Source organism: Acomys minous, assembly GCF_964271855.1.
Source record: "Acomys minous genome assembly, chromosome: 6".
Classification (NCBI taxonomy): Eukaryota; Metazoa; Chordata; class Mammalia; order Rodentia; family Muridae; genus Acomys; species Acomys minous.
The window spans coordinates 51597261-52750693 of record NC_140487.1 but is presented as its reverse complement, the minus strand read 5'-3'; the positions used below and the strand labels follow the sequence as shown (position 1 = coordinate 52750693).

The 1153433-nt window shown below is 41.5% G+C and overlaps 9 protein-coding genes, 2 long non-coding RNA genes and 1 pseudogene across 28 annotated transcripts; 6 read left to right on the top strand and 6 right to left on the bottom strand.

The window, feature by feature from the left end:
- Nucleotides 1-85918: 85918 nt before the first annotated feature.
- On the bottom strand, nt 85919-89107 carry LOC311600271. Its single transcript, XR_014780189.1, has 3 exons — nt 88832-89107; nt 87043-87110; nt 85919-86121 (listed from the first exon to the last, which is right to left on the bottom strand). It is a non-coding gene; the product is annotated as an uncharacterized lncRNA (long non-coding RNA).
- A 26737-nt stretch (nt 89108-115844) lies between these two features.
- Nucleotides 115845-258811, top strand: ITPRID1 (ITPR interacting domain containing 1). The gene is made up of 14 exons (XM_084785201.1): nt 115845-116284; nt 154354-154537; nt 156307-156355; nt 156733-156776; nt 167677-167728; nt 169899-169985; nt 171893-172095; nt 188558-189132; nt 192210-192267; nt 242225-242307; nt 242733-243902; nt 251905-252032; nt 252666-252777; nt 254245-258811. Exons 1-14 carry the CDS (start codon nt 116195-116197, stop codon nt 254401-254403), a joined length of 2994 nt encoding a protein of 997 aa, XP_084641327.1. The 5' UTR covers nt 115845-116194; the 3' UTR covers nt 254404-258811.
- A 26602-nt stretch (nt 258812-285413) lies between these two features.
- On the top strand, nt 285414-300619 carry PPP1R17 (protein phosphatase 1 regulatory subunit 17). Its single transcript, XM_084786999.1, has 5 exons — nt 285414-285523; nt 290404-290503; nt 293318-293470; nt 294901-295053; nt 299410-300619. Exons 2-5 carry the CDS (start codon nt 290410-290412, stop codon nt 299487-299489), a joined length of 480 nt encoding a protein of 159 aa, XP_084643125.1. The 5' UTR covers nt 285414-285523; nt 290404-290409; the 3' UTR covers nt 299490-300619.
- Nucleotides 300620-336466: 35847 nt separating this feature from the next.
- Nucleotides 336467-860483, bottom strand: PDE1C (phosphodiesterase 1C; the record flags this gene model as incomplete). Of its 7 annotated transcripts, none has more annotated exons than XM_084784999.1 (20): nt 336467-339013; nt 356699-356767; nt 387923-388000; nt 391548-391772; nt 405264-405439; nt 407395-407515; nt 410637-410718; nt 416003-416123; nt 416649-416750; nt 420161-420289; nt 422061-422161; nt 429191-429331; nt 431484-431600; nt 435548-435614; nt 436496-436678; nt 438010-438123; nt 664336-664507; nt 690867-690917; nt 792552-792629; nt 860204-860483. In XM_084784999.1, the coding sequence occupies 20 exons, from the start codon at nt 860481-860483 to the stop codon at nt 338844-338846; spliced, it is 2577 nt and encodes an 858-aa protein (XP_084641125.1). In that variant the 3' UTR covers nt 336467-338843. The 7 variants fall into 7 exon arrangements, 6 of the variants coding, with proteins under 6 accessions (XP_084641125.1, XP_084641120.1, XP_084641123.1 ...); XM_084784995.1 differs by lacking the exons at nt 792552-792629; nt 860204-860483 and adding exons at nt 348947-349007; nt 779516-780011 and having other exon boundaries at nt 338876-339013; XR_014779828.1 differs by lacking the exons at nt 792552-792629; nt 860204-860483 and adding exons at nt 348884-349007; nt 779516-780011 and having other exon boundaries at nt 338960-339013.
- On the top strand, nt 429126-434245 carry LOC311599252. 2 transcript variants are annotated; one of them, XR_014779830.1, is made up of 4 exons: nt 429147-429259; nt 430491-430582; nt 431182-431386; nt 434116-434245. It is a non-coding gene; the product is annotated as an uncharacterized lncRNA (long non-coding RNA). The 2 variants fall into 2 exon arrangements; XR_014779829.1 differs by lacking the exon at nt 430491-430582 and having other exon boundaries at nt 429126-429259.
- A 49512-nt stretch (nt 860484-909995) lies between the features above and the next one.
- Nucleotides 909996-913038, bottom strand: LSM5 (LSM5 homolog, U6 small nuclear RNA and mRNA degradation associated). Its single transcript, XM_084786998.1, has 5 exons — nt 912887-913038; nt 911863-911958; nt 911554-911581; nt 910690-910762; nt 909996-910295 (listed from the first exon to the last, which is right to left on the bottom strand). The coding sequence occupies exons 1-5, from the start codon at nt 912930-912932 to the stop codon at nt 910263-910265; spliced, it is 276 nt and encodes a 91-aa protein (XP_084643124.1). The 5' UTR covers nt 912933-913038; the 3' UTR covers nt 909996-910262.
- Nucleotides 913039-920673: 7635 nt separating this feature from the next.
- AVL9 (AVL9 cell migration associated) lies at nt 920674-972158 on the top strand. Of its 3 annotated transcripts, none has more exons than XM_084786995.1 (16): nt 920674-921041; nt 930557-930677; nt 931999-932084; nt 933552-933623; nt 936625-936714; nt 937986-938052; nt 939064-939104; nt 939972-940010; nt 944554-944623; nt 945285-945823; nt 955494-955628; nt 957186-957405; nt 959667-959784; nt 963038-963091; nt 963717-963805; nt 967445-972158. In XM_084786995.1, the coding sequence occupies exons 1-16, from the start codon at nt 920949-920951 to the stop codon at nt 967558-967560; spliced, it is 1950 nt and encodes a 649-aa protein (XP_084643121.1). In that variant the 5' UTR covers nt 920674-920948; the 3' UTR covers nt 967561-972158. The 3 variants fall into 3 exon arrangements, with proteins under 3 accessions (XP_084643121.1, XP_084643123.1, XP_084643122.1); XM_084786996.1 differs by lacking the exon at nt 920674-921041 and adding an exon at nt 921062-921240; XM_084786997.1 differs by lacking the exon at nt 963717-963805.
- Nucleotides 972159-989012: 16854 nt separating this feature from the next.
- Nucleotides 989013-1013303, bottom strand: KBTBD2 (kelch repeat and BTB domain containing 2). 4 transcript variants are annotated; one of them, XM_084786814.1, is made up of 5 exons: nt 1013073-1013303; nt 1004075-1004222; nt 1001458-1001938; nt 993078-993243; nt 989013-991685 (listed from the first exon to the last, which is right to left on the bottom strand). In XM_084786814.1, the coding sequence occupies exons 3-5, from the start codon at nt 1001625-1001627 to the stop codon at nt 990150-990152; spliced, it is 1872 nt and encodes a 623-aa protein (XP_084642940.1). In that variant the 5' UTR covers nt 1001628-1001938; nt 1004075-1004222; nt 1013073-1013303; the 3' UTR covers nt 989013-990149. The 4 variants fall into 4 exon arrangements, with proteins under 4 accessions (XP_084642940.1, XP_084642939.1, XP_084642938.1 ...); XM_084786813.1 differs by lacking the exon at nt 1013073-1013303 and adding an exon at nt 1012783-1012969; XM_084786812.1 differs by lacking the exon at nt 1004075-1004222.
- Nucleotides 1013304-1037602: 24299 nt separating this feature from the next.
- Nucleotides 1037603-1038295, bottom strand: LOC311599280 (eukaryotic translation initiation factor 1-like; annotated as a pseudogene). Its single transcript has 2 exons — nt 1038118-1038295; nt 1037603-1037885 (listed from the first exon to the last, which is right to left on the bottom strand). The product of its transcript is annotated as a eukaryotic translation initiation factor 1-like (transcript).
- A 1665-nt stretch (nt 1038296-1039960) lies between these two features.
- Nucleotides 1039961-1088541, top strand: FKBP9 (FKBP prolyl isomerase 9). The gene is made up of 10 exons (XM_084786994.1): nt 1039961-1040352; nt 1059333-1059478; nt 1060304-1060493; nt 1061179-1061324; nt 1064316-1064505; nt 1068980-1069125; nt 1076198-1076384; nt 1081753-1081898; nt 1083977-1084140; nt 1087131-1088541. Exons 1-10 carry the CDS (start codon nt 1040132-1040134, stop codon nt 1087305-1087307), a joined length of 1713 nt encoding a protein of 570 aa, XP_084643120.1. The 5' UTR covers nt 1039961-1040131; the 3' UTR covers nt 1087308-1088541.
- Nucleotides 1088542-1092920: 4379 nt separating this feature from the next.
- On the bottom strand, nt 1092921-1133772 carry NT5C3A (5'-nucleotidase, cytosolic IIIA). Of its 5 annotated transcripts, none has more exons than XM_084785482.1 (10): nt 1133213-1133352; nt 1111715-1111769; nt 1103953-1104051; nt 1102362-1102431; nt 1100264-1100310; nt 1099022-1099107; nt 1097559-1097648; nt 1095115-1095277; nt 1094205-1094405; nt 1092921-1093589 (listed from the first exon to the last, which is right to left on the bottom strand). In XM_084785482.1, the coding sequence occupies exons 2-10, from the start codon at nt 1111748-1111750 to the stop codon at nt 1093488-1093490; spliced, it is 894 nt and encodes a 297-aa protein (XP_084641608.1). In that variant the 5' UTR covers nt 1111751-1111769; nt 1133213-1133352; the 3' UTR covers nt 1092921-1093487. The 5 variants fall into 5 exon arrangements, with proteins under 5 accessions (XP_084641608.1, XP_084641609.1, XP_084641607.1 ...); XM_084785483.1 differs by lacking the exon at nt 1133213-1133352 and adding an exon at nt 1124497-1124515; XM_084785481.1 differs by lacking the exon at nt 1133213-1133352 and adding an exon at nt 1115812-1115900.
- An 18392-nt stretch (nt 1133773-1152164) lies between these two features.
- On the top strand, nt 1152165-1153085 carry LOC311599644 (vomeronasal type-1 receptor 90-like; the record flags this gene model as incomplete). The annotated part of the gene is made up of 1 exon (XM_084785667.1): nt 1152165-1153085. The coding sequence occupies one exon, from the start codon at nt 1152165-1152167 to the stop codon at nt 1153083-1153085; it is 921 nt and encodes a 306-aa protein (XP_084641793.1).
- Between the last annotated feature and the right edge of the window lie 348 nt (nt 1153086-1153433).

Here is a 1153433-nt window from a genome sequence, read left to right as displayed (position 1 = left end):
AGTCCTATGATCTAAGAATGAATGTTTAGAAGGCAGTTTGGTGTGCACATCACATCCATTTACTTGAACAACAGCACTGGCCTCTCCACTGAATCTATGACCTCCTCAAGTCAACAGGTTTTCCCCCTAAGTTCCCAATACCAGATGTGAGTTTTCCCCTTTAGAGCAAGCCTGAAGTCCAATAGAAAGCTAGTTCTATCCATAACCACTCATATCTTGCCTGGTACTTCTTACACGTAGCATGCAGAATCCACAGCTGAGTAGCACCTCGGGTCTTGTTTTTTTTTCTACCCATCTTAGTAGCTCCTCCCAGCACCACAAGAACCAATGAACCTCTATCATCAGTGAATAGAAAAACATCCATGGCAATATTTAAGGGCTATTGTGAACCTGAAATCTGATAATCCACATAAAAATAATAGAACAATTTCTGTCCAAAATTAGCTGGCCACTGTTCTAGCTACTGCACATGCTACCTTATCAATAGCAATTATATGAGATAAAAAGTGGTTGCAGATATTTGGCAGGTAAGGAACCTGGGGCACGAGTGGTTCAATGACTTTTTAGCATTCCCCCAGGTCTGAGTGGTACAGCAGAGTTCTATCTCTCACATTTATATTCTTACTACCACCTACATTTACTTTATATGTGTTAATATTTTTATTAAAGAATAATTAATTATGAAGGTTCGTGGAGACAATGTAAAGTTTTGATATATGTATAAAACATGCAGTGATTAAGGCAAGCAAAGTAATTTATCATCATCAGTGCCCATCATTCTTTTATGAGACATTTGAAACTTCCAACAATTTTAAAATAAAAATATTAACATAGTTATTATTAACAGTGGTAAATAATTCAGTGGAATTCTAAATAGACAGGTTTTACGAACCAATTCCACCTGTCTACTTTAGATTTTTGTGTTCTTTGAAGTGTTACCTTGTATTTGCCTTACTTTCTTAATATATATTTTTATTGATTGGGAATTTCCCAATTGCATCCCATCACACTCACTTTCCTGTCCTCCTAGGTCTACCCCAACCACCCTTACGACCTCTTTACTCCTCTGCAAAAAAAAACCACCACCACCAACAACAACAACAACACCAAAAAAAGCAAAACAAAACAAAAAAAACAAAACAAAAAAAGAATTTACTTTAGGAGGTAAAGTAATGGTGGCATAAATTAAAACAAAAATAGTGTAGGGTTGTAATCATCGAGTATCCATTACATTAGCAGTGCCAAAAAAAAAAAACATAGTTAATGAAACTAAATTGTAAAGTAAGGTTTTAACTACTGATACATACATGTACATATACATGTGCCTACACACATACATATGGCTTATATTTGTATTTTTAAAGTTAAAGCATACTTTTTTATTTTATTAAATCATATTTTACTTATTCATTTGAAGTTCATAACCACACCTCCTATTTCTTCTCTCACATCTTCCTCCAACTTCACTTCTTGTTAAAGATAATGCGTATCCCAATGAGTCCAACTAGTACTGCTGGTGCGCACATGGATGTGGGGCCACCCACTGAGGGATGCACAATCGGTCAGTGGCCACACACCAGAGAGAAGGGACTCTCCAGCCCTCAGCAACTGTGAATTGATCCTCAACTAGAAATGGGGGAAATCATAAGCCCCAACCCCATCCATGCTGCCTTGGTGTTGTGCAGGTCTAGTGAAGGTAACCACAGCCACTGAGAGATAATGAGCGAACATCCACACCACGTTCAAAAGACAGCATTTCAGTGCATTCTGCCAACCTTCAGCCTCCTATGTTCCTTCCACTCCAATTCTGTGATGATCCCTGAGCTTTAGTGGGTGTTGATATACGTGTCCCATTTAGGGATAGACACTCATAGTCATTTATTCCATTCAATATGAGAGGGCAATGGGCCTCTGCATTGACAACTGTTCAATGCCAAAAGAAGCTTCCCTTGACCAAGGTTGAAAGCAGCTCAGATCTATGATTATAACATAAAAGCTTAGAAGTCAGTTTGGTAACATGACTAATTAGCAAAATAATGATAGCAGATTCCATCATAACATAGTTGATCATTTTGGGGTTATTTTTCTTAAGACATCAAGATTTGAGTTCTCACTTACCTTTTTTATATATACATATTAGCAATAGTGTTATTAATTTTACTCTTAGGACTATCTGCATAGTGTCTTATAGAATTTTATGTTTCATTTTAATTCAATTCTAGGACATTTTTTTTGTCTAGCTTTATTCCAGTATGGCTCAGATCTAATAGAGGATGTTATTTCAATTGCCCAACTTTGGATGAGAGTTGCTTTGTGTCTTTGTCTATGATCAACTTCAGAGAGAGCTCACAGGCTCCTGGAGTTAATTTGTCTGTTAACTTTAGTAGTTCCCTAGCGTTGGCATCAAATGCTCTATAGATGTCTATTAGGTCCATTTGATTTATGATGTATTTAACTCCAATGTTTCTCAATTTATTTTTTGTCTGAATTACCTATGTACTGTTGTGACTGTCTATTGACCGTCACCCACTGTCACTGCATTACAATTAATTTGTAGCCTTACTTCAGTGATATTTATTGTATGAAGCTGCGTGCACCTGTGTTTTGCATGATTATGATTAGATTGGTAAAACCCTCTAGATGGATCCTTTAAGGATTAGTAAAGTGACCCCTAAAAGTATTTCTTTTGACAAGGTTTTTAAAAGATGATGCTGAAAAGTTTTATCCAAACTTATATAAAATGTGGACTCTCAAAAATGTGAACACTTTAACTTCTTAACATTTTTTCAAACATAAGTAAACTCATGTGAGGATGATGGTTAATTGTCAACCGAACATGGAGGCACTTGGGAAGGGGTTCTCAATGAAAGGTGTTCTAGGTTGGGTTGGCCTATAGGCATGTCCATGGGAGACTGTTGTGATTACATTAATTACTGTAGGAACACTCATTTTAACTATGGGCCAACAAATTCTCAGCACAGGAACCCCAGTCTATGTGCACAGCACTTCTTGTTCTTGCCCTCTGATTGGCAGCTGCTGCCAGGCTTCTCAAAGGTCCTGCTACCCGACTTTCCAGCAGTGATGCAGTGTGCCTTGAATCATGAGCGAAAATGCACAATTTCTACTGTAAGTCACTTTGATCAAAATATTTTATCACAGCAACAGGAAAAGGGAACTAAACAGAGAATTCTCAACAGAGGAATATCAAATGGCTGAGAAACACTTAAAGAAATGCTCAACCTCCTTAATCATCAGGGAAATGCAAATCAAAACAACTCTGAGATTCCATCTTATACCCATCAGAATTGCTAAGATCAAAAATTCAAGTGACACCACATGCTGGCGAGGATGTGGGGAGAGAGGAACACTCCTTCATTGCTGGTGGGAATGCAAACTAGTACAACCACTTTGGAAATCTATCTGGTGCTATCTCAGAAAACTGGGAATAGGACTTCCTCAAGACCCAGCTAGCTATTCCACTCCTTGGAATATACCCAGAAGATGCTCCAGCACACAACAAGAAAATTTGCTCAACCATGTTCATAGCAGCCTTATTCATAATAGCCAGAACATGGAAACAGCCTAAGTGTCCATCAGTAGAAGAATGGATAAAGAAACTGTGGTACATATATACTATGGAATATTATTCAGCTGTTAAAAACAAGGAATTCCCGAAATTTGTGGATAAATGGATTGAGCTAGAAATGATCATAATGAGTGAGTTAACCCAGAAGCAGAAAGACTCAAATGGTATATACTCACTTATATCTGCATATTAGCCCAAGGGGCATGTCCCACGAAAGCCTTCACTTACCAGGAAACTGAGACAGAGGGGAGGACATTCTAGTGGGACTCTAGATGAGAGAAGCATGGGAGAATGGCAAAGTAGAAGGATTCAGAGGGTCCTAGAAGCCTACAAGTAGAACATTATGATAGGCCGATTTGGGCCCAGGGGTCCCGCTCAAACTAAGGCACCAGCCAAGGACAATACAGGTGGTAAACCTTAAACCCCTACCCAGATCTAGACAATGGACAGAACACTCTCCACAGTAGAGTGGAGAGTGGGATATGACTTTCTCACATACTCTGATGCCTCACCTTTGACCATGTCCCCTGGAGGGGGAGACCTGGTGGCACTCAGAGGAAGGACAGCAGGTTACCAAGAAGAGACTTGATACCCTATGATCATATAGAGGGGGAGGTAATCCCCCTCAGGAACAGTCATAGGGGAGGGGAATAAGGGGAAAATGGGAGGGAGGGAAGAATGGGAGGATACAAGGGATGGGATAACCATTGAGATGTAACAAGAATAAATTAATAAAGTAAAAAAAAAAAGGAAAAAAAACCCCAAATATAATGAACACAGAAGGAAATAATTGGCCGGAAACTTCCATTTGTGACTTGCAACATAATCTGAAGGCACCTATGTTAACTTCTAAACTTAAATTTATTTAGTTCTCAATGTATTTGTGTAGAGTTTTGATTTGAACTCTGTTTTTTTTTTAATCAGAAATTAGAACATCTATGACTACTTCTTTAGTTCCGTTTGCCTGTCTTTGGTGATGATGTATATTTCTTGGAGGCAGTAAGAAAAATGTTTTTTCATGGACTTATACTGGTGATCTGATTATTCCTCTTGCCTCCATGTCCTGCAGCTGGATCAAACCTGACAGGACTCATTTTTCTCAACACGCTGGACACTGACATCCTGCATCCTTCATGTTCCTGCCTCAAGTGCTTCAGTTGCTGTTCTCCATCAGAACAGGACAGTTCCTAAGAGAGCTTCAAATAAAGCTTTCGTTCACAATTGGTCCAGCATTTCAGACAGGACTTCTATTAAGATTGGAATTTCTCAACATTTAGAAACTGGACCACAAATGCTACTCCTAGCTGGTTTAACCATTTTCCTAATGTTGTCTGGGGCCCCATACAAAGGTATTATTCATCCCAAAATCAGCTGGAAAAAACCTTAAGAGAATGAAGTTCCATTTCCCTTAGGGGGGTTGGGTAGCTTGCTTTCTTGGGCTAGATATATTTGTTTTCTTTGGGAATTGGTTATAAGTTACTATTGGTCTTACCCAGAGAGAAAACGAAATTGGGTTCAGGGATGTTTCTCTTTTCCTTTATCTTTCTTTCTTAGGTTTGGAGATAGAGACTGAAAAGAAAGAAGGGAGAATATAGAAAGATATAGGGATGATAGGGCAAAAAGTAGATAACTGAGTCAATACCTCAACTTTAGGCCTTAACTGTGCTCATAAGGTTATGTTTAATTCATTGGTACAGAAATTTATGTATTGATGCAAAATAAGTTTAATTTTGATACATTGATATAGAATTCAAATTTAAGATTATTCTTCACACACATTATATATATTTTTCTACTTTAATATGAGGAATTATACCCATACCACTCAAGTAGAATACAAGCTTTACTTCCAATACATTGAAAGTGCTATTACCAGCTGCTCAGTTAGATAAGTTAATTGTCAGTTGATTAAATCATGGTCATGTCAATTACTGATCTATTTATATCACAAGAATATACATCCTAGGAGTAACAGATAGGTATGATTTTATAGACAGATAGGTAAAATAGTTGGATAAGGTCTTGCAAATATCAGAGTCCTACAGAATATGGCATTTAAAGATGTTTTTTATTGTTTTAAGGATTCCTTAACGATAAGACAGGGTAACTCCTGGCAATACTCAGCCTAAGTCAAAGAAGATGCTACACACCAAAGAACCTCCTTATGGAGATAATTTCAAATGTGGCAAACCAGCCACTGGGAAAATGTCCTCATTTTGATTACAGACAGAATTCTGCCTAAAAATAGGCAAGCTTGGATGCAGGTAGAATCAATGGCCAAACTCTGCTAAGATAGGGTAAATAAAGACTTTCATGGGACATGCCCCTTGGGCTAGTATGCAGATATAAGTGAGTATATACCATTTGACTCTGCTTCTGGGTTAACTCACTCATTATGATCATTTCTAGTCCAATCCATTTGTCCACAATTTTTGGGGACAACATCCTATTGGGACTCTAGATGAGAGAAGCATGGGAGAATGGCAAAGTTGAAGGATCCAGAGAATCCTAGAAACCTACAAGAGGAAAATTATGGTAGGCAGATTTGGGCCCAGGGGTCCCGCTCAAACTATGGAACCAGCCAAGGACAATACAGGTCATAAACTTCAAACCTCTACCCAGATCTAGCCAATGGACAGGACATTCTCCACAGTTGAGTGGAGAGTGGGGTCTGACTTTTACACGTACTCTGGTGCCTCATATTTGATCACGTTCCCTGAATGGGGAGACCTGGTGGCACTCAGAGGAAGGATAGCAGGCTACCAAGAAGAGACTTGATACCCTATGAGCATATACAGGGGGAGGAAGTCCCCCTTAGTCACAGTCATAGGGGAGGGGAGTAAGGGGAAAATGGGAGGAGGGAGGAATGGGAGGATACAAGGGAGGGGATAACCATTGAGATGTAATATGAATAAATTAATAAAATAAAATAAAATAAAATAAAAAGATAGGGTAAGAAAGTACTCAATAGTTCCTGCCTCACAAATATGTCTGTCAGATATACTGGACCAGAAAGCCGAAGATGATGCTCCAACAGTATAGAGAGTCACGGGTGACTGTTCAGGCAGCAAACTGCCCCTGTCATTCTTTTTTCAATTTAGAAGCTGCTAACCCGCAATTCCTGTTTACTCAGGTAATTAATTTTATTCCTCCTCAAGTCTCAGTTTTACAATTAAGTTTAGTTGTTTAAGGGTTAAGATGTTTTTAGGTCTAGATAGATGTTTTAAGTTGATAGAGATGAGATAAGATGAATATTGATTTACGTTCAGAATTTTAGACTCACCAAGACAGGAAAATGTTTTCTTCAAGGTTGCCAAATATGAATAGCCAAAACACTATGAATGTAACATTAATATAATTTCTGACTGTTTGTGGTTCTTCTTGCTCTATGTAGTTTATTTTATATATGTATAATAATGTAAATATATATGAAAACAATTAAAAATATCAATAGGAAAAAAGAAAAAATTCACCATCTTGAACTGTGGTCTTCTTTTGTTCTAGGCAATGACAAACTGTCTCTTGACTCTTTTGTGATGAATAATGGAAGCTGGGTTATACAGGACAACATCAATGACTAGTTCAGTTGTGATCTGTGGTACTCCAAAGGACTTCCTAACTAACCCCATACTGGTGTGGGGGTCTGCCGCCTATATGGTCCACTACAGCTTTCTGAATCCCAGCGAAGCCTTTATAATCTGAGACTGGGGTTCCGCAAGGCTATAAGATGCACTGGAAGCTGCGGTGCCTGCTGCCAGAATTGGCCAACAGGTTCCACTTCACATTAATAATGCCCTAAGGCATATCCTGTAACCAATGCTTCAAACATTGGCTTGCCTCTCCACCTGCCTCCTCACCAACCCCAACTAGTGCTTCTTTACATCTTGACAGCTCTTTACAGGAAAAACACTTGAACAACATCCAGGATGCAGAAGATACTTTTCAAGAGTTTGTTGAATCGAAAAAATATGGAGTTTTATGCTAGAAATTAACTGACTTATTTCTTGTGGGCAAAATGTCTGGATTGTAATGATTCTTATTTCAATTAATGAGGATGTATTTGAGCCTGGTGATAATTATTCAAAATACACAGTCTAAATTAGTTTCTTTCGCATCAACCTGTACAATATGCTTAAAGGTGTTGGTGTTTTCTTGCATCTAAATTTTAGAATAATTCTTCACATTATGACAATATCTACATTTAAAACACCCCTCTTACCCGAAAGCATTACTATTTATTCTTTATTTTTCCTCACCAAAACCATAATTCATTATAAGAACTTAATTTTTAAATGTTTTATTAACTATTCATTTTACACCACAGTCACAGCTCCCTCCCTTCACTCTTCCTGGGCCCACCCTCCCTCCTTGTCTCCCCTATCCCCTACTCCTCAGAGAAAGGGAACCCCCCCCCCCAGCATATCAAGTCTCATCAGGACTGCACCAGCATTCTCTTCCTTTGTAGCATCGCTAGGCAGCCCCGCCAGGGGGAAGTGATCAAAAAGCAAGCAACAGAGTCCGTGTCAGAGTCAGCCCCCATTCCCCTTAATAGGGGACCCATATGAGGACCAAGCTGCCCATCTTTACATCTCTGTAAGGGGCCTAGCTAGGTTCAGCCCATGCATGGTCCTTAGTTGTAGGTTCAGTCTTCGCAGCCCACCCTCAGCAGCCTTCTCTGGTTAGTTGGCTCTGGTGGTATTCTCGTGGAGCTCCTTTCTCTTCTGAGTCCTTCTATCCTTCCCTTCACTCTTCCACAAGACTCTCTGTGCTCCACCCAATGTTTGGCTGTGGGTCTCTGCGCCTGTTTCCATCAGCTTCTGGGTAGAGCCGCTCAGAGGAGAGCTATGCTGGACTCCTGTCTGCACACATAGCAGAGTATTGTTAGTCAGGGGTTGGCTGTCTCCCATGGGGTGAATCTCAGATTGAGCCAGGCATTGGTTGGACATTTCCTCAATCTATGCTTTATTTTTGGCCCCATGTATCTTGTAGGCAGGGTAAGTTTTGGGTCAAAGTTTTTGTGGGTGGGTTGGTATTGCCCTCCCTCCACTAGGATTGTGCCCTGTTAGAGGGTGGCCCCTTCAGTCTCCACGAGTACCCCACTACTAGGAGTCTCAGCTAGAGTCAGCCTCATATCCTCCAGGTGCCTACCCTGTGGTAGGTCTCCAGCTTGCCACAGAGAAGCCTTCACTCATGGTTTCTCTTCTCTCTGCAAGCTCTCTCTTCTTCTGCCCCCACTTTCCCCAGATCTGATCTCCACCTTCATTTCTCTCTGTGCTCCCTCTCTTACCCTGTTCCCTTTCTTTATCCACTTCTGTGTTTATTCTATTTCCTTTTCTGGGTGAAATTTAAGGACCACCTTGAGTCCTCCTTGCTCCTTATCTTCTTTGGATCTGTGCATTGTAGTATGTTTATCCTGTATCATATGACTAAAATCCACTTATAAGTGACTATACCATGTGTGTCTTTCTGGGTCTGGGTTACCTCACTCAGGATGATCGTTTCTAGTTTCATCCATTTGCCTGCAAATTTCACAATTTCCTTGTTTTTAATAGCTGAGTAATATTCCATTGTGCATATTTTATTTCATGATTTTTGTTTTGTCTTTAGCAAGAATTTCTTTAAAAGAATAATTACATTCCACTGAAAACATATCCATGTTTGAAACACAGGCAAAATATGTTATGAATTGGAATACTTGAGACATTTCTACTTTGTGATTGTCACCACCAAATTTCGACAAAACAATTTGTCAGAGATTTAACTCCTATTGTGACACAGACATTCCTGTATTTGAAAGCATTTTTATCTTCTCTTGGGACCATACAATGGCAGGCCGAAAGCCTGGTAATGCTGGTTTTATTTTATATCCATCACTTTCCCTTTGACTCACCTGCTTACCCCTGTGAGTGGGTAATAACACAGAGGTAGGTCACTGTCTTCAACTTTGATCCAAGAACAACACAATCTTCCAGGGTAGAATAATCCCAAAATCCAGATGACTGCCTATGATAGTGAGATTTCGCTTGGAGCAATCCCAGCCTCTGTAACTGTAACTCCAAGGGTTTTATGCATTTGGCCTGAGCCTCACCACCATTGCTACGTGGTAGGGGAAAGGGTGCACTCCTAACCCACCTAGCCTGCGGTGCAATAAGCCATGGTGTGGGATGTGGGGAGTGTGGATCTAGCCCAATGCCATCACGTCCCCACCATCACCCTTCCTGCTCCCCTGTATGCACCTGCTAGTCATCTCAGTGTACCTGGGCCAGCTGTCTTTACATGCCCCAAGGACAGTGAAAGGAGGACGAGAAGGAAGGAAGAAATAGATTAGCTGTTCAGAAGGGAGCACTCATTAAGTACGAAATAGAAGGAAAGCATTCTGGACTCCTCCCAGGAGCCCCTTGAATAAGCAGAAAGTTGTAAGAGATTAAAAACATAACTCCTAACTCCTAGCTGGTGGCTTCACAGCTGTTATTGGTGGATGTTGGAGTCTGGTGGGCACTCATAGGAATTTCTGAGTTCTTTTGTCCTGACACAGAAAAAAAAAAAAACCAAAAAACCAAAACCAAAACCAAAACCAAACAAACAACAAAAATCGGTTAAACAGAGGTCCATGGATGGTAGCAGATTCAGAGAATGTTTATTAAGAAAACAGAGGGCACTTCCAAGGGAGATTGAGCCAGATCTGGGAGGAAGCTTGGAAGTTCAGTGAGGATAGGGTTCCAATCTTCTCTGCCACGTGCCCACTTTCCTGTGCTTAATGTGACCTTATGTGCATAACCGCTAAAGGTCACTCATCTGGCAATGAGTGTGCCTCGGCACTTAGGAGTGCTATGTGAAATAGAACATGCAGTAACTCTGAGTTGCTGAGGAGCAAGGGCATTCCATTCCCATCCTTCTATTCTGAGAACTAGGAATACTTGTCCGTTTCCTTATTAATTATAGGCATTTAGGGATAATGGTTCAAATTTATGCTATGTAATTTGGAAGTCAGAAGGATGCGCCATGTAACAGTCTTTAAGGGCAAATGTCCCTTTATCAGACAACCAACTTAGCTGACAGACACGCAGAGAAATTGTGAAGGAATTGGTTAGCCCAGTTACTGAGTGAAACCTCAGATTTAAGTCAGTTCAACGCTGTGTATAAGCCTTTATTTAGAAAGAGCGGACATTAAGATTGTTAACTGACTTTTATTTTTCTCAGTGACGATGCAATTATAAGCTAATACTTTGACACACTTTGTCGTGAACAGCTTCTGAGCTCCATTATTAGAAATTGCACTGATTTTAGCCAGTACATGACACTCTTAGATGCTCTCCTCCCTTCTTCCCCATTCTTCCCACTCTCCTGTTTTCTTCAAGATGTAATTAAGGGAGAAAGCTGGTTGCGAGAGTGTCAACAAAGGCACAGACTCCAGCACTCCTGGATGGTTTTTATTCTACCCACAACAGCGAACTGTTCATGCTCTATTGGCTACTAAACAGGGCTGCCTAAGCCCACAATTCCTTGATGGTACACTCCAGTGGTGACTCTTATTCTGTTTTTTAAAGACAGGGTTTTTCTGCATAGCCTTGGCAGTCCTGGACTTGCTTTGTAGACCAGGCTGGCCTCGAACTCGAAGCTATCAACCTGCCTCTGCCTCCCCCAGCACTGGGATCACAGTTATGCACCACCACACCTGGCCAGTGATGATTCTTTGGATCAGCTAGAAAGGTGGCTAAATAGCCGCAGTAAAAGATAAACACATTTATTTATTTTGTGTAGGGGTGGGAGGGTGTGCACATGTCACCGTGAGTGTGTGGAGGTCAGAGGACAACTTGTGGAAGTTAATCTTGCCCCCTACAACCTGGACTCAGTCCTCAGGCTTGGTGGCCAATGTTTTTTACCCACTGGGCCATGCCTTGGCTCCTCATCTTACTCATTTTTCCCCATCTCTCTCTCCCTCTCCCTTTCCTTCTCCTTCCCTCTCTTTCTCCCTCTCTCCCTTTCTCCTTGTCCCTCTCCCTGGCCCTCTCTCCTTGTCCCCTGCTCTCTTTTAAAACAGGAATGTAGTTTCCCACTGTTTTTCCAAAGGGATTATTTTTTCTTTCATATTTATTTGTTATTGCCATGGACTGTATACATTGCAAGAAGGTGATTCAATATTAAATCTCTGACTGAACAATATTTTGATTATGGTACAATTCTTCTCATTGTCTACATGCTATCTGGGCCTTTAATACACATTTGGGCAAGAACCCTTTCCTTTTAGTTTTGTAAAAACTTTAAAGTCATGCTTTAGTATTGAATTTTTTATATTTTATTAATGAGCCAGCTTGACATTCATGAAGGCTCCAGATCCCAGCTGCCACATCCACCTGGCAGGACAGAGGAAGGAGGTCAAATAGCGACAACCTGCCACTGCCCTGGTGAGGTCCTTCCTCCTCACTTCTGCTCCTATCTGTCTCATTTGGCAGAATCTAGTCCCATGGCCACACATAGCCTCAAGGGAAGTATCAACGCTTTGCAATAAAGAAGAGTGAGTGACTGTGGACACATGTACTTACCACCAAAATGTAGAGGCAATTTTTCTAACATTTGCATATTTATAATTTTCACTTATTGTCCTTTTTGATGTACAGACCATCCTAACGTTTCTTTACAATGCTATAAAAGCAATACATAGGCAGATAATGTCAAGCTTTACATTTGATATTTTTTTCCAAATTAGCAATATACAACAGTATCCTCTTCTTATACTGATCTGAAGTACACAGATCACTTGCCAGCCACACTGTCATGGAAGAAACCACAGACACTTTGCAGTGCTACTAACAGAGGTGATCAAAGGGTTAGACGGATTAAATGTATGTTTGACATATGATGTTTTCAAATTTCAAGGATAGAAAGAATAGAATCTCACTGTACTTTGAGGTATAAGTTCTAAATTTATCAGGATAGAATCCCATGGTAGGTTGATACTAATTCAATTTCTTCTTTTTTTTGGTGTATGGTATTATGTACATGTATGATCCATGCATGTTTGTATGTATATGTGATGCATGCCATATCTGTGTGTATGTTAAGGGTGTGTGTGATGCACGCAAGTGTGTATATTTACATGTATGTGCATACATGTATGTGTGTGTGTGTTAAATGCATGTGAATATCTGGAAGTATGCCCTTGGGCATGTTCATGAGAAGGCCAGAGAAGGACCTTGCTGATCTGTATGAATGTTAAAGATTTTGAACTCTGGTGTTTTGTACCCTGCATATCAGGCTTTTTTTGTTTGTTTTTGTTCTTTAACAAGTTGCGAGTTGTGCACCCATCACCACACTCCATTTTATTTCTTAGTTTTTCTGCTTGCAGTGGGTTGAACCCTGGCCTCATGTTGACTAGGCAAGTGCACTAGAACTGAGCTCTGCCCTTGGGCCTATCAAGACTATGTATAAGATGCTGGTAACCCTGGAAGGAGCTTGCCAAACATGCGTGTGTGTTAGCGGTTCTGCCTTATACGTTTCTCTTTGGGGGTCTGATAGTATCATTGTCTTCCAGTCAGATGTTCCTAATGATACTGTCCTCCCTCTTGCTTCACTGGCTGCCCTGTTAAAACAGCTTTTACCACCTTCATTGGTGAGAAATTGAATTCAACAGTCTGTGTCGGGAAGCACATAATGTTGCTTGAGCAAAGAGTCCATCACCTGACTAGATAACTCCAAGTGCAGTGGCTAGCACTTCTAAGATTCGTGATTAATCACGGTGTCAGACAGCTGTCTATCAGCGTGGCCGCCTCAGAAAGTTAATGTAGAAGGAGGCAATTTTGCTTTTAGTTCGGTGATTCAGGGGATACAGTCTGTGGTAGCTTGGCTGTGTTGCTTTAGGGCCTGAGAGGAGGTAAAGCATCATGGCTGAAGGATCTGACAGAAGAAATGTGGAAGTGTCATGGTTAGCTGAGAGGAGGGAGGACATGAGAGTGAGGGAGTGGGAGGAAGGAAGGGAGGGAGGGAGGGAGAGAGAGAGAGGGAGAAGAGTAGTGTTTTTTTCCAGGACACACCTGTAAACACCTAAGTTAATTGCATAGACCGTACTCCCTAAGAGCCCCACAACCTGTTGACAGTGTTGGAGGCAGGACCGTGGAACAGTGCTTCTTACTGACTTGCTCTCATGGTTCATTCAGCTTGGTTATTTTTATACAACTCAAGAACACCTGCCCAGAGGTGGAACCACCCAAAATGGGTTTGTCCCTCCCTCATCTATTAAACAAACACTTCATATACAGCAACACAGGCAAATCTAATGGAGGCATTTTCTCAACTGAGGTTACTTCTTCCTAGAGGATGAAAGATTAACCAGCATACTGGTTAACTTAGACTTTGATGGAGTAGTTGGTTTTGTCTTTTGTCGGTGTCCTGTCTAGACAAGATACACTTTTGTTCATCTCTCCTTAGAAACATCACAGGATATCTGGTGTTGTTTAAAACATCACGTGTGTCCACATTTTGGACTATAATCTTGTTCATGGCGCTTTCTGGCTATCCCCAGATACCAAATGTCTCAGGTACTTCTCTATTACTGTGATTAAACACCACGACCAAAAGCAATTTGGGGACCAAAGAGTTTATTTCATCTTATAACTTGTAGTCCTACATTGATAGAACTCAGAGCAGGAACTCAAGGCAAGAACCTGGAGGCGGGAAGGGACGCAGAGGCCATGGAAGGATGCTTTACTGGTTTGCTTCTTATGGCTTGCTCATTCTGCTTTCTTCGTTTCTTTGTTTTTAAAATTTATTTATTTATCCACTTTACATCCTGATTGTATCTCCCCACCTCTGCTCCTCCTCCCTGTCCCACCCTTCCCCCCTCTTCCCACTCCCATTTCCCTATTTATAGTACCCAGAATCACGAATCCAGAGATAGCACTACTCCCAGTGAATAGGCCCTCCTACATCAACCGTCAATCAAGGGGCTACCTTGCCAGGCTGCAGGGGAAGAGGATGTACTCAGTCCTGATGAGACTTGACATGCCAAGGTAGGTTGGTGGTTGGGGTGGGGGATGGGCTAGGCTTCCCTTTTCTGTGGAGTAGGGGAGGAGGAATAGGAGAAAGAGGAGGCTGGGATTCGGAGGAGGGGTAGGAGGGGGCTGTTGATAGGGAAGTAAAGCAAATGGATGAATAAATAAAATTTAAAAAAAGAAAGAAAGAAAATACACCACAGGCTTGCCCCCACACAGGACAATCTTGAGGAAGACTTTTTTCTTTTCTTTCTTTCTTTTTTTCTTTTTCTTTTGTTTTGTTTTGTTTGTTTGTTTTTGAGACAGAGTTTCCTCTGTCCTGTCCTTTACTCACTTTGTAGACCAGGCTGGCCTTGAGATCACAAAGATTAGTCTGCCTCTGTCTCTGCCTCTCCAAGTGCCATGATTACAGTCATGCACCTCAGGCCCAGCTGGGAGATACTTTCTTTCTTTCTTTTTTTTTCTCTAAACTTAATTTATTATAGCTTATTCAGATTACATCCCAAACGTTACCACCTCACTTGTATCTTCCCTTTCCCACCCTCCCTCTATCTTCTTCCCTATTCCCCTCCCCTAGACCTCTGAAAGAAGGGGACTTCCTCCCCCACCATGTGGCCATAGCATATCAGGTCTCATCCAGATAGTCTGATCCCCTTCCTCTGTGTGCCTCCCCACAAAGAGGACATGATCAAATCCGGGGCACCAGAGTTCATATCTGAGGCAGCCCCTCTCTCCCCACCACTGTGGAAAACGAGCTGCCTATTGGCTACATCTGATCAGGGAGTTGAGGTCCTCTGCTTTCCACATCCTTGGTTGGTGCAGCAGTTTTTGCAGACCCCCCTGGGTTCAGATCCACCAGCCTTGATAGTCTCTTGTGGGGCTTTTGAACTCTCTGGGTCCTTCCATCCTCCCATTTTTCCACAACACTCTCAGGGCTCCACCCAGAGTCCAGTAGGGAGTCCAGCATCTGTTCTGATTCCTTGCTGGGTGGAGTCTCTCAGAGAGCATCTGAGTTGGGCTGATGTCCACTTATACTTGAGTATATACCATGTGTGTCTTTCTGGGTCTGAGTTATAGCACTCAGGATGATTGTTTCTAGTTCCATTCATTTGCCTGTAAATGTCAAGATTTCCTAGTTTTTTTTTTTTTTTCACTGAAGACTGGCTGTTTATTCTTTTTTTTTTTTTTATTAATTTATTCTTGTTACATCTCTATGGTTATCCCTTCCCTTGTATCCTCCCGTTCTTCCCTCCCTCCCATTTTCCCCTTACTCCCCTCCCCTATGACTGTTCCTGAGGGGGATTACCTCCCCCTCTATATGTTCATAGGGTATCAAGTCTCCTCTTGGTAACCTGCTGTCCTTCCTCTGAGTGCCATCAGGTCTCCCCCTCCAGGGGACATGGTCAAAGGTGAGGCACCAGAGTATGTGAGAAAGTAATATCCCACTCTCCACTCTACTGTGGAGAGTGTTCCGTCCATTGTCTAGATCTGGGTAGGGGTTTAAGGTTTACCGCCTGTATTGTCCTTGACTGGTGCCTTAGTTTGAGCGGGACCCCTGTGCCCAAATCTGCCTATCATAATGTTCTACTTGTAGGCTTCTAGGACCCTCTGGGTCCTTCTACTTTGCCTTTCTCCCATGATTCTCTCATCTAGAATCCCACTAGAATGTCCTCTCCTCTGTCTCAGTTTCCTGGTAAGTGAAGGCTTTCGTGGGACATGCCCCTTGGGCTAATATGCAGATATAAGTGAGTATATACCATTTGAGTCTTTCTGCTTCTGGGTTAACTCACTCATTATGATCATTTCTAGCTCAATCCATTTATCCACAACCTTCAGCAAATTGGCTGGATACAAAATTAACTCAAAAAAGTCTGTAGCCTTCCTATACACAAATGACAAGCTTGCAGACGAAGAAATTAGGAAAACTACACCCTTCACATTAGCTACAAGCAATATAAAGTACTTAGGAGTTACTCTAACTAAGCAAGTGAAGGACCTGTTTGAAAAAAATTTCAAAACCCTAAAGAAAGAGATTGAAGATGACATGAGAAGATGGAAGGATCTACCTTGCTCATGGATAGGGAGAATTAACATAATAAAAATGGCCATCCTACCAAAAGCAATCTACAGATTCAATGCAATCCCTATCAAAATACCTACACAATTTTTTAAAGACATTGAAAGTTCAATTCTGAACTTCATATGGAAAAACAAAAAACCCAGAATAGCTAAAACAATCTTGTACAATAAAAGGTGCTCTGGAGGAGTCTCCATACCTGATCTCAAACTGTACTATAAAGCAATAGTAATTAAAACAGCATGGTACTGGCACAGCAACAGGCTGGTTGATCAGTGGAATCGAATCGAAGACCCAGATATGAATCCACACACATATGGTCATTTGATTTTTGACAAAGAAGCTAAATCCATTCGATGGAAAAGGGATAGCATCTTCAACAAATGGTGCTGGTCTAACTGGATGTCTATGTGTAAAAAAATGCAACTGGACCCATATTTGTCACCTTGTACAAAACTCAAATCCAAGTGGATTAAAGACCTCAACATAAAACCAGAGACACTAAGTCACTTAGAAGAAAAAATGGGAAAGAGCTTGGAACATATTGGCACAGGAGACAACTTCCTGAACAGAACACCAACAGCCCAGACATTAATGTCAACAATTAATAAATGGGACCTCATGAGGCTGAGAAGCTTCTGTAAGGCAGGAGACACTGTAAAGAGAACAAAGCGACAGTCTACAGACTGGGAAAAGATCTTCACCAACCCTAAGTCTGACAAAGGTCTAATATCCAAAATATATAAGGAACTCAAGAAATTAAATACCACCAAACCAAATAACCCAATCGAGAAATGGGGCATGGAACTAAACAGAGAATTCTCAACAGAGGAATATCAAATGGCTGAGAAACACTTAAAGAAATGCTCAACCTCCTTAGTCATCAGGGAAATGCAAATCAAAACAACTCTGAGATTCCATCTTACACCCATCAGAATGGCTAAGATCAAAAATTCAAGCGACACCACATGCTGGCGAGGATGTGGGGAGAGAGGAACACTCCTTCATTGCTGGTGGGAATGCAAACTAGTACAACCACTTTGGAAATCTATCTGGTGCTATCTCAGAAAAATGGGAATAGGGCTTCCTCAAGACCCAGCTATTCCACTCCTTGGAATATATCCAGAAGATGCTCCAGCACACAACAAGAAAATTTGCTCAACCATGTTCATAGCAGCCTTATTCATAATAGCCAGAACATGGAAACAGCCGAAGTGTCCCTCAATAGAAGAATGGATAAAGAAACTGTGGTACATATACACTATGGAATACTATTCAGCGATTTCCTAGTTTTTAATAGCTGAGTAGTATTCCATTGTGTAAATGGACCACAGTTTCTTTATCCATTCTTTGGTTGAGGGGCATCTAGGTTGTTTCCAGATTCTGGCTATTACTAAGAAGGCTCCTATGAACATAGTGGAGCAAATGTCCTTGTGGTATGGTGGAACACCTTTCAGGTTTTAGGCCAGAAGTGGTATAGCTGGGTCTTGAGGCAGAATTAGTCTCAATTTTTTCTTAGAATGGTCCACATTGATGTCCAAAGTGGTTGTACAACATTGCACTCCCACCATAAATGGAAGAGTGTTCTCCTTTCTCCATATCCTCTCCAGCATGTGCTGTCACTCGAGTTAATGATCTTAGCCATCCTGATGGGTGTAGATGGAATCTCAAATTCATTTTGATTGGCATTTCCCTTATGACTAAGTACACAGTAATAAAGAAGACATGGTACTGGCATAGAAATAGACTGGTTGACCAATGGAATCAAATAGAAGACTCAGAAATAAAGCCACATACCTATGGACACTTGATTTTTTGACAAAGAAGCCAAAGCCATACAATGGGAAAAAGATAGCATCTTAAACAAATGATGCTGGTCTAACTAGATGTCTACATGTAGAAAAATGCAAATAGATCCATGTTTATTAGCCTGCACAAAACTAAAGTCCAAATGGATTAAAGACCTCAACATAAAACCAGACACATTGAAATCTGTTAGAAGAAAAAGTGGGGGAAGAGCCTAGAACTCATTTGCACAGGAGACAACTTCCTGAGCAGAACACCAACAACCCAGGCTCTAAAATCAACAATTACTGAATGGGACTTTATGAAACTGAAAAGCTTCGTTAAGGCAAAGGACAATGTCAGTAGGACAAAGCGACAGCCTACAGACTGGGGAAAGATTTTCACCAGCCCTACACCCGACAAAGTATTAACATCCAAATATATAAAGAACTCAAGAAAGTAGACACCACCAAACCAAATAATTCTCAACAGAGGAATACAAATGGCTGAGAAACACTTAGAGTGAGACACTTTCTTGACTGAGGTCTTCCACAAAGACTCTAGCTTGTGTCAAGCTGACAGGCAACTAGCCAGCAGAACAAGATACAAGAACATTTCAGCTAAGTTTCGCTGATAAGTAAGACCTTTCATCTACTCTGGGTGTGGAGCAGAAGCTGGCTTCCCAGTTGTGTAGATGTCTCAGTCAGAAGGAAGGTAAACTCCAAAGCACAGGGGCTGTTTCTGCATGCACCGAGTAACTTCACGTAATAATCATTTTTTTTTCCCTGTACAGAGGCTTTTCCCTGAGCAGAGGTTAGGCTCACTGGGAGGTAAATCCATTCTCTCAAATCATCAAGGTTCCAGTTAGTGCTTTGTAGCCATAATTAATTAAACTATACCCAGGTTCCCCAATAATGAAATTCTCTGTATCCCTAGTGAAATTTGAGGTTCACAGTCCATAGACATAGACTTGAACACACCCACACTGTCTCATTCCTGAGGCTTGTCTGTGCTTTTTATCCTGGTCTGTTAAAGAAATCTCGTGAGTAGGGGCATAAGAAGGCTGAGGCTTCATGTCTGATTTTGCATTTTATTGATGCTTCTGTGCTAATCAAATGGTCATATATAATAATAATGTGTGGGAGAGGGTGATAGAGTGTAAAAGCAAGGGCGTATTATTTATTTTAATTAAAATGCAAACACAAGGCATGATTATTGACTGATTACATTACAAAATAGCTACTTGCTCCGCCATAGTTAAGTGTGATTTGATGCGTCCATTAGAAGCTATTCTCTGGGGCTTGTAGCTTGGCCAAAATAGTCCCTTCAGGCTGAAACTTGGCAGACATCTCAGCCTAATTACAGTCATTTTCTTTTTTGGATTAAGAAAATGGAATTATTACAGTGCTTTGAGCCCGCCCACCCCCCATATTTTTCAAAGGTTTGCATTTATATTCACATTACTTGTGGGCTCTTGTTCCTTACAAATAAAACTGAAACTTAGCAAGAACAAAGGCTGCTTCGGCACTTATAAGGTAGCTCATTCGATCTGAAGATCTAGTCATGGAATTCCAAGCAGAAATGCGTTCTTTTTCATGCGGTTGCAGTGAGGAATCAAGCACGAAGGAGGGCATTTCCACTGTGCCAGTGCGGTGTGGTTTTCTGCCTCTGGTTACTCAGTGAGATGTACCCGCTGTTCCTAAATTCTAGGCCACAGGCTTCACCGCGTCCCTCGCTAGCCTTTCAGATGTCTCCTTCACACTGCACTGCAGTGGGTCTGTCCTTACTTCCTCTCATTCATGTTTACCCAGCAGTAAGTTGGGCAGACTCTAAGTGAGCCAGAGGTGATTGGAGGATCACCCGTAACAGGTGGGAATCCTTGACCAGTGTTGCCTGTAGGTGTTTCCTGTTTCCACCTTTGAGCATCTCGGGGAGTTCAGAGGCCTTGCCAGTCTCCAAAGAGGCACAGAAATATCCCGTTTGCTTCTCCAACATGCCCACACGATGTACTTTTGTGGGGTTGTTTGAAACATAGACGATTATGAATCATTTCTTAGGAGCAGTAGGTGATATTTGAGTCATTTTTTTAAATTTTCACATTCTTTGAAGCATGCTACCTCTTCTTTCCAGTGAATGCATGATTGTGAGAAAAGTTTCGCACAAAAAGATTTCTTAGATGGAGTCTGTGACTAAAACCACAACCTACACTTCACAGAACGTTGCAGAAAAAGAAAGCTTTCTGCAGTTTGCAGCCTGGGCTTCCCAAGGCTCTTGCTTAGAAATCTTTTGTGATCTAGGTGGCGAATCTGCAGGTGGTCGTGATGTGGGGAGCAGCCTAGCAGTATAACTAGAATATACCGAGTTTTTCTTTTTCTATCTTTTCCCCACCAAAAAGCAACAGGAGCTGTTAGTTTAAAAAGATCTGCTTAATTTTCTACCCTGCAGCCCAGCCCATTAAAGAGACCATGAAATCAGAATGTTAAAAATGTGCTAGAAAGAAAATTTTGCTGACTCGAATCTTTCCAGGAGGCTGGTATGGAAGGGTTGCGAGTACCGAACAGGCCGTAGCCTGAGTGTGCCCCGAGCTGTCAGAGAGTCCGTGATTCTAGAAGGTTTCCTTTTGTACAAATGTGCTAAACAAATAAAATGTAGCAGGGGCACATAATAGTAAAGCTTATAGCAGTTAATTTTAAAACAGTAAGTGTTTTGAACTGCAAAATGGAACATAATTACTTGAACATAATTCCTTCACCTTGGAATGAAAGACCAGCAACACGGTAATGAACAATGGAGCTATAATTTAGAACATATAAACTACATTTTTTCAGGTATGCCAGTGTAGGGAAGACATGGAGTTGGTGAAATGAAAGTATGCATTATTTATACCCTCTTTCTTAAGTATAGAATATAAATTTGCCTTGAATTGATTTTTGTGGGGAAATAACTGCACGAGAAATATAGATGTCTCTTATAATAATACCTTCTTTCTAAATACTATTGCTTTTGTTATTGTTCCATCGGGATAAATAAAATAATATTCAAGGTTGGGACCTGCCAAGTTGGAGTTACATGAGGAGCTAAGTTTTCAGGCATCATGTGGTGTAGGCAATTGAAAAGGCTTTCCCAAAGGGTAGCCAAACTGAGCATTCTGGACTGAATTGTCACCTCACAAATTCATATGAGGGAGTCCTAATCCTCAGTAGGACACTATTTAGAAATCAGGTCTTTAAGAAGTAATTAAGACTTAATGAGGTAAAAAGGGCGGGGCTTTAATTTGATAGACTTGGTCTTATAGGGAGAGAGAGAGAGAAGGGAGGAGAGAAATTAAGGGAGGGAAAGGGCCAAAGAAGGACACACAACAGGAAGGTGGCTCTCTGCAAGGCAGGAACGGTGTCCTAACTAGAAAATGAATCAGCCTGTACAATGGCCTTGAGCTTTCCAGTACAGAGAACTAACACGTCATCAGTCTATGGCTATGGCCTTTTGTTACATCCTGCATCAAGTTTGGATACTCAGACATGGATACTGACACAGTAATTCCAAGGAATACTCAAGCAGCTCTGGAGCAAGTGGGTGAGCAGGGGATGGGATTTTTTGAGGTACATTCAACACGTGTCCTGAAGGTCAATAAAAGAGGTAGGGACATGCACGTTAGTGAAGAGTCCGATGAGGGCTGACAACAGAGAAAGTCCCACTACTTAGAGATCGTCACATGGCAGTCACAAACAGAAAGGTATGTGGTAGAAAGTCAGATGTTTTGAGAAAGTGCCATGTGGAAACAAACAGTGTTGCTGGAAACTGGGGAAATGGCAGAAATTGGTTACGCCGTGGCGAAGACCTTGGCTGAATTTGGCCATGTATTGTATGCTTGTGTTGGCGCATGTACATGTGTGTGCATGTGCATGTGCATGTTGCAACTAAAGGACAACTTAGGTGTCATTTCTCAGGCAACATTTACCCTTGTTTGTTTGGTTTTTTTTATTTATTTATTTATAACAGAATATCTCACTGGCCTGCAACTTGCTGAATAGGCCCGGCTGGAGCCTAGGCCCCAGGAATCTACCCATTTCTATCTCCTCGGCACTGATGCTCTGCTGCTTCAACTGTGCCACCATTCCCGTCTGTTCTCATGTGGGCTCTGGAAGTCAAAGTCAGCCTGCCATGGCTGCGAGGTAAATATTTTACTTATTGAAACATCTCCCCAGCCCTCTGAAATGTAGTGTTTTGTGTAGTGTCACATCCACTCCCTGCCAATTTTAATTGAGGGTAGACTTGAAAAGAAATGACACCAGGGAAAGGTTTGGCCCAGGGGACACTGTGTTATGGGAGAAAGATAGGAAGCTGTGGTCTTAGAAAGGAAAAGACCGTCCTGGCCACCTCAGATCCTAAGTCCCTGGACATCTGCCTCCTATACTTATCCACCCCAGCATCATTCATATTCCGTGTTTTTTCACTCTACTTTAGCCCAGGAGCATTTGCAGCTGTTTCTGTGGCTTTTCCTCCTTACACAGTGCCTAGGGCATCGCCATTAGGTTATTAGAAACAGGCTTGAGGTCAGGTAGCTCAGAACACTCACCGACTTAAGCCGAGTCGAGAAATGAAAGCTGCACAGGGCTGGGGTTAAAAGTGGGCCAGTGACTTGGAAAGGATGCCTTAGTTTTGCTGCTTATTCACCATGTGATTTTGAGTGAGTCGTTCACCTTTGCAGCCTCATCTTCATGTGCTAGGAACCCGAGCATTGCTCTCATAGAGTTGTTGCAAGGATTAAGGGAGCTGGTAACTGTAAAGCATTTGTAATAAAACTCGGCAGATGGATGCAGTCTGCATTCTCTCCCTTATTATAAGTAGTCCCTGAAGCACCAAGCTTCTCCTAACCTTGTGTCTCTGCCCTGTCCTCAACTCATCAGAACCACACAGTAGCAATTCTAATAGATTGCTAATCATGCCATTGTTTATCCATTTCTGTATAGATACTAACAGCTGACAGTTGGGGATTCTGTTTGTTCTGATTGGGCTAGATGGTTCTTGTGGCCTATGCAGAGCTAAGTCGCCAGTGTGTGTGTGTGGGGGGGGGTCAAGAAGCCTGAGTCTAAATGCTGTTTTCACGTTTTGTAGCTGTGATGTGCTGGCCAAGGCCTCATTGTATAATAGTCACACTACAAAGATGGGGTGTGATGAAGCATTTATCACACTGCCTGTCACATGGGAAGGACTTGAGTGTTGCCATTACTAGTTTCCTGTTGTGCCTGGTGAGTTGTAAGTGCACAGGTGGGTTACGGCTGAAGCTTGGTTTGTAGATTTTTCTGGCTTCTCGGCTGAGGCAGAAGGCATAGAGTTTGGATTTAGAGGTAGAAGGCAATTTATTTGACCCAGTGACTGTTACAACTGAGAGAACTAAAATCGAGCCATATCTGATCTCTGTATTTATCTGATCTTTATTAAATCATGACATTTTGAAGAGATGCTGCTGTAAAGCCTTTATAACCCTTATCAAATGAGCATATGTCTTGTTGATATGAATGGTTAAATAATCTACCACGCACGGGGCTGGGGTGCGGGGAGGAGGGCTCAGGAAGAGATCTGAATGCATGCGCTTCTTTGATTAACATAAACATGCAATATTTCAGCTTAGCAGATGAGAAGGCGTCTTCACTATATCACCAGCCATTCCTCTACTCTTCTGGCTAAGCACAAGTGGTTAAGAATAAAGAAGGCCGAGCCTCAGAGTTGAGTAGATGCCATGCGCCCTGTGCATACAACTTCTCTGCAGCTGCTTCTTCAGCATATACATAGAAGGAAAGAGATGCCTACTTCCTAATGTGGCTGATGCTAGCTAATGAAAGAAGACATTGAAACAGCAGGCTGTGCTACACATCACACTGTCAGTGTCTGCGTATGGGCAAACTTACTTGCCTTGTGACTGCATTTTGAGGCTGAGGATACTCATTGGTTCTGAGTGTAAGAAGTTGCTTCCGTTGGGATCATCTTCTCTCTTTGGAGAGTACGGGTGGGAGGCACGTGCAACAGGATTGAAAGATGCACTTCTTTTTCTCATTAGCACCTGAGGCATACAGAGATGAATAATCCTTCAGTTCTAAGAGGAGTGAGTACTGGGCCTAGTGAGTGCTAAGGAGTTTTTGGTCACTGGTGCTGACTAACCCTCTGAGTCTCCTTGTTGCTCTCTTCCCACTCTTGACTTTACCCAACCATGTTTCCTCCACACTACCCTTCTCAGGGCTGTCTCATCTCATCTTCCACTTACCCACAATGCTTCAGTATTCATACTGTGCCCTCACCTTCCTAGCTAGCACTGTGAAAACCTTGCTTCTGGGGTCTAGCTGGCTCTTAAGCACTTCTGGGGGTCCCACAGCGGGGCGCTTTGAAGTGTGTTCCTACCATGTGTCTCTCTGCTCTGTTGCCAATAGGCTCCAATTGAACCAGACACTGGGTTACACGAGATAAGAGCTCAACCTCCGAGTATAAGTCAGTATACGTAAATTCTCATGCAGACTTGGTGACCATGACTACATCTGACCTCCTTTTTGCCATGGCAGCTCCAGAGATCTTTCTCTTCTGCCCCTGAGGGTCAACTAGGTGTACAGTGTGAATTCTGACTTTTAATTAAGAAATGCTGATAAATACGTCCACAAATTTGGTGATATCTGAAGTATTTGATGTGTGGACTCTTTTCTACCTTGGCTAATTTTGGAGCTGCTTGTATCCCCCGGGATTGTGCCTCTTTCCCAATAAATGGGCTGGAGAGTGGAAATGTGGGCATTTTGATCTGACATTATTTTGGAGCATGGCTTTCCTGTTTGCTGCTGTTTCCCTTTCATGGACCATTAGCAGCTTCCAAAGGCAATATCCTTTCACTGTCACACTGTGCCATGGGGGGCCGTTTCAACAACTTTAGACTAGGGCATTAAGTGCGATTCTGGATGAGAGTCAGCACATAACCAAATAAAAATAATAAAGGGGAAGCATGTAGGAGCCATTTGGAACGCTGTCCCGAGCTGAATTCATTTGCAGCCTCGTGGAAAGCCGCTCATCACCAGCGATCAGCCTGGGCCCGGCCGTGCCTTATTTAATTGTAAAGTATTTCATCGTCTCAGAAACAGCCCTGCTCATTTGCTTTTCCTTTTTTGGAGAGTGTCTTGGTGGAATGCTGAGATTCTAATGAGTAGGAGAAGAAGAAAATGCAGGTTTTCATTTTAGCAAGCCAAAAAAGAAAAATAAATAAAAATTTAAAAGGTGCATTCTTAGAGTTTTCTGTTCTCCTTAAAATGGGAATTTAAGACACCATTTTAGAAATTCTCCTTGGCACAGAAGAGAAGGCACAAGGGCAGGTGATTAAAGTTCAGGTGCTCCCTGGTCTCAACACTGTCACCCTGTTCCTGTCTCCAGGTGGAGTAAAGGTTCAGGGATGACATGGGACCTGAATTCCAGAAGAGTCTTAGGCCTAAGCATCAGGAACAGCTAGCCCACATCAGCATGTCTCTGACATACCTGTCATCTGAGTCTCCTATAGGAGATAGCTGCTAAAAAAAAATACTGATTGCTAGAGACCCCTCATTTAGAAATTCTGTCTTTGTTGCTTTAAGCCTGAAAGAAGAGTGAGAATCCATGTTCAAAGACACGATTGTGGACCAGCCTCTTGATGAAGTAAGGGCCATTATACATTCATTTTCTTAAGAAATGCCTATTATTGATAATCAGCTTTGTACAGGATGCTCTCTTCTAGAATTGAGGATAGCAAAAGTAGGATGGGTCCTAACTCTGGGAGTCCACAGTATGAAAGTTCATTTTCTCCTCCAGAAACCTGCAATTCCCTAAGCCACTGCTCAATAAATATTTGCTAAATGAATAGGTAGGTTTTTAACTTATCTAACCCCAAAACAGCTATTTCAGATAAGTGGTCCAAATATTCCAAATCTCTGTGAGGATGCCCAGGGAGTCTGTACTTATATCAAGCTCTTTGTAGGATCCATAAAGTTGGTTAGGTTTGCAAAGCAGGAAGTTCGGATCATGTCCCTTAAGAAACATCCGAGCCCCCCTGGGCATGATCTTCAAACAATGTTCAGCTCATATTGTACATTCCAAAGACAAGAAATTTGCCATCTCATATGGCTAGCTTACACTGCCATTCATGCTGAAGCCAGCTTACTTTAACTGTTGAAACCATAAGGACAAAGTGAATTCCATTTTTATCCTTTTGTCCCCACTGTTCTTTCCTGACACCCAAGGAGAAAGGAGCATTTCTCCATACATTCTGCTACCTGGAACTGTTACAGTGAAAGTTCTACATCAGATTATTTTCTACATAATAATGGATCAAACCAGAGGTAAGAGGAATAAACAACCATGGATAGAGCTTGGGGCTTATAGTCCTGCTCTGGCTGGAAAGACCCTGTGCTCTGAGGACAGGTGGGACACAGTGCTCAGCTGGATGTAGTGTAGACACCTGCAGTCTCAGTGCTCGGAAAGCAGGAAGAGCACACGTGGGAGGGCATCCAAGGCCACACACCAGGGTCAGAGCCAGTAAGAGAACTGGCTCAAATAAACAAAGAAATAACACAGGATAGAGGAAATGAGGCTCTAACATACCAACCCATGGCCTTATGTAGATGGTGGGAGGTCTCCAAACTTCCATTTTCCCATATGTGAAGTTGGAATAATGCAGCATCATAGTATAAAGAGTATAAAATGAAATAGCTAACAACTGTGAAACCCCAAACACATGGAGCAATAGAGTAATTTATTAAAACTGTAGTTCACCTGTATGGTGTGCTTGCTAACACACAACACTGCACTAGTCAGTTTCCCTCTAAGCGCCTAAGTTACAGGATAATGCTTTTTGTTTCTATCACTGTAGCATCCCTAGCCCTGGATAGCTCTGGATAGCTCTGGATAGCTGGCTTCTCAATAAATGTTTGTTGAGTAGGTGAGTAAAACCATTAGTTTATCTAATCTGTAGAACAAGTCTTCAATGGAAATGCTTCCAATAATTCCATTGGATACATGAAAAAATCAAGACTTACATCACTCCCTTAACCAGGAGATGATGGAGCAGACACACTGCCAGAGCAATGGAATGGGCAGATTGCCAGGTACTGACAATATGACTAACTCAATCTTTTGATTTGCATCCTTCCACCATGACATCTGTTGCCACAGAGTGTGCTTGAGTGCAGTTGAAGCACGGGATCCCAACGCTGTCACTCCTTTATCCTGGGGACACATGTGCACAGCCCGATCAGAAGCTGGGGCTACCGACACAGAGCAACGCTCTTTTATCCAGCTGCTGGTGGCCTCGCTGCCTGCTTTGTGAGAGCCACGCTTTGCCCAGAGCCTTTGGTTGCCTCTTCCTCCCACTGAACAGTCACCAGGAAAAGCAAGAACTCTAAAACTGCTCAACTGAAAATGAAATATGCAGTGGCTCCAGGCTATACTTTCCCTTTGCTGGGAAGCACTGCCATGATAATTGTTTCTACAAAAAGAAACTACAGCTCTGGCAGAAAAAAAAAAATCAAGCCCTCTGTTTGCTCGAACCCATCATAAACCATTGCTGGTAATTATAGGAGCTCATTGTGCGACAGTTTAGTTTAACTTAATTGGCAATTTTTTTTAAAGCCGCACCACAATAAAAATAGTAAAGAGCAAGTCGGGTTCTAGAGAGGGAACAGTTAGCTTTGGTAACGTGTCAAAGGCCGCATGCCCTGCTCTAGGTGTGCCGCTGGAGCCCCCCACCCTCAGCCCTCAGCTCTTTCACTTAAACTTTTACCTTTGCATTTCACGCTATTACCTGAGGGTTTGGTCTGACCGCGCCCTTTTCTCCTATTGCAACGAGGCAGGATTTTAAACCGTCATGGAAAGAAATGGACCCCATAAACTAATTTAGAGGTGGAGGATTCGTGTGCCTGGGAGAGGTTTGTGCAAAATGAACTAGCTGTGTCCTATTTCAAGGTAAGTAGACTCCTCCCTTTGGGGATTCATTTTACTTGATTAAAAAAAAAATCTATGAAACCTTTACCTCTAAAACTGGGGCTGCTGCTGTCCCCTTCCCCGTCTCCTTCCCCTAGCCTCCATCGTCAGGATCACCATCTTGTCCAACCTCGTGGCCACCAGCATCTTCAGCAGCAGCTACAGCAGCCGCCACCGCAGCAGCAGGCCATCTTAATAATAATAGTGATAATGGCTAGCATTTATGATCATTCCCATATGCTGAATACTAAGCCAGTGATTGCAAATAATTCTCACAACTTAAAAAGTCATTCGCTCTAGGAAGTGGTGAGTGGTAGGCTCTTCCCTTCTCCATCTGTCTAGCGCCAGGACACGTGCTTTTATGCGATATACTTTTCAGGAACCGTAAAGTTTAGTCTACAACTGAGCCTTCAGCTCTGGGACAAAGCTTATCTCATTTCGTGTCAAAACCAGAAATTAGGGGAAAAGCCTGAGAGATCAAAATCTGCTGAGGCTTGTCGTTGGTGTTGTAACCTACACAACTGTTATGTACCATGAAAGGGTACATAACTGAGCACCCATGCCCAGTCCAGGTGGCAGTCTTCCACGTACAGTAGCCCTTTCCCATGATCCTCCTCTGGAGGGGCATGTGGCATCTTTCGGGCCCAATTTGCCAGGTTCCCACTAAGGCTTGGAGCTTTTCCCTGGACTGCAGCCCTCTGTCCAGGGTCAGGGAAACTCCTTTCTGCTACTATTCATCTCCTTTCCCAGGGCATAAATTCCCACCCCTGGTACCCAGGAGTGCAAAGCTGAGATGCATTATTGGCTTTATTTGCAGTGAAAATCTCGGTGATTGTGGTGACCGTGGTGACTGAGTGGTAGTGTTTTTAGCACTGTACTAAACACTTAAAAAAAAAATAGATACTAACTGTCCTCACAACAGCCCCAGGAGGCAAGGCTATTGCTTTTTTTTTCTATTTCCCAAGGAAGGAAATGAGGTATACAAACGTCAAATGGCTTACCCAAGGCAGTGTGTTTAGAAAATGGCATAAACTTAATGTTACATTGGGTTGTGTGATATTGCAAACTGAATAATTTAGTCTTCCTCCTGTTTCCTGGCAGACAATGCGCAATGTCCTTGAACTCTTTAACATGGCAAGTATCTTCACATGGGCAGATAAGTACCTGGTGGCTGGTGACCTTTAGGTAGCTCAAGGAAGATAAAGGATGGCTATTACAAGACTAACAGGCTTAGAAGATGTGAACTTTCAAGCTCTGGGGGCAGGGTACAGCTTCCTCCTCCCAGGTTAATTTCATCATCAGCGGCTAAAGATAGAATTGATTACACATATGTCATGAAGCCACCACAAAACTCCAAGTACAAGGATTAGAGACTGTCCAGATAGCTGAATTCACAGAGGCACTCATAGCGGCTCCTGGAGATAACACTCCAACCCAGGACAGAACCTCTGTGATCCTTTATCTACACATTCGTGTGTGTAGTTTGTCATTTGTTTCCTTTGTGTCGTTATTTATGATTAATTTGGAAATGTAAACCTTTGCCTGAATTCTGGGAACTGCGCTGCAAAGTGCATGCTGCCAGGTTCTTCGTGAGTTTGTGTTTGTCTGTCCTGTTGTGTCTGGAGGACACTGTTTTCTTTGGTCTAGCTCCTACAATCTTTATGACTCCTCTTCTGCATATGTCCATGAACCCTGAGGGAGTAGGGTTGATGGAGACATCCAATTTAAGACTGCGTGCTCCACAGTCTCTCACTGGACAGACTGCCCACTTACGGCTCTCTGTATTACCTCCCATCTACTGCAAGAAGATGCTTCTGTGATGATAGCTGAGGGAGGCACTGGTCAACGAGTACAGCAGAATCTCTGATAATGGCTGAGGGAGGTTCTGCACTGTGGACATAGGAGTCTATCGTTAAGAGTCATTTGATAACACTGCTTGGGTGACCAAGAACCTGAGACTAGATTAACCATGTGCTCATGGCGAGATCTAATACTCTTATTCAAATGCTTTCCAATGTTTGGATTGCAGTTGTGATCTAATCCCATTTTCACGTGCTGATATTTTTCTGTCTTGCAACTCTCATTAGGGTGCAGCAATATCAGCAGCCTTTTCATACATGTTACTGATGTGAACTGAACAACTGCCTACTAGTTCCTGTTGGAAGGGGACTTAAAGCCTGCATCTGCTGTGAGTGCCTACTGTTCAGTGGTGTTTGCAGACAACCAGTGGGTCACTAAAGGGAAGACGAGGCGAAGTCCCTCTGCTTTCACCTTGCATCTGGCTACACCATAGGCTTAAGTTGTGGGTCAGATTTCTGCTCAACTCTGAACTTATACATGATCATTTTTTAAAGTATAGTCCTCTAACAGTGGCAGTCCCTTCACCTCAAGGTAATCGACAGCAGCAGACAACTATTCTGAAGATTTCCAGGGATATCACCATCAAGTGTCACATTTCACAGCATCTCGTGGCAAACAAATGGACTGGGACTGAGGCTTCTCCAGCCATTGCCCTAAGCCTTAAGAAACTAACTTCATTTTGCTCTCTGACTTGTCTTTTTATTATTTGAGGTTCTTCATTCCCACAGCCAGCCACCCTGGACCCTGGGAACAGCAATCTGTTACATTAGCATCTTGTCACAAGAGTTGTCTGTCCCCAAGGCAGTAGCTTTCATTTGTTTTCAATCTGGGTTAAAGTCTCCCTGATCCCCACATCCCAAGTTTACAGTCTTCCAGACTGCGCCTGACCAAGGCAGGTTATTCTTCCACCTCTGCAGACCTCACCCTCAGCTGTATTGTCTTCTCTGTATCACCACAAAGCCCTCATCAGCCTTCCAAAGATCTCTTATTGTTCCAGGTGTGGCCGCATGGCCTTTCCTGCCTTCCCCACAGCACCACTCACCCATTGGACCTAGTCTAGGATAATGGGTAGACACACAAACTGGGATCTCAGTTCTCTGCCCCAGGACATATCTTGGGGGTATTTTGGTCTTGGAGATATGTGCTAGGAAGAAGATCTATACATATGTGTGGACCGCTGAACAGCTATAGGTGCTCTGTATGGGGCCCTGGCACCTGCCCTTCCTCTGCAGTATGTGTGTGCTCAGAGGAAATGAACTATGTTGTAATGGTTCTGGCCAGGTGGTAACATAGATGCAATATCAGAGCCCGAGTTCCAGATATTCCTCGCCTCTAAAAAAAGACAGTACAGATGGACATGTGGGACACTGTGTGGCTACAGCCCAGGCACATGTCTCTGGAGCCTGGTGTGGAGGCATCATATCCACCTTCCTTGTCCTTGGACATGGTTTGGTAGACCTGATGGAGCTGTTGAGCTCGGGAGAGTATGGACCCCAGGCCTAGTGTGGCACTGTGCACTGTGACCCCAGCACTCTCACTTGGGCAGGAAGATGACATATCTGAGGCCAGTCCATTTCAAAGCTAAACAGAAAGAGAAGAATATGAAGCCTATGGAGAAGTTCCTTTTTAAATACTAAGAAAAATTTCAGGTATTCAAAAGTACAGGGGAGGAGGTGCCCCTCAGTCACAGTCATAGGGGAGGGGAGTAGGGGGAAAATGGGAGGGAGGGAGGAATGGGAGGATACAAGAGATGGAATAATAATTTAGATGTAATATGAATAAATTAATAAAATACATTTTTTTAAAAGTACAAGCAAAAACATTGTTATGTATACGTCATCCAGATTTAACAGTTGCTGAACTTTCATAGTCTTTACTTAAGATTACAAACAAAAGAAGCATGCCTCCAGCCAAAGCCCACGGTAGCCTGCTTCTCTCCTTTCTCTCTTCTCCATCTTCCTAGGATGTCTGAGAGCCTGTTGGCTTTCTTACCCAGGTTCCTATATTACATACCTCCATATCTGCCTGTGAGATACAGTTTCGCTGTGTAAAGCGAATATAAAGGCTATTGTATTGTGTCCGTCAATTTCATCCAGCATGAACATGTGAGAATTCTCTAGTTGATAGAGTAGAATGTGATCCAGTCCATTTTCTCTCATTTCTCTCTCACATATGTGTGCATATGCATGTATGTATATAAATTTATATATAGTACTTTATATATGTAACTTTAATATGATACTTGTATGTTTTAAAATATCAATTTGTCTATCAAGTGGAGGTTGACTTGTCTCTATTTGTGATGTTTAATTATAAAGTAAGGTCCTAATTTACTTGCTTTAATGTGTGAGGTGAATTTTTGCACATCATAGTGACATTATGGAAATGAATGTTTATGCCTTTACTGCTCTGTACTGCCCAACACTCAATTTCAAGTCCTAATATCTTCAATTGACCACTATATCATTCCATTTTTTAAAAAAGATTTAATTTTATTTTTGTTTTCTGTACTTGTATGTTTTGCTTGGATGTATGTATATGCACCATTTTGGTGCGTTGCCCACAGAGTTCAAAACAAGACTTTGGATCCCCTGGAGTTTCAGTTACAGATGGTTGTGAGCTACCCTGTGGGTGCAGGGGATCGAACCCAGGTCCTCTGCAAGAGCAGTAAGTGCTCTTAAGCACCAAACCATCTTTCCATTGTTCCTATGTATCTATCTCTTAACCAGTGCAGTAGTTTAACCTTTATTGGATTGGGTGAGAGCCAAACCCTTCGCTTTTAGCATTATGAAGCTGTGAATTAGATATGGAGACAAGGCCTTGAGTGACTTTCAATCAAAATTTTCTCCATGAATTTGCTCTTTTCCCAACCTTCTTAGCCCTCGGAAGAGTATTTTGGTGTTGAAGTCTTGTACTTTTTATGCACATCGCAACTAGGGGGTCAGTGACTGTAGGTGGCCTGTCCATGTGGCTCCTGCAGACTCCTTTGACTTCAGGCTTGGTGCTCATTGAAGATACTTTTGGTCTGGTCACTCAGTGTCCCTCATGAATCCTGTGAGAACAGATCCTCCCTGAAGGCAAGATGAATTGTTGCTATGTTCCTTCTTACAGTGCAGGAAATGTTGCTATAAATCAGTGCCTAGTTGTTTGCCTGAGAGGTTCTGTGTGCTTTGGTGATGGCTCTGTGTGCTGCCTCTGTTCCTTCACCCAATATCCAATTGTAGCACACATCATTTGTCTTAATATTTAAATATAGGTTCTGATCTTAAAGCAAATAGGTTATATTACCAATGTTGTCATCTATTAGGAAAGCACAGGATGCCTATTATTCCTGTGTAATCATGGTTTTCACACATCAGTGTGTGTCATCATGTAGGCACTCCTTCAAGAGCAGCTTCTCAGTCATCAGGTTGGTCGGGGCTGACAGAGGCAGAGCCTCCAGCCTCCAGCCTCCAGCCAGCTCACCGGTAAAGCCTGCACCTGAGATTGGAAGTATTTGTACTCCAGTCTCAACTACCCTGGAAGTCTGATGTTAGCGTAAAAGCCAAGAGGAAAAAGAAATGCACAGATCTTATGTGTATTGTGGTATACTAGAAAGAACAAAGGTATCCATTGGCCTGGTCCAGTCTTAGCCCTTGCCTATGCCGAACTAACTCTTCTAGCTAAGGGGGACTCCAGAAAGTGAAAATGTCTCCCCCCGGCCCCACCCTCCCCGACTGCAGGTCTCAACCTGGGCTGTACATTTAAATGACATGAGCAGCTTTTGAAATGCAGAATAACAAAAGCATTCCACAATTCAATCACAAATCCATGACCAGAGACCTAAGAGTTTCTAAGGCTTCCCAGGGGATCCCACACTGCAGACAAGGCTGAGAAATGCTGCTTTAGAGTGGAGAGACAGACATAGCCCCTTTGATCCATTTTAAGGTGAATCCTACCCCGTGGTTGGTGGTATCTTGGCCCCTTCTTCTAGGAGCAAAGTCTGGCAGAGCTCTCAGGATCATTGTTTTTAAAAGGAGTTCTGCTCCAGGCCTTTGAAGACTGGGCTCTGTTTTCAGATATAAATACAAATGAAAGTTAATATTCTAAATAAAATAGATGTGTGTGTTGTAGAAAAAGATTACTTATAAATTGAATCTGTTACTGCCCTAGTCAGCACCTCTGTTTCTTTCTCATTTTTCATGCCCAAGTACACTGCCCTGGAAGACAAATTTCAATTATTTTCTTTTGATATTTCTTTTCTATGAAGTGGAAGATTGAGATCTTGAGATCCAAATGACTCAGGAATTGAATCTCAGATCTTCTAAATATGAACTGTGTTAAAAGGCAAAGCTTTTCTTCATTTAAAAACACAGCCAAGGCAACATTTACTTCACATACTTAAATGGATTAAAAATTGTTAGTAACATGACCACATGTAAGAGAATTTTTATATTTCATAGAAACATTTCTGTTTCCATTTCTTACTCCTTCCTTCCCTCCCATTCTTTCTTCTCCATTTAGAAGGAATTTGCAGTCTATACATCATATAATAGATGCCCCTCCTTCCACTAAAAGAGATTTGAGAGCTGGGAAAGCACAGAATAAAGCCAACATGCAAACAGATCCATAATGGGAATGTGTGCCTGAGTGAGATCATTCTTTTAGAGAGATAACTGCCACATCCCACCATTAAGATGTGGAGTGTTCGCCATAATCTTAATTCAAATGAATAAGTTTGAGGTGAAGAATTGCTACTAAAATTCCTAATGAAACATTACAATTACTTTCATACTCTCCCTCTAAACAGAAGTCAGTAGATGACAATGAAATTAAAGACAAATATGTTTACCATATTTTATTTTTCAATTTCACAACTTTTTTTTCCAAATTTTGAAAGTATCACTTCAGATTGCAAACTAAGGTTTAGATCTGTTGTAATTAAAAAGAAATCCATTGTTATCGCACAACAGAATAAACTCACATTTCTAAGCTAGTAGAATTCAAACTACAAGTCAATTGGGAGGGGAGTTTTGCATTGAAGAACCTTCTCTATTTTCAGAAAGCCTTGTCTCTGAGGCAGAGAACACGTCATCACAAATAGTATCCTTTGAGTTCATGACACCTACTCAGTATTTGCAGATGGCTTGACCATCTGGTATTTGAGCCAACAGTACCTTGGCTGGGCTGTCTGGCTTTCCTTGGAACAGTGAACAACACAGGCCTGCAAATCAACGTCTTGTGTACAGAGATACAAACTCCAATGTGTACCCCATTTTCTGTAACACACATAGGATGGGGTTCTACTTTCACAGAGAAAAAGGCCCAAGTGTGGTGCTTTTTCCTCAAAACTACCATCTGTGGTTTGCCATTCTTTCCTTTGTGTACAGGAAAAAACATTAACCTACCGAATCAGCTGAGCGTAATGATGACTAAGTCATACGCATGGTGGGAACATGATTGTTGAGCACGGTGATAGGAGGGAGGGAGGAGATCGGCTGACCACTGAGCATTTTCCACTGTGGGCAAGTGACAGGGCTTTTGAGTTTTCAGCAGAAATTAACAGCCTGGTCACAATGAACTATTCTATTTTTCAAAGTTGTTATTGAAAGCGGTAACAAATGGAGCAAATAAACATGACGTCTGACCGGCTTCTCCTGGAGCCCACAACTCATCAAGGAACACCATGGAGAGAAAACAAGACCAAATGACAGAAGAGAAGCAGGTTTAGTGTGGTGTCTGAATGCATCTAGCTGTTTTATAGAGTGGACTGCTGACTAGACATCATGGTGTTTATGTGTGTCCCACATCTGTACAGTAGGCCTGTAGGAAACTCTATTTGGTATATTGGGACACTGTACCAAATATATAACACTTTTTGGTAGAGTATAGGAAGTTAATGCCATGCACTTTGGGTAACAAAGAAGGGAAATGAGACAACGGCTGGCTGAGGTTACCACACTTCAGTCCACAATGACTATAGGTTTCCCAGGGACAATGCGAGAAGAGGAAAGGAGAGATGATCCAGATAAAAAGTAAAAAGGCTGACTGAAAGAGTGGCCAGTGTAAGCTGTGCCATTAGGGCTGAACTCACTAACTTACGAGGGTTTTGGATGTTATAGTCAGAGGTCAGTTGTCACCATTGATTTTTGGGGCACACATCATGGTAGATGTGCATTAGACAAGGCTGCCTGCCTCATGGCCACCGGAAGCAAAAGGAAGGAAGAGGGAATGGAAAGGTTAGAACATCCCCTTCAAAGTTGAGGCACCAGAGTATGTGAGAAAGTAATATCCCACTCTCCACTCTACTGTGGAGAGTGTTCTGTCCATTGTCTAGATCTGGGTAGGGGTTTAAGGTTTACCGCCTGTATTGTCCTTGGCTGGTGCCTTAGTTTGAGCGGGACCCCTGGGTCCCCTGGAGGGGGAGACCTGGTGGCACTCAGAGGAAGGACAGCAGATTACCAAGAAGAGACTTGATACCCTATGAACATATACAGGGGGAGGTAATCCCCCTCAGGAACAGTCATAGGGGAGGGGAACAAGGGGAAAATGGGAAGGAGGGAAAAATGGGAGGATACAAGGGATGGGATAACCATTGAGATGTAACAAGAATAAATTAATAAAGTAAAAAAAAAAAAAAAAAAAAAAAAAAGAGAACATCCCCTTCAAAGGAATTACCCAATTGACATGGAAAACTTCCCACTAGCTCCTATTCCTTAGATCTCACTAATTCTCAGTGGTGCCACAGACTTAATGCAAGGACCTTTAGGGAACACTTATTTACCAGAGGACATGTCAAAAACAAAGATATTTTGTGAAAGCGTCTTTTGTTTATTTGTTTTAATTTCAATGACTGTTAGATTGTTTCTATTCAGAATAAACCAGATCAATGTATCTTGAGTCTTTGCCTTGGGAACTCTCCCTAGAAATTAAATTGCTGCCCCCTTTGCCCATCCATCACACTTGGACACTCCAGCTTTAAGAGAGATATACAGAAAATACCTCCAGCTCACATGCTGCCACTACCTTCCATGTCCTGGTCCTGTAACCTGAAAAACAAAAAGAAAAAAGAAAAAAAAGAAAAAATTTCACCCGCATATTTAGTGAATTCTGAGTGTGTCCTCCATGCGTGTTTTCCTTTTCCTTTTTTTTAAGAAGGGAATTTCCCCACTTGAGAGAAACAAGAATTTGTATTCATACTGCTTTGTGAATTCTAAAATGTGTTTTGGGGGGATACAATTCAAACACTAAATCCATTTCATGCATATTAATTGGTTTTTGCATGAAAACAATTCCTGTTCATGAGAGCCCTGGCAAGTTTGGAGTCTGGGGAAGCATTATAAACAGTAATGAGGGAGAAAGGGAAGAAAATGCTGCACCATGCTGTCAGGCGAGAGGGCAGGGGCACAGGCTCCTGCAAAGCTTCTTTTGTCATCAGTAGCAAGAATCAGCTGGTCTCTTGCTTGCTGCTGGCCACTCTTTCCTGTCATGATCATTCCTAAGTGCGTGGTTCTTCAGGTTTGACTTTCAGTTTCCTCCTTTCTCTCATGGCTCTCTCTCTCTGGGATAGGTTCAATAAGTTCAGTGCATTTACTGTAAAAAGCTGCCTCTGTGCTGTTATCTCTCGAATTAATTTTTGCCTATGAAGATTAATGTTCGTTCTCTCTCTCTCTCTCTCCCTCTTTCTCTCTCTCGCTCTCTCACACACACACACACACACACATACACACACACACACACACACACTCACACAGACACACACACTACCTTCAAATGGTTTAAACAAAAAGACAATTGTGTCAAGGCAACTTGACATAAACTAGAGTCACTTTGGAAGAAGAAACATCATTGGATATAAACTAGAGTCACTTTGGAAGAAGAAACATCATTGGATAAAATGCTCCCACCAATTGGCCCATGGGTAACCCTGCGCTCCATTTTCTTGATTAATAATTGATCTTGGGTCCAATGTATTCATGGCTTCAGTTCCTGCCTTGAGTTCCTGGCCTGGCTTCCTTTGATGATGGACTTGAAGCCTCTTTGCACTAAGTTGCTTTTGATCATGGTGTTTTTAATCATAGCAACAGAAACCCAACTAAGACATACTATTAACTCACATATAACACAAAGTAGGTAAGGAAAGGGGGAACACCCAGTGGCAGGACTTCAATTGTTTGATCTCCTGTCTTTCTCAGCCTAGAATTTACGACAGCTTCATTTTTCATCTGGTAGTGAGACAGCCCCACGCCCGCCCCCAGCTTCAAATTTTAGATCTTCGTTTCTTGGTGTCCAGAGGGAGGTAAGAGAATGAGTCCTACCCCTCACTCTTTAGAAACATTATTGGTGTGTGTGTGTGTGTGTGTGTGTGTGTGTGTGTGCGTGTGCGCGTGTGTGCGTGTGTGTCCTGCATGTATGTAGTCTCCTGTGGAAGATGCAAGATGGTGTTAGATCTCTTGGAGCAGAGTTATAGGCAGATTGTAAGCTGCCTGATGTGGGTGCTAGGAACTGAACTCAGGACATCTGGGAAAGTATCAAGCACTTTTAACCTCTGAGCCATTTCTCCGATTCCCTATTCCCTATAATCTATTCTTATAAAAAGGAAAGCAACATGTTTTTCTCTCCAAAACCCACAAAATGCTTTCTGTGGCCTTTTTTTTTTCGTTTAAAATGAGCGAGTCTATCTTTCCAGGACCCTTGCAGGTAGAGGCTCGTTTCTCCTTCCTATCGCTAAAGAACACAGAGTAGTTACAACCAGTTTAAAACAATTGTCCTAAACTCCATAATGTTTCACATGCTGAGGCTATACATTTTTGTTACAACATTGTATACATATAACATACAACGTTACAACATTATTGCTGTAAAATAGAATCTATAAAGAATAAAATATAACTTCAAAATTGACATAACACCTCAATTTTAATATAAAGGAGAAACAAAAGAAGTGTGTGATAAAATGGCATGTTTTAGTCTGTGCGTGTGAAGAACAGTCCCATCAGAGCCTCAAAGTGCAAATAACACTCCATGGACCACCACCAACACCATGACCAGTTAATAGCAGTAGCAGCATCAGCAGCTGGGGCCATGTTAGTAAACAGAATCTCACGCTACAGCCTGGGCTCACTGAATAAGAATCTGCACGTCAACAACATCCCCATCTGACTCGTGTGTGTGCATGAGACCCCATATTAGGCTCTATGAGGTAATCAGAGATTTTTCCTGTCAATATGGCTGTTGCAGGTGTGACTATTGCAGGTGTCTTACACTAGCTACTCACACACAGCAGTGCTATGAGTCTGGGGAGTGACGAACGACTCTTAAAACATGAACCATACAAAACACAAGGTCCCCTCAATTTGCTTCCTAGAGAAATAAAAAGTAAAATGAATAATACAAAGCATACCTTATATCTACATATGTTATCTTATTTTATGTATAACACTAACCTTAGTTTGGGACAGTGAATGTAGACTTTTGGTAAACAAAGCCCAGTCAATGCTCAGGCCTGGTTTGGAAAAGGCTACTAGACATCTCTAAGAAATTTCTACAGTGGCCAAACTCAATTCTCACTCAGATGTCATCTGCTACAGCAGTTACTTGGTGAGGAATGCGTACAGCTGGTTACAGTGATGGTTTCCACAAGTTTGAGGACCTAGTCATTTTGTACCCTGCCCAGTTCCTATCCCCTCACTTAACCCTTCTCAAATTAAGAAGACATGGGAATCCCTCAGGATGATTAGCACCACAGATCGCTGCTCACCTCCAGGGTCCCTAATTCCATCAGTTCAGTGTGAGCCTAAGAACTTGCATTTGTCACAAGTGCCCAGCAACCTTGCTTAAGTGATCTATAGTTCAACAGTCATATACGAAGAATCACGAGCTCAATAACCATTTGTGAATTAACAGAGTATAAATAATCAGCCAATTAAGCACTTTCTGAGGTAGAATATCACTTGCCCTAGAGAAGGCTGCTGCCATTCCTGCTCTCAGGAAGAAACATCCAAGCCAGGGAGAATGAACAACTAACAGTATGTTAAAGTGCCCTGGGGGAAAGCAGCTAATTTATTTAAAGTGAGTGAAGTCAGATATGTGGAAGCAATGGAATAAATTCTATGAGGTGAATTGTCAGCTGGCATGGTCACTACATCATGGTGACCCTATACATGCCAAGATGGACATGACATCATTAAGTGGTATCGTCTTACATGAACACTGCTGTCCTTGTCCTTCATGTGGCTGGCCATTCCTGAAATGTTAGGTAGCATGTATCTGTTGAAAAAGTGAAGAAAATGACTTATAAATCTCTAGGTGCAGACCCTGGGATGGATGATGACACACCAAGGGGCTAGCAAGAGCAATCAGCTCTTTGCCACTCCCAGGCATGAAGGGGAAGAGAATGTAAGAGCTGTTTCCCTGGTAGTTGGGGCTCAGGAGAGAGGACTCCTTTCCCCAAGGCTGCTACAGAATAACTTTGAGAACGGACTAGTAGAAGACAGATTCTCTTGGTCTATATTTGATATTACTGCATATCTCTGTCTTGACTTCTTTCTAAGACAGACAGACATGAAAGTATAGGGCACCCAGTTAAACTCAAACTTTGGATAAACTAGGCAAAACACTTTGAGTATCATTGCAATGTCCAGGCAGACTCTGCTAATGGCAAATGCATTGTTCATCTGCAGTTTCATACTATGTGTCCTGTACTTTTGCTGCTGCTGCTGCTGCTGCTGTTAGATCTGGCAACGGTGTCTGTGTGGGAAATACAACTAGATGTCAGAAAGTGGATATAGTAAAAGTTACCATTCACAAAAACTCACAGGGACAGGAGCAAGGAGGAAACAGGGCATTTTCTATAAGGGAGAGTTTCCAAAACTGCTAATATTGGTATGAAGAGAAAACGTGATAATTTAAGAGAAGTTGAAAGCCTTCTTAGAACCCTGAGAGGTGCTCGAACTTACTCAAATTCTTACTGCAGCCCCACTCGCCCTACCCCCAACTCTTGCTGGAAAACAAAACAAAACAAGAAAACCTCTACTGTTTTATTCTTTGTTTCACATGCAGGGATGGCCAAAAGGTGCTCTGGGGTCTTATTCAAGGCCTCAGTAGCAATGAGTTAAGTGGGAGCCCACTGATTCTTAGAATAGAGGCTTATCCTAATACGATTTCCCCATGAAGAGGAAGCCTCTAACTCTCATGGACCTCCAAACCTCCAAATTACTTTCATAAACACCTGAGATGTCAAATCCACCTGCTTGATAATAAACAGTGGGGAAATAAACAAATGAACAACAAAGAAACCCAAGAAATAAGGAGGCTTGGCACATGTGATGAGGCTCTGTTTCCCAAAGAGAGGGACAAGGAGGCTGATGCAGGAAGCCGTGAGGAAAAGCCTCAGCTGCATCCTGGATCTGTCCTAGAATTGCTGGAAATATGGGATATCTTCTAAGGAAAGTTGCAGGTATCGGGTGGAGCTTTCCCAAGAGAGAAACTCTTCAGGGAACAGGACTAGAGGAACCCAGGGTACCCAAGCCCATTGGGTTTAGATGCTTTGACCACCCGCGGAGCTGAGTCTGGGCCACAGGCTGTGTTTGGAATGAGATTGTTTACTCTACCACTGTGTTTTCCATTATGTAACTTAGCTGATTTTACAAGAGCTTAAAGATAAGGTAAGCCTTGAGTCTGGGAAGGGCTTTGGACTTAAAAACATTTGGGCAGTGCTGGGACTATTGATTGGGAGCTCCTAAAGTTAGAGGAAATATACTTTGTCTTGTAGGATGGGGGTTAGGGAAGATTTGTCGTAGTTGGGTCTGAAATATCCCGCTCAGGCTCATATAGTTGGACAGTTAGTTAATTACAGTACTGGGAGAGCTTGTAAGGCCTCACTGGTGTAGAAGATTCACTGGGAAGGCGATACTAGGAGAGGTATGTAGTCAGTCACTGGTGTGGGTCTGTGGGGATTTAGCTCTGTCTGCCTTCTGGCCTGTTGTCGTTCTATTTCCTAATTCCTGAAGATACTGGGACTACTACCTCATGTGCCTGACACTCTGGATGGAGCTGCACTGGTCTTCTCCATACCTGCCACACTGTGATGGTCCGCATCCTGCTGAATTGTGAGCCCAGATACATGTCTTTCATAACATCATGTCTGCTCCGTACATGGTCAGAGTGACAACAAGGGACAAAGAGTGACAAGGGCCAATGAGAGGAGAAAGGTGAGCAAAGCAGATTACAAAGAACTCAGGATGAATGAAAATCAAACAGAAGCCGTGGAGTTTTAAGTACTGAGAAGACAGTGAGGGTGCAGAGACTCTGTACATTTAGGAAGGAAGCTGACAGTATCCCACAATGCCTTAATAATAATCACACTTTTTATTAAGCAGTTTGACTTCTAGAAATCTAGTCTATAAAACTCTAAAGCTTGTGCAATCAAGATTCATGATAAGCGATTTCATTGAAGTATAATTTTATAACAGACAAAGATTATGTACAAAACAAATGCCCCCAAATAAGGAATTATTTAAATAATGAAGAAGCTATACAATTGAATATTATGTAATCATTAAATTATGTTTATGAAGAGACTATAATGAGCAGAAAAATGTTTCTAAGACAATGTAGTGTTAGGTTTAGAATGACCTGCAAAACTTTATATGCAGTATGATTTCAAATATTTAATCATATATACTCATTGAAAATGCCAGAAAGAAATAAGCAGAAATACTTGGCATTGTTCCCTTTGGGTTATATAGTTGTGATTAATATTTTTTTCTTTCTTCGCTTTCCTCTAAATGGTATTTCCTCTCTATGAAAAGAACATTAAAATGTTTCTTAAACTGAATTGAAATCTCTCCCTTATCCAAGCCCTTGGGTCTCATTGTGCCTTTGTGGAAATGAAGGGGTGAACAAGTAGTGCTTCTTCTCACAGGGGAGTGGAGAAGAACAGAGCTGCTAGCCAGGTCTCTTCTTTCTGTGATGTGTATCCTACTGCCCCAGTCTCTAGAGAAGTAGACCACCTGTGATCCCTTCATTTGTCCTAATGAGTCCCCTGTGTCATGTGACACCCGCTTCAGTTTCCTCATGTGTCAACTGAGTAAAGTATTGAAAAGATGACAGTGACCTCAAGTTCTGTACACATTAAAAAGATTGCCTTCCTGTACGAGTGTGAGCAAAGAGAAAGGGGGGGAGGGAGAAAGAGAGAGAGAGAGACAGACAGACAGACAGACAGACAGACAGAGACAGGGAGACAGAGAGAGAAACAGAGACAGACAGAGAGACAGAAAGAGACAGAGACAGATACAGAGAGACAGAGACAGAGAGAGACAGAGAGACACAGAGAGAGAGAAAGTGAAATGGGAATTTGTGGTATTTACTTGAAAAATTAAAAAAAGATTGGATTAGAAAATAAAAGTGGCTTTGGTGTGCAAAAAAAAAGTATGCAGATGAACTGACTAATTTTTATTACTAACTTGGCACAAGCTAGAGTCATTTGGAAGGGAGACCTCAGCTGAGAAGATGCACAACCAGATTGTCCTATGGCAAGCCTGTGGCACACTTTCTTGATTGATTATTGATGTGCCTATGCCTGTGCCAGAGGGGGTAGTGCCACCTGTAGGTGGGCAGCCCTGGTTGATATAAGAAATTAGGCTGAGCAAGCCGTGATGAGCAAGCTGGCAAGCAACATTCTTCTATGGCCTCTGTATCAGTTACTGCCTCCATGTTCTTGCCTTGATGTCTATTGTGACTTCCTTGATGACAGACCACAAGCTGTAGGATGAAATAAAGCCTCTCCTCAGCAACGTGATGTCGGTCATGGTATCTTACCACAATAATAAGAAACCCTAACTAAGACATCAGGATGAGCAATATTCATATGGAGCCTCCCTCCTTCATCTTCATCCCTTCATCCACTCATGTAATGAAAGCCTAGAGCAGAGATGGCCACTACCTTTGTCCAGTAAATTAGTGACATCACCATGTCACTTATTCTCCAGGCAACCTACTGTCCTCTTTCAACTCCTTATTCTCTGCCTGTTCTTTCGGGCCACCCAGCAGCTTCCTGCTGCACACTGAAGGCCCGAGCTCAGCCGGCTGGTGCTCACGGTGTTACTCTAACAATTACTGTTATGTGATTTCAGCCATGTTAGTAATATTTCTGAGCCTTAACTTCTTCATTTTATAAAGTGAGTCTAACTGTAATTACTTAGGGCTTGAGTGAAATAAGTGATTTATCATACAGAAGGCTTGTAACAGTCTATTACACAGAGGAAAAATCAAAAAGCTTGCCTTTCTGGCATACCTTTACTCTTCTTCCTACCTTCTCTTCCCACTTACTCATTTTTCAAAGAATCTCTTGGCTGCTACTTTCTCCAGGAAGCCAGTACTTCATCTTGTATAGACCTCCAAAAGCTACCCAACCACTCATACATTCAGGACATAAGCTACCTGTGCTTCCCTGGGGTACATGAACATGCATGTATAGAAACATAGTAGTGCATGTACAGAAATTTATTCCTTCCTTTGAAATGTGTGAATTGTGTGTGTATGTCTGTCTGTCTGTCTGTGTTAATTGTCTGTGTGTTAATGTGTATACATGCACATGTCTGTGATTATGGAAATCGAATGGAGGGCCTTGTATATACTACTCAATTGATCTATCAGCATGTTATATCCAAGCCCTTATAATTTATTTTGATTGACTACAACTAATGTCCTTGAGAGCATGAACAACATGTAACAAGGTGATCTGTATCATTGTATAATCTGCTCAGGCATCTTAAATATAAAGACAACAATACTTGATGACGTGAATAGGCTAGTCCATTGCCTTTGTATAGCTGGAGCACACGAAAGGCATGGGTTGTGACTCTGATCATTTTGTTTAGTGATTCAAACAACTGAGAATGTACTGGCTGCTGCCAGACTCTGTCCTGAGGCTCTCTGCTCATGGCTCTGTTACTTCTGAGTCAGAGGGGACAATGGTTTCTGGGTGAGCCCACGTTGCTACTGAGTCATGTAGCCTCTTTGGGTATTTCCTCCTGGAGACCAGAGAATCCCTCTTCCCTTGTTCTTCCTCCTCTTCCCCTTGTTTTCTCCTTCCCTTACCCTTATCAGCAGCTGAGCCTCACATCATTGATGCCCAGTGGCACTTGGGAAGGGAAGGGTGGCCAGAAAGTAGAGACTAATGCACTCCTCTTCCAGCACCGGGCAGCAAGTTTTCAAATCTAATCCAGTGGCTGGGTAGCGCACTGTTTTCCGTGGGAAGCTAGGCCTGCTCACAGTCACCCTTGAGTTACACACACTTTTCCTCTTGGCAGTCATCTCCCCATCGCATGCTTTCTGCTTCTCCAGAGAAAGGATTTTTCTTCTTCTAAAAGTTGAGGCCAACCTTGTCTTTGTACAATGCTGGTCCACCCACCCATCCATTCACTCTTACAGATTTGGGGCCTAAGCACCACTACATTTTTTTTTTCACTTTCTTAGAAGGGCTAGCTAATTAATTGGCATGTAAATGAGGCATCAGAGCTATGGGTTTATCAAGGGCTTTGCGTAGCTCTCAAAGACCTTCTCATCTCATTTTCAAGGTAATTTGCATACTCTCACTCACGGTTACCCTTGTGCTTCTGTTTGAAGAAAACTCTTACGCCCGTGGGTGTTCTGCACGCTGAAGTCCCCTGACCTACATGCCTTGCGCTTTACTTCCCATGAGTGGTGACATTGCCTTGGGCCACAGTAGCATATTTCCATCACAGATGAGGTTCCTGAAAGACTCAGAGAGTATCTTGGGTACTTGTTTGGATCTATCTAGAGCCAGGGTTGTGCAGCCTGTCATATTTAGTGATTCCATGAACAATTTAAAGCAAAAAAAAAAAAAATGGCCTCTTGTTTGTGGAGACAGCATTGCTCCACAGTCACGTTCTCTTGCTTTTGTTATGCTCATTCTATTTGGATGGACTGGACGGAGGGTGTCTGTCCTTCGTTCTCCATCCTCCCTATTCAGATTGCATCAAGCAAGGGCCCCCTCAGGAGAGATGAACCTATTTGACTCTTGATATACGCTTTGACCACATTTTATTTACTGTGGAACAAAGGTGCACCTTGTTCCTCAACTGAGTGAAAGCAATGATCATGTCGTTTTGAGTGCATAGATGACCAGAGTGGTGTCCATTCGTTCCTTCTTTCAGAACGCAAGAGCTAGATGTGTGACATTACATATTCAGACACTGTACAGGACTCAAAGAAAGACTGAGTGTTCGCCGCTAATGACTTGACATTTGCAAATCACACAGACATGGAGTTGGAAATATGAAGGACAGTCCTGGATTCTTTTATGGACTTGACCTAGGCAAGTGTCAAGAGAAGAAACTGGCTTCTGGATATCACTCCCTGCTCTTCTAACTTCAGGGGCTATCGCACATAAGATAAACCTTACTTTCTGTGCCACTAGGAAAACCAAAATTGCTCAGTGAACTATCATAAAATCTTCACCCAATGTGGATTTTATTTCCTGTAGATTCTAAGCTTAAAGAAAACATTAGCATTCACTAATCACGTACCCTTTTAGGCCTGCACCAAAGGGGAAAAAATGCAAACAGGATCAGAATCTTCTCTCTTGCTTGAGTTTGGACCAGTGTTTTCATTGTCTGTGTGCTTCTGCCAGCATCCTCGTCTGACTACGAAGAATGCTGCTGGCATTGCTGAGAAACAGTGTTCTGTTCCCCACTCTGGTGTTTTCTTTCCAAGCGGCTGACATTCAGTCTGCAAGTTCTCACACAGGCACTTTCTTGATTTTTATCAGATGTCACCTGGATATATCCAGGCCACTGCCAGGACTCATATTCCTGTCCTGAATGGTGTTTGAGTGCTTTGTAGACTAAAGCTTCTAAAAATTAAAATTCAAGTTACTCAGTATGTCACCAGCTAGAGCAAGCTTTCTAATGCACAGAAAATCACAGCCATTTTAAGCAGCAGGCCACCTGGCCTACAATGTTTGGAAGACACCCAGTATTCAGCGATGTTAAAAATGCATATGTGGGGGGGGGGGGCGAGTCATATTGTAAACAATGACATGACAGAGAGCCTAACAAGCTACCCTGACCAACGAAAACTAATTGGAACAGCAATTATAAATGTGACACGGCAAACCTGGCCTTTTCCCAGCCACTGTCCCTAGAGAGCAGGAAGGGGAAGGTGGGGCTTCAAGCTTCAATAATAGGAGGCTCTCCATGCCTCAGTGCCAGGAGCATAGCAGTCTAGATGAAGGTAACTCAGGATAAGGGTGATGCCCATCGCAGCTCAGCACAATAACACCAAGGGATTAGTTCTTGGTAGGAATCAAAGCTGTAGTGAGATAAGAGATGTGGTGCTTTTGTGCATAACAGAAGAAAGATGTCAGTGGGGTGGGGGCGGGTGGGGCGGGTGGTTGATTCCAATGGCGGACCAATGTGTTTTATTTCAGGGACACTAAGCCTTTACTACTGGAAGCATAGTCCAGAGACCAGTGGCATCAGCTTTGCCTGGGTGCATGAGAGACAGATTCTGTGGCCTCATCAAGATCTGCAGGCACAGAATCACATCGCAGCCACTTCCCCATTAAAGTCTGAGAAGCGCTGAGGGCAGGGTGGGTTCCCCCTCCCCAATCTCGCCCTCCCCAATCTCGTCTCAATTCGTAAGTACACACACCTAGCATCAGAGAAACCAGAGCTCACAATCCTGAATAAGGTAGGATAAGGTAGGCAGGTAATCAACATTGTGGGCTAATAATTATATGGTATAGTTGGAGAGTTTAAATGGTGGCTGAGCCTTAGTTGCTTTTGTAGGAAGGAATGGTGAATTCAGATTTAACAACTCTGTCTTTCTTGTTTCTCTTCATGTGTGTTTGTGTATGTATTCCTGTTCTGGTATACATGTATGCATATGTAGCATGCATGTGGAGGTGAGAGAGGAACTTCGGGTTTCTGTGTCCTTGTCCTTTTCACTTTTTGTTTCAGACAGGGTCTCTATGGCGTACAGCTTTACCATGTAGGCTGAAAGAGCTGTACTACCACATCTGGTCATTTACAAAGGACAGGGGCTCCAGATTCGGGCCCTGATGCTTGCCAGGCAAGCACTTTACCATTAGAACCACCTCCCCAGCTTTAGCAATTTTTATGGAGTGGGATTTAAAGGGGAAAGGCCTTGTGGTTCAAAGGACAGCATTTGCCAGTGAGAGACTCCAAGCAATGTTCTCTGAAAACCGGGCAGGAGGATATTTGTGAATGTGAATCTCCTCCAGAGTCCTGGCCACTCCTTTTGTGCAGAGTTCACTAAGGGCAAGCCAGCATCATTTCCCAGGTCTCTCCACTTAAGCTGCTCTGCCGAGCTGAAGCAAATCCTTTCAACCCCCACACAAACCCAACTGAGGTGCTTGCACACTCACTAAGAGATTATGTAATGTTCTAATTGAGAAAATGAATAATATAGCCTTCATTTCCATATCTAATTGTCTTAGTTGGGGTTTCTATTGCTCCTGCAACAAAACATCATGACCAAAAAGCAAGCTGGAGAGGAAAGGGCTTACTTGGCTTACACTTCCATGTTGATGTTCATGGAAGGAAGTCAGGACAAGGCACTCAAACAAGGCAGGAAGCTGGAGGTAGGAGCTGATGCAGAGGCCATGGAAGGGTGTTGCTCACTGGCTTGCTCAGCCTGCTTTGTTTACTGAGTGGCCTGGACTAACTACCAGTCCAGGAGTGGCACCACCCACAATGGGCTGGTCCCTCCCCTATCAATCACTAATTTTAAAAAGTGCCTTACAGCCAGACCTATGAAGGCATGTTTTCAATTACAGTTCCCTCCTTTCACATAACTCTAGTTTGTGTGTCAAGTTAACATAAGACTAGCCACTAGACTCTACTATACTTTGCCCTATCAAATTTTAATTCTTAAAAAATTTCAATGTGAAATACTAATTTGATTTCATATTATACAACGAAACAAGAACCACAGTCAGAAGTACACTAATATAATCAAGTGTTCCTTGGAAGAAGGTGGGGGAATTTTAGGACCAAGTTGAGAGAGGGTGTCTTTTATTCCTGGCCTTCAGTGAGTTCAGGGCTATGTCTTTAAAGTAGATGCTTCATGCAGATCATAACAGAGGACTGTTAAAAATGCAATTGTGTAATCTTTTGTATGCATACAGCAGCCATAGCACAGACATAATTTTATCATGGGAAAACAAGCTAAAGGAGCAATATTTATCTATCACATTTTCTCTTAACATGGAGTTAAAGTGAAGAAGTATTGAAAGGATCCAAGGGCTTACTAGCTTGCTTTCTATACTAAAAGACAGAAGAGCAGTAACGGGAAAAGTGGAAATGAGGACAGGAAGAACAACTTGTTAGAGGTAGAGACAAAGAGAGAGCAGAGGGTGCCTGAGAGTCAAGTGCCACAGTTAAGCTTTTATAAAATGTGTGTGTTTCCAGTGTGCAGGTTTACTATCTTGATAGCCATGCACCTTTCAGGGAAAAGTTATATTTCCTTATTTCCTCTGTATGTGTGTGTGTGTGTGTGTGTGTGTGTGTGTGTGTGTGTGTGTGTGTTGTATATAATAAGATAACTATAATGTCAGTGCCAAAGGTCAATTTACACAGGTAAAGAGCTATAATATTCTTAAGTGATAAGCTGACTCTGCTAATTGTGCGTGTGTGTGTGTGTGTGTGTTGGGATTTCCTGGAACCCAAGGCCTGGAATGTCCCATCTAACTCTCTAAATCAGTAACTGATCTTAAAGGGTGAAACTTCATGGGATGAAGTAGTGAATAACATCCACTAGGGGACAGTAGAAACTTGCACGTGTGTTTTTGGTAACAGCCTTTGTGACACTGGAGTCAATGACCCCCTACTGCCTACCCTAAGGATACTATGTGAATTCTTTTTTTAAAATATATTTTATTAATTTATTCATATTACATCTCAATTGTTATCCCATCCCATGTATCCCCCCATTCCTCCCTCCCTCCCATTTTCCCCTTACTCCCCTCCCCTATGACTGTGACTGAGGGGGACCTCCTCCCTCTGTATATGCTCATAGGGTATCAAGTCTCTTCTTGGTAGCCTGCTATCTATCCTTCCTCTGAGTGCCACCAGGCCTCCCCATCCAGGGGATGTGGTCATGCTTCTGCATATCCTAGAGCCCAGCTAGATTGAGGAGTAGCGAGGCTAAGTCTGGTGGGGGCTGAAATTGTAGGTTAACATTCAAAGGACAATTTCTTTTGACTCATTATAGGAAGAGGTCAAACTGGTCATACATGCAAATTCAAATTGTTGGGTCAGAAAGTGATTTGTGTTGGTAGAGAAATAAAAGAGAGTTGGTAAATCAGGACAGAGGATAGAAAACATAAACCAACCTGATGAGTTTATCCTTGCTTTGTCTAGTAATAATAAGTGGAAATTACATTCTCCTTATTGTAGATATCACAGTGTTGATCATTAATTAAAGTGCTGGTTGGATCTCTGCCTCTGTAGATGAAGGAAGACCCTGAGAATTAGCCCCTCCATCTCCAAACATTCTACTACCCTGAGAGTTTGTTTCTTCTTTCTGCTCTGTTTTTGTTTGCTTGCTTCTTTGTTTGTTTGTTTGTTTGTGGAGACAGGCTACCTATGTAGCCCAGGCTGGTCTGGAACTCACTATATAAACTAGGATGGCCTCAAACTTAGAGCAATTCTTCATCCCTTAACAAGTGTTGTGGTTATAGGCATATGATAACGTGTGACTTCTGTGCCCTTCCATCCCTGGTTTCATCACTGTGTAGTGAATGGCTAAGGCCAAATCCCTCCATCTCCTTCTCCCTGTCCCTCTCCTTCTAACTACCTATTTTAAATCTGCTGTACATAAAATCCTGGCATCAACCTCAGAGGCCAACCACTATCTTAATGCTTGTGCCTTTGGTCCCTTTAAAGTTATCCTCCATTTTCATACCCCTTGCCAACCGTCATCATGTCTCATCTAAATTTAAGAGTCTCTCAAGTCTCTCTCTCTCTCTCTCTCTCTCTCTCTCTCTCTCTCTCTCTCTCTCTCTTCCTATCTCAACTTTCATGGCTTAGACTCTGATCATATTTCTCATCCAATAACCTTTGTCTGGCTCATAAAACTCCCTCCAGTTCTGGCACCATGTCTGCTGTCTCGTGATGGTTTATTTTAGCTGTGACACATCTGTCTGCTACAATGACTCTTCCTGTCATCTCACATAAGCCTTGTTAACCAAGCTGTTCTCTCAAGGACTTGGGACACTTCTCCCTGTAGCTGCCAGAAAGAAATGAAGGCAGAAACCAACCACATTAACCAGATTTAACCTCCCAGTGCTCTGCTCAGAGCCTGCTCATGGCTTTCCATGTGCTCCCTGTACCACCCATCCAGTTCAGCTCAGTTCTTGGCATGGCCTCCATATTTTGACTCATTTAAACATTCTAACCTAATTGAGAAATGAAGCCACTGTGCCTGTCTCAGGAACCCTACAAGATACTGTTTCTATACACACCACACCACACACACACACACACACACACACACACACACACACAGGGGTGGGGGGAGACAAAGAGAGGTTTATTTCTGCTCTATTCACAATATATAAAAAGTAGAAATAGATTAGATGCCCATCATCAGATAAATGGAAAATGAAAGTGTGACATACACAATGCAGTTTTATTCCATTTGTAAAGAAAAATGAAGTTATGGTATCTGAAGGAAAATTTATAGATCTGGAAAGTATGTTAAGCAAGATGACCCAAAATCAGAAAAACAAAATCATATGTTCCTTCTCGAGTATGAATAGATCCTAGTTTATAGTGTCATCATAAATGGGTATAAATGTGGCTAACACTTAAAAAGTAGGATAAGAGATCAAAAAGAAGGAATAGGATCAAAGAAGTTGGAAAGGATGCGAAGCAGAAAGGAGGCTATGGAGAAGTTACAAGGGAAGGCAATGGTGCAGGGAAATGGATGAGATGTAAGGATGAGAAGTTACTAAAACTAACTTTGTTTGAAAAATGCCATAATAAGCTAGGTGGTGGTGGCACATGCCTTCAGTCTAGCACTCAGGAGGCAGAGTCAGGTGCATCTCTCAGTTCAAGGCCAGCTTGATCTACAGAGTGAGTTCCAGGGCAGCCAAGGCTACACAGAAAAAGCCTGTCATGAAGAGAGAGAGAGAGAGAGAGAGAGAGAGAGAGAGAGAGAGAGAGAGAGAGAGAGAGAGACAGACAGACAGACAGACAGAGACAGAGACAGAGACAGAGACAGAGAGACAGAGAGAGACAGAGAGAGACAGAGAGAGAGACAGAGAGACAGAAAAGAAATAATTAATACCTGTGTGCTGCTGTATAGCACTGTCCTCCAAGCCAAACAGTTGCCATCTTAGTGAGTTCAGCTGTGCCCATTTTCAAATGCTCACCAGGTGGGGTGATAGACAGTCACTGGACTTTTACCTAAATTCCAGCCCTTCCTCCTAGATAGCTATATGCCATTCTGCCTCAAGTGCCTGTGACCTCTGTGGCTCTGAATGGCTAAGGATTTGGTTTGTTTTGTTTTGTTTTTAATGACAAAAATGCTACCTCATGGTTGCAAGATAAAAGGTAATACCTTTTCACTGTTGGTAAGAGGCATTCACTATGGAAATCAGTGTGGTGATTCCTCAAAAAAAGTAGGATTAGTTCCACTATATGATCCACTTATACCACTTCTGATTATATACCCAGAGACTCTGACTCCTATACAGAGACACTTGATCAACCATGCTAATTGCTGTACTATTTACATGCCTAGGAAATTGAAACAGCCTAGATGTCCATCATCTGATAAATAGATAATAAAAATATGACATATTCAAAGAGCATAACATAATTCAGCTTCAAAGAAAAACATTAAATGAAAATTTCAGATAAATAGGTGGAACTGGAAATAGTCATTCTGAGTGAGATAACAAGTGCCCAGAAAGACATACAGTACACGTTCTCTCTCATATGTGGATGTTAGATTAGAATCTCTGGATCTGTGTGTTTAAACTGGAGCACCCATACATGTCAAGGGTCTCTGGGGGGAGGACTTTCAAGGAAAGGAAGATAGTATTCAGATGACATAATGGCAGTGGAGGATAATGGAGTAAGAAGGGTTAAATGGGGTGGGGGATGGGAAGGCAGTGTAGAGGAAGGCATAAGGAGAAGGATAACTATCACTAAAGGTCTTTTAAAATAGTATATGGAAACCCCCTACTATAGAATCTTCATAAATACATATATATGTATAAAAAGAGTTTAAATGGAGTTATCTTGTGACGTGAGGACAATGTCTCTCCTAGCTAAGCTATCAAATAAAAATCCCAGTGCCAGATGCAGGTTACCTCAGTTCAACTTGTTGTTCAGTGGTGTACCATAGATGCCCCTATCCTCCAAGCATTGGGTTGTTACCCTTTCTCTTGCTTACCCACCAGAACTTGACAGTAAGACCCTATTGCTGGGGATACCCCAAACTTGAGGCATAGAACATGGAGAGATCAAGCTGGTACCAAACCAGTGGCTCCATCCCTTTTGGTGAGCTTTCATGGTGGTGGGAGGAGCTATGCATACTACTGGAAGAGTTAAACAATCAGCAGCCTTATCCAGCTGTGAACCCTGTGAACTACCATAGTGGCTGTCCTGGCAAGACACACCTACCGAAGCATTTGTGCCACTAATGTTATGCAAATAACCAACTTTTAAAAAAATGATGTAAGGACTTCTCTACAAAATGGAACTCATGCCTGGAACTACCAATAGGGCTGAGGTCCCATGGATGAGTAGGCCCTAGGGGAGAACTGAGTACTATCTTCTGCTAAAGAGGGGTAGTACTAAACTGTCACATAAGTATTTATATTTATAATCTTATATTAGTGCATCCCTCAACCTCACTACAGAGGCTTAATTTTGAAATAGAATTAAACACAGAGACCTGAAGCTGGTAAGCATGCACAGAATTAGAAATTGTGGAGTGATCATTCCTAAATGGGACATCTATTTCCAAACCACTTCTCCCAAGGCTCAGGGTTTATTGTGGAAGAGGGTGCAAAAAGATTGTTAAGAGCCAGAGGTGGTGGATGATTATATTGAAACAGTGTTTTCCACACACGACAAAGAAGTTACATATTTCTGGCAAGTTATGACTTCATGTATAAGATCTTTGCAAGATTAAGCCAGAAGAAAAATCTCAGCATAGATAGATGCAGACAGGATTCATGAAGCCCCACTCCCGCCTGAGGAGCTCCTGTTAAGTGATGACTGCTTGGAGAGGGCGAGTCAGTTTCCTTCAAGGATGTGGCCTCAGAGAGGGTACCACAGTCCAGTAGATAGCCAGTGTGATCAGTGTAGATCCAGTATGCGCACCTGTGAATATGCCAGCAGCATTTAAGTGGACTCAGTAGTTTAAAAAAAGAAGAACATTTGAAACAAAGAAAATAATGGTGAGTATTAGAATTGAAAGGTGAGAGGAAATGGGATACGAATTTGTATCAAGACACATACTTATGCATATTTGAAATTTTCACACAATAATAAAAATTGAAAACAGCTTTCTTGAGATATGATAGAGCTGACCCACTGTATTATATTAAAAATTCAACTCTAGGGCCCTATATGGTCACAGAGTTTCCCAGCAATCAGCAAAATCAATTTTAGAGTATTTCTTTTCATGAAACACAACCCCCATTACCATTGCCCACTTCTGTCCTCCCTCATCTACAATTTCTTTAGTGCACCCCAGCCTCCAGACAATTCCTTGTCTGCTTTCGTCCTCCATACACTTGCCTATTTTAAATCACTTTGTTTATGATCTTAATTCTTCTTATAATTCCATAACTTTTTAGCACTGTTCTGAACAGTATTTTCCAGGACTGTAGATCTCTGGTGGTTAGCTCTAGATGTCCACTTGACCCAGTCTAGAATCACATGGAAAAGGGGGGTCTGAGAATGTCTGAGAAGGATTTTCTTGATTACTACGTTTGGACTCATCCCCTGAATAGAGGCTCCTGTATGAAACAAAGGGGAGAAAGCTAGGCGACACTAGTGTGTGCAGACTAATCCGCTGCTCTCTGCTCTTGACTATGGATGCAACGTGACTTGTGATCTCAGGTTCCTGCTACCTTGACTTGCATGCAGTGATGCACTATAATCTGGAAGTGTGACTCAAATAAACTCTTTCTTCCTTAAGTTTCTTTCTTTCTTTCTTTCTTTCTTTCGTTCTTTCTTTCTTTCTTTTTCAACTAGTTCATCATAGCAACAGGAAACACAAGTAAAGCAAAAGGGGGGCTGTTGCTGTGAGAAAGGTGAACATGTGACTTTTAGGCCCCGTAAACAGTTTTGAGAGAGGAACGTGGAAGAGGAGTTTGGAATTTTGGGTTGGAGGGCATGTTCCGTGTTGTGAGTGGCGCTTAATGGGCCTTTCTAGGAGAAACATGGAGGGCAGGAATGCCTGAAGAACTCACACAGTGCAGTCTGGCTCATGAGGCTTCAGAGGGGAATGACACCTGTCCCAGGAGTTCAGCTAGGGCCATTTGTGCATGTTTTGGCTAAGAGTCTGATTTCCATTCTGTCTGTAGAGTGGGAACGAGAGTGGAGTTGAGTCTGAAGATAATGGACTAATCTGTTTGTTGGAAGGAAGGCTTGTGGACAAGCTTACAGTTTTGGACCAAGAAAGTGCAGACAATAAAACAGCTGTAAGTGTTAAAGAGATTAGCATTACTAAAGAGCAATCTGATACTTTGCACTGGCACAGTAGAAAAGTGTGTGCTGAAGGTCAGCACACTGGGGCTACAGTGGTTTCAGGGAGACATGACTCCTCAAAGCTTTGGGTATTTGAGCTCTGGGTTCTCAGTTGGCAGTGCTGTCTGGGAAGGTTTAGGAGACTTGCTTGATGAAGGAAGTACATCATGGGGGGTTGAGGGGGGAGTTTGGGGATTATATAACCTTACCTTACTTCTCTCTGTCTCTGTCTCTCTGTTTCTCTCAGTCTCTCAGTCTCTCTGTCTCTCTGTCTCTGACTCTGTCTCTCTCTCTGTCTCTCTCTCTGTCTCTGTCTCTGTCTCTCTCTCTCTCTCTCTCTCTCTCTCTCTCTCTCTCTCTCTCTCTCTCTCTCTCTCTCTTTCTGTTTGATGCTTGTTCAGGCTGTAAGGTCTCAGTTTCCTGCTTCAGCTGCTGTGCCTGCCTGCTTTCAGGATGGACTCTTACCTCTCTGACCCCTAAGCCAAATGAACCCTTCCTTCTATTAGTTGCCTTGGTCATAGTGTTTTAGCATGGCAACAGAAAAGTGACTAATGCAGACGTTAGTAACAGGAGTTGGGTGTTGCTGTGAAGGACGTTACCCTGTTGTTTTTAGAGGAATATAAAAGAATTTGGAACTATAGACGTGGTTGAATACTGTAAACAGAGTTTAAAGGGCCATTCCAGTAGAAGTCTAGAAGAGAGGAATGTGGACTGTGAAGGACAAACTGAAGAGGGTTTAGGTGGGAACAATATTAGTGAGTGGTCTAGCAGCCATTCCTATGATAGTGTGGCACAGAATCTGGCTGCATTTTGTCTTTGTCCTAAGAACTTACCTGAGTCTAAATTAAAAATGGGCTAAATTTTTTGGCAGATAATATTTCAAGACAGCATAATATTGAATCTGTGGCATGGCTTTCAATAATGCCCCTGATTCAGGTCTACAGTGAAATAGAGCAAGTAGACAGCTGAGGCCAGGCACTGTGTGGCATGGTTAGAGACATTGCAAATATGCCTGAGTAGGCTACTTCATGATGTGTCAGAATTGAAGCTAAATCTATAGTGGAGACCTTAGGATATTAAGGAGGCCAGGACCATGAGATATCTGCCAAGGGTGTATATCCCATGTAGTTCAGCACCTCAATATATCTTGTTTATCTTGTTATTTTTGGAACATGTTTTTCCCTATTTACCTGAAAGAGGAAGTGTGAAAAGGATACAAGATAGAAGACAGAGTTGACTAAAGGTATAAATAATACTTTGTAATCTGTAGATAGATGAAGTCACCTTACAGGTGATAAGTCTATTTTTAAGGTAATTTATTATAATTTATTCAGATTGCATCCCAATTGATATCCTGTCACTTGTATGTTCCCATTCCCACTTTCCCACCCTCTGCAACCCTATTCCCCTCCCCTAGACCTCTGACAGAAGGAGCCCTCCTCCCCCACCATATGGTCACAGCCTATCAGGTCTCATCCACACAGCCTGCCTCCCCTTCTTCTGTGTGCCACTGGGCCTCCACACAATGGGGGAGTGATCAAATCCAGGACATCAGAGTTCATGTCAGAGGCAGTCTCCACTCTCCCTACAACCATGGAGAATGAGCTGTCCATTGGTGATATCCGAACAGGGAGTCTAGGTTTACTGCATGCATTGTCCTTGGTTGGTACAACAGTTTGTGCAAGCCCCCCTGGGTCCAGATCTCCTGTGGGGCTCCTGAACCCTATGGGTCCCTCCATCCCCCCATTCTTCCATACTACTTTCACAGCTCCATGTGGAGTCCAGCAGGGAGTCCCAACATCTGTCCTGAACTCTGCTGGGTGGAGTCTCTCAGAGGACATGTAAGTTGGGCTAACATCCCAAAGATATGCATATTATATCTTTCTTGGTCAGTGTTACCGCACTCAGGATGATCATTTCTAGTTCTATCCATTTGCCTGTAAATTTCAAGATTTCCTTGTTTTTAAAAGCTGAGTAGTATTCCATTGTGTAAGTGCACCACAGCTTCTCTATCCATTCTTCAACTGAGGGACATCTAGGTTGTTTCCAGATTTTGGCTATTATGAATAGGCTGCTATGAACATAGCAAATGTCCTTGTTGTGTGGTAGAGCACCTTTTGGTGATATGGCCAGGAGTGGTGTAGCCAGAGCAGCTCACCATCTTGGCTATTAAGAGCTTTGCACCTGCAATGCATGGATCAGAAACTTAGGTCCAAAGACACAAATAGAAACCAAAATTATGAAGGAAATGTGAGTAAAGTCCATCAAAGCACTGGCCCAAACCATAGTTATGAGGGCACACCAGGAGAAACTTGATAATCCAGGGCCAGGGACAAAGCACTTCTTTGTTCTTGGGGAGTATGTGATTAAAAATGGCCACAAGTTCATGCTATCTCTTTCAGTGAAGACATGGAGACTGAAGTCCCCACCTCCTGCTCAGGTAGGCTTTCCAGTGGAGGGAAGGGGATATATAACAGGCTACCCACAAAAACCTTCAATCCAAAATTTACCCTGCCTACAAGATGTGCAGGGATAAAGATGGAGTAGAGATTGAGGGAATGGCCAGCCAATGACAGCTTCAATCTGAGGTGAACCCCATAGGAGCAAGCCAAGCCCTGACACTATTAATACTACTCTGCTATGTTTGCTGACAGGAGCCTAGCATAAATGTTCTCTGAGGGGCTCCACCCAGCAGCAGATCAAAACAGATGCTGTAAGCCACAGCCAAACATTATGTGGAATTCAAGGAGTCTTGTGGAAGAATGGGGAGTAAGGATAGAAGGACTGGGAGGGCATAAGAACTCCACAAGAGGACCAACATAGTCAACTGCCCTAGGCCCAGGAGGGCTTACAGAGACTGAGGCACCAACCAAAGAGCATGCACGTACTGCACCTAGGCCCCTGACACTGACATACATGTAACTGATGGGCAGTGTGCCATTCATGTGAGCCCCCTAGCAAGTAGAACAGGGCTGGTCTCTGACATGGACTCTGTCGCCTGGTTTTGGATCACTTTTCCCTACCTAGGCTGTCTCGTCTGGCCTCAGTGAAATAGGATAGATGCACTTAGTCTTGATTTTGCTTGATGTGCCGGGTGCGTTGGTACAGGTGTGGGAAGGGCTCCCTTTTGAGAAGACAATGGAAGGGGGCAAGGGAAAAGAGGATTGGAGGGTGGGACTTGGAGGAAAGGAGGGACAGGGCTACAGTAGGAATGTAAAGTGAATAAATAAGTAAATTTAATAAAAACAATATATGCCACATAATAAGCTCTACTATGGCAGTACATGCAAGGTATCATAGGAGCAAACAGAAGAAGAAACTAGCTGTGGCTGGAAGAGCTGGAGATTTGATTATTAGACTCACAGAGGTGACATTTAAGACCAAATGGTGCTTTTTTAAAAAATTTTAACCAGGTAGAAAAGACTGTGTGTTGTTCAGATTATAGACAAAAGCAAGGTTAACATTGGAGATTCATAAAACATCATGTTTAAAACTGCCAGCTAATCATGCATCCTGTGTGGCTTGAGTGGCATGGTACGAGGTCAGAAATGTTGTTGTTATTGTTTACTAATAGCTTACAAATAGTGTCGTACACCATGATAAAAGCTTTCTCTAGACAAATCTTTTAATGACACACTGGAAAAGCATATCATTGGCACAAAGAGTTAAGGAATCTGGTCCTCTTTAAATTGGAGATGTCCCCTCACTTCAGGCAACTCGACCTCATCATTCATGGAGCTGTTTTACACATCTCTCTCTCCCTCTCACCTGCATGGCTAGTGTCCTAACTGATTTGTTCTCCTTCATCTCTTCAGCTTCCCAGTGATGAACTGCCCGGTTTCCCTCTTCTAATCTGCCTACACTCATGTATCAACTGATACTCCCCAAGGTTGTTGATTTCAACAAGTCACACTTTTGAATATCCAACTTTATTTCAATCTGGAGTTCATCTTTTTAAAACTGTGGACCCATACCCCAATTTTCTGGTTGACCTATTTAGCTAGATGCGCACAGGATACCTGAAACATATGTCAAACACACGACTCCTGAATTCCCTCAGCATCCGTTTTCTTTATAATGTGTGTGACTCTAATAAACGATGAGGCCACCTTTCTCATCACTTAGGATGTAAGCCTTGGTGTCTATCAGTGGCTTCTGTCAATATCTTACACTCCACACTCAACAGACAAAAAGCCAACCTCATCATATCCATCTTCAAAATACGTTGAGTATGAAGCCATCCCTTACGTGCTATGTTCCCCCTGTGCTGCAGCTGAAGCTGGTAAGTGTCCTTCCTGTCCTATACAGCATCTCCCACACACAGGTACTCCACGCAGCCGAGTAACCATTATAGATTAAAGCCAATTCTGTTCCTCTTGCCTTCAGAACTACCGAAGGCATTTTAACTTAATGCTCTTTGGGCTATTCTTAGATAGAGAAGGCTGAGTAATTAACCTCGGGGATTCTGTTGTCTAATACCAAGGAACCCCATGCAAAAAAGCAGAGATAAGTGGTTTTCAGTAGCCATCCATGTGTCACATCACGTGAAAAACTCTATGGAAAATGATGGAAACGTGTGGAGAACACAAAAGGTCCCACTGGAGATATATGCTCACTGATGAGATGAATTAACATCTACCTTTAAGCAACTGTTCCAGGGGGGAAAGGATTAATATCCTTATAGGAAGACATGTCCAAGAATATACATTAAAGCATTGACAATAACAGCACAAATTCTAAGAAGGAGCCAATGATAAAGAGGAACAAAGCCACACTATAATTGAATCATGTAATATCACTGAATGTTTCATATATTCACTAAAATTCCCAAAATATAATAAAAACACAGTTTCAGAATGATTCTTTTACAAAGTTTAAATGATACAAAATAAAGCCATCTCACTTGTGAACAACAGATGCCAAATCCAAAATGCTGGCCACTTTACAGGCAGATGAGGATTAGAACTAAGGATGAGTATCTGAGAGGTTCAACTGTACTGATGTGTCTTGTTTCTTTTAAAAGTATTAAGACGTCACTAAGGCAAAACTATTTAACTTAACAATAATTGTAACTGAGTGTTGGGTCACAAAGTACTTTCTGTATGTTTGAAATACCTTAGAAATGGGGGGAAAGTGGCTTGAGTTTTTACTTAAATAGCTAATAATTTAGTGAGAAAGAGCCATACCCATCACTAACTTTCACATGGAAGTTTATTGGCAACTAGAACACATAGAATCCCTCAAGTCTGCTTCAAAATGCAGACATTTATTATAAAGTCACACAAAGGATATTTGCTGAAATCAGAGGCCAGAAACCAGGTACAGCCAGAACTCCTGGGGCTGGACATGGGAACTGGAAGGTGGCCCGTAGTCTAGGCTCACCTTCCTAGAAGCTTCAAGGTTGCCCTCACGTTCCCTCTTTCACTCCTAATTTCTATGGGCAGTTGCTTTATTCTTTGCTTTTGATCTTGCCTTAGCCTTATCTCTGCTGAGTCATCTGTAGGGCTTAACAGGAAACTGTCCTTCTGATGGTAACTTGCTTTGTGATTTTACTCATATTTTAAAAGAAAGTACAATCTTTCTTAGATAGGCAATGGAGACTGGCTCTAAGACACTTCATAAGATACCCAGAAACCACATGCTGACGTAATATTTGCATATAATCTACACGTAGTCTTCTGTGTTTTAAATAATCTCTAAGATTATTTTTAATATATTTTTTTCAATACAAACTGTGTAAGTAACAAACCATGGCTGGTTATGAAATAATAACAAGGCAAAAAGCCTGTATATTCAATACAAACAGAATCTCTTACAAACAATTTTAATAAGGAAGTTATCCAAATCTATGGAATTCAGGGGCATGGAGAGCCTAATGTGTTTAATTGAGAAACAGCATCATTATGAAACAGGCCATGTTGGCCTATTGTCATGTAGACCTGACATACAAGGCATTTCCTTAGCTCAATCCTTTATTCAACCATGTGGGCATTCTCGGTGCAGGTTGGACAAAGCATTGGTTGGACATTCCTTCGGTTTCTGCTCTATCTTTATCCCTACCAATCTTGTAGGCAGAATAAACTTTGGATCTAAGTTTTTGTAGTTGGGTTAGTGTTCCCCTCCCTCCACTAGGAGTCCTGTCTAGTTAGCAGATGCCCTCTTCAGTCTCCATGACCCGTGCTAACTAGGAGTCTCAGGTAGAGTCACCCCTGTATCCTCCTGGAAGATGCTCATACCCAAGGTTTCTCTTCTCTTGGCTGGCAGTCTGTCCTACTCCCCTCTCCTCTTTCCAAGTATGATCTTCACCCTCATTTCTCTCAGTCCTCCCTCTCCTACCAGTGCAGCTTAAACTAGCAGCTTCTGTTAAGTGGTATAAACAGAGCCTTGGAAATGCAAGGGTGCTGTGATTTTGCCATCCTTGACTCAAGGCCTCTAAGATTGCTTCAAGCAACTGGGCTTCTGGATGCAGTGGCAAAGAAAAGGAATGATGCAGGACCAGTGTGATTGTCTTCAAGAAGGATGATGACGGATCATTCAATCACCTGCGTTCTTTCATCTTACCCAAGAGGAAAGATCAACTGTTCAAATGTTCACAAAAAAAACTTTGTGATTACCAAAAGGCCAATCGAACACTGGGACTTGCTTCATGCCGTTGACTCCTTACAAAGCATCCCCCTCCATGGGTGTGGGGTGTGTATGGGTGTGGGGTGTGTATGGGTGTGGGGTGTGTATGGGTGTGGGGTGTGTATGGGTGTGGGGTGTGTATGGGTGTGGGGTGTGTATGGGTGTGGGGTGTGTATGGGTGTGGGGTGTGTATGGGTGTGGGGTGTGTATGGGTGTGGGGTGTGTATGGGTGTGGGGTGTGTATGGGTGTGGGGTGTGTATGGGTGTGGGGTGTGTATGGGTGTGGGGTGTGTATGGGTGTGGGGTGTGTATGGGTGTGGGGTGTGTGTTTCAGGACCATTGTATAGATTTTTCCTGGACAAGGGCCATCATTTCCCAGTACTGTCACCCTGGACCAGGACCCCAGGCCCTTGAAATGCCTTGTTTTCATTACTCTCTAAATTTAGGCTCACACTCCTGTAAAAGTGAGGTCTCTCTCCTTCCTTCTCCCCATTTTTCCTTTCTTTCCCTCTCCCACCTCTAGTTTCCTGTTTTCTCTCTCCTCTCTTTTTCTCTGTTCTGTAGATGATCTAACCCAAGGCTGGTTCATTTGGGCAAGTGCTCCATCCCTGACTATACCCCAAGGCTTGCACTGTGTTTCTAACACAGTGGTGGAAGGGCAAATTTCTACTTGTTGGTCTTGGAGCGAGAATACTCTCCATGAAACAAGGGTGTCCTTCAGGGAGCAAAGATGCCCTCCATCACTGCACTGGGACAAGAGGTTCTGTGACCTTACTGGAAGCTGCTCCTGCAGCTTCAGGGTCTTCTGAGTTTTTCTGAGTTCACTCTCTCGGTCCAATGGCATGGGAAGGAAGATTTAAGATATTCAACATACACGTTATTGCATCTTTCACTTTGTCTAATCTGTTAAACTTTCTGTCATGATTCATCTTCTGTAATTAGCTTTTCTAAGGATAAAAATCTTTTCAATGGAATGCTTCCCAGAATTTATCAATTAAAAATACCTTCCCATTTTCCCCTTCTAAATACCAGTGCCTATGTATCAAAAGAAAAAGAAGAAAAAAATTCAAGCAGGATAAAAAGATACAGGCTTCTGATGGCTTGTCTCTGTCTCTTCTTTTTGTAGAGTCACCCTGTTTAACAGTTTCTTCAACATCTTTCTAGAGGACAAAGGCTCTGTTGTTGGGGGTTGTACATACCACAGCCATTTGCATCTTTTAGCTCTGCTGTCAAGGATGGGGGAGGGTGTGCCCACAGGGACCCATCTGCGTTGGAGTGGGACAAAGGTGCTCTTTGCTTATATACCCTGCTTCCTTCTATTCTCTCCTTTATCTTTTGGTCCCGGAAGTCCTTCTAGAACACAAAGGTCCACTGTGCACAGCTTTTGACTAGTGCCCTGTCTTGTCCTGGAAGGCCTGCCTGCTGCTCTGATCTTCCAGGAAGAACCCAACCCTGGCTTTGTCCCAGCCTTTTGTGCATCTCAGTGAGTGTGGGGCATTTTCCCGGGGGGGGGCGGGGGGGGCAATTGTTCAGGTGCTCACCTCGTGCTGCCCTTGCTCACTGACAGCATAAAGCTGTATTACCAGCCTAGCTGAGTGCTTATCACATAGGAGGAGTTCAGTAAGAAGAATAAGAGAATAAAGCACCAACAAGGGCTTCCCAATCTCACTGAGCCTTGACAAATCGTGGGAGGCCACCCTGGCTGGGACCTTCAAAAGAAGTACGGACTCTCCTACTGTTGCTCTCCAAAGGGACTGGCTTATCAGAGGCTTAGGGTGTGGTCTGCAGTCATGTACATGGAAATATTTCGACGTGGTATCTTAATGATGCCTTAGGTAGGAGGCAGAGCTGTCACATGGGAAAGGGGTGGGGAAAGCGAGGGTTCTTCCTTTCCCAGTTTTGAAAGTTATATGATATTTTGGAGAGAGAGATGCAAATATCAGATCCTTCTCAGACACAGACACAGGCAGAGACACATACGCACTGGGAGACGCTGGGCCTTTGCTAAATATAACCCTTTGTAGCGACAGTGTCTCAGTAATTTTAAAGTGAAGAGATAAGGAGGGGAGCCAAGTCTTTCATAATGAATGCAAGCCTATAGCTTTTAAACAGGGCTAACATATGGGCCACTGATGTGAATGTGAATGCAAATTAGATATTTCTGATTGCTTGAAATAAAGTCAGCAGAATCAGCCTCACACAGCAAATGGCGAGGCTTTAACTACGTCGGTGCCAGGTTGGAGACAAGAGCTCTCAACACATCTCAGAATAAAAAGGGCTTCAGGCTGGCATTTTGGATGGAGGCCTTTCTACACGGGGCAAGCTCTTTGCATTATTGCCAATATAGTTCTTTGTTTGTGAGAGTCTTTCATTTGCATTGCTCGGTAATAGATTGCAGATCTGTTTTGACCTCTAACCTTTCTGATTAACTGTAGGTTGTGGACAGTCTTGATGTGGTTAGGAGTCTTGAAGAAGTTGTTTTTTCATCAGATCTGCTTTACTTCTTGGTAACATCTTACATTCACTATGGCAGGCCCTGTTCTGTGTGTGTATGGGGGGATGAGGGAAATTGACAGGGGCATAGGGCCAAAACAGATATTTTTGTTCAGTGACACCACTACTTGTAGATACATAAAAACAAACCGAAAATCTCACTAACCAATCACATGATGCTATGAAAGATGTAGTCTGTGACAACCATAGGAACTTCCAAATGGGGTCGTCTTCTTCTTCTTCTTCTTCTTCTTCTTCTTCTTCCTCTTCTTCTTCTTCTTCTTCTTCTTCTTCTTCTTCTTCTTCTTCTTCTCCTCCTCCTCCTCCTCCTCCTCCTCCTCCTCCTCCTTCTTCTTCCTCTTCTCTCTCTCTCTCTCTCTCTCTCTCTCTCTCTCTCTCTCTCTCTCTCTGTCTCTCTCTCTCTCTCTCTGTGCGTGCATGTGCATGTGCAAGTTCTTGTGATCCACGTCCACAGAAGGCTCCATGGAGGAATAGCCCCCAAGCTAACTTTTTAAGAACAAACAAGATAAGCAAGCAGAGGAGGGCCAGGGTTCATCATGCCTCTGGCAGAGGTTGGCTAAACCAGGGAAAGGACAATAAGAGCTATTTCTCTCTATGGGAGTGGGAGAATGAGCGGGCATTTTGTAATCTGAGACTACTCTGATGGCTACACAGCTGGATTGGTACCTGACAGCCATGGTTCCCAGAGCTGTTGGCCCTGTTACTGTGGCCAGTTTCTGTGGCTCCTGCCTGATCCTCCTCTATCCTCTAGCATGGGTGTTTCTCAGCCTTGCTTCTGTGTGAGCCAGAGCAAGGCTCTCAACACGGGCATGGGAGTTGCCTACAGGAGACATCTGGCAATGTCTAGAGACAGTTTTGATTGTCACAACTAGTGAGACAGGAGGTGCTGCTGACATGTAGCATGTCAACGTCAAGGATACAGTTAACATCTGCAATAGACAAAATCTTGCTGTGGTAAATAATAGCCAATTTAAAATGCCAATAGTAGCAAGGCTGAGACACTTAAACGACACTTTGCAGCCCCCCCCCCACAAAGCCACAAAGAAATGGGAAATAGTCTATTGGTGAGGGGTTGGGGAGTCATAAGACACCTCAACTTGGGCCATGCTTCCCCTCCACTGTCCTTGGAGTCATGGCCTCACTGAGCAGAGCAAGAAGATAGCGATGAGTTATAGTTTGAATGCAAAACAGAAACACAGATGTGCTCTGGCAGAGAGGAAATCAATTGAACATCAGTTAGAAACCTATTTACCTTCTTCTGTCCTTTTGCCATTATCATCTATGTCATGGGGACCATGAGACAGACAGCTCAACCCCTATAGCCTTCATCAGTGTTTTCTCAATGCTTTTCCAGGCTCGGAGTGGAATTGTGTCAGATGTTGGCAACACTGGGGAATTTACAATTTATCAGAGCCGAGAAGTCGATCATAGGTTTGGAACTTCAAGCTTTAATTAGTTGATGCTTTTAACTTAGTTCATTGGTAGATAACGGTGTGCATCGAAGGACGGTCCAAACAGCACGCATCCAGACTACTGAGCCATCTTCCCTGTCCACTTGTAGCCTCTAACTGTGATGAAAAATCACATCAGAGAGGAGGAGGAACAGAAGGGCAGTACCACAGCCTTTGATTTTTCCCCATCCATAAGCGTGTCTTCTGCTGTGTATTACTTCCTTTGCCTCATCAATCTGACTTCAGTGAAACATCATTCACACCTCCATTTGTTCTTGCTGCCCCAGACATGCCTGTATTCTCTCATCAGCCTCCCAACCATGGCTAAGAGATAGGATAAAGGAAACCAGCCCATATTAACTAGCTCCAGGATGCCTACCTCTTTCTACCTGCCCCATTCAAACCTGCTCTGTGCTTAGGACAGGGCCTTCTCTGATTCTGAAACAACACTGCTCTGTACTGCCTGTGTTCCCTGCTATGGGAAGTTGCTCAGCAAGACTTCAGCTGCATGGCTGTTCAAGGTTTCTGGCAAGCTGCTCTCATCCCCTAAACAAATTGTTATTCCTACTAATACCAGATCCTACTTACTAAACATAAGACATAGCTCACTGATGTCCTTAACTGCATTTTTGTTCAAGGATACTCAGAGTTTATTCCTATCAGGTATAATAGAGTGCCCAGCCATAAGGTGACTGCCGCAAAGTTAAGACTTTTATATTCACCATTTCCCAGAAATAGAAGATGCACATCATATAATTTGGGGCCATACAGGGGAAGCACCAGGGTTGGATAGAAGTTGGCAGAAGCGATGAAGAGCAGAGGAAATTGGAGCCAGTGTGTTTTCAACATGGCTTTAGTTAGGGAGAAGAGGAGCTCTAAGAAAGGAGGTTTAGGTCCTTGGATGTGAGAACTGTCTGAATCTGTCTATTCTCTGGCTCAGTGGTGACAAAGGATGGGGTGGGGGTACTGCATGGTTTGGTGGTTTGTTGTGTTTGATGTGCTTGGTTTTATACAGAATAAAAAAGAAAAGCATGCTCTGATGTGTCATTTCCTTTCTCTAGGAATCAGTTTACTCAGTTGCCCAACTTGAGGATACAAAAAATTAAAGACATGCTTCACACTACCTCTTACCAAGGCTGTACATGTTGAAGTGGCTCTCAGTACTTCTGAGGGTTGCTTTGTGCTATGCAGTCCTTTATTCAAACAAACATTACTGATTTGCCCAACATATGAAATTATCTCCGCCGGAGGTTGCTCCAGTGAACATAAAGACCGTTGTCCAGAACCTGAAAGACACAGCCTCTCTCCCTTTTCCTCAGTGGCTTTGCCTTTAAATTTAGTTTATTTATTTACTTTATCTGTATATGTATGTGCCTTTGTGTGTATGTGTATACCACATGTATGTAACAGCCCATGATGATTAGAAAAGGCATCAGATTCCCTGGAACTGGAGTCACAGAGAGTTACAGATAATTACAGATAGTGAGCTGCCATCTGAGTGCTAGGCACTGAACCTGAGGCATCTGTAAGAGCAGTAAATGCTTTTAGTGGCTGAGCCATCTCTCCAGCCCCTCCCACCCTATTTTTGGAGACAGAGTTCTACTAATGTAGTTCTGGCTAGCCTGGAATGCAATGTGTATACCAGGCTGGCCTTGAATTCATAGAACTCTGCTTGCCTCTGTCTCCCAAATTCTGTTACTAAAGGTATATGTCATTTTATCTGGACTCCTGGGTGTTTTATAAAAAGGGAAGTGAGATCTAGAAATCTGTGGATGCTGTCTTGGGAATGCACACAGGAAGCTTCTCCTAACGCTAGCTATGCCTGGGTAATGTGGGACTCAGCTACCCACATTCTATAATCTGCTCTTTGGATGTTTTTTCCAGATGTCCCATCACTTGGGACACCATCCACTCAGAGGACAGGCCAGAAGGAAGACAGCTTATCTGGACATTGGGATTGCCTTGGGTGTTGTATCTGAACCGTGAGGATGTCTTGGGCAAGATAGAAAACAGAAGGATGATGCCATGGGGAGAGATAGCTAGGGTAGGAAAAGAGCCTTTGCTCCTGAGAGCTAATCTGCTTTTTCTGTCAGGAGAGGGGGCAAACTTCAGAATCTATAGATGAGGACCTCATAGCCCACTGAGACAGCATGGGTTTCCCAAAAGACATCTTGGTCAAGACAATAAGTAAAGTGCACCCACTGAGGGCTAGACAGTATACTCCTGAAGACACTCCATCAGGATGCCAATGGCTGTGATTAAACTGTGCTTATGTAGGGCTGAAATGATGGACGGCCTTACATTCCTAGACCTCCCACCTCTGACACATAGACAATGCCCCTCATCAATCTCCAACTTGGTGTACTGATAAGAATTCTCTAACTCTTCACCTTTGTTATAAATTGCACGTTGGCCAATGTTAGAAGTGGGGAGTGATTTCTTGGAAAGCTCCAGAAAACTTAGGAGCTACTAAGACTCCACCCTTAGTAATGTGAGAAAGTAATATCCCACTCTCCACTCTACTGTGGAGAATGTTCTGTCCATTGGCTAGCTCTGGGTAGGGGCTTAAGGTTTACCGCTTGTATTGTCCTTGGCTGGTGCCTTAGTTTGAGCGGGACCCCTGTGCCCAAATCTGCCTATCATAATGTTCTACTGGTAGGCTTCTAGGACCCTCTGGGTCCTTCTACTTTGCCTTTCTCCCATGATTCTCTCATCTAGAGTCCCACTAGAATGTCCTCTCCTCTGTCGCAGTTTGACCATGTCCCCTGGATGGGGAGACCTGGTGGCAATCAGAGGAAGGACAGCAGGTTACCAAGAAGAGACTTGATACCCTATGATCATATAGAGGGGGAGGTAATCCCCCTCAGGAACAGTCATAGGGGAGGGGAATAAGGGGAAATTGGGAGGGAGGGAAGAATGGGAGGATACAAGGGATGGGATAACCATTAAGATGTAACAAGAATAAATTAATAAAGGAGGAAAAAAATAAAAAAATAAAAAAAGACTCCACCCTTAAATCTAATTACCACTTTCCCTTATGGTAGTCTACAACTGTCCTGTAAGGTGTGACTCTCTCTCTCTCTCTCTCTCTCTCTCACCTTCTTTCTTCCCATTTTTAGCAACCCCCCTCTTTCTTCAGGATTGCCTGGCTCCGAGACCCATTTCTTTGTTAAAATCCAGGCACCCTGGTTCTGCCTAGGCGAAGGGCTCTGGACAGAGCTCCTTGAGCAGGTACTGGTGGGGGCTGGTAGCTGTGGCCTACTGCCAGAAACAGTTTGTGGCACAGAATAAAGCTGTGCTCCCTTCTTCTGGATTCTCCATACTTCTAAATTCCTGCACAATTTCCTTCTCTAGGTGCCAGGAAGGAACTCTGCACAGAAAAGCCAGGCAGCTCTTAGGAGGAGTAAGTCAGTCCATGTCTCAGGGCCAAGACTGGAGCAGCCATGATGACCTTCTGAAGATGCTTCCCAAAGCCTGCCCCATCTCAGTAAGCACAAGTCAGTCCAGGAAAGAACAGCGTGGTCTTCTCCTCTTCACGCTTAATACTGTTATTAAGATTAGCACTGTCATTTATTGTGCTTTTCCATGCTAACCTGTCCTTGTTTGGAGTCAGTTATCATTAACAAGGTTGAGTTTGGGAGAAACTGCAGCTCTTTTCCTGTTGATCTCAGTGTTCTAAGGCCCTAGTGATGTGACGTCACTGATGTTGATTTCTTTCTCTTTTTTTCTTTGCTGTGTCCCGTATTTTAGTTAAGCTGACACTTGGGCAGAGTCAGAGATCACCACTGGGAGGCTTGCTCCAAGACCTCGGCTGAAGCTCTTCTCATCCTACTCCTGTGTTAGAGGAAGGGAGGGCTACTTGCCGCTAATTGTTTGCCTGTACCTGTCTCATCCTCATTTTTTTTCTTGTGGGCACAGGATCCTTTGGCATAGGAGAACATCTTCCTGTTTGGAATTCAAATTTAAAAATGGTTACCCTTGCTTTGCCCCCAGACAACAAGGCCTTGGAAGCAGTGACACCAGCCATGCGGACTGCTGCATTATTAGTTGTGGCATCGCTCTTATTTGTCCTCGGTTTTGAGTTTAGAATTTGGTAGGAGGATGCTGAAAGTAGCTGCCTGTAGTCTGATTTCTGTGAATAGTGAATAACGTCCTTAGAATATAGTAGCACAGAACACGGTGCCTGAGTTGCTGATATCCCAGGAGATGCTTGGCATGGCAGAGACAGGTGGTGTATTAGAGCACTAGGCAAATATGTAGAAGGCTGTGCTTATAATCCAGATGTTTCTACTTCCTGGCTACACGATTTTAAACTCCCCCCTTTTCTCATTCATGCCAACAAGAATGCTGAATGTTCAAATAAGGTTATTCATATAAAAATGTTTGATATTTACATACTAGGCTTCTTATACTGCCTGCTATACAGATATCTAAAACCAAGGAGATGTGAAACTCTGCGCTTGGTTTCACAGCTTCTTGGCTTCTTACAGTCATATAGAAAATTAGAAATTTATTTAATTCTTTCAGATGGACAGATGAAGTGGAAAGCAAACTCATGTGGTAAAGACAGGACACTCCCAGAACAGGTAAAAAGTGATGAAAAATAACAGAGGGAAGCAGTTGGCAATGGGCTGTGGTGTATCCACAGGCTTCCCGTATGATTCAGGGATGGCTGCCTTGCGCATGTCCAAATCCTAATGTTTAAGTATATAAAAGTAGCAGAAAAAGGGCATTTGGAGAATGTAATAAGGCACCACTTCAGATTAATTTTGCAATTATTTGTAAAATAGCTCGCACGGGGGCCTGGTTGATCTTACTCAGTTTTACAACAGTTGCACCAGCCAAGGACAATACATGCAGTAAACTTTGATCCCCTACCCAGAACTAGCCAATGGACAGGACATTCTTCACAGTTGAGTGGAGGGTGGGGACTGACTTTCACACAAACTCTGGTGACCCATATTTGACCACATCCCATGGATGGAGAGGCCTGGTGGCCCTCAGAGGAAGGACAGCAGGCTACCAAGAAGAGACTTGACACCCTATGAGCATATACAGGGGGAAGAGGTCCCCCTCATTCACAGTCATAAGGGAGGGGAGTAAGGGGAAAATGGGAGGGAGGGAGGGAGGAATGGGAAGATACAAGGGATGGGATAAAAATTGAGATGTAATATGAATAAATTAATAAAATATATTTTAAAATAGTGTAAAGAGGAGATGTGGCACACTCTGCAGCTCTGGCATTTATTCTATTTAAAAAAAGGAACCTCCAAATAACAGAGAGATAAATTGTCTCAATTGTTATATCATCTACACAGAAAACTTGATTTTCAGGGTGGAGATTGAAATATCCAAGGTCATATTCTAAATCTGCACTGTACAGTCTGGTAGAACAACATGACAGGGACCAACCACAGTGGATATGGAGAACTGGGAATGTGATGAAAGTAACTAAAAAAGTGAACTCTAAATTTTATTTTATCTAAGTTAATTTAAATTTAAAAATGGATATTTGATTCATTTGCTGGAAAACTGTGAGTGCATCTAGTGCGGTTTTGCTATGTTAACCTACTTTTAAAAATGTAAATCTAAATACAGATCAATTATTTCTGAAGAAAATTTAGCATTTGAATTTAGGTTGTCATAAGTACAAGATGAAAGTCAGATTTTTAGGACTTGGAAATAATTTTAATGGGAGTATTACAACAATAATTTTATATTGATCACTTGGTGAAATAATATTTTTGGATGCATCAAGCTAAACAAAACTGAAAAAGAAAAGCTATTAAGATTACTTTATTCACTTTTGGTTCTATATTCTAAGGTGACATGGAAATTTTTATTACATCATGTGTTTCAAATTAGCTCTTGGACAGCATTGTTCCACTGAGTAAAACAATGAGCTTGTAAACATAGTTTTGTTTTTGTTTTTGTTTTTGGTTTTTTTGGGTTTTTTTGTTTTTTTGTTTTTTTACTTTGGGTCTCTTGATTTGACCTACATTGCTTCTTTAGAATAGTGTTCTGTCTTTTCCATGGTGGCCGTAAAAGCTCACATATGGGCATTCATCACAAGGAACATCGATAAGGGGCAAGAGTAAGAGAGCATGACTTGGTAGGTGGAGGCCCTTCATTGGCTGACTTGGCCATTTTCCTTGGCAGGTCCAGGAGTCAGATCTCAACTTTGCTCTCACTATGGCCTGCTGACCGTGTATTTCATTCCATTCTCTGTATTGTTGCTTACCAAGTTATCACTCCTTTTCCACTCTAGTGTGATCATGACATTTTCTGTGGCCAAAGAATACTGGGCAATGGTGTCTACGTTGCACGAGTAGAGGTAATAGAGTTGTGTGGGGTTTGACTGACTTTTTTTTCTCTCTGCCAAGAGCCTGGATAGAGACTGTGAAGCTTTTACACCAGTCTGGGATGTGGAGTGATGATGGAGAAGGCATGCTGGAAGACCACAGGAATGACGACTGCTGTCTGAGTGGCTGTCCCCTTAGCTGCAGGGTCCTGTATTATTGTACCACAGATGCCAGCATTCATGAACGTTGAAGAAGCCAAGAGGCAGGAAGAGAAAAGAGGGAATCAGGTTGTATGTCAGATAGGTGATTCCTATTTTTCCTTTTGTAAAGGCTTTTGAGGACTTAACAAGAACACAGTGCATGTAAGTGATTTCCACAAGGTGCAGAGAAAGAGTAAGGAGTTCTCTCCAAGATAAGAGTTGTTGGGCCAAGTTTTCCTTTCAGGAATAAAGAGAATGCTCTGCCTTCGTGTACTTAGAGTGAAAACTGTTCTAAGTTCAACAAAAGAAAGCTTGATTGAAGCTGAGGGGAGAGGCATGAGGCTTTAGTGCTCTTGATTATAGAGATTGTAGATGGCCCTGCTTAATAGTCTTCCATAAGTTATTTGATGGTTTTATTAGTCCCAGTTATAGCAACAGATATGTTTACAGGTCAGTTATATTTGAATATTATTTCAAACACTTCATTGTTAGGGACTAAAGAGACAGCCCAGTAACAAAGAACAACTGTTATCTCTGCGAGATCAGGGTTTGATTCCCCACACTCACATGACAGCTAGCAACTGTGCAACTGCAGTTACAGTGGATCTGACACCATCTTCTGGCCTCCTTGGACAGTGTATGTTTGTGGCACAGACACATATGCAGGCAAAACTACCCATGCACACAAAACAAAAATATATAAATCTTAAGAAACCACTGGTATTATATTCTACAAACTCTTCTGTTGTTTGTTGAAATCACTCTCAACAATACCTTGCTTTTCCTAAAATTAAAAGAAGCCTACATCTCTCTTCCTTTATTTGTACAAGGTTATTCCATCTAAACAAGCTAAAATTTATTTACTAAATCTCCTTGCACAGTGTATTTAGACCTTTCTTGTAAAAATATTACACCAAACACATTTCTCTCTCCCCTAACCCTACACTGTGATGCTTGGGTGTTTATGCATTTATGTTAATGTACCTATGTGAGAAATTAAAGGAACGCAGTTCAACTAAAAATAACTTTAATACTGTACCTCAAAAGGCAAAGGGAATATCAACTTGTGTCTGTCTTAGGGTTCATAATTTTGGTCTTAAGTTTTACAACTCTGGCTGATAAACACTGATATGTCAGTTGGTATAATTTACTTTGTGTCACAAACGAATTTATGCTTCACAGCATACTGTGACTGGGAATCAGAGAGCAAACAATTGATATGGTTAATTCTTTGAAGGCTTTAGTTCAAAGGTTGGAGTCCAAGTTCTCTGGAGAACAATTTCAGACTCCTAAAGTAGACATTTATCCTTGACTTTTTTCTGAATGTCCAACACTTAAGTCAGGTATAAGTATGTGGGAATCATTTTTCCATGGCTGTTGAATGAATACAAACTGGTACAAAAGTATAAGAAAAGAAATCTAAGGAATAAATGTTATACTTTCAAAAGAATTGGAAGCACAAGGCTATAGTCTAAAGATTTAAAAGATAAGCTTGTCAAAGTTACAGGTTAGATCTTTTTAATGGGTGGTGGGGCACAATGACATGGATTCCTTCTTTGGAAAGGTCAAATGCTTAGTTGAATGTGTGTTATTGCTATTTAAGAAAGCTTAGTAATTTTCCTACCAAGGATCCTGGGTTTTGTTTTGTACTGGACCCTGCCAATGACTCCGCAGATCCTGCATAGAGACGACAAAAGGAAAGCTGAAGCTTCAACTCTAAGGGGAAACTAGTTCACAGTGAACTTTTCAGGGATCCTGCACTCCACGCTAACCCCAGGAGGACAGGGTAGAAGACAGAGACAAGAAGAAGTCTTATTTTGTGCATCCGAGGCAGTGAGGAGAAAACCTTCTCCAGTAGGCCCTTACCTGTAGTGATCTGAGTGGAGTGTGGAGAAGAGTCCACATGTAAGCTCCCATGATGCAGTGGACTCTCTATTAATTGTATTGAATAGGAGGAGACATTATATTGCCCACAAATTTAGAAGACAGAGCCTCCAAAACTATCTGTTTTAGGTCTTCTATCAAAGGTAGATGACGGATAAAACAAAATTCTAAACCTTAAATTAACTTAATATGGTCAGACTCCTCTTTTTTCTTTACCCTTTCCTTCCTTCCTTCCTTCTTCCTGTCCTTCCCTCTTCCCTCCCTCTTTTTATTTTTTTCTTCCTTCCTTCTTTATTGTTTCCATTTTTTGGTTTTATTTTTTTAATTTTGTTTGAGGCATGATTTCATACTGTAGCCAGGCTGGCCTGGAATGCACCATGAAACATAGTCTGGCTTTCAACTTGTGATGATATTCCTGCCTCAGCTTCCCCAGCGCTGTGCTTATAGAGGTGAGCCGCAGCTCCTGGCCATACCTCATCTTTTCTGCTACATTTAAAACATGCCTTAGTGTGTAGTTGTGCTGTTGCCCAGCTCCGTATCTTTGAATGCACTCTACAGTCACTCTCTGCAGCTAGAGCAGTTGTGATTCTCTGTATTGACCCTTGCTTACTATACAGAGAAGCTGCTCTCATGAAGGCTGAGAGCAACACTAACCTCTGGATGTAAAGAGAAGGATTTTACAACGTTTACAAACAAATGAGGCAGTTTGAGACCACGCCTATCTAGGAAACAATAGTAGTAACCATCTCCTAGAGTCTCTACGGCCTCCCCAGCCATGGGTTCTCAATGAGATTTACAGATTGAGACAAGCATTATCTGCTGTGGAGTAAGCCTCTAATTTGATAAAGAGTGATTGGTTACTCTCACAATAAAGATACCAGTATTGTAGTTGTGGGCATATCTTGCCAAACATGGCTATTATGGTGGTAGCCAAGAATTCTCTGTTCCAGCAGCTTGCACCTTTAGGTACTATAAAAGCTAGGCAACAGGGAGAAACTTATACTCAGATTCAACTTGATTTATTTACATCTTGCAACCCAAGTGTGTGGTGGATCTTCAACAGCAGGGCCCTATAGTCTTATTCTGATGGGCAATCAAGAACATTGATAATAACTTGTTATGTTTTAGGTGTCTATGACCAAACAACTCACAGGAAAGCATGTTACATCAGCGACTAGGATTTTGTTTATTAATCTTTGGCCTCTGAGAGGAGCATTATCCAAACAACCAGTAAAGGGGCTTTTAATCAGAGAGTTATAAAATCAGATTGCATGACAATGGGTTAAGAGCTCTCTGCAGTTGAATCTTCAGTTGACCTAACTATAATCACTGTATTTCTGCAAATGTTACTCACCATGTGTCTGCTACTTTAATCAACTAGATAACAGATTGACATCTAGCATTGTTATAAGAGGATACAATTTAATAGGCCAAAAAAAAAAAATATCATGAAGGAAATGAGAGTGAAAACAAGAAATTAAAAAAAAAAAACAAAACTCAAAGAACTGCAGTTCTACCAACAGTAGGCTAAAGCCGTGTTATAAGTTTGACTATACAGTGTCCCCTACTGATTCTGTGTTGAAGGATTGGCCCACAGCTAGTGTACTTCAGGGGGTAAGGCCAGCTAGGTGAACTAGCTCACTGGGGTTAAGAGGGCTCTCTTGTCCTTAGCTCCTCATCATTTTCCCTCTCCACCCCCTCTCACCACTTTGCTTCCTAGCCACACATTGCTCTTTTCCATACTGTTCAAATATTGGTACAGAAATGGGGGCAGTGTCTTGTCTAACCTGGACTCCTTTCTTGGCCAGCAACCTATCTTTCTTGTTTCAGGTTTTGCTCCACCCCGAAACAACGCCATTCTGCTTGGCACGCCAGCTGCCAAACGAAGCCAGTTTCTGCCACTTGACTGTTTTCTAACCTTGGGGAACTTGTTCTCCTAGAGGTTTTGTCTGAGTTTGTGTGGAGGCTCTATGTGAGTCTCCTAAGCCTTGTGCCCCCGAAAGCTGATGAAAATAAACTCTAAACAAAAAGCTCCCCTGTGCGGCTCAAGCCTCCTGCCCTTGCTTTGGAACTAGTGGACCCTACCTCAGACTTGGACCACTGGCAATTTTTCTGGCTCACTTTGTTTTATGTCTCTGGCTGAGTCATTTCTATTGCTTTCTAGCCTTATCTGGTGCCTGGTGTTGGCCCCTCCCTAACCACACTGCTGTCCAGAACTTCAGCTTTGGTCAGGGTCAGTCTTAGCTTCCCTTCCTGTCGTTGAAATGGAGCAGATTCTAATATTTTATATAGGCATTTCTGAGAAATACAATGATTATAGTTAGGTCAACTGAAGATTCAGCTGCAGAGAGCTCTTAACCCATTGTCATGCAATCTGATTTTATAACTCTCTGATTAAAAGCCCCTTTACTGGTTGTTTGGATAATGCTCCTCTCAGAGGCCAAAGATTAATAAACAAAATCCCTGAGAAAAGCACAAACTCCTGATGTCTCCTACTGTCTAGACCCCCGGGACCTGAAAATAGTGGGAAAAAGGACAGTCCCCATCAATGTCTAAAATACAGACAACTGCATTTACAGTAGCCACTTCCCCGAGGTTAACACCAACCCTCCATATCTACTATAGAAGTAAGGCCTGGGTAAGGTCAGTATTTCAAATCTTTTAATCCCACAAGGCGAAAGCAGAAGAAACAAGCAGGCTTGCAGACTCTCTGTTGAATAAGGCAGACTCGGGACCCTTCTGGGAAGATTTCCACAGCTAGGATTCTTTACCTTCTTTAGGAGACTGGGAACGTAGGCTTTTCCAGCCTAGGACTGTGGCGTGGCCCATAATAATAAGCAGGGAAAACTCTCAGACAACTTCACAGACTTCCTTCCAGGAGACCCCTCTGATCTCTTATTCCCTGGTGATGGGAATGCAATGGGAAAACTCTACAGAGCAGTGAGAGTCAAAGCCCTCAGTGCTATCGATGACCCTTCATCCTCTTCTAGGAGTTTGTATTACAGGGCTCTCCCAGACAAGTGCACAAAGAGCCGCTGTGTAACTGTAAGAGAGCTTACGGAAGAGCTGACTACAGAAGGCAAGGGCACTTGAGGCACAAAGGGAGATGGGGAGGGAAGAATGGAAGGAAAAAATGTTTTTAACTTTTAATTTTCAGTTGTTCACGCTACATTCCGATTGTAGCCCTCTCCCTCATCACTGTCACCTCCCTATCCTACCCTCTCTCTCTCTCACACCCATTCCCTCCCTCCCCTAGTCCTCAGAAAGGGGAGCCCTTCTCCCCTCACATCTGACCTCAGCCTGTCATGTCTCGTCTGTACTGTCTGTATCCTCTCCCTCTGTGGCCTGGCAAGGCCACCCTGCCTAGGGGATGTGATCCGGCTGTGGGGGCCCAAGTCCATGGCAGATGTAGTGCCTACTCCTCATATTATGGGACCCACAAAGAGACTGTGCTGTCTATCTACTGCATCTGAGCAGGGAGAAAAATTTTAATGTCTCACAATATGGAATTGGTTAAATAAACCATGGTCCATCTGTAAATGAAATACTATAATACTATGCAACTTTAAAGAATGATTTTTAATGTGGTTCCTGCCCTGGAAAATATTCTTGTTATATTGTTAAGGTAGAAAAAGCAGGTTACCAAACAGTATCCATTTAAGGAAACACAGTAAATGTTAACAGTGGTTAGCCGTGGGTGGTGTGATTTTAGTTGACTTTTAAAAATTATTTTTGTTTATATGCTTTTTTTGAAATCATCCACCAAAACATGCATTACTTCTGTAGTTAACAAACGACAGTCTGAAAACTAATAATGCAGCCGCTGAACACCTAGCCATTCTCATATTGTTTTGTGTGAGGTGCAAAAGCACCCCAGTTAGAGTGAGCAGAGACTTAGACTGAGACCTTGTACTCGCCAGACATTGCCTCATATAAATCCCTGGCGTTGGCAACCTTGGCTTTCAGCCGAATCCCCACCTGGGGCCACTGTGAGAAATGAGGTTACAAGAGCGTGGTGGCCATGGGGGAGGGAAGCCCTTAGTTGAGCTGACGCATCTACACAGCGCCACCCAGAGGACAGTCAAGGAACTCAACGCCTTTAATTTTCAAACGTGCCCGACAGACCCCTTTCTGATAGCCAGAAGTGTACACAGTTGTCAGGGTCACCATCTACTTTGACCAAACCTAGCCCCGTGAAAATCATCTGTGAGAGTCTTAAGATGTGGTTTGGGAGTGCTACTTCCCAGTGGGACTTAGGATCTCTGAGGGTGGTGTTAGGGGGGCCTACCTTAAAAAGCTGCTCACTCCACTCCTTAGCATCCTAAAAGCTGTTCCAGCAGTCAGGGCACAGCCCCCACTCCACCCCCGACACACACTCGCTCATCTCTCTGTCAGTGCCACCATTACTGCACTCATTCACCCCCCCCCCCTTCTCTGGAGTAGGCAGTAGGGTGGGTGGGAATTTAGGCAAACTTTTTCCCATCAACAACTTTATGAGTTCCTTTTTCATTCATTCTCACTTTGAGCCACCGTTGACAAATGATTCAGCCATAGGCACACCTCCCTAGGAATTCATTTCTAGAGGGCACATTGGCAGGTGAACCCAAAGTGATCGTACAGTGAGAAAAACCACCGTGTGGCCTTGTCCCAGGCCAGTGGAGCCCCAAGTATTGAGAACCAATAGGAAAGTCCTTGTGCTCAATGCGCCAACTTCAAGGAGAGGGCTCTCTGCAGGGCCAGTGGGAAAGGCAGGGGGGCCCATTTCACAGCTGAGAATACAGAGGAATTGAAGCCACCCGTTTGCCTGCAGTAATACTGGGAGTTAAGGGTAGAGTTAAGTCTCACCAGTAAAACATCAGTAATGGTTCTGGCGCGCAGCCGGGCGGCTCTGTTCAGCTCTGAAGCAACTGAGAAAAGGTATCTAACCACTTTGTTATTGTGAAGCCTCTGAGGATTTGATGGGGAAGTACAAGTGTGAATACACGCCCCCTCTGAAAGTGCAAGGGGTGTATCAAGCCCTCCAGTGCCTCCGGAGTTTACAGAATGCAAACGCCTAGCTCACCATAAGAAGCAGAGGGGAGCCAGCAAGGCTGTGAATACAGGGAGCTGAACTCGAAGAAAGAATTTTCATCATTACTGCAAGAAACGGCTTGGAGAAGGGCAAGAGCAAAACAACAGAGTGAGGAGGCTGTGCGCAGTCGCTGCCAGGAGGGAGTCCAAAGTGATGGCAGCTGACGTGAGAGCTGTATTTTAGGATCTTTCACCCACTTGCACATTTGTCACTTGGAGATGCTAACAAAGGCCCGCAGTGGAGATCTGCTCTCTCTTTTTGTTGAGCCTCCCTATTAAGGCATGACAATTAAAAAAAGAAGAAGAAGAAGAAGTCAGAGGCGTGGAAAACAAAACAACAAGAAGCTGTCCGTATGATGGAAGTCAGCGCATGCCAATGAGCTCACTCAATACCATTTATACAGGATTCCAGAACATTCTCCTCTTCCTCTTGGCATAGAGCTCACTCTGCAGATCTCCCATTATCTGGGACAGCAGCAACCACCAGTGTCTGCCCTGCTTGGCCTCTACTGTCAGGGACCTGTTCTGTTCAAATAATGATGATAAACTCACTCAGCAGGTTCCAGAGGTTGTGAATAATGGACCCAGTGGCCCCTCCTCAGAAAACAGTGAACCAAAGCTGCACTCTCAATGACTCCTTTACAAGAAACAAGGGGTGTCACAATATGACTGATGCTGACAATTTGGACCAATGACTAAAAGTCACAATGCTGTTATCCAGCAATGCCAGCCTTGATGTCCATCTTACAGCCATGTTAAACAGTACAAAGACACAGACTTAGGAGGTTTTCTTGGCATGTCTTGTCCATTCAAAGCTTTCCACAGCCAAAGCCTTAATCGGAAGATTTTTCTGGTATCACAGGAGGCTAGAAGAGACAATAGAAAGGCCACTCATCAACTTCTGTTCTGCAAATCTCAAGGCAGAGATGCTGTCTGCCTGGCCAATGAAGGTGAGCCTCTGCAGCAGAGTTTGTATCAGGTGTTTGGGCATGCAGGCTCGGAGTGTCATGGTTCTTATCTGTATGGTGGGGATATAAATCTACAACACCCAATTTGCTGTAGAGATTAAATAGATATTTTATCCAAATTGCCAAGCATAGCATTGAGTAGATAGTAGGTGTTCAATATTTTCCCCTACTTTTTCTTGTAAGTAAACAGCCCTATGTCACTCTCCAGGAAAATGGCAGAGGCAGGTGATCCTGTAGCCAGTCCAGGAATCCTATAGATTTCTTCCTACTCACCCTGCATCTTCTCAAAGCCATGGCGGAAAGACCTTCCTGTCCCCAGATGGAGGCCTGGTGACTCACCTTTCATGATAAACATTCCTGTGCAATTAATTTGAAGCATCGCTGAGGTGAGGTAGTGGTGGATGTGAGTGATTTTTTTTTTATCGTGTTACAATAATTTATCATCTCCTCTCCAGCAGCTCTCCTCTGGCTGGCAGCTCTAAAAACCCCACAGTCGACAAGAGAGCAGTGAACAGAAATATTTCCAAGAGCAGATGGGACATACCTTCAAAACGCAGGATTGTCCCACTGAAACTGGGACATCTGGCAACCCTAAAAAAGCCCAAACTAGATGAAATAAAAATTATGAGATGGAGGAACAGAAAAATATGTCTTTGCATTGATTAGCAGCGAATGCAATTAATCTCCTTCAACTCCCTTCTCAGTCCTGCGGTGTAAAACAAGGAGAACTTGCAGTCTTACTGGATCCCCCTGTGACAATTCTTACGTGATAATTTCAAAGTAGCGTGAGTTTCGGAACTTCGCAGTAATGCCTCCCTTCCTACTGCTGCCACTGTCCAGAGAGCAGTGAAACTCACACCTCCACTCCCTCAGCATGAGGCTTTTCTTATTAGCCCAGGCAACAGGGATGGGGAGGAGGTTCAAGTGGTTAGAATTGTTACAGTTTTATTAGGAAACTGGAAAGAGAATTCTCTCTTGCTTTGTTAGATGGTTTCTCGTCCTGTTTTCTCCCTCTTTCTGTCCTCTGCTAAGGACTGAAAGTCAGGCCCTCGAAAGCCATGTGGCAGGCCTGACAACAAGGCCAATTAATGATCTTGTTTTGCTAAACCTCCAAGAAAGACTTCTTGGAGAAACTCACTCTGTCATTCTTCAGCCATGGCTGACTGCCTGGCTCCTCCTGAATGTGTTGCATCATGCCAGAATTGTCTGTCCACTCTGTCTACAACATCCGCTCTACCCTGCAAGCACTCAGACACCACCCAATGCTTCCTCTTAGGGTACATCACAACGCTTGGGCTGTCAGCTTTAGCCATTTACTTTTCTTAAGCTAACCCACCATGTCTCCCCATTAGTTTCCATGGCCCAAGTTTTCACAGTGCCCCTGTGTGATGTGGTAAAGCTCCTTGCTGGGGAAAGATCAAACCTTCTGATATGGAGTTGGAGATTCAGTCTTGCCACCTACTAGCTCTGTGATATGTGCTCATTTGGTGATACATACTCAGCTTTAACATACGGGGAGCAGGAAAGTTATTGTTTTACAGAATCCTTGTGAAAATGATTTGAAAATAAACACAGCTCAGAAAATAAGGTGTTCACACCACAGTGAGTGCTGTGATAGGAAACATGATCATTCATTGTTATTATTATTAATATTATTGCCATGGCTCAACCTCCTGGCCATAGAGCTACAGAGACCTGTCAATTCAATAGGAAATAGTCAGCAATGAAGGTAAATGTGGATTTGCTTTCAGAACCAGACTGCCTAGCAAAGGAAGTCAGGAAGAGCACTTCCATGAGGGCAGCTGGACTTGAGAGTGGACTGTGCCTAGGGCTGATCAGCGGTTACATTTCAGGAAGGATGCCCAGGCTTAGGTCCAAATAGCAAGTTGTTAGACTATTGGAAAGGGCATTAGAGACCAAATGTAAGTCCTTTCCAGGCACAGACATGAAAGGGTATGGTTGCTGTGCCTGGTTGCTTAGCTCTTTTCCTGCAAACATGTCTACTACAGGGAGATCATGGTGGTGTGTGTTTGAATGAATGCTGAGGAGTGATGGGAGTGGATTCTTTCTTTGGTCCACTGGATGTTCATTTGGTTCAGTTTTAAAGTATAAATCCAGATGGTTATGCTCACCATGGTGCTCAAGCATTCTTGGTATCTGATTAAAATTCTCACCTACCACCTTCAATCAATCACTTATGCCCCTGGCCTATTGTTCACAGATGTCCCATCAACCCCGTTTATCCAGGGTCACCCCTCCACGTGGTAGTTTTCCTTCCACTGATCTCCTACTCTGTTCCTTGACTATCATTCTCCATTGTCCTAGCTGCGTTCAGACAGCAAGCTTCTTCTCCACGCCATGGCAGCGCATCCCTACAGACCATGCAATGCCCCACCCCGAAGCTTTCATAACGACTTCAGCGTGTGCCCACAATCTTTTCTCTTTAATGTCAGTCAGAAAATTGTGAATATGAATTGGAGGGGCTAGGGCTGAATCTCAGGCAGAGGGGCCAGAGGGAGGGAGCTGTGGGGCCAGAAATGTGAGACTCAAGACTTGGCAGGCCTTCGTGACAGATTGGTTGAAGGAAGAACGGGTGAGGGAAAGATTGGAAGTGATTGATTCTTGATTTTTAGCCTGTTCAGCCAGACAGATGGTGATTATATAAGTGAAGTTTGAAAATGGAGATAAAGGGAATTTTCTGGGTCTGTGGAATACGTGTAGAAATACCTGAGAAGTGGCTGAGAAGAATGTGTGGTGGCAGAGTTCAGGGGAGAAGACCTAGGCTGGGCCAAAGAATGGGGGATTGTCCAACCTCTGTAGAGAGCAGTAGAAATGATTACAGTGGAGAGCACCAGACAGAGACCAGAGTTTAAAATATGAAGCGTGAACAACCGAATCCACAGATCCGTCTCTTCTGTTGGCCGTGTAAAATCTTCACCAACAGGAGTTGTGGCTTCCTTGTTTGACTCCTTGTTCTGAGTAGAGTTGCCATCCCGACTTGAAGAAATCTATGAATATGGTGCCCAGAGGATATAGTGCAGTGCTAGAGCATTTGCCTAGCAGCCTAGGCGAGTTTGATCCTTGTATTGTCAGATAATTAAATAGTAAAGGTTTGAATACTAGTATTGCCACATAAACAACTAAATAAATAAAATGGTTCTTAACAGGAAGTGATGCACAACTCTCCCTGGGACGCTAGTATAGTCAATTTTGTTGGAACATTGTAAATTAACAGACCTTTGGCTTAGGGTTCCCAAAATATTCCTGACAAGAATCCAGCCCTTTGGCAATGATATGTACAGGCACAAGATTCTTGCTTTTGGGTCCAGCATATTATAGATGGAAATGAAAGACATCTGTCACCTGCAAGGGTTCAAGCCTGGACAATTAGGACAAGGTTGGGAGGATGGGATGACATAGTAGGCTGTAGTTAATTGCTTATTGCCCTTCCTGGCTACAGGCAAGCTTACTTTATGAGAAGAGTGTCTTTGCATTTTATACACAAAGCACGGATACACAGATTCTGACTGTGAGATTACCTATCAACTGGAAGGTACCTGGAGGAGTGGTACCAAGAAGAAGCTTTGATGCACATCCATGGTCACCAAAAATTTAGTGTACTGTAGAGAAGAGGGCCTATGTTGAGTTTAAGAGAAAACGGGTTCTGGGGGGGGGGGGGAGAGAGGGGGGGGAGGGAGAGGGAGAGGGAGAGAGGAGAGGAGAGAGAGAGCACATCCGGGCTCTTGTAGTCTGCATATTTGTGAGGCAAACAGGAACAGAACTTTCCTGAGAAATATGGAGCATCCAGAGACCTGTGGCCGCTCATTTTGGTCTCATCCCAAGATCTCACTTCCCACAATAAACAGCCAGAAGGGAAGGGGGTGAATCTCTGGCCATTGTGGTGTGTATCTTCCTACTTGAACCTCTAATAGCTAGAGCTGTGCTCAGTGAACAGTAAGGGCTGGAAACGTACTTGTTGACTAAAAACTCCTCTAAAAGTTCATGCATAGTCCCTGGCACACAGCGGGATGGGATCGATGCTCAGCTCTCCCCTGCCTTCCAGAAGGCACATCCTACAGCTCAGGTTCAAAGTGTGTACTTATTCCTTCTTCCAACTTATGCACGCTGATGGGTTCTACTTCTTGCAGAGGATCTTAAGAATCCCGACTTTAGGTGCTTTTCCCACTTACTGATCACATTCTTTGCCTTCCGTTCCAGCCTTCACCACTCTGCATTCTCTTTGACAATAACACTTAGCAGTCTTTGATTTTGATAGGACAACTGCCACTCTCTCAGCTAAGAGATGCTCAAAGATCTAAGGATGTTAGGTCAAATCGGGGTCCCAACGTGGTGATTTTGCAGCTGTGTTCTGTGGAAGGTCTTCCAGCCAGTCTTCAGGAAAGGATAATGACATGAACACCACATTGTGATTCCAGAAAACTATACCCACTAGTTATCTGGGGGAAGAGGGCATGGGTACAGCATCTTTTAGAAAGAACAGGCCTGTTTGAGAGAGCTGGCTTTAGCACTGCAGCTGATCACGGGATGCAGGTACATTAAATTCCTGTGGTTCTCTGAACCTCGAGTTCACTTCTGCAAAATGTAGAATGACAACCTCTTGCATATTCTGTTTTTAAAGACTTATTGAAGGACCCAAATGAATAATACTGGTGGAATGCTCAGAAAACTGCAAAGTTTTCTACAATATCAAGGCTTCTTTTTTTCCTACTACAAAAGTGGTCAGTAGTAAACCGAGTGGCACAATGGTGCTTGAGGATGGAATGATAAAACTCATCATCTATTCATTTAGACTCTAAGTTAGTATTTTCTAAGAGAGATTAGGTACACTTAAACTGTGCACCATAAACTTTCAATCAGACGCACCAAATGTCTTCCAGTCCACTTTGGCAGGAGTAACTCATTGCCTTAGTCATTACCTCTGTAAACAACACATTGAGGGCTTCAGTCACCACCAAAGATAGAAAGGATATTTGTCCAGGCTCCTTTGGTCCATGAGTCTCACCAATTGACAGTTATCTGAATGAGTAAAAGGACGAGGTGCTTGGATCCGAGGCATCTGAAATGACTCCTGCCAAGTGGCAGGAACAATTTTAGTGCTGCTGAGAACCCGACTGCTGTTGCCGCCTACTCTGCCTTCCTCCTTCCTCCTGTCCTTGAGCTCACAGATGCCGCCTGCCTTCTGCTCTCTCCTATACCAGCTTCTTGCATTTCCATGTTTCCTTGTACCCGTTTTCCTCACAGCAGATTCTCATTTCTGAGTTTTCCTCTGTCTCTCTCCACCCCCATACACATGGTCATAGCCTGGCTTCCCAGCGGGCCTGTGGCTTCCTTCCCTCACCCCAATGAACATGGCTAGACATGGTTTGGCTGTCTCAGGGACAACTCATTCTCCTGAGGAATCCCATCCAATGCCCTAGAATCTTGGCTTTACTTTTTCTACTTTACCAGGATCATTCATCCTGCCACAGTTCCTCTGCCTGGTCCAATCTATGCCCAGCCCAATCATGCTCAGAGTGAGCTTTCTAAACATTAAACTTGACCTTATGACATCTAGAATATTTTAATAGTTTCAGACAGAATCCAAAATTGTCCGCTTAACTTTGTAGGTAGCCTGTCATTTGGTTTTTTAGCGTGTCAGTCTGGTCCGTCACTCTTGACACTTTGATAGCGTGTTTAGTGAGTGAATGAAGAAATATATGAATGGTTGTCCATGGGATACAATATGCTACAGCAGAAATGGGCGTGGATTGGGCCTAAGGCTGTGTTGATGCTTCATATATTTATTTAATGAGTTTGAGAAATTCACATTTCAGCCTACCTTTCTCCATATGTAATAGTAAATCTTATAGCCATGCCTGGGACTGAGTCTGGGGAGTCCTAAGTAAATGATTGACCATGGACTCCCCACACCCCCTTAGGAATCAAGAAAATAATACCTTAAAAGTCAAGATATATAAACTACAAAGTTATAAGGAAAGAAAGACACTACCTGTCCTGTTTTTATCAGGTCACCATTCTGCCTTCCTCCACTCTTGTTTTCTTCTTCATTTTCTTGTCCTAGTAATACATTTAAAAATTGTATGTTATTTGAGTTTTGGTAAATAATGAATCCTAAGTAATTTTATGAAAATGTTCCTTTGTTACATATTGCCTAGAAGGCACTGCTCTCAAGTTTAAAGCATCCCAGAGCTCTGTGGTTTTCTAGGACCCATCACTTACTCCTGAGTTGCTGGGTACTATGGGAGATGTGGGCTAGACAATACTAATACCAAGCCTGGGGCCATTGTAGTCTATGAACGCAGTGTCCCCTGCTTTTGGGATTTCAGGAGTTCTGTATGGGTCCTTTAGCAGATGCTTTTGAATCACCTTTGTAACTCACCCCCTACTCTTTCAGGTTTCCATCTTTTCTTTATGTTCCTCACTTGCTGCTGCACTCATATGGACAATGTATCCATCAATGTAGCCATTATTTCCCCCACTACTCACTGAGTCCCTTCCCTGAGGAGGTCACAGTCACAGACATTAGAATAATAATGAGTGAGTCTGACATGGTACCTGAGATCAGGAAGACCAGAAGAAGCAATAAAGTAAGTGGACAAATATGTCAATCATAAATTGGTAAGCTAGCATAAAACCTTGAGGCTTGCAAACACAGGATGTTCAGAGAAGCCTCTCTAGGGACAGAGCCTTGAAGGATGCTAACACGTGCAGACAGCAAGGGAGAAAGAACCTTAGGCAGAATAAATGAGTGGCATTAAAGCCTGAGGAGGGAGACGGTTGGCTATGGTGTGCTACACAAAAGCGACCCACAGGGCAGAGCTGGTGAGGTGGTTGGCCACACTACACAGTATAGAAAGGTTATTATGCCTTACTTTAAGTGCAATGCGAAGTCCTTTTCCAGCTTGAAAACATACAACCTATCCTTGACTGGAATGCTGTTGAAGACATGGTTGTGAGCACACAGGCAGTACTACCGGTGTGACTTTTAACAGCACCATACTCTGTTGTCATGTGCTTTCTCTGTTGTCCTTTTCTACAGATTCTCTTTACATTGGTTTTTTACTTTAGTATACCCCAACCTCTAGATCCTGGGGAATCCAGGCTGGGCAGTCATTATAATCAAGTATAATCAAGTATAATCAATTCATCAGTCCAGGAAATATGTAGCCCCCAGGATGAACTCATGAGATTACATCCCTGCAGAATATTCTAACTGGAGTCAGTAGGAGAGGATATGTTCCCTTGATGACTGGACTCTTGTTTAACTGCCTGTGGACACATTCTCTACCTGGAGGAGAAAATATGTACTCTCTGAGAGAATGAAGTAAAGAAGACAGGTAGATGAAAGATGGTGGCAGGATTAGAGCCATGGTCCCTAACTATTCCACTGTGTGGCAGGATTTGAGCCACAGTCCCTAACCATTCCACTATGTGGCAGGATTTGAGCCACAGTCCCTAACCATTCCACTGTGTGGCACGATATGAGCCACAGTCCCTAACCATTCCACTGTGTGGCAGGATTAGAGCCACGGTCCCTAACCATTCCACTCTATTCATTCCCTCATTCTGTGTCTTGCACCACAGTGTTCTAATAAACACACTTTTGGTTTTGGTTAAATTGCACTACAAATGTAGCTTTCTAGGTTCCTCAGCATCTCCAGAGATATCCTGGGTTAATTTTCCCAGAACCCCAGACTTCCACTGGGTTCTACTTTGCTTCTGTGATAAAACATTGACCAAAAGAAACTTAAGGGAGCAGAGGTTTTCTTTCTACTTACACGATGCCCGGTTCATCATTAAGGGAAGATGAGGCAGGAACTGAAGCACAGGACGTGGAGGAGTGCGGGAGCACGAGCTTGCTTGTAGACTCACATTGAACTATCTTACAAAAGCCCCGGCCCACCTGCCTAAGGAATGGCGCTACCTACGGTGGACAAGACATCCCTGTAACAACTGCCAATCACGAAAATGCTCCACCAGCACTCCAGCAAGTCCATCTGATGGAGGCAGGTCCTCTGCTGAGCTTCCTTCCTCCCAGGTGTACCAAGCTGACAACTGAGATCCACCAGCAGGAAGTCCTTCTAGGAACCACAGCATATTAAGTACAGGGAGGGACATTCCACTTTCTCCAAGCAGGTTTGTCAGAAGCTTCCTACTACCAGGCAACTGAATCTGAGCATCTTACTTCTTTGAGCAATGGCAGAACTAAGAGGTCATAGACGAGATTCCATGACGCCTCTGAGATAAGACAGATGTAACAAGGCTTCATGCGAGCCTGCAGGATACCCTCAATTACACATTAGGGCGTGTGCTTAGGCACACGGGGTCAATTATCAGTAGCTGCTTTCAAGTTGATCTACAATTTATAAAGAGAAGACCTTTCTCTGGGCTCTGGTCAGTTTGGAGCTCTTTAGACCATCTGGAGTATGATTTGCTTTCTTCTTACAGTTTCTCCGTGCTATTTTTCTTTAAGCTCAACAGTAGCAGAGGAGGGAGAAAAGTCCCTAGAAACCAAGCCAAAACTCGGTGTGAATCCTAACAGCAGGCTCCAAAATGCCAAATGGGAGAGAAAGAAATGGAAACATTGACTTTTTCCAGAGTCGCGTAACAATTCATCTTTTAGCAGATTTCCATGTGGTCTGATGCGCCCGAGCTCTCAGAGGCAGCCTGGCCAGCAGGAGCAGTTTGTCTCGCTGGCTGCGTGTTATCCTGTCCCCATCTATCCATCCATTTCCATCACTCCAAATCTGGTGACCTTTAGGATTTGCTGTAAAATCCAGATGTTCAATCTGGCTTGTAACCCCCTGAGGACTGGCTATTGGAGCATCGTAGAGGTGCATGCAGGTATTTTAAACTGAAAATGATTAGTTAATGAGGAGGTGGCTGGTGAGAGCACCAGAAGGGATGATCTACTGCTGGATAGTGAGCTTTCCTGCTGCTCGCTCCACTTCTAGGAATAAGTTCTCTTGTTAACCCTCCATCCACCCAGCATACACTGCTCCTGAAAGCAGCTTTGTAACTGCCAGGGTGTCCTCCAGCCTGGGGAAACAATTTATGCGAAGGCAAAATTCTTCAAAATGTAATTACTATATAGCGGGGCTATACAAAATGTCAAAACTTTTTCTGCATTTATCAAGTGATATCAGTCTTATAAATATCTTGTTTCTCCGTTTCCATTTAAATAAGAGCAACCCAGGCTCGGTGGTTTACACCGGTAACTGCTGCATTTCAGAAGGATTGCCACACAACTAAGGCTAGCCCTAATTAAATAGTGTGTTCTAAGCAAGCCTGGGCTACACAGTGAAGCCTCATGTCAAGAAAATGAGTAAATAAATGAACAAACACATAAATTCTGATAATGGACACGTATCAAGAAAAATGTTTTGAGTGAAACACAAACATGTGCATGTGCTCAGAAACAAGGGTCCAGTGGTGAGGTTTGGTCGCTATTCTTCATTGTAAGATTTGGCAACTGGCCGGCCCTTGTTTGATCTTGAAAGGCATTTCTGTAAATCTGAGGGTTTGCACATCTCTGATTGAGCTGAAGGTTCTAGTTAGAGATTTGCAGCTGACAGAATCTGTGGGCGACTGTTGGAGGTGGTCATAGCCAATACCCTTGCCCCCCCCCCCTGCTGGATGTCAGGAGGAAGGAAGCCTGGACCAGGAACCAGAGGTCTGCTTTACAGGAAGCTCTAATATCATCCACTTGCTCACTCCTCGGTAAGTCCTTTTACTTCTCAGCCCATGGCACCTTGCTTATTAAGTAAGAGTTAAATCTCTCCAAACCCTCTACCCTCACAAGGTTTCAATGAGATCATATGTGTGAAAAATGCTTCTTCTCTTATGAAACAGTCTCCTAAGAAGAAAATTATCATTCTCTTAGCTTTGTCCACAAAAATCATAATCTTCTCTTTGCCTGGAATACCTTATCCTTGAATACCAAGAGGATATATGTCAAGGTTCTAGCAAAAAAGAAAAAAAGCTGAGCATGATGGTGCACACCTTTAATCCCAGCACTCAGGAGGCAGAGGAAGGCACATCTCTGTGATTCAGAGGCCAGCCTGGTCTACAGGGTGAGTTCCAGGACAGCCAGGGCTGTTACACAGAGAAACCCTGTGTTAGCCGCCCTCTCCCCTAAAAAGTAGAGTCTAATGAAGCTGTGTGGGCAGATGCATGGGTAGGACCAGAGAACACGCAAGAAAGGCGAGAGACCTAGAGAGCAGAAATAGCCAGAAGCTCTTGCTACCTCTATGGACACAGGCCAAGGTGAGGGATGGGGCAGCTCTATTTCCTGAAGCCCAGGGAGAGCTGGGGTCATGGAGGGCCACCCTATCTCTGCCTCATGGGAGCATACATCATAGTGTGAGTGACCATAATGAACACTCCTCTTTCCGGGAGTTCAGAGCTGGTAAGTATGACAGCAGGTAAAAGAGAACGGACAAAGATTTCTTCCTTGCAGTAGGTAGGACTAGAATGACTCCTCCTTGCAGTTGGTGGGACTAGGCTGACTCCAAAAGTTGGGCAGCATGTGGATTTGGATGAGCTTACAGATGCTCATATAAAAAACCATTTTAGCAGTAGGTACATTCCCAGCCATGGTTAGTTCAAGGTCACAGTTCAAGAAGAAACCATGGCAGATATATCTGGGTACAGTCGGTACAAGGTCAAAGCACATGCTCTAAAGGTTAAAATGAAAGATAGAAAAACTTCTGAGCATATTTATCCCAGCTTCCCCAAAACCCTTAGCTAAATCAACACCAATGGATATTCTTTAAATTTTATTTTACTTTTTGATATTTTGAGACAGGGTTCCTCTGTGTAGCCCTGGCTGTGCTGGAACTCACTCTGTAGATCAGACTGGCCTTGAACTAACAAAGGTCCACCTGCTTCTGCCTTCCAAGTGCTGAGATTAAAGGCATAGGCCACCAATGCCAGAGCCCAAAGGACACTTTTAAGGTGGAGTAACAAAGGACGTTTTCTCCTCAGGAGCCTACTTTGCTTAGCTGTTAGTAGTGGAGGGTCACGACCTGTGCAAAGGTTCAGGTCACAAGTAGGGGAGGAGGAGAGGTCAGATTGTCACTGCCAGAACCATTGACTCCACTGGTGAAATCCTTCAGGAACTGGTTGGGATGTGAATCTGAACTATATTCTTTGTAGATTGAAAGGAGAACATGGGTCGATCATGGGTGGACACAGATGGGGAAACCAGGCCACCTGGCTGGTTCCCTTATGACATGCCACTCATGTTCTTGGATGGCTCTTCTTAACAACCCTTTGTAGGCTATGACTCAATCACCTTTTATTTTCTTCCTAAATTTTATTGTCATTTGAAACATATTGCGGCTATGTATTTCAGCCGTCCTCCTACCTCAGCTTTCCAAGTGCTGAGTTTAAAATGTGTACCATTTAGCCCAGCCAAAATCATATTGCCATTTACTTTATTGGTTACTTGTTTGCTTTCCCTACCGGAAGGCATATCATATGAGGACAGACACCTCACTGGTTACTTCCATAATCCATAGCCTGAAACATAAAGAAGTTTGTTGACTATTTGCTGACTATCAGATGATGTCAGAGTGAGTTAAAAAAAAATAACAAGACTAAGCATGCTGTCCAGCGAATACTTGAGCTCTAATTATTTGGCAGAAAAAGCCTTCACTGCTGACCCTTGGCTAAATCACCACTAACATTTTCCATTTCAGAGAACTCCAACAGCCCACTCTTGCTGTGTCCTCAGGCCTGTGAATCACCTTCACAAATGCTATCTCCTCAGGGGTCATTCCCTCACTGTTCTTTATGCTCTGCATCTGGCTAGGTCATCCAGAAGAGGGCATCCTGGAGCTGTAGTTTCAAGTGGTTGTGAGCTGCTTGCCATCGTGGGCACTTGGAACAGAAACCTAGACCTCTGCAAGAGCCACAAGTGCTTATCCACACTGAGCCATCTCTCCAGCACCTCTACCATGTCTAACACTCCTCCTTGGATTGGCAAAAGGAGAACCCTCATGGTTGCATGTACATTATTGCTCTTCCACTCTTGGAGTCATGGCGCAGACAGCAGTACTGGCTTATCCTCAACGCAGAGTGCCTGTGTTGAAAGTGCCCATGCAGTGCTCTGCACTGACATGTTCCGTGTGAGCAGTTTTATTTCTAGTGCCTTAGATAAGGAACCGAGGCCAGTGAGATTAGCTGGGTGCCTAGTATGCAAAACCAAGCCTGGTTTCAGTGCCTGTCCCTCAGGATCTGTCTCCTGTGTCAATGTCACTGAAAAGAGTGTGAAACATTTAGACAAGACTTTCTCATGAGGATTATATCTGATTGTGGGCCTGGAGAGTCTTGCCTGACAATTGGCATTGACTCTGCAGCATCTGTTGGTGGGTATGTTTGTTAAGTCCCAAAGACTTAGATTTTAGGCTTCACTTTAAAGCTTAACCCTGAAAGACACTCACTTAAAGCCACTCGCTCTAAAAATCATTTTTTCTCCTCTGAAATGGAATTAACACATATCTTCCAGAGCCAGTCTCTGAGTCAAATGTCACAGTGCCTATCAATATTTGCAACACACTAGGCATTCAACAAATGCTGGTTATGATCCCCATTTCCCGCTTACATCCACATTCATGTAGCCATCCATTTTCCATCCTCTTTACAAAAGGGCAGAGAATACAACTCCAAGACAATCAGAGTGTTTAGTTAATGAGCAGCATGCAACTCTGCCTTGATCTCAGGCAGCTATGGGAAGGGACCTACACCCTATGTGGTTCTTCACAGCAACCTTGAGTTTTCCCTGTCTTGTTAAGGGTCCATTATGCCCGTAGCCTTTCACAAGTGTCACTGCGGCTTTGCGGGAGAAAGAAGTGGTGTATGGAGATAACAGGACAAGAGACCCCAGTTTCAACTTGAACTTCTTGTAAGAATTCAGGATGAGCATCTCCAAGCCTTTCATTGTGAGGTGTTGTGTGATACGCTTTACACAGATCTCCATAGCTCATTCTTCATTGCAGGCCTGCGAAGAAGAACGGATTCCATCCCTCAAGGAGAACAGCTAATTTGTCACAATGGTACAAAAGAGTAAAGCTAGAACATGAGTTTGAGCCCTTGAGTGTGACTTATGATGATGACAGTAAAACTGCCAAATTCCCCAGAATTTAACTCAGCCAACCCAAGTAGCTCCTTTCATGATCAACAAAATGAGGGGAGAGAGCCTTCTGTCTGCCTCTTCCTATAGAACAGGAAAATTATCTCAGATGTTGAGCAAACCTATCCATTTCTCTTATGATTTTTCAGTTCTCTCTCCAAGGTAGGAATGGAGAACCTGTGGCCTGCTCAGGTGTGGGCCACGTGACCTGGCATGAAACAAAAGAAGGAAGGATGGCTTTTCTTTTGCTGTTCCTGCTCCACTGTAATAACAGCTTCCTCACTCCCAAGGGAATCAGGGCTCACCGCTGACGGGAGCATAAACAGCCTGGCTGCATCCTGTAGCTAATGGGAAGTCCTTGCTACTCAGGAGGGCAAGTGGACTCTGCCGTTAATCAAGCAGCTGAGTGGACATTGCAGTTAATCAAATCACATATTGTGGCATCAGCTCTATTTGAAACAAAAGAAGGGCAGAGGGCTCTAGCGAGACCATACTAACAGAGGGGCAGATAATTTGTTTCAGCAATGAATTATTGTTTAGAAAAGGATGGTGGGGAAGATGCTGGGTTTGATATTAATCCAGATCAAAGCTATTGGGGTGTAATGGAAGTTTGACTTATAAGGCAAAAATGGCAATGTTAAGAGAACTTGACTCACTGCCACCACCAGAACCTCCCAAACTGGGATCTGTTGTCATGAAAAATGAAATATCTATCATGTGGTCTGAATTCAGTCATTGATGATGAAGACTGGTCTTCACATGATTGCAATGTCATCTAATTGCAACTTACTTAAACTTCTCAGTGAGTGTAATAGCTCAGCAAACACTTTAATGGTTGCTGAGTGTATAATAGTATGCACAACTACACGCTTAAAATCAGATGTTTCCAATGCCGAGGATGTTGTTTTAGATGATGCCATTATTCCCTCTTCATAAATGAGTAAAACATTGTTAACTCACTTTCTGGAGAAGACTGCTGAGGCTCTGGGATGTTGCATGAAGTGTCAGTGTCACACAACAGTTTTCTGAATCCTTGTACAGATAAACAGGACAGGAGGTTTTCCCCAATATTGAATTCTTCTGTATTTTTATTATTAGGCTTGTAGCAGAGTAAAAGTGACATCATCTCTGTGGCTGGCACCCCAGTAGCAAAAGACAGATTAGCAGCAGGAAAGCATAGTGGATTTATCTACCCAAGGCTCTTTGAGACACAGCAGCCTTCAAAAATTAAGAACCAGAGACCAGAGAAAAATATTTTATGTTTTCTGGTGAAGGAGTGGATAACTACGAAGAACTGTCACTGTGCCCAAAAGATACAACCCAGTGTTGTATTGTATATGTAATGACAACGACAAAGGGAACTTTGAAGTGTTCCTTTGCTCAGATTCTTTCCTGAACCTCTGTGTGATTTTTGTTTCCAATGGCTATAAGGCAGAATGCCTGACTTCATTCTTAACTTCAAGAGTTAAACTATGAGCTCAAGATCCAACTTAAGATAGTAGTAAATATTTATTACTTGGATGGAGGGCACTCTAGGATGCACGCCTTCAATGCAAAAGTCCACACCAACCAGCAAGTCCAATTAGGAATCCAAGTTGTTCCCTTATGTTGGTCCTTGCACACAGTAGTTCTCAGCAAGTATTCTCCTTGAGGCCTTGTTGACTTGTATTGTTAACATGAGAAGCTGACTCCAGTGACCCAAAGTGCTGTTTCTGTTCCCTAGACCATCTTCACTTTATCTTTGACACTTAACAGATATGCTCTGCAAATGAAATATTTGGCCATATTATCTACTTTCCAGAAGTCTGAAGGAATGTGGAAGATTTTTTTCCTAAATACTAGCCTTTTGTGGGGGATCTGGGCATTGGACAAGGTCAATAAAACTTACCATGTACAAAAATATTTGACCAGAAATGAGGATTAGCTTAGAAGTTGGACACATAAAAGTAGAAAGCAAAATTAAATTATTGAACAAGGTTAGAGTGGGAAGAATAAAAATGAGATTTCATGGACACTGCGCTGTGATTGGCTAGAGGGAATAACTTCTAATATTCTATATCATAGGAAGATAAGCACAATTAGCAACCATTAATAGATTATTTCAATATAGCTAGTAAAGAGGAGTTTGAATGCTCCCAACACAAAAATGGCAAGCAATTGAAGACTGATCTGCCTATTATCACACAATTTATACATATGTTGAATGTCACACCGTACCCCATAAAAACATACAATTATCAAACCAATTAAAAATGAGAACATATCTGAAAACCATAATGAGACTTCAGAAGAAAAAAGGAAGACATTCTGCTAGATACTTGAGTGGAATTTTTCTCACTCACTTCTTACAACAACACAACAAAGCACATACTACTGTTGACAAGCTCAGAGAAAATGAATGCAAAGCTAGGCATAGTTTAAAGCGTAGTCACACACACTGTCTATCTGCTCTAGTCACAATAACCAGGAAATGGAGACAACCTACACCTCCTTCAAATGATGAACCAGTAGTAAAAATGTGGTCCCCATACACAATGGAATGCTAGTCACTGTAAAGAAAAGTAAGATCATGAAATTTCAGGTAAATGGATGGAAGTAGAAAATATACCAGACCCAGAAAGACAGATGCTCCATGTTCTGTCGTGTCTGTGGATAATAGCTTGCAATCCTTAGATGTGAGTATATAACCTGGAATAACTGCAGAAGCCAGGGAAGGAGGCATGGAGCATGGCAGGACGTGGGGTTGTTGGAACAATAGAGAGAAGAATAATAAGACACATTTGCTGTGAAGGGTAAAATGGGGAAACAGGCAGGGTAGACTTACTTGGGGAGGTGGGGAGGAAAGGCAACACAGAGGAAGAAAGGAAGGGTGAAAAATAAATAACAATAGGATGCTTGAAAAAGCCATAGAAAATTATTTATGTTAAAATTACATTGTATCTATTAAAGTTTGGGCATTTGGGCGGCGATGACCTCCCCAAATCATAGGCTAATCTAACAAAAACTCTAGTGTTGGGCATGGGAAACTGCCTTTCAAGTTACTGGTCAGGGGAGTTCAACAGGTCACCCAAACAATATAGGCTCTTGCCCTTACCCTTCGTACCTTCCAGAAAAAATAAAGGAAGAGCCAAAGATGCCACACACTCTTGACTCAGGACTTGAAGAAACAATCTGCATCTGTCTGGGAAGCCTCCTTTCTGAGGACTGGCTCTCATGATATAGGAAAATGCAATGTAAAAGCTGCTAAGGGAGAAAGCAGCCTACAGTTCTATCCAGCAGTGATGTCTATAAACCATTACAATGCCTTGCTTGGCAAGATATCTCTAAAGGTGCAATAACTGCACTTCTATTCTTGGCCTAACCAGAAGCCACTTACTGCACTTAAAATCTGCTCAAGAGGAGAGGTTTCATGCCTCACACTGTTAATTTAGCCAACAACCTATGGGCCCTAGAGGAGAATCTGCTGCCACCACTTCCCCAAAGCAGTGTAATCATTAGCTGCATTCCACGTACTCACCCTCATGCCTAAAGATGAATGTAGTTCCCACCTCTCATCATAGACATTTCTTTTTCTAGCAGACAGAGACCATTACAGAAGCCATAACTGGTCACATGTCAGAGATCAGCTGATCATTGAGGTGCCCACCCCCAATCAGTACACTTAGAACAGAACCCCCACACATAAGGCTCAGGGAACGCTGTGGAAGAATGGACTGATAGACTGTGGGAGCTGGAGTATCAGGACATATAGTACAAGATACATAAATGATAGATAGATGATAGATAGATAGATAGATAGATAGATAGTATCCAAAGTTAGGGGGAATAATTTTCTTCAGAAAGCAAAGAAAGTGTAAAATAAGAGAAAAACAAGGAAAATAAAGATAATAAAAAGCTAAGGGCCAATTGCACAGCTCTCATTAATACTTCTTGCTTCTATGTGAAGCCTTAGGGAAGATGGAAAAGCTACTAAAGTCAGAACTTTTCTGAAAGAACACACTTTGGATAGTCCATGCAAACTCAAAAAGACATTTGGATTAAAACGAGCAAGTTTGATAAAGATAAAAATCAGTTAAGCACCAAATAAGAAAAATAGGTTTTCTACAAATAAGCACCAATTTAGCTTCTTTATTACCCCAAATGCCAGCAGACAAAAAAGTTTAATGTTTTTCCTCTCTCAATAAAGTTTCAGAGCTTAGTGTTTGAAGATCAGTTAATCAGGAAAGCAATAGAAACACATTTTCTGATAAACAGAAGATAACATACGACAAGACAATATGTACCATTCATGATGAAATTACATGAGTGTGCTTTCCATTTGACAAAAGAAGAAACAAGGTCACACAAAGAAGAAAGGGACTGTAATATTAAAATATATCGTTGGCCATCTCAACAATCCTTTGAATGTGTGTGTGTGTGTGTGTGTGTGTGTGTGTGTGTGTGTGTGTACACACATGTGCACTCATGTGCACACACATTTGTTTCATGTACATTTGTTATATGGGAACTGGAGGTCTATACCAAAAATGTAATTTCTTATTTAGCCACATTTATGATTATTGCAGTTATTGGAGTGTCATAAAGAATACCTGCTTGGTCTTAATCTACATTCCCTAACAGAGCTTCTAAAGTCCTTGAAGTTTTGCAAGGGCTGCATTGAAAAGACACTTTGTTGTTCCTAATGAGCCCCTTCCAGCCACACCTGAGTTCCTTCTGATGCCCTGACTCTAAAGGACGTGGCTGCCTGGCTCTCTATGGAAAGCAGCCTCATGATGAGAGGGCCAGTGCTTGCTTCAGTCTGTCCCTGCTCAGCTCTGCTGAGGGAAGAAGGATGGGACTGACTCAGCTACCAGTGGTCATCACTCCAGTTTCTCCTGCAAAAGTAACAAGGCTTACACCAAGTCCCTAAGTGACAGGGTTTGGAGGGTTTTTGGATGGGTGAGGAGGTGCTGGAAAGGGGGAGGAGCTCCGTCTTCCTCCTGATATATCTTGTCTGAGACATGTCCCCCATGTGTCTGCTTTTTGACTTGGATCCTCTATAATAAAGCACATGTAGCAAGTACACTTATGCCCGAGCTCTGAGCTGTGAGAGCAACTCTCAAGCCTGAAGAAAGATCAGGGGACCGTCTGCTTCCTAGCCCATCGGCCAGCAGTTCAGGCTGCCTACTTTTCATGTGCACAGCAGCTTTAATCTCATAAGCAGGTAGGCGTTGAAGATAATTTCACATTGGTGATTTAAGGGGAGGTCATCTGTGAAATTTAAGGCTACATTTTTTAAGTGTCTTTTGTCACTGGGTGATGCCTCACCCTTCAGATCCAAAGACTTTTGTAGGCAAGCTAAAATACTGTGGAAGCCTCAGTGAAATCTGACTTCAGACATTCAGAAAGTTCCCTGTAGAGAGTTGAGTGAACCAGAAAAGCCACAGGTACGCTTGCACTCACTCAATTGCCAGCTGTCCCATATACATCCCACTCTTCCCAACGTACAGGAAACTCTGTGGATAGGTCACATGTGGGCACTATGTCTCCACAGCTCTCTTGTTTGGCCTGTTCTTACCAAAATCATACCAAGTACTTACAGGTTTTCTCTTAAGTTGAAGAATCAGTATCCTAAATAATGCAGAGCAGTGGTTCTCAACCTTCCTAATCCGTAGACCCTCATGAGTTCCTCATGCTGTGGTGACCCCCCCAGCCATAAAATTATTTTTGTTGCTACTCCATAACTGTAATTTTGCTGCTGGTATGAATAATAATGTAAATATCTGATCTGTAAGCCCCTAAGGAGTCGTCGCGACCCACACTTTGAGAACTGCTCTTGTACAGCCTCTAGAAATGAAAGTTTTTTGACTCTGCTTTATACCCAGGTCCCTCATGGCAGGATTGCCTGTGGTGAGGTCAGACACCTGGATGGCATCTCCTTTGCTAGGCTCAATCCCAGAATCACAATGGCTTTGAGATTACACGTACTTGCTACCATGACCGTCTGACAGGCATTGTTTTTCTCTTGATTTTTAATAGAAGACATCGGGTCATTGTGGTCTTGTTTGCAGGGAGTGAGAGGAAGGGAAGCTTTGGGTTTGATTATGTGTGGGGCAGAGAGCTAGTCTATGACCCCAGAGACATTTGTTAGCTTTAAGACCAGTAAGACCTGGATTTTCTCCCTGCCTTACTATGCCTTACTATGGAGCAGTTGCCTTTGACAAGAGTGTTACAAAGGCTGGGAGAATTGATGTGTTTGTGGCTGTCACTATGGAAAGAATCCAAGGGGTGAAGTCAGAGAGATACTACGGATTATGCTTCCTAGGATGGAGAGTCAGAAAGGCTTTGTTCTGTCGGCACTGCATCTGTTACTTTCGGCTGTACTTAAATAAGGCAAGCGCAGCTGATAGGCTTTAAGATGGAGGAAGGAATTCTGTAATGTCTCAAAATCTTTTATGGAAAAAAGGAAATGTTTCCCATCACTTCCTCTCTTTCAACAGCTTCTGGAGGGTGTTTTCAGAGTGTTCTGTTGTTCCCAAGTTGTCAATACAGCTTATTTTAGCCCCACTGACCTGCTGCAAAGGTGGAGGGTTCGTAGGAACAAGGAAAAGGAGATGGGAAGTTTGCTCACCATACTGCAGCTCTATCCACATGTCCCCAGGGACATCCTGCAAGAATGAAAGACCTGGGTGAATATCCTCTTATATGTGGCCAAGGCTCATGCTTATTTTGTTGTCTTTCTCAAGTGAAAACTGCTTGTTGTCACTGGCTCAAGCTGGCCCCTACCTGTATGTGGTGGAGCATTACAGACAAGTTTCACCTGTGCCTTCTTTTACCATAATGGTTGGCCGGTGGCCTAAGCTACTGGGCTACTTGGCTCTGTAAGAAGGAAATTAGATTGTAACTGAGGTGATTAACTCATTTCTGTCCTCAAGGTAAGCAGAATTTGCTGGGCTTTGGGACACAAAGGGTAGAGATTATAATGGTTGCAGCACTTTTTTGAGCTCCGAAGAAGAAATTAATTAATGAACTTGGGTCCACTAGTATTATTAGTATTTGAAAAATAACAGCCCTATCACATTGGATATCAAGTAGCAATGGCTACAATTAGGATTAAAAGATTTCCTTAGATGCCCTGGACTATTACACAATATACTTTTCTTTCCAGAGGAAAATGCCTCTAACACAGATGCTCAAGAACCCATATAATACATTCATACTGATTGACAAAAAGTGAGCAGCCACTCCTTTTGCATGATAAACCACTCTATGTGGTAGCATGATATTACTTCCTCACTGGCTGGTAAGGAAACCAAGGCTTGGAACATAGGACAGTTGGCCAATTCCACAAAGCAACTCAATGGCTTCTCCAATCCCTGAATCAATAACAATAAAAAAAAAGTGAAGGTTTCCTGGCGGCTCACTAGCTGCCAGCTCCAGACCTCCAGCACAGTGCTCTTATACCCATGCCACAGAATGTGATCTGGCCTCAACCTCCATGTTACCTTGAGATCCTGAGGCCTTACTCTATAACTCCATGAGACTGACACTCGTAGTCTTCAGTTCTGTCCACAAAATCAGAACAGAGCTGTTGACAGAACCTTTAAAAAAGCTTAAAATCCATTTTTTTTCTCAGCCTTCACAATTACCCTCTCTGTCTCAGGTGGTTTAGAAAAATATCCCTCATTGGGGCATACTGAAACATGACATCGTGTCTTCTCTGGAGAGCAAGCCCACATGGAATGAGTGTATTTTGTGAATCTTTGCTCAGCACGGAGATGCAATTGTAAAAGAGATGTAATTCGTGTAAAATACAAACTGTTAATAAAACTAAAGGTTATCAGTGAATATAATGACATATATTAATGACATCCACTTACTTTTGACATATTAGTCTCCAAGTGCTTTTATGTAGTAATTAATTTTTATTTCATTTTATCCTTTTTTTTTTTTTTTTTTTTTTTTTTTTTTTTTTTTTTTTTTGCTTTGTTGAGACTGGATCTCATGGTATAGCCCTGGAACTCACTAAATAGCCTAGGTGGCCTTATACTCATAGTGACCCTACCTCATCCTCCCAAGTTCTGGGGTTACAAGTGTGAGCTATTATGCCTAATTTATAGTGATAATAAACAGTCATAAAATATACAAGATAGAAAACTAATATGTCCTTTGGGTCTTGCTGTAGTTGAGATCTGAGGTGTCCCTCCAGGCCAATGCATTTGCAGCTCAGGCCTCAGGGAGATGTGTTATGAGGGGATATTAAAATCGTAGATAGGTGACGAGGGTGCAGTCATCAGGCCACCTGAGTCATGCCCTTACAGAGAACCGTGGAACCATAGTCTTTCCCCTCTTCTTTCAGTTCTTTGCCTTGAGGTTGGAAGGTGTGTTCCTTCACACGTTTTCCTCCACTAACACATGGCACCCACCCTGAGTTAAAGGTGCTGATGCACCTGCTCATGGCCTGGAACCCTGAAAGCTATGTGTCAGAACAGTGAAATCTCACTAACATGTCCTCTCTTTCAAGACCCCAGCCTAGAAATACTGCTGATGGTGAAAAAAAGACAAAACCAGACACTACCAACAGATATAAAACACACAAACACATGGCACTCCTGGATAATCAAAAGACCAGAGACAAAATTGAGGGGTGAGGCTTGGTAAGGAAGGGAGTTTACATGTACTTCTTGTTCGCCACATTCCTCTGGGAAGGCTACCATTTATCCTCTCCACTCTGGAAGTTAAGATTAGCAGCACAAGACATTTACCAAAGGAACTATTAACTGTGCTAGAGAACCTCACGAATTAGAGAAAATGAGGGTATATACTACAATTACTGATGAAAAAACTGAAAAGTAGTTATTAAATGTATTCTATAAGTTAAATCCAGCATTCATTAAAAGCCAGCATGGGTGATAAATTTCAGTTAGGCTTTCAGCAAAGTCATCCTAAACACTGAGCTTACAGTAACATTTAAGGCAAATGTGGTGGTTTGAATGAGAATGTTCCTCATAGCCCTGGTATTTGAATAATTGGACCCCAGTTGGTGATGCTATTTGGGTAAGTTCAGGAGGCACAGCGTTGCTGGAGGAAATACATCAGTAGGGGTGGACCTTGAGGTTTTAAAGCCCTGTGCCATTCCCAGCTCATCCCTCTCTGACTCTTGCTTGTACTTCAAGATGTGAGCTCTCAGCTATTTCTCCTGCCATGCTCGCTCTCTGCTGCCATGATCTGATGTCATGATAAATTCTCACCCCTCTGCCACTGTAACCCAAATAAACCCTTCCTTCTACAAATTGCCATGGTTACAGTGTTTTATCACAGAGACAGAAAAGTAACTAATGCAGTAATTCTGAGAACAAAGAAAAGGGTTTGCCATTTGGCTAAAAAGATTTGCTCTTGGACTTCAATAACTCTAAACAGTGAGGAGGTGGTTTGAAGCAGAGAGCAAATCAAACACACCCAGCAGCATAAAGGGTCTGGCATGTTAGAGAAATGTCCTATACAGAAATAAAGGGAGTAAGTAAATGGAGTGCTAGTCCATGTGGTGGGTGCCATTCAGAAAACTGGCTTTTGGTATACACAAAAGGTAAGTGTGAGTCTGGCATGCAGGAACTAGATGGAAAGGTAAAGCCATGATGCATAAAGTAGAATATAAGGTTTTTAAAAGTCACTGGGGTAAGGAAGCATTTTTTATATAAAACCCCAAAGCACAAGCCATCCAGTAAAACTGATTCTGACAAAATCTGAATTAAAGACCTCTGTTCAGTGATAGCTTCTGTAGAATATAGTAGCATATGTGTGGTATATTAGAACATATTTATACCTGCAAAAAATCAACAGAGGTTTGATTTGGAAAATACAAGGGACTGTAGGAATCCACCAGAATCACAGATAAATGGGTGCCCTCTAGTCCACCACCAGAGAGAAAGCAAATGGGTATCTGGCTGTAGGCTTGTTAGCAATGATGTGACTTCCAGTCTTTGAGACTTGCTGAAACTTCCAAACACAGTGACTCTTTGAGTTAGAAAAAGAAAAAGGTTCCAGGGTGCTATGCACATTTGTAACACCACCTTGATCTGAGGTATAACATGTCATAAAGCAAATTATTCTTACTAGCTCTTGGCTCTCTGGCCTATGAAATTCATCATGTTAGTGTGATTCTGAAATCTGGCTATAGGTGTATTTTTCAGGCACTCTTATACAAGTTTTTAAAGGATCAGTTGTGAAAAAAATAGTGCTTATAATGAAATTGTAGGTGAGTGTGTATCACAGGAGCCCAGTTAAATATTCTTCAGTTTTGTAAAGAACAAACAGAGACAGCTGAATGGCTTTGATCTTAAAGGATATAGTAGCCATATAGGCAAAGAAGTGAGACAAAGTTCTCACAAAGAGGAATCAGTACCTTGAGGTTGTGATACATGGGAGGAATAGCCTTTTAGGGTACTTGGAAATGGCACATGATATGTCAGATCAACATTAGCTATGGGACTCAAGAAGGCATAAGTCAAGGATAATGCAAATTTTTGGCTTGGATTTTAAGACAATGGTCACATTATGAATTGAGATCTGGCATGCAAGGGGGCACCGCCGCCAGCTAATAATTAAGTTTGTAAATAAAGTCATTGCCTTTTGTGCTTAAAATATTTAATTTTAGCCAATAAGAAAACCATGGAAACAAGTATTTACTATTGATTAGTGTGCTGTGTCCATTATAGTCCTGTAAACTTACTCAGAAGCAGCAAAGGGTGAAGACATACATACAGAAAAGCTGACATCAGGTGGGCCATGTGCACTCTGATGGAGTGACACCAATTGCAGCAACAACCCCCAGAGGAGGAGGAATCAGCTCTTCCTCTGTAGGCGAGCAGTCTCAGGCTGTAAACATCTGGGAAGAGGAGGCTGCGGATGCTCGTTCTTGCACACATTGGTCAGTTATTCATAAAGCCCCAAACCTGTGTATGCTATTGTCATTCACAGTATGACCATAGGAACTTTGGACCTTGAGCCTCACCCCAAAGGGAAGGTTTTGTCAAGGTTCCATAGGTCTGAGGCACTGATCTTAGTATAGCCATGCCCATGTCAAATGATACACTGTCATTCAGGGCTTCCTCTGATACTAGCACATTCACCTGAGGTTTTGTCCACTCCTTATAGATATAGTACATAATATTAGGGAATATATGCAAGGCACAGTAATGAACAAGGTAGAGGTAATAGCACTGCCTTATGGACATACAGTAGACGTTAAGATTTTAAACTGGATTTAGTTACCAGAGTTTGGATCTAGTACTTTCTCTGAGTGCTAATGTTGCTTCATCATTCCATGCCTTTGGTCCTTGCCTGTAAAACAGGATCGTCTATGCAATGTGATTGCTATGTGCTTTAATCTAAATGCTGTGGGAGATGTAAAGTAGGTGAGCACAGGATGAAGGGGAGATCTATAAAAGGTATTGGAAGCCCAACACTGCTGGTGTTGAGAGCTTAGTGACCTTGCAGTCCTATTAAGAGGCTGTGGAGCCTTTCAGAGATGGAGCCTAGCAGAAAGTCTTTAGGTCACTGGGAACACTGTCTTTGAAAGAGATTAAGACAGCTCTTCTGGAGCACCCTGAGTTGGTTCTTGAAAAAATGTTATGAAACAACAAGCACTCCTTGCCTTCCTATCCAGAGTTGCCTCTCCCATGCTCCCAATCTGTGACTCATACAACAGAAGGCTATCTACTCAGGAGAGACCTCATTAGATACAGCACCACACTTAGGACTTCTGGTCCTTAAAACTGTGGGCTAAATAACTATTCTTTTTGCAAAGTGTCCACAGTGGACATTTTCTTAGAGCAGCAGAAAACGTTCAAATACACAGACTAATCTGGAACCTGTCAAACAGAAGAATCAGTGAAGTAAACTCATGCAAACTCATGAGGCCAGACAGAACAGACAATCTGGGGAAATCTGATTATTGCAGTATATCTGGAAGGTACAGTGTGCATGTATGGTGCCAGTGACAGTTGGGGCTGGATATGGTGATGTGTGACCTCTGGAGCCTTGGTTTTTATTAAACTCATCTCTGCTAGTTTTCTTGCCCTCCTTTCCATCCCTCTCCATGCTTTCTTTCCATTGTTTGCTCTTTTTTTTCAATTTACATCTTGGTCACAACCCCATCCCTCCTTTCCTCCTTTCCTCCCAATCTCACCCTTCCTCCCACCTCTCCCCCGCCCTATTCCTCAGAATATCCCTTCCCATCTATCCCAGCTCATCAAGTCACATCAGCACTGTGTGTATCCTCTTCCCTTGTGGCCTGGAAAGGCAGGCCCACCAGAGGAGAGTTATCAAAAAGCTGCAAAGAAAGTCCATGCCAGAGGCAGCCCCTGCTCCCCTTACTAGAGGACCCACATGAAGCTTCAGGTGTCCATTTGCTACATCTAAATAGGGCCGTAGGTCCAGTCCATTCATGGTCCTTAGTTATTACTTCCATCTCAGGAATCAACCCTGGCTTGTTGGTTCTGATGATCTTCTTGTGGATCTCCTGTCACCTCCAGGTTCTTTTCTCCTTCTCCCCACTTTTCCATAAGACTCCCTATGCATGGGCCAAAATTTTGGCTGTGAGTCTCCATATCTGTTTTGAACTGCTGCTGGGTGGAGTCTCTCAGAGGACAACTCTGCTAGGTTCCTGTCTGCAAGCAAAGCAGAGTATCATTAATAGTTTCAGGGGTTGGCTCTCTCCCATGGGGTGGGTCTTGGGTTGGGCCAGACATTGGTTGGACATTACCTCAATCTTTGCTCTGTCTGCTCCATCCTTATCACTGCATATCTTGTAAACAGGGTAAATTTTGGGTCAAAGTTTTTGTTAGTGGGTTGGTGTTCCTCTCCCTCTACTAGGGGCCTCATCTAGTTAGAGGGCATCCTCTTCAGACACTATGGTCTCTGCTGCCAAGAATCTCTGCCAGAGTCCACCTCATATTCTCCCAGGAACTCACACTGACTTGCCTCCAACTTGTCACAGAGATGCTCTGCCCACACTTTCTCTTTTTTCTGCAGGCCTTCTGTTGCCCTACTTTTTCTCTCCCTATGTCTGATCTCTACCCTCAAAGTCCTCTGCACTCCCTCTCCTACCTTGTTCCCTATCTTCTACCAGTACCTCTGTCTTTTCTATTTCCCCTTCTAAATGATATTTGAGCATCTTCTCTTCAGAACATCCTAGTTATTTATCTTCTTTGAGTCTTTACATTATAGAATGTTTATCATGTATTATATGGCTAAAGTCGGCTTGTAAGTGACTACATACCATGTGTGTCTTTCTGGGTCTGGGTTACCTCACTCAGGATGATATTTTCTAGATCCATCCATTTGCCTACAGGTTTCATGATTTCTTTGTTTTTAATAGCTGAGTAGTATTCCATTGTGTAAACATACCAGTTTCTTTATCCATTATTCAGATGAGGAACATCTAGTTTGTTTCCAGATTCTAGGTATTATGAATAAAGTTGCTATTAACATAGTTGTACAAATGTCTTTGTTGTATGGTGGAACATCTTTTGGGTATATGCCCAGAAGTGGTATAGTTGGGTCTTGAGGTAGCACTATTCCAAATTTTCTAAGAAAGTTCTAGATTGATTTCCAAAGTGGTTTGTACCAGTTTGCACTCCCTCCATCAATGGAGGGGTATTCTGTTTTCTCCACATCCTTGCCAGCATGTGCTGTCACTTGAGTTTTTGATCTTAGCCATTCTAACAGGTGTAAGATGGAATCTCAGAGTCATTTTTATTTGCATTTCCCTGATGACTAAGTACTTTGAGCACCTCTTTAAGTGCTTCTCAGCCATTCAGGTTTATTCTGTTGAGAATTCTCATTCAGATCTGTACCTCATCTTTTAATTGGCCTATACTGTTTGTTGGTGTTTAAGGTTTTGAGTTCTTTATATATTTTTGATATTATCCCTTTGTTGGCTGTAGAATTGATGAAGATCTTTTCCCAACCTGTAGGCTGCCATTTTCTTTTATTAACAATGTCCTTTGCCTTACAGAATCTTTTCAGTTTCAAGAGGTCCCATTTATTACTTGTTGATCTTACAGCTGGAGCTGTTGGTGTTCTGTTCAGGAAGTTGTTTCCTGTGCCAGTGAATTCAAGGCTCTTCCCCTGGTATTATGTTGAGGTTTTTGATCCACTTGACTTGAGTTTTATGCCAGGTGATAAGTATGGATCTATTTTTAGGCATCCAATTAGACCAGCACCATTTGTTGAAGATGCTTTCTTTTTTCATTGTATGGTTTTGGCTCCTTTGTCAAACATCAACTGTTCCTAGGTGTGGGGGTTTGTTTTTGAATCTTTGATTTGATTCCATTGATCAACCAGTCTGTTACTATGCAAGTACTATGTTTATTACTATTTCTGTAGTATAGCATCAAATCAGGGATGAAAATACCTCCAGAAGATATTTTATTATACAGGATTGTTTTAGTTATTATGTGTATTTTGTTTTTCCATATAAAGCTTAGAATTTGTCTTTCAAGAACTGTAAAGAATTGTGTTGATATTTTGATGGGGAGTTCACTGAATCTGAAAATTGTTTTTTGTAAGAAGGCCATTTTTTACTATGTTGATACTACCAATTCATGAGCATGAGACATCTTTCCATCTTCTGATATCTTCCTCAATTTCTTTCTTCAGAGACTTTATTTATTGTCATATAGGTCTTTGACTTGCTTGGTTAATTTACATGAACATACTTTATATTATTTTTGGCTATTGTGCAGGGTGTAGTTTCACTTATTTATTTCTCAGAATATTTGTTGTTTGTGTATAGAAGGGCTACTGATTTTTAACAATTAATATTGTGTCCAGCCACTCTGCTGAAGGTGCTTATCTAGGAGTTCTCTTTCAGAATTTGTGGGGTCTTCATTTCATCCCTGACCTAGTGTACATTGAGTAGAGAGTTGTTCTGTTTCCATGAGTTTGTAGGCTTCCTGTTGTTGTTGGTTTCTAGCTTTAATCATGGTGGTCTGAAAAGAGACAAAGGGTTATGTTATTTCGATCTTCTTGTCTCTGTTGAGGCTTGCATTGTGACCAAGTATATGGTTGATTTTGGAGAAAGATATCTATGAGGTGATGAGAATAAGGTATGCTGTTTTGTGTTTGGGTAAAATGTTCTGTAGATATCTATTAGGTCCATTTGCTTCATGATATCTGTTAGTTTCCTTATTTCTCTGTTTAGTTTCTGTTTTGATGAAACTGTCTCCATTGGTGAAAGTGGGTGTTAAAGTCTTCCACTATTATTATGTGGGGTTCAAGGTGTGATTTGAGCTCTAGTAAAGCTTCTTTTACAAATGTGGGTGTCCTTGCATTTGTGGCATAGATATTCAGAATTGAAACATCATTTTGGTAGATGTTTTCCTTGATAAGTATAAAATGTCCCTCCACATCTCTTTTGATTAATTTTAGTTGAAAGTCTATTTTACTCAATACTAGAATGGCTGCTTGTCTCTTGGGTCTGTTTGCTTGGAAAACCTTTTTCTAGCTCTTACTCAGAGGTAATCTCTAGCTTTATTGTTGAGGTGTGTTTATTATATGCAGTAGAATGTTGTGTTTTATTGGGGAGTTGAGACCATTGATGCTGAGCAATATTAAAGACCAGTATTTGTTAATTCTTGTTATTTAGATGTTGGTAATAAGTGTGTGTGTGTGTGTGTGTGTGTGTGTGTGTGTGTGTGTGTGTGTGTGTGTTATGTGTGATTCCTTTGTTTTGGATTTGTGGATGAATATGGGGTTATTTATTTCCTGTGTTTCCTGGCTGTAGTTGGCTTCATAGGGTTGGATTTTTCCTTTTAGTATCTTTTGTAAGGCTAGATTTGTGTATGTACTGTTTAAACTTGGTTTTGTCATGGAATATCTTGTTTTCTCCACCTAAGGTGATTGAAGATTTTGCTAAGTATAGTAGTCTGGGATGACATCTACAGTCTCTTAAGGTCTGCATGACATCTTCACAGGCCCTTCTGGCTTTCATAGTCTCTGTTGAGTAGTCAGGTGTGATTCTGATGGGTCTGCCTTTATATGTTCCATGGACTTTTTCCCTTGCAGCTTTTAAAATTCTTTCTTTGTTCTGTAGATTTAGTGTTTTGATTGGCAGGAGAATTTTCTTTTCTTGCCTTTTTTTGTTTGTTTGTTTGTTTGTTTGGTATTCTGTAAGCTTCTTGAATGGTTAAGAAGTCTCTTACTTTAACATGGGATAGTTTTCTTCTATCATTTTCTTGAAAATATTTTCTAGGCTTTAGAGCTGGCAATCTTTTCCTTCTTCTACTCCTATTATTCTTAGGTTTGGTCTTTTCATAGTGTCCCAGATTTCTTGGACCTTTTGTGTCAGGACTTTTTAGATTTAACATTTTCTTTGACTGATGTATCAATTTCTTCAATCATATCTTCAACACCTGAAATTCTCTCTTCCATCTCCTGTATTTTGTTGGTGATGCTTATGTCTGTAGTTCCTGTTCTCTTCCCTAGGTTTTCCATCTCCAGGATTGCCTCAGATTCTGTCTTCCTTATTGCTTCTATTCCCATTTTTAGGTCTTGTACAGTTTTATTCATTTCCTTCTCCCATTTCATTGTATTTTCCTGCATTTATTTAAGTGATTTGTTCAATTCTTTTGTCTGTTTGAATTTATTTTCCTGTATTTATTTGAGAGATTCATTTTCCTCATTCAAGGATTCTATCATTTTCATAATTTTGGATTTATCTTGTTTTCTTGTGCTTCAGGTCTGAGAGTATCTTTGGGGCTTGCTGTGGTATGATAGCTGGTTTCAAATGGTGTCATACTGCCCTGGGGTTTGTTACTTGTGTTCCTATACTGATCTTTAGCCATCTGGTTGTCTCTGGTGTTAGCAGGCATGGTAGTCCCTCTACTGGCCTTATCCCAGGTGAGTCTGGCAGACTAGGAGTTAAGAGCACATAGTGTTCTAAGCTGAATATTGCTCAGCCAAGCACAGGCCTCCTCCAGATGAAGGACAATGGGGTGTTGGATCCTGAGTACAGTTCCCTTCATCTGTCTCTGTTGGCTCTCTGCTGTCTGTGTCCCAAGCGGATCTCTGCTGCCTCTGTTGGGTCTCTGCTGTCTCTGTCCCAGGTGGGCCAGGGAGATGGAATCAGTAGCAGAGAGCACTGTATGCTAAATATTGCTCAGGCTAGACACAGAGCTCCTCAGGATGGAGAATAATGGAGGTTGGGTTCCTCAAACAGCTCACCTCTGTAGGCTCTGCTGTCTCTCTGCTGTCTGTGTCCCAGGTGGGTTAGGTAGATGGAGTCAGCAGTGGAGAGTGCTCTAAGCTGAATGTTGCTCAGGCCAGACACAGGCCTCCTTGGGATGGAGGACAGTGGGGGTTGTGTTCCACGTACAGCTCCTTTGTGTTTGCTCTGCTAACTTGCTGCTCTCTGCCCTTGTTTGATTTTTGTCTTGAATGGTTATTTATGAATTGAAAGGGCTGATTAAGATTTTGAACTATACACTTCTGCCCACATCCGCTATGATTTCTAAAACGAAAAGCAAAAATCACCTTTTTGTTCAAACGTTTTCTGGTTCCTACAACATCATATTTCATATTTACCACCAAGATGGACCCCGCATTGCTCAGGACTCATCTTGATTTTAGATGGGACACCCTGCATTGTGATATTAGATAAGTGCTTGGTTTTCTCTTGATCAGTTTCAGATTTTTATGCTCTGTGTCTAGTCTGTGCCATATCTGAGGAGGTTTTTTTCTGACTCTCATGCTACTTGATCTTGAGCAGTTAACATTTTCTCATTATTGGCTCTGATTCAACAAGAAATAACCAGGAACAGTTAGAGTCTAGCTACACTTGTACAAGCACAAAATGGAATGGCTACTTCTGTATCTTGCCTATGTTCTTTGGACTAGTTGGATCTGTGCCTTTATTATTAAGCAGTTCCACCTCTTCCATAGGTAGCTGGAAAGCTCAGATACTAAGAATGATATCATTAAGTCATTCTTTTGAGATGTGATACTTGGCTGGGCTAGAGCTCGCTATGTAGACTAGGCTGGCCTTGAACTCACAGAAATCTTCCTGCCTCTGCCTCCCAAGTGTTGGGACTAAATGTATACACTACCCACCCTGGCAGAAGTCTATAATCTTTATATGAATGATTCAAAAAAGAAATATTGCCAGACTAAGGACAGATTGATCATCTAAAAGTGAAATTAAACTGCAGGTGGCCAGCAGAAAAAAAAATGTGGGTCTAAACAGAGAAAGGAGACAAGACTACAAAAACAAGTATTGTTTTGTTTTCTTTTATTTTTCCATATCAAGAAAAGTCAAGTTCAAGGTGGAGGGGAACAAGCTAGTTTTAAAGATCATGACTTTACCACTGGCAGAGGCTGAGAAGACAAGGCACATTGGGCATATGAAAAGGGGTCGTCTCAAAGTTTAGAAAATTGGCCACAGACAGTTCCTGTGAGGAATCACTTTGGAGGATCTGTAACCTTGTAAGGGACACCCAGGCTTGGGCATGAAGCAGAAGCTGGAGGTGCTGCCTTGTGGCTTTTGGCAAAGCATGCTAGCTTTTTGAGTCTTATTAGGTCCTCACATGTTGAACACAGGTGAGGAAACAAAACAAAGCACCTTTCCTACCTTAGGTATCCAAGAAAGTCCTTACAAACAAAATAAAACAAAGAGGGAACTGCTGCCTGAGGCTGCAAAGCCAACACAAAGGCACACATTGCAGTCATTGCTGTGATTTCACAGGGGGAAGAAATGTAAACAGAAGCATGTACTTGATTTTCAAGCATTTGCCCATCTGTGGGAACAGGGAAATAGCAAGGGCAGAGGTCTGACCTAGGGATAAAATTACCAATTCATTCCACCTTCCTTTCAGGGTTCTTATGACAATTAACTTGCCAAGTTTCAACCACAAGACCATATGTTTGCTAGGTCACATGGAGGAATGGGGTTTATTCTGATTATTTGTTTGTGTTAACATTGAAGCCACGTGGTAGTTATCACACCGGACAAATTCAATCTGTCAGAAGACCTCCCGATACACAAATGTGTGGAAGTACTCCAAATGCATATGAATTTAAAAAGTTTCATTTATTGTATTGTGTGTGTATGAGTGTTTTACCTGCATGTGCATAAGTGCTACATGCATGCTTAGTGCCCAAAAGGCCAGAAGAGCATTCTAGATGTACCAGAATTGGTATTATGGATTAGATGGTTGTATACTACTATGTGGGTGCTGGGAATTGGACCTAGTCCTCCGGAAGAGTGGTAAGTGCTCTTAACCACCAAGTCATATCTCTAGCCCTCCATGGAAAACTTCTTGTAGGAGATTCCTAAGTTTGAGTCCTTCCCAACAGACCCTGTGTGTCTCTCAGAGGCCTTGGCCTTTCACTGGATGGTGTTCCTGCTGCTGACAGACCAAAGAACTGGAAAGTCTTGAAAACTGGCAAAAGAATACTCCCTTATGTCAAGGATAGTTTTTAGTATTTAATGGACAGTAATTCTTCTAACTTTTTGGCAGCTGCTAATCAGTGATGTCACTCCAGCGAGGTTATTTGACCAACCAGACCTCCTGTCCATTTGAGCAGAAAGAATAACCAAAACACACTGAACTATTCCATTAGAAACTTTATTTTCATAACTACATGTAACATTACTAACTTCAGGCACTCTTGGGGCTGGAGACACAGCTCAGTGGTTAAGAGAGCTTGCCACCCTTCCCAGGGACCGAAGAACCCACGTTGGGTGGCCCCAATCCCCTGTAACTTTAGCTTCAGAAAATGCAACATCCTCTTCTGGTCTCCATGAGTACCTGTACACAAAAGGCATAAAAACACACACAGATACATACCTACCGACACATTAAAATTTTAATCTAAAATAAGATGTAGAGCCATTATCCTACCTGAATACCTAAGTGGGATTTCTGGGTCATAGACAACACGTTCCCTGCTTCTCTGGCCTCCCTTCTCCACTCCACTCTCCTATACTTCAGTCTCACCACAAAGACTCTTTGGCATTTCCCCAAAGGCACAGTCCTATTGTAGCGTCATGGATGGTGCTCTCTTCCTCACAGTCTCCAAGGAGTCCAAGCCAAGTTTAACTCTCCCAAGCCCGCTCATCAGGAAAGCACAGATGCATGTCATCCAGAAAGACCCCTCTCTCGAATAAATTTGTCCTCTCTGATTCTGGGCCTCCGCATTCCTTAGTGAGATCTCACAGGTGATCTGCACTCCCAGTGGCCCAAACTCCAGGCTCCTTGCAGAAGAAGATTGACTTCCTCATCTTCACAGTCCCTTTTTCCCAAGCCTTGTGTCCAGCATGAAGTGGAGCTCAGGGGATCTTCAGGGTACATGGATGCCAAGAACTAACTTCCGTTAGATTGACTTCTGAGGAAGCTGTGTTGTTTGGGTCCCCTCTTTTTAGTGTCTCCTTTGGCTCAGGAAAGCAAGTTTTTTTTTTCTTAGAACAAATGGGCGTGGAGTATGAAAATATCATGCAGGATTAGTCAAATGCTATACTGCTTCCTGGACTATGACTTTCAGACAGTTTAGAAGTGGAGCTTGTGTCAGGTGGATGACGCTGGGAGAAAGAAGGGGTCTCTGGTGAGCGTCTTTGGGGTGGTGACTCTGGTGAGCAGTTGTTGGGGGGCTGGTGAATAGCTGTGGGGGTTGGTGAGCAGCTGTGGAGGCTGGCGAGCAGATCTGGGGGTCCTGGTGAGCAGTGTCTTTGGAGAATGAATATTGTTTGTCCCCAGAACTCTCTTCTGTCTGGAAAGGTAAGACTGTTTGCCTATGTTGTGTGTGAGCCACACTTTGTGTGTGAATGCCCTTCATGCCTGAAAGGAAAGACAGAGTTCTCTTGTTGCCCTCCATCTACTGTGGAGACTCTTGAGACTGTAACCCGAATAACAGGCTCACAAGGAATGTAGGTGAAATTTATAAAAACAGTCGCTAAAAACAAACAGGACATCAATGCTGTGGGTGCTGAAGGTGTTGAAGAGTTCACTGGGAGAAATACTAATTAGAGTTGTAGTGGCTACAAATCCACAGGTGAATGGTGCAGACTTAAATGCTAGCTGTTTCCAGGGAAAGAGCAGAAGAAATGTCAGAGGAGAGAAAGACAGGAGAGACAGGCAGGTAGGCAAGCAAAAAGACAGACAGACAGACACGCACACACACACACACCACATGAAAGTTAAATTTCTAACTTCCAACTGGTGATGTTTGTGTGTGAACATACCATTCTATAACAATTTTAAAAATATTTTGATACTTTATCTTTAACAGGTATAGATTGCTGATTAACAAAACACCTGTTAAAAATTAATAAAATTGAATGTCCCAACAAGCAGTAGTATAACATAGTGTGTGTGTGTGTGTGTGTGTGTGTGTGTGTGTGTGTGTGTGTGTGTGTGCTGAGAGTAATTGCATTTTGGTAGATATTTTAAAAATCAGTAACAGTTCTCTCGCACTTCTGGTTTGGATTAGAGGCTCAGACCATTTTAGTTGCCATTATAGAGAACAGCCAAGTCAGAGGGAAATGATTTGCTAATTATATACTCTTGATGGAATTTGTTCAGCTAAATAATGACAGTAAAGCAGCCATCTCCCAACTCCTCTCACTCAGGCATGAAAAACAGGGTAGGCAATTTAAAGAAAAGTTTTTGTTTTGTTTTGGTTTGGTTTTTTGAGAGAATCATTGTCGGGCTGCCTTTTATTCCATTTTATTGATGCTCAATAAAAACAATGTAATAAATGCAGTGAAGGAAACTCTCTCCTTTACAGGAGGTAATGCAGTCGGCTACTATAAGGTAACTAAAATTAAGCATTGTGTGCCTCATCATTCAGGAAGTGGTAAAGTGAAAACACGAGCAGGACCGTGTGTGACTGCAGCTTTTGATGACAATCTTTTTTTTTTTTCTCAGTTCTCAAAGCTGAGAAAGCAGGGATATAACCTATTCCCTCAGCTTTATCTGCCCTTTTCTATTTTACAAGCTCTCTCCAAGCCATCCCCATCTACCTGTTACATATGGAACAATGTGAGGAGGAAAGGTGCTTGAGAAAAGGAGAACAAGGAACTAAGGAGCAGGCACCAAGTACCACCAGAAGCGAAGGGAAGGTGTGAGTTGACCCATTCCCTGGTATGAGTGGATGACGTCATTGTGCTAATTGAGGGGCTATGCACTTTTAGAAAACTATCAACAGACATTTGCTGATAGATTCTTAATTAACATTGACCGTTTATAAATTAAAGTTTACTACTAAAAGAGGGAGTACCATGAGGAACAGTAGGCAACATAAGGCAACCTGGACATTTTCCAGAGAATCAGGGACCCAGAGCTGGGTAAGATGTAGGGGCTGGGAGCTTAGAGATAACACCTTCCTTCTAAGATACACACTTGTCAGTTATTAATTTTCAAATCAAGAATGCTAAGTATCATTGTATTTTGTGCATTTGATGTCTCGATTATCCCTCTTGTCCTTCTTACACCGCCTCGAATCATTTTCTCTCATACCAAATAGTCACCTTCTAATTTCACGTCACACGTTATATATAAGCATATAGTAGAATCTAAATTTTGCGTATGAAAGAAAATGTGATATTTTTCTTTACTCCCATTATTAGCTATTTTGTTCCTCCCTTCCTTCATTGCACACAAATACACACGTGAGCACACATTTAAATCTATATTCTGCACGGGTCCGCGTCACTCTGGGTGGTATGTGGTACCTGTTCTCTACTTTCTTCTTCTTATCTTACACACAATCCCTCCTCACGTCATTCCTTATGCAAAATTGGTCTGAGTCCGACTTATTTATTTAACATCACGGTCTCTAGTTCTGTTCATTTTTTTCCTGAAAACAGTATAATTCTATTTCTAGTTTCTCCAGGACTTTTGCCATAAAGGGAGGTTGAACTTCTTTAAAGGGTTTTGTTTTTAATTAGCTAGCAGAGTAGTAGATTTCTGTAAGAGTCTTTTGCGCATGCTTAGTTTTAGTTAGCCAATTCCATACTCTCCTCTCCTCAGCCTCCCCACCCCATCTTTACTTAAATGTTTAATTCCAAGTATCTCCCCTCCTCTGCTTTTTATATTATTGGATATATATTCTAATATTACCTCACCCTTAATGCACCACCAACACGTCTCATGTGTCTCTTCCAGCTTCCTGACCTGTACACACCTATTAATCAAACATATATATCTAAAAATTCAAAGCTAGGATCCTCATATGAGAGACAGTGTTTAGCACTTGTCTGACCGTGCCTGGGTTACCTCACTTAATATAATATTTTCTAGTTTCATCTCTTCATGAGACTTTAGGAATTACAGTTTTCTGTGTATCTGAATAAAATTCTATTGTATATACGTACTGAATTTCCATTACCTACATGACGGGCATCTATATGGATTCCATTTTCTAGCTATTGCTAATAGAGGGGTAATGAACATAGATCTCTCAGTGTCTCTGCCTCTTAGTAATGGTAGAGCTGTAGCATATGAAATTTCTATTTTTAGATTTTTTTTATAACCACTTATACATAATTCCATAGGGACAGCACCAATTTACACTCCCAACCACAATGGATAAGCAGTCCTTTTCTCTAGATCCTCCTTGGCATTTGTTGTTATTTATTCCCAATGGGATGAGAAAGATCTCAAAGTGACCTTGATTTACATTTCCCTGGTGGCTAATGATGTCCCAGTTGTGTTGGAGGCAAATATGTTTGGCATCATTCTGTCCTCTTGATGGATTGTTCCTTTAATCAATATGAATGCTTTACTTCTTCTCACCAGTTTTAGTTTGATGTCTCCTTTGTCAGATATTAAAACAGTGACACCAATATGTTTCCTAAGGCCCATTTGCTTGGAACAGCTTTTTCCATCCTTTCACCGAATGATAGTATCAGTCTTTTTTGTGAGATGCATTTCTTGTAAGCTTCAAGTAGATGGTTTCTGTTGTTTGATCCAATCTACTAGTTAGTATGTATCTTTTGATTAAGAAGTTGACACCCATTAATATTTATTATTATTATTGAAAGGTCTGTGTTGATTCTTGTCCATGGTTTTTTTGTTTAGTTAGTTTATGTTTTGTTTTGTCTTGTTTTGTTTTTTAGTGTTTACACCCCCTCCTATTTTCCCACATGCTTAGCTGTTATTCTAGTGTGGCTTACTCTTTCTTGTGTTCTACAGATGAACTTATTCTTATCTTCATTCTAGAGAATTCTTTTAAGCATTTTCTGTCAAGCTGACTTAGTGGTTATAAATTCCTTTAGCTTATTTTTGTCACAATTTTTAAAAAATTTTTCCTTCAGTTAGATAGTTTTTCTGAGTGTAGTGGTAAGATTTGGAAGTTGTTATCTTTTAGCACTTGAAATTAAACTTCCTGGATCATTCTGGCTTTTAAATTTTTGTTGAAGCTAGGAATGGTAGCACATGCCTTTAATCCTAGCACTCAGGAGGCAGAGGCAGGAGGATCTCTGTGAGCTCAAGGCTAGCCTGGCGTACAAACCAAGCCCAGGGCATTCAGGCCTGTGTTACACAGAGAAACCCTGTCTCATCAAACAAACAAACAAACAAACAAACATAAAACCCATACACTTCCTGTTGAAGAATCTGCTGTTACTTTGCTGGGAATGCTTTTATATGTGGCTTGGTGTGTCTTGTTGCTTTCAATACACTTCCACAGAGTTTAATAGTAACCCTGACTAAGAGACCACCACATGCTCATCTCTTATCATTTAGCAAAATAGACGCTTCTAGACACATTTTACACAACTCACTATTTTGTCATTTACATGTGTAAATGGACATGCAAGCCTCTAATCATGGTTGTCTGAGAACTTAAGGCTTTTATGGTCAGGAAAACTTTGTTATTTCCTTCAATTACATAAAGTTCAGAGAGACGGACTTAGATTCAAACCTTGGCTCCGTCTTCTACAACCTCTGCCTGTTGGAAAAAGTTGTTTCTCTTTCAAGCCATACCATCTCTAACTCAGCTATACCTTCTGCCTCTTTTTTTGTTTGTTTGGTTTTTGTTGTTGTTGTTGTTGTTGTTATTGTTTTTTGTTTTTCGAGACAGGGTTTCTCTGTGTAGCCTTGGCTATCCTGGACTAACTCTGTAGACCAGGCTGGCCTCAAACTCGCAATGATCCGCCCACCTCTGCCTCCTGAGTGCTGGGATTAAAGGTGTGCACCACCATTGCCCAGCACCTTCTGCCTCTTTATAGGATACCTCACCACCCCTGAGATGACTTCGAGATCTGAGCCATTATCTGAATTTCATAGACTTAGAAAACCACATAAGAAAACAAATAATACCATATCAGTTGAATACACTTTGTAAATGGTCAATCAGATAGCCTTTTCAAAGAATTCTGAATGTATAACAATTCTCTTCTCTGAGAACACTTTAAATTTGAAACCACCCAGAGTCTCTCCCCCACCTCTCCACCCCCCCCCCCGCCCCGTGTGTGTGTGTGTGTGTGTGTGTGTGTGTGTGTGTGTGTGTGTGTGTGTGTGTGTGCCTGAATGCCCAGTATAATGTTCAGGTAATGGACTATTATGATCATTAAAATATGATACTCATACTATGGAATTTCATGTAAATTCTCAAAAAATACTTGCACATAGAATTTTAAAAGCACATTATGGAGATTATGCACCATGATCAACTTGGTTTCACTCCAAGGATTCAAGGATGGCCAACATATATAAATCAATAAACATAACATAGCTCATAAATAGATGCACAGCATAAATCTCCATATTATCTCAACAGTTATAGATAAGCCTCTTTTGATGAACATTTATTCCAGGCATCTGAGATCCTGGACTGAGGAACTGTTTTCTGAATGACACACTCAGCTCTGCTACATTCAAGGCCCACATGCTTCTCATGTATAATAAACCAAGCCAAAAAAAAAAAAAAAAAAAGTAATACCAGTGGAATTAACTGCAATGCAATAACACGAGAAAAACCAAATCCCAAGGCAACTTTAACTCCTCCAATAAATACTAATCTTACAGTACTGGCATCTAGTAATTTTAACATAGGTGCAATCTCAGTGTGGTGGTTTGAGTGGAAATGGGTCCCACAGGTTCATATATGTGAATGTTTGTTTGCCAGTTGGTGAACAGTGTAGGAACAATTAGGAGGTGTGGCCCTGTTGGAGTAGGTGGGGCCTTGTTTCTAGAGCTGTGTTACTGGGAATGAGTTTTGAGCTTTCAAAGTTCACAACAGGCCCAATCCTGTTCTCTCTCTCTCTGCATCCTGCTTGTGGATTGGAATGTAAGCTCCTGGCTACTGCTCTAGCCTCATGCCTTCCTGCCTGCTGCTGTGCTTCTTGCCAATGCTAATAATGTATTAACTCTCTGAAGCTGTAAGCAAGCCTCCAATTAAATGCTTCCTTTTATAAGTTGCTGTGGTCATGGAGTCTCTTTACCACAATAAAACCGTAACTAAATACCCAGACAGAGAACTCAAACAAATGATTTTTATATATGTTCAAATAAATCAAAGAAATAATTTAAGCTCATTATTTTTAATACAAGCAGATTGGTGAAACAAGTAAGACTATGTAAGATATAAAAGGAATTCAATAAAGAGATGTGAATACTGAAAAAACTGAAATACTATACATGAAAAATATAGAATCAATAAAAATCTTGATGGAAAGTTCTTACAAAAGACTAGACCAAGGGAAGAAAGGATTGAGCTTGAAGACAAGGTAGAGGAATTAGAACAATCAAGGGCAGAAATAAAACAATAATAAGGTACCAATGTGGATTCCAGCATAGACACAACATTCTAGAAAGACCAAGTCTGTGGATAACAGGCATTGAAGGAGAGACACCTAGTCCTAAAGGCATAGACACATGTCTAAAATATTCATAGCAGAAAATACCCCCGAGTCAGGAAAAGATACACCAACCCAGATACAGAAGCATTTAGGACCTTAAGCAGACAGACCAGAAAGGAACCTCTCTTGTCTTATTATACTTAAAGCAGTAAGCGGGGAAGTGATAAAAGAGCAGGCAACAGAGTCCATGGCAGAGACAGACCCTGTTCCTGTTACTAGGGGACCCACATGGAGACTGAATTGCCTATCAGCTAATCTGAGCTGAGGGCCTAGGTCTTCTCCATGCATAATCCTTGGTTTGTGCATCGATATCTGCAGGCCACACTGGGCCCAAAATTGTTGGCGCTGTTGGTCTTCTTGTGGAGCTCCTGTCCTCTCCAGGTCCTTCTATCCACCCACTCTTCCAGAAGACTCCTTGTACTCTGCACAGTTTGGCTATGAATCTCAGCATCTGCTCCAATGCCCTTCTGGGTGGAGTCTTTCAGACGACCTCTATGGTAGGGTCCCATCCTCTTCCCTCTCTTCAACAGCTTCCAGTGTCTATTCTTCTGAATGGGAATTAAGCATCATCTCTAGGGGCCTCCTTGTTACTTAGCTTTTTTAGGGCTGTGGATTAGAGAATTGTTATTTGTCTTCCATTTATAAGTGAGTATATACCATACATGTCATTCTGGGTCTGAGTTACCTCACCCAGGATGATCTTTACCAGCTCCATTTGCCTGCAAATCTCCTGCTGTCATTATTTTTAACAAATGGATAGTATTCCATTTGTAGATGTACCACAGTTTCTTTATTCATTCTTCAGTTGAGGGAAATCTAGGTTGTTTCCAGTTTCTTGCTATTACAAATAACATTACTATGATCATAGTTGAGCAAATGTCCTTATTGTATGGTAGAGCTTTTCAGGTAGATGTCTAGGAGTGGTATAGTTGGGTCTGGGAAAGTGAAATCTTGATTTCCAAACTGGTTGTAGATGTTTTCACTCTCACTAGCAATGGAGGAGTGTTCCCCTTTCTCTATCCCCTCACTAGCATGTGCTGTCACTTGAGTTTTTTTTTTTATCTTAGTCATTCTGATAGGTGTAAGAGGGAATCTCAGAGTCTTTTTTATTTGCATTTCCCTGATGACTAAGGACATTGAACATTTCTTTAACTGCTTATTGATCATTTTATATTCTTCTGTTGAGAATTCTCTGTTTAGCTCTGTACCCTGTTTTTAAATTGGATTATTTGGTTTGGTGGTCTTTAATTTCTTGAGCTCTTTATATAGTTTTAATATTAGCCCTCTGTTAGATGTAGGGTTGGTGAAGATCTTTTCCTAGTCTGTAGGCTGTCATTTTGTTCTATTAACAGTGTCCTTTGCTTTACAGAAGAAGCTTTTCAATTTCAAGAGGTCCCATTTATTAATTGTTGATCTTAGAGCCTGAGCTGCAGGAAGTTGTCTCCTGTGCCAATGAGTTCAAGGCTCTTCTCCACTTTCTCTTCTAATAGATTAAGTGTTTCTAGTTTTATGTTGAGGTCCTTGATGCACTTGAACTTAAGTTTTTGCAGGGTGATAAGTATGGATCTACTTGCATTTTTCTACATGTACACATCCACTAAGACAAGCACCACTTCTTGAAGATGGTATCTTTTTTCCATTGTATAGTTTTGGCTCCTTTGTCAAAATTCAAGTGTCCATAGGTGTGTGGGTTTACTTCTGGGTCTTCAATTCCATTGATGCATCAGTTTGTTTCTGTGCCAGGACCATGAAGTTTTTATTACTATTGCTGTAGCTTGAGATCAGGGATGGAGATACCTTTGGAAGATCTTTTGTTGTACAGGATTGTTTTAGCTATTCTGAGTTTTTGTTTTTCATATAAGGTTTTGAATCATTCTTTCAAGGTCTGTAACATAACGTGTCGGTATTTTGATGGGAATTGCATCAACCTGTAGATTACTTTTGGGAAGATGGTAATTTTTACTATGTTAATGCTACTGATCCATGAGAATGGGACATCTTTCCATCTGATATCTTCTTCAATTTCTTTATTCAGAGACTTGAAATTTTTTTCATACAAGTCTTTCACTTGTTAGGTTAGAGTTATACCAAGATACTTTATGGGTTTGTTTTTTGTTGTTGTTGTTGTTGTTGCTGTTTAGTGTGTGTGTGTGTGTGTGTGTGTGTGTGTGTGTGTGTGTGTGTGTATTATGAAGGGTGTCCTTTCCCTAATTCTTTCTCAGCACACTTATCATTTGTATAAAGGAGACCTATTGATTTTTTTTAGTTAAATTTGTATCCAGCCACTTTGCTGAAAATGTTCTCATCCTTTTTTAATGTATTGATTTCATCCCTGAGTTTGATTATTTCCAGGTGTTTCCTCCTTTTTGATATGTCTGCTTCTTTCTTTTCTAGGGCTGCCTGATGTGCCATTAAGTTGCCTATATGAGATGTTTCCAATTTGTTTTGAAGGTAGTGCTATGAACTTTCCTCTCAGCACTGCTTTCATTATGTACCATAAGTGGAGTATATCGTGCCTTCATTTTCATTGAATTTTATGAGGTCCCTAATTTCTTTATTTCTTCCTTGACCCAGTTGTTATTGAGTACAGAGTTCTTCAGTTTCCACAAATGCGTAGGTGGCTTGTTATGTCTGTTGTTGAGGTATAGCTTTAGTCTATGATGATCTGATAAGATATGAGGATTATTTCAATTTTCTTGTATCTGTTGATGCTGGCTTTGTGACCAGCTATATGGTCAGTTTTGGAGAAGGTTCCATGAGGTTCTGAGAGGAAGGTATATTCTTTTGTGTTTGGGTGAGAAGTGCTGTAGATTTCTGTTAGGTCCATTTGGTTCATGACATCCATTAGTGTCATTCTTCTTCTTTTTAGCTTCTTTTGCTGACCTGTCCTTTGGTGAGAGTGGGGTTTTAAAGTCTCCCACTATTATTGCTGAGGATTGGTGTGTGGTTTAACCTGATTAATGTTTCTTTACAAATGTGGATGTTCTTGTATTTGGGGCATAGATGTTCAGAATTGAGATGTTATCTTGGTGGAATTTTCTTTGGTAAGTATGCAGTGTCCTTCTAATTTTGGTTGAAAATATTAAGTATTAGATTGGTTACTGTAGCTTGTTTCTTGTTTGTGGCTGAGGTGTGTTTCTTGTATTCAGCAGAATGATGGGTCACATTTATGCATCCATGCTGTGAGTCTGTCTTTTTATTGGAGAGTTGAGTCCATTGATGTTGAGAGATAATGACCAGTGACTGTGAGTTCCTTTTTCTTTTGATGTTGGTTGTTGTAGTGTGCTTGTGTGCTTGCCTTCTTTTAGTTTTTCTATAGTGAAGTTATTTATAACCTGTGTTTTTTGGGGTGTACTTATCCTTCTCAGGTAGGAGCTTTCCTTCTGGTATCTTCTGTAGGGCTAGGTTTGTACATAAATATTGTTTACATTTGGTTATGTGGTGGAATATCTTATTTCTCCATCTATGGTGATTGAAAGTTTTGCTGAGTACAGTAGTCTGGATTGGCATCTGTGGTCATTTAGGACTTGCAAGCTTCCTGTCCAGGCCCTTTTGACTTTTATGGTCTCTGGTGAGATGCCAGGTGTGACTCATACATTTGGCATTATATGTGACATGGCCTTTTTTCCCTTTCGGCTTGTTATATTTGTCTTTGTTCTGTACATTTAGTGTTTTGATTATGACGTGGTGGGAGGATTTTCTTTTCTGACTAATCTATTTGGTGGTCTGTATGCACTTGTGTGCTTTTAGGCATCTCTTCCTTTAGATTGGGGAAATTTACTGCTATGATTTTTGTTGAAAATATTCTCTGGCTTTTGGAGCTGGGATGCATCTTTTTCTTCTATTCCTATTATTCTCAAGTTTCATCTTTTCATGATGTCCTTTATTTCTTGGATGTTTTGTGTCAGGAAATTTTTTAGACTTAATTTTTTTTTGATGGATGCATTGATTTCTTCCATTGTATTTTGTACACCTGAGTTTCATTCTTTCCTTCTCTTATATTCTGTTGGTGATTCTTATCTCTGTAGTTCCTGTTTTCTTCCCTAAGTTCTCTATCTCCAGGATTTTCTCAGTCTGTCCTTTCTTTATTGTTTCTGTTTCTATATTCAGATCTTGAGCTTTTTTTTTTTTTTTTTTTTTTTTTTTTTTTTTTTTTTTACTGATTTCTTTAACCTTTTTGTTTGTAATTTCCTGCATTTGTTTAAATGAATTGTTCAATTCCTTCACGGCTGGTTTGTACTTTCCTGTATTTCTTTGAGTAATTTATTAATTTCATCTCCAAAGGCCTCAATCTGTTTGCCTGTATCTTCCTGTATTTCTTTAAAGTCCTAGATTAGTTGGTTTTCTATTGCTATGAAAAGACAATATGACTGTGGCAACTTTTATAAAGGAAAACATTTAACTGGAGGCTGGTTTACAGTTTCAAAGGTGTAGTCCAATACTATCATGGCAGAAAGCATGGTGGTGTTCAGGCAGGTGCTGAAACAGTAGCTGATAGTTACATCTCAGAAAGAGAGTGAGAGAGAGAGAGAGAGAGAGAGAGAGAGAGAGAGAGAGAGAGAGGAGAGAGAGGAGAGGAGAGAGAGAGAGAGGAGAGAGAGAGAGAGGGGAGAGAGAGAGAGAGAGAGAGAGAGAGAGAGAGAGAGAGAGAGAGAAGAGAGAGAGAGAGAGAGAGAGAGAGAGAGAGAGAGAGAGAGAGAGAGAGAGTATCTAGACTTGGGTTGAAATTTTGAAACATCAAAGCCCACTCCAAGTGATTTATTTCATCCCACCTCTCAGTCCTTCTAATTCTTTCTACTTCTATCAAAGGCTTCCACTCCCTAGTGACTAAACATTCAAATATATGAGCCAGTTGGGGCCCTTCTTATTTAAACTACCACAGTGCCATACTGAGGCCTTGATTTAGCTCATTATATTAAATTGTTTTGACTTCTATAACTGTGAAATTCATGTTGTCCTAAGCAATTAAAGTTATTCTAATTTCTTATCAAAGCAACAGCAAGTGAATACAAACTAAAATAAACTTTTAAGTGAATTCGAAGTTGCAAGCATAGAACATCCACAACAGAGGAATGTACTAGTTAAGTGAAGAATAGAAGAATCCAGTTGAGAATATGTCCTTGTTGTGTGGTGGAGCATCTTTTTGGTATATTCCAAGGAGTGGAATATCTGGGTCTTGAGGTAGCCCTATTCCCAGTTTTCTGAAAAGGCACCAGATTGATGTCCAAAGTAGCTGTACAAGTTTGTACTCCCACCAGCAATGAAGAAGTGTTCCCCTTTCTCTACATCTTTGCCAGCATGTGCTGTCACTTGAGTTTTTGATCTTAGCCATTCTGATGGGTGTAAGAAGGACTCTCAGAGGCATTTCGATTTGCATTTTTCTGGTGACTAAGGGCATTGAGCATTTCTTTAAGTGTTTCTCAGCCATTTAATATTCCTCTGTTAAGAATTCTCTGTTCCATTCTGAGCCCCATTTCATAATTGGGTTATTTGGTATGGTGGTGTTTAATTTCATGAGCTCTTTATATTATTTTGGATATTAGTCCTTTGTCAGATGTAGGGTTGGTGAATATCTTTTCCCAGTCTGTAGGCTGTTGCTTTGTTTTGTTGAGCAGCTTTATTCATAATAACCAGACTCTGGAAACAATCTATATGTCCCTCAGTCGAACAATGAATAAAGAAACTATGGTATATTTACACTATGGAATACCACTCAGATATTAAAAACAAGGAAATCTTGAATTTTGCAGGCAAATGGATGGAATTAGAAATGATCATCCTGAGTGAGTTAATCCAGATGCAGAAAGATACACATGGTATATACTCACTTATAATTGGACACTAGCCTAACAGGGATGGCCCCTGAAAGTCTTCACTTAGCAGGAGCTTGGGATAGGTGCTGGGACTTCCTATTGGGACTCCAGGTGAGAGGGGTATGGGAGGATGGGGAAATAGAAGGATCCAGAATGTCATAGAAACCTACAAGAAGACCATCAATGCTGGTGCACCTGGACCCAGGGGAGTTTGTTCAAGCTACTGTACCAACCAAGGACAATGCATGCAGTAAACCTAGATCTAGCCAATGGACAACATATTCTCCATAGTTGTACAGAGAGCAGGGACTGACTCTGACATGAACTCTGGTGCCCCCTATTTGACCACTTCCCCTTAGTGGGGAGGCCTGGTGGCACTCAGAGAAAGGGTAAGGAGCTACCTGGATGAGACCTGATAGGCTGTGATCATATGGTGGGGAAGGAGGTCCCCTTCTGTCACAGGTCTAGGGGAGGGGAATAGGGTGAAAGAGGGAGGGAGGAGGGAATAGAAAGATACAACTGAGGGGATAACAATTGAGATGTAATCTGAATAAATTTCTTAAATTAAAAAAAAGAAGAAGAAGAAGAATCAAGTCATTAGATTGGGCTTGAGGTGCATGGGTCAAAATTGAGCTCTCCTGTTATTCTACCTTACTCTCAGGGTCCACAGAAAAAAGTAAGGTGCTACAGTTACATACATTCAGTAATTGTATATTACATAAGGCACTTTCTACACAGTATAGAAAATGACAGAACAATTTCACCAAGGTAAAAGGAGTAAATACGCTTGCATTTAATTTATATTTGAGCTGTTCTTATTTGTTTAAGCCTTTGTAAACCTGCAAGGACAAAATTAACTGTACATAATCAATTATTTAGAACTACGGAAAAGGCTTTCTAAACCAATTCCCACACAGCACATATTTTCCAAATCTGAAACTTTCATTACTGTCCAGGAAGTTGTCCAAGAAGTTGGACAAGGCACAGAATCTCCCCGAGGTTCCCATTTGTGAAAATTTCCCAATTCATCAATGCAAGCAGAGACTCTTTAATCTTACATCTATAAGGAATGTTGGAAATGTCAGGAGTTCAGATTTCTCATTTTATATATAACTAGCTCATGAAGCTAATTTTATCTATAACTATAATGTATGAACCAGCTTCAAATGTGAAATGACAGGTGGGCATACGTTTTCCTTGGAAGATGTATACTTGTGGACAAGCTTCTGGTGCATTTTATTTTGATCTGATGACTGGTGTGGGAAGGCTGGGTTCACTCTGGGTGGTACCATCCTTAGGCTGGTGGCTCTGGGTGCTATTAAAAAAAAAACTAACTGAACAAGAAGGTAAACAGGATTAATCCATGGCCTCTTATCCAGAGAGATGCTACATAAACAAATGCCCAGCTGGTTCCCTTAAAAAGCTAGCTATTACAATCAAGGTACACAAAGAGGTTGAATGGCCGTAAGGGAATTTCAGTACTTTCAGAGAGGTTCACATTTAGGGTTTATCTGGAAAATCCACTCATAAGCTATTCGTCATTTGGATTTCAGAAGTCTTATTTATTTACTTAGTTGTTCATGAATCATTTTTGGATAGTGTTCTAGTTTGCTTTTATGTTGCTCTGATAAAGACCATGACCAAAGGCAACTTGAGGAACAACAGATTTAATTAATCTTACATATCCAGGTCACAATCCATAATTTAGCGAAGTCATGCAAAGAACTCAAAGCAGGAACCTGTGTCTGGAACTGAGGTAGAAGTCTTGAGGGAGTGCAGCTTTCTGGATTGCTTCCTATAGCTTGCTTGATTGGCTTTGTTTTAAAAACTTAGTTTTTCCTTTTATGTATGTGAGTGTTTTGGCTACATGTATGTAAATGTATCACATGCATTCCTGGTGCCTGTGGAGTCTAGGTAAGTGTACTACGTCTACTGTAAGGAGTTACAGACAATTGCACACTGTCAGGTGGATACTGGGAGCTAGTCCTGAGTTCTCTGCAAGAGCAACCAGTGCTCTTAGCTGCTGAATCATCTCTGTAACTAATCAGCTTCTTTTCTTATATAGCCCAAGCCCATCAGTCTAGGGATAATGCTGAATCCAGTGAGTTGACCTGATACCCCTGGATCAATTAACAATCAAGAAGATGCCTCCACAGACATCCCCATTTCTCAATCAGATGGAGTCAATTCTTCAATTGAAGTTCCCTCTTCCCATGTCTGTTAAGATGACAATTAAGGATAGCTATCACAGATAGAGAATATATTTTAGGCTAACCTCAAATTTGGAATTCTTCTGCCTTAGCCTTCCACATGCTGTCTTGTTTGGCCTTTTCTTACTAATGATATGGGGTTTGTTGGCATGGTGTTATTTGTAAGGCTCTCAGTTCTTCTTGAACCAAAGAGAAGCCTTTTGGGTTAAAATGGCAAAGAACTTGGATTTAGCAGTGCTGAGTACATTCTAGCTCAGGGAACTCATGGAAGAAATAAGATAAGAGACAGTACAGGAAGTATGCTAGTAAGGAATTAGCTATTCGGTGACCCCAGTATTACTGCATGCCCAAGACAATGTGTTGGAAGTTGTATATACTTGTTCTGTTCATGTGAAATATCCCTGGGTTTTTGGTAGTGACTCTTCCAATTAAACATGATGGTTTGATAATAAGGAGAGCAGAATCATTGCCTACTTCCTAGAGAGCTGTGTGAACTCAACTTAATCCCATCTATCATACGTTTATTGAGCAATTGTTTCCTATGAGCAAAGTAAATGAATATATTGTCCAGGCACCTAAAATGTTCTAGAAAACACTCCCTAAAACACTCATTTACACTCAGAGACATTTTATACCTTATTTACTGTGACAAACAATATATACACATTAACATACTTTAAATTGTGGCTAGTGGTTCTGTTTCATGATTGTAGATTAGAATGCTGTTTGTTTTGTTCTCTTACTATAAGGCAAGATTTAACAAAATCATTGTTAAAAAGCAATTTAAATTTTCTTACTGCCTTTCATCTATTTTGCAGAGCAGTTAATTGAAGTCATAAGAATGTATATTTTTCCCTTTGGGAATCGATATAGCAAGGTAGAAAAGGGAATAATTTTTGTTGCTGGTTGTAATGCATCCTATAAATTTTTTATATGTCTTGAACTGACTTGCTTTGAAAACATTTTATTCACCTGGCTCCTGTTAGCTTCCTTTACATACTCTTATGACTATTTGTTTATGACTTTATCTCCATCTTCAAGAAGAGTCTTAATGCATTAAAAAAAATCTATTATTTTCATACCCATAGCTCCTTGAAGAATCCTAGCCTAAAGACAGCACTTGAGAAATTGTGTAGGGATGAAATAAAAGTGAATAATATTCAGGTTCAGATTTGAAAGCCAGGTTCCTCACCAAGCTCCAGGATTATGTATCTGTACTCATTGTATAATTACTATTGCCATTGCCACTCGATGTTTAACATCACATAAAACAAATGTATCAAGTTTATAAGCAATCCCTCATGTGTTATTGCTTTGATCTTTAAAATTATTCTGTATTGGGAACATAAGTGCCCATGCATAGACTTGCTTTAGCTCTCCGAGCTAGACGGAGCCCGATTTGGAACTAATCTCCATGGCTCTAAGGCCTGAGCTGACTGCCACTGAATCTCTGCCTGTGCTTTCTGTTCAGCACTGCTCAACCCAGTGTGTTTGATGTTCAGGACAAAAGGTCTATGTAAACCGTTCTGACTTCCTTTGTCCTCTAAACACCAATAATATCACTCTTCCCATTGTGACAATCAAAATGTTCTCCAGCCACTGGCAAAAGTCCTCTTAGGTGAAACCCAGTTTTGGTTGAGGCTCAATGGTCTAACAGCAGGAACAATGTAGCAAGTCCTCTGGGACAGTCAAATGAAGAATGAGGAATCTATGCCCCTATTCTGCTGGAGGCAACATTTGATTTACAATAATAAAAAAAATAGAATTAAGAGAGCTTAATGTGATGAGAATAAATACAAAATATTTATTGAGCAGGCATGAAGTGTCAAATCAAAATCCAAGGAGAACAATAGACAGCCTTGTTAAGTGTCTTCCTAAAATGAAGCACCATCTTAAAGTCCATCTAGTGGAACACATAGCTGATTTGGACCAGTCAGTCTCATGATAGGCACTTAGCAGCTAGATTTACCATATTATCTTCTAAAGATTAGTTAGAAGGGAATTGCCTTTCTTTTATTTGCATGGCTTGCTAACTAATAAATCACTTCCAATCATTGTTAACTGTACTGTCCTCGGAGATTGTATTGTCAAGTACGTTTCTGGCTCATTCGTACTATTCAACACATTTTGAGTTTTAGTCTTCTCGCCTATATATGGAGGGAACAAATGCATTCTTTTAACCTATTGATTTATGTGAAGCTCCAGCACCTACTTAGACTATCTCAGCAAATGTAGAACAGAACTATAGGGATAAATCTTCCTGTTTCAATTTAACCCAAAATGGAATGTTCCCCATATCTATTAAATAATATACTTTTGTGCATTACAGCTATTGACATACTCTAATTTTTCTTAGCTCTGAACATGAATTTTGGTGTCCAGTAGACTATGTCTATATGCTGGGTAGTTTTTTGGTCAACATGACACACAACAGAGTCAACCGGGAAAAGGGGAACTCAATAGTGGAATTATCTCAATCAGATTGGCCTGTGGGCATGTCAGAGGGGCATTTTCTTGATTAATGATTGATGTAGAAGGGCCCAGCTTACTGTGGGCTGCGCCAGAACATGCAGGTAAGTCATTGGTGCTACAGGAAAGCAATCTGAGCAAGCTAAGGGGAGAGAGATGGTAGCTGGCATTCCTCTGTGGCTACTGCTTTCCCTCCGGCTTCTTTCCTTGAGTTCCTGCCTTGATGTTCCTCAGTGATAGACTATGGAATAGAAGTGTAAGCCAAATCGACCCTTTCCTTCCTGATCTGCCCTTTTGGTTACAGTGTTTATCATATCAACAGGAAGTAAACCAGAACAGCTCATGGTCATATGGGCTTGGTCACAACTCATAGGATGCTAGGGATAAACTGCTTAACATATGTGGTCATCAGTTTTCCCATCTATAAAATGATGCAACAACTTTCACCTAGATTTTTTTTTTTGTAGAATCAAATAAAATAATGACAAGCTTCCAGTGTGGGTCTTGGCACAATGATTAATAAATGAGGGTCATAACTATCATCTCATTGCTGTATTTTCCATTGAAATGGTAATAGGAGCTATTTTGAAGCTATTTTTACATTATTACTTTGTGAGAAAAGAATCACTTTAATGTGTCCTTATATACAGAATTTGCATCCAATGAAGATGATAGCGAAATGAACTTCCCTCTCAGTCCAGGATATGCCTTGAGCACCAATAACTGCTCAGCCCCCATCACCATCCTAATTACCTCAGTAGAAAGTTCTTCCCAGGTGACAGTGGGACCAGTAGTGCAGCTCTACAGCATATTCATGATATTATGTAACTGTGTCCTGTGAGGGAAGGGTGTGGACATAAAATGACAGTGTCAAGCACAGTCAAAACCTAACCAGGAGAAAAGGCACACAGGTAGACACAAGGGCTTTGAAATGCTGCAGTGCTAGCTAGGATACATTTACAGACCTTACCAATTCAGCCTGTTAATCTCATCCCAGGCTATGAAGAAGTAGCACTTTCTGTGCACACTAGAGTTTGGGGTCTAAGGACTTTTGAACCAACATTCTCAGTGATCTGCTCTTCAAGACAGCTCTTTTGCTATTCCAGAACTGAATACTTCTCCTTGACAGTCTGAATGCATTAGCTAGAGAGCTCAGCAACAGAACTGGGCCCATTCTATAATTATCGGCAACTGGATGCTAACAGTTTGGGTTTCGCTGTAGATGAGAAGTCTCAGATGTCCATGGCTTACAGCCCCACTTTGATGTTCTAACCTTCCCTCCTTTGTTTGTCCTAGACTACAATATTCTTTCCAAACGTCTTTGTAAAGTGAACTCGTTTATTTCCATGGCTCTATTTATGAGCTGTTTTGTGGCTGAGCATACAGGTCAACTCAAGTTCCATAACTCAACTTCAGACACCCATATCTAGACGGTCTCTCTTTCGTTACTCCTTGATACTTTGAGGGGAAACCCAAGCTTTACATTTTCATGACAAAACTTTCCAGATCCTTCTATAGCCTTACTCCCTCTTCATTCTCTAGGAGGTGAATACAAACATTTACTCAGGCTGGAAACCTGAGAACAGTTTCTGAGAACAGAACATTCTGGAATGTAATGTAATGTTGCTTCTCCTTCCATAATGGGTCAAAATAAGATCTGCTGACTTTTCTTTCCACCTAAAGCTAAAACAACTCACTTCTTTGTTTTTATCTGTCGCTGGTCTGCCATTGGTATATTTTACCTGCTCCTCAGCTTCCCGTCTTCAGTCTTGTTAATTCCAACCACTCCATTCTCCATATGGAAGAAATAAAACACTTTTAGAATAAAAATATGATCATGTCAGTTCCAACTGCCCTCCAAATGAAGCCCAAGCTCTTACTGGCATGTGTTCTAACTACTGTTTTCTTCTGCAGTGATGTTATTAGACGCGGCACTTCCCATATTACTGAGTCTTTCAAGTGTTCAGCTGGACCATTCTCCCACTTGCATCTAGACTTGTGCACACACTCTGCCTCTCTCTACTCACCCTCTTCCTTCTACTCTCCGTGGAGAGGAGAGGGGCTCATGCTTAGCTTTCATGCTTATTCTAAATCTATCCAAGACAACTATATGGTGCTGGTGAACTCAGTGACTTAGGTTCCATTGATACTGATTCTCCTTTTACCCTGGTTCCCGGGACAGTTTGTGAATGGTGGGACCATGGTGCCAGAGAAGGCCTCTGTCAGGGTCCACATGCCTTCCTTAGACCAAATGAAGCATTCCCAAATATTGTTTTGTAACACCGTCAAACTTTTGAGCTTTTTGGGGTGTTGTTTCCTCAACCTCCCTATCTTAGTATAGAACTATTAAGTGACTCCCAAGGGATCAAAATAATGAGAATAATTTACTTAGTGGAAATGTAGAAATGTAATGTAATGTAATGTAATATAGTGTAGTGTAATGTAATTATAGGAACGACTGCCAGGCTTGCCTTTTCCCACTTTGTCCTGAGCTTCTAGGAACTAGAAATCCTCTGATTTTAGCTCTTACCCTTCCTGCCACCTCCTTTGTGGCAGACTCCTGTTCTTACTCAGGATCAAATGTGGATAATGGAATTTCTATCCTGTTTCATGCAAATTTCCAATTGGACAGAGTCCTCCCACTCTAAGCAACTACATTATCATTTTAGATCTACTTTTTAAACTCTTCCTTTAGACAACGAACCCTTCAACTTATTTCAGGATATCCCACACACTGAAGTCTTACAGACACCAGGAGCCCTAAATTCCCTTGGAAGTTTCCAGTCGATGGTCCTGTGAACTGAGCCTCTCAGGCTTGAATACCAAGTCCCACTGTCCTTATTTCCAGTGATGGTTTGCAATGCAAATCACTGGATTGGTAACAGGCAGTACCATAACCATGGTAACCAAACGAAGACAAGTTGCTTGCCTTTCTCAGCAAAGTGCAGTCCAGCATTGCATTCAGGCCTGGTGCCACCGCCAGCAGGTCAAAGGGCATTGAAGAAACAAGGCGTTCCATAGACGTAAAAAGACAACAGAGCCATTGAATCATTCCCCACACTCTTCCTCAAAGCCCACAATTTGTGACAAATAACTCCTGTCATTTATGTTTCATGCTACTTTTATTTTTCTTATAGAGATGAAGGGAGAGAAATTGAATCATTATGGGTTTTCACTTTGAACTTGACAATGGCTTTTGGCAAGCAGATCACTCTTGGCTTCCATAGTGATTAGTTTTAAATAGGAGCCGATAGAAACCTGGGTCACTTTGGTCACCAGAATTTTTTCCATCTTAGCAATGGTGAGACAGAAAACAGAAAGTACCAAGAGCTCCACATCCTCAGAGCAACGCCATCAAGCTCCAAGCCCACTTCTCTGCTGAGACTCTTTACTCTGCTACTGTAAGTCTTACAGTCTGTTTTGTCCTAGCCTGTGGGAGGGGTTAGAGCTTTGCTCTCATTTCCTCTCCATTGGAATGAGAGGGCAGCTCCAGCTGGTTCCCAGTTCTCTTACCTGCAGCTGTGTGACTGGGTGAATCCCAGGAAGAAAGCCTTCTCAGTAGGTAAAGTGACCCCCACTATTAGGGATTCAGGCCTGGATGCTTTCCTGTGCCACTGCCTGGGTGGCCACTACTGACATGGAAAGGTCCGATGCTCTAGGCTCAAACTTGTTAAGTTGTATCCCTTAGGGATCCAATACAGTTTCCAGCAATGTGTTCAAAAGAGTGATGAACAAATGGTGCTGTCTTCTTGTGATAGCTCTTCCTTGCATATTGGGATCTTTTTGTCTTTTTTTTTTACCGATTATTTTCATTTTCAACCTATCACTGAATTCACTAAAGACGATAAGCGAGTTTAATATACTAGAACCATGTGAAATGTGTGTGTGTGTGTGTGTGTGTGTGTGTGTGTGTGTGTGTGTGTGTGCGCGCGCGCCAGTCCTTGCATGTGTGTGCATGTGTGCTTGAGTACTATGGAAGTGAAAAAATCTTCACAGATCAAAGAATGCTCTCTCAGGGCAGCTTTGCCAGATAAAATGAAAGGCAGCTGGTTACATTTAACTCTTAGATTCACAACCTTTATTTGATTCTTTGCTTAATTTTTTTGAAGCATGCCCCAAATAATTCACTGGCCACACTAATCCTATAAATTGTGTGGCTGGTGGTGATGAAATCTACCTGAAAATCAAAAGTGACTGGCTACTCTATATGTTTAAATGCTGAGACTTGATTAAAGAATAAGAACTGAAGAAGGCTCTGAGAGAATAAATAGACATAAACTTCTGATTACAACTTTTTTACTGTAATATCCCACTCAAAATTCATCCATTTATCATTGCCTTAGTTTCAGTTTCAAGAAAGCAGTTCACATTGCAATTCAAACATTGTGGTGGGAAGTGCACATCAATCCAATCCCAACAGCTCAGGGTGGTGTGCTTCTTGCCTCACTATGTTGACGTGAACATTTTCATTGTAGAGGTTCCCAGACTAGAAGTTGGAAATGGCTGTGATCCTCCTGAGAAACATATGCACCTGCTAGAGTACCGGCGGAGAGCCATGCCCTGTACTAATCGCTTGGCTGTCCAGGGTGACTAGTCACCCTCAGAACAATCTCCTGTAAAAGACCCCAAAGGAGTGGGGCACAGATAAGGTTTGCACATACAAAACACTAAGAAACATTGGCTAAAATACCAGAATATGGTTTAGGCACATTGAGGGAAATCCTATTGTGTTTATTAGCTGGAAGGTTCTCCCCTGTGTGTTATGAAAGTAGCTCAAACAAGTTGATACATTTAGAAAGAAGAAAATAATACACAAAAAATTAGCATCTTGCTTGACAAAGCAGAGTACTTCCTAACTGTCTCCCAAGGATGCTCCAAATTCTCTGGGTCTTGACATAGGGAGACATTCAAGAAGTATGTCTGGAAGTTACAGTCCACGCAACTGCTGAATTGGGTGAGAGGGAGAAAGAGAGCTAGGGATGGTGAAAATATGAAGAGATGGAGTTGGGGGTAAGAGAAGGAAAGGAGAGGGGAAAGAGAGTAGGGAGAGAGGAAGTGAGAATACAAGAGAGGAGGGAGAGAAGGGGAGGGAGAGGGAGGGAGAGAGAAGGAGAAAGATTTTAGGACTATGCTTTGTGGGTATCATCCATTAGGCTTTCCCATGCAGGTAATGAAATCTTTTCTTTAAAGAAAACATGAGTAAAAAGAGAAATGTGAATACATTTATTATAATTATTGTAGTCTCTGATAGTCCAATTTACCCTGCCTCTTGCACTGGTTGCTTCTTCTCTTAAGGATTCGCTGTTATTACAGGTTTTGGCTGCTACTGGCTTTAGATGGTTGGGAAAGAGGATCTGAATTTTCTTTCACCCAATCCTGGACCCGAGGCCCTTACGTGCTTTGTCATATTTCATCCCCAGTCTGGAGCATCACGTATTCATTAGCAGAGCTATTGTTCTACCTCTGTGTGGCTATGCATGTCTTCTGTGTCTTTCTCAAAGCGTGCCTTGGAAAGCTTGGGATGTTTTCTCTTATCTGATTAACCCTATCAAGAGTCTTCCAACAGATTCTGCACACCTGAGCACAGGGATACTGACTGGCTGTCCTGGACTCTCCCCAGTCATAGACTCTGTCTTAGTCTATTGCTATGATGAAACACCATAACCAAAGCCAAGTTAGGGAAGAAAATGATTATTTGGCTTAAGCTTCTCCATCACATTGTTCATGACTGAAGAAAGGTAGGACAAGAGCTCAAAGACAGCAGGAGCTGATGCAGAGGCCATGGAAGAGTATTGCTTACTGGCTTGTTCCTCATGGCTTGCTTAGCCTCTCTTTCTCACAGACCTCAGGACCACCAGCCCAGGAGTGTCCCCATCCATAAGGGCTGGGCCTTACCACATCAATCACTAGTTAAGCAAATGCCTGACAGGCTTACTTACAGGCAGATCTTATGGAAGCATTTTCTTAATTAAGGTTTTCTCCGTTCAGATGACTTGAGTTTGTGTCAAGGTGACTTAAAACCATAGAGCACAACCTCCTTCTAAGGCAATGTGGGGAAGTATCTTTCCCTGGAGCTTTTATTCTAACCAGAGACTACTGCAGATCCAAACCCCTGGGAATCTGAGGCAGCTGACCTTTTAACTTACATAAAAAATACCCACAGAGCAGAGACTGGCAGCACTTCTTGATTTTTGTGTCCCCAATTATCCCATTTGCCTCTTCTCTGGTTGATTATTTTCATATTTTATGCAACTTCTTTGTTGATACTTTTCTTGTCACATATAGCATCTTGTTCTATTCAGAAACATTTATATTTTGATATGGCCAAATTTAACAATCTTTTGCTCTAAATGGTTTTTCATTTTTATTTTGGTTAAGCAGGGCTTTTCTATTCTAAGTTATTAAAAATATGTTCTTGTGTTTTTCATTGCTATGTTCATCTTTCTGTTCACTGCCTCTTACTTTATTATCTCACCTGGAATTTATTTTGGTCAACTGTGTGAGGTAGGGATTTTAATAATTATTTTCTTCCAAGTGACTATCTCCTTGTTCTAAGATAAGCTACCGCATAGTTCGTTTTTAAACATTAACCTCATATTTCTTCCTCATGGTTTTAGATTAATTCTGGACTGACAAATAATTGCTTACTTATAATATGCCAAGGGGAAGTATTAATGTACATTCTCTTTATCAGGAAAGCTACACATGGAGAAGGGAATCAAAGGGCTAGGCTGACTGGCTCTCTTGACCACTAACTCTCAAAATCATAGCCTCCTCTCCCTTCCGTTTTCTATGTCCTCCCAGAATCCGCTGAGGTCTCCTTCTCTGCCCTATGTGGATTGGACTTTTTCTCTTAAACTTGAATAAAATTGTCCCCAAGTTTCCTTTTAGTTTTTACTTCTTATGTGCATGTATGTATGCATATAATGTGCATAGTCATGGGTGTGTGGATGCACATGTGTGTGCTGGTAGATGTACACATTTTGTATATACCAGAGGACACCCTCAGCTGCTGGTCTTTAGGTTCTTCCCACCTTCTTTGTGACATAGAATCACTCACTGTCCCAGAATTCATGAAGAAGGTAATGCTGGTAGGTTAGTCAATCACAGAGATCTGCCTGTTTCTACCTCTCCAGAGCTGGGGGTGAGTACAAGCGTTTAGACCATGTCACCTAGCTTTTTTTTTTTTTTAAATATAATTTCCTGGGATTAAACTCCTTATCTTGTCCTTTCAAGGCATGCAACTGAGTTATTTTTCAAAACCCTCAGTGTGTTTTAAATTTCTCTTATCTACAAGACTAAGATCCTCAAAAGGGAACCTTGTGTTCCAGTGCAATGCTTTGATTACAAGTAGATGTTGAGCTACATTTCTCCCAAAACTGTTAAGTATGTTTATTAAATACATTATTTACATTTACCTGTTTTTCTATTTAATCTGTCAGTTTAGAGAAGGTTGTATTAAAAGTTTTCAGTATGATTGGCAGTCTCAATTTCTGCTTTAATCACCTCTTCTGTTTTGCTTTTTGTTTTCAGAAGTTATATATGAGGTACAAACATGTGTAATCTGTCCATCTAGAATATGAATACAGTCATGTGCTACATGATAACATGGTAGCCTAATGGAGAGAATGTATGCCAGTGACCTGCAACGCAACATAGTGCTGATGTCATGGCTGTTAGAGTTTGCATATGCACTCCCTATGTTGTTCACACCTAGACAAAAGCCACCTAATGAAGCTTTCTAAGGATGCTGTCTTGTTGCTATGCAACGCATAATTGTGTCTTACAAGGTGATGTTCATATCTATCAAGTTAATACCTTTTACCTGGAGTTCAACTTTGTTTTAAATTAATATTGATATAGCTGTTTTTAAAACGTATTTCTCTGGGGGCATATCTTTCTTCATTTTAGTCTTCCTCCATTGTTTTTTTTTTCATAAATCTTTCCCATCTAAGTGCCACAGCTGTATTTTAAGTATGTTTCATCAAAGTTTGTCTGTCATTTCTTATGTAAATGTAACACATTTATACTATTTTCACAGACATGTAAGGTCTACATGACCTTAGTTTGTATTTTCTGTCTCTTGAGCTATGCCTTTCCTGACTCTACTGTACACTGATGGTTGTTTTTCATTTTTGATATTTCATCATTTTAGTTATTTTTCAAGTGGATGAAATAAGCAACTATAACTTTATTTTGTTTCCAATAGTTAACCTTAAAATTTTTAAGTAGCTAAGTTCTAAACATACTCTAACTATTCTTATCCATATAAAAACAGAAATTATTATCAAATTCCAAGATTCATAATAAGACATTTAATATCACCAGTGGTTCTCACAATAAGAAACCGATATGGTAATATGAAGAACTTCTGCCATACATTTGAAAAGTTACGTAAAAACAAAGGAAAGCCTTAGAAAACCTGACTTCTCTAAACTAGTGCTCTGATAGAAAATCTGAACTGTATTACATAACGAATGGAATTTAGACAAACATGGAGGCCCATTCTGGTAAACCCAGCATTTGGGAGGCAGAGGCAGAAAAATTGAGAATTTGAAGTTAGACTGGGCCAGCAGGGAGATATTGTTTCAGAAACAACTAAGTAAAAATAAAGAACTTGTAATTACAAACCTTCCATGCATAAAGGTGGCCTCATTGTAAATGTAAACATTTGAGGAATTAGTCCACACTTCTAATCCCATCTAGAAAGAAAAAAAAAAAGAGACATTTCCCAAACAATGTATGCAGCTAATGTGTCTTGTTATTGGAACTTAGCAGTAATTTTATAATAAGGAAAAAGTCTGCCCAATCACCTTTGTTAACAAGGAAATTAAAAACTCAATCAAAATATGAGCAAAAACAGTTCAGTGAATACATAAACTGACACTATATTATGGCCTAATTGATTTTGTTTTAGGTTTGCAAAATCCATATGACGTTCAGAAAATCAGTGAACGCAACTTACTATACTCGCCACACAAAATAGTGATATGGTGGAAAAAACAATTTGACACAAATCAACATTATCTTATGACATTTTTCAAACTTAGCAAACTAAGAACAAAATACTTAAACTGGGATTGAACAAAGCTTCTGAAGTCTACCAGCAGGAGAATCTTATTAAAGATAAGATGTAAATATAAGATGTAAAGATAAAGATGTAAAGACCTTCCCCTTGTACTGGGGGATGACATGAAGAAAACCATGTTTTGCTTCTAAACCAGCTCTTCCTCCATTGTTTCCCAATATGCCCTGATTGTTCTACAACCTGATTGCCGCAGAATCACGTCTTGAGCCACCCGCTGTGGACTCTTATTTCAGATACAGACCTTGTCTAGCAGCTGTACCTTCTCTGTAACTTCACATTCCCACTTATTCATTGGCAAAAGCGATGTCAGTCCTTTTTGGCTTCTCTTTCTGAGACATTTACCAACCCCTAGTTAATTTCCTATCTATACTCATTTCTCTGTTGTTTTGCCATTAGGAAAGGAAAGTTGATTTGAGTTTCCTGTTACAAATTAATTATTAAAACAAGGGTGGTGAGGAATGTTGGGAATAGGGAGGTGTGTTACTGAGTGGTAGGTGCTATGGTGGCCACTTATGAAAATGCTAGACAACGCACAACATTTCAACCAGAGGAACAGGTGTAACTAGCACTTACTGTTTCAGCCCCTTCCCTTTGATTTGAATGAGTTTCTGTAGCTGAGCTGGTGAAGTCTAGCCATAAACAGAGTACTTAAGATTGTTTCTATGAAACAAGTGATGGTAATTTTAGGGTAGAATTTTTAAGTTGAAAAGCACTTTAAGTTTATCCAGGTCTGCTTGTCTTCCTGCAAGGATCTCCTCAGCAGGGCATGGGCAACCTCTTTCTGCATGTGTGTGTTACCAGCCACCTCTTTTCGCAGTTGTGCGTGCCACCAGCAACTCTTTCAGAATGTGTGTGTTTTCTCTAGGACCTGTTTTGCTTTCCCAAATGTAGTTGTTAAAGGAAAAATGGTAATGCCTTTACATTCTCAGATGATCAGGTACCAGGAAGATCTCTCTCTCTGTCTCTCAGTTTCTTGAAATTCAATGGTTATGATCAAGGTGAAAAAGGAATGCTGTTGGTAAAGTTAGGCTAGAGGGTGAGGAGTCTTCTTGGAGGTTGTGGTTGATATGGGTACAAGACATAGGTCCATGTTTAGACCTTAATCTTTTCTAACTACTAGCTATTTCATTTTACTTCTTTCTTTCCTCCTCCCTTTCTTCCTCCCTCCCTCCCTCCCTCCCTCCCTCCCTTTCTTTCTTCCTTTCTACCCTCCTTTCTTTTTTGTCTTCTTTTCAGTGGTTTTTCTGTAGGGAAATGATACAATTCTACTTATGTAACAACATATTATTTTAAACTTGAAATGTATTCAATTCATAATCTTAAAGTGAATTACTTGACCAGTTACTATATGTAGATTATTTTATTATATATGATATACATAATATATAATATACATTAATTTTTAAAACATATTCATTTCCTAGCACATTGTGTATTTTTAATTAATTAACTTATTTATTCACTTTATATCCGGATTGTAGGCCCGCCCTCCTTCCTCTAGCTCCCATCCTCCTTCCCTCTTCCCCACTCCTTCCTTTTCTACTCCTCAGATAAGAGGAGCCTACCTCCTACCAACTCACCCCAGCACATCAAGTCAAATCACATCAAGACTTAGCACATCTTCTACCCCTGTAGCCCTGTGAGGAAGCCCTGCCAGGGAAAAATGATTTAAAAAAAAAAGCAGGTAACAGAGTCCCTGTCAGAGACAGCTCTTTCTCCTCTTTCTAGGGGCACCACATGTCAGCAAAGCTACCCATTGTCTACTTATGTGTAAGAAGCTTAGGATGAGTCGATGCATGATCCTTGGTTGGTGTTTTGTAAGGCCTCCTGGGCCCAGGTTAGTAGGTTCTGTTGGTCTTCTTGTGGAGCTCCTGTTTCCTCTGAGTCTTTCCATTCTTGCCCCCACTCTTCCAGAAGACTCCCTGCACTCTGCCCAGTGTTGGGTGTGTGTGTCTGAGCATTTGTTTCGATTTGCTGTTAGGCGGAGCCTCTCAGAGGACAGCTTTGCTAGTCTCCTGTCTGCAAGTATAGCAGAGTATCATTAATAGTGTCAGGGATTGTCTCTCTCCCATGGGGTGGGTCTCAGGTTGTGCCAGGCATTGGATGGACATTCACTCCCTTTCTGCTCTATCTTTACCTCTACACCTCTTGTAGGCAGGGTAAATTTTGGGTTGATGTTTTGTGGGTGGTTTGGTGTTCTTCTCCCTCAACCAAGAGTCCTGCATGGGACATGGTCAAATGTTTCTGGTTTTGTATTGAAGTCTTTGATCCACTCAGACTTGAGTTTTATACATGTTGATAAATATGGATCTATTTTCATTCTTCTATGTGTAGACATTCAGTTAGACCAGCACCATTTGTTGAAAGTACTTTGTTTTTTTCCATTGTATTCTTTTAGCTCCTTTGTATGGTTTTGGTTTTTTTGTCAAAAAACAAGTATCCATAGGTGTGTGAGTTTATTTCTGGGTCTTTGATTTGATTCCATTGAGCAACCAGTCTATTTCTATGCAAGGACCATGCAGTTTTTATTACTATTGCTCTGTAGTGCAACTTGAAATCAGGGTTGGTTATACCCCCAGAAGATCTTTTATTAGACAGGATTTTTCACTATCCTGGGTTTTTTATTTTTCCATATGAAGTTAAGAATTGTTATTTCAAGTTCTGTAAAGAACTGTGTTGGAATTTTGATGGGAATTGCATTGAATCTGTACATTGGTTTTGGTAAGATGGCCATTTTTACTATGTTAATTCTACCAATCCATGTGCATGGGGCATCTTTCCATCTTCTGGTATGTTCTTCAGTTTCTTTCTTCAGAGACTTGAAGTTTTTGTCTTACAGGTCTTTTGCTTGCTTGGTTAGAGTTACACCAGGATAATTTATATTATTTGTAGCTATTGTGAAAGATGTTGTTTCCCTAATTTCTTTCTCCGCCTGTTTATCATTTGTGTAAAAAAAGGCTACTTTTTTTTAAATTTAATTTTATATTCAGCCACTTTGCTAAAGTTGTTTATCAGCTGTAGGAGTTCTCTAGTAGAATTTTTGGGGTCACTTAAGCATACTATCATATCATTTGTGAATTCTTCCTCTCCAATGTGCATCCGCTTGATCTCCTTTAGTTGTCTAATTGCTCAAGTGAGGACTTCAAGTACTATGTTGAATAGATATGTAAAGAGTGGACAGTCTTGTCCTGTCCCTGATTTTAGTGGAATTGATTTAAGTTTCTCTACCTTTAATTTGATGTTGACTATCACCCTGCTGTATGCTGTATATTGCCTTTATTATGTTTAGGTGTGGGCCTTCCATCTCTGATGTCTCCAAGACTTTTATTGTGAAACGGTGTTTGATTTTGTTAAAGGCTTCTCATACATCTAATAAGATGATTGATTTTTTTCTTTCAGTTTGTTTACATGGTGGATTACATTGATAGATTTGTATATTTTTGCATCAATGTTTATGAGGGAAATTGGGCTGAAAATTTTCTTTCTTGATGGAGTATTTGTGTGGTTTAGGTGTCAAGGTGACTGTAGCTTTATATAATGAGTTTGGCAACATTCCTTCAGTTTCTATTGGTATTAGCTCTTCTTTGAAGGTCTGGTAGAAGTCTGCACTGAAACCATCTGGCCCTGGGCTTTTAATGATTGCTCCTATTTCCTTGAGGGATATAAGACTATTTAGTTTGTTAATCTGATCTTGATTTAACTTTGGTAAATGGAATCTATCAAAAAATTATCCATTACCTACAGATTTTCCAATTTTGTGAAATACAGGCATTTGAAGTAAGACCTAATGATTCCTTGGATTTCCACTGTGTATGTTGTTATGTCCCATTTTTAATTTTAATTTTATTAATTTGGATGTTGTCTCTCTACCTTTTAGTTAGTTTGGATAAGGATAAGGGTTTGTCTATCATATTAGTTTTTTCAAAGAACCAGCTCTTCGTTTCATTGATTCTTTTTATTGTTCTTTTTGTTTCTAATTTGTTGATTTCAGTCCCGTGTTTATTTCCTGTTATCTACTTCTCTTTGACATGTTTGATTCTCTTTGTTCTAGAGTTTTCAGGTATACTGCTAAATTGCTGGTATGGGACCTCTCCAGTTTCTTTATGAAGGCGGTTCATGCCATGAACTTTTCTCTTAGCACTGTTTTCATTATGTCCCATAAATGTAAATATATTGTGCTTTCATTTTCTTTTTTAAAAACTTTTTTATTATATTTCTCTTTTACATATATATTTATATTATTACACATAAATAAAATAAGCTATATATAGCAAGAAGAACCATGAAATAATCAGGAATTATATTAATGTTACATTCATAATGTTTTGGCTATTTGTATTTGGCAGTCTTGAAGAAATCACCTTTCCTACCTTCATGAGTCTAAAATTTTGAATGTAAATCAGTATTTATCATTTCTCATCTCTATCAACTTAAAGCATCTATCTAGGCCTAAAAACATCTTAACCCCAAAACATCTAAGCCTAATTGTAAGACTAAACTATCTGGTCTTCAACCCCATCAGAGACTTGACAAGTAATAAAACTTAACTACCTGAGTAAACCAGAAGTGCAGGTTAACAGCTTCCAAAATGGAAAAAAAAAGGCATCTTCATTTTTATTGAATTCTAGGAAGTCTTTAATTTTTTCTTTATTTCATCCTTGATCCAGTGGTCATTGACTAGGGAGTTACTCAGTTTCTATGAGTTTGTAGGCTCTCTGTTGTTTCTGTTGTTGTTGAGTTCCAGCTTTAATCCATGGTAGTCTGATAAAATACAAGAGGTTATTTCAATCTCCTTGTATCTGTTGTGGCTTGCCTTGTAAATGAGTATATGCTCAGTTTTGGAGAAGAGTTCATGAAGTGCCAAGAAGAAGGTATACTTTTTTTGTTTGGGTGAAATATTCTATAGATATCTATTGGGTCCATTTGATTCATAATGTCAGTTAGCTTCATAATTTCTCTGTTTAGTTTCTGTTTTGTTTATCTATTGAGTAGAGTCAGGTATTGAAGTCTCTCACCATTATGGTGTGGGATTCATTGTGTGACTTAAGCTTTAGTACTGTTTCTTTTATGAATGTGCGGGTGCTTACATTTGGGGTATAGTTGTTCAGAACTGACATGTCATATTGGTGGATCTTGCCTTTGTGATTCATGTTGACTTCTTTTTTTTTTTTCTGCTTGGTCAAAGCTATGTCCAGATTCATTGTTTTGCACATGGGCTCTTATTATTTCGTGCCTTTTGTTGAAAAGGCTATCTTTTCCCATTGTAATGCACCATCCTCCTTCAAGATCACCCACTGTAGTAGCTGCTTCAGAACTCTGTTTTGTCTTAACCACCTATTTGACTTCCAACACAGCTCTGGACTAGGATGGTTGAAGAGTCATATGTACCTCATTCCTGATCTTAGTGAGGCAACTAGAAATTTCACACCAAATATGCTGCTACTTGTTTGTTTTTTTGGTGGAGATTGTATGTTAGCTTGGAAACGCCTATCTGACCATCATATTTTAAAGAAAACAGGAAGGATACATGGGAGGAGCATGTGATAGAGCCAAACCAAAGGCTCAAGCACAAGATCATCAGATAAGATAGCATCTTTTTTTGTTTCTTTAACACTTAAGAGCATCTGTTTGTCACAAAGCCACGTTTTAACAGTGCATATATTCTGTGGTTGATAAGTATTTCAATGCATGTGCCTGGAAAGTTTTTCTCTTGTCTCTCCATCTCCAAGGGCCAGAATCAAAATGTCTCCTTTTTAAGAATCCCAACGTACTAAAAAAAAAAAAAAAAGAAAAAATTCTCATATAACATTTGAAAAATGGTTTTGTGCTTCTGTTAGGATGTGCACCCCCCCCCTACATCTCTCATAGAGTTAATTGGTATAATTTCTCATAATCAGCTCTAAGCATCTTAAAATTTTTCTTGTACACAGTAGACACCCAGGTATTTAATTGAATTAAATTGGTAAATGTCATTATTGAACTCATTTACTTATAATGGCTTACTTTTACCATGTACTTTATAAATAACTTCTGGTATATGATATTATCTCTGATATGGTAGACATTATAAAGATGAATAAGTCATAATATCCACTTATAAATAATACAGAATTCAAGGTCAGACACAATCATCATTTCATTTTTTAAGCAGTTATTGCTAATAACATATAATCATTTGTATCCTGGACTATGTTCTATGGACCCAAAAAATTGAATGGCTTTTGTCTTCAGTTAATGCATTTTTTTGCCATAGGAGAGGGAGTTGTGGTCTGAATTATTCCACTTGTGTGTGGTGAGTGCTGTAACAGGGCTTTGTACAGGTTGTGAAAACATCAGAGGAGAGAATGCTCAAAACAAGTTCTATTTTAGGACAATGAGACAATTCGGAAGAAAGAGAAGGGTGCTACATGCAGCAGTACCTGTAGCCAAAATGATTAGAGGGATGAACATATTAGTGAATCTTAGTTCTCTATTTTCAGAGTCTGATGCTCTTGAAGAAACTTAGGTTGTATACATGGTGGGATAGGAGATGAGCTATGTGAGCATCAGTGGTGTTCCCTCATCTTTGTTTCCTGCTTGGAAGGAGGAAACAAACCTAATGTGGAAAAGACAACAGGGCAACCAAGGGAAAAGTAAAGGAAATCATTGAGGAATTTTTTTTTTAATCTTGAAAGCTGGGAAGTGACTAGAAAAATGGCTGTATCAGTAGGGGTGATGTCATCAGTCTTGAAGCTATTGCAGGTCTCCAGGAAGCAGTGTATGTGGTCTTTCAGCTAATAATCTGGTGCTTATTTTCACCAGCAAAAGATGTTAACTCCAAGTTCAGAAAGCCTGACGTTAGGTTCCAGCTGGGGCACAAATGGCTTGTCTTGAAATTCAGCTTGCTCCTAAATGGCAAGAGTGAGCAACCTTCACATGTTTTGTGGTGGGAGGAAGCCACCCACAGAACAACTCATCACAGACTGCCTGTTCCTCCCAGAAGAGCGCTGATGGAACACGCTCTTCCCCAAGATCTGACTCTACTTTCTTGAATCATTTGGAAATCTTTACAAGTGTTTGTGGGACTTCAATACTTGGATAAGAATTAAGAGCAGAAGGGCATTCCTGACTTGACTTTGTTACTTGGGCTTTTGAGTTTTCCAAATTTATGAGTAGGAGAAACAATGGCTTACTATTCCTGCTCATGTAGTTTTTTGTTGAATATAATTTTAAAATATTTTAAGTGTGAGCACCATTAGCCACATATTAAATAGCCTGTTTGGAGGATGAAAATAGAATAATGAAATTACAAAATTATCTCATCTCATTCAAATTCCTTCCTATTATGTGAAAAGAAGTTACATTCCAAGAAAACTTGAAACTACATGTCTAGTGTTATACAGCCAATTGACAGTATTTGTTGATTAATTAACATGCTTTGTGTTTCCCTGGTAATGGTTTAAGTCTTTCATTTCATCTTTCATAGCTGTTGAGATGCTATTAAGAGAATTGAAAAGAAAGTATTCATATAGTTTTAGACCACATTTTAGTTAGCACTTATTATTATTATAGGAATATTGAATTTATGTGTTTGCATGTGCATTTAATTACATCATTTTTCTATCTACTATTTTCATATCTATCTACTATGCATCATTCCTTGATGCTGTGAAACATTCCTGACAAATGTGTAGTAGCAGCATCTTCTCTAGCCTTCCCCAATTCAGTCAGCTTTGCATTGACATAGCTCAGTTGTTTCTGGTATTTATTTACTTTGCCACTCATTCAGTAAACATACATTGAGTACTTACCTGTGTCAATATGGTAAGATAAACAAGATATCTTTCTTGAAGAAACTCTCAGATGGTTAAGGTAGTTAAGAAGCAGGCTGGTTAAACTGACAAATAAACACAGAGTTACAAAGCCAATATCTTAAAATATAAATTTACAGTAAGTTATGGGGTACAGTGAAACAAATTCATATAGGAAGTGGTTGTAGACAGAAGAGAGAAGTGGATCCCAAAGAATGAGCTATATAGAACACTCAAAATTTATATCTAGGATGATAGAAACCAACTTAAGAAAGAGTGCTTTACACTAAGTAGGATGAGATTGTGGAAGTGTAATTATTTAAAACTGAATTTAAGGTTTGCTTCTACATTTTCCAGAGATTCTAAAGTGATAAGCACAGAGAAGGAAGCACTAATGATTTACTCAGTTCCATATGGAAGGTGTAGATGGTGTGTAAACAGGAGCTTCTTACTAGACCTAGGAGAGACTGCAAGTTTGGTTTATAGTCAGCTTGACAGCAGTAGGATTAGATGTTTTGAACTATATGGTAATTTTCTATTTTAGGATTAACTTTGAGATATGGAAGGAATATAGGGATCAAGGAAGGTTTGTAGATTCTTGACTGAGCAGGTGTGCTAATGGGATGCAGTTTGTTGAGATGCAGTGAGGGGGAGATACATTTGGGGGTAAGATGAAACCAAGGAAGCAATGAAGCCTCCAGTGTTGCACATACTAAGTTTGTCTACAAATATTCATGTGGAAAAGTCAAGTAAATGGGAACACCATGGTCTAAAGTTCAGAGGTTGAACCAGTTTTGGAAATTTGACTTTGGGAGTCATCATCACTTGTCTATAAAACCAAGGTGGCAGATTTGAGAGGGTAGACAGAGGATTATTTTAAGATATGTCATATTATAGTGTGTTTTAATTTGAATAGACTGACCCAGTGAAGGACAAATGACCGCAAAGGGATAAAGATGGTGTTCTAAGAATTCTGCATAGACTAGCAGAAATAACAGATGCTTGAGTTGAAATTTGGGAGGCCATTTTTTAATAAATAAAGTATGACCATAGGAACTGAATGGAATGAAAGATTACTGAAAGTAAAAACATAACGGACCGAGGGACCTAGTATTTGAGGGTAATCTACATTAATGATATTATATAGTCCAGAAAGATGATAGGAAAGACATTCTATTATTATCAGTGAGTGTTAATGCAATGCATATTTATGACTTCATAGTATAATGACATATGTAGAGAGAGAAAGAGGGCAAAGCAGCAAGAAGAGCACAAAATAAATGCATAGCATCACCAAATATATAGTTCACATTGCATAATAGGAAGGACAGATGGTCCTGGTTTATGAGGCTGGCAAAGGAAAACAAACCTCGGTTTCAATTAGATACTGGGGATAAGGGGATATTTGGTGATGAGGCAGGGATACAGGGGCCAGTGGGTGGTAGTGTGTATGTGCTGGGAATTAGGAGAGTCTAGGAATGGTAGAAGATTAGACCAGATCATCAACATCATTCACATGAATGAGACTCCAGGGCACAGTGAGATGGTGCTCATTCTCCTCTTTTCCTAAAGTGTCAGTTTCTCAAGGTTGGTTGGAGCCTCAGCTTTGGTTGTGAAGTGAAATAACATGAGACTAGACATTTCTTTTATAGACTACTTCTGTGAGCAGTGCCAGAGCTGGAAATAGGCAGATCCTACCAGAGCCCTGGGGATGCTCAAGGGTAGCTGGGGCGGGGAGTCAGTGTATGAAGATGGTGGAGGAGAGGAAGGCCAGTCTGGGGGATGTCTCAGATCTTACAAATGGCCCCAGAACAGCTCTGATAACAAGGATGAGAGGAGACTCAAGGAGGCGGTTTAAGAGATCTCTATGGACCTAGACTATGTCAGTTTTATTCACCCTTTTCGAAGTTACCTTCTTGGCCACAGGACTCATTGAAAAGGCATGACCCAGGCTAGCTCTGGTAGCTTGTACCCATTAGATCAGGCATACATTTGAAGAAATGTCAAGACGCTGCTGAAAGCCTCTCACATGCCCCAGGGACTCTACATTTCCACAGTTGTAGAAGCACTGTATTCTCACTCTTCCAAAGATTTCTGCTCTCTGTATTGAGTTATTTAAAGAAAACATAGATGATTGACAAAGAGTTTCAAAACTGTTTCTACTAGAAAACCTCTTGTATTCATTGGTATAATTGGCTAGTCTTAACTGTCAACTTTATATAACCTAGAGCACCTGGGAAAAGTGCCTCACTCTTTATAAGATTGGTCTGTGAGCATGTTCTGAGGGTGAATCTCTTTATTTTTAATGATATATAAGGGACCATCTCATCCTGGGTTGTGATGTCCTAGGCAGGGTTTGGGTTGGAGTTATATAGGAGAGAAGAAATCTGGTTGTAAGCAAGAAGCGTCTAAGCATTTGTTTCTCCCTGATCTCGACTATGGATTGTATACATGCTTCCCCCGCCTCCCCCCAATGATGAACTAGAGTCTAAAATTCTAAGATAAATAAAAGCTTTCTTCCCCTAAGTTGATATGTTATCACAGCAATGGAAATTATCTTTGTTAGGGTTTCAATATAACCAAACATAACCAAAACATAACCAAAAACAGCTTGGGGAGGAAAGAGATTACTTACTTCCACATCATGGTTCATCATGACAGAAAATCAAAGCAGGGACCTGGAGACAAGGGTTGATGCAAAGCCCACAAAGGAGTGCTACTTACTGGATTGTTCACCCTGGCTTGTTTAGACTGCCTTCTTATAGAAGCCTGGACCACCAGCCCAGGGATGATACCCATAAAAGGATGGTCCCTTCCTCGTTAATCACTAATTTTAAAAAAGCCCCACAGGTTTTTTTTTCATAGGCCAATTAGAAGGGAACATTTTCTCAGCTGTGTTTTCCATTTTCTAAATGATTCTAACCTGTGTCTCGTTGACATAAAATGAGCCAGCACATCATCAAAACTAGAACAATTGGGGTGATTTAATCCCTTCACTTGGTGGTTCGTGACAGGATAGCAATGAGAGAGAAAAAAGAAAAGAGAAGAAAAGGAGCAACTAGGAAATGTAAGCAGTGGTTGTTTTGAATAGCTTTCCCATGAACTTTTCCATAGAAAGTCGTTACTTTACAACTATTCCAAGAGTGCTCGAAGGCAGTATAAGAAAAGTTTGAGCATTCCTTCGAAGTTCAGAAGGCAGCAGAACTGAGATCAAAGTTAGGGCTATCTGCCCTGTCAGATCTGCTCTTTTAACCACATCAGGACAAGAATGGGATTGGGTGAGACAGGTAGCTCAGTGGGTAAAGGCAACGTGTTCCCAAGGCCGATGACCTGAGTTCAACCCTCAGAACTCAGATGGTGGTTGTTCCACAGAACAGATTTCTACACTTTATAGCTTTTCCGTGGGTTGTGCAAACACAAGAAACTAAGGAAATAAATGCAACAGAAATTAAACAAACAAAACAGGGAACAAGAATGCTGGCCAACCTACCTTGAGTTTCCTTTCCCAGGATCACTTGGCCATGTTCTGTTCTGGAGCCCGATGTGTGGTACAGCCCTCTTGGCAAAGCCTGTGATGACTGTCACTGCATTGGAGTTTCACGTTTCCTAACCCTGCTATAGAACTAAGTGAAAGAGAACAGCTGGGTTAGTGTTCAAACTAAAGAAAACTCGAATAGAATCATGGTGTGGAACCAATGTTTTCTCCTCTTGATTGTCTTCAATATTCTGAAAATTCGGTAACATTTTGGTTTGAGTATTCCCTTTCAACACATTAGGTTTCTGCTTGTACAAGGTGAAGATTTGGTACATATAGGTTTGCACCTTTAAAAATTAAATGTGATATGCACACAGGGATCAATGGCACATGGCCATCAAAATAGAAGGATGTTGGAGAGAAAGGACTGACTGAGTGTTTCAGGTTCTGGGGACAACATAATCCAGGCTTAGGCTTCCTTCTAGGGTCGGTCAAGTGAAACTGGACAGTACTGGATTTCAAAGAGTCCTGAAAAGAAAGGGGTTCCCTGGAGGAGGCAGCAGGGTTCATGCAACACAACTCCTACCCTGGCTACTATGGGACAATTCAAGGCTATCATCCAATTAGTTTATGTCCTTTTTGAAAGGGGAGCTTTAAGTGAATAGAACTCAAAGATGGCCATTCAAGCTGCAGGGATTTGTCTCCAGAGGCAGGCTTCTTTATTAACTGGAAGGCTCTAACTAAGGCAGAGTGAACAAGGGACTCCCTTTACCAACAAACCCCTAACCCCTGCCCCAGGTAAATTTTCTACTTTTTTCACAGACTTTCCCCCTAATTTGTAGGAAGTACAATCACTCTGCCAGAGAACCAATCTTGAACAGTTGAAGGAAGCTAGGGGCAGAGGTAGACTTTACTGTGAAAGACTTTAAGCTTGTGACATAAAACTAAAATGAGATGTCTATGTAAATGAAGCAATTCGTCCAGCGATTTATAAAAAGCATATGACACCTCTGCTCAGAGTACAGTCAGCTGCTTGGTCGCTCTTGCACCTCTGTGTAAAATCTCTAGCATATGGGAACACTCCTCCAGCTGAGACTAGGAAAAGGATTACATAATTTGAGGGGACCTGTTGTTCTGTGACACATCTTTCTGTTGTTTTTTGTTTGTTTGTTTGTTTTTTGAGACAAGGTTTCTCTATGTATCCTAGGCTGTCCTGGACTCACTTTTGTAGACCAGGCTGGCCTCGAACTCACAGCAATCCGCCTGCCTCGCCTCCCGAGTGCTGAGATTAAAGGCGTGCGCCACCACGCCCGGCTTCATCTTTCTGTTGTTAAAGCTTTCTGATTCTCCAATGGGTGTCTCAGCTTCGGATATCCTTGAACAGAGTTTTGGAATTTTGTTTCTTATGCAATTTTGCCTCTTCAAAGCTGATGCTTGGATTCTCCCCCATACTCACAGGATGCAAGGTGCTGCACAAGACAACTTTTTCTTTTAGTGCTGGAAGAGTCAAACAAAACCTATGCAAAATTAAATAACTACACTTTTAATGCAGATCATAGGAGTTACTTTTTCTAGTGTTATGAATTCTAGTATAGGAGACAACTGCATTGAGTTTGAAATATAATCTGAGCTGTATTATTTGGGCCTTGAATTATTGCCATTTTTTGTAAAAATTGTTACAGGGGATACCTGGAAATTAATATTTTTGAATAAAATGTCTACCTTTTTGTCCTTTTTAACTATTTGAAATTTCGTGGCTTTTGCATTTAGAATGTAAAATTGATAGTTATCATGACTATCAACCATTTTTAGAGAACATTTACAGCCGTGCTAGCAAACTCGTGCTATTTCACACAAACGGCACAATTTAAATACATAAAGGATATAAGGGCAGAGTTATTGACAGTTACATCTGGAGTGCTTTCATGAATGTAAAAGAGAATAACCAGATATTTTCAGTCAGTCTGAATAGTTTGTCTTTTTCAGATGCACATTGCAAATGGCAGCTTCATTGTCATGAGATTAGTGATCATGCACCAATACCAGAATGCTAGGAAGGCTGCAGAAGCCTGGCTCCCTTTCCTAGGCAGAAAGGGCGGTTTTGAACCTGAACTTTGCTGTCTTAGTTTTCACATTTATTTAACATGTATTATGTGCTCAGAGTTCAAAGACTAGCACGGCATAAGTAAGAATGGTGTTCAAGTTCTCTGTTCTGTATCCACATCTCAGAATGCATCATTGAATCAATCAGTGTGGACGTGGCCTTGTGTCTGGCAATGCCTAGTTAACCCCTGGTCTGTCTGTCCACAGTAATGAAACTCTTTGGCAAAATCAGCAGGAATTATGCTTGGGTAGGTGAGCCAATGACTCAGGGAGACAGTCTCTGGATGGCTCAATTGCTCCTAAGAGTCCAACCCCTAGCTGGGCCAATCCTCAGCTCTGAGCTCATTGTCCCTGATTTGTCTGCCCATGTGGTTTCAGTCAGCTTGCAGAATCCCCCTCATGATGATGGAAAAATTTCAAGAACCCGACACCCCCAGAGTAGGCCTGGAAAAGAGCAAGAGAGATGTCCTAAGGCATACCAAGAAGGCATGGACACCACTGGATGGGCATCTTCTTCCTGGCTCTGAGGAGGAAAACCCAATGGTCCCTCTGCACATGCAAGGTAAGGGGCCTTGTAGGCATCTAGAAAATGCCCTTCTGTGGGTGGTGAGGGATATGAGGCTTTTGGTTGGGGCAAAGTGACTTCTAAGGGTTTGAATTTGATATTAAAGAAACAAGTGGTGCTGGGAAGTGGTGCTGCATACTTTTAACCCCAGCACTTGGCACTTGGGAGGCAGAGGCAGGAGGATCTCTGAGCTCCAGGCCAGCCAAGTCTACAGAGTGAGTTCCAGGCAAGCCAAGACTACACAGAGAAATCCTGTCTCAAAGAAACAAAAGAAAGAAGGAAAGAGAGAAAGGGGGAGAGAGAGGGAAGGAGAGAGACGGAAAGAAAGAAACAAAGAAGGAATGAATCACAGAAACAAAGAAAGAAGCAAACAAACGAGTGTATCTGGCATGATTCCAGGCAATTCTGTGAAACAGACATATCTGACCCCTGACCTCGTGAGGACCTCCTTTCCATTCCAACACCCCTATCCTAAATCCCAAGACTCTGAAGATGAATTCAAGCTGGAGCCAAAAAGCTTCTCCTCCCTCCTCCTCTCCATCCTCCTTCCTTTGCTCCTGTGGTCCTCTCGGTCCTGCTCTTCTTCTTTTTCTTTCTTCTCTTTCCCCCTCCTCTTCCTCTTCCTCCTCCTCCTTCCTCCTCATCTTTCTCTGTATGTGTGTGAGAGAGCCAGAGAGATGGAGAGGCAGGCTCACTGAACCTGGAGCAGTGTAATTCAGGTAAACTGGCTGTCAGTGAGCTCAAGGGATCTGGGTCCTCTTAATGCAAACATGCCCTGCTCTTTGGTGGGTTCTGGAGATCCAAATGCAGTTCCTTATACTAATACAAGCTCTTAACCCATAAGCCATCTCCCCAGCTCCCAATGAGCCTTGTTTCAGAACACCATTTTATTTAGAGTTTCTTGGGCGTCTTGCATGAGGCACTGATGATTGTTTGAATAACATAAAAAAGTAATAAAGAAGAAAAACATCCCTGCTCTGTCCACCCATGGTACCACAAATGAAGACTACCCAGCATCTGGAGGTATGCTGCCTGTCTTGGTTTACCTGATAGCTTATGTGACAATTACTCAAGTATTTTATGGATAAAGTCAGACTGAGCCCAGGGTATGAGTTAGCAGCTAACAGGAACAAGAGTAAATGTCTGTCAGGAACCACTCCCTTTGTCTCCTTTACTTTTCCATTACGCATTTGTTGAAGCCATGTTAAAGATCCACCTTAAAAGTCTGGTGCCTTTTTAAACACAGGCTGCCTTTGGAAATCCTGGGACTCTGTGGCAATTTGTCCCTGGAATGAATGCAAATCTGGTTTCTAACCTGGCAGAGAACTCCTTGCAAATAAACATTGCTGGCTAGCTGCCTTAGGTAAATGTTGGGATTTAATAAGGAGAGGTTCCATGGTGATATAGAACCAACAAGAGAGAAACAAAAGTCGCATGCACTTTTTTAGCCATTGTACTCACACTAGGCAGTTCTACAATCATCCTGGCATCTCTCGCCCTCCATTGATTCATTTTGCTGGTCCTTAACATTGTGTTCCTTTTTTCTTACATTATAGTCTTTTGGCAGGTTTACATCCATTCTTGGAAGCCGCTGATTATGGAAAACAGGAGGTTGTACCTCCAGGGGGAAAATAAATATGCTTACATGAGCATGTGACTAAGTATGTAGAAAACAGAGCTGCTGAGCATGGCTGATGATAGAGAGGGTCATCGTAGCTGGTTCTGCTTTGACTAACAAATCTGGTTCTTTTTTTTTTTCTTTATAGAAAATTCTAAACAGGAAAGTATCCAGCAGTGGCTGGACTCCGGATTCTTGTAAGTGGTGTTTTACTTTGTTTTATTTTATTTTTGCATGTCTGTGCACCTTATACATTTCTCTTGCAAAGCTCCATGAAAATAATGTGGGTTAACCATCCCTGGGATGGGCTCCCGGCCATGGATCACCAGGATGGGAGAAGTAAGTGTTTTCATATTAACTGGGTACTTAAAGGATTACTCATTACTGCAAAAGCTATAGGTCAACTTAAAAGTGAAAAAAAAAATAGAATGTTATTTGAATCCGACTGTGCATTCACTTTTAAAAGTTCTCTCAGTAAAATAGGTTTAATTACAAAAGCAACTTGGTAATAATTTATTTACATTCACTATTTCCATTCGCTGTTGGGCTCATAGTACTTTTGCTTCTTTTCTAGTGTCTCTGTAAATGAAAACTTCCAGCAAGCCATCAACCATTCCGGTAAGGCAAGAAAGCCCAGAGCAGCTGTGCTTTGTCGAGCTGAATACATGCTCATGTAAAAAACACCCGTAAGAATAGACTTCTCACAAGAAGACTTAGAGGAGGCTCTCAGAATTAAGTCTATCACCTCACTTGATTCTGTAAGACTAGGCCTAAGAAAGTACAGCCATGTCCCCAGCAGCAGGTGATAGGCTGAACCCGGGGGTTTTGCTGCCATCAAACACTCAGTCTGTAGCAGGAAACTCTCTGGGTCTGTGCAGACATTTGCAAGGATGTAAATGTGTAAACAAAATTGTTTAATTATTCATAATATACTATAGTCTTTCTAAACCTATTTTCTCCCTTGTCTTTTGGTATCAAAATTATATTTCTATCTTTTATCTAATGATATATTTATTCTAGAGATGAACAAATGACTAAATCCTAAAGCAAACAGCAAAATAATTCTGAGACAGAAAAATGTATCATACCGCCTCACTGGGATTTGATACTAACATTATTAAAGTAATGAGTGCAGGCCTCATGGATTCCATCCTTATTAAACGAAAATAGCAGATTTTGTGGGATCTGAGATTGCTCCACTATAAAATATGCTCTTTATATAAATACCCTTCAGGTGGATCAGATGAAATCTGGTGCTTAAAAATGAAAATTGGCATCAACTCCAAGACATGTTGATCAGAGGTGTTAAAATAAGTAAAGTTTCTAGAATTGATTAAATACCTAGAGGATATATCTAAATATGACTCACCCTAGGAGTATAATGTTTAGGGAGAAAAGAATTACTCGTATAGTAATAGACTTGCTGCTCTCCATTAGTACACATTCTCCACCACCATGTTCAATTAAGAGGGACTACTGCTTGCCAGCATCAATTGGGACATTTTGCTTTAAAACCTTTACATTAAAAATATCATTGAGGGCTGGAGAAATGGCTCAGTGGTTAAGAGTGCCACCTGCTCTTCCAGAGGTCCTGAGTTCAATTCCCAGCAACCAGAGGATGGCTCACAACCACCTGTAATGTAATCTGATACCCTCTTCTGCAGATAAAGCACTCATATGCAGTAAATAAAGTAAACAAATCTTTTAAAAAAATAATCATTGAAATTTCCTCCTTCACTCAGTTGCTCTACATTTTAAATTTATTTCTTGTTCTCTGACAGTGTCATCACATATCGAATGAAATGTAGTCATCACCCTCATGCCCCCTTGTCATTTCCGCTCATCTCCTCTGTCATTTCATCCTTCTTCTCAGAAGGTCCCCTCCTATTTTCATGTCACATTCGTGTTCTTCTGAATTTAGTTAGGGTTGCTCCAATGAGTATGGGTGAAAAGTGAATACTGAATCATACACTCAATCAGTAGGCACATGACGGAGGACATGATACCCTTTCCTGACCACCATTAGCTGTCAGTAATCACTCGGGGAGGTGGGGCTTATGAGCCCTCCTCTCTCCCATGGTAAAATGACCACAGGCCCACTCCTGTGTAAGTTTCTATACCTGCAGTGGCTTCGTTGAATGCAAGGCCATATTGCTCCACAACAAGTCTTTTTACAACACACCTTGTCATGCACTGGCCCTTCCATTCTTTCCATTCTTCCTAGGTAGGCCTTGAGCCTCAGAGAGAGCTGTGTATGACTCAGTGTGGGATAAGCATTAATCATCCTTTACTCTGCACACTGATTAGTTATATGGTTCTGTATTTAATATTGTGGGTTATAACTAGATGTTTTTTCTGTTGACAGATAAGGAAAACATTATCCTATGGATAGAAACATGGGGTTTTAGAAAGCAGTTTGACCACATTTCATTTTATTTTTAGCAAAAGGCCCCCATGGTGTCAAAATTTCTGAACATTTGTTTCCAATAAGTTGAATATGACGACCTCTCTATTCAAGGAAGAGACAAAAGCATAGGTATATTTCCTAGCATAGATTTGTCTTTGTTTCTTACCCATGTCATACTGAGAGGCCAGCACTGCTCCTTCCTTTGGTCACACTGTATTTTAACACTTCACTTCCTGGAAAATACAATTTGTGGCCTGGACTCATCAGAGCAAAGTTGGTGAACCACAAAGGCACAGGCAGGATGGAAGCAGGGTCTCTGTTTGCCTCTGAGGTCACAGGGGCACAGCTTCTACTTGGCAGCTCCTTGGTCTTCAGGAAGGCATTTAAAAATAGAAGAGCTTCTACAAACTAACTTGGAATGCAAAACTTTCAACATCTTCCTGCCATCAATCCTCAGTGTGTAAGTGTGAGATAGTGTATCTTTAGGTGTGTTCTGTTAGAACATTTGATCTTAAGAACTGATGTTTATGCATTGTATATCATTTATATTAGCCATATAAAACAGGATGACCACACTATAATACACAGACCTAAAGAAGCTAAATATCAAGGAGGACCCTAGGGAGGATGCTTAATTCACATTAAGAAGGGCAAATAGAATAGATACCGTACATAAGTGGTTAAAGAGAAGGAACAGGACAGGAGCCTAGCACAGAGATCCTCTGAAAGACTTCACCAAGTGAGGGGTTGAAGCAGATGCTAAGACTCATAGTCAAACTTTGGGGTGGAACTCAGGGAGTCTTATGGAAGAATTGGGGGGTAGAAAGACCTGGAGGGGACAGGAGCTCCACAAGGAGACCAATGGAGCCAATAAATCTGGGCCAGGGGTAGGGAGATGCTACAGAGACTGATGCACCAACCAAGGACCATACACGGTGAGGACCTAGATCCCTTGCTCAGATGTAATCAGATAGGTATCATAGTCTCCTTGTGAGTCCCATAATATGGGGAGTAAGGGCTACCTCTGACATGGACTCTGGTACCCACTTGTTGATCACTTCCTCCTGACAGAGCAGCGGTGTCATGCAACCGAGAAAGTGGATACAAGCAGTCCAGATGAGAACTGATAGGCTAGGGGTAGGAGGGCTGCCCCTTTCTGAGCTCTAGGAGATAAGGGAGCGGGGATAAAGGAGGGAGGGTGGGACCTGAAGGAGACAAAGGATGGGGCTACAATCTGGATGTAAAATAAATAAATTAAAAATAAAAAATTCAAAACTAAAATTATTTTAAAAACATGAAATTAAATATTCCGATAAGTAGTTTTTATTAAAAGCCAAGCGTGGTTGCACATGCCTGTCATCCCAGGTCTCAGGGAGGCAGAGGCAAGGTGGATCTCTGTGAATTTGAGGCCAGTCTACAAAGTGAGTCCAGGAGAGCCAAGGCTACACAGAGAAACCTTGTTTTAAAAACAAAACAAAAAGTTGTATGAAAAAAAAGGGTGGGAGCTGGAGAGGTGGCTCGGTGGTTAATTACACTGACTGCTCTTCGAGAGGATCTGGGTTCAATTTCTAGCACCCACATGGCAGCTCAGAACTGTTTATAACTCCTGTTCCAGGGGTTTGGACCCCCTCACACAGACATACATGCAGTCAAGACACAAATGTACATAAAATAAAAATAAATAAATCATTTTGAAAAAGAAAAGAAAAAAAAGAACTGATCTTTAACTCGTCGACTTGAGTCTCATAAAAATCATTCAGTGAGTTTTGGCTTGAAAAATACAACAGAATTTCTACCAATTTCTGAAATGGCCCTAACATGCTTCTGCCATTTTGTACTATGTATTTATGCAAAAATGTTCTCAGCATCAATGATTATTAAATCAGAATATCATTTAGGTCCAAAAAACACTGAATGCTCTGTAATTCCACACTGTAGCACATATTCAGAAGAAGTTTAGTTCTATACATAAAACTAAATGAACCGCTCAAATCTCATTAGTATGCAAATTTTATTTCAGTTTTAATTTTTAAAGATAAGATTTCTTTGTGTAGCACTCACTGCATTCACTATCTCTATAGTCCAGGCTAGCTTAAATCTCACATAGATCTTCCTGCCTCCTGAGTCCTGAGATTAAAGGCATGTGCCACCACTACCTGACATATTTCTCTTTTTAATGAAAAAATTATATTACATATAGCTATTTTATATGTGTGCTTATTTTACATACCCAGGTGCTTTGGTCATTGTTCTATTGCTGAGAAGAGACATTATGACCAAGGCAACTCTTAGAAAAGATAACACTGATTGGAGCTTGCATAGAGTTTTAGAGGTTAGTCCATTATCATCATGGCGGGATCATGGTGGCAGGCAGGTATTGTGCTGGAGAAGCAGCTGAGCGTTCTAAAACATCCTAATCTTGAGAGAGAGGGGAGAGGAGGAGACTGGGATGGGCAAGGACTTTTGGAACCACAAAGCTTGTCCCCAGTGATATACTTCCTCCAACTAGGCCACTCCTCCTTATCCTTCTAATCCTTTAAAATAGTGCCACTTCCTATTGACTAAGCACACAAATATACGCGCCTGTGGGGGCCACTCTTATTCAAACCACCATACTATGTGAAAGGGGTTGTGACTGGAAGCTGAAAACACCCTGCTCTGGAGAGGTACAGACATGTGCAGACTCTTGCTTTCAAGAATCCCACTCTTTCTAGATCATGGCAATCTGGGCATAGCTTAGGCTAACCCCACAATGTGACTCTATAGTTTTAGCTCTTTTTCCTTCTTATTCTATTTTCATCTAATGCCTCCTAAGTTAAAGTCCTGTTCAGATGGCCTCTTGTCATTCTCTTTGGCCTTCCAAAATTCTATATTCTCTTAGAGGCTCTTCCTGGCTTCTGTAGGAAGATGCAGTCTGTCTTATAATCAACAGTTAGATTTCTCCTTGGTCCCACCACTGGCCTATTGGCTGATACTGCCTCAGACTGTTTGAGATCTGGTACTCCTTCTCTACAAAGTGGAATCCTAACCACAGTATGGGTCATCTCTAAAGCCAGTGGCCCAAAATGAACCAAAAGGGGTCTGAATAGAATGCAAGGAAGATGTTGTCAGGATAAAAAGTTTTCTCAGAAGACTAGACCTAGTCAACGAAGAACTGAGAAAACACTGAGGCAAAGCAAGAACATTTAATGTGATGGAAGTAATAAGAGTTTGGACAAAGACAAGGAAATGAAAGAAATCTAAACGTATACAGGGCAGCATATGGAAAGAGGTCATTCCAAAGAAATGGGCAGTGAGGGACACGGACATTGTTTTAAAATAAGATATACACAAATGATAAATCTCTGAAGCTCCAGAAAGGAGGAATCAAGCACAGTCTCAGGATGGATGTGGTGTCCAAGTGTCATCTAAGGTCTGATTTCAAGTGCATGGGCAACTGTAACTGAGGTCTGGCATCAGTAAGGTTCTACTGTTATGCCTTTGCCTAGATAAGAGTCATGAACACTTTTTGATGAGCATCTCTACTGGAGTGGCCCATGACTTTTTACTACAACTAGCAAACAGATGTCCTGGTGGTTTCTTGGCTATGGAAGAAGCTGTTGCATCTTGAGCAGAAGCCATTACAGACTCAGGCTTTAGATGGCAAGGGATTTCATAAGTGTCAGCTCTGGAGTGGGGAGGAAGGCAGTGCCACTCAGAAAGTGAATGGACATAGGGCAAGGACAAAAAAAAAAAAAAAAAAAAAAAAAAAAAGCTCGATTCCAAGCAGCTTTATGATTCTGAATGCTGGTATTAGCCAGTATGTAAGAGTCTGTTTTGGATAAGAATATGGGCTAATCATTTTCCATATGGAGGAACACACTGCTGCAGATTAGCTCTAAAAGTGTCCTGGTCAGGCAGGAGTTAAATTTTCAGAAAGCTGCAGAATGCTATTATTTTAGAGCACTGCACAAACTGTAATTTGATTAGTCTATTGGACGATATTCCAAAGAACCAAATGTCTTCCATGAATCAGTCAGAAATGCTTAGGAAAACCAAAATAAAAAATGTGTTCTAAGCCAACAAAGGTGCTAATTAGTGCCTTCTGCATATCTGACTGCATCTTCTCCAGTAATACATCGTGCAGGGTTAAGTGCGGTATCTGCTGCTTCAGATGGCACAAGTCCACCTAACAGTAGGGAGGATGGCTAGAGATTATATCTAGAAGGAAGCAGAGTGGGAATTTTAACCACGGAAGGGAATGGAATCAACAAAGCAGGGACTTTTGTTCTCACTTTATTTCCCCCTCCCTACCCTGGAACCAGTCCTTAGAGAATTTGTGGGTAGCAGGAATTTGCTGACCCTTGCTTTACCTTCTCAAAATGCTATCAGCCAGTATTAGAAATCAAAGGCCTGATCCTGGAAAGGGAAAATGGTAGAGAAAGCATCAATGCTAAACAAGATGGAGCGTGCTACTGAAGGTATCCAGCTAGCAGGGCATGGCATTGCCTCATAGATGCAGGTATGTCAGTGAGTTCCACCTTCTGCACGGCCAGACTTATTAAGCCTGATGCCTACAGACATTTCCAGCGATCAGGGGTGATTGGGGAAGGTTTTCCCTCCTGTTGTCCTATTCCCCTGGCTTTAGATTCTTGCTCTGATGGGAGGTAACAAATGCTTCGAGAAGCTGGGCAGATAATCACTAATGAAGCAGGCAGCTTAGAGACTAGAAAATTGGAATGTAGGCTGCAGTCAACAGATTGCTACCCCAAAGACACCTGGGCTGCTTCAGCAGTCTCTTCCAAGTTTTATGGAAAGTCTTGGAGTTCCGATCCGTGTGTGTACTGGCACACTGTGGGCCACCAGCTTGTCCCTCTTGTTCAGGCTCATCTTGGAAACGGGCCAGAGAAGCCTTGACCTTCACAAGCCCAGCCTCGGCCTCCGAAAAGTTTATCTTACAAGTCAGAAAATGGGGATTAAAAACAAGAAACAAACCAAAACAAAAGCAAAAACAAACAAACAAATGATAGTTTCACACTGCCCTCCGCAAGACTCTCGACAAGTGTGTCCATGTGTTAGAAGGCCAGCTCTGGTTTCTGCAGATTCAAGACAGCAATACACAGAAGCACTATGAAAATAGCATTTGATCTCCTAGGATGAGGGGGGTGTGAAATATGGGACTAGAAATCAGTGAGTGAGCTTAATATTTGTAATAATTATTTAAGCTATTTTTTTTAATCAGGCTTATTTTTAAAAGGCTTATTGGGTGTCTTGGGCTGGATTTTCTTCAGACTCTCAGTTTGGCAGCAGAGAGTGCTGTGTGTCTGAATGCACGGTCTGGGCAAGACTGTGGTGTCTTTTCCAAAACTATTGAGAAAAGCATCAGGAGTCTAGGAAAGCACTCAATAACTGCACATGTGTATCAATGATTATGCAATTGAGCTAAGGTAGGGGCACCCTTCTAACTGTCAATGATGTTAAGCCTCGAAGGATGTGGCTGCAAGATGGAAGTCGAGTAAGCTCTTCCTTCAGCTGGTACCAGTGGTAGACGGTTTCCATGTGTCCCAAGAGACCACGTAACCCTCCACTGTGAGCAAGCTTGGCCCACATCACATTCCATAGAACACATGCTACTTTTAGGAATTCGTTTCCGCCCCCCCAATGCTGCCCTTTGTTTCCTGGCAACCAGCTTGCTCCTTGCTACAGTGTCAAGGAGAGGGCTACTTTCTATTGTGTGTGGTTACTAGGTCTGTGTGGTCATTGAAATCTCATGAAGATGTCTAGGGCAAGAGGATCCAGAGTCCAGTGACTAGAGGTTTCTGGGTGACTGGATTTTCTGCAGGGCTATGGTTTTTTTTTTTAATGTAGCAAAGCTAAGCCATTTCTTCTCATCAGCATCAGAATATGGATTATTTCCTCTCTGACAGTTTGAGCAGTTCACTGTGCCATAGTGCCAGACCCCTGCCTGGATATATACATTCATTCACATTTTTGAGGAAACCCACAACAGACTACAAGACTAAGGGAGCAGAGGAACAGTCACAGGGCAAAGTATGCAGCTAAATGTTCCAGAACCACAGAGTTCTTTCACTGGGAGAGTGGTACAGAGAGGGAGGGCGGGAGGGAGGGAAAGAGAAGATGCAAGCGAGGGATAACAATCGGGATGTAATCTGAATAAATTATAATAAATTAAAATTTTTAAAAAGCAAAGTAAAACAAAACAAAAACAAAACCAGAATTCTCCTGATGAGCTAGCCCACCGTGCACTCACTTGGTGGATCACAAAATAAAAATAGAGACCGTCCTGATGGAAAGAGAGGAGGAAAGCAGGAGGGGAGTTTGCTTAAAATGTTAGACAGAATGTTTTTATTTCCATTTGGCAACCTGCTGCTTAATTCATCACGGCATTGTCTTCTTGCAATTGCCTAAAAATTGTACTGTGCTTACTTTTATGATGAGATTAATAAGGTGGCAAATCAGATTTCTCTCATGTGACGTCACTCAATTGTCTGTGATTTTGTGCTCTTGAGATGCTCCAAGACAGAACTGGTTTTGGTGAGCAAGTGTGCGGCTACAGAATAACAATGTGTATCCAGGTGAGGGGTCAGTACTGAGTAGGCTATTGTTTATGACCTCTGGTTCATCGTGTTGTCTTAACGCAAAAACAGCTAAATGCAAGATCACATCCCCTAGGATGCTCTGTAGAGTACTGATGAATTTTAGTGCAGTTATTGATTTCCCAACAGTATATACATTCCCCCCAAACTACTGTTAATTAAAAAACAAAAAACAAAACTAATTACTAGCTTTACAACAAATGTCCTTCACCTCATGTGGAAATCTGTCAGATGGAGACGTAGAAAGCCTATCTAGGCTCAGTGAAACCTGATGTGATTGCTTAGTGAGGATCGCTTTAAGAACAGGGTTGGGATAATTATAAAGGGGCCTGCACCTAGCTTCAGGTTGTGCCACATCCTTTCAAATGGATTATATGTCTCAATGGATTATTCCAGTGAGCCTCCCACCTTCTTTGCTGTATAGTCTATGCTTTTTCACTCTCACGACTCTTTAAAGTATAGTTCTACATGACTGATTTACTTAAGTCCTCTGTTTAAGCTACTCATCGTGGCGTATACATTTAATTCTAGGACTTGGGAGGGAGAGATGGGTAGGTTTCTATGAGTTTGAGCCTACCCCTGTCTACATAATAAGGCCCAGGATAGCCAGTGCTACATAATGAGACCCTGTCATAAACAAACACAGCAAGAAACAAAGCCATCAGTTTACTCACATATCAATTATTTACTTCCAGTATTTATCTTTCTAGATTACTTAGAAGGATAGCTAAGCCTTTAAAATCTTCTCTAAAAGATGTATATTTCTTGGCCTGGTATGATGCTATGGATCTATCTTCCAAGCACTTGAGAGCCTGAGGTAGGAGAAATTTTACATCAAGTCCAGCTAGGAGTAAATAGAGAGACCCTGTCTTACAAAAACAGCAGCGGTGACAGTACCAGGTGAGATTTCTATGCGAACACCCCACAACTGAAATCCACAGTCAAGTTCCTAGAAACCTTGAAGTCATTCAGTGAGTGACTACCTAAACAATAATCCTGGCTCCAGACTAAAGCCTTTCATCGCATCCAACTGCCTTCCCTGTTCTTCCCTCAGTCAGGTTTTCTCATTCAAACCTTGTCTTTTTTTTTTCTCGTAGAGGAAAGCCTTATCTTTTACACAGTACAGGTGGTAACAGCTAAATTTATTATGCATGTCACATGGTATAAGAGACGTGAGCAGTCTGGTGGTCATTCTGATACATTGGCCATGATCTTCCATGCAGATATTGTTGACATGTCATGTTGTGACACAATCTGAATACTGCAGTGACATCTGAGAGTCCCCTGGATGTCCAAGAGCTGTTTATCCCCCCAGCACCATTCTTCCTGCATCTTCTAGGCAACTGGACCCTCAGCACCATCTTTATCACGTACAATGTTTTGCTCAAAATACTGGATTTTCATATCCTGATACATAAATGTAAATTCCTCTTTTGGCTTTCAATACACTGTGGGACATTCTGCTGGCAGTGTGGTGTTTGGAAAAGAGAGAAAACAACAGCAGCAAAACAAAATAAGCTATGGCATTTTACCTGCCACGAGAAGTTTATGTAACCATGCTGTCTCCCTTTTTTTCCTCCCTTAAGTGTAAAACAAAAGGCCCTATTTTAAGGACTGGTTGTGAGAACTTGGAAGGTTGCATAGGGGCTAGATATATAACTTAGCAATTAGGAACACTTGCTGTGCTTTTGCCAATGATCCTGGTTTAGATTCCAGCACCCACAGGGTGGCTTAAAACCATGATCCTGGAACTCTACTTCCAGGACATCTGATGCTCTCTATTAGAATCCTCAAATGCATTGAACATACCTATATGGAGGCAAACAGACACATGGAATAAAATAAGTAAATCTAAAAAATTTGATTAAGATTGTTTAAATGGCAAGTTTAGCACAGTACTTCACCCAAAGTTAGTACAAAATAAGTGATGTTACTGCCATAACCAAAATTCCTTAACTTTGCTATGTGGTCATAGAATCATGACAGTTCCTATGAATTCTGTTGAAAAACAAGGATACGACCTAAACTGGAAGGCTGTGGGAAGGACTGCATGATACAAAGGAATGGTAGAGCTTGACACGTGCATGCATGGTAGCCTGCCCTTGGCCTTGCCCTTCTATCCTAGATCGTCAAAGAACACCCTTGGTGATCGCTTGGGAATAGGCCCAAAATGGTGTGTCACGCTTGCTGCAGATTACATTTTGTCTCTAACAGTGTCACCCCTTTATTCAGAAAATTCTAACTACCCTTCAAAATCCAAAAGTCCTCTCCTCCTGGAAACCTTTGCTAAGTTTCCTGTTGGCTGCCGACCCCATTTCCCAGCTCCCCACACTATGTGTTGCCTACCTCTCCTACCACTCAGCGTCTGTTGCACTATATCTTGTACAGTGCAGAGCTACCGTGGCAGGTAATACTCCTGGATAGGAATCACAAAGGTTCACCTGGAGGTGAGAAGCCCTCTCCAGACAGGAATGACAATCACGTACAGCCCTATCTTTTCTTTTTGTAATTGCAGCTTCTTTGCATGAACAAGGAATGGTTCAAATGACTGTGAAAGACTACATGAGGTAGGTAGCAGAATCAGTCACTTCCCTCTGAAGTTTGACAGCTACATCATTGATAAATGAAGTCAAAACAGTGTTAGTGATTGCTTCGTAATAAGTCTATAGATCTTGGGATCTCATGAAATGTCATCTTAGCCACTATGGTTAGGGCATTTTTTTTCTAGCGTTGTCAGAATTAGAGGTTTCCTTAAGTATCACAAAGCAAAGAGGATTAAATCAACAAATTCTGACCTGATATGAAACTTAATTATAATATTTATATAAATGCATCCTACTGCAATACTGCAATGTATTGGTTGACTCATGGTTTTGTCTGGAAAGTGATGTTGCTCATTATACTATTACTGAGTGTTTAGATATTTCTGGGAAGGCAGAGTGTCTCTAATTAAGAAGAGAGTAGATTTCAGAGTGTTCTCCTCAGCACAGCTGCGTGAGCTGGACCCTTAGGCTAAAAGCCCAGCTCGGCCATAATGAATTGAACATCTCAGGTGAAATTAAGAACTGTGTTTGGCAAATCCTTCAGAGGACTCTAAGGCACAGACTAGTTTAAAGATGCTGGGACTGACTGAGTTCTTTGAGGCCAGGAACTACTTCTTGTTCTTGGATCATCCTTGTAATTTCAGAACATTCCAAAAAATTAAAAATGTAATGCCAAGGTGCACACAGTCCACAATTCTTCCTCCCTTAGGCGATGGTAGCTTTGATCTTAAACAATCACATGATTATAAGACACCCAAAAAATCTCCTAGGGAGTTCAAAGACGATGTTGGGAAATGGATTCATCGATACACTCCTGACTCCATAGCTGGACCAAAACAACAATGTTCATGGATTTTTCTAGATCGAAGGCTGGAGCAGCTTCTGTGTTGTTCTACTGAATATTGTAAAATGGATGTAGCCTTCAAATTTAAAAAGAAAACTAAAACAACACAAAAAAAAGAGATGAGGTGTGATAGCTTGCCTCTCTGATGGTGTGCTAAAACACTGATCAAAAGTAACTTAAAGGAGGGAAGGGTTTATCTGGCTTACAAGTTACAGTCCTTCCCTTAGGGAAAGCAGGGCAGGAACTCAAGGCAGCAGCATGGAGCAGGCACTGAAACAGAGACCACATAGGGATACACTTGTTCAGCTACCTTTCTTGTACAGTCCAGGTTCACCTGCCTGGATGCAGTAAACTGTGATTTCCTCCCTCCATGAGTAATCACAAAAATGCCCTATACGTATTCCCACAGGCCATTCAAATGGAGGCAAATCCCCAGTAGAGGTCTTTAGTTTGTGTGGCAAGTTAAAAAAAAAACCCTAACCACTACACAAGGCAATAAATAAAAGGATGTATACTTTCCTCTTCCCTCAAGATCTATGGTCATTTAAAAGTAGAACTCCTATTATTCAGAAACATGTTATTTCTCATCTTTAATGAAAAGAAACATTAAACAGAGATGCAGGGTCCAGATGTTCTTACTCAGTATGGACAGGACTAAAACAAATTTAACAACTCAAGTTAAGTAACTTCATCTCCTTGGGAATATTGACATCTGCGGAGTGTTGTTTGATAAATTTTAATTGTATGCCAACTGTCTAATATGATCCATGATATACCTGAGCTATACAGAACAGAATTATATTATAATACAGTTCAATTTGCTTTTGAAGTGCTTTAAAATGCATTGCAATACATGCACACTAGACATGGGATTCTCGTTGTCTGAGGTAGTGAGGGACTTCATTACACTTGCATATGGTTAGCCACAGGAGCTCTGGGGACACAAGTTAGAGACTGTTAGCCATGAACTATGAAATCCTTCTTCATTGTGAGAGAGTATGTGGAGTACTTCCAATGGTTATTTGCTGTACATATTTCATCACATAGTACCAACTTCTTCCCCCAAGTTGGAGCCTAACAAAGCTGTGTTCCCGAAAGGTCCCCCAATGATTTGCCATCTGTCAGGAGTGAGACATGCTGTCACCTTTATAATAAGCACTCGCAGGCACCTAACACTTAAATTCTCACACTTTCTACAACAATGCTTGGAAAGGAAGAGTGCCTCTGTGCTGTACACACTGCCTCCTCCTAAGGCGTGGCCACCCTGGGGTTATGAGAAACAGGAGGAAACACAAAGGGAAATCATTATCAATTTGACTCATCTTCATCTTCTATCTTCTTGCATTCTAGATCTCTGCACCAGTTCTCAGAGACTCCTACTCTTTCCCGAGGGACTAGTTTCAACTCTTGCTATTCCACCACAGGTGTACCCCAAAGGTATGTGACTTCCTGGCACTTTCATCCAGATAGATGATTCAACTCAAAAACTGGTTTTGTGAAATTATACATAGGTACTTGAAAAATACTTGTTGAATTAATGGATGAGAGAGAGAACAAAGGATTTCCAAACCCAATTTTCAAGAGCATATTAAAAGAGGCAGTGAAATTGGGAAGAAGGTTAACTATCACTAGGAAATATTCAACAAATGGCCAAACCATGCAGTTGCTGGAATTTCATTCATTGACAAAACAAGTAAGATGTGTACAGACTGCAGCTCTACCTATCTGAACTATCACAAGGTCATACTTGAAGGCAAAACTACAGACTGCAAAAAAGAAACAGGTACCACATTGTTATTGACAAGAGTAGGAGGTAAAATTTACAAAGTTTGTCTATACTTACTGAGAAAAAAATCTGGAAAGAGACCCATGGGCTTGGTAGAATGAAGTAAGGGCTTAGTACAAAGACCGACAAGTAATAATTTGCTTTTAAAAAGATGAGTTCATTTTGTTTACTTCTTGTTCAATAAATATATTGTTAGTTAATACATTTTTATAATTATCTGATAATATGTTTAATGACGAGCCAATTAATATTCACATTAGTGGCCATGACACTGAACCCTTTGGAAGTCATGGACAGTGGTTGTTAACTTGTGTTATTAAGTACCTAGCCCCAGGAGCTTAGAATACTACAGATGTTCAATACAGATTAGTAAAAATGGATTGAATAAAGATTTATACAGTGGGGTCAACAGATAATGAATTACATTTTCATGTGGAATTTAGGATTCTTTCCAAACTAATTTCACATTGGAACCCTCTTTATATCAATTTGTCCATGGCATACAATCAACTGATTGTCACTGCAGCTTTCCAAATCACTTTAATGATTAAGGTATCTCAGCCAAGCCATTTAGATCCCTCACTGAGGGTTCCTAGTCTTCCTTTTCCTCTTTGATTGGGTCAGAAGGCAAATCACCAAATCTGTAAGTGACATTAGAAATCATGAACATGATACTGGTGGCATCAAGGAATGGGGTTTTCCCATGAGATTAATGAAACCGTAGCTCTGGAAAGAAAATTATCTAAAGAGTCTCCAATAAGCTCATGAGAGCAGCATGGAAAGTAAAGGCAAACAGGAACCTTATTGAAGACACAAGAAAACCTGCTGAAACCTTATGAGAAATTTCAGTTCCCACAGAGTCCATGACATTTGAAAATTCAAACACCAGAATTTTCTCAGTGAAACGTGAGTTAGTATAGATAACATTTCTAGATAATTGATTCTTAATTTCTGTGCCAACACAGAGTAGAAGGATTTGACAAAGGGATTTCTTGTTTCTCAGCCAACTCAAGATAAAATATAAACAAACAACAAAACCCAGAACATATTCCAATCCCACCTATGGTCTTGAAAGCATTATTTGGAAATATCGATCCTATAAATGTGCATTCAGCAATATCCTTGGCAGATTTGTGTGGCTAAGGATGCCCTAGACTGATGCTTTAAAAATATTTTCCTTTGAGTCTCCATTCCCAGCCTGCTGTTGTTTCCTATTTCCTCAATTGCCATCAGTTATTGTTTCAAAGTAATTGTCAGCACACTGTCTATGATGTCTGTCCTCAAGTCCTTCTGCCCTGTCCGATTTCCTACCCAGTGGGAAAGGAAAGCCAGATGGTTAAACTTGTGGTTTTATTTGTAAAGCACAGGCAGGCATCCCTGAGTAGGGTGACTGACTATCTTTTAAGTGAGCTGTGTAAGAGTTCTAGCAAACTCACCATCTGGTTGTCTGTGCAAGTTCTTCCACTCAAATTCTGGAAGACTGGGTAAGTAGAGGGAAAAAAATGAATGATGGTTAAATGGACTGTTATAGATAAAGGTATTCTTAATTTTATCACAGCATTCCTGAATGGCTGAAATTTTGGGAAGAAGATCCAGTGGAGATTCTCTTGGATCTGGGGTTTGGTGCTGATGAGCCAGACATCTGCACGCAAATTCCAGCCAGGTTCCTTGGTTGCAGCTCAGCAGCCAAAGGAATTAACATCCATGTTTTTCTTGAAGCACAGAAGCAGCGGATGGACTTTGAGAATCCTGACTTGTATGGTAAGAATGAGCCTGTGGCATTGCAACTCAGGACGTGGCACCATCTCCTGGGGAGGGCCTCAGTACCGGGCAGGAAAGACTACTGCTTGTATGTGGTACCATTCAAACCCCCAAGTGGCTTGAAACAGAAATATTGACTTCTTGATCCCTCTTTATATCTGCCATGGTGTGCTATGTATATTTAGAAGCAAGGCTGATTTGCCCCACAATGTCACTGAAGGATTTGTCCTGTCCCTGCTACAGTCTGGAGTATAACCAGTTATAATGACAGAGAGAAAAACAGGAATGGGAAAGCATACTCTCATCATAGGTCTTCTTACTTGTCATGTGCCAAGGCAAGTTGCATGACTTCCTAACTCCAAGACAATGGAATTTGCAATCCCATGTAATGCCAAAGATGGAACACTCTCTTGGGCACCCCAAATGTCTACTTGAGCCACATCCTTGAAGACAGACTACTCATCATGAAACATTAAGTGAAACCTTCTTCTCCACTAGAGGCTACTCAGAATGCTACTGTCTCTGCCTGGGGATGCAGGTGGATTAACTGTGCTCAGTCCTTATAGGTGGTGTGAACTTGCCATGTTCCCCAGCTTGTGGTCAGTGGGAGGAATGCCTTTCATTAAGGTATCTCAGCGGATCCTCTTGGAGAAAAGATGCACAGGAGCAAATAGATTGGGAGAAAGAAAACGGTGGTTAAACAGTTTATTTACCACAGGATTGATTGACAGTTCTTGGGCTCCTAGAGGGAAGATAGCAAACACTTTCTAATTCATTTAAATGTGGAAGCCCTCTTAGATCAGCAGGGGACACTTCCAATGATTGCATAACACAGAGTCTGAGGAAATCTAGATAGTACAAAATGATAAACTTCTGATTCTGAAATAAGTTCTTTTAAGTTCACCAAAAGTTAAGTCAATGAAGACAAAATATTTTCTCACATAACTAACTGAAAGAGACTTATTGGATTTCTCAGTTTACTCTCTCTCTCTCTCTCTCTCTCTCTCTCTCTCTCTCTCTCTCTCTCTCTGTGTGTGTGTGTGTGTGTGTGTGTGTGTGTGTGTGTGTGTGTGTGTGTGTATGATGTGTGTGTATGTATGAAATGGTTCTCAAAATCTCACCAGTGAGGTTTTTTTTCAAAGGTATGTCCTTCTGAGGTTATTGTGGTGGACTCTTTTTACTTTTAGGAGTTACTATGCTTTCTCCTCCTAGAAATGGAAGTTCCATGATCAAATTTTCTGTTTCTAGAAAATATCAAAACTTAACGGTATTTATCTCTATGGTGTTTGAGCTGCTTATGAGATATGCGGTTTTGTTTTTAGATTTATTTATTTATTTATTTATTTATTTTTTACTTTAGTAATTTATTCTTGTTATATCTCAATGGTTATCCCATCCCTTGTATCCTCTCATTCTTCCCTCCCTCCCATTTTGCCTTTATTTCCCTCCCCTATGACTGTTCCTGAGGGGGATTACCTCCCCCTGTATATGTTCATAGGGTATCAAGTCTCTTCTTGGTAACCTGCTGTCCTTCCTCTGAGTGCCACCAGGTCTCCCCCTCCAGGGGACATGGTCAAAGTTGAGGCACCAGAGTATGTGAGAAAGTAATATCCCACTCTCCACTCTACTGTGGAGAGTGTTCTGTCCATTGTCTAGATCTGGGTAGGGGTTTAAGGTTTACCGCCTGTATTGTCCTTGGCTGGTGCCTTAGTTTGAGCGGGACCCCTGTGCCCAAATCTGCCTATCATAATGTTCTACTTGTAGGCTTCTAGGACCCTCTGGATCCTTTGCCATTCTCCCATGCTTCTCTCATCTAGAGTCCCACTAGAATGTCCTCTCCTCTGTCTCAGTTTCCTGGTAAGTGAAGGCTTTCGTGGGACATGCCCCTTGGGCTAATATGCAGATATAAGTGAGTATATACCATTTGAGTCTTTCTGCTTCTGGGTTAACTCACTCATTATGATCATTTCTAGCTCAATCCATTTATCCACAAATTTCGGGAATTCCTTGTTTTTAATAGCTGAATAGTATTCCATAGTGTATATGTACCACAGTTTCTTTATCCATTCTTCTACTGATGGACACTTAGACTGTTTCCATGTTCTGGCTATTATGAATAAGGCTGCTATGAGCATGGTTGAGCAAATTTTCTTGTTGTGTGCTGGAGTATCTTCTGGGTATATTCCAAGGAGTGGAATAGCTGGGTCTTGAGGAAGCCCTATTCCCATTTTTCTGAGATAGCACCAGATAGATTTCCAAAGTGGTTGTACTAGTTTGCATTCCCACCAGCAATGAAGGAGTGTTCCTCTCTCCCCACATCCTCGCCAGCATGTGGTGTCGCTTGAATTTTTGATCTTAGCCATTCTGATGGGTGTAAGATGGAATCTCAGAGTTGTTTTGATTTGCATTTCCCTGATGACTAAGGAGGTTGAGCATTTCTTTAAGTGTTTCTCAGCCATTTGATATTCCTCTGTTGAGAATTCTCTGTTTAGTTCCAAGCCCCACTTCTCAATTGAGTTATTTGGTTTGGTGGTGTTTAATTTCTTGAGCTCTCTATATATTTTGGATATTAGACCTTTGTCAGATGTAGGGTTGGTGAAGATCTTTTCCCAGTTTGTAGGCTGTCGCTTTGTTCTCTTGACAGTGTCTCCTGCCTTACAGAAGCTTCTCAGCCTCATGAGGTCCCATTTATTAATTGTTGACATTAATGTCTGGGCTGTTGGTGTTCTGTTCAGGAAGTTGTCTCCTGTGCCAATATGTTCCAGGCTCTTCCCCACTTTTTCTTCTAAGTGACTTAGTGTCTCTGGTCTTATGTTGAGGTCTTTAATCCACTTGGATTTGAGTTTTGTACAAGGTGACAAATATGGGTCCAGTTGCATTTTTTTACACATAGACATCCAGTTAGACCAGCACCATTTGTTGAAGATGCTATCCCTTTTCCATCGAATGGATTTGGCTTCTTTGTCAAAAATCAAATGACCATATGTGTGTGGATTCATATCTGGGTCTTCGATTCGATTCCACTGATCAACCAGCCTGTTGCTGTGCCAGTACCATGCTGTTTTAATTACTATTGCTTTATAGTACAGTTTGAGATCAGGTATGGAGACTCCTCTGGAGCACCTTTTATTGTACAAGATTGTTTTAGCTATTCTGGGATTTTGTTTTTCCATATGAAGTTCAGAATTGAACTTTCAATGTCTTTAAAAAATTGTGTAGGTATTTTGATAGGGATTGCATTGAATCTGTAGATTGCTTTTGGTAGGATGGCTATTTTTATTATGTTAATTCTCCTGATCCATGAGCAAGGAAGATCATTCCATCTTCTCATGTCATCTTCAATCTCTTTCTTTAGAGTTTTGATGGTTTCAGTGCAGAATTCTACCAGACCTTCAAGGGCGAGCTAATACCGATACTCTTCAAGCTACTCCAAAAGATAGAAAGGGATGGAACATTACCAAATTCATTTTATGAGGCCATAGTTTCATTGATACCTAAACCTAACAAAGACTCAACAAAGAAAGAGAATTTCAGACCAATTTCTCTGATGAACATCGATGCAAAAATACTAAATAAAATACTTGCAAAACGAATACAAGAGCACATCAAAGATATCATTCATCATGACCAAGTAGGCTTCATTCCAGGCATGCAGGGATGGTTTAATATACGGAAATCTATCAATGTAATCCACCACATAAACAAACTGAAAATAAAAAACCACATGATCATCTCTTTAGACGCAGAGAAAGCATTTGATAAAATCCAACACCCATTCATGTTTAAAGTTTTAGAGAGATCGGGAATACAGGGCACTTTCCTCAACATAATAAAGGCTATATATAGGAAACCAATAGCCAAAATCAAAGTAAATGGTGAGATACTCAAGGAAATTCCTTTAAAATCAGGAACAAGGCAAGGCTGCCCACTCTCTCCATATCTCTTCAATATAGTCCTCGAAGTTCTAGCCACAGCAATAAGACAACAAAAGGAGATCAAGGGTATTCAAATGGGAAAGGAGGAAGTCAAATTATCCCTATTTGCAGATGATATGATAGTCTACATAAGTGACCCTCAAAATTCCACCAGAGAACTCCTACAGCTGATAAACACCTTCAGCAAATTGGCTGGATACAAAATTAACTCCAAAAAGTCTGTAGCCTTCCTATACACAAATGACAAGCTTGCAGAGGAAGAAATTAGGAAAACTACACCCTTCACATTAGCCACAAGCAATATAAAGTACTTAGGAGTTACTCTAACTAAGCAAGTGAAGGACTTGTTTGAAAAAAATTTCAAAACTCTAAAGAGATATGCGTTTTATAAATGAAATCGATACATTGGTTCTAGAGAAGCCAGGAGTGGGTCTTTGTTCCTGAAGTGGCTGCCTCACTTTTATTTCTTCTGCCTAACACAAACAAGAACAGGTTTACTTCAGTAAGGCTAAGAAGGTCAAATGTAAAATAAGCAAGAACTAAGTCAGTTGGCTGCACAAGGAAGAAATGAAAATAAGGCCTCATTCAAAGGTAATACTGAAGGTTCAAACTTGGGGATAAATGTCAGTTGTTCAGTCTGCCCACAGGCCAACCTAAGATGCTCAACTATGCTCAAGACAGTTGTTCCTGAGTTGACTGAACCAATTCAATTGGTAGGTTTTGTCTAATTCTAAGTACAAAATTTGCTATGAGGTGGATCGAAGGTAATCATAAAAATAATTGTGTCCCCTCACTCATGAAAGAGATGAGTGCTCATAGATGTTAAAACATAGGGTAAGAATGTAATAAGATTTATCTGGAAACATCCAAAACTCAAGGGTTCCTCTAAAGGTCTTGAAATGATTTCACTGTCCTCTGTGAAACACCCACCAGTTCTTTTGAAGCAGAAGAATGATTAGCTGATAGTTTCTTCTTTCAGATGAAAGAAGCAGGTGAGCACAGATGTGCTCAGGGAAGGTGGGATAGATTGCTGTGGGGGTCCAGACAGGACCAGACAGTATCTGTGATGGTTTATTTTCATTTTTGTTGTTAATTTTTACTAGATTATTAAAGCACATCTTCAGGGTGCTATTGGAGAATAGAGAGGATTAATGAAGGGAGAAAGGTCTGCTGGGAATATGTGAAGTCCCATTCCACAGCAGGAGCCAAACATGGGATAGAGTGCAACACAAGCACCCCTGTCCTGTGCTCTTCTGCTTGACCATATGCCCCTTGGCCATGGTGGGCTAAAAGCATGATCAACAAAGGTAATTCCCATACGTTTTTCCTCTGAGGTATTTAATCTTAGTTTTAAAAGATGCCTGAACAATGCCTAAAATTGGGACTAGAGGGGTCGAGTCTCTGATGTGGCTCCATTTGACAATATTGCTCAGAAGACTTTGGAGATGGTTTGTGAGATAAAGTGGGGGGAGATAAATGAACAGGAAAAACCCCAAAAGGTTGATATTAGCAGCATTTAATGGGTGCTTCTAGAGGGAGCTCAAAAGACCAAAGTTCTGATAGAAGGCACACGGTGAAGATGAAGCTTGTGGGGGCTAAGAGGTGCTCCCCTCTGAGATCTAGGGACAGACTGGAGGCCATTCTTGTGAAAACATGACAAAACTTTGTATGTTCCAGAGATCTGAAGAGAGAATGAACTTAACAATTATGGACTAGGTAGAATAGTAGAGGAAGGTTTAGAGCAGGCAAGTATCATGCTGAAGTATAGTTATTGCTAATTGTTTCTAGCAAAATTTATAATGAAAACTAAGCAAAATGTTAGTGGGAAAATTTGGAAGTTAGTTTGCCCAGAAAACCATGGAAATCTGGAGTGGAGATCAGGACTGCTGAGACAACTGAGGCCATTAGAAGAAACCAAGTACTTTGCATCAAATAATAGGAAAAAAACATATTGAAGACATCTCAAAAATTTGGCCCACAGCTGAGGAGATACTCAGTGGATAAAACATGTATTAGGAAAGTTTGTGAATTGAAGATTGGATCCCCAAACCCATGGGAAAAAATCTGGGTGAGAGCTGGGGAGATCCTTTAGTTGTGAAAGTGCTTGTCATGTAAGCAAGAGGGACAGAGATTAGATCATAGATCCCATGTAAATGTCAAGAAGGCACAGGAAAATGGAATGTCCTAGAGCAAGCTTGGTAGCTTTGAGGCCAGTCTGGTATATATACAGTGAGTTCCAGGACAGTCAAAATATATAGTGAGATACTGTCTTGAAAAACAAAGCGAACAAAAAAACCAGCATCAAACAAGCCAAAACAGTTCCAAGTTCAGCAGAAAAATCCTACATCAGTATAATAGGGAGAATGTGACTGAAAAAGAAATCCTGCATCAACAATGAGCTGCCACATATGTATAAACCCATGAGCACCTGCATACACATATACACCCCCACACATGAGAAAATGCAAACAAACATACACACACCACATACATACACATGCAAAAATATAAAAGAGTTGGTTGAGACCTCATTAATCACAGGCTCAATGGGAATGTTTGGATTCATTTTAAAGACTTGGTGGAGAGTTTGGGGGTACCCTGTTCACACAAGGCTCCTTAGGAAAGTCATCTGAGCACTCACAAGTTGTTTCAGTCATGGCTCAAAAGAGTCTGGCTGCTCTTTGGGCTAGTGATAGATGTTGTCTTTATCAATTTGATGCTTTTTTGTTTGTTTGCTTCATTTTTGGGGACAGTATCTCACCATGTAGGTCTGACTGCCCTGGAACTCATTATGTATACCAGACTAGCCTCAAATGCAGAGATCTACCTGTCTCTGTCTCTTAAGTGCTGTAATTAAAGCCATGCATAACCACATCCAGCTCGTGATGCTGGTTTGCAAGCATGCAGGATGTAAAAGAAATAAAAGGATTATGGATACTTTCACTCATATTTCAAAGTAAAGTCTGGGATGTCAGGCAATTTGCAGTGCAATGTTCCTTGCAGGTGGCTACTGAGAGGACAATGTATGGAGCTGTGAGAAGGATGCCAATGATACAACAGAGAACCCTGGAAGTTAGAGATCCCCACAACATGGAGCTTCTGCCATAGAAAGCCACAGCCTGTGAGTAGAGCGAGAGAGAGGCTACATTGGCTGAAAATAACAAGGCCAAAGCAGCCAGGTTTATCAGCCCACTAGAGTTCACATAACGCCAGTCTGTGCCCTAGATGGTAACATGGAGACACAGGATTTAATGCTTCTCTTGTTGGGTTTCAGTCTTGATTCGAGGCCATCCATTTCTTCTATGATTCCATCTCTCCTTAGAAGGGGAGCTCTTTACTCTAGCCCATTTTAAGACCTGGAGGCTTGGTCCTACTTCCCGCCTAGGTCCTACTTCCCAGAGCCCAATGAGACATGAAAGTCCAGTCTGATGCAAACAGCAAGGGATGCTTTATTGATCCATCATGACGGGTTCTACCAAGTTCTATTGAGCTGGAGACCCTGAATAAGCAAAGCTTGGGTCTTTTATACCCGTACAGAAGCAGAATTGGCGGTTAAGTAGAGTTGTTGGACTTTGATTGGTTCTTAAGAATGCACTTTAAAATTATGGTTACTAGTTATTTTATCCCTGAGGGGGCAAGAGCTCAGCTTGGGACACCATGTGCTGTCAAGTGTTCAGGACAGGTTTGAGGGTGTTGTTTTTCACAACAGCCCTGAGGCCGTCTCGGAAGGTACCAAGTGGCCAGTGTTGGAAAAAAAAAAACTTTTCTACCTTTTCATTCACCCATTTCTTACGTTAGTCTTTTAATCTTAAAAGACTGAGACTGTCACAATTCATGTTCTTGGAGGGCCACTCCATCACTGAGCTTTAAGTCTTGTTGTCTAAGCATCATGATCTGGACCATATTTATATGTTCCCCCAATAAAGGATAGCAAGCAGTTAAGAACTCAGGGGCCAGGTACTTTGTCCTCATGACTATTAGCTGGATGGCACCCAATCTTTGTTTGGGATAAGGTAGGACACTAAGCATGACTAGGTAGGGCACAAAGCATGAATAGGTAGGACACAAAGCATGACTGGTATGACTGGTTTAAAAAGAACTAAGAGTCTAATTTTTGTAACCATTTGTCCCTCATGCCAGAAAGTTGCCCTTGACTTAGCATTTCAGCCTATAAAGTAGGAAAACAGGCCAAGTCATTCTCTTCTGTAACTTCTCCCTGCTAACATTAGGGGTGCTGTTATCAGGGCCTAAAAAGGTTGAAAAGCTAGTCAAAGGCTAATGGGGCACTCATCGAAAGCATCTGTTTAGCTGATCCAGTTGAAGAAATAGGGAGTAGCCATCTCTGTGGGACTAAGTTGACATCAGCAGCTCTGGATGGAGTCTGTTAGGCAGGTAAAAATCTGCTGAGACAAATTCATGCTAGGGACAGAAGTTAACATCATGTCTATATGACATCTAGAGTAGGCTTATGCCTTTGAAACCCAGTAAAAGTATGAACATTCTTTTCTCAGTACAGACGACTTGATATACAGATTGGGCAGACTCATTTTTAGCATGATGAGAAGTGTCCCAAAGTCTATATTCAGAATACAACCAAAGGGAAATTGAATCTTGAGCTCGGGACTAATTAATAAGCAACCAGTACGTCACCAGCTTATTGATCTCATTTTATATCTATAACTTGTACTTATATACCTTAAAACTTTTCTTAACATCCTTTAACTTTTATAACTTGCCCTTACCAACATTTAAACACTTTCTTAGACCCTGAAATAACAAACACTTTCTCAGACTCTCAAACACTTGTATTTCCACTTGAAATGCGTTCTTATTAACTTTCTTATCTTGCATGTTGCAACCTTTATACACTTTCTCAAACCCTGAAATGTTTTACTTGTCCAACTTAAACATTCAGATCCTCAGACCTGATATAAACCATACCTTTTTTAAATCTAGTTACTCATTAAGACACAGGCATTTGAGTTACACTAAAAACTGTTTTTCATTTAACATGAAGCCTGTGAGCAAGGCAAGCCTGTTTGTCTTTTTAAATAAGAGAAGAGACCTAGTACTTAGTAGTTTTGACTAGCTAATGAATTGACTACTGCACTAACAGTGGATCTAATTGTCCTCTAGCTGTCAATCCATCATTAGCTTAGCCATCAATGTAATCAGAGACCTGAGAAGGATAAGCTGTAACCTAGACAATATTATGTACCAGTCAAAATGACAGAGGTGACAAGCTATATCCTGGTACCTAAACAATTGTCCCAGTCATCTCCTGTAGTAACATGGCACCATAGGCAGAGACAGTCTGGCCATCAGGCACAGAGGCACAGAAGATGAGAGGCTGTTTTTGTTGAAGGAGAACACAGAAGAGATTGACCTCACCTCGTATCCAGCAATGTGAGACAATGTGTTCACATACGCACTGGGCCTACCAGCAGTTGAAGTGTTGAGGCAGTTTTGCCCAGTGGTTAGAAACCACAATCCAGAGTTGGAGTCATCTGCCATGCCTAATATTCTCAGAGACCTTGAGGATTACTGCTAGGAAGTTGGATTCTCTGTCATAATTAGTTTAAGTGTATTTAATGCCATATTCAGCAGATCTCTGATAAGCTTGAGGGCCAGCATATCTGTGCTCAATCCTCGTCTGTCTTTAGCTATCTCCTCTAAACTGTTGTAAACTGTTGTAAACTGTATGTTTACAAACATATAACAGAATGTTATCTATAATCTGCAGGTAAATGCTAGAGGACCACATCTGTCTAATTTTAGTATGTCTGAGTTCCTTGTTTTTAGCTATATATTGGCTTATTATTCTAGAAAATACCTGTGATTAACTGAACTAATACCTAACAAAACTATAAGCTTTAGTTATCCTAAACAGTTCGTGATAGTAGCTTTGTAAAAGGAATGGAACTACACATAGCATTTTAAGACTTACATAGGCACAATACTTTTACAGTGTTGATACATGGTATGTTGTAATCAAAATATAACCTTAATTTTTATCAATATACAAAGATTTGAGCAACCAAAAACCATCTACCCCACCTAGGGAATGAAGCATCATTTTCTTGGAATTGTTTCATTAACTATCAGGCAACTGAGTCACTGTTATAGCTGACCATAAATTTCATCAGTTATTAGTACAATGTTAAATATATTTCTGAACTAATATCAAAGCAAACTTTTAATCATAGATACAGTTCATTGATGGACTGGCAATCTTGCTGATTCTATCACATTTTATCATTAAGACTGAATAGCAAAAGCTAGCTTAAAGGATAGAGGTTGCTCTTGGTGCTGAACAAGGCAACTGAATGTGGTTGGCAGCCTTCAATAGCGAGGCTTGAGTCTTGTGAGTACCCTTAAACAAGATGGTGGGGAAGCTATGGCCCCACCCATTCCACATGAAAACATTCCTAGGAAGAGTTGCTGCTAAAAGAGCACCAGAGCAGCCTGCTCAGAAGGACTGGGAGGCCTTTCTCTAAAGCTCCAATTGTTCTGACTCAAGTCTTTCCTGGTACTTGGGCCCCAGCCCTTGTCTCAGCATTACATGGTTAGGACCCCAGGAGACTTTCTGAAAGACATACTGCACACATGGAAAGTTTTCTTCCCAGTTCATTAGCTCCCCTTGTAATAAAGGTTACAGGTGAAAAGCTACACTTAAAGCAGAAAAAAGCCTATTACACAAATGTACAAATCTGTACAAAGCTCATACAATGGTTCCTACCTTGTCTTCTGTTAGCCAGGTCTAGCCTAGAGCTCTGAATAACCAGAACTCTTTATCGGGGAGGGGGTGTCCGGGGAGCCTGCAAACCAACAGTTAAGCATGTGTATGTCTTCCTACCACAAACCTGGTCCTTGCAAAGTAGTTTTCCTGTTCAATGGGAACTGCCTCAACTGGTCACTCCCTAAAACACTGTCTGAGCACACAAAAGGTGTTGCCACAGGGAGAACAGTAGTTCTTGAACTAAATGAGAACTAGGCAAGTGGAGGGTTCAGTGTGAACAAGGAAAATAGGTAAAGTCCAACAATACTGTAAAACCCATAACCCTGTGCCTGTGACAATGGCCACATACAGAGGGAACTCAAAATGACCTCACTCAACCAGAAAGGACAGAGCAGAGAGGCCTAAGTATTGGACCTCAAAACCATGGACCCAAGACAACACTTGAGTTTCCACCTTGGTTTCAATGAACAAGGTCAACCAACCTGGCATCCATGGCAACTGCTTTGCTACCTGGAACTCACCGTGGGAGGGGAATGGATGCAAACATGGCTCCCACCCCTCCATCGCCCTGGATTCTACCCATTTTGTCACTGAATCAACATGGTGGCCAGCCACGTGGTGCTAGAGCCTGTGGTGGGCAATTAAAAACATAGCCATATTCAGAAAATAAAGCCAAATACATTCCTAAGGCAGGGATTTTTACCCTTTTCAGTGAAGGTAGAACATAATAACCATAAATTTAGAAGACAAAAACCCAAATTTTAACAGCAGAAATAATTCAGTTGAATAGCTCTAAAATTAATATTTCTTAACTTAAAAGTATCTTTTAGAATTGCCTATTTCCAAAGTCTGCAGTACAGCAGTCTGTTAACCTGAACTGACCTTCATAACAAGCAGAGAGCTCATTAGGACCAAGAGGCTCTAAAATTATTGCCATGTACCATGTGGCTATCTCAAGAGGCTGGACTCAAATGGAAGGCCAGAGATTCACATAGTTGTTATTTAAAAACATCTGTGTTACAAACACATATACACGCATACATGTTCTAAACAAGCATTTGAACTTAAATTTTAAGCATCACATCCAATAAGCAAATTACAAATCTTTAGATAAGAGTTCATAGTAAAATCTAAAGCTGTATAGCCTGCATATGCAGCTTTAATACCTTATTAAAGAAACATTGTTTTAAATCTTATCTTTTATAAGTTTAGTTTTAAATCAGCATAATAATTACACAAAAACCTTAATTTAAAAGTACCGTTTGAAATCTGTTGGCTTACACCATTTGCTGCTTAGAATGGCTCCAACTCTAACTTAAAAGTTTAAGTTAACCTTTTGTTACCGATGTTAAAGAATTTTTTGTTAACCATCTTCAATAACCAGTAATTTATAAGCAAGGTGAGCAGAACATAATAAATTTATACATTTAAAGTCAAACATACAGTGGCCACATACATGAATACATTTTAAGATAGCCAGAAAAACCACATTTGGAGGGCCAGGCTTGCGACCAGACTGCAAGCCAGAAACAGCCTTCACTACAGCCAAACGGCAGCCACTCCAAGTACCCTGCAGTTCCAGTGTCTTCTTGGTGCTTGTTCAGCACAAGTGGTAGGACATTTTAAAAGGCAAGGAGGAAGTAGGCAGACCTTAGCAATCCTGTTTCCACTAGGTGGGGAGCAGGGTGTGCCTCTGCTAGCTGAGGGCTCAGGTGTTTTGAGCCAACAAGCATCTAATACCCTCAGGGGTCCTCAGAGGGGGCTTTTCATGCCCTCTTGGGACAAGCCTCTTTACCACTGCCATATTTGAGACCTGGCCCATTTCTAGAACTGAGATGGTTACAGGCAAACAGAAACACAAACCAAATGTTACAAGCAAACAGAAAGACAAAACAAATGTACCAGTACGGTGAGAGAAAAGGACCAAAATTCAGAACTGCCACTGTTCTGAGAGTCACTACCCTTGGTTCTGCCAGAAACCAAACTCTAAGCAGCCTTATCCGGTAACGGGGCTCTGCTTGAATCAGAAAACCATACCTGGTCTGGAATTCCTATAAAAGATTCTTAGTCACAAGAGTCACATAAAGACAAAAAAGGAAACAAAGCAGAAACTGACAAAATCAGACTACGGGGGTAACCTGCTTTGTCTCCCAAGCTTGAGGTTGTCTGTCTCGTCCTTCTGTCAATCTTATTAACACTACATATATACAATAGTCGTTGGACACACAAATATGTTCAGCTAGCTGATTTATTACCATTAAGGGAGTAGATTCCTTCTGTCCCATGTTTCTGACACAAACAAACAAGTAGACAAACACAAAAACGCATAGACCAACACAAAAACAAAGGCGCCTAAAACCGAAACCAAATCCTCTTTACAGCGGTCAAATCGGGAGACTGTATTGCTCCAGTGGGGATATGGGTCACTACCTGAACCCTCGAGAAAGGGACGTCTTCCGATCTCTCCAACAGGGGGTACACCATCTTCTGCTTGGACCCATCCAACCAAATTGAAATCAAGAGACAGACGATTGACATAAGACACAACGAGACATACAAGTGGTGGCTGGCCACCTTACCTTTCCCCAGATAGAGCCTCGGTTCTCAGGTGGGCTCTTATGTCAGTAGGACCTCCAAAACGTAAGACCTGGAGGCTAGGTCCTACTATCCGCCTAGGTCCTCTTTCCCAGAGCCCAATGAGACATGAGAGTCCAGTCCGATGCAAACAGCAAGGGATACTTTATTGATTTGTCATGACGGAGCTCCAAGCTCTATTGAGCTGGAGACCCCGAATAAGCAAAGCTTGGGTCTTTTATACCCTTACAGAAGCAAAACTGGTGGTTAAGTAGAGTTATTGAACCCTGATTGGTTTTAAGAATGGCCTTTAAAATGATTGTTTGCTAGTTATTTTATCCCCGAGGGGGCAAGAGCTCAGCTTGGGGCATCATGTGTTGTCAGGTGTTCGGGACAGGCTGAGCTTGGGCCATCATGTGCTGTAAGGTGTTCAGGACAGGTATGAGGGTGTGGCTTTTCTTGGAAAGTATAGAAGAGCCCTGAGGCCATCTCGGAAGGTACCCAGTGGTCAGGGTTGAAAAACAACTTTTCTTTCACCATCATATTTCAGAAGAAGAAGATCTAGATCTTATTTTACAGTCTCACTCTTTAGAGGAGACTTTGAACTCAAACTTTTGAGCTGTTGACACTGCTAAGAGTATAGGAACTATTGGAGATGGACCGATGCATTTTTACCTGAGTCATCCATGAGTCTTTTGAAGGCCAGGCATGGAATGCTGTAATTTAATGGGAAGTGTTTGGGTAACAATGTAACAGAGGATGAGACTTGGGATGCTTAACTTTGACTCTTAACTTGGCTATATTGAAAAACAAGAAATCAGTAAAGCAAACCTCTGAGTGTGTACGTATGCTTCCAGAGAGGAAGTGGTGGTGAGACTATGGCAAATTGAATAGCACATCCCACGGCTTAATCTAATACAGAGAGTTTAAGTAGAATATTGAGAACAAAAGGGATTCTAGATTTTTGTGTTTATATTCATAGAGGAATGTCACTCTCAGTCTTAAGCAGAGAAACCTTGCATTCCAGAAAATGGTAGTGAATGTAGGAAAGACTCTTGGATGCACACGAAGCTGAGAATAAATGCTCAGCCCTGAAAAAAAACTCTTACAGCATTCCCTTTAAGGCTCATGGAACATTACCCAAGAGGGTTTGGAAAGATTGCAAAGGCTGGGAAATAGAGGGAGGATGCAAAATGCTATTGTTTGGGCAATAATACAAGGTCATTGAAACCTTGAATACACAGCTGCTAAAGATGCCTTCCCTGACTGGGTCTGCGTAAGAGTGGGCCCCTCAGCAGCCCAGTATAAATAAAGGAGGGACTCAAAGGACCTCACTCATCATTTGAAGTATTTGCTACTGATATATTCAGGAAGAGAGGAAGTCATTGCCTTCAGGTGACTACCCACTGGTGACTCCTCCAGGTTCTATTCTAATGCTTGCACAGATAGCCCTGATTAGCCTAAGCAAACCAAGGATTATAAATCTGCAAAACGGACTCATAGATATGAGCCAAGGGATAGTTGATAGGAACCGGAAATCGATAACAGAGGGTAAGGGGGAGAGTAACCAAAATACAGGGGAGAAAGTAACCAGAATACATTAAATATGTGTATAGAACAGTCAAAGAACTAAATTAATTAACAAAATATAGAAAAAGAAAGCCTACTAGCTCACATATACATTTTCTGTCTCCTACTTTTATTGGCTATGATGAGGTAGGGTGTCATACCCTGCCACACCCACCTCACTATGATCAACTGAGACCTCTGAAAACATCACCTTTCATTTTTCCTGCAAGTTTTTCTTCCAAGTACTTGGTCATAGCAGTAAGAAGATATGACCAATGGAGTGTCTTTTCGCAACTATGTGGGTTCTTATCATTGTTGGGTCATATTATCTTTATGCCATCATTAGGGGTTTTATGAAGCTATACTCCACAAATAAAATTTCTTGTTTTTCCCTCGCCTTGGCTTATTATAATATACCAAAAGAAAAATCTCACCATGTTTTACAAACTAACATTGTGTGCCTAAAATTTTCTCTTACTTCATGATCTTCCTCTCTAATTCTAATTAAACCAGTACTTTCATATATTGCCAGATTATTTAAATATTGCAGCGATATTATGAAGAAAGACTATCAAATTGAAAATATGCTTGATTTAGAAAGCAAATGGAATTTCTCATTCATTACTGTTTGTTTCCTGAAAGAATGAAAACAATATAATCGCTTATAATAATGTAAATATCCAATCTATGTGTAATATTGCCTATTTACATGCTTCCTTTGATGTTCAACACAGCTATGAGAAATATACAGACAGCCACAACTACAAAGGTTAAAAAGTAAGATTTACTGTATTTTGCATAAAGCTAAACACTGCGTGTGTATTAACTCATGCACGTAGACTTAGCCTTCCAGTGATGGCTGAACTGGGGTTTGGAACCAGGCCCCCTGATTCCACATGCTATTCCACACTTGGGTGATGAAGATGATGGATGTGATGATGAGACAGCTACTGCGTAAAGCTGTGGGAAGCAGACATAGACAATTTTATATTAAAAGCCTAGGTTATTGCTTTAGGATGTGTTTTGTCTTTTGCAATAGTGTGGATGGACACTGGGTCTTTGTTGTTAGGACATCATTCTGCCCCTAAGCTACATCCTCATCCCCAGAACTTATCTTTTGACATGTGTTTTTCTATACATAAACATAGAAAGTTACACATCTCTTGGGTCTTAAATGAATTAGCATATGATAACTGTACATATAAAAACCCACTGTTACGTGTATCCTTGTGATACAGTTATTTCTTGTTAGATAGGGGGTCTCATCTTCAGAGAGAGTAGCATGGCTGGGAAAAACTTGATTTTAACATATTAAAGTCTTTCTCATCTTGGAAAAGAATATTATCCATTCTTCAAGTGTGTTTTCCTTCTTATATTTTAATTTACATACTGTATGTGCCTATGCATGCCTGTATACCATGACACACATGGAGAGTCCAGAGGACAACTTGTGAGAATCGGTTTTCTCCTTTTACCATGTGGACTCCAAGTATCAAACTAAAATCAACTGAATCGGCTGCAAATAACTGCTGAGCTATCCTTTCGTCCTTCTTTGTTTAGTTCTTATTATATTATTTACTGCATCCAAAATAGCTTTATGGGGGGAAACACTACCATAAAACTTCCATGTTCCTCTGTTCTTCAGGCCGGTTCCAACAGTTGGAAATCCTGGATCACGTGACCAGCGCCTTCTCATCTTTGCTGAATGGTGTTCATACCCTACAGAGCCAGGATGAAGATAAAGCTGGAAGACCAGACATGCAAAGCCCCTCATCATGTGGAGCTAAAGACCACCGGAGAAGAATGAGTCGCCTTTTAAGGAGAGCTTCAAGACAGTGCCACAGGAGGGATGGTAACCCAGAGCCATCAGAATCATTCAATAAAGCACATAGGATTTCAACTCTGCCAACCAAGCCATGGGAGCAGAGAGTGGAGCGACAGGTGGCTTTCATTAGTTGTGATGGAAGCCAAATGCCTCCTTCAACAGAATATGATTCTGCCCAAGCTTGCAATGACTTGCCACCTTGTCTTCCTCCACAAATTCTTCCGGAAAAGCAGTGGCCTTGTTCATGCACAGTGGCCAAGCAGTCTCCTCATATCTGTGTGTACGAGGGGTCGGTTAGGAGGAGAAATTGGAAGGAGAAATGGATTCACCTGGACAAACTCAAGAACTTGTCTCACATTGTGAGTAAAGGACCAGACTCCTTTGAAATGGAAGAGGTGAGTGTTATATCTACTACTCGCCTTCCTACTGAAAACGGCCCGTGCCACCATATCTTTTTGACTTTTTGCCTCTTCTGATCCACTTGATCTCTCAACCTTTAGCATTTTACCTTATGTCTCTATCTTAGAGTTTTATTGCTGTGAAGAGATACTATGACCAAGGCATCTCTTATAAAGGAAAATGTTTAGTTGGAGATGGCTTACAGTTTCAGAGGTTTAGTCCATGACCATCCATTATCATCAGGGCAGGAAGTAGTGTATAGTCATACATGGTGCTGGAGAAGCCAAGAGTTCTACATCTTGGTCTGCAGACAGCAGTAGAAGACTGTCCCACTGGGTATGGCTTAAGCATATATGACCTCAAAGCTCCACCTTCACAGTACCACACATCCTTTAACAAGGCCACGCCTCTTCCAATAAGTCCACACCTCCTATTCATGCCACATCCTATGACTAAGCATTCAAACACATGAATCTATTGGAGCTTTACCTATTCAAACCACCGCAGGTTCCAAATTTGGTTTAGTCTGAGACACTAAAACTCACTGTAAATGCTTCAGACAGAACTAAATTAGTATGACACCAACCTTCCCCTATTGTCTTAGTTACTTTTCGATTGCTGTGTCAAGATACCATGACCACAGAAATTACAGAAGAACACATTTCACATTATTTAGAGGCTTACAGTTTCAGAGGGTAAATCCATAGTCATCATGGAGTGTGGCAGCAGGCAAGCAGGAATGAGAGCTTACATCCTGACCCACAGGCACTGTGCAGAAAGAGCTAATTGGGAATGGCATAGACTCTTGAATAAAGCCTGCCTGCGGTCACACACCTCCTTTAACAAAGCCACAAGACTCCTAATCCTCCCCCAAAGAGCTCCTACAACTAGGAAGCCAAACATACAAACAAACGTTCCTATGGGGTCATTCTCAATCAAACACCACACCTACCCACCTTTTTATCCTCTCTCACAACTGAATGTGAGTAATTCATGCCTTTGATTTCACTCAACGTTTTATTAAGTATCTCAATGTGATTTGTATCTTTTTTCTGCCCACCATTTACCTTCCTTAAGGGGTTAGTTCAATTACTCCCGCTCAGTGACAGTTGCCCACACAGTTCCCCTCTGTGGTCTCAGAGTCCCAGCTTGGAGATCCTGTCAAAGGGATGTGTGGATCAGTTGCCTCTGCTGTGCTGAGGTCTTGACAGAATAAAGACCAAAGACATTGTTTGGAAATGCTTGCCAAGATGTATCCTTAACAAGGCTCTAAGAGTTCAATGTGGCCTTTATGTATGGGGAGCTAGTTTCCTTTCTTTGTTTGCTTTAGAGTTGGTTGATATTCATGTACCTTAGCCCTATCTCACCTGCATGCTCTAATTCTTCATTCTTACTTTCACTCATACCAATTTACACTGTTATTCTGACATCTCCTTTTGTATTTAGTTGATAAAAATATATACATATATATATATATGTATTTCCGCTTATGTCTGTATTCATAATAGAAAGCAGGGTCATGAGCTTCTTTATACCTGTTATTTCACCTAGTGCCATAGAATGAGAAAATGCAGCTTAGGGAGGCTGCATATTAAACAGTAGCCAGTGTCAAGTTAATGTCTATTTTGAGTGGAAAAATCTAAAAACTTAATTATAATAAATAAATGTATGCATAAAATGGCATATTTTGGGGGAATTTATGCCAATATGCATAAATATCTGGCCAATAGAGTTTTAACCATGATTGGTCAAGTTTTCCCTTATAGTCAACCTATCACACTTCTCTCCAGACCTATTGAATGATGCTTTTGGCAGTATTTGGCTTGAATATCAAAATTATAATTCCAACAAAAATTATACATAGATTTCTAATGCAAAGGGAAACATAACCTGTGTTTAATGTTACTAAGTCTAATTGAGTCAGTTTCTTTCTTTCTAAGTGACCAGGAATATTAAATGCATTTAATACTTGTGAAATTCACACACCTATGCTACATGATTGATGCTTCTTTATGTGTGTGATATAATCTGTATTCATCCTTCCTTTATGAATGGACCACATATTGCAGACAACATATGTGAGGCCAACAGTATCATTGTCATTTGGCATCTTTATTGGATATAAACCTCTTTTTTTTTTTAAACTCTTACTGAGTTTTAAAACTAACAACTTTTGGATCAGTTAGAAAGCCCAAGATATACCTGGCATTTATTTTAAATTATTGTGCTCTTTCGTTCATTATTTTTTCTAATTGAAAAAAAAATGTGATTTGCATTGTACTAAATGGATTTTTCTTTGTGATAATAATATGAGAAGAGAGCTTTGTCATTACATTTAAAAATGTGATGAAGCACATTGGTTTGAGCTACCAAAAACCAACAAAAGGAATGCTGGGTTGCACATCTAATCAGCTATCAATATAGATTATAAGATACTGCTCCTTCCAAATTCTTGAGTGAAAACTTTTGACTTCATAACTATATCCAGAAAAAGTGTACAAAACATAATTCCTACAAAGAAACTCTCCAAAATGTCAATAGTAACTATTTTTCACCTTAAAAAGCATTTTCGGGGTGACACACTTCTACAGCAAGCTGTGCAACTATTTAAAGGTGCTATTTACTGACTTGTTTTAGCAATAGCTTTGTCATCATTTATAGACTGCTATCTACCACTTTCCAAAATATTTCAAAGATAAACTCCACTCTCTTAGTTTAGAAATAAATTTTTAGGTTTTGTATCTAAGAACTATGTAGCAGCTGTATTACCTGAATTACTGTGCATAGGATTATCAAGCCAAAACTACCTACCTTCCTCACACATATTTAATATTCCTCAGTGGCAAAAGGAGTTCAAATGCCTTTGCCCAAAAGTTGTCCTTCGTCTGCTGAACTCTTTTAATTCTTTGTGTCTCACTTGTGGACATCCCACGGCACCTCCTCCCAAGAGCCTCTTATCTATTGGAGTGCAGTAATTCGTGTGGTTATCAGTGGGTACTCATTGCTTATTGATTAAAGCTAATGTGCCATGAGAATATTTCTAGTGGCATTGTTTTGTATTTTGATGCCTTAGGTCCAGAGCTTTGAAGAAGACAGTGGCAACCCTCTTAACCTGACATCAGGAATTGCAGGTAAGAATTAAATAATGGATAAGACTTCATCAATGATTTTGTTCAGAACGAGAATGAAATAGCTGATACCCAGCTTAGTTAAAATACATGAAGATTCGTTGTCTCCATGAATTCCTATATATTTCTGTATCGTCTGCATTGCAATGTAAATATACATGTAAATTTTAAAATGCTTTCCAGGAATATGTTCACTCTTTCTGTGGATGTTGTGTGTGGTTTGTATTTGTGTGTAGCAGTATCTGTATGAGCTATGGGAGGGAGAATGAATTTAACAACTGAGACTGAGCAGGTTCTTTCCCCTTCCTACTGCCTGGTGCTCACTGTTGCACAAATCGTGCCATTTTACCAGCCTCAGTTTTTCCATAAATAATGAAGAAGTAAAGTGCGAATAATTTTTAACTTTCCTACTACTACTTGCATTCTAAATTTTGTGTGACCTTGTGTCAGACTCGTGGTGGACAGAAATTGCCAGGGTGCAGCTTTCCTGGTCCGCCTCTCGGGATGATGCTTGACATTCTAGAATACAGAGTAAACCCTGCTTTGTTCCTGCTTCTCATCCCCGAAGTCACAGCTCTCACAGCTGCCATGGTCCTTCAGTGAAGCTGGAAGCAGGCAGAGATTAGTCAAGCAAAATAGAGCAGATGAAGCTAGTGTGTTTCCTGGAAGAAAATATGCAAATTTTAAATTTAATTTAGTGTGGTGTCAAACACATCTTTTCCATTACAAAGTGTATGTATGGGTCTCATTTTGCTAAATGCTGTTTAGAAATTATGCATTAGTAATTATAGGGTCCTGCTGATTACATAAATTGTTATCCTGCTCTTCAAGTAATTACCACATAACCTGCATTGAGGTTTATAAGACAAAAATAAGCATCTGTTTTCCATCTAATTGAATGCTTCTCAATGAAGCTGGAGGTCCCCTTGTCAATAGAAACTGCCTTCCTTGACATTCAATTAGGAGGTCTACTGATATCACATAAGCCATCCCAATTATTCCAAAAAGATTATGTGGGAAGTCAGGCAAATTAGGAGACTAAACTGAGAAAAGTGGTAGTTTGCCTAATAAGAAAAATCTGGACAGATTGGATTTCCATCCCCTCCCATTTATTTTTTTTCCTTTAAAAAGAAATAGTGCTGTTGCCAAAGTATGGTAGCACATGTCTGTAATCCCAACACAGGAGGCTGAGGCAGGAGAATGGCAAGTCTGAGTGAGGCCAGCCTGTGTCAAAACAACTGACTAGCAATAGGACTGAGTTCAAAGAGTCAAGGTAATTGAGTTGATAAAGGAAGAAAATTATCTCGTGTCACTCTGAAGCACATACATGCATTCCAGTTTTTTAAATGTGAAATTCTAAAGGTGATCTCATCTAAAAGATGAGCACATGTGAGTTTATGAGTTTCTTCTGTACCAGTAGACTATGGCTGGATAGTTATAGGCACTAGATGTTGATTCTTGATCCCTTGGCTGCTTCCTGGATCTTGGGATATCCTCTTTCTGAGCACATCTTCTAAGAACCCAGTCTCATGCTGCATGGAGATGTCTTACGTGGGCATCTTGGGTAGGGATTTTCAGATGAACTCCCCTGTGAGGGAGCCATCCTTGATGCCTTGCCTAGTCCACGTTTAAGCTGAATCCAGCCTGGAATCCAGTGGCAACCATACAGCCAAGTAAGTCAGCCTATAGAACCATGGGAAGCAATTATTTAAGTCATGTGTTACACACAAAAAACTGAGAGCACGTAATAATCTCATAAATGCCATTATAGCTCAGTTGCCTCTACTCCTGCATAAATTTCTGAATGTTAGCAAAATGTATAAGTATTTCATAGTTATTCATTGAATTTGAACAAAATGACTTCTTATAGGAGATGGAGACCAAAACTGTAAGTATAGTATCCTTGCTCAACTTCTCAAAAGTTAACACTGGAATGACAAAGTGATGAAAGGAAGGAAATACACATGCATGCTATTTAAAATGGGGAAGGTACAATTGCTATATTTCAGAAGGCATGGAGAGTGTGTAGGGTCTGAATGAGAGAAAGAACATGACAGAAGTTATGGGAATGATTCCAAAAGAAGAACCCATCAAAGGATTAAAGAAAATGGACCTCTTTTAAAAAAAAAAAAAGGCACAATACACCAACGGTGTTGTTTCCTAATGAATTGAAAGTAACTGCTAGACTGATAAGGACATGCATTTCGTGACAATTTAGAAAAATAACACGGAAAGATTGCCACATGACTTAGCGCTTCAACATCTGTTTATGTAGCAAAAAATGTCTGCCACTAGAAGATTGACTACAAAGGCATATTCAGGAATCAGTGGAGGGGCTCACTACCAGTGAGACGGATGAGGAAACCCGGTGCCTCGGGAGGACAATCCTTCAGAGCTGAGGATCCACTCAGATCTAGCATGCAAAGTCTGATGCTGTTTCTGATGACAGACAGCTTTCCCACAAATAACAGCAAATGCCAAGCACAGTGTTTCCAAAAGTTCTACCTAAAGAAATGGAAAATAGAGTAACAGCAGGCATATAGTTGAGAGTTTCCATGCTTGAGAGAAAAGAATGGCACCTGGAAAGATTATTCAAAAGAAAAAGCTTTCTCCTGCCTGAGGTGGCCTCATCTGGCTCCCTTCCAAAACTCTAGCAGAAAGTTGTGTTGCAAGCCAACAAAGAAAAAAAAATCAGAAGACAAAATCTGGAATAGACAGAGGATTCAAAAAAGAAAGAAGGCATGAATCCCAGAAGGAGATGGCTAGGAAATCCCTAAATTCTAGGTATGAAATCTGCCCGCAGTGCTGTTCAGAACTTCATCTAAACATGCAGCAGAAAGACCAAGAAATAGCAAAGGCTGGAAGAAGTGAAAAATTCTGTTTAGGATAACAGGCAGCTGTCCCATAAAGGTTCCTTGCATCATGAGACAGTAACTATTCTCAATGTCTAGGTACAGTAAGCTTTATTAAATATATGAAGAAACAGGAAAATATTATCAGTGCTCACCACCAAAACAAACAAACAACAACAAAACCAAGTAATTTAAAAAAAGATTTATTTATTATGTATACAGTATGCATCAGGTCACATTACAGATGGTTGTAAACCACCATGTGGTAGCTGGGAATTGAACTCAGGACCTCTGGAAGAGCAGTCAGTGCTCTTAACCGCTGAGCCATCTCTCCAGCCCCTCACCCCAAGTAATTGAGAAAAACTATAAGAAACTTGAGATCTTGGGACCACCAATATCATCATGCTAAGTATTGTAAAAGAAAATATGCTCACAATAAGTAAAATTATTGCAAATCTCAAAGGCAAAATAGAAATTATGATACAGAAAAAGTTAAATAAGTGATACACATTTTATAATTCTCACTTCAGTGCATGAGCTTAACAGCATACTGAGCAGGTTGAGCAAGCCTATAGTTCCAACATCCAAGAATGGTCCGGGAATAGCACAAATTAGAACAGTCTGCTCTATATAACCAAACTTTATCCTCTTAAAGTTTTTAAACACCAAATTGGAAATGATAAAAAAAAAAAAAAAGAAAAGATTTGGTGAACTTTAACATATATGTGTTATACATTACAGACCTACCTATCAATAGGAAATATTCAATATTATAAAAAGGATAAACAATTTAAAAACCATGTGAAAATGTATCTGAGATATAGGAACCTATAGAACAACGTTGAAGACCAAATATATGTATGATTGCAGAAGGAGCAGGAATCGGTCAAGGAGAACTGTGCAGGAAAATGTTTTGAAATTTTAATTTTCTCTAACTTAGTCATAAATATGCACATGCAAATATAAATACAAAAAGCTTAGCAAATGCCAAGAGGATAATTGCACAGAATACTACATCCCAGGGTGTCATGGTCAAAGTCAAAAAGAGCAATTGGAAGAAAGCATGTTTAGACAGACAGGTAAACCGAGCAGAAGGGCAAAGATTTGAAAGCCAAGGAACTTCTCATCAGGAGTGACAATACTTGTGAGCCAGAATCTGCTTGCAGCAAAGTTCCTTAGAAGATGATAAAGACATCGTCCGACCACACTAACTAAAATATCTCACCACATGCATACTTTCTGTCAGCAGTGCTCAAAGAAGTGCTTCAAAGATGGATAGCATACCTCTGCTGGTGTAATACATATAATTTATAGCACAGAGGATATGAAAGCCAATAAATGGATTCATAATGATAAATGAAGTGGCACAATAGCAAATTTAAATAGACTGAAAAATTAAGGACATAAATATAGAAGTAAATAAAAATATTAAGGGAAAATGGGATCTACTTTAAAAAAAAAAACTCACACAACGAAAGCACTTAATGACAAAGTAACTACCTTAGAGACATTACTGAAAAGTAGATGATGTACGTAAAAATTATCTAAATTCTCAGAAAAGACAATGAAATTGTATAATAAACAAAACATCTAGAATATACTAAGTGGACTTAACAGACAGAGTTAGACTTTTCCTATTTCTGTTTGGCCAAAGTTGTGAAAATGTATATCAGATACAAAGTCATTACATAGCAGGTAAATAGATGAACGGATACATGGTGGATAGATAGATAGATAGATAGATAGATAGATAGATAGATAGATAGATAGATAGACAAAATAAGTGATATATAAATAGATAAGATACATTATAGACAAGAAAAGGGGACAGATGCGACATACAGCTTTTCTAAAGAAATCACAGACAAGAACCAGATACCCAACTCTGGAGCTTTTGGCTCACTATGGTTATAAATGAGGAACATGTTACAGAAAGTATGAGAGAGATCGAGGGCAGTGGGTGTGGAGATGCCATTGCTGATCACTGGGAGCTTGCTGTTCCGGAGTGTATATCCTTAAGTGCTGCCTGTCTGCCTTTGAAATGACTCTCTACAGTTAGGAGATAGCTTCCATGTAGGAGCACCAAAAGAGTGTAGTGTGTGATTCTTTATAGAAAAACAATTATTGAGCAAGAAAAGGGTTGACCATATCTCCCCAGAGTTCGTCTCTGCAGTTGAGGTATGCCTTATAGTTGGTTGGCCTTAGTTTGACAGAGGCCTTTTCATTCCATGCTGTGTGGCTTAAAATTGATGGCCTCTAATATTTGGTAACAATTGGCATAGATAAAATGTAATGTCATCCACTAAGCTAGTATTCCTGCAGGGTGTGGTGTTTCCACGGACAGCTAAATACAAACTGACTAACAGACAAGCAGAGAGACAAACCCGGCATCATAACAAGCTGAAATAATTGCTGAAATTGAACAATTTGATATGGAAAGTTGAAAGAAAAAGTGAAAGAAAGATATTAATACAAAACAAAATGAAGTAAGCAAGCACACAAACAAGAACCAGATGGAATGCCCAGGTTGGTTAACTGAGAAGTAGTTTCCACAAAATGGTGAGCAAATTTGATAAAAATCAACAGGAAGTGATGCAAACTCTCAATGGAGAAGTTGGACATTAAAGATAAATGACAGGCATGCAAGGGTAACGGTGCTTGCAGCCAAGCCTGATAACCTGAGTTTGATACCCAGCCACAGGTGATGGAAAGAGAGAATCATTTCCTTCTAAGTTGTCCTCCATACATAAGCACCATGGGATACCACATACAAAGAGGCAAAGAAATGCTAAGAAAATGATTAAATGAAATTGGTAGTATACAAAGCAGAGGCAAATATTTTAAGTAAAACTCAAGCCCTAAGTTCTTAACAGGAAAAAATATAAAATTTTTACAAGCACGTAATAAGAAGATGTAAGTGTGTAAAGGTGAAGAAGAAACAAACATTGACATAGAAAGGAAATAATATAATGTGAAAATCTATTTAAATTATAAAAGACCACTAGTGTAATTAAAACCAGAGATAACGGCCATGGAGTTTATTCTTCGAAAGTATATGCATGTTACATATTACATCACTTTGATATCTATAAAGTATGTGCCTTGCATAAGTGTATATGCAATTTTATTTTATATGTTATAAATGGGAAATTGTTGGTATGGTGTTAACAATATTTCTATTTCATGGGATATGTAGTAAAAATTAACAACATAATATGTAGACTAGAAAAGTAGTATTGTAGTTACTTGTACAGTAGAATCTTACACAGCAATGATATTAAATATGCTACCTTTGAATATAGGTAAGTGTCACAAATAAAATGTGTGCATGTGCATATACAATATAAATTAACCTGAGCCATATTTGTTTGTACTAAATATGTACAAAGTAAAACCACAAGCATATGCAAGTGAAACATGAACAACCACTTAGGACCCTGCCTAACCTTTGCAGAAAGGCAAAGGTGGTGGAAGTGAGACCACAGGGTTAATCCAGGGTTCCCATACCTGCCATTTTCCTTTTTAAAGGCATGGCAGCTCAGTGGTGAAGATGTCCCTAGTGTGCACAATGCCTAGGATTTGATCCCCAGCAATTTAAAAAGAAACACAAAGTAGCAATTACAAGTGTTAAATTTTGATAGAGTTTTTGTGTCTTTATATGAGTCAACTATTGTGTTCTTTCAATGTATTAAAATCTGAAATTTTTTCAAATATTTCACAAAAATATTAACAAAATCAAAGATTTCAGAAGACTTCCTACAGAAAGCTATCTTAATCCTTTGCATAAAAATGCACAAATAGATTAAAATACATCTATAGCTGAGTGTGGTGCTACTGCCTTGAATCTTAGCACTCAGGACAAAGGTACAGGTGAATCCCTGTGAGCCTGAGGTCAGCATGGGTGCACGGAGTTCCAGGCCAGCCAGAGTTACATACACAGATTATATAGATATATGGGATCTATAATCTATTTAACACATAAAAACAATGTGAGATAAACTACAGTTAACAGTCAGCTATTGATTGACTTTAGATATAAATTTTTTTCTTTCTTTTGTAGTGTGTAATGGACAGGTTTAATTTTCAATAAATATTTAAACATTTTCCTTCCCAAACAAATAGATGATTGATGGGTACATAAATGGGTAAGTAAATGGATAAATCTACAAATATGCATAGTTAAACAGATAAAAAGTAGATAGATGGATAGATAGATAGATAGATAGATAGATAGATAGATAGACAGACAGACAGACAGGCAGATTGATAAACACAGTGCTGTTAATGGTGACCTTTGATGGCAGAATGACATCTGGCTTTTCTTTTACTTGTCTGTATCTTCCAATTAGTCTAAAAAAAAACCCCAACCATTTACTCAACAAAAATCATCTATAAATGCTGTTTAAAATTAAGTATATTTGTGAATAATAACTTATTTCTTTTTAGTAGTGCTTTTGCTTCAGGGTTTGAATTTTTCTTTCTTTCTTTCTTTCTTTCTTTCTTTCTTTCTTTCTTTCTTTCTATTTTGTTTTTGTGAGACAGGGTTTCCAGCCTTGACTGTCTTGGCACTCACTTTGTAGACCAGGCTGGCATCAAACTCACAAAGTTCTGCCTCCCCTCTGCCTCTGCCTCCCAAGTGCTGGGATTAAAGGCAGGCGTGCCTCACCACCTGTCTGGCTTGAACACATTTCTTTTATATCTTGTCTCTGGGCTGGCCTTCTCCTCAGTTCCCACTCAGCACTAGATTTTGTTTGCTCTCCCTGTATCTGTTCCTGCCTCTCTCCCTTCTGTCTTCGCATGCTATTTCAAAGGTGCTGAGGCACTAATTGGAATCCACCATTCTCATTTCTTACACATTCAGATCCCTGGGCTCTTCTCCTCCTCCTTTCCCTCTGAGCAAATGGCACTGCTATCGGTGTCACCTGGAGGGACTAATTTGCTTCTATTTCTCTTTCCTTGGCTAAACTGCTCCCTTTGAGGGCGGGGGGCGGGGAGCATGCCTGAATCTTGCAGACTGCCTCCCACACTGGTCATGTCATCTTAGGTAGAAGAGTGAATCCGAGTGCTGCTATGTTTGTTCACCTGTAGTGCTGGTTGGTATCCAAGGCCTCATGCCTGGCTCTACCACAGAGCTACATCCCTAGCCTAGATGTTCCCATTGTGACTCACTAGTGTGCTTCAACTTTGGGGCAGTGTGTTATATGCACGAGACAATGGATGGTCTCAAAGTATTAGTATTTTTGTTACTTCTTAGATTTCAATGTGATCACCCTCAGTACCTGTGGAGATTTGTCCCAGGATTCACTGGCAGATGTCACAGTTCATGGAAGCTCACGTTCGTTATATTCAAGTGAGAGGAAGGCCAATCTGACCTGCTCTCAAAGAATTTGTGAATATCCACAGAAACCATATAATTGTTGAATTTTACAGAAAAAAAATACTACATGAAAAAGAAGGTGCTAGTGACTAGAAAAGAGCTAGGTATGAATTTGAGAGTCTTAGTAAATATCCTTCTTGTGTTTTCTCCTTGTGTATTGTTTTTTGCACAATCACATCTTCTGTACCACATTGCAGGTATTAAGCTGCATTCTCCGCAGTGCCTTCACTCATCACTTCCTTATGGCAGGGGGAGGAAAGTAAAGTGGAGTTGGTACCAATACCATAGCCATGCACTGCAAAGGCCCTGGCTGTGTTAAATTCTGTTGCCTTGTGGACTTACCTGTGAAGAATGCTCCCGATGGTGCATTCGGCACCCACTTGAAATCCTGGTGCAGGAAAGCTATTAAATACAAAATAAACTCAAAAAATAAACTAAGATCCCAAGCCTCAGAACCCAGATGTTTCTTCCATAGCATCCTGTACATGAGACACTTTGCCTGTGGCAGCTTTAGACCCAGAGCAACAACAATGGCCTCCCTGGTCATGTGCATTTGTGAGGTATAGACAGACTCTGTTGTCCTTGAGGAGAGGAATGGGGTGCTCCTGTCTTTTGCTGTTTGGTTGATTTGAGAGATGCTGTGCTTGTAGGGAAACAATGTTCCTGCGACAGCACATCTTCCCAAAATGAAGGGAATTGATCTCCAGGAAGTGCCTATTCAGCAGACACATTAGGACCAGTAGACTAATGGAGAGCAGGTCTCTGGGGCCCAGTCCCTCTGCTCAGTTGTCTGGACTCAATTCAAGTCCAATTGCTTAATTTTCTGCACACCCCGTGGAGGCCAATTCCCATGTCATCCTGTGTCATCTTTGTATTTCTCCAAAATGTGGTTTCTGTCTATTTGAATGTTACGAGCCTTATGATGAGGCTCCTCCTGCATTTTGGTAGTGGTGGTTTTCTTTTCTTTCTATTTTTTTTCCCTTCTCTTTTTCTTTCTTCCAGTGCCCCACCCCCTCCACTCCTTGGCAGTAGGCATAGACTTAATTTTAAAGACATACTGGAGCCCAAATAGCCCTGAACAACTTTTACAGAGAGCTGAGTATTTTCTAGCCTTGTTTTAAAAAATATTACAATTTTATTAGGCAATTTTATCATTGTTATAAATAAGTAATTGTACTGGGGAGAAGGGATAATCCTTATTTAATTAAATTCATCTATACTCCCAGGTTGGCAGCAAGAAGACATATGTGAGACTAATACCCACAGCCTGCCTCTTTGCATGTGCAATTAAAAATTCACTCTACAGTAGCCCTGGCAGTTTAGTGTTGCTTTTGGCATTTACAAATTCTTTTATTTTGTGACTTTTTTTTTTTTTACCATACACATATGCTGGAGCAGATGTTGCTTATTTGTTGTTTATTCAAATCTGTAGGCTCTGGCAGCTAACTCCATTGTTCTGTAATGAAGCTTTATTCTCTGTCCTGTATTAGGACCCAGCGCCTGCTCCAGAGACTGTGAGAGGCTGCCTTCCTTCCCAGTAGGATGCCACAGTTATTGCCCTTGGAGTTGGCTGTTTATAGAAGGAAGCTTGCAGGGGGCGGGGTGGGGAGAGAGCAGCAAAACAAAGGGCTGGGTGGTCATGGTCGGAGTGAGCTTACAGGAGCAGACAGGAAGGACATCTAGTTGTTCTTTGCTCTGTTTCTGCCCTGTGATCTCTGCCTGGCATCCATGCTCATCTGCAGTGGGGATTTGGGGGTCTGAGACTTGGAAGCATTTCTCTCTCTCTCTCTCTCTCTCTCTCTCTCTCTCTCTCTCTCTCTCTCTCTCTCTCTCTCTCTCTCTCTCTCCCTCTCCCTCCCTCCTCTCCTCCCTCCTCCCTCTTCCCTCTTGCTCTAATTTATTTTGTTCATAAGCAGGACTTGTACTGCCTCTTCCCACCCCACCTCCATCCACATCCTCTCATTTCCAATGCGTCCAGATTGGCTAACAACCATGCTGAACTATACAAGCACTGCCCAGCCCAAAGCTGTTTCTGTTGTCAATCACACCTTCAACACATCTTTCTTTATCCAGCTACTGGTTCCGGCTGCCCATGTCTTGGGGGCAGCCACACTTCATAAAGTAGAGAATGTCAGGTCCTTGTTGACCATAATAAAGACCTGCTGATCCCTAGAGCTTGGATGCCAATTTGGAGACATTCGCCTTCTGGAAAACCCCTGTCTTGGCCAGGAGGCAATCAATCAGAGATGTAACCACCTCCATCTGGCACGTTATGACATGGAACCTCACTATTAACACATTTGTGATTCATCTTGTCCCAATGAGTGGTGCCAGGGATCAAAATCCTCCCTCCCCATGGCAGCTGGGAGCACTCTGGCTTCCCAGCATGTGGAGTTAACACATCGGCTCCTGTGACATTGCAAGTAACAATTCTTTTAATTATCACACCTTCTTCCCCCTCCCCACCCACTCCACAGACATTTTGGCATGACGGGGATTTTTTTTGCAGCCGGCAGTCAGGATTCTTAATTGACTGAATGTGTTCAGATAGCATGAGTGGTACCCATCATGGAGTGAAAGGGGCAATTGCCTGGTGCTGAGCTCTGTAGATGCATTACCCCACTCTTGTTCTGGAGGCTTTTCCTGCCCTCATGATGATGAATGTGTCTAAGCCATCTATATAATGAATGTGAACCTCCTTAGGGCTGAGTTCAAGATCCTTTCTATTCTGATCTCGGCATACCCTGCACCTCTTTCCACCTGGCTTCCCGGGTTTTTGAACTTATTAAGTACCACGGTCCCCATGCCCCACTGTTGTGTCTCTGAGGCTGCACTGTTCCCTTTTCATGAGATCCCTTTCTGATCTGCTTTTCCAAAGGTCTCTCTTAGCTATTGTCTCTTCTACCATCCCTGACACAAACTCTGTTCCCCAGGGATATTTTTCCTTTAGGGATCCCCAAAACATGCATATATTCCTCCATGGAAACCTTAACTCATTTTGCCTCTGAAATGAGCTGTGCTCAAAGCATGTGCTTCCAACTGTATCACTACATCTTTAAGAACACTTAGCATATGTCATATTAGCTCTCTCTCAGCTAAGGGTTGGTGTTCCATCTACAAGGGGTTAACATGGAGGTTATAGGAAATGGAGGCGAAAGAAACACTATTAAGGCCCGAAGAGACGCCTCAGTGGTTGAGAGCACATATTTCTTTTCCAAGTTCAATTCCCATGTCAGGTGGCTCACAACTACTAAAACTATGGCTCCTGGGGGCCCTGGCATCTCAGAACTCTATAGGTATCTGTATTTATGTGTACCTACCCATCCCTAGATACACATGTATATAATCACAAATGATAAAATAAATCATTCTTTAAAACACCATTGAGCATTCTGTGTACCAGGCAGTATGCAAAGCGCGCTCTCTCTCTCTCTCTCTCTCTCTCTCTCTCTCTCTCTCTCTCTCTCTCTCTCTGTGTGTGTGTGTGTGTGTGTGTGTGTGTGTGTGTGTGTTTGTGTATGCCCATGCCCACTCATGCATGTACTTGTGGGACACAGGTGGCCCACAAGTATCTTCCTTTATTGCTCCTCTTCCTGCTTTTGAAGCAAGATCTTTCATTGAACTTGGAACTCAGATCATCACTTCAGCTAGGCCCACTCTTTAGGATAAGGCCTCTTCCGTTAGCAATTGGGGTACAGATGCATACCTCAGCTTTTGTGTAGACACTGGGGTCTCCAAGGCATGTTCTCATGCATTAGCAGCAAGCACTGTGCCTGGCGAGCCAACTCACCAGCACCAAAGTGTGGTCAGTAGAACTTCTAGACTATACTGCCTTCTACTTATCTATTCCTTTGAGAGAACTAGGAACAGAACATAGGACTCAATGCGTGCTCGGCATGAGCCCCGCCACTGAGCTACGGCCCCAACTACATTTTTAACTCACCCTCAAAATTATCATGAGAGTAAACAGAGTTCATTCTGTTTTACAGGAGGGCACCAAAGCTCAGGAGGTTAGAGAGCTGGATCAGTGTCACGCAGCTAATGAGCAGAGGAGCTATAATTCATTGATTTGTCTCATCATAAAGTGACATTCTTGTCAGAACTTTCCTATTTCTCTAGGCAAAAGCAAACAAATAAAAGGGAAAGAAATAACAACAACAACAACAATAACAACAAAAACCAAACAGAAACAAAGCAAAACCTAGTGTTCCTCTACTAGATTATTCAAATATTACCCTAAAATAAAAATGTAGATGAAACTGGACTTATAGCTAAGTAGAGAAAATACTACAGAAGCAATATGAAAACCAAAGCACATTACTGAAGTTGATATGCTCTACTCCAATAGAGAAAACAACCAAAATATATTATCTAACTGGGGGCTAAATTGAGTTAATATCAAGTAATCTTGCACGACTTGCATATTATATCACGCACAACACTAACTGTGATAGTAATAAAGACTCTACACCACATCGGGAGCTGGTGCTCTGTTAGGCATGAAAGGGAAGGCAAGCACACTTGGCCACACCCCTCACAGCTAAGCTTGATGCTGGACAAGAGATACGGACCTGAGTTCTTCACAAAGTAGCCCATGTGGAGTCAGAAGCTGAAAGTTTTCATTCCAGCTGGGGATTGTCCTGGAAGAGATTTAGAGAACAAATCTCTTACACACTTTTTGAGTTTCCAGAAATCATTTTGGAAGGAAAGAGGGTTGTGACCAAGGTCTGCCTGATTCGTAGAAGCCTCTAAAGAGAAAGTAAATAAGACAGGTTTGGCACCAACAATGACTAAGTAAGCAATATGTCAGCAAACCTATGCTGATTATTTAGCATGTGGTTGGCTGGAAGTCCCAGATAGCATAAAGTTAATGTGAAGATCAAGGGCTTTAAGGAGAACAAAGGGCATCACAGGTTTCCACCGTCCTTTCAGGTGGGATGACAGCCCCAGGTTTTGCCCGTATAGCAAACATCACCCTTTCTCATGACTTGAGGCTCTGATAGCAGATGCCTAATCAGACACCCCAATATCATAAGAAGTAATGACAGGAAAAACTTTAGATAGTGGGATTCCGCCTTCTATAAGTGAGTTTATTCTGGCTGCTGTCCTTCAATAGAGTTGACATTTCTTCTCTGGAAAAGCTGAAGCCCGGGATAAGGCTTGGTCTTTTCGTAGGGGAGGGGGAGTTGGAAAGGCTCTCAGCCAATGCAGCTGAGTGCTTGATTGGTTTCTCCTGTTGCCAACTCAGCCATCTTTTGGTGCCCACACAGACCTCAGTGACAATGGCTGACCTCGTCTATTTCCTTCAACATGTACAATTTGCCCTCTTGCATGACTATCTCACAGGTGTAACCTTGGTCACAGATGGATGCACTAATTAGTTGGATTTAAATTTTTTATGAAATATAGGTTTTCTACTTTCATTAACATTAAACATGTGTGGAATTAGTCTTCAAAGCATTTTACATTTTTCATTATAATTATTGTTATATTTGATTGTACAAATTCCCGCACCTGGGAATATTACTACTTACAACCTAATATTTGGTCTTTATTAACTATAAAATAGAAAAAGATATGTATTTATAGATATACAAAGATCTTGCCATATATTATCCAGGAAATCCCACATTGTGTGCAATTGGGCACTGACTAGAAGCTCAGTAATTGTGTGTTCAATGAATAAATAGGCCCAACAAAGATTTCTCAGAGGCTGTATTCTTTCTGTAGAAAAACTCAAACAAAGTTAAAACTTAATGTTTTATAAATGCAGTGAAGATGAAAGAAAGGGAGAAAGTCAATTTTTTAACTTTTAATATATTCTCAATATATTTTTCAGAAGGTAAATGTTTACATGGCAGATAAGCTAACAAACTTGTAGTTTTGGTTTAATCTCAGCTTATTCATCTTTGGTCATTTATTTCTGTTTTGTTTCATCACTGAATGGCAAACACAAAGCCTGCAATGATGCTTTCATCCTTATATCCCCTTTGCACTGCTTTTAGGTTAGATTCTTTCTCTCCTACAGTTTGTGTTTTCATCTTTCTTTGGATATTGTCTTCATTTATTTAAAGAGACTATAGTCCAACAAATTCGTTAGAGTTGAAAGATGCAGAATTCCATAACAATGTTTTGTCCTATATTTTCTACTGCCCACAAGTTACTTTCATTTCCTCCTTCAAGACTGTCATTTTAGAATTTCTTAGCTTCACCCAGTTGGAGATTGCTTGGAAGTAAATTCAGCTGGGAGCTTATATTCCTTAGAACTTTTCTTGTGTGTTTGTATATGTATCCATGCTTATGTGTACATACATGTGTGTGGAGTATACATGTTTATTTTGTTTGCAAATGAGCATCTATATGTGTAAGTGTATATGTATGCATTTGTTTTTTATATATGTGTGTTTATATGTTTCTTTTTCATATATGAGTGCGTGTGTGTGTGTGTGTGTGTGTGTGTGTGTGTGTGTGTGTTTGTGTGCATCTGTGCACAGATGGATATGCATGCAAACACAGAGGCTAGAGGTTAATACTGAGTATCTTCCTCAATCATGCTCTACCTTATTAAGACAGGGTCTTTCACTGAACCTGAAATTTACTGATTTGGTTAGATTTACTGGATAGCAAGCCATGGAGAGCCTATCTCTACTTCCCAGTGTTGGGATTCCATCTGGCTTTTTCCATGGCTTCTGAGAATCCACTCCGTGTGAGAACTCTCATAGTTGCATGACAAGTGCTTCACTGACTGAACCATCTTTCTAGTTCCCAACATTTCCATTTCAATTGATGCATATCTCATGTTGATGGAGACCTGTCTCTAGTAGTTTCCTAAGAACTACACAGAAATGAGAGATTTTTGAGACTTCGGTAACTGCTTCTTGCACTTAGTTGGCATGCTGGCTCAGCATGGATTATGGGTTGCCAGAGATTCATCCAGCACTCTGAAGATGTTGTACCAAGGTCCTCTCACTCCAGTTCTCAGTCGTTGAGAATTCTAATGTCAGTTTTCTTATATCTACTGCTCTTAAATTTCACAATGGGCCTTTTTTCATCCACTGGACATGTAGGGTCGATTTCAATCACAAATGCATGGCCTTTATTTCTAGAGTATTCATTAGTAGTCTAGTATTAATTTCCACTTTCTTCTGGAAATAAGCCTACTAAATATGGGCACTGGGGAAGTGGTTCTCCAATGTTCTCTTATTTGCATGAAAAGATATGCCCCCTCTACCATGTACGCCTACCAAGATGTAGTGTCAGTGGAAAGTAAGCACCAACTGAAACCATTAACCAAAATAAACCTTTTCTGCTTATCAGTGGATTCTTGTGGGTAGGTTTTCCGTTTCTTTGCCACAGCGACTGCTGACCAACATGAACTCATTTCCGTTTGCAGGCATTTAATTTCTATGAAGTTTGTGTTCTCAGGATGCTTTTCTCCCATAGTATCTTAGTTTCCTCTCTTTTCATTCAAATTACCTGTTAAAGTTTAAGTATATCCATGAGCATGACTTGGTGTATGCTTTTGAACTTTCTTCTTGTGGCATGGTTTCTGTCTTTTCCTAGTCATTTCTTTTTCTATCTGCTTCTATTGTGGTCTTTATGTTCTATGTTGCAAGTTGCCTTATGCAAATATATATTCATATATATATATTCTGAATATGTGACGGGTTTGTTGCACTTCAGTTTAAACCCAGGTTGGCCTAGAATATAACATTGAATGAACCCCTGTGTAATATATTAAATCATTTATCTTGAATTATTTATATTCCTCAGAGAATGTTCTAATCTCCTATCTAGAGTTACATTCAGTCATCTAGTGATCTGGGAAGCTAGTCAAGACAGCTTAGAGATGTTGGCTTTTGGAACTCAGTGTGTGCATGTTTGCATTACAATGGGTGCTACACCAGGTTAAGGTCCTGTACTTTTCTCAAATCCAATGAATAAACTTGCAGGGAGAAAAATCTATGATCTAACTGCTCCCTAAACGGCTCTTAGTGAGTTGACTTTTGTTCATGCCTTCCTTTACTGCAGTTATGGAAGTCATTGCTAACAAGGCTTCCTATGCCAATTGGTGGTTCTGATGAGCCCATGGGGCTAGTTCTTGATTTTGTTGCTTTGTGATTCAGTTTCCTGTAGTAAGTAAGCTAACATTTTTTATATATTTCCTAGCTCTTAAAAGAAGGTGGTATCTTATTCCCTTATGTGCTTATTTTTATTCTTAATTCATTTGTTTTATAGCAAATGCATTGAGATATAATTTAGATGCCATAAACTGGCCCTTCATGTGTCTAACTGTCACTATTAATTTTAGATTATTTTCATCACCCGATAATTGAATCTCAGAGCCATCATTAGTCATCTTTTTCATTTCTGATATCCACTTATCCCAGACTATGACTATCAATATTGTTTCTCCACAGTGCTTATGAATATTTTGTAAAGGTAATAGAAAATGAGATCTTTTTTGAGTGACTCCATTCCTTTATCCTAGTGTTGATCCTGTGCTTTATCCTGTACCAAAAACAGATCCCTTGCTGTCTCCAAATAGTAGCCTATCTTGTGGGTAGTTACAATTTTCTTAATTATCACCAGATAATAGATGTTAAGTTGACATACTAGTAAGTTTTGTTGCCATGGAATCAGTCACAACTTACTGGAAGAAGGATCAAGGATTGACTTTGCCCAGAGTTTCAGTGGTTCCAGTCCATTATGCTGTGGGTAGGCTACAGCAAAGGAGTTCAGGTCACGCATACAGGAAGTATGTATGAGTCAGGGCAGGACACCTGAGCCATGCCTCCTTCCACAGTCCATCAACTCCCAATAGTACAGTCAAATGTTAACTCATCAGTAATCAAACCGTTAGGTGCCCTCAAGGTCTAATTATGTCTGAAGTGTCCTTGTAGACAAGCTTAGAATGAGCTTTACTAATCATCAAGGAGTTTCTTTATCCAATCAATTTGATAATTAAGATTAACCATCACTGACAGCTTCTGAATGGGGGCTATTATGAATGCTGCTGTTAATATTCATGTTTAAGGTTTTGTATAGACATAGACTTGTGTTTTTCTTCAGTGTATACCTAGGAGTGGAGTTTTCAGGGCATGTGATGGTTTGCTGTTTAGCATCATGAGCACTCGTCAAAGTAGTTCAAAAAGCATATAAAATACTTCCTAATCCCACCAACAAAGAAGAAAAGTTCCAGTTTTCTTAATTATTGTTAGTGTTTATAAATGCCTGTCATTTTATTCTCTGTTATTGTGTGGTGTGTATGTGTGATGTAGGTGATATATGAGCATATGTATGTTGTAGTGTGGTGTTAGTCCCTTATTGAATATTTCACATATGCTTTTTTAATATTGTCATCCTTTTGGTGGATTGTCAGCTTGTATTGTTGATCATCCTATCAGAATTTCAGTTTTCAATTGTAAAGTCCTATATGTCTGTGTTTGTCTTTTCAATTATTTTCTTGGCTTCAAAGGTAAGACATCATTATAAAGTAGAATGTACTGTTATTTTCCAGCTCTACAATCCTGTAGTAGTTTTGCAGTACAAGAAATTAGACATTAGAAAACTATCCATATCCATTCAAGTTAATTCTTATGGTTGGTATAAGTTAGAAGGTTCAACTTTATTCTTCTAATTGTGGTTGTTTGGCTGCCAGAAGCAGCATTTCTCAATATTTCTACACTTTCTAATTAAATTACCTTTTTTCTCTGTTAAGTAAACTGTAAGTGTATGGTTATATGGCTGTCAAGCCACTCCAATTTGTCCGTTTGGTCCCTGTGTCTGTGTGCCAGTGCTAGGCTGTCTTCTTCACTGTAGCTTTGCAGTGGGTTTTAGACAAAGAAATGTAGGGTTTCCACCCTCATTCTTGTTCAGTGTTGCCTCAGCTAGTCTTGATCTTCAATTTCAAAGAGAATTTTAAAGTCAGTTTTGTTTCACTTCTGCACAAAAGAGTAGCTGGTATTTTGATAGAAATTGGGTTAACTTTATTTTAAAATTAAGCTAGAGACTATTACTAATAACAATTAAGCTAGAGACTATTACTAATAACACTTTTATGTCATAATATGGATATATTTTTACTTATATGGCCATCTTTAACTCTAACAATGTGTTGACGCCTCCTGTTTCGAAGCCTTGTAGCTCTTTGGTTAAATTTATTCTGAAGTATTTTGCTCTTTTTGTTGTTATAAAAATGGAATTATTTTCTTAACATTGCCTTGAAACTGCTCATGCAATATACAAAAATGAAATTGAATTTTTATAATATTTTATATCCTGTAATTTTACCAAACACAATGTATTTAAATGTTTTTTTAACAGGATGACCAGAATTACATGTACATATAAAGAAATATATATGTACATATATTATATTTAGTGAAATTACCAAAATCAATCTGGCCTGGCATTTGTAGTCATCTCTTAGGGTTTTCAGGACCTCTGTCCAGGCCTTTCTGGCTTTTATGGTCTCTGCTGAGAAGTCGGGTGCAATTCTGATAGGTTTGCCATTATATGTTACTTCTCCTGTTCCCCTTGCCGCTTTTAATATTTTTTCTTTCTTCTGTATATTTTGTGTTTTGATTATTATGTTGTGGGAAGATTTTCTTTTCTGGTCTATTCATTTTGGTGTTCTGTAGGCCTCTTGTATGTTTATATGCATCTCCTTTAAGTTGGGGAAATTTTCTTCTATGACTTTATTGAAAATATTTTCTGAGCCTTGGTGTTGGGCATCTTCTCTTTCCTCAATGCCTATTATCCTTAGGGTTCATCTTTTCATAGTGTCCTTAATTTCTTGGATGTTTTGTGTCAGGAATTTTTCAGATTTAGCTTGTTCTTTGATGGTTGCTTCAAGTTCTATGATTGTTTCTTCTAGTGCCAAAATTCATTCCTCCATCTCTTGGATTCTGTTAGAGAAGCTCCCCTCTGCATTTCTTGCTTTCTTTTCTATGTTCTCTTGCTCCCATTTTTCTTCTCTGTACCTTTATCACTGTTTCTATTTTCATCTTCAGATCTTGAACTCTTTTATTGATTTCCTTCATCTGGTTGTTTGTATTTTCTTGAATTTCTTCCAGTGCCTCTCTATAGGCCTTTTTCATGTCTTCAGTCTGTTTGGCTGCATCTTCCTGCATTTCTTTATGGATTTTATTCATTTACTCCACTATCATATTCATTACTAAGGATTTGAGGTCACTTTCTTGTATTTCAATTGTGTTTGAGTTCTCAGGATTGCTTTCTTTGGGATAGCTGGGATCTGGAGATGCCATGTTGTTTTGGGGTTTGTTGTTTATGTTTTTATGCCCGTCTTTAGTCATCTTGCTGTCTCTGATGTTAGGAGGTAGCTTATGGTGTCCTTCACTGGTTGTTGAGAGCAGACAGTTGGTCAGTGATTATAGGTTGAGGGCCCTTGACTTGGGCATCAGGAAACTCTTCAGTGGAAGAGGCAGGTGACCTGGTTTCAGCTCCAGGAGACTTTGCTGCACACCCTGGGCTCTCCACTGGTCAGCAGAGGTAGGTGCTGGTAATTCTCTACCCCCAGAATCAGTTTAAGTTAGTGTATGTAGAGCCAGATATCCTGTCTTTGGCTGGGCTTTGAATATCCTGCCCTCAGGCCTTGGGGCTTTGGTTCCTAGGTTCAGATCGCCCTAGAGTGCCTGAACCCCTGCTAAGTTCTAGTAGTTGTTTGGGTTTGTGTCTGATTCATCCATGCAGTAGAGCCTAGGTTCTGCCTGCCACGGAGAGAGCAGCTACTGCCTTCTTATTGTTGTTAATTGGCTAGATTTCTGCCCTATTCCCTCAGTCCTGCCCAGCCTCTCCCGAGAGCATAGGAGGCCCTGCTAGGCTGTGGAGCCTGGCTAGGCTGGGTCAGTTATGACCAATTGTGCAGGGACAGTATGCTGGGGCCAGTAGCTAGGTTCCTGCCAGGTCCCATTCAGACAGTGTCACTGTGGCTAGATAATGTGTCCACAGCCGCCTGAGCCCCCATGTGGCAACTGGGCTTTCTGTGGACAGGTGCAGGGTAGGTGTGGGGGGTCTGAGTACAGATCCACCCATTTCCCTAAAATTTCCCCAGGCTCTGGTGCTTCACAACCTGCAGTTCAGTCAGATATACCAAGTTCATGCTGTAGAGCAAGACTACAATTTAGAGTTTGCACGCGGGTTCCAGTCCAGACTTTGGGGACACGGCTCCCATCCTCCATGAGTCACTGGATGACTGGAGGGCAGACCCACCTGTGGTCTGCACTCTGTGGACCCCTCTCACCTAGTGATCTCCAGTTCTTGCGGTCTGTGGATCCCAGTAGCATCCCTAATCTCCTCCCTGTAGATCAGATACAGTGCATGTTCAGTGTCACCATCTTGGAATCCTGCTCTTTTTATTTTTAATTCCCACTGAGTCGATTTAATGGTACCTATGTGTGCATGGGCATGGGGATATCTATGGACCGTAGGTAGCCTTTTAAAAACCTTTCAAGGTTCACCATCACTGATTCTTCCTCTTTTAGCATCCATAAGTTTCCAGTAGCTCAAAGACAGAAGTAGAACTTAATGAGTCCCTCTTCCATCCAGGATTAGATTCTGTCTGGCTTGATCTTACTTAAATACTGTCTAAGCATGAAGTGTCAGCCACTGTGAGTTCATGTGTGAAACTGCATGGCCATGCCTAACACAATTTCACTACAAAAATCTACTTCTTTTAGGTCTTACAGTCTTTCTGGTTCCTCTTCTTTGGTGATCCCTGAGCTTGGGGATAAGAGCTTATTATACAGATGTCCCATTTAGAGTTGAGTCCCCCAACAACTCTTATTCTTTGCACACTGACCAGTTATGTGTCTCTGTATTAATCACCATGAGTATAAAGATAAGGATTTAGGGGGCATTTTATTACTGTGTCCACATATCAAAGTAATAGTAGCAAGTTTTCTCCAGGACTGATAATCTAACTAGACAAGGGTTCTTTGGCAAAGTGAATGGAACCGAGCAAAAGTTACATCTTGTACAGGTTTTACTTTCAAAAAGAAAGTTTGTGGTTATTTACATAACATTCATGCCGCTATTGCACCATTAGACATATCTTGCCAGAAAGTCATTATTGTAGTTCAGAAGTTTCACAAATATGTAAATTTTTCAGTGACTTTTCTACCATGGAAATGCATAGAACCTTTTCTCACTATAAAAGATTGCCAATAGAAATGAGGCTTCTACTCTGCATGAGCTTGAACTCTCTATTTTTATGACCCACGTATGTGGTTCTTCATCAATAGCATCTTAACACCAAATTCTATAAGATGATTAAGAACAAGGACAGTGCCCTGTAATGTTTGGGGGTTAATGGGATAACACTGACCAACAACTTTAAAAGAAGTATGCATAACTGCTGGGGGCTTCTTATTTGATAGCTTATGGTGTCAAGTGGGAGAGCATTTGTCTTCTTATTAGAGGATAACTCCATTTTAATCTCTGTTTTATTTGTGTGTGCATATAATTGAGGAAGTTTCTACAGTAATATGCTTCCAGTTGGCATTTTCAAAGGTCTTTAGTTATACTTTCCAATTAGTCCATTTCTTATTTTAGAGTGTACTTTAATGAATTCTACACATTAGTGAATTTCTATACTTTCCTTTTGCCATGGATTCCAGTTTCCTTCTTATAACCATCATGATGGTCTACTTTAGGCCTGTAGGAATGAATTCTTTCTCTCCACTGACTTAAAAAATAAGAAGGCAGAAAAAGCTAGGTCTCAGTATTTCGTCAAATTTTATGAAAGCAGAAACACACACACACACACACACTCACACACACCAAAACACACAAAGAAACAGACTAATGGCAGGGGTGGGGGGGGGTAAAAAATGGAATCTGAGTTTGCCTGACATAACCGCAACTTTTATGTTTGGAGTTTAAGTGAATTCTCTTTCTCTCTCAAAATTGGCGGACTTGGAATATTAAAGAGTTGGACAACCCAGATAAAATGTTTGGAAGTCACAGCCACGGAATAGTCTCTAACAGCAGGGCAATTAGAGGAAGCTTAATCTTTATCCTGGAGAAAGAGAAGAAACAGGAAGTGGGCAGCCTTAACAATTTAAGCAAGATACATATTAATTTACCTTTTACGTCTTTTCCTTGTTCACCTGCCTACTAAGGATCTAATTCTCTTATTTCTGAAATAGTTAGAAAACATACTTTGTATTATTTAAAAATTTAAGCCTTTACTCTTAATGTTTGTCTTATTCACCTTAGTGCCTCAGCTTAATATAATAATGGCAAGACTAAGATAAAAAATTTCAAAGATTGTAAAAGCCTTGCTCCCGTACTGGACTCCCATAATTTCTCTTACAAAATTTCTTTTCTGATGATGAATTCTGTTAGTTTTGTTTGTGTACAAATTTCTTTAAAAATAATTTATTTATTTTTATTTTACATGCATGTATGCATATGTAAAAGTGTTGGGTCCCCTGAACTGGAGTTACAGACACTTGGGAACTACATGTGAGTTCTAGGAATCGAACCCAGTCCTCTGTGTAGAACAGTCAGTGCTTTTAACTGCTGAGCCATCTCTTCAGCCCTGGAAATGTCTTAAATCATATTTTATTTTGAAAAAGGGCTTCATAGAATAAAGAATTTTTCATCTTTTGATTGGCATTGTTTGCTTTTTTATGCTACTTTGAAAATATGCTAACACCTTCTGATCCTATAGGTTCTGATAAGAGCACAGTTCCTGAACTTACCGAGTGTCTCTTGTACATGCTCAATTGTTTAGACCTTACTAGTTTCAAGATTCTTATAATGTTTTTGAGTGGTTTCATTATCACATCTCTAACCATGCCCCCCCTTTTCAGTTTACCCCACCTAGAATTTATTACATTTTGGAAGTTTCTATTCTTTCTCATCAAAATAGAAGATTTTATTGATTCATTTCTTAATGGATTCCTCTTACTTTCTTTCTTGAGGTCTACTTTGTGTGTTGGGACACTTGATGTTATCCCACCAATTTCTAGGACTCTGTTCATTTTTCTATCTGTGTTGACAGCTGAATAATTGCAGTCAATTTATCTACAAAGTTTCTGATTCTTTCACTTCTTAGCTCACATCTAATGCACAGGGTCCTCTACTGAATTTTTCATTTTAGTTTTCATGCTCTAAACCATTAAGATTTTATTTGTCTATTATTATTTATTTTATACTAATGTTCACACTCTATTAGATCTTTATATGCTACTCCATTAATTCATATATATGAAACATATATAGAATATATCAAATATATAATATATGCCACACATATGTATATGCACACATATATAAACTATTGATTTATTTTTAATTGGCTGATTTTCTTAGTCTATTCTGTTTTATTTTGCTGCATAGTAACCACGCTTTTCCTTTTGTGCCTTCTAATTGAGACACACTGGGAATTTTAAATAATATGAAGACTCTAGCACTTAAGCAATCCCTCTGAGAATATGGTGGCTGTTTCCTATTTGTATGCTGTAACTTTTCAGCAATAATCCCTCAATTCCATGCTCTCTGCCATGTGTAGCCACTAAAGTTCCACTTCATTGTCTAGTGATCAACTAGTGATCAATAATAGATCATTTACTACCCTTTGGTATAGCACCATCTGCCTAGAGCACTTATTAACCACCCAACTACTGAAGATGTATCTCTTGCCTCAACTTTCTGTTTTTCAGTATCTCAGCTATGTGAAGGTGAGTTACTGAGATCTTTTAAAACTTTCCTAGGCATCTGCACAGCTATGAATAAATGTATGTTCACTCTACTCTATGTTCATTTTATTATAAAGTAATTTATCTAATTGTGTTCAGTCATGGTGTGTGTTTATTATAATTACCTGAATGTTATTGGATTATGGATTTGAAGTTTTCTACTTGTAGAATATCTGGTGGCAAGATACACCAGAAGGAAAGATATTCTTGTTTAAGGCCACCTTTCCTTTAAATCCCCATATGATCAGCAGTCTGTTGTGTTTCACTCTAAAGCCAGATCCTGTGATTATGTTTATATTTATGCTGTATACTCAACAGTACTCTGCCTTTCTGGTTTGAAAGGCATCTCTGCAGTGCAGACCTCAATTGGAACTTGCTTTTCTTGGCTCACAGTATAATGCAACGAGTGGCATTTGTACTACTTTGGAAACTCATATAAGACTTAGTTTTCTAGTACATATATCTCATCTTTTACCTTCTAATCATATGTGCCACAAATAGCAAAGTCAGAATCACATACATTTTCTGATGCTGAACTTTGGCTTGGAGGACTTAAGGGACTTTCCATAGAATAAGCAGCTGATAAATACAGTATGAACATTTGGAGATTTCCTCACTGTGTTACCTACTGTGGTCCTTGACCTCAGGGAACATGAAATACAAGACTGTCATTAAATCTAAGCCATCTAATGTTTAAAATATCTGTATAAGATCTGATATTATCTTATATACCAGAGAGAGAGAGAGAGAGAGAGAGAGAGAGAGAGAGAGAGAGAGAAATAAAGACGGAATCCATGAGTGCTTCCTGAGTACTTCCCAATAAAATTATGCTTCAAAGGCTGGAATGAGTTAATGTTGCTTGGTGTAGGTTCATGGGAGTGAAAGTGAGGTGATATTCACTTTAGCTCCATAGCTTATTTTTCCTTTAATTTTGAGATTATAATATAATTATATAATTTCTCCTGTCCTTTTCCCTCTTGCAAACACTCTCATGTGTTTCTTCTTGTTCTCTTTCAAAGACATGGACTCTGCTTTTCATTAACTGTTGTTGCACGTAGACACACACACACACACACACACACACACACACACACATATATATATATATATATATAGATAGATAGATATAGATATACGTGACCTAAATATAACAGATTCAGTCTGTATTATTCACATGTATGTATGTTTTCAGATCTGACCATTTGGTATAGGACAACTACTGCAGGGGAAGACTACTTTCACCACTCTGATCATTCTTTAGTTGTGTAGGGTTGAGGCCTCTTAGGTTTTCCAACATCCATATTAGCATGGCTGCTGTTTTTCTTGCCCAGGTCATGCTGATGAGACTTTAGGGGCATAGCTTCTGACACTACTAGAAGACCAAACTTCATAGCAAGCTCCCTGATCCTCTCATTCTTTCAACTTTTTCACTCCCTCTTCTGCAATGTTCTCTGAGCCTTAAGTGTGGGAATCGTTCTGTGGATGTATCCAGTGAGACCTGGATCAACAACTCTGTTTGTGGCCAAGAGAAATTTGCTTGATGACAGGTATAAACTACACTTGTCTGTATGATGAGAAGTCTTTAAAGTATAATTAGAAATACTGGTTTAATAGACTGGAAGTTGTATGTTCTCCTCCCTGATCCATGACTTTCCTAGTTCTATGGCTCATTTTTAAAAGGTACCTTAATTCCAGGTTTCACACATGTTCATCCTAGTAGTTTAACAAATATTTATTGAACACTAATGGGATTCCAGAACTAAGAAGATGACAAGTTATGCCTCCACAAAAAGACAAACACTTCATAGGTATATGAACTTCATGAATACACTCATTTTGTTCAATAATGTATACCTGGGACAGTTCCTGATACACAATAAATCTATGAAGTTAATTAAGATAATTACATATGTTTTAAAGGTTATAAAATAAAATGACAACAGAAACTCAGGGCTCTAGCATAGGAAGTGATGATGGCAGAGGTGGTTCAGAAAGATCCTGTGAGGCAAGAGTGCTGAGAGGCCCTGTCATCTAAATTTACCTACTTTAGAAACAAAGATTGAGAAGACTCATGTTTTCGGGGCTCTGTTATGTATTCACATCCCTAAGTCCTCTGAATTGATTTCCTTATTTGCTGGGATAGCATCAAAGAAGAAAACTTCACACCATCACCAGGCTCACTCCCAATGCTTTCTGCCACCATCAGCCAACAGACAAAAGGAACAGTGCTTTCTAATAATTCTGTGCTGTCAACTTGAGAGGGGAAATTAGTTCAGATAAATTAAAGCAGTATGCAGTGGTCAGAAAAATTCTGGAAATTACCACAATCAGAATTTTTTTCTGAGAGAAATAATGTGAGATAAGTTCCCTAGACACACAGATAATGTGTCATCATTTCTTCTTTGGACATACATACAGGCCTGGCCTACTTCTCAGTACCAAAAATTTGATATACATACTGTGATGGTTAACACAGTCAACTTGACAGCATCTCTGGTCAACTAGGAGATCACCCTCTCTGTATGACTGAAAGAGATTTCGTTAATTAAGGACTGAAGACCCTCTTGCAACTGTGAGTGAGCTGCCTCTTTGGTGAAATTCAGTCCCAGACTGAAGAAAAAATACAAAGTGAAATGACCATCAGCAGTCATCACTTTCTATCTCCTGACTGTAAGCACAAGGTGACCAACTACTTTATACTTCTGCAGCCATGACTTATGTCACAACAGATTGACTCTCAAACCATCGTCGTCAACTGTTAGTTTCTCCAGTTTCCCTTGTTAAGTATTGTGTCACCAAAACTGTCAAAGAAGCCGATATGCATGTTTTGGTGGAAAAGGCATGGTATCAGAACCTGGATGTGTGTATGATTTAGGTATCCCAGAAGCACACAAACCTCCGCACTCCCATTTTCATGATAAGCATGGTAAAATCCATCCAGCCTTACACTGTCAAGATTGCAGTGTACACAGACTATCATGGACAGCAGTTGTGAGCAGCACAACAGCTGTTGTTATCAGTCCAACAGCATCACCCTCTCGTCTGTGGGAGACATGAAGACATCTCACAGAGGCCTCCTTTCCTTTATATACTATAGTAGTTACCCTTCTGCTGCTGCGATTAAACACCATGCCCAGAAGGAACAGTTGTAACGGGGGGCATCTATAATGGCAGGGAAGGCATGGCAGCAGGTTGCTATAGCAGGAAAGTAAGAGTCTTTTTTTTCTCCAGCAATATATAGAAAGTAAATAGTGTCGCTTGAAAGTTCAGACAGGCTGTGTACTCTCAAAGCCACCCACATAGGATGTACTTCCTCCAGTAAGACTCCACCTCCTAAATGTTTCATAACCTCCACAAATGATAGCACCAAGCAACGGCCAGGTTTTCAAATGCATGGGTTTATGGGGGACAGTTCTCATTCAAACCACCATGTGTGTACACTCATGATAAATCTTATTATGTAAACTAGACAATATTTGAAAATAAAATTAATATACTACAACAATATAGCATAATAACATTTACAAGAATATGCCCCCAATTCTTTATGTCTAATTCTTAGCCTTCAAATTATCTTTTAGTACTTCATTGTATTTTCAGATGTAAAGTTGAGTATGAGAATTAAAAGTACAAAAACAAAACTATGGATAAACAGGAACCACTGTAGTGATTATTTGTCTTGAAATTCATGTGTAAATTTCCCCATGCAATTTTACTGGACAAGGTATGATGCCACCTTCAGTGATTATTACTGTACACTCCTTAACAATGTCTTAAGCAAAGTGAAATCACAAGTCATTTAAAAATGGAAATCCTTAATTCCTAAAGGCAAAGTATGTGCAATTATAGGGACTTTCATAGAACAAAATCTGTTGTTAGTACCAATTGCTAACCAGATATGGGCAGTAGAAGCAGTATGTTGGGCTTTACAGAAAAGTCTTAGTTTTCTGGTAAGTCCCTGGTTACTGCACAGTCTGTGATAATATTGTGAGAATCCTACTTTACTTAAAAACACAAATTATTGTCATTTTTTTTTTTAGTTTAGAACAGTTACCATTTTGTTATTAATATAATGCTAACATTATCTTAATTCAGTCATGGTTCTAATTATGGCTTTCCTTGTTTTCTTAATGTGAACTATTATTAATTTAGGTTATCCCTAAGGGGCCAGCAATTAGTATTTACATGTTAGAATCCACTATTTTTAATAATTGTATTTGTAAGCATGTAGATTCTATCATTAAGTTATAAAGTACCTGTACCATAGATTGTGTTCCCAAAATAAGTCTCAGATAGAAATAGATCTCAGAATGAGTTATTAAGTTCCACCAGGAAGAAGAATGAGGGAGTAAGAAATACAATACAAAGAGAAGGAAATAACTCACTCAGCAGAATCCTATGTCGGCCACAAAGGGCCAAATGTTTCATTATCTTGCTGACTCCCCAGTACCTTAGACAGCCAGAGGAAGATTGCCATGATGACCCAGTGAGTAGCTTTTAATGACTGGTTTTGTGATCTCCTTTGTCCTCCAAGCAGAAATCAGCCTGTGAATTAGGCACGTGTCAATGAGGAATACAGTCAATTCACTAAGACAAAAGTGGTTCTAGAATTTATGTACTGGCAACCTAAAAATCGTTGATGGTCTCTCAAACACCTACCAGGCCCCAGACCTCTCTCCTGGCTGCCTTTTGTACACAAGTACTACATATGTAAGAAGACTGATTGTAATGATGGCTGTAGAACAGTGTGGGTGTCTTGGTCCTATTCCAATCTAGCTCTTATAGTGTGTCTTCCTCAAATCTTCTTGTTACATCCCAAGTTACTATTGTCCTCTTCTTAACAAACTGCTCCTTGGTAACGTGGTGAGGCCATTAACAGCTGTGGGGCCTCCTACAGAGAGACCTACATGTAGTAGGTGACTTCCCCCAAGAAATCTGTTCATCGATTAACTTAGTTCTTAAAGACTTGGCATCTTTTAGGAAGAACAGCCTGTGCTTACTCCACCTAGGGAAGGACATCCTCTGATCACTCCACCTAGAGAAGGGAGATTCTATGACCTCAGTAGGTCTAGAGGACTGCTCTAGTTGTAGTGATGGACTTAACAGGGAAGGTGATTGCTATGAATGAGTTTTTCCATGTCTACATTTCATGACTGATCCATGACAAACCTGGGTCCTACATGTTAGACATCAATGACACTAATCCTTTCCACACTATGCACATAGATCCCTTAAATGGGACCCTGAAAGAACCAGCAGTATTATTTGCATTGGGGTTGGGGAGCAATCTGGACATCTGGGTACGGCCAACTTTTAACACCCAAGTTCCACACCTCTTTGGATGAGACTCGTTGCTGAGTCATGTCTAATACAAATGCTTTCAATGGCCCCTTCTATTTAGAGAAGCCGGGCTTGCTGAAAAAGTCGTTTAGCCAAAGACTTAAAGTAGATTCCTTCAAATCCACTCTGCAGTGTGGTTGCAACACAGGTGCTAAGCAATAATCAGAACCCAGGCTTAGTTTGTGTAAATGATCTGTGACTCTGGCTGGCTGGCAAATCCAGCACACCACAGCATTTTTTCTTTCTGATCCGTATTTACCTCTGTGCTGGGATGTGTGTGAGTGTGTCAAATACTCAGAAGTGAGCATCAAGTAGGTCCATGGGTAAAGCATATTTCTTTTTTTTTTTAAGTTAAAAATTAAAGTGAGCTTTTCTTAAAATATCTTTAAACATCTTTTTTTTTCCATAACATTATTTTATAAAAGGAATGTTCTCTTGTACTGGATTCATAGGGCAGCAGCCTAAGATCCCAACACATCAGGGCCTGTCACTCACTCCAGAAATCAAGGAAAAAATAATGGAGAAAGACAGAAGGAACTTAATTTTCAGTATGATGAGATGGAAAGGTGGCAGGATTTAGTCTCTCAACCTTTCTTGAGGGGAACAGATACAAGCTTTGGCTTTAAATCAAAGAAAAATCAGGAAGACGGCAAGAGGTAGGAATGGCCAAACTGAGCTTGGCTTGATCACTACCTTGGTTCTTTTCACAGTCGTCGGGGTGTCAAGACATTGCCTTTGTTCCCTGATGCTTGGAAAAATCTCCATTCAGTGTAAGCCACTAAGAAATTGAGCTGCTATGAGGAGTGCTATACTCCAGAGCACAATCGTCTTCACAACACATTTACCTTTCAGGCCTGTGGTTCCCAAGCATACTCGTATACTGTGGTTGCCCTTCCATCAAGGCGTGATCTGCTTAGAAGAATCTACTTGACCTGGGAAATGGAGGGCAGGACTTGTAGGTAGCACTCTGGAGATGAAGAGCAGCACCGTACAAACTGTCAGTTGCCATCTACAGATTATAGTGTCTCTGTAAATCTTGATAATGTCTTACTTGTTTGATATTTTCAGTCTTGGAAAAGGTGGCTTACCCGTGGGAGATGAATACCTATTACATGATTTTACAAGCCTTGGGAATCCTTGGAGATCTAACCAAAAGCTTAAGGTAGAGGAGACACACAAGGAAGGCAGAAGTGTCATGTTCTACCAGTGTTTAAGTGTTTAATAAGCTCAGTATCGGGGTTTACCAAGTTCCACATGTCATTCATCTGCAGGCTTTAATGAGTCAATACAGCCTCTAAGACCTTTCCAGAATCTCACCTGAAATTAAAGACTACATTTAAGAACCAGCTATAGTATATGCTAATAAGAAATTTTATCATAATGATGAAAATCTGCAGTAAACTTTGTTAAGACTTGCTCTTAAAATTAGGTTGAAGCCTATGGTTTTTTTTTTTTCAATGTTATAAGGAAACCAACTTGATTCTAAAAATCAAAGAACAGACAGAAGTTCAAGTGGGTTGTAAACTTGGCAAAAACATGTTCTGCCAAGAAGTAAAAAGGAATTCAGTCTCAAAATCTGCTGCAGTGCTCACTTCTTCTAGTTGTAAGTGCAAAGTCCAGAAAAGAGCATCAGAGCATCCGCCAGCATAATCCGATGTGCTTTAATGAAGCTAAAGATACCTTCACGCTTATCTGAAGCCTGCCTTTTGGCATCAGTAGCTGCCATGAGCTTGAAGTTCAGATTACAGAGTACATTGTTCTAGTTGGGCTGCCCCTACTAGCAGAGTAATGCAATACATTTTCTTCAGGCTTTCCCCGTCCCAGGCTGATGACTGTCCCTCCTAAATCGTGTTTCTCTTGATACTTTGGGTGTCACAGTAGGGAAGGGAAGGCAAAAGCTTACCCTGCTATTTTTCTATAGTAATTCTTCATGTTTGCTCTTTTGAACACTCTCACTCTTGGGAATGCAGACAATTTTCTCCATTTCTGTGCAACCCAGCTGTAAGGAGCTGGGGGTTCAAGTTAAGAGTCTCACACTAGTTTTACTTGGTGTCTTACTCAGAATTTCTACTGCTGTGATAAAACTCTATTAAGCAACTTAGGGAGGAAAGGGTTTATTTCATGTTACAGTTGTCAGGTTGCTCCCTTATCACCTAGAGAAATCAGTGCAGGAGTTTAAGGCAGGAACCTGGAGGCAGGAACTGATGTACAGAGTGTAGAGTAGTGGTGCTTACTGGCTTGCTTCCCATGGCTTCCTTAGTCTTCTTTCTTATAATACCCAGGTCTTCCTACCCAGGGATTGCACCACCTACAATGGGCTGGACTGTTCCACATCAATCATCAATCAAGAAAATGCCCCACAGGCTAATGAGACATTTTCTCAACTAAGGTTCCTTTTTCCATTTGGCAGTATTTTGTGTCATGTTGACAAAACGCCAACCATGATACTAAGTAATAAGCATCCTTGAAGTTCATTTTGGAGGACTAGTCTGGAAACATGTAGAAAGCAGAAACACAGCCTTCCACCACATTGGATATTCCGATACAGGACATTGTGGAAGCATAATAAACACAGTTGGTGCATGCTTATGGGATGAACCAATGAAGCAAGTCGTCTGAAGCAAGGCTGTCCATCCATATTTATACTAAGTGATCTTAATTTCAATACTTAGGAGCTGTATGGTTCCTTATGAATTATGTCTCTAAAATATATACGCTGGACACAGTATTCTGCAGGTCTTCTTCATCACTATAAAAATCACAATTACATAATACATTTATATTATTTCACATATATAAAATAAAGTACATACAGCAAGAAGAACCATGAAACAATCAGGAATTATATTAAAGTTACATTCATAGTGTTTTGTCTATTTGTATTTGGTAACTTTGAAGAAAACACCTTTGCTATCTTGGAGAGTCTGAAACATTGCTGTCTATCTTATCCCATACCTGTAGCTCCCATGCTGGGTGAGCTTGACAACGGTTACTGTCATCTTTCATCTTGCTTCACTGTCCACTCAGGTCCTTCAGAGTATCCAGTCAACAAGTGGTGCATGCTTGTCCTATAAATAACCAATGATTTACAAACACATTTTATCTGAGCTAAAAGTGACTAGAAATGTCAGTAGTGTGAGAAAATGTAACATGAAATATATCCTTTTGAGAAGTATCAAAATAGAAATAGGTGAGTATGGTGGTGTGAATAAAAATGGCCCCATGACCTCATAGAGACATCCAACACTGGGAGGTGTGGCCTTGCTGGCATAGGTGTGGCATCTTAGGAGAAAGTGTGTCACTAGAAGTTGGATTGAAATCTCAGATGCTCATGCTAAGCTGGCTTGTCTCATTCTTTTCCTACTGCTTATGTATCTGGATGTAGACTGCTCAGATACTCTCCAGGACCATGTCTGTCTGTATGCCACCACCATGCTCCCCGCCATGTTGATGATAATAAACTAAACCTAGAACTGTAAGCCAGACCCAATTAAACATTTTTCTTTATAAGAGTTGGTCATAGTGTCTCTTCACAGCTATAAGAGCCTAACTAAGACACTGAGTAAGATAGGGATGAAAGGATCGCATATATATATGAAAGATAATGCCCCTGTCCTCTGTCCATCTTTTCTCTAAGCCTGTGTGAGGAGGTCCCTAAAAATCTCAAACCTTCTTTTTATTGAACATGAAATTAGTTTGAATTAATGTATAAATATAGACTATTTCATAAGTTCTAGATTTTCTAGTTGCTGTTCTAGACATAGCAGTCAGTCAAGAAAATAATTCAAAGAGCATCAAATAAAGAAATTTTGAGAGGCAGTCATTAGCTAAAGTGAGATTCAGGGAACTACCAAGAAAGTTCCCGAAGGCTTCTGAGATCACGAGGGCATTACCACCCTTATATCTGCAAGACCAGAGGGAGCCTATGAAGGGCCTTTGATGAGAGACCCACTGGAGCTCTTTTCATGAATACACAGCTGTTTTCCAAAGGCATCCTGGAAGAGGAGAAGGCAGTAAACTTACAGTCTAGGCTCTTCCTCCTATCCTTCAGTCTCCTATCCTATAAGCATCTCCCATTTACTGAACACCAGGTAAAGCCTAGAACACAAGCCAAAGCAGAAAACTACAGGAAATGATGGTGACATGGATGCAAAAGAGTGAGTATAGAAACTGAAACACAGCTGGTCTCTCTAAGAAGCCCTGCCTCCCACTCAGCCATGAGTTCATAGCTGTCCTTTAGAATACAGAGAGAAGAGATCATAAATTTGATATATATTTATTTATTCATTTATGTAGTTCTGGGAATCAAACCAAGGGCCCTTGCATGCCAAAGAGGCAACAGAACCACAGCCTTAAGTTGAAGAAAACTTTAGTTCCTTTGACTTACAACTATTTTTCTCCCCTTTCTATCTTGCATTTCTGCTTTTGATGAACTGGAGTGCCATATAAAGGGAGTAATTTTTACTATTTAAATAATTCACTAACTTATCAGTCAACTAGATAACTTGAACAACAATATCTCCCAGTCTGCTTCATAATGAAAAACATGGACTTTACCAGTAGAACTATAGTAGGAACGTCAACATAGAAATTAAAATTCCAGCTAATGATATTATGTAAGATAAGAGAAAAATTAAATTTTCACAGTATCAAGCTATTTGGAATTTTAATTCACTATTCATTTAGTCCTAGAAACTCCTATTCCTCTGTTTTGAAATATGAAATAAACCCAGCTCTAAATTAAAAGTTATCATTACATCACATTCCTCCAGGACAATGAATCAGACTTTCTTCTGAAAATGCATCTGCTCTCTTTGTTTTTAATCTCAGGAATGGCAAGTAAAAATACTGTCTATGTAGACAAAGAGGGTACTATTTGAAGAATAAATTTGTACTGTTCTATTTTCAGAATATTTATCTAGACTAAAATTTCAACTTGCTTTATTTCAATGTCTTGTGTGGCCAACTGTTTCTGGATTATTCCATGCCATTAAACTCCAGCCCTGCTGCCATCTTGACTTCCCTCTGGGCAAAGGCATATCTTATAGGGGAAGGGAGAGCATGAATGCACATTATTTCATCACTCCCAGGCATGAATTACTTTGAACAGTCCTTTTAAACAATTTTTGAAGAAAAATGATATTCCTTAAAGAAAATAACATGAAAAGGTTCTAGAGAAAGCAATATATAGTAAGTGTTTAAGAATAGAATGGTTCAGGGCTGGAGAGATGGTTCCGTGGTTAAGAACACTGACTGCTCTTCCAAAGGACCCAGGTTCAAGTCCCAGCACCCATGTGGCAGCTCACTACTGTCTATAACTCCAATATCTGACACCTCACACAGACATACATGCAGGCAAAATACCAATGAACACAAAATAAAAATAAATATATTTTAAAAAACAGAATGGTTAAACTCATGGCCTCAATGGATTAGGTTTTGCTTGCTCAGTCACCTAAGAGCAAACCCTTACCCCAGGGGACAGAATTTATGCAAAGATGTCTTAGTTGTGTGTTAAAGTGGACATTTTATGACCCCAAAAGACTTCCAGGTTGGCATATGGTGCAATTGTTCACATGAACAAAAGCTTGGGTGGCAGGGCACCCATGGTTTCTAAAAAGAAATGTGCAAGGTCCACTAAAAGAGGACAGCCTGGGTGGGAGGATGGCAAGGCAGCGTTCAAAGACTTTCAGCTCTGCTAACATTATACTGGTGGCCATGGATGTTCTTCAAAGAGAAAACACCAAAATTATCAAAGACTATGTCCAAAATCACAGAGCACACCATAGAAAGCTGAGCAAAAATTGTCAGTGAAAACTGACTAACTGCAGAGTCAATACTTTCAATTTTTTGGTGTTCAAAAATCAGTAATTTTATCTGAAATATATTTGAATTTTATAGTACCAGTAATTAAAATTAAGAACATGCTATGTCTTTCAAATTAGTAGAATAAAAAAAAGCAATCAATTAAAATATACTACACTTGGCAAACGAGCAAACATTGAAAAGAGAATAATATATCCAAATATGGAGTGTCAGACAGTATAGCAAGCACTCATGTCTCCTTTAATCTTCCTTTAAGTCTCCAGGAAAGCTGTTCGTGCTACAGCTCAAAAGCCATTGTAGTAGGCCAGCAAGATGGCTCAATGAAGAAAGGCACTTGAAGCCAAACTTGCTTTACTCAGTTTCTTTCCTAGGACCCACATGGTCCGAAGGGAACTGATGCCCCCTACTTTCTGCTCATACACTGTGGCCCATCCACTTGAACACACAATAAATAAATGTAAGCTAAATCAGCCCGACATCAACATGGAAGTACAGTCAGCATTCTTAATACACAAATAGCATGACATAAAGTAAGATCTGAGCTCTGCGTCTCGTCAGTGACTGAGAGTAAACAGCAAGGCTGAGCTGACACAGACGCCCACACTAAGCTCCAACTCAACACAAAGGCTGTCCTTAGCTGTGAAAAATGCTTATTTTCAGATAAAATTGGATGCATTGAGGGTGGGATTGCCATAGATATTATGCTGATTCTTTAGAACAAAGGGTTAGGTTCTTATCCGATGCAGCATGCTCTTTCTACGCCTACCAAAGTATTGAGAGCATATAGCATAAAACAAAAAAGCAACAGGACAAACTGCACCTCAAAACAACAGTGGCAGAAGGAATAAATAAACCTGATGAAGAAATGATTTAAAGTTCATTTAAAATGATGTATACTTAAAATAAAGAAGCAAAGAAAAATAAAAAGGAAGGTGAATGGGCAAGAATATGACAATTCAAATAAAATGAGACAATTAGATACTGTACTTAAAAATATGTACAGAAATTTATTAAACGAGGTCAAACTTAAGATGAGAGTCAGATACTTTAGTTCCATTCTTAGTAAGCATGGGCTTTAAAAAAATGAACATTTAACATGTAATGTTGGAAGATGTTTTAACAGCTTTTAGTAGTAAATTTTTTATAACTCTTTATACAATATAGTTTGATCTTATTCTTTCTTTTCCCCTCACTCTTCCTAGTTTCGTATTCTCTCTCTGTGTGTCTCTGTGTCTCAGTCTGTCTGCCTGTCTGTCTGTCTGCCTCTCTCTCTCTCTCTCTCTCTCTCTCTCTCTCTCTCTCTCTCTCTCTCTCTCTCTCTCCTGAAGTGCAGTTAATATATTCCATGTTACTCCATTTAAGAAAACTGGCTTTCGCTCTCCCAGCAGCCACTATGCAAATAGTTTCTTGATTAGAAGTAGGACTTTGTGTCCACTTCTCTTTCTCAGTGCTGGAATTTTGTCTGGTTTGAATTTGCACGGGTCTTGTGCATGCTTTTACAGTCTTTATGAGTTTATATGTGTATCCACCACACTGTGTCTAGAAAATGCTGTTTTCTTGGAATCATCGAGGCTCACCAATCATGGCTCTTACAATCTTTCTGCTTCCTCTTTCACATCAATCCCTGAGCCTTGGGTGTTGCAGTTTGATACAAATGTGCAATTTAAAGATAGACATTTCAAAGTCTCTCACTCTCTGCACATTGTTCACTTGTGGGTGTTAATCACTATCTAGTGCAAGAAAAGCTTCTCTGATGATAGATGCATTGCACTGATGTATGAGTTTAACAATATGTCATTAGGGTTTACTTTATTGCTATGTTTATTGAGCAGAATAATAGTTAGTTTTTCCCCTAGTGCTCATAGCCTATCATCTATTATCAGGTTCTTGACCTCCTTAACAATATCTGATATAGGATCCATCTAACGGAGTGTGTTTAAATCTAATAAAAAACCAAAGATGATACAAGTAGTAAACATCAAATGCCTACTCTGATCTACCCAATAGACAGGACATTCTCCACAGTTAGGCAGAAAGCTAACTGACTCTGACATGAACTCTGGTGTGCCATATTTCCACCTCACCTTGGTGGGGAGGCCTGAGGGCACTCAAAGAAAGAATAAGCAGGCTACCAAGATGGGACTTGATAGCCTATGACCATATAGTGGGGGAGGAGGTCTCCCTCAGTCATAGACCTAGGGGAATAGGGTAAAAGCGGGAGGGAGGGAGGACTGGGAGGATACAAGTGATGGGATAACAATTGAGTTGTAATCTGAACATATTAATAAAATAAAATAAAATAAACATTGTTGGTTAGTTTCATAGCATCTGTGCTGTTATTGCACCAGTGGGTATTTCTTGAAGGCAAGCCACTATTGTAGTTTACTGGGTTTGTAGTTGGGCTAAATAGTAAAAATTTTTAAATGTCATTAAATCAAGAAAAATCTCAAAGTATTAAACTATTAAAATATTAAAGGTTGTCTTTCCAAGCTTCTGAAGAACATAAAAAGAGAGAGTGTGTGTTATTCAGAGAAAAATGGAAGTGCTTACACATGCACACACACATTTTAGGAATTGTCCATAAAAATTCACAATATATTATTTGAAAAGAAGGAGGCTACACACATGTGCACAGGTGCTCAGTGAAAACACTGGGCTAGAGTACATAGAAATATTTTGTCTTCTCACAGATTTTGTAAGGTTTTCTTTTCCATTTTCTGAGGTGCCTTCACCATTGTTTTATTATTTTTATAATAGTGAAATAATTAGCAGTATCAAGCCAAGTAAGTTCATTTTAGCCAAGTGTTTTTTTCCAGCGACTAAGAAATGTTGCTATTCTGGCCTAAGAATGAAGGAGAAATGGCTAAGCCTGAAACAATAATAAAGAAGAGAAAAGGGAAAGTCTAAGGCATCAAGAACTTGCAAAGCATCCTCTGAGTGTCCCTGAATGCTCTCAGGTGTGCTGTAGGAACCTTCTTTAGGAGAAATTGCACTACCCAGAGCTACTGGCATGGATGGAAGCACTAACTCATCTCAGATAGGTTTTCCTAAACCCATTAACATGCCTTCTTTTCTTCAGTTCTTAGGATCAGACCCAAGGCAGACATGAGCTCAGGAGGACAGGCATCTTTGATGATGATATACAGTATCTGGGGCGGTATAAGACCCGAGGGGACCCAGTGCATGTTTCTTAGGGGTGGGGAGGGGGTTGCACAGGAACATCTGTGGCTCTGCGTCTGCATCTCGTTCTTTTCCCTGTATTAGCAAGGACTTAACTCACTGCAGGAATGTTTGGGAAATCCAGAAGTGGCACGGATTTCATAATGGAGGTCAGAAAGAACCCTGATCTCACAGGAGGCAAAACAAATCTCTCAAGCATGCAACCTGCGTCATTCCTTTAGGTTTCAAAACAAGAACAGATATCAGAATCTCCCAACGCTGGAAACACATTTCTGACTGACCTGCATTAACTGTAGCCTGTGTGTGTGAAACTGAACTCTACAGAGAGCCACTGTTCTCTGACCCATGCTGGCCAGCAGCATCTCAGTTCCTGAAACTAGATTCGGGTACTTGGTCTTAGAGTAATTGTGCAGGAGCTTATTCAAAAGTATGAAGATCAAATGACCTGGAAACCCTGTCCTATGACGGTGGGTGTAAGAGGTCCTACAGTTAAGGAGAAGTGCTTATAAAGCCAGAGAGACCTGTCTTCAGAAAAAAAAGGGTTAGCTATGGTCTGTGTGACCAGGTTATCGGAAGTTCTAGAGATCTGGCTCTCTATAACAGAAGCATCTTCTAAAAGTTGTATATTTCTGCCACATGTGTCAGCAGAATGTGCAACATAACTCGATCATAGCTATAAGGAAGGCTTTAGAAGGCATTGCAGCATTGAATGGTAGGTAATTCCATTTTGATTTCTTATGTTGGGACGTGAAGACAGCTCTGACATTTGAAATTACATTTTTTAAAAGTGCCTTTGTGATAACCACCGCAGTCCAAGTCATCTTTTCTTCTTCCAGCTGGGCAAAGCAGCCCCTGCTCATCTCAGCTTCCTACCCCCTCCTGGGGCCATGTGTCTTTCCTTCATCTGTGAGGCCACACCAGGTCTAAGATCAGTAACTCAGCTTCACCGCTGAGCTGTCGTGGAATTTTTCCACCCTGGCACAATGAATGAGTGCAATAGATACTTGGCGATTAAATAGGCAACGCAGAATCTATTGGTGTGGATGATTTAATCCCAAAGTCTAAGGCTGGACCTTGTTTCTTACTCAGTGTGATTTCTGCAAATCCCCTTTCCTGGCATACCTTACACCCCATTTCTTTTCATCTCCTCGCAATTTACATTTCAACTCCTTACTCCCTTTTTGTTCCCTGAGACTCCTTGAACTCAGACTTTTTTTTTTTTTTTTTTTTTTTTTAATGCAACTCAGGTGCTTTTACCGTTGGCCCAGTCCAGAAAGGCAGCTCCTTCAAGTTGCAGGGTCTTACCGAGACCAGGCACCTCCGAGATTGATGTAATGCTGCCATCTGGTGGTCAATTTGAAAAAGTGCCTAAGGCAGAGAGTAGTGTTGACAACAGCACAGCAGTCCCAACTGCAGGCAGGGCTCACCCAACTGAAAGGGTAAAATATACTCCCAGAAGGCAACTGTGCACTGCAGAAGTTAATTTCTAGTGACTATTAATACTGGGCATCATAGTCATGAATGGTGTAAACAGTGATACCAATAGAGGCTGATTATAATAAACAATGACTCTTGGGAAGAACTTGCCTCTACTTAGACAAAGTATTTACACGTTCGTAGATTCACACATATAATATCAGGCATTAACCTCACCACAAGCCCAAGGTAACAGAATAACAGATCCTACGGAGGAGAGACAGGACCTGAAGCTGGTAGATGTGGCTATAAACCTTCTAGATGAGTCAGTTGGGTGTTCTAATGGGATGTCAGTGAAATTTACTGAGAGGTCAGCCTCTCTGAGTCACGGAATAAAGAGAGTTGGTGAACCAGCAGTTGGTGAGGGTAAAAAGAAATCAAGCAGAGAGTTTTTGGTGATAAAAGATTTCGTTTATCTAATTGGTTTAGAACAGGGACCTAAGAGAGCAAAAGTTTCGGTGTTAAGATCCCCTAAACAAACAAACAAGCAAAACCCTCCCCAACAACAACAACAACAACAACAACAACAACAACAACAACAAAACCCCAACAACTTCAGGAAGCAAGGTGGAAAAACATGGCCTCCATTTAGGAGGGTGAGCCAGAGCTATGGCTCCTCAGGAGAAAATGGCCAGGGGAGGCCCACTGGCAGTAAGCATCTTCTCCAGTTCTCCTAGGCATGGTCCGGCGGGCTTCAGGGACTGGGTGGGTGACCAGATGTGCGAGTACCACTTCCGCTATTCTTCAAATGCCATGTTCTTGTTCCGGAAGTCAAGCCCTCCTGCTTGTTAACTTGAGGGTGTGGCAGTGACAAATGATGCTCATTTGTATTTGTCTGTTTGCTTAATTATCCATCATAGCCAGCCCACGCTGGGTGATTTCTCATCCTTTGCTTCTGTTTAACTCCTACAGCCCTAAGGAAATTTAGAAGGAGAAGATCCAGCACCTAGCTGTCGATAGTCACTGAACCCACTTTATAAGGGGTAAAGATCTTAGGTTCCCAAAGAAATTAGCCCATCTGTTAATTGATCCACATTTCCCTTAAACCTCTCAGAATGGTTCAGGAAACACGCATTTGACTTCTAAAGCAAACGAAAGTTGAAAATCCTCTCTTCTTGAGAGAGTCATGCCCAACGGTGGTGCTCAGTCTCGCCACAGAAGTGAAATCTCAGTTTGGTCTTTTGTTAAGTTTAATTAAGGTCTAAAGATATTATTTAAGTGAGACAATTGTGTGTGGTTTACACAAGTGAAGTTAATGAAAGGTAACTGTTGATACCACAAATACACACCCTTTAGTACAAATGACTCCTATGGTGTAGAGACCTATAGTGCTTATGGCTGTTTACAGTGAGTCCCCATACCCACAAGAGCTGCATCTATCTGCAAACCCTGGACTGAAACTATAAGAAATATATTGTATATATGGAATATGTAGTCTTTTCCCTTCGCTGTTCCTTAAGTTATACAGTACAATAACTTTTATACACCATTTAAATTGTGTTAAGTATTCTAAATAATCCAAGATGATTCAAGAGGCAAAAAAAAGTGTGTATATGTCACATGCAAATATTGTGTCATTTTGTGTAAGGGATTTGAGTATCTGGAGATTTTGATATTCTGAGGGATGGAGTTCCTTGGAACCCGTCACCCATGGATCTCAGGGAAGAAAGAATTCCCATTCGGACAAGGACAAGGTTGTTAGAGACTAACTAGCATATGGGCAGATGCTGGCTTAGTAGAAGAATACACCACTTCCTCTGCGCACGGCAAGGATAATAGCTAATAGCATTAGCCATCACATATCACACGTGTGGCTGCTGCTCCAGAACATGAGTCATGTAGAGATTTTCTGAAAAGATGAGTAACCATGGGGTGCTGGGAGTCATTCATGGATGGTGGCTCAGATGCTTCACTGAAGCAAGTGGTTCCTCATCCTGTCTTGCCAACCCTCCCTCAGGCCTTGAGGCCTCTTACTGGGGACTTTCTGCTCTTAATGCTATAGTCAGGATGATGATGGAGATGTGAAAGTCAATCCTATGTCTACATGTAGAAAAATGCAATTAGATCCTTATTTGTCACCATGCACAAAACTCAAGTCCAAGTGGATTAAAGACCTCAACTTAAAACCAGGCATTAATTCAGTTAGAGGAAAAAGTGGGGAAGAGCCTGGGACACATAGGCACAGGAAACAACTTCCTGAACAGTACACCAACAGCCCAGGCCTTAATGTCAACAATTAATAAATGGGACCTCATGAGGCTGAGAAGCTTCTGTAAGGCAGGAGACACTGTCAAGAGAACAAAGCGACAGCCTACAGACGCTTCATCTGTAGCGTCACCAACCCTTCATCTGACAAAGGTTTAATATCCAAAATATATAAAGAACTCAAGAAATTAAAGACCACAAAACCAAACAACCCAATTGCGAAATGGGGCTTGGAACTTAACAGAGAATTCTCAACAGAGGAATATCAAATGGCCGAGAAACACTTAAAGAAATGCTCATCCTCGTTAGTCATCAGAGAAATGCAAATCAAAATGACACTGAGATTCCACCTTACACCCATCAGAATGGCTAAGATCAAAAACTCAAGTGACACCACATGCTGGCGAGGATGTGGAGAGAGAGGAACACTCCTTCATTGCTGGTGGGAATGTAAACTAGTACAACCACTTTGGAAAGCTATCTGGCGTTTTCTCAGAAAAATGGGAATAAGGCTTCCTCAAGACCCAGCTATCCCACTCCTTGGAATATACCCAGAAAATGCCCTACCACACAACAGGGACATATGCTCAACCATGTTCATAGCTGCTTTATACATAATAGCCAGAACATGGAAACAGCCTAAATGTCCCTCAGTAGAAGAATGGACTAAGAAACTGTGGTACATTTACACTATGGAGTACTACTCAGCTATTAAAAACAAAGAATTCCCGAAATTTGTGGACAAATGGATTGACCTAGAAATTATCATAATGAGTGAGTTCACCCAGAAGCAAAAAGAGACAAATGGTATATACTCACTTATATCAAAACACTAGTCCAAGGGATACGTCCCATGAAAAACTTTACTTACCAAGAAAGTGGGTCAGAGGAGAGGACATCCTATTGAGACTTTAGGCAAGAGTAGCATGGAAGAATGGGGAAATAGTAGGACCCACAGGGTCCTGGAAACCTACAAGAAGAACTTTATGACAGGCAGATCTGGGTCCTGGGATCTTTCTCAAACTAAGGCACCAGCCAAGGAGAAATAGAAAGTAAACTTCGAACCCCTACCAAGACCTAGCCGGTGAACATAATATTCTCCACCGTTGAGTGGAGAGTGAGATCTGACTCTCACATGAACTCTGGTGCCCCTTTTCTGACCACGTCCCCTGGATGGGGAAGCCTGGCAGCACTCAGAGGAAGGATAGCAAGTTACCAAGAAGAGACTCGATATTCTTAGAGCATATGTAGGGGGAGGAGGTCTCCCTCAATCACAGACATAGGCGAGAGGAGAAGGGGGAAGTGGGAGGGAGGGAAGAATGGGAGGAAACAGGGGAAGGGCTAACAATCAAGATGTAATATGAACAAATTAATAAAAAATATTTTTTAAAAATGTTTTAAAAAAAAGAAAGTCAATCCTACTTACTGAGGGCCTACTGTCAGCGGCTCCTGGGGTAAAGCAGGCTGTCAGTTGCCTTAAAGCACATAGGGTATCTTGGAATAGGAAGTTCATGTAGGAAGTATGTGAGGATGGCCTGCTCACTCAGCTATTGAAGAGATGGGCCCTATGGAACATAGTCAGGGCATTGTACGAAAAATATCAGAAAATCCACATGAAGTTTTTAATATAACCATCATCACATATTTACATCAATTACAAAATAGGTGATTTTCTCCCTAACTTCAAAGGGACTGAAAGTTTTAGAAATGTTTTTTTTATCTGTTCTTTGAAATTTCATAGATTTATACAATGTATTTTGATCCTATTCATTCACCATTACCTCCCTTCAAAGCTCCATAGTATCCATCCAATCTCCTTTTTTAAAATATTTTATTAATTTATTCATATTACATCTCAATTGTTAGCCCATCCCTTGTATCCTCCCATTCCTCCTTCCCTCTCGCTTTCCCCTTACTCCATTCCCCTAAGACTGTGACTGAGGGGGACCTCATATATGCTCATGGGGTATCAAGTCTCTTCTTGGTAATCTGCTATCCTTCCTCTGAGTGCCACCAGGCCTCCCCATCCAGGGGATGTGGTCAAATATGGGGCACCAGAGTTTGTGTGAAAGTCAGTCCCCACTCTCCACTCAACTGTAGAGAATGTCCTGTTCATTGGCTGGATCTGGGTAGGGGTTCGAAGTTTACTGCACATATTGTCCTTGGCTGGTGCCATAGTTTGAGCAGGACCCCTGGGCCCAGATTTGCCCATTATAATGTTCTTCTTGTAGGTTTCTAGGACACTCTGGATCTTTCTATTTCCCCATTCTCCTATGCTTCTCTCACCTACAGTCCCAATAGGATGTCCTCTCTGACTCCCTTTCCTGGTAAGTGAAGACTTTCATGGGACATGCCCCTTGGGCTAGTGTCCAGATATAAATGAGTATATACCATTTGACTCTTTCTGCTTCTGAGTGAACTCACTCATTATGATCATTTTTAGTTCAACCCATTTGTCCACAAAACCCAAGTCCAAGTGGATTAAAGACCTCAACATAAGACCAGAGACATTAAATTGGCTAGAGGAAAAAGAGGGCAAGAGCCTGGAACACATTGGCACAGGAGACAACTTCCTGAACAGAACACCAACAGCCCAGGCCTTAAGGTCAACAATTAACAAATGGAACTTCATGAGGCTGAGAAGCTTCCATAAGGCAGGAGACACTGTCAACAGAACAAAGCGACAGCTTACAGACTGGGAAAAGATCTTTACCAACCCTTCATCTGACAAAGGTCTAATATCCAAAATATATAAAGAACTCAAGAAATTAGACACCACCAAACCATCTCCTTCTTTGCCCTCCTTTTGTTGTTGTTGCTAGAAATTCCTGGAATCCAACTAGTGCTGCCTATATGCAGATGAATGTGGGCTATCCAGGAGGACACAGGCATCCTACCTATACGCTGTACCACAAAGGAGAGCGATTCTCCTTCCCAGCAGCCAGCAGCTGTTGGGTAGCTCTTCTCCCAGCCATGTGGGGATTTTTTTTTCTGGCTGGATCTTGTGCAGGTAACCACTGCTGTGCTAATGTGTGTGATAACAATATCATGCCCAGAAATTAACACTTCACATCTCCTCCAAATCTTACCAGCTCTTATGTTCTTTTTGTTCCTTCTTCTGTGATGTTCCCTGACCCTTTGCTACTGTGGGGGTAGGGATGGGGGCGGATAGAAGAAGAAGTTAATATAGATGATTCATCCACAGCTCAACACTTGGATGGTGACACCTGGACCAGTTAGGTGTCTCTGCATCAGCTGTTACTGACGCAAGACAAATCTGCGGGAATAAATGTTAAATCTTAAGAAAACAATTTGACTACATGACCATTTAGCCAAACAACACTGTTAAGTTTCCCCTCTAGGGCACTATGACTCTACTAGTCATGGGCTTTGACCATGTTTATAGTACCAGACATGAAATCCTTCCTGTGGAGCAGGCCTCGGATTTGTCAGAACGAGATGGTTTACCAGTCATCACACCACTATTGCTCTGATGGGCACCTGCAGCCAGACAAGTCAGTATTAAAGCATGTTGGGTCCACGTCTGGGTAAACCACTAATGTTTTTTCTCTTTCATTGTATCTTCATTTCTTGTTCTTTGCACCTTCTGCCGTTATGTCAGCTATCCGTCAGGGAGAGTTTTCTGGTTGGCACAAATTGATTTCTATATGTCCTGCTCTCAAAGAGAGTGGTGTCTTTATCAATAGTGATTTAGCATATAGCTGTAGTGGCCAACCAATAGCAATAGTCCTCATTGTTTTGGGTAACTCTGGAGCCTCTTGCCAGAGGTATCCTGTGCCTAGCACTGACATTTTCATTTAAGAACTAATGTCTTCTTGGAGCAGCATTTTGACACAGAAAGGCACTTCTGTTCCAACTATTTTTCTTTTTCTTTATATTACACGTCTGAATTAGCTTGCAAACTAGTGGATGCTCATTAAGCATCTTTACATGGCCCTGGTTAGCTCACTCCTTACCCTCTTCTGTCCTCAATCTCCCCTTCAGTAAAACCTTTAACACCTAGAGTCACCTCCACTCTCCTTTCATGTTGCCTGAGTTCAGCTGACAAATTTTAATACTGGTTGAATTTGAGTATAACAAGATCAGCCAAGTCTCAAATGTGTTGTACAAATTAGGTATTATAAAATAAATTTCCAAGAATACACAATAAATATTCCCATTGAGAGTTAACAAATAAATGTTCTGTTACTGGCATTAAATGGTCTATGAAAATTGAATGTTATAGTTAAAGGCATTTGTTTGATCAGGTCCTTCGATATAACCTGCTGCATGTTATAATAGTACTTATTTGCATAGACTCATAGGTTTTTGTAATGAGCCCCATGCTATATTATTACCATTTTTGTTTACAGCCAGTCCCCTCCACTCCCCAGCCATTACAGGGGATTAAAGCCAGGGCTTTAACAATGCTGGACAACCTCTCAACCACTAGGGTTGCCCCCAGTCTTCAATTATCTTTTGAAAGGAGTTAAATCTTTTTAAATGGTTGATGCTTCCTTGCAGGCTCTTCAGTATCTGTCCCCAGAAGGACGCATTCACCTATCTTTTCCCTGGATTACTTCCAAAACTAATTCTCATTCTGTTCTTCTTTTTGTTATGTATGTAATATGCCTTCCTCCTGAGGTTGATTTTAAGGCTTTTCCTCTTCATTGTTGATGTTAAATAAGTTGTTTCTGATGTGCCTTGGCACAGCTTTCCTCATGTTCTGCGTGCTAGGGGGTTTTCTTCTGTCAAATATATCAAGTTTTCTACGTGCTCTTTGGCATTTTCTAGTTATTAATACATCCAGCCTTGCAGAGAGGTCCCACGGTGCACTGGTGTGATTTTTGCCACTTAAAAATCTTGTTTTCCATCTGGGATTTTTTTTATTTGGAATCATTTCTATACTCATGGCTTCTTTTCACTAGTTGTTTTGATTACATGGTCTTTAGGTTGCATTTAATCATATCCATTATAAACTATCATAAACAGTATAGTTTTCGTCTTTAGTTTGATTCAGATCTTTAAACACACACCACATGCACGCACACACATACACACCTTCAATGTCTGCATTTAACACATTTGATCATATTCTTAGGTTTGGCCATATGGCACATAGTCATCAGTGTTTTAATATCCTTGTCTGATCATTCTAACATCAGCATCAATTCTTTATTTCCATTTGTTGTTTTTCCCCTCCCTGTTTAAGTCACATTTACCTACTTCTTTTATAGTTAATTTTACTTCTTCATTGACAAATATATATATATATATATATATATATATATATATATATATATATATATATAGCATTTTGATTACTCCTCCCAGCCAGCTCTTATCTCCCTCCCATCCTCAGTCCTATACATAATTTTCCCACATTCCTGTCTAGTTGTTCGAGTTGCTGTTGTTGTGTACATGACCCATTGAGCTTCATAAGAGCTGTCTGTGTGGCCACAGGTTCGGAACTGTCCAATGAAGGGGTGGGCACACATCTAACATGCAATTGATGCTAAATAGTGTAGATTTGGTTTTGCATGTGGCAAGTATTGCTGAATTCCTAAAAAAGCTATTCTTGAGTTCACTTCTGGGACAGAGTTGAGTTACTCAGAAACACTGATGATGATTTTGGTTTTAGGAGACCCTGCATATCGGGGGCTTCCTTTCAGCACAAAGTACACCCAAACACTTGTTTTCACAGAAACATCCTTTATTAAGCAAAGAAGAAAAGTTAAAGCGGCTGCTTTCTGACTCAGGCAGAAAAACAACAGCAAATGACTTTGCAGGTATAACCTTTAAGAAGAGAGAAGAAGAGAGGTCTGTCATAAATGGGCTAGGATACGGTGGTATATTTTTGATTGTGTGTGTTAGTTGGATGAATGAAAGGGGGGGTTTGGTTGCTGGGCTTCCGTACATTGAGAGCTGGATCTTGACAGTCAGCCTCAGGAGGAGGAAGTGGCCAAATAAGGAAATAGATGTTGGTGACTGACTTTCAAATGTAATCTAATGTGTTTTAGCAAGGCAAAGGAAATGGGGACAAGGGCAAGGCTGCCAGAGCCATGGTTGCCACATTCAAACTGGCCAGAGTCCCTTCCTTTGAGTCTTATTTTTAAGGCAGTCTGAGGAGCCAGAACAATGTTTAGTCTCAGGCTACTTGTTCCTCCCCTCTTGAGTCAAGACCTGAACTGTTCTATGTGAATTATGGAGTATTCCAATATGGCAAGTGGAAACATACCCTATTCTTGCTCATGGGTGGATGTTGAGCTCTTTTTTCTTTCAGTTCCTTCAGATCTTAGCTCAAGAGGTAGCCAAGAACTCTTTCTCCATGGGGCTTTCTTTTTTCTCACGTTGTCCTACGACTCTAGATAGCTCAGCCTTGCTGGAGCCTTAGCTCAGTTTCCTTTATTAAAAATATCTTGCCAGACTTGCCACAGTTTCAGTTTCTGTACTGAGGCCTGTAAACGAGAGGCAGAAATCTGGGTAATCATGGGGATCACATCACTGAGCTTGCCTCTCAGTGATTGCTCTCATGAACTGCTACCTGATGCCTTAAAACAAAAACAAAAACCATTTTCATGTGCTTTGTCCAGTATTTGATTGTTTCAGGAGGTAGAGAAATTCCCATCTGTATTACTCCAGCTTGAACAGGTTGATCTGGGGTGACAATTTCATATTTTATCCTTAACAACACAACAAGAAGTGATGTTTTTATCTGAAAAACTGTTACATCATCATTTCCCCAAAGTCCTGAGCCTCATCCAGGTTCAGCTGTTAAATGTTTTTGCCTCTTGATTTCTAATTTTTACGTGTCTTGAGTCCAAAATAAAGAATATGAGGTTTGAACTTCCTAGTTGTAGGAGGGCCGTCTATCTTTCTTCTTGCTTTGATCTCAGGACAAATGAGCTGGGTGTGGGCTGGCTGGACCACCTTAGAGAACATTTCTACTTTCTCAGACATATGACAGTTAAGACTGGCTGAAGACAGCAGTATTAGGAGAAGGCATCCTCAAGCCTGGATCTGGAAAAATAAGCAGCAGCTCAGAGATTTGAGTATTTCTTTAGCAGTTAGCTGTCTAAGCAATAGAAAATTACATATTCCTCATGTAGGTGCCAGATATCTAAGCATCATATCTATCCACAGTCATCCTTTTTGACCAGCTTCTAGACTCACACTTTGTCTTTTATTGCCAGAGAAGACAAAGCCTTCTGATGTAAGTAAGTCTTACTAGAGAAAAATGAGAGTCTAGTAATCTGGACTGGAGTGAAACTTACTTAACAAAGTGTTTGCCTAGCATGCATGAAGCCCTGGATTTAACCCACAACACTGCATAAAACTGAGTGTGGTATTATAAACGTGTAGTCCAAGCTTTCGGGGGGTAGAGGCAGGATGATGTTTAAGATCACCTTTGTCTTTGGCTACATAGCGAATCTGAAGCCAGCCTGGAATATGTAAAATCCTGCCTCTAGATAAAATGCCATAGTTTAATCTTTAGTACAGTGACTGGCTATCTGGCACCTGTTCTTTCAACCCCCACACAGCATGACACAACACAACATATACATATGATATCTGCAAATGCTAGCCTGTGCACACCGCATTATTTTTCTGTACTGTTCAGTGTTTCACAGTAACAAAAGCCATAGTCTAGGCATAAGCATGGCTTTGCAGTCTTAGAATTAGAGTCCCAGAAAAGCTAGGAGAGAGTTCATACCTAAAAATTTAGGCAAGGGAAAAAGAATATATATGTGCAAACATATCACATAAGAAGGTATTGTTGTTTCGTTAGTGTGATATTTAGGTACATATGTTTTTTGACACTTGAGAAAAGATGTCTTGGGAAGTACCCCCATTGGGCCATTCATGGTCAGACCATGGGATGTTTCTAATGCTCTAGGCATAGAGAGAGTTTATTCTTGGTCTTTTGGGGAGAATGATTTCACTCCTCTCACCTCCGGGTCTCTTTCTTCTCGCAGGCTCCCGAGTGGACAGAACAAACAGCTGTCAGTCGGACAGCAGTGGCTTTTTGGAAGAGCTGCCTGAGCCCCAGGCCCTCCAGGTAGAAAGGGCTGAAATGGACCCTGCCTGCTTACCTCATACTCTTCGGTCCTACCAACCACCTCCAACTGTATACTCTATCCTGGGGAACTTGGAAGGGCCAATCTAAAATACCCACTACAAAGGAAGTTTTGAAGCCCACACCATACACACACACACACACACACACACACACACACACACACACACACTCTCAGTGGGCAAAGAATAGAGTCACAGTAGATCAAGAATCAGGAGGCTCACCTTTCCTCTCTTTTCTCTTTTGTTTCCATTTTTCTAAATAATGGGCTGAACAACATAGGGAAGAGGTGCTAGGTGAAGTAATAACCTGCTATAATTCCAAGTTTATAGCCTGTGCTCAGGACTTCTGTGTCACTGGTTTGCTCTAACTTCCTGATTCATTTCCAATGTTGGTTTCTCCTGCAGGTGACAGGCAGCCAGAGTCCCCCTGAATGTAGAGGTATCAAACCAAGGGACCAGAGTCATAGCCCAACATCATGGCAAGACTCTCAGCAAGAGTTACATGGCTCTAAATCTAAGAGCTTGGTGACCTCATCTTTGTTAAACCAAGATAGGAGTGTCTCAGGAGGAAAGATCTCAGCATCTGTGGTGGAGGAAGAGCTCCAACCCAATGCCATGGAAGGACCACCAGAGATAGTCAACCCAGACACCAGCCTCACCAAGGCCATCGTGGTGGAAGAACACCCAGGGAGTGTTGTTGGAGCTGTTACTTCTACGTACAAAAACACAATGGGGGCTATGGTGACTTATGTCACAGAAAAGGAAAACAGCTCTCTGAGGCACAAGGGGACTGGGAAAATGCTGATACAAAGGCACTGCTTTGCGTCACCAAGGTTATCCAGAGTTGATCAGACTCCAGACAATTTCTATCATGTGGACTCTGGGATCACAGGAACAGAGGGCAGCAGCAATGTCTGCCCAGACACTCACCAAAGCTCACTGGTACAAGAGAGGCCAGCACAGCATTCTCACCAGCACACACGAGCCATGCCCTATAAAGGTGACCTTGTTCAAAACTCTGAGAAGTCAATTCTCCACCTTGATCAGCCACCTGGAGATGTTCCCACTGACTCAAATGCTGCCAGCTCTTGGTCTGTGACAACCCAGATGTCCTCCAATCTGGTGTCAGCTGCTCAGAGTGTTGCAGACATGGGGACCTGTAATAAAGGAACAGCTTTTGAATGCACTCCATGTGACCCTCTTAATACCACAGACGTGAGACTGCAGACACAAGCAAGGCAGGTCAATGATGTTGCTGTTCAGACTTGTGCATGTGAATGCAAGCCGAGTCCCTCAGATAATGCTTTAATTCATGCACCCTGGCCCCTCACCAAATCCATCTCTTTGGATGCAGGTTTTCCTAGCACCTCCCCAACAGGCATCTGCCACATCATACCTGCCCACTGTTGTGTCTGCTGTAATCACTGTCCCAATTGCCAGGGGAGGAGGCAAAGCCCTGGCCCAGAATGCTCTACTTGCAGGCATTTCTTGTGTTCATATGCAGAGGATCCAGAAGCCAGGTTCATGAAGACATTGAAAGTACTTCAAGACACTACTGTGAGGGACCTGTGTTCTGTGAGTATTTCCTCTACAAAACTGGGAAGGTAAATGCACCAACCACACCACTAACACCACAGAAAGGGTCTTCATCGTCCCTTATGACAAGAAAAGCTCAGAGCATACCTCTTGTTTTCAATTGTGAGTCAGGCTTGTTGAGTGTTTTATAGTTTATGAAATAAATTCATATGCTACAGTATTAGTGGACCTGTCTCAGCTGCGCATAAGTGTAGCTGAGAAGTTCTGCATTTTAAATTCAGTAGGCTGTACAATCTTGACTGGGTCATTTAGTGTCTCTAAGACTATTATGTATAACAATGGGATAGGGACTGTCCCTGTAGCTAGGTGGATAAGTACTTGCTTAAGGCCTTGGGTTTCATACACCCATACATACATATATGCATATTTAGGGGATTGATTAAGTCCATATCATAAAATTGTTTGGGGATGAAACAGTCTGAAAAGCACTCAACATAGAGACTCATCACAATATTTAACACCAAGAAAGATGAAGTTAATAGTAATTGATGAGGTGTGGCTCTAATCATCAATTTGTATTACTCTTTTATTATTGCTGTATTACTTTAACCTCTGATATCATGTAAAGAGACTTCTGGTCAACCTTCGGCAACTGGTTTACAAGTGAGTACTGGGGCTATGGAAAGCTGAACGACGCCAACCTACTTTAACCTTTGATTAATCAACTTGTCTATAATGAATCCTTCTAATGTTAACTTTAATGTTTTAGGATGGGAATAGTCTAGGGCTTTTAGGCTAACTATCAAGGAAACTTTTGAGACTATCACATCTGCAATTCTACATACAAGGAGTAAAGAACATTGATGATACAGTATTACAGCTGTTCATAGACAGTACAGAGGAACCAACTTACTGAAGACTCTGATCCAGTGCTCGATGGATTCCCTCCTATCCTTTAATTAAACACACAGAAATGTACTGGATGTCTAATATCAGCATTTAATTTACATTGTACCATCTAATCTCCAGTTTCTTATGTGCCATGACTCTCACTGTGTTTCTCTCCTTTGTAAACAAATAAACTGAACTGAAAGAGAGTTCAGGCAATATTTCTGAAATTCCCAGCAACCAAGTAGTGAGTCTCAACTCAAATTCTTGGACAAAGATGTGCCAAATTTTAAAGTATCTAAATCTGTATAAGAGTGATTATGTATATAAATTTCAGGATTTTCTTGCTTTTAATTGTGTAAATGTACCATGTTTCTTTATCCCTTCTTTGACTGAGGGACATCTAGGTTGTTTCCAGATTCTGGCTATTACAATAAGGCTGCTATGAACATAGTTGAGCAAATCTCATTGTTGTGTGGTGGAGCAACTTTCAGGTATTTTGCAAGGAGTGGAATAGCTGGCTCTTGTGGTAGCCCTGTTCCCAATTTTCTGAGAAAGTACCAGACTGATTCCAAAGCAATTGTACAACAACAATGAAGGAGTGTTGCCCTTTCTCCACATCCTTGCCAGCCTGTGCTGTCACTTGAGTTTTTAAAAACTTTTTTATTGTTTCTTTTTTAACATATACACTTATATTATTATACATGAATAAAATAAACTACATGCAGCAGGAAGAACCAGGAGACAATCAGAAATTCTATAAATGTTATATTCATAGTGATTTGGCTATTTGTATTTGGCAAACTTGAAGTAAACATCTTTTCTGTCTTGTTAGGTCTAACTTTCTGAATGAAGATCAATATCTATCATATCTAATCTCTTTTAAGTTAAAACATCTATCTTGATCTAAAAACATCTTAACCCCTAACCTACTAAGCTTAATTGAAAGACTAAACTATCTGGTCTTCAACCTCATCAGAGATTTGAAAAGGAATAAAACTTAAATACCCGAGTGAACCAGAATGCAGGTTAGCAGCTTCCAAAATGAAAAAAATGACAGAGACAGTTTACTGCCTGAACAGTCACCCAACTCTCTATCATGTTGGAGCATCACCATCAGCCTTCTAGTTCAATGTATCTGTCAGACATAGATGTGAGGCAGGAACTATTGAGGACTTGGTTACTCTGTCTTGGCAGAGTTCAGCCATCTACTCTGCCTGCATCTAAATTTGCCTATTTTTAGGCAGAATTCTGTTGTGGCAAAAATGAGGATATTTTGCCCAGTGCCTGGTTTGCCACATTTGACACCAACTCCATAAGGAGTGTCTTTGATGCTCATCATTTTCTTTAAGGCACGCTGTGTATTGGAGTTAACTTGTCTTGTTGTCAAAGAATCTTTAGAATAATAAAAACATCTTTAAATGCCATATTCTGCAGGTCTCTGAGGCTTTTGAAGACCTTATTTAACTATTTTTCCTTATATATCTATAGAATCATATCTATCTATTAGACCTAGAATATATATTCTTGTGATAAAATTAGACTGTTTTTTTACATAATCATGATTTATCAATATACAAAATGTAATACCATTGAATTTAAGAATAACCTTATTTGTGAGTAACAATTAAGGCCTTGAAATGAGGAGTAGATTCAATAATCTACCCTTTGTTCTATCTCCCTTTTATATTTGTATACCCCCCTTTCTTTCTTTTCAACTTCTATCTCCTTATCTTAAAAAAAAAAGATAAAAGAAAAGAGAGACGTCCCTGAGTCAAACCTAGTTTCCTCTCTGTAAAACACCAACAATACTTTATAACCAATTCCCAATGAAAATAAGCATATGTAGACCAAGAGAATAAACAGAACACTATTCAACCCCCCTTGGTGGAAATGGGACGTTATTCTCTAAAGGTTTCTTCAGGCTGATTTAGGATGAATAATACCTTTGAAGGGGCCAAAATGGGGGAAATTGTTTAATAAGCCAGGGATATCATTTGTGTCCCATTTTCCAAATGTTGCCACATTCCAGTCTTAATAGTAGTCCTGTGTGGGTCAGTGTGACTTGAGTTTTTTATCTTAGCCATTCTGATGGGTGTAAGATAGGACCTCAAACTCATTTTGATTTGCATTTCTGTCATGACTAAGGATGTTGAGCATTTCTTTAAGGGTTTCTCAGCCATTCAATAGCCCTCTGTTGAGAATTCTCTGTTTAGCTCTGAATCCCATTTCTTAACTGGGTTATTTGGTTTGGTGGTGTTTAATTTCTTGAGTTATTTATATATTTTGGATATTAGCCCTTTGTCAGATGTAGGGTTGGATGGAAGTAGAAATGATCATCCTGAGTGAGTTAAGTCAGACCCAGAAAGAGACACGTGGTATATACTCATACTTGGATACTAGCTCAACATGGGTGTCTTCTGAGAGTCTTCACTCAGCAGGGGATTGGGACAGATGATGGGACTTGTTATTGGAACCCCAGGAGAGAGTGGTATAGGAGAATGGAGAGATAAAGGGATCCAGAGGGTCCAGGAACCCTACAAGAAGACCGTCAAGGCTGGCAGATCTGGACCCACAGAGGCCAGCACAAACTGCTGTGCCAACCAAGGACAATGCACGCCGTAAACCTAGACCCCATATTCAGATGTAGCCAATGGACAGTGCATTCTCCACAGTTGTGTGGAGAGTGGAGACTGATTATGAAATGAACTCTGGTGCCCCCTATTTGATCACTTCCCCATGGTGGGGAGGCCTGGTGGCACTCAGAGGAAGGGGAAACAGGCTGTCCAGATGAGACCTGATAGGCTGAGATCATATGGTGGGGGAGGAGGTCTCCTTCTGTCCCAGGTCTAGAAGAGGGAAATAGGGTGAAAGAGGGAGACAGGGAGGGGGAACAGGAAGATAAAAATGAGTGTATGATAAATCGGGATGTAATCTGAATAATAAAATTTAACTTGAAAAAAAGAGTGATTATGTGAAAGATCAGTAAATTATCATATGAACTTTTCACATATAGAATTCTACATAAGCCTAACATAAACTGAGAAACTAGTTTTCAGATTGCAAGACACCAGACATTTAGAATATTTAAGAATGAGCCAGAATAAGGGTTGTAGTTCTTCTTGTTATAGGTAGTTTATTGTATATGTGTGTAGTAATATAAATGAGTAATTAATAAATTAAAAAAAGAAAGAAAAAGCATCCGCCCTCCACTATTGTCTTTTACCTCATGATGTTTGACACAATGGAGAAATGCACAGTTAGTTTGTGTTCTTCCTACTTACCTAGAAGAGCTGGTTTGTGGATGCAATTATAGATTGTTATGTGTACATCAGGTAGCAATAATCTGTTAATGGAAAACTGATTTGTTCATATAATTAACCTTTTACATATGAATTCTTAGGAGTAGTTTAATTAAAATATGGTAAGTCAAAACCAAACATATTTCCAGAATAAGATGCATTAGAAATAAGATTTTTATGCATTAAATACTCTTCTATAATATTTATAGACTTAGTTTAAAAAAAAAGAAATTGTGCAAACTTTGAAAACGTCTATTAGAAAGTGAAAACTCATGCTGTAGTTTTGTTTTGTTTCTATATTGCCACTCTGACTGTTGAAACTTGATTAATGGATTGTGCCAGTAGAGCAGACCTTGGATTTTATATGTTTGATGCAAACTTTACATAGGAGAGAGAGAGAGAGAGAGAGAGAGAGAGAGAGAGAGAGAGAGAGAGAGAGAGAGAGATCAACACTTCTGCCCACCTCCACCCCACCCCTCACCCTTTAGTTCCCTTGCCTGGGTTTCCTTTAGTCTGAAATGTTTTTGCTAGTTCTTCAGTTAAATTGTGTACTTCTGCATGACCAGGAGGTGGCAGCACTACAGAATTTTTCACAGCACTACAGGTTTTTTTTTTTTTAATATTTATTTATTCACTTTAAATCCAGATCGTAGACACCCCCACCTCTCCTCCCTGTCCCATCCTCCCTCCCTCTTCCTTCTATCACCCCTTCCATACTCCTCACTAAACAGGAGCCACCTCCCCCCAACAAAGGCACATCAAGTCATATCAGGACTGAGCACATCTTCTCCTTTGGCCTGGCAAGGTAGCCCAGGCAGAGGGATGTGATCAAAAAGCATGCAACAGAGTCCATGTCCCCTTACAAGGAGACCCACATGCAGGCTGAGCTGCCCATTGACTATATCTGTGTAGGAGGGCTAGGTCCAGTCCATGCATGGTCAGTCTCCTCAAGCCCTCCTGGGTCCTGGTTAGTTTGCTCTGTTGGTCTAATTGTAGAGCTCCTGTCCTCTCTGGGTCCTTTTAACCTTCCTCCAACTTTTCCACAAGTCTCCCTGTGCAATCACCAAATCTAAGCTCCACACTCCTTATCATCCAATCTCAAAGGGTTTTCCCCAAACATCAAGCTAAGACTTGACGCCAGGGCCAGCTTGAGCACTGTGCTGCCATGGCCTGGCCTTGCTGCCTCTTGGACTTCGAAAGTAGATACCTGAATTGGCTTGAAACACTGAATCAGTTTCCTCCTGAGGAACAGGTACCTGCTCATGCTATCTGATCACATTTTTCACTACAGATGTAGCCATTAAAGAATTTGTGTCTACATACTTATCTACAAAAGATGCTTACATGGACTCCGAGATCCTTTGCATTTTTATGAGTAATATTTGGTAATATTTTAAGCACTCTTGCCAACATCAGCATGTGTCAAAGACTTCCCCAAGCTGGTTCAGGTTCACTCATTTTAAAGCTAAATACACACTTCAGTATAAAATAACTCAAAACAAAATTATGTAGTTTTCATAACAAAGTATCAGTCTTAGAATAAATTCCTACTATTTGTGTTAAGAGGAAAGGAAAGTATGAATGTAACATTAATATAATTCCTGATTGATTCGTGGTTCTTCTTGCTATATATAGTTTATTTTATATATGTGTAATAATATAAATATACATGTAAAAAGAAATAAAAATATTTTTAAGAGAGGAAAGGAGAGAAGGAGGGTGAGCAGGATCCAGCAGCTTCTAGTGATCTGAAAGGACCTGATAGAGGTAGCTAGACATCCACCAACATTAATACCACTTAAAGTCAAGTGGTTCATGGCCTTGGGCCCCTGGGTCATATATGGACACAAAGAATCATCCAATACAGGCTGCAAAACAAGGGGAGAGCAGATACAACATCAGCAAATCAGCACAGTGCCCCACAGATTTACTGGGCTCGGTGGTTCAATGATACACAGAGGACATCAGTTAAAGTGGTGAAAACAGATTTGATTTGGTAACTACTGATGGTAAAGGAAAGAACTGGACTTCATTTTGATCTGTGCAGGAGTGATGTGGACACATCAAAGAGACAGTGAGAGAGAGGGGAGAGCCAGAGCTCAGTGGAGCTAGCAAAGAAGAAAATAGCAAAAGGCCAGATGTGTTTGTGAGCTGACTGTGTTTAAACACTTCTAGGGAAAACAATAATCACAAAGCTGCCATGATCTTGGCCATGTGGTTTTGAGGATAAAGTTTTTTTTAAACCTTGGGCTTTCCTGGAACAGAGGCAGAGAGGGTGGTGGATTCTGTGGCCTGGAAGTCAAATGAGCTTCACTTAAATTACTTCTCCAAAGCCCATGCAATCCCATCCTTCCACAGAGACTTCTAGCAGAGTTCAATTCACTGGAGCAGCTCTCAAGTCCTTAAGAAAGACACTTCTGGATTGTACAACACACTGTTAACAACTGTGAACCCTTAAGAAGGAAGACTAGAGTCTGTGCCACTGTGCCTGCATCCCTGGTGGCGCTTACTCGGTGCAGTGCTCAGCATCAGAAAGAAGCTTCCTTTTGCAACAGATGGAGTCTTATTAGGAAGAACCACAGCTGGTTAAAACACAGAGAATAAGTGATCCTTATGGTACCCCTCCCCGAAGAGGACACCTACAACACAACCCCTACATCTAAGGCTCAGGGATAAGAACCAGAGACTAGAGTGTCAGTTGTGTGGCAATGTGGACATGACAGGGATGGTCCATCCATTAGTTCTCATCAACTTGGACAACTGCACAAGACCTACAAAGACTACAGTAGTTTTCATGTTAGCATGTACAGAAAAAAGTAAACAAGGCCGTACCCCTAGATGAAGAACAGCAAGCAATGAGTGCTTGATGAGTGTGAGAACCTGTTGTTTTTCCAAGTACAAGACCATGACATCAAGTAGTTATTCCTAAACACATGCAAATAAAGACAACAGACATGTGCACATGTGCATGTGTGCGTGAGTGCTCATGCATGCGTGTGTGTGTGTGTGTGTGTGTGTGTGTGTGTGTGTGTGTGTGCGACTTCTGACAGCATTGAGCTTTCTTAGGCACACACTTTAATTAAATAATAGGGGGTAGTCATGTTAGAGGCATGGCCAAATGGTATGCCAGAGTAGTTAGCTCATTACAGATCAGAGTTATTAGCTATAGAGAACTTAATAGCTTGTGGAGGTTGCAAGAATATTAGATCAAGAACAGAGAGAGAGACATGAAGGGTTTAAGACTGAGGGGGTGTACAGGCAGGTAGAGCTAAAGTCTTGATTCTTGCTCCTAGAGATCATGGACACCTAACATTTCTCTCAGTTGTGGTTGTTAGACAGGTAGAATGGATCCTCCAGATTTCCCTCTTCAAAGGATGTGACTAATCAAGGGTACACTAGTAAAAAGCATTCTAAGCAGATTTTCTTGAACAAATACATATGAGTAGATGTGTTCAATATTCTTGACACTGGGAGTGATGAGGTAGTGGGTACCAACATTGAACAAGATTAAAGGAGTCTCCATTTTTCCAAGTGTAATTTTGTTCTGTTTCTCTTTCTGTTCTCCTCTGTCCATTTTCTTGAATCTATGTACTGTCTAGCACTAGCTTGGATACCCATAGACATGATTAATTCTCACCCAAGCACCATTCAGCAACTGTTCTCTTTTGTCTTAGGAAAACACAATCTCTAATTTCTTCCAAAGCTATGGGAGGGGCCTCCCTGGCCCCTCAAAAGATATTAGCAGTTCAGCTTCTTCGCAAACAGTGAATTCCAACTGGGAAGGAAGGCAGACCCCTCCAGCCATACTAACAGAAGTGTCACCATTCTCAAGTCTTTCTTGTTTTTGTCAGTGCACGGTCTATGAGATGGAAACCATGAAGATGGTGTGCCAGAGTTTCCAGGAGCACTTAGAGGAAATGGAGCAGCACTACACAGGACAGCAGGCACTCTTTTCCAGGGACATGTCAGAAGAGGAAAGGTAATTATCTAAAGAAAGCATAAAAGTACCAGACCCCACACCTGGAGCAAGGGAAGGTGATCAGGCCAGGCAGGCCAGATGAGCATGGTGGAGCAGGGATAATAAGAAATCAGGCAGCTCTTCTTTGCTTTCATGGTCTTAGTTTTGCTTTCTCAGTGTGAAACCAGGAGAGCCATCCCTGAATGGGTACCCTCATTACTGAAGATTGAGGCTATTTGAGAAGGTCAGAAGAGGGGCAATCCAATGGGAATGCCAGAAAGGACAGCAGGTTTTATTTAATTGATGGGGATGGGACTCATGCAGAAGCAAACACGGGGGGGGGGCATTATTGGAGTTTAGAAATGTGCATTGTTGTCACAGGGGGTGAGATAGCTTAAGAGTGGATAAAGGCACTTGTGCCCAGCCCAATAACCTGAGTTTTGTCTAGAGAAGTACTTGCAAGTTTCCTTCTGCTACACACACACACACACACACACACACACACACACACACACACACACACACACACACACACACCACTACACCTAAAATTAAGAAAAGAAATGCCAAGGTAGGCCCCACTTTGTGCATGGGATATGGAAGGCTGCACTCAGTGGTAATTTTGAAGTTTGCTTTTCTGTTGTCTTCCTGCAGGGAAGAGGCTGAGCACCTGAGGACTTTACGGGAGGCCTTGAGGCAGCAGGTGGAGGAGCTGGCATTTCAGTTAGGAGATCGAGCCAGGCAAATCAAAGAGGGGATCTTACTGGTAAGAGTGTGGTAGAGAATTGATGCAAAGTCTGAATTACCCAGCCTACTACTCATAGGAGAATTGCTTTAAGTAAGAAGGCAGTGGTGTGGATGTGACCATTTCAGACTCTAGCGTTACATGTCTTGTTGTCACACCTGGAGATTGGCCTTGGTCTACTCATGCCCCCACACAGCTGTAACAGGGTGATTGGCTCAGGTTTGCAGTTACTCCACACTTTCTCCTGCTATTTGAATGGAAGAGAAGTACTAATTATTCATTTTCTGTGTCAGAACAAAAATCCCAAGTAGTGGAGCTTGCCTTTTCAGCCACTATAAGCTAGGTATCTACTATACTCTGCTACTAGTTCAACACACCCACTACAGAGCCTTTGTACCTCATAAATGCCTTCCTAGCAACCCCATAGGGGTTAACAGAGGGACATGTGAAAAAGAAAAAAGTAAGAAATGCTCACAGGTGAGAGTCACGTTTAGGTTTGCTTTTAGTAGATGCACATAGGAATGGTGTGGTTCCAAAATTACAGCTCTACAAAGTTGTGAATAACCGACTCTGCTTTTCAGCATTGCTCAAAGCCAGCAGCTCACAACAAAGTCAAAGGTGACAGACCAGGCCTGAGGAATGACTCAGGAGTTTGAGCTTCTCTTACAGAACTTAGATGCACAGCATCTATGACTGAGAGCTCACAATCCCCTGTAACTCCAGCTCTAGGGGGTCCAACGCCCTTTACTGGATGCCCTGGACCACTACAAACAGATATGTACATAATTTAAAAATAATTTTTAAAAGTTTTTAAAACATCATGAATTTTTTTCTCTGAAAAAAAACTTCTAAGATAGATTCATGGGGGGATATTGTTTAGGATTAAGAATGAATGGTAAGTATAAGCTTATGGCCCCTAAGTAAATCTATTGTCTTTGGTAAAATAGCTTGGCAAACATACATTGTTTTGGTGAGTGATTTGGGCTTTCTCAGTAGTATCTGGTTTTCTGCCTTTATGGAAATAGCAGCTCAGATCCCTGGACCTACACATTTCTCTTCATGTGTCCTAGTTACTCTCTATTGCTATGATAAAACACCATGACTGAACGCAAATTGGAGACCAGAGGGTTTATTTGGCTTACAAATTACAGTTGACCATCAGGGGAAACCAAAGCAGTATCTTAAGTCAGGAACCTAGAAGCTATGGAGGAATTCTGCTTACCTCCTTGACCTCCAATGCTTGCTAAGCCTGACCACCTACAACTCAGGACCACCTACTCAGGGTGACACCATCCACAGTGGACTGGGGCCTCCCACATTCATTATTAAGCAAGATATACAGGCAATCTAATGGAGGCATTTTCTCATCTGAGGACCCTCTTCCCAGATGGCTCTAGCTTGTGTCTAGCTGACCAGTGTAGCATGACATCATGGCTCCCTATCTTATCATCCTAATCCTTACACACTCCATTTTGTGTTTTCCTTCAGCAGCTAGACCTTCTCTCAGAAGAGCTACCTGAACACTGTGCAAATCTGCAACAATGCAACTGGACAGGAGGAAAACATGGCCAGAGATCATGTGTTCAAACCCACACAGTGGCTCCTGAGCCTCTTCTTCCTAGTAGCAGTGAGCAGCAGACTCCCTGATCCAGGGAGACTCAGCTGGTTTCTCTTGGTCTCTCTGACCTTGGGACCAAAAGTGGAATGTCCCTACAGACACCAGCTATGACAGAATCATGTCCAGGTCCTTCATCAAGTTATATTGAGAGAAGTCTCTGTTAAACCAGAGTGGTTTGATGACCTTTGTACAAAATGGAAGGTCCCAGAACAGTGGTAACAAGGGAATCCAAATACTATGTACCTATCTACTCTATGATTAAACTCTGAGTATTTTAATATTTATTGATTACATAATAAGAAATCACCTCATATGTACCTGACTGTGGTATATTATAGTCACTGAGTAGCTTATGACCTCTACCTTGATAGAGCATGTGTCCTAGTGGACCATGACAAATATAAACACACATGTATTTACAATTAAAATAAAAAAAAGACAATGTGACCTCATTTTATGAAAGACAATCATCTGAGCCTGATCACGCATCTGGAAGGCATATTTGGAGATATGATATTACTTAGGCTGTGGCAGCTGTGAACAAGACCAAATGTCTATTCATCAAGGGTTGGATAAAGTAAGAAAAAACAAAACAACAAGTAAATGCCATTTCCATACAGGCAGTTAGTGGAGGAGGCTCTGTGAGACATAAAGGGGAAGGTGCACCCAGGGGCCTCACCAAGGTGGAGGTGCATTAGGAAAGACCTGAAGGTAAGAAGAGGAAAGCCCTAGAGAACTCAGGTACAAGAGTCTTCAGAGTAGCAGAGTGGAGGGTGCACAAGGCCGGGCTGTTGAAACAAGCCATTTTGCCAACTGTAGTAAGTTAAAGGGGTAGAGGGTGTCTTAATAAGATCTCTGACTCCCATCAGGCCATGGTCAGACATCTAAGAGCATAGATTCTTTCAAGTGCAACAGAAAGCCTCCATAAGTGTTAACATGGTTTTCATGGGGTCCAATCTACCTTTAATAATAACAGAAAGATGCCATCATGGAGCCCATAGAGAGGCAAAGCTGCTGGTTACAAGTCTATTCCTTGCTGATGAACCTCATGTCAAAGGCAAATGTTGTCCAGTTGATTCCATCCAGCTATGGGAACAGCATGGCCCCTTCTGCAGGGGAAATGCATGGAGGTGGATACAAAGGCCAAAGGATGTCTCTCTAGAATGAGGAATAGAAAATTAAAATAGAAACAGCATCCTGAAACCTGCTTGAGGGACGTTCCTTATTTGTATGACAGGATGGGTTGGCAGAGGATACTTCCTAGCTAGGACTCTAAGACAGTATTCCTTTGGAAACTATCTACTACCAAGACCTGTCACTTAGGCTGTTTCATTCTTTATCTTCCTGATTTGGTGGCTATGACTTCCGTGAGGCTCTGCTTCTCAGAGATAACCCACTGTCTCCCTACTGTACCTCCCAGAATGTGGGCATCTCCATTCGCACACTTTCTTTAGCATCCATATGCATAATACGGACTCAGCATCACCCCCTTCCAAAGCCCTAGCCTTCTGACCTCTAGCCACACACACTCAGAAGCACCCATCTGCCTTGTCTCATTGCACCATTCATTGACACCTCAGAGTCAGTCACTGAATCTCTGCTGTGTTCTGTCATGGTGTGGCTTCCAGGGTTCCCTATACCTCATGACAGCACAATGCATGAGCCTCTGACATGCCTTTAGCTTTCCTCTCTGAGCTGCCTTGGCAGCTGACAAGTTGTCCTTTCCAAGCACTAATAAGATCATGTTTCCCTGACTCACAGAGAGAACCTAAGAAGTACTATATCAGAGAACTAAGAAAGTCATCTCAAGACTACAATCCCAGAGCAGGCTGCTCCCCAAATGCTTCTACTCCTGGAAACCCCAGCCCTCCGCTTTCTACTTTCCTGGACCACATCCCTCCTCCTGTTCTCACATTATTCCACAGCTTCCAGGCCCAAACTGACTCCTAATTGCATTTGCATATCCCAAATGTCTTCCCCTTCTATACCTTTAACATTTTTCTTGGCTCAGACTTGACTGCATTTGCCTACAGCATTTGGGCATAGAATTCCTGCCTGTTTCTTCACTGGACTGACTACTAACGCTTGCAGCCACCTGCTTTATGGTCTCATGTTCTACTTTGTTCTTATGTCAATCTGAAATGCTGGTCCTCTGAACGACAGAGTAAATGTAGTAAATTGGTTGCAGTGTTCAATACAGTATCCCTCACAGAGTAAATGCTCCATATATGTCTACTATTATTGATGCAAAAAGCATCATTACCTACCACTATTATCTACCATCATTACCTACCATTATTACTTTCATTCTGTTGAGGGTTCTGTGAGCAAAGCAGCTTACCCAGGGATTGTGTTAAACAAATATCTCAGGAATAGATGAGCAGAACAGTGTAATACTCTCAAGACACAAGGAAGAGGATGTCCTCACCACAGAAGCAGCTCCACTTTAGGCCATAGAAAGAGCTTAGCTTTGACTTAAAGGAGATTTGTGCATGTATGTTTCAACCGTCAGGCAGATAATTTCAGCTGTGAAGGAGAAGACGGAGACCCACTGTGTGAATGAAGAATGCCAAATGGAATTCCGCAAGACCAGACCCCAGCTCTCCAATGAGGACCTTAAAAGGAAGCACAACATAGAAAGGCTCTCATGTCCCACCCTGGCCATTTGCTGTCTTCAGTGATTGATTTTCTGTTTGCCAACTATCACCTGGATGGAATTCCCAGTTCTCAGGCCTTGGGATTCAGATTGATCGTAATCATTGGCTTTTTTTGGTTCATGTGATAAAGGTCTGTCTTATCTCCAGTTGGTCCTGTTTTTCTGGAAACCTCAGATAGTGAGAAAGAGATCAAAGATCAAGAGATTGCTTATAAAAAGGTATGCTGAGTCTGTGTTTGGTTGATAAGAATTAATTGAACTCTGGCAATAAATTCAAGGTATGGTCCAATTTTACAACCAATTATTTGTATTTAATAAACTAACCTCTCTGGGTCCCAAGGTCATCACCTATAATGATGACACTTATTCAGCCCTTTAACTGAAGCCTGGGATGTTGTCAAGGTTCAGTAAGTAAATGCAGTGTTTGCCATTACCATACGATGAAAGTAAGAGGAGTGGGTGTCATCAGTTGGCCATCTTACCCTTAGCTGCGTGCTGCACTACGTACTTGATATGTGCTCCCACACTCAGAAAGACTAAAGTATCTGAGATTTAGAAGCTAGTAAGATAGTAAGGCGACACTCACTGATTTTCTAGAACAGTTTTTAAGACGCTGTTAAGTCTTGGGGCTTATGCGGTGCTCACTAGTGGGCCCAATGCTACCCGAGTAACCCTGTTTCTGTATGCTTTCTGCATTGGGTTTGGCAGAAGTCTTGCTTCAGGTAAAAACTCACTGTTTAAAAATGCTTGAAAAACTTTACATCTTGACCACATTTGACTTCTCTAATCAGATGGGTTCGGCTGCTTTCCTGTAAAGTGTTTTGCACTACCTTGGTATCGTTTTGTACCTATGCATCCTTTGTGCCTAGTGTTTTAGCAATTTAAGCTCACAACTGCTGTCAGTCTGTCGAGATAATGAGAAGAACCACTTTGAGTTTCCTGAGTGATGCCAGGTTCCATTTCCCTGTTTTCTCTTAGAGTTTGATCTTATCTAAGTTGACTCTTGAGAAAATTTTAGACTATTTATTTAAAACTAGAATTAAAAATAGAGAAAACAATTGCTGTAATTAATACCTTCAGGAAGTGGGTAACAGAAATAATACTTTGTATGAAGCTGAAGTAATCTTGTTTAAATCAAAAAGAGGGAAAGAGTAAACTCAGACTTCGAATGAGGCACTTGCCAGGGAATGAGTTGGCCTCTTCCACATCATACTCTTCCACATCACGCTTGTTTCATGAGTAGATTGTAATCCTTCCAGATTTCAGTATTGAAAGCCAAAAGCTTCCCTAAGCGAGGCTAATTTCAAAAATAACACTTGGAATTCAAGTCACATCTTTTCTTTGGTTTTGTTATGCGTGGGTGAAGACACAAGTTGCATAATGGAAACAAAGAAAGCAACCTTGAAGTTTGTTCTGATCCATAGCACAAGCATAGACCACATCAGTTCCTGTACAGAAACTCATGAAAATATTCTTCAGAAACATGTCCTCTATGATTTTGTGTATTCAGCAGATATTCTCAATTCTTTTTCAGTAGAGCTGAACCTTAGCTTTTCTTCAGGAGAAAATAATTTTGCTATCACTAAAAGCTGGGGAGAAATTCTAATTACAGAATTTGTTCTGGAATTACTGTATCTTTGTTGAAGTAATTGGCTTCTATGAAATAAAATAGGGCACTTATAAAGAGGTCAAAGACTCAAAGTTCTTTCTTCTTGGGAGGGAATATTTCCAGGCTGTTTTCCCCTGGGTTGGCGGATTGTATATCTAATTTCAAATTTGAATTTGAGCAACATGTAACAGCTGTAATTACAAGGATGACAGATTATTCAAAATGATGTCAAATTTCCTTTCTTAAAATTTATTTATTGTAATTTATTCATATTACATCCTGATTGTTATCCTCTCATTCTTATCTTCCCGTTCCCACCCTCCATCCCTCTTCTACCCTATTCCCCTCCCATAGACCTCTGTGGGGGGCACCTCTCCCACCTTCTGACCACAGCCTATGAGGTCTCATCCAGATAGCATGTATCCCTTTCTTTGTGTGCACAAGGCCTCCCTGCTAAAGGAGTGATTAAATCACAGGGACCAGAGTTCCTGTCAGAGGCAGTCCCTGCTCCCCATCACTATTGAGAATGAGCTGTCCACTGGCTGTATCTGAACAGGGGGTCTAGGTTCTCTGCATTCATTGTCCTTGGTTAGTGTGTCAGGTGGTGCAGGTCCCCTGGGTCCAAATCCACAAGTATTGATGGTCTTCCTGTGGGGTTTCTGACCCTCTGGGTCCTTCTATCCCCCTATTCTTCCATACCACTCTCAGTGCACTCAGCCCAGAGTGCAGCTGGTAGTCCCAGAATCTGTTCTGATCCCCTGCTGGGTCGAGCCTCTCAGAGGACAATTACGTTGAGGAAATATTGACTTATAGATGAGTTTGTACCATCCATGTCTTTCGGAGTCTGGGTTACCTCACTCAGGATGATTGTTTCTTGCAACTTTCAAGATTTCCTTGTTTTTAATAGCTGAATAGTATTCCATTGTGTAAATATACCAGAGTTTCTTTATCCATCTTGTTTGGATAACAAGATGGGTTTGGGTTGTTTCCAATTTCTGTCTATTACAAATAAGGCTATTATGAACATGTCTAAGTAAATGTTCTTGTTGTATGGTAGAACATCTTTTGGGTATATGTCCAGGAGTTGTATAGCTGGGTCTTTACAACCATTGAGCACTATACTCAATTTTCTGAGAAATATCCAGATTGGCTTCCAAAGTGGTTGTATAAATTTGAACTCCCACCAGCAAAGGAGAAGAGTTCCCCTTTCTCCATACCTCCATCAGTACATGCTCACTTGAGTTTTTTATCTTAGCCATTCTGATAGATGTAAGAAGGAATCTCAGAGTCAATTTGATTTGCATTTCCCTGATAACTAAGGATGTTGAACTTTCTACTGAGAATTGCCTGTTTAGCTCAGTCCCATTTTTAATTCAATAATAATTGGGTTTGGTAGTGTTTAGTGTCTTGAGGTCTCTATGTATTTTGGATATTAACCCATTGTCAGATTTACTCAGGATCTGTTGTTAGGTCTCCCTTTTCATTTTTTATTTTGTTGATTTGGACAGTGTCTCTCTGCCTTTTAGTTAGTTTGACTACCTTGTTGATTTTCTTGAAGAACCAGCTCTTGGTTCATTGATTCTTTGAATTATTCTCTTTGTTTCTACTTTATTGATTTTAATCTTGAGTTTGATTATTTCCAGCCATCTACTCCTCTTGGGTATGTCTGATTTTTTTCTAGGGCCTTCAGGTATGGTATTAAGTTACTTATACGAGATGTTTCCAATTTCTTTGTGCATGACTTCAGGGACCCAGGGAATTTTCTGTGGATTAGTCAGGTGGCCTGAAGCTGGACCCACCTATGTTCCACACAAAGTGGACCTCCTTCACCCTGTAAATACCAGCACTGGCGTTTTGTAGTTCTCAGTTTGGTCCTTTAGTCACTGTGCAGTCACTGCTGCTATGCTGATCAACATAGTGTGTGGCAGGCACCAACATCCTGGATTCCCCAAATTTCCTTTTTTGAAAATTGGACAATGTGAACAGAATCTAAAACTTGGAATCTATCTTTCCTTAACCCAAAATCAGCCTGTCTAGTGTTCTAATTTTTAAACTAAAGATCTTTACTAATTCTTTGAAAAGTTTATACAATGTATTTGAATCGTATTTATCCCACTTCAGCTCCTCCAAGATCCACTACCACTTTTTTAGCCATCGCCCCAACATTGTGTCTTAATTTTGTTTTGCTTTCAAATAAACTCATCCTGTCCAATATTTGCTACCCATGTACTCCTTGGTATGAAACCATTTAGTTTCTATGCTAGAGGCCATGCATACCCTTAATGAAAACTGACTCTCCCTCTCCAAGAGCCATCAGCTATCCACAGCTCTTCCATTAGTGGTATAGACTTAGGATTCCTTATTCCTTGTGGTTGGAGGTTGAGGGACTTTATCCTGTGCAGGCAATCATACTTGCTTTGAGTTCATGAATGCAGTTGTTCTGTCATATCCAGAAAACAAGTCTGTCCTGTTTCACCCTAGTCATTCCTGGTATATGGCTCTTGTAATCTTTTCATACTATCTTTTATGATGGCCCTTGAGTCTTGAGTGGGGTTTAATATAGATCTACCCTTTTGGCTGAGCAATCCACTGATGGTGTTCTCTGCACATTGCCTGGTTGTGAGTACTTGTCTCAACCATCACCTACTATAGAAGGAAACTTCTCTGATGATGTGTGAAAGTTGTAGTAATCTGTGTTTAAAGAAATTCAAATTTAGATACCAGTTTGATATTGTGTCTACTTAGGAGAACAATAGTAGCACATTAAACCCTAGGGTCTGTGAACTCCAAACCATGGAGTTATTGGACAGCTTTACTGTACCAGATATATGTTTCCTATTGTACAGCAGGTCTTAAATCTAATCCGTAAGCAGTTAGTTACTCCCATAATCCATGGGCATATCTCACAACACTGGTCATTAGTATAGGACACAGAGTTCACTTCTGGCTAAGACTATTGGTGCCTTCTTCCTTTAGCACCCTGAATATCATCTTCCAAAGCTATTAAAGCTAGCCACCAGGAGGAAGCCTCCTGGTAAGTACCAATTTGATTTCTTCATGCCCTGTGACAAATGCATATGGTATCTTCAGCAGTGGGGTATTTTTTAATCTAGTCAATATTTTTTAAATAATTAATTTATTTACTTTACATCCCGACTGCAGTTTCCTCTCCCTTCTCTCCTTCCAGACCTTCCACCATCACCTTCCCCCACCCTTATCCACTCCTCTTTTTCTCTTCAGAACAAGGGAGGCCTCCCATTGATATCACTCAGCCTTGGTATAAGAAATCTTACCATCAAACTTTGGTGGGCAATCAAAAGCAATGCAAGTTATATGTATTGTTCATGGAGGGTCTTCAAAGAAATAATGGAAACAATTTCATTCACAATAGCCACACACAAAATAAATACCTTTAAATAAACCTGTCCAAATAAGTGAAAGACTTATACAATGAATAATTGAAAATATTTGACCATGTCTCCTTGATGGGGAGGATGGTGGCACTCAGAGAAGGATAACAGGCTATCAAGAAGAGACTTGATACCCTATGAACATAGGGAGGGGGAGAAGGTTCCCCTCAGTCACAGATATAGGGGAGGGAAATAGGGTGAAAGCAGGAGGGAGGGAGGAATGGGGTGGGATAACAATTGAGATGTAATACGAATAAATTAATAAAAAAGTTAAAAAAGAAAATACTGAAGAAATAAATTGAGAAACTATCAGAAGATGGTGAGACCTCCCACACTCAGATTAGTAAGATTAATATTGTAAAAATGACTACCATATAAAAGACAATATATAGAGTCAGTGTAACTCCAATCAAAATCTCAATGCAACTCTTCACAGAGGTTGAAAACAAACCTTAAAATTCATGTGGCAGCACAAATCATCTGGATAGCCAAGACAGTCATAAACAATAAAAATACACTTCTAGATGTACCATGGTTCCTGATTTCAAGGTATACTACGAAGCCATGGTAGTAAAAGTGGGATGCTACTGATACACATACACAAAAAGATACATTGATCAATAGAATTGAATCAAGATCTCAGATATAAGCTTATGTTCCTACAGCCACCTTATTTTTTTAAACAAAAATGCGAAAAGCATACAATGAAGAAAAAAACAACTTCTTTAACAAATGGTGTTGGGATACCTGGTCATATAAGATGAAAATCAGTCTTTCTCTCTCACCATGAACACAAACAGTTCCAAGGAGCTAAGATTTCAGAGTGAGACTTGAGACTCTGAAGTTTCTGGAAGGAGTGGGAAGTACACTTAAGGCTGTAAGTGAAGACTTTCTGGATAGCAATCTGGTTACCCAGGAAATGATGCCAACTTTAAATGGAACTTCATAAAATTAAAACGCTTCTTATTGCAAAGAAAACTGCTAATCAACTGAGAGGCAGTCTACAGAAAGGGAACATTTGTTCCAGCTAATCATCTGATGGCAGCTTGGTTCTAGAATATACAAAGAACTTAAAAACTAACAGCCAGAAAATGTTAAACCCAATTAAAAAGAAGGCTGTGGATCTGAACAGAAGAAGAAAGATGAGTGGCTCGGGAATATCTAAAAGGTGTTCACCATCATGGAGATGCAAATTAAAGCCACTTTGAGATGTAATGTCTCTCCTTTCAAAATGGTCTGCTTTTAAAATGCTGGCAAGACATACGTTTTGTATGGAATGTTCCATATCTGAATCTGTGGCAAGTTAGTAAGGACTGCACCACATCAAACCATGACACCAAAGGGCTTTCTCTTCTTGGTCCTTTGAGAATGTAAGGTCATCCAGCACTGCTGACACTCAGCGATGCTCTTGCATTACAGTCCTTGCCCTTTTCAGTCACCAGGAAAACAAGTGAAACAGCAATGCTAGAGGCTTCCCTTACTCTGTCACTTGTCTTTGCATTCCCAGCATTTCTAATAATGGCTTAGTGGCTAACAAGAGTGTAACAGAATCACAGGATAGCTACATAAACTCTTTTATTAAAACTTCAAATACTGGATTTGGGAAGATGGCAGATAAAAGGCGGGTAGACTCTGTTAGAATCTCCGAGGAATGAACTGGAGAAAGGACTATCACTGCTCAAATTTCCAGAAAAGTAAAATCAGAAAATTTTCAAAGTAGAATGAGGGAATGGCCCAGAGTCTCTCCCAGAGAGATTGGCTTATCTAGGAAGTACATTGCTCCCAGAGAGAAGGAAGAGCAATGGAGGGAGGAGGCAACAGGGAAGGGGAGGGAAATAGAAGGCAACAGCTGTACACAGCAGCAGCTGAAGAGGGAAAGACACTGAGAATCCATCCCTGCTCAGCTTTCTGCTTAAACAGCAGCAAGATGCCATTCAAAAAGCTACTGAATGCTGGAAATGGACCCTGGGAGCCCCTGACCTTCATGCACCACACTCTTGGGGATGGAGAGCAAGTATGATGGGATTATACACTGGAGCTCAGCTAGCAGAGTACCTTTATTTTTATTTATTCATATTTTCAGGCCAAATGGGGGTTTAAGAACTTTATTAGCTTTTGAGAACATCGTATATGTATTTTGACCATATTTACTCTCTTAATTCCTTTTATATCCATTTATCTTCCCTATACAACTAACCTTTTGTACCTTTCTTTCTTTCTTTCTTTCTTTCTTTCTTTCTTTCTTTCTTTCTTTTAACCCATTGAGCTTAACATGTGCACATGTGCTACCTGTATGCTCTTGGGTATGTAGCCTTCTAGTTTTTGACCTATGAGTGGCCATCACCTTTTTAAAAAATCAACTTAACTTCCCCAGCAATTTTTAATTGTCAATAATCACTCACCAAGTTGGGGGGACATTATATCTACCTCTCCTCTCCTTTTGGGGAGTTTGTCTTTGTTAAGATGTCACAATTGTTCTGACTTCCTAGTATGAGCGTCCATTGTGTCTGGGAAAAAAGTATATCCTTATAGCCATCCACACTTCTGGCTTTTATAAACTTCTTACCCTCTTTTCCACTTTTATCTCCAAGCTTTAGGAGAGAAGGAATAATATAGATGTCCCATTTAGGGCTTAACATTCCATAGGGTCAACATGCTTAGAGATCATGGAAATGTGAATTGAAACTAATTCAAGATTTCATCTTACCTCAGTCAGAGTTTACAGGATTAAAATGAAATGATAGCAAGTTTTTGGTGTGGATGTGTGGACAGAGGAACACTTACTGCTGTTGGGAGTGAAAACTGGTGCAGCCACTCTGGAAATCAATGTGAATAGTCCTCAAAAAGATGAAAATATATTTACCATAGATCTAGCTGTATCACTCTTGAAGAATATACCCCAGGGATTCTAAATTCTACTACAGGGATATATTTTTCTCATCTGTGCTCATTGTTGCTTTATTCACAATAGCTAGGAAATGGAAATAGCATAGACGTCTATTAAGTGATGAATGCATAATGAAACTCTGGTATATCTACACAAAGGGACATTTTTCACCTGTTAAGAAAATAAAAGTTATAAAACTCATAGGGAAATGAGTGGATCTAGAAACAATCATTCTGTTTAAGATAACCAAGACCCAGAAAGACAATATATATTTTCTTTTATATGTGCAGGTTAGCTTTAAACTTTTAGATATGCATATTTCATTTGGAACACCAAATAGAGATCAGTAAATTAGGAAGGGGCTATGGGAATAGCACAGAGTGGTATGAAGGGGTAAAGGGAATCATGGGTTTTTCTCTCAGATAACTCTAGGCTGTGTCACGAGGACAGTTAAAGCTAAGTCTGATACTTCTTCAGCAACTACACGACAGACCTATGGTAATTGTGAATAGATACCCAGAGACAGAATGTATATCAAGTAAGAATACAAGTATACAAGATAGTGTTAATCTATTGTGGTGTTAATGAAGAAGATTAGCCAATGGCTTTTCTATTTTAAAGATATAAGTCTCATGAGAATCACTGAATCACAAAATTCACCCATATAGTATGAACTCTGGTGCTGCATATTTGAACACTTTCCTATAGTGGGGAGACCTGGTGGCACTCAGAAAAAGAATATGCTGGCTATCAAGATGAGACTTGATAGGATGTGACCGTATGGTGGGAGAGGAGGTCCCCTTCCATCACAGACCTAGAGGAGGGAATAGGGTGAAAGAGGGAGGGAGGAAGGAACGGGAGGAGACAAATAAGGGGATAACAATTTAAATGTAATCTGAATAAATTAATTTTTTAAAAGACCAAAAAATAAAAAATAAAAAAAGAAGAAAAGGAGGAGGAATAAGAAGAAGAAAAAGAAGAAGGAGGAGGAGGAGGAGGAGGAGGAGGAGGAGGAGGAGAAGAAGAAGAAGAAGAAGAAGAAGAAGAAGAAGAAGAAGAAGAAGAAGAAGAAGAAGAAGAAAAGGAGAAGAAGAAACAGACCAAAATCCATCATCAGTCCAGAAAAATGTTGAAAAAGAAGATGAGATGTGCTGAGGGACTCAGTGATTGATTGCACTGTAGACCTAGAGCTTCCAGGTGGGAGCCACTATATCAGCACTATCATTATTTATCCATAGAGTACTGCAACTTGGTTATTTTTAGTGGCTTAATTGGCATCCTTCATGCTAGAGCTGGCCTCATTTTTGGCAAATGTGTTTTTCTTTTGGTTAGCTTCTAGTCCTAGGATAGATACTGTATTGTCCATTAATAGAGCCTGCACTCTCGTATTTTGGAGTAGAAGGTGAATATATTTATGTATAAGCTCAATTACTGCAACACATGAGTACATGGTTAGGTAGATGATCCAAAACTCTCCAAAGATGGGCATGGTGTCAGCCCAGTATTCATATAGTTCTTCATCTCTAAATATGGGGCCTGCTTTGTAGATACCTCCATATCTAAGTGGAAAGCTTCCCTAGCAGCTGATGTTGCACAAGCTGTACTGCCCTGTATGATCTTTGTGGTAAACACAGAGGTCAAAATGAGAATGTAGCAGGGGTCATGGAAAGTGGAAAGAACATCCTCTAACTAGACAGGACTCCCAGTGGAGGGAGAGGAAGATAAACCCACCCACAAAAATTTACCATGCATACAAGATGTGCAGGGATAAAGATAGAGCAGAGATTAAGGGAATGATCAACAAATACCTGGCCCAACCTGAGACCCACACTTTGGGACAGAGACAGCTCCTGACACTACTAATGGTACTCTGCTATGCTCACAGAGAGGAGCCTAGCATAACTGCCCTCTGAGAGGCCACACCCAGCATTGGATCCAAACAGATGTGGAGACTCATGGCTAAACATATGGCAAAGCATAGAGAGTCCTGTGGAAAACTGGAGGGATGGATAGAAGGACCGAGAGGTGATAGGCACTCTACAAGAAGACCAACAGTGCCAACTAACCAGGGCCTAGAGGCACTTGCAGAGACTGAAGTAATAATGAAGGACCATGCATAGACTAGACCTAGGCCTCCTACACAGATGTAGCAGATGGGCAGCTCAGGCTTCATGTGGGTCCCTCAGAAAGGGGAGCATTGGGACAGCTATTTCTGACATGGACTCAGTTGCCTGGTTTTGATCCCTGGCAGGGTTGCCTCTCCAGGCCACAGGGGGAAAGGATGTGATCAGTCCTGATGTGATATGATATGCTAAGGTGGGTTGGTAGGGTGCTCCCCTTTTCTGAGGAATAGGGGAGGGGGTAGGAGGGAGGGAAAGTTGATCTGGGAGGAGATATTCCCTGATAAAACCAAGTTTAAACAGTACCTATCCACAAAGCCAGCCCTGTAGAAGATACTAGAAGGAAAACTCCAACCCAAGGAGGTTAACTACACCCAGGAAAACACAGGAAATAAATAAGCCCACATCCACAAAACCAAAAGAAAGGGAGCACAAACACACACATTCCACCACCACCAACATCAAAATAACAGGAACTAACACCACTGGTGAATAATATGTCTCAGCATAGATAAGTTTAACTCCCCAATAAAAAGACACAGGCTAACAGAATAAATATGAAAACAGGACCAATCCCTGACCCAACCTAAGACACATCCCATGGGAGAGAAACAACCCCTGACATTAGTAATGATACTCTGCTATGCTTGCGAATAGGAGCCTAGCAGAGTTGTGCTCTGAAGGCTCCACTCAGCAGCACCTTGAAACAGATGCTGGGACTCCCAGCAAACAGTGGGAAATGCATTGGGAGTCTTGTGGAAAAATGGAGGAAAGGAGAAAAGGACCCGGAGGTGACAGGACCTTCACAAGAAGATCAACAGAGCCCAGAGGGTCCTGCTGAGACTACTTCAACCAAGGACCATGCATGAACTGGACCTATGCCCTCTAAAAAGTTGTGGCCAATGGGAAGCTCAGGCTTCATGTGGGTACTCTAGTAAGGGGAACAGGGGCTCTCACTGACATGGGTTGCTAGGCATTATGCTGGTTGTTATATATTCACATAATAACAATTATTGAAAAACAGACCATGAATTTTAAAGAAAGCAAGGAGGGGTATATTAGACAATTTGTAGGCAAGAAAATGAATGGAGAGATGATGTACTTATATTAATCTCAATAAACCTAGACAGTCTATTCAGATCTAGCCAATGGACAGCGCATTCTCCATAGGTGTGTGGAGAGCAGAGACTGACTCTGACATAAACTCTGGTGCCCCCTATTGACCACTTGCCCTTGGTTGGAAAGCCTAGTGGCACTTAGAGGAAGGGTAAACAGGCTATCTGGATGAGACCTGATAGGCTGTGATCATATGATGGAGGAGGAGGTTCTTTTCCATCACAGGCCTAAGGGAGGGGAATAGGGTGAAAGAGGGAGGTGGAGGGGAATGGGAAGATACAGTGAGGGGATAACAATTGAGATATAATCTGAATAAATTAAAAAATAAAAGTAGTAATATTTAAAAAGATAAAAGAAAATTTTATTTCATTTTTAATTAAAACACAATCAGTGTCATCCCCTCTTTTCTCTAACCTCTCCTATGTCCGTCCCTCAAATTCATGTACTCTTTTTCTTTAGCTATCATTTGTGAATAAATACATAAATCTAATCTGATGGGATATTTTAATGATGCATATATGTATACATGTTTCAGGCTGACCACTTGGTATTGGATAACCAAGCAATTAGGGAGGTCATCCCTGAGGGAGAGTGATTCTTTATTTCTCAGTAGTCATTAATTGGCTGTAGTTATCTTTTAGGTGTGGGGCCCATGAGATTTGTTTAGCCCATTTGACATATCGACTAGTGTAATTTTCTGGTCTTGTTTAGGAATCCCTCTTTGTTTTCCTTAAAATTCATGGCCTATTTTTCAATAACTGTTGTTATATGCATATATGTATGTATGGATATACACATATATTCCTTAGTACATATATAGCTTGCTCCATCTGTATGATGTTACCAGTATGTAAGTTTCAATGGCTGACCCATTGGTTTTGGATGACTAATAGTTGTGCTTTTCCCTGGGGAAGACTATTTCTCCCAACCTTCGCATTCCATAGTTGCCTGTAGTTTTGTGTAGAGTTGAAACCTCCTGTGTTTTCTATTGTCTACTTTTGTATACCTTTGGTGCTCTCCCTGTTCAGTTCATGTTTAGACAGTCATGTTGGTGACACTTTATGAATACCTCTTCTGTCATTACCAGGAGACACAATCTTACAGGAAGCTCCTTGATCTTCTGGTTCTTGCAGCAGCCCTCCCACCTGCCTTCTGCCTTTTGCCATAATCCTGGAGCCTTAGGTACAGGGGTTGTTCTGTAGCTGTATCCACTAAGACTAAGCTCCACAGCTTTGTATTTTGATTGGTTGTTGTTTTCTTTAATAATGTTTGTCTGTTGCAAAGAGAACTTTCCTTAATTGGAGTGAGGAATACACTTACTTGTAGGTATAATGAAAAACCCTTAGACTGTAGGTAGGGATTGTGTTTGGTTTAATAAAATGGTGGTTGGAGGTTTTCCTCCAAGATCCATCATGTCATTAGCCCTGGGTAGCTGGATAGATTTCCAGTCTTTTGAGATTGTTTGGTTTAATAGAATTGGCCCACTTAGTCTTTGACTCTGGTTGTGATCCATCTTCAGAATGTGTTTCTCTACTAAACTACACATTCTCAGCCTTCCTGTAGTCACCCCTGCCCTGTCTATGCACCATTGAGAAGTCAGTCTGAGACCTAGGTGAAAGACTACAATATGATGTCCTTTCAGAACAGTGTGTTCACATATCAAGGGTGAACCCAAAACTCTATATTTAGGGACTCCCTCTCTGTAGGTAATTGCTTCCTATGAATTATTCCCACTTGTTCTCTGGATCCTATGGACCTATTTTTCCATATCATGCTAGAAAGCCATGGTTGTAGCATCTCTCCTTTGGTGTGGCCCTCCTGCAACACCTCAAGGTCCAATAGACTGGTGCTGTCTGCCTCCATGGCTGTCACCTCTGACCTCACTTCTCCCTCTGCTGCCATCATCAGTATATGGGAATGACACTTCAACTGCTGGGACATGCCTGGTAAGGGCTGGTAGACATAAAGTCTGTTCCCAGAGTTTCCATTTTTAGGTTTTTAATCTCCAATTGAGGTGGGATTTTTTTCTTACAGATTTTTCTGTTTACACCATTAGGCAGTGTTCTCTGAAGGAAAAGTGACAATAAAAAATTGTTATTGTATGTGAGTGTGCAAGCATATACATGTGCCTATAGGCAGTGTGTGAAATGGGATTTTCTTTAATGGCTGGTTGGTCAAACAGTGGCTATCTACACAGTGGAGAGGATAAGGATCTGGTAGCTTGACAGTTTACAAAGCTAAATTGTCCCAAATGATGCTGACATCCTGGAAGTTCCCTGAATAGTCATAGTCCTCAGTCCACTTTGGAACAGAGTGAGGTAGAGTCTGGTGTCAGTGAAGGGAGGCAGCAGCAGCAGCTGCTGCAGCAGCAGTGACAGAGACACACTCATCAGTAAGAAGCAGAGGCAGCCAGACAGCACACTGTTCTTTCCCCAGACCTCATCACATCTGGACTCCTAATGGAGGACTTTTCTCAGTTGGTCTTCCTACATGATACTAGCTTAGGTCAAGTTGACAACAACAACAACAACAAAAAAAAGACAAACAAGCACAACGAGTACACTCCTTCTAAAGTTAATTAAAACCACTTTATAATTGTTCTTAATACTCTCTTATTATAGCTAAAATTTATCCTAATGCTTGTTTGCCAGGAGATAAATCAATGTTTCTCACCCTTTCAAATGCTACGACTCTTTGTTGTGGTGGTCTCCAATCAGAAATTTTTTTGTTGCTACTTCATAACTGTAATTTTGCTACTATTATGAATCATAATGTAAATGGTTTTGGAGACAGAGCTCTGCCAAAGGGGCCATGACCCACAGGTTGAGAACCACCAGGCTCAATATTGCACTAGACTCTATTTGGGTATGATTCACACATAAGAAATAAGCACTTGAAGTAACTGTCCTCACCCCATTATAATGATGAGAAACAGAAGCTTATGTGTTTGAGGAATTGGTAATGTCACACACAGGGAAAACCAGGCAAACTCTGAATCACTCTGGAATGCAGCTAGCCATGACCTGCTCTGTCATGAAGCCCGAATTGGGACAAAGAGCAGACAATGTAGGTGAGGGTTAGCTGATGGTCTTCTTTGAACTCCATGCTTTCCTACCTTTCAGCCTTGATTAGGTCAGGTTGAACAATGTACTTATGCATAAGGCTCATTGAGATTTAATATTCCTTTGTGTTGGTTAGTGGGCAGGTGTTTGTTTAAAGGAAGTGGAAACAGGTGTGCAAGCCTTGATTCAATTACATGAGGAAGGGAGACACACTGATCCATGGCCATTTTCAAGGAGAGATGCTGATTGTGCTAATTAATCATGTGTCTGTCAGAACTAAATAGAACATAATAGAAAATGATGTTCCAGTTGCCATAAGTATGGGACATGGAGTCTTGTGCCTGGCTCTCCCGGAAAGCAGATGCAACTGTTTATCATGACATCAATTAAGATACAGTGCCTGAATCCTCCTGGATTACCATGTCTGAGACGGCTTGAAGGAAAGGTGTTTGCTAAGTTCTTGCCAACAGTGTGGGACCTCATCCAACAGGAATTGCCTCTCTCAGGAAAATTTCCTTTCAAAGAGATTAATTGAGTCTTTTTAGATCAAGAGAATATCCCCAAGATAGGTTAGAAGGGACATTTTGTATTCTATATGTTGAATCACTCAATCTACTTCATCTGTCCAGACAATCATGTTCATAATGGGCTATCCTAGAATATTTAATTTATCCCTTCATTTATCTGCTAGCTACTCAATAGCCATAATGGCCTTTTAAAACCATAAGTCAAGTACATTGATCTACTTAAGTGTCTTCAAATGACTGGTCAATAGATTTATACTTTCATAGAAATGAATAGCAAATTATAATATATTGGGACGCATATTGACAGCTTATATAGGCTATTCAGAATGACTTAATACACTTCATTGTTAGTAAACTACAAGACATCTACTTCTAGTTATCATTGCATATTCATAAGAAACATTTGATAGAATTCATAATTTCATGGTCCCTACATAAACAAAAATTAAAGGGAACTTCACAAAAATGGTGAACGGCATCGATAAAAGGCAACAGTTATAATAACCAATGATGAAAAGATTACTGGCTGCTTTCAAATATTAGGAGTAAGGCATGGATGACCACTCTCACCACTCCTAAGCAGAATTTTATTGGATGGTTTAAATAGAGCAAAGATGCAGGAAAGGTGAATGAAAAGCATATATGCTTTCAAAAGCTAAAAACTTATTTGGAGATGAGACTATTGTCTAACTAGAAAATTTCAAAGGTCTATGACACAATGAGTGTAGCAAGACAACAAAACAATGGCTCAGTGACAAAAGTTATAATTTTGTTTATTGCAGTGAGTAATTAGAAAAATAAAGTCCTAAGTAAATTACAGAAAATAAATGAAATGTATATATGTTTGAGAAAATATACAAATGTTTTCTTACTAAAATCTGTAAAATATGTGTTTTTTAAGTGAATAAGGAATATTCAAATGAGAGTATGTTAGCTGGGGAACAGGGCTTCAGATTGCTTTAAAGAAAGTCTTAAATAAATGCATTCAGCAAATGTGTTTAAGGACATCAGGTAAGTGGATTACAACAAAGTAGAGTGATCTCTGCTAGAGGCTTCACCTGCTCTCTGGCACTTTTGGTGGGTTTTTGTTGATTAATTTTGTTATTGCACAATTTCACACATATAAACAATGTATTCTTATTACTCTCTCCCCACACCCTTTCTTCCCTTCCTCACATCCATGGCAATATCTACCCCATTGCCACATGTTCTGATCAAAATTCATGACTCTTGTTTTGGCTTTGTTACTTGTTTAATTTAACCAGGGCCATCTATTTGAACACTAGATTTTAACTATCCATTGAATGAAAACTACCAAAGTATTGATGAATAAGAGTATTAAACTGAAATAGATAGATAGATAACATGTTTATGAGTTGGAAGAGTTCACATATGTTGGTAAGATATCAGCATACCTTAATTTGACCTACAGATTCAACTAAAATATCTCCCAGCAGAGTTTTGAAAGAAATAGATCATCATATTCTAAAGCTTACAAGGGAAAATAAATGAACTAGAAAAGCCAAGATAATCTGGAGAAAGAAGGATAAAGTTGGAGACTCAGTCTTAATTCAAGGCCTATTAGAAAGGTAAGGTTAAGAGCTAGAGCAGTAGTTTAAAAAAAAGAAAAGAAAAAGAAATGAGCAAACAGAGTATCAGGATAGGAAGGATTCAAAGGAGAGACTCAGGCATTCAATCTGTCTTCATCCTTCACAGATTCTACATTTGAAACCTGACTTTACTGGGTCCTGTTCCTCAGAATCTGTCCCTGTCTATCCATTAGCCAAAACATGGATGACCAAGTATCCAGAGCCATGGCTTGGAACAGGAGAGAATAGATTAGTTTGACATTGATTCCAGACATGCAACATGGAGTGAAGTAATGATTACAAGACAAAGTACACAGAGAGCAGCACGAAGACACTGATACTGCAAAAATCAAGTGGCAGGCTATAGGACACTAGGTATGAGTGCCAGAGTTGGAATAAGACTATACTCATTGGAAAAGGTAGAAAAGAAAGAGCAATGTTCTAGGAGGGACAAAAGAAAAGACGGTGAAGACATCTGCTGACTATGTGCATTAGGGACAGTGCTTCAGGAGCAGGAGTCTCATGTGGAAGCTGGTTCCAGGAATAAGCTCAGGTACCAACTGCTACCAGAGTGTGTGGTCATACTGGATGCTGATAATGACTAAAGTCTAATTGATGTGTGTCTTCTGGAGTTGCCCTTTCCTGTAGTCATAAGACTAGAATCAGATCCAGAATCTGGAGTTGAAGATGGACATTGAGAAGGATTCAATTCCAAGAGTGTATCAGAGGCAGAGTCTCTGTCTCATAAAACTGCATTTCAAGGAACTTCTCTTAAACATTCGCACATTGAGTCACTAAGGAGAATGCCTGGTTTGCTCAACAAATGGCTACTAAGTGCACATTTTAGGCTAGTCAAAACTGTAGTGTCTAACACACGCAACAAAATAGAGAAGGTCTAACTCTTACATAGTTTATTTTCTATTAGATATTCAGGACATGAATAGGTAATATGTATGTAAATATGTAGAAGCAATAAAATTTCAAATAAAAGTAAGTGAAGTTGTATAATAAAATTAACAAATTAGACAACACAATAGCCAATGGGGGCTCATACTGCACTATGTCACCAGCCATTGAGCAGCTCTGTCAGTGATGTACAGACCAGAATAGTGAAATTTTAAGCCAGTCGCATGTCAACAAGTGTTGAGAATGCAGAGAAATCACAAATCTTTATAATTTTTGTAGTAATTAAGAAAATGAACACAGCCAACTTAAAAAAGATTAAAATTTCAAAGTGCTACACACAGAATTACCACCTGACCTAACAATTCTCCTGCCTACCCACAAAATGTCATGGCTGCATGTAGACTTATAAACAGATGTTGACAGAAGCATTACTCATGAAAGTCAGAAACAACATAGATCTCCTTTAGCTGATGAGTAGATAAAGTGTAAGGGAAGATAAAGCTCAGTACAATGGAGAGATCTTCAGATGTTAGAAAAGTGAGTGGCTGATACTAACGCCAACAGGACAAACCTCAAGAAACATATGCCAACAAATTAAAGAAGTCAGTCACAAAAGACCACATATTTGATGACCTCATTCAAAGAATGCCTTCAGAAGTCCCATCTATGGAGTCAGAAAATGCCTGAACAGATAGCTAGGGATGGGAGTCAAGGCTGAGGAGTGGGAGAGGTTGCTATAGATTCAAGCCTTCTTTGTAGGAATGAGGAAGATACTATGAATATGGAGACATAATTTTATAAATACACTAAAAGCTGCTAAATTGTGTGTGTGTGTGTGTGTGTGTGTGTGTGTGTGTGTGTGTGTATTTTTTAAGGACAGGAATGTGGCATCTGAGTGTAGAATGTTTCCAGATAGGGTGGGAGGAAGAGATGCACGTGTTGATCTGTTGGAGAAATGCGAAAGTCACGCAAACTGAAGCTGATTAAGGAAAGAGCAGGGAGTAGGGGCTAAAGCAATCTAGGTTTGTGAACTAGTTCTCTTCTGTCATAGTCACAAGACAAACAACTTAAGGGGAGAAAAAGGGTTTAGTTTGGATCATGGTTCAGTTTGCCTTATGGTTGCATAGGGTTTTGTCCATGGATGATTGGCCCAATTGCCTTTTGGTCTCTGTCGGGCCAACATAACATGGCAGAAGTCTAAGGAAAAGTGTTCACCCGGCAGCTGCTGGAGAGTTGGAAGACAAAGCAAGGGTCAACAGTCCTGACAGCCCGTTAAGGACTTGTTTTTTTCTGGACTTAAAATGGCCTGCATTTTACTCTGCACTCCACTTTGAAATAAAAAGCGGACTCTAAACTAAGTTGGAGCAAGACAACCTTTATACAACCTAATTACACAAAAGCAGTTTGAGAGTTTTGTAATTTATGAGCTGTAATCTTTTGTAGCCAATGAAGGTAAAGAGGAAATTTGGTCAGAAAGTTTTTCTGGGAGAATTTGTGAGCTGTTCTGCTCACTACGGAGTAACGTTCTCTTTTATTTATAAAGAAAACATGAATGGGAAATAAAAGGCCCCTCACAATGGCCAAACTTCCTCCTGCTATGTACTTCTCCTTTAAAAGTTTTACTTACTGCTCAAAATGCCACAGACTAATGACCAAGCCTGTACCACATAGCTTTTAGAGACATCCAAACCCATAGTGGTCTACTAAGTCCTATGAAGTTTAGGTTTTATTTTGAAGTCAATAAGAGCCACTAGGGACTTTGGAATAGGATGGTAACATGGTGTGATGCATTTTCAGAGGTTAGTCTGGCTACCTTGTGGGTATTTGACTAGAAGCATAGGACAAGGAACAACGAGCAATCAGTAGGAACTTCTGGAATAGTTGCCACAACAGCAAATTTTATGTCACTTTCTAATTTTCCTTTCCTTCCCTTTCCTCCCCTCCCCTTTCCTTCCCTTCCCTCTTCTTTCACCCTTTTATTTCCCATTCATGTTTTATTTATGAATAAAAGAGAAGGTTACTGTGTACTGAACAAAACAGCTCAGAAGCGCTCCCAGAAAACCCATCTGCCCAAATTATCTGTTAACCTCCATGGGCTACAAGAGAATAGTTTATCAATAACAAAACCTGCAAACTACTCTTATGTAATTAGGTTATATAAAGGTTGTATGGCCCCAGCTTACTACTTGAATCCACTTTTAATTTCAAAAGCCACAGCCAGAGTAAAATGCAGGCCACTTTGAGTGACTATGGCAACACTATCCAATTCAGTCCCTAACTGACAACAAAGAGTGACTTTCCCACATCGTGATCTGCCCTCATCAGAGCTGTACTCAGAGAAAACAATAGAGCATCTATCTGTAGGAAAACAGCTTTTTTTCAAACTCCTCATTTTGCCCAAGGGGCCATTTCCTTTGTGCAAAATGATGTGGGTGGCAAAGAATAGGCAGGCTTTATTAGATGGTTACTCACATAATGGGATTTGAGGTCTGCTATTTGGCACTATTTCTAGTGGGCACTTTCCCCAGGGCTGAATTGCTGCCTACAGCCATTCTTGATTATCAGATACAATTAAAAATAAAGAAGAACAAATCTCCCTCATTTTCCTTGGCCCCCAGTCTATAGTCCATCACCTTACCTAACAGAAGTTTGTAAAATAAGAACACACCTGTGTGCAACCCTAGCATGTCCCACTATGATTCAGGAGTCTTCTAGGCCTCCTTCCACTTGTGACAGGTTTCTGGGTAGCTCTTCAGCTGACACAGATGTTAGAAGGCAATCAACCTTGAGAATAGAAGTGACTTGATACCTTGTCATTTTTTTTTCAGCCAGTCTCAAACATTCAAGAGACTACATGCCTAATTCCCTATAAAGCTCAGCCGTGTCAGCCCTCAGCTGTTCCTGCCCAGTTCACTTTTCTTCCATATTCTCTTCTTTATGTTCCTACATCTATCTTTGTAAACCCTGTTGTTTCCTAATCCCACTAACAGCTAACTCTTATCTTAGGATTTTAAACAGTCAAGTATGTTTTTAAATAACATACAGGCAACCACTGAACTTTATCTACACTATGCTCAGCTGTCAGGATAGTCTCTGCTTGTTCTCACGTGGCTGGAGTAAATAAGATTTACTCACGTGATAGGAAGCAGAAACAATGCTTCGGGAAGGCAGCTGTCATCACATGCATTTCAGACTTAAAGGCAGGATTTGTTTTGCAGAATTTTATAATAAAATTAAAAGGAAGAGAAGGACTACTGATGTGGCCTGATTTGAAATTGCCAGCAGGAAAATAAAGTCAGGCTGAAAAAAGCTGGGCATCCTATGCAAGCAGTTTATAAAACTATTTGGCGTTTGGGGAGAGGTTGAGTTGAAACTGAGGCAAAAAGAAAGGTAGAGAATCTATCAGTCACCAGGTCCTGATTTTTTGGAGGGTGATATGTGTAATCTCTCAAGAGAAGGGTAGCTAGAACACTAACATGATCTTTTTATTTGTACATTCAATCTTTTTAGGAGGCAGATTACTTCCCTAGCTCTTCAGTTTGTAAGAAGTCATTCTAAACTAAAGACATTCTGTCTTTGTCATATATATATTGCAAATAATCTGAATTTGTTTGATGTGCTAATGTAAATTTTATATAAATATTCCATTTTCATGGTGTCTGCTCTATTGTTTTTTTATATTTAAAAATATGAAATTTGTATTCTTATATTTCACCTGTGTTTTTTTCTAGTACTTCTAATGGACAACTTTATTTCTTGCTTTTACTATTATATTCTATATGTAATTTACACTGGTTAAAGCTAAGCAGCAGTAAGTAGTTTTCTGTTTCTTCTGCATTTCCCTTGACTGCCCCGCCCTCAAGGCAATCTCCAATGGACCACTCCATTTACTTGATAGAAGGTGCAGTAAACCCGTATACTTTTGCCTTGTCTGTAGTGCTTATTTCACTTAGCGAATATGCTTGGGGAAGAGGTAGGGTTCTTTTTGGCCGTGGATCCTCAGAGTTCTCATCTGGATGTCCAGTTCTTACCCCATCATCGGAGGTTCTCTTTCCCTTTACAACAGATTGCTCCTTCTCTCTCTGCTACTGATGAAGGCAGCCATAAGCCCCTTCTCTCCTAACAGACATTAGTTTATTAAATACAGATCACTAGACTTCTTTGGCTCATCTCTACAGCAGTTCAAAAAACTACTTTCTGAAAGCTTGCATTTTCTACATTATAAAAAATAGCAGAAGCCTCCTTTCTTTCTTTATTTGATTGAACTGAGTGAACAATCACAAAGTTATAATCATTTGCAAGTAGATCTTGCAAATGGTTTTCAAAGCTCGAATGAGTATCTAAGCTTATAATTGTTTAAGGTGATTTAGAAGATTCTCATTAGAACAAAATTGAACCTGATTGTTAGATTTTTATTATTAATGAGAGTACTAGAATAAATGAGTAGATTAAGGAAAAGAAAGTTGTAGTGCATGTAAACATGTTTTTTTGTTTAATCCCAAGTTTGGCATGTGAAACAGACTTGTGTGAGGGTGTGCAGTATTGCTCTGGTGGAAGCAGACTTGTGAGAGGACATGTGGTGTTTGTCTACTAGAGGAACTGCCTGTTGTGGGAGCATAGTCTTTGCTAACTGATAAACATCCTAGTACAGACTCTGAGAGAGAGAGAGAGAGAGAGAGAGAGAGAGAGAGAGAGAGAGAGAGAGAGAGAGAGAGAGAGAGAGAGTATCACATATATGTATGTATATATGTATATGTATGTATGTATATGTATATCTTCTCATGGTTTTGGTAATGCTTACCATCATTTGGCTGTTCATCAATCTGCTTCAAGACACTCCTAGAGAGAGATGGTCCAGAGAATGCTTTGAGGTTCTAGATTCCAGCTGCTGTGGTTGACATCACTTTTGCTGAATTACTGGTTTGCTGTTTAATGGGTCTGCTGGAATCCTGACAATGAAAAGTAGAATCACTCCAAGGAACTGAGTCTAAGAAAGTTTACTTCTCCTATTCCTATTAACCTCTATTTTCTCCTATCTAGGGTAGGTGGGTTGAAGGGAGGTATAAGCGTTAAAGAACCCCAAATAAAGTAGGTTTGAAAATGTTCAAAGGCTACAGAAAATATTTTTGGTTGCCTATGATGGATCAAATGTTGTATCTGAAACTTTGATAGTATCATCTCATTTAACACTCAGCACAACTCTGTATGCAAGTACAACTATACTCCCTTTCTAGGTGGAAAAAGAGTTCAGATTTTAAATTACCTATGATCAACATGGTGTGAAGTGAAGAGGTGGGACTTACTTACAGTTTTCTGTGACCCCAAGCCTTCTGCTGTCTCTCCAGGTGTATCATATGTATGAGACAGAAATGTGCACGTAGACTGGAGTGGAAACTGTTCAGAAAGCAGTGGCCGACCGGGTGGATAAGATGGGACCAGCCCAGGGGTGCCTGGCTATTTATGTAACCGCTCAAAACTTCACTTGCAAACAATTGGTGCCATTGCAGTTTCCTGCATGGCAGGGAGAACCTAGGGAAAGTCTGTCTGAACACACGGGCAGAGATGAGTTATGCTTCATTTTCTCTGTACCATTAACCCAAGCCCCAAAGAACCCACAATTGGATGAGAAGGCATGTGGTTCCTTTCTAATAAAGCTTGGACAACCTCCCCAACCCCTCCAGACCAAAGCTCATGGGCTGCACATTGTGGCACTCCAGAGCTGTCACTGCCTGGCCAGCAAGCAGACTAATGCTCTGAACACAGACCTTTGGCAACATCTGGGGCACTGACCTCTTCACCAGCAAATGCAAGAGAGGTTCCCTGGGCTTTCTGAGTATAAGGAAATGAGGCACACACTCTTCTTAAAAACAAGTGCAGAAATTATAGCTGCCATTGCAAATACATGCTGGCCTTAAATTTTGCTTTCACACATCCCCAAATTGGGTGTTATTTTTCATACAGTTGAAACCAAAGAGGCAAAAATCTGAAAAATTTAAAAAAAAATTGTTTTCCACGTTGTAAAAACTCTTACTAAACACTTTTCCTTATGTTCATGGAGAGCTCATGAACTTAATTATTAATATTTTGTAGCACAATTAAAAAACAATAGCCCCACATTTCTAAGTACTTCTCTGTGAACACAAAAGGCTTTCAAGTGCATTGTACATACCTTAAAATCCTATGTGCCCTCTGGGAGAATATATGTACTCACTCCCTCTGCATCCAGAGGCCCACAGAAGCCGTGTGTTATGTTTGCCACTCTCACCATCTGCTAGCTGACATCAATCCCCTCTCTGGTTTCCTCCAACAAGACAGCCTTATAAGAATGCCTGCAGAACATTTGGAGAGTTTGGGCAATTCAGTGGGGTTTGGAGCTGTTTCCCTTGCTGCCTTATCTCTGTAGTGAAGCTTTCTCAAAATTTGGACAACTTACATTTTGGGGATCAAAATAGCTCATTGAGAAAGAAGTGAGCAAAAAATTTATTCTCCACAGGCCAACTCTTCCCAGTCTTGTAGAGGTTAGCAGTGATCAGGACACTCACTCCCAGTGGGGAGTGGTATCAGTCAGTACACTGTCAGTGCGTGTCACATCTTTGGTACAAATATTGGTTGCACATGTGGGAAGCTGTGACAGAATTGGTACTCAAGCAAACCTTTGGATTAGTGACTGAGGGGGAGCTGCCACTCTCCTGAGTGGTGATCACTCTTTTATACAGAAGCCGGATGTGCAGCTCTGAGAAAACGCTTTGTGAGTGAACCAATGATGGGTTGGAATCTTTTCAACAATGTGAGGGGTGGAAGAGCAAAAGCACGAGGAGACCACAAGTGTGTGACACGCAGAAAGTGTCACTCTCATCACAGGATGAGACAAAGGACAATATGGACTCTGGAGAAGAGGTACCTGGCTTCTCGTCACCCTCTTGCTCTTAGTAGCTATGCATCTTAGCCAGGACCCATGTCTCAGAAAATCAGGATTTACACTTGCAACATGATGAGAGAACATGCACTGGGGTTGTGATGAGTACTAACCAAAATATAGAGAGGCGATGCGGTGAGAACCACATTAAACGTTGACAGGTCAGGGCACATTTGGTGAAATGACGTAATTACACCAACAGAACGGATTAGTAATTGCACAGACTGCCATGAGGGCAGGGGAAGATAGAGGAGATGCACCCCAAAAGAATAGCAAGAGGGACACTGGCATTTGGGGGTTACCAGTACCTGCACTGTGCAGAGCCCATACATAAGCCTACCTGGCTGGTAAAAGTACAACATACACACTTGCAAAAGACAAGCAGGGAAATCGAGACAAGCACGTAGGTGGACTCACATCAACATCCTCGTTGGGATGCTGGGCTCTTCTGCACCAGCATTACAGAACATCACCAGTAAAGGGAATTTAGTGTACACAAAAGTCTGACTTTCACAGGAACTCTGGTGCCCCATATTTGACCACATCCCCTGGACCCATATCCCTGGATGGGGAGGCCTGGTGGCACTCAGAGGAAGGATAGCAGGCTACCAAGAAGAGACTTGATACCCTATGAGCATATACAGGGGGAGGAAGTCCCCCTCAGTCACAGTCATAGGGGAAGGGAGTAAGGGGAAAATGAGAGGGAGGGAAGAATAGGAGGATACAAGGGATGGGATAACCATTGAGATGTAATGTGAATAAATTCATTTTAAAAAGGCTCCATCTCCATTAGTTCTACACAACAGCCCCTACTGAAATGAAAGAAATTTAAAGATTAAGCATGTTGTATGTTTTTACTGCAAGGAGTTTGTTAGATAACAGAATTTCTTGTTCTTATCTCAAATGCTTCCCCCGCCATTATCAGAAGAACAAATGTGTTCAAAGCTATGCCCAAGGCAAAGGCACAGACAGCTGTTTACCAGAAGGTATCCATCTGAGGTAGATAATCCCTCCCTTGGAGGCTGATGTAGACAAGCAAAGAGTTGCCAAGATTTCTGGGATCTCTCTCCCTCTCTCTCTCTCTCTCCATCTCTCTCGCACACACACATGCACAGTCCACCCATCCGCATAGAAACTTTTGTAGATTTATTTTGAACAGCAAACATTTTAAGACCTTCATGGGATATTACATGAAATAAATAGTTTAGAATCATGTATTTCTGACATCAATCTTGTTCAATATTTGTGACAAAAATGAAAATGCATTCATCTAAAGATAGTTAGCTCTGGGCATCCGTCAAGAAGGAAGGCAGATGACCCAGCCATCCATCAGAGGCATTTGCATAGTACAGAGCAGTTTGCAGACACAGTAGCCTCCTGCACTTACACTGGAGTGGTCAGGTCATGGGTTGGTGATTTCACCATTGCACGGGGTGTGGTTGTTATTTAAAGCTCTCCAAGGCATTCATCTGCATTACCATCTGCCATCTCAGTTGCAGTTTTCATCTGTCTTGAGAGCGGGGGAGGGACATGATCAATTGGAGGGTGTGTTGAATGTGTGTGGGCGGGGGGGGGGGGGGGGGGGGGGGAGGGGTAGAGGAGAGTCCACAGCAGCAACAACCTGAACTTGGGAGCACCTGTGCCTACGCAAAGTGATGCACATATGTATATGCTTTGAAGACAATCCCTTTGAATTGTGGGAAATTAAAAGACTAAGAGGTTTATAAAGTTCCACAGGCTGGAATCCTTGACAATAAAGCAGTCTCAGAAGTATCTCAGTTACCTATGCCTTTAATTTAGTGATAAATTTGACTGTAAAATTTAAGATTCATTCCTTTGTGGAAGAATCTACTAAGACGTTTTAAAATAGGCACAAATTACAAGTAAATATTTGAAAACTAAATTTCTAATTAAGGACTAGTATCTAGAATATGTAAAGAATTTTGAAGATTCAACAATAAAAAATATCCAATTAGAAAACAAGTGAAAATGCAGAGACCCTTCACAAGGAAAACATATACATGACAAATGAACACAGGAAAAATGTTTAATATCACGATCGTTTTAGGTGATGCAAATTTAAATCACAATGAGCTATCACTACATAATGAGAAGGGTGTTTAGGAAAATTGTGCCAGTACAAAACAGCTACAGAAGAAAAGAGACCAGAGCGTTCACCCTCCACTAGTGGGGAAGAGAAACTGTACAGCTGCTGTATGGTATCATAACATTAAACATTTGATTGCCAGAAATTGTACTTCTGGGCACTTATCCAAGAGAAACAAGAGATTTTGTTCACACAAAAGCCTCTACACAAATGTTCAGAGCAGCTTTATTTGTAATAGCCAAACATTGGGGGCAGCCCAGGTGTGCTTCATGTGTGAATGGTTACACACATCGGTACCACAGAATATCACTCCGTAACAAGAAGGAAGGAATTACTGGCTTGGTCAGGGATGCATCTCCAGAAAATATTCTGAAAGAGAAATGCCAGTCTAAAACCTTTTCCTGCACGACTCCATGCTTATTACACTGTTGAAATGACGAAGTAACAGAAATACAGAGCAGGTTGGTGGTAAAGGGATGGGTAAGTGAGGGGTATGTAGACATGCCTGGTGAGGGAGCCACATGATGTCAGAAATGGTCTGAGTATGATGACATCAGTACCATGTGGTATCTCTGATATTGTACTAGTCTGTCAAGGTATTTCCATTGACAGAAGAGCATCTGTGGATTATAGGGGCTCCTTCTGAATCATATCTTAAAGTTGTGTGCTAGTTTACAGTTATCTCAAAAAGACATTTGAAATGAAATCTTAAGCATCTTGGAAGAAAGTGTATCCCTTCCACTCATGTTTGGAATGCAGATACTTCTAACAGAGTGGCCAGCAAGGATATTGGTGAGGTGACAGGCAGCTGAAATAAGGAACTGTTTCCGGTCACTCCCCGTCTGCATGCAGATCTTCCTTCCCAAGCCAGCCTTTGGCGGCTCCATCATTTTTTGTTTGGTTGATTGGTTCATTATATTTGGGTTTGTTTGTTTGTTTTGTTGTTGTTGTTGTTGTTGCTGAGTGTTTTGTTTTATTTTGGTTTGGTTTTAGAGACAGGGTTTCACTTTGTAGTGCTGGCTATGCTGGACTCACTCTATAGACCAGGCTGGCCTCGAACTCATAGAGATCTGCCTGTCTCTGCCTCCCAAGTGCTGGCATTAAAGGTCTCCATCTTTTTACAGGAAGTTGTTGTTGTTGATGGTGGTGGTGGTTTGGTTTGGTTTGGTTTGGTTGATACTAGCAAAGGGCATCAGCTGGCCCAGACTCCACAGGCCAGTGTGACTTACTGGCTTACTTGGGACGAAGCCTTTGGTGGTATACATATGCTTTTTTTTGTCTTTAGAACATCCTGTTTGGCTTCTTTGAAAGAATACAGTTTTCTTGTCCTCCAAGCAACGTGGGCGGAGCTGCTTTTCTTTGTTTTGTGCTGCTCAAAATGCTCTTTGATAAGGAGTGGGATGGAGTGGCCAGGAGCAGGGACTCAGCATCAGTGGCTGATTCGAACCCTCCCTTTGCTGGTAGGTAAGGGTAAAATAACTTTAATGTTGGTCTTCCAAGATGATGGGGGGTCCTGAGTTCTAGGAGACTCCATGTCCTCCTGGACGAAACTGTAAACCTTTGAGACACATGTGGTGATGATCTGCCTCTCGGCTTCACTCTCCTGTTAAGATGGGGATTGTTGCAGCTGCTCCCTCTATGGTTGTTAGGGCTAAAGGGATTTAGAGGAGTGCCTGGCTCTGGAGAGGGTTAACCATCTGTAAATGTTAGTGAGTGGCACCACCATTATTTGTTTCCTCATCATGACACTATGCTCTGAGTTAACTAACACCAACCTGAGTGTTGAAATTTGCTGTGGCACCTCAGTGACAAGCTGCTTAAGCTTTGTGCCTCAGTTTCCATCTATCTGATGCTGGGTGGGAGACCCCCACCCCTGGAAGAGAAGAGTTTTTAAATCTGCCACTGGATTTTTAGTAGGGTTTGAAGGGGGAGTTGGTTTGTATAGATTTCCCTGACAGTTATGCTAAGAACTCAACATAGACTCCATGTGCTGTTGTGTGTAATAGTACAATTATTGCTGCAGAGAGCAGGAGTGACCAAGTTAGTTCTCATTCCCTCTCCATCCCCCTTGCCCTGGTGCCTGAGAAACAGAACATCCCCATGGCAACCACAGCAGCTGGTCCCTAGATAAGAGGAGCTGGAGCAGGGCAGCGGCAGCCAGTGCAGCTGAGGAGTAGAGCCCCAGCCCGGCGAGAAGAACTGCCTCTAGCCTCTGCCTTCTCAGATCAGCACCAACACTGATTGGTAAGTGCTTGGGATTTTTACCCCAGGAACTTTGGCGATGGTGGGGGGGGGGGGCAGGAGGGAGGAACAAGCTTCCAGTAACTTACTGCTTCCTCATGTTTGGTGTGACAAAGTAAAGTGTGATTATTGCACTGAATGCTCTTTGTGGGAGCAAGGCTATACTAAGACTCCTTGCAACAGACAAAGTCACAATTGTCCCAGCAATTTCCTGGGAGGGGTGTGGGGTTCCTGAGTGCTGTGACAGTATGTGTCCTCCCAAACACAACCGTGAAGGTTGCAGCTGCATTTGGTGGGTCTTCGTACTGGAGTGAGGCCCTGGCCATCTGCAAAGTGTGCCTGTCTCTGTCTCAGGTCATCCTCACGTCTTCAGGACACAGGCAGCCCTTGAGGAAGACCGCATGCAGGGTTAGGTCTTCCAAGTGAAGAAATGCTGTTTGCGTATGTGGTACTCTGGGTCTTGGGTTCATGCGTCAGTTGGAAAGAGGTTGGCTAAGGATATAATCTGAGCAAAGCCAGAGGGAAGGCTCACCAGACTTATACTGGGCTGTGGATATATTTTTTTTCCAAAGCTCTTATTACATCAAGTAAAGCTAGACCTAATGGTTTGGGAATGTCCTTTAGGATATTATATGGCTAACACAATGCCCACACACTCCTGAGACTCGCTTCTCTTGGTCCTGAGGCCTGGGAATGGGTGTTCTCCTTTTGGTTTGTGTCTTTGGGTATGCTACTCTTATTAGCAGCTTTAGAAAAGGCCTGGACTAGGATGAAATTGGTATGCCATTTCAGATTAATTTAAATATAGGTATTATACTTACATGGACTAAGTGAGCAAAAAAGGCATCCATCCACAGAAAGGTCAGTGTGTGTCTGGCTTCTGGTAGGTGCTGGTCCTCTTAACATCCTTAAGGAAGAGCCTCTGGCACACCTAGTTACAGACACTTCTCTCTCAATTCTTGGCTTTTTGGCTACAATCAAGCGAAGCTAACCTTCCCTTCACTGCCCAGATACAGAGTGGGGAAAGTAGCCCAGACTGCTTCTGCCTGGGCCTGTCTCACAATGTGTCACCTTTGGGGCAATTTCCTGTCCATGGGTTAAATAAAATGTATATCCTTAAACTCTTCAGAGAACAAAGTGCCTGGGCCGGCCAGCTTGTGATCTCAAATTGAGCTGCAGAGGCAGCACAGCTGTCCCCTTGAAGGCAGCCTGGGTGTGTGGAGACCAGCCTCAGCAAAACGTGTGTGAGTTTTCATAGCTGTGCTCCTGGCACTTCTGCAATGTAAAGAGATACTTTCCTGAGTGCCCAGCTTCTGGCACTTCTGATTCTAGTCTCAAAAGACAAGGTGACAGCTGTCATCAGTGCTAGCTGTGTAGTAAGGTAAAAGCTCATGGATCTCCACTCCTAGTGGTATTTGCATTAGGAAGTAATCCAGTGAAAAGAAAGACTGGGCTCCTTATGAAAAGAGTTAGTAAGGAAGTTGTAAGATTTTAACATATGGGGTCCTGGTAATTTCCCCAAGATCCTAAAGTTAAGACTATTGGTCTATTACATGCTTTCCGTGGGTCACCCACAATCTCTCAAAGAGCCACCAAGAAAATACTTCAGATAATGAGCCTTTTATTCTCGGAGACATCTGAACACCGAAAAGCAGAAAAGACAAAGGACAGTGATGCTGTTGCGTAGCTCACCATACACTCCGAGTAGCAAAACCTGCCCTGAAAGCCTATGCGTCTCCGTAGTCTGTCCCTGTACCATCCATAGCGAATGCTCGCATTTGGTTGTAAGAAATAATGCATGAGTTTGCTGGGGCTCCCCAGGGCCCCTCTCGGAGTCTTCCATAATGAAGATGTCTGCTCTCCACAGCACATTTGGCTTCAGGTGAGGGTTGGTGGACCGATTTGGAGACTCAGCACCAAAGGGAAGTAAGAACTCAGAGCCCTGCTGAGGAAGTATGAGGCGAGAACATGACAAAGAGTTCACATGCTGCTCGCTAAAGATAAAAACTCTGGTGTGAAGCCTCCACGAACAAGTGCCTCAGAAGGCCTTAATGTTGGAGTTGGAATCTGGGTACCCAGGGGACCAATTATTTAGGTTTGGAAAAAAATAACTGGTTCCCCAGAAACGCCCCAAATTACAGAAAGCAGCTAAGGGAGCTGTCGAAACCTTCCCTGGGCATCATGACAATTGCAGGGTCCTCTATGATAACTGCTTGGGACACAGACACAGCTAAAGGGGATTCGTGGGTAGAGTGGGAGCAGGAACGAGACAGACCCTCAACTTACCATGTTAGGAGCTGCCTTTCCTCTGAGGATGGGAGGGAAGAGCAAGGCAAGGCTGCGGTCATCTCACATTAACCCTCAACAGACAGGGAGGAGTGAGACAGCCTGAATGCAAGCCCTCTGTCATCATTCTTGTTCTTGTCTTCTTTGAGGATTTCAGGACAGGACAGCCATAGTGACATCATCCAAGATGAAAGTGCCTCATAATCCCCTGGTCAAAACATGCCTCTGTCAAGCATCTTTGATAGCGTTATAAGATCCCAGATCTGAAAATTGTCTCCCAGCCCCTCCCACTAAACAGTATTCTAGCCCAAAACAGTTCAATCACAGTGGTTTAAAATAGACTTGCTTCGTCTACAGACAAAGCAACATGAGTTATCTTGGAGAGGAGCCCTCATTGGATTCTGCATAAGGCATTGACTGCCCCGACCTGTCCAGGGGATTCTGCCATTCCGAGCTGATCCCTGTTTGCTTCAGCAGCTGTGGTCCTGTTGTGATCCACAGCTGATGAAACTGCTTATCGCAGATGAAGGCAGGTTCTCCCCAGCTCAGCATCTACATGAAAGTGAAGTTTCTACTGTTTCTGGGGATTTCTTAGTGATGCAGCAGGTCCCATCAATGGTCATAGACAGTCTAGCTGCGGAATAGAAAGTACCTTCAATGTGTTCAACATGAAGCAACCCAACTTCATCTTCACAGAAACTGTATGGGGAAGGTGTTATCACTTCAAGTCTGTTTGACTTAAAAACGTAGGTTCAAAGTAAATAACCAACTACTGGACTCACAGGAGATGGGAAGCAATACAAAGAGCAATTTGCTTTAGGTTGCAGAGGAGAAGGGTAGCATCGCATAGCAATCTGGCAAGTGGACCATAAGGGCCAAACCTCTGCAATGACCTGGCTGTGAGCACGTGACTTGTGGTAGGTCAGTTTAAACTCCTTAAACTTCAGTTTATTTTGAGGGTGGATACTTATAGGAAGTCACCATGGGGTGATTTTCAGCATGCCTGTGACATTGCAGAGAGAGGGAAGTTTTGTTAAATACGACCATATTGAGTCTGTCACATTTCCTGGATTCCTTAGCACAGAGCCCCACTCTTCCTGGGTGACATTCTTCTTTTCAAAAATACTAGCACAAGGGGAAAGCCTCTGGAAGGTTCTAACACACTTCCTTATGGTTCCATGGAGTTGGCACTCTCTACCCAGACAGTAAGAACACTGGTCTGAATTGATTTCTGCTGAAGTCACTCACACAGTCATGTCTGTTAAGAGTGACACTAAAAGCCAGGCTCGAGTGATGAGCTAATGGCCCATCTGCTCTGCAATGACCTCAGCTCATGGGGGGGAGATTCCTTCTGCCTTCCCAGGGAATAGCGACTTAGTCTTCAAAGGCTTCGAAGGTTCATTCTGAGCTACCAGGCTATCACGGTGGATGGTCTGTGGTTCCTCTGCCTGTTGTAGGACCCAGACTCTCAGGAAAAGAGGACCAGCTTGATCATGGAAACCTTAGCCATTTCTCCCTACCCCTACCTATCCTTGCTATTAGGGACAACCAGCAGTAAATTACCAGAAGGGAACAGGCTCTCATGAAGACTTTCTTCAAACCTCAGCTAAAGCATTTCTCGCGCAGGCTTGACACGTGTCCACCATGCAGAATTCTACTTCTAGGCAAGGCTATAACTAATCAGTGTGAAAACTCATGGATTTGTGATCCTGGAGATACATGACTCTGAGGACAGGAAGAAACTTGATTTTAGTAAGAGAATAGAAATATTCAGAGATCAAGCTGTCCCTCTCTGGGTACCTGCTGCCCTCACAGAATGCAGGAGGAGGCAGCTGCATTCCTTTACAAGTGACAGTTATGAGGACCCAGGAGCCTTAGGTAATTCTGATTTCAGAGGATTTGCTTTGTTTTGGGGAGACTAAAGTACCTAGAGTTCACCAGGACAAGATTTTGATCTAAACTTAACTAAGATGTGTGATGACGACGAAACAAGTTAAGTGAGCGTGTGTGCTCCCGTCCCTCATCTGTTATGTAGATATAATCATGCTCTACAGAATTCAGCACAGAAAATGCACATAATGTTTCCTTTAACTCTTAGCCAGCTCATTTCTAATTCAAACTTGATTAGATTCTAAAACTCTTAAGTAGTCAAATAATGAATATTTGATATACAGCACTTTATAATAGGGAAAGAGACAACTGTGTGTGTGTGTGTGTGTGTGTGTGTGTGTGTGTGTGTGTGTGTTGTTTGCTTTTGGCTTAAATGTCAAATTTAGCAGTTAACTGTAAGAAGACATGAAAAATAGGATATTGTTGGAACCTACAATAATAATCACTTGGTATTCAATATATTTATTAACTAAATGATTGAATGAATGAAGGGATGATATGCTAATATACTCAGATACTGTTTTTAACTTGTACAGTGCTAGAAAAGACTCTCTCTGTCTATGTCTGTCTGTCTGTCTGTCTGTCTGTCTGTCTGTATGTCTCTCTCTCTCTCTCTCTCTCTCTCTCTCTCTCTCTCTCTCTCTCTCACCCTCTCTCTCTATCTCTCCCTTTCCCCACCCTCACCCCCTGCCCACCCCACCTCCCAGCTGAGGATGTCCACTGAGATGATGACCACTGAGCCAGTACAGGCTCTGGAGCTTTCAGAAGACATACTGGGCAAGCTGGATCCCCACTGCAGTCATGCAGGTAAACGCTTCCTTGGGAATGTCTGTCCTGTAAGCCAGAGGCGGCTTCTCTGCCTGTACTGCTTTAGGCAAGTCAGAAGGCCCGCTGAAACCCGATAGCCCATGCCTTCTGGTGATAGTCTACACCAGATGGACAGGCAAATGCCACGGGGTCTGTGGGGTCTGCCATGTAAATATTAGCTGAAGTACTGGAGAGAAGTCCATTTGAATTAGAAAGGCAGAGAGGCAGAGAGGCATTGTCCTGGGTTTTGGATCTGATAGAATCCCAGGCACAGCATTTCTGAGGCAATAAATGGAATGTGGCAATATAGCTTGTTTTCAGTATTTTCCAGCACACTTAAACCCCATGTGCAGCGCCAATAAAATATTTCAAATATCTCTCTTTGCCTATCAAGACAGAATTTTAAATAGCCCCTTTCTGCTTTATTGTCAATCTGTTTCCTTTCCAGAACTGACTTTTTGCATAACCTTTGTAATGAAAACATCAGAAACATTTCTGCCTCTACCCATTTCTAAAAATGAGACACTCAGACTTTTGATGGATGGGCCTTTTGCATATTCATAGCCTTTGTTAATGCCTCGTCTGGTTATGACTCGTCTCATCTCCCCTCTCCTCAATTGCCTTCAAGATATTTTATGTTCAAGATTCCTCAAAAAAATTTTTTGGAAAAATCACAATTAAAATGAAAGTCAAAATTGAAACAAATGTCTTGCTCTCCACACTAGGTGCCACTTTAGATTGAGATGGTAGCCACCTCTAATAGATTCATATACAAGCCATGCCTTCAGGGACCCCACAGCTGTGCAGCATCCATCCTAAGCAACATCATTCAATCAATACCTATAGTGCACCAAGCGTAGGGAAGGGGGATACAGTATTATGTGGTACCAACTTTGAGGAATTAGTGTCAGCCAGGTTGAATGCATAGCTGAAAGGTAGCTCTAAGACCTTGCTTGGTCTTACCAGTAACTTGCCTACATCTGCAAATATGAGATGAGTAGAATAATGGCAGGGCTGGTGTGGGGATTAAATGAAATTTGTTCAGGAAAGGAATGAGTATTGAACTACTGGCAAAACATAGGGATTGAGAAGCTGAGATAGCCCACATGTGCAGTATAATCAGTAAAATCTCCACACACACCTCCTTTTCTTATGTAGGTGAACTTCACACAGCCCGGTGTCCTCAATACAAAGGCAATAAGCCTCGATGAGAATGGGGCTATCGGGTGGCATTATCAATGTCTTTCATTTAAAGGAAAAGCTTACTTTTCAGGGTCACCAAAGAGAATCATAACATATGATTACTGTAGTGTTTTTTTTAATAAGGCGATGGCTTATGATACATGCATAATGATATGTGGTTACTAATTATTTCTGGTGGGACTTCCTTACACATGTGGACTGTGCAGGAGATTTCCAACAGACAACAAGTAAAAACACTACTAATAATTCAGAAAAGGAGAAAGGAGAGTCAGGACTGGGTTAACAAAGACTACCAGTGCTGGAGCTTCCTGCAGAGCTCCCGGAAGCTTGGGCCCTGCGATGGCATAGTGGGAGGGATACTAAGCAGGTGACATGTATCAGATATACAAAACACATGAGCACCGATTTAAAGTCATTTCCACATAAACAATAGTGATAATATCAACACGTCGAGAAATTAAGTACCAATTTCTCAGAATCAATAAATGAGAGACTAAGGACATGAACTCAGATTAGTTCACCTTCCAATTAATGCATATTTGTTGAGGAGAGACTCAATTAAGAACAAAATTCCAAAAAAAGCAGTGTATGATCTTTATCTCCTTAATGACTTTGAAGGAGCTGGAGACTATAGGAGGATAATTGTCTCAGACAGCAGATCAGGGCTAAAAAAAATGACAGAGAAATGGCAAATGAGAGCCGAGTAGACAAAGATGCCTGGGATTAACAGGCAGCAAAAACTTTCAGGAGTCAAGTGATTGGTTCTGACGCATCACCTGTTAAAACTCTTGATGCTGTAACATAGAAGCTGGGCTGGAAAGGATCAAAAAGCATGCGGGGCGGGGGTTGGGGGGGTGGGCACTGTAAAAAGGAAAGTGATCAGACAGAAAACAACATCAGAAAGAGGAGACTTGCAAAAACACAGGGCAGAGGAGAGGTAGATGCTGAAGCCTCAATGGTGCCTTTCGAGAGGACCAAGCAGCTCAGAGAGGTAAGGCAAGTAAGAGATTCACTGTACACCCCAGTGAAAAGTTCCAGGGTCTGGGAACATGTTGCCTGCGGTGGCTTGTGGGCCTTCAAGGAAAGTGCTTCTTGAGCAAGAGGCTAGACAGTGAACAGTGAACAGTGTTCTTGCAGAAATTTAGTTCAAGCCTGGTCACATTTTTCCACTTGCCTTGCCAACTTTCCTGATTTCTCTACATTTAAAGTTTTAGCAGGGGGCTGGAGAGATGGCTCTGTGGCTAAGTACACTGGTCCCAGCCAATGCATACCTGTTCACAACTATCTGTAACTTCAGTCCCAGGGGATCCTGATGCCCTCTTCTGGCCTCTGGTGGTGGTGCATGCACAGGCATACACAGGCAAAACACTGGCATACATAAAACAAAAACAAATGTTGAACATTTTTAAAGCTTTTTTTTTAAGTTCTGATTTTCTATTTTATATACAAACACACGAAAGTGTATCCAAGTCTTCCACTGATGATACTGAAAATAAACATTTTTCTTTTTCAGGCCAAATGACCTCTGTCTCTAACATCAAGTGTGGTTAAAAAGCGACCAGTTTTCATTCAAGACTCACTCATGTTACTCCTTTTCTTCTTTGAAACTAGATGAGCTTCCAGACCAGTTCATTAACGACTGTGAGCTCAAAAAGAAGCCAAGGAAGGGGAAGAACGCACAGCCCACTCCGAATGTTGAGTCAGACCAGAAGAAACCCAGAAGGAAAGATACACCCGCACTGCACATCCCACCCTTCATACCAGGTAAGGGCGAGACACGCCGCTCTGCACGGCTGCAAGGACAAGTGACAGGTGGCACCAATCTCCAAAATTTTTTCTTTAAACCTTTAGGTTAAATCCTAAACTACAATTGGCATAGTCTAGGAGCATATGCGGGATACCATGTAGAAGTTTTCTCTCAGCAGCAGTGGAGGTTGGTCACAAGGAGGTGTCCTGAGCTTTGGAAATTCCGGGACTTGGGATCGTGAGATCTGACATCATCAACATGGAGAGAATTAAGTGCCCACAAGCTTCCTAAGTTACCATGAGCATCTACATCCAGCAGGCATGGGTGGCATCAGGACGGCGGTTAGATAGGGAATGCCACACGAGATGGGTCTCCCTCAGTCCCAGGTGTCACCTGACTTAGGAGGAAGCTGGGATAGCAATGGAGCCCCAGACTCAGAGGAAAAGCAACCACTATCACCTCTCCTGCACCTTTGACAAGAAGAAGTCTTGTGATAAACTTTATTGCCTCCCTCCCCGTCTCTTTTACTTCTGGCCACTTCTTTCCTATCCTTTCTACTCACAACACATTTGTGAGAGGCCCTAAACAAACAGCGCTCACCTGGGTGAAATCGACAGCAGGTGGCAACATTGTAATGGAAGGTCTTACATCAAAACAATGGGAGATGAGTCCAAGGATTAGTTGTAGAGCCAGCCGTTCATAAAGGAGACTATTAAGGAAATATGAAATGATGGAGAACATCGCCACCATCCAGCCCTTCCCCCCCCCCCCCCCCCCCCGCCACCACGACAGAGGAGGCAGACAGGTGGAAGCAATCGAAGGTGAACAAATAATTAAGGAATCAGAATGAATGTGTCCGACTTGGAGCTTGTAGGACAGAAATATGACTCCTCCTCTATGCTTTGGCTATGAAAAGTCAGATGCCTTATGAGCATATACATGGGGAGGAAGTCCCCCTCAGTCACAGTCATAGGGGAGGGGAGTAAGGGGAGAATGGGAGGGAGGGAGGAATGGGAGGATACAAGGGATGGGATAACAATTGAGATGTAATATGAATAAATTAATAAAATATATTTTAAAAAGGAAACTGTAAATAAAAAAGATAGGGGATTAAAATATTTAGTGGACTATAGAATAAAAAAGAAAAGTCAGAGGTATTTTTCTGCCTCTTTTTCCTGAGCTAGGTGATAGTGGCAGCAATATCAAGTTCCTCAGGTATAATGAAACTGGGCATCAAAGACAGCTAAAACAAAACTATTCTCATCTACGTACAGGGGACCTTTTCTTTTTCTTTTTTATTTAAAGCAATCTTCCAAAAGCTACATGGTTTGACTTCTCCTGATTCCAGCTCAGCAGACACCTGTGCCCAAGCCTTCAGCATCAGGGTCAGGGTGTACACACTTGACTTCCTGGCCCTGTTCTTCTTTATGCTCCTCTAACCATGCAGGTGTGATTTCGGAACACTTGATTAAAAGATATGACGTTCAAGAGAGAGTTCCAAAGGGCAAAACAGGCCCAGCTCTTCATAACGCCGACATGGAACAGAAAAGGCCAAGGAGAAAAGACACACCTGCCCTGCACGTGCCTCCCTTTGTCGCAGGTAAAAGAAAAAAAAAAAGCTGGCATAGAACATTCACAGGTTGGGCGGGAGCAGATTGGAGCCTTACCATCTGGCGGTGTTGGGGGCACGGCCTGAGACCTGCTCCAGCAGGCTGCCCTGTTCTCGCATGCCCAGGAGAGTAGTACACTTACTGCTGCCTTCCGGGTTTTTCTTCATTGGCAGTTTCCCCCGGGGGGGGGGGGGCTGACTTGGGGGGTGGAGGAGGCTCAGAAATAACTCCTGCTTCAGCAGACCTGGTCAAATTCACTGAGCCAGTGAAACAGAAATGTCAGTGGGACCTTGAGAAGAGGTGAATTTCCTGCTTCCCCGCTTCACACGGATCGTGCTCGCTATGTCTGATCAATGACTTTGTAAATTGTCCGGACTGATTTTCAAGCCATGAGACAGAGGTGGAGGAAGAGAGAGAAGCTGGCCGCACAGATATAGATAGGTATCCTTAATACATGTCAGATGACACACACACAAAAGGGATGCAATGGGGTATTGTCCTTGTCTCCGGGAAAGCTCACACACACCGTTTAGGAGTGAGTGGGGAATGAAGCAAGTGGCCTCACAGTTAGACTATGACCCTACAGACTTAGTGAAATTTCTTGAGCCAGTGAAGTTCTGCTGTAAGTACCTCCCGTGGCTGACATCGCTGCAGGGTCCCAGCTGCCCCTTACTGTGTTAGCCGAGGTGCTGTATTTCTGGAGTCTTTTAGTGTGTAAAGAATTGGCAGTAACCACAACGCTAGTTAAGCTGAAAAGGACAGAGCCTTTGGCAGGCATTCAGAAAGACTCCTGCTGGTTCTAATAAGGGTGTTGGGAGGAACTCACAGACAAACACACCACAGAGACATCTCTCATTAACCCTTGGCAAGGGGTAACTGGACAAGGATTCACCCTCCCTTCTAAATCTCTCGCTAACCATCTCACTCCCTTAGGTTAATGAGCTTACTTGACAAGTCCAACTGCCTGAATGGACCCTCCACGGGGAGTCCTCTAAGGCTTCCCTGCCAGGCTCAGGCTTTGTTCAAACTTGGCCCACAGTTGCCAGCGATCCATCTTGAAAACTGCATGGCAGGGAGTGTTGATTGTGATTGGTCAGAAACAGGTACCACTAACTGCTTAAGAGAGAAAGAAGTACTTAGTCTACCTTGGTGGCAAAAAAAAAAAAAAAAAAAAACCCACAAAATAAGAACAATGCTGCAGGAAATACTGAACATCAGCAGGACATTTGGGAGTCAGAAGCCAAGACAACACACTAATAGGAAGATAATGGGACCTCCTCTGAAAATGGCACATGTCTGTTCTGCTGGCAGAAAAGAAACACTTAGCTTGGCTTAGGAGGACAGGTGGCACCCTTGTCAGGGCTCCTCAAGGTTTGAGAAACATCTACTTAATAAAGATAGCTAAGTTTGGATGATGCCTAGGTGGGATCTTGCTTGCAATCAGCATTCTGAGCACCACTTAAAGACCCAGGACTACAAACCTTGGCCCAACGTGAAGATTTCTTGGCCCAACACACTAACACGTTACAGCCAACCAGGGCCCCTAAACTCTAAGCTGTGTTCTATACAGAAAAAGAGGAACTGGCATTTGCTAGCTCTTTACGGTGCCCGAGTCTTTTGCTAGATAAGTGGAAGTGTGGCATTGCCGGGAAAGTGGATGTTGCTCAAGGACTCCAATGGCGCAAAGCAGGATTTTAGCGGGAGTTCTACAGAGTTTTCTTTCGAGATTAATAAAGAATGAGGGCCAGGGCTTAGTAGATGCTCAGTGAATGAAGTGTAGGGCTTGAGTTTAGAGCTCCAGACCTGAGCTTTTTTTTTTTTTTTTAATCTGGGTGTGGACATGGAGCCTGTACCCTTGGGGCTCAGGAAGTTGAGGTGAGGGATGTCAAAGGCAGGCCCAGTTGGGTAGCCAGTCTGAATTGTTGAGCTTCAGGTTGAGCGAGCCACCTTGCCTTGGTATAAAAAGCAGAGAGCGATTACGGATACTTGATATTAAGCTCTTGCCTCTGCGCACACAGGCACATAAGTATCTGTAAGCACGTAGACTCACATGCAGGTGTACATACACCGAAAAAAATTAAAAGGATAAAGGAATCGAAGGCCCAAGTCTCTCTTGCAGCAGTGGGCCCTTGAGGAAATGCAAGTTATTGTTTTCCAACCAGGTAAGCTAAGACTCGCGTGGGTTGTGTCAGCTCCTCAGTGGGGCTTGATGACCAAGGGAGGAACTCTGGCAGAAGACTCTTCCTCCCTTCAGGGACACAGTTCTGACCCCTCAGGGGAGCAGAGACCAAGAGGAAGGCACGTCACATCACTGTCTCTTAAACTGGGTTGTCCTCAAATTCTCAGAGTGGTAAGGACAAGAGAAGTGGGAGGGGTAGCAGAAGGGTCTCTGAACAGGGTACCCAGAAAATCAAGATCATGCTGAGCTTCTGGACAAGGCATCTTTCTGACACTGTGACCAAACACTGGAGAAAACCTACTTGGCGGAGAGAAAAGTTTTTGTTTCACTCAGATTTTCAGAGCTCTAGTCCATAGCTGTTTGGCTTTGTTGCCTTTGAGCCAATGGCAGAGAGAACATGGCACAGTGAGGTGCATGGTGGGACAAAGCCCTTTGCAATGGAATGGCTTGGAAAGAAAACAGAAAACAGAAATATAGGATGGAGGTGGGATGCTAAGGTCCTCCAAAGATATGCCCCCCAGTGAGCAATGATCTCACTTCGTGCTTACAGGCCTGCATCCTAACAACCCTACCACCTCTGACATCAGCAGCAACTGGGAGTCTTGTTAAGTGCCTAAACACAATCTATCCCGTATCTTTTCCTTATACAATATCGCAATCAATGTTTCACAGTGCTGATATAAAATGCCAGCTCATTTTACACATGAAATTATGCTCTGTGCCCCTGTGGACAGGTTGCTCCACTTCAAGAAGGGCCTGTCTTTATCATTTAACATGTCCCTGTTATTCTTATTGTCCCAGGGTCTCCTCCCCACCCTCTGGCACCGATTTTCAAGGACTATATTTTAAGGGTGCCCAGAATAATTAGAAAGTTGATGAACATAGGAATTTAAAGATTTTTGTCAATCCTAAATTACCCCAAATCTCACTTACTGTAACGAAATATCAAAGAAAGAAAGATGGAAAGTTCGGCCCATCAGCATAGCCAATTCTACATGCTTCCGGAATACTAGCTTTAATTCTAAATAGAAAATGGAACTCTGTGCAGCTGTTACAAGAGAAAATATCTCCAACTGTGTTTTATAAGTGATTTATGCAAAAGCTTTAGCTTTAGCCAGACTTGAAATTGTTTTTCTCCTCCAATAAATACTAGCTAATTGGTTAAAAATATAAATAAGCTAGAGATTGAATCATATGAATAGTCATTGAGATCCGCACATAGTTTTCATTAATTTGTTGCTGTGGAATGGAGGCCAGTGCTGTAGAAAGGCCCTGTGTGGAGCACAGCTTCCAGTCCCCAAGCTCAGATCTTTAGGAAGTGCTGCATGGACCAGAAATTCTGTAATGAGAGCAATGGTGGAGGCAGTGCAAGACTGTGGTGGGGAAACTTGGTGGTGGTGGTGGCAGCGGCAGCTGGGGAAGAAAAGAAAATGACCAGATTACTGTTGACCCTGGTTCGTTTGTCACTTACTAAAGTGGTCCTGCTTTCATGAATGGGCAGAACCACCAAAGCCTCCTTTGCTGGCCTTTTCTGAACAGATTGTCTCTGAAAAATGATACTCAAATGCATAAACAAATAAACAAACAAAACAAAATCTGCTGCATTTAACAGGCCAGTAAAAGAACAACTTCATAATTTGCCTAAATGAGAATTCCTCTAACATCTCCACACTTTGTAAAAATGGTGATATTTTACTTCTGTTTTTAAAATAAAGAATTGCTTTAAAGTGTGGCCATGCACACTTTACTCTAGCATCTTCCCTTTGCTCTGAAGTGTATAGACCCTGTTATTCAAGGGCTGACACTGGGGAGCAGACATTTGGAGTTCAACATTCTCTCTGGTGCTTTATTTAAGGGTTGACATCTTATTTTTTGAGTGGCTGAACTGAAGCCCCCAACAGTTGTCCTCGTAGGTCCCTGTGCCTTCTATTCCACCATATTGTAAGACAGGGGTGAAGGTGTCCTGTGGCTTAGGCCTCTGGCTCCCCTGGTTTCCTCGTGACTACCTCTGCAAAGGCCAAATAAGGCCACTTGGTTCTCCCCCCCCCCCCCCACATGGAAGCATTTCTGGTTCACTGTGCTTTTGAGAGCAGTACTGGGGCTCCGGGGATGCCTGATACTTCAACTGGATGTTTGTAACTGCAGGTCTACATTTTGTTTTTTTCAGGTTTGACTCTGCTCGGAGATGAGAGCCCCAGAGTGATTATGGAAGAAGAAGAAATGGATGGTGACAAGATAGCTATTTAAAGATGGCTCCCCTGAGATTGTGTGTAAATAGGTTAGATTGGTCCCCTATGGTGACCTAGAGGGGAAAAAATAGATTTGTCTCTGTTCTCATTGTGTCCTAGTCTGACTCTAAGAGCTAGACTCCTCCTTCCCAGGAGACCTACTAGTCAGATTGCCGGTCACCTCCTTGTCTTTCCTCTTGAGTTGCTTTTCAGCCCCACTTCTCAATCTTTCATTTTTTTGTGCAGTGAAAAGAAAAGTGAATTATGTCAAAAAAAAAAAAAAAAAAGATAGGTGAGAGCTCAGTGCTCAGTGTCTGCAAGCAAAGAACACAGATAACAAGGGGAAGCTTTCCTTTTGTCTTAGAGGCTGGGATGAGTCTGATTCAGCCACCAGCGACATTGGGTGGCCAGCAGGGTCACTTCTGCCAGTTAGACTGGTGAGAACATTGGGTCTGTAACTCATAGAGTGCTCTAACAAAATGGTTTTTCATTTCTTCCTTCTTACCTTGAGAGTCCAGCTCTGGCCACCCTCTGAAGACCCTCATCAAAGATGCTACAAAGGTTCAAGAAGAGGCAGCTACCCCACTGTGCAATAGCAGATGGTATCAGAAACAGAGAGGGCTGGTCTATGTACAAGGTCTTATATTTTATTGTTGAAAATGAGAGTTCTTAACTGTATTGGTTGTCTTGACATTTGTGACTTGTGAGATAAGTGAGTCATCCTTAATGGTATGTAAATAGACACCAACGATTGTAAGAAATTTATTTTTAAAAATTTAAGGCCAGTTGAAGGCTGTTCTAATATTTTCAGCATCTTACTTATTTAGACTCCAATCCACTTTCTTGTATAGGAGGTGGTGTTGTCTAGTGTGCATGGATGTGCTTTTTGCTCCTATGCAGCTGGCAATCTCTGAGTACCTCTTGGGGGTTTTGTATATGGACTTCACCCACCAGGCAGCAGACAGGACAAAGGTAGGGAGTCTTAAGAAGGGGAAAAGCAGAGAATCTAGTGTTCAGACCAAGACAGGGAGTGTGGGACAGTTCTGTACATACTTGAGATCCAGCTGTTAGCCTTTCCATCTTTTTGTTCCCTTTATGAACATGTAAAAGATGCAATTCACTTCAGAAATAAAGAAACTTCTGCACACATCTCCGTGCCCTGAAAATTTCTCCTAACACCCCACTTACTTAGAATTATTAAAACAAACAAGCAAACAAAAAAAAACAAAGGTGAAAACAAGAAGTCATAAACCTTGTACAATTTGGCTTTTGTTTTCTCATATTTTTGTTTGGCATGGAAAGATGTTTTTTAAATCCTCAAATTAACTATTAATGCTTAAGAACCAAATTCAGAAAATTGGTATGCAATTCAAGATTTCATTTTCTCCTGGGATAATGTCTGGAGAGCTGGCAGTCTGGGCATGCTGGCCTCTAACTAAGCCATGCCAACCTTATGACTACTGAGTTCTATACTAGAAAGGATGCACACTCTCCATTTGGAAATGCATCCCAGCCTTGCTATGGACCCATTGGCTTCATGCCCCAATGTTTTCTGAGAGTTTTGCACCCTGGTAGTAAACACATACAACATGTCCCCAAGGGTTTCTTGTCTTCTTGATCCAAGCAATCCCAGTTTGGGGGAAGGAACATAAGAGTGTGATCAGATTGGCCATTGAAACATAAATAATGAAAAAGACCACTATCAAATTTTATAAGCAGTCCAGAGCAATCAAAGGTAAGTGAACAGCAGCATTTGTGCACCAACAACAGAATGATTTGCAGAAAGTTCCTCACAGAGAAAACACAGATGCACCCTTGTCTTATTAGGTTTTCTGTATAAACAGCATACACCAGAAGCCATGCCTACATGGTATGCTTAATAACTCCTAGAGACTTGGAAAGGCACCCATCATTTCTGGTGGGAATAAACTGGCTGTTCTACAAGCATGGGGCTTGTATTCAAGTCCAAACTGTGTGAGACTGAGTACATCCCTGAAAGGATAATGGTCCTTATTTTAACCTTCTTTGTAGCTTGAGGATCAGCCTGGAGACAGGGGGTTCTGTAAGCTAAAGTCTTTACTGTAGGGAGGATTTGAGCAGGGACAGTGCCTTTCTGTGGGCAAATCCTAGATGCCTTTGTGTTGGGCAGCGAGCAGTTGTGAAGAACTGATTTGGAGTATAGGAAAGATCTCAAGTGGGGAGAGGTGGTCACATGCGCAGCCTCCATTGAAAGATCTGCTTTCTCTTCGTTGGAAAGTGAGCCTTTTGTCAGAGATCCAGCCTCTGTAGGAACAGGCAAATCCAGATAAAGTGCAGCCAACTGCAGTGGTGTTGGTTGAAGCCAAAGCTCGGACGTGCCTTTGTCCCATGCATGCCTTTCCCATGCAGCTAGTAGATTCGACATATAGTGACTAAACCTGTGGGTGTGCTTGTGAATAGTTCTCTGTATACTGTGCATTCCCTCCAATCAAATGATGGTGCTGATAGCAAATGTGTCTCAAGCACTATTCAGAAAGCATGCTCAAATTGAAGGAGCAGTTGGCCAGGCATTAAATCTGAGGCATCGTCACTGAACCAGAACTCATTGAGATAAGGAGACACCCACCACACATGGGAGTCAGCTCTCATTCAAATGCACTGCCCAGGACCAGACAGCTTATAATAGTTGATGGCTGAGGTTACATAGCTGGTTTCTAAAGCCTAATTATTACTTGGAGGGTCACAAGAGGAGCTGCAGGGTGGAACAGGATGTTAAAGAAAGAGAGTAGGTTTTCTTTTAACTACAATTGGGTCAGTTTTTCTTCCCCAGCCTGTGGTATTCAAATTACCCTCACACCACAGCCTGAATGCTGGTTTCTCTGGTATTTCCTCCATCACATTAATTATGTGATTAAGAATGTCAAATCTAAATTCAGAATCACACAAAATATCAGGTCAAAAACAAACTCTAAACAAGTTCTGAGTGATACTGTAATACCATGGTCTTTATTTTCATTCCCATGAGTTCTCATTCCTGCCTAAATCCTCAGGAGCCTGGCCTTCTATGTCTGCATTCCTTGTCACATTCTGCTTTTCTGATATTCCATCAAAAATTTCCATCAAGGAGCTTTAATGGTACCTAGGGCTCCTTCGACCATCCAACATTGGCCTTTGAACATTCGTACTGCATGCTGTGAAATGTGTCCTAGGGAAACAACTTCCAGGGCAGCCTGTGAGAGCAGGGCATTCTGGAAGTGCTAGGAACTCAAAGGAAATAGGCCTACATACCCTTGAGCCCTCAGTAGGTGGAGTTTGGCCAATGCATCATGAAATACCTTGGAGCCATGTTTCCCATTGTCCTAATCCAAAGCAGTTGCTTTTTCTTTAATGGTGCTTGCCTTTTCAGAAACAATTCCTTAGCTGCATCTGTGCACAGGATTTTCTGATCAGGCTACGCTTTTTTCCCCCCAAGTTTATCTGCTCGGCTGTTTTGATCCAAAATATCAGTAAAAATGTTGCTAAAAATAGCCAGTAACAACCACACCACAGCATGAATGCAGGCTTCTGTGATATTTCTTCCATCATGTTAATTAACATATCAAATCTAAATTCAGAATCACACAAAATATCAGGGCAAGAACCAACTATAAACAAGTTCTGAGAGATATTATAATGCTAAGGTCATTATTTTAATTCTCAATAGAGTTCTTATTCCTACCTGAGCCTCAGGGGCCTGGCCTTCTCTATCTACTCTTCTGAGAGTCCACCAAAATTGTCCATCAAGGTGTTCTTTTTACAGTATTTTGGAATTTTTCTACTTCTGCCTCCAACTGTCTCAAATTCTTCCTATAAACCAGTGTACAAAGGGCTTACAAGCCCCATAGTCAGGTTTAATCACAACAATGCTGTTCTCTGATACTAATGTTATTTGGGTTGCTTCTGCCTAGCTATGACCCAACTACCTGAGAGCACAACTTAAAAGAAGAGCAACTTGTGTTTCAAGGGACTGAGCCCTAAAGTTTATTGGTGTCTTAAGCCAAGTTTCTAGTGAGAATTAGAGACGAAATGCAAAACAGAAAGACTTGACCCCATACTGTTAAGCATCAAGGCAGCAAGAGTGAATGGTTGAGGAGATTCTTCACTTCATAGTGGATAGGAAGCAGGCAGCTTGAGAGAGACAGGCCTTTAAGGATAGTCTTTCATACCTAATCCAGTGATCTATTTTATGCAACTAAGCCTCACCTCTTACATGTTCCTAAGCATCCTGAAACAGCACCACCAGCTGGAGACCAAACACTTAAGTACATGGGGTCCTGGAGGAAATTTCACGTTTAAGCCATAGCAATTTTCCATTAAAGTAATACGTGAGAACTGCGTATCATTCACATTATGTTATTGCATTAGCACATAGACTCAACATCATCAAGTGTCAGTGTGTGTGTGTATGTGTGTGTGTGTGTGTGTGTGTGTGTGTCTTTGTTCAATTTACTTTGTTTTTAATTACAAACTGGGTTGCTAACCTAGGTTTCAGACACTGACTCGTATGGTTCTAATCCTAGACTGAACATGCTCACCCAGTGGTGGTGGTCCCAAAGCAGTCCTTGAACTGCACAGTTGTAGACATGGTGTGGTGGACCCAAGATCTTAGAAGGCTAATTCACAGGCTGCCTCGCAACCACATAGGTGTGTATCTAGAGCCGCTGCCAGTGTGCGGAAGAATGGCACAGGAAGGAAGCTGGAAGGAAGACTTAGTCAATGAAGATAGAAGAATAAGCTCACCAGTAAACGGACAGGGAGGTTAAGGGTCACAGTGTCCAAGGGCAGCAGACCACAGTTTCTGGGCCCTCCTTTGCTACACACAAGGACTCGAGGGCAGAAAACAAGGTGCAGAGAGAATTCTGGGCCTCTTGGGATAAAACATCAGGGAAACTCCCACCATGTTCATCTTGGAGTCTGATGTAATGATTCAGGCACGGCTTAAGGAAAAGAAGGTTCTAGGCTGCTGGTAGACTATTTGTGGGGCTAAAAGCACTAGCAGCATACCGGAGGCTGGGACAGATGGGCCATCATCCACATGACCTTGCTGCAGGAGGCACGTAAAATGAGGAGGAATGCCTGCCCTTTGTACCAATTGCCTTTCAGCCTATGCTGGGATCAAAAGGAAGGGAACCCAGAGCATAGACCCAGAAAGGCACCTGAAGGAAGCAGTGCTGTGTGTGACGACACTCTGCAGCTACTAGCTGTTTCTAGACACCCGGGATAAGCAAAAAAATCTCACATCAAATAAAATTAAAGTCATGCAACTCTGCCCAGCTCCATTGCTCTAAAATTCTACCCAGAAAGCAAGCAAGTGCCACAGCATAGCCAACCCCATTCCACAGCACTAACTTCTGCCCCAGAGCGAAGGTCTTTGCTCCATTGTCGAGTGTTGTTGGGGGGGGGGGAGGGGCGGGATTCTTTTGTTCAAAAGAAATCACATTTAGAAGTCTAACATGTGGAGTATATAAAAACCAAGGTACCAAGTTGGAGAAAATGGGAACAGTCCCAAGCCTGCCCTCTATTTGGTTCCCTCCATACATACTTCATTTGGTGGCCTTTGAGGAAATCCTTAGCACTCTTCGGAGGGGACCGCAAAGCACCACGCTGGGTAATTAGGCAGCTCTGTTCTCTCCTTCACTGCCTCCAACCTGAGCATCCTCAGCTCACACTCAGCCCCAAGCCTCCCAAGTGGAGTGGGATGCAGGTTTTCATTGTGTGGGTAATGTATGGGTTTTAATATGCAAGTTTGCGATCTTTGTCTTTGATCTACCCTGTGCATTTCTGAATAGGAACAGCATCCCTGGTGACTCCTCACTCTGAGTAGCAGCCAAATCTGCAGCCAGTCTCCTGTAGAGCAGCGCAAAAAGCCAGCAATAAAAAAACTAACTAGCAAATCAACAGGGTGTAGTTGTTGAACGAATGCACATTCATAATTTGTAACTGTGTAGCCATAAATCCCCTCCTAGAGCTTTGCTCCAACGACCCGAAACAGAGAGGATGCTTTTACTTTTTCTGCATTTAGATATTTGGTGAGGAAGCAATATGCATTGGCCAAAATAAAAATATTTATACCTTTTATTACCTTGAGGAGTTGCCTCAGATGACAGGAGTTGCAAAGAACTAATGCTGGATTTCACCAAACCCTAAAATGAAGTTGCTATCATCCCTAGATTATTTTAAAGGAAAAGGAATGTGTTTGATTTACCTCAGAGATTTAAGGGCATGAGCCCTTTCAGTAAATCCTCAAGGCATGACTATCTGTGTAAAGCAGAGGATGCATGTAACACCCCTCCCAGGAGTTTCTCAACATCAATGTAAAGAACACAGAGGTTAGCAAAGAGAATAATCTGGGTCTTTTTCATCTCAAGTTCAACTCTGATACATAGGGACAGAGGAAGAGGTCAGCAGAGATTGTGTGTACTTCCCAAAGATGGTTTACTCTTAACATTGTTTCTGATATTGGAATACTTAACATAGCAGATACATATTTGAAACAACAGTGATCCCTAAGATTCTCTGTAAGGAAAAAAAAATATTCTAATCAGTGTTGTCCAATACCATACACTAGTAAAACTGAAAACTCAGAGTTTAGTTATAGTCAGTGTTAACTTAAGTCACTTCATGTGAGAAGTGCTTACCATACTCTACAATGCAGACTTAGGACCTAACTTGAAATTCTGTGGCTGGACACAGAATCAAGTATTGAAGCAGTAGGTCTGAGTGAGAATTTAAAGACAAGGGACTTCAAGTTGGAAGGCATTTTAACATCCACATGTCATAGGCATGTTCTGAAATGTCATTAGAAGACACAAGAGATGAAAGGATAATGGAGTTAGGTGGGAGTAATGGCAGTGGCTAGCAAAGCTCTAATGGAGATGCCCCTGGTCTGGGGTGAGCTAGGTCCTCAACCACTTGTAGAGTTAAATCATGAAAGTTAAGTAAAAAGAAGATGCAAAAGTATGCTTCCTCGTTACTTGCTTGGTAGCAGGTGCTTTCAGCAGTGGGATGTTTCACCATCACAGGGTCACCCCAGAGAGGAGAGAGGAAGGAGAGTCCTAGCAAAGAGAAAGGTCTCGGCTTACACTTTGCAAATCTTACACTCTGCAAATCAAACTCAGGTAATGTTGCATCAAAGCCCCTCAAAGTGCTGTGTCTTTCTCTCATAAGAGCTTTCTGGGGTGGGCTGCTTCTGTACCTGGGTCTCTTCTCTCTTTTCTTTTCCTTTCTCATTCCTGTCAACTATAACTAACTACAATGCCAGAACCCTTAATATCCTGTTTCCTTGCAGCACTCCTGCCCACTTCCTACCTAGCTACTGTGGGCTTCTCGCTTCCTGCTCAAAAATGTCAGCTTTGAAACTATGGTCTAATCCATCTGACTGCACAGATGATGATTCTGTACTCAGAGTACTAGATTCTACTGCTAAGTCTTGTTAGCCACATCTAATCAGCAAATATTTATTGAGCACCAAAATGGATAGAAGCCAGACAAAGTGTTACAGAGTACACCAGGTAGACCAACACCTTGCCCGCAGAGTTTCTAGTCTTCTAACTGGGCAGATATCGGGAAGAAAATAATTCAGTGTGTTGAAATGCAATTATGCTGGCTACATAAAGGTTATGAGGACTCATAAAAGAAGGATCAAGCAAAACAAAACAAAAACAAAAAAGAAGGATCAGACCTATCTGGGGAAGAGGGGTAATATGGAAAGCCTTGCTCGAAGAAATAATATTCTTAATGAAGAGCTCAAGAGTTACTGAGGTAAAGGAAGAGAAATAAAGGGAGGGAAGTTCCAGGTGGTAGAGAGAGCAGGTATTGAGGCCCTGTGAAAGAGGGGACTTCAGAGAGAAGGGCAAAATGAGCTAACATGACAGAGCACACAAAACAGTTGGGGTGAGGCAGTCCAAGGAATGTAAGAATAAACTGGAAGTTCTTACAAACCAGAAAAGTCTGTACTCTCATTGTTTTTAAGCTCTTATCTCCTCTCCCTCTTGGTCTCTGGTTACAAAGTTATTGGTGATTTTCACCGCTACGCATCTGTTAGTGTGTAGTATGTTTTCCTTATAATCACGCTGCCTTGTGCTTTTGGAGAATGCCTCAGTCTGACCTTTAGCCACTAATTCTCCCTCTGCCTTTTTATACCTACTCACCTGTCTGTCTGGAGAGAGCTATATGGCAGCTCTGCTGTATTTTTCTCAAGGTGTTAGAATAGCTTCTAGTTCAGCTTCTTGCTGCCTATATCCTTGGGATATTTATTGTCCTTATTGTAAAGGCAGGCTCTGCTCATCCCTTAGCTTTTTTAAGCTTTCAAGGCTGATACTTTCTGTTAGTTGGTTGGCTCTTGCTTCTTGGTTATTGGTCAGTTGGTTTGCCTTCTTCTGTTACCTTCCTTGCCTCACATAGTCCCTAGTATAGTCCTAGACAGAATATATTAAGATGCAAAGTACAAATTCCCATCAATGCCCAATTTAGAGCTATTTCTGCTGGTGGAAGCCCTCTTCAACTCAATCATCACAAACCCAAATCTTTAAGTCTTTTCTACCTTCTTCTTACTGAGACCTCACACAGTTCCCTGCGGTGTGCTGTCATTCTCTCTGCAGTAAGAAATAAACCTCTAATGTTGTCAACTGACAGGAAGTTTCTGGCAACTGCTGCTGCAAGGCATGGGCCTAATACAAACACTTGTGCTCTCACACACACTTCCTAATTCTACTTTGTGATGTAACAACTACCGTATATTTCATTCAATGAATAGTTCACCGGGACCTAAGACTTAGTTCTTCCTCAGATTCTACAGCTTGTAAGTAATATAATGATATGCGATCTTCTTACTCAATTAGATATCTCTAGTTATTTTCTTGGATAAAACTGATTCAAGTGGAACAACCAATACAAATCATGTGGTTTTGTTTAAAGATTTATTTATTTATGTATGAGTGTTTTCCCTGCATGTGTGTATTGCACATGTGTGTACAATGCTCTTAGAGGTCCGAAGAGGGTGTCAGATCCTCTGGGCCTGGAGGTATATACAGGTGGTTGTGAGCCATCAGGTTGCTGCTGAGAACAGAATACCAGTCTTCTGCATGAGCAACAAGTACTGCTAACAAGTGAGCATCTCTCCAGCCCCTGTGAATGTTTTCAAGGCCCTTCATACATATTTGTCTTTCTCTTCCTTTTACCAAAGAAGAATGAGAAACAAAGATGGAAAATGGCATCTCCAAGACTATAACTGTCTAATTGCCCCTTGACTCTGGGTGCAGCTCTGCTCCGTGGTTTTGAGACTACAGAGAAAGGTACAGGCATATAAGCAAGTAAATAAAATGTTCCATATTGTATTGATTTTTTTCTCTAAATTTTTTTCCTTTATTAATTTATTCTTGTTACACCTCAATGGTTATCCCATCCCTTGTATCCTCCCATTCCTCCCTCCCTCCCATTTTCCCCTTATTCCCCTCCCCTATGACTGTTCCTGAGGGGGATTACCTGCCCCTGTATATGCTCATAGGGTATCAAGTCTCTTCTTGGTAACCTGCTGTCCTGATTTCTGCTGATGCCCCATCACACAGTGGTAAGGTCGATGAGCAATCCTTAGCATGCTAGCTTCTCTGGAACCACATGGCACTATAACCTCTCAGGCAGTGGTGTCTAAGAATTATTTCTAAGGGTTTTAGATTCCCAGGTGGCTTGTGAAGTAATTCCAGAGTCTGTGGTCTGGGGTGTGTTGGGGGGGGGTGTTATCTCTTCTCTGGGAAGAAAAACAAGCTAGCATTTTATCTCTGTGAAGATAACCAGGAGTCCTCTAGGAAGGTTGCTACTCTGCTTCTCCCATTGACTAACAAGAGTCGTACCTGGTCCACCTCATCCACAATGCAACGACAGTGCCGTTTTCTATCCAGCTGTTTTTCACTGTTTTTTTTTTTAAGTTTAGCTATTCCAAATAATTTCAAAGAACATATAAGAGGCTTGAAAACATAACTTTAAATAACAAATAGACATTTGTAGTCCTTATAACCAGTGCTCCCATCTGACATTCTTATATGAAGTCACCTGTGTTTATTCTTTTATCACTTGAGTATGTATGAATTATTTCCCAATCACGAGTTATTCAGAAGTGAAATAAGACATAGTTCCAGCCTGCCTTGAACTCGTTTTGGTGGGGGCCATCATGAATATACTGGTGACAAGCCATATCTACTGCTAAAAAATAAATGTTAGTTCTAAAACCTACAAGAGAGATTGGAGTTAAGTGCTACCAGGAAGGTCTCCATGAGTGAGGTGGGGAGTGAGCTTGGCTTCAACAATTCAACTGAGTGAGGTGTAGGAAAAAGAGACAGTCCTTTCAGAAGGACAGCTCAGTAAAAGCATGGGGCTAAGGCGTGCCTTTGCATGCTTTGGAGACCCACCCTTCGAGGCTGGATCTTATAATGTGAACTTTGTGGTCAGTTCACACTGGTACTACCTCAGGCTTCCGGCTGCTGACTTCGATTTGACCTTCCGCATGCATCTGGACTTCTTAGAAGTCTTGTTTCCTTTCTAGGGAAAAAAATGTAAATGTTCAAGATAAACTTGACTAGGCTATTGTAAAGACTGCCTGTAAAAGTGGGGGCAAGTTTCCAACATGGATAGCATGAAGGAGGCCTGAAACAGGCCACCAGAGCAGTACGGTCACGTTCTTTATCCTGTTGGTCGAAGTAGCCTTCTGCTTGGGTTCTCCTGGGAAATGGCTGTCCAGAGAGCTATGGATGTGGATGTGGTATGGTGATGGCTCAGACTGGGTAGATTTCTATGGTTCTCATCAAAAACTTTGCCCTGGAAATAAACCCAAATTCCATAAAAAAAATAATTCCCAATGCATCATAAGCGTATATAGAGGAGTCACTTAAGGGTTCAGGAAGAAAAAAAGGACAATGATATTTTCCTTTTTTACCATATCAAACACTGGATTCTAACATATTAAATTCAACAATAGATGCAAAACCACCCTTAGGTTTGCTCCAAGAGCACCAGAAAAGGAAAAGATGAGACCTAAAAGATTTTCATCTGGAATGGTGACTGGTTCCACCCTGAAAGCTCAACACACTTGGGAAAACAGGATGAGGTGTGCAAAGACTGCTTGGGATAAAGGGTGATAGGAGACCTTCTTCCTTTAATCTGAGACCCATGGCTACAAGGGAGAAGGTTTTGCCCATTCAGGCATGCCAACCATGCTAACCTTTCTTCAGGAACTGTTATTAAAAACACATGATAACACAATTTGAGAACACAAATATGTATCTAGAAAGGCTATGTATCTTGGGACTTTAAAGTGAGACTAGTAAGGTATAAAGAATGACACTCCTCTACCATAAAAATGTGGGAGCTGGAGAGCCGGCTCAGTGGGTAAGAGTGCAAGCTGCAATTGCAGAGACCAGGGTTCAGTTCCCAGTACCCACACTAAGCAGCCCACAACCATCTGCAACTACAGCTCCAAAAGAGCAGACACCCACTGTACCCAAATGCACAAAATCCCACACAGGCATATAATTAGAAATAATGAAATCTTAAATTAAAAAAAAAAAAAAAGGCTCAGACTTTCACTAACTTTTCCCACTGTGTGGCAAATTACTAAGATTATCTTTGCTCTATTGTCTTCATCCATAGAAATGGTTTTGTACTGGGTGAACTGAGGACACTGGGTAAACGTGACAGGTCGAAAAGCTGAGGCCTTCTGCACTATGAAATAGTAATGAGTCCATGTGATGTGTGTTTCAGAAACTCAAGGCAAATGGGTTGGGTAGGCTGTGATCTAAGCCTGGGGGAGACAGGTGAGGGCATAAAGAAAAAATAAACTGTGAGGAGTCTGCAGGAGCTGGGTCTATAGGAATAGAGAGTTGAAGGTCCACCAGCCACAGGATCCCTAGACACCCACTGTAAGACACCAAGACAAAGACAGTGAGCTTTCAGCCAGCAGAAAATGCATGAAAATAAACCTTTCTCTCCGCCTCTGGTCTGGCTCTGTGTGTTTGTATGTCAGGGTGTGTGTGAGTGTGTCTGCTAATGGTTCTGTTTCCCTGGAGGACACTAACTACACATTGACAAGACTTAAGAGTTTTTCATCCCCACAACTTCTGTTTGTTCTGTTTCATGTTTGACAGTTAACATGGCTAAAATCAATAAAAAACCCTTGGGGATTCACGGGCAGATGTTCTTGGATCCTATCCTTGGAAAAAAGGGGTTTGACAAAGCCCCGGGGCTCCTCAGCTAACTGAGGGATAGCTGCCGAGTTAGAGAAATAGAAAAGAGATCCATCCATCACTAGGATGGGGTTGCAAGTGCTGTACTATCTTGGGGGAAAATCCCAGGATCTAACCTTAGAACCTTCACTTGGAAAGGTAACGTAGTCTGTAAGGTTATCTCAAGACAAGGAAAGTAGGAGCCCTCCCACCATTATCCACTTTCTTTTGTTCTTGGCCTGGATTGGCATGAGTGGTTCTGTCCCAAAGGACACATACATATTTATGAGATAAACTGACTTATGGTGTCTAATTTGTTAGCTCTCAAAGGCATGGAGATTGCATGTCTCCTTGTTCTCTCCTAATGGCTCCTTTCCAATTACCTGTACCACATCTGAGCCCCATGACCAAAGCAGTGGATTTGGACTGAGAGGCATTCATTGATTATGGGTTTACAGAACATGCTGTGCAGTTCTTCAATTCTATGTGGAAGGGACAATGAGACGACTTTAAAGGAGGTAATGGAGATAATTCCAAGGTCATGTTCACACTCAGTATCTTTTTGATTCTTTTCATTGAGAAAGAACATTTATTACAAGATTCATGTTGGACAGTTGAGGCAGAGGCATGGGGAATCAAGTGACTTGCTCAAGTTTGCAGAGGAAAGACGCACTTACTCGATAATTGGAACCTAGAGTTTTGCTGTGAGTCCCCGTGAATTACCATTTATAGTCCTACCTTTCTGAAATTTAGAGTAGTCCACTGTGGACCCTAATTTCTTTCTTTTTTTTTTTTAAGCCATTAAAACCTTGGCTATTAAAATGCATCTTTAATGCATAGAAATGTTTTTTGATATTATAGAAGCAATAGAAATACTCCACCACTGGGAATTAGTGTGCAGCTAATTTCAAAGGCATTTTTTGTATAGCTCTTTTCTGAGTGACTCCTGAGGAAGTCATGGTGGGCTCTGACTGCAAATGAGGAGATATGGTACCTGCCTCTAATAGCTTTCTCTCATGAAAGGTTGATGCAAGTTTTCAGAAGGTTAGTCACTGAAATTATATCAGAATGGTCCTGAAAGCTAGTTTAAGGTGGTCCCTCTTGGGTCAGAAAAAAGGTCTCAGAATTCTGATCATCTTCTGAAGTCGACTAGGTATACAGTGAGAGTCTCGTGGCTCCTGTCAAAGCGCTCTCTGTAGGTCCTCATTGTGGTCCTTTCAATATAAGTCATAGTACGATGATGATTCTGTTCCCAAGCTGGCCATTGTCACCCACCAGCAGCAAGAGCAGAGCTCCACAGTGCCATCTATGCAGCTCAAGGGTCCCCTCAGAGCCTCAGAGCCTTCGACTCAGTCACAGCAGGGTTTCGGGACAAGTCAGAGTGAAGCAAAGTTAGTGAGCTCACTTACCAGGAAAAGAGACATGATAATCAGGCACAGAGCAGCTTGCATCCTGAACAACTCAGCAGGTATAAGAGTGGTTGTGGGTTTGTGGAAAGTTCCTCATTTAAACATTTAAAGGAGATGGTCTATAACTATGGAAAAATGTGTTGATTTACATGTTTCTTTGTTGGGATGAGGCGTTCCTTTAAATAAAATAATAAAGTGATTTTGGGGAACTAGTAGTCAGAAAAAATGTAACTGAAGCAAAAATAGGTTAAAATGTAAGGATTAAATTGATTGCATTGTACTGATGCCACATAGCAGGTAAGAAACATGCTCTTATCCAGAGCATTGTTCACTGGCCATCATAATAGCTTGTTTGTGGGTTTCAGGAAAGAAGTATAATTTCTGTACATTTTTTTTTACTTTATTAATTTATTCTTGTTACATCTCAATGGTTATCCCATCCCTTGTATCCTCCCATTCTTCCCTCCCTCTCATTTCCCCCTTATTCCCCTTCCCTATGACCGTTCCTGAGGGGGATTACCTCCCCCTGTAAATGTTCATAGGGTATCAAGTCTCTTCTTGGTAACCTGCTGTCCTTCCTCTGAGTGCCACCAGTTCTCCCCCTCCAGGGGACATGGTCAAAGTTGAGGCACCAGAGTATGTGAGAAAGTAATATCCCACTCTCCACTCTACTGTGGAGAGTGTTCTGTCCATTGTCTAGATCTGGGTAGGGGTTTAAGGTTTACCGCCTGTATTGTCCTTGGCTGGTGCCTTAGTTTGAGAGCACATCAAAGATATCATTCATCATGACCAAGTAGGCTTCATTCCAGGCATGCAGGGATGGTTTAATATACGGAAATCCATCAATGTAATCCACCACATTAACAAACTGAAAATAAAAAACCACATGATCATCTCTTTAGACGCAGAGAAAGCATTTGATAAAATCCAACACCCATTCATGTTTAAAGTTTTAGAGAGATCGGGAATACAAGGCACTTTCTGTACATTTTTTGTTTAGAGAAGTTTCTCAACAGCTATGTCAAATGTCTTGACTCAGCAAGAGACTTAAATTGGGCCCTGGTGGGTGAAGGGCCTCTTTCTTTCCCACATTCTATTGAACTTTTCCCAATCTTTCTACCTTGCCCAGTAGCAAGGAGCCATGGAGTACTCCACATATGTTGTAATTCTAAGGGAAGGAAATACTGCAGCAGTTTTCTAGGAGATACACTAGATGTGAACTCCCTGTTGTAGACATTTCTCATTTCTAACAAGCACAAAATTTCTTCTGATGACGCAAATCTTAAGAAGTAGGGCCTTGTGAGCCCTATATCCCATTAGAAAGTAATTGCAGTAAGCTAAGGAGAAAACAAAGCTTTATTTGTTCTCTCCATATGTGTATATATGTTACATACTCAAAGTTTTTTTTTCCAGATGACTGCAAAGTATTTAAGCCAGGACATAAAAATAGGTGGTTTAGAACCAACTACTTAAAAAATAGAATGTGAATTGCTTTGGCTTGGAAAGATGAGACAATGAAAAGATATAGGGGCCTCTGAAGATGGAAGCCTTGTTTCTCAAAGGAAGGACCTCCAAACAGCACCCTTGCTATAAAACAGGAGATCACTGGAGATGCAGAATTCCCTGCCTCAGCCAAGTCAGCATTGTCCTAAGAGCCCTGGAGTGACTTGTAATTTCTATACAACTTTGCTAATTAGCCTACTATTGATGTGATGAAACACTATGACCAAAAGCATGATGAGGAGGAAAGGGTTTATTGGACTTACATATCCACATGTCCATCATAGAAAGAAGTCAGGACAGGAACTAAAACAGGTCAGGAACCTGGAGGCAGAGACTGATGCAGAGGCCATGGAAGGGTGTTGCTTACTGGGTTGCTCCCCTTGGCAGTCTACTTTCTTATAGAACACAAGACAACCAGTCCAGGGGTGGCACCACCCACAATGGGCTTGGGCCCTCCCACATCAATCACTAATTAAGAAAATGCCCAGGCTTTTCTATTGCCCAATCTTATGGAGGCATTTTCTCAATTGGGGTTCCAGTCTTTCAAATGACTCTACCGTCAGTCAATGAGACATGAAACTAGCCAGCACAACACCTAACACTGGAAAGCACCTTGCCTTGTGTATGTAGGACATATGTAGGACAATATATGCCAGTCTCTCAAGCCTTATATTTGCCACAGGGTATATGCTGGAGTCAGAGCTCAGAGTCCACCTGTGACTTCCTAGCTGGGGTTCAGTATGGTCATGAACTCTCAACCATACTTTCTTTTACTTGCCAGAATGAACAGTGGCATTTGCCATCTAGTCAGAGTGTTGGTGAATGGAAAGTGAAGCAGTGCTTACAAAGAAGAATGCCTGTCTCTGAGTATAAATGGTCAATTTCCCTCTTCCTTCCTGTTTCTACACTTTGGGTCAGGTAATTTCTTTTATTTTCTTCTGCATCCTTGATTGATCAGGATGGCTAGAGAAACGACATTGTACAGACAGTCATTAGAGATGAACATTAACAACAAAGCCAAGCAAACTCTGTTTCTTCCAGGTCTTACACAGAGCCACTTTTCAGCCACTGATTGTGTGTGGTGGATGACTTGAGGGTTAGCACTTCTATTGATGCACCCCTCAAGTTGTTTTTCCTTTACTTTGTTATGATGCAAGTTCATCATGCCTGTGTGTGCCCCATCCACCATTTTAGCCATCTGTACATGGACTCTGATTTTGAGCTGAGTATGTTTTGTAGTGTATCTGTCATCATTCTTTTTCATTAGAACCTTAAACTGAGCATGCTCAGGGAGCCTAGCCTTAAAGTGATTTATATAAACATGTGTATCTACCTGGGTAGAGTTCCCATTCTTGTTTTGGAAATGACTCCTCCTTCTTGCTTCTTTTACCCAATACAGTAAAAAGCTTCCTGTGTGTTCAGTGTCTGTTGTGAGAAAACTGTTTTGATTCCACTATTACCTTAAACTGTCTCTAGGCTTGCCTTTAGAGTTCCTTTGTCATTATGATGGCAAACACAGAAGGTCCACTTATTAAAAAGTGGTTGTGGTCTAGTCTGTTTTGTGTTCTATAAGCCTCTCTATGTTTAAAGGCATCTCTGTATTTAGGTTAGGGAAAGTTTCTTCTATGACTTTCTTGAAAATATTTTGTGGTCCTTGGAGTCTGGAATATTCTTTTTCTTCTATTTCTATTTTTCTTAGGTTTTGTCTTTTCATGGTATCCTTGATTTCTGGATGTTTTGTGTTAGGACTTTTAAAAATTTGACATTTTTTTGACAGGTATAGTGATTTCCTCAATTGTATCTTCTGTGCCTGAGATTCTCTCCTCCATCTCTTGTATTCTGTTAGTGATGCTTACCTCTGCATTTCCTGTTCTATGCTCTTGAGTTTTCCATATCCAGGATCTTCTTGGTTTGTGTTTTCTTTGTTGATTTTGTTTCCAATTTCAGATCTTGATCTTCTTTTTTCATTTTCTCCACCTATTGGTTGTATTTCTCTCTATGTCTTTCATGGCCTCTATTTGTTTGATTACATTTTCCTGTATTTCTTTGAGGAATTTGTTTCATTGTTAAATATGGAGGGTCCCTGGAACTGCAGCTAGTGTTCTAGTAGGCAGAGAATGTTAGGCAGAGCTGCAAGCCCCAGACAACATGAGCAACTCCTGGACTAGGGAGATGGCCATGGAGGTGGGAGTGGCTAGAACTGTGCATCCCCAGTTCCCAGGAAGTCCCCTCCAATCTAGGAAACATCAACATAAGTGTTCTGGAGCCAGCCATTGGGTTTCTCACGGGATCAGCAGTAACTGGCCTTCTGCAACTCAGATACTTGCAGACAGGAGCCTATCAGAGTTGTCCTCTGAGAGGCTCCACCCAGCAGTGGTTTGAAACCGATGCTGAGACTCACATTAGGCAAAGCCTAGGGAGTCTAGTGGAAAAGGGGGGAGGGCAGGATCAAAGAACCAAGAAATGACAAGAGCACCACAAGAAGCCCAACAAAGCTAACTAACCAGGGCCCAGAGGGGTGTGTGGAGTCTGAAGCACCAACTAAGGACCGTGCATGGACTGGTCCTAGATCTTCTACATAGGTGTAGCTAATGGGCAGCTAGCTCCCTCATGTGGGGCCTCTAGTAAGGGAGCAAGGGCTACCTCTGACACGGACTCTGTTGCCTGCTTTTTGGTCACTTCCTCCTGACAGAACTGCCTTGCCAGATCAAGCCACAGTGGAAGAGGATGAACTCAATCCTCATGTGACTTGATGAGCTAGGGTTAGGTGGATATGGGAGGAGGGGGAAGGATATGGGGAGTGGGAAGGGGAGGGGAGGCTAGGACTGGCAGGACAGGGGGGAGGGGACTATGACCAAAATGTAAAGTGAATATTTAAATAAATTAATTTTAAAAAGAACTGGCTATGGGGTTAATTTTTCAGTTCTTTTTTAAGATTAGTGAGACAGTACCCTGCCTGACAGATAAGGATTCACTATTCTTTAACTGTAGATTCTACAAGCTAGAACACATTCTTCCCATCCTATTGAATCTTTACATACATTCCTAGGATGGTGCCTAGAGACTGGAAGGGCTGCCTTCTGTGGAATACCCCAAGCCAGCATCCATTCTATTATGAACTTTGTCGATGCATAGCTTTTCTTCTTACACAGCAATGCCACCTGCTGGATATATTATCACATTACACTTATAACCTCCTGCCTTTGATCAGTGTTTGATAAGCTGATTTGTAATTTGTAATTTGTAATTTCAGAGTACTGCAACCCCCAGGCAATGCTAAAGTTTATTTTGCTTTTTATAATTCCCAGATAAAATTTCATGGAGTGTGTGTGTGTGTGTGTGTGTGTGTGTGTGTGTGTGTGTGAGAGAGAGAGAGAGAGAGAGAGAGAGAGAGAGAGAGAGAGAGAGAGAGAGATCCAAGGTGACATGACATTACAAATTATAAGAGTTGCTTTAGGGAAGAGGCTCTGTGAATAAAAATGGAGTGTGGTCAAATGGGAGAGTGTTATGAATTGACCCAGAGGTCAGGGCCAGACCAATTGGAGCTCTGGGCATTTTAAAAATTGGCCACTTAATTCAGTCAATGTTCTAATTACAAGCTAGATGATCATTAGGACATCTCTCTGGACTTTAACCATAGCTGCAGGGAAAATGAATGAAACCAGCACCATTAACCCAGTTTGGTGTCTTTTTGTTCTTATCCAACAGAATCATTACATTCAAAAGCTCGAATCAGAAATTCAGCTTTTCAATAGTTTGTACTGACCTCTCAAAGTAATAGAATCTCCAGAGTCTACATGGGAATCCTCAACTCTCTGCAGAGGCACTGTGGAAAAATGAGTCTAAACCCAAATTGGAACTATTTCTCTCAAATGACCATTTCAGAGTATTATGATTTTGACTATCACTTAATAGGACACAGTGAATGGAAGATTTCAGCTTTGCTGAAGGATGTCACCTGAGGAAATGTGGTCATATGAAGCCTGAAAATCTCAGAAAACATGCAGTAGAAATGTGTCTCCTCCCTGACTGGGCTGGACCCTTCCTCCTCATGTCTCTATAGTACTTCCAGATCTCTGTCACTTGGCCCCCATATGTGATTCAATGCTTGACCCTTGGGGAGTGGCACTTTTAGGAGGTGTGTCTTTATTGGAGTAGGGGTGGCCTCTGTTGGAAGAAGTATGTCACCCTGGGGGTGGGCTTTGATGTTTTCTATGCTCAAGCTCCTCTCAGTGTGGAATTATAGCCCCCTTCTTCTGCCTGCAGATCACAATGTAAGACTCTTGGCTCCTCCAACACCATGTCTGCCTGCACACTGCCATGCTTCCTGCCATGATGATAATAAACTAGACCTCTGATACTATAAGCCAGCCACAAGGAATTGTTTTCCTTTATAAGAGTCACCATGGCCATGGTGTCTCTTCACAGCAATGAAACCCTAACTAAGAGAAAATGGTATCTTGTCACACCTCCTTCCAGCCATTCAGCCAAGAAAGCCAACAAGAAATCAGGAAGAAGAGTATGTGATGGAGGAGTGAGGCAAGCTGGATATGCAGGGTCTCCCCAAAAGCAGGCACTGGTTGAAAACAATGAGGCCGGTGGGGGGGGTGTTCTCGGAGAACTCATTTCTACAGCACAATATACCTTGAAAAGAGACCACAGGGAGTGATGATGCATACCTGTAATTCCAGAACGAAGTAGTCAAGAGAAGATCAGACATTTGAGGGCAGCCTGGTAAATTTAGTAAAACACTAACAAAAATAAAAATAAAAAGATTCCACAGTGTGGAAAGGCAGCGATACCTTCAATTGCTTAGGGAGGTGTCAAGTTGGCAAGGAAGAGCAAGGGCTTCAACTCAGGAAGATATGTTTCAAATAGAAGTGTCCCCGGGCACCAGTTTGCCTCCCTGATTTGTGTAGACCAGTGAAAAACATCTTACTTCTGGAAGTGTTGGGAACTTAGTGGATAGAGGTCCCAAGTCCTATCCTGTGGAGACCTCACTGGAAGCTCTGGAACTGTACCTGTATTCTTGAAAGAAAACTAAGTTTCCATCCTACTCTTCCCCATGTCACACAACTGTACACAGGCTCTACTCCTGTGAATGCCTTCAGTCAGTGGGAGAAAGGACCTGCCATAAGCAACTCAGAGGAGCCAAGACTTGTTTTGGCTCCTGGTTTCAATCCATGGTTACTCAACCCCACTGCACTTGTTATTAACTTTATGTACATTTTATAATGTAATCATTTCTGCTATTTATTATTGGATGTCATTGCTCCATAAAAACAATCACAGGAAGGATTCACTCATCCAAAGTAACATAGTCCAGCCAAGTCATGAGCTTGAGAATTGCAGACCTAGTCTAGTGTACTAGGGAGCTCAGGACAGTAGTAGGAGTCTCTCTAGAGGCACCTGAGAGCATATTCACAGACTAGTATCCCCAAACCATCCTATTATAGCATCTGACTTATTTTACTGAGCACTGTTAGCTTACGGCCTTGACTGGCAGGGACTGCATTTCTCTACCCAGAACTTTAAGATTCTAACAAGCTCATCCCACTTTGGATAGCCTCAGGGCTGTCAAATGTACTGGGTTCCTGGCCCATTCCAAAGCCAATCCTGGCTCACCAACTGACTCTGATCAAGCACAGCACATAGCATAGGCAAAGGCAGTAAGAAGAGCTGCAACAGTTGAAACTCGTGAGCATGAGTTGGGTGGACGGGTGTAGGAGATGGTTCTCAACCTTCCTAATGTTGTGGCATCTCTAATACAGATCATCATGTTGTGGTGACCTCCAAACACAAAATTATTTTTGTTGCTACTTCAGAACTGTAATTTTGCTACTGTTATGAATCATAATGTAAATATCTGTGTTTTCCAATGGTCTTAGGTGACCCCTGTGAAAAGGTCATTCTATCCCCCAAAGGAATTGTGACCCCCAGGCTGAGAACCCTTGCTCTAAGGCATCATAGAAGCAAGCAAATTTAGTAGCATAATAGCAACAGTGTGCTACTCTCTTCCACAAACCCTAAAATACAAAGATGATGTAACAGTCCTGACAGAAATGAAGGTGTTCTAAAGAAACACTGTGTCTCTCAATCTAGCAGACTGTTGAAACAATTAACCCTAAAGAAATGGGAATTACTCCCTGAAATCTCATTTTGAGTGAAGGACAGGGTTTCAGCCTTATGAGACAACCCACAGGAGGAGACTAAAACCCAGGCAAGAATGGGGTTAACAGTGGCCTCCTTCCTCACCTTGATCTATGGCTTCCCCATCAGTCTGTGTGGCTGTGTGCTTTCAGTTGTCACATCTGTCTTGACCACATGTCCATTTCTCTGTACAGTCTCATCCCTGAGGGTATTGATTGAGATTAGTGGGTAATAAGACACTCCCTTCATCAAAAGGGGTTTTTTTTTAAACAGAAAAAAAACTCTGCCCACTTGTACTTTGAACCTGCATGCAATTTGCAGTTGGGGAGTGAAAGACCAGATTCACTAGCACAGCCAGCATTTTTGCCAACAAAGCTATCAACCTGGATCTTTGCAGAACTTCTTGGAAGATGCTTATTCTACTTGGATTAAATACCTCAAAGATGCTGCTACAGCAGGGTCTGTACCCTACTATTTCCAGATGTGGTTCCAGGAAAGACAACACAAGTAAGAATCAGAGCCCAGGTCAGAAAAGAAGACTGGAAGGGTTGGAAGGTCAAAGCAGTGTTTCTAACCCTCCTAGGTGCTCAGGTTCACCCTGGACAGATGATGGTTTGATGGAATTAGGATATGCCATGGATAAGAGAAGCTCCTCCCTCAATTCAGAGGCCTTTCATCTCTTGTCTCAATCCTTGGGAATTTCAGTGAATCCCCTAGAACTGAAAAAAGTTTGATTCTAAATGGGAGGTGGAGTGGCTAATATTTTACAGTGATGTCATCATCTGGCATCAATATAGATTAGATGATGCAGATTCAGACAAAGTATGGGAAGATATGTACTTGGTCCTACTTGTTGTATGTAGTATCTATGAGGAGAAACAGAAGGCCTGGGGGAAAAAAGACAGAAGTCATGCATATTAACCACTTGTCTGAAATCCTCTGATCACATGCGCCCAGAGCACAGACCCTGTCAGACCAACAGCCCACGGTTTGAGGTTACAGTACCCTAGAAAGGACACATAAATAGAGGCTGGTGGTAGAGAGGCTTGTGGCAGTGTAAACATGAAATTCACAGGTAAATGAATGGAACTAGACAAAATCATCCTGACTGAAATAATCAAGAACCCTCCACCAAAAAGTATGGTATGTATTTGCTAATATGTGGATGTTAGCTGTTAAGTCTTCAAAAAGCAGAACACAATCTGTGTAACTAGAGGTTAGGTATAGACTAAGGGACTAGTGGGGAAGGATGGATTTCCTTAAGAAGGGGTAGTAATGGTTGTACAAAGGAGGGGAACAAGAACGGGAGAACCAATCATGGAGCAGGAAGAGAACAAGGTGTGAGGGGTGGTATAGGAAGGGACAGTTAAAACTAAGGGTCATTTTTGAGGGATTGTATGGAAATCTAATACAGTAGAAGCTTCCTGAAATATATACATACATAAAGGAGATCTAAATGGACTCTTCAAATAACAGTGAGATAGAGCCTCAACTGGACATCTCTCATCACCCAACAAACCCTCCATTTCCAGGAATAAATTATAGCTAATTGAGTTGTTGAACAAAGGGACCCCATTGGAATTTCCAAATAACCCCAGGCTATTGCTCTCCACACAGTGATGGCAAGGACCTATTGCTGAAGATAACACCTACAGAACTCATCAAACATGGAGAAGCTGAGCTGGTGCCTACCTAGAGCCTTCATCCTTACTAAGTAGTATTCATGCTAGTGGAAGGTACTCTGCAAGCTACCAAAGGAGAAAGGTAAATACCAACACAGCTACAAACTCTTCTATCTACAATGGTGACCTACCTGCAAGATGTGCTAGTGCAATAGTGGCACAAATCTTGTAGGAACAACCAAGCAAGAGGCTGGAAGATAGCAAGAAAACAAAGGCCTCTAAGCACAAGACTAAGGCATCATACACAAGTCTTGAACACATCTAGGCTAGATGGGGTCCCAGTTATGAGAGGAGAAGTGAACACAATTCCTAACCCAGAAGCTATTGCCAATGATAACTTCTTTTAAATAAAAAAACAATCCTTCTCCAACAGAGTCTCACTTAGTATGTAAAGCACTCTTGAGGGCAAGCCCCGTGTCCAGTAGCAGATAGCCATCACAAAACTAACTCAAAGGCATTTTTGAAGATTCACTGTCTCATTATCTTTTGTCAGAGTTTTGTTTTGTTTTGTTTTTGTCATTACAGGTATTTTGCATATATAGTATGGCTTCCAGTGTTTTTTATGGTTTGTGTGCAAACATGTGTAATGATGCATACGTGTTTCTTATGCTTTTTCTTTGGCTTTTTTCTTCTGTTTGTCATCTCCTGTGCCATTTGTCCAGTTTTGTTTTTATTTTGTTTTATTACTCAATTTTAGATGCTTATTTGTTTTCTATCAAGAGAGAAAGAATGAGTGTAGATTTGAATGAGATGGGAGGTTGGGAGGGCCTGGGAGGAGTTGGTGAAGGGAAATAATAATCAGAATATATTTTATGAAAAAGAATATTTTCACCAAAAGAATATTTTTAAAAATTAAAACCCAAAACCCTGCTATCAGGGCAGCATGATGGCTTACCAGGTAAATGTTCAGGTCTTCCTACCGTTTCTTCATCAGGGAAAGGTATCATTTTAACTGTGCCTAACAAACATCACTTTTTGACCTTTCCTCATCTTTTTGTCATCAACATGAGCCTTAGAAATCATCAATTTAGATGCTGTGTCTTTGAGGTTTAAATATTATACTTTGATCCCATTAAGCACCCTAGCTTGGAAGTACAAACTTTGAGGGAACTCCAGGTACCCCAAAGTAATTTTAAATTAGCATTTGGGGATCTCAACAACAAAAATAAAATTACATGGTTCAAAGGTCCCAAAATCAGTCATTATAGGTACAAGAATAAACCTAATTTATAGTGTTAGCCATGAGAATAATGTCTTTTCTTAGGCAGATAATAACCTATACCTTAGAGAACCCCCAAGCTTGTGAAAGAGAGTTCAAAAGAGAGGGTTCTAACTGTGGAATACAAGGACATAGGAAAAGAACTTCTTCCCATGGAGTCTTAAGAAATGAAGCTTTGCCCCTCTGCAGAGAGGGAAACCAAAATTTGGGGAAAAAAACTAACATTTTACATGCCACATCAAGACTTACCTGAGGTTCTGCAGTCACTTACATGGAGTGGGGGGACTTGACTATGGAACTTTGGGCAGCTTCCGTATTTAATTACAAGCAGTCATCATCAGGGTTGACACTCCATCCTCCCTTCACAGGTAAGTCTTGATGTGGCATGTAAAATGTTAGTTTCCCCCCAATATTGGAGCATTATTCTCTGTTAATCAATAGCCCAGGACCACATTTTAAACAACCTTGTATCCAAGTGCGGGAGGGAACACTCCCAAACCAAAGGAATTATTGTTGTCATACCTACCCTTGGTTAATTGCCCTAAAAATAGCCACAAAAGCAAAGCATACTATTGGGAGTCCTCACTTCCAAGTTTGGGAGTATTCCTAGGCACTTGGTTTATTTCTCCAGCTAAACCTTGTTAGCATGTAATTATCTGGGATACATATAAACTACAGCAGTTAAAGCAATGCTGTTAAATGAGACTTGTCAAGGATGTAAATATTGTCTGATGTTTGCTGACATCCTCTCCAAGTGGATTAAAGGTTTATCCCAACAAGATTACTAGAACTCACAAACTTCTCTAAAAAGAAAACTCTCTCTTTTGAGCCTTCATATCCTTAGCAACGTAAGACATGCTGCTTACACCAGTGAATAACAAAAGGGCTCACGAATTCTCTTCAAACAACTGAGCTGTGTCATACTTTCTTGCATGCAAAGATTTACACACTATCAGTAGTTGTAATCTTGCTTTTGTTTTTTAAATATAGTTTATTAGTTTATTCATATTACAGCTCAGTTGTTATCCCATCCCTTGTATCCTCCCATTCCTCCCTCCCTCCCATTTTCTCCTTACTTCCTTCCCCTATGGCTGTGACTGAGGGGGACTTCTTTCCCTGTAATCTTGCTTTTGATCTTGATTTTCTTCAGTGTTTTTCTTCTGTCACTGCTATTCTCAATAGTTCTCAATAATAGCAACCTCACATTAGTTGCCTTTTAATCTACTCTACCATTGAGTTTCTTCCTGAAATGATGTGTTTTGCCACAAACTCAATATAAAACCATAAGTATGCTTTGTTAAATAGTATTAAGAGACTAAACCAAGAATATCATCCCTGGGAGCCAATTACACAAAGATGGTTCTGGGGAAATATGTGAGTGCAGCTTTCTTGTTCTTGACCTTTGTGGGCCATTCATTGGTGGATTCCCATTATTTTTCTTTGGATCTTTATAAAAAGATAAATTTCTAACTGAATTTATATACAGAAAACTTAGCAGTACACATTTAACCCAGTTTAGTGCATGTTTCTTGACTTTCACACCGTTTAGGTTGGCAATGTGAGCCACAGACTTAGAACCCACAACGTTGTCTTCCCAGTGGTAGTGGAACTCATCATGTTACTAAAATTGGCTCTGTTATCTTCCATCAGCTTAGCATGATGAGAGCATCCGTGTCTTCTGAGTTAACCTGTAGAAAGGCAACAGTGGGGAGCATCTTCCTGTGGACCAGCTACTGCAGCCTGGCCTTTCCCTTGATGAGAGCCCGTCTTACAAAACAGGCAGGCAGACAGACCACCAGCTCAGTGAGCTTTACATTATGGGCAATCACCACCAGCTAAGCCTTCTTGTTCTCTACGAAGGTGGCGACTGTGTTGACCCCTGCTTGAATGCCAGGTAGTCTCTTAGTTGGAATGCCACCTTTGCCAGCAGCTTTCTTCTCAGTATGGGCCAGCAGCCTTGCTTCTCTTGCTTTATCTCTGGCCTGTACTTGTGGGCAAGGTCAAGCAGCTGTATAGCTGTTTGCTGGCCCAAGGCCTAAAGGAACTGGTTAATGGCTGGAGGAACTTTGATCCACTTGTAGTCTGTAGTCTGAAGCAACAGGACAATTTGAGTTTTCCCTTGGTCATGGTGTCTCTTCTGAGTGCAGTAGTCAGAACAGTAAATAAGACAACTCATTTCTTCATAATTAGTGACAATATGCTAAATTCTACAATTTAAGGTTTTTAAAATTTCAGACTTTGTGGCACTGTGACTTTTCATCTTCTTTTGTGCTTATACTTTGTCTTTCCTGGGTATAATTTCTTGGAAATTTGAAACATTTATATCAACTCTTGGTAAACAAACCTCACTGTATTCTTCTTAATTTTATAACTCTAGATTTCATGGAATGTCTTAAATCATCAATCCTTTGTTACATTTTAACTTTACATTCTTAAAACTCTAAGTTTTAACCTTCTTGACACAAAATTAAATTCATACATTTAGTCATTCTTCAGAATAATTGTTGTCATTCCTTTGCTTCCATAATAAATATTTTTTGCATTCTTGTCTCCTCCTTTCCTTACATGACATGCTTGCAGTTTGAACGGATTTGCCTTCTATCTGTATTATTATTTTTTACTGTTATTTGCATTTATTTTATGCCGAATTTATTCCCATGCCATACATTTTTGTTTCCTTGGTTTCTTCTTGGATATCTTTTTATTCTGTATAACCTCCTCTGCTGGGTTTGGAATAGTTTGTTTTTTTCCAGTAAAAATCATCTCAACTTAGCCAGGTTAACCCATCCATGAGTTCTGCAAATTCATAGGAGCATCTTAGGAGCTTTGCTCACTTAGATATGTTCAATAACCAAAAGAGTCTATGTCTAAGCCCTTAAGTGCAACATTACTCTGCTCAGAGGCCCTGGGCTTAGTTGATCCTAACCAGTTTCTAACATGAACCAAGAAGACTATGCCTTCCCAAGGTCATTTTCCCACTTTCTTTTCAATTACATTGATTTGTTTGTTTATTATTTGTATGCATACTCAGAAAGACAGAGGACAACGTGGGTGTCATTTCTTTCTTTTTGCCATGGGATTGAACTCAGCTTGTCAAGCTTGGGGGGGGGGAGTACCTTAATTACTTTTAATATTAACTCCACACTCTCCAATACAGCGTTATAAAAGATATCTACTTTTGCCTTTGCCTATCACCTCATGCCAGCCTCTTCACCCCAGCACATTGTAAACTTTTTTGGGGTTATGAAACATATTCTCTTTGCTTGTGCTTTTTATTCTCCTTAGAATGTGCTCCAGTTTCTTCCAGAGCCCTGAGACTGCAGATCTGCACTAAGATGAGGCGGGTCACTGGGAATGTAAAAAGGATCAGTAACTCCTCTTTTCATGATACTAGGCCCATCAACTGGAGTCAGCTCTTGTATCAAATCACATCAGTATCAAACAGCTAACTGGAAGGCAACACACACACACAGGCACACACACACACACTTTAGCAAAAGTGCAAACCTGATATGCAAGCATCTTCTTGAGATTCCAGTATCATCTACTTACTTAGGAGATGGCTTCCAAGCTCAAAATAGAAAGCAGATTGACAGCAACTTCATAAAACAGGAGTTTATTTCTCTGTCACACAACAGTGAGACCCAAGAGATCAGCAGTAAAGACCCAGGTATTGGATGCAGGGATCCAGGCTCTTTCTGTCTCAATGTTCCATTTCATGCAACAAGCCGGACTCCTAATTCCAGGTTTGTCATCCTGTGTGGCCCTTCAGACTTTGGTTAGGGGCAGCTTCACTTCTTGCTAAATAGAGCTGTCACTCCATTTCAGTTGGACGAAAACCAAGTAGGAAGTAGAATGTCTTACCACTTTTCTAGAAAAGGAAAGCATGGGCAAAGGCCTTTAGAAATGATGACTGTGTGGGTGTGGTGCTCCAGGTTCTGGCATCCCACCAACCAGGAGGCCACACAAGAAGGACCAAGAGTTTGAAGCCAGCCTGGACTACAGAGTAAAAACTCTGTCTCAATCCAGAGACAAAATGAAACAACTCCCACCCCAGAAATAGTGTTGGAACTCTGTAGGCTCATTTACCTTAACAATTATACTTTATTATGAACTTATTAAACGAGCCTACCTCCCTTACAACCCGATTAGCCTAATAAGAGGGAAAGGAGATTAAGGAAAACAAGAATGAAACCTTCTGGGTATCAATTCCTAGGAACAATTCTCCTGGCGTAGTCAGCAGGATTTCAGCAGACCATCAGTTCCACTAAAGTTGCTGCTGGAACCTGGAGCAACTGGAACCTGAAGCCTCGGCTGGACTCCAACGCCTTGAAGCTTTCCCTGGAGTGGTTCTCTCTGGGAGCGTCTCGAAGTGCAGGGATGAACAACCAAACCCCAAGTCCCAATAAAAAGCCCCAGCCTCCTTTTTGGGGTGTGTACACACACACACACACACACACACACACACACACACACACATCCTCTCAGTCTGTTCAAGAATGTTTTTCACCAAGCTCCCCAACTCTCGCATCTAAGTGGTAAACATCCTGCTCTCTTTCCCATCCCACACTTGGGATCAAAACAAAAACAGGTTTATCTCCCCTACAGAACTCACATGTCATTCAACCAGGAGTGATAAAAGGAAATTCGTATCAGTGTGTCTGGCTGTTGCCATTTGTTTCCACATACAAAGTGGATAGTTTACCTACATCAAACTTTGTCTATTATATTTCCTATAATGTCTATAGCTTATATTTCCTAAAAATCAAAATTCTTTGTGAGTGAATAGTTCTACACACACACACACACACACACACACACTTTAGTGACACAAACCCCCACACAGCATTTGTACTATTTGCTAAGCTCATCTGGCACCCATTCCTCTGAAAGACACCAGGTGGCAGTAATACCCAAGAAGTGGCTAGTTAGTTTAATCCTGTGTAATTGAATCCTGTCCGTGTAAATAAGCCAGGTTAATTGTGCAAGTGGGTGCCTTTGGCAAGTCCTTGAACCTCACTTCCAAAAATGAGAACAGTATGCATGAATCCCACTAGTGACATCCATTTTGTTTGGCTTTTTGACAGCCCAGAGGCTACTGATGTTAAACAGCTGCCTATGGACCATAGTATCACCTGGATTTCAGGAAACAAGATCACACTCTGACACTCTGGATAACTGCAAAAACTCCACACGTGGCCATTCCTGAGGTAGACACCTATATAAATATTCCACTCATAAGGACTAGGACACCCTGTTTTCTTGGGGGAATTTTTAATGTTAAAAGAAGGCAGAGGAATATGGAACAAAAAAGCATTTAAAAAACATTTTTAGCATAATGAAAGTAACTTAGCCAGAAGAGCAGACTATTAAGGAAAAGACAGTATCATGCCCTTTCTTGGACACTGGTTGTTTTTAGCAGAATGAAAACTCTAGTGCACTGGACCAAATGGCCAAGTGGGAAGACTTCTGTGGCAATCTGAATGAGAATATTCCCCATAGGTTCCGGTGCTCGCATACTTGATCTCCAGTTGGTAGTACTGTTTTGGTAGGTTCAGGAGCTAGAAGCTGCTGGAGCATGCCATACAAGGCGGGTTTTAAGATTTCCCAGCCCAGTTTCTTTATCCATTCTTCTACTGAGGGACACTTAGGCTGTTTCTATGTTCTGGCTATTATGAACATGGTTGAGCAAATTCTCTTGTTGTGTGCTGGAGCATCTTCTGGGTATATTCCAAGGAGTGGAATAGCTGGGTCTTGAGGAAGCCCTATTCCCATTTTCCTGAGATAGCACCAGATAGATTTCCAAAGTGGCTGTACTAGCTTGCATTCCCACCAGCAATTAAGGAGTGTTCCTCTCTCTCTACATCCTCGCCAGCATGTGGTGTCGCTTGAATTTTTTATCTTAGCCATTCTGATGGGTGTAAGATGGAATCTCAGAGTTGTTTTGATTTGCATTTCTCTGATGACTAAGGAGGTCGAGCATTTCTTTAGGTGTTTCTCAGCCATTTGATATTCCTCTGTTGAGAATTCTCTGTTTAGTTCCAAGGCCCATTTCTCAACTGGGTTATTTGGTTTGGTGGTGTTTAATTTCTTGAGTTCTTTATATATTTTGGATATTAGACCTTTGTCAGACGTAGGGTTGGTGAAGATCTTTTCCCAGTCTGTAGGATGTCGCTTTGTTCTCTTGACAGTGTCTCCTGCCTTACAGAAGCTTCTCAGCCTCATGAGGTCCATACACACTATGGAATACTACTCAGCTATTAAAAACAAGGAATTCTTGAAATTTGTGGACAAATGGATTGAGCTAGAAATGATCATAATGAGTGAGTTAACCCAGAAGCAGAAAGACTCAAATGGTATATACTCACTTATATCTGCATATTAGCCCAAGGGGCATGTCCCACGAAAGCCTTCACTTACCAGGAAACTGGGACAGAGGGGAGGACATCCTACTGGGACTCTAGATGAGAGAAGCATGGGAGAATAGCAAAGTAGAAGGATCCAGAGGGTCCTAGAAACCTACAAGTAGAACATTCTGATAGGCAGGTTTGGGCCCAGGGGTCCCACTCAAACTAAGGCACCAGCCAAGGACAATACAGGCGGTAAACTTTAAACCCCTACCCAGATCTAGCCAATGGACAGAACATTCTCCACAGTAGAGTGGAGAGTGGGGTATGACTTTCACATGAACTCTGTTGCCTCATATTTGACCATGTCCCCTGGAGGGGGAGACCTGGTGGCACTCAGAGGAAGGACAGCAGGTTACCAAGAAGAGACTTGATACCCTATGAGCATATACAGGGGGATGAAATCCCCCTCAGGAACAGTCATAGGGGAGGGGAATAAGGGGAAAATGGGAGGGAGGGAAGAATGGGAGAATACAAGGGATGGGATAGCCATTGAGATGTAACAAGAATAAATTAATAAAAATAAAAAACAAAACAAACAAACAAAAAAAGATTTCCCAGTCCAAACGATCATCCTGAGTGAGTTAACCCAGACCCCAGAAAGACACACATGGTATAATTCACCTATAAGTGGATATTAGCCCAGCATGGATGCCCTCTGAGAATCTCCTCTCAGTGGGGGAATGGGACAGATGCTGAGACTACCAGCTGGACTCTGGGTGGAGTGCTGATAATAGTATGGACGAATAGGGGAATGGAAGGACCCAAAGGGTTCAGTAGCCCAACAGGAAGAAGCAGTGGGGACTGTATAAACTGTTGCAACAATCAACGATAGTGTATGCAGTGAACTCTGATCAGATATAGCCAATGGATAACTCATTCTCCATGGTCATGTGGGGAGCAGCGACTACCTCTGACATGAACCCTGGTGCTCCTGACTTGATCACTTCCCCTTGGTAGAGAGGCTTGGTGGACACACAGAGGAAGGGGAAGCAGACTATCCTGATGAGACCTGACAGGCTGTGGTCATATGATGGGAGAGGTGGTCCCCTACTGTCAGAGGTCTTTAGCAGGGGAATAGGGCAGAAGAGGGAGGGAGTGAGGGTGGGAATAGGAACATACAATCAAGGGGATAACATTCCAGATGTAATCTAAATAAATTATAATAAAATAAAATTTTAAAAAATGATTTTCACAGCCCTGTGGCATTCCCAATCTGCTTTCTCTGGTTGGGGTTTGCAGTTCAGGATGTGATTCCTCAGATTCTATCTCAGCCACTGTTTCTCCTTCTTGCTTTCACACTGTCCCATCATGATGAAAGAAATTATACAAGAGGAAAGAATTAAGATCTGTGTAATCCACTGACACCATGCTACACTGTACCTCAGTGGTTCTTAACCTGTGTGTCATGACCTCTTTAGAGGTCACATATCAGATATCCTACATATCATATACTTCAATTATGATTCATAACAGTGGCAAAATTACAGTTATGAAGCATCAATGAAATAATTTTATGGCTGAAGTTCATCGCAACATGAAATTCTGTATCAAAGGGTCATAGCATTAAGAAAGTTGAGAACCACTGTGTACTCCTGGTGCTCAGGAGGCTAAGGTAGAAAGATCTTAAGTCCAGGCAAACCTGACATAAATAGAGATACATTATCTGAAAAACAAATCAGCTAGCTGGCTAAAAAGAAAAGCAAAGATCTGTCACTTAAAGAGAAGCAATGGGTTCACGAAGACTTAAACACAAATAAGAGAAAAACACCATTTTCACGTGAGGAAATAAGAACCCCACAGTCAAGGTCAATTTTCCTTTGCACTTTGGAGAACAACTCAGCTTAGAGCAAGCACAAAAGAGAAGACATTTCAGACAAACATTCATGTATACAGAAACAAGATGGCTCTGGTTCAACCAAGAAATTTCCCTGTGTGAAGGTTGAGCAGAAAAAAATATACAGAAAGTAATAGGCGTTGCCACAAAGAACTCTGCCCTCCAGGGCAGGAACAGTAATATATTCTCCACAGACATATTCGTTCACAGAGATGCATGCTTTCTGAACCTTTTGTATCTGAATTCAAATGTTTCCACTCTTACTTGCTTTATGCTGGGTATAGTAAGGGAGTAGGAGGTCAGTGAGAGTCTATCTGAGGCATCAGCATTACCCAAGCCTCCCTCAGAACCTGTGAACTTGTGGGCAGGTGCTGTATATCAACTGAGGAGGAGCCCATTATTGGATGTGGCGCCAGATGGCAAACTTGTTTCTTCAAATGAAGCTTTCACCATCAGTCATTGGAAAATGAATTTTCTGCTTCTTAGAAGGACTTGATATGGGAAGGAGTGTCAGCTCTTGCAACAGAATGTTTTCAATTCTAAGGAAGGAACCTAGAGATTGTAAAAGAATTCTAGAGAGCTGAGTCATGACCAATGACAAACGTGAAAGCTAAAAAACATATGATACATGATTTTGTGTATAGATAGCAAGGACAATGGCAGTATCCAGACATACAGACACAAGGAAGAAGACAGAGTGGGACTTGCAGATGCATCTAGGAATGAGGCTCCTAGGGCCTCTAAAGTGCTAAGATGAAGAAGTCAAACTAGTCATTGGGAATGCAGATAGAGAACTGCAAAAGCCAGGGAAAGGGCTGGTTTGAGAATCAAGGATAATTAAACTTCTAAGAAAGGATACAATTTGTGAAAAGAAATTTGAAAGAAGTAGGCAGAGTCATGGTAACAACATAAGGAAGGAAGAAGAGAGATGTGTGTATTCTACACAGAAAAATAGGAGCGAGGGCTCTCTGAGTTCACATCATGCGGACAACCTTATGACAAGCTCCAAGACAATGAGGAAAATGTCTATGACGACATTGGATGCTATGGAAGGGTATTTACTCAAAAATTGGGTTGTTTTCTAACTGATTCTATGTGAAAGTTAAATGAAAGGATATTTTGGAAGCAGGTAGGGGATAATGACTCAACAGCAAAGATTGGCTTAAGGAAGAAACATGGAATGTGTGAGATGCCGGAGAAGATGCTATAGAGCCATCTATCCAGGATGGGAAGACAGAATCCACAAAGAGTGTTTCCCCCACATTGACTGTGTTGAGAACACTGAGAAAAGAGTCATTCATGTGGGTTAACTAATGAGAGGAGAATAAAATGCACTTAGTGAATAATGGAGTATAGAAACATAGGCACAATTTATGAATGGTAATATATTAGCACAATCACAAGGCTTTCCCCTCTGGATCCACAAAGCACTGGTTTCTTGGTGCCACAGACACCAGGATCTGTGAGTCCCATAGAAAATGGCACAGCATTTGCATGTAGCTTATACAATCCTTCTATATAATATAAATTATCTGTAGATTACTTAAAATATCTAATGGAAAAATACATTATACTGTATTGTGAGGAGATTAAAATGAAAAACAAGAAATATTTTAAACGGGCACATTTTTTTTCCTGAATGTTTTCACACTATAGCTGCTTGAATCCATGAAAGGAGAACCCACATATACAGAAGGCTAAGTGTCCAGCATAGCTTTAATAAAGAGGACAATCTGAATAAAAGAGTGAGCAAAACTAGCAATCTATTGTATCAGGGAAAAAAAACACGGCCTGAGTTCTGTGCTATAACAACTTGAGTATGGCTGAACTGTAGCAGATTCGAGATACAGGCAGAGGGACAAGATGAAGACTCAGGGGAACAACATGATGCTATGGACCCGTCAGTGGGAAGATCCTCATTTGACCTAGTCTTTCACTTTTCTCTGCAAAATATTTGTATATACATATAGATGTCTTTGTTTCAATAAGGAGAGTCAAACTGGGAACCATATGCATCCCAGGCACATTCTTTACCCACTGAGCCAGGCACCCCGCCCCACTTCAGCCTGCTACAAAAATTTTGGAGTCTCAATTTACTAGTTAATCAGCAATGAGTGGTAAATCTTCCTAGACAGACTTACTGATGGGAATTAAATATATTAGTATATGCTAAAGACCCTGGATCCTGGTGGTAGATAATTAAAAACAGTAAGTAAATTTAAAATCTACTGTGCTAGAGCTCTGCTCTAGAATTCTAATCTCTATCACTTTGATCACATTTGTTTTTTGTGTCTTACTGGTTCGTATCTTTTAACCAGTGTGCCATGAAAGATGCACCTAAAAAGGCAGCAAGTGATTTTTAGATGAGAGAGTTCTGTGCGTCAAGATCAGCTAAGCATCTTATCCAGGTATATAACAAGCAAGCCATAAAGAAGTCACAGAAAATTCCAGCTGAGAATGCGTATGAGTATGCAGGTCAAAGTAGGATGCCATAGTTACCATCCCTTGTTATTCCTCAAAAGCAGCTTTTCATATGTTTTGATTATAATGAAGGTATAATTAGTACTTATCAGTCTTTTATGTCAGTCTTGAAAAGAGTGCTTCTTCCGACCATCTGACTTTATCTCTGGCATAAAAGGGCTGTCTCTTGCTTCAACTGGTTTTGCAGTGGTCCCTGGGGTGTATACCCAACACCATACAAGGAAGCATATAATTATTCTTTTGTGAATTCCCAAACTCTAGTTCTAGGATATACTTCCTTCTAACTTTCAGCAGACTTCCTATAAACCAAGGTATGGGCTCAGAAGATAATAGATCAAGTGAAGGTGGCATCCAATGGGAAACAAGCTGCAGGCTTGGAGAAAAATAAATGACCTGCCATTTGCCTTAGAGGAACAGGGCTGTAGATGGAAACCCTAGACTCAAGTTTAGAAGTCATCAACTACTCAACCATATCTTATCCCATGAAGAGATTGAAAACCACAAAGATAGGAATGCTAAAGTACTCAGAGGCACATACATGACAGGGTTTAGGCAGTTATGGGAGGAAGAAGTGAAGATCACTGTTCTCCTCGTACCTGTGCATGGTGGTCACGGACCTGTCCTTATATATATTGCTATAATAACCAGGTGGAAAAGAAACAATTTAGAACTCCTATAGTTTATGATGGTCAGGGGCTGGAAATAAAAAAGGGAGAGAGGTAATAATTCTGCCGTTTTGTTACAGGGACTAGTCTTACCTAAGAATTGGAACATAGTAAAGAGAAAACTGCCCTTATGAAGATTCTGTGACTTCTTTGTTCTCTCAGAAATGAGACATGAAATTATATCAATTGTTTTCTAGAGTATGTTTGTATGCTTTCAAAGTACTTAGAACCTGTGTCATGTGATGGATGAAAAATGGGTCACTCTACACATTTCATGAGAATTTCAGGCTCAGTGTTGTAGGAGACAAGTGACAGTAGACATCCAAGAAGGTAGAGGAAAATCTGTCCGTAAAGGACTCGCAGTCAGTAAGACATCTTACACAAAGGGAGACTGTCTTTTTTGTTGTCTGAATCATGCTGAGCCTCCAGGACAAGTTCTGTGCAGTAGACATGTGGGGAGCCTTGGAGAAGCAAAGCAATCTGGGAGAAGCAAAGCAATCTGGGAGAAGCAAAGCAATCTGGGAGAAACAAAGCAAATGCTGGGGTTGAATGGAGGGAAGGGCAGAGACTGCAGAAGATGTGATGCAGGAAGGTAGTCAGGGATGTCACAGGAAGTAGGATGTGATGGTAACATACAACTGTAAGAGTTGGAGGCTCAAGAACTCTAAATTGTGGGAGACACATAACAAAGGAGAGTTAGGTGAGGATATTGTGTTTCTACTATATGGAGGAATGCATTAAAGCTTTTAATACAGGGTGATGTGCAAATAACCACATGGGCATCCACTCCCTGTGATGGAAGGTGATGATGATCGCCTACGTCATGTCAGAGAACCACTGCTCTCTAAATAAAGTTCCAACTTCTTTTTTCAGGTTGGCTCTCCTCTCTCCACAAGCAACAATAATACCAAACAATTGCAGGTTATTCTCTCTGGCCAACCCCACACTCTGCTGGTTGAGATATTATTGTTATCATCACTTTATGGTAAATGAAACAGAAGTTGAGAGCGATTGTGTAACTCAGTTACAGAGGAAACCAAAGGCAGATCCAAGATTCAATAATGAGTTTTTCTAACTCTAAAGCCCCAGTTCTTAAACCACTAGCTAGGCACCTTGCCCTGGAATGACAAGGATGTTGGTAACAGGGGTGTTCACCTGCTGAGTATTCCCCAGTGGCAGGATACTGATGCTAGCAAATTAGCTTATTGGGTCTGCACAAAAAGATTATAAACATGCAACCATCTGCACACACAGGTCATAAACTGAAAAGGGTGAGTCGCACTGTTCACCTTAGCAAAAGATGCAATTCTGAATATTGCCAAACTGGGGGTGGGGTGAGGTGGGGGGGGGGACTTTTTTTTTTATTAAATCCCAGAATTCCAAGAAGGAAAGAATGACTCATATGCAAGAAAGTCCATTCAAAGCACATTCTTTATTTACTGTAAGAATATAATCTTCACTTCTGCGTGCAAAACAAGGCAGGCATTTATAAACAATGCGGACTCTCCACATGCGTACAGTTTCTGAGCTAAACGGTTAGCAAAGGGTGAAAGAATCACATCTTAAGAGAAAAGAACACAGAGGGAACAAACACCCTTAACCTCCCAAAACAACTCTGAAAGAACAGCCTGAGAGCTAAGGCTGAAAGGTTTGAGGAATGTCCCTAAACCTTGTCAGTGGCTCTGTGCCTACAGCATTAAAGCCCCTGCACAGCAACAAGCAGGCATTAACTGTGAGTTAATGAAGGTACATTCCAGCCTGCAGATAGTTTTTCTTGCTCAAATACTGGGCAGGGGGACTAAGAATTTTAATTGTCTTCCATAGTAAAAAGTCACAGTGATTTCTCGCTTGTATAACAATTACCTGAATAAACTACATTATATATGAGCTTCCCAACAGCACTGTGCCCCCTGGACTCTGGGGCTTGTTTCTTGGGTAATTATGGTTTATGGAAATGAACTGAACCCTCTGCAATCACGTCAGGAATCTGTGGCTACCGCAAAAGGCTCTTTGCTTTTGTAAATATGAAGTGTTCTGGACACATGCTTCTCTGTACCTATTATTACTCACTAGGTGTGGCACTAGCATCCCAAAACCCAGTGTCCATCACAAAAGAAGAGTAGGTTAAACAAACCAACAAACCACTGTTTTAATTAAAGCTTTAAAGCGTCTCACCACAAATGTGAGGATCTGAACCAAGTCTCAGACTTCCCTCGCTCCAAACCTGAATCTTCGGAGGGTCACTCCGAAGGGTTCAAAAGCTATATCTAGGCACGGGGCCTCCCTTGAATTTTTATGATTTTAGTCTCAAAGTAAAAAGTCTTGGGAAAGTTACAGAAAAATTAACAGTGGCACGCTAGCAAGAGGTGGCTTAGAAAGACTTCTGTCTCACCAATAGCAAGGAGAGCAAGTGGAGACTCCCAAAAGCTTTTGGGTGGGCAGGCTGTGGACCAGAGGAGCAAAAATTTAATTTAAAGGTATCTCTAGGATTGGGGAGACAAAGTTGAAAATGAGGAGTTAAGATTAAATTCATCATTTTATAGCCTTCTTCCTCCATTCCATCATATTCCCTCATGGTAGAACTGGAGCCTGGAATCTTGAAGCCACAGACACTTCACCGATCATTGGCTACTCTGATAGAAGGAGAGGCTTAAAATTGATTGAGCCAAATGTAGATTTTAGAAAACTCGCAAATCCTCCAAAGTGCATTGAAGCTGCTAGGAATGAGAGGTGGATCAGAAATCAGTCTCTCTCTCTCTCTCTCTCTCTCTCTCTCTCTCTCTCTCTCTCTCTCTCTCTGATCTATTTTGTTAAGCCTAGTTCTGTAACAATCCATCAGCCATATTTCCTCTAAGATTGCTATACTCAGAGGCACAATGTTTGTTTTGTATGTGTTTGCTCTGAAAGACACACATTTGCTGCTTGAATTTTGAGTAAGTATTAAATCAGTGTGTTTAAAATTAGGCAACACTAACAGATATGTTAATGTGGAACAGGGAAATTTCACAGGGTTGCAACCCTAGACAAAGAACTATAAGCAATTAAGAAATGCTGAGAATGGGAGAGAAAATAGGTTTTGCCCCAGGGAAAAGCACACCAATTGATTACACAATTCCAAATAGTCTGCCATGAAAACATATACATACAAGTAATATAGGGATGAGCAGATTGTATTTTTATAGTTAGGAATATATAATATATTACATATAAAATCAACAACAAAAATCAAAGAGGCCATGATTTTGAGAGAGAACAAGGGTGTTTGTGTACACGGGGGGTTTCGAAGGAGGCAAAATAAATGGGAACATGATGTAACTATATTTTAATTTTACAAAATAACATCATTGTAATTGAAATGGTTATTTTTAGAAGCACCTTCCTTTCTTACTCCTGATAGTTACTGAAGCAGTGTTCTTACAGGGGGAAGACATCTCTTGTGTATGAAAAGTGGGAAAAATTTTATTTCTCAGGACAAGATATATCATTTTAAATTTGAGTGTAACTTAAGACTGTTAAAAGCTTATATAGTAAAATCAAATAAATCTACCATTTACTAGCTTCTTTCTGGAGTCTGGATTGACCTCAAATCCAGTGACTGGCGCATCTATAAGAGAATAACCAAGGGGGGATCTCAAGCTGCCTTCACTTTGCCTTTCAGGGTAGACCAAAATAGTGGCAGGTGCATGACTTCCAAGTCACTTCCTGGTGTATCTAGTAACTCCTGAGAAGCAGGCAGGAAGGAGGGCAGGAAAGCAGACCTTCCTTTGCTCCCTCTGTTCTTATACCTACCCTATTTTTTGTTCCAGTGATGAGAGATGTTCTGGATCTTTTTCATTTTGATCCGCTGATCCAGCATCTTGTACCTTGCAGGATGATCATCAGTTTTCTTTGGAACTGAAGGTGCATAGGAGCTAGATGCATAAGCAGGGCGTTTAAAGTGACGCAAAGGAGGCTTGATGACTGAAGACCATGGAAAGAAAGACAGACAACCATTAGCTTCAAAGATCCTCGACTTGACAGAAACATTGTAGCTGCCTTCCATGTTGACTTGTATATCTCCTCCAAGGCAGTAAACAAACAGGCTTGGGATTTCTAAGCCGAATGAATAAACCCAATATTAACTTAGTCATTTACTTAAAATTCAACAAAGACAAGAAACTGCTAGAGATGGGCAGTGGTGGCCCAGTATGTAAAGTTCTCTTGGGAATGAATGGGTACAAAAATGCTGGGATCACAAGCGGAAGCAAAGAGACCATGGTGAGTAGTGATACATCTATGGCTCACGATATTTAGCATTGTATGCAAGCTTTGGAGCCTGGAAAAGTGGCATTTACTCCCAAAGTATGAATTAAATTCATATCACTGAAAACATATGTGCAAACTACTTATAAAGGTCTAATATCTAAAATGTACAAAGAACTCTTAAAATTTAACAGGAGGAAACAATCCAATTCAAAGATGGATAAAGGGGCTCTTTTCTACAGAAAATGCGTATATCAGATAAGCACAGAACAAAATGTGAACACTGAAGAACTGCAAATAAAACAAGTGTTCTACCACATTCTCTATACAGCTGAAGTCCAAACTCTCCAAATGCTACTTCCTGCTGATGGGAGTGAAACATGCTACAGCTCCTTTGAAAGACAGATGAGCCATTTCAGGAAGCTGGACACAGTCTTTACCACAAATGCAATAATTATACTCTTATGTGTACTCAACTACTTGAAAACCCTAGAGGCACAGATCCCTCAATTGTAAAAGGCCCAGGTGACTTCTAGTGGGATAACAGGTAAATAAATGATAATATGCACATAGAATGGTATTTTAAGGATAAAAATAAACGAGTAATCAAACTATATGCAGATGTGAACTCACCTTAAATATACATTGGTAAGTGAAAGAAGTCAGTCTGCAAAGGCAGCCACGCCTTATAAGTTTAGTTATAGGATAAGCTTGAAGGGAAAGGCCCACAAAACTATAGAGACAATGAAATGATCATTGGCGGTGACTGAATTAAAGTGAAGGAAGACGAAGGAAGGTGAGCAGCAGGAATTCCAGGGCAGCGAAACCATTTTACGCAATACAAGTAGATTCTGACACTATTTGTCAATGCGCACTTAATGGGAGGGATCCCTAATTTTATGCAATTTTAAAACAGCTATAGAAGTTATGGGGAATCCCAGAATGTAGTGCAAAAACACTGCTAACAGCCCTGTTAATATAAGTAGCAGTGAGCCTACAGGTGATAGGAAGTTGGGGGGCCACCTAAGTAACTGCACACACAAGCAGGCTCTAAAAGACCAGAAAGGCCCAAGGAGCTACATCCAAGCTCTGTATTCTGGTTGATAAAGTCGCAGATTAAGAATTCAAGCACTACTCTACATGTCTCTGAAATTGAAAACTTATATAAAAGCTAAGCAGACGATGAAAACTATCTGCAAAGATGTTCGCAGCTAAGCAAAAGGAGGAGGCTGTGATGACGCACCGGTAATTGATTAGATTTGGTGACATGGCTATAAATTCACTGCCTTGATAGCAATATTGATAGCTACATATAAAGATGTTTATAGATAGGAGCACTTACACATGGCTTAGTACACACGCATACATTTCTTTATCAGTTCTGGAAAAACTGCAGGCTTTGAAGCTGCAGCAGCAGAGAACCTACCTTACATGTAGAGTGTTATTTCAAATACCAGTCTCTAATAAGGGAAACAGGCACTTCCAATAGCAATAGCTTACTCTAGACCTTAGCACAGTGTCCACAAGGCAGACTTAGAGACCATTATAAAAACAGAAAATTCAAAAGTACAGGGGAGAGAGAGAGAGAGAGATTGAGAACAACAAGAAGAAAATGACAAATGACTCTAAATGAAAGTCATTCTGAGAAACGAGTCAAAATAAGGAGTCAAATAGCACCCAACAAATAAAATACAGATATGTAATAATGTGCTGCACAGAAATTTGTGAAAAATCAGATAAATCTACTAGGTAATCGCCAAATTATTTACACAGATCCACTGCCCTCGAGGAGGAGGAGGAGGTGTTAGTGGGGGCTAACATGGTGGCGTCTGCATTGTCTAAGAAGAGATAAAAGAACAGTCACAGTGAAGAAATATGACCAATATGGCTCATCTGGAAACCAACATGACACACATCCTGTTAACAGAGCACATCCTTGATCTTATGCCATAGAAGTTTATATTTTATGATGAAAATAGGACTTATGTAATCCCATTGTTATAGTGAGAAAACAGCAGATAACCACAACTGGTAGACAGCTACAAGATATCTGACTAATAAAGCAAAGAAGCTTGAGAGACTTCAGAGTCAAGACGAGCCTAAGGAGGTATGATGACATCATATAATCTGTTACCCTAGAACAGAAAAAAAAAAGGGGGGCAGACAGTGACAAGCAGAGAGACATGAATGGACTTGGATGAAGATGAAGTACATCACTTAACCTGCAGTTCTGTGAGGAGAAAAAAGGAAAGGATTGATTACCTCTTTCCTCCCCTCTGTTCTAGCCTCCCATGACTCCTTCTTGGTTCTCCTGAAATTTTTTAGTTAATGAACACAGGCAGATATATTATGTTGTCAGTAAGAACAAAATAAACATGATAATTAGGTGAAAAGTGGGGAGGAGCAGTGCTGGTGCCAGCTCTCACTGCTGGCCACTCCACTCTTTCCTAAAGAGCAAAGGGAAATGGTACCTAAGTAAGAGAGCTGAAAGGGCTTAAAGCTGAGGGACACTCTGTTAAACATCTAAGGCAGTTCTTTGAAACACCTCCTCAGCATATATTTTCCAACAGTGGGTACATGCCTGCCTTTTGTGAGGAAGCAGAAGGGTGATGTGCAGGGATGAGCAGGTTGCTCCGCGACCAAAGCTCTGTAAGTATTAGGATCAAGTACAGATTTCTGGTACCCACAGGGAAGCCTGGCATGGTAACACTCATGTCTATAACCCCAGCGCTGTCAGGCCAGAGGCAAGGCAATTCCAGGATCTCCATGGCTATTCAGTCTAGAAGAAATGGCATACTCTGGGTTCACTGAGAGACCCTGCTTCAAAAAGTAATGTGAAGAAGTCGAGGAAGACATCTCAACATCAGTCTCTGGCCTCCACAAGTGTCTGTGTGGCAGGTACTCCGCTCACCTCCACATACATCCTGTATACTCACACACAGTGAGACACAAATGTATCATGAAATACAATATATCAAATTATCATGTTTTCAGGCCAGCAAGATTGCTAAGGTACCAAGCCTGATGACCTGAATTTAATCCCAGGAACCCACATAGTAGGAGAAAGAAACTTCTATAAGTTATCCTCTGACCTCCATACCTGTGCCATGGCATGTACACACCACACCACACACACACACACACACACACACACACACACACACACACACACACGCACACATGCACACACACACACACAAAACACTAAATAAAGAGAAATACATTTAAATAAATGTTTGCATTTTATTTAATAAACACTACTGTGACACATTAGAAAGATGGAAGTGTTTATTAGTAAAAATAGTGTGTGATAATATAATGAAAAATACTCTGAATATGAGCTAATGTTTTAAGATCTATTTATTTTTTATGTATATGAGTGCTCTATCTGCATGTACATGTGCATTCTAGAAGAGGACATCAGATCCCAGTATAAATGGGTGTGAGCTCCCATGTGGTTGCTGGGAATTGAACTCAGGACCTCTGGAAGAGCAGACAGTGCTCTTAACCACTGAACCACCTCTCCAACCCCTTAAACTAATTAAAAATATATTATATGTTTGTCATGTGTATGCCTTCTTGCCTGCATGTATGTCTGTGTAACACATATGTGCCTGGTGCTCTTGGAGGCCAAAAAAAGGTCATCAGATTTTCTAATGTACACATTCAGGCAGTTGTGAGTTGCCATGTGGGTCCTCCGGCTTGAACCTGGGTCCTCTGGAAAAGCATCCACTGCTCATAATCTCTGAGCTAATTCTCCAGCCCATAATTTAATCTTATTACTCCAGAGCTCAGGACAGTGATTATGTCTATGTAGCATGCACATTTGTTTTAATTGACTAATGTCATGTTCTAATGTTTCTATGTAATTAGCTTTTAGTGATGTAATTTTATGAAAGAAACATAACTAAGCATTTCTTCTGTGGAATCAGCTATCATCTCTACAAGAATGCACCTGAGAGAAAATTCAATAACCTAATGTCCCCTGGGATTCTCCCACTTGATGCCCAGAAAGTCTTGTTCAGCATACTTTTTGAAGGCTGAGATTTGTATTGCCCATGGTATGCTGCTATTGTACCTGAAAAGAACAGAAGTCCTTGTCCTGGTGGGCAGTCATTCTGGGTCTGCCCGGAAACACATGAGCCACGTACAAGAAGAATCCTGTGTAAGCCCCACTGCTCCTGGGCTTCTTAATACCTAGGCCAAAACTGCCTTGGCATTATCTTCACACAGTGAAGGCTGTCAGTCATTGGCTCTCTCCTAATTTGAACGGTCATTTTTAAGCTCTCAGAGCACTTAATCCCATGGTTTGGGGTAAACCACTACCATTCCCATTCCCAACATCCAGAACAGGCATAAAAGCACTCCCATGATCCTGGAGGACGGAGAAGGGAGGGCTGAGAGACTCGGAGCGAAAGCTCAGGCTTGGACTCGGTGATTTATGTCTTCTGAGTCACAGCCTCTCTTCACATTTGTCCTATTTTCACAACTCAGCAGGCACTCAGCCCAAGCATTATTGAATTTCCCACTTCTCAGCATGGAGGAACAGTTACCATTCGCTGGAATTCTCGTTGTCAGAACTAAAACTCTGCTTGCAACTAGACTGGCTGCAAATAGCTTGAACCTACTGATAGAGATCAGCTCCCCACCGGGCTATGAAACATACATGCACGGCTACTGTCCCCTCCACTCAATATAGGGAGCGGGGAGTGGGCTCAGTGCTGGTGGTATACACTTCTTGATTTTCTCCTAGGCAGGGATGAAGATTTGATGACAAGACAAGAGAGCAGGGCGGGCACAGGGGCACCATCATGAATCTGGTGTGGACCTATCATCTGGGGTGCTAGGTGTCTCCTGAGGGAGTTTTTTTTTTTTTTATTCATCATTGACATGTTCCTGGAGTCTGGGGTCTGACCCTCCTCCTTTCATTAACTGCCCATTCCCTACAGCTGAACCCAATAGTACAGCCTCCTTCTCTGGATAGAGAAGAAACAAATAGGGGACAGAACCCCATTCCCCATGTGCATCATCAGTGTGGCTAACCATGTGCATCATCAGTGTGCTTAACGCTTCTTCCACCAGTAAACAGAGTCAGAGGTCAGAGGGTTCTTTCTTCTTTTAAGGCAAATGACTTGCAGGAAAACACTGATCAGTTGATGATTTTGATCAAGGTTTACCCTCCTGCACACAGTGTCAACGTGGGGATCACTTTTGAACACATAAGACAAGGTCAAGACAAAAACTACATATCATTACCCGCCATCCCTTATTTTATAATTATACATAATCTTTTAATAAAACAGTGTTCTTTCAGGAGCTTCAACTCTCATTTAGCCCTCATTATTTTCATAAACACAATTCCTTCCTCACAAATAATACCTATGGCTTTCTTCTCTTCTGCTACCATCATATTTTATTTTTGCTCCCTCTGTCACTCCCTCCCTCCCTTCCTCTCTCTCTTGTCCTCTCATAAACTAGTGCACATATTATTTTCTCCAGAAAACTGATTTAGATTTGTTCACACATCAAGCTGATACAACTGTTGGATTCAGATATGATTAGAACTGGCACATAATGCCTACTAACAGTACTAGGTGCCATGCTGAGAATTTAATGTGAATTAGCTTAATCCGTGACTCAATTCACACCTGCCAATAAGAAAGCACCAGTACCACTGCTTCACCTGGTGGAGAGACTGAGGCCTAATGGATTTTCTTCACTGCTATGACGAAAGAAGTCTGGAGCCTTGATTCTCATCCAAACCGCTTTCAGATCCTCCTTCATACATGGAAGATTGTCTTAGCCCCAAATTCAGTTTTAATAATGACCATAAACGGCGTAAAGGTCAAGTTCAGACTACTTGATTTAAGTATCACTGTTTGAACCTACATAATACCTGTGGCATACGCTGAGTTCTGCACGACCCCATGCATGGCTATAATAATGCCTCCTGAAAACAAAAGTCATCCGTGTATAGAGATCAAAGAGTAGCTTTGCAAAGATCCTTGGAAGGCCCCTAAAGTAATACTGTTTTCTTCTGGTGGCCTCACTTGCACAGGCTAGAATGGGGGCAGATGTTCCAAAGTTTAGGCCAGTAGAAACAAGTAACCAATCCAGGCAAGCTTGAGACCTTAACTAAAACTGTCCTTATTGGTTTTCAGCCCTGTCTGCCAATGAAGGCTACATGAAGAGCTTCTAAAACTCCTGGTGTTCAAGTTTAGGTCAAGAGCAGAAGTGTGGGGCAAAACTGAGCCTCCACTGTCTTTGCACCACCGCCGTCCTGGAGTTTGAGCCCTACTATCTTAATCTCTCCAGGGTTCTTCCTGATTTTCATCGCCACGATTCCATTTGCAGCTCTACCATCTGTATGAGATGGCCAGATTCAGCTTTGGCTCTGTCGTCATGTGACATGACTGCTGGGTTTCACTTTCTCATCTCAGCCATGGAGATAAATTGGCACTCACTTCAGAAGTCAGTAATGAGAATGAGGAGAACCACACGTCCTAAAGCAGCCAGCACTGGTGCACAAGGAGTGCTCCTTCCCTGTCGGTTTCTCTGCCTTCCCGGAGATGAAGAGCTGGAATTGCCAGGAATATTCAGTAGCAGTATCCTTTTCCAAGTTGGGAATTCACATACATCCCAAGACGTGAAAGCATTTGCTGATAGGAGTCCTGGTCTTTTGTAGACAGGATTTTGCAGCATTAACCCAACCAGAAAATTACTCTTAATCCACATACTTTACATGAAGTGTTGTCCAATGTGACACTATTTTTTAAACTCTTCAAGGCATATTTCATATGAAACACTAAAAGGACTAACTCCATTATTTATATTTTAAAAGATTCTGACTTTCCAAAGAACTACCTCAAAAAAAAAAAAATGAGAAGCCACATGGTCTATTGGTTTGTTTTTTCTTCTCAGAGAAACCAAAAAGCTCTGTGAGGTTAAGATGGAAAGCTTAACTGTGAGAAGATACGAGGGATTCTCATGGTGAGCCAAGGGCAATAACGAGAGATGGGATGAATTCATTTTGAAAGAAAAAGGGCCATCTACATACAGTCATGAATCATACAGTGAAGCTTTATTTAATAATGGACCACATGTAGACGGAATACATCATGAAGCCCAGGTGTATAGTAGCCAGCTGTACCACTGAAGTTTATGTAAGTACACTATACGATGTTCACACAATGAGATCACTTTATGACATATTCCTGGGAATGAATCCTTATTGTGATGTGATGTATGTCAATACGTAGGGTAAGAGAGGTCATTGGGGTGCCAAAGACTGGCTCTGCTTCATGTATGCAGACCTGTTCTTGTCCCTGTTCACCAGCACTTACATGATACAGGTTTTGTGCTAAGACTGATGGCAGGAAAATCCCCACAGAATTCTCCTCTTGGAAGCAGTGGGTGGCATTATGGGAAAAGCACAGGTTTGGAGGCACACAGAGCTGGAATAATTACTACTCTCTCTGAGACATTAAGGGTTTCCTCCACTCAGGGTTTTGCTTCCTTCTATCCCTTCTATGATGTAGGGAAAAGAGTAACTTCTTTGCATGGCTGTTGTAAAAACTTTAAGGGAGTATATATGGGAGAACACATAGGTGGTTCTTTGCAGTGAGTGTGCAGAAGGAACTTGGTGACAATTATTACATGATAAATGAGCATGAAAAGCCAAGATGCTTCATCACAAAGTCTTCTCTCTTGATTTTCTCATAATAATATTGAGAATCATCAAATTCCCTATACATGATTTGCAACTGAGTGATCTCACCACACAGTGAGGAGATTCTGTAATGTATGTTTTGTGTGTGTGTGTGTGTGTGTGTGTGTGTGTGTGTGTGTGTGTGTGTGTTTGCCAGAGAACACACCAAGTGGCTTCTCAAGGAAATCACTTTGCGCAAACTAAATGCTCTTCTAAGCAAAGCAAAATTCCTAGCCCACGTTTAGAACTCAGTGAGTAAAAGGATGGAAGTTTGCTCTGTGATTCTGAGCTGGACCTACTGAGGAACACAGAATGTGCTACAGACCCTGATGGGACGAATGGCTCAGACAACCAATGAAGAGATGGAGCTTTGTCCCTGATTTCTAATCTAGAAGTAATGAATAGAATGTGGGAAGATCATGAAAATGGGAGAACCCATTCTGATTCCTGGACTCTGCGTTCCTTATACTGAGGCATAGGAATGCTTGCATCACTCTCTGTGGATGTTTTCATTGTTTGTTTGTTTGTTGTAGGGATTTGTTTATTCCATACCCACATCAGTCTTACACATCAATATCTAGGGCCAGAGATAATGTGTGCACACATTTGTATTTCCTGGTGTAACATAGTATTGATAACAGCTGGTGCTGAGAAATGTTTAAATGAGTGAACAAATTACTGTTCATCACACTCAATACTTTTCATAAATGTTGTCTTTAAAAAAAATAAATGACTCCCTTCAAATCTACACTAGCTGGCGATGGTGTCAGTGTTGACAGAACCAGCATTTCTCCCTTCTGCAATGTCATCATACCTAGAGTTACTGCCTATGTTAGCTTAAGATGGATGCCAGTGAATCCATCCCTTACCAGCTTCAAGGTTAGGGCTGCAGCAAACCTTTGTTTTACACAAATTCTGCAACCACAGCTTCTGTCTGTAGGTCTCATAACATGGAAAGGCACTGAGGCAAAGTTCCTTCCATCATTGCCAAACTGGTGAAGGGGAAGAAGCAACTACACAGGCTGGAAAGTCAACTCTTTCAGTATCCAAGCAATGGAGACCTTCAAACACCCTGTGCTATGTTTTTTTTTTTAAGGTAAAAAAAAAAACCTTCCCCAAAAAGCCGATCATTTTTTATTTCATTTTTTTGTACTCATTTTGTTTGTCCTGGCACACACAAAGTCCACTTTCCACACTGTGATAAATGGAGTTGTTTGCAGTCTTTCACTCAAGTTTTCTCATCAGTATGTAGATTTTGCCTACTTGATTGTTTATACTGGAAATGTAAGGCTAATCAGTTAACTGTAGGCCCCCTTATCTATTCTAAACCATTTCAGAGGCTGGTGAATGGAAATACTTCAGAGTTATACATCTCTGAGTGCCACTGAAAGGCATAAAATGTAAGCCGTGGTTCAGATTAAGTGAGTAACAACTGCCAACTCATGGGGAACTCAAGGTGACAGTCATCTGCATAGCCAACAGCCTTGGTGATTCATTTGATCGAAGCCTTCACTCCAGAGCTATGGGCCTAACGCTACAAGAGGGAACATGATCTAAACCTCCAGGCAGAAGACAAGTGTGTGCAATGGTGGCTCCAAGAGCAGAATAGTTACCCTCAGCCATCGCTGGCCACAAATCCCCCAGTAATGGAAACGGGCTTGCTACTTGCCCATAATGGCTTTGGGCAAGCTATTCAGTCATTCATGCTAGAGTTTCCTGATCTGTGAAAGAAGATGCTACTACCAGTATCCTCAGAGAATTATCAGGATTTAATATATGTTATTAAATTAGTCCTGTCCCTGATGTCTGTAAGTTTGAAATACATATAAAAGAACCTGTTTTTAAAAACCTGCATTAGGGAGATCAACTCAATAACTTACAATACATGTAGATTTTGTTTGGGGTGGGGAAAGAAATATAAGCTTTCCATAATCTCTTCAGACCTTGGAGATTGTCAGGTCTCTTCCAAGGACGCTTCTGCATGGATGTTTTATCCGTAGTCTCCTGCAACAGGACACAAAACAATGTTATTTGGAGCTGGATAGCCTTCAGTGAAGAAACTCTTTCTACAGCAGGCAGCAGGGTTAAGAAGCAGAGCCACATCTACTGCAAGACTACTATGCATGCTGCAGTGTGTGCAAGGAGCTGTCAACTATATCTGCATCAGCAACGGCTAGGTCCCGTACCTGTTTTCTAAGATCGCTGCAGGAAGCGCCCTGGGCAAGCTGCTCAGAGCTCACTGCATTGGATGAGTAACAATTAAGGCTGGTAGTGGTGGTAAAACTCTGAGCCATTCTTCAGGCAAGAGATAACAGTTCCCCAGTCCTCCATCATGGATGTCCCTCACCCCCAAACTCCATGAAGTTCAAAACTCCCATTGTGCAACAAGTAAAATAGGCTCTAGGAGAAAAAAATATCTGCATGTGCCAGTCTGGTTTAGATGTGAAAAGGTTCCAGATGATGACCCCAAGCAGTTCTCTTGTGTTGAAGCTGACGGGTGAACTTCAGAACTGTTCAGTATTTGAATGAAAAGATCATTTCAGGCTTCTGACAAGTCACTTCCAGAACTCCTAAAAGACTCTCAGCTCCTCATAACCCAACCACGTCCATAGGATAAAGAGAGAAAATGCCAACGTTCTCAAAGTTCATGCTAAGCTAGCAGCATGAGTGAAAGCAAACATAGTTGCTTTGCAAACAGCTATAGCTTTATGTAAAATTATTTTTAAGTGTATGAAAATGTATAAATACTAACAAAACAAGTACTTATACTCTCCATATAGCTTAATGAAATCAATGTTTTAAATATGTTTAAAGAGATTAAATAGAACCAGGCATGGAGGAACATGCCTTTAATCCCAGCGCTCAGGTAGTCAGAGGCAGGCAGATCTCTGTGAGTTCAAGGCCAGCCTGGTCTACAAAAGGAGTCTAGGATAGCCAAGGCTACGCAGAGAAACCCTGTCTCAAAAAAACCAAAGAGAGGCAGACAGACAGACAGACAGACAGACAGACAGACAGACAGGCAGGCAGGCAGACACACACACACACACACACACACAGAGAGAGAGAGGGGGGGGGAGGGAGGAAGAGGGAGATTAAATAGGAGCTAGGGCCATGCTCAGTGGGTAAGTCGCTGGCTGCACAAGCCTGAGGACCTGAGTTCAGTCACTAGCATCAGTGTAAAGCGCCAGATGTGGTGATACATTCCTGTAACCTTAGTGTTAGGGAGGACTCCAGAGGGATGTCTAGGCCATCCTAGCTTAGTGAGTAAGGTCCAGGCTCCGTGAGAAACCCTATCTCAACAAATAAGATGGAAAGAGATAGGGGGAGACATCCAACATCAACCTTTGGCCTCCACCCTCCCCACACGCCTGTCATCCGTGCAAGAGATTAAATTCAGGTAGGACTTAGTATTTCATCTCCATTACTTCCTTTTATCTCTCCAAAGCCATCACCTAGAATTTGCTTATTCCTGTGCATGTGTGTATAATATCACATTTATAGTAATAAAATAGTTAATATTTCTGCATGCTTTAAAATAAGACAAATTCTCCTGGGTGTTATATAACTTTTAGTGAGTTGCTTTTCTTGATCAATGCCATGTGACACATTGCCTATAAAAAGTCTTGTAACAATAAGAATAGAAAATGACTACAACAGGAAGATGATCATATACCATGTGGCATACATGTGCAGTAGAGTTCTATACAGAAGGTCTCCAAATAACCAGCTTTGCATTTGGATGGGACGTCCTTTGCCATATATGCATATAATGTGACTGTAGCACTAACATGTGCTCATATACAACTGTTAATGCAGAATGGAGCCAGATTTGTTTTCTCATCCAATTAGATTGTCTCTGCATTTGAAAAGCCAGCTTGAACAGAAGGTGATTAATCGATGATGGGATGGCTACCTGTCTACACGTGCAGGTTGTTCTGACACTCTGAGATGTGCTGCTGCTGTCGTTCTCCATTCTTGGCTGTTTCTTTTCTGTCTACTGCTTCTTACTTGCTTAGATTTTCATTTGTGTGCCTGTTCTAGTTTAGGCTGTTGTGCCACAGTGACTTTGCAGGGTGCTTATCACGACCAGAAATTTATTTCTCATGATTATATGCCTTCTCATGATTATATGAATTGTAAGGTATGAGTTCCAGCACCATTGGGTCCAGGCAAAGGCCCTCTGCCTTAAGTTTGGACTACGAGTTTGTATTGCACTTTCATTTGACGGTTTCAAAGTTCCTATCCCAACCATGTGGGTCCCACCCTTGTGACCTAACACTTTGAACTATCATATTGTAGATTAGGCTCCAACACATAAGAGTGGGGCAGAAGGCAAAAGTTCAGTTCATAAAAATATTGTAGGTTATATTTCAATTACTTTACTTATGATCTTTTATGTTAGAAAGTCACAAACTTACTTAATTCTTCCCAAAGAAAATGAAGTACTTAGCACTCCCAATTTCATGCTGCAACGGCTTCTTGCAGTTTCTTTTTCCTGTCTTACCACAGGATTTCTATGGTTACTCACACTTATCAACATGTGTAGAGACTTGTGGAGTTCTGGTCATTCTTTGCTCCCCTTCCTTCCTTTCTTCTTTCTGATATGTGCCCCTGAACACTCAGCGATGATGGAAGAGCAGCACATTCTGTACTTGTTCACACTGAATGAAGAGTAAAGATTCTTTTCCTCTCCTTCACTCGTTATTAATAATGGAGTTATTCTTGCTATCTCATTGCTTGTTTCCCTTGCATGTGGAAAACATATCTCCCTCGCCTCCTGACAGCTACTGTAGCCAGTGACAATTTGCTGCCAGATAGTTGTCAGGTGGGACTTGTAGCTTCCATGAACATAACCGCCTGCTGGTAGCATTTAAGGTTTTCTCATCCTTGTCATCGTTTTGGAAACTCTCCTACAAAGCCTTTAAGTACGCATTTGTCTGCTGTTGCTGTTGTTTTAGGTCTGTTTGAATTCAGGTCTGTTGAATGTTGCTTTCCCATCCGCCTGTCTGTCCTGACGCATGCACAGGCCTTCTTTTATCTTCCACGCATTTATTTTTTATCAAATGGTAAAGTATTTACCATAGAATGTACCCTTTGGATATGCACCTCTTGTGCTTTTTCAGACAGTCACAGAGTTAGTTATGTAATCATTACCATCATCTATTTTTGGTTATTGTTTTGTTTTTGTTGTTGTTGTTGTTGTTTTTGGTGTTTTGTTTTTGTTGTTTGTTTGGTTTTTTTTTTTTTTGAGATAGGGTTTCTATTTGTAGCCTTGGCTGTCCTGTACTCACTTTGTAGATCACACTGGTCTCCACTTCACAGAGATCTGCCTACCTCTGTCTCCAAGAATGTTGGCATTTTACAGATGTGCACCACCATGCTCAGCCCATCATCTAATACTTGAGAGTTTAATCACCTCAAAAAACAAAATATCCTATTGGGACTTTAGTGAGAGAAGCATGGGAGAACAAAAACAAAAACAAAAAACAAACATGCCCTTTAAAATTTACCCTGTGTTCCTTCCTCCTCAGTACCATCACTACTCAACTCAAGTCTCTCTAAATATTTCATACAAACAGAATCACTGTCACATAGCTTTCTGTATCTGCCTTCTTTTACTGAGGGAAATGTTCTCATGGATCTTCAGAATGCATCAGTACTTCATTCATTTGGAATGGATGTGGCATTTTGATGATGTATTCTTTAGTTTTTGGAAATGTGTTTTCCACATTTAGACTATTATGGGAAATGTTACTATGAACACGTGGTAACAAATGTTTCTCTTGCTTATGAATCTAGGATTCTTGAGCCATTGGATGACATATAAGGTTTAACTTTGGCTTTGTTTTGTTTGTGGGTTTGAGACAAGGTTTTCCTATGTAGCCTAAGCTGGCCTGGAACTTGCTATGGAATCTGGGTTGTTGTCCAACACCTGATTCCCCTTTCTCTACCCCATAGATGCCAACCAGCATGCACCAGGATACCTGGATATACCCAAATGGCTTTGTTGGTGTCTGTTCCTGCTGCTGCTGGCCTTGCTTAAGGATTCCAGGTTCTCCTTATCTTCATTTAAATGCTATCATTCATCTTTTTTTTTTTTTGCCATCTAGTACATTTGAAGTCAGATACTGAGTTTGATTTGTATTTTTCTGACTAATGGTAGTGATTAATCATCTACTTATACATTCATTGGCTATTTGTAGATCTGTGAAAAACTGCCTATTTTTTTTTTCCTTGATCCATTTTGAGCTTGGTTCTTTGGCTTTTACTGTTGAAGTTCATTCTGGATTCTAGAAGTTAACCCCTTATCAAATGCATTATTTGCCAGTACTTTCTCGCATTGCATGATGTGTCTTTTCACACAGTTGGGAATGTTGGTTGGTGATGTGGTTGGTTATTTTGATGGGACCCAATTTACCTGTCACTTCTTATGTTATCGCTGGGATTCCTGTGTTCTGAACTTCCTTCCTCTTCTTCTGCCCCCTATGGCAGCTCTGCATCCTGTCCACGGTTTGTAGTTATTTCCATTTGAGCCCTTAAACTTTTCTGTCAGGGCAAAACTTATGATGATGCTTTGCTTCAGGCCTCAGTTATATTTGGGGGATTGCAGATCCACTTCCAGTGTTGGCCTTGTCTGGTAGGAAGGCACTTGACTGTCTATTGTTCCATCTCAGTAGCTCAGGATGGAGCTCCAAAAGAGACCAACAGCAGGGATTTTACCATTCTTGTCCCTGTCCTGTATTTTGACTAAGTCCCTTTCTGGATTCCTGCATCTCAGAAGTTTGTTTAGTCCCCTTTTGGACCTTCTTGATGGCCCCTGCCTGGTCTGTGGAGCACAGCTGTCCCACAACATCAGACCTGTGGTATCAGGCACCTCATGTGAGTCCCTTTTGTTTCTGGTTCCCAGAGCTGTTTGTCCATCTCTGCGGGTGTTTGGAGTAGGGGAAAATGTGTCAAGGAATGAACATCTCAGGTTATCCTGGCCAGAATTCACAAAAGGAGTTTCACCATGTAATGACTGAAATGACTGAGCCAAATGGCCCGCAGCGGATTGATGTAATCATGCTAAACCCAGCCATGAAGATGGTATTAATGCCCAGCTCTTAAGATCTTTACCTAGGCCCATTCAACTGGCTGCATGATCAATGCTTTGTAAAGCTGCTGTTTGTTGATGATAGCTAGGAATTTTCTACAATACAGCTGTGGTACCATCCACAGCTCCTTTAAAGTGGAACTTGAGAAGACACTCACCAGACCTGAGTAGGGAGCCATAAAACCACCTAAATAAGAAGGAGGAAACATGCACAGTTCTTGATGTAGGAAGGGGTTGGAGAGAGCTGAGGATTATAATTAGCATGTGGAGGGCAGGTGCCAGGCAGAGTGCCAGCAATCATGCCATGCATTTCCGGAAGCACCTACTCTACTCCGTAAGCTTTGGAGATTGTCATAACTTAGACATTAAGACTTTGGGACAGTTTAGACTCAGATGAAAGACAAAGCTGACATCATGGTGATTCACAGGCCATGTAATCCTAACAAGCTACCTTGGTGTTCAGCACAGTATGTGAGACCGCACTAGGTCTACATATTCTTCAAGATGGCCTGAATGGCCTCTGAGATCCCCCTGTCTCAAGAATGTGATAACTTTTCAAGGAGGAGACATAGTTGCTTTCCACTGGCATTGCTGGTGGGAAGCTAGCTTCCTTCTGATGCTCCGAATTCTGATGCGCACAGTAACCACAGCAAGGACGTGATAAGATAGTTTCTAGGCACTGACGATGGCTCCTCTCTAAGTAATCACAAACTCATCCTGAGGGTACTCACTCACTTGCAGGAACTTTGTGGATACTGATGGGCATCTGCCTATCCCCCTGGCTGTCTGGGCTCATAAAGGAGTAAGACGGGCTTCCCTATAGAGACAGCTAACTATCAACAGGTAAAAAGCACTTTAAGGATAGTCACTGCTCTGTGATATTAATTCTACACAGATGGTTTGGACAGAGCTGCAATGAGAAAGGAGCCAAGAGAAATTAGTTTCATATAGTCACAGAAGCAAGAAAGCTCAAGGCTCCTCAGCACACAGTGGCTGAATCCACAGGTCAGGACTGTATAAGGAGCTATGGGACATAAAGTGAATAGCAGGTCAAAGGAGATTATGTTTCATCTATCTAAAACACCACTAATTGTGAAATGAGCTATTATTCCACCCACAACCAAGAACACGTGTTAATTAAATTATCACACAGTATGAATTACAAAGCAGACTGATTTCAGAGGGATTAAAATATAAGCCAATATATTTCTGATAATGGATGAAATATAACAATTCCCCAAAGCAGAAATCTAGAAGATAATTTCACATTAGTGAACAGATACTTATAAGAATATATAGGCAAAGAAAAATATGTATGAGATGCCATTTTTCCCATCAAAGTAGTAAACTATGAAACGTAATATTCAGCATTGGCAAAATGTTCGTGAAATGTGCACATTAATAAATTAATTATAATAAAAAATAAAAATATTATTAAAAGGAATCTTGACAAGAACCTAAGTATCTGCACCTCCTTAAACTAGGATTTCTAACCCACAAATGTCACTCCATCCTTTACTCCAAATATTTATGGACAAAAATGTAACATGATTATAATAATAAAATGCAAACTACATAAATGTCATGTAATTACACATGTAAGCAAAGTGACATAATCATATACCTGTTAGCCAAGATATTGGGTAATTTAATAACATGTAAAAAATCCTCTAATATAACAGTAAATATTGAAAAGGGAGAAACAAAATTCTATGTAAGATACAAGTTAGATTCAAGAAAAGATGTGAAATAATACCTTGAAGGAGAGAGCATCTTAGTTAATGTGTAACATGAACAAAACCACCATTTTTCTTTCCTATAGTCTTTCCTATTATTACAAAAAAAGTTTACACTGACCATGTTTACCTTTTATAACTTCACTTCCTCAAAACAAATTGAAACCGGGAGTGTGGGGCTGTTCATGGCTCAGGGAGAGTGACAGGTTCTATTCGTCCCTTGCACCTACAGGTGATTATCTTAGGTGAATGTCTTCCTGGGAGATGCTAAAAAGGATCGGGACCATATACATCTCTATATCTACAACAGTAGACCTTAACTATGCTCTCCATTAGCTATGACACTATATCAGAGGGTACTAAGGTTAGAGATGTCATTTCTAATGCTTAGAGAGATGAGGTAAATGAGAAAAACAAAGTTCCAAGATCAAGGGACACAGATGAGGTTGCAAAGTTAACCTAACAATGCCGGGGTTTGAACTGAGTATCTATCTATCTATCTATCTATCTATCTATCTATCTATCTATCTAATCTATCATCTATCTCTCTATATCTCTATCCATCTCTGTCTTTTTCTGCCCATTCATTTTCCTGGCACTATCTATCTCTCAGAAGCAGATACTTCACAGCTTTCCAAAGGAAAAGCACAATTTCATTCTGCCCATTGATGAGTAAAAGCAATTATCCTTGCCTGGGAAACAGCACGGCCATGTCTGGAACAAACTCACAAGTGAAGGCAACAGACACAAACCTCACTGATAAGGTGGACTTGGGCAGAGGGTATTCTACAGCTGCGGCTCCCAACTCTTGAAATACTAGTTCTATCTGTGGCCATTGAGATAATAGGACCATGTCATTTACCTACCTGGCAGGGTAAGGCGACTCGTCGAACTAGTGCTTGGAGCTGGTGAGTCATGAGAACGCTTCTTTGTACCTATGAATAGGAAAAAGAAGATAAAGAAAGTAAAAATGTAGGTTGGCTTGTAGTGGCAAATGTTCATCTGAACAGAAATCTGGGTCTGAAAAGAACATGTATAAGATGGCTGGTCAAGGCTACAGCTGTGTAGTCTATGCTGCAGAGAAGGCAGAAGTCCAGCTCGTGCCTCTGAGGGATTATACTCACACAGAACCTCTGGATAGTAGCTTGGCATGTTGGGAACCAATGCTCTTGAGCAGGCCACGTCAGTATTAGCAGGGAATATTTCTAATTGTACAGTTTCCAGAAATACCAATTTTTCTAGAGTGAAGTCTATGACATTTTGAAGCCTCAGAACGTTATAATATGTATGTGGTGTGGGAATCACCAGTTGGGAAATGGAAAGTTTGGTATTTAGAACTGAGGACTCAGGAGTTTTTCATTTGTTTCAGCTACCACCTTTCCTTGTGATTGGACCTTCAACCATGAATGGGATCTGTCTGAGTCTCATATCTTCACCTGGAAAACGAGTGAAGTAACAATTGTATCCAAGTGTTTTGGCAAGCCAAGGTATGTTAGAACACTCAGAAACTGAAGAACAGCACTGATATTGTTAATGGGGATGTGGAGCTTCCAGAAGATGGTGAATGGCTCTCACTAGAAAGGTCATCATCTTTATTAATATAAACAGTTGAATACATTGTGAATAAGTGAAGAGGCAGCCTTCAGGATAAGGAGAAGACAAAGGAGGAGGAGAAGGAGGAGGAGGAGGAAACTAAAGAGGCAAAACAAAGGGAGACAGAAGTATTCAGTAAAGGAACACGTTTTTTCATATGCATAATTTTACACATGTACATACACATATCCATACACACATAAATAAAATATAGCAAGTGATATAGACATATATGTTGACATATATTATATAGTTTGGAATATTATGTGCTTAGATGTTTTGTTAATTTATTTTGTAATCCATATTGAGGAGAAAGAGGCATGGAAGCCATAATCCAGCAGGAACCCGTATGATGACCCCTTCACTGAGCTGGCAAAAATGCAAAGAGAATTCTTATTGGTTGAACGATACAGTGTTTCATTATGTAACTCATGCTGGCCTTAACCTCTGTGTTAATTGCTATCTACTGTGAGGAGATGTTTCTCTGATGAGGACTGAGTAATACACTGATCTATGGATACAGCAATATATCTTTAATAGTCATTTTATTGCTATGCTCACTAATAGAATAACAATAGTTCGTTTTTCCCTAGGGTTCATGACCCATCTAGTTTCAAGCTTTGGGCTTTATTAACAATGTCAAATATTTGTTCCACCTGATAGAGTGGGCCTTAAATTCAATTTTTAAAAAACTGGCTGGTTATTCCCATAACACTCCTGCCACTATTGCATCAGTGGCCATCTCTTGCAGGCATCACAGGACAAGACAATGCACAGCATCCTTCATCTTTCATTCTTGCTGAGGCCACTTCAGGCTTAACTGATATGAAAGAGAATTTGATCTCCTTGATGGAAAATTTTATGGAAAATTACTCTTATCTATTCTAATAACCTACAATGAAGATGTCCCAGCTAATTTAGCTTCTATTAAAATGCTTGCTTCTACAAACCTCTACCTCAAGAGGACCACTTACGTCAGCTTCTGTTAATCTTCTTGCTTGCACAAAGATGCTCCCTACAGCTGCCGAATAAGATACAAAGACATGATTTGGCGTTTAAAAGCTACTTGCTCTAAAGACGTGGGGGGCGGGGGAAACAGGTTCTGAATACCTAAATATAGTCCCAACTGCTTAGAATAAAAACTTCCAGTTGTGGTCATCGCTGCTGGGATCCTTGTAACACTGGCAAGTCACTGTCGTAGCTTGCAGGGTGAGATGTGTGGGTGAGATTAATAATTACTTTTCTCTTCCAGCAGCATGTACAGCACCTGGCATCACTATGATTGGCAGTCAGTGGTGGTGAAAGTTCTAGTTGATTATCAGCTCAATTTATCCATGTTCTGTGATGTAAGTATGTGGTGTCTTCAGCAATAGGGTCTTACAATAGGTTGTGACAGGGAACCAATACTTTGGACAATTCAGAAGTCTGTGGAATCCCTTTAGCCACCAACTCAAAATGATGTTAACCCATTCGTGGTATACTGGTGGTTTCATTTGGTAGCATATGATGGGTCTTCTCTCCCTCATTCTATGGTGTGGTTGGACTGCCCCAAGGTGTGCTTCATTTCTCCCAGTCCAAAGCATCTCACTTCTCTCCAGACTTTGCCTCACACTGCCTACTCTGCCAGCAGCTGGAGAAACCAAAACCCACAAACTTGTTCAACCCACTGTCCAGGTACCTTCCCTCTGGATGGCTTTGCCTTCTATCATAGCCCTTAGAAACTATCTCTTTCCCACAAAAGTCATCAGCAGATTTTGCCAAGTAGCAAGTATCTCTAGGCATGGCTAACCATGCTATGTAATCTTTGCCCCAGGGCAGGAAACCCTGGGACCATGGCTCAGCAGACACCCGCACATCCACAGTGACAATAACTGGACTTGCACAGCAGGGAGAGGAAAGTGATGTCAAGGATCCAACAGAAATGACACATTAGTTTTTGAAATGTGTAAGATGTTGGAACTTTGGACTTGAAAAACAGTTGAATGATCTAAGCAGGGCTTGATGGGCCATCCACGTAGGAGCTCAGAGGGCAGTCATGTCGAGTACAAGGTGGACAATGGAGGCCCAGCTCAAGACATTTCAGATAGGAGCATCTAAAAGTCTGCTGGAGATTTCAAGATAGCCTAGAATTCACTGTGCCGCCCGGTTATTAGTGATCTCTCTTACGCAGATGTACAATAGGGAAAAAAAAAAAAGACCAAGCAGGCCAAAAGAAAATACAAAATGCACAGTTTGAAGAGAAAAAGATCAGGAAATTTAATGTTGGAGATAAGTTTTGTGCTCAAAGAGATGGAAAGTTTAAAGAAAGTCTAATGCAAAAAATGTATTAAAGGAAGAGGTGCCCTCAGGCCAAGACCGCACTCTGCTAAGCTTCCAACTTATAACAAGAGCCTAAGAATGAAAGGAAAGCTTATGCAACAAGAAATTAACTAAGCAAAGATTATGCAAACACATGGAGGGGGCTAAGTTCACCCTAAGCAAGCAGAACTTGGAAGATTCCAGCCATGTGAGTGTGAGTGTAGAGTCATTGAAACCAGAGTAAGAGGTTGTAGCCTCTTCCTCTGCAGTTAAGGAAAGCCACTGACAGAGGCCAGGCTTGTGGCAGGGAGTCCCTTGCATGGAACACTGGAAAGGCTGTGGCCCGAAGCTGTGAAAGTGAAGCCTTGATTGTGTTGGAGAGCACAAGATGTTGGAGATGCCAGAGCTGTGAGATGTCTGCTGATGGCTTCAAGGAAGAGAACTGTGTTGCAGTCAGCAGAGTTGGGAGAAGTGGAAAAAGCTAAGCCCTTTGATTTGTGATTTTGGACTCTCAAACAGTCTCGAGACTGTGAAAGACTGAGGAATTTTGCAGTTGGACCAACTGCATTTTGCTTTATGATATGGCTACAAGCCTATGGGAGCCAGGGAATACATTGTTGCACTTTGAATGAGAATGACCCTGTTGGTTCATATATTTGAATGTTTGATGCCCTGTTGCAGCTCCATCAGGGACTCCATATTTACTCTGTCAGTGTTCTTCAATTGGTGAGATTGGGGATCACATTGCTATTTGTAGGCATTATCTGTGGGATGTGTTTAGCCTGACACTTTGAGTGTGAAAACTCAGGGAAGACACGATTTTGAGCTGTCAAGAGGAACCATCTTTCTTCTGAACCACCAATGTGCTTTGGCCTCACAGATGTTATGGGCTGTTAAATAATTTCTGCTCATATGTCTTTCTAGGAAACTCAGATCCAGTTTACAAGTTATTACTGGGAACTGGGGAGGCTCCTTGCCCTGCATTTCCACATAAAGACAAAGTCCTGGGCTATTAGTTTTACTTTCTGCCTCCACTTTTATTGTACTTTTTCTTTTTTCCCTCCTTCTACCCCTCTCTTTCTTTCTATATGTGTGGGAACATTTGTGTGTGCATGTATGTGTGCATGCACACATATAAGTGTGTAGACCAGAGAAGTACCTTGGGTGTTATTCCACAGTTACTGGGTCCACCTAGGTTTTAGAACAGAGTATCTCCTACCCAGATCTAGACAATGGACAGAACACTCTCCACAGTAGAGTGGCGAGTGGGATATTACTTTCTCACATACTCTGGTGCCTCACCTTTGACCATGTCCCCTGGAGGGGGAGACCTGGTGGCACTCAGAGGAAGGACAGCAGGTTACCAAGAAGAGACTTGATACCCTATGAACATATACAGGGGGAGGTAATCCCCCTCAGGAACAGTCATAGGGGAGGGGAATAAGGGGAAAATGGGAGGGAGGGAAGAATGGGAGGATACAAGGGATGGGATAACCATTGAGATGTAACAAGAATAAATTAATAAAGGAGAAAAAAAGGACATGTGAATGGGAAAGCTTTGCTTAAAAAAAAAAAGAGCAGAATATCTCAAGTGGTCTGGAATTCATTGAGTAGGTATGGTGGTTGGAATGACAGCAGCCTCCATAGTCTCATAGGTTTGAATGCTCAGTCCCCTGGTTAGGGAAACTGGGAAGGAATTCAAGCTGTGGCTTTGTTGGAGTAGGTGAGGCATTGTTACAGGAAGTGTGCCACTGGGGGGTGGAATTTGAGGTTTCAAAAGTCTAGGATAGACCTGATCTTGATATCTATCTATTTCTCTATAGACCTGATCTTGATATCTATTTATCTATCTATCTCTGTCTCTGCTCCTCCCTCACTCTCTCTCTCCCTCTCTGTGTCTCTGTCTCTCTCTCTGTCTCTGTCTCTCTCTCTCTGTCTCTTTCTCTGTGTCTCTGTCTCTGTCTCTGTCTCTCTCTGTCTGTCTCTGTCTCTGTCTCTCTCTCTCTCTCTCTCTCTCTCTCTCTCTCTCTCTCTCTCTCTCTCTCCCTCTCTCTCTCTCTCTCTCCCCCCCTCTGCCTGTTGTCTGTGTACCAGGACATAAAGCTCTCTGCCATTGTTCTGGTGCCATGCCTGTCTGCTTCCTGCCATGATGATCATGAACTCTACTCATTCTCTGCAACCCAAGTTAAATGCTGTCTTTTATAAAACGTTCCCTTGGTCATGGTGTCTCTTCACACCTGTAGAAGACTAAGACAGCAGACTGGGCTGGCTAGTCAGCAAGCCCCAGAGACCCGTCTATCTTCACTTTCAGGTGCTGGGACTACAAGCACGCAGCATCCCATCCAGCTTTTCTTTAACATGGGTTCTGGAAATCGAATTCGTGCCATCATGTTCTCAAGGTGAATGCTTTACCATCTGTGTCATCTCCACAGCCTTTATTCTGCTTTTTAAATTTAAAGTGTGTATTCAACTTATGAAACTTTAGAATTCAATTAGTTTCTAAGTAGGTAAGGTATACAAAAGAATAAGGAAGTACATTGACACAAACTTTATTTCATTTTCTTCAACTATTAAGCTTCAAAATTATCAATTTCAGGACATAATTTTGAGGGTCAAAGTAATTGTACTCATATAAGAATGCTTTGTAAACTTTGTGGTGTATAGGATGTTTGTTACTGTTTGCTTTTTATTCTACAGGAAGTTTGTGTGTGTGTGTGTGTGTGTGTGTGTGTGTGTGTGTGTGTGTGTGTGTGCTAATAATGCAATACACCTACAGAGATGGAAATATGTCATCTTTGGGAAAGGAGAACTTTGAGGCCAAGAATTTTTTAAACTGCCCTTGATCTACAGTGAATATTTAGGGAGTAAACAACCTAATCAATCAACTCAGGGCAGAAATGTCACAAGGGCAGCTTATGTGACTGGTGTCTTTGGACAAACAAATAGCCCTCAGATATTTCAAATTAATGTCCTTGGTTCATTCAGCTGAAAGGCAATGAATCCAATTATTCAGGACACTGAAAATGGGACAGAGATGGAAGTGACAGCCAACGATGCCAACCACAAGGTGAACACACACCTAAGACAGGACAGCCTTAGGTTAGTGAGAAACCCCAGTGATTTGTGACTTTACTCAAACAATTCATTTCCCTCCTACAAAAGTGGGTAGCACAAGCACAAGCCTGCTGAGCAAAGCATGATTTAAGTTCCCTGTGAGTCCAAATAGCATCATTATGAACAGTCTGACAATAGCAATATTGTTAAAAATACAACCAGATCACGCAGGGCAGCATGGGTATAGAAAGGTCATAGTGTGGAAGGATGTTCACATAGTAGACAGTTTAACTCAATTTATTTTAGCATGTTATAAAAGCCTGCCCCTATGACAGTCATGACTTTCTGGTCCACGCAGCTAAGTATGTCTGCCTACATGTTTGTGTTCCATTTGGCCTATGATAGTAGGCTGATGTCTCAGAACAAATGATCACATGTGTCATTTTAATATCATAAAAGGAAGGGCATCAGATCTCCATCTTGTTGGGGAGTCATCTGCTCTTTGTTTGCTCTAGAAAGACTTGTCCGCTCTTCACAAAGTATCAAAAATAAGATCTCTTCGCACATCAGCATTTTATGCTGCTGAAATGTAGCTCTTATAACAATTGAATGTGCTCTGAAGTTGAACACTCCCATAGTATTTGCAACTTTTGACCCTGTAAATGAACATCTAGCAACTTGTCCAGTGGCTATATTCTAAAATGTGACAAAAGTTAATATACAAACAGACTCAGTTATTAAAAATACAAATGCTAAGATAAAAACACATAACTTCATTGACCAATAGCAAAGAGGCGGTACAGTACATGGTACTGGAGCCACAAGATGAAATATTATGCTAGCACTGAAATTATAATAAGAAAGAGGTTTAAAAAAAACAGAAAAATGACTACATTCCAATACTATGTGAATGGGTCATGATGATAAGTATACTGTATGTTCTTAATGGTGTGAACATGTGCAGTCAAAGGCTTTAAGGAAACACAGTGAAATGCTGACAGTCATCAACTGTGGAGTGCAGTAGTACAAGTGACTTTAAGTTTTTACTGTTGGTCTGATACCAGCAGTTTTATTATAAAGCAACTAGATCCCACAGGGAAGAAATGTATTGCTAAAGGCTGTAATTCACAAGGTGAGTAGGAATCCAGCAGAGTTACTGTGCAAGGAGCCACACTGAGTAGTGACTGTGTGGTAGAGCCCATCACCAGAATAGGGGGTGCCTCTTAGTGGCTGCTGTGAAGTTAGCAGCTGGGTACAGATCTTATGGTAGTAAATGGTTTCTGCCCTCCCAGACACGGATACCGTATAGACTAATGCTAGTCCATTCTGAAGGGCAGGAAAACATTTCCAAGAATGACAAAAGAAAAAAGTTTAGAAATTGAGAGTCGGTGTGCAGAAATACAATGTCACCGTACTCGGTGAAAATTGACTTGGAAGCCTAACTCCGGGATGGCAGCTCTAGCTTCTGATAACCCACTTAACACAGCCTTCAGCCCGCCCCACCACCTCCACAGACTACACAGTCACGTCAGTCATGCTGTGTGAGTATGTAAATGTGAAGAAGAAGTAGTAGTTGTGGCTTGAGCAGCACCCAGGATTCAGGTGTATGCAAACGATGGAGGGTAGGGTGGGTTCTGGTACCCCGAAACGTGGCATAGAATGCACACCACAGCAATCAACAGTTACAAGGGGGGGAAAAAGCAGCCTTTTCACTTTTTCAAATTTCAATTAAGAGGTTAACTGATGTTTTTTATTTGACGATTAGTGGAACATACAATTATTTATTACCAGATGCTAGGGGAATTGTACATGAAGGATTATCAGGCTCTTTTGTGCAATAAAGGTATACAATAGGCAGATTTGTACGTTTTTAAACAGAAGTTTGGCACTCTCTGTTTTACATGAATCCCATGCTTCCATTTTGCGTCTGGAGGTGAGATGTTACAGTAGATGAACAACTTCTAGCATGAAGCATCAGCACCATAGGTGACAGAATACTCTTCCTTAGAACAGGTGGCCAGCCCCTCGCTCCGTGGTGTATAAATGCAAGCTGAAGCCTGCCTTCCCTCTGCCTGACATTCACTGACATCAGGCAAGTGTGTGATAATGCGCCACAGAGTAAAGACAAGTAATTCATCCTCTATCTTCCCTTTTGGAAAGGCATCTGCACTACAGAACCATAAGTTTCTTAATTCCCCCAAGTAGATATGTAGTGTACTCTGGGGAAAAGTCTAGAAGACTGGCTGCCTTCCTTCTTTAAAGTTCTACTAAGTGTTCTTGATCCCATTTCAGACACTTGCCACAAGCCTAGTTGTCTGATTCAGACTGGCAGCAAAATCTAAGGCTTAGGAAGGGTGTCCATCTTCTCTTCCCATACTTCCAGGGCCAGGGCAGCTCCCTGTGAGGAAGAAGGGAGTCTACAGACTCACAGTGAGAACATGACACCCAGAGGAGGAAAACCTTGTGACAGAGAAAAAAAAAAAAAGATGTCCTCCAGTCAAGGAAGACAAAACATTATATTGGCCCACAAGTAATTTACCTTGCTTTGAATAATCTTCTCCCAGATTTCCTTTTCCTTGCTTCTCGTCACCAAGCTATCTCTTCCTCCCTACATACTCCCACTTTGCTTTAGACATTTAACACTTTTCCATTTGGATTACACTGGAAAATATGCCCCGCCCCCCTCCTCCATTACTTTGTGTTTCTGTGTGCTCAAACGGTATTGCAAGCAGAACGGCTTCTCTGAGCAGAAAACACTGAAGAGGCTTGGGAAATGCCAGAAAATGTGAGACAGGAAAGGAAGCACAAAGGGAAGGCGTGAAGCAGGGGGCGTTGCTGCTCAGGGAACACTAGAGCTGACCAAATCCTAGCCAGTGTCTACAAATGAAATTAGCAAAAATATTTTAAAATCTTACGGCATATAAAAACCTGTATAAAACAGCATCAAAGCAAGGGGGGAAAAAGGGAAAGGAATTCTCTACAGTCTGTTTCTAGACTCCATCACTGGATGATACGTATGGCTGTAAGTTTTCACTGTAAAGATGTGTGTGTGTGTGTGTGTGTGTGTGTGTGTGTGTGTGTGTGTGTGTGATTATTTTTGTATCATCACACATACCACACATGTACCTATTAGAAGACAATGTAGCAGTATATAAGGCCCCTCCCTAGTATAGAGCACATCTAAGCAGAGGTATGCCTCCCGAGAACGTGTTTAAAAGCCATTCCAGCCACAGAGCTCCAGTGAGCTCATCTGTGAGTGCTTTTGCCAGTGGAGACATCAGTTCCCATGGAGAATGAAAACATGTGGGAGCCTCAGAGGCAATGGCTGAGGCTAGCCACTCCTGAAAAGATGCCCCACTGAGATACTGACTGTGAGCTGTTACAGTCAACAATCACCCAGAAAGTAGAGAAATTCCTGGGAGAAACTGGGCAAGTGTGCCCCAGGTGAGCTGAAATGTCCCACCATTCCCACTGCTTGGGTTGGCCACTTGGTTTGGAAACACGTGTATCAGGGAAGCCTACCTACCCCTGCCAGTGGCAACTCATTTCTGCTTGGACAAAAGTCAGAATATGTGCTAATTCACCTCTAATATGGGTGCCAATATCTTAAGTTGATCTGGGAAACAGGTGTGACATAGGAAGATTAATAGGACTTAGTCTTTAAAGCTGACCATGCACCTCTCAGTCTCCCACTGCCTCAGGAAACAAGTCTTAAAGGAAGCTGTTCTTGCTCATCCCAGACCTCCTGGGGGAGCGCCTCCCCCATACAAATGTCCAATGAGACCCTCCCATGTTTTTTAAACTCACTAGACTCACAATTGTTAAATAATCCAGTACAATCTGTCCATTGGCCTGGCTATATCCTGACTCCAGTGCCATCTCTGTGCCCACCAGTGTCTCTTCTTAAACATAGGGTAATGAGGCTCCTGGTTTGACAGGAACAGTCTTGCTGTTCATTACTGGTTTCCCATTATGCTCTCTTTCTTGGGGATAATGAGGCCTTTAATCACGGATTGCTGTTGATGGATTACAAGTATAATTTGCCATTTGCTCAAGAATAAGAACCAATATAACATCATTATTGAAACATTATGTTCTGTAACACTCAGCTTTGCTGCTGCTCGGCACTGTGCCCACCACACTGGGAGAGCAGACCATGCAATGGTGCTACATGCATAGTATTTTCTATTTGTTCCAAGAAAGTACAAGTTTCAACTGGGATTCTAAGCAGAGTCATGAATGTCTTATGCAGGTCTGTTCCATCTTCCCTCTTGGCTCATCATTCTCTGAATCATTTCATTGATTTCTTTTTTCTTCTGTTCTTTCTCAAATTTAAAGGCCAAAGAAAATGCTTTAATATACTTTCATGCACTTCTTTTTTATCTCTAACTATTTCCCCAATTAGCCTGATATTTCTCCTCTCTTGTAATAAACTATAGGTGTAATTAGAGTATGTCTGCCTTTACCTAGGATTCCAGCCTCATGAATGCTGCAGTGTGGAGAGAAAAGATGCTGAATATGTTATAAAGAAAATTTGAACTTTGTTTGCATTGAAAGTGGACAGAGTGTTGCCACCTGACAGTCTACCCATCCTTTTTGAGTGTTGGCTGGGTGACAGGCACTATGACAGACTAGAGTTGATTTCTGCAGTGTGTGGAGGCATCTCAGGATTAGAAGGAAGTGTCTGAATATGAACAAAAGCACTGCTATAATCTCCTTTGTTTGGAAAATTAGGCTACACACAGACTTCCAATCCTTGAATCTTCTCTTTCTCATTATGAGAAAGGAGTTTCTGCTTTTTATTATTTGTTTTCCCTACACTCAAAGAGAGAATATTACAAAATGTTCCTCATTATCAAAATCTCTACTCAGACATTAAGAAAACCAAAAGAAAATATATATTACCTATCTATCCATGTACCTACACATTCACAAATCTATCCAAGGAAAAAGTGATCTACCAGAGAAGAGAGAGTTCAAGCCCCCTGTTTTCTCTCACATTGTATGATAACAGTACCGTTTCCTTCTCGTGTTTACACTTTCTAAAGGCATGGCTGGAAGTGGAAAATATAATGTTTGAGATTCTGCAAATGAGATGAATCTGTAACACTAGATTGCCTTTGGCTTTGGTGTTTAGCATGACTTTAATGGTTAAGGGTATTAGTATGTAGAATCCTTTCAGATGTCTTCAATGGCTTTTAAGAGCTCCAAGAATAAAACTGCCAGTGGGGGGAAACGCATTAATGGTTCAGAAATGCATCTTTTAATTGCTTCTATAGCTATTAGGACTCACAGACAAGGAAAGGCAGCTACAAATAAATAAAATACAGAACTCTGTAAGGTTCAGTCCCTCTGGCCCAAGGTCAGATCATAATGGTATGATTCGGATATAGGCTTGTTTGGTGATATGAAGATGCAACTCAAGGATTGCCTCCAGTTATCATATTATGCCCAGGAACATGAAAAGCTTATTATTTATTATAATATTAATGAGCATGAGGCCACTGCTGTGTCCACAGTTTCTCATTGTAACCCTAGTGTATAAGGCTATGCTGTGTACATGAGCCAGAGGAGGATGAGTGACAGGGGCAGTGGGGACAGTGCTGCTTGGATGTTGATGCTTAGCTTGGAAGAAGCTGTTTCAAGAAAAGTAAAGTGCAAAGAAAACATGCTACAGCTTTGGAAATATTGTTTCTTCCTATGAACACTGACCTGGAAATGTTATTCTAGTGAGTTATCAGGTCTAGGAACAGTTCTGAGCATGGTGATATGTTTTGTATGTTTTTAAACCAATGGCTCTGCATTTTTATTCAATGTGCCTTAACACTTGAGAAATCGAAAACTGGGGCTAACTGAGCAGAGCTTTTGTTCCTCCTGTGTGTTCTTGGCAAAGTGGGATGTGTGAAGCTCTCCTCCTATTCCTTTTCAACTAATTAATGGCTAACAGCAAATTTAAATAATTTCCATCTTCATTGACCCTAGAAAAATGGCTATATTCCTATTTCTTTATCAAATATTGTTTAGTGTTACTTGTTAGATTATAAAATGAAGCCGTAGGCACGCTGTATCAATTGCCCAGATGCTTCACATACAAAAATACAGAATAGATGTGAGGTAAAAGGCTCACGTTTCAAAGACGTAAACTGGCACACACTTGATTGCATGTAACTACCACCACACAGAGTCATTCTACCTTTAAGAGCACAGTTTGCAAGCCACTGATCCCTCCTGGTGGCGTGCAGCTCATGAGCACATTTTGTTTGACTGGTCCAATGTAAGCAACTGAGTTAGATGCCGCTGTGTAAAACTTAGGAGACAACTTACACAAACCCTGGGTACTTGGGACCCTTATTCATATACGGCACAACTGTATCTCATGATATTCGGCTGCTGCCTTCTTACAATAGCACCGACCTCACCAGTTTCTCCCCATCCATATCCGTCCCCAACACCCGTCCTCACCAGTCCCTGACTGACTATGCTTCTTGAACACTAACACCCAGCCTCACTAATTCTTGGCCATGCTCACCCTTCCCTTCCGTAGCAGCCACCCTCCCCAGTACCCCAGCATCCCCACTCTTTCTGACTGTCTCACTGACATCAAGTTGCTCGTTTTACGATGATTAAGTATTACACGGCTTTGTTTGAATCATACATTTGGCCCTCTATACTCCCAAAGTCATTCAAATATGAAATCTCATAATTTAGTTAGGAAAGCAAGCAGAGCAATAAAAAGCATCAGTGTTGTGATGAGGCCAAATGTACAACCCACAGAGAACAGTTGTGTAAACACCAGGTATTGTGCTCCAGGAAACAACCTTCTTCACCTCTTCCTGCTGAAGCCTGTTTCTGTGAGCCAACAGGTCATAAGGACCGCACACAGTCTTCTTTAACCTCTAAAGAAATACCAATAACTTAGTTTAGCAATGCTGATACTCTACAATATGTCTTTATGTTTTCAATGGAGAAATGAAATCTGTGGAATTAATCTAAGCCCATTACCTAGTCCATTTTCTTCCTGGCATTAAATCCTATATGACATGCTTTGCATTTAGAAGTGGTCTAAAACTACATGATAAAAATATATCTAAATAAAACTACAGGGAGGGAAAAAGATCACACTTTCCTGGCATTCCACTGGACCCCACTTTCTGTTTGGCATCAGAATTTTTATCCCCTTTCCCTACCATATCTCTTATCCTTATTTTCTACTTGTGCTATTAATCAACTACATTGTGGTGTTAAAAATCTCACTAAAATGAAAAGCATTACCCAAATCATATCTCAGATTCTGGGTCCCCTATCACTTCCCTTTCTAAAAAGTTTTTAAACTAGTAAAAATCAACTTACAGATATCCAAAAGAAGAAGAGCAGGCAGAGGTCAACACTTCAGTGACCTTTTAGTGATAGGTCCTACCCAATGAAAACACTGAGAAACCCACCTAGCAGTATGGCCATCAGCTAACACATTCAAGTTTATATTCATGAGTTTACAGATAATAAATTAAGCATCAAATACAGATTCCTATAGAATAATCTCCTTTTTAAAAAAAAACAAACAAACAATTTCATATTATACAAATGGAAAAAAATTACAAGAACAAATTTTAAGTCTTAGTAAACTGGAGAAAATGCATGTTCTCAACTGAAAAAGGGACCAGAGATTGGCATTTCACTTTAGTTGTGATGAAGGCCAGCCTTGGCTATATTCACCATCAGGAGCCAGTGTGAAAGGCAACATTCTAAGTTAACAGCACTAACAAAACAAAACGGCTGGTCACTGTGTGGGGGACTTTTCCTTGCCTCATTCAGCACATCCAGAATGACAGTTTTTCACCAGGTCCAGAAAGCCAAATTATTAGTAATGGAGTGTAAAATGGCTTTTCATGTTTGATTTCTCCTGGGCTGGGGTCGTCGCAAAAACAAAATGTGAAAACCAACAAAACGAAGCAAACCAAATGCTTTTTGTGTTTTCAGGAGAGAAAAAAAAAAGTAAGTCCCCCAGAATTCTAAGACCACAAGCCAACTCCCAAAAGCCCCTGGAAGGAGACAGTATGAGAGAAGGCGCCAAGTGTGGGACTTGGTTTTGAAAGCTGTGCGCCTTCCCCAGATATGAGTCTTTGTGGAAGGAGGAGAATGGAGAAGCTCAGCTAAAATGGCGGGAGACACACTGGCAGCCTCAGTCTACGTGAGGTCTTTTCTACTCTTCTGGATCTGAAAGAAAGAAAAAGAAAAAGAAAACTGTCAATGCTGCCTTCCCTCCCCCTCCACCCTTAGGCCTCAGGAGAAGAAAATCTGGGAGCAAAAAGTCAAGGAGATCCAGGGATCATTTCAGACTAGTCATGGCAGAAAACCAGTTGGGAGATAGGTGAGCACCTCTCTCCAAAACAAGATTCATTCTATTCACAGGGAAAAATCTCAGAGGAAAACCTTAATCCCCCTATACATACTTACAAAAATAAGGGCTGCTTAAACTGGATCCCTAGGCATTCTGCTCAAGCACTGTGGTTAATAAGCTACCTTATTTTGTAATGGGGAGGACAGTGGCTTATAGTCTGGCTAATGTATTTCAATGGTCAGTGGGATCAGAAGAAAATCAGATTTCTCTTGTTTTCATGCAAAGAAAACCTTGGGTCCCTCATCACTTCTCAGAATCTTCTCCCCATTTACAAAAGCTTCCCAAAGATGTTCAAAACAAGAAATCCACCAGCCCAGATCATCATCCAAGTGGATCCAGACTAAGAGCCCATGGAAAAAAACAAAGATGGAAACACAATTAAATTAGTGAAAATACACAATATTGGGATTGTTTTCATCTGGGGTACTCTATCCCATGGAAGCGCAAGGGTCCTGGGAGGAATTTAAAGCCACAGCACCCCTCCCCTTCACTACTGGAAGGCACTGGGGTACCAGCAACTCATCTTTCCTTGTGTAAAAAGTTCCCTTCTGTCCAGAGCCCCAAAGGAATGACTTGGTAAGGTTCTGGGCTCCAGAAACGGTAAGTGCCTCTTCTATAGAAATCTTAGAAGTAATCTCAGGACAAGGAAAGCTTCCCCTTCAAATGTAAAGATCCTTTCCTAAATAAGACTTAGCTGAAATTAGGCAGAAAACTAGTTGGGTGATGGGACAGCCTCTCTGATCTTTATAATTATGTTACAGCCAATTCCAAGTTTTCCAGGGCCCATTGATCCAGACCTCCTGCTGTTCCTCTTTATTCAGGCCTTGATGTTTGCTACATTTACCCTCCATTAGTGACTGCACCCATTTGGCAGTCAGTAAGGGATGGAGACGTGACAAAGCTAACACTGAGGGTTAGAATTTTTCCACAGCTTAGGCACTTTGGTCCACAAGGGGAAATGAAACCTGGATCTCTCTTCTCTCAGGCCCTGCCATTAATAGTTTAAGGTCACACATAATGAGACTTCTTATAGATGGTCTGAATAGCACTCATCACACTCACAGATGCTCCTGGGTCCTCTCCTACAAAATCGAATTTTATTTTGATGGATGACATAAGGTTGAACTTGATTTTTTAAAAATAAGACACATTGGTTGGAAGGAAGCTGAGGACAGTTTGCTTAAAAGCACCGTCACTAAACCTAGCAGGCCCTGCTTGGCCAACAAGACTGTGACTGCTTCCTGCTGTTCCAAGTAGCCTGGGTTACCAGTGGCCTGCTGTCCAGACTTGTTCCAGAGATGGAAAGAGGTCCATTTAGGGTCTTAGAGGAAGTCAAAAGCCTCTAGAAGATCTTCCCACCTTTCAACTCATTGCTTAAGTATGAGACAAAGGAATGAGTGTCTCCTCAGGCTCTGGACCTCCAACTTCCAATACTCTTGGGCCAAGGTTGTCGGAGGAAGGCACACATAAATAAAATTAGTATATTTAAGCTATGTATAAGTCTGTTATCATTATATGAGATCAACAACAGAAGACAAAGAGGTTACAGACCCCTGGTTATCATCCTGGCCTCAAGCACATGTTTGCTTATAGTAGCTTCTGTTTAAAGTGCTGTACCCTAAGCTGACCACTTTTATTGCTACTCAGAGGATGGCGTTCTTTCACCAACTTGACTCTCAGAGAGGAGAAAAATCATCTATGTCTACCCACTCTTTTGTCCTTTGCTGCATGATGTAAAACTCATGATGTGATATAGTGACATTTTGTATTCCATATAAAGAAGTCTCAAATGGATGGCTGTTTGTGCAGTTTATCTTGTAGAGAGGACATCAGCCACACAGGCACCTTGGCCCTGATTTGTCAATCACAGGGAGCCCTTCCTCACTCTCCTTCTTGTGTGTGCTTACACATTTCATATTTATATATTTGTTTCCAAATTAAACTGTAATTGAGAAAACATCAGCAAGATCATAGAGTTTGTGAAAATGAAGACCCTGAAGACACATTTTTATAAGAGAAGTTGCTGTACTGAATAGTAGTTACACTAATTGCTTTAAATTTCATTGATGCTAAACCCATGATCAACCCTTTGAAGGCCACAAAAAAACCCAAAAACATTAAATTCACTTGCTTTAAAAGGAATAATTCATGAACTAAAATGGAAACTAGACCCATCTTGGGATGATTAAAGAAAATATTTCTTTTCTTTTTTTTAACTTTTTTTATTAATTTATTCATATTACATCTCGATTGTTAGCCCTTCCCCTATTTCCTCCCATTCTTCCCTCCCTCCCACTTCCCCCCTTCTCCCCTCCCCTATGTCTGTGATTGAGGGAGACCTCCTCCTCCATATATTTCTTACATCTCACAGGGGAAAGCTTGGTTAGCTTTGAATCATGAAGCACAAACATGTGGCTCAAGAATTCATGTAAGTGTATATTTGCTGTATGGTGGTGGATAATGATATAGCAGTAAATTCTTCCAGAAGTGAGGGGTAGGTTTAAAACAGGGTGGCTTCCTCTGCATCCTGTAGGCAAGAGATGCTAAGTAAGGTTCTTACAGCCATTTGGGTTGAACATCATACTTTTAAAGAAATGCTAAAGATTCAAGTGGATGTGATATAGCCATAAAAACGTGTTTGTCACCTTATCCCTTGCCCCTTGCCTTTTCCTACCTCCCTGCCCTCTCTCCTTCCCTTCCCTCACCCCCAGCTCTTGACCTTCCCTTCCCCTCCCTTTCCCATATTGCTTCCAATAAACTTGCATTTATATATTGTAGCTTCATTGCCATTAGCTCATCCTGATTATTTAATTAATCATCTGGTACCCATGACTTGGGAGAAGTTGAGCCCCACACAACATGGCAGGCTGAACTTGTAGGGCCACTTCCTTTAACTCATCATTCTCCACCTGCTGTGATCCCATCATCCTTAAAGCCAGGAGAAGTTGAGTACCCAGTCTGGAGACTCAGGACCGTGTGGGGACAGCTTCTCTCTCTCCTTCCTCTCCACCTGCTGCAACATTGCACTTGGCTCTCAGAATTGCTGGGCACAGATTGATGCTGTGATGTTGCCTTAGGACATGTGCTCAGAATGAAGCCACTGACACTACAGGAGCTACTGAAAAGGCCATCTGAATAATTGCCAATTCATCTCTTTTTGTATGCTTAAAAAGATTCTTGTAAGCTTCAGGAGATCCACTCAAATCCACAGGTCATACTCCAGAGAAGTTATTTCCTATTTCAAGGGTGTGGTCCCTCCTCCATTTCCCAATTTTGGGATTCCTCTCACTCAACTACCAAGACTGTGGGCCTAAAAGTTTCAAATGTAAGCTACTTTCTCTACATAAACTCCTTAACTTTATCTTCGGCCTCTGACATATATGTGTTCCAGCATCATGCCAGGTGCTGCATCCGGAACACAGGTGCTCCTGCCTAAACCTCACAGACTGCATCAGCTGGACTTGCAGTCTCTTAGCCACAGATGTCTCACAGATCCTAAACAGCAAATACAACAGCCTGTTCTTCCTCGACTTGGACAACATTCCACCCTTCTGCCCTCCCCTCATCCCCAATCAATGCCCCTATGTCAGCTGAAAGCTGTCAAAGACCAGATTTCTTCCATTATCCATTTATTATCAACAAAAGGCTGGGATGTTAGGTCCTGCTGTAAGGGCATAGCTTGTACTCCCTGACCTCTACCTAAGGGCTAGACTTCCCCTCTCCTGGAGACTCACTATATAAACCAGACATTTTGGCTCCACTGCCCTGTCCCTTGCCCCTTGGCCTTTTCCTACCTCCCTACCCTCTCTTCTTCTCTCCTCCACCCCTAGTAAAAGCTCTCCCTTCCCCTCCCTTCCTGCACTGCTGCAAAAAAAAAAAACCCTGCATTTATATATTTTTAAATGTGTTTATTATTCACATTGTTTATTCTCAGGTCATCAGCAGGGCCTCAAACATGCATCTATTATAAGAATCTGGCCCTGGCCTTAAACAAAACACTGTTAACATAATTCATTGCAAACATATTTCTTTGGCATTTTTCTGGGTTTCTTGTTTGTTTGTTTGTTTCTTTTGTTTTTTAATATCCTGGTTCTATTACTTCTAAGACTCAAAGAAGTAAACTGGGATAGATGAGGACAAAGCAGTGCCAAAGTCCATATTTTCAAATGGAAAAATACCATGGCTGCCTCCATATTGGATCAAACAAAAATTTCAAAGCCATGTAGCAAGTGACTGAAAGATCTTCAAAATGTTAAACAAACAAAAAAATGAAGAGGATAAACAGTAAAACAAAACCTAATGTTAGTTGTCGAATAGAACTATTCTGGGATAGGAGTAAGCATTTGTTTTATATTTTAGTAATAATAAAATAATAAGAAAACCAATATTTTAGAAATATTTATTGGACTCTATCCAGATGTAGATTTCACCATTCTAGTCTAGGGCTATTTCAACTGTTTTTTTTTTAATTTTTAAATTTTTTTATTAATTTATTCTTATTACATCTCAATGATTATCCCATCCCTTGTATCCTCCCATTCCTCCCTCCCTCCCATCTTCCCCTTACTCCCCTCCCCTATGATTGTGACTGAGGGGGACCTCCTCCCCCTTTATATGCTCATAGGGTGTCAAGTCTCTTCTTGGTAGCCTGCTAGCCTTCCTCTGAGTGCTACCAGGTCTCCCCATCCAGAGGACATGGGTTATTTTCAATGTTTACATTTTCTCTTGTACCCCCAATAAAAGCTAAGGTTGTAGAAGAATAATTCTAAGTTAATTCAACTGTACACACTATCAATGTCACAGCACTGTCCAAACTTTTAAAAAATGTGTTGATCATATATCTTAGCAGAACTTGTCAGACAAATGGATAGATGGGTCAGTAAATGGTAGAAAAAGATAAAAATAGATAACTGTACATAATGTGACAAAATATAATTTTTCTATGGAAAAAACAAATAAATATGTATTTTGTTATTAGTATTTTCTTTTTATGTGTTCTGGACACCAAATTTAGTTTTTAAAAAAGGAAAAGAAAATTACTTTTTCCATAAAAAAATTCATTTTCCCACTACTGTCCAGTGGCACCTGAAGACCTAGAAGCTTAGATCCAGATCCACTGTATAGGAACCCTCTTAGTTCATGGACCATCTTTGCCTGGAAAGTCACCTCTTTTATTTCCCATCGTTTAATCCACTTGCTATCTCTATATCCACAGGCCTAGCTCCAGATCCATGGCCTTTGAACCTGCTTTGTTTGCAAGCCACCTTTGACTGTTGAGACACTCTTTTCCTCTCTCATCCTTCCCTGTGCCTTATGCCATCTCTAACCCATATGCCAAACCCCAGTCCTGAGGTTTAGGAGCTATCTTTTACTGGTCCAATCAAACAGAATATCCACCAGCTTTAGCTGGCTTAGCTGAAATCACATAGCGTCTGCACTGGCCCAATAAAAGACAGAACAGAGTCTCACACCAGACACAACCAAAGAAAGAAATACAAATACCCAGGCCAAATCATAAAAACAACATTAATAGCCATGGTGGCATGCCTCTCATCAAACACAGTAGTCATATAGATATATGCTCTAATGAGAACTACCTAGATGAGGCCCAGAACAGATTTTAAAAAGACAAACATAAGTATTATAGTAGAATTAAAAGAATTTAAAGATGTGCATAAATATTTTATTGACCTACAAGAACATAACAATAAACACCCAAGTGATATCCAAAAAATATAAATACACATCTAAATGAAATTATAAAGATACTTAAAGACTTGAAAACAAAATTAAATAAAGAGATAGAAAGATTGAAGGAACACAAGGTAAAATGAAGACAAAATTGAAAAGCTCAATATCCAAACAAGAAATCTCAGGGGAAAAGACTTACAAGTAGAATGAGTTAGGCAGGACTCAAAAATAGAGCAGAAGATTTTGAGCAAACAACAGGTGAATAGTAGATAACATTTGAAAAGAAAGAACAGGAAAGGAACATGCAGAAAATGTGGAACACTAAGACCAAATCTTCATATTACAGTCATAAATGAGGGAGAAGAATCAAAGACAAAGCAAACAGGTGAATAGTAGATAACATTTGAAAAGAAGGAACAGGAAAGGAACATGCAGAAAATGTGGAACACTAAGACCAAATCTTCATATTACAGTCATAAATGAGGGAGAAGAATCAAAGACAATGTCATAGATCAGATCTTGAACAAGATCATAGAAGAAAACTTTTACAAGACTAAAGAAATATATATCAGTATAGACACAGGAAGCATACAGAACCCCCAACCAGCAACACCAGAAAAGAAACTCTCCAAGGTTTAATTTAATATCATAGATACAGTACTAAATATCCAGAAGAAAGAAAATGTGTTGGATGCTGCACAAGAAAAAAGCAGAAGTCGCATCTATAGGAAAACCTATCGCAATCATAGCTGGTTTCGCAGTGGGAACTTTGAAAGCCAGAAGAGCCTGCAGCAAAGCACTACATGTTCTAAAAGACTTTGGCTGCCAATGTAGACTACAATATCCAGAAAAACCATCATCACAGTTGAAGAAGAAATAAAAAATTTCCACAGCCTAAGGGAAATAATATCCAACCACAAGAAAACACTAAATAGAATACTGGAAGTAAGACTTTGAACTAAAGAGAGGCATGAGTGTATCCAATAGACTCTACAACAAAACCAAACTAAAGACACTATAATTAATGAAATACAAAGCATGACCAAGAACTCAAGTAAAAACAAAACAAAACAGAACAAAACAAAAGCTCACATCAACACATACTTTCAATAAAGTTTTAATATTAACAGCCTGAATTCTCTAATCAAGAGTAACTGAATGAATTAATAAATAAAATCCATCTTTCCGTTGTCTGTAAGAATCCATTGTAGCAATAAGAATAGGCATGCCCTTAAAGTGAAAGGATAAAATAAAGTATTTCAAACAAATGAGATTAGAAAACAAGCAAGCATTGCCATCCTGAGATCTGATGGAATAGAGTTCAAATTAAAACTAATCAGACAAGACAAAGAAGGGCATTTCGTTCTTGTGAAAAGATTAATTAAAGAAAATTACAAACAAACATATTCATCAAACTGTGGCACATTCAATTTCATAAAAAGCATACTAACGGAAACAAAGATACAACACAAATACAATATTAGATGACTTTAAAACCCCCACTTTCTCCAATAGATCAGTCCTCTGGACAAAAATAAATAGAGAAACCTCACAATTATATAATATTTTACACAAATGGACTTAAAAGACATCTACAGAATATTCTATCCCCAAACTAAAGAGTATACATCCTATCCAGCAGCAAATGGAAGCTTTTCTAAAACTGATCACATTTGGGGACACAAAACAATACTTAACAAACACAGAAAAATTGGAAGAATTTCATGTATTCTAGACAATCACTGTGCAATAAAACTTAAAATCAACAGCAGTCAAACTCTAACAAGTATATAAGCTCACTAGGATTAAACAACTTGTTACTGAGTGATGAATATGTCAAAGAAAAATTAAAATATTCTTGGAATTAAATGAAAATGAAAACACAAAATCTTAGGGATACATTAAAAACACTCCTAAGAGCGAATCTCATAACTCTAAATGCCTACATTAAAAAATCAGAAAGAGCACAAACAAACTATTTACCATAAGAATTTGAAAACAAGAACAAGCCAAGTCTAAATAGTAGATGGCAAGAAATAATAAAAACAAAGCAGAAATCAATGAAATAGAAACAAAGAACACAATGCAAAGAATCATTGAATGTATGAAATGGTTCTTTGAGAAGGTAAGACCAACAAACTTTTGGCTCAGCTAAACAAAAGAAAGAGAGTATCCAAGTCAACAGAAGCAAAACTGAACGGGAAAACACTACAACAGCCACCAAAGAAGGAATACCATAAGGGCATACTTTTAAAACCTGCACTCTGATAACATCAGAAAATTTAAAAGAAATTCATTAATTTCTTGATTTTTTTTCAAGCTACTAAAGTTTATCTGAGAAGATAACAACAATCTGAACAGTCCCATCACCAAGGATGACATTGGTAATAAAGGCCTTCCAGCTAAAAGACTCACATGCAGATGAATTCACAGCAGAGTTATACCAGAGTTTCAGAGAACTACAGTGGATATTTCTTAAATTATTCAAAACTGGAAGCAGAAGGAGCACTCATCCTATGAAGCCAGTATTGTTTTAATACCCAAACAGTAAAGACACAACAAACAAACAGAGTAAGAAATGCAAACAAACAACCACTACAGACTAATATGCCTGATTAGCGGAGCTGCAAAATCCTCAATAAAATATTTGCAAACTGAATACAGGCACATATCAAGAAGATCATCCACTGTTGGCAAGGAAACTTTATCCCAGAAATGCAAGGATGGTTCAACACATGTAAGCCAATAAATATAATAATGGATATGTAAACATATAACCATATGTAATTTATATAAAATATGACGATAACTACATAAATGGACTTATAGATAAAAATCACATGATCACCTCAATAGATGCAGAAAAGCCATTGATGAAGTCCAACATGCTCTCATGATAAAAGCTCTATAGAAAGTAGGCCTGGACAGAACATAAATCAACATAATAAAGGCTATATATGACAAATACACTGACAAAATCATCCTAAGTAGAGAAAAACTTGAAGCAATCCCATTAAAAGCAGGAATAAGATAAGGCTATTCACTATTCTCACTTCTTTTTTTAAATTTTATTTTATTAATTTATTCATATTACATCTAAATGGTTATCCCCTCCCTTGTATCCTCCCATTCCTCCTTCCCTCCCATTTCCCCTTACTCCCCTCCCCTATGACTGTGACTGAGGGGGACCTCCTCCCCCTGTATATGCTCATAGAATATCAAGTCTCTTCTTGGTAGCCAGCTATCCTTCCTCTGAGTGCCACCAGGACTCCCCATTCAGGGGATGTGGTCAAATATGAGGCACCAGAGTACGTGTGAAAGTCAGACCCCACTCTCCACTCAACTGTGGAGAATGGTTAGATCTGGGTAGGAGTTTGAAGTTTACGGCCTGTATTGTCCTTGGCTGGTGCCATAGTTTGAGTGGGACCCCTGGGCCCAAATCTGCCTATCATAATGTTCTTTTTGTAGGTTTCTAGGATCCTCTGGATCCTTCAACTTTGCCATTCTCCCATGCTTTTCTCATCTAGAGTCCCAATAGGATGTCTTCCCCTCTGTCCCAGTTTCCTGGTTAGTGAAGACTTTCATAGGACATGCGCCTTGGACTAGTATGCAGATATAAGTGAGTATATACCATTTAACTCTTTCTGCTTCTGAGTTAACTCACTCATTATTATCATTTCTAGTTCAATCCATTTGTCCACAAATTTTGGGAATTCCTTGTTTTTAATAGCTGAGTTCTTTTCAATATAGTACTGGAAACACTAGCCAGAGCAATATGACAACAGAAGGAAATTAAAGGATACAGATAGGAAAAGAAATTAATTTTTACTTATTTGCAGATGACATGATATCATATACAACATATCCAAGAAATTCTACCAGGAAACTTCTAGAAACAATCAACAACTTCAGCTAGCATCAAAGATACTACAGTCGTCTGATACTGATAAAAAGCATCTTCAATAAATGGTGACAGGATAGTTACATGCCCACGTACAGAAGAATAAATTAGGCACAAAAATTAGCTCCATGTGGATCAAAGACCTCAATCTGAAACCTGAAATGCTAAAACCAGTAGAAGAAAACATAGGCTGACTAGAACTCCTTTTGCTTAGAAATTGAGGCCAACAATTAACAAAGAGGACCCCTTAAAACTAAAAGACTTCTATACTAAAGAAACAATAATTCAAATGAAGAAGAACCCCACAGAATGGAAGGCATTTTTATCATCTACATATCCAACAAAGGATTAATACCCAGAATATATTAAGAACTCAAAAAACAAAGAGTCCAGGAAATAAATGATCCAATTAAGAAAAGGATTGGGCATCTACCCAGAATGTTCTCAATAGAAGGAAGAAAAATGTGTATGAAATACCTCAAAAAGCGTTCATTATATTTAAAAATTAGGGAAATGCAGATTAAAACAACTCTGAGATTTCATCTCACCCCAGTCAGAATGGCTGAGATCACCAAACCACTGACACCAAATGTGAGTGAGGCCCTGGGGAAAAGGGCATGCTCATTCACATTTGTCAGAAAGTAAATTAGTGAAGACACTCTGGAGATCAATATGGAGAATGATAAAAAAAAATAAAATAAACCTAAAAAAATAAACCTATGGTATGATCCAGCTACACGAGTCTTTGGCAGATGCCCAAATGAGTCAACATCTTACTCGGCAGATACGTGCTCAGCAATGTTCATAGGCATCTTACTTACAATAGCCAGGAAATTGAAACAACCTAATTGTCTTTCAACAAATGAATGTATAATCAAAATGCAGCATCTATACACACATAAAATACTATTCAGCTGTAAAAAATAATGAAGTCATGAAATTTGAAGGTAAATGGATGACCTAGAGATTTTTATATTTAGTGAGGTAATTCAGATCCAGAAAGACAAATATTGCATGTTCTTTCTTACCTGTGGTTCATAGTTCCAAATCTTCAGATATGAGTATATAATATGGAGTTATCATAGAAGCAAGGAAAGTATAAAGGGCCATGGGGGTGCTTGAGAGGGGAATAGCAGGACATGGGTGGTATTAAAAGGGAGACGGAGGAGGTCCTAACTAGGAGTAAGGGCTGTACAAAAGAAGGAGGAACAAATAGCATCAAGTTTGTTTGACAAAGCCTCAAGGAATTATTTTGTACTACACACACACACACACACACACACACACACACACACACACACACACACACACACACAGTAATACCACTTGGGCTAACAATGCTCCTGTAGGAACCATCGACTAAGCAAAACCTCAATACCAGCCACAGGAACTTCTTCTCATGTGGCTAGTTCAGGGTAATCCAGTTGACTTCCAAAACAGTATAGATTATTGTTGTTGCCCCTGCATGCCTATCAGGGTTGAATATACATCCCTATTTCTAAAGAGACCACTCACTTAGGACAGGGGACTTTGATTATTCAAGCTGGATCTAACCTGAAGGTACACTTCCTACAGTCTAGCTTCCATAATGCCAGAAAGTACCAGGAAACTGCCAAGGAAGAGAAGCAATCAATCAGTCCTACCCAACTTGTGGCACATATGAACAACCATAACCATCATGGCAAGGTAGTCATAAAGGCGCAATAGTGGCACTCACATGAGTATGGTAGCCAACAATTGTTAAAGTGGGCTTGAGACGTACTTAACATGAGGAAAAGCATGCCTGTTCATAGAAACCTAGCCATCTATGCAGGGCTAGTTAGATCATGGATTTTAGAAGAGAGCGTATGATTGCCACTTGCTACAACAGCATAATTCCTTGACTACATCCTAAGTCCTATTTTTATGCACACAGATAAGTGTAGCTATTTCCTCTCATCAAAGAAAATGCCTAGTCCCAATAGATATGTCTACAGCACAGCTGCTATATCAATAGCTCAGGAAAAATCACGATAAAGAAAAGATTGGAAAGGTCAGAATTCCAGGATGTCTTCAGTGTGATTGCCTCTGTTAGGAATAGGTAGATAAATCAGCCCGAATAATGATAATATCCATAGATACATCAACACAGAAAGGGGAGAATCTCATGGGGCCTCACCCTAGACAAAGACGTCCAGACAAGTAAAGACTACTCAGAAGTAGAAAATTGGTCTTTCCCATGCATGAGTTCTAGGGGTGGTTATTCAAGACAAAGTTTTCAGCCCTGAAACCATGTAATAAGAACAACAACAAAAAAAAATGTATCCAGCAGGCTGTATTTACATATTTGTACACACACACACACACACACACACACACACACACACACACACACACCATAAATGTAAAAATAATAATAAAAGAAAAGGAGGCTATCAATTTAAGAGTGGAGTGGGGGGCATGGGAGGAGTCAAAGGGAGGTGACATGAGCTGGGCTGCTAGGAGGAAAGTAAAAGGGACAGTATAATTACATTTAAATTAAAACTGTAAGAAGGAAACATTTTAAAATGTTTTCTCTCAATGTAGGCTCCTTAACAAGTATAATACTCTAGATATATCAAGAGCATAATGAACTGTCAAGAAGACAAAAACGAGACAATGAGAGTTTATATGACAATGATTATAAGGTAAAGTTGTTTGAAAAGATTAATTTTGTATTTAGCAAAGAATATGCTATAGACTTCTATTTCATATTTTAACTATTTGATAAGAAACTGAGTTCTAATCAGCTGGGACAAAAGCATGAATAGGTACTGGATATTTTCCTTCCTACAACACAAGTTAAAATTTTAACTCTACTAATGTTCCATCATACAATATACATATACGTTATATACACATATGCATGTTATATAGTATATGTACACTATGGTTACAAACTTCCAAAGCACAAATTCTACAGGGGAAAATGTGTTTCACATGCCACCTTCTGTTGCATAATCCACCATTTATTAAATCTAAAATTATATTCACACTGCATTGATTTGTGGTGGTTGTTAGCTCTAAAACTGCCCATGGGTCTGATTCACCATGATTCATCAATGCTAAGGCCATGGGTAAGTGCAGGCCCCATGTTCCTCTGACCCTAAGAGGGATCCCATCACTAAAATAAGCCAAGAGGTTTTTCAGTCTCCACCTGACCACTTCTCACCCACATACATATTGACTCATGAATTTCCCAAAAGCCAACCTCAAGCCAACGAAAGCAGATTTGTGAATCACTGAGCTCACAGCAACTCTTACTGCTTGGTCAATATACATAATGGATACAAAAATTAATTAGAAAGTAGCAGTGAGGTATACAAACAAAAATGCTTAGGCAGCGTGGCCCAGCAGCATCTCATTAGTGAAGCACTGTCCTGATGCACACCAAGCACCTGAGATAACGCTGCAGTTCTCCCCTCCCCTCACTGACGGGGACATTGGAGTGTGTTTAGACATTAGCTAACGTACTTGAGAAATCAAGAGTATAAAATGCCTTCAAAAACAAGTATCTCATGCTTCTTTATGCTGAAGCACAGCTTTCCCTTACTATCTGTTTAACTAGGTCAAATGAGCTTTCATGGACAAATGGCTGAGTAGGATATTAATCAGAACATGTGTTGTCATGATGACTTATCTCAACTGGGACCCCGAGCACTCCAGATGTTTGGTCTCTCAACCCACAAGGATGCTGGTTTCTCATGCTAATGGAAATTCATTTATTAAAGAAATAAGTCTACTTTTTTCTCAATACATAGAAAGATCTAGCAAGATACTTCTTAGAGTATGAAATAGTGTCACCATCTGAAGAGGATGTATGCTTCCTTCTTGTTCAAAAAAAAAAAAAGATTGGCTTAGCTACTTGTGGAAAATAACCTCAGAGGGTTTATCTTTGTGGAATGTGCAATAGTACAGGGTTCTGAAAATAAGCTGAGCACTGGACTTAGTAATGGCTAATTTGCTAATTTTAAGGTGCAGCAGCACCACCTTGGGTGTGGGAGAAAAGGTCAGGCAGCAGCAAGAGATCCCAAACTCTTGTCACTTTGGCATATTTTACATGTCATATGAGCTGAAGACACATTTAAGGGGTACAAAGTTTGTGACAATATGGTCAAGAAAACCTCGTGAGAACCAAAACGTCCGAGAAAATCTGCTTTAAAGATAGTGAAGCTTCATCGGGATTAAGAACCAGGAAATAAATCATGAATGACTAAAAGAATAAGATAGGAACACATCTGTCTGAAAAGGAGACCAGCAGGATGCTACAGAGGAGACTCATAGTCAGGACTCTAGATACACAGATGGCACAGACTCACTCTTCCTATCAGGTGCATCCCAATGGCATAGACAGATACCAGGACATTCCCCTTTATAGCCACCAGTGGTCCTCAGGAGCGAGGATGGAAGGAAGGTCACTAAAAAGTTGAATCAACTCCCCATGGTTATCAAATACAATAAGATCCACTAAAAAAGAAATATTTCTAAGGTTATTCCCATATTTAAGTCAAACTAAGTTAAATAAACAGTAAGTCTATATATTTCCTTTCAGTTGATTTCCTAAATTTAGGGCTTTAGTGACAAAAAGGAAAACATAAGTGAAAATTACCAAATTCTTTGCCATCACATCCTACCAAAAATTGGCTTTAGTCCTGGTAAGGATTTCAAATGAAAATAGCATCAAGTCTCCAGAACTTAATGTTCTCAGTCTTGCTAACTCCGAATGGGGAGGAAGGACATGAAACACAGTTACTCAGCCTGTTTTCCTATAAGCGTACAAGCCATTGGGCCTACTCAGTCCCCCCTGAGGCACTTGCAGGTTGGTGTTACAGTTTGATGTCAGGGACAGAAGGCAGGATTTGTCATCATTTACTGCAGCCAGTTCACTGGGACATCAGATCAAATTAATCACTGTGCCAATCAATATAATTCTTTCAAGTGCTTGGGAATAGTTCAGCTTAGGAGCACAGTTCAAATAAGGCTTTAGGGAGATGGTCACGTTTAACCCTCAATGCACTTATAATGGCATCATGCCAGTTATTTAAGCAAAGCTAAATGGTGATTGACTAGAACACACAGGGTTTGATCCTCAGTGGTGGTGGTGGTGGTGATGATGATGATGATGATGATGATGATGATGATGATAACGACGATGATACCTATTGAAGTTCAAGTTTCCATATTGAAAATTAGGATCTTGATTTGATTCTAGTCCTTTGTGCTACAGGGACTCAGGTGGAAAGCGTGGTCACTTAATTGCATGTCTGGGCAGGTGTCTGAGTGTTGAGTCTACAGAAGACACTATTCTTCTACAGAATAATTTCTGGGGTAGTCTGCTTGATTTGGTCTAAAGACAACTTGCAAAGAGCCTCTGGGATTTGAGCAGTCTTTCTTGTAGAGAGGAAAGCTGTGAACTCACCACTTTGAATTGTATTTTCTTTGTGCATAAATCACTTCTTAGTCACAATTATTCAAGGGAGGCTCACTCACTAAGCAAGTGGTTTCTGGTTGCATGAGCAAGTTGGTGAGGAATTACAGGTGTGAGCTACCTATTATTATATAATACGACATCTGGAACTGCTTTTCTGATTGTTTTTAAAGGGAACAGCTTAAAACACAGTTTCACATATGAAAGTACAGACAAATGTCATCGTGGCTACAGCAAGAGCGGTTGATAGACTCCCTCAACCTTTATTCTTATTATTTTATGTGTAGGGTTTTTTTTTGCCTGCATATATATGTCTATGCCATGTGCATGCAGTGCCTGGAGATGCCAGAAGAAGGTGTCTTATCCACAGAACTGGAATTGTGAACCATCATGTGTGTGCTGGAAATCAAACCCTCTGCAAGAGCAAAGTGGTCTTAACTGCTTAGCCATCACTCGAGCCTCGGTTTGTTTTTTGAGACCACATCTTATGTAGTCCAGGGATACCCTTGGACTTCTTTTTCAAGTATTTCTATCTACTGTTTGAGAATTTTATACAAGTACACAAAGTACAAAGTGTTTTGATCAACACCATCCCTAACTCCTTTTAATAAGTATTTAAGTTATTTCACTCATTTTTTTTCCTTATTCCTCAATTTGATTAGGCATTCTATGGAAACTGTTCATCAGCTTGTATCAAATAAGATGTCATCGGGGAGATAAAAACTTAAAGAAAATATGACACCCTTCACAAAAGCCACTTCACAGAAGCTCTCTTTATCTGAATATCATGTCCATATATGACAGGATGCCCAGGATGGAGACTGTATTACAAGTGCAACAATTAAGTTTATATCACAGGTGAACGTAGATGTCCACACCTAGTAGATCCAAATGGGAAAGGTAATATAATTGTAACTCTGAAATTTGAATGAGTGGAAAGTTGTTTATGTAAAGTTAAAGCTGTATCAATGAAATACCTCACATAACAGGGCCATTCGTGATACTACAGGCTCATTATATTGTAGGCCTATTTCTAAAGCTGAAGGCTCATTCATGACAGCAGAGGGGCCATTCGTTCATGAAGTAGCTCTACAGTACAAACTGATTCATGGTGTATGTACATTGCACTGCAGACCTATTCATGACACTGCAGGCTTATTCTATTTGATCTTGCACTGTCACTGTCTTCAGTACTTGTTCTTGATAGTGAAAACTGGAGTCTAAGAAACTGTATTTTGATTCCTACACCAACACTGAACACATTTTCATGTTTATCTCTCACCAAAAGTAATAAGTTATTCTAGATTAAAAAAAAATGTGAAAACTGAAAACATTAAACATATCCTGTTTAGGTTGCACAGTCAATAATAGCTCTAAGTTCATATATTAGCAATGTGTATCCCTCTACTGAATGACAGTCATCGGGTCTAGAATCAAGTTTATATGAACTTTGCAATAAAGACTGTCAGGCAGGAAAAGGAGGCATACAGAAAATATTCGTGATGAGAAAGTATGCTAGAGAGCAAAAGACACCATGGGGAATTTGTGACTTTCTATGGGGAGATGATAGTGCTCTTTAAATGCATGAGTTCTCACTGGGGTAGAATATGAGGCACAATGAACAGAACCGCTTCCCCCCTGGCACAATGCTAACAAGTTCGCAGTAGTGGAACGCTCTACAGAAATCGTGATGAGAATGACGCTCTTACCATCTGTTTTCTTTGACTCATTTCCGGTGTTGGAGTGATCCTTCTTGTCGGCCTTATTTTTACCCTCTTTCAAGTCACCTGAAAGCAATAAGCACGGCACACTGAATGCGTACAGCTGGGGAAGGAGAAAAATGTAAAACCTGCCAGGATGAGACACAGTGCAGCACAGAGGCGTGAGGGACCATGCACCCTCGTTTTGGTATCTTTTGTCACCATATGATAGGTTCTGAAAATTGGATTACACCCAGAAATTAAAATGAAAATATCCATTCAGTTTTATTGTTAATCTGTGAAGTGAGGGAAAACCTGGAATACAGGTAAGTCTACTAATTCATAGCTATGTTTTAGTTTTCTATCTGCAGGATGGGGATAATTGCATCTATTTCGCATACAGGCCAGTGGACAGATGCACTTGAGCCATGTAAGTGCTAAATGGAACATGTGGCATACTGCTCAAAGGCATTGCTCACCATCCTGAGAAAGAACTATCCTAATAAATGAGATTATCAAAACAAACCATTTCCAAAGTTAAAAATACTATTCTCACATGTGTGAGCAAACATATGTAAAGAATGTATACAACTCAATGATGAGGAAATGAGAGAAAAGATGATTTTAGGAATATCTAAGGAAGTGGGCATTTATGAGCATTTTAGAAATGCATTAAAACATGGCTGTTATGTAATAGCCAGAGTGTTTATAACTGAAGAATAATGCACATGACCTTCTGGTAATCTATAAAAGTCAAAAATCTCTTATTAAGGAAATAGCTTTACTGCTATATGAATCAAGAACCAAATTGAAAATTTAAACACAACTGTATTCCTAAAACAATGGGTTAACAAGTTTGAGGCCAATTTGGTCAGCCACCTGTTAGAGCCAGTGACATTTTGCTGGCGCCATGGCACATGACATACTCATATCTTCATATCATCTGTGGCAGTTTTCTTTTGTAACAACACAGTTGAATGTGGGCGGCAGAGAGAGATAGCTTACAAATGTTGCCTATGTGGCTGCCTACAAAACAATAAGCAAGCTCGTGTTGGGGGAATCATCTGTGCTGATCTGCTTTGTAATAGGAAAAGCACTGAAAAGGATGGATTCCCTACACCAGCCTTATTTTGAGGTCTCTGAATTTCTCTTACTAGTTTTACTAATGGACCCTTTCTTTTCAGGCTGCATGCAGCCAAGAATACCTTACAACTCAAATAATGTGTAGTTACAGAAGCAAGAGGATCCTACTAATAAATGCAGTGGGAAGAGGCAGCAGGCTATCCACGAGTAAAGAACTTTATCTTTTGCCTGTGTGTGCTGCAGTGTACTAAGTGCACATCACAGCGTACATCTCTGCACTGAAATCTTGTAACAACTGCGGTGTGAAGGAACCCCAGTGGAGAGTGGAGGAATGCACCACAGTCTCCTCCTTCAAGTCAGCGACTTACCAACTCACATTAAGGCATCCCTTGGCACCACTGTAGCCATAAGGGCAAAGGCTATCCAGTCCACCCAGGCAACACAGAGTGGACTGCCACCAACACATGTTCTAGACATGACTCTGGTTTGACCCCAGACACATTTTTAGTTCCAGGGAAGCAATAACAGGCCTCATGCATTGCTCCAATTTCAAAGGCCCAGCTCTCCTCACACTACCTGAGGGCTTCTGGTGACACACTTTAGATTGCAGGCTCTCTTTTGCCATTTTCACTTCAAAGGCCTTTTGCTTATAGATCCAGAAAGACATGGTAATACTAGGATAATCTGAGGCTATTTTGGGTTATGATATATTCTATAGAATATATACCTTTAATGTGTCTAAACTAATTAAGCTAAAATAATTAAATTAGAAATCAGCAAACTTGTAAGGTTTGCTCTTACTCTTAATTCTGAAATAGGATGAACGGATTGGCTGGAAGGATGAAGAAGGGATGTTTAGGGCCTGTTCAGGATTGGTTTAGCTGGAAAACATGATTATCCTCTGAATCACCATTGGAGCAAAAAGAGTTCCTTTGGGTTCCTATGGAAGAATCCAACTTTTAAGAGTGTTAGTGATACACAGGGCATCTCGAGTTCTGTGGTTAAATTAGTCCCTGGAAGTTTTCCACGGTCTATCTCCCTCTTATGAACTTTAAACTTTCACATTCCACATGGGCTGTGGCATCCAAAGATTGACCATCTGACCCCTTCCAGAAAGCGTGTACCATCCCTGTCTTCTGGACAGCAGGCAGGTTGGCATCCTCTATCTCCACCTCCTCCTAGTGGCATTGGGCATGGCAGATAATAAGCAAGGGAATGTGGATGCTCAAAAGCCAACAATCTCTACTTGATGATTACTTAAGTCTTTTAATTTTTGAGTTTCAATTTTTTATCCGTAACATGTTTATAATGTCAGAATCTGTATGTGTACCTGTGTATACATGTACATGCATGTAGGTACATGGGTGCACATGTGTGCACATATCTATGGAAGCCAGAGCTCAGTCTTGGATGTTTCTCAGGCCCCATCAACCGTATGTTTTGATGCAGAGCCTCTGTCTTGGCAACCATTATTATTACTTCAATCTCACAGCAGGTTTCATATGTATTTTACATGGAGATGGAAGGAAGTTATGTAGTTTAAGGTCTCCAGAAGAGAGAAGGACAGAGTTGTGACTGGAATCCAGATCTTCTTGCAAAGGTGTCTTGTTATCCTATCCAGTCACTGCTTGGCATTTGCAATCTGCAGGAACTGCGCTCCCTGTCCATCTGTAAACAGCAGAGCTGATTCCATGGCTTGACACTCTCGGCTGAAGCCTCTCTCCCACATGAACTACAAACTACACCTTTGCAAAAACCAGAGACCACCTCCTTCTGAAGGCATCTCAGCCATGTTCCTCATTTCACTACCACATCAGCAAACAAGAATCTTGTCCTCCATGTAGGACACTTGGGCATTTTATCTGCTCTGTTCCCTTCCCTCATCTCTGCATCCTGTGAACATTATATTTGAGAGTGACTATATCAGCATGACATGACAGACTTCCTTTCCACTCCTAAAGCTTCCAGACCTACCTGAGAGTTTGACACAAAGTCATTAATAAATGTTCACTTCATTAAGTATAAGAACTACCAATTGTCTGGAAATGATGGTAGCTCAGTTCACTGGGATGATTTTCATTTTAGAACTGAAAAACTTGTATCCCAGGAAGTCTTCATCTATAGCCAAATCAGGTTGACTGGTCACCTAGTGGGTGCTTAGTCCCATGTCAATATACAGTTATACACCTTGCGAACAGCTCTCCAGCACACTGGGGCCTGGCCTGGTTAAAGGGGATGGAATATTTACTTGAGGGGTTGACTTTCCTATACTCATTTTGGCACTTGGCAATCCAGGCTGTGATGGACTTGTCAATAGGAATTTACATGACTTGTGAGGATCTCCAGGGCATCAGGGAAGGGCCAGCAAGATGTGTACTGTTTCAGAGAGAAAGGTGAGACTAATCTGGTGGCCATGGGATGGGACCAAGACACTATATCTGAAGGAATGGGGAGCCATGCAAGCTGCCAGCAAAGGGAAAGTGACACCAGTTCCTGTTTGTCACATCATTATCACCCCAAAGAGAGCTTTTCCCAGGGTGCCCCTACTCACCATTCTGCTGCTTTTCTCCTGCCTTGTCAGCTTTATGGTTCTTCCCACGAGGATTGTCACCTTTGGTTCGTGTCGCATTGACTTGACTCTTTGCTTCTCCGGATGTCTTTTTCTCAGCTTTGGTGGTTGTCCCTTCTTCAGCTTGGCCTTTGGCTTCCATTTCCTTCTGCTTTTCCTCAGCAGCCAGGCGAGCTTTCTCTTCAGCCTCCTTCTTGGCTTTCTCTTCTGCATCCACAGCAATGAGCGAAGGCGGAGGACAGAGAAAGAGAGATCTACTGTTAAGAAAACTGCCTCTTGGGAAAAATAATCAACAACAATGATGTTCATGGGAACAAGACCACTGAAACGACACAAGGGTGAGGGCGTCGGATATTTTCTTGGTTAATTGGAGTCAGACTTACCTGTGTATTAGGATATCAATAATATAGGTCACTTCTAAAAGTATTGGGTTAGATGAGGGGGCTGGAGTACATAATAATGCCAAGATAAGGTACTGCATGCAAACAGCTGTTCTCACTGCTGATAAGTTTTAGTGTGTCCTCATGCCAGATACTATGCTCAGCAGTTTTCAAATGTTGTTTCTATTCACCCTCAAGACTACTTTGCACCCTATTTTATGGTCATGTCATAATCGTGGTGGAGAGACAATAAATAAGGCATGGACAATTGACTAAGGAACAAAATGTCAGGGAAAATAGACATCATTAGAAGAATACAAACTCAAGCCAGAATTTATAAAGTTAAAACTAGGAAGAGGTAAGCTAAGCCTCCCAAAACTAAAGACAAGCCCCAAACTTGATGCTGGGGATGTGACAACAAGCATGACAAAAGCATGTAGATTATAATTAAGTAAATAAATGGCTGAGATAATTTTGAGTGTTGAAAGTACTTTGCAGGGATTGAATACAAAGTGACAGGACACGATGGAACACAGTCAGCACAGGGCAGGAGGTGGCTTTAGACAGAGGAGTAGGGAAGGCTTTCGTGAGAAGACAGCATTTGGCCATATCCTGAGTGATGAGAAGCAGACCAGGAAATCCTCCGTAGAAACTTCAGCATTTATCAAAGACACTAGACAGTGTGAATGCTTTGAGAAGAACTGCTTATTGTGTTCCTGGATGTTGAACTGGCCCCCAACAGTGCTTTGAGGATGGAGACAACTGTCATCTTCACCACTACTTGGCAAAGCATATTGCACACATCATGTGCTCCCAAAGGGTTTGATGAAGCCATGAAATATCATTCATGCATACAATTTACATGAACTACCAAGTAACCCAGCACCTTAGACTGATAGGAGACCAATGTACACAGACTCTCTGGTCCTTCGCTTCCTTAATTTACGATATAGTTTAAAAGATGACCTTTTGTGTACCCATGCTGTACTAGTGCCTTGCCCAGACATCATCAGGGAAGCCTCCTCCAGTAGCAGAAGGGAACAATAGATATCCATAGCCAGACATTATGCAGAGAGTGAGACATCTTGGAACACAAAGCCCTACATTAGATATCTCCATCAGGGCTCAGGGGATCCAGCTGGAGAGGAGGCATAAAGAGTTTTAAGAGCCAGAGGGCATGGAGGACACCAAGGAAACAAGGTTCTCTAAACCAACATGAGCAAAACTCATCTGAACTCACAGAGACTGAGGCAGCAGCACTTTCCCTGCACTGGTTGGCTCCAGGTCCCTTGTGTCTATGGCTTCCTGTTTATTATTTTATGGGATTCCTGAGTGTGAGAATGAATAGGTCTCTGATGCTTGTACCTTCGCTTGGGCTCCTCTTCTGTTTCTTTGTATTGTCCAGCCACAATGTGATTGCTTTTATTTTATCTTATTATAATCTATTTTGCTGTATTTTACCAAAAAATGACTGTTTTATTGTACAGAGAGAAAAAGAAGCAAGGAGAGGCAGAGTCATTCATATTTAGAATGCACTATCAAAGGAGATTAGCTATGGCCACCTTCACAGAATCATTACTGAACGCATGGCAAACTTACAACACTCAAAATATCTCCAAACTGAAAATCATCTAAATAAAATCTGAAGCTGTTAAATTGTAGTTTACTATGGAAGATCATAAAATATTACCTTAGAAAGAAAAACTCATTTGACAACTGAGTCAGACCAATTTTCCACACGGGATGTAGAAAAGCAACTGAGAAGAAGTGAGGAAACATTTGGAAAGGAAATCTGTTTTTGCTCAAGTGAAGCTGACACGGGAAAGTTATTTTAAATTAGCAAAGGGCAGCCCTTAATACATTGTGAACAAATCAGGTATGATCCTGTCCCACAGTATGACTCCCTTCTTTGCAACAACCTTCTAGTAAATTCTAGCCATGATCCCACAATTCTCTTTGGGTTGTCCCATCACATTCTGCCTCTGCCTTGTGCAAGTATCATCATCCATAGTACACAAAGAGATAGTGCTGAAAAGAGACAACAGCAAACACATACAAGACTAAAATTACATCTACACAAGGTTGGTTTCTTGCTCTCTGCAAGGAGACTTCTTTCTATTCTTAGGGGGAATTTATTGGTGTAAATACTTTCATCTACAGTGAGAGGAAGTCAGTGAGACACTAAGAAGATACACAGACACGCATGTTCCAGTGATGGCATGCACAAGGAGAAGTCATTTATCAAGTCTTAGGTCTATACTCCCTGGCATCATTTCAGGGCTTCCTGACTAGAAGGCTGCAAACTTTATGGTTTATTTTCTTTTGCTCCTCTTTCAACCTATTTGTGTTGATGTAACCCAATAAGAAAATTAATGGAAATCAACTGAAGAGTTAGGGTGCAGCAGAGCCCTTGGAATCTTTAAGATCTGGGGCTTCCCATATAACAGCTGGGGCTGCTCATACAGGATGTATGCACAGACTTTAAAAATGCACTTGCGTCTGTTCAATTTGCCCATATAAGGGACAATCCTATGAATCCTATAAATGCCACTGGCTACTTATCTCTTGATCTACTCTGAACTGCTGAATTACACAGGAGAAAAAGAGATGGGGGGGAGAGGATAGGAATGTGAACATTAGATAAGAGATAAGAATCTAATTGGCCAATATAAGCATACATATAACCTCTCAATTACACTCCATACAGAAGCAGGCAGGGTACTAAGGGTATGGCTAAGAGTTCAGAATGTGGTCTTATAGCAGCTTTCTTCATACACTAGCTGATAGAAAATTTTAATCAGTGTTAAAAATCCAAAACTGTTCAGAAGTTGTCTCCTTTGCCAATGAGTTCAAGGCTGATCTCCACTTTCTGTTCTAACAGATTTAGTGTTTCTGGGTTCATACTGAGGCCTTTGATCCACTTGGATTCAAGTTTTGTGAAAAGTGATCAATATGGATCTATTTGCATTTTTCTACATGTAGACATCCAGTTAGACCAGCAGTATTTTTTGAAGGTGCTTTCTTTTTTCCATTGTTTTGTTTTCATGTCTTTGTCAGAAATCAAGTGTCTGTAGATGTGTGGGTTTATTTCTGGGTCTTCAGTTTGACTCCATTGATCAATTAGTCTATTTCTATGCCAGTACCATTCAGTTTTTATTACTATTGCTCTGTAGTGCAGCTTGAAATTAGGAATGGAGATACCTCCAGAAGTTCTTTTATTGTATAGGATTGTTTTAGCTATTCTGGATTTTTTTGTTTTTTCATGTGAAGTTGAGGATTGTTCAACTATGTTCACAGCAGCGTTATTTTTAGTAGCCAAAAACTGGAAACCACCCAGATGTCCTCAACTGAAGAATAGATAAAGAAACTGGTACATTTACACAATGGGGTACTGCTCAGCTATTAAAAACAAAGACATCTTGAAATGTGCAGGCAAATGGATGGAACTAGAAAAAAAATCATCCTGATTGAGGTAACTCAAACCCAAAATGACATGCATGGTATGTACTCACTTATAAGGGGATTTTAGCCCTATGGAATAGAATAACCATGCTTCCATTCAGAGACCCAAAAATAAAGATAAGTAACAAGGAGGACCCAAGGGAGGATTCTGAAATCTCATTCAGAAGGAGAAATACCATAGACAGTGGAAGTGGTTGAGGAGAGGGAACAGAGTAGGGAATGAGGAGGGAAATGAGGGTAGAGATCAGACCTGGTAAGAGTGTGGGTGTGAGGGCAGAGGGCTTGCAGAGAGAAGAGAAACTGGGTAGGAGCATCTTCATCACAAGCTGGAGACCTATGACAGCATAGGATCCTGAGAGGATATGGGAGTGTCTCTATCTGAGAATCCTAGTAGCAGGCGTCATGAGGACTGAAGAAGCCACCCTCTAGCTCGACAGGACTCTTAGTCAGGACTCTTAGTGGAGGGAGGAGAACGCCAGCCCACCCACAAAAACTTCAACCCAAAATTTACCTGGCCTATGAGATGTGCAGTGATTAAAAATAGAGAGGTTAACTAATGGGATGCCCAACCAATCCCTGGCCCAACCTGAGACGCACACTGTGGGAAAAAGCCAACACCTGACACTATGATAGATACTCTGCTAAGCTTGCAGACAGGAGCCTAACATAGCTGTCCCCTGAGAGGATCCACCCAGCATTAGATCGAAAGAGATGCTAAGACTCACAGCCAAACACTGGGTGGAATGCAGAAAGACTTGTGGAAGGGTGGGGATTGGGGGAAGGATAGAATGGAGGAAACAGGAGTTCCAAAAGAAGACCAATAGAGCCAGCTAACCTGGACCTAAGGGAGAGGAAATTGAAGCACCAACCAATGGCCATGCATGGACTGGATGGACCTAGGCCCCCTACATGTATGTAGCAGATGGGCAGCTCAGGCTTCATGTGGGTCCCCTAGTAAGGGGAGCAGGGGTTCTCTCTGACATGGACTCCGTTGCCTGGTTTTTGATCACTTCCTCCCAACAAGGCTTCCAGGCCATAGAAAAAGAAGATGTGCTCAGTCCGGATGAGACTTGGTGTGCTCAGGTGGGTTGGTGGCCAGGGGTTGGGGGTGGGGGTGGGGGTGGCTTCCTTTTTCTGAGGAGTAGAGAGGGAGCCTAGAGACAAGAGGGAGGGAGGGAGGGTGAGACTAGGAGGAGAGGAGAGAAACAACTATGATTGGGATGTAAAGTGAATTTAAAAAATCAAAACTGAAGAAAATATGTCAGTGATATGTAACGAAAGTGCAAAGCTTATTGTTAAAATAGAACTAAATGTTAAGGATATAATTTGAGGCAATTATTTAAAAATAATGTGCTGGGCTTGACAGTTGGATCAGTGGTTAAAAGTACCTGCTGCTCTCACAGAGGAGAACGTGTTAATCTGCAACCCACCCCTAACTCCAGTTCAAGGAGACCTGGCTTTCTCTTCTGATTGTTGAGGGCATCAGGCATGCACATGATACACACATATTCATAGCCAAAACACTTGTGTACAAAGAGAAATCTAATTTTTTTAATATGCAAAGTTAAGTCAAGATGGTTCTTCTATGGGAAGAACCTTGTATTCTTCCCTGGGAATACTAGGAACTTCCTAGTATTCAACAAAAGCCAAGTACTGATAAGCAAGCAAAAAATGATTTTTTTCAACAAGTGCAGATATTTTCACTATATAGCGTATGTGATATGTTATCATGTTTACCAGGATTCGCTGTCCAATAAAGAAACTTAAAGTAAGTTTGTGGGAAAGTAGACGTAGGTGGTATAACTAGAGACTCACTAAAGTCAATGGCATATGACAAACGGGCTGGGTAGACACTGCAGGATATTTTGGCAACAATATTATCCTTAATATGTAAAATTTATTATGAGTCAGAAATAAGAATGTGGATATCCTAATGAGAAATGATAGTAGAGAGAAATAGGTAGTTTTATTGTTCTTGTATATGAGGGGGAGGGAGAAATGGTTTTTTAAAAAAGACCAAAGTAGAATTTGGTATGAAAAGATTTTAAAGTTCTTATCTCTATGGACAGAAGCATCTCATGCAGTTATTTGAACTTTTATGTTTGTAACAATATTACATGCAGCCATGACCTGGAACTCTAACCCTCAGTAATGAACATATAGTTCAATGATTGTATTCTAGACAACATTACATCAGAATATTCAGTATCAGGACAAAAAGTCCAAGGTAGAAAAAAAAAACAGAAAAATATAGAATGTAGGTGGCATTACACTATAAAACTGATCTGTGGAGGAAAGTTTACTATGTCTGTACACACCTGAGGAAAACTAGGTTGGTTCAGAGCATCAGCAAGTTACTGACATCTGAATATGGCAGAATGATTTTATGTTCTTCTACATGTGTGTTTTAAATAGTTCAGCTTTTGTGCTCTAAACATTTTATTCCAATTACCAGGAAATGAATGTGTAAACTGTATTAAATGCTGGGTAGAAATTAATTAATTTAGGCAATACTTATAAATTTTTATACCCATAAATTTTAGGGTAGAAATGGTTTTTGATGCTGGGATTCAGACCTGGGACAAGCTGGTTAAATAGGACAAGGTGCTCATTTAACCAAAATGAACCTGGCCCCTAGGTTCTCCCAGCATCCTTCAATTCCTACCTGTAACAGGGTGTGGCTACCATAGCCCTTGCCCTCTGCCCTGAACTTTCCAGCCCAGGGCCTAGGATTCCCCTCCCCTAAAAGCTCTTCCCTATATAATCTAAGCCCCCTCCTTTCTCTCTCCTTCTCTCTGCATGTGTACTTTCTTTCTATATCTCTCCCCCTGCTTTTCCTTCTCCCTCTGCATAGCAACTTCCCTAGCCCCATTCCTTGGGACCAGTGAGCCCAACCAGGAGCTGCCCCCAGTAAACTTACATTTATATATACTAATTTGGCTTGAATTGGCTCATTTCACTGGCAGAGATAACTTATTGTATGACCCAGAAAACAGTTCAAAATACTGATTAACTCTTTCCTAACAAGTGTAAAATCTGGTCTAAACAACTTTGCAATTCAGGTTGGATAACATAACCTAAACTGTATCCCATTTCCTTAAAATATGTGTTCAAATGCCCATGGAAGGCAACTTGCCTCAAAGTTAGTCTGATGGGGATTCTTCTGGTGCACTGTGTATACAAATGTTGATTTCTGTACTTTGAGATCTGGCTGCAGTCTGGACATGGGCATTGTCATGATTATTAAGCAATGTTGTGTAAACATTGCTCCCCATTTATTTCTTTTTGGTTAATAAAAAGCTGAAAAGTGGGCACAATAGTACACTCCTGTAATCCCAGCACGCAGGGAGTGAAAAGTAGCTAGATTTCTGTGAGTTTGAGGCCAGCTGGGTCTGTGAAATGAGTCCAGAATAGTCAAGGGTCCACAGCGAAACCATGGAAGAAGAAGAAGAAGAAGAAGAAGAAGAAGAAGAAGAAGAAGAAGAAGAAGAAGAAGAAGAAGAAGAAGAAGAAAAGAAGAAGAAGAAAAAAAGAAGAGGAGGAGGGGGAGGCAGCAGCAGCAGCTGAGCAACCTATAGTTGGGTAAGAGAGGACAAGGAGACTGGACTTCCCTTCCCAGTAGAGGGGTCTCAAGTAGAGACCACAAGATAGTAGAAGTTGCCATGAGATGATGCCATGAGAAGTAGCCAGGAGGAGGACCAGGAGGAGTTCTATAGTGAAAGTTTTGCTTTCTTTAAAAACACAGTTATGTAATGTAAATATGCTTTTGTTTTAATCCAAAGTGTGAGATATGGGGCTGCCTTTAGTTTGTAGATAGCTGATAGCATCCTTGAATAGCTCAGAGAGGCCTTTTCCAGTAGGAAGACTCTGAGAGGGAAAATACCAGAACCTATAGAGAAAAAAAGGAATGCTTCAAAAAGGAACAGTCCAAGAAGGAACATTTCAGATGGTTGGAGGAGGAAAAAGGCTGCTGGTTTGTCCTGTTTGCTGGACTGCTGGATATCCTGGCTATAAAGATTGGAATTGCCCCAGGGCACTAAAACTAAAGAGGTCTACCTCCCCTTCCCTTCTAACTTTTCTGTCCTATCTAGTGATGGGGGGTTGGGAGGGAGGCAGAGGTATAATATAATCCAAATAAAGTAGATAAAACGTACATCTAGAGTTCATAATAAGACCAGAAAGTTATAGCAGAAGGCTAAGGCATGACTAGATGTCAGGGAAAGGAGCATGTGGCTGAGAAGTAGCCAGACTAGCATATTTGGGTTAGAATAGATAAATACCTGCCCAGTTATAATGTTTAAAGCTTGTTGAATAAATCTAATAGGTTTCTATATCAATTATATAGGATCTAAAGCAGGTATTAGAAAAGACCCCTACTAATACCATAATTCTACCAGAGACCTTTGGGATTCAACAACAAAAAACAATGAAAAAACACTTTGAGACCATTTATTCAAATTGACTGTAAGTGCAAATCAGATTTTCCCTTCATATCAGTCAGTCCACAAACAGCATAATTTGACACTGAAATTGTGAGCTGAGTTGAGTGGACACTGTCACAGACAGTGTTATAACCCTGTTATACAGGTCCAAACTTCCTCTCTAATCTATTTAAATAAAGCTCCCCAGATGCTTAAAAAGCATTTGACAAAACCCAACACCCATGTATGCCAAAAGTCTTGGAGAGATTGGGGATACAAAGCACACATCTAAACACAATAAAAGCAATATACAGTTACCCTATAGGCAACATCAAACTAAATGGAGAGAAACGTAAATCAATTCCACTGAAATCAGGGATAAGACAAGGCTACCCTCCCTCTTCATATCTCTTCAATATTGTACTTGAAGTCCTAGCTAGAGCAATTAGACAAGTAAAGGAGCTCAAGGGAATAAAACTTGGAAAGAAGGAAGTCAAACTATCACTATTCACAGATGATATGATGGTATATATAAGTGACCAAAAAATTCTACCAAGGAACTCCTACAACTGATAAACACCTTCAGCAATGTGGCTGGATACAAAATCAGCTAAAAAAAAAAAAAAGTAGCTCTCCTATATACAAGTTACAAACAGACTGAGAAAGAAATTAGGGAAACTACATCCTTTACAATAGCCACAAAAACATAAAGTATGTTGGTGTAAGTCTAACCAAGCAAGTGAAAGACCTGCATGAAAATTCTTCAAGTCTCTAAAGAAAGAAACTAAAGAAGATGTCAGAAGATGGAAAGATCTCCCATGCTCCTGGATGAGGAAAACCAACATAGTAAAAATGGCCATCTTGCCAAAAGCAATTGACAGATTCAATGCAATCCCTATCAAAATACCTACACAATTCTTTATCGACCATATGAATTTTAACTTCATATGGAAAAACAAAAAACCCAGAATAGCTAAAACAATTCTGTGCAATAAAAGATCTTCGGGAGGAATCTCCATCTATTATCTCAAGCTGAGCTATAGAGCAACAGTAATAAAAATGGCATGGTACTGGCACAGAAATAGGCTGGTTGATCAATTGAATCAAACTGAAGACCCGGAAATAAACCCACACACCTCTGGACACTTGATTTTTTACAAAGAAGCCAAATCCATACAAGGGAAAAAAAAAGATAACATCTTTAGCAAATGGTTCTGGACTAACTGGACGTCTACATGTAGAAAAATGCAAATAGATCCATATTTATCACCTTGCACAAAACTTAAGTCCAAGTGGATTAAAGACCTCAACATAAAACCAGACACACTAAATCTGTTAGAAGAAAAAGTGGGAAAGAGCCTTGAACTTGTTGGCACAGAAGACAGCTTCCTAGACAGAACCACAATAGCCCAGGCTCTAAGATCAACAATTAATGTTGATCTTATGAAACTGAACCTCATGAAACTGAAAAGCTTCTGTAACACAAAGGACACTGTTAACAGAACAAAATGACAGCCTACAGACTGGGAAAGGATCTTCACCAACCCTACATATGACAAAGGGCTAATATCCAAAATTGAAAAAAACTCAAAACATTAAACATCACCAAACCAAATAATCCAATCAAAAATGGGGTACGGAGCTAAACAGAGAATTCTCAACAGATGAATATCAAATGTCTGAGAAACACTTAAAGCAATGTTCAACATCACCTGGGAAATGCAAGTCAAAAAGACACTGAGATTTCATCTTACACCTATCAGAATGGCTAAAATCAAAAACTCAAGTGATAGCACATGCTGGCGAGGATGTGGAGAAAGGAGAACTCTCCTCTATTGCTAGTAGAAATGTAAACTTGTACAAGCACTTTGGAAATTAGTCTGGTGCTTTCTCAGAAAATTTTGAAACAGTGCTACCTCAGGACCCAGTGATACCACTCCTGGGCATATACCCAAAAGATGCTCCACCATACAAGGACATATGCTCAACTATGTTCATGGAAGCTTTATTCATAATAGCCAGAATCTGGAAACAACCTAGATGTCCCTCAACTAAAGAATGGATAAAGAAACTGTGGTACATTTACACATTGGAATACTATTCAGCTATCAAAAACAAGGATATCTTGAAATTTACAGGCAAATGGATGGAACTAGAAAAGACCATCCTGAGTGAGGTAACCAGATCAAGAAAGACATGCATGGTAGATGCTCTACAAGTGGATATTAGACCAACACTGAAGTCCTCTGAGAAACTCCACCTAGCAGGGGTTCAGGACAGATACTAGGACTTGCAGCCAGACCTTGAGAAGAGAGCTGAAAGTTGTATGGAGGAGTGTGAGTGAGCTCATGGGGTGGAGGGGGGAGGGTATGGAGGGGTCAGGAGCGCCACAGGGAGACCACCAAGGCTAGTGGATCTGGACCCAGGTGGTCTGCATAAACTGATGCACCAACCAAGGACAATTAATGCAAAGTATCTAGACCCCCTGTTCAGATGTAGCTGATGCTCCATGTGTCTGGGGAGGTGAGACAGAGGGGACTGCCTCTGACATAAATTCTCGTGCCTGCAATTTGATACCTACTCCTTGCTGGGGCAGCCTTGGGGACACATGGAGGAACGGGATGCAGGCTACCATGATGGGACCTGATATACTGTGATCAAATGGTGGAGGAGAAGCCCCCCATTGGAGGTCTGGGGGGATGAGGCGGAAGAGGGAGGGAGGGTGGGAACTGGAGGATAAGAGTGAGGAGATAACAATAAGGATGTAATATGAATAAATTATAATTAAAAATTTTTTTTAAATAGCAGCTCCCTCTTACTAAGCACAAACTGGGCCAGCTTTGCTCCTAGTGCTTCCTGTATGTTCTTCAGTTCTTGGCGCTAACTCTGAAATGTACATGTACATGACTATGTCCAGAATGTCAAAGAACCTTCCAGAATGAAACTGTGCAAGTTGGGATTCAGTTCTACATTTCCTGCTAACTAAATGTGGCCCCCACAGCTAAACTATGTGCCACTAAAAGTCTATAACTTAGGGAGACTGGGGCTTGTTCCTTTTGCTTTCTTGCACACATTGTCTTCTTTCTTTTATATGTGTGTATGCATCTGTGTGTGTTTGTGTATATGTGTAATTTCAAGTACTATCTACCCCCACCCCAAGACAGTGTCTGTCACTGACATAGTTATTTCTTTATGTGGCCTAGGCTGGAAGCAGTCTGTGCTTCCCCATCACTGGAATTACAAATATATACCATGATGAAGGCTTCCTTATAAGTGTGTTCCCATATAGGCTACCTTCTCTACCACTCCTCTTCCTATTTCTAACATCCTCAGGGTACCAGTACCCTTCAAATTCTACCTACTGGATGTCTTCCCATGCAGGGTGAGGAACAAGTTCTTCCATGTTGCTTAAAATAGTTTCGTATCTCTACCTGCAAAGCCTGTGCATATTAAAGTGACGAGGCATTTATCTGTCCTTTTGAAAGGACCGGTTATTCTTTGGAAAAGAAGCCATCTAATGTTTCCCCAGGTGATTAGTTCAGAAGGTAATTTCAGTAACCAAGATAATTGCAAACAAATGATTTTGAATGACCTCTTTAAATTGTGTGTTGTCAGAAATTGGATGTTCAAGTGTAATGATCGTGAGAGAGTATTCTTCCACTGGTGCAGTAGCCTGCCAACACGGAGAATTTAAATGCTTGAAGCGTTTAAATAGACCCTGAGTGCTTACAATTAAAATAGAGAACAGGTGTTGGGTCCTTCCATAGCTCAGGGTACAACATCTGTCCCCAAATGATAATGTTCCAATTATACCCTCAAGAGCACCATAAATCTAACCCTCTTGCCTTATCTACAGTGTTTTTTGCAGGGTTTTGATGGCAAGTCAGTGTCTGGTCTTTGGAATAACCCAGCTGCTGGAGGCTTCTCTCCACCCAGTCTGGGGACTGCAGAACCCTCAGCTCTAATGCTAGGACTTAAACTTGTCCCCCAGCTTTCACACATTGAAATCTCAATCCCTGAATTTAAATGTTGTTTAGAAGATAGATCTTTGGCATGTAATGAGGACTAGGCCAGGTCTTGAGGGTGGGGCCACAATGATGTTTGTGGGGTTATGGGACTAGAGATTTGAGTGTGACACTGGCTCTGGCTCTTCACTTGATGCCTTTTGCCAAAGAGCAAGAAGACTACATACCAGCACCATTCTCTTGACTCTTTGTAAATTAATGAGTATCAAATATTTAGTTATAGCAACAGAAAATATCCCAAAACATCGACCATCACATTTTCTCTCCACATGTGCTGACAGAGGCAAAGTAATAGCCCAGGTGTCCTTTGAGGACAAAGTCTCAAGAACTTTGGCTGCTCTGAGGGCTTGGGGATCAGGGACATTGATAATAAGTACAGGGTCTTGATTGAATTCTTGCTCATCCACTGTATCAAACTCTAACATAAGAGCCCCTCCCTATAGGTGAGGAAGATGGGGATATTGATGACATCCTTTGGCACTGGGTGTGGAATGTAGAAAATGGGTGGTACACAGCAGATGCCAGCAGATACTGACTGCTATTGAAGGTTCACTTTCGCAAAGCCCACTGCCATCAGCTCCATTGCTAAAGAGCCACTTCATGTCTTTGACCCTCCCTGAGATCTAGCATCACGGCTTCACATTGTTCATACGAGGCCCCTGCCCCTTGGGTGCATGTACCTCTTCACCTAAACAGTGTGATTGTTTCATATGTGCCAATTGTGCTCAGTAATGAAAGCAAAAATGTGAATATATGAACTAGCTTCAAAGCAAAGATATTTTCTATTTTCTGTGCAAAATAGCACAGTAGTCACAGCTTTTTTTTGGGGGGGGGTCTGAATTTTGATGAGATTTGCTTCAGGAAATTTTAGTTTACTTACAAGTTATTATCACCTCTCCAAAAACAAACCACCATCAACACAACAACAACAAACACATCAGTTCCATGGTTGGAGCAATAAGTGGAGGAAAACCATGAATATGTCAGGAAGCTCCTGGGCGGAGACTGAAGTTTCTCATGTCCTAACGCAATAGGCAGTACCTGTTGTCAGGCCTCTGCCAAGGTAAATGAGGGCAGAAAGGCATTATGGTTGTGGCACTTGAGGTGAAATGTAAAACAAGGTATTCCAGCAGAGACCAGGAAGTATTAACTCTAGCCCCTGTAGAACTCCACAGTGGGAAAAGAGGTTTAGCTGTGTTTCACAGAGGACCAGGGAGGATAGCCACATTGAGCCATGTACCCAGTGTTCGAGAGAATGAGAATTGTCACATAGGAGTACCCAGAATTCAGCACCCCAGTCCCTGGAGGAATGTGCTATACTAAAAGGCCCACAAATCATGGAAGGCAGCCACTTGTTTCACAAGTGAACACTGAATAATTTTAGAAGATTCTTCCCGAAGAGCACATTACCTTTGGGCACCTTGGCTCGCCACCGCTCCCGATTGATGTGCACCACCTCGGTCCAAGTGGCTTTAAAGCTCTTATAGTCGACAGGGATGACAGAGTTGTTGATGGGAGCACTTCCTTCTGAGCCAGAACTCTTGACACCTGATCGCTTTGCATCCGATGAGTTGATGCTGTTCAGACTAAAAGAACCCACACCAAAGAAGAGAGTTAGCATCAGGGTCTGCAGCATGCGAGCAGCGAGAAAGGCCACAGAAGGCTGGGTAGTATTTCCTGTCATTATGGAACTCCTCAGCCCTGGGGTTTGTGGAGATACCGCTTCATATGTTAAGACAGGTACGAAATTTTAAGGTATGGAGGAAAAAAAATTCCAACACTGCATGTTCATTTGTAATACCGTTACTTCCTTCCTTTTGTGCTAACTGGGCCTTCTCTTATCTGTTTAACTAGGATCCCCAGCATTTATTTGTTCTGTTCTTTGAAAAAAACAAATGTAAACTAGGAGTTTTATTTGCTTCAGGACGCATCTGCCTGCTATCACACTTATCACTTCTCCAAGCTTCACTGATCTTTTTTCTCCTGCTCTACCCTCCTCCTGGACTCAAGATCCCTGTGATGTTATGACATTACATCTATCTGTCTATCTATCTATCTATCTATCTATCTATCTATCTATCTATCTATCTATGTCTATCACTTGAGGGCACACATGTGGAAGTCAGAGGACAATATCCAGGAAGTGTTTTCTTTTTTGATCAGGTGGGTCCTGGGGATCAAATTTGGATCATCAGGCCTGATGACAAGTACCTTTACCTATTAAGCCATTTTACTGGACATTAGAATTCCTCTAATCTCAGTTCCTTAAGGTCCGTAAAAGTAACAATTCCCATATGCTTCTTAGGGTTGGTGGATGACCAAACCATACCAAAGGTCTAATTTTAAATGAGTTATACTTTGTGCTTTAAACGTGGGAAATGTTGCATATATCAGAAGGAAGCATTCTTCTGATGAAGTATTGTATGTTCCTCAGTAGCTATACCAGTTCCTGTCATGATTCAGGTCTACTGAATGATAATGGAGAATCCCAAGTTGATTTTAGGCAGTCCGCAATGAGCTAAGAAGGTATGTGGAATTACCAGGGGCTTCAGTCCTCATTTTTAGCACCTTCAATATAGGTTCATTTATTTTAAGCATCCTTAATTAGCTTAATTGTTCATGTAGAATCACCTGGGAAAAGAATCGCAATGAGAAATTACCTAGGTCAAGCTCATCAATTTGCTTATCTGTGGGCATGTATGTGAGAGATTACCTTGACTACATTAATTGATGTGGAAAGATGGAGCCCATTTGGGGACCTCCATGGTCTTAGGTCCTGGACTGTATAAAAGAGGAAAAGGGGAAGTGGGTATAAATACACGTGCATTGAGTCTTTTTGCTCTTAAGTGTGGACGTGACTAGCAGCTTTAAGTTCCTGCCTTGTGTTTCCCACAACGCAAGACCATAATTAGGAATTATAAATGGAATAAACTCTCCCTTATAGTTGCTATTGTCAGTGTTTTATTACAGCCACAGTGAATGAAACTAGGGCACTGAGCTGACTTGTCAGAGGCTACACAGGGTAATAAGCAGTGGAGTTCGGATTTTAAGCCAACATACTGGCTGTATAGCATGACCTCTTCCTGTTCTACTTTAATGTCCTCATGTTTATGCTGTGACCCATGGTACTTGAAAGCACTTTAGTTTGAGGCAATTTGTTACATCTATCTATCTATCTATCTATCTATCTATCTATCTATCTATCTATATCTATATATTTTAAAGATCTGCACTCTACTTTCTTCCTGAACTTAGACAGTTAGCCCCAATTCCTGTAAGATCTCTCATCAAAAGCATGAATGTCGGAAGAATCAGGAACAAGGGCTGTCTGTGCATAGCATGGGAAGTTCAGTGGTCAGTGCTGCTGGAAGCACAGAGAGTGGGGGCATCCCACTCTGGCCTTGGACCACCTATTATGGGCCAGTCATGAGAGCACATAGCATTATTCCAAATCCTATCTCCTGTAAGAAGCATCGTGATACCATGCATGCCCCAATAAGAGATTTCCATTCTCAACCAGCTCCCAAACTTTCCCACTGACCTTGAGCGCCTCTGTCCTGTGCCACCAGGCTGGGAACTTTCATCAATTAATGGGCTCACAATCTTTTCGGTCATATCCGTGAGCACAGTGAAGGTGGGCTCCACAATGAAGTCAATAAAACCTACAGAGAAGCAGCAGTCACTCAGATAACAATATACTAGCAGGGACCAGGCCAGGTTTTCCACTAGAAACTAATTAGTCTTTCCTTAAAACAAACAAACAAAAAGGAAAACCCAACTGACCAAAGAAAATACCACATCCACATAAGCGCTCCAATCAACCAAGAGCTACTTGGTCTTATTCATATTGAATGTCATGAGTCAGTTTCAATTCCCCTGTATAATTTCCTTAGGACGTTTCAATAGGTGATTCAATCAAATGCTTAAAAGTACAATTTAACACCTGCTATGTAATAAGCACTGTGATGTGTTTTGTAAAGGGCTAACAATGAATAACACAATTCAACAGCCCTCGAGGAATTTATAGGTAAGACTTAATGGGCACAAAAATGACCCCTAGAGTTTCTGCTGGGCCAAAGGAGAAGCCCAGATGAAGGCTGCTAGGAAAGAAATTGAAGAAAACAGAGAGGAGACATTTGCTCCTAGAGAGGCCAGTGAACAGTTTTGTGGAAACTGTGATGTTTGAGCTGAGCTCTGGAGGATGTGCAGAGAGAAAGAAATGGCTATTACCCTAGTTAGAGGGAGTCCCAGAGGTGGCAAAGTGTGCAAGAGGTGTCTGAACAAGGACTGGGTGTAGAGAATGCTTTGGGCTTGGGGAAAAAAAGGTTTGGAGAGGACAGTTATCCATAGCTCAGGGAAGGAAGCTTCTGAGGTTTAGAGTCAGGAGTACTGGCCTGGCCTGAAGTCCAAGCAGCTTTCCGGTGATATATTTAAATTTTGTCTGCTACAGTCCATGCAGCAAGAGGCATGAAAAGGCAGTGAGGAGAAAAGACTGAGGAGGGAGAATCTTGCTCAAACAGAAGGTAAGAAACTGAGTCCCAACGCTGCTTTAAACTGGGCACCAAGTGCACACATGCTGCTGCACAGGAGGCAGCAGCCTCCTCCAGGGGGCCCTGGCAACCAAGCAGAAGAAATGGGAAAAGACAGAGGACAGACTACAAGCTGCTGATTAAAGATACAGGAGGCAGAACCAGGTGGGAAGTATTAGAAGAAAGTGGCTAGAAACTGGCTTAGAGACATTAAGGAAATGATAATTTTTAAGAGAGCCATACTGAGGAGATAGCAAAAGCAAACCAGATGAGTAATTGTGATACCTTGACTGAAAATAATACACATACTGGCATTAACAGGGACTGCAGTAACTCATCCATAGACACATGTAAGGGAATTAAATACTAACCAAGGGAGACACTGCCCACTCCTCTGGGTGGGTATCTGGAAAGGTGAGGATGACTCTTTAGTTTTCACAGCTACAAGGGGATAGTGATACTGGTGCTTATACTCAACAAAGAAGGATGCTAAACAGCCTCTAGTATAACCCACAAAATAAGAACAGTCCAGCCAATACAGAAACACTGGAAACAAAATCTGTTTTGCTGTTCACTGCAATTTAAGGGTGAGCTCAAGCCGCAGTATTTGATGATACATAGAATTCTTTGGGTATGCCCCATTTCTTACAGAAAGGATAAGCATGTGCTATTCTTGGCACAATGTAAAATCACCGCCTGATTCTCTCTATAATGTCCCTCTCTCCATATCCTATTTCCTACCCACTGTTACAGCCATACTGGAGCTATTGAGAATTCACTGATCATATTAAGTAGCTTTAATCTCTCTGCTTTCTCTAGTTCCCATCTGTAGTGTCATTCTATCCTCCATGAAGCCACTGCCAACATGTACCATGATCTGTCACAGCCTGGCCGGACACTGCTGAAGACTTCCTCATATATAACTCAAATACGATCCCTTCTTAAGTCTATGTGGACTACCTGGGTCTAATTGCTCAAACTGTCTTTGTATTCCATCATAAAATGTTAAGAATCCAACCTAATACCCATAATTCTCTGACACATTTTGTTTTTCCAGCATCTTGCCCACTGTTTAATACTGGTTAACACATGAAATACCATGTATGATTCCAGGTTTTTGTTGTTGTTGCTATTGTTTTACTTTATAGCATCTACTATAATTCCTAGTAGTGCCCAGTGCCCAACAGGAACCCAAGACATACCATGATGAAACAAATAAAACAATGAATGATCACATATAGTTCAAGCAGAGGCCAGGCATGGTGGGACACATTTCCAGTCTTATCACCTGGGAGCCAAAGGCAGGAATGTAAGGAAGCTAAGATCCTTAGCTACACAATCAGTTCACAGCTGTCCTGGGCTCAAAGTTAATGTGAGCTAAATGGCCAATTTGTGCCTAGCCTAGATTGCATAAGACCTTATCTGTGCTCTCAAAATGTACAAGTAGAAAAGGCAGTAATTCCTTACCAAATTGACTTTCTTTTTTTTTAGTGATGATAGACTCTTTTAAAGTAGAGTTCACTCGTGATGTTTACTTTATATGTGACACTTTCCTCTCCCATAGCTGAGGGTTTTAGTAATGAATGCATTATGGTGATATTCCCTCTCTCTCTCTCTCTCTCACTCTCTCTCTCTCTCTCTCTCTCTCTCTCTCTCTCTCTCTATCTATCTCTATCTCCTTCCTTCCCTCCCTCCTTTCCTCTCTCCCCTCCCTCCTCCCCTCCTTTCCTGTTGTTGTTGTTCTTGTTTTTTTTGTTGTTGTTGTTCTTGTTCTTGTTCTTCTTCTTCATTTCCCTCTCTCTCTCTCTCTCTCTCTCTCTCTCTCACTCTCTCTCTCCTTCCCTCCTTTTGGGCATGGAATAAAAGGAGTGAGGAAACCAAAACAATTTAAAGGCCACCCACTAGGAAGGAGGATAATACTGAATGTGGGCAGAAGAAGCATCAAGAGAGGGAGATGGTGAGATGACTTCCAGTATTGAAGCGTGATGGGGGCTGAAGCAAAAAAGGACTGCCTAGCAGCGGTATGCACAGACGTTTTGTTGGGAGGTTGAAGTCCCCTTTCATTTTGGCAGGAATGCTGTGGACCCCAGAGTGTCTCTGTGTAATCTCCCCCAGAACCAGCCACAGTCCAGAGAAAAACCACAGAACTCCACTCTGCCAGAGGCAGAGCCCCTGCTGGGACCCCCAAGCCCAGTGGCCCTGCACACCACAGAGAACATCTGATAACTCTTCAAAGCAGCTGGCAAGTACGTACCCACTTGTGACTGAGCAACCATGGTTGATTTTCTGTCACACAGAGGAGAAAATGGCAGCCCCAGCTCTGCTTCTCTGTCACCCTAGAAAAACAGAAGGTCACGATAAGGAAAAGAACAGTGGGCTGAGCTGCTTAGAGTTTATTTAGCAACCTCAGCTACCACTTAGGCCACTTATCCTTATTTTAATTATTACAATTACATTGTGTAATCAGTCCTGGTGGGCCTAAATAAAAGTCACCAAGAAGTGGTAGCTTCCGGAAAGCAATCACTCCCTCTGAATGCAAAGTCCCATGCTGTCCCAAAGAAAGCTTCACTGGGCAGCAATAGGTTCCCCATGGAAAACCGGGCAGCAGTCCATGTGACCTGTGGCTGGGAGCCAACGTCACACTCAGAATGGCTGTGTTCCCCCACAGTTTTCCTATGGCTACCTGTGCCCTTCTCCTAGCCACAGAATCCCCAGTGGTGAGCAGTGTCTGAAAGGAAAATTCAAACTCACCAATGTGGCTTTGTCCCCTAACATCACCTAAAGGCACACACAATGGGAATTAAGTGCTTCAGTGTTTCAAATCCTAATGCTTGGTCTGTGGTGAAAAGTGGACTAAAAAGAAGCAGTTATTAGACAACAATACAGCATCATTGTTTGGCCAAAACATGCTTCATGGCACCAAAACGTGCCACTCTAATACAAGCACTATGGGATGTCTAAAAATTGATGGAGATGGCTTATAAAAACGTGAAGCAGAAGTTCAATCTTTCTGTCATGTCTGGAGGAAGGAGAAGACCATATCTCATGCCCATCAGTGGATTGTGCTCTTCCTTTTTTTGTAGGAAGAAACTCACTCAGGATAGTGAGCATTGGTCTGTGCTTGAATGTTGCCTTGTTTCTCTGTGTGTGAGGGGGGGGGCGGTGTATGGTCACAGGAAAGTCATTGTCCTTTGCAGTTTCACAAGTTTCCATCTGTTAAATGTGGGATGCTAGCTCCAATTTAAAGGGTTCATCATGAGGCAAAATGACAAAAGTATATGTAAGCAAATAAAAAGAACTACGGGAATAATTACTGTTGCCATACAGGTAGCCATATTAGAAGTCAAGCTTTGAGAAACATGGAGTGAATTTGCTCCAGCTGGCGCACTCTAATTGTAATAAACATTACCAATAAATTAGTTGCATTCAAAAAAAAATAAAACTTAAATAGCTTGAAGCCAAGACTATCTCGACACCTGAATGCTTATTTCTAAGTAATGTCACCAAGGAGTCAGATAAGGATTCCGGCAAGAGCTTGAGGTAGATTGTTAAGAGGAGGCTTTATATGGATCTGGAGTATCCCATACTTTTAGAGCACAACACCTGCAAAAAGCCAAGAATCACATGACACGAAGTCAGCATTTATGGAGCAAAAGTCTCTATTCCATAGAAAGAAAAAAAATGACAGAAACTCCTGTCAGCCTATGACAGCACACATATTTTTAAATTTATATATATATATATATATATATATATATATATATATATATATATATATGCATGTATGTATATATGCTAAGTTATTTAAATGACACAATGAAAAGGGAAGATCAATATGAGTGAACATAAAATGTATTGAGGCCTTGGTCCCTAGGTGGTACAATGGATGAGCTCATAGCTGAATGGGCTTGGAGGAAGTGGTCACTAGGGGGTTCATCTTTAAAGGGCATATCTCTTGTTTTCAGAACTTTCTTCACTGGATCTCTTGGCTTCCTGGTTGCCAATATGGGAGCAGTATTTTTGTCTTTTGTTTTTTGTTTTTTTGTTTTTTGTTTTTTTGTTTTTTGTTTTTTTGTTGTTTGTTTTTTTGTTTTTTTTTGCCCTGACAGTCTAGCATGGTGTTTCTGCTTTGAGAGAGGCCTAAACACACTCGAGCCAGCTAATAATGTCCTGAAGCGCCCACATAAACCTGTCTTTTAAGTTCACATCCTCAAGTGTTTTGTCACAGTAGCAGGACATTAACTATCAAATAAATACAGGACATTCTTTTGACTCTATGCTGAACGATGCAGAAAAATTTCCACAGACATTCACAGAGATGCTACATAAACTTAATTTAAGCTCCAAATGATAACAAATTATTTGTTATAAAAACCAATTTGAAAGATTAGCTTCTAAAGACTGATTTGGAGCACACTGTGTCAGAAGCAGCAAGTGTCCCAGGAATAAACAAACCCTTGTCAGTTTCTGTTTTCTAAGCAAGTGAAAACAAAAGCAAATGAAGTGAGTATCAAACTCAGAGAGGTAGAAAAATAAAAGTAAATGAAATGAGTAAAGATGAAAACAATTACTAAGGTATCACTAAAGAAAAAAAAGAAATGCTAAAATAACAACACAATTTTGTAGGGGAGAAGGGGAGAAATTCAACAATATATACGAAATAAAACAAATGAGGAAATACCCACAGACACAGAATAAATGAAAATAATTGGGGGAGATATTACCAAAAATGTAGAAATACACATCAGGACAAAGGAAACACACCTCGAAGCTTTTGATAACAAGATGGATTTACCAAGCAAACATACTTCTTCAATGTCGGTGTTTCATCTAAAAGCACCCTCTGGCTGTGCCAGTGATTTTGTAAAGCATGGTTATGAAGCAGAAGATGGAACTTCCTCTTTCAGAAGTACAAAAATGCCTGGACCAAAGCTGCAAGGCACAAAAAAAACTGGACCAAAGCTACAAGGGCTGTGCTGTTAGTTTGAAATAAAGCCCAAGTTTATGAATGTGAAATTTTAAAGGCTCTCTGATGCCATTGGGGGTTCCCTGGTGAGGGGTCCAATTTTAAAACTATCATGAAGATCCAGGGAGCGTTCCTCCTTCATCGGTTACCTGGTATGCTTTGCTATCTGGGTTAAGCCAATATAAATACTTTACTGAATTTGTATTTACTAAAACCAGGTCCAGTCCAGTGAGTTAACACTCCACTTGCAATAGGCAAAAATAAAAATAAATAAATAAATAAATAAATAATAAAAAAAGAAAAGAAAAGAAAAGAAAAAAAGGAGCCACTTCAATGTACCAAACTTGTGTGAGGGAGGCATAACCTGCCTGGCCACTGGCCACAGGCTGACAATTCCTAGCATGGCAGATATCTTTACAAAACTACATCAAAGGGAGCACAGGAGAGAGAAGGGATGCGTACTTAGAGAACAGTCTCGCCTGTTGTTAGGGACACCTGTACCCCCTGCATACTCAGGTATTTCACTTTATTCCTTCTCAAGTCTCTGATAGGGTTGAAGACCAGATAGTTTAGTTTTACAGTTAAGCTTAGTTGTTTAGGAGTAAAGATGTTTTTAGGTCTAGAGAGATGTTTTAAGTTGATAATGATGAGATAGGATAGATATTCATTTATATTTAGAATTTTAGAGGCACCAAGATAAAGAAGATGTTTTCTTCAATAGTGCCAAATACAAGTAGCCAAAACACTAAGCATGTAATATTTATATAATTCCTGATTGTGTCATGGTCCTTCATGGTTCTACTCTAAACTATAAGTTGTTTAAAGTACATCGTTGATGAATTTTCAGTTGGTTGTCCTTGTACACACAGCAGGGTCACAGCTGTGTCACTGAAGCTTTCCTTCCCATGACCACTCCTCACTGCACTGCACTCATCATGAAAGCTGGGAATTACTCTGGAGACCACCCAGTGAGTGTGCAAAGGAGCCTTCCCAAGTGAGGCAGGCCTTATGAGCTTCGTGTAAAGGTGGATGTGCATATGTGGACTGACGCTCATGGATACAGCGAAGAGAACATGGGCTATTTGATGATGAAAGGTTCTTAAGATTATTCATCCAAACTTACTGCAAATCTTTTCTGTTCCTTCAAAATAAATCAGACAACACAAAAGAGAAGGGAATTTGAAGGGGGATTTAATTAGTCCCAGGCTGCAAGGCAGTTGGAATGAAACCTCCAGTGGACAGTTTGGGGCTTTTGTAACTGTCCCACTTACTACCAGACAGTGTGTATAATCTCAGAAAGAAAAATGATACACACATAAATTCATGTGCAATTATTTCTGCATTCAGACAAGAATCATAAAAGTAAGATTGTCTGGATAATTTTATGTCCAAAGCAACCAGAGTGAGAGTGTGTTCCACAACTAACATGTGGAGACTTAATCCTCAAAGTCATATGCTGATAGTACTTAGAAGTACAGGTTAGATAAGGTCATGAGTGGGTCATTCATGATTACATTAGTGAAAGCCCCATGAAAATGTCAGCAACTTTAAAGCAGAGACTAGAGCTAGCACACTTGTCCTGTGGTGCCCTGCCCTGCCAAGACGCAACAAGGAGCCCTTGCCAGATGCCGACACCAAGCTAACAAAGTCCTAGGTTCTAAAGCCATAATCTAAATAAATCTCTAGGCTATATAAATTGGCTTGTCTTAGGTGTGGTATTATAGCATCAGAAAATGAAGTGAGGCTCAGAGAAAAAAAAAACCCTATTCCTAGTCGGTTAATGGTGAGATGTGACAGTAAGTGTTGTTTTGTACAGGTTAAAGTTGTCAAAGCCCAGATTATGCACTTACCTTTTTGAATGAAAAGAATTAGCTGAGTACGTTTACTAACATGAAGTAAAAATTACTTAGGTATGTAATCTACATTTCACAGACTGACCCTCAGAGGCCTATGTCTCAAAGCAGGTGTCTATGCAGCTGCTCTTCCCAAGGGGAGGCCAGCATCTGTGTCAGACTGAAGAACTAAGCCTAACCCTGAAGGTCTCTGTCTCAGTGATGTGCACTTGTTTTCTTTCCTTTATTATGTTACATGCTCATATTTGTATTTGTCTTAAAGCAATGCATACTCATTAAAGACCATCTATTCTTATAGATAACATGGTTCTGCAATGAAGGGTAAATGCACTTGAAAGATAATTCCTAGTGATTTCTTGACTCCAATTTGCCACATCTTAGTTTTGGAACATTGTATCATGGCTCATCTATCAAAAGAAACAACCCACCCAATAATAAAAGACATGAGTCAAAGATTATCAACTTAGTACCACAGGGCAATACCAAAATAACCTTTTTGGTAACCGATCAGGCAGAAAAAAAGGGACAATCCTTTTCAAATGACACTTAGACACGATACTGTCCCAAGGAAACCCTTTTTTTCTAAGCATAAATGTCTAAGAATGCATTTCACAATGTCTTGAGAATAAGAATTTAGGTAAAGTTCAAGCATTACATATGTAGGAATAAAACAACTCTGAGAAGCCTCTCTCTCCAAAGAAAATAACTACGTCTTCAATGGTCTTTACCAGAGAGGTGCTGAAATGTCTGATTCTTAGAGTCTCCAGTGCCAGCCCTGATGAGCATCAGAAGGCAAGGTACCTGTCTGAAGAACTCCTCCAGGAGAGACATGGTCCAGCGGTGGTGCAGGTCCCATGCTTTTGCAGGATGGCTGATGTCTGCTGTGTGCAGCATCAGGGATAAGGCTTTAGGCTTCTCAATTCTGCAAACCCAACAACATGCAAGCACATGGTGACCACATACCTTAGACACTGGAAGTTAAAACATCATTAAAGTTATCTCTGCTTGCCCACATCAAACCCAATTGGCACTGGATTGAAAAAAAGTAATGATTTTCCTGTAAGTACTGCCACCACGTTGGTGAAGGAGCATTTCAGCATTTGCTGAATAAGGCACTTTTCATCTAATCAAATTATTGAATGGCTGCATTTCTGCACAACAGAAGACTAGACAATACATTCTTTCCATAGTTACTTCTACTAAGGTAATTAGTAGGTTATCTTTGATCATTTAATTGGGTCAGACTGGCACCATGCCTTGCATTTACTCCAACTCCGATAAGTCCCTAACTGATTGTGAGACGCTCTATGATGTTCAAGCTCTTTGCTTCAGACATCACTATTTTCTGAGATAACCTAACCATTATCCTGAAGGAACTGCATTTTCAATGCATAAAATGTGCAAATTTCAGTTCAACTGTGAGAACATGACGTCACAGGCTACTCACGCTTCTGGCTGCTGCAGAGCTGTCTTCATGGCTTTGATCTGCTGGAAGTGACAGGACATATCTGTGGCCATTACCATCTCAATTACCAATGTTCGAAACTCCCTTTTGCAGATACCGTGGAGAAAGGCATGAAAGCAAAGAAAAAGAAAATCCAAGTTGTTGTTATTGTTGGGTTGTTTTTTTTTTTTCCACATTTTTCAAAATGAGTTAATTGTTTCATGTATTTCAAAAGAATGTCAGTCTTTTCAGGGCAATTTTTATGACATTGGCATATAAATGAAGGCTATAAATGAAGGCTAATGTCTAAAGAACAATTTATTAGGAATATGATGCCAGGGGATAGAGAGCTTGCTACATGATTAAGAGCATCAATACTCTTGGAGGAGCCCTGATTTCGATTCTAAGCACTCACATCTGGTAGATCGCTTCCTTGAGCACTTGCAGTCATGTGTCCATACTCACACATAGACACACATACATGCACAGAATTTACAATAAAATAAATCTTTGCAAAAGAATAGGACAGATTTGTCATTTGGAAAATTAACCTAGAGGGAAAGTTAATAGTAATGCTGAAATCTGAATTAAAGAGTTTGCTTCTCATATAAACATCCACTGATCCACCGACCAGCTGATACATATCTGGTTTATTCTACACTAGTTTTGGCTGACTACAATAAATCTTCTCAGCGTATCTGTGTGCAGTCTCTATACGGATATGGCCTCATTGCTTTAGAGCAGATATCTAAAAGCAGAATGGCCACTGTGTTAGGATCCCGGGCACTTATCTGTATTAAAAACCTGCCTAGCCCTTTGCAGTATGACCATTTAATTTCACAGTTTTGATGAGTGTTGAAGTTCTAGGGGTTTTTCCCTTGCCTTTTGTCAGCCTTTTATTCTAGCCATCTAGTGAGTAGCATCTAGTGAGTGTCTCATTGTGATTTTTAACTTGCATATTTGACCAAATACTATTGATAAATATCATTCATATACTTTTTTCATTTGTATATTATAAAAACTGTGTTTCAATTATTTTTACTTTTTAAAAGAGGTGCTTAGTTTAAAAATTCTCATTACTGAATTGTCAAAGTACACCATGCTTCTGGATACAACCACCAGTAGAATATGCATGGCATCTCCACTTCTCTGTTTTTATTTTTGTTTTGTTTTGTTTTGTTTTGGCTAACTCAATTCCAAAAAGTTTTAATTTTCATTAAGGTAGATGTATTACTTTTTACACAAATGCTCCTCCCCTTTTGTGTTCTAAGAGCTTCATGTGCCCTGAAGATATTGCTGCGGTGTCCTGTCATATTCTTGCCACTGTCATGTCACCACAGAGCCAGGAACAAACCCAGGGCGCCCGTCACTGAGCTGCATTCTGAACCAAGTAGCTGTTTCACATTTTATGTTTTATTCTTCAGTCTGAGGGTTTCCCAGTTGAGCTATTTCAGCCTGCCTAGATTTTATGCCCTGTTTTATGACAAACTTTGAGTTGATTTTTGAGTATGGTGTGAGGTAAGAGTCAAAGCCGTTGTTTTCCATAGCCAGCCACTTGTTTTAACGCCAGCTGTTGAACATAGCTTCCTTTTACTATTGCTTTGACTTAACACCTTTGTCAAAAATGAAGTGCTGAAGGGTCTGGAGAGACACCTCAGTGGGAACAGTGTTCACCAGGCAAGCATGAAGAACTGAGCGCTGGGTGTAACAGATCATGTTTGTAACCTAGCACTGAGGGAAGAGGATGCCCCAGGGCTTGCTGTCCAACCAGTACTGCAGTCACCGACCTCCAAGTTCAAGGAAGATCCTGACTCAAAAAATAAGATGGAGAACTAGAGAGGAGGACCACTGACCTCTGACCTTCATACTAAAGAATTTTTTAATTCATATACCAAGTAATAGCTGTCACTATGGCCCTGTGTACATGAATATCTCTGCTTGTGAATTGTTTTTTACCCCTCACCTCCTCTTGCTCTCCTTTCTCCTTGTTGTAAGGAGACCTCATTCTACCTTTATGTCATCCGTGCATTTATTTAATCTAGATTTTTACAGGCAAGAGAAAAGTTTAACATCTACTTTTCTGAGTTTGGTTTACTTGATTTAACATGATGGTCTCCACTTCACCTATTTTTCTATAAAGGCCATAGTTTCATTCTTCTTTGTGGCTGAATAAAACTCCTCTGTAGGGGTTGGCAAGACAGCCTAGTGAGGAAAAGCACTTGTCACCAAGTCACCTGAGCTTGATCCCACATGGTGGAAGGAGAGAACAGGGCACATTGCGGAATGCATGTACTCATCACCCTCCCACAAATTAACAGTGCCATCCAAAGTCCATTGTATGTGGACCACATTTTCTTTATCTATTCATCCCAGATAAGTGTTTAGGAAGATTCATAACTTGACTCTTGTGAACATGGTCACAAATAAAGACTAGTGTGCATGTGTCTCTCTTATAGTCTCCTGTGTGTCTTTAAGGGTGGATCCAGGAGTGGTACAGCTGAATCACTTTTTTAAAGTTTTCTCTTTTTAATTTTCTTAGAAATTTTCATACTGATTTCAATAAATCCAGTCCTTTATCTCTTGCCCTGTGCAAGAATTTTTAATGTAACTTCCTAATGGATAGCTACTAGCCTATTATTTTTACACCAACTTTGTATTTAGTAGCTTCGTATATTTCATTAACAGTTTTAGTAGCTGTCATAACAGTCTCAAGACTCTATGTAGAATCAGATCTCATTTGTTAAAGAAGTCCTTGATATTGTTTAATATAAGATTAGTCATCCTAATCTTGTTCCCACTTTCAGAGGGAAGTGTTCAGCATCTCCTCATGTGGCTTCAGACAGCTGCCATGTATCTAGCTGGAAATGTGCTATGCTCCCATTTGTTTCTCATTTGAAGAGAGTTTGTATTTGACAACTAATGCCTTTTGTCAAGTGTTTTTGGATATAGCTGTTGAAATGACCACACTCTTTGTGTTTTATTCTTATTTTGCTTCTCTTCACTTGTTTATGTGTGTTATAATGGATGTCTCACTATACGGCTCTGTCTGACCTGACAGATCAGTCTGAATTTCAACTCAGCGTCCTCCTGCCTCAGTGTCCAGTGTACTGGGATTACAGGAATGTGCTAACAACATTTTGCTTTCTTTGCTTGCTCATTTGTTCTTAAAATGGAGAATTATTATAATCTATTTTTTGAATGCCAAAATAACCTTGCAGTCTCAGGATAAATTCTTCATAGTTATCAAGGGTCTCTGATATGATATGATATATATATATATATATATATATATATATATATATATCATAAAATTTACATTTGTTTGTTTGTGAGACAGGGAAGAGAGATCACATCTACTCTTTAAAAATATGTTAAAAGCCAACTTAGCAAGCTTTGGGGCACTTTAAATGAGAGAGCAGTATAATGTTTAGTCAGGGTGTCTTTCGTCAGTAGCAGCACATTCTATCTGTCCACACTTCCCCTCTGTGGATAACAAATCTGTCACTTCATATTACCTCCAGTCATCCTTTGAGAGGTTGACCAGAATATTCATTTCCTCATCTTCCTGCAGAAGGCGATAGGCTGCACTCAAGTGGTGATTCTCCAGGACAGACCTGTCATTGTACAGAATAGCTGGATCCGACCTGAACAGAGAGAGACACAAAAACTCCTTCAGGTTGGGATATACTTTGGCTTACTTTGACAAGTTATGGTGTGTTGTCACTCTTTCCTGTGTTTAGAAATAATCTTGTCCCCATGCATTTGTGCCACCAGCAGCTCAAACTATCGTCACACATTATAAGTAGATACAAGTAAGAAACTTTACTATCACTATGTGGCTGGGACAAGTGTAACATCCAGCCAGAGCATGCTGAAACCTGCTTTATTGCCAGACCTCAATTACCTGCACCAGTGGCAAAAATGACTTTTAAAAATGTCAGTGTGTTTAAGCTTCCTTAGGATTTCTAGAATAGCCTTAATTTAAAAGTTTTTATTTAATTCAATGAATACCCTGGTAATTATTTTAGTTGTAACTCTCTAAGTACACATCACCTTGTGGCTACTATCTGCAAGCTGCCTCTGCACCTTGATCCGAAATAGCGTTTCCATAGACATGTCACATATGGATAGTTGAAACCAAAGAGCGTAAGTTTTATATATCCTCAAAGACTATTCTGTAGTTGAGTGTTACTAATACAGGATTGGACATCATTTTAATATCTGCAGTTTAATGAAAGCTTGGATTGTCAAACCTCATTCGTTTCTCAGCTATGGTACCATACTTGTAGACAAGAAGTATCTTCTTAGAGTCCCAGAACAACCAAGTCACAGGTCTTTAACGGAAAAGACAGGCCTGACAGTGGGACCGAGACTCCTGATAGAACTACCTACTGTTGATCCACCTGTGGGGTGAGTCTAATATAACTTAAAAGTCCTAGGCTTAACATTTTGTCTATCAAGGAACAAAAGCATCTGGCCACACAGTTTTCTAAACTGTGGTCACGTGCTCAGGTGAACTGGGCAAAGCTTTGCTGAGGGTCAATGTTTGAATTTCATTCCAAAGTTAGATTTTGATAGATGTGTATTATGGCATTAAGCTCCTGCTTTCCGCCCATGATTTGTAGCCTTTCCAGTAGGTTGACTGGATTTGTTCTTGGTCTCCAAGCAAGCTGCAGACAGTTACCCTGCCCAGACCTCTTCCTTAGGCGGGTGTGAGTCACTGCAATCTCTGCCCTCCAAGCAAAGCTTCCACCCAGTCTTCTGGTGATCTGCCTATATTTAAAGACCTTGAAATAGATGGCAAAAAATATGTTTCCAGCATCCCAGAGCACTCTACCTAGGGAGAAGGAGTGAGGACTAAAGAGGATAGCTTAAGTCCTTTGCTTTTACTCCTGTTCTGAACATAGCACAGAAAAGACTTTGCCTCTGTTTGCCATGGGGAAAGAAAAAGATGAGAGCATAGGAAAGAGTATCTCACCAGGAGCTGAGACTAGAGGAGCAGAAAGCACCAATATTGTTTGCATAACAGCAGCCCTCCAAAGATTATCTGTGCTTAATGGTAGTGATGTCAGTTGCATGACATCTGGGGCTCTATGCAACCTGTACCACACCCATTAGAATGAGGTAGACTAAGCACAGAACATACATAAGTAATGAGTAAACGTTACAATAGTCAAGAAAGGAGGATCCACTTTAGATCTGAATAAAATATGAGAAATAGCAGCAGGTGGCTATTAAAGGGCTGTGTGTTCAATGAAGACACCCAGGCTTGCATCTTGCTTATATATAAATCTTTTCAAAATTCAAAATAGAGCAATCGTATAAAAGGAAAACGACAAGTGCACACCTCACTGACATCTAAAATTATATCCCCGCCCCCTGCAGCATGTTCTACAAACATTCCAGCCCCCTCACCGCGTCTGAATGTGGAAATTGTTGGTAGTTCCAGTATGTTCATAGTCATGGATGGCAGCTGAGAAGATTATTGCAAAGATCTCCAGCTCTGTCAGCCAGTTCTGAAAGGGAGATTCACACAAATCAGCTCATCTGTCTTCGTCAGCCAGTTTTAGCACGCTGACAACACACCCACACTGCTGCCTTCTACCCTGCAGCTGTTTGCTAACAAGTTTCCTAACATGTAGAAGTTGTGGGGGCTTTTCCTCATTGAGGAGACTGTGAACCTGTGACTTCAATGTAACATATGAAGTTGACAGAACTATTTCTCGGATCTGAGTTTCCAGAAAGGCAGTGACAGTCAACATGTGCAACTTTTAAAGCCCTCACCAAATATCCCTCCGACTCTAAAATAAAATTCTTTTTTCTCTTTCCTTTCCTCTTCCTACTCCCCCATCCACTGAGAAAAAAGTCAACACAATATCCTCTTTTTTCTGCATACAGACACCATTGATATTTTAACACAATAGCAAGCACTAAGAGTAAACACGCTAAGGTCTGCCTATAAGAGGAATGTCTACTACCACGTGAGGAGACACATGTACAGGAAGAAGATGGTTTCTTCCTTATGTAAACCAATGTTTGGAGGGTGTGGTTTGCATTCATACCCCTGGTTCAATAGTTTGTATAGTTCACCCAAAGGCAGCGGAGTTAGAAACACCTAGAGGCTTCTACAAATGTAAACCAATTGTCTGACTCTACTCAATCCCTGTGCATCGGAATCGACAGGTTATGGCCTTATCAGTTTATACGCTATCACATCTTCCAGGTAATGCTGATGCACACAGGGGATTCAAGACCCTCTGTCATAGGAAGTTTCCTTAACTGGATCCCACTGAGTGGATTTCATGGCTTGCAGATGCTTCCCACCTCTGTGCGCCCCCTGCTTACATCCCAGCACTCACTGAATAACCTCAGGTCTCTGCTCAGTTTTGTCACTGGTTACTAGACTCAGCATGGTCACTCAAGTCCTCTTTAGATTCGTTTCAGTGATTGTAACTTCTTATTCAGGGATGACATAAACCAATTGATTATGAACAATGACATAAGAAGTTGGTGTTTCTTTAGAACTAAGTTGAATGCATTGTACAGTCACTGACACCATGGCTGTCAAAACACATCTGACAACTGTGAATCCACAGGGAGCTGTACAAGTGTATAGTTTCTACTCAGTTTGTTTCCTGTGGTGGTTTGATTTTTTACTCTTTTCACCAGTTGGTGGCACTGTAGGGGAGATTTGGGAGGAGAGGCCTTGTTAGAGGAAACATGTCCCTGAAAATGACAAATCAAACTTCAAGGAATCGAAAGAAAAAAAAAAAAAAAGAAAGAAAAACATAAAAAGACTAAGAGAAAAATTATTGAAATCAGACATCCCTCCACCAGTACCCCCCAAACGCTATGTAGGTGGGCTGGGGAGTAGCCCATTGGGTGAAAGTGGCCACAGCCAAGCCTGAGGACCAGAGATCAATATCCGAGACCCACAAAAGAGAATTTTCCTCCGACTTTCACATGTGCACACACATTGGGCAAATGCCCTGCCCATATAAGTAAGTAAGTAAATGCAATAAAAAAAATTATAGATGAGAAAAGTTTGCAGGTATCTGAAGCTGCCTTTGTCACCTCCTCACTGTAGGAAATATCCAGGTGCAGCAGGAATTATCCTAGGTGATTTAAATACTATGTTTACTCTTTGAGATTTTCACAATATATACAACATATTTTGATTACATGTCTCTACCACTACTTCCCTGCAACCCCCTAACTCTTTCTACCTTGTCTCTATCCTGCTACTATATCCTTATCTTTAAAAACATTATCTTTGCTATATGTACACAGGTGTTTTGCCTGCATGAGTGTCTTGCACTGCACGTACATACTGCCCACAGAAGCCAGAAGAGGCCATTAGAACTGCTGAAACTGGTTTCTGAGATTACAAGCCATCATACGGGTGCTGGAAATCCATCCTGGGTCCTCTGGAAGAGCAGCCCATGCTCTTAGCCACTGGGTCATCTTTCAGGCCTCATGTCCTCTTTTTAAATGTAGAAACTCATGTATCTTTCCCATCTCCATGAAGGAACTAGCTGTGCAGTCGATGTCTGCTCTTTACATACTGACAAAATGAGGAGAGTGGAAACTCAAGATCTACCCAAAGTCCTACAGTTGGTCATGTCACAAGCCACATAATATGCCTCCAGATTATCACTTACAATCTTTAGGTTAAATTTCCTTCATTCATATTTTGTATTCATTTATTTTTATACTAACTTATCTGTTTATATGTATAAAATTATACCACATCTCTTCTTGATTTAATTTTCCTTTCTTGTTTCTTGATAAAGAGTCTCACACCATAGGCCGGGCTAGATTAAAACTCACTATGTGGTCCAGTCTGGCACTGAACTCACAGAACGCACAGAACTCTTAGCCTCCTGAGTGCTTGCTCCTGCATACCTTACTATATTGATATCATTTCTCTCCCAACACTCTTTTGTCACTTATCTGCTTTTGAGACATTCCCTGCATACAACTCTTTTTCTAGTCTCATACAAAGTCAGTGTCATGTTTTAAGATAAGACGGGGGATGGAAATTAGCATGGCATCTAAGCAAATCCAAGTCACAGTACACCAGTAGTCCAGGCAGCAGAAAGCCTGAAAAGGAATAGTTACTACATTACAAATATCAGATGCACTTCCTTCCCACCCAGACATACTAACGGCTATTCTTAATTATCACTTATCTTTTAATAAATCCAAGCAGCAAGGCATCAAAACAGGCACACAGCAAAATACAAACTATGCTTTCAAACTCATTTTAAAAATCAATGATCAGCATGCATATTGGCTTGGTGATAAGAAGAAAAAAATGATATCCAAGGAAGAAAAAAAAAGGATATAAGACAATTTAAGAGAATAGAGGCAACAAAAAAAGAGCCTTGGTGATGGGGAGAGCATGAAGTGGAGGAGGGCATTTTCAGAAGCTCCTGTTAATCTTGAGTAATGAAGTGAGTCCCTGGTCTCAGTGGAATCAGGGCAGACTGGGTCCTCAGAAACATTAGGTATCAAAAGCCAGAGTGAGTTCAAAGCTCTTCCCCTTTTTCTTCTAACAGATTTAGTGTCTCTGGTTTTAGGTTGAGGTTTTTAATCCACTTGGACTTGAGTTTTGCGCATGGTGATAAATATGGACCTTCTTGCATTTTTCTACATGTAGATATCCAGTTAGACCAGCATCATTTGTTAAAGATGCTATCCTTTTCCCATTGTATAGATTTGGCTTCTTTGTCAAAAATCAAGTGTCCATATGTGTGTGGATTTATTTCTGGGTCTTCAGTTTGATTCCATTGATCAACCCACCTATTGCTGTGCCAATACCATGCTGTTTTAATTACTGATGCTCTATAGCACAGCTTGAGATCCAGGATGGAAATTCCTGCAGAGGATCTTTTATTGTACAGGACTCTCTCAGCTATTCTGGTTTTTTGGTTTTTCCATATGAAGTTGTGAATTGATCTTTCAAGATCTTTAAAATAATATGTAGGTATTTTGATAGGGATTGCATTGAATCTATAAATTGCTTTCAGTAAGATGGCTATTTTAACTATGCTAATTCTCCCAATCCAGGAACATGGGATATATTTCCAGCTTAAATCTGTTAGAAGAAAAAGTGGGGAAGAACCTTGAACTCATTAGCACAGGAGACAACTTCCTGAACAGAACACCAATAGCCCAGGCTGTAAGGTCAACAATTAATAAATGGGACCTCATGAGGCTATGAAGCTTCTATAAGGCAGGAGACATTGTCAACAGAACAAAGTGACAGCCTGCAGAATGGGAAAAGATAGTCACCAATCCTATAACTGAAAAGGAGCTAATATCCTAAATATGTAAAGAACTCAAGAAATTAAACACCATCAAACCAAATAACCCAATTAAGAAATGGTGTTCAGAGCTAAACAGATAATTCTCTACAGAGGAATATCAAATAGCTGAGAAACCTTGAAGAATGCTTAACATCATTAGTCATCAGAGAAATGCAAATCAAAATGACTCTGAGATTCCATCTTACACCCATCAGAATGGCTAAGATAAAAAATTCAAATGACAGCACATGCTGGCAAGGATGTGGAGAAAGAGGAACACTCCTTCATTGCTGATGGGAGTGCAAACTTGTCAACCACAACCACTTTGGAATTCAATCTGGTGCTTTCTCAGAAAATTGGGAATAGGGCTAACTCAAGACCCAGCTATTCCACTCCTAGGAATATACCCGAAAGATGCTTCACTACACAACAAGGACATTTGCTCAACTATGTTCATAGCAGCCTTATTCGTAATAGCCAGAATCTGGAAACAACCTAGATGTCCCTCAGAATGGATAAAGAAGCTGTGGTACATTTGTACTATGGAATACTACTCAGCTACTAAAAACAAGAATATCTTGAAATTTGAAGGCAAATGGATAGAACTAGAAATGATCATCCTGAGTGAGTTACCCCAGACCCACAAAAATACACATGGTATATATTCATAATTGGGTACTAGCCCAACATGGATGTTCTCTGAGAGTCTTCACCTAGCAGGGGATTGGGACAGATGCTGGGATTTCCTATTGGGACTCCAAGGAAGGGAGGTATGGAAATATGGGGAAATAGAAGGACCCAGAGGGTCCTGGAACCCTACAAGAAGACCATCAATGTTGGTGAATCTGGACTCAGGGAGGCCTGCACAAACTTGTTGTACTAACCAAGGACAACACATGCAGTAAACCTAGAGTCCCTATTCAGATCTAACTAATGGACAGTGCATTCTTCACAGCTGTGTGGCAAGCAGGGACTGATTCTGACATGAATTCTGGTGCCCCCTATTTGACCACTTTCTCTTGGTAGAAAGGCCTGGTGGTACTCAGAGGAAGGGGAAGCAGGCCATCTGGATGAGACCTGATAGGCTGTGATCATATGGTGGGAGAGGAGGTCTCCTCTGTCACAGGCCTTGGGGAGGGAAATAGGATGAAAGAGGGAGGGAGGGGGGAATGGGAAGATACAAGTGAGGGGATAACCATTGGGATGTAATCTGAATAAATTATCTAAAGTAAAAAGAAAAAAGAAAATAAACGAAAGCTGAAATGAGTGAGGAATGTAAACCTACTCATCAAGCAGTGGTGTTTACATCCCAGAGACCAGCGGAGCCATTCCAGCACTCTAGGAAGAATATTTTTCTCAATAGAGAGGGGGATGAAAAGTTCTTCTAAGCACTGGTTTCAATATTTCCAAACTTTCCTAGTATTTCAATCTTCTAAAATAGCATGTTGCATTCCTTGAGAACCACAGAAAATTACTCAGTGTCCGTCTATAGAATAGTCCAAGAATCACATACTGGTGAAGTCAGAAGTCGCACTTGAGTTCAGACAAGTGGGACTGGACCTATAAGCAGTGATCAATTTTTTTTCTGTATGTGTAAAGAGCATATGTGAGTTTTTGGGATTAAATGCAGATTGCCTAGTTTCTGAATATACCCAGGCCAAGAAGATATGTGCCAAACATAAAGCATTCATAATCAAATTAACCCATGAGATACTAAGAAGGAACAAACTGTTCCTGAGGCAGAGGGCACTTCAAGAGGAAAAAGATGCCCCAGAGCAAACTGCAGAAACAAAAACATATAACATGGGGATCCATCCAGCATACTACAAATTCAAATAGAAGTGAAAACAACAATTTAATAGGTGTTCTGAAGGTAATCTCAATGTAGAAAGGCATGGGAAGCCATTTTATTTGTTAATTTGTTATGGGCTTTTCTTTTTTTCACCAACATTTATGTATATTGAAATTAGTGGTTTATATGGAGGTAAAGAATGCAAAGGGGGCTGGTGGGATGACGCAGTGGACAAAGATGCTACCCGATGAGCCTTAAAAGTTTAACCTCTGGCTTTGGGAAGGCAAAAGGAGTGAACTGACTCCTACAAATTGTTTTCTCACATGTGTAGTGTAGCACATGAGAAGCCGTCCATACCCACTTACGACAAATAACAAACAAACATAATAAAAATTTAAGAGGTCAAAGGCACAGACAATCAACTTGAACAAGTCAGCTAATAAAATGAATTACAGGAAAAAAAAAACTTCTAAAACTATCTAAAGAACTGAAAGGCAGAACCAAAATAATGGTATTTCAAATGATGAGAAGTAAAGATTGACCCTTAACTTTTTTTTCTCCTTTATTAATTTATTCTTGTTACATCTCAATGGTTATCCCATCCCTTGTATCCTCCCATTCTTCCCTCCCTCCCATTTTCCCCTTATTCCCCTCCCCTATGACTGTTCCTGAGGGGGATTACCTCCCCCTGTATATGTTCATAGGGTATCAAGTCTCTTCTTGGTAACCTGCTGTCCTTCCTCTGAGTGCCACCAGGTCTCCCCCTCCAGGGGACATGGTCAAAGGTGAGGCACCAGAGTATGTGAGAAAGTCATATCCCACTCTCCACTCTACTGTGGAGAGTGTTCTGTCCATTGGCTAGATCTGGGTAGGGGTTTAAGGTTTACCGCCTGTATTGTCCTTGGCTGGTGCCATAGGAATATCAAGAACCCTTAACTTTTAAAAGCTGCGTAAGATGTGAATAACTAAAATGCTTCTGAAAAAGATCTAGTAGTCTAAGGCAAATATCAGTTGGACTGATGGTTGACAAATCTACTAAATATAATTTCAGAATAAGTAAATATCATTGTTAATTAAAAGTTGCCATGGGTCAAGATGTATATATATATGTGTGTGTGTGTATATATATATATGTATATGTAGAAATATATACCTAACTCTAATAATTCTTCTTTAATTTGTCATTATCTATTTCACTGGGCTCAGGAGGAGGAAGTACATCTCACAGAACACAGAGGATCACCATAGTGATCAGAGGATCCTTCAGAGAACTCCAAGGCTCTCCATAGTAATCAGAAGGACACATCAGAACACCTCAGTGCTCTCCATAGTCATCAGGGGATGTTTGAACATAGGGAGGTCAGAAGGCAATGCAGTCACCCCAGGCCTCATAGCAGCTGGAACACCCTCTAATACAAATGAGAGTCCCTATCTGTACTTACTGCTACTCCTGTCTTATAGAGGAGGTAATGTACAGTCTGGGTGACGTCGGCGGCATGCATCAGGTTATGGTAAGGATTTTTGTGCTTGCTGTATCCCACTTCCAGGGCCTCCACAAATGAGACAAGTGCAGAAATGGGGATCTGAAAGAGAACAGTAAGAACAGAATTACCTTAGGAGAAACTCTAAGGTCCCTGCCTTGCTCATTTTGGGAGCTGTTGTAGATGGCATGAGGAAGCTACAATTTTCCTAGTTAATAACATTTCCTGGTGAAACTGTCAGGGACCTTGAAGGCCTAACACCAGGTCAGTCTTACAAATTGTCAGTCTTACAAATTGTTCTTTGCTCTTCGGTTCTGTAACCAAAAAACTATATGGATTCATCTCAAAGACTTTTTATTTTTTTATGTAAATCAGTGGTGTTTGTTTGTTTGTTTGTTTGTTTGTTTTGATGTGCAGGTAGGCAACCCTGTTATGGATGACTACTAAAGTTATTCCATTTATTTTTCATGTATCTACTTTTATTCTTTTTCTTCAATCCCAAGAGGAAAGACTTGCTATTCAGGACCCCAAAAAATGCTGAGGAACTTAAAAATAGCACTTGTTTATGGCTTATGGAATCTTCAAACATTTGGAACACTTCACCAGCAGAAGAAAGCATTCTGAACTGCAAGTCACCAATAATCTATATCATTGGGTGATAATTTAAAAAAAAACATAGCCTTTTCTTTTCCCATACACACAGACTACCACACTGTGTTCTCTCATATTTCTAATGCAGACAGCAATCCCTTGCAAAGAGCATTGTTTGAGGAGTCACACCACTTGCAACTTACATCTGTTTCACAGTCATTTCACGATTTAACTTTTTTGTGTCCTTAATGCTTTCTCACAAGTGAATTAAGTATGCTGCATATTACATGTTCATTTTTCTTATGACATAAAGATGTGCATATTTTCTTAGAACTGCCAGTCCATTGGGACAGTATTTTCCACTGGCTTGCTTAGTTTTACTGTTCAAATATGTGTAATACACACATCTTGCACACAGAGTGAAGAACTGAAAATTATACACACAAATAAGAGAACCCTCCAAATACTTATCATGGTAGTTGAGAGATTATAGCTATAAATTGGGGTAAAATGCCTAGTCCAAGGCTGGGAGTGAAGGAAAAAGTGTGTGTTTCTACAGACCAACAATATTCAAAAGAAAAACTAAGGAAATTCAATTATAATAACCATAATGAGCCTCTTACTTTCTAGTCATTAGTATATTTTTTGAAACTTTAACTATGTCCTTCAGCTGTAGAGTTCAGAAGGCAAGACAAAGTAGTATCACTGCAAGTTCAAGGCCAGCTGGGGGTACTTTGCAAGATTTTTTCTTATGAAACCAAAGTAAGTAAATAAGTAAGTAAATGTCTTTAAGAGGGCATAGGTCAGATTATTATCACTTTTCAAAATGAAGATCAAGGGATCTTGGGACCTTGGGCTGCTCTGGAAATCTATGAGCCAGTGAGCAGCTTAGTAAGGGTGAGCATACAGCCTTTCTTCCAAGACAAGTAGGCACCAAAGAATGAGAAGGGCACTGCCATAAGTCATTTATGGTCATGTAAAAAAAAAAAACAGGCACTTCAATACAGCCCTTAAGAAGGTGGTAGACTTACTCTGTTCAGAGATCAACATTTGTCCACTAAACAACTCGCATTTTTCAGAGACACATCTACCTGATGCATGAACTATGAGAGCAACTGGATGGAGGTTCCCTTGAGGACATAGCCTGACCTGAAGAGGCTGTGCAGTATGGTGGCTTAGGGGCTGACCCTGGAGATGATTCAGTCACTTTATTTAAAGCAAAGAATTAATTTGAAGCATGGGCAGCTGGGGAACACCAATAATCTGTCATGGATGATAAGTGGGAGTTTTGTGTGAATGAGGCATGGGGTAGGAGCAAGTTTATGGAAGCTTCTGAGCTTACGCTGTCTCTATTGCTACAGCTCAGCTAAGAGCAGTCAGTGGTGCACAGAATGGTGATGAAATGAGATTATTGGGCACCTAGGCGAGACTCGGCTACTGATGGCTAAGAAGACAAGTCTTCATACCCATTCCCCAGTCTGTGCCTCCCAGCAAGATCCACCAGCCAGATTGTGAAGAAAAGAGACCTTCAGAGGCAAGAAACTACAGCCCCATCAAATGCCTACAGTATCCTATCTACTTAAAAGGATACCCTGGTCTTGATACAGAAGTCACAGAAGGATGGACAAATGTGTACATTTTCTCTTTTTAGTGAGGCACTGACCTTAAAACGGCTGATCAGGTCATAGCGTGTGAGTAATTCATAGAAAATAAATTTCAACGCATGATCCCCACTGGCTTCATTGAGGGAAAAGACATCGAAGGACCACTTGTCCACATCCTGCAGGACAGAGCAGGGAGAAAACACTATTAGTTCACGTCACCTATGGAACCACTAATCTATCCATGTTGGAGTTTTCCTGTAGTCTACACCTGCTATTAGATAGCTCAAGATTCTAGAGCACTCTCAATTGCTTTCTAGTATGGTCGTACAGGAACATTTACTGTTAAGAATGCCAAATACCTTTATTATCTAGCAGAAATATTGACAGACATTATGACTAGTAAAAATATAATTTATGAAACAATTCTTAGGTGATATTACTTGTTACCATTGAGAAAATGGATAGTTACCTAATTCCTCAAAGGTCTATTAGAAGCACAAGCTTGGGATACAAGTGGGATGAGGACACATATGATTTCCACACTCTTGCCTATTCTCAGGCTTCTTCCTCTAAATCCACCAGCTACCACTCTGAGTTCAAACCAGCTGGGGCACATCTCTCATCTAAACACTCTCCAATCCCCTAACATACTATGTAATGATGTCATCTGAGCCTAGAGCTGACAAGGTTGAATCATTTAAAAGTGTTCAGAATCATGCATGATAATGCACACAAAAAAATGGAATGTCACTTAAATTATAATTGGTAAGCTGAAACCAAAGAGAAAAACATTCATTTCATGAACAGAAAGTTGCTCTCCAGAGCCACAGTTCTGGTGATATAGTTCTCCAATTGATGTAACACTTTACACTTTGGTGAAAGAAGTAAATGTAAAAACTGGACTGGACACACACTTTACACGCCATCATGAGGTTCCTATTTGTTCATAAATACTGGCTCCACAGTACATGTTTGTGTGATTATGACACAGCAACACCAGCTGCTTGTAGACATGATAAACAAATGTGTGCTTAACTTATATAGTTAAATCAGCAGGCATTTGGTTTCTTCATCACACCATGGGTATTCCTTCTGTAGGATGTATACTGGTTTTCTCTTGATAATAAGGACTCATGAGAGATCACGTAGACTGAAGGGCTAGGGTTGGATAGTACTTCAGACATCAGAAACTATCTGCATGAAAAGCTCAGAGCATCCTAAAATGGCCTTGCCATCCCATCCCTGTGTTCCTGTCACACTAACCATTCTAGCCATCATGTGCAGCTCAAGACCAATGAGGATTCTCTCATAAAAGACAAACTACATAAAAGCAATCATATAAAGGTTAAAAAATGCAAAAGGATTTCAATTGGATTGTTTGTATTTAAATTGACTGGTAAATTCACTTCCTTTTCTGATAATTACCTTTCCATTAAAATAATTAAAGCTGTGATATGAAGAGTGTGGTGTCACCAATACAGCTTGGGAGACACCAAGGGTACAATGTCACATGGTGTCAGGACTTTTTCATAATCTCGCTGGCAACCTCTCATGTGACCTCACTGTCTACAGGTGACACTTGCGAACTCAATGGATCCACTCTGTGACTCTTAGAGTACATCCCCTAGGATGTGTGGACCCAAGACATAGATATCATGAAATTTATAATTGTATTCCAGTGACTCACAGCCATTGTCTGATCCAGTTCTGAGGAGAAGGACACTAACAGCTCCAGGAAATGGGTAGAGGAGTGGGTGTTCTCTCTGGGCCTCATTTCAAGGATATCTTAACCGTTATTCTCGAATTTTATTCTTCTTCCAAGCCACTTAGGGACTTGCTGAAAATACTAATTGAGACTGGTGTAGGCCTCTGAAGGATTCTGAGCCTGGAAATTGAATTTTAATGAGCACCCAAGTTAAGTGCTTTAACATGCTTTCTCTTTTACTAAATTTTGCCCATGGACAATTCCAGTCAAGAGAGATGGAGAATGCCCCAGTTAGCACAGCCTAAATGAAGCTGGGAACTGACCACTTCTTCCTGTTTTAAACATATCCAAGGTACTTCTTCCTAGGCCACAGGACAACTGTTCTTCTAAAGAACATATCATTTCTGTACCTGTAGTACCCTACTCCAAAGGCTAGAAATAAAATGAAATTAGAAGGCAATATGCTTCAAATGGAGAAAGTACCAAGAGTGACACGTAACCTAATTCAAATTTAGAACAAGTAGTTGTTAATTTTTCTCTTACTTCAATGCCATTTTATGCCATGTTCTTCCATTAACTGCAAGAGTTAACATGACATAACACAACAGTTATTGTACTGAACCGAATTCTCTCAGTCTTTGAGGTTTTCTTCTGAACTAGAAGAAATCGGTAGTGACTTTCACATAAACCCCAGCAGCTCAGTGAATAAGACTCCATCTCTGTGCTCTCCAACTTACTTCCATCTTCTAGCAATAAAAGGCAAGAATTGGGAAGATAGTACATTGTAGAAAGGATGTGCACCTTCTTTACCAACAGAAACGGGATCAAAGGCAAAAGCTTTGGCCTTAATGCACACATCAGCAGACACATGAAGGACAGCCACTTGGAGCTAGCTGATCCCTGCTCTGACTAGTCCAAGCGTCTTTCTTTCAGAAAGATCACGTGTACTTCTGAGAATTTCTTTTCCTTAAGTGTCAAAAAAACAGTTTGTCTACATAGCGGGTTGTTCCACTTTTTATTCTTTAGTTAGTCATAGAAAAGAGACTCCAATTTGGAAGATAAACTCTCATCAAAGGCCCACTATGAGTGAACCCCCTGTGTTTGTGTTTATGGCAGAGACAGAAATAAAGGTTTAAATAAGCTTCTAATGGTCCTAAGATTGTCACTGAATGCTTCGGTTCAATTATGAAAATCAATGCAATTTCATTGTGGGTGTTAGGAAACAAGTCGCATGAAGTGGTTCTGCTGATGAGTTGGGAATCATCACTGTAAACCACGCCAATGGATTGGCCATTAGCATGGGAGAGTGGGCGGTCTTTACAGTATCCTTCCTGCTCTTAAGTGTAGATGAAAGAAATAAAGACAGTAAAAGGAGAAATGTGTATCCTATAAACACGGAGAACGACTCTGAACAAGGGGGGAAACCATGAATATATAATCAGAATGACCCCCATGGGACTTGCTTCTTCTATTAAGCTTATAAGAAGCACTCACCACACCTACTTCCATGAATGAGCAGTTTGTCTTCTGAAAACATCATCAGATTATACTTGATGGACATTCAAAGAAAGACAACACTAGAAATTAGAATTCCTCGGTGCCATTGCACAAAGAGATGGGTGCTAAGTGCAGACAGCATATAACATCAACCATCCCAAGACAGTAGGCCCTTGCCAACCCCACCCTGGAACCGAAGTGCACTGGAAACATCAGAACCCTAAGTCTGACACGTCTCTGTTGGGCCTAGAGAAGTCAACATTTTCAGTTTGCTTGGTTGGGGGGTTACCGTGCAGAGTTCAGCCTGCCTAATCCAAAACCATATTTGGGTGACTTCACATTGAAGGCTTGGCTCAGTGCAGGTCTTGGGGAAACAGTGGGGTATCTGAAGGCAACAAGGCTTCTGGAGCAGATGGATTATGTCATAAAATGTCACTGAAAATGCACCCACCATGTGCTGAGAACACTGTGCTCAAGCCTCATGTCTAATCCCTGATTAACTCTGATTTTATTTTTCTTAAAATTTTCTGGGTCTTGTTTTTTTTTAATCTTACCAAATGGACTTGGAGCAGGCAATTGAGTATTGACATAACTACAGCCACCACGATCCATCCCTAAATTAAATATCATTTCTGTAATGTACCTTATCTCCTCTGGCTACTGCTACATGAGTCTCATCATTCCAGATCACTGTGTAAAATCAACCTCCACAGAGAGTTTAATTTAAAAGGAAAAAAAATTGGGAGTTAAACACTGAGAACACAGTACTACTATTAGAACAGATAAGAAAACAGTAATGACAGGTTAAGGTAAGAATCACAGAAAAGCACAGAAACGAAACACCATTGCTTTCTAAGGACAGATGTGACTGCACTCTGTATTCATATGCACTTACCCTGGAAGCCTTCTCACCATTCTTACCTTTAATGCATCAATAACAGCTGGTGGATAGCTCAACCCAACCATGTTTGATGTCCGTCTATACATTCTGGCAAGATTGGAAGAGAAACAAAATGGGACAGCTTAGAACAGACAGTTAGCACTTCAGAGATCTGCACACACGATGACAAGTGATAAACATTCAGGGCATGTGGTGCACCAAGAAAATTTAAATTCCAAAGTTAAGTTACTTAAGTATCCTTGGTGATGAATTCAAAAGAAATTAAGGCAACCTCAAACACATGAGCCACTGGAAACAGAACTAAATTAAGAGGATGTGTCCCATATTGGACACTGCATTATTAAAAGGATGATGTGTTCTGGCAGCGCTGGCTGTAGAAAGGCCAGGGGTAGGTAGTGTACAGTACTGTACTTGATGATGACCAAAGGATCTGTGTGGACAACCCATCAGAAATGTTACTTTTCCAGAACTTCTAAAGCAAGTAAGTAGTGAGTATCCCAAATAAACCTCAAAATCACCACTATGAGATATCTAACGTGTAACTGTGTAATAAGGTATAGTAGAAGACATAATTCAGCTCCCTGTAGGGAACAATTCAGCATCAAAAAGCTAGTAAACTATGTCACCCATAACTCAGAGCCCTTAACTAAACTGTCTTCCCTGGCTCAGCCACCTTACAGCATTGTTATCTGTCCCAATGCTGTCCATGTGTTCAAACAGTATAGATCAGATGACTTCTGACTCTAGAAAAAAGGCTGAACTTAATCTATATCCTCTTAAGATGAGAATTTTGAGCAAAGGGAAAAACTTGTCCTAATGATGTTATAGAGATTTAAATACATGTTTCTACTCATAAATTTGAGTGTTTATAATAACTTATCAAAATTGCATTAAAGGAAGATTTACAGTCCTAAGACCTAGTATTCTTGTTGTTTTGGTCCTTGCATAACAATGAGTTTCACCTTTACCTCTCCACAAATATCCCAGCTTGCACTGCATGGACGATGCTCTTGAACCTGGGTTTCTCATCGCTCCTCCTAAGCATCATGCCCATCTGCCTTGTGAAGGTGGAGGCCAGCCAGTCTCGGACCTCAGAAGGCACAGCATCTGACTGAATGTCACTAAGCTCATCCTCTGTGTCCAGAAGTCGCCTGGAAATAAAACACACAATCAGGGCATGGAGACTGAACCTCAATAAAGACTTCTCTATTTCTCTACCCACCTGAAACACAGGTACAAAAAAACATGATATAAAACTACACACACACACACAGAGGAAGAGAGAGAGAGAGAGAGAGAGAGAGAGAGAGAGAGAGAGAGAGAGAGAGAGATCACATTGATATGTCTCCTTTGACTAAATTTGATCTCTCCTGATCTCCAAAGACACAAGTGTAAGAAGGTAAGAATGAATCAGTGACAGTCTAGGGGAAAATGCCAAAAGGTGACAAATATTGCACAAATCACAACAACCAAGTATTTTGAAGCAATTACTTTAAATTATACCAAATGATTCCCTTTTAATTCAATAGGATACAAGAGAAACAGGAATTTCTAAATTCAAGGAAACTTCCCAAAACAATGCAGCTCTTCATTCGAGCCCAGTGACTTAAGCCATCTCTAAATGTGCTTGTCATATTTGCCTAACTTATTCACATGCCAGAGACTGAAGAGGAACAACAGTAGTCATAATAAGACCAAGAAAAGCATGCATGTCATCTGTTTAAGTCCTACTCAAAATAAGCAGTTAGAGTGGACATCAGTACAAAGGTGCTTTTATCGTTGCTGTTTGTTTAGGTATATTCATGTGGGTAAAAGGGAAAAGACTGTGGTATCAAATTCCTGAAATTTGTAATGAATTGCATCATTAAAAAAAATAAGCCCAACAACTCATAGACTCTAATGAAATCCTTTCAGATTTGAGTTTGGTGAAGCAAGACTTCACAAATCCTGAGGAGCCTGTCTGACTAGAGACTTTCACAGTTGACATCTCAGTGGTTTCCAAAAGGAAAGTGCTTCTATTTGTTTCATAAATGTTAGTGCCTACAATCGCTCTAGTACTTGTATGATTCAAATGGGACTATTTGCTGAAGCAGGAATGCTGGGGACTCTATCACTTCAGGAACCTCCAATTGTTGACAGATGCATTCAAACACAAATTTTTGACTGATGTGATAAGTCTGTAGTCATCATAGTGGGCCTTTAAAACTGGGGGAAAAGACATGCCAGGCTCTTAATAATTATCTTTTCTGCTCTTAAATCATTTTGTCATCTATGCAGCAAGTTCTTTTTGTCATTTCATAGTTGAGGGCGCATCATTCCAGGTCTTTCCAATTTGTTTGTAGAAACTAATGTTTCAGAGTCAATGTGAACCATAACCCAGACCTGCTACAAAGGGGGAGGTGGGGTTACAGGCAGGACACAGGGATGGGACTGTTTGACAGGAAAATTTATCATTATATTCTTAGTCTCTTTTCTAACTTACCTTGTTTCATCAATATAGACAGATTCAAGCACTGTGGCTGCATATTCCAGATTCTTCTTAAGATCTACCACTGAGGCCTCCCCTCGCTCTAATTGCTTGACCAAGGACCGTAACCTACAGGGCACAAGATGACATCATCAGAATAAGGAAATCAAAGACTACTTCTAAAACTATGATGACACATGCTTTATAGTTTTGAACATTGTTCTTTTTTTACTACAGTATATTTGAGAGGAAAAAAGTTACAGTGCTAAAGTAGCAATTTAAGAAATAATAAAACAAGAAGAAAAATGTTCTCCAGCAGCTCCCTGACCACACCAAAAATTTTATAGTACTCATTGTTATAAAGGTTCTATATTACTAACAATTTTCTTTTTCTAAGACATGACTCTTTTAGTCCCTAATTGGATATAGGAAAGACTAACCAGCACCAAACACCACCAGACTCGCCCAAGACTCTCTCCATTGAAAGCACTTTGTTCAGCAGTGACCACAGAGAACCATAGCCCCATAGCCTACAGGCATCTCAAGACTTGTGGGAAGGCATAGAGTTCCACTATAGCCATAGAAGACCATGAAAAACTTGGATGCAAATAAATTAATTTAGTAGACAGGAAGAACACATCCAAGAAGAAGAGTATTAATGTAGCTGTCAAAAATGAGGGATGGTGGTAAACTGGATTCCAGATCATACAAAAGAAATAAAGAAGCATGTCCCCATTACATAGAAATCACCAGAACAGAGGAGGACCATGTACGTTAAAGCAATGATAGGCCTGCAGGTGATCAGAGCACAACTGGGGATGCACCTCTTCAGAGGGCAAGCACCTCTTCAGGTTGTCCAACAGACAATGGTACTAGAAAAGACAGTACAGACCTAGAATTCAACCATGGATTTGAGTTTTGCTTTGCCAAGTATTTTCTATTGCATATCAGATAAGCTAGGTAACTTCTCTGAGGATTGTACAACAGAGCACCATGTGACAAAGCCTGGAAGAAATGTCTTGACAGAACACTAAGATCTCTGTCACATCTCTGTTGTATGTATGTGGGTTTATGCAATCTGCCTCACTTGATTTCTAAGTATCCCCTTGGTAGGAAGGCCCAGCAGGCACACAGATGAGGGGGAAGTAGGCTATCCCGATGACACCTGATAGGCTGGGGTCATATGGTAGGGGAGATAGTCATCTTCTGTCAAAGGTCTAGAGAAGGGGAAGACACCAGTAAGGAAATAGCATTTGAGATATAATCTGAATAAATTACAATAAATTAAAATTTAAAAATTAATAAAATGAAGTAAATTGAGAAAATATTCAAACTTTAAAAATATTGTGCAGCCAGGCATTGGTAATGCATGCCTTTAATCCCAGCACTCAGGAGGTAGAGGCAGATGGATCACTGTGAGTTTGAGGCCAGCCGTGTCTACAAAGTGAGTCCTGGACAGCCAAGGCTACACAGAGAAAGCCTGTGTTCAAAAACAAAAATAAAAATATTTTGCCTTTCCTTGGAGAGTAAATATTCTACTGGGAATTTAGCATCATTGCTTTGTCAGGACTCATCTTAATCCTTAAAACCCAAGAGCAAAGGATAAAAATAGGAAAAAAAATGAGGGGAACAATGACTAATAAAATAAAACCAGAAGGTACCACCATCTAGTAACAGTTTCCAGGGGGATAAATAAAAGCAGCTTTAATCAAAATAAAAATGATTGTAGGCTAAAGAAAACCCAGATAAGCAAATGAGAGCAGATCAAATAAAACCAGACCAAATAATGAAATGGAAAAAACCCAACATACACCACTATAACTTTTATTCCAAATAAAAAGAAAAAGCAAAACTTAGGAAGGTTTAAGGAAAGATAACATATTTTTAAAAGTAGCAAAAGTGTAGAGGTGTAGCGATGGCTCAGTGGTTAGGAGCACTCTCTGCCGTTCCCGAGGACCGGGATTCAGTTCTCGGCACCCACACAGAGGCTCACAACTGTCTGTAACTCTGCTTGTAGGGGTTCAGACACCCTCACCCAGACATACATGCAGGTGAAACACCAATGCACATGAAATTTTTTTCAAAAATTTAAAAGAGAATCACATGATAAAAAGTAGCAGAATGCAAGCTGGCCTTATGCTTCTACCCTGTGCCACACCAGAAAGCCATTTAACAGTGGCATAAATGTTTTTGAGGACAGTGTGGCTTAATTAAAGACAACCATAGGCTTGTGCAGAAGGATTGCGTGCAGATGTGTGGACAAGTGGAAAGGCGGTAATCCATATACCTTCCAAAAATGAGAAACCAGCAGCTTTAAGGCACACTCTGCAAAGTGCTCTGCAAACACAGTGTGCACGTGGTCTTCGGTTAAACGGCTCGTGGATGTTTACCAAGCAGATGGCTTATAAGAAGTGACCATGTCCCATGAAAGCCTTCACTTACCAGGAAACTGGGACAGAAGGGAGGACATCCTATTGGGACTCTAGATGTGAGAAGCATGGGAGAATAGCAAAGTAGAAGGATCCAGAAGGTCCTATAAACCTACAAGTAGAACATTATGAAAGGCAGATTTGGGCCCAGGGGTCTCATTCAAACTAAGGCACCAGCCGAGGACAATACAGGCCATAAACTTCAAACCCCTACCCAAATCTATCCAATGGACAGGACATTCTCCACAGTTGAGCAGAGAGTGGGGTCTGACTTTCACACGAACCCTGGTGACCCATATTTGACCATGTCCCCTGGAGGGGGAGACCTGGTGGCACTCAGAAGAAGGATAGCAGGTTACCAAGAAAAGACTTAATACCCTATGAGCATATACAGGGGGAGGTAATCCCCCTCAGGAACAGTCATAGGGAAGGGGGAGTAAGGGGAAAATGGGAGGGAGGGAAGAATGGGAGGATACAAGGGATGGGATAACCATTGAGGTGTAACAAAAATAAATTAATAAAAAAAATCCTGAATAATGAAAAAAAAGAAAGAAAGAAAGAAAAAAAGAAATGACCAACGAGATAGATGCTCCAAACACAGGGACAATGCAACAGGAAAGCCAGCAGTGGGAGGCAAGCATCCATTTCCATTAAAGAGACCTCTGCAACCCTTGTGAGATAAAGAACCAGAGGGCAACTGCAATGACTGTGTCAGAGAAATTGTGGGTTGTTCCACTATTTTTAATTACTCTTGCTTCCAACAGAGCACAGTGTCAGAAGAATCAAGCAGTAAAGAGCCTCTGGTTGCCCCGGCAGGGGAAGCAGGCCTCAGCTGACGTCACACTTCATCTGATTCAGAATCTCCCCCCAGGAGGCATCTGCATGGGAAGCCCCAAGCTTTGTGCCACAGTCAGAAGACAGTCAGCAATGCAGAGGACCAATCATGTCATTAAACCCAGAGAAGAATTCATGCACAATGTACCTCTAGAACTTGAAATGGTACTAATATTCTTCTCTCTCCTAATTTCCTAGCTTCTGAGCTAGGCTGAAGACGCATCCTGGCACAGAACATGAGGGAGTTGGCAGGACCCACTGGTTTGAAAACACCCATCCAGCTGCCATTCCCCTCTCTGGATTTAAAGATGAGAAGCAACACAAGACTATCCAAGGGAAGAGTCAACAGTGAAGCACTGTCGATAGCAAGCGGAGCGCAGAGAAGGAGCTCACTGCCAGAGCCAAGAAAACTTGCCAAGGGAACATCTGCTACGCACTCAGTAAAGTTCAGGAAAGCGTAGGTTTATGGAGTAGACCTGATTTTAAAAAAAAAGACAAAAAACAAAACAGTAACCATATTGAGAAAAAAGGAAATTCAAAAGAAACAAAACATGACAACAGAAAAAGAAAAAAACAATAAGAGGTTTTGTTTTGCTTGTTAAAGAAATGGTTAGCAACTTTCTGAATGGCCAGCTCCCATTTGATCCAATGCCCAGGGTAGAGAGACTCGAGCGGCTCAGGCAACCTGACTCTCAGTGTTAAGCAGTGGCACCATGTGGTGGGGCTGCTGACGCATTGGCCCCTCAGCCGACCTCCCAGTAGCTCCATATCCTCACTTGAAATGTGCCACCAACTGAGGAAGCCATTAACACTTTCTTAAGCAGAATAGCTTCAAAGTAGCTTCTCAGCTGCTAAACAACTAGTACCACTAGTGTCAAAAATTTAAAAAGCTGCTGAGAATCATAGCATTGCCCTAGATCTGAATCTACTTAATCATTGTCCGTCTCAAAAGTAGTTGAATGTCCTTATACCCCAATTTAAAGTATTTGTGGTAGACTTAGGGGCAATTAATTGGGGCAGAAAGGTTTGGGTAGCTTCCTATGTTTTCCTTCTAAAGTGTATCTGAACATTTTTTTTTCGTGCAAATTTATTCCAGAAAGAAGCAAAAGGCCAGGTCTCACTTTAAGTAACAGCCTACATTTTAAGAAAGATGGATATCCAGTATATCTCCTGGTGAGTGGATAATAAAAATGTGCTACATTTATACAATGAAATCTTGCTCTGCTGTTAAGAAAATGAAAATCATAAGTGAATGGATGAGCTAGGAAAAAAAAACATCCTGAGTGAGGTAACCTAGGCCCTAAATGGTAAATATTTTCTGTTTTCTCTGAGATGGATTTTAAGCTTTTAATATGAATGCTACAGTGCAAATAACCACAGAGGTTCGGTACATAGTAAAGGACCAATGGAGAGTACGGTATGTCCCAATGAAGGGGGAAAATAGAATGTAGTGTTATTGAAAGATAAAGGGGAAACTAGACTAGGAGGGTTAAATGGGAGAATGGAAGTGAAAAAGTAAAGGAGGAAATACAGGGAGGATAACTTTCATAACTAAAGGCCTTACGAAAAACCACATGGAAGCATACTTCTGTAGAGGTTTATATATATATATATATATATATATATATATATATATATAGAGAGAGAGAGAGAGAGAGAGAGAGAGAAGCAGTATTGTGTACAACACAGGGGGAGAAAGGCAATCATCAATATCACAAATCTACAAATCCTTAGACCTACAAGAGCAACCTGCCTGCAAGATAGATTGGTGCAATAATGGCACAAATGTTACAGGAGTAACCAAGCACTTTGTTACTGGATTTAAGGTCCACTCCATGAGATGGAGCCCATATTGTACACCGCTAAAGCTGTCAAGAACCTCAGCCCTTGCTTCCCTCTTGCAGTAGATCGGGGCTAACACAAATACTCATGACTTGACAATGTATAAAAAGGTGAAAGACTTTGGAGCACTCAGTCCTAAATGAGATGCCTTTATTACTACCCAACCAGGCTTAGGGACCTATGCAGAAGAGAAGGCAGAAAGATTATTAGAGCCAGAGTTGATGGACAGCTCCAAGGAAACAGAGTCTGCTAGATACAAGACTGATGCACATATGAACTCGTAAAGACTGTGGCAGCACACATAAGGTTTGCATAGGCTCAAGCCAGATGAGGTCCCAGGACTAAAACAATGAAGTGGACACAGGGTCCTAAACCTAACGGAAAAGTTATTTGTAACTGATACATGATACAAAGGGAAAACAAGTTTCCTAAATTGAATCTCACTGGGTATATTAACTGTAATTCAAGGGCAGGCCCCATGCCTAAGAATAGTTGGTTAACACGAAATGAACTATCAACTCTCTCTCTCTCTCTCTCTCTCTCTCTCTCTCTCTCTCTCTCTCTCTCTCTCTGTGTGTGTGTGTGTGTGTGTGTGTGTGTGTGTGTGTGTGTGTCTGTCTGTCTGTCTGTCTGTCTGTCTGTCTGTCTTGTCTCTCTTTTTCTCTGTCTCTCTCTCTCTCTCTCTGTCTCTCCCTTCTGTGCTTGTGAAAGAGCGTTTTTGCTTCTTTTTTACTTTTTTCTTCTAATATTTTGTTTTGTTAATTTTATCTTTTGTTTTTGCTTTAAAGATAGAGAAAAAAAACATAAAATTGGGTGAAAATAGAAGGAAGAAAGAATCTGGAAGTAGTCAGGAGATTGAAAAATACAACTATTCAAATACATTGTATAAAAATAATTTAATTTAAAAAGGAGAAATCCCAAGTGAAGCAGGGAGGAAAAAAGAAAGAAGGAAAAGAAAAAAAAAGCTATTGTCTTGTGCCAAATCAATATGCTAATCCTTTTTGCCTTTACTTTATGCTGCCTCCTTTTTTGCAGAGTTGTTTGTTAAAAATTGATCCATTAAAAAAAGAATAAGTAGGAACAAAAAAAGCACAAGTAAGACAACATATTATTTCATACAAAATATTTGAGATGTAAAACTATATGCACACAATTCAGATTATATTGAAAGATTGACAGAAACAAAATCTTGGAGACTGGAAATAACGGAAGGTTGGAGCAGGTATTGATTGCAAGTGGGTTAGAGGCATATTTTGAAGTGATGGAAAAGTAATATTCTTTTCATTACTTATTTTTTCTTCTTATATAACTCCCAAGGGACAAAAATACAATGTTTCTTCAGGTGTTAAAATATAAGAAAGAAAAGGATATCCAACTTTTTTACTAGTACTCAAGAGAACTTCTAGGCTAGGTATTTAATGGGATTTTATTTCAAGAGCACCCAAAATAAATTCATGAAGTAAGAAGAGAAGGGAGGGAAGGAGAAGCAGGGGAAGGGAAAATTAAAGGAGAGAGGGAAGGAGGGAAGGAGGACAAAGGAAATATACAACAATAAAAATAGTCTGTCAGCATTCATAGTTTCCAGCACTCCATCCATTTCTGTCATTGTGGCTGCCAGTGAGAGTTCCAGGATAAATGTGCAACACCATTTTAGGAAGAGTTTGTGTTTTCAAGCCTTGGCACAATGCCTCTGTGAGGCTGTGCATCAAGTCGCTGAGGATGAGCCACCGCATTTTCATACCGGTTGTCTATTTCTTTACACAAACCCTCTGCTGGCTGTGAGCTGCTTTCTTGCAAAGAATTTGATGACGTGCAGCAGCAGCTCAGCTCTCTACACAGTCAAGTACAGAGCAAAGTGCAGGACCAGAGTCCCCTGACGTGAGCCAGTTTGTGTGATGTCTAAAGTTAAAAGGAGGGTTCAGATGTATAGGGGTGTGCATGTCTTGGAATCTGGCTTTAGGTTTGGGCCTTATATGAAAACTGGTCTCCATACAGAACCGTCCCAGCTGCTCTTACAATACTCAGTACGGGCACTGTTAGTATAAACCCTAGGAGAACACATGGTCAGTGCTTCTTTTATTTCCTAACTTTATAATGCTGTAGATGTTAAGAAACAATTTAAATTTCATACAATAATCAAAGTCTCCATTGGGACTGTCAACAAAATATTCACTCACCTATCTAAGACAGAACCAACTGAACCTAGTTATTGCCCGTGAGGGACTTAAGACTGAGAACTTCAGGTTGACAACAATTTTAAAGTTTCACTGGAGCAGGGGTAGGTGGGTAGGGAAGGGATCGCCTTTTCTGAGGAACAGGGGGTGAGGAATGGGAGAGGGAGGATGAAAATGGGAGGAGAGGAGGGAGGGCCTACGACTGGGATGGAAAGTGAATAAATAAATCAGTAAATAAATAAACAATAACTAAAAGTTGCATCAGAAAGAGTTGAACATTATTTCCTATTTTTACTCATAAACCTCGCTAAAACTCTCTGGAATTAATAAATTCAAAACACACAAGCTGAGGAGTGTTGCTGTTGTTGTTTTGTTGTTTTTAGAACAGAAACACCTTTTTATATGAAAGGACAATTAATATGCTTCAGACACGTAAGAACTGATGAAGGCAAGTAAAAATCTTGTACCCCAAAATTTAAAAAAAAAAGATATAGAAGGGGAAAACTGAAGAAAAGCCTGAATGTTTTCTTTTAGAATTCAAAAGATAGTTGAAAAGAGAGAAAGTTCATACACACAGAGAGAGGGGTGGGGGAGGGGGGATAGAGATCATCGCCAAAAAAAAGTACAAACAAAAATAAAATAAAAACTCTCATATCTGTCTTCCGACCAACGTTAATCCCCCTCAAGGATGGATAAATAGATTTAAAAAATGGTCCATAATCACTACTGTCTCAGACTGGTTTAGTTTTGCTGAGTGTGAAAGGGAACTTGATCTCTTACAGCACTTCCCCTACATGCACTGATAAACCCCAAGCCCTACCTTCTCACTTATGCAAAACCAGTCCGTTCCAGTCCATCACCTCCATGTATCTGCATCTCACACCCGGCTCTCTCCACTGGATCTTGTTCCCTGTCACTTACCTAAATGTTATGAAAAGATAAAACGGCTCCTCTTAAAAGGGTACCGCACAGTAACTTCAGGACTTATATCTTAAAGCCATCTTGATGATAATAACTAGACTTTTTTTTTCCTAGTGATTTGCTTGTTTCTACAATTATTAGGAACTGATTGGGATGGGCATACTTGAAACACTGATTCAACAATAAGCATTATTCAGAATGCTTTTTGGTGTAGACACAGTGATAGGCTCCATCAATATAGGCAGGAAATGGATCTCCATGCAAGCATGAACATCAGGGAGGTTACTGGCTCCTACAAAGGAGTCCTGTAAACATATTAGCAGAGATATGATGAACCAAGAAAGCAAGAGAGTAGAGGAATCTCCATCCAGCAGCAGCTTCCCCAGAGAAAGCCACAATCAAAGTGGCCCTGCAGGTCCTAGGTCCCAAGATGCCAACCAGGGGCACAAGATGGGATGCAAAGATGACAGACTCTAGCCTGGGAGAGCAGCTTGAAAAGGCCATTTGTTTATGGAATTTCATGGGAAGCTGGAACTCAGGGTCATACCAAGAAATGAAAACTTCAGAAGTCAGGAATCAGACAACAGTGGGCTCAACATGACCAGCTAACTACCATTCAGCTTTCTCCAGCAGCATTGGGGAACCTGTGGATATTTATTCAAGGAGAAGCAGGATAGCAGGAGAAGTCTGATGATTCATGATGATCAGGTTAACTAGCATTGGACTGGAAGGGCACAATGTCTAGTGTGCAGCTGGTTCTGCGTGTATGGATAGAAAACATTCAGAAAAATGCACGCGCCTGTACTAAATAGTCACAGACCATTTCCTTGTTGTTTCTTAAAGAAATAACCATGCAGATGTTCTATTGCCTTTGCATTTTAATAGACATTATACTTAATACATAGACTATTTCTTATGTAAAAGATGCTCAGAGGTTATAGGCAAATTTTACACCATTTATCAAAAGAATTTGAATATCCACAGATTTGGGTATTTGCAGTGAGGAGGGGATTATTTGGAACCAATACCCATGGGTTTCAAGGGATAGATTTAGAACGTGTTTTCACTATAATCAGCATTGGGGCGGGAGGTACCCTGAAGACTATAGTACAAATATTTTCTCAAAGGTGATGACACTTGAGTCACTGTGATAGGGTATCACAGGGCTCTGTGATAAGACAATTTACTTCTTAGGGTTTTTAGGAGGGAGTTTATTTGGGAGAGGGGAGTTGAACAATCAGTGATCACCAGGTTCCAACACATCAAATTCAGCATCAATAAAAGCAATGACTAGCAAGAGTAGCTCTGTGTCCTTTATGCTTTCATCCACCAGCAAAACAAAAACACACTGTTCAACAAGTTGCTGGACTCCTGAAGTCTATCAGCTAAGAAAAGTATTCATCGCTACTCTTGTATATTTCTATACAATTTATCAATTAGAAAAAAATAATCACCAATTTACAGGAGCTTTCCAATGTCTTTACAAAACTGAAACCTCCTTCAGTGAAACATGCCTTTTTTCAAAGCCTGTGTAAAATACAACCTCAGAACTGACCATTACTATGCCACAGATAAAAAAAAAAATTTGTGATACATTTTCCAAGACCCAAATGAAGTTTTAAATAATAGCAAAATAAAATGACTAGACATATAATAACGTTTTGAAATTCAGGAATATATCTCTAATAAATGCATGATAAAACCTTACATCAGAAAAAACTTTAATAGGTAAAAATGAAAATATGGCGTATCAAAACTTGTGATATGCGGGTAACCCAGCATTTAGAAGGAGATGCGTAACCTGAATGAGAATATTAGAAGAGGATAGCCTCTGAAAGTGAATGAAATCATGAAATGGAGCAGATTAGCATAAAAAACTAAAAGCAAAAGAGACTAACACATGAACAGATAAAGCCAAAAGCTGTCTTCACCTGAACAAGACAAAATAGGGGGGACACAAACAACCAATATCAAGAATGGAAAGAGAATATAACTGCACATCATGTAGACATTCAAAAGGTTATCCTGAATATTTTTTCTGCAAACATATTGAAAAACCAATGCACATCCACTAAGGGAACTTAAGAAAGGCTTCAGAACTCGCAAAGTAAGCAAGACCCTGAGAAGAGCTAATATCACAGCAGAAGAAATAGTTGTAAGCACAGCATACAGTGAACCTAGGAAATTCTGGGCGCAAAGATGGGTAGAATAGCTTCCTTGAACATGATAAATTGGGTAAGTGATGTGTGATAGGAAGAGTTCAGTAATCATCAGATCAATGATAATGGTGGACAGATGTTTGTATGGGAACGTATGTATATGTGTGAACACATACAACATAGGTCAGAAGACAAACTCAGGTGCCCTTATACATTTTATTATTTTGAGGCACAGAATTTCACTAGCCTGGAACATGACAGCTGCATTAAGCTGGGTGGCTAAAGGGACCCTGATACCTATCTGTCTCTGCCTGTCTGTTGATGGATTACAAATGCATACACTATACTTGCTAGTATTACTTGGGTTCTGCGATCAACCTCATGCCCTTGACTTGCAAGGCCAGAGCTTTACCAACCAAGTCATTTCTTCAACTGAAAGCGTCGTATGAACAGTTATGAAGCTATCATTTCAAAAGAAAAGCAATGCATAAGATAAATCCCAAAGGAGTTTCTGCTTTTGTACTTATTTTAGGTTTTTTTTTTCTTTTATACTAACATTATAATTAGTTTATTGATTAAAGAAACCCTCCAAATAAGAGCTAACAGCATAGCTTTAAATTTTCTTTATTAACTTACAAAGAAGTGGGTTTCATTATAACATTTTCTCAGACCTTCTGTTGGTTTTCCCTCCTCTCCTCCCTGGTATCTCCCCACCTCCAGAAGTCCCCTTTCGATTTTCATGTCATGTGTGACCTTTTGCCATTCCCCCTCCACTTCTTCAGTACCTCTTGTTCCTTCCATGGTCCCCTCTAGTTTCATTGATATACCTATGGTCAAAAATATTTATATACATACATACATACATACACACACACACACACATACATGCATGCATACAAGCATTAGGATTTGGGATTAATATATAAGAAAGAACATGTAAGTTTTGTCTTTCTAAGACTGGGTCAACCCTCCTTATATAATACTTTCTATTTCCATCCATTTTTCTCTTTTCTTAACAGCTGGATAAAAATCCATTTTTAAATGTACCACAATTTCTTTATCCATTCATCTGTTGATGGATGTCTAGGATTGTGCCATGTCTTAGCAATTATGAAAGGAGAGGCAAGGAACATGATGCTCAAGTGTGTCTGCTGTCAGACACCAAGCCCTGAGGCATCGCAGCAGAGAGGCATCTGCCCTGTCCACAGCCAGCCTGAGCCAAAGGCAAAGCCAAGCAGGTTGACAACTGAAAACACACAGTTACTGTTTAGATGTGAAGTATCTCTTTAAAAGGCCCATGGGCCACTCTAGTGAAAAATCATTTCAAAAAGATGAAATTATCTGTGCTTCTTGTACTTGTTTGTTTTTGTTTTAATCTGGGTCTGAGGCTTGCTTTGTTTTGTTTTGTTTGTTTGTTTGTCACCTGCTTGTTTTGTAAAGAGAAAGAGAGAAGGCATGAAGCTGAAAGGGTGGGGAGATGGTGAGGATCTGGGAGGAGGTGAGGGATGGAAAGCCCTCATAAAGATAAACTAAGAAAAAAATTAAAATAAAATAAAATAGGAAAAGTATTTTAATACAGTAACCAAAAATTTTCAATAAATTGTGATGTATGTCAACTAATCCACAGAGTCAAGAGACACCATATTTTATATATAATTAAAAAAAATAAATGTTTTAAAAATGAATAGACACTAATGACAGTAAATTAATGCAACCAATAGAGAAATTTAATGAAATCAATAAAGATTCAATTCTTCATGTTGTGGAAACCCAGGGACTTATATATTGTACTTGAATATTACAAGGTCAGATCCCTGGATCAATTGTTGCATTTGTACTAAATGTATAGCATGCAAACCTTCAAGCACAGTATAACAGGCCTGTGTGTGTGTGTGTGTGCGCGCGTGTGTGTATAAAGGTCAAAGGTATGTGCTTAAAATGGGGAAATTATCTCATAGTGAGATTTTCCCACAGATAGCAGCCTGAATCAAACAGGAAAATACTTGGTCAGACTTGTTCATTATTACAATCTGGAGTTTTTACAGCTGCCCACCGGATGCCCAATAATTACATTTATACCGTTAATCAAAGGGAACACAAAATGTTTATTTAATAAAATGATCAGTCATCTTTAGTTATGTCTGTCATGACGATAAATATTATAGAGACAAGATACAAAATGTTCATTTTCATCTTAAACTTATATGACCTTCAGTCTTGTCTTTCTCTGGAAGAAATGTTAAGAGAATCGAGACAGGAACCAGCAAACAAAGCTGGCAGACTGTGTTCAGATTCTGTAACCTACCCATCTCTCTCCCCTCAACACTGATTCCTCTTCTGTTCAATATCCAGTACTGATTTAGCAAACCAACTCTTTCCCATTCTAATCTTCACCCATACATCTTCATTCCCCCTTCTTTTAATATTACATTTTCTTTTTTTTTTCCTTTTTTTATTAATTTATTCTTGTTACATCTCAATGGTTATCCCATCCCTTGTATCCTCCCATTCTTCCCTCCCTCCCATTTTCCCCTTATTCCCCTCCCCTATGACTGTTCCTGAGGGGGATTGCCTCCCCCTGTTTTGATAGGTTTTCAAAGCTAGATCTCCCACAGGATGCCTGGCCGTGTAGTCTCTGTATTCAGTATCATGTGAGCTGGAAGTTTTTAAGCTATCTCATTGCCCTTCTTTACCTTTCTTCATTTTACCTTTAGCCAAAAGTGAAACACCTTCCTGCCCTGTCCATAATTTCCCCTTAATATTAACGAATCATTGTTCATAATGTTATTATATATATTTTTCCTCCCCTGCTCTTCCCTAGTGACTCAACATCAACCACTAGAATTTTTTTAAACCACTCTGCTTGCTCTCCCCCATTTCCATTTATCTATTGGTGCAAATAATAGCATCAGTGTTTCTGCACTTCCTAAGATGATTGATGTGTAAGGTGTTATCTTTTTATTCGATTGTTATTTTAATTTCATAATGGGCATTACCACAAACACTGACAATATTTGCAGTATTCTATTCTTGGTGAAGTAATGGTGAGTAAGCCTAGGGACCCTCAAAACCAGTCTAGCAGAGAAAAAAATCACACACATCAACATTACTCTAACATCATTCCCCTTGAAAACTGAAAACCAGAGATTTAATGAATAGATGTGATTTTTAAAAACCTAGCCAATAAATAAATAAATAAAATTTTAAAAAACCTAGCCAATTACCTAACCCCAGATCTCCAAGTCCTGATGCTAAATCTATTTTTTTTAAGAGATTAAAAAAAGCTCTGAAACACAGAGCAGATAACCCAAGCCCTGCCATCTTGAAAAGGACTGTAGGGCACCTGTGCAGCTTTGGGCTTGGAACTCTATCAGCCTGCTCCTCTCCTGCCTGACCTAACTGAGATAGAGACAGAGAAACCAGCAGAGCTGAGCTGGGTTCAGGCTCCAACACTCACTGTCCACCATCCTGAGGAGGCCTCTAGGGAGCCCTAGCAGACAACCTGTGGCTTGGAGCACCCATGGCTTGCTGCCAACCTGACTAGCCAATGTGGAACACAGACCGTGACCCCACTGGAGGAGCCTCTAGGCCTGCTAACACCAGAGACAACCAGATGCCTAGAGACTAGTGCAAGAAGACAAGCAACAAAACTCAGAACCATGTAACACCACCAGAAAACAGTGATCCTACCACAGCAAGCCCTGGAGATATGAACACTCATGAAACACAAGAAGAAAACTTTAAATCTGACGTGAGGAAAATGATAGAGGACTTAAAGGAGGCTAATTATACCCAGGAAAACACAGGAAATAACCTCACATCCACAAATCCAAAAAAAAGGAAACACACACACACACACACACACACACACACACACACTACCATCACAACATCAAAATAAAAGGAACTAACAACCACGGGTCATTAATATCTCTCAACATCAATGGCTTCAACTCCCCAGTAAAAAGACACAGGCTGACAGAGTGTATGCAAACAGACCCATCATGCTGCTGTATACAAGAAACACACCTCAGCAATAAATGTAAACAATACCTCAGAGTAAATGGCTGGAAAACTATATTCCAAGCAAACAGACCTAAGAAGCAAGCTGGAGTAGCCATTCTAGTATCTAATAAAATAGACTTTCAACCAAAACTGATCAAAAGACGTGGGGGAGGCCACTTCATACTCATCAAGGGTAAATACACCAAGATGGTGTCTCAATTCTGAACATCTATGCCCCAAATGCAGGAGCACCCACATTTTAAAAGAAACATTATTAAAGCTTATATAACACATCAACCCCTATCCATTAATAGTGGAGATTTCAATACCCCACTTGCCCAAATAGACCTATCATCAGGACAGAAACTAAATGGAGAAACAATGAAACTGATAGACATAATGAAGAAAATGGTCTAACTGATAGCTACAGAACAGTTCATCCAAACACAAAAGAATACACCCTCTTCTCAGCACCTCTTGGAACCTTCTCCAAAATTGACCATATACTTGATCACAAAGCAAACCTCAACAAAATCAAGAAAATAGAAATAATCCTTTGCATCTTATTAGACCACCATGGATTAAAGCTGGAACTAAACAACAACAGAAACAACAGAATGCCTAAAAAGGCATGGAATGAACAACTCCCTACTCAATGACCTCTGGATAAGGGATGAAGTAAAAAGAGAAATTAAAAACTTCCTAGAATTCAATGAAACTGAAAGCTCAACATACCAAATTTATGGAACACAGTGCTAAAGGGAAAGTTCATAGCACTAAGTGCATTTATAAAGAAATTGGGGAGATCCCATACTAGCACACCTGAAAGCTCTAGAAAAAAAAAGACACAGACACATTCATGAGGAGTAGATGGCTGAAAATCATCAAACTCGGGGCTGAAATTAATAAATTAAAACCAAGAAGAACAATTCAAAGAATCAACAAAACCAAGAGTTAGTTCTTTGAGAAAATCAACAAGATAGACATATCCTTAGCCAAACTAATTAAAAGGGAGAGAGAGAGAGAGAGAGAGAGAGAGAGAGAGAGAACTTAAATCAACAGAATCAAAAATGAGAAGGAAGACAGAATGATAGACACCAAAGAAATCCAAAGAATGATTGGGTCTTACTCCAAAAGCCTATATGCCACAAAATTTGAAAGCCTAAATGAAATGGACAATTTTCTTGATAGTTACAGACTACCAAAATTGAATCAAATCAGGTAAAGAAATTGAATAGTCCTATATCTTCTAAGGAAATAGAAGCGGTCATCAAAAGTCAAGAAGAGACTTGATACCCTATAAGCATAAACAGGGGGAGGAAATTCCCCTCAGGAACAGTCATAGGGGAGGGAAATAAGGGGAAAATGGGAGGGAGGGAAGAATGGGAGGATACAAGGGATGGGATAACCATTGAGATGTAACAAGAATAAATTAATTAAAAAAAATTTTTAAGTCTCCCAATCGAAAAAAACTCAGGGCCAAATGGATTCACCACAGAATTCTACCAGACTTTCAGGGAAGAGCTAATACCAATTCTCTTCAAACTATTCTGCAAAATAGAAGCAGAAGGAACATTGCAAAACTCATTTTATGAGACCAGTCACCTTGGTACTTAAACCACAGAAAGACTCAACAAAAAAAGAGAATTTCAGAACAATTTCTCATCTAAACATTGATGCAAATATATTCAATAAAATAATGGCAAACCGAACCCAAGAACACATCAAAAATATCATTCACCATGACCAACTAGGCTTCATCCTAAGCAAGCAGGAGTGGTTTAATATATGGAAATACATCAATGTCATTCATCATATAAACAAACTGAAAGAAAAAACCCATATGATCATCTCTTTAGATGCTGAAAAAACATTTGACAAAATCCAACACCCATTCATGTTAAAAGTCCTGAAGAGAGAAGGGATACAAGGCACATGCCTAAACATGGTAAAGACAATATACCTATATCCAACATCAAACTAAATTGTGAGAAAATTAAATAAATTCCACTGAAATCAGAGTCACGACAAGGCTGTACACTCTCTCCACATCTCTTCAATATAGTGCTTGAAGTCATATCAGAGCAATAAGACAACTAAAGGAGATGAAAGGGATACAAATTGGAAATGAAGAGGTCAAACTATCACTATTACAGGATGCTATGATAGCACACATAAGTGAATATGTAGGATACAAAATTCTATTAAGGAACTCCTATAGCTGATAAACACGTTCAACAAAGTGGCTGAATACTAAATCAACTCAAAAATCAGTAGTCCTCCTGCATACAAATTAAAAACAGGCTGAGAAAGAAGTTAGGGAAACTACACTCTTCACCACAGTAATATATATAAAATAATCTTGGTGTAACTCTAACAAAGCAATGAAAGACGTGTATGCAAAAACTTTCAGATCTCTGAAGAAATAAATTGAAGAAGACTTCAGAAGATGGAAAGATCTCCCATGCTCATGCATTGGGAGAATCAACACAGTAAAAAAGGCCATATTACCAACAGCAATCTACATGCCCAATTCCCATCAAAATACCTACACAATTATTTATGACCTTGAAAGATTAATTCTCAACTTCATATAGAAAAAAAAACCAGAATAGTTAAAACACTCCTGTACAATAAAAGATCTTCTGGAAGAATCTCCATCGCAGATCTCAAGCTGTACTATAGAGCAACCGTAATAAAAATGGCATGGTACTGGCACAGAAATAGGATGGTTGATCAGTGGAATCAAACTGAAGACCCAGAAATAAACCCAGACACCTATGGACACTTGAGTTTTGACAAAGAAGCCAAATCCATACAATAGAAAAAAGATAGCATCTTTAACAAATGGTGCTGGTATAACTGTATGGCTTCATGTAGAAAAAGGCAAATAGATCCATATTTATCACTCTGCCAAAAAATTAAAGTCCAAATGGATTAAAGACCTCAACATAAAACCAGACACATAATGATGCCCCAGTTCCCTTAAGTGGTTGAGTAAGTCTTTGGTTGCTTTCTTGGGTTATAGATGTTTATTTTCATTGGGGGTTGGTTATAAGTTAACTATTGGTCTTATTCAGAAAGAAAACAAAGTAGGACTCAGGGACTTCTCTCTTTTTCTTTATCTTTCTTTCTTAGGTTTTGAGATAGGGGTTGAAAAGAAAGAACAGGGAATATAGTAATATAGAGGGATGACAGGTCAAAATATAGATAATATTGAGTCTACTCAACTTAAGGCCTTAATTGTTACTCACAAATAAGGTTATTTTTAATTCCTTGCTATAGGATTTTGTATACTGATGCAAATAAGTTTAATTTTGATATACTGGTATAGAATTCAAATTTAAGATTTTTCTTCACACACACTAATGTGTGTGTATAATTTCTATTCTAATATGAAGTATTATTATCCATACAACTCAAGTAGAGTACAAGATTTACCTCAAATACTTTGAAAGTGCTATTATAGGCTATTTAGGATTAGTAAGTTATACAAGTTAATTGTTAGTTGATCAAATCATAGTCAGATCAATTACTAGGCCATTTTTTTCAGGAGAATATATATACATCCTAGGTGTAACAGATAGATATAATTCTATAGATAGATAAAGTAAAACAGGTAGATAAGGTCTTCAAAAACCTCAGAGTCCTACAGAATATGGCACATAAAGATGTTTTTATTGTTTTAAGGATTCTTTGACAATAAGACAGGTTAACTTTTGGCAACATTCAGCCTACCTCAAAGAAAATGATGAACATCAAAGAACCTCCTTATGGAGATGGCTTCAAATGTGGCAGACCAACCACTGGGGAAAATGTCCTGGTTTTGGCTATAGACAGAATTTTAACTACAAATAGATAAGCTTCGATACAGGTAGAGTCATAGGCCAAACTCAGCCAAGACAGGGTAAGCAAGTCCTCAATAGTTTTTGCCTCCCAAATATGTCTGTCAGACATGTTGGGCCAGAAGGCTGAAGATGATGCTTCAATATTATAGAGAGTTTTGAGTGACTGTTTAGGCACCAGACTGTCTCTGCCATTTTCCCCCCTTTGGAAGCTATTAACTTGCACTTGCTATTTACTCAGGAAATTAATTTTATTGCTTCTCAAGTCTCTGAAGGGGTTGAAAACCAGACAGTTTAGTTTTACAATTAACCTTAGTTGTTTAGGCATTAAGATGTTTTTAGGTCTAGATGGATGTTTTAAGTTGATAAAGATGAGATATGATAGATATTGATTTACATTCAGAATTTTAGATGCACCAAGATAGGAAATATGTTTTCTACAAAGTAGCCAACACAAATAGCCAAAACATAATGAATGTAAATTATATAATTCTTGATTGTGTCATGGTTCTTCTTGCTGTAGGTAGTTTACTCTGTGTGTGTGTGTGTATGTATATACATATATATGTAATAATATAAGTGTATATGTAAAAAATAAAAGTAATACAAATAATAATAAGAAAATATGTACACAGATAGTAAAAAAAGCAACAAGATTCTTCCCAAAATTGTTATTCTTATAATAATGGCTTGTAATAAACTAAATTAAATGAAATCCCAGACAAAGCAATAAAAAGAATCTTTATAAGTATGTTTAAAGAAATAAAACAGGACAAAAAATATTTCTAAATAAATTCCAAAAGAACATAAGTAGTTGAAATAAGAAAGTCAAAACAATAAATTACAATGCAAGAAAGGTGAATGCATGGAAGAGATATAAGTAGTGGGGAAAAGTTGAAACCAAATTAGTGTAAATGAAAATTTCAATAAGGCAAGCAGGGAAAACCTCACTAACAGAATAAGTTATGAGTAGGGCAGAAAACAATGTGTAAGGGCAAAGATGAACTAATAAATATAAACAGAATATTAACTATTCATAAAACACCATGAAAAAGATGAAGCATGGACCCTACAGCTGACAAAGGTCTAATATCCAAAATATATAAAGAACTCAAGAAATTAAATACCACCAAACCAAATAACCCAATTGAGAAATGGGGCTCAGAACTAAAGAGAGAATTCTCAACAGAGGAATATCGAATGGCTGAGAAAACTTAAAGAAATGCTCAACCTCCTTAGTCATCAGGGAAATGCAAATCAAAAACTCTGAGATTCCATCTTACACCCATCAGAATGGCTAAGATCAAAAACTCAAGCGACACCACATGCTGGCAAGGATATGGAGAGAGAGGAACACTCCTTCATTGCTGATGGGAATGCAAACTAGTACAGCCACTTTGGAAATCTACCTTGCGCTATCTCTCAGAAAACTGGAAATAAGGCTTCCTCAAGACCCAGCAATTCCACTCTTTGGGATATACCCAGAGGAAGATCCAGCACACAACAAGAAAATTTGCTCAACCATGTTCATAGCAGCCTTATTCATAATAGCCAGATCATGGAAACAGCCTAAGTGTCCCTCAGTAGAAGAATGGATAGAGAAACTGTGGTACATTTACACTATGGAATACTACTCAGCTATTAAAAACAAGGAATTCCTGAAATTTGTGGACAAATGGATTGAACTAGAAATTATCATAATGAGTGAGTTAACCCAGAAGCAGAAAGAGTCAAATGGTATATACTCACTTATACCTGGACATTAGCCCAAGGGGCATGTCCCATGAAAGTCTTCTCTTACCAGGAAACTGGGACAGAGGGGAAGACTTCCTATTGGGACTCTAGGTGAGAGAAGCAAGGGAGAATGGGGAACTAGAAGGATCCAGAGGGTCCTAGAAATCTACAAGAAGAACATTATGATGGGCAGATCTGGGCCCAGGGGTCCCACTCAAACTATGGCACCAGCCAAGGACAATACATGCAGTAAACTTCGAACCCCTACCCAGATCTAGCCAATGGACAGGACATTCTCCACAATTGAGTGGAGAGTGGGGTCTGACTTTCACATGAACTCTGGTGCCCCATATTTGACCACATCCTCTGTATGGGGAGGCATGGTGGCACTCAGAGGAAGGGTAGCAGGCTACCAAGAAGAGACTTGATACCCTATGAGATTATACAGGGGGAGGTAATCCCCCTCAGTCACAGTCATAGGGGAAGGGAATAAGGGGAAAATGGAAGGGAGGGTGAAATGGGAGGATACAAGGGATGGGATAACAATTGAGATAAATTAATAAAATAAATTATTAAAAAAAGATGAATCATGGGAAGAAAAGAAGAATTCTATGTAACAGCATAGAAAACAGTTTCAATAAAATCATAGCAAAACGTTGTTAAATCTCGAGAGAAACTCAGGTAGGCATAGGATGCTTGTAGAACACTAAGCAGGAAGAGAAAATAACTTCTTGATGACACACTATAGTCAAAACACTAAACATACAGAACAAAGACAGTTTATTGAAAATGCAAGAAGAATCACTCCATTACTTATAAAGACAGGCCCATCAGAAGAACAGCAGGGTTCTCAAAAGAAACCTAGAGCCAGGAGGTCTTGATGAAGTATTGCAAACACTAAAGGACAAATATCATTTCAGTGTATGCAGGAAAACTTTTGTCATAATCAAGGGAGAAGACACGCTTTCTACAACAAAAACAGAGACAAGGGATTCATGACTACTAAGCCAGTTGTATAGAGAAAAATGAAGAATCCTTTATATTCAAGAGAAGGACACACTCCTGCAGGGAGGTACAGGGAAAAATAAACCATGCTAGAAGAATTGTTGAACACAAAAAGAACCAGAAAAGACTGAACACTACAAATCAACAAACTGACAAAAATTAATACATATCTTTCAATAATAGCTGAATAATCATGATCTAGATTCCACAATTAAAAGTGAAAAATGAATTTTTAAAACACAATATCTGAAATTGGTGCCTCAAGGAAAGGTGCTTTACCATCAAAGATGGCAAACACAAAGTGAAAAGGTTATTCCAAGCAAATTGAACCAGGAAGCAAGAAAGTGTTGCTGTTCTAACATCCAAGAAAAACAGGCTTCAAAAAAATGTTTTTTAAAAAGGATAAAGGTCATTTCATACTGAGTAAGGAAATAATGCATCAAAAAGATATTACAGTTTTAAGCACATATGTATCAAATATATGGGCACATTCAATTTCATAAAACAAATATTATCTAACAAAATACAGATGAACTCAATACAATGACAGTGACTTCAATAACCCTCTATCACCAACACACATGATATACTGATAAAAAAATAAGCAATAATCTAAGTTAAATGACATCACAAACCAAACAGGGCTACTAGTCATCTATGGAACATTCCATAACTACACACAAGAATAAATATTCTTCTCAAAATTCCATGGAACAAAATAATTTCTGACATACAATGGAAATAAAACTAGAAATCCATAGTAAGAGATATTACAGAAAATATACAAACTCATAGAGATTAACAGTATACTGTTGAATGATAAAATGGGACATGGAAATTTTTCTTAAATTTTTGACACATTGGAAAAAAGTGTATTCAAGAAGTGGTGCTGTCAAAATTGAGTACGCACATGTAGAAGAATGAGTAGATCCCCATCTCTGACTTTGAACAACAACATGAATTGCAAACCAATCAAAGATCTTAATTTGAAACTGAAACACTGAAGTCACTAATGAAAATATAGGCTATTGCCGTTGCCTGCAGTTGCCTCCCAGAATTTGGAGGTAAGATCCTTTTGCCAAAGACACTGCTCACTTTGGTTTCTGGACTTGGAGAAATGAAGGCAGCATTGTTCTGCAAGCCTCTGTCCTAAGGGCTAGCTCTGATAGTATCAGAAGGCACAACCAATGCACAGACAAATATTTGAAATAAATACAGTGTACATACACAATACAGTGTTTGGAAGTTATGCCATTTGCATGAAAATACATGCAACGAGGTAATTATATTAATGAATGAAGACAAATTTATGGGTTTTTTCCCTCATTTTAGGCCTATATTTGATACAGACAAATTAAAATCACATATGTTTATATGACATGATAGAAGTAAAACTGTCTAGGGGAACAGAGGAGACTGATAGAGGAGAAGGGTGAGAAGAGAGGTAAGAGGTGAGGGGAGTGTATGTTCAATAAACAATATATACTTTTATTAAAAAATTCTTATCTAACAGTACCACGTACAATGAATATACACAATGAAATATTTTAAAGTAAAATTAAAAGTATATGCTCTTCTGGTTTTAAAATAATTAGACAAATTGTGTAAGCATTCTTCCAGTGCTTTTAAGCCCTCAGTGGCTGTGTATGTGTGTAAAGGTGTGAAGACACCCACTGTGCCGGGTATGCTGTTGGGGTATAAATAACTATGATGCAAGGCAGAACAAAAGTGAAAGGACTAACTGTGCGTAAAGAATAGATCTTAGAAGAAGCTTAGTGTGTGTGTGTGTGTGTGTGTGTGTGTGTGTGTGTGTGTGTGTGTGTGTGTGTGTACACGCAAATGAATGTATGCATACACACAATTAGAAGAAATTGTAGAGAATAGCAGATTCTGAGCTTTCAGGTAGAAGATAAATTTTCTTGTTTAAAAATCAAACAATATAATTTTTAAAAAAAGATGTCATCTAAGATAGTAAAAAGGAAATGTAGCCTTCATGGGCAGCAGTCCTGTGGAGGCTCCATCCCATGCAGGCCTCTACAGATAGAGCTGACCTGTCTATCCGTCTACCACTGAGAAAAGTCAACAAGCATCATCAGGACTAGCAAAACTTGATAGGAAGGTGTTTGTGTCCATTTTATGATTTGAACCTATTACAGGCCCTGTAGCACTGAAAGATAAAGCAAGGCAACTCACTGTAAACCCCTCCCCCAGTCTCTATTTAGTAGAAAAGTCTTATCCAGAGCTGAACCATACATGCCACAATACTAACCAGGCAAGATGTGGCAACTGGTGCAATAGTAGCAAGACTGTTTCTGGGAGTAACCTACTGTTCTCTTGGTTGGACTTGAGGCCTGCTGCACAGGAGGGATGTCATGCCTCGCACTGTAAACATGATTCAAATTGTGTCTAGGGAAATCACAAGCCTGATGGGGAAACCTTTTGGTGTCGATGATATCCATGTTTTTACTCCTGAATTTGTGCTGATCCCAACCTTGGGCATAGAAGCTTCTTACTCTATTGGATAATGGTTAATAAAGAGATATGCAACTGTTCCATTCTCTGGAGCCAACCTATTTGCTACCCAAGATAGTATTTAAGGCTCTCTAGACATCTAATTACAAGTCACCATTACTGATACATTAGATTCTAACCTGTGGCCTCTGGGCCTAAACTTTACCTAGATTCCTTCTCACAGAATGAGTGTTGTACTTCCATGTCTAACCTCAGCAAGAAAAGTCCATGCTGGGTTATCCAGGAGCCAGGCTTGGCTTTGTTTTCAGTGTGCCAGCACTTGAGGTTTGGCTCCCAGCATGCAGTCAAGCCACTAGACCTCATAGTGTATCTGCTATGACTTTCTAAAGCCCTGGCTTTGGACCACCAATTACCTCGCAGTGGAAATCTGCCCAATATTTGGTTTAGGCCGAGACTGGTATCTACATGCTTTTTACTCTACTGAATCCATTTAGGGGTGAGGTCCCTCGGGTCCAAAGGATACTGGGACGATACATACATATAGATAAGACTCAGACAATGGCTAGTAGATAACACATGTTTTCTAAATGTTATATTTATTTTCCTCAACAGATACTGATAACATTTTCCTTGAACCTTAGATTCATGGCTGATGCTCCTTAACAACATACAGGCCAGCAAGAAAAAAGCCTGCAGATTTATAGGAGTATAAGCACAGGAGACTTTAGAAATGAAGATCACAAGAAACAGAGAGACCTGTATGCATTCTGCTAGGGTGTAATGAGGTTGGACAGAAGAGGAGAAAGGTGACTAGAACAAACAAAAATAGGAGCTAATGGTCACAAACTGGAAGGACTTGGGAAGGCCAGCATGCTCTAATTCTCAGCAAGAAAAGTCCATGCTGGGTTATCCATATCCCAGATATGGGAACTTGTTTCCCCTTCTGACAAATGGAAACAGCTTCTTGAACGAGGCTCCTATGATCTGGCTCTGGGGAGGAGGGAAAGAAAAGTCTATAGAGCATCTTCCCTGCCATTTCTCAGATGGAAAGGTGTCGGTATTTCATAGAAGATATCCTTAGCTGGGTTAAGACCACCAGTATTGTAACCGTCCTCCAGTAAGCAAGCTATAGGATCTCTGAGGATGAAGAATACATCTCAAACCAAGACGAGCAAGCAAAAAGTAAACTGTAGGGAACTTCTGAAAGGCAGCTGGAAATATTACAGGGACTGTTACACATGGGTAGAAAGTAAGGTCTCAAAAATCAAATTGACTGCTTTTAAAGTCAGTAAAAGTAAGGAATTCAAAAACACTTATCAACCCACAGTGTAGGTATTATGGCCTTTTTTTTTCTTCTATTTTTGCTTTTCTGAGTTGAAAAACCAATGTATTTACTCTGAATTAAGCTTGTATTAAGTAGATTAATCTCTGAGTAGGCACAAGGAGGTTAGGGGAGCCTTGGCACTGTTTGTCTGTTCCTATATTTTCAGTCATCCCTGTGCCTGACTCTGTTTGGGATACAACAAAACCACAGTAAATCAGACAAATCCCACTGCCACGTGCAGCTTACATGCAAGAGACTTACACATGATCAAAAGAGTGCCTTGGACTGAATTGCAATACTCCTGGAGCACATCACTTATGGAAGCAATTTGGGGTCCATCCCCACCAATTCCCACCCCTTTCTGGGCTGCTCCTCACCAGCATTTGATTGTAGAGTTAGTTTGCAGATTTGAGGTAGAAAGGGCTATGCACTGTGAATTGATGCCAGTTCCTGTGCTAATGTAAGATTCTCTACATCCTCTTGGGTAGGGAGGAGAGGGGCGTGGTGGGGGGGTGGAGAATCACACAGGAATTGAAGCCGTTGAAAGTGAGACAGTCCAACATGACAGGAAAGGCATCACTCCAGCCACAGGTAGTAAGATGCAAGTGATTTCAGTTCTGACCTGACAAAGCTTTCGTATCAAATATAGCAAGCTATGAAGACAGCCCACTGTGATAGGGAGCATTCTCTATTTGACGATATGTTTGATGATGTGCTCCAAATTCCCAGATGGTGAGTTTTGAGGGGGGAAAAAACTTAGATTTTAGTAGCTGTTGATTGCATTTCAAGGGTTGGGAGCTCCTTTAGAATTCAGTGACTTTTCACCAATGCAGCCATCAGATGAGTTTTGCTCTTTAAAGCAAATTAACATGAGCCTAAGTATGAATGAGTCAGACCTGTGACCCCCCCCCCAGCACTGACACTTGCTGCGGACACCAAGCCTTGAAGAACCAGTTTTAAGACTTTCTGAAAATGCTGTGACTATGCCTTCTGGAGAAATGGTTTATTAATGACTTACCATATTTTTCAAACTATAAGATACACCTGACCATAAGACACACCCAGTTTTTAGAGCAGTAAAACAAGAAAAACAGTAAAAACAGCAATCAGACCATAAGGTGCACCCTAATTTTCCCCCACTTTGGGGGGGAAAAGTGTGTCTTATGGTCTAAAAAATATGGTAATAACATTTAATTAAAACTGGGTTGGACTAATTTTACATAATGAATAAAAAAATCAAGACATGGAAAAAATCAAAGAGATTGGACAATATTGCCTTTCCTCCCCATAATTACTCTATTGAACTTATATTAAAGACCCAACAAGCTGTCAATCTTGATCCACACTGCCTTTCTCCTGCTTTGTTCCTAGTAACTACTCTTCAGTAGAACACTCCCCTACAGTCATCAGGTCTTATCAAGTAAGCTCTTAATGTGTAATGTAATAGGTGTAAAAATACCTACACCCCTGGAGGGGAAGACTTGGTGGCACTCAGAGGAAGGACAGCAGGTTACCAAGAAGAGACTTGATACCCTATGAGCATATACAGGGGGAGGAAATCCCCCACAGGAACAGTCATAGGGGAGAGGAATAAGGGGGAAATGGGAGGGAGGGAAGAATGGGAGGATACAAGGGAAGGGATAACCATTGAGATGTAACAAGAATAAATTAATAAAAAATTTAAAACCTGCACTCTGGAAATAGTGAAACAGTAAATACCTCAGATTCAAATCATGGTCTGACTTAAAACCTACAGAAATAATGTCGTGCATAGCCCCATTGATCTAATACTGTCAATGACATTTAGCATATCCAATAGTAAGTCACAGAGGATCTATAAGAAGGCAAGGTAATTAGACCTCCTTAATTAAAATGTAAATTTGTCTATTGACTTATTGCATCAAACAGATCTATGATTGGCTACGGATTTTTCAGCAAGCTCATTTTCTATTTCAATGACAGATATTAAATATTTTACAGAAACCCCTACCTCACTTGCAGTTTCCTGTGCTGAGCTCAAATGAAAGATGTCAGGGCAACCTGTGCACTGGTTCCTTTCAATCCAATTTCAAAGGTTTGGAAATGGAGTACCTCATATTAAACAAAATTTGCAACTAACTGCCAACCAAGGTGATACATACTGTGTGTGGGTGTGCGTGTGAGTGTGTGTGTGTGTTTATTTGTATGTATCAGAGGCTAGTTCTGTAGGCCCATGAACACCCATATGATTTCTCATTCATCTTGTTGTGGATTATATGAAAAGTCAGGCATGAGAAAGAAAAGGGAAGGAGGAACAGAGAGAGAGAGGAGAGATAGGGAGAGAGGAGGGAAAGGGAGACAACAGAGAGAGACAGATAAAGACTGTGTTTAAAAAAACAGCTCTTCTTCTTGCGGTAGGTATCCAGCAACCTAACTCTACCTGAACCAGTCTATTCATTTTTCATACCTGCAACTCCCAAGGCTCTTTTCTCTGCCCTGGGGAGTCAGTCAGGTTGATCAACACCAGCTCATGTCATTTAGGCTTCTAATCAATGTTGACATTTCTTTCCTCCTGTCATGTTCTCCCCCCCATTGTCCTTGTACATTGTCTTCTACAATACACTATTGCCAAATAGAAAGGTTTTGGAAAGGAGCATAATACAAGCTTACTCCTATTCCACTCAAACCTGTTTGAGCTGGGACAGTTAACATCCAGCTGAGGTACAGATGACATACATTAGAATGGCATCACTCTTCTCATTTCCCATCTCTCTCTTTTTAGGGCCAGGTTATAAGCAAATAATAATGATGACAGTTAGCAAAGATACAAATAAACTAAGCTAGTATAAGACTGGAGTTCAAAACTGAGTTTACATCTACTGTTCAGGCATGGGGTTTGACATGAATGTAGGAGACATTCTCGGAGGCAAGATCTCATAGCAGTTTCCTCATCTCTAGACCACAGCTTCCATGATATAATCCCAAAAGTACAAATCATGATTGTGGTACTCAAATTCTTTTCCAGGAGCATGGCAAAGAGAGATGTTACCTCAATGGCCAGTGGTCTAGTCTGATCTGTGGAGCCATTGTTGGCAATCGAGCTGAGATCTGAGTCTTCCCACCCTTCCAACTCAGAGTTATCCCAGTCTATCAATTTATTCTCTGCTTAAAATAACCACAGTGGGGTTGCTGCCTGGAGCAAATGTGGAGTAAGGAGTATGAAAGTGATTGAATAAAGATCATCAAAAAATATCAATAGTCTCACAAATCCATGGAACTTTCCCTAAACCAGACACATGCTGTTATATAAAACAAATCTCAAAAAACATAGTGAAACTGAAATAACTCCTTGTGTTTTCTCTGACCACGATGGCATAAAGCTAGACATCAACTGCAAAAGAACCCATAGAAAATACACACAATCATAAAAATTGAAAGCACATTATTGAACGATGAATGAGTTATTGCAGAAACCGAAAGAAAAATAAAAAATTCTATAATTGAATGGAATGAAAATACAACCAAACCAAAATCTATGACTACAATGACGGCAATCCTAAGAGAAAGTGCTTACATAAAACAAACAAAAACCAGAGAAAACTCAAATCTTCAATTTAATAATATACCTTATAAAGCCTTGAATAACAAGACAACCCAAAATCCCCAAGCAATAGTCATAAAATAATTAAGATTTTAAACAGCAATTGAATAAAACAAACAGCCCCCAAAAGAAAGCAATACAAAGAGCTAATGAAATGAAGAGCTAGTTCTTTGAAAAAAATAACTCTGACAAACACAAGGTTAAATTAAAGAAAAAATTAAAAAGTAACAATTAAATTGAAGATGAAAGAGGAGACAGTTACAAACAGAAATCAGAAAACCATAAGGACATACATGAAAAACCTATATTCCACTAAATTGAAAAAAATTTTAAAAAATGTATAAATTTTGAGATGAATGTGATCTACTAAAATTAAACCAAGATGGAAAAATAATTTAAGCAAATCCATTACCAACAAAAATTTGAAGCAGTAATATAATCTCTCAGATAAAATAACCCAGGACCTGATGGAATTCTCAACAGAAGAAACTCAAATGACCAAGAATGCTTAAAGAAATGCTCAGTGTCTTTAGCCAATAGGGAAATGCAAATCAAAAATAACTCTGAGATTACACCTTACACCCCTCAGAATGGCTAAGATCAAAAACTCAAGGGGGATTCTCCTCCATTTATAGTGGAAGTGCAAACTTGTACAACCACTTTGGAAATGAATCTGGCACCAACCAAGGACCACACATGGACTGGACCTACGCCCCCTACAAAAATGTAGCCCATGGGTAGCTCAGGCTTCAGGTGGGTTCTTTATTGAGGGGAGTGGGGGCTCTCTCTGGCATGGACTGTCTTGTCAACTTTTTTATTAATTTCTCCTGGTGGAACTACCTTGCCAGGCCACAGGGAAAGAGGATGTGCTCAGTCCTAATGATCTGGTGTGGGTGGGTAGGGGGGCTCCCCTTTTTTGAGGAATATTCAAGAGGATGGAACTAGAAATGATCATCCTGAGTGAGGTAACACAGACCCAGAAAGACATGCACAGTATAGACTCACTTATAAGCGGATATTAGCCACGTAATTCAGGATAATCACACTACAATGTAATAGACTTAAATAAGTTAAATAACAAGGAGGACCCTAGGGAGAACGCTTAATTCTCATTCAATGAGGGCAAATAGAATAGACACCAGAAGCAGTTGAAGAGAACAAACAGGAAGGGAGCCTACTATAGAGGTGCTCTGAAAGACTCCACCCAGCAGAGGATCAAAACAGATGCTGAGACTCACAGCAAACTTCAGGGGGGGAGCACAGGGAGTCTTATGGAAGAGTTAGGGAAATTGAAGGACCTGAAGGGAACAGGAGCTCCACAAGGAGACTAATAGAGCCAACAAATCTGGGTGGCAGATGAGGATGCTGAAGAGCTTGATGCACCAGTCAAGGACCATGCATGGTGAGGACCTAGACCCTCTACTCAGATGTAGTAGATAGGCAGCTCAGTCTCCTTGTGGGTCCCATAATATGGGGAGTAGGGACTATTTCTGACATGGACTCTGGAGCCCACTCCTGGATCACATCCCCCTGGCAGGTAGGCCTTGCCAGGCCACAGAGGAAGAGGATACAGACAGCCCAGATGAGACTTGATAGGCTGAGGTCAAATGTCAGGGATGGAGGGCTCCAAGTTTCTGAGGACTATAGGGAGCAAGGGTAATGAGGAAGGGGGGATCGGGAGATAACCAGGGAAGGGGCTACAGGGAATGTAAAGTGAACGAATTCACAAATAAAATCAAAATAAATCATGAAAAACATTCTTATTTTGATCTCCTTGGCTCCTTCTAAATTCCGTCAGATTATTTCTGGCATCTTGAGGAAATGCTCCAGAGGCGCCAACAGAATTGAACCATGAAAATATAAAATATCTCAGATTTTGCTTACAAGTTAATAGTTTGCCCCCACCATTTGCATAGTGACACAGTTTTTGAGGAGTTTTAATTCTGAATTTACACTGCAGAAACGTCAGCTTTGAAGGTACAACTTCCTAGGTTTTCTGAAAGAGTGTGTGTGTGTGTGTGTGTGTGTGTGTGTGTGTGTGTGTGTGTGTGTGTGTGTGCATGTTTGTGCACACGTGCCTCTATATGTATATGTATGTGTATGCATGTGCATGCATACATGGGTGCCTGAGTGCATATGCATATTTCCTTTACGTAGCACATTTCAAGATTAAAATGTGTTCTGAAAACTTCAGTCTACACCAAGAATTTATAAAACTTCCTTGGCATCTTTCTCTTACAATTAACCAAATTGTATATGGGTTTTGGAAATGAAAGAGGACATAGCATAGCAATCTGGGTGGACAAAAATGCATGAATTACATCCTATTTCTGGAACATTTTTACAATTTTATACCTGACAGCTTTGCTTAGAGAAATAGTTGAAGAGGCAAATGAAATTACTCAGAGGTTTGTAGTGAACAAAAAAGGATGTCAACCTTCAAGATAATAGAACAGGATGGTTTATAAAACTAAAGTGAAGAAAACGATGTTAACCATCAGAATAAGAGTGTAAAGTTGAGAATATGTTTTTCTTTTTTTTTTTACATAAGTTTTTATTTAATTAATTTATTCAGATTACAACTCAGTTGTTATTCCATCACTTGTATTCCCCTGTTCCTCCCTTGCTCCCTCTTTCATCCTATTCCCCTCCCCTAGGCCTATGACCAAGAGGGACCTCCTGTCCCACTATATGGTCATAGGCTATCAAGTCTCATCTCGGTAGCCTGCTTAAAGAATATGCTTTTCTAAGAAAACAATCCTTGTTATAAAAGTCTTTGAGAGAACAACTCAACCTAGAAGACTATTAGGAAAGGGATCTACCCAGAAACTGGAAGTCTCTATGTTTCTGTCATCTTAGAAACATTGTCATCAGCTTAGAAGCTGGCATTCTGGAATCAAAGGGTTAGCACGGAGGGATGCTGTATGCTGGGGAAGAGAGAGGCAGGGGACTCAGAGCAGATTACTACTGAGGCTATGGGGAACCTCAAAAAAAAAAAACACAGATTTTAAGTCAGGAAGCACCTCTGGTCACCTCCTGATTCCCCCTCCATCATTCCCTCCCTCTCTCATAGTCCTCAGAAACAGGGAGCCCTCAGGCTACCAAGTCTCATCTGGACTGTCTGTATCCTCTTCCTCTGGGTCCACATACTCAGAATCACTACCCACTTGATTTTGAATTGAGTTTCTCCTAACCTTGGGCCCATAGCACGCTTTAGGCACAGCACTCTACAGCTCTGGTAAGAGTCACTTGGAAGACAACTAAAGAATGTGGCAGCGTCCACTAGACTCCACAAACTGTAATCTAGAGAGTGGTGTAGAAGGTGGGGATAAATGGTACCCAAGGCTCCTGCATCCTGAAAGTCCTCCTGGGGATCCTAAGGTCTCAACCTGCATGGATACTCAGTGTTTCAGACTGGTAGGATCCAAACCCCAATTAATCACAGTATGATGTAATGTCAGTGCAATTCTATGTTTATGAATAATACAACTATTTCATGTCAATATATTTATCTGTTCTATAGTATACTTGCAAATTAGGTGATGAAACATTTGAAATCTATAGGAAATTAGGAAATGGGATTTGGTCTCAGCAAAGTACAGCCATGTTCATCCGTTAGACCAATACATCTTCTAGTAGTGGACGAAACAGTGCCAACTTTGCGGACCCTTTCCCATTATGCATTGCCCAACTCACTACTAAGTGATTCAGCTTTGTTAACAATAGAGACCTGAGTGAGTTTTAAACTACAGATGTGAAGGTTTCCACCATCTTGGCTAGCACAATCTGTTTACATACCAGAGTACCTGAATCAGAGAAAGACAGATAAAAAGGAAGGGAATAAGAACAGAAGATATGAGAAGGATGGGACACCGGTGGGGGAAGCATAAAAGTTGCTGAGCTTATCCGGAGCAAAGATGAGTGGGCGAGTCTGGTGAGGGATGAGCCAATCCCAACCTCCGGGGAAATCAGCAGTGACTCCAGCTAGGTCAGCCTTAGGATCCTGCTTGTTGCCCACAGGCAGGACACCTGGCACTAATCTAACCCTTGCCTTGAATCGCTTCAGGACATTTTGGTCGGTAGCTCCCTGAGAGCCACAGGCAACCTGCTTACATGAAGGGCATTTCCTGTTGGTGACATTCCTCCACAAATCAGCAGCTGCTCCTCACCCTTGGGAGCCCTGGAGTTCCACAGAAGAGCTCCGAGGGAAGACATTGTTTTACTCTGATGCCCCCTGTTCGGGAGCATGACAGGGGACTGTGCTCTCTCTGCTGAGTGTCTCTCAAGCGCTGCACTACACACAGTTGCCTTAGAGAGACCATAGGGCCCCATTCTCAAAATAATTTTAGGACACCAGAGTATGAATTTCAAACACCACATCACCAATAGTGATTGAGAAAAGCCTGAAGCTCCAGGAAGTTCTTCATACACCAACAAGGCACCCTTGGAAGTAACATTTATTTGAATTTCACTTCTAGTTTAGGTGGTATATACCTTACTCCAGCGCAAACTGTGTGAGATAAGGCAGAAATGAATGTGATAGGAGTTGGTGCATCAAGGACCCAAGCAACCTTTGGGACATTTGAAGGAGGACAGTGAGGGGTTCAGTTAGGCCCAAACAAGCTGCAGTGGCTAGTTTTCAGACATGCTTCTTTATTCACACAAAATTAGAGTCAAGAAGAGAAGCAGCAGTTTAATACAAATACAAATGGGAAATTTACAAATATAAGGCTCAATATTCCAGATTTACAGAAATGATGTGGTAGAAAGTTTACCCCATCAGCTAGAAACATCTAGGAGCAACATCTCCTGGTGTGTGTGTGTGTGTGTGTGTGTGTGTGTGTGTGTGTGTGTGTGCGCGCGCGCACACACATATATTCATATCTATGTGTGCACATGTTCGCACATGTATGTGCATTATGTGTGAGCCTTGCATAGATGTTGTATTTCATTATTTCTGAGACCAAGGTTAATTTTCTTTAAAACAGAGCATATTTCAAATCATGAGGGTCTCTAGAAACTCATTTAATTATACTTATTATTAGTTTCATTGTGGAGGAATGCTGATTGAATGTATCAACCAGCAATAAAATGCTGTTTAGCCAATCAGCTGGGCAGAAGGACAGGAAGTGGAAGGCGGGACTTCCTGGAAGGGAGGAGAAACTTGGATGGTTGGAGGAGGGAGGAGGGTTTTTGAAAGGTTGGAGGAGGACAGTGGGGACTTGCCAAGGACCAACCCAAGGGTCATAGTGGCAAATGCTTGGAATATATGTATGTTATAAGGTTTAGAGTAGTTTGTTTAGTTTACAAGTAGATTAGAATCAGTTTAGACTCTGCCCAGGGAAGTGCTGGCAGCTTTAAAGTACATTTCAGTCTCCCTGTGTCAGTTATTTGCTTTGTAGGCCAAATGGATACAATTTACTCTAACCCTTTATTTTCTCTTGAATATGTCTGTTATTTTCAGTCAGATGCCCTTGCCCTTTAGAGAGGGAAATATATAGTATGTTAAGTCAATAAGTATTTATTACTTCATGTATGATGTACTAGTTAAGGGACTGGTTCATCCATACTATAAAATTCCATTCAGTCAAAAAAGAGAAAGAGGAAAATTTCTACTGGATGCTTGGAAAACACTCCAAAAATATGCAAAGATTCCCATCATGTGTATAATGCCTTGCATTTGTATTATTAAAATTGTTTATATTTGTATACATACCATAATTCCATGGAAAAATTAGTATAATACACAAGAAACAACTGATGAATGAACTGTGGGGTGGAAGGGAGTTCAGGCTTCATCACCATGCCTGCAGTCTTTCACCTTGTTCATTTCTTATTTTAATTAGAAAGAAAGTATTTAAGGCACCAACACCATTTTTCTAGAGCAGATAAATAATTTTCACCGGAAAATAAAAAGAATGACTTCAAAGAACCATGTGGCGATGTCATAATTTCGACCCAGTAATCAACCACTTTTAACCTGAGGCACATACATTTTCAAAGAAAATCAGTATTAATAAAATAACTAGACATCAGCAAACATGCAAGCAGTCTGTCAGCATATCTCTCAACCCCCATGACTGTACATTCACAACTAGACGCCTCTCTCTCTTCCCACACACCCCAGCTCACTGCTGGACAAGGCCTCCTTTCTTCTCAAAGTGGGACAAAGTAGCACACGCATATCCTGCTATTACACACTGTCATCTGTAAACTGAATACCAATCTTTATATTCAAAGTAGACAAACAGAAAACCCTGCACAGATGCCTATGCACATGGGTGTAATCATTTGTGTGTGTGTTTCAATTGTTTGTGCTCACAGGATTTTTTTCCTTGAGTAAGCTACTGACTAGTCTGTGATGGATTATAATGTTCATGTTCAAACCCACATATATGGCACAGTTGTGAAAACTAAGCAAATTGAAGCACAACCACACATGTTTTTAGAATGAGTCTTCTCTAAATGCTTCCCTTACAGTGGATACAAAACCAACCACCTTATGACCACATGAGAAAATAAACATTTAGCTAGTTTACTAGGCCCTTCTGTCTGTTTTAAATGGAATATGGAAACATATCAATATAGTATTTTCAACTACCATATTTAAAACAGAAACATAAGTGAGCACATTAGATTTTCTGGTAGAAAAAAATTAGAGGTGTTTTATGCATCAAAGAAGTTATACCAGAAGCACAAAGTAGTTTCACTGCAAAGCATCTTACATGGAGAAAATTTCCTCTGTGGGGACACATTTGAAGGTACAACATGTCATATAGAGAAGAATGCTACTGTTGGACACATGCTACAGCACAGTGTGCCACTACAAGAAAATTGACATTGTGGGGACACATGTGAAGCAGAGCTAGCCATGAGGAGAAAGATTGACACTGTTAGACACATTTTAGGACTTATGTTAACTATGGCATCATGTCTGCTATTCCTAACAGTAAAGATGTTGGTGAACTAAAGTGGTGAGTCTTAGAAGTCCACAGCATAAACTCTGGATTCCAGAAGACATGTTGACAAAACACTGAATCACTATTGGAGTCAGCCTTCTTCTCACAGAAGAGATGCACACCAAAAACAAATGAATAACTAATATTTATCTACTTATTATATTATTTTATAATAATAAAATATTATTATATAAAATTATATTATATAAAATATATTATATGCATGGGTCTTTTGCTTGTAGGTCATCTGCGCACTGCATGCATCCCTGGTTCCCTCAGATGTCAGGACAGGGCATTGTAGCCCCTGGAAGTGGAGTTCTGAAGAGTTGTGAGCCACCATATGGATTCTGGGATTCAAACCCAGGTCCTACGCAAGAACAAGAAGTGGTCTTAACTACAGCGCTATTTCTCCAGCCCTGAAGAGTTGTTCCTAAGTTGGAGAAACCTGCATTTAATGGTGCCTTTATATTGTAATGACTGGACAATGTAAGGACACAGTGTCTCTTAGCAGAGACAAGCATCCTGGCGATTACCCTTCCCGGAACAGCTCTTTGTTTTTTCTATACCATTATTTGTTTACAGTATTGTGGGAAAGGCATAAAATGGAATAAGAGCATCATAAAGTAAACTCATCGTTGGAATGCCTGTCCTCTTCCATAACACCACACATCTGTTACAGGCTTCTTTTGCAGGGTGGTCCCAGTTCCTATGCTTAGCACTGAAATTTGATATTTAGATGGAAATTTCCTTCTAATGGGATAGTATTTGATGCTGAAGTATAAAAGACTGCTCATTTCTTGGAAACTTAATTAGAACTTTGCATTACTGTGATTTTTAAAGTTCCACTACATTGAGTTGAAGCCAGTGTCATTTATACAGAAAAACATGTGACCTTGTCTAAATTTAGAGTTTATGTGACTGAAGTTATCTGACTTGTATTACTGTGCTATGTATGAGCACATGTAACCTCTTCCTTAGCCACTATACTTTTCTTCCTCTTCCTCCCCTCCTCACCCTCCTCCTCTTCCTCCTTCTATTTCTTCTTCTGTATCCCTAATAGTTTTTTCTGCATTTTAAAACCAGAATATGTATAAAAGTATGAATAAGTCAGCTAAACCCACTTACCCCATCACAGAATAATCTACCCTTATAACCGAAGCAACAAGACCTCATTTCCTTGTTCAATTGGAGATTATGGGTGGAGCTGCCATCCACACATAGGTCCACAGATTCTAGAAAATCTAGATATTAAATACTGAAAACCAGACATCCTGTGTTGATGGGAAGCAAAGAGTAGTTTTACATATTGACCCAAAAGTTCCTAGTTTAATCGAAAGCAGTGCTTTTAATCACTATTTGGCTGCCAGCCAAAGGCTAAGGGCCATTCCTTAACAAGTTAAGTTAGTCATTTTAGCTCTGCCCCCTGCCCCAGGCTGAACTTTGCTCCATTATGATATTTCTTTCACTGATTCATTTTCCTCCAGCTCTTGCTTTTTACACTCAAGTTCATACCCCTGAAAGGAAAACCTATAAATCAGCTTTTGGGGCAAAAGAAAATGGGAAACCCGAGGTCAGAGACTTCTTCTGAAGATCCAGACACTTCCGTTTATTTCTTTATTCTCCAGCACCCACTCAGTGGCAGGCCGTGGAGACAGATATGATGAGAGTTAAGACTCAGCCCTTGCTGTAGAGATGGTTAAATGTAGTTAGGATTTAAATACAGTTAAATAATACAGTTAAACAAATAGGATGAATTGGTTAAGAGGCATAGGTTAAGATAGACACAAATAAGATGCTAGGGAGGACAGAGAAGAGAACTGTGAGATCCTCGGTGCTGAAGCCTCATTGCTCCCTGTTTCCTCCTTGAGGAGAGGCCACTGTCATGCAATAGACAGTTCCGTCAGGCATGGCAACTTTCCCAATTCTCGTTACACAGAGTGTGGCTCAAGGAAAACTAGGGTGGACTTCTATTTAACAATGAAGCATGTCCCTGCCTGTGTGGCATTGAATCATTACACATTACCTGTTTCACAGTGGTCATATTCGATAAGTAAACATTCGAACACATGCCTCTTTTCAAGCGGAAAAAATATATGGAACTTATTAACACATCCTTGCATAGAAGTAAAATGACTGTTTATCTGGATTAGAGATAAATTGTAAGGGCAGAAGAGCTAATGTTAGGATACAAGCAGCACAGGCACACAGCAGGAACACTGTAAATATGTGTTCCATGAGTGAAAATGAATGAAAACCAGTTACTCATCTTGGAATAAAAAGGCAACAATACATTAAAAGCTGACTAAAAGATGTCCAAGATCATATATAGCCCTTAAATTTCTCTAAGAAATCATCTAGCCTCACTACTATTTACCAACCCTGGTGATACTAATCATTAAGGAGCTCAATTTTTAAATAAGTTATTATTTTAGATTTCATACATGCACACAATATATTTTGATCATGTCCATGCCCCATTCCTGCTAACCTTTCCCTGATCCACTCTCCCTCACTCCTCTCCTAATTTCGTATATATTTTTCTAAATAATTCATGGAGTCCAATTTGTATTGATCACACATATGTGAGTATGGGGCCATCCATTCAAGAATGAGTGAACAACCTGGGGCCACTCCCCTAAGGAAAATTAAATTTTATTTAGCATGTTATAATTAAAGAAGTTGCAGACATGAAGTGGATACCTTCGAGATTTTCCTCTACAAAACTTTGTTTGTAAAAGTCATTAAAATTAAGGCCCTCTATTTCTAACTAAAGCAAGATGGAAAGTTTATCTTTTTGCCTCAAAGTTCTTTTCCCCCATGTTTGAATGGGGTTATATACTCATTTAAAACAAACCTCCCAAGACCAAAAATCAGCCTCTTTTAGTGCCTAACCACCCAGACTAAGATCTCCCGATTGAGCACTCTGGCTGTTGTTCAAAGACCATGTCAAGCTATACAGACAGAAACCAATACATACAAGAGGACTTACGAGCAACTTAAAATTTTTTACAAGAATGTGATTTTGAAAGATGGATATATTTTGACTGAACAGGGCCTATCTAATATCCCCTCACAAAAAAAAATCAGTGGGCATCTAAGATCTGTTAAAATTGACTCATAAGTGGCTAGAATTTTTGGCTTCCAACAATATTTGTAAACTCATATAATTCCAAATTATTTCTTTGTGGCCTTTTTGTTGTAAAAAGGAAAATAGTTTTAGAATAGTTTCATCTAAATGTGTTCATTTCTGTAAGTCTCTGTCTCTACCTCTCACTATAATGTCAGCTACCTGGGCCTGGAAGCATACAGATCATTTGCTGTGTTTCTTCTTCTAATGTAATGCTCATAAAATAGTAGAGTCACTGCCTGACGTGAAAGCAAACACACCCTGTGGTGTTGAAGTGATTGGTCCTTCAGCCACTCCCAGATATCCAAATCCTAGTATGCTCAATGCTTTTATAAAATGTAATACAGTGGGGGTGGAGAGATGCCTCAATTGCTTGCTACACAAGAACCCAGAGTTCAGGTCCCCAACACATAAATGCTGGGACATGACAGTGCATGTTTAAAACCCCAGCAAAAGAGGTTAGAGATGAAAAGGTCCCTGGAGCTCACTGGCCAACCAGCCAATCTGACAGAATCAGTGACCTCCAAGTTCAGTGAGAGACTCTGTCTCAAAAAATAAGATTGGGAGTTTTTGTGAGAATTTTTGGTTTCTTTAAAAGTATAGAACTGTTATATGAATATATTTTTGTTTTAATCCCAGGTATGGGATGTCTGGCTGCTTTAGATTGACCATACCAGCTAACTGTGATTGATCTTATGCTCTAGCAGTGGTGCAGTTTTGCCAACTGGGGATAGTTTATGTTTGGAATTCTGGGGACTCTTCAGAAAGTACTTAAATGCCAGAGCCCCGAGAGGAGCCACAGGTACTCTGAAGAGGTGGCTGCTGCTCCGCTTGCTACTGCTCCTGATGCTGTTTGTTCTGCTTTTGCTGCATTGCTGTTTGCTGTTTTCTGGATTGCTGGCTGATGGGTGGAGATGTCCTGGGGGTGAAGATTGGACTTGCCCCAAGGAACTCGATACCCTTAATCAGCAGGAAGTAGTCTAAAGACATCTACACCCCCTTCCCCTCTATCCTTCTTTCTCTCCCTCAACTTGTTGGGGAGTTGGAAGGGATGAGGTGGTATGGGGAGTTAGGAAAATTAAGTCAATAAAGTTGCCAAAAACGCTGGCTACACTAATCAGTTTGCAGGATTGACAGAATCAGTGACCTCCAAGTTCAGTAAGAGACTCTGTTTTAAAAAAATAAGATTGAAAGTAGTTGAGAAAGACATCCAGTGCCAACCTTTGGCCTACAAAGACAGAGGCATACACACACGCGCGCGCGCTCACACACACACACACACACACACACACACACACACACACACACACACACACAAAGTATATGCCCCATATACACAATAGTGTAGTGTTTTAGGTAACCTAAATATACCCTCCACAGCCTGAAATGGCCACCTCCTATAGCCAGATAGGATTTCCAATGGCAGGTTATGGACACCAACCCACATACAAAACCTTCAACCCAAAATTTGTTCTGTCTACAAGAGGTGCAGGCACAAAAACAGAGCAAAGATTGAGAAAACAGACAGTCAAAGACTGACTCTACTTGAGACCCATCCCATGGGACCAAGCCAATCCCTGATACTATTAATGTTACGCTGCTATGCTTGTAGACAGAAGCTTTACCTAGCTGAGATGTTTTACCTAGCAGCTGATGGAAACAGATGCAGAGACCCACAGCCAAATATTAGAGATTGCAGAATCCTATGGAAGAGTTGGGGGGAGCGGTTGAGAGAGCCAAAGGAGTCAGCTAATCTCGGCCCATGGGGGCTCACAGAGCCTGAACCATGAACCAGAGAGCATGTATGGACTGGTCCTGGGCCCCTTGCACATATTTAGCAGATGCTCAGCTTGGTCTTCATGTGGATGCCCCAACAACTGGAGCAAGAGCCCTATCTGACTTTGATGCCTCCCTTTGTATCCATTTTCCCTAACTGGGCTGCTTTGCCTGCCCTCAAAGGGAGAGGATGTGCTTAGTTCTGCAGTGACTTAATGTGCCAGGGTGGGTTGGTACACGTGGGGGACTTCTGCATTCTCTGTGGAGTGGGGAGGGCAGAATGGGGGAGTGGTATGCGAGGGGAGGAGATGAGGGGAGGAGAAGATATATATCCGTCCTCCATATACTTTAAATCATCTCTAGATTATTATACTACCCGAAAGACTACAAATGCTATGAAATCAGGAAACAAATGGCATGAAAAATATCTGAATATGTTCAGCACAGTGGAATTTTTAAAAAGTTTTTAATCCACATCTGGTCAAATCTACAGCAGCTGCTATAGCAGGTATAGGGACGGAAGAATTTATATAACTGAGAGGGCACATGAGAGGGACAAGTTAGCCTTTGCACTGAATGATTCTCCAGTTCTCCCCTACAAGGCAGAGTTGGTGAACCGTTACCCTCTTGGAGGGTGGGAGAAAATATGTGTCAGAGGAATGAAGAGATGGCTCAGTGGTTAAGAGCACTGGCTCCTCTTTCAGAGGACCCAGGTTCAATTCCCAGAACCCTCATGACAGCTCACAACTGTCTATAACTTCAATTCCAGGGGATCAGATACCCTCACACAGACATATATACAGGCAAACCACCAAGGTACATGAAATAAAAATAAAAATATGAATTTTTTTAAAAAGGGAAAATTGGTGTCAAGACAGATGCCCTGAGAGGTGTGTGAAAGATCTAATGTCTAGAGAGCCTATTTTACTCAGCTTTTCATTGTTGTGACTCAAGTAACTGAAAAAAAAATACTTTATCTCACAGATTTGGGCAGAATTCAGCCCATTACAAAAGAGAATGTGACAAAGCAAGCAGTTTACATCACAGCCATCAGGAAGCAGAGAAAGGGCTATAGGAAAAGCCAGCACAAGACATAGCACCAAAGACACCTACTTCTCCAAATTTTCCACTTCTCCCTTTTCACATTTCCCATTGATGTCATCATAGTATGAATAATCAAGGGGTTAATGAACTTACTAATCCACGTTTCTCTTAATATAATTGTCACTGAGAATGGTCTCACAAATACATCCACAGACATGCTTTATTGATATTCCAGGCATTTCTTAATCCAATCACACTGGTATTAAAAACAACTCTATCAGCCTGAAGGCAGGAGGATGAATGGGTCTGGAGACATTCCAGGGCGAGAGGTCTGGAGCCCCCCCTGAACTCCTGAGTCATTATGTAGAGGGACTGTAAGGCTGTTCTCACTTAGACTACAACAAGGTCATAACCAGTTGTCTGCACAGAAATCAGACACTACAATTACCTTACACCCTGGCCTGGTCTTCATGTACTGAGCACTCGCTCTGGCCAGGCTCTGCTGATGGACAGATGTATGACACCTACTGTGTGTGTAGGCAAGTCCTGAGCTTCACCTAGGACACTCTGGCTAGGTCTTCATCCTTTAGCCGCATAGACCCATCAGGTCATTTCCTTTCTCTTTCTCAAGGTTCCTTTGCCTTGTTCACTCCATCTCCCAGTAAAAACAGACCATGAATACCTCTTCCAACTCACACCTCTACACCCAGTAGTTGTAAATCTCAGCTAGAAAACACATTCTAGCTAAATCTCATTCGTGAACATATCAGATAGTAAGTGACACACAGGGTATTTCAAACCAGGAATGGTATTTCAAACTCTAAGCATCCTCCTACCTACACTGTCAATGATCCACAGCACTAGGCTTCTGTCCTTTGGACGCTTTAGGGTAAAGACTCTAAGATGTCCTGTGATGATGCTCTTGAACACAAGGAGCATAACACTGAAGAACAATGATGGAAGATAAGCGGTGGTCGAGCCAACAATAAAAGCTACTGGGTCTCAGAGAACAGAGAGGACCTCATTGCCATCACTGTCTCAACCCAGGGTCAAGGCCACTCTTCCTCCAAAGGGCCAATCTATATGCAAAAGACAGAGAAAAATTGAATGTTCTAAAACCCACAGAAGCTAAATGAGAAGATGAAAGATGTCTTTCTTGTTGAAGCTACAGACGTCTCCGTGTTGGGTCTAGGAGGCCCCCTCCTCTGCTCGAATATTCTCCTACATTCACAATCCATCGTAGTCTCTTCTCTAAACACAGAATCAGTGCCTCTATAGGAATAGGTCATCTTTGATGGATCCAGGGAGGAGGTACAGTATAATGTGTGTGTGTTCACTAATGTAGAAATGGCAAGCTCTTCGTCACACTTTCATGTTCCCCTCCTCTTAGTGGCTCTCAGTCTCAGCCTTTTGGAAATTTGGGGAAAAGAATGTTAGGATAAAGTGTTGAGGATCTGGTTCTTAATTTTTTCCTTCTACTGTTCTTTGACCCTGTGACAGAGGCATATCCATGACCTCCTCAAGAGGTCATTTGTGATCTCATAAAGTGACTATATGAATCACTCAGAGTTTCAAATTACTCAAAGACACTATGTGGAAGTGTTTTAAATTTTCATTATAACTAATTTTACCTAAGTCATACTAAGAGCATGGGTGATTTTTTCATAAAAATGATACAAACACATACAAATGGTGAGTATATATTTAAGCAACACTGAAGAAGAACAGCTATCTACTTTTGGGAACCCAGTAAGTGGAGTAAAGAGTTTTCTTTTTGTATTAACCTCTAAAGAAGGTGGTTAAACATGGCTCAGTAGTTACGAGCACTTGTTGCTCTTGCAGAGTGCCCAGGAAGGTTTTGTAGCACCCACATGGTGACTTACAGCCATCCACAACTCCACTTGCGGGGAATCTGATGCCCTCTTCTGATGTCCTCAGGCATCAGGCTCACAAGTGATACACATACATACACATAGATAAAACATTCATACCTATAAAAAGAAATAAATTTTTAAAAAATGTAAAGTATGGAGCAAACGTGCCAATCTCCTTTCTGGAACAAGGCAAACTGCCCCAAGTCCATAGAAACCCCCTTTCTGAGAAAGAATTCTACAGACATCAGGAATTCTGCTTGAAAAAGAAAAAATTTAAGAAAAATGAAAAAAAATACTTGCTTGAATCATTTGTCACCCCTAAATTCTCCAGTCAAAATGTCCACTTGGACATACTAGCTTGTGTCCTTAAAATAGTTTTTTTTTCCATTTCCAGTCTTCTCATGCTACTTTGAAGTTGCTCCTGAAGAGGTGTACATTTCTTTTTTTAAACATTATTACTGCACTGCATTTGTTTTTTGCTTGTGTATGTATGTGTGTGCACATTCATACGCATGTGCCTGAGCTACAGAGCATGTGGCGGTCACAGGACAGTCTGTTTGTGGGCTCAGTTCTTTCATCCTGCTGTGTGGGTCCTGGGGATCAAATTCAGGTCACCACACTGGTACCTGTATTCCCTGAGCACTCTCTTCAGCAGTTCTAAATTCACTATCCTCAATAACTTATAAGCCTGGGATGATATTGTGCAAGCCATTTCAATTGCCGCAGGAAACAGATCCATAGGGTCTTAAAATAGATGTGTATTGCTCTCTTCTCATAGGCAGTGAATGATGCTGTACAAAGTAAGGGCTAGTCGAAACATCAGATGAATGTGAGGCAGAAACTGGAGTTCATTCTTCCTGGGGCAGCTCATTTTGAGATACAGCAGCGACAAAGAAGTAAAGTTTCACCTGGAATAAAAATCTGTTTTGATAGACAACTGCTGTCCTCGGGGCATGCCTCAACAAGACAGCAAATGGTCCTCATTTAAATCTCATTGAGAAGAGGCTGCCTTCCCCTGTGATGGAAACTTTCTCTGCTGCAACAACTTATTCCAGTTTTCAAGATGCTAGTTTTACAAAAAGTAGCTCATGGGCAATTATAGCAGCAAGGTTTCAATAGCACTTAAAATAGAAATGGCCATGGGGTGAAGAGCAAATGTCTATGGCTTGGAAATTATTCAGACCCAGCCGCAGAGTAAAAGCTGCATGAAAATTCCCTAAGCTTGGAGTATTCCATAGTCATAACACCACTATCTACAGCACACACACACACACACACACACACACACACACACACACACACACACACACGTCCTCTCACCATCTAGAAACCATTAAGCCCCAGCTTAAGAACTACAAATGTTGCAGCCATCTGCCATGACACATCTCCAAACCTTAACAAGACCTGTGAGGTCTTGCTGTGAGGTTCAGAACACAGATTTGACTTTGCCATTCAGTCACTGCTCAGCACCCTTCTAGCCATTGGAAGTCCAGGAGTCCCTCCAGGAGACTGTTGCCATGCAAAGTCTAGACCGGATAGAAGTTGTATTGACGTTTCATTCCCTTGGAATCTTTATGCAACAGATAAGCAAACTTATTTTGTGTTTCCTAGGCAATAAACCCAAAGAGACCAGTCTTCATGTTCTCCCAAACTGACGCGGCCATTTACAGCTCAAGCTAGAAGCAAGCTCACCTGGCACGTCACAATCAACAGGAACTAGGAAGGTAATTTTTAAGTGATGACATATACTTTCATGGCACTTTATTCTTTCCTTGGGAGCATCTGTACACTCAGGGGCCTCCTTCCCATAGGAATGTGAGTAAGGATTTCCATTCAAGGAGTAGGAAGCTATGCAGCTCTCTAGCTCAGGGTCAGAATGCAGATACGGTGATCAAAACCAATTCAAGGACTTTGTTGAAAGAAAGAAATGAAGTTCAGAAAACCACAGTGAAATGTCTCAATTTCTTTTTTAAATTTATTTATAATATACATTTATATTATTACACACACATTTAAATATATATTAATATATATACTAACATATATTAAACTACACACAGCAAGAAGAACTATGAAACAATCAGGAATTATGTAAGTGTTACATTCATAGTGTTTTGGCTATTTGTATTTGGCAACCTTGAAGAAAACATCATTCCTGTCTTGCTGAGTCTAAAATTCTGAATGTAAATTAATATCTATCATATATCATCTCTATTAACTTAAAACATCTCTCTAGGCCTAAAAACATCTTAACTCCTAAATAATCAAGCATAATTGTAAAAATTAAACTAGCTGGTCTTCAACCCCATCAGAGATTTGAGAAGGAATAAAATTAATTACCTGAGTAACAATCCTGTATAATAAAAGATCTTCTGGAGGAACAGATAGCATTTCTTAAAGCTATGGTTGATGAGATTAAGAGAAAAAAAAAACCTAAGCAAGAACACATTGCATAGGACAAAGTCCACATTTGTGATTTTTACACAAAAGATTTGTGTAGATTGTGAAATTCACAAGGGATCACGCTGGAAAGACTAGTGGGGGAATAGTGTTTTGGTGGCGGCTAAGTGCAACCTGGAGGAAGTAGATTTGAGACGTTGTCCTGGTTATTTAAAACAGTGGTTGGCCATGTCTGTCTTGTGCCCAAGTATGGGAATGCACAATTACACATATGGGCATGTTAACCTTCACACCAGAGAATTCTTCAGCATGACAATAATGAGAAAGAAACTGAGGGGAAACTCCCCTATCACACTGTGGTCATATGCCATCCCAGCTGCTGCTGCCCGTACCACTCTTAGCAGAATTCCCACCCAATGGGCTCAGACCAATGGACACTTCTCAGCTAAAATCAACTTGTTGGGAAGACAGATTAGCAGTTAGGAGTGCAACGTGTCCTTCCATGGTACCCATGGTTCCCAACACCCTTTGGATAGCTCACAACTTCACATAACACCAGTCCCAGAGGATCCAATGCTGTTGGCACTGTGGCTACCCAAACACACATCGGTACCTCCCCGCACACATATGTAGATAACAAAAGGCAGATCTTTAAGAAAATTATACTGCGGCCCAACCCTCCCATCATCTTGCATTACAGCTTAATCCCTTTCAGATTCCTTGGGGGCTTTCCTCAACAGACTCTGTTTCCCCTAGTTTTCGTTCCCCATTACTGTCATGCTGACAAATCCTCTGGCATGAAGGTTAACATGCCCGTGTGTGTGTACTTCTGTGTTCCCATACTTGAAAACAGGACAGACATGACCAACCACTCTGGACTCTTCTTCAAACAGCCAGGAAATGTCTCAAATTTACCTCCTGCTGTTCTACTTAGACACTACCAACAGACTACTGCTCCAAGGCTGGTGGTAGACGGGTGCTCCATAAGTGAAGTCCTGTGCTGGGTTAGCCTCTGCAGCCCCTCGTGCTTCTCTGACACAAAACACAGCTCGGCATGAACCTATTGGACATTCTGTGTCCATCAACATGAGTCTGTAGGACATTCTTGTATCCAGTAGTCACCAGATTAAATATAGGCCTGCAGTCAATTTTCGCTCTTACAACATGAAAGAATTTTTTAAAACACTGTCTATTTCTCCAAACTTTAAAATATTAGTGCCTCTACTTTCATGTTGCATGTGGTTAAACAGTTTCAAGATTGTAAATTTCTACCATTTTAAATATTATTAAAAGCTGTATTTTAATATAGAAAATGAAATGTAGATATCATAATACTCTAGTATCAATCAATAATTACCAGCCAACAAAATTTAATAATCACCGTCATGCACTTAACAATATACAACCCTGCAACATTATTAAATAAGCTTGTTTTAAAATAGTTTTAGATTTATGGAAAAACTTACAAAAAACAATTACTTCCTTTTTTATTCTTTTGGTTTTCTTTCTTCTTCTACTAGGGGCGTTTATACTTTTACTCATCTTCACTTTTATGTAAACTGTGTTTGGTAACACTTTAAGCTTCCTTATATATTTAGTCAATTTAATTGTTTTCCATTACCAAATACCTCACAACCAAGTAGAGCATTTCCATCAGCCTTTGCCAGCCCTGCACTACTGTGGCCATTCTTTTCATTTATACTTCTATTAGAATAATTCAATACACTGGATGAGTTTATTAATACATTAAAGTTATCTTTTTCATCAACTGAGAATGAGGAAAATATTTTATTTTGTGTTCATGTATTTCTTATTTGAAATGCTTCCTTAGTCACTTGTCTCCAACCTATGTCCTTTTCATTGAAAGGAGGGCCTGTTGGCTCTGTCTGTCTAAAGAAGCCTCAATTTTTCTACGTTCAAATATTTTTATTTATTTTCTTTTTCAGTAATGCTGAGAGTCAAACCCAGTCGACAGAACACTAGACAGTCTACCCTTGGGCAACTTCCCAGCCCCACCTTTACTTTGAAGGATTATTTACTGAATACATATTTCAAGGTTGATAGATTGCCAGTCCAACACTTTGTTTTGTTTTCGTTTTTGTTTGTTTGTTTGTTTGTTTGTTTTTGCTTTTTTGGAACAGAGTCTCTCTGTGTTAGCTTTGGTTGTCCTGGACTCGCTTAGACCAGGCTGGTCTTGAACTCACAGCGATCCGCCTGCCTCTGCCTCCTTGAGCAGAAAATGCTCTTTCGCTACTTCATTTACCTTAATTTGATTATTTTGTTTGTTTGCTTGCTTGTTTTTGTTTTTTTCAAGACTCAGCTAGCCTCAAACTTACAGAGATTTGCCTGTCTCTGCCTCCCGAGTGCTGGGATTAAAGGTGTGCTCCACCACCCCCTGGTCAAGGACTCAGGCTATTGTTTTACAAGTTTAAAATAATTAAACCTCCCATTTAAAGATTTGAACCTGCCTGTGTAGTTGGTGCAGTGTCAAACACACTCCCAGAGCAAACTACAGGACCTCAGGATCTATCGTTCCCCTGAGGTGTCCGTACCTGAACAGAACCAATAAGCCACATTGTTGTGGCTGCTAACTTTGTGTTTTCAGGGTTTTCCTTTGCTCATCAGTCACTCATAGGCCTTTTCCATAGCAAAAGTCTTTAATCTTACTTGACTTTTCCCAAATTAGGTCTCCTCTTTCTCTTCGAGCCGTCTCAGCCTCAGGCCTCTGTGTGAGGGATCTGGACTACCCAGCACGGGATGCTCCTCCCATTTGCTCTGTGTCATGGGAAGGAGGTCTCATTGTCAACTCCCATTCTTCCTTTCCCTGATCTACCACAAAGAAATACCAATTTACAGCCTCACTTGCTCCACCTGTTATGGAATCAAAAACAGCTTGGGACATTAAAATAAAATAATGGCCACAAGCTCATGAATGCTAGCAGCATGCTGGCCCTTTGGCTGTGTGTTTTCATCATTTCATGCAAACCCATGGATTTACTGATGGGAAGCTTGAGATCAGGGAAGCTAATCATGCTCCCACAATTGTACACTTAGTGCATAGCAGAGTTAAATGCCAGTCTCTACTTCCAGCTGTCCAGTTTTACCTACTTCATCAGTCAGGAAGCTTCTGATGAAGGCTGGTGCTCAGCTCCATCCTTCCCTTGTACTCAGCCCCAGACCTCCGCCCATGGAATGGTGCAGCCCATATTCATGGTGGATCCTTCCATCCCTGTTCAACCTCCCTAAAAGTGCCCTTGCAGACTTACTCATGTCTCCTAGATGACTCTATGGTCTGTCAAGAATAGCCATCACAGAGGACTATACACTGACTTTCCTATGAGAGAAGGAACTGGATCTCCACCATGGTAGCTAACCTCACTCTAACTAATCCAGTTTCATTGGTTTGATGTTTTTGTTTTTGATTTTTGGTTTGTTTTTCGGCTTTTAATGTAGATATCTCTTAGTGACTCTCCTTATTAATAACAAGTTGATTCCCTGAGCTAGTCCTGTGCTTTATATACTGTGAATAACAAGAATCAGGCCTCTGGCTTGCTCTACTAATTATCCACCTGCTGTTTTCTCCAATATGTCACAATTGGGCTTAGAATCTAAGTCTTGACTTTTTATGGAAGAGATTACAGCAGACTTGAGGGATACTGTATAAACAAATCTGAAAGCTAGTTCATCATCTTGGCCAACGTACTGACCATCATCAAACCTCAGTTTCTCTGTGTGTAAAAGAACAGTGACACATGTAACTCCACCTTGAGATTTCATTTTGGGTCTCAGATGGGGTCTCATCACAGTTTGAATTTCTACCCAGCAGACCCGGTGATGATTTGGTGGAAAGGGACCTAAACTAAAGGACCTTCTCATCAACTGAACCTTGTCCCACAAGCATATGAAACTTTATGTGGAAGCAGCTGTAGTTGATCAAGCATGAGGCAGCTTGCCTTGGCAATCCTTCCTACCTATTTGGATTTTTTATGTTATGTATAATTTTGTAGGTCATCTGGTTTGTCACATATGATTGATTCATCAAGCTGATGTCTGTTTCATTAGATGCTTCTCGTAAACAGGGATATGGAATGGGAGGCATTCCCTCACTGCTAAGCAGCTCACCTGCTAATTGAAACAAAACATGAAAATCCCACCATGAGTCAGTCTAATACATAAGAAAGTTTGGCCTCAAGGAGGTAAATCCCAGAGGGAAGTTTCAAAGGCACACATTTTTCCTTGTGTCTGAACTTCAGTGGGACAATATGAAGGATACCAATTAGCCATCTTAAAATAAGAATCCCCAACTCCCAAGATATAACTGCACCACTGCAGCCCAATGTCCAACTGACTGAAAGTCATCTAAAGGGCATTACTGGGACCAGATGGGATCTTGCTCAAATGTCTCATTTGAGAGAAAGAAATTGAGGGCTAGGGAGACTTTCATGACTCACTCCAATCACTTTAGTATCATAGTAATTTACCATGTGGGGGTCACAAGTGTCCCTCTAGCCAGTTTGAGGTTACTTCTCTGGTGTCAGAAGTTCAGTGTCTGCTCTTCACCACCATCTGCACAGTCTTCCATGAAGGCTGAATGACTTACTTAAGAGCACTGAGGCATGCAGCCCTGAGTTTACTTAAACACTGGGCCCTAAGGAATTCACAGCAGTGATAATGTCAAAGGGCTGCTGCAGGGAGCTCTGGGCATTCTTTTCCTGCATTTAATATGTTTCCATCAAGTGTCCGAGTTTCTTTCTTTGGAATATCTGTTCAGACAGGATATAGGCATAGGGCAAGAATCTTCTTGCTGATCTATTTCTTTTTTTTCTACCACAAGTAAGTTTATTCTGGTTTAGAAAAAATACTGGAACTTATGTACACAAGTATCATAGGCAAACAAGCCAAGAAGCCCATTTATGGGCTTCATATCTTTAGAGACAAAAATTTGGGATGAAAAAAAAAAAAACCGGACCTCACGTTAGTTAGTTAGGATAGCTTGTACCTGTGCTTTAATCCACAGTTCTAGATGAGGGTGATGAGTTCAATTTCAGAAATCAGTTTCAAAAAAAAGAAATATTTACATATTTATATATATATTTATACAGTTTTATGTTGTTATACATTTAGAATCTGGTTCAAAGCGTGTTCAGTTGAAGAGTCACTAATAAGCTAACTTCTGGGAGTGGGTATGGACGATCCTTTCATGAACAATGTGCTAGGTGATTCTCTCACCAGATAGAGACAAGTTATGGGAAGTGATGCCAGGAAGATAGACTGGGCTTTCTGTAACTAGTGAGTACCACACTCGCCTTCATCATAATGCCAACTTGTGCATGACCTTCGTTTGTTCTTTGATGACTCTTCTATGTAACCTTCTTGTTACATACTCTGGCAGTAACCAAAGGGAATAAAGTTAAATTTTTAAAAACAGATTAAAAATGCAAACTAAAACTTAACTCATACTTTCTAAAGATATTAGAATCAATGATCAAATCAAAACGGGTACACTTTATCCTATCTATCAGTGTAAAAGTGTTTCAATTGTACTGAATAATTTGAGGAGGGATAATGTTCTTTGAAGGTCTGGTAGAACTCTGGCATGAATCTATCTCTTGCTTTTTGGTTTTTGTTTTAGTTGAAGGATTTTTAATTACTCATCCATCTTTTGGATATTATTTCTGCTTATTTACTGTATCTTCATTTAATTCTGGTAGTTTATATTGACATAGAAATACATCCATTTTTAATATTTTCTGTTTATGGAATATGAATATTCAAAGTATATCTTTATTATTTTCTGAACTTCCTCTGAGTATGTGGTAATATCTCCCATTTCATCTACAGTTTATTAATTTGGACCCTCTCATTTTCAGTTAATTTGGATAAAAGGTTGTCAATATAGTTAATCTTTTCAAAGAAGCAACTCTTTTTTGTTTTTAATGAAACAGTAACCATTTTATTTGTTTAGATCTTAAACCTTTTTTTTCTGAAATGGATGATATTTTCCCATTGAAAATGTTTAGAATTGTGTTAACTTTTAGTACTGCCTTCACCACATCTCTAGGAAATGTGTCCTTTATTGGCCGTAGCTGGGGTAGCCCAATCACGTTGACCTTTGTCTGGGCTCTATCTCCCTCCCGCTCTATGAAGCTGGACCACAGTCTTAGTAGAGTCACACCCTTAACATAAATTTTAAACATCCTCTCTACTTTCAGTCAAAGGCAACAGAAAGTTATCTTCTTTCTCCATAGATATCTACTGCATCGACTTCGTTCACTCTGGAACCATATACGCAATTTTGCTGGAAATGTCTTCGGAGCAGAGGCTCAACTACTTGAGATGGCCAGTTCAGCAAGACATCACATTTATTTTTAATTTTACATATAGAGTGTCTTATCTCTGTCTTAATCACCTCTTCCACTTAAATAGGTGTCACTGTCTCAGTCCCCAAAAGTGTCTTCTTTCCCATGATTTAGAAGCAACTCTTTGTTTCACTGATTGCTTATATTCATTTTGTTGTTGTTTCTATTTCATTCATTTCAGCCCTGTTTTTTATTATATCTTCCAATCTACTTGTTTAGGATATTAATTTTTCTAAAACTTTTGGGTATATGATTAAGTTCTTGATTTGTGATCCATCAAAAGTTTTTATATAAGCACATACTGCTATAAACTTCCTCTTAGGGACACCTTCATTGTGTCCTGTAGATTTTGGCATGTTGTATTTTTGTTTTCACTCACTTTTTTTTGCTTTTCTTTTTTAAAAATATATTTTATTAATTTATTCATATTATATCTCAATTGTTATCCCATCTCTTGTATCCTCCCATTCCTCCCTCCTTCCCATTTTCCCCTTACTCCCCTCCCCTATGACTGTGACTGAAGGGGACCTCCTCCCCTGGTATACGGTCATAGGGTATCAAGTCTCTTCTTGGTAGCCTGCTATCCTTTCTCTGAGTGACACGAGGCCTTCCCATCCAGGAGACGTGGTCAAATATGGGACACCAGAGTTCATGTGAAAGTCAGACCCCACTCTCCACTCAACTGTGGAGAATGCCCTGTCCATTGGCTAGATCTGGGCAGGGGTTCGAAGTTTACTGCACGTATTGTCCTTGGCTGGTGCCAGACTTTGGGCAGGACCCTTGGGCCCAGATCTGCTCATCATAATGTTCTTCTTGTATTCATTCATTTTTAAATTTTTTTCATTTTTCTTTTGAGGCCAAACTATCATTAAATAGTGTACTATCTAATTCCTTGTTTAGTTTCTTTTGATGATGATACCTAGCTTTATTTCTTTTTTAGAGTTGTAGGCCAGGAAGATAACATAGACCCCCATACATTAAAACCTCTTACCAATGCTCTTCTCTGACCTCTAGCACTTGACAGTAAAATCCTATTGCTGAAGACACCACATACTTGAGTCATGGAACATAACTAAATAAAGCTGATATTGACCTGGAAGCTTCATCCCTGTTTGTTAGCTTTCATAGTCCTGGAAAGTGCTACGCCTACTAACAGAAGAGAAACTAATAATCAGTTTTACCCAGTTGTGGACCCTGTAAACTCCAATAATGACCAACCTACCAGTGTTTGCCCATGGATACAGTAAGGACTTCGGCATTGTGGGAGTAACCAATCACTTTCTGATAGCGTTTAAGGCAGCTTTCTCCACAAGATGAAATCTCTACTTGGAACAATGATTGGAGACAAGAACATGTGGCTAAATAGTTGACAGGCCACAGGGCAGAGCCTACTAACCTTCTAGCATTATTCTGCTAAAGGGACATAGTATTAAATGAATTCCTAATGATTTATCATTATATTCATAGATTAGTCTATCTCCCAACCCTCATCAGAGAAACTTCTATGCAGTAGATGACAGTTAGCACAGACCATCACCAGTAAAGGTACAGAGAACAAGAGACTGCAGAGTGCTTAGCTCTAAAGGGAACATCTATTACATCCCTTCTCCCAAAGTTCAGGGACCATCACAGAAGAGGAAATAGATTGTAAGAGCAATGGATGGCAAGTGAACAGTGCCTTCTGGACACAGCAGGGCAGCTGTGCACTCATAGTGACTATGAGACTATAGCAGGGAACATGACAGCAAACAAGAAGGCATGGCACTGGAACAGTAGCTGAGTTTACATTTTGAGGCACTAACACAAGAGAGAGGGAGGGAGGGAGGGAGGGAGAGAGAGAGAGAGAGAGAGAGAGAGAGAGAGAGAGAGAGAGAAGAGCTAACTGGTAATCCCATAGACTTTTGAAACCTCAAAGCCCCCCTCCCCCAGTGATGTATCTCCTCCAACAAGGCCATACCTTCTAATCCTTCCTAAACAGTCTACCAACTGGGTACCAAGTAGTCAAATATATGAGCCTGTGGGGGGGCATTCTTATTCAAAATCGCACAATTTCACCCATAACTGAGGAGCTACTGGCAATTGCTAGCTGCTGAGAGCAAGTGAGTCAGTTTTCTCTAAGCATGTGACCCCCTTGTAGGTTGATCACACCCCCGTAGATGGCCATACACCCAAGAGTATATAGGCAGCACAAATCGGACTTGATGGACTTTTTTTTTTAGGTCTATTGGAAGAAAATGGTGGTAGAACTGGCAGGAGCTGGGAGAAGGGATGAATACATTATATAAAACTCTCAAAGAATTAAATGAAAATAGGAATATTTCAAAAATATTTATAAGCATAAAATTGAATGTCAACTTGACAAAAGTCTGTGCAGATGAAAAGTGGGAACCATTTTTATTTTGTGCTGTTCTCAGCTACGATCTTATAAACTGACATGTCCAAGTGTGTAGGATTTATTCTTCTCCTTAAGAACAAGCACTGTTCTTAAGAAGCCTACCTAATTCTTTACAAAGACACTCGAAATTAATGTGTGAACGGAGCTGGCCAAACTGAATGATCAGGTGCTAGTGTGTGCATTGATCCTGCCTGCCTACCTGCCTGCCTGCCTGCTTCCTGCCTGCTTGCTGCCTGCCTGCCTGCCTGCCTGCCTGCCTGCTGCCTGCCTGCTCCCTGCCTGCCTGCCTGCTGCCTGCCTGCTCCCTGCCTGCCTGCCTGCCTGCCTGCCTGCTTCCTGCCTGCCTGCCTTGCCTGCCTGCTGCCTGCCTGCTCCCTGCCGCCTGCCTGCCTGCCTGCCTGCCTGCCTGCCTGCCTGCCTTGCCTGCCTGCTGCCTGCCTGCTTTCTGCCTGCTGCCTGCCTGCCTGCTGCCTGCTTCCTGCCTGCCTGCCTGCCTGCCTGCCTACCTTGCCTGCCTGCTGCCTGCCTGCTTTCTGCCTGCTGCCTGCCTGCCTGCCTGCCTGCTGCCTGCTGCCTGCTGCCTGCTGCCTGCTGCCTGCTGCCTGCTGCCTGCTGCCTGCCTGCCTGCCTGCCTGCTCCCTGCCTGCTGCCTGCCTGCTCCCTGGGTGCCTGCCTGCCGGCTGCCTGCCTGCCTGCCTGGGCATTAGGCAGCTTATAGCTACCAAGCAAAACTGTAAGCCTTTGCTGTGATCCCACTTCTTTCCATTTTGTCATTCGAGTTTGAATTTCTTGCCAGAGCCAACTTTGCAAGGGTCAGTTTCTTCCTTCACTTTTGCTGTTGTTGTTGTTATTGTTGTTGTTGTTGTTGTTGTTTGAGACAGAGTTGCATGTAGTTCAGCCTGGTCTCTAACTTGCTCTGTATCTCAGGTTGACCTTGACCTTCTGATCCTCCTGCTTCTTTGCCCCACATACCTCTATCCCTGGCCCAAAATGTTTTAAAAGCAACTGCAGATGACATAATATACAATGTACTCAGGTTAAAGGCTTGGTTGTTTGCCTCTCAAACTGTTTGGAGGGAGTAGAATCACAAGGAGGTGGAAGTCATAGAAGGAAGCTACGTCACAGGTGGGATGCCCTAGGAAATACATTGGGACTCCTCCCCATTCTCCTTGGCAAGCACTTCCATTATGATATGACTTGTATTTACACAGGCACAAAGCAACATGGCCAGCCAGCCATCAGCTAAAATATCTGAAACTCTGCGTCAAAATAAACCTTCCTTCCTTTTAAGTTGATTTTCTCAAGTATTTTGACATAGTGATGGAAATCTGACTAATATAGCTGTATTCTCCTTCAGAGCTAGGGACAACAGAAAGTGACTCAGCCTAGGAACGGTGCTGTCACTGGCAGGCTGAAATTGTTCCCTGTAAGTGATGACAAGCAAATTCTTCCTTTTCCTTTTAATGCTGCCAGGTGTTGAAAGGAAATACATGGGCACAGTTTGCACACTGCATTGAACACACTGGGTAGCTTAGCAAAGGTAATGTTTTCTACAATCTGCTTGTAGAAGTGGCCTTGGTTGCTATGTGAGAGGATGGGGGGGGGGGTAAGTGGGGAACATAGAAAATAACGTCTTCAGCAAGCCATGCAGAAGCAACCAGGATGTGACACACTTAACAAGTTGCCATTTGAAGACTAAGTGATCATGCTGGGTTTGGCCAGCATTTCTCCTGACTGTCAGATTGACACAGCGATGTTGGGAGGGAGGGGCTGGCTGGAGAGGAGGGATTGATATCTTTTCTAAGAGCATACCACCAGTGACCTCACTTCCTCCTGCTAACTCCACCTCTTTATAATTACACTACCTTTAAACAGTTTGAAAAGCAGGCAACCAAGCCTTTAACACATATCTAAACATAAGTATTTTATCACGTATATGCCTACGTGACTATATAGAAAAATGCATATTACTTTCACAACCCCATCCAAGAACGTTACCAAGAACACATTCCCAGAAGCATTTTCTTTATCTAGGCCATCACTGATGAGCAGCTGATATAAATGGAAGTTGTTTACAAACCAAGCCTTGCCCTCAGCTCGCTAACATGATCTTCAAACCAGAGTTCAAAGTTCAAACTCAGAGACCAATTTACAGTTAGCAGTCTCTGCGAAATCTAGAGTAAACATCAAAAAACTGATGGTCCACTGCCTGTCTGCTTACAATGCCCACAACTTCATATGCAGATGCCAGACTCCAGTTCCTCAACATCCAAGACACTTTTCAACATCTGTCCTATAAAATAACATAAAACAAGGGCACTTTTTCCCCCCACTGATTTCTGAGGACTCCTCCTGGAATCAAGCCAGAAGAGCCTAGATAATATGCCAAAGTGCTACTACTTCTAAAATTGACACCTCTGCAGCATCTGAGTGTAAACACCTTTTAAAGCAAGTTCACCTTGCCTGCTAAGTGACAACCCCAGAGAGGCTGTTCTGAGAAATAAGTCGGTGAGTGAAGTTTGTAGCAGTTGAAAACCAAAGATTTCTAGTTCAATACATGTCAGACTGTTGACAGAATACAGAACCTAAAGACTACTGGAGACAGAGAGGATGGGCACAGGGGCCATATTTTCTACCCACAGTGACTCACTTCCGTATTTATTGCAACCTCAGGGACGAGAGCAGAGGAGGTACAGAATTGGAACTGAAACAGCATCGTGTGAATAAACTGCTGAGAAACACTAAGGAAGCCTTCTTCAGAAGGAAGAAGAAAACAAAGTTATTTCAGTAAACCCCATCAGGGTAGCCAGCCCTGATATGGTGGCCAACAGCACAGGGGGTTAGATGCCCTTGGGCTCTCCTTGTTTTAGTCTGAACCACGTGATCTCACTTCCCCACATCCGTGGGTCACAATCCTAGACTACACTGTGGTTTCTGCAGTAGGATCTGACACGTAAATGTCAAGGCTGGCTAGAGGAGAGATCCACACGAATAATAAGAAACAGGGCACTGTCAGGGCACCAACATAAAACAGGCCCCTGAAAAGACAGCTTTGTCTTCCCTGGGAGCAGAGCCCAGCCTGTCAATTCTCTTACCTGTTTAAACACTGCCTGGATCATGGTACCTCTTGTGTTCTCCCTTTTTCTAAAAGCAATGTTTTATAATTTTTGAATAGACAAACAATATTCTAGAGAAAAATACTCATGAGAAAAATAACTTTTATTAATCCTTCACGTACAAGGATAATCAGAAAAGCATAGTAACTGTCAAGAGTTGTTGATCAATTGTCAAATGCCAAACACCCCCATTCAGCATTCTATAGATACTGTCTTATTTGACCCTCAGAATAACACTTGCTTTTTGAAAGTTATTAAGTGTATTTTACAGTTGTTTGACAACAAGTGTCAGGTGCATTAGCAGGCTATACTGCCTAGAAAATGTTTTCTTAATTAATGATTGATAGTAGAGGGACCAGCCCATTCTGAGTGGTGGCATCCCTGGGCAGGGAGTCTTGGGCAGTGTAGGAGAAATCAGGAAAGGGTGAGCAGAGCAAGCTCCTAAGCATCATTCCTCCATGGTCTCTTCATCTTTTCTTGCCTCTAGATTCCTTCCTTATGTTCTTACCCTGATTTTTCTTATTTTATGTAAGCCATAATATAAAATGAACTTTTTTCTCCCCAAGTTCCTTTTGACCATAGAATTTACCATAGTAATAGAAAATTATTTGAAAAGATGCTGCCTATTTATTGACCAATCAAATAACCCTGATCTTAAATTTGAAGTCTTCTAATTCAGAGTCAAAATATTTCCAAAATGATTTGGACTTTCTTTATGTTTCTCACAAAAGAATTATAGTGTTCCACATTTTGAAAAAGTAGACCCTGTAAGAGGCCCATAAAGTGAGGGTGAGATAAACTACTATTTCCCATTTTCTGCTTTAAATAACAAGAGACTAAAAGGAATGGGATTTTCATGCTTACTGCGCAAGATCAAGCAGGTCCTAAGAGCTATAAGACATGCTGTTAGGAGGCCCGGTTCTTCGTGGGCTCGCATGAGCCCTGAGTACCTGGTCATCAATCAAATTTGATAAAAGAAAAAAAAAGAAAGGAGAAAAAAATTTCCACATTCATGGAAGGAATAATCAAAGATAAATAATCTCTTAATATGGAAACATCATTCTTCGTGAGCCAATCTTTTGCTTACTCATATAACCAGGCAGTTAAGTTCCAATAGATCCTATCAGAAGGAGTTAGGAAAAGGTCCCTCTAGAGCAGTGTTTCTCAACCCGTGGCTTGCATATTCCTAAAGGGCATCAGAAAACACAAGCATTTACAGTATGATTCATAACAGTAGCAAAATTCATAAGGACTTCATTAAAGGGTCACAGCATCAGAAAGGTTGAGAAACACTGCTCTAGAGAGTTGCCTAATCTCCCCTCTTTCATGACCTGGGATTCCTTTCAAATCTGGGTAATAGGATTAGAATTCTAGATGCAGCATGCCAACCTTAAGCCCAAGAAAGATCATGGGACTCAAAAGTACTTCTGAAAGCCAGTTGAGGGTCTAAGACTTTTGTTCAGAGAACAATCTATCTCAGATAAGTAATTTCATGGCCACTTCTCAGGCCACTGCAATACATGTAGGCCTAGCATCTCTACTGTCTACAGGACTGTCTCCCCTTATAGACACCTGAGCTACCTGTTCTGCCCTGCTAGTTTGGGGCCTATGCTTCCTAAACTTCTTATGAAGTCTGTCTCCAACAGAACAGAATGTGAAGATGCAGCTGGCCCTTCACACAGAACCCTCAAGCAACTTCCTGACTAACTTCTATCAGCGTCCCATGGTTTTGCCTCCCCCTCCACCCCTCTCCATCACATGACTAGGAGCCCCTTTTGAAGATCCCCCTTCTCATCCCTAAGTATCCAGAGAGGTCACCGCCCCTCGATGGGATGAGTACTGAGTTTCCCTTTCCACCTTTCTGATACAATTTCTCTTTCCCAGTTGTTACGACACCAAAAAATGAGGTGGGGGTCCACTCTGATACATTAAAAAAAAAAAACAAATGTAAGAACAACAACAAAAACCCTTAACTAACCAGAAGTCATTTCTGTACTTGTCCTCCAATGTGGAAGACCCTATCAGCATGCCACATATAAGCTGAGACAGGAGACCCCAGAGGGGTAAGCTCCTTAGGGACAAAATAAAAAAGGAGGACAGTCAACAAGAGGGTACCTAATACCAAATAAAAACCCAGATGCCTTGGAGTCAGTGGTCTCAGCTTTGAGGCTTTTCTGCTGGAGGGGGTCTGTGCCTCTTATAAATAACATTTTACTCTACCCTGACTCCTTTCCTATATTTTCATTTAATTAATAAATAGTAAAGGAACCCAGGAGCTAGTAATGATAGAAACTCTGGCCATATCTTATAAGTAGCACCAAGTACAACTCAACTTTTCTTTCTGAGAAATGTCTGTCTGAATTACTCTGGGGAGAGCGAAAGAATACCACAGCACTCTTTAGAGAACTCCCCTAAAGTGCAATAGCTCAGTTTTTCTCAATTTTCCCGAATCTACTTTTTACCAACTCCCAACCTTTGCAAACAACCATAAAGAGAACACCAGCAGAGCCGTTCCACAGACCGTCATGCTCCACCACGTTCAGTTAGGTCTGACAGAAACCACTTGAGTCAGTCTCACTTTTCCCTAGAAATTCCAAGTATACTTACTAATCAATCCATGGGGCATGAATAAGCATGCAATTACTAAGCTAAAGAGTAATTATATGAACATTTATTTGTATCCAACAAGCTTGAGCAACTGAAAACATCATCCAAAATGGGTGTGCTGTATGATTTTAAACTCCCAAATTCTTGTTTACTCAGAGATTCCGTTTCTCCCTTTCCACAGATTTCTCTTTTTATAGCTTTTGTTTTGGTGCACAGGCTTGCCCTTTAAAGCTTAGATGCCTTTGATGGAACATTCAGAGTAATGTACCACAATAGCTCTCCATGACTGTGTAGGCAATTTCTATGATTGAAGGCAGTTCCATAAGTGACCCCGTTTTCTAGTCAGTCATTAGAAACTCCCCATTTTGGAATAGAGCCATAAAACAGTCGTCTCTACAACTTCTCATCATCAAGAAGCCTCAGGCTGACAACAGGCACAAAGCTTGCATTCGGAGAGCCTGGCAGCTGCCATTTTCAATAATCATGTTCTGCCCCTCTTAATTCCCAGCTGTAACATAAGCTGGATATCCAACTCCAACCCACTTCCTGCCCTGAGCCCTGCACTGTACGCCCACATAGTTGTCGAGTTTTACTCCAGATGCAAGAATACTCCTCTGTGCAGTATGTGCTGCCCATTAAAGAGAAGTTTCCATAAGAACCTATGTCATCACATAGGTCCCTAAAGAAGCAGTCACAGGCCCATGGCGTTGTCATCCAGTCTTCTTCCAATGCACACTCTGTGTATCTCAGAGCTGTGACATCTCCTCCTGTACTTAACATTGCCTCCCCAGATGTCAGCTCCTGTCTAGTTACCTGGTTCTTATCTAAAACAGGAGGCTCAAAATAAATATTTCACAGATGAACAATTCAACAACTCCAATGGATAAATGAATCACCATGGGTGTTCACTTCCCACGTGGGAAAAAGCTCTCTCACTACTCAATACCAAATGTTATAGGCATCATTCGTACACCAGGTAGGTCTGCAAGTAGCCTAAGAAGCCAAGTTGGAGGTCCACTTATCACTCTTGCTACTGGCACCAAGGTAATAAGATTCGTTTCTGGCTTGTTCTTCCTCAGTTTTACATCAGTTTCCTGTTGGTTCTTCATGTTTGCCATTTGCCAGATCCATTGCAGACATCTTCCACTGAAAGAACAATACCTGGAAACCCCAGTAAGTGTTCATTATCATCACTATGAACAACATAGCATACTGTGCCCCTGTCTGCATGCTACCGTAGAGATTTCAGATGTCCTTGTTAACAATTCCATATGATTTTCACAAAAAAATCCTTGAATTTTGATAGAATCATTAAGTTAAATAATGGTACCAAACTAAAATGTAAGGAGAAAAACAAAAATCCAGCAAAGGCAAGCCAATGAAATTATGGACTTATTTATATTTTTTAAAAAAACACGTACAAGACATAACTTCCTATTTCCTTCTTCTCTACCTATAAAAACCCAGGCCCACAAAAGACCCATGTCAGGACACACTCCTGAGCAGAGTCTGGACCACATACCTCTGACTCTCTAGGCTGGTAGAGGATATAGAGGCAAAAAAATATGATGAGGAAGACTAAAGTGAGGTTGGATGGAATCACTTCATGGTGAAGGAAATCAAAAGGTGATGAAATCCCACAACCAGTTCTGTTTACAGAGCATCCATTCAGTAGTGATAGTGATGTCCAACAAGTCAGGATCTGTCGAAAGGTAATACGTATATCTCTATTATGGGATGTATTCTGCCTTCCTTACTGAATGCCTCTGTCAAAGCTCCATACTTTGTAGTTCAGAATGTGACTGCCTTTTAAAGATATTATCTACTCAAAACAAGCTGTTAGAATAAGGAATAGTTTAGCTCAATATGACCAGGGTCATTTCAGACACAAGAAGCTTGAGTTTATAGAGGGATGACCATGAAAGCAAGAGCACAGACACCCATAAGCCAAGGAGAGAGACTCCAGAAGAGACCAAGCCTGATAGCCCCTTGGACTTCTGTAATTGTTAGGGGATGAATAGCTGCTATGTAAGCCTCTAGTCGATGCTATTCTGTTCATGACAGTTGTAGGCAACTATCACACTTTAAATGCTCTACTTCAAAATGATGCGAAAATTCCGAGTGAAATCACTGGGCAGGGATCAGTATGAAGAACCTCTATACTGAGTATCATTATCTCTAAGTCCTAGTTTTGAAGCCCTGCTAACTCTCTTGCATGCATATGACTAAACAAAAGTCCTTCCTAATCACTGGGTCCTTAAGGCCTCCTCTTTGATACAGAAGTGTACTGTGAATAGTACTTGTTACTAAAAGGACCTGAGCAATGGCCCCGTAATAATTACAGCATCACATGTCCATGCTGTACTCTTCATCTGTGTCAATGCTAATGTCTCCTTAATGTCACTTTTAAAAGTTTATATATTCTCAGAGCAAGTCTGGATACCAGTGAGGATATGGTGAGATTCACATGTGATGAGGCTATGGCAGAAGCTTGCTGGAAGAATATTAAGAAGAACTCAATGGATGGTGGGACTGATAATTGCTGTGGTTCTGGGAATCATAACATTAACTGTTATTGCTATCACAGCTGGAGTTGTTCTTCACAAAGAAGTCGAAACTGTTGAATTTGTTAAAGACCGGTATATGCATTTTCATGAACTTTAGAGTGAACAAAATAAGGTAAATAGGGAAATAGTCAATGACATAGCTGAATTGAGAAAAGCAGTAATACTCATTGGAGATAAATTAGAATTATTGAGAGAACAAATAGAATTGAAATGTGGTTGGAATATTCTTATTGTATTATGCCTTTAAGATTCGACGACAGCAAATATGATTGGGAAAGATTAAAATGCATTTGATGGATCATCCTAATTCTTCTCTAATGATTTATGGTCTGCAGCGAGAAATTACAGAAACATTTTCAAAGAAGCTGCTTGACGTAAGAGAGATGCATGTTATAAAGCATCTTGCAGAGGTTGTAGCTTCATTTAGTCCTATGAATCATTTTGTTAAGTTTCTTGCTCTTGTGACTTTTATAATTTTCTTTATTGTGATAACTCTGGCTTTGAAATGTTTGCTGACTTATTTGCATAAACTACTAGACAATTAGATAGACAAAAGGCCATATTTACCTTACAACTCCATAATCTCCAGCATAATAATTATCTCTAACAAATTTGCTCTAAAAGAGAGCAAGATACGTACATATGTAGTGTTATGTACGTTAAAGCCTTTGTGTCTGTTTTCAAATGAAATGTTTCAACAAAGCCTTTGCATTGTTTGAGTTAATCAGTAGAGTCTGAGAAATTGTTATGAGGCTCTTTGAACCTTGAAGATATGTTGTCTTCCTGGAAAGTCTGCACTTGGTGCTAGGTAAGAGCTTGTAGCTGCACAAATCTTGGTCCTAAAATACTCCTGGCAAACTTGGTGTTCTTACTTTTGATTATGGCGAGCCATGGTAGAGAAGAACTGAGCTGTGAGACTTGTCTGTCATCTTGGGCAGCAAGGGCAAGATAATTTTTGTAGTTTAAACTTCCTCAGTCCCAATAAACCTTATGTAATTATCACATAAAGCAACTGGAGTGAACGAGCCTAGGGACAGTCTTTTCCAAGAAGGCTGAACCCCTCTGTTCCTTCAGAAAATGACACCTTAGCTTCTTGGTGAGCTTCTCTCCCTACTCCAGCACCTATAAACAATATCAATCAATAAGCATCACCACACTACTTCAGCATCCACTTCAGCATGCAACTGTGCCATTGAATTTCTCCAAAAATGTAAATTTTAGAGTTTAAAGCTACATAGACTTTCTTTTGTGTTCCTTTCTGTTAAGAACAATTGGAAACTATAGAAGAAGCAGTCACAAGAGGACTCTCAAAGTAAGATGAAGGCAGACTAGCCTGACATTTGAAGATCAGCACCAAGGACCATATCCTCCTTGCCACTTACACAAATAGGGAAGATGACTCTTCCCTGGATGCATTTTCCTCAGCAAGAAAGACCAAGACAGAGCTCAACCATCAGAAGTTGCATTCTCGGCTTCTAGAGGCCTGGTATCTTCCAAACTTTCAATTTGCTTTGCAAAGAGGAAGAACTTTCTGTCTGTGAGGGGGGGCATAGGCACAAGTGAGCATATTGGCTAGTATTTATTCAGCTTGACACACTTTGAGTCATCCGGGAAGAAGAACCTTCAGTTAGAAAACATTATCAGCACAACACTTTTGGAAATTTGCATCGCCCTTCAAAGTTCCACATTCTTTGGTTCTCCATTCCCCACTGTACTGTTTAGAATGCATGGTGAACTTATGCTCCCCTCTGCCAGTAGACTAGGCCAGGACACTAGTCCCCCAAAAGAATGATTCTAGTAGCTTCCTCACTCTCCCCTCAGTCGTGAGAGACAACTTTAAAACAAAACAAAGCAAAACAAAAACACCTGTATAAGATCATAAAATCAGGGGAGATTCCAAGATGGCGCCGACCAGTAGGCACCATAGCTGATCTTCTCTGAGGAGACCAGGGACTTGAATGGAACCACAGACTGCTGGATTTTGAGAACTGTAGGTGAGTGGGACCCCAAACTCCGCAGACCACCAGGGGGTCCAACCCCGGGACAAGCGACAGCCCCGAGGGCTAAACGCACTCCCCAAACTCTGAAAAGGAATCCACAATCAAGCTGTAGCCAGCACAAAAAACCCAAATTCGCCATTTGGGGAGGAGATTTTCCGGAGCCCCAAGCCTGAGGAGTCTCAGCGAATAGGGTGAAACTACCATTGATCCTGTACATCCACACCGCGCCGAACTGCGGACGGCACCTGCCTAACCCGGGTGGAAACACAGGTGGCGAGTCTCACCAAAACCAACTAGATCTGGGGACCGCGTCCGCGTCCTGCGCTCAAGCTGAAGCCAGACACAAAGGTTTGACCCTGCAAACTGGGGCAGTTAGCAACCGGCGTGGTCTGCTCCCACAGCCCAGTGGGTCCGCCCACGTTATAGGGAGCCGAGGGTCACGCTTGCAGGGACTAACTACTGCCCTAAAGGGAACTGGCAGTACTCCGGCAGGAGATTCACGCCAGCGGTCTGAACTGCCTTTGGCGCCAGCTGCGTGGCCCGACTGCCGGCAATCCCCAAACAACTGAACTAACTGGGCCCATCTTTGTGGGCCCGCGACAGATCCACCCAGGTTATCGGGAGCTGTGGGTCTTACTGGCAGGGAATAACTGCTGCCCTAAGGCGACGCACGCTGCCTTTCTCTAGCAGAAAGGGAAAATACAGGAGATTTGTCGCCAGCCGAGGGGAGGAGCTGCTGGCTCTGACTGGGCTCTACCTGATCAATAGACCTAGCAGGGGTCATTCTTGCGCGCCCTCGTTAGGACCGCCCACTTTATCCGGAGCTGTGGGCCTTGCTGGCAGGGAATAACTGCTGCCTTAAAGCGTCTGGGAGCGGTCTAACCTGCTTTTGTCCCCAGCCACGGGGACGAGCTGCTGGCTCTGACTGGGCTCTACCTGATCAATAGACCTAGCAGGGGTCATTCTTGCGCGCCCTCGTTAGGACCGCCCACTTTATCCGGAGCTGTGGGCCTTGCTGGCAGGGAATAACTGCTGCCTTAAAGCGTCTGGGAGCGGTCTAACCTGCTTTTGTCCCCAGCCACGGGGACGAGCTGCTGGCTCTGACTGGGCTCTACCTGATCAATAGACCTAGCAGGGGTCATTCTTGCGCGCCCTCGTTAGGACCGCCCACTTTATCCGGAGCTGTGGGCCTTGCTGGCAGGGAATAACTGCTGCCTTAAAGCGTCTGGGAGCGGTCTAACCTGCTTTTGTCCCCAGCCACGGGGACGAACTGCTGGCTCTGACTGGGCTCTCCCTAGCTGTATCCCACAATATAGGGAGCTGAGGCTCATACGTGCAGGGTATAACCGCTAATTTATAGCAAGCTGGGAGTGGCCTGGCATACAGGGGCGTGGAAACTGCTACCTCCTCAGATACTGCCAGTGGCCTGAAACCGTATGGGTACAGGCACAGATCCTGTAATCTCCAACAGGCAGATCCTAGCTGTGTCAGCTCCTGCAGACCCAGCAAGAACTCCCAAATTCATGGGAAAGGCTGAACGCTCCTAAGACAGCTACAACCCAGAAGATCTGATCCACCTGGGGTCTTGGCTACAAAGCAACAGGAAAGACAGACAGCTGGGATCAACCTACACAACCAGAGAGCTTGTGTGCTGACCTTACTCTAGATCCCAATACTGCTGACTTGAGATACAGCAGTAAGGGGAAAAGGCCCAAACAGAAACCTACTTCGCGGGACTCAGCCTCGAGCCTAAGGTGTTGAGAAAAATCTACAGGAGTAGAATCTGAATCACCAGCCTGGTCCAGGGAAGTACTCCCTGTTCCCCACAGATAAGGGCACCCTACCTATAAGCAGACATCAACTATCCACTCCCAAACAGGGAAGGTCACTACAAACCACCTCCCAACATTAGATTCACCAAAATGACAAGGGGACAACGAAAGAATGCTAACAAAAACCAAAACAGGATGGCATCTCCAGATCCCAGCAATCCTAATGAAAACAACCTGGAGAACCCAACAACAATGGATATAAATGAAAACCACCTCAAATCCTTAGTAAGTAAGATGATATTGGAAGAATCAAATAAATTTTGTAAACAAATGCAGGAGGAAGCAAACAAGAGGGCTGATGACTTAAAAGAGTCATATAAAGAGGCATTTGAAGAATTTCAGAAAAACACAAATAACCAGATGAAGGAAATTATTAAAACAGTTCAAGACCTGAAGATAAAAATGGAAGAAATCAAAAAAGAACGCACGGAAGAAAAACGCGATCGAGAAGCATCAGAAAAGAAAGCAAACATCTCAGAGGTGGCCTTATCTAACAGATTGCAAGAAATGGAAGAACGAATATCAGGACTTGAAGATACAATCGCACAATTGGAAACAATCATCCAGGATAATGCTAAATCTGAAAAGTTCCTGACACAAAGCGTTCATGAAATAAAAGACAACATGAAAAGACGAAACTTGAGAATAATAGGGATAGAGGAAAGAGAAGGTAACCGACTCCACAGCCCAGAAAATATCTTTAACCGAATAATAGAAGAAAATTTCCCCAATTTGAAGAAGGAGATGCATACGAACATACAAGAGGCCTACAGAACACCAAATAGAATAGACCCAAAAAGAAAATCTTCCCGCCACATAATAATAACAACACAAAATATACAGAACAAGGAAAAAATATTAAAAGATCATAAAATCAATTATATGAAGATGATAGAGGTTCTTAAAGAGGAAATTAATAAACCCCTTAAGGAAAGCCAACAAATAACAAACAGTTGAAGGAAATTAATCAAACTGTTCAAGACCTGAAAATGAGACCAGAATCAATAAAGAAACCATAAACTATGGGAATTCTGGAAGTGAAAAAATTAGGAATTTGAAAAAGAACTACAGATGCAAGCTTCACCAAAAGAATTCAAGAGATGAAAGAGAGAATCTCAGGCTCTGAAAATACAATAGAAAAATATAGATACACATCAGTTAAAGAAAATGTTAAATCTAAAAAAAATTCTGAAAAAATACATCCAGGAAATGTAGAACACTATGAAAAGACCAAACCTGAGAATAACAAGAATAGAGAAAAAAGAATTCCCAACTCAAGGCTCAGAAAATATTTTCAACAAAATCATAAAAGAAAAATTTCCTAACCTAAAGAAGGAAATGCCTATAAAGGTACAAGATTAATACAGAACACCAAGTATACTGTATCAGAATACAAAGTGCCCTCCATGCATGATAATCAAAGCACTAAATATACAGAAGAAAGAAAGAATATTTAAAGCTACAAGGAAAAGAAGGTGAAGTAACATATAAAGACAGACCTATTAGAATTGCACCTGACTTCTCAGTGGATACTCCAAAAGCCAGAAGGACCTGGACAGATGTTCTTCTGACTCCAGACTACTATACCCTGTAAAAATTTCAATCACCATAGATGAAGAAACTAAGATATTCTATGACAAAGTCAAATTTAAACAATATCTATCTACAAACCAGCCCTATAGAAGATGCTGCAAGGAAAACTCCAATCTAAGGATCAAGCCACACCCGAGGAAACAGGAAACAAATAATTTGACACTAGAAAAGCCAAAAGAAGGGAAGCACACACCGCCATCATCACCACCAACAACAACAACAAAAAACCAGGAATCAATATGCATTGTTCATTGATATCTCTCAATTTTAATGGTCATAGACTAAAATAATGGATGGAAAAACAAGATCTGTCATTCTGTTACATCCATAGACACTATATTAGGGTAAAAAGTTTGAAAAAAGATATCTCAAGCAAATGGATCTAAGAAGCAAGCTGGTATAGCCATTTTAATACCTAACAAATTAGGCTTCAAACCAAAACTAATTAAAAGGCATGGAGAAATACACTACATACTCATCAAAAGAAGCATCCACCAAGATGACATTTCAGTTCTTAACATCTATGCCCCAAACACAAGGGAACCAACTTTTATTAAAAAATAAAAATAAAAACAAAAACATAAAACATGACTACTGCATAAATCACATATTGATCCTCACACACTGATAGTGGAATACGTCAATACCCCACTCTCACCGATGGACAGGTCATCCAAACAAAAACTAAGCAAGTAAATGCTAGATATAATAGATAAATGGATGTAAAAGATAGTTACAGAACATTTCACCCAAACACAAAAGAATATATCCTCTCTCAACACCTCATGGAACTTTCTCCAAAAGTGACCACATATTCAAACTCAATCAAAAAGCATATTAAAAACATCATCCATCATGATCAAGTAAGCTTCATCCCAGAGACGCAGTCATGGTTCAATATATGAAAATCGGTAAATGTGACCCACCATATAAATAAACTGAAAGAAGGAAAAAAAAACCCACATGATTATCTCATTAGATGCAGAAAAGGCCTTTGACAATATCCAACACTCTTTCATGATAAAAGTCCTGGAGATATTAGGGATACAAAGGACATACCCAAACATAATAAAGGCAAGTCTGTAGCCAAAATCAAATTAAATGGAGAGAAACTCAAAGCAATTCCACTAAACTGGAAAACAAGACAAGGCTGTCCACTCTTTCCATATATATTCAGGACAGTACTTGGAGTTTTAGCTAGAGCAATAAGAAAACTGAAGGAGATTAAGGAGATACAGATTGGAAAGGAAGAAATCAAAGTATCATTATTTGCAAATGATGTGATAGTTTACGTAAGTGACCCTAAAAATCCCACCAAGAATTCCTATGGCTGATAAACACTTCCAGCAAAGTGCCTGGATATAGATTAACAGACCCCCCCCCACACACACACACATACAAAATCAATACCCTTCCTATACACAAATGCAAACAGACTGAGAAGAAAAAATCAAGAAAACATCTTTCACAATAGGCTTAAATGATACAAAATATCTTGCAGGTAACTCTAACCACGCAAGTAAGAGACTTGTATGATAAAAATGTGCAGCCTTTGAAAAAAGGAAATTGAAAAAATATCAGAAGATGAAAAAAATCCCTATTCTCATAAATAGGTAGGATTAACATAGTATATGGGCATCTTACCAAAAGCACCCTACAACTTCAATTCAATTCCCATCAAATTTCCAACATAATTCTTTACAGACATTAAAAGAACAATTTTCACCTTTATATAGAAACACAAAAGACCAGGATAGCTTAAGCACTTCTGAACAATAAAATAACTGCTGGAGGTCCACTGCTCAACTATATCCGTTGCAGTGTCAATAATAATAGCCAGAAACTAGAAACAACCTAGATTTCCTTAACTAAACAATAGATATTTTTAATGTAGTACATTAACTGAGTACCTTTTTAAAAATGACATGACAAAATTTACAGGCAAATGCATGCAACGAGAAGAAATCAATCCTGAGTGAGGTAACCCAGACCCAGAAAGACAAATATGGTATGTATTCACTTATAAGTGGACATTAGCAGATAAGTATATGGTAATCAAGCCACAGTCCACAGGTCCAGAGAGGTTAGGTAAAGAAGAGGGCTCTAGAGGAAACACATGGATCTCCCTGGAAAGGGAAAATAGAATAGACTGTGAGTGGACTTGGGGCAGGTAGATGGGAGTGGGAGGGATCAGGCTAGGGAAAGATGAGATGGAGGAAGAATGTGGGGAGAGATGGTTGGAATGGGGAGTCACTAGGGGCACAGTATGGGAAGGATAGTGCAGTGGAAACTTTCTGGACTCCTAGTAATAGAAGATACAGAGTCTGAACTGGCCAACTTTTATATCCAGGCAAGACTCCCAGTGGTAGAACTGGGTTATATTCAATTAAGTTGTTGGCCAAAGCGGGAGATCCCAAAACAAGCCAGTATGATGCCAGGGCAGAGAGTTGCTCTCTTCAAACTGACAGCCATGGACCCATTGCTGAAGACAGCATCCACACAGTTCATTGCAGGCTAGTGCCTGCAGGAAGCCTTCACCCCTGCAATATCATCTCTTTGGTGCTAGAAGGTACTCTGTAGGCTACCCAAAGAAAACTGTAGATACCAACCCAGCCATAAAACCTTTGACCTACAGTCCGTCCTGCCTGCAAGATGTGCTAGGGCAATGGTGGTGCAGAACTTGTAGGAGTAACCAAGCAATGTCTGATCTAACTTATGGCCTACATCACAGGAGGAGACCCCTGCCCTACACTGCTTGGATTTCCAAGAACTATACTGGATTTCCCAGTGACCTATGGTAGAGCCAAACAATACTGGTCTAAAAATATCAGTGATTCATAATGATATTCTGCTATACTCATAGACTGGTGCCTGGTGCAGTCATCATTAGACAGGCTTCTTCTGGCAGCAGGTGGAAATGGATACAGAGATCCATAGCCATAGTTATGCAGAGAGAGAATGTAAATTGGAGGTCTCTGTTGTCTCTTCCCTTGGAGCTTGGGAAATCCCATGGGAAAGGGGGTAGAAAGACTGTAGGAGTGAGAGGGGATGGAAGACACCAGGAGAACATGGCCTTCTAAACAAGTAAGCAGGGCATATATGGGCTCACAGAGAATGAAGAGGCAAACACAGAGCCTCCAGGGGTCTGCACCAGGTCCTGAGACTACGGTGTGGCTGTTAGCTTGGTGTCTTTGTGGGACTCCTAATTGTGGGAGTAACTATGTCTCTGACTCTTTTGCCTGTCTGTCGTGTACTCTTTCCCTTCTATTAGGTTACCTTGCCCAGCTTTGGTGTAAAGGCTTTTGCCTTGTCTTATTGTGTTTGATTTTTGTCATATTTGGTTGTTGTCTCTTGGTTCCTTTTAGAAGGGAGACAGAGGGGGAGTAGATTCAAGGGAGAGAGGTAGTAGGAAGGAGCTGTGAGAAGTAAAGGGTGGGGAAATTTGGTTGGGACATATGGTATAAGAATCTATTTTTAATAATAATAAAAAATATTTTTTTTAAATCAGCAAAAACCCACTAACAGGGGGTGGACCCCTAAGGATTTACATACCAGTACTCGGGCCCCAATTCCCAATACTGGTATTACACTGAGGATTAATTTTTCAGCATTCTTTGGGGGGGCATTAAAAACACAAATGTTACAACCAGCTACCCACAGTAGACTCCCAATATAGTTTACATTTCTAAAATGGAACAGAGGCATTAGGATTAAGTAATTCGATATATAGCTGTTCTATACTTATGTGCTAGGTGCTGGTCTAGTGCTTTTCATATATTCATTCTTTCACTCCTCTGCCATATAAGACAGAAAGCATCACTATGCTGCTCTTGAAGCAGCAGCTAACCAGGGCAGTAAAGTATGTGGCCATGGTCACTCCACCAATAAACAGCAGAGCCAGGGGTCTTACCTAGATAGACTTAGACTGACACTAAAGTTCAGAAGTATAAGTATTACACTGACAGTCTCCATATTTATAATCTTGATATAATGTGTTATTTTCATAAAAGTATGCCAAAATATTCACAGGCCTTGCTCTGAGACTTGAAAACAGAGACAAGAACATAGTTATCCTAAGCATGAGCCACAGACAAGCAGAAGAAGCAGAAAACCCTCAGTGCTGCCTGGTTATCGGTCATGGATGCCAGTACCCACCTCAAGACAGGTGACCAACACTCATCTGAGCCTGACTATGAAGGGAGGGGTATGAGTATCACATAGTGAGATGGAGGCTAAGTCGGTGTTCCAGCAAGGACCTTGTCTTAGTTACAGTTTCTATTGCTGGGCAAAAACACCATGACCAGAAAGGCAAGTTGAGGAGAAAACGGTTCACTTGGCTTACACTTTCATATTACTGTTTATTATCAAAGGAGATTAGGACAGGAACTCAACAGGGCAGGAATCTGGAGGCAGGAGCTGATGTAGAGGCTGTGGAGAGATGCTGTTTGTAAGCTTGGTCCTCATGGCTTGCTCAGCCTGCTTTCTTATAGATACCAGGATTACCAGCTCAGGCATTGCACCACCCACAATATACTGGGGTCCTCCTCCATCAATCAATCAATTATGAAAATGCCTTGCAGCTGGATCTTATGGAAACATTTTCTCAATTGAGGTTCCCTCCTTTCAGATGACTCTAACTTGTGTCAAGTTGATATAAAACTAGCCAGCATGGAGCTCCCTAACAGACATGACCTTCTTCACTCTTGCTCGGAAAGAAGGCACCATCACTCTCACCTCTCCTCTGTTCTGTTGACCAAGAGCCCTACAGCCAGTAAGTGATTAGCTGCTTCTAGCCATTTCTGTCATGTTCTCCTAGGTCCCCAGGGCTGGACAGGTCTAATTCACTATTAGGTTCTAGGTGAGTCATAGGGAAAAGGTGATTCTCATGTACCCAGGATGAGTAATATAGAAAGTAATTAATTTTAATAAATCATTTAATTTGAGGAAACATAGACCTGAAAGACTTAGCTTGTGCAGATAATTTAAATTCTGATTCAATTTCTACCTATTAATATAGTTATGGTGACTAATATTCATGCATGTACTTTGATTCGGCCTGCTACCTCCAGGTGTTTGAATTTCCAAGGGCCCCAACAAATCCTGAGTAGCAAGATTACTAAATTGTTCCTCCATTTCATGAAGCCTTGGTGTTAGAACTCTAGAACATGATCTGCAAATAGGTTTTGATTCCTGATTAAAGCCAGTTGGGCTTGCACTCAGTTGCTTCCTGATTAACTTTACCCATTTATTAGTGTCTGTCTTCATTCTTTGGTTTAGAGCTTTTTGCATGGCGCAGTCAACCATGAATCAGAACATCCTCTAATTTCTTGTGTCCATCATACTCCTGGAATAACCGTCTTATAAAAGCCCTTGAGATTACATCAGGCACTTACAAGTAATCCAGGATTGCCACCCCACCTCTCAAACTCCAAGATTTTAAGATGAAAGGCCCTTTGGGTTACATGGCAAGGAGGGGGAAGAGGGTCGGGGCCAGAGTTAACATTCATAGGTTGCAGGAAGTGGGATACAAATAACTTCGGAAAGCCATATTGATTTGGGGGACTTTAAATATTTCTTCAGTGCTGGAGATTGAACCCAGGGTCTCACACATGCTAAGCCCAAGCTTTACCACTGAGTCATCGTCCTAAGCCAAGAGCATTAGCTGTCAGTCTTTTCTGTTTTGTGGAAGTTTGGAAGCACTGGAGGCTGGAGGGAGCGCCTAGCTGGTGAGCTGCACAGCGCGTAAGCACAAGGACCTGAGTTTGATCCACACAGCTTGTGTTAAAAAGGAAAAAAAACAAGTCCGATGTGGGGCCCTGAGAGTGAAACCCCAGCTCTGGGAAAAGGAGACAGGTGGACCTAGGCTCAATGACCAGGCAGTCTGGCCCTTTTTCCAAAACCACGGTTGCTGGCTGGCTCCTAAGAAGTAACACCTGAAGTTGACCTCCCACTTCCACACTCATGTGAACACACAGCTTGCTCAATTGGCTTTCTTATACAGCCCAGGCCAGCCTGCATCGGGATAGCCCACCTACAATGGGCAGGTCCCTTTTTTACACCAGTTAACAATCAAGACAGGACCATGGGGCAGTCTGATGGAGGCAATGCCTCAATGGAGGTTCCCTCTTTCCAAGTGACTGTCATCTGTGTCACCTTCACAGAAACAATACACACACAACCCCACTGAACATAAGTTTTGTAACTGCATAAGGCTTTATCCTTACATAATAACAATAAAAGTTGTTCAGTTACAGAAAGCATGGGAAATGATTTAAAATCTCAAATGGAGACAGGCATGAGCAACACCCCTGTGATACTAAGACCGAGGGAGCGGAGGCTAGAGAATTTATTTCAAGGCCATCCTGAGCCACGTACCAAGTCCTGGGCCATCCTGGGTTACAGAGAAAGCACAAGACTCAAAAAGGAAATAAAGAAAACTTACATTTACACTACTCATATGAACATATAGATTTCATAATCACAGAATTTCAGTTGGTACATAAGGCAATAAATAAAACTGGATAACATATATCACTTGTTTTTAGTTTATTTTATATTTTTGAATTATAAAAGCTTTTACTAATAAAAGTTAAAATCAAATTACTTTGTTTTTCACCAAAATATTTCAATAGCCCATGAGTTTAAAACAAGTCTCCTTGGATTCAAACCATGATATTTTTAGTCATTAAAAGGGACAGCCTGGTTTACAAAGAGTCCAGGACAGCCAGGGCTCTGGGTAGCAGAAGAACCCTGTCTTGAAAACCCAAAAAATAAATAAATAAATAAATAAATAAATAAATAAATAAATAACAACTTTGAAACCACAATTTGCAGCTCACCCTGTTGTCTAAAACAAAGCCATTTTACCATTGCTCCAGCTTTGAAAGCATCTTGTTAAAATACTTTTTCTAGACAGCCCTGGCTGCTTGCTAGTTTAGCTAAGTAACATTATGTGTAGCTATACTGTCATCATGTATCACCCAGGAGATATTAGGGAGTGTTCATCTGCACTTGTGTATATAGTCTTTTAATACTATCAAAAACATTTATAAAGTTTTATTGACTAAAAGTTAACAGGATTTTTTTTTAATTCTATATCACACAGAAAGGATTCAACAGAACATTTTCAGAGCACATTTCACATGCAAGCGTTTGTCCTGGGCCTCTACCTTGAACAGCTACTCAAATGCACTATCACTTTGTTAGTGCCTTAAAACCCACCTATTATGCTACCTAGGATAGCAGCTGCACAGTGTGACTGTCACTGGCCCACCAGATGTTCCATTAAAGTGCTGAGTGGAGCTCTGGCTTCCATTATCAAATATCCTCAAAATTACCCGGAGGCTGAAAATCTTCTCCAGGGGGCCCTAAAATACCTGGGAATGATTCTCAGTGAGACCCCTGACAGGGTGCCCTAGATAAGAGATGCTGAAATATGAAGCACCTCAAATCCTAGTGTACATAACAATAACATTTTAACACCTCCCCATCATGCATTAGGCAGATGTTTAACCCAAGACCCACCTTGTACTAGAACAGTATTTGGCACTAGAGACTGAGCACTGGAAAGACAAGGCCATACAATCAATCTGATGTGTTTCCAGAAAGTAAGTAGAAGTAGGAGAGGTAACTACCGGAAGCAAACTCTGTTACTAAGGAAGCAAAAGAGTGACCTCCCACAGAAATTTGTTCAAGTTGGAGAAAAACAGGTTGGGCATCCCTTATTTTAAATGCTTGGGCCCAAAACAATTTCCAATTTCAGATTTTTTAAAATTTTATATTCACACAGACATAAGGAGATATCTTTGTGATTCATCTCAATTCTAAACATAAAAGTCATCTATATCTGAAGCATATTTCTTGAAGGCAATTTTGTACTACATTTTTAGTGTTCTTTTTATTGTGACTTGTCACATGAGGTTAGGTGTGGAAATTTCCAATAGTGGTATCAAATGGGCACAAAACTAAGATTTTTAATTTTACATTTATGAATTTTTAAATTATGTCTATAAACATATACATCGCTTTCTAGGAGGAAATACATGAAACAGGACACAGTGGGAGACTGAGACAATGGAGCAAAAGATATCTAAGTACAGGCCTCACCGAGGAACCCTTATGCAACTCCTGGGTGACTTGCAATGTTTCAAGAGTGCCTCAGGGTCCACATTCAGCCTGGGGATGCACAAAGGACCACCAAACGACCTTTCAGGCAGGAGGCTGGGCTTGTGAGGACACCCCAGAGAAGAGAGGACAAACAGTGACATGGAAGCAAGAGGTGCTGAGCCACACCCCATGACTAGCCCTCTCCTGCCCTCTTCCACACCATCCTTTCCTCATCTTCCTCCTTCCCTATGGCCGTGTTTGCTACTTGGTGGGTACCTTACTCTCTCTTCAACCCTTCTCTACCCAGATTAATACCCTGAGACTCGGTAGGAGTAGAAAGGGGGTGACGTTTATCGTTAGACTACTTCCTGCTGATTAGGGGCGTCAAGCTCCTTGGGGAAAGTTTGATCTTCTCTGTCAGGAATACAATTCCTTCTTGTTTAGTTACAAATGACTACTTGACAAGCAGCAACCAACAGCATACAACCACTGACTAGTGAACAACAGAACCTCGCCTCTCAAGGATCTAGCAATTATATATCCTCTGGAAAGTTCCCAGCATTCCAAATGTCACACACTCGCAGAAACTACCTGCAGCTGGTAAAACCATGCCCATGCTAGAGAACGAGGCAAATCACAGTCACCTGCAGTGAAGCCACATCTTAGCCCCACACCTGGGACTGAAATGAAAACATATTTCCACAATATTTCTGTGTGTTTCTTTTAAAGAAATCAAAATTCTCACTACATTTCCTCATTTGCTGTCTCATTCCCTGCTTTTGTTGCTGGCCCTTTCCTCCCCTTATTTCTTCCTTGTAAACAACCAGAAGCATCTCTGGTTTTCCCTCCCCCTTTCCTATTTCCTTATGAATCATCACATTGGAATCAGGACTGATTCAAGAGCTGGATCCAACAGCCTGTTCTCAAAGAGTGTTTGCGCTTAATACTAGTATGAGAGGGCTGGAGAGAAGTCTCAGCAGTTAAGTAAATACTACCTTTACAGTGAAGTTAAGGCCACTTCTCAGAACCATGAGGCAGCTCACAATATGAGGTACCCAAATGCCTTCTTACGGCCTATATAGGCATTGCTCCCATGAACACATAACCCACATGCAACTTATTTGCAGCATTTAAAATAAATACATCTTTGTATTACTAGTATACTGTGCCTTGAAGTTCTTAAATATTTATGAACAACCCAAAATTTCCCTCCCTGCAGCACTGAATTGCGAATATGACAAACAACCCTCCTTAGAAGATTTGTCACTTGATACCCTATGAGCATATATAGGGGGAGGAGGTGCTCCTCAGTCACAGTCATAGGGGAGGGGAGTAAGGGGAAAATGGGAGGGAGGGAGGAATGGGAAGATATAAGGGATAGGATAACCATTGAGATGTAATATGAAAAAATTAATAAAAAAAGATTTGTCACTAATTATTTGGGAAGGTCACCTCTGGGTAATCTCTTCAATAATTGATTATGTACAGATCCTATGTTACCTCCATTCACATAAACTCTGATGACTAAATTAAAGTGAACACACATGGTTTGGACATGTGGAAATATAACTTATTTTTCCTCCTTAACAAATCCAACAAATTATTATATGGAAGTCCCAGTTCAGAAATCCAGGAAGTCTGCAAAGTCTTCCTGTTAGAGAACAAAAGCTCTCTCAACTTCTCTTTCCTAGCTCATACCTCAGATACTCTCAAGGAAGGATGGACTTTCCTTCAAACACCACAGAGGGAAGTTCACGGTGTCAGTCATAGCTAAGGCTTTGACCGGTGTCTACGAAACTGCAGTCAATAGATGCCACCGACTCATGAGTTGATGGGACTCTCCCTTCTGAGGATAGACTTATTGGCCCAGGGGCATGAGTGACGCTGTCAGTCAGCACCATAACACCAGCTTGATAACCAAGGCTCCACTGGTCCTTCCTTCTTCCAGGGTGGGTTTTTTTCAACGTCTTGTGTTCAGAGTTCTGTGACAAATGGTTCCTAGTCACATTTTTCACAGCGAGGCCTTTTATGCAATCTGATAAATTTGTAATTGTTCGTGCTCAGAAAAATTAGTTTTCCAGAGCTTTAATTATTTCCAACTAAAACTTAGAAAATATTGAACTTGAATAAAAAAAGGTTATTTCAGCCCTGCTCTGCCCTCCCTTAGAACTTTGCCCCTCCTTTACATAACAAGAGGGATAACACTGCCCAGCTCCCCTCACATTGTGTACACAGTGTCTGACGAAAGCTTCCCCTCCCTATGCTGTGACTACCTAGAAGCCTAAAGTGAGGCTGTATTAGTTTTTTGGTGCTATAGAAAATTCCCGCAAACATGGTGCTTTAACACAACCTAAGTGTATCCTGCCATGGTTCTTGGAGAAATAAATTACATCATGTTCTCTGTAGACAAAATTGGGGGTGTAGATGGACCATTATTTTACCAACTACAATGATCTTACTTGGGAATAAAATTTCCTTTTATATAGCTACTTAAAGCCCAAGGTGTGATCATAGTGGACTATAGTATACCCTAATCCAAGAATTAATGGATAGTAACTCCTCCAGTCCCCCCAAAAAAGGATCCACACGACAGAGAGGGAAGAAAGTAAAGTGATGCAGCTACCAGCCAGGGAAACCAAGGCTCATTCAGGGGTACCAGGGACTAGACTAGGGAAGGAAGGATTGTTGACTAGAACTGGCAGAGGCAGCATGGCATTTTGATTTCAAACTTCTGTCCTCCACAAGTGTGAAAGCGCACAGTGTGGAGCCAGGGTGTAGAGGATTTTTTTAGATAGCATTGTATAAGCTCCCATCTTTCAAAGTAGACTTAAAAAGTAAAATAGAAAAACATATTCTAGCCTGCCTTTAATGACAACACTCATGAAATCAAAGCAATGAGTCATAGCTGTGTCAGCTGTTGACTGACTGCCTAAAACAGCTCTGTGCAGCAGAGCACACTCGTGTGGACTAGGATGATGTCACCAGTATTGCCTTTACTTATTTATTCAAGCATATGCTTGTTCATTTAGCAGAATGCAGATTGTTGGGTTTTAAAGTGGAGACTTAAATTGCTTATTAGGAAATCCCCTGCTAAATAAACAGCCAAGGTTCTTAGTAAGCCAAGGATTTCGGAGGAACTTGGGGAAAGTAAACAGAGATACACATGGGACGTGCAGTGTAAAGCATTTACTTCCAATGGGGATTAGGAACGGGGGGGGGGGGGCAGAATGGAGGTCCACCCTGCTGAATTCATCTTGCCTCAGCCTCCCTCCAGCCTCAGGCAGCAAGTGTCGGTGTCAAATCTTCCCAAAGGCCCCCTCTCCAGGAGAACTGTAAGCCACCACGGAGATCTGGAACGTCTAAAATGGACTAAAAGAAAGAACCCAGACATAAAATGAAAAAAAAATGCATGAGCTTGGGAACCAGGAAGAGGTCTCCAGCTGCCACTCCTCTTCAGTTCCATCTCAACCAAGCACCTGGTTGAAATGAGGAGGCAGAGTCTTAAATACTAAAGCATCCATTCCAGTAAAACCAACTTATTTCAACATTGTATTTTTATTTTCCTGGAGAATGGTGCAGTGGCCCCAGAGGTAGGAAAGTAGCTTAAAGGCAGTTATTTCTGGCATTATCAGTAATAAAATCCCCGTGACTGGAGCCAACTCCGGAGCTACCTTTCCCAGGACTCTCATGCCATGAGGTATGTGTGAACTTGCAGAAGAAGAAGGCTAGGCATCTGTTATGGAGACTCTGACATCTTAGCTCCTTCATTCACTCTCCCTTGGTCCCCAGTTGACTCCAAGACTGCCCCTCATTTAACTCTCTGGCTTCCTGTCAAGTTTCTGTTGTAGATCAACAGAAGTCCAGACTGGGAAGAGGTGGACATTGGACTGGGCAGGAATTGCCCAGCCCCAGCCCTGTAATGAGATGACAGTGGCAGGTGGAAGGGTCCTCTCCTGAGGCAAAGACCCATCTCAAGCTGTGGTCACTCTACTTCCTGTCAGGCTGGGGTGGGGGTCTGACAGATCCCAGCTATGTCCAAATCCCGGTCCCTCAGATCCATGATTCAGATCATCCTGCCAAGGGTGATAACAAAGCATCTTCTCCATTTGGCCATGAGGGAGGCCCCCTCAACCCACCAGCTTTGATACTGTACCTTCATGTGTGTCAAAAACTGACATTAATGCACTAACCTGACACTTGTATCTGAATATCTGTCTTCTTGCCCCCTCCCCCCTTTTTTTTTAGATACTTCACCTTTGGTCAAGCAATTTTGGATCCACTTTAGAGAATTTTTTTTTTACTCTAAGAATTTCATACATTGAATTTTAATTATATTCACTTTCTAAATTCTTCATGATACTATCATTGTTCTCTCAGGAAGAATTCAATCTCTTCCTTGTTCTCTTTCCATTTTAATGAGGCCCCAGGATGTGGCTCCTCAAAGCAGCCACTGGACTCTTGCTTTCTATGGTGCAAATGACCTTAGAAACCAGCCTGCATGTATCACAGCCTTGTTCTGGTAGGCCCTGCATGGAAGGATCACAGACTCAGCCAGCGCATCCGATTGTCTGTCTTGTTATATTTCCTTCCCCTCCAGGGAAGACCCAGGAATGATTTAATTGCTCCCTGGCTTGATTATTCAGTAAGTGCTGGACACTGGCTGCTTGGAGGGAAGGGCCACCTCTGAAGCAGCCCCTCTGAGACAAAAGGTGTTTGACATTTTTTTTTGCCCCAACATGTTTTTATTGGTTATTTGGGAATTTCACATAATGCACCCTGATCACACTCACTTCCCAGTCCCCAATTCTCCCAGGTTGACCCTCCCCCGCCATTATCCCTCCCCGCCCCATGAAAAAAAAAGAAGAAAAAAGAAAAACATAGTCCAATTTGTGTTGCCCATATACTCATGGAAGTGTGCTCAAACTCCCAGTGGCCAGCCCTTTAAAGAAAGTTGAGTCCTTCCCCACCCCCACCTCTCCCCACCCTACTCCCTCCAGAAGCCATCAGCTGTAAAGAGCTACACTTCAGCATTCATATCTCAGTTTTTAAGAGTTCTCTTCAATGGCTTCCTGTCTAGACTGTTTCTTTTGTGGGGGTTGGGGTGGGGGTGGGGTTCCTGTCATACATCTTGAACTGATGTGGGAGGTTGAGGGACAGCAAGCTATCAAAGGCCAGGATGGCCTCAGGGCAGACACTGGGGTAGATCAAAGGGGCAGGAAAGGCTGATGGGTTAATTGGAAAGTGGCCAGTCAAGACTTTCCAGAATGAACAAGTACATGGAACCTTTATTCTGAGTTGGACTTATGCAGATGAAGAAATGCCCTTGATGGTGAACTAACTTTGAGAAACACGGAAATAATACCAGTCGTAGTGGCCAGCATCAGAGAGATGTTTCCCATGACTGAACGAATACAGATTTGACTTGCATTCTGCTCCTCATCAGGAGAGATTACGTGCATTGGTGAGTATGACTCTAGAACATTATTCAATTGCAAAATTCAATGATCCTCTGCTGGAGAATCACACTGTGCAGTAAGATGTGGAGAAAGGGATTTAAATTAAAAACTGTGTTTAAAAACCTAACACATCACTGCATCTTACTATGACATCTACTTAAACCAGGACTACACAACTCTCTTCACACTCAGGAACCTCTCGCATAGTTGTTAGGTAGCCATCGCCTCGAAATCCCCTCTAAACAACTACACAGGCTCTCTACTCCTCAGCACTCCCACTCTCTCTAAGTAATGCTTACAGGTCTGGATGGAAGAATTTTAATAAATTACTTTAAGTATATAAATGCCCTACTTCAAAGTTGCAACATTTATAACATGTGCATTTGGCTATATTTATTGCTCACTGCTTATTTGTAATCCATTTGATTTGAATGTGACAGGTATTTGCTTATAGACCTGGTAATATTGCTGAGAGTCTCAGACTGTTCTCAAAAGCTCACTGCATCACAGCAGCTTGTCACCACATAGCACCTCTCCAAGAGGAAAGTATGAGCAACTCAAACTCAGCCACTAGTTCCGTTGTCACCATGGCCTTATTTGCCAAAGGGAAAAGCATAGCGGCACTGTAAAATCAAACAAAAGAGCTTGTGTGGTGCCCTGCACCATACTTGATACAGAGCAGATACTCAGAAGACCATGTCTCCTTTCCATGACTCCTTATGGTGGTTGAATGAGAATAGCCCCTATAGGCTCATTGTGTTTGAACGCTGGGTCACCATATTGACGGAACTGTTTGGGAAGAATTAGGAGGTGTGGTCTTATTGGAGGCAGTGTGCCACTGGGGTGGCCTTTGAGGATTCGACAGTCCACAGCATTCCCAGTTAACCTTCTCTGTCTCTGTGTTGTGCTTATGAACAAAATGTCAACTCTCAATTACTGCTCCAGCGCCATGCCTGCCTGCATGTTGCCATGCCCTCTGCCATGATGGATATGGACTCTGCCTCTCAGAAACTGTGATCCCCAACATTAAAAGCTTTCCTTTGTAAGATCCCTTGGTCATGGTGTTTTGTCACAGCAATAGAAAGTAACGAAGGCAACCATCTTGGACTGTGAGTGTGTTGGGAGCAACAATATCGTATGGAAAATGAAGTTAAATAGTGTGAACTCATGAGTGTGTACAGAGTTATAGATTAGTGATTTCACATAAGTCCAAAGTTGATAAGTACATGACATGATACACAGAATGAACTCAGCAAAAGACTGTTGTACTTTATTTTGCAAGTGCCATCCTATTGAGTCGGCTTCACTCGCCTCTGTTACAGCCTAAAAATTCTAGGTCATAATTTGGCCCCAGTCTTCCACAGTATGAGTCAAAAAGGTTCTCCAACATGCACGGGCTTCTCACTGTTATGATTGGTGATGTATTATATGGTTCTTAGTTCACTGCAGACCTGTGGAGGATAGTGTGTACTGGCAGAAGAAGCAATCAGCAAACACCTGTTTCTCTGAGCTCATCAATATTGTTGGTTTTGAAAGGCCCTGAGGATGAGGATGAGGATGAAAAAAACACCATGCTCTCTAGTGGTGTCTTACATAAGCCTTGAGGCCCAAAGAAGAAGAGCAGCTGACAGAGGTCATAGGACTGTTTTTCTCAAGGCTGTTCCAAGCACCAGTACATGCAGCAGAGGAAAAAGGAAAGCGTCTCATGTGCGAATAGGACACTGGTGCCTTCAGCTTAAAGACTCCAAGGAAGCATAGCAGGAGTACAGGTTAAGCAAGAGAAGCAACATTTCTTAAGAGGACAAGGTACTAGTCATGGTACCAGGATGTTTCCTACATCATGGTAGAATCAGCTAGGAAAACCATGTCTGCTTCCATCAGACACATATACGTGGCACCCTTGAGAAAATTGCCAAGCAATTTTGGAAAGAACTTATTTGGACAGGAAGGCAGAAGCTACTTCATGAGCTTGACATATCTTTCAGTGTTTCTCTATTTCTTTCCTCACAAAAAGAAAGAAAAATCCTGTACTAAAGTATATTTTATAAACAAAGAAGAGGGGCTGGAGAGATGGTTTGGCCATTAAAGGCTAGGCTCACAACCAAAAATATAAACAAAGAAGAGTCTAGAAAAGACGTAGAAAGCACAAAGGCGATGGAAGAGGAATGCAAGCATTCGAAACAGATAAAAAGAAGAGCAGAGGAAACTGGGGAGCTAAAACTGAAGGCTGGGTAAGAAAGGGCTCCTGGCCACACATACAATTAAGAAATAGGTCAAAAAGTAACTTGTTCTTTATGCCTGTAATGATGGTGACCCTGCCTCCCATTCTTGTTTAAACATCTGGATTCTCCACCTTCATAGCTTTTGCCACCTATAGGTGGATATGGAATATAGGGTTGTCTTATAGTCTGTTGCACATTTAAATAGATTTTTATAAAAATAAAATTGAAATAAGGAATAAAGGAAGAATGAATATAGGAGGAAGGGTATGGGATGGGAAGAGAGGGATGGAGAACTGACCATGAGTACATTTACCCTTTTGGACCCTGTATACTTTCATAAGTCACACTACCCTGTTATCAGTATGCTTTTCAATTTCTTCATGTAGAAGATCTACTAAATCATTAATACCCATTGATTTATAATGTGGCTGAATCAATATTGAACTTTGGACACAAACCTATCCTGTTGTTTCCTCAGTGTCACCAAAACAATAGCCAGTGCTCCACACCCAAGCACCCAACACAAAGGCAGGAACGGTTATAAGACCACTGCCACAGTGTTCCATCTCTCAATTCTGTTTATGTCCTGAGTAAGTCTACAAATTCCCCTATGTGCCACTTATCTTTTCTAGCTACATAACAGATACTATCTAACTATCTGCCATAAGAGATTAATGAAATTTTTTTTAAGTTTCAGAAAATTACAGAACCAAAAATACAGAACTATACTTTAAAACAAAACAAGTAGAAAGTGCCCATCCTGAAGTTTCAGGACAATTTAGTCCAAACACATGTTCTTGTATTTTCTTGTGGTTTCTGGTTGGTTAATTCTACCTGTACATGGCTCAGTCTACCATAACATAGCTACCCTGAGCAAGCTGCATTATCCTGAATGGGACATATGTTCAACAGGAAGGCCCCACTCTGAGCCAGGCTTGAGAGCCATCTGCCTCTGCTTACACACCCACACACACCCACACACACACTTGCAATCCCTACACACAAACACATGTACAACCCAGGGCATTCATTGAGTGCGAAATACAAGCTGAAAGATTGAAGATGGCAACATGAGATTTCATAGTGAAAACTGCCATGGGTCCTCGGAAGGGCTTTCTGCCCCACATGTGAGGAATTGGTTCTCTTGCCCTTCCCATGCCTCATTCCAGTGCCAGATCCATGGTGAAACAGTGACTCGGAGAACTGAGATATTTTGTACTACTGTATGTCAGCAGAATATGGCTGTGGATCTGTGTCACAGCCATGGATGTACAAAACCAGCAAACATCTTTTTAAAAGATTGTCCTAAAACAAATTTAAGAGACAGATTTAAGGATCTATGTATCGATAATTCAATACATATTTCTCACACTAATGTCTTGAAGGAACTTCAACGTGAGCGTCAAAATGAGTCTATTTCACATCAAGGACTGAAAACAGAAAAGTCCTTCTGGGGAGTAGTTAGACACAGAACAAGCCCCAAATTTGAATTTTCTACTTCTCTCCCTGTTCCTTCCACCTGCCTGTAGTCTGTAGTCTGTGGCCTGTGGCCTGTCTGTATTGCCTGTGTATTATCTGTGTATTGCACCTGCCCTTAACAAAAGGCTTTTCTCTGTGTTTACTGAAAAGCATAGGAAACACAGTATGAGTAAGGAGCCAGCATTCCTTTACAAAGAGCTTTAGAGTAGTTTGCAAGAAAAGCAATTACTTTACTGAACAGAACAGCAATCAAAGTATCATAAGCAGATATTACCAACCTGCATAAACATGTTGCTTCAAACATGTAGATGCTGTTGAAGCTTGCTTACCACCTGTAGGCTGTTTTCAGCAAACAACTGCCACAATGTGCACACATACACGTGTACATTATTCTGGGTCAGAGACATGGAAGAGCACATAACTTAAGTTTAAAGCAATACATTTAGCTTAGGTTGTAGAAACCAATTCCATTGGGAAATCTAAGGCATAGTAGGGTTAGTTACATTGTTCTCTTAAAGGCAAGCTAAACTTAAACAGGTGGATACACAATTGGATACCAGGTTAAGTATACAGCTGTACGTGATCTCAGATGTATTATTACCTTGACTTCAAGTACAGCTAGAGCTCAGTCTCTTTGAAGGCAAGATATATTTTCAGGAAAATCTATCACCACAGTGAGGTTGTAGAAGCAAGGAGGAAAATGTCTTCTGGGTGGAAGAACTTTCAATGACAATCATGTGATAGCCAAGCCATAGGTCAGGAGATCCTAGGTCTCCTCCCACTGTATATGCACATAAAAGGATGAGACAAAAACATTCTATTCAAATTGATCTAAAAGCTCTCTATTGTATATTAGGCTTGTCTCCAAGGAAAGAAATCCACATAACTGTTTGAAAAATATTATGATTTCATTATTGGTGTTTTACTTTAAAAAAATTAATCAGGATGCAACATGGGAACTGCAGCCATTTTCTGGAGCCCCTTGCCCACCTAGTTATTGTATGGTTTTTTTTTTACTTTATACACATTTTCATAACACGATTTTTTAAATTAAAATTTCTCTTGCAATTCAGTCACATAAACAAGAAACCCTGATTATTCTCACATCACATCCTCTCTTCTCTCCTCCCAGTCCCTGTTAATTGCCTCCTTTCTCTACAAATCTCATTCCCATATTCATGGCTTTTTGTTTCATGACCCACTCACTGTATTTAACCACCCAACTGATTTCTGGATGAGGAAATGGAAGGAAGATCAGAAGGCTAACATGCTTGCCACAGTCAGTAGTACCAGTGTGTATACAACGGATGACAATGGCTCCTACTCTCCGAAAGTCTGTCAGTAGCTTAATTGCTCAGTAGTGAGGGGAAGGGACCCATGATACTCTCCCCAGTCCATGACTAACTGTTGACAGGGCCAGTCTTGTGCATGCCCAGTGCACACAAGAACAACTGCTGAGAGTAATGACTGTCATGGCTGTGTCATGTCTAGAGGGAGTTTTATAGTCCCTCTATCTACCCTTTGACTTTAATGGTCTTTCTGCCTCCTCTTCTACAAAGTTCCCTGAGCCTGAGACAGGGAGCTATAAATATCTTCTTGTTTAGGACTGAGCCCTCAATTAGTGATTACTCTCAGCATCTTGGGTAACCATGAAACTCTGTATTTACTACCTTTTACTACAAAGAGAGGTTTCTACAATTGGGGTTGATAGTAGCTTTTGTATGCAGATACAATATAGATACTTAGAAGGCAGTTTGACACTATATTAACTGAGTTGGGTTTTTTTAATGTAGTAAGTTCCTCCCTAGGGCCTATGACTTTATCAGGCAGGAGTTACTGACTGGGTTTGAAGTCTCAGCCATGGACTACCTCTCCTTGTGGAGCAGAAACAGGATTCAGTTAGAGAGTATTTGGTTAGCCCTATGGCAGTCATGCCACTATTGGACAGGTAGGCAAATCTTGGCTGGCAGATTAGTACTGTGGTTGGTAAGGTTCATGGATGAGTAGGGGCACTGATGCTTTCACTCTCCCACCATCCTGCATAGCACCTTCTGCCACTTTGAAAGTTACTCAACAAAAGAAGTTTCCAAAATCAGCTCCAGCTTGGCTCCTGCCTTGCAACTAAATTGTGTGATGGCTTCAGCATTAGGGTTTAATTATCTGTTCTGGTGGACCACCAAGAAGAACATCAAGAGCTGGTGCCCCTTTTCTGACCATGTCGCTGGATGGGGAGGCCTGGCGGCACTCAGAGGAAGGATAGCAAGTTACCAAGAAGAGACTCAATATTCTAAGAGCATATATAGGGGGAGGAGGTCTCCCTCAATCACAGACATAGGGGAGGGGAGAAGGGGGGAAGTGGGAGGGAGGGAAGAATGGGAGGAAAAAGGGGAAGGGCTAACAACCTAGATGAAATATGAATAAATTAATTTTAAAAAGTAATAAAAAAGAAAGAAAATTTTAAAAAGAGCTTGTATACTTTGAGGGTCTTTGGGGCAACAGTATCTAGTATTTGGCCCCAGGATTTTAGTTTAGTAAGTATTGCTTTGGGAGTAGCATTATATAGCCATGAAGGGATTACAATGATTCTTTAAGAAAGTACACTAATTTTTTTATATAAATGATGAGTTTTGAATTGATATTCTTCTTTGCAGGAAGGAAGATGAGGGAGAGCTAGACAAATGAGAAAAGCATAGACATAGATTCAGAGTCAGAACTCTAAGAGACAACAAAAGTACAACTGAGAACATAACAGACATGAAAATATTGCCAATAACTAAAAAGTCTTGGTGGATAGAAAAGAGTTGGTACAGTCATTTTTATTTTCCTTTGGAATGTAGGACTCATAAATCTACAATAGAAAGACTAACCTTTTACTTGACACATTTAACTTTACACAATCTGGAAGAAATTGATTATTAAGTAAAAGTAATTCCCAGTTCATAGTGATCTACTTGTCAACTATATTTATATATAACACAGATATTATAATCTATATTTCTACTGTGTATTAAGGGTGTTCATGCCCATCTATGACTCCAATATGGCTGCTCAAAGTAGACAGCACACACAGTGCCTTGCACATAGAACATTATGGCAATAACCAAACGAACTAGAAATAAATATCCTTGCCTATGTATAGGGAGGTAACAAATGAACCATTACCTCTTGTAGAGGAATTTTAGTTCAGAATATGGCTGCTCTGGCATGTAGACTACAAAATTGAGGATCAGTGTGGTCATGCAATTGGTCAAAAGCAAAAAAAAGGGGGGGGGGAGATCAAACAAAATCCAACTCCCCACTGCTCACAGGCTAGGTGTTCTCAGTATCATAGGTTCATAAAACACAGTTGGTCTGACTCACTGCCAAACAGTAGTTCTGAGAATTCAGGGGAAACTGTGATAGAGATGACTAAGAAGTAAAATTTCTGTCAAATTTCAGCAGACTACTGTGGATTGGGGAGGGTTTCTTGACCTACCCCTTACTGCTGAGCTACTAAGCTACTGACAGATTTTGGGAGAGTGGGGGCCATTGTCTCCCATTATATAAACACTGGAACTACTCACTGTGGCAAGCATGTTAGCCTTCGGATCTTCCCTCCATTGCCTCATCTATAAACCAGATGGCTGGTTAAATTCAGTGGGTCACAAAACAAAAGGGCATGAATATGGGAATAGGATTTGTCGAGAAGGAAGGGTATTCACAGGGGATGGCAGGGGTAAAAATAGGCTGAGGTATGAGAATAATCAAGTAGAACACCACTCATTGTATGCATCTTTCCATCATGAGACTAGTGAAGTTGTCCTACAGACACACTCTTGTATCCATACATTCCAAACAGGAAGAGGCCTTTAGGAAAGAACCAGTCCTCAACATGCACAGTGAACTCAGCTAGCCAGCATGGAAACAGGAGGCTCGGAGCTGCTGGACAGCCGAGGGCTGAAAATGAGTCCTGTAGCTGACTATAGGCTCCACCACATGATTTTGGCCCAATTATTGTTCTTCTAGGGCCTTAGTTTCCTTACTTGTGAAAACAGGATAGCCCAGATGTTTACCCAAGAGGTCTACTTCAAATGAACACAAAGTAATTATTATAGCATCAGCATAGACAGGAGTTGGCTCAGTGACTATTATTTGTATGTCTGATGTTTGCATTATTCTTAGAGATAAGTTACAGAACATAAAAACACGTGTGCGCATGTGCACGTACACACACATACACACACACACACACACACACACACACACACACACACACACACACTCCATAGGGATGATTTGCTGCCTCTTAAAGATAGTTTGCACACACTCCTACTGTACCATGTATCATTGATATTAAACTTAGCTGTGTGCAAATCTGTCTATCTCCCTTCTAAGTGAGAGATTCCTGAAACCAAAACAGAGGTTGTTTTTATACAATTTTGTATCCTCAGTTCCTAAGTCTTTGGAAAGTGCTTGTGTGTGGTTGTTAAAAATATCAGAGTGGAATGACAAATTTTAAACCATTTAGACCCACAGAGTAGTAACTGTAGGCAACATTCTGAAAATTGAAATTCAGTTTCATTTCATTTGGTTGATATCTTTTTAGATAGTTCTCCATAAAAGCAATATCTATAAATAAAGCTAATGTATGCTTGGAGGTCTGCTAATGCGCTAAACCATCAGCCCTCTAGCTTTTCTTGATATTCATTCCACTTCATTTCTGAAAAGTTTAAGCCTGCACAGCCATCCAGATGAATTCAATCTGTCAAGGTACCCAGCCTGCCACAGATTTATTCAGACCCAGTCAACAGGTCTCCCTGGAATAGGGGATGAAGATCCCATTAGCAAGTGCAGTCACCAGACTGGGTTATCCTTCTGAAATATTACTATAGGACAAGAATACAGAGGGAAGCTGGCAATGGAAACTCAATTGCAGGCACTGGGGCAAATTCCATAAATGGTGCAGTAGCTTTGATGTGTCTGTTTGGAAGTGAGTGAGGTTCTGAGTTCTGAGAGTGAATAACAGACCCCATTCCATTTCTGTACAGTGTAATCACACTTGTTCTCTGATGCAATTGTGTGGTTTGAGATAAAACACTCTACAGTACAAAGATTATTGTCTTTAAATGTAAGTCTCATTCATCACAGCAGCCAGACTTGTGTCTTGCCTAAAGCTAGTAATGTGTCTTTTGGATAAAGTACAAACTTTGGGAGTTAATAACTCCATTGCATTGCATGGCCCATTCATTAAAGCATAGCCAATGGCTAGATTCATCTATTCTAGTGCCTGAATCCAACTTCATTTACAAAGTACAGTTTGTGCCTGCAGAGGCAGGAGCAAAACGGTTCTAGAAGTCATTAGTCCAACCATTCATTCATTCATTCATTCATTCATTCATGTGTAAAAGCTGTATATTAAATGCCTACTCTCTACTATGCATGTGTTCTATTGCCACTAAAGAAAACAGGACAGAAAAAAAAAGAAAATGCTGCTCTTACTGGATTTATTATTGGTGAAGGGTTAGTGAAAGGAACAGGATAAGAAAAGCAAGCCAGTTTCAGATGGTGTACTATTTCAAAGAATCAGAAAGATCTTTCTGAAGCCAATGAGATGAGAAAGGGGCATCTACGCAAAGACGGCCCTCTACATTGAATTTTTAAACATTAAAACAAACATTATTTCTAAAACTGTGAGGTGTGTGTGTGTGTGTGTGTGTGTGTGTGTGTGTGTGTGTGTGTGTGTGCATATGAGTTCATATGCCATCAGAGGTCAGGGACAACACATCCCTCTGGGGCTATAAAATTACAGGTAGTAATGAACATTAAGTGTTGGGAACCAAACTTGGTTCCTCAGCAAAAGCAGCACATGCTTTTAAGACTCCAGCCAATTACAGAGAATTGAGTATAGCTGTGATTATGTGGAACACTGTGCATACCAAATCAATCAGTTTGCCAGAAAGTCAGGATGGATTATAGGAACTTGAACTCAGCTCCATGCATCTGAACACTTAGATCCTCTGAAAGAGCAGGTCAAATGACTGTAGTTCAGACATTTGGAGGCAAAACTTCAGCTGTTCAGCTACCAATGAATGCCAGCTTCCTCTTGAAATATCTAAAACTAAAGGATGGTGAACTGATTTATCATGTAAAGTGCTTGCTATGCAGGCCTGGGTTCCTGAGTTTGATCCATAGAAACTATGTAAAGAAGCAAGGAGAGAAACAACTTTACAGTGATGTTCTCTCATCTCCACATACCCACTACAACATGCACAAGACCCCTACCTATCACACACACACACACACACACACACACACACACACACACACACACACACTCCCAAATAAGAAAATCAATTATACATGAAAATAAATTAGCACTAAAAGATTTTTTAATAGTTTAGGGGCTACAAATATGAGTTAAAGGTTAAGAGCACTGGCTGCTCCCCTAAAAGGAGCTGGGTTTGACTCTTAGCACTCCTATGACATCTCTATAAAAAATCATGGAGATTGAAGGCTATATTCTGTCTTCTGCAAATTCATGTGGTGTAATAATATATATGCAGACCAAATACCCATACACAAAAATTAATATTTTCTTTAAAGAGTAGTGTTTAGAATGATCAAAGTCTCACTAAAGGTAAATAGTTTGGTTCTAAAATTTACATGTGGAAGTAAGAACTCCAAAGGCAGCTGAGGGTCTTTACCATAGCCACGCCCCTTTTAGGGAATGGAACTCTCATCTCATTCTCAGATCTCTTGCCTGGGGAAGCCCACACTTCCATCTTCAAGAGGACTGCCTCACACTGACCTGGTCAGCGTGAAGACCAGGCACTGTCCCCTTCCATGCATGCTAGAATGAGAAGGACTTTTTGTATTACTGCTGAATATAAAACTGTGTCATGTGGAGCCTCACTACAGCAAGTCAATCTGCCAATAGGAGGCACTAGGCCAAGCAGGTACAGAAGAAGGTAAAGTAAGATACTGGCCCTATGTACACTCATCTGAGCATAGGTCAAATTGCTTCTTGATTCTTAAGAATTTATTAATTAATTGATTAATAAGTGAGCTTCTTATTTCTTATCCTAATGCAAAGTGGGTATTCTATAGTAAACACAACAGAAAGGATCTAAATATGTCCAATAAGTCAATTCTTTAATAGTAAAGAGAAGGTAATTCTCAATACATGAAGAGAGCAATTCTAGGTTCCTCATTAAGAGAGAGAGGTAAGGTCTCTTGATTCTCCTTTAATATTAAAGAGAGGGTAATTCTCAATATACAAAGTGAGCAATTCTGAGTTTCTCATTAAGAGAAAGGTAAGGTCTCTTGATTCCATTAGTCAACACTTATTTGAAACACACCATGTTTCCAGCTCCACTAGAACATTAAAATGTATAAAACTCCACGTCTTTGGCCCAAAGTCAATATTCTCCAACCCATTATTGTGACCAATAATTGCTGGTCCTTACTACTTTACAGGATTTAGGGCACTTCTGAAACATTTAAGCGTAGGACCACAGAATGAGAGACATTCATCCAAGTCCACGGCTCATGAGTTGTCATCATTGTCCTGCTTTGTCCTATTTTTTTTTAATCAAGTGTCACAAATTCCTTCTTTTATTGTATTATTTAACCTATACTAATGAGCAGACATGTCAGGAGTCCGAGCCACCAAGCATATTTCAGTTAGTGGGCTTCAATGTGGAATTTCACTCTATCTCCTCCCCTCTCGCGTGTGTGAAATAAGGGGTTTCCCCAGTCACCAAAGTGGCTATGTGTCTGACAGGTACAGACATGGCACCACTAAGTGTAAAATCAGAGCTCAGGAGATTACAGATTTGGCATTTTTAATATGGTCATTCTAGAAAGTCTTCGACCAGTTCCATGCCTGAATTTGATTAGCTCTTTCCTCATAATACAAATTGGTAACTACAAGCATACTGAAATATTCTAACCAGATATAAATTAGATTCTTTTCATCACACTAGAGACTGCTTTAAGCTACGCATCTTTTATATGGTTTTGTGTGCATACTGCTATATGCTAGAAGAACAAAGGTGTCATTCTTCAAGAGTCATCTATTTGGTTTGTGTTTGTTCCCTTGGGTGTCTAACTGGTTGGCCTGGAGCTCATTGGTTAGAATAGGCTACAGAGCCAACAAGAAGAATCTTCCTGCCTCTACATCTCCAGCCCTCTGGTTACAGCACACAATATCATACATGGTTTTGGGGGGGGGGGGATTTTTTTTATTTGTTTAATGTGAGTACTAGGGACCAAACGTGGGTGCTCATTTTTGTGCTGTGTCTTAGTATGAAACACCATGACCAAGAGCAACTTGGGGAGGAAAAGATTTTCTGGCTTACGCTTCCACATTGTAAACCATCATTGAAGGTATGCATGACAGGAACCTAAACAGGACAGGAACCTGGAGACAGGAGGTGATGTAGACATCACGGAAAGGTGCTGCTTACTGGTTTGTTCCCTATGACTTGCTTGCCCTGCTTTCTTATATAATTCAGGGCCACTAGACCATAGATGACACCACTCAAAATGGGCTGGTCCCTCCCACATTGATGACTACTTAAGAAAATGCTGCACAGTCTTGCCTACAGCCCAATCTTATGGAGGCATTTTCTCAGTCGAGGGTCCCTCCTTTCAGATAATTCTAGCTTGTGCCACGTAGACATAAAACTAGCCAGGACATGCAGCAAGCACTTGACCAACTTAGCCAACTCCTCAGCACCTGTTTTTTATTTTAAGATACTTCTTTCAAATGTTAATAGTCCTTTCTTCATTGTGGGAAGCAGCTTCGCTTTATGGGAGCAACACTCTGTAGAAAAATTAATGTGATCTTCACTGGCCAACCACTTGGAAAGAATAGACTCAATTTATCCTAAAACACAATATCCTCTCTCCCTACACAATACAGAGTGAAAGGAGAGATCTGTTTCTATAGTATTGGTGTGTACATAGGATATAAGCCATGGCTTGGATCCCAGATTCTTCACACAGTACCAGTAGGCCTGGGCCAAAATCTCTGTGTCTAGGCAAGGTCCCTCTGCCAGACCTGTCACTTACAGTTGTAAGTAGTAGTACAAAATAGATTGTGGCATCTTCTTTAAGATGATAAAAGTGTAATGTTGGACTAATGTCCTCCTATTCACAGGTACAACAGGAAATAAAATTCTATAAAAAGTACGCTAAGCCTAGAAAGGGAACATAATTGATGCTGAGAGGGTCAATTTATGGCCAACAAAGATGACAAAGGAAGAGAAATGTGCGTACAGAAGCCCCAAGCAGAGCAGGCCAGCACCAGTCACATTTACTTTGCCACCTCCAGCTATAATGTTTTAGTAAAACAAAATTCCCAAGACCTTATTGTCAGGCAATCAGTGTTCCTGGGAGAGTGGCCTTTCTCCCCTTCCTGCTTTCTTTCTATGATGATCCTTGGTCCATTTCTTTTGTGTCTTATCTTAGGTTTTGTGGTGGCTTACATGAGAATGGTCCCACTCTAGGGTATCTCAGATTTCAATACACCCCAAAATTGATTCTGTCATGTGATTCTTACACTGTTATGTAGCTCTGCAATGAAAAAGAGGAGGTGGGACAAGAAGACATGCAAAATGTACAGTTTAAAGAAGAGCAACAGTAAATTTATATGGGGCAAGATGTGTTGAAAGATAAGAGAAGATTGAAAAAAGGCCTGGTCTGAAATGGATCAAAAGGAGAAGTGCCCTCAGTGCAAGACCCAACCCAGCCACGCTTCCAACTTGTAAAGAAGAAAGGCCTGAGGAATTTTCTGTTCTTAAAAAACAATAACAAAAGAAAGCGTAGAAAGCAAGTGTAGACGGCAAAAGTCCATCTCAAGCAGGCAGCCATGCTTGGCAGTATTGACTTTATCCTTTAGTGAAAGGTACACAAGTAAAGGGGTAGTAGAATCTTCCTCATGCTTAAGGAGCATCACTGCTGTCATACATGTAGCAGCGGAGTCTCTGCATGGAGGCCTTGAAGGATCATTGTGTGAAATCATGAAAGTGATGTAGGAATTATTTTGGAGACCCTGAAATGTTGGAGATGCTACAGGTATCAGACATTTTCCAAGGAGAGTTGAAAACAGGGAGTAGAAACAGCCCAAGAGAAAGAAGTATGTTACAAGCAACAAAGTTGGGAGGGTGAAGCCATCTATGCCTTTGATATCAGACTTGGAACTACAGGATTTTTACTTTGCCATGATGGCTTTCAGTCTTGCTTTGGTCCAGCATTTTCTCCCTATTCCTCTATTCCTCCCTTTTGGAACACGAATGAATATTCTGTGCCAATGAATATTGGAAGTATGAAATCTGCTTTTTTTCATTTTACAGGAAGTTACAATTAAGTGATTGCCTTGATTCTCAGAAGAGCCTTTGGAATTTTAAACTGTGCAGACGCTATGGAAGACTGTGTAGACTTTTGAAGTTGGATTAAATGAATTTCTCATTATGATATGGACATAAGCTTGTGGGGGCCAGGGAGTGGGTGTAGTGGTGTGAATAATGCCTCCTGTAGGCTCATACGTGGTGCCCAGTTGATGGAACTGTTTAAGAAGAAGTGTGAAGTATGACCTTGTTGCATCAGGTGTGTTACCGGGGTAGAGCTTTGAGGGTTCAAAATACTAATGTGATTCTCGGTGCTTTCTTTCTGTCTCATGGTTGTGAATCAAGATGTGAGCTCTCACTATTTCTTATCTCTGTTATTATAGACGCTAATCTCCTAAAACTATAAGCCAAACCAAGTCTTTCTTTTATAAGTTGCATTGGTTATAATGCTTTAATTGCAGCAATACAAATGTAAGGATGACAGGTTTGATCCTATCTTAACACATGTAGAAGGACTAAACTAGTGAAGAAAGAATTCTGAGTGTCACAAACAACAGTTTGTCATTAAATTCATCTAATTAACTTTACTGAGATCTAGAGGGCCAGGGGATGACAGGTCTTAGGAAGGGATGGGGCAAAGATAGTATCTAAAATAGTATACGATTCAGAGCAGACACTCAGAAATATTTATTTGCTGACAGAGCAGATTTAATTGTTTTTAAAAGATTTTTCTCTTTGAAAAGAATGCCACAAGAAGCAACATAATAAATAAAGATAAAACAAAATAAAATAATAAAGATAAAAATACATAATAGAGAAATATATAATAAAAAGTTTCAGAGAAACTTTCAAAATAAATGCTGAAAATTTGTTAATGGATCATTAACTGAGGAATATCTGCAATCAAAGTATCAAAATACCATAGACCATCAATTTTAGCCTGGCTTTAAGAACAACTGGAGGTCTGACCCTGAGAATTCACATGTACATGATAGTTACCCAACAGAACACCATAGTTATGTAGCTGTGTCAACTAGATGTTAATTCACTGCAAAGTATTAATGGCATTACATAAGTTATTTCACATAAAATATATACATATGCATGTATGTATGTATACACAGACATTAAATGAAAAGTCCAAAAGTGTTTTGATAGCTTTAAGAATCCCTTCAAGCTAGGCAATGATGAATATATTCTTAATCAAGATATTGCTTAATACAGGGTTATGGGGAATAATATGACTTCCTCCATTTCTGATCTGAATGGAAAATACTGGCAGAGTTTACCACATTAGAAATAACATACAACATACCAAAATCTAGTAATGGTGGTGCACACCTATAATCTGAGTACTTGAGAGGCAGAGGCAGGTGGATCTCTGTGAGTTGGAGGCTAAGCTGGCCTACAAAATGACAGCCAATGCTACACAGAGAAACCCTGTCTCAAAAACTATAACAAACAAAAAACTCAAAATAAAACAAAATAAAAAATATCAAATACATAAAAGGATGGTTTTCAGAACACTGAGCATTAGGCCACTAAAAGGAAATGATGAGCTATGTGTCTGAACACATGAGACAAACAAGGGAAGCACTGTGGCTGCCACAACTTACTGCCTGAAGAAAGATCCCAGGGTTTGGTTCATTCACAAAGGGGTTACAAAGACAGAGACCAGTGATTTCTAGTGAGGATATGGCTGCACATTTCAAGGGACTAAGGTAGTTAACATTCCCAGGAAAGAATCCTTATGAAAAAAGAACATTGGCAGCTTCCCAAATGAGAAGATGACAGAGACAGTTTGCTACCTTCCTTCTCAAGTCTCTGATGGAGTTGAAGACCAGATAGTTTAGTTTTACAGTTAAACTTAGTTTTGTAGGGGATAAGATATTTTTAGGTCTAGATATATATTTTAAGTTGGTAATGAGAAGATATGACAGATATTGATTTACATTCAGAATTTTAGATGCACCAAGATAGGAAAGATGTTTTCCTCAAGGCTACCAAATACAAATAGCCAAAACACTACGAATGTAACATTTGTATAATTCCTGATTGTTTGATGGTTCTTCTTGTTGTAGATAGTTTATTGTATATATATGTAATAATATAAATGTATATGTAAAAATATTTAATAGTAAAAAAATAAATAGGAAAAAAGAAAAGAAAATGGCATAAAGAGAAAACAAAAATGAACACCAGTAAAACCTTCTACTATAAAATATACCTAAGTAACAATCAAGAAAGGTGTCTGTAGAAGACTTGTTTGCTTGTGTTCTATAGCAATGAAGCTGAACAGAAGCAGAGAGCCTATGCTCAAGCTAAAATGCATTTCTCTGCTCCTGATATAAATATGTGCTAGCATCAGACTTATCACTCTAAGATTAACTACTTTGTTCTCCAATTCCATAATAAGACAAGGATTCTATTCTTATGTATGAAGAATGATGCACATTATTCTGAAGGTTGCATGCAGTGCATGAAGGCAACACAAAGAAACAAAAAAGCATACATATTGAACAGGAGGAACTAAGTCTGTGCTTTATTTACAGTCAATGTGTTCTTTTATAGAGAAACACTGATGGCACAAAAAGCTACTAGAACTAATCAATTCAGTTAGCATGCATAAAGGATATGAAATCATCACATTAAAATAAATTCCATTTCTGTATACTACCATCATCTCCCTACAGATCTTCTCTCTTTCCTTTGCGACTCACCAGACCCCAGATAATTCACCATCTAGGACCCTCCAGCCTGCTCAGGTGCTGTGGGGATACAGACAGACTACCTGATCTCTCCTCACCCCCTCCATTTAAATCACCCCAAAGCTTCAAAGATGCTTCCTAGGTGCCACTACCTCCCAGCAGTCCTCTCCTTTGTGGTCTCTACAAGACTCAAGCTACCCTTTCTCTTTCAAATTCACCAGATCTTTGCTAGGCTAGGACCTTCAAATTGTCATGTCTGACAGTGAGACCCAGAACCAGTGCATACTACCAGAGAAAATTTTTCTAAGCTCCTCAACTAACTAACTTAACTCACTAGACTGTAGCTGACAAGGTTGAAAGAAGATGCTAATCCCACTACATAGGAACAGCTCTGAAACTGGCTGAGATATGAAGGTTTATGCATAGAAGGCTTCATGTTGGCCACAGATTCTCTGTAAGTTATAATTAGAAGTCATTCTTAGTATGGCATGAAGGAAGATTTGCAGATGTTTTACTTCTGCTCATACAATGAGCAGAGAAGCAACATTAATTGCTCTGTACACCCTGCACACCTCATACCATCACAATGTTAGAACTGTATAATCCTTGTGAGAAATTATATTTTCAGAACAAAAGAACTGGACACCAAGGCTGCATCATATCTGACAGGATTCACTCCTCTCAGCAAGCTGGAATCTGACATCCTGCACCCTCCATCTTCCAACCCGAGGCGCCTCAGTTGCTGTTACCCATCAGTACAGGACAATGTTGCAGAAAGCTTCTGATCTCAACTGGTTCAGCATTTCAGACTGTCCCACACAGGACTCCTATTAAGGCTGGAATTTCACAACTTTTGGAAAAAATGGACCACAAGTGCTATCCATGACTTACTTAAACATTTTCCCCAATGTTTTTGGGGAACCTTCAAAGGAATTATTCACCCTAAATCAGCCTGAAGAAACCTTAAGAGAACGACATCCCATTTCCTCTAAGAGGGGTTGGATAAGTTTCTGTTTACTCTCTTGGTCTACAGATGTTTATTTTCTTTTTCTTTTTCTTTTTTTTTTCTTTTTTTTTTTTTTTTTTTTTTTTGTCTTTGGGAATCTGTTTATTTTCATTGTGAGATGGTTATAAGTATTGTTGGTCTTTTACAGAGAGGAAACTAGGGGTTTATCTCTCTTCCTTTATCTTTCTTTTGTAGGTAAAAAGATAGGAGCTGAAAAGAAGGAAAGGAGGATATAGAAATATAGAGGAAGTATAGAACAAAAGGTAGATTACTGAATCTACTCCTCATCTCAAGGCCCTAATTGTTACTAAGAAGTAAGTTTATTTTTTAATTCAATGGAATTGAATTTTGTATATTGACACAAATCATGCTCATGTCAAAAACTACTCTAATTTTATCACAAGAATATATACTCTAGGTCTAATAGAAAAATATGATTCTATAGATATATGAGGTAAAATAGTTAAATAAGGTCTTCAAAAACCTCAGAGACCTAGAGAATATGGCATTTAAAGATTATTTTTTATTATTCTAAGCATTCTTTGACAAGAAGACAGTTAATTCCTGGCAACACCCAGCCTGTCTCAAAGAAGAAGATGAGCATCAAAGAACCTCCTTACAGAGTTGGCTTCAAATGTGGCAAACCAGGCCCTGAGCAAAATGTCCTCATTTCTGGCAAAGACAGAATTTTGCCTAAAAATGGGCAAGTACAGATGCAAGCAGAGTGAACAGCCAAACTCTGCCAAGACAGGGTAAGCAAATCCTCAATAATTTCTGCCTTGCAAATATGTCTGTCAGATATATTGGACCAAAAGGCTGAAGATAATGCTTCAACATTATAGAGAGTGTTGGGTGATTGTTCATGGAGTAAATTGTCTCAGTCACTTTTTTCTTTTTTATTATTTTTTATTAAATTAATTTATTCAGATTACAACTCAGTTGTTATCCCAATACTTGTATCCTCCCGTTCCTCCTTCCCCCCAACTTTTACCCTATTCCTCTCCCCTAGATCTATGACCAAGGGGGATCTCCTCCCCCACTATATGGTCATAGGCAATCAAGTCTCATCTTGGTAGCCTGCTTATTCTTTCCTTGAGTGCCACCAGGCCTCCCCACCAAGGGGAGGTGGTCAAATATGGGGCACCAGAGTTCATGTCAGAGTCAGTCCCCACTCTTCACACAACTGTGGATAATGCCCTGTCCATTGGCTAGATCAGAGTAGGAGTTTGATGTTTACTACTTGTATTGTCTTTGGTTAGTGCAATAGTTTGAACAGACGCCCCTGGGACCTTATCCACCCCTCACAATGTTCCTCTTTTAGGTTTCTATGTCCCTTGGGATCTTTCTATTTCCCCATCTCCTATATTTGTCTTACCCAGAGTCCTAGTAGGATGTCCTCATATCTATCCCAATCTCCTGGTAAGTGAAGACTTTCATGGGACATGCCCCTTGGACTAGTGTCCAGATATAAGTGAGTATATACCATGTGAGTCTTTCTGCTTCTGGGTTAACTCACTCAATATGATCATTTCTAGTTCCATCCATTTGTTCACAAATTTCTGGAATTCCTTGTTTTTAACATCTGAATAGTATTCCACAGTGTAAATGTACTACAGTTTCTTTATCCATTCTTCAACTGAGGGACATTTAGGCTGTTTCCAGGTCTGGCTATTATATATAAGGCAGCTATGAACATGGTTGAGCATATGTCCTTGTTGGTGGTGGAGCATCTTCTGGGTATATTCCAAGGAGTGGAATAGCTGGGTCTTGAGGAAGCCCTATTCCCAGTTTTCTGAGAAAGCACTAGATAGATTTCAAAAGTGGTTGTACAAGTTTGCATTCCCACCAGCAATGAAGGAGTGTTCCTCTTTCTCCACACCCTCACCAGCATGTGGTGTTACTTGAATTTTTCACTTTAGCCATTCTGATGGGTATAAGATGGACTCTCAGAGTTGTTTTGATTTGAATTTCTCTGATGACTAAAGACATTGAGCATTTCTTTAAGTGTTTCTCAGCCACTCAATATTCCTTTGTTGAGAATTCTCTGTTTAGTTCAAAGCTCCATTTCTCAACCTAAAATGAATCCACACACATGTGGTCACTTGATTTTTGACAAAAAAGCCAAATCTATTCAATGGAAAAAAGATAGCATCTTCAACTAATGGTGCTAGTCTGACTGCATGACTACATGTAGAAAAATGCAATTAGACTCATATTTGTCACCATGCACAAAACTCAAGTCCAAGTGGATTAAAGACCTCAACATAAAACCAGAGACAGTAAATCAGTTAGAAGAAAAAGTGGGGAAGATCCTCGAACACATTGGCACAGGAAACAACTTCCTGAACAGAATATCAACAGCCCAGGCCTTAAGGTCAACAATTAATAAATGGGACCTCGTGAGGCTGAGAAGCTTCTGTAAGGTAGGAGACACTGTCGACAGAACAAAGTGACAATCTACAGACCGGGTAAAGATTTTCACCAACCCTTCATCTGACAAAGGTCTAATATCCAAAATATATAAAGAACTCAGGAAATTAAACACCACCAAACCAAGTAACCCAATTGAGAAATGGGGCTCAGTCATTTTTTTCATTTGGAAGCTGCTAACCTGCACTACGGGTTCACTCAAGTAGTTCAGCTTTATCCCTTCTGATGGGTTTGAAGACCAGATAGTTTAGTCTTTCAGTTATTCTTAGTAGGTTAGGGGTTAAGATGTTTTTAGATCAAGATAGATGTTTTAGGTTAATAGAGATAAGATATGATAGATATTAATCTCCATTTAGAAATTTAGACCCAATGAGATAGGAAAGATGTTTACGTCAAGTTTGCCAAATAAAAATGGCCAAATCACTATGAATGTAACATCTATATAATTCCTGATTGTTTCATGGTTCTTCCTGCTGTATGTAGCTTATTTCATTCATATGTAATAATATAAATGTATGTGTTAAAAAAAGAAAGATAGTTTTTTAAAAAAGGAAGAAAGGAAAAAAGAAAAAATATTAGATAGGTCCTGTAGCTCCAAATACCAGAGAAACAAAACAAGTTGACATTCCAAACCTTCTATGAATTAGGCCCTTTCCAAACATGGTAAAGAGTCCTGTTGCAAAAAAAAAAATCTAAAATGTTCTGAACAAAAAGGAAAGTAAAACTCAATAAGCAAATTAATTCTGGATGCACAAATACTAATGCAGAAAAAAGACCAATGTTAAAAACAAAAAAAAAAATAATAGAACTTTTCTAAAACCCACAAATCTTATTGTAGTGCCCCTGTTGAAAATGACTTAGAAGAACTTCAAGATTAAAATATACAAAAGAATAATTATCGCTATGGCCAAAAAACTCAAAGAAGACAAAGTCAGAGACAAGAATAAAGTAAGACAGTCAATCCAATATATAAAAATGGATTGTGAATTTTTAAAGAAAACCCAAATGGAAACAAGGCTAAGAATAAAAAACTCAAAAAGTCAACTAAAATCCTAAGTGGAAAGCCTCATTAACAGAATGCATCCTGTCAAAAACCAGAGATTTAGGGATAGAAGACAAAGTAGAGGATTTTTCTCATTCAGTAAAAGTCAATCCAAAGGATTTTACCTAAAGTACATAGAATATAGGAGTGTTTTAGAACAGCACTGTGTTGGCTTGCTTTATGTCAACTAGACTCATATAAAAGAAGGGAACCTCAATTGAAACTATGACTCCATAAGATGGCATTTTCTCAATTAATGATTGATGGCAGAGGGTCCAGCCCATAGTAGGTGGTGCTTTCTCTGGGCAAGTGATCTACAGGAGTATAAGCCAACCCCCCTTTTCTCTCCCACTTGGTTTTAGTCAATTTAGTCATGATATTTTATCAAAGCTGAAGTAACCCCAAGACAAAGACTTCACCTCTAAATTGTGGGCATAGAAGAAGAATATCCTAGCCAAGTAATGAAGAACATCTTCAGTAAAATCACAGAAGCAAATTCCCCAAACATAGAAAAAGAGATGTCTATGCAGGAACAAGAGGCCTACAGGATACCAAACAGAAATGAAAATCTTCACAAAATACTGTAGTTAAAATATTAAAAACAAAAAAAAATGAATAGGTGCAACTACAAAACAGAAAATCCAAGTGACTTACAAAAGCAGATCTAGTAGAATAACACCAGATTAATCTACAGAAACTTTAAAGCCTTGAAGAACCTGGCTAACTGTGTATTCCAGCTCCTAAGAACATCAAACAAATCATATGCCCAGAAAAAGTATTTATTAAAATTAAAAGAGAAAGAGACTTGATAACCTATGAGCCTATACAGGGGGAGGAGGTCCCCCTCAATCACAGACATAAGGGAGGGGAGTAGGGGGAAAGAGGGAAGGAGGGAGGAATGGGAGGATACAAAGGATGGGATAACAATTGAGATATAATATGAATAAATTAATAAAATATATTTTAAAAATTAAAAAATAATAATAAAATTAAAGGAGAAATAAAAGTAAATTAAAGGATTTATGACTACTAAGCAGTCTCTGCAGACAACATAAAAGTGAATACTTGAATTGGGTCACTGAAGTACAGTAATATTGGCAAACCTTTAGCCAAATTAATAAAAATATAGAGGATCCAGCTGTTTTTTTATTAGAAATTTTTTAAAAAGGAGACATTACAACAGACACTGAAGAAACTCAGAGAATCATAAGGTCAAACTTTTAAATCTATTTTCTACCAAACTTGAAAACAAATACATAAAATAAATAGATATATTCTCACCAAAACTGAACCAAAATGAAATAAATAATTTAAATAGGCCATAACATCCAATCAGATAAAAGCAGTAATAATCTCCCAATTAAGAAGGACCAAGGCCAGAAGGATTCAACACATATGCTACGAGACTCCCAAAATAACTAGCACCAACATTCCTCATGATTCTATAAAGTAGAAAATGAAGAAACATTCCTAATTTTGCTTTATGGAACATGTATTACCAAATAAGGATATAATGGGATAAAAAAAGAAAATTATAAAGACAAATGCAAAAATTCTATATAAAATTTTTGCAAATTAAATTTAAAAACACATTTGAAAAATTTATCCAGCATTATCAAATCAGCTTTGTCTAAGAAATCCAGGGATAATTCAACATATATGAATCAATAAACATAATTACCACATAAATAAACGTAGACACAGCGAACATAGGCTTATTTTGTTATATACAGAAAAGACCTTTGACAAAATCCAAAATTCATTTATGATAAAAAAGCCCTGCTGATTTTAGGGATATGGGTATACTGGCTAATTTTATGTCAACTCAGCACAAGCCTAAAGTCAGCTGAGAGAAGAGAATCTCAATTTTAAAATGCCTGTTTAAGATTGGGTTATAGGCAAGTCTTCAGTGCATTTCTGTAGTTAGTGATTAAAGTGGATGGGCCCAGCCTATGAGTTGTGCTGTCTCTGGGCTAGTGGTCCTGGGTTCTATAAGAAAGCAGGCTGAGCAAGCCATAGGGAACAAGTCAGTGAGCAACATTTGTTCATGACCTCTGCATCAGCTCCTGCCTCTATGTCCCTGTCCTGCTTAAGTTCCAATTTACAAAACCCACACCCAGCATAATTGTAGATGAAAAGAACCTGAAAGAATTTCCACTAAAATCACAAACAAGATAAAAAGATCCACTTTCCCCTGCTTATTCAATTGAAGTCTTAACCAAAGCAATCACACAAGTAAAGGAAATTAAAGAGACTATAAATAAAAAAGGAAGAAGTTGGAGTAAATGATATATTCCATAAATAAAGGACCCTAAATACTCCACCAGAAAACTCCTATAGCTGATAAACCCATTCAGCAAAGTAGCAGAACACAAAATTAACACAACATGTAGCCTTACTATAAACAATATCAAACATATGAAGAACAACATCAGGAAAGCAATACCATTCCAAATACCCTATAAACAAACAAACAAACAAACTGTCCTGGACCAAAATAGCCAAGGAAGAAAAAATTCTTAAAGACACTGATAAAAAAAAAGAAGTTGAAAAGGACACCAGAAGATAGAAAGACCTCCCATGCCCAGGGTTTGGTAGGATAAATATTGTAAAAATAGGAATTCTCCTGAAATCAATCTAAGTAAGTTCATGCTACAACACCCACCTTGCTTTTAACAGAGATTAACAATACACATTGTCAGAAAGATAGAATCTTCACCAGCAAATAGTGTTTGTCAAGCTGGACAGCTGCATGTAGAAGAAGAAAACTAGATTATCTCTCATATTGTACAAAGCAAACTCCACTGAGTTTTTTGGATGTATTGGGCAGAGAGGAGCCATAGACTCCAGTGCATTATGGATTATTGACAATGTCCCTGTTTTCCCTCAGAACTTGACAGTAAGACTCTATTGTTTGCAGATATAAGTGAGTATATACCATTTGACTCTTTCTGCTTCTGGGTTAACTCACTCATTATGATCATTTCTAGCTTAATCCATTTGTCCACAAATTTTGGGAATTCCTTGTTTTTAATAGCTGAGTAGTATTGGGGCATGTTCTATGAAAGTATTCACTTACCAGGAAACTGGGACAGAGGGGAGGACATCCTATTGGGACTCTAGATGAGAGAAGCATGGGAGAATAGCAAAGTAGAAGAATCAATCCAGAGGGTCCTAGAAACCTACTAGAAGAACATTATGATAGGCAGATTCGGGCCCAGGGGTCCCACTCAAACTATGGCACCAATATAGGCCATAAACTTCAAACCCCTACGCAGATCTAGCCAAAGGACAGGACATTCTGCACAGTTGAGTGGAGAGTGGGGTATGACTTTCACATGTACTCTGGTGCCTCATATTTGCCCACGTTCCCTGAATGGGGAGGCCTGGTGGCACTCAGAGGAAGGATAGCAGGCGACCAAGAAGAGACTTGATACCCTATGAGCATATACAGGGGGAGGTAATCCCCCTCAGGCACAGTCCTAGGGGAGGGGAATAAGGGGAAAATGGGAGGGAGGGAAGAATGGGAGGATACCAGGGATGGGATAACCATTGAGATGTAACAAGAATAAATTAATTTTTAAAAAGGCCCCCCCAAAAAAAAGACTCTATTGTTTAAGACACTACATACCCTTTCACATATTCAAACACAGAAAAATCAAAGTGGTCCTCACCTGCTGGATAGTTAATGCTGGACAGTATTCACATAAAAGAAAAGTAATTATCAGTCTTCCGCAACTGTGAACCCTGAGAGCTACAGTCATGACTGTCCTAGCAAGACATTCTCACTGGTACAAGAGTGGTATGAACATCATGAGTGCAATTAAATACATTCTGATTGGATTTAAGTCCCATTACACAAGATGAAACCCATCCCTCGTACCATTGTCATGATGAGAATGTATGGCTAGACAGGTCATGGGGCATAAGGGAGAACCTACTACTATTTATGCTGCTAAATGGACATGGTATTACACTAACACCTAAAGACTTTATCATTATAACCAAAGACTAATATATCTCTCAACACTCATCAGAGACACATCTATTTGCACCAAATGGTAATTAACACAGAGGACCACAACTGGTCAAGGTGCAAAGAATAAGAGACTGTGTAATGTTCAACCCTAAACGGGACATCTGTGTCCTACCTTCTCATCCCAAGACTCAAGGATCTGTGTAGAGGAGAAACAGAAAGAACATAAGAGTAATGGGTGGTAGATGACTACGAGAAAATTGTCTTCTGTACACAAAAAGGGCAGCCTCACGTATGAACTCACAGCAGTTGACATAGCAAGTTCATAAGCAGTGTAGAAGAAAGATCAAATGCTAGCATGGATAGGGAGGTGGCCATGAAATCCCACCCCTAACAGAGAGCTATTGGTGATTGATAGCTTCTGAAAGAACGGATATCAGTTCTCTTTAAAGATGTGGCCCCTGGTAGATCGACTAAGCTCCAGTGAAAGGCCACACATCCAAGAGTATACGGGTGGCACAAACCATACTCGCTAAGCTTAAAAAAAAAAAAAAAAAAAAGAGGGGAAAGAATACAAAGTTGAATGGGCTAGCAGGAGCATATTTGGAAAGATCTGAGGGGAGGTGTGAAAATAATCAAAACCTATTGTACACAATTCTCGAAGATCTAATATTTTAAATTAAATTTTAAAAAGAAAATAAGACACATTTAAAATCTAGGAAGTTTTTTAGAAGAATTTAAAATGACAATTACTTTAATAATTACACCAGATTGGGAAAGCAAGGAAAGAAATTGGTGAGTTTGACTAAAAGTTCTAGAAAATCTTCCAATGTAAAAAGAAATCCCATTTTATAGCATCAAAATATAAAATGTTAAGTAGGAAATATAACAAAAGTTTGTCCAGATTTATTTATTATAAAATCCTGCTAAGAGAAATCAGAGTAGATATACAGTATTTATGGGTCAAAATGTGATCTTATAGTAATGATGTTTTCTAAAATTTATCTATGGGTTCAATACAATCCTACTGCATAAAATCAGAAACAAACCAACTCTAGTACTCATATGGAAATGTAACTGACCAGAAGGATAAAGGCAAGTGTGAAACTCCACAACTACATTTCAAGACAACTTAGGAGGCTACTCAAATATGGTAGTTTAATGTTTGTGTTAAGAATACGAATGTCACTGGACCAGAACAGAGTTGTAAACAAATAAACATGCCCAGAATAGTATTTTTAACATGGGATAGATTACTGGAAAGAATAGTCTTTTCAACAAATGGGGTCAGATGGCTCCCTGGTAGTCTGTAATTAAGGTTCAGTGTTCTCTCTCAACTAAGGGGTTGAGACTACTGATCTCTGCATGTAAAAACTGTGTTTCTGATAGTATATCCCATTAACATGAATGTCAACTTAATGGACTGTAGGCCTGACCTATGTCCCAAACTATCTATTCCTGCTTGTTGCCTATCACAATGTACTGAGTCCTTAAGATACAAGGGAAATTAATTCTCCCAGTTCTTGATGTAAGAAACGAGAAACCAAGGTGTTCATAGGTTGCTTCTTTGTGAAGGAGGTGGCAGCCAGGTCTATTACAGGCCTCTCTGCTGGGTGGGGACATAGCCAATTCGTCTCCTCCCACCCCAAATCTTTGCATCATTCTCTGCATATGCCATCGTCCACCTTTCCCCCTTTTAGAATGACACCACGTTGTATTGGTTTAGGGACACCCTGATGACCTGATTACCTTCATTAAGTCTATGAAGACACTGTCTCTAAATAATGTTACAATCTGAGGTATGAGTTGGACAGCAATGCCTTGTTTATGTGATAAAACTCAAAACAGGCACAAAAAGTACAATCCTTTTTTTTCCCCAAAGTTTATGGATGGGACCACCACAACTACCAACTTCAGCTCTTCAAGAGATACTGGCAAGAAAACAAAAGGACGCTGGAGAGGCAGTGGCTTAGTGGCAGAGTGTGGGCCTACAGCATGGAGGGGCCTGAGTTTGACCTGAGCACTGTAAAAATAAAAAGAGAAAATTTTAAAAACAATCTACAGACAGACTGTATTAAACTGTTTTTAAATCACATGTCTGATGGAAGATGCATATCACAAACATTCATATTGCAAATACTCATTCATATCTCATTCAATACTCAAGGACATTTTCTCAACAGCAAAGGTACACATGAAGGACGCCATTATTAGATGTCACAGAAACACAAATCAAAGTCACACACAGTCAGATATCCCAGGTTACTGATTAGAATGGCTAAGATGGAAAACTCTGGCCATGTCAACCACTGACAGCGACCTGGGACAGCTATAGCTTGCAAGGACACGGAACAGCATTTAGGAGAGAGAAGCTCCACAGTGGGTTGTGTGTTTAACTTGGGTTGTTTGTTCATTTGTTTATTTGACCTTGCTGGGTATTGAACCAAGACCTTCAGGCATGCTCAGGAAGTGCTCTGTCACTGAGCCTAGGAGTTTCTTAAAGTGTTAAACAAACCTGCAGTTACTATAGGATCCGTCCGTTCTACTTTTAGGAGTTTACTTTGCAGACATGAACATTTATATTCAAACAAAGATTTACATGTGATTTTTTAAGTAATTTTATTTATTACAGTACCAAAGGAAAAACAACCCAAATGTCCACCAACAGTAAATTAAGATATATATAGTCCACGGGATAGAAAGGTATTCTATACTATAAGAAGTGAGCCATTGATTCATGTAACGCCATGGATGACTTCTGGAACAGTTACCCTAGCTGAGTAAAGTCTGCAAGAAGACAGCACATGCTGTGTGAATCTATTTGTGTGAAATTCTGTGAAGTGCAAATAGTCTAGGAAGTACATAGGTGTTTGCCTGGAATAGGTGTATAAGAAAGGTGTCTCAGTAAAATGGCCAGTGGGGGTTAGGGAGACGCTCAGCGGGTAAGAGCACCACCTGCACACACATAAGTACCCAGCACTCACAGAAAAGACAGATTGTGCCTGTGACCACAGCACAGGACAGAGACAGGAAGATCAGGGGGCCTTACTGGCCATAAGCCTAGTCTTAGTGAGGCACTCTGTCCCAAGGGTCTACAGCACAGAGTGAAAGAACAGGATACTCAATGACCCACCCTGGGAAGTGAGCATTTACATGAATGTACATGGATGTACACAAATACGCATGGGGTGGGAGGAAAGTGCAGGAGGCAAGCTTTGGAGGCGATGGATACATTAACGATCTTCATGTATGTATATGTCAGAACTGATCATATTGGACATCATGTTCAATGTGTTTATATACACTCAACACAGCTGATTTAGTTTTCTGGTGGGGTGCCTTTGATTTTGCTGTTTAAGATAAAATCACATTATGTAGTCTGAGCTAATATGGAACTCACTGTGTAGAGCAGACTGGACTCAAACTTGTACTTATCCTCCCAGCCTCTACCTCCTGAGTGCTGGGAGTACATGTGTGAACTTCCACAGTAACTGCCTGAAACTATGCACTTCATGCCCAGATGGACCAGTGTCAAATCCTGGCTCTGCCTTTTCCTAGTTTTGGGGTGTTAAGCAGGATATTCCTGAGTCTCAGTTTTCCAACTGTAAATAGTAGCTCAGATCATTCATGTCATGTGGTATTAATGATAATTCAGTCTGAAACGTAGACCCAGCAAATTATTGTGGTTACTAATAAGACAACTAATTGAGCATCCGAACCCACTTCCTGGACAAATAATTTAAGCCAAATATACAACTCATAGTTTTAGGGTCTAGAAAGCTGAGTCTGCCCAGTATCGTAGCACACACTTGTATTTCAAGCACCCAGAAAGGGGGAGAGGGAGATAGAGGGTCAAGAGTTCAAAGTCAGCTTCATCGATGTGACAAATGACAAGAGACCCTGTCTCCATAAAAACACAGCTAAAAAACAACAGCTTGTCCCCCCAGTAAAAGAGAGATAAATAAAAGAAAAAAGAAAGCTGAGTGCTATTCACTCTTTCAGTGATTCAGCCACCTCCCACCCCACCCCACCCCCAGCTACAGACTCAATGTGTTTTCACAGTTATGCAATCTCGGGAAATCCTGCTCCTTACATGCTACAAAAAATTTTTTTCCCAAAAAAAAATGACAGTTTCAGATAGTCTGGTTTGAATAAAAAGGGTGCCTATTGAATTATATATTTGAATAATTAGGGAATGTCACTCTTGCAGTAGGTGTGGCCTTGTAGGAGGAAGTGTGTCACTGAGGGTGGCTTTGGGGTTTCAGAAGCCCAAGCCAGGCCCAGCAGCTTCTCACTCTCTGCCTGCTGCCTGGGGGTCTGCATGTAGGACTCTTGGCTCCTCCATGCTGCTGTGTTTCCTGCCATGACAACGATGGGTTACAGAGCCTACGAGCCAGCCCCGATTAAATCGTTTGTTTTATAAACGTTTCTGTGGTCATGGAGTCTCTTCACAGTAATAGAACCCTGTTTAAGACACCAGCTTTGAAAAATATACAGATATACATGAATTCTTTCAGTGTAAAGGTCTAAATTTTTAAAATTTCTTTGAGTGTGTATACCACTCTCTATAACATGCAGGAGCCAGAGCGCAATCGCAGGAGTTGGTGGGTCTCAGGGATCAGCCTCAGATCATCAGGCTTGGCTGCAGGTGTCTTTGCCCACCCAATAAAGTTGTATTTTATGTGAAATTTAGTTTAGACTCTGACCAAAGGATGCAAGGAAGTGCTGACTTCTCTTCCTTCAGTAGATGATGTAGGTGGGCCATACTCAGTGCACGGAAGAACCAGCCTAGCAGCACCCTCATCATATGTGGGAGGATGGAAACCACACCCAGAAAGCATGCTAAAGCGCTGCAATAATCGGCAAAACAGTAAGGCCTATGGTTCTTATATTCCCATATTAAAAAGTAAAATTAAGGAAAACGACATACAGAAAATGGTAAACATGAAGTTAAAAAGTAACTTGAAAATACTGAAATGTCATAGTTGATAAAAACAAAAGTTTTCCTTTACAATCTGATGCAAAATATTGCCCATGCAGAGTGACTTCTGAAGTAGCACTGTTTTCAAGTTCACAAGTATGGTTTAATTGTCAGCAATCACTTGTAGACTTGTCATTTACAGTTATGCCTTTATAAATACTTTAAAGGCCTTTGTTTTAACCATGGCATCATCAGGTGTCCATTAATTGGGATTGGGGAGTGACAGACTCAACATTGTACACACAAGCTGATCTAGAACTCATTATGAAGGCTGGTCTCAAACTAACAGCAATCCTCCTGCCTCAGTACTCCAGGATGCTAGAATTCCAGGCATTAGGATTCAAATATGTTTCCCTTTCACACAGTGCCCAGATTCAATGACAGAGAAACAAAGTCTGCATATCTGTTTAGAAACCTTAATTGTATATACATGTTGCATATACTGTAATATATCCACTCATATATTTATACTTTCTGAGTCTAATTATACCTGAAATAAGCAACAATATACATATAGTAATATTCTGAATTCTTACTCATTGTATTTTATATGTAGACAAAAATAGAGAAAAGTTTAATGTAAAAATTCTGAATTCAGGGGGCTGGAGAGATGGCTCAGTGGTTAAGAGCGCCGCCTGCTCTTCCAGAGGTCCTGAGTTCAGTTCCCAGCAACCATATGGTTGCTCACAACCATCTATAATGTAATCTGATACCCTCTTCTGCAGATAAAGACCTCATATACAATAAATAAAATAAATAAATCTTTTTGTAAAATTCTGAATTCATCTAATAAATAGTAATTCTTTTTTTAAATTCAGTACTATATTATAGAACAATAATTTCATAACTCATTCTATGAGAGTGAAAAATATAAATTTGATGCCCAGAATGTAAATTATTACAAACATTCCCCCCTAAATCACACATGAAATTTTATTGGTTTTAGTTGACTTCTTGTTCTCAGTTTGAACTACTGTTATTTTAGTAGTTCGATTTACATACAGTATTAATGTTTTGAGAGGCATGGAATGGAAGCTAAATAGTTATTTATTTATTGTTCTCCTACTTTTATATTTTTTATACTTTTATTTTATTACACATGTATAAACAAACTACATACAGCAGAGAGAACCATGTGACAATCATGAGAATAATGAGTTCTATACATGTTACATTCACAGTGACTTGGCCATCTGCATCCGTCTCGTTTGAAGTGTTTTTTTCTGTCTTGTTGGGTCTAAATTTCTGAATGAGATTCAATATCTATCCTATCTCAACTCTAATAGCTTAACTTCTTTATCTTGATCTAAAACAATTTTGTCCCCTAACCAACTAAACTTGGTTGTAAAACTATACTATCTTGTCTTCAGTGCCCCCTCAGAGACTTGAGAAGGAATAAAACTTAAATTCCTGAGTGAACCAGCAGTGTGGGTTAGCAGCTTCCAAAATGTACAAATTGACTTAAGACGGTTTACTGCCTGACCTGTCACCCAAACACTTTATTACGTTGGAGCCTCATCTTCAGCTTTCTGGCCTAATATCTCTGCCAGACTTGTTCTCAGGGCAGGAACTATTATAATTCTTATGAAATGCAAAACCTTCCAAAATGCCTAAAAGTTTTATGCCCTTTCCTCAAAATTGGACACTTAACCAAATCCCATTGAACCAAAACACAGAAGAGTAGAGATGCTGTAAAACCAAGAAAGTAAAAAGCACAGATACTTGTTTTACAAGATAAAAATGCTTAGGGTAAATTTTTGGTTATGTTTCTGAAGGGCACACAAGAGCCTCAAGTCCTGGAAACTGCACAGCAATAAACTGTACTCAACACAAGGCTCGGAAGAGTTCTGTGTGTCAGACTAATTTCACACAAATCTAAATTTTACTCTGGGGAAGAAAGCCGAAGCTTCCGGATGACACACAGATCCTACAGCAGTTGTTTGTTGTTTTCACTGCAATTGCCAGGAACACAGAATCCACGCTTGCTTTGCCCCACAGAGCCCTTCAGATCTCAGTCTGGCAAAACTCTTGATAGGGTTGCAGTGTGCCTCCTTGTTTCCAAACACTCTGCTGCAGAAATAGCGTGAAGGAGGGAGACTGCAGGAGAGCAGGAGAGTCCTGTGAGTCACACCTTGGTCTCCTGTCCCAGCCTGCAGTTTCTCTGGGGCTAGCCTTGCAGTTTTACATGCCCCAAGGAATCTTGTTGCTAAGGATGTTTGGCTCCCAAGGTCTCCTACCCTCTCGTGACAGTCACACATTCACAGTTCTAAATGCTTTCTTCCATTATGTTATAAAGAACATTTCCCATAGATTTTTCTGGGTAGAAGAAATATACTTTCTCAAACTGAATATTGCACTAAGACCCAGGTCACTAAGCTTCCAACAGCTTTGACAGCTTTTAAGGAAAACTCACATCTGCCTAACTCTTCTCTAAACAAACTACACTTAATGGAGGTTCCCAGCTTCATGGACTATCTCCACATGAACTTTTTCTGAGCAGAGATGAATTAAGAGCGTATTTATCAGCTGTGTCATTTTATCATGTCCCTCTGCTATGTGCCAAGACATCACTTTAGTTATGGCCCAGGCAAGTGAGCCGCGAACAAGAGCTTATTCTTCATTTCTGCTCTCTCCTTAGAGTATATTTTTATACTTGGAGACACATTCTTTTATTTATTTATTTATTCAGATTACATCTCAATTGTTATCCCCTTGCTTGTCTCTTCCCATTCCTCCCTCCCTCCTTCTTCCACCCTATTCCCCTCCCCCATGTCTATGGCCAAAGGGGACCTCCTCCCCCTCCATATGGTCACAGCCTATCAAGTCTCATTTTGGCAGCCTACCTATTCTTTCTCTGAGTGTCACCATGCCTCCCCACCAAGGGGAAGGGGTCAAATATGGGGCACCACAGTTCATGTCAGAGTCAGTCCCTACTCTCCACACAACTGTGGATAATGTCCTGTTCATTGGCTAGATCTGAGTAGGGCTTCAATATTTACTGCATGTATTGTCCTTGGCTGGTGCAGTAGTTTGAGCAGGACCCCCTGGATCCAGATCCATCATAGTGATATTCTTTTTGTAGGATTCTAGAACCTCTAGATCCTTCTATTTCCCCATTGCCCCATATTTTTCTAATCTAGAGTCCCAACAGGAAGTCCCTGCATCTATCCCAATCTCCTAGTAAGTGAAAACGTTTCATGGAACATCCCTTTTGGGCTAGTATTCAATTATAAGTGAGTATATACCATGTGAGTCTTTGAGTCTGGGTTAACTCACTCAGTATGATCATTTCTAGATCCATCCATTTGCCTACAAATTTCAGGATTTTCTTGTTTTAAATAGCTGAGTAGTATTCGATAGTGTAAATGTACTACAGTTTCTTTATGCATTCTTCAATGGAGGGACATTTAGGTTCTTTCCAAGTTCTGGCTATTATGAATAAGGCTGCTATGAACATGGTTGAGCGTATGTCCTTGTTGTGTGGTGGATCATCTTCTGGGTATATTCTAAGAAGTGGAATACCTGGATCTTGAGGAAGCCCTATTCCCAGTTTTCTGAGAAAGCACTAGATAGATTTCAAAAGTGGTTGTACAACTTTGCATTCCCACCAGAGTGTGCTGTCACTTGAGTTTTTTTATCTTGGCCAATTTGATGGGTATAAGATGGAATCTCAGAGTTGTTTTGATTTGCATTTCTCTGATGACTAAGGAAGTTGAGCATTTATTTAAGTGTTTTTCAGCCATTTGATATTCCTCTGTTGAGAATTCTGTTTAATTCTGAGCCACATTTCTTAATTGGGTTATTTGGTTTAGTGGTGTTTAATTTCTTGAGGTCCTTATATATTTTGAATATTAGACCTTTGTCAGATGTAGGATTGGTGAAGATCTTTTCCCAGTCTGTAGGCTGTTGCTTTGTTCTGTTGACAGTGTCTCCTGCCTTACAGAAGCTTCTCAGCCTTATGAGATCTCATTTATTAATTGTTGACCTTAAGGCCTGGGCAGTTGGAGTTCTGTTCAGGAAGTTGTCTCCTGTGCTAATGAGTCCCAGGCTCTTCCCTACTTTTTCTTCTAACAGATTTAGTGTTGGAGACACATTCTTGGCTATAGCACTGTATGCACCAATCATTAATTACTTGGATGTATAATTGAATCTGAGCCCATCTCACTGTTCTCAGTTTATATCAAGCAGACAGCAGTGTCTGTCAACACAACTTGGAAGACCATTTTTGTAGGCTTGAAGAGTCCTAGATCAGAAGCAAAAATGGAACCTTTACAGTCAGTAGCCATTAAGGTAGACAGTGTTTATATGGCCCTGTCTTGAGAATGAAGGATGGCTCATCTCCCTTTAAAACGTCTGAAGATGAATATTCAATATAATTTCTGGAAATGTCCTTCATTTCCCAATCTAATGGTCTGGAAGATCTTCTAATTCCTGACACATAACTTAAATATTAGATCAAATATCTCATAGGGCTAATATGTGCTTACGTCTACTTATCTGAACCTCTTGTTGCAGCGTTTGGTGCAGGGCAGGAACTAAGAAGGGCACGGGTAAAGGTGGGGAGAAAGAAGAAAAAGTTGATGATAGATTGCAAAGGAGGAAGGAAGAAAGGGAAGGTGCAAGAACGAATATTGCTAAGAAACAATCATGAATCTGGGTTCAAGAAGTCAGCCCTGGAATAGCAAAGACAAAACTGTAACTCACCATCAAATATATCAAATGGATACAGGCCCCATGTCTTCGGCAACAAAAATACAGCTATGTAATTTCCATCTAGGAGATGACAGGAGCCTATCAGTGAGGAGATGCTAATTGAGGTGATCTCTGAAGCTAGGTAGATTTCAGGCAGACAATCCTGAGAGAGAAGTGTGAGTTCATGGACAGGTAGTGGATGTGGGAACAAAGTGGAATAAGAGAAAAATAAGATGTGGGATAAGGCTTCTATAAGACCCAGACTCCAGTAGGATTATTAGTAACTATCTAGAATTTTACTTCAAAAAGTAAACGAATGAGAACAAAAGCGCAAAAAAAAATGGATTAGCAGAGGCCTGGCCCCTTAAAGGTGAAAAGATGGTCCTAAATAGTGCACCCCCATCCCGTATTAGTGTGAATCACACCTCTATCTTTACATACAGTCTCATGGACAAAATCTTCTCCTTTCAAAAATAGATGGATTTGAAAAGTAAAATTAATGTAAAATTTTAGTTTGTTTTAACATTTGCGTATCACTTTGTTTTCATCTCAGAGGATTTGGGATAGCAATATATCCCATATATATTGAAATTTTAAAGGGAGATGAGCTATCCTTCGTTCTCAAGACAGGACCATATAAACACTCTCTACCTTAATGGTTACAGACTGTAAAGGTTCCATTTTTGCTTCTGATCTAGGACTCTTCAAGTTCAAAAATGGTCTTCCAAGTTGTGTTGACAGACACTGCTGTCTGCATGATATAAATTGTTTTGTTTTCCTATTACCAAAAAATAATTGATATGAGACAAGCAAAGGGATAACAATTTAGATGTAGTCTGAATAAATTAATAATAAAGTAATTGATGTGATTTTTGTTTTCTTTGCCTTTCTTTCTATTTCTGATATGTTTAGCATTTAAAAGCAAGTAAAACCAGCACTACTCCAACACTTTTTTTTCATATTTGTTCCATGGACTATTACTGAATAATAAACAAGAAAGTAGTAATATGCACCTCTTAATGAATTTAGCATCAGAGACTGGCCAGCCCATTGGCTAAGCAAAAAGGTGAGAAAAGAAGACCCATTGTCACACAATGGAATCTGGCAAAGATATCAACTCTGGAACAGACAGACATATAGTCAATATAACAGGCAGGGGAAGAGGTGAAAGCCTTGACATACAGCTAGCAGCTGAAGCCTCGTGTGACCTGTCTTGTAAAAAATTATTCTAGGTGTAAAATACCTCAGCTACCTGCATCACATTCTGTTTCCTCTCTATTGCTGTCTGACTTCTTCTACAATGGGTGGCTTCTTCTCATGCATAAGCACAAATGAGTGTCAAGAGCTATACCAGAAGAACGGAATCTTTTTTTTTTCACACAGTAGTTTGTGCACAAATATTCTTAGCAGTCTTGTCTGTGATTAACTTCAAACTGAAAACAATCCAAATGTCCTTTAATAAGTGAGTGATTAAACAAGATAATATGGCAGTACCATGGACTATTGCTCAGGGACATACAGTAAGCAAAGTGTCAGCAAGCACATAAACTTGGAGCTATCAAAAACTTGTACAAAATGGTTGAAAAAATCTTATATGACATAGAGTATGACTTTATCTATGTAACATACATGAATTTTTAAAGCAGAAATGGAGAAAACAGTGGTTTCCAGAGATTAAGGATGAGCGGAGGATGGATGTGGCTATAAAGGAATAAAGTGAGTGAGTTGTCAGGTGATGCTGTCCTAAAGGTCCTGGACTGTGAATTGCCTATTCAATGCTACACACATATGACAAAATTCTCCAGAGTGACACACACTCCAGTGAGTATGTGAATAACCAGGGCAATATGTATCAGATCTTTTAATTTTACCAATGCCAATCTACTGGCTTTGAGACTGTATGTAGTCATGTCGGCTGAAAACTCTCGGGAAGCTAGACAATGCACAGAACTTCCCTGTGCATCATTATTTAAAGGCAGCATACCACAAAATACATCACCAACTAGTTTCATGATCTATGAAGTTTCTCTGTCCTGAGATACAGAGCCATCATTTACAATAAAACTGATTGCAGAATAAGGACCAAATTAAACATTTTCTGAAGAAAAGAGGCAAAAGGAGACGGGGGGGGGGGGGAGGGAGAAGTGTATCATTATATGGTAAATAAAGTCAGTGAACACCTGGTTTGGGTAACAAGTCATAAAATTGTCTTAAGCTTTCAATATATCTTTATATAGTGGGGTCTTGAAAAATCAACTGTGTAAGGCAATTTTGCAAATTAGGGAAACACATATATGTCATGATGTACAATTTCTAATGCGTATGTGTACAAAAGCAGGGAAGGGAAGTAGTCGGGAACAGTGAAGGGAGATGGAGAGAGAGAGAGATTTTTTTGTAAGAGGAGCCTGAAACTCAAGAACATTAAAACAAAACTAACAGAAAACAAAAGACAAAAATGTTTCCCTCATCTATTTTGTCTTTCATTTCCTTAGCCTTCAGCCACTACCAGACAGTACAGATTAAACACAAGCCAGCCACTCTTGTCTGCTACTTCTGCTGTGAGCCTACGCATAATCATAGAGCTCTCAGAATCATGGAGCCCGCGTGCACATCAGGCACGGGGCTGCAATGCAATGCTGTGGTATTCTAACGGCATTCATATTTTGAGTATTTAACACTAAAAAAACCTCTCAGTGTCCTGGAAACTTCTGCATATAATGCCCTTAGTGCATATAATGTCCCATCCAGCCATGTTTTGTGTATGGTTGTTTGGCCTCTATGTGCATCTCTGTAGCATGTGCACACAGTGCCCACAGAGGTTAGCAGGAGACAGTGAGACAGTGGATGTCCTGGAACTGGAGTTATAAGTGGTTGTAAGCCCCCATGTGGGTGCTGGGACTCAAGCCCAAGCCCTCTGTAAAAGCAACAAGTGTTCTTAATTGTTGATCCATCTCTCAAGCCCTACATCTTATTTAAAAATGTCCTGAAGTACGTAAATAATTAAATTATAATTATCCAGAAAATGTAATATGATGCAGCATCTAAGAAAAGAGTAAAAAAAAGTCAATTTGAATATCACAACTCTAAGACTTCAACTGTACAACATTCTAGAAGAAGCAAAACTATGGAGCCAGGAAAATCTCAGTAGTTTACCAGTGGCTTCGAGGAAGAAAAGTCAGAGACTTGGGGCAATGATTCTTGTCTTGGGCACATACAGAAGTAAATTTCTGAGCTTCCCAAGATGTAGAAAGGGCTTTGTGCCTGCCCATAAGGCAGGTTGAGACACCTGATGTGAAAGATGCCTTCTACACAACTGGAAAAAAAAAAGGTGAGGTCTTATCCTGGGATACGTAGAGGCTAAGGGAAAAAAATCTCAAGACTGGTTCCCAGTTTATTACACTGTTCAGTTCTTTATGCTGCTCGGGCTCTTCACCTTCCCTCCCCTTATCAACCTCAAGGTAGTTATGCAAAACCATTCTTCCAACTCTTCATTTTCTCATGAAAGCTCCTGCGGTATAGAAAATAAGTATCAAGTAAATTGCTACAGTTTTCTCTTGTTAATCTGTCTTTTGACACAGGACCCCTGCTCCAGCCATGATATATAAATAATAAAGTATCTTTCCTTCATCATACTATACACAAATCAGATCTTGGTAATATCATGAAATAAAGACAAAATGAAGAAATAAATCACGTGGTAACATTGATAAAAAGCTATAGCTATTATCTGAAGCCTCCCTTCTTCCTATGGCCAATGTTATAACAAGCCTAGTTGATAATTCAGAATAATCCCTATTTTAAATGTATAAAAATAAATGGAAGATGTGATAGATGCTGTTGTCACTGGCTGAGGTGGGTACCCTTGTCCTGTTCCTTCCATGGAATTATTTATTACCCACCCACTGCTGTTGGAGTTGGCCATAAGATGTATTTTGTGCAGACAATCTTGAGTCATGATATACACTTAAACCAAACAAAATCTTTTTTTCTTTGGTTTTTTTGAGACAGGGTTTCTCTGTGTAGCCTTGGCTGTCCTGGACCCAGTTTGTCGACCAGGCTAGCCTCAAACTCACAGGGATCCACCTGCCTCTGCCTCCCAGAGTAGTGGCATTACAGGTGTGCCTCATTTACAAAATCTTAAAAGGTAACTAAGAGAAATTTCACATAAGTTCTCTTCCACAAGGGACACATCCCACATAGCTTGTAGGTCATTTTACAGCAGTGTATCCTGCAGATATTGATGGCAATGCACAGTAATTCTTATCCACAGACATGCAAGCCAATCACCCTGAGGGAGATTCAGTCAACAGCATTCCCCTGTGCACATTCTTAATGTACAAATTTTGCTATACTTTGGGCTACTACAACTGGCTAAGTATCAGTCCCCTCAGAAATAATGAACTAGCTTTTAAATACAGTCATTTACTTTATATTGGCATGGAAGAATAGTTTTCCTTTCTTTTGAAATGTATCTTTTTATTTCAACTAAAACACCATTACACTAGATCTCTCTTTCCTTTTTTCCCTCCAGCCTCTCCCATGACAGCCTCTCCCATGACAGCCTCTGAAATAGATGGTCTGTTTCACTCAGAGAGGTGGGAGAGAGAAATTAATAAATATATAGATAATCATTCTGCATTTGTTTAGTATTATTTATATGGATATAATTTAAAGGCTGACCACTTTGTAGTGATAGCCAGTTAGGGGTTTATCCCTGGGAGAGACTAGTTTTTCCTCTCTATATTATATGAGTGGAATCTCATTACATTTCTGATATTTATATCATCTATGTTACTGTGCAGGCTTTGTCTAGGGAGTCATATTCTTTAGATACCATGGGTCATCCCTGTCATTTGCAAATATTCTGAACATATGTTAGATAGTTTTACTGGTGATTTTAGCCATTTCACAATCTCATCTTTCTCTATAAAGGTTTATGGAGATTAACACCATGTTTAAAGCTGCACATTGAGTAATGACACCGCTTCCATCTGAGCTTTTTGTCTAACAGACACCTTTCCTACGGTCTAAAGAGTAAATATTCTGAAAAGACGAGAGACTGATCAATGTGGAATTCAAATATTGTGAAGTCACAAAAATGTCAGGACCAGTCCCTTTTTCTCCATGTAGGGAACTGAGGCAAAAAGGCATACATATTATGGCCATGTTGCACAGTCTATTTATGAACCAAACTAGAAATGTAGTGCTATTACTCTCAGCCTGGAATCCTGGCTTCCAGGAGAAAGTTGACATGAACTAGAGCCTTGGTGAAAATACAGAATCAACATACTATCAGGGCCCATGAAATAGACAAGGACACACTTCAATCTCCAGGGGAATACATATGCATGAGCCTCTGTCACAAGGTCCAAGGCATTTGTACTGTAAAAAAGAGGAGAACAGGAAGTTTAGGAACAAAAATGCCTATTACGATGTTATGAGAAACACTGGGCAGTGGTTAGTCCTGCAGGTCAGTACTGCTGGGTGGAGGAATTTCAAGTAGAGAAATAGGTTCTCTGTGTCCTACACTTCTGCAGACTGGGTCCTTCGCCTTCTAACCTTGGGAAATCCCTTTCACTATTTGAGCGAATTGTTTCACCTAAGGATGAACCAGATGGCAACCAAGACTGCTTCCACACCAAACAGCTACCGGAAAGTCAAAACTTTAAGACATCCTGTGATAGTGCTGGTATGAGCTATGTGCCCACCTATGACAGAAACCCAGAACACTGCAACAAGTTAGAGAAGCCCATCAGCAGCTACAAAGAACAGAGCACATACAGGGTGTTTTCAGGTAGACCTCACAGACTAAAGGAAAGACAAAGGCATTTTCCATCAGCTGCAGGACATGCTCCCAAACAATAGGAACAAAGGATAAGTTTGGGTTTTTTTGTTTTTGTTTTTGTTTTGTTTTGTTTTGTTTATGTTTCTGGTTAGAAGATGTACTCTGTCAAGAATCCCTCTCACTCTGAGTGTTTTCATAACTCTCTGTCCTTGGCCCTTCCTGACTGCTCACAATTTCAAGGCAAGAATCAAGTTCCCACAGTCACAGGGAAGGGGAATGGGGTGAAAGCGGGAGGGAGGGAGGAATGGGAGGATGCACGGGATGGGATAACAATTGAGATGTAATATGAATGATTTTATTTTTCAATTAAAAAGAAAAAAGAAAAAAGACAAAAAGAATCAAGTTCCCAGTGAAGCTGTTCTCTACTGGGGTGAGTGTGTGGAAAAGGCCATCGACAGGCAACAGTGACATATATATTCCCAACACAGACACCTAAGATATAAGATGAAATATGGATGGTGACCCGAACCATAAAATCAGTCCATTGTCACTTCATAACTGCAATTTGGATATGCAGGGTATCTGATATGTAACCCACAAAGTAGTTGCAACCCACAGTTCAGAAATGCTATCCTAGAAGGAATCATGATTTCTGAATCCTCCATGAGGATAAACTCTAGCATTCATAGTCACGTACCAGGTATCCCTAAACAAACAGACAAGGACCTCTTCACACCTGCACACAAACTCACTGGGTTGGGGGTTAGTCTCTACTCAAACACCAGCCAAGGATCAGAGGCATCTGCACCACTTTTTTGAAGTGCAGAAACCCACACCCCAAGCCTAGTGGGTCAGGACACCCATTTCAAACCTGAGAAGTGCTGTTTATAAAAGTCCCAGGAGCAACACAGCAGAGAGCTGGAGATGGCAGAAAGACGCCATGAACTACAAAGCACAAACTCTGTTATGAACACAGTGATTGAGACAGCAACTCCTCAAAACACATCTTCCAGTAAAGTCAGCTAGCACCAAAAATTCCTCAGCGTGAACAGAGTACTGACTTCCCAGGCAGGGAGAAATGGGAAGGAATAGCAAACCCATGTGTTGATCAAAGGATTAAACATCGGCTCCCGAGCTGTCCTAGGATGCGAGATTCTCTGTGCTGAATTTACTGCCTTTGTGTCTCCCCCACAATGAATAAGCCTACAGAAAAGGGAGAAGTGACCCATGAAATATAGTCAATTATAGCTTAATCTTCCTCACCCTGGAGCCCATTCAATAGCTTTAATGAACTTAAAGTCTGGAAGGCAGGGTGAAGAATGCATAAGAAATATAACTCTGGCCGCTCTTGCACCATGCAAGCCCTGTTCCCTTTGTTATTATGGAAGACGTGTTCTCCATCCAGTAGGTAATTTGGAAAGGGAAAATACAAACCCTTGTTTTCAATTATTATTGTTACCTGGTATAAAGCTCCAAAGAAGGCATGTTATTAAGAGCTAATTAGAATGCATGGCTTACAGCACCACAGTGAGCCTTCTTGACTCGGTTTCCACCCTGCAGCATTGAAACAGCTGTCCTAGTTTGCTTCCTGATGCTATCATAACACGGACCAAAAACAACTTTGGGAAAGAAGGGTTTATCCATCTTACATTTTCACATCACAGCCCACCACCAAGGAAAGTCAGGGGAGGAACCTGTAGGAGGAACTGAAGGAAAGACAATAAAGAACAGCTGGTTACTGGCTTGCTCAGCTACCTTTCCCATACAGTCCACACCAGCCTCCTCAGGAGGGTGACACCACTCACAGTGGACCATGCCTCCCTATATCAATTAGCAAGTAAGAAAATTCCCCACAGAGCGATCTGACTAACCCACATAATAGGCAAAAACAGACATCCTTAACCATCACCTGGAAACCACACCAGGTTCCCTTCCCTGTGGGAAACTCCTTTTGACAGGGCACATAGACTACTCAAGTCATTCAAATGACTTTCTTCTAATTCAAACTAGAAGAAAATAAAAAAAACCCCAGAAGGTTGTGCGTTAGCATTAAAAGGTAAACTATGGCATTTGGCTTTGTTAGTGCATTTATATGCACCAACATATATCTCAGCTGGACTTAATCCACAAAAGGATGCACTGTATGTTCCAATACTCAATACCATGTATCACTGTCAATCACTATTGTTAAATCATGGGCTGTTCTTACTAGAAGATAAGAAACTCAGGTTACTAGGTTAGAGCCAACATTTCTATGTCTAAAAAAATACCATAAAATAGGAAATAGTAGACTTGGTTACTGCTGGTAGGATAAGTATTGTTTCACCAAAGTTTTATTGTCGTGTGTGTGTGTGTGTGTGTGTGTGTGTGTGTGTGTGTGTGCATGCTTGTAAATAAACATGAATAAAATTTTTCCCATAGGTTACTTGCTGCCCCATAGCATCTGGAGGTCATTAGCCTACTGTGTCTTGTGAATTGTCAACAGGAGCTCACGTGTTTGAAAGTTTTACCCCCAGCTGTTTAGGAAAGTTGTGGGAATTTTAGAGGTGGAGCCTCACTTAAGAAAACTGGATCACTAGAGGTAGGTCTTAAGCCTTTACAAACTAATTTTCCTCTCCTCTCCTCTCCTCTCTTTCTGCCTTTCTCTCTCTCTCTCTCTCTCTCTCTCTCTCTCTCTCTCTCTCTCTCTCTCTCTCTCTCTTCCCTCCTCTCTACCTCTGTCTGTCTCTCTGCCACTCTCTGTGTCTCTGTCTGTCTCTGACTCTGTCTCTCTCTGTCTCTGACTCTGTCTCTCTCTATATCTATCTATCTATCTATCTATCTATCTATCTATCTATCACTCTCTCCCTCCCTCCCTCTGTCTCTTTCCTGCCTATGCAATGTTACTTTCTGCTTCACACTCCTCTGGTCATGTCCATACCTTCCCCAACATGACAAACCATATCACCTTGAAACTGTCAGGCAAAATAAACTTTCTTACTTAAGTTTGGCCAGATATTTTTCCCCAGCCATAAGTAAAGTTTACTTAAAACACACTCCATCACTAGAAAGCGAATGCTAGATATCACAAGAGAGAGCTAGAAAATACAGATTGTCTATGGGTTTCTAGAAGAAATGAGAGGTAGAGAAAGAACTCAAGTCTCCTTGTGACCCAGCAGAAGAGGCTGGGGTGTCTGGATGCCCTTCTTCCTCTCCTTGGCCTCATACCCAGTTATGACTCAACCAGAAGCCATAATGAGGAAGAACATCTGTTTTCTATCAGCATGCACATCTGCCTCAATATAAATGCAAATCTGATATAAGGTATCTGCTTAGCATCAAAAAACTGGTTGAGCACTTGGACAACCTTCTCCTTGACACTGTTTTCACTGAGATTCTAATTCTCACAAAAAGCATTTCCCTCCCCCTCCCTCTCACTGCCATGCATGGCAGGCCCCTGACATGTGTGGTCTGCGACTCACAGCTGAACATTAGGCAGAGCACAGAGAGCCTTGTGGAAGAGTGGGAGGAAAGATAAGGACTAAAGGTGACAGGAGCTCCACAAGAATACCAACAAAGCCAACTAACCTGGGCCCAGGGGGGCTCATGGAGACTGAAACACCAACCAAGGACCACACATGGAGTGGATCTAGGCCCCCTACACAGATGTACCCAATGGGCAGCTTAGTCATCATGTGGATCTGCTAGTAAGGTGAGCAGGGGCTCTGACAAGGACTTTCTTGCATGCTTTCTGATCACTTCCTCCTGGTAGGGATCCCTTTCCAGGCTACCCACTATGGTAGAGGATGAGCTCAGTCCTGATGTGACTTGATGTTCTGGGATGGGTAGGTTCTGGGAGGGGCTTCCTTTTTCTGAGGGGGAGGGGAAGGGTATATGGGGAAAAGGGAAGGAGAATGTGACTAGACGGAGAGAATGGAGGAGCTATGATTGAGATGTAAAGTGAATATATATATATATATGTATATATTTAAAGATTACAACACAAAGGAAAGGCACAGGGCTTAAGCAGTTGTCCAAATTATTCATAAACATGGGTATAATTCACACAGATGAACTTCAGTGTAAACATCAAGTCACAGCCATCTTCTCTTCTCATCTTCTCTTAATATCTTCAAGGTTAAAGGGAGTCAGGATGTCATAAGAATTAATAGCTGACATCATAAAGTAATCCAGCCTCAAGTGAAGCAGTTCCCATTGTTGCCTGACAAAAAAAATACTACCCAATCTTTTCTAAGACTCAGGATTTCTTAGCTGTAACATGAGAATAATATTAATAATATACATATTAGAGGTGGTAGAAAAAATCAAATGAGATAAGCAAATAAGTCAAAGCCACAATGGTTACAAGCTGCTATGATTGTCACTGCTATGGTCACTAATATTTCAAAGCAAACTTTAGTTTCTCATCAGGCTAGTTTATTTAATTATTTTGCTTGTTTTCCAAAACAATCAATATTAGTGGTATAGATTTTTTAAAACCAAAATTTGTTCCAAATGTTCGTTATATATATCTTGCAAATTAACAGATCTCTAAAATAAAATTTCCAGGGAACTCTCCATTTTCTCTAAGGAGTAACTATTATAATTCATCTCCCTTTAAATGAGCTGCCAAAAGCCCCAACCAATATTTGGTAACAACAACAACAACAAAGAAATTTTTTAATCCACATATGTAAGAATTTTCATCTTTCAAGACCTAGAAGTAAGGAATCTGGGTGTTCGGATGTGTCACAGCTCTTGCCTGTGACAGAAGTGGTTGCTGCTGTGCTGGAAAAAGAAAACAACACCCCATGCCTCAGCTGCATGAAGCTGGTCAGCTGTGAAAGCTTGTACAAGGTGGTGATGGCCTCTGTGGTACTGGGCCTGAAAGGCAACCTGGCCCCCCAAGAAGCAGGGACCAGACCAGAGGGAATTCAACCAGCTCACAAGTGGGGCCAGCCTTCTCACTGCTCCCTACGACAACATTTCCCCAAAAACATTTGATCTGGAGATGAATTTTTGAATGTAAACCTTTCCTTCTTATGGTTTTCAGGATGACTTTTCTTCCTATTAATGGCATAATAGGAGCTGTCTGAGCACATATGTGATGCAGGACAAAGAAAAATGGGCAGACAGCAGTGGGAACTAGGCTGGTTTACTTTATGATGCCAGCTGTTAAGTCTTATGACATCTCGACTCCCTTTAACCTTGTAGCTGTTAAGAGAATGTGACAAAAGTGTGGCTGTAACATGAGGGAGGTCTACCAAAGACCCCTAAGTCATCCTCATTTACTGGCTTCCATTACCTCAAAGGCTATGATTTCCTTCTGTGAAGTTCCTCCTTCTAGTCTTCTCTACATAGGAGCAGATGGGATGATTGGAAAGACAACAAACAAACAAACAAGGTCCAACCTGACCAGAATAATGACTGTAGGACGCGAGGTAGAGCCAGGGAAGTATAGAGGAATAGAGTACCTGAGGGCCCCTAAAGCTTAGACTCTTGTACCATAAAAAGGGCAAGGTTTAAAACCAGCATTCTACATTTCATCTTACGAAGTGAGAAAAAAAAACTAAATTAAGCCAAAAGTAAGTAGAAATTACAAGTATAAAAGCAGAAAGCAATGAAAGAATAAAAAGTTAGCAATGACAAAAAGTCAGTTTTTATAAAACAATACAAAAAGCAGTGAGAGAAGAGCAGGGCAAAATTAAGAATAACAAGAGCATAAATTATCAATGCCAGGGGTGAAAAGGATGCTGTTACTGTTCTGCTAGACATTAAGAAGATGGCAGGCAATAACAGCCTAAGTGTCCCTCAGTAGAAGAATGGATAAAGAAACTGTGGTACATATACACTATGGAATACTATTCAGCTATTAAAAACAAGGAATTCCCAAAATTTGTGGATAAATGGATTGAGCTAGAAATGATCATAATGAGTGAGTTAACTCAGAAGCAGAAAGACTCAAATGGTATATACTCACTTATATCTGCATATTAGCCCAACGGGCATGTCCCACGAAAGCCTTCACTTACCAGGAAACAGAGACAGAGGAGAGGACATTCTAGTGGGACTCTAGATGTGAGATTCATGAGAGAAAGGCAAAGTAGAAGGACCCAGAGGGTCCTAGGAGCCTACAAGTAGAACATTATGATAGGCAGATTTGGGCACAGGGGTCCCACTCAAACTAGGCACCAGACAAGGACAATACAGGCGGTAAACCTTAAACCCCTACCCAGATCTAGACAATGGACAGAACACTCTCCACAGTAAAGTGGAGAGTGGGATATTACGTTCTCACACACTCTGGTGCCACACCTCTGACCATGTCCCCTGGATGGGGAGACCTGATGGCACTCAGAGGAAGGACAGCAGGTTACCAAGAAGAGACTTGATACCCTATGATCATATAGAGGGGGAGGTAATCCCCCTCAGGAACTGTCATAGGGGAGGGGAATAAGGGGAAAATGGGAGGGAGGGAAGAATGGGAGGATACAAGGGACGGGATAACCATTGAGATGTAACAAGAATAAATTAATAATAATAAAAAAAAAAAAAAAAAAAAAAAAAAAAAAAAGAAGATGGCAGGCACATTTTCCCAGGGAGCTTCATAGCTTAGATGCACCACCAAGAGGCAACACCTGGGAATTTTCTGGAATTCCAATCCTTCAGTCCCATTTCATACTCAACTAGTCAGGAATCTGAGCCAGGTTGAGGGAGGAGAGGGTTCAAGACCCTTTCATAGGCCTTTCTGATAACTGAGAAACCACTTGAAAACAGTTTGACCTCTATTTTCCCACAAGGAAATCTGAGCTTAAATGGTTTCCATAAGGAATTGTCCCAGACTCATGAGAGAAATAATAGCAACCTTACAAAAAGTGCTTAAGAAGATAGAAGCGGGGTGGAGGGTGGGGGTGGGCAATGGGGGTTGAGAGATGCCATCTTATCCAGATGGCCAATCAGCATTCCTTCATGGAAGAAACAGGCAATGCATTTTTTTAAAACTATACCTATTTGGAAAAGATTCCTGGTCTCCTAGGGATGGGCCATTTTGACAGATAAGTGGGCCACACAGCTCAAGTGGCCAGAGTCTGCCCTCCCATAGACAAAGGTCTTCATCAGTTGTCCTCTTTAGTTTGCTTACAGCCCTTAGGAGAGTGATAATCTACTTCTCTACAAGATACCTGAGACAGTGAACCCATGAGTAACAAACAGGGACAGCAAGTCATTATCAGGCAACTCTTCTCTAGCTTAATGTAATAAACCTTATTGAAGCTGGATCAAGGACTGGGCCTCAGTTAATAAAATCAGTGTTAAAAACCAACTACTCAGACGTGACTTCCCTCACCCACCTGGTGCCATCTTCATGTTCCAGGGACTAGCTCTGAACACAGCTCATGTATTGGGTTGGCCTGGTGAGCTCCTCTGTCGCTCATTCTCCTCACATTATCTTCACACTCTCAGGCCTAGCCCAAGTCAGCAGCTCCTGCACTGGCTGTCATGACAAGCCTGAGCTAAGGCAGGCTAGAATCTCACATATGTCATATGCCCAAAGAACAAAGTCCAAATGCCCAAGTCACATTGCAAAAAACACAAAAAATATCAAAGGCCAATGCAGTGTGTCCCTTCTTAAACCCACTAGTCCTATAGAAATGTTCGTAGGAAAGAATGACTCAAATAAACCCAGGACACAGAATTAAAAGGGCAATCATAAATGCTATCTAAAAATTCAAGAGGTCAAACGAGACATTGCAAACAACAACAACAACAAAATCTCAATAAAATTAAAGATCATAACAGATGCCTGTATGATGTCCAAAAATAAAACAAACATATGGCTGAAGTAAGTGACTCAGAATTTGAAAACAATTCAGTAAAGATAAAGAAACATTGAATACAAATCAAGCCAAAATAAAAACTCAACAACACAAACTCAGTGGAAAGACTTATATGTTAAATAGCTCAAGCAGAAGGCAGTATATGAGGACTTGAAGATAAAGACAACACAAGCAAAGAATGTAACATTTTTTGAACACAGGATAAAAAATATACAGAAACTGTGGAACCAAATGCTTGATTTATATGTATAGATTAGGATGAAGAGCCTAAAGTCAGACCATAGACCAGCTCTTCAACAAGACACAAAATAAAATTTGCCCTAATTTGGAGGGTTCAATATGGGAAAGACATACTTCTACCGAAAGCATTCTAAGTAAATTGGACCAGGAAGGAAGCACATATCTCTGTCCTAATATCCAATAATAGATTAAAGAGACTAAAACTAATCAGAATAGATTTTTAAAATGACATCTCATTTATATCATGGCAACAATTAACTAAGAAGGCATTACATGTAGGTTTCTAGGACCCTCTGGATCCTTCTACTTTGCTATTCTCCCATGCTTCTCTCATGTAGAGTCCCAATAGGATGTCTTCCCCTCATTTGACCATGTCCCCTGGAGGGGGAGACCTGGTGGCACTCAGAGGAAGGACAGCAGGTTACTAAGAAGAGACTTGATACCCTATGAGCATATACAGGGGGAGATAATCCCCCTCAGGAACAGTCATAGGGGAGGGGAATAAGGGGAAAATGGGAGGGAGGGAAGAATGGGAGGATACAAGGGATGGGATAACCATTGAGATGTAAAAAGAATAAATTAATTAAAAAAGTATAAAAAAGGCATTACATTCCTAAACATATATGCACCAAATTCTAGCACAAACAAACTCATAAAAAGCATACTACTGGATGGTAAGATGTAACTCGAACTCAATAATAGTGGGTTCAGTACTTCACTTTTCCCAATAGACAGATAATCTGAACAAAAGATAAACAGAGAAACATGAAGATGAAATACCCCACACATTGAATGGTCTTAAGCATATCTACAAAATATTTCATCCAAGCTCCAAAGAATATACATGCTACTCAGCAACCCATATTTTTGCTTCTTTAAAGGGGACCATACCCTAGGACACAAAACAATTTTAGCAAATTCAGAAAAATTTAAATAAGTATATATATTCTATCTGACCACAGTGCAATAAAGCTTAAAATCAACAGAAAATAAATCTCTAGTAATTGTTAAAGCTCATGGATACTAAACAACACATTACTGAATGATGAAAGGATCAAATAGGAAATACGAAATTCAATTCCTAGAATTAAATGAAAATGATAATGCAACAAAGCCCCTGGGACACATTGAAAGCAGTCCTGAGAGGGCAATGTAGAACTCTTACAGCATGCATTTAAAAGTGAGAAAGAGCACAAATAAATGATAAGAACTTAGAAAGGCAAGAACAGACCAAACGCAAATCAATAAATAATAAATAATAAAAATTAGAGCAGGAAGTAATTAGAGTCAATAAAACAGCATGAAGAGTCATGAATCAAATTGCTAATTCTTTGAGAAGATAAACAGGATGAGCAGACCTTTGGGCCACTTAACAAAAATAAAGAAGGAGATGACCCAAATTAACAGAATCTGAGATGAACAAGGAAACAAACACCAAAGAAATTCAGAAAATTACAAGGGAATACTTTAAAAAAGACAATTCTACTCCATTAAATTAGAAAATCTGAAATAAATTAATAAACCACCAAATAAACAATCATCATGGTCAAACTAAGAATAGAACAACAATTTAAGCAAACCCATAATAAATGAGAAAGGCAGAACTGTAATAAAATCCTCTTGACTGAAAAGCACCCATTCCAGAGAGATTCACAGGAGAATTTTATTAAAACTGCAGGGAAGATCTATAAGCAATACTCCTTCATTTATTCAAAAAATGAAGAACAGAAGGAGCACTTTTACGCTACTTCTATTGAGTCAATATTACTCTACTACCAAAATAATGTGAACACACAACAGAAAAAGAATGATGCAAGCCAATATCTTTGATGAACGTAGATGCAATAATCCTCAATAAAATACACACAAGCTGAATACACACATGTCAAAAAGGTCATTCACAGCAATAGAGTTACTAAATCCTGGAGATGCAGAGATGGCTCAGCATACATAAGTCAAAGCATCTAATAAATTATATAAATGGATTTAAAGATAAAATCATATGACTAGATGCAGAAAAGACTTTTGACAAAATTCAACAAGCCTTTGTGATAAAAGTCCCCAAGGAAGTAGAGGGAACATACTTCCCCATAATACCTAACCATGTAGGTGAAAGATCTTAATGATGGAAACTTTAAATCTCTAAAGAGATGGAGGAAGACCCAAGAAAATAGAAAGATTTCCCATGCATAAGGGTTGGTGGAATCAATATTATGAAAATGACTGTTCTACCAAAAGCAACTTACAGATTCAATGCAGCACCAGTCAGGTCAGAATCCCCACAACATTCGTCACAGAAATAGAAAAGCTGTAGTAATAAAGATAGCATAATACTGGCACAAAGACAGACATATAGATGAATGGATCAAAATAAAACACTAAGACATAAATGCACATAAGTATAGCCATTTGATATTCGATAACGCTGCTAAAAAACACAGAGAAAAGATATCCTCTTCAACAAATGGTTCTGGGGAAACTGGATGACCACATGTAGAAGAAAGAAATTAGATTTGTTTCTCTCACCTTACACAAGATTTACTTCAAATGGGCCCATAGTAAAGTATCAAACACTGAAACTGGCTGATGAAAACACAGGTAGTATCTACTCTACATGATAGAGGAATTCAGGCCAACAATTAAAACTCAAGAAACACCACAGAAGAGAAGGCAAAGAGATTCTAAGAGCCAGTGGACCAAATTGTCTGCTGATAGTGACTTCTTCATATGACAGAGAATCTGTACCCATTAAATCTCAATAGCATACTTGTCTAAATAAGATCTATTGATAAGGTAACACAAATGGCAGAAATCTCACAAGGGTCCACTAAGATGAAGACATAGAGGTAATTAGTGACTACTGAGAGATAAGGAGAGAGAACCAGCCTTCCCCAGGGATAGACCCCCAATAGGTTTCCATTGCCAAGTGGACAGACTTAATAACATACATACACACACAGCATTAAGTGGACTCAGCAGGATGTACTTGCACACATACTTCATTAATCTTCATAACATGTGCATATGGAGATCCATATTAGCACTTAGGTGGTATAAGAAAGATCCTTCCATTACAGTCTTCTCCATGATCCCTTCTCCTACACCCAGGCAAAGAACTGTCTGCTTTCCATTTTTGCCAGAACCTTCCACCTTCCCTACTAATAGCACATGTCCTTGCTCTAACATGAGCCTGGGCCTTGCATTTACCCCAGTCCTCCAATGCCTCCTCCATTAAATTAGTAGATCCTGTTTCTATGAAGGTAAGCACCATTCAATTAAATACAATGCCCATATGAAATTTTCAAGAAATAAGATTAAATTATAAAAATATATTATAAAGGTACTACATTGGCTTTTAACCCTATAAATCTTAAACTATTTAAAATGATTAATTTTAAAATGTATAACTAAAGTACCAACTACCTAAATTATTTCTTCTAAATAAAATTCTTAGACCATGGTTTCATATGTGGCTGATATTCTTACATATATTTGCTTACATATTTTTATCTGTAGGGCAGAGGGCACATGTTTGCCATGGCAGAAGACAATTTGAAGGAGTCAAAACTCTCCTTCCACTCTGTGGGTCCTGGAGATAGAACTGAGGCGGTGGGAAATGCCTTTACCCAGGGAACCACCTCATGGCCCACCAGCTGATTTTCTTGTTTCTCCTTGAGTCTCAGATGTTCTCTTGGGAAAGCTTTTGCTAGCCCCCCACTCCCACCCCAAGTTAAGCAAAGTTACTGCTTTGATATCTATTGAAGAACCTACAGTGAAATTAAATAACCCACCTGTGTGTGAGTATGAGTGTATCTGTCTCCCTCTCTTTCCCTCTCCCTCTTTTCCTCCCTCCCTCTCTCCCTCCATCCATCTCTCTACCCTCTTCCTCCTTCCTTCTCTTTCCCTCCTCCTCTTTGCTCTCAGGCCAGCATCATCTCTTCATTGCAGCATCATTTCATGCTTCATACATCACACAACAGTGATTTTAGCCATGTGTAAGATGGGGTCCCCCAGAATCAGATCACCTGGTGAGGCTACATTCATCTTAGATTAAGGGCACTCTGTGATGTTTGTACAATGACAAATCAATTAACGATTTCAGAACCTATATCCGCTGTCAAGTCGTGCATGACAATATTCAAATAGACTTTATTAAATGCATGCATTTTGAAAAAAAGAAAAAAAAACTACCCCTTGCTCTTTACAAGGTTGATTGTCCAATGTCTCTGGGTATGTGTCCACACAGGGTTACAGTTAGCCCTGTGTAGTAAAATAAGAATCCAGGAGTAGTCAGACAAGTCAAACTTTACGTCAATAAATAAAATATGCTGTGTTCTTGGTCAAATTCATTTTTAAACATAAATACAGTACTTCAAATGTTCTCTTTATCTAACTTCCCAGAAGCACTGTTAATGTGAAGCCTGCTCACTGACTTTCATCCTACAGGTCGTAGATGTATATCTAGGCTAGACCTGTTCAGTTAAAAACAAATCCAAACATCACCAATCCTATAAGAGGAGGAGTACAGAGACCAGAAGAGTGTCAATGAAGAAATGTCAACTGGGATTTCCAATCCAAAGAATAAGATTTGGGGTCATCTATCTGCAGGGCTGTACTGTGTTTCCCAGTCCCTGGGGTATTGGTGGGAAGCATGAGAGAGTAGTTTTTACCACCCTGGCACAGTAATTGCTTGCCACTGTTCCAATGAGTCCTAACAGGTGAGACTCTGAGGGACTACACAAGCAAAGAAGTCCCCAACGAACCAAGTTTTGAAGAACATTTGCAAAATCTTATAGACTTATGATGGAGGGTGGCATGCTATGGCTGCTGTTATTGGGAGGCAGTGCAGTGAATTGCCAGGTAATATTTTTGAAGCCCTTACTATATCTATATGCCTAGAATTGGCCACCCACCGCACACACAGTCTGTTTATTTTGCAGCCCATGCACTGGCTACTATGAACAGCCACTCCACTGAGAATATTATGAACTTAACTACTTGAAGAATTTGGTTAAAGAAGAATGAGGCTTGGATTTCAGTTTAGATCTCTGACCTCCTAATCCTCACTATGAATGCTACTATGGAAATTCTTTGTTTTTTGCTGCTCCAATGCTGCACAGAAGCCAATGTTGCAAGCAAACCACTGACACCCAGGATGGGAAATCAACCTTCCCATCAACTAAAGCCACAAGTATCCTTTAAACAGAACTCTCCACACAAGACACCAATGTGAGGAAAATTTCTTTTTATCCAAAATAATGATGCTAAATGTGGAGCAATTTAAGCTTCACAATGGTTTCATCAGACCTCGTCTTGAAGTCCCAAAAATCACACTCCAAGAGCACATTTCTTGATGTGGTAAAATCAGCAGAGGAGGCAGATGCAAAACAAACAGGTGGAAGCGTGGAGTTAGCATACCCTGTTGGACACAAAACCACTTTAATGGAGAGCTGTGTTCGTGGGCCTCCATGCCACCATTCCTCCGTTAGCAGCACTGCTATTATATAACCATAAGCATCCTTATTTCCAAAGAGGAGCAGTTGTCTCCTAAAAAAAAATGAGGCTTCTGTTTACCCATCAGTTGGGCACTGTCCACTTCCCCAAAAAGGTTAGTTTTCTCCTTCCTTCTCCCTCCCCCTTTTCTTAATGATGGGCCATGAGTAAACATCACTAACTATTGAAGAAAGGCTGTCACTAACCACATGGTACGCTAGTAGTCATGACACCTTAGGTACCACAGATCTGGGACTACTATGGATCCATCCTAAAAGGTGGAGGGGAGGATCTCATAGTGCATACTGCAGTCGTCGTCATGGAGTTCTCTTAAGCTCTTCAGTTGCCATGCTAATCTACAGAGTCCTTGGATCAACCTGAGGATAATGCATCCTGCATAGGAAGGGGATGACTATAATAGTCAACCCACAAGACTTCTATTTGCATTTAGAGAGGCAACAAGACAACAGAGAGGATCATGGGGAGGCCCCTAGTTGCAGAACAAAATGATCACAGATCTCAGAGCCAAGAACAACTTGCAGGATTCCCTTGTTAGCCCTGATTTCCAAAGGACCCATCCTGCTACTGGACAGGCACTAAGTTCAATGGATAATTTTTTAGTCTGTGTATACTAGGGAGGAATCCATTCATTTTGGCTTGCTTTGCAGCTACTAATTTCTGCGGAAAGTATTCTGGTAATTTCCTTTCTGCACCCCATCCTGTATAGGATGCTTTGTTTTATTGCCTCCTTGGTGAATATGCAATAATACCAACTGTTTCTGTTAAGATCCATAATTTTATGCTTTGGGGGAACAATCAGAAAGCATATGGAACTCAGGATTTCTGACTTTTTTTCAGGATAGAGTATGCTGAATGTACATAAAGCAAACAACAGTATCCTTCAAATTACTTGAAAAATCCCCTTTCATGCATTATAAAAGCACTTAAAATGTTTTTTTCTTGTGAAATTTAAGTTACTTACCAAACCTTGAAAACTTTATATTCAACTACATGCAGTATGAAATACACTCTATCAATGTGATATACTGGGAAAATTATAAGCTAACACAGAACAATTAATAATCGCTAAAATACTATGCATTTATTAAGTCATGAAGGAACACTTATTTTTTACCTTTATCCATTTAAACTCGTAATTTTGTGAGGTAAATACTATACTCTATACTCTCTCTGCCTCTGTCTCTCTCTGTCTCTGTCTCTCTGTTTCTCTCTGTTTTTGTCTCTCTGTCTCTGTCTGTTTCTCTCTCTCTCTCTCTCTCTCTCTCTCTCTCTCTCTCTCTCTCTCTCTCTCTCTCTCTCTCCCTCCCTCCCACCCTCCCCCCTCTCTCTGTCTCTCCTCCCCTCCCACTTCCTCTTTCTCTCCTTCTCTCTCACACATATCCCTTCTCTCCCCTCCCTACCTTGTTTCTTTTTCCAGTGTTGTGGCTATTGCTGTTTTGAGACAACGTCTTGATATATTGCCCAGGCTGGCCTCAATTCCCAGGCTTCAACAATTCTCCTATGCCTCCCAAGTAATCAGGACAGTAACATATACCCCTGTGACTTATTATCATTCAATTTTCAAGTTATTAAAGTGAAGCTTCATTTCTCATAAGCCTATATGTTGAAATGTGTGTGTGTGTCGTATGCATACTATGTGTGCTTGTATATGTGGAAGCCAGAGGTTGACATTGGTTGCCTTCTTCCATTGTTCTCCACCCTACATATTGAGATAGGGTCTACCACTTAAACCTGGGGCTCCATGATTCAGCTAGCCTAGCCAGCCAGTTTGCTTTGGGGATACTTTGTATTTACCTCCACAGTTACTGAGGTTACTGGTGAGCCACCACACTAGCATTTGTGTGAGTACTGGGTAGCTGGACTCTGCTCCTTATATTGGCATGGTAAGTGCTTTACCCAGTGAGCCATCACAGTCCCAAAGTGAACCTTAACCAAGATTTTCAACCTCAGCACTACGAATATTTTAGAAAATTCTCTATTCCTTTTTCAGCCAGAATATCAATACACTAGAGGCCAGAAGCAACAGCTGGAGTGCCTGTTTGCTCTCTGACCTGCACATGTGTGTCATGGTGCAGGTGCCCACATACACACAACAATAATAAGTGAAGCTTAAAGAAAAGATAAGTCACAACTAGAAATGTCTTTACACCTTGCCAAATGCTGTTTGGGATGACTTTCTCCCCAGTCAAAAATTACTGGCTTATAGAAAGCAAGTAATTCATAAAGGCCTTGTGCTTGAAGACACATAGGTCTAGAAGCTGGGCATCCTGACTTTAGAATGCATGCATGAACCAATGAAATGCAATAAAATCAATCAACATTTAAGAAATAACACCAGGGCCAATAAGATTGCTTAACAGGTCAAGGGACTAGTTGCCAAGCCTGATGATCTGAGTTCAACCTCCAGGATCAGCATAGTGGAAGGAGAGATTCAACTGCTCCAAGCTGTCCTTGGACTTTCACGTGAATACCATTGCACACAAATGTGCATGCTTATGTATATGTTCTCTCTCTCTCTTCTCTTTCCTCTCTCTCTCTCTCTCTCTCTCTCTCTCTCTCTCTCTCTCTCTCTCAAATACACACTCTCAACCACCACCACAAAAACCAGCAACAAATAAATAAATAAAAATCTAATAATTTTTAAATATAATACCTGCAATGCCCAACATATTTCAGTGGAGTACATTCTTCGCTTAAAAATTTAAATCTTGCAATTGTTCTAAGAACAACAAACGTCCAACTCTTGTACACAGGACTCAATCATCAAGAACTAGGAGAGCAGACTACATTTTAAGTGGAAATATTTAAGAAGACTCTAATTGAAAGGCTGTGCTTTTTAATTGAGTCTTGAAGAAAAATATGGTCTAAGAAGCTAAATTTTTTAATTTTAAAACCCTAGAATAAAGGAAGACAAATACTTCACATTTCTCTTACATATTTTTTAAAAATATGAAAATAAATGGGGTTATAGGGGATCGAAAGGGGACTGGGAATATGGACAAGAAATGACAGTAGGTGTATAGGTGTGAAAATATCACAATGAAAAACATTGTTTTGTACAATTAATATAAATGAATAAAAGTTATAGAAAGGGTATGAATAAAGAAAATAAAGAAAACAAGCAGATAGGATAGAAAGCTGTTCATCTGAACTGGGATTTGGGTGACTTGAAGGGCAAGTCGGGAAAACTGAAGCAAAGGTAAACGTAGGGAGTTCAAGTCCTAGGAAAGAAGAGGGTTCCTGAGGAGCCCATAGGATGCTATGAACACTTTATTTGTTTGTTTGAGATTATAATTTAATTATATTTCTCCCTTCCCTTTCCTCCCTCCAAACTCTCCCACATACCCTTCCAAATCTTCTTCAAATTCATGGCCTCTTTTTTTTTTTTTTTTTTTTTTTTTTTACTAATTGCTATTGTGTGCATACATATACATGCTTGTTGTTTTAAAACACAGTCAGAGAGACTGTATAGGAAACAGTCAGACACAGGTATGCAGAGCTGAGACAATGAAGGCACCAAAAGAAAAGGGTGATTAGGGAGACTTTGAGTAAAGGATAAGGAGCCTGGACTGTGGAAATAAAGACCAGACCACGGGATGTAAAGGCACACAGCCTGTTACAAAGCCAGGTGAAAAGGAAGGACACTGTGTTAATGCTGAAGAAACATGCAAGCACATAGCAAAAGACTCTGAAGTTTTGATCATAGATAAGCACAAGAAAGCTCGCAATTACCATTCATAAGAACACTGTATTATGCCCAGTGGTTCCTCTTATGTAAGAAAATGGCAGCTTAGTGCCAAGGTCCTTCCTGTTATGAGTAGCTAGACACATCACCAAGACTTGATCCAGCTACTACAGCCCAGGATCCTCTCTGGCCCTGCCTAGTTCCCATCTGTTAACAAGCTTCTCTGAGTCCATACACAGACTGATACTTTAGAGGGGCTACTGAGTCAGTGGTGGTGGCCTGCTACTCAGAACTGTGAGCAAAGCTGTCCCCATCTTCCTCCTCTCTCTCACTGTGTTTCACCCGAAATTACAAATCTTGAACGTGTTTTTTCCTGCACTAAGTACCTCAGAGGGTTCTCTTCTCTCTGCTGGTGAAGTATCATGTGCATCCCTGGTCTGTACTGGAACCAGAAACACACACACACACACACACACACACACACACACACACACACTCACACACACACCTCTCTCTATGGTCTATGTTGGCCAGTCTCTATTTGCTGTAAAATCACCTCAATTCTGTTGCCAATCTTGGAATGTAAACTAGACTACAGAAAGTAAGATTAATTATGCATATGTATAGAAAAATGTGCCTTGATAAATCCTATGGTCATCTCTGCTACCTTTCCCAAAAGTATTTATTTTGTCTCACTGACATCCTTATTTGCAAAGACATAATACAAAAGCCCACCAATCTTTTTTAAGATATAAAAAGAACTTCAGTGTTTACTGGAGGGTCATAATTACACCTGTGGACAGATAAGAGAGGCGGAGTTGAGGTATACTCATGAACACTCAGATACAACTGCTTAGCAGGGATCCTTCCTGAAGATTGCAAGTCACCCCAAGCCCATTCTTCAAACATGACACTCTATGACTAGGAGAAAACATGGCAGATTAGTTGGTAACTCATTGAAGAAGTAGATTCATGGAGTCAGAAATGGGCAGACCTGACTAAGGGTATCATTTCCTGGATGTAATCACTTACTGAACTAATTACTGAGCTTCATTGAAGACCATGAGGAGAAAAATGCATGACACTTGGATTGGATGACTCCTTTGTCAGTCCTGCAGCAGCAGACTGTGGCCCCTCTTCAGGGAGAGACAACACTACTCACTACAATACCTATACAGTTGTCCGCATCATCCAAAGCATTCTTGTATCCAGAATATTTTTGAGCCATTTGCCTTTTTGAGAAAAGATCTAAAGAATCTGGTAATCATACATTTAAAAAATAACTGAAAACAGAAAGAAACAAAAAAAGATTCTGAACTATGCAAACTAGAGTTCACTATGCCTACACTTTGAAGCCCCATCTGTATCATTTGTGATTCGTGAGAGAAGTATATGACATCACAAATCCTGACATCATAAGGCCCAACTATTCTGATGCCCTTCAGTCCTTAGATCTGCCATATTCTATAGTAATTATTTTGCTTACCTGTCTCACCTACAAAGCATGACCTGTTCACAAAGTCATTTTTAATTCTCATTTTATTTCCAGTTTTTAGTAAGTCAGCAGAAATATTTTTTAACTTTTGTATTTAATATAAGAATTTTTAATATTTAGATTTAGATTTTATAAATAACAGTATATGTGACTATCAATCTAATATGATTGTCAAAAATATAAAGTTACTAGCTAATTAACTGTTCTGACTTATAAATCAGATATAGTCAGAAGCAGCACTTCTATCTAAACTAAGTAGAGATACAATTAATAACAAACAATCAAAACTATCGTGCTAAATGTTACAGGCTTTCTAGTAAGGCTGAAAACAATAAATCTAATACCTCTCAGCCAATGTCTGAGCAGTCACAGTGTAGACATAAAGATTTTTCATGCAGATACTGATGCCACTTGGCCTTTAACTCATGCTTTTCCTTTTAACATTCTGAATAATCACAGGTTAGATAATATCCCATAATATTTTTAAAAAAGGAGAAGGTGTGAGCCATGTATGTGCATGCACACATGATTTTGGAAGCACTTTTTACATGGAACTCCTTACCAGCAGATGATACCCATCAAAAAAAAATCAGATTAAAACGACCATTTAAAATGTTCTTGTTGAAAATCTCTAAAAATTTTTAATTTCATTAATAATTTTATCTAAATGTAACTGTTTAAATATGTATCACTAAATCAAACATGGATTCAGCTTGTTATACCATCTTGGATATAAATCTCATTTATAAAGAGCAGCCTTGGAGTACAAGATTATGCTAGGTCTCTGTGGTTATCTTCTATATGATCTGGCATGTTGCCTCGAAGACCCACATGTCTCGGCCTGATGACTTGAGCAAGATTTTGTATTGAGAACAACTTTGGTGAGAATTTTACCTGGAAGCAGGTGTACTCAATGGTCCTCTCCAGCTAAGCTTCCTGGATAAGACTCATTCCAACAGCAAGAGGAAGGGGGAGTGGGGAGGGGGTCCCCTTAATGGATGTAAGTTAAAATCTAGTCTGGTGAGGCTTTCTGCATAGAAAGATGCTTTCTGCTGACTTATCATGCCTTGCTAACCCGTATGGAACACTTCTAACACCGTACCTTCTATTAGGATTCTAGCCTTGGAAGAGATGAGTATCTTTCCATTGATGCTAAAAATGACACTGGAGACATCCCTTGAACTAAGATCTGCTTTGCACTTTATGAATTACTTCAAGAACGATAATTCCCACTGTTGAGCTAGAGAGGGGTGATGATTATTTGAAAGCAGATGGATGCTTTCCTCTTTAAAATAGCTGCGGCCAGTAAATGACTGTGTAAGTGAAATGAAACAGCAAGAAAATTCTAACAAAAATGATTATTTATTTATGTTGGGTATCTTTTCATGGATGTCCAAATCAAACCTCCACAAAGGAATACTTGAAAATTATGCATACCATTTGGTTTTCTGACACTAAACCACCAATTTTATTTGGCTAAAAAATGCAGTGAAGATGAGGGACCAGGACTGGCAAGACAGCTCAGTGGATAAGAGTGCCAGACAACCCAAGGTCAATACCCAATATATACATAATGGAAGAAGATAAACTCTTAGTCTAATGACCTCCACATGAGCATCATGCCATGTCCATCCCCATACATATACACACAAATAAATGAATGAATAAAGTTTAGGGTAAATAACTACACTTAGAATACAACAAGCCCTGTCGCAATGATAAGATTGTCCGTAACATGAAAAAGAACTCACAGTTACTTCCATCCTCCCTCAAGGAACCTTATTGGTAAACACACAGTCAAGCAGAAAAGTGTATAACTAGTGGAACAATACACTTAAGTATCTACCATTCGTCTAATGAAGGTGACCCAGAGCTTCTGGAAAAGTCTCAAGTAAAGCCATTTTGAAAAAAGGCTGAACGTCAGCTGCACAGTTCATGGAGGCTCCAAATTATTAAGCATGTAGGTGTACTGGTAGACTAACAACAGGACACAGCAGAAGCGGCTCTGTGCTAGTATCTCAACCCGAGCCACAACCGAGAGTCAATCAGCTTCCATTGCTGCCACTTAGGCCACTCAGCTCCGGAAGCCACATAAGGAGTGTAGCTTCTCTGAGACAGTCATGCAACAGGGAAGCTACATGGAAACATTTGGGGGATAAAGTCTTACATGGGGAGATGGGAGGGACGCTGGACAGGCAGGCACAGAGGGAAGAAGCACTATGGTCCCTGCCGTGAATGAAGGAGGGCTCTTCAAAGCAGACTCTCCACGACCAGCAACACTGCTGCTGACACCAGTTAGGTCACATCCAAAGCATCCAGCCAAGTCCTACCCGACTTTCCTAACCCATAAAATCATGAGCGAAATGAAATGGCTGTTTTAAGTCATGGTGCTAAGAACAGTTTGTTATTTATAATACATTAGGAGAACATAAATCTATTTAATATGAAAATTATTAAAAGTAGAAGGGTTCAAATTGATCTTTTAGTAATTTGCACCTCAGCATCAATAAAGCTGGTAAAGGCAATCTTTACTTCTATAACACAATAGGAAACATAACAGCATTCACATCAGATATGCAAAAGTATACTTTCATAAATAGCTACCATAGTGATTTGAACATTGATAGGTTTGAACAGCTCTTTCATAAGACTGCCACCCACCTGTCTGCCTCCCTTTAAAATGCAATATAAGTGATGCTGAAATGTCTCATACCCTTGACTAAAATATAATCACATTTTACACTAAAGACTATGGTACCCTCCAATATGAATGATTAACTTTATCCTGCTCAATGGTTCTCATGCAATTACTGCATGAACCCAACCAGCCTAATCAAGACAGAAGTGTGTAGTTGGTTGTGTAAGCTGATGACATTTATAACAGGGTAGCATCCTCCAGGAGGCCTTCAAATTGTAGCTAGCTTTCCTCTCAGTATCTCATGTAGTCCAATTGCATATAAATGTCTTTTGACCACAGACTTTACTTGGAAACCAAAGAACACAGGAATTTCTACTAAATGATAACTGATTAGAAAAGTTGATAATAAGTGGCTACCTAAAACTGTTTTGTTGAAAACTATTGGAAATTTTTATTGTACTCATGATTCTTATTTAGATGTAATCTATTTAAATCCATAATACTGAGCTCAAATATCATGAAAAGCCAACCCTAGATTTCTTTTTTACCAAATGCATACGGACTTTATTTATTTATAATAAACTACATACAATATGAACAGTTATGAAACAATCAGGAAAAGCATATGTAAAAATTAAATTTAAAACATTTAGATCACTTGTTTTTTGGCAACCTTGAAGAAAATGCTATCTATCCTATCTAATTTTTTTCCTTTTTTCTTCTTCTTTTAAATTAAAAAAAAAACTTAATGTGTTCATTTTACATCCAGATTGTAGTCTCCTCCCTTTTCTCCTTCACGTCTGACCCACCCTTCCTCATACACCCACCCCCCCCAATACTCAGAAACGGGGAAACTCCTCCTCTAACATCTCACCCCAGCCCATCAAGTCTCATCTGGACTGCCTGCATCCTCTTCCTCCGTGGCTGGGCAAGGCCGCCCCACTACAGGGAGGTGACCAACAAATGGGCGCCAGAGTCCATGTCAGATGTAGTCCCTACTCCCCATATGATGAGACCCTCAAGGAGACTATGCTGCCTCTTGACTACATCTGAGCATGGGGTCTAGGTCCTCACCATTCATGGTCCTTGGTTGGTGCATCAGGTGCATACCTAAGTCGTTCTGTATCATATCATGCATTTTTCAATTTAAAAAAAAATCTTTCTAGACTTTAAAACATTCTCTTAAATCCTGAACAACTTAAGCCTGACTGTGATACTACCACTACCTGGTCTTCAACCCCATCAAAGACTTGAGAAGGAATAAAATTATTAAGAAGTACTGACTCTGAGGGACCACGGTTTAGTGCAAAAAGATGGAATAGCATAAGCCAAGACACAGAGCAAAGTGTCAGCATGTGCTCCCAGCACAGTCACTGTCACTATACACAGTATCTATCCACCTTCCTCATTGGTTTCTTAGGTAACTTTGAAGTTAAGCCATTTTGTGCAGCACCAGTCTAGAAAGGCTTCCTGACACACAAGGCCTGTTGTCTTAGATAAACCTTAGATAAACACAAGGGTCACCAAAGCTCTTCCTAAGAAACCACTGACCCACTCACAGGTAGCTGCAGTCACTTGTAGATCTACAACTGGACAGCCACTGACAAAGTTTAGAGAGTTAGGAAGAATGTTGGATATGTCTCCAGGGAACATAGAAGTCCAGTAGGCTTATGAAAACAAAACACAAAATCTACGCTAGATGAACCAGTCAGGCATGGTACCTCATATCTGTAATTCCAGCACCCACAAAGCTGAAGCAGGAGGACTGGCATTAGTTTAAAGGTAACGCCCAATGCAAAGTGAATTCCAGCTCAGCTTACGATACAGAATCAGATCTTGTCTCAACAAAACAAAATGAACCAATGAAGAAAGAAAGCATTATTGATGTAAAGGATATGCTAGTTTTCTTGACTATAGTAATTGTTTTGCCATGCACTCATATATCAAAACATCACATTGTATACTATAAGTACACATAGGAAATGCGAATCAATGAATCAATTCAACCACGACGCACATAACATTTCTTAAGTTCACTTTATTATCCCATTATTTAAAGGTTCCACCCACTTTCCCTGAGTTCATGACATGGGTACATGCACAAATATCCCTGCCCCTCCGGACTAGGAAGCACCATCTGCAGAAGAGCATTTCAGCGGAAGATGCCATCATATACACCTGGGAGAGCTGGGCTACATTCACAGACTGATGAATCAGTAATGCAAAGGATGCAGGTTGGAGCAGTATAGCTACATACAGGGCCAGTGTGCACCACATAGCATCAGGGTTCCTCACCAAAGGACCTGCAGGGCACAGCGCCGAGCCAGGCCAGGCCCTTGTGCACACAGTGGGTACTTGGGGAATATGATACATTCTTCTTCAAATTACTTTTCCTACAGCCAAATAAAAAGGCTGCCACTGCTCTGAGGGACTCTGCTCCTGTGGAGCTTTTCCTCAGCGACTTGGGCAAACAAGAAGCCAAAGTGGATTTAAAATGTCTATGCTCCTCACCAGGGAAGCATCACCTCCTACAGGACAGCATCAGTCCTGTCCCTCCTTGGTCAAAGTTGTGGCGAAAATCACCAGACAACACAGCAGTGAACCCACAGGATGTACTCTCAGGAGCTGTTTACACATTGAGCTACACCACAAGGTACAATTAATTTCAATTGAAAGCTGCAGCAACGATTAAGAGATAAAGCAAGCAACTGCAACTCACTGAAGAGAGGACTCGGAGACTGTTTATTACAGTTCCAGTGCACCCCAAGCCAGACCTGGGAAGAGCTGAGTCACAACTCAGCCAAGCACAGTCCAAAGGTTCCCCTCTCCCAGAAAGGGGAGCTTACCTCTGGGATGTTTTCTTATATTTCCTCCTGTAGGAAAAGAAGCATAAACACATGTCAGAAAGAGCCCTTGACAGGCAATAGAGGAGGGGATTACTTTAGCACGGACAGGTATGTGTGTCAGCAATCCTAGGGTCTCCTTCTATGTGGTTTCAGAGTCCATTGCCAGTCTGTTCATGTTTTGGACAGGCAGAAGCACATATAGCCGTCATAGTGAAAAGCAGAGTTCCAGGAGCTCAATGCTTCTGCTCCCATGTGCCTCCCTTCTTCCTTTTGAAGGCAGTGTGAGATCCTGATCCAGGTCTGGCTCAAAGATAATAATATCCAGGCTCAAGCCTTAGCCTTTACACTTACAAGATCCATGGGGTTGGAACACAGTAAGTAGAAATTTATCAAAGGTCTTTTGTCTGGTTACTTAATGGCCAGTGATTATTAGTTATTTGTATTTTACAATTGTTATTATCATCCTCATCATGAAGCAGGTAAGAGTCCTTCAGGGGTGTGTGTGTGTGTGGGTGTGTGTGTGTGTGTGTGTGTCTGTGCGCGCGCACGCGTGCACACATGATTGTTGGGAATCACACACAGGACCCTCAAGTATATTAGCATAGTTCTACTACTGAACTTCACCCCAAGACTGAGAAGACCTATTATACGGCCCGTTTTAAAATGTGAATATGGTACACAGCTAAGCCATGAGAGCAGAAAGAGATTTTCAAAGAAGGATGAAATGGAAAATGAGACAGGAAGTCTAGAATCAAATGATGGAGGAAGTGTCTATGCTTGCTAAAGGTTTGGTTAAGGTCTTTCCTGGGAAACAGAAGAGGCCCAGGTACAATGTATCTCTGCTACTTCCTGTTAGCTAGCCTTAAACAAATCTCATGTGCCTTGGGACTCCTGATCCATCAAATAGAGAAGTGATATCTGCTTTGACCATTTCACCTAGGTCAATAGTGACACTCGAGAGGAAAATGGCCTTGAAAATATGCTGACCCAATATCCCAGTGTTATTCATGATTGTGTCAATTTTGTGTCAGCTCCTAAGAACCTTAACAGAGTTTGGGCAGATTTTTCAGCCTAGAGGGCTTAAAGAACAGCAAACCCATGAAAAGAAGATCTGTCTCCTCATGACAGTTTCCTGTGCTATCTTGCCTATTTAGATCCTTCCTGAAATCAAAGCAAATCTCACACAAATAATGTCTTGGTGTTTACAAGTCAGCATTTAAAGCACAAGAAGACACTCAGGTCCATGGAGAAACTAAGGTACGGCGGAAAAGCCACCTGAAGGGAAATAATAAGATGGGCACTCTTGGTCTCCGCTTAGAATCCCAACTAATCCATCAGAAACTAACATCAGCAGAGGGTGTCTTGTGAGATCTGAAGAAGGCAGCCTGGGCTTTCACAGTACCATGTGTTTTCCAAGAACTGTACAAAGGCAAGGCAGGGAGAGGTGAGAGGACCATGGAGAAAGGGCAGAAGAGCTTTGTTTTCAGCACCTACTCATAGTAGCCACTTGTGTCTTGTTAATCCCCCATAACTTTTTAGAGCATTTTGTCGAGAAGGAAAATAATGAGTGCATCTAAAGTGATAATTTATAACAGCAATTGTAAGACATAGTTTGAAGGGCTTAAATCTAATTGAATAACCTCACTGGCTAGGAGGTCTTGGATTCAGCTCTGCTGACAATAACATTTTAGTGTCCACGTAAATGAAAAGGACAACAATCTTGCCTAGAGATCAGGTATTTAATCCCCCAGGAAGTGCTTGTCTTGTACTGGGTACTCTAAATATTTAGTTTCCTCTGCCACTGTTTTTGAGTTTGTGAGATTAGAAGCCTTGTCACAAGGACCTCTGCGTCTATCCCAAAAGTTTACCCATCAACTGACACAGGGCCAGCAGATTACAAATATCCATTGGCCAAGCAGTGATTCTTTGCAGCTGTCATCTTCATGTGTCCAAATGTGGCTTCTGCATTTGTTAGACCTAAAGAGAGGGAGACACAGTTCTACACACAGACACACACACACAGACACACACACACACACACACATACACACACACACACACACACACGCACGCACGCACGCACACACGCACGCAAGCATGCACGCAAGCACAGGGAAACACCTTTCAAGTCCATGGAAAACACTCAAAGGCCAATATGCAGGTCATCTTGACAGCACAGCTGGTACCCAGACACTGACTCCTGTGCATCCTTCAGGTCTCAGGTGAGGAATCACCTCCTCATAAGTGATACCTCACAGCCTCCCAACCTGGATAAGCCTCCAACTGCATACATGGTGGTCCATGCTCCTAATACAGTTCCTTAAGACTCCATGGGTCCTGATGTAATACAATGATGGCAAAAATCTGTTTACTGACTGTCAGAATCCTTCCCTTGCCTGACATGGCAACTGTCTACAACGTTTTAGTAAAATGAGTGCATCTAGCAAGAAATAAAAATGCTTTCATTTCACTGCTTCCATTTAGTGAGGATTTACTAGGACAGGTAAGGACAACTACTGTAGCCATGATATCTTACATGTAAGGGGAAAATAAGGAGGGGGGTGTGGGGAGCTAGCTAACAGTTGGTTGAGCCCCATTTCCAGTTCCATTCCTGGAACTGCAAGTCACTCATTCAGACATTCTACAAACCCTAGAGAGCTTGAGCCCACTCCATACTTCATTGATGTGAGGCTCAAAAAATTAAACAACTAGTTAAGTAATTAAGTTACTAATTAACTGGGCTAAATAACTAGTTCTAAAGCTATAGAGATTTAAGGAGGCCGATACATAGCATAAAAATCTGATGCTTTCAAAGAGTGTTGAGAAGTATGCAAAAAGGTTAAAAGAGTCCAGCAGGAAGCTTGAGTGCCAGCAGCAACCAAGCCCAAGAGCAGTAAAACACACTGGGCACTTCCATTCTACTGCAGGAAACGAGCTGGGAAAGAAACCCAGGTTCTCCCCGGCCTTTTGTTTTTGAAGAACTTCAGCAGAATTCAACCCTGACTCACCGCTTGTAAGAGTGCAATTGCTGTGGTTTGTTGAGTTGTGGAAACTTGTAGCAATACAGCTGAATCCCACACTTCTCATAGCTATAGCTAGACTAAGGTGATGTTGAGGGAGAGATGCCCTTTGCTCTGACATCTGGATCACCTGACAGCAGTGTGGGAGATGCAGAGCCCAAGAGGCAGCCGGCCATCTTCATGAGGCCAAGCTGGGAAAGAACTCAACTTCATTAAAGTCTAAGAGTGTTGTTATGCAAACTCTGACCTCGGAATAGGCTTCACTGTCCACACCTCCCAACACCACACACACACACACACACACACACACACACACACACACACACACACAGAGGTATGCACATTTGGCAGAGAGGCAAACATGCATGAGTGCCTGCACACAGGTTAGCTTCATTTGTTAGCATGCAGTTTCGTGTTCTTTAAGAGGCACTAAAGGTAATGTTTACAGCCACTCCTCTATGCTCAAATCCTGTTGTGAACTCAATATGTTCAACAGTTTATATCATTTCCCAACTACCAGTTTCTTTCTCTTCTGAAAAGTCTGGGTAATATTAATACTATTTAATTTGCTGTATGGCAGAAAGTTCAACACAATAAGCCCCGTTAAGCAGTAGGCACAGAGCTGTGCACCCAGTAAATGCTCAAGAAAGGGTTAGCTGCTATAGTAATAGCAGTAATGTTGCAAAAATTACAACAGAATTATGATGCAATGTGTTTTCAATTTTTGTTCTGGGGGAGGGTTCTTCAGTGATTAAAGATTTCAAGGAAAAAAATCTGAAAATTGCTTTTCTGGAATGGAAAAGCTGAATTCTTAGTTCTCATCTTGGAATACTAGCCAGGCCCACAAAGAGAGCAGATATTAATCTCAGTTCCTCTCAGAACAAAAAGCCTGCCTGGTTTTCCACCATGCTGAAAGGACCTACAGCCGCGCACCACCAGTTCCGGCAATGTGCTGGCTAGCCCAGCAGAGCTGCACACTGCCCTTTGATCCCAGAGTCAGGCCACTGCTCAGAGGTAGGAAAAAGAAAGAAAAACTAGACCTTTCCAATAGGCGAAGATAGTTTTACCAAACATTCCAATTATCAATAGTTCCATGGACACTGAGCTTAGCATTTTACCTACACAGCAACCGTGAGTGTTCACAGGAAGCTTTCACTCAGCGCACAATTATCATGCACTACAAAAATGATTAATAAACATGCTTTTACCTCTTACACAAACTGAAAGAACACTGATTTTCACCAAAATTCAGTGTTTGCTTAAGTTACATCTCAATGAAACTGTGGCTTATATTTTCAAATGGTGGTGGTGGTGGTGGTGGTGGTGGTGGTGGTGTGTGTGTGTATGTGTGTGTGTGTGTGTGTGTGTGTGTGTGTGTAAATAAATGCCAGTATATAAAACAGAAAAAGTTAGCCTCAAATCTTCATCTTGAAGGCTTCAGTCAATTCATATCCAGCTGCATGGGGGTGGATCGTAAGACCAGAACACCATCAAAGAGCAAAGAGCACTGATCTCAATAGTTCAGTAGATCCCCAGAGCTCTTCCTGGTTATGCCACATCGCAGGGCCTGCTGGATCCTGAGCCTCATTTTCCCTCTCCTGGCCACAATCAAGGAAGTAGATGATGAAACTGAGCAGGCCTACAGAGTTCCTTTGGTCAGAGTAAGAATTGACCTTTCTGGGGCCCAGTAGAGACAAACATCCAAACAGCAAGAAACAACAGCTCTGACAAGTAGAAAAGAAGTTCTAAAACAATTTTGATACAATTCGGGGATACTTTTCTAATATCCTGGATATTTGAGAATGACTAGACACCGTTGTTAAATTACAGAGTGCCTGGTGGCACCTTTCCCTCTTCTGAAGAGTGGATCTAAGCAGAAGCCATATGGCTACCTCAATAAGGAGGTTTGTAAACAAGCTTAATATTCCAACAAGCTGAGTGTGAAAAACTGAAATGGTCAGGCTTCACTCTAGGTTGACCACAAGGCATCACCCATTTGAGCACAGTAGTGCTGGGGGCAGAGAAATTGAGTACATAGCCACACACATGCTAAGAAGTCAAGTTCTGCCTTTGGTACCCTGGGTTTTCTGGGAGAGTGACTCGATTCACTCATCTTGGAGTCCACAGCACTGCAGACAGACAGATGTAACCTTAACTCTCAGCCCTTGGCTCCCTCAAGAAGGTGGAGAGTTAGACTTGGAGAAAAACAAAGCGCTTTTATAACTAACTCCACGATCTCCCATGCTGGATCCCGTGTGTGCCACTGTGGGAAAGTGAACTGAGACAGAGGGCCACAAATGGCTGTGAAATGAGCCAAGGCCAGAATGGCCATCTGATCCTTGGGTTTCATTTTGCACTGGCAGGCCTGGTACGGACTGGAGAGAAATGGATACGCCCAGAGCCTTCTGCTGCTTTCTTAAACCATTTGTACAAACACTCTCTGGGTTTCTGATAATGGGGAGCTTGTGTGCAGTTCTCTTTCAATAATTCATTTCCAGAAATGCGCTCATTAGGTTTTTTACAACTACATATACCCATTGTCATCTGGCGTTTCCACGTGTTGAATAACAAAATTCTGGTGAGGACGCGAGTGAATCATGTTTTCTCACACTTTCAGAATCTCTTTCTTGACTTGATACCCTATGAACATATACAGGGGGAGGAAATCCCCCTCAGGAACAGTCATAGGGGAGGGAATAAGGGGAAAATGGGAGGGAGGGAAGAATGGAAATATACAAGGGATGGGATAACCATTGAGATGTAACAAGAATAAATTAATAAAAAATTTTAAAAAAAGAAAAAAGAAAAAAAAGAATCTCTTTCTTTACCAGTGCAAATGTCTCTTTTTAATTCTTATGACCTTTACTTATTTGTTCACACCTGTATGTGAAATATACTTATGCAGCTGTACACGTGTGGGAGTCAGAGGCAAACTGGGAAGAATCCATTCTCTCCTCCTACTATGAGAGTCTCAGGGACCAAACTCTGGTCATCGTGCTTAGCAGTCAGCACTTCCTCTTACTGAGCCACTTCTCCAGTCCCTACTAAAATATATCTCAGCTGAGGAGCTACAAACTGAGATCCCATGTGCCCAAAGACCTACGGCAGAACAGATGAGAAATAGTGAAATGATGTAGATTCACTTTAGCTTGGTGTAGGCCGATTGTTAGTTGGTCTTTGTTGTTTACTAGGACAGATTTCTAGTGAGTTTTCTATAGGAGGAAAAAAATGTTCTTATAGCTCATGCCCTCTAAAAGCTCACTTTAAAAAAAAGACTGTCTATTCAAGACAGGTATCCCTCTCGTATATAAAATTCTAACATGATTAGCCAAATGAGACCAAATTCAAATGAAGGAAGCCATGGCCTTTGTGGCTTGAGGTTGAGGATGGTTAAAGAGATGAACAGGAAGGAGGCTTATGTTAAATGGGACTGTACAGAAGACAATCCATCAGTCACCTTCTGATCCTGGGAGCAGATCTCCTGGCTAGTACTAGCCAGACAGTAGATAACGGATAACATTTGAGAAGAGGCTAATATATTCCAAGTTAAACGGCCACCCAGGAAGCCCATGTGTAACTACCAATTCAAACCGCGACTCCGCTGTGGCCCTGTTGCCTCTCCTACCGCACAGACAAGCTGATCTCTTTATTGTTCACCCCCAACAGACCCTCATCTGTCTGCAGACAGCTGGACAGAAGCAGAAATCCAACACAATCCATTATTCACGCCTGCTTCTCTCCTGATCCTGGGGGTCAAAACCTCTAGCTCTTGAGCTACGAGGAGTCCTCAAATGAGACCTCCCCTCTAGGAAGCCGAGATCGTCCCTTGTTTAGGAACAAGGCTTTTCAAACAGAGTGAGCTAAAAACTACAGCTAAAATCCCGTTTCTTAAGTCTGGGCAGAGAGCTAAGGAGTGAGACAAGGATGAGAATGGCAGGATTTTTGACTGAGGATATAGAAAGTAAATGTCACCCTTGCAGAATTCTGGTAATGTGGCTTTTTCTTAAATGAATCATATCTCTATCATACATTTACAACCACTTGCTGCATCGTGCATGCAGCAGAGTCATGAGGAAGGAAATCGAGGAACTTCAGTGACCTCTTCCCTGAAAACCTGGCTCCTACTTAAATAACTGTCCATGGGAAAGGCTGGAAAGTGTTTCATATCCTTCATGGCCCTGCCAAAGTGGAGATCGATCCAAGGGATTAAGACAGATTCTCAGTCTTCACAGACATGCCCCTAATGAGGGAGGGGTGGATCTGGTTTTATTAAATCATCAGGAGCTTGTGCCTCCAACATCTACTCTGTTTTTTCTCTCTTGTAGATTTTTGCCACAATAAAGGCTGTATATTCTGACTTTAGTCACAGACTAATTTCCCTGACACTTTCTTGCCCACCCACTGGGACACCTGTCTCCTTCCCCTTCACACTGTCTTTTTTAAAACCTGCTCTTGGATCATATCCAGTTCTGAGTAAATTCCAGTCAGTCCCATAGTTTCTTGGAAGCAGAGGGCCTTCCAACTTCCTCTAATATATTTGCATCTCTCTGGACACAATTCTGTAAGTCTCAGGTTTAAAAATGGCAGAATGAAGTGACTCTCCCAAACACAGGGAACTAGCACATGGATTCCTTCGACCCATCCAAACTTTCCTACACAGGGAAATTAGGAAAGCCCTGGACCAGTCATCTTGGGTCCTGACTCCACTGACACCATGCCAAGTGGTAGTTTAAAAGTTTTGCCACTTAAAACGGCTCATTTCATACAGTGGTTTTACAGACAGGTTGATGGGCCTAAATAATGTTACTGACAATCAATATTTGATAAACGATTTTTGTACACAAGACCCTGGTAATGAAGGAGTATTTAGCCCTCACAGTTAGCAGCCAGGGTCTATCACAGGAATCACTCAGGACTGTAGACATTACTGACCAAAAGCTCCTTCATTGGGCTTCAGCTGCAGGCATTACAGAAGCCGTCAGAGTCATCCTGATGACATAGGCAGAGAGATGGAGTGAGTTGGATGACGTCATCCAGACCTTTAGAGACAGATGCAGGGCTATTGCTCATAGATCAATTCTCACGTAAACAGTTCTGAATTACTGAACCATAACTCGAGATGAATCCATATTTGGTGTGGAAAAGCTGGTCAGACTCAAATGTGAAATCAGTGAGGCAGAAATCATCCTTTATGAAAATGTTAAGTACATAGATAATTGAGAAGAATGGAGGAGTTGGATTGATTCATACAAGCTACCTCCATTAGCAGAATCTACTCAGAAAATACATATTAACCTGCGTTTAAAACCATAAATCATCAAAGAATGAATTTTAAAATGTACTATCAACTTTTGTTGTTTCTTCCTATAAATAAAAACAAACAAACAAAAATCAGTAACAAAAAGAGAGTCAGGAAAGTAAAGATAAAAGGTGTTGGGGGGATTAGTCTAGATGTAACCCTCTCTTAAGACACAGCTGGAAGTAGTAGCTTTTAAAAATTAATCTCCCACAGCGGTACTGACTTGGCTCATCTCCAGAATGTAGGACTCGTGCTGGTTATTTAGGAGTTTGGGTAGATTGAAATCTAGATAAATTAGATTACTAAGACTCCAGTGGGCTTATAAACCACCAGGCTCTTCACAGTATGCTGGGCCCTGGGTTTCAGGCCTCAGTAGCCTGGGTCTTGCCCTGTACTTCCCAGAAGGACCCTGATAAGGTTTTTTTCAGTTCATGGGTCAAAGCCCCCCCCCTCTTCTCTTAAAATATTAGAAAGGACCCTGCCTTCCTCCATGATTCTGTCTCCATTGCAAAGCTATGTCTGGATGAGCATTATACCAAGTAGTCAGTACAAGAGTTTCAAATAAGACTATGTGGTGTGATTCCTACCTGGGTGTCCACATTATTTTGGACAAGGAAATGCCAATGAATCATTATGTACAACCCCTAGCTTCCCGTCTCCTATGTTAGAAGAGCTAAACCATTGATTTTTCAGCTTATTCTGTCTTCTTGTAACGTCTTCAGGAATATTCACTGAGCATCATGCAGACACACAACGTTGTTCCTTCTCACCTTGTTGGATTGTTCATTGTATAACCAGTCTAGTTCTTTGTTTTAATCTGCAGAAGCACTCATCAACTCCACATGCTCCTACTATAGCTCCCCCCAGGGATGTCTTTGAATTGCCTCATATTCAGCATATCTAAAGGTGACCTCGTCACCTGTGTTTCCCATTGTGCATGGGTGAATTCACCCACAACCAAGCCTGCAAACTTGAGCAAGTTCTCAGAGAGTCTTCTCTAGTGAAAAACACATAAAGATCAAGATTTAAAACCCTGCCTTCATTTTTACCATGCCCCCAAAGTCCTCAGCTCTATCTGTGCAGACAAGAGCTTCCTACGCTAATACTGGAAGATGACGATGATACTGGATCTGGCCTTTCTGGTGTGTGGCCTCCTGCAATCTTTTATGCCTCTGTGCTGTAGCACTTTGTCTCATATTTCCTTTTCTCAGAAGTGTCAGTTTCTGAGAAATCGGGCTTGAATTCCTTCAGACACTCTTCTCTGCCACTTTTACCCAACGGCTGTCTACTTCTTTGTATCTCAGGTTCAATTTCAGTTCTTCATAGACATCTTCTCTGACCTTGGGGCTGGGTTAGATCCTCTTAACCATTTTCATAGCGTCCTTTCTTTCTTTCTTTGTGACACTCATCAGTGTAAATAGCTATTTCTGGAAGTCTTACTAACATTTCTCTCTACCTTTAGACTGAACACCAGCTCGCGGGGGAAGCCTCTGTCGCATTTCCTAGCAGTTCTCTGTTACTAGGCACACAGTGATGAGGAAATGTTTTCTAAGTGACTGAGTGACTGCTGCATTCTCCACAGATAGATGAATGAACCTCATTATCTATGACTTTTCCTTTCATGTCTTGCCTGAATTACTCTCAGGCTTTTTCATAATTTCACTATATGGGAAAACTTCACATTGTGCTCATTATGGTTCATTAGTGTTGTTTAATCACAGCTGCCAAGAAAACTTTAAATAAAGGACACTCTCCAAAAACAGCTTGAAGAGTATCAATTCCTTACATAGATTAACTCTTATTTCTCCAAAAAATAGTGTTCCCTTTGTTTCAGAATTCACCTTTTATTACTAATGTCAAATGGCGGCAACCACCTACAAAGTTGTCACAGACTATGTCAAATGCTTCACGTTGATTAATGATCTATCTCAGTGAGTTCTCAAAAAGCCATAATGGAGGTCTGAGATGCCTTCTCCTTCCATATAGAGAAACAACAACAAAAAGACCATTTTCTACACACACACACACACACACACACGCACACACACACAATTACAAAATATGAAGACAGAAAACTAGAACTGGAATACGGAAATCTCTCTGCTTAAGGCTGCTTCCTAACTGACAGAGTCATGTGCAAGTATTGGTCAAAATAATATGCTCACAGCTGCCAAATATTGGGCTATAATTAGCTAATAAGTCAGCACAAACAACACATGATAAGAAGCAATGATGTACTATTAAATAGCATTAGTATTCAAGTGAAGAAAATGCATTCTTAAATGTAAGGCTAGCCTCACACTTAATCCTCCCTATTTTCTCCTCTGATATACAGGAAGGCTTCACTTCCATGTCCTTACTCTACTGCAAGAGAAAGCCTGCTCTGAACCTGACTTTGGTATCATTACCATTCACTTAACATATAGCTATTGTCTTTTCCTTTAGGGGTGTTGTTTTTAACATTTTGCATATATAAGAACTTTCTGCAACTTAGACAAGGTATCTGAAACCTATAATCCCAGCACTCTGAAGGCTGAAACAGAAGGATCAGGAGTTCAAAGCTAGTCCCAACTATATATCAAGTTGCAGACCAGCCTATGCTATATGAGACCTTTAATTTTTTTAATCCGTTCTGGTCACCCTAACCAGACTCTTAAGCTTTCTGATATCTTCACATCACCTTCCCAGACTGGCGCAGAGGATACACACAATAAAAATGTGCTGATCTGCCTCACATTTTTAGTTAAGTAGGATACGTGGAGGACCCATTCATACAATGAATGCATGGTCTGGGAACAATAAACAACACATTTTCAAATAATCCTAGCATAGATTCTTTGATGATAGTTGGGTCAGGGCTCTCTTCCCTGGGTCACTTACTTCAGTGGCTGTGACTCAGAGCCAAGACTGTGAGGACTCACAGTTCTCTTCATATATATTCCAGGTTGTGGCTCCAAAGGCTGCTGGGACATTTAAGAGGCCACCATCCAAAGGAAGCATTCTTAGCTAAGTGTATCCCAAAGCATTGGCACCAAATTCCCTAACACACCCAAGCCAGAAAAGGCTCGGGAGGTAATTCCTCCTTCTCTGTCTCTGCTCTAAATCAAAGTTCCGCCAGTCCCAGTTTCCAACATGTACCTCAGTGTAGGCATTGATACCAACTACCCTCCTGGCCTCCAATCTCACCTCTAAGCTCTGTCTTATACTTCACTCAGAGCTATCAACCTGAAATTCAGACGCTTCAAACGCATCAACACTTCATTATAACTGAGGAGACAAATTCATTTCAAAACAAACAAAAAAGGATTTCTGTATATGGTATAAGTAATACAACGTATTCAAATATTCACTTCTTTAAACCATAATTATGTTTAATAAAAGTAATGTTTTAAGTTCCACATTGCTCCCTACTCTATGCCTCCTTCCGCAGCATCATCTCTCACTTCTCCTCAGTGTGTCCAATAAGCATGGCATTCTTGAATTCTCTCAATCGCTCACTATGCCATGAGCCACAAGAGGACACATCCCACCTTTTAAAGAAAACAATAAGGCTTTTAAGGATCAATATGTAGAAGTAGTTAGCTTGTCTTTTCTACAGTGACCTGGGAGCTTTCTGTCCAATAGCTCCATGTTAGTGGCATCAAGGAGATGCAGCAGTGACCAGTTCTTTGACAATTGTCACTCAGCGATAAGCAAAGAGAATCTCACTAGATTTCACACTGCATCGCTAACTAATGTATGTAGCTTTGCCAGAGGCCCGTGGAAACAATTCAAAAGTCAGGGCAATCTTATCCCAGGCTGAAGTGATGGTTTCTTGTTTGCCCCACATTTGCAAAAGGCTTCCTCAAATCATTGTCAGAAGCCTGACATCAATGAGAGGAGTTTTCCTTATGTTTTTAAAGGCCTCCCTGATCTCAAAGATCTTCCCGGGCCTCCACAGCAGAGGTTACTCTCCATGTATCCCACTGTAGTTACATTCACTGCTCTGGGTATTGGTGCCAGTCTCTCCATGACTTGTTAAGGTCAGATAAGAATTTTATCTACTTATGCATACCAGAGCATGGCAAATAGGCTGGCCCATAACAGACACTTAGTAAATGTTAGCTCAGCAGTTTCCCAGTACTAAACACTAATTATACTGTTTAAAAAATCAGATGAGTACAAAGAAAATATGCCTAATACCTAGCTATCTTTGCCCAAGGCTTGTTCCCCTACTACCAGGTATCTGTGAGGTTTCAGTGAAGAATGTTTTAGAAAAAGGGAACCTCATGGGATAGAAAATGAGATGTAATAGGAATTATTTTTAATTTTCAATAAAAATGTGTTATTATTTTAAAAAAAAGAAAAATAAAATAAAATAATATGACAACCTAAAAAAAAAAAAGAAAAGAAAAGAAAAAGGGAACCTCAAAACCACCTCAGCAAAACAGAACTTAACTGTTCCATCCAGCTCAGACAGCGAACAGCATCAGAAAAATAGCTACAGCAACAGACCCAGGGTTTCCTCATCCTACCTTTCCATTCCTGCTTCTCCCCGAAGGTTAGTTCACTGTTTTATCACATAAGAAACTTCTCCTCTCTAAGATAGCAGGAAATGAATCATGGTAGTCCACTAGGAAAGTCCTGAAGGGGACAGTATCAACCTTTCAGGGCCAATACAGAAAATCTGCAAGGAACTCCATGTCCCTGTTTGAGATCCATGCTTATTGAGACCCAATGACCTTGAGACATGAGAGCCTAAGATTTACAACTCATGCTACAGGATCTGGACTCTGTGATGGGGTTCAGGAGGCAGAGTGGGAAGCAGTGCTTGTTACCATAGGAAAGGAGTAGACAAATGTTCTGGAGAGACAAAAGCAATAGTTGTCCTAGTCTACTATGGTAGAAGCCATTTACTTGACTTTATATCCATAAGTTACTTTAAGCAATGCAAGAAATACCATAAAGGATACTGCATACCAACAAAATGTTTTATACTGCCTAGTGGTTGAGCAAGATGAATGAAGGAGAGGTTAAAACATTGTAATTTTAAGAGCAAATGCCAAAGAATAAGTGAGATGTGTCCTCTTACACTCAGTAAAAGCAAAGTGAAGCACAGAGACACCTTCATGTTAATGGCATGTAGCCATTTGGCAACAGAAAAATTCTTGATCCAGACCCAAGGCAATGGTCATGACTCACTTGCTCAAACTCAAGCTGCCACGAGGTCTCTCATATCATCAGGGCATAAAGATACCCTGCACTTCCTGATGGCAGAGCTGTTGCCAACAAGGTGTCTTGGAGTGTTGCAGTAAAATTCCGTATGCACTCCTACATGAGCCAACAACCTTGGGTGCAAATGGAGTTTATGGAAAAGTGAAATGGGGCTCCTCTCAAATGAATAGACTGACACCAACCAGCAGCCAGATTGACCTACGGAAACTCAGGTGTGCAGTGTTTGTTCCTTCTGGCTTTGAGAGCTGGGAGCCTTTGTGTAAGAGGTGATAAGGCCACAGAAGGACGCTAAGGAACTTAAATCAGTGTGGACCTCTGTATTTCCATGCATTGCTTCTCTCGAGGGACAGAGTCAGTCATAGTAGTAAATGTTTCCACTGTTATAATCACAGCGAGAGTAAATGATATTTAAAGCAGTTTCTAATGTCCTAGGAACCGTTTGTGTATTGGCAGTATTATAATGTAGACTAAGAGTTTTGTCTAATTCTTTCCTTGGGAAACATACAAAATTATTCTAGCTTTGATGAAAGTTTGCATAATTTACCGTCAACCAGGACAAGCCAAGCAGCAAAATGGACCAAAGGAAATACCTCCTCTGTGTAACTTATATTCTAGATTGAGAGATGGACAATAAACATATCAAATGAATAAACACTATTCAAATGGAAATAAGGCATAGAGAGAAGTATCAGAGGGGCTGGTGGAGTTGACATGGAGAGTGGATTGTCCTCTGGCTTTCCTGCGTTGTGGCTTCTTTGAAGATAGCAGACTCAGCAACTTTTTTGCTGTTGATAAAAACCACTTCCTCAGTAATAAAGAAGAGGGTGGTATAAGGGGACAGAAAGAGAGAACCTCAGAAAACACAAGCATGGGATTCACCCTTAAACCACAGCTTTGCACATCTTATAGATTTTTGACCTAAGTTTAGACAATGATGCTCATTAAGCCTGTTTCCAACTAGCTTAAAAGACAGTAAGTTGAAGAGTGGGTCAAGTGCATATTTGCCTTCATTTTGCGTATTAAAAAGTTCATGTTGCAGTCTTTCTGATTTTAGTCATCTATTGATTGAACACTTCTATGTATATTGGAGGCACAGCAAGTACTGGAGGCACAGCAAGGACAAAACATACTCAATGTCTGTCCTGGTGGGTCTTATACCCTAATGAAGGAGATTTTTTAAAAAAAATCTCACCCAAAAATCAAAAAGGGGAGAAAGTATCATGGAAATAAGAGAGCACTACATAATCCAGAACTCACATTGCTCTCAGTGCAGTGGAGCTAAATCTCTGACCACCTGTGGTCACTTATAAAGCCCTGTCTGTGAGAGTGTCATGGTAATAAATTGGTGTGAAAATCCAACTCTGGCTACTGGCTCTTTCTAAAGTGTTGTGGAAAAAAAAACAGCTTCCTTTCTCTTGTTAACAGTCTGCTGTGTGGGCAAATACACACACCCAAGTCTCTCAGGGATTTCCATGGTGTAGATTGTAAGGTATTATCCCAAATCATAGAAATGAGTTTACGCTTAGATTGCCAGCATCTTAGAAACTCTTCCCGAACTGCTTCTTTGTTTAAATAAATAAATAGATACACAAATAAGTAAATGTGCTAGGATGAATGGTAGTGCATGAATGGTAAAAAAAAAAAAGTTACATCATAGTAATAAATACCTTTTAAAATATAAAGTGAAACTAACGAGTTCAGAATTTTTTTGTTGAGCAAAAGGGTCTCCTTGGAAAAGGTGGGAAATAAAAATTAGACAAGGCACACTGGGTGAAGCACCAATTCACACCTTCACAGGCACACTGGGTGAAGCACCAATTCACACCTTCCCAGGCACACTGGGTGAAGCACCAATTCACACCTTCACAGGCACATTGGGTGAAGCACCAATTCACATCTTCACCGGCACACTGGGTGAAGCACCAATTCACACCTTCCCAGGCACACTGGGTGAAGCACCAATTCACACCCTCCCAGGCACACTGGGTGAAGCACCAATTCACAGTTTCACAGGCACACTGGGTGAAGCACCAATTCACACCTTCACAGGCACACTGGGTGAAGCACCAATTCACACCTTCCCAGGCACACTGGGTGAAGCACCAATTCACACCTTCCCCGGCACCCCACAGTTTGGCCAGATGCAAAAGGCTAGAAAATCAACTTGGGCTCTATCACATATCACACTGCCACACTTTGAGGAGTGAAAGCTCTCAGATAGGAAACTGAGAAAGCTACAAGACAGCGTAGTGTAAAACCAAGTGCTTCCCACACAAGTTCCCACCTAAGCTACGCTGACCTAGACAAAAGCTGCCTCTAGCCTCAGGAGCTTTGTGGACTGGCTTTAGTTCATAACGTGTTTAGAGAAAGAGTTCTGAGCATGTGGCCACAGGAAGGCAAGAACACCAGCCTAACTCTGTTTTCACTGTGCACACCTCAGCCTTAGGTTTTGTGGACACGACAAACATTCTGTGTGTGGCACAGTGTGACCGAGCTCATCACTCAGGACACTGAACATGAGCGTCCTATAAATTATGTCTCTGAAAGGAGCTTCCAAATAAGCTGTCACAAGAGCCTGCCAGCCAGGACCCAGCTTCCCAAGTAAGCTTACAGTCTCCACTCATATCAGCTATACAGGTCAAAAAGCAAATTCCTTGGCATGGTGTCCTACAAAATCAATGGCAATGGGCTTGCTTCCATTCTAGGTGAAACACTTTTAATAAAACATACCCTTGAATAGGGACCCTTTAAAGAAATGAACATAACTTTATTGTCTTCCCCCTGGTAATTCCAAATATCCTGCCAAGATGTGCGGTCTCTCCTAAGATGAACTTCTTGATTTATCTGGGTTTGCTTCTTGACTGTGTGCACACTTTCAAAAGCAATGATGGCAGTCACATGGCAAGGAGCTTTTTCTCTCTCACTGTCCTCATAAGTTCAGGAAACCTGCAGGAGGGTTTTTTAAATTATAGCAGATCACCTATGTCAGCTATCCAATACAATAAGCGCCTATCTGCTGTGAACAGCTTCAACGGGAGCTGGGTGTCAGCTGAGGAGCGATCACTGCCTGCGGCTTCAGGCTGAAGTAGCCAGCCTCACTCATCGTTTATGAATGTTTAAAAAAGGAAAATCTTCTCTGAAGTCACCTCTGTCCTAAGCAACTAAACCAAAAAGAACGCAGCGAAGTGCCTGAAGTTCAGAACGCTCTCTGTATTAACTCAAGGAGACTCTTGACCACTGGATTACGAATAAACACTCCTTTGTGCTGTTCCCATGTGCATCTGATGTGCACTTTCTCAGAAACAGCCCGCTCTTCTCATAAACATATTCTGCCTGGAGGAGTCCTAAGAAAATATCAGAACCTGGACTGAGCTAGAGAGAGGGCAAGCAGTATTGTCAAGAAGAGTGTATGTTGAGTCTGAAGTCTGGATGATTCCCCAGCATGTTTGCAAGCAGTTTACAAAGAAGATTTCTAATTAAAAGTCTCTCGCAAAACTTTCCTCCTTGGGCAAGCAAACCAGAAACATCTACTTGCTACTTGTACTATTCTTGAGGGTATGTCCAGCCCCTTTCCAAAACAACAGGACTTGGAAACTACAAAGGATCTGGACAGGAAAAGCCTCCCTTTCTGCCTTTCTGTGTAGAAGGCGGGAGCCCTGACTGTAATTTACAGAGATAGTTGTGGGACTGCTACAGCTAGGTTCAAAGGGCAGGCGAGGGCTAAGAAGTGGCAAATGTGGATGTGCAGGAAAATAGGGATGAGAGAGGGAAAGGGGGCAAAGGGAATCGGTAGGTTTACTTACAGCCCGCGGAGACGAAGCCAGATTTTCTCGATCTGCTCAGGTTGCAGGTGTTTCAGAGAGTTGCTCTCGAATTCTTCAATTTCCTTGGTTGGAGACTCCATAGCTGCAGGTTCTCACTGGAGGTGAGGTGGAGAGAGCGTGTGTGGTCCCTTCCCAGCCTCTTCTCCTCTCTTGGGTCCAGCCCAGCGAGTCTTTCAGTCACTTTGTCACTTCCCCTGCAGCGTTCCCCCTAGATGGCTCAGAGCCGGCTACGATCACAGGCAACTCCGGCCCCAGGTGCGCACTGGAGGCAGCGGCAGAAAACAGCCATGATACCCGATACTGGCGGGGACAGAAATAAGGATTGTGAGTCTGTCCGGGAGAAAGCACCTCGGGTCTGCTCAGGTTCTTTTTCCCTTTAAACAAAGCCACGGAAGCTACCGGCGGCCCCTGGAGGATTTGGAGGCAAAGAGCGAACTGGGAGGTACCGAGGAGAGAGAAAGTGAGGAGCTGGGTGGAGTGGGATGAGCCTGAGCTGCGGGATGGGCCGCGGGGTGCTCAGACCCCTGCCTCGCTCCGCCCTGTGCCCCGCCTGCCCCGCCTTGGTGCCCCTCACTTACCAGCAGCCTGCTGAGAAGCAAGAACTGACTAGTAAGAAAAGTCTTCTGTCAGCTTGGGGCTAGTGACAAGGCTGGCAGCCGTGTTGCGGAGGGAGGGGACAACACTGTCAGCAGGGCAGGAGCTCCACACCTACCCCCCCTACACACACACACACACAGGCAGCCCTTGGCCACCCAGCCCTATGCCCTGCAATGATGGCTTCCTGGCCTCACTGCATAAAGAACAACGGGGCTCCGCGCCCCAATGAAGCAAAGTCTAGAGCTTCCCCCACACAAAGCCCTGGTGTTTTCTTACTAATGGGATTGATTCATATTCACATTCTCATTCCCTTCCTCTTCGCTCCCCTCCCCCCTCCCTCCCCCTCTGTCCCCTCCCCCCCCCCTCAAAAACACAAATATTACAACAAAAGAGTTTCTTCAAATAATGCCACACGCCTCCTAGGCGTCTCTGTTGGGCGCTGGCTAGGCAGCTGTTGACTTTGGCAGCCAGTCAGCTCCACACAGCTGCCCCATGCTGCTAGATGGTCCCCTTGGTCATGAACAATGTCAATAACATAATTGCCCAGCAGAATGGGACCAGGAAAGCACCTAGAGTAAGGGATCAACTTAAAGGTGAGGACAATTTTTTCATTGCTCAAGTAAATCTCCGTTCATGTGACTTTGGCAAAGGAATGAAAATGATGGTAACTACCTCCTCCTACCAGTTCATCCATTTGGCAATCAGCAATCACTTTCCAGTGATTGGCCATGCACTCCAGCAAAGATAGATCACAAAAATGTCCCCCTCACCTGTCAATCATTCCATTAGTCCATCCTTAAAGGTGCTCAGGAAGTGTATCTTCACTGAGTTAACGCATTATTACTAGGCAGAGAAGACATTAAGCTGCTGCTATGTATTAGTGCGGAGGCCACTTTTTCCTGAATAATAGGACTTATTCAAATTCACCCAGCTGATAACAGTGACTTGGGAAGTGATATGCCAAAAGGAGAACCATTTTGGCCACTTGCTTGGGGGCTAGAAGACAGAAGAGTGATTCTCAAATACGGCGTTTCCATTAGCAGGTTGTGTTTCTTGAGTGGCCTGCTGTCCACCTTCAGATATGTTGTGATCATATCAATGGCAAGCACTGGGCCAAGTACAGGAAACCTCCCCTGGTCCAAACACTGTGCTAACGGCCTCTGCTCACACATGTCTGTGGGCCCTGTATTATCATCCCGTTAGGAGAAAACGGAAGCAGCAGGGCATGCATTGCCTGCTAGAAAGAAATCCAAATTTGAAACAACCAGAGTCGGGGCCGAGGGTCATCATTCCAGCCACACATCCGTGCCCCCAACACAAGATCGTATGTTCTGCACGCTCCAAGTGAGAAACTTTGGCAAAAATGTTTCCTATATCCCTTCCACCTGTGCAATTCTTTGAAGTCATGTAGAGAGACTTGAAAAAGGAAGGCAGATATTACAGGATTTGATTAGGTCAAAGAAAGCCAAATTTAGAAGGAAAACAAACATGCTTTCATTACAACCTAGCAGATGAGAGAAAAGATAAGAAAAGCTTACTAAAATTCTTCCAAGACAAGATTTCATGTTATACTAGATATTTTTTAAACTACATTTATATTAGACAGTTGATAAAATACATACCTTTGCCTTATTTTAGGCTAATGGTGATTTTTTTTTAACACTGGAAGTGTCCTGAAAGACAATTTCATCTTCAAAGTTTTTTTTTTAACCAATAGAGTATTTCAAATAACATCTGTCTTATAGGAGACTCCAATATACTCTGTAACTTCAAATCGTGAAGATGGAGCCACTTTTGTTGCCTGGGGTGAGGAGTTCTTAGTTCTCATGGATTCCATCCACTCTGTCTCTTTTCCAGCTCCTCACCTGGCAAACCACATGCAGATGTGAAAACTGAAGCCAAAACACCATAGAGAGGCTCAGGAGTTCATTCCTACTTTATCCTGTTCAAGTCTTCTCTAACCCACAGTAGGAATTATGTTTTGCTTGACAAGTTCATGTTTTTCTGTTGCTTTCTTCTTTTCTCTTTGGCTGGCGCAGAAGGCTGGATAGCTGCAGCACCAATGTCAATCTCAATTTCTAGTGGAGCTCTATTTGGGAGGAAGCAAATAGATGCAGACTGACCCAGAAACAAAGGTTTGGGAGCCATAATTCTGCTCACAAGTTTACATTGGAGGTTAATTTCTGCTGTGGATTCCTAACTCAGCTTTTTAGTTGGACTGCAGAAAAGTCTCACATAGGCAAATATTACTAAATCCACTCACACAGGCATCCATGTACAAATATATGTGAATGTACATCATACACACGCATAGCTACATACATGCAGCGAGCCGACGGTGTAAAACATCCCCGCAGTTTCCATACAGAAACCCAGCCTAAGTACTAGCAGATATTTGTGCTAACAGCATGCAGTACCATAAAATATTAGAAAGCTACCAAACATGTTTTGTCCCAAACAGAGTTCAAAGAGAAGTTCTATGAATATTTGACGGGTGGAAAACCAAGCTTTTGTAGGCATTTGGAATGCCCCCTTCAGCCAATCTCTTTCCTCTCTGTGATTTAATAAGCTTGGACATGGCACCTATCAGTTATTGAGAACTATTATCTGCTAAGCATATCACGGGCTGGCTCACATGCTCGCTAAAACATACTTCTATAGAAAAGTAAAACTACACTGAGACTCCATCTCCTCCCTGACAGAATGGCAGTCATCAGGAAAATAAATAAAACCAAAGGGTAGCAAGGAAGACGAGAACAAAGAACCCTAATACGCATTCACTTGGGGAATCAGTATAGAGGTCCCTCAAAAACAGTTACTGAAGGACTCAGATGCATCAAGTCAGCACGTCACATAGATATTTGTACATCTTTTTACTGTGGTGCTATCCGTAAGAGCTAAGTATAGGACCCACCTAGGCGTCCATAAGTGGAGGAACAGATGAATAAAATCTGAGAGATATATGCAGTAGAGAACATGGGGCTTCTGTGGCAGCACAGGTGAGAGGGTTCTCTAGCACTGTGGCGTGAATGGAGAGCTACCTGGTGCAGGTGACATTTGAACTTAGATCTTGAATGCGGATGAATAAACGCTGTTTTCATGCAAGGTGGTTGAAGGCAGATGACTCCATAAAGTGAACACATGAAGAAATGAGGTGTGAACAGCTCCACATGTGACTACTGAAACAGCATGAAATATTAGAAGGGTCTTCCAGCCCACTGCAGCCTAGAAGCTTAAGGTTTTTTCTTGAAGACCTGAGCAACCAAGGGCGGTTCCCAGAAAAGTGTCATGTCACATGTAGAGAGTGCCTGCTAGCCAGGAAGTGTATCAGGCATCCTAAACTGAGCTCAGTTCTCTGGGAACCCCACAGGGTGTGCAGCAGCCTCAGAGCGAGCAGCAGCCACAGCCTCTGTTAAGAGGATTCTGGCTATGAGATAGAAACAAGATCCTCAGCGAATGGTCATCCCGGAATACACACCCACAAGTAGTATTATGTGGGCTAAGCAGCCTATAGTTAGGAATATATATATTCATATACAATAGCAATTAATGAAGAAAGAGGACATGAACTCTAAAAAATCCAAAGAGGGACTGTGGGAAAGTGTGGAGGGAAGAAAAGGAAGGAAGAGATTATGTAATTAAATTACAATCTCAAAAATAAATGAAAATATAATAAACAATAAAATGTAGAAGAAGAAGAAGAAGAAGAAGAAGAAGAAGAAGAAGAAGAAGAAGAAGAAGAAGAAGAAGAAGAAGAAGAAGAAACAATATTGTACCTGCCTGCCTAGACCTCCTGAACCCAGCTTGTGTCCTTGACCCATTTTCACAGTTTGCCAGTAACTTCACCAAAAGTGTCAGGGAGATTCTGAAAATAGGATGTTGGAAGAGATAGCAGGCATAACAACAGTTCTCCTTTCTACCTGCACCAGATGTGAGCCACATTCCAGAGGTTTCCTCCTGGCTGGGCCTATGCAATCTCTGCCACACAGACGTCCCTGGGACAGAGGAACTGTTATCCCTACAAAAATGAGAGGCAGTTCCCCAAACTAGCCCTCCTCCAAAATGCAGCTCTGAAAACACACCTGGAGAGTGGCCCAGAGACAGGGTAAAGGAGACAGGGTTAGCACTGAGGTGATGGATCAATAGGTAAAGGGCTTCCTACATAAGCATGGAGTGACACGTCCAAATGCCCAACATCCATGTTTAAAAGAAAGAAAACACAGGGGCAGCAATATATGTCGGTAACTCCAACCTGGTGTCGGGGGAAAGACCCACCTCAAGATTAAGGTGGAGAAGCAACTGCATAACAAACCAATGTCAACCTCCTGCTTACACATACATGCATGCATGTACACACACACACACACAAAATCATGCTAAGCCCACATTCAAATAACACCATGCTACTTTGCGAGTAACATTAGTAACTTACAAGGACAAAATCTGTCCTATTTTTTTCTCTCTCATCCTTAACAAAAGAAGTGACAGGGTGAGGCACAGTATGTGACCCACACATTTTCCGTGCTGTGACAAGATCGTCCCTCTCTGATGGGAGATCAAGTCTCCCATCAGGCTGCACAGGCACATCACTACATCACTGTGCTGTTAAGACAAAATCCTCTTCTCTGGCTTTAGTCAGGCTGAGCGAGTGGGGCCTGAGTTCCTGTCCAGTGTTCACTTTCCCTGACTGGAAAGCCCCAGGTTAGTCAGCTTAGCCTTCCTGAGTCAGGATAGTAACTTATAAGAGTAAAGTATATACTAATTTGTACCTCCTGTCCTTAACAAAAGAAGTGACGGATGGTCTGGTTTTTTTAAATTAAAGGTCAAAACAGCTGCAGGAAGTGCCACATCTGAAGTCACTGTGCTGGACAGGACTCTAAGAAGCATATCTGTGCCTACTCATGCTATAAATTCCATTCCTCTGAACACAGCATTTAGCCAGGGGTAGCACATGACCTACATAGACCCAATTGTCTCCTTATGGGGGCAGGTTTGATGTGGTTACTTGAAGAAAAAGTAAGGTTCAGGTCTCTTTTCTTCGCTTAAGGCTATCTTAGCTTTACCATTACCGGTTCCACCACATAGAATGACCATTTTTTTTAAATGTCATCAACATTAGAGAAACAGAAAAGAAAACAAGATATGAAAAGTATTTTGAGACTCTTAGTCCTGTTGTACCTAAATCCAGAAATACCAGCGGACGTTGAAGTTGCATAAACCATATTATAGCTCCTTCCTTCTTTGTTTAACATTTATTAGTTGCAGTCAGATTTGTGTCGCCGTGTCACTACTCCTGTGAAGGGCAGTCATAGGGAGTAAAAATAATGTCTTACCAATGTCTTGAACAACAAGGCTCTTGTAAATCAATACCCCCTTCCCTTTGATCCATATGACCGAATGCCAGGGAAGGAGACTGGAACACTATGCAGAATGTACACAATGCAGAAAAATCTGAGGACCCTTTGTTATTGAGATGGTAAGATAAAGCTGGCATCTGGTCTCTTGATAATGCACCGTCAAGCTACTGCCATGGAACATTGGCTCCTCAACACTGAATGAGTCATTTATGACTCTCATCATCCTTGTTTTAAAGTGTAATGGCTGAGACATCACCCCCCTACCACTGCCCTGGCTGAGGCCAGGGCTTCTCTCCCGCCAGCCTATGATCCGCCAGCTATTGGCAGGCAGTGGGATGGTGCCCTGTGGCCACTCTGCCTCTTGAAATACACTGCTAAGCCAGCAGAATTAGCTTGGCTGCACTAATGAAATTGAAATTTTTGTTCACGCAAAAGTGCTGATGCTACTACAGTCAGCCGAATTCTGGTCCAAACATACATAAATCAGCCAGTTGCACTTTGTACAGCTGTAAAGCAAGTTTGAATATGGAAAGTCTTGGAGCCGCTGGCGAGATCTTGCCATCCTTTTCCCTGAGTCCCTGGTTCTACTAGGAAGGAATCCGCATCCCTCAAGTGATGCACCTGCACAAGAGAGTGGGTCGTGAAGTTGGGGTGGAAAGCCATGTTCCAATCCTATGTTCTAGTGTCAAGAATGGCTTCACATCCACTTGGGTTAATTGGCATGCTCTTAGGTAAGAAAAAATAAGGAATACCCACTGAACATATAGGACATTAGCAACAGCTTCCAGAAGTCTCTTGGGAAATAAATAAACTAGAAGGGAGAGGTTTCAGTGAAGTGGGATGCGCATGACTTACAGGAACAAAGAACCTTCTATGGTGTTCACAAGTGAGTCAGGGCTGTGGGCAGCCTGGACTGCCATGTTAAATATGGGAGTTTCTTTGCTCTTGCCAATGAGCAAGAGTTAGAATTAATTGAGCAGGTATGTAGTCTAGAAAAATTAGATTAAAAAATAAAAAAGGTTTTTCACCATTTTTGGAAGTCTACTAGAGGTAAAGATTTATATGTCCTTATCTATATACCTGGGGTAAATGCCCTATAAAAAAGAAGAAAAAATGAGATCTTTTAAATTCATGCATTAGCTCAACAAATATTTTTGTAATATGAGCAATGCAATAGCCAAAGGCACACCAAAAAACAACAAATATATCATTGTAAAGGTAATAACTGATAAAATAAAGAATGTCAGGGATTGTGCAACTCTGAGAGTTTGAGGCAAGTTGGGCCTACATAGTGGGTTTCATACCAGCCAGGACTGCACAATGAGACACTGTCTCAAAAGAAAAGAAACAACATAATACAAAGAATAATGGCAATGTGAGTTGTATATGACTAAAGAGGTATTTAAGATGTGATTTTGCTGTATAATGAGTAAAAAAAAAAGTGTCTTAAAGTACAATATCCAATATGATTTAGTGGCTACAAAATTCAATTTACTTTCACTGTCATATCTGGTGCCTTGGTGGGGAGAGCTAGAAGCCCTCTCTTGCCCTCTCCTCTCCTCCACTCCCCTCTATATGTCTCTCTATTCATCCTCTTTCCTCCCCTCCCCCTTCCTTTCTTCCTTTTTCCTGGCATAGTGCCCCTGTGTGATGTAAGGACGTGGCTAGCTTAGACTTCCTCACCATGCAGCTTGATTGCAAGGAGGAGGCAGATGCTGCCAGGCCTCTTCAAGCCTAGGCTCAAAAATGGCCTAGCATCCTTTCTGCTGCAGTTGGTTAGTTGAAGCAATCAGGAAGCCTGCTCTGAATTGCTGGAGGAGAAATACACTCCACTTCTTGATGGATGAATATGAAAGAAGAGTTACTGATTTTGCAGACCTCTTTGATCTACATGGGTGTCTAGCATGGCCTCCGTGAATGGATAACATCTAAAAGAAAGAAAAAAAAAACTTGGAGGAGGAATTGGCAGAATAACAAGTAGGAGTAAAACATCTGGAAAGAAAGAAAGAAAGAAAGAAAAGAAACAACATGCCCAAGGATCCTGAGACATGAAGGAATTTGATGAACTCAGGACCTGTGTACAAGGATGTTGCAAATAGCCAGCAAGTGGAGCCAGAGAAGAGGCTTGAGAGCCGGCTTAAGGATCTATTGACCACAGGTCTCCTAAGAGTAGGGGTCATGAATACCCTGTCCATCACTGCTCCTCCCGGGACTTCTGAGAAAACGACTGGGAAATTCATTTCACTTGAGGCCATAGGTTTCATTTACCATTGAGGCTGGCCCACGAGAGACGTAAGATCAATAATACTGACTCTTCCATTGGCCCTAGAGTTGCTGTGGGACGGCGCAGGGAAAGATAATGAGTGGCTGCTGCCCAGAGTCATATTTTGGAGAATAAAGAGTTAATTTTCAGCTACTGGCCAGAAGATGATCAGTCCTTAAGCCCTCCAAGTAAACTGAATGTTACTCATCATGTGACTCAGCACACCGAAATGGGAAATAGCACTGCTCCTGGCAGTTCTTTTTTGAAAATTGTCCTTAGGCACCTGTCAGTGGTCTAAACTAAGCTTCAAGGTTCTCAAAACTGAAAGGATTTTAAGACTCAGGATAAAGGAATTTGATGTCATTAATCTCTTCCACATGCATGCTTTTAGCAGACCCTTGTTTAATAATAATAATAATAATAATAATAATAATAATAATAATAATAATAATAATAAAACAACCCACAAGACACCTTAAATGTCTACAATCCTCATCACATATAGACTGTTGATGTTTTTATTTGTGGCTATTTCTTCTGAGAAATGAAGTTGATGCACTAAACAGGGACTAAGACTTGATCTGTGGAGAAAAATGGAAAGTTCTAGGGACGATTAAAAGTAATTTGCATGCAAAATGAATCTCAGCTAAAGGCTCTGAAGCTGTTCATACCACCAATGCCAGCTTGAGACCAGGGGCCTCTTGCATACAACTATATAGCGTTCTGCCATCTCAGCTGGATGTTACGGAGAAATAGCGTCTCTACAATGAGATTTAGGAGGCAGTTAGTGATTCCAACCAAAGCACTAAAGGGAGTGAGTGCTGAGCACTTAAAAGAAGCTCATATTGAGTCAATGAAGACCATGCCAGAAAGCATCCTGCTCTCATTGGACAAAGCAAAGAGAGCCTCTAAATCACAGGAAAGCTTTCAGTTAGCAAGTGCTCTCCCCTACCCAGGCACAAAGAACCTTTGTGAAAAAGAGTCCTCATATATCACCTATTCAAATAACATAGCAGAAGAGTCCCCTGCAAACTACGTGGAAGTCAGCCCCATCTGCCGTAAGGGTTCTTTCCAAATAGTTAAATATTTCCCATGCATTCCTACTCCATATGTAACTCAACCCATCAGAAACCAGCCATCCTGCCAGATGGATTCTACATGATACCCTAAGGCTGCTGCTATTGCTTTGGACTTTTGGATGTATTTTCTACTCATTGGTTGCAGGTTCATCTGCCTCAGTCAACAAGTAGCGAGTCAGAGAGGAACTTATAAGATATAAAATTATTCTAAAGCCCATGCACCAGTTACAGTGGAGAGCAAACTCAATAGAGAGTCAGTGACAAAGTGTTGGTCATGACTTACGAGCTAATCTTGATAACCTTGGCTTTCAGAAACAACCTTCCCAATAAACTAGAAAAGCACTATGTCGAAATACAGGAGACAACATCACTGAGCCTCTTTGTACATTTGATTAGCATGTCACTGTGAGCCTTCCTTCCATGTAACTAGCTAGGTTTTGATGCTGTAACTGTAAATTCATCTTCATAAGCTGCTTAGAACATAAAGAAAAAAATAGAAGGAAAGAAAACTTCCTCTGTAAAAAGCTGTGAAATATTTTACAGCATAAAGATTTCAGGAAATGACTGGGTTTCTCTCTTAAACCAATTAGACAGATGCTTATATCTGAGAGCTTATCTAAGCTTGCTCCTCAAAGTACCTCTAAATGTCTGATTCTGGGCCTTTGGGCAGTGCCTTACACCACATCATTTTACACTTCCAGAAACACAGACCTGCTGGCTGAGGCCCCTTGCTTGGCATTTTTTGCAAACACTTGGGGCCAGGTTTTCTAATCAGCAGGGTACATATGCCATGGCAGCTGGAACCCCTGAGCAGCAAGGAGACCTCATTTGTCCCAGCTGCCTGTAATCATGGCACCAAATCAATATCCTGTCAGAGGGCGCTTGCTTGGCAGCACCTGCAATCGCTAGCAGTCCGGGTGACTCTGTGACGTAGCCAGGTGTTTGCACAGTGGAGGAAAATCCCTCTTGGTACCACCAGCTCTGACCTCACTCCAGGAGAGTGCACTCACCCATCTCTAATCACCCGTGAAATGCTGCAGAAAAGAAGCAAGAGGTGCCAGGACAGGCTGGGAGGAAGCAGCCCAGGGGGATGACCAAATCTGACTCATCTTGTCACATTTCAAGAAAAGCTGGATCACAGGTTGGCTTGCTGCCAGGGGACACAGAAGACAGAGAATACCTTTCCTGTTCCCAGTAGACAAAGACTGAGCAATGCAGCTAAAGGAAAATCGCCAATATCAATAATTCATTGGAACCCATGGCTGTCATATTTTTCTGCTATCTTAGGAACTAGGCAGTTGTCAAAATATAGCTCCAAAAGGCCATATGTGGACAGAGCCTCTACTGTTAATGAAAGGGCAGGTTAGCCCTGGACAGCCTCCAGAAGGCACCTCTCCATCTCTGTCCTGTCCTCAAGCATAAATGCTATGACAAACATAAGTGTCAACAGTGAGAACCAAGGTAATAGTCACCGCAGCCAGTTTTTATATCAGATGCACTGTATGCACTGCTCTTTCTGCAAGCAGATTGTCTACAAAGTTCTCACACTGAACTTTCCGAAGCAAGTTCAAGGTCACAGACACAGTGGTGGAACTGGCTATCAGCCAAAGGCTGCCATTGACATACAGAACACTGGCACCTCTTAGAAGCAGGCATTTGGGGTGTAAGTTCACTAGCTGGTCTGAACACCCAAGTTCTCAATCCATAAAGCTCTGGCTTTGTAATTACTGACCACTGCAGGCTGCTTTTAAACAGCTTCGTGAACAAGAGTGAAGGGACTCAGTACAACCACTAGCCCAAGGCTCCAGCTGTGGGCAGCGACAATGCTGAAATTAAAAGGCAGCTGCAGTTCCTGCTGTGGGGACCATTTCAGTCATTTGGCTGAGGCTCTTGAAATAGGTCCTGGGACTCAGAACTCCACAGAGCAGCTGTGATGGAGCAAGGGACCCAGGGGATGTAGGCTGCGCAACATCCATAGGGAAGTAACACTCTCCTCCCAAACAGTTTCCAGTAATGCAAAAAATACATATGCGTTACAACCCTGAGAGAAACCCTCAAAGCAAAGCTAGGGAACCTGGGTTTTTAAAAAGCTCTGTACATCACTTAGCAAAGACATTCTCTATCACCACAATTCATTTCCTTACTATTGCCTCAAAGCATCATTCTTCCTCTGCCGAAAGGCCAGGGACCACACATTATACAGAGAGTTCTGTTGGCGTCTATAAGGCAGAACAAAATAGTTTCTTAATGTTGTCTTTTCAACTCTTCCCAATCAATCCATCTATGTTTTATCTCTGGGTGCTCACAGGAGATTCAGGAAATCCAAGGAAAACATGTTCCTAGAATGACGCATGGAAATAAATACAGACGAGGAGAGCGGGATTAAAAGCTACAGAGCCGAAAATAGCGTGCAGCCTTAATCTTAACAGCGTTAACCACAACAACAGCAAATTATCTCCCACTGGGACAGCCCTGTTCACAGGCTGCCCAAGTCAGGGCACAGAACACACTGAGTTCCCAAGGGCTTTAGCCTCCATGATCCAGGCTCCTTGCAGATTAATGAAGTATTCCTTACACCTGTGTCTATACTTCTTGTCCTCTTATTTTAGCCATCTCAGAGGTGGTTTGATTCACACGGTGACAAGATTTTATTCCAGAGATCCATATAGTAATGACCTTAACAAGTCCAGGCTTTCTTCTCACCACCCCAGAGGCTGAGAAGGCCCAGGGCCAACACCAAACAAAAGCTGTTGCACACCTTCTTCTATGTTCTGCTTTCATTTCCTTTAGGTACATACCTAGGATGGTAGATCACATGGTAGTTCTAATTTTAGATTTCTGAGGAATGCCCATACTGCTTTCTATAGTTGCTGTAATAAAACAATAGTGTATAAGAGTCCCACATCCTTACTTGTATTAGATGTATTTTTTTTAAATAGTAGCTGTTCTGGCTGAGATAGAATGTAGTTTTGTTTGGCTTTTTCCTGATGGTTAAAAATATTGAGCATTTTTCCACATACTACCGGGCATTTGTATTATTTCTTTGGAGGAGTGTCTGTTCAGATCATTTATCCATTTTGGGGGGGGGGGTTTGGTTACTTGTGAAGGTTTTTTTTTTTTATTTATAAAGTCTAGGTGTTAATCCTGTCTGAGACAAACAGCTGGCACAGATTCTCTCCTACTCTATGGTCTGTGTCTTCAGGCCAGCGTTCCCTTCACTCTAGAGAAGCGTTTTAATTTGGTATGATCCTTTTATCAGTTCTTGCTTTTGTTCCCTGGGCTACTGAGTGTTCACTTGGGAAATCTGTTCTATTATCTTGACATGTTTCTCTTTTTAGTAGTTTCTGAGTCGTATGCCTAGCATTACGGTGTTTGAGTCATTCTGCATTACGTATAATACAGGGTAAGAGATAGGGATCTAGTTTCAGCCTTCACCTGGATAACCAGTTCAGGGCACCACGTTCTGAAGACATTCAATCCTCTTTACAACTGTGTGGCAACAACTACTATGATCTTCGCCTCCAGTCCCAGTGCCCTTCCTAGCACTTTCTTAGTGAATACTCACTAGGAAACATACTGTTATTTACAGATGGGAAGCTGTGGGTAGCCAACAGGAGAACTGGGATTTAAACTCAGTGTGCCTTGATTAATAGTTGATCAGATGCTCTGAGAACAACAATACAGACAAAATAAATTTTATGCTATGTTGGTACCCAGAGCTGTGGACAAAGGGCAAAGTGAATCAGGGAGCAAAAGTGTGCGAAGGGGCTTCCAGTAAAATGGGCTCATGGGATTGGCCTCAACAAAAAAGGGGAGATGTGAACAAAGACTTGGTGGAAATGAGAGAGCAAACAGAAGAGCACGCTATGGGTAAGGAAGGACTGGGTTGTGCAGCAGTTAAGGGAGCTGTGCCAAATAAAGCTGGGACTGGATGAACAAGTGATGCCTACAGGAAATAGAACTGAGAAATAAGATGGAGAAGGACCAGGATCTTGTGTCAGTCATTGCAAAGCCTTCAGCTGACACTCAGAATGGAAGTCTTTGCAAGATCCAAAGCAGAGCAGGGTAAGGAATGCTACTTGGATTTGATTAAGAACATTTTGAGAGCTACCAGCAATCAATGACTTCTGAGAGAAAAAGAGTCAATTTGCCTCCAAGGAAACACCGCAATAGGTTATCCAATTCCAAATTATCAACCCTAAACACACTTGAGAACTACTGAATGGACTCAGTAGGTTATGTATATACATATATTTGTAGTAGTAGCAGCAGTAATAATAATAATAATAATAATAATAATAATAATAATAATAATAATAATAATAATAATAGAAGAAATTTGAAGGGAGCATGGGGGCAGGTTGAAAGAGTGAGAGGGAGGAGTGAAAATGCAGTACTCATGTGTGAAGGTTTGATCTTTTTAAACCTACTTTATTTGGGGCTTCCTTAATACATCTACCTCCCTTCCACTGACCCTAGGTAGGAGAGAAAGAAGGTTAATAGGGACATGAGAGGTAGACCATCTTAGACTCAGTTCCTTAGGGCAATTCCACTCTTTGCATGTAGGATTCCAACAAACCCCTTAAACGGCAAACCAGCAATCAAGCAAAAGTGACAGCAACTGCAGCTTTTCTCTGGAGCTTTTCTCTCTAGGAGTGTCTTGAAGAAAAGAGATGCAAAGCAAAGAAGCCAAGGGATGCGAAGCAATGCAAAATCTATCTCTCTTTGGCTTTGGGGCTAGTTATACCTTCCTATAGTCCATACAGGATGTTTTTCAACTGGAAAAAGCATGTTGAAGTTGCACAAGGCAGTTCCCATTCAAGCTAACAAACATCACATGCCCTCACATGAGGCAGTTCCACATCCCACACTTGGGATCAAAACAAAAACATGTTTACGTCCACTAGACACATGTGAAACACTAAAAAACAAAATGGTAAATCATAATTTAAAAAGACAAGTTTGTTTGCATTGCTTATTGAGGATGGAGCATGGCAGAGGCACAGGGCAGAAGTGAAGAGATGGGACAGAGACATCAGGCAGCCTCTCAAAGGCAGTGGAGGCTCATCTGAGGTGGTAGACATGGAGATGAGCAGCAGTGTAGCCATATATGTATGAGAAGAGAGGAGAAAAGAGCCCGAAGAACAACCCCAGAGTCTATATTGGCTCACCCCTGTCTTCTGAGGAGGCGAGCCTGAAAGCTGCTCTTTGACTTGCAAGGTCAATGGAAGAGAAACAGCATGATATATAGTTTCCAGGCTTCCTCTTTTACTGAGACATCCTTTGATGCTTACTCTGGGCAGCTGTGAAAAGTGAGGGAGCTCCTTTAAAAGCCCATATTCTTCACTTGACTTCACTTATGTAAAGCAAGCTTTGGGAAGCCCTGCCTTTGTGATGCTACCCAACCTTGCTGCCTTCTACACTGCACTCCCGCTTGTCTGCCTGGCAGGTTACCTGGAATCGCCCTCCTTGCTGCCATACAGTGTGGCTCCTGCGCAACTTTCTAAAGCCAGGAACAGCAAAGAGATGTTTCATTCCAGATGACAAGTGCCAGAAGCCAGGGCTGTCCCTTCTCCAGTCACTAACAAGGCCAACATTTCTGGATAACCTAGGCTGCCACACACAAATGCAACCCATCAGTTCTGAGCCTAGTCAAGTACAACTATAGGGTCCCTGCCAGAACTCCCTGCTTGGCCAGGGAGACATCCTGTGGGGTGAAAGCAGAATCTGTGAGGCTTTGCAGATGGTAGGTCTCTTGCTTTTAGAAATACTAAAATGAAAATCCAAAGATGATAGAAAACATATTTCTACAAAGAAAGGTTTTGTAACACATGTACTATGTATAAGGCACTAAACTGAAGACTTTTGAAAGGATAATCTTGCATAATCTATACACCTTCCTGGGAACCCAGCATTGTTTTACTCTGTAATGATTAGAAAGCTAAGCACTTTCTCCAAAAAGACTAGTCAGAGCAGAGATCTGACTTCAAATTCCAGCTTTCTGCCAGCTGCCTCTAAGATGCCAACTGTCCCTGCCTCCTGCTCTGAGTGGTTCCTGGAACCTTAGTTTTTAAACTCATGGAAGTCTTAGGAAACAAGGACAAGATGGTCACCTCGCTGCCTCTTAACACTTGAAGTATACATGTAGAAAAAAAATGCAATCGCTTCAAAGGTTCCCAGAAGATGATGTAGAGTAAGTACCCAGGGTGCTCGCCTTTCAGAAGAGCATGCTGCTTCCCATTCCACTCATGCCCATGTTCTGAGATTCCAAGAGCTGAGTCCCTGGCGAAAATCTGCCGCAAGTAATCAACCCCCTTCTTCCCACACCACGATCCTCCAACTGCTCGCTGCTAGCAGCTTGCCAGCTGTGAGCCAACAGACTCTCTTGCTCTGATCATAATTTACGCTTCTGTGGAATTTACTCCAGCCCAGGAGTCTGGCCTGGGATCTCACAGAAGGGGTTTGGTAACGAAGGATCAGATTCAGCTGTTAAAGGTTGTGTTTTACTTCTTCAGGATCTGGGCTACACCGTGGCCTAGGACTGCTCCCTCACTCATTCCACAGATACAGATGTCTACTTTGTGCCACAGCTGGGCTCTTCACATGAATTCTGCTACATAGCAAAGGTCTCTTCATCCAGGAGTGCTATTGGAGACCTGGGGCATGGCACCGTAAGGGAAACGCAGAAGCTATCATCATGTGACTTGATCACAGAAACACAGAAACTGAGAGTAGAAAATAACAAGGCTGACCATGGACTTCCAGTAGCCAGCTCAACTATTCTGGGAACAAGAGGCCCTTGGATCAGCTTGTAGGCTCTAGAACACCAGTGATATGGTAGGCCCATGCCGTATCAAGGCCCCTCTGTTCTCCTCGTCATATGCTGGGCAGACAGGACGACACAACCTGCTTGATTCTCTCAATCCTGGGTCACACATCCACGGTTGTGTAGAAGGAGTTACTATCACTCTGGAGCCTCCCTGTCTCCCTTTTATGTTCAGCCGAGCGTTCCAATGAAGTCCTGTGCTAGTAAATGGTTAACAACTGACTCTGGGTCGAGGCCTGGGCAGACTTGACTTTCAGTATTAGTTGGTTGCTGTAGTGTAAATAGTGTAATCATAGCCGGCTCCAAACCACCAACCTAATATAACTTCTTTCGCTAATTGAGTTCATGTGTATTACTTCCGAGCAACTTAAAACTGCTGTAAAAGAGGGAAGGCCACTATTATGGCATGGATGAAGAAACAGCCTAGTTGTGGTCAAGTGACCGCCAACTGAATAGCTCAACTGAATAACCCCAAGCCTTATGGATTATTCATCAATTTGTTTCTGCACCTGGCCCTAGAATAGACACCTCTATAGGTTCTGTCCACAGTGCAAATTCAGTAAGGAGACTACGTCTTTTTTCAAAGAATCCCTATTCCCTGTAGTGTCAAAGCCCAGTGACAGCACAGCACCAAGGCCATCGTTGTCTGAGTCCACTTTATCTCCAGCCTGTTCTCATTTCTACCGCTCCTACATACCCTAAGGCCCTGTACAACTCTTTGCTGCCTTGTTTTGGGGCTTCCTTACTGGAACACAGCCCTGACCTACAGTTACCCCTCTTTGGAATGCTTCACCTTGCTGCCAAGAAACCTTTTCCAGCTAAAAACTGCATCTCTACTAACTTTTTGGCGTTACAGTCGATCCCGTTTATCCCATTTTCATTTTGTACATGATTACCTGCTCATCATGTGTTATTAAATTATCCAATGGAGAATTCCAGAAATAATTCCTAAGTTTTAAATTGTATCCCATTTGGAATAGTATGACCAAGGCTCACACTATCCAACTCCAGCCTTCTGAGTCACAAATCTTCTCTTTTTCAACACACACCTGCAACCTGCACGCTAATATGCATAGTACAATAAGATAATTTTTTTAAATTTCATATATTTTTTTACTACTTGTTCTATTTTATTTTTAACTGTTCGTGTTAAATTATTGAGTTGAGGGTGTAGCTCAGTGACAGAACACTTGTCTTGAATGTACAAGCTCTGGAAAAATATTTAAACAAATTGTTATTTTTAACCTCTTGCTGTATCTAGTTTCCAAGTTAAACTTTATCACAGGTATGTACATACTGGGAGAGAAATACAATAGAGACGGAGTTTGGTGTTATCTGAGGCTTTAAATATCCCCTGACAGCCTTGGAGTCCCTACAGATAATGGGAGCCGCTGTTTCTTTAGAAGACAATCAGTATTTATAGACTGTGAATACACTGCTTGGAGACAGGAAGTAGGTTAAACTTGTCCTTCAGAAACCAACACTAAGTGGGATCACAAACCTAAGTGTGAATGTCACAAAGCATTGGCAACAACCTCTGAAAGGTTTCTGAATACACCACAGCCTAAAACAATTCAGAATCTCAATTTCAAATAGTGAGAGAACAACATCAATGCAGGGAATTATTTTTTTCTCCTGCATCTTAAGCCACACCACATATTTTAGGTATCAAAGGATAGTTAGAAAGATATGTGCACAGAAACAGAGGGCACTGATCCTGATCCACCAGCGCTCAGCTCCTCCCTTTTCTTCTTTGTTAAAGTGGAGAGACTGAGCTGAAGTGGGGTTTGTTTCATTGGGGTTGTTGTTTATGCATCTGTAAAGACTTCATAGGGTGAATCCAGGCTTATACCTATCCGGCAGGCCTGCAAAAAGACATCAATAATTCCCAAGGATTGTCTTATTTCCTCTCTACTTAGCTCTAAGCTTTCTGATTCAAGTCAGTGCCTTATTGTGGGAATTAAAAATACCTTCATCCTGTTATAAACACGTTAAACTCAGAACAAAATAGTCACAGTGAAGCATGCAAGTGAGGATGGTGGGTCCTACAATGTTCTTTGAAATGCATCAAAAAACAACATGGATAATAGAGGACTGGATTTATGTGGCTCTTCTTATCAATCAACTTAACTATATCATTGAAACTTTTCATTTCAAATGTTAGATAGGCACTGAAGATGACAAGCGAGATGCTGCCCATTCCCTGATGTTGGGGTGATCTTTTTATCCACTGCGGAAAAGTTGTCTTTGTATTATTCAAATGTTGATTACTGTACTCAGAGATGTGAGAGCAGGTCAGACTTTGGTATTGTCGTTTTTATGAAGCATCACCTGCTTCAGTATTTTATAAACATTGTTCTCCATCACCCTCTGATTTTTGTTGATTAAAGAGCTGAACAGCCTATAGCAAAGACAGGAGAGAGTAGACAGGCCTTCCAGCGGAGAACTCTGGGAAAGAATCAGGCACTGGAGAGTTACCAGTCAGACACAGAGATGCTGGTACTGAGGAAAGGTAGCAAACCATGTAGATTAGGATAAAGGGTTCATTTAAGTTATAAGACCTAGTTGGGAACAAGCCTAAGCTAAGGCCAAGCTTTCATAATTAATAAAAGGTCTCCATGTCATTACTTGAGTGAATGATGGGTCAAGACAGTCCAGCGACAATTGGCCCAAATGGTTTTACCCCATGTCACTCCTTGCAATGTTAGTGAACTTGATGTCCCAGAGGCAGGGACTTTGTGCCAAGTATATTTTTTCACAGTAAAACAAATGAATGAAATAATTTTAAAATGTTGAGGGAAACAGTCCATTACTGAAAAATTTCCTCTAGCAACGGGGCCATTCTTGATGGTACAGAAACTGGACAAGAGTTATATAAATAGGTTCTAGAAATACAAAAGAAAATCAAGTAAAATGTATTAAATAAGATAAGCCAAAATAAAAAAGAGAGAAAGAAAGAGAAAGGAAAGAGTAAGGAAGAAAAAAGGAAGGAAGGAAGGAAGGAAGAGAAAGGAAAGGCAAGTTTGACTCTCTAGAAGTTAAAGGGAAAAATTATACACAGAATAATTTGGGTTGGACAGAAGAAAGTACTTGAGAGAAGAAATATTATCTTCAGATAATGAACTCTGGACTGAAGGAGGAAATTTGACATCCATTCTAAACATTTCTTCTACCTAGCTATGCTCTTTCACACGGCAGTGTGTTCACTGGGTCTCACTCCACTCTATACATGTCATTTTAAATAATAGTGTTATATCGAGTGTTAGTTCAAGTCGTTTTAATTCAAATATTTTGTAATTTTTTGTGTAAGTTCTTGTATAGTACAGTCAAATAAATACTAAATTAACTGATTTTCCCTCGAGCCTGCTAGAGCTTGTCTGTCGCCTTGTGCAGCAAACAGCCCTGTAAGGCCACTTACGTTCTAGAGGTGCATGCATTCCTCTTTCCTTAAGGATGAAACTGCCGACTGTGTTTTCCACGTTGTTTCAGTGGGCTGGAGCCACTAGCCTCCCCTCCCGGACACCTTCCAGACATGGGTGTATACTGCCTTGGTCCACTCTGACACTTCCTAGGAGAAGGGAGGTCTTTTCTGACCTTGACCTTTCTTCCCTTGCTCTGCCGCACAACCACCAACACCAACAGGAAAGCTGTCATTTTACGTTTTGCATCCCCTTTATGACATCTCACTATCAATGATATCAATTATGCTTACATTGAGAGAGTTTGTTTGGTTTGATTTGGTCTTTGTGGTGTGCTGTCTGCTCAGCAAGCAACTCTCAACAGAAAACATTCCCTTCAGCCCTGTCCCTCCTCCTGTGCCTATTATTACAGAAGCTACTCGGCCATCTCTATAGGTTTAAAGGAAAGAAGCAGTCAGGGAAGGACGGAGGGAAGTGAGTCAACTTGTTCTTCATTCCGTCAAACCTCGGGGTGTTCTCTATGTCATTCTTAAAGAAAAAAAAGTCTCATTTGAAGAAATAAGTGGTAGAAGTTCTGCTGTGTTTGGCATGAAAATAAATCCACTGTCCTGGCTGCTGCCATTCATCACCCAGTGCCATAATTTAAGCCGCTGCATAGTGGCTTATTAATCTCCCTTGCCTTTGAGTACACACCCACACCATAGGCTTTGAGCTGCTAATCTCTGCCGCATTAAGGAAAAAGTAAAGACAGTATTTTACTGAATGTTTTAGAAAGTCACATGAGTACTCCAGCCTTGGCTAAGGTAATATATAACTCCCTGTGGGGTCATTGCAACCCTTCCTCCTTTACTCAGCACAGGCCTATCGGCAACCCATAATGCCTTCCCCTTTGCCTGCACAGACCCATCATCTGTAATCACCTCCTTACCAGTGTAAGAAAGAAAAGTCCCAAATACCAGACAGAAAGCACAAGCACACACACATACTTGATCTTCTGCACCTCCTATTTGCTGTCCCAACCTCCATTCCTTACCCAAAGCCAGATGTGACAACCTTGCATTCTTCCCAGCACTTTAACAAATGTGCTGGAGGAAAAGAAAGAATTGAGCAAACTTGCTCCTAAGATAGGACTGCTCTGAATCACCATTGCTTTGTTCTCACTAGCGAAAGCCCACATGGCACAGAAGACAGAACCACCTGAATGTTTTAGTCACAGCTGACGCCATGCCTCACCCTCAGACCAGTCTAGTAAGACCAGGTGCTAAAGCAAGACATCCAGATGAATTATTTTTGCCCTCTAAACACTTACATTAAGTTGTTTCTTCCTTCTTGATGAAACATTCTTTCAGGAGTTATCACAAACCTACTTCTCAATACAGACGTAATATTAGCCAGCAAGGTTTCTTTTCCCACAATGGACTCATACACATGATGAAAATTTAATTTGGCCATTATTAGAAACTGAAGATAGAGCTCTTGGCCACAGGAAATGGAAAGTTGATTAAGTACTCAGATTTCTGGATTTTAAAGTAGCTATCTATGAGACAGGGTATGGTTGAAGATCTAAAAGTAGGTAGGAAAGGATAATCCTTCTTCGTCACATATTCAGTACGTCACACTGAGTGAGTATGCTCACCTGCTGGATACATTCAACATAAATGGGAGCTTTGAGGTTTCCTAGAAACAGAAGTGTCATGTCCATCACATCTGGGACCTGACTGGGGGCAGCTAAGGGATAAAGATAGGATAGACAGACCAGACAGACGTACCTACAGACAGACTCATGGATAAAAAGAAAGCCAGGGTCATGTGGTCTATGCTCTCAACTAGTGAAAATACAGAACTTCAGATGCTCAAGCATGTTTATATAGATTTAAACTGTTTGGCACACAGCTAAACAAGGAGTCATGGTTATTACATACAGATAAGCAAGGAGGCAGAGTTTATGGCATAGAGCTGAAACAAGGACATTGGTTTAGCCAATCTCTGTAGGGGCAGTCTCTATGGTGGAGCAGTATTCAGGCTATAAATAGCCAAGAGGAGAAAGCTGTGGTGGAGTTTCTGCACATGCTGTCAACACTCACACTCTATTCCGAGAGGAAGGCTATGCCATCTTTCCAAACCCAAGGCTACAGGGTCATTAACATGATCTTGACTATGTCAACAACACATCCATTCGGGACCTCACTTACTGGAAGCTTCCTCCACTTCCTGTACATAGTTCCTCCTAACCCAGAGTGGTCCAGTGAAGACCTACTCATCTCGAGGGTAGACACCCTTGGCTACAGTTTCTCATTCTGCCACTTTTCAGCCATCTCCTTGGCAGTGAGATTATTAACACTGTCCTCAAAGAGTTGTTACAAGAATAAGGTTACCAAACTCATGGAAAGCTCTCGGCTCTTGGCTCATTAAATGTCAGTTCCTTTCTCAGTTTAGTGCCCATCTAGGAAGAGGCAACTGTCCACGAGATATAAGACCCATTCCTGAGGGGTCTGGAGTGATGACTGCTTCTACACTGCGGTATGCTTCAGAGGGAAGGCAGAGGGGCCAAGGTGAGTTTTGAGTTGATTGCTACTTGGCCTTTGTTTTTCTGGTGCTGTCTCCTGGAAACTGCAGGCAGTGGCACTGCTGGGGCAGGCCACAGAGAATCTGGTTCATTACTAGCAAATGCACTCCATGTGAACACAGACCTCTCTGCTCTCCCCAGGCCTCTGCAGGTTGCTTCCAATAATCAAAGAAGTCAGGGTGGAAGGTTCTCCCTGAAAACTGAGAAGCTACAACAGGGCAGATAAAACCACATCCTGTTCAATAAAGGGAGGAGGGACCTACCTAGCCAGGTGCCAAGAGAGAAAGAATTGCTTTGGGCTGAAAGCAGAGGTCCCCAGGATGCTGGTTAAAAATAATCAAGTCAATTCAGGGTCATTTCACTTAATCTTTCTCAACTAAAAGCCCTCAAGAATAAAAATGGATGAAAGACTGTGGGGACATCAAAAAAGTGAGTGATTCCACCAGGTTCTTGGAAGCAGACAGGGGAAAGAAGCCGCAAGTAAACTTAGAACTCCTGCTGGCAAAGAGAATGGAGCAGTCTAAATGCTTATACCTCACCAGAGAAGGAGGAGGTTGATCCACACTGCGGGGCCCCAGGTAGACCCAAGACTGAAGGAGCCAAGGCCAGTGGAGACCAAGGTGAGCATGAGCTGAGGGCTGGGGTCTCAGCCTGCTTGCGGCTCCCATGGTGCTCTCAGACACAAAGAACATCTCCCTGTGTTCTGCCAGAAAGGAGACCTGAAGACTCCTCCCTGAGAAACTGAGGGATACCAGTGAAGATGCCAAAACACTGTGATTCTCCAGAAAGAAAGCAGCTAAAAGTGTTGCTTAGCTATCTTACACAAGAAAGCCATAAACCTGACAGGCCCCATCCACCAGAAGAAACACTTGAAATTAGTTTGTGGTGCCCTTAAACATGAACAGACAGTGTGTGTCATGTACTAAGAACAGTATTCAATGTGTCAGAAACAGAACGTGGGGAGGAAAAAAAATATCAATATAATGGAAGAAAGAGGGGAGGGGAAAGCCGTTACAGAAAATCAATAACATCTACACAGATAAGTGAAAATATTTCAGACAAGAAGCAGAAGAAAGACATTTTAAATAACAGAAAAAGTGAACTGTAAAAGTTAAAGATATAGCAAACAAAATGGAAGGGATTCACATAATGAATATATTAAAATCTAATATAAAGGAAAACAAAACCAAGCATGGGAAATAGTACAAATTAACCCAGGCATTAACATCTGACTGAAAAGGATTCCCAAGCTAATGTGGAAGGAAGAAATTGTCAGAGGAACCCGATAGTGTCACATGTCCTAGAACTAGGCTTGAATCTCAAACAAAGGAGTCTTCAGGATGCCCAGCTTAATTAAGACTAGGACACCCTTCAGGAACATCATACATGTCCAGAACACCGGAGTAAGAGAAAATATACTAAACTTTTTTTCCAAAGAAAAACTTAAAGGTTCAATTTTGAAAGAACAGCAATCAGAAAGCACCATTTCTCGATTGCACCCAAACCTTAGAGACAATAAAACAGAGACCAGTTGTCTTGGAAAGAAAATAATCTTTCTCAATGTAAAACTCCGCACCTAGTGAAAATTTTAAATTTAAAAACACAGGTGTGGGTAGAATTAAGACATTTCCATCCATAAAAGAATTCAAGAAGTATATTTGGGGCCCATAAGATAGTTCAGTAGATGAATAAAGGAGCTTGCTGGGCAACCTGGCTGAATCCCAGAACCTGTGCAAAACTGGAAGGAGCAAATCAACTCATCTGACTTCCTCGCATACACCACATCATGTATGCCATAGCATGTGCACCCCTCCCATACACACACACAATAAACACACACACACACACACACACACACACACACACACACACACACACACACACTAATGATACATACTTTAAAGGTTTTTTAAAACGTATTCTTTTTCTTAGGTAGCTATAGAGGATACAGTAACACCTGGAGTTTAACTCAAAGTAACCCTTGAGTTGATTTTTCTACCTCCTAGGTAACATATTTAGGTAGTAGAAACACTGAATGCTGCTGAGGGGACCAGCAAGATGAAGCAGTTGTGCTTTAGTCCACTGATTTTCACCGTAACAAGTGCCAAAGCTCTCAGCACCCACTCAGACATCCCCGCCACTGCCTTGGCCCGAACATGGCCAGATACAGAGAGAAAAGGCAACTCTAGCCAAACACACACATTATTCTTGCTCCCAAAATTCTAAGGAAGGTGGGCATAATTAATCTCATTTTTCTTAAGGTGTAAGACTGCAATGACAATGCGGTAGGTAAAGGTGCACTAGCCGCCTTCAGAAGCTGGGGAGCAGACAGGAGCAGTAGCTGACCCTGAATTCCCAAAACAGTGCAGGAGACCACTGAAAGATTTTTCTCTGAGAATTCAAAACTTGCCCAGGAGAAACAACAGAATATATTACTATCAGTAATTCTGCCCCAAACAAACCTGACATGAATAGCACCAAAAAGTGTTATGATTGTATGGGGATTTTTAGTATATTTTGGAATATGAGTATTTATACACTATATATTAAGGACAAGACAGAAGTCAAAACATCAATTTCATTTGTGTTTCACATGCAGCTTATACGCATGGCCTCTAGATAGCTTTATACAATATTTTTAGTGTGCCTGCATTTTGTCCATGACCTGTCACATGAAGCCATATGTAGGACTTCCTCTATCCAAATAAAATCTGTGTTCAAAAGTTTCATATTTTGGAGCATATCCTAGTTCAGATTTTTGGGTTAGGGGTACAGAATCTGGACACCAAAGCTCCCAGTCAGCCAGCATGCCCCATCGTTCCCTCTCCTCTAGTGTTCAGAACAGACAATTGAAATGTTGGTGTTCTCTTAAATGTGAGAGGCAGTCAAGGGACAGCTGGGGAAGAGAGGGAGGATGAGAGAAAGGAAAGACAGGAAAGAGAATTTCTAGGAAACAAAAACATAAAACACTCTATCCTTGCATACCTTGCTACTTGGTTAATAAGACTCCTATATAAGAGCAGGGAATCAAATCTAAAAGAACCACAGGTCTCAAACCCATTTAATAAATGACCCCAGAAAACCCAAGAACAATCTGAGAAACAAAAACAAAGGCATTAGAGGAAAATTTAACCACAAAACCACAGCTGCAATGATCACATCCAGTCATCCATAAGAACTAAAATACATCACTGTTCTTTTACCTGGTACATCATTCATTGCTCTCAAGAAAACAATTAAAAGCCATATGAAAAGGTGAAGATTGCAGCTAGCAGGAACACGTAACATAGAGCCAGACTCAGATAAGTCAGAGGTCTTGTAAATAACAGATGCGGGATTAAAATACCCAATACCAGTGTTTTGAGCTTAGTGTTTTTAGTATATAAGTCTAATATAATATATTGTGTTCTTAATATAAAATATGTAATATTAAATGATAATGGAAACTCAGAGAGAAAGAATCAAAAGGAAATGCTAAAAGTCAAAAGTACCCCAAGGGAGGAAAATTCTTGTTGGTAGACAGGAAAAGCCAAGAAAAGAATTGTTGAGCCTGAATATTCACCTATTAGTAGAGATTCTCTAAAATGTAAAATAAAGACCAAACAGGAATGAAGAGGATGGGACAGAATTGTGGGAAAATTAACAGAGGATATGAGGTGCACGTTATGCTGCTGTCAGAAGAAGTCGAAGAGGAGGAGGGGGAAGAGGGGGAGAAAGCAATGTTATATTTGCATTAATAATAGCAAATTATTATTATATATGAGAATTACCCAAAATTCACAATAGACATCAAACCTCAGAGGTGGAAAGCTCAGAACATGAAGCAAGATGACTATAAAATCCCATACCTGGGCATGTCATAGGCAGGGTGCTCAAGATCCAAGGCAAAGAGGAAAACTTGGAATGGGAGTAAATGCTGCATTGGTTCTCTTTGCCTCATAGAAGCAAGAGGAGGGTGGAGGGAAATATTTAAAGTGCTCAGTGAAAAGGAAAGTGGGAAAGCAGTAACCTAGAACTCAGCAGCCAGAAATATTAACTGTCTAAACACAAAAGGCAATGAGAATTCTTCAAGTATAATGCAAGTCATCATAGATCTGCTTTTCAGGAAAATTTTTTTAAAAGTCTCTAGAAACAAATAATGTAGTTCAGAAACTCAAATGTTCAGACCTGCCTAAGAAGATGGAGGAATGCTAGAAATGTATAAATACAGCTGGAGCAGCAACTCTATTCTTATTCTTAATTGATCTAACAGGTGAAATCATTTCTAATGACAACAGTGATCCTATACATGGTGACTACAGCTTGTCAGTAAGGGAAGTGGATGGCAGCAATGTAGGACAGGTACAAAAGGGCAGATCTAGGGCAAGGTGTCTGCGGGACCCATGAAGAAGTATAGTATCATTTTATAGGGGAGCTTAGACTAGTTGGAAATGTTCACTGCAAACTCAAGGCCAACACCAAAAGATATATTTTGTAGTGTTGGAAGCTACGCCCAGGCCAGACAAGAAGTACAGTGGTTATACTAAGACAAGGGAGAAAATGAAATCACAGAAAGTGTCCAACTAACACCTGAGAAGAGAAACGTGAATGCGGAGGGCAGTTCAGGGGGCTGAGGCTCGGTTCATTGAGTGCTTGCACGGCATGAACAAAGGCTAGGCTTCCAAGCGCAGAGCACATACACGCCCTGTGCAGCACATCTGTAATCCCAGCACTCAGGAGGGAAACACAAGAAGTTCGCCGCCATCCTCAGCCACATAGCAAGTTTGAGGCTGGCTGGGCCTATAAGAGACCTTATCTCAAAGAAATGAAAAAATAGCTTGGGGAGGAAAGGAGAAGGGGAGGCAGGAAAAGAGGGAAGGAAGAGAAATAAATGACACCAGCCAGAAATCGAAAACAGTGTCAATGGGGCCAGAGAATGGGGAAAGTCTACAATCTATAGTAGATTGTCTACTGTCTATAATTTTTTTAAATGTTTTAAAGCACCTATTTCACACCTACAAGTTCTAAATTGGGGATTCTCAGTTCCTGTTGACATTTAGAACTAGATAACTGAATGGTAAGAGCTGTCCTGTTCATTGGAAGATTTTTAGCATCACCCCTGGCCTCTACTCAATAGGTGTCAGAGGTAATTCCCCATGGGAGATGATTCTGAAAGTCTCCTGACAGAGTCAAATATCTCTGAAAGGCAAAGCTGTGTTCTAAAGGCATGCAGACGGCACTGTGAAGTATTCATCCAGGCCACCAGGGTGCTAAAAATCAAAGAGGGCTTGTCTTTTCTTCTCTTTGGAAGGAGAGTCTCCGAGATGTCTCTTTAGACATTTTATGCTATAGAAATATTTCTTGAGAAATATTTTTGGTATTGACTCATCAATTGTGCAAATGATTTTCATTGTGATGCTATACACATGCATATACTCAGATATTCATATATGGACTTTAATTTGCCTTCCTTAACGCATCCAGAGCCGCTATGGCTGGGATGTAGGTGTATACTCTTCTCCACTCTCTTGAGAAGTCACTGACATGTTCAACAAAGCAAAGCACATTCCTTTCTCTTTAACTCTTTCTGGTTGACAACTGATCCTATGAAAGGGAGTAACAGAGAATGAGTGAGCACCCTCTGCAGGACTTTACATTTAGACATTAGAACTTGCATAGAACAGAGACAGAGGCACACAGAATCATGAGAACATTGTGTTCAAAGGACAGACACAGGTGTCAGTCACACACAAAGTAAGAACATCTTAAAGGGGCCACGTAGGCATGTATGTGAACTGAGATGGTACATCCATGCCCAGGTCAAACTGAATCACTGGGGATTCTGAATCAAAGCTAAAGTCAAACAGCTCCCAGGTGCCAGCACGTAGCAAACTCTATTCCCACCATTCAGAAAAGGGTTGTAGATGAAGAAACAGAAGTTTAGAAAAATTACCCATGATCACAATTCAAAGGTGATAGACCCAAATGTAGCTGTCTTTAGTCTTTAATTTTTTTCGGCTAAGTCATATAAACATGTATTGTCGGCTAAGTCATATAAACATGTATTGTATGTGAACACTGTGTGTACTAGATGCACACACACGGCTACACATAGATGAGAGCGTATATGACTATCTCAGATATATATAAAAGAAAGAGTGTGCCTAAAACTGTACCTAGCATATCTAAAAATACATGTTATTAGTATTATTTCCACCAGGAAGCCCTGCTGCCTCCCATAACAAAATGATGATGACTAAGGAACAATGGATGGTTCTCTTCGCTGGATAAAGGGAGGCGATAGCTCCACCTCTGTCCACAGCTGTCCTCCCATGGCCCTTTACTCCTTGCTTCTTTATCTCCTCACCCTCTACCTCCACCTAATTTAAAGTGGAGGACAAACCACTGTGGTTGGGATCAATAAATCATCGCCCTTTAAGACATCACCAAACCAAGTACCTTTTAGAGACACGTACTTAAACCCCTGAGACTGTGGAGGTTTCTGAACAGCTCAGCTCTCAGAAGCAAGCGGTGATGTAACAAGAGCTCATTAGAAGATGACTTTAAAGAAATCTTGAGCTCCCCAGAGTAACTACAGAAACTACAAAGTAGTACCAAGCACAACTACATATTGGTTACAAATAAAGTATCTTGTAGACTCAATATAGAAAAGAGCAGTTGTAGCATCCAAGAGAAGGCAGCAGGCTGACAGAAGTTAATTTCCATGGGGAGCTTGTTCATACCCACCCCGGCAGAGGGAAGGGGTTGTAAGGAGACTGAATGACAGGACCCCTGGGGGGTGAGGAGCTCTGCCCATCCTTCAAGATACTGCTCTCCCTAACACTGGCAAGAAAATTCAAAGACATCTTTGAATTAGTTTCAAAGAGAAATTTTTCTCAAAAGCCCATAAGGACATAAGAAAATGAAGTCAATCAGAATATGTTAAGAAGCATACATCATCACTGTCCCACCTTCTCCAGATTTTCCAGCTTGGAGTAGAGGGGAAAGCATGAGGTGAGAACGATCATATGTACCTGAGACATTGAAGCCTGTAAGTCTGAATTAATATTTCAAAACCTTCTAAAGAACAGCACCGCCTTCTAAGTGCCTGTGTGCGTGTTTTTAATTGATTTTATTGCATTGTGGAACCCCTGTGTTGCCGTAGGAAATTATGCCGAAAACGGGGACAAAGGAAGAGGCAGGCAAGAGTAGCTTGATCACAACCAATTAAGCTGATTCGGAATGCATGAATGGCATTTGCGTTCTTCTGGATCCACAGAGATGGGGGAAGCTGGCAACATCGCAAGTCAGATGCAGAAACTGAAGCTGCAGCTGAAACTTGGGGGAAAGTTCATAGCTAAAGAAACAACAACACCAAAAAAAAAAAAAAATGACAGGAAAGACACCTTAAGAACAAAGGTGATGTGCGCACCCACATTATTAGCCATCACAAGGACAGGGTATGTCACACTGGCTTAAAAGGTCAGAGAAAGGATAGGCAAAACAAAAGTGAGCATAAACTCCAACAGCGTCCCTAACTGCCCACACAATAGGACAAGATGGGTGGGAAAACAAACGAAAGTGATTTTCCATTAATGTGGTCCAGGCTTTAACAGTGGTATCTTCCGTAAGTGAGAGCTACTTGCACTATTACTTTAGCTCAGAGGAGGTTGCGATGTTCTCCTTTGATTGTGAAACCATAACTCCGCTTCCAACTGGGAGGGTACTTAGAAATCTAGCCCTTCCAACTCACTGGGAATCCGGTGGGCATCTCTGCACTATAGGGTCCCCTGAGCATCTGCAAGCTTTCCTGGAGATGGTAGGAGCGGCACCACCAGCCAGCAGTTTTCAGCTCCGAAATGATGTGTTGCTCCTTATTCTTCCTTGGTGTTTTCCTTCTCCTGTTATTCATCCTTCTTAGTTTTTTTTTTTTCTTCTGAAGTTTCCTATGTGGTCCAATAAGTGGTCCAATCTCATTTTTACAGACATTTTGCCTACGGTCCTAAAATATTTTCCTGAATTATCTACGCTTTCTCTATAAAGAGCTAATATTTATTACAAATAATGCTGTTATACATACTTGGTCAATTTCTGGGCTTTTCACTTGGCTTTGTTTATCCCTTACCTGTCTATGCATGAGTATGTACATTGTTTCAATTATTACAATTTTTATAATACATTTTCCCCAAAACAAAAATTCTCCCTCATTTGCCCATCTAGTTTTACCTTGATAAGAGATCCCTGAAAAAAAAAAGACATTTTTTAATTAACTTATTTAGTAACTCCCATTTCTATCATTGTACTTGTTCTCAATCCTGCTATATTTACCTTAGTGGTGATTTTACAAATTATTACAATTTTTATAATACATTTTCCCCAAAACAAAAATTCTCCCTCATTTGCCCATCTAGTTTTACCTTGATAAGAGATCCCTGAAAAAAAAAAGACATTTTTTAATTAACTTATTTAGTAACTCCCATTTCTATCATTGTACTTGTTCTCAATCCTGCTATATTTACCTTAGTGGTGATTTTACAATTTTTATGTGCATATTCATAAATTCAACTGGTCAGTGGTTATCTTTGAAGAAACAAGATTTGCAAAGCTGAGCTGAGCTGACTTTGCCTTCTAATTTCTAAGCATGAGGCTGAATATTCCGAATGAGAAAAAAATGGTTGGTCAACAACATTCTAATTGAACTATGAACAGATACAAACATAAGTGTAAACTTAATAAATTGTCTCCAGGATGCTGACCTTTGAGTCTCTTGCTTATCCCAGCTCTCTGAAGAAAGAAATGGCAAAAATCTCCACGAGAAGGACCTAAACAAAACAACTGCAAGAACCATGCTTCCCATATGGATGTAGTGGCCCGGGTCTATGGGAAGGCTGTGGCAGGAGGATGGCAATTTTAAGGCTTGCCTGGACCATGCAGAGACTTTAAAATCAACCTGGGATATATCCAAAAGGAAAGAAAGGAAGAGAAGGAGGGAGGAAAAGAGGAAAGAAGGGGAAAAGGAAGGACAAACTATGCCTATGCCTGCCTCCTCGAGGACTTTGCCCAATAGAAAGATACAGCTTAACAGAAGCCAAACCTGCAAGACTATGCATGCCTAAGGCGCCTAGGTGGTAGGAATGAACTGGTATGGTTAAGAAAAATCCCTGGAGAACAGAATTCTATAGAGAGTTTGGGTGACTGCTGAGGTAGCAAACTGTCTCTGTAATCTTCTCACTTGGGAAGCTGCTAACCTGCACCTACTGTATTCTCAGGTATAGTTTAGTTTTACAATTAAACTTGGTTGTTTAGAGGTTAAGATGTTTTTAGGTCTAGATAGATGTTTTAAGTTGGTAATAATGAGATATGATAGATATTGATTTACATGCAGAATTTTAGACTCACCGAGATAGGAAAGATGTTTTCTTCGAGGCTGTCAAATACAAATAACCAAAACACTAAGAATGTAACAATTATATAATTGCTGATTGTTTCATGGTTCTTCTTATTGTAGGTAGTTTATTGTATATATGTGTAATATTATAAATGTGTATGTAAAAAAATTAAATTAATAAAAAAGGAAAAAATAAAAAGAGATGAATAACAAATTAGGAGATTCAGCCAATCAAGGAAAAACCTAGACCAAGAAAAAAAAGCAGGAATTGAGGTGTGAACTCATACTTAAACATAGCCAAGGGTGTGTGGAATGCCAATTGATGTTTTGATTAGCATCACTTTAGGCAACACTCTGCACCCATGTATGCAATGAGAAGCTCAGATGCTATTCAGTTTGTAGAACATTTTTATGGCTTTTCATCCCCTAGCACAGAGCTAAGCCTACGTCATTGCCAAAGGCTGCTCCTGACCTCCTAACTGTGCTCAGCAAATCCCATAAGCATCCTCCTGCTCTTCTCAGGGCAATGAACAGGAGCAGCCAAAACAGATGCATAGTAACCACAAGGCAGGTGGGGATTGTCAGAGTTATGCCTAGTAAACACCTTAATGGCCTCCTCTGATGGCAGGGGGGGCTGTTGATTCTCATATGCATATGTAAAGTAGCAAAGAGGAAGTGCCAGAATGTTTCTGCTGCATGTACTTGCATCTCTCCATTCCGCCACCTGGAGTGAGCTGTTGCAAACGCAGAAGCCAAACCTGCAAGGGAAGTTGAGGAGACAGGTAGCTAGCTACACAGTGAGAAGCCAGGGCAGGGGGAGTTAATATGAAACTTTTTAAAGGCCATATTCTACATTGGGTGACTTTTGTCCCATGTAGCTGCTATAGGAGTGGCTCCTCCACACTTGTTTAGTGGAGGGCTGGTGTTCCTTATAACCAGATAGCCATGACTTCCTCCAGCTTCAGTTAGATCTCTGGATAGGTTCAGGCATCAGCAAGCCATAGAATATTTCTTGGAAGTAAACTAGGCATTTCAACAAAATGTTAACCCTGTCGTCTCACTGGGCCCCCCTGTACTACATAGAGATGATCAGTTTTATTTCAAGGTCTGTTCAACTCTTAAAGGAAAAATCTTTTCTTCTTGGCTCCTCTAGGTGGGCTTTCTGCAAAAGTCAGAAATAAAATCTCCTACTTGGCATATATCTCCAAATTCCCATCCATGAGGAAGGTCCTATACATTTCCATCTCCCTTGACATCACCAACGTTTCTTTCTCTCCAACCCTTCAGAGAGGTTTTGTTTTAAAGATCAAGAGAAAGATGTGGATCTTACACAGCTTGGGAACCTAGGTTTTCATGGTCTTTGGCTAAACTCTGCCATTACTAATGACAAAATCAAGACTACCTCGGATGTGACTAGAATTGCATATTCCCACGGTGACTTCTTGCCCATGTTTCCTTTGAGGCCTTGAAGTCTATGACCCAAAGTCTATTACTTTCCAGACAATAAAGATGAGCTCAACAGAAGTTGAGAGACTTGCTAAAAATTGTTATCAGAGTCATAACTGGGACCTAGGCTTTTTAACACCAGAGAACCACTCTCTTGCATTCTTGGGTCTTCAAGTCTTTCAACTTTATTGTAATAACTATCAAATGTATTAGTAGACACATGTACATATTCACGTGATGTCCCCTTTCATTCCTAATTCTGAAAATTTGTCTCATTTATTATCTCGATCAATCTAGCTAGAGGTATATTTCTAGACACAGCTGATATTAAGAGTGTCCAGAATCTACTATTCACCTTCCCTTAATGACTAAACAAATTATTGGATGATCCAGACTTTGGTGCATGGAGAAACGGCTGGGTGATCTCTTCTCTCCTTCCCTTCTCAAGAGAAATGAGCATGGCTCTGCATCACTGGAGCTGGTCCTCAGGCCTGCAGCCATGTGCAGTAGTAGGATTATGCTTTAGGAGAGGTTATCCAGAAGAAAACCAGAATGGATAGTGGGGCAACAGGAGGTTTCTGCCACAGTTTCATGTCCAGATGCTTGGAAGTCACATGAGCGCTTTCAGAAATAGAAGGCAGGGAGGAGAAAGTAGAGGTTACATGGCATCATCATGGCTGAGCATTCTGTCAGTAGGGAGGGATTCTGTAAGTCTCCCCAAAGACGGTGTGGACATGACAGTGTAGACAAGCAAAGCCTGGTAGACATGAAGAACCAGGTCTTAATCAGAGCATTTGTGAGCAGATAGATGGATAGTGGCAGCTATGGCCACAAAGCCAGCTTATTCTTCTACTGTCCAGAAAGTACTTGGTGTTTAGGTCAATGACCCCTTTGAAATAATACAGCAATATGGCCTACTTATCTACCCAGAACTCTTTTTAGAAGGTCTCTTCCAGGATGCGTGGGTTCTAAATGCCAAGTCAGACCATGTGCATGAGAATCCTGGGGAGAATAAGGTACCAGCCACAATGGAGACTGGAAGTGACATTTTATTTTGTGCTTTCTCCTCTCACCACTAATTTCTGCCTTTCCCAGCAACTATAGATATCTGGACATCTGTTTATATTGAAATTCCAACTCTACAAAAACAAAAACTCAAGGGGAGTCTCAAAAAACTGGAAGCAAAACTGGGAGGCTGAAAACACTCCAGTTACAAAGTCCAAACTGCCAGTTGGAAACATACAGCGACACTAAAAATCCCCACATTAAGCCAATGTCCTAAGTACAGTTCCAAGTTTGCCTTACCTTAGGCTCCTACTTCAACAGACAGAGCAGGCTCAGAAAAGAAACAGATTCATGGGAAATGTCACAGTTTCCTTAACAGCCAAAACTGAACACAAACAAATCTAGTAAATTTTCCTAATACTGAAAACATCCATTCGTTAGGCAAATCAAAATATAAAAACATCCAACAATTAAGAAGCAAGTATTAGCTTAGTGCCCTGCTGATAATATTCCCCAAGACCTTGGACCTACCACTTGTGGGTGATACTATTAGATGCAAAATCAGAACCATACTTGTCCAAAAATGATTGAGAAAACTGTTCTTGTGAGAAATACGTAAGAATGGAATGGGTATTGTAAATTTTCCATTTGCCCATGCTTTGATTGATGGGAACTATGCCTCCTGAGTACAAGAAAGTTCTGAAAGGACTTGTGAACCCAGAACCTCCACCAAGTCTAGTTTGTGCTGCCCATACACTCATAGGTGTAAGGCCACCCACTGGACACAGCAGTCAACCTCACAGGAAATACACCCTTGAAGAAAAGACTCTCCTTCCCCCAAATGCCATCAACCGCCAGCAGCTCCTCAGCTAGGGACTGGGAATTATAACCTCTTCTCCCTCCATCCTACAGTATCAATTATCTTGATCTTATGCAGGAAACCACAGCTGTTATGACTTCATCACAGTAGCGGCCCTGTCATGTCCAGAAGATACTTTATCTCTGGTCCTCCCTGATGTTTGGTTGTTATAGTCTTCTACACCCCCACCTCTTCTGCAAAGGGCCCTGAGCCTTGGCAGGATAGAGAAGGTAATATTAAAATGCCCCATTTGTGTATGAGCATCCACAAACACTTATTCTCTGAACTTGGAGAATTAATAATCATCCATTGTATAGAAAGATAACTCCATCGAGATCTGAGCTGCACTAATCTACCAGTAGAAAATTTAGAAATTTAGAAGATGCAAATTTAGAAAGATATTTGATATTGTGTCCACCTACTTAAACAATAGTAGTAGATAAATCCCTCAAGCCTGTGAGCTCTCCAACAACAGGTTCTTGGTCAGCTTTACCAAGCATGCATTTCCTCCTGTGAACCAGGTCTTAAATTTAATCAGAAAGAATATGGTTGCCCCCATAACATTTATGACACTATTATTGTAGATCACAGGGTTCACAACTGGGTAAGTCTTCTTCCTTCAGCATCCTGCATAACCCCTTTTAGTCTTGTGAAGCTGGCCAGCAGGAAACGTCCAGCCAATTTGATTACTCCACATTCTATGACCATTGTGTCAGAATCAGCAACAGAGTCTTGCCATTGAGCCCCGGTAGACAACCAAGAGCAATTACAATAGTCTGTATTTAAGGGTGGAGGGTCTCTAGGACACCCCAGACTGAGGTGCTAGGATTCTAAGCCAAAGGATCTGACTAGGAGCTGGTGTAGCAATTTTGACTTCATGAATTTCTCTCTTGTTTCTCAACTTCAGAATAATTTCAACAGCCTTTTACTTTCCTAGCTTCCTATGGTCTCCATCAAAATGCCCTCTGGTCCCATAGCGCCCTTCAAAAATCCAGCCAGCAAGAAATAGATTCTTTCTTTGTGCTTCTTTCTTTTCTCCATCTACTTCTGGTATAGGAGATAATGTAAAACTTAAATGGCATTATCATGCATATTATCTTGAAGAAAAAAGGAGAGAGGCTGTAACCCACAAAATGATAGCTTCTCAGCCTTTAATGGCCCCACAGGGGAAGTGGGGACATTAAGCATAAGGGCATCTCCTCAGCTGTCTTCCTTCAGCTCCCATTGAAATGATAATTATAATAAGTATACTATTGTTGCTAGCTTTGGTTGGACATTTAGCAACTGTTTTATAGTTTGAACTCTCTTCAACTTGAGAAGGTCAGAATAAATCCATGTAAATTGAAACTACCACAGTCCCACAGGGTGCTAGGATTTTCCTTCTTGAAGGTTCCTCTGTATGGATCAGTGCAGTGCATGTGCGCCTTTCCCTTAGTACCTGTGGAGGCCCAATTGTCCTTCAAATGTTGCAACTCAATATTCTTTCAAAGTGCCCCTGAAACTTTTACATTCACTCTGATGGTGAGAACACATGTCACATTCCATCTCCCAACGCATTTATCTTCTAAGTGGCACCGAATGCTAGGCAGATAGTTTTGCTAAATGAACAACAGTTTTGTTATCCAAATATGCAAGAGTATTTTTAAAATATTTATTAGAGTTTTTTAATATGTATGTATGCATGTATTATTTGAGTAGAGATCAGAAGGTGATCCTAAGGAAACTAAAGTTACAGGGAGTTGTGAGCTGCCTGATGTGCGTGCTGGGAACCAAACCCTGGTAGCAATTGTTCTCTCTCTCTCTCTCTCTCTCTCTCTCTCTCTCTCTCTCTCTCTCTCTCTCTCTCTCGTGTGTTTGTGTGTGTGTCTGTGTGTCTGTGTGTGTGTCTTTGTGTAGGTCAAAGGAGTTGGTTCTCTCCTTCTATCTACTACAGAGATTGGATTAAACTCAATGCACAATGCTTCCCTCTGAGTCATCTTGCCAGGGCCTAGGAGATATACTTTTGAATACCTGGCTCAAGACCCAGTAGGTGGTGAGCTTTTGGTAGTGATTTCTTTCTCATTGGCATACATGGAAGGATGAAAGGAAAGATGGATAGCAGGGTTAGAAAATTAAAGCCTCAAGCACTTATAAGAAATAAATGTTTGAATAACAAAGGCGAGCCATGAGATCTCATTAACAAATCTGTCAGGAGACCAAGTTCTTTCCTTAAAGCCAGTGAAGGCCAATTCATCCTAATTCATTCACTCTTTGCCTTAGACTAACTTATTTACATGGATTTCAAGCTGATCTGATAGTTTCACTCGTAAGCTGTGCTACTCAGCCAGTCTTGTCTCTCTTTTTTTTTAATTAATTTATTTATTCCCTTTAGAGACCCCTCCCTCCTCTCCTCCCAGTCTCACCATCCCTTCCCTCCTCCCCTATTCCTCAGAAGAGAGGATCCTCGCCGAGTCACCTACCCCAGCTCATCAAGTCTCCTTGTGTTTGAGTCCATCGTCTTCCTCTGTCTCTTGACTCTCACTGCCATACCTCAGTTTCTTCTCACCCTGCCTCTAGAACATAGACATTGTGTTCCAACTGGTTTCACAGCAATGACTTCACTCATCCGACAATTTTTCAGTGAGCAAAGAAGAATATGTATTACAGCATTTGTTGAAATGGTCTGTAAGTACTTTCTAAAGTGTTCAACTTAGCCATCAGGGAAATGAACATCAAAACTACTTTGAGATTCCATCTCACTCCATTCGGAATGGCTATCATCAAGAAAAGAAAACAAACACTGGAGAGGAGCTCTAATTCCCTGTCAGTGGGAGCACAGCCATTATGGAAATATGGCATATGAAATATACAGCTGGGGAACTGAGTTTGAATTGTTCTTTATTTCAGAGAGTTTCAACGTTAAGTGACGAAACCAGAGTTGTTTCACAAGAAGCCATTCAGGTTTCCTTTAGAGAGAAGTGGCTATATCCTGATGGAAATTCAACAAGGAGCCATCTATCATTCCTTACTCGTGCGTCAGTGAGACCTTCAAATTCTAAGGATCTACAGTGTTAAAGAATGACCCAAACAAGGAAGAAGTAGCTAGATTTTAATCCATCAGGCCAAGGGCCAGGCTCATTAATTTCCTTAGAAACCTTGTGCACTGAATATGCAAAAAAAGACTTAGCTTGCTTAGATGTTCCTACTTCCGCAGAGTCCAGATTATTGTACAGATAAATGACCATTGCTTCAGAAGTGTATCCTCCTTGGCCTAAACCACCAATGGCAGCCCATGGTCTGGTATGGCAATAATGAGCTCAACTATTAAGGACAGAAACATGATGACTAGCCAGATGTGGAAGGAGAAATGAGGTGCGACTGCTTTGAAAATGGTTTTCTCACACATAAGACACCAAAAGAAATAGACCACTTTCCTCTAAAGCTTGTCATCTATAAGAGTGATGTCCTACTGTGACTGAGGAGAGCTACTTTGAATATTGACTTATCCTGTTGAAGATGGTAGAGCAAAAAGCTGGAAAGAACCTGGGATTTTCCCATCAGTATTGAGCCTCTGAACCAACCAATTCTGGAGGCATCTTACTATTCTTATGTTTATGTTAGGTGGTATAAATATTCTTTTTATTCTTTTGACCACTGGGGTCAGGTTTTCTGTTACGTGCACTAAAAGCATTCCAATGTGACCACTGTCTGTTAGGTGTCAAGCACGCATTTAACAGGAATTATCTCATTTACTCTTTGCAGCAACCACTGAGAATAAATCTTGTGAGCTCAAGACATAATGAAGTTGAAGAGGTCACTTGACAGATCCTAGAGTTTCCTCTCCACCACAGCACAAAGAAAGGTACCAAAGGAGCATTGAATTCCCATCCCTGCAATCATGCGTAGCATACACTAGGTACTTGCACATTATTACTGCCATGCTCAGCACACACTAGGTGCTTACCATATGTTGGCTGAATAAGAAAATAAATGAAAATCAAAGCAGAGGAAAAGGCTAGTATGATTCTTCATTTTGATCTCAAGCGACAAATTATGGAATGTGGAAGGACTGATGAGAAGCTACTGCTATGGAAATGGTTTCTTCATGGAATTTTCTGCAAATGTAGGTATAGCAAGAAAAACTGGAATCAGAGGAAGTAAAATACATCATAGAAGTTACCTGTAAAATGTTGTCTACTAAATATGTGTAAGCAGTAAGGAAATTATTTTCATTTAAAGGAGGAGAAAGGCTATTTGGACACTAAGTGGTTATTAAGGACTAAACTTCTATGTGCCTAATGGCAAATCCCAGAACTTCTATGGCATCTTCCAGCCTCTGACTCTATCTGGCTCAGTGAGCATATGACCGGTAGATGAGTTGGAAGGTAGCCTGTTTCCTGCACTCAGCAGCTTGTTTCACATCATCTGGAGAATAAAGTGATCTTCCTAGATGATCTCACCCAACATGGCTATAAATGGAAAACAATTAAAGCCATGACTCATTGCAACTTTTATTTTGAAAGAATTCCCTTCACACTTCATCTGATAGACAAGAAAGCAGACTTTAGCAGGAAGCCTGAAACTCCTTCCCCATCATTCCAGACCTCCTCCTGGCTTGCCTGATATACTAAGTTAGCTGGGAAACGTGGGCTTGGACCACTACACACAAAAAACAGACCTTCCAGGTCTCTTCCTATCTAAACAATGCAGAACACGCACATCTTCACCTGCTCAGGAGCCTCACCACTTCCACCTCACAGTACAGACTCATGACTAATGGCCAGAGGAGCCAACCCAGCTCCTCTGGGTTGTTCTACTATTTTCAGCAACTTTAACCTGTGCTACCTTTTGACAGTGGTCAAATTGCTTGCCGTATCTTGATCCTCATGATCAATTCCCTCTCTACTCATATAACAAAAATTCACAGGGCATTCATTTTGATGCCAAGGAGATAGCTTAAAGTTCAGAATTTATGTGCCATTTTAACCTCAAGACCATTTAAGAACTTCAGAAATGGGAGGCATCTAAGTGGGACCATCAAAGTAGGAAAAAGAAATAATAAGGTATCCCAATTACTATTGAGTACTAGAGATAGCCCCTCATTCCAGGAGGTCAATCTTATATATAAAGTGTTAGATGAAGGGAATCCGAAGACACTGTACATAATGGCTTCAACATTTCTGTAAATCCAAAATTAAATATTTAACATGCTCATTATCATACACAGGCGAGAAGAAGCAAGTAGGGCGGGGCTCCTAAATAGACCTTTCTGCCAGTCTGTGACCACTCACATCTCCATCCCTGATTCTCTATACTTATGCCTTCTCTGGTTGGGATTCAGGTGCAAATGAAAGCTAAGTTAAGAGAAGACAAAAAGGACAGAAAAATAGATGAAAGGAAAACTTAGAAGAAGAGACAAGGGAATTGCAGGGCCAGGGGGATGAAGAAGAAGAGGATAAGAAAGCATAGAGGTAGACTTACGATCAAAGGCACTCAGGAAGTTTGTCCCTTCCTAAGAGTAACTAAGCCACATTAAAATGGAAAATGACAGTTAGCTCAGTGCTCCTTGAACAGGTTCTTAGGGTAGCGATTTCAAGCTACCTAAGTATTTTTATCAGAACTTCAGAAATGACTCATCAAAATTCTTCAATAAGCAAGTGAAAGTTGAAGCCAGGTACTCATCAATGAGATTTCCTCACCCAGGGCCCACCAGAAAACTGAATTTTCCACCTATCCCTGCTCCTAAACTGGCACCTTATGACTCAATCTGACCACTGACATGTGAACATGTAGAAAGAATACACACCTTTTCTTGGTCTTGTCTCTAAATCACTTCATGCCTTCTATCATCTCTCTTCTCCTGCTCTCAAGGGGCAGCTAAGGCCTCCAAGGAGGCAAAAGCCAATTTCAAAAGACACTCAGATTCTTGAGTCCCTGCTAACAAGTAATCACAGAGAAAAGGAGCTCAAGCCACATGGATGGTAATCAAGTAAGAAATAAAGTTAAGTGTTAATTCAGTGGATTTTGACAGCTGTTTTATATCAATTATCTTATCATAATATGGAATAGGGATAAAGATACAGATGGTGGATAGATTTATGATGATGGTGATGATAATGATGGTGATGGTGATGATGAAGGAGGAAGATATATATACATATATATATATATAAGATAGATAGATAGATAGATAGATAGATAGATAGATAGATAGATACTTGGTCATATGCTCAACACATTCTAGAGCTACAGTGAGAGCTGCAAGGTCAGTTTAACTGACAATCTGACAGCTGTAGGCATAAATTTATTGTGTAAATTAAATCCTGACTTCTGAATCCCTGCCCCCATATCTGGTTGCAATCTTTGTTCTGAGACTCTCCTGTCTCAATGTTATATAAACATTACTCCCCAATTGTCTTCTGATATGCCAATAAAGCAGCTTACAGCCAATTGCTGAACAGGAGAGAGAATAGGGCTGGACTTCGTGCCAGCCAGGGAAAAAGGAGTTAAAGAAGGAAAGTAGGGGCTGGGTGTGGTGGCACATGTCTTTAATTCCGGCACTCCGGAGGCAGAGGCAGGTGGATCGCTATGAGCTCAAGGCCAACCTGGTCTACAAAGTGAGTCTAGGACAGCCAAGGCTACATAGAGACACCCTGTCTCAAAAAATAGAGAGAGAGAGAGAGAGAGAGAGAGAGAGAGAGAGAGAGAGAGAGAGAGAGAGAGAGAGGAAGTAGAGGATTGAGCCACAGGAGAGGACCAAGAGACATCAGGAATGAGCTGGAACAGGGAAAGATACAAAGTACAAGTATCTTGGTATGTATGCCAGGAAGAAACCAGGTTAGTTTAGAGGGCTAAGCATAGAAAATAACTGCTCAGTTATTGTTTTGTGAATCGTATTATTAAACAAATATAAAAGAGTCTCAATTATTTGTGTGATAACTGGGTTAGGAGAGAAGTTGAGAAATAAACACAATGTTATGAAAATAACTTTAACAGCCTCAGAGAGAGGTTAACATTAGAATTTGGTCTCAAATGATGACAGATTTTATACCTTCAAAGAACAGAAGTGAATGTTGCCAGTATAAACATCTCCCTAAGAGAATTATCTAGATGTGGTCAGCAGCAGGATTAGAACCTGAAACACTCCTATAAGAACGAATACAAGTACTGAAAATAGAGGGTGTCCAGGCTAGAGTGGAGAGGATCCTTCAGGAAGATGGTGTTAAAGACTTATTTTATTTCTATGTGTGTGTGTGTGTGTGTGTGTGTGTGTGTGTTTCTGTGTGTCTGTCCAGATGCCCTCAGAGTCCAGAAGAAGATCTCACAACTCCTGGAGCTAGACTTACAAGTGGTTATAAGCTGCCCAACATGGGTGGTAGTGGGAACCAAGCACAGGTTCTGGAAGATTAACAAGTTCTCTTAGCTACTACGGCATCTCTCAAGATATGAGACTCCATCTCTGGCTCTCAACCCAGAAACTTTTTATTTTTTGTCCCAAATCCAGGTAAGATATCTAGTACCTTTCTATCTTACCTGGGCAGAATACCTCTTCTCTTTCTGTTCCTATAGCTCAAAGTCATAAACCTCACCATTCTGTGTCTTACAGTGTAGAAGACTATTCCAAACAGATTCCTCCTCTACTTCTGTTTTTATTTCAGACAGGGTCTCACATGTAGCTCTCTTAAAGACATACCGTGGAAGGTATAGCTTCAAACTGCCTTTTATGCTCATAGACAAAGGCTACTTTCAGCCCCAATTTGGAATCCTCTCTTTGTGAATACTGGCAAATGCTGTGGTGCATGGCTGTCCCAGATGCTCAGAATATGTAATGATTGAGGATTCAGCCCTAATTGTCTTATTTATACTGCTCACTCTAAAGATGGGGAAACACTATAGAAGTGGGGATAGAAAGGGATATAAGACCAGGGAGATAAGATAAAGTGCTGAGCAACCCCATGCTCTAGATGTGACAGACACAGCAGTCACAAATTCACAGCAACTATGGCTACGTACACAGGTACTTACACAGGCTACTACACACAACTGGCCCTGTCTAGTCAGTCATGAATGGGAGAAGGGCTCATAGTACCTTATTTATTTCTGAACTGTTGGCTACTGGTGGACTCTGAAAGACAGGGAGCCATTGTCCGCAGTTGTATCCTGACAGACTCTAGGAGATGGTAAGGTGCTGTCTTCAGTTGTGTACCCACAGGACACAAACAAAAGAGGGGGAGTGGATAAATGAAAGGAGAAACAAAAGGAATGCGGTGTGGCAGTAATAAGAATGGATTATATACATGCATAGCTTGGGTACCTATGCTTTGCAGCAAGGGTGGCAAATCAGAGCTGAACTTGAGAATCATTTTAACCCAACAGGAACGATGAGTGTCGGAACCCCAGAAGATCGATGTCTGTCTAGCAGACATCCAGACCTAGGGAATGGCAGGCAGGGCAGCAGCCTGCGACATGCCACAGGGCTGCGTGCTGTCTACTCTGAGAGGTGCAGTGTCACTGACGATGGCTGGTGTGACTCAGGAGCAATCATAGCTTGAGGATTCTTTATACCATTCTCATGTGCTATGCGAAATTCTTTCTGTCTAAGGACTACCATATATGTAGTAGCTTTAAAGCATAAATAGTTCCCAGAAAAATATTAAATAGGTTTAATGTGTTATTCAGTGAGTTGGTCCCATGTTCCTTTATCCACTATCCAAGCTTATGAGACATTTAAAGAGCAAAACAAAACCATTTTTTTTTTCAGTTCTTTCTTAGTCTCTTTCCTTCCTTTATCACTTCCCTATTCCTGCCAAACTGAGACAATGAATATTTATTGTCTGTCACAGAAACCATGCGGCATGTTAGATATATACACTTAAATAAGAAAGTAGCTGGCCATGATGGTACACACTTTTAGTCCTAGAGACAGGCCCGTCTCTGTGAGTCAAGGACACCCCAGTCTCTATAAGGAGTTCCCTGTAGAGAATATTATTATGTTCACAAATATATGGAACACAAATATTGCACGGTCTCATAAAATCAAGTTGCAGCTTCAAACGAATGCAGGAAATCAAATGATGGCTTCAAGACTTTATCTCCCAGCACTCCCCACTTCTGCGTTAGCTTCATACTTGGTAGGCTTTTCCCAGCATGTATCAGGGCTCCAAAAAGACCAGGTGTACATCCTACACGCTTGGCAACCTTACTGAAAACACAGCACTTCTTGCTTAGTAACTCCCTTAAAACCACAGGATGCTTCTGATTGGCCCAGCTGGAAGTGTCTGCCCATCTGCAACCAGCCACCATGGCTGGCAGAATTCCATACTTTTATTGGCCCATCAAAGGATGGAGGACTCAACCCAATGGGTGGGGCTATGGCCAACATCACTGTTTGGGCTGGAAGTAAGTGAACGACACTTCTCCAAGCAAAAGCCAGGCTGTTGTTAGCATATAAAGGAAGGACAAATTCTAGGTAGGAAATAAATGTCATGGGAAATGCATGGGGTGGGATTAGGAGAGCAGATGAAGGATAGACTATAATGATGGAGAAAAAAAGATCTAGGTACTAGATCCTTAATTCCTTTAAATAGTGCTCCAAAAAGCATGGACTTCATTCTTCTGGCTCCCTGTTTTCAAGCGTTTTCCCTACACTGTAAATGATGAATGACAGTGTGAACGGGCATAGCCAGTGTTATTCACCACTGTCTATCCTTACCTCCCACACTAGATTGCAATGAGCACAGTGAACATCGCTCTAATTGGGTTTTAAGGAGTAAAACAAAAAGAGAATAAATTATTCACAGACTTCTGCTCTCTAATTATTAGGCGCAACAAATTATTTCAATTCCACACTGCCTCTCAATGCCTCTGTTGGCAACAGATGTTACAGGCGATGGGGAGCCACTGACATGTTTTAAATAGGAGAATCTGTTTTTGTTTTGTTTTGTATTTTAATAAAGATAACTCATGATAATGACATGTAGTTGGACTGGACAAGGGCATTCTGAAGGCAGAAAGGTCAGTGAAAAGGCTATGGCAGGAGAAAAGTTGAGGATGCCAAGGACCTACGTGAAACAGCTCACTGGAGAGAATAGATGTAGAGGAAGTAATTACAGAGGCACCGCATGGGCGGTAACTGCTTACTGAGTAAAGAACAACACTGATGCTTAGGTTTAGCCAACATCTTCCAAAACATCCATTCTCAGCTCCCAACTGCTCCGTTTACCTTGCCTGCCTGTACACACCCAAAAGAAAACTCAGAGATGAGTATTCTACCTAAGTAGTTTCTATACCTAGGTCAAAGAACTGCTTCTTTGCATCTGTTTATTAATTATACATTAATTATACATTAAAATATATTTCAAAATAATTTATGAAAATAATTATTGATCATTTTGGTTCTGGTTCTGTGGGTGTTATCAGTATACATATCATTACAACTATAACAATTATTATACTATTTCTAATAACTTCACAATAGTACCATCCATTAATAGCACTTTCTTCTATCTCCTTTCATTTTATTTTCACAATAATTCTGAAGTATTACTGCCCTATTCAAAATTGACATCAAGACTGAATTGCCCAAATTTATACAATATAAACATAGCAGAAGCTGGATAAACTGTAGGCTTCTGACCACCTGAAGCATGAAAGACATCCAGGTCTTCAGTGTAAGAACTGGTTTGTCATCTAGCTCACACACAGTAAGTGACACTTGGAGCAACTAAGCTGTGTGCTTGGTCACATATGACAGGGTCCGCATTCGTGGTCTGTTTCCTAGTAGGCAGTGGGCTGTAGCAGAAATGACAGAAGCATGATGGAGATTTCACTCTATTTTTCTTCAAGCTCTCTGTTCATTCATTTAATTAATTAATTGTGAGACAGAGTCTCATTGTGTAACTCTATCTGGCCTCCAAGATGGACCTCACAGAGGCCTGCCTGCCTCTCCCTCCCAAGTGCTGGGACTAAATGTGTGCACCCCCGTACCCAGCTTCTGCAGCTTCTTAACTGGGTAGCCTTGTGCAGGTCATGTCATCCTTCTAGGCCTTGTTCTTCTGGAATGCAAAAGAGGAATGACACTGATTCTTTTTTTTTTTTTTTTAGGTTTTCGAGACAGGGTTTCTCTGAGTAACATTCTTGGCTGTCCTAGACTCACTTTCTGTAGACCAGGCTGGCCTCGAACTCACAGCGATCCACCTGCCTCTGCCTCCCGAGTGCTAGGATTAAAGGCATGCGCCACCATGCCCGGCTCAGGCTGGTAGGATTTGCTGAAGGAGGAAGAGGCAGGGAGGATATGGAGTTCGAGGCCAGCCTGGGAGACACTAATTCCTAATAGGAACAAAATCAAAAAGTAGTCATGCCCCTACATCAAGTAGAATGTCAGTTACACAGAAGGCACACACAAGACCAGTATAGGCACTGCCTGTTTAATGAACCAGCCACTTATAAAAATAAAAATAAAAAAATAGTTTATGCCAGCAGCAAGTGATAAGCCCTAACATTCAAAACGCAAGGACTACAACTCAGACACTTCTGGGAGGGGCTTCCCTCTGACATTTTGGCAGCAAAGAGGTAGGGTTTGTTTGGGATAATATGGTTGTTTATCAATCCTATACAATAAAAGACCCTCCGGAGGAATCTCCATACCTGATCTCAAGCTGTACTACAGAGCAACAGTAATTAAAACAGCATGGTACTGGCAAAGCAATAGGCTGGTGGATCAATGGAATCAAATTAAAGACCCAGAGATGAATCCACACACATTTGCTCACTTGATTTTTGACAAAGAAGCCAAATCTATTCAATGGAAAAATGACAGCATCTTCAACAAATGGTGCTGGTCTAACTGGATGTCTACATGTAGAAAAATGCAATTAGACCCCTATTTGTCACCATGCACAAAACTCAAGTCCAAGTGGATTAAAGACCTCAACTTAAACCCAGAGACATTAATTTAGTTAGAGGAAAAAGTGGGGAAGAGTCTGGGACACATAGGCACAGAAGACAACTTCCTGAACAGTACACCAACAGCCCAGGCCTTAATGTCAACAATTAATAAATGGGACCTCATGAGGCAGAGAAGCTTCTGTAAGGCAGGAGACACTGTCAACAGAACAAAGCGACAGCCTACAGACTGGGAAAAGATCTTCACCAACCCTTCATCTGACAAAGGTCTAATATCCAAAATATATAAAGAACTCAAGAAATTAAAGACCACAAAACCAAAAAATCCAGTTGCGAAATGGGGCTTGGAACTTAACAGAGGAATATCAAATGGCTGAGAAACACTTAAAGAAATGCTCGTCCTCATTAGTCATCGAGAAATGCAAATCAAAATGACACTGAGATTCCACCTTACACCCATCAGAATGGCTAAGATCAAAAACTCAAATGACACCACATGTTGGCAAGGATGTGGAGAGAGAGGAACACTCCTTCATTGCTGGTGGGAATGCAAACTAGTACAACTACTTTGGAAAGCTATCTGGCACTTTCTTAGAAAAATGGGAATAGGACTTCCTCAAGACCCAGCTATCCCACTCCTTGGAATATACCCAAAAAATTCCCTACTACATCACAGGGACATATGCTCAACCATGTTCATAGCTGCTTTATAAATAATAGCCAGAACATGGAAACAGCCTAAGTGTCCCTCAGTAGAAGAATGGACTAAGAAACTGTGGTACATTTACACTATGGAATACTATTCAGCTATTAAAAACAAGGAATTCCCAAAATTTGTGGACAAATGTATTGAGCTAGAAATTATCATAAGGAGTGAGTTCACCCAGAAGCAAAAAGAGACAAATGGTATATACTCACTTATATCAAGACACTAGTCCAAGGGATATGTCCCATGAAAAACTTTACTTACCAGAAAAGTGGGTCAGAGGAGAGGACATTCTATTGAGACTTTAGGTGAGAGTAGCATGGAAGAATGGGGAAATAGTAGGATCCACAGGGTCCTGGAAACCTACAAGAAGAACTTTATGACAGGCAGATCTGGGTCCTGGGGTCCTCCTCAAACTAAGGCACCAGCCAAGGAGAATATAGGCAGTAAACTTCGAACCACTACCAAGACCTAGCCGATGAACATGATATTCTCCACCGGTGAGTGGAGAGTGTGATCTGACTCTCACACAAACTCTGGTGCCCCTTTTCTGACCACGTCCCCTGGATGGGAAGGCCTGGCGGCACTCAGAGGAAGGATAGCAAGTTACCAAGAAGAGACTCGATACTCTAAGAGCATATATAGGGGGAGGAGGTCTCCCTCAATCACAGACATAGGGGAGGGGAGAAGGGGGGAAGTGGGAGGGAGGGAGGAGTAGGAGGAAACAAGGGAAGGGCTAACAATCGAGATATAATATGAATAAATTAATAAAAAAAGAAAAATATGGTTGTTTATGAGTCACTGTTCTTTTCTGTAACAGTGTTTTCTAGAAGGCAGGTGCCTCTCGACCCAAAGTTTCTATTATCTACCCTTAGGATGCTGTGTTAAATTAACTATATGCACAGAGACTTTTGTCATAACATAATGGATACGCATGAAAAACTCAGAACAAACTAAATGTCCAACAACTCTGATGGAAGAAAATAAAGTCACATACACACACAATGTGGCAATATGGAAAAATACTTAAGATAAAATCTTCAGTAAAAATAATTGGATCCAATGTCTTCATAGCATAATTACAGGAATAGGCATAGGCTTCAGGAATGGGGCCAGAATGACAGCAGAGCTCTTTCTCCGTTTACCAAGTGTTCTACAGAGGTGAGAGTATTGCTTTAAAACAAAATACCATTTTGAAAAAGATAAACAAAAGGACTTGTAAACCAATGCCTCCAGTCAGCTGACCCACAGCATGACAAGAAATGGCAGCCATTAAATTGTAAGTAAAAATAGTAAGTGCCTCACAGGCTTTTGAAAGCATCCGCATAGCACATTCCCAAAAGAAAACGTGATTTGCCCACATTCTGTTGAATTGGCTTTTGGAGAAAAATGACATAAGGGACATTTGGTAACACTTCAGATATCTAAAACAGTATGGACATATGGCATCTCAAGAGGTGGGAAAGTTGTTACGTGACCTTTTGAAAACCCCAGACACCTGCCCCAGATATACTGTGCCCTGTGAGGAGCGGGCAGCAAGGACTGTACCTGGTGATCATGATTAGGAAAAGCTTTTGTGGTCTTTTAAAGAATGGCGCCTAGTAATAGCAGTGGGCAACACGGTAATGTGGATGCAGGAGAAAGGAAAGCCAGAGATGGCCAAAAGAAAAGCTGGTACAGGCCTCAGTCGGGCCACACAGCAGCTGGACCCAAAAAATCTCGTAATACACACAGGCTGAGTTCCAACAGGCGTGCTAGTTGAATTGCTCATGAGTTTGTTGCACCACCTGGGTTAAGAACCCCTGGAACAGAAGGAAGATAATGAGTGTGAACAGACAGACACCACAAGGTATAGTCAAAGGCAAGGTTTCTAAGAAAAGAAAGACAAAATTACATTCACTGGTGACTGCTGGTGATGTGAAGGGTATGGTTCCCAGGGTTAGCAATGTATATTGCCTGCTGACACTGAGAGTCTCTCTCTCTCTCTCTCTCTCTCTCTCTCTCTCTCTCTCTCTCTCTCTCTCTCTCTCACACACACACACACACACACACACACACACACATGCACACGCACACGCACGCGCGCACGCACACACACCCTTGAAAAGTCAAACTTAATCAATTAGTGTACTACCCACACTCACCAAAGCCACACGTGGTACCCACACTTATTAAAGACACTTGCCTCCCTCTGCTAAGTCTTTACAGACTTTATAAATAGCCACCTGGACTCCAGGAAGGATAAATATACAAAACAATGAGAAAAGAAAAGGCCAGTCTATGCTGATACTAAAATGAGGAGGAGGAAATAAAAACCTCTTTTACACAGCCAAACATCCTCTGATAAATAGTGAACAGACATTGACATTGATTCCAATAGGACACATCAGCTAATACTACAACCCTTGTATAATTTTATTGAGAAAAAATGTTGGGAGTCTCAAAACACTTCCTCAAAGATAATTTAGTTGTGAATGAGAGAAGATAGTGAACAAATGGTGAAGATGCTGGCTCAAGCTATTGAAGTCAGTGTCATGAGTAACAAGGACAAACAATAATAAAACATGGCATCACATATGCAGTATTCCTGAAGAACAAGATGACCATGACCAGACAAACCTGACTGGAGGAATATTCCAGATGAGGAACATTCTGGACAAAAAACATATAGCTAGGGTGCCTAAAATGTCAGTGTCTCAGGGCCGGAGTGATGGCTGCTCTTTCCAAAGGACCTGAATTCAGTTACCAGCACCCGCATCAGGTGGTTCACAAACATCTGTAATCATCCACACATTCTCATATACAGACACACACATAAGTAAAATAAGATAAATAAATAAATAAATTATTATAATATCAGTGTCATGAGACACAAAGAAAAGATAGACAACTGTTTAAAGGATTGAAGGGTTCTAAAGTGGCACAGCTAATGTAATGGATGCACCCAGAAGGAAGCCTAGATCAAAGGAAAGCAAGATTGATTTAGAAGATATTACTGGGGCATTTGGTGAGCTAAACATTGCTTGTATATGAAGAACTAAGACTGTATCAATATTGAGGTTCCTGGTGATGTAATTTTCCTCTAACATGCTAGACCTGTTTCTGAAGAGAAGTTGAAACTGAAAGACCATCCTGTCTACACACTGAGGTCAAGTGGTTCAGGAAGAGACAGATGAACAGATGATGATGGGTCTGAAACTAATGCCAAATTATAAAAGGCAGCTCCAACTGGAACAGAGACAGCGGTTGATTCCATTACTCTTGCAGTGCTTGTAGAATTTCAAATATTGCCAAAATATATTTTGGAAAAGCAAACACATTTCTTCTATACAGAGCATTTCTTATATACAGGTTGACCCAGCATTAAATTTTATCACTAGGTTTTTCACCGTCCTTGGAGACGCAGCAACCCAGGGAACACAACCCAGACTGGGGCACACATAATGCAAGCTCCTGTCAATGCTCTTGGCCACTCACCGTTGCTAGAGAGTGAGATCATATTGCGGAAGACACCACACACCTTGGCTGTAAGCTATAGAGAAAACAGCCTGACACTGAGCTGGAAACTCCGTCCAAGCTGGCCAGCAGTCAAAGGACCAGAGAGAGCTGAATGAGCTGCTTAAGCAGAAAAGACGGTAGCAGTATTCTGCATTCAAACAGTGCACTCTGTAAACGGGAATTCCAACCTTCCACGCAATACATGACCATCTGCACAATAGTGGCTTGACTGTGGTAGGAGTAACCAATTGCTCCCTGATTGGATCTGAGAGGTATTCCATGGGTGGGAGGAGGGGGAGAGTAGAGAAAGGGATGACCCATGCTTGGTGATGTGAGCCAGACCAACAGCTCAAGAATGGAGAGGTTGTTGACCCAAGCAGAGAACTTATTACTGATGTTAACCTAAATCAACAAGGCCACAAATTGCCTTATAATATCTGTGTTTATGCTCATAGACAAAAGCTGCTCCCAGTGCTAGTCAGAGAAGGAAGTATGTACTCATTAGTGTGTATTCATTGCCAAGCTCACGAGGCTCCAACAAATAGTCCAAACCCATAGTCACATAGCAGAAGGCTCAGGTGAAGCTCAGTGAATCATAAAACAAAAGGAATAGTAATAACCATGAGAGGGGAGGGGAGCAAAGGAGGTGGCAGGGGGTGGGGCTGAGAATAGTCAATCTGTGTTGTACACATGTGCAAATTTTTCTAAAAAACAAATTCTATATTTTAACCCATAATTAAACAATTATAATTCCCAACCCACACATACTGTTCTTATTCAAAGCCTGAGCCATATTTCATTAAATGAGACCAATGAGCTAATCTACACTTATGGTCTTGCAAGGTTCCCTAGGCCAACGTGGCTGTCCGAGACATACCTTAGTCACTGTGCCTTTGGGAAGTACACAACTCACTCTTTGGAGATGTTTATGTACTGTCTGCCTCCAAGTATTTGATCCTTACTACTGGAGCCTAGGTTGTCAGTGCGTCTAAATGGACATAGGTGTCTGCAGCGCTGCAGCAAGCAGAAGTGCTCTCCCAATTCAGTGTTCCAGAGCCTGATGACTATTCTGGCCTGCAAATCCACTTCCTGTCACACTTACCAGCAATTAACATGCAGGGAACCATAGCAGGCCAAGTGACAGGCAGGTCTAGTCAGTCTTAACTAGCACTGCGTTTAGGAGAAATTCTAACTACGAGCTCTGCTCCAATTGATGAAGAGATACCACTGTATTCTACCTAGATCCACCTCTACATCTCCTGTAGGTGCCATAGTAGGCACAAGTGACCAGACTTGGGCCATTCTGCAGCTCCACTGCTCCTTGGGAAGCCTTTATTTTGAGGCTACATGTATAGGATAAATTTAACTCCTAAGTCTGTAGCCTAGGAAAGAAATCAGTCTCCCTTCCGCGTCTCTAGTGATCTCAAAGAACAACAAAATTTTCTGCCCAAGGAACAAAACTGGAAGTCCTTTGCTATGTCAGCCCCTCAAAGCTTGGTTCTAAGACCCTGACCAGGGTAGTAAGGGGATGAAGAAGGCACTATTGACACTGAAGAAACAACAGACACGTGGACACAGAAAAGCCAGAATTGGGGTGGCTAGGACTACTCTGGTGGAGCCACACAAGCTAACACCACAAGCTAGAGCCTGGTCCTATTATTAGGAACTACATAGCACTGGGCAGGGGGTAGCTGGTCTTGGTAGGAGCAGGCTCATGCTACACACATCTGGGAGGAGGGAGCTACAGTTGCTAGTGTTTGTAAATACCGGTCACTCAAACCATGTGGCTGAGGAAATGGGAGCCCTTGGTGTGGCTTTGCCTGTGTCAGCAATGTACATTTATTCAAGACTTCACTCCGGCTTCCTCTGCTTCTACACGCCTTCCCTGGTTGCACAAGGCCCTGCTACCCTCAGTTACTTTACTTTCCCTTTGGCTGTCTCTAGATTTTACAGGCCTTCCTTTTCCCCACCTTAGACACAAGTCAAACAGCTCCTCCAGCCTACATCTCTTTCCTGTCTCCTGATTCTGTTCCATACTAATTTGTCTTGCTCTGCTCTCTATGACAGTTCAGAGCAGACTCATTCATGGATTCGCTAAGGGCAATCCAGCCTGTTCTCCATGAGGCTGGGAGAGTGGAGCACGTAACAACAATGGTCCAGTTCACTGTGTGTGGCTCCTATACCAGATGCCACTGTAGAGAAGGCCCTGAGCATATGAATGGGGAAAGGCACAATTGTTGCAGAAAGACCCTAAGAGAGAACCTGCTTCTTTCTTCTAGCTAGTTAAATAGCTTGCCATATGCTGTGGGAACCAGCATTTCTACTACATAAGGCATTTGGGCACATTATTATAAGGTTAATAACATAGCTAGATCTCCTGATGCAGAAGACAGAATTCCATGGCCAGTCAAGTGATGCCAACATTTTCAGTATCACAGGACAGAGATTTAAAGGGGTTTATTTTTTTAATTAAGAAACTTGGGCTGGGCGTGCTGGCGTGTGTCTTTAATCCCAACACTCAGGAGGCAGAGAGACAGGAGGATTACTGTGAGTTTGAGGCCAGCCTGGTCTACAAAAGTGAGTCCAGGACAGCCAAGGCTAACACAGAGAGACTCTATCTTGAAAAACTAACACCCCCCCCCCCAAAAAAAGAAAGAAACTTTAATTTTGCCTGGTATGGTGGTGCATATCTTTAACCCCAGCACTCAGGAGGCACAGGAAGGTGGATCTCTGTGAGTTCAAAGCCAGCCTAGTTTCTCTGTTAGACAGAAAAACCCTGTCTCAAAACAGAAAGAAAGAGAGAGAAGGAGGGAAGGAGAGGGCAGAGAAGAAGGAAAGAAGGAAGAAAGGAAGGAAGGAAGGAAAAACTTAATTTCATCACAAAAAAGAAAAAAATGAAAATAATGCAGAAAGCTCCTAGCACTAGCATATGGTATTTTTGAGATGTTTCCAGGGGCAGGGTCCCAAATCATCAGGCCAATCTGTTTGTTTTCCCACCAGTGTGACTTATCCCCAGGCCTGGTGCTGGAAAGGGAAAGGCAATCACATGGGGGAAGTGTAAAGCCAGAATCACGGCTTCTGTCTGAGGACCTGCAGGGAGATGGGAAACCTGACCAAAGAATATGATGGTTGAGGTCTTCTTATCTTCTCTGGAGAGATACCTGCCCCAAGCTGGAGGCCCTACACCCCCCCCCCCAAAAAGCAGCACCTGGTAAGTGAGCCACAGAGGCAGGATTTAGCTTTCCCAGGTTGTCTCTTAGGCTTGCTGTAGTTTCACCAGGTCCCAGCATTGCCTGATGTCATCAGCCAATGATATCACCTAGGCTCCTGAATAGGCAGTCAGCAGGGAGGCTGGCATAGGAATAACTGTAGCCAGGGCAGAAGACTGGACCACTTGGTCTAGAAGCACAGGGTAATCACAAACAGACCTTCTAGTCGAGTCCAAATCACTTGAGCATTTTACTTGAGGGATCTAATGTTAAGCAGACGTGATGGTGCACACCTATAGTCCCAGCACTTAGAAACCTAAGGCCAGAGGTCAGAAACTTGAGGCCAAAATAGTGAGTCCCAAGACAGACTTAGCAACATCTATTCTCAAAGTAAAGGGAGGGGAGGAGAACGGAGATAGGGGAGCTAAATCATCTGGGGTGAAAAACACTACACAAATGTGAAGGTCACAGAGGCTTCAGATGTCAATGTAAAGAGTCTAGGAGAAGGCCAAGCCAATTAAAAAGAAACCTTGAAAGCAACATTTTCTGCACATTTTAGGGTGCTAACAAAGCTGTAACCTTGCTACACAGGTCTCTCTCACACTTTGATATCAATCTATAAAGTATAACTTCTGCAAAGTAACTCCTATCCTCTATGTCTAACAAGCAATAATAAATGATCTATCTCTAATAAATGACACAAAGAAAGGAATCTAGGATGAGCCTTGGCAAATTGAGTGTTAAGAAGCCGCCTCTGTGTTGGAGGCTTCCGCAATCAGTAGGAAATTTCCAACAACGTTTGTGCCACTGTCCTCTCTCTGGACCAGGAAGTCCCCTGATGTGAAGGAGGCAATGTATTTATATTCCCAGAGCCTAAAATTATACAGTCCTTCTTATAGTAGGGCAGGAAGGTAACCCCCCCAAAAAAGAGAGGGCTACCCCATGAGTTAGCTCGGTTTCTGCAGCTCAAAGAGAATTTGCCCTGATTTGAAAAAGAGCACACACCCCAAGGCAAGTGACTCTCAGAGACAGGTCCCCTGGCTGGGGTCAGGAGTCATCCAGAATCCAGGGTTGTATACGCTATTCAATATCTTTCCCTTGGGTAATGGCAGAAGCCATTCTTTTGGTATAATTTTAAATTCTTTTTGTTTTGCTTTAATCCAACACTTCAAAAGTTTCCTGTGGGGAATAGAAGTATAAGAAACTGAAGAAAGTTTCAGTCTGATAATAATACTAAAGCCAATGAGAAGCAACAGCGTCTCATATAAATTATAAAAGTAAATACACAGCCTGGCCTAGCATTCCTATGACCATAGCTTTGGGACTGGGCCCAAGACACTGAGCTATAAGAGGCAGAGTGGCCCAGCAGAGGATCACAACATGGCTGGTTCCTTTGTAAAGTCAGGATTAAACACACAAGAAATATATCAGGAGAGGAAAATGTGAAAGGAGTCTGGAAGAAATTGGGAAGTGGACTTGACTCCTGGCAAAGGAGGGAAGGAAGGATAAATGGATACGACAAACTGCTGGGCTGTATTAAAGGGGCCTCCTTAAGCCTACATGGGGGGGCGGGGCTTAAGCTAAAGCCTCATCAGAAAGTCTGTATTGCTGCCATGCACTATACCCTTGCAAAAACAGCCTTAGCTATCATGGAACCAATTGCTCACCACAGAACAAGAGTCACAGGCTAAGCATGCTCCTGTTCTGAGAGATGTGACAGCTAAATTCCATGGCCATAATAGACAAGATCCTTCTTCCCAAAACTCCAAGTGCAAGGACCACGAAGAATGCAAGGAGAGCAGTGATTGCTATACCCACACTTTTCCAACTTTCAACTGGAAAAGCAGCCTCTAAAGATCTCCTTAGAAAAAGAGACCTAAATAACGCCTTTCCAGGAAACTAGCATCCCTATTAAAACTTCTCTGGCCTTTAGAAGACTCTCCCATGGGGAGCCTAGATTAAAAATTGTGCATGCACAAATGTATGTATACATATGTACATATTTATATGTGTGTGTGCATGTGCAGTTCACAAAAGTAAAAAGGTGGATCTTTAAGGAAGTGAGACATAGAGAGGGTGATGGAATACATGAATTGAAAGAAGAAGGAGGAACTAATTGGTGGAAGAAAGGGAATTAGCTAGAGGAAGGGAGGACATTGGTAGGGGAATAAAATATAATGATATATGCATATATGTACAGATATATGTATATATGCAAAGAAGACATAATGAAGCCCATTACCTTGCATACTGGCCTAAAAATTTATAGATGCATAAAAATGTTTTAAAATCCTCAAATTAATTCCTTCATATTCTCTCTTAGAAAACTTGAAGAAGACTCTTCTGCTTACAGAGGACCATAAACGTAGAAATTCTTTGACAGCCACACTAAATCAGAAAGTAAATGTCCCTGAGAGTCCCTATAGGTAGCTAACACATGTTGATAAGAGAAATCTGTGCAGCCAGACTTCCCGTGAACTAACTGGGCACACTAACTCATGACTCACCCAGGGGTGGGGTTGGAAGCCCCAGGGGCTCAGCCACATGCCATGCCCCCCATCAACCACATTGCACATTTCCTGAAAGTAATCAAGTCAGAAAATGAGTTCTTGGCAGGAGTCCCTAGTGGAAAAATGACTGCCAAATGCCAAAACAAGGGGTTCAATGATTTAATTCAGGATGGAAAATACAACCCATCCAATGGCATCTGACAAGGCTGTAAGCTCCTCCCAAACTGAAGTGTTGGCTCTATGGGGCTCTGCTCTTGGGGATATATTCTTAATAAACTATGTGTAGAATCTAGGAAATAAATGCCAGAACCCAAATACATCTATTCTGAGTGGGAGGAGAAGCTCGACAAGCCCATGGTGACTCTGGGGAGTGAGTGTGACGCCTCCAAAAGCAAAGCCATCTAAACCTGGCAACCAACACTAGAAGTCATACAGCTCAAGGTAAGTATCTGAAATGACTGGCACACGGGATGGCTTCAGGACTTCCGCTACTGCCCACAAAGTTGGGTCAGTGTCCAGCCTTATTCATACAGCATCCAAAGGGCTCTATCCCTAGGACCCAGGATTAGAAGAAAGAGCTTGGTTATAGAGGGTCAATGTAACCTTAAAAACTGTGTGGAACTCTGGGAAAAGAAGGACTTGGTGGCTCTTAGCCTCTTTTACCCATTTAATCCTGACAGTCATCTCCAGAGCTTGTGTTTCCATTCAGAAAATGAGGAAACAGGATAAAAGGACTGCATGTAGGTTACAAACCACACTTCACAAATCTGTGTTTGTGATGTTCCAGGCCTTACCGCTGAAAAGACTGTCCTCAGACCACGCCATCTTCTGGAGATTATTGGGAACACAGCCTCACAAGCTAAGTCAAGGTCTTCATTCAACAAAACTCCTGAAAGCACTCTTCAGACCCAAAGTTTGAGGGGCAGTGCCTGAAAACAGCTTTTATCCAAAAGAAGGTGGTTTGAAAGCATAAATCTAAACTAAACAATCACTTGATGCCACAGAGCAGGGTAGGGCCTATGTTACAGGAAATTGGGGATATCAAAGTATATTTTCAAAGATCACACTCAGACTAGTAGCACTAATCCCTTTGTCTTAATTCCTAGCAGTTCCAGGGACATGAATGTCATGGTGACATGGTGGTGGCCAGAAATGGTAGAGGCTTCTTGCCTGGGGCCAGGGGGTATTATTTCAATTCTTTAGCTCTGACACCTGCTGATAACTTTGGACATGTGGTTCAGTCTCTCAACTTGTTGACATGTGCAGCCTGGATAACAAGACTCACTTTGCTAATTCTTGAGGGCCTAGCAGCAGGCAAGTGACAGATCAGGCTCTCATGGGGAAAGTTTCCTTTTCTTTTGGGTCCTCAAATGGCAGGTACTTAAAAGTTTATTCATACCCAATCTGCCTAGACCTAGCCCATTAGCGCCGGGTTCTGTCTGCTCTCCATTCTTTAAGAACAACTAGGGCAGAGCATCAGACTCAGAGAGAGGCCATGAGAAACAAGAACAAGAGGATCTCTGGCAGGGTCTCCAGGGAGTATTTCCTTTCTTGGTCTTACTTTCTTCTTTTCAAGAGCCATGGGTTTCGAAAGCAGAGTTCTTCTCTTAAATGCTCACGGAGCTTTCAGTCCCACAGTCATGTAAAGCTGAAACCACAGCTTCACCTTTTGTCCATTAACATGTATGTTGTACACTAAGAGGCATACAAGGAGTCTAGGAACTATTGAGCGGAAATAAGAACTGTGCTTTCTGAATGCAATCTGCCAGTGGATTGTCGGAACTAAAATTGGATATAGCTACACCAAACACTGAACCTGTCTAACTGGGTACCTGGAAGTGTCCATTCTGAGATGATGATGACTCTAACCCTCAATACAAGTAAGAGTTAAAGCTTGGCACTTCCCAGAGACAGCTGGGACCTGAGTTTGGACAAGAAAGAACATTGGTTCCCTTCAAGCCCTGGCACTTTTTTCACAAGATGACACTGAAATGTCTGCTGCAGAACAATGAGCATCTGTCCTTCATCCAGCAGAGAAGGAGAAGACAAAGGTACCAGGAGATGTGCTTCGACCTCAGATGGCATTTACATACCTCAGAAAGCAGTGTACAGCCTAGGAGGGAGGGTTATCCAATCATTTTCCAAAATCCTACTTTCTCAGTCTGAATGTCAATGTTTCACTTTCAGTGACACATTCTGTCATTACCACTAACTGACATAAATCATGATAACCTTCAGTGGCAGACCTAGGTTCTTTGCAGGACAAGCTTGAGGTAGTAGATCCAGGAATTTGTCTTGAGGCTGGGACTGCATGTATGAGCATGCTTTCAATGATCAGGTTATTTAAAGTGAACTCCAAGGACTTATAATCAAAAGTACCTGACCTGAAGTAGCCAGCTTCCCTCTGGCTACTGCCATTAGTGACAACAACTACCAAGTAAGCATTCCTACCAGTTTATTTTTTAATTCTGTTCAAATCATAGGATCTATCTTTCTGAGAGAGTTTCTTCTTCTCTGCAGTGTCATTGTAACTTTTCTATAGCTATGATAAAAGACCATGTCCAAGGCAACTTATAAAAGACAGCATTTAATTTGGCTTATGGTTTCAGAGGGTTAGAGTCCATGATGGTGGAGTGACGGTAGAGCTGAGAACCCAGATCTCAATTCCCAACCATGAGACAGAGCGAGATCCCAGGAATAGTATTAAGTTTTTTAAAACTTCAAAACCACCCCCAGTGACACACATCCTCCAACAAAGCCATACCTCCTAATATTTTCCAAACAGTTCCACCAACTGAGGACTGAAATGTTCGATTAAATGAGTCCATTGGTACCATATTCCTTCCAATCACCCTGCACTGTCTCCTTGAGCTGCTCATTACAGGCATGTTTTCAGACAGAGAACTGGGTTGAATGGCTGGTTCTAAGTCACGGTGTCTCCTTCTGTTAGAGGAGTGGACCATAATGGCTGGTCAATCCTGATGCACATTTACATCGCAGCAGACTACATATTGTTTATCTCTAACAGGACTAGTTAGCAGATTCTTTATCTTTGGGGTATTTTGGAGGCAGTACTTCTTTACAAATCCTACTTGGTATGACTTAATGTCTTCCAAGTAAATCTACTAGGAAATCCTCTACGACATCCACTCTATATTTTAAGTTTGTTCTACATCAGGGTCACACCTGACAGTAGGAGGATATTTGTTGTTGTAACAGCAAGCGTGGAGAAGATGAAAACATACAAACTCTTTAAACATTTCTGAAAATTTTCTACTATTCATTATGAACTCTTTCTAACTTTAGGAATGGAGAATAGAATTTTACTTTATGGTACTCTGTTCTTTTGGTCTAAGAAGACTTATTTGAATGAACACATTACACAACTGTCAAGCCAGTTCTCACTCTTCGTCCTGGAGGTAGCCTGTGTATATTTGCTTCTACCAACTTGGAAAGAGCGAGAAAAGCTCAGGGGATGGTGGAATTAAGCAACTTCCCTTTGATTATCCACTTTATTGAAGATGGCTAAGAAAATGTCTGTATTGCTAAATGAGGATGGGTTGCCAGGGACAACGAACACCGTGAGGAGGTTTGGTGGTGTCACCTAGTAAGCCCATGAGGTTACTAGGAGCCCATAACCCCTCCTCTTTCTGGTGGGTGATGGAAGACAGCAGGCTTAGAGCTGATACTCAAACTGTCAGCAAGCATGGGGCATCTGTGAGGAGCCAAAGAACCCCAGCACTTCCTGAGGACTTGGCACCTTAGGCGTATTGCCATTGCAGTTCGGATCTTGTTCAGTAGTAAGAAGCTGGTAACATTATTTCATGGCTCTGGATTCCAAAAGGAGAGGAAGAATGGAGCAATCAAAGTTATCACTCACCCTGAAGCACTCAAAAGTATCAACACTGCAGAATTCCTGAAAGGGTGGGTGTTGACAGTTCCTGGGCATCCCTTCATCCTTCTCAGCAAGCAAGACCCTCCAGGGCCTCAGGTGAGAACTCCCAACTGTATGTGATTTCCCTGAAGCTTAAAACTATGTGAGCATAAGGCAGGTTTTCCCGTAGGTCATAGACATTGCAAGTCAACAACTCTCAGGTTTCCACAGGACAAATACTCCTATTTTTAATTATATAAAATTCATCTACAGTTTCTTCTTTCATTTGAAATTCAAAATGTGTGTTTTTTTAAAGTGGCATTATTGGAAAGGATAAGCTGATAGTGCTTAATTATTAATTGATAATAAACCAAGTATTTTGAGTATGCTTGGCAATTTATATGCCAATACACACACACACACACACCTGATCTTGATACGCACAAGTAAAACTATAGAATGTCATATGTTCCATTTAACATTACAATGCTAATGTTAAATGGAAGAATGGTGCAGAATAACACACAGAGGACCAAAAAATAACTGGCTAATGCCAATAGATGCTAGCTTCCACTCATACAGAGGTGGGGCATTTGTGTACTCTATTGCCTTGCTACTGGGCCAAGTTTCACAAAGTATCACAAAGCAGTCCCAACCTTAATAATTTATCATTAATCTCTTTCAGGAATGAAGACATTGGCATGCACTACAACTAGTGCATCAAGTGAAGAGCCACCAACCCATCTATACTTTCTATTTAAAAGCTTAAGGCACTACAAGAAGAATGAGTAATGGTGATGAAGATGGATGCAGAGACAGTCCTTCTGTGAGAGTAACCCTTCACCCAGTAATAAATGAAGGCAAGGAGCATGTTTTGAGATGGAGGAAGTGGTTATGGATACATTGCATATGAGCAGACCGTCTCCAGGGCAAGGTTGCATAACCAAGAAAGCCAATCAACATCCATGCTTTACTGCCATCATTTGCAGAGAAATGCAGGTTCACAGAGAGAGCTTCTCTTTCATCCAAAACCTCAGGATGCAAACCCTTTATGGGAATAAGAAAATCATGTGCCTGCAGTTCTGGTCTCCCCAATGTAGCCATTATGTTGCATTAAGACATCCAAACAAAACCCCCATTCACACCTCTGTCCAGACTCATCTATAATTCAATCTACATAAGAACCTGCACACAATGAAATGGCTTTAACTAAGCCTTTACACACATTACCTCTATGCAAAAGGCAGCTCATTTTAAAAAACATTTTATGAAGTCTAAGGGTCTCCTGTAGTTAAGTTTACATGTTCCACTAGTTATTTGGAGAACAGGAAAATTTATAGTGACAAGAAAAGTAGAACCAGTAAAATTACTGTAACAGAAAGAAAGCAGGGAAGGACAGGAAGTTGAAAGAATTATGAAATCTCAGTTTCTGACACAAATAGCACTGGATGTTTCAAGGACCATTCATAAAAATGAAATCCCTTTTTCATAACACATTCATACCCAGATTAACTTTTGTTACAATGAATGAGAAGAGAAGAGGTAGAGTTGTAATGAAAATGGTGCATGCAGTTAAAAGAAAATGAAAGAGGCCTTTCCAGGGAGATGCCAGTCTAAGGGCAAGATGCAGAGCATCCAGCCACCTGGGGAACAACACAAGATCATACTTCATTTACCTCAGCCATAGTGCTTATATCTCTCACAAGTAGAGACCTCCCCTGAGCAAGAAACAGCAAAGACACAGGGCTGAATGAATCCCACCACATGCTTTATCTCTGTGCATTTATCCAGATGCATCATTGTCCTTTGAAGCAAAACTGTCATTAGCCCAACTGAGGCTGCCAACATCACTGAGACCTGAGCCTCTGCACTGCGATGACAATACCAATTAACTACCAGCAGAAATGAACCACAAATATTCACTACATTTGGGGAATCTACCTGGAAGTCCAGCTAGCATTAATCACGACAATACTTCATCAATGTTAATTCACACAGTACAAAAAAATGTCATTTGTTGCTCCCTGAGTGGGCATCCAAGTGGACTGAGACAGCTCTCAAAATCATTAAGGAGGAAAAACTGGATTCTCATCCACCAAACCTGAAGGATGTCTTCACCAAAGCTTCTGGGCTATCCAGCTGTGGCAATTCATCTGCCAGAATTTCTTCTGGGGGTCGGGTGTCCTGGACAATTGTTGGCCGTGGCTTCTCCTTGACATTCCCGGTGAGCCCATCAATGAGGGAGTTCCACAGACAGTTCTGTGACTTAGAGCCTAAGGATGAAAGAGAAATGGGTGTTCTTCACCTCCACTCAGGATAGGCAAAGGAAGAGCAGACGATTTAGACATTGCTCATCACCACCTACATCACAGGGCTCCATAAGATACTCAGCAGGTTATTGGTGGATAAGTCAGATGTCTTTTTATTTACATGCAGAAGACAGGCTAGGACTAGACATACAGATCATTGTGGACATCCTGTTTCAGTGCAGAGGGATCAGCTTGACGTGTTGGGTAGGACTAAGTGCATCCATGAAGATGTGTGTTTAGTAATAGTACTGCCATGGTAGAGACAGAGGGCTTTTCAGACACAGGTCTTCCCTGAGTTCAGCTTGCCTGAGACCAGGTTTTGACACATCATTCTAAAGAGATACCCACCTCTAGGGACTATAAGTCACTATCAAAATATACTATTCTTCCTCAATATCAAGATTTAAGAAAGGCTATTTTGCATATTTATTGATTGAAAGTCTAGTCTGCAAACACCAGACATATGAATTCAGAGTAAAAGGTAAACATCAGGTGAAGATGATGTTATAAATGTAGAGCTGAATTAGCCAAAAGATGAAAGTCAATATCAGCATACCAATGTGTAACATTGTGATAAAAATATTTCTTACATTCAAAGAGACTGGACCTTAAAACAGAATTAATAACATACCTTGAGGTCACTTAAGATTAATTTACTCGGTACTCAGTCTGTTGTTTAACCTGCTTTTGAGAGACAAATATAACAACCAACAGTATTTGCCTTGGATTTCCCATGTAATCAAGTTTTAGAACCTAAACTAAAGCATTGCTGTGATCTTAAGCTAGGTACTCTTTTTTTTTTTTTTTAATTTATTCTTGTTACATCTCAGTGGTTATCCCATCCCTTGTGTCCTCCCATTCTTCCCTCCTTCCCATTTTCCCCTTATTCCTCTCCCCTATGACTGTTCCTGAGGGGGATTTCCTCTCCCTGTATATGCTCATAGGGTATCAAGTCTCTTCTTGGTAACCTGCTATCCTTCCTCTGAGTGCCACCAGGTCTCCCCCTCCAGGGGACATGGTCAAATATGAGACACCAGAGTTCGTGTGAAAGTCATACCCCACTCTCCACTCAGCTGTGGAGAGTGTTCTGACCATTGGCTAGATCTGGGTGGGGGTTTAAAGTTTACCACCTGTATTGTCCTTGGCTGGTGACTTAGTTTGAGCGGGACCCCTGGGCCCAAATCTGCCTTTCATAATGTTCTACTTGTAGGTTTCTAGGACCCTCTGGATCCTTCTATTTTGCTATTCTCCCATGCTTCTCTCATCTAGAGTCCCACTAGGATGTCCTGCCCTCTGTCCCAGTTTCCTGGTAAGTGAAGGCTTTCGTGGGACAAGCTGGGTCCCTGTCTCAGAGAGTGATTCATGTGTGTATGTGTGTCATGATAATCATTTGCTGAAAACAGAAAATTAAATAAAATAAACCTTATAAAATTAATATGAAATAATGCTTGATAAACAATGATGATTATAATCCTGTCTGGTATCTGGGTCTGTTGGGTTAAGTTAGAATCAGTGACTTAATCTCTTGTAAAATTCTGTAAACTATTCCTTATGCCGTCCCTAATATGATACTTTCTGTGATGTTCACTTAACGAGAGAGCAAAGCCCTTTGTTACAGACACACACATAGGCATGCTCGTGTGCACAAAGACACAGAGCCAGGGACAGATAGATCCACATGACACCATTCAGGAAGGCATAGATTCAGATTTACACAACAGACAGGGAACAACAGAGGACACATACAGAGGGAAGAAGGAAAGTCAAATCTGGGTTCATTCTCTCTTGGTTACATTACACCAAGTGGAAGTGCTCAATGATTCCTTTTCAATAATGCAACACTGACACATTACTCGTGACCCTTGGTTTATTATTAATGTTTTCAAACCAATACGCTAACAGAACACAGGCCTGCTACAATGTGATAAAATGCTCTCCTACCTCTTCTAGCAGTTCCATAACAACATGGAATCCTGTCTATTAAGCATGGGTACAGCTTCTGGAAACCCTGGGCTTTGGCATCTGCCCTGTGTGTCCATGCCCAGCACAGCCAGATTCTTCACTTTTCCTTGATCTGCTGTGCTTTAACATTGCTCGTACCAGGGGTACCTGACTTCCTCTTTATTGGCCTTTCATGTTTGTGATCTCTAGTCACTGCTCTGATAACTCCAGCCCTCTGATCACTCAGGGCACAGGTCACTTGGAATTAAGTGTAGGCAACCTTCTGCTCCAGAGACCACAAAATCGGTCTGTCCAATCCTGTGACTCCTTCCCTGATCCCATCTGCTCTTCCCATAGAAACCCAAATCATGACTCCTACTTACAGCACTCCCTTCTTCTGCATCTGCCCCATGATCCTCTGCTTTCCCATATAGCCATGCTAGGATGTATGGGCATAACAACAATTGTCTATACAATGTCAGTTCTCTCCTAATCTGTTGACTTCATAAGTCTGAAAACCTAAATAAATAAAAACGGTTGAAACACAGAGTCTAATCATGAGGTAAATATCAGCCACCTGAGTTGAGGATCCTTTTACAAAATACATGACTAATATTCTTTAAAACTATCATACTTGTGTAGCATAGAAAGCCGGAGGAACTACCGTTGCCAGGAGGAGCCTAACAGACATCACTAAAATGCAACATGTATTGCTATGTCCCTAATGGGATCTTGGCACTTAACATATACTACCATGCAAAAGAAAAATAACCTGAACACTAATTGGACTACAGTTTATAATAACATGTCAATATGATTTATTTTTTTCTTGGTTTTTTGAGATAGGGTTTCTCTGTGTGGCCTTAGCTGTCTTAGAACTCACTCTATAGACCAGGCTGGCCTTGAACTCAGAGATCCACCTGCCTCTGCCTCCCAAGTCCTGGGATTAAGTTATTTTTAAGAAATATATATCATAGTAATGTAAGAGGCTAATAACAGAAGAAAGTAGGTGTAGGTTCTATGCAGTCTTCTTATATTATTTTATAATCTTCATGAAAATCATGAAAATTTAAGGCTATTTTAAATTAAAATTATTATAAAACTAAGAGTAAATAATTAAAATAACAGATCAATAAATAACTTCATGAGCAAAATCTTTGAGGAAATGTAGACTTTCTCCAATTATTTTATCTGAGAGCAGGTACTTACACAATGACCATTGCCTACACTGGTTATGTTCTTCCCAGAAGGAAGACTTTTATATTTGCACCAAGACACTGTGAGATGTCCAAGCCTTGCTTCTGTGGAATTGCATTCATCTGAGGAAGCTTGGCTTTTAGCACTCCACCCAGGCCCAGGGGATGCCAGTCGAACTCAACAAAGCCTCTTGATGGAATATGAGTAATGTACAGGGAGGAGTCTGAGACTCACCAGCTATGCTTGTGCTGGGACAGAAAGGTAGAGAGTAGGCCTGTATGTACGAAGAGATAGTCAACTTCTTGAAGACTGTAACCAGCGCCTGCAGCCTATCACAGAACAAGTACTGGCTTGCTAGGCCACAAGGATGGCTCTGTCGTGAAGGGGAGAAGAGTACCACCTATCTGAGGGAAAGTACCTTGTAAGGCTTCTTGAACCTTTGTCAAGGACATCAGTGACAGCAAGCAGTTCTATTAATGACCATTGCCATCCATGATGGTGACTTGGAGTGTCCATCCAAACCTCTTTTACATCAGTCAAGAACACATTAGGAACAGGAAACAGACTCACAAGCCCCTGAAATGCAGGACAGATTTGAAGCCCTGACCATATAGCTTAATATGATCTGGTTTTATTAATGAAGACTGGTTCTATGTTAATTATATGTTAATGAAGTTCTGGTTCCAGGAGAATAAGAACAGCAGCTGCTACATAAAGGTCTTCCAATCAACTTCCTGGGCATTTTCTCCATTCCTTTATTTTCTTATTTGATAAACATACATTGGATTTCATCAGTGTGCCAGGTCCCATTCCAGACCCTAGCATGGAGAGATGAATGGGGAGTTAGGGATGTGAAAGGAAGTACTGGAAATCTTCAGTGGATCCTATTTATAGCTCTGACCAGTCTTCTTTTCAATTTACTGGTGTGTCTTTGTAGCCCCCAACCACTAACAATAAATAGCACAACACCATAGCTAGGGAGCAAACAAGGTTGGCAGGAACCCAAGGAATGCTCACCTACTCAGCCTCAGGGCCCTGGAAAGGCAACAAGGAAATGTGACAAAGGAGATGCATCTAAGGCCAGAGCAGTGCAGCAGCCAACAGAACAGGTGGAGCAACTCAAAGGCACAACGGAGCTATCCACTGAGGCTGGAGCAGAGGCAGCAGTGCTGTCTAGAATAAAATCCAAACACTTCTTGGGTCATTTGTAAAGTTGCTTGAATAAAATGATAATAGCCAAAATAATTAATTAATTAATTAATTAATTAAGAGTAAAGGGTGTTTATGCACAGTTGTGGTATCTTATCTGTTTTTCAGGGAGACTAGTACACTGCAGAGCAGGGCTAGAGGTGAAGGAGAGATAAACCTGTGTTTTAGGATCCCAAGTGCGGGATTGGAACGGTCTCATGAGAGAACAGGTGACGTTAATTCACTAGAAGAGCAACCACCTCACCTCGTGCAGGAGCTCAATTGTTGCCAGCTGAAAAGATCCTGTGAACAGACTCTGGGAGCAGATATATAAATGAGCCCAGAACTGGAGGCTGGGCTTTTTGGAGACTTGGGATAGATTTGGCTGTTCATCGCTGCACTTCGAGATGCTCCTAGAGAAAACCGCTCGAGGGAAGGCTTCGGGGCTCCAGCTCCTGCTGAGGCTCTGGGTTCTGGTTACCCCAGGTTCCAGCAGAAGAAATCCTGTGGCTCACACCCAGAGAATCATTCCTTGGAACTGATAACCTTAAGGTTTTGTTATTGTGTCCATTAATCTTCATTTCCTATTGTTTTGGTTAGTCGGGTTATAAGGGATGTATGCTCGGTCACTAAGTTGTTAATAAAATATATTGGTTAAAAAAAATTGAGCCTACATAGAGGAAGGTCCCCATGAACACACACAAAGTGAACATGCTATTTGCAACTGAAATAGCAAATCTTAATATACATAGGTGACTAATTCTTAAGTGTAAACAAAGTAATGAAATACAAATTCATTTGCAAACATCAGCGGATTCACAATAGCTCACTATCATTGTGGTGCATCTGTATGGGTCCCAAGAGAAAAAAACAGTTTTGGAGATGCCTACAGAACCTGTACCACCAGACAAAGGCACAATGACAAGTTTAAAGGCAGATACAGAAAGAGCAATAACTAGAAATCACTTAACTCTCGTCAGCAACTCCCAGCTCACCTGCCTTCCTCTTTAAAGAAAGAAGGAAAACATTATATGCAATTCTCCAGCTTTTCTTGGTGCAGTAGGTAGCTTTGTGTTGTAATTCTGCCCCAATTAAATATGATTGGAAAGGTGATTACATATGATTTAAATATAAATTAAATATGATTGGAAACAAAACTTGCAAATAATAGGAAAACACTTTCTTCCCTTTAAACTTCATCTTTTCCTCTTTTCCCTCTCTTCCTTTCTTCTTCCTGCTGAAAGCTGAAAATAGTATTTGAGCTGCAGCAGCCATCTTGGGAGCATGAGATGATAGGCATTAGGACAGAAGCCGACGTCTTGCCAGGGTAGTTTGGGAAAACAAAGGAATAAAGTAGAAGCAATAGGAAGTGATAGTTGATTAGGCACATATGACGAAGAGGAAAGGAAGTTCAAGACAGAAAAAGGTTTCTTTCTGGACAGCCGGGCAGATAGCAGCCCCATCAAACAAGTCTGTGGTAGAGCAGCTTTGGGACCATAGTGAAGGAGTGCTCTGAGAAGTTGTCTTCCAAGACACTTAGAGAGCTTGCGCATGTGCACTGGAGTAAAAGTGGAATATCTTCTCAGTAAACGCTTCCTAGGTGGCTGTCATTAAAATGTTCACAGTATCAGGTAGTAAAAAATAAGTGAAAAACAATAAAAGACCTTTCTACTGAACTCAAACAAAAATTAGCAAAATAACAAAGAAACCCTTCAAGGGATCATCAAAGCCCATACTGAGGTATCCTAGCCATTATCCCACTTGACACAAGCTACAGTTAAGTAGGACGTGGGTTCCATCCATGAAGATTTACCTGTAAGATCTCAGCTACACTGCCAATCTCCAGGGAACTCCAGGAAGCTGATAGGAAATGGAAACTGAAAGACTGTTTTAAATTTCTCTCTTAATTTCTTTCAGAAGTCAAAAGACTAACAACAGCCTGTTTCCACTGAATAGCAGGCCACACAAAATGGGTAGGCTTAGGAATCTGCTGACACCTAGAAGACGGCCACTGACTCAGTAAATATTGACAGAAGAGGGACTTGTACTTGTACCTGTGCAGAGGGGTCTGTGCCCATGTCCCCTAGTACTTTGCCAAAGTGCTGAAGCATGTCAGAGTTCTGTGATGAGTGTTTCAGAACATGCAGAAAATCTCATGATTTTCCTCGCCTTCAAGAGAACGTGAAAATGCAGAAAATACAAGGCAGCTACTACTGGCTCCGACTTCAGCCAGTCTAGGGGGGAAGTGAGCTGGGTGGTTTCCTCCACTCTTCATTTCTATCCCTCACAAACACTGTCAAAGAAAACCGTTAGTCTTTAAAATTAGTAATGTTTCGTGGGTATACTGTGGAGCTCACCCAACACACGTTATTACCACTTTCATTTTCTTGAACCTATTATACACCCCTGAAACTGAAGAAAACAGATGGGTAACATGATTTTTTTTGCCTACAAAAAAAGAACCTTGTCAAATGAAATACAACTAATTACTTCCTTGCAGGTACTGACAAGTCTTGACAGTTTAATGTCTATTAAGCAAATTCATGTCTGCTTTCCTGCTGGCCTTAATTATCTGCCTGCCTTAGGATTCTTCTCTGTCCTGGGTACCCACCTCATCACTGGGACAGAACATCTGACATGAAGAAGTTAAGGCACAAAAGATCTGTTTTGGCTCGTGGTTTTGTAGGGCTCATCCATCACAACAGAGAAAACATGGGAAAAGAACTTAAATCATTGAAGACATGAGAAGGAGAAAACGAGATATAGGAAGAGACTACATATAACTCCTAGTTGTATACCCCTGGTTACAAATTCCTCCACATATTCAATAATGTCCCCATATCAGAAGATCCACTTCCTCAAATCCCTATGGCTTAACTGTTTCTGAAGTCATCCCACGGGCACACCCTGAAAGAAGTACATCTCGCTCACGCCCCAGGCATCTATCAGTTCTAACAAGTTGACAATCAAGACGAAGCATCACATCTTCCAAATAGTTCTAATATTTTCCTGGTTTCCTTAACAATTAAATAAACTCACCGACATATGTTTTACTTTACATTTGTGTGCTTTTGAAGAAATTATCCTTTAGCAACTCCAAAGGTGCTATGCTATGCATGGCTAAAATTTGCTGCCCTCTCTTGAGGAATTCTGCTATCTTTAGGCTAACACCACCTACCAGCCACGTTACCTGCAGTACGTTCATACACTAGCTGTCTATGCTGCTGAACAATAGTCCAAAATATAACTCTACATGCTGATAATAAATGAATTTCAAGATAAATTTAAGTTGGGGCAATATGCATAAAAATTATATTTTATTCTCTCTCCAGTAAGAAACAAAAAGAATTATTTTACAAACCCCCTCCCCCAAAAAAGGACCAAAAACTATGAAAATGACTATAGTGGATGGACTAGGACTAGGGAGATTAGGCTAGATATGAGGTAATGAATTCGCAGCTGTAAATATCTTATGCTGTTGAACTGTGTAAATGTTTTAATATTTGAGGGCTGGAGAGATGGCTCAGTGGGTAAGAGCACTGCCTGCTCTTCCAAAGGTCCCAAATTCAATCCCCAGGGACCACATGGTGGTTCACAGCCATCTATAATGTAATGTGATGTGATGCCCTCCTCTGGCCTGAAGGTGTAAATGCAGCCAGAACACTGTGTACATTAAAAAAAATTTTTTTAATGTTTTAATACTTGAAATAAACAAAAATTTAAAATTGCATACAAATAGAAACATGAATAGCTATATGTGAAATTAATGATAGCTATAATTGAACATAAGCATGAACTACTATCTTCTGACAATTATGGAACTATGCATCCTTAGAGAAATTTTATAGTCTTGGTGGCCTAGAAACTGAACCCAGGATCTTATACATGCTAGGCAAGAAGCCTACTACTAAGTTACTCCACAGCCCCCTGAAATCCATTCTAAGGATATATGCACGTGGCGCGTGTGTGTGTGCGCGCACACACACACACACACACACACACACACACACACACACTGGAAAGAACTCTTAGATTTGGTGGTAGTCATGAGACAGTAATCCTAAATTACATCACATGTAGGTTACAGAACATTTGCAATTGCAATGACGATGCTGGAAATCAGAGCTTTTATTTCACAAGGAAAGCCACACAGGAAAATATGGTGAAGAAAGAGACGAGGCATATGGCTCCTTCAGTATGAACACACGATCATATTCAGTAGAAATTGAGAACATGCTTGGTGACTAATTTTAATTAGTAAAAGATGAACTATTATTCATAAAGGAAAAACTCAAAAATAAAATTTGAGCAAAATTAGTTTAATTTTTTGTTTAAGTAAAACATGTATCATAGGCAACATAGCAAAGAAGAATCAGGAAAGACAGTCGAGTACATCACAGGAAATACAGTAAGAAAGGGACCAGGGATGGCAAAGTACATCTCAGGAAACACAGTAAGATGAGCTCCTGGGATGGCCAGATGCACTTGGACTGACTGTAAGCCAGAATCCTACGTTATACAAAGAAATAAGGGTCCTCTTTTGAGTCCACTCACATATGCCAGTGGGATGATTTCCATGGGACCAGAAGAGCTCTAGGGTAGAAATAGGACTTTGGGGCAGCATCCAAATCTTGAATTGCTTCCGATATGTAACTTGGGTCCAGGTTCCTTTTGGAAATGGGTGGGGCAGGAGCAGTTTGGATCCCAAGAGGCAGCAGAAGGCAGTGAGAGTATATCGTGGAACGAGGAAGACGCAGACGCCACAGGGAGTTGCCATCGTTATGGCAGTATTTTAACATCTGCCCTATATTCATGTATTGCTCATGTCTCTTCCAGACAATTCAGCAATGTCCCTGAGTTGCCCTATCTTAGTCTCCTGCCGCAGTTGTCACCTAACCCTGAGGAGAGATCCTCCTAGCTGAGGTGTACTTTTCAAGTATAAGCCAAGAAATCCAGATGTTCCACTCCCATCTTAGTCTCACACAATTGGGGTAATTTTTATCTAGCCCTACTCAAAGGGCAGATACTGAGCAACTAGGAGCACCTCTGTGTTTCAGAGCCCGTTTCAGGCAGGCCAGTCTAAGCCTGTTTATCCTGTCTCTCCTCCCTTCCCAGAAAAGCCACAAGGAGGCTTTGTCCACAGATGTGCACCTTCCTCTGCCACATGACCAATCCCAGTACTCCCTATGTGCCCTAAAGTATGAGGTACCCTCCTCTCTTCTCGAGTATCTGTACACATAACTATTTTATTTTTTTATTATTTATATTGTTCTTTATTAATATATATAATCATTTTACTGCCTGATGGAAGACCCCTCCCTTCTCTCCTCGCAGTCCCACCTTCCACACCCCTCTCTCTATTTCCCCTGCTCTCCTCTTCCTCAGAGAGGGGTACCAACCCACCCTGGCACGTCAAATCTCAGCAGCACTAAGCCCTTCCTCTCCCACTAACCCTAGACAAGGCAGCCCAGCTAGGGGAAAGGCAGGCAACAGAATCAGAGGTAGTCCCTACTCCCATTGCTAGGGGACCCAGCTGCACATCTGCTACATATGTGTAGGGGGCCTAGGTGCAGCCCACACAAGCTCTTTGGTTGGTACTTCAGTCTCTGTAGCCCCCATGAGTCAGGTTAGTTTCCTCTGTACGTCTTCTAGTGGTGTCACTGACCACTCTGGATCCCTCAGTCCTTCCTCCCACTCTCTGCTGACCTCTTGAGTAAAGCAATAATACAATTGTATGTACCAAAAATAGCACAAGTAGGGCTAGATTCTAGAAAGATCTTCAAAGGAGCTGTTGTTAATTTTCTGAGTTAGCTCTCTGAGAAATGGGAGAAGCAGCCACTATATCCAGGCTGCCGTGGCCTGTGGGCAGGGGAGACACTTAGGTAACTCCTTAGCTTCTGTGGGTCTGTCCATGCATTGGGCATGGGATAAATCCTCCATGGGTCAAAAATCCCCAGAGGAGAACTGAAAGAAAAGTAGCAGCAGACGTTCAAAACAGGGCCTGGCAGAAGCAAAAGCCAGGTCCAGTACACAGCAGTGCATAGTTTTGCATCCTAGAATATAGTCAGCATCCTCCGTTATCCTGGTCTTCCCTAGAAGGGGCACAGTGGTTCTCTGCACTGCTTCATTCCAACTCAACATGGTGGGAACACTTTGGACAACTCTGAGACAGTGAAAGCGAACTGTTCCTCTGCTCCTCTGGCATGGGTGCAGGCAGCATAGTCTCCAGGGGCACTGGCTGGAAACTCTTCTCCGAAAAAAAAAAATGAAAACTAAAACTTCCCCCACTCCAAATTATTTTAAGCTGATTTTTAAAGCATCAAATGCTTCTGACTAAATAGAGACAAAACTGTGGAAACTAAATCACGTGGGCCTTTTCCAACAACATCAAAAGCCCCATGAGGGAAATCACAGGTATACTAAGCCCTTCAGGATACCAAAAATAGTGTGGCTCAGGTGCAGGAGGCAAGCAGCTCCACACTGCCCACTGCACTGCATCTGCTCCTCCTGCCCCCAAACCCAGATGCATGCTCCTCCGGCTTCTTCCCAGTTCAGTACCCACCCATCCCTGCTCTCTCCTCGGCCATAACTCTTTCCCGTACTTCACAGTGACAACTTTTCGTGTGTTACATAGCCCTTCCAGACTACCTGTAAATCCACTTGATTCATAAACCCCATTAGCAGTTATCAGTAGCCTTAAGCACAGCCAGAGAAGCAGTAGTCAGATTCCAAGGGGACACTATCCAGCTGTGAAGTGCCATGACGCCTGGTGGGGACTGCCTGAGTGACCACAGAGCCAATGCGTCCTCAAAACTCTGGTGAACATTATTAGCACGTTAAGCCTCCAAGAGATTGAATAAGCTGGATCTCAGAGTGAGGAAAAAATCCTGATCATTTTAACTCAGAATTCTCACTTTCTTCACCCGGGTTCTCTGAGGTCTATCCCAGTGTTCACACTTTCACAGACGAGCAAACACAGACCAGGAAGAATGGTCTAGGCTTCAGGATGCCTTTTACAAAGAGAACAAGATTCACAGAGGAGATTCCCTGTCTCGGGCCTTGAGGAAGCAGTTTGTGGCTATAGGGAAGGGAGCACAACTACAGGGAGGAGGAATCATGCAAGGTAAGTCTGGGGACTAGGAAAAGACAGGGCACAAGCAAAGCACACAGTAGGGAGCAAATTTAATGCTCCAGAAAGAAGATGGAAAATACCTTGGTGATTCCTAAAGTGCATGACTTTGTACCCATCCTCCCTCTAGGATGAAGTTCTTCTCTGGGGCTTTATGGACTAAAGCTGAAGGGATAGTATAGAAAGCAGGAAAAAAGGAGGCATCTGAAAGTGCCAAGCCCTGGACTCTACCAAACTCCCACAGCTCTGCCCAGAAGTCTGCAACACCTGTGATAGCTCCCCAGCAAATCCCCTCTTGAGCTTTGTTTTTAAAAACCAATTTAAATAAGTTTACAAAGAAAGGAGCTTCATTATGGCATCTGCACACTTCGTTCTCATTTGTCCTCCTTCCCACTGGCCTCCCTGTGCCCTGCCTCCCTCTTGCTCCCTAACCCCCTTCCCTCTACTGCCCTATCACTCATAGTCCAGTATTCCATCGCCCTCCCTGGGCATCCCACCTCTCCCTTAAGATCTCTTCATCCCCTCCTATGGTCTTCTTTCTAGTTTTATACCCCCCGACACACACATATGCACAGACACACTAAAAACCGAGGCTCTACATAGGAAAGAAACATGTGGCATTTGTCTTTGGGTCTGAATTATTTCTGTTTATTATAATGACTTTTACTTTCCTCCATTTTTTGAAAATGTGAAGATTTCATGTTTCTTTAATTTGCATAAAGTCCCAGTGTGTATATGCATCTCACGTTACCATTTAGCTATTGATAGACATCTAAGGCGGTTCTGTTTTTCGGCTCCTGTGAATCCTGCAACAATCAGCACAGATGTACAAATACTGCTATAGAAGACACAGGTGCTAAAAAAAGAGGGAATTGGGAAAATAGGTGCAGGGGCTTTAACTGGGGAGGGGAGAGGAAGGATTGAGAATGATATAAGCACAGCACTTATTTTTTTTTTACTTTTTTTCTCCTTTATTAATTTATTCTTGTTACATCTCAATGGTTATCCCATCCCTTGTATCCTCCCATTCTTCCCTCCCTCCCATTTTCCCCTTATTCCCCTCCCCTATGACTGTTCCTGAGGGAGATTACCTCCCCCTGTATATGTTCATAGGGTATAAAGTCTCTTCTTGGTAACCTGCTGTCCTTCCTCTGAGTGCCATCAGGTCTCCCCCTCCAGGGGACATGGTCAAAGGTGAGGCACCAGAGTATGTGAGAAAGTCATATCCCACTCTCCACTCTACTGTGGAGAGTGTTCTGTCCATTGTCTAGATCTGGGTAGGGGTTTAAGGTTTACCTCCTGTATTGTCCTTGGCTGGTGCCTTAGTTTGAGCGGGACCCCTGAGCCCAAATCTGCCTATCATAATGTTCTACTTGTAGGCTTCTAGGACCCTCTGGATCCTTCTACTTTGCCATTCTCCCATGCTTCTCTCATCTAGAGTCCCAATAGGATGTCCTGCCCTCTGTCCCAGTTTCCTGGTAAGTGAAGGCTTTCGTGGGACATGCCCCTTGGACTAATATGCAGATATAAGTGAGTATATACCATTTGAGTCTTTCTGCTTCTGGGTTAACTCACTCATTATGATCATTTCTAGCTTAATCCATTTATCCACAAATTTCGGGAATTCCTTGTTTTTAATAGCTGAATAGTATTCCATAGTGTATATTTACCACAGTTTCTTTATCCATTCTTCTATTGATGGACACTTAGGCTGTTTCTATGTTCTGGCTATTATGGTGAGGGGCCATCTTACCTTGGCAAAATATCTCACTAAGAAAACAAATAGCAAATTCTCTTGAGAATATGGACTAAAGAAAACTGTTATGCACTGCTGAGCCACTGTACATTCCAACTAGGAACTTCCTCACCAGCATTTGTTATTTGGAAGATAAACTAGTCCAGCCTCCATGAGACTAGATGCAGTGTGTAGGAGAGGCCCAACAAGCAGCATTCCATCATCACAACACTGTCCGTGGACAACAGTTCTCTGGAGAACTGGTGAGTCTCGTTGCCTTTTTAATGAGCTCACTCCGGAATTGATAAACTCTGCTACTTTTCTCATTTATTTGTTTTTGTTTGCTGAGTTGGTGTTTGAATTTCTTCCTTTCAGGAGGTTACCCTTTCTATTTTTGCATTAATTTTTAATTAAAGAACACGGATGTATGCCACCACATAGGCATGTTAATTTCACACTGAGTCTACTGTCTAAGAAGACATTAATGGAAATTTCCTTTTCCTATCTATTCAAAAGCTGCATTTTTTTATATTATGTATATATATATATATATTAGACTGGAGGGACGTATGTGTGGAATCAGAAGACAACTTGTGGAAATTCATTCCTTTCTTCCAGTAGGTGGGTCCTGGAGCTTGAACTCAAATACTCAGGCTTGGTGGCAAGCTCCTTTACCCACTAAATCATTTTCTCAGCCCTTAGAAATTGTTTCAGTTTGAAAAAAAATATGTGAAATGTTTCTTTTCTTTTCTTTTTGTGTGGAAGTTGCTGCCATCATTTAGCCTTTTCTTATTTTCTTTATAGGTTTTATTTTCTAGGCAACAATGTGTCTATATAAATGATCACTAGTATGTAGTATGTAGCCAAACTATGTCAGCATTATTATTATTAAAGAATACTTAAAAGGGTTTGGGGAGATGGCTCACCAGTTAAGAGCACTGGTTGTTCTTTCGGAGGACCTAGGTTCAGTTCCCAGAGCCCACATGGCAGCTCACAACTATAACTCTAGCTGCATGGGATCTGACATGCACTTCTGACTTCCTCAGGCACAAGATACTCATATGGTGCACAGACATACATGCAGGTGAAAGACCCATACATGAAAATAAAATAAATATAAATAAACAAACTACTTAAGAGCTCATGTTGTATTTAATCTTTATCTAATTTCAGCTAGTCTCTGTCATCCAATCCATGTCATTTTAAACTATTTCCTTTAATTACATAAAGCTAAGGAACACATCTATGCATATGTACACACTATTGAACTGTCATATTGTAACTGTGGGCTCCATGATAATAGAATTACTCACTTTGCTTGTAAATTCTGTTTTTTAGAAAGATGACATTACCAGACGATCTCCTTCTTCTTCATAGTTCCTGAGACAGTTCATCCCATTTTTTATATGATTTGTTTCTTTTAATTTTTTATTTTATTTTTATCTCTATCACAGTTTTACTTCTATATGTATCTCCATAACACATGCTTATAATTCCCATGGATGCAAGAAGAGGGTGCTGCATACCTTGGAGCAGGAGTTACAGACAGCTGTGAGCAGCTGGGAATTAAATCCAGTCCATCCAAAGAGGCAGCCAGTGCTCTTAAATGCGGAACTATCTATTTGGGCCCTTGTTTCTCAAAACCATATATAATAGAGATGTGTTTTACTCAGAACTGTAGAATTACAATAGTTTTCTTTAAATTTAAAATTATATATTCTATTTTTGTGTGTCCTGTATTCTTTTTTTTTATTTAATTTTATTAATTTATTCTTATTACATCTCAATGGTTATCCCATACCTTGTATCTTCCCATTCCTCCCTCCCTCCCATTTTCCCCTTACTCCCCTCCCCTATGACTGTGACTGAGGGGGACTTCCTCCCTCTTTATATGCTCATAGGGTATCAAGTCTCTTCTTGGTAGCCTGCTGTCCTTCCTCTGAGTGCCACCAGGTCTCCCCCTACAGGGGACATGGTCAAATATGAGGCACCAGAGTACATGAGAAAGTCAGTCCCCACTCTCCACTCAACTGTGGAGAATGTCCTGTCCATTGGCTAGATCACCCCTACCCAGATATTCTATTTTTTAATCTCCACATCAGCACCAGTAACTTACTAATACCCACGGATACCTCTTGACATGAAATCCTGGAATTACCTCCTGTCTCTCCCTTCTGTGTTCACTGTTATTGTATGAACTTCTAGATTTTCATTGCTGAGTTATCTGAACACTGAGATGTTTTGCTGCTAAGAACTACATTTTGCATTATACTAGTTTATCTGGTTTTGGTGCTCAGTGACTCTTTAGCATCATAATTTATGCTCTAGAGCAATACTGTACAATAGAACAGATGAAAACTACATGTGCAATTTGAAATTTCCTAGAAGCTACATCTATTAAAGGCAAATGAAACTAATTTTAATGGTATACATTCTTAAAGACAATAATCTATAATATTATCATGCTAACATATACTCATACATTTTTAAATATTAATATTTTATATTATTTTAAATCTACAAAATATTTCTCAAACTAGCTAAATTTCATACTCTAAATAGCCATAATTTACAGAAAATTACAGCCTTTAGAACTTATTTTGATATATGTTTTGATTTGCTAAGCATATCCTTGAGTAATTCCTTCCAAGAATGACGTAGCTAATGAAATATACATAAATAATAATTTAACCACAGATTTATTAAACTTTAATTAAGTTCTTATATTTATGTACTGTTTACTGAAGAGAGAAGATAGGCGCTGGCTCTTGTGGGGTTTTCCTTTGTAGTCAATTTCTTTACCTATGATTCATTTATCTGCATTAGTTCTTTTTTCTATGGTCTCCATCTTTCTTTTCATGACATTTTCGATCCATCGTTTTTTCCTCACACTGAGACTCTGTCTTTCAACTCATCTTCTTAGAGTCATTCCGTATTCAATGTGGACTTTAATCCCTACACTGGGCATTTGTTTTTCTCTGCATTGTTTTGTTTGTATCACATTTTAAAAACATCTGCTTATCCTCTTTAAAGACTTTTGCTCCTAGCCAGGTCTTCCTGCTTCTAACAAACAGAACAAATAATATCTACATATTTCCTTTGGGACTTCTATAAAAACCATTTATTCATGTCTGTCTTTTCGCTCATGGTCTTTAGGATGCCATTTAACTCCCATATTTTTTTTTTATATTTTTTGTTTCATTTTGAATTTATCACAATCTTCCTACACCCTTTCATACTACAGAAGTTATTTTCCACAAGACAAAACTGTTCTGGGTTCTAATCACTTCTTAAGCTGCTGGAGAAAATCAACAGAAAGAGCCATGAGTAAGAGTGAAGCAGTGAGCAGAAAGAGCACAGATGAAGAAGTTCAAAGCACAGCTTCGTGGCCGTTCCTACCATGCAGAGCTCCCACACTGTCTTCAAAGTCTATTCAAAAACTAGTGTGATCCAGCAGATCATTATCCAATGAGATCATCAATTCTAGGAGGAAAATTCCTGATTGTTCTTTATCCATATAAAAAGAATGAGTTCACCAGAGTAGTGACACAGACAAGACTAAAAGGGCCATTGTTTCCAATAGCATTCCAAAAGTCTACTTCTCAGACATCTGTTAATAGAGTATTATTTGCGTGTATTGATTAGATGAATAGTTGAGAGTTACTTGTCAGCATTTTTAAAAGTTTTCTACAATTTATATTTTCACATGTGTTTTCATTAATTCAGACACTGACACCCCACCCCCAACATTTACTGGGAAAAAATTTAATGCACAACTACCTTGAAACATGTTAATGTCTGCAACGCATGCAAATATCTAAGTCTCACCATCTGCTGGATGACTCATTTGTAAATCTTCCTACTATTCCTTTGGGGAGTTTCAGGGCTAATTTTTAAGCTCATTTTTAAAACTTAGTGGGAATGAATTCAGAGATATGGTACATACAAAAGTGCTATGAGTATTTGGAAGAATATGACACGCTAACCCTAGACCTTAAATGGCATGTGCTTTGATATCAAAAGTAAAAGTGTTAGAAACTCATTGCTCAGGAACACAGTAAAACAGAGAACAACTTTTTTCCCCTTTGGCCCAAATTATACATTGCTGATAACAGATAATAGAGTAGGCCATATGCTTGAAAATAAGCTAGTTAAGGAAAAAATTGTGATTTAATCATCTTTATACATCTGTGCCCAAGGTTACATCTTTATCTGTTTCCAAACTTCCTGTATCTCAGACTGCAGGGGCCACATGAAAACCTTGTCTGAACCATCTCATCAGCCTTGTCCTGCTCCCCAGCAGCTTCCATTATACTGGCTGGGCCTCCAGATTCTGACGCAATCAGCTCACCCCTTGTTCTTCCTTCCTGCCTGCTCTATCCGATTTGGAAAGCGAATTTCACAAGATTTGTTGACTTGGAAGACAGATTGTCCTTCCTTCAAGGACACCAAGAACTATGCCTGCAAATATAAAAATTCCAACAGAGCCCTCAGGTCCATGAGATAGCCGGGAAGCTGTTCACAACTGAGCCAAGACTGGGTGGTGTACCTCTGACAATTGGGTTTCAACTCAAGCTTGACCAAGACTTAATGTGTGTCATGTCAGAAACCAGGATTAGCACCTCTGTCTTCCTTTTGCCACATGAAGGAGCCAGTCAAAATCTTTGGCACACAGTAGGTACTCCATAGAAATTTCATTTAAAAAAAAAAGACACGACACAAGAATCTATAATGGACAAGTCATAGAAATCCCCTAAGTCAAAATGTTCATTCTTCTAAAAGAGCCAAGTGTAAGCTTTGAAAAACTATTGAGGGCAGGAGTGAGTGGACCTCTTCCTTTGTTTGAAATCAGTGCAGGTCTCCTATCGCTTCTTCTGAACATTTTTTAAATAATATTTTTATTTTTTTACATATACATTTATATTATTACACATATAACATAAACTACATAAAGCAAGAAGAACCATGAAACAATCTGGAATTATATTAATGTTACATTCATAGCATTTTGCCTATTTGTATTTGGCAACCTTGTAGAAAACATTTTCCTATCTTGGTGAGTCTAAAAATCTGAATGTAGATCAACATCTATCATTTCTCATCATTATCAATTTAAACCATCTACCTAGACCTAAAAACATCTTAACCCCGAAACAACTAAGCTTAATTGTAAAACTAAACTATCTGGTCTTCAACCCCACCAGAGACTTGAGAAGGAATAAGACTAATTTTCAAAGTTCTTAAGATTGACTTTGGGCTTTTTAAAAAAAATAATAAATGCATACATTCAGGTTCAACAAGCTTCCCTCTTAACTTTGTTTGACCAAAGTGCTACTTTTGAGTACCACAAACTTTAATAAACTGCATTTCTATCCCAACTCAATACAGCATAATTTTACTCCTCTTGAGACTTCATTTTTGTAATAGAAATATGGTACAACAGGTTGGCCTCTTAGATGTCTCCCACCAGTTCCATTAGAGACCACATTCTGAATAATTTCTCTCCTTTTAAATTTCTTTCGATTGTTTTGTGACCTAGGGTGAAACTATCCTGGGAGGTATTCTCTGTATACTTTGGGAGGAAATATGTGTTTTGCAGTTACTGAGTGAACTATTAATATAACAATTAAATCTTGTTGACTGTTGGCGGTACTGAGTTCTATTACCATCCTTCTGTAGTATGTTCTATGTACAGTTGAAGGAGGCGTGTTAAAGTCTCCAAATATAATTCCGTAGCTAGCTAGCTGTTTTTCATTTTACCTGTGCCAGGTTCTACTTCACATATTTTACCTCTTACTCACTGGTTCATAGACAAATGAGGTTGGTGTCTTCTTGGTAGAATGGCCACTACCATGACCCAATGGTCCTCTCTGACTCTTGATTGCATGTTTTCTAATCTCTCCTTGATTTGATGAAACATTAGAATTTCCTGTAATTAATGCTAATATGGGTCTCTTTTTTTTCAATTCTTTGACTTTCAACTTGCTTAAATGGCTATACTTGTTTCTTATAGGCAATACATAGTTGGTCATGTTTTGCAATCTATTATGAAAATCTGTCCATTAATTGCTAAACTTAGATCAGTCTCCATGTAAGGTAGTTATTTATTACCAGGGATTTACATTTGTTTCATTTGGTTTTTTTCATCCTTCTAGTCCTTCTGTGACTTTGAATATTTTTACAATTCCATTTTATAAAAAGGGTATCTTTGTGTATAGTTTTCTAAGTAGGTGCACTGGATATTGCTTTATACATTGGATATATAATGTAATAATAAATACTTATAAATGAATTCTAGAGTGACTGTTTTGCCAATTCAAGTATAGAACCTTTATATCCACTTACATGCCTTTATTTTCTCAATTTAAAATATAATTGTATTATATAATAATATCCATAATGATTATTATATTTGCTTTACATATACTTAGAGACACATCAGGCAATTTTTTGATTTTTCTTCAAATGCCGCAAGAAATTTAGAAAGCTCTGAGATGAACTTTTATTTCCTTTTACTTGGCATTTGCTTCTCTTCCCCTCCTGATGTTTCATGGCTCTTTATTTAACTTTTCTTTTGTTCAGGAACTACCTTTAACCTTCCTTCATCCTGTTTTTTTTTTCTTCATCTTATAATATGTGGGTTGTTCCTTCTTTCCTGGGGAACATCCTGCTGGTTGCAGATTTCTGCATTAGCAGCTTTTTCCACACTTGAAAATATTGTGTTTCTGGTAAGGAATTTGCCATAATTCAAGCTGCTTCCTTCTACCAGTTAGTTGTCTGTTTTCTCTGGCCACTTTCAAGATTCCTCTTGAATTTTAAAGATTGATTAAATGTGTCCTGGCATGGATTTCATTGGCCTTACTCTCTAACACACAAGTAGAAAAAGACGGGATAGTGCTTCATCACTGCAAAGTTCAAGGTACCCACTGGGATGCCCCTGTTCCATTGATAGCCAAAAAAGGAAAGGAGAAGTAAGATTCCTTATTCCATGTGTGTTCTCTACTGACACATTGAAAAGAAATGACACCACGGCTGCTGGGCAATGTTGTGATAGCTCTTCACCAGGACTATCTAGTGGCACCTAACATGAAGGCAGAGGAATGCTTGGCTCCTGTCCAATAAAACTGGAATGCAAAGGAAAGCATAGCTCTCCACTTGATTTATTCTGAGGCCACCCTTGCAAGCATGTTACTACCCACTACAGCTTTGTGAGGCTGAGCACCTAAACTTTCCACTCAGCAGTTTTTGGCATGAGTTGGGACGAGAACAGTGTGTGTGTGTGTGTGTGTGTGTGTGTGTGTGTGTGTGTGTGTGTGTGTGTGTGTCATTTTCTATCTCACTAGGCTTTCTCTTTCCCACTCCTCACAGCATGGTAATGGTGCCCTAAGCACATTCCAGCCTACAGCAGGTAGAAGCCGCATTGGCTTTGGTGACATAGCTTTCCAATGTGCATCATATTGTTTCTACTGTATTTACAGGCCACCATATTTAAATGGTGAAGATGCAGGCTCACAGCTCAGTGTGGGGTTTGTTGTCACACACTATAACAAGAACATTTAGGATAAGAAAGATGCAAACACTTCCAGAAAACAAAACCTGCCATGTTTTAAAAGCCAATCTAGGAGGTTTCAGAACAGTAACCCAAAGTTTTTCAAAACATGGGCATTAAAAACCATGCTGCCAGCGGCTATGGGAAAGATGTGGACTCAGTGATCTACACTGATATTAAATCCTTCCTTTGTTCCTAGAACTCATGAAGCTCTTTCTGTTTAGTATAAAGTACTTTTAAATATTTTATTCAGTATTTCTTCATGCATGTGAAAAATGAAGGACTTTTCAATTTCTATCTTTTGCTGGAGCATAAAATGTCCTAATGTTTTTTTTACACACCAAGAGGGTAGAAGAAGACAAACTGGGAGTGAAATAGTCACATCATGTCTTTCTTGCCCTCTCTGAAGTCACAAGGCACACTCAAAAGTTCTAACCTGATTTTTTTTTGAGATAGGATTTATTTGTGTAGTCCTGGCTGTCCTGGACCTAGCTCTGCAGAGCAGGTTGGCCTCGAACTGAGAAACCTGTCTTCCTCCGTCTCCAAAGTGCTGAGATTAAAGGCATGTGTCACCATGGCCTAGCCTGACTTACCTTTTTTTTTTTTTTTTTTTAGTTACACAAGTTTCACATGTGTATCTAGTAGCAAATCCTGCTACTCTATACCCTGGTGTGGGGGCAGAAACTGGGCTGCATTTAGGCAGAATGGAAGTTGGAAAAAGCAAAAGTTGAGATGAAAAAGGCAAGGGGTCTGCAGACACCAAAGCGATACAGAAGCGGAGAAAGGTGCTCTGCATGGGGGCTGGGGGAGTTTACTAACAAGAAGTGGAAATAAATGGCAAAACACGGAACAGAATAAGAAGAAATCAAGAGCTGGTGGGCCCAGGAGTTGCCTAGGCAAATCGGCACTTTAAAGTGTGCCAGATAGTAGAGCAGCCAAATGGACTTTTAAAAATAGCTCTATGATTCTACGGTTCTAAATTGCCTATGTACAGACATTTGCTCTGTCTCAATCATCCTTTAATCTTTAATAATCTTGTACGAGATACTGCTTTGACTAATATTGTTCCACTGCTCTAGAAGAAGAGAAGCTAGGGCTTTTGGTGAGATAACAGGGGGCAGCCAGCAGCTCTGATAGCAGCCATGTTGTTGAGGAAAGGGCCAGGACCAGCTAGGAGTACCACCAGCTCCAAGCATTGGCAAATGAAGACCTTTAAACCTTCATGTAGTCTCCATGAGCCTTGAAGCACTCCGGTACCACTACAGTAGTGGGGATAGGAGCATCCTGCTCTTGGTGAAGACAACTGACTTGTTCTGTATTTCATCTAGGCAGATTTCTAGATGGGATCTAGTGGGTTCCTGTACTCTGTGGTGAGCTGTAATATGTAAACTACGTAAATAGCCTACTCTGCTTGGCATCCTGGGTGTGCCTCCAACTCTACCAGTACGTAGTCCTTGCAGTGACAGCACTGGCTGCTGAGCTCTGCTGTGGTAAAATTTGCTAAAACACAGATTATCAGAACCCACCCCAGGAGTCTCTGAGTCAGCAAGTGTAGAATGAAGTCCCAGAATCTGCATTTCTAGAAAGTTCCAGAGATTCCATATCGGAACCATGGAGCTGCCATGCCCCACCCCTGTAGACATTCTAGAGCCACCATTGGGTGGTGGGAAGCAGAAGTTCAGATCCTGAAGAGTGTGAGGGGGGCCTTAGAGCCCAACACAGAAGCAGAAGTTTTTAGAAATATCTTAGAGTGTATATAAGAAATCAAAATATATCAAATCCAGCTCTCCCCCTGCCCCAATCCGCCATACCTGTTTTTGAGCTTTATTAGGGAATAATCAATATAAGAGAATGCATTGATCTAAACTGTAAATTTTGACATTTGGGGCATAAGCATGTTCTTATGGTTTCATGTCCATCTGGGCTTTCGTTTGTTTTTTTATTTTTTGACTTTGTTGATTTCTTGGGATTTGTGGCTTGAAAATGTAGCATAAGCTATTCTTTAGTATGCTCTAAGTGCACACTGCTACTATGTTGTGAACACGGTATCCCAAGTTCATAATTGGAACTTTATACCCACTGAAAACAACTTCCCACTGTCTCCTCACCCTATTTCCTAGCAGCCACCTTCTCTCTGTTTCTACGAGTCTGTTACTTCAGCCTGCATAAAGCCTTGCATGCAGGTGATGCCATTTCCTTGGGTCAGTCTCTTCCAGAAGCCACAGCCCTCAGGATTCTGACTGCCTGGCCACTAGCTGCAGGTCTCAGTCCGTCCTTCTCGTTATCTTGTTCTCATTATCCTGGCTCAAGAATCTATCGCTTCCAAACTCAAGCTCCCGGTTTTGTGACAGCCCTTCATAATAGTGACAATCTAGAAAACGTCTCTGTACCCAAGCATTCTCTGTCACAATTGGAGCATCAGCATATAGAAGGCGCCATCGGGGTCTCTGTCTCAACCCTACCCCCGTGCTCACTCCCAGTGAACACTGCAGCCAGGGAAGGAGATGTTCATTCAGGGCAAAGACCCTAAGTGCTGCCTCTAATTTCATCAGCCATCTCTCCTAATTACGCTAGCTCATCAACAGAAGATCTATCTCTATCGGCCTTTATGTTTTTCTCTCCCAAATAAGATGCACTAAATCTAAAGGGATTACTAATTAACTTTAATTTCTCCCACTGCTTCTGAAATCACTATTTTCTTTCATTTTTATTTCATGTGTAAAAGTGTTTCGCCTACATGTATGCCTGTGTGAAGCCAGAAGATGGCATAGGGTCCCCTGGAACTGGAGTTACAAACAGGTCTGAGTCACTGTGTGGGTTCTAGGAATGAACACAGGTCCTCTGAAAGGGCAACCAGAGCTTTCTTAACCAAGCAGTCTCTTGGGTCTAAAAAAAAAAAATCACTATTTTCTTCAGATGATTGTTCATTTCAGGGGGACACCATTCTTCCATCCTCTAGGGAAGCAACAAAAACTTCAGAATAACGTTGTCTGGCTGAATAAACTTTGGGACCACTGTGTTCTCTGCATGTCTCTTGAGTTTTCCTGAATCTCCTTCACAGTACTAGTCCAAGGCAGCCTGCAGACTCTTGGGGCTCCTGGAGTGCTGGAGCATATTGCAGTCTGGGCTTGGTCTGCCACTCTGTGGCTGTGCCTGAACATTACACGTGGCCATTATTCCCTGACACTGGAAGCATTTATTTTTTAGGATTAGAAACCACTTTTCCCTATACATAACACTTCTGTTCCCCCATACTCAAGAGGGAAGGGCCAGGATAATGGCGCTAGGGCTCCATCCTCAGCATGGCTACCCTCATGGCAGGGGCAATTTTCAAACTATGACCTCAGCCCTACTCTTTATAATAAACCACAGTCACTAGGTAGACACTCTGATTGAGGCCAGGTTGATCAAAAGTCAAAGCTAGGGCTGAAAATGAAGGGGCAGATATGATCTTAGGTCTCCCAGGACCCATTCCTTGCCCTGGTCCTTCTCTGCCCTTCTAGCTGTGTCCAGGCCTCATAGCAAAGGCTCCCATTGGCCATTCCATTGGCTAAAATACCCTACCTGAGCTTTCTATCTAGCTCTGTCTGGTTAGAGAAACGTTGGAGAGAAGTGCAGCCCTTTATCTTCCTATCCCCAGAATTCCATCCAGGCTCCTCCCCAGCCTCCCACACTGATTGCTTCATCCTACTGCTCTTCCAGTGTGGCACATGAAGAGTGGCAAGTCAATAGTGTCTCAATAAGAATATTCTTCCCTTCCTAAATGCCACCTAATTTTCCCTCTCTCTAGTACTTGTTACAAAAAGAGGCAGCACCTAATGTGCCCTCTGACTTTCTCCCAGGATACTGTACTCTGTCAAGACACTTTCCTTCTCTTCTCCGAGTTGGCCTCAACTCACAAGATTGCTGCAAACCATTTTTCCTGTACAGATTTTCCCCCCTGGTGTCCTAATTTATCTCCAGCTAATAAGCTGTCATGTGACATGTCATCCTTTCAAGCCAGTCACATAACTTAGAAGTTGCAGAAGTTACCTATGAGAGAAATCACCCTTTCCATCCATAAAGGGACATACTGCTCCAGGTCTCCTGGCCACATGCTTCAAGGAATCCCTATTCTCTCCACACCAGTGACAAGTGTCAGGAACTCCCATGAATCAATCCTGCATATGGCATAGTCAGGTTACCAATTCAGATTATCCATCTTCCTGACCGTTGTTCAAGGGATGAAAAATAAAAATAAAGGCATATCCATCATCCTCACTGAAATGCTTATTTTGGAAATAATGGTTCCAGGTAGGAGGACGGTGAAAAATAGGGCCTGTGAGGAGTGAGTGTTCACTGCAGCGTCTGCAATGCGAGCACTTAGTGCTCTGTCATTAGCAGACATCATTATGGTTCTATAAAAAACATCTCTGGGAAACCAACCCTAAAATTTGAAACTTTCCAAAAGAAAAAGTGAGAAGGCAGAGTTTAGAGAAATCCCTATAAATAGAAAAATCGTATTTTTAACTTGGTGTGTTATGATCACGCTGGTCATGTCACATTCAGATCTTGTCAACCCCCACGTAGGGTAAAGCAATGATGGAATGTGATGCCAACATTTTGGTAAAATTTATCACTTTCCTTTTTTCAGATTGGAAATCCCGAACCCAGAAAAGCATAAATAAAATTAAGAAAAAGCAAGTAAGGAGATAATAGTGTTGGGGAAAAGGGAGCCCCACCTAATTTTATTTAAGAGGCAACCATTTCTCAGCCTGAAGCAATGCAGGTTTGCAGAGCATCTCTAGGCACCCATGTTCTGGCTCCAGCATCCCCACTGCCTTCACTGGTACCCAGTCACACACCTGCTATGAGATTTACGGATAACATGGCACTGAAGCCTTTGAGAAGCTTTGGATGGCTACCTTTTTTTTTTTTTTTCTTTTACAAAGATCAAGATCTGGACAAATTTGGTGGGAAATAACAACCTGACTACAGCCTTGGGAATATTCCTGAGCCCAAGGAAAGCCATCAAACCATCTGAGCTGCAAAGCATCACAAAGACAGTGGTGTAAGTGCACAAACCCACAGCAGGTTGCGAAGATGCTTTATACGTGAACAGGCCTAGTAACTACAAGCTTCCTCTCTTCAGCACCACTAAACCCCTCTCTCCCTGCTGTGTGCTCTAAGGATACTCCTTTCACAATGCCTCTCAAAGTGTACTGTGAACAAGAATCAGCCGGGGATGCTTTTTTTAAATATAGGGCCTTGGTTCAGGAGGTTTGGAGCGGGAGCCTAGAGGCTCTCCACTTCTCAAAAGCAAAAGTGACACTTATTCTACGCATTGTCCTATTCTAGAAGCAAGGCTTCAAAGAACAAATCCACAGAGCACAGACTGCAGGCCACGGCTCCCAGGGTGAAAAAGCCCATGGCCCAAGAAGCTTACACGTGATGGGGCTGAAGGACAGTATTAACCAGCAGGAGACATTCCGCACCACTGTTTGAAGAATGCCTAACAGGATCATAGTGCTGAAACACATGAGCAAAGGCTTTTAATGAGCATGTTCTAAGGGAGCCCAGGGGGAGTGGAACAAGATTTACTCACGGGAGAAGCGGGCAAGTGGTCTGGCGTTCTTATCTCCTGCTTCATTTGCAACTGCAGGGGAAAAACAGAGAACACAGTTAAGAACAAGACCTATCAGTGGGGACACATATGCATCCCTCCCCCTCCGAAAAAAAAAAAAATCACAGGCCTATTGCCAGCGCTGTTCATTGGTTACCCTCCACAACCTGAAGGCCAAGCCCTGAAGACACCACTTTCCTATGTCATTCAACATGGAGAAATCTAGTTGGTGCCCAAGTAGAAGCTATCCCTGTACTGCCTAGCAGTCCTGATGCTTGAAGGCACTCTGCACACTACTGGGAGAGAAAAGTAATCTTTCATATTACCTAGATACAACCCCTGTAACCTACAACAGCAACCTGCCTGAAAAATACCTTGATACGATACGGGTAGAAACGTTAGAGGAATAACAAAGATGTCTTAAGGCCTACTCCATGAAATATCCATATATGACACACAAAGCCAAGAGATGGAGACTAGAGAGGTCATGGGCCCTAGAGGAAAAACTACTATAGTATTCTAGTAAATGAACACAATAAAATTACTCTTAATGGCATATGTTATAAACATAGATCAGTGAGCCACTCAACCTTCATCAGAGAAGCTTGCAGTAGTGGTCATGAACAAAGAGACCCAGGACAGGACAATGAGCAGAGGGTGAGAGCCCTGGAGCACTCAGCCCTAAATGGGATGTCTTCATTGAACCTCTCCCTCAAAGGATCTATGTGGAAGCTGTCGGAAGGAGCCTGATGTTTGAGGTTGCAATCCTCCCAGTCCGGATAGCCATTCTGAGCTCAGTATTAGATAGAGGACCCCCTTTCCCCAGCAGGGCCTCCTACTCTCACCTGACCTCATCTGGAGAGTGTCTTTAGATATAGATGCCCCTAACCACATTTGACATGTGGCCTTTGATGCTGCTCCCTGCTAGCTCTCCTCTTCCTGAGCCTATAGGATAATTTGGTACAGTTTCCATTCATATGATAGGAGCATGCTGCCTAATGCAAATCAAGCATCTTTGAAGTGCCTAGTCTCAACTAATTATGTACACCTATCCTGGAAGACCCCTATGTACTGACCAAGGACTTTAAAGCCTTTGTTCTACCTGAATAAAATTGAACTAGCTCCCTGAACTGGTTCCCAGAGTGGTCATTCTCCATCGTGCTCGTGACTTTCACCTTCTGCTCTTCCTGCCTTTGTGAGCTGGTAACCAACAGCCCCCCAGGAAAGAGGAGACCCACAAAAGCAGAGACAGAAAGATTGTAAGAGCCAGAGGTGGCAGATGACACCAAGGAAACAGCATCTTTTAGACATTACAGTGCTACTGCACATATGAACACACAGAGACTGTGACAGCGCAGTTGGGCTGCATGATTCCAGACAAAAACCCAGCCCAGAGAAAGGAAAGTAGAAACAAAGGCCCACCCCTAACCAAGAAGCTATTTGCAGGTGGTACTGTCAGGACAGGAAGCATTCCATAATGAAGAACACTGGCCGTATAAATCCTACTCCAGACACGGTAGGCCTCGTGCTCAATAGGTAAGTGAAACAAAAGAGACTCCCGCTTTTGTGTTTGGTTGGTTGATTTGGTTTGACTTAATTTTTTTTTTGTCCTTTAGGTTTCAGGTGTGTGTGTGTGTGTGTGTGTGTGTGAGAGAGAGAGAGAGAGAGAGAGAGAGAGAGAGAGAGAGAGAGAGAGAGAGAGAGAGAGAGACAGAAGAGACAGAGACAGAACAGAGACAGAGAATATGAAAGCGAGTGTAGATGGTTGGGAAGACATGGTGGAGGGGAAAATATGATCAAAATATATTGTATGCAAATTTCTTTTTTAAGATATAATTTTTAAAAAGAACAAGGCACAACACAGGCTGCATAGCAAATATGCCCATGTTACCACTGACCTTCTGAACACTGACAATCAGCTGTATTGAGTCTTACATAGGAAAAAGCAGCCTTCCTTTTCTGGGTTTCCCAGGTTTTACCAACACTTAATGTGAGGCTGATGCCTCAGTCCCCTTCATTAACATAGCTGAAGAAAGCTGCCAAGAGCTAGTACAATCTCAACCTAGCAGGTTAGGGAGGCTAACCAGGTTACACCTAACAGACTCCCACGACACTGGCCGTTCTTGTGCCCATGTTTCTTCCAGCTGTTCTCCAGCACATTGACCCATACCAAGCTGCTAAAACCGAGCGTGTTCTCAGATGTGAGGGGGCAGAGCCAAGGTGGGCCCCTCAGAAGATGATGGCAAAGCTGGGCATTGTTAAGCCAACATTAAATTCAGATGTTAACCAATAGGAGAGTCCACAAAGGGAGGCTTGGAGAAGCTGTCCAGAAAATGTCTCTAGAAAACCCGGGACAGAGAGCTCCAAAGGGTATACCTCCTCCACCTCCTCTTCAAAATGTATAATCCAGTACATGGAAGTACACAGTCCCTAAGTCTACGACTTCTATCCCTATCACTTCAGACCAAATTAAGGTCATATTATCCTGTAGAAACCCAAGTTTTGCTTGCCTTTTTGCCTTTAAAAATGTGTGTGTGCACATGTTACAGTGTGTGCGTGAGTGTGTACACACATAGAGTTTGTGTGTGTGAATGTGGTTGCACACATGCCACAGTACACGTGGGGGGTCAGAGGACAACCTCAGGTAGCATTCCTCGCCTTCCACCTTGTTTGAGACAGGGTCTCTGTAGTTTTCCCACTATGCATTCCAACATAGCCGGCCCTGAGCTCCTGGGACTCTCCTTGGTCTGTTTTCCAGCTCCTCATAGATACACTGGGATTATGGAGGCACCTGCTATGCATCTAGCGTTTATGTCGGTTCTGGGGATTCCATCTCAGGTCCTCATGCTTGGTTGCACTACAGGTACTTTTACACACTGAGCCACCTTCCAACCATTGCTGAACCTAAATATCCTTTTTATTCCCATTAAGATTGATATGTGTTGTTTTGTCTATCCATAAATGACAGACATAAATAATTGTGATCTGTTTGAATGGCACACCGTCCAGCCAATGAGGAAACACCCAACAGCAGGCAGCCTGGAAGATTACTCTTGTAATCATTGCTGCATATGAAGTTGACATAGCAGGACATCAGAATATCAGCTTGCTTAGCTTACAGCGTTATTTTGCAAATTGTGAAAGGAGTCACACATAGGACTCATAACGAAGGTAAACAATTCAAAGTTCACGGGATTCGCACACTCAGTCCTCTCTCTGTTCCTGTCTTTGGGGTTATCCCATGGCGTCTCCACTTTTGCGACATTATACAAAATGTCCAGCAGGGGGCGGTGCTATTGCACACATATCACAGCATTTCAAAAATAGAAACTGAATCACTACATTCTTACAAAGGACATTGTAAAGGGAAAATATTCTCACCTCAGAAAAGGTCCCAGGGGCCCTCTTAGCATGCTATGGTTCTTTGTCACCTAAAGCTTCCGGTAAAACCAGTACTGAACATAAATAGTTTGTACTCCCTTTCCCTCCTCCAGGCGGAGCCGGCCTGCGGCAGGGCAGAGCAACAGCTCATCCGCTGGAGGCCTCCTGCTGCACCTCAGCCCCTTTACTTGATCCCAATTGGAGGTGGACAGTAAGAGCATTGGTTTTTGTGAGCGCTTGGGAAATGTAGCCAATTCTCTAGAGCTTTCTAGGAGAAAATCTATGTTGTATCAAAAAGAAGAAAGGCTGGAGGGAGAAGGAAGGAGGGGTTGGCTAGTGTCCTGTGCTTCTGCAGCTCTCAAGGTCAAATTGTTTCCTCTTTAGACACTGGAAAAATAGAATGAGGTTTTTCCACCCCCAGCCCGACCCGCCAAATCTTTACTGCAGAAACTGATGGGCCACATTTAAAGCAGGATTACAAAGACCGCTGCAACAGCCTTGAACAGAAGCAGCCACCTAACTGCTCAGCCTTGGGAGGGCATTTTCCCAGGGTTGCTATTTTCGACCAAGTCTTGGGCCTCCCCTCCCAGCTACCCTAGCCAAGGATGGGGATTGTTGACCCAGATCCAAGTTATACCAGGAGAGGCGGGCATCAAAATCTAGGCCATCCAGGTACCAGGAGAGTAGCTTCTACCCAGAAATAGTGCGACAGCCCAGAATGACTGTCCTCCGTGCTATGCAGACACCATGCTCCCCTGCTGAACAATTTCCAGTGATGGCCTACGACACACGATCCAACTCGCCCAGCCTGGAATCAGAACCGGGGCGCTTAATCTTCCACTGCAGGGTTAGTCAGCTTGCTGTCACTATAAAAACTGCCTGAGGTGATTCGTTTACAAAGAGTAAAGGTCTGTTTTGTCCGTTCTTGAGATGCCAGACCACCAGCCAGTGGGCCAGTTGCTTTTAGGCCTATAGTAGCACATGGTATTGGTCAGAGGTCTTGGTGAAGCTCAGCTAAGTCATCTCATTACCAAGAAGCAAGGGAGGATGTGAAAGGGGCCCAGAAACTACAGGCCCTTGAAGATCATGCCTCAAAAGACAAAGGCTGGCCGGTAGGGTCCACCTGGAAGGTCTCCCCCTCCCCAGTAGTGCCACAAAAGCTTAGCCATGGTGGCCTTTGCGGTACATTTCCAAACTACAGTGATCGCAGTTCCTGCAGCATCTTTCCGTATCACACCTTTCACACGCTCTCTCTGAGACACCCTGCCTAGGTCTTCCCCACATCGACTCTGACTCCTGTTTGTCCTTCAGACTGAGGTGCTGCTTTGCACTTCATTTACATCCCATAAATGTCTGCCTGTGTTTCTTCTCGTTCCCCTTCCAGAGCCAGCTCTCCAACTTCAGCACACCTGAGAACTGCCTGGAAGGTTTGCTGAAATGCAGATTGCAAATGCAGAGTTTAAGTACAGGGGGTATGATGTGTATCCAAGAAACCATATTCTTGAGAAATTCCCAGGTGACCTTGTGGCTGCTGGTCAAGGATCGACTTTTCAGAATAGCTGCCACAAGTTGCAACCTGCCCCCCACTAAATGCAAGTAGGTTAGCTTTTAACTTTCATATTTCCATTCTTTTGGCCAATGGCTGACCCTCCGAATAATATTTTCAGCTGATGTTTCCATAACTAAAGTAGACGAGATAATACAAAATGCCACAGATGGCATCTAGATCAGTCATCTCAGCCTGGGTTCCAGACAGTCTATAGGAAAGTCTGATTCCTTTGGGCCCACCTGCTTGTTGTAAATAAGTAGTTGCCAGCACTGATAAAAATTTATGAGATTTCGAATATAAATACATGCTACTAGCTTCTTGGAGGATACAAGATTCCAAACCCTCCAACAGAATGCACCCACAGCCCCAACAACGGGCAGCTCTGCTTCCTGTCTGAGACGCAGCTCTTCTCTTGCTGTTACTGCACTTTACTTGCTGCCCTCATGGTGCAGAGATTAGTGTCAACAGGGCCTCGTCAAGGGCGTAAAGAGTGGAACAGTGCCACAGAGAGAAGTAGTATAAAGAGTGATCATACCAGCTTAACTAAGCCCTTCTATTTCAAGACCACACACATATCACACACATATACAAACATACACACACATACCACATATACATACACCGTACAGCATATACACACACACATATTCACACACATACCGTATATACACACACCACATACACACATACCACACACACAATAAATGCATACATAATACATTAACATACATCACATACACACAAACACACATACACAATAAATACACCACACCACACCATACACATATATTCAGTACAGGCACATAATACATACGCACACAACACACACAAACCACACACCACATATACACAAACCACACACATATACACACAATACACACACATACACACACAAACCACAAACATATCACACACATATCACATATACATACACACTACACACATGCACATATAAACCAAACACATACACACACATCAAACATATACACACACCACATACATATGCACACACCACACATACACACAAACTACATACACAAACCACAGGCATACACACACCATACACAAACCACATATAAATCACACACATATAGACAACTAATCCACATATACACACACATACACACCACTTACACATGCATACCACATACACATACATACACACATATATACATACCACACACACAATACACTGACACACAAATCATACACATTAAACATATCACACATATATATACACATATACATACACTACACACACACAAACCACAACATACCACAAAAATACATACACATCTGCACACACATGACATAAATATACATAGCACATGAATACACACACATATATACACACCTCACACATATATAAACACTACACACACGCGCACGTGCATACACACCAAGACTTAATAGTATTCCGTTTATCAAGTTAACTAGAGCTTGAATTTGGCAAAGTATATACAGGTGAATGCAGATGTGTGGAACAGTATCCATGCTAAACTGTTAACACAAAACACACAGATTCTAATTATGTATATATGTGATGGTTTCTGTCAATGTTGAGCTGCCTGACTAGTATACATGTGTATATAAGCACAGAGAGACAAATACAAAATACATATTGCCAGGTATAGGAATTCTTTATAGCACATTTGAGAAAATTTGTTACCTTTTTATGTAATAAATTATGCAATAATTCAGATTTGTTACTTTTTTCAGTATTTCTGCATTAGGGCAATAATTTAGGTAAGCATGTGTCATGCTTATTATCAGTAAAAATATCTTATCAAAGGGATACAGAAGAGTTGGCTGTTGTTTTTGCATATTATGATTGTGGACAGACATATATGTACATATACATATAAACATATGTATAATATATATACATATATTGTATTTTAGATCTAACTCTATGACCACCCTCTGATCACGTATTATACTTGCTTCCTGTAACCTAAGAGCACTCCCCGTAAGACTCAAGATCACCCAGTTGCCCCCACACACTCAACATTAGTGAACTGCTCCCTGGGAGACTATTAGAATCACTTGGGGAACTTGGTAAATTCCTTCTGTCCAGACAACATCTTAGGCCAATAAAACAGTGCTTTGCAGGGAGAGGACGCATCACTTCTACATCCTTATTAAGGTAAAATTTACAAAGCACGTGTCAGAGTCTTGAGAACTCTAGTGCCGCACTCTGCTCTTGTAAAATGGTACTACTGTTCTGATATTACATCATCGAGCAGACATGCCTCTACTTAAGTAAAATTCAGCCGCTGAGGCTGCAGACCTGACTGTGAGAGTCAGCTGGCATCTCCTCATAGGAGAATCACCTCACAATGTAGGACTATTGAAGAGAGGATTTGTCTCGCAATGCTGCACAGTCACTGAGCACATCATGGGTCCTGGGCCTTGCCTGGGAGCTACCCACAGAACTTGGATCTTAGAGAGAAGCAACACCCTTGACAGGCAGGCCAATTGGGTAGGTCTCTCCCTCTATGTTTGTACAGTTATAGTCAGAAGGACACCAGCTTGATAGCTACACCGATCTTGGTCGCATCCCAGATCCACTGAGAGTCCCATGAAATGGGGCTAGGACTCCAGGTTTTAAACAATTACACTAGACAGCAATTGGACATACTAACATCTCAGAGGCAGCATTCTAAAGTTATGTTCACCTTCATCTTTGGTGTGTTTGCAGTGTGTTTCCCCTAAAACAAATAAATCAATAAAATTGTCTATAAACATATTTTAAAGTAAGGATCTCCCATGGAGACCAAGGTTAGTGAGATGATGGGAAAATTAACTCAGAGCAAAAAGCATCCTGACTCCAAACACCGAAAGGGATTTTGATGTCTCAGCCAAGCCACAAACAATCCAGGCCATTCAGCAGGGCAGCGGGAGTAGAAGGAAAGCTCGGGAAGACCTAACCATTGTGGCTGTAAACCAGGCAGGTGCATGCTGCTTTGTAACCAAAACTGGAACCCAAAACATTGAAAGCCTTGTTTTGAAAGCCCTGACACCTGAGTAAGTGTAAACGCAGCTGGCATGCTGGCAGCAAGGGCAGCCTAAGGTAGAGCCTGGCTTCCTGTATGGGGAATCTACCTAGGCCTGCTGTTTGCCCCAAGATCTGAATCAGGGGGGATCCTCTCCAGGTGAGCTCCCTTGGGAAGACTCTTGGTGAAATATCAGGCATCCTCTCTTGCCAAGAGAGGATAGAATGAAAGTTCAGGCACCTTCCCTATGTACCAGCTAAGAGGAAGCTCAGAACTGCCTACAGAAGCTTGACTTCGCCTCCCTTAAACTTGCAAAGACCCAAACAGCATCAGGAAACAGGATGGCACGCTGGGAGAGATTCCTTCAGAATCACTGCTCACTGCCTGGCTTAGATGGTGCTCTCCCAGGAGATACTTCCAAGACAGCTCTTTCCTTGCCCCCCCCCCCACCTTCCTAGCTTTATTCCCTCCCGAAGCACTGGTTACCTTCAGAACGTGTTGTGTATTGTGTCTTATTGTCTTTCTCCTTCCATTTTAACCCAGGACCCACATAAGCATAGGTTCTCTGCTTAATAAGAAAAAAAAAACAATAAAAAAATCAAACAAAAAATACGCTATTCTACTCAGTGCCTAAGGCCTGTGAACAATATTTATTTAATGGTCAGACTCCCACAGTGCACCATGCAGAGTGTGTCTGAAGCCAAGAGTACTTGGAAAAGCATAAGAACACAGAAAGATACAAAGACATAAATATCCTTGAATATCCATAAGTGCCCAAAGGATCCACACATCACTTCAAAAATATTTATCAAGCACTGAATGACTGGCAAACTCCAGATAAATGTGTACACCCCTGTCCAGGGTCCCTGCCCCCACATTAAATAGGACTACCATTCCTTAGAGGGGTGGGTAGTTTTTCCAAGACCATACAGCTGTGCAATACAACCTCCATCTGAAATAGTCTGGAGTCATATTTCATGTCATATCTTTCCACATAACCTCTCTGCCTTCATGAAGGAAAGATAGGTCCCTGTTCTGGTAGCACAGACCTGTAATCCCAGTAGTTTGGGAAGCTGAGTTAGGAGGATCACAAGTTCAAGGTCAGCCAGGGCTACAAAAGAAGCTCAAGGTCAGACTGGATAACTTGATGACACTCTGTCCTTGTTCTCAAAATAATTTGTTTAATCGAGGGGACAAGATCTTGAAAGTTTAACTCAGTGGTGGAGTGCTTGCCTAACATGCACAAAGTCTTAGGTTCACTGTCTGGGACTAACAACATAAAGGAAAGCGAGATAAACAAGAGCCCTAGGGAAGGCTGCGCATAGAAGAGAAACAGGCTGCAGACTGACCCTCTCCTCTATTGTCTGTTAGCACCAGCGAAAGGCGCATTCCAATCTGGCTATTCAAGTTGTTAGCTCCTTACACTCCACCCAGACAAAAAAAAGAAAGAAAGAAAAAATCTAAAGAAGACAAGGAGTACCCTGACATTTGTTAATTTCATATCCTATGCCAAAGCACTGGCAGCAGCTTTACTCCCCATAATTTCTACTTAATTTTCACAGTATTTTTTGAGTATTCCTGTTTTCAGTTGAGGAAGAGCTAGATGGTTTGGCCTGACAGGACTAGTGAATGGGCAGGATGCGACTGGAGTCTGGCTCTACAAATCCCTGTCCTCTCCTCTGTCTGCAGTGGGCTTCATTACAAACCACATGAACAGCGGGGTTGGCTCGCCTAAGAATCACATGCTTGGATTCCCTGTAAGATCTCAAACAACTTGGCCTGCAGCTTCTCCTGAGCTGCCTTTAAGCCCCTCCCCACCGCTGACCCCATATCCCATAAAATAGCCATCCCCACCTCAGGAAGCCTGTCTCCTCTGTGATGACACCGTCACGGAGGCTTTGTTCTGTCCTTCAGCCAGTCTCTGACCCTCTGCCCTTCTGACAGCCCTTCTCATACTGGAGGAAAATTGTCGTAGACTCAAGGCCCTGAGCTGTTTCATTTCCAACATGCAAACTCGGCCATCTCTCATGAGACAAAAATATCCCACTTCTTTCCCAATGAGAGTCAAGTCCCCTAAGTCACTGGTAACAGAATGTTTTGTTTTTAATAAGCCTGTGAATGTATTGCTAAATGCCACTGATTTCTCCGCCACGATCTTTATATTAGGCTACACCAAGTTCCACAGTAACCAGTCAGTCTTTTTCTGTGGGTTTCTTAGGAACAGTGCACTCTATGGGAGCATCTTCTACATCATATGTCAATAAGCCACAAAACAGGCAGGCTTGGCCGAACAAAGGACAACCTGTGGAATTTTTAAAGCTGCAGGTCATGTTCAGTCTACCTGGGTTTGGGTGTGAGAGTCTTCACTTCTAATGAGCTCCCCCTGTGCCATGCCCTAGGACTCACACTGAGTCCTAAGGAGCTGAAGGACATAACCAACTTTGAGAAGGAAAAACCAAGTGCACATCCAAAGAGCTCACTGGAAAGCCCTGGATAAGTTTGGAAATACATGCTGTAGAATTCAATATTCAATCCTGTTGGTTTGCTTCAGCAATTTTTGAAGGTAACGGAGCAATTTTATTAGAGTTTAAAAAGAAAAGTCCTAGAGTGGCAAGGAAAAAAATCTCAGCATCTGTGCAGAGGAGGAAGATGGGGAAAAGAAAGAGAAAAGTAGGCCATTTGAGCTAAGGCAGCATGGAGGGCAGCCGCAAGATGGACAAGTAGACACATGGTGGGGAGGGAGCTTTAGAGAGAGCAAAGCCCAAAATCCTAAGGGAAGAATGTCTTAAAAAGTCATAGAAGGAAGAAAGGGCATGCTTTTCTGATTAATTGAGGGAAGCGATACTTATCTGTGTGGCTGCTGCTCTGTAAACAGCTGTCCATCCCAGCAATCTCATGAGAAAAGAACCCTAATCAGCACAATCAAACCCACTTAAGCATAGATACTGCTGTGTGTGAGCAGGGGAAAAAATCCCCTGAAGTAGAGGATGAGCTGGACAGTGGGATTCTGCCACTCCACACGTATGAAAGAAAAGAGCTAGGCTGCAAGATCACTGCCTGCCGAAGTAGGTGACCAGCAAGATGCAAAGTTTCATGTGCATCTGAGATTAGATGCTTCAAATCGGAGATTAGAACTCAATTTCATAAGCCAGCACTATGCGTATGTGGCTCCATTTTTATCCCAGCTCCTTGCTGAATCTTAATTTGTGAGAGTTAGTACATGTGAGTACACACACACACACACACACACACACACACATACACACACACACACACACACACACACACACACACACACACACACACACCTCCCAGACATCAGCCCAGGCATGCACTGCCAGCACTGTTATGTCCAGAGTCATAAATCACCATAGCATTACCAAGTGGCCGTGGGGTGAACAGGTCAAACTGCATTAAACAAATTAAGCTGGGCATAGATCATCACGCCCTTGGGCAGGAACTCAGATGCCCACTAGACAGAGTCTTCTTTGGCAGAGCCATCTTTTCAGACTCTCTCCAGTCTAGTGCATGACTGACATACATGAGTCACCAGGAAAAGGGCTGCTGTACAGGAAAAGGAAACCAGGCCCAGACATAAAGACTCTGAGCCCTGGACAGAAATGTTCCACTCTGCTGGGGCAGGCCTTCCTTCTCTGTCCACAAGTCACAGCTATCCTGGGGGACAGTTTAAGACTGACTCTCAGCTTGGTACTTTATCTTCAGGGCAGATGAAAGATGAGGGAGCATCCAGGGGTCACAAACTAAAAGCAGGTATTTGGTTTGGTAGGTGGATCATTTAGAAATAAAGGATATGAATTTGCTTGGAAATTCTTCCCCAGGGTGTCATGAATCCCTATTCACCCCTGCCCCATTCCAGCTCCCTGCTAAAGATCCCAGGGACAGGCATTAGGGTTCTGAAAAGAAGCAGGCCACTTCTCCAACAAACCTGCTATCCCCCAGGTTTTCAATCTTTATAAATAGCCCCATCTTCTCCTCCCATTCCTGCTTAGAAGAGCTGACTGGATCCAAGAGGATGTTAGTCTCTCTTCCTTTCTTTCCTCAGACCTATGCTCTACCATAAATCCTACTGGATTCATATGTTAAGTAAACTCTAACTCCCAGTCGTTTTCCTGTCTTGTCTCCTGTCCCATCTGCAAGAGTTCCAGCTAAGAGGTTACATGGGACACCTGTCTCCCTGGTGCAGGTCTCTAACTCTTCTCTCTAGGTGGGCACTGCCTCTGGACCCGCTTCTGCTCAGTAACACTCCTCCTCCATCCATTCATTCATTACTTTTCTTGGCCCTAGACATACTACTTGTCAACCTTCCATCTCCCACATTTGCCAAATGCAGCCCCCATTATTTCCTACACCACTGGTGTAAAGTATTTCAGGAGCACTGGCCTCTCATACCAGCCCTTCCCTGTGCCAGGCATCAGGCTAAGCATATGCTAAGTCCAACACGCTTACCAACAACCCTGAGAGTATGGCTGTTAACACTGCAACATTTCACATGAGATAATTGAGGAACAGAGTGACTAAATGACCTGCTCATAGACACAGAACTGACAAGTAGCTGAGCTGGATTGCAATGGAGACAGTCTAATACGGAGTCTGGCTCTATGTCTCCGCCATGCTGTTTCATCCAGTTCGTGTCTTGAACAGAAGCCTCCTTCTCACTTTCTGGGACTCAACTCAAACAGCCTCCATCCGGAGGGACTTCTCTGACCACCCTCTCTCTCAGCCACCACCAGTGTCTAGAACTAGGATCTTTGCTTATCTACATACGTATATTTCTATTCCAACCATGCAGCCTAAGCACGTATGCTCCTCGGAGGCAGCTTCCTGCAGGCTTACTCTCTACATCGCAAGCATTCACAGTACTGCTTGGCACAAAGCTCTGTCCACCCAACAACCTTTACGCCACCTGCTGCCAAAACTGTGCTACTGCCTGAGAGCTGCATCTGAGTTTGCAGTCATCCATCACGTCCTATCCTGTAGGCTCCCCATAGCCTATTTTATGGGTAAGCCAAGTTCCTGCTTAAGGAGGCCTCACCCCGCCTCCCAGCCTTCTCCCTGAGTCTTTGACTCCCTTGCCACATGCCTGTGGTCCTGAGCTGTTCTTCCCTGAAACATGCAGAGCAGGAACCTTGCCTTGCTCATTCCCTTCCTTTCACCTTCCTGCCATCTTCCACTTCCCCAGCTAACAAGTGTGGTTGCGCCAGAAGAAAGAACCCCTTGTTTATTGTACTCCTATCTTCTGAAGCCGTTTTCCATCACAGGAGTGGAAAGACTGTAAGCTTCAGAGTCGGATAGCCCAACTAGAGTCCTGATTCCTCTGCTGAATTGCTAGGCCTCTGTGGGTCTTCTTCTTTGCATATAAAATTAAATCATAATCCTTTCCTATCAAGGAGGTACAGCACATGTGAAAAAAAACATGGGAATTCTTGGCATTACTACAACATTCATTTTGATGAGACATTTGGGGAAAGATGGGTGTTAGATGTGTTTCATGAAAGAAAGAACCCTTTCATAGCACTCTCATATGGCATGTATGACGCGAAAACCTCAGTGATGGGTGTTAGATGTGTTTCATGAAAGTAAGAACCCTGTCATAGCACTCTCATATGGCATGTATGATGTGAAAACCTCAGTGATCACGCACTGCAGTGGGTACCAAGCCTCGATTCCAGTTCCAGAAGCAACCAGGACCCAGGAAGTCAAATCCTGTTCCTTTTCATGCTATTATTCACAAAAGGGAAAATGGTAGGTTGGCTGGATAATTTTCATGTCAATTTGACACAGACTAGTGTCACTTTGGAAGAAGGAAGCCCAGTTGAGAAAATGTGCACCAGACTGGTTTGTGAACATGCCAATAGTATAGTTTTTAATTGATAATTAATATAGGAAGTTTCATCCCACAGATGGTAGTATCATTCCTGTGCTGGTGGTCTTGGATGGTATAAGAACACAGGCTGAAAAAAAACACGAGAAACAAACCAGTAAGTCGCACTCTTCTGTGCCCTCTGCATCTTCTCCTGCCTCCTCCATGCCAGGCTCCTGCCATGTTTGAGTTTCTACCCTAACTTTGCTCAGTGACAGACTGTAATAAACATTTGTAAGGTGAAAGAAATGCTTTCCTCCCCAGGTTGTGTTTTATCACAGCAATAAAAAACCCTAACTAAGCCGGAGAGCTTTGTGATCCACACATAGGCTGGTCTGTGTAATAAGACAAAGATGATGTGCATAGCCAGCACCTTTAACTTTATGTTAGAAGGATCAACTTAGAACAAAGAAAGGCTAAGGAAACATGGAAGGCAGCGTGGACACAGGGACTACCAGAGCCTTCCAGCGACTCTCAAGGTCCTAATGCTGTGACGCATGTCACAGTGAGCCCCCTACCATAAAATTATTGTATTGCTTCTTCATAACTACAATTTTGCTACTGTTATCAACTGTAATGCACATATCTATGTTTTGTGATGCTTTTAGGAAACCCCTGTGAAAGCATCATTTGACCCCGCAAAGGGATGGCAGCACAGAGGTTGAGAACTGCTGCTCTAATCAAAACACTGAGATCAACTTTGTTCTTGATGGCATATTCCTTTCATTTTCATATGTGTATGTGTGGTGTGGGCATATGAGTGATCATGGAGACCCACTGTTGATGACAGGAATCCTCCTCTACCACTCTTCCACTGTAGGCATCAAGTCAGGGTCTCTCAATCAAACCAGAGGTGGCTGATGTGGCTACTCTGGCTCACCAGCTTCGCCTGGGTGTCTTTCACGTCCTCCTTCCCAGCCTGAAACTACAGGTAGGCTGTGACAGCCTGGCATTCACACAGCTTCTGGACATCCAAAATGCAGTCCTAACACTTTCAGGGCATGTGCCTTAGCCAATGAGGAATCCATCTCCCTGGCCCCAACTTCATTCTTTTTCAAATTCTATCATTAGTATGCCTTTGTGAAAGGAAAAAAAGCTGAGGGAATGTTCAGTACAAAAGGCCTGAGGAGAATGCCATGGAGGGAGGGAGGATAACACACATGAAGGATGAATGACAGCCAGTAGAAGCCAAGGTGACAAATACTATCATCTTCACTGTTAACAACCATGGCCTAGCCCAGGCCAAGGACCCCCAATCTCTCACACAGAGTTATGGCTGAGGCTATTCCAGACCATGGCTTTTGGCCAAGGGTTGGGGGCGGGGTTTCTTCCAGTACTGCTTTGCAAACCCATCCACAGTGGGCCGAGGGCACTAGGAACAGGCTCAGGAAGACATTGAAACTCGTCTGTCCCACTGCCCACTGCATTAGGCCTCCTCTATGTGTGCCCCCTCTCTCTTCCCGAGCATTCCTGAGGAAAGCAGGCCTCCACCAGTGGCAGATCGCACAGTCATTCAACCCACTCTGAGGCCTCTCTCCAGAGGAGTCCACAGTCTAAGGACAGTATATGAGTGAAGGATAAGATGGCCATTCTAATTTCAGCTCTGTTGCTTCAATAAAATATCCTGACCAGGAGCAACTTAGGGAAGAAAGGTTTATTGGTTTACAGTGCCTGGTTGTAATTCAATATGGCAGGGAAGCCAAGTGAGGAACTTAAGCATCAAATCTACAGTGGGGAGCAGAAAAAAAACAAACGCACCCATGACACCTAATGGCTTCCTGCTTCCAGCTTTCTCCTGTCCTACATAGTTCAACACCCTCTGCCTACAGAATGGTGTAGCCCATGATAGGCTGGGTCTTCCCCATTAATTAACAAACAGCACAATCCCTCACAGATATGCCCACAGGCCAGGCTGATCTAGGCAATTCCTCAACTGAGACTCTCTTCTTACTTCCACTGATTCTAGGTTACGGCAAGTTGACATTTTAAACGAACCAACACAATGGTCAAAATTGTGCTCATCAGATTGGAGAAGTGTTAGGGTGGCCAGATGAACGAACATTCTCTGGAAGCTACACCCAAACGATGCCTTGTCCCTCCTTACATGTTCTCATTGTTCCCACTTCATCTTCCATCCCTTTAATGGTGCCCATGAAAACTGTAAATGAATAACAACATATGGGGTAGGCTGTTTAATGTATAGCTGCCTAATGGACTATAGACTCTGCAAAAACAGGAATGTGTCTGTCTTCATGATGCCCACATTTCTAGCTCCTAGCACAAAACTAGCATATAAGAAAACCATACAAAGACACTATAAATAACTGTGTATTTGTTACTGAACAGATACTTTAGGCAAGACTATATGCTGCTAAAAAAACATGAGACATTCACCTCCAAGATCGCCCCCAATAAGCATGACCCAGTGGTACTCACAGTTTGGAAAATCCCTTTCCCAAAACCTGTGGTGCTCCATGACTAACCAAACAATGGGAAACAACTGATGCACAACTCCCAAAGCTCATTATGAACCATTACTGGTCCCACCTCTTCCCCTTCCCCCCACCCCCACCCCACTCTTTCTGATCACTTGCTCTCAAACTCCAGGAAGCAATGCCAAAAAGCACCATAGCAGCTGCTAGGACAGCCCTGTGAACTCTCTGGTGAGTAAGGAACTGAGACCTCCTACCAAAAGGTGGCCATCTATGAGAGTGAGCCACTTAGGAACCAGATCCTCCTGCCCTGTCCAGCCTCTTATACCCAATTGAATGCAGTTATTGTTATATCCTCAAAGCAGCTTCAGATGGACACTAAGACAAAACCTTATAGATAAGCAGCTCTCAGATCTCTTCCCCAGCGTGACTAGACAAAACTTTGTTCTATAGTCTGGAGAGATGGCTCAGTGGTGAAGAGAACCGGCTGCTCTTCCAGAAGATTCAAGTTCACCCAGTACTGGTGTCTAGAAAGCCTATGGACCCACACCAGGGACCAAAGTAACCTCTACATCCTCCTCAAAGCCAAGCCTGAGAATGACCAAGTACTTTGGTTCTGACTCTGGGTGGAACAGGGTTAAGCATGGACACCCCAGGGACCCATATGGAAGGTTACTCAGGTCAACTGTTTCAAAGAAGACTTTCACTCTGCTGTGCCAATCTTCCTTTCTGGTCCCCACACTCCTGGGCCTTGCTACTGCCTAGCAACCATGATGCCTCTGAGCCACAAATGATTGTCTACGTCCCTAAGGTTCTCCCTTGAACACTGAAGGACAAGTGGAGGCCACATTCCATGGCAGCTTGGAATAAACCCCCAGGTTAGCAGAAGACGATAAGGAAAGCTGTAGGATGGGCTGCCAAGCTACAAGCCCACCACAGAAGCACTCAGCCATGATCTGGGCCTTGCCCTGAGCCTACATCCCAAATAGAGAACTTGTAGGAAAAAAAATTGGAATAGAAGTGCCCGTTTTTAGGGTTACAACTTTCTGATCCCTATGCCTTCCTCAAATCTTCACTCTCATCCACACCCTGCACCACCCAGTGAGACAGGCATTGTTATCCATTTTGCAGATGAGCACATGGAACTAAAATATAAAGAGGTCGAGCAATTTCCTGAGGGTTGCAGGCTGCTATCATGTACAGCTAAGCAGGCTGTTCCCAGCAAAGGCGACAACATAGCCAAAGGTTATGTACTAGTCATTAAAACTTCCCAGCAGAAAGGGGCTTCAGGAGAGCTTCTACTTTTACATAGGCCATAGAGAACCTTCTTAAGCCGCTTGATTTGACCCCATCAAGTCCGACTCTAAAGTCCTTACCCTTTCAAGCAGACCTTAGCTCCTAGACAAACTCCAAGCCTTTCCACATCAAATTCTTCACAGTTCAGTCGAGAAAGACAGAAGCACAGAACTAAGGGCTATTCCCACCGGGATGAGTGTTGGCACTCACCCCTTCCAACCTCCCCTTTACACTGGAAGACTACAAGGCCCAGAAACCAGGAGTATTTCAGAAAACAGCAGGCATGGAGCAGTAGAGGCTTACTTCCTGTGTGACTACAGGCTAGTTTGACTCTAACAGGAGATTGTCCAAAACACAGTAAAAGACATACAGAGCTATTGAAGCTTATCTGAGCTCATTCTCCAGGACAGCCCCTTTAGAGTTGTGGGTGGAAGTAGTGAAAGAAGGGTCCCTAGGAACAACATCCCTCAACTGACAACTTCTTGAAGCCCGAGCTTTTATGAAGGTGAGGGAAGCTTGCAGGAAAAGAGAGCTAGAAATACCCAGAAGAATTTCTAGTAGTGAGATGCATTACTTAGTCAGCTTCTCAGATCCTAGGAGGAAACCCGTTGCTACATGGGAGCTTCAAAGCCTCCCCTGGGTGCTCAAGACAATCAATGTCCACCTTTGAGAAGATTCAGACTGCACAGGCCTCCCTGGGAAAGCCAACTAACATGGCAACCGCCTGCCAGCGGTACCTCAGCTCTGTCTAGGCTCCAGGTAGGTTACAGGAGCCAAGGGAGGGAATACAGGGAGGAAATCTAAACACTTCATTCACTGTTCCATGGAAGACGCCAATTAAAATGTGTTGACTTTCTGAGGCTGTCCATCAGCTGGGCTCCTGACCTGATGTTCCTTTGACTACCACTTCTGGGCCTTGTAAGGTTCAACTTCCTTTCTAGATAGTGAGACTTAAGCATGCCCGTGTGAGACCCTTAAGACTTTAAAGTCACAGAGACCCCTTTGTCTCAGGAAGTCAGTGACTTCCTCCAAATCCCTCAGGTGGTCTTTCCTAGTCTGACAGCATGTGTGAGTGGATTTGAGACATCACCAGCCATGCAAGAATTCCATCCAACTACTTCTTGCCCAAGGGCATGACTGGGACCATGCACACATTTTGTGGGGAATCAGGCAAGAAACAGACTCAGAAGACCAAGCTCTCACAGCTCCACAGCACACAGCTCAGCTGGGAATTAATGACGGAAACATCTTTCTGGGAACTCTTGGAAAAGCCATCTAAGGCTCAGAGATCACTGTGGGGCTGTCTTCCGGCCAGTGCTCCTTTACACTAGGAGTCAACATCATCTCATGAAATGAGAAGATCAGCTTACACTGCACAGGCACGAAGTAACCCTTAAAGCCAGCACGTGGAGGAATGAAGGGAGATTACTTAAAAGAGAAGCTCACAAAACTGAATCTTTTCATGATTTCATAATAACTTTTACCCTCATTTTGCAAATTAATAAGATGGGTATGCAACATTTTGGTCCTAACAAAGAAGCCATTATCACTCAAAATAGTCTCCAGAACAGAAAAGACATTGCAGATGTTCTACTGGATCAAGAACCACACAATAGATAGCACCATTTTCAACCATGTGTAGAAGCAGTAAATAAAAGGTCCCCATGGATAATGTCCCTCGGCTGACAGTTTTCTGAAGCCCAAGCTTTTCAGGGGGAACTAGCAGGAAAGGTGATCAAAACATCTGCAAGAGTTCACCAATGCAAGGTGACCAAGAACTTAAAATGGAATGTGTAAACACACACACACACACACACACACACACACACACACACACAAGAATCTTTGCATATAGTAACAGTGTGATTCTAGTGATCTATAGGTAATATCACATCAAGTCAAAAATTGTTAAAAATGAACAAATCTTTTGCGGGGGTGGGGGGGAGAATGTAACATCAATACAATTCTAGTAAGGCCAGCTAGGGTCAGTTGGTAAAGGCATTTGCTATAAAAACCAGGTGAGCTGAGTTTGATCCCAAAACTTAGGTAGCAGTTGAAGAAAAGGATCAACTTCACAAAGTGGTCCTCCAAGTTACATACTTATGCCATGACACATGCCACTACCACCACCCACACAGAAACACACACACATACCAATAAATTTTTTAATTAAAAAAAAAGCACTAAAAAAAAAAAAGATAAATAGAGCCAGCAGAGCCAGCAGAGGCAAGCTCTACATGGACTCTGACCCCCATAGTCCACTACCCTGAGGAGGCCTGTGGGGGGACTGAGTAAACTTCAGCATAGATCCCACTCTGCCCATTACTGATCTCCCAGTCTACCTGGGTACAGCCCCCAGAGGCACTAAAGCCACCAGAGACATCAGAGGGGCATACCCAGCAGAGGCCTTCCAGACCGCAGGAACATTTAGTTTCACCCGAGGCACAGCTACGAGAGCCAAGAGCAACCAGTCCACAGAAAACCCAGGCGGCTGTGAACACGTTACCCATCCATAGCGGCGTGGTCTGAACACGACCAGACAGGAACCTAGCCACCGGCCACAGCGGTCCGTGCCTGCACAATTGGACAGATAAAACCCAGCCTAGGCAGGCTACAGGACCCGGCAGGGTCTCCCACACTCTTGGGAGAGGCTAGGCCACCCTGAAGTGTCAGGACAGTAAGCTAAACAGTGGCCCCAACGCAACAGGACTGAACCGCCAAGGTTGTGCTATCTAAATGGCTCCGGGCAGAAACCAAACTAGTGGTCTGTGCTTGCACAATTGGGCAGATAAAACCCGGCCTAGCTAGCCTACATGGCCTGGCAGGGTCTCCCATGCTCTTGGGACAGGCTGGACAACCCTGAGGGGTCACTACCGAAATCTAAACAGCAACCCCAACGTAACAGGACTGAACCACCATAGTTGCCCTATCTAAATGGGTCCAGGCAGGAGCCTAACTACCGGCCACAGCAGTCCATGCCTGCACAATTGGGCAGATAAAACAGGGCCTAGACAGGCTCCACAGCCCAGCAGGGTCTCCCACTCTCTTGGGAGAGGCTGGACAACCCTGAGGCATCAGGACAGAAAACTAAACAGCAGCCACTACTCAGTGGGACTGAACCGCCTCAGTAGCGCGATTTCAAGGGGACCAGACAGAAACCTACCTCTGCTGACCCAGTGGGTAACCTAAAGAGTATAACAAAGTCTCCTGGAGTGGAAACCAGGTCACCTGCCTGTTCCAAGGGAGAATTCCCTGTTCCCCACAAGAAAGGGCACTTAACCAATAATCACTCACCAACTATCAACTCTCAAAGACCACTTGCTTGGTTAGAATTCATGTCTGGTTAGAGTTATTCCTAGATATTTTATATTGTTTGTGGCTATCGAGAAGGGTGTAGTTTCCCTAATTTCTTCCTCTGCATGATTGTCATTTGTATATAGGAAGGCTACTGATTTTTTGAGTTAATTTTGTATTCAGCCATTTTGCTGAAGGTGTTTATCAGGTGTAGGAGTTCTCTGGTGGAACTTTTGGGGTCACTTATGTACACTATCATATCATCTTCAAATAGGGATAATGTGACTTCCTCCTTTCCCATTTGGGTTCCCCTTGGTGGAGAGGCCTGGTAACACTCAGAGAAAGAATAGGAAGGCTACTAAGATGAGACTTGATAGACTGTGACCTTATGATGGGGGAGGAGGTCCCATTCTGTCACAGAACTAGGGCATGGGAATAGGGTGAAAGAGGAAGGGAGGGAGGAATGGGAAGAGACAAGCAAGGGGATAAAAATTGAGATGTAATCTGAATAAATTAATTTTTAAAATTTTTAAAAGAACTATTAACAAAGCTTAAACAACACATCGATCCCCACACATTAATAGTGGGAGACTTCAATACCTCACTTTCACCAAAGGATAAGTCATTGAAACAGTAACTAAACTGAGAAATAATGACACTGGCCAATGTCATGAATCAAATGGATCAAACAGATATCTACAGAACGTTTCACCAAACACAAAGAATTATACCTTCTTCTTAGTACCCCATGTAACCTTCTCCAAAATTGTTTACATATTAGGTGACAAAGCAAGCCTCAACAGATTCAAGAAGATTGATATAATATTTTGTATCCTATCAGATCACCATGGTATAAAGCTGGACTTCAGCAACAACAAAAATAACAAAAAGCCTACACACACACAGAAACTAAACAACTCTCTACTTAATGACAACTGAGTCAGGGAAGAAATAAAGAACGAAATTAAGGACTTCCTGAAATTCAATGAAAATGAAAGAACAACATACTGAAATTTGTGGGACACATTGAAAGTGGTGCTAAGAGGAAAATTCATAGCACTAAGTGCCTTTATAAAGAAATTGGAAACACCCCACATAAGCAACTTAATGACACATCTGGAAGCCCTAGGAAAAAAAGAAGCAGAAACACCCAAGAGGACTAGATGTCTGGAAAAAATCAAACTCAGGGCTAAAAAAATCAATAAATTAGAAACAAAGAGAACAATACAAAGAACCAACAAAACCAGGATCTGGTTCTTTGAGAAAATCAATAAGATAGATAAACCATTAGCCAAATTAACTAAAAAGCAGAGAGACACTATCCAAATTAACAAAAATCAGAAATGAAAAGGGAGACATAACAACAGACACTGAAGAAATACAAAGAATCATAAGATACTACTTCAAAGGCATATCTGCTACAAATTTGAAAATCTAAGAAAAATGGATAATTTTCTTGATTGATTCCACTTGCCAAAATTGAATCAAGATCAGATAAACAAATTAAATAGTCCTATTTCTCCTACAAAAATACAAGCAATCATTAATAGTTTCCCAAGGGAAAAAAAAAGCCCAAGGCCAGATGGTTTCAGTGCAGAATTCTACCAGACCTTCAAAGAGGAGGTAATACTGGTACTCTTCAAGCTACTCCAAAAGATAGAACATTACCAAAATTCATTCTATGAGACCACAGTCATGTTGATGCCTAAACCTCACAAAACACAACAAAGAAAGAGAATTTCAGACCAATTTCTCTGATGAACATTGACACAAAACTACTCAATAAAATACTCACAAATCAAATACAACAACATATCAAAGATATCATTCACCATGACCAGGTAGGCTTCATTCCAGGCATACAGGGATGGTTTAATATACAGAAATCTACCCATATAATCCAACATATAAACAAAGTAAAAAAAAAAGAAACCACATGATCATCTCCTTAGATGCAGAAAAAGCATTTGACAAGATCTAACATCCATTCATGTTTAAAGTTTTGGAGAGATCAGGGAGGGATACAAGGCACATACCTAAACATAGTAAAGGCTATATAGAGCAAACCAATAGCCAACATCAAATTAAATGGAGAAATACTCAAGGAAATTCCTTTAAAATCAGAGACCAGGCAAGGCTGCCCACTTTCTCTATATCTCTTCAATATAGTTCTTGAAATTCTAGCCAGAGCAATAAGACAACAAAAGGAGATCAAAGGGATCCAAATGGCAAAGGAGGAAGTCACATTATCCCCATTTGAAGATGATATGATAGTGTACATAAGTGACCCCAAAAGTTCCACCAGAGAACTCCTACACCTGATAAACACCTTCAGCAAAATGGCTGAATACAAAATTAACTCAAAAAATCAGTAGCCTTCCTATATATACAAATGACAATCATGCAGAGGAAGAAATTAGGGAAACTACACCCTTCTTGATAGCCACAAACAATATAAAATATCTAGGAGTAACTCTAACCAAGCAAGTAGAGGAATTGCTTGAAAAAAAAAACTTCAAATCTCTAAATAAGGAGATTGAAGATGACATCAGAAGATGGAATGATCTCCCATGTTCATGGATCAGGAGAATTAACATAGTAAAAATGGCCATCTTACCAAAAGCAATTTACAGATTCAATGCAATCCCCATCAAAATGCCTACATAATTTTTAAAAGACATTGAAAGATCAATTCTCAACTTCATTTGGAAAAACAAAAAACTCAGAATATCTAAAACAATCCTGTACAATAAAAGATCCTCTGGAGGAATTGTCATACCTGATCTCAAGCTGTACTACAGAGCAACAGTGATTAAAACAGCATGGTACTGGTACAGCAATAAGCTGGTTGATCAATGGACATTATCAACAGAACAAAATGGCAGCCTACAGATTGGGAAAAGATTATCACTGGCCCTACATCTCACAAAGGGCTAATGTCCAAAATGTATAAAGCATTCAAGAAATTAAACACCAACAAATCAAATAATCCAGTTTAAGAATAGGGTACAGAGCTAAACAGAGAATTCTCAACATAGGAATATCCAGTGGCTGAGAAGTACTTAAAGAAAAGCTCAATGTTCTTAGTCATCAGGGAAATGCAAATAGAAACAACTCTGAGATTCCATCTTACCTCGGTCAGAATGCTAAGATTAAAAACTCAAGTGACAGCACATGTTGGCAAGGATGTGGAGAAAGGGGAACACTCCTCCATTGCTGATGGGAATGCAATCTTGTACAACCACTTTTGAAATCAATCTAGTGCTTTCTCTACCTCAGGACACAGCTATACCACTCATGGGCATTTCCTGAAAGATGTTCTACCATATAACCAGGACATCTGTTCAACTATGTTCATAGCAGCTTTATTCATAACAGCTGGAAACTGGAAAAAACCTAGACGTCCCTCAACCAAAGAACAGATAAAGAAAGTGTGGTACATATACACAATGAGATGTTACTCAGCTATTAAAAGGGAAATCATTAAAGTTGCAGGCAAATGGATGGAACTAGAAACAATCATCCTAAGTAAGGTAACCCATACCCAGAAAGACACAACTGGTATGTACTCAGTTATAAGCAGATATTAGCCATATAGTACAGGATAACCATACTACAATTCACAGAACCAAAGAAGCGAAGTGACAAGGAGGGCCCAAGTGAGGATGTTTGAATCTGACTGAGAAGGGTAAACAGAATAGAGAGAGGAAGTGTTTGAAGAAAGGGAAGAGAATAGGAAAGGGAGTGAGTGCTAAGGGAAATGAGGGTGGGGACCAGATGTGAAGAGAGGGGTGGGTAAGAGGACAAAAGGCTTGCAGAGAGAAGAGAAACCATGGGTGGGTGCATCTCTGAGACAAGCTGGAGACTCTGACAGGATAGGCTCCTAGGAGGATATGAAGGTGACTCTAGCCGAGACCCCTAGTAGAGATGAACATGGAGACTGAAGGGGCTGCACTCTAACTAGACAGGACGCCTAGTGTAGGGAAGGGAGCACCAACCCTCCCTCAAAAACATTAACCCAAAACTTAGACTGCCTACAAGATGTGCAGGGATAATGATACAACAGAGATTAAGGGACGGTCCAAAGAATCCCTGGTCACACCATGAAGGAAAGCCAATCCCTGACGTTGTTAACAACGCTCTGCTATCCTTGCAGATGGGAGCCTAACATATCTATCCTCTGAGAGGCTCCCCTCAACAAGGGATCAAAACAGATGCTGAGGCTCACAACCAAACCCTGGGCAGAGCACAGGGAACCTTGAGTAAGAGTTGGGGGGAAAGGATAGAAAAGGACACAGAAGTGACAGATGATCCACAAGAAGACCAACAGAGCCAACCTGGGCCCATGGGAACTTGCAGACACTGAAGGACCAACCAATGGCCATGCACAAACTGGACCTAGGTCCCCTACACATATATACCCAATGGGCAATTTGATCTTCATATGCATGCCCTAGTAAGGAGAGCTGTGGCTATCTATGTCATGGATTCTGTTGCCTGCTTTTTGATCACTTCCCCCTGGCAGTGCTAACTCGCCAGGTCACCATGGAGGAGGATGCACTCAATCCTGATACGACTTGATGTGCTGGGAGGGATAGGTGGTGGTGGGGATCCCTTTTTATGAGGGGGAGGAGAGAGGGTATGGGGCAAGGGGAGGCAAGGTGGGACTAGGAGGAGAGAGGCCTACAATTGGGATGTAAAGTCAATAAATAAATACATAAATAAATAAAATTTTAAAATAAGCAAAACTACAAAAAAAGATAATAGAAACAATATCTAATGGACCTTGTAGCAAAACAATGATACAGACAAGCACACAAAAAACAGAGGAAAGCGCGTGATGCTATGGTATTATAGCTAACTTCTGTCAAGCATTTAAGGAACAAATCAATCAATACATACAAACCAGACTATAACAGAACCATTCCACAAAACTGGAAAGGACAACACAAGAATGACAAATGACACATTAATCTTAACTATAAGAAAGTAATATTGAGTAAAATATTATAAAAGTAAATAAAAGTTGTTTTTCAAATGGCAACATATTCTGGCATGAGAGAAAGAAGAGCCTTTATTCACTGTGGGTGGGAGGGCAACCTGATGCAGCTACTATGGAGATCATCATGGAAGAGCCTCAGAATAACAGAAGCAGGATGCTGTACCATCCAGGGATACTTCTCCTGGTCTCCAGCCAAAAGATTCTAAGCCAGATCAGAGATGTCTGCATATTCAGTTCACTGCAGTTCTGTCTACAATAGCCAAACTATAGAATATGCACAGATGGTTGTCAATACACACATGATAAAGAGATAGAAAACACATCAAATAGACTTGTATGCAGCTGCAAAGTAAAATGAGATTATGACTTTTGCAGGAAAATAGAGGGAACTGGAGATTGGTATGTTATATTAAATAAACCAGACACAAGGGGACAAATACTATGTTTCTATCATATACAGTGTCTAGAATGTGTGTGTGTGTGTGTGTGTGTGTGTGTGTGTGTGTGTGTGTGTGTGTGTGTGTATGGGCTGTGACCTGAAAGAAGAAAGTAGAAAGGGTACAATGAAAGGGAAGAGAAAGGGAGGGGAAAGTTATGGGGAAAGTAATGGAATATATGCAGGAATATTTGGGAAAAGGACAGGGACTTGCAATGTGAGGTAAAGAATCAAGAGGTCCTCCAATTATCAATATAAGCTTAATAAGCTAGGAAAGTGAGAAACAAATTAAAGCCAAATGTGGAGAAAAAAGGGAGCGATAGAGAGCAAAAAAAGCCAATAGAATCACAGACAGAAATATAAGGGAAAATAAATTAAACTAAAACTGGATTATGAAAAAGAGCAACAAAGCTAATAAATGTACACTAAAAGCTTGTGGTGATGGGACAAATAAGATAAGAGACATAACTGCCAATACCAGGAATAAAATAAGGGGCTATCAACACAGAACCTGCACACATTCAAGATAATAAGCTACTACTGTGAATAGTGTTACACAAATCAATCTCAACATCCTGATAAAATGGACTGACTCACAAAATTTAAATCACCACAACTAACCCACAGTGGAATAAATAACCTAAATTGTCCCATTGCTATTAAGAAAGTTGAATTTTTGGATAAAATCTTATAAGATGAATACTGCAAGACCGAAAAGGCCTCACTGGAGAATTCTAGAAATCAGGCATAATGAATAACAAATATCAATTGCATGCATGCATACCTCTGTAAAACACAGAAGGAAAGAACAAATTTCCCAGTGATGCTCACAGGTCACCAAATCAGAGCGAGGAAGAGAAACTATGCACCAATATTCCTCATAAACACAGACACAAAGACATTTATTACATTTGGGTGAAAAGTTATATTCTTTTCCAATGTTTTGTTTTGTTTTGTTTTGTTTTCAATACATTCAGACCACAGTTTCCCCTCACTCCACTCCTTCAGACTCTGTCCCCTTCACCACCCCTCTCGCTCAGATCCACAGCTCCTCTATTTCCCTTCAGAAAAGACCAGGTCTCCCAGGGATATCAACTGAACATGGCATAAAAAGTTACAACAAACCCTCATAACAAGATGGGACTAGGCAAAATATCACACTATTTAAATAAAGAAATAAATACATAAAGAAATAAATACAGCAACTGTGTCAACATGTGAACACAACAGAATACTCTCTCTCTCTCTTTCTCTCTCTCTCTCTCTCTCTCTCTCTCTCTCTCTCTCTCTCTCTCTCTCTCTCTCTCTCTCTCTCACACACACACACACACACACTTAAAGATAATGTAAAGGCATGGGGCTGAACACCAGAAAGATGACTCAGTGATTAAGGACACTCCAGACACCATTCAATTCCCAGCTTGAGAAGATCCAATGCTCTGGTCTCCAACAGCATCCATGCACTGTAGCATACAGGCACATGCAAAGACATGCACATGTACATAAAGGTGAAAAGAAAATGCTAACAAAAATAAATTTTGTTAATTCTCAGTAAACTGGAAATGAAAAGATACATCCTCTAACTAACCCAAGGCATCAACAAATGTCCACAACTAAAAGAAACCTTAACAAGTCTGACACTGAACCTTTACCCCTAAAACTGGAAAGAAAATAAAAAATTCCCCTTCCTACACACATCATGGTAAAGGTCTCATCCTGGGCAGTAGAAATATCTCAATGGTTAAAGGTGCTTGCCCTCTCATTAGAGGACCCAAACTGAAAGCCAACAGCAAAGTTAGAAAGCTCACAACCACCTAACATCCATTCCAGGGGATCTGAAACCCTTTTCTGGGTTCTGTAGAACTGGTACACACATATGCATATATATAAAGATGAATCTTTAAAAGCAGAATTGATGCTTTTTTATTAATTTATTCATATTACATCTCAGTTGTTAGGCCATCCCTTGTATCCTCCCATTCCTCCCACCCTCCCGCTTCCCCCCCCCCACTACTCCCCTCCCCTATGTCTGTGACTGAGGGGGACCTCCTCCCCTTGTATATGCTCATAGGGTATCGAGTCTCTTCTTGGTGACCTATTATCCTTCCTCTGAGTGCCACCAGGCATCCCCATCCAAGGGACATGGTCAAATATGGGGCACCAGAGTTTGTGTGAAAGTCAGATCTCCTTCTCCACTTAATGATGGAGAATATCCTGTCCATCGGCTAGTCTGGGTAGGGGTTTGAAGTTTACTGCCTATATTTTCCTTGGCTGGTGCCATAGTTTGAGGAGGACCCCAGGGCCCAGACCCGCCTGTAGTTTTCCAGCACCCTCTGGATCCTTCTATTTCCTCGGAATTGATACTTTTTTTTAAAGTGTTAGTCAATATAATAAGGCAGAAAAAAAGTAGAGAGGAGGGGGAAAAGAGAGGTGGGAGGGAAAAAGAGGAAAGGAAGACAGTGGCTGTCCTAGAAAGAATACACTAAAACTGTCCCTATGCGTAGACAACACAATTGTTGAGGCAGAAAATCTCAAAGATTTATTTTAATCTTCCTGGAAACAATAAGCAAGGTTAGCAAAAGTACAGAACCTAAAAACACAAAAATCAATCATTTTCTAAATACTAACAACGAACCACTAGAACACAAATTACCAAATCAATGGTGCTCATAACAGTCCTTTTCTAAATTAAATACTGTTACACACCCACCAAAGCATGTGAAGTTTGAGTGCTGAAAAGAAAACACTGACATAAGAACACACAATCAACAAAAGAGGTGCCAGACTCAATAAAGACACCTAGCCTCTGCACACTGACCTACGGATGTAATACAAATCAAGCCAACTCCCAAGACCAATGTCAGTAAACAGACGCAAGCCAATTTAAAAATCTATAGAGAAATGAACAAACCAGAACATCCAAAGCTACATGGAAGAAGGCGGCAGTAGAAGGAATTGTATGGCTGTGTTTTAGACTTAAGACACCATAATCAACAGTGTGATATCATCAAAAAAACAAAAACAAAAACATAAACAAAAACAGAGGGGCTGGAGAGATGGCTCAGAGGCTAAGTGCACTGGCTGTTCTTCTGGAGGTCCTGAGTTCAATTCCCAGCAACCACATGGCAGCTCACAACCATCTATAATGTGATCTGATGCCCTCATCTCACCTGTAGATGTACATGAAGGCAGAGCATTGTATACATAATAATAAATAAATAAAATCTTTAAAAAAGAAAAACCAGAGATCTGATCACAGGGACTAGAAAAAGAACCACACAAATATGGCCCAAATGATTCTTAACAAGTTAAAACTCATTTCAACAGAGTATGCCTGTAATCTCAGATACTCTGGAGGCTGGAAAGTACAGAGAAGAGCAAGAGTTCAAGGCCTACCTGAGCTACAATGTTGGATGTTCTCCTCACCACCCATACACACACACACACACATACACACACACACACACACACACTACCATACTACCACAAAAACAATAACTAAAAGAGAAAACAGAAAACGGCATTCAATGAGGAAAATGATATTCCCTATAAAGTAAGAGAACTGTAGAACAGCCATATACAGGAAAAAATACTGTAGATTTATACATCAGATAGTTTTAAAACAAGTAAATTTAAAATATATCATAGATCTAAACATCTATAGATTTATAAAATCTACTTAAATGTTAAAGACTGCTTAAATATGTTCAGGTATTAAAAGGCTCAATTCTTCGGTATCTGTAGTCATATTACCATTGGACTTTCTCTAAGTCCTGGATACCTCTCTGTGGGAGACGCTGGTTCAGGAAAAGAAAGGCTGGAGGGGAAAGCTTTGCTAATGGCACATCTTACAAAGTAGTAGTATTTGGAACACAGTCATCTTTACTTCTCAAAACTCAGAAACAAGAAAACAACACAATTTAAAGAGCGGCAAAAGACTTACACACTTTGCTAGGAGATAGTACAATAGTGAACATGACATCAAAACTATATGCATTGTTAGCCACTAAGGAACTGCACATAAACAGTACCGTGAGATAAATCTACTGTGTGTCTCCCCGGGGACATAAAGAGGTTTAAAAATGGGAAACACCAAACACTGGTGCAAATGGGAACACCCGCACTTCGCAGTCTGCTACTAAAAACAGAAAACAGGACAGCCACTCTGGAAAAGTTTAGCCATTTCTTATGCAGTTAAACACTCCTGCATCACAGAAATCTTTCCGAAGGAAATGGAATGTTTGTTCACACACGAGTGTGCAAAATGTTCACAGCACCTCTATTTACAATCACCAAAACCTGGGGGCAATCTAAATTACCTTCAGTGGGTGAATGGAAGACAAAACAAAAGAAGAAAAGCCCCTGTATCTGTACAATGGAATATGACTCAAAGATACAAAACAGGAAGCTGATGCATACAATGGGACTGAATTCACAGGTATTACACTGAAGGGGTTTTTTGTTTGTTTTTGTTTTGCTTTTTCTAAGCTGGTTTCAAAAGGCTTCAAAAACTATATGAGAGCATTCACACAGCATTCCTTTAAAAAATTAAAAACAAGGTTAACACTGTCAGAAAACAAATCAATGCCGTCCAAGGTTAGGTAGAGAGAGGCTGATTGTCCGTGGACACTGCAAAGGCGTCTCGGAGGGACACACTCTGTACCCAAGCCTGGCATGGAACATACATGCATCTCAACACGAACAGAGACACGCAGAACTATGAGGCACACACTCTATGCTAACTTAGGAAATAAAACTGAAAGGAAGCATGAAGATGTCTTAAGAGACTCGGGACAGATGGCACTTTCCTCAGCCTGATAAGGAAAATCTACTGGACACCTGGAGCAAACATGAAAAAAAAAACTCCCTTCAAGTCAAAGCAGAACAAAACAAGAAGCTTGCCAGCATCACTTATAGTGAAACAGCAGCCCTGACTGGGGGAGATGAAGGCTCTTCCCCTAAGAAACCCAGAATAATCCAGAATGAAGTCATTGGAGTTAATACAGAGTTCAAGAAAGGAAATACCCACACCTGCTTGCAATATTCAATTAGAATGTGTACGTTTCCCAACCAATAAGAAAGCTTCGGGGTTCCAAGGAATAAACCTAGTTAAGGCATCATCAAGGCAAGCATGAAAAACAAACTGTAGGATCTTCTTTAGAGATACGGAAGAGGACTTACTCTGGACCATGTTCCTACCCTGGAAGACAAGAGCCTACAGATGGCAGTCCTCAATAAACAACGATAGATTGCAACCAAATAAGAATCCTTAAAGGCTCAAAACAGTGTCTGGAACATCATAAGTGACATACAAATGTTGTTGAATAAACAAATCAAAATCCCAATGAAAGTTTTCATAGCACTTGATGAGCCTGTTCTGAAAGAATCCAAGAGGTAGAACAATGGTCCCAAAATAGACAGAGCCGTCTTGAAGAACAGAGGTGGGATGAAGCACACTGATTCCATCTGATACTAGTATTTAATTATGAGACCATTAAGATGATGTTTTTGTTGGCCCAGGAATAGACACGCGGGCTAATGGAGAGGAATAAGGCATCCTGGAATGTGTGATACACAACAGAAAAGACATGAAAAATCACCGGGTGCTGAAACTGTTCATTTATCTGCATTTAGGGGAAATAAGACTAATTCACAGCTTGCGATTTAAGGAGGAATAAAGACAAACTGTGAGAAAGTAAGTCCTGGAAATTAAAATTGCTGTTTCCTCGGGATAGGACAGGACTTCTTAAGCAAGAAACAAGAAAGGCTACCAACAAAAACACTGGAAGGCAACAAAGCAGTTAAAAATCTTTTGAAACATAACAAAGCACCACGTGAAGCACAGAGCAGGCAACGGCTCAGATAGCCAATACCCAAAGAACAAAAAGGGCTCAGTGTCAATAAACCCACTGTGCATCCTAATGCAAACCTCAGATAACACAGCCCGCGAAATTAGTAATAAGATGTTTGGCGTCACTAATAATCAGAGAAACGGCAAAGGAGAACTGCAGGAAAACACCAGCAAATTAAGTATAGTGGAATTGTCATGATGACAGTAAAAAGAATTGGGCTGGGCAGGGACCACTGAGCACCTTGCCTGTATTCACAGCTGTGAGGGTACTTAGCATTCGTACAGGCTTGTGCCACTCACCCAGCCCCAGGAAATGGGAGGATTGTATTTCCCTACCCCTTGAAGCTAGGCCAGTACATGTGGTTTGCCTCTGCCAAAGAAAACCATGCAGAAGTGTCCTTTGTAGGTACCGAGCTTGAGAAACTGGAATCACTCTGTCAGCATCTGACAGTGATGCTTAGAGTCTGCCAGGCCTCCTCAAACACCACTGTGTAGAAGAGGATCCTAGGTCAGCATGTCATGTGAGTGAGAGAGGTTAAATTCTCTTATTTGTTTGTTTGGGCAGCTGCCTAATTTGAAAGTCTTTTTAAATTTATTTTATTTTTATAATTTTTCTTCTAGCTGTATAAACTGGCCCCTCCAGATAGGCTACATTTTTATCCCAATAACTGGATGGTGGGCATGTGAATGATCATTTTATCACTGGCAGTTCTTCGTGAGTCTGGAAGGTGTTAACATCGGTTTTAAAAACTGGAATATGAAAAATTAGTGGCTAGGCAGGTTAGGTATAGAGTGTATACGACTTCACTCTTTTAATATCAACGGCTTCCTGTGTTTCAGGCAGCAAATTCACAGACAAGTCGCAGGCTGAGAATGTAGTTCAGGGGTCAAGTGCTTACCTAATAGTGTCAATCTCTAGGACTGCAAGACAAAAGTAAAAGCAAGAGCTTGTGTGACAGAAAACAAACACGTTGAATGCATCCCATTACATGAGTAGGTGACCGCAGAAGCCTGCAGAAGAGACTGAGCAGAGATCTGACATATTACAAAAGGATCTTTCTGGATGGCTGTGGTAGTTTGAATAAGCATGGCACCCATGGGCTCATATGTTTGGATGCTTGGTCCCCAGTCGATATAGCTGTTTTGGGGAGGATTAGGAGGTGTGGCCTTGTTGGAGGAGGTATGTCACTGAGGATAGGCTTGGAGGTCTCAAAACCCCACACAAGATCCGGTCTCTCTTTCTCTCCTCCTGCTGCCTGCGTATCAGATGTCGGCTCTCAGCTACTGTTTCAGGTTATGCCTGCTTTACTGTCGCCATGCTGGCCATGGAGTTGCCTTCTGAAACACTAAGCAAACCCCCAATTAAACGCTATCTTTTATAAGTTGCCTTGGTCATGGTGTCCCTTCATAGCAATAGAACAGTAACTAAGACAGAAGTTGGTACCAGGGACTGGGGTATTGTTGTGACAAGCCTGACCACGTTGCTTATTGGAGGAATGTGGACTTTGAAACTTTGGATTATGAAAGCAGTTGAATGCTATAAACAGGGCTTAACAGGCCATTTTAGCAGGAACTTGGAAGACAGCCATGCTGTGAGAAACGTGGACTATGGAGGCCCAGATCAAGGGGTTTCAGAGGGGAAGAATATTAGCAACTGGCCTAGAGGCCATTCTTGTAATATTTTTGCAAATAAGGTAGCTGCCTTCTGCCATTGTCCTAAAGTCTGCCAGAAGGTAAATTAAAGAGTTTTTTAACTAGTCTCACTGGCAGAGGTGATTTCAAGACAACTGCATATTAACTCTGTAATGTGATTATTAGTAACTGCTTATGCAGGTCTACAGTGAAACTGAGAAAACAGGGCAAAAAGAAATACAAAATGTACAATTTGAGGAGAAAAAGCACCAGGTAATGTGATAGTGAAGCTAAGTCCTGTGCTCAATGAGATGAGAAGTTTAAAGAAAGGCCTGATGCTGCCAGGCAAGGTGGCACACACCTTTGATCCCAGTCCTCGGGAGGCAGAAGCAGGTGAATCTCTGAGTTTGAGGCCAGCCTGGTCCACAGAGTAAGTTCCCATGACAACCAGGGTTACACAGGGAAACCATGTCTCAAACAAACAAACAAACACAAACAACAAACAAAAGACTCTTAAATATAAAAAATATAAAGCAAAATAATAAAATAAAAAATAGAAAGAAAGAGAAAGCAATAAATACATGGCTCCCTGACTTTCATGGGCAGTGGTTGTACGCCTTTAATCCCAGAACTTGAGAGGCAAAGGCTGGCAGATCTCTGAGTTCAAGGCCAGCATGGTCTACAGAGTGAGTTCGAGGACAGCCAAGGCTACACAGGGAAACTCTGTCTCAAAAAACAAAAGAAAGAAAGAAAAGAAAGAAAGAAAGAAAGAAAGAAAGAAAGAAAGAAAACAAGAAATAAAAGAAAGGAAGGAAGGAAGGAAAGAAGGAAGGAAGGAAGGAAAGAAAGAAAGAAGGAAGTCCTGATGCAAAATGCAATAAAGGGGATGGTACCCTCAGAGCCAGACCTCACCCATGCAGTCCTGTAACTTGTGAAAAGGCCTAAGGAATTGGCTCTTCCTAAAGAGCAACAACATAGGAAATCATGTGCGATGTAATTTAAGGAGGGAACCAGATGTCAGACCAGCAGGCTGAACTTGGCACTTTGGCCATGTGGTTCTGGCTTTAGGGTCAAGATGGACACAAGTGTAAAGGATCTTCCTCTGTAGACATGGAAAACTGCTGAGCCCAGGAGTGAGGCAGGGGAGTTCCTGCATGGAGGCCAGGAGAGACCAAGGCATACTGCTGTGAAAGCGAAGCCTGGATTGCACTGGAGACCCCAAAATGTTGGAGATGCCAGAGCCATGGGATGTCTGCTAATGAAAGCTCCACACATGGAGTGGAACTTTACAGAGAACTGTGTTGCAGTCAACAACGATGGAACAAGTAGGAGATCTGAAGAGCCAACTAGGTCCTTTGAGATTGGACATAAACATACAGGATGTGGAGCTTCCCCTGCTGGATTTTGGTCTTTCTTTGGTCCAGTGTTTCTTCACTGTGCCCCCCAATTCCTCCCTTTGGAGATGGTGAAACATATTCTGCAGTGTACTGGCTGGTCTTATGTTAACTTGACATAAGCAAAAGTTATCTGAAAGGAGAAACCTCAATTGAGAAAATGCCTCTATAAGGTCTGGCTGTAAGGCATTTTCTTAATAAGTGATTGATAGAGAAGAGCCCAGTCCATAGTGGGTGGTACCATCTCTGGGCCTAGATTCTATAAGAAAGCAGGCAGAACAAGCCATGGGGAGAAAGTCAGTGAGCAGCACCCCTCTATAAGCTTTGCATCAGCTCTTGCCTCTAGGTTCCTGCCCTGCTTGGACTTGCCTCTAGGTTCCAGTCCTGACTTCTTCATGTGATTGACTACAGTGTGGAAGAGTAAGCTAAACAAATGCTTTCCTCTCCAACTTGCTTTTGGTCATGGTGTTTCATCATAGCAATAGTAACCCTAAGGCATATACCACTATATGTTAAAAGTACATACTTTGTTTTTTGATTTCACACAGATTTCTTTGAGTCTCAGAAGAAACTTGGGATTTAAAACAATGTTGAGGGAGATAGCCAAGTTTAATTGGAGCAAAAAGATGGTTATTTAGAGAAAGAACTGAGGACCAGAGATGTTTGGCTAATGAGGCAAGAAGGAGGTTTGTAGCAGAAGAGAAAGGTTGAGCCAGACAGAGTCAAAGATACAAATGCTATATACACATGAGTGTCCAAAAGATGGAGATAGATAGGTTTTGCCCTTTAAGGTTTGGTTGTTTGAATGAGAATGATCCCCCATAGGCTCATATGTTTGAAAACTTGGCTCCCAGTTGATGGAACTACTTGGGAAGGATTAGGAGGTGTGGCATTGTTGGAGGAGATATGTCACTAGAAGTAAGCTTTGAAATTTCAAAATGCCATGTTAGTTCAGTTCTCTCTCTCTCTCTCTCTCTCTCTCTCTCTCTCTCTCTCTCTCTCTCTCTCTCTCTCTCTTCCCCCTCTCTTCCTCCCCCCCTCCCTCTTCTTCCAAACTCCCAACTCTTGGTAGGAGAGAAAGAAGGTTAGAAGGAGGAAAACAGGGAACATATACCTCTTTACTTCTTCAGGCTGGGTAGACTCGTCAAGTTCTTTTGGGGGGTAATGCCAATCTCAGCTATCAACAGCAAACACAGCAGCAAGTCCTCAGTCAGTGTCCTCCAAACCACCACCTTCTCTCTCTCTCTCTCTAGGCTCTTTTTTTATACCCCTCAGACTCCTCAGAATTTGGCTAACTCCAGCTGGCAAAGACTATACCCCTGCATGAGACAGTTGTCAGCTGTTGACAAACTAAAGCCCAAGCTAAAATCGCACACTTGGGATTAATATATATATATATATATATATATATATATATATATATATATATATATAAGTTAAATGCTTTCTTTCATAAGTTGTCTTAGTCATGATATTCTGTCATGGGACTAGGAAACTTAGGCACTGGGATATCTGAAACAATGTTACTTCTATTAGACTACAGGCAGAGATGTTCTCATGGGCATATTAAGACAGGGAACCCCAACATTTAGGAGGCAGGAGGGTGTGGCTTGCTTGAACCACACAGGCATTTCACCACCTTTCACTGGGAACACATAAGTGGGGTTTTTGTTTTTTGTTTTTTTGAGAAAATGCTTCTAAAACAAAGAGCTTTTCACAAATGAGTACCTGTGAGGTAGTTGCACACACAAATGACGACCATCTTCCTACTTTGGCACATATAGTTTGTAAGGCAGAGAGAAAGGAAAGTATTCAAATTCGTCCTTTGATTCATTCAAGATCAGAAGGGGAAATCAATGACAATGGCTAAAAATCACCTGTAGTTTCCAGTGAATCACAAATTCCTCAACCCAGGGGCTGCACCTGGCTGGACTAAGAATAGTTCACACTGCATGTCAGTCATGGGAGTGTAAGGTTCTCCCTCCATCACAGAGAACATCTTCTATAACATGGATAGGCAGGACCCTAGAAGAATCTGTTTGACACAGGGAAATCAGATGACACGTTTAAATCTGCTTCTCCCTAGGAAAAATCCTTTCCCCAGTTTCACTACCTATAAATGGGAAAATATGAAAATATCTAAATTTAAGTCACTCAAGCACCCATTGAGCTCTTAGTATGCAACTGGTGCCAGCTTTATCATCTTTAATTGTAGCTTGAGTTCAGACCTTTAGTGGGCCATCTGGTGAACGTTTGATTCCCAGTAAAGAATGAGACCCAGAGGGCTATCTTTAAGTCAGTGGAGATATGTATGCCTTAAGAAGACTGTGGGGCCCTGATACATTCTTTGATTTCACTTTTTAATTCATTTTAATTTTATGCATTTTAAACTAAAGTAGAATTATATAACTTTCCCCTTCTCTTTTCTCCTTCCAGTCCTTCCCAACTCCCCTTCTTCCAACTCCTCACAGGCCCCAATTAACTCTCAAACTGATAGCCTCTTTTTCTTGAATTATTATTGTTACATATTTATATCTGTACATGAACCTACAAACATGCATAAATACAAACTGCTGAGTTCATTTTTGTCATTTGCATATAAGGTTTCAAGGTTGACCGTTCGGCACTGGACAACCAATCAGGAAGCTCATCCCTGGAAGAAGCTGATTCTCTTTTCCCAGCAATCATTACTTGCTGGTAGTTTACTGTCTAGGAATGGTATCTCATGACAATTTTCCCTTTCCCAATGGTATGTCCATTGATAGGAGAGATTGTTTTATGGCAGACTTCCTGGTATGCTTTTTTTTTAATTATTTATTATGTACAATGTCCTATTGCATATATACCTACACACCAGATGAGGGCATTAGATCACATTACAGATGGTTGTGAGCCACCATGTGGTTGCTGGGAATTGAACTCAGGACCTCTGGAAGAGCAGACAGCACTCTTAACCTCTGAGCCATCTCTCCAGCCCCCTGGTATGCTTTCTTTTACAGTTGTTCAGACCCTTTTGTGTCATGTTCCCTGAGCCATATATGCAGGAGTTACACAGATGCAGTAGATTTATCTCCAGGGCCCTTGTGACCAGTTCTCACTTTTGGAGTGAACCATGAAAACAGCGGATTTGCTTCCCCACACATCCCAAAGCCGAATCCCAAAAGCAACTTGTTTACTTGATTGTGGAGTAGACCCTCTAAAACTAGGACCCCCCTCCCCTCCAAAAGAAAACCCTTTCTCCTTATACTTATCTCAGTTACTGGCTGCAGTAATAGAAAGCTGACTAACACAACTTGTCTTCTACAAAAAGTAAGTGAAATCTGGGTCATACAGACCAGAGAGAAAGAGGAGACTATTAGCATTCCTGCTCGGGAAGGACTCTTACGCACGACAAGTTTCTGAACTGGCTGTAGGAAGAATGAAGCTCGTCTCAGTCTCAAAAGCTTTTTAAGAAGAAGCTTTATGTGTAAGTGGGTTTCCAAGGAGACCATTTTTACAGAAGCTACTATGAGACACAAAGAAAGTCAAACCTGCCCCTGCTGTCAGCAAGCTCCTTCTCAATTCTGACAGGTGATGAAAATGTAGGAGGGAACGGCCCAGAAACTCAGGTACGAAGGCAGTACCCTCACACACAGTATGTGCAATGAATGACTATATGAACAAGCAAGTAAGTGTTGTACTCAAAGAGATGGGGAGCCATGGGAAACGGCCCCATGAGGCTCCAGCCGGGAGCATACAGGCCACTGGGAATGCACTGTTGAGCCTGAGACAACAGAAGGTACAAGATGATAAGAAACAGCAAAATCTTGACTAGGCCCCAAAACTTTCTGCAGAACAAAGAATCCTGCAGCAGGAATCACACATGAAAACATTGGTTCCAGAACCAGCCATTTTGTCCTGGCTGGTCCTGCACTGGAGCAACGTTTTGTCCCAATGGTAGGTGTGAAAATAGAAAGCATTTTGCTGACCATGTCTGTGAGTACGTATTCTTTCCTCCTAATCTATGAATTCTTCTACCTGGACACCACTGCTCAACGAGTGTCCTGTGGGACAGCAACACAAGGTAGCCCATGGGAAAAGGTGCCATATCTGACTAAAACTCATGGTACTCAGGTATAAACAAATCTGATAGTGCAGGATTTGAGAGCACATGAGACAAGAAATGCCTTCTCACTCAACCAAGTAGCACTGTGCTGGAAGGGACACTCTGGCAATCGCTGTCATGGACATGAATATAATCCTTAATAATAGGCTTCATTATGTGTCTGGAGCGGGCATGTATGCCTGGCCACTCACACAGGAGATCCTGAATTAATGCCCTAGGCTCAGAGAACATAAGGAGATTGGCATCCTTTAAATCCAAGGAGAATGCAGATTTTAAAAGATGGTCACAGCATGAAAGAACTGCAGACAAAATTCTGGAAACCCAAGAAGAGAGAAATGGACAGCAAAGGCAATAGGGAGAGTTTCTGTACTAAAACTAGGGGCATCTCCTCAATGATGTGACAATGAGGGAAAGAGACACCTTCCTAAACACCAGACTGGCTAAAGATGTTGGTTGTCTGTGGCTATGGCAGAAGGACACGAGACATCCGTGACCAGTTTCTGGATATTGACCCAGAAGGCCCATCTCAGCACAGAAATAACTATCATTGCTGCTTTTACTTTAACCTAACCTCAAACTCTTTCCGTTTAAACTTCTTTTTACAACTGTGAGCTCATGTATCTACCCAACAGCCCATAAATTGTCATTGCTTCGATTTTGAAGATTTTAAAAAAAAAACCCAAGGCACAAAAATAAGTCAATCATCATGTCTTAAGTATAGTGGAGTCACACCTTCTGTGGGGGTGAAGAGGAGCTTCTAAAGATAGCTTTAAAGGCATGTGTTTCAGGGTTGTCTTTGAAAAATCCTTTAACTCAAGTGTAAGAAAAGGGTACCTTGGCATCGCTTATACAATCCTAAAGTGTATGAAAGATAATGCTTATAGAAGAGCATTTAATAAAGGATTTAAATGCTTGATATAAATCTTCAGACATCTAAATTATGCACAAGATAGGAAATGGGGGATTTTTTTTTTAAGTAAAAAGGGGCAGTGAGAGCTCATGCCTTTCATCCCAGCACTCAGGAAGGCAGAGGCAGGTAGATCTCTGTGAGTTCAAGGCCAGCCTGGTCTACAGAGTGAGTTCTAGGACAGCCAAAGCTACACATGGAGAAACCTTGTCTCAACAAAACAAAACAACAAAGAAAATGGGGAAAATACGGTAAAGGCCTGTGAGTCAAACAGACGTATAGTATTGTCCCAGCGCAGCCCAATAAGTTCAGCCCCGCACTCTAATGAAGACTTAGCCACCCAGGACCAGTAGGCCAACTGTCTGAGCTGAAGCCAGAGGTCAGTCCTAATTAAATTGATGGCCTTTGGGGAACAATGAGACATGTGCCAGAATGACATGAGGAGATGTTGTTAAAAGTGAAATCTCCTGAGCTGATAGTGAATCAGAATCACCCTCCCTTCCCAGGTGAGTCCGATACAACTGAGAGTCCTCAGACCACACTTTGAGAAAGCCTAGGGTCTACTCTAATGTCTGCTCTAGTACACATTCTCCTAGCCATCCTGCTGTCAGCCCAGTGCTGTGAGGCTATAAATACACCCAGTGTTGGTCACTGATAATGCCATAGCCACATCCTCTTACCGACAGCTAAGAAGCATGCCCACGGGTCCTCTATAAGCATGCCCAGATGCTTTGGGTTGATTTTAATGATTAGGGACAGAGCAAAGCCCCTGAAATTGTGGGATACTCTCCTGTTTTCTATTTAATCCCCCAAAGCCTTTTACCTAAACGCACCCAAAGGCTGGGTAAAAGTGCAGCTCTCGCTGTAGCATGCCATGAAGGCATCCAGTCACAGGTTCACGTTTCTGAATAGACTCATTCTCCTTCCCCCCACCCCCACCCATTGACTGAAAAGCACATGACCCAGTGCCAGATGGCGATGTGAGTACAAATCAAGCTGGATTAAGTCAAGAGCTTTAGTGAAGCATGATGCAGATAAAGAAGATGAAGATAACAGATTACAGGGGGAAAGAGAGAGAGAGAGAGAGGGGGGGGGAGTTCTTTAAACCATGGCAGTGAAGTCTCAGCCTGTTTGTTCTTCAGCCTCTGAACCCCTCATCTCACACCTGGGTAGGCTTCCAACCTTCCCCACATATAGCTGACTGTATCTAGGCCTAAATTGGGCAGCCTAGGACTAAGCCCCTTATTTCTTTTCTCACCCCACTTTCTACTTTGTACCATTGAAGTTGGTGTTATGGTTCAGATCTTAAACATCTCTCAAAGGTCCATATGGTAAATGTTTGAACTTCAGGAAAGTGCTACGGAGAGATGGCAGAGCACAGAGGATGGTATTCAAAGAGATGTGTTGTATGATTATTAATATTAAATATTGACTCATATAATTATTGAGGTAGAACTTATTCCTTATCCTGCTATTATATAAATAAAGGACACAGTGTCACAGACATGAGTATAAGTTGCAGAGGCTTTGCTTGACAAAGTTCCAAAGATCTCTGGCTGATCACCACTGCCCCACAATGTTATGTATGGTTCAGGTGTAATGTTTAGAAAAATGCTATTTCTCCTAAAACTGTTTTTTCTCTTTATTTTTCAGCCCTAAGGAAAAATCATACAGGGAAAGCTTTTTCCCACAGAGAATGTTGAAAGAGGGCATCTGGCCAAAGGCTTGAGACAATGATAGAGTTTTTGGCTCTGACTGTGAGTACCCAGGCAGAAACTTCGTAAAAAAAAAAAAAAAAAAAAGTTAGGAGCTGGACATAGCAGTACCTGGATAAATACCGTTATCTGTAGAAATGTTTTTTTGTTGTTGTTGTTTTGTTTTTTTAGAATATGCTTTGAGAGCAATAGAAAGTGGGCTTGGAACATCATGATTTACAGATACTTTACAATAGAGGATCCCTTGGCTGTTAGCCTACACCTGGTTAGCACACCTATTGGTTTGGGACTGAGAGTAAGCCAAATTTTTTCTTTATTAGAGAACATTTAGTTCAGGCTACGTTGCTATGACAATCTTGTAAACACATTGGCTTTAGCCCAGGGAAATTTATGATTAAACTTTGCCATGTATTGTTTTAAAAAAACAATCAGGTTATGCTGACCATTGCTTGAAAATTGGTTGCTTTTTGTTGTATGTTTCGTTGTAGGTTACAGAAATGTTTGTATTTCTCTGTTACTCTGTTGATTTTTTTATTTCCCTAGTGATTATAAAAGATGAAAAAATCATGATGTAATCTGTAATGAAAAAAAATTGAACTTCATTTCAATAAAATACTGGGGTTAGGCCCAAGGAGAACAGGCATACAAGTAACAGACATGAGAGAGTAAGCTAGAGTGATATGGGAACAGCAAGCAAGAAGAGAGATAGAAGATGGGTGACAGCGAGCAACGAGACAGACAGTAAGTGAGACACAGACAGACAGAAAGCCAGAAGAAAAGTTCTCCTGGACTTTAAGATCTTCAGCTTGCACCGCATATGCCTGAGTCTTTGAGTGTTTCTTTTTCCTCCATTCCTCAGCCTCTCCTCAACAACTGGTTCCTCTAGCTAGTTGTTCAACCAACGGTTGGTTTCCCTTAACCAGCCGTCCGCCTGCTGCTCAATTCTCCCTACTGCAGATCCCCCTCTCTTCTCGCCTCTTCCTTTTCTAGGAGCTGGTCTTGTGGAGCGGCAACACAGAAATCCGTTAGATTTTTGATAAGCTTTAATCCACTGGGCTGGGCAGATATTAACCCTCTAAGCTATCGTGTCTACTTTCCAGCTCAAACCCCCATAAACACTTGCACATGTTTTCCATTTGTGCTGCTCCTCTCCACCATGCCAGCCCGCAGAGAAAGCTCCTCCTGACCACATGTTTCTAGTTCACACTAAGTCATGGGGACATGCTTCCTTCTTCCTCTTTCCTCCTCGCCTCCCAAACTCGTGAATCCTTGGCTCCACCTACCTCTCTTCTGCTCATTCCAGGCTGCAGGCAACATTATTTAGCCAATCAGGGATAATTTGGGAGGCAAAGTTTTCACACATGGTTTTGGATACATGAGAATTTACTAGTAAACTGTACAGATCTTGGGGGTCAAGCAATTAACATATGAATACATAGTAGATCAGCCCCAACAGAGATGACCTTGAAGAAGACAGCGAGACCCTAGCATTTCACTCTCTCTTTGTTTCCCAAGAATGCAATGAGCCACTTCCCTCCCTCATGCACTCCTACAATTAAATAGCACCACAGGCCTAAAGCTAAGGGGCCACCAGGTTTGAACCGAAGACTCTAAGGCTGAGTCAAAACACACCTTGCCTCTCTATACGTTGCTGTCTCTGCTGTTCAGTTACACCTCTCAGGAATCTCCCAATTATCTCAAAAGTTTGTCGTCATGCTACCTCACGTATTTGTTACTTTATCTCAGGTGTTTCTTACTCGCCTCAAGAATTTGTTGTGACGTTTTGCCAGAAAACTTTGCTGTATTATAGGCATTTGTTTCTAGAAACAAGAAGCCCCCTGAAAAGGCTGGACTGACCTTTTTTCAATATGGAATGAACAGGCTATACTTTCAGATCAAAATAAGAGACACCATCAGTCTACTCCGTTTCCTTAGCCAGACACCTGGGCACCCACCATCCTTCACTCCTTTGTCTCACCTCCCTTACCTAACGCATCATGAAGCCCTGCCAATTTGACATCTAGGCCACCCGTGACCCTTTAGACTCCATCCACTATGAGGGAAATTCTAGTGTCCATCCTGGCTACTGTGTATCTCTTCCAAATGCCTGGAGCACTCTCCTAACTGAACCTTGCCCCAAGATTCCATGTCTGCTCAGCTACCGTCTCTACCCCTGCACCTTTGCACCCACACAATGCCTAGCTCAGTGGAGAGTTAAAAGCACACTGACTGCCAGCCTATGAAAACTCCTTTTTTTCCCCCCACTCTCTGTTTTCACCCCGACTGCCTGTTACCTCGGTGGCTATTCCTTATTAGTAAAACAAAGCCCAAATTCCTTATGACTGCTTACAAAGATTGTTCTTGGCATTGAGCCAGGCATGTCACCAGCTATATCCTTCATCACGACCTTCATCCCAACTCAGCCGATGTGCAGCCCTTGTAGTAGAGATTGTGTTGGCTGATTACACCATGATGTAAAGGCAGAATAACTGATGGGGTGCCACCAGAGAGAATACCATCGTTCCTGTCCCTTTGGAGTCAGGACGCATAACGGTTATGAATGTTTCAGGCAAAGTCTACAGTGTTTGGTTGATTGGTTAGTTGGTTGTATGGTTCATTTGGGCGTGGGGTTTTATTTGTGTTTTTTAGACAGTGTTTCCTGCAGCCCACACTGGGTTGAAAGTCCCTATGAAGCTGAGTTTGGGCCGACACTGGGTTTTCAGGGAGTGATGATCTAAATGTATATTGCGCAGGTCACTTATATCCCCGCTTTCGTGACTTGCCTTCTCTTAGTCAACTCTTGTCCTGCTGTTTCTTGTATGTTTGTTTGTTTGATTGTTTGTTTTATGTGTATGGGTGTTTTGCCTACATGTATATCTGTGTACCACATCTGTATCTGCTATACACAGAAACCCAAAGAAGACATCAGATCCCCTAGAATTGGAGGTATTATCCTGTTGTGAGCTGCCATCTGGGTGCTAGGAATCAAACCTAAGTTCTCTGGAAGAGCAGCAGTGCTCTTAACTGCTGGCATATCTCTCTAGCACCAGAAGAATATGCTTTTCAAATACAAGATATCTCAATTTCTGAATTTCATTCCAGCAAGAAAAATAAGTTCTAGAGATCTGCCATTTGGTATTGTACATACAGCAGCTCAACAGGTTTTTTTTTTTTTTCAGTGTTAATGATTGAACCCAGGGACCAACTATTGTCTGGTTTTAAAATTATACGCAGAGTAAGAATATAAATAAAGCATTCATAAAGTATAATAAAAGAACCTATGAGGAGATTTAAATTAAACATCATATTAAGTGCAGGTTATAGTTTTCACCATTAATTTTAACAAACAGAAGCTTCTCAGATGGGGGCTGAGAGATGCGCTGATCTGTGGATATAACAGGATGTCATTAGGATTTGGTTTAGTACTGGGTTCATTTAACAGCATACAATAGCAGGCTTTCCCCTAAGGCCTATAACCTTCCTATCCATACGTTCTTGGGACAATGATAGTGCCACGTTGATAACAGCTTGATTTCACCATGTTCTATGACTCAAATATATAGTGTCTTCGACAACAGGGTGGTAGAGCAGTGGCAACAGCCTGCAGTGTTTGGGGCAGTATGATACAACACTGGATAAGAACTAGACCATGATTAATATAGAGACCCACAACTGCCAAGTTACTAAAAATAGGAGAATACGTATATGAATCTAAACAGATACGCGGATAAATAAACTTTATGTATGTTAGCTGAGTATCAGTCTGCTAGTTACGCTTCTGAATAGCTGGCTCCATTCTGTGTCTCCTCCTGCTCTTCGCATCACGCTTTCCATAGCACAGCAGAGTGCAAGCTGTCAATGGTCATTCAGCATTTCAGGAACAAATTTTGCATGGAAAATGGCTCTGGGGAGGTGGGAGAAGTTGGGACTATCACAGGTATATTGGTGAGAGATGATGTATCTTGGAGAGAGTGAAATTAATATATGTAACAGCCTATGGGCTGGGTACCAGCACTCATTACTCAGGGAGATAGTAAGACGAGCTCCAGAAGAAATTTGTATTTCCAGAAGACTAGAAAAATCTAAGCATTTTGAGACCTTACTTAAACATAGCGCTAAAGGTCTCCCTCTTGGTCTCTGTACTAAGATGCTTTTTTTTCTGCTTTTATAAACAGCCTTTCTATGCTATTTGCAGCCAGAGTGGCCTTCATTGAAACCCTTGAGGAAGACCCATCAGTTTTGTAGGCCTTCCAGAGAACCAACTGTCCTACTCGGTGCAGATGCCTTCCAGAGAACCAGCTGTCCTACTCAGTGGATATGCCTTGCAGCAAATGAAACCTGAGTCAGAAAGTAAGTCTGCTTAATGGTTGCTCTCTGTGCCATTTCCTTGTTTGTCTTAAACTGATGCCTTTCTAAGGAGCCCTGAAGACAGACAATCAAGTTTATGTGGCTGAGGAGAAGACAACAGTTCTGGAAAGGATGAAGACAACCTAGCCGAGGAGAAGGAACAGTAGCTTATGCTTCTCCAGATGAAAAAAAAAAAAATCCTGTAGCCTGTCTCACTTACTTGTGTGCCTGCCACATTGACTCTGAGCCCTATATCCTCTTCTACAGGATGGGGCCAATAATATCTGCTCTTGGTCACATGAGTACTGAAGTATTTTTAAAAAATAGTTTCAGTTTAGATCACACAAACGTTTTCTGAGACACAGGCAATGTGTCAAGCATCAGGTGAGCACAGAAGTCCCAGGCACGGGAGGCAAAGGCAGCCTCCTATGGTAGTGCATGGACTCACAGAGGACAGCACAGCAGGGTCCACTCTGGGTGATGGGGACAGAGGTCAGAGAAGGTTTCTTGGTATGAGCATCAGAGGGAAACATGTGCCAAGCAGAGCAGCCTAAGAACTCCATGCTAGGGAGAAGGAGCAATGCAATGTGTAGATACAACAGACTGCAGAGGAGGGAAGAGAGCAAACAGAGCCAGGGACAGGGACAAGGGACAGCACACTCTTCCATACCTCCTGAAAGAACAGGGAGGGGCGGGGGGAAACATCCTCCATTCACTCCAACTTTAAAATGTAGCCAGGAAGCTCAACAGCATCCTTCATTGGAAACAGAAACAAACAAACCAGTATTGTTTTCTAGACAGCGCAGAAAAATATTTTCTCTGTTTATTAGAAAATATCCCATTTGGAGTCTATGTAGAGCAAGTGTGGAGGTGTATGGGTGTGTGGCGCATGAATGTGTGAGAGCACAGACTCACACTCACACTCAGTATGAAGGTAAGAGAAGCAAAGGCCTCTGCAGAAGAGCTGTCCTTTCCAACAAAGCCCCAGGCTTGCCACAAGCTCTCTCACTGCAGAGAGCTAGTACATCCCCAGAAATTCAAACGGACACTATTGTGTCTGAGAGAGTTAGGAAATGACCTCAGAAACATTGCTTTTGTTATTGTTGTTCTTAAGAATCTGCCAAAAGCAGCCACCTAAAGCATCTATCCCTCCCCACTGCCAAATATTTCCCAAAGGGCTCGGAAACCCATTGATAAAAAAAATCCCAGAGGTTAGCTCAAACACCAGAGTATAGTGGCTGATGTCACCTTGCAAGCTGTTAAGAGCATTAATGAGTACACAGGGTCAGGGCCACTGGGATGGGAGACACAAAGATAAACCACCTGAGCCAGAGACGTCCTGGCCCACTTCCCTCCTTGGCTTCAGTAAAGCAGCAGTGCATCAAGAGACACAAAGACCACAGGCTGAATATGGTTGTGCTGGACTCAGGGTCTTTCCTGAGTCTTCCTGGGGAGTCTATTTTCCACCTCTTCATTTGATGTGACTGGTCCTGAGAATTTGCATTTTCTCTAAGCTTCAGGTGAGGCTGAAGCAGCTAGCCCATGGAGTAGCCTTGGGCTACCACTTGCTACTGCTAAGCCCTCTGCTGGGTTCGTGGAAGACCCTTGGCCTGGCTTCCTTGTCTTCTAAAAGCAAATTTCACTTTTATTTTTAATATGTTCCTAACTGAAATACAGTCATATCACTTTCTTCTCTCCCTGTAGCCACTACCATACCCCCCCCATACACACACACACACACACACACACACACTCTGAAGTAAGGTAACCCAGACCCAGAAAGACATGCATGGTATATATCCTCAGCCCAAATACATGTCCCCTGAGAGACTCCACCTAGCAGGGACCTGGACAGATACTGGGACTCAAAGCTGGATTCTGGGCAGAGCACTTAGAGTTGTAGGGAAAAGTGGGGGGATGGAAGGTCTGGGAGGGAGCAGGAGCTGCACAGGGGAGACCATCAAGGCCTGCGGATTTGGACAAAGGCGGGGGCTGCAAAACCTGATGCACCAGCCAAGGACAATGGATGCAGAGACCCAAGACGCCCTGTTCAGATGTAGGCAATGGACAGCTGATTCTCTACAAGGGTAGGGGGTGGGGAGCACTGCTGCTGACCCTCTGGTATGCCCTCTGGTGCCCACGATTTGGTCACTGCCCCTTGGTAAGATGGCCTTCTGGGCACACAGTGGAAAGGGATGTAGGCTACCCTGATAAAGCCTAATAGGCTGTGGCCAGATAGTGGGGTAGAAGCCCCTCCCCATCAGAGGTCTAGGGGAGAAGAATAGGGCAGAAGAGGGAGGGTTGGTACATGGAAGATAAGGGCAAGAGAATAACAATCAGGATGTAATGTGAATAAATTATAAGTAAAATATATATTTTTAAAAAGAGGCATTTGATCAACAGAATCTACAACTGTTACTGGGGAACAGTAACACAGTAGAAGCCAGGGGCCCTGCAGAAGGGATTACACTACCCACACCCATCCCCCGCCCCACACCATTAGTTTATTTAAAAATGAATCAGAATTCTAACCTCTGCACTTGTTGAAGCTACTTGTTCTGAGGAACAAAAGAGAAGCTGTGCCTGAGGGGATCTGCGCCCCTGTCCTGCTGGTCTCCAGCACCACTGTCATTTAGTCACAAAATTTTCATAAGATGGAGACACAATTTTGTCCTGTGCACCAGGAACTGAGCTGAAAAGACTCCACTTTTCAGGGACTCCGGTCCCTGAGAACAGCCTGGGAGTCAGACACTAGCTGGTGACTGACATTGACTATTCCAAGCACCACACTAGCAACTGCAACAAACACAGGAGAGAAAAAGACATCAGTGCTGTTTGCAAGGAAGCACTGGGCTTAGAAACTCTCACTGACAACTGTTTGTTTGAGAAAAGCCTTGAAGAGGAAGAGGAGGAAGGACCATAAACAGAATGAAAGCAGGGAAGCAGTAGAAGAGGCAGTGAGCCCCTCCTGTCCTGTGCAGAATTAGGCATGCGTGCTCAGGACTGGGTAAGGCTGGTTCAGAAATGGGAGGGGCTGGGTGACAAATTCCTCATGGGTGAAAAAGGGAGGCACGGCCTGTTTACACATAACCACTTCTGTTGTGGGTTGGGCGCTCTGGTGACTGTGTGGGTGGGTCAGAGAGCCAAGGTTAGAGAAACCCTGCAGGGCACAGGAGGTGGGAAAAGCCTGAGCCAGAGTGATGCCACTGGAAAAGGGATGAGACGGAAATCAAAAGGCATTTCATAAGAATCCCCTCCACTGGTTTCATAGTGTTTTACCACCTCACAAGGCAGGGTTTGCAGGGCCTGCACACATGCACTAACACAAGCAGATGTTCCCCCAGAAGATTCTGCTGATGTGGGTGTAAGAAGCAGGCAGGTCGTTTGATGAGGTTCTCTAAAAGCCGACAATCGTCCATTTCCTTTGCAGTGAGATAATGGGCATGCCTGCAGCATCTCAAGTCTGGCTGTCCTATCAGGTGCTGGCGGTGGAAGCCCAGAAGAGCCACCTGTGCCTTCTGTCCAGCGGCAAAACCTTGAGCATCCACGCCCACTGCTCCTCCGCCAATGCACGATCTTGGGGATTGATATCAACAATTCACCAACAGGCCTGATTCCCTGCTACCAGCAGCTGCTTCTCTCTGCCAGGCCCACCCAGGGCCTCTCTTGCTCACCTAGGCACTCCTAGCTACAGCCGACTCTGTGGTTCATCTTACCCCTCACTCTGATGAGCCCCCAAGTCCTGTAGGACAATGGGAAGACTATCAGGTGCAGAGAAAAGTGATCTTGGGCAAATCATTTCCCCTCTTCACCTCAGTTCTCTCCTCTTCTATAAAATGGAACATTCATCTGCATGCCTATAGTGTGCCATCATGAGGATCAGCTACAGCAAAGTATATAAACCTGTTCTGTAACAGGGCTGGAGAGACACTCGGCAGATTAAAGCACATGCTGTTCTTAGAGAGGCCCTGAGTTTAGGTGGCAGAACCCATGCCAGGCTACTTAAAACCACCTGTAACTCCAGGTCCAGGAGATCCAGTGCCTCTGTGGGTAGCTTCTCTGCTCTCTGTGGGTACCTGCACTCACATGTGCACACACCCACACAGTTCTCACAGGCAGAGACAAAATTAAAAGTTAAAAATGTTCTGTTAACTGTAAATCAACATATAATGCCACTTGTGTCTTCAACTTCTTGCTGTCCTGTGTTTTTAGGGCAGCCAGCCCTGAGCTCCCTTTGGAAAAGTCATTTAGAAATTGACTGCTAAGACACAGGGATGAAATGCATGGGTCCATCTCTGCACTCATGTTCTGACCCCACAAACGTGTACAGTGTAGTGTGTGCATCAGCACTGCCAGGATGCCGTGCTTGAGAGGCACACACAGTCCGCGGCCTCATGAGCTCACAGACAAGCGCCCACTATGTGCCAACCAGCTACTATATGCCAACATAAGAAATAAGCAAAGATGAAGGGAGATGAAAAAGTAAATAAAAGGTTTTGGATAAGTTACAGAATAACAGAAAATGAACAGCGAATACAAATAAGAAAAGATAGCCTTTTGGATATTGCCCCAAAACTACTGTGTCTGGCTGAGTCTGGTCAAAATCAATGCCAGGACTAGACACATGTACAGAGGAGTGTGAGGACTCAGGGAAGACTGACTTTTCCCCAACACTAACTCCATAAGTTCAAGTCCCAGCTCCCCACTTCCTGTGTGACAATGGAAAAAAACATGTGGCTTCTTTGTCTGTAACATGGGTAGACACTTTAAAGTGTTGTGAAAATGAAAATGAATATCCGTAAAAGGCTTAATGGGGTACCTGTGATCCTGCCATGGGTAGTTACCATTATTGTAATTCTTACTGCTCTTAGCGTCAAACAGTTAAAGAGTGGTGACTGTTGTGGTTAGGCAGCAGGAAGGCGGAGCTATCCGAGTTCATATCCTGCTAGGAGGCTGAAACCTAGCACAGGTTCTGGGTGACGCTGGAGGCCCAACTGAAGGGGCTGTTCCGAGCCCAGCAGACTCCAGCCAGGCTCTGCCTGCTGCTCTCTGACTCTATGGACCCACAATTAGATCTCTGGAAGCAGACACAAATATCCTCATTATAACTTGACAATGACTCCAGAAGAGAGGCAGAGAGCATCCTTCCAGGAAGCTCTCGTTGCAGCCAAGGACATGGGTCCAGCAGGCTACACACTGTCCATCCCATCCACTTGCTTGGGAAAGCTGGATAACCTCCAGTAAGTCAAAAAAAAAAATGCAAGCTCAGAACAATTGAGCCCTGTGTGGAGTTTCAGGGGTAGCACATGAATGAATGAATGAATGAATGAATGAATGAATGAATGAAGCAATGAAGCAATAGCTCAAAGATGAGGTCAAAATGTCCCTGTGCCTCAATGTGCCAGCCAAGCAAGTCTCTAGAAAGAACAATGGCTTCCATTTCAGATAACTGGATTCGAATTTGGTTTCTGCCTCCCATCAGTTGGGGGAACGTGGACAAGTCTCCTAATCTCTTAGAGCCCATGTGTCTATTTAATGAAGACAAACCCCACTTCTCAAGATTAAGCCATATCCTAACACAAGGCCAAGGCTATCCTAGGCACTCAGAGCTGAGATGAAACAGACCAGCCTGGACCTGATAATGTTGTCTCCCATTAAGCTGCACCATCAGAACCATAGAGTCTTATAATGATTCACACACCAGAGTATTTTCCATGTGTTTCTTTCCTTGCCCATGAGAGCGGGGCCCCTGCACGCAGCATAGACTGGGGCCAGCTGGTGTGCAGAGGGACAAGGGAAAGGGTACACCCCTGGTGAATTCTCAGTTAACAAGTTGAATGCATGCCCAGCAAAGCCTGTGCCAGCTAGGAAAGTTCAAGACTGTCAGATCCCTAAGGAATCATATGGTTTGTTTGTTTGTTTCCTAAGCCAGGGCAGTGCATGAACCTGCTTTGATTTGAGAACCAGCTTATATGTGGGAGCTCAGGAAATCCAACAGCCACCAGTTTCCTGAAACTATTTGGGACAAGTTTACAGCCTTTTGTGATTTTTTTTTCCCTCAAGCAAGTATGCTTCACTCAAGGGTAGCATGCCATCAAGGAATCTTTTACAAGTCAAAGCTCTTCCAGTCCTGCTAGACCCCAATCGTTTACCCTCTCAAGACTTAGTCTTAAAATTTGACTCAAGTCTCCACGGAGCGAGGAGCACTGAGGAAAGTGTCTTTTATCTGCCCTGCACCAGGCAGGAGAGGCGCCCTTAGTCGATGCCCCACTACACCCAGTCTCCCTTCATGGTCTGGACTTCAGTGAGTAATGCACATGGTAGAAAGTGGAAGGTGGCCTTGAATTCCTGATCCTCCTACCTGCACCTCCCAAGTATTAGAATTACGTTATACACCACATTACCTTACATTATAATGGGACTCAAACCCCAAGCTACCAACTGAACCATAGCCCCAGCCTCAAAAACCAAGTTTTGACACTCTTTTCCAGTACTCTGGCCAGGAAGAAAGAGGGGGTCAATTGGAGCTGGATGGGGACCACACTGCCACCCAAACTCAGGATCCTCTCTGCCCTCCCTATCCTTCTGTCTCTCCCTTGTCAATACTTTGTTAAATGTTACCCATGTGCTGGCAGCACTGAGACGCAGGGCTTGTGGCACCAGTCTTAGGAAAGACACTAACTTCATGTCATTGTCCTACCTGGTTCAATATTGGCTCCATCTTCTGCCAGCTGGGATCCCCAAGCAAATGCCCAAACCTTTGAGGCCTCTAAGCTCCAGGATAAAGAGGTTTACCAGACTCGTGGCTGGTCTCAAAGGAGATCTCATGATGTGTTCATTGCCTCAGTTTAAAAAGCTAAAGGGAAGGCTTCTTAGGGAAGCCTTTATTTGTCCTCACCTCCCAGCCCCGTGGAAATCACTTGAACAAACAGCATCACAGCATTACACAATGATGTCATACAACCACCAAAATAGACCCAGTTGAGCCCTAGGAAGAGAGCACCGTCCTGGCCAGCTTCTTCTGCATCCAAGCCCCCAGGTCCCAGTTGTGTATGCTCACATCTCTGGTGTGTCATTAGATCAGCATACAACAAATCTGTGGTGGGTTTTCCTCTGCCCAGCCATGGATAGGTGCCCAGGCATTCTCCTTTCCACCTGGCTACCGGGCTATTCTCCCAAGAAGTGCTGCCAGGCTTTGAGGACTGTATCAAAACCAATTAGCAGAATCATGATGTGCCTGTGTCTGAGACTGACCAAGTGTCTCACCAAAGACGACTTGGGTATTTAGGATCCAAGTTCCAATTCTGTGAAAATAAGAGGCCAAACTTGCAGAGGGTGACCGGGAAGAAAAGAACAGCAGCGTAGCCGAAACCAGCTGGAAGCAGAGAAACAACACCATGAATGAGGAAACCTGACTCCGCTGCTCATTGCCCTGTGGTCTTAGGAGACCTCTGAGGATCTCAGTTTCCCCATATAATCATCTATTTTCTGCACTGTGGCAAAGAGGCAGACAATGCACATGCCATATGAAGTATACAGAGCTCAGAATCATGACTTTCTTTTTCTCCTTCCACAGGATGCACTTAGGTCTTTGTTTCCTATGACAATGGCCAGGTCATGAAGAACAGCCTTAGGTGGGCTCTCTCTGGACAGATTTCATCTTTCTCACACCTCAGAGACTTCAAGATGCTCAAAGTTACTCACTGTTGGCCTTTTTGGTGAGGGGTAAGAGGTAAGGGATAGCATTAACTCAGATTTTCCACTCACTTTTCCCACATGTCTGTCAGAGTTCCAGTTGGAGTGATGGCAGTCAAAACAACTAGACTGACATCCCCCTGACAAGAAACTTTGAGAGAGTATTGATTCCCTGGACAGAGTCAACTCAGTGTTAGATTTCTGTAGGTTTCCCTTTACCGTGCCAACGGGTTTAAAGTATTGTCTTTTGGTGGAACAATTTAGAAATACTGCTGTCTTAATGTTATCTTGAGCCTTCCACTGAAGAAAACAAGATAGCCACAAATGTTTTGTGCCAACCCTGAGATGCATGACTCACTTGCGGCTGTTTGGGCATTTCCAGATATGACAACTACTGTTTAGCGAGGAAGTAGCTAACAGGGACACCCCCTCTGGGTGCAAATGAGATTTTACATCCTAAATTGAACTATAAATGGAACATGAAAAGTGTTGTCCGATTAATTCTTGACATTAATTTGTATTTTGTTTTATTTGGCTCCTACTTCCCCCCCCCACCCCCCATTTTACTCAGTTCTAAACAAGAAACCAGATGAAAAGAGTCTGCGTCCCTCTGATCATTTGAAATATCTTATACTCTGAAAACTTATGCTGATGAAGGTTGGGTTGGGGAAGGAGAGGTGGGCATGAGGTACCTTGAATAGCTCATGAGCATGCCAAGTTAGATAGCTATGTGTTCACGGGTGGCTTCAAGAAGTCCCTGGTATCAGACTGTGTGGCACACAGAGTCCCTGAGTACTTAATATGGGAAAGAAACGGGGACTTTAACTAGAGCCCCAGGGAGCAAGCACCTCCACGTTCTGTGTGCCATACACTTTGCCTCTTTCACCCACCTTGTACTGCTATGGTTGCCAGCATGGGAAAAAGGCACCTCTTTGAATTTGCTGCCAACCAGCAGGACAGGAATTTAGAATAAGTCTTAAATTGATTTTTAGAAACTTGAGAATTTTGACGTGACAAGACTGCTGCATTCATGGAATCACACCAGCCTTGGCTACCTCACAAGGCCTGTTAAAGATAATACACCTGAGGCTGGAGACTCTCCTCGAAACTTCGTTAGCACACACCTGTTCATCACCACCTTAAAACTCTGGTAACAAGAGGTCCCCAGAGTTTATATGGTATTTAACTTTTTGCAAAGATTTTCAAATCTATTTTTAAAGCCATAAAAATAATATGGAGAAATTCGTATTTATATTACCCAGACTCATTTAACACTTTGTTTCATTCTTCTCCTGCATCCCTTTCTCTTCCACCTCTCTACCTCCATCCCCCCCATCCATCCTCTTTCCACCTCTCTTCCTACCCTCCTGTGTGTGTGTTTGTGTGTGTGCACACATGTGTATACATATATATTTTTTTAGATATATATTTCTGTATAAATTTTACTGAACCATTTTAAAGGTAAATTATACACCTTACAGCTTTTTGCATATAACAAATTTTCAAACTATATTTATTACTCTTTAAATTTGTTATACTTAGTTATTCACATAAGCCTAGATGTCTATGGGTCTACTTCCTAAGAAATGAGTCAATCACAGTACAGCTAGTTATCCACACTCAAAGGGTGCCTATATCTAACCTACCATCCACATTCCCACTCGGCCAGTCTGAGCTGTGGCATTGCATTTAAGGGTCAGGCAGGTATAGAACTGGAACATTTCCAAAACCTTCCCTTGTCTCTTTATGATGTTTTTTTTTCTCTTCTATATTCAGTCCCCAACACATTTCACATACATGTAAATGCACATATATGTAAATATGGACATTCCTCTTTGTGTGGGTGTCTGGTATGTCCTTGTGGCTAGGCTGAGGCTTTGTGTCCTTGGCCAGTGCTCTACATGGACAGTATTGTTTCCTTCTCAAAGTCTCCCATCTACACACACACACACACAATGCCCATATGTCTACTGTATATTATTACCATTTTATCTCGTGATCACGAGGCTGCTGAACCATTCTTCAATATCCCTGTCACTTCGTTTCTTCCTTTGCAAGGTGCCTGACACGGTAGGACCACACAAATATTCCACTCTTGATCAAAATCCCACACAGGCTAGTCTTTGTAGCCACAGGTGATTCTTGCCTGATCCCATGCTTACCATGATGGTTGCCCTCCTACAGTACGTCTATATCCCAAAATTGAGAATTGTTAGATAAAAAGCCCTTAGTTTCTGTACAGCAGCCATGCAAGGAGACATTATCAGTGCTTATCAAAATGTAGAAAATGCCATACTTTATCATGTTTTACTATATGCATACCCTTTTACATATAGTGCCCCAATTAGCATCCATATGGTAAGAGTTTTCATTGACTTCAACAGATTAATACTCTGAGGCTCAGAGTGATTCCCTAAATGGAGATCCAGTCACACTCACTATACTGAGCCTCACTACACTGAGATTTGAACCTAGTTCCACCTGACTCAAAACCAATATGCATTCAATTTGTTAAGTGAACTGATCACCCTGAATGCCCACTGAGCTCAGATACTTCATGCAAGTATCTGCTCACAGAACTTTGGTGCAGTACAGCCTGTGCGCAGTACTCAAAGAATGGCAGGGGAAGGCCTGGCAACTACCCAAATGGGTCCAGTGGTTAGAGTGCCCATGGTGACATTTGTCCTTACCATCTTGAAGTTGGTGAGTCTCCGTGTTCTGACACCCACATTCCAGGGCCATCAAGCAGCCAAGTTGTGGCAACCACAAATGTTCTGCTTCGGCTCCTTCCCCACCCCCATCCCCACCCCGCCTTGCTTTTCCAAAGTACCCAACAGATGCTCGTGTTCCCACAGTTTCACACTACAATGTTTCCATTATTCTTTAAACCAATTTACAGTTCCCTTGGAATCAGGAGTGGTTGTGCAGAGAAGCAAGGGCAGTGGTCCTGTGTAGAGTGGATCCCACTCAGATATGTAAAATTAACACTAGCTGTAGGCTTAAGACTGTTAGCAAAATAAAAAAGAGTAAACCATTCATGGAACAAGGCTTGCCGGCAAAAAGAAACCAAGGAAATTCATCTAATGCTATAGCTGCTGAGGTCTGAGTGAAGCTGGCTCCGACCTTCAGCTCCGGGTGTAGACATCTGCCTTCAACTTGGCTCGTCAATGCATCCAACGGGCCCCCAACCAGGGTGCGTGACTCGGCATCAAGCACATAATCAATCCAGTCCAGGCCAACAAGACTTGGTCCAGGACTTTATGCAGGAATAAGTGAGCTCTTTTTATTTCTCTTAAGGACAGTGTAGCAGAAGCCAACACAAAGACGGGGTTTACCTAAGAGTGAAACCAAGACAAGTGAAATAGATCCAAGAGACAGGGGCTGTAGGGAGGACTCAGCAACCTGAGGATATATCTGGATCACTGAGTCCAGCTGTCGCTACATCAAGGCTACCCTTTGGGTTTTCTGTTTTGTGACTCTCAACATTAGATTTTATGCTGCATCAGCTGAATTGCTTCTTTGTCACATGCAACTTAACAAATCCTAAGCATAAAAGAAGGGGGGGGGGGGAAATACCTGAAATGAATTCAGACTGGTAGCTGTCAGAAATGAAGAGCAAATGGCATAAAAGGTATTCACAGGAGAAAGACATCACTTCCAATAGAGCAATTAGAGAAGGCAGTGTCACAAATTCCTAGTAAGTTTATAGGAACCTCTAGGAGACCTCTCTTCCCACGTGGGGTGGGATGGTGTTGGAAGAGAAGGCACACAAAGCAATAAAATGGAGCGTAGGCACATAGCATTTCAATTCAAATTGCTGGCAGTGTTTTGCCGATAGAGTTGCAGCACTTACCTCCAATAGTTAAAGACATAACCATAAGACTCTCATTACAGCCCCCCAAATCATACCTCAATAAAAATCTAACTCCCAAGTCTTTTTCCATTAACCAATATTACCCAAAGTGTCTTTTCACGTTTGCTTCAGAAAAAAATAAGCTCAATCCAGCACTGAGGAATATGAATAGTCAAGTTAGTGGGAGACAAACAAACAGAGAGGAAAGAGCTGGACCTTGCTAATAAACAGGTAGAGAACAGCTATGGAGACAGAGGGAGAGAGGTATGGGTTTGAAAGTACGAAGGAGATAACAGTCCAAGGGGAGAATCAAGTGTCTGCCTGGGGTGAAGAAAGACTGAGCAGGAGATACCATTAACAGAAACAGAAGAGAGACTTCAGGGCTGGAGAGATGGTGTAGTGAGTAAAGTATTTGCCACATAATCACAAAGACCTGAATTAGGATCCCTAGAACCCATATAAACCTGTACGCGATACATGTCCAGTGCTCTTACAGGGAGATGGGCAAGAGTATCCCCAGAAGCTTGCGCACCAGCTAGGTTGGAGTACACAGCATCCAGCAGCAATTAAGAGACTCCATCACCAATACCTGAGGTTGTCCTCTGTCCTCCACGTGTACGCTACGGCACAGGGATACTCACAGATTGCACACACACCCTACACACAGACTGTACACACTCAGGCAGCATGCACGCACATAATACTCGTGTACAAATACTCAGGGAGATAAGAAAAGAGGACTAGAGGAAAACAAATTAAACACTTTGCAAAGAATGTCTGAGAGCCGGCCACAAGCCAGGCGCAGTCCTCTGCCTCTGCCTGCTCTGTAAGCAACAGAGCAAAAGCCCTGGCAAAGGGATGGGTATTGAGAATAAGCAACAAAGCACAAGCTTAGCAAGTGAAAAGAATCCATCTTGGCTGTGAAGAGATTAAAATCCGTGCTATGAGAGGTGGGCATGGGCTCTGACGAATGGCAAGACACCAAGCCCGTGGCACTTCTCACACATTCTTTTAATCACTCCTTTTTTGTTTGTTTGTTTGTTTGTTTGTTTGTTTGTTTTTTGTTTTTTCAAGACAGGTCTCTCTGTGTAGCACTGACTGTTCTGGACTCTCTGTGTAGACCAGGCTGGCCTCGAACTCACAGCGATCCGCCTGCCTCTGCCTCCCAAGTGCTGGGATTAAAGGCGCGTGCCACCACCACCAGGTTCTTTTCATCACTCTTAGGCACTGAAATTTTTCTTCCTCTTCTAGGCAACTGCAAACTGAAGCCCAGGGAGTCTTGCCGGTGGCATGAAGATAGTGGCATATGACCTTCAGGAAAGGAGATGTCAGACTGGAAGTGCTTCTAAACTGGCCAATGAGATGACAGGCCCCTCAGCGGCTTGTCTCCTAACCATGTAAGGCTCACCAGGCCCACACTTAAATCTGTGAAGGTCCCTTCCTTGTGCTAGTCCTGAGTCAGGAATTTAAGCTCAGTTTAGTCTTCCTAACCCACTGTCAAAAAGAAAAAAGAAGGAGGAGGAGGAGGAGGAGGAGGAGGAGGAGGAGAAACTGGGAATATGTCTTGCTTACCTAGGCCTGCAATTGCAAGGACAGGGCTGGAGTGGGTTTGAAAACAACCCTGCTTTTAAATGCTGGCTCTGCCATTCACTGAGCACCTTGGGCATAGCCTCAGTGACTTTCCTAGAAATGGAGACATAGTATGCCTTTCGCTGTGGTGACAGAAAAAAACAAAAGCACACACGAAGTATGTAGGAGACACGAGAAATGTTGCAGTGCAGAAAAAAATTGGAGCTCTTGTCGGACACAATTTACACCTATAATCCCAGCACTTCAGGTATTAAGACAGACAGACACTAAATTTGAGGACTGCCTGGCCTAGTTACCAAATTCCAGCAGAGCATTGGCTATACGGTAAAACTGTCTCGAAACAAAAACAAAATGAAAAAGTTGAGCCTTTCTATTTATTTCTTCTTTGCTTTGTTCCAGAGAAAGGATTCGAGGCAGCACAGTAAATATTTTGACTGGATCATCAAAACGCAGAAATCGGGTATTGAGCTCCCACAGAGAAGATCAAAAAAGAAATGAGGAGAAACTGCTCATAGTGAAATTCATGAGGTTGTTTTTAAAATAAATTCTTCGAGTTGGAATTTCAGCCTTTCCTTGGAAGGAGAAGTTTGAAATGCTGTTAGAATAGTGGATGTTTCTCCTTAATGAATAGCACTGAACTAGTCATTGTTATCCCTCTCTTCTCCCCTGCCTCTCACAATCTCATGCATGGAACAGTCCTAAGTGCTGGCTGGAGGTGGCGTAAGAGACACTCAGGAACAGCTAGAACACCTAAGGGTAACTGCTGGCTAGGGTTTTGTCAGCATGATACAATGCCCGGTCACTGGGGAAGAGGGAACTTCAATAGAGAAGATGCCTGCCACCAGATCGGCCTGCGTGCAAGCCTGTGGGGCATTTTCTTGATTAATAATTGATGTGGAAGGGCTCAGCCCATAGTGGGTGTGCCACCCCTGGGCAAGTGGTCCTAAGAGGTATAAGAAAGCCCACTAATGGAAGATCTGGATCCAGGGAGACCTTCACAAACTGATGCACCAACCAAGGACAAAGCATCTGAACCTCTTGTTTAGAAGTAGCCAATGGACAGCTCATTCTCCACTATTGGGTGGGAGAGAAGGAACTGCCCATTATTTGATCACTTCCCCTTGATGGGGAAGCCCTGAAGGCACACAGAGGAAGGGGATGGAGGCTATCCTGATCCTCCAGTCTTGATGGTCTTCTTGTAGGGTTCCAGGACCTTCTGTGTCCTTCTATCTCCCCATTCTCCCATAGCTCTCTCACCTGGAGTGCCAATAACAAGTCACAGCATCTGTCCCTATCCCCCACTGAATGAAGACTCTCAGAGGACATTTATGTTGGCCTAGTATCCAATTATAAGTGATGTCTCTCAGTTGAAGAATGGATAAAGAAACTGTGGTACATTTACACTATGGAATACTACTCAGCTAATAAAAACAAGGAAATCTTGAAATTTGCAGGCAAATGGATGGAACTAGAAATGATAATCCTGAGTGAGGTAACCTGGACACAGAAAGATACACATGGTATATACACAACAGAATTTTTTTAAAACTTTTGTTTTAGGACTGTTTTTACTCCAGAGATGTCGAGACAGATCAACACAAATCAATTAATGAACCACATGACAGAAATAGATTCAGGGACAGAATTACATGATCATCTTAATAGATGAAGAAATCCCTCTGAGAAAATTCAATATCTCTTTATGGTATTGACAATCCTAGGAACGGAAGAAATATATATTAACACAATAAAAGCTAACTAACATTATACCAAGTTGGAGGGATTTATTTTGAATCAATAATGTCTCCTCTTCTTTGTATAGTGTTTAAAGTCTTAGCCTTGGCTATAAGGGAGGAGGAAGAAATGAAGGGCATGCAAGTAAGAAAGAAGGAAATCAAATTATTCATATTTGCATATGGTGTGGTTCTATATAATATGGTGTTGTCCTATATAATATAGTGTGATACTGCACACTCTAACAAAGTAGTAGAATAGGGACTATGGGGGAAAAGGGGAGCAAAAGAGGATTACATAAGGAAATGAAGACATCATCCAATGCACACATAGATATGCTATGAAAGGACAGCAGGCACTTTTTAGGAAAGGGAGAATCCTGTTTAACAGTGCAGATAAGAAATGGGGACAGAGAATGGCAAATATGGGCAAATTACAATGGTATATGCATATGAAACTGTGATAATAAAACCTATTACTTTGTATGTTGACTAAACTCAATCAACCAATCAATACAGGTATGCCAGCTGGGGCAGAAAAACCAAGTCAGTTGATAAAGTACATACCATGCAAACATGAAGTCTTGAGGCTGAATCCACAGTACCCATGTAGAAGCCTGTCCTCTAACCCTAGCATTCTGGGAAGGAGACAGGTAGATCCCAGGCTTTCACAGCCAATCAACTGGTGAGCTCCAGGCTCAATGAGAGATGGAGAGATCTTGGCTCAAAACACAAGATGCAAGTGAGAAAGGAAGACACCTGGCATCAGCCTCTGGTCTCTATATACATGCACACACATATTCTACATACATGTATGTGTACATGCATATATATGCACATACAGACACACATACAAATGTATCAACCAATAAAAAATACATCCCTTTGTACTAATTGGCCTAGAAGTATACATGTGATTCAGCTTTAGACAATGAAATTTATAAGAGTAACCACTGAGGTAACCATTTTGCCAACATTAAGTGGGGGAACTACAGTACAAAAGCTGAGAACTGAAGGCTACTGTCAAATAACATTAAACATGGCTCTGTGAAAAAGATACACTGGGCATGTGAGTTCATGCCCCACCCACAATGGGCTGTCCCTCCCACAACAATCACTAATTAAGAAAAGGCCCTACAGGCTGGCCTACAGTCCAATCTTACGGATGAATAGTCTTAATTGAGAATTCGTCCTCTCAGATGACCTTAGCTCATGTCAAATTGACATAACCCTATCCAGCACACATGCATTGCTTTGTTGGTATGATGACAGCCACTTCAGGGCTCAACCATTGGTACAGCTGAGCATGGAAACTGTCAAAGTGGATATGCGGGAACCATCTTCAGTTCCAGGCGTACACTAGGAACATGGTTCCCATGGATACTTAGGGGCTTCTAGAATTGCATCTACAGTAAGCAAGAAGCCAACCAATTCATTAACATGATCAATTGCATTGATACTATATCTGTGGTGTCAGCCTAGTTCAGAGATATCAAAAGTAAAATGTCTCAAGTCTAAAGTCACCAATGCCCAGTGTCCCCACCTCATGCCTGTTTCTGCCTTATTTCCACAGTGTGAGTGCCACTCTCATTACAGAAGACGGTTGAGTCACTGAATAGAACTGGATGCACAGCTCAGAACAGCAGGAAGGCGTGCTGTAAGTGAAGTCTCAGGGGGCTTCAAGGACTAGCCGCCTCAGCAACACCTACAATGCTACACACGTTTTCATCTGTGGAACATTTTATCCAAGTGAAATCTTACACAGAACCCTAAAATGAATCTATTAGCATAGTTTATTTTTAAAGTGAAATCTTTCATATTTATTATAAAGTAAAGTGAGTTAGAAACTCCTCTACTGAGCATAAAATTTTCAGTGATGGTAAGGATAATAGTGTATCTTACAAGAAAAATGTGGCCACTGTACCCTGGTCCTGTGCCGGTTACACATGATTGAGAAAGTGCTAATTAGTGAATCTAAGAAGAGGGGATTTATAAGTAGAAAATCAGCATTGCTGCTCCCTCTGTGATCTCAGAATACTTTTCAAAAATTGAAGTAATAGCAGGGCACAGTGGCTCACATCTATCAGCTTAGGACAAAGGAAGCCAAAGCAAGAGAATCACAAAACTGAGGCCAGCCTGAGCTACAGAGCAAAATCATACCTCAAGAAGCAAAAACAACAAACTGAAATAATAGTAGGATTATTCCAACATCAACTACAGCTTATCTTGAAATATAAATTGGTGTTTACAATTGTCAATGTTTACAAAAAAGGTATAGACACAAGCAAATATACACATATCATAGTGTTTTAAAATTTATAATGTATTTTATATCTTATGTTTACATCTCAATGGCTTTTAATTTTTTTAGTTACTTTTATTTAAGGGGGCACATGCCATGGTGCATGTGTGAAAGTCAAAGAACAATTTGCAGAAGTCACTTCCTTTCTTCCACCATGGGTCCTAGGGATGGAACACACAGGTCATCAGTCTAGGCAGCAAATGTCTTTACCCCCTGAGCCATCTCACGGCCCCACATTTTCATAATTCTTCATGTCATCTTGATAAGGCCCTAATGTTCTATGGAACCATTTACAAATCAATACTCAAGTCACATTCCTTCCTTTTATGGATAAAGAATTCAGCTCCCATGTGGGAGACTGTTGTTTGTGTCATGCATTTGGAAGTGCACATACAGAAATAAAAAACAGAACCTTAGACTGGAGAGATGCTCAGTGGTTAAGAGCACTGACTGTTCTTCCAGAAGTCGTGAGTTCAATTCCCAGCAACCACATGGTGGCTCACAACATCTATAGTGAGATCTGATGCACACTGTATACATAATAAATAAATCTTTAAAAAAAAAAAAACAGAACCTTGTTCCCAAGTTCAAAGGTGCTTCCACTAAGCACACTACAGTAGCAAGTGAAATGTTCCCTTCCACATAAGCCAAGTTCCATCCTGTAGGAAGCTCCTTAAATGGGAAAGGAAACAACTCAAAATAGCTTCAGAAAGTTCCTAAAACTGACCAGATTCAGTTTTAGGTGCCTCCCTGTCAGAGGAAGAGCTAAAAGTTGGGAGTCCCTCTTGGACAAGTCAAGCCACAAAAAGGACTCAGACAAAAGAAGCTACAAAAAAAATGACTCAGAGGCCAAGCTGCAAAGAAGACTCTGAGACTCTGCCTGAAAGAAGCAGAAACCAGCGGTGCTACTTGGAAGAGATTTAAACCAAAGTCTTGGATTTGGAAAAGACACTCTCCAATCCTTTGTGCTGCCTGCAGACTGCCCAGTGTGCTCCAGCTTCCCAGCATGAGTGAGCTGTCGTCACTCATGCTGAGGTGGTCTCTGGTGATGCCACTGTCTTTGAGTCATTTTGACTCCTGTAAGTAACCCAAGGAACATTCATTGGTTCGCCAAGTTGGACTTTGGTAGTATCCGTACTTTGGTCTGTCATGTGTTCCCGGTCTAGAGTGATTAGCTGACTGTAACATCTCCCCAGGATTTTTTTTTTTTTTGTCACACAGCACTGTCATAGCCAGAGCCTTTCTCTCCATAGCTTATACTTTGTACTTGCTCAATAAATCTTACCAAACAAAGTTTGAAGCCAATTGTGTTGGGGGGAAAAGAACCATTTTTTCCTCTGCTTTTACCACATAAACACAAAAGATTTATGTAACTTTATAAAGTATGAGACTTAAAAAAAAAAAAAGTATGAGACTTCCCTACCAGCCAGCAAGTCAGCAATTCACAGAAGTGGACACCAACTGGTCAACCTCTAATGCAGGTTAGTTCTGACACTATCTTCCTATGCCATGGGTTAAGGACTCAGTCTCCAACACCGAAAATTACAAGTCTCACATTATTTTTATCTGTTGTGATGACTGGCTATAGATTGGGGTTCTAAAACCCTTTCCTCAAATTCAACAGGCTTTCAGAATCAGGGAGGTAAACGAAAGATCAGCCTGGACAACTTACTAAGACTCTATCCCAAAATAAAATCTAAAAGGATTATGGATACACTCATTGGCAGGGTAACTCCCTATCAGGTACAATACCAGTGCTTGCCTAACCCTGGGCTCAGTTTTTCCCAGAACCACAGGCATAGGGCATGAGAAAAGAGTTCCAGAGAGGCATAAAAGTAATTAGCAGTAATAAATAAAATTAGTGTGCTGGGCATAGTGGCTTACGTCTGTAATCTCAGTGCTCAGAAGGCTGCAGCAGGAGGATGGCTACAAGTCAATACATAGTGAGTTCCAGGCCAGAGGGCTCTAGAGCAAGACCCTGTTTCAAACCAAAACAAATAATATTCATAAGTAAGTGTATTTTAATTAATAAAGGTAGTTATTGTTAATGTAGTTTAAGTGGACAATTTAACAGAAAGTTAGATTTAAAATTAGGTTTAATGGCAACAAATATGAAGGTTCTTCTGGAGTGTTGGGAACATCTAAAATTGGGGAGTGTTAACACTACTCCACCCTGTAAATTTATTCAAAGGCACTGGAGTAGGTTCTTCACATGGCTTAGTTTTGTGATAAATTATCCCTCAGATAAAGTGCTCATAAATAACAAAAACAGATATAAAAAAAAACCAAAGTCAAACATGCTAGCATGGCTGTAGAATGGTAGAATAGCCATATTGCTTTAAACAGCTTAATACTAAAGATAACAAGGAGGAGTGAGCAGAATGGTTTTCACACCTGATTCTGACAATGACAACTAAAAGCTAATTAAGGAACATTTTAGTGAAAAGTGACAATCAGAGAATAAACATCTTGCAAGCACTAAAAAAGATAAGAGGTAACCAAATACCGTCCAACTATCAAAAGCTCCACCCTAATTTACTAAAGATGATAAATACTTTCTGAGATATTGTTTAGCATTTGTATTTCATCTTTTGTGAACACTCTTTATAGGCCATTTTTTTTAACTTGGTCATTTGTTTTCTTAACTGTTTTGAGATCTTTGTATCTTCTCGATATCAATCCTGTCAGATGTGCAGTTGAAAAAGATTCTCTGCCATTCTGTGGGCTCCTTCTTCATTTTTTGTTCCCTTAGCTGTATGGATGATGTTCAGTGTCATGAGGTCCCACTTGCCCATTGTTGCTTTCAATTTCTGGGCAAATGTACTCCTATTCAGAAGTCCTTTCATATATACCTGTATCTTATTAGGTAAGAATTTTTTTTAATTTCTATGAATTATGTTTTGGGGTTTGGGGGGACTGTACTAAATCTATAAATTACTTTTGGTAAAATAATCATTTCCACAATATTTATTCTTTCAAAACCATGAGCATGGGAGGTTTTTTTTTCTAATGTCTCCCTCAATCTTTTTCTTCAGAGATTTCAAGTTTCCATTGTAGAGGTATTTTACCTACTTGGTTAAGTTTATTTCTAGATATTTTATTTTCTTTGATATTATTGTAAATGGGACTGTGTCTGTGATCTCTTTATAAAATGTTTGCTCTTGGTGTATGTGGTGGTTTGAATAAGAATGCCCCCCATAGGTTCATGTATTTGAACACTTAAATCATCAGAGAGTAACACTACTTGAGAAGGATTTGGAGGTGTGCCTTGTTGGAATAGGCTGTCTTGACGGTGTCAATATAGTTTATTGTTAATTATTGTTAGTGTAGTTCAGATGGACAATTAGCAGAAAGATTTAAAATTAGATTTAATGGCAACAAACATGAAGATTCTTCTGGAGTGTTGGGATTATCTAAAATTGGGGAATATTAAGACTGTACAACTCTGCAAATTTATAAAAGGCCCTGGAGTGTGTTCCTCACATACTGGGACAGGCTTTTTTCAAAAGCCCAAGCCAGGCCTAGTGGTTCTCTCTTTCTGATGTCTGCAGATCTGGAGATAAAGTTTGCAGCTACTTCTCCAATTCTCTATCTGCCTGCATGTTGCCAGGCTTCCCACCATGATAATAATAGACTAAACCTCTGAAATGGTAAGCCAGCTCTCAGTTAAATATTTTCTTTCATAATAGTTGCAGTGGTCATGATGTCTCTTCCTAGCCACAGATCACTGACTAAGACAATGTACGGAAAGCTATTGACTTTTGTAAAATGGTTCTATATCCTGCAACTTTGCTGAACCTGTTGATTGCTTCTAGACGTTTTCCATTAAAATTGGGGGGTTTTCTTGTATATACTGTCAATTCATCTGCAAATGATGTCTTGTTTTTCCTGTTTGTATCCCCTTTAGTTTTCATATCTTGCCTGATTTCTCTGGCTATTGTTTCCAGCACTATAATAAAGGGGAGTTAGTTTGGTAGACAGCCCTGTCTCATTCCTGATTTTAATGACATTGCTTCAGGTTTTTCTCCATTAAGGTTATGTGGACTGTGTGTTTGTTGTATGTAGCCTTTATTATACGTTGAGGAATGTTTGCTCCACATCTACCCTCTCTAGAAGGCATACTGAATTTGTCAAAGGTTTTCCCCGCATCTTTAGAAATGGTCATGTGATTTTTGTCTTTACATGCATTTGTATGATTTATTATATCTAATGATTTAATACGATGAATCAGTCCTGCTTCTCCAGGTAAGGCCAACTCAATTATGGTGGATGAAACAGCATTATACCCACAGATAAAGTATAGCTCTATCCCACTTCAAAGATGCTTCTCTTTGCAACAAATGCAGCTCATTACAGAAAAACACAACTGGCAATGATGCAGAAGGCAAATGATCTTAGGGAGCCCAGCCTCAGTAGATACATCTGAAATACAACTCCCTCCCTAAGGCTCAGGAAACATCATGAGAGAGGGAGAGAAAACTGTAAAAGTCATTGGCCCAGGAAGTCGGCTGTGGGGATTTTCTCTGCAGGAAAACTTCATCCATGATAGTTCAACAACACAGCTGTCTAAATAAGCCCTGAACAATGACATTCAATGGACACACTAATGAGAAACATGGAAATCTCATGGAGTTCCACCCCTAGACAAAGAACTACAGGCAACTAATGATAGTTTAGGAAGAATTAGTCTCTCTCAAAGATGAGCCCCCTAATTAGTTATCAAACACAATGTGGTCAGCCCAGAAATGATATACACAAACAATGCTAAACAGACTTAGTAGGTTGTATCAATATATTTGTAAGTATAAATATATACATATGTAACAATAATAAAGAAAAGGGACAATAGATTCGAGAGAAAATAGGAAGGATGCAAGGAGTTAGAGTCAGAAAACATGGGGAAAACTGGGGGAAGGAAACGGAAAGAGTAAAGTGATCTCGTTATACTTTAATTAACATTTTAAATTACTTTTTAAAAATTAAGTGTTTCTAAAACAAACAGGACTAGAACAATAAAAGAAACATACGTTCTTAGTCTGATAAAGAAACTAAATATTTCCATCCAAGAAATTCATTTAAAATGGCTGTTGATGTCTTGTGACAAAAAGAAAAAAAAGAAAGAAAGTGACTATCACATTTTAATGGGAAACAAATGTTGCTTACACAGCAGGTTGCACAGATAATGCCTCCCACACAGAGAGTGTGTGTGTTCATATGTACACACCTAATGGAACTGGGTGTCCAAAAGAAAAGGAATGCTTGCCAAAACTGTGGAGATTTTAATGTTTCGGTAATGAGTCTATTTAGTTTTGTTTAATAATGGGTGTATTTTAGAAATAAATAGTAAATACAATTTAGTGGTAGCTACCCAGTGAATCACTTTATAGTGAAAAAGTAAAGTTAATAATAAATACATAATTTCTATGAATTCTAACATAGTAATTTACAGTGTCCCCAACTATACATAAAGCTAATACTGAAATACAAAGAGAATTTTTTAGAAAAAAATACAACAGAAATCTCTAATAAACAAGTCGTTTCCACTAGCTCAAACAGCCAGCACAGCAGAGAGAGACGTGGATAGTAGTACTATATGACTACTACTCTGTGTAATTGGTCTAAATTAGAATATGTTTAAATTGGAATCTAAATCATTATTATTTAAGTTTAAAAGGTTTGAAATAGAATTTTTTTACTACCCCTAAGTGATTCACACACACAAAAAAATAGAATTAAAGAAACTAGAAAGATGCAAACTCTTGCTCTTTGGGGGAAGATGACTTTTTATTGGCGCGTATACATCATACACAGTGCTGAGTTTCACCAAGTTAATGTCTGTCAACTATGTCATGTATGTGATTGTTTCTACCAGTCCTCTCGTTCCTCCCCTTTCTTGTTCTTCCTCCTGTAGCATCACACACAATAGCATAAGAAAAGACTTACATACCCACGAATCGGACAGGCATTCTGAGTCTGTGTGTGTGAGTGCAAATCTATCGTTGTGTCAGTGCTTCAAAGCAGTGCACACAAAAAAAAACAATTGGGGTGAACAAATTAAATCTCTAACTCATTACGAGCTAAATTTATCTCAAAGATTAAAACATACAAATTCAAGTACCTGAAAAATTCTAATGTGTATTTTTATATTTATTTTTTGTGTGTATAAAATGTATACACACAACTTACATGTGTTTGTAAGTGTGCACGCATGTGCACATGTATGTGGAAGCCAGACACTAACACCAGACATCACCCTATATCATTGTCCACATTAATTTTTGAGCCATGGTCTTCCACTGACCCCACCACATAGCAATAGACTACCACGCTCCAGGGACCTGCTTGTTTCTGACCTCATCTCAGCACTTGATTTATACTCGCTCTAGATGTCCAGCTTTTATGTGGACTCTGGGGATTCAAGGTCAAGTTCTCATGAATTACCACTTTTTTTTTTACTTAGCCATCTCCCCACCCAATGATGCATCTTTTCATCATCTTGTCAATGTAGGTATCTAAGCAAGTATCATAAATTTTAAAAATAACCAAACCTGAACATCTGAATGTAAAACAAAGCTAAATGGCACTCTCACAAACTATAACAAGGGAGGATACAAGGGATGGGATAACAATTCAAATGTAATATGAATAAATTAATAAAATATGTTTAAAAAAGAAAAAAGAAAAGAAACAAACTGTAACAATTATTTGCAGTAACTCTCACTAAAGTTTAATATCCCTAATACATAAAAGTCATACTGTAACCTGGCATGGTGATACTCAGCTAAAATTCAATGCCAACTTGGGCTCTATAACCAGACCCCCCCCCTCTCTCTCTCTCACACACACACACACACACATACACACACACGAAGATGTTTATGTAAATCGGAAAAAGACACCCTAAATTGAAAAACTGCTACAAGCAAAATCATGCTGTTTATGTTAGTTATGGTAGTGTACACCTGCAGTCCTGGCATTCAGGACACTAAGGCATGACTTTATGAGGCTAAGGCCACTCTGGGGCTAACAGCAAAATCCTGTCGTAATAGAAGAAAAGAACTAAAGTAAAAAGGAAAGACATGTACCATTTCCAAAAGAAATCCAAAGGATAAACTGACACATGGGGAAACAGGTTCAACTTCATGAAACTAACAGAACACTATTTGTTTACTATCAAGAAACCAACTCCTAATGATTCATCATTTTCCCCATAGATTAGTAGATCTCAAGGCTCATCAGAGGGGCTTCTACAGAGAGACCTACATCTGGCCAACACCAGAGAACAAAAGGCTACAGAAAGCTCAGCATATGAGGAATATATCCAACACACCAACTCCTCCTAAAGCTCAGAGATCACTGGAGAAGATGGTGTAGAAGAATATGGTAAGACCCAGAGGGGGTAGATGACTCCAGGGAAACAGTGCCTTCTGGAGAGACCAGGACCACTGCGTGTGGTGAGCTCACAGTGCTTGTGACAGCATGCACAACACCTGTGCAAGTCCAAGCCAGTCGTATGCCAGCATGGAGAGGGGAAATGGGCATGAAACCTCATCCCCTAGCCACGGGGTTATCTGTAAGTGATAGCACTGGGAGAGAGAGAGAGAGAGAGAGAGAGAGAGAGAGAGAGAGAGAGAGAGAGAGAGAGAGGGAAAGTTTGCTCCAAGAGTATAGTCCCTGGTAAAAGTCAGCCACTCCCCAGTGGGAAGCCACACATCCAAGCACAATTATACTTGATGACATTTTAAAATAAAAATTTAAATGACACAAAGCAGGGTGAGCAGGGAAGAGAGAGAGAGAGAGGTCTGGGAGGAGGTCAGGGAGGGGTAAAAATGACCAAAACATGTAGAAATTTTTCAAAGAACTAATAAAAACATACATTAAAGAAACCAATTTATCCCTTCTAGGCTCAGGGATTGATGCAGAGGAGGAAGAGAAAAGATTATAACTTCAAAGAAACAGCATTTGCCATATACAAGAGGACATACACACAAATTGACTCACAGAGCCTGTGACAGCATGCACAAACCTGCACAAACTCAAGCCAGAAGGAAAAAAAAATCTCAGGATGGAGGAGAAAGCACAAAGTTCACTCCAGGCCAAGAAGGATTCACAACAGATACCTGCTGGAAAAGGGAAATCCGTTTTCTTCAATGAAATGTCACTGTGAACATCAACACACTCCAGGGCAGGCCTCCCTCATGCCCAGGAGTAGTTGGACTACTGATGGGCATCTCAGCCCTCATATGGGTCCCCTAGTAAGGGGAATGGGGGCTGACTATGACATGGACTCCGCTGCCTGCTTTTCAATCACTTGCCCCCGGTGGGGCTACCTCACAAGGCCACAAGGAAAGAGGATGCACTTAGTATTGATGAGACTTGATATGGGTTAGGGGGACTCTCCTTCTCTGAGGAATAGGGGAGAGTGGATAGGGGAAACATGGAGGGATGGTGGGGGCTGGCAGGAAAGAGGATGACTGGGGTTTAAAATGAATAATAAGTAAAATTAAATTCAAGTTAAAAAAAAAAAACAAAGATGTGCAGATATAAAGGTAGAGGCTGAGGGAATGTCCAGTAAATGCCTGGCCCAACCTGTGACCCACCCAATGGAACAGAGCCAATCCCTGACACCGTTAATGATAATCTGCTGTTTACAGACAGGAGCCCAACTTAACAGTCCTCTGAGAGGCCCCACCCAGCAACTGATTAAAGCAGATGCTGAGACTCACAGCCAAGCATTAGAAGGAGCTCAAGGAGGCCTGTGGAAGAGTTGAGGGGAAGCATAGAAGGACCCAGAGGGGACAAGAATGCTGCAAGAAGACCAACGGAGTCAGCTAACCTAGACACATGGGGGCTTACCAAGACAGAAGCACCAACCAAAGTGTATGCATGGACTGGACCTAGGCCTCCTACATATATGTAACCGATAGGCAGTTTGATGTTCATGTGGGTCCCCTAGTAAGTTGAGTGGATGCTGTCTACAGCATGGACTCTGTTGCCTGCTTTCAATCACTTCACCCTAACTGGGCTGCCTTGACTGGCCTCAGCAGATGAGGATGAGCTCATTCCTGATGTGACTTGATGTGGTAGAGTGGGCTGGTGGGGAGGGCTCCCCTTTTCTAAGGACAAGGGACGGAGGAAGAGGGAGTGGATGGGGGGAAAGAACCAGGAGGAGAGGAGGGAGGGGGCTACAACTGAAGTGTAAAGTGAATAATAAATTTAAAATAAATTAAAGAAAAATTGAAAGCCAGGCTAGAGAGATGGCTCAGCAGTTAGGAGCAGTGGCTGCTGCTCTCCCGGAGGACTGGGGTTCAATTCTCATCACCCACATGACAGCTCACAACCCTTTGTAACTCCAGTTCCAGGGGATCTGATAGCCTCACAGAGACATACATACAGGTAAAACACCTATCCACATAAAGTAGAAAGATAAATAGACAGACAGACAGACAGACAGACAGATAGATCTTTTTTTTAGAAAAATGTTAAAATCCAGCATTCATAACATAAATAGAAAAACATGACTTCTGTAGGGAATTACAAACTGGTACAACACTGGAGAGGAAAATAGCATAAAATGTGTAATTCGAAGAAAATATACCCTTATAATATAACTCAGTAGCATGGATTCAACTCCTACCACCCAACAGCATTATTTCTGGAAATTTATCTGGGGGGAAAAAAGATGTTATAAAGATGTGGAAACCATGAGACTGTGGTATGTTCAATGACACTGTTGGTGACTCTTGGAAAGCCAAAAAGATTTAAACCCCCAGTGGTACAGAATCTAAGTGAACCATCATACTTTAGCAACTCTCAGAACATTGATATTTTAAAAAATACTGATTACACATTGTTTGTGAGGAGAAAAGTAAACAATAACCCAGTAATGATAGCACATTTGAAAAAATAATGATAAATGTACATGTTCACTAAAAACGTTTTTGCTCAAGAAGATGTTTAACAAAATGGTCACATTTTGATGTTGTAGGATCATTCATCTTGCCTGCCAATCTTTATAATTTTTTTTCTGTAATCAAGAACAGCAGTATAATCATTGTTAAAACAATGAGAGTAGATGTAATGATATACTGAAATTAAGTTTCTCCTTCTTATAAAGAGCTCTGGCATGCTAGCTCTCTCCTCACTGTGAAAGGAAGCACCGTGGTTCCCATTAGTGGAAAAAAGATGTGGCTTGCCAGAACCCTGTGGGACTCTTTCAGTAGAATGATTATAGCTGCTATGACAACAGGGAAGGATGTGACGTCACAGAATCATCCAGTGACTTCGGTATTCCTGTCCCAATGCAGAGCTCTTGATGCCAGCTGGAAATCCAGCAGAGACCTCATTAAGGGCATCTGCTCAGTAATTACCACAAGTTTCCCCTCATCACACATCCAGCCCTGAAAACAGCCCTGTGTGGAAATCCCAGGCCCAATTCAAAGGAGCCCCCAACCTTGCACTTTCTAAAGCTCAGACTGACAGTCAGGAAGAGAGGTCAAGTTCCAGCTATCAGTAAATACGCCCTTAGTCAACAGAGACCAGGAGGCAAGAGGCAGTGGATACTTACTGAAGCCACAATACACTAAAGCCTCAAGGTACTTAAATAGACATCTTACATTGCGTGTCAACAGCACATTTAGATAGTTTTTTCCATTAAAGAAAAATGAATATGCCTCTAACATACTGGAGAGAAGGACAAACGACAATGACTGTACAACACAGCAGAGTCGGCTGCAATATCGGAATTTATAATGAATTCTCCTACAAGGAGTGCAAAATCCCAAGACCCTAGTCACAAAGCTCCAGCAGAGAGCCCTGCATAGAGACAGGCAAACTGTTACGGGGGAGGTGAAGAGACAGAAAGGGTTTCAAGTCCCAGCCCTATTACTGAATCTCATGAGCCTCAGCTCCCATGCCTGTAAACTGAAAATAATAATGAGCCAAAGGTTTGTGGAAAACCTGTGCCTAGGACTCAAACAAAAAGCTCTCAGTAAAACCCTTTATGGAAGAATTAGGTGGATATGGCAGTGAATTATTTGGTCCTTTTTGAAATTTTAACTCTCAAAATGTTCCTGCAAATAAAAACCCCAGTGCCAGGAATGGGTGACCTCATTGTCATCAGTGAGGTTCCACAGACTCCCTAAATATTGCAGGCTATTGCCACTGCACTGCTTGTCCTCAGAACATAATGCTAAGACCCTATTTCTGAAGATATTGCATACTCAAGCCATAGAACATGGAGAAATCAAAGTGATGCTGACCTGGAGGCTTCATCCCCACTGGGTAGCTTTCACAGTACTGGAAGGTGCTATGAAGCTACCAGGGGAGAAAAACAATCAATAGTCTAGCTCACCTGTGAGCCCTTCGAGCTACAACAACTGATGTGGCAAGCCATGGCCACTACTGGAATAGTGACGCAAACATCAGGGATAACCAAGCATTTTCTGATTGGACTTACAGCCTGCTCCACAAGATGAATCTCTGTCACCAATTATTAGGCCAAGAACCTGTGGCTAAAAGAGACATAGGCCCTACAAGAGAAAGTATTACTATTGTGCTGCTAAATGGACATAGCATTAAACCAAATCCTAATCGCTTATCATTAGACCCATGAATTGATGCAGTTCTTAGCCCTTGTGTATTTGCAATAGACTAACACAGAGACCCAAAACTAGCCCAAGTGCAGAAGATAAGAGACTGTACAATGCTCATCCTTAAAGTAAACATATATACCACAACCCTCCTCGCAGGGCTCAGGGCTCGTTGCAGAGAGGAAGCAGAAAGAGAAAGAACCAATATCTGGACATAGGAGAGCAGCTGCACATGTGACCTCATGTGACAAAACATATACAAGTCTAGGAGAAACCAAATCCCAACATGAAAAGGGGATTTGGGCACACAGTCTCAGACTAGCAGTGGAGCAAAGAGCAATGTTCGTTGCTAGGAGAGGGGGAGACAGCTTCCTCTAAGAGTGTCGCCCCTGGTATGCTAACCATGTTGCAGTGGAAGGGCATCCATCCAAGAATATTCAGGTAACACAAATGAGACTTGAAGGGTATTAAAAATTAGAAAAGGACACAAAGTTGGATAATTATAGAAGGGGAAGTGGATTGAGGAAGAGTTGGAGAAGCTGGAGTAAATATAATCCAGGCACATAAAAAACTTGAAACTCTTGAGGAACTAATATTTTTTTTATATTTCGTATATTCATTCTCTCTCTGACACACTCTCTCTTCCTTTCTCTCATCCCCATGTGTATGTGTCTCCTCTCTCCACACTGCTATTATGATGCAAACTTTTTATACTGTTCATAGTGTATTCCTTCCCAGGCCAGAGTGTTCCCAAATTTTCTTCTTGTCCAACCTATTCCCACCCTCCTTAGCTCAGTGATTTCTAAACAAGACTTTACATCAAAATTGCTCCCCAAGATCTTCCTGAAAGAACAATGTGCCCTATTGTCCAACCATAACATGGAGCTGAAAGCTGCTATCCCACATCCCCAACCCTGTCAGCTCTTGAGATGTAGCTGATTCATAGTTCTATAAAACTCAGTCAAAGAACTCTGATATTGCTGGTAGGGTTACACAATGATGCAGTCACTTTGGCAGCTGCCCACATGTTACATATGAATTTACTGTACAAACCAGAAATTCTATAGATTCACCCAAGAACTAGACACAGGTGTCTACACAAGTTCTTATACAAAAATGTGTATATCAATATTATTCATAATAGTCCCAAACTGGAAATAACTGTGCCCACTGGGTCAGTCCCATGATCATGGAATCTAGGATAGAATATTAGTAAAGGTTATCTCTGGATAATTAGGATTTTTTTCTGAGCTCCTAAAATTAATACGGATAATTTTACAGCAAATCAAATTAGTAATGCTATCTTTATTTTGGTTTTTTTTTTTTGATATATGAATTAAGTAGTTAGTAAAATGGACAACCTACTGAGTTGGGAACCTAGAAAACTTCATCATTGTTCCAAGGAGGGAATTAATTTTCAGAGGGATACAGGAAAGCCCAGATATGAAGGAGGAAGGCTTAACACATGGAAAGAGCTGGCTGTTAGGTGATAGCAAGACCATTCAACAGAATCAAACACCCACTGGTACTCTACGGAGAATGGGGAAAGTACATGTTTATAAACACAACACATCACTTCCCCTTAAAATGATTTATTGACCTTCATTGCTCTTGAAAAGATATTTGCCAATGAAGCCTTTAGATAGACCTCGCTCACCTCTCCAACCTCTTTCTGATTCCTGTCTCTGCTTCCAACCCAACAGATTGTCCCCACCCTCCAGCTCCAGGGCCTCTGCATAGGCTATTATTCCACTGAGACCCACAGATGTGTTCATCACACACTGCTACGCCCCACATAGCACCCCGACCTCTCCATCATACAACAGCTACTGTTGTAACACTAATAACTATGGACCACACTGGACAGTAAATGCCAAGTTGGGGTTTTGGCCCTTTTATCATACTGTATCCATGGTACCTACCTTGGCCTTTTTAAATCACATCATATCCCTGACACCCACCAGGATAGCTAGAATATGGGAGGCACTCCATAAAGACTGGCTCAGTGAGTAATTACCATGACCAGGGAGGAGTCGTTAAAAGTGTACGCACAGACACATGGAAGAATCTAGGAAAATCTACCTGGGAAAGTAGTCTTGATTCCTCTGGCAAGAAAGGGGAAAGCCACTAGAATTTTTGAGACTGACAGATCGGAAAATCTACAGCACTTGAGTGTAACTTGATGGAGTGGAGGCGAAGACACCGAAAAAGAAAGCTAGGATGGCTACAGGGTCTCTGGTTCAAATGGCCTAACTTTCAGAACTGTGAGGACAAGATTCATTTGGCATCTCCCTAAGCATTCTCCTCCCGGGGAGGACTCTGAGCCACCTACTTCAGGAGGCAACAATGACATAGGTTTCCTTACACAGCCAGCACACATGCATCTTTAAAATGGAACTAACTGACTTTTGCAGGGCCTCATGGGATGCAATCTTGTATAAAAACTGCACAGTCACCCCAAAACAGGCTTCTCAGAATAGTCGCCAAGTCCAGGCTTATGGTCTTACACTGCTGGACGAAAAAGGTGTATCTTTCAAATTTTTTTCACAGTCTCAAACAGTTTGGCCTCATAAATGAGAAAGGAAGAAAATGGTCATGTTAGAAAGTTAGGTTTCTCTAGGGCCTTGCAGATAGTTGGGAGCACTTGCTTCAGCTCAGAACACCACAGGCTCTGTATCCCACTGGCTCCTGGAGTCCACTTCGATACTGACTGGCTTGATAAAAAGTTTTAAATATAAAGTAGTTTCCAGCTGTTAAAAAATCATGAGTCATTAGACACAGTGGGGGCTCTCTGGGCAATTCTAACCTAAGGACTTTAAAATAGAAATCCATTCCCTCTCCCACCACTGCCGAAAACCTGCACTTTAATTTGGGTTGTCTGGGTCAAAGTGCAAGCAAGATAATGCTAGATTTTTCCAGGGGCCACACAGAGAGCAAAAGCTTCAAAGGGCTAGAGGGTCGTGCACTCGGCGATGGCAGGGCAAACACCTAAGCCCACAGAAATGCCTCCAGATCTGCAATGAAGTAAAGAGAGAAGAGGGGAAAGAAAGGAACCAGGCGCTCATCAGCACTTGCAGTGGTCGCCTTACTGAGGGTATATCATAGCATATGTAGACAATAGCATTCGTTCCTGACAAGATTAGGAAACAAGACTCAGAAATTTAAAACAAACAAACAAAAATCCTGACTTTCATTAAGTGTTGATTGTAAAAAACTGAGCAATTAAACTTTGAGTTTGTCTAAAAATGTAGAAGGAATAATATTTTTCCACCATCTGTGATACGGTAATTTTTCAAATGATCTCTAATGGCCAAGACATCTGAATAGCAAGAGACTCAATTCGGCAGGCTGATGCAGCCTTCCAAGCCAGAATATAAGGTGGGAAGGAGGAGCTGAGCTGCACTGAGCCCCTGCTTCCTAGTGTCACCTTGCACAGGTCAGCAGCCCTCCAGCTGTCTAGTTTCAGCTCGAGGAACTAAATCGCAGCACCTCTAAACAGCCCTCTCCTGTGCTGTGGCCACTAGTCCAGAATATAAAATCACTCTGTCTCTTTCTTGAATACATCTCTGGAATCCTTCCTTAGTCACTCTGCCATGTGTCAAGCACCTCCAGTGAGAGAGGCAAAAACAGGAATCAGAGACGCAACATAATTTGCTCTCCAGCAGCCTCAGCAACAGCATGTGTGGCCTGATTCTATTGTACAGAGCCTTGAGTGGTTCGGGGCTTCATCCAACAGCTACTGCCCTTCACCAAGTGAAACCCATCTCCCAGCAGTTCTGCCTCCAAGCCACCTGGGCCCCCTCGGGGAAGCACTGGCTCTCCAGCCAAGCTCAGGCTCCAATCCAGAGCCCACCTGCCAAAAGCCCAGGAAGTGCCAAGGAGTTCTCCCAAAGCAGCTGGCACCAATTACCCAGAACCAGCTGGAAGCATTTGCCTGGGGGGAGTCAGGCCTCCTGCTCCCTGGCCTGGGGGGAAATCTGCCTTAAAGTCTTACCAGCACTTGACATAAGTGGCTACTTTGGGGGCTTGGAAGGCAACTAGGGGAAGCTCCATCTGGGGAAGGAAACACATGTGGGTCTCGGAATCTTGCCTGCTTCCTGATTTCAGAGTTTCTCTGTCATCAGAACCAGGCATTTGTACTGTGCATGGTTCCCTCATTGCTAGCCTTGCAGTATTCTCCCAACAATAAAAGAAAGTGGCCATTATCCCCAGTACTAATGATGGCCCTGATGCCACAGAGCAAAAGGTGCCAGGACTACATCTAGAGCCCAAGTCTTCAAAGTCACTTCCTTCTCCACCTGGCATCCCAGCATAGGCGAGCTCACCACTGCTAGCCTGGCAATTAAGGTCTCACTTTGCAAAACTATCACAGTGACATGTCTTCAAAGTGGTTAACTGGTTGAGGCGATGGGAGTTCTTGGAGGCCCTCCAGAAACCCAGTATGCTGAGAACAGGGGGAGAGCATCAACACCCCTGGGCACCAAGATGAATGCCTTTGGGGGAAAATGTCAATATCAGTACCAAGGCACCTTTTCAAGACACAGTTTATATGAGTTTCTTATCAAAGAGGACTCAGAACTGACTGTAATCATTTTGTTATTATGATTAAGAAGTAGTTGGGGGCTGAGGATATATCTTAATGGCATCATATCCACGTGTCTTGTACAAGACCCTGTGTTTAATCCTCAACAATAGAAAATCCTGCTGACTTACAATGTGTATAATATTGAGGTCTCCAGAGCTTATTCTGTCTGCCTGACTGAAACATTAGAAATTAAAATGTTTTATTTAACTTAAGAGACTGTTTTTCTGGGGCTGGAAAGATGGCTCATCAGTTCAGGAGGACCCAAGTTGGATTCCCAGCACTCACATGGAAGCTCAAAAACAGTCTGTAACTCCAATTCCAAGGGATCTAACGCCCTCTTCTGGCTTCCACAGGCACTATATAAATGTGGTGCACAGATTAAAATAATAAAATAATAATAATAAAAGGCCTTCCATCTTAAAAAAAAAAAAAAAAGAAAGAAAGTAGTCCCACCTTCCTCCAATGCCTCTCCAACCCTAGTTTCCTCTCTCTGTGTTTTAGTTACTTTTCCTCATTGCTATAACAAAATGCCTGACACAGGGCTCTAAGGGGAAGAAAGGCTTGCTTTGGTTCATAGTTTCAGGATGCACTCTATCATAGCAGGAAAAATAGCAGCTGGTGCAGGCAGGAAGCAGAGAGGGGTGAATTCTCTGCTCCACTTTTATTCACTGTGAGAGCCCAGCCCAGGATTTGGCACTGGACACATTCAGTGTGGGTCTTCCCACCTCAATTAAGCAATCTAGATGATTCCTCAGAGCCAGGACCAGATGTGACTGTCCATCCTGGCTGTCTGGCCATCAGTATGAACCATAACACTTCTTGGACATTTTTCTATTTTTAAGAGAACTTTTCTTCCTCCATGTGGGTCTGTCTGTCTGTCCCTCTGGCCTCATGGTGGTGGCTTACTCCAAGATGACCCATGAATCACCCTAGGCCAGCAAGAAACTGTTTCCTTCCTCGCAGGATCACCTCTGTCTGTGAGGTGACAGGGAGTGGACAGGCTGGCTTCTGTCTGATTCGGAGCCTCAGAGGAGGCAAAACCCTCAGCTAAGAAGTAAAGCTCTAGGCACGTCTCTTCGCCTTTCTGAGCTTTGGTTTCCTCCTGTGTCAAATAGGGAGCTATACACGATAAGCCCACACTGAACATCATCGTAAATGGAAAAATGATTAAATCCATTCTAGTGAAGCAGGCATGAGACAGAGATGTCCACTATCCAACTCCTTTTCAATACTGTGCTCAGAGTACTAGCTAGAGCAATGAGGCAAGAGAGGGGAAACGAAAGTGATGCAGATGAAGAAAGAAGGAATCAAACTATCCCTTTTTGTAGATGACATGACACTATACATTAGAGATCAGCCCCCTCGCAAAAAGAAAACTTCTAGAAACATACACAATCAAGTTGCAAATATGAGTTCCTTTTTTATATGCTAACAACAAACACACAGAGAAGGATGGAATGCAATCCCCTTCACAATGGTCACAGTGAAAATAAAATATCTAAGAATGAACCTTATGAACATAGACAGGGGGAAGAGGTCTCCCTCAGTCACAGTCATAGGGGAAGGGAGTAAGGGGGAAATGGGAAGGAGGGAGGAATGGGAGGATACAAGGGATGGGATAACAATTGAGATGTAATATGAATAAATTAATAAAATATATTTTTTAAAAATTAAAAAAAAGACAAGACCAAAAAAAAAAAAGAAGGAAGCAAAAGGCCACTACAGTGAAAATGCTGACCCTCTGAAGAAAGAGATAAATACACCAAAAAATGGAAAGCCATCTCATGCTCATGGATTGGTAGAATTAATGTTGTGAAAATGGCCATCCTATAAAAAGTTCTTAAAAGATTAAATACAGTGTCAACCAAAATCCCTGTCCCTCATGGAAATAGGGGGAAAAACCTATCCTAAAATTTATTTGGAAGCACAAAAGACCCCAGATAGCCAAAGCAAAAAGAGAAATGTTGGAGAGAACTACCATCCAGTTTTCCAGATATACCACAGAGCCCTAGTAATAAAAACAGAATGTTACAAACACAAAACAGACATGCAGACCAATGGAACAAAATTGAAGATCTAAACATGTTTACATGTAGCTTTAGCCATTTAATGTTTGACAAAGATGCCAAAAAAGCATACACTGAGGAAAAGGCAGCATCTTCAACAAATGGTGCTGTGGAAAAATGGATATCTGACATGTAGAAGAATATATTTAGACCTGTATCTATTATCTTTGTCATGGACCATTAGCTCAGTTGGGGATAGGTCCTTGGAGTCAGGGGTTCTTGGAGCGTCGGTGAACAGAAATAAGGCGAAGTGACACTCAGATAAAAACTTGTCTGTGTGTCACTTCACCTTATTTCTGTTCACCAACGCTCCAAAAACTCCCGATCCCAAGGACCTATCGTCGACTGAACTAGTGGTCCATGACACATCTTGTACAAAAACTGACCTCAAATGGACCAAAGACCTGAACATGAAACACTGAAACTGCTAGAAGAAACATTGATGGTACCCTACCTGACAAAGGACACCAATAGACATGCAGAAGTGGATGGGAGAAAGCTGAGGAGGCCTCAACCCTACACAAAGAGCTACAGGCACCTGAGGAATGCTGAGAGCAGGAGAAATAGTCTTCCCTGGGGAAGAGCACACCAACTGGTTACCCAGTACCAAATGGTCAGCCCTGAAAGCATACAAACAAGTGACATTACGCAGACTGAGCAGACTGTATTAATGCATTTCAGAATGCATATACGTGCGCGCGCATGCGCGCGCGCACACACACACACACACACACACACACACACACACAATTAATGAGAAAAGGAAGACATGAATTTGAAAAAGACCAAGGAGAGGTATATGGGAGGGTTTGGAGGGAGGATAGGGAAGGGGCAAATTAAATTATAATCTCAAAAACTAAAAGAATTTTTTGTGTTTTTTTTTTAATATTCTTCTCTCATGTATTGCATTCTAAATGAAATTTCCCCTCCCTTCCTCCAGCTTCTCCCGCCCAACTCCACTCTCCCCAAGACCAGAACCCTCAGAAAAGAGCAGGCGTCCCAGGGACATCAACCAAACACGACATAACAAGCTACAGTAAGAGCAGGCACATACCATTACATCAAGGCTGGACAAGGCAGTGCATGAAACTGAGAAGCTTCTGTAAAACAGAGGACACTGTCAATAGGACAAAATGGCAGCCCACAGAATGGGAAAAGATTTTACCAACTCCATATCTGACAGAGGTCTAATATCCAAAATATATAAAGAACTCAAGGAACTAGACATCAACAAACCAAAACAAAAATGTTTAAGGAAAAAGGTATACATAAGATCTGGGAGTAGCCCCAAGTTCAGGCTTCCCTTAGGGAACTTAAAATATATATATCCTGTGGACAAAAAAAAAATGATTCTGTACTTCGCATTCTATCTTTCCTAGGGCCTTTCCCCAAGCCATGCTTATAAGGCCAGACCAAAAGTCCCAGGATGGTGTAAACAGAGACATACACACAAGCAGTTAGAAAGCAGACAAGGCAGAGAGAGCACAGAAATCAATCTGGGCTGAGAGAGACCTGAGCTGCATGCACTCTACGAGGCTGAGGGGCTTCTCCACCTATGTGGGCATGTTTGCAGACACATCCCATCACCCCAAAATCCTTCTGCAATTCATCCCTCTTGGGAAGGGAATCTACCAGCAGACTTCTCCCACTCAGCTCTGCCTCACAGGGCCCCACAATATGAAGGTGGGACAGCGTCCCTCGTGTCCTGCGTCTTGGGCCACGGATTGCTATCTAAGGACACTCTGCTTTTCCTGAGGAATGATTCACGGAAAGGAAACAAAGGGGCGGGCATCCAGCAGCAGTTGCTATAGGAAACACCCCTCAATATATAGCTATAATTTTCACACCACTATCTTTGATAGAAGCAGTTTTTTTTTTCCTGCCTATTGTCCAACGTCACCGCTTCCTACCTACACTTCAACCAGTTTCTTCTGACAACTCTAGGAGAAGCCACCACTTTCTCAGCTGAAGAATGAGCTGTGGGTAGGGACCAAGTGGGCCACACTGGGCGGTTTAACAACAACAACAACAACGACAACGACAACAACAACAACGACGACAACAACAAAAGCTGCCTCTGTGTTTTTGTAGACTGTGCTCTTTCACAGGAGGAAGGGTCTGTTTGAATTGCTGGAGAGAGTAATAAACCCACTTAACACCAGCAACACAAGAGACCCACAAACAGAAGACGAGAAAAATCCACCCAAATAATAAGATCCTACTCCACGCCACATGTTCCCTTTCTTTTCACATTCACACGCTCATTCCTGAGTGCCGCACCAGAGCCAACCAACCACGTGTGACTTCTGCACATGGCCCTCAATTAAAGCTAATCATGTCCACCACTGGCTTCAGCCACAGGCCCAATTGGGGCCCTCAGGTGGGAAGGCGGGTTGGTGGTGCTTTCTACAGAAGCCACTTGCTTACTTGTCCAGACCTCTGGACCATACACCTGTGCCATGACAGAGCACATCATAAAAGACAACACAGAGGCATTTTCTTTGTTGGGGGAGGGAGGTGAGCAGGGGGAAGGAGCCAGACTAGAAACCAAATGGCAGGCAGATTGTTTTATAAGATCTTCTTCTAAAGAATAAAGGATTATACTACCTAAGCCTCTGGCTTGTTCAGGTTTTACTGGAGCCTGAGTTGGCTCAGCCGACCTAACAACACACACACACACACACACACACACACACACCCGCGCCCAGATCTCTCTTCATTAAAATGATAGGCTAGCCTCAAGGCCAAGCAGAAATCATATCCACTGTGGGAGGCAGTGTGGTGTGTGGAGGAAAGCCTGGTGGCAGAGGGAATGGCCTCAACTCAACCTTGTTCCTTCCTATGTGACTTCTAGAAAGTCACCTCATCTCAGAATGTCTACCCTTCAGAGTTGTGAGAAAATGAGAGATGTGTCAAAGGAAGTAGCACTGGGAGAGCCCTGACCACACCCCACAGCTGTTGTGACTCCCGACAGCCTTGGCATCAGTTCCCAAGTGCATCTGCAGCCTGAGTATCGGGTAGCTCAGCGGCTCTAGCAATCCAGCCCTCCAGAGCTTGCTCCACGGGATACTAGTGGTGTTTAAGACCAGCTTTTACCATGCTTGGCTACCCATTACCACTGAATATTCACCTCCTTTGGCCTCTCTTCATGATCTTAGTTAGGGTTCCTGTTGCTGTGATGAAACACCATAACCAAAAGCAACTGGAGAGTGGGTGTTTCATCTTAGACTTCCAAGTAACAGTCCATCACTCAGGACTATGAATTGCAGTGCAGCAGGAACCAAGAGGCAGGAACCGAAGCAGAAACCATGGAGGGACATTGATTGCTGGCTTCTTTATAGCATTCAGCACTGCCTGCCCAGGGGTAGCAGCACCCCTACCAGGCTAGACCTCCCACATAAATAACCAATAAGAAAATGTCCCTTACAGATTGGCCTACAGTTTCTGTATCCAGTTGACAAAAATCTAACCAGGAGACTATCCATTGATTCTGTCTCCAGTCAGTCCCTCTTTTAAAAGCACTCTGTCTGTCCAGGTTTCCCTGGTGTATTTTTGTCTTGAGAGAGTCATAGGCCCAGTGAGAACCAGAAGGGAAGAATGTCTTCCCCAAAGAGAGAGCAGGGATCTTCCGGGAGCAGAAGGTGTTCCCAACATTGACACAGGGGTGGCTGGCTCATGTCTCTCATCTACAGTGACCCCAAAATTCCCTTATCACCATAGACTTCCCTAGAATAACCTCTTAATTCTTTGGGAGAGTTATGAACTCCTTTAGCAAAATCCTTTTGAACCTTTTTTTTTTTTTTTTTTTTACAAATTAACAGACTAGAGGAAGCAGTGGTTCTCATGTGAGAAGGTCAGATGCCTAAGAAAAGCAGCGATCTGAGTGCATCGGGACAGCCCCAGGATTCTCTCCTACATGGTAAGGGGACGGAGTGTGCTCTGGTCTGTCCTGCTGAAGTAGAGACTGAACCAGCAGCATCTTCAGCATCGGGCCTGACTGCTGTACACTGAAGCTGCAAGGAAAAGAGTCTTGCTTGGGAAAAAAAATACATGTAACATATCTGACAAAATGTACTTGAAAGGCTTTCAAACATACATGAAAATGCACACATACACAATATATACAAACATACGTATATATGTGTGTGTGGCTATAATGTATATTAGCTCATATCAATTATATAGTTATATGATTAGCATATGGTATATCAAAGTTATTAACACATAATAGAGTATATATAATTAGCATATTCTACATAAAGTAATGATTTTTGAGAAATAATAAGTGATGGCTTCCTCAGGGGAAAACAGGAGAGGAAAATGAGAAAGCAATTTTACAAAACAGAAAAACTTGTTGAATTGAGATGCCACATTCCACCTCTTAGACTTAAAACCTTCTTTAAGCTATGGTGTCCAGCATTCACGACAGCATGTGACGACTTCCATACACTAACGGTGGGAGCATACATGGTGACTCTTTCCAGACAGGGGTTGAGCAAAACATTTTAAAGTCCCTAAAAATATGCATACGTTTGAACCAAGCAATTGCGCTTCTAGAAGCTTAACGTTAAAAAGTACTCCTAAGCCAAAATGGACGTGCAATCATTAGCATTCACATGGCAGATGAGATTATCTATTTATTCCTTCAGTATTTTGCATACTCACCTTAGAACAGGGGAGAGTATTCCTAGATATCCTCAACGGTTTTGCTTTTGTCATTGCTCATAATGGTGAAAAGTGAGAGCTTAAGTAGACCACAATAGGAAATTGGTTAAGGGAATACTTGTCATAGAGCAGGTAGCAAAACTAATGAGATATTATTAAATATGAAATTCCAAATGCTGTTAACATGTACTATCTATGTAAAAAAGATTGGAAGATATAAACAAGGAATATTAACATTTGTAGCAAATGATAAAATAGGAGAATGTCTTTTATCCTTTCTGAATATCTTTACTTTCTAAAATGTCCATATTAGCCTAAAAATCTAAAAGATGTTTTATCACACTTACTAATTTTTACTTTATAACATGCTTTGTGTACATACCATATAAGTCCAAGTATGCAAGATCCCTGAATCTAGGTCCTAAGCTGATATGTCTTCGTAAACCCCTCATAAATTAGTTTAATGTCTTGAATGAGTGCAACAATTACCATTTATTGAATTTTTGTCATGTGGCAGACACTGTGCTAAATCATATCATTTAATACAGTAAAATTCAATAAACATTTGTGGATAGGGGAGGATGACAGAGGAAAAGATGAGAAGATTGGAAAGCCCAGCAATATGAACAAAGCCTGCAGCTCTCATCTCAGAGGCCAGTTCACTTTGGGGACCTCCTGACCACTAGACTACACGGCCCTGCAGGCCATCTCCAGTACTGGGAAGGAAAGGAGGCAGAGGAGGATCATACCAAGATCCTACATCTTAGGAAGGCACACTTTTTTGGAAGATAAGGTCTGCTGGGAAAATTCAAAGCTTACTTTTGAAAGTTTTGCTACGAGAGTCAAGACAAGTGAAATTTACATGACCTTTAAATGAGACAATTTTGACCTTGAGAGCTTTTAGTTCATTTCTAAGAACCGTCCCTGAGCACAGACAATCGCCTCAAGAGAGTGAAAAGTAAATAAGTAGTGTCCTCAGAATTTACAGTGCAGGGAGGACTCCCCACAGGCTACCACCAGCTGACTCTGGGCTGGCCAGCTCTGGGGGAGAGCTCTTGGGGCTGTGGTAAGGCTGTCTTTCTGTCAGGACGGAGAGTGGAAGAGGCAGCAAAAGAAGCAAACTAATGGAGGGCAGGCATGATTTCCCCATGCCCACTTGAGGAAATGCCATTCTCAGCTGCAAGAGCAAGCTGGGGAAAGTGGCTGACAGGTGTGATACAGTGTATCCAGGAAAGAGTACATATTTATGCTCTTCCACAAACCCTGGACCACTTCATTGGGAGCACAAGTAATCCAGAGACTAGCTCCTCATCACTGGTCTCAGCACTTTCCTGCTATACCTCCAAGCAGGCAGAGCCAAAAGCAAAATAGCATAGACACCCCCTTCCCCTATTTTCAAGGACACTGTGGGGTTAAGATCAGATTGATGGCTATGTTCACGAGGGCTCCTCAAATAAAACTTGGGAGGAGAACCTGTGTACCTGCTTCAGGCCTGCTGCTAGCCAAAGCTGGCATTCCTAAACAAAGCTGCCCCATGTCTATCTTCATCTCCCAGCTGGCCCCAGCTCCCAAGAGGATGAAGATGCCAGGCTTTGACAAGTCGTTTCCAAACAGCAGAAACTCATAGTAAAACGACGGAGGACCGATCTCTTCAAATGCTGGCCTCTAATGAGTGAACTCTATGGTCAGTAACAGGCCCTTCTGTTCCTCCTCTCTTGGTGAACAGATTAGAGGTGGAGAAAAAGAGAAATCACTGGGAGTCCCCAACACACAGCTCTGGGACACTTCAAGTTTTTTTTTTTTTTCCTGAAACATTCCAGTCCACAAGATACAGCATCCCTCCCTGCCTTGGCAGCCTGCAAACCAGCCTCAGGACCTGGCCCTACCCTAACATTCTCTCCTCTCCTCTCAGCTTTTGTATTCTATCTCCATCTCTGAACTTCTGACTTGTAGTATGTGCCTGAATATGTTACTCTTTGTCTCTGTGTCTGTCCACTTCCTTCAATCCTTTCTGACTCCTCTTCCTCCCCGTTCTTATCCGTCTCTATCTGTCTCCATCCGTCTCTATCCACCCTCTTCTAGACCTAGATAACAAAATCAGGGAGGAAGTCAGCGCAACTGAAAATCAGCTCCAGCGGGATGCCAGCTAGAACGACAGAGTAGCAGGGATACCCTGATCCGGGCTTCCCTTGCAGCTCACGGTTCCCAGGGGTTTCCTCCAGCCAGCACCCTCCAACCCAGATTCCCTCATCCTCCCCCTCCGCGCTTAGAGTCCGCCACAACCGGAGGGTGTGCTAGGACTCCAGAAATGGCCCCGGGAGCAAAGTTCTCACCGATGGTGAAGCTGTACCCATCGATGCTGAAAGTGGCGCTTCTACATTTCTTAAAGCCCTCCTTCTTGTGGCTGGCGTCCGTCATGGCTCGTGCGTCCCGGGTCCCGGCTTGAGCCTGCACCCAGCCTCCCTCCGCTGCACTGTCACCGTAGACCCGCGCTGGTTACGAGCTGCTCACCGCAGCTGCAGGCACCCAGACCTGGGAACTAGCAAGCCAGGCTCCTAGTGGAGCCCCTGTGCCCCCGCCACTGCCCCATCTCAAACCGGCTGCAGCTGCGACGGCAGGGAACTGGCGAGTCTGCGTGTAGCTGTGGGCTGGTCCGGGCTGCCGCGCCCCTTCGCGCTCTGCTCTCTGGAGGCTGGGGGAGGTTGGGGGACCCCGAGGGAATGGCAGGGATTGGAGTCGTGCTTCTTCTCAGTGTGTTTTCTCTGACAATGTGGATAGCTCCCCCAAATCACATCAAGAGATGGACAAACCAACACCTCAGCCTTCAGACGCCCAAGTTTACTCCAAACAAGGAAGTAGCGCAATTGCCACGCCCACTTCCTCCCACCGCGGATCCCAGAACTAGTCCCAAGCCCTAATCCTAGTACTTCTCAGCAGTCCCTGGGCAGAAGATAATTACCAGAGTAACTCATTTGTGGGTGAGCATTTCTACACGAAAGCCCTAAGACAAAGCAATCTGCAACCTAATTTAAACAGCCCCCAGCCAGCCGCTGTCCTGGCTCCTTCAAATTTGAGTTTGTCAAGTGTCCGGGGACGTGTGAAGGTGAGGAGATCTCAGGGATCCTATAGCTAAGGCTCTACTGACAGATGAGGAAACCCGCGTACAAGAGGGCTTGAGAAGTGTGCAGACTTGGGACCCAGAAGGTTCACTTTATGACTACACACTATGTGTCCTTGGCTTTTCCAAATGTCTAAAGTGATCACGCTTAGCCAAACACATGCTGGAGATGAGCAGATACCAGAGCTGAATGCCACTGAGGGACCCTCTCTCACACCCAAACTGTCACAAAAGTAAGATTAAGTCAGCTTCATTTGCTGAGCAGGAATTTTGTCACAATTAACAAATTCTCACCAACATTAGGAGTCCAGCAATAGTGTTGCTAGGTAGTTTCAGTTGACTTCAGGAGACTGTAGATTAGAGACCCAATAAATCCCTTGAGCCCAGGTTAATTGCTCCTCAGAAATTTAGTCTTTCTTGATTCACCATGTACTTTTAAAGAAATCAGTTTGTTATTTCTCAGCATAGCTGGCACTTGAGTGGCAAGTTCTCTTAGTAAAGTCCTAGAGCCGCTGCACTCACTATGATAGTCTGGTGGCAACACAAACGTCATTTTTCATAGAATTGCCCATCACTTCACCAGACCCAGGTGTGTATCCAAGCCATGCTGGTGCATCAAGCATCCAAGCTACCCTCCTGCCTGTGTAACACTTATGTCTGAAAGACGTAAGTTTGGGGGGAAAAAAACAAACCTCACAGAGTGACCTGCGTGTAGGATCTAGCTCCACCACAAGCAAAATGACTCGAAGATGTTCAGAATTCCCAGATCTTGCAGTCAGGACCAAATGAGGAAGCCCGTCAGACCTGGAACATCGTGGGCACGCAGCCAAGGCCATGAAAACACTGACAAACGTTCTTCTGCATGGCAATAGCATGTATGCTTATTACTGCAGCCACTAATTTTATAAGAGGACTTTATATGTAACATTTTATATTATATATGTATATATGTGTGCATTTTACATAGCAACCACTTAAAGTTTCTAATCATCCTCATTTTCCACACATAGAACTTTTAAGTGGAACATTTGTCTACTTTTGTACCAGGGAAATTCCTGAAGTGAGGAGCCCGGATGCTCCAGTTAACATCTCCCATAGTAAATTATCTAGAAACAAAAGAGCCTAATGTGATGGAAAATTTTCCCTGAGTGAGGGAAATTAAAATTATATTTAGTCACATTTAACAGAAAATCTCCTTAAAATATAATCTATCAAAAATAATAACAATGTGATCATTTATCTATCCCCTAAGTGTGGTAAAAATAACTTACCCGAACAATTAGAACTGTTTAAAAACTCTTTCTCCCCAGAATTGTTTCCTCTCTCTCTCTCTCTCTCTCTTTCCCTGGTTTTAGAGATAGCACACCTACAGGATTACTAAATTCATTGTCTCAATCCTAACGCAGCCTTCTCTGTGCAGGGCTCTCACACCAACTTAACCAGACGGAGCTCAATGCTAGTGTTACATAAACCAGGAAAGGATGAGTTCAGGTCTGAAAACAGAAGAAGCACAGCTTGTGCTTGCTCTCTCATAAATGCTTCCTCAAGAAATAAATGCTTTACCAGCAGCAAAAGCAAGCCAGGGTAACCAAGCAAATGCCGTGCTCCTCTCTCCCTAGAGCTAGAGCTATACGTAGGTAAACATCAGGCAAACATCTAAAAGCCAAAGGCTGCACACTAAACGTGGTTGTTATAATTCTTAAGGGTTTGGCACCTTAAATTGTATAAAGAACTCCGTGGCTTCTGCTACTAGGAGTCTCAGCTAGGGTCACCCCCTCATATCCATCCTTCCAGAAGCGTATTCTGACTTAGGTCTCCAGCTTGTCACAGAGATGCCCCCTCCCACAGTTTCTTCCTCCTGTCCTCCCACGCCCAGGTTTGATCTCCATCCTTATTCCTCCCTGTGTTTCCTCTCCTACCAACCTTGTTGCCTCTCTTCAAACCACTACCTCTGCCTATTCTGTTTCCCCTTCTGAGTGAGATTTAAGCCTCCTCCCCTGGGTCCCCCTGGTTATTTATCTTCCTTGGATCTGTGGGTTGTAGTATGGTTATCCTGTACTATACAGCTAAAATCCGGAAGTTGGAAGTGGCAGTGTATACCTGTAATCCCAGCCTTCAGAAGCTTGGGCAAAGAGAAAAAGATTGCAAGCTTAAGACTAACATTTTAAAAAAGAAAAGAAAGACCAAGCTCATCTTGAACTCTTGACAATCCTGCCTTGCCTTCCTAACTGCTGGGCTTTACATATATGCACTGCCATGTCTGGGTTGCTCACTGGCTTTGAATTTTCGTATTTCTAGAAAAAGACCAAGCACTACACCGCACTTGGAACATGTGCCCTGGACATCCAGAGCTCAGCTCATCCCTGGCTTTCCTTCTACTGCACAGCCTATTCCCTTTTTATTCATGTTGGGCATGGAACCAATATCTCCCATTCTGTTCAGGCCAATCAGTGCCCTCTGCAGACTTCCACGCACCTATCTTTAGCCTAGACCACCTTCCTGAGCAGCAGATACCTTGAGCTCACTCCTGCAGCCAGAATGCTCTATCTTCCATTCATTTGGAATACAAAATAGAGGAGAAAGCTTTCCTATACGTTCTCACGCCAGCCCCACCTTTACCTCCCTTTTTCAAGCTGTCCCCAAGGAAAGAGAATCTCTCACCTGCCTGACTGGAGTTCCAGAGCATTCTTTGAGCCAAACTCAGCACAGCAAATGTCTCTGCTAAGCCAGCCTGGCACCTCTGTGACAGATAGAAAAGGGGCCCTTCTTGGTTGGGGAAGCATCTCCACTTGGGCACAAACTCTAGCTTGATGACTGGACTCCCAAGTAAGGGTTGCACACAGTGGCCCTTTATAATAATCCAGCTCTGGGGCCCTGTCCATAACACTCTCAGAACAGCATCAAAGCCACATTGTGATCTCTGATGCTGCCACTCCCATCTACCCTGCTGTCCACATCAGACATCATTCTCATAGAAGATCCAGGGAAACCAGTCAGAACCTCAGACTCAGGGCACCTGACCTGGCATCACTCTGTGCCCTCCCTGTGATCTTCCCTGGGTCCAGGATACCACTGTCTCCTACAGAAAGTGTGGCAATACCTTCCATCTACCCAGCTAGTTACCCTTCCTACTCCAAGTCACTAACCACCCCAACAGCCAGGGAGATCTTTTAAATGGGAAAATTTTTGTAATGTCCCTTCTCTAGCTAAAATACATGAAGGGCTTCATCATTCAGAGAAAAATTTTAGGACACAGAAAAAGCCCCTTTTCTTAGGAAGAACTGGGGAACATTTGCAACACAGGCTTTCTCTGAGGAGTGGGGGACAGAAGATGCTTTAAGTAGCAAAGAGAAGATGTCATGAGAGTAGTTGGAAGGCAGGGAAGGCACAGTTACTGCTATGAGTACCTGACACTTCCACTCCATCTAATGTCTAATGCACTGGACTTCCCCCACCTGATTCCTGGCATGTTGAAGGCCTTATCTTAGCCAAACCCCATGAACTCTTCCCATTGTCACTCCTGGAGGGGAGTCAGACACTGTGTGCTTACTGGTAATCAGAAGAAAAAACCCTAGCTTCTATTGAGGACCTCCCGTTTCAACCCATTTGCTAGTGTACTCAGTTAACCTCTATAGTAGGTGTTTAAGAGAGCCTGGGAATGCCTCCCTGGATCACCACAGCTAGATAGGTAGAAGAAGGAAGCCAGAAGAAGTGAGGCACATGTGGAAGGATTTTAGAATCATGCCTCCTACTGCCACATTCCCATAACCAGAAATTAGTCAGACCACCCCCATGAAACAACAAGCTGTTCTGGGAAATTAAGGTTGGGGGAAAAGGTTTTGTAAACACATCCTTTGAAACCCTATCCCTTCCTCCTTGTTGACTGAATTTGACTTTTAACTTAACAGGGGGAGAGGCAGCTCTTCACCTAAGGGCTGAGATAATAATCTAACCAGAGTTAAAACTTTGAGTTTTAGGTCCAGGCTTCCAGAACCAAAGCACCTGACCCCATATTATATATGTCCTATTACTGGTGAATCACATACAGAACTTTGATGCTGCATTATAGCCTTGACCTTAGAAGAAAAGCCAAAAATGTAATTGATTAAGTGGCTGTATATTGCATCATCTTATGACATGCAGTTTTCCTTTTTGTAACTAGAAAACATAGATATATAGAAGTACAAAAGTGCCAGGATGTGAAAAGGCAAAGAAAATGGCAGAGGCGCAGTATTTAACCTTTAGTATGCCAGGAAAATTCTCCAAATATGCTTGTCAAAAATCTGGGGATCAAGGGATGGGAGCACAGAGGATCCAAGGTTGCAACCTGCATGGTCCCAGGTGGAAGACAGAGTCAATAAAGCTGTAAATATTTGCATTTGGACCCAGGGGAGGGAGCTCGGTTTCTCAGATGTCCAGCCTTTGTCAGGCCACTTGTTCCAGGCTCTGGGCTTAACAACACCTGGATCTCATTTCAAGCCTCCACTTACAAAGAAAGATGATTTTGCAGTGAGATTTTTTTCCCAGTGTGGTGCTGAAATCTCTAGAGAAAGGAACTCACTTCAGTGGCAACCTTGGCAACAGAATTATCAAGGGCATCAGGGAGTCTGGAAACCAAAGGGTAAAGGTGAACAGGCAGCCCAAAGGGGGATTGCTGACACCAGACCCTGGTGTTTACCAAACATCTTCTAATAGATACATTTTCCTCTATTGGCTGCTCACAGGCATCTAAATTGATCTAGAACTTTCTTCTAAGTTAGTGATTCATCTCAATCCAGATAGCAAATGTGTTCCTTAATTACCAGATCACTTTTCTACATTGGGTGTGGTTTCTGATGATGATGGCAATAATAGGAATGCTGGTATTTGCAAGAAAATGTCAGAACAAAATGTGAAGAAAAAAAGAACAAACTATGAAATAAGTTACAGTAATTTCAACTATTTTAAAAATGCATTTAAGGAAAACAGGAAGGTGAGACAAAGTCACCTGGTAAGTGGAAAAGTAAGCCAAGGAGAGAAACTTTGTCAGTGGCTACAATCCAGTCTCCCCTGGATCAAATGTGGCAGATGGGCAGCAGGGTGCATGTGTGTGTGTGTGTGTGTGTGTGTGTGTGTGTGTGTGTGTGTGTGTGTGTGTGTGCGCGCGCGCGCACGCGCGCGCGTATTTACCTGCTTAGTGCTTTAAAAGTATTTAAGTTGCAAACTTTAAAAAGGAAAGGGGACTTGAGGGAAGGGGGAAGCAATGAAATCAGGGTGGCCTCAGTAGCTACAGTCTGGTGCTGGAACTGTAGCTAAATTGGATCCTGAGAGCCAGAGAGGTCAAGCTTGTCCTAATTCCTATAAACATAAACAGGCTGTGCGCTGGTGGCTTCCAATACAGAAACATTAGCTACAGTTTGATTTCTTTGATGTGTTCTTTTGGCTTGAGTCTCAAATGTCCTCACAGGTTCCTGTTCTGTTCTTTGATCAACTGGTTCCCAGCTTGTGGCTCTGTTTTGGAGGCGACACCTAACCGGCCTCCCTGGTTCCACTGGGAGCCTTTGAAGGTTAGACTCACCTCTGATTCCAGCCTGCTTTCTCTACTTCTGCGCTTGTCATGATGAGCCTCAACCACACATTCCTGCTACCGTGATGAATGAAATGCCCTTAAAACCCTGAGTCAAAATAAGCCCTTCCTCCCTGAAGTTGCTCTGGTGGAGTACTTGGTCACAGCGACAGGAAAATAACTAACACATGTGCTCTCCCATGCTCAAGGGAACATCTTGAAAGCTGGCTATCAACTCAGTCACAGAAACCCAAATTACCTCTGCTGCTTTTCTTTAAGCAAAGTCGATGCTTTCACAATTGTATATATCGATCTGCAATGTATTATCTGATGTATTCTGATCACTCTTACTCTATACCTTCTCCTTTCTCCCTTCCACCTCTATCAAGTCCCTCTCTCTCTACAAGTCCCTTTCCCATGACCACACCTTTTTGCCTTGCGTTATGAGTTAATCTAGGGCTATTTACATGGTGGGCTTACCAGTGGGTATACAATAAATGACCATAACTACACCTGTCTGGCATCCATCACTTAGCCCTTCCTCCTGAGCCATGATTGACTCTTCACAGGCTCAGTCATGTGCCCTCCAGTAAAAGCAACTGCATTTGCTGTAAGTGTCTGAGGTCTAGAACACAGCACTTCTCAGCCCTTCACACTTACATGCAGCTTTTTATCATTTCCATCCTCTCTTCCGCAATGTTCCCTAAGCTTTCGAGGGGCTGAGCACACATCACTATGTCAGCTCCTTGAGCCTGCGTTCTCTGCATTCACTGTCATTCATTGAAAAGAGAGCCTTCTCTGATCAGCGCTGGGGGAAGCATTTGTCTACAGGTATAAACATAAATGTTTAGAAGGCATTTTGTGGGTTTTTTTTCCTTTTTTTATTCATTTATTCTTGTTATATCTCAATGGTTATCCCATCCCTTGTATCCTCCCACCCTCCCACTTTCCCCTTATTCCCCTCCCCTATGACTGTTCCTGAGGGGGATTACCTCCCCCTGTATATGCTCATAGGGTATCAAGTCTCTAGAAGGCATTTTTGAAACAATGTCAAAACAGAAAAATAAGTGGGAAGCTTCATCCTAGAATCTCCAACCTCCCCAGCATGAACTTTTGGGCAGGTTTCTTTGAAGTGCCAGGCATGAATTCTTTCCTCTGAAGCAGGCCTCAAATTCAGTCGGAGAGTGTTATGAGGCCCATAACATCTTGCACCATCTTGCTTGGCATTCAGGACTCACCGATACGTAAGTTTATTGATGGCATTTCTGTCTGTACAGTCTGCATAGATGCTCTGCCACTATGACTGGCAGCCAGGAGGGAGGGAGCTTATGGTTCATCTCTGGCTTGATTTCTCTAGGTCCTGCAACCAATATATATAGTGTCTTCTACAATAGGGTCTTACCATCTGGTCATAGTGGACAACCAAGACCAATAGCAATGGTCTTTCCAGCCAATAAGTCATAGAGAGGGAGGTATCTCATCTCTGATACCAACATTTTCATTTGACCGTGTACACTGTTTTATATCACATTCTTTTCAATGCTTTATTTTATTTATAGGTAAATAAAATGTATGTTTATTTATATATAAATAAATAGGTCAGAGTCACAGGTGAGAGGAAAACTGTGAGGACTCAGTTCTCTCCTCCATCAAGGGATCTTAGAACTGAACTCAGGTTGTCAGGCCTGCACATATCTGTGTGTCAAGTGTTATCTGCTGAACAATCCCCCTGGCCATTAATATTATTTTTAATTAGCTCATAGGGCATTAGCATTATATGTCTTCTTTTTATGTCCTTAATTTTGGTTACCCACCCCAAAGCTCCTTCTTTCTTTTGTCTTCCCATCCCCTTCTCCATTTAAACTTTAGCACCGGAGAATTTCCCCGACTCTACTTTCACTTGCCTTAGAGAGGTATCTAAGGGTTAAGAGTGTAACTCAGTGGTGAAATGCTTGCCTACCATTTACAAGACCTCAGGTTGAGTCCCCAGCATCATGAAAAAGAAACCAAGGAAGACATATAGAAATGAGTATGTCAGTGTCCCGAGTCCACCATGTGCTCTAACCATGCCCCGTGCCTCAGGATACAGCTGTCCATGATTAGCACATTTGTCATCTAGACACTTCAGGCTCCTGTTTTCAGGGGGGGAGGGGGAATGACTTGATTCTTCTGCATTACATCACTACCTAATGACAATGTTCTGCTGCCACATCAACACAGCGTGTCAGTAATTACTAAGTATTAGGTGTGCATATTCACCATACAAGGTAAGCTGGCACTCAAAGAAACAGATTACAGACGTGTGTGATTGAAGCTCTAAATTATGATCATGAATTACAAATCCTTACTGTGTGGGGAAATTGCAGTCTCTCAGCTGACATGATGACTGAAGTCTCAGGATCACAAGCAAATTTCTCCAGATGTTGATTACACTTCTGCCCAAAAACTTTGCCAGGAATTTGAAAGTGTATTATCATGAGAAAAAAAAAAAAGAAGAAGAAGAAGGTAGTTACAGTTGGCAGCAGGTGGGAGTCTCGACAGTTTAGTGCTGAGATGCATTTGTCAGGTATGTAAGTTACCAGAATGTACTTCTCCCACTGCAGTAAGTGCCTCCGAGCGCACTCGGGAACCAAATTTCTCTCAGGATGCCTCTCAAGCCGGCAGAAACAATTTGTGACTGTGGAAGGGGAGTTGGTTCCCTTTGTCTTCCTTGTGGTTTCAGGGCTATCCTTCACATACAGGCAGCACTGGGCACACACTTGTAGAACTGACTCAAAACACTCAATTAACATGTGCTTACAGGGCTGATTCAAACACTCAGCCACTCGAGCAAATCCCACATAAATAGAGTTGTGCAGCGTACAGAAATGTAAGACGCATTTTGGAAAGAATACAAAGCAGAAAAGGGTCAAAGGGCATTAACTCAATGAGCGAATTAAGTGGAGTAAGAAGAATAAGTTCTTTCTGAGGTTTTCTTCGGCATCAACTGCAGCCTGTTGAGGTCTGTACTATGGTTCCTGTTTGGTGCTTAGAAATTGGTGCCCTTGACTGAAGTAGTTTCCATCTTCTTCCTGGTTTCTTTCTCGCCATGTGTTCTCCTTGAGTAAAGGTACAGAGAGCAGTTCTATGCCTCCCAGTCCCGTGACTCTCACTGTGCATTCTCCTTTGATCAAGTCACAGGAACTAGGATTCCTCTTCCTCAGAATCGACCTTACAAACCAGGAGCCCTTTTCCCCAGGCCCACTAGTACAACCTAAGAATCGGTCCCTTAACTTTCTCTGGGTTTTCTGTGCAGGAGTTGACCAACAATTCTGAATTCCTCATCTGATAGTGCCATATTGACCATGAATACAGAGCAATCCTGCCTGTATCAGGAAGGAAGGAAGGAAGGAAGGAAGGAAGGAAGGAAGGAAAGGATGAAGGTGGGAGGGAAGGGATGAAGGTGGAAGGGAAGGGAGGGAAGGAGGGGAGGAAGGAGAGAGGGAGGCTCCCTACACAAAAAGGCCTCAAAGCATCGAAACAAAGTTTAAGCAGAGTCTATTCCCTCAGTCTACCGTTAGATTATAGGCCCAGTCATATTTCTATGTGATTTCCTTTGCTTCATCCAACCTATGCATTAAAAAAAAAAAAGTGGATAACTAATCCTGCATCTTTGAGTCTTTAAGTTAAAGCCTCTTTTGTTATGTAAACCACAGTCAAACACACCCATTGTGGTTTTCCCTGTTGGTCTGTTCCCATTTTATTTCAGCAGGCTCAAATGTGACTGTTTCAGAAGTAAAGCCTGAACTCTCTTCAGTGGCCGCTCTGCCAGACCCCCTCTCCCTATGGAAGCTCATTTTGTCCTCACAACATTCCCACATCACACACAAGGAACCCCAGGCCAGCTTCTCAGAAGAGTCAGTAAGTCCTACATGCAGCCAGGGCCACATCCTTCCTGTCTCCATCACTGTGTTCTCATTCTCTGCCTTCTGAGAGAGCGAAGGTTTCAAACACCCTCATCAAAAAGCCCTTCCACACACTCTTACTTTTTTCAACTTCCTCTTTTTTTAAATAAAGGCAAGAGTGACAAATAAGATAAGAGGATGGCAGGACAAGATGGGTTCCAGTTAGAGAGCAGAAGCTAGCTCCCACTCCTTTCCCATCCACTCCTACCTAAAAGATAGAACTATGTCTCTGAAAGTTGCTGCCTTTATTCCCCTGGAGGAAAGAGGCCTGAGGCATCCCCAAGCCTCTCAGCTAGTCATCTTCTCAAGCACATCAACAACTATGGCTCTCAGATATACTGGGCCAGAAGGCTGAAGATGATGTTCCAGTGTTTACAAAGTTTGGGGTGACTGTTCAGGCAGCAAACTGTCTCTGTCATTTTTTTTTTCACTTTGGAAGCTGCTAACCTGCACTTCCTGTTTACTCAAGTAATTAATTTTATTCCTTCTCAAGTCTCGGATGGGGTGGAAGACCAGATAATTTAGTCTTACAATTGAGCTTAGTTGTTTAGGAGTTAAGTTTTTTTAGGTGTAGATAGATGTTTTAAGTTAATAAAGATGAGATATGATAGATATTGATTTATGCTCAGAAGTTTAGACTCACCAAGATAGGAAAGATGTTTTCTTCAAGGTTGCCAAATTCAAATACCCAAAACAGTATGAATATAATGTTTATGTAATTCGTGATTGTCTTGTGGTTCTTCTTGTTGTATGTAGTTTATTATATATGTGCATGTAATAATATAAATGTATGTGAAAAAAACACCTAAAAGGAAAAAAAAACATGTCAGATGGCCTTGTGCACATCTCCAGCCTGGTATAGAACCCTGACAATGGCCACTATCAGTGCCCTCCTACACAAACAGAAATGAGAGGACATAAAGCTTTGGGAGATGCCTCACCCAAAAGCCTTCCCTGGGAACCATCTGGAGCTCCCAGGCCTCTCAAAAGGGTTTCTTCTAAGGAAATGGGATAGAAATATAGCTGGATAGAAGAATTAATATGGAAGAAAGGGAGAAAAGAGCAAGTCCGAGAGTGAAAGCCTTAAGTCAACCTCCTAACTCAGGCAAGTTTAGAACCACAGGGAGGCACTCTTCCTTGGCTTTGATAGCAGCTCACAATCTTGATGGGCTAGCCTACAACCAAAGAGATAATAGGGTTCTGATAAGACAAAGGGGAGCACAGCACGTGGCTGGAGCCAGGCCTGCGGGCTGCCAGTCCATCCTGCAGGCCGTTTCCGGACACAGAGATAACATTTACATTTTTCTCCAATGCAGATAAGAGTGGTAAGAAGCAAGAGAAAGCTGTTGTTCTTTTTTTTTACTCTCTCTCTCTCTCTCTCTCTCTCTCTCTCTCTCTCTCTCTCTCTCTGTGTGTGTGTGTGTGTGTGTGTGTGTGTGTGTGTGTGTGTGTATGTACGTATGTATGTGTGTGTATGTGTTTCTCTTTGGCTTTAATTAATGTCATATCCCCACTTTCCAAGCTCATGTCATTTTCATCCCATTCGTACATTAATGCCATCAAAAGATAGCAAACACTCTTCAAGCATCCTGCTAATTCATGACATTTGGCTCTGCCTGTTCCCTCATGGGAACCCATCACGTGGTTGTTGTGAGCACTAAATGAATTCAATGTGAATGGTGTTTAGGATGTTTGGTATCTAGTAACCACTCAATAAAAATCAGCCCTAATTATGCCTGGTACATCTATGCTGTTTTTCACATAACGTCCATTGCAGTAAACTTTTATGTAACTCATTTGACAGAGGGACCTATAAGGGTAGAAAGTTTTACAGGGAAAAAAAAATAGGGCCAGAAGGAGAAATAGATAACCCTAATGATTACAACCACTTAACATACTCAATAACAGCATTCAACATAACTGAGGTGTCACCGCTATGACTGTTTGGTGCATAGTGTGCTTATCAGGGAGCCAAGTCCTTTCTATCTGTGCTCTAGATGGAGTGACGAGCTTCCTCCTAGAAACATTTCTTGAGCCACATCTGCCTACAGCATCAAGAACTTCATTCTGGAAGACATAGGCTCTTCCCTCTAATCTCCCACCCACTTGTAGCTCACTGACCAGAGTACACACAGCTGAGCTTACATCAGTACCACTGAGGTGGGTGGTAAGTGGCAGGCACATAATAGCAAGATACCAGAGTGCACAACCCACAACAGTAACTTCCCAGAAAGGCAGCAGAAACACACAGAAGGTCACATCATGGACAGAGAGCAAGTGGAAAGTGACACGCAACGGGAGGCCCGATTGTCACTTCTCACCAGAAGAGAAACGTCTCTCCTTCATCTGGCAGAAGATAAAGGAGGCATGACATGAATACAGGCAAGAAATCAGAATGCAAATGGCCATGAGGACATTGGCATGTCCCACTGTGTATAGATAGATATCATCCTACAAAAAGAGACCTCAAAGAGCCCCTTGGTGAGGTAACCTGTGTGGCCCAAAAGCCTGCAAGGAGAGCAACACTGCCCATGCCCAAGATCATAGGAATTAGTCAATGGCAGGGAACATCCTAGGGCCCTGCTTGGCCAGCACCAAGGACTCAAGGCTAAGGTTCTGTAACAAGGACTCCAGTCTTTGCTCTGCAGTGCCTGCAGTTGGCACCAGTATACCGTGTCTCTAGTTTTCCTCGCTTTATTGGGCTGGAGCAAGTCCAGAGTTAGGAGGACCAGCTAGAGAATTTGGAAACATGGTTTACTTAACGTGCTCTCCTGCAGCTGCCTGTTCCTCTGTAGTTTCTGTCTGGATGTTCCACTCCTCTGCCTTCCCAGTGCCAGTCTCTGTGGCAAAGAAAAGAAACAGGGTCTGTAGGCACCTGTGAGAGCCAGAGCACTGCCCACAGTGGTCCTTAGCAGGTGGCTAGTAGAGCTGACTAGTCTCTCTGCCAGACTTTCTTTCTTCCTGGGCTTTCCTGGCTCCCTCATAGCTGCCCTTCTATACTTCCTTTGCCTTTATGCCCAGGATGCCCAAAACAGTAGCATCTGTCCCCTTGGTGCTATAGACCTTTGTCTGCCTGCGTAATATGTAAGAATACTGTTGCCAAGTGGGTGGTGGACAAGCCATCCCTGAGAAGGGAACAAGCTGGGAAAGTCAAGGGTACCCTCCAGAGTTCTGAAATAGGCCCACGTGAAGGATCCCTACATGCCAAGGGCACCGGACTAGAGGACAAGAGAGATGTACTCTTCATAAACTCTGTCGTAGAAACTCCTTTGCTTGCCACAACTTGGTGAGTAGACATAAAGACTGCTGTTTTTTAAGTGGACAAACTATCTTAAAGAGGGTAAGTAACATGGCCAAGCATCTGACCAAGGCCGTGATGTCAGCAGCAGCAGGAACTGGACATGGCCTTCAGCAGGCCGAGCTCATGCTCTTCCTCCCCATGATGGCCTCTCTAGGTGTGCAGTCAAAAAAGTTAAGATAGGAATTCTAAAGTGACCATGTTCTAACAAACGCATTTCTGGCGTTAATATATAATACACCAATTTGACATGGATCAAAACGTGTGGGAGTTAGCCATGAATACGCCTTTAATCCCAGCACTCCAACAGGCAGAGGCAGGAGGATCTTCGTGAGTTCAAGGCCAGTCTGGTCTACAATGTGAGTGCAGGACAGCCATAGCTACCCAGAGAAACCCCATCTTGAAAAAACAACAACAAAAACCATGTAGTGCAGTAAATTGACAGTGGACCCTAAAGGTTTACATATTTGAATGTTTGGTTCCCAGTTGGAGGGTTATAAGGAAAGATAATGAGGTGTAGCCGTGTTCGAAGAGGTGGTCTCACTGGGGAAACATGCCTTAAACTCTCCATGTAGTGTATCTGAGTTATGTGGAATACCAAACAGGCAAGTTCAAAGGAGCCTAGAGGCTTCTATCAAACCAAACATGGGGCCAGGTGCCTATAATCCAGCACTTAGGGGGTTAATGAGAGACTCTGAGTTCAATATGCACCATTGCATAAACTGCTGCATGTAAAGGCACACACCTGTAATCCCAGCCCTCAGCTACATGAGCCACTGAAGAGCAGCCTAGGCTAGAGACTCATAAATTAAAAGAAAAAAAAATTCTAAACTGAGTGCAATAGTGGGTGTCTGTTGTCTTGTCCCACCTATTCTGGAAGCTGGGTAAGGGGGCTCACTGGAGTCCAAGAGTTGATAGTAGATTAGAGACATAAGGCCCCAGTCTCTTTTTTTAAAAAAATCCAAACTTCATCAACATTTTAAATATGAACAATGTAAGCTGGAAATGATTCTGTGGCTAATTAAGATAACTAATTTAATGGTGAAGTGTTAAATGTTAAATTTCATCAAAGATAAAAGTTTTATATTGAGCCAGGCAAGGTGACATATGCCTTTAATCCCAGCATTCAGGGGGCAGAGGCAGGCAGATTGCTGTGAGTTTGAGGCCAGCCTGGTCTACAGAATGATTCCAGGACAGCCAAGGTTACACAGAAAAATCCTATCTCAAAAAAAAAAAAAAAGTTTCATGTTGGCAAGTAAACCTAAATAACTGTCAGCACTTTCTTTATTAAACAAAAAAGACTCCAATTCCTTAGGAAAGCCCACAGGAAAGGAGTTTAAAATAAAGACCTGGTCCTGGAAGCCTAAGACAGTAAAGTAGTGGACAGCAAAAGAGCCAGTGAGTACTTAGGGATTCTCTCCTCCTCCCCTCCCCCCTCCCTCCCTCCTTCCCTCCCTCCCTCCTGATTGTGAATCAAATGTAATCTCTGAGCTACTGTTCCAGTGCCTTGCCTGTCTGCCTGTTGCCTTGTTCCCCACCATCATGGACTCACCCTCTGAAACAGCAAGCAAGCCCCCAATTAAATGCCTTTCTTCATAAGTTGGTGTCACTTTACAGGACTAGAAAAGTAACTAAGACAAAACTATTTTCTTACCATTTTGTAGAGATTTTGGTCATGGGGTCACTTTACGGCATTAGAAAAGTCAGACAAAACCACTTTCTCGTCATTTTGTAGAGATTTTATGTCACCCTAAATATGAGTAAAGGAAAATCAACCATGCCTTGCCCCAGAGGGTCATGTTTTAGAGTGAGGAGACAACAGTGGTTACATACATCTCCCAGATTAATTTTGATTCCTTTTCTCTAGGAACTCCCAGATCCTGTCAGCCAAGGAATGATTGATCAGTGACAGAAGAATAAAAAGTTCAAAGAAAATTATGTCAATTTCAATCACTACGCAGATCCTTATTTTTAAAAATAGACAGATAAAAACAAATACTCATATATTGTTTTAACAAAATCACAGGGCAGAGTCGTGTCATGCAGCGTTTTCCTTGATTTGACAAAATACAATACAGGGACTTTCCAATGACTCACAGATTAAAAAAAAAAAAAAAAAGGTAACACTGGATGGGGATGAGAACCAGGAGGTCACAGTCACTAAGTCGTCCCTCATTGCTGTCAGAATGTCGTCAGAAGGTGTTGCTCTCTCCAGGAAGCATAAAGCAGACACCTGAGAGTTATGGGGTATTTTTCACTTCTCCCTGCTTTCTCTTCAAGTGCTCCTTTCAATAATTAAAATCTATTAAAGCCCTAAAGCAAAAACACTTAGTAACACTTCAGCAGGTACTAGGAAGGAGAGAAATGGAATTTTGATAGCAAGCCTGTTACTAACTCGAGAGGGGATCAGCTCAACGCTAATTACGTTTAGCATTCAGTTTCTATATTTAGCAAATGGTCTTAACTTTCAGAGAACAAAGTTCTTTCTATGAATGCTTGCTGAAGGACCCGCCCCATCTACCCGTATGCTACTAACTCTACAAGGCCCATTTAAAATCCCAACAGCTGTTAAAATACCTTTACAGTAGCCCACAAGGACTGCTCCCTACTCAGCCTCCACTTATATATTTGTGTCTATATTAAACATATTGTGAAAAATGTATTGTGTATTGTATGACACGTACTGAAAATATGAAGGAAAGGAAGAAAGACATATTAGTGATAATAGCCAAATTCACTGAATGCTCGTTAAAGGCAGATGCTTTCCTGTGTATTTACTTACTTAATCCTTAGTTTCTATGGTGGAACGCCTTATTATCGGCCCCATACCTCAGAAGGGGTAAATTGAATTGTCTACTGTCTTAGTTTCTTTCCGTTGCTGTGATAAACACCGTGACTAAAGCAACTTGAGGAGGAAAGTGTTCATTTTACCTTACAACTCTCAGTCACACTCCATCACTAAGGGAAGTCAGGGCAGAAACTCAAGGCAGAACCAGATGCAAGGACCATGGAGGAGTGCTGCTTACTGGCTAGTGCACTCTCTTGCTCCTCACAAAGACTGTTCTAGGTACAGACTCCAAAAGGGTAAGAAAGAAGTTCTAAGGTGAGTGTTCTCTAATAAAGAGACTTTCAAGCTACCATCTAAACCGTCACTAACCTCACAGCTGGTTAGAGATATAGCTACCCCAGCCTGGTTGAACTAGTTCCAAGACACTAGTACAAGAAGCTCTCATAATAAGTGTCAGAATTAGAAAAACACTCACCTACCACCCACATCAGGTGAGAGGGGTTTGGAGCATTTGGGAAGGAAAGACCAGACCAGCACATGCTCTGCCTCTGGAAGGCCTCAGTAACAGGCTGCCAATCAAAAAAAAAAAAAAAAAAAAGCCCCAAAGCAAACACAGGACAATGGTGATTAAAAACAAGGAAGGATAACAGGCTATCAAGAAGGGACTTGATATCCTATGATCATATAGAGGGGGAGGAGGTCCCCTCTATAGGGGAGAGGAATACAGTGAAAGAGGGAGGGAGGGAGGAACAGGAGGATACAAGGGATGGGATAAAAGTTGAGATGTAATATGAATAAATTAATATAAAAAAAGAAAAAGAAAAAAAAACAAAGTAAACAAACAAACAACAACTACAGGACCAAATAGGGAGATAGAAGAACAGTACAAGAGATTGAGGTAAGCACTGGGGTCAGAGTTCAGATCCTTGGAAAGAGATGCCAGATCAGGAGACACAGCACCTAAGCAGACCCTGAAGACAAAGAAAGTTTGAGCAAGGGTCCTTTATGTCACCTCTCCCTCATAGCCTACCCACAACCTTGTCTCAGCGCAATGCCCCATGGCTCCCAAAGCACCCAGCGTGAGTTCTGGCTGGATACACTGCAGCACTCCAGGCACCTGCCCTAGAGCAGGCTATGAGCTCCACTGGGAGCTGAGCATCACGTAAGAATTAGCACACATCCCTGTCCAGTGAGCCAATTTGCCTCGCCACCAGCTTGTGTGTAGTAGGAAAGCTTTAAAAAAAATATTTACATTTCTAATGCTCAGAAAACAAATTGAAAAAAGAGTAACATTGTGTAAATTAACAACATTCACATTTCAGTGTCTATAAAGCTGTGTTGAAGCACAGCTTCTCCCACTCAGTAGCCTAGAGCACAAGCTGCTTTCACTACATCCGAAGGCCAGCAAAGCCGACACTGCTCACTCTCTGCTCTCTCACAGAAAGAGCTTGCCACATGACCTGACACACATGAGGAACACAGAAGAAACATCCTAACAGATACTTGAGCCTAGATCCAGCTCCTCTTCCCTCTATCAGTATCCAGAATCCGGACTTCCATCCCCTCCCAACAAGGCTTCCAGTTCCTTATAGCACTTTGTTCCCAGTAAGAACCCCATTAATTCTTCCCAAGTTGGTTACTTCTAGACTGTCTGCAGAAGCATTTATAAGTTTATAGCTTTCAGGGAGTTGACTAGACATTCTACTGAAAACAAACAACAGGATAGGATTCTACGACTCAGTCAGCTTAATAAATGTTGAACTAAACCAATACGTGCAGTTCCTTACCAGGGAACTGTGCAGCGCGCTGAGACAGAGGAGTACTCTGAGCTCTAAGACAGGAGCATGCCCTCAACTCAAGTAGCCATGATGCCTTCTTGTCAAGAACAAGGAAGCACAGCTTTTCATGGCTGCCCAGAGAGTATGCTGCCTTGGTCTTTCTTTCACTTACTGTGGCCACACCACCACGACTGGCTATGGGGACACCATCTACTCTTAAACTTCAGCCTGTGTCACCTGCACACCACTGACATTGCTCACTTCCCAGCATGCCCTGTGCCTGCAAAGCCCATTTCCATCACTTGCTGCAGTGCTGACTTCCTCTCCTCTAAGCCTTCACTCAAGTGTCACCTTCTAAACAAGGTCACCCTATTGAAAAGCACCAATGCACCCACCCAAGCATCTTCCACACTTATTTTATTCTAACAACCATAGAGTTTGTTTATTTTTTTATGTTAGACAGGCACTCAGTCTAACTTGTCACATATCATAGGCCTCAGTAAATATCTATAGAAGTAGTCACTGACCCACCTTGTAGTGTTTAACCCACTGGTTTTAATTCAAGACCTAAAATATTATATTAGGGTTCCCCAGACAAATAGAGCCAACAGAATACATTTATATGCACACATATAAATTTGTAGAAAGGAAATGTACTACGTTGGCTTCCACTATTAGAAGCTGATATTCCACAACAGAACTGGACAGTCAGGAAACTGAGTGACTGCTCAGTGCAAGAATCTGGAAGTTTCAGAATGAACATAAATGATCCATTTCCACTCCAAGACTGGTAACCCAGAAGACTCCTAGAGAGCAGGCTGTTCAAGTCTGCATTTAAAACCTGAAGAAGGAGGTCCCCCTCAGTCACAGTCATAGGGGAGGGGAGTAAGGGGAGAATGGGAGGGAGGGAGGAATGGGAGGATGTAATATGAATGAATTAATAAAATATATCAAAAAATAAAATAAAACCTGAAGAATCTGCAGTCTGATTTCCATGGCCAATGGTGATAATATAAAGAAGAAAATAAAATCATAGTTGTCCAAGAAGAGGCAAGCAAGCTCTCTCTCTCTCTCTCTCTCTCTCTCTCTCTCTCTCTCTCTCTCTCTCTCTCTCTTTCTCTCCTCTGCTTTCTGCTGTATTTGGGCTGCACACATACAAGGCATGTCTTCCCTCATTCCCACTCATGCCACGTATCTCCAGAAATACCCAGTAGTATGACTATCAGTTTCCTTGGTGCATTCAATCCAAGTTGACAACCCAGATCCTCTAGCTGGAGGCAACCCAGGAGGAGACAGAGTATACAACTGTGCAAACTCTGCCTTCACTCCAGGTGAAAAGGGGAAACAATGAAGGATTCAGAGCCCAGGGAGCAGATGTGATTTAGGTTGCTTGGCTAAGATTTGATAATTTTGAAAATGACTACCTTAAGTCAGATGAGATCAGAGAAGAGTGACAGTAAAGGTAGGTAGTTACACTGTCATTGTAATTGATGATATCAGGCACATTTGGGGTGCTATGGCCATAGACTTCAATTGTAACTGAAGGGAAGAGGCAGCACTGATAGGTCAGCTATGGCTAAGAGAGAAAAGGGAAATCAAGGATGACTTCAACATTTTTGGCCTGAGAAAGTAGAAGGATGGAATTACCAAAACTGAGCTGGAGAAAACCAGAGTAACCAGGCTCTGGGAATGAGAAACAAAAGTTCTGCCTGTTTCAGGGTCAAGGGAAACTGTCCTTTAGACATTCATAACCAGACATCATCCAACGTTTAAAAAGGAGCTTCATACACAAGTCTGAAACTGTGCTAAAGGAGACAACTCTGGGCTAGAGGTGTAAGTGGGAAGTCACTGACACCTAAACATAGATTTTTTAAAGTCATGATACAAGGTGAAATGACCAATGGAACTATGCAGAGACAGAACAAAGGACCATATTCTAGGGACGGAGGTGATGGCTTCACTGCTAAAGAACCCGCTGCGCACGTGTGAGAGCCTGAGTCCAGCCCTCAGCACCCCTATACAAAGCTGAACATGATGGCACACATTTGTAACCCTAACACTGTAGGAACAAAGGCTAATGGGTCCCCTGGATCCTGCTGGCCAATCAATCAGTCGGAGGGACTGCATTGTCCCTCTGTCACCAAAACAGTGTTTAAGTGGAGAGTAACAGGAGGAGACTCCTGATATCAACCTCTGGCCCTCACATATATGTGCACAAAGGTACATGTGCACTCATCCCCATGTATGCATATAGCTGCACACATGCACATCCCCAAACAAGCAAACAAAGCCAGACTAAACTCCAGAGCAGTGGTTCCCAATTTTCCTAATACTACAACCTTTAATACAGTTTCTCATGTTGGGGTGACACCCCCCCCCCACACACAACCATAACATTATTTGTTGCTATTTCCTAACTGTAATTTTGCTACTGTTATGAATCATGATGTAAACATTTGATATGCAAGATAACTAATGTGTGATCCCAAATGGGGTCACGACCCATAGGTTGAGAACCTGCGGCTCTAAGACATATGCTTATGAGTACTAGATCTGGAGAAGAAAAATGATGTGATAAGAAGGAAAAGGAAGACTGTAAGCAGTCAGTGAAGAACCAAGAGACCAAATGAGGAAGGGGGGGAAGGGGAGAGGGTCAATCATACACATTTGGCGGGTCAACTAGCAAGGAAACTAATAATTGCCTACTGGATTTGGCAATAGTCAGGTCATTTGGTACTATAACAAGTATAGTTGCTGCAAGAAACAATAGGCAAAACCATGAAACCTCGAGCAGAGTGAACTTAAGAGGAAGTGGAGAGCGAAGAGACACTGAAGTGGAACACAGAGAATGACTGGGTGAATGATGCCGCACGCTGGCACAAAACCATGGGATGGGAAGGCATAGGTAAAAGGCACTGAAGAGTTCACCCAAGACTGATGCAATAGCTGATGTGCCCTGCTGCTGTGAAGTGAAGGATACAGAGAAAAGAAAGGGACCCTTACTCAAGTGATGGTCTCAATTGGGCAACAAAGATCTAGTACAAACATAGATGATGCCCCATGTACTAGGAAGGTCCATTAGAAACTTACATAGCTCACGAATGTACGCTAATGCTATGGGGAAAGGACCTAGGAGTCATCTTTGTTCCCACTTACCTAACCTCACCCACTCACAAGACACACATGCACATGCATCAGTCAGCCTTCCCTCTGGTGGAAGATTGGTACCAGGAAAAGAAAACCTATAGCTATCCAAGCCCCTTGAATAGCATGCCATATAGGAGTTTACATATGTCTATCCACTCGGTGCTTTAAATCAGTCCTAGATTACTTGTAGCACCTGGTGACACAGGCCTCCTATCCCAGCTCCTGGAGAAAGTGAGCCAGAAGAACCACAAGATTAAGATATGCCTGGGTTACATAGTGTGTGAAAAAGAGGCTGGAATATGCCTCGCTGAAAGAGCAGCTTCCTTGAAGCTTCCAGGATGTGAAGCTCTGAGTTAAAGGCCAGGTGCTGGAAAAAAAATAGCTAAGGCAATGTAAATACCATGCAAATAATATATTATGTAGAGAATAATGAGGAAAAAGTCTGCACACATTCAATAATAAGTAATGCAATTTTTTAAAAGGTATTTTTCCATGCGTGGCTGACTCAGTCTTATGTAGAGAGCTCACAGATATGGCTGCTGGCAGGTTCTGGCTGCTCCCACTACTATCATCTTTGGCCAAGACAAATGTATGGCCTACAAATGTATGGGCTGCTGCCAGTCTCTTCCTTTTTTTTTTGTTTTGTCTTGTTTTGTCTTTTTCAAAGAAACTGCTTGTTGAAGCATAACAGATATGTTTAGAAGTCCCCAAGTCCTAGGTACACAAATCCATTAATTTTCACACTGCAAACCACACTCAGCTCCGGTTTAACCACCACCCAGGTCAGGAGGCCCTCATGGTCCCTGCTTCATCATCAACCCAAGGCTAACACTACTTGGCTTTCTACCACCATGCATTCATTTTCTCTGTTTTGAAATAATCTAAGTGGAATCATGCAATGTTTCTTCTTTTGAGCCTACCTCTGTCGCTCAAAACTATGTCTGTGAGACACATTCATGTTTTAGAAATAGTTCATTCCTGCCCGGGATTGCTCTCCCTTGAGTGAGTGAATATACCACCATTGATTTCTTCACTCCACTGTTACATTTCACTTGTTTCAGGTTGGAGCTTGGGTTGACTAGTTTTATGTCAACTTGACCCACACTGGAATGGCACAAGTTTTGGAAAAGGGACTCTCAATTGAGAAAATGCCTCCATAATATCAGGCTATACGAAAAACAAAACAAAACAAAAAACAAAAAAGGAATAACCATTGCATGCCCACACCCCAAACAAAGATAAGGCTATAGGCATTTTCGCAGTTAGTGATTAATGTTGGAGGCCCCAGCTCATTGTCAATCAGCAAAGGATCCTGGGTCCTCTTAGAAACAAACCAGACTGAATAAGCCGTAAAGAGCAAACCAGTATGCAGTATTTCTCTATGGCCCCTGCATCATCTCCTGCCTCCAGGTTCCTGCCTTTTTTTAGTTTCTGTCCCGACTCCCGTGAGTGACGGAATGTGACCTCACAGTTCTAGGCTGAAATAAACAAACCCTTTCCTCCCCAATTTGCTTTTGGCCATGGCGTTTATCACACCAATGGAAACTCTAACTAAGGCAGAGTTCCAATGAAGATAGACTGTTATGAACAGTCTCTGGCCCATGTAGTGGTGCACATGTGCAGCCATGTGTCTTAGACACATTTGTAGGATTGGAACTATTCGATTTCCACCCACACGGTGTTCACACTTAGTGCTGAGCTTTTGTGTTCTCGCCACCTTGTACCACCTTGTAACCACTCTGATGGCAAGCCTTGCTGTTTTAGGGGGTTCTAGTTCAATAGCCTTTAATCTTTTGCTTCCAGTTGTATCCCCCTCTAATTCGCTCTCTAAATAAAGCCAGAGACATCTCTGAACACAAATCTGTGTACTTACCTGTCTTCAAACATTCCGACATCTGCCAGCTGTTCTCAGAATAAATCCAAACTCATGATTGCAGCCTCTGCCTCCAGGTCTCCACAGGTCCTGCCCTCTGCCTCCTGGATGATTTCATCCTACTACCCACACTCCATCCATTATGTTGTGCCCAGACCAGCCTCCTCCCTCTCCCCCAAACAAGCCAAGTTCTCTGCCTCTCTTGGGTTCTTTATGTATATTATTCTTTCTGATGGAACACACCCATCCTCCATCTCCTAGCTCCATCTCTACCCCCACCTGCCCAGTTACTATTAATTCTCCCCCTCAAATCACATGAGGATTGTTGCTGTCTCATGACTTCACCTTCTTTGCATACACAATACACGCATATGTTCTTTTTTTCATTCATTTGTTAATAACCCTTTCTTTCCTCCTCTATATTGTGAGATCCATGAGGGTAAAGCCATGGCTCTCTTGGTCATTATTTCATACCAAATACCTGGCACATAGTAGGATCACAAAAATTTTTGGAAGCTAACAGATTGAATAGTGTCATAGTCTAGAAGAATCTAATCTGTGAAAATAGTTATTCCCTTTAATATTGAGGAAAATTAATGAAGCAAAATATTCTGAGATCTTCTGAAACAATACATCATATATACATTAGCCATTTTCCACAGAGCACCTGCTATATGTGCATGCCATGTGCTTTACAACAAAAACACCTCAGTGCTTGCTTTCAATTGTGCATGAGTTGTTATCAAGTATGTTCAACCTTGGAAAAGCCTTGAGAACCGTACTCCTTGCTTGTATTTCTTTGTATCAATACTCTTATTCTTTAGAGATATTGCAGCATTTAACTTAATTTTCTAATTTATTACTTCAGAAAGTACTACTGATAATAATGGTACCAGCACACTACCGGAGGAAAAAAACACTAGTCTTATCCAGATGCAAAACGCAATGAAGACTGGACTAGCAAGATGTGCTCACTAGGGTAGTAGTGTCATGAATGTTAAAGGAGTAACCAATCACTTTCTGGTTGTATTTAAACCTAGCTCCATGAGATAGAACCTAGGCCCAGTACCATTAACTGAGCCAAAAGCCTTATGACTGGCCAGGTCATAGGCCCTAAGATAGAAACTAGTGTTATTATTCTGCAAAATGGACATAGTAATAAACTGTGCCATGAGTTCTTATATTCTGTGAAATTAGGGGCTCACTGTGTAGCTCTGAACTGGAGCTCACTATGTAGACCAGTCTGGCCTTGAACTCTCAGAGTTCTTCCCACTTCTGCCTCCCACATGCTGGGAGAGTAAAGATGTGTGCCACCACACCAAGCAAGTCGTATCATTATACCCATAGATTAGAGCATCTTTCAGCCCTCATCATAGAAGTTTCTTTTTGCTATAGATGATAATTAACACAGAGATACACAAGCAGACAGCATGTGGGAATAAGAGACTGTAGAGTGCTCAGCAATAAATGAGACATCTATATTACACAATCAAGACTCAAAGATCAACATGGAGGAGTAATCAGAAAGATTATAAGAACCAAAAGGGGTGTATTTCTATAGCAAAACATTATTTGCCAGACATGAAAGTGCACTGGCACACATGGACCCTCTAATGACTGGGACTGCATTCATGAGTCCAACACAAGATCACTCCAGCTAAAATCCCAACAGGATGTGTCCATGAAGTGCCATCTCTGTCTGATAAGCTACTGGGAACTTATAGCTCCTGGGAGAGGCACCATTCTTCAAAGATTCAGGCCATGAGAGGCTACTTATATTCCAGTAGGTGGTCCTATACCCATGCACATAAAGGCCGCACTAAATGAACTCAATAGATATCTAAAGAGAGAAAGAAAGAATGCATACCTGAGTAAGAGGGAACACACATGAAGTTTGGAGGGAGACATAGTAAGGGACACGTGAGGAATTGGATGCAATAGAGATGGATTTGATTCAAACACAGAATACACATGTATGAATATTAGAGACCTTTTTTAAAAGAAAACTGGAAAAGAAATAAGAGAAAGAAAACAATTTTTCTTACTTTTTAACCCAGGAAAAATGAGGTTATCTCCTTCCAGGCTTTCTTTTTTTTCTCTCTCCTTTGTTGTTAAAAGGCTCAGAGGATGACTTGATTTAACCTGCTAGGGAAAGCAGGATGCTCTGGAGAGTCTAATTATCCAAACTCATCTCATCCTCTTTGCCCAAAACTGGTAACGATGAATTGGGAATAGATTAGGAAATCCTCAGTTTAGAGCTTTACTCTAGCTCATTAGCTCAAACTATTTCCATAACTGGCCTTTGTCATCCCACTGGGGACATGGGAAAGGCTAACAGTATTAGGACTGCACAAAATTGCCTCTAAATAAAGAAGGTAATAAGTCTCCTGGAACAACCATAAAAATTCAGAAACTGGGCTTGACCTCCTTTCCTTCAGATAAAAATCTTCTTGGAAAGTCATCGTGTGGTCATCCTTTCTCTGCTAGGCCCTGACCTTTCATGACTTATTGACTTCATTAAATTCCCCCCTCCACCTCTCTCTCTCTCTCTCTCTCTCTCTCTCTCTCTCTCTCTCTCTCCCTCCCTCCCTCCCTCCCTCCCTCCCTCCCTCCTACACTGACACCCTAATGAGTTGTCTATGACTTGTAGCTCAAAGAACAAGTGAACTGTCCAAGGTTGTACCTAATGAGTGGCTGATTCAAGATTGTCCCCCAGGTCATTCTGGTTTGACAGCCTTGCTCTACTATAAGCCTAGACTTCTGCCTTGGCTGTGAACTACAAGACTCAAAGGAGGAAGAACAGAGGCCCTTTGCTGTGCTAGTTTTAAAATTGCTCATGGGCTCATAGTGCTGGGCTCAGATTAAAGGGAATTAAAGGGAACTGGGGAAAACATCCAATTAATTGAGATCATCACAGGGTTAGATTACTACTTAATAGATGAGCAAAGCCCTCCGGGCATGGCCTCAATACAACCATTGGGTTCCCTTTTCAGATGTATTTGGATATCTAACTCCCTGACACTACCTTTGATAAACTGGGTTAAATGAGCTACACTTGGGTGAGAAGATATGCTGGGTCAAGAGTCACATACTGCTCTAAACTTCAGATCTAGAAACAAGATCTGAAGCAGGGCATGGGGACAAGTTTGATCTCCAGGCTTGGTCTGTCTCCACAAAAGAATTGCGTGAGATTCCCTTGAAATAATACAGATGAGAAGGAAACTGAGGCCAGTGAACCAGAGCTCACATCTGTTAAATGTGAGGAGTTTTGCAACTAAAGTACCCAAACAAGGACAGCAGTGTCCTGTGCTACAAGCTTGTGTCCTCCTTTCTATCCTGCCTCCTCATTGGGGGAACTTCCATTCCTCAGTTGAGGTGTTCTTCACTTCACTGTTCTGCATTCCTCTAACACAGGCAAGACCACAGCCATATACTCTAAGCCAAGTGTCCCTCAAACAAAAGAAAATCATGAACTCACCAGTTGCCATTTAAAAGGAAAGTAATGGGTGATTCCAAGATGGCAGTGCCCAGTGTCTATGGAGCTATTGAGCAGAGGATCAGAAGCTGCAAAACAGTCTGAAGGGAACAACCCAGGTGTACCAGACCCCCACCCACATCGTAGCCGGACATACCCTGTGTTCAGGAGTCACAAGCTCCAAGTACCCTGCACTCTTACTAATACTGGAGTAAGTAGAGGCAAGTGAAACCTGGGGCCCTCTAGAATAGCATCTGGATCCCAGATACAGTGTTCGGGCCTCCAGGCCATCTGCTGTTGATCCCTCTGAGAAGACCAAGTACTCAGAGGAATCCTGCTGAACCCCAGATGCTAGGTGGCAGAGCTCAGATGAGTCTAAGTCACAGGAGGACAGTATCTGCTAACCCAACAGAACAAGCAGATGCCTTCTGAAGGGGTCGACTCCTCAACTGCCAGCTTAGAAAACCTGAGCCCCCTCAGCAGATGGCTAAAGGAAAGGGTAAGAACACAATCGACAAAAACCAGAACAGCATGGCTCCACTAGAAATCCTAAACAATGACATTCTAATGCAGCTGAATCTCAGGGAAATGACCTTAAAGCTACGATTGTGCAGTTTTTTGAGAAATATAAAGAGGAAACAAATAGATTCTTTCAAGAAATACAGCAAAATACAAACGAACAAATAGAGGCCACTGAGGACAAGCAGAAAACCACAATCAAACAGACAAATGAAATGATTAAAGCTCTTCAAGAACTGAAAATGGAATTAGAATTAATTAAGAAAACACAAGCCAAGAAAAGCCTGAAAATGGACAACTTAGAGAAGAGATCAGGAATCATAGAGGTAAGTATCACCAACAGGATTCAAGAAATGGAGGAGAGAATCCCAGGTGCTGAAGATACAAAAAAAATCAATACATCTCTCAAAGAAAATATTAAAACAGAAAAGTCCATGACACAAAACATCCAAGAAATAAAGAACTCCATGAAAAGGCATAACCTCAGAATTATAGGAATACATGAAAAAGAAGATGCCAGGTTCCAAGGACCAGAAAATGTTTTCAAGAAAATCATAGAAGAAACTTTCCCCAACCTAAAGAAATAGATGCCTTTGAACAGACAAGAGGCCAAAACTAGACCAGAAAATAAATTTCTCCCACCACATAATAATTAAAACACTAAATCTACAGAACAAAGAAACAATATTAAAAGCAGCAAGGGAAAAAAGGTAAATAACAAAAAAAGGCAGTTCCATCAGAATCACACCTGACTTCTCAACAGAGACAATAAAAGCCAGAAGGGCTAGGGCGGATGTCATGCAGACACCAAGAGACCACAGATGCCAACCAGGACTATTATATTCAGCAAAACTTTCAATCACCATAGATGGAGAAAACAAGATATTCCATAACAAAACCAAATTGAAACAATATCTATGCACCAACTCAGCCCCCACAGAAAATACTAGAAGGAAAAATCCAACCCAATGAGATCAACCACACCTAGAAAATACAGGATATGGATAATCTCACAAGAGCAAAACCAAAAGAAAATAGCCACAGTCATACACTGCCACCACCAACTCCACAATAAAAAGACTATCATTGGTCACTAGTATCTCTCAGCATCAATGGCCTCAACTCCCCAATAAAAAGACACAGACTAACAAAATGACTACCGAAACAAGATCCAACATTCTGCTGCATTCAAGAAGCACACCTCAGCAACAAAGATAGACATTAACCTGATAGTAAAGGGCTAGAAAAAGAGTTTCCAAGCAAACAAATGCAAGAAGCAAGCTGAAGTAGCCATTCTAATATCTAATAAAATAGACTTTCAACTAGAGTTAACCAAGAAAGGTGGAGAATGCCACTTTGCTCTCATCAAAGGAAAAATCCAGCAAGAGGACATCACAATCCTGAATATCTATGCCCCAAATACAAGGGCACATGCATTCATTAAAGAAACATTTTTAAAGCTTAAAACACAGATCTATCCCAAGACATTACTAGTGGGAGACTTCAATACCCCACTATCACCAATGGACAGATCATTGAGGCAGATACTAGATAGAGAAATAATGAAGCGAATAGAGGTCATGAATAAAATGGAGCTAACAGACATCCACAGAACTTTTTACTCAAACACAAAAGAACATACCTTCTTCTCAGCACCTCACAGAACCTTCTCCAAAATTAACCGTATAATTGGTCACAAAGCAAGCCTCAACAGATACATGAAAATTGAAATAATCCCCTACATCTTATCTGATCACCATGGACTAAAGCTGAACTTCAACAACAATAAAAATAACAAAAAGCCTACGCACACATAGAAACTGAACAGTGTTCTACTCAGTGACAACCGGGTCAGGTATGGAATAAAGAAAGAAATTAAAGATTTCCTAGAATTCAGTGAAAATGAAGGCACACATCTGCAAACCTTTGGGACACAATGAAAGCAGTGATAAGAGGAAAATTCATACCACTAAGTGCCTTCATAAAGAAATTGGAGACACCTCATACAAGCAACTTAATGGAACAACTGAAAGCCCTAGGAAAAAAAGAAGCAGACACAACGAAGACGAGTAGGCAACTGGGAATAGACAAACTCAGGGCTGAAATCAATAAATTAGGAAGAAAGAAAACAATTCAAAGAATCAATGAAACCAGAAGCGGTTCTTTGAGAAAGTCCACAGGATAGACAAATGCTTATCCAAATTAACTAAAAGGCAAAGGGAGTGTATCCAAATCAACAAAATCAGAAGTGAAAAAAGAGACATAATGACAAATACAGAGGAAATCCAAATAATCATTAGGACTTACTTCAAAAGACTATATGCCACAAATTTTGAAAATCTATATGACATAGACAATTTTCATGATAAACTCCACCAAACCAAATAATGCAATTAAAAAATGCAACCAGGTCAGTGACAACCGGGTCAGGTATGGAATAAAGAGAAGTCTCAACGGAGGAATATTGAATGGCTGAGAAACATGTAGAGAAGTGCTTTATTTCCTAAGTAATCAAGGAAATGCAAATCAAAACGACCCTGAGATTCCATTTTACACCTACCAGAATGGCTAAGATAAAAACTCAGGTGACTTTGTGGTATTGAATTTCTTGATTTCTTTATATATTTTGGATATTAGCCCTTCATCAGAAGTAGGGTTGGTGAAGACCATTTCCCAGTCTGTAGGATGTCGATTTGTTCTGTTGACTGTTCCCTTTGCCTTACAGAAGCTTTTCAGTTTCATGAGGTCTCATTTATTAATTGTTGACTTTAGAGCCTGAGTTGTTGGTGTTCTGTTCAGGAAGTTGACTCCTGTGCCAATAAATTCAAAGCTCTTCCCCACTTTTTCTTCTAACATATTTAGGGTGTCCTGTTTTAAGTTGAGGTCTTTAATCCATTTGGACTTTATTTTTGTGCATGGTGATGAATATGGGTCTATTTGCATTTTTCTACATGTAGACATCCAGTTAGACCAGCACTGTTTGTTGAAGATGCTATCTTTTTTCCATTGTATGGATTTGGCTTCTTTGTCAAAAATCAAATGCCCACAGATATGTGCTTTTATTTCTGGGTCTTCTATTTGATTCCGTGGTCAGCCAGCCTATTTCCATGCCAGTACCATGCTATTTTTTATTACTATTGCTCTATACTACAGCTTTTATCTTTCTTTTGTAGGTAAGGAGATAGGAGCTGAAAAGAAAGAAAGGGAAATATAGAAATATAGAGGGAGGATAGAACAAAAAATTTATTGAATTTACTCCTCACCTCAATGCCCTAATTGTTACTCACAAATAAGGCTATTTTTTATCTCAATGGTATTGAATTTTGTATATTGATGCAAATCATGCTCATGTCAAAAACTAGTCTAATTTTATCACAAGAATATATAGTCTAGGTCTAATAGCTAGATATGATTCTATAGATATATGAGGTAAAATAGTAAAGTAAGGTCTTCAAAAAACCCAGAGACCTATGGAATATGGCATTTAAAGATGTTTTATTATTCTAAAGATTCTTTAACAACAATACAAGTAAACTCCTGGCAACACCCAGCCTGCCTCAAAGAAGAAGATGAAGAGCATCAAAGACTATCCTTATGGAGTTGGCTTCAAATGTGGCAAACTAGCCATCGGGCAAAATATCCTCATTTCTGCAGCAGACAGAATTCTGCCTTAAAAAAGGGCAAGCTTGGATGTAGGCAGTGTCGATGGCCAAACTCTGCCAAGACAGGGCAAGCAAGTCCTCAATAGTTCCTGCCTTAAAAATATGTCCATCAGATATACTGGGCCAGAAGGCTGAAGGTGATGCTCCAACCTTATAGAGAGTGTTGGGTGACTATTTAGGCAGTAAACTGTCTCAGTCATTTTTTCATTTTGGAAGTTGCTAACCTGTACTCTGGGTTCACTCAGGTGTTTAAGTTTTATCCCTTCTCAAATATCTAATGGGTTTGAAGACCAGATACCTTAGTCTTTCAGTTAAGCTTAGTAGGTTAGGGGTTAAGACGTTTTTAGATCAAGATAGATGTTTTGAGTTAATAGAGATGAGATATGATAGATGTTAATCTCCATTCAGAAATTTATACCCAACAAGATAGGAAAGATGTTTACTTCAAGTTTGCCAATTCACTATGAATGTAGCATTTATATAACCCCTGATTGTCTCGTGATTCTTCCTGTTTTATGTAGTTTATTTTACTCATGTGTAATAATGTAAATGTGTATGTTAAAAAGAAACATAATAAAAAATATAAAAACCCTCAAGTGACAGCACATGCTGGTGAGGAATTGAAGAAAAGAGAATACTCCTCCATTGCTGGAACCACTTTGGAAATCAATCTGGTGCTTTCTCAGAAAATTGGGAATAGCTTTACCTCTCCTGGGCATATACCTGAAAGATGTTCCACCATACAAAAAGGATATTTGCTCAACTACGTTCATAGCAGACTTTTCATAATAGCCAGAATCTGGAAGCAATCTAGATGTCCCTCAGCTGAAGAACAGATACAGAAATTGTGGTACCTTTACACAATGGAATACTACTCAGCTATTGAAAACAAAGAAAGCATGAAGTTTGCAAGCAAATGGGTGGAATTAGAAAAGATCATCCTGAGTGAGGTAACCCAGGCCCAGAAAGACACACATGGTGTATATGCACTTATACATGGATATTAGCCCAAAATAGCTACAACACCACAAGGTAGTGCCACCTAAACATCAGGGCTAAAGGGTAACAAAAACAAGCTTTACACTCATACCGACTTTCCTGCTGTGTACCGCAGCACCCAAAAGTTCTCATGCTCCTCCAAGCACTAACATAGCTGAGAGTAAGTTAAGGTCATGTCTAAAGAACAAATGCCAAGAGCTGGCCTGATCCCCCAAACCCACATTCTAAAAGCTGTGTGCACCTGTGATCCCATCACTCGGACATGAGATAGACAGATCTCTGGGGCTTGTAGCTAGCCAGCCAACCTAGCCTAATTGATCAGCTCCAGGCTAATGAGACACCTTGCCCAAAAAAGAAAAGGAAATGGTGAAATGATTGTGAAATACTAAGTACCCAAGGTGTCCTCCAGTGTCCATATGCATGCACAAACATAGCACAGGCACAAACACATATGAGTGATCACACAGACATTTAAATTGAGTCAAGAATCAAGTTAAAGCAGTAAGGATGAAAAATAATAACAAAATCATTATTTTCAATTATTAATTCTTGATTAATTATTAATTATTTTCTTTTCATATATATTTTTATTAATTTATTCATACATCTCAATTGTTATCCCATCCCTTGTATCCTCCCATTCCTCCCTCCCTCCCTATTAATTCTTTCCAATTATTAATTCTTTTACATTTTTTACCTCAATAGACTATTATAGTTCTCAGCTCCAAAGTTTAGTTTTGTCTGTAGAACATGGCCATATCTGAAGGTTTATATATGTCATATTGTAGCACTTTCCGGGGAGTCTTTTGTACCTGTTCTGTGTGTCTGAGGAAACGTGCTGTTCAGAACTTTAAGTGTGCAACCACAAAACATGGCATAGCCCACAGCCACCACAGAATAAGGCTGGGCACACGGTTGTCACACCTGATCTATGTGTACGTGTTCTTTGCCATTGAATACCCATTTAAAAAGTCCCCAAAGGCACTTGAGTAGCAGTCTTGGTCATCAGAAATCAGTATTGTATAATAAAAAACCCCACACACTCTGCAGGTGCACTTATGCTCCGTGTGCCCTGGAGAATTGATTCAGCATCTTCGGCTGATGGGAAATGAAAGAAATAGCACCTAAATTGGGGAACTACAGTGAGAATTAAAACAACTTTATAAAGAAGAGCCTGGCCTTCAGTGAGCTCTTAACAAGTACTAGAGAGCTGTGGCAGCGTGCGAGCCTCTGGGTCCTACAGTTTTAGCCACTGTGAACATCTTAACATATTCTGTTTGCTCCACAGCTTAATCAGGAGAAAAGGGTGTTCTTTAGAATTTGTCTCATAGGCTGGATCTTTAGAAAATATTGGGGGAGGGGGGACTGAAGTATGGGAATCTTACATTTTGATAATAGACAAATACCATTTGCATGCACACACTAAATGTAAAAATACAAATAGCCTTTTAGTAATGTCTGTATAAAAACAGTTCCTTGCCTTTAATTAATGTTTGTATAAAAAGAAAGTTCCCAACAAGGAACAACAAGAGTAAATTGTATTTAATTTCATGCTTTAATCAAATCTTTTTCAGTAAAGCTAACCCACTTCCAGTGGCACCACATAATCACTAAGAAAAAATAAATTCAATTGTAATCAGCAAATGTTTTATAGCTGAATATATCATATTTACCTTGAAAATGTTTTCAACTTTATTCTACTAGTATTTTAGAGATGGCTGGCAAGAAAATGAACTTATTTTTTACCTGACTGTTAGGACACTTATTAAATAAAATATGGCACGGTCATATAGAGGGCATTAAAGTATAACCATGAAAATTGTGACTTCTAAGAAAGTTAATAGTTTTTTAAATGATATTGCTTTAAAATGGCACATTCTATGAAGAAACTCATGTATGATCTAATTTCAACTTTACAATATAAAGTTAGAACTTGAAACATGGGATTTTAGGTAATACTTTTCCAGGGATTCAGGGAGATGAGGACCAAAGTCAGGTCCTTTTGTTCACTAGGCAAATCTCTACCACCAAGTTAGGTGCCCCATCCTATGTGTTAAAATGTGTAAATCACAGTGTTTATGTTCACTTATATATGAAACAAAATCTTAGAAGGCCATCAATGAGAAAAATGTTCATAATGGTTATTTTGAATGGTAGACTCGTAGGAGATTTTTAAAAATTTTATCTTTAAATTACAAAACACAAATCAGAGTGTAACAGAATACATGGGATAAAAAAAGCAGAAGTGGGGAGTAAGAAGAGGGAGACAAGAAGTCAGCTACAGAGAGAACGAAGCCTAAGAGAGGGGAAATTTTTGAGGGAACAAAGTATAATGACACACATGTATGAAGATGCCCTGAAACCACACATACACAAACAATAAAAATACACTCAGCTCTGCTCTGTGTGTGTGAGTGTGCATGAGTGTGTGTGTTCTGTGTGAGTGTGTGTGTATGTGTGTGTGTGTTCTGTGTGAGTGTGTGTGTGTGTATGTGTGTGTGTGTGTGTGTGTGTGTGTGTGTGTGAGTGTGTGTGTGTGTGTGTAGAACAATACTCAAGAAAAAGAGGCTATCAATTTGAAAGGAGTAAGGGCTGAAGGAGCAAAGTGGAAGAGACTGGGGAAAAGTGGTGTAATTTCATTTCAATTAAAAACATTTGTTTTTAATTTATTCTTGTCCACTCTATTCAAGACCTAGAGCTTGTCAATGCTGTTTCCCTTCTGATGTCATGCCCTGGGTCATGTATCCTTGTTCATCTTGCTTTGGCATCATGCAAATCCTTGAGCTTGTTAAACACACCAGCATGTCAAAGCATCTGATCCAGCTTGTGTTGCTGTTTTATTTTCTTCATCCACAACACTGCAGGAGAGAGAGACAGAGAGAGACAGAGAGAGAGAGAGAGAGAGAGAGAGAGAGAGAGAGAGAGAGAGAGAGAGAGAGAGAGAGACAGAGAGAGAGAGACAGAGACAGAGACAGAGAGAGACAGAGACAGAGACAGACAGAGACAGAGACAGAGACAGAGACAGAGAGCTAACTTGGAATAGCAGGAGTACATTTATTCATTTTATTTATTTATTTATTTAAGCACTTTACAGCCTAATCCCAGCCACCTCCTCCTCTCCTCCCAGTCCTACCCTCATGCCCCCAAGAGGTACCAACACACACTGGCACTTCAGGTCTCTGCCAGAGTAAATATATCCTCTCCCACTGAGGCCTGACAAGGCAGCCAAGCTAGGGGAAGGAGATCCAGAGGCAGGCAGCAGAGTCAGAGACAGGCCCTACTCCTACTCTTAGGGGAACCATATGGTGACCATGCTGCACATCTACTACATATGTGTAGGAAGTCCAGGTCCAATCTATGCATGCTCTTTGGTTGGTGATCCAGTTTCTGTGAGCCCCCATGCGCCTAGGTTAGTTTACTCTGTAGGTTTTCTTGTTGAGTCCTTGACCCCTCTGCCTCCCTTTCTTTGCCCCCACTCTTCCACAAAACTCCCAGAACTCAGCCTATTGTTTGGCCATGGGTTTCTGTATCTGTTTCCATCCACTGCTGGATAACACCTCCCAGAAGACAGTTTTGCTAGGCTCCAGTCTGCAAGCTTGGCAGAGTATCACTAATAGTGACAGGGGTCGACTCTCTCCCATGGAATGAGTCTCAACTTGGACCAGTCATTGATTTGCCATTCCCTCAATCTCTGCTCCATCTTAATCCCTACACTTCTTATAGGCAAAAGTAAAAAATAAAAAATTTGGTTGAGGTTTTATGGGTGGATTGATGTCCCCCATCCATTGGAAGTCCCACCATGCTACAAGAGATGACTACTTCAGACTCCACATCCCCAGGTGCTAGGAATCCCAGATAGGGTCTTCCCCATAGGCTCTCAGGAGCCACCTCATCCCAGAAAATGTCCTCCTATCAATTTCTATTCTCTCTCCCATTCCTCTTTCACCCCCCATTACCCTTCCAAACCCCTATCCCACCCAGTTCCCTCCCTGCATCTACTTGAGATGTCTATTTTATTTCCTCCTCCTTCCCTATTTTATTTCCCTTGGGTGGTCCTTGGCTTCTTTGAGTCTGTGGATTGTATCATGGCTATCCTGTACTTTATGGATAATACTCACTTATAAGTGAGAACATACCATGTGTGTCTTTCTGGGTCTGGATTACCTCACTCAGGATGATCTTTTCTAATTCCACCTATTTTCCTGCAAATTGCATGGTGACTTTGTTTTGAATAGCTGAGTAGTATTCCATTATGTAAATGTACCACATTTTCTTTATCCACTCTTCAGTTGAGAAACATCTAGGTTGTTTCCAGTTTCTGGGTATTACAAATAAAGCTGATATGAACATAATTGAGCAATTGTGGTATGGTGGAACATTTTTTGAGTATATGTCCAGAAGTGGTATACCTGGTTCTTGAGAAAAATATATTCCCAGTTTTCTAAGAAACTTCCAAATTGATTTCCAAAGTGGTGGTAAAAGTTTGAACTCCAACCAGCAATAGAGGAATGTTCCTCTTTCTACACATCCTCTCCAGCATGTGCTGTCACTTGCATTTTTTTTATCTTAACCGTTCTAACATTGAGTGTTTCTTTAAGTGTTTCTCAACCATTTGGGATTCTTCTGTTGATAATTTTTTGTTTAGCCCTGTACACCATTTTTTAAGTTGGGTTATTTGGTTTGCTGGTATTTAATTTCTTGAGTTCTTTATATATTTTGGATATTAGCCTTTTGTCAGATGTAGGGATGTCAGATATCTTTTCCCAATCTGTAGTCTGTTGTTTTGTTCTGTTAATAGTGTCTTTTGCCTTACAGAAGCAGTTCAGTTTCATGAGGTCCTATTTATTAATTGTTAGTCTTAGAGCATGAACTATTGGTGTTCTGTTCAGGAAGTGGTCTCCTATGCCAATGAGTTCAAGGCTGTTTCTCACTTTCCCTTATAACAGATTTAGTGTTTCAGTTTTTATGTTGAGGTCTTTGAGCCATTTGGACTTATAGTATAGTTATCCAGTAATATATGGCTAATATCCACTTAAAAGTGCATCCATATCACCTGTGTTTTCCTGTATTTCTTTAAGGAATTTATTCATTTCCTCTTTAAAGATCTCTACCTGTTTGAATATATTTTCCTGTATTTCTTTAAGGGATTTTAGTCATTTCCTCTTTAAAGGCTTCTATCACCTTTATAAGGTTAGAGTTAAGGTCGTCGTCTTGTGCTTTGGCTGTGTTAGGATAGCCAGGGCTTGCTGTAGTAGGATAGTTGAGCTCTAATGGTCCCTTACTGCCCTGGATCTTCTTGCTTCTGTTCTTACACTGGCTTTAGCCATCTGGCTGTCCTTGGTACTGGCTAAATATTCCTGACGCAGGACTCAGGAAGGCAGGCAAAGCCTTGGCCCTAACAATGGAGCTCAGGGTAAAAGCCCACTGCTCACCTCTGGTAGCTGTGCCTCAGGTGTACCTGAATGTTCCTGGGGTCCTGCAGACCTCTGTGTCCCAGGTGGATCAGGCCAGTAAGGAATAGGCAAAGAAGGCTCTATGCCTCCCCAAAGGCCTTCTCAAGATGCAGGATGATGGGGAGGATCAGGACCAGTGCACAGCTCACCTCTGCTGGCTCTGCTCTGTAGTAGGATTTTGAAACCTCAAAGCACACGCCCAGTCACACGCTGCCTCAAACAAGGCCACACCTCCTCTGTCAAGGCCACACCTTCTCCAACAAAACTTCACCTTCTAATCCTTCCCAAACAGTTCCAGTAACTAAGAATCAAGTATTTAAATTTGTCACCCTATAGGGGCCGTTCTCATTCAAACCACCAAAGAGTCTCTGTATTCCAAGCTGGCATCAAATTCATTATGTCAGTCAAATTGGCTTCATATTTACTATATTATCCAAGCCAGTCTTAAATTCTTGATCCTCCCACTGAAATCCTGAGCACTGGTATTGCAGATGTGAGCAACAATACCGGCCCTGTTGGGTAGATGGTTAATTAATTATTGATAAATGATAGATTATAGATAGATAGATAGATAGATAGATAGATAGATAGACTAAATCTTTTTTCTAAACTGGAGTTTTTACATTATTTCCCCAAGTATCCTCTCTCAATATCTCCTCTCTTTAGTTCTCTTCCTCTCCCCCCAATAGTCCCCCTGTTACTTCTATGAATTATGTATTATGAATATTATGTGTTATGAATATTATGATGGGCAGATCTGGGCCCAGGGGTCCTGCTCAAACTATGGCACCAGCCAAGGACAATACGTGCAGTAAACTTCGAACTCCTACCCAGATCTAGCCAATGGACAGGACATTCTCCACAGTTGAGTGGAGAGCAGGGACTGACTTTCACACGAATTCTGGTGCCCCATATTTGACCATGTCCCCTGGATAGGGAGGCCTGGTGGCACTCAGAGGAAGGATAGCAGGTTACCAAGAAGAGACTTGATACCCTATGAGCATATACAGGGGGAGGAGATCCCCCTCAGTCATAGTCATAGGGGAGAGGAGTAAGGCGAAAATGGGAGGGAGGGAGAAATGAGAGGATACAAAAGATGGGATAACAATTGAGATGTAATATAAATAAATTAATAAACTATATTAAAAAAAAGAAAAGGCAGAGTGCACTGGATCCCAGGCCACACCCCTTGAGCTTGGATCCATACAAACACCTGGCCAAGTACAATCAACTTGGGAAACCCCTCCTTCCTTTACCAATTACAGATGCTCAGATGCTGTGGCCTAATTAACTCAGAGATCCCTGCATGCTCCAGAACTTTGAAGAGTATAAACTCCTCTAGGGGAGAAGCTCATACTCATGGGTTTGGGGCGGACACATAACCTGTCCCAAAGTCCTGCCTGGGAATTGGAAAATGTAGATCCTTACTCCATCTTCTACACCCATTTATCACAAGGCCTCACACAAGACCGCTCCATTAATGCAGAGGCTTCTTTAGTGCAGCCTTTCAGACCACTATCAGTAGTCTACCCGCCAGCATGCAAGACGGAAAGCTGCTGTCTCTGGCTAGAAGATCTCTATGAGTACTCAAGGACCCCACACCTCCTTCAGACATTTTTGAACTCTAAACTTTCTTGACAAACTAGAGTCTGGTTTCGGAGAGCATTTCTGTACTCAAGGCCTTCCTCTTGCCTCAGAACTTCAGTATTTGCTCACCAACATAAACTATTGCTCACTTTCCCCAACTTTTCCCTTCCTGCAGCTTGAATGATGCCCATATGTCTCACCACATCACCTCCACCACAAGGCAGAGCTAGCTCAATTGAGTATAGGGAGTCCTAAGTATGAAAGTCAAGTCTACACACATGAGCATCGTGCCCGTCGTTAGTAAGGGGGACTCTTCAGAAACCACCTCCGTCCTGAGGAAGCTAAGGCCCCCCTCAACCTCACCACAGACTGCAAGTGAGCAGAAGGCATGTGTAAGGGATGGTTAGTCCATGGTCTGTGTGTGTGCTGTAACACCTCACTACTACAAAGAGGACTTTGACTGCGGCCAAATGGCTTGGCACTCACTCCTCAGAGCATCATAGCTTTCCAAAACCTCTCCTCCACTCCCACTTCGCCAGTCCAATCAACTTCACCCCATGTTTCAAGATTTAGGAGATTCCCACCTCCTAACTTCCCTCATCTGCTGGGTGTGCTTGCTTATGATCGTATAGACAGCAAATGCTGTGAGCCAGGGCTTCATATGGGTTGTGTAACTGATTGTAGAATCAAGAAAAATTTGGTCATTTCCCATCAACCAAACACTAACTCAAAATCAAACTCACAATGAATCCTGGGTATTTCTGACAGTGTTCGCCCATGTTGTATCATCATTCACTACAACCTTGGTTCTACACACACACACACACACACACACACCATGCACCACACAGTACCAACAATGCTACCTTGAACACTTTAGCTCAGTGTTCTCACTGTGCATATAACCCTTTCTGTTCTTACAGAAACATAATGGCTTAACTGCAGAAAACAAAGACTTTAGTCATTTTTTCCTCCTGTCATTCCTTAGCACATAGCTAATTGATAAACTTTAGGTTACACAGTATTAGAAAGTTTGGGCTTTTTTTTTTTTTTTTTTAGAACGCTATTTGAGTTGCTGGCTTAAATTTCATATGAAAAAAAATATCAAATGAATTTTGACTTGGGATTAGGATGGAATTTCAAACAATTTCTAAACCGATCCTAATAAACTTGCAATTTCATACAATATATTATGACAATTGCTGTAGCTGGCATGAAGGAAACCCCCCCCCAAAAAGAAGCAGTGTTAACAAGGACTAATTAAAACGTTAGTGACTGGAGAGTTTGGAATGTAGGATGTCTGGAGCCAAATTACAATTTCTCTCAGGCTATCTTTAGCCCCCTAAGAAGTCATCCCTTGCCCACGTCTATGTCTGAACTAACATCTGATAAATAGATTAAAACCTCTGGAGTCTCCTAACTTGATAAAATCCTGTTGTCTGCTAATCAAAGGACTGAGATTGCCACCAGATAGCATCTGGGGCTCACATGCCTGGCTGTAACCCACCTCTCTGATGTTCCTTCCCATCAGTGTAATTTGTAAGTGCTTGATTTATGGCTTCCTTTATTCTGCCACTATACAGCTTCAGGAAATGGGGGGGACAGAAGATCTGCAGTAATCTGGCTTTACATTTCCAAGTCATAGTCATTCAAATTTGGCTCCAGAATATACTGTCTCTTATTCACTTTGAGGTGAGAGCTGTGTTTGAGGGTCAAAATCAGCAGCAACCATTATAAAACCAAAATAACATTCAGTTCTGAGAAATGTTAAAGATGCCCCACATCTAGCTCCATCTGCAACTTTGCTCCTGTCTTGAAGAAATGGTAAAATTGTATTATACAAGAGAATTGTTTTCAAATAAATTTCCTTGTTATTTACTCAGCAGATGCTCACAGAATGTTGAGTTCTGCCCAAGAGGACATGTGCGAGAGAGATGTCTAGATCTTTGGTCTAGATCTGCACACGGCACATCTGTCATAATCTGGGAAAATTCTGTCTTCACGGTGGGCATATACTTTGTGTATTTAAAAACTTAGGTGCTTTGATGTTGCACAACAGTAAATAATTTAGAGTAAATGCAAAATAAAACATGTTGGGACTTAAACTTGACCTGTATGTGTAAATTATGCTTTGTGCTGTTTGTTCTAGGGTCTGCCTTCAGAAGGGAAAGTTCACTGTCATATATTTGAGGCATGGGCTAAATTGTCAGGGAAGGCTTCAAGAGGATCCTCCCTTAGGACGAAGCTCCTAAAGTAGCCAGAACCTAGTCCGTTTGAAACCAGATACTAGCTTTTCTGTATCAACAGCGCCATCTGCTGATCACATCTCTTCCTTGCCACAATGTGTAGCTCACAGGAACCAGCACCTGCCAGGGTACCCCTACCTCACGCTGTCTAGGATTGATGCAGGTGGCCAATGGTCTTCAACTTTTAATCCTGCCTAGATGGAAAAGCATATGTTTCTGTACTCTAAATGCTAGTGAATGGATCACCAAGGCACCAGGAGTTAAATTTTAGTTTCCCTTTGAGGTGTTAAAAAGAAGGAAATGTGGTTGGGTGACACTATTTAGAGGTAAAACCTCTAAGGAGCAATGAAGATTAAATAAAGTCATTGGGGTGGCATCCTTGTGATTAAATTCTAGTAGCTTTGGAATAGAAAGAGATGAGAACAGAAGATTCCCATACTCCCTGCCCTTTGCTATGTAAGAGCCTATCACACTCTGTCACCTGCGAGGTCTGCCAGAGTGAAGAGCATCACAGATTTGACTCCTCTCTTGCATCCCCAGAACAGGGAGCCAAAACAAACCCTTTTTGTTTATAAAGTAACTCTGCCTCGAATATTTTGTTCTAGTAATGGCAATGGACAGTATAGATGTCCTTCAGTACATGATGTTGGATGCATCTAGTTCCATATGTGGTATTAACTCTTAGAAATTTGTGTTCTGTGTTTAAAATGTGCAGTTTTAAGGCTTTCTTTGTGGGGCAGACAGTAGCCTCATCAGGAGTCCTCTGATCCTCAAAGCAGAGTGATCATCTCCCCCAGAAGAAACTACGTGAGACAGACACCTCCCATTTTAACTTTCATTTTGTTTTTATTTCAGTTGCCGAGTTCCTTCTATCCTTCTGACATTCTGCCTGTCCACTCCCAAAGTCGGTCTAACACAACTCCACATCCTAACAAACAAATCAACAGTCCGTCGAGGTCCCGCCACAGTGATTTAGGCAAATACATCAGGATGTATCCTGAAAAGTCCCCACCGGTGTTTGAAGCTCAAATGCTGGAAAGAATGGGATGTCTTTGATCTGAATTAATTTAAGTCATGGCCCGAAGAGCGGTGCGGCCTTCGTCAACCAGAGGAGCCAAAACTAGATGAAAACAAGTGTCAAGCTAGGAAATGCTGAGCTCAGTGAGGAGAACAGACTGTAGGGGATGACTGTTCTTCATGGATGATGCTCTGAATCCTCCCTGTTAGAAATGTCCACTGGATGTCCTGCACCTCCTTTGCTAAGGTCATATCTTAGCCTTACATCTCTCAATAGCTCTGGTCATTCACTTCACAATTTCAGTCAGGGAAAGAAATTACTCCTACCATTTTCTATAAAGCCTTTATACTTTTACACCCATTTTCACCAGATATTCTAAGGCTGAAAAATTAATAACAGCTTTAGTTTAGCCTTAGAAGTGGGATATTCCTCTGCAGGTGATTGCATAAGCATTTTCTTATTCAGTGACTGATGTGTTGTAGCCCAGCCCATTGTGTGTGGTGCCACCCTGGGCTCTTGGTCCTGGGTGCAACAAGAAATCAAGCTGAGCAAGCCGATAAGCAACACTCCTCCATAACTCAACATCAGCTCCTGCCTCCACGTCCCCTTCCTATTTGAGCATCGATCCTGATTTTCCTCCGTGATGGAGTATGTGACCTGAGAGTTGTAAGCTGAAATAAAACCTTTCTCCCTCAAGTTGCTTTTGGTCATGGTGTTTGACTTACTGGTCTCAGGTCATAGGGTATTACTGTGAGAGGCCTGTCCTGTTTGAGGGAAGATGTGAAAGAACTCTGGCCGGGCGTGGTGGTGCACGCCTTTAATCCCAGCACTCGGGAGGCAGAGGAAGGCGGATCGCTGTGAGTTTGAGGCCAGCCTGGACTACAAAGTGAGTCTAGGACAGCCAAGGCTACACAGAAAAACCCTGTTTTGAAAAGAAAGAAAGAAAGAAAGAACTCTGGAGCTTCAGGCTGAAAAGCCATTGAGTGCTCAGAGCTTTGTGGCATGTTCTGTGAGAGCTTGTAAGATAAGAACGTTAAGAGACATGCAGATCATGCACGCCTAGCCATGGAAGTTTCAGAAGGAAGCAAAGATTCTATCAGGGCCATTTAAGGGGCATTTTGAATTAAGAACCACTACAGTAAAACATGCATAGGCCAGTGAGAGTTGGCAAGGACGTTGAGATGGAGAAGGACTACATTTCAACCAAATGGCTCTGTGTCAATTGGAACTCAACGCCCAAATTAACAGAATTAAATCTTCCCTCACACCACATAGAAATTAATTCAGAACTAAGATGAACTATTAAACTTTTAGAAGAAAATACATGCAAACCTTTGTGGCTGTTACACCTGACACAACACATTAGCAACAACAAAAAAACTGTTCTTTCATCAAATTAATAATTTTCATACTTCAAGTAGTGTCACTAAGAAAATGAATGAGGGCCTGAGTGGATGGTCAGTGGTAGAAAGCACTGGCTGCTCTTCACGAGGAGCCAAGTTTGATTCCCAGCATCCACATGGCAGCTCACAATCATCTGTAACTACAGTTCCAGGGGATCAGACAGCCTCTTCTGGTCTCCTCTGGCCCTGCATGCATGTAGTACACAAACATTCATACAGGCAAAACACTCATACAGAAAATACTAAAATAATAAATTTTAGAGCTGGAGAGATGACTCAGTGGTTAAGAGCGCTAGCTGCTTTCTCAGAGGTCCTGAGTTCAGTTCCCAGCAACCACATGGCGGCTCCTAATCATCTGTAATGGTATTCATGAAGACAGAATACTCATGTATGTTAAATACATAAACAAATAATTTGAAAAAATAATAAATTTTAATAGAAAATACTTACAAATCAAATATTAATAAGGAACTCATCTAGAATATTTAAAGAACCCTTTAAAAATCATTAATGAAAAGACAGCACAATTAAAAATGGATAAGGATCTCAGTTCCCATGCCTCCAAAGCTTATGTAGGAGTGGAGTTGATCAGTCTATGGTGACTCTGTGTTTACTATTTGAGGCACTGAAGGGAATTCTAAAGTGGCTGTGCCAGTTTACAATTCCATTAGCAATCTTGAAGGTGCCCATTTTTTCAAGCCCCTCCCTGCATTTGAAAAGGTAAATGTTATTAATTTTATATATCCTGGTTAAGGTAAGAACATGAAAAGATGCTGCTCTGTTATGGAACAAGCCTAGGTATCTATGGGAAGGTGCCGAATAAAAGAAATGCAGTACAAACACACAGAAGAGTTTTACTCAGTATTCTGGGATGGATGAAAATGGCTCGCATAGACTCATATGTGTGAATAACTCAACCCCAGTTCATGGAACTAGTTGGGGAGGACTAGGAGGTGTGACTTTACTGGAGATGTGTCAATATGGGTGGGTTTTGAGGCTTCAAAAGACTTTCACCATTGCCAGTGTTCTCTGCCTCCTGCTCTTAGAACACGATGTAAGCTTTCAACCCTTCCTGACACCGTACCTTTGTTCTGCCACTGTGGACTAACCCTCTGAAGCTGTAATCTCAATTAAACACTTTCTTTTACAAGTTGCTTTGGTCATATGTTTTGTTATATCAGTAGAATAGTAACTAAGACAGAAGTTGGCATCAGGAAGTGAAGTAGGCTCTTGCTGTGACAGACCTGATAGTGATGATTCTTGGCTTTGGGGGGGACTGTAAAAGTGTTAGTACTTCGGACTAGATACATAGTTGAGTGCTATAAGTGGGGCTTTCTGAGCATCCTAGCACAAGCTTAGAAGATAGTAGTGATAAGAGCTATGTGGACTATGGAGGCCCAAATCATAAGGATTTAGGGTGGATTAATAGCAGCAGCCAGGCTAGAGACTATTCTTGTGATATCTTGGCAAAGAATGTGGCTGTCTTCTGCCCTTGTCCTAAGATTTAACCTGAGGCTACATTGAGAAGTGATGGACTCTCTTTGTGAAGTAATGAATCAAATAAAGAATGGAAGTAATCTCTTTGGTGGAAGAGACTTCAAGACAAGCTAATGGTGACTTTGTTACATTGTTGTTGGTGATCATTCCTATGCAGGGAAAAGAACAGAATAGGTAAGAAGAACCTCACAATATAAGATCTGAGGAGATAAAAAGCAAAACCCTACTCAGCTACGCTTCCAATTTGTGAAAGGAAAAGGCCTAAGGAATTTTATGTTTCTGTAACGGGAAAAAAACTAAAGCTGCTGCAAACATGATTCCAGGGGGGCAGAGGACACCTTAAGTTGGCAGGTGAACTTGGCAGTGTCACCCACATGGTTATTATATGTTTAAATGAGAATGAGCCTCATAGGCTCATATGTTTGAATAATTAGTCCCTTGTTGGTGGAACTGTTTATGAAGGATTATGAGGTGTGGCCTTATTGGAATAATCATACTATTCCAGCTGTTCTTTCTCTTTTCCCTACTCTCAGATCAAGCTGTGAGCTCTTAGCCTTTGCTCTGCCATCACAGAATCTACCTCTGAAACCATAAGCCTAATTATACACTTTATAAGTTCCTTTGATCGTGTGTTCTATTGCAGCAGTAGAAAAGTAAATAATATACTCAGCCATAATAAACAATAAAATTATGTCATTCTCAAAACTGGATCTGTGTTACCTCACTCAAAATGATCTTTTCTAATTCCGTCCATTTGCCTGCAAATTTAATGATTTCTTTCTTTTTAAAAGCTGAGTAGTATTCCATTGTGTAAATGTAGCACAGTGTCTTTATCCACTCTTTGGTTGAGGGACATCTAGGTAGCTTCCAGATTCTTGCTATTACAAATAAAGCCGCTATGAACATAGTTGATCAAGTGTTCTTGTTGTATGGTAGAGCATCTTTCAGGCTTCATGTGAGTCCCCTAGTAAGGAGAGTGGGGGCTGTCTCTGACGTGGACTTTATTGCCTGTTTTTTCATCCCTTCCTCCTGGTGGAGTTCCCTTGCCAGGCCACAGAGGAAGAGGATGTGATAAGTCCTGGTGTGACTTGGTGAGCTCAGGTGGGTTGTGGGTGAGGCTCCTTTTTCTGAGGAATAGGGGAGGGAGAATGGGTTAAGAGGGAGGAAGGGTGGGACCAGAAGGACAGGAAGGAAGGAGGCTACAATCAAGATATAAAGTGAATAAATTAATTTCTAACAAAAGAAATGCTTACAGAAGATGGGCTGTAGGCAGGTCTATATGGTGTTTTTTTTTCCCCCTTTGTAATTTTTTAATTAAATTTATTTTTTAAGGTGTATTCACTTTACATCCCGATTGTCTCTGCCTCTTCCCAGTCCTACCGTTCCTCCCTCTTACCCCCATCCCCCCCCCCCGCCCCTAGTCCTTAGAAATGGGAAGCCCTCCTCCCCTACCTGCTTGTGATTGATGTGGGAAAGCCCAGCTCTTCCTCATTGTGGGTGGAGTCACAGCTGGGAATGCTGCTCTGGGTTAAACAAAACAAAACAAAACAAAACAAAACAAGCAGGCTAAAGAAGCCAAGAGGAGGTGCTCCTCCATGGCCTCTGCCTCAACTTCTGCCTCCAAGTTCTCTCCCTGTTTAAGTTCCTGTCCTGACTTTCCTCAATGGGCCATATTCCAGGGTATGTACGCCAAATAAAACCCTTTTTCTTCAAACTGCTTTTGGTCATGGTGTCTTATCACAGCAATATCAACCCTAGGACAAAAATATTGCCTGTTTTCCCTCACATGTGAACCTAGATTTTATACAATACATACCACACAAACACACCCACACATGGAGGGGGAGGGCACATATGACATAAAATTTTGAAAAACTTTTAAGTTAAAAAACGTAAAAAGAATTCTACCACTGAACCACCAATGGGTGACTGTTCAGGCAGTAAACTGTCTCAGTCATTTTTTCATTTTGGAAGCTGCTAACCTGCACTTCAGGTTCACTCAGGTGTTTAAGTTTTATCCCTTCTCAAATCTCTGATGTGTTTGAAGACCAGATACTTTAGTCTTTCAATTAAGCTTAGTAGGTTAGGAGTTAAGATGTTTTTAGATCAAGATAGATGTTTTAAGTTAATAGAGTTGAGATAGATATTAATCTCCATTCAGAAATTTAGACCCAACAAGATAGGAAAGATGTTTACTTCAAGTTTGCCAAATACAAATCACTATGAATGTAACATTTATATAATTCCTGATTGTCTCATGGTTCTTCCTGCTGTATGTAGTTTATTTTACTCATGTGTAATAATATAAATATATATGTTAAAAAGAAACATAATAAAAAATATTTTTTAAAAACATAAAAAGATTTTCAACACTGTAAGTCATTAGGGAAATATAAATCAAAACCATAATATGAGACAATGTCTTACCAGTTAGGATATATAAAGCTAACCAGACTAACCATTCCAAGTGCAGGAGAGGGTATAGGAAATCGAAGTGTTCAAACCTTGTTAATAAGAATATAAACTGGCAAAGCCACCTTAAAAATCAGCTCTTCAAACTTTAACTACAGTTACCATGTGACTCATCAATTCTATTTCTTGATACATACCCAAGACAAATTGAACATACATTCACACACACACACAGACACACACACACACACAGACACACACACACAGAGACACAGACACAGACACACACACACACAGACACAGACACACACACACAGACACACACACAGACACACACAGACACACACACAGAGACACAGACACAGACACACACACACAGACACACACACACACAGACACACACACAGACACACACACACTACTAAAAATAAGCACAAAGCGCAATTTTTAAAAATCTAAAGTAAAGAAACCACCCAGTGTGGATGAAGTGTTGACTAGATAAAGGAATGCGGTACAGCCATTTGATAGGGTCACACTTAGCCATGCAAAAGGATGAGTGTTGAAATGAAGCCTTGGAAACATTACACAACAAAGAAGCCTGACACAGAGGATGGCTGAAAAGCACTTTCTCTCATGCTATGATAAATTCCACAACAGACTAACCTAAAAGGATAGAAGGCCAGCTGGAGCTTGACTGGTGCCTGGGTACCACTGAAAGGAGATGGTATGTGAGTGCCCATACTTAAGGAATTTCCTCTTGAGGTGCTGGAAACGTCATGACCTGACTAGAGCAGTAGTTGAGACATTCCTGAATGCACAGAAACCACTGACCTCTAGGCAAAATTCTTCGGCAAGCCTTGCCTGGAAAACTGAAACCTGTGTTCTTTCCGGTTGAATCTGGGTGGATCTGCTACACGCTCAAGTAAAAGAGAGTCAGAGCGTAGCTCCCAGGCCAGATACTCACACATGTTACCCTAGAAGTTTGGCCCCCTGGAGGCTGTGTACTGAGAGGAAGCTCAAGCCACAGGGAGAGGGAGAGTTGCTCTTAGTCCTCATAGTTGGGCAGCTGGCATGGAAGTGTGTGTGTGACGTGCAGTAGAGGTTCCAGTCCCAAAGCACAACTCACCCAAATCTCGCACCTCGGCTGCGGCCCTGAGCATCACATAACAAACGCAACCTCTGCCTGCTCTGCTGCCTACTTTCATCTCCACTAAGACTGGTTTGAACGATTACATTCCGGGGCACTTTCTCTTCTAACAGAACAGTGACAACGGGAAAGCCTAAAAGCCTTGCTCAAAATCAAATTTGTTCTGAATCCCTGACATCACAGGAACCCAATTTTCCTACAAGTCACCAGTTGATGTCATGTCCCTCAGTTACAAAAGCAGGCAACATGGTGAGTCACACATGCGCATCATCCCCCCCATACTAAACAAGTGGCAGTGAGTTCCCAGGAGACAAGTACCCCAGATGTTTGCATCACTTGGGTCCTATCAGGAAGCAGGGAGGGTGGCTATAGAATCTAGTGGGCACAGAAAAAGAGATGTTTCTACCTATTCCACAGTGCTCACAAGAGCTACAACAGCAAAAACTCTACCTCATATGCCTGTGGTCCCCAGGTTGAGAAATCCTGCTATAGAATATTCCTGGAAACTTCTGGTGCTATGATTTGACTTTGGCTCTTGCTCACCTGCTAACAACTTGTGCCTGGGTCAGTGATATAACCTTCCCTGAGCCCCTTTCCTATCCTTTGCATTAGGATCATAATGATAAAGGACCACCCCTCTATGGGTAAAATGCACTCTTGATTGAAGATCTGACCATTTAAACCTTGAATAATTCAAACTCAATCCTGGTAAACACTAGCAAGAAGTTCTGCCTACAGCAGACCGCATGCTGCCATATGGCATACACATAAATATCATTTGTAGTTCCATCTGCTTGACAGCTTTGAAATTATATGATTCCTGCTGGATTTTTATACTTGGGAGAATCACATTACTTTCACATATAAAGCAAGATTTTTGTTAATATTTTATAGCATTCTTTTTTTTTTTTCAAATTCTCCTGGCCTGCTCCATAGGGTAAATGAGTGGGTTAGTGTGTGGTCTTTAGTCTCAGAGCTGCATAGTCTCAGAAGAAAGAGTTACTGTCCTTGGTGGGCTCACCATGCCAGTGACTTCTCTAGCCTTTCTCCGCCCCTAGCCTTCAAACCATGTATTTTCCTCAGTAACTAATCTAATGGACTGAATTGGCACATGGTCTTTTCTCTTTATGAACATAAAAATATGCAAAATTTCCTTGTGCAAGGATTCCATCCGCCATCCTCATGATGACACGACTGTCAAACCCCACTCTCCGATGCTGAGCACCCAGGAAAGCATCAGGCATTCTGGCTACAGCTTTGTCCTCTCAGGACCTGTACACTCCAGAGACCTGTACAAGCCAGAGAATGAAATCCAAAGGGTTAGGCTGTGAGCCCAGAGCAGTAAATAACTAAGCAAAGTGGCAGATGCCTAGAGGTGGTCTGATACCCTTAAGTATGCAAGAGTGCACCTCTCAAAGATTCAAGGGTGGTCATCCTCCCTCCTCTCCTCCCAAAAGCAAAGGGGGGTGCTTCCTCTGTCCCCGACAGCACTTTGTTCACATCACTGCAAAAGCCACAATGAATTGCAATGAGTTGGCCTGCAGAACTTGTTGTAGGTTAGTGCTCACTTTGCACTAGCTGTTTTAAAGCAGGACATGGCCCCATCACGGCCTATTTGGTATCCCAACTGGGAAGAAACTTTTAGCAAGTCTATGGTGGCTTTCTCTTGTCATTAAGAAGCGTCGCTTCCCTGCCTTGTCATCCCCACATGTTTAGTCAACAGTATGCAAAAGCTATGACATCGAAGTCTTAACATGGGCAAGCCACAATCGAAGTGCTTGGCAACCATGACAGGTTGCTATTAGTGGACTCACTTTAGGAATGGAGAAATTGAAGAAGGAGATGCTAAATGCTAAGTTAATGGTAGAGTTGGTCAAAATGTTAGAACCAGGCGATTCTAATTCCTGCTCTCCATCACTGAACTCTACCATCTGTCACCAGGCAAAGCCAAACAGCAGAAGAAGAAAAGTCAGAAACAGTATGCAACACACAAGTTCTGCTTCTTCTCAGTGGCCCATAGATGACAACTGTGGTTCCTGGGTCACAAGGCAATAAGAAAGGTAAGCCCGTCACCCGGTCTAGATGAGGAGAAGGGAGGAAAGCAGCACACGGCAAGTTGTGCTGTGTCAGTGCACACACTTGAGAGAACAGAGGGGAACTGAGTCTGTGGGACATTGTGTTCAACAGCATAGCTGGGGATGCTGCCCGCTGAGAGTGCTCACTCTGTTTGATGTCTGACCTTCCTATGACCCTCTGCCCTTCTCTGGCTCAGGCGGGTACAGAGATCATTTGAGACTCTGGCTTTATTTGGCCTGTAACTAACTTCTCAAACTCTCTGTGGCTCCCTAAGGTCCTTACTATAAAACCTAAGCTACTTCAAGAGATTTAGCAATGCCTCCTCTGATCTTCTGCTTCCCAGTCCAGCTCAAGTGAAATTAATAACATGCCATAAGCAAAGAATCTTGCTAACATGCCTTCTCATCTCTGCTGTGACTGATCTCTCCACTCACTGTACCTTGATTCCCAAAATGATGCCCAAACTGCCCCAAACTTACGCCCATGAGTTCATCTGTGTCCCGCTGCCTAGCAAAGGCCTGGCCAAGAGTACAGTCTCTGGACCAGTTGGAGGCTGATCCTGAGAACCGGGAAGAGATCCTTAGAAGTCACGCCCTTAATCCCAGCACTTGGGAGGCAGAGGCAGGTGGATCGATGTGAGTTCGAGGCCAGGCTAGTCTACAAAGCAAATCCAGGACAGTCAAGGCTACACAGAGAAACCCTGTCTCAAAAAACAAGAAGAAGAAGGAGGAGGAGGAGAAGAAGAAGGAGAAGAAGTCAAGTAGAACTCAGCTACCACCCCTTGTTAGCATGCCATTATGACAGAGAGTTGTCAACCAGCAGACTGCCAAAAATCAACAACAAAATAAAAAAGAAAATGAGAAACAGCAACTAAGAATAGTAGGAGGCTGTGGATAGTGGAAAGGCCATCCGCTGATTCCCTCAGCTCCGCCCTCTAGCAGCTGAGATTCTCCCCTTTAGGAGAGCTGTGAGGACATCTAAAAACAACCCACTGATGGCCTCTCCACTCACTGTGGTTTCTGAGCCACTGGAACAGCAAACACAGCTGAGGGGCTGCCGCATCCTTAATTGAGCTGTTGATGGACGGTTGCGTAAGTTGGAGGCCAAGAATTTCCTCCAGCTGCTGTTAGTGACTGCCCTTTCTGGCTTCTGTTTCTAAGTTCATCAAACTCACTTTAATTCCAAGTCCAGAAATCCAAAGCCAGAAAGACTCATCTTTGCTGTCCCGGAGTGAGTCTTTCAAAAATCCCTGCAGAAGACGCTGTACCGCCTCTGCCCTTTCCCCCAAGGAAGCCCCAGGAGAGCCAAGGGCTCCTGTGCTAGGTCTGTCCCTCTCTGGGCCCTGTAAGACCGTCCTTGCTGTGCTCTCCAGTGGTCTACCATTGCCTCTCACCTCACACATCTGAGTGCCCCCTCTCCAGGAAATTAGTCCCATTAGCATACAAATTATTTATTTCTTAAAGAAAGAAAGAAAGAAAGAAAGAAAGAAAGAAAGAAAGAGAAAAATCTGCTGCCATTTGAGTGCATATTCTGGCAGACGTGGCTTGTCTCTGCACTGCCTCAAAGCAAGCATCTACAATGTCTACTTTCCCTTCTCTCCTTCCATGGTTCCCTGAATGTCACCTATGCTGCTCTTCATCCCAGGTCCCAGAGTGCTGCTTTTCTCAAGGTCAGTAGCCCTGTCATCTGTCTGCAGCTATGAGACCACTGTCCTCCTGAGAAACACACACCTCCAGGTCCTAGATCCCCACCTCTTCCACAGTGCCCTGGTCACTCTCTTCCCAGACTCCTTTAAGGATTGTCACATCTCTGTTATCTCTGACCCAGGTTGAGTCCTCCCAGGTGACCGAGCCCAGGTACAACAGCCCATCACAGCCTCCTCTCTCTGATGGTGAGTCTCTGCTGAACAGCTTCCTGGCAGTTGCAATTAGAAGCCCCTTAGGTATCCCAAGTGTGACACATCCACAGCAGGGGCTAAAACAGGCCCCCAGAACCTTCTACTCCCCTCAGTCTCCTTCATATCAAAATGACAACCTCACGGTTCAAGCTGCTCATACCAAGAAGGTGCTGGGGCTAGCCTTGACTCTCCTTTCCTTCTCACTCCACATCTATTCCACCTTCAAAACACAGGCAGATGAAGACTTCTCTTCTTTTTTCTTGTTTTCATATTAGTTTAATTTTTTATTAGTTTATTTACTCACTTTACATCCTGATCACAGCGCCAGCTCTCCTCACCCTCTCAGTCCTGCCCCCCCTCCTTCTCCCCTATTCCCCTCCCTGATTCCTCAGAAAAGGGGAGCCCCCACTTCCAATCCACCCCAGCTCATCAAGTTGCATCAAGACTGAGATTAACATCTTCCCCGGTTGCCTGGCAAGGCAGGCCCACCCGGGGAAAGTGGTCAAAAAATTGGCAACATGGTCCATGTCAGAGAGAGTCCCGCTCCCTTCACTAAAAGACCTACGTGAAACCTGAGCTGCCCGTGGCAATGAAGACTTCCTATCCCCGCAAGCTCTTCTCAGCTCCAAGCCACTATAGCCTCTGGTGACATGGAAGGCCACTCCTTTACCTCCTCGCCCCACATCACCTGACTCTTCACTCAGCAGTCAGGCTGTGACATCTCACAGCTCTGTTCAAACGCCTCCCCAACCACATGGCGTTTCATCTCCCTTGTGAAAGAGCTGATGGCCATACTGTGACTTTCACCATGCCTATGTGGACTTCCTCACGAACTCTCTGCCGTTAACCCCTCAGATGCATTGCTTCCCCTTCACGCTCTCCAGCTGCGCCCCCCCACCCTCCCACCCCCCACCTCACCCCCCACCCCGCGCCAGCCTGCACAGCCACTCCCCTCTTGGCTGGCATAGTTCCCTCTATTAGGCATGTCACTTTTCAACTCTCTTAACCAGCTTATAGAAATGTTAACTTGAGGGGAGGAGAATAGGGTGAAAACGGGAGGGAGGGAGGGAAGGAGGGAGGGATGGAGGAACGGGAGGATACAAGTGATGGGGTAACAATTGAGTTGTAATCTAAATAAATTAATAAAATAAAAAAATAAAAAGAAACGTAAACTTGTGCAGCCATTACAGAGTTCAGAATGGAGGTTGCTCAGTCAATCAAAAAACAGAGCTACCATAGGAGTCAGCGCCCTCCCCCACTTCCGGTGTCAGCATAGCACAGAGATCTCTGCACACCGAGCTTGTTGCTGTACTAGTCACAGTAACCCAGGCATGAAGCCAGCCTAGGGGTCCAACCTGGGTGGAGGGAGGAAGGAACTGTGATAAGTGTGCACTGTGGAGTTTTATTTGGATACAGAGAATGAAATGATGGCACTCACATAAAACGGATGAAATTGGAGGTCATTCCGCCAGGAAAAACAAACTATCACATTTTCTCTCATATGTGAACTCCAGATTTAAATGTGTTGGAGGGGGTGATGTGAACTTATAAAGTAAGCTATGAGAGGGGAGGATGGGGTCCAAATGCAACAAGGAGGCGGGGGCGGGGGGGGGCAAGAGATGGTGGTGGGATGTAAACAGAAAGGAGAGTAAGGTGACCAATAAATAAGAAGAGGAAAGACAGAGGGGACTGGCAGTGAGATAGGGGAGTAGGAACAAAGTACAGTGGTTTAATGTATTAAAATGTCACAGGAAAACCTGTTTCTTTATAAGCTGACCAAAAGTAACTTTTAAAAATGTTCCTAGTCAGAGAGGCTTTCTGATCACTTTATTCAAAATAGCCTGCCCAGCCTACTTAGCTTCTCTTAAAAGTATATATAGCATGATTTTCCTTCTTGCCCCACACTTTGCAGTAGAATATCAACCTCTGGCAGAAGGCAATGTGCCTGATGCCCTGTCACACTCCCAATGTCTACAGTAGTGAGTAAAACATAAAAGAACCTCTGTATATGCATTGGGACCTCTGTGTATGCATTTGGAGTGCCATAAGTGCTTTATACAAATTAACCCTTTCACCCAACCAGGAGACCACAGAGCAGGTGATAGGATTATCACTCTCACTTCACAAAAGTCAACACACAAAGGTTGAATATTTTGCCTTTTCTCACAGCCTTAGTAGTTGCAAAAAAACAATAATTGAGCCAATATCCTGCCCTAGTTCCAGCTCTCTTAGCCACAGCAGTGTATCTCCCTTAAGGAATTGATTTTATGGTCTGAAGAAATGTATGAAATACCATCTTGCCTGGCTTTTCTGTCCTCACTGTCATCACCTTGGCCCTGAATGGAGTTCTACTGCTTTCAGTATATGGGAGTGAGTGATGGAAGGATAGATGGATAAGATAGATGGATGGATAGTTGGTGGGTGATGGGTGGATAGATTCGCTGATTCATTCAATCATGACACAAAAGGCCAATCCACCCTTTTCTCCATCACTGACTCTAAAATACAGGCCTAGTTTTGAAGTCAGTCATTCCTGGGTTGAATTCCCAATTTCTCCTCTGATAATCAGTGTGACCTTTGACTGCTGTCATCTCTGAAATTCAGTTTCCATACCTTTAAAATAGTTCTCATTGTCTCCAATCTCCAAAGGTTAACGCTAAACCTATTTAGATACCCTAGTATCAAAGGAAGTGAAAGTTCGCCCCCTCTTATCTGAGAAGTTTATGTACAGACATAGGACTTCTAAAAAAAAAGTCTCCCTGACTCACTAGATATTATTCTCCCTATCCACTCACTGCATGTTTTTAGTTTTGATATAATGCTAGGTTCTAATGGATTATGAATGAAGAAACATGCATGCTTTTGGTCCGCATTAGGCTTTAGTCTAGTCTAGAAAACCTTAAACTAGCACCTGGCATCCGGGATATCGGAAGCAACTGGAACCCCATCACAAATCAGACAGGTATTGTAAAAAAAAAAAATGAAGGGCTGGAGAGATGGCTTAGAGGTTAAGAGCACTGGCTGCTCTTCCAAAGGTCCTTAGTTCAATACCCAGCAGCCACATGGTGGCTCACAACCACCTACAATGAAATCTAGTGCCCTCTTCTGGCATGCAGCAGAATACTGCATAAATAGTAAATAAATAAATATTTTTTAAATATGCATTTTTTGAAGTTAAAAAGACTAAAAATAAATGAATTTTGTCATTAACAAGATCAGTGACATATGGAAACACATAGGAGAAAAACATAAGCTACACATTATAGGACACAGCTGTCCTTCCAGAAATGTTTCAAAGAATGTTTTAGGTAAGGGGAGAATCTTGTGCAAAGGCCTGAAGGGAAGACACATAGCTCAGTCTGTCAGAACAAATACATGCCAGTGTGATCATTGCTCAGGGCCAGACACAGAGAGTGAGAGATGGACTACACAGGCACTAGATCTCAAAAAGCTCTGTGACATCGTTTAAGAATGACAGGGTTTTTTTTATTATTATTATTACATTTCCTCCATCCCTTTCCTCTCTCCAAAACCTCTCATATACCTCTGCTTGCTCTCTTTAAAATTCATGGCCTCAAAAAAAATTCATGGCCTCTTTTTTTCATTAACTATGTTTTACAGACACACATGCACACACATACACACACACACACACACACTGCTGAATACATACACGCAAACCTGTTTAGTCTGTATAATGTTACTGTATGTATATAGTTTCAGGGATGACCATTTGGTGTTGGATGACCAATTGGTGTGCTCTTCCTGGGGATGACTATTTCTCCCACTCTAAGCACTCCCTAGTTGCCTCTAGTTTTTTGCGTAGACTTGAAGCCTTCTGTCCACTTCAATATGTCTACTTGTTGTTTTCCATGTTCATCTCATGTTTAGGCAACCATGTTGCTGAGATTTTAGAGATATAGTTCCTGGCATTACTGTAGCAATGATGTGAGGAACAATCTCACTTCAAGCTCAAGCTCTTTGAAAGGATGATGGGTTTTAATGAGTACAACAGAGATCCTAATGGCCCTTTAAGGTAGAGAAATATAAGTATTTATTCTTAGAGGTGTGAATCTCAAATTTTAATGTACTAAGGCACCACCTGGGAATTGTAACACAGAAGACTCTGTATCCAGTAGATTTGAAGTAGAGCCTGGGATCCTGCATTTTTAATGAATTCCCACAAAGTACCAATGGTGCTGGCCCACAGATTTGAGCATTGGAGTTTTGAAGTGCTCACTCTGACTCATTCCAGAAAGTGGGTTAGAGAGCATGACCAAGGAGGCAGAAGCCTCAGCTGAATGAGTGTTGGCGAGGAAGTAGGCTAAGGGAGTGGCCAGAGCAGCAAATGTAAGGATGGACCTGGTAGGAGGAAACAGAAAGACCAGACTGCTGCTCTGATTCCTCGCTTAGGCATCAAAATGAATCACAGTGACCTTCCACAGGACAGGGACAGAGAAAGAGCAGCTGAATTTGAGAGAGAAGATGAAAGCTGCGCTCCTTGGGTTCTCCTGAAATTGTTCAATATAAATACTAAACAAAAAGATCCAAATCTCAGAAGAGAGATCTGGACAGGAGGCACATATCTGGGAACCATCACAAGACTCTTTGTTTTCTTTTCTTCCTTAGCCCGGAAGACTAGAACTGCTATTTCCTTCATTCTAGACTCCCCTAGGGTTCCAACATGATGAGCAGAGAGTAGAGAGCTCCACATGACTCCGTCTCATGAGCCTGACCACTCACGGGTCCTTCACAGCCATAAGCCCTGGGACCTGCTGGGGAGCAAAGTGCCCTTCATGGGGACTGGTGGAGCTCACCTGGCTCTTTGTGCCTTCACACTGAAGTCTAAGCCCACTCTCCTTCACAAAGTATTTGAGAGCAGAAAATAAGAGAAGACTATGAAGAGTACTTGGCAAAATACATGGTAGAGAATGGACAGAGGACAGGAGAACGAGGCTATGTACCATGCCCAGTGGACCCAGTAAGGATGTAGCCAAACTCAAACCCCGGAAAATGGGTAAGGCACGTGAACTGGAGAGGGCACAGGCAAGAGCTGTCCTTGTACAGATTATGCACACACTGACTGTGACAAGAGGGACAAGGCCTGTAGAACTAGGCACAGGACTACTGCTTCTGAGAGATCAAGCTATTGACCTGGGCTCCAGAGAACCCCAAAACAGACCAGGTCGTGATAGACAGTGGCATGGATACCCAAGTGACTTGGGCCGTGGAGATTTCAGGGTCCTTTTGCACATGTTCATGTTTTTACTAGCCCACTCCTCTCTACTCTTCTTTTAAATACCAACTCAGTAGTCAGTCCTAAGACTTCACTGACCCTGATGCTTAGATTACCAAGAACATTTTTCTGCTATTTAGTTTACCTGCATCGATTTGGTGTATATGAAGGAATGTATCTGCACCCTACAATGAGCTATAAGTTCCACATGACTACTGTACTGAAATAATAGCAGACAGCATCCAAGAGTCAGAACCAGATTATGCTGCAATTAGGTGTGCAGCAGTTTGACAGACTTGACAGTCAAAAATGACTCCCAGTACTAAACTCCCAAAATGTCAATAAGGCATTCTTTAAATCTCTTAGACTTATTCGAGTTGGCATGAGAAGAAAAGAAACGCTTAGAGAGAAGGATCAATGAGAAATGGTCAATCCTGTGAGAGGAAAGCAAACACTGGAGCTCACATTTCTCAAGAGCTATCTCGCAATCCCTGGTGGCCTGGGAATGACTTTAATGGGGCGTGTGTGCACTTGCAAAAGGAGAGCCTAAAACTAGAAGGGGCAAAGGCCTCATGAAATCAAAGACTTTCAAAATAAACAGTCTCATCATTGGGGTTTTCTAAAAAGCCTTCCAGACTATCACAGATAGGGGAGGGAAGAGGAACAGGAATACAGAAGGTTCTAGAGGAGAGCGGAGATTATTGATGAAGTGTATATGGAAGAGTCATAATGGACCCTACTTTTGATTAAATGACACCAAGGGGAAGCGCTTTGAATTCTTTCCTTAATGCAACACTGATGCATTATTTGTGACTCAGTGTTTATTATTAATGCACGCAAACCAACTGTCATTATTAAGTAGTTTATTTGTGCTCTTTCTGATGTTTTAATGTAGTCACTTAAAGCTATGTGCTTCCTTTGTGGTACTGCTTTTAAATATGTTCCAGAGATTTTACTGTATTGTTCTTTAATTTTACTTTTTTCTAGGAAATTTTTATTTCTTTCTTGATTTCTTCTTTGACCAGTTGTTTAGTCTCTACTATTTCATGTGCTTACTAAAAGATTCTTTTGCTATGGATTTAAAGTCTTATTGCTTTATAATCAGATGGGATACACTGAGTTATTTCAGTACCGCTAAATTTGTTAAGATTTGTTTTGTGTCCCAGGCTGTGGTCTACTTTAGAGATGCTTCCATGAGCTGCTGAGTAGAACATATATTCTTTGGTGTTTGGGTGGGATATTCAGTAGATACATGTTAAGTTTATTCAACGTATGATGTCAATTAACTCTAATGTATCTCTGTCTATTTTTTCTGGGTGACCAGTCTGTTGGAGAAAGTGAGGTATTGAAATCACCTACTATTAACATGTGTATACACACACACACACACACACACACAGAGCCAATGTTAAGAGAAGGAGTTTAAGGAGCTCCCATGGAGGCACACCCTGTCTCATCCTAGTCCATTCCCAAGCACAGGGCAGAGTCTAGAACTATCGAGAATATCCCCTTAAAGGCACAAGCTTGGGTGCATCCCAGCCTCATGACTGGCTATAAACTCATCATACATCCTATGGTGATCACTCAAGTTTCTGACATGTAAGAGAGAATTCACTTACTATCATTAAAGACTTCTAAACTAACAAATAGACTTTGTTTTAAAATCCAAAACTGGAAGACACGTTACCAACCATGCTTCCTGGCTGGCTATGTGACTCTAAAGCATTGTTTATTCCCACCTTTCTCCTCTGTGGACTTCTATTTTATAAAGCTTCTAAAATATCCAGACCTTTTCCAGGCTCTAAGACTACGGCAAATAAGTCTACCCATCACTTCCTCCCTAAATAAATAATCAATACTGGCTCCTGAGCAGTGAGAGTCAGGTAGAATATGTTTCCAAGCCTTAAGACAGTGCAAAAGAAAAAGCCAGTCGCAAATGTAACATATTCCTAACAGTGAGATCACTGTCACTGAACCACTAAACAGGACCTGAAGCATGAGAAGATAGATTGTACCAGTCACACTCTTCTCCAAATTTAAAGAAGCACTGCTTCAATTTATCTTTATCCAATTAACCAGAACCTACTCCAAAATTCGGTGAGATTCAATTGGCTGAGAGCACTGTAGCTTACACCCTGGCACTAGAGCATGGTGCCGCCTAAACCTTACTAATCACATTTCCTTTATTTCAACAATACAAACAGTAATTATTCTTACATAGTACCCCTGTGTTAGGTACTGAGGAGAGGGGCATGAAGTGACAAATCTAGAGGATTCCCTTTTTTTATGCTTTCCACAAATATAATAAGAAATAATGATGAAAAAATAATGATAATGATGATGATGATGATGATGATGATGGTGATGATAACAACAACAATTTAAAGGCTAACCAGGTTACTACCACACGACTCTTCACTATTCATCAAATCCTCCATTGCTTCTTGACTGTGGTAAAAAATTGAGTTATGACTCTGTGTCTTAGGTTCCCTGGAACAGGAATTCTCCCTGAGCTCATGCTCTCTGTGCCTCCACTTTCACCTGGAGATTTTGATGAGAGCTCCTTCTTCACAGTGTTGTCCCAAAGGCTAAAACATGAAAAAGCATTTAGAAAATATCTGCCACACAGTACACAATAAATAATGGAACACTGTTAATTATGGCATGTTAGTGACTAATTTTCTACAGCTGTTATCTATTTTGTAAATGGGAAAACTCTTCAGATTCTTTGTCCCTATATGTTTCATACCTATGGGGGTACAGAGGACTCCTTGAAGTAGCTTGACTCTGGTGTAATGTGGTGGTTTGGATAAGAATGGGCCCCATAGATTCATATAGTTGAGTGCTTAGAGAGAGGCATTAAGAGATATGGACTTGTTGGAGTTGGTGTGGCTTTGTTGGAGGAAGTATGTCACTAGAGGTGGGTGCTGGGGTTTCAAAAACTCATGACAGTCCCAGTGCTCTCCTTCTTTTCCTGAGGCCTGTGGATCCAGATGTAGAATCCTCAAGCTGTTTCTCCAAATCATGCCTGCCCATATGCCACCATACTCCCCACTGTGATGTAATGAATTAACCTCTGAAACTGTAAGCCAGCCCCGACCAAATGCCTTTCTTTGATAACAGTTCCCTTTGTTGTGGTGTCTCTTCTCAGCAATAGAACATTGACTAAGCAAGTAAGATGAAGAAACAAAAGCATTCTCCCAGTAAAACACTATGTGAGGTGGTATAACTTGGTTAGGAAGAAAGGCTGATTTGGCACTACATAGGCCTCTTCATATTTTTATGTTCTTTGCCACTTCTTTTTGCAATGGCCCTTTTTAGATCAGCCATGTGAACAATAATGTCATTTCAAGATGTACCAGTTCCAAAGAGAGATAATAGAAGTCTAGTTGGTCCTCCATGCCCATGTGTTCTACTCTGGTAGGCTCAACTAATGGTGGGTTGGGATATATTCAAAAAATATATTGTACCTATCATGAACATGTACAGGATATTTTCCTGACATTATTCTCTAAATAATATGGTATAGTCACTAATTACAGCGCCTTTGCATTGGCTATAATTAGTTGTTCAGTAGTGACTTAAAGTATATGAGAGGATATACTATGCTTTTGCTATAAGGGATCTCAATATATATATATATATATATATATATATATATATATAATTTTGGTGTCTGTGATAGTTAGATTTAATTGCTAACTTGACAAGAGCTAGAATCACCTGGGAAAAGAGTTTCAGCGATGGTCTGTGTACATTGGGTTGGCCTATAGGCATGTCTATGGAGGATTGTCTTAACTAAGTTAATTGATTAGAAAGACCCAGCTCACTACAGATGGCACCATTCCCTAGGGCAGTAAGTGAGCATGCGTGCATTCATGTCACTCTTCTTTTGGTGTGGATGTGATGTAACCAGGTCTTTCAACCTCTTGCTGCCATGATTTCCCTGCTATGATAGCCTTTCACCTGTGAGCTAAAATAAAACTTTTCTCTTCTAAGTTGCTTTTGTCAGAGTATTTTATCACAGTAACAGAAATGAAACTAGCAAAGTATCTAAGAGGGCTCGAGATCCAAGCTTCTGAAGAAACTGAGGTATGAGGGCATGTACCTGAAGGGTCACAGTTTCTACTTTAAAATGAGGTTGTGTTATACACATTTCTGTATCTATTGCTTTTCTCACTTAAAGTCACTAAGGGTGATTTGTCTTTGTAGATCCTTATAGTTTCATATGTAGCTTCATTTCCTCAAGGCTTTACTGAGACTGGTATAAGCTGCAGTGACGTTTCATCTCTAGAGACATTCCCATTTCCTCTGTTTGGAGCCCAAGACACAACTAAGCCAGCAAGACAGACCTGCAGACATAAAGTCTTAAAAGAAACTTTATTTCTACCACCTGAACCCAGACAACAAGGTAAGTAATCACTGCTTTTAGTCCTAAAGCTGGTAAGGAAAAAAAATCGCACTTCTTGCCTGTCTGTGCCACCCAAGTGGCAGTCATCACTTTTCTTGGGGAGAGTTCTCACTTTCATGTAGGGCTTCAGTTCCATTTCCCCAGTTAACTCAGGACTACAGCATTGTCATTGTCCCCCAAAAATGAAAACCTGGTTTTACAGATCAGCAGTGAATGCACACAAGCATGGACACAGAGATGTACACACAGAGAGGCATACACAAATACACACACACACACACACACACACACACACACACACACATACACACACAACTCCTTAGCCCCCAAGAGAACCCTAATTTTATTAAAACTCAATTCTGTATTTAGAAAAATGATTAGCATGATTCACCAGTCATTCTAGAAACCTGTAAGGCGATTTTCCCTACAATGTCTAGTTCACTGTAAGGATAGGAGGGAAGAAGCTGAAGAGATAGCTCAGCATTTAAGAGTACTTGCTTCCTTTGTAGAGAACTGGGGTTCAGTTCCCAGTACCAGCAGATTTGACTCTCTGCTCTGGCTCTAAGGAAAGAGGCACACACATGGTACATATACATATGACGTTCAGGCATACGGTCATACATATAAAATAAACATAAATAAACTTTTTTAACCATCCAAAGGAAGTTACAAGCCTATTTGAAGAGCTGAGCGTCCACCAGAGCCTCATCTGTCCTTCGCACAATAGAACATAAGTCATCACCCCATGCAGTTTGAAGTACTTTCCAGGGTGCTTTTGTGCCCATCATCATTGTGGTGGGGGGGGGGGGTCAAAGGTAGGCAGAATAGGTATTAATATCCTCACGCTACAGGGAAGGACTAGATGCCCAGACACATTAGTGCCTTACCCACAGAGGCCAGTAAACAAAGGAGATGTGTAGTCAGGACTAGCATCTTGGTTTCCTGTGCTCCAGTTCCCGGCATCATCAGGATCCTTTTATCCTGGCTTCCACCACACTGAAGTTTCTACAGCAGGCCAGACCTAGTGTCAGGCACCCAAAACACAAGGAAAACAAAGTTCCTGCTAAGGGGCTCAGGGTGGTGGGACAAAAGTAAAGTCTTTCCATACAAGAACGCCCAGGTACAGACTAAAATGTGGAAAATAGGGGGGCTCAGTTAGCCCAGATGTCACTGACAACCTTTACGTCTAATATATGATAGGGGTGAGCAATCCTGTTCAGAGCTGCCTGCGGACTTCCTCTTGGTTAGCAAAATATATTGACATTTATAATGATTTTTTAATGCTATCAAATAAAAGTAGAAGTCAAAATAATCCAACGACATAAAATGCTGATGCTGTCTGTTGGAAAGTTAATAAAAGGTGATGTTTTCCAGAAGGGTTCCAGTTGCTGCACAATGGATACATGTGTCATGTGCTCCTTGGAGCTCTTTTGTTCTTGGCTGAGCTAGGAGATGCACACTCTGGTCAAAGCCATAGTTGGGGCGGTGAGGGGCTGGGGAGGCAGGGGTTAACCTGCATGGGAAGCCAACGAGAAGGGCTGGGATGGCAGAGTGTAGCCTCCTCAAGGTCAGTGTGTTGAGAGTCCCGTGGTCTCCTCCCCTAGGATGACAGTTTTCTAATGAGAGTCAGTGGTGCTTTATGTTAAACTGAGAATGTTCCCGATGAAGGCAAAAGAGTCCCTTCCCTCTCTGCTCTTTCTCATCCATACAAATTGCTGGGATTAAAAACAGCTTGGCAAAGGCAGGTAAATGTTGTCAAGTATGTCAAATTTGAATTTCAACATCCCAGAACACCATTATAAATGCGTCTCATATTTAATTGTGGAAAGAATTCAGAGAGTATCAAGTGGAAGAAAAGCAGTCGGACTAACAGAATGCCATAGAAAACCCCTCATAAGAAGCTTGAAGACAGGGGAAGATGATGCCGTACAGGATAAAAAGTAGAGCCTGAAGCTATGCACAGAGATGAGAGGAAGTAAAGAACGGGGTATGTTAGGCTTTTAAATGAGCACGCTGACACAGGGTTGTAAGCCTAGCACTAAAGAAACCAAGACAGACCGGGGAAGAGGACAAATACCGTCCTGATGTGACTTGATGAGCTGGGGTAGATGGGAAAGGGGGCTTTCCTTTTCTAAGGAATAGAAGAGGAGAGGGGAGACGGAAGGAGGGAGGGACTGAAAGGAGAGGAGGAATGGAGCTATGAACAGGATGTATAGTGAATATAAGGCAAATAATTTTTTTTTAAAGAAGAAGCCGAAGCAGGAAAACCACAAGTCCCAGACAAGAATAGACTACATAAGACCCTGTCGTTCCCTATCCCCACCCCCCAAAAGGTTTATGGCTGCTCAAAACCCCATGTCACCTTCCCCCTCTACCTCTAAGACATCTATGAGCCAACGCGGCCAGTGATGCCCTCACACATCACAGAACCAGAACGTTATTCGGTGAGGATGCTGGCATGCAAAAGGAGTCACAGTCTAGCACCAGAACCATGGAGGAAGAAGGAGAAATAATTCAGGAGATTCTCAGAGCCACACCTGGGAAGGCAGCTTGATCCCAACCTGCTTAACCATTAAACAGAGACCTCAGAGACTACTGAAGTCTGCATGACCAATTTTAAAATCAGAATACAATAGACAACTTTGTAGAAGAACAGAATTTCCCTAATATTCCTTAGGGAAAAAAAACCAAAAATATAAGTATCCCAATTTCTCAGGGAAGGAATAAACTTAAAAACAAAAACAGAACAAACAAAACAAAACACCACTACCTCAAAAAAAAAAAAAGCATCAACCCCACAATTTCCAGAAGACTCATATGAATATCCAAAGACCAGACATTTCAATTATTTTTACAATTTTCTAGACTATTTAAGAAAAATGTCTAATTCATTTTAGGCGGTATTATGTTAATAACAACATTTACTAAGTATTTCATGCACAGTAGACTCTATAAGCAAATCTCATTTAAGAAAGTCAATACAAAACTCCTAAATAAAACATTAACCAACAGACTGCAATAGTGCATTGAGACAGTAATACTCCATGTAACTAAAGCTCATCTTAGAAAGTCAAAGACATTGAAATGTTAGGAAATATAATAATTTGTTCATATTTATAATCAAAGGGTAAAAGTCATACTGATCCCTTAGAAGCAAAAGGGTGTGATTGAAACTGCAACACTCGTCTTGATGAAAAGAAAAAATAAAAAGAAAGAACAAAATAGGAGTCATTGAAAAATTCCTTAAATCTCCATTATGAAGTGTACGTATACATACACTAAACATAAACATATACCATGGCACACATATATCCTTTACACAGTACTATACCCCTTAACATATTCTTTTCCATGTGTATGTATGTACATGCACACATACAGCATTTTAATAAAGTCACAAATAAGAAGCCTTACTCTTGCTATTTACCATTTACCCTAATCCCATAAATGAGAAGAATGCAGTTATATATGTAACTAGACACGAGAAGAAATTGAGAAACATGAAAACTGGACATAAAAATATAAAACAGGGGTGGCTTGGTGAATTCAGTATACCAGGGCTGGGGAGATGGGTTGGTAAATTTGAGCTGTGCAAGCATAAGGACTGAAATTCAAATGCCCAGAGCCCACCTATAACCTCACATCTGGGAGGCAGAGATGGGGATGCTAGGGCAAGCTAGCTAGCTACACTAGATAGAATTGAAAGCTCTGGACTCAGCAAGAGACCCTCCTCAATAAAGACAATGGAAAGCAATCAAGGACAACAGTTGACTTCAACTTCAGGCCTCAATATTTGTACAGATACGTTGGGGGGGGCATGTATGCGCAAAGCTATGACTATGATGTAAATTTGCAATGGAAAAAAGACCATGCACATAGAAAAACTCCTATACCCAAGAGAAAACCTCAGTTGAATAGAAAATTATGAAGTCAATTTCAAACAGTTTGAAAACTAAAACCCACCACTTTCTTCACAATATGTAAAAAAGGAAAAATCCACTTGAAAGAATAACCATGACAAATGTTTATTAATAAATAACACTCTGTAATGGCACCTCTTTAAGAATTTATTTCTGATGCTGACACAGGGCTGACTATATGACTAAATAAACCATTGTAACCCAAATAAACATTTCAACAAGTGGATTTTCCTCCTGTATTTTGAAATAACAAAATTAATTCTAACATCAGTACCTGCCTGATAAAATCTCCACTGACCAAGTTAATCACAGATCCAAAGTGCTATAGTACATGCAAACTAGTACAGCCACTTTGGAAATCTATCTGGTGCTATCTCAGAAAAATGGGAATAGGGCTTCCTCAAGACCCAGCTATTCCACTCCTTGGAATATACCCAGAAGACGCTCCAGCACACAACAAGAAAATTTGCTCAACCATGTTCATAGCAGCCTTATTCATAATAGCCAGATCATGGAAACAGCCTAAGTGTCCCTCAGTAGAAGAATGGATAAAGAAACTGTGGTACATTTATACTATGGAATACTCAGCTATTAAAAACAAGGAATTCCCTGAAATTTGTGGACAAATGGATTGAACTAGAAATGATCATAATGAGTGAGTTAACCCAGAAGCAGAAACACTCAAATGGTATATACTCACTTATATCTGAACACTAGCCCAAGGGGCATGTCCCATGAAAGTCTTCACTTACCAGGAAAGTGGGAAGGAGGGGAAGACTTCCTATTGGGACTCCAGGTGAGAGAAGCATGGGAGAATGGGGAAATAGAAGGATCCAGAGGGTCCTAGAAACCTACAAGAAGAATATTATGATGGGCAGATCTGGGCTCAGGGGTCTTGCTCAAACAATGGCACCAGCCATGGACAATACGTGCAGTAAACTTTGAACCCCTACCCAGATCTAGCCGATGGACAGGACATTCTCCACAGTTGAGTGGAGAATGGGGTCTGAGTTTCACACAAACTCTGGTGCCCCATATTTGGCCACGTCCCCTGGATGGAGAGGCCTGGTGGCACTCAGAAGAAGGATAGCAGGCTACCAAGAAGAGACTTGATACCCTATGAGCATATACAGGGGGAGGAGGTCCCCCTCAGTCACAGTCATAGGGGAGGGGAGTAAGGGGTGAATGGGAGGGAGGGAGGAATGGGAGGATACAAGGGATGGGATAACCATTGAGATGTAATATAAATGAATTAATAAAATATATTTAAAAAACAGTGCTATAGTACAAATAACTTAGACAGCAGTGAAAATGATTCCAAATGGCATTCTAAAACACATATATAGATTCACAGGTCCTAGAATGTAAGAATTGAAACAGTAGAATAGCCAAAACAATCATATATAACAATAGGGCTTCTGGGGGTTTTTCCATCCTTGACATCAAACTATACTACAGAGCAGTTGTAATAAAAGCTGCATGGTGCTGGCATAGAAATAGACAGGTTGATGAATGGAAGCAAATTGAAGACCCAAAAATAAACCCATACACATATGGGCATGATTTTTGACAAAGGAGCCAAAATCATACAATGGGGAAAAACATCGTCAACAAATGGTACTGGTCTAACTGGATGTCTACATGTAGAAAAATGCAAATAGATCCATATTTATCACCCTGCACAAAACTAAAGTCTAACTGGATCAAAGGCCCCAACATAAACCAGATACACTAAATCTATTAGGATAGAAAATGGGGAAGGGACCTGAACTCATTGGCACAGGAGACAACTTCATGAACAGAGCACCAACAACAGCTCAGGCTCTAAGATCAACAATTAATAAATGGGACCTCATGAAACTGAAAAGCTTCTGTAAGGCAAAGGACACTGCTAATAGAACAAAAAAGCAGTATACAGATTGGGAAAGGATCTTCCCCAATCCTATACCTGACAGAGGACTAATATCTAAAATATATAAAGATCTCCAAAAATTAAGCACCAACAAACAAAATAACCCAATTAAGATATGAAGCACACATCTGACATGGACCCTGTTGCCCACTCATTGATCACTCCCCGCTGGTGGGCAGCCATGCCATCCCTCAGAGGAAAAGGATGGCAGCACCCATTATGAGAGTCGATAGGCTGGGGTCAGATGGTAAGGGAGGAGAGGTCCACCTTTCTGAGGACTAGGTGAAGGGGAAAGAGGAAGAGAGAGGGAGGGTGGGACATGGAGGAAATGAGGGAGGGAGCTACAATCAGGATATAAAGGGAATAGATTAAAAATAAACAAACAACAAAAAAGAAGAAAAAAATTTAATGAAATGAGGCACAGAGCTAAACAGAGAATTTGCAACAGAGGAATCTCAAATGGCCAAAAAGCATTTTTAAAAATACTCAGTGTCCTTAGTCATCAAGGAAACACAAATCAAAACTCCTCTGAGATTCCATCTTACACCTGTCAAAATGGCTAAGATCAAAAACTAAAGTGACAGCACATGCTGGCGAGGATGTGAAGAACGGAGAACTCTCCTCCATTGCTGGTGGGAATGCAAACTTAAACAACTACTTTGGAAATCAATCTGGCACTTTCTCAGAAAATTGAGAGTAGCTCTACCTCTAGACCCAGCTAAAGCAGTCCTAGGCATACCCCCAAAAGTGCTCCACCATATAACAAAGATATTTGCTCAGCAATGTTAATAACAGGTTTATTTGTAATAACCAAAATCTAGAAACAACCTAGATGCCCCTCAACCAAAGAATGGATAAAGAAACTGTGGTACATTTACACAATGTAATACTAATCAACCATTAAAAACAAGAAAATGATGACATTTGGAGGCAAATGGATGGAACTAGAAAATATCATCCTGAGTGAGGTAACCCAGACCCACCTTATAAGATTTGGTAACATGAAACTTAGAAGGCTGGAAATGAATCTAAGTTACACAAGATTCCTGCAGACCCTCCACAAGGTTAGGGAATAAATACAATTGCCGGAGGCAAAAACTTTCACCAGGCCAGTGAAGCTGCGTGCAAGCTGTGCAGAGAGTTGCAGGCATGCACCTTGCCACCCATGCTGGCTTGGACTTGGGGTGATACAGCCGCCTTTGCCTCACCCATGGGCCTCACCCATGTTCTGTCAGTAACCCAAATAAACTCACTGGTTCATCCAGCAAGACTTGAAAAAGAAGTAATGTCCCAAATTAATATATTCTCTTCAACTCAAGATTTCTAAATACTTGTTTAAAAAAAGAAATAAAATAAATATTAAAGAATACTCATGTACGTTTTTCCAGTCTCTTTAAGATTTAAATATTCAAGTAAGCCACAAAAAGAAAAGAAGAAAAGAAAAGAAAAACCAACACAGTTTGGGCTCAGTGCCAGCATTCAGAAGCTGAGGAGTAAAAACTATGGATTCGATGCCAACTTGGGCTACATAACAAGTAGCCCATACATATTTTATACATGCACGCGCACGCGCGCACGGACATGCACACACACACACACACACACACACACACACACATTGAGGAATGTTCTCAAAGGAGAAAGATGAGACTCAAGTTATGTGTGGGGTCATTTCACTGGGATACAGGTTTAGAAACATCATGAGTGAGGGCGAGTCCTAGGCTCCCATCTACCTGTTACCCCTATGCTTCTCCCTTGCCTGACCCTGGGGAGCCCAAAGCCCACTATTGATAACAACAAAGCAAGGTCTGTAAAACAGGTCTGGGAGCAGAGCTGCCAGTTTCCCTTCTCCCCAGAGAGCCCACAATTAGTATGGCTGTGGAAAAAGTGACAGAGTGGAAAAAGCAAGAACTCAAGCCAGCCAGCTTTCAGCCTAGGCATCTCCAAGGCCAAGTGATAAGTATAAATCCCTACAGAAGACAGAATTCTTCCACCCTGACGTGGGCAGGCTAGCTCTTAGAGGGCAGTGCCCAGGGACTGGGGGCCAAGCCCCAAGGAGGACAGGCCAGGAAGCGCTTAACTCTCCGCTCCAGCAGCTTTCAGATGCTGTTTGGCTTGACCAGGCCTTTGAGCAGAGCCTTAGAATTAGTCAGGGGTACGCAGGTAGACACATGGCCAGGTACTAGGATGGCATAGGAGCCAGTTTCCTTGCCAGCAGGATTCATTGAATATCTTTGCCCTGAGATAGGGAGTTTTCACAGGAAGCATGTGTCAGGCTGCCTGTGGGATGGGGGGTGGGGCGGGGGTGGGGTCTCCACTTTATAATGACCAGAGCAGAGGAAAGTTGAGGGCTTCTGGCCACCTCCTTCCCTGTGTTTACATTACAAACTGTGGACACTTTAACAGCTATTGACATGGCTTTTGAAGTGGCCCATCATTTACATTATTTTAAATATGTAAAAAAAATGTATGTCTCACTTCTTCAGTTAGCCTCATCCTCAGATGCTCACCCATCCCTAGTCCTCACAGGGTCTACATCCTCCTTCCAGTGTACCAGTAGATGACCTGGGATGAGGGACAGGCTGTAAAGATCAGTGAGATCAATAGGAAGTAGGGACAATACAAGGCAGGGCAGATGCCAGGCTTACATGGAGTCTAGTGAGTATTTGAAAACCCAAAGCGCTTGGGGAAGGGGAGACAAGTTAAGACACCCACTCAGAAAGCACTTCTCTACATAAGAATAGTTTTTTAGAGTGGAAGAGGAGTAGCGATGAAGAACCACAGAGGGTGGCCCTGGGAGACCAAGGGTGACTAGTGGCCACTGTGATAAAAGAGCACAGGGGAGAGCTAGCCTCAAACCCCTACCTCATGCCTGGCTATCACAGCCAACACACTGCAGCGTTCAGGGGAGCAAGAGTACTTTTAGATGCTGCTTCCTCCCTTGCTGCACACTGGGCCTGCCTGCATGCAGAGAAGCACAAGCTTCTTTCTCTAATGAACTTCCAGTGCCACCGGAAGCCAGGTGTCATGCACATCTCCTTCCTTGCCTCCAGCTGGACACAGAACAGAGGCTCCAGGTGAGCATTGCCAGTTTGGTGGCACAAGCACCAAATCAGGAAAGGCCCAAGAGTGGCTAGCAAAGCTGTGCACAGCAGAAACCCAGGCAAGGTGAAATCTTCGTTCTTACAGGACCCTTTTATAAAGTGGTGATGGCGGTTTTGTTTTTCAATTGCATGATATTTTCAAAACAATCATTCATTGTGTGCACGTGTACACACATGAGTCCGTGAAGGTCAGAAAACAACCTGTGGAAGTTGGGTTTCCCCTTCCACCATGTGTGTTGTAGAGATTGAATTCATGTTGTCAGGTTTGATAGCAGCCACCTTTACTCAGTGGCCACCTTGGCCTTTTTAGGTGTCAGGAACCCATGCTAAAACAGACTTCATTACTGGAAAAAAGAATCATGCATCTAGTAACAAAAAAAAAAATATTAACTAGCAGCGTGTCTGTACTGAGGAAATAGCACTAAACTCATCTGTACTGAGAAAGTCACACTAAACCCGTACACAACAGTACAGTTGCACTGCTGAAAAAGAAAGTCCCCATTTTACAGGTGAGAAATCTGACTCTATGAAGGGTTTGAGTAACACACACAAGACAGCACAGTTAATGAGGACAGAACCCAGATTCTTCATGCCTCACTCCAGAGCCTGGCTCCCACATCTTAGTAGGAATTCCCAGAGAAAACTTTGAGATTTTTATGCCGTAATCCCTTCTAGGTGAGGATCCTACTGTGTATCTGAACAAAAAAGAGAGATTATATATAAGTAGTAAAACCCCTGTTTAATTATGAAGATCATGCTTTAGGAGATTTTTTTTTCCTTATCTCGCCTTTTTCTTGATGTTAGTCATACTATTTTATTACTTCAACCCTCACCAAATAGAAACTATCAAACTCAAGAGTAATTGAACGTTACCTGTCTTCCACCTGTAAATGTGTTTGTATCTCATTTAGATCACATAAATGAAAAGAATTACAAAGTGAACATTTTTCATGTGCCGTGGTATGTGTCTGCATGTTCACATATGTGGCTGCACGTGTGTGTTCATGAGTATAGAGGCACAAGGTTGACCCTAGGTGTCTTCCTTAGTCACTCTCCACTTTGGATAGTGAGACAAGATGTCTGGGTGGACCCAGAGATTGCCAATTCTGGCTAGTCTAGGTAACCAGCATGTCCTGGGAAATCCCCTGCCTCTGTTTTCTGATGGGTGGAAATACAGGTGGCCACAACCCTGCCAAGCTGTCTGATGGCTTCCGGGAACCCGAACTGCTTTCTTCCCACCTGTGCAGTGAGTACTTTCATCCACTGAGCCATCCCCGAAATGCACTTGTAAACATAGCCTGTCTCCAACAACACTGCATTCCTTCTTGGGTACTGTTGCTTTCGGTGACAATAAGTTAGCCAGTCTTTTGCCAGCGGATATAGAACGGTTGGTTTCTTTCTGACATGTACATAGTGTGTTTTGGTTGTATTCAGCCAACTAGCCAACTTTTATTGGCATACATTCAGTGCACGTAGTAACAGTTTTCATAAGAACATCTTCATGTTTAGAAATGAATCTGTGTGTCTGTGTAGACATGATGTGTGGGTAGGCATGTGTGAATGTCACCGTGCACATGTGCAAGTCAGAGGAAAACTGTGAAGTCAGTTCTCTCCTTCTACCTTTGCATGAGTTCTAGGGATTGGACTTGGGTCTCGAGGCCTGAGCTGCAATCACCTTTTCCTGCTGAACTGTCTTACAGCCTATAAGAAAATTTTCACAAAGAACGCTGTAATTTGACCACATTCCTTCCCTCCTTCCACGTCCCTTTTCTCTCCCTTCTCTCTTCCTAGTCATCTTTGCAAGGGGCGCTGGGGCTTGAGGAGCAACCATGGAGGAAAAAACTTGACACTGAATTTGGACTTCTAATATAATGTATTGGGGCTTAGAAAATAACCTAAAATATGGTCCCCTGGAATATATTTTTAGTTAAAGGCACCTACATGTTTTATATTCCTTCCAATAGATATGAATTTAGTTCATGAAAATTCAGACAAGGGACCAAGGCTATCTATTTCTTAGGTGGCTCTTTAGACAAAAGGGGAAATATCAGATGCCTTTTCCAACACATGGAACGCTGTGTAAGTGCCTTTATCTGGATAAATTGGTCACCTGGTATTTTCTCTCTGCTAATCATCATTCATTTCCATAGGATAATAACATACCATTGTCAGAGCATTGGGCTTATTCATTCACCTGTTATCATTTGTTACCCCTCAAAATTGCCATAGCCCCCATGTGCCTCTCTTCTATGATGAGCGTTGTAGAAGTATAGTCCCCACTGGGCTACTGTGCAATCACATTCCTGTGACTGTCCCCTCCCATGGTAAGTAAAGTTGTTAACCTTCTTCTCCTATTGATCTGCCTATTGTTGCCTCAGCCCAGTGAACATACAGCTAGTAGAAGACTTTTCCTTCACCCTGAAAATTCATATGTCTACATTAGAGTCCTTCTAGTACATTCTAGAGCATTTAATGAGGATAGATGTAACTAAGAAGGATTTCTGGAAAATGATAAATGTGGAGAAAGTGTTAGAGAAGAGCAGCTCCTCCGGCTTCAGAGATGATCCTCCCGGGGATCATTCCTACTCCATCAGGAGAGTAAACACTCAGGAGGTGAGGGGATGCCCATTGGCAGCTTCACACAGAGCCAGCCATCTGAGGAGATATGCATGTATGCTGGAGGCATGCAAAGGTCCATGGCTCACAACTTCCATTCTAGACTCTTCACCAGTATAACCAGGACCAGAGAACATTCTGGACAAGAGCAGCTCTGGGAATCAGCTCCTTCCTTCTGGAAAAATACTTAATAATTTGGTATCTTAGTCACTGCTCTATTGCTGTGAAGAGACACCCTGACCAAGGCAACTCATATCAAAGAAAGCATTAAATAGGGGCCTGCTTACAGTGTCAGAGGGCTAGCCCATCATATCATGGTAGGAAGCATGGCAGGATGCAGGCAGACATGATGCTGGAAAAGTTGCTGAGAGTTCTACAACCTGATCCAGACAGAGAGAGAGAGAGAGAGAGAGAGAGAGAGAGAGAGAGAGAGAGAGAGAGAGCGAGCCTACCTGGGCTTCTGGAACCTGAAAGCCCCTAGTGACAACATTTCCTCCAACAAGGCCACACCTACTACAAGAAGGCCACACTTCCAAATCTTTCTAATCCATTTAAACAGTTGCTCTCCTTGATGACTGAGCATTCAAATATATTATATAAGAATATAAAATGTAAGAATGGGGGCCATCCTTATTGAAACCACCATACTTGGCCACATTTTTTTTTTTACTGAAAAGAAAATCCCCAGTCCTTTACTGTTTATACACATGCTTGCAACATGCTTCCTTCAAACTCACATCATATCAGGATGCTTAGATTGATAGCCAGTGCAGAGCTGTAGGCAGGGGCATAAACATCGTGTGGATGGTAATATGACCTCGTACTTACCACAGTGTAGTCTCAGCTAGTTCCCACTTAAAGTTCTTCACTTATAAAGTGGGATCACAGCAGTACCATCTCAGTGGCTTGTTGTAGAGTTCAAGTAAAATTGTAAGTATTCACATAATGGAAAACTAACTATAAAACGAAATCATTATTATTTTTAAAATAATTAAACTAAAATTAGAAACTTGTTAACGATTTTTTTAAAATTTCTTTTACTTACCTTCAAGTTGTGGAGAAATGGAGATAGTGTCTAGGAAGTGCTTTTTTAAACAGAACACACCTCGGCTTCCTGGAATATTTGTTAATCAGTTTTTCTTCCTCCCAACTCTGATTCAATGTCCATTTTCCTGGCTCCCATCATTCTATGGAAACCAAGCTGCTGTCTGGTGTGTGCTTACTGCTTCAAAGCCCTTCAGCATACACAAGCTCACTTGACCCAGTTGTGACTCATTCTTTCCATGTACAAATCATGTATGCTTTCAATGAGTGCTGTGAACACCCTAGGCGAAACTGTTTTCAAAGATAAAGTGAGTAAGATTCACCTCCCTTTCCGGTTTTGAAATGTAGATTGCTGGTATTCACCTCAAGAAACTGATTCATCCCACCTGAGAGGTCCTGAGAGGATACACACGAACAAAAACCCATGGAATTCTTGGGCAGGGGCTTTCCAGGACGCTTTGAAAGATGGTGCTTGCAATTTACTGAGCCAAGATTCACCTTGCGCTATTCTTCTTTACTTAACTTAGATTTATCATCTTTCTATCCAAATTACCAGTATAAATCCTAGCTTTGCTGTTTTCTAGGTCCAAGCAAGTTGTTTGACCTTGGTGACCTAGCTGTGAGATATAGGAAATAGACTCTAAACTGTGATCATGGACAGTGTGCAGAATATTCGTGGCTCTGTCCCTCTTCCTGAAAACACAAAATATGACATTCCCAACTTCTTGTGCCTAGATGAGACTATATGTCACATGTGACATATCCAGTCAGCCATGTGACAAATCCTCTGCCAGTGGCATCATCCATCCAGGGATTGCAGCATAGGGAGCACTGAGACAGGCACACATGGAATAAATGTTTGTGGGCCAATATGGATGAGACAGGGACCACTGGACAGGCATTGATGGAACTGAGCGAAAGAAACTTGGAGATGAAAAAGTTTATCTCATCTTACAGTCTATAGTCCATCACAAAAGGAAATTAGGTCAGGAACTCAAGGCAGGAACCTGGTGCGAGGAACTGCAGGAGGTGCCATGGGAGAAATCTGCTTACTGGATTGTTCCTTATGGCTTTCTCAGCCTGCTCTTATACAACTCAAGACCACATCCTAAGGGGTGGTACCATGCACAGTGAGCTAGCCCCTCTCACATCAATCATTAACCAAGAAAATACCCTACAGATTTGCCTACAGGCCATCTGATGGCGGCGCTTTTTCAACTCAAGTTTTACTTCCCAGATAACTCTAGCTTGTGTCAAATTGATAAAAAAAAAAAAAAAATGACCACGACAACAGCCGTCTGTTCCATCTATTCAGAAGGTTGTGACGATGAGATGATAAAGAGACTTCTCTGCATCTCTTGCACTATTAGTACAGTAGAGCTCACAAGCATTCCTTCCTCCCAAGTTGTCCACCCCACAAGAACAATTGCATTTCTTATGGTTGGGGCCAGGAAGTTTGGTGCCCTCGGTCCTAAGCTGACTCTGACTCTGGAATGGAATGACCAGTGGAGAGACTCAAAGGAAACTTGTTCTGTGACTTCTTAGCTGTGATAGGACAGAGTCAAGGACAAACCCCCCTAGGGTGAAGAAAGAAAATTGGGAGGGCAGCCCCTGGGAGTGACTGCTCGGTCCAACACTTGCTCGTCACATGTCCTCGTTCTTTCTTACCAGGCATCATCAGTATCGCCTGTCACTAGCCTAAGCCTTAGAAATTTGCTCCTGTCTGCTTAAATTAACTCAGGATATGGACACACATTAAGAGATGCCCTGAGTGTTCATGAAGAAAGCACTTGGAGTTAGCCACCTACCCATCCACCCACTATTTTAAGATGACGAGCGTCTTGTTCTATTTTCATATTAGTCAGTCTCTTTAATTCAGATGAAAATTACCAAAAAAAATTAATCCCAAGTTAAAAGCTTGACTGGTAAAGGTTCATAATTACTGTGACATATTAGAAAATGGCATGAGAGTGGTTGCTAAGGGGACTAGGGAGGTGAAGGAATGAGAGCGGCTTCCCTGACTCCAGAGCATCCATCTAGAGCTCAGAGAGAGGAGTCCTGCTGCCAACACCACGTTCCTGGCTAACACTGCCCTTCAGGTCATTTCTACTGCTACTCTTCCAAGTATGACCATTTGAGCAGCAGCAGTGGAAGCATCTCGGGACTTGTCAGACATATAAATTCTTGGGCTGCTCATTTGACTTATGAATAAGAAATCTGAGAGTAGTCCTAAAATGTTATTGAATGATTATAATATACACTTAGGTGGGAACAGAGTCACATGACAGAGAGTTGGTTCACATACAAGTGCTCCAGTCCTGTCCCATAACCACCAGCCTGTGCATCTGGAATTGTCTGTCTGGGTGAGAGGCACTGATCCTAATGCCTGAGAGAATCTAGCCAGAGGCACACAGTAGTAATTTCCTTAGGTGTCACAAAAGATATAGATGGAAGCCAGCAAGCAATCAAAATCTCTACAACACAAGGCTTCAAGGCTGCAGCTTGGAAATATTGCTTGTACTGTGTGTCTGTATTTCTGTCTGTATGCCTGTGTGTGTATGTTACTGGTGAGTATACACGCACACACACACACACACACACACACACACACACACACACACACACACACACTCATGCATATGTGTGTGCACCATCAGAGCAGGACCTTGGGTGCTTTTCTCTATCATTCTCTGATTTACTGCCTAGACAAAAGACCATTGGTCTTTTACCAAACAGAAAGCTCAACTTTTCAGCTAAGCTAGTTGACCAAAGCTCTCTTCAGACCCACCTGTCTTCACCCTGATACTGAGGTTACAGGCAAACACAGCCATGCCTAGCTTATGGCTGCTTGGGATTCAAACCCAGGTCCTGATGGTTGCAAAGAAAGCGTTCTTATCCATCGAGTAATTTCCTCAACCCCTTGGTTGTACTTTTACATTGATACTTAGAGATTGGGGTGTAACGTAGTGGTAGAGCACTAGTCAGGCACTTGAAAGGCCTTTTGTTCCACCTCAGGAAGAAACCAAGGGAAGTAGGGAGGGAAACATGGAAAAATCAAAGGTTTAGCACCTATAATACATACAAATGTTAAAATAAGACCAAAAGAATGCCATGTGGAAGTAATAAAAAATTGCAATAGCCTTCCAAGGCTTAATACACAGATTACTAACCTTAATAAAATGACTTTCACCAACAGTATCAAAATGCCTGCTCATCCAGAGAAGTTTCTAGTAAAAGCTAGGAGCCACTGATAATCATCCATAGATGCTTGAGCAGTACACAGAGAGCTGTGGGAAGCTTTTTTTTCCTCTTGTTTGTCATTTATTCTGAGTTAGATTTTCATTGAAAACTAGATTGAGCTTTAACCCTAAAACTCTGAAAACTAATATATAAAACACCTATGTTTGGGGATCAGCGAATAAAAGCTATGTCCTACAAGCATGAGGCACTGAGTTCAAATCCCATGAGCCCATGTACAAAGTTAGACATGGTAACGCCTTCCTATAGTCCCAACACTGGAGGAGGCAGAGGCAGCTGTATACCAAGAGCTCACTGGCAGTCAGCTTAGCTCAAAGAGTGAGCTTCTGGTTCAGCCAGAGAGCCCACCTCGAGGCAACAGGGTAAATAGCAATGGAGGGAGACACCAGACATCCTGCATTGCTCTCTTCATGGATACAACATGAGTAAACACACCACATACAAAGTAAATAAATAATGTGAACACCTATGCTTACTGTACGCCAGGTCCTCATCTGAACCTCGATATCAAATTTTTATCACAAGATGGGAGAGGGGAGGACCATCACCATCCTTAGTGAGACAAACCTCAGTAGCTCAAAGAGTTTAAAGTTCCACGGGGAGACACAGATGACTGTGGACCCTGAGTTCAGTTCTCCCCTCAGGTCCCTGGCTTTAATTCCCACCTCGGTAATACCCAAGCCGGTCGATCCTCTCTCCCTTATGCTCTGACACTCTCCTTCCTGAGTCTAGATTCCTGAGTTTGCTCCCTGTGCCTAGCTGCCTTCCTCTGGAACATGGTGATGCAAATTTGCATGTGGCAATCTCCCTCATCAGCACTTCCATTGTAGCTCATATAGAAAATCACTTAGGATCCAGCATGCCCAGCTAATGCGCTCCTGGAGTTCACCAAATGCTGTGCTATTTTTCCCAATATCATAAATGTATAATGAAATCCAATGCAGTTCAGCCAAAGGCCAGCTGACATCATGGGGGGCAACTCATCTCATTTCTTGGGAAGGTAGAAAATGAACCTGGCTCACAAGCCTAGTTATCTAACCAACTGCACTTTAACGATGTGACTTTCCTCCTCTTCCTCCTCACATGCTAGAAAATACCTCCAAATGCCTTAATAGTGCTTCACTTTTGGACAATACTTATACTCCACTGACCATTTTAGCTCTGATACTTCCTTTGATTTTTTTATAACAGAGGATGCAGATCTGTACTAATTTTAAAACAACATCCTCCACTTCTGTCACAGACCTAGGAGAAGGGGGATAGGATGAAAGAGAACGGGAGGAGGAATGGGAAGATACAAAGTGAGGGGATAGCAACTGAGATGTAATCTGAATAAATTACTTAAAGAAAAAGAAAAAGAAAACAAAAGGGTATGATTTACAAAAAAAAAATTAAAAATTTTTTAAATTTACAAAAACATCCTATAAGCTTAAGAAGTAAGTACCTTCCTAGGATGCTGATATTAGCAGAACACAAGCGTACTGGCTCCTATTTTAGTTCTTTTTCCAGGAGTACACCAATACATATCCTCTATATGGAAAAAAATCTCTATAAAAACACATTTTACAGTGATAAATCCTTTGAAACAATTCATATGTATCCTTTTTCAATAAAAATTTTCTTTGAAAAGGATCAAAGCTAACATGAACACTGACAATATTTTATAAGAAAATGCTTAGGAGGACAATTGTGGATGTATCTTAGCTCTCAGTGGGTTGAAATGTAACCCAGGCTTCTCTCCCCTAGCCTCAGCCTCTTGTTGTGAACAGAACCAATACTGAACACCTAATCAACTGAATCCTTGAAAACATGACAAGAAGCCCCAGCAAATTGATGAGTTTATCAACATTTTGTGAGTTATTGTTTTTACTGATCAACTAAGGAATTTACTTTCAGTCCCACACACACACACAAACACACACACATAACCTGATATGATTCAGTAGATCTTATGAATATCTCTAATTGCCAATAAGGTGGAAAGATTTAGTGCCTGTATAATACCCAATATCTGCATCGTATTCTACCATTTACAAAGTTCTACTTGAATTATATTCCAGCAGACTAGTGAATTAAGTACAGATGTTATTCCCCCATATCACAGATGAATAAACTGATGCCCAGGCGATTATCTGACTCAAAATCACAAGAAAAGCCATGGGTGGAAACTTAGATTAACATCTTAGTTCAGGTTTTGTGTGAGCTTTTCAATTCCAGTACACTGCCTATCCAAGAAAAGTCCTCCACCACCTGCACACTGGTATCCTTCATTCATGGAACTTGGTCTTAGACCTGCAGGAATTTCCTTACCATTCCCTTATTCCCCTGGAAGGAATATTTAAAAAATTTTTTGGTTCTGTCTTTCTGTGACAATAAAAAATATTTCTCCCCATGGTGCTGAAAGGAAAGGGGGTCCTAAGGGTATAGCTGTCTTCTCTGCACTTAAACCCCTATGAAAGAATGACAGACCTGCAATAACCCTTACTGAAGCAGAAATGACTCGGAAAAGAAGCCATGGGCAAAGAAGACAAGAAAAGTGAAATAATGTTGAAAGATAGAGCCTCTCCTCGCCTCCAAAGGCAAGAACCCAGTGCGTACTCCTGGGAGTCTCCAGGCAGTAGCTACCCTCAAAACTCACCCGCGGGGCCATAGCTAGGGGAGGACTGGGACATGGTCGGCAAACGCTTCAGCACTGGGGACAGCTCCGCGCTCTCCAACTTCGGAAGCTCTTGCTGGCTGTGCCTGGCCGGCAGCGGTTCCCAAGCTGGGAAAGGTCTGGGAGAGCCTTGGCGCCTCTGTGTTCTAGAGTCTTTGCGAGACACCGGAGCAGCGAGCGGCACTTCGGGCTGCAGCGGCGAGGATCCAGGCTGCACGACGGTGTTGCGGGACCGCGCCAGCGCGGAGGAGACAGAGCCCATCCCAGCGGGCCAGATAAAGGTCCTCAGGGATCCGCACCCCTTGGCTGCCAAAAGCTGGCTCTCTTCCCACCCCGGGGCGCCCCTGGCAGACTGCGCCTCCTCTGACAGACACAAGAAGGCAGCTGAACAGGGTACAGAAAGAGCTAAACGCTCCCACAAGAGGTGGTCTGAGAGTAATCTGGTTGGTGTCTGACTGACAGTCCAGAGTGGATAGCGACACTTGGGGATGGAAGTACAGAAGACGTCCTGAGGAAAGGGCGTGGCGATAAGCGAGGGGTACTTTTTCCAACACTCTACACTTGGTTCACCTGGGGCCAAAAGTATGGCGCATCCTTCCTCTCCAGTACAGTCCCCGGAGAGGATGGAACCTTTAGCGAAAGCAGAGGAGAAGCCAGCATTGTTTTCCCTGTCATTTCTTCCCTCACTCTTATTCTTGATAGTTTCATGCAGGTATAAAATGAAATATGATCACATCTACTCAACATTAAACCCCTAACTTCTCCCAAATCTCACATAAACATTTCGTGCTCCCAGTTTCATGACTTCCTTTTAATAACCCACTAAATTCAGTTAGTGCTATTCTTATGTGCACGGGTGTGGGGCTGACCAGTAAGGCATGAGACTCTCACCAATGACCTCTTAAAGCTAACATCACGTCTCTAGGCTGTGATTCGTTGATAAAATACATTGCTGTCCCTGAGCCTAGCATGTCAGCCACTCTCCCTCCTGTGTTTTCTCAGTGCCCCTCAGCCTGGACATTGCCCACTTTGTGGCCACCAAGACTGCCTATCCTTCTTTTCGGAAGCTGAGCCCAAGGAAGGAGAGTGAAAGTAGAGAAAGCCATCTCGGCTAGTTCTGTTCTTGAAAGCCAACAGGGAGACGCCAGCCCTAAGGACTCCCAAGACATTACACCAGAGCAGCCTGGGTGCTGTTAATAGCCTGCTTTGCTGGCTAGGGTAAGGCCACTGGCTCCATCCTGCTCTGCCTGCAGGTGCCCGATGTGGGAAGCAGGAATAGAAAACGGGACCTGGGATGATGCCCTAGCTAAAAGATGTTGCCCAAAGGGGTTTTAGGTACTGACCAAGGTCACACACACAACCAAGTTGTGATGGAGGTGGACTAGATGAGACTCTTCTTTCTAGATACAGTTTCCTACCCATTCTGTGCCTCTTCTAAAGATTTTTAGGCACTGGATTGTGAAGCAAGACAATTACTTGTGCAGTACACAAGATGCTTGAGGTTACGTTGTGCTAAGGGAGACAGGACCTCTCCCCTCTACCGGCAGTCCAGCACTCTTTTGCGACACCATGCTACGGCTCTTGGAACTCATCTATATATTACCATGCTCACTAGTAAATGTAAAATAATACCATCACAAAGATGGAGTTTAGAAACAATCAGAGCAGTCAGTGGGGGGAAAAGGGGGTTTTAGAATCTTTAAGTGGCATTTAAAAGCAAATCAGAGGATTAGCCAGAATGGGAAAGCTACAGGACACGTGTCTTCCCTTAGGTGTGAAACAGCCAAAATCATAGTGTTTGAGCCAACGTTATTTAGAAATCTCTCCAACTAATTGGGGCACACAGGCTATAGCCCCACTCTCTTTACTTTACAAGGGCTAGGGCAGTGTCTTCTTATTCAGCCAACCTCAGGCACCTGCCTTCTCAGGCCAAGGCAAAGGAACACTACAGGAGAGAGACATATAAAGATATAGACAAAGGAGCAGAGATGGTGCATAGGGAATTGGCTCAGAAAAAGGTAATTACTCAGGGTGAATTGTCTCATGGCCTGTAGTTAGCAAACTGAAGATCTAGAAGAGGTTATATACAGTTCCAGTTCAGTTCCAAAGTCTCAGAAGTGGCAGGGCTGATTGAACTAACTCTGAGAGTCTGAGTTTGGTCAGAAGCAGGACAAACCACTATCCCTGCTTGGAGACACAACACAGACACATTCTTCTCACTCCACTTTTTTATTCTATTAAATCCAATGGCTTGAATGAGCCCAGCCCCCATGGTGGGGTGGGGTGGGGTGGGCACTCTGCTTTAATCAGTCCACTAGTTTAAATGTAATATTATCTTCACGGACACTCCTAGAATAACATTTAACCAAATATCTGGAGCTTCCATGGCTCCACCAGTCAACATATAAAACTAACCCTGCTGTTGCAGCTACATTAATTTCTTTTTAATTCCACGATCCCTTTTTTATTCCTTTCTTGCTAGCTATAAATCTATAGCCTTGTTACAAATACTCTGGAAGACACGTGAGAAAGAGCTTCTAGGTAGACACTTCTTATTCTGACACTTGACCTGGTTCTCCTGTGAACTATACGTGGGCAACTTGATCGCTCTTGTTCAGATACAGTTCACCCACCACAAGTTCATGCTCTGTAAACTTGACCCACAGTATGGTAGTACTGAGGTGGGAGAATTGTTATAAGGCAGGTGGAACTACCGTTACCTAGTTGACTTCAGCCCAGTTCTGCCCACCAGTCTTTGTGAAGTCACTACCTCTATCATTGCCCATTTTCCATGGACGTAACACCGAGTTGGGTGAGACCCTTGCGAGTGGTTTCACCTGTTGCTCAATCACATGGACATGATTATAAGAGGCCTGGACAGGCCTTGCTGCCTGCCTGCACCCCACCGTGGGTCTAGTAGAATCATGGCCTGAACTGGCAATCCTAGTCATTCCTTTTGGCTCTTCCACAAGCATCCTTGATTTCTTTGAGAGCCTGGAGCTAGGTAAATGTGGGGAACGTGGACTGTGCAACCAGGGAAATCGGTATGGAACTAGAGCAAGGTTGAGACATTACCAAACCCCAAAAGTCTCAATCTTGAGACCAGCAGGAGTAAGGGTCGTTCGTTCTCTCCCTGTTCTATGCTTGCATGCCCAGGTACACAGAGTCATACGATCCCTACTCTCAGAGTTCTCGCCATGCAAATGAAGCATTCCCAGAACCTCAGCCCCAGCCAATGATGTTTACTCACCTGAAAACCCCTACCCACTTCCCCAAAGGTTTACACAGCCCTTGTTTCCCCAAATAAAGAGAGATGTATCACTGGAAGAGATGTGCTGCCAAAAGGACGGTAACACTAAAAGAGCTGTAGGAGAGAGCCATCACGCCCCACGTCCCCAGACTCCTGATAAGTCGGGACCCTGCATCCCCCAGCTGCCCTGCTAAGCTTCATCCCTTCAGGTTCAGCCTGGACATTCCAAAGGGATAATATTCATGGCAGAGACACAAGGCAGCAAGTGGCGGGCATGGCAGCAGGAACAGGATGCTGAGAGCTCACATCTTGAACTACAAGCACTAAACAGAGAGAGCAAACTAGAACCAGGCAAGGCTTTTTAAATTTCAAAACCCACTTCCAGTGCCATACTTCCTTCCATAAGGCTGTTCCACCTAAACCTCACCAGTATTCAAATGCCCAAGACTGTGAGGAAACATTCTTCATTTAAAAACTTGTACAGCCACTATGGAAATCAGTGTGGCAATTCCTCGGAACAATGGGAAATGATGTATCTCAAGATCCAGCTATACCTCTATTGGGCATATACCCGAAGGACATTATATCGTTCCACAGAGACATTTGTTCAACCCTATTCATTGCTGTTTTATTCATGATATCTAGAAATTGGAAACAACCAAGGTGTTCCACAATAAAAGGATGAATAAAGAAAATGGGTTGCATATATATGATGTAGTATTACTCAGCCATTTTTTAAAAATATATGAAATTCACAGGTAAGTGGAAGAAACTAGAAAAAAAATCATCATGAGGTAACTCAGACCCAAAAAGACAAATATGGTATCTTTTATATGTGGATGATATTAGCTGTTCAGTCAATGATAAGCAAGCCACAATATATAGAACCATAGAAGTTAGCGATAGAGTGAGGGAAACAAGAGGAACAGATAGATCTCCCTAGGAAAAGTAAAGAGCATAGTTATGGAATGAAAATATCAACCAGGGAGTGAAGAGGGGACAAGAGATAGGAGATATAGGGAGATACATCTAAAATTAAGGGCCATTGTAGATGTAGCACAGAAACCTAATAGAGTAGAATCTTCCTAAAATATGTAAATATATGAAGGTGAACTATGTGAAATTGCCAAATAATAGGGAATACAGAAACCCAACAGGCCAACTCTTGTCACCAAATGAAGCTTCCAGTACTGGGACTGGGTTAAATCTAATTGAGATGTTGGCCAAAGAGCTCCCATGGAAATCCCTCAAAACAACCCAGGCCATTGCCAAGTCAATAGGTTGCTCTCCACAAACTGACAGCAAGTTCCCATTGCTGAAAACAACACCTACACAACTCATTGAACAAAGAGAAGTTGAGCTAATAACCATGTAGAGCCTTCACTCCTGCATGCTGGGGTCTTTGGTACAGGAAAGTACCCTACACTCTATCAAATGAGAAATGTAACCCAGCTCCCTCCACAAGCACTTTGATCTACAGTGGTGTCTTGTCTTAAAGATTTGCTAAGGCAATGATGGTACAAAGTTTGCAAGAGTAACCAACCAACATCTGATTTGATGTAAGGCCCAATCCATGAGCTGGAACTCATACCTGACAGTGCTTAGATCTGATTAGATGACCAAGAGCCTAAGGCTGGGAGCTGGTGAGATGGCTGAGAGGCTGCTCATCCTGAGGTCCTGAGTTCAACTCCCAGCAACCACATGGTGGCTCACAACCATCTATAATGTGATCTGATGCCCTCTTCTGGCCTGCAGGTATACATGCAGGCAGAGCACTGTATACATAATAATAAAATAAATTAATTTTTAAAAATACCTGAGACTAGATAGTTCAGGGACCTAGGGTAAAATCAAATAGCAGTGTTCTTTTAAAACGTAGCAATAAGACAACTTCTAAATGATAGTCTGCCATACTTGCAGATCGGTGCTTTGTTCTGCCATCATCAGGAAAGCTTCCTCCTGTAGCAGGATGGGAACAAATATAGAAACCCACAGCCAGACATTATGCAGAAAGAAGAAAGGTCTTCACCTTGGGTACCCAGTGCTAAATTGGATGTCTTCATCAAATCCCTCCCCATCAGAGTTCAGGCAACCCCTTGAAAGAGGAGGCAAAAAGAATGTAATAGTCAGAGGGATGAAGGACACCAAGGAAACAAGACCCTCTAAGACGACATGATCAATGCACATATAAACTCACAGACTGAGGCAGTATACACAAGGCCTGCACATACCTGCACCAGATGGGACCCTAGAGCTGACTATAAAGGTGGACACATGTTCCCATTCCTAACCCAGAAGCAATGTCAAATTGATAACAGCTTGCAAACAGCTAGTCTCCTACAACCGAGTCTCACTGAGGAAACACACTATTCTTAAGGTTAGGCTGCACGCCCAATGGAGGCCAACACAGAATGAGCTCACGAGCATCTTTGGAGGTTCCTTGTCTCATAATGTTGTGTCAGGGTTTTCTGTGGTTTTTTTTTAAACATTTTTATTTTTGTTTTATTTTACATATAATTTTTCCTCACTCTTTTTACCATACAGGTCTTTTGTGTATATATTATGACCTCCAGTTTAGTGTTTATGGATGATTCCTGAGTGTGTGAATGTTTCTAGTGTTTCTCTTTGGATCTTTTTCTTCTGTACGTTTTGTCCAGTTCTGATGTGTTCATTTCTGTTTTATATTGTTATATTTTATTATATTGTTACACCTTAGAAACATTTTTTTATTCCTAATGAAAGACAGAAGGCATGAATCCGGATGGGAGAGTTGTAGAGGGAGGGAAAACTGCAATCAGAATATATCATGTGAAGAAAAAAGTCCATTTTCAATAAAAGAAAAAATAAAGACTTCCCCAATGTAAGCAGCTCTGGTGCTAATATTTCCTGAATCCCATTTTCTTGTACTAGACCGTTGTTAAGGCCCCCATCCTCACTTAGGAGCACTGACTTCCCCTTCTTTCCTATCAAAGGTTGAACTCAAGTGGTGTTTTCTGTCATCTCTACCATGTTCTCTTCCACCTCGTGCTTCCCCTGGGTTCCAAGTTCTTGGGTCCTCAGCTTTTCAGCACTTCTGCTCTCCTTTCCTTTTCTCCCAGCCATAAGAAAGGAAAACCCAACACCATCATCTCATCTTCTACCTCATCTAACTTACCTGCTAAAAGAGAAGCTGATGTGGAGGACACTGGCCACATCTACATTTCTCTTTATAGTTTCTACTTTACACAAACCAGGTCTGCTGGGCTCCCATCCCAGCCTCCGGTGCGTTTCTTACTATGTATAGCATTGGCCTGGCAATCTCTGCAACTGTTTGTCAATACTTGTAACTCATATGTGGTTATTGGTAAAAACTGAAAATTTGGCACTAAACCTTTAATTGATCTCAGAGTACCTCCATAATCACATGGCAGACCCTAACTGTCAAGAAACCATGCCACTTAGAAGAAGAGTGTGGCCCTAGAATCACCACCACCAATACTCCCAACTCCTGATGGCTCAGCCTTAGTTACACAATTCACTACTCATAGCAAGAACCAGGCAGCCACAGCTATAATAAAAAGGCATGTTGCCACACACTACAGGGGAAAGGACAGCTGTGTGGGAATTACCTCTATGCTCAGGCTCTTCAGCTTCAACCTCACCACCCATATCCAGGACCTTGCAATCACTCCTTTCCAATTTATCTTTAGTCCTGTCAAATTTCTGTTCGCTTACCAGATGTTGCTGTGCAACAGACTTCTTCCTTGGTGGACACAAAACACACACACACACACACACACACACACACACACACACACACACACACACACACGAGAGAGAGAGAGATGGGGGGTGGGGGCTGTGGCAGACCAAAATAATGATTGCACTAAAGTCCAACTTGGTGGACCAATGAGTTTTTGTTTAGGTACCAACAGGAGGACGGCTTAAGGATTAGTAATAGGAGTGGAGATGACTCAGAAAAGCACATAGGTGACCAGAAATCCTACCCACAAAGATAGTGACTCAGGAGAGCTGCAATCTTAAAGCTCTCTGAACAGCTTGCAGGTGGCTCAACAAGTCTGAGAAGTTTAGCTGCTCAGTCTTACCCTTCAACAGCTTTGTGCTCCTTTTATAAACCTGGGGAGGGGCTTTCAAGAATCTTACAGTTTTCCACCTTCCCAACCATGTGACATTTAGTTATCTCCTGAGTCTAGAAATGCTTTGCTTCTTAAAAACAAACAAACAACAAAACAAAACTACCTTCCATGAAATGAAAAGTCCTATGGTCTGGGCATAGTGATGCATGCCTTCAATCACAGCACTTAAGAGGCAGAGGCAGATTGATCTTTGTGAGTTCAAGGCTGTCCTGGTCTATACAGCAAGCTCCAGACCTGTCAGGACTACTTAGAAAGATACTATCCAAAAAAAATTTGAACCCCTCTAATTTACAATTTATGGATTTGAATGAAGGAATCCTACATGAGTGGATAATATTGCTCCCAGAATCCATGTTGTTATGTTCACTACTTTTCTATTGCTATGACCAAGCACCATGACCAAGACCAATTTATAGAAGGAAGGGTTTAAGAAAGATTTACAGTTCCAGAAAGTTAAGATTCACAATGATGGGGACAGCATAACAGCAGGTGGCAGCCATGGTGCTGAAGCAACAGCTAAGAGCTCATATCTCAAACAACATATAGGAAACAGAGAACAAACTTTACAAGTCTTTAAGCTCTTCAAATATGTCACCAGTGTTATACTTCTTCCATTAAAGCTACACCCTTTAAGCCTCCCAAAAAAAATGTCACCAACTGGAGACCAACTATTTAGATGCCCAAGACTATGTGGGGCACTTTCATTCTGACCATCAGCTGTTAACTAGAAATCTCACTGCCATGTGTAGAATATTGCCTTCCTATAAACTTTTTTGTCAAAGAGGCCCCAGAGATCCCTAAAATAATATAGACTATTGCCAAAAAGTCCTCAGCAACCTTACCTAACGACGGACCTTTCAAGTTGCAATACCCATCTGCCAGGCAAGGTTTGCCTGTGGTATGACTGTTACGAGAGTAGCCAACAGCTTTCTTATGGGCTATGAGGTCTACTCCATAAGACAGAATTCATGACTGGTGGTATAAAGCAAATCAAACGTCCATGGCTGGGGAGGTCATAGCCCCTAGGGAAGAACATACTACTGTTGCTTTGCTAAATGAACATTCCAACCCGCTTTATAAATATTTATCTTTGTACCCATAGATTTGTGCTGCTTTCAACCATGCTCAAAGAAGCTCATCACAGCGGGGCAGTGTTTGGTGCAAAGGTATAACGCCGGGGTAGGTGGTAAGAATAAATGGCTTCTGAGTACCCATCTAAATAGGTTATCCATATCACCTCTGCCCCAAAGTTTAGGGCACACCACGGAAGAGGAGGCAGAAAGAGTGTAAGAGCTATATGACGGGAGGGACTGGCATGGCCATTGTACCCTTGGACTCAGCAACTGTAAAAAAAAAAAAAAGCACAAGATTGGGCCCTGTTGATGTCCTATCATGATTGAGGGGGCTTGGGAGGTCCCAGCTTTAAATCAAGACCCAAGAACTTCAGGAAAAGAGAAGTCCTCATCAGGTATGTAGTCAATAGTAAGCTGCCAGTGCGCTAGTAAATAACCTCACCTGCGCGCATGCGTGCGTGTGCCTCTCCTCTCTCTCTCTCTCTCTCTCTCTCTCTCTCTCTCTGTCTCTCTGTCTTTCTCTCTCTGTGTCTCTGTCTCTGTCTCTGTCTCTCTCTCTCTCTCTCTGTCTGTCTGTCTCTCTCTCTCTCTCTCTCTCTCTCTCTCTCTCTCTCTCTCTCTCTCTCTCTCTCTCTCTCCCTCAAGTGCTGATGATGTTGATCATGATCATAATGACGGTGGTGGCTATGATGATGACGATGACGACGACAACCATGTTGACGACGACAACCATGTTGAAGAAGATCTTCCCCCCAATTCTGTGCTTAAAAAGAATGGCCTTGGTAACCTGAGACAATTGTTCTCACCTTTGTTTTCCACTTGCATTTTAAACACGAGGTTGTATATGAGCAGCCCGAGCTTGGTTGGAGAAGCTGTCATGGAAGGTACTGGTTGTAGGTGGTATCATTCCTCTAGACTTGGAGTTTCTCCTCCTGTGCTTGTGACTTCATCCAGCAAGGGCAGGGAGCATTCCACCAGCTCAGCAGAGCTCTGCACTGAGACTGTAAAGATCTGACTCATCTGCCAACATCCCACTAGAACCTGAAAGCCGTCAATACGGAACAATTTTGGGGGGATACTGACGGTTTTATAAATGACAGTGTTGAACTTTACCTGAGCTCTGGGATTCTGGAAAGTGATGGAGCTTAACACATCCCCCACTATTCTTAGTTAATTTGGGCTGTTTCGAAACAAGAAACTCTATCGACTTGGTGGCTTATGTAATGTTTGTTCCTCATGGTTCAGAAGCTGGGAATCTAAAACAAGGAGGTCAGCATAGTTGGGGGTTGGGGAAGGACCTTCCTCCTCATATGTCTTTGCATAATATTCTTTAGGCAGTGTCATCTTCTCCTTTTGTAAAAGCCATGATCCCATTACGGGGCTTCCAGCTTCATGACTTATTCTAAACCTAGTTATCTCTTAAGGATCCTGCCTCTAAATGTCATTACACTGGGGATTAGTTTCAACAAATGAGTTGAGGTAACATAAACAGTCAGTCCATAGCATTCTGCCTGAGTTGTATTCTAGGAAACCACATACTGGAGGAAAGAAGGGGAGGCATGGAGATCGGATGTTCCCTTTATCATTTAGAAAGAGTCATTATAAATGTCACCTTATCTCCCTATTCACTTATGACAAGAATAGACACAGACCCTCCCCTGTCCTATTCTTTGATTACAAATGATTCACTGAATCTTTCATCAACACTGACCTGCAAAGTTCAAATGTTACAAATACAGAGACAAATTATCTTGGGCTTTCTTTATCCCCCTTAAAAACCATTGATTGCCCACCTCTGTGCCTGACATAATATCCTTGTGACTACCGGGCAATCCCATTTGGAATGTATCACCAGGGTACAACCTTCCACCAGCTCAAAAGTTTAAAATGTCATACTATCTGAAACCTGTAGCAGAGATTTTCCTGTTTTGACGTAACCCATCTTCCCAATGTTCCCATCGATGGCTTTGAAAACTGCCTTGATTAATGACGTTTTTCATTCTATAACTGAAACCATTATTGTATTGGGACATGAATCTACATTCCTGGGCCATGGCCACCCATATTTAGCTCCAAAATAAATGCTCTTATTCTTTTGAGGCGTCAGTTGTGTTTTCGCATCAATAGGTCCAACACAAACAATAGCTCCCAAAGAAGAGTAAAGACACTAGAGCAGATCAGCATGCTAGTGACATCAGTGTTCAAAATAAAGCCCAGCTCTTGCTCAAGAATTCATCTATATAATTACAGTTAGCACTTTCCTCCACCTCCTCAGCTCTGTCTTGTTGTCAGCTGTTTTCTGCTGAGGTAGTACAGATAACTCCAAGGACAGTTCTAGGGACTCCAGAAAATGCCCAACCCAAGTAATTAATTATTCTGATTATTGTCAAATGTTAAGATCCAGGTTGCATCCTGCCCCATGTCTCTCCATATTATAAAAAAAAACAATATTTTTCCTATTGCCATGCCTTGAGAGACTCCATTTTGCAAGCAACTTCTGATGCCATTTTAAGGTTGGAAGATGACTCTGCTACTTGGTAACAGATTGGCTGACACATAATCAGCATCATCTGTCTGTCACCATCCACATGGCACAAATTGATAAATGACTCATTCCTGGGAATAGAAACACTGCTGCACTGCTGTCCTATAAATTTTTCATAGTGAATTGTGTATGTAACCACATTAATATACTAAAAGCATATCAGGAATCCCAGACACAATGACTTATCAGACACACGAGACTAAAAAAAAGAATGCAACTCCCTCATCTCTGCCTCATGAAAAAGGTAGACACTCAATGATTCGAAGGCAAGAGTTCCCAATAACAGGTGACCTGACCAACCCATGTGTGCGTCGAGGACCAGAAGACAGGTATCTCACAACTGTCCCAATGGCTTAAGCTCAACTCAGACCCACTGTTGATGCACCCTACTCTATTGGTCATCTACCTATTCTCCTGTCCATGAGTCTGGACTTGCCATACATCTGTCTGCTCTGATTCAGCCCTGTCTTTCACTTCACCTCACTTTAATAACTGAATTCTGACCCTGTGACCTGATTCTACCCTCACAGCAGCAGTAGCTTCACCATGTTTTCTGAAGCTCAACTGGTGAATTATTTCCCCCAGGAAAACTACTTTACAATTCCATTCCATTTCCCAGCTCTGGCTTCTTGGGTCCCTTTGAAACTCCTTTTCTCATTAGCCTTTTATTAATAATGACCCTAAATAATTCTTAACCTACATATACACATACTCATAAATAAATGTACCATGTAATATGTGATGTACGGTCTGAACGTTTGGAATAAAAGAAGCTTCAAATGCCTGCCTCCATCAGTAGACGTGTCTGCTCAGTTGCTGCCAAAGACACTGCCAGACTTTGTGGATTTATTGCTATTCGATAAATTCTGACATTGGGGAATGACATAAACTTTTCGTCTATGTTTCTGACGTAGCTTGCTGACTACATCAAAACACAAAGTCAGAAAAGCAGCCTCTACTGGGATCCTGAGACATTGATTGGCCACTAAAGCCTCTTCATGATTACCCAAGTGCAAAACTAAAGATGGCTCCTACCCAGTGGAAAATATATGGGGGTGGGGGGAAATACAGTTCTAGGACTGTGAGAGGCAGCGCAGGTGAACAGAAGAAGAAGCGCACAGAACATAATCCTGGAAGGGAGAAGTAATTCACACCAAAGGGTCTTAGCGTAAGCCTCTGGTGTGCTGCAAGAATAAACATCACACATGCTGTTCTTGGAAATAATGACGCTCTGGATGTTTTCTGCTGGATGCGCCATCACTTAATTTGTCTAGTGAATTAGAAAAGCTAAATGTATATTCCTTCCCTATTTTCATTCTAACAAACTAAAGACTGTCCAGGCTTAAGTACTGAGCTATAGAGTTCTGAGGTGAGTAGTGTATAACTATAATAAAAATATTATCTTCAAATGTAATACACAAACATACACACCAAAAAGATGAATTGGGGAGCTATCTACTCCAAACTTCTATCCAGTGTGGAACTTCTGCTAAATCTCTAACAAAAAAAATAGTAAACTTCACATTTACATCCTATAATTAATGTCCATGAGTCCATTATTTTTTAAAAATATATTCTTTTAAAATTTTATTATCTTTCTATTAAAGAAGGCATATTGAATTGATATAAATCCATGAGACAAACATTTTATAATTACAGAGAAACATAAACAAAGTTAACTGTCAACAGTGTTAGGTTTTAGAAGGAGGCTGTGGGTTTCAAGAGGACAGGGATGGATTGCTGGGAATTCCTAAGTTTATCTAAGAGTAATTAACAACATGGACAGACAGACAGACAGACAGACAGACAGAGGGGCAACAACATGTCAAGGAGAGTTCGTGCACCAGCACCAGAGAAACACTGCCTGGTGAATCTCTGAAGAGAATCTGAGCCCCTAAGGCAGAAGTGGGGAAGGTCTCACAGCACAACCCATCATCGGGCTCTTGGATTCCCAGACATGAGGCAAGGAATCAGGTGGATTGTGAGATGTGCCTTGCACCAATACCTTAACATCAAGACGTTTTGATGTTAACTCACTTCCAAGGTGAGAAGTCCTATCTGCGATGTCAGGATCTGTGAGAGAAGAGCTGCTACAAAGCAGCACATTACATTCTTACAGAGAGAAACAGCCCGGTCCAGCTACAAGCAACTGGAGAAGCACCCGCACACACTTAGGGACCTTCACTTAGATAAAGCCAGATGCTTGGCTACACTGAAGAAAGGAATTTCAGGAAAGTCAAAATCTCAACAAAGTCTAGTGTATTAAGTAGAAAAAGGGGATGGTGTGTGTCTCAGATTTAAATGTTACAGAGGGGCACAGGGAAGGAAAGAAACACTTAGATATTGTGTGGGCGTGTGCATGTGTGTGCGTGTGTTCCGTGTGTAACTGCACTTGTAAAGTGGCACTGTGGAGTACATTGTTTCAATTCAGGAATGAGAGGAGATAGCTTCAGAGACATAAACACTGACTCTGGGCATGGTTTGTGTCTAACATCCTCCTTTATCCGTCCTGAGGAAGGAAGCTGTCTCTACAGGCAACTTTGGATTCATCCATCCTGTAGAAGTTTCTTGACTCTCAGCATCAGGAAACAAAGATTAGATCCCAGGACTGGGGCTTTTAGCTCTTCCTGTGTCCTCTTAATTTTTCCTCTTTCTAAGTTGCCTCATTAACTATTTGTGGGAGACATCTCTCACTGAACCTGTAACTTCCCAAAGTAGGCTAAATTGGATGGCCATTGTGCCCTGAAAATGTACCTGTCTTTGTCTCCCCAACACTAGAATTACAAGAACACACTACTGCCCCCAGATTTTTTCACATAGGTTCTGGAGGTCAAACTCGGGTTCATGCAAGCACTTTACTGACTGAGCTATGTCCGCAGCCGCTAGATTTACTCTTGATGAACATATCTCTAAAAGCAATGAGATGGCATTTGAAATATATTCTGCTTTACAAATTAATCTAAAAGAAATAGAAGAATCGATTCTTCTTATTTCATTACTGGCTACCTCTTATAAATCAGAAGACATGCTTTTTAAAGGTGCTCTTGTTAAAAAAAAAATTCAGCAGAGGAAACTAGAATAGGACTCACTTCAATCTCAAAATGGTAAGAGTGGACTTTATTGGTCTAAGAGCTTGGTGTTCCCAAACTCTGAAGCCTCTGAGGCCTCAGGAGAACGCAACATGCAGGATCTGGGCATCAGTTTTTGTAGTGGAGAATGGAGGGGTTTGGGGGAGCTGAAAGAGGGGAGGACCTAGTAAACTGCATTTCTGGATAAACTCTTTTTTTGTTTCGAACTGAATGGTGAGAGACAAGTCAGACTGGCTATATTTGCTGTGTTAGGGCTCCAGCTTATGTGATCAGTCTTGTCGTAGGCAGTAGTTTTGTTTATTTGTTTGTTTGTTTGTTTGTTTGTTTAAGCCTTGGGCCTGATTTATGGCCCTGATTTGGGAGTGGGAGATTTCCTTTAGTTCTTACTTGTTCTTGCCAAATGACTACCAATGTACCCTAAAAAAAAAAAATAGAGGCAAGCCAACCAGAGAACACACAGAAGCTGCCTGGAGCTTGTGAAGTTAAGTTCCAGCTAAAGGGACCTCAAGTGAAGTATACCAAGTGTGACCAATCTTTATCATTGAGAAATGGTTTTGTCATGTCTTGGACAGTGGGGCTGCAGGTTGAATGTACCTGGTTGATTGTGAAATTATAAAACAAGCAATGGATTTCTTCAACAAATAAATTGCAAGCATGCTAAGGAAGGGGCCATAAGAATCCTATATGAGCTACTTACATAACATCAACCAGCGGCTGGGTGCATGGCTTAGTGGGTGAGAACACTTGCTCTGCAAAGCTGAAGACCTGAGTTCAGATGTCAGCACCTATGTAAAAAATTCAGCATTGTTGTGTGTTCCTATGACCACAGCCTTGGAGAACAGTGAGAGGTGGACATAAGAGTTCACTAACTACCTTACCTAGCTGAATCAACGAACAGCTCCCTCCAAGCAATAAGCCCAAACATTGATTGAGATCCAGACGTTCTGTTCTGCATCTATGCACTCAACAGAGAGAGAGAGACAGAGAGACAGAGACAGAGACAGAGAGAGACATACATGTATACACACACATGCATACACATGTGCACACATATATACATATACACACAGATACACACACATGCACACACATACATACACATACACACATTCAAACACAGAGAAGGGCTGGGGAAATGAAGCACAGACAGAGAGAGACAGGGAAACATATCAGCCAATTATAACCTATCAATTTTATTTCACTTTCCATTCGAGGAAATTATCAGAAACACTAATGAAGCAATTGAGAAAATGAAAAAATTAACTAGATGGTTGGTAATTTAAGGAGTTATTGATATTTTAGATAAAATTGATACTGAACCCTTTTTTTTAAACAATCCTTAATGGTATCTATTAAAAGTTTTTATAGATTATATAATATGGCTGAAATTGACTTTGAAATAACCAGGTAGGTAAGGGTAAAGGAAACAAGAAAAAAGAAGATGGGCTATGAGTTGGTAAAGGAAGTCAATGAGTTCCTAAACCCTAACTATCCCATTTCTCTGCTTTTATGTGTACTTTCAGTTTTGTGTAATAAAGTGGATTTATCTTCAAGTTCCAATCTCTGCAGCAGTGTTGGTCAACTCCAGTCGTGACCGTGCGTTGTTGGGTCATGAAGTAAATCTAACAGCTTCACCAGCCTTTGTTGTCTTTTGAGTGAGCTAGGACAGACACAGCAAAACCATTTCGTGCAGCATGCCATCACCTTTGATTAGTAGTTGACGCTTCTACATCCCATCGTGTCCCTGTTTAATCTCCTAAAAGCCAGGGTTGCAGGGTGATACCACGGTAGCTGGCACATAGAACCATTCTTTTGTCGTGCTTCTGGATGCATATCCAGGCAGAGCAGAAAAGAGTATGGTGATAAAATGAAGGTTCTAGTCAAGGTCCACAGTTAGGAGGTGGATGCATGAGTGGTCTGGCCATTGTCTGTTTGCCCACAAGGCCCCATGTGTTTTACTGTGGTTAGCTTTATGCCAACGTCCTGTGCTTGAAACCTTCAGGCTCTAAGAAGCTCTAGTTTAATTGGTCTTAATTGTCACTGCCATGTAATAGGAAATAATGCCAGAAAAGGAAACGTAATGTCTATAATTCACAATGACTTAAAGGACAGCTGCATGTTCCAGACTAATCCTGTCCACCTGCTTTTGAGCCAGAGTCTGTGTTAGGGGTAGGAAACAATCCTAAAGGAAACCAAAGGAGAGAAGAAGTGTTGGTGATGTTATTTTTAATTATACATAATATTATATAAATATGACTTGTGGATTAGTTACTTTTCTTATTGCTGGGTCCTGACAACACACACACACACACACACACACGCACACACACACACACACACACACACACACACACACACACACACACACACGGGGAGAGACAGAGAGAGAGAGAGAGAGAGAGAGAGAGAGAGAGAGAGAGAGAGAGAGAGAGAGACCACATAGGGTGATAATACTCCTCCCAAGAGATGTAGACTCTCCAAGCGCTAGGCATGGGAAATCTCCTTAAGTTGTTAATCAGGGGAGTCCAAGAAATTCACAACACAGTATACACTATTGCCAGTGCCCTTGGGTGTGTCACAGAACTTTAAGGTAAGACCCCCATTGCTGGAAATACCACACATTTTGGACACAGGACTTGAAAGAATTAAGCTGTAATTGACCTGGAAGCCTCCTCTCTGAAAACTAGATCTTACATCAGCTGAAGGTTCTATGCAAACTGCTGAGGGAAAAAGCAGCTGGTAGTCTTACGTAGCTCTAAAGCCTACCAGGCACGACAATGACCAGCCTAGAAAGATATCCCCAGCGGTGCAATGGTTGCACTTTTATCTTAGGGGTAACAAGCAGTTGTCTAATTGGACTTAAGACCCACTCAGTGGGAGGGAATTGATGCCCGGTACTGCAAACCTAGCCAACTACCCATGGCTTGAGAGGTCACAGCCTAAGGTGAGAACATACTACTGCCACTTTCCTAAACCAGCACCATTCCTAACTGTGTCCCAAATACTTATAGTTATACGCACAGTAAGTATACCTCATCAAAGAATTTCTTTTGTGGGGTAGGATGAGATTATTACATAAATCCGCAACTGGTGAAAATGTAAAAAAATAAATAAATGATTGTGTACTGTCCAGACTCAACTGTCACATCTACAATCCAGCGCTACACCTAAGCCTCAAGAAACGCCATGGAGGAGGAGATGCAGACATTCTAAGAGTCATAGGACCAGGATTCCTGCTGCAGGATAGTGTTTTCTAGACGTGACAAGAAGGCTGCTGTCATAAAATCTCAACAACATGGTTGCCTAAACAACACCCTCATAATAACAATACCAGTTAGCATGCCAAAATCATCGGGGAAATTTCACAAGGGTCCACCCTGAGATGAGGAGTTATAGACAGTCGATGGCTGCTGAAAGAGGTAAGATAAATTTTCTCCAGGGACAAGCTCCCTGATAGGTTATTGAATCCCAAGTGGTCAGCCCTAAATGCATCCATTTTGAGCAACACTCAATATGTACCAGTAGCAATGCTCTAAGAGGCCATGAAATTGAATTAAGAGGCAGTGGAGGGCACATGGGAGGAGCTAGTGAAGGGAGAAGAGGAGATGGACATGATATAAATACAGTATGCATATATAAAAGTCTCAAAGAATAAAAAGTAAATTTTAAAAAGGGTCTACAGGGAAACTTCTTTGCAGAGATAGTATCAAAGCTTCTATGGGAAAAGTTGATCACCCTGAAGCCTCTAAAAGTGACTTTATTGTTTCAAAAGGTAATGCCACATCCACAGATTTAAAAAATAATTTTATATTTGTCTCGATTTCATTTCATTTTTAAAATGTATTTATTTTATATGTATGAGTGTTCCGCCTGCATATACGTTATGTCCACATGTATATGTGCTGCCTGTCCTGGATAGTTTATGTCATTTATATATTTATAGCTTGGCACAAGCTAAAGTTATCTGGAAGGAGGTAACTTCAACTGAGAAAGTGGTTCCATAAGATCCAGATGTACGGCATTTTCTTAATCAGTGACTAACAGGGTAGGGCACAACCCACTGTACCATCCCTGAGCTAGTTAGTGGTCCTAGGTTCTTCAAAAAAGCAGATGGAGCAAGCCAGGATGCTTCGTGGCCTCTGCATCAGCTCCTGCCTCCAGGTTCCTGCTCTGCTTGAGTTCCTGTCCTGACCTCCTTCAGTGATGACCTGCCATGTCAAAGCATAAGCTGAATAAACCCTTTGCTCCCCAAGTTTCTTTGCTCATGATGTTTCATCACAGCAGTAGTAACCCTAACTAAGACAAGTTGTACCCATAGAGAGCAGAAGAAGATACTGGGTACCTGTAACTGAATTACATCTTTGTTTTCTAGAAGGTATAAATATTCTTCAGACAAGGGAAAAAATAATAGCACATCTCTTTGCCCCTTTATGCACAGCTAAAAGTCACAGATGATCATGAGTCACCACATGGGTTCTGGGGTCTGGGGACCCAGGTCCTTTGCAAGAGCAGTCATCTCTCCAGCCCCTTTTGCTGCCATGTCAATCAGTGTTCTCAAGGCTTACCCAGCAAAATGATAATCTAATTTCTTTTCATCTAGACAGATCTATGAGGCCCAAGTCATCTTCTCCCACTCAGTGCATAGGAAGCATTATCATTTCAGGCAGGCACCAGCATACCCTGTCCCTTTTTTTTTTTTTTAATGTGTTGACAACTATTTTCTTTGGCTTACTGTTACTTCTGCTTCTATAAGTGAAAAAAAAATGAAAATTCTATAGAAGTTGAATTAAACCAAGGTGAAGCAGCTTCCTATAGCAAGTTTGATGGTTTTTTAAAAAATATATATTCTTGCAATTTTATTTGGGGGTAACGCATGTGGAAGTCAGGGGACACATGGTAGGAGTCTCCTTTTACCTTGGTGGTTCTGGTTATCAGACTTCATGGCAGGTGCCTTTGCCTGCTGAGCCACTGCTCAGGCCTATTGATTGTGTGTGTGTGTGTGTGTGTGTGTGTGTGTGTGTGTGTGTGTGTGTGTGTGTGTTCATTCTGCAGGTTCTGATTAAAGTCAATCAACAATTGTTTAATACCACAGATAACATTCCTTTCTATCTCGATATGATAATCCACATTTAGTGGTTCTCACTATATTTCAAGTTCCCCTAGTTACCTTTCCTTTCTGAATCTCACACTTCTCTTGGTTCACTAAGGCATAAACGCCAGTGGATGTCATTCCTTATTCTTTTGCCCTAAACAAGTCTCATAGTAAAACTCAAGTCAAGCATCAGAGAAGCAGGCCCCAGGCACATGGAAAACTGAAAAAATAGGACCAATGAGTGTACCTCATGGTGCCTACCTTTACTTATACATAAGGTGGTCAACAAATTGCTCAGCTCTTTGGTCTTTAATTTTATTTTGTTCTATTAATCACATTACTCTAATAATGAAATTACATCTTTGTTTTCTAGAAGGTATAAATATTCTTCAGACAAGGGAAAAATAATAGCACATCTCTTTGCCCCTTTATGCACAGCTAAAAGAAACTCCATCTCTCAACTTAGAACCCTTTTAAATCAAAAGGATTAAAAGTACAAGATTAAGGATTAGAATTAATGACACTCTCATTGTAAATATTGACTTGGCTAATTCATGAGTGAGTGACTAAAAATAACACATATAAATGCATTTACTTATTGAGGGATGGCTGACAAAACCTCAACCAAGGCTTTTCCCTTTGCACAGTAGAATATAAACTCAAAGACTACACAACAGAGATGGTACCAATCCAAGTAGCCACCTCAGAGGTAGGGGAACAGGTGGAGACAGGCCTTTAGCCTGGAGCTCCTGTTTAAGGCTCTATAGAGTGGGAGCCAAAAAGAAAGCAAATATGGTGACCAGGAAACAATGGGAGGGTGATATACAGAAATGTCCTGACGATATACCCGTAAGACATGTCTTCCCACAGGAAAGAAGGCTTTTCCCATAAACCCAAAATAACTTCATGAGTTTTTATTTGAATATGAACTATATCCTTGTAGGCTCATCTGTTCAATACTTGGTCCTTAACTGGTGGTCCTATGTCGGTGACCTGGTTATGGTGTCCACGATGTTGTAAATATCCTCATCCCTATCCTCCCCCACCTCCTCCTCCATTACATGTTTCCACTATAGACCAAACCCTCTCAAACCATGAGTTAAAAGAAACTCTTCCTCCCTTAAGTTATGTACGCCAGGTGTTTGGTCACAGTAATGTAGAAGTAACTAACATAAGGGCCAACAAGACAGCCCAGCAGGTAAATGTGCACACTGTCAAAGCTGTCGACCTGAGTTTAATCCCCAGAACCGATACAGTCACAGGAAAGAACCAGCAACCATCAGCTGTCTACTCTGACCACTACACATAAACTATGACACTAATCTTTTTTACAGATACATTTATATTACTACACACATATAAAATAAACTACATACAGCAAGAAGAGCCATGAAACAATCAGGAATTATACTAATGTTACAGTCATAGTGTTTTGGCTATTTGAATTTGGCAACCTTGAAGAAAGGTGCCTATTTTGGTGCATCTAAAATTCTGAATATTAATCAATATCTATCATATCACATCTTTATCAACTGAAAGCATCTATCTAGACATAAAAGCATCTTAACCCCTAAACAGCTAAGCTTGATTATAAAACTAAACTATCTGGTCTTCAACTCCATCAGACAGAGACTTGAGAAGGAATAAAATGAATTACCAGAGTAAACAGGAAGTAGAGTTTAGCAGCTTAACTTACAGAAAAGTAATAGCAAAGAAGTAGGTTTGCTGCTGTGACTACATGTGACTATATGATTTGTAAATCTTCAAAATTGTTTTTTTTGGGGGGGAGGTACATTTATAAAAATCTGAAGAAGCAATGACTCACTGCAATGAATATTTACAAATAAAGATGTGGACAAAAGGGTTTACCGAAGGACACAGTGTAACACACTACAGCCTCCATGATATTTGTTTTGTTATGTTTACTATGGTTTTGGTTTTTATTTCAGTGATGGGGTTGAGGGGGCTGAGGGAAAATACAAAAGATGGGGAGATGAATCAGATTGGAGTGCATGATGTGAAACTCATAACAAATCAATGGAAAGTTTTTTAAATTAAATAATTAATTAGGAAACATCAAAAAAAAAAAACTAAACCTTCTATCAAGTGAACTTGGGGTGGGCTTGATTCTTTGTTCCTCTCCCCACTGTGGCTATATTGAATAAGTTTTTTTATGCTCTTCACTAAAACAAAGTTTTTAAAGTGTTTCCCAGTATTGTTTTCAACCCGCTCAGCTGCCTGGTACTCAGAGATCAAAGCCATCCATGGTCCAAATAGATCCAGATATAGTTACTACTCGAGCCACAGCCCTTGATTATGTCCATTTGATGTTAGTTTCAGACGTGCACAATAGAAGAATTTGTGGGCCATGGAGACTCGAGGAAAGGCATAGAAGTCCAGATAATGAGTAGCAAGGTTGGCAAGAATGATGTATGAAACTGTCAGGATTTAACCTGAGCTATAATGGAGGCCCAAGTATGCTGGAGATGCCAAATATGTGGACTGCCTATGAAGGAACACCCCAGGCAACGAGGCTGTCTGGACTACAGGCAGCAAAAACACAGAAGGAGGGCTGCCCAAGACCACTGGAGTTCATGCCATGGTGTTACAGTCTCCAGGTGCTGGACAGGAAGCTCCAGGATTAAATGTTCACATTAATACTTCTCAGTCATGCTTGGATCCAACCTCCCTTGCTGTTCCCATGTCCTTCTCTTTTGGATGGGAATGTCTGTATTTGGTGATTTTTTATATTGGAATTTGTATTGGATTTTATATTGTTTCTTATTTCACAGTAACTCGAACTGAAGCATTTGCTTTGGCCTCATACCAACCTTGAACTTAGATTTTTGAATAATGCTAATAAAACTTTGGTGACTCGTGTGTCTCTGTGTGTGTGTGCGCGCGCGTGCGTGTGTGTGTGTGTGTGTGTGTGTGTGTGTGTGTGTGTTAGACATGCATGTGACTGCAAGTTCATGAAGAAAGGAAGAGGGCATCTTCTATCAATGACTCCTCTGCCCCATTTCTTAGAGCAGGGTCTCTTCCCGAAACCAGAGTTCAGAGTGGGATCGTTATGGAATTAACCTCATTCAAATTAATGAGCATTCTTAAATACTAACTTCAGCTAGACTGGCAGGCAGCAGGCCCCAGAGATCCTCCTGTCTCCACCCTCCACACTACTGGGGTTACAGTACAAGAGAAACCATATCTGGATCATGTGGGTGCTGGTATCCAAAATCAGGTCCTCATGGTTTAGCAGTCCGCTGGATAGGTCTTTTTCAACCTGACAAAAGCGAAAATCATCTTAGAGGAGGAGAGAACCTCAAGTGAGAAAAGACCTCTGTAAGATTGAGCTGTATGCAAGCCTGGAAAGCATTTTCTAATTAGTGGTGGATGGGATAAGGCCAGCTGATTGTAAGTGGGGCTGTCCCTGGGATGGGAGTCCTGGGTTCTATAAGAAAGCAGGCTGAGGAAGCCATGAGGAGCAAGCCACCAAACAGCACCCCTTAATGGCTTCTGCATCAGCTCCTGCATCCAGGTTCCTACCCTGTTTGAGTTCCTGTCCTGACTTCCTCAATGATGAACAGTGATACGGAAGTGTAAGCCAAATAAATCCTTTCCTCCACAAGCTCCTTTGGCCATGGTGTATCACCCTAACAACTGTAACCCTAGCCAAGACACGCAGCAACTATTCTTAATACATTAAACTGCCTCTCAAGCCCTAAAACTTTGGGAGTTCTAGAAGATTGACTAAACGTAGTTCGCATTATGAGATGGCCCTGAGCATTTGGGGGGTCCCGGACAGAATGCTGTGGTTTGAATATAAAATATCTTTCACCAGGTCTTGTGTTAAACACTTGGTCCTCATCAGGTACTGCTATTTTAGGAAGCACTGGAAACTTTAGGATGCGGCATTGAGTTGAAGAAAGAGATAACAACTAGACGTGTGCTGCTTCCTCTGCCATAAGGTGAACAGAGTCCTCCTCTTCCTCCTACTCCTCTCTGCCTCCTCCTTACCTTTCTCTTCTCCCTTTCTTTCTCCTCCCCCTCTTCCTACTCCTGAGACTGTGATGCTCTGCCCAAGCACATAGGACCACAGGACCAAGTACTGAACCCTCTGAAATGGTGAGCTAAAATAACCCTTTCCTTTCACGTTGCTCATGGCAGGCATTCGCACTAATTTAATAGTATCAAGTTTCTTTGAATCTGCTAGCTTGAATTACTATTCTTTGGTCATCTTTGATTTTTTTATTTTAACATATGTATCTAATGGTACTTCAGATTTATTGTATATTTATAAACAACACTAATCATATATAGCCTTTGCCAAGCACCTCTGAGGTGAACTTCAGCACTTGGCTTATTGGTTAGAGCAGAGCTTCTGGTAATCTATGCCCTGAATTTGAAGCCCATTTCATGAGGATTTTTGTTTTGGTTTGGTTTTTGTTTTGTATGATTCTGGAGTGTATCTTGTTTCTCTACTGTTCAGGTTCTTATTCTGCAAAACGAATGAGGATAGTTAAAGGTTTTCTACTGAACTCCATAAAAGGTTGGTCTATGATGAATATCCACAAACACTAATACATGGCTCATCTCCTCTTACAGGGTCTCTCTCCAATTCCCACATTTTCCATTATCCTTAGTAAAGCAATCTATGCAGCTGGTTTTCCCCAAGTTGAATCTGTTAACATTTCCAAATACAAGTTACTATGCTTAAGTTGTAGCCCAAATCACAGGCAGAAGTTAGCCCCAGCCTTGAACCAAATACCTGAAGCACTAATATGAACTCTGTAAGTAGACTCTCTCATTATAGACACGCATAGGCAGAACTCTCTTGTCTCACCATCCACTACGAGAAATGGCTGCTTTTTGAAAATAGTTTCCTCTAACTCATGGCTGGGAATGGTTTTCCTGGTGCTTAGTGTTTTTCAAGTGTCCCCATCCCAATGTTACAGAAACTCCACTGTCACCATTTTTATAGTTATTCCTGACATTGGTTTGTGTTATCACCATAACACAGTGAGGTCAGTATGTGTTAACCTCATACTGATTGAAGAAGGTTCTTCTGCCTACCCAAGTTAACAGGGGTTCAAACCTAGGTCTTTCTGACTCAGACCCACGCATGTTCTTACCCACAGTGCTAAGCTAACCTCCCACCATTTATCAAGTCTGAAACATTTTGAAGATGACAGGATTATTTTAGATCCATGTGCATTTATTCTTCTTGTTTTGTCTGCTTTTGAACCTTTTGAAAACTTTTTTTGCCAGTTTGTCTGTAAGCTACTAATCCAAAATGGAAGTAATATCAAGAATGATGGTCAGAAAAAAAAAATCATCACCAGTTTGGAGCTAAAAAGAGGAAGCCGGGTTCCCAGTAATAGAGAAGAAGGGGCGTTTCTTAGGACAGATCTCTGTTCTATATACAATTACTCTCTAGAACTCACCCAGCAAAAATCCTTCTTCACATCTCCCTGGCCAGAACTAGGCCATACGGCCGGTTCCCTAAACACTGACACAGGACAATGGAATCCCCTGAGTAGTTTACGACAATCCCAGTTTCTCTCCAGGAGCTGGAATTTTCCAACCAGATGAATTTAGCTTCTCTTAAAAGAATTAGGTGGATGCGTCCGCTGGATGGGGAGGTTTGCTGGCACTTAGAGGAAGGGTAGCAGGGTACCAAGAAGAGACTTGATACCCTATGAGCATATACAGGGGGAGGAGGTCCCCCTCAGACACAGTGATAGCAGAGGGGAGTAAGGGGAAAATGGAAGGCAGGGAGGAATGGGAGGATGCAAGGGATGGGATAACAATTGAGATTTAATATGAACAAATTAATAAAATACATTTTAAAAAAGAATTAGGTGGGTGGCAAGAGCCCCATTGCCTACCACTAGCCTCCCTCCCCATGAACTTGGTCCTTGATTTATCAGAGCCACTTAGTGTGCACATAGATGACCGGAGAACTCTTAAAGAGAAGGGTAGCTTTGTGTGACTACCAGTTTCTACTAATTGTGCCACTAAACTTCTTGCCACAAACACTACCAACAGAATGCAGGAAGCATAGATCTCCATAGAACATCTCCTAACACTCACACCCAGGACCCAATAACGCATCTCAAAAATGGAATCCTTGACTGACAATTCCGTAGGCATGGAAACAAAGAAGTGGAGACTTTCAACACATAGCCCTCCAACTCCAAACGCTCTGCCTCGAACAACCCTTCAGATCTGTTCTTCTGACTCACTACCTCCTTTCCACATTCTCCCCAAAGTTGCTCTGATTAATCTGCCCTTGCCATCAGCTTACTCTGCTCATTCATCCACGCAAAGGCCCAGTAGCACTTCATGGATCTGTAGCCAAATATTTCCTCAAGCAAAGCAGCTAAAACTGTCATCCAATACCATAGATGTTGATAAGCAGGAAAGCCAGAGACAGAAGTAGACACTGAAGTAACGGTTTCCAGTAGGGAATACTGCAAGGGGACAGTTGGGTGCAATGCCTTTGGATGGGCAGCCATCTTGGGGTCACTCAAGAGGTAAATAACTTTTATAAGTAAAAGTCTTGCCTTCTAGGATTAAAAGGGGAGAAGGGAGGATGGAGGATGGGAGGGAAGGAGAGAGAGAGAGAGAGAGAGAGAGAGAGAGAGAGAGAGAGAGAGAGAGAGAGAGAGCTGTCTAGATGGCTCAATAGATAAGGTTCTGACTGCCAAGTCTGACAGCCTGAGTTCAATCCTTGGGTCTAACGTGGTAGAAGAGAACTGACTTCTGCAAGTTGTCCTCCTCATGCACACACAAACACACACACAACAACAGCAACCAACTGATACAATTTTTAAAATGCATCTAAAGAGAGAAAAGGATAAAATAATTTTGGCTTGACATATCCTATTTTTGTCAGCTCTAATTTCTTGGTTAAAACTTATTCTGTATGGATGTGAGCATTAACGATCAAGACTATTGGATGACCAGACCTAATGCCTTAAACCTTGTGATGTTTTGCTAAAATGAAACCAACTGTATAGGCTTCTGTCTAATAAAGACCACCAGGTGTGTTGGCATTATTGTAGAACCTGCTGTTCTTGGGGGCTTACTGTGCTGCCTTCATTTCCAATGAGATCTGGCCAGAACAAGCAGTGATTAAAATAAACGAAGCACTGAAGGATTCACTAGCACCATGTGCTGAGAGCTGGCCCAGAAGCCGTTCACATGGAAGGAGCTCTTGCCACCCTCTCAGAGCCAGGAAGTGTGGTTGGATGGCCTCTGTGAGAAGCCTGACTGGGAAGTAAACTCTCACGAGCATCCCTCCTGCTTCCTACAGGCCCTGTGCTCCCACCCTGTGTGTCTTGCTGTATTACACACACACACACACACACACACACAAGCACGCACATGTGCACCAAAACATTGCAACTTAAAGTACTGGCAATTTCTCCTGCCGTGGGTTCTTCTGCTCCGTGCTGTGTTGGCTGCTTCAGTCAGGCAGTTAGTTTCCATGCCACAAGGAATTCAAGCAGCGCCTCACATTCTCCTTCCCACTGGCTTTCTTTTCATCTGCTGTCTCCAGATGTGGCTTCTCCCTCTGCTCTCTCTCCAGTAGGGTAACCTAGACATCACGGCAGCATGACGACTGGGCTCTAGCCACCGTTCCAGCACACAGCACAGTGTACAACTGCATACACAGCCTGTGCTTATGTCCTGTCTGCTGATGTCCCAGTAACCAAAAATGGTCATGCAGCCAATATGGGGGAGACTTCACAAGAGGCTCACTGGGACCCCACCATAAGGTCTATCATGACTTTCAAGCACTATTCGCTTTACTTATCTTTCTGGGGAACAAAACATGAAACCTGCAGACTAAACACTCTCTGAGTCAGTTAAAGTCTGAGATTGACAATGAACATTGATTTAAATTTAAATTCTTTTAAATGTATTTATTTATGTATGTATTCAGTTTACATCCTGATAGCAGCCCCTCCCCTCCTCTTCTCCCTGTCCCACCTTCGCTCCCTCCCTTTCCCTCATGCCCTGTCCCTGTTCCTCAGAAAAAGGGAGCCCCACCCCCACCAACTCACCTCAGCTCATCAAGTTACATCAGGACTCTTCCCCTGTGGCAGCCCCACTAGGGAGAAATGATTTTTTTTTTTTAAAAAAAGCTGGTGACAGACTCCATGTCAGAGACAGTCCCCACTCCCTCACTAGGGCACCCACATGAAGCCCCAGCTGCCTATTGGCTACATCCATGTAGGGGGCCTAGGTCAAGTCCATGTATGGTCCTTGGTTGGTGCTTCAGTCTCTGCAAGCACCTATGGACCCTTGTATTTATTTCGGTTGGTCTTCCTGTGGAGATCCTGTCACTTCTAGGTCCTTCTATCCTTCCCCCCAAGACTCCCTATGCTTTGCCCTAGATGCCAGGCATGATGGTACACACCTTTAAAGCCAGCACCCAGGAAGCAGAGGCAGGTATATCTCTGTGAGTTCCAGGTCAGACGAGTCTAATAGTGAGTTCCAGGCCAGTCGGGGCTACCTGAGGACCTATTTCAAACAAAAACAAACAAAAATACTTGTACTTAAATCCTGGCTGTGAACTTAGAGCATGGTAGGCAATTTCTTTGGATTTTTAGTTTTCTGCTTTGTAAAGTGGAAACACTAAAAACTTCAGAACATTGTCCAGTAGCAGAAACCTTATGAGAGCATGGCACAGTGCCTGCTGCATACAGTATGCTCAACATGCACTGTGACAAGCTTACAAGACACAGCTACTTTTGCCTGGACAAGAAAGATTACCCAGAAAATTATGACGTAGTCTTGTGGTATCTATTAGCTATGAAGGTTTGCTGGGAAGGGCAGTTTTTGTCTGTTTGGTTGATTGTTTTTTGTGTGTTTGTTTCATTTGGTGGTTGGAGTTGTGTTGCCCTTTATTTTAGTATTGGCCTTAGTAAGATTTCAGGAATAGAAAAATAGAAGAACAGCATCAGCCAGATGTGGTGTAATCCCAGCCCTTGGGAGGCAGATGTAATAAGATCAGGAATTGAAGGTGGTCTTCCGCTGTATAACAAGTCAGAGGGCAGTAGCCTGGGCTGTATAAGAACCTGTGATATATTGTTCAAAGGCTTAGAACTTCTTGACACACCCCAGTGCTGGGGGAGGGGGAGGCCAAATATTCTCTTTTTTGTGGATCCTATCTCTAAATCTTTAAATGTGAGCATACAACCTGAAGTGACTGCACAACCAGGACAGGAAAGAGGAACTATGGGGAGAGAAGATGCTCTGGAGAGGAGATAATTGAACACAGGTGCTATGAGGGGGGACATTGGAAAAAAGGGAGGATGGGACTTTAGCTGAGGTGGGAAACGAAAGATAATAAAAGAAAGGAGAAAGGGAACAAACAACACTGAGGACTTTTGAAAATGCCACTGGGAAACATGATTTTATGTTTACATAATTACATGTGTGTATGTACTCATATATACCTGAGTACTCAAAAATTAAATTCAAAGTGAAATTTGCATTTTAGAGTCTTTTATTAAAAGGCCTGAGGGAAGATCTTGCTTTGCTTTGGCTTACTAAAAACAAGACCCAGCAAAAGGAGCACGCTCTTGTTGGGCACCATGGATCCCAGAGCAGACTCTAGGAGCCAGGCCTGCTGGAAATGTTCCTCGCTCTTTCCACAGGATTAATTAGGCCCCAGAAGGGCTCTGTGACAAACAGGAACTGTGAAGTTCCTTTATCACAGGAGAAACACAACAGCAAAGCCCTGAAGCTGCTTGAAGTAGCATGGATAGAAACTTTAGACCCCTACCACCACCCTCCCCCTACCCCCACCTCCCCTCCCTCCCCCACCTCCCAACCGCCCCCCCCCCCCACACACACACACCGACCCACAGACTTCTCTGAAGCCAGCCACGCACATGCCCGGGTTCCCTCACAGCCATAAAACAGGTGACATCGGTCTCCATCCGGAGGAAGGGTAAGTATACTTCACTTTCCCCTAGACAGAGCCCCAATTTGTCTCCACTTTGCCACCCAGCTGAGGACACACGCTTTTGAAATCAGTGGTGCTGCATTGTTTCCTGCTACTCACAAGCTCACCATGAAGACTGTCAGAGAAATAGTCAGCCTTGTGGGCCTGAGTTCTCTGCTGAGCTCCCGCCATGCTGCCTTCTATGGCGTCAAGAACTCTCCTAAGGAATCTCTCACCCAAATGAACGGTCTCGGACCTGACAGGAAGCAGTAAGCGCACTACTGCTGTAGACAACTAAGGCTCAGTAGCATTAGGAATCCTGTGTGAGCCTGGAAAGAGTGCAACTTAGAGGCGACCTTCATTAAGAAATGAAGATGGACTCCCTATCCACCAACCCCTGAACCCTTAGGAGTGGCTTCTAGGGATATTAATTCCGCAGCATCTCAGGCATCACATGCTTACAAAGCCAGAGAAAAGCTTTAAACAGAATAGTGTGCTTAAGGAAACAGCCCACCCAAGGCACAGATGACCTACAGGGTAGGCCAAGAGAACATTGCAGGGAACAGTGACAGCATCCAGCACCATGTCCAGAATCCACGCCACAGGCAGACCCCCCCACCCCCCCAGTTTCCATGCCTTCAATATATCCTCTCCATGGTCAGTGCAGAATGTCTTCTTTACATAGATGCTATCTAGATGGAAAAAGAAGCACGTGAGGATCAGCTACTCCACAGCACACAGTGAGCTGCCCCCAGTAATGCATCTGGAATGCAGGAGATCCATATCAATGTATGACCTACAACACATCAGATGGTATACATGTCTTATTTCATGCTCAGAGCAGTCATATAATGCTGACAGGGGAAGGTAGCAAGAGACTCAGGCCAAAGGGTAGCATCTGGTTCAGATTGCATTGCTTTTACCCAGAGGCAGGAGGGCAGGAGGGAGGAATAGGGTCCCATTCCCAACCTTATTCCCACAGAAGATGAGAAAGAGCTTTGTCTTCCCTGTCAACCTTGGACATGCCCCCTCCCGCCACCACCAAATACCACCCCTTGTGCTTGTGAGAACACAGAAACTCGAAGTGTGACCATAAATGGGAAATCAACTTTATTTCCCTGGTCCAGCCTCAGAACTTCTGGTGACACTTCCTACTGCTGGCAACCATTATGACCTGAACCCTTCTAAAGACTGTTGCCTTGCTTATAGACCTACTTTCACCACCAGTGATTTAGATGGTACAGATCTGCATGTTTTTGGGGAGGTGGAAGAGAGGTGTCCTCAAGATGGGCTATCCTCAAACCTCAAGAGAGTATGTTCCCTTCCCATCACCAGTCTGAGGGCTCTTCCATTTGGCTCCATCAAACCTCAAGCAATGCCCAATTAGCAATGCAACATGCCCCCAAATTACTCATTGAGCACAAGACACCATGTTCAATGCTATGTAGCCTGCATGCTGTTTCCCTGTGGAAATCTCTGGGGCAGACAATGTCCATCAGTTGTCTTCTCTGACTATGAGAAAACAAACAGGAAAAAAAAAAAAACAGAGGTTTCCAGAAATAATCAGTGGCCTGCTTTTCTCTTCCCCAGGAATTTAGATCCTCACCCTCAGGGGACTTATCAATGCCCTCACCAGGTCTCACACTATCTACATATGGAAGCTGAGAGCTAAAGAGAGAAGCACACTCCTGTCTCAGACAGCTAAGGGACAGCAAGCACCAAGTACAGAGTTAAATTCAAAACCCCGCATCCTTTCCTCTAACACATGAAGAGAAGTCACTGCATCTTCACCAGCTGTGAAGAATATTTCACACAAGGTTAGGAAGTTCCTAGGGAATCCATAAAGACATGCAGAGTGAGATAAATCTGAGAATTGATAGAGCGTATTTCACTAGTGACTAGAACAGCCCTGTTTGTGTATCAGTGAGTCCTTAATGCCTTAATATACCTGCCTACTGCAAACCCCTTTGCAGGAGAGGCAGATCATTCACTGCTTTGAGTTTACCTGAGGACAGTGAGGTGTGAAACAAGTCACAGGCAAAAGCCTTTACATGTTAGCTCTCAACTCAGGGCAGAGAAGAGAACTCAGAATTTGTGTTTGTCTATCAGCGGAGCAGGTTCTATGACGCAGTGATCTCTTGTAAGAAAACTGTGTTGCACAAAAGAGCTGGGTAATTTTAGCAAGATCACCTGCAGGTGAATTCCCCAGCGAGCCACTCTCTGGAGAAGACTTCGGCGTCCTTTCCCTGGGCACCATTTTTTCAGCTCCTGGAAGATAAAGGAGCCCTCGCATCATAAAATATTTTCCCTACTTAAGAAGCTTCTAGAATTAGCAGTTGTTACATTTCCAGAGTTACACCCCATTCACACTCCTCTCAGCCCTATGAAAAGGATCAGGCAACTAAAATGGTTAAGAGTGTGTCCAGCCATCCAAGGACTTCAAGGGATGGATGATGGGCATTTCCTATGTGTGTTAAGTCTGACAAATATGGACATTTCTGCCATTGTGTCTAATACATATAGGTACCAAGAGAATGTCTGTTTCCTTCCCCTTAACACCTTCTGAAACACTCACTGTCTTAATTTCTCATATCTTCTCCAAACCCAACTTGGAATGAGACAGAATATGTTTTTAGATCAAGATAGATGTTTTAAGTTAATAGAGATGAGATATGATAGATATTGATTTTCATCCAGAAGTTTAGACCCAACAAGATAGTCTAGAGGAAGACAGCTTCTAGCCTGAAAAAAAAAAACAGGAGAGAGAAGGGGGAGGGAAGGGGGGAGAAAAGGAAGGGAGAGACGGAGGGAGGGAGAGAGGGAAGAAGAAAGGAAGGAAGGAGGGAGCAAGAAACAAATTTTCTGTGGAGCATAGCTGGGCCAACTAGGTACCTTGCATTTGTATCTGGAGCCTCGTTCATGCATTGACCAGGCCTAGAATGACACTCCGTAATTCCTAAGAGCATCTTGTTACTCTGCAGCACCCACTTGTAACTTATTACCTGTACCTGAATTGGCCAGAATCTTGTGATGTGATACATAAACAACCAAATTCGCCTGAAACAGGGTCTTTGAAATGTAGCCTTGGTGTGGAGTCCCATCATGACTTTGTAGTTGCAGCTACCCAGAAACCGAGCAGGAAAATCATCTGAGCCCAGAAAGTCAAGGCTAGTCTGAGGAATTTTTTTTGACAAATTATCTCAAAAAAAAAAAAAAAAGAAAAGAAAAAGAAAAAGAAAAAAAAAGAAAAGGAGAGAGAGAGGGAGGGAGGGAGGGAGAAAGGGTGAGGTTCATTTGATAGAGTACTCCTCTTTGTTTTTTTGTTTTTTTGTTTTGTCATTGATGTTGCTTTCATTTTTTGAGACGGGGTTTCTCTGTGTAGCCTTGGCTGTCCTGGACTCAGTTTGTAGACCAGGTTGGCCTCTAACTCACAGAAGTCTGCCTGCCTCTGCCTCCCTAGTACTGAGATTAAAGGCATGTACCACCACCACGGGTGATAGAGTACTTTTCTACCATGCAAAAAGCCCTGGGCTTAAGCCTTAACTTTAACCAGGCACAGAGGCAGAAATCAGTAATCTTAAAAATAAGAACTTGGAAGCAGAAGGATTAGGATCATCCTTCTCCTCCTTAGATACATCATGAATTTGAGGCGAGCCTGGTCTTCATGTGACCATGCCTCCAAAAAAAAGAAAGAAAAGAAAGAAAAAAAGAAGAAAAGAAAAAAGAAATGAAAAAAAGGGAAATCTTTAGTTGAGCAACAATGCAAGAAGAGGGCAAAAACCAGGGGCAACGAGTCATTATTGCCTCCATGCCGAAGCAATAGAAGATTTTTGTTATTTTGTGTGTATACATGCTTCTTGGGATCCTTGGAATGAATTGATTGCTCAAAGGTAAAATTTTTCCATGACTTTCTACAAAAAAACAAAGTGTTACTTTAACATCAGTATTACTGGTTTCTGCTGGTGCTCTTTTACCGACGTTTTATGGACATCAGAATATGGGTATGCACCTCTGCAAACACGTTATCTCACCTCGTCCCCATGTAACCCTAAAGTGCATGTCATTGGTCCACTTTACAGAGAAGATATTAAGACTTAGAAATGTTAAATGACTTCCAGAATCACAGCACTGATAAGAGAAAGAAAAAATTCAAAGGCAGAGGCCCACTTCAACCCTTTACATTCCTTCCTAAGCTAGGCCCCTCCTCTTCCTGGTCCTCCCACACCATTTGGCTCCAAAGCATCAACTTTTCTCAAAGTCCCAAGAGCTTGGGGATGGAAGAGACATCACTCCAAGGAGTACTGCTCCTTCAGGCAAGAGATGGCTCTTTGAAAATAAACTGTGAGGGCACCTCTAGGATTCCATAGAGAAGCATAGTTGCTCTTAGACACAAGTGGCTTTAGTCAGTTGCTGAAAAGGAAGAGATAATTTTCTCCAGGGCAAGTCAGCCACTACCAACCACACTGCCATTACCAGGACACACTCCCCGGGCAACACAATCATAGAGATAGAGCTGCAGAGGAGGCTCCAGTGACCTCAGCAATGGTCCAGCACAACCCATGAATTCCTTCATCGAGGAAAACTCCCTCTCTGGCCTCTTATCTCTAAAGTAAAAAACTGGACACGAAGCTGTTGTGAGCTCCCTTCAACTCATCATGTGCTTCCTTTTGCTCCAGAAGCCACAGGTCCAGTGTGCTTGGTCCTGGTTGTCAACTTGGTTGGATCAAAAGACATCTAGCAATGTGGAGGACACAGTTCTGTGCATCTCCACAAGACACTTGAAGAAAGATTCATCTGTGGGGAGGTGAAAGGGGAGTAGAGACCGACTCTGACTGTGAGTGTCTCTTTTCCCAGGTTGTCATACTGATGAAAAGAAATTGGAGGAAAATGATGTGAGCATCTCCAAAAGTAGCTCTCTGCTCAGTGAGTGTTTCTGTCACTGTGCCACCATCATTCAATGATGTCAAACACTAGCTTCTTCAGTCTCTCACCATGCACTCAGTATCGGCAACTCTCCAGCGAGCCTGCAGGTCTACAATGATTGCAGAAATGGAACTATTGAGGAATCTTGGTGCAGGCAGTCTTGTTCTCTGTCTCACCAGCATGCAGATAGCCAATGTTAGATGACCCAGCAAATCTGATAAATACCTTTTCATAATATGTTCTATTGGCTTTGTTCCTCTAGATAACCCTGAACAAATGGTATAATCCTCAAGCCCTACACTAGGATATCAGAAGCCAGAATTCCTTGGATAAAGTGTTCCTCTCTCAGACTTACCATTTACTTTCCGAGATGTCAAGTATACAGGCGAAATTATGTACCCATAGGGGCTTTCTTCACAGTCCTACCCCCTTCTTCTACAGTCCCTGTCTTGATGATGTGTGCAGTCATTCTTGGTCACTCTGTTGGTGACACAGTATGTGTCTTGTCTGACTCAATGTTCTCTAATAATTAAATATCACACTTCCAACTGCAATTACCAAGAGAAACTCTCCAGGCAATTCTGTAGAAGAATAAATAAGGCCCTTCCCGTTTCTCACTGCCCTCATGAGATGCTGATCGTGAAGCTAGTTAAAACCAATGACAAATCACAGGGTTCTAAAAGGAAGCATTAATGAGCTTATGAAGTCCAGGTTGGCCTTGGATTCATTACACAGCTCAAGCTGGTCTAAACTCTGATGATACTCCTACTATAACCAATATGACAGAAATGGAGATATTCTAAAGAGACACTCAGGCCTCTCCATCAGATGATTAGATCAATGACCTCCACAGAATGGAAAATTTCCACAGGAATATCATTCTGGAAGAAGAGAATGGTACCCTCCAGAAAGGAAACTTGTTCCTCTGAAAGACATTTCATAAAGTTCTAGCATCTTGGCAGACTATCTTATAGGATAAGACTGGAGCTCAGACAATGAAGGATCATTAGTGTGAGGACCACACCTCAACTGACACTGCTTAGATAGGCATATCTTTGACCCTCTAAACTTTGATCTTACCTCAAGACAGGCTTGGTCGTTCTCTAGATCTCGTTCCTCTACTCCATGTGACAACATTGAATAAATCTGCTTTCAACTTTTAATTTGACTCTTTCAATTAGCCTATTGAAGATGGGTTGCCATCCCTGACTTGGACAAAAGTTCAAGTGTACTACCTTTGCCTCCCTGGTGAGGCTCCAGTGGCCTCAGCAATGGTCCAGCACAACCCATGAATTCCTTCATCGAGGAAAACTCCCTCTCTGGCCTCTTATCTCTAAAGTAAGAAACTGGACATGAAGCTGTTGTGAGCTCCCTTCAACTCATCATGTGCTTCCTTTTGCTCCAGAAGCCACAGGTCCAGTGTGTTGTGCTTGGTCCTGGTGGGTATCCACCAAACCAAATGTCTGCCAATTTCAGTTAGACATACATTTCTAAGCTTAAACTGTCTACTCATTGTGGGGCTGCCTGAAAGGAGCCCTGTCAAATGGAGGTTAAAGGTCAGTCATTTAAGAACCGTGATGGTAGCTGCTAATTGAGACTATGGTTACTCTGGTTATAAGATGAGGTTAGAAATTAGCTAGTGCCAGACACAAGAAAATGCTTGTGCATCATGACACATTAAAGGTATGCATTGTCCTCCTCCACAGCAACTCCCCAGAGAGGACTAATAACCTTAGAGGAGCCTGGAATGCTTTCCTTCTCTCTCTTTAACTCTGTGTATCTTTATCAGCTGCCACTGACTCTCTCCCTTCCTTCTTTTCCTCTTCCTTTTACTCCCCACGTGTCTCAGGGACATTGAACTTGGGTGCAGGACACCAAGTTAATTCATGATGAGGGATAGGTTTCCCTGGCATTTATTGTTGGCCAGCTACCAAGAGTTCAGGCCATAGTGGCCCTCTCCCATAGTGACATGTAGCTAGGCATCTTGCTAGCTGGCTCCACCAGCAGTGGTGGCCATTGTTTGATTGGCTGAGGGAGACAGACCTCTAGGGAAGGAGGTTGTCCTTTCTTAAAATAATGAAGAGCAGCAGTCTCTCTGTGAGAGTGGAGACTTCATGCTGATGCACAAGGGACTTGGAGGGTTTATAGGAGAGAATATGGAACTTTGGGATCGACGATTCCATCTGCAGATCTTGCAGATCTTTTACATTGCAGTCTTAAAGTTATAACACCAGCAACGATATTTGTACCCGTCAGCACTTACTTACCTAGCCAGGGTTACTGATTATGGTCAGAGGGAATCTCAGTCAAGCTGGGTCTGAGAGGTCTCAGCAAGACTAAGGCTGAGGCAAGTTTATTCCAAGCAATCAGACTTTTTGTACACTTATCAAAACATAACTCAATGATGGTTGCTATATATAATGGCAGCTGCAAGATACACAGGGTACACGAAATTAATGTCTAAAGCTAATTGTTTAGCCAATTGTTCTCTATGCTTCACTCATTTCTAGGGAACACAGAGATACATGGGTGGTCTGAATGCTTCACTGCCTGAGGGAGTGCTTTCATTTCTCAGGAACTGAAAGGCCAAGAGCCATGGGTTCTAACCTGAAAAAAACCTATGAAGCTAGACCAGGCCCACTCCATGATTCCCTACAGGTAGGTATGTTGACCTTCTTATGAGGAGCATTCCAGATCCTAACTCCTTGCAGGTATTATCAGTATGTCAATTTTCCTCACCTGAGGCTTTGGGTCATTAGCCCTTATCCATTCTATTGGGGCCATGACACTGCAGCCATAAAGAGATGACCATAGGTTCAAGACATATGCAGCTATTGTTTCCTACAAACACCACCGCTTCCTCAGGCTTTCCTCACTGCCAGGACTTTGAACACCTACCTTTATTTTCTTTCTTCTTCACACTCCTATTAACTTTGCTCTCCACCTACCCACCACCGTTCTGTTCACTTCTGAATGATCATAGCTTTCTTGTTCTCATGTGCTTCCTTTTTACTTATTGGAGGTAGTTCCATCCCTAAAAGTAAGGACTTTTTCTACCATGTAATAAAATACAACCATCTTCCCATTAACTGGTTTTTTGTTTGGTTGTTTGTTTGCTTTACTTTGTTTTTTGAGACAGGGTGTCTCTGTGTAACTTGGCTGTCCTAGAACTCACTCTGTAGACCAGGCTGGTCTTGAGCTCACAGAGATCTGCCTGCCTCTGCCTCCCGAGTGCTGGGACTAAAGGCCGCCACAACCTCCACCCATTGGCACTTTTAACACAGAATACAGTCAAGAAAATGACAAGAACTGTTAATGTGACAGGCCTCTTTTTTAAAGCCAAACCTGACAGGGCCTTTGTAGGGTATCTAAAGAAAGATACCTCTTTTTCACTAAAGTGAAAAGAAAGGACTTCAGAGATGTCCATAGTAGGGTCTTGCATCTCAGTGTTGCCAGACTTGGCCCACAGAAAAGCAGCACAGCAATGAGTTCAAACCCAGGCACAAGTAAGACTAGAAGGGGTAAGAACTCTCTGCAGTGTTTCTAACCCTCCTATCGCTGACATTCGGTTCATCAAGGACAGCTGATAGTGTGACAGAGTTAGGGAAGTTCCCCAACTGTAAAGCTTTCCTGAGGGCTCTGCATGTGGACACGAGGTACGCCTCCTCTGCTTCAGATCCTCCACGTCCTGGCTTTCTCCTAGGAAGCAGTTCCCCTGGACCCCCACTACAGTGCAGCAAGGATTTGGATACATTCGACCCCAAATTAAAAATAACTGACATGTTACTATGACACTGCCTGGCTCCAATGGAGGCTGGATGAAGAGAGACTTGGTCAAAGGATGAAAGGACTCGCACTGGATCCTACTGCTTACACCTGTGAGGAGAAACAGAGACTCTTGGAGAAAGAAGGTCTGTAGTTCGGTGGCGGGGGCGGGGGGGGGGTTGTTGTTATTGTTGTTGTTGTTGTTTCCTTTTTTTTTCCCTTTCAAAATTCTATTGGCTGCCCATCTGGAGGAGCACTGCTTGGAATTATAATACCCCATCAGAAACCCATACCTCTAGGCTAATGGCAGGAAGCCACTTATTAGAGATGGAAAACTATATGAAAAAAAAAAAAACAAACCTGTTAACTACATTAGCATCAAAGAGGTTACTCAAGTGAGGGAAATAAACCCTGCTCTATTTCTCAGCAAGTTAAAGAAAGCCTTTAGAAAACTGACCTCCCTCTACTGTTTATCTTTCTTGAAAAGAGAAAGTCATATACCTAAGTCAAATAACACACTTCATGTTTTCTCCTTTCTGGGTATTTGAGATCTATGCTTTCTACTTTGCTTCTCTCTCTCTCTCTCTCTCTCTCTCTCTCTCTCTCTCTCTCTCTCTTCTTTTTTCTTTTGGAGACAGAATCTCAAGTAGCTTAAGGTAGCCTCAAGGGTGACCTTTAACTCCTGATCCTCCTGCCTCTACCTCTACAATGCTATAATTATGTGTGCATGCCACCATACAGAGTTTTGTTTTTAAGGTGTGTGTGTGTGTGTGTGTGTGTGTTGGTTGGAGCATGCTGTAGTGCATGTATATAGGTCAGAGGACAGCTTTCCCCCTTGTTGAGGCAGGGTTACTTTTTCCACTGCTGTGCAGCAAGCATGCTCTAGTCTGGGCCATTCTCCTATATCCACTTTCCCATCTCTTTACAGGAACACTTGAATTACAGATACATCCCACCTCATCAGAGTTTTTATATGAATTTTAAGGATCGGACTCAGGTTGTCAGACTTTCCGAGAAGCCTCTTTGACATATTTAGCCATCTCCTGGGTTGTGCTAAGGTTTAAGGAGTGCAGTTTCCTCTTCCCAGATGGCTGTATCTTGAATCACGTTGACAAAAAATAAACAAACACAAATCCCCAACATATATAAAAAAAACAAACAAACACAGACACATGTGCCTATAACTCTAGCACTAAGTAGGGATGGACTGCTGGGACTGGCTGGCCACCAGCCCAGCTCCAGGCTCAGTGAGATACCATGTCATAAGAATAAGGTGAAGTGAAAGGTGGTATAGCAGGACGCCTGACATTCTCCTCTGGTGAATGTACACACTCACATACACACACATACACATGATAGAGAGAGAGAGAGAGAGAGAGAGAGAGAGAGAGAGAGAGACAGACAAATAGATAGATAATAGATCTACTTTGAAATTCAGCTTCAATGTAAGGATGGCTATCATCTAGACAAGTGGTACTGAGAATGTGGGGAACAAAGAAGCCTTACCTCTTCCCTCTCGGTGAAAGTATTAACTTGTGCAGCTACTATGCAAATCAGCGAGGAGATTTTTTTCAAAAAAAAAAAAGCAAAACTACCATATTACCCAGCTGTAGATATATATGTAAAGGACTCTGCATCCCTCCAAGAGATCCTTGCTCCTCCATGTCTATTGCTTCCCTACACAATAACAAGAGAAGGGAGCAGCCTACGTGTCCTCAGTAGAGAAGTGGGGTGAAATCGAGGAATGTATAAATAATAGAATTGTTTTCACTAATAAGGAAAAATGAAAATTGTAGGGAAAATGGATATGGTTAGAAAATATTAATAGTTAACACGGGTGCAGGACACGCACTGCATATTTTCTTTCAGATGCAGATCTTAGTTTCTCATCTTTGTTGGTGTGATGGCTCAGCAGGTGGTGGTGCAGGTCACTAAGCCTGAGCCCCTGAGTTCTACCCCAGGGACTGCCTAGGACAGAGAGAACTAATTCCTACATGCTCCCACACACAAAGAAATAATGGAATACATGGGCTTATGTGAGTGAGCGTGGGTAGAGGTCAGGAAACTAGAAAGAGAGAAGGGAATAAAGAGGCCCTAAGGGAGTCAGTAGGGAGAGCAACAGAACACGTGGTGTTATTGATCACTCCAGAAAGTTAGAGAGCACCATGCTTATTAAGCCAATTAAGAGTATAGAGAGACCTTTATTCAGAAAGCCAGTGAATGAGAGCAAACAGGCTCCTGCCACAAAGAACTCCTGCCACAAAGCCAGGCAGGGGAGGGACTTTAAAGTCAAAAAGGCTGTAATCATATCTCACCAGGTGCAGGCCGCAGTGACTTTGTGTTCTTCTGTTTTGTTTTGCTTTGTTTTAATCACATAGTCGAAATTTATCTCAAGGCCTGTGAAAGCATTCAAACTAATCAAAATAGTAATGTACTTTTTAATAATACATGAACAATAGTTTTTGAAGTCTAGACAATTAACTAACTCCCTAAACCACACACCATGTATTTCCAAAAGCAATGACTGTTTAACAAAATGTATGAACTCTCATACGTTTAATGAAGACATACTTAACAGCAAGCTATCCCACTAAACAAACACATTATCTATTTTTGCATTTTTCATTTTTGTTTTTAGTTTACTTTAAATAGCCACTGACATTTAAGGCATCTTCTATGTATGGGATTTTCAAATATAAAAAGTATATTTTCAAGGCTAGAGATGTAGCTCCATGGCAGAGCACTTACCTAAAATTTATAGGGCTGAGTTCCATCCCTCACCACACCCCACAGGCGCGCACGCACACACACACACACACACACATGCTCCATATATGTATGTGTGTTTGAAAAAGTCCCTTCTACATATTTTAATGTCTACCCTCCCACTAGGCAGTGCCTCCTCACCAGCAATCTGCTGCTAAACAGTGAAAAATGATGCAATGTGCTGCTGGCCACAAAGCAATCTGTAATCCAATTTCAGAGGTGACTAGTTTTAATTTTCTGCCAATATAAACAAAAGAACTCAAGCAGCCAAAAGTTAGAGCAAAAAGAAAACCAGGAAGTATAAATATATATAATTAACACTTTCTACATTTTGGAGTTACAGGGACTATTTAGAGGGCGTTAAATTATATTTAAGTAGCTATACATATAGGGATACACAAGCTTATATTTGTTTTGATAACAGAGGTCCACATCAAGAAACAAGTCCTTCTCCTTCACCATTTAGTTATTAAATAGTTTTCCTACGGGGAAAACAAGTAGTTATGGGTTTTCTTTAAGACACCAGTATATTTAAGCATAGCGGTACACTCCTTTAATCCCAGCACAGAGAAATTCCAAAGCTATATAATAAAATTTTATCTCAAAAATAAAAAGGAGAAAAAGAAGGAAGGAAGGAGGAAAGGAAGGAAGGAACTATTGTATACAAAATAAATAACTATGCTCAGTTCGATCCCACAGAAGCCTACAGATACAATTTCTTGGTTTATTATTTTCCTAAAGATGTAGTGTAGATCTTCACATGACCACTGTTCACACAATGACGAGGAGAATGACAAAGCTCACGAAAGTTTTTATGTCTGTGCACAAAACAATACAAATACGGTGTGGATTTTCCTCCGTAGGTACTCTCTGTGTGGTGGCTTCCTGCAAAAGCCCTCTCTGTTCAGCCGAGCATGCTCACCCAGCAAACAAGCTTCTAACCCTGAGCACTGAAATCCTCGTTTCTCTCCAGTGACTTCCGCTTCTATCCACACTCACAAGGACTCCATTTCCGTTTTAAGACACTGGTTTTCTAGCACTTGATTCTAAGTTAACATTACATAAAAGTCTTGGTTTCTCAATGGATCTTTTTTTAGTACTATAGCTCAGTAGGATAGCCACCTTGTACTGCCAAGCAATTCACAGCTACTCGAAGTACGACTAAGTACAACTTGAAGTGCAACTAACATGAGACGTGAAAACTACAGTGGATGGATAAATCCGGTGCCTTTCATCAGTGGCAATTGGCTGGGGGAGGCAGCCGCGCTTGGAGCTGGGCCCAAGCCATTTAGTACTTGGGTGCACTAGAAGAGCAGCTCCCCTTGACACTGTCAGCGGAGGCTGGGCTTCTGCACCTGCGGTGCCCAGTAAGTGAGGCCCCCAGGGCAGCAGGGACCAGCAGAAGCTGGGCGTGGGTGTGAGACACCCTCAAGAGGAGTGCCTGCTTATAGACCTTACACCAGCCGCCAGAACTCTGTCTATGGAGGAGGTGGGTCTTTAACTACTGTGTTCTTTTTCCCAGCAGAAAAGGGAGAACCTTTGATCTCAGAAGCATCAGTTTTCAGAAGTGAGAAATCGTTCGTTTACATTCAGGATGTGGCTTCAGTGGGAGGAGGTGTAGGCTCAAGGTAACCTGACCTCCTGACTCATTTCAATGTGAGGTGAAAGTGGAAAGGTGAACACTAGAGGAAGAATAAAAGAGAGGGTGGGGAAGGCAAGGAAAAGGAGCCTAGGAGCAGGTGTGGGAGAGATCAACCAAAACTGAGTGTGTTTGAAAATGCTGTAAGGAAAGCCTTTACTATGTGTACTAACCCTGTGTATGTGTTCTTCTCAATAAAAATATGACTACATTTATAATAAAAGGGGGCTCTTTAATAGTAAAAAGCCCACATTTATTGAGAGTTTTCTATATATCTAAACTATTATGGATGTTATCTATATAATCTTTATCATCACAAGCTTTATTTTTTCCCAATTTGCAACTTAGAAAATCAAAGCCAGTAAGGTTAAGTGTGTAACCTGTCCAAAGTCATACGACTGGCAAGAGTTAAGCTCTGAGTCCAGGGTGAGTCTAAGCTACATCCCATGTTTGTATTCACAACCCCACATTCAGGCTGGAGTGAGGGCACTGGAAGTTCAGGACCAGCTTGGGATAAAAAGTGAGTTCAACCACCAAAGAGCATGTGTGGGCTAGACCTAGACCTCCTACACGTATGTTGCACATATGCAGCTTGGTCAACATGTGGGCCCCTACCAAAAGGAGTAGGGGCTCTCTCAGATTCTGTTGCCTGCCTCTGGATCCATTTCCTCTAGCTGGGCTGCCCTGTCAGGCCTCAGTGGGAGAGAATGTGCTTAGTCCTGGTGTCATTTGAGGTGCCAGGGTGGGTTGGTACCCCTTGGGGGCCTCCTCTTCTCTGAGAAGCAGAGGGGAAATGGGGGAAGGAGGTAAGGGTGGGGACTAGGATGAGAGGAGGGGGCTAGGATCAAGCTGTAAAGTGATTTAATTAATTAAGTAATGAGTTCAAGACCAACCTAAATAACTTAGCTTATCTTGTCCCTAAATTTAAACATATGGAATATAGTTCATTAATAGAGCACTTGCCTAGCAGGAAATATGAATACATGAATGAAAAATTTATTTTTCTTCTCTAAGAAGTGAATGCAGGGTATAGTGGTGCATGCCTGGAATACCACAACTCATGAGATAGAACTGTGAGTTCAAGGTCAACCTGGTCAACATAGTGAGTTCCAGGCCGGCAAGGGCTACTTAATGAGACCTTGTCCAGGAAAAAAGAAAAAATTGTGTAACAGTAGCATGTGTTAAAACCTTCCCTGGCCTTATCTTGTGATCCAATAGTAAGCAGTACAGAGTGGGTAGCCAGAAATCAATCAAGTTCCCCAGAGTTTCTGGGGGCCTGAAAAGTCGCAGGCTCCAGTTACTAACAGGCTAGTGCTACAGTGCCCTCTAGTGGTCAGTTGATGTCCTGGATGATTTTGTTTTGTTTTGTTTGTCACTCACCTCAGACTGGCCTGGAATTCGCTATGTAAAATTCAGTCTTGTCTCAGCCTCTTTTGTGCCGGGATTAGAGGCAGAAGCCACCATCGCTGTGCTTGGCCTCACGATTTTTTTTTTAATTTGAAAATAAAACCTTGATAATCAGTTCAGTCAGTTTCAGCCTCAGATAAGTAGATTTAGTCTGCTTTCCACCCACCTTGTTCCAGCAAATGTCCCCTGGCCTCACAGTTCTTGAGGCTGGGTCCACAGGACATGAATTGGGAGCATCAGGCTACCCTGAGATCACTAGCTAAAGGCCTCAGGTGCTGTCTTCCTAAAGTGAGGTCCACAGGACACAAGATCTGAACTGCTGACCTTCAGTTTACCCCAGAGGCAGCATCTTGATAACTGTGCCTCCCTGCGCTAAAGGTCCATCAACCATGCCCGCAAGCTATGCAAATGCTGGTAATGCTAAGAACAGCTTAACCTCTGAATTATAACCCAATAAGGGAAGAAGATTCATCTCCCTTGAGACCAGGACTTTGTGTGGATCCATGCTGGATGCTACTTTCCCAGAAGTGAACAGCTGTACAAGATTGGAAAAGCCCTTTAAAGTCTCCATGACCCCTCTACGTAAGCAGTAAGCAGTAATGGGAAGGGATCTTGAGGGACTTCCTGGAGGAGGGGATACCACAGCCAGTCATGAATAGAACAAGACCATTCCCCCAGAGGTTCAATATGGATTAAGCCAAAATCCAAACCATGTGGAAGGGCCAGCAAAGCCTGTTAGTGGGTCAGCAGGTCCTGGAATCCTATTGGAAAGCCTGGGTTCATTTATAGATGATTGGTGACTGAAGGGTTTAAAAGCCAAAGTTACATGACTGCACTCTTCATTTCAGACCAACTATCCCCACGGCAGAGGGCAGCGGAAGACACGTAAGGTAAGGGCTCAGCCAGGAGCCTTCTGGCTTATAGTGCAGCAGAGACAAGGGCTATCGGTGTCTTGCAGGAACACAGAACTGGTAGTTTCTACCAATGACTGTTATTAACTTCATGGTATGAACTTTAGAAATTCTCAGATTTGCCCAACCTCAGAGTCTTGTACAGAAGCAGATAGCCATGAAACAGCGAACAGACCAGAATTCACACACCCTCCAAGCAACTCAATCCCAAGAGGAAAATGGAGTAAGTACGCCTACATTTCTTCTTTCTATATTTAATCAAATCAATCTGTGAAAGCAGAGAGCACCCAGGTGTGTCGACTAATCTTCCTTCACACAAGAGAAAACAGCGGAAGTGGCAAAGCAGCATTCCTCCCTTAGTTCTCGGGCTTTTGTTCTCTTCACCTGCTGGACTGAACCTCTGATGACACACAGGAGGGAGCATGGTCTAGCATCACTCCCGAACACTAGCTACCATTGACTCAGTTTTCATGGGATCACTGCAATCACTGGAAGCAGTTCATATTTTGTCTCAAGAGACTTTAAAAGGAGTCAAAACAGTACATGAAATTAAAGTAACTTTCAGGCTTCCAAACACTTCACTCCATTTCCTATGCTGGGTTGTGCCCAGCTGGCTACATCATCTAAATTGGCACATCTGAGAATTTAGACCCATTAGTAACAACAATAATGTGCCCAGCCTAAATGATACCCTCTCATCAAGTTTATAAGGAGAAATTTTAAAATTGAATCTTGAACAAACAAAATCCAAAAATGTTAAATTTAACAAAACTAAAAATCTAAATGAAATGTCTTTTTCTCAGTGAGTTATAAATGCAACATTCTGCTTAGTGTGGTGGCTTGTGATTTTAATCCCAGCACTCTGGAGGCAAAGACAGGCAGACCTCAAGGCCAACCTCATCTACACAGAAAGTTGCAGAGCCAGATAGGAAGTCCTTGTTCACCCCCACGCCACCAAAAAATTTTAAAATTCCAAAGTTCTTAGGCTAATGGCCAAAACCAGTATTCCTTGAATTCTTACTCTGTCACAGCGTAACCAGAAGGGCCTTTAAAAATACTTTTGTTTACTCATTCATTTCTTCATTTGTTTATCTAATCAGTACTGTATCCATGGGTTTGGGTGTGGAGAAGACAACTTACAAAAGCTGCTTCTTTCCTTCCCACCATATGAGCCCTGAGGATGAAACTCAGGTGAGACTTCTCAGACAGTGTCTTTACCCATTGAGCCATCCTACTCAAGGATTTTCATCTTTAGAAAGAGTTCAGCCCCTTGCAGTCCCAGCCTGAGTGGCACTCACTGACAGAGTGGATTCTTTTAGAGTCTCTTTAAGTTACAGACCTCACATGTTCTGGAGTTTTAAAGTTGAGATATAATTATCGTCTCACCTGAGTACAGCGGGTTTTCATACATTCGCCAAGTTTTTTGGTTATCACCGCTGATTCCGTGTTTGCACCACCCACAAAGAAACACTGTACCCTTTAACAGTCATTTTCCTTGGCAGCCAACTACTGTTTTCCTTCTAAGGATCTGCCGGCGCTGGAAACTTCACCCAGATGAAATTAATTGCTCAAGACGAGTTGTTGCTTGACAGGACTCCATCCTTTTCAGAGCTGACGGTGGTATGGAAACAGGTTGCTCACATTTGGGGGTTAGAACTAATGCTGCTGTAGACATTCATGTGGCTCTGCTGTCAGTTAGCTCTGTTGACTGTGTAACCCAGAAGTGGGGTTGCTATGCCACGTACTCACTTTTTAACTCTGTGGCCTTGTCAGATAGCTTTCCATAGCAGCAGCAGCATTTTACCACAGCAATACAGTAGGGTCCAATTTCTTCTATTCCTCAACAATGTTTTTTTGCTTTTCTGTTTTATCATAGCATGTACAACGTAGTATCTCATGTGGCTTCTGAAGGGATTGGTATCAGCTCAGAACCCCCAAGACCAGGTTCTTAGCACAAAGGAGATTTATTTGTTCCAGCGGGACAGAGGGCAGGAACTAAGAGACAATGACAGGAGATGGAGGATGAGGGAGAAGGGGAAGAAAACAAGGGAGTGAGGGTAGGGGTACTTGTCCCAGAGGACAGAGAACTGCCTTTGGAAAGGAGACAGACATGGCCCATACACAAATGGGAGTTTATACAGGTAAAGGGGGAAACCTCATGTTAGGATAAGGTGTTTAATTTAGTTAGGTTGATAACTGAGTTAAAGGGTCTTTTGATCACTGGACTTCAATACTTTGATAGCTGGTCCTTGGTAATCAGCCTCAGAGGAAGAAGTGGCATATAAAGGAAGAGCTCTTGGTGACTAGCTTTAGGAATGTAATCTAATGGTTTTAGCAAGGTGGAGGGACTAGGAGACAAGGGCAGGGCTTGCAGGAGCCATGTCTGTCACGCTGGGACTGGCTGGCGTCCCTTCAGCTTCAGTCTGCATTTCTGTAAGGGCAACACTGCCAAACATCTTTTTGTTTATTCATCATTTGGTGTGCTGGCTAGTTTTATGCTAATTTGTCATAAGCTAGAGTCATTTGGGAAAAGGAAACCTTTACTGAGAAAATGGCTCACCAGATTTGCCTGTGGGCAAACCTGTGGTGCATTTTCTTAATTAATAATTGATGTGGAATGGCCCAGCCTATTGTGAGTGGTGCTACTGAGGGCAGGAACAAGCCTTGGGAAGCAAGCCAGTAAGCAAGCAGCAAGCAATGGCAGATTTTGATACCAGAAGTCAGTGTGGTAGTTTGAGAATAACCCCGTAGGTTCACATATCTGAATGCTTGATTCCCAGTTAGTGGACTATTGGGAAGAATTAAGTGTGGTCTTGTTGGAGTAGATATGGCCTTCTTAGAGAAGGCATATCACTGGAGCAGGGCCTTGACTTTCCAAAGCCCATGCTCAACAGTGTCTGCCTCTCTCTCTTTCTGTGTCTCTGACTCTCCCTCCCTGTGCCTGCCTGATGTGAGGTCTCAGCCCTAGGCCTGTCTGATTTCTGCCAAGATAACAGATTAATGTTCTAAAACTATAAGCAAGGCCCCAATTAAATGCTTTACTTTCATGAGTTGGCTTGGTCAATAAAATAATGAAGCCATGGGGTATTGCTGTGACAGACGTGACCATGTTGTTTGGGGAAGGATTGTGGCAGCACTTTGAAACTTTGGGCTAGAAAAGCCATTGAGTGTCCAAAGCTTGGTGAGATGTTCTGTGGAAGCTTGGAAAATAAAAGTGTTGAAAGAAACGCAAATGATGCAGGCCTGGCTTATGAAGCTCCAGAGGGAAGTCTGAGAGCCACTTAAAGATTCTATTGGGACTGTCATGTAGGCTTTCAACTTTTTCAAACCTACTTTATTTGGGGTTCTTTAATGCTTACACCTCCCTTTTAATCCACTTACCCTAGATAGGACAGAAAAGAGGTTAATAGGAACAGAAGAGAGAGATCTTTTTTTATACTCAGTTCCTTGGAGCCATTCCACTGGCATAGACGGCAGGATTCCAAAAGACCAGTTAAACAGTAAATCAGCAATTCAAAACCATGTTTATATCCACTTCATCGCATATTTGAGTTAAGATTCTGTGGTCCTGCTTAGATGGGGCTTAAGAATCAGCTGTGGGAAAGATCGAAGATGGCAACACTGATCACACACTGCATCTGATGAGCAGGCCAGCAGTGACTGCACAGCGACCGAAGGACCAAATTGAGAGCTCCAAAATACCAGTGCTCGTATTTCCCATGTGAGAGGAGACAGCACAGTGTGGAACACAGGTCTGGCCTTGGGCCACCCGGCTAACCCACAGAAAAGTCCCTAGGTTGCTGTAGGTATGTGCGCAGTCTCCGAAGTCTAGGCACCTCCCTGCCTGCGCACAGCACCTGCACTCTGTATATCAGACTGACCTATGGGCCACAAAACACCAGTGTCTGGGTCTTCTGGCCTGGACAAGACCCCAGTCTGGAACACAAGTGGATCTGACCTCAGGTTACCCAGGCAATCCAGAAAAAGTTCCTGGGTCCACACAGATGCTGACATGGTCTCCAAAGTCTAGCCACCTGCCTGCCTGTGTGTAGCACCTGTGCTCTGTGTATCAGACTGAACTGTGGGCCACAAAACACCGGCCTCTGAATCTTCTGGCCCGGAGGAGGCCTCAGGTCACCCAGCCCATCAACAGAAAGTTACTGGATCCATGCAGGAGCAGGTGCAATACCCAAGGCCTAGACACATGCCTGCTAATTGCTACATCTGTGCTCTGTATCTCAGACTGAACTCTGGGCCACAGAACGCGTGTTTGGGACCTCTGGGGCAAAGGAGAGCTCATGGTCTGGAGCACAGGTGGATCTGACCTCAAGTCAACAACCAATCCATGAAGAGTTTCCAGATCCATGCAAGTGCAAGTGCAGTCTCCAGGGTCTAGACATGGGCCTGCATGCACATTGCATCTGCTCTCTATATTTCAGACTGAACTGGGAGCCACACAACACCAATGTCTTCTAGCCCAGAGGAGACCCCACAGTCTGGAATACATGTGGAGCTGACCTCAGGTCACCCACCTGATCCATGGAAGAGTCTCTGGTCTCCGCAGGTGAGGGGGTCCCAACCTATAACCACTCACCTACGAGCTACTATCAAAGCCAGAAACTACCACACCAGAGACAGCAGATGGCTAAAGGGCAATGTAGAAACATGAATAACAAAAGCCAAAGTAATATGGCATCTCAGAACCCAGTTATCCCAAAACAATAAGGCCTGGACACTCGAACACAACTGAAACAAAAGAAAAGGACCTCGAATGAATCTTTCCTTATGAAGATGATAATGGAAGAAATGAATAAAATCTGTAAAGAAATACAAGAAGATGAAGCCAAAAAAACTGTGGCCCTTAGCAAGGCCATGACAGAAGTTTATAGAGAGGAAAAGAATAAATCACTGGATGAAATTCAGGAAAATGCAAACAATCAGGTGAAGTAAATCAATAAAATGGTTCCAGATCTGAAGATGAAAATGGAAACAATAATAAAAGCACAAACTGAGGAAACCCTGGAAAGAGAAAACTTAGAAAACAGGAGATACAGCGTTCATGTTTAGCAAAGGAACTGGGAAAAACAGTCATTGGAGGACATCACATCAGACAGATTTCTTCCATCTCTCCTACTCTCAAGCCTCTGAGTAAAATGACTTACCCCACCCCAATCAAACTAATATAAATGAGGAAGAAAATAAGCAGAAATCAATATAAAACAAAGTATCAAAATAACTATATTTGTTTCACTAACTATTTCAACATAAAAAAATGAAATCACAGTTAACAAAAAAAAACCTTTATTTTTTAGTCTTTAAAAAAAAAAGACAAAACTCTCTCTTTCCCAAAATAACCATAATTAGCTTATAAAATTGGATTATAGTTTCAAAGTGTTTCCCTTTAAAGGAAACTTCAACATATACAATCTAAACATTAAAGGTTTAAGGGAAAAAAGACAGAATCTAGCATAAGACAAGGAAATCCATTCATACTTCAGGCCCTTCTCCTCCAGGAACCAGCTGCATTGGAGAAAAAAAAAAGTTTATTAGTAAGACTATCATAGCACCTAAAGACCCCCAAGTGTTCCTCATCGACCAAAGCCAGCTTTGTCTCTCCCTCATACTTCAGTTGCCATCTTCTCCAGTTCTCAGTATGTTAGTAATTCCAACATCATTAATTGATGTTTAACAGTTTCAGCAGTGATTCCTGATGAACTAAAAGGCCATAAAGATTAATAAGCAAACTAATCTTAAGGACCCAATGGTCTTGGGGCACTGATCACCAACGCTCCATTCCCATCCTCAGCGCATCTAGGCCATGAATACTGTCAACTAAGCAGCAGTTTAAGTCAGTTCTGTAATCCTTTCACCATAAAAGCAAGGTGATTTCAAAATAAAATTTTTAATGTCTTACCATTGTTATATTATTTCCATTTAGTAAAATCTGATCTAATTTTGTAATCCTTCTTCCTTCTGGTGTAATTTCACTAAATAAATAGATAAAACGGAGTCAAGATGAACAAGTAATCAAAGGCAGTATTTTGGAAACACTTTCCCTCCTAACAGTTATCCCCGGGCTAAATCTCTAGCACCAAAGCTGTTATTCCTACCTATAAATGTGAACTTATATTATGACAATAATTTTCAGAACTACAAACTGCCCCCTGGGTAGTGTTCATGTAAATATAATTTATTGTAAAGCTTGTTCACGATGATTTCTTAGAATTTCAGGAATAATACTAAGATAATAAGCCTCTAACTCGAACCTCACAAATACCAGTAAATCAAGGTTCAGTTTTAAGGTGTTTCCAATAAGTAATTTTCTTTGGTCAATCATACTACAGTGGTTTAAATGAGAATGGTGAGAACGGCCCCCAACAGGCTCATATATCTGATAACTTGGTGCTCAATCGGTTGCCTATTTGGGAGTGATTAGGGGGTGTGGCTGTGTTGGAGGAGGTGTGTCACTAGTAACTTTGACATTTCAAAAGTCTTAAGTATACCCAGTTAGCTCTCTCTAGCTCATGGTTTGATCCAACATATAAACACTTAGCTAGTGCTTCAGCCCCACGCCTGCTTGCCTACTGCCACGCTCCACACCATGAACGTCATGGGCTGTAACCCTCTCAAACTGTCAGCAAGGCCCCAGTTAAATACCTCCTTTTATAAGATGCCTTGGCCATGCTGTCTGGTCACAGTAACAGAAAAGTAACCAAAGGCCCTGTCTTTAATTAAAAAGAGATCTGCCCCCAACTCTTTAATTTCTAACTCTACTCACAACTCTGTCACGTCTTCCAACACCATATCTGAAATTTGACGTTAAGAAAATAAACAAGATCGAATTTATTCCGGTTTATGTTTTTGTTTGGTTTCAAATGTTTTCAACACAATGGTGCAAATTCAAAATGTTTGTTGTTGGCAAGAACCCTATCTTCCCTCAGCAAACACACGTAAAAATGCTACCAAGTGCCTGGGAAACAAAATTATTCTTAATGTAATAACCAGAAATACATCATCTGTCCACAGTTCTTACTTGTATTAATACATCTTCAAAAGCCTGTACCATCACCACTTTTTAAAAGGATACTGACAAAGTCGTCAAATCCTAGAAGTGTACCAACAATTTCTTTATCGCTCTTCATCACAATGTGAATTCTTGATCCTATACACTTGTCCACGAGCTCTGTGGGAGGGAAAGGGTTGTTTTATCCACTTAGCAGTTCAACAAACATTTGAGAGCCTACTTGCCCGTTTTTTATCATTAAAGATAAGCAAACAGCAGTCACTCAATAACTACATCATATACAAAGCTCTGTCCAACCATTAACACAAACGTTTGTCCTACTCGTCACTTACCTCTATTTTGCTGCGATTAATATGACTGATTTTATTTAATTAGTTGATTAATACATGAACACACACACACCATGAGGTCGAGCCCATGGCTGTTTTTCCACACTCGTGTGTGTTTCTACTGTTGAAGAGTATCTAGCATATAGTGGACTTATCACTGCAAAAACTTTCAACCACCGCCACATTCACTAATTTCACCAGCCCCGGAAAACTCCCGAGAAGAAACACTGTCAGACACCAGCTTCGCTGTCACTTCTTCTCTCTCCCTCTGTGATCAGAGACCAACATGAACATCTCAGCACTGTTCAGCACAACGGTTGCCGGTGTGCTATATGAAAACAGCGGCTGTAATTTAACTTCACTATTCAATAATACTACCTTGGCCCTGCGCGGGAACTGCTTGCTGAGTTTATGAATAACTGGGCTAGTTTCCAGATTTCTCTTTTTAAGATTCACTGTAGACCTTGGCGCTCTGCTCACCCCAGCAGATACACTACAGGGTCTACCTAACCTGGAGAGCGAAGAGGCCAAGCTGAGAGTCTGGACTGATCACCGTGACATCTATCTTACTGGCGAGCTCAAAAAGGAGGCCGAGCATGTCTTTCGCTAAATGGGAACTTCGCAGGCCACCAAGAGACAAAACTGTCTGTCGTTCTTCCAGCGACGCGGCCGGGCCAGGCCGGGCACGGCGGCGACCCAGCCTCGGCCCCCAACGTGGAACTGCAGCAACCCGCCCGCTCCCCAGGGAAGACGTTTACCTAATGGCAGGAGCTGAGACGGGTTAGTGGTCGCGTTAGCCGCCATGGCCACGCCGGAAGTGGCATAAAGACACCCGCGCAGACTTTAAAAGAGCGCGCTTCCGCCCTTCTCCACAGCCAGCTCAGACGAGACTAATCGCAGGCCGATCTTGCGATGGGGAGGTACCTAATGGATCGCAGAGAGAGTCGGTAGACTAGTTAGGACCTCTAATGGTGCCACCTATGGGACAGACCCCTATGGTGCCCCTGAAATTTTGCTGAACTTCTGAGATTGTTTGCCTCAGGAAGACCACAACATATAAGATTTCTGAATCAGCTACTTTTCCCCCAGAAGGTTTCATCTCAAGCCGGCATCTTTCTTCAGAGCAATAAAATCAATTCATATTTCCCACTATCAACTGGTTATGCGTTTTCCTCAACAACTACTCATTTTCTTAAGGAATCTGGTACTTTTAAGGCTAGAGAACTGAAAACCCTATAAGCAGCATTATTTTTAAAAACATTCCATACCAAGTATTCACAAGTTGGGGCTTTTTTTTTTTTTTAATTTTTACTACTTATTTAATTTCTTCTTGTCGTTTCTAGGAGTCGAGTTTATTACAGGCCTTTTCTTTTTCTTTTCTTTTTTTTTTTTTTTGGTTTTTTGTTTTTGTTTTTGTTTTTTTGTTTTGTTTTTTTCAAGACAGGGTTTCTCGGTGTAGCCTTGGCTGTCTTAGACTCGCTTTGTAGACCAGGGTAGTCTCGAACTCACAGTAATCTGCCTGCCTGTGCCTCCCGAGTGCTGAGATTAAAGGTGTGCGCCACCACACCCAGCTTTATTACAAGCTTTTAATGTCATGATCAGTTATTGATTTACAGGCAGCGGCAAGATATCATCACTCAATTTCAACCATATGTTGACATCATCACGTTTAGAAACCATGCTGTTACACTTCTGTTTTGGAAAAGGTTAAAAACTGCTGTGTGGCGTGTCCAGCAATCCCAGCGCTTGAGAGACAGAAAGAGGCCTCTAAGATGGACATCTTAGACCCTAACACAAAATAAGAAATAAACACTAATAAGGGCTGGCATGTACTTGGCAGTAGAGTGCTTTCCTAGCATTCATGAGGCCCTGAGTTTGGGCACTAGTTGTTGAGGTTTTGGTTTTTTTCTTTTGAGGTTTTTTTGACAGATAAATTATTTGCCTTTGTCCGACTCAAACAGTCTAAATATAATATTTGCTAAGCACCCGTCATTCCTTCACTGAACAAACTTATCCATCAAATACTGTTCCGCTAGCACCTTGCTGGGTATATAAAACAGTGTACAGAAAAGTCTTCTACCATGTGAGTGGGTAGAAGGACAAATAATAAATTTTATGTACATAGAACTGTGGGATTTAATTTATAAATCACTGCCTCCAAGTATCCTGGAAAATTCAATTCAATTCTCAATTTCAAGCCAGCAGTGGCTTTCCTCCCGCCACCAACACCCTATTCCATAAATATTGTGCATCTACTAGGTGCCAAGGCAAAAGGAGAGAAAGAGAAAAAGTAGCTGAAGAGGAATTTTAATTCAGAACATGGCTACTCTGGCAAGAGATCTCATCCAAAGACCTTCTAGGTCTATGTGATCCAGCTGGGACACCAACATGCCTTTAATCCAGGAGACAGAAGCAAGCACATCTGAGTTCAAGTCCAGCCTGGTATAGAGCGAGTTTAAGGTAAAGAGAAGCTGAGATCCAGGCATGGTGGTGCATGCCTTTAATACCTAAACAATGAAGGTATAGTTAGCTTTTAGAGGGGAACACCAATGTTTGGAAGTGATGTTTAACTAGGTGGCCGAAAAGGTGATGAATCAGAGGACGATTTGGCAGAGTAGGATGCACCCAACTCTCACAAGCAGAGAGAGGAAAGGCAAGCTACTTAAGGGGCAACACGGAGAAATAGAAACAGGGGAGACACTTTTACCCAGACAATAATAGGTTGCTGAGAGAGAACATTCAGAGAGAGAGCTAGATTCAAGTGAAGACTGAAAGAGCCAGAGAATGAGGAGCCAGAAGGTTAGAAAAGATGTCCAGAGTTTAGTTTGAGGCCGAGCAGAGCAGTTCAGGGGCCGAGGGAGAAGCTGGATTGAATAAGTTAGCTGGGGGGAGAAGCATGAGCCAGAACAACTGGGCTGAGCCAGCCAGCACAGCACTCAAAAAGACAAGAAAGAGCGAGCCTACTAAGCAGTAACATTCTAGGGCTAAGTTAGATTGTATGGAGGCTAGAAGCTTCCAAGACTAGGCCTAGGTTAGCAGAGGTGGTAAGCATCCTGGACAACAGTTCAAACAGGTAAATAAAAGTTTCTTTTACAAGTAGCATTCCAAGTAAAGGAAATATTGTGTGCAGTTAGCATGTGTCACTTCCAAGCTTCTCTTGTTGATCTCATCTTTAAACCATACACATTTCTCCTACATTTAGCATAAAATACTTGTCTTTTCAAGTGCATTTTCTTAATAACCCCAGTTGACTGACTTTTTTTTTAATTTAGCTTTATGATTTTCCTCAATGTCTTGGTAAAGCTGTTGCTCATTTTCAAGACCCTGCTCAGAGATGATCAACTCTCCTGACTTTTGCAGTCTTGTTGGAGTCTATCACTGGCTGGCAGCCCTGTTAATAGGTGTCAAAGTTATTTGAGTATATTTTTATATAATTATTCAACAAAGCTCCCTCCCTTTAAAAAAAACTGAGTTCCTCAAGACTAAGAATGTTGGTATATAGTGTAGTGATTAAATCCAGTGGTTCTGAACTCAGTGACTTTTTCTTTTGTTTTGTTTTGTTTTGGTTTTGGTTTTGGTTTTTCTAGACAGGGTTTCTGTGTGTAGCCCTGGCTGTCCTGGACTCACTTTGTGGACCAGGCTGGCCTCGAACTCACAAAGATCCACCTGCCTCTACCTCCCTGAGTGCTGGGATTACAGGTGTGCTCTACTTTGCCCAGCTGAATTCAGTGACGTTTATTCAAAGTCAACCTTAACAACTCTTAAAAGCCTTAAAAATGCTTTTAACTTTTCATTTATTTGTGTACACCATATGAGTGGACACATGCCATTGTGGTGTGTGTGTGTGTGTGCATGTATGCATGTGTGTGCATGTACACAAATGTGTATAATAAAGGACAATTTAAAGTAGTATGTTTTTTCCTTCTAGCATGTGAGTTCTGGTGCTCAACTTCAGGTCAACAAGCTTGGCAGGATGCACATGAGCCATCTCACTAGCCCCACCACAATTTCTGCTAACTATTTGACTCATTGGTACATTATTTAAGCTTTTTAAATCTCAATTTATCTATTAAAACAGTGGCAAATGCAATAGTATCTTTAATTAATTATGTATATGGGTGTTTTGTTTACATATACATTGTCTTTGTCATTGCTGTGAAGGCAACAATTAAAGAAAACATTTACACTCAGGAGACAGAGGCAGGAGGATCTCTGTGAGTTTGAGGCCATCCTATTTTACAGAGTGAGTTCCAGAATAGCCCCTTCCCCCGCTCCCCAAAAAGGATGGAAACATTTAATTGGGAGTTTGCTTAAAGTTTCAGAGGCTTAGTTCATTATTATCATTTTTGTGGAGGACCATGGCAGCGTGTATGGCACTGGAGCATCAGGTGAGAGCTCCATCCCAGTAGCACATTTCCTCTAAGGCCACGCCTTCTAATCCTTCTAATCCTTTCAAACAGTTCCACTCCCTGGTAATTAAGCATTCAGACATATGAACCTATGAAGTCCATTCTTAGTATACACCCTACTGTCTGTGTACTTCATGAGTGCCTGGTGTCCAAGGAGGCCAGGGAGGACATCAGATCCCCCTGGGACTTATGTTAGACAGTTATGACTCCCATGTGGATGCTGGGAATCAAATCCAGGTCTTCTGGAAGGGGAGTCAATACTCTTAGCCATGCAACTTACTCTCTCTCTCTCTCTCTCTCTCTCTCTCTCTCTCTCTCTCTCTCTCTCATGCATTTAAAAGATCATTTTAATGATTAAATGAAATAACTTTTGAAAATTGGTTAGGAAACGATCTAGTACATAGCAAACTGTATTATATTTGATATATTATTACTTATTGATCTTTGTTTCTTAATACTAACATTATACTTAGCTTAGGGTAGGGGCTACATACAGGTAGTATTATTAATTGCTTGCAACTTTGTTATGGGGGGAGCAGCTAGTGAGATGGCTCAATGGGTAAAGGCGCATGTTGCCAAGATGGATAACCTGGGCTCAACCTCCGGAATTCACAAGGTAGAAGTAAACCCACTCTCAAAAACTGTCCTCCTACTCCAACCTATGCACTCCTGCAGGCAAAATAAATGTAAAAGAAAAGCTATTTTATAACCGTAAAGCACATGAAAGCAACAAATTGTCTGGCTTAGTGCACTAAAACTATACCACATTCCCAGGTGTACTATAGGTTCTAATCAACACTCTTTAAATTTATTCTATCTCAGTTTTGCCCATTGGCACACTCTTTAATCTTTGTAAGGTTCTAAATACAGAGTAAAGCCAAACTCATTTATGAAGTCCCTTTCTTTTCTGGCTTTTCTTTTCTATCTTTATTCCCGTTTTATTTTCATGATCAGAAAAAAGACCAATGCATTCAAGGCTTTAAGCCTCCCATGATGTGATTAAAATGAGAAGTAGCAATTATCTCCTCACAATGCTAAGGATACGTGCATATGGGGACAGTCCTCTACCAGTGACGCACTAACTTTTTGTTGCTGCTGCTTGCTTTTGCTTTTGTTTTGAGACAGGCTCTCTTTAAGCTACCTGGGCTGGCCTTGAACTCACTCCATAGCCCAGACAGTCTTTGAATTTTATCCTCTCCTGCTGCAGTCTCCCAATTAACTGGACTTAAAGGCCTGCCCCACTGGGCTTGCTTGGCAACGGTAGCAATTTTTCATGCCGCAAAAAGGAATAAAATATTTTTATATGCTGAGAAGCAAGCTCGTAGCATTTGCAAGGTAGAACGCGCAAGACTGCTGGATGGGAGCAGTTTTACTACACGATGTTCTTTCCTGAGGCAAGAAGCAACCAGCCAGCCAATTTCAGTTAGCTTCAGTGATTTGCAAAGTATCCCAGAACTCCTTGTCTCAAGTGCATCCTCACTTTGGTGCTTCCTTACAGAGCAGGAATAAATGGTATTTATGAATCCTCATCATCAAGTGTGTGCATCTAGAAAAAGCATCTCAAGATGTTATATATTCAGAAAAGTATTTTGAATTTCCTTTGAATTTAAATGTCATTGTTATAAACATAACCAAAATTTCCTCTCAAAACAAAGTATAGAAATGTACTTGATTATCTCAGTCCTGTACCAGTGAGCCCACTGAGTTATGCACTCCTCACACTTTCTTGTTGTTATATTTTTGGTTTTGCTTTTTTGTTTGTTTGGTTGGTTGGTTTTTTATTTCTTCTCAGACTTGGGATCTCCTCCCCAAAACTTTTGAAAACATGAGACATTTTCAGTGAGGCATTTGTCCTTGTGAATAATATCCTGTTAATGAATTTATTCTGTAGAAAGGCAATTCACTTGAAAATTAATGCAGAGTCTGGAAAAATGGCTTAGTTGGTAAAGTGTCCATCACCCAAGCAGGAAGACCTGAGTCATTACCTAGCACCTATGTAAAAATAGCTGAGAGTAGGGACTCATGTCTGGAGTCCCACTGCTGAGGAGGCAGACACAGGAGGAACCCTAAGACTTGCTGGTCCTCTTAGTCCAGCCAAATTGCTGAGCTCCAGGTTTAGTGAAAGACCCTGTGGATAATAAAGTGGGGAAGCAATTGAAAAAAGACATCTAATATTGACCTATGGCTTCCAGACACATGTGCACATACACATGAACATGTACATATACACACAAAAATTAATATATAAGGGAGGTGCTTTTAAATCACCAGTTTGAAGACCATGACGTCTTCCATGTCTCTCTCTGCTTTGGTGTATTGTATCTTCTCAAACTCTGAGCTGAATGAAATACATCTTTCTCCCTTAAGTTGCTTCCTGTCAAGCATTTGGTCAAGTAGTAACTAAATACAGCATGACTTTAAATGATACATCTTTAAAACCTTTAAGCATAGTAGTTATAAATAGATGATTTAATCTCACACGACAACTCTAGGCATGCCTAGCTATGCCTTCTGACCAGTGATTTAAATATTGATGTTTACTGGAGACAAAGATCTACCCACACATTTCAAATAAAGGTGTAAAGTTAGACTTAATTTTAGCTTTGCCAATTGTGGAAAATATTAACACAAGTTACATTTTTTTTAAAAAGTAAGATTCAACTAGTTAACATAAAAGGGCAACATGAGAAAGTGTTAATGTATTCTGTATACTGGAAACAGTATAGTTTTCATGAAGCTATGAGCACTGCCAAGAATTTTGTAATATAAAAAAGATACGAGTAGTAACATATTTAAAATGTTGAGTAGTTTTAGAAGCATTTAAACAATTTACTGTTTTGAAATTACAGTAGTATACACACACACACACACACACACATAATCACAGCATTGGAGTAATTCTTTCACAGGTACAATGTATATCTTTATTGTTAATGATATGATGATTCAAGGCTTAAATTCCTTCCAAACGCTTATATATAATCTGTATATTTATTTTTTTCCGGTATGAGAAGGATCTCCCTGTTCACCTAGACTGACCTTAAACTCTGCATTGTGAGAAATGTGTCTTTTCTCCCGAACAGTTCTAATAACCGTGTGCCTTCTTTGGCTCCTGTCCCTGCCCCATGTCCTTCATTAGATGAGTTCAGCCAGGTGTACTCAGTTTAAACCCTGCCTGCTGCGCACTCTCCCTTCGTTCTCCATTTCCAGTCCCATTCTAAATTATCTGATCAGGAGTAAATTGTGAGATTGAGATAGAAAAGTAACCGCCCCACCCCCATCACCACCACCTGGTCATCCTGGACAGGTGTGCTTTCTCCTATGATTTTTGGACTATGGCCCTTCTGATTTGAAGTGATTGTTTTTATTTATTGTTGTTGTTTTTCGAGACAGAATTTCTCTGTGTATCCCTGACTGTCCTGGAACTTGCTCTGTAGACCAGGCTGGTCTCGAACTCAGAAATCTGCCTGCCTCTGCCTCTGGAGTGCTTGGGATTAAAGGCATTCGAAACCATCCCTGGCCTGACTTGAAGTTAAAAGCTTTGCTGGGTCACTATACTTGGAGTAGAGATCTTTTACAGTGTGAGCTCAGTTCTAACAGTACGCAGCCCAGGTAGGCTTGAATCTTGCGATCTTCCTACCTCAAGCCCTTCAAGTTCTGGCATTATACATCTGCGGCCGGCCACTACATGAGACTGTATATGAAAAATTAAATGGAAAAAAAATCTAGAGCAAAACCAAAGAAAAATTAAGCAATTTAGACGTTGAATACAGAAGATAGCGAATGTCATTAATATGCCTCCTTGTTAAACATTTGAAACACAGATTTAAGAAGGAAGTGATTTGACTAAGAACACAGGGAGAAAGGAGCATGTGTAACCTTTAGGCACAGATGCTCCCTGGCCTCTTCTCTACCACTGCAGAGAGTCCCTGTGGTCTGCAGTTATCCTGCCCGGCCCCGCCCTGCCTGCCCGGGTACCGCCCCGCTGGTCCTGTCGACCACGCCTTCGTCCAGGGGCCTATTCCGGTAGTCCTACCCCTTGGCAGGCCACGCCCCCTGTCGTACAGCTCCGCCCCCGCCCCGCCTTCTCTCCCTCTAGTTCCGCCTCCTGGCCTGACCCCGCCCATGCCGCTTTAGACCCCGCCCCGTACGGGTGCCTCCGGGTCCCGCCCCGCCTTGCCGGAGGCAGCAGTAGCGTCAGGTGACAGCCCGGAAGCTGCGGAAGCGGATGAAACAGACTGGCCGAGGCCCCGTGGGGGCTTCGCGGAGGTGAGGGAACTGGTCGGCGGCCCCGAGCCCGTGGCGCAGCACACATGCGGCGCTCGGGCTGACATCTGAAGGGCGCCGCTCTGGGTCCTGCGGCCCGGCCTCGGCGTTTGGAGTCGCGGTGCGGGCCCTGCCGCGGAAGCCCATGGAGAAGGCTGGGCGTGAAGGGGACGGCGCCCCCTGTGGGCCTGTGCTGCACATCGTGGTGGTCGGCTTTCACCATAAGAAGGGCTGCCAGGTGAGGACCGGCCTTCCGCGCCTACCCGGTGCCTCGCGGCCTCCCGTGCGGCGTGCCCCTGAGAATTGCATGACGAGCAGCGGGGTTTCGAGTTTAAAGAGTGACGGTCGCGCTTTCTGTTCCCATGTCAGTCTCCGCTGGGTGTCTGCCCATAAAGGAAATCTTGAGGAAAAACTCGGCGTTTGAACGCCAGGATGTGGTGAGCTGTGGGTTTCCACGCGAGCGTTCAAGTAGGCTGACGCACTCGTAGGCGCCGCTCGGGAGAATCAGCTTCCTTTGTTTATCTCTTGCAAGCCTTAGCATCTGTAGTTTAGGGTTGGCGATCGGCCCCGCCCCCCTCCCCCTCTCTTTGTGCCATTTAAGATTTGATCCTGTCCAGAGCTATTCTTTTGATTAGGCTGACCCTCCAAATGAATTGTAATAAAGAAAAATGTTATTTGCCAAGCAGATAGTGCAAATGGAACCAGCTTCTTAGCTGGCTCCTCAACCCACAGTCTGAAAGGAGCATTTGCTTTGTGTTGAAGGCAGAGGAGCAAAATAGAACAGGGTTGTTCACTCTGAACAAACACTGGAAGGCAATGATGTCATAATGTGCTAGTGGATGTATATTGAATACTTAAGGTGTTGAAAAAAACCGTGACTACTAATTGATAAGGAAGCATTTTTTTTTCCTTTCACAGAGAATATAACATTAGAAGACTTACTGACAGAAGTTCAGTTCGTTAGAAAATAACAAAAGTAATGAAGACAGTGAAGAGGTGTGTGTGTGTGTGTGTGTGTGTGTGTGTGTGTGTGTGGACTGTTACTTCAGGCCAGGTGTGTTGGTACATTGCACATCCCAGCAAAGGGGAGGCCGAGGCAAGAGGATTATCTTAAGTTGGACAGGTTCTTAGACCCTGTCTCAAAAAAGAGACCTTAAGATACTATATTCCTTGATATTATATTCCCTTATCTCTGATTAGAAAGATATAGAATAACACTAAAGAGAAAGTAGCATTATTGTGTGTGATACTAAGTTGGGGTTTTTGTTTTGTTTTGTTTTTTGTTTTTAGTATTTCACCACTGTAGCTTTTGAACTAACTACTTGCTTTATAAGATTAAGAATAAAACCACACACACACACACACACACAAAAGAATAAAACCACAAAATGACAAAAATCTTACTGAAAAAAAGAAAGATTGCTGCGATCATACTATCAGCAGTAGTAACCATGCTTCCTGTGCTGTGTGCTCATGTGTGTATGGTAGTAGAGTCATTCTGGGTAAAGACCGATGTGATACACTGAATGGAACTCTGGAAAAGAAAATGTCAGTATTGATAGGAGATAGAATCTCCTAATTCTTGCTATCATTTGAAACTCAACATTCATTATGTTTTCTGCCTTTTGCTGGTTTTATCGATGCTATATATCTATACAGCAAGCAGTATGTAGTGCTGCATAAAGATTAGAGAACAGTGAACTCATTATAAAAAGCAAAGAGATAAGAGCACCCTGCGTGTTATGTCATTTCTTTGTTTTGGCTTTTGGTTTCAGCACACAAGTAAAAGTGACTCCTTTTGTAAACTAAGTTCTGTGAGAAGTCAGGAGGCCTGTATAACATTACTCCAAGACCAGCAAATCCAAATAGCTCCCTAGCTTGTCCTCCTTAGCTTTTTTGCCAGGCAATATATAATTGCAATGGAATAAAAAGATCCTAGTTGAGGGTGTAGTGGAAACACAGTACTAAGAACCTAATCCTGGACTGGAGGAATGTGGCTTAGTGATAGAGTGCTTGCCTAGTGGCACAGCACCCTGAGTTCAGGGTGGACCTCTGAGTTCAAGGCCAGGCTGATCTACAGACTAAGTTGCAGAACAACCAGGGCTACAAAATAGAGAGACACTATTTTAAAACAAGAATAAAGATTTATTTGCTGCCATGCTCTGCTTTTTTTTTGTCATGAATGAATACTTAATTACATAATTTCTTTACCTCTTCCAATTCCTCTTGTGTCGCTTCCTCTCATCATTTCATCTTTGTTATTGCTACACACATGTAAGCATGTGTGCATGGGAGTCAGTATACACACACACACACACACACACACACACACAAACATAATCTGCTGAGTCTATTTAGTGTTCCTGGTATGTAAATGTTTAGAGTTGACCAGTTGGAGTGGATAACCATAGGGACTTGTCCCTGCAGTAGATTGAGATTCCATCTCTCAGTTCTGTTTCCTGTTGTTCTTCATCTTGGGATGGGGGCTTGTGAGATTTCTTCCCATCTGCTTGGCCATATCTATTGTTGTGTAGGTCTTGTGAAGGCAACCATATTGCTGAGATTTCATGTATGCAGCTTACCTGTTATATGCAGACAATACTGTCTCACACATGTCCTTGTCGTCAAACTCTTAGAATCTTTCCACCCTCTTCCACCATGTTCCCCGGGCATTAGGTGTAGGAATTGTGTTGTAGATATATCAGCTGAGGTTGGGTATGTTATGGTCAATTTTTGATCAGTTGTGGATTTCTTTACAAAAAAAAAAAAAGCTTCTTGGAGGAGAGCAATACTTAGTAGGCTGGGCCAACCCACAAATAAGATTGCCAAAATCTTTTGATAAATAATCAAGTATGTATCAGTCAAGTTCTTTGATTTTGTTCATAGTTTTCAATTTTTAAACATTCAATAGAAAACAATTATTTTCCAAACCTTAATTTGTGTGTGTGTGTGTGTGTGTGTGTGTGTGTGTGTGTGTGTGTGTGAGTGTGTGTGATGTGTGTGGAATGGGGACATTGCCCACATGTGGAAGTCAGAAGACAGTTTTGTGGTGTCAATTCTCTCCTTCAACATTGACTTGAATTTATGTCTTCCTGCTTGCATTGTCAGGCTGCAGGCAGCTTTACCCACTAGGCCATCTCACCACCCTAAATTTTTGCTTTTGGCCTCTTTGCTGATAGAGCTCCTCGTCTGTTTATGTAGCTAGCAACTTTAGTTCTTGAGTAAACTTTTTAACAAACTGTGTTTCTTTTCATTATTCTTTGACAGTATCATACAAGTATGTAATGTCTGTATGTCATTTTCATCCCCTATTTGTCTCCTCCACTCCTGCGGAACCCTTTCTTCTCAACAACTCTTCCTTCTATTTTTAAGCTTGTTTGTTTATTTGTTGTTGGGTATGACCAACTGCTCAAGCATGGTTGGGGAAGTTATTTGCTGGAACATGGGCAGCTTAATGGCTATACCACTAAAGAAAACAATCCCCCAGCAACTATAACTGCAAATAGCTACTCAAAGATGGGTGGGGCCTTGTGAGCCTCTCCCCATGACTCTAGTTCTTGTTTTGTTTTGATTTGGTTATCAAGACAGGCTTTCTCTGTGTAGCCGTATCTGTGTGTCCTGGAACTCGCTCTGTACACCAGGCTGGCCTCGAACTCAGAGATCCACACTATATTTCTTCCCCCACCCCCAAGATTTATTTGTTTGTTTTTTGTTTGTTTTGTGGGTATGTGTGTATATCTGAGTGTATATGTGTTGACCATATGCATGCAGGTGCCTGTGGAATCCAGAAGAGAGTTAGCTTTCCTGGAGTGGGAGTTACAGAGTTGTGAGCTGCTAATGCTGGAAATGGAACCTGAGCTCTTTGCAAGAGCAGCAAGTGCTCTAAGCAGCTATCTCTCTAACCCCACTCTACACTTCTGGGAGAAGAAAAAGCAGAATTGAAAGACAGTTGGAAATTTGCCAGGAAAGTTGGGGTTTCCTCTTATGGGCTTTTAGACTGCTAATAAAACAAATTAGAAATTGATTCAAAAGTAAGTTTAAAGAACATTAGGAGCACAGCCAGGGCTACACAGAGAAACCCTGTCTTGAGAAACCAAAACAAACAACAACAACGAAACCAAAAAGCCCAGCATCAATAAGCTATAAGTTTTGGCAGGTGTCAGGGAATGGAGATGGAGAAGAAGTAGAGAGAAAGTTAGCCCTTGTATTTTAACTAAATTCAATTTTATTTTGTATATGCGTGGAAGTTTTGCTTTCCTTTTGCGATCAAGAGTCACAGGCAACTAATGGTTGCTTAGAGAGGGAGAGTCTGTGTTCTCAGGAACAAGCCCCAATACTCTTCCAAGTACTGGGCCCTGAGCACATATATATCAGCAAGACATATAAATAGGTTGGTCATATGTATATGTATGTGAGCATGTGTGTGTTAATAATAAAGACAAAGCCTGTGTAGGCTTTGAACTTTTTCAAACCTACTTTATTTAGGGTTCTTTAATGCTTATAACTCCCTTCCAACCCACCTAACTTAGATATGAGAGAAAAGAAGTAAGTGGTAATAGAAGTAGACTCACTTCCTTGGAGCCATTCCACTCTTCGTAGTCAGGATTCCAGCAGACCCATTAAACAGCAAGCCAGCAACCCAGCAAAGGTTACTGCGGCTGGAACCCGGAGCAGCAAACAGAACCTCGAAGCATTCTCTGGAGAAGTTCTCTCTAGGAGTGAATTGAAGCAGAGCGATGAACAGCTAAACAATAAGAAGCAGTGCCAGAACCAAAGCCAAGCCTCATACACACACACACACACACACACACACACACACACACACACTCACTCACTCCCTTCCTCCCTCCCTCCCTCCCTCCCATAGTACATACTGGGATGTTTATCAATTAGCAAAGACCATGCCCCAGCAAGAGGTGGTTCCTCATCTTCTGGACAAACATCACCTGTTCTCTCTCACAAGTCTGTTTCACACCCCACACTTGGGATCAAACAGAAAACATACTTACATCAACTACAACCCTGAGAGGGAAGGACATGGGAGGAACTAGAGTGGAGAGAAAAGATTAAAATTATGTGATTACAGTACACATGCGTGACTTTGTTTTTTGTTTGTTTGTTTGTTTGTTTTTAAGAGCTGGGCATGGTGGCACAAGACTTTAATTCCAGCACTTGGGAGGAACAGGCAGATGGATCTTGAGATAAAGGCCAGTCTGTTCTACATAGTGAGTTCCAGGCCAGCTAAGACTACATAGTAAGACCCTTTCTCAAAGATGAATAAATAATAGTTTTAATAAATGGCAATCTGACAATTAGAGTTTATATACTGGAACAGATAAAAGTCTGGGATTTATAACCTGCAAATTTACTATAGAAATACATACATAAATTATTTCATGTCAAATAGCCTTAATTTCAAGCAACTTTCTTAAAGGAAACAACTTGGAAATAGTTCTCTCCCTGCCCTGTTGGGGGGGTCCTGGAGATTTAAACCCAGGTCATAGGTTTGATGCCTTTGATCCTCTGAGCCATTTTATAGGTCCTGAAAGTCCTGAAAGCCCTGCCTTTGGAACTAAAGTCCAAGAAACCAGGATGGTTCAGCTCTGGCAGTCAGCAAACAGCTATAAATGGGAGGGGAGGAGTCTGCATAGAAAGTGAAAAGGCCCAGAGAGTCTGAGCAGGTGTGCTTAGGGTTTTATACTGTATCCAAGGAGGAAGTAGAAAGGTAGAAAAGGAAAAGTTACACCGATCGGGTTAGAACTCAGAAAAGCTGGCCGACTTATTAGTGCTGCTTGATGGAAGGGCTGTAAGCTGCTTTGCAATGGGGCTTCTGGGAGATGAGTCCATGATCTCATTAAGGGGATCATTTTTCCCATCTCCATAGCATGCCTTCAGGTGAACCAGGTGTTCTAAGGAACAGTCTTCTGGCCAGGTGATTGACAGACCAGGCACACAAGCGAAGGTTAGAAGACTGCTTGGGGAGTCAGGTCTCTCCTTCCACTACATGAACTTCAGGGATTGAAATTAAGTTTTCAGGATTGGCTGCAGGTACCATTGCCTGTGGAGCCATTTCACTGGTTCTGGATTAATTCTTAAGAGACAATAGTATATAATGTTCTAATTTTGGAGCATATCAGAGTGCCATGTCTCCACCTAGGACCAGAGGCATAATTTAGATTCCATTATTTTGACCCAGAGAAAGTAGCTTTCCCTTAATGGGCCTCAACATAGCCTTCACCTTTTCATTTATTATTTTAAACCCTAAGGAGTGGCAGTTGAGATGTTTCCTGTTAGGTAGCTAGATAGGAATTAACAGTCTTGGAGGCCACTGAGGATGGATCCCTCCCTTGTGCTCAGCTTTGAGCCCCACCTCCTGTTTCTTTTGTGACCACTAGAAAAAGGGACCCACATGGTGTACTTACGTACATGCAGGCAAAACACCTGTACACGTAAAGTAAGAAGGAAAAAATTATTCCTTGTGATTTAGAGCATCACTATTGTTTCCACTGTTTAAAAGTCAGCCAGTGTTGTCTTCTTTCTTGCCATTACCACTTCATTATAAATTTGTAAAATAATTGGAATCAGGGTAGTTCTGCCACACAGATTGGTTATTTAAAGAGAGATATGTGAAAGTTTCTTGGCTTAGCTTTATCCTTTAGGGGGATATTAAATATCTCCTTCACACTCGGATGTGTTAGTGCCTTATCCTATCTTTTGATCCCTAAATTTCACTTAGATTTTGATCCATAAACTTCTAATACTTACTAGTAGATCATAATCAGTGTTTTTTTTTAATCTTTGGAAGCTTATTGTATATGTTTGATCTCAGATTCTTACCTGTTCTTAAGACTTATTATTAACTACCTTGAGTTTACATCAAACCCCATAGTTGAAGGGCTTGATTCCATAAGACTTATTATTATCTAGATGTCCTTCAACTGAAGAATGGATAAAGAAAATGTGGTATATTTACATAGTGAAATACTACTCAGCTATTCAAAACAAAGAAGTCTTGAAATTTTCAGGAAATGGATGGAACTAGAAAAAAAAATCATCCTGAGTGAGGTAACCGAGGTCCAAAAAGACATGCATGTTATGTACTCACTTATAAGTGGATATTAGCTATAAAGTACAGGATAATCGTACCACAGCCCACAGATCCAAAGAAGCTAAGTTACAAGGAGGCCAAAGGGAGGATGCTAAATTTCACTCAGAAAGGGAAAATAAAATAGGCATTGGAGGTGGGGCAGGAGAAGGGATGGGGAGGGGTCAGGGGTACGGATTAGAGTAAGGAGGCAGGGCACTGGGTGAGAGAATGCAAGTTGGAACTGGAGGCATCTCTAGGGTTTGCCAGAAACATGGAATAGGGGAGGCCCCCGGAAGTCTGTGGGGGTCACCCTAGTTGAGACTTCTTCCTAGTAGCAGGGAATCTGGAGCCTGAAGTGGCCACATCTTGTAAACCAGACAGGACTTCCGGTAGAGGGATAAAGACACCAATCCACTACAAAACCTTTGACCCAAAATATATCCTGCCTATAAAATGTGCAGGGACAAAGATGGAGCAGCAATTGAGGGAATAGCCAACTAAACACTGGCCCTACTTGAGACCAGTGCCATGAAAGAGAACCAGTCCCTGATACTATTAATGTTACTCTGCTATGCTTATAGAGAGCAGCCTAGCACAACTCCTCTGGGAGGCTTTACCCAGCACCCGATGGAAACAGATGCAGAGACCCACAGCCAAACATTAGACAGAGCTCAGGGAGTTCTGTGCAAGAGTTGGGGGAATGATTGAGGAAGCCGGAGGGGTCAAGGACATCACAAGAAAACCTACAGAGTCAACCAACCCTGGCCCGTGGGATCTTACAGAAACTGGACCACCAACCAAAGATCATACATGGACTGGTCCCAGGCCCCCTGCACATCTGTAGCACCTTGGTCTTCATGCAAACCCCCCAACAACTGGTGGGGTGGCCCTATCTGACTCAGATGCCTCCCTTTGGAACCCCTTCCCCTAACTGGGCTGCCTTGTCTGGCTTCAGTGGGAGAGGATGCACCTAGTCCTGTAGGGACTTAACGTTCCATAGTGGGTTGGCACCCATGGGGGACCTCCCCCTTTTCTGAGGAGTGTGAGAGGGGAGGATCAGGAGAGGGGTGTGCAGGGGGTAGGACTGGAAGGAGAGAAGGGAGGCTCAATCAGGACGTAAAGTGAACAAATAATATTTTAAAAACAAAAACATAAGACTTACTAGAAATGTCAGTTACAGGGGCCAAGGTTCCAGGCCACCTGAACTTCTGTTCAACTTTCCCAACAACCCTCAACTCTAGGATAGCTAGGTGAAGAGAGTGGTACATAAAACAGAGTATGACCAATAGACAGGGAACATTCATCCCTCCCTGCATCTTCATCTACTTAGCAACTCAGGAGCTCTCCTAACCCCACTGATAAGGGATTTAAAGGTGTCATTACATAGGCGCGATTGATTAACACATTGGCCATCAAGGCATGGTCTTTCTGGTAACCAGCCCTTATCCTAAAGATAGCTTTAAAATAAGCTCGGATGTATTAAGACCTATTGCAAATAAGTTATGACTCAGAAGTTCCAAGGGTTTTAGTATCTTTGTAGGAACCAGTAGTATTTTTATTTGATAACAATAGCTCGTTTATCTGCTGAATGTTTCTTCACTACTTTTCACTCCTTTGAATGCTTACTATATATAACATACATATATATCATATAACATACACATATATGATTAGTATTAAACACTGTACTGTTTTTATATACTTTTACTCTTTTAATTCTTCTAGGGATACAGCAAAGGAAGTTCCTTTTTGTAGTGAGGAAACACATCCCAGAGATTAAGAACACTCTTAGCATCCCATAATATGTAGCTGAGCTCAGTCAGGTACTCTTGTTTTCTTAGCTGGTGTGATGGATGGGTCCGCTGCCCAGTGTGATGAGAAGTTCAATCAACTCCCAGCTCCAAGAAAGGCCCCCTGGTACACCGTCCAGGAATTTGGATTTCCACCTTCCTAAGTTTGCTCTAGATGTTTCACCTCATGTAAAGTTAAGGTTCTGCTAATTGTAGCTGCATAGAAAATGCTTAAAACCACCTCACCTATCAGATCCATAGCTTATGGCTTTACCATCTGTTTCAGGATTCTATTCTAAACCTAAAATAACAAGAGGATTGACTAAACAAACAAATAGTACCATGTAGCTATTAAAATTGTGTGTGTCCATGTAGAAAGGAGGTAAACTGGTTTGAAATTGATTAGCAAATTCAACTAATTTTCAAGTACAAATATCTATTGGTAATAACTGTACCACCAGGAAACAAGAATTCTAAAACTGCCAACATAAAGCAGGCAGGTTGCAGTTTATGAAAGAGTTGTGTTTCCAAAGTTATTTACAGCTATTTAAAGTGTGGACCACATTTTCCCATAAAAACTGTTACAAACACTGTGAACCCAAGTCATCCTAGCATAGCCTTAATTTCTCTTAACAGAATTCTTGAGTATATGTAGCGTCTAACCTCTACTTAAGCATGCTTATGAGTAGACATCTCTCTGAGTTACAGTTAGACCCTTTAAAGCAGCTGGAGTTGTCTATAAACCTTCCTATCTTTCTCCACTTCTGCGCATGAGTTTGCTGATGGCGTCATTCGGGACTCAAGAGAATTGCTGTTTTTTATCAGCATAAAATCCTTCCTTTGATGCCATTTGGCTAACATTCTTTTCCATTTTAGGTTGAATTCTCTTACCCACCACTGATTCCAGGAGATGGACATGACAGCCACACCTTACCTGAGGAATGGAAGTATTTGCCTTTCCTTGCCTTACCAGATGGGGCACATAACTATCAGGAAGGTATGTTGTCAAATAGTAGACCAATTACGAGGTGCAATTTTGGAATTCTTTCAAGAACAGTCTTGACTACTTTGGTAACTGAAAGCCTTTGGACCTTTGTGATTATTTATAAGATGTCTGTGTGGTGTTTGGAGGTGAGGCCTGCATAAGAGAAGCTTCAGGGAGTGCTGGGCCTATTTCCATGATCAGTGACCCCTTGGCTCCCCTCCTGCCCAGATCTCCCAAGCATAGCCAGAGCAGGACAGCTGCCATGGGGGCATGCCTTCAATTATGTCACGCTTGAGACTCTACTCAGCGGCAGAAATGAAGAGTTGCCTGCACTAACTACACATGGATTGGAAAACTATAGTTTCAGACTTATAAGGTCATCCTCTAGTCCTACAATGCCTGGTTACAGTTGAGATTGTCTCTCTGACTCTGTAGCCGTGGCTACACGCTGTACTTGCGGAGGTGCCTGCTTACATGAGAGTGTTTGTGTCTTCAGAGAAGAGCTGGTGATATTTTCACTGAGTCTTCTCCCACCATATGAGAGTGCTTTGCCACACTTAATGAAGGACTATTTTACTTTGATTAAACCAGGTCAAACACAATTTGCTACTTGTTTTCCTAATTCATTATTTAATATTTCCCTTATAAAATAAATCAAATATTACCATGAAGCTTAAAATAGGTTTTATTACAGGATTTATAACCTCAGAAATATGTTTCTTCCTAACTTTTTTTTATTATGGATGCTTTCAACCTGGTGGAAAAGTTAAATTAAGATTATATGGAATATTTTGCAAGTTTCTTTTATGTTCATGTGTATGTTCAGTTTTGACTACTTTTTATTTTAAAGGTCATTTGGAATTATAACAGACGTTTGTCTTCTAAATAGTTAAGTACATGCACCCTCTAAGAATATTCCCCGGCATCTGGTTGTATTATCACAGCTAAAAGATTTAACAGTTGTTCCATAATATCATATCACATCCAGTCCATGTTCAAATTTCCCCACTTTTTCCCAAAATTGTTTGAATCCACTCAAGATTTGCATGTTGCCATCAGTTTCTATGACTTGACTTTCCTTTAGCTGGAACAGTCCCTTGTATATTTCTATAATTGTACAGTCTATTTGACCTGTTATCTTTGACATTCTTAGGTTCTGTGACAGACATGTGCTTTAAGGACTGGAAAAAGTCTGATGCTAGAAATAAGTATCACATGGTTCCTGGATGTCATCATTTTTGTGTTAATGACTACATTAAGACTTCACATTTGATTGTTCAGTAGTGAGTAATTAACATCACTATTTATATTTTTCTGTGTATCTATCTCTTAGATACTGTGTTTTTTCACTTGCCACCCAGAAATGGAAATGGAGCCACAGTATATGGTATCTCTTGCTATCGACAAATTGAAGCCAAGGTATGGTATTTGGTGATGAGCAATATCAGGAAAAGCTCCTCAAAGCCATTCTTAGGTGTTGGTCATTTGGGGAATCACAGTCTTCACCTCTCATGTGGTACATGTGTGCCTGGGAGGCGAAGAGAGTGTGTGGAGTCCCATAGAACTAGAGTGATAGGTCAATGTGAGCCACCTGATGTGGGTTCTGGAAACAGAACTGGGGTCCTCTGCTGAAGCAGTGTGCCTTCCTAACTGCTGAGCCATTGTTTCAGGTCCTAGTTTTTAGATTTTTGAGGAACTTCCATACTGATTTCTATAAAGGCTCTAACAATCTGCACCTTTACTACCAGTTAGTAAGGATTCTTATTCTTCAATATAAGAACCAGCATTTGTTATGATTTGTTTGTTTTTTGTCATGCATTATTTTATTAGCAAATTTAAATTTACATATGAGAACTAACGAAAGATAGAAGGCATAAAAATCACAGTAAAAAAATAAATAATAAAAACAAAATAAAATTAAAAATCACAGTAAAAATTAAATTCAGTAGCAGTAGTTAAATGTATAGAAATGTACAAAAAATTTTACAGCATTTTCAGTAGCATTACTAATGAAAATAGGAAATACATCCAGAGTTGAATTTATTGCTCATCAGTGCCTAACAAACATTTGTGGTGGCCTTCTTTGTCTCTCCTGACTAGTTTTAAAGTCTACTTTAACATCTATGAATCTACCAATATTAGTTTTTTGAAGACGCCCATTTGTTTGGTAGATTGATTTCTATCCTTGTGACTCTCAGTTTTTGGATGTCTTACAGGTATGTTTTTTAGGAGACAGCAGAATTGTTTTTTAATCCAGTCAGTTTTTGTTGGTTGGGTCTCACTGATGGTTAGTCTGGTGTGTGCCTTGTACATAGAGTGCTTTGTATCAGCCTGTAGACTGTGGGAGAGCAGGAACTGTCCCTTCACTGTCCTACCTAGTGTCTAGCCTCTGACACTCAGTGCAGGAAATGTCCCTTCACTGTCCTACCTAGTGTCTAGCCTCTGACACTCAGTGCAGGAACTGTCCCTTCACTGTTCTACCTAGTGTCTAGCCTCTGACGCTCAGTGCAGGAACTGTCCCTTCACTGTCCTACCTAGTGTCTAGCCTCTGACACTCAGTGCAGGAACTGTCCCTTCACTGTTCTACCTAGTGTCTAGCCTCTGACGCTCAGTGCAGGAACTGTCCCTTCACTGTCCTACCTAGTGTCTAGCCTCTGACACTCAGTGCAGGAACTGTCCCTTCACTGTCCTACCTAGTGTCTAGCCTCTGACACTCAGTGCAAGGCTGCTAGGTACTGGTTCAACTAGCATATCTGAGGTTCACTGTGATGTTCTTTAATTTAACGGAATGCAAGACTTATTTTTATTTGTTATGTTCATATAGAAAACTCTTTTGTAAATCCTGCCATGATGTATTTCTAATAAATAACTCTTTGCTCATACTAGGCATTAAAAGTAAGGCAAGCCGACATCACCAGAGAGACTGTTCAGAAAAGTGTCTGTGTCTTGAGCAAGCTGGTAAGAGACCTAGTAACTTACTTCCACATAAACATTCAAGGCTGAACCTTTTTACAGTATGAACTGTGTGAGAACAAAGACTTGCTAGCATTGGTCAGGGGCTTCCTGATAGGCGCTCGTGTCCTCTGCTTCCAGCAGTTTGCTCTCATTTGAACTCACTGAAGACTCTAAGATGAGAAAGTTGACATTTGACCCAAATGATGTAGCTGTTATATTTTATTTATCTATTTTTGCTTGTTCCCAAAACCTTGCGTAAGTGCTATTTTAATAACTTAAATATATCACAGTTGCTCCAGTTTTATTGATATATAGAAATTCATGACTATTGCAGTGAATAAATTTAGCCTTGCTATGTACTTTACATTTCAGAATGTTTGAAAAAGCCAGTGACATGGTAAAACTGTACTAAAACAATATTTTAGACTTGTGTTTCTTCTTGGTGCGTAGTTTTCAAGTTGACATTAACAATTACACATTTATATATGTATTTTATTTTTTAAATTGTACTGTTAGAATGGGGAGAGGAGTACATGCCACAGTGCACAGATGGAAGTCAGAGAACAACTTTGTTGGGGGGTCACTTTTCTCCCTCTGCCTTTGTGCAGGTTCCAGGGATCAAACTCAGATCATCGTGGTTGAATCAAGTTACAAGTACCTGTATCAGCTGGACCAATGCCATGGCCCTATTTTAACATCATTTTGTTTTAAAGACAGGGTCTCGTATGGCCCAGTTTGGCCTGGAACTTTTTATATAAGCTAAGATCTTGAAGTCCTGATCCTTCTGCTTCCACTTCTAGAATTACATGTTTGTATGATCACACTTATTTTTATTTGCTTTTTAAAAAGAAAACAAGTGACTAGGGCATTTATCATATGCAAGTCCTAGTATTGATCCCCAGCACCATGAAGGAAGAATTGGGGTGAGAGGTCAGAGGGGAAGGAAGGAAAATACAAAATACAGTCATGTTTTTGGTTTTGTAGCCTCAATTGAATAATTTACAATATTTCATGTCCATGATAATGAATGAGATAGTGACTTCTTTGTATCAAATGCCTAATTCTACAGTAAAATTTAGTCCCTTTCCCCCAAATCTTCATTGTAGGGAATAGTCTATATCAGTATCATATTATCTATATTTTATGATTATTATCTTAGCCATTCAATAGTTGTTCCAAACAAAAATTGAGAATGTTTTACTGATCCAATTACCAGATATATGTAGGTTTCGTCTGATTATTTCTTGGGTACTTATCTAATTACCTTATCCACAGGCTGTTTAAATGCTATATGTATATCCAGATATGGTGGCACACACTTTGAATGTCAGTATTTGAAACAGAGGCAAGCAGATCTCTTTGAGTTTAAGTGCTCTCTGATCTGTATAATGATTTCAGGCAACCAGAGTTACATAACGTGACCCTGTCTCAAAACAAACAAAAAGCTTTATAGAATGTAAGTCAAGATTTGCAAGATAGCATTTACTTGGGATATTATAGCCAAAAAGAACAAGAGGAGAAAGAAGAGGAAAAGAGAATGGAGAAATGGTAGAGAGAAACTTTGAATAGTAATAATTTTTAATAATATATAATATACATTTTCTTCTTGCATAGGCAAACAGGGTCTCACAATTGTTCCTCTGGCAGGCCTTGAACTCACAGAGCTCCTTAATCCACCTGCCTCTGCCTCGTATGTACCGTCATGTCATGTCATGTCATATCATATCATATATCATAATAACTCTAATCATAATTTATAATAATAGCACACATTTTTAGAAGGATAGCCTGAATAATATACCTCAGTTAATTTGTATACAAGGCCAGTTAACCAGAATAATATCACATGTGTAAGTACATAACCTGATGAGAGGCTTCCTGCTGGGAATAAAGGCATGTGCCACTATGCCAGGGCAAACTCTACCTACCTTGCCCCCTAAAACAGGGTTTCTCTGTGTAGCCTTGGCTGTCCTGAGATTTTAGGTGTGCACTACCTCACCCAGCTCAGGTATTAATTCTTAATTTTATATAGCATTGTCATTTTTATTTTCCTATCAATGTTGAGATATTTTTGCTAGTCTCATTTTACAAACAGATATAGTTTAAAGTATCAATATCTAATTCTCATATGTGATACTACTAAAGATAAAAATAGGGTAAAAATCCAGTTTTGTCTATATCTAAAACAAACTGAGGATTGAGAACAGCTTACTTAATCAGAAAAACCCAGTTGTTCATAGTGTATTATAATGGATATAAAAATGTAATGATGCTGTACTTAATGAATAATTATCATATTCACAAGGATGAGGACTAGTTTAGTATTAATTAGTTGCATTCAACTAATTGATGAGTTAGTTGACACATAAATGAGAAAATGTCTCAAAAATGTAAATAAAAGGGTGGATATGATCCATCTTGGGTAGAAGAAATAAGGAATCGCTTTATTCAAGTATACAAAATAATACGGTATAGAGCATAGACTAGATACTCTCACCCTCCAGAGAAAACAGGAGAGGATGTGAGTTTTAAATCAAATCATGAGTGTTCAGCTTCGGGTAAGAACCACACCATTTAAGGATGATTAAATGTTACCACAACAGAATGAAATCCACTAGCTCTTGACATTCTTGCTATGTGTCAAAGACTGTTAAGCTCTTTATCTATTATTTAGTCCTTAACACAGCCATAGAAGTTGAACATTTTGTGTACAGGGTCAGCCTGCTGAGGAGGTATGGAAAGGTTAAGGGCCCTTAATTAAGCAGCTGAAAGGTGGCGCTGGGCCCAGAGTCTGGGCCTGACTCACAGTCTTGCCAAAATAGCTTCCACTTGCTGCCAAAGAGTGAGGATAGGCGCTATCACAGCCTCTGGTTCTGAATGTGGGCCCTGCACTTGGTAGTTACTAACTCTCTTCCCTAATATCTTCAAATTAAAACCTATATGGATTTGTTTGTTGCTCTTCTTTACTATGATCAACCTAATGATGATTTCTCTTTTTCTTTAGCCTCTTTATGGCTTACTTCAAGCAAAACTTCAACTCATTACACATGCATATTTTGAAGAAAAAGATTTTTCCCAAATTTCCATTCTAAAGGTAACTAATTTCTGTACAGATGTGTTTGGCAGATGGTAGCTTGTTGTAGAAAATAAAAATTGGCTATTAAAGTTTATTACTAAATCCCTATAATTATTACAGCGGTTATTATTAACCTGCTACCATGTTAATAAAAGACACAGACACTTGATAGAATTTTAAGTATGCCTTATTTCACCTAGGGCTGGGCAAATATTACCCCCTAAGCTACCATGTTAGCTCTCAGCTCCACATCCTATGCCATTTGCTTTACTCATTCCTATCTGGGCTGCGTCCCATCCAGTAGTCCCATAAATACTGCACATGCTTTCTGTTTGAGCTGTTTTTGTCCAACACCACCTCAGAGTGTAAGACTGTCATCAGGAGAGTCTATTCCGGCAAGCATCAAATGAGAGAGACAGAGACTGGGTAGATGCAAAAGCTAGAGGTTTATTGTTCCAGCACGCTGGGGTCCACCTGCACACAGGAGTCAAGCGACCCCGAACAGAAGAATTTTAGGGTTTTTATATTCTTAGGCTGGGCAGATTTTGGTCACAGTTCCTGGAGGGGTAGGATAGGTGAGGCTGTGGAAACTTCACAGTTTCCTAAGGCAGGTTGGGTGGAGACTGAGTCTCCAGGGAAATTGTTTTATCTCAGCTAATTGCTCCAGTGGAGATTCTGCAAACTGCTAGCAGGTCTAGTTTATGGCAGTGTGTGGTCATTCCCGGAACGCAGGAAGAAGTAAAGTCACCTGGAGACAAGTTATCATACAGAGCATGGTATTAAATGCAGAACATAAATTACATGTAAGATATGGCATTAATTTTGCCCCTATAAGAGTAAATTTCTTCCAGCCATGTGGTTCTCTCCATGCTAACCTATGGCTGTCCCACTTCCCCTTTTCCCATACCTGTCCCTGGAACCTTGGCTAATTTATTTCTGCCCTGCCCTGGTGTGTAGACCTTTTATTTAGCCAATCAGGGATAAATTTAGAGGCAAGGTTACAGTATTACTTGGGGTACCACTGTTAAAGCTCTGAAATGGAGCGAAAAAGACTGAATATCCTGAATAGCTTTTTGTGCAGTTTGCTTAGATACTCTCCTGATATTGTTCATGTCTACAAGAGAGGCAGTGAGTTGAGTGCTGGGAACTAGCAGGTTTCAGACACCATGGTTGCTTACTTTCATTGGTGCCAGAATAATCTACATAGCCCTTTTCTGATCATTGTATTTCTGGGAGCTTAGTGTCTAAAGTGACAGTGAAAGGTTCTGAACTCGGTCTGCATTCCACAGGAGCTCTATGAGCATATGAACAGTTCCTTGGGAGGGGCCTCATTAGAAGGATCGCAGGTGTATCTTGGTAAGTAACTTGCAGGTCAGAGGCTATGTCCTCAAGTTGTCTGTTGCTGAAACTGAGTTGCGTGTAACTCTTCATGATCAGAACTGTTAAGCCTATGTGCAATTCATTGAATACTTAAATGTTCACACAGTTTTTGTATGGGCTCTAAGCTGTTAAGTTTGCTGCTTTCCTAAATACCCTCTTAGCCAGCATTCATACTGAGATGGATCATTATTTTATACTGGTAGTGATATTTACAGGTATTTCCCAGGTGAGTGTCAGCTCTTTAGAAAATACTAGCCTTCTGTCCATTAATGCTGATCTGTTCAATTCCCAACAGAAAAAAAAGGAGGACAGGATACTGTTTAGCTCTTAACTGAGATTCTTCAACTTGGGGAATTGTTAAATGTACACTATTTTGAAAACTCAAAAAAAAAATCCATTGTTAGCTGTGAAAGTCAATAAATACTCTTTTATGATAAAAAGTTGTAATGATGTGGTGATTTGTGTTTCCTGGGTTTCCATTTCAATGTAAGGTAGCCAAGTTGTGGTTTACTAGTACAGTCTTAGAAAGTTTTCTCCTTTACTGTGGTGATTGGAAAACACTGTGATTCAGAAATAATAGTATATGTAATGAAGCGGCCAGAAGTCACATTTAGATGGCTGACTGCCGCTATGGTATGAGCTTTCTGATATGTAAACATGTGGTTTCTATGTGTAGAATAGAAGAAGCGTTAGACCCAGTATCTAAAACTGTGTCCACTAATTGTGTATAGATATAAGTGTATTATATCACAGCTAAAAAAATTTAAAAGCCATATTTGAAGTGCTCAGTGACTACATGACTAATGTGCCTAACAAGGCATATTTTAAACATTTTCATCTTTGGGAAAGAGTCTATTAGATAGTGCTCTTTCTGAGTTATATGTATTTCACCCGATATTGCGTAAATGTTTGCACATGTGCATATTCTCATTTGCTCTTTTAAATGTTCTCTTCCTTTCACATTTAGCTCTCCTGTTTACATTGTAGGTCTGTCTCCTCGAGATCTTGTCCTTCATTTTCGACACAAGGTGTGATCAATATCCTTCAACTTGTGGTGTCCTGAAGTGGGAGAGGCTGTTCTTATGTTCCTTTGCCTACAACTTCAGTGGGCAGCATCCCAATCAGCTGACGGCATAATTGTGGTTTTGCTCTTCTGAGACAGCTTCTTAACTATACACAAAGCTGGAGGATCAGGAGTATTTGTGTGGTAAAAGTCTGGGAGTACCTCTTGCTCAGTAGGGTTTGCTTTTGATTTCTTTATTCTGCAGTCTTTGTAACTTCACTTAGTATGGGTGGAAAGAAATGTGTTTCCCTGAAAGTGGAACATGTTTCTACATAAGTTACTATTTTTCTTTTGTTGTGGTTTTTGGTGCTTGAGGATCTTTATTATTAAAGCATAAGTTATTGAGGACATACACACATTAGTCACTTACTAAACCGTTATTTAATATCCTTGTAAATCATGCTTCTCAGATTAGTCTTGAACTCACTGTGTAGCTAAGGGTGACCTTGAATTTCTGGTCCTCCTACCTCTACTGAGTGCTAAGATTGCAAGTATGGGCCACCATACCTCCCTTACATGGTTCTGGGATTCTGAACACCAGCTGTTCTGTTCACCAGCTGAGCCACTTTCCAGCCTCAAATCTCAGCTTTAAAGCAGAAATAATACTACCCTTTCTTAAAAAAGACTATTTCAATTACAGGTTAAATGACTCATTTTTAGAGGACATAGGTAATGCTTAATTTCTTGGCTCAGGTTCATGGTTTCTCATGTATCTTAAGTACTGTAATTATTTAATATCATATAACATGATTATATTTGAGAAAAGAAAATAGCAAATGATTAATATACCCGAGTTCTTGCTTTAACACAGCATTTCTTTTTCTTTCTGCAGGTCTTGATCCTGTTTAAGCTAATTCTTCTTGAAAAAAAGGTGAGATATAGAAGGATAAAAAGAACACGTGTTTTATCTTTTACATTTTTACATATTATGTATTATGGAAATTAATTAAGTATTAAGACATTTCATCTTGTGTGCTCTTTTTGGAGGCAGTTTGATAGTATATTCAATTACACTTTCACCATAAGAAGTTTGAACTAACTTAAATAGAAAAGGAAGTACGTTGGTTCACTCATCCTTCAGGGTTGATGGTTGAGTTGGTGCTTCCAGGTGTCTCATTATTGTCCCACTAGTTTTACTCAGAGCTGATCTCCCTTGTATACAGTAAACTGACAACAGTAATTTAGCTGTTTGCTTCCTTAGACATAATACTGCTTCCCAAACTATTGAATATGAATTTGTCCCTTCAATTCATTTGGGCCTATCAGGTCACATGCCCACTAAATTCAGAACTGTTAACAGAAGTCTGCCTACACTAATTGCCTTAAATTTGTGTTCTAGATCACTCTGTGTTGTGGTCATAGTAGCCCTCAGGTGTATGAGCTAGGCCTCATAGCCAATTCTAGCTGACCACTTTCTTTTACAGAAGTCTGTTTATAAGACATGTTGTTTGCATGTATGTGTGTCTTTGTGTCTTTGTGTGGGTATGTGCATGTGCAAACAGGTACCTACAGAAGGCAAAAACAGGATATCAGATACTCTGTGGTTATGGTTACACGGTACCTAAAGTGGGTGCTAGGAACTGAACTCAGGTCTTTTGCAAGAGCCGCAGGTATTCTTAACTGTTGACCCCATGATAAGAGTTTTATGGGAAAACAGGCAGACCTACTACTTGCTTATTGTTTGTAGCTGTTTTCACCCTGTAGGAGCAGAGTTGAGTAGCTTTGAGTGAAAAAGTTTGCTGAAATTCTGGTTTAGACTAATCAGAAGCTAGCCTTGAAGTACAACCAGTTTTATATCCCTTATGAGTGGTATTTAGTATAACTAAGGTAGAAGGGATGTTGAGGGACCAGCCATGCAAGATGTTCATTATAGTTCATTACTTTAAACCAATTAATTGTTCCTTTGCCCCAATACATTCTCCCATTGGGGTTTTATTTTTTCAGAATTAATCTGAGTTGAATGCAAAACTACCTGAAAGAGTCCATCACAGAATCATTTAAAATGAGTTATAAATTATTAGCTAACTGTTTTGTATGTTGCATGTAACTCCAAACAATAAAAAATGCCAACTACTTTTTATTGTCAAGATGTCTCATGGCACATTAGATTAAAAGTTACCCAACTATCAAGGCTGTGATCCAGTTTTAAAATGTCTTTTTTCTCTACTGACTATGAATGCTTTGCCTGTATGTGTGTATGTACTACATATGGGCCTGGTGCCCTCAGAGGCCAGAGAAGGCATCAGATCCCCTGCAACTGGAGTCACATACATATGGATACATATGGTTGTGAACTGCTGTGTGCATGCTGGGAACTGAACCTCTGTCATCTGCAAAAGCAGTGAGTGTTCTTAATCATTGAGCCGTTTCTCCAGTTCCTGTGATTCCATTTCATAAGCAAATACAGATCCACTAAAACAAGTCTGGATAACAGTATCTACAGTTTATTTTCAAGTTTCCCTAGATATTATAATTTCCTTTTCTTTCTTTTTTCCTCTTTTGGACAGGATCTCTAATGTAGCTGAGACTGTTTGAAAAGTTATAATCCCCCTCTAAATACTGGGAGTACAGCATACATTACCACTTCTAGCTATAATAATGTCCTTGATAGCGGATTTCTTTTTCTTTCAACCTTAACTTTTTTAAAAATTTAATGTGCATTGGTGTTCAGTCTGCATGTATGTCTGTGCGAAGGTATCATATCTTGGAGTTGACATTTGTGAGCCGCCAAGTGGGTGCTGGGAATTGAACCCAGGTCCTCTGGAAGAGCAGTCTAAACTTCTGAGCCATCTCTCCATCCCCTGAACCTTAAATTTTTAATTCAGTTTGTCCAGAAATATTATAATTATAATACATTATATGAAGTAGAGGGTCTTTTGTTTTTGTTTGTTTGTTTTTTGTCACTGGAAGTGTTTCATTATGGGGACTTAGGAGAGTGGATTTTTATTTTAAATAGAATATTAGGTGTTGGAGAAATAGCTCAGTAAGTGAAGTTCAGATCTTCAGCATCCATGTAATGCTCCTGTAGTCTCTGCACCGGAGAAGTAGAGATCAAGATCTCTGTGAGTTGCTGACTAACCCATTTAGCCAGTCCTTGAGCTCCAGATTCAGTGTGAGTTTTGTCTCAAAATAAGGTGGAGAAGCAGTTGGCAAAGATACCTGATGTGTCACTCCAGCCTCCACACATTTAGATGTGTGCATGAACACCTGCAAATATCAACACAAAATAGAGATTCATAGGCATAGGGCCTAGAGGTGATGACTCAGCAGTTAAGAGCACTGACAGTTGTTCCAAAGTCACCAGGTTTGATTCCGAGTACTCACGTGGTAGCTCTTAACCATCTATAACTAGTACCAGGGTATCTGATGTCCTCTTCTAGCCTTTCTGTGAGCACCAGCCACCCGCATTGTTCACAGACATACATGCAGGCACACATACACATATAAAATATTTTTTTTCATTCTGGTCATCTATAAAATTAAAATAAAATAAAATAAAAAAGAAACCCTGACATAGTATCACAGGGTTGTAACCTCAGCTCTTAAGAGGCTCAGGCAGTAGAATTGTGGCAGGATTCAGACCAGCCTGGGCCACATAGTAACTACCTGGCACTCACACTGTAAATTTTATTTCTGTTGCACTTCAGGCTTTGCATTTATTTCTCTGATATCTCTGGCCTATCCCATCAGTCTCCTAGTACTTGATCTTTTATAAAAATTGCAGTTTTAAAGAATGGTAAGGAGCTGAGCTTTCAGTGTGTTTAATAGAAAGATAAATAAACAAGAGTGTCTCTATTAACATTACAGATAAACTGTCCAGGCAATTGTTCTTTCCCATCTAGGAATGACTCAAAAATCCTATATTACATTTCTAGCTCCCTCTAGTTTCAAATTATTCTATCAGGAGACCTCGTGGCATAATGGTAGCACACGTAACTCCAAATCAAATTGTATCATTGTCACCTCATATTTTTTATTCATTTTTAAAAGATCTACTTTATTTTTAATTGGCTGACTATATGTGTTTCTATGTAAGCATCTATACTTATGAGTAAAAGTACACTCAGAGTCCAGAAGAGCTTTGGATTCCCTGATGGAATTATAAGCATTTGTAAGTCACCTGATGTGGGTGTTGGGAACTTAACTCAGCTCCTCTGCTAAAATAGTGAGTGTGCTTTCTTAATCACTGCGCCATCTTCCCAGTCCTACCTCTTTCCCCCTTTTTAAGTTTCATGGCATTGACACTATTTAAATTATCTATGAATATATGTCTGTGTGGGTGTATGTTCACTTATATGCAGATATGAGCATCAGTGCCTGCATGCTGAGGCTAGCAGAGAGTATTGGATAGTCTCATCTATCAACCAGCCTATTCATTTTGAGTCAGGATCTCTCTTAACATGGGACTTGTATTCTTCAGCCATACAAGAACCCAGCAAGCCTCAGCAATCCCTTAGGCTCTATCTGCCTCAGAGATGGAATTACAAGCTTGTAAAGGGTGCTGCCCAGCATGTTACCTGGGCATTGGAACCTCAACTCTAGTCCTCATGATGGGCACTTTTTAAAAATATGAAGTGCTTCATGAATTCGCACATCATCTTTGCAAGGGGCCATGCTTTATCTTCTTTGTATAGTTCCAATTTTAGTATCTGTGGTGTTGGAGTGAGTGCAATTGGCACTTTTTAAAAGAATCTAGCCAAGTGTTACACAATTAAAATGTGTGATTGTTATCGTGTGGTTAGTTTCAGTTAAACATTTTTATCAAGGTGCTAGATCAGTGACAATGTGACCTCAGAATATGACACAACTGTACTGTTCATTTGGTTAAGGTGACAGACTACCTTTACCAATAATTTGTAGAACAATAAATCTAACATGTTGTGAATAGTCTGTTGCCCAACAATCTACCATGGTAATTTAGTGTCTATTGGCAGTACTTTTTAAATTACATTTATTTTTTATTTATTGAAACACTGTTATAAAGAACTTGAACATTTTTAAAAATCATGAAATTTACCAGGCCCAACGTCTAGTTAATTCAGTATGAATATTGTGTGTGTGTGTGTGTGTGTGTGTGTGTGTGTGTGTGTGTTTGCATTCACACAGTGACCACAGCATATGTGTAAAGGTCAGAGAACAACTTTTGAAGGTAGTTTTTCTCCAGATTAAACAGGTCATCCAGTTTGGCAGGCACTTTTATCCTTTGAAACATCACTAGACCTCATTGGCAAATTTTACCTGAATTGTGGTGGGTGGGAAAGCTGATTTTGTTGTTCTTCTTGTTTTAAATTATGGATTTTGTTTTGTTTTGTTTTGTTTTTTAAGTGTTACTCATATGCGAAGAATCCTTTCCTTATATATTAGTACAGTTTTGTGTGAATTTTCTAATTTTATTTCATTTAAATCCATTTCAGGTTCTTTTTTACATTTCTCCAGTGAATAGATTGGTGGGTGCACTAATGACTGTGTTATCCCTTTTTCCAGGTAAGAGGATAGTCATAGCTATTTTTGTTTAATGTTATTGGAATTTAGACTTTTTGTAATAAAGTATACAAAAATAAACTTATTAGGGTTAACATTTTCTGTTTTAATTTTTCTTTTGTCAATTTTTTTTTCCTTTAGCATGGAAATTTTTTTCCTTATTTTATTTTGATTTTTAACATTTATTGTGTGCAAGTCATGACACACTAGTGGTCAGAGGACAACCTGTGGGACTGTTCCTTCCTTCTGTGTGTGTCTGTTGTAGTTTTGAACTTAGGTGTGTAGGCTTGGCAGCAGGCACCCTTACCTACCTTACCTATCTGTCAGTTCCATCCCCCAACCTTTTTGTTTGTTTGTTTGTTTGTTTGTTTTTCGAGTTAAGGTTTCTCTGTATAGCCCTGGCTGTCCTGGAACTCAATTTGTAGACCAGGCTAGCCTCAAACTCACCAATCTGCCTGCCTCTACCTCCCAAGTGCTGGGATTAATTCATGTGCTACCATATCAAGCTTTCCTAGCTTCCTTTTAGAAATTTTCATTAAAACGGGTACAAACATAACTCTTGAAATTTTTTTATAGGAAATTTCCACTATATAAAAAAGAATATAGATCTCTTATTTTCTTCCATATTATAAACCAAGCTGTTCTTTAATATTTTGTATTTTAGGGATGATTGAGCATGGCCTTAGTGACTGTTCTCAGTATAGACCACGAAAGAGTATGTCTGAAGATGCTGGGCTTCAGGAAAGTAATCTCCATGCAGATGACTTTACTTCTGAGTCTGCTGTTGATATCTCAAATACCAGCTTGGGAACTGCCTTCAAAGTCATGGCTGGAACCCATGGAGGAGATGCTGTCCTCCAGACAGAGAAGCCTTGCTTTCAAGTGGAAGATAACAACAACACAGGACAAGAACCCAGCGACACTGGCCGCTATTTGAAACTCCCACCCCGTCCATCACCAGAGTCTTCAGAAAGTGACTGGGAAACTTTGGATCCTAGTGTCTTGGAGGATGCCAACTTGAAAGAAAGGGAACAGATAGGGTCAGACCAGACAAACTTATATCAAAAAGACTCCATACCCTCTGACAGTCCTCCAATTACTGTACAGCCTCAAGCTAATACCAGGCAGGTGGTCCTGATACCAGGCCTCATTTCTGGTTTGGAAGAAGACCAATATGGCATGCCTCTGGCCATCTTTACAAAGGTAAAATGCAGTATCCTTTACTCAGGATATTAATTGTAACTTTTAAGCATTTGAACACATTTTGGGGTCTGAAAATTGTCCTTGAAAACTGAAAAATACAGGCCAGGCATGGTGGTGCACACCTTTAATCCCGGCACTTGGGAGGCAGAGGTAGGTGGATCTCTGGGAGTTCGAGGCCAACCTGGTCTAAAGAGAGAGTTCCAGGATAGGCAGAGCATTAAACAAAGAAACCCTGTCTTAAAAAAACAAAACAAAAAACAAAAAACAAACAAACAAAATACATCTGAAAAACACATAATGAATAGTGCTGTTAGACCTGTGACCGCATTTAAAACTGGGAAAATAACCCAGGGGGTTTTAGGTAGAAAGAGTTTTTTGAAGCTAATAGGTAATGAGGCTAGCAATCACTGCGTTAGGTCTGTTTTTTACTATTCAAACTTCTCTTTGAAAATAGTGAACTGAAGTCCATGAACAGGAAGCCTACACAATCCTGGCTGAACTTGTATCTTATAGTCTTAGCTAGGTAGGAGGAAAATCACTAGAACCTAGAAGTTCAAGGCTAACCTAGACAACAGAGAGAGACTGGTTTTTTGTTATTTTTTTAAAGTAATAGAATTCTAAGGAGTTCCATTTTAGTACAAAAATGCTTAAAATGTCTAACTTATACTGTATACATATTTATGCTTATTAAGAATATATATTTTATATACTGAATTTTGCTATAATTTAGTATATAATTGTATCCTAAAACTACTTTATTGTGTAACAATCCACTTAATCCAGGTATCATGGTATATACTTACAATACTAGAAGTTAGGAGGAGCCCCAGTTGTAGTCCAGTTTGGGTTCCATAGCAAGATCCTATCTCAGAAAACAACCAAACAAACAAAATAAACAAAAAAACAACAAAAGTGTAACTTTGAAATAACTAAACACTATGTAATAAATCAAATTGAGTCTCTCTGTGTAACCCTGGCTGTCCTGGAACTCTCTCTATAGAACAGGTTATCCTCAAACTCAGAGAGCCACCTGTCTCTGCCTCTTGAGTACTGGTATTAAAGGTGTGTTCCACTGCCTGGCTAGGATATTATTTTTTAACATCAGCGATACCTAAAGATGGTGCAATAAACCAGTAACAATGATACTAAGACATATTCTGGGGCTGCTTCATTTGAAATGTTTTTGGTTTTGTTTTTCAAGTTATTCAGAAATTTTTTCGATTGCTATTTGTGAATTATTTTTCAAAGTGAGACCAAAAAAGTTTCATCCCATTTTTTTTCTAATATTTATTTATTTATTATTACATATACAATGCTCTGCCTGCATGTACACCTGCAGGCCAGAAGAGGGCATCAGATCACATTATAGATGGTTGTGAGCCACCATGGTGGTTGCTGGGAATTGAACTCAGGACCTCTGGAGGAGCAGTGAGTGCCCTTAACCTCTGAGCCATCTCTCCAGCCTCCATTTTTTAACTCTACATATATTTATTGTCCTGTGCTGTGGGTATCATACTCAAAAGACAAATATGCCTTCCAGGTAGTTAGAGCAAAGTCTTATTTGTCTGTATACATTATCCATCTTTTATTCATGAAATAAAGCTTTATATAGAAGACAAAGAAGGATGGGTATAGTGATATGAATGAAAATCAAACCCAAGATTCTCAGGTATTTGAACATTTGGTCCCCAGCTGGCAGTTCTGTTTGAGGAAGTTCCAGCTTTGCTGGAAGAAGTATGTAAATAGTGGTGGGCTTTGAGGTTAAAAGTCTCATTCTCTCTGTGTCTCTGTCTCTGTCTCTGTCTCTGTCTCTGTCTGTCTGTCTGTCTGTCTGTCTGTCTGTCTCTCTCTCTCTCTCTCTCTCTCTCTCTCTCTTTCTCTCTCTCTCCCCCTCTCCCTCTCTTTCTCCCTCTCCCCCTCCCTCCCTTCCTCCCTCCCTCCTTCCCTCTCTCTCTCCTTGCCATAGAATTTGTGAGCTTTCAGGGTGTTTTCTTTAATATATTTATTTATTATTTATTATTTATATACTATTCTGTCTGCATATGTGGCCACATGCCAGGAGAGAGCACCAGATTTCATTATAAATGGTTGTGAGTTACCATGTAGTTTCTGGGAATTGAACTCAGGACCTCTGGAAGAACAGCCAGTGCTCTTAACCTCTGAGCCATCTCTCCAGCCCTGAGCTTTCATGTTTTTGCTCCTGCCACGTGCTTTTGTCATGGTGTTGTATCACAACAGAAAAGTTGTCCAAATCAACTTGCTTGAGGCTAAATTTAAAGTAATGGACTAATTTCTTTGACAAGAGAAAATTTAAAAAATAAATTTTAAAGAGAACCAAGAAGCTAATTGATGCAGCCAAGACTTGTGCTGAAAGAGTTAAGGAGATTCATGGCATTAAGGAGAAGCTAGCTCTGTTCTGCAATAAAGGGAAGAGTGCCCTTGGGGCAAGACTCTACCCAGCTAAGTTTCTAACTTGTCAAAGAGAAGGCCTTTCCTGCTTTTCTAAAGATCTGCTCCTAACATAATGGGGGCTGCGGGCAAGGTCCATCCTAAGCTGGCAGTCAAACTTGGCAATGATGTCCATGGGGTGCTGACTTTAGAGGCGTGAAGGATTCTAGAGAGAAGGTCATACATTCTTCAGAGAGCTTTTGAAGCCAGGCAGAATATGACCTGCATGAAGCTGTCAAAGTGAAGTCTGATTTGGAGTGGAGACTCCAAGCTGTTGGGGACGCTAGAGCCATAGGATATGGGCCAAGGAAGAACTGCATACAGAGAGTGGAACTAGCCCAGAGAGATGTGTATTAACTGGCAGCAAAGCTGTCAGCACAAAGCTATCTACGTCCTTTGAAATCGAAGTCTACAGCATCAGAGATAGAGCTTCAGGACTTGGAGTTTGCCCTGCTGGGTTTCAGTCTTGCTTTGGTCCAGTATTTCCCAACTACGGCCCCCTTTTCTCCCTTTTGGAATGGTAATATATATTCTGTGACAGTGTATGTCAAAAGTTGTTTTGATTATACAAGTGGTTGAGAGATTCCCTTGATACCTTATAAGAGACCTTAAACTTCTAAATGTTGAGGCATTAAAAGACTATAAGGACTTTTACAATTGGATTAAATGCAATTTTGCCTTATGGTGTGGTGGTGAGCCCTTATAGGTCAGAGAGTTGTAGTGTGTTTTGAACAAGAAATGCTCCCATTTGAGTCTCTCTGCTTCTGGGTTAGCTCACTCATTATGATCATTTGTGCCCCATGTTTGGCCATGTCCCCTTGATGGGGAGGCCCGATTGCACCCAGAGGAAGGATAGCAGACTACCAAGAAGAGACTTTATACCCTAGCATCATATTCAGAGGGAGGAGGTCCCCTCAGTCACAGTCATAGGGAAGGGGAATGGGATGAAAGCAGGAGGGAGGGAGGAATGGGAGGATGTACGGGATGGGATAGCAATTGAGTTGTAATATGAATGATTTTATTTTTCAATTAAAAGAAAAAAATGCTCCCAGTAGTCTCAAGTATTTGAGTACTTGGTCCCCAGTTGGTAATGCTGCTTTGTGGAAGTTTAGGTAGTGTAGCCTGTCACTTGGGACAGGTTTTTAGAGTAAAAAGCCTCACAGCGTTGCAATTTGTTCTTTCTGCTTCCTGCTTGACATTGAAGAGTTGAGCTCTTAGCTTCCTGTTCCTACCATAAGGCTTACCATGTACTGTAATGAACACTGATCAGAGTCTGGATAAAATCCAGTCTGAACCCTAAGCCAAAACAAAAAACCTTTTCCTTTCACAAGTTGCCTTGCACAACAACACAAAAGTAACCCAGTGGGTACTATTGACTTGAACATTGAATATCTTTCTATGTTATATATTTCCTGGAAACTCTGAGTGATTCAGCATCCTCAAAAAGCTTGCCTTGAATCAGTATTGCAGAGTTAACAGAGAATGCCGTCTTTATTCATTCTGTGGCCTATCCAGGATTCTGAAATTATCCTAATTGGTTTCTTGACTAAGATGGTTATCTTAATACTGAAATTTGAGAATTTTGGGAGAAAACTCATGTCTCACTAAGTTCAACAAGTACTCACAAGTTCTGTTTTGTTTTTACAAAAGTTTTTTTGTTTTTGTTGTTGTTGTTTTGTTTGATTTTTAACGAATGTGTCATGTGGATCTGAGGATGATTGTAGAAGTGTAATTTTTCACCTGTGGTTGTCAGGAATCAAACGTAGCTCATTAAACTAGGCAGCAGATGCCATCTCCCCAGCTCTACAAGTTGCATTTGTTGTCATTTTGGTTTGTTTGCTTTTGTTTTGTTGTTTTTGTTTTTTCCAGACAGGGTTTCTCTGTGTAGCCTTGGCTGTCCTGGCCTCACTTTGTAGATCAGGCTGTCCACAAACTCACAGAGATCCACCTGCCACTGCCTCCCAGAGTGCTGGGATTACAGGAGTGTGCCACCTCACCCAGCCAGCCCCACAAATTGTAACCTTAATTTTGTATGAGTCTTTTACCTACATATATTGGTTGGTTTTTGTCAACTTGAAAACAAAACCTAGATGTATCTGGGACATGGGAATCTTAGCTGAAATAAAAGATTGGCCTGTCAGTCAGCAAATCTGAAGAGCACTCTCTTGATAAGTGATTGATGTGGCCAACCCACTTGGGATGGTGCCACCATTGGTCAGGTGGTTGGGGTTCTATAAGAAGGTAGATGGGACAAGCCATGAGGACTAAGCCAATAAGCAGCATTCTTCCATGGCTTTTTCTTCAGTTCCTGCCTCCAAGTTCTCATCCTGACTTTCCTTTAGTGATGGATTGTGACCTGAGAGTTGTAAGGTGAAATGAACTGAAGTGGCTGTAGAAACCCTAAATAATACAGAAATTGGTACGAGGTTCATGGGATTTTACTGTGACAAACCTGACCATGTTCTGAGAAGAAGCTGAAGGACTTGGGAACTTTGGGCTAGAAAAGCTATTGAGTGTTTAAATGCTGATGATCCCTTATGGGAATTTAGAAACTGATACTGAGAGCAGCCTAGCTTGTGAAGTTTCAAGAGCAGGTTTGAAGAAGAGTCCCTTAAAAACTGTCACAGCCATTTGTTATCTTAGTTAGGAAATGTAGATCTGGTCATCTGAGGTGAAAGAATCTGCTGCAATTGATAAGAAACCAGAGCTACTAAAGTGAAACCTCTACTTTGCTGGAACCACTGATAATGGTCAACCTGGGCTAAAGAGTCAACTGTGGTTAGAAAGAGACCAACTTTGAAAGCTGGGTGTGCTGGTGCATGCCTCTGATCCCTCAATTAAAGAGGCACTCGAGAGGCAGAGGAAGGTGGTTCTCTAAATTCAAGGTGAGCATGGTCTACAGAGTGAGTTTCAGGACAGCCAGGGGTGTTACGTAAAGAAACTGAGAAAAGTGGGGGGAGGGGAGAGACGCACCAGTTTTATGATTAAAGATTAGAGTACACCAATGTTATATATAAAATTAAAGGCAGGTGATAGAATACAAGGTACCAGGTAGCAGGTATCATGTTATACTAAGTTTATTAGATGAGCATGGGGGGAGAAGGAAAAGGGGAAAGGGTTACCCCAGAAAGAGAGCGAAGATAGAGGGGGAGGTAGAGGTAGAAGTAGAGAAAGAAAGAGAAAGAGATAAAGAGGTAGATAGAAAAGTAGAGAAAGGTAGAGCTAGAGAGGTAGAGAGAGAGAGCCACATGGAGGGTGTCTTTTATATGGCCCAGGGGCAGGGCCACGCCCCCGTGGCAGGTAAGCAGTGACGTCACAGGTAGGGTGACTAAAGCAGAATCCTAACAACCAGTATCAAGGTACAAATGTGGGAAGTGTTTCTTCTGGGTCAGCATACAAGCTGTGGTCCAGAAAGGCCAACGCTGTTGTCTGTTGTGCTGGCCACTGAACTTGATAAGGGTAGGTAAGAGTCTCCTAGGTGGTGCTGGTTTTGAAATCATGTAAGGACATGGAGAGTAGCTGAGGCTTGGCATGATGAGAGGCCAGGAGAGACCACTGGTGAATGTGCAGCCTCAGCTGAAGCCTCAAAATTGAAGAGGTTATGGAGAGCAGTTGAGACTTACCATCATACGGCAGGGTCACAGTATTCAAGGAGAGCCAAGAGATGCTATGGGTAAAGGTACAATCCATTTGCAGGAGCATACCAGCATTTTGGAGATTCCAATAACATGTAATGAGCATCAAAGACCACTATGGAGAGGAGCAATCATGAGCCTATGGATATGTAAATATGTATACTTTGGATGGCAGAGCCTTCATATCAGACATTTACATTACAATTGATAAGGGCAGCAAAATTAGAGTTCCAGGATAGCAATGAAATAGTTTTATGGTTGAAGAGCACCACATGAGAATTGAATTAAAGGGTCACAGCATTAGGAAGGTTGAGAACTGCTGTTTTAGAGAGACTGAACTTTTAAAAGGATGTTGGACTGAATTTTAAAGTATGTTTTAAAGACTGAAGAAGTTCTAAATTATTGTGTTAGTATTGTGATTACTAATATGAGATCTTGGGGATGAACAAGAAAGAAAAGGTTATGATTAATAAGTGATATGTTTGTGTGTAGTTGACAAGGCGTTAAACAAACTTAGACCCGGAAGAGGAAATCTTAATTGAGAAAAACCTCCATAAGATTGGCTGGTGGGCAATCTATAGGGCATTTTCTTGATTAAATATTGACATGGGAGGCCCAGCCCCTATGGTTGGTGCCATCCCTGGGCAGGTGGTTTTGGGTTGTGTGAGATCAGGCTGAGAAAGTCATGGGGAAGAAGCCAGTGGTACTATTCCCCCATGGTTTGTGCCCTAACTTCACTCAGTGATGAATCATGACCCTCCCATTATAAGGAGACATAAACCCTTTCCTCCCCAACGTGCTTTTGGTCATGGTATGTTATCACAGCAATAGAAACCCAACCTAAGAAAATATATGCACCTGGTGTCTTAAGAGGTGCCAGGTTTCTGGGAAGTGGAGTAGCAGTTGTGACCTGCCAGTAGTGTGCTGGGAGCTGGACCCAGATCCTCTGCAAAGCTTCAAGTGCTATTATTAGTCACCAAACTGTCCCTCCAGTCCCAGTAACAGAAGGGCCAAGGATGTGATGTCTAGAAGCCGCTATCAAGGAGGATACCCATGGAGTGGATTGTGGAGATCAAGTAGGAAATGTAAAACAAATCGTGAACTCATGTTCTGCTGCTCTCCAACCGAAGGAACAGAGGAGCGCTGAAAGTGGGGAGGAGTGAGGGAGACTGGAGAAGAGAGAGGAGTGTTTGGGGGTGTGAAAATCCAGTACTGAGGGCCTCCCTTCCATTTCCCCTGATTGTGTACTGGAATTGAGCACACTCTGGCATTGTTAGTATTTAGTTTCATGTGTCAGCTTTCCTCTCCACTTACAAGTCATAGTCAAATCAGTCGATGTACCATAAAAACTACAATTACAAGTTCCTTCGTTATAATTGCTATGTGTCAACTTACAATGACTTCTTTTTTGTTTTGGCTTGGTTTTTTGGTTTTTCAAGACAGAGTTCTCTGTGTAACCTTGGCTGTCCTGGACTCACTTTGTAGACCAAGCTAGCCTCGAACTCACAGAGATCCACCTGTCTCCTGCCTCCCCTCCCCCCCCCCGCCCAAAGAGTCCTGGGGTTATAGGCATGCACCAATGCGCCAAGCTAAAAATGACATTTTAAGTAATGAAATTTAATTATGTCAGGCATATATGGTGGTACATGACTGTGACCCAGCACTTTAGTAGCTGAGGCACAAGGATCCTGAGTTTGACACCAGCCCAAGATACTTAGGAAGATCCTGTCTTCATAAAATAAAAACAAAGTCACTTAACTTCTCAACTTGTAACTAGATATATACAATATATTTCCTTGGTGTTTGTATATTTGAAGGGGAAAAGAATAATATTCCATTATGATATTTCATTACATTATTCTACCGTACTATCTGTTTAGTTCACTCATCCACTGGTCATGGACTCCAACTCTTGGCTATTATGAGAACTTCTGAGAATATGGATATGTAAATATCTCAGTGATATTTTCTTGGGATTTTTATTTTTTGTAATTTTTTATTAGTGTATGTTAATCACATATGATAATTGTTCAGTGTTTTTTATCTGGTTTTATTAGTATATGCTGTCATTTCAAATACAGACATTAAGTTGTCCTAGATAAGTGGGAGCCAGGAGTAGGATTGGGTGTGAAATCTACTTTTTTGGGGAAAAAAACCCTATATTCTCCTGCAATCATATTCCAGAACCTTCCAAAGATTTCAGATAAATTGAACATTATGAAAAGAAAAATAGTGAACCCATATTAAAACTATTTTGAACAGAGGTATCAATATATAATATTCCCACATAGTTCAATAGTAAAAGGTTCAAAGCACCTGTCATAAAACTGTCTATGGACTGAAGATGTAGAATGCATTCCTGGCATGTACACAGCCCTGGATTCAGTCCCTAGAACCAAAAAGAAATGTTTCCTAATCCACCCTTCTACCCATCTGCCTCCTCTAATAGCTGTGAATATTTCCTTCTGGTGGTACTTTGTAGCATAAGGAAATGCATAGATTTTTCTCTACCCCTTCACATAAATGATACCAGTCTGTGCCTATCTTTTTTTCTACCCCTTGATCACTTTTACATTACATGCCCGAGAATTGAACTTCATCACTTTTTACAGTTTTAGAGTGTTCCATTATATGGCTAGAAATTTATCTTCTACACTCTTCATGAAGTTATGAATCTTGTTTATGATTAGAAAGTGCTGTATTAAATAACTTAAAATATATCAGCATGAGCAGGCATGTCTGTAAGATACATTTAGGTAAACTACTAGGCAGAAGGAGGCATGTGTTTTTTCAAGACAAGGTTCTTTTAAGTAGGCCAGTTGAAATAGTTACAGAAAGGAAAATAGAAATTGTCGTTGAAAGATTCTCAGTCAGAATAGGTTTTCTGTAAGTGTGATGATATACACAACCTGAGGCTACAAACAGGGTCAGGGAGTCAACAGCTCTGCCCTGCCTTCATGCATAAATCATTACCACTGACCACACCTTTAACTCTGGTTGGGCTTGCTTTTGCTTGATTGGTTTACAGACTTAAATGCCTGCTAAGGGTTAGTGATTCAACTATAATTTTAAGACAGTGCTATTTCAGATGGAAATTAAACAGACACTGGCAGTGTAACTTTTGTTTTACTAATTTATATCAAATATTTTTGCAGTTTCTAACAATCGGACAGTAAACCAGATGCTTTGCAATTCTCATTGCATGTTGGTGACAGTGTGCAAATGCATGCTTTAAAATTCTTAACCGCTTCCTGTTAGACAACATACTTTTTAATGGATGTAATGCTTTTAATTCCATAAATTAAAATTTCAAACTTTAAATTGAACCAAGAATAAAGTGATCAAGTAAGACAGCCTTGTAGATGTTTGTCCATTTGTAAAGAAAATTAGCTAACAGTAACTGGACTTACTGCAGTCAAGGCAAGACATTCCTCTGTGAATATTATTTTAATGAGTCAAAGATTAACTGGGCAGGCAGGAAAGAGTGGACATTTCTTTCACTCTCTGCTCTCTTGCTTTTAGCTTGAAAAGAGAAATAGCTGATTGTTCCCTTTTCTGTTATTTTCTGTTGTTCTTGTAATCCATAGGGATATCTGTGTTTGCCTTACATGGCGTTGCAGCAGCATCATCTTCTCTCCGATGTCACCGTTCGGGGATTTGTGGCTGGAGCTACTAACATCCTTTTCCGACAACAGAAGCACCTCAGTGATGCCATTGTGGAAGTATGTGATGTCCGAGCGAGTGAACTTGGCCTGCTGGTTCACTTACTCTTTTCATAAATATAATTAGTTATAAAGCTGTAGTAAAACCAAAAATCACGTTTACTGTGTACCAGTCATTTTAATTATATATATTTGTTTGTCTGGGCTTTTTGGTTTTTTTGAGACAGGGTCTCTCTATGTTGTCCTGGCTGTCCTGCAACTTAGTCTCTGGACCAGGCTGGCCTTGAACTTACAGATCTGCTTGCCTCTGCCTCCTAAGCATTGGGATTAAAGGCATACCTCACTATGCCCACCTACTTGATATATATTAGCTGATCTGATTAACTGGTAAATGCTTGAGCAAGTATTGTAGCCTGAGTAAACCAGACCTCATGATCTCAGTGCCTTATTAAAATGTGATTTTTTTTCAGAATAATTTAAACACATAATCTGCCTAATATGTTCCTGATGTTAAGGAAGTTCATTGTAGATATTCAATATCGTATCAATATATTTAAAATGTTTAATCATTCCTTTAATTTCCTTGAAAATGTTAGAGGCATTTTTAATTACACTAAATTTTTTTTATAATTACTGACAGAAAGTTAATGATTTATGAGGAAATGGTTGAAATATAGCAGATTAAAAATCCAAGATTCAAAATTATATTTATTATTATCCCCAATCTAAGTGAAGGAAAACAATTTATATACCGGATTGGAATAAGTGGGAAAACCATAGAGTGTGTTAGCATTCAGAATTTGTTTGATAGATGTTTTATTATTTCACCTAAAACTAACTTTTAGAGTGAGTTTACTAGTAGAGCAGTTGCTAAGTATGCATAAGGGCCTGAGTTTAATCTACAGCAGCTAAGGAATAAAACAAAACCTTGCAAGTTAAACATTTTGCATGTAAAATATACAAATTTTAAAGTATTCTAAAGTATGCATGTCCTCAAAATGGAAACATTTTAAGAAATTATAACTAATCTTGTTCTTTTCTGTGTTAATATAAGGGCAAGTTTCGTTGTGTATGTATCTAAATTTCCCAAAGTATTGATACTACCAAATATTTTTAAAAGCATGAGTTACTTTTATAGTTCCAAGTCATGTTCTTAGTTGCATGTGTTTTTTTCTGTAAGTCATTCTTCTTTTTAAAGACTTTTTTATATGTGTGCTTATTTTCCTTGCATGTATGTATGTGTGTGTACTGTGTGCACACATGGTGCTCACAGAGGTCAGAAGAGGGTGCCAGATCCCCTGGAACGGAAGCTTTGCATGGATAGAAGCAGCCATGTAGGGCTGTGAGCCAAGCCGATCCTCCAAGAGCAGCAAGTGCTCGTAACCAGAGTCAACTCTCCTCCTCTATCTCTATTTCCCAAAATTAGAAAAGACATTTTTTCATAAAAATAAAGAACGGATGTAGAAACATCAATGTAAAAACCTGCTTCTTTTTCAGCCTCATGTTTTGAGAATAATGCTACTTATATTTTTTATTTCCAGCTTCAGTTCCCCAATAATTCTTTTTTAAAATGTCTGTCTGAGTGCACAGCTCTGATTTGTACTTGGGTCCTCTTAGGTAGAAGAAGCGCTGATCCAGATCCATGATCCAGAACTTAGGAAGTTGCTTAACCCAACCACTGCAGACCTAAGGTTCGCAGATTACCTAGTCAGGCATGTGACTGAAAACCGGGATGATGTCTTCCTGGATGGCACAGGCTGGGAGGGAGGTGACGAATGGATCCGGGCCCAGTTTGCAGTCTACATCCACGCTCTGCTGGCCGCTACATTGCAGTTAGGTAAGAAGCACTCAGTTACGTTTCTTCTGTAAATGTTCATGTTCTTACGTTTATGCATGCTTGAGTTGCATAAGAAAGAGATATCCATTGTAGAAAATCACCTGTTATTCATACAGACATACTGACTCTTTGACATTTTGAGTACTTTATATCCTCCCAAACCTTTTTCGTTATATGTGTTTTAGAGTATGGTTTTGTGATTTGGGGTAGTCTTTGTAAAATTGAATCTATGTAAGCATTTTCTGACCATTACTGTTTTCTTTATGATAGAAATATGAACATACATTAAGACAACACTGGTCGTTTTCACTGCAGCTTGGCTGATGATGATCTTGCATCAAAGGAAATGCCAGTGTTTGGAAACTCCTTATAAATATTGCTTACATATTTTCAAGTTATCAAAAGAAAAAGTTTAAAGGAACCATTGCAAATCACATTTTGAGTAATTAAACCCTCAGAGTTTTATCCATTCTAAATATTATTTTCCTGTTAAATGGCTAAAGTGGGGCAGGTGAACATACATTCCTAATTTAAACAACTTGATTCTACTTAGAAAACAGTATGGACTAGAAGTGGAGCTTTGCATTGAGCGTTTCTACTTTCAGACTCTGGCAAATACTTGTCAACTTGTAGCAAAAGTAGATTTTAGAATAATTTTTAGTTCTTATTACTGAAAAATTACATTGCTTTTTTAATGGCGATGAAATATATACAACATGAAGTTTACCTTCTCTTAATATTCTGTAAAAGTGCATGTCCACAGTATCATGAAACTTTTTATGTCTGCAAGGTTTTAAATCATTACTATCATTTCTTCCTGCCAGGGTAGTTTAATCCAGGTCATAGGGATGTTCTTCATTATAAAGGAAAACTGATGACCAAGCGCTCATTTACTAGTTGGATATTGTTAAATGTCTGTCACCTCTACAAATACAGCAACAGAGGCATCAAAATTAAATCTGTAACCCAACTTTACTTACTCATCTAGAAAAGACGCCGAGATACCCACTAGTTATTTAGTTGGTTTTCTGGGGACAGGGTTTCTCTGTATAGCCATAGCTGTCCTGGAACTCACTGTGTCAGCCAGGCTGGCCTCAAACTCAGAGATCTGACTGCCTCTGCTTTCCGAGTGCTGGGATTAAAGGCATGTGTTCATAATTGCCTGCTTGGCATTCAACATTTTTAAAATTAAGAAAAAAATTAATACAGGGAAGGTCAGTTCTGAACACTTTATAGATAGTGATTAGTTCTGGCCTTAACAATAATCTCAGAAATTCCAATTTACAGAAGGCAGAATGAGGAAAAGCACTCAAACTTAGGCATCCACCTCGTTGAGAGGCTGCTGCAGTCTGGCTTATGCCAATTCTTAAGCATGATCAGGAGAGAGTGAGCTGCAGGAATATCTTGAGGAAGCATACTTTTATGCTGTATATGAAACTGCGTGTCTCCTAGTCGTTCCTAGCAGCAAAAGCTACTTGGATTTTACTTTCAAAGAAAGCAACGTAGCCGAACATGGTGGCACACTCCTCAGATACCTCCTGAAGGAAACCAAGACAGGTCACAAGAGTTCAAAACCAGCCTGAGTACGTAGTAAGGCCTTATGTCAAAAGCAAAATAGCAAACCTGCGTTGTGATAAATGTGAGGCAATAGCTACTTAAATCAGTTCTCCACCTTTTTTATCTCTGCAAGCAAAGGAAATGTTCATTGACCCTTTCCCATGGTATCTTTAAAGTCAAGAGAGACTTAGCATTACTGTGAAAATCCTGTGTGAAGTATTTTTGACAGTACGGTGCTTGGATACTCAAGTATGAAGCAGTAAATAATGAGACAAAGTCCAAACAAAGTAAAAGAAGCAGTTTATCTGCTTGTTCTTAACCTCTTCAGACATTTGTGAAAAGATTCTAAGACCCCACCTTATGCTTAATCCAGTAGGTCTGTGTACTGTCAAGTCTAGTTTTTGTTTAATAAGTAATATGATCGTTGTCATGGTAAGGAAAACATGGAAACATTTTGGCATTGTAGAGAGCCTTTGCCTTAGTCCTCTTATTTTCCAGTTAAGTAAATGAAATTCTGAGAGATTGACTTGCCAAAGGCTACATAGCTTAACAGGCTTTCTGGAACTAGACCCACATGTGCTGACATCAGTAGGCTGTGTCTCCTGGGCATGGGACTTAAAGCTATGCTTTTACTCTTTATGGTTATTAATCTGCATGCCCAGATGGCCGTGATCCAGCTTAACGTTTTTCAACCTACTTGGCAGATAATGAAAAGATGTTATCAGACTATGGAACAACTTTCGTTGCTGCCTGGAAGAATACTCACAACTACAGGGTATGGAACAGCAATAAGCACCCAGCACTTTCCGAGATAAATCCAAAGTAAGCATGTCCTCTAGACTGATGGGATGAAAAATGGTCATTTTACAAAGAAAGTCTCACTATGTAGCCCGCGCCTAACCTGGAACTCACCGTGTAGATCAGAGCCACCTGCCTCTGCCTTCCCAGTGCTTAGATTAAAGATGTTTACTACCACTCCATAAGAGGGTTCCCCTTGGCTGCCTTGAACTCGCTTTGACCACACTGGCCTCAAACTCACAGAGATCTGCATGCTTCTGCCTCCCAGGGTGCTGGGATTATAGACGTGTACCACCGCGCCCAGCTTGAAATACTATCTTTAATGATACCAACATACATTGTTTATTTTCATGATATGAGCATACATTATCTATTTTCACTGTACTTTGAACTTTTATTTTTTGGTGAGAAATGGACAAAGTCAACTTTGCATTCAACACCAAGTTATTTGTGGGCTATAGTTTATTGCTTTTATCTAAAGTGGAAATGTAATTTAAGTTGTGCTAGAAAGAATAAACACCCCCCCCACACACACACACACACCGTCCAATGTACAGATTAAACAGTATCAATTTTTAGATGCATTTGTGGAGGGGAGGTGGTTTCAGAACAATTTGTTGGACAAGTCTATTATCTTTATATTATCTCTCAAAGAAAATGAATAGGTTCAACCCCCAACTATATTTCCATATGAATACATTAAAACATGTATTTATTTATTTGTTTATTTATTTATTTATTATGTATATAGTATTCTGCTTACATGTACACCTGTACAGAAGAGGGCACCAGATCTCATTATAGATGGTTGTGAGCCACCATGTGGTTGCTGGGAATTGAACTCAGGACCCTTTGAAGAGCAGACAGTGCTCTTAACCTCTGAGCCATCTCTCCAGCCCTATTAAAAACAGTTTTAAAGTAGACTACATTTTAGTGCTTTTAAATGAAAGAACTAAGAGTTTAAAGTAGTCTGCTTTGCCAGGTACAAGGTCTGTATACTGAGCCATATAGAGGGAAACATATGGGAACTGGTTGCCAGGGATACTTGAAGTGGCTCTGCTTACAAGCTGGGTTACCCAAATTGTCAGCTGTCCAGTATATGAACCATCTCAATCATTGCACCTGATGCTGTTCACCTGAACCAACTCTACAGATCTTAATGCTATTACATAGGCTTAGCTAGAACAGATTCAAAAGAAAATGGTATCTGTATAAAATGTGTAAAGAAACTAGGGCTCTAGGGGTTGACAAGCAGACTGGAGTATAGCTAGGTGTTATAGCACATGCTTGTAATCCCATCTCAAGAGGCTAAAGTAGGAGAGTTCTAAGTTTGAGGCCAGTTTGTGCTACATAGCAAGACTTGTCTTCAAAAACAAAAACAAAAATAAAAAATGAGGATGCCAGTAGACAGACATGCTAACATCAAAGGAGGAAATCTCATGGGACTTCAAACCCAGACCAAGAACTATAGGCAACTTAGTAATTTAAAGAACAGAGGAAGTAGCCGGGCGGTGGTGGAGCACGCGTTTAATCCCAGCACTTGGGAGGCAGAAGCAGGTGGATCCCCATGAGTTTGAGGCCAGCCTGGTCTACAAAGGGAGTCAAAAACAAAACAAAAAACAAAACAGAGGAAGCAAGAGAAAACATTTTCCTAGGGAAGAGCCCCCAAATTGAGGTTAACCCTGAAATCATATACATACAGTTAGCATTATGCATTATATATTATACAGACTAGGTAAGTTGTATGTATGTGTGTGTGTGTATATGTGTGTGTTTGTGTGTGTGTGTGTGTATAACAACAATTAAGGAAAGAGAGGCCATGAATTTGAGAGAGCAAGCAAGTTGCATTGGAAAGATTAGAGAGAGAAAAGGGAAGAGGGGCAAAATTACTTACATTTTAATCTCAAAAAGCAAAAAATATTTTTATAAAAGTACACATAGAAAACAACAAAAAAGTTATTTTGCTCTTAGAGAAAAAGGGAGAAGAACATGTCAGAGAGACCAGTTAAAGTAGTAATTAGGCAGTGATGGTAGTAGATTTTAAACATTTTTACCATGTTAAATAAGAAATTGGGCTGGAGAGATGGCTCAGTAGTTAAGAGCATTGTCTGCTCTTTCAGAGGTCCTGAGTTCAGTTCCCAGCAACCACATGATGGCTCACAACCATCTATAATGAGATCTGGGGCCTAAAGGTATACACACAGGCAAAACACTGTATGTATAATAAATAAATAAATAAATAAATAAATAAATAAATAAATAAAAACAAATTGTAGTCTTCACTAATTATCAGGAAGTATAATTTGAAACACTCCAAACTAATCACCTTGAGATCTGTCTAATTACCTTTAAAATCCTCTAAATTACCAAATATCAAACATACTCTAACCCTGAAATCACACCCTTTTGGGAACAGGAAAAATGATTGGGGATGTTTTTGTGATTTTTCAGTGTTTGATACTGAACTCGTAGCTTTGAACATGTTAGGCAGGTAATACACCCAGCTACAACCACAGCATGATTGTGTGATTTGTTAGATTAGTCCTGCTATCCATAAAAGGAAGAACTGTTCTATGCTGACTTTGACCCAGAGCCCTTTGCTGTCATTCATAAAAACTAGGACTTTGTAAGTAGCTACAGATTTCTCTTTCTTTGTAGCACTGGACAGAGGGACCCAGAGTATAAGACAAGAATTGTTTATAGACCTGTCTTCTAATCATAACTCTGCTTAAGTCATGTGTTCGGTTTGGTCTTAATAAACTATTTTTCCTTTGATGTGGTAGAAATTCTTAGAAAACTATAGTGTTATTTTAAGTTCTGCATTTTGAGTTGCTTTTCTAATGAACTACAGATTTTGCTGATTCACTAGCAAATTTTTATGGCCAATGACACATACTTACAGGGTGACCAGGATCAAGGTTCAGTCAGGACTGTAGTCTAAATCAGTTACTCATGTGATTCCCTGATGCTCTTTTAAGTTGGGCTGATGCTTGGTTCTTACCCTATGTCAGGGCAGGACTAGCACTTCTATCCCCTGGCGCATGTGTGTCCACTTCTAACTATCTTCATTCATTGCACAAGGAAAGAAGACAGAACTCAGAACTGTTGAGTCACTTCTAGAGTTCAGATTTGGAATGATGCGTGGGACCCCACTATCAGTTTCAGAGCACTGTCCACTTGTGTCTTCCAAAAGGTTTATTAACAGTTCAGTTCATGTAACTATTTGCAGCTTTTTTGATGATGTATTCATAATCTAATCTTAAGGTTTATTTTACAGCCATCCTTTTCAAGGCCAGTACTCCGTGTCAGACATGAAACTCAGATTCTCACAGTGAGTACTTACAGAAAATAAGAGGAAATTATTCTGTCTGAGTATGTGCTATATGTTGCCAGTTGGGTATTTTGTTTCTCTACTTGATGGACTTGTGTTTCAAATAGTAATCCAGTATGTACAGTATTCTGTAGTTCAACAGTCTGTATTTCAAAATGAAAATACTCTATCCATATTCAGTAATATAAAATAATACCAGGACATGCCATCCTTATGTTGATGGCATCCTCTCAGCAAGCCATGTCTGTCAAGGAGATGTAACCATACATCTTTGTATACTCAGCTCTTAGCTTACTTCTGTGTTCTTTCAGTCTGTTCTGAAATTTATTCAGAATAATTTTGCTTTTTATTTTCTCAGTACTAATTTGGAATGGTAATAGAGTGGAGCTGGATGTAGTAGAGCTGGGCGTGGTAGCTCATGCCTTTAATCCCAGCACTTGGGAGGCAGAGGCAGGCAGATCACTGTGAGTTTGAGGCCAGCCTGGTCTACAAAGCAAATCTGGAACAGCCAAGGCTACACAGAGAAACCCTGTCTCAAAAAATAAATAAATAAATAAATAAACTGGCTTGGTAGTGGGTGTTCTCAAACATTTAAGATTTTTTAAAATTGTATTTCTTTTCTTAGTTCTGTTCAGAACAGTGAACGTGGCAAAAAAATTGGCAATGTCATGGTCACAACCAGCCGGAATGTGGTGCAAACAGGAAAAGCTGTCGGTAAGGCACGCCCTCAGCAAGAGCTGCTTGTCATATGTATCCATTTTCTGTCTTCAGTGTGCAGTTCATTAAAGTGAAGATATATGACAATCACATAATATTACAAAGGGCTTTTTATGTTTTCAGTTTTAAAAATAAGAAAGTAATTTGTGTTTTCTAAGTAAGTAGAAGAATAAAAAGAAGCACCACAGATAACTAGTGTTGGGAGTGAAATCAGTGATACTGCTGCAGACTTAGAGCAGCTGAAAGGACAAAGGAAGCTGGTGAATAATTTTATGTCAACAGACTTAACAACATAGATGGACAAATTGTTTGAAAGACACAAACTAATAAATAAGGAATTTAAAATCAGAATGGCTCTGGATCTGCTGAAGAAATTAAAACCTTCTAATTTAATCCACATCCATGTTGGTTTGCTTTTTAATTCTCTCCCTTCTCTTCTTCCTCCTTCCTTCCCCTCCCCTTTCTTCCTATCTTCTCTTATTTGGCCCTTCCTCTTTTTCTTTGTCAAGATAGGATCTTACTTTGTAGCCCAGATTAGCCTTAAACTCTGAACCCTCATGACTCCCAGTGTCCGAGGTGCTGAGGTTACAAACTTCTCTCTGAAGTTCTATTAGATATTTAAGGACGGAAGAATGTAAATTTTGTACAAACCTTTCAGAAAGTAGTGAGTGAGGTAATCTTTTCAACTCGTCTTAAGAAGCCAGTACTAGCCAGATACCCAAAGCTTCATAAATACAGCATGCACATATATTCTTCTGTGCATACCACTGTTTTCACTCAAAAATCTTTGAAGATTTTTTCCATGTTGAATTGAAATAAATTCTTTATTTTCTCTTCAGCCTTTTTTTGTCCTTTGTGTTAGTTGCTGTTTTTGTTTTGAGACAGAGTCTCACTTTTAGTCCCGACTACTCAGAAACTTAATATGTAGATCAAGCTGTCCTTGTACTCAAAGATAGCTGCCTGCCTCTACCTCCCAAATACTGGGAATAAAGGTGTGCACCACCATGCCCAGACCCCCTGTTCTGTATTTTTTAACTTGTTTTGTTCTAGTTTCAAGCCTAGAGACCATATTGGTTACTTCTCTCAACTCCGAGACCATATCTAACAGAAGCAGCTGAAGGGAGAGCTTGGCTTTGGCTTTCAGTTTTAAGGGGTACAGTTCATCAGGTTGGCAAAGTCATGATGGAATTCATAACAGTGTGAGCATGCAGCTGCTGTTGCTTATATCCTAGTAGATCAGGAGTCAGAGAGCTGGAGCTAGAACCGGAACCAGAAATAGATACAACCTGAAAGGCCCACACAGCATTTCATGAATCCATGGGGGACATTTTATGTTTGACCATAACAGAAATAACTATTAACTAGCCCTTTCTGAACAAAACTCGAACGCCTCAGTATAACAGTGCTGGTAGCTAACATTCCTTACATCTGTAGTAAGGTGGTGAAAGGACTCTCTGGACTCATTTTAAAAGACACAGAACACACAGCCCTACCTCTAGGTTCATTGTATTGCCAGAGAAATGGAATTACATATATAAGCACTTATTTCTGTATGGTTATACATTTGACTTATTTTGAATATTTATTTTTAATGGCATATTTGATTTATTTTAAATTCTTATTTTTAATAGAAAAATTTAGCTTCATTGGAGACATATGAATCATTACAGTAGTGTTGCCCCTATCCAAAAGAAATCTATTCCAAGAACCACAGAAAATACTCAAAAGCATTGGCATGCCATAGTTTTTCCTTACATGTTCAACCTGTGATAAAACATGTACATGTAAATTGACCACAGAAATAATAGCCACAATAGAATGAGAGTTAGAACAGTGTATTTTAGTAAAAGTTATATGAATATATTCTATCCCTTAAAAGACTCACTTTCATTTAAAGAAATCACTTTACAGCTCTTCTTTGACAAGTTCAAATTGCCAGCTCCACTGCTGTTGCTCTTAGGGTATTGGAACATTGATTCTGCAATACCAGGAATCTAACTTAGAGCTATATTGCTATGATGAGCATGACCAAAAACAACTTGGAGTTGGAGGGGTTGGTTTGCCTTACGTGTCCTGAAACATATTCATTGAGAGAAGCCAAGGCAGGAATTGAAGCAGAGACCATGGAAGAACACTGCTTACTGGTTTGCTCAGTGCCTTGCTCAGCCTGCTTTCTTATACCATCAAGGCCACTTGCCCAGGGATGGAGCCACCCACAGTGCCTGGGCCCTACAAATTTACCTACAGGCCAGTCTGCTAGTAGCATTTTCTCAATTCTCAATTAAGATCCCCTCTTTCCAGATATGTGTAGATTTGTGTCAAGTTAATAAAAATCAACCAGCTTACCACGAAAGTCAGTCTGATAACCAGCTGTGTACCAAATAGCCAGTAGGCAGGAATGTAAGCATGCATACGTTAGACAAAAGGAGATGTGAGTAGGAACAGAGCTGGAAAATGTGGTGCGCCATCACTACTCAGCACAGCCTAAAATTTAAAATTTACGAATGATTCATTTCTAAAGTACTCCATTGAACACCTAACACCTGAATATTATTCAGATGGAAGGGAAGTCAAATGTAGGAAGTGACAGCTACATTATGCTTCAGTGTTGTTGCTGCCACTAATTAAACCACAATACAAGTCTCTTCAGCCCTTTCTCTAATAACAGTGACTCAAGGAATTTTACACTCATAACAACTTCTGAGATAATGTTCTTTAAAACAACAAAGGTGTGGGCCTACATGGCTCTATTATTTCTTTGTTTGATGCAGCAGTTTTAGATTCTCTTCCAGTGTGCTACTATTCCTCTACTTACTTAGCATTAAGGGAGAGAGAGAGAGAGAGAGAGAGAGAGAGAGAGAGAGAGAGAGAGAGAGTGTGTGTGTGTGTGTGTGTGTGTGTGTGTGTGTGTGTGTGTGTTTTCTGTCTGCCTGCCTGCCTATGTGCATGTGTGTGAGTATGTGCATGTATGCATGGGTATGTGCATATATGTATGGGTATGTGCATATATGTATGGGTATGTGCATGTATGCATGGGTATGTGCATATATGTATGGGTATGTGCATGTATGTATGGGTATGTGCACATATGTATGGGTACTCATGGAAACCAAAGGCATTGAATCCCCTCACTTAGAGTTAAAAGCACTTGAGAGTCTCCTGATAGGGATGCTAGGAAGTGAACTTAGGTCTTCTGGAAGAACAGTAAACAATCTCAATTCCTGAGGCATCACTGCAGCCCCATATTTGACTTTTTAAGCTCTCCAGATAATTCTGATTTGCAGTTAGGGTTGCTAGCGCTATAATTATAAAATTGTATTATTAACTCCCAGAGAGTGCCTAGTGTGGGCTCCTATGGTAAGACATTACTCAGTTTTCTTTAAGATATTCCCATGGAAAAAAATTATTTTGAACTAAAATTTTAAGTGTTGTGTTAGTAACTACATTTTACTGTGCTTTAGTGAGTCAGCCCTCTTCATGTTTGTTAGGTTTTCATTGTCTAACAAAATATTAACTATAGGTTGGAGGTGTGGCTAATTATTAAAGGACTTGCCTAAGTTCCATTCCCATCATGCAAAAAATTAAACCTTTTATTAAACTCATACATTTTTCTTTTTGTTTTTCTTTCTCACACAGGCCAGTCAGTGGGAGGAGCTTTTTCCAGTGCAAAGACAGCCATGTCTTCATGGCTATCTACTTTTACCACGTCTACCCCTCAGAGTCTTCCTGAGCCACCCAACGGGAAGCCCTGAGTCCAGTGGCAGAAGCTGCTTTGTTTTCTATGGTGTCATGTTCCCTCCCATCTGCTGCTCCTAGGGTCTCCTCTAACCATGGGTCCATACCCAGGGACCAAGACAACAAACTGTTTACATGGACGGTTGCACTCTATCTAAATGAATGTTGCTGGATGCTGAAAAGATGAAATCACAACCATAGCAGAAATAGCTTTCCAGGTTGGGGGTCAAATTGACTACTTTTACTTCATTCTGAGCCTAATTAATGTACACAATGAACCTAGAGAATATTAAGTTCTGAGATTGTACATTTGTTTACGTAGAAGAATTTTTACATATGTATATTTTGTTCTATTTTGCTGTTTAAATACTTAGTCATTGTAATTTATATTGACTAAAATTAAGTTATATTACTATTTTACTTTCTCTGGAGTTAGCCCTAAAATGTACTTATAAAGTGTAGGGACTATGCATTTCTGTGTATATTATTTGCTGAGTTCTAAGGTGAACTTGTACGGGGGCTTGGAAGGGACTTCTACCCACTAAACATATTTCCCAGCTCATTTCTTTCCAGAGCTGTGAAAGTCAAGAGGGGAAAGCTCTGAGGATAAGATGAATTTTAGATGAATTTCTTCCTGACAAAACTGGTGTGAAGCAGCAGAGATGCCATGTGCGTCCCTCCTACTGGCAGTGAGCACGCAGGGAAGCAGCATTGGTCACTCAGTAGTACTGAAGGGTTGGCACATGTGTAGAGCAGTTCTTCAATGACCCACATGCTAGCTAGATCAACTCCAGTTATGTTGCCGTCTCAATCAGCACTTTGTTATCTAAAAGATGTGCCTTGTTTCTTCATGTGAATGATTGTTCATTAGGTATGCACAGATCTACAGGCCTTTTCTTAGTCTTGTTCTGCATAGAGCCTTTTTAAAGCATTTGGCCTTTCTACTTCCCTGACTGAAAATCCTCCTTTAGTCAGTTCTACTACCTTCTAAAGAAAAACAGAGTGATCAATAAAGGCTAAATATAAACCTCGATTTAGCTCACATTTAGAAAACCAAGAAGTGGGCCAAGGAGATGATTTAGAGAGGAAAAGTGCTAACTGTGCAAGCATGACAACCTGAGTCCAGATGTGGAACGCACATAAAAAGCAAGGCAGAGTCAGGAGAATATTCTAGAGCCTTGTGAGCCAGCTAGCCTGGAGTGTGCAGTGAATTGGCAAAAACAAGAAAGATCTGCCTCAAAACAAGGTGGAAGGCAAGAACCAACTCTTAAAAATTATACTCCAACCTCCACATGGGCAGTATGTCATGCACATGCTTTTACACACACACACACATACACACACACACACACACACACACACACACACACACACACACACACCTCCAATGAAAGAACAGTAAGAAGCAAGAGAATGAGCTCACACCCATGCTATGAGTCACTTGTTTGGTGAAGTACAGCTGGTTTCATGTTTCCGCAGGCATGAATTTGCCAATATCTCATTTGTGCACAGCTAGAGTTCATGTGTTTGTCATGTATAACTGCCATTTGCTTTTCATGGGATCCTGAAGGCGTGTTCTCAGGGAGTACATGTGGGGAACAGTCTGTCTTTTCAGTAGCAGAAGGCATGTGGAATGACCATTATATCTACATAAGATTTAACAAGCATTAGGAAGATAAGGGGCCTAATTAAGGACATTGATTATATTTCATTTATCCCTTATGAGATGCCCTAAGGACTATGAAAAGAACATAGGGCATACCTCATTTTTTTAAACTTTGCAAGTTGGATTTTCACACAAAACCACAAAAGAGGAACTACTTCCAACTGAGCATAATAACTTGAGAGAATCTAGTAATTATAAATTGATTGGTTAAAGAACATCATTAATTTGCTTCAGCCAAGAAGTATTTAAAAAGAGAAGAAAGTAAGGCCACAAAAACTGTGAAAGGCAGTTTAATCAATGTTGTACTAAGACTGTTGGGAATTCAATCTTACATATCATTCCATGTGGCTGCAGATGATATACCCATGGTAGTTGACGTTGCTGGGAACCCTGCCTGGGTTAGCCAGTAATTTTAAAGATTTGTTCTTTAGTTTACACCAGGTTTCTATGACTTGGGAAAATGTCTGCTGTCAGTCACTTAAACAAAAGCAATGCAACACTCACCTTGAAATATACTTGGGGAAAAAAGTTAGATGAAATTTAACTCGACTTTTGTATCACATTCCCCATTCGAGTGTGTATGAGTCCCCCTGCGTGGGGTCTCACAGTCTTACCACACAGGTCTCTAAATTGCCAGCCTCCTGCCTCTGTCTCAATAGCTGGAATTATAAGAGCACACCACTGTGCCAGGCTTGAGCATATATATTTAACTGAACCTACTCTTAATGTAACTAAAAACTTAACTCTTAAAATGATCACTTAATTGTCTTTCAGCATAAAATAACTTATTTTGGAATGTAAAACATCTTAGAATGGTCAAAGACCATACACCTACTTCCTTCAGATTTGGGGAAAGCTTGCCTTTTCAAGGCTATAGACCATTTTGTTGTTGGCAGAGCCACTGCAGCAACCAGTGTCACGGAGAACAGAAGATAAGGCTCTAGCCCAGAGACCCCACACCACATGTGAAGTCTATATTTTAGGCTCCAGTGAGACAGACTGACTCTGGCCTTTTGACTCCCACCAGCAGAGTTGTGGCTATTAGAGACCATACTTTCTCTAGTGAGCACCAGTGCTTTTGTGTCTAAGATCTGAGTGTTTATAACTTGACCTGAGGGAGTGAAAGTCAACCACCGTTTCTCAGCTTTCGATGATGCAGACATTGGCAATAGCTGTACCCATGTCCAGGTGGTTTTGAGGAAGCCCGTTATTTTCCTGGAGTGACGACAGTGACTCGGGAGAAAACGAAAGCTGTGAGTCTGGACTAGATGGATATAAATTCTGAAGCTGCATGGAACAGAGGTGAAGAACAATTGAACATGATTCATAGCCAATATGAACTATCCATCCCCAGATCCATCCGTGACTCACTAGCTCAGAAGCCTGAAAAGAATCCTCTCCTTTTGCTTTAAGAACAGTTGGCTTTCTTGGGCAGCAAAGTAGAGCGCATGACAGGACTTCTTCGGCCCTTCTGCTTTCCAGGTTTTGTACTATTTACGGTTTTTTAGAATAGCTTTCTTTGGAAATTCAAATAAAAAGAAAATTAGGAAAAACAAAAATGAGAAAGTGTTACATGGCTGAAACAGGAGTAGAGTCTGAATGAGAGTATTCTGACATCAGTATTTAACCTACCAAAGGCATGAGTTTAGAAAGAAGTTAGAATTGTAATCTGTTACTTACATTTCTAAGTGAAGCTATAACAATCTTTTCCTGGTTATAGTGAAGCTATATATTCTATGGAGAAAGTTTTGTGGCAAGTAACAGCCAGTGGCCCTACTTCTTCCTGTGGTAATAAGTTTGGAAGTTGGCAGGCCAGCATCCTGACCTACACACAGGGCAGCCTGTTAGCACGGAAGCTGCTGGCTCTGCCTGTGGTGCTAGTGCACCCGCCTGCTAATATATTGGGCCTTGCTTGTGGTTCCCAAACTGGCAACATTTACGCACTCTGATTCTTTAATGAGAAATGGCCTTGCATTTGTGGCTCTCCACGTCATCTCTTGTAGCTTTAACTGACAGAATGCTCCCCGAATCAAGTGAAAATGACCATCATTCCTCATAACATAATGTGCCGCTACGACTTTCTCATTCCAAGTCTTTTGACTTCATTACTTGAGAATTGTTTTTCCATAATGTCCAACATTCCACAAACTTTTTTCAGAAACAAAAGCAATGTGTGTCTTTATTTTTCATATAAAATAACTTCATAAAATGACTTCCTATCTACATTATGAAGAAACTGGCTCCCTTGTGTGGTATAACACTCGGATATTAAAAGATTGTGCATGCCTAAGGGGTTGGATATATTTTGTAAAACTCTTAACTACGTTTGTATTTCTGTGCTGTTCAGAAATTTACCTTTTTACTTGTACTAATTAAAGATATAGAAAACTATATATTTAAATCATGTAAATGGAACAAAATTTAAGAGGGTTTCCAATCTTATTTTTCATCAGCTTCTCACGCACATAGTATGCTGCTCAAGTTTCTTTTATGTGCAATATAAACATTTGAACATTTCAAGTCAGGTACTGAGCCAGAAGAGGTCATTGAAGTTTTCAGAAAACTGCTTAGAAAATATTTTATTTTCTTGAAATGCTGTGATTTTACAGCTGGAAAAACAAGTTTAAGCATTACATGTTTCAGTCCACTTGATCATCAGTTTCTAAATTTTGGAGGCATTTGGTTAATGACTTGGTGAAGACACCTAATGGTTTGAAAATAGTTTTTAAGGAAGTTTAGCTATAGCATATATTTGATCAGAAATGTGGCTTCTCTTTCCTCTAGTAGCTTTGTAGCTTGTGCTGGTTCATTTCTATAGTCATTTGCTTTTGGTTTTTTAAAACATATTCAAGCTATAAATCATGCCTAATCATGCTAAACTGTAGAGCTTCTATTGTACCTTTATTTTAAACAAAACGTGATAATAAAATTATCCTGTTTTCTCTTGCACACATGCTATTGATCTCCTAGACTTATCTGCGTATTGTCTATGTAATTTCTGGCCTTCACAACTGGGCAACAGTGCTTCTTCATTGTCAAGAAAGCAGCACATAGGTGAGCTGAAGGACTGGACACTCAATTTAGCACCCTCCAGACATTGCTTATGATGGAACCTCAGCTTTCTAGCTGTGACCTCTCCAGGAAGAGTCCCTCCCGTATAGCATCTGTGGAACTCTGAAGGCATGATGCTACACAACTGCTAAGGAGGTTGGTCATGTAATCACCCCATGGACAAAGCCAGGGAAGTAGGACACTGCACTGAGGTGGTCTGTGTCTCCATTTGGACTGGTAAGGTTCAAAAATTACACTGAGGATTCCAAGCACGTTCTCTGCGGACCATAGTTCCCTTATAACTGTTGTATAAAGTAAGACCTTTGTAATACAGTTCTTGGAATAACAGATAAATGTCGCTTCCTTAGGGACATGGAAGTGATGGTGTAAGGCTAAGTGTTCTTTCATGTGACTTGTAAGGGTTTTGGAGATGTCAAGATGACCACTACTGTCTTTCTCTTCCTTATGACTTGCTCAATCTGAGTCCTTGTCCCCACCCAGATAAGAGCTGCCTAGTCTAGCCAGCCTGTAATCCCAGCACTCGAGGAGTCGGAGGCAGACAATCTCTGAGTTTGAGTCCAGCCTAGTCTTGAGACTTGTTATTTTTTCCATTTAATTATTTTTAATTATGTGTATATTGAAGGGCAGTGTTCACAGTGCCATGTCCATCAAGGCTAGAAGAGAGAATCCAATCCAGCAGAGCTGGAGTCACAGGTGGCTATCTGAATCAGATGCTGAGAACTGAACTCTGCTCCGCTGCAAGTGTAATGTGTCCTAACTGCTAAGCCCACTGATAGAGCTCTTAATCTAGTCACATTTACCCACTTACATTTAGAGACTTTGTATTCTACTTACGAAACTGCTTGTCCCAAGATGGTGAAGTTACTTAGTCTTGTCTTCCACATTCAGTACTACCTCTAATTTCTTCTTTAGAGCCATGTGAATACAAGATGTACAAGGATAGTGTATCTTGTTGCTTCTTATTTCTCCAGATAAAAACTGTGGAGCTCACTTCTCATTACTGTGCATTGATGCAAAAGAATGAGAGGCAGATAGGCTGGGAGTAAGAGTTAAAGAGAACCCTTTAAGTAAAACAATAGATTTACAGTACTAAGTATTAGCTGAGAGTTCACATTTAACTTAGCCATATTTTTCTTATTTTGTTTCAGGTCTTGTCAGAGTACTACCTCAGCTCCACTTCTTGGAAATGAGTGAAGGAACCCTGTTTTGGTACTCTGGCTGATTCCTCAGTCACACAAATGGCCACAAAAATAGTCACACAACTGGCCAGTGTTTCCAAAACTGTCCTGGGCTGCCACAAACCTTGAGGACCTTTTAACTGTACTAGAGACTTAATTTTCCCCCAGGAATCTGGCGTTTACAGTCTGTGTCCACATGATGAGTCCCTCAGGCTGCATACTAAGTTCTGCCTTCTTTGTGGAGTTTTGAGGATCTGCTGTGCGCCTTGCATATTGCATGATAACATGTACTATCTCTGGCTGAATATAGCTTGCTGCCTTAGGCTGCCAGTTACCAGAGAGTGGAGCATAGACTTGTGAGCCAGGGTACTGAGCCAAAAACCTTCCAGTGGGTGGGAACTATTGGTCAGGCCCGAGTCAACCTAAAGGCTGTGAGTTTCTGCATGGAGGAAGTTGAAGATGGCCTTGGAATACACTGAGGTCCCCAGAGCTATGAAACCACCACAAATGAAGACTAGGGAGCAGTGTGTCCTGAAGAATTCAGATGTTCAGGGGAACAATGGTTGAAAAGGAAAAGAAACTAGAAAATAAAGCCAGGTCAGAGCAAGGAGAGTCCCATCAGCCTGGTGAATATAAGCAATTTGAAAGGTAACAATGTAGGGGCAGGCAACATCTCCCGGAGCTGCTTCAGGAGCTGGTCACCACCGTCTCTGCTTTCACTAAACTACCAGCCTCAGTGCTTCTCTGCTGCCCACCTCTAACTCATCCACTACCCTAGCCTTTCTCACTGGCCTAATCTCAGCTTCCCACCAACCAAATCAAATCACCTGTATCCCAAACACAATAAGCCCAAGAACAAAACTCCCATAACTCTGTTTTCAGTCAAAATCCAGTCACTATGATTGGATCACACTGCTCCTTCAATTTCACCAAGGTTAGAAGGTAAGGCTGCTAATGAAAAGGTGCTATAAGCCATTGTAGGCATGGGGGACATCATACTGAGGACCGAAGCATCCGGTCCAGCTACTGTCTCCAGTAGACCAGAGACCCTAGAGATGTGGCTCTCCCACATACTGATATGCTCAAATGGAGAAACCTACTCTGCGTGCTTTACACCAGCTGAAGGGTGGGGGACCTAGTTCCATTGTGAAAAGTCCATCTACAGCTAGCATCTGGATTCTTCTATCTAACCTAATCCATAGCCTACTTTAAGCAGGAATAAAGTGAGAAGTGGACAAAAGAACAGTAGCCTTCTCACCTTCCTGAGCCAGCCCTGCCCCAGAAAGCAGTCACTGAGCACTTTGTAGAGCCCCAAGGCAATTCTGTTGAACCACTCCCAGCTGCCATGGCCTGAATTGGTTCTTTGTGCAATAGCATCCATCTATTTAGAAACTGAAACTTCTGTCCTGGATAAATCATCTGCTCTCGCCATGTGCCTGTGAGATGGAAATTCCCAGGTAGACTTTGGACACCACAATTGGTACTTTTATTTAAACCACAAGGTGAAAGCCAGGTGTAGTAATATAAACCAATAACCTCAGCGCAGCAGAGTCTTTAGAATAGTTCAAGGCTAGCCTGGGCTACATAATGAGATACTGTCTCACAAAACAAAAACTACAGGACTAATAGTAATTAAAATGGAAGTTTTTAATCTCAAATGTGCACACATGCATGTGTGTGTTTCAACAACCTTTAAAATACATTTATTCCCCACTTCAGACATTGTGGACACTCTGTAGATGTACAAAAGCATAAGCATTCCTTAGTGCTCAGCAGTGTGGCCTTGGGTTCATGTCCTAGGACCTTGGTCCCCTACATAGGAAGGATGAGAAGTGAAACTGTTATGAGATGGGCCTGGTGGGGACGTTAGGTCACTGTGCCCTTCTGCCAAGTGACCTTACACGTCTGCCATTGTGATGACATCCATAGAAGAGACTCAGCAAAGTGAAGCTGATGTCAGTGCCTTGTCACTGAACTAAAATGGCAAGCTCTGCTTTCTAAAGTGTCTTTAAAATTGATGATAATTTCCTAACTTTCATCCTTAATATTGAAAATGGTTTGGGTTCAATTAATTTCATCCTCTTCAGCATCGAGGCTTAATCCAGGATAGCCAGGGATACATATGCCCTGTCTTAAAAAAAAAAAAAAAAGACATAAATAAGCTGGTCATAAAAACTACTATATACAGGGTTCCTGGAGCTGTCAAATCCATGGTGCCTGTCAGAATGATGCTGCCAGGGCTTTGGGAAAGGGACGTGAGGCGTTAGTACATATGGTACAGAGCTTCATTCAGTTGGGGAAGCTGCAAGATCTATAGAGATGGTTAGTGATGGCTATAAAATGGTACAAATGTGCTCATGCTGCTAACACAGCATTGTAAAGTAACAAAATAAAGAAAAAGTAGGTTGGGCAGTGGTGGAGCACACCTTTAATCCCAACACTCAGGAGGCAGAGGCAGGCAGATCTCTTGAGTTTGAGGCCAGCCTGGTCTACAGAGTGAGTTCCAGGACAGCCAGGGGGAAAACAAAACAAAACTCAAGGCCTAATTCCACAGAGCTTTGTTCAATGGCTAAAAAGTTCCAGATTTCGTTTCTTCTACTTTTACTGTGAGCATTATATAAGTACATATTAATTTTGAGCATATGAAGGGCTTTGTCATATCCCAATAAAAGGCCTGTTTATCAGATACAAAGGCATATAAAATAGGTATTTAAATCAAACACTGATAAAAAACAAACTTATTTTATAACATTTTTTGGTATATGTCTTAGTTTGCCTTCTATTTTAATAAAACACCATGACCAAAAACAAGTAGGGGAGGAAAGGGTTTATTTCAGCTAAGTATGAGGTGCAGTGTGGAGGGCCTTGGAGGAATGCTGCTTCCTGCCTTTGCTGTCTATGACTTGCTCAGCTTATACTGCCTAGGGCCAGCTGCCTGGGCATTTTCTGAAATGAAGTTTTCTCTTCCTAGACAACCCTAGCTTGTTTCAACTTGAGGGGAAAAACTAATCATGCAGTATATAATTGTACCACAGGATATAATTAAATTATAGTTTAATTGTGACACTAGTTAAATATGAAACAACAACTTGCATACTAATGAGAAGGATATGCCTTTAGTGTTTTTTCTTTTTGGTTTTTTTGTTGTTGTTTGTGTGGGTTTTTTTTTTCAAGACAGCGTTTCTCTATGTATACCTGGCTATCCTGAAACTACCTCCGTAGATGAGGCTGTCCCCAAACTCAAAGATTTGCCTGCCTCTGCCTTGAACGCTGGGATTAAAGGCATGTCTCACTACTGCTTAGCTCGGGAATGCTTATTTTTAAATAAAGAAATAAATCTTGGCTTATTAGTTAACACTACAAGACACTGAACATCTTAAATGTTTTTCAAAGATGATTGATGAGAACAGATACAGAGTGCAAATTTCACAAGTGTGTTTAGGGCTGTTTTGGAAACTGTTGGTAATTCTGTCCTAAGCTCAGGTCATTTATTTTTTAAAAAAATTTGTGTGTGTGTGTGTGTGTGTGTGTGTGTGTGTGTGTGTGTGTGTGTGTGATTATGTGTGTGTGATTATGTGTGTCCCAAAGCATGCATGTGAAGGTCAGAAGACAGCCTGGAGGAGTTGGTTCTCTTCATCCATCATGTGAATTCTTGTGATCACACTCAGAAGGTCATCAGACTTTTACCTGCTGAACCATCATGCTGGCCCTCAAATATAATATGTTCATTGATTATTTGAGAATTTCACGTCATGTACCCTTACCTCCCAGGCCCTTGCCCCTACTTTGTGACCACCTGCTGCCAACACTCCCATCCCTTGCTCTCTCCCCTGCCAAAAAAAAAGAAGGAAAAGAAAAGTTTAATTTGTGTTGATCATACTCAGTGGAACATGTTCAAACTCCTGGTGACCAGCCCTTCAGATAAAACTGAGTCCTTCCCCATCCAGCCCCAATCCAGAAGCCATCAGTTGTACAGAGCTGTATTTCAGTGTCTTCATCACAATTTTTGAGAGCTCTCTTTGATGGCTTTCTGTTTATGCTGTTACTTTCTGGGGGTGGCAGTGGGAGTATGGGTTGCCACAGGAGCCTTCTATGTCTCTCTTTCTCAACTGTGAGTCTGAAGTCGCCAATGCCATGGCAGAATTAGCTTCCTTGTCCTTTACAGTCAGTGGGAGAATGGATCATGGACTTACACATGGTTTCTGGCAACAGCGCTGATGTCAGCACATGCCGTGGACCTCAGCATGGTATCTGGTAGCACACACACAGCCTTCCGCTGCTGCATTGGGCTACAGACACCAATATGGCTTCAGGCTGTAGCATGGACTATGGATATCCTCATGATCTTCAGTGGTAACACAGGCCACAGATGTCAATAAAGACCCCAGCTGAATAGAACCATGGACCCAGACATGGCTACTGGAGACAGGGTGGACCTGTCACAGCCTCAGATGGCAGTGCAGATCACTCGCATCAATATGACCCCTGGTGGCAGCATCGAATAGCAATTTTAAGAATCAAACATTCTGGGCTGAGGATATATCTCAATTGCTAGAATTTTTGCCTAGTGAAGTCCTGGGTTTGATCCCCAGTGTCACATAAAATTTGAAGTATAGTCGCATATACCTCTAATCCCAGCACTTGGGAGATGGGAGGAGGGAGAAGTTTGAGACCATCATAGACTACATGAGCTCTTACTTCAAAAACAAAAGCAAAGCACAACAAAACAAGACCAGCAAAATAGCCAAGCCTGATGGCCTGAGTTGTCTTCATAGCTCACATGATAAAAGTAGAGAACTGACTCCCACATGTGACTCCCACATGCTACAGCATGAGAACAGAAGTGTACATATACACACTAAAATGAACTACTAAACAGTATTTTTTAAAACAATAAAATAACCCACATTCTAACACAACACAGTCCAAAGTCTAATATTGATACATGCTGAAGCATGAAGGTGGGAAATATAATATTTGCCTCCTATAGTGAAAAACTACCATGTTTCTATATGTGCAAAGAAGTCTTTGCATGAACAGTGAATCACTGCAGTTTATAACACACAGCGGTCCCCAAATGACCCAGGGTGTTTTAGGAAGTGTAAGGATGAGTAAGAATTAAGTTTTTATGAATAAAAGATGGGACTTAGATGACTTGGAACAGCTAAAGCTGCCTTTACTTAAAGACAGAGAAGTGGGGTCCTAGCTCTGGCCATGCCATGATCAGGGTGCAGGACCTACTCATTCAGTGAGCAGAGTTTAGGAGATCACAGATTGCACGCTTTGAGCTGAGGATGGGAAAGGAGGTTCATTAGGGGTAGCGTTGGTTGAGTGCAGGGTCTACTGTTTTTAGGCAGCCACCAGGTATCTGGGATGGGGAGCAGCTACTTTGCTTCTTCACTCCCTAAATAGCTGTTTCCTGGGGGCTCTGAGCTCAGTTTCACTCAGTGACATTTACATGGGACTGGTTTGTTTGTTTGTTTTTTGAGACAGGGTTTCATGTACTCCATGATGGATTTTGAATTTACTCCTGCTTCCATGACCCAGGTGCTTGGAGTACATGTGTATGCCACTACACCAAGATGCAGGGAAGCCATGAGGGTCCTTTGATAGAGCCATCTCTCCCGCACCAAAAATGTAGGGTTTTCTTTGCTTTGGTTTTTTCCTTTTTGTTTTTCAAAACAGGGTTTCTCTATGTATCAGCCCTGGGTATTCTGGAACTCATTTTGTAGACCAGGTTGGGCTTGAACTCACAAAGATCCATCTGTTTCTGCTTCCTGAGTGCTGAGATTAAAAAGATGTGCACCACCATTCCCAGCTTAAGATGAAGGTTTTTTTAAAAATGTTTTTACATTTCAAAATGGAAATGTCCAAATGTTACCAAGCAACAAAACATCAAACTGCTAGTCTTATGATGCCCTATCTTATAGCAATATAATTTACATGCCATAAAGTTTACAGTGTGCAATTTTTATCTTTTTAAAATACAGGAGTGCATAAGATGGCTTGGCTGGAAGCTGCTCCAAGCCTACCATTTAAGTTGGCTCTCTGGAACCCACATAGAAGGAGAGAACCTCCCCTTGTCATTCAGTGACTGGTAGGTGACCTGGGTTCCATGTCCAGTGGGTCAGTCCAGGCGATGCTTACTTCTGAAGGAGAGCAGACAGACCTTGAGATCAAAGGTTCTAAGGTCCTGTTTCCCCGTTAAGCGTGGCTTAGAGTGCTCAGGGTGAGGCCCAAGGCCTGGGCACTAGGCCAGATTTCTGATCTCACCAGGGGGAGGTGGAAAATGAGTTTTCTCCCAGAGTGTTACACTTTAGCTCTTTTAGAATGAGACTGCCGTTATCAGAAGGCAGTGGAGACTCGGGGGCGCCACAAGCCCATGATGATATTTAAAGTGTTACAGCCCTTTCTTAAGCTGCTGTGCTAACTGGATGTCCAAAACCAGCCAGCAGGCAGGTCTGGTGAGACCGAGGCTCAAGTGAGTGCTTCACTGACGGTCAGCACTAAGCTAGTGGTGGCAAGGGAGCAGGCTCCAGTGGCTGCTGAGGCAGTCCTGCTATCACTGCCTGACCACTGGACATCGAGCAATGGCTCTTCCCCATTGTTAATCCAGTCTCAGAAATGGTGAAGGAATGGTGAGCACCTCAGAGAGCATGCCAGCCTTTATTTATAAACCTTGGACAGTGGGTAGGAGTTTGTGGATGAATGTGTCTGATTCGATGGGGCTAGGAGTGCCAGGGTACTTACTGTACATGCAGTGGTACACAGCCTCATTTGCATGCAGTCACAGTGAGTCCTATCACAAGAGGGAAACCCAGTACTTAATTATCCTATGGGTGGGGGACCTAGATACAATTAGAGGTCAGTAAAAGTCTAGATGCAATTAAGGTTAGGATCTCCTTAGCATAGGGTGGGGTACTCTAGGAATCCCCAAGTGTTTGCTAAACCAGGTTCAATCATGAAAGGGTCTAGCCTGTAATCTGAGGGCTATGTGGTGCTCTTTACAGAACCTAGGGTTACCAGATCAGCTGGAGTCAGAACCCCACTAAGAAAAGGGAGTCCAACAACAGAGACTGAGTACAAATGGCTATACAGAGATGTCAGACTTCAACTTCATCCAGTAGAATTCCACACACCCCATAAATAAGTAAATATAATTTTTAAAAATTAAGATCATTTATGGGATATTCACAAAGATGTACAACTATCACTGTTGTCTCCTTCTGCCACTCCAAAAGGAAACTGTGTCCACTACTAGCCACTGCCTCCCAGTAGCCCTACCAGCCACCGGTGCTGACAATTGTGCAGACTGCTCCTTTTGGAAGCTTCCTTTAAGTGGAATTGCATTGTTGTGGAATGAATCAGAAATGCTGCCACAGGTTCTTGTGAATGAACATTGTTCCCAGTTGATACTGCTGTACTGGGAGACCACAGAAATTCCACGTCAAGTGGTGTGGGCCCAGATGATGAGGGTTCATAGGGAGTGGACTTCTGTTGGCCATGGCCTGGCCTCAGTTCCTGTGACACACTCTGGATACAGGGAGTGCCCACCACAGGTCCAGCTGCTGTGCCTTCCCTGCTGTGAGGAACAGAGAAAGTCTCTTCTGAAGCTGAGCCAAAGCAAAGTTCCCTGTCATCTGTTGGGTCCGATGAGCACGCTCATTTCCTGGTAGTTCCTTTTCAGCCTTTTAACTACTTCTTAAAGGTTTGTCTTTTGTGGCTGTTCACCCAATGTTAAGGCAGACTTTCTGGTTTTGCCAACTCAAAGCATATATGATTACTTAGGGATGGGGATGTATTCTTAAAAATGACTCTGTTACCATGCCAGCAGCACAGAGTTTTTACATAAACCTGATGGTACAGCCTACTACCCTCCCAGTGTGTGTAATCATACTGCTATGCTGTTTATTTGTGGTTTGTTTGTTTGTTTGAGACACTTTGTGGTTTAAACTTACACTCTTCCTCTTCAGCCTCCTGAGTGCTGGACTTAGCTGGTTCTGTGCTGTGTTTTCATGACTGACATTGTAGTATGCTTGCATTGGCATCATCACAACCATGTCATATCATACTACAGCATCACTAAGGCTTCAGTGTTCCTCAGGCTGAAGTTGTTTTAGGTCCGTTATACATGTGTTGGAAACATGGCCCATTGATGTAAGAAATAGAATTTCAGAATTGTTTTCTACTTTGTGGGAGGTACTCACATATGACCCAACACATATGGGGAGGTCAGAGGATAACTCATGGGCATGGAATCCAGGAATTGGACTTGGGTCATCACCCCTATAGGCTCTACCTGCTGAACCATCTGTTGATTTTATGTGCTGGGATTATATATATTCCTGCATAGGCATACAGCATGGAATTGATGACATCCAGATGTTGATGCTACCCCATTCTTGCCCCATGTCTCAGGCCCAGCAATTACAGCCTTACTTTCAGGTTGATTTTCAAAATTTGTTTTGAAATATGAAAGAACATGTAATATTTGTCTTTCTGAGTCTAGCTTATTTTGCTCAATATAATATCTTCTAGTCTGTGCATTTTGCTGCAAGTCATGGGATTTTGTTTTCATATATGCCCAAATAATACTACATTATGTGTATATGCAGTGTTTTCTTTAGTCGCTTACCTGTTTGTTTGTCCCTAGGCTGACCCTGCATCTTAGCTGTCATGAAATAGTGCAATACACACGGGTAGGGATGTAGCGCCTCAGCAGCTCCTCTGTCTTCAGGTTCAATAATAGTACGTGTACCTTTGTGTGTTCTGGCATTTGGTCCATATTGATTTATAACTGTTATAACTTTGTTTCCTTTATTTAGGAACAGCATCTCATTATCTAGCCTAGGTCAGCTTCTGCCCTGAGGTCATTCTCCACTGCTTCTTGAACATTGGCATTACAAGTCTGAGCCACCATGCTCTGCTTCTACTGTCTTTGATCAACTTATTCTTTGTTCGTTATCCAGCGCCTTTGTCTCTCGCTTATTTTGGGTTAAGATCTGTTTGGTCAGATAAAAGTGCAACCTCTCTGTTGGCTTTAGGAGTTCACTGCCATGTGCCTGGAATATCATTTTCCATTCTTTCTAGTCGTGTCTTTTCACTACTGAATTGAGTTCTTTATAGGAAACACACTGTAGAGTCTTGGCAGCTTTGTGTTTTATGGTTTCTTTGAGATGGTATTTCAGGCTGCCCTTAAACTCCCAGCAACCCTCTTGCCAAGTGTGGAGGTTACAGCTGTTTTGCCTTGTGGTCCTGGCGAGCCAACCCATGCTCTCAGGGCAAGCACTCTGCTCGATGAGCTAGCTCCAACTCGGCGTTTGTTGTAATCCACTCAGAGGATCTGTATCTTTCCTTTGGAGAATTCAATCCACTTACCAAATGCTATTGTCTTTATTGCTGTTCTATTGCTGTAAGGAGAAACATGACCAAGACAATGCTTTACAAAGAAAGCATTTAGTTGGGGTCTGGCTTACAGTTTGAGAGGGTGAGTCCATGGCCATCATGGTGGGGAGAGAAGCAGCAGCAGGCAGGCAGGGGCTGGAGCAATAGCTGAGAGATCACATCTCATCCTGACGTTGGAGAGAGAGAGAGAGAGAGAGAGAGAGAGAGAGAGAGAGAGAGAGAGAGAGAGAGAGAGAGAGAGAGAGAGAGAAAGCGTGCGCAAGATTGCACCTGTCATGGGCTTCTGAAACCTCAAAACCTACCACTGGGCTCCTCCAACAAGGCCACACCCCCTAATCTTTCCCAACAGTTCCACTAACCTGAGACCAATCATCCAAATACATGAGTCTGTGAGGTCTACTCTCATTCAAACCACAAGAGGTATGGGCTCAGAGCGTCATTGCTTGTTACCTTCTAGCTGCTTTGCATATTGTGTATTCTTTATTCTTTTCCTTGTTTGTTAAGCTCCATGGTTTGCTAGTTTACTGTGCTGATGTTTGATTCTTCTCTATTTGTTTTTGTATCTATTTCTCTAGTGGGATTTGTACTTTCAGGTTATGGTTATATTTTTTACTTCTGGATCTAGGGCTCGCTTAATCATAGTTTGTAATCATAGTTTTTGGGGTGTTTTTTTTCATTTTTTTGTTTTGTTTTTGTTTTTTTGGAAACAGGGTTTCTCTGTGTAGCCTTGGCTGTCCTGGACTCACTTTGTAGACCAGGCTGGCCTCGAACTCACATTGATCCACCTGCCTCTGCCTTCCTGAGTACTGGGATTAAAGGTGTGCGCCACTATGCCCGGCTTGTAAGGGTGGTCTTAATTCCACTGGGGTTTTTTGCTTGTTTGTTTGGTTTTAATCTTAGAAGGTCTTTTCCTCCCCTCAACCCCCCATGGTTTTATGAGACAGGGTTTCTCTGTGTAGCCCTGGCTGTCCTGGAACTCTGAGAGATCCACCTGTCTCTGCCTCCCTAGTGCTTGGTTTAAAGCTGTGTGCTACCACATCCAGCTCTTTCCTTCATTTCTTTTCTTTTTTCTTATTTTTTTCCCCCCAAGACAGAGTTTCTCTGTGTGGCCTTGGCTATCCTGGACTGGCTTTGTAGACCAGGCTGGCTTCGAACTCCCAGTGATCTGCCGGCCTCTGTCTCCCAAGTGCTAGTATTAAAGGCATGTGCCACCATACCCAGCTACGTATCCTTCATTTCTTAGTTAACCTTGCTGGGTAATTATTTATGGATGTGAATATTTCTCATTCCTTCTAGGACTGTAGGGTTCCAGCTGAGAAATCTCATTAGTCTGACAGTGTTGCCTTTAAATATGACTTGGTGCTTTTTGAGATTTTAAAATTCTTTCTTTCCTTTTTTTTTTTTTTTTTCCAAGACAGGGTTTCTATTGTAGTCCTGGCTATCCTAGACTTGCTTTGTAAACCAGGCTGGCCAGAGAGATCCACCTGCCTCTGCCTCTCAGTTGATGGGATTAAAGGTGTGCACCACCAGGCCCAACGAAATTCTTGTTTTATACTAACTTTCAGGCAGTTTGATTATCATATGTCTTGGTGAGCATCTTTTCTAGTCATGTGTATTTGGATTTTTGTAATCTTTACATGAATGTCCATTTTTTCCTTTGAACTTAAAAAAATGTTTCTTTGAATCTTCTTCTAACATTTCATTCACTTAAATGTCTCTGGAGTCCCTTGCCAAAGAGCTTAGACCCTTGTGTCCTACATAGGACAGGCTTTTTAAAAAATTTATTCATATTACATCTCAATTGTTATCCCATCCCTTGTATCCTCCCATTCCTCCCTCCCTCCCATTTTCGCCTTACTCCCCTCCCCTATGACTGTGACTGAGGGGGACTTCCTCCCCCTTTATATGCTCATAGGGTATCAAGTCTCTTCTTGGTAGCCTGCTATCCTTCCTCTGAGTGCCACCAGGCCTCCACATCCAGGGGGCATGGTCAAAAATGGGGCATCAGAGTTTGTGTGAAAGTCAGACCCCACTCTCCACTCAACTGTGAAAAATGTCCTGTCCATTGGCTAGATCTGGGTAGGGGTTCGAAGTTTACTGCACGTATTGTCCTTGGCTGGTGAGGACAGGCTTTTTATAAAAATACATACACAAAAAAACGTAAATCACTTTCTTCATGAGTCACACTTTGTGTGACTGGTGCCCAGCAGAGGACATCGGATCCACTAGAACTGGAGCTACAGATGGGTGCTGGAAATCAAAGCCAGGTCCTCTCCAAGAGTAGTAAGTGCTCTTAACTGTTGAGCCATCTTTCCAGCCCCATCTTTAACATTTTTTATTATTTTTGTGTGGGTACACATGTCACAGCATACATGGTGGAGGTCAAAGGGCACCTTTTCAAGAGTCAGTACTCTCCTTCCACTATGGGTTTCTGAGAATAATCTCAGGTCATCACGCATGCATGGTGGCAAACACTTTCACCCGTGAGCCATCTGGCTATCCCTGGGAGGGCCTTTTAGTTACGTGGTCTTCTTAGATGTGTCTTAACATATCTGTTTACTACACAATGTCTAGAAATAAAGACCTTGTAGCTTTTGGGGGGGGAGGCAGAGGTGTCTGTGGCTAGTAGGTTTGGATACAGTGGATTCTAGACCTTCTAAACCAGTGGTTCTCAACCTTCCTAATGCTACAACCCTTTAATACAGTTTCTCATGTGTAATGACACCCAACCATAATATTATTTTTGTTGCTACTTCATAACTGTAATTTTGGATGGTCTTATGTGACTCTGAGAAAGGGTCATTTGATCCCCAAAGAGGTTGTGACCCACAGATCAAGAAATGCTGTTCTAAACCATGTGCCTTTTCTTTTTCTTGTCCTATTACCCCAGTTAGGCCCAAGTAGACATCCTGTGTAGTTCCTGGTTTTTTAAAAATTATTATTATTATTATTATTATTTATTATTATTATTAATTATTTAGATAGGATAGTATAAGCGTTTCAATGTTCCACCATTTCCTTTTGGTAACTTTGCTGAAATTTTGTTTTAGATTTTTTCTGTGTTCCTGAAACAAAGTTTCACTGTGTAGCCCAGGCTGGCCTGATACTCATGAGCCTTCCGGCCACTGGGGATTACAGACATGTGCCACCATGTCCATATTTAACTGTTTTATCACAAAAGAACTTGGGATTTGTCAAGCTATTTTCTGTGCTATAATTAGAAGTACATGGCTTTTCTTTTACTTTTAATATGGTTCCCACAGGATTTTCAGACGTTAAACTAACCTTTCATTTCTGAAATAAAATGTATGTGGTTATATCCTTTATGTTGAGAAGGTTAGAGGATTTTAATTTTTTTTTTTAACTTTATGTGTTGGTTGGGGTGTTTCTTTTCTGCATGTGTATGTTTGTACACTATGTGTGTCCTGGATCCCCTTGGGACTGGAGTTACAGAGGTTGTGAGTCACCATGTGGGTGCTGGGAATCAACTGACATCCCCTGGAAGAGCAGCTAATGCTCCTCATAACTGCTGAGCCAGCGAATGCACCTCATAACTCCTGAGTCAGCTAATGCTCCTCCTAACTGCTGGGTCAGCTTTCTAGGCCCCATGTTTCATTCTAATGCCAGCTCACCTAGTGGCGATTTGAACCGTCTTCCATCTCAATACTAAGTTCTAATTTCAAAACAGAAAATAACTAGGTTAGACACAAATCCATTTTGCTTGTAGTGAAGACAACTCAAACAAGTAATGATAACAGCTTGGTGAATGTTAGATAATTTTGTGGTGCATTTGAAATGTAAATGAAGGTAACAGACATCCCCACCCCAAGTCCTGGGGATTAAACTCACATGAACACTTAACCACTGAGCTATAGGGGTGGCTAGTAAACAAATTTTTTTTTAAGTGCCTCCTTGAGTAAGTTACCCTAAAGGTAAACTGAATTTAATCAGTCTTATCACACAATTTGCCAACTGAACCAGGACATTTTGGGCCGTGAAAGTGAATGCAAGCATAAATTCGGTTATCTGATTATCTAAGATTTAACTGGAGTTTAAGACAAAAACAAAACAGAAATAAAACTACATGAAAGAAATAAGGCCCAATAAACAAAACATTTAATGTGGTGAGTCCACATACTTTAGAGAAGAAACTAGGCCAGCAAAGCAGAGGCAAAGCTTCACGCCTTGTACGTTGGAAACAAACCCTGGCTTTATTCCAAAGATACAGCGATCCAGAGCAAAAGCATGACTTCCGTTTAGACAATCTGGCTCAATGTGGTGAAAGACCAATAAGGGGCCCTTTGGAGGGGGGCTGCTGGGATAAGGCCATGAGCCCCTTACAACTGTCTGTGGTAATGGCTGTACAACTCTAAGTATTCTTAAAACCACTCAACTGTTTGTGCTTTTAAATGGATGAATTATATGGCATATAGATTGTAGTCCCCCAATTATTTGCCAAACAAGAATTTACAAAATTGTTTTTTTAGACAGGATGTCACTATGCAGCCCTGGCTGTCCTGGAACTCATTATGCCACTGCTGCCATTAGACATGAACCACCACACCCAGCTAGCAAATAGTTCAGTTCTCCAAGAGCCAATGGTGTGCTGGTTAGTTTTTTGTCAAACTGATAGTCATCTGGGAAGAGGAAACCAACTGAGAAAACGCACCCCAACTCCATTGGCTTGCAGGGCTTTTTGTGACCGGTAGATTGATGTGGGAGAGACCAGCTTACTCCTGGGCAATGATCTTGTGTTGTGTAAGAAAGTAGGCTGAGCAAGCCATGAACAAGCCAGTAAGCAGCACTCCTCCATGACCTCTGCTTTAGTCTCTGTCCTGACTTACCTACATGATAGACTTAAAAACCGTAAGCTGAAGTTACTTTAGGTCATGGTGTTTTACCATGCCAAGAGAAACTCTAGCTAAAATAGGCCTTAAATATGTTGTACTGAATGATTTTGTGTGTCAACCTGGGACAAGCTTGAGTCATAAGGAGCCTCAGTTGTGGAAATGTCTCCATGAGACTCAGCTGTAAAGCATTTTTCCCAATTAGTGATCAGTGGGGGTTAATTGTGGGTGGTGCAATCCCTGGGCTGATGGTCCTGGGCTCTATAAAATGGAAGGCTGAGTAAGCCATGAGGAGCAAGCCAGTAAGCAGCACTCCTCTCCTGCCTCTAGGTTTCTGCCTTAAGTTCCTGTCCTGACTTCCTTCAGTGAAGAACAGCAACGTGGAAATGTAACCTTTTCCTCACCAACTTTTTTTTCACGGTGTTTTGTTGTAGCAATAAAAATCCTAAGACATATGCTAAGGAATGGGTGTGGAATTTCAGTGGTTGGATGCCTTCCTAGCATATGCAGACCTCCTGGGTTCAATCTCCAGCACTTTAAGTACACCATGGAGCTGGTCGTCCTTTAGTAAGATCTGTAAACGTGACCAATGATGTTCTCTGCCAAGACTGACCATCTAGTAAATCTTTACGTAAGGCCTGAACTAACAGCACTCAAGTGCAATGCTTCATTTTCCCCAAGATGTGACTATAGGCCTGCCCTGACTATCTCAAGCTTTTAAAAGAACATCTCGAGATGACTCTAATAATTCTCTTTATCTGCAGATATATCCTAAGACTCCTATACCTCAAGCTGGGCAGTGTATCAAATTCTACATATACTCTTTTCACATGACTTTATTATATTTATAAAAGCTTATTTCATAAATCCAGAACTAGATCAACAATTATGATGGTGTAAGTTATCTAAGTGTGGTGCCTCCATGCCATATAGCAAACCTGGAGTGAATTGGTTTCTAAGTGACTAACAGTTATGTATCTTACTCAGTATAAACATGCAGCTTAAAGGGACAATTTGCATCAATTTCAAACTGTTCATTTCTACAATTCTCTACTTAGTATTTCCAAACCAAAACTTTTGTTGGGTAACGGGGACTGCAGACAGTGAAACAGCAGAAAATGCTGGGGGATCAGTCTTTCTCTCTCTCTCTCTCTCTCTCTCTGTGTGTGTGTGTGTGTATGTGTGTATATCAACACATTTTTTGAGAAACCACCTGCAAGTACCTAAGCTGGCCTGGCAAAACCTCAACTGCAAGCATAGCTAGAGCACTCTATTCACAAAAGAAAAAACCAAACCAGATATTGATTATATACAATTTATTTAATAAATTAATGTCATTCAAAATACAGTGCCAGAGCATTATGCAGTTGAACATGCCAGCCATGTTTGTCATGAGGCACCTGTGCTCATGTGACATTGGTGGCGCCCCACTACTGCTAGTGGTTCCTGGGATTAATGCCAGAGCAGCACGAGTATCTGCTCTTCTGCACAGTCAGTGCAGGCAATCCTGCACGGTGCACCTTTCTAACCCTACCCCCCCAAACATACACACATCAGGTTAAAAAACACACCTAATAGATACCTACACACAATCACTCTACAGTAATGCTCGTTATTAAATTAAGATGTAATGACCTGGTTAATCCACTCTAAGTCTTTTTAAGATGGAGAACTACATCAGCAGCAGGTGGTTATATGCATGAGCCAACGTTAATGTAATATAGAAAGTGGAGACATTTACTGATTAAAGCTCCACCTAGACCCGCACAATGAGGGACCAGCAATTCATTTGCAAGCCCAGCAACTTAAGTCCACACCTGGTAAGTGACCAGCCGCCTGGACAACCTGTATTCTAGAAAGACAAGTATGTCAGTGGGAAGGGAACACATGCACCTATTGAATAGTGAGACTGATCCCGCAGTCGCAGCTTTCCCTGTGTAATACCATAGACGTTTAGGAGATCTTCCTCCACACTAGTATAGGATTTAAAAGACATTTCTATACCAACATGAACATTAGTGTTAAGTGCAGCGGAGTTATACTAGAAAAACTATATTCCAGGACTTTAGAAGTACAGGAATTCAATACATATACTAAAATAATCTCGGCACAATTTTGATATAGCACACTAGGAACAGGAAATTACTTTTAAAAGTGAAGTTCTGGACTGTACATACACAGGGCTGACAATGTTGGTAATCCAGACTCCTATGCTCACATGATACACATAAAAGTTTCTCAGTTATCAAATATCCTATTTCATATTACAGAAGCATATCTTTCTGTATGACACACTGATATATATTATACTGATGCAAATATTAAGTAGGGCATAAAAATAAAATGTATCAAAGATAGATTTTTATGTACTCATACTCAGTCCTTTTATATCCTCTGGCTTAGCAAAGGAGTCCGGTGTGCCCACTCCCTCAGCTCCCCTATACAGGGGGAAGTGCAACCATTTCTCCATCCAGTTCAAACTCCTCTGTTCCATCTGGTGAAAAAAGGTAAGTTGGTGGTTTCCATGGAGATTCTTCAAGACAAGATGGATAAAGTTTGCCCACAGTGCACCGAAAATCTCTCCCTAGGTCCCACAGTACACGTTCAGATATATGCTGCCGCAGAGACCACCGGTCAAGTTCCAGATCATACTGGTAGGTGACATATTTAGCTCGTTCATTTAAGTGGGTTTCTCGCATAAACACACAAAGAGAATTTGAGATCACAACAGCCCTAACACAGGGATCAGAGTACCTTTTAGCAGGGATGTTGGCTGCCATCTTCCATTCATTTTTATTCACATCATAAATTTCCACAGTTACTGAAGACCCATCTACAGTGCCAGAGGGGAGTCTTATGCCAGAATTGGTAGCAATATGCAACCCTCCGATATAGAAAATTTTATCACCAAAAGCTGCAGCTGAAGCAAAAGATCTGCTAGTCTGCCTCATGGCCATTTCTACCCACGAGTCAGATCTTGGAAAGTAACAGTACATGAGGTTTAATGTCATCACATAAATGCAGTCGTGAACCACAACTGCTGCACTCCACTGCCAAGCACAAGGCAAGGGGCTCACCATTGTCCACTCATCCTTCTCAGTGTCGTATCTCTCTACAGTCCTCCGATTAAGTTCTCCTCCGACACTATCTCCTCCGATTGCATAGATATAGCCTTCACAGCAAACCAAAGATGGCTTCACACGCACAAAAAGCATCGGTGTCTTTGGAAACCAGGTATTTTGTTGTGCATCAAACCAGTAAAAGCAATTCACAGTTCTGAAGGCAGTCTGCAGTTTACTTGTTTTACTGTGATTTGTTTTTGTGTTTTTCAGGGGCACTTGGCCCCCTGCTATGTAAATATCATTATCAGGGGTTACAACTGTCCCAACCTTATGCAAGTCAGCTGGTGGGCTGCATAACTTGTAAACTTTTTCTGCCTGGGGGCTATAACAGACAGAAGAGTAAAGACTACAAGGATTTTCTGATGATGCTTCAATGAAAATCATCATTTCCTCCTTAGTCATCCCAAGTCTTGGTTTGAAAAACTTGGGCATGGACTTATAAAGACCTTGAACCACAACGGACTTATCGTTGGGTGGGAGACCTTGAAACCACGCTCTCTGTGTGACTTCTGAAAGTGCATCAATTCTGATCTGGCTAAGAACTGAAGAGAGGTACTGGGACCGTGACTCTGTGTTGTACTCCAGCCACAGCATGGCAGCTTCGCGAACCGTTTCTTCCTTCTCCACGTTGAGGTTGTCACTACTGAGGATGTCTATGAGCAGGTCGTGGGACAGCTGCATGAAGGCTTCCTGGTGGTACACGGCCGTGAACTTGTGCTCCACCATTCTCTTAGCACTTTGCTTCAACTCTTCACAACTGAAGAGGTCAGCAAAACTCAACAACCGCACACAGTTCTCTGCATTAATTTTTTTAATTAAGTATTCTCGACAACGCAGTAACACATCTTCTACCTAAAATAAGAGGGGGAAAAGAGAACGATAAAGAGGAAAAAAATTAAAATGAAAAAGTTGCTAAGGCATTGAACTCAGAACCCCACACTGAAAGCTACATCCCATCCTCAAGTTTACTTTTATCTAAGATACAGCTTTCCCATAGCACACTCTCCCATGGTATCAACTTTTACCTCCAGATTTGTATGTTTCGGGTAAGAAAGTTTCCTGCAATACAATTAGACTTCTAGACTATACAGTTTCCCACTTCTTTCTCTTGCCTAATGGCCTAATTTAACTCTTCCAATCAGGCTAAGTGTGAGTGGCACACACTGGTAATCTCAGATGTCTGAAAGTTCTCCCTTGGTTGAAACTCTGTTTCTTTTGTTGGCTTTTGTGGACAGGGTCTTGTAACATGCAGCTGTCCTTCACTCACTTCCACCTCCCAATTGCTGAGATTCTGGCTGAAAAGACCAGCTTCTAAAGTACACAGTATTATTCCAAAGCAGGGAAAGGGATGATGAAAATACCCAGATTTGCTCTACTCTCTCTCTCTCTACATCCCCCCCCCCTTATTCTCTCTCCCTCTCTCTCTCTAGGGTACCCCTTCCCCCTTTCCTTCTCCCTCCATGCTCACTTAATAAACCTCATATATTCTAAAAAAAAGAAAAAAAAAGAAAAAAAGAAAATACCCAGATTCTTATTAAAATCTGAAGAGGGAATTTGAGAACTACAGAGTTCATGTTAAAAGGCATTAATCATCAATTTTACCCATTTAATAGTTCAATATAGTCCACAACCATTACAAATACTAAATCTTCCACAGACTAAATTTGTCTTGAGAATTCTATCACACACTAATGAATTTTACACTTTAACCACCAACACTCTTGAAATCTAAATTCTTTAAGTATATTAGGCAAAGTATGAAAATTAATTTGTCTATTTCTTTTAAGATAGGGTCTCACTGTATATGTAGAGCTTAGAGTGCCCTAGAATTTAAGATCTTCCTGCCTCAGCCTCCCCGGTACTGTGATATGGGTGTGTGCCATCATGTATACCCAGCTTAGTTATTTTTAATTTACTAGGATCTGTAATCGAACCCACACAGATAAGTCCTTGTGTTTAATACAGTGTTACCACTGGAAAAATGAGGGGGGGGGGAAGCAAACATGATGTTTCTACACCAATATGGCTGTTACTCTGCCACACACTTAACTTTTTAAAATTATATGCCTGTCATAAAACTACTTACCAACTGAGAAAAACCTATTTTTTCATTTTACATTTTATAAACAAAATTTGACCCATATAAAATCTGCAAAAAGACTGTACGGATAAAGATATCATCAACGAGAATCTGTTTGACAAAATAAGCTAACGCTCGACATCAGGGAGTAGGCCTGGCGTTACCTGTAGGAAGCAAGCTGTTTCATAGAGTTGCTCTACAGTGCTGTCGTTTACTGCCAAGTTTCCTGTGTATGCATACGTTATTATCATTTGCAAGGCAGCAGCATCCACGTTCCTCAGGTGTACATGTGTTTGCTTGCTTTCACTTAGTCCACTCATGAACATGGCCCTAAAGTGGACAGGGAAAAACAAGCTGAATAAAAGACAAAACAAATCTGGTACCATAGGATGTTGCTTTACTTAATCCATTTTTAATTCAATTTACTTATAGAGAAGACTTTCAAAGACAATGAGAAAAATCATATATATTCCAGGGCTGATGATAAGCCAGACAATAACTACTATGCCATGCTGATGGAGGACATCAACATTAACTTATTCCTCACAGTTGCACAATGGAATACTATTCAGCAATAAAACAGAAGTATTGATAAATAAATGAACCTCAAAAACATTATGCTCAGAGAAAAAGCCAGATCAAAGATCCCATGAGTTCATTTACATGTAATGTCAAAAAACTGTCAAGTCTATACAGACAGAAAGCTAGCTGGTAGTTACCCCAAGTTGCAGGAGAGACTGAGAAGTGACTATAAAAATGAATACAAAACAACAGACATGTTTTAAATTAGACCATGGGAATGGTAGTACAATTCTGTCATCCTCAGCATCTAAGATGGTTCCTAGACACCTTCAGCACACAGAAACAAAGATAGTCTTTTATAAATATAAGGCATACTTGTTTAAAACCTGTGCACATCTTTATCTATCTATCTGTCTAGCTACCTGCCTGCCTGCCTGCCTTTATAGGCTGGCCTTGAACATCTGGGTATCCTGCCTCCCCCTGCAGTGCTGAGATTATGGATACGCATTATCATGCTTGATTTACGTATGCTGGGAATAAAATCCAGGACATTTCATGCACGGAAGGCACACCAGTGAACTACACCCCCATCCAGCCCGTTACAGGCGACTTGTCATATCTCAAACAATGTAAATACAGGTAAGTAGCTGGACTGTAAGGTTTTCTTTCTTACAATAGTTTCTATTTGCAATAGAATATGTGGGAAGAAAGCTGCAGATGACTGACTGCACATTAAGAATGGGTAGATTTTATGGTATATAAATTTTACCATTAAAAAGCTTACAAATCACCAAATAATCTCCTAAAACCATGCAGCTCCATTACAAAAAGTATGCAGGGAACTATGCTAGAAAGACCACTGGAACTGTGGGAATACAGACCACAGCTCTCTTGAGACAGTGTCTCACTGTGTGCCTCTGGCTCTCCTGGAAATCACTGTGTAGACTAGGCTGCTGATTTCAGAGATCCAGCTGCTTCTGCCTCTTGAGTGCTGAATTAAAGGCATTGTGCCACTACACCCAGCTCAGGCTGCAACTTAAAAATCTACTTAGGACAAAAAGATCCACAATTTGTTACTTTTCCCTATTGTCCATGTCTACAGTGTGTGGGGGATAGGGTGCGGGGCATCATGCATGTGTGGAGGTCAGAAAACAGCTTCTGGGAATCAGTTCTGTCCCTCCACTGTGGCTCTAACTCAAGTTGTCACTCGATGGCAAGTGCTGAGCCATCGTGCCAGCTCACCTACTAGAATAGTTAACTGCACATGAGAACAGAAGCCTCCGTATGCGGTGACTTAAGAGTGTCCCGAAAACATACTAGTTGAATCCCTCAAAGAGATGAGGAAGGCATCCGGCTTGTATAACATAGTACGGGGCACAACCCCTCAGAGGCATAGCTGAATAAAAGCTGCGTAACAGACTATGACCTGAAAAGATGAGTGGCAGGCCGCAGGCCTCTAAACGGGCAGGGCTGCAAAGGCAGCGAGGCCTTGAGCGCACTCCCAGCCTCCCCTGCTGCCTGTGAGTAATCTGGTGGACACTGAAGGAGATCCTGTGTTCAACTTACATTAACCATGCTGAATTAATTCTTCTCTAAGGTGAATACTCTATACACAGACAGAGCTCAGGAGCCAAAGGCTGAAAACTAGGAAAGTGGCTATGAAACTTGAACAAGCATCTATGCCAGGAGTGAATACAAAAAGCGCATAAAGCCAGCTACTTTCTGAACACAGCAAAGGACATGGCCGAGAGCAGATAGAGGCGAAGCTACCTGCTTGCCTTCAATAAAATACCTGGAAAAAATGTTAACCATTAACAAATTGTAAGGCAAAGAAGGAAAGTTCATAACTGGACTAAGGTGAGTCAAGCTGTGCATATGAGAAGACCAGTTAGGTCAAAAGGAATATAAGCTAATCATCCATAAAGAGTATAAGAGTCGAGGAAACGGGGGGGGGGGGGGGGGTGTCAGCAATTAATGCAGGAGTCATGACTCAGCTACTAAGTGGCTGATTAGGTCAGGAAGGACCTCCCCTTCTCCCTCCCCCCACAAAAAGAGACCCCCAAGAAAACTGTACCTAAGAATCCCAGTTTTATAAACACACAACACACATACAACATTGAAGTAGAACTCAGGCAGGTTTTTTGTTTTTCTTTTGGGGGTGTGGGGATTGAAAAGTTTCTGGAAAAAGAAAAGATCCATGGAATGCATGCACCATCACTCAGCATATCCACTACAATGTGGATACCAAACAGTGGAGTCAGCTACCTGGGAGGCTGAAGCTAAATAAAGCCGGACAACCACAAGTTCAAAGCCAGCCTAAACTCAAAAATCCTAAAAGGGCCAGAATATCTCAGGGGAAAACTCTTGCCTTGCCTATCTGATACCCTGGGCTTAATCTCCAGTAGCTATAAAACATCTTCTACTCCTACTAATAATAAAAATAATAAAAACACCTGTAGCCAGGCACCGTGGCTTGCACCTGTAATCCCAGCACTTGTGAGGCTAAGGGAAGAGCATCACTGTGGATTCAAAGCTGGTCTACATCAGTTCTAAGAAATAAACAGCAGCTGTGAAGTCGAGGGAAGCCCTGCATTTGGCTTCAGCTTCAGCTTCTGTCTCCAAGTCCCTTGCCTTCCCTTCATCATAGCCTGTAGCCTATAAGAAGAAACAGCACTCCCCGCAACCCCAACCCAAAGAGAAAAACACTGCAAAATGAACTAAAGTAACTGGTAATTCCTAATAAAGTGCAAAATGAGCAACCAGGACAGACACTAAAATCCAGGCAAGCAGGGAGAGAACACAGGCACCAACAATCTCAATCAGGTGGCTCCTAAGTTTCTCCTAAGGCTAAAAGATGAATACAAATGAACATGACTGAGTCAGGAGAGTGCTCTTAGAGAAAGACACCCAGAACATCTATTGCTACCATTTTCACCTGGGGGGGAGGGGGGAGGAGAGAGACAGACAGACAGGCAGGCACCCACACACACGGGGGGTGGGGTGGGGTGGAGAATGAATGAATGTATGTGACTGATACTAAAAGAACTGCAAGAATCTTGAAAAGACATGCAAGGTAAGTGGCTTTTTGTTTTGTTTTGTTTTGTTTTTGTTTTTGTTAGACAGGGTTTCTCTGTGTAGCCTTGGCTGTCCTGAACTTGCTTTGTAGACCAGGCTGGCCTCTAACTCACATAGATCCACCTGCCTCTGCCTCCCGAGTGCTGGGATTAAAGGCGTGCGCCACCACACCCGGCTGATAAGTGGTTTTTACATTCACTCCATTAGAAGATAGTACCATTGGAAAGAGGCATAAAGCAAGGAACAGTTGACTATACAGATGACTGTGAGAATGGTTATTTGATACCATTAGTTGATGTCTTAGTAACATATTTTTCTCAAGTATTCTTAGCTGGATTCTGCCTTCAGAATTCAGGGTTGTTACATAAAACACTCAATGTCTATAAAGTGACTGCTTTAACACCAAAAATAACAGAAGCCTAGCCAATGTAACCATGGACATTTAAAAAAGTTTACATTTGTTGACTGATGGACTCTGTGTGTGTGTGTGTGTGTGTGTGTGTGTGTGTGTGTGTGTGTGTGTAAGTATGTATGTATGTATGTATGTATGTATGTATGTGGCATGGCAAGTATGTGGAGGTCAAAAGAAGACTTGTGGGAGCCAGTTTTCTCCTTCTACTATATGGAAGTGGCAAATATCCTTACCCACTGAAATATGTTGCAATGCCTTTGCCAAAGTTTTAAGCTGCCTTTTTTTAAAATAACAATTTTTAAAAATTACATAATGATGTAATAAGCTTAAGTACCATAAAATTGCTGAGTAATTCAATTGTTTTGAGTACAAAAGAATCAGTAAATTTTAACAAGATACAATTACTATTTGGGTAACAAACTACAAGGAAAAACCACAACTAGTTTAAAGGTACAATTTTGGTACTTGGGAGATGGCATAGTGGGTAAAATGCTTGCTGCACAAATATTGAGGATCTTAGTTCAACTTTCCAGAATCCACCTAACAGCAGACCTAGTATCATCTGTAATCTCAGTTTTCTAAAACAAAATGGAGAATCCCCATCAAAGCTCATAGCAAACAGGAAGATACTGTCTCAAACAAAATGGGAGGTTAAGTCTGACACCCGAGGTTTGTGCTCTGACCTAAACACACATAGTAGCACATACCACAAACACATACCACACATAAAATCAATAGGAAAATGAACAGCATAATTAGTTGTATATGTAGCAACCCTGAATTCTGAAGGCAAAATCCAGCTAAGAATATTTGATATTACTAAGGGATATGCCATAATCCACTCAGTACAAAGAAAAGACACATGAAAACTAGTATATTTTCTTCTTGTTGCTATAAAACTATTCCATCAAAAGATCTTAATGATATGAAGCTTTAATTATACACATGTACTGAACTATTCTATATACTCAAAAAATATTAAGTGGTTGCTTTAGGAAAATCATGTTTTCCCATAAAATCATGTAAACTATCGCAGAAAACTACAGGGTGGAGCAATGGCTCGGTGGTTAAGAGTACTTGTTGCTCTTTCAGAGGATCGGGTTCTGTTCCCAGCATCTGTATGATGGCTCACAACCATGTGCAACTCAAGTTCCAGGGAATCGAACAACCTCTTCTGGCCTCCAGGGGCACTTCATGCATACATATAAAATTAAAACTTTTAAAAGATGGCTCAACAGAACTGGCTGCTCTTCCAGGACCTGGGTTCAATTACCAGCATCTACATGGTGGTTCGCAACTATCTACAACTTCAGTTCCAGGGGATCTAAAACCCTCTTCTGGCCTCTACACACAGCAAGCACATACCTTGTACAGACGTACATGCAGGTGAAACCCCTGTATACACAAAATAAACCAATAAATAGAAGGAACTAGCTCCTAATAAATAATGGAAGCCTTAAAAAAACTGTTGTCTTTAAACTTGGAATATTATAGTATTATTGAAATTTTTAAGTCGCCCTGTCTTCAAAAATCTCAACTTAGGTAGTAAATAACTTGATAAATAAAAACCAACTCTTCCAAGTTGTACTCTGGCTTCCATATATGGACTGTTCAGCACACATAAACACACACACACACACACTAACTAGATGTGATTAAAATTTACATTAACATAAATCATGTTATTTTTTAAAAGATTTATTGATTTATGATTTATATAGTCTTCTGCCTGCATGTATGCCTGCACACCAGAAGAGGGCATTAGATCTCATTATAGATGGTTGTGAGCCACCATGTAGTTACTGGGAATTGAACTCAGGACCTTTGGAAGAGCAGTCAGTGCTCTTAACCTCTGAGCCATCTCTCCAGCCCGAATCATGTTATTTTTTACAACCACAAACTTAAGATAAAATGAAATGGTAACAGAAAAATTAATAGAATTTCTCTTGGCATAGTTTTAATACTCTACTAAATGACTGCTAAGGTAACTAACACTAAATATCCTACTCTATTATTATTAATAATACTGAAGCAGGAGACACATACAAGTTCTCAAAATAGATACCAATCTGGGCAACAAAAACAACTATAACTATGCAGATGTCAATCTGTAACAAAAGCATAGAATTCTTTCCATTAATGACTAATTTGCAACTAACAACCATTAAGAAGAGAGAGCTTATGAACTCAGGTGTCCAGTCACTGAAATTATGACCCTGAATCTCTACCACCAGCTAAAACAATGGGTCTGAAAAACAAATGACATCACAGTCAAGTGCAAAGAAACCTCTCTAATCAATAGCTTCTAAGTCTGCACTTGAGAGACTTAGAACAGAACAGAACTTCTGGTGTTGAAATTCAGTAACTTCCATTTCTAAAAAGCACCTGATTATTGCAAACAGGCTTTGTAATAGAGAAAAAAATCAGTGTCTGAAACTGCATAAACTGAAAGCAAAGCAACTGGCACTGCATAAGCAACTGGCACTGGTGAAGACAGCTGAGGAATATGCCATCTCTACACTTTTTTTGTAAATCAACCTTCAAAGTCAATTTAGTCTGTCTTGCTTACAGCTGCCACAAATAGGCAGCAGAAACAGCTTTTTTATTTATAACAAGACTACACTTAGTATATACTTATTTTTTCTCATTTACACAGTCTTTTTTGAATGTTGAGCAAAACTTACTTTAAAGACTTACATTAAAGACTTTAATGAAAGCAACTTCTTTACTTTAGCTTCTATTCTCAAGAACCTTAAAGATGGAAAACATCCTGGAAGCTCAAAGTTTTATTACTTGTCTCTGATGGACTATCACCTGGAACTGTGAGCTAAAATAAACCTTTCTCCTCTAAAAATGAGCATAACTAAATAGACTTCCAAATTCTGAGACACAGAGTGCACCAACACTGCATGGAGTCTGGAAAGGCTAAGTGGGTACCATAAGCATAATAGTAACCAAATTATTTCCCTTAAGGCGGTACCTATTTTTGTTGTTTTTGTTATTGTTGAAGCTAGTATCTAAATAGCATCAATTATCCCCTATAAATTGTTTGAGTCTGTTGCATAACTCTTCAGTTTACAATGACCGTGAGGTTCTAAAATAAGAATTATCATTTTTTCAAGAAACAGTATTTTGAATTTTTCATATATATTTATTTTATTACACATGCATAAAACAAACTACATACAGCAGGGAGAACCATGTGGCTATTTGTATTTGTCAAACTTGAAATAAACATCTTTCCTGTCTTGTTGGGTCTAAATTTCTGAATGAGATTAAGAATCTATCATATCTCATCTCTATTAACTTAACTCCTTTATCTTGATCTAAAAAGATCCTATCCCCTAACCAACTAAACTTGATTGTAGAACTGAACTATGTGATCTTCAACACCCCTCAGACTTGAGAAGGAATAAGACTTAAATTCCTGAGTGAACCAGAAGTGCAGCTTAGCAGCTTAGCAGCTTCCAATAAATAAAATGACTGAGACAGTTTACCGCCTAAGCAGTCACCCAACACTGTCTGTAACGCTGGAGCCTCGTCTTTGGCCTTCTGGCCCAATATCTCTGACAGACTTATTCGCAAGGCAGGAACTACTAAGGACTTGCTTACCCGGTCTTGGCAGAGTTGGGCCACCCCACAGTAAAACTTTTTTAGTCAATTTCAACAATTTTTCTGTATTTAATACTTTTGTGAAAGTATTTTTATAGAATTTGTGAAGTTTTGTGAAAATTTCATCTGTACTTTACACATATAAAGAAATGCTTTGACAAATACTGCATCTTCTGAGTTAAAAACTTAAAAATAAACCCAGAGATATGTGTTTTAGAAACTTTAACATTTAGCTGGACGCAGTGGCACACACTTGTAATCCTGGCACTCTGGGAGGCAGAGGTAGGTGGATCTCTGTGAGTTTGAGGCCAGTCTGGTCTACCAAATGAGGCTAGGACAGCCAGGGCTACAACACAGAGAACACCCCCCCACCCCCCCACCCCGTCTCAAAATATCAAAAACAAAAACAAACAAACAACCCCCCTCCCCAAAAAAGAAAAAAAAACTTTAACATTTAAGGTGGGCCTTTAAGGTGCACGCCTTTAATCCCAGGACCCGGGAGGCAGAGGCAGGCAGATCTCTGTGAGTTAGAGGCCAGCCTGGTCCACATAGTAAGTTCAAGGAAGATAAAACTACACAGTAAGACTCTGTCTAAAAAAGAAAGAACAAAAGAAAGAAAACCATAACCTTTAGCATTTACAATAATTCCTACAGACAGAACATCATCCCAGTCAGTGAGATGATCAGTGTGGCTCTGGTGCTTTTGGGGAAGCCTGGTGACAAGAGTTCTTTCTCAGAGTCCATATAAAGGTGGAAGGAAAGAACCAACTCTGGCAAGCAAGCTGCCCTCTGATCTCCACCATGAGTTCAGGCAGGCATGCGCGTGCAACACACACACGCACGCGCGCGCACACACACACACACACAGTATTGAAGAAAATTCAATGGCACTTTTATCAAACTAAACAAGATAAACTACTTACCTGAAATAGGAGCTACATGTTGCAAGAACCATCTTATGACACGGGAATTCAGTGCCCTCAACAATTAACACTATGTCAGTAAACAACTGCTGTTCATAAAACAGCTTCAATTGTTCCAACAAGGACACAGCATATTCGGTATTGATCTGCCTTTCCTCTTGAGTGGACATGACTGCATTCCATTAATATCTCCCAGAACAGATTTAAAAAGTCCGTCTTGATGGAAGGTCAAATGAATACTTCAGAAATAATGGAGGGAGTCCCCTTGCTGTTATTTGCAGCATTCAGAACCAGAACGGCCACTTCCAGTATCTTGTTACAGGCTTACAGTCTTTGCTAGGTCATCATGCGCTATAGTTTTTCAACAGATTCTCCAGACATCCTGCTCAAAATTGCAACTGGGCAGCTCATGAATAAAAGTGAAAAATACAGGAGGTAGATTTTGTTGCAACATCTTATGTTCAGTAGGTTTTCTGCAGAACTAAAAAGAAAAAAGTCCAGTTAGAATAAGCTTTTAGAATACAATGTTTAAATCAACAGCTTTTGATAAGCATTGCATTTATGTGAAATTCTAATCAACTTTAGATATTAGTACAAAAAATGAAACAGAAGAAAAGTAATTGTTCAAGTCTGTAACATTTAAAATAACTAGGCTGCATAAAACTAACAGTTGTATTTTAAACATTTTGCCTTCCAAACAAGATCCTAAACATACTAGGAAATAAGCAAAAAAATAAGGAGACAATTTTAAGGTTCTTTAAAGAATTTAAACACAAAACTGGATCTTCTAGCTATTTAATAGCAACACATGACTATGACTTAAGGGAAAACCAAAATGCAAACAGAAGCCCTCTTCTGTGGTAGTTGCCACTTTTCATAAAGACTACACAGCAACTAGATTCAAACTGTGTTATTTCTAAGTTCTAATGTATACATATGTCTGCATGTGTAGGTATCAAACATGTATTTTGTTTTAAGGAGCTGGGCAAGCCCTTGTCCACTGAGTGCTAACCTATGCACAAGAAGTAAGTATAATTTACTTCTTTGTAGTGTGTTCTTAGAAATGTTTATGAGAATAACACGTTACAGAAAAACACTACTACTATATTTCCAAATTAATGTATGAACTTAAGTTGTCAGAATATTTGAACAAAGTTAGAGGCAGTTCTCCCCAAGACTCTATCTCTTTAAAATGCACTATAAGCTACCAATAAGCCCAAGTACACATATGAAATTAGACATGGTCAAATGGGTCTAGAAATCAAGAGGGCTCACTTATTCCAACAAAATTGGAACAACTAGCCAATCACTAATGATGACTAACTAATCTTGGCTGTCATTTTACAAGACTTAGAATCACCATGAAAACAAATCTTTGGGCACATTTGTGAAGGAGTTTCTATGTTAGACTAGTTAATGAAATTGCCTACTGTAAATATGGTTCCCAGACTGAATAGAAAGGAAGCAATACTTCCTTTTTCCTGACTGTGGGGTGATATGACAGCTTCCATAACCCTTGCCCTCATGGACCAGACTCTCAAATTGCAAGCCAAAATAAAAACCCTTCCTTAAGCTGTATTTTCATGCATTTTGTTACCTCAAGAAATAGCACCATTCACTGGGGGAAACCCACATCTATATCCTACTGCATAACATTCACTTCATAAAAGGAGAAATGCCTGGAGCTAGAGTAATGGCTCAGAGGTTAAGAGCACTGGCTGTTCTTTCCAGGGCCAGTGTTTGGTTTTTTGTCCCCCTCTTTCTTTTTTGTAAAATTTATTTTGTTTTCTTTTTTTACATATACGCTTATATTATTACACATATATACAATAAAATACCTACAGTAAGAAGAACCATGAAACGATCAGGAATTATATAAATGTTACATCCATAGTGTTTTGACTATTTGTATTTAGCAACCTTGAAGAGAACATCTTTCCTATCTTGGTGCATCTAAAATTCTGTATGTAAACCAGCATCTATCATATCTCGTCATTATCAATGGCAATCCAGCCACTAGGAAATGTCCTCATTTCTGCCACAGACAGAATTCTGCCTAAAAACGGGCAAGCTTGGTTCCAGGCAGAGTCAATGGCCAAACTCTGCCAAGACAGAGTAACAAGTCCTCAATAATTCCTGCCTCACCAATATGTCTGTCATATATATTGTGCCAGAGAGCTGAAGATGATGCTCCAACGTTATAGAGTATTGGATAACTCTTCAGGCATCAAACTGTCCTTGTCATTTTCTCATTTTGGAAGTGGCTTACCCGCACTTCCTATCTACTTAGATAATTAATTTTATTCCTTCTCAGTCTTTGGTTCCAGGGGACTGGAGCCCTGTTCTGGATGAAGTACTACCTACACATGGTACAACATACATGCAGGCAAAACAAGTAATAATGAACATCTAAACACAAAATTCCAAATGAATTTAAGTTTAACTTCAAAAATATTTGAAACTCAGTATTTCTAACATGTGCTACCAAAGGAATTATAAGCCAGAAAAGTAAGAGGGAAAGAAAAATAGGTGGCTACCTATAAATTAAACCCCAAACTACCTCAATCTTAGATAAGATAACCCTGAGCTCCAAAGTTGGGAAGGGAAGTCATTTTACCATAAAGCCTGTGTGTATGCTCATTATTTCCTCACAAAGTATCAACCGTTAAGGGTAACAAAGAGATCACACTGTGTCTTCTGGCCAGAAGTAAGCAACTGACGGAACTGCTAATCTAATACAGATGGTCAGCCTTCCAGTGAGTTAACTATGGAAATAAGAAAAACAGGTATAAAGGCAAAGTGAGCCTGGGTCCTTTACTTTCTTAGTTTATCTAGATCTGAAAGGTAAAGTTCTACCCTACAGTTCTGAGGTTAATACCTAAGATCACTGGCTGCTACCAAGTATAATGCAAGACACACATTAGTGAAGGCTTGGGAAAACTCACATTTTAAAAAAGTTATGTATCTATTTTATGTTTATGAGTGCTCTTTTTGCATATATGCCTGTAAGCCAGACCAGGCATCAGATCCCAGTATAGATGGCTGTGAGCCACCATGTGGTTGCTGGGAATTGAACTTAGGACCCCTAGGAAGAGCAGACAATACTCTTAACCATTGAACCATCTTTCCAGCCCAAATTCACATTCTTAACACATACCCACAGCCCTTTATTCAAAATTCTTAGGATGAGGTATGCTTTAGTATTTGAAGTTACATATTGTATAGAAGTAATGTGATACAGATTAACATATATTAAAACTCCCAAGAAATCTAGGGCAGCATTTCATAATTGAACATATCATCTTTATCAATGGCAACATGAGCAGTTGTCCTGTGACTTCCATACCTTAGCTGTGCAAATACAAAGTTGAGGATGGTTAAATGAGATGCCCAACAATGCCCAAAGTCCTTGCTCTTAGAAGAAAAACACTCTATATACCCAAGCCTGTACATGATGGCCCATTCTGACCTTTGCCTTGATTGGAGGAAGAAGCACTTATATTAAGTATGTAACTGAAGAGAGTCTGTGAGGGTAGCTCCTGAGGCATCCCTCACCAAAGCTGAGGGAAGCAGGACCTGACTGGAGGACTAGGTCACAGGGACGGGATGTCCCTGGGGTGCTTTCTCTTGCCCTAGCCCCTTCCTGTTACTGCTTCCCAGTTGCATGATATGAACTGCTTTACTCTATTCCCTGCTCACTGTGATGTGAGCTACTCTGCCACCACATCCTCCAGCCATGATGGACCAAACCTCTCCTCCTTTAAGCTGTTCTCTCAAACATTTGATCACAACAGCAAGTCTCAAACACTATCCTATATTATTTACCATGTAACAACACATATTACTTGTTTTTTCTTCAATAGCTTATTTGTGTATTATTCTATATTGTATCTTAAATTAAGTATTTTAGATGGTAATAAAGTGCATACCTGGCATATTCAAGTCCCTAGCCTCAATTCCCAGCATAGCAATAACAATAAATCATATCTTATCAATAGAAGTTGACATCCTTTATTGCACAGTATTGAAGAAACTGTTTAGTTTTTAAAGATATATTACCTGAATTGAATTCAACTATTGTTTTTGAGTATTTACTATATATCAATAATTACACTTAAAGTGCTGAGAGAGTTGACAATCACTAGAGCTCTCAAAAGCAAAGTACATTTACTGTTAACTACAAATCACAGCCAAAACTACAGCTGACTGAGACACATCAGGGGTAGGCAAATGAGTGCTAAACAGGCTCAACTGTAAGAAAGCTGCAACAGAAACACTTGCCCTGAAATACAGCTTTCCTTCACTGTTAAGTAGTTTTGGATCCAATTATTATAAATAATGGTTGTATTCTTTTTCTTTTTTGATTTGTTTTTAAACAGGGTCTACTACATAGCCCTGGCTAGATGCGAACTCCTTATATAGACCAGGCTGGCCTCAAACTCACAGAGCTCCTCCTACCTTTGCCTCTAGAATATTGAGGTTTAAAAATGTGCACTACTATATCTGGCTTTTCTAAGGGGCAATAAGGACAAACGTAAGGCCCTACAGCTGCTAAACAAAGCTGCTAAGGGCACTTCCAGACCAAGGTTGTTTTATTGAGAGGCAGGGTCATCTTAAGCTCCAAATTTGCCCATTGATTTGCTAAGGGTTTTGGGCTATCTACCTACCTACCTATCTATCTATCTATCTATCTATCTATCTATCTAATGTATGTTTGTTTGCTACAGAGAGATCTCTACATACAGCCAAAGCTGGCCACTAAGTTGAAATTCTCTTACCTCAACCTCCCTAGTACTGGGACTGCAGGCCCATGCCACGTGTCCCACTCAGACTACAAATTATTGGCAGAGACATGGGGCCTTTGTCTTAAGAAATACTGCAGAGCAAGTAAAATGTCCTGACTAGCAAGCACTTTCCACTGCAAAGAGGGGCTCACAGTGGGAAGGGAAATTTTGTTCAGTATCTATTTAAATATTCTAGCTTTTTGTTAACATACAGAATAGTTACTCTATTTTAAAACATACATTTTCATAATCCCAGCACTCAAGGCTGAGGCAGGAGAATTAAGAAACCATTTACCAAATACAAGGACTCCTAAAATGAAGCCAGTACAAGAGGTTGTAAAGTCACTATACACGCCATACATAGTTCCTGGTTAGACCCAAAGCTTTATGTTTGTTGTCAGAAATGTCCATTTCACTTTACTCTAAGACTATAACAAAGCCTCTGGAGACGGTTCAGTGGTGCAATGATTGCCTAGCATGCATAAGCACGCATCCTCAAGTGTTTAAGTCTTCAGACTGCAAGATTCAACCTCTGCCTTAAAGTTATCGGCCAATCTACATAAATAAAGTTATTACTGAAACACCCATAAAGTGGTAAAAATAACAGTGAATTTGTTCTATAGATGCAAAATACTGACATTAAATAAACAACTAATATAAATTGAAGTTATGAACTAAGACAGCAGTGGGGATGGCTACATGCTTGGACTTTAATACCTAGTTTTCACCCCTACAGTTTTGTCAGCAAACCAGTAACTGCACAACTATAAACAGGAGTAAAGCAAACTTTCAGATGTTAACCAGGCAAGACAGAGGATTATTGTTTTTTAAATTATCTGTATTATCTATAGGCCCAGCTAGGAATCAATCAAGACACAGACACTTGTTATACTTTAAAGTAGCCTTGGTTATCCTGGGGCAGGTTAGATATCAATCCTCTACACTACTTTCCTTAGTGGAGCAGGCATGGGATCCCTGTCTCAATCCCATGCCATCTGCTTCCAATAACTTCTATCAAGCTACCTCCCATCTATAAACCCTAAATATGTGTTAATTTTCTTAATCTGGGCCGGATTCTCCATTCACGCCACCGGCCATGTGCTGCTCCTCCAGCTAACCCATGGTAGCCTTCCTCTCTTCCCTTCAGGTCTCCCTCCTTTCTCTCCTCCTGGCAGCAGCTTCTTCCCAGAATTCCTCTATCTCCTTTGCCCTGTCCAGGTGGGATGGCTTTTTAAGCAAAAGGTGGGTCAGACAGCAAGCAGTCATTAGCATCAAATACATCAGACCATCCCCCAACAGAGGATAAGGTTCTGAATAAAACTGAATGTGAAAATGAGATCTAAGAAAACTGAAGTGTAAAAAGGCAGGAAGAGCAGGCTTGGTGACAACTGCCTGAAATCCCCAAACTTGGCAGGCTGAGGCAAGAGGCCGACTACCACAAGTTTGAGGCCACTTGGGCTACAGGAAGGCTTCTATGCCAGCTGGAGCTAAGAATGAGACCGTGTCTTTTAAAGATAAATGATGGAGGAAGAAAATGTGAGCAAGGCTTGCAGTTGCTACACTACAAAATTTTAGACAGGAAAAGTAAGTTTTAACAATCTATTACACAGCGAGACACCCCCCAGTAATAACGTTACTATATAAAAACATCTGGGAGTTGGACCAACATGCCTACTGCGTGAGAACTACCTTGATATGTTGTTTCGTGCAATCCATTAAGACCCATCTGAATTTTGAGACCATTTTCTAGGCAGGGGGTCCTAACAGAGAAGGAGGCTGAGAATCAGCAATTCTCTCTCTTGAATGTAGATACAACATAACCAGCTCACTAAAATCCTGCTGCTGTGGCTTTTCATCCACGATGGACTGTAACCTGGAACTAGGAGCCTTTCTCTCCTAAATTGCTTTGGCCAGAGGGCACTTAATCACAGCAAGAGGAAGAGAAACCAAGGCACTGGGCTACACACTGAGACCCTGTCTCAAACAGCAAAAATAAAAACTGCCATGGGTAGATTTTACATGTTTTACTCCCCCTGCCCCCGTAGGTGAGGTGATGAACATATGAAATAACTTGGTTTAGTCATTCTACAATGTATACATCAACACATTAAATTGGATTGGAGAGATTAAGGAGATTAAGAGTATACTGCTCTTGTAGGGACCTAGGCACAGTTGGCAGCAGCTACATCATCTCACAACAGCCTCTGGTCTCTGACAATTTTGACCTACACACCTACACACATGTGCACATACAGGCATTCAGACACAATTAAAAAATAAATCTCTAAAAAATATTGCATTGTATCCCACAAATATACAAAATTACTTGTCTGTCAAAAGTAAAACAAAAGCTGCAAGTGCCGCTGAGTGATAGGGCATTGGCCTAGACTGCATGAAGTTGTGTATAGTCTTGCCTTCTATCCCAGCCTTGGAAAAACAACTGAAAAACAGAAAGAGACAGGGAGGGAAGGAAAGGGGGGGCCTGGGTATGGGGCACAAACTACTCAGGATAATAAAGCAGGAGGACAGCAAGTTCTTAACCTGAGTTACATACTAAGACAGCATCCACAATTTTCTCAAAGAAATGATATAGTGATGAAGGTCTTCCTCTAAGAATCAGGCTGTAAGTCACTGAACTGTAGGAAGCACTATCTCCTGCTGCCAAGTGCCACTACAGAAGGATGAAAGCTCGTTAGAAAGAATCCGAGGCATTCTTGAGACAAATATGCTCTGTGTGTGTTTGTGTGCGTGCACACGTGGTAGAGGGGTTAAAAGCACATAAGCTCAAACTACTTTGGGGGAAAGTTCATTTCTGCAGCTCACTAGCTCTGCACCTTAGTTTGCTCATATATAAAATGGGAATAAAAATAGAACTCTTCTATAGCTTTTTCAGGGATTGAGCCTCATCCTTGACAGTTCCTTAAACAGAGCCCTGCATGCACTGTGCAACAATATTTATTAGTCCAATCACTGGCAAAACTTCCCAAAGGCCAAATCTCCACAGTATGAAAGGCCTAGAGATCCCAGTTATAAGGTAACTCGCTGTATTTGACAAAACTTGTGGTATTTTTTTTGGGCCCAGGGGTCCTGCTCAAACTAAGGCACCAGCCAAGGACAAGACAGGCAGTAAACTTCAAACCTCTACCCAGATCTAGCCAATGGACAGGACATTCTCCACAGTTGAGTGGAGAGTGGGGTCTGACTTTCACATGTACTCTGGTGCCTCATATTTGACCATGTCCCCTGGATGGGGAGACCTGGTGGCACTCAGAGGAAGGATAGCAGGCTTTCAAGAAGAGACTTGATACCCTATGAGCATATACAGGGGGAAGAAGTCCCCCTCAGTCACAGTCATAGGGGAGGGGAGTAAGGGGAAAATGGGAGGGAGGGAGGAATGGGAGGATACAAGGGATGGGATAACCATTGAGATGTACTATGAATAAATTAATAAAATAAAATTTTTTAAAAACTTGTGGTATTTTTGAGACAGGGTCTCACCCTGTAGGTCAGGCTGTCCCAGTGCACTCTATATAATCCAAGCTTGTCTTGAACTCTGATCTTTCTGCCTTAGCTTCCCCAATGCTAACAGTTCACAAATGAGCCACCATGCTCCCCTCTAAAAGGTATAAAATTAGGTTTTTTCTAATGTACAGACTTTTTAGGATGGATTGAATTATGAATTTATCAGCCCAACAAAATTAATCTTGGAATGGCTGATGTTGGCACAGAAAAACGAAAGCCAGAGCCATGATAGCACAGTCATTAAACAAGCCTCTCTTGAAGAGAGATCACTCCTTTGGGAGGACTGTATGGGTCGCCAGAAGCAGCTTGCATTCAAGTTACCAAAACAACCAAAAAACTGAGAATGTTTAGAAAAGATACTTGATCTTTTGTTTAATTTTGTTTTGAGACAGTGTCTCACTATGTAGCTCTGGCTGTCCTAGAACCATGTAGACCAGGCTGGCCTCCAACTCAGAGATCTGCCGGCCACTGCCTCCCCAAGTGCTGGGATTAAAGGCGTGCCACCACGCCCAGTTTACCACTCAATCTTTAAATGGCAAATGCTATACAAATTAAATATTTTAGAGTTACAAGAAACAAATGTAAGGGGAAATAGGCTGTTTTAGTTCAGAATTTATCAAATCTGATAAATTTCAGTACTTTTCCCTACTCTAATAAAACTTGGAGCTCAAGTCTGTTCCCAAATGTCCCTTCCTTCCCCAACTGAAGAGCACACAGCTCAGTCAGGGTAATGCTATGCACTTATGTGAAGTCAAGCAAAAGGACACGCTCCTACACTATATGATGGTCATCAAGTTACCAGCAGCTTATGGCAGAAGAGCTGAGCCCAGGACGGCGTTTTGGATCATCACTCTTTTACCTCTCCGTTTACTCAGTCTCAGGAGTGGGAAGGGAGCTTGGCTGATGCAAAACTGACCCAAACTTTTCCATTAACACTGTTTTCTTGGGTCAGTTTCTCCAACCACAACACAAGACAATTTCTGACAAGAGAACCAAGAACTGTTTTTCATAAACCTAATACTGCTTAAATCAACTTGTCATTCCTAATACCCCAAGTTATGTAAGCATCATCTTAGATACTCAAATACTCTTATATAGGGCTGCAAGGGGCAGAGTCCCCTAACATTGTAACTACAAAAATGTGTTTCTACACACACACACAGACACACACACACACAGACACACACAGAAACCATGATGCCAAGTGTGCCCCACCCCCTGCAGGCAGGGAGGAGAGGTGAATCCTGCTTGCTTGGACCAACAGGCAAGATCTGTAACTTAAACAAACCAAGGGCTAGGGATGTATAGCTCAGTAATAATAAGTAAGTAGGGTGCTTGCTTAGCTTACAGAACAAGTCAGTCCACCACAGAGGTAAAGCTCTCGAGAGCCCCTGATGGCAACAGAAGGCACCACAAGTCACTGTCACTGATAATGAATGGAGTAGAGAAAGATGGCCTCATGACACTGCAGTCAAATCTCCCATGACAATCTCTCCTTCCCCAAAAAGGAACTAAGAACTCGAAATTCCTTACAAAAGCATCAGCAACACCCTTCATACACATAAGACTGCTTGAAACCAACCTCCCAGTCCTAGCACCTCAAGTTACATAAGTATCTATTTTATTCAAACTGCAAAACTGGGAAAGACTGGTGTGTAACAGACGTTTCAGGGCAGCAAAACCCATTTTCTCAGCCCCGACTGTCTTAGGAATGTGTCTGGGAAAGGGAGGGGGTGATGGGTGTCAATTATTTTCTAAATAGCAAGCTAATCTGTGGCAAGCCAGGTCTCTTTTGGCTTTAAAGATTTCATCCAACACCATAACACTTTAAGAGAGTACTGAAGTCTCTAGGAATTTAACAGACATCTGAAACACATACAATACTCATGGCTCATTACTTCTATTAGCTAAGGCAACAAAACAAAACGAACAACAAAAACAACAACCTATGGTGACCACACTAAATACTATGACTCCTTTTATTTCTCTCGTTTCTTTATGGTATCTGTAAATACAGTTAACACATTTCACAGTATTGCACAGATGGGGAAAATAGAATGGCCCCAGTACTTAACTCACAGAGGAAATAACACTGCGCAAACAACGGGATGACTACAAAGCATGCTTAGCAGAAGCGCCACAGCTGCCAAGACTTAGACCCTCTTTAAGATTTCTGGCCCTGATCTAAAAGATCCTGAAGAAGAAATAAAACAGAAGAGCAAAGCAAAAAAGACATACTTTTACCAGATAGACAAAAAGAACAGCAAAATTCCACATTAGCGAGATTGGTAAAAACAAGTAATTGACTTGACTTTTCAAACGGTCCATAGATTACAAATATGAGCTTTATCCCAACGCCCACTAAACGAAGGCATTTTTCTCAACTGTAAAAGACCTGGTGGTCTACATTACTCAAATGTGAGGAAGAATTCACGACCCAAAAGAAACCAAGGGAAAATAAATAAAACGTATTCCCTCACAGAAGGAAAATATAATTTCACTCTGAGCACACTGCTGATAAAGCTTTTCCTCAGTGTCTGCTCAGTGAGCCAGACTTACAGATTCATTTATAAACAACACGTGACCAGCACGGAACGGTCTTTTCCCCCTGTTTTTACAAAGCTGATGTAGTTGTTCACAAAGCAAAGTCTTCCCAATTTTACTATCTTAATTTCTTGTTTTAACTTAGAGGAGCCACCAAGGAAATTCTAGAGATCCGCAGCTCCGAAAATGCGTATTCCTTTTCCTTTAAGTGGCTATAAAAAAAAATAAAAGGAATTTTAAACTACTAGGCCTGGGACTTGGGGAGGGGGGCGAGGGGAAAGCACAGGTTAACTCAAAACAACTGCACTACAGCAGCGCATAGTCTACTCCACGATCTTCCGGCTTATCGGGGGAAGTCGAGAGTTGAGTTCAAATGCACGATTTCCGTCTATAGCAAACAGGTTCCAAAGGGTAGTAGCATCCCCTTCCCACCGCAGAGCATAAGCAGGCCGAAGATAACAGGACCTCGGCTAACCTGGGTCTCTCCTGGTTATTGCAGATGTGCCAAGGAGGGGGAGGAAAAAAGCAGGGACCCGGTCGTCCTTCGTCGGCTGCCGCGACACGCACGGGGCAAAACAGCTCTGCCTCGGAAGGACGCCGCCCCGAGCCCCTCGGCCCCACGCAGGCCGCGCCGGAAACACCGCGCTGTGGGCGGAAGCGCCTGAGTTTGAAAGCAGCAGCAGCCGCCGCCCCGGCCCACAAAGGGATGCCCGCCTCGCGCCAGGCCCGGATCCCCCTCCCCTCGACCCCGGCCTCCCAGCTCACCGCGCCGCTCCGCCGGGATGCACTCACGCGGCCGCACGCACGGCGGGGGCGTGGCGCTGCGGGGACCCGGGGCCGCTCGCTTCCGCCCCCGCTTCCGCTTCCTTGCACCTCCTGGGTTGGGCCGTCGTCACGGCCCGCCGCCCGCGCCCTGGCCCGCTCCAGCCTCGGCTCTCCGGGCTCCCAGCGGCTGCCGGCGGCTCGATCCCGCCTTCATCTGGCTCACCGCGCCCTTTTCCTCTGCCCCACCGGAAAGCCAAAACAATTGGAGCCGCGCAGGCGCGGGAAGGAAACGGGAAGCAGGAAGGGCGGAGGCGGCGCGCGGGGTGACGCTAGCGTCTGTCTCGGGGCTTCCCGGGCGGTCGCCGGGCAGCCAGGGCGCGTGCGCGGAGCTGGGGTCGCCGGGCCACCCGGCTGGAGCTCTCAGGAGTGGCCTGGAAAAAGCTGTTCTGAAAGCTCTGTTCAGCTGCACTTGGGATTCTGTGCTGCTGCGGTTATCCCTCCTTGAGGCGTCTCCCAGAGATACAGCTGTTTGGAGGGCGTTGGACCGTTTGCAGAATGGGCTCTGTTTCCTTAGTTTAGATTTTCAAATCACGTTCAGTTTGCTAAGTCCTGGGAAGTGTTGTCAGCACGGAGATAACCCGCATTTTAGAAGCAAATGGGTGCAGAGGACGGTCACCACAAGTGACGCCTCCAGTCAGTTTTTGCTGCAATGCAGCGACCTCCATGCCCCAAGTTTCAAAGCAAAGCCGTGGAGCAGCAAGTGCTTGTGGTCTGCGCCTGTTTTGTAACTTGCTATGGATTGTTAGCAAAGAAAAAAAAAGTTCAGAATTTCCTACTTCCTAACTTCCAGTGTTGAAACAAATCCAGTCAGACGATAGGGATGGCTACAAGAAAAAACATTAGGCAAAGTTACAGCAGCCTCTAATCCCAACTGGCAGGAGGCTGGAGAAAGGGCATCAGGAGTTCAAGGCCACCTTTGGCTGAATAGTGAGTTTAAGTTTAATATGAGTGCATTGCAGAGCTCGTGTACAATGTATCTACTCACGTTTGCTTCCCTGAATGATAAAAGAAAATTTACCGGGGCTGGAGAGTTGGCTCAGAGGTTAAGAGCACTGCCTACTCTTCCAGAGGTCCTGAGTTCAATTCCCAGCAGCCACATGGTGGCTCACAACCCATCTATAATGTGATCTGATGCCCTCTTCTGCAGATAAAGCACTCATATACAGTAAGTAAATCTTAAAAAAAAAATTTGACCTGAGCTCACATAGAATGTATCTATCCACTCCATTTGCTTTCCTGTAATGATACAAAGAAAATATAGTTAACTGAGCTCATATACAATGTATCTATTCACTCCTTTTGCTTCCCTGCAGTAATCAAAACAAAACAAAACAAAACAAAAAACCTAGTTAATGGTCCTCATTCAGAACACCTAACAAGTAGTGCAAGGAACGTCTTTGTAGTTATAGTACTACTCTGCATCTTGATTGTGTGTGTGTGTGTGTGTGTGTGTGTGTGTGTAGGATCCATAGATCATAGGCCTATAATTATAAATACACATTTTTTAAAAAAATAGTTAAACTTTACAAAGATACAAATTTCACCTGAACATAGAGGCACAGGCCTGTCATCTCAGCGTTACAGAGTCAGGCAAGCAGGCCTCTAAATTCAAGGCCAGCATGATTTAAATAGCAAGTTGCCCATTGTAAGCCAGCCAAGAGTGCTTTGTGAGTTTTTGCCTCAAAACCCAAAACAAACAGAAGGAAAAATGAGTTTATACAAAAGTTGGTGTAGCCCAAATAAGGTTTGTAGTCCAATTAATTGCTTTGTGCCAATAACAGCTTCCCAGTCTTGGTTATATACTATAGTTATCTAAGATGGAGAAGTCATCTGAGAGATTTTCAAGGAATTTTCTATGTTGGGGGATGGTCTGATGTACTTTGATGCTAATTACTGCTTGCTGTCTCTGTGAACCACCTTTTGCTTAATAAAAAGCCATCCCACCTGGGCAGGACAAAGGAGATAGGTAGGGCTAGAAGAGAGAGGAATTCTGGGAAGAAGAAAGACCCAAGGAGGAGGAGAAGGCCGCCATGGGTTAGATGGAGGAAAAGCACATGCTGGTGCGGGTGGGGAATTCGGCCCAGATGAATAACATTAACAATTTTTGGGATTATGGATGGGAGGTAGCTTGAGAGAAGTTATTGGAAGCAGATGGCATGGGATTGAGGCAGGGATCCCATTTCTGCCCCACTATGGGAAGTAGTTTAGAGGATTGATATCTGCCCTGCCCCAGGCTGACTAAGGCTATTTTAAAATATAACAAGTGTCTGTGTCAGAATTGATTGCTAGCCAGGCCTACTGATAATACTGGTAATACAGATAATTTTAAAAAACAGTATTTCTACTTCTGTTACTCTTTATGCTATAACACACACACACATAGAGGGAGGGAGAGAGAGACAGAGACAGAATGTTGATTCTTGAGGAGTCAGTGTTCATGCCACAGCTCTTGCGTGGGGGTCGGAGGACCACTTTGCGGAGTCAGTTCTCTCCTGCCACCTTTATGTGGCTTCCAGCGATGGCTCCTTTGCATGCTGAGCCATCATGGGTTCGTATTTTTGCCTTTTTTTTTTTTGAGTCTGTAATCATGTAAAGATAAAAAGTTCTTCAAAACGTGGGAATAGAGAGATAGCTCCCCAGTTAAGAATACTGACTGCTTTTCCAGAGGCCTGGGTTCAGTTCCCAGCACCCACATTGTCAGGGGCCACAAATGTCCTTGTATTCACAGATAAACACTTGGGAGACCAGGGATGATAAATATGCAGGGATGCTTCCTCCATGGAGGAAGCTGAAAGTGGGTGTTGTTAACTGACCTGGTGACCTTTTGCTTTCTGCAGAGACAGACCTCATCTAAATCCCCCAGAAAGATCATCCCAGACTCGCCATCCCTAGACCTTTATCTTTAGCTCTCACTTAATAGAACTTATCCTTAGGAGTGTTACGTTAAAAATGTGTCATTTCGGCCTAAGATACAGAGTCTGACGTGTACTTCAAGGCTGCCAGTACAATGCTGGGCAGAATCTAAACTAATACAGATCTCCTAAACCATGGTAAACAAACTACTCTAAACTGATATTTAATACACATACCCCAAGCATTTGCCACTAAGATGCTCCTCCGGCCGTTCACCCCTTCGTTCTCCTACACAGTCAACTGGCACTCTCCCCCAACTGACAATCTACCTCCTCTCCTCCAGTGTAGACTTACTTTTAAAATCTATTCTTTTAATTTTGGTTTCTTCTATCTCTTTCTCCCTTCTCCACACCAATCCCTTCCAACACCCCACCCTCAGGTGGGAGAGAAAGGTTAGTTGGGAGGAGGGTTACAGTTCTCTTTGGTTACTTCCTCCTGTTTAGGGTCATAGGATTCTATGGGGGAAATACCAATCTCCATTGTGAGGATATTCAGCCAGCAACAGCAAATGCAGCACCAGACTTCTCTTCCTCCTCGGACCTTCTCCTCTGAGGATTCTTGCAGCCTTGTTCCTCTCTATATCTGGGCTCTCCTATTTTTTCCAACTGGTAAAGACCACACCTCCACACCACGCAGTTTCCTATTGACACTGGCCCTCTTAAGAGGCTGTTATCGGCTGTAGACAATCTGGAACAGACCCTATATCCCACACCTGAGATTAAAAATATATATATATATATGTTTACATAACGTAACTGAGTTTTTATAAGAAACCAAAACTTCCACAACATGCCTGGATTATTTGTTTTCAAGTTCTCAGAAGTGAACGTCATACATTCAACAAATATTTAATACCCTGCGAGCCAAAAAGAAAAAAGAAAAAAAAAAAGGAAGTCTCATACATGAATAGAAGTGTTGGGAGGAAAGATCCAATTAAACCAGCAGTAGGACAAGTTCTATGGAATCAGCATGTACAGGATGCTCTGAAGGTGTAAAAGAGTAAGTCAGTTAGAATGTGCTTTACAGTAGGTGTGTGTTGGCTTACACTTGTAATCCCAGCCTTTGGGTGCCGGAGGCAAGAGAATTAACACAAAGTCAAGGTCCTATTGAATTCTAGGTAGCCCTGGGTGCAGTTCAATAGTCTTAAAAGGGGGGTGGGGAGTTTGCAAGCAGGCAGAGTGGAACATTCTTCTCCCCCTTCTCCTCTGGAGAGTAAAATGGGAGCACAGCTTGAGCATAGGAGCTTGGAACATGCATAGGCAACACAGAACTTAGAACCAACAGGATACAGCAAGGATCATTGAACACATATGGGTTTGTGTGAGAGGCAGGGCCTTCCTCTGAGTAGTTTGGGGTACCTAGGCTGGCCTTAAACTCTGACTCCAATTGGCTTAGGCTCCCAAGTGCTGGAGTTTTGGGCAGGTGCCATCAATCCAGTTCACAGAAGAGGCTGGAGTGAGTCTGGATGGTTTGTTCTTGTTTTCATTTGTATTGTTACACCCTCTCCCCTGACACACACATGTTTTTGCAGTGTAAATTCCCTAACAGCAGAAACCACAAATGTGGGGTTGCATTACTGTCTGGATCAATGGGTTTTCAATATGTGGGTCACATACCTCTTGGGGGAGGTCAAATGACCTTTTAACAGGGGTCACCTAAAACCACTAGAAAACACAAATTTTTAATTATAGTTCATAACAATAGCAAAATTACAGTTATGAAGTGACAATGAAAATAAGTTTATGGTTGAGGGTCACCACAACATGAGGAACTGTATTAAAAAGGGTTGCAGCATTAGGAAGGTTGAGAACCACTGGATTAGATGCTAGTAAATATTTATTGAATGGATAAGGTCATTGTCTATTATGAGAATGACAAAATTTTAGGAAATGACACAATAGATTTAGGTCATGAAATAGTTTAAAATCTATATCTTATGATTATATAATAACACTATGTATTATCAACATAATGCAAATACAGTGCTTAGCATGTAGTAAATGACTTCTTAATAGTTTTTTCCCCCTCACAGTCAGAGTTACCGTGTGATCCAACAATTTTGTTAGCAGTCATCTGCTGGGGTCCCCTTGTTCTAGCTGTATAAAAACCACAAGTATAAAGGAGAGGCTTGTCTAGAATTGAATGCCCAAGGCCTAGAGCCTGAGCCGATCCTGAAGATTGCAGCTCAGAGCAAAGACAGCCAAGGGTCTTTTGCTCTTGGCTTGAGGAGCTAGAGACTCAGGGTTTGGGGACTGCAAGTTGAAGACTTATTTCTTTGGGCTTTAACTACCCCCAGCTGCAAACAGCAGTAATTCTAGGCTTCCAGCAGTTGGATCAAAGCACCTGGAAATGCATGCTTACATTATAGCATCTAAATAAGGCTTAAGTGTTGGACCCTTAGCTCCTTGTATTACCGCTCAAAGACCTGGTTGCGGGGACTCTTCGCATTTAGGGCTTGGAAGGTTCTCTCTTGTCTTTAGTTCTTCATTTCTGCAGCCTCTACTCCCATCCTGTTGGTCTCCGCAGCTTCCTTCTCAATGCCACACTCCTGCCACTGCTGCCTTTATGGCTGCTTCCATTTTACTCCCATTTCTGCCTGTCTTGTCTTCATAGTACGAGCTCAAGATGATCTAATAATAAAACCAGAAGCAGGGCCTTAAAAGACCACTCTTGGGGATGCTGGAGAGATAAATGAGTGGGTAGGAGCACTTGCTCTTAAAAGAAGAGGACCTGAGTTTGAATCCCCAGACCCAGATAAAAAGCGGGCACAGTGGCACATGCTTGTAACCCCAGCACTGAGAGGAAGAAGGAGGCACATGCTGAGAGCTTGCTGGCCAGAGAGTCTAGTCAGAAACACTGTGAGCCTCTGGCTCAGCAGGAGACTCTTGTCTTGAGGAAATAGGACAGTGACAGAGGAATATACAAAGACACCTGGTGTCCCACTCTAGCCTCTGCATGCACATGCACACTCACATGCATGTGCCATACCCAACACACACCACACACACACACACACACACACACACACACTTCAACAGAAGCTTTTTAAGCTTTATTTTTATTTTTTAAATTATACATATGTATGTGCACATACTTGCAGGTGCCTGGAGAGGCTAATTAGCTAGAATCGATTGGAGATGGAAATGTAAGTGGTTGTGAGCCACCCAGTGCAGGTGCTGCTAAGCAAACTTGGGTGCTTTGGAAGAGTGCTATGCTTTCTTAACTGCAGAGCACTTCCCTAGCCCCAACAGAAGCCTTTTTGCAGTGCTACAGGGAAAGGGGCCCCCTAGCTGACTCAAAAAGATGTTCTCGAGAACTTGCTTATGTGGTCACGAAGGGTGTATGGGATTGGGAGCCCCTCATGCAAATAAAGGGTAGCATGCACCAATCACAAGCCTTCTCTTGAGCCACCAAGGGAAGGCACCCTCTAGGTCTGTGGAGGCAACTGTTCTGTACAAGTGATTTGAAATACTGTGTTTGATTAGTACCTTCGGCAACCAGATGTTTTGGCAATGCACAGATGTGGTCACACTCTATCTTTTTTTTTTCTTTTTTCTTTTTTCTTTTTCTTTTTCTGTTTTTTCAAGGCAGGGTTTCTCTGTGTAATAGCCCTGGCTGTACTGGAACTCTCTTTGTACACCAAGCTAGCCTTGAACTCAGTGATCTACCTGCCTCTGCCTCCTAAGTGTTGGGATTAAAGGAGTGTGCCACCACTCCTGGCTTAAACTCTATCTTTTTAAAGATATCTGTGAAACAGTCAAAGTAACCAAACTGTACTTATAGTAGGCCAGAGATGGAGTGCTTGACTGACAGACCTCCACACAAGGCAGAGGGGAGGCAGGGAAGGATCTAACATGTGTCAATTAGAGCTGAATTGCTCCATCACACCCCCTGCCAACATTTAAATTAATGAAAAAAATAAACATTAAACGGAATGTTAACAATAAAGCCCTATTGAGCAGCATTTGTTTGTAACCCCAGTGCCAGGCTGAAGTAGGAAAGTCAATGACAGTTCAAAGCCAACTTGATTTGGTGTCAAAATACACACACACACACACACACACACACACACACACACACAATAAACCCTGAAACATTAACAATGCTTTTACAGTATTTAATAGTGTTTAGTACTGAGACAAAAAAGGTTCTGGAGAAAGTTAGGTAATTTCATCTGTCTTAGTTCTGGTGTGGTATATATACTAAAAATAACTGAAAGCAGGGATCTGAGGAAATTTTTGTGCACCAATATTCATAACAGCATTAGTCACAACTGTTGAAAGGTGGAAACAGATGGCAACTCACAGGTGGGAGGGTGAATAAAAAAAGTTATAGACATCAGAATATCACTGCCATGGAATGGAATTTTTTTTTCCAGGGTTTTTAAAAGGAAACAGACCCGCTACAGAAGACATTGTGCTGAGTGAACTAAACTACACACAAAAAGACAAACATACATGAGCCACTTGGGGGAATCAAAGTCACAGTGACTGTAGTGGCTTATCTTGTTGTTGTTGTTGTTTTTTAACTTGATAAGATCTATTGTCACCTTGGAGACAAACTTCCGGTTATACCCGTGAGGGATTATTTAGATTGCTTTAGCCCCTGGCCATGCCTGTGAAGGATTATTTTTGGTCAGATTAATTGAAATGGGAATGTCCACCCTAAAGGTGACAAAGATAAGGGCTGGAGACAGGCGCTCAGTGGTTAAGAACACTCATTACTCTTGCAAGGGACATGGGTTCTGTTCCTAGCACCTGCCTTGTGGTTCACAGCAGTTCATAACTCCAATTCCTGGGATCCAGAACCTTCTAACCAGTGTGGGTACCAGGCACACACATAGTACACATACATACGGAATAAAAATGGCACCCATAGCTTCATAGATTTGAATGCTTGGTCACTAGGGAGTGGTACTTTTAAGGAGGTGTGGCCTTGTTGGAGGAAGTGTGTCACTGGGGGTGAGCTTTGAGGTTCTAAATGCTCAAGCCAATCTAGAGCTGCGCCCCATTCCCCCCTCACCCCCGCCCCTGCCACCGCACCCCTTTCTCTCCTGCCTGCTGGTTGCAATGTAGTTCACTCACCTACCCTCCAGCAGTGTGTCTGCCTCTGTGCCACTATGTTCCCCGCCATGATGAAAGTGGACTAAACCTCTGAACTACAAGGCAGCCACTATGGAAGGTTTTTCTTTATAGAAGTTGCCACCGTCATGGTGTCTTTTCAGGTCATGGTGTCTTTTCACAGTAATAGGACACTGACTAACACAATGTGTGTAGGCGAAGCACTCATACATATAAAATAAAATAAAATAAAATAAAACAAAATAAATAGTTATTTTTTTAAAAGTGGGTGACACCATCCCCAGCCTTGAGTCCTGAAAAGCACAGCAAGGAGAAAGCAAACTGAGCAGCTGCATCATTCTCTGCTTCCTGACTGTAAGTGCAATGTGCCCAGCTAATCCAAGCTCTGCTACCAAAGTTTCCTTACCATGCTGGACTTTACCTTTAAACTCTGAGCCAAAATAAACCCTTTCTTCCTTAAGTGTTGCTTTTGCTGCTATTTTTAATCCATTGGTCCCAGGAGTAGGGTTGTGACTTTGATGAGCCTGTGCATGTGGTTTGTTGGGCCTCTGGAACTGGTTTGAGGGAGGAATGTGGGAAACTTTGGTACTTTAGGCTAGAAAAGTCCCTGCTGGAAGCAGAAAATGATTGACATTCTTGTGAGAACTTGGAAAACAAGAATGGTGTGAGAGATACAGATCGTGGAGGTCTGGCTCACTAGGGTTCAGGAGGGAACAAAGGTCTCTACTGGGAAGGAGGATAGAGAACATGAGATATTTTGGCAAAGAGTCATTTCCCTAAGACTCATTTTTAAATTGTCTACAATAAAAATGTCCTTCAACTAGGGGTATAGCTCAGTTTACGTCGTTTGCCTGGCGTGCATGAGCCCCTGGAGTCCTTCATCTGTTTCCTGAATTCTGGACCCAGGATGGCTCCTCCCAGGCTATCACAATGTCCATCTCAGTGGGGTATCCGTGGTGTTTCCAAGGGGCAAAGCCCATCAAGACTGCTTTTTACCTAGGACAAAGCCTGCCATCCTTCCACAAACCTGATGGATGTATTTTTTCAGTTGAGTTTGTCTTCCCAGATGAACCTTGTACCAAGTTGGAAAAAAATAATGTTTTGAGTCTTATTCTTATCTTAAAACATAATTTGAAAGTCAATATATAGATATATTTAAAAACTAGGCTGGGCATGGGTATGCCTACAATATCAGCTTTCAGGAAGCTAAGGCAAGAGGCCTGAGAGTTTGAGGTCAGTGTGAGCTACCATAGCAATATTGTTCCAAAAACAGCTGGGATGCCAGTCAGTGGTAGAATACTTGCCTGGCATGTACAAAGCCATGGGTTTAAATCTTCACACACACACACACACACACACACACACACAGAGCTTTGTGAAAGCTGAAACAGAAGATCACTTGATGCCACGGAACCCCAACCTAGACAATAAAGTGGAACCCTGCTCACCAAAACTAAAAACACAGAGCCAGGGATATGGCTCAGTGAGTAAAAGCCTTTGTTGTCAAGACTGAAGACCCAAGTTTTCACTCCTGGGACTCACATGGGGAAAAAAGAGAACAGACTTCTACAGATTGTCTTTTGATTTCCCATGTTCATTGCTGCTCTGTTCACAATACCTAGGAAACAGAGTCAACCTAGATATTCATCAACTGAAGAGTGGGTAAGAAATGTGTGGTAGATATTACCACAAATTACTCCCCTGTGCAGAAAAATTGGAGGGATGAAAATTGCAGGTAAATGGATGAAACTGGAAAAAGTCCTGAGTGAGGTAACTCAGGTTCAACAAGATAAACACTGAATGTTTTATCATGTATGTTGTCCTATTTAATTGTTTTCTACTACCGTTGATAAATGCCATGACCAAAAGCAACTTGTAGAGGAACGGTTTTTATTGTCTTACGTGTCTCAATTACAGGAAATCTTTGTGAGAAGGCAGGACAGGGACTCAAACAGAAGCAGGGCTGGGGACTATTGAGTAACACTGTCCCTGACTTGATCATCGACTTTGCTTTTCTGTTGCTATCTTTTCACCATCATGGTGATAAACAACATGACCAAAAGCAACTTGATTAAGACTGGGTTTATCTCATCTTATGACTTCCAGATCACAATCCGTCACTGAGGGAATTCAGGGCATGAGCATTTTTTTTGAATGCATAAATCAGGAGGTAGGAACTTGATGCAGAGATTGTGGGGTAATGCTGCTTTATTGGCTTGCTTCCCTGTCTCACCGTCTTGGTCACATACCCTTTTCGTATATCCCAGAACTACTTGCCCAGGAATGGCACCACTCATAATGGACTGAGCCCTCCTCTGTCCATTTAACTATCAAGGAAACACTCCCCAGCAAATCTGATAGAGCCAATTCTTCAGTTGAGGTTCCCTCTTCCCAGTTCACTCTAGCTTGCATCAAGTTGACAAATATCAGTGAGCACATGAGGGTAGACTTCTATTGGTACATTTCTAAATGGTCACACTGTCCAAGTACATTCTACCTATTTGCACTTTTACCCACAGACCTGAGCTGCTGCCATCTTGACCAGAGGAGCTTCTTTTTGCACTGGACACGAGTCAATGGAAAGACGCATAACTTGCGAAAATGTTGAGATTAGAAACTGAGTTCTCAGCCCTACAGGGGAGAGACCTATATTATCGCCCATCAGGGAACACTGTGAAAGAGGATGTAGCAAGAATAAAGACCCAGAGGATGGGGAAGAGTGCTGGGATATACTGTCTTCTAAATATGACATGGCTATCAAAATAATGACGTCACAGCCGCTGTCATTACCTACACAGGACCTGCACAAGATCAAATGAGCCAAAATTCTGGCACAGATGAAGCAGATGATGTCTAGACTCCATCCTCACTGAAGAGCTACTGGCAATTGGTGGTTGCCTGAAGAAGGGGAATCATCACTCTTCCTTTAGGATGCAGCCACTGATACGTTTCCCATGCCCTAGTGAGTTGCCTCATATTTATATAATATAAAGCTGAAATGGGGCTGTGTTGAAAATATTGGGGAAGAAAAATGAGGGGGAGCAAATCTTACCATATTTCATTATTAAAGTGTATGAAATTCTCAAGAAAAAAAGAAAAATCTGGGGGCAGGAGAGTTGACTCAATGGTCAAGAGCACTTTTTGCTCTTGCAGAGGACCCAGGTTTGATAACCATCACCCACGTGGCAGCTCGCAGCTGTCTGTAACTGACTCCATTCCCCAGGATCTGGTGCCCTTTTTATGACCTCCATGGAGACCAGGCATGCAAGTTGGGCATACACATACACACAGGCAAAATATTCACTGTAACCGGTGTTTGCTACGTTATGAGTTCTTCTTTCTTCCACCCTTCCTTTTCAAGTCTTTAATACTAGATGTGGAAGAAAAGGAACGAGATACTTGAATAAAATAAATGGTAGGAAAGGAGGTGACATTGTTGTTAGAGTACTTCCTGATGATTAAGGACTTTGAGCTTTTGGGGGCAGGTTTGACCCTTGCTTCAGGACATCTCATTTCCTGTTGTTTCTTCTTAACAGCAACCAACAACAAACTGACCCCACTTACCAGGGCTCTAGCATTTATATACACTTCGAAAATTTCCCAGAATTCTTGCTTGTTGGTTTATTGTATCATCTAAACATTGGGGGATTAGGCATTTGCTCCGACCTTCCAATGTGGATTTGTGCTTATCTTCCTAGAAATTACAAACAGGCTGCTAACTTCCCATGATCTGTCAGCATCAGGTGTCTCCATCCTGATTTGTAGATGATGGATGCCACTGTTTCAACACTAGGGGGAGCGCCAACCCCATGCTTGTCCTGTTTCTTCTTTTGTGTTGTTTTTTTTGTTATTTTATTTTATTCATTAAACATTTTTTATTTTTTACATATACATTTATATTATTACACATATACACAATAAACTACCTATACCAAAAAGAACCATGATACAATCAGGAATTATATAAATGTTACATTTTTAGTAGTACATTTACATTTACATTTTTGGCTATTTGTATTTGACAGCCTTGAAGAAAACATCTTTCTTGATGTGTCTAAAATTCTGAACGTAAATCAATCTCCATCACATCTTGTCATTATCAACTTAAAACATCTATCTAGACCTAAACACATGTTAACCCCTAAACAACTAAGCTTCATTGTAAAACTAAGCTACCTGGTCTTCAACCTCATCATAGACCTGAGAAGGAATAAACTTGATTACCCAAGTATGCCGGGAGTGCAGGTTAGTAGTTTTCCAAATGAGAAGATGACAGAGACAGTTTGCCACCTGAATAGTCACCCAAAACTATAACATTGGAGCATCTTCTTCAGCCTTCTGGCCCAATATTTCTGACAGATATATTTGTGAGGCAGGAACTATTGAGGAATTGCTTACCCTGTCTTGGCAGAGTTTGGCATTGCCTCTGCCTGCATCCAAGCTTGTCTCTTCTTAGGCAGAATTCTGTCTGTGGTAGAAATGAGGACATTTTGCCCAGTGGCTTGTTTGCCATCTCCATAAGGAGGTTCTTTGATGCTCATCATCCTCTTTGAGGTAGGCTGGGTGTTGCCCAGAGTTTGCCTGTCTCATTGGCAGTGAATCTTTAAAATAATAAAAAACATTTAAAAATATTCTGTAGGTCTCTGAGGTTGTTGAAGATCTTATCTATTTTACCTTATCTTTCTATAGAATCATATCTATCTGTTTCACCTAAGATGTATATTCTTATGATAAAAGTAGATTAGTAATTGACATGACCATGTTTTGATCAACTAACAATTAACTTGTATAATTTATTTATAACAGCCTGCAATACGACTTTCAAAGTATTGAAAGTAAACCTTGTATTATGGGTACAATACATATATATAATGAATAATCTTACATTTGAATTCTATACTACTGTATCTAAAATTAAACTTATTTTGCATCTATATACAAAATTCTATACCAGTGAATTAAAAATAACTTTGTGAGTGACAATTGAGGTATTAAGTTGAAGAGTAGATTCACTAATGTACTTTTTGTTCTGTCTTCCTTATATATTTCTATATTCCTCCTGCTTTCTTTTCAACACCTATCTCCAAACCTAAGAGTGTAAGATAAAGGAAAAGAGAGACATCTCTGTGTCTAACCTTGTTTTCTCTCTAAATAAGACCACTAATAATTAACCAACTCCCATTGATAATAACCCTCTATAGCCCAAGAAAGGAACCAAAAACCTATCTGACCCCCTTTAAAGGAAATGAGCTGTTGTTCTCTAAGATTTTTTCTGGCTGATTTGGGATGAATAATACCCAAATAAAATTGTGTAAGTGGGGCTGGAGAGATGGCTCAGAGGTTTAAGAGTACCATCTGCTCTTCCAAAGGTCCCGAGTTCAATTCCCAGCAACCACATGGTAGCTTGCAACCATCTGTAATAAGATCTGGTGCCTTCTTGTGGTGGGCAGGCACACATGTGGGCTGGATACTGTATAAATAATAAAGAAATCTTTTTAAAAAATTGTGTACATTATATTCCGATTTTTATCCCCTTCAGAAAATATTTTAAAATACTTTGTGTTGTCAAAAAAGCCATCAAGTAAGTTTTTGTTTTTGTTTTTGTTTTTTGTTTTGTTTTGTTTGTTTTTAACAGACAAGGTTTCTCTATGTAGCCTTGGCTGTTCTGGACTCACTTTGTAGACCAGGCTGGTCTTGAACTCACAGAGATCTGCCTGCTTCTGCCTCCCAGAGTGCTGGGATTATAGATATGTGCCACCAAGTCCAGCTAAATAAGATTATTAAAACAAAAAAAAATCTTTAAAATTAGCATATACTCACACTTGAAAGTATCAGCCATCACCATCACATTTCCACAGCAACTAGGAAGTGAGAAAATAAGCCATTCTGTTTCAAAAAGTTTTTTTAATCCTTAATTTGGTGGCACAGAAAAAATTGCAGTCTCCATTTCCTTGCATGTATAACATTAAGACATTAAGAACTTACATAACTTGCCAGGCATGGTGGAGCATACCTTTAATCCCAGCACTCGGGAGGCAGAGGCAGGTGGATCGCTGTGAGTTCGAGGCCAGCCTGGTCTACAAAGTGAGTTCAGGATAGCCAAGGCTACACAGAGAAACCCTGTCTCAAACCCCTCCCCCCCAAAAAAAAGAACTTACGTAACTTTTTCCATAAGAAAAAATAGATGCAAGGCATATATGATTTGCACTAGTACACACACACACACACACACACACACACACACACAAACACCCCCCCCCCATTGCCATAAACTCTTATCCTATGTCATTTTATCCTATACAAAGGAACAATAACTTTGGCTCCCTTCCCTTTCAAACTGCCTGCTTCTCTGCGCACAGTTGCCATAGCCATCTTCCACACCGCCTTTCCTAAGCAGTAGCCTCATGCTCCTGAGCCCCCACCATACCCCTTTTACCTTCAGCATTCCAATGCAAGCTTGGAGGATAACTGCTATGTAATTTTACTCCTCCTCAGACACCTCCTCTGCCCAGATTCCTGTGCATCGGTGCTCTTTATTTCTTACATGACTCAACCAGCTATTCTCCCTAAGTGTCAACAGCTTCAGGCTCAAGAAAAGGAAGCCCTGAGTTCAGAAAAGCTGTGATCACTTGCTTACCTCCACACCGTCAAGCTGAGGAGACCATGCTATGATCTTTGGAAGGGTGGAAAGAGCCAGGGCAACTTGATGAACAACTGCCCGGAAGGAAGAAGTGGGGCTGCTCCAGACTACCATGCCTCAGCAAAGACGGTGGTGGTGGTGGTGGTGGTGAGATTGTGGCTGGACTCAACACCTTCTTAAGCACACTCATTAGGACAAGACAATGCCACAGGCTGAGGCCAGTCAGGCAGTTCCTGCCGTCACTGGCTTTGTAATACTAGAGGAAGCTTCATTTTAATACAGGAGCAAGAGGCCTGGGTGTGAAGGGTTCCTGGAAGGACAAATATGGCAGGAGGAGGTCTGTGACAGGGGGAGGGCTGTGACGGGAGGGTCTTGACAGAGGGAGGGTTGTGTCAGGGGGAGGGTTGTGACAGGGGAGGGCTCTGTGGGGAGGGAGAGGGTTATGACGGGGGAGGGCTATGACAGGGGGAGGGTTGTGACAGGGGGAGGGTTGTGACAGGGGGAGGGTTGTGACAGGGGGAGGGTTGTGACAGGGGGAGGGTTGTAACAGGGGGAGGGCTGTGACAGGGGGAGGTTTATCTTTCACAGGTTTCTGGTGACAGTGTTTGAAGTACATCTGGTCTTGCTTGCTAAAAAGGAAGTCATTCTCCTTATCTCTGGCAAGAGGAACTTGTGGCCCTTCCATGTTTCTGTGGTGCCTATTACCCTGTCGAGGTCAGTGCTGGTCCCTAGGCTCCCTCAGTCCCAGCCCACAAGCTTCCTTCCTCCTGCTCCCATTTAACCATGAAAATCTTTCCCCTGTCACTTCTCCTTGCTTTCCCAGAAGTCAACCTGTGCAGGTGTAATAAACTTTTCCCTTTTCACCCATAGAACAGCAATTTCGGTTTCTTCACTGTGCCCATTTTCATCCAGCGCCCAGTTGGGTGCTACTGTGAGGAAAGGATTAGGAGGCGTGGCCTTGTTGGAGAAGATGTCACTGGGGGTGCATGGCTTAGAGGCTGCAAAGGCCTCTTGTCATTCACAGTATGCTCTCTGCCTCCTACCTGCAAACCAAGATGTGAGCTTTTGCCTGTTCCTGCTGCCATGCCTTTGTTCTGCCATCGTGGACTCTAACCCTTTAAAACTATAAGCCCAATTAAACTTTTTTAATAAGTTGCCTTAGTCAGTGTCTTAGCCCAGCAATAGAAAAGTAATTAAGTCAGGAGTTGGTACCAGTAAGTGGGCTATTGCTGTGACAGGCCTGATTGAACTATTTATTGCTTTAAGAGGAATGTGGAAGATTTTGGGACTTTGGACTAAGAAAGTAAGTGACCATTGTAAGCAGAGTTTAATGGGCCATCCTAGTAGGAGTTTGGATGACAACACTGACAGCAAGGAGTCTCCCCTCACTTACTTTCAGAGGGGATCAAGATTAGTAACTGAGTTAGAGACAATGTTGCTACCTTTTACATCTTGAGGTCTCCATGGAAACCCAGGCTTTACTTTCAGAGCTTCTCATGGTAGCCTTAGGAGCTCCATGCAGTGACTCTCATGACACCTGACTGGCCTCAGTTTTCTTTAACCGTAAAGGAAGATTCCACAACCCCTATAATTTTGACAAAGAATATGGCTGCTTTGGGACCTTTTTCATTTTTTTATTTTTAAAAAAATATTTACTTATTTATTATGTATACAGTATTCTGCCTGCATGTACATCTGCATGCCAGAAGAGGGCACCAGATCTCATTGTGGATGGTTATGAGCCACCATGTGGTTGCTGGGAATTGAACTCACGACCTCTGGAAGAGCAGTCAGTGCTCTTAACCGCTGAGCCATCTCTCCAGCCCCAGGGGACCTTTTTAATGTAAAAATAATTGACTAAAAATTTTGGTGCAGAAGATTGCAAGACAGCTTAATACTGACCCTGTCATGTAATTACTAGAAATCACTATTATGCATGCCTACAATGAAAAAGAACAAGCAGGAAAAAATAAATATATAATGTATAGTGTGGAGAGAAAAAGAGAGCCAGGGAATGTGAGGTTGGAGCCTCAGTTTGTACTGAAAGAGATAAGAAGATATCAGGCAAGGCCTGGTCTGCATTAGAAGAAAGGTAAGGGTACCCTCAAAGCAACACCTCGCCCAGCTAAGCTTCCAACTTATGGAAAACAAAAGCCTAAGGAAATTTCTGTTCCTTGAATGTAACAACAAATGAAAGTTGCCACGAATGTGATTCAACGGGGCAAGGCTACATATCAAGCGGGTAGCCACACTTGGCAGTGTTGTTCTGCCAAGTGGTTCTGGTTTTAGATATAGTTGAAGGGGTTGTAGAATCTCTCTACAAGTAAGAAGAACTGCTGGGGCCAGGCATGTGGCTGGCAGCAGTCCCTGTACGAAGGGCCTGAGAAGCCATTGTGTGACGTTGTGAAAATGAAGCCTGGGCTGAAGTGTAATCAATAAGATGTGAGAGGTGTCAGAGTCATGGGATATCTGCCAAAGAGAGCTGCACACAGGGAGTGGAACCAGCCCAAGAAAGAAGTGCATTAAAGGCAGCAAAGCTGTAAAGTAGAAGCCGTCTACATCCTTTGGCATAAGACATGGAGCTATAGGATTTGGAGTTTGCCTTGCTGGGTTGCCTCGTCTTGTGTTTCCCTCACTATTGTCTGATTCATCCTATTTGCAATGGTGTGTCAAGCAGAAAGCACGTATTTGGTATAAAGAGGTTGTATTTTATTATGCTTGATGGTTATCACACAAGGTTCACACTCCAAGTTCCTAACTACGGTCCTATGCCCATCTTCCTAACGCTGCTCACCTGTGCGGCATGTCTTAGGTGAAGGTTTGGTCCAGTGTCTAACAGTAGACTACAGTTAGAGGGTCAGGATCTCAGAAAGATGCTCCAGCCTCAGGACAGATCAAGGTGGTGTTTCTCTGATGTCTCCAGCGGTCCTGAAGAGGCGAAGAGCAAGGTATTGCTCTAGGTCTCTGCTTATAGACTGTCAAGTGGGCATTGTGGCATTCCCTGCTTATGTCCTCACAAGTCTGGTGATCTTGAGTAAGTGGTACCCCTGGGTTCTTGTTATCAGGTGTGGCTTTGGGTACGTTGGGGTTCCTGAGTATGCTACTTCTATATATCTAAAAGGCACTTTTTTTTCATTATGCTTACCAAAAATGGTAATTTATACTCTGTGCCATTGTATGTTGGAAGAATGTAATTTGATTTTTTATTTTACAGGGAATTATCGTTAAGATATTTCTCTGGGACTCCAGAGATTTTTTTTTGAACTTTGGACTTTTAAAGAATGTTTAGACTGAGAGACTATGGGACCTTTTGAAATTGGACTAAATGCATTTCGCATTATGATATGGCCAAGAGTCTATGGAAACCACATTCCAACGTAATGGTTTGAATATACTCATCTTGTCAGTTATTGTGGTGTTTTGAACATGAACGGCTGCCATAGGCTCATAGATTTCAATGCTTGGTCACCAGAAAGTGGCACTCTTTGAAATGATTAGGAAGTGTGGCCTTGTTGGAAGCAGTGTGGCCCTGGGGGTGTGTTTTGAGGTTTCTATGGCACAAGCCAGGCCCAGTCTCTCTCTCTCTCTCTCTCTCTCTCTCTCTCTCTCTCTCTCTCTCTCTCTCTCTTTCTGCTTCCTATAGATCCTAACAGAATTCTCAGCCACTTCTCTAGAACCATATCTGCCCGTGTGCTGCCAGGCTTCCTGCCATGATGAGACTGTCCTAAACCTCTGAAGCTGTAAGCAAGCCCCATTTAAATAGTTTCTTTTCAATAGAACACTAACATTTATTTTCCTCTAAATCTGTACTAGACACGGTTCTTTAGAAACAGAATTGAGGTGGAGCTGTGATGACTAATGCTGACTGTCAGTGTGACAGGGCCGAAGAATCACCTGGGGGATGGGTCTCTGGGTGTGCCGCTGGGAGATGATTTTGATTATGTTAAGTGGAGTGGCCTGCGTGCTGAGTGTAGCATCCTTCTCTGGCTGGGATCTTAGAGTAAGGAAGGATTCTTTCAGTTACCAGGCAATATGAATCCTTACACTAGTGCTGGTCAGATTCTGCACCAGAATGAATCGCCTCAGCTGATCCTTACAGAAACCCCATGGGAACTGTGAAGGACATGCCATCAGGAAATTGGCACTCACCTCTAGAGTAGGGCGTTGGCTCCATCATCAAAATAGTCTGACTTTTAGCCCAGGGTTTTCCAGGGCAAGTAATGTAAATTACAGTGTGTTGTGGACACTGGAGGTCGGAGACACTCTAGAAATCTTGGGGAGGGAAAAGAACCACTGAAGAAATGTCCCTGGAATGTCCCCCTTGACTTCAGCGAGGACAGCTGTTTTTCTTACCTTTTTTTTTTTTTTTTTTTTTTTTTTAGTTTTGCCCAGTGAGAAGGCTAGTGTTCCAGCCTAAGTGACTTAGCTGCTACTGTTCCTTGCTTTCCAACCTCAATAAAATGTAGAATTTTTTTCTTTAGTGACCCACTTTATGTACCAGTTTATGTTTGATTTCACTATTAACACTTCGTAGCCTTTGTGTTGTGGGTGTGGGTGTGGGAAAGTTGGGTGGGTTGGGGTAGGGGGGTGAGGTGGGGACACCTCTTCTGCCTTTCATTCACTGTGGTCTGTTTAAAGGGCCCCCCTTCTCTCTGGCACTGTTCTGTATCCCAATCTGACCTCAGACACTTCAGATGTGGTTTTGCTGCACTCCGTGGCTGCTGGTTTCCTTGTACTCTTACCAAATCTCATCTATTTTTATTCAGATTGGCACCACCTTGCTGTCCCCCGACCCGGCATCTGCCCTAGAGTGGGTGCATTTGCGTTATAACTCTCAATATTAGTAAAAAGAAAACATTAAAAAATATCCTAACAATAATAATTGTATAAATTTATGGCCTACACCATGATCTTACGGAAACATTTTCTCAACTGAACTTCCCTTTTCTCAGGTAACTCTAACCTGTGTCAAGTTGGAATAAACTAGCCAGCACAGGATATCTGAAACACTTGGGTAACAGGAAATGCTTTCGGAACGTGAATAACCAAAAACCAACTCAAAATTCAATACACAGTGAACTTGAGGTGTGTCTGTCAGCACCTGTGTTCACCACAGCTGAGGATCTGAACCCGCACTCTGTGCACTTCAGCTCACAACAGCAAACACATGCTCTCTGAAAGAGACTGGAGGCCACGGTCTGACGTGAGTTTATCTGCACAAGTCTATGTCACCAACATCCCACGATGGACCAGGGAGGAGGGGCTCTCAAGGCTCCACCCTTCCCTAAGGAACTGCAGGCAGTTAATGGTTGCTGAAGAGGAGGGCATCATATTCTTCTCATATTCTTCAGTGGTGTAGCCACTGGTAGGTTTCTCATGCTCCCAGAAGTGAGCCTAATTAAATTCAGTGAAGTACACACACACACACACACACACACACACACACACACACACACACACACCCCGAAGAGGAGAGTTGAGAAAAAGAAAGGTTTCTTTGAGGGGATTGGGATAAGGGGGGATGATGGGATGATAAGATTAAAGCACACTATAAACATTTATTTAAATTATCAGAGAAAAAAAAGAATGTTTTCTTTTAAGAAATGACATTTGAATCAGGCATGGGGACACTTGTCTGTAATCTCAACACTGAAAAGATGGAGGCAGGAGGATCAGGAACTCAAGGCCAACCTAGGCTACAGGAGACCCTGTGTCACAAAATCAAAACAAAACAAGACCCATTGCTGGTGATGACTTTTGGATTTTATATAAATGAATTTTGCCTTTTGATTAGAACAGAAATTCCAAAATGACCATAGGCAGGCTTCTACCATATTGTAGTTTATTTGTGTTTATTCAAAGTGGTGTCTTAGCATTGAAGTCTTACACATCAAAATATAAATTAGCTCTGAAGACTGTTGATGTTGCACTGTGTCCTGAAGTTCAACTATTCAGCCAGGATTAATTATCTGAGTAAAAATAAGCAAGAATATTCACTTCATTATTTCACAAACTTGGTTCATTTCTAATAAATGGTAAAAATACATATTAAAGAATTGCTTCTAAAACCCCTCTTTATGGGTTATCATTAGTAAATGTTTGATTTAGGACCTATCTTATGGATTTATGTACCATAGTGAAATGGGTCATGTGTGGAAAAAGTTCAAGAATCTCTGCTATAGGCTACCAAGAAGAGACCTGATAGGCTGTGATCTTATAGTTAGGGACAAGGTCCCCTTCTGTCACAGACCTAGGGGAGGGGAATAGGATGAAGGAGGGAGGGAGAGGGGAATGGGAAGATACAAGTGAGGGGATAACAAATGAGATATAATCTGAATAAATTACTTAAATAAAAATTTAAGAAAAAGAACCATGAAAAGGAACACTTTGTATTGTGTGCCCAGTTGTAGGGTAGGTCATATGGTCAGCCATATTTGGATAATATAGGGTTCCAAGTTGTCTCAGTAGCAGTATGGGCAGAAATGTATTAAAGAGGATAACATGGTACTTGTAAATTGACACGGAAAAGAAAGAAGTAGTAGAAATCAGAAGAAACATGCTCAAAGGTATTCATAAATGGAAAGTAAGCTTAGCTCACTTTTCTGTAAAATAAGCCACTTGGGTTTAAAGTCAATGTCATGTTTCTTTAAATTTAATATTTCCTGATTACAGATCTAGAGACTACTGTAATTTAAAAACAACATATAGTACATTATAAGTTGATTTTGTATCAGTATACTTAGTGTCGTTAAGCTTTATATTTTATCCATAATTGACAGCACTTTGCTTCAGTTGAAAAGGTTGCAGTTCTTTGAATGGCATCTAATCTGTAAAATAAAAGCTTTGCCAGGGAGGCTGATATGACTTCCAGTTAAAAGTCCTTAGAGATTCTGACTTCAGCTTTCTGGCTTATCGTGCCTCTTCCCAGCTCTATACAAGTGTGCATTAATAACTTCTTCACTTTTTTACTTATTCGTTCATTAGTGAACACTCATACATTTATTAGACCGTGTCAAGTGTCTAGAATGTAGCAGAGCTGTGCTAGGCACTGAGGACACTAAGGAGCACGTCAAGTGTTTCTCTATTTCCTCAGAGCTGAATGGACTAATGAATATGGATATTTAATTACACAACTTCAGAACTCATTATCTGTTTCAATTGTGATAAGCGTCCTGAAAGAAGAGAAGTCAAGCTAAGGTCTAAGGGACCATGAGACAGACTGCAGCTGGACTGGGCAAAGAGAGACCAGAAGATTCAAGACAAAGAAAGGGGCTGTGTAAAATTTTAATGGCTGAAGACAATCATAAGTATAAAGAACAGAAAAGAAGCCAAGGAGACTGAGGCTGGCCTCAGGATGGAAGACTTTTATGATGCTTGTTACAGAGGTGAGCATGGATTCCGATGACAGATTGGGGTAGTCATTTCAGTCTTTCCCATGATGTGCAGCAGTCCTCTGGGCACATGCTAATATGGCACTCATGTGCCCCTTTGCAAGGACAGCAAGTTTCTGCTTTCTTTTGTTTTAGGCATTTTAGCAGTTGTGTTGTGTGTGAGACTCTGGCTTTGATGTCCTTTCCTCAGTGAATAAGAGTATCAAGAATGTTTTTTTTTCTAGTCATTTATCTCATGCCTTCTTCAGTAAAGTGTCTGCTCAAATATGTTGTCCTAATCTTTTGTTGGTATTAAATTTGGCTTATTTGGTGTATTATTAAATTTTGGCAAATCCTCATATGCTTTGGACACATATGAAACAAAAATATTGTTTAATGAGTATTTTCTTTTATTCCATAGTATGCCTTATTTTCTAATTTTCCAAATAAAGATTATTAGCTCCTTAAAAAAAAAACCTAGAAGAATCTTTGCTATAAAACATCAGAAATTGCTGGGCTGGTGCCACGCACCTTTAATCCCAGCACTAAAAGGCAGATCTCTAGAAGTACGAGGCCAGCCTGGTCTACAGAGTGAGTTCTAGGGTAGCCAAGGCTGCACAGAGAAACCCTGCCTTGAAAAACCAAAAACCAAAACATAAAACCAACCAACCAACCAACCAAAACAACCCATATCAGAAATCAGTACGCCTTCTTCCAACTGTTCTTGGCCCATTAACATCCTGTTCCCAGTCCTCCCCTCTTCCAACTCTTCCTCTGCTGCGGTGATCTCTCCTTTCTGTCCTCCTCCTCTTCCTCCTTTTTTCTTCTCATTTTCCCTCTCTCCTGCTGGGCATTGGATCCAAAGCCTTGGACAGGTTAGGCACACACTGATATATGTATATATATATATATCTCAGGGTTTAAATTCTACATGCAAAAACATGTGGTATCTATCCTTCTCTGCTTGATTTGCTTTCCTAATGTAATGTTCCCCAGATGCATCCATGTTTCTTCAAGTGATGTCATTTTATTCTTTTATAGCATGTTGCAAAAAGAAAACATGCTAGTGCAGATGTTTCACTGAAATTGGGATTTCAGTTCCTTGGGGGCATATACTCAGTATGGAACAACTGGATCTTAAGATAGTGTCTCCCCCCTTCCCCCCACCCCCCCTCCGCTACCTCCCCGTTCTTCTTTCTGTAGTATTAGAAATTGGATCAAGTGTTCTACCACTGAACCATAGTCCCAAGCTCTTTCTCCCTTTTTGTTATGGGACAGCACCGTACTAAATTGCTTACGTCAGACTTGAAGTCATTCTGTAGCCCGGGCTGGCCCTGAACCTCCAGTCTTACTGCCCTAGGCTCCCAGCGTAGTTTGATCATAGGCTTGTGCCACCAGCTCCAGCTCAGGTGGTAGCTCCACCTCAAGATTTTGAGAGAACTCCTATTTCCCAAAATAGCAACAATAATTTACACTTTCTTAAGAATATGAGAAGCTCCTCTCTTCACATCCTCATAGCATGCTTCTGTCTGCTCGGTGACAAGTCGTTGTCATGGAGTCGAAGTGACACACACACACACACACACACACACACACACACACACACACACCTCACACACACACACACACACACACACACACCACCTTTTATTTATTTTAAAAAAATTTATGTGTATGAGTGATTTGTGTGCCTGCAGAGACCGTAAGAGGATGCCAGAGCCACTGGAACTGAAATTAGGGACTCTTGTGAGGCAGCATGTAGGTGCTGGGAAGCAAACCTGAGTCCTCTGGAAGAGCAACAAGTGTTGTTAACCACTGAGCTACCTCTTCAGCCCCTTCACTGCATTTCTTTGATTAGTGTTCTTTTGTGTGTGTGTGTTTTTTTGGTTTTTTGAGACAGGGTTTCTCTGTGTAGCCTTGGCTGTCCTGAACTCACTTTGTAGACCAGGCTGGCCTTGAATTCACAGTGATCCGCCTGCCTCTGTCTCCCGAGTGCTGGGATTAAAGGCATGAGCCACCACACCCGGCTCTGGTTAGTGTTCTTGAACATTAAAAAAGTTGAACACACACACACACACACACACACACACACACACACACACACCTATACACCTATTTGTTTACTCGTTTACCTACCTACCGTGGTGCTGGGGTTTGGATCCATTACCTTTCTCACACATCTAAGGCAGACTGACTGTCATTGACTGAACTGCTTTCCAGGCTCCTTGACCATTTTTTAACTGTAATATTCAGTGTTGATTTTTTTGGTGTGTGTGTGTGTGTGTGATGGATTGAAATTCTTATGTTGTATAAATGAATCCCTTGCTAGATGAATAGGAAGCAAATAGGTCCTCCCGTCTTTAGTTGTTTCCTTTGTATGAATATGATTTTATTTATTTATTTATTTTGCCATGGCTCCTTTCAGTTTATTTCATGAAAGAGTTACACTAGTCCAAGTTAAACAGCGGACCCCAAATAGTTACGTTATACAAGCTGTGAGGCTTTTAAACTTGTGACAAGGGACAGAAGGGAACTTTTACTCATCGCAAGGAAATCCTCACTTAAGCTTCAGAGCCACAAACACTTAAAACCCATGAACCTTCAGCTGGTCATCCTTAGCCAGTCCAGTCTCTATCAGGAACGGGCCTATGTTCTCATGCTGGTCCCCCTGAAGCTGAATTACTTCTCCGTATCCTGGATGCGCAATTACAGCACCATTGCAGGCAAAGTTCTTCTTCTTCTTCTTCTTCTTCTTCTTCTTCTTCTTCTTCTTCTTCTTCTTCTTCTTCTTCTTTTAAAGATTTATTTATTACTATGTATACAGTGCTCTGCCTGCATGAAATCAGTTCACATTATAGATGGTTGTGAGCCACCATGTGGTTGCTGGGAATTGAACTCAGGACTTCTGGAGGAACAGTCAGTGCCCTTAACCTCTGAGCCATCTCTCCAGCCCCCCTAAAGTTCTTCTTAACCGCCGTCACTAGTTTCTTTTTATTGTAATCATCAGTGATGCCTTGGACAGTATAGTAAGGGTCTTCCTGCTGTTTGTCTGTTGAATTCTAATAGGGAAATAATCCTCAGTGGCAGCAGCAAGCAGGTCATCACCCTTGCTTGCATCAGGAAAGGGTCAAAAGAGTGGAGGTTCTGGATAGTGGGCATATGAAAAGATTCCAATCCCTTTTCCTCAGTGGAAATGACCTGCAGAAGGCAGCCAAGGGAGAAGGTGGGGGGGGGAGGGACAGAGCTGTGGGAAGCGAGGAGGTTCGAGGGCAGGCAGCTGAGTCCTCAGTGACTGGCCGGACATGATTTTTTTTTAAATGCCAGTTTTAGATTTAATATAATCCTGTATGCCTAGTTTTACGTTTGCTTTCCATGCTTTTGGAGTCTTATCGTGTATATATATATATATATATATATATATATATATATATATATATATATATATATATATCAGAGTCTCAAATAGCTGGGAGTAAAGAATACATATGTGTGTGTGTGTGTGTGTGTGTGTGTGTGTGTTCTGAAATTTTTCTTTAAATTTACGTATATTTATTTTATGTGTATGCCTGTATGTGTATTGCTGTACTACATCTGCAGTGCCCACAGAGGCTAGAAGAGGGCCTCATGTCCCTTAGAAGTGGAGTTACAGATAGCCATTAGCACAGGCACATGGGTGCTGGGAATTGAACCGAGGGCCTCTGGAATAAACTACCAAGCACCTTTCCAGGGCCCTGTTTCCTTCCTTCTCCCAATAGTTTCATGGCTTACATTTAAGTCTTTGATCCATTTAAGTTGACCTTTGTATACCGGAAGAGATAGAGTTCTAGTTTAGCCTGCATGGAAGAGTATTCACTTCCCCAGCACGGAAGAAACTGTCCTTTACCTAGTAAGTGTTTTTGCTGCTCCGCGGAAAATCAGCCGGCTGTGAATATGTGCTCACGCTGGGGACTGAACTCTTGTTTTACAAATGCTTGGTAATGGATCCTAGGCGAAGGAAGGCCTTCTCAGGGTCTCAAGCAGCTGGGAGTAAAAGAAAGGTTTTGGTTGATTCTAAAAGTAGCACGTGGTCTTGATCTTCAGGGTCCAGCGAAGGAATGTGGAGCATCCGTTTTCTTTTCCTTTGTTGATTCAGCTTGAAGCTAAGAGTTAGTATGGATTTCTTTGATCTCTTCCCCCCCCCCATCCGTTAGTCTGAAGCTTAGACCCTAATAATTAGCTCTATACTACATTTTTAAATATCCTATTTTCATTTTGTAGGTGTCTCTGAAACTTTGTTAACTCCCAACTCACTCAGGTAGCTGTTGGATCCTATTTGTTTACGTTTTCTTTAGCGCTTTTGCTCCTTAAAAAAAAAAACTTGTTTGGTGTGCATTGTTTATTTTTCTCTTTTGTTGGTGTCTTTCCTGGGTTTTGGTATCAGGGTCATTTGGTAATAGTCCAAAAATGAGTTGAGAAAGCCCTCGTGATTCACTTTTGATATTTCACAGTTTAAATAAATCGAGGATGCATTTAAGTAGTGGTAGCTTTTGGCATCTAGAGCTCTAGCCAAGCTGTCACATGTTTAAGAAGTAACGTTCACTCATCACGTTAGTTCAAAGCAACTCAAAAGCATCCAGACAGATGGCTCCAGACTGTTCTTAACTAAAATTTTAAAAAAGACTCATGACTTTCCTTCCTTTCCCAGAGCAGCAAGGGGAAACTGGACAGGCTGCCACGTAGGAGCCTCCAAATCAGTCTCTTGGGAGCTGCGGAGCACAGGCGCGGGGTCGGGCAGTCCGAGCAGTCCTCTCCGGGCGGAGACTCCAGGAGGGCGGAGGAATTCCCGGGCTCCAGCGTCCGGGCTAGTCGACGCCCCTCGGGCTGGGCGCGGCTCCTCCCCTTAGCCTCGGTGGGGGGCGGGCGCTGGGGCCCGGGGCGAGCCGGGAGACTTTTCCACGTTTGCACCGCCGCGGCGCGCCCAGCCTTGCCCCTCGCTGCTCCGGTTCAGGCCTCGCGATGGCGTTCGGGGCCCGGGGTTGGCGGCCCCGGTCGCTGCTCCTGCTGTTGCTCTGGGTGACCGGGCAGGCGGCTCCCGTGTTGGGCCTGGGTGTGAGCTCCGAGCTTCAGATTCAGCGGAGCTTCGTGCCTGATGTGTGTCCGCGAACGGTGCAGAGCGGCGACTTCGTGCGCTACCACTACGTGGGAACTTTCCTCGACGGCCAGAAGTTCGATTCCAGGTACTCCCTCACCCCCTCATCCTGTACCCCCACCCCCCAAGGACCTTCACCAGCTTGCCCCTGCCCTTTCCGCCGCCCTCCCGCTGAGCCGTCCATCCTAGACCCCTGCGGTAGGTAGGTGGGACCTTGAGATTGGGTCGGGACAATCCCTCCTTTCGTCTCTGACCAGCTCAGTGGCACATGCTTCACAGTCAAGTAAAATGGCCACTCAAGACCTCCAAGAGTGAGTGATGCGGGCCCGCCGCTTTCTTGAAGATCTTTCCTGACTGGTTCCTGGGTTTCATCCCGTGATTGCCTAGTCAGCCCAGCACGGACCACTGGGAGGAGATGACTGACAATTGTTCCCACAGTAGTGAACTGTTGAGGTGCTATGCATTGTTCTGTTTTGTATGTATATAAATATGCATGAGCTCATTTAAATCTTTTGGGAGTTCCAAGAAGAACCTTGCCAACCAGGTTAACCAAGACCAGTGAGTCCTGTGCAAACGGACTCAGGCTATGGGAATTCAAATGCAGTGCCTGTGTGTAACGTCCTGTGCTTTCCCCTTCCGGCTTCACAAAATAACTCCAGGAGAGATGGCCCGGAGCAGCCCTGTGGGCTTGCCCACATAACCTGTCTTCAAGTCTTGCGCTCACTTCCTTGCTCCTCTCCCTGGCTGCTGTTACTAACCCTGGGCTGTGCCCTCATGGGGAACCACTCCACCAGGCAGAGAACTGTTGAGCTCTGCTATGTGTCTGAGTGGGTTTATATATACCCACAAGCAGCCCACCATTGTCTTTTTTTTAAATTCCTGGTAGTGAGTATGTAAAAACCATTTTGCTTGACTGGTACAAAGCAAGTGCTGTATGGTCCCCCTTAGCGTTACTAATTTCGGGACACACCAGGGAGATTGGAGCCAGGACTGTACACTCTAGGCAAGCTCGCTGATACTGAGACCCTAGTCAGAGAGTTGTTTCGGTTGTAGCTTTTATACTAACCAGCTTTATTGAGGTATTCCCATGGCATGCAATTCTAGAATGTACAGGGCTGGTGAGCTGTTCAGTGGTCACAGCCCTTGCTGCCAGGCTTGATGACCTAAATCTAATCCCCAGGATTACTGGAAGGAGAGAAGTGATTCCCACAAGTTGTGAATGTCGTAGCATAAATAAATACTATGTTTTTTAAAAAAGTCCTGAAGAAGTAGGTTATACGATTATAACTTTTTTTGAACATACATTTCATTTCTTTTGGAAATATCCCTAGGGATGGAATTGGGAATTGTTGAATCATATGGGACTTATGTCTAAGTTTTTGAGACCCAGAACCTTAAAAGTAACTACCAATTGTTTTCAATAATTCATTTCCATTCCTCCATCAGTGTTCTTAGTTCTTCATGTTCTTCTTACATATTTTTAGCTTTTTATCGCTGTGAGTTCGAGGCCAGCTTGGTCTACAAAGTGAGTCTAGGACAGCCAAGGTTACACAGAGAAACCCTGTCTCGAAAAACCAAAACAAACAAACAAACAAACAACAAACACATTTTTAGCTTTTTATTATTTATTTACTTATTTTTTGGTTTTTCAAGACAGGGTTTCTCTGGGTAGTCCTGGCTGTCCTGGACTCACTTTGTAGACCAGGCTGGCCTCAAACTTTTGAAGATCCACCTGCCTTTGCTTCCTGAGTGCTGGGATTATAGACATGCACCACCAAGCCTGGCTTAATTATCTTTTAAAAAATTTCATTTTCTGGCCATGGTGGTGCACACCTTTAATCGTACCACTTGGGAGGCAGAGGCAGGCAGATCTCTGTGAGTTCGAGGCCAGCCTGGTCTCCAGAGTGCATTTCAGCACAGTTAGAGCTGCATAGTAAGATGCAAAGCAAAGTAAAACAAAACTCTAAGATTCTCAAATTACATTTACTTATTAATTTAGTGTGTGTGTGTGTGTGTGTATACACATGTGTACATACATGTGCATGCCACAACACAAGAGTGGAGGTCAGAGGTCAGCTTGCTGGTGTTGATTCTCTCCTTTCACTGTGTGTATCCTGTGGGTAGAACTCAGGTTATTGGGCTTGCTCGCAGTCTCTGTTCCTGGCTGAGTGGTCTTGCTGACCCATCAGCAAAGTTGTGATCTTCATTTCCCTAATGATGTTGTGCATTTCTTCATGTGTGCATTGATTATTTATATATCTTTGATTTGATCCTTTCATTATAAAATAGGGAATTATTATTTTTTGAACTGAAGGTAATGAATATTTCCCATTAGAACAAGTTTGACCCTTTGGGGATGGCTGCCACTGTGAGGCAATATAGGACAGTGGAGAGAACACCTTGGTGCTACCATCGCATTTATACACCGTCTGCCCTAAAGAGTTCTAGTCTCAGACGTTTCTCTCTGATCCTGTCATTTAGTGTAGGCAGGTAATTACAACATGGCGAGTAAGGCACAGTAAGCATAGCAGAGCCTGCACCCTCTCACAAAGGCCACACCTAGTTTTGCTCTGTGCCTTGGCATATTTTAATTATCTTCATCTCAGAAGAACTCATGCACCTCACAGGACAGTGAGGAAGATATCTCATGACAGATGAAGAAAGCGAGGCTGAGAAGATCCACAGGACTTGCCCAGGACACCTAAGAATTAAGTGGTCACGTGGGAGTCTTAATGCAGGCAGTTTGTGCCCATAATCTGTGTTCTATAGTTTGCCTGTAAATATGGTGGAAGAAAAGCAAGATGCAGTGGACTCACATAGAAGGCTTAACTGTATGTTGTGTGTGTTTAAGAGGTGGGTGGTCAGTCGGGCATGCCTTTAATCCCAGCACTTGGGAGGCAGAGGCAGGCGGATCGCTGTGAGTTCGAGGACAGCCTGGTCTACAAAGTGAGTCCAGGACAGCCAAACAGCCAAGGCTACATAGAGAGACCCTGTCTCAAAAACCAAAAAAAAAAAAAAAAAAAAAAAAAAAAAAAAAAAAAAAAAGAGGTGGGTGGTCAAGACAGTTCCTAGATTGCAGGAGTGAGAGCGGGGGTGGGGGTGGGGGAGGGGGAGCTGGCGGGGTTGCTGCATGGCTGGTAGAAGGGTATGGAGGTGGGTGTATGGGGCTGCCGAAGCAAGGCCTGGTCGATGTGGTCTGAGTAAGAGTTGAAGAGTAGGGCAGTGACAAGCAGAAAAACTAAGAGGAAGCTGGACGTGAAGATTAAAAACACATTTTAAAAAGAGTTTAACAGGCCGGGCCTTTAATCCCAGCACTCAGGAGGCAGAGGCAGGCGGATCGCTGTGAGTTCGAGGACAGCCTGGTCTACAAAGTGAGTCCAGGACAGCCAAGGCTACACAGAGAGACCCTGTCTCGAAAAACCAAAAAAAAAAAAGAGTTTAACGACTTTTAATTGACATAGAATTATGCATATTTAAGCAATGCAATAACCAGGAGCCAACCAGCTTTGGCTTGGACCTTATCTAAAGACAAGTTTGAGTCCTGGGGTTTGGGGGATCAGATATCCCTTTTACAAGTGGCTGCCAATATGAGACTGAGTGTGAGGTACGTTTTAATTTTAACAAAGAGTTTTATTATTTTTAATTATGTGTCTTTGTGTGATATGGGTGCATTCAGGCACCCTCAGAGGTGAGAGGTATTGGATCTTCAAGAGCTGGAGTTGCAGGCAGTTGTGCGCTGCTCTGACGTTGAGTGCTAGGAACCAAACCTGTGTCTGCTTAAAGAGTAGTATGAGTTTTTGCACTGAGCAAGAATCTCTCCAGCCCAAAGCTTTGATAGTCTTATATAAAGTGTGTAGAGAGGAGAAATCTTGGTGTTTGGGCTTTGGCTGCCTCGGGAAGCGGGGGGTGGGGGAGTGGGGGGGATTGGGGGGCCGAGGAGTGGCAGTGGGTGGGGGGGTTGCCAGAAGAAAATGGCAACTGCAGGGCTCATGAAATGGCTCAGTGCCTAGAGGCACTTTTGCCTCTCTTGATGACTTATGTGCTCCACCCGCAAGAAGTAACTGTTAAAAAAGAAAAGAAAATGAGGACTTGCACTCTGAAGAGAGTCTTAAGCCATTAAGAGTATCTTGTGCTGTGAGGTTTTTGTTGTTGTTGTCGTTCTGTTTGTTTGTTTTCTTTTTCTGTTTCTCTGTCAGTCGTTTTGATGACAGTTGGGCCTTTTCTGCGTATGTACGTTCACAGTTACCAAGGTGACCAACTTCAACCTTTGGCCACTGCTTCGGATGTTGCTTTGTTAGCCTTCGTGGCCTTGTTAATGTGCTCCAGGGTGCACTGTTGCAGATGCCAGTGGATGGCAGCTTCCACCTGCTGGTGCTGTGGAGCCCCTGGCCAGCCCTTCCCAGTCTCATCTTTGGAGTTTCATTGTATTCCTAAGCACAAGTGTGAGGGGAACAACTGCAGGCTCTCAATTTTCTTAAAATTATATTTTATTATAAACGTATTAACTGAGCGTACCTTACTTATAACCCAACTAACTTAAACAAAAGGAAAAGGAGATTAAAGGACACAGTGATGAAACCTTAAGGATATCAGTTCCGAGGAATGATTCTCCTGGTGTAGTCAGCAGGATTTCTTCTGTTGGAACCTGTCTCAACCGAACCTGGAGCCTCAGCCAGAGCCCAGAGCCCAGAACCTGGAGCCTGGAACCCGGAGGCCAGAGCCCAGAGCCCTGAAGCCTTCCCTTGAGCGGTTCTCTCTAGAAGCTTCTTGAGGTGGAGCGATGAACGGCTAAAACTATCTCCAGTCTCCAGAACTGCAGTCGCTCCCGCCCTCCCTCCTGTTTTGGGCTCCTATAGATACTTACTTTCAGAATCACGGGTTTTGGTCATGAGTTTTGTTCAGCTGGCAACAATCAAGCTCCCGTACCTGTTCTCTTACAAGTCCGTTCCCCACCTCACTCTTGAGATCATATCGAAAAACATGCTCATCTCTCCTTCAAACAACACTTTGGAGGCCTCTGATTTCCTTCTGGGACCAAAATTGAATATATTTCCGTTTTCATTATCCAGGCAAATGCCGCTTACTGGTTCCTTCACCGCTTTCAGGCTTGTCTGCAGACCTGCAAGGTGCAGGCGTTTGATTGCTGGGTGCCCATGGCGTGCCTTGGTAGGTAGGTCAACTTGTGCTGCTCTAGCTTTCAAACTAAATCAAGATCACCTAGAGAGATTGCCACAAAGTTTCTGATTTGGTAGCTCTGGGGTTTGGGTCCAGGTAGAATTTGCATTTGTGACACATTCCCTGCTGATCTAGCTGTCTTGAAGATAGGACTTTGAGGACAGTCACTCAGAAGAACAATAGATTTGATGGCCCTCCATTTGCTAAATTTTCATTCACTCACTCATGCACTCATTCAGTCAGTCAGTCAACAAATAATTTATTGAGTACCTACTCTTCTAAGCGCTGGGGATATAGCAGTGAGTAAAACAGAATCCCAGATCTTAGAAAGCTCACGTTTCTACTGGAAGGACACATATCCTCTAAGTTACACAGCAAAGTACAAGTTGGTGAGAGCTGTAGATGGGGCAGTGGGAGGTTGAGGTGGGGGATGAAGCACTAGGCTCAGGAAGGTGCGATGACACTGGCCATCCAGCTAATAACTAACTTCTAGACTCCGTGGTAGACTCCTGTAAGTCATCTGGCATGCAGAGACCATGAAGTGAGTGGCAGACATCCATGCCTCTGCCAGTTCCAGTGAGAAGGGGATTTCTGTCTACTAGGGAAGGCTTTGGGGAAGACGTGATGCTTGAGATAGACCTCGAGCATTGATAAGATTTTATTTCTTCAATGTAGAGAGTATGCTTAAGAGAGCCAGAAATGTGTGCAAAGCTTGGACCATGCTCAAGGGACGGGGGAGGGGCCCGGGGAAGGGGGAAGTCCTTGATAGTTGGACCAGGAGGCAGGGAACCCAGAGCTGGCTAGGTGTGAAGGAGCCAGTTCATAGAAGCCCTGATAGCCAGGATTTTGTGTAGAGGGATAGTATTCAGGGAGTCATCAGTGGATGGATTATGAATAAGGAACCCTAGGGGTTAGTCTTGTTGCAAACTTACCTTGCTGCACGGGTAAATGTTTTCACCCAGGGGCCCAGCAGCCATGTGGCCAGCCTGCAGGGGGAGCCACCACAATGTGTGAGTGTGTGGTAATCAGATGAAGCCTGTTGTGAGTGCTCCCCGCCCTGCCATCTGGAGCCATGGTGAAGTCTCACCTGTGCCATGTGCTGGAGGGCAGGTCTGTGGGTGGCACAGCGGTTTGCAGGTCTCTGTCTGTCTTCCTCCTTCTAGGCTGCACCACCTGAATTTTATTTTATTTGACTTCTATGCGGCATAGACATAAGACAGCTTTGGCCATCAACCCAGGCACCGAGCTAGAGTGAACAAAGGACTGTCATCTGCTCTGCCCATGGGTGATACAAAACCACCACCACCAACAAGGTGTCTCTTCGCCCGTTGTCATGGGGGAACAGTTATAAGTCTGTTTAAGTTGGGACCCAGGCTCATCTCTTCAGTAGGCCTGGTCCTTAGAGAAGGGACCCTGGGCCAGGGAGCACCTGGGATAGCATTGGGGTAGACAGGGAGAGAAAGTTAAGTCGGGACATGCTCACACAGGCGGGCAGTATTTGGAGTGTGAACGCGCTGTGGCAAGAATGGTGATCCAATAGTGCTGCTGGTGAGGTATGAGCCCTCTGACTTGGGAAAAGCACACTTCCTGTGAGGGGGGTCCCTGGAGGCACCCCCATCCTGGGAAGACTTTTGATTCTCCCTGTGGGGCATTGCAGGCTCCTGTATATTCACATGAATGACTTGATTTGGGTCTCTTTTTCTCACTGAGCCCTTCTTAAGAATTATCCATGGGCCGGGCGTGGTGGCGCACGCCTTTAATCCCAGCACTCGGGAGGCAGAGGCAGGCGGATCGCTGTGAGTTCGAGGCCAGCCTGGTCTACAGAGTGAGTCCAGGACAGCCAAGGCTACACAGAGAAACCCTGTCTCGAAAAACCAAAAAAAAAAAAAAAAAAAAAAAAAAAAAAAAAAAAAAAAAAGAATTATCCATGGGAACCTAACCTTTTAATTTGTGCCATTGCTTGAGAGTAATACTCTGTAACAGGAACATGACAGCGCGGCTTTGCTTTGACAATCTTCCTTTTAATATTTTACTGGGCTGGCCATCACCCCCAGCTCCTGCCTGCTCATTCTCTCCTTCCATCGTTCTCTGCCTTCATCACAACCTTCTTTCATCATTTTTCCATCTGGGCGGCAGACAGGTAGCTTGCCAGATCATTTACTGGTGTCTTTGTCCTGCCAGGTTCTGTGAGCTGCTGGTAGACGTGGCTGCTGGGGAGAAATACTCTTGCCCAAAGCGTCTGGGAAGCCCAGCTGCTTCTGGGAGTGTATGGTGCACAGTGGGAGGCAGGGGAGCCAGACCTGTCCTCTTTTGAGTCTGTGGCTGGATCCATTCTCAGTGGAGGAGTGTCGCCAGGGGAGGGGGCGAGTCACCCTGCAAGGAGGAGAGATTTAGTTGTGTTCCCTTAGAGCTGCTATGGCAGGACCACAGCTGTCATGGGAAGCCGACTCCAGGTGAGGCAGCCACCTTGAGTTGGCATGGGGAAACTGAACTAACCTGGAGGTCCCCAAGGTAGCTTCCATATCCAAGGCACTTTCTACACGGCAGTCTTAGGCATCCTTTTTCTGTGTTGTTTTGACCTAGTGACTGGGCTCAAACTTGACATCTTCCTGCCTCAGTCTCTTAAATATGGAGATTGCAAGTTTGGGCCACCATGCTTGGCCTGTTGCCCAGGATTGGCTTAAATTCATGGGTTCAAGAGATCTTTCTACCCCAGCCACTCCAGTAGTGGCCTTTATAGTGTTCAGAAACATTGTCCTTAGTTTTTATTGGTCCAAACAGAGTCTTAAACTAGAATGTGAAGCAGGCTGACTTTAACCCCCTCCTAGCTCATATGTATAGTAGAACTGAGAGGGGAATTGTCTGCCTCATCTGCGATGGCCACTTTTCTTTTGTCTCTGAATCGAGATAAGAATTATTTCGACAAGGCTGGCATAAGACTATGCCATTTAATCTTAGTTTAAAAAAAATATTTATTTCTTTATTTTTATTTTTACGTGTATGTGAATGTGCCTGAGTGTTCCTGCACTGTGTGCACGCAGAAGTTTGTGGAGATCAGTAGAGGGGCATTGCGTGCCCTGGAAATAGGGTTACAAGGTAGTTGTGAGCCACCATGTGCATGGTGGGAACCAAGTCAAGTCCTCTCCTTTTTCTCTCCAGACCCATCAATTTATTTTTTAAAAAATTAATATGACATGGAATAGAGGCTGGGGGTGTAGCTCAATGACAGGAATGTGAGGCTGTGGGGCTGCAGCAATGTCTCAGTGGTTAAGAGCACTGCTGCTCTTCTGTAGGGCCGGGGTTCTATTTCTAGAAACTGCCTGGTGCCTTACAACCCTCTGTAATTCCAGGGGATCTGATGCCTCTTGTGGCATTTATAGGCACTAGGCTCACGTGTGGTACACAGATATACTTGTAGGCAAAGCACTCAATGCACATAAAAAAAAAAAAGTTAAAAAAATACGAGGCCATGGATTCAATTTCAAGCACATCAAATAAGTAATAGTGATATGTATGCATTGGTTAGATGTAATTTTAAAACTTAATATTCTAGCTGCCCAGCTTCTAAGATTTGACACGTAGCTCCTGGGCAGGTGTGGTCCATGCCGCACTGTGGACTTCCGTCCATCCGTCTGTCTGTCTGTCTTGCTCTATCTTTTGCAGGCTCTGGCTACATCCTGTATTACACACTCTTGGAGCTGTGCCTTCTCAGTAAAATCCACTCTGTTTTCCTATTTGCTTTCAATTTCCCCAAGTTTTATTGCCATCCCTGGGCTATTTGGGGGCATTTTTTTTACTGTTCCTTTAATCCCTTTGAAGGGGAAGGTATGGGTGACTTTATGGAATCATTTTACTATTTGTTCTTTCATTTTTCTTTTAAGAGTTATTTGTTTCCTTCTAGATTATATATATGTGTGTGGGTATGGGCATGCACTGTTAGGTACCCAAGGAGGCCTGCTGTCAGATTGCCTGGAACTGGAATTACAGATGGGTTGTGACCCACCCAACGGGGTCCTGTGAGCTCCTATACTGCCCTCTTCTTTTATTTATTTTTATTAAATATATCTTTTTTGTGGTAGGGTTTTGCTATGTAGCTGATGATGGCTTTAATCTTCCTGTCGCAGCTTTCCAGTGCTTACACCCCACTTTCCTAGTAACCATATTTTACTTTTGTTTCTATGAGTTTCTTTTAGTGGTTTATTTTTGAGACAGGAATTCACCCGTCTTGTCATTTGTTCCTTCAGATGTTCTTTCTAGCTGCAGCCCTGCTCACATCTGTATCCATAGGGGCAGTCTCTTATTTACACTGTAACGATAAAGCTGTCAAGTGCTTATTTATGTTAAGTAGTACATTGCAAATTAATGCGCACTTCTGTGAGGACAGTTTACTGAGTTGAGTATGGTGGGTTTTATTTCTCTCCAGCAATAGTGTCATGGGTGGACCTACTGGGTTTTGTTTTCTTTTTTGAGATAGGGTCTTGCACTTCCTGGCTTTGACTGCTGATCCTCCTGCCTCTACCTCCTGAGTGTCGGGATCATGGGTGTGAGCCATCAGGCAGTTCTGCTGGTGTTGGGAATTGAGTCCAGGGCTTCGTGTATGCCTGGCAAGCACTGTACTGCTAAGTAATGTCCCTAGCCCTGGCTGGATTCCCCCTCTCTGCTTTCTTAAGTGTTAACTTCATTTTGCAGGGTAATGAGGCACTCCTTTCGCAGCCCTAGGACGCTACACTGTCCCCTGTGCTGTCCTACATCCATCCTTATATGTGCACACAGCCCCTTTGCTGTTGTTCTTTAAAAAAAAAAAATAAAACTTACCATTTTAAGCTTAGAAGGAAATAGTAGTAGCATGGATTGCTGCAGGTTGGTATACAATGTATCTGTAGGGTTGTTTTTTTCTTAAAGACTCCTCTAACTGTGGATTCAGTTTCCTAGTAACCATATTTTACTTTTGTTTCTATGAGTTTCTTTTAGTGGTTTATTTTTGAGACAGGGTATCACAGTATAGCTCAGGCAGCACTGGAGTTTACTGTGTAGCCCAGGCTGGCCTCAAACTTGGTGTCTTCCTGCCTTCGCTGATCAGGTACTTGGATTATCAAGTTGTGTGCCACCACATCTGGGTCATGTATTCTGTGGGATCATGTGTGTAGTGTTTATCTTTCTTGACTAGTTCCTTTCCCTTAATAAAGTATATTCAAGGTAAATAAGTGATATGTAGCGTATTATAGCATTTCCTTTATTTTCTTTATTGCTTTTATTTTGTGTATTTTTCTCCGTGTATCAGCTGATAGATGTTTAGTTTGCTTCTGTTTTTTGGCTGTTGTGGCTCATCCTGCAGTGAATATGTTTGTGTAGATATCTCTTTGAGGCTCTATTTTTTGTTTGTTTGTTTTGATTTGATTTTTTTCCAGACAGAGTTTCTCTGTGTAGCCTTGAATATATTTCCTGCCGTTCTGTAGAATGTCTTTCCACTCTGTCAGTCATTTTCTTCATTATGAGGATTTTTAAAAAAAGATTTTATTTATTTATTTATTTTATGTATATAAGTGCTCTAACTGCATTACATCTACATGCCAGAAGAGGGCATCAGAGGGTATATAGATGGTTGTGAGCCACCATGTGGTTGCTGGGAATTGAACTCAGGACCTCTGGAAGAGCAGATAGTGCTCTTAACCGCTGAACCATCTCTCCAACCCCATTATGAGGATTTTTAAGTCTGACAATCCCACTTGTCTGTTTTTGCTTTGGCAGCCTGTGCTTTTGGAGCTACCCAAGCACCTAGTGTAAAATCCAATGCTAAGAGGCTGTTGCCTGTGCTTTTTGAGATGGTGTTTAAGGATGAAGCTAAACTGGCCTCTAATTCCTTGATTCTCCTGCCTCAACATCCCCATTGCTGGGATGATAGGTGTGAACGAACTACCATGCCTGGTGCTTCGTGCCTTCTTTTAGGAATCTCTTAGCTTTGGATCTTAAGCTACGTCTTTAATATGCTTTGCATTTGATGGCAGAAGGCAAGGACCCAACTTTGGTCTTTTGTATATCGATATCCAGATTTTCTGGCATGATTTATTGGAGCCTAGCATTTCACCACTGTGTGATCTTATCAACGATCCCTTGATCATGGATGAAGGGTTCATTTCTGAGCTCTTTGTTCAGTTTCGTTGGTTTCTGTGATTTAAATCTGGGGCACACTATTTTCATTACTGTGGTCTTCTATAGTTAAAGGTTGGGAACGAAAAGGTTCTCTTATGTTATCCTTTCATAGGATTATTGTGGATATTTGAGTCTTTAGACTCAAATGAATTGTTGGATATTTTTCTCCTGCTACAAAATGCCATGGAATTGCCTCACTCTGTAGGTCACTTGGGTGATGTAAGTGCTTTAATAAAATTAAGTCTTCCAATCCATGAACACAGGATAAGCCATCTTTTTTAAAAATCTTTTTTGTTTCTGCTTAAAATTTTAACATTTGTTTATCATGTGCATGTGTGCGCATGATTGTGCAGTGTACACATGCATGCATGGAGGTCAGAGGACCAGCTGCAGGCGTTGGTTCTCTCCTTCCACCATGTGGGTTCTGGTGTCAAACTCAGGTCCTCAGGCTTGGTTAAATTGTCCTTACCTGGTAAACCACCCTGCAGCCCTTTCATGTTTCTTTAGGCAACATTTTTCTAGTTTTCAGTGTGTAATTCTTTTGAGTCCTTGTTTAGATTGTTTGTAGCAAATTTTTTAAAAAAATTTTTTATTATTAATTTATTCTTGTTACATCTAAATGGTTATCCCATTCCTTGTATCCTCCCAGTCTTCCCTCCCTCCCATTTTCCCCTTATTCCCCTCCCCTATGACTGTTCCTGAGGGGGATTACCTCCCCCTGTATATGTTCATAGGGTATCAAGTCTCTTCTCGGTAACCTGCTGTCCTTCCTCTGAGTGCCACCAGGTCTCCCCCTCCAGGGGACATGGTCAAAGGTGAGGCACCAGAGTATGTGAGAAAGTCATATCCCACTCTCCACTCAAGTGTGGAGACTGTTCTGACCATTGGCTAGATATGGGTAGGGGTTTAAAGTTTACCGCCTGTATTGTCCTCAGCTGGTGCCTTAGTTTGAGCGGGACCCCTGGGCCCAAATCTGCCTATCATAATGTTCTACTTGTATGTTTCTAGGACCCTCTGGATCCTTCTATTTTGCTATTCTCTCATGCTTCTCTCATCTATTGTAGCAAACTTTTATTTTTATTTTTTATTTTTTGCTGTTGTAGATAGAATTGTTTATTAACTTCTTATTAGGTAGAATAGAAACACAGCTGAGTTTTGGTTTTGAGTTTTATATCATGCAACATTAATTCAGGGAGAGAAAGAGAGAGAGAGAGAGAGAGAGAGAGAGAGAGAGAGAGAGAGAGAGATATCTTAAGGGTTTTCTACAGACAAATTTTACTTATTTATTATTTATTTATTTTTCTGTGAGTAAGTTCAGTAACACTCACCTTTTCTCTCTCCAGTTTGGATGCCTTCTACTTTTTTTTTTCTTGCAGAATTGGTCTCACTAGTTTTCCTAGGACTTTGTTGAATAGAAGTGTGAAGTAAGCATCTTTACTTTATTTCTGAGAACAGGGGTAAGGCGTCCGGTCTTTCCACTATTGAGTATAATGTCAGCTGTGCATAGCCCCTTCATTAAGCCTTCCTGGAACTGCCTGGTTGGGTGAGCCATCTGTTTCCTGTAGGACCCCAGCTGGGACATCTATAAAAGGTGTGAGTGAGCCGGACACTGGGACAGGCTGCATAAATGCTTATTCCAGCATTTGCAGAAAACGATTTTTATGACCAGTTCTGGGCTTGATGCTTCACGTGTGCTTGTGCCAGTTGCAGTGATCAGGATAAGTCTACCTAGGACGGCAACTTCAGTTTTTCCAGATGGCCAGCCCTTTAAGCAATAGAGAGCACTGGTCTTGCGCTGTCAGAGCCTTATACATCTGAGTGTGTGTGTGTAACACGTTTCTGCATCACTGTTCACAGTGCTATGCCATCATCAAAGGAAGGAATTAACACCACGAGGCTGATCACCAAAGGAATTAACAACACTGTGAGGCTGCGGAGATTCCAGAGGCCTATGCCAGGAGCGGAGAGTTAGATTCTCCTGGATTCTTACATATTTGTTTTCTTTTCCCACTTGGCTAACGTTATGGGCTTGGAAAAATTTTAATCCCCAGGGAGCCTAAGTGTCTGAGCACCTGCCTCTGCTGTGTAAGAATTATGAGGATGCAAGGATTAGGGGGATTCACGCTTTGCTACTGGGCCTAACGTGTAAGAAATGCTCTGTAAGTAGGGTTAGTGTTGGAACTGTGCACCAGGTTATACTGAGTGCAGTCAACCAGACACGGAAAGAGGAGGACCGTCTGCTACACATCTCCACATTGGAGTTTGTAATCTGAAGTAACCAAAGAAGCTACAAGGAAAGAACTATGGGGCAATGGAGAAGGAGGAAAAGGAGTCTAGAAGGGGCCCAGTAGGAGAGGAATGCTATGAAGGATGACGGGAAAAGGTGCCCAGTAGGAGAGGAATGCTAAAGGATGATGGGAAAACGTGCACAGTAGGAGAGGAATGCTAAAGGATGACGGGAAAAGGTGCCCAGTAGGAGAGGAATGCTAAAGGATGATGGGAAAACGTGCACAGTAGGAGAGGGATGCTATGAAGGATGACGGGAAAAGGTGCACAGTAGGAGAGGGATGCTATGAAGGATGACGGGAAAACGTGCCCAGTAGGAGAGGGATGCTATGAAGGATGACGGGAAAACGTGCACAGTAGGAGAGGGATGCTATGAAGGATGACGGGAAAACGTGCACAGGGACTTTAGCTGTGGGCAGGGAAGGAAGGCTAATATAGGGGGGAGCATGAAGAAGCAGACATAAATAGCATGAAGGGTGTTTGTAAAAGCCATGAAGTAACATGGTAGGATATATGCTTACTTAAAATATATATAGCTAATCCCAGCACTCGGGAGGCAGAGGCAAGCGGATCTATGTGTGTTCGAGGCCAGCCTGGTCTACAAAGTGAGTCCAGAACAGCCAAGGCTACACAGAGAAACCCTGTCTCAAGAAACATATATAATATGTGTTTGTGTGTATGTATGTATGTATGTATGTATGTATGTATGTATGTATGTGTTTGTGTGTATGCATGCTTCCCTCAAGAGTCTTGCATTGAACACAAATCCCAGGGCCAGATTGGGAAACATCCAACAAATTGCAGGTCAGAGGAATACAAGAGATTCCTGAAACAATACGGAGTATTGCCATTTTCCTTGGTTTCCTTCCAGAATTTGAAGGTGAGACTCACAGGACATGGAGGAATAGAGCTGCATCTGACCTAGAAGGAAGGTGCTGCACAAGCCACCAAGGGAAGGAAGCAATCAGTGCTAGCCAGTTGTAAAGCTTACAAACAGCAGTAATTACCAGCCTGGCACGCTATCTCCAGTGGTGCAATAGTGGCACTTTTATCTTGGGGGTTATCAACAGCTGTCTAGTTGGACTTAAGACCTGCTCAACAGGAAAGAATCATGCCTGGTACTGTAAACCTAGCCACCTAGCCAGGGCTGGAGAGGTCATAGATCTGAGAGAAGAACCTACCACCACCATTTTCCTAAACCAGTATAATTGCTAAGTGCATCTGACACCATTATCTTATTATCCACAGATAACTGTAGCTCTCATACCTTATCAAAGAAGCTTTTTTTAAAAACAGGAGATGGAGAATATATATATATATATATATATATATATATATATATATATATATTTTTTTTTTTTTTTTTAAGATGGAGACTATTATAAAGATTCACAACTGGCCAAAGTGCAGAGAATAAATGACTGTGGGGCACCCAACCCTAACTGCTGAGTCTGCAATGTTGCCGCTATACCTAAAGCTCAGAGAGAAGCAGGAAGAAAGATTGTTAAGAGCCAGAACCCTACGATACCCACTGTTAAATAATGTTTCTTAGGGAAGACACACCCATGAGATATGCATAATGACAACATCAGCTGATATACCAGTGTTGATGGGGAAATGCCACGTAGTTTCACCCCAGATGAAGAGCTGTAAGTGGTCAATTCCTGCCAAGAGAATCAGTTTCTTCTATGGGTGAGCTCCCATACAGGATGGCCAGTCCCAAGTGGTCAGCGTTGGAAACATGTTTATATAAGAAATGTTAAATGTATACACACCACACACACACACACACACACACACACACACACACACACACACACACACACAATTGTACAGGAGTAGTGGGGTGAGGCATGGTCATCTAGGGTATCTGCAGAGTTTATTCCCTGGGATGGACAGAGAATTGGACCTCTGCGAAAGATAGAAGGCTGAATCCCAAAAAGGAGGGACAATGTCAGATGCCAAGAAAGTGACTCTGGGAGTCAGAGCATCTCAAAGGTGGAGAACTTGGCTTGATCCCAGAAAGTAGAAGTGGTAGGTGGGGATCTCAGTGCTGGGTTTGCAGAGAAAGAATCCTGAGCTACGGAAAGAACCAAAGGACAAACTGTTAGAATGAACAGCTCCCGGCAAGGTGATTGAAGGGGGCCTAGAGGTGGAGGCTGCTCAGGAACTCTGGGTCGGCCTTTTTATAGGCTCCCTGGCCCTCTCCCTGCTGGACTGCCTCTCCTTCTTCCTGATTGGTCTGGCTGGGACCCTCACCTGAGTAGACTTTTTCTTCTCTGGCCCTCCAACCCCTTAGAGCAAGAAGCAGCTCCTCTTACAGGGTCCCAAACCCAGTTTCCTCAGCAGACTCGGTCCCCCTGGCTCTCCTTCACACACACAACAACAGTAATAGTTAGATGAGGGGGCATGAATTTGGGAGGTAGGTGTGGGAGGGGCTTGAGGGGGAAGGAAGAGGTGGGAGAGATGTAGACACAGGGCTCACATATGAAGTTCTCAAAAATAAAATAGGGCCACAGAGATGCTCCTGTGTTAAGAGCACGGCCTTCCCTATTAGAGGACCCAGGCTTGATTCCCAATACCCATGTAGTGGCTGACAGCTGTTCATAACTCCAGTTCCAGGGGATCTGAGGTGGGCACCGGGCATTCATGTGGTGTACAGACGTACATGCAGGCAAAGCACTCATACACATAAAATAAATGTTAAAAATTAAATACAAACAAGTAAGTAAAGGAAAACAAAGCTAGAAACACTCTCAATTTAATTTGAAATTCCTTTTTTTTTTTCTGGTTTTTTGAGACAGGGTTTCTCTGTGTAGCCTTGGCTGTCCTGAACTCACTTTGTAGACCAGGCTGGCCTCGAACTCATAGTCATCTGCCCGCCTCTGCCTCCCAAGTGCTGGGATTAAAGGCGTGCGCCACCACGCCTGGCTAATTTGAAAATTCTTTATGCTTACAGTAGTTTTAAGTGGGATGGTTCGTGATCTGTTAGCTGTACCTACAATATTCTTATCTCACCGGACCGACTCCATGAGCATTTTATTTTAGTTTAATGGACTCTTAAATAGGATTCAATGCTAAATGTGTAAACTTCTTAGAAAACGAATTAACATCATAAAAACAGGATGTGTATACAACTCTAAAAATTGCATTGAACTTGGGAACCGTATTTGCATTCTGCAGATGAGGAATGCATTTCTAAAGACACTTCCTGCCTGGGCACTGTTGCTGCTCCCATGTGTGGTGTGCCTCAGGCGTCTTGGAAGCCTTGCTCCCCATTTCATTTTCATAATCTCAAGGATGGCTGTGAAGATGGTTCTGTGATATGGCCATGCTCAAGCAAAAGTCCAGAGCCGGCATTCCAGGAGGTAGCATTTGTCCAAGCGTGGAGGAGCATGGCTGATGTGTGCAGACGCTTCACATGTTCCTTTGTGCTCTAGTGTGACCTAAGCATGCAATCCCGTGGCGTTCACTGACCCTGAAGAAAGGAAAGTGATTAAAGTGGGGTATAAGAGTAGGAGGGGATGTTGAAGGGGTCTGGTTTGAGGAAGCTGGCTCCATTGCTCGACCAAGTGGTTCGTTTGGAGAAAATGAGGAAAAGGCAGATGTTTCAGAAGGAAGGAAAGGTGGCACAGACTCAAAGAAAGTGCTAGTAGTTATTATTCTCTGTCTATCTCTGTCTGTCTGTCTATCTGTCTGTCTGTCTGTCTGTCTGTCTGTCTGTCTGTCTGTCTGTCTCTCTCGGGAGGGGGATGTTAAAATGGATCTTTCTGTAGTATCTGTCTTAGGGTTTCTATTGCTTGTCGCAAAGCACCATGGCCAAAAAGGAAGTTGGGGGGGAAGGGCTTATTTGGCTTACACTTCTAGATCATAGTCCATCGCTGGAGGAAGTCAGGACAGATTCTAAGGCAGGGCTGGAACCCGGAGGCAGGAGCTGATGCAGAGGCCACGGAGGGGTGCTGCTTACTGGCTGGCTTGCTTCCCGTGGCTTGCTCAGTCTGCTTTCTCACAGAACCAGGGACCACCAGCCCAGGCACAGCAGCACCCACAGTGGGCGGGGCCCTCCTCCATGGATCACTAATTGAGAAAATGCCCTACAGCTGGATCTCATGGAGGCCTCTCCTCGGTTGAGGCTCCTTCCTCTCTGATGACTCCAGCTTGTGTCAAGTTGACACCCAAGACCAGACAGTGCAGTATCTCTATATGTGTAAATGGAAAATGTTACCATTTTACACTGTAGCTCTGTTACCTATAGTGTCTGTGCGTGCATGTGTGTGTGTGTGTGTGTGTGTGTGTGCATGTGCTTGTGTGTGTGTGTGCATGCTTGCCACAGCGTGCATGCAGAAGTCACAGGGTGTTCTGTGGCAGGTGGTGTTCTGCATCCACCATGTGAGTCCTGGAGCCCCAGGATGTCAGGCTTGGCAGCAGGTGCCGTCACCAGCTGAGCCATCCCATTGGGCCTGCAGCTCACTTACTCTGACTATCTGTTCTTCTGTGTGAGTGAGTAGGGACTTTAAGATGACCACAGCACATATTACTGTACGTCTGACTAAAATAAAGCCAGGGCCATATCCTTGGGTTGTTTCCGTTGTTTCTTATTGCAAACTGAGATCTGCAGCAAGTTTTCTTTTGCTTATTTTTCTGTATTTTACATGAATTTCGCCCTTCCCAGTACTGGGGACTAAATCCAGGGCTTTGCAATTCTAGGCACCTGTTTCACCTCCTTGCCTTTAAATTTTGAGGCAGTTTCACAAGGTTGCCCAGGCTGGCCTTGAACTTGTGATCCTTCTTCCTCAGCCTCCTTTGTAACTGATACTACACATGGGCTATCAGGCCTGGATGTGCAGCTGTTTTGTTTTTTTTCCCAATTACAATGTTTGAAACTATGGGTCTCCCTGCCAGTTTATAAAGTACTTTCAAAGTCCTTGTCTTGGCTTTCGTTTATCTATCTTTCTTTTTAATTAATTAATTAATTTTAAAAATCTTTAAAAAATTATCTATCTTTCAAATCACTTATCTAACCCATCTCCGGGAAGACAAAACGTCGGTTGTTGAATTTATCGTTAAAGAGCAAGGGCATAAATCCCAGCCATGATTTGTTTTGGTTGCCTGCCTGTCAGCGTTTAGAATGTGCACCTCCTCCCTTACTGCATGTGCCCCAGTGTGCTTAGGAAGTCAGACGCCAACTTTCAGGACTTCCCTGCCTTTGCTGTGGGTTCGGGGGGTCAAACTCAGGTTGTCAGGCTTGTGTGGCAAACATTTTAAGTGCATTTCTTGCCATATTCAAGTTAATATTACTATATATAGTAATTATATATTATACACTGTCCAGTGAGGATAAATTCTGGCGCCGTACCTCCTTGGCAGGACTTTGCCTTTGCTGTGACCGTCAGGAAGCTGTTTTCGCTATGGCAATAACAAGGCTTTTATTTCTCTCCCTACCTTCTGGGTCATCAGCTACGACAGAGACTCCACCTTCAACGTGTTTGTGGGAAAAGGCCAGCTGATTGCAGGGATGGACCAAGCTCTGGTGGGAATGTGCGTGAACGAGAGGCGGTTCGTGACGATTCCCCCAAACCTCGCCTATGGAAGTGAAGGAGTTTGTAAGTTTTACTCTGTATTTACGGACACATTTGCTGGCTCTACAGGCAACCTGACTGGAGAATTTGGCATCGTTAATATGGGTGGGGGAGTGAGGGTTGGGGAGTGGAGGTGGGGGAGGGGCGCGGCGGCGTGGGGGAGAAAGGTTCAGTACCCACAGCTAGCATTTCCATTGTAGGTTTGTCGCTTAGATATGGAAGAAAGTACCAGCACAGGAATACCTAAGGACGAGAGGAGAATTTTCTTCTCTCTCTCTTACTTTTTTATTGGGAGGAATAACTGGCCCTTCGGATTGTGCATCAGTGATTGGTTTGGATTCTTTTGGCTTCTGTTCACATTGGCAGTAGTTGTCAACTGACTTTTCCCCCCTGTGGGATGTGAACAAATGTTTATTTAACCTTAGGTCATTGACAGCAGTCCAAAGATCCCACCTAAATGCAGCCTGGTGAACCAGTGAGTTTATTGGAGTCCCTTACAGAAGCGTGCCTGAGGGCTTACTTCGCGGAGTGCCAGTGATTTAGCCGCAGCTGGATCCCTGAGAAGCCCACTGTAGCCTGGGCGGTGCCGTTTGAAAGCTGCTTCTCCGTACAACCTGGAGGCAGCTCCTCAGAGCACGGCTCCTCTCTCCTTAGCCACTGTTTATGCTTTTACAGCTCTGGGGAGAAACCCAGTACATCTCGTAACTTTTTCGTTGGCTTCCTCGGTCGGCTGTACCCTTTTCCTCCTACAACATGGAGAAAATAATCACTCCGCAGCGGAGTTGTGGATAATCTCGGAGTCGCCAGAAGAGGGCAGTCTTTCAGTGTGAACGCACTTTTCATTTCCAGCCGGTGTGATCCCTCCAAACTCAGTTCTTCATTTTGATGTACTCCTGATGGATATTTGGAATTCTGAAGACCAGGTTCAGATTCAGACGTATTTCAAGCCCCCCAGTTGCCCTCGGACTATCCAAGTGTCTGATTTTGTGAGGTACCACTACAACGGAACGTTATTGGATGGGACGCTCTTTGATTCCAGGTGAGTCCCACTGTTGCTGGAGGAGCATGCAGTGCCCTTTGATTCCTTCTGTCGTGTCTTCTTTCTATGCTCATTAGGAAACCAGAAAATGTATCCCACCGAACTACACCTAGGACCAAATCCCTCCCCGTATCATGTGGGTTAGTGTTAGATACTCCGTGGCGCCAGCCAAATTTTAACAGCTTAGAAAGAATTTTAAAAAATCCCATTTAAACGATTTAATTATTTCATTTAAACCATATTTTGAAATCTCCACTTAAGAGAAGGAGCTGTGTTTCCCAGTAAGCTTGTGAGTATTTGACTCATTTATATAGTTTGCCCATGAGAATGGAAGGGGAAAATGACAGTCTAGAGAAGTCCTGTGGCTAGGATAAAAACCAGGGAATTCAACAGGTTTTTCTGTCGTTACAGTGTGTTCAGTGTGTAGGATAGATGTTAACTGCTGGTATATATGACACACACACACACACACACACACACACACACACACATTTCATTTCTTCTAACATCAAGGGAAAAAAAATGGGAGACATGCTTGTAACTAGGAATGAGGGTGGGTTCTTTGTTTACCTGAGATTTGGAAAACAAAAGTCCCAAGGGATGAGTCAGAAATGGTATGGAACTCAACTCCTTCCTCTTTTCTTTGTTTATTATTGTTGTTGTTGCTATTATTAATTTTTTAAAGCCACAATCGCATGAGAACCTATGATACATACGTGGGAATTGGATGGCTGATTCCTGGAATGGACAAAGGGCTGCTGGGCATGTGTGTTGGGGAGAAACGGATCATCACCATCCCCCCTTTTCTGGCCTATGGAGAAGAGGGAGATGGTAAGCCCTTATTTTTCTCAGACCTTCTCTCATTCATCTTTATATGTTTATTCTTATTTATGAGTATGTGCATGTGTCTGCTTGTCTGTATATGTGCCTCACGAGTGCATTGCCCACACAGGCCAGAAGAGGGCGTCAGGTCCCCTGAGGTTGGAGACACAGGCTGTTGAGGGCTGCTAAATGTGGATGCTGGGAACCCAAGTCTTCTGCAAGAGCAGCAAGTGCTCTCAACCCCCTGGGCCGTCTCTGAGCTATTTTTCTGTAACCTCATTGTCCTTACTTGTATTTGTAGTGGTCAGTTCATCCGTGTCCATTGAAATGCACCAGGCCTTTTGCTCTAGGCCAACACTGCCTCTATGGCTGTTTATATTTAAGTAGAAGTGAATTAAAATTAAAACTCAGTTCTGGTCACAGCCTCACACTTCAGGCATACAAGAGCCACATATTGCTGAGGAGGGCTCCTTAGCCACTACACAGATACCTTTCCTTCCCACCATTGAAGAGTGGGCTGTTTGACAATGCTTGTCGGGACTATCTCCTGTCTGGAATTTGTATTCGATCATGCCTGTTGGTGCTCATGTTAAGCACTGTGTCCCTCCCTGCCTTGCTTCCCTGCAGCCCCAGACACCAGCTTCTCTCACTTTCTTGATGTAGGCAAGATTTAATCTAGTCAGCTTAAAAGTCTATAAACATCAAGGTAAAGATTTATAGCTACTGATGCCTGAATTGACGCTTTTCCTGGCTTTTTACTTCTGTTGCTTTATGAATGTGTTCTACTTGGACAAACTCAAAACATTACATTGTCTGTGGCTATTGTAGGGTTGGTAGCCTGCTTGCCTAGCATTTATGGAGCCCGGGATTGATCCCCCCGCGCATGGAGGTGCGTGCTTCTGATTCAGTACCTGGGAGGTGGAAGCAAGGAGGGTCAGGAGTTCAAGGTCATCCTCAGCTACATATTAAGTTCAAGGCCAACCTGGGACACAGAAGACCCTGTATGAAAAGTGAAATAAAATAATTAGTGTCTTATTAAGAGAGATAGAAGGCAGAACTAGATAAATAAGGTTTAGTGGTTATCCATATTAAATTTCACACATTTGGTCATACTGATGGTTGGACACAACAGAGACTTTTAGGCATGTAAGTAGTAGGCATTCATGGATAAAGAATAGAAATGAGATCAGGTGTGGCAGTGTACGCATGTAATAGCAGTGTGTCTAGAGAGTGAGCCTGAGGATTGTGAGTTCAAGGCTAGCCTGGTAAGTAAGACCCCATTTTAGAGAAACATGACAAAAAGGAATACAAATGAAAACCCGGTGCTGAGGAAGAGCTTATGATAGCCAATGTCATATTCTCCCTGCTGTTTTCTGCCTCTGTGGTCTGTAAGGCAAAGGAGAGCGGAGTCTGGGGGACGAGGCTCAGCCTTTCCACATTGCAGGGTCTGATCTTTAGCAGCGTAAGGACAATGAATCAAAATCAAACAAGCTTCCTTTTTAAAAACTTTCTTTTTCATATAAGATATTTTGATCATATCCTTTCCCTTCCCCAGCTCTGCCTCATCAACTCACTCACTCAACTTCATGCTCTATTATCTCTCAAAAAAGAAAAATCCAAACAAACTAAATCAAAACAAAACAACAACAACAACAACAAAAACACCAAAATAAAACAAACAACGGACAAAAAAAAAACCATGTAGCCCATTTTGTGTTGGCCAGCTACCCTTGGGCACGGGACCTGCCCTGGAGTGTGCTTGATAAACTCACTAACACGTCATTTGAGAAAGTTGCTTTTCTCTTGTTCAGCAGGTACCCACTGCAAATAGCTTCTAGGTAAGGATGGGACTTGGAGCTCGCTTCCCCTAATCAGTGCTGGGATTTTGTCTGGCTTGAGCCTGTGCAGGTCTTGTGTGTGCTGTCACAGTTCCTGTGAGTTCATATCTGTGCCAATCCTTTTGTGTCTAGAAGACACTAAAGAAACTTCCTTTTATTCTCTTTATCCGAAAACATAAAACATGCGGCTTGTTTTTACCTCCTGTGCCCTCTCACTCCTAGAGGAAGTGTTTTAATTCTAGGGGGAATTGCTATACAATATACGTAAGTAATTGTCATTTTGTATTGCTCAGAGAATAATGAAAAAAAAAAAAACAACAGAAGTATATGTGCTCAGGACAGATAAACTATTTTAATCTCTATTTTTTTTAGTGCAGGCTGAGCTTGAATTCATGTAGCCGAGGATGACTTTGAATTCTCATAACCTTCCATCTCCCCAGTACTGAGATTACACCTGTGTCTTGTTTTATAGTCATAACTTTTTTTTTGTTGTTTTTGGTTTTTTGAGACAAAGTTTCTTGTCTTAAATATTTTTGCTTTGAGATTGGTTGAATCCATGGATGTAGATCCGAGGACTACAGAAATATTCAAGAGTAGCAGCACCATGCATACATGAGATAGAAAAGATGGAAAAACTATTTTTGGATTATGTGTATCTTTTTCCTTTGTTACATACTTAACTTCTGTTTATTTATATATTGTTTTGGATTAAAGAATTTTACATAAAAAAAGCAGCTCTTGGTTTTAGAAAATAAGACTGTGTAGTATTTTGCAGAGCAAAGTCACAGGTTTGCAGTGTGCACATTTGAATGATTACAGTGCAGTTGTGCTCAGACAGAGCCCACAGGACGGATGGGTTTGGGTCACTTCCCACAGAGAGCTTCTCACTGTAGCCTGAGCATCTGAGGTGTGGCCATGGTGGTATGATGTGTCTCCCGTCATCTTGCCCCTCCTCAGCCAGTCAGGCTTCATGTTGTGCCCACTAAGCCCACGTTTAGATAGCAGGGTGCAACCCTGCAATTAATTACACAGCCTGGAGCCTTTGTTTCTTGGCTTAAGAACTTCAAGGAACGAGGAACAGCAGCACACAGGGCGTGAGCGGTGCTTGAAGCACTTCCTGAATTTTGCGTCTGGAATGAATTGTTCCTCCATTTCACTCTAGGGAAAGACATTCCTGGGCAGGCGTCCCTCGTCTTTGATGTTGCATTGTTGGACCTCCATAACCCCAAGGATAGCATTTCTATTGAGAACAAGGTCGTCCCTGAGAACTGTGAGCGAAGAAGTCAGAGTGGGGACTTCCTCAGGTACCATTACAATGGCACGTTTCTGGACGGCACCCTCTTTGACTCCAGGTAAGGAAGCTACTCTTCGCTCACCAGAACATCCGACTAAGTGAAGTCCAACTAACCATGCTAGACCGTGATTGAAATATCCCCGTCCCTGCTGGTTCATTTTAATCATCAGTACAGGTCTCTGTTTTCAGATTCTGAGTTTGTTCCTAGGTGGTTAGAAGAGTCTCTTGGTTTTGATGTCCCTGAAAGAAAACAGGAGGGCCTTAGCCGAGACACCTGCTATATTCCATCCTGCTCCGAGTTCCGCTGTAGACTCCAGGATGTGGAGTGGACTGAAGTGAGGGCAAGGAGATGCAGTGGACAAACAACCAGCTCTGTGCTGCCCTGGCTTCCCGACCTTGGGTAGCACTTGAGCTCTCTAAAACGTCAGCTTCGAGTTCTTTCTTGTTTCAAACACATTCCCCATGACGGTTCAGTTAAGGCATTGAAAGTGCTGTGTAAGTGTTGAGGACACCCAGCTGGAGGAGACTGCTCTAGGCATTTAGCTCCTTTCTGAACGGGTGCCGCGAGGCTAATTACTCTTCATCAGCAATTACCCAGGTGGCTGCAGTGCACAGTGCACGTGGCAAGCTGTGGCATGTCTTGTTTTTTCAGCTGGCATGTTAGCTTTGAAACCACTCCTTTAGCTTCCTGTAAACAAGTAGTGACAGAGCCTCCGCGTCTCTGAGGTAATGGACTTCTAATTTGTCTACGCATCCAAAGCAGCAAAGAAGAATTTCGCTATGGTATTCTTTCTATTGGGTAACTCATTCTTGTTATTAAGAGCTCTTCTACGTTTTTTTTTCCCCACTACTTTTTCTTATGAAAAACAGTGGTCACAGGGTTCAAAATAAAACTAAGTAGTAAATGAATATATTCAGTATATCTTTCTATTTGCCCCATTTGCTCTATTTTAGTTAGTTAATTAATTAATTTAGATTTATTTATTTTTTGTATGTGAGTGTTTTGCCTGCATTTCTGTATGTGCACCTAATGTGTGCCTGGTGCCCACAGAGGATGGAAGACAGTATTGAATCTCTTGGACTAGAGTTATGGAAAGTTATGAGCTACACAGTAGATGTTAGAAACTGAACTTGGCCCTCTTAGTTGCTCAGCCATCTCTCTAGCACCAGTTTAACCATTTTTATAAGTTTGTAGCTCAGGATTGAATGCCAGGGCCTCACATTGAGTTACAACCCAAGCCTTTTAAAAAATGTTTTGAGGTGGTGCGTTCCTGTGTAGCTCAGACTGGTCTTGAACTTCTGACCTCAAGGTGGTTCTCCTGGCTTAGTCTTCCAAATACTAGGATTACAGGTGCACACCCCTGCATGCAGCTCTAATAGTTTCTTTATTCATACTCTCTCTCTCTCTCTCTCTCTCTCTCTCTCTGTGTGTGTGTGTGTGTGTGTGTGTGTGTGTGTGTGTGTCTTAATATAAATGGAAGCAGATGAGCTGGGCATGGTGGCCCATACCTTTAATCCTAGCAGGGGAGTGGAGGCAGGTAGATCTTTGTGAGTTTGAGGCTAGCTTAGTTTTCAAAGAGAGTCCAGGACAGCCCAGGCTACATAGAGAAGCCTTGTCTTGAAAACAAACAAAGAAACAAACAACCCTCAAATTAATACAAGCACGTGTCTATACTGTCTTAGTCTCTTCCCTTTTTGGTGTATAGTATGATATGGTATGTCTCTGCGTGTCATAAAAGATTACACACTATATGTAATTCTGTTCCACGATAGGATTTTTTTTCCATATTGGTGCATCAATAGAACTCACTTAGTTTTCATGTCTGTGTAGTTTCCCACTGAGCGGGTGTAATCTGCTGATGTAATAATTCTCCTATTGCATTTGGCTTTATGCTTTTCTGTTACAAAAAGAAATCTCTCAATGCATGTTCGTTATTACTTTCTATGTTTCACTTCACTTCTATCCCTTATTCCTTGGAATTACATTTCTAATTAGAGACTATATCAGCCTAGGGGAGTGGTATTTACCTGTGTTCCCAGCACTTGGGAGGCTGAGACAGGAGGATCACTTAAGCTCAAGCTTGGGCTACATAACGATGGCCCTGTTGAAGAGATGAGGGAAGGAGGGAAGGAGGGAGAGAAGGAAGGAGGGAAGGAGGGAAGGAGGGAAGGAGGGAGGGAAGGAAGGGAGGAAGGGAGGAAGGGAAGGGAAGAGAGATGGAGAGAGCCTTTTCTGGGCATATTAGATTTCTGCCCACACTATGGTACTATTGTTTCTGCAGGTTTTGAGCAGTTTTCCTCTTGAGTACAATGGGATCTCACCCATCCTAACCAATGCAATATTCCACTGAATAGATTTTGTTCTAAACTTATGCAATCAGTCCTTTTTGTGGCTTTTGTAGGCTTTGATATTTAAAAAGAGTTGTAGTAATTTTTCTTTTGTATCCAGTTTCGGTCAAAGGTTATGTGTGTGTAATTTGAATGTATTCTTAATTAAAGTAGAATTATACAGTTTTCTCCTTTCCATCCTCTTACACATATTTTTAGAGTGTTTGATATACATTCTCTGGGTATCATTAAGAAGGAAGAGCCAGGTGCTTATGTCTTCAACCCTACTACTTGGAAGTTTTGGTGCTATCCTGGTTTCAAAACACAAAACAAAACACATTAAACTTTGGTAACTTTCAAGAGAAAAATTGTACCTAAAGATTTAATCTGAAGTTTGTTGATGGTATTTGGATATTTATATAGATATTTATTTGGAAATCTTTTATTATTATTTTTTGCCTAATTTTCTAATGATGTATTATAATTTGTTCCTTTCTTATTGATTTGAAGAAGTGAATCCTTTTGTGGTTGATCTTGCTGAAGTAATTTCTCCCATTTACATTTTAAGTTTTGCTTTATAAATTTAGTATTTTGGCTATAATATGGCGTGGGAAAGTTCTCTCTGTTCCTGCCTGAGTGACATTCTTCTTCTAGGTACCTTGCTTCCTAGGTTTGGAAAAGTTTCTGCTATGATTTATTTTTCAAATTCATTAAATTTATTTTAAGAATCATAAAACATTTCTTACAAAAGAGCATTACATTCTGCACACTGCTCTGAACAAAATGCTGTTCACCAGAAATAATGTTTTAGCTCTGCTATGATTTCATTGAAAATGTTTTCTATGCCTTGAACATGAAATTCGTCTCCCTTTCTTGTGCCAAGATTTGATTTTTAAATCATGTTCCATAGATCTTGAATATTCTGTCTATTACTTAACCTATTTTTGTCTCAGTATTCCACTTCCTCTACTGTGACTTCAAGCTCCGATATTCCTCTTGGGGCAGTCTGATGGTGAGTCTTCAATGTATATGACAAACTGAAAATTTCTTTTCCCGTATTTCAGTTTTCTGATGTTTTTTAAGATTACATCTATGTATGTGTGTTTGTGTGCACATTATGTACACGTGAGTGCAGGTGTCTGCACAGGCCATGTTCCCATGGAACTGCAGGTGGAGCTGCAGGGACAGGAAGGGTTTGGGCTGTTACTCTGAGCATTGGGAGCCAAACCGAGGTCTTCTCTCTTAACTGCTGAACCATCTCCTTTCTGTCTCTTCAGTATTTCTTAGTTAAATCCTACTTTTATATACTGTATTGACTTATTTTGCTCATTTATTTCTGTCCTCTCTTAATTCATGAGTTTGTATTCTGTTTGATTTCCTTGAAAATAATTATTCTTTTGAATGTTTTGCCTGAGATTTCCTCTACTTCATTGTCTAGGTAGACCATCCTGTGGAATTGGTAACTTGTGGTGGTGTCAGGTTGTGTTTGTTTTACACGGTCCTCATGTTTTTACACTGTAATTTGTTTTGTTTTGTTTTTTCACCTTAATTCACCCTTATTTCTTCAGTGGAAATGTCTGCAGTGCTCAAGAGGGACTGGGCTTCAGTAGCTTGATTTCATTCTTGTCTGCTTTAATGGCACGGAGGCCACCAGACTCAATCCATGGTACTTCTAGAGAGTAGAATGCTATCTTCCCAAACAATTACTGCCAAAGGGAAGGCCCACTATGAAATCACCCGATAAACCACACAATCATGGCTTAAACAGTAGTTAAAGTAGGAGGTAGGAGTACTTTGGATGCTGTTGCTTTGGGTAGGAGTGGGAAGGGAAAAATCAGAGGAAGACTAGTAGTACTGGGTTGATAAAGAAAAGATGGAACAATGCAAATATGTAAATACCAGGGGCAGATAGGGAACTGGGAAGGAGATAGGCAACTCCTATCAGTTCCATTGTGTGTGGCTGCTTCTCAGACCCACATTCCTTTTATAATATGACCATATGCATAGGAAGTAGAACATATTGCTTTTGTGGCTACTCACTCCAGGAGAGCATATTCTTAGGCTATGACCTCAGATTCTGTGGTTTAGCTTGTCTGAGATGTGGAGTTGCCTGCTGGCCTTTGGCATCAGGATTCTGAGTAATTTCTACAGCTGCTGTGCATGTCCCTTATGAATGACCTCATCTTTTTCTTCTTCCTTCTTAGCTACTCACGGAACCACACCTTCGACACGTACATTGGGCAGGGCTATGTGATTCCTGGGATGGATGAAGGCTTGCTTGGTGTTTGCATTGGAGAAAGGCGAAGGATTGTGGTCCCTCCTCACCTTGGCTATGGAGAAGAAGGAAGAGGTGTGTATTACCTGCCCTTCTCACTAATTGCTTGCTTCCGTATTGCTCAGATCAGCCCTTCTAGAGACAAAACAAGGAAGCCAAACCCAGTGGAAGACTCACTGATGGCTTGCATTTCTAGAGCTGCCTGGTTGCAGCTTGCTTCCATACCCAGTTTCATTTTCTTTCTAAAAAATGCAAACTTTACACCAGTGTTGAAAGAATTGTATAGTGAACTCTACTTTGTTTCATCAATTGTTAACATTTTACTAACATATATGTAACTATATGATCATTATTGTATATTTATTTTTATTTTATGGGTATGAGTATTTCACTGGCATGTTTGTAAGTGTACTGTGTGTATGCAGTGTCTGAGGTGGCCAGGAGAGGATACAGGGTCCCTGGAACTGGAGTTATAGACAGTTGTAAGCTGCCATGTAGGTGTTGGGAACTGAACCTGGGTCCTCTGGAAGAGCAGCTGGTGTTCTTAAACTAGCGAGCCATCTTTCCATTCTCAACCTTTACTCTCTTTTTTATCTACCTTTATATTTCTCTATTTATTTTAAATTAAGTGGTTGGAAATAAGTGTAACTTCACCTCCTTTTGTTTCGTTTTTTTATTTTGCACACTAAGAATTTCCCCCATTTAACTGTATAATTCAGAAATGTTAGTAAATTTAATGAGTTTTGTAGTAATCATCTTACTTCTCTGAACATTTTTGTCACCTTGAGAGCAAACTTCCCTTAAAAAGTTGTAGAAGCAGCTCAGTGTGGTGTCGCAGGCCTGCAGTCCCAACACCCTGGAGGTGGAAGCAGGAGAATCGGGAATTCAAGGTCACATCCCTGGCTACATAAGGGATTTGAGGCTAACCTGATCTAAATGGGGCCTTCTTCCAAAACCAACCAACCAACCAACCAACAACAACCCCAAACAAACAAATGAACAAAGAAAGAAACAAGACAAAATAGATGCAAATAATATATGTTAACTGTAAGACTTTAAAAAATTAAAAAGATGAATAATACCTCCAGATCTCCCTAAACCATATCTTGAGAAATTAATGCTACTGTGATAAGTATAGTACATCAAAAATGTCCATGAACCTGTAGATATTTCCTTATTAAGAGGGTGTTTGTTGGTGATTAAGGACCCTGAAGCAGGGATAGTGTTCTGGGTTTTCCAGGTGGCCCTGAAGTGCGTGGAGGGTCTTTGAGGGAGGCAGGATGTCAGCTGGGGAGGAGAAAGTAACTAAGCTTGACCATACAGGTCACCTTTGGGCAGGGAAATAAGGGAAACTCTCCTAAGGCCTCTAAAAAGAGCACACCGTTGCCAGTGCCTGTAGGTTATGCCCCTGACTTCCAGAACTGTGTCCACCTGCTTGTCCTCTTTCCCAACTCTTCCTGTCCCCTCCTATTTCTCCTGTATTTTCTCCTTCTTTCCTGCCTCTCTTCTCTCTTTCTCTCTCTTTTTCTTACAGGCTGGGCATAGATCTTAGGGCCCTGTATTTCCTATGCAAGCACTTTACTGCTGGGCTTCATCCCCAGCCCAGTTTTTTTTTTTTTCAATTTCAAGCCCCCAAATTTGTGGTAAAATTTTATTTCAGTAGTAGGTATTTCTGGACTTTTGGGTGTATGTGTAAATTAAAAGAAATGTATGCACTAAGTTTGGAGGATGTGCCTATATCCAGAGCGCTAGAGAGGTGGAGGCAAGAGAACTGAAAATTCAAGTCCAGCCTGGGCTACATAGGCAGGCCCTTTACCAAAGACAGAGCTGAAAAAAAAAAATATCTACCTGTACTAATTTATATTGAAAGAGAAGTTATATTTTCATCATATTGTGTTGTAATTTTTCTCTTCACTCATTTTTTGTGAACAATTTTATGTCAACAGTTATCTTTTGATTGTAAGCCTATCCTTTAGCAGCCAAGCCATCTCTGCAGCCCACCAACAGATATTTTTAATAGCTACATAGTATTTATATTGTGTTTTCTTTTCGCTTGCATTATCTTTTTGCTGACTTGCTTAGATTTCCTTAGGAAAAGTTGACACGTTTTTTTGTTTTTTTATTTTATTATTATTTTTTAAAATCATGGTTTTATAGTCTTTTTGCTGCTGGAATTCTGGCTGATCTCATTGGTTGAATATACTTACTTTGTTAACCGTCTTCTGATTTCTCTTCACATATCATATGGATCCTGGAAAACTGAGGCTTCCTCACAGAGGATTCAAGACACATCAAGTTGATTAGAAACTAGAGGATACAACTGAGAAGAATTTTCCTCTTTTATTTAAACTTCTGATTTTCTGGGCCATAAGACATGATAGCTTAATAAATATGAGCTGGAGCCAGGTGTGGTAATGCCTGATGTAATCTCAGTACTTAGGAGGCAGAGGTGGGAGGCTTAGGAGTTTAAGGTCATCTTCTGCATCTTAGTTACTTTCTATTGATGTCATGAGACACCTTGACCAGGGCAGCTTGTAGAAGAGTTTATTTGGGGATTATCGTTTCAGAGAGTTGGAGTCCATGATGGCAGAGTGTAGCAGCATAGACTCATGACACCGTCAACAAAGAAGAGCTAAGCTCTTCACGTAGGAGGCAGAAAGAGCTAACTAGGAATGGCACAGGAAAGCTCAATACCTAGTGACACTCCTCCTAGGACAAGGTCACACCTCCTAAGCAGTCAAACCACTATATTCAACTAAGGAGTGACTTTGAGGCCAACCTGGGCTGTGTGAGACCCTGGTCCCAAAAAAGAGAAGAGAGAAAGACGGATGTAGAGGGAGAGAGAAGAAAGAGGAGAAGGAAGAAGAAAAAGAAAAGAAGAAAGATAGGGGATACTACCCAGTGGTGAGATGTTTACCTAGCATATGTGAGGCCCTGGGCTCAATCCTCAGTAATGAAATGAATGAATGAATGAATGACTAGGCAAACAAACAAGTAAATGAATGAATGGGTATGTAAAATAAGCCCTGCTTCATGTCCTGTTTATTGTCTTATACTGTGCCAGGTTTTACTTCTGGACAACCATGCACAGAGGTAGATAGTTTCTTAGTATTCATATTTCATTATGACTTGAAGAATAAGTCTTCCTGTCTTTAAGAAAAGAACACACTGATGAAAGACAGTTGCTTAAAGTATTTTTTTTCCTTTTTGGCTGTTCATCAAGTATGAGACTGATCTTTGCACAGAATTAATTGGGGTTTTGGAAGACATCCAAAGAGTCATAAATGTTATGAGTAAGAGACTGCGGCATCCCGAATCAAATCACATGTCATGGTGGGGAGGATGCCTTGAAGTGTAAAGCCCAGGTGTTCTTGGGTGGGTACTGCACCAGTGCTCTGGACTAGTACTCAGTGACATTTGGGGAGGGTTACATAGGTGATCCCTGGAACACTGGCCCAGGAACATTTAAGGATGCAATTTGGCCTAGCTTGTGTCTTCTTCTCAGCACACCTGAGTGCTGGCTGCTAACAAAGTTCTCTGTAAAATCTGTGGCAACAGTGAGCCTCTTCCGGGGCTCATAGCCTCTGCCAACACTTTGTTTTGTTGTAGCTGTTTCACCCCTAGGGTTAGTAAAAGAAGAGTAGGACTCCTGGAAATGTTTTGGTCTTTTTTTGCCACCTGCTATGTTCTGTGAGGACAGTCCTGGAATTCGGACACTCATGTGCATTTGCAGCTCTTAAGTGTGGCTTTCATGTTAGAGAAGTGAACCTCCCTATGGTTTGCTGTTCCTCCAAAGTGTCTTTTAAGTACATTTTAGGGAGGAGGAGAGTGAGGGAAAATAATTGCTATTTTACCCACTTGTATCTGGGACTGTATGCACGTGTTGTAGATGTGTGTGCACATAGACGGTTGCGCATGCATGTGCACATTCGGTGGAAGCCTGACGTTGACATCAGTTTTCTCCTCTTGATTGTTCTGCCTCTTATTTTTTCAGACAGAGTTTCTCTGGGCCTACAGCTCACTGATTTGGCTAGATTAATAGCCAGTGAACTGCAGGCATGTATTCTGTCGCCAGAGTTTGACACGTTCTGGGGATCTGAGTTCAACTTACTGTGCCTGAGCCATCTCCCAAACCCCTTTGGGACTTCTTGTACCAAAAAACTCATTGAAAATTGGAAACAGTGGTGGACAGTATTACTGTATTAAGGCTTGTCATACAAGTTTGGGGTCCAGAGTTTGATCCTTAGTACCCAAGCAAAACATCCAGGTATGGTGGGCTTGGTATATGTACCAAGGAGGCAGAGACAGACAGATTCCTGAGGCTCGTTGAGTGAGCCTAGATGACTCTCTGAGTTCCAGAATGGGAGACCTTGTATTAGGAAGGAAGGAAGGAAGGAAAGAAGAAATAAATAAATAAATAAATAAATAAATAAATAAAATTGAAAAGTAACACTCATGACACAATAACACTGAGTTTGGCCTCTGGTCCACCCACATGTGCATGTACTCACACAAACATGACCACACACAAAAGAAAGTGTTACGCCAATCACTGTTTACATATGGTAGCAAGACCCATAACTGTTAAGCAACTTGCTTAAGGCCATAGAATGGAGGCATCTGACCCAGAGCTTTATTTATGTCATGTCTATGTCATAGGGCAAGTCCCCATTAGGCAACAATTACTGGTTCCATATGTAGTGAACTGAGAACTCAAACTGGATGTTCCAAAGAATTTGAGGGGAATTAGTAACTACCAGGAAGTGAAAGAGTTTTCTGCTGGGCCAGCCAGCCAGCAGCCTTTGTGTCTGCCTTCCTGGCTCTTGGGTGTGGTGGTGATGGTGAGGGAAGGCTCAGGACTGTCTTGAGTTTAAGGTCTGTTTTATAGGCTGAGACACTCCATTTGGTGGTCCATCAAAGATGGGTTTAGTGATCTCATGCCCATGTTGTGCTTAGGTGTTGGGAGCCTATCAGAGAACAAAACACACAGTGACTCTTGCCCACACAGAGCCTAGGTCCTCACTGATGCCCACACTAGCATGCTTGTCTCTGAGTTAACTGGCCACCTGGGACACTGAGCCACATTAATGTCCTAGAAGCTGACAAGCAAGCTGAATGCTAACACAGAACTCTCTGAGTGGGTATGAGTCTGTCTCTCAGCTCACTAAGATGTTTGTGTCAAAGGAGTTGACTGTCATCATTAGAGTGCTGGCAAGCTGGTGCAGATCCTGGGAATGAGCTGGTCTGCAGCCTGATCCGTTTTCTCCATTAACAGCCCCTGCTTCCCAGCGCAGCATGAAGGGGTCATTTTATTTACATTTATCACGTTTAGTGCCTACTTACTTATGCATCTATGTCTGAGAAAGGTTAGTTAATCAGATGCTGTTTACATAGTTCGTTTTTCTTTTGTTTTTTGAGATAGTGCCAGTGTGTCCCTGATTGGCCGGGAGCTCTGTAGACCACAACGACCTGGTCCACAAGGACAGAGGTTGCTGAGTGTTGGCGAAGATGAGAATCACCTGTAGCTTGACAGGGCGCTGAGTGGCAGCGGGGCTGGCAGGTCTCTTGTTTTCACTATCCTCAGAATCCAGGCCATATTGGGATCACTGTTAAAAGTCTCAGAACAAGGCTCAGGAACTGACATTTTAATTTTCCTTTTTGAGACAGGGTTTCTCTGTGTAGCTTTGGCTGTCCTGGACTCACTTTGTAGGCCAGGCTGGCCTCAAACTCAAAGAATTCGGCCAGCCTCTGCCTCCTGTGTGTTTAGATTAAAGGAGTGCGCCACCACGCCCAACTTTGATTTAAAAAATAAAAATAAAAACTCATAACACATGTACAACATTCTTGCTTTTCTTCTTGGCTAGGGTCTTACTGTCACATAGGGAAGAGAAACAAAGACGTCTGATATCCCCTGTCCCATCAGTCCATCTTCAGTGACCCTGACAGGTTGCAGGATATTTGATCAGACTGTGAGCAACACCCCCCCAACACACACACACACACACACACACACACACACACACACACACACACACACACACACACAGTGTACTGGAAAAACCTGTTTCTAGTTGTAGTGTAGTTCATCCCTAGCACACACCTTTAGTCCAAGAGCTTTCTGTGAACAGGATTAAATAAAGTCAAGCAAAGGTTGCTGGGACTTGAACCCAGGTCCTCTTCAGAAGCGGCAAGCACTCTTAACTGCTGAGCCAGTCTCCAGTCCTGCTCAGCTTAATTTGTAAGGATAACTGCTTAGTGGTTTTTATTATATTCACACTGGGGATGCAGATGTTTTGACAAGACCTTTTTCAAAAACCACAACCACCACCACAACCACCACCACCAGGAGCAGCAGGAACAGAAGTGAATATCAGAACTCTATGTTTTACTATAAATCACAAACATCTCTGTAACTCTTAACTTTGGGCAGACCTCAGATGGTACCTTAGTTTTCCCATTTATATGATGAGAATAAGATTATGACAAGGATTAGCCAATATCTAGAAGCACCAGCACAGCTGAACCATACATGTATATGTATGTATGTGTGTGTACGCACCAGCATATATATATGTATATATGTATGTATATGCCTGATTATGCCCAGCCTGTGTAGGACAGGTTGGCTGTATTATAGATATTTTCTGACTCTAGTATGCTAATATGAGGGCTGTGCATGGTGCAGTTTGTTTTCCTTTTAAAGTTTATGGTAGTTTTCCTTTTCTTGAGTAGTAGGGTGAACCTACTGACCTACGACTATTTATTCTACAGTTCGCTTTCCATGCTGCCTCTTCTGGTGGGAGAGGGCAAGCCGTCATTTGTATAGGTTTGAGTTTCCTGGTCTGCGTTTCTCTTAGGCATGCCATTATTCCATGCGTAATAACTGGGGCAGTGGGTTTGTGCTGAATTGAAATTCAAATTGTACTCGTAATTGGTTTCACGGCTCCTATCAACCTCAGTTTCCTCAAGGGCAACATGAAGATTAGATTACTGGGACATTCCCTTTCACCTCCATTTTGCTTGTGGTCCTTGGATTTCATACCCGGGCTGCTGTGTTCCTTACCACGACACACCTGCTGGTACTGGGGAGGCAAGTGTGTTGCAGCTTGGTGGGTTTGCGCATTGACCCCCTGTGTCTCCCCTTTAGGGAATATCCCTGGCTCGGCCGTGCTGGTGTTTGACATCCATGTGATTGACTTTCACAACCCTTCAGACTCCATCAGCATTACTTCGCACTACAAGCCCCCTGATTGCTCGGTGCTGAGTAAGAAAGGGGACTACCTCAAATACCACTACAACGCCTCGCTCCTGGATGGGACGCTGCTGGACTCCACGTAAGGGTCACCAGAGCCAGATGTGCAGGGAGCCTTTGATCATAGTTCCCACTGCCCTCCTCCTGTCGTCAGGGGTTGTTTGGTTCAATCTTCCTTCCTGTACAGTGCAAGCTTTCTCAGCACTCAGGGCCATATTCTGAGAGTTTCCTACTAACGATCTTCTCCAGTCTAGACGGTTTCTTACCTGTTGGAACTGTCTTTCTCAAGGTCAGCCTATATTTAATAACTTAAACCCTGGGTGCCAGGTGCAGTGACATACACCTGCAACTCTGCTGCGTGGAAAGCTGCAAAAGGAGGTAGAAGGTTAAAGGCAAACATGGGTACAGCGTGAGACCGTTAAGTGAGCCAGGGTCAGAGTCTGGTGCACAGGGCTTTCTTTGTCCTAGTCTTTTTGAACCACTGTGTCCTCACTGGGGTCCCACCCTGCATGGTGGCTCAGGTGGCAGACTGCCTGGCCTCTCTGCTGGCAAATGTTTGTCCCCACTTACTTGTCCTTTCTGTTTTCCATAACATCCCTGAAGTCCTGGGAGGAGTCGCTGCTCCTGCTTCTGCAGTCTCTCAGCACTTTCTGTCTTTCTAACCACCTGGCTTTTAGTAATTTTTTGTGTCTATGATGATTTGAATACTTTAGGGATATCAGATTTGCTTATTCATATTTTTTGTCTGCCCAGAGTATCTGTAGCAAAAAGGAATCATTTTTTTTTTTAAAAAAATAAATGTTAGTTGATGGAAATAAACCTGAAAATCATAGAATAACGTAAGGACAATTTTGCTTCCTGTGACTCCGAATCTCAAGTATCTGGAAATCAAGCCAGTGTTCTGTAGCAAAGAGTCACGTTCAAAGTTTGTATTTCTGGAGAAGGACCTCCGCTGTAGTGCTGAGCCTGAGTTAGGTCTCTGAGACCAGACTTGGAGGGCAGGGAGGGCTTTGTTGATGTACAAGTTGCTGTTGGTTGTGGATGTGGACGTCCCTCTCTTTTTACCTGTCCCTCTGCCTTCTAGCTCCGAGAGGCTGAGGTCTTGCATGCTGAGACACATTCAGTGTGATTTCATCAAATCCAAAAGTCACATATTGTTAGAAATACTGCTTCATGCCTCTTTTAAGAACGCAAAAGTGTTGCCAGGAAACAATGATGCCCTGTCAGTCATAATTACAGGGATGTTAAAATGTGTAGGGAAGAAAATTTCACATTTTAGAATTGATGAGATATATCCTTGGAATACTTGAGGGACACGGTCAGTGGCCCCGATTCACAGAGGTCTGGCTTACAGCAGACCTTGCAGGGTCATCATAGCCACTGATTGTGGACGTACTCTGGGGCAGTGGGAATGACCTGAGAGAGGTCACACATGGGAGAGTGGCCCAGCAGGTCACCGCAGCTGTGGTCAGGGCTACTGTCCGTCTCTGCACTGCTTCTCAGACCAAGAAAGGGGAAGTGGGGCTAGCAGACAAAGGCATTTCTCCTCGTTGGTGTAGGTCATGCTTCTGTGGACCAGAGATCAGCTTTCCTGTCAACTTTCTGCTATGTTTGGTGGACTCTCCAGATTCTTATGGAGTGCAAGCCACAGGAAACAGGGAGCCTTTAAGAGAAACTTTAAGAGAAAGTCTTTGTTCCTTGAGAGTTGTTTGTGTTACGTGTAAATCCATAGGCAAGAGCTGTGGCCGCACATTTGCTGGTCTCTTTTGTGTGTGAGATTCCAAATAAAGGAATTATATGAAGGGAGATGGCAGGCACCTACTTTCCCCGTGCCGCCTCAAACTCTACGTGGGTACAATAAACGCAACCAATTCAGCGATGTGGGTACTTGTTATCAAGGCAAGTGTAGCTGCTTGTCTTAGTTAGGGTTACCATCGCTGTGATGAGACACTATGACCCAGGCAACGTGGGGGAGGAAAGGGCTTCTTTGGCTTACATTTAAATATCACTGTTCATCATCAAAGGCAGTCAGGAACAGGGCAGGCCAGGAACCTGAAAGCAGAGGCTGATATAGAGGCCATTTGAGGAGGACCCTGCAGGTGTCCAGGCAGAGCCGTGCACTGCAAAGGTATGAGAATGAGAACTTGGTTCAGTGTGACCTCGCTGACCTGGATCAAGACTTCGGGGAGTGTGATACCAGCTGGTTTATCCCCAACATATTTAAACACAGAATAATTTGGGAAAAAAAAGTTTCCTGGTAAATACAGTCCTTGGCGCACAAGGAATTATAATTATATCAAAACTTGATTCAGGATCCGTGTCCTTTCTTCCAAGAAGAAGGGTTCTAGAGGTAGGCTCCCTCTGCTAGCTTAATGGCCTAGGGAAGGCTCTGGCCTGGTCTCAGTAGTCATGCAGCTAGTGTAGGGGTCATTTGGCCTATTAGCTACCTCTGATCCTGGATGTGGGAGCTTGGAGGAACCTCTGGATTTAAGGGTCGTTTAGATTACTAGCCACCTCTGGTCTTGGCTGTAGGGGTTTGACATGGCCGGGCCCAACAGATAACAGATCACCAGGGTATCAATCACTTCCAGTCCCCAGCTTTCTGGAAAAACAGGTTATATGTCCTTCCCTTTGAAAGAACAATCCTGGGTGCTTAGTATTCCTGCAGTTCTCTGGAGATCTGTGGGTGCAAGGACATTGTGCCCCACAGCCATGGTGGAGGGGTGCTGCTTACTACCTTCCTCCCCCAAGGCTTGCTCAGCTTGCTTTCCTATAGAACCCAGGACCGGCAGCTCAGGGATGGCAAGACTGTCTGGGCTGGGCCCACTCTCATCAATCACTAGTTAAGAAAATGCCTTACAAGGCATGTCTACAGCTGGATCTTATGGAGACATTTTCTTCCCCTGCCACCCCGCCCACCCCTTTGGTTTTTCAAGGCAGGTTTCTCTGTGTAGTAGCCCTTGTTCTGTGTAGACCAGACAGATCTCAAACTCTCTGAGACCCACCTGTCTCTGTCTCCTGAGTGATGGGATTAATGGTGTATGCCACCACCATTTTCCCTCCAGACATTTTCTTAATTGAGGATCCCTTTTCTCCAGTGACACTAGCTTGTGTCAAGTTGACATAAAACTAGCCAGTGTAATGCTGCTTCTAGGGGACGTGCAAATTTCAGTGGGCGACTGGGCAAGGAGCCAGAGAGCTAAGGGAGCTCATGACAGGAAGCAGGAAGCCTGGGGTCAGGGCTGGGAGAACACAGAAATCACAAAATGAGTAAATAAACAAAAATAAAAAGATCCCAGAGAAAAGCAGCAATGGAGTTTTTGCTTAGAGGATTCTCTTAAAAAAAAAAAAAAATATATATATATATATATACATATACATGTACACTAACATGCCAGAAGAGGGCATCAGATCACATTATAGACGGATGTGAGCCATCATGTGGTTGCTGGGAATTGAACTCAGGACCTCTGGAAGAGCAGGGAATGCTCTTAACCACTGAGCCATCTAGAGGATTCTCTTAATGTCTGTATATTTCAAATGGACATTTGTTACTGTATATGCGATGTCTTGAATATTCTGTAAGACTCAGAGACCTGTGCTACCTCCAGCTGGGACCTAGAGACAGGCAGTATGGAGACTCCTGGTTGCTGAGAGAGGCTTGACCGAGGTGGCTTCTCCGCAGGCCTCTCCTGAGGACATCCTGTGCTGGTGTTGGCTCTGTGTCAGTTTCCTTCCAAGTTAGGGTAAGTGCATGGCCATCTTGGGTTTGCTGAGCCCTGAACATCAGCTGGCCTTGGGAAAGAGGGAAGGAAGTGGCCATCCTGGGCTGTGGAGGCTGGGAGGCCCCAGGGGACTGTAACCCTAAGGAGATACCTGTTTCTAGCCACCACCTGGTGATGAGTACCAAGGGACAGCAGGATATTTCTTCCTTGAGAATGAAGAACAAAGTAGTTGTTGTTTGTCTCTATGGAAGTGTAGGTTTGGAATAATAGATTGATCTTTAGTCATAGCTGAGGCTATAGTGCCAACATTTTCCCTAAGGTTCCCAGGATCCCTGAACTTTGTGGTTAATGAAATTCTCAGCGGGACCAGCCCCTCACACCCTTTTCTTTGCTTTCCACTATATCAAGCATATTTATCATTCACAATTATTATTATCACTACATTATAGACAAGGTTACATTTTTCAGGTCAAATGAAGCTACAGGACCAGGCTTCTTTTGAGTGCTCTCAATGGCTGGTCACCTCCCTAGCCCAGGAACGAGGATTCTAACTGAGGCCTTGAATTTAAAATCCTGAGCCTGGTGCTTGCCTGCCTTGCTAGCACTTTGGAGGAGTCTGAGGCAGGAGGATCAGAACTTTGAGCTCATCCTGTTACTGCAAAATGATTTAGAGACCGTGCTGGGCTACATAGCGTTTCTAAACAAACCAGTAATAGATATAATAACATCCAGGCTCCTAACTACCTTATGTGTACCACACCCTCATAAAATGCCTGTCTAGATATAAAGAAGTTAGTTTTGGAGCCATTGGAGTGCCCCGACCTGCAGGGTTCGACTAAAACTCGGGAAAGAGGTCACCTGTGGAGAAATGCAAGACACAAGGAAGGAGAGCAAGTCTGATTGATCCAGCTCTCAACTTTATTAGTCAGGCAGCAGCTTTTATAATTCAGAAGGCAGGGAGACATATTGCTATAGCAACGCAGTTGCAGGTTTTTCTCAAAACATAGGGATTTCCAGGCAGGATCATGACGTCCTGCTACGCAGGATATCTTGCTTTGTCTTCATCTAGCCTTAGTCTAACTGTTGACTCACAACAGGGTCGCTCCATCCCTATCTCTCTTTAGTCTAACTGTTGACTCACAACAGGGTCGCTCCATCCCTATCTGTCTTTAGCTGCTGACTCACAACAGGATCGCTCCATCCCTATCTGTCTTTAGCTGCTGACTCACAACAGGGTCAGCTAGTTTCTGGTGAAAGGTAAGCTCTGGGAAAGACAGAGACTTAAAGGTGCAGACTTGGACAAGATGGCTGAACATTGGTCATATGGCCAACATTGGAGAGTCAGTCGTCAGCAGGAGTTTGTTCACTGTAGCTCTGTAGCTCCCTCCTCCTTCATTTTGCCAGAATTCTCGTTGGGTTCCCCATGGCAGTCCCATGCCACGGTCCCATACTGGCAGGCTCCTATACTGTGGAAGGGACTTTTTTTTTTTGTCTTGATTTTCATGCCCTTGTCTGTTTAGAAGAGGCAGACTGGTTGTTTTGCCAAGTGTGTCCAGCCGTGAGTCTGTGTGACATTTCTTCCAGAACTGTACATCTTGAGTAGAAGACCCTCTGTCTCCATTGCCAGGTATACACTTCCTGCAAGGTATACACTTCCTGCCACCATTGGTAGGTGTACGTTTCCTGCCGCCACTGACCGGAACGCATTTCTTCTCTTTCTCTCAGGTGGAGTTTAGGCAAAACGTACAACATTGTGTTGGGGTCTGGACAAGTGGTGCTGGGCATGGACATGGGTCTGAGAGAGATGTGCGTGGGAGAGAAGCGGACGGTGATCATCCCGCCCCACCTGGGCTATGGAGAGGCTGGTGTGGGTGAGTGATGGTGTTTAGGGATGCTGGGAAAGTAACACTACAGTGTGCTTCTTCCTTGTTGAAACTGAAGGCTTTGTGGGTCCTTCTTAGGAAAACTTAAGGAGTTTTGAGGGTTTTTGGTAAAAGACCCTGTAGATTTTGTTGAAAGACCATTTTGCTGTCCCTGACTGCCTTGAGAAACAGCAAGAATACGCACTACTGGGCTGCAGGTTCGTCTCGCCAGGCCCTAGAGGAGAGTATTAGGGTGATTTGGGGTTGGGCTGCCTGCTTCTTTGGAACTGTTTACTGGGTCCTGCAGGCCATTGCTGTGCACTGCTCTGGAGTCTGTAAGTCACAGAAGATGCTGCACGGCAGAGATGCTTTCAGTTCTGAGAATGTGAGCCTCTGCATCCTCACGGTGGTAATGGTTTACTGTATTGTTTTGTGATTCCAGAGCATTCCTTGACAGCAGTTTTCACACTGCTGATAGCCAGCATTGGAGGATGCCAGCTTATAAAAGTGATTGTCGTGCTGGGTTGGTTTTCTTTTATAAATTTTTTTAAAAAAGATATATCATGTACTGTCTGCTCTTCTTGCTTATTCCAGAAGAAGTGCTTCAAAGAGTGTGTGTGTATTCTTTGAGTCTTTTCTTATAATGTAATAATTATATTATATACTATATATAAAGTATAATCTAGTGGAAAAGCTTATGCTTGGCATTCATGAGGCCCTGGGTTTAATCTCTAGCATCAAAACTCAAAAATGAATTTAAAAATATAACTTATAATTTTAAATAATGCATAATGTATATATTCGTACACTTAGACTACTTCTTTTGGATGTTATTGTGTATACTGACCTTGAATTGCATATACTTTTCAGGCATTGTTATTGTCCTTAAAGTTCAGCTAATAAATTTATTCTAAAATTCTGTAACGGGGGCTGAGAGACATCTCAGCAATACGGTGCTTGCTGTACATGTGTGAGGCCCTTGTCTGATCGCCAACACTTCTAAAGAAAGAAAGGTTGAGTGTTTTGATTTTACCCAAAAACACAGTAAGGAATACTTTTTTTTCTATGGACGCTAGAGTTTTGTTTTCTGAAGCAACATTTTATTACATAGCCCAGGCTGACCTCAGACTTCAGTCGAAAGTCTTCTTGCCTCAGCCTCCCAAGTGCTAGGATTATATAGGCATGGGCCAACACACCAGGCCTAAGAATTATATTCTATCTTTCATTATTCCACATTAACACAGGATTTATTCATTTGTGTGTGTGTGTGTGTGTGTGTGTGTGTGTGTGTGTGTGTGCATGTTTGAATGGGTTGTGTGTATGTATATATGTGTATATGTGGTGCCAGAAGGCAGTTCTGAGTGTCTCTCTTAGGTGACATCCACTTGCTGTTTGAAATAGGGTTTCACAGTGACCCTAAGTAAGGTGGTTGGCCAGACAGCAGGCCCAGGGATCTGACTGTCTCTGCCTCTTCTCAACTTCTCCAGTGCTAGGGATAGGATTATTAGTGTGTGCTACCATGTCTGGCTTAAATGCTTTATTTAACTTGCATTTCTTTGTTTATTTTGTGTGTGTGTGTGTGTGTGTGTGTGTGTGTGTGTGTGTGTGTATGCATGTGCATGCGTGTGTATGTGTGAAGGTCAGAAGCAAAATTGTGGAGTAAGTTTTCTCCTACCAGGTGGTTCCTGGAAATCTTACTGAGACCCTCAAGTTTGGTGGGAAACACTTTTATGCTGAGCCATTTTTGCCTGCCCATGTCTGACACAGAAATTGAGAACTTACCTTAGGCTATCTCGTAGTCTCTATATTGAATTTGTGTGTAAAGTGAGACCCAGGTTTCATGAAACAACAGCCATCCTTGCTGAATGGGGTATTCAGGGATCTAGCTTATTTTATTCCTTGAAAAAAAAAAAAAAAAAAAAAAAAAGGCTACACATCCCCCTTTAAGCTGATCGCAGGCGTCCATGAGGGCACTAGGCCTACTGCAGCTGACAACTATTAGCTTCCTTGGGTGAGGCAGCTGGAGACAGGAGAGCAGCACAGGTGGGTGGTCTGTGTTTACCACCATGCTCCGCTTTGTTGGCTAGACGGAGAGGTGCCTGGCAGTGCAGTCCTGGTGTTTGACATTGAGCTGCTGGAGCTTGTGTCTGGCCTTCCGGAAGGGTACATGTTCATATGGAACGGCCAAGTGTCTCCAAACCTCTTTGAAGAAATTGACAAGGACGGCAATGGAGAAGTCCTCCTGGAGGAGGTAAGTGGCCTTGGTAGGGGGCTCAGAAGTTGTCCAGGGGCCTTCTGAGGGCAGGGGTCCACTCTGTGTCAGGGACAGAGCTGGCCGTGCAGATTTCTTGCGATGGTTGTGACTAGCACATGGGTTTTACACACGTCCTCACTTGAAGGAGTGGAGTTCCTGAGAGGTGTAGGGCCTTCAGTTCCCAGTCACGGGGTACTCGCTGCAGGTTTGCCTGGTGTTTCTGCACAGGTTCTCCAGCCCGACCCTCGCAAACAGCCATGTGAAGAGCATTCTTATGTTTTAGAAGAACCTGCAGAGTAGTTTCCCAAGGTCTCAACTTGCCAGGGTTTGAGCCAGGGTCACAGCTTCATGGAGCTGAGCAGCTGTCTTTTCTGCTGCCATGGTTCAGGGAGATAGAGCTCACGGTTCACTCCCCTTTGCTTACTCAAGCACATGGCATGCGCACTCCAGTCTTAGCCCTTTGTCTTTCTACACTATCAGCTTTTCCTAGACCTGGAACATTCCATTTATGTTTTGTTTCTCATTTTTTTTGTTTTGTTTTGTTTCGTTTTGTTGTTGTTTTTCTCTCCATTCCCCTTTGTGTTTGAGACATAGTCTCAGTGGGTTGCCAAGGCCACCCTGCAACTTGTAAATAATACTCTCTTGCTTCAACATCCCATGTGTTGAGGTGATAGACACACACCGTCATGCCCAGTACAATTATTTTATTGTTTCCAGTGTTTTCACTTCTTTGCTCCTTTTATAGCAAAACCCCAAGAGACTTGTCCGTTCTACTTTCCTTTTATCTTCTGCTCTCATTTATGTGTGTGTGTGTGTTTAAATGTATTCTTTTTTTTTATCTGTTCTTTTGTTTTGAGATGAGGTTTTGTTCTGAGGCTGAGGCTGGCCTTGAACTCACTGTCTTCCTGCCTCAGCCCCCTGAGTGCTGGAAATACAAGTATGCACCCTTGTGCCTCACTTTACTTTGCTTTTGTGAGACTGATTCTTCCGGTCTTGCCCAGGCTAGCCCTGAATTCTTGAGTTCAATTCATCTTCCTTCCCAGTCGCTGGGACTTCAGCTTTCTTCTGCAAGTGTGTGTGTGTGTGTGTGTGTGTGTGTGTGTGTGTGTCTCTAGCTTTCCATTCTTTATTTTATATGTATGGAGATTTTGCTTGCATGTATGTCTGTACCACATGCATACAGGCCAGAAGAGGGTGTCACATCTTCTGGGACTGGGGATGTTACAGATGGTTGTGAGCCACCTTTTGAGGGGCTGGAGGTCAAAGGCAGGTCCTTGAAAAGGCTAGCTGGTCTTCTTTCCCACCGAGCCATCTTTCCTATCTTATCCATCATTCTTTATTTTTCTTCTTCTAGATGATACGAAGTTTATTAAATAAACATGGGGGAGAAGGAAAGGAGGGAGGGACTACGAGAGAGAGAGAGAGAGAGAGAGAGAGAGAGAGAGAGAGAGAGAGAGAGAGAGAGAGAGAATATCCAGTCTTTTTTTAAAGCCACTCTTGTTAAGCCTTTGTGCCTCCATGCCACTGACCCTGGTCCTGCCTCTTCAGCACGGCTGCTGAGCACGGCTGCAGGACCCTCTTCAGCATGGCTGCTGCTGAGCACTACTGCAGGACCCTCTCTTGCTCCCATGATTGCTGAGTGGCAGTTCCTTCCCAGACCTCTTCTCTGCTGTATCTGGGGAAGGTGTCAGGCTAGACCCTGGACTGTATTCTTTATTCTTTCCTACCTCCTCCTGTCTTGGTGTTACCAGGTCCCTTGGCTTCATTACCCCTTCATATGTCGTTCAGATTTGCAGCTTCAGCCCAGGCTTACTTCCCCAGTTCGCATCTCTATCCCACTACCTGCTTTCCCTCTTCGTTCATTGAACCTTGATCCTTGTCCTGTCCCTGTCCTAAGGCTGGCTCACCTTGAGCTTCTCCATCACAGTCACAGCTCCTTCCATCGCGTTATCCACAGAGGTCCATCTCCAAGTCTCCGTATGGCTGCCAGGGCCCTCACCATCTGCTTGCTTCCACCTCCTCAGAAGCTACTCTTTCTTTGCTTGTGTGGTCCAGTGCACATGTTCTGAGAGCCTGCGAGGCAGGCTTCTACCCTCTGAACCAACTGCTCTCTATTCTTAGAACAGACTTGACTCAGACAACTGTTTGGCTCATTCCCTGACTTCCTTCGAGTCTTTGCACAAGTCTCCTTGGCCTCAGAGGTTCTACTGTGACCACCAAATTTACTGTTTTAACTCACTCTCCCTATCTAACCTTGCCTTGTTTTCTCTCTCCACTCTCTGTTTCGGTGAACATCCCACTTTATAACTTGAGTATAATTTACTTATTATATTCACGTAGAATGTAAATATCACAGGGCAGTTTTGTTTATGATGTGTCCCATGAATTTAGAATGATGTTTGGGACATGGTAGATGCTGGTAGGTTTTTTGTTTTTTGTTTTGTTTTGTTTTGTTTTGTTGCTAATGAATGGAATGTGTGGCTGCAACACTGTTTTTGGAGGGGTCAGCCTCAGGTGGGAAGTTAAAGCTATTCTGGTGCCTGAAGCATAATTGGATACCCAGATCCTAAGGACTCTTGAGGTTCTTTAGCTGTGGGATTTAAAAACATTTAAATATTATTTTATTTTAAAAATTATATGTATGTATGTGTGTGTGTGAAAGTGAGCACGTACACAACAGGCACCCGAGAGAACCTCAGATACCCTGGGGCTGGAGGTACAGCGGTTGTGAGGTACCCAACATGAGTCTTCACTGCTCATCCTTCTCCCTAGTCCCTAGGCCAGGGGTGTCCAGCTGCACCTCAGGAAGGAAGGTGCATGTAGTTCCCAAGGATACCTTGGCTTGAAAGTGCAGAGTTGCTCTTCCATTCCCCACCACTTGCCACATGCCACGGTATCTCAGGCTTGGCTCTTTCTTTGCTTGTGTGGTCCAGTGCACATGTTCTGAGAGCCTGCCCTTTCTCACATTTGTCCTGTCCCATTTCCAGTTCTCGGAGTACATTCATGCCCAAGTGGCGACAGGCAAAGGGAAGCTGGCTCCTGGCTTTAACGCTGAGATGATCGTGAAGAACATGTTCACCAACCAGGACCGGAACGGAGACGGGAAGGTCACGGCCGAGGAATTTAAGCTCAAAGATCAGGAAGCCAAACACGATGAACTGTAAGACTGACATGGCCCAGTTTGTGCTAAGGAGTGCATGGCACAAAGAGAGCTGTCGTGGTAGAGCACGCTTCAAGGTGTGAAGATGTCTAGGCGGGTTTGATGAAATTAGCCATTAGTAGGTGGGCCATGTAGTACCTGCTGCATCCACTGCGTGGACTGACATCCATGGTGAGAACTCGGGTGGATTTCCAGTAATAGTAAATAGAATCTGTGCAGAGCGCCTTGGCATGGGAAGGGCACTGCCAGCCTGTATTTATGAATCTTCTGGGAGGTAATGTTACTAAAGGAAAATTATTTCATAGGAGACATAGCTGTCTTGGAGGTAACAGAAGTACCCAGGAGCCTATCTAAAGAGATTGAAATTTTCTTTTTTAATCCTGCTGGTGTCTTAAAAAAAATGTTCAACATGTAGGCAGAAAGATAAAGGGCACACACACGCCAGCAAGATTCTTTGACAGCAGCTGTTGCTCTTCTCAGTGTTCTGCAAAGCTCTGGCGATAGCAAGCCATGTGCGCCAGGCATCCCCTGTCACCTTTCCTACAAATCCCCACTTCATACTTGTTCAGGTCACTCCCTACACTGATGGCCTGCCAATTGGCAGTGTCACTTGAAGGTTAACAGGAAGGAGCCTCCTGGACAGGAAAATACCCAGACCAAATGGAAGCTGTCTTAGCCCAGGAGTAGAGGATTTGACCCGATTTTGCTAAGGAGAGTTATCTGCCTGGCTCTTCCTTGTCTTCTGGACACATTTCTGTAGGGCTCTCTCTCCACTCAGCACTCCTCTGGTTAGGTAGATGTATGTAGGGCTGATGTGTGGGTCTCACTGACCAACAGAAAATTTTACTGTGACTAAAGTGGATGTGTTATCTCCACAAATGAAGGTGACATTTTCTGCCATTCATTTGTGTCTTGGAGGGCAATTTGGGCCTCCTGATGTAGAAAAGCAATAATAAGATTCAGGCCAGCCTGTTCCCACGCCACGTGGTAGCCATGTTCCTGCCTTATGTTCTCTGTTCTCAAGTGGCGTTGACACTTACCCTGAAGTAATTAAGTTTTCCTTTCAAAGTGATTCCCCTCCCTAGCCAACCCCACCCCCCCCCCACCCCACCCCCCAATTTAAACTGTTTTGTACTGATGTTGCCCCGAGATAGTTCATGCGAATGCTGTGCACTCATTCAATGGAATTAATGATGGAACCCTGATTTTTTTTCCTGATATAAAAATGTTGAATCATATCATCTGGCTTTGTGGTGCTTTATTTGAAGGTGGAGAGGATCTTATGAGGATGCACTGTGCAGTCAGAGTCCGCTTGACAAAACCTCGCCAGGACACCATTGCATCTATTACAGAGCACTGTATAGGGCACTGGGACAGCCAGTGCTGGTGGGAGTGGATGAGCTGGCAGGAAACACATTAGATGGGGTAATTAAAAGGACTATTTACAGGTGTAGGCAGATATTGTGAAGATTAGGGCTGCTTAACAATATCCGGGAGCTGTGTGCCATTCCTGGGCCTGCAGGTTAAGGTGAGTGAGCTGAGCAGAGCTGCTTGATTGTGTGTGCGGAGGCATCCAGCTACCCACAGAGCACTGGCTGGCACTGCAGCCTAGTGAAGAGGAAGAGCCACCAGCTCTTCTCACTCTCCCGTCTCCTGCCTACCGTTGGCTCTCATCGCGTGAACAGCAACCTAACACAGGGAAAGGAGCTCAGGGACTGGGTTTCCCTAAGGCCTTATAAATGTGCCGTTTGTAAAGAGTGAGGTTTGGGGAAGTGGCAGAGTTCCTGCCGTACAAGCACGGGAACCTGAGGATTCCCAGAATCCACATATAAAAGCTGGATGTGGTCCCGAGTGTGTATAGTCCTGGTGCTGAGGAGTAAAACAGAACATCCTGGGTTTCAGAGTGGCTAGTAGCAGCCCAGTGAGGTCATATAGCAAGACCCCTCTATCCTGTCAGAGATAGACACACGGACAGACAGACACACACGAGAGAGAGAGACAGAGAGAGAGAAAGAGAGAAGAGAGAGAGAGAGAGAGAGAGAGAGAGAGAGAGAGAGAGAGAGAGAGAGAGAGAGCGAGAGCCCTAAGTACTCACTGGTTTTGCTGTCCACTACTTTACTATCTTAGGCTTCCAGAACTGGGTATTTATTTTAAAGTCCTTTCCTGTGGGCTTTCCTAAGGAACTGGAAGCTTTTTTTGTTTCATAAAGAAGGTGCTGAAGGTTATTTATGTTTACTTGCCAATCTGAAACTTTTTTTTTTTTTTTTTTTAGATAAGGTTGCTCTGTGTAGCCTTGGCCGTCCTGGATCCGCTCTGTAGAGCAGATTGGCCTCAAACTCACAGCTATCTGCCTGCCTCTGCTTCCTGAATGATGGGATTAAAGGCGTGTGTCACATTGCCTGGCTCAATATGAAACTTTTATCTTTTAGGAAAATTAACATTTAATACCTCACCATTAAATTAGTTACCTTAATTAGCCACAGAATCATTTCCAGCTTACATTGTTCATATTTAAAATGTTGACGAAGTTTGGATTTTTTAAAAAAAGAGACTGGGGCCTTATGTCTCTAATCTACTATCAACTCTTGGACTCCAGTGAGCCCCCTTACCCAGCTTCCAGAATAGGTGGGACAAGACAACAGACACCCACTATTGCACTCAGTTTAGAATTTTTTTTCTTTTAATTTATGAGTCTCTAGCCTAGGCTGCTCTTCAGTGGCTCATGTAGCTGAGGGCTGGGATTACAGGTGTGTGCCTTTACATGCGGCAGTTTATGCAATGGTGCATATTGAACTCAGAGTCTCTCATTAACCCCCTAAGAGCTGGATTATAGGCACCTGGCCCCACGTTTGGTTTGATAGAAGCCTCTAGGCTTCTTTGAGCTTGCCTGTTTGGTATTCTACATAACTGGGAGACACTACATGGAGAGTTTAAGGCACATTTCCATTTTCTTTCTTTCTTTTTTTTTTTTTTTGGTTTTTCGAGACAAGGTCTCTCTGTGTTAGCCTTGGCTGTCCTAGACTCACTTTGTAGACCAGGCTGGTCTCGAACTCACAGCGATCCGCCTGCCTCTGCCTCCCGAGTGCTGGGATTAAAGGCGTGTGCCACCACGCCCGGCACACATTTCCACTTTCAAATGCTTCTGTGACCCTAGTCCACCCACAGTGATCCTTATGCCCCTTTGGAGATGCCAAGGTCCTGTCTTCACTCAACACATTTCTTCCGCAGTCTGAACTATTGTAGGACTGACTTCCTGCTTTGTTCATCACTTTGTCTTCCTTGGGTTTCTTGAACATAGCTATAATCATTCTTTTGAATTCATTAGCTGAGAATTCCAGGTCATTTTCGTTGGGGGGGGGGTCATTGTTATAAAGCTTGTCTTTTTTAAGATAATGTTTCTTTTTTTTAATGTGTATTGTTTTTCTTTCTTGATTTGTGCACCTGAAGGTAAGTTTGGTGATTGAGTTTTTCCTTTTTTTTTTTTTTTAAAGTCACCTTCTTTCGTCAGAGGTATAATTGGCATTTCAGAGCTGATTCCTAACATGGTTGGGATTGTGCTTTCCTGTTTGGTATTCAGGGCTACAGTCTCTACTCCAGGTCCCAGGTCTGTTGGTCAGCTACAGTCCCTGTAGCAGCTAGGTCAAGGGGGTTGAAACAAGTTTTCCCTGGTAGTGTGGACTGGTCACGGGTTACAAGCTCAGACAGGACATCTGGAGGGTCGCAGTGAGCCGGTGGGCAGGGCTCTGGTGAATCTAAAAGGGACAGTGGAGACTGGGCCTCAAGACCACAGTTGGTGGCTGGGAAGTGGGCTAGAATCTGGTTAAGTCCCAAAGGGAATGTGAGAAACCTGGAAGGGATAGAGTCCCTCGCTAGCAGCTGAGGGCTTGGGAAACCTAAATGGAGGAGGTCCAGATGGGCTATGCAAGTGGTCGGCTTGGGTCTTAGGACAACTTGGAACAGCTGGCTTAGGAAGCATGTTTCATTTCTGTGGACAAGTCTATGTCCTTGGCCCTTGCTGTACAATCTACCTAATTTGTTTTAGATGCTGCAGTGGCACTCTAAAGGTCTTCTCGGGTTAATTGCACCTACCATCCCACTGCCCATGTGCCAACACTGTGACTGGGAGCTTGGCATCGATCTGTGCCTCACCTTTGCAGAAAGAAGCCCATGTTTTGGTTTGTTTGTTTTTTGTTTTTTTAAGTCAGGGTCTTGCAGTGTAGCTGTCTGGTTTTCAACTCATGATTCTGCTTCATCCTGACTCCTGCAGTTACAGGAGTACACACTGTGCCCAGCCCCAACTTCTGATTTGTAAAATGTTGCAGTTTCTTCTATCCTCTGGTGCCTCTTTCCTTTGAGCATAATACTGCTAAGCATGTTCTCAGCCCTTTTGACCACAAAACTTTCTCAACATCTCTGCACACTGATTTCTTTCTTCTGAGTGCTTTTTTTCTCTCCCTTAATTTATGGCTGGTATCTGCCTCCCTATAGCCTCACCTCCTCAAAGAAGCACTGACTTACACCATTCTTTGTGATATATGTAATATGTATACGTTGACATCATAAATAGAAATACACACATATGCATATCTATAAATAAATAGATACTGTATTGGGGAGGGGAGTATTTGGGCATAGAGCCTCTATGTGGAGCAAAGGACAGCTTCTGGGAGTTGGTTCTCTCCTTGTACTATGTAGATTTCAGGACTGAACTCAGGTTGTCAGGCTTGGAGACAAGATCTTTAGCTGGCTGGAGATCTGAAGTTCAAATGTTAGTCATGATCCAATGTACTGCAGTAGAAACTAAACCCGCAAATGCCAAGCAGCAAAGATCTGGAAAGGGACCTGGAGAAGGTCCCTAACTTTATATTACTAGTCACCAAGTGTCACTGGTCTGAATGAGATGTCTCCTGTAGTCTTGGGCATCTGAGTACTTGGTCCCCAGTTGGTGCTGCTGTGTGGGGAGTCTTAGGAGGTGTGGCCTTGGAGGAAGCAGGGCACGTGGGATGGTATTGAGATTTAAAGGCTCCCAGCCATTTTTAGTTTGTTCCTCCTGCTCTGAGCTTGCAGGTCTTCCTGGTCCCACTGCCTCGGCTTCACCAGCAGGAACCTGACTCCCCCGAGCTGTAAAAGCCCAAAGAAACGCTCTCTTTTTGTAAGTGGACTTGGCCGTGACATTTTATCACAGCAACAGAAAAGTAACTAATATATTCAGCTATACTTTGTTACTGAAACTTTTACAAGGAACTCTTTCCTTGTGTTCAATAAAAGAAGATAGTTTTCATAGTTCTCAGTATTTTTGAAGGACAAATTAAACTTTTCCTGGGATATCTTTTTATGCTTAGACATATATTTTGAAAGTAAGATTAATGTAAATGCCCACCCACTGTAACAGAGACTAAGATTTATGTATTACAGAATGAAGAAGAAAAACATGGCAGTGCTCAACAAATATTTGCTGAGCAGACAGTTTTTGTTTTGTCCCTTGGTCTCACGTAGCTCAAGCTGGTCTGACTGTAGACTGACCTTAGGTTCTTGATCCTCTTGCCTCTTTCTCTCATGTTCTAGAACTATAGACATATGCTGCCATGACAGGCTGAACCCAGTCTCAACAACAGGATTGTAAAAAAGCTTTCCATTTCAGGTTTATTTTCAGTGTTTCACAGAGAATATTTGCAATGTTAGTGATGTGGACACCAATAGCTTTTCAGATACAAAGTGTTGCACTTTCTGGCAAACATTTTTTTTCCAGACAAACTAACCAAATAAAACACAATTTCAGGAGATGGTATTATCACAGTCAACGCAAATTACAAAGCTAGCAGTGGCTAAAATCCGAAGCGCTATCCCTCTAGAGAGTGGCTTCGGAGCTCTCCACACTCACCTGGGAAAATGCCCCAGAAACTGCAGAACACCAAATTACAAAATTCACTTTGGAAAAGGGAGTTATTTTTTCCAATTTTGGCCTTTAGGTTGTTTTTAATTGCTTAAAAAATCTGGTGAGTATAGGGATGGAGATGAGCAAAGGGGCTGCAGTTTATAGCTTCAACACATCCGAAGATCCCTCAGTTAGGGGAGCGGGGAAAAGCCAAGAGCAAGAATGTATTATAAATAAGAGTCTTTCCTCAAGACGGACAGGGCCTGTTTCAGTTGACCTGTGGGAGAAGTCTTCTCACAAACGGATTGTTTATAATGTCTTCTGTAAAATAGAGTTGACAACCTCTAGTGATTCTTCTTTTACTAAAACAATATCATAAGAGTCCATGTATTTTTCTAAAAGCTCGTCTACCTAATAAACAAAAGAACAAAAGTAAAATTAACATGCAGAGAAGGGCAAATAATTTCAATTTTAACCTCATGATATTAGAACTGTAGACTATAACTCTTACTTCATAAAAGTGTTGAAATATAAAGATACTCTCAAATTCTTTGACTTTGTTTCTGATGAAGAGTTTAATTCTTTGAGACAGGGTCTTGCTGTATAAGCTTAGCCGGGCCTTCAACCTGGCATCTTCTTGCCTCAGCTCCTGATGGCTGGGATGGCAGGCATGCCCCGTCATGGCTGCCTTACTCTCAGACTTACTCATGGACAGGAAGTTTTCCACAGAGACACTTTTCTCCCTAAATGGTTTCTTTGCAGTCCACTGTTCTGACTCTGGGCAGCTTTGTATAAGGAACCCTTGGCAATGCACGGAGAGAACTCTGATCCTCATGACTAGGGAGTGCTGCCTACTGCCACCCTGAGAATGTGACCTCCACATTTCACACAGGTCTGCGCTTCATACCTCCTCTAGTCACTGCTGAAGTAGGAGGAGAAGATACTATCTCACGTGCCTTTGGCAATTAATTGTAATGTTTCAACTTAATTTTTAAGTTAAGAAAAACTGCAGCTCTTCATACTCACCCTGTCATTCAGATACCCAATTTTCAGAATGTGTTCAACGTTGGCTACACCGTCTGCCATCCTTAGGTCTCCTTGGGAGTCTCCCAGGAGAATGATGTTGCTGTTGTCTTTCAGTTGGTTGAAATAGTCTGTATTCTTCAAGGCACCGTCATGTTTGTTGAATACATGAATTAATTCGCCTTTGAATCCTTTCAGCACTCCCTGTTAAAAGTATTTTAAATAATACTTAAGAAAAACATTGTTAAATTTCTTTATGGCTATATATGTATATGTGGGTACATGTGGCAGTGACGGCTTGGAGGGTAAGGGGACAAGTTGTAGGAGGTGGCCCTCTTCTTCCGCCCTCATGACCTGAGGACCAACATCAGGCTGTCAGGCTTGGTGGGAAGCCCCTCTAAACACTGAGCCATCTCTTTGGCTTGAAATACTAGGTTTAAAGAATTCTACTTGTTAGGTTTTTTTTTAATATTTTGATTCTAAATAGATGTCACAATTTATCATATCTTTACATTTGTCTTTGTCTTGATCTCAAAAACCCAGAAGTCCATCACACTCAAGACAGGCAGGGAAGCCTCCAGAAAACAACATGTGCTACCGCTAGTCAAGACTTCAACTTTCACTTTTTACTCGTTTTGTTCCTGGCCAAAGGATTCCAATTTGTGTCTTTTACTGTTTGGGTTTTTAGTTTTGTGAATTTTAACATGAACTTATTAACTTGTTGATAAAAATTTAAGGGTATACAATACAAATATAAAATGGAGAAATATAACAAACTAGTTCCATTAACAGCCTATCAGCATTATATAACTTAGTGGACATCTACCTGATATTAAGAAAGAACTTGTGAGTTTACATGATTAAACTATTTCAGACAGGATAGCCGCCCTGAGGAGTGACGTCACACTCTTACATTTTCATCAAAATCCATGAAGTTAGACACGACTTTGACATTGGAGTGGTAGACTCCAGCCTGACGGATAACTTCTTCAAGCACATCACCGATACCAGCAGAAAATATGAACACAGGGATGCTGTGCTGCTGCAGCTTACCGAAGAAGCTCTCATACCCTTCCCTGCAAGTAGAGGCAGAGCGTCAGTGAGCAAGAGCTCCCTTTTTCACTTGGGAGGAAGCAGCAAACCGTATTCTCATTCCAGAGCTCTTTCACCTTTGATGCCTGACCTTGCTATTAGTTGTAGCAATAAAGTTAGATGTCTTTAGACTTACACTAAGCACCAATAAAATCCTAGTTCACACCCTACAGTGAAAAGCCAACTAGGCTGAACTTGCAGGCTAGCTGCCTGAGGTCCAGCTGTCCTGATCTTCCTATCAGCAGAAGAGCAGAGCAGCAAAAACCTAGTTGTTTTCTTTCCTGCCACTGCTCCTTCCCAAGGCCTTTTAATTACATACGTTACTTTTCTAAGTTAGTGTAGGAACTAATGGGCTTCACACAGAAGCATCACTATATTCTCTGCATGGACCACCACCACCCTTCCTTCTCTGGATGGCCCCTTTCCTCTCTCCAAACAGCTCATCCACTGTCATGCCACACACACAGTTAAATTTAGACAAAAGCAAATATACTGTATTTATTTCCCCCGTCCTCCATTTATAGCTCTTCTTCATACCTCTATGTTCTTATCAAACGTATGCTTATACATAAATACACATTTATAGTTAAGGCTTCAGCCTGTATATGAGAGAATACATGTGATATCTGTCTGAGCCTGGTTTATTTCTCTTAACATGATTACCTTCAGTTCCATCCATTTTCCTAAAAAAGAGACATAATCTCATTCTTATTCAATAAAAAGCTTAAAATCCGCCCTTTCTTTTTCTCTCTTTTCCAGCTACAGGTTAAATTAAGCTCTTGGAACTCTTACAAGTGAAACATTCAACTGTCTTTACTCTTTGACAATTGAATCTTATCTTCTTCAAACATAATCACTTTATCCTCCCAGGGGAGGGTTATTAAGTGATAGAGGGTAGATTAGTGGCAAAGTGAGTGATTGCTCAACATGCCGGAGGCCCCATGTTCAAACCCCAGCACAAAGGGAAGGAAAAACACCATTGCCATATTTAGCAATCAAGTTGAAAAAAGTTAAGGCTGGTTAAAAAATACTGAAAGTAAGCTTGGTGATTTTCATACAGTTATAGTCCTCAGTGCAAATACTGTGTGTACATGTGTGTTGTGCAGTACTTGCGTGTGCATGTGCATGTGTGTGTGTGGTGCAGTACTTGCTATGGAGACCCTGCTGCCCTTCAGCTGGCCGTCCTTTCTCTCACCTGCCTCCTGAGGTCATCACAGGTTTCAACACAATGCCAAAGCCTTGAAATACTTTACCTACATGCTAAAACATTCTCCTTTCCTGTAAACAGTTTCAAAGCATGAGAATTCCAAAACCAGATTCATGTACATTTTGAAACATTCATAGTTAAAACCTTTCTGGCTTATAAATATTGCCATCAAATTCCGAATCTTTCAAAACTGTTTTCCTAAAGAATTTGAAAATCATAATTATAAGTCTGTGCATTATTCTTAAAATTAAAAAAAAAAATGGAGAAAGGAAACAAAGTATCACTTATGTCATCCAATGCTCTTGCCACCCAGAGCCAATCTAACTGAAAAAGAATTTTTTTTTAAATTTTAAAACTGTCTTAAAAAAAAAAACCTATCTTTTTAATTAGATTTATAATTAATGAGTACATGCTGTAAATGTATTAATGAGATTGAAAAAGAATTTTTTAAAATAAGGTTTCAGGTATCCCAAACTGGCCTCAGATGTGCTATTTCATTCAGCATTCTCCTGCCTCTACTTCCCAAATGCTGGGATTATAGGCATGCACCATCGTGCCCAGGATTAAAAGAAAATGTTTTAAAATTTTATTTTATGTGTGTGGGTGTTTTGTGAGCAAGTATCTGTGTATCATATACATTCCTGGTGCCCATAGAGGCCAGAAAAGTGTTGGGTGCCCTCCAACCGGAGTTACAGATTGCTGTGAGCTGTCATGTGAGTGGTGGGAATCAAACCCTAGTCTCTGGAAGAGCAGCAAGTACTCTTAAGTGCGGAGCCACCTCTCCAGCCCTCACCATGCCAGTTTTATTCAGTGCTAAGATCAGGGAAGATGCTGTGGGCATGCTAGACAGGCACTCTGCTAACTGAGGCACACCCCAACGCCCAAAAGGTCTAACCTAAAATGTTTTCCTTATCTCACCACTGTTCATTTTGTGACACTGCTTTATCTTGTTTTATGGAATAATGTGATAGCTTATTTCTGATTAAAACACATGATTGAATATATACAACAGAGTTAATTCTGTAGACAATAAGAACAACAGAACCAGGGGGACTTACTTGAGCATGACATCCGAGTCTGCCACAATCTCTTTAAGTTTGGCTTTTGGTATGCCTTGTTCAACAAGCAACCCATGCGATTTAGTATACCTGCAGTTTATGAGAGATATCAGTTAAATATTAAAACTATTATCTTTATTACAAAGCATTCCTGAGTGTGAGTGCTGTTCCTCACCACATGGACTTAACTCTTTGAGACAGAGGAGATTAAAATATGTGATGGTGTTCTGCCCGAATGTTGCAGCTCTCACAAACTCAGGCGCAGCGTAAATACTTCAGTAAGGAAACAAGGAAACAGCTGTGAGCCTTTCCTCAGTCTGCAGATGAGAGTCAGTCTCACTGGGCTGGCAAGCTTCCTTCTCTGTTCTGTATCAATTATTTTACCTGCTTGTAGCTTACATTTCCATGAAATCTTGAAGTACTGGAAGGCTGCCTAGTGTAATAGAGAAGTCCTCGGTAGGAACGCGTAGGCTGGCCTGCATTACTGCCACACAACTAACCGCAGCAGTGCAGTGTAACGGGGCCTTTAGCACCTAGCTCCTTACAACTCCGAAAACTCCCTTCCGCCATGAGGAAGCGGGACCTTCACCCGATGACTGAATCTCCCTATAGTATTTGCAGGGACATTCCTCCCTTTCTGTCTGTTTTCCTTCTCCTTTCTTCTTGTGGGACAGCTTAATGCTAGAAAGCCCTGATGGGCTTGTACTTACTATGCAACCTAGGGCAGCCTCAAACTTGAAGCAATCCCTCTGCCTCAGCTGTCTAACTTTTGGGGTTACAGGGGTGGAAACCAGACTGCCTCTGTGCTGGAGCTTATTCCATCCCCAGGTAAACCGAACTGCAAAACAGTCATTTTTCCACACAGAAATCAGTCTCTTTAAGTATCCAAAATTGCTCCAGTTTTGATTCTCCGGGCAGGCAGAGAACATCAGTCATTTAATGCACACACATGTGAACTGTCAATGCTGCCTGACAGATCCTAGGAATATTCTTGCAGCTCAATTCAAAGCCCTTTCCACTTGCTGGGATGCTCCTCAGAGGAGCTGGCTCTGCCTCCTCATCACCCTAGAGGACTTCTCTGCATCTCTAGGTTTGCTGAGGTTCGTCTTGTCCTGGTGCTCCACACAAAGCTCTCACTGTAGTCTACTTGAATGCTGCAGTTTGATGATACCGGAGCCCCAGGCCTCCACATGAGGACAGGTGCCGTGGGGAGCCCAGCTGCTTTCTTTGTACTTAGGGCATGTCCTGTTCTAACAAGCCTTAAAACAAACATCTGGCTTTTTAATGTACGTGCCTGACTTTTTACTTACTCTCACTGCATGCCATCTTAAGACAAGCCACAGGCTGTTAATCCACCATGGTGACTCTTAAGTTTTTTTGTATTCATTATCTGTGTATGTATCTGTATACATGAGAGGAGGAAGTCAGCACTCGAATGCTCCCAGTGCGCACGCTGCACTCACCACTCTACCATGTACGGGAACTTCTCCTCCACAGTGAGATCAGGATCAACTTCAATAGCATAGTACTGCTCCTTCAGCTGCAGCAACTAGAAAGCAACAGGAACTCTGTTGTGAAGACTATACAGTTTTGTCACTTACCTAATCATTACAGAAAACAATGTAACAATAAAAAACAAAGGAAGCCTATAAGCTACTTTTCAGTAAAAACATTAATACTGGAGACAGTTTGACCTTCATTTGCATATAATTAGATACAACTGCAGAAGCTACCTTACTCCCAAGCCAGCAAAGCAATGGGACCAAATACTCCTTCAGAATGCCATTAGGAAAACTGTGCTGTCTATGTTCAGGCTCCGTCCTGCTGTGCTGTGGTGCTGGGGACTGACTGTAAAGCAGGCACAAGTTAGGCAAATGATCTCACTAACTGCCACCGAGCTACTGCACAGCCCTAGTTTTACTTTGTATTTTGGGTGAGGTTCTTTGCTCAGTTACCCAGGTGGCCTTGAACTTTTAAATCCTTCTGCCTCGGCCTAACTAGTGAGGTTGTAGGCCTGAACTACCAGACCTGACAAGTTTAGTCGTGAAATCTAGCTAATTAATTTTGCTGGGTACCAGGAGTTGCCCTGTTAAGACAGAGGCAGGTACCCCAGGAACACCCTGATCAGTTTATCAGGACAAATCACTAGGAGACCAAAGTGCCTTTGCCTTCCCAGGTAATTTAAGGACCCAGGGTGCTCTAATAACAACTTCTAAACCTGGCTGCGCTGTAATGGTTGCACACCCTGCAGTCCTTGCACCCGGGAGGTTGAGGAAAGGGAAACAGGAGCTCCAGGTACTTTTCAGCTAGCCAGTGAGTCCAAAGCCAGACTGGGCTAAATGAGACCCTGTCCTGAAAAAAAAAGCTAAGATAGATTTCATACAATACATTTGATATTGAATGCTTATTATGTACCAACTAGATGGCTAAAGCAATTATCCATATTCATTTCACTTCTTTTGGGGGGTAGGGGTGAATGAAGGACAGGTCTCACCATGTAGCTAAGGCTAGCCTTAAACTTGAAACTGGCTTCCCTCAGGACCTCAATCTGGGATTACATATGTATGCCATCATACCTAGCTTCTGATATTCATTCCTGTCTGAAAAAACAAAACAAGACAAAACAAAAAAAAAACAACCCAAAAACCTAATCATCTGAGGCGATGAAGGACTTAACTATGCGTTTGTAATGATTTGATATTTACCTTTTTTCGACATTCATCTGTAACAAGCTTACAGTTGTCAATGACATCTAGGGGGAGAGGGTGGGGTGGGGGGGGCGGGGGGAGACAACACAGGCATTAATGAAAAGATTCTGGTTGTGGCTACCACTACTAAAGATACCTTGCCTCTTTTATTTTTAAGAGCCAAGTCAATTACTGTGGTTATTGCAAATTTGACCTCAATGCTGTAATTAAGATTGCATGTCTACAGGAGATAATGGTTCCAAAATCTGAGATTTAGTAATTCTTTACATATACTACTGAGCTAGGTAGCTCAAAATCTTCAAGCAATCAAGTATATACTATTTCCATTTTCATCTCCTTTTTAATAAATAGAAGCAACAAATACATCATGAGGTTTATGATTTTCCACTTCAATTTTGAGACAGGATGTGTTGGGTAGTTTTTGTTGATGGGACATAAATTGCAGTCACCCGGAAGAGGGAACCTCCAGTGAGGAACCGCATCCAGTAGACTGGCCTGCTGCCATGTCTGTGGGGCATTTTGCTTGGTTAATGATTGATGGGAGAAGGCCAGTCCATTGTGGGTGAGTCTGTGTACTCCTGACAAAGTGGCCCGGGGTAGTTTAAGAAAGCAAGGTGAGCATAAGAAAGCCAGTTAGCTTCCATGCTTTCTGCCTCAGTTCTGGCCTTGGCTTCCCTCAATGATGGCTTGTGATGGGAAAGCCAAATGAACTCATTCTTTCCCAAAGCTTGTTTTGTTCTCTGTTTTAGAAAGTACAGAGCCCAAGCTAGGACATAACGTATCATCTAGCCCAGGCTGAATTTGAATTTAGGGTCCTTCTGACTCCACTGTCTCATTGTTGGGATTCCAGGCGAGAGCCAGTTATACCTCCCCAGTTTATGCCGTCTTAGAGACTCAACTCAGGGCTTCATGCATGGAAAGCCACCACTCTACCAGCTGAGCTACATCCCCGGCCACGAAGGTGCCATTTTCTTCAGGATAATACCTCATGTGAAAATAATCAGTGACATTTTAGTGTATGTCCTTCCAAAGTGTTATTTACTATTAGTGAGTTGGTTAAGATGAGAGTCAAGTTAAATCTAGCTCTTTTCAATTCATGTTGTGCTCTGCATTTTTCATACAATTGAAACTCCATAAATACCATTCACAATGATTGTACAGTCTCTGGTATGTGGGTGGGGCAAAATTAATACTATTTTTTTAGTGTTAAATTGTTCTTAGTTGCCTTCCAAGCTGTTATCCTTATAAATAATTTCATTTTGTATTGTCAGAAGTCAAGGTCAGGCCTTTACACTTACTATGCTAGTGCTCTACTACTGAGCTACATCCTTAATTCAGAGTGTGCCAGATGGCTTTCTATCAACTCCAACACAAGCTAGGGTCGCCTGGGAAGAAGCAACCATGGTTGAGAAAATGCCTCCAACAGGCTGGCCTGTGGACAAGTCTGTGGAGCATTTCTAGACTGATGGCCAATGTGGAAAGGGCCAGCTCACTGTGGGTGCTTCCATGCCTGGCTATGTGAGGAAACAGGCTGAGCAGCCTAAGGGGAGCAAGTGGGAAAGCCGCATTCCTCCAGGGTCTCTGCATGAGTCACTTCTCCTCTCCAGGAGTCGGCTTGGCCTCCTGTCTTGGGTTCCCTCTAGGATGGACTGCAAAAACTCTTTCCTCCCCAGGTTGCTTTTGGTCTTGGTGTTTACAGTAGCAAGAGAAACCCAACTAATAAACAACATTGATAAACTTTTTTAAAAAAGGTAATCCCAAAATGTAAAAACCTTTCAAGTATTTCTTGGGTAAAATATGACTATAAACAGTGAGAAATATTTCGAAGTCTTCATCCATTCCCTTTACTTCTAAAAGCAGATATGAAAATAGTCATTGCCAGAGGATGAATAAAAACAATTCCTCAAAATATAACAAGAAAAAGCAAGGTTCTTCACTCCCAACATCAAGAAAGGAAAAAGAAGAAGAAGAAGAAGAAGAAGAAGAAGAAGAAGAAGAAGAAGAAGAAGACAACAACACAACAACACAACAACAACAGTCATCTCATTGATAAATATTCTGATTGCATTCATTTACTTAATAGTATCACACTTACTATGACATGTTGGGCATCTTTTCCCATTGTAGGAAAACCTACTTAGTGTCATATCAAAGTCTGTTATTATCTGTGAGAAAAAGGAGAAGGCAAAGTTGTAAAGAAGCCCACCATAATCATGCTCACTATGCTAAGCAGATACACATCCTCAAGACTTTCAGCTGAGGTTCCCGGGAAGTTCCTCATCTAACTCATGCAACACACAGATTTGATTGTTTTTTTTTTTCAATTAAAAATTGTTTTTTCAATTAAAAATTATCTGTGGCTGGGTGTACTGGAACACTCCTTTAATCACAGAACTGGGGAGGCAGAGGAAAACAGATCTCTCTGTAAGTTTGAGGCCAGCCTGGTTTACAAAGTGAGTTCTAGGGCAGGCAGGGTTGTTAAACAGAGAAACTGTCTTGAAAACAACAACAGCAACAAAACAAAATGAAACAAAATATGTGTGTAAATGTGAGTGCACCATGCTCTGGTAGGTGTGTAGGCCAGAGGGTAACTTCTAGGAGTTAGTTCCTGCCTTCCACTTTGCTGAGGCAGTTTCTGCTACCCTGCTCTGGATACCACTTAAAGAGGTAATAAATTAGCTTTCAGGCAGTTAAAATAGCAAAGGAATTTTTATAATGAAGTTGGAATAATTAGCTTCCTCAGGTGCTTCCCATTTAGCCTGTTATTTTATACTTTAAAAAAGAATAAGCTTGAGCCTGGGATGATGTCTGCCATGATCCTAGCACCTCAACGTTGGAAGCAAACAAAAACCCAACAAACAACAACAAAGTATAAAAATCCCAGACCAATAGTGAGATAAACTTGTAAAACCCAACTATCCCTCATAAGGTTACGTTTGAATTTGACAATGACTCAGTTAATTAAAATATAGAATAACTTGAAACTCTACTCTTTTAAGTATGACTCCTGAAATGGTTTACAAATGTGTATAGTATTAGTTACCTCAGAACTTAATACAAACAAACAAAATAAAACACCATCTCCATTATTAAAATTTTATCAACACAGAAGCTTAATAAATGTGTTTTTCCTTGCAGTTACTAGGAACTGGACCCATGGCTTATCGAAACCCTGTAGCACTCTAACCCACTAACCCAAGACTCATGAGTCTGCTTCAACTTTTCTCTTTAATTAGTTTAATTTTTAAAAATTTTGTTTTGTTTGTGTGTTTGGTTTTTCAGGCGAGGGTTTCTCTGTGTAGCCTTGGCTGTCCTGGACTCACTTTGTAGACCAGGCTGGCCTTGAACTCACAGTGATCCACCTGCCTCTGCATCCCAAGTGCTGGGATTAAAGGCGTGCGCCATCACCACCTGGCTTTGGCTTAATTTTTTATAAAAATATTTTGATCATAATCTTCCCCTTCTTCAACTCTTTCTGGATCTTTCCCATCTCCATGCTTTTGTTCTCTTTCCCTATCCTGGCTCCAAACAAACAAATCAAAGATAAAAAAGTATCAAACGAAGCCCAAACCATAGAGCCTGCTTTGTGTTGCCAGGCACTCCTGCCCTGGGGCCTGCCCTGGAGTGTGGCTGACAGGCCTCTATCACTTGCAAATCTGCTTCAATGTTTTAAAAGCTTAAATTACCTGAAGTTTGGCAGCACCTCCTTTAATGAGACCACAGATAATTTCTTCTACTCTTGTAGGGTTCTTGATACGAACTGAGCTTTTCTGAAATTCTGGCATCTAAAAAAGTGAACAGAAATGATCGACTTTTACTCACTTTCCCAGTACCTTCGACATCAAGAAGCTTGTATTAAGAAGTATAAACATGTTGAGGCATTATTTAAAAGATACCAGTCACCATACCAAGTTGCCATTTATATATGCAAAAAAATTTAAAACAAAAAACTAGTTTCCAATTAGAAAATTAAGATTAAATTACATAGCATGGCAGTGCACGTCTGTAATGCATCCTGGGTGTTGAGGCAGGAGGATCCTGGGATTAAGAATAGTTAAACCTAACAGCAAATCTAACAAGAGTAAAACCCTATATTTATGGTTCACTTACCTTATTAGAAGGTATAATTTTCTTATTCAGTTATACAGGTTATGTGCTTCTCAAAATTTATAGAACATAAAAAACCATTCCTTGAATCCTAGAGAATATTTGAATTTAATGATACAGTTACTTCTTGTAAGGAACTTTTGCTTAAGATTTAATTTGTCTGTGGTGGTGCCCACTTTTAACCTCATCACTTGGAAGGCAGAAGCAGGCAGATCTGTGAGTTCAAGGCTAGTCTGGTCTATATAGCAGTTTCAGGCACGCCAGGGCTACATTATGAGATTTTGTCTTGGAAAACAAAATGAAAATTACACTGGGGTACTCCTTACAGCCCCACCTACTGAGCAGGTGGAGGGAAGCGGACCACTTGAGCAACAGATGTTTGAGGCTAGCCTTGACAACATAGATGGTCACAGTTTTAAAAATTAATTAAAACTTAAAACTAAAGCATGTGAGAAAATACAAATGGTGTAATAGCACACCATACTTTGTAAGATAAGCATTGTGCTGGATAGTTCTATGTCACCTTGACACATGCTAAAGTCATCTAAGAGGAGGGAGCCTCAATTAAGAAAATGCCTCCACAGGAGACAACTTCCTGAACAGAACACCAACAGCCCAGGCCTTAACATCAACAATTAATAAATGGGACCTCATGAGGCTGAGAAGCTTCTGTAAGGCTGGTGACACTGTCAAGAGAACAAAGCGACAGCCTACAGACTGGGAAAAGATCATCACCGACTCTTCATCTGACAAAGGTCTAATATCCAAAATATATAAAGAACTTAAGAAATTAAACACCACCAAACCAAATAACCCAATAGAGAAATGGGGCGCAGAGATAAACAGAGAATTCTCAACAGAGGAATATCAAATGGCTGAGAAACACTTAAGAAATGCTCGACCTCCTTAGTCATCAGAGAAATGCAAATCAAAACGACACTGAGATTCCATCTTACACCCATCAGAATGGCTAAGATCAATAACTCAACTGACACCTCATGCTGGCGAGGGTGTGGAGAAAGAGGAACACTCCTGCATTGCTGGTGGGAATGCAAACTAGTACAACCACTTTGGAAAGCTATCTGGTGCTTTCTCAGAAAAATGGGAATAGGGCTTCCTCAAGACCCAGCTATTCCACTCCTTGGAATATACCCAGAGGATGTACTACCACACAACAGGGACATATGCTCAACCATGTTCATAGCTGCCTTATTCATAATAGCCAGAACTTGGAAACAACCTACGTGTCCCTCAACAGAAGAATGGATAAAGAAACTGTGGTACATTTACACTATGGAATACTACTCAGCTATTAAAAACAAGGAATTTCCAAAATTTGTGGACAAATGGATTGAACTAGAAATTGTCATAATGAGTGAGTTCACACAGAAGCAAAAAGAGCTAAATGGTATATACTCACTTATATCGAGACACTAGCCCAAGGTGTACGTCCCCATGAAAAACTGTACCTACCAGAATAATGGGTAAGAGGGGAGGACATCCTATTGAAACTTTAGGTGTGAGAAGCCTGGGAGAAAGAGGAAATGGAAGGATCCAGTGGGTCCTGGAAAACTACAGGCGAGTCTGGGCCCTGGGGTCCTCCGCAAACTGTGGCAACAGCCAAGGAAAAAATAGGCAGTAAAAACCTTGAACCCCTACCCGGACTAGCCGATGGACATTCTCCACTGTTGAGTGGAGAAGAAGATCTAACTCTCACACAAACTCTGGTGCCCCATATTTGATCATGTCCCTTGGATGGAGATGCCTGGTGGCACTCAGAGGAAAGATAATAGGTCACCAAGGAGAGACTTGATACCGTATGAGCATATTCAGGGGGAGGAGATCCCCCTCAGACACAGACATAGGGGAGGGGAGTAGGGGGGGGAAGTGGGAGGAAGGGAGGGATGGGAGGATACATGGGATGGGCTAACAACTGAGATGTAATATGTATAAATTAATAAAAATGTATTAAAAAAATTTTTAATAAAATGGATGAATGTAAAAAAAAAAAAAAAAAAAAAAAAAAAAAAAAAAAAAAGAAAATGCCTCCAGAAGCCACAGAACGCAAATCAAAGTGACTCTGAGATTCCACCTTACACCTGCTAGAACGGCTAAGACCAAAAATTCAAGTGACAGCACAAGCTGGCAAGGACGTGAAAAGGGGGGAGCACTCCTCCATTGCTGGTGGGAGTGCAAACTTGTACAACCACCTTCGAAATCAAAATGGTGCTTTCTTAGAAAATTGGAAATAGTTCTATCTCAAGACCCAGCCATACCATTTCTGGGCATATACCCAAAAGGTGCTCTGCCGTACAACAAGGACATCTGTTCAACTATGTTCAGAGCAGCTTTATTCATAATAGCCAGAATCTGGAAACAACTTAGACGCCCCCAACTGAAGAATGAATAAAGAAACTGTGGTACATTTACACAGTGGAATACTATTTAGCTATTAAAAACAAGGAACTCTTGAAATTTGCAGGCAAATGGGCGGAACTAGAAAAGATCATCCTGAGTGAGGTGACCCAGACCCAGAAAGACACACATGGTATGTAATCACTTATAAGCAGATATTAGCCATACAGTACAGGAGAACTATACAAAATTCACAGGCCCAAAGAAGCTAAGTAACAAGGAGAGCCCAAAAAGAGGGGAAATAGAATTGACAGAGGAAGAGGAAGTAGAGAGGGAACTGGACAGGAGGGAGTGTGGGGAAGGAATGGGGGTGGCGGCGCAGACGTGGGGAGTAAGGAGGAGAGGATGAGGGCCTGGAGAGAAAAGGGAAACCGAAGTGTGTGTGTGTGTGGGGGGGGGGGGCGCATCACTTAGCTTCCAACTGAAGCTGGAGGCCTGTGCCAGGGTCGGCTACAGGGAGGAAGGATATGGGGATGTCTCTGGCTGAGCCTCCTAGCACTGGGGGACAGGGAGCCTGAGGAGGCCACCTTCTAGCCAGGCAGGAGTTGTAGTGGTGAGAGGGGAGCACCAATCCACTTACAAAACCTTCGACCTAGAACTTACCCTGCCTAAAAGATATGCAGAGAGGAAGAGAGCAGAGACTGAGGAATAACCAACCAATGTCTGCCCAATCTGAGGCCCTCCCCATGGGAGCGAGCCAATCCCTGACACCAACCCTGATACTCTGCGCTACTTACAGACAGGAGCCTAACTTTAAAAACAGTTCTCGGAGAGGCCAACAGCTGGCCAGACAGATGCTGAGAGTCACAGCCAAGTATTAGGTGGAGCTCGGGGAGCCCTCTGGAAGAGTGAGAGGGAAGGGTAGAAGGACCCGGAGGGGACAAGAACGTTGCAAGAAGACCAACACAGGGAACTAACATAGACCCATTGGGGCTTACAGAGACGGAAGCACCAACCAACCTAGGTCCCCTATACATTTGTAACAGATGTGCAGCTTGATCTTCGTGTGGGTCCCCTAGTAGCTGATTGGGTGCTGTCTATGACTGACATGGACTCTGTTGTCTGCTTTCAATCACTTCACCCTAGCCGGGCTGCTTTGCCTGGCCTCAATGGATGAGGAGGAACTTAGTCCTGATGGATTTGATGTGTTGGGGTGGGTTGGTGGGGGGTAAAGGCTCCCTTTTTCTGAGGATAAGCGGGGAGGGAGAAGAAGGTGTGGAGGAGGGGCAGGGAGGAGAGGAGGGAGGGGGCTGCAACTGGGACGTAAATAAGTATATATATATCTCCATAAGATTGGCTATAGTAGGAAAGCCTGTAGGGCATTTTCTTAATAAGCAATCGATGTGGGAAGGCCCAGCCCATTGTGAGAGGTACCATCTCTGGGCTGGTGCTCCTGAGTTCTATAATAAGGCAAGCTGAGCTGGCCAATAAGCAGCACGCCTACAGTAACTGCATCAGCTCCTGTCTCGAGGCTCCCGCCCTGTGTGAACTCCTGCCCTCACGGCTTTTGATGAACAGTTATATGGACCTGTCAGCTAAACAGACCCTTTCTTCTCCAAGTTGCTTTTGATCATGGATATTTTATCGCAGCAATAGTAGCCCTAACTAAAACAAACATTAAAGATTAAAGCAAACATTTCATTTGAATTCATATTTACATTATAAAATATTTCTAGGCAGAAAAAATATTACATAATTATTCGTTTTAAGTTTTTGTACAGATAATTAAAATAGCTCTAAAATTTGAAAAGTTGCTCTAAGATAATTGATTCTTTTCCTTGTACTATTTCCCAAATAATTTACTAATTGTTCTTAGCATAAGAACAGATTTTTTCAAGGTAATATAACTACCAGAAGGTACGCAGAGCTCACAGAGATTTTTAGGCTTATCAACAACTCTATATTAGGTGCCAGTTTTTGTTTGCACCCTATCACGGCTTGAAGGAAACCCGGAGAGGGGATTTTCAGCTTCAGGCAACGCGGTGCGTGCACAGCAATGTCTTGGACAGTGTCACAGAAAGTCGTGATCATTTCACATTAAGATATACAGCAAGAGCAAAAAGTTCCTTAGAAGAAATAACTATCACAAAATTCACTATTCTCTGGGATTCTGTTTTGGTCAATAGGAAGCAATCAGTGTGTCAAGTTATGACTGGACATAGTGTGTAGCGGATGGCCAGCCTTCTCGCCACTGTTTTCACCAATACTAACACAGTTCATAAAAGCACTACTCTTAGATTTTCATTTCAAGAGAATCTGACCCGATTAAGTCAATCAAGTCCCACATTGTTCCTACATATACACCAGAGTTAAAAAGGTAACAACAAAATCCCCAAACCAAAAGGCCAGAACATTTCCCAAAGCCTGGAAGATAATAGCAGCAGTATACAGAAACGGGAAAAGCATTCCAATACTGTTCATGAAATACCTACATTTATTTACTTTTTTTTCTGTGGGGTGGGGGAGAGGAAAGATGCTGAGAATCAAGTCCTAAGTGCGTGAGTTCTTCTATCTCTGTAGCCCTTACACACTTAGTTTTAAAAGCCATATCTTAAAGCAAATCACTTGCAATATATCAGACCTTGGCACTGTGATCATTTTAACCTAACCAGACCTCAGGAGTCTCAAGAAGGGGAGGGGGAGATGGCTCAGCCCATAAAGTCCTCACTACACTTGATGAGTTGGCTTGCTAACTAGCAACCCTAACAGAATCTTGGATTCAGTGCCAGACCATGGTTTAAAAATAAAAAAAAGTGGGGCTGGAGAGACGGCTCAGTGGTTAAGAGCACCGCCTGTTCTTCCAAAGGTCCTGACTTCAATTCCCAGCAACCACATGGTGGTTCACAACCATCCATAATGTGATCGAATGCCCTATGCTGTTGTGCAGGTGTACATGCAGACAGAACACTGTATACATAATAATAAATAAATAAATCTTTTTTAAAAAAATGGGGAGCAATAGAGGATGGTACCCAATGTTGACCTCTGGCTTCCACATGAATGCACATACAAAGACCACAGTCCCTAAGGCTCAATGGATTAAAAGTTTTATAATGGGGTAAAGGTTATTGAAATATTTATTTAACAATATTTTCAGTAGATAAGATGAGAATTAATTGGTATATTTCTTTCTTACTTCATTCACCTGTAGGCTTACAAAATAAATACTGTGTGTCTACTTTGTGACGCACTCTCTAGAGAACACAGAAGGGTGGATGATGTAGATGTAAGAAATACTGTGGCTCATGGGTAGAGCCTCAGCCTAACATTTATAAAACCTTGGGTTTAATCCCAGCAAAATAAGAAAGGAAGAAACACATAGATTAAAATGACTTATAGATATACCACATTCCTTGGCTGATTCACACAAACAGTTTAAGCTGATGTGTATAAATCAAATATTACAGGGTTCATTAAAATGTACATTTTTATGGCTTCATGTACTATTAAATAAAGAACAAAAGATTTATTTATTTACGATCTGGCATACCTTGTGTAGGTTAAGCTGGCCTTGAACTTGTGGCTCCCCTCCTGTGTCAGTCTTTAGAACACTGGGATTGCAGGTACATGCTACCACTCCTGGATCCAAAGACTTTTATCATGGGGAATACGGAATGTTATGGTATTTCCCCTCCAATGTACAGATGCGACATGCTCCTCCTATGGCCACAGTACCACTGTATACAGAAGACAGCTGCTTCCTGTGTGCTATCAGGAACTTCACACACCTTTGTCACACATAAAGTTGGTAGTTGCATACTGTTTCTTTACATAATGGTCTCCCATTATGTAGCCCAGTTGGCTTCAAACTAATTATGTAGCCAAGAATAACCTTGAATTCCTGACCCACCTGTTTCCACCACCTCCCCAGCCCTGAGATTACAAGCAGAGACCACCACGTCTGGGTTTTATGCAGTGCTGACGACTGAACTGAGAGCTGCCTGTATGTTTCATAAGCACTCTCTCTGATCAACATCCTCAGCCATTTTGCACCCTTTCTTTTTCTTAATTTTCTTTTTACATCTGATTGCCTGACCTGCCAGCCTCCCCATCCATCCATATATCCATCCATCTCTCTATCTAGTCGTGTGTGTGTGTGTGTGTGTGTGTGTGTGTGTGTGTGTGTGTGTGTAGGTTAGAGAACAACTTTTAGAGGGGTCAATTCTTTCCTTCTACCATATGGGTCCCAGAGATTGAACTCAAGTGCCATACTTGGTGGCAAAAGCCCTCATCCTTGAACCTTTTCAGTGATGCTGAGTGCCTGTCCCTTTAAAACAGACATAAAATATTTCCTTCTGAATGGCTTAAAAATAAGAGGAATACAGAACAGAATGAGAACGTGGCTGTGGTAGAGCAGGCCTGTGATCTCAGCCCTCAGCAGATAGAGGCAGGACTGGAGCTTAAGCATCGATGGCTACAGAGTGAGCTCAACCAGCCTGGCTGCAGGAGACTCAGCCTCAAAAAGGAAACCCTAAACCAAAGATCCAAACCAAGAAGGAAGAGCAAGGTGCACGTAATGCTAGGCATGGCAGCACATACTTGTCTTCCCGGTATGTGAGCACTACAGCTGCCATGAGGCTACTCTTGATGGTGAGATATGGACCCTTGAGATATATACACAGTGAGACTCTACCTTCAAACAAAGTCAACAAAAAACCAAACCAAACCAAACCAGCAACAAAATCCTCCCCAGAACCTCACCATCAGTTTATGTTAAGAACTAGAAAACGTATTACATTTCAAGCAAAATAATTTCGGTTCCCTGAGAGTCAACTCAGTAAGTGCTTGAGATTTTATTCTCTGTGTGCCAAGCATTATGAAGGAAGTCCTACATAAGATTCCAGTCACATTCTTACATAGTGGCAGAGAGAAGAGTGGAGAAGGTTCACCCTTTACAGGTGGAGCGGGACGTATTTGCATACCCACCATTTTCAAATGAACAGCGGACTCCTGATTAGTCATTTCTTGGTTATCCAATCTTCTGGATTTCCCCAGGTGATGTCACAGCAAGAGAGAGGGAAAAAAGGCACATGTGACACACTTACATTCGAGGCTCTTAATGTATGTTAATGACACAGGAAGATGGCATTTCAGTATGATTTAAATACCAAGGGGTTGCAGGCATCATGCTCAGCAAGGGATTTCCTCTATTAAGCAAAGCTTAGGATGAAAATATGTTACCAAGAGCTGGAAACTCTCCTCTAAGAACTAAAGTAGTACTAGTTAAGTTTGAATAAGGAGGCAAAAGGAAGAATGTGTACATCTGCAGTAGCATACTTTACTGGAAGATTTGTTTAGAAAAAAACCCAAACAAACAAACAAACAAACAAAATGAAAACAAAAAATAACCAAACAAAAAACCAAAACAAACAAAAAAGACAGGATCTCACTCAGTAGTCCAGTCATCCCTTAAAGTCCTGGGGATGCCCCTGCCTCAGCCTCCTTCTGCTCTGGAATTATAGGTGTGGGCAGCTATGTTTGGCTTTGCAAAGGTACTGTATCAATACCCCCCTACACAGAGGGAGAGGGAGGAAAGTGTATTGGCTGTGCCAATTCCACATAGGAATTAAAATAAAAGAAACATAGTATACAAAAGTATTTTTCTTTAAAAGTTTTCTAAAATATTTACTTATTCACCCCATTGTATCTAATGAGTGTTGCCCATATATGGATGTGTATGGCGTCATCTGCTGGAGTATGGGAGTTTACCCGGGGTTAAGTACATAAAACCAAGTGGCCTCTTTCAACAGCCATCAACTGTAAATAGCCCCTCAGCCAAAGGTGAGGCTGAGGGAGCCTTCCCGATTTGTGCTAAGCTTCCTTATGTTAAAATCGTTCTCCATGTGTAAATCTGCACTGTGCTTGCACTTAGCATAGGGTTTGGGACCAAACCAGTACACAATGCTTGTTGAATGGAATGGGCAGTTTTAGGAGGCTGCTGGGTGAAGTTTATATCATTAAATCAGAGAAACTATCCTTTATCATTGTTCTGGTTTTGTACTGGGTTGTCCTATATAGATCTCAGAGAAAATTGCTAATTTTTTTCCATAATGACTTTGCTTTTACTTTACTCCAGGTAAATAAAAATTTAATTGATAAAGAGCTTTGTTTTAGAAGAGCCACTTACGGCTGGCGGTGGAGCTCAGTGGTAGAGACTTGCCTAGAGTGCACTTGTGGACTTGGTCTTCAGCATAGCAACAACAACAAAAAATAAAGATTAAGAAAAAAGTCAGTGGGGGCTGAAGGAGACACCTTAGTCATCAAAAATGTGAACTGCTCTTGGCAGAGGACCCAGCTGCATCTCCAACACCCACATCAGGCAGTTTACAACTGACTATAAATTTAGTTCCGGGGGATCTGATATGGCCTTCTAGGGCTCCTACAGACACTTTAAAATAATAAAAATAAATATGTTTATTTTTAAAGGAAAAAGTCAGTGTTAGTAAAAGATGGTCTTATGCATCTTCAAATAATGATGGTTCTTAAACTATCATAAACAAAACAAGGACCCATAAAAGATTTGACAACGGCCAGCTTTCTTCCACCATCTCTCTTCTCCTTGATAGAGTTTTGATATACCGTGCTGGTTGCCTCCAAATCAATGGCAATTCTCCTGCCTTATTGTTCCAATTACTGAGATTCTAGGCAACTAACCACCACGCGCTGGCCTTTAGTAAGCCACATGTGCTCTGCTAATGTCAATCCAGGAGCTTTCCTTCTTCCCAGTGCTCACCAGTGTGTCTGATTTGACCTTCCACTCATCAAAGTAAACCAGTGTGAACGTGAAACTGCAGTTCCACACCTCACTGTCAGACCCGTGTCGTTATGAAAGTGTAGACACACACCAAGACATAGATGGCAGCATTCTGGGTCTATATGAAAGAAGATACTGAACACCAGAGCAGAGTATTTTTAACCAACAGTCTTGTAAGCCTATACCCGGTGTATACAAAGTTCTAGCTTGTTCTGCCAATGTCATCTGTGGCAGCTACTTCAAGAGGAGAGCTGCTGGAAAAAAAACACATCAAGTACAGAAGGCACATTCAAAAATAGAAAGCTGTATCCTTGAACTATGAACTATTTTTGAAGGAAGTTTTAAAGCCTATACACTTGGAATCTTGAAATATGAACTAGAAAACTTTGAAAACTAGAAGCAATTGCCTTGTGTACTTTAAGGTTTCTAATGGTGCTAACATGGGGATGTGCAGAACAAAGTGAAAGAATGAAGCAAGAGGTAAGAACTTCACTTAAGTTTGCTCTGTAAGAACTTTAGGTGCTGTATGTCATTCTGATGCTAGAGTTTTTTTTTTTTTAATCAATAAAATGGGGAAAAAAATCTACATAAGCAATTTACTTACTTTAAAACAGATCCTAAAGTCTCTGAGTGTAAACTGAATACCTATAAGGCTCGCTTCACTCTGACTTACAGGAAAGTAGAAAAGATAAAATGATTAACATAGCTTCTAAGTTGTGACTCTGCTTTAATTTTGATGCTTGCAAAAACATGAAATTACACTGATAAGGTAATGAAAGTTTACATGGCAAACTGTGTATGTTACACGAGAAAAAGTACATCTCACTGTACTATGGAAAAGGCTCTGGCAACAGCATTAACTGTCCCAGTTAAATTCATTGTTATTTGTTGGACCTCTGTCAACTAACCAATAGTATTTGTCTTAAGTTCGGTATATTAAAATGTCAAATTTCTTAGGGTGATTATCAAATGGAAATAAAACTATAAATTGACTTTTAGTGGAGGACTGTAATAATTTCCTTCTTGCATTTAATTAATTCTCTCAGATAGAAAGAAACATCCACAAGCTGGAATGTGAAATGTTCTCGATACAGACAGTAAACAAAACTGAAACTGAACAGCTGAAAGTGTAGGAGGAAACGGGAAAACTACATAAATTCAAAGGCTGTCATTTCAGGATGGGCAATTTATGCCAATTTTCTAATCTGGAAAACAACAGTAGGTTTTTATGAATAATTGTGAAAATAAATAGTTTGTAAGCTCAGAACGTAGTCCTCCAGCCTCCCCCCCCCCCCCCCCCCCCCCGCATCAGTTCTAATACAAACAGCATTTTCAAGACAGTAAAGCAAGGCACATGGAAATTATGTTGCTGGCCCAGAAAATACTCTGAGTTCTTCCTGTAATACTCTCTGCTACAGCAACAGCACAGGTAACAACAGTATCCAGTAAAGGTAAGCAAGCTGCTTACACAACAGTTTGTTGCACAGTTGAATTTTTTAAAAAAGCTACATGAAACTTGGAAAATTCAATTATTTAAATCTGATGCAGAGCCTGGCACAGTGGTACTTCCCTGTAGGAAGCACTCAGGAGGTCAGAGGTCAGCACAGACCATATTATAAGACCATATCTCAGGAAGAAATCTGACATAGCCACAGTATTCTAGATTTTACTTTAATATTTTTGTTCTGTATTTTAAGGATGTGTTTTTGGAGGTTCTGGACCTATACATGTTAGGCAAATGATCTACCACTGAACTACATACCAGTCCTCACATGTCTGAATCTTAATTTTCAATATGCAAATTGCCACATTAGAAACCTAGCTTTTATCAATTCATAAAATATACCAGTGTAATTGCAGGCTATAAGATCCTGGGTAAGGTTCACAGGCATGAAAATTAATTTTTATTACCAGCCATAATAGACTCATTGGTTCCCAGCAAAATTAAGTCACATAGTAACTGAGTTTGTCGCTCCCCACTTCTCTGAGTACTTTGCTTTCGCCTAACACTTGTGTGTCTAAGCAAGAAATCTTTAAAATCAGACTATATAAAATGCAGTTTTTGAGCCTAAGCTATCTCAAAGTTTTACATACTTACCCCTTTGCGAATTACAGAGAACCTTACATTTCACTACATTTGACTAGTCTCCTTTTCTTTTCTACTCTGTATTTTTAAATGGGCAAAGTTTCAGTAAGATAAAGAACCCAACTAGAACCATGGCAAGTTAAATACCAGAAACCCACGCCTTCCAGGAGAGTGAGCACTTACTCTGAAGGTAACCGGACAAGCTACGGCAGCACCAGCAAAAGAAAATTCTTCCTGTCAGAGAAGCACTAATATAGCACAAGGTGCAAGGAGGGCGGCTCCCAAAGCCTTATGCAAACAGTCCTGTGACGCAGGCGGAACAGTGCTGTGTTATGCTGTGGGTGACAGCCTTGCTGGCTCTCAGCGTTTCCACACTATTTAGTTTACAGAACTTAACCAGCTGGAAAAACATGAAGGCTAAGAGCAGGTAGCTCAGCACTCCGAGCAAGTGCCCTGCCACCTAAGGAGCTGTTGGGGTAACTCGTAGTAAACCACTCCTTTCCTGTTTCCGACTGCACTGCCCGTGTGATGTGTGCACTCCTCTGGTGGAATGCTCTATCTCAAGACAAAGTCAAAAGATGAAGTCTGGGTGCTGGAGCCGGGGAACGTGGGTAGGAGGCTGTTGCTCAATTGGGCACAGGGGTTTAGCTTTAAAATGCAACAAGTTCTAAGGGTGGAGTGTGGCGGTAATGGGTACACAACAGTATTAGTGTCACTAAATTGTATGCTTACACATGACTAAAATGGTACCTCTTGTAGTATTATGCATGTTTTCCTCCAGTGGGACTTAAGGTGGCTTTTATATTTTCTTCATACTTTCCAGTAACATTTGGTAAATTTTAATAAAACTATGCCAAAAAAAAAAAAAAGAATATTCTAAAACTGGAAAATGCAGGTATAACAGTGTCCACTTCTAGTCTCGGCTATTCAGGATCTGAGGCAGGAAAGTCACTGAGTCTATGTGGGCCAGCCTGGGTAACACAATATAAAAGAGGACGGTAAAGAGATAAAAATGCTTTTATTTAAAAGCAGACCAATCTAGCTGTAAAGCTGAGCAGCAGGATGGCGATATCCTCACACGGCACCAGGGCCTGCTAGATAAGGCAGAGCACCGGCTCTCGGGAGCTTTATCATCAGGAGCACGGTTAAGCTGTACACATGTAAATAAACTTTTCTATTGGCTCTCTCCACTGTGCTCAGAGAAATCTAATGCCAGGCTATATTTTAGTAATTAAACTTTGTGAAGTAGCACAACCTTTTTTTTTTTTTTTTTTAAGAAAGGATCTCAATATATCCCTTAGGCTGGGCTCAAATTCCTGGGCCCAAGTGATCTTCAAATCTCCTCAGCCTCCTAAGGAGCAGGAACTGTCAACTACAAGGCCACATTGCCATCAGAGCTCCTGAGCTGCCTTTTTGGGGGATGTGGGCGTGGCAGACGGGGAACACAAGGTCTCATTGCATAGCACCAGCTGCCATCCTGAAATTTGCTATGTAAAACTTGTTATGTTTGTTCTCAAACTCAGACATTCCCACCACAACCACCGCCCTGTGCTGGCTGGGTGTGCATAGCCACAGGTGTGCTGGTCAGGGTGGAGCCTGAGGTCATCTTCAGGTGTCTCCCTCAATTGCCCTTCTCCTTACTATTGAGAGACAGAGTCTCTCACTTAAACCCAGAGCTTGCCTATTCAGGCAGGCGAGCCAGCAGTGTGACCTGCCATCCCTGTTATCCGCCTCCGTGGTACTGGGATTACGGGTAGGCCACCACACCGACTTGGCATTTCCAAGGGTGCTAGGAATCCTAATTCCAGCCTCATGTGGCAAGGGCTTTACCCACGGAGGAGCCATCTCTCCAGCCCCGGGCACTGCTGTCTTACTGTAATAAGGTTTAATAAGGCTCATTAACAAAACATTGCTCCAAGAGAGGATCTATTATACCTAATTACTGATGGGAATTCACAGAGAGAGAGAGAGAGAGAGAGAGAGAGAGAGAGAGAGAGAGAGAGAGAGAAGCTAACTAATCTGCCCTAAATTACCTCCCTTGACAGAGGCATTTTGGAGTTACACTTCCACATCTTTTCAGAGAAATATTTAGAAACATGCCTGAAAGCTGTAGCCAAAAGCATTCCGTTGACACACCTGTTACTGCCTAGTAACTTATCCTAAGGAGGTATGGTTCTACACAAAGATACAGCTGTAAAACTATAGACTGTAGATTTGCTTGCAATTCTTAGGAAACTGCAAGCAGCTACACTGACAACACCTAGGTAATTCTTCACATGGGAGAGAGATGGGTGTAGTGGCTAATGCCTGTAATCCAGCACTTGGGAGGTAGAGGCAGGGGGATTAGGGATTCAAGGTCATCCTCCTCTGAAGAGTTGGATACCTAGGCTACAGGGATACTATCTCAGAAACGAAGCAAACAAAACAAGGAACAGTAACAAAGTATAAATCAGGTAGGGGGTGGGGTGTAGGCTGAGCAGCAGAGTCTGTTTAGCATGTATAGAGCCCTGGGCTCTATTCCCAGGACTACTAACACAAGAAAAGTATCAGAGAGGTGAACACATTGTGACACACACATGACATAAAGATGTATGAAGCCTTTAGAAATGATCATTGCTGGACATAGTGGTTCAAGCCTGTAATCCCAGTATATGGGAGGAAAGAGTAGGTGGGTCACTGCCCTGGCTGTAGACGCTACAGTAAGACCCTGTCTTAGGAACATTAAAACAAAATATTATTAGTGGCTAAAATTTACTAGCTTCTGCTGTGGGTGTGGCTCAGCACACAGGGTGACTGCACAGAATACATGGGGTCCTGGTTGGATTCCAAGCAGTGAGAAACTAAATAACTAACTGACATGACTAAATAAACTGTACTAGGTTCTAAGTGTGTGGACATTGCTTACACTCCATGCCTATCGCCCTGCATAACACACGCCACTATTCTTACACTTCCTAAGTGAGGTAAGGTGTACAGCTGCCAAGTAGTAGCAACAGACCCAGGCTGTCTAAAATAGGGCACAGGATAGGATCCGCGGCAGCTCTAACAGGCCTCTTTTATAGCCTGAGGTTCAGAAAATAAATATTGCCTTGAGAAAGACATGGTGTGTTTAAATGTCAGCAGCAAAGTGGCATTAATCTTGTCCATAATCAAGAAAGCTGAAGAGAATCCTGGCCAATAACCTATCACGCCCTGTCCTGCGAGCCCGGTGCTTCACAGCATACCCAGTTTTTCAAAGTGGAGGCGGAAACATTCCCAAGCTCCAGACCACAAAGGCTACATGGCAAAATCTTGTCTAAAACAAAGAAATAGAAATCCCTCCTTGAAGGACTTAGATTTATCAAAGACTGAGTAATGTTTGCTTGAAGCACGCGAAAGCCCCTGACAGGCAGTCTGATCCAATGAGGTCAGCCTGAGGGACCCTTACACCTTCCCTTCTTTACAGTGAAGCAATACGGAGTCTGGAGAAACAAAGCCACTTACTACCTTTATGTAATAAGCTTTATGTACGAAAGCTCCAATGATTTTTAAAATCATTTTGTGCTACTGTGGGCAATTAGGTACACATGCTTACATCAGAGTGCTTGAGAAATAAACTCCTAAGAATGTTTGGCTTCTCAGATGGCTCAGTAGATAAAAATCTTGACTACTTAAGTTCCATCCCCAAGACCCATAATAGAAGGAAAAACAAAAAACTAACCCACAAAAGGAAATTGTTCTCTGATGTCCACACCATGGTGGTGCTTGTGGACACTCAAACATACATAGCGTGCACACACACACACACACACACACACACACACACACACACACACACACTCAAAACTGCATGACACAGAAAGTGCTGAATTAATGACTCCACCTTCCAGACACTTCCAACAGGACTGATGCATGTATGAGTGCACAGAGACTAGCAGCACAGACAAGACCTGCCCAGGTTCAAGCCACAAGGGTTTCTCTCCTAACCAAGAAGGTATCTGAAATCAATACCCTTTGAGTGTGAATTTTCTCCAATGTGGCACTTCAGAGAGGGTGTGTGCTCAGGAGTTCAGGAGTAGCTGGCCAACCCAAAACATTCAGTGGTACTGTTGAGGACTTTTTATTTCATTTTAGCTTTTTTTTTTTTTTCTGTCTCATTGGTCTTTTGCTTGTTTGTTTTGATTTTTTGTGTTTTTTTTTCTTTTTTGTTTAGAGAGAGAAAGGGAAAGGGAGAGAGGGAGAATATAAATGAGAATAAACAAGAGCAAAGGTGAGTAGGTAGGGAGGTACAGAGGATCTGCTGGAGAGAAGTGGTCAAAATGCATTATATGTAAAAAATAATTAAAATAAATAAACAATTCTGGGGACTGGGGATGCAATCTAGCCGCCTAGCATTCATGAAGTCCTGAATTTGAACCTCAGAACCACAAAACAATCAACACAAATTCAGTGTTCTTTCAAATAGTGTTTCCATTGTTTTCTGAGAAGGGCTAGAAAGAAGCTGGAAGTCAGAGGCAGGGTATATACGGTAAAGTTTTGGCACATGCTATCTGATACACCTAAATGGCGAACACGACAGAGACAGAGCTGTCTCTCACAGCAAGATTTTCATGCCTCCCAACAGCAACAACACATAGCAAGCATGACTCAGTGAGAAACATGCACGTTAGTTAGTATGCGGGAGGCTCTGCGAAGATTCCTAGCACAAAGGCAATTCAAGCCTGTAGTGAGATGGGGAGACAGAAGGACCATTGATTTACAGGCTAGCTTGGGTGACAGTGAGACTGTCACAAAATAAAAACAGAAAAAGCACAGGAAGATGGAACATGACTAATTCCACAATAAACTAGACTGAACGCTATACTAGCCAATACAAGAAAATCAGTATCAATAGGTGATCAGAGACGAAGGATGGGATCTCAGATGACTTTCTTTCATAGTTTTCTGTAGTGACTGTCACTAGCATTTCCTGGAAACAGTAACAACCTAAGTTCCAGACGGCTAGAATCAGCTTAAGCTAACAGACAGTTGTGCTAATAATTACAGCTAGACCGTGAGTTAGGCAAATAACGCCTAAGTCCACGCACTCAGTCCAAAGAGGTTCAGTTTCTACTGCTTTTCAGTTTCAGTTCCATTGTAGTGTCTTAGATAGGGTTTCCCTATGTAGGCCCAGGCCAGCCTTGAATTTACTACCTTCCTTCCTTAGCCTTCGAGGTGTTGGGATTACCCTATAGGTATGGGCCCTATACCATACCTACTTCTAGTCTTTTTCTTTTCTTTATGCAAATTACTGTCCAGGAGTTTCAGTTTTACATTTCAGCACGGTCAAGGCTTAGCAGTTCTCAAGTGGCTCCAGTCTGTCTTGATAAGAATCCATCTAATAAGACTCATTTGTTCAGGGGTTATTTTTTCCCCTGAGTAAAAGATGTTATCTTTTCCTCTTAAAAAAAAAAAAGACTCATTTGTTCTTTTAGAATTGTGACAAGTTTGACAGACAGACCTTGACAGATGTTCCTCACCATTGTTCCTGAGGAAGCTGCATATAAGAACACAGGGACTTGAGGGCTGGAACAACGGCTCAGTTATGAAGAGCAGAGGCTGTTGTTGTGGAGGACTAATTGTGTTCCCAGCACATACATGACAGCTCACAACCATATGTAACTCCAGTTCCAGGGGATCTGAGGCCCTCTTTTGACCTCCGTGGGTTTCAGGCACACACATGCAGGCAAAACACCCATATGTATAAATAATAGTCCTGTACATAAGTAAATCCTTTAAATATGGAGTTTTAAAAAATTGCAACATTCTTTTCTCAACAGGCTCGAGTAATCCTGTATCTTAGGCTCCAAGTAGCTTGAACTACAGGTGTGCATGTCACAGCTGCTTAGACTGTGGTATTCTTAATGTGGTCTCCAACCTACATTCCCAAATAGAAGGGCATGTAGAGTAATATAAATGAGACCCTGTGATATGACAAGGCAGAGGAGACACCGGGGAGCACAGAAGGCCTTTCAGGCTGTTTCCATCCACTTACAAGAAGGAACTTACCAAACAGATTAAGCAACCCCTCATCAGCTGCAAGAAAGTTTCGTATCTTTCATATGCTAGTAAATTTAAGAAAATGAGAGGGAGAGAAGGCAACCAGCATATAAAGCAAAATGACAAAAGGACAACTAAGTCTGCCATAACTGCCTGTTGCATCCTTGAATAAAACTTAAAGCTCAATGGTTAAAGTAACTGAGGTTTTACATAAGAGTACATAACCTGCCAGGCAGAGCTGCTCATACCCACAGCCCCAGCACTCAGGAGGCATAATAGGCAGACCTTTGTGAGGACGAGGCCAAAGTACATAAGCTTCAGGCAGTGACTATACACAAAGGAAAAAAATTAAAATACCTATCACTAGGGTCAGAGGTAGCTAGCTCACTGTACAGCTTTTGCCTCTCTAGCGCGCCTCAACTTCTGGGTTCTATCTCCAACACACAGAAAAAGCGCAGTGCCCGCTGAGGGAGAAGCCCGCCACCTGCTGACAGAACGCTGTACCACACAGACAGTCCTGCAGGCTGGGGGTTTTGTTTGTCTGTTTGTTTTACTTAATGACTTTTGTTTGTTTATTTAATTAAATAACTAACTTATTTACTTTAGAGACAGAGTCTCACTATGTAATCTTGGCTGGCCTGGAACTCACAGAGCTCCATTTTCTCGGCCTCCCAAGTGCCACCTGCCAGGCTATGGCTGATGCTTTAACGCGAGCAAAACAATCTCTCAGGTAAGGTTCTCACACTACATTTACACAGTGGTGAAATGCTTGTCAGTCCAAGGCACGAAATGTTAGGAGCTAGAGAGCACAGGAGAAAAGAAAAGGCCACCTCACTCTCCTTGCTCTGGTTTAAGTATCTTGCTGACTGACACCCATGAACTTCAACGTAATGGCCTAGGCCACCTAGGAAAGGGCAGTAATTGCCTTTCTGAGAAGTGTCACAAACCACAGTGTAGTACCCTGTCACCCATGCACAGGGTGGGTCCCTCCATTTCATGAACCACAGTCCAGTTCCCTGTCATCCATGCACAGAGTGGGTCCCTTTCAATGACTTTTCCTGCTGTTTTGGTTTTACTTGCTTTGGTTCTTGTTCTTCTTCCTCTTCCTCCTCCTCCTCCTTTTTACATTAAGACAGCATCCCATGCTGTCTGGAAGTCAGTATATAGCTTTTGTGAGCCTTAGCAAGGTGGTAAACACTACTCTGTTAAGGAAAGACAACCCCCAAGCAGTGGTTAGGCTGTTAATACAAATATGGAAAGTGAAAGGATGTAAAGAGTGTTTAAACAAATTAAAAAACATTAGGAACTAGCTTGGCACTGGTCACAAAGATGAATACACAGCAAAAGGAACAAGAAAAAAAGAACAATAATTGTTTCAGGAAGTAATTCTAAACTCACTAGATAAGAGATGAAACTTGTCATCAGGCCTGGAAATGTGGTTAACTGTGGCACGAAGATAACACAAAGGAAGCATGACAAATGTGACTTAGAAGAACAAAGTCATATAGCATGCTATAAACACTCCTGAAATATTTGCTCACTTGGGAGTCTGAGGTCCTCTCGGAGGCTGGGCATGTTGCCGAGTGGCAAAGCACCTGCCTAGTATGCTCAGACGATTCCACAAAAGAGAGTTGGCTACAAAGATATGGTCAAGGTCAAGAGTTTACCATGCTTACAATACATTTCCTTCAAACCTGGCTGCTACTCTTTAAATACCAGTGCCGTCTCCTATTTCCTTGAAGATATATTCACACAAATTAGATTTGTTCGTTCTTCTTAAAGCCTGTGACCTTTGGGATTAATTTTTATCAGTACTTCCCTCTTGCTTAAACTTGAAAAATGTTCCTCATAAACCACCTTCATTTGAAAAGGAAACTCTTATCTTAATTAAGATAAGAGGAAAAAGTTCATAGTTCTTAATTTTCAAACTTCGTTTCACCTTTGAACTCATATCTAAGTTGTATCTTCTGAAAAGCATAATTATAAAATCAGGCAAATGTACACAAAGCTATTGTTAAAACACGCAAACCTCTCTCAGTCTCCCCTCTCCTCTCTTTACTCCTACTTAAGTCTAAAGCATGCGCTATCTTTTTCTTAAGAAATCCAACTCCTAGTTCCTGCTGACCCATCCTGACGCTATTTTCCTTGGTTTAAGATCCTGGCTTCAGGGCCAGGCATGGTGGAGCATGCCTGCAATTCCAGCACTCAGGAGGCAGAGACAGGTGGATCACTGTGAGTTGAGGCCAGCCTGGTTTACAAAGTGAGTCCAGGACAGCCAAGGCTACACAAAGAAACCCTGTCTCAAAAAACCAAAAGATTCTGGCTTCATGTGAATCTCAGTGAGTCCCTCTACTTAATCTGAAGTGAATCATATTAAAAAGAAACAAACTGTAAAATCCTGGTACGTGAGAGGTAAGCTGTAGTAGTTACTCTTCTATTGGTGTGACAAAACAACATGGCCACGGCAACTTACAAAAAGAAAACATTTAGTTTGGGGCTCATGGTTCTGGAGTGGGAGGGCCCACGACCATCACTCCGAGTAATACAAGATGGCAGAAGACAGGCAGGCCGACCAGCATGGCTCGCTGGAGCAGTAGCTGACAGCTTATATCTGATCCACAAGTGCAAGAAAGAACTTACAGGAAACCCCAAAGTCCATCCCTGGGAAACGCTTCCGCCAACAAGGACACACCTCCTAATCCTTCCGAGATAGTTCCACCAACTGGGGACCAAGCATTTAAACATATGAGCCTATGGTGCCATGCTCATTCAAACCACTGCATAAGTTGACATGGATATCTTTGTGAGGTGTCTACCTCCCATTGCCCCTACTCCTGACTGGGCCTTTACCCTACTGTTGGGGGTCCTGGTGGTTCTTCAGGTTTCGCCAGGGTCCTGGTAGTCTCTCAGGGGTCTTCTTTTACTGCCAGAGTTCTGGTAGCCTGTCTTGGCTCTTGTCTGACTACTGAGGTCCTTGCCTTTCCTTCCTGGGGCCTTGTCTCATAAGCAGCTTGAAAAATTAAAGACCTGAAAGCAAGGGAGATCATGGTGTATCAAATTACAAGCGGTCCTCCTTCATCTTCATCAGGTGTCACACTACCCAGAAGACATGGCCTCTTTTAAAAATGCTCATCTCTAAACCTCAGTTTCTAGGACAATCCCTGGTCCTCCTCAACATCCCTACGTCTACTAAACTATCATAGCTCAGTTCATTTTCTAGGGTAGAAACAAATCATGGCCTGTAAGCACAGCACAAGGAACTAGAGTTAGACATGCTTCTGTAAGTCCTAACTTGGCTCTGCAGTTATTTGTAAAACACATGCCTGTTAACAGACGGAATATGGCAATCAATTTCACCCTAGTTCTTATGCAGAGAAGAGCTTTACAGAGTTCAAATGTGTCAAGGCAGGTAAAACAAAAAACAAAGTGAGGTATGAAATAACTGATGATTGGGATAAAGCAAATGGAAAAACAAATGAGGCTGATGCACACAGGATGGAATTGTAACCCTTTAACCACTTGGATCAGGCTGAGAAAAGCATGTATGCATACATCCATTGCTCTCCATTTAAAAAATGTATGTGTTTAGCTGCATTTATGTACGTGTCCTATGTGAGTGCCTAGAATATTCAGGAACTGGAGTTACAGACAGTTACTGAGCTGCTATGTGGGAACTGGGACTAGAACCCGGGTCCTTTGGAAGAACAATCAGTGTTCTTAACTGGCTGAGCCATCTCTCCAATCCCCTTACAATTGTTTTTAATTTGTACAGATAGCGACTGAACTCAGCAGCATGCATGCTAGGCAGGCCCTCTGTGACCAAACTCTCCCATGCTCTTTCCTTTTGAATTCGGCTCATCAGGCTTCACAGCTCACATGGCATGGCAGGAAGCCAACTTCTTGTTTGTTGCTTTGGTTTTTCAAGACAGTGTTTCTCTGTGTAGCTTTGGCTGTCCTGGACTCTTTATAGACCAGGTTGGCCTTGAATGCACTTGATCTGCCCTGCCTCTGCCTCCTGAGAGCTGGGATTAAAGGCGTGTACCACCACACCCGGGTTAAGAAGTCATTTTTTAATAGGCACTGAATGCACTGTATCATCTAGCAGTTGTTACACTGTGCTGGAAAGAGGATTTGGCATGAGTATCTTTAAACAAGCTTTTAAGATGATTTCACACCTACCTGTTTTGAGACAAAGGCTTTCTAGAGCTGAGTAATTGGCACACCACTGTGGAGGCTGAGCAGGAGTATCTTCAGAGGCACCGTCTCAAATATGAATGCGCAAACAAACAGATAACTGCCAGAAAAATACTATACTTTACACAGCTTTCATTTTCATTTAAGAAAAACAAAGCTAACTTCCTAGACATGGAGTAAAGATGAGGCGAGGGTTTGTTCTAAGGGTGCTCAACACTGGGCCTGGGGGTGTAGCTCAGAAGTAGAATGGTTTCCTAGTGTATTGAACTCCCAGTGCTGAGAAGAGCAACAATAACACACACACACACACACACACACCCCAGTTAAAAAAAAACCCCCAAATCTCAAGGGCTGAGAGTAAGTAAGTGGTATATCACAGGAAATGTGTTGCGTACACAGAGGACATAGGGACGGAGATTCAGTTTATAGGCTAGGGCTCTATAGGTCAGAGCAGGATATATACACCTGCCTAGCCATGATGGGTAAGACCCCGAGTTCAATCTTCTGTACCTCAAAAAACAAGCAGAGAAACCACCAAAATCCAAACCCAACCCAACCGAACCCAAGGAAACCCCTCTCTGCATGTACATGTGGCGGTCAGAGGGCAGCTGGCACATGCAGGGTCCCAGGGATAACCCTGAGGTCATCATGCTTGCTGACAGGCTTTTTACCCGTGGCGGTATCTTCCTAGCTCCCCAAAAGCCAACTTTAAATATCTTGTTTGAAGCTACGAATACAGCTGAGTGGTAGATTATGTGCTGTGCATATGTGAGTTCTGGGCTCACAACACCAAATCCTAACTATTAACTTTCGAATCAAGACAATATCTAAATTTCAAAAATTTCCTCAGTGTCGGCCCACTTCCAAGGCCAAAGCCATACTGAGTAGGTTGAAAAATGAGAAGGAAATGAGAAGAGACTATCAGTCTCTCTTCCATCCCTTACCACTGGCAACTGTTAACTGCAGAGAAAATAACTGTAGCACCCACAGAATGGGGGTGTTGAACACCCTCTCAGTCAGAGAACATGCCTGTAGAGGACAGCAGTTTACTAAGCACAAAATCCAAGTGCCTTAGCACACAAAATATTTGCCCAGGTGGTGATGGATGCCTTTAATCCTAGCACTCAGGAGGTAGGGGTAGGGACACATGGGGGGGGGGGCATGGGGAGTGTGCTGAGGAGAGGAGGAGGTTTGGGGTGGTGGTGGATGACTTAATATTCAGCTGGTCCAGCTAAAACCACAGTTCCAAGTTTAGTGAGAGACCCTGTCTCAAAAAATAATGGAGCGGACAGCAACAGAGGAAAACTCCCAATGTCGATGTCTGGCCTGTATGGCACCCACAAACATGAAACTAAACACACACACACACACACACACACACACACACACACACACACACACACACCATTTTTAAAATGCAAAAAAAGCATAAAACAAAACAAAAGCTAATCTACAAAAGCACACTAAAAAAAGATTACATGTGGGAAGGTTACAAGGCTGTAGGGATAAGAGATAGTAGGAGCGCTTCCTAAGAGGCCTCTTCTTTTCTCATGTGAGGGGAGGCTGCTCAAGGACAAACATTTGGGGAAGAAGATAAGAAGATGGGAGAACTCAGGCCCTCCCCACATCACGGCCAGAAATGCCCAACCTGAAGGGCGCTGTAGTCTGCCTCAATAAAGTTTTCTTTGGCGCTCTCCACATTCATTTTAATCTTTTGTTTTTCCTGCATTTTAGGTCCAGGGCCTGTGCGGAACTGCAGGGGAGGCAGGACCACAAGCACAGGCACATCCTGAGCCAAGCGTAAGGCGGTGCACGTGGACCTAAAGGTCTGGGAAAGGCACTCCCCCTGAAGCACTGTTAGGTATACCTACATTTGGGGCTCCTCTGCCTTCAGCGCAGCCTCTTTGTGCCTCTTTTTCTAGGTCTTTACCTTGCTTTTGCTTTAGACACAACTTTATTTAGTCTGTATCAGATTTCTATCCTAACGCCACAAACGACCTACTCAGCCTGTAACAGTACCCTTCTTTTTCTGACTTGGAAAAGAATCCCCAGCTTAGATAGAGGAACTTTACAAGTTACAGTTTGCTCAGGTGTAGTGAGGGCAGGTAACCCATATAAGGCCACACCACTTAGAAGCTGAAAAGTAAGGGTTTTGGTCCTGACCTGTTTGCCTCAGTATTCCCATCCTTAGTGGGCTCTACAAGGGTATCCAGTAGTAAATGCCTAAACAAGTTGCTTGTCTTTTCCAACAGATAAAACAGGAGGCATTGGCTGATAGGTTCAATCCAAGCATCACAAAAGCAACAAGTCTGACCTAGAACTGGTCCAGGGCCTGTGCGGAACTGCAGGGGAGGCAGGACCACAAGCACAGGCACATCCTGAGCCAAGCGTAAGGCGGTGCACGTGGACCTAAAGGTCTGGGAAAGGCACTCCCCCTGAAGCACTGTTAGGTATACCTACATTTGGGGCTCCTCTGCCTTCAGCGCAGCCTCTTTGTGCCTCTTTTTCTAGGTCTTTACCTAGATAATGTTTAACCAACATCTTGAGCAGAGAGATGTTGACTCTAAAGTCATATTGTCACTACAGAAGTTCTGCAGTTCCATGGCTCCGTGACAACCTGACTCCATCAGCAGCAAGCAATCTTTTTGTTTTGAGGATGTCAGGTTCCTGGATCCTAGTAAAGACTGTTTGGGACACAACAATCATGGATTATCAATGTAAAACATGGCATTCTGCCCTATACTTGGAAGGCAGAGGCAGGACAGTTCTGTATTCCATGAGGCTCTTGGCCACACAGGAAGACTCTGCCTTAAAAGACAACACAAGGGCTGACAAGAGGGCTCAGGGAGGAAAACACTCACAGCACAGACCTCGTCGTGACCAGAGTCTGGTCTCCAGGGCCCATGTAAGGGACAGAACAGACTCAAGTTGTCCTGCGATCTCCAGAAGCAAGTGTTTGTCCCCTCCCATATCATGCGCACACAGACAATAATAATTTTAACAATTAAAAAGCAAAATTCCAATGTCTATAAGCTTGTTGAAATCCAAACACCCTACAAGTTTTCGGATACAGGCTCCACTGATGAGAAGCATCAAATCCTGTTTTGGAGATTTTTGTTGCTGTTGTTTCATTCATTATCTTTAAAAAAAATTTTTTTTTTTTTGCTAACATTCCACCTAGTACTGATTCAAACATCACCGTATTTCTTTAAGTGTTTTTTTTGGGGGGGTGGGTAGGTGGGGGAGATTTAGTTTATGCATATGAGTGTTTTGCTTGCATGCATGTCTGTTGCCTGAAGAGGTCAGAAAGCATTGAATACTCTAGAACGGAAGTTACAGATGGTGTTGAGCCACCCTGTCCCTACAGGAAACCAAACCCAGGTCCTCTGTAAGAGCAGCAAAAGCTCTTAAGCAAGGAGCCTCCTCACCATTTCTTACCACTAAAATCTACTGTCACGGGCTTAGTGGTGCACCCTTGTGATCCCCATTGATGTAAAGACAAGGCAAGAGAACTGCAAGTTCCAGGTCAGCCTGAGCAACATTGAGACCCAGTCTCCAAATAAAAATGTAACTTGGCTTGTAAAGGGTTACCAAGCATGCAACAGGTTCAATCTCTAGTATAGAAAATTAAGAAATCTATGTAAATGCTCATTTGTAATATTGATCTATATATCAATGTTTTTACATACTTCTTTGAAAATGTTTTTTCACAGAGATACATTGTGTGGCGAACTTGGACTGCTGTAAGCTGTCTGTGGGTCAAGTAGCAGGAAATGGCTCACCTTTTCTCAGTGACTCATTACTGCTGCAGGAAACAAACCTGATAGTGTACAAATTAACAACAAATCTAGGTATCTGGCCATGACAGAGCAATTCTGTATTCCAGCATTTTGGAGGCTGAGGCTGGAAGACTCTCAAGTTCCCGGCTAGCCTGAGCTACACAAAGAGAAAGACCCTGTTCAATAAATCAGCAAATCTAAAGACCACTGAAACTGATAAAATGTTAAACCGCCTGAATATTGTACCATTAAAAAAATTAATGACATCTATTATTTTATCTGGGTGGGGGGAAGAAAGGGTGTGTAGGTATGTGCCAGGGCCAAGCGTGTGGGGATCACAGGATAATCTGAGAGCTGGTGTTCTCTCTCTCCATCACTTCATGTGTTCCGGGTACCAAACAAGGTTGTCAGGCCTGGTACCACGTGCCTCTACTTACTTATCTTGCTGACCTTTCATTTAATTTTTAAAAATCAAGTAAATCCTAACTCTCCCCCACTACCAGAAAAAACCTCAAACCTTGTAGGTCACTAGAAGCATAAAACTAAAAGAGGATCGGGGTGAGGTGCAGCATATGGGCCATACTGTGTAAAACCTCTGCCCTACAGGCCAGGTAACATCACACACATAAATCATCCCAGCTCACTGAGGAGGTCGTGTTGGAGGCGCATTCAGTCTGGGAGTTTGAGACTGGTACAGGCAATATAGCAATATATGAAGACTCTGTCCCCAAATGAAACAATCCAAACACCCAATTGAGTCTTTTTCACTCTTGACACATCATTTACTGGGCAGCAGTATTTTATTTCCAGCTGGAAAACATTTATTGACCTAGTGGGAATGTGACAAAGAACTAACGCCCAACTGGCAAAGTGCTCAGTGGTCAAATGGGAACAATACGAACAACAAATAAAGTAGTACTGAACCATAACTCCAAATATAAGGTGTATATCTATGAGCCTGTACTGACGCACAGCCAAGTTTCCAGTACAGACTGATCCCAAGTAGTTCCTGTAGTCACTTGACCCGCACGCATGTGAACTGTAACTCCGTACTGTAAATGCAAGCTTCTGGTACTAACTTCCTTCTAAAGGGCAGATCATGGAGGAGGAGATGGAAAATAACTGACCGTGGAGAATGCTGACAACTGCACCTCAAACAGAGGCTACACAGGCTACAAGTTAGGATGCCAGCAAGCGCCCTCCCTTTGTGATGAAAGGTAACACTTTCACTAGTCACGCCCTGGCCCCTCACCCCGCCTCCGAGAAACTCACAACCCTGGTTAATCATGAGTAAGACTCCTGATAAAATCCAGCCAAGGCCATTCTACAGAATACCTAACTGCAGCAATTCAAACTGAGGGCCGCAGACAAGGGAAGTCTGAGAAAGTGTACCAGCGGACAAGAGATAAGGAGGTTGCGGGTGTCCGTCAGGGGTAGAATACATGTGCCAGAGGCCAGAGTGGGGTAAGATAAGGAGCCGTGATGACTAAGTGTGTGATGTGGTATTCCAGAGTGACTCCTGGGACAGAGAAGGACATTAATAAAAGTGAAGGAAATCTTAAAAAAAAAAAAAGGCACGTAATAATGTGTTAATATTTGTTCAACTGCATCAAATAAGTCATACAAGACGTTAATACCAAGGGAAATTTGTATGTGATATCTGGGAACACCTGTTCACACTACTGTAAATCTATATTGTTTTAAAACAAAATGCTTAGAGAAAGTGTTTGATTATGGCAAATTAACCAGTGATTCTTAAAAGATTGTAGGTGCGATAGAGAGAAATCTGGAGCGGGTCATGTTGGTGCATGCCTGTAATCCTAATGGAGGCAGGATTGCAAATTCAAGGCGGAAGAAGGTGGGGCCAGGAGGGCACTTGTCTAGCTGTGGCCGATCCCACTATAGAGGGCGTGTGCATCCATACGGAAATCTGTTAGTGAGTAGGGGCAGATGTTAATATAGATTCAGGGAGCACATGCGAAGATAATTAAATTGGAACGCGTCAGCCAGCTTGACTGAAATGTCTCGTCCTATCTCTCTGAATCCTTCTAGTGTGCCTTCTGACTGGTTTTCTCTGGATAGCTAGCTTGCTATATGTCACTGGACATTTCCACTATGGCATGCATAGCTCGTCAGCAACTCCCTAATGTCTTTGAATTAAAAAAATGCCCTGGTGGGCAGGGGTGGCTTATGAACAAAATCCTGTCCTCAGGTGACTGAGTCAAGAGGGTCACCATGGGTTCAGCAGATCACAAGTGGTGTCCTTTCTGCCACTAGCATACTTTGCTTAGGTAGTCAGCGATGTTCAAAGTATATCCCTGGGTTGTACAAATCCTATGGAGGAAGCGGGTGGAGGTGGGCACAGCAGACCCCCTAAAACATAACCACTAGAAAGAGAAAGAACCAAGGCTGCAATACATATCTCAGGCCACCCAAATACTTCTCCCATATAAAGGAACAACCAATTCAAATTACAAAGGTTAAGGAAATGTAACTCTCTTCATGTTTTCTACTGAGAAGCTGCTGGGGGCGGGGCGGCGGCTGACACATACTACAGCTAATTTAAAACACTGCACTATATACACAAACAAAGATGGATTGATTTGAACAGTACAAACAAAGTTGGCATTCTTGGCGAGCCTTCACTACTTTTTACAATGAAAGCAAACTCTTCCTTAAGATTTTGTCAAAAAAAAAAAAAAAAAGCCCAAGAAAACAAACAACAAAAAACCCCCAAACAAACCTACAGTTTAAATATATGCAGAAAGATAGGAAAATCAGCTTGTTTTCCACTGATGGATTATAAATTTTGAGTATAGAACACAATTTAACCATGTAAGTTCTCCATCAAGCAGGAAAAACTTCTGACACAAAATGTTTGCAAACATTGAAAAAAAAAAAGAGGTATACAAAGAAAATAAGCTTTTAATAAAAAAAAAAGTGAACCTAAAATATTGTTTAGAATAATAATACATTCTCAACTTTATAGTTTAGTTCCGGATATTTATTTACTTGTACTCCAGTAAATAAGTCACGCTCATCAACCTGAAGTCCGTTCGAACAGCAGTAACAGCAAAACAAAAACCTAAACGGAACATATCCAACCTGGGAACAACAAATGACTTTAATGTGTATCTCAAAGGCAATTCTTGAGACAAAGAATTTAATGAAGCTGTAAAATAACCCTTAATAGAACAACATTTCGAGGATTCTCGCAAGAGTTGTGTGCGACGGACACAAGAACACAAGAAGAATATCCAAATACCCCAGCTATTCCAATATCCGACCGGTTGGCTGGCATATTTCTAAAAACACTGAAAATGCCGTTTTCATAACGCAACTCAAGGCAGTCCGACAATGCGAAAAACGACTCCAGGACAGGCGACTGAATCGGATTAGCTGCACCTCTTGGAGGCGGGTGCCAACCTGAGATTAGCTATGGAGAAACGGGTTTTGCAGCAAAAGGGAGTTATCTCGGAGCATCTATTCACCCTACTCTTTCAAACAGACATTGTCCAGCATCAGCACGCGTGCGGCCGGTCCACGCCGTCTCGGCAGCCCGCGTGCGAGGGGCTGCGCCTGCCTGCACTCACCATCTCGATGATCTTGGTCTTGCGGCCCGTCTTTCTCTTCAAGGTGAATATGTACTGGGCCAGCACCACGCCTGCCACCACCGCGCACACACTGGCGCTCGCCACCGCGCCCACTCGCGCCACGGCCGCGCGGTCCATGGACAGGCCCGCGTGTTCCCGGCGCGAAAGCCCAAGTCCTGCGGGGACGAGCCCAGGGGCGCGGCCGCCCGCCGCACACCAACCCGGAGCTCCGCCCCGAGCGGGGAGGCCCCGCCCAGAAGAGGTGAGGGGCGGGGACAAGGGGGGGGGAAACCCAGGTCCGGAACCCCGCCCCTGCTGCTGGGCGGGACTTCCTCTGACCTTGACTCTGGGAAAGGCTGCAAGGACCCGGAAGAAATCCGCTGTTAAAAACAAGTACATGTAACCCCGAATCCTAGCGCTCCAGATCCTAGCCTATGCCTGTAGTACACAGTTAAGACCATCCCGGAAAAACATGAGACAGCAGCCAAAGCCCTGCCTCAGTGAAAGAGACTTCACCCAACAGCCCTCTCAGAAACTGACCCGCCTCAGCCACCATGGACTACGACGCCCAGCAGCCTCAGCGGCTCCTCGCAGAAGCATCCTGGGTTGGAAGGCCTGGGTATAAGCTTCCGGGGGATATCTGTTGGCTACATATCCTCTCAGGCCCATCCTACCCGCTGGCTTAGGGTGCTTTCCTCAGCAATGTGAGCAGTCCGACTTGCACTTGTTCTCACTTGCCTAGAGTCGTTCAAAAGGTCGATTTCGTTTCCTGTTCCTCTCTTGGAGTGGGTGGGTTGTGACAGGTTGTGCAAGAGATACTTGGGGTAGTCGCTTCAATTCTGTGAGGTTTGTGCTGCTGCTTAATCAGGCTCTCTCTGCCTGATATGTGTAGCCGAAGGAAGTCAGGAATGAATAACTGTGGAAGAAGAATTATTTCTTTTTTTTCTTTTTTCTTTCTTTATTTTTTTAAAAGATTTTTATTAGCTGGTCTAAAACCAAATTGATATAAGACATATTATCGACAATAAAACAATTTATGACTTGTGCAAAAAGTAGTCCCACAAAAATATAAGATTCAAGATGGTCATGGTGCAGCATGCTTCTAATACCCATACATAGGCTCTAAGGCAGGGAGATTGCTTTGAGTATAACGGCTGTTTAAACCGGGGCTGTGAACTAAGGCACCAGCCAAGGACAATACAGGCCATAAAACTTTAATCCCCTACCCAGATCTAGCCAATGGACAGAACATTCTCCACAGTAGAGTGGAGAGTGGGATATGACTTTCTCACATACTCTGGTGCCTCACCTTTGACCATGTCCCCTAGAGGGGGAGACCTGGTGGCACTCAGAGAAAGGACAGCAGGTTACCAAGAAGAGACTTGATACCCTATGAGCATATACAGGGGGAGGTAATCCCCCTCAGGAACAGTAATAGGGGAGGGGAATAAGGGGAAAATGGGAGGGAGGGAAGAATGGGAGGATACAAGGGATGGGATAACCATTGAGATGTAACAAGAATAAATTAATAAAGGGAAAAAAAATAAACCGGGGCCTTGGACCATGACACTGCCTCAGAAACAAACAAAACAGCTCAAAAGAAGTGGGCAAGATACCGAGGCTGACAGCACCATCCTGATTTGCTGAAATGAATATGTATTACACTTGACGATTCTAGAATGAGGTGGAATCCATGGGGTGTGTGTGTGTGTGTAAATGAACGGTGAATAAAAGTTGCCTTGTGCAGATGAAAATCTTTCCAGGGGGGCTACAGATGTGAGCTCAGTAATACGGTGTATATCAAGCCCTGAGTTCAAAAGGTCTCTTTGTGGAAGCTCTTGCCCTCACAAATTTATCAATGAAAAAGTATCTGTATTGTGGGACTCTGTTGGATAAGTTTAAAGTCTCTCTTCTTCCCGTAGCTGTTCTATGCTCTGTCTATGAAGGCGGGATCCCTTTTCTTGGGGGGGGGGGTGGTGGTGGTGGTTAACCCCAGATCTTGTAAGGAGCATCACATAGCCCTCGGGGAAGATTACAAGCCCAACCCTTTCCTAATAAGGAACTTGATCAGCAAGCACAGGGAATTCCTGAAAGTTCCCACCCTATGCTGAGCAGATCCTAGCCTACAGCAAATGACCTTTAATTGTACCTAGAAGTCATCCCTCACACATAGGATAATTAAATACTGTTTTCTCCTTGCGATAGGGCCTGCATTACTGACTGTAAATGAGGTACTGTATGTAATTACGTATCCTGGCACCCGTAGCCCCAGCATATCAGACATTCATTTTCAACTCCTCCCCATTGCCCAAGGTTTATAAATAAAGGCTTCCTAGTGTGCTGGGGGCTCTCTCATCTTGCTCCCCGTTCCTCCACCACGACCAACTGAGACTCCATTTATCCCAGGGGTGGGATTTGGTGGGTGAAGTGGGGGGGAGGATGGGGTTGACCCATCACTGGATGCCTAGTGGTCAGGCAGTGATGGAACTACCTTTACAATCTCTGGGGCCTGCTCTACCACTAGCTCAGTGTTGACTCCTGGAGAAGCGTTGCCAGGACTGCATCTCACCACACCTGCCAGGGTTCCCCAGAAAGGCTGGGAACCTGGCCTAGCACCTGAGCGACAGGCCTTACTCTAAAGTGCTCTATCTGCCCCTGAAAAGAAACTGGCCCTTGGGACCTTTGATCCCAAGATCATCCATTCTTGTCTGGAAGCAAGCAAGGTGTGCCTGGACCAATCCCTGGGATGTGGAACCCATATAGCCTACTGGATGCTGAATGACTGTGTGTGTGTGTGTGTGTGTGTATGTATGTATGTATGTATGCATGCATGCATGCAGGTATATATTTTCCCCTACACAATGGATGTTTAAAAATTTCAGGAATTTGTATAAATTACTTTTCTATTGCTATGACAAAACACCATGACCAAGGCAACATATACAAGAAATAGTTTACCTTAGTGTATGCTCCAGAGGACTAGAATTCATAGTGTTGGGGACAGCATGGCAGCATGTTGCCGGCTTGGCCTCAGAAGAGAATGCTGACATTGCACATTTCACATTTCAACTTCATGCTTAAAGCAGAGGAAGCAAACTGTGTAGGCATAAGGTTATTGTCTAATCCAAATGCTGATTTCTGTCTCCGGCCCCCTACCCACCTCCACCTGCCCCCCAGTCTGGTTACATTCCTTGTTCTGAGAATCTCCTGTATCAGTGTTGTGTAAATTGTGCTCCCCAATTGTCCCCTGGTATGCCAATAAAGCAGTTTACAGCCAGGGGCTGAAGAGCAGAGAGAATACAGCTGGACTTCCTGCCAGCCAGGGAAGGAGGAATTAAGAGGAGGAAGTAGTAAATTCAGCCTCTGGAGAGGCCCAGGGAACATCAGGAGAGAGGAACTGGAGCAGGAAAGCTACAAAGTGCAGGTATCATTGGGATGTGCAATGGGAGGAAGCCAAATTAGCTTAGAGGGTTAAAATTAGAGTAATAACTGCTCAGTTATTGTGCTGTGAAGCTTATAATTAAACAAATATAAAAGTTTCAATTATTTATGTGATAGCTGGGTTAAGAGAGAAACAATCACAGTTGAATAAAATCAACAGAACTGGAATGGTGCAGTTTTTAAACTCTCAAAACAAGCCTCCAGAGACATGATTACTCCAACGAGGATGCAACTCTAAACCTCCCCAAATAGTACACCAGCTGGGAACCCCCTGTTCAAATGTATGAGCGTAAGGAGAACATCCTCATTTAAACTACCATAGAATTTAAAGGAAATTAAAGAGCTTCTCCTAATTTGACCATTTCTTAGTATCTTTCAGTTCCAAATGATATTGTACCAAAGTGGCATAGTCAGATCTCTTTTAACCATATTTTGAGGTGATGTGGCTTGACTCTCTTTATAATTAGAACTAAGGATTGCTTTTTCTCTGTGTTATAGGTTTTTCTCTGCTTCACATGGGGCCATTGCAAAGGATTCTCTTTTTTTTGTTTTTTGTTTTTTTGTTTTTCTTCTTCTTTTTTTATTAATTTATTCTTGTTACATCTCAATGGTTATCCCATCCCTTGTATCCTCCCATTCCTCGCTCCCTCCCATTTCCCCCTTACTCCCCTCCCCTATGACTGTGCCTGAGGGGGACTTCCTCCCCCTTTATATGCTCATAGGGTATCAAGTCTCTTCTTGGTAGCCTACTGTCCTTTCTCTGAGTGCCACCAGGGGCACATGGTCAAATATGAGGCACCAGAGTACGTGTGAAAGTCATACCTCATTCTCCACTCAACTGTGGAGAATGTCCTGTCCATTGGCTGGATCTGGGTAGAGGTTTGAAGGTTATGGCCTGTATTGTCCTTGGCTGGTGCCATAGTTTGAGCAGGACCCCAAATCTGCCTATCATAATGTTCTTCTTGTAGGTTTCTAGGACCCTCTGGATCCTTCTACTTTGCTATTCTCCCATGCTTCTCTCATCTAGAGTCCCAATAGGATGTCCTCCCTTCTGTCCCAGTTTCCTGGTAAGTGAAGACTTTCATGGGACACGCCTCTTGGGCTAGTATGCAGATATAAGTGAGTATATACCATTTGAGTCTTTCTGCTTCTGGGTTAACTCACTCATTATGATCATTTCTAGCCCAAGCAAAGGATTCTTAAAGGGAAATGTATAGAAAGAGAATTCACAGAAGGTGATACATAACCTGACATGTAGTGAAAACTTAAGTCTGTAATTAAACATCGACTAAACACATGTCTGTCTTTATTTAGTTTTCTATTGTTATGATAAAATACAAAGACCAGGCAACTTATAAAAAAATATTTAATCTGGCTCATGGTTTTGGTGTTAGTGTTCATGAAGACAGAGGGAAGGAACAGCTGAGTTCTCATGTCTTGATCTACAACCAGAGGCAAAGAGAACACGAAGAATCAATTTTTTTTGACACCTTAAAGCCTACCTCTAATGACATATATCCTCCAACATGGTCACATGTCCTAATCCTTCCCAAACAGGTCCACTAACAGTAGACCAAGTATTCAAATATATGCACTTATGAGGACAATGTCTTTCAAATCACCACCGTACCCTGTTGTTTTAAATGAAAACCCCAAGTCTTTACCAATAAAGACTCAGGAGCCAGTTGCTGGGATGAAATGCTGCTAGCTCAGAGGCAGAAAAGCATCCTGCTGACCTTCCTACTCAGCTCACACCTCAATGGAAAAGGCCCAAAAAAGCTGACAGCCAAGGATGTAAAGGCCAAAACAAAACAACCCAAGGCCAAAGGCTTGCTAGCTCAAAGTCCGAAAAGCTAAAGGCCAAGGAGCTGAAAAGGTCAAGAGCTAAAGATCTAGAGCTAAAAGCATCTTCTACTTTTACATGTTGTCTTAAATACCCTTCAACTCAAAGCCCCTCCTAGTCTTAAATCCCTGTCAGCTCCACCTCTTGACCTAGAATTAACTTTATTAAACCCTAGATACAGAAAGCTCTTGGATTAAAGGTGTGTGTTAGGGCTCAATGGCACCAAGCAAGAGACTGGTTTTGCGTTTTAAAAATTTTTTTAATTTAATTAATTTATTCAGATTACATCTAAATTGTTATCCAATCCCTTGTATCCTCCTGTTCCTCCCTCCCTCCTGCTTTCACCCTATTCCCTTCCCCTATGTCTGTGACCTCCCCCACTATATGATCATAGGCTATCAAGTCTCATCTTGGTAGCCTGCTGTTTCTTGCTCTGAGTGCCACCAGGCCTCCCCACCATGGGGAAATGGTCAAATATGGGGCACCAGCATTCATGTGTGAGTCACTCCCCACTTTCCACTCAACTGTGGATAATGTCTTGTCCATTGGCTAGATCTGAGAAAGGGTTCGAAGTTTACTGCACGTATTGTCCTTGGTTGGTGCAGTAGTTTGAGCATAACCCCCGGACCCCGATCTGCCCGACATGATATTCTTCTTGTAGGTTTCTAAGACCATCTTGATCCTTCTATTTCCCCATTCTCCCATACTTCTCTCACCTAGAGTCCCAATAGGATGCCCTAACAACTATTCCAATCTCCTGATAAGTGAAGCCTTTCATGGGACATGCCTCTTGGGCTAGTGCCCAAATTATAAGTGAGTATATATCATGTGAGTCTTTCTGCTTCTGGGTTAACTTACTCATTATGATCATTTCTAGTTCTCTCCATTTGTCCAGAAATTATGGGATTTCTTTGTATTTATAGCTGAGTAGTATTCCATAGTATAAATGTACCACAGTTTCTTTATCCATTCTTCCACTGAGGGACATTTAGGTTGTTTCCAGGTTCTGGCTATCTATCTATCTATCTATCTATCTATCTATCTATCTATCTATCATCTTTATCATCATCATCATCATCATCATCATCTATATTATGTGTATATGTGCTTATATATACATATATATGTATACACTGAATGACATGCACTGTATTTGTTTGATTCTGTGTGGCTTTTTAAGACATCCATAATGTTATTTTACCCACCTTGCTCCTTCTCCTGTATTTATCCCCTTTTTCTAAGATACCTCCTTTTTCAAATTTCCCCCATCAGATCACTTGGATTTTGTTAGTCTCCTTTACCTTCCTCTCACTTCCTTCTATAATTACCTCCATTCCCCTCAAGAAAGAGCCACATCCTTTCCTCATTTCCCTGATCAGAGATTACTTGCACCATGCTATTAACCCCTCTCTATTGATCTGAAAGCCCCCTCTATCCTGGCAACAGTCCTGTTTTTATTTTCCTCATTTCTGAGTCACTATAGCTTATGTACTCATTTCTGAAAATTTATAGAGAGGAACCTCCACTAAGAGATAAAATGTTTTATTTGTCTTTCTGGGTCTAGGTTACCTCACTCAATATGATCTTCTTTAGCCCCACCCATTTACCTTCAAAGTTCATGGTTTCATTTTTCTTAACAGGTGAATAGTATTTATTAGTGTATATTCATCACATTTTCATTATCTATTAGTTGGTTCTAGGGCATTTAGACTAGAAAAGACAATGACTACGGCTAAACAAGTATCCAATCCTTTGGGCATATTCTGAGCAATGGTATAACTGGGACATATGTTAGCTTTTTTTTTTTTTTTTGAGAAATTTCCACACTGATTGCCATAATGGCTGCACCAGTTTGCAATCCCACAAATAGTAAATGAACATTCCATTTTCTCTGCATCCCCTCCAGCCTTTGTTGTCAGTTGCTTTGTTTATCTTTGCCACTCTGAGCTGGGTATTATGAAATGTCAAAGTTGTTTTGATTTGCATTTCAATGATTGCTGGACATGAGCAGCATTTTTTTTCAGCATTTTTTTGAGATTTTTCTTAGCACTTCTTGTTCTACTTTTGAGAATTCTTATTCTTCCTAAGGCCCATTTTATAATGGGTCACTTTTCTTTTTGACTTTTTTTGATTTATTGGTATATTCTGAATATGATGTGACTGTCCAATGTATAGCTGGCATAGATTCTATTCCTTTCTATGAGCGTCCTCTTTACCTGGTTGATATTTTTTCTTTAAATGTGCAGAAGCTTTTTATTTTCATGAAGTCTTACTTGTCAGTTATTTGCCTTTCATATTGGGAAAGCAGAGTCCTATTCAGGAAATCTTTGCCTACACCTATATTATATAGAGTACTATGTTTTCTTTTAGAAGTTTCAGTGTTTGAGTTTTAAATCTTTGATCTATTTTAAGTTAGTTTTGTGCAAGGTCTAATTTCTTTCTTTTGTATGTATCCAGTTTCCCCAAAACCACTTGTTGAAGAGATGCTTTCTTTTTCTCTAATGTATGGTTTTGGCATCTTTGTCAAATATTAAATGGCTGAAACTACATGTACTTATATGAAGGTCTTTGATTTTGTTCTATCGGTCTATATGTCTTTTATGTGCCAATACCATAGTTTTTATTATCGTGGCTTTGTATCATATAATGAACTGGAATTGTGATTGCTCCAGCACTATCCCTTTTGCTTTGGATTTGATTGGTCCTAAGTCTTTTGTGGTTACATATAAATTTCAGCATAGTTTTTCTATTTCTGTAAAGAATGAGATAAGGATTTAGAATAGGTTGTGGCAGAGTCATCATTTTTACAATGTTGACTCTACTAATCCATGAGTGTGGTACATCTTTGCATTTTCTAGTGTCTTTTTCTATCTCTTTTTTTCAGAGGCTTAAAGGTTTCTTTGTAAGGACCAGTTGCTCCTTGGTTAAGTTTATTCCTAGACATTTTCTTTTTTTTTTTGAAGCTATTATGAATGATAGTGTGTCTATATGATCTCCCTGTATGTTTTATCGTTGCTATATAGAAAAGCTATTGATTTTTGAAAGGTGTCTGTATGCTGCCACACTGCTGAATTCGGTTATGATTTATAGAAATGTTCTGATAATGCGGGGATCTTTAAGATATAGTCCATGTCATCAGCTAATAGGGATAGCTTGACTTCTTTCCACACATGCATCTCTTTAATTTCCCTCTTTTGACTTAATGTGCCGGTCAATCTTTTGTACACTATGGTGAAAAGGAGTGGGGATAGTGTACATTCCTGTCTCATTCCTGACGTCAGGAGAATCGCTTCAAGTTTTTCTGTGTTTAAGCTGATGTTGGCTATGAGTTTCTTACAAATAGTTTTTATTATGTTGAAGAATGTTCCCTCTAGCCCTAAATTTTCTAAGACTTTTATCATGAACACACGTTGGCTTTTTCAAAGGCTTTTTTCTGCATTTTTTGAGATGATGATGATGTGATTTTTGTCTTTAAGTCCATTTGTGTGGTTTATTATACTTTTTGACTGTGTATGTTGAACCATCCTTGCATTTCAGGAAGAAAGACAAGTTGTTCATGGTGTATACTCTTTTTTGATTTATGTCTGTATTCTGTTTGCAAGTATTCTATTGAGTATATTCTGAGTCTATTCTCATCAGAGATACTGGCCTATAAATTTCATTTTTCTGTTGTGTCAGTACTCATTTTGAGTGATACTTGCATTATCGCAATAGTTTGGGAGCACTCCGTTCTTTTCTTTAAAAAATAGTCTTGGAAGGACTGGTTCTAGACTTCCTTTGAATGTATTATAGAATTCTGCTGACTTTTCTTAGCTGGTAGACTTTTGTTGTTTTTCATTTGTCATGGGTCTGTTTAGTTTTTTGACTTCTTAGTTTAGTTTTGTTAGTTTCAGTTTGGTAGCATCTAGAGAATTATTTATGTTTTTCACATTTTCCTGATTAATAGAGTACATGTTTAAAAAATATACTCATAATATTCTGAGTTCCTATGGTGTCTCTTGTAATGTTCCCTCTTTTTGTTTCTGATTCTGTTAATTCGGGTTCCCTCTTTCTTTTAGTTACTTGAGCCAATGTTCTGCAATTACATTTTTTCTTTTTTCTTTTTCTTGTCATTACATTTGTTGATTCTTTTTATTCTTCTCTTTGTTGATTATTGCTTTTTTGTTTTTTGTTTTTGTTTTTTCTGAGAAAGGGTTTCTCTGTATAGCTTTGGCTGTCCTGGGCTCACTTTGTAGACCAGGCTGGCCTGCAACTCTCAGCAATCCACCTGCCTCTGCCTCCTGAGTGCTGGGATTAAAGGTGTGTGCCACCATGCCCAACTGATTTCTGCTTTGATGTTTATTATATCTTGCATATACAACTGAGTTGTATTTATTTTGTTCCAACTTTTTGATTTGTGTCATTAATTCATTTATTTGTGCTATTTGTTTTTGATTTTTTGACTATGTACCCAGAGCTATAAATTTCCCTCATAGGATTACTTTGAATATGTCCTAGAGATTTTATTGTGCTATTTTAGTTTTCATATATTTCCTGGAAATTTTACTTTTTTCTTGATTTCTTCTTTGATCCAGTTATCATTATGTAATTTGTTGTTTAATTTCCATGGGTTTGTGTATTTACTAGAAATTTGATTGTTATAAATTTTAGGTTTTATTGAAGTGCAGTCTAACAGTATACAAGAACTGATTTCTTTATTTTTTATTTTTTTTATTAATTTATTCATATTAAATCTTGGTTGTTAGCCCATTCCTTGTATCCTCCCATTCCTCCCTTCCTCCCACTTCCTCCCCTACTCCCCTCCCCTATGTCTGTGACTTAAGGGGACCTCCTCCCCCTCTATATGTTCATAGGGTATCAAGTCTCTATTTGGTGACCTATTATCCTTCCTCTGAGTGCCACTAGGCGTCTCTATCCAAGGGACATGGTCAAATATGGGGCACCAGAGTTTGTGTGAAAGTCAGATCTCCTTCTCCACTCAACAGTGGATAATGTCCTGTCCATCGGCTAGTCTGGGTAGGGGTTCGAGGTTTACTGCCTATATTTTCCTTGACTGTTGCCATAGTTTGTGGAGGATCCCAGGGCCCACTGGATCCTTCTATTTCCTCATTCTCCCAGGCTTCTCACACCTAAAGTCTCAATAGGGTGTCCTCCCCTCTGACCCACTTTCCTGGTAGGTACAGTTTTTCATGGGGACGTACACCTTGGGCTAGTGTCTCGATATAAGTGAGTATATACCACTTAGCTCTTTTTGCTTCTGTGTGAACTCACTCATTATGCTAATTTCTAGTTTCAGAAATTCCTTGTTTTTAATAGCTGAGTAGTATTCCATAGTGTAGATGTTCCACAGTTTCTTTATCCATTCTTCTACTGAGGGACACATAGGCTGTTTCCATGTTCTGGCTATTATGAATAAGGCTGCTATGAACATGGTTGAGCATATGTCCCTGTTGTGTGCTGGAGCATCTTCTGGGTATATTCCAAGGAGTGGAATAGCTGGGTCTTGAGGAAGCCCTATTCCCATTTTTCTGAGAAAGCGCCAGATAGATTTCCAAAGTGGTTGTACTAGTTTTCATTCCCACTAGCAATGAAGGAGTGTTCTTCTCTCTCCACATCCTTGCCAGCATGTGGTGTCAGTTGAGTTATTGATCTTAGCCATTCTGATGGGTGTAAGATGGAATCTCAGTGTCGTTTTGATTTGCATTTCTCTGATGACTAAGGAGGTCGAACATTTCTTTAAGTGTTTCTCAGCCATTTGATATTCCTCTGTTGAGAACTGTCTGTTTATTTCTGAGCCCCATTTCTCAATTGGGTTATTTGGTTTGGTGGTGTTTAATTTCTTGAGTTCTTTATATATTTTGGATATTAGACCTTTGTCAGATGAAGGGTTGGTGAAGATCTTTTCCCAGTCTGTAGGCTGTCGCTTTGTTCTCTTGACAGTGTTACCTGCCTTACAGAAGCTTCTCAGCCTCATGAGGTCCCATTTATTAATTGTTGACATTAAGGCCTGGGCTGTTGGTGTTCTGTTCAGGAAGTTGTCTCCTGTGCCTATGTGTTCCAGACTCTTCCCCACTTTTTTCTCTAACTGGGTTAATGACTCTGGTTTTAGGTTGAGGTCTTTAATCCACTTGGACTTGAGTTTTGTGCATGGTGACAAATAGGGGTCTAATTGCATTTTACAAGAATTGATTTCAATATTTTTGATTTATAGTGCTTTGTTTTGAGCTTCAGGATATGGCCTATTTTAGAAAAGTGTCCTTGTGCTGCAGAATAAAATTATATTTTTTTTGGTATTTTTGTAGAATACTTTGGCATTATGTAGAAATTTATTATGTCCATTTGAAGTATGATGTTAATTTTTTCTGATGTATTCATGTTTATTTTTTTTTATCCAGATGATCTGTATATTGGAGGAAGTTGGTATTGGATTCACCTACTATTGATTGATTGATGTTAGTCTATATCTTTTAATTCAGTAGTAGATTTTATTTTGTAATGAGACTGAGTGACACTGAGTTTGGTGCATATAGGTTAGGTTGGTACTGAATTCTTGGTCAACTGCTCCTTTGATTAGAATGAAGTATTCCTCTTCATCTCATCTATTTAGTTTTAATTCAAAGTCTGTTTTGTCACCTATTAGGATAATAACACCTACTTTCTTTCTGGTTCCATTTTATTTGAGTACTTCTGTCTTCCATTTTATTCTAATGTGGTGCCTAATTTAAAACTAAGATTTTTTTTCTTGTAGGTAGCAGATAAACAGATTTTATTTCTTAATCCATTCAGTACTATCTGCTTTTTGAGTATAAACATGAGCTATTCATGTTTAAGTTATTACTTAAATGTGTGTTTTAGTTCTGGTCACCATGTTGATTTTTGATGTGGTACTTTGTGTTTTAATACTTTTGTTTCATATTTCTTTCCACAATATCTCTGCTTTACTTATTCATCTCTTCAGCCCAAAGAATGCTTTATCTATTACTTTAGGTTTGTTTTTTTTGAACATGAATCTTTTTATGCTGTATTTGATGTGGAAAATTGTACCTCTTCTCTTATTCATGGCAATAATTTTGCTTAGTATATTATTTTAGAGTGGCTGCCATGTAGGTTTTGGGTTGGTTTTGAGTATTTCCCTTGAGAAATCTACTGTTCTTTGAATGGGCTTTCTTTTTCTTTTGCAGATTTCAATACACTTTCTTGTTCTGTATTCTTAGTATTTTAACTGTGAGATGTCATAAAAATATCTTTTCTTGTCTTTTATGTGTTCTGTGTGATTCTTGTTTTTTTATGGGCATGTTTTTTTGTTTTTGTAAAGTTTTAGTATGAGACAGTTTTCTTCTCTGATCTTATTGAAGGTCTTGTGTTTGTCATTGACTTGGGATTATTTACCCTTACCTGTGCCTATAATTTTGAAGGTTTGCTGTTTTTCATGGTGTCCCACATATACAATACTTTCTAGGCATGCACTATACTAACTGAGCTACATGCCAACCCCAAAGCCCAATTTCTGCTCATAATACAGTTATATTACTTCATTTTTGTGTGCTCTGTAAGAAAGATTATTTCCCCTAAGTATTTGCAGGAGATGACATTTTCTTAACTTTAGCAAAAGAACTATTAATTTCTAGGTGGGACCCTGAAGCCAATGTCAAATAAGTATGGAGGCCACCACCAGTGCTTTGGAAGCATGAAGGATACCTTGGGAAATCTAAAATGCTTTTCCATTTCTTTTAAAAGGGATATTATTACTGTTACTTTTGTTTTGTTCACAAGGTCTGGGATCCGTTAGTTCACACATAGACAGGTATGGCCTGGGGAGAAGAGCTCACACACGGGAAACCCAGGGCTCAGCTGTTCCTACTCCACTGTTCTCCTTGAATCAGAGAAGTTACTTTTCCTTTGATGGTACCACTTTCAAAGAACTTCAAGGTCAGAACTGGCTGCCCCAGATGACATGATAATTATGAGTCTAGAGGGAGATGAGCTGATGACATATCTTCCTTATAACTACTTCATAGGGCCTTCCTCTACATGGATGTTTATGGGAAACCTGCCTTGGTGAGTGTTTCTTTTTCACTTCATTAATAGTGAGAACTGAAAGTAGGTGGTTGAACAAAGTAGGATTTTTTGTAATAAATGACTAGAGAAGTCTGTGCTTAGAATTTTACTTTTGAGCCATACTTTGTCATAGGCAGACATGAAGATATCTGTGTAATGATTTATAAAAGCACATAGATTTCACTTAAAGTTATCCCTGATTATACTATTTTTGACAGTAGAAGGGGGACTATTGGAAAGAGGGCAGAAGGGTGAACAGAGAGACAGGAAAGGTTAATAGGGTCAAGATTATCAATGGGTATCATATATTGAATGAAAATCTCCAGGAACTCATGACTTTTTGCAATGGGATGTACATTCCTAAATATGCATCTCCAGATGCAATATTTTAAGGACATATTTTATCCTGAGTGTGAACTCTAACAGTTCTAGGAAAGGTTTTGCCAACTTTGTTAATTTTCTCTCTCTGTAACAATAAACCTGATATATCTTAGAGGGTGACAAACAAAGAGCAGATATTTAATGTTTTGCAGGAGTACATTGATAATAATGAGATGCTTTTAAATTTGTTTTTATATCTTCTAGTTTTACTGCTTTTCTCACTTTGAATGATGATAGAATTATATGAAGCTTAAGCTAGGAATATGTGGATAATATTAACTAATTTAGTGTTTACAAGTAATTTTACATTTTGTTAAGTTTGCATATCTTTAGGAATTCTTAGCAAAGTTTCAACTCACGGCCTAGTCAAACGTATGACATTGTTAATGTCATATAAGGCTTAAAAGTTTTACATAGATTTGTTTAATCTGTTGCAATGATTCATAATAAAGTAGATTTTTATGGGTACTTTAAAACATCTGCAAATCTCACCTTGCTTATTAAATCATTGTAAAGTTATCCTTACACAAATGTAAACTGGATCATTTTTATTAGAAGTTTTAGTGTTTTACTTAAAATGAATTCATTTTTTGTTATTTCACGTTTTCTAAATTGAATCTTGCAACATTGATACTGATATACTATTGAGTATTAGCAGTGAGAAAAATATTTGCAGTTTTTGAATAGTATAAAATAATTTAAAGTAAAAATTCCCAAGGTTTTCTCTAATACTTACTAACTACAATTGCTTGCAACAATACACTTTAATATATATACACACACAAATGACAAGTAAATTTAAGTTAAGGTGATGGATATTTGAAGTTCATTTTTATTTTGCTACAATATCAGTTACTAATGTATATGGGGACTAAAATGGACACTGAAAACAGGTGTGGTGGCACACGCCCATGATCCTATCACTTTTAAGGCTAAGTCAGGAGCATTATGAGTTTGAAGTCAGTCTCTTTTTCTGTCTATCTCTCTCTCTCTCTGTTTTTTGTCTGCCTGTTTGTCTTTCTGTTTCCATCTCTCACACAAATACAACAAAATTAAAGTGGGAAACTGATAATGTAAAAGTGTGAAATTATTGTCAATAAACGGAGCGAATGGTGGCAGTTACTGCTAATAATTGCCTGGCCATAGAGCCTCAACATCATAAATACCAATTGTTAGAAACACGAGTTTACTTTTTTTTTTTTGCTGCTACTTACTCTGTGCACTTAGAAAGGGCAGACACTAGAAGACTTTTTAAAAATTAATTTATTCATATTACATCTCAATTGTTAGCCCTTCCCCTGTTTCCTCCCATTCTTCCCTCCCTCCCACTTCCCCCCTTCTCCCCTCCCCTATGTCTGTGATTGAGGGAGACCTCCTCCCCAGGAAAATAAGTGCATATGGTGGAGATCAGGTAATCATTCTGAGTTCTCCAAGTCATACCTGGTATATAGGATACTGATACTCAGCAGAGAAAATCAGGCTCCTTAGAAGTGAGCCTTCCTTTGGCTTTTGTGTAATTTACCAACCTTGTATCTAGGTATCATAGTTCAATATTAAATAAATAATCCTCATTAAAAAAAAAAGAAACATGAGTTTATGTTTGCACCGGTGCTCTAGGCAGAACCATTGTGGATCTAATAAGTCACCCAGAAAGAGAGGACACACTCTCCATTTCCCCTAAAGTTCATTTTACTTCACAGACATATTGGGTATAACTCTTGAGTTTTTCTCAAGTGATATGCAAGGATTCATGTTAGCAGCTCCAGAACATACTATGCTATTGTTCTATTTTGAGTCCTGGTAGTCCAATGATCTCTCTCTGTGTCTATGTCCTGTCTTTCTCTCTTCCTCCCTCTTTGTCTCTCTGTCCCCTTCCTCCCCGCAACTCTCTCACACATACCCCTTTTCCTGTGAACACTTTCATATCTTTACCTAACTCATGCCAGGCAACTTGTGATGAAGCTCTGGGTACGGTCTCTTCCTTGCTGTCTCACCATGACACTCCTGCTGCTGCTGCTTCATCTCAGGGGAGCTGGCTCGTGAATGTGAGATTGGAATATTCTAGTCAGTTTCTGTGTGCTTTCAGTTGCACCTGGGCTAAACTCAATTTCCAAACAACAATTAATGCACTTAAATTACTTACAAGTATCAGATACTAGCTATAAATTCATACATTATTAAAATCAATAACTATTTATTCCTTCTGGCGTTATCTATCTAATAAAGATTTCATGGAACTAAATTGAGTGGCTAAGTTCTTCATATTTCTGCAATGACTGAAGACTTCTTCATGTTGCTGACAGTGGACAGTACATCAGGCCACACCATCTGTCTTGTCACCTGAAAGTCCCATGCTAACTCATGTTCTCTCTGAGCAGTCACACTGCTTTTAGGTCATTACTCACTAAATATGGGATATCCTAAAATAAAAACGATAACTTTGACCTAAGACATTTGTATGTTCCTTAAGCTATTACATCTTCATAAAGCAGAATAAAATATCACTATATATTCATAAAACAACTGTTCTAAAATAAAATACAATGAAGGTATAAAATGTTTTTTTTTTTAACAGAAGAATGTAGAACTACGTATAAAGCAGATCTGTGTTGTTGTTGTTTATTTGTTTTGCACACCTCTTCAGACAGCTGTCTGCACACTGCTTAGACTTTTGGTCTTGGGTCAATTTAATAGTCATGGCTTCTCCACTATTGTGAATGTTTACGGATATACTTTGGGTTTTAATACTTACAACTAAATATTACAACTTAAACTAATGTGAAAGCCTCTAACACTGTAATTTTCTTTTCAAATAAAACATAAGTATCCTCAGTGAATATCTATGTTAACAATTCAGTTTGTAGCCATGGTAGCCATGGTCTTTTCTTGTCTATCTCAGCTCTAGGAAACCTCAGAAAAATATGTCCATAGATGAATCAGAAGATGCATCGTCTCATCTCCTGTATGAGATAAACACTTAGAAAGCATTGAATATGAAGTAGAAAATATGAAGTGCGTATCCTTGGGAAAAGAAGAAAATATGTTAGATTAAGATAATCTTAATAAAATAGATTTTATCTTATTATATTATCCTTTTTAATATTACTTATAATACATATGTTATATTAATAAATTATTGCTGTATAATTAATGAATAATTATATATGTATCTGATTAGTCTGCTCACGCTTTTAAAATTTAGTTCCTACAGTTTGAGACCAAGCTTGAATTAAGTATTATCCTAGAGATTTCTTTCTTTCTTTCTTTAAGATTTATTAATTTTATTTCATGTCTCTGTGTGTTCTTCCTACATATATTGTCTATGCATCACTTGCTTGCCTGGCCATTGAGGGCAATGGATCTCCTTGAACTAGAGTTATAGAGGATCATGAATATTCATGTCATTCCTGAGGATTGAATGCAGGTCTTTGCAAGAGAAAAAAAAATGCTTTTAGCTTTTAAAAACAGAACATCGCTGTAGAGGAACTGTAAATGTATGTTGGTGATAGAATCAGGAGCTTGGCTCTGGCAACTGGGATGAATCCATTCCTTGACTAGAGTCACTCTTTAAGTGCAAAATTCATGCAAATATAAAACATGTGGTTTCTGTTCTCATATTCACAGCAAGATTATAGACTGGTCTCAGCCACTAACTTTTGCATCATTTCTACACATAGATGCCTGATTGTGCCTATCTATATGTAATATATGAATGAACTTGAAAATATAATTGGGCACACATTTTCATACAAAAATCTGAGTGAGTGTGGTTGTTTTTTCCATTTCTCTATCACGAAGCTGATTTTAAAGTACTGAATTAAATTAATTCGATAAAATAATGATATTGGTAACCAGGCTCCATAACTGACACACACAAAAGGCACAAGAGGTAAGACTCTTAAACCTGTAAAAAGTGTGTGGGTGCCAATGATGTATGATGACATTGGTGACCTTGCACTGCATGGGAAAGAATCTCTTTTACAACAGAAATTCTACAACAGGATCATTATTTGGTCATTTTTGGCAAGTTCATGTTTGTTATAATGCGTAGAAAACAGGGTTTGTCTTAGTGCCACTTGTTCTTTCTTATTGGAGGCTCCTAGCTCCACCTCTTTAGATATGATTATGTAGGCTATTATAACTATGGAAACCAGGAAAGTAAATCAGGACCGTTGCCAGAATAGGGGTGATGGTGGGGACAATAGAGAGCAGAATAGCATCCAAGTATCTGATCATGGAAATAGGAAAAGTGGAGCTTTTTAGAGTGTTCAAGGGAGGTAATTAGAGAAGAGAGAGGTAGGTAGGTGAAAATATCAACATGGGTGGCTGAAAAGCCATAACTAGACAGTCTATTAACAATTTACACTGCCCGTCCAAAAAGAAAAGGAAAATAGTGTTTGTCTTGATAGCTGAGAGATAATTTTTTAAACCTAAGGTAGAGTCTATCAAAAGGCAATGGAATGGGAAATAAACTGGGAGACATCTTGGGCCACTTATGACCGTAATTAATGGACATATAATTAATAGGGTGTGGAAAGGACACTGGTGGTCTACAGCTGTATCTATGTCTTTAATCCCAGATTCTGAGGATGTAAGATTTCACAGAAAGAGGAACATTAAAAAAATGCATCAATATATGCTTGTTTTGATTAAAATAGTGAGGTAGCTATGAATTATCATTGTGTTTCCATTATAATTATGAGTCAAAACATGGATAGTTGCAAAATACAGCACAGTAAATTACAGAATATGAAACTGACTCACCTCAGTTTTTAAGGTTCTTTTGTGAATATTTCCTAGAACAACATGTTTTGTTTAATTGTACAAATATGGTTAATATTCTGTGCTCCCCCCTACTGTTTTAGGTGTTAGGTATAAAATGAGGCAATTTAAATAAATAGGATTGGATTTCTAAGGCAAGAGACACTGGTGCAATACAGGCACACAAAGTGTGCATTCTGTATAGATGTAACTGTGAATGCCTTTATTATGTCTAGTATGTTATTTATTCAGGTTGCTACATGGAGGGTATATTGAAATATAGGCTATGAAATCTAGTATGGATCATCAAAAGTTAAAGACACAGGTTAATTTAGGACTAGTAGGGAAAATAGAACAATGATACAGACATACTGCCTAGTGAATTAGAAATATGATGTATAATCTATTTTTTTCAGATATAAGAAATATGTTTCTACTGTACTCTTAAGATGAACACACTTCTCACTTATGTCCTTAACGAAGAATGTCCTTCATTTCCAAGCTGGGTTTGGAGTTCTGGCCAATATGTTTCTCTTTTTCTTTTATACTTTCATAATCTTAGGTCACAGACCTAAATCCAGGGACTTGATCTCCTGTCAACTGACCTTCGTTCACATAATGTTGGTCCTCAGTGGAGGGGACATTTGGCTTACAGACATGTTTGAGTCATTGAACATTGAGAATGACTTCAAATGTAAGGCAACGTTTTACATAAACAGGGTGATGAGAGGCCTCTCCATTTGCATCACCTGCCTCCTGAGTGTGTTCCAGGCTGTCACTATCAGTCCCAGTACCTCTGTGTTGGCAAAATATAAACATAAACTAAAAAGATACATCATCCATGCTCTCTTATGTATTTGGTCTTTCAATTTGTCATTCAGTAGTAACCAGATTTTCTCTGTTGGTGGTTTTACCAATGTGAGTGAGACCAACCACATGAGGGTCACTAAATACTGTTCACTCTTCCCCATGAACTCCATCATCAGAGGATTGATTTTAATACTGACAACCTCCAGAGATGTGTTTCTTGTAGGAGTCATGCTGACCACAAGCACATACATGGTGACTGTCTTGTTCAGACATCAGAGGCAATGTAAGCATCTTCATAGCATCAGCCACCTGAGAGCATCCCCTGAGAAAAGAGCCACAAAGACCATCCTGCTGCTGGTGGTTTCCTTTGTGGTCATGTACTGGGTGGACTTCTTCATCTCATTCACCTCAGTCCTGCTATGGATGTATGACCCAGTCATCCTGACTGTTCAGAAGTTTGTCATGAATGCCTATCCTGCAATTACTCCTTTGGTACAAATCAGTTCTGATAGCAGAATAATCAATGTGCTGAAAAACATGCAGTCAAAGCACTACCAGATTTTTAAAAAAATAAGATGATTTGATGATTTTTTCATCTTCTTAAAAAATGCTCATGAAAAAAAAAAAGAAAAGAAAAGAAAAGAAAAGAAAAGAAAAGAAAAGAAAAAGCCAGGCAGTGGTTGCTTACGCCTTTAATTCCAGCACTTGAGAGGCAGAGGCAGGTGGATCACTGTGAATTTGAGGCCAGCCTGGTCTACAAAGTGTGCCCAGGACAATCAAGACTACAGAGAGAAACCCTGTCTTGAAAAACCAAGCCAAACCATACCAAAAAAACAAAAACAAACAAAAAAGCCTTCATTAATTTTTGATTTATATGTATGAGTGCATGTATGCGTATTCCATTCCTGGTGCTCATAGAGGTCAGAA

What these genes read in the sequence shown, in the direction of transcription:
- LSM5 (XM_084786998.1), bottom strand. Translation starts at nt 912,932, where the DNA reads ATGGCGGCTAACGCGACCACTAACCCGTCTCAGCTCCTGCCATTAG. An exon ending in AGGATTTGACGACTTTGTCA is followed by an intron (nt 911,582 to 911,862) that starts GTATCCTTTTAA and finishes GTCAAATTTCAG; the next exon opens with ATATGGTGTTGGAAGACGTG. An exon ending in TTGGAAGACGTGACAGAGTT is followed by an intron (nt 910,763 to 911,553) that starts GTGAGTAGAGTT and finishes CTATTTATTTAG; the next exon opens with TGAAATTACACCAGAAGGAA.
- PPP1R17 (XM_084786999.1), top strand. Translation starts at nt 290,410, where the DNA reads ATGTCCACTGAGATGATGACCACTGAGCCAGTACAGGCTCTGGAGCTT. An exon ending in TCCCCACTGCAGTCATGCAG is followed by an intron (nt 290,504 to 293,317) that starts GTAAACGCTTCC and finishes CTTTGAAACTAG; the next exon opens with ATGAGCTTCCAGACCAGTTC. An exon ending in CATCCCACCCTTCATACCAG is followed by an intron (nt 293,471 to 294,900) that starts GTAAGGGCGAGA and finishes CTAACCATGCAG; the next exon opens with GTGTGATTTCGGAACACTTG.
- ITPRID1 (XM_084785201.1), top strand. Translation starts at nt 116,195, where the DNA reads ATGGAACAATGTGAGGAGGAAAGGTGCTTGAGAAAAGGAGAACAAGGA. An exon ending in GGTCCCTCTGCACATGCAAG is followed by an intron (nt 154,538 to 156,306) that starts GTAAGGGGCCTT and finishes TTTTCTTTATAG; the next exon opens with AAAATTCTAAACAGGAAAGT. An exon ending in TGAGAATCCTGACTTGTATG is followed by an intron (nt 172,096 to 188,557) that starts GTAAGAATGAGC and finishes TCTGTTCTTCAG; the next exon opens with GCCGGTTCCAACAGTTGGAA.
- NT5C3A (XM_084785479.1), bottom strand. Translation starts at nt 1,133,350, where the DNA reads ATGGACCGCGCGGCCGTGGCGCGAGTGGGCGCGGTGGCGAGCGCCAGT. An exon ending in AAGATGCCCAACATGTCATA is followed by an intron (nt 1,100,311 to 1,102,361) that starts GTAAGTGTGATA and finishes CTCTCCCCCTAG; the next exon opens with ATGTCATTGACAACTGTAAG. An exon ending in TTGGGTATCTGAATGACAGG is followed by an intron (nt 1,093,590 to 1,094,204) that starts GTGAGTATGAAG and finishes TTTGTTTATTAG; the next exon opens with GTAGACGAGCTTTTAGAAAA.
- FKBP9 (XM_084786994.1), top strand. Translation starts at nt 1,040,132, where the DNA reads ATGGCGTTCGGGGCCCGGGGTTGGCGGCCCCGGTCGCTGCTCCTGCTG. An exon ending in CTATGGAGAAGAAGGAAGAG is followed by an intron (nt 1,069,126 to 1,076,197) that starts GTGTGTATTACC and finishes TCTCCCCTTTAG; the next exon opens with GGAATATCCCTGGCTCGGCC. An exon ending in GAGAAGTCCTCCTGGAGGAG is followed by an intron (nt 1,084,141 to 1,087,130) that starts GTAAGTGGCCTT and finishes TCCCATTTCCAG; the next exon opens with TTCTCGGAGTACATTCATGC.
- AVL9 (XM_084786995.1), top strand. Translation starts at nt 920,949, where the DNA reads ATGGAGAAGGCTGGGCGTGAAGGGGACGGCGCCCCCTGTGGGCCTGTG. An exon ending in TCAGTGATGCCATTGTGGAA is followed by an intron (nt 955,629 to 957,185) that starts GTATGTGATGTC and finishes GGGTCCTCTTAG; the next exon opens with GTAGAAGAAGCGCTGATCCA. An exon ending in CTTTCCGAGATAAATCCAAA is followed by an intron (nt 959,785 to 963,037) that starts GTAAGCATGTCC and finishes TTTATTTTACAG; the next exon opens with CCATCCTTTTCAAGGCCAGT.
- KBTBD2 (XM_084786814.1), bottom strand. Translation starts at nt 1,001,627, where the DNA reads ATGTCCACTCAAGAGGAAAGGCAGATCAATACCGAATATGCTGTGTCC. An exon ending in ACATGTAGCTCCTATTTCAG is followed by an intron (nt 993,244 to 1,001,457) that starts GTAAGTAGTTTA and finishes TGTCCACTTTAG; the next exon opens with GGCCATGTTCATGAGTGGAC. An exon ending in AAACAGCTTGCTTCCTACAG is followed by an intron (nt 991,686 to 993,077) that starts GTAACGCCAGGC and finishes CTCTTATTTTAG; the next exon opens with GTAGAAGATGTGTTACTGCG.